The sequence below is a fragment of the Manis javanica genome, chromosome 17 (assembly GCF_040802235.1).
Source record: "Manis javanica isolate MJ-LG chromosome 17, MJ_LKY, whole genome shotgun sequence".
NCBI classification, from domain to species: Eukaryota; Metazoa; Chordata; class Mammalia; order Pholidota; family Manidae; genus Manis; species Manis javanica.
The window spans coordinates 34,914,369-36,052,080 of record NC_133172.1 but is presented as its reverse complement, the minus strand read 5'-3'; the positions used below and the strand labels follow the sequence as shown (position 1 = coordinate 36,052,080).

Here is a 1,137,712-nt window from a genome sequence, read left to right as displayed (position 1 = left end):
CAAATCAGAGCTTTGTTGGATCATATAATAATCTGCTGCTAAGTGCGTAGTTGGAGGGTTTCTCCCCAGCCTGCGCTTGACTCCTGCAAAGCCATCCTAAAGTTTCTGAAGGAGCAGAGCTGTTCTGTGAGGGCACCTGACTCTGCCCTACAAGCATTCTCCTTTGCTGGGAGTTGGTGATTTAATTAGCATTGTTTTGAGTCAAGGTGTTCTGTTTTTACCCAAAATGGGGCCTTTACCTGAAATGACTGCCACCTGATCTTTGCATGAAGGAAATGCTGGCCTTCTGCTTCTCAGAACTTTGCAAACCTGTCAGGGGCTCCCATATGACTCCACCGTGCTCTGTATAGGAAATTATGAGACATTATCAGATCCGAGCTATACTTTTGCTGCAGCAAGATAATTTCTGCAGGCACGACACCTGGCTGGCCTTGAGTGGTGATTAATTTTATGTGTTTAAGGTGTACTCATCACTCAGAAAAGAGGGTGAGGGTTGGTATGATAGATGATGAGCAGGAAGGAGATGGCCCGTGGAACTGTTCTACACCATCAGTTCCTCTGCTCGCTGGCACATGTTCAGAGATAACTTCTTTGCATCTGCCCGGGATAAACAAAGCTACCATAGACCCTGCAGAGCGCCATGCTAGAAAGAATTTAGAGGCCACACCATCTGAGCATCTGAAGCACAGAATGGTTTCCACTGTGTCTTTCAAAATAATACGTGTCCATCTATACTTTGCGTAAAAGGATGTTTGTGTACAGGTGGGTGTAGTGGAAGCTGTGGGATTCTACCTGGTTCTCCTTTGGGACTGAGGCACTTATTTCCCACCCCCCTTTGCTCATCCTGCCTTGGAATGATGGACGCTAAGTGCTCACAGCTGCTTCCCTCCCTGGAAACTAGGGCTTCTGTCACCCCAGGTTGTATCCCTTCCCTGGAAACTCATAGCCAAAGACTGGTCAGTGTTGGGGCACAAAATCCCAGCCTCTTTGGCTCAGTTTGGAACATTTCTGAAGGATTATCCCAGCAATGGTGCTCTCCACAGCATCAGATATCTGCCCTCCACTTTCCTTTCTACCCAACAGGTATTGTTTCCACATACATGCCCTGCGTGCAAATCTCTCTCTCAGAGTCTGTTTCCAGAAAACCGGACCCCTCAAAATAGTCATCTCTATGAGAAAGTCTGTATGATTATGGTATAGAAGTAGATCAATTTTTGTTCCCAAAACTGATAACCACCTTAAAAAAAAATACAGCCACAGTGACAGATACACAATGGTGCCTATAATAACATATATCCATTTCTGCGGCTCCGATGACACACTGCCCTCTGGTTAAAGCTTGCCTCACAAGCAAGGACATTACTGAAAACTACTCATCAGGAAAACGATGTATGGATGAAAATAAACACTCCAAAAGCATTTTTAATCAATCAAAGAGATTTAAGGGAAGGGGTGCTTATACCAACCAAGGGAGAAAAAAAATACCCTTTTTGTACTTCAATTAGCAAACAATAATTTGGATAATTGGAAACAAATGTGTCTTCTTTTATCACATGAATTCTACAGTTCTTTGCCCAATGCTGTCCCCTGCAGGGTAGAAGAAATCAAATCAGAAGAATCCGAACCATTCACAGGCCAAGCATCCCTGAGATTTCAGCCAGGGATGAAAGGGTGTGTCCCTGGGGCCAGCACTTCCTACCTATGCCCTCTCCCAGGAAGGTGCCACCATTTCCCAGAATTGTAGTTTCTCATCATCCTACAAAGAATACTCCCCGGAAATCATTCCTGAGCACCACAGCCAGATTCACGGATGTCCTTGGTCAAATGTGGGCATATAGGTGGTTTGCTTTTTCCTAGTGAAGGACTGGAATTTTCAGAAATCAGCCGACTCGTCTGGATGTCTGCCAAGCAAATTCTCAGCTGGGAGAGGACATTCCCTTTTAAGAGGTAGGTAACACGAGGCTTGAGGAAATGCTCAGGTAGACAGCAAACCAGGAGCCCTACACTATTGTCCCTGAAGGCAGCTGCTTTCTGAAGAGGCAAATGGACTGCGGGTAAGCTAGTGGGAGATGAGAAGAGTCCAGGCAGCTCACTCCGGGCCCTCCCGGGATCCTGCCTGTATTCTGGGCAAAGCCCACCTCCCCCAGGAAGCGTGCCGGGCCCGGGGGCTGGTGCTGGGTCATTCCTCTCCTGCCCTGCTCCCCTTTGCACCACTTACTTCCCAGGAGCCCAAGAAGCACCTCTCAGGGAAAAATGTGCCATCGTTTACATAGGGTGCAGAGATTGATTTTGTGAGTTTTTCTGTGTCCTGAGTGCAAAAGCTAAACTCCAAACCACACATCTTCTCACATCCTCAGCCTTACTCTTCTCTCAGCATCCTGCCAGCTTCAGTGGATCAGCTGCTCTGTCTCTGTGCCCTCACATATGAGGAGGAAGAGGAGGAGGATGGAATCATATTTCACCTAAAATGGCTCATTGAGTCCTCACAAGGAATTATTATTATTATCCCATTTTACAGATGAACAAACTGAGACTCAGAGAGACTAAATTACTTGACCAACATCACACAATCAGTAAGGGTAGAATCTGGCAGAGGGCTTCAGCTTTCTGGGAGCAGACAGCTCATGGACCTCTTCCTCACCTGCATAGCAAAGGGATGGAGCAGAGAGAGGTGTGGTTGCCCAAATTCTGCAAAAAATATTAGTCCTTTAGAAGCTAGGAAGTCACTATTGGAGGCAGGTACTGATATGAGCTTTTCTGTCTTAGATCCTGGCAGAGGGAAGAAAAGCCTATGAGATTCATTCATTCCTTCATTCCTTCATTCATTCAACACTTCCTCAGAACCTACTTTGTGTCAATCCCAGGCCAGGGACACAAACCTGCTTATGGCCCAGATTTAGGGACACTCACAGTGTGGTTGGGAGAGGTAGGTCTGTAGTCTTGGGGGTCCTGCCTCCTCTCGTGCCCCCCACTGCTCTGCAGGGTCACTGGGCTGGCAGAGGCCCAGCACTCTCTGAAAAGCCACTCAGTTGTGTAGTGAGCATCTGGTGGCCGCTCTACATTTTCTCCTGATGGGTACTCATGCGTCTGTCTGTTTCATCTCTAATAGCTCATCTTCAGCCATTTTCAGTGCCTCCTGTTTCAGGAGTTATGTCATTAAGCCTCATTCCTGCCCTCAAAGCAGATCCCAGCCTCTGCCTTGGGCCTCCTCTGGTCCATTTGAGGACAAAGGGGCTGACTGCCCTGTTCCTGGAGGAGTGATGATTACACCACCTCACAGGAGAATCAGCAGCTCTGGCCCCCCAGTAGTGCCACTGGGCCCCGGTGGGCTGGGGACCCAGCAGTGGGGATGGAGGTCGCGTTTGCACTGGTTCCCACCTCTGTTGATGAACATCTACCCCAGGCCCCAGTGTTATGCCAGCTTTGCGTAGAGGAGGTGTCGGAAGACCCCTAAGGAACTTACAGATTAGTTGCCTGAAAGGTACACGGCATGAGAGCATGGGATTGACATGGAATTTCGGAGAGATCGGGAGTGGAAGGGACCTCCTGCCATGCACAGGGCCCATCAGTGCAATAAAATGCTTCACCTTAGACAAAGGCTACATGCAGACTGGAGAGAGAAAATTTTGGCATTGCTAACTTTATGCATTTATTTGATCACACATAAATTCATTCAATTTATTAAACTTCTTCCACGTATCTGGCCCGACATTAGACATAGTTCCTGCCTTCATGGAACACAGCCCAGCTAGGGAGACAGGCATTAAGCAAATAATCAGGTTAATAAACGGGAGCTCCAAGTCCTCACCCTCACCACTCCAGGCAGCCGAGCTCATTCTGCCTCCTCGTCCCTGCCCGGAGAGGATGGGCAGCCTCTGCGGGTAGCAGCAGCCTCCGGTGGGAACACCCTCCCTCCCTGCCTGTCACTTCAGCTCCTTCCTGGAGCAGAATGCCTCAGTTCCTGAGCATCTAGCCACCCACACGCTCCCCAGCCTGGACCCCAGTAACACTCCTGAGTCTCCATATGAAAATCCAGTTGCCATGATTTGTCCATTTGTCCTCAACTTGTATGCACCGGGGTAATCACAGCAAACAGCACTGTTCAACGGCTAACAAGGCATACCAGCTCCTCTCTGCCTGGTGGGAGCTGCCTGGCCTGATAAACTTGCTCCTTCCACAGGCATTGATGCCCATGGAGCTCACAGCTTTTAGGAGGAAGGCCAAGGGTCTTCTTCAAAGCAGTTATAAAACCCTGCTTTACACAAGTTTTATTTTTGCTACCATGATAATCTATCATTTTAGTTGCAGTGTCCTGGGAACGGTACCCATGATCATTAAGAACTTTCTGGAGTTAGATTGATGTTGGAAACATTGATCTCTTTCACTAGAAGCTTTCCACATCCCATCTGTTAGATGCTTTGACTTTCCCTTAACACCATTAAGAGATAAAAGTTAATTTGCTGAAAAAAGATGCATGACCTTTCAGAAAAGAATGGGCACCACTGTGCAGCCTCCCACCATTGATGACTTTGATGTTCAGGAGTCAGGTGTATATGTATCTGAGCAGGATAAGTGTGGAGAATAATATGGCACAGCCAGGAAGGTCTATATCCAATCTGAGGATGAGGCAAAATGAACTTTGAGGAATGGGATCAAGTTACCTTGTCAGACTACCACTCACATTCCCGACCAGTCACCTTCACCTGTGAACACAGATGTTGGCCTGGAACGTGGCATTTATTAACAAGAATCTGTTGACTCTTGTAACCCTTAACTAGAACCCAATGGACCAGTCTTCTCCATTCATTCATTCATTGATTTGACAATTATTTGGTGAGTGTCTGCTATGTCCCAGACACTTGTCTAGATATTGGGGACAGAGCAATGAAAAAAGTCAGAAGATTCTGCCTTCAAAGAGCTCATATTCCAGTAGAGAAGACAGATAATAAGATAGTATAAAATATAAACAGTATGTAAGAGAAGCAAAATGTTTGGTAGTAACCTAGTAATGAGCCCTAAACAAAAATAATAGAGCAGGGCAGAGGGATAGGAGATACTGAGTGGTGAGAAGCTGGCATTTTAAGTGGGGGACCACAGAGGGGCTGGTGGAATTGGGTTTTCTAGTCTCTCTTCTGAGAAAGGCAGAAAAAAACCCCCAAACTCTTGATGGCAGTTATTTTTATGAGTTAGATGTGTGGTGACACAAGAGCTACATGTGCCTCATTTGGCTGTCTGCACACTGGCTCTAGCATGCCCTCAGTTCTGGCTGTTTTCTGAAGGCTAAGCATTAGCTGGAGTGTAAATGCCTTTTCTTTAACACAAGAAAAGCCCACATTTCTCCCCTGCCACCTTTCTCAAGTTTTAGTCTGAGGATCAATGAGGGTTGAATGTAGTGAGCTTATTAAAAGTGGCTATCCTGGGCTCTGCCTCCGACCTATCCTAGCAAACCCCTCTGGGATTGTAGCCTGAGAGTCCAACCCTTAACGCCCCCTGGGTGTTCTTGTGCATACTGGTGGATGAGAAGCTGGGTGCCTAGTGTTTCAAAGTCCCACAGACACCTAATTGTCTTATGTGGCATTACCTCTCCATTTGGTCTGGGAAATGCTTCCCTGATCACATGGGGGAGTCATTTTCTGTACAACCATAGCTGCTTGGTTGGTTTGGGGCCACCTGACCCAAACTAGACCAATCAAAGACCTGCCTTGGGATTTTCAAGTTGGGAGCTGGAAAGACAGGAAACTTTTTCTAGGGATGGCATAAGAGGCCCAGATCAGTCAGTGGCTGTTTTCCACCATGTGTAGGAGACAGCAGAGAGAGAGATAGTAGACAGATGGATCAGGATCCAAGACAAGACACAGAGTAGGAAAGTCCAGGGGGTCCTCCTGTTAGGTTGTGCAGTCTGGTTGGACTTCATCAAACTCTTCAGAGTCTAAGAACAGGCAAAGCCCTTCTTTTACCTAAGCCACTTTGAATGGACTGGAAATTGCAACAGATAGGTTTCATGCCATTTTCCACAAGTACAAACCAATGGTCTCAAGCCCTTATTCTTTCTTTTCCTTTGCATCTCTCCAAATCAGAGGTTGAAGCAAGCACAGGAGTGTCACACAATGCTAGAGTCCTAAGGTTCCCTGGGGATTCTTAGGAATGAGCAGCTTCCCAAGGGCTGGGAGTCCCAGCCCCACTCCCAGAGCCATACCTTTTTATTTGTTTAGATATTAGGTTTCCAGAAACAATTTTGTTTGCCAAAAAAAGTCTCCTTCAAGGCAAACAAACAAACATACTGACCTAGCCTTTCTCCCATTAAACTGTGGGGCAACCACTTGCTCAAGGTCAAATAGGAAAACTGTGGGCAACAACTTGCTCAAAGTCAAATGGTCAATTCTAAGACTCAAAACCTTACGGAAACAAGCAACCTGATTTAAAAATGGGCTAAAGGCCTTAACGGACACTTCAGCAAACAAGATGTACAGAGGCAAAAGATGTTCCACATCATATGTCATCAGGGAAATGCAAATTAAAACAGCATGGCACACCTATTAGAATGGCCAGAACTCAGAACACTGACAACACCAGATGTTGGTGGAGATGTAGATTCACAGGAAACCTCATGCATTGCTGGTGGGAATGCAAAATGCTACCACCACTTTGGAAAACAGTTTGGCAGTTTCTTACCAAACTAATACACTCTTACCATATGATCCAGCAATTGGGCTTCTTAGTATTTGCCCAAAGCACTTGAAAACTTATGTCCACAGAGAAACCTACATGTGCATGTTTCAAGATGTCCCTCAGTAGGGGAATGGATGAACTGTGATACATCCTGACAATGGAATATTATTTAGTGCTAAAAATAAATGTGTTATCAAGCCATGAAAAGACGTAGAGGATCCTGAAATGCATATTACTAACTGAAAGAAGCCAATCTGAAAAGACACATACGGTATGATTCAATGTGTCATAATGGAAAAGACAAAACTGTGGGGACAGTAAAATGATCAGGGATTGCCAGGGGTTGGGAGTGAAGGCTGAATGAAGAGGCAGAGCACGGAGGGTTTTCAGGGCAGTGAAACCATTCTGTGTGATACCGTAATGATGGACACATGTCATTACGCATCTGTCCAGTGCAACCTCAAGAGTGAACCCTCAGGTTAGCTATGGATTTTGGGTGATTATGTTGTATCAATGTAGATTCATTAGTTGTAAGAAATGTGCCGTTGGGATGGGGAATGTTCATACTGGGGTTGCACGTTCAGGGCAGGGGCCAGATGGGGAATCCTGTACCTTCCCCTCAGTCTTGCTGTGAACCAAAACTGCTCTAAAAATGTAGAATCTTCATAAAAAACAATCAACTGATACACACACACACACACAAATGTCTCACATAAACCCACCATATGCTTCCTAGATTTGGTCATCTGAAAACTTTCCTTTCATATACTTTGAAAGGTATGAATTAAAAAAAAATTAATATCAGCATTGAATTTCACTTGGGAGCCTGTGGTCTGGAAGAGCAACTCTTAAACTAAGCGTGTGTCTTGTCCCAGCCTCCATTGTACCATGTGGCCATATGTGGCTAACCAGACTGGCCACCACACCAAACTGAACTGCTGTCATCAGGGAACTCAGTGGGGAGTGGCTTGGCACATAGTAGGCCTTCAATATGTGTTTGTTCAATCAGAAAGTCTCCCTTGGTGAACAACCTTCATTCCTGAGTTAAAACGCTCCAGCAACAATAGCAGACAAACGCAGCGCCATAGCCAAGGCCACGGAGCAGGGTTGCGGGGGAAGCTGACTTCAGTTCACCCCTGCCACTCTGAAGGGCATGGTGGGCTGCCTTCAGTGCCAATCTCAAGAGTGAGAGCAGATGTGAAATTCAAACATAGGATTTCAGAACTATAAACTGTTTATCTGTGTGCTGAGAAAACCTATTCATCGCCTGAGCAGGCCACTCAGTCCCACGGTTCCTTCCTTCCTAATGGGCATTGAACAGTTATTTTTTGTCTCAGAGTCCTTGCTGGGTGACAGGGTGTAGCTCAGGCTTTGTGGTGGCTGCCCAGGGGACCAGACCAGGCAGGGCGGGGTCACTGCGAGCTGCCATTAATTTTTAGTGAATGAGCACCATAACTGCCCCCAGCACCTAGTTTATGTGCCTGACAGCCACTTCCTGGGCTGGACTGGAGTTTGCAGAGCCAGAAATAAAACATCAGGAGAATCCAAAGCATTGCCTGCTGGGAGGAGAGGGCTGGGAGATTTGCTGGCTGAGACTACGGTGCGAGAGTGGTCCAAACATCTTCCTGGAATTGACCTCATGTGGGTGCCAGGGAAGGAAAGCAGAGCAGAGACTGTACACATACAGGGTCCTGGGCACTCTGACTTACGGGAAAGCATAGCATAGGACAATTGCAGGGTGTGAGTGCAAAGAACAAGCCTGAGGGTCACAGGCCTGGGTGGGAACCCAGGCACCACCCCTCCCTTATTGGTGACTGGGGGCCAGTTTTTCCCCTACTCTGGGCTTCTGGGCACTCATCTGTAAAATGGGACAATAGTAGTACTGGCCTCCTAGATTGCTTGTAAGGATTGAGTGGGGTCACTCACAAAGGGCCTCAGCATAGTGAGTACTCAATAAACAGAATGTCTTATTGGTTTAATGACAATTATGATGTGGGTCTTGGCTATGGAGCAGCCACTTCCATGAGGAGGCTGAGCAGGACTTCCTGGACCTTCACACCCTCCTCTTCCTCATCCCATCTGTCAGGGTGGCTCTGTTCTCTTGACACTCTTACTAGGCAAAAGCAGATGCCAGCTGGGAGGGGTAATGAATCTTGGTTACTCGACTATCTCCTAGCTCCAGTTGTCTCCAATCTTCCTGAAGCTCCATTGTATCACTGTAAAAGGGACAAGAATCCCTACCTTTGGGGGCTGTTGTATTACTCAGGATAGTGAATATAAATTACAGCATGTTGCTGTCTGGCATGTTTTAAGCACCCAACACACAGCAACTGTAATAACTTTGATGGCGAATATTATTATAGACCATTGATGGCTGGCAGATCCCCAAAATAATTTCTATCTGAAGAAAGTCCTTGGGCATTGAGCATTGACTAGATTATAATAAGCAGGCCTCTAAACCCTAATGTAACTGGTTACACAGCTCTTCACACTCAAAATATTATTCTATCCCCACAAAATCTTATTCCTGGGGGAAGACTACTAGTAGCCCCTGTTTACAGATGAGGTCACTGAGACTTGATAAACATATTGCGGGGTCACATACCTAATGTCTGGTGAGGTGAGGCTCCAGACCTGTCTAATATCTTAATGCCCAGTCATCCTTCCACTGTCCCCTGGATTGCAACCAGAGGGCATCTGGCAATGTTTGGGAATATTTTTTTGTTGTTACAACTGAGTGGGGCAAGTTGCTACTGGCCTCTAGAGGGTAGGTGCCAGGATGCTGCTAATATCTTCCAGTGAGTAGGACAGCTTCCCCAGCAAAATTACCCAGCTTAGAATGTCAATAGTGCCATGGTTATGAAACCCTGAACCATAGCTGCTTCCAGTTGAGGATCCTGACCAAAAGAATTGAGAGGGCAATAGAAGGGAGACAGCAGCTGATGGAAGTGGGGGGAAAGGAGAGGAGCATATACCCATTTCACCTTCACCGCCTGAACTCAGAGACTGGGTTCCAATAGACCAGCTCTGGACTGAATGGTGCTTTCAAAAATGTATTTTAAAAATGTATTAATTGTGACAATAGTCAATAGTTCTGCTCACCATAAGTTTCTACTTCTTGTTGGCCCATGCAAGGCTGCCCGGCCTTGACCCTGAGACGTTAGTGGTGGACACATGACTTGCTTTGATGCATGAAATGTGAGCAAAGGCAGTATCTATCACATCTGGCAGATGCTTTAAGATCCAAAGAATGATAAACTATCTTCCCATTTCTGTGCTTGGCAAACAGAGAGAAGGGCATGGATGGAAGGGAGTAGGAGCCAACCTCATTATGTGTCCCTGATTTGACACAGAGCAGAGTGCCCAGCATACCTCTGATGACATCTAGTGTGACCAAGAAATAAACTTTCATTGCTCCAAGTCATTAATATTTGGGGTTTCTTTGTTGCCACAGCATGACTTAACCTGAATGATACCATTGCCCACATTGGAAAACAGAGAGATTTGGGATAAAAACCCAGATTTCCCACTTATCTTGAGAAATAAGAAATTCTAGAAATTCTGGGACTTTAGTTCATATAGCAAGATACCCTTATGGTGGCCACATGACCCACTTCACACATCTATATTATTTGCTTGGCAATGGGTATTTGGGTATTTGTATTTGTGATACATGATAACAATCTTCTCAAGAGTTAGCCTTGCCAAATTGGGAAGCTAGAAAGGTATTGTACCTAGTCAGCCTATTCAGATGAGGGCAGGGGACCCAAGCCCTCCCCTTTTCTGGGGTGGGAGAATGGGAGCCAGGTGAGGACAATTTGAAAGGGCCTTGCGGCCTGGAATGATTGTTCTTAGTTTCTAGGTGAGAGGTTGCCCCTGATGTTTACCATATATGGGGGATTGTTTGCCACTCTATTTTAGAGGAGCTTCTTCACACCATTTATTTACTCATTCATTAATTTGTTCATTTACTTGTGTACCTATTCGCTCCTTCATTTACTCATTTAAGGATGTGTACTAAGGGCCTCCCATGTGCCAGGTCTGTGTACTGTCTCACCAGCACGTGCAAGAAATGCTACTGAACACTGAGAGCTGTGTGAAGTGTGCGGTGGATAGTAGATGTGTCCAAAGATGGCTGCCAAGAGTTCCTCCCATTTCTGTATCCATGTGCTGCTCCATTAATAAGAGGCAGAGTGTAGGTCATTTGGATGTCAGGAGACCCTATGGATAGAGGAATCACATTGAGAGAACCAAGATGCCCTATATGACAGCGGGCATCAAGGTCCCACGGATGAGGCCATTTGGCTCCTCCAGCCCCAGTCAAGCTACCCCAGCCAACTCCATGGGAAGCAAAAATGAGCCATTCCTGCTGAATTGAGACCTTCCCAAATTGCCAACCCACAGAATCATGAGCAATAAAAAGTGATTTTAAACCACTACATTTTGGGGTGATTTGTTACATAGCAATTGATAACTGAAACAAGGGGTTTTTCAGGTGCTTTTTCAGCTTAAGCTGGTGAAATGGCTTACAATTCACTGCAAATCAAAGCTGAGCTGTCAGAAATGACATCTCAGAACCCAACACCTCATCAAGGAAGTAGCCTTACTGCCTGACAGGCCTTGAAACAGTTCCCACCATATGTGTTGGGAAGCTCACCAGGGAGCCAGATACTGCTACTGAGAGCACTTGCTTTGCCAAGTTGGCATCTTACCTTTTTAACTTCCAAGGGAAAATGAAACATGGAGTATAAGAGAGGAAGAAATGTTACCGGAGCTCCTCCCACTTTCAAATTCCAATGGTAATTTTTTTATTGCACAAATTTTTCTTTTAGCTACTACAACTGACCAACTGCTATTTGCCAGGCACAATCCATGTATGTCTTTTAAGGAAGGTTTTCTTCCTTAAAAGGAAGTAGAAGTTAGCCACATTCTTACACCCAATGTAGAATGGTAGAATATGAGCAGAATTGCTACAATAGATCCTTCCTTTCAAAAAAGAGAACAATGGGAAGCACATAGCTCTCTCTGGTCCATGGCAATTTTGAAATACAGTTGGGTACACATTGCAGGCTCTGTTCTTTCTAGAAGAGGGTCACTAATCCTATTTTACTCCCAGATTTTGCCTCATCTGTGAGATCTTGGCTCTGTTCTGTGAGAAATTCTCATTTTTCAGAAGACAATACTGAGACTCTGAGAAATTACATGACTTAGCTAAAGTCGTTAAACTAGGAAGAGGGGAACTTAGACCAACAACCAGGGGTTTCTGACTTCAGAAACAAACCATTAGCTCTGAGTCGTGTCTTGCCTCCATTCACGATGCAAATTGTCCTAGCCAAACTAAGTTCTGAGACCAGAAATATGATTTGCATATGAAGAAGTACTTGCATACTTGGAAAACTAAATGAAGAGCAAGGTGTGGTTTGGGATGGTCATGAACTTGGGGTGGAATGAAAGCAGCATAGGCAGAATGATAGCAGTAAGTGAGAGGAATGTTTTTAAATAGGGAAGGAAAGGCAAGATGTTTTAGGAACTTAATTCTGTTTGACACTGTGCTAGGAAGTAGGTAAATTTGTCCTATTTTACAGATGAGGAATTTGAAGCTCAAAGATACTAAGTAACTCACCCAAGATCACATTGCCGATAAATGGTAGAGAAGTTCAAATCCAGGTGTTTTCAGTGCCTTTCTCATGGGGCTGGGATGGCAAGGGGAGGAATGGAGCCACAGAATACCATTTCCATGACTGGCTGGATTTGAGTATCCATATTCATGGGCAAAGATAATTTTCCATTGGCCCCATTCCTGTAAGACTTGGCCCTTGATGATCTGAGCAGCTATGTCTGGCCCCACACTAACACTTCAGCATCTTCAATCCACAGATAAAGGAGGTATGTAAGCTAATTCCCAAAAAATCAAAGTGCATGGTCTTAGAGAACCCTATAACCTGGAAAGGTGTGCTAGATAGGCTATCAATAATCTTTCTTTGCTTATTCCTATTCTCAATTTTTCCTGACAATTCATTCATTTATTCATTCCTTTGACAGTATTTATTAAATACATACCTCATCTTAGTGCTATTCTATTATTCAAGATGCATTAAAGAACAATACAAAATTCCTGTTCTCATGAGATCTATGTTCCAGTGGGGGGGACAGACCATAAGTAGCTTTCCTCCAAATAAATTTCTTTCTCTTCAAATTAGAAACAAACCCAACATTGTCTGGAGAGGCAGGGAAATACCAAACTCCCCATCAGCCTCTTTTATCCATTTATTAAAGTCTACAAATTAATCTGGATTGAAATCTCAATGTGCAATGATTTTTTCCCCCTGCTGCCCCTCCATCAGGTGGTCAAGCTGTGGTTAAAGACTATTTGGGGCACCCTGACCAAGAAGCCTCCTGCACTCACCCGCACACCCTAGCTAACCACAGGAATCCTCACCCAGAGCCTCCCTCTGCAGCCCAACTCCAAAGTGCCTCTGCAAAATGAGCCAAGAAAACTCAGAGACATACTTTTCCCCCTACTGATAGCAATTAATGTGCCACAAGTCATTGCCAAAGTAAGTTGCTTATTTTCAAGCAACTCAAAAGGGCTATTTCATTTTCTGGGCCTGTTCATTAAGATGTTGATTCACTCCTTGCAGAAGCAATTGAAACTCTTTTTGGAAGGATGACCACCAGTCCAACTCTAGCTTTAATTCCTTGGACTTGGAGGATATTTACTGCTTTGTCAATCAGAGAGGGCTATTTAATGCAAAGGCAGAGGAATTGTTGGGGAAGGGGAGGGGAGAAGGTCATGAAATTACTGCTTAGAATTGGTATCACTGGCAAGAGTTTTTAAGGTCATTGAAGAGTCATCAACCTCACAGATGACAATTCCAAAAAAAGTAGTAGTTATGAAAGGGAAAATACCAATTGTTGTCTTGTCAAACAAAAAACTAAGCATTGTGTTTTACATGAACACCCAGTAGCTTCCACCAATTTTGCAAAGCACGTTTCCCCTTGGGTGGGGAGTGTGGAGTCTTCCCTTCTATTACATCCTTCCATTGACACACTGGAGGCCCCAGGGCAGGACAAATCCACCCAGATATTTGTAACTCTGAAAGTTCATTTGCGTCATTTGAGTCCAAGATGTGTCATTATTCTAGGCTCAAACCACATCCTGCAAAATGAAAACAACAAGGAGACCTTTGACCAAAAACCGGGGAGGAGGTGGGACAAGAACCAAGGGGCCGACAAACTGTTAAGGTGTTAAAAGACACAGCTAGTGTTTCGGGAGTTTTGAGAAACAAACTCTCCCTGCAGTGTAATGTAATTACAACCTTTTCTTGGCTAAGTGTAGTACCCTGGAGATTACTATAAGTAACTTATAATAGAATTTTTATTAGCGGTAGTAATTTTTTATGATAATTAGAGTAATCTGCAGCCCATAAAATCAGAAGATATATAGTTATATCTTTTGTACAGGAAAAGTGTTTCTTCCAACTATGGAAACATCGTAAATGGCAAATGTAGCTTTATGGCCACTGTTGGCTTTTATGCTGGGCCGTTTGGTGTTGCTTTCCTTATTAACACTCTTCATTACTTCGGCAGTAAATATTTGATGACAAATTCAAAATGTGTCTAAGAGGATCAAAAGGCAGCAGAAGATATCCAAATGCCTGCTAACCCAGTGCCTTCTGCCCTCCCCCACTTCCCTTGTCCTGAGGTTTCCCAAAGGCAAAATCATTTGTTAACCAGCATCCCCATCCATACCTCCAAGTTCCTGTGAGCATCTGTATTTTGGGTCTGACACAGAACTCTTACAAAATGATCCAGCTAGGACATAATTCTCGGAGAACTAATGAGGCTATCTGAGTCTGCCCAGAGGAATATTAAAAGAGACTTGAAAAGAATACTCAGGTCTACACCGACTGTGCAATGGGCTAGCTACTATAGCAAATAACCCCCACATTTCCATGACTTAATACAATGGATGTTTACTTTTGCGTTATTTAGTCATCAAGTGCAGGTGAACCTGGTCAGGGAGTACCTTTCATCCAAGTGGGTGACTTTTAGAGACCTAACCTCCTGCTATCCTGTGGAGGCATAAATAAAAAAATAACTTTACCATCCCTTGGGGCCTCATAGTAAGCTCCATCCATTTGTCAAATGCAGGAAGAGGGCACTCATTTATTTAAAAGCCCATCCCAGATGTGATGCACTCCATTGGTAAGAACTAATCACATGGCCACAGCAAGTTGCAAGGGATCCTGGGAAATTTAGTCCTGGGTATGGCAGCTGCCCTACTTCCAGAAATCTACCCTATAGAAAAGGGAGCAAGAATTTTGTTGTGTAGCTGGCACATCCCTCCCCTACGGAATAAGACAAGGTCTACGTTTATACAGACTGTATCAAAAGATGTATGAGGATGTCAAGCTCTTCACAGAAACAAAGTGTAATGAATATAATGTTTAAGGACAAAATTCTAAAGTCAGACCATCTGTGTTCAAGACCAATCATTTGCCTTTATTGCCACTACAGTGCTGTTCAGGTTATTTAACCTCTCTGAGCCTCAGCTTACAGAGCTGTAATACGGGCATACAAATGCCTGGAATGAATCGAATAATAAGATAAGCTATATACTATTCTAAGTTCAGTACAAATGTTACTTTCTTTAATACTCACTGCAACTCTATGAAGAAGGTACTATTATTATCCAAGCTAAACAAATGGGGAAGCTGAGGCACTAAAAGGCTAAATAAGTTGCCGATGGTGACACCGACTATGTGGAATCAGGATTCAATGCTAGACTTCTTAGGTGCTAGCCAGAGTCTCATTAATGTAATGCCTATTTCATCGAGTTGTTGTGAAGATTATTTGGGAAGATAAGCAGGCAAAGGTTTTGACAACTAGTGAGCATTTAATTTATTTACCTAATTATTTATTTATTCCACCAGCTATCTCCTCCATCAGTTGGTCACGGTGCCCTGAATACACACGATTGGAATCATTGTTATGGATAAGTTAACATTTTTCAAAGACTGTTCTACCAAAGTCTATTCTCAACAGATACTCCTTCAAAAGGGGACCCCTGGTCAAATAAATGTGGAAATGTTGAATACCCTGTCTTAGAGATTTGTAGTCATATCCGTCTATCAAAGGCTCCGATAAATCCTACAATAAAGAAACCTGTTCAGCTTTGCTTAACCTTACAATTCTCAAATTTATTTGCTTTTGGATCCCCAACTAATTAGCACTTATTAACACTCTAAAAAGCTAGTGTTCCATTAATACACTTTATTACACGTTGGGTAGTGTTATACTGTCTTTAGGAGTTCCCATTCGAAAATTATGTGTCTGAAAGCTGTACCTGCAAAACCTATCTGAGGATGGGCCTTAGGAATTTGGATCAGGAGACTAATGTTAGGTAAATGTGTCTGTTTCTACTTATATAGGATTGGGGGGCAGAAGGCAGCCCCAAGGAACAACTTTTTCCTCACTGTGGAAGAGATGTCAATGGCTGTTGAATGGAAGAGAAGTGAAACCTGTTCAAGTTCCCTTTTAGCTTCATTTTTTTCATTTGGAAATATAACCTTGCAATGTATCTCTGCATTAAACCCCCCAAGTCTTGATTGCTAAATCAACTGGAAGTCAACTAATTAGACTTCTCAATTAGCCAGAAACTTGTCACTTCACTATTCATTGGAGAGGGAAATAAAAAGATAAATGACAAGTTAATAAGCTGATAACAGTAATTTTGAAACAAATGGGAACATATTATCCATAAGAATGGCTAAAATATTATCTTTAGAGAATAAACAGGTCATAAAAATATCAATAAAAAATATTAGGAGTTGATAGAAAACAGCAAAGATAGGACTATATTAGGTATAAAGAATGCAAATGGCTAATACACATTTAAAAGTCATTCTGGTAATCAAAAAATGCAGATTAAGATAAAATCCCATTTTTCATTTGGCAAATGAATAAAGATTAAAATGTCTTCCATGCTTGTCAGGATACCCAACACAAAAATATTTATACCCATTGACCTGATAGTGCCACTTCTAGAAACTTATCCTAAAAAAAAAAAAAATCAGAGAAGCAAATACAGATTTATGTACAGATATATTTATTGTAGTGCTATGTATAATATTGAGTGACAGAAAGACTAGCCTAACTGCAGAGAAAGATCTGGGAATACCATGATTATTCTTAGTGGAACATTGCAATATAAAATGGTATTTTCAAAGCATTATTAAGGACAAAGGAAAATTCTCATATAATTACTAATAAAACAAATTACAAGATATAAAACTGCTTTTATACTATTAACCCAATTATATAAATAAACAAGAGAGACAGAGGCAAAAGAGAAAAAGAAAAATGAAGCAAATATACCCAAAAATGGCAACAGTGGCTATTTCTAGGTTTTAAAATTAGTTATTTTGTTTTATGAGTTTTACTTTTCTATATCTTCCAGCATTTCTATAATGATTATGCATGATTTTTATAATCAGAAAAATGATACAACAATGACAAAATTTGGGAGTAAAAAAATCAAAGGAGTCATTTTCTGATCACCACTGATTCAGATCAGCCCTTTCTTCCTTTCTTTCACACATCCAAGTCCATATTGTAAAAACTGATGTTTATTCAGAATGGCAACCCAGAAGTCCTGTGAGATCCTCAATCACTGAGAAAATATTCACTGAATTTACCACACTGAGCTTCCTGAGGTAGAAATGTTAAACACCACATCTTAGAAAGATTTTCAGCAGTAAGATTTGAAACCAAAGACTTTTGGGCTAACCTTCATTTAGCAAAAAAATACCATGCTAACCAAAATAATACATCAAAAGGGAATTCTGATCAGGTGGGATTCTCCTGTGTAAATGGTTTCTTAATTATCTGTTGCTCTGGCTGACTCATACCCCTGCCATTTTTTTCAATAACATGGAAAATTAAAACCTGGCTATTTAAAACTGTAACTCAGTTCTAAAGCACTCCTTTCACTCTGTCTCCTGTGGCAGAGATTACCTTGTGTTCACTAAATCCCCTGTCTTTTTTCTCCAAGGCCCACAGTAGACTACATTTCCCAGTCTCCTTTGTAGCTAATTGCAGCCATGTGATGAATGCTGGCTGGAGGAAGATGATCAGAAATGATGTACACCACTTACAGGCCTGGCTCATAAAGCTTCCCATGTGCCATAAGCTCCCCTCACTCTTTGTTCCTGCACCTGCTGGGTACTTCAGTGGAAGTAGAGAATTCGGTGCAAGACTCTTAAGGCCTAAGGGATGGGGAGACATTAGATGAAAGGAGTCTGAATCCCTGAATGACTGTATGGAACAGGATACAGACACACACACAGAGCAGATCTTTTTGGGACTGTGGCATGATTGAGAAATAAACAATTATTGTGTTAAATCACTGAAGTCTGGGAAATAGTTTGTTACAGCAGATAGCTTACTCCAACTAATATATCACCTTACAACAAACCTACTCAGAGCATTATTCTTGGTAGGATGTTGGCAGAGAGGGGCTTTAGACATAATAGAAACTTTAGAGATTATCTGGCTTGGATTTAAATCCCAGTTCCACCACTTTCTAGCTCTAGGGTCTTGAGTAAATTTACACTGTCTCTCTGAAGCTTAGCTACTTTTTCTGAAAACTGTATACCATCTCATGGTATTGCAGTGAAGTTTAAATTAATATATGTAATTAAGTACCTGTGTAGTTCCTTACAAAGGGTACACAATCAACAAATGGGGGCTTCTCATTCTCATATGAACAGATCCATCATAGCAACTGCTTTTCTCATAGAAAAACTAAGCTTCACAGTCCAGCAGCAAAGAGAAAGTCCCTGAGGTCAGCATTCCAGACATGATTCCTTTATCTAGGCACTGCTCACAATTTCCCTGTTCCTAGAACTATGCTCATCATCTTACTCACACATCTTGAACCAAAATGTGCCTGAAAAACTAAAAGTAAGAGAATCACCTAGAGGAAGTATCAGCAAAGAATCCTAAATAAACTTTGCTGTGTTTGAGTGTGGCTAATGTCAGTCACGTATCCTCAGAACAAAAATCATCTGGGATTAAGATTGTGGAATGAAGAGCTTTCGTTGATTTATTCAAACATACACATACACATTTATGGAGCATCACCAGGCATTGTGGTAGGTGGTGTGATTATAACAGTGGAACAAGGTCTCAGGCCAGTGGGTGAGATACAGAAGTAAACAGACAAAAAATTGTGAGATTAAGGGCTACAATTCCTTTATTTAGTCATTCAACAAATATTGAGCATTGAAACTGAAATGTGCCAGGCACTCTTCTAGGTGCCATGGGTTCATCAGGGAACAAATAGAAAAACATACCCCTGTCCTCATAAGGTAATATAGAGACAATATATCAAATAATAAGCAAAATATATTCCATGTCAGATGGTTATTAGATCTATGGATAAACAGAAAGCAAGCGCAATAGGGCCAGCCTGGGATGGGGGTTGCCATTCTGGGGTAGTAAGGGAAGCCCTCACTGAGAAGGTGACGTTTAATTAGAGGTTTGAAAGAGGTGAGGGAAGGCACCAGATTATTCTCCAAGGGAAGAGGGTTGCAGATAGAGACAATAACCAGTGCAAAAGTGCAAGGCATGCTTGGTAGCCTCACAGATTAGCAAGGGACTGGAGCAGAGCAGGCAAGCCGGTTTTGGTTATTCAGTCTTGCCCCTCATGTTGCACTTAATGCTGGCCTTAGGGTGTGTCGGCTTCAGCTCTCCAGCAAGAGTGTGAGAGCTCTGGCTAGAGGACACGGGTGTGGAAAGGCAGGCGATGGAGGAGTATGATAAGAACAGATATGAAACAGGCAAAAGCCCAGTATTCTCATGTCTGCTACCATGATGACACACACTATCACTCCTTCCTTATCCAGAGATAAGGAGATTGCAGCCCTGGAGGTCAGTAGCAGGGAGGGATTGAAGCTCTTGCAATGTAAGTAGTTGCTCATGGGACATCGCAGAATAAAACAGGAGAGAGCCTGCCTGTGATCAGGATGAGACAGATGAGCATTAAGGGGGCACAGCATTAAGGTCCCTACAGCAGTCCCCAGAGGTTCTTCCCCGCTGCTTTACCACCACATGCCTTACCAGTGACACATCCTCGGGGAGAGGGGTGAGCTGGGAAGTAGTTGGTTGCTTCGATTCTACTTTAAGAAAGCTTCCAAGGAAAGGGAGTCTGGTCTTTTCCATTATTTTACTGATTCATCAATCCTCACACCCTGCACAGGGGCTCAAGTGGGGGCTTATGTGAGGAACAGCATCACTCCTGACAGTTGCAGCAGATGCCTTGAGGGTCCAGAAGCCTAGCACCCTGAGCTCTTTCACTTTGCACATGCAGCTTTGAATACAATTTTTCACTGGCCAAAGACAGCAGAGTCTGGGCTTTGAAACAGGATTTTGAAAAAAATATTGACTTTTTCAATTTTTTTTGAATAGGCAAAACCTATTCAAAACCAAAACCAAACCCAAAAGTCACAGTGAAAATCCCCCATAGCACCATCCCCCAGCCACCCGATCCCCTTAACGTCCTTAGTTTCTTGTATACCAATGGTCCAAAACAGATCCTACAGCTCTATCTCCATCTCTTGCTGCCCTGTAGTACAAATGATAGCCTCATGTTTTTTAATTTATCAGTAAATCATTACAAAAAGGGTATTTTAATTCATCTTTTATAGCTGCACAGGATTCCATTGTGTGGGTGAACCAAGACTCATTCAACCAATCCCCTAATGATGGACATTTGGGTTTTTGCCAATGTTCTCCTATTATAAACAATGCAGTAATGAATAGCTCTATGCATGTGGCATTGAGTCCAGTTTGAATATATCTGTGGGATGGATTCCTGGAAGTGGGATTTCTCCATCCAAGGGTGTGTGCTCTTGCAGTTTTGAGAGATGCCGTCAAATTGTCCTCTGCAGAGGTTGTTCTGAGTTACCCTCCCACCAACAAAATGTACAGGGAAGCCTCTTTCTTCACACATGTCCCACTCACACAGTTTGTCTCAGACATTTTCATCCCTGCTAAACTAATAGGAAAAAATGGAATTTAATGGGATTTATTTTGTTTTATTGATTTATTTTGTTATGAGGGAGATTGTCTCTTTGGAGCAGCTGAGGCACCCCCAGATCCACACGCTGCTCTTTTCCACCCTGCTCAGGGCCTGGGTCACTGACCTCTGTGAATGATTACATATTAGGGTCCCCTCACCTCTGGCTTCTAGTTGAGCTCAGCCTGGGGGAAGGATGAGGAGGGAAGCACAGGGAGGGAGGGAAGAGACTCACCCTTCCCAACTCTGGCCTCACTGAGTTCCCGTCAGCACTGGAGTCAGCAGAGGCGATGCTCTGCCTGTGAGCACGGCACCTCACTGGAGACCCTCTTCCAGGGCCACAGCTCCTCCCTGGCTCTATGACACCATTCTCTGTCCTTGACCCTTTAGGCCTAGGGAACACCTTTCTGCTGGTGCCTCTGCCTTGCTTGTGGTCCCCTTAGCCCTGTCCACCTTTGGTACAGAGTGTCATTTCCAAACTCCCTTCAACCAGACCCTTTGAATGTGCCATCTCTTTCCTGACTTTGATGGATGCAAACATATTATTTAAAAAATTTAACAACCTTTTGGGGAGTTTTGTACTTGAGTTCAACCTATAGCTGCACATCTAAGAAGTAAAATATCCCAGAAGGAAAGTGCTCTAAAGAACTTCCAGTTATTTTCCTGGAACTAAAGTCCATGTCCATTTCTGTTAACCATGTGCTCTCCAGCAGAGGTGACAGTCTGAATTTTCTCCTCAGGGTAGTCCAAAATATTCATGTGCATCTTTCATGTCTACTTTTCCTATTAAAGCAGCACCTGTAGCCACCACCAGCCATCATCACCATTCATCAGGAGCATCTCCCTCAACCTCCAGCCTACCCACTTTAAAGTAATGTGAAGTCATGTCAACCACTGTCCATCCTCATTAAAAATCTCCAATGACTATTGACTTCCCTCAAAATAAAGTTTAAACTCTAACAAGGCCACATGCATGGCAATTCCATAGTTGCTCATTGAGTATCTATTACATATTGGCCTCTGAGGAAACAAAGGTAAATAAAATGCTTTTCTTCCTTTTAGCTGCTTATAGTCTGGGGAATATGGAGGAGATAATAAACTGTTAATAGTTAAATTAGCTATTAGTGTGGCATTCAGTGTCAAACAGCAGTGGAGCAACATCTACAAAGATCTAAGACAGAGGATAAATTTTATACCCAGCCAAGTGGTATTTCAATTATAAAGGCAGCAGTCAATCTCAAGCATGTATGAACTCAGGGCAAACAACCCAATAAACCTGTCTTGATGAAAGCAGTAGGCTCGGTAAAATCTAGACAAGTACTTCCTTATACTCTTCAGGCTTATAACTTCCTTACAAACCCCCCGGACCCAATTCTTATAGATAGAAGTTTTCAGACCTTATAGGCCCTCTGTTCCAGGGACACTACCTTTGCCCAGAACAAGTCTTTTCGAACCCTCTTCTCCTATATAGGAGCTGTTCTTCCTTTGAGTGTTCAGTGAGTAGTACCAATGGTCCCAGTGAGTTCCTCCTTCTGCACAACAAAACTATGGTCTCAGCACTCGTGTGAGGCATTGGAAGAAGAAGGCAGAGCTAAACTGGAGAGCCTAGTTTCCATCTTCAAACTCAGTCAAGGATGGACAGTGGCCCCAGACGCACCTCACGCCACCTCTCCGAGGAGACACACTCATTTGCTACATCTTTGCATCCCTGTCCCAACATTGCTGCTGCTGCAGGATCTATATGAGTCCCAAATTTTCACTAAGACATTGGTAGGAGGTTGTCTGCTCTTTCCAACTTCTGGGGTTCTCTATGTGCCAAGGGTAAGTGCCAGATTGGCCAACTCAGACTTGGGGATTTCTGTGCCACATCCTACTGTAGGGTGCTCATACAGGAAATACTGAACCCACTTTTTGAGTATTCTAAAGATTTACCTCCTTTCTTCCTGCTTTCCTCCCCAGTGGGATAAACCACATATGAATTGCAGTGCTGACCAACTTTCCCTAGCTCCAGCTCAGAAAGTTCTCCCTGTCCTCAGCAGGCTTGGCAAGGAGAAACCAAGGGGAGGCTTGGGTGGGTATCATTCATTTGTTTATTTGAGACTTAAGCTCAAAAAGCCAGATACAATCTTCAGAAGCTTATCTTTATGGTTTCCATTTTATTGAATCTCATTTTGCTAATTCCTTGTGATTCCAGACTCACTATTAGACATAATGGGTTCTTTATTGGTTTAGCCCTAATAATATGTTAATTGAGAGCTCTGATTGCTTTAGAACCTAAGCTTTCCCACATTGAGAAGCCCAAACAATCAAACCATTACTAATAAGGTTCGGATATGGGGAGATCTGTATGATTCTAAAGTTGGCAGGGTGGGAAGAGGGTGCTTCTTGTGCAGTGATGTTCCAGCATGAAGCCCTTGTGACGGCGTATGGCGGCACATTGCCCAAGCAGCTGGGTGGGTAGGAAGGGGAAGGGCGACCTCAGTGCAAAGCATGTTGCAGCCTCAAAAGGCCCCTGTCTGACAGGTGATGCTACGAGGACTCACAACCTCAGCTTGCTGCCGGCACCCTGATGACGCACAGCACCAGGACAACATCGTGTTCGGCTATTTGTAAACCAAGCAGGAGCTGAGGCAACATCCCACTCACAAGGAAAACATTGATTTGAAGAGGCTTGGAGTGGGGCTCGAGCCTCAACAAGCGCGGAAGGGCCTTCTTAACTGACACAATAAATTAGTTCAAAGCCGATGACAGCCTCGCAGATTACCCACCGCCTCACAAAGGAGGGAACGCTCTGGTCCCCTTCACGAAAACATAGATAAAAATTGTGTTCTTCTCCTCTAATGAGGCAAGCTCAGATATAAGTCAATAGAGCAATTCATTAACAAATCTAATGAAATCCCCGGGGTTGCCAGTGAGATGGCAATGAAAGTCTCCTTGGGCGGCTGGTCCATATGTTGAGGGTCAGATTGCAGAGTGGTTTCCTCTGGCCTATTCACTGCCCACATATGGCAGTTAAGGTCACTGTTATCAGACACTTTCTCTGTACACAAAACAAAATTTCCATATGGCCCATGGAAATGGCCCGGCCTGGCTCCTGGGCAGCTTCCCACGGCTCTCTTTGTGCGGTGCTGGTTAGAAGTGTAAAAGAGGGTGTGAGGGGTTACCTCGTCACTCAATTGCTCTGCCTGCTTTGTGCGTCAGTCCAATTTAGGGAAAATCTGCATCACTTTTTCCCCTGTCTCTCAGGCACAAATGCTCATGTCAGTCTATTAGAACGTGATGGAAGTACTGATCACAGCCTCCACATTTAAATCCTTTTGAAACTGCGGTGACCTGCGGAAGAGGGTTCTGAGGGGAAGGACCTTCTCAAGGCTCTTTCAAATCCACATAAATAAAGGCCCTTCCTGGCTTAGAGTGGGCCCTCAGATTGAGCCCCACAGAGCCCCTCAAAAAGCCCAACACGATTGTCATGGATATTACATGACAGTAACAAGACCAGGCCAGCAAAGACAAGGCTCCCGGCCGCACAAAACTGGATGGGGCTTTCTTCATGATCTGGGCCTCGGATTGTTGACAGCCCAGTAAATAGGCTGTTTAACCCTTTGAAAGTGAATAAAGAGGGTGTAGACAAATGCTTTCTGATGGAGTTTGTGCATGTAATGGGCAAGAGCGTACACACACTCGGGAACTTTGGAGACTTGAGGGGTGGGACGGGGCTGGCCAAGGACAGCGGGAGGCTTCCTTCTTAGGCAAGGACACAAGTCTTGATAGCATTTCTTATGAAATTGATGGAACGAGGCAGGGGTCAGGGAGAGTAGATATGAAGGTGCAGATGACCAGGCCATTTGGGACAACAGTGCTAACCCTGTAAGGATCTCCTGTGGCCGCCAAAGCTTGTCAACACCTGGTGCTCAGGCATGCTGGGAAGCGGTGCCAGAGGCCCTGTTCCCTCATACCTCCGCGGTCTTCACTCACTCTCTCACTGAGAAGGGAATGACAGCAGCAGTAGCAGTAATGGCCTGGAAGACATCTGATGACTGAGCACTGTGCAACATTATCTACCCAAGGTGTCGTGACCACTAGGCAAGGCAGGAACAATGAGCCCCATTTTGCAGATGAGGACACTGAGGCACAGAGCGGTTGAACCACTTGCAAGAGATTCATAGCTTATGAGTGACAAACGGGCTTAGGCCATTCTTACTGCCTCTGCTAACCTGTCTCCAGGCTGGGTCTCTCCATTGGCTTCAGGGAGGAAAATTCCTGTTCCACTGTCCCATTGCTTTAATAAATACAATAATGCTGACTCTCTGTCTCCCTCTCAATTTGATTTTGAGTGAGGATATATTCCTACTGACCTAAGAAGCCAAAATAAACAGGAGAATGAAAACTGCCTCCCAGAAATTTAAAATTATGCTTATTGCCTCCAATTTCATAAGCTACTTAGGTTCCCACTGAAATGACTCCCCCATGAGCCACAATTCCTTAGGCTTGGCAGCCGTGGAGTTTCCATAAATCCAAATACTACTGTTTCTAACCTCTGACTGTACTTTAACTGGGAAGGGCCTTTGTAATTCATTTAACTCATTTTAATTGTCTTTGGGGGGTTGAGAGCTTTCTTCGGCCAGCTCTGCTGGCAGGGGGAGCTGATTACGGAGCTCACGCTGCCATCACCAAGACCCCTCATGAACATGCATGCCGGGCTTGGCACCCCTCGGTAATTGTAATATTTCTTCCTTACTGCTTATGTCAGAGAGTCATTACTAGGAGAGGCTGACACATTTGACATGTGTGGCATCGACACACATTAGGTGGTCCTTAGACAATTTTGAGACAAAGTTTAGTCAGTGCAGCAGGAGCCCAGCCCTGTTGTAAGCAGCAGAAATAAAAGGAAAAACATCTTTTCATGTCAGTTCCTCACACATTGTAATTAGCCCTATTTGTGTGGATCTCTTCCTTCCTACCTCAGGACTGTAAAGTTCTGGCAGTCTGGGGCTGGCGTTGGGGTGTAACCCCATATGCGCCCTCCCCCTCATGCCTGGAGGTAGCATTTCTGTTGTCAGTTATAGTGTCCCCAGCACCACACTGGTTAATACAGCATCTCCTTTAACATTCAGATCAAACGTATGAGGCAGATGCTATTACTGTTTCACAGCAAGAAAAGTCTGAAGCTCAGAGAGGTTAAGCAACTTGACCGGAATTAAACAGCTCATACACCTGAATTCAAAATGCTGATATGCTTTCCAACACACTACCTAGCTTAGGGTGGCACCCAGCACAGGCAAAAACTCAGTAACTGCTTGCTGTCCACATTTCAGTGGGAGGCTGGGCTTCAAGCTGACAGATACTCTGGCATCAGTCTTATCCCACCCAGGACCTGGGTCTGACGGGTCCTCCTCCTCCCCACCCTTCCATCTCTGCTGCCCCTACAGTTGCTTCTGACACTCTGGGCTTTTGTTTAAGGCAAGATCAATCCACATTAAGAAATGTCTCATAATTGCTTGTGTTTTGCTACTGAGAAATAAATGAGCGTTTTCCATCGCCTGATTTAATAGTGCTTACTCTGACTGCAAGAGGGAGCAAATCAATGGCTGGTGAAGGAAAAGGAGCATTTTTTAAAATAACTTGCACTTTAGATACGTGATCTCTAAGTTATTACAAATTATAAGGTTAAGACCTCTTAGATGAATCCTAGCTGCTTAAAAATTTAAAACTCCAGGGTAAAGCAGAGAAGTACTAATGAGCTTCAGGCTACTAAATATCAGAATCTAGGCAGAGAAGCCTTGTCTTATGTGAGGGCACCAAAGTGCCTAACAGCCAGGCTGTGAAATGTGTAAGAAAGAACGCTGCGGGGGTGGGGGGGCAGTGGGTTTGGGGTGCGGGTTTGGCATGGTGGCCTCTAAGAACCTTCAGATGAGACCGGCTGGGTCTCTGGGAAACGTGAGATTCCTCCAAACACTTCGTTATGTCAATGGAGCATTAGGTTTCCGTAGCACAGCTACTCAGTCTCTGAAGAGAAAAAAGAAGAGTATTTTATGAACTGTGGTGCCTTCACACCAGGGTTGGAGGGTGCACGTGTGTGTGCGTGCATAAACCTTTCCCGAAGAATCAGGATTAAAATCTCTAAGAAAATACGGCAGGCAGAAGCGACCTGTAGCATTTCTTTTACCGATGGAAATGTAAACAGAGGTGAAAGAAGATGAAAATATTCAGAGAACCAGCTGACCTGAGCCAATTAAACACTCCAAGAAATGCCTGCCTCGCAAAGAAAGGCAAGAGCTGGCGACCTTCACCTCATACATGATGGCATGCGTCACATACACCTTACTGCGCCCCCACCCCGGACCCCCCTCCAGCTCTTCCCCATGTGCCATCCCAGGGAGCCCACAGTCTGCTGAGACTGATAATGACCTGAAAAAGTACATAGTCCTGTCCCAAGGTTTTGCTGGGATTCAAGATGACAATTCCTGGGTCATTTCTCTTTGCTGCCTTTCCGAGGCTGGGATCACATTTTGATCGGCCCAGTCAGTTATTCTCAGCTCCATTCCCACACTCCTGATTCAGGAATGACCATGGGGGCACCCCTCATGCAGCCCCAGCTTTCCTCGTCTGATCACTAGCATCCCAACTGGTGACCATAATCCCCCAAACAACCTTGTTTTCATTAAGGATGCTAAAATGGGCCATTTGGAGGGAACTGCTGTTTGCTCACCACAAACCCCTGCTCTCTGTCCAGCTTGGGTCTGAGTTCCACATTTGAAATTAAATTATGCTTAGGATCATATTGTCTTGAGCTCATAGTTGCTGACGTGGATATTGACAAAGACTTAGCCAGTATTTGAATAAGAAACAAAACGCAGGAAAAGGCTCTAGAGTTTGCAGGCGGATCATTAAGAAGCTGCCTCGGAGGCCGGAGGCTGGCACTGACTGCATCACAGTTCGTCATACAACATAAACTTCTTTTGACATCTAGTTATGTCGAAATGTGACTGATCACCTAGGGGCTGGAGCTCCTGAGAGGGAAAAGTTCACTGACAGACAGCCGCACGCGAAGCAGTTCTTAAATGAGAATCAAGAGAAAGTAGCATCGGGCGTCCTGACACTCTGCAGCTGCTACCTGGATACGTCTAACTAAGGCAGGCCTGTTCTGGTGAGTTCTATTAGCATCTGTACACTTCTGTCTCATTATCACACATCTGCCCACCTTTATTCCAGTGATGCTGCCTCTCATCTGACAGTTCAGGCACTGTCAGGGAGTGGATATTATGGGAGCAGGGTACAGCGGGCTCATCGTGTTTGCTTTTATTTTCTAAAGACTGGTGTACAGTTTGACAGTACCATGCCAAGGAGGTAAAGGAGATAATTAACATATTGGGCAGTCCCTAACCCAAAAGGAGGCTTGCATTCCGGGTGAAACCAAACCCCTACTGTATAAGCTGGGCTGTTTGTGGCACCAGGAGATCAAAGCCATTACAGATCTAAGTTCCTCACCCAGTCCTGGAGCAGAGAGAGCCACATGCCAACAGTGAGCTTAACTTCTCGACATTTCAAATTTAAAAAATAAAATAAAAAATCCATGCTTCGATTTTGATCAACTTAGCAACTGTCAACATCCTGACCTGGGGATTTTTCCGCAGGAACAGAGCATCTCGACTGTGCCTGATGTTTCCAGATGGACCTCCTGCTGATGGAGGAGTGAGCCAGAGCCCCAGCTTGCCCTCAGTTTCCTACCATCGTTAAAACACCAGGCGGATGAGGGTGGCATTTATGTAAAACAACAGCCTCACAGAGCTACCTTGAAGCCAGAAATCTAGCAGCTGCACCTGCCACCCTAGAACCTCTGGGGATGAGGCTGATCATGCCAAAATGTCCAATAGGAGGGCTTTGGAGCTCTTTGCTGACTTCCAAGTGCCAAAGGAACTCACCCCTCAGTGTTCAGATCACCCTAGGTTCTAAAGGATTCCTGAGTCGAGTTCTTGAGGAAAACTCAGGTCCCTGACATGCAAAAGATACGGGATAAAACATGGCCCTCTGAAAGGAGGGAAGCCCAGCCCCCTGCTGCCCAGAACCTGCTAACATACAGGAAACAATAGAATTCGGCAGAGAGGACTAAAGGTGTGCACCGAGACTGAGACCCCCAGGGACCCCAAACAGAGCCTAAAATGGTACCCCCCAGAAGCCCCAGTCAGCCTAAGAAGCCGATGTGTGCAATTGCATTTAAAGCCATTTAGGAAACTCCTGGCTTCCCTCCCGGGCGCTCATGGCTTTCATCCTTCTGATATTTCTTTGTTCTCCTGCTCACTGAGGGTTTGTATGGGTTAATGGAAAAATTACTGCTATTTTGCAACAATGCAATCAAAGTCAGTTGAGCAAACCCTGATAAAGTGAGAATAGCTTATTCAGATTGAGCTGGCAGGCCTGAACTCACAATTGCAAAGTTTGAATACAAAATAAGATATTCTCTTTAAAAAAAAAAAAAAAGACGGGATCCGTTGTCATTCATGCTAAAAAGGCATTACAGACTGTCGACACTGTACAGAAAAATAGGAGATGTTGACCTTTTTATTATAGACTTTTCTCTGCTGTTGCCCTTCTTTCAACTGCACACCACCACCACCCCCGCACCCCCCGCCCCCTTCTGCACTCACACACACTCTTTTCAGCTGTATGTTATCTCAAATAATTACCCTCGCTTCTGGCTGTCCCTGGTGACTTCTGCTGCTAAAAAAGCTACTCATTGTCGGAGACTGAAGAGGGATTTCAAACCTGCTTCTTGTGGCCGGGCAACGGCTCTTAATTAACCACTCAGGTATTGGGGAAGCTCCCAGCCCAGCTCGCTTCCATATGGCTGGAACATGTCGCCGTGATAATCATGGAAGGAAATACTGTATCAAAAAAGAGCTCACACAACCGAAAGCTTGCGCAAATTATTTTTAATGATTCTTCTCTGGTGAGTCGGCTTATTTGTTACTTCAAGCAGAGAGAGAGGGAATGTGTTGCCCTTGACCCAGATCTTCACAGCATACGCCCCTGGTGCCCCCAACCCCAAATCTGGTGTCATAAAGAGGGTACCCCAAGTAGCAAATTCCCTCCAGGTGCTCCGGAAAGCTCTTCTCACTCTGATTTTCATGAGCTTTGTTTCTACTGGGTGCCTTGTCCCTTCTCAAACACACATACATACACACACAGAATTCACAGAATTTCCAACATGCGAGTGATTAGAAATAACTCAGTGAGTGTTTGGCAGTACGTCACATATTCGTGCCTTTTGTATTTCTTGCTTTAAATAATCTTGGTGGGTGGGGGGGTGGGCTGGCTGGGAGTAGAGGTGGTGAAATTTATAAAGCTAATTAAAAATGAAGTTGCATTTACATTTTAAAAACCACCCATCCACCAGTGTACTGTGTCACTAGACATTATGTATTATTTTACTTTGCGACAGAAACCATTACATTTAAAAATTCATTACAGCAAGGTTAGTTAGACACATGATGGATGCAGCTTTAATCCTGCCATATATTATTACAGTTAAAATGTAAATGATGAAAAATATTTTGTGCTTATCAGCATTTATGTGGAAATGTGTTTTACGGTGATATATGGTGTTATATTTCTATTATTGTGATGAAAAGAAAGCAATACAAAGAGATGAAGTGTTTATTAAAACATGGTTACTTGTGATAACATATTTCTGTTGTACATGACTTTAAACATACTCACTGAGGGCATTTGTCCAAAACAACTGTGAAAGGCATTTGCTGTGTGAATGCAGGGGAAGTTTTTTCTTCTGATTATAGCTCTTTTTAATAGACTAATATTAATTCAAAATCATGTAGAATGCTGTGAAGTTGGCAGCTCTGTTTCCTTTCCGACGTGGTGAAAAACGTACGTGTGTGTATGCGTGTGTGTGTTCAAAGACACCGTCTAGGGCTATAAAAAGGAGGCTTGCGTGTTTATTTTGTACAATCACCCAGAGGAAAGCAGGCCACCCAATTGAAGGATGTTTCCAAAGTGATGTCATCTCAGGCACAACAAAATCCTATTCGAGTTGTAATTAACGTAATGGAAAAGTGATATCAAACATCACTTTCCGATCTGGTGTGCATAAAACAAATGCAAAGGCCGTGCTGGGTCCCTCTGCGGTCCATCAGGGCACAGGAATATTTCAGTTGTGGCCATGCGAGGACTGATGAGGGAGAGTCCTTAAAACCCCAGATGCCGGGTGGGACGGGGAAGTCACCTCCTAACTCTCCTGCTGCCAAGTTCACTCACAATGTGGTTCCTGCCTCCCGCTCCCTCCCCTTTTTTTTTCACCAGCTCCAGAACAATAGTACAGTCGGCTATGAAATGAAATAGGACACAAAAAGAAAATAAACCCTCATCAGCAATGAAAAAAAAAAAAGGAAAAGAAAATTTATTACTAAGCCCTATTTAAAGTAAAGGAACAGAATACAAAAAGCCTTCCTACAGATGTTCTGTGCTGTGTCTCTTGTCCTTTAGGACAAAGTGCTTAATAGTCTCCCTCCCATAACCTTTCGAGTTAGAATATTGTGTAGTATTACCCTAGTGCCGAGGAACCGCATCCAAGAAAAGCCCAGGGTACCTGATTCACTATATAAATTGTAACCTCTTTCTCCCACCTCCCGTAGACGACAGCTCTTGTAATAGATTTGGAATTGAACAGACTTGAAAATTAGTTTCACCTTTTTTCATTCAGTGTCCCAAGTGTCCCCAGGGGGAGGGCAGTGTAGAGTTAATGCAAATTTCCATCAACGCCCCCCCCCCACCCGTGCTCCTTACTCTTCTAACATCTGCTGATGGGAGGATGCCGTTGTGTACATCAGCACAAAGTTTCGCACCCTTCGGGGCTACCTTTGGCACAGGAAGCGAGGACCCAGTGAGCCAACGATAATACAGGCCTTGGTATTTCCTACCTCAGGACCCTCTTTCCCTCTGCTCCTCAGCTGCCTGGAGTTGTTATCTTTAGGAAGTCCAAGGTTGGGGAGAGGGACTGCTTATCTGGCTCCCATCCTAGCTATAGACATGAAACTCCTCCCTGTACACCTTAGGAACATTGTCACAGAGGGGTCACATCCGCTCAGATTCAGTGCCGGTGACTGAACGGGCCCGTGACCTACACTGTCCTTCACCTCCCTTTGTTTGCTGTATAAAACCGACTCAGCTGATTTCCTTCAAAGCCAAGTTATGGAACTGGTGACAATGTCTTCCCATTCGATTAAGAAGGCAAGAGCCACAGCACCCTCTCCGAGGCAGATCTTTCACTTGCATTTCTCTCCCTTTTTTTCTCTTTTTAAATGTTTAGTTTTTTTTTATTTTAAAGAAACACACAGACACACAGACATACAAGCTTTCTCAAGGAAAACAGGTTTCTCAAAACAACTTGCCCGAAACACACCTCCAGTCCATTTTCCTATTTAAAGAATTTTCCCAAGTGAGGATCCCAAAAACTGCAGACTGACCTGAGGTCACCCTATTAAGTGTATTTATTTCTTGGAGCTGAAGAATATTTGCTGAAAGCTGGATTATCACTTGGTAGACCACCAGCAGCTGTTGAAAACCGGGGCATAAAAGCTTGTTTATATCTTTAATGGCCCACTTAATGATGGAGCAAGTATGTTATTCATAATAAAATGCCAAGGAATAATCTTAATACCCCAATGTATGGCGCTAGTGAATTAAGAAACATCTGCTATGTCATAAAAGAACATTTTTATTTGGGGTCTACATTAAAAACATGATTCCATGGAGTTCTACTGATTTATATTGTACACAACAAATTATGATATCTTGAAGTAATTATACTTTACAATTAAACCTACAAGGGCCACTCTTGGGGAAAAAAGAAAAAAGTCCTGCTGGTCGTCATCATTCGAGATCATTTAAGTACATACTGTAGTCTATCCTCAATATATTTCATGAAAGCGGTGTTTAAAATCTCTCTAGGTGTTTGTGCTCTGGGGAGATAACCAAGCTGGACAGGACTTGTGGAATCACCATTGCAGAGTAAAATGGCAGTTTGGATTCAAGGGGAAAGTGTAAAAATAAGTCCTTTCCACCAATAAGTCTCTTGCCTGACTCCGACCCAGGCCCTTATTGTGATGTTCTGGGTTGGGGGAGGAAGACCCAGAACCCCCGCCTAGTTGGGGATGAAAAGGATAACTCCACCCTCCACCCCCACAGGCTGTGTGTGTGTGTGTGTGTGTGTGTGTGTGTGTGTGTGTGTGTGTGTGTGTGTGTGTGTGTGTGTGTGTGTGTGTGTGTGTGTGCATGCTGGGGACAGGGAGGTATGCCCCCAGAGGGAGAGAGGCCAAGAGTCTGGGACAGAGTGGCCCTAGAGATGTCCCTGGAAGGGAGAAGGTGCTGAAGGGACAGGGTGTGGCTAGTCCAATCCCAGCCCTCACCCCCTCTACCCCAGATGGCGTCTGTCTCCAACACAGCCGCTATCGCACCAGGAAGCTGTGTGTCACCACCTCCATGCCCAACACCACTCATGAGTCCAGAGACATGTCTATTGCTTCCTGGAGCTGGGTCCTCAGAAAGGCATATGTAGTAAGAGGAAAGACAAGTTATTTTAAAAGCTGGCTGCAGGGCAGGCTGGTTGTCCAAGGGCAGCGGCTCCTGACCCGGGCTGCTTTGGGGAATGACACAGACAAGTGGAAAGAATACCTGTGCCAGACTCTACCCCTGGGATTCTGTTTGCATTGGTCCAAAATGCCCTCCCACCCCCAGCTCCAATCAACACACACACACACACACACACACACACACACACACACACACACACAGAGCTATTTTTTTTATAAGCTTCTAGATGATCTTCATGTGCAGTCAGGGTTGAAAACTACTGCTCCGGGGAGATCAGATTTGTTTTAAAAGATGGGTGGCACCTTTGTCAGGCAAATACCTCCATGAGCTTTTTTGTTTCACAAAGTGAGGCTGTCCACTGTTGGTGGGAATGTTAACTGTTAAAGGCTGCTGTCACTATGGAAAACAGTAAGGTGGTTCCTCAAAACATTAAACACAGAATTCTATATGACCCAGTCATTCTGCTTCTGGGTATTATACCCAACAGATGGAGAGCAGGGTCCTGAGAAGGTTCTGGTATACCCATATTCATGGCAACATTACTCACAATAGCCAAAAGGTAGAAGCGACCTAAGTGTCAATCTACAGATGATAGACAAAATATGATAGAATATACAACGGAATACTATTCATCCTTTAAAAAGGGAGGAATTCTGATACCTGCTACAATTCAGATGAACCTTGAGGACACTACACTAAGTGAAATAAGCCAGTCACAAAAAGACTAACATTGTATAGTTCCACTTACATGAGGTCCCCAGAGGAGTCAAACTCAGAGACAGAAAGAGTGGTGGTCTGCATAGTGTCGGGGAAGAAGGAATGGGGACTTGGTGTCTGAAAGGGACAGGGTTTCAGTTTGGGAAGATGAAAGAGCTCTGGAGATGGATGGTGGTGAAAGGTCCACAACGATGTGAATGTGCTTAATGCCATTGAACGGTATACTTCAGAAATGATTAAGATGGTAAATTTTATGTTTATGTTTGTTTTACCATGGTTAAAAAAAAATTTTTTTTTAACTGAAGCTGCTTGGGCTGCTGCTGTACATAATACACTGACAAAAGTAACAGACTGGTCTCTGTAAAGGGCCAGATACTAAATATTTCAGGCTTTTGTCAGCCAAACAGTCTCTCTCTCAAATACTCAACTCCACTGTAGAGAAACAAAAGCAGCTAAAGATGATACATAAGTGACTGAGCATAGGTGGACTCCAATAATGCTTTATTTATAAACAAGGCTGAGTTCCACATGATTTTCACAAGTCACAAAATACTGTTCTTAGCTTAGCATACTATACAAAACCAGGCAAAGGGCTGGATTTTCCCACAGGCCACTGTTTGCCAACCACTGGTCTAGACTCTACTCCTGGCACCAGGGCCCTTGAACTTCCCATCCAAATCACCCAAGTCCATTTCCAGGGTTGCTCAGCGAAGACCCCAAGGGTTAACTGTGCCACGGTGTGCACACCCCTAGGCTGTGGGTGGGGAGTGTGGACACAGAAAGGTATGTGGGTCCACAAGTGTGAGCAAGAGGCCCCTCCTGGCAGCTAGAGGACTGGGGCAGGGAGGGAAAAGGCACCTTTTCCAGGTAGTTGCAAAGTTCTCTTTGTCAAGGTAGATGGAGACAACATTTTAAGACATTTTGATTTTTAGAATATTTAAAACTTTTAAATCCTTAGACTCCTGGTAAGTGGGCTCCATTGGCATCTTGGAGTGTACAAATGCTAAGAGTGGGTCTACCTTCCCCACTCTTGATCTGAAACTTGCAGTAGGGTCTGCTTCTCCCAGCAGATAGTGTGATGGCACTTCGAAGGGTGACTGGAATGGTGCTGCACAGAGAAGGGACATGATGGCAGGTCTCTGAGTGAGGCTTTAGCCAGCACAGGACGTCAGAGTGAGAGAAACAGGGCACCGTCCTCAGACCTCTTGGTAAGAGGCTGGTCTTGCCTCAGTGCAGCACATAAGCCTTTCTATTTGGATATTAAAGGAAAGGGGGCTGTTGAAGGATCTGGGCACACACAGGGCCACAGGAGGTTTCTCAGGTCCTCAGTGTGCCCAAACCTGAGGCTCCCCTGTCTGCAGCTGCACCAGCCTTCGGGTCTGGTGTGGACACACTCCCCAGCACTACCACTGGTCTCTCTCTGGACCACTTCCATCCTTTTCTGTCTAGCTCATCTTTTAATTCTTGAAGTGCATTTAAAGCCTCTGTCCAATCATCAACCTTTACTCAGAAGAAAGCTGGCAACCAAAAGGGAAGACACTTCAGTAAAATTGTTCCAGCGTCAGGTCCCAGCTGCATGGAATGGACCAGATCGGCCCTTTCCCAATTTAGCGGTTATAAAAGCCCCTCCCTGGAGCTGGTTCCTGGGCTCACACTGTCTCTCTTGGCAAAAAATGAACATGAGGGAAACTTTTATAACAAACAAGGTGGTGATGTCTCATAAAAACATTTTTATAGTATCTATGAATTTAATGAGTCCTTGCACCGTATGAGCATTAATTTGCCAGGAGATATTTCCTAGAGGAATGGGCGTGGAAACATCCCAGTGACCCCATGGACATCCTGCCACCAGAGCCAGCATAAACAATAGAGACCATGATGGGACGAGGAAAAGTGGAACCCTGGGAAGGTGGCCATACTACATGTTTATGGGGAGCGTCCACTTTCCAATTAACTATATTGCAGGCATCTGATAGGTTTCATAATAGAAAAAAAAAAGCCAGCAAACAAACAAATCTTTCATGCCATTCATGTCCCATAGAATCCAGTGCACACTTCCAGCCAGCTTGCAAGGCTGCTATGACCTGGCTCCCACCCGGCATTTCCAGTCTCGTCTCCCATCATATTGCCACATTCTCTCAAGCTAGAGTTTCCCACACCAGCCTGGTATTTTCCAGGTTCCTTCCTTTCATTTACACTGCTCCAACCACTTGGAATGCCTCTTCTTTTCAACTTTCCTGCTAAACTTCAGGGCAAGGACTGAGCCTAATGCACCGAGGAGGTGAGGCATATTGACAGATATTTAAGCAATTGTACCCTTGAATTTCACCTTCCATTCTGGAATGGAGCTGACCGGATTGTACAGCACATGGCCCCTTCCACTTGCATGACTCCTCTTGCTCCCCAAGAGAGGGCTCTATCCTGCTGCTTTTCCTCTCCTCTGTCCTCAGTCAAGCCTTCTAGATCAATATTTCCCAAATTCAGTTATTTGCATGCCTCTGCTATGATTTTTGACTTACTCAAGTGCACTATTTGGATTTGAACTTGTTTGCTTTTTAAAGTCCACTATCAATGCTTTTTAAAAAGTAGAGTGAATGCCTCCCTCATTTTGCCGTAGCCTGTAAGTAGTCAGTCCAGGGTATAGAAACCCTGGCTCCTTCTGTCTTGTGGCTCTGCCTCATTTCCAAAATCCTCATGGCTTCTGGAGCTCCAGCAGGAAGTGGGAGGGGACAAAATTCAGAGCCACTGTCTGCAAGGACACATCTCAGAAACTAGATATACTACTGCTATTTGTAATTGGTTGGCCAGAACTTCATCATATGGCCATATTTAACTGTAAGGGACCCTGGATAACCTAGCCTTTATTCTAGGTGGACAAATGACCAGTGAAAAATCAGGGCAATATGGCGATAGAAAACAGAGAGAAGCTTCTACCCCATTGAGAAATACCTGTATTATTTTTTTTTACTTTAAGCATATTATAAGTTTATCAAAGTAATACAGGCACATGAATTAAAGTCAAATAATGCTAAAAGGTTACCATAGAAGATGACATTCTTTGCTACTCAACCCAATCCACCTCTCCAAAAACATTGATTTTCATTCTTTTAGTGGTTTCTTCAGGTATTAACCTCCACATTTCTAGCAGATAATAAAATGAAATGATACAGTGATCTCTTGATTCATTAATTTTGGGCTTTTTATATTGACTTTCCACTTTGGTAAATAAGAATTTGGCTTTCTTTCTCTCAAACACACACAGCTTCCCTGCCTCCTCTCCCCAAGATCTTCCCAAGAGGACAATATAAAATTCTTATAGTTAAAGCGGTACCCAATGTTTTCATCATTATGACAATACAAAATATTATCCACTGTTGAGCCTCATGGAGTGCCATCATTTTGTTTCTTTTTTTGAAACTGTAACTTTTATTGTAATTAATATTTGTCTCATTTTTTTTTTCATTTTCTAAGTTTTTAAGAAATATATGTCCATTTAGATCTCCTCCCATTTCCTCCGGTAGCTTCTTAATAGAATAATCTATATATTCAAGGTATCAGATCATCTATTGATTTAATTTTTTTCTGACTCTCCTCCTGGAGGCTTCTGTCCTCCAATCAGGGCCAGCTGCCCTGTAGGACTGGTGTATGGCTATTAATATGACCTATCCTGGAATTGTCTTTGCTTCTTTCATGTGTTAGATTCATTCCCCACATCCCATACTCCCTTCTTTGATGAAATACATCCTCTAGTCACTTTCTGGGAAGGGGCCCATGGGAAGTAAATGTGCTATCTGAAAGGTGTCTTCATTCTACCCCAACACTTGATATGAGGGCTGGGCATAGAATTCTAGGTTGAAAACTCATTGTCATTCAGCCTGTAAAAGATTGTATGTCTTCTCTCCTGGTGTTGACAATCTAATTCCATTATTCCTTCTGGTATTCTGTGCTTGTCATGATTTCTTTTTCCCTCACAGAAGTTTTTAGGGTCTCTGTTTGGTCTTATGAAGTACCATGCTGATAAGCCTTGGGTGGACCATTTAAAATTCACTGTGCTGACCGCTGGGTGGGTCTCCTCAACCCACATGGGAAAACCCGTGTTCTTCAGTTCTGGAATTTTTCCTTATGTTATTTCCTTGATAAATTTCAATCTTCTGTTTTGTATTCTTTCTGTTCTTTCTTTCCAAAGGCTGGATAGTCAAATGTCAGACTTTGTGGGTAGATCTTGTAATTTTTTTATATTACCTTTCTATTTTTTTCATCTTTTTGTTTTATTTGCTGAGAGATTTCAGTTGTGCCTTCCAATCCCCAAATTGCATTTACTATTCTTTCACCTTACCTTGAATTTATAGAGTTTTTTTGTTTGTTCTTTGATTGAAACTCAAAAGCAATAGCATCCTGCTCTTGTCTCATGGATGCAATACACTTTCATCTCTATGTGAATGTTAATTATAATATTGTGGCATTTTCTTCTTCGCATTCTTTCTGATACCTACAAATTTCTTTACTTTTGATTTCTTGTTTGGTCTCTGTCTTTCTTGGTAGAGGTTTTCTTTCAATACCTGTGGATTCTTTACAGCCAGTCTGTATTTAACAATGCAGTACTAACAAAGTCATTGACTGGAGGTTCCATGTACCTGACAGACCTTAATGACTGGTGGGTGAGTAGATGGCAAACCAGCTTTTTAATGTGTTTCCACATATTTTCTCTGATTCCAGGTTCTCCAGAGAGGAATTGCAGACCCCTTGATGTACAACTTATGAGTTATTACCCTGATGGTACATTCTGGAATGTAGGTAAAGGACAAGCACAGAAGAGCCATGCTGTCCAGTTACACAGGCTTTCACTCAGACCACATATTTTATTATAGCAGCTCATCCTCATTCTAACTTGGTTGTCTCTTCTCTATCAGCTTGCCATTTTTACCTGTTACAATTAAGCATCACAGATTGCTTCTAATTTCAATAGAGATGAAGACTATATTTTGGCTTCTCATTCCTCTGGAGATTTGGGAACGATTCCCAAGAAGAGAAGGGGGGAAAAATACCCTGTCGCCTTCATTCTGGAAAGCCCTATTGTGTTGTTTAATTATGTGTCTGTATATTTGATTTGTTCTTTTCACCTAACTACATTCCAAAAGGAAATTTTATATCGCTATTGCAAAGTGGCAAACTGGAAAGAAATATAAAAATAAAGAACAAGTAACATAACATTATTAATATTAGTCAGCTACTATGGCTTACTGAAGGTTCTGGGCTTGAAGTCTGTTCTCTCTTTGTTAAACAGACAGGCTAGCCAAGTATTAGAAAGATGTTACTAATATAAAGACATTGAAGACATTAGAAAGACATATTAATACCAAATGGAGATACTTTCCCTTGTTAACCAAACAGACCAGAAAAATATTTGAAAATGGGAATAATTGGCCTGGTCTGTAATTCAAAGTTATTTCATCCTGTATCCCTTAATGCCTCCCTGCAGACATTTGTATACCTGGCTTCTTGTCATTTTTCCCATGTCAGCTCAAATTTCTTCTTCTCAGAGAGGCATCCCTGAACCACTCCCACTAATGTAACCCTAGTCATAGCTTACTATCCTGTCTTATTTAATTAGCATTTATTGGCATTTCCAATGACCCTATTTGCTTACTTGTTCATATTCTGTCCCTTCCACACCCTTGCTGGAATGTAAGTTTCATGAGAGCAAAGACTGTCCCACTCACTCAAAATTCATGCTGCAAATGAAAGATTGGCACATAATAGATGCTCAGTAAATATCTATGAATGCATAAACACATGAATAAAATAAATAGGAAATTAGTTTGCTTTCAGTTTTCATGTTCTGCATACTCCCAGCTTGATGGCAGTCCTACTTTCTCTCTATTTCTCTCTTCTCTTCTCTTACCCTTCCCCTCTGTCATCAGGTTTCAACCACTAGGCTCACTCCCAGGTGATGGGAAGAAAAGCAAGTCTTAAATGGCAGCTGACACCAAGCTGAAATGTGCTGACAGCCCACACCACCTCTTAATGTCTCTCACGAGGGCTGGAATCTCACAATGGCAGATGCTGGTCAATTAGGCAGAAATACTTTCATCTTAAAAAAGAGGGGGAAAAAAGGATTTAAAGACCCAAAGGTATTTTTGGCTGACATAAGTGTAATTAATTTCTTCACAAGACAAAATGGACAGAAAATGAATGCCATTAAGAGTCAAGTTTTCATGCTGCCAAACCAACAAATCAATTCAGGGGAAACAGCAAACTGACATGTTTTATTTTTCCTCCACAGTTTTTTGTTTTTTATGTGTTAATTTTATGAAAACAAAATTTACAATGAAAAGTAGAGAAAGCTTACATAACGTTTTCTATTTCTAGTTAGTCTTACAAAAAGGGAACATTTGGCTATATTGGGTCAACATTCCAGGATGGAAATCATCCTGAAAGCTGAGTAGCGTCCACCCCTTTAGATGGGGCACAGGGTCCTGAGTTGCCACAGTCCTCGCCTGGCATCATGCATTTCTATTGGCCCTTATAAGAACTTGAGTTTGTGAGCCCTGAAGATGGAGCCATTTTCAGGGCAAGTGCTAATTTCTGAATCTTACTCCTTCTTCATCCCCTACAAGACTGAGCTAAGTACTAGGCACCCAGTAAGTACTCAATAAATAATTATCCAACAGCTGGAAAAAGTTCCTTGTGTTTTCCCACTTTGCAACCCATCTATTGATTCTCATGCATTCATGCCTTTAAGGAAATTCCAAGTTTCTCAACATAAGGGGTTTTCCCCTTAACCAATAAAATGTCCCCCTAACCTCATTTAGAAGCAACATCTTCCAGAAATGAAATAGTCATTTTTTTTTTTCGTGCTCAACCATAAACCAAATCCTAGATCTCACTGCACGTGGAGGCCTGAGGCTCTCCCAGGCAATGAAGAGAGCTGGCCAAACAATGGCATTTCCACAGTGCCTGCAGGGGGCTCTGAGTTTTGTGTGTATTCTCTTTGTGCAGGCCAACTCCTCTCTAAATGAATGAAGTTCATAACGACTTGAGGAGGTGGGAAAGTAGGAATAATTGCAGATGATTACAGGGCTTTTTTGAACATTAGCCAATGAGAAAGTGAGCCACCATCCTTCTCCAATAGAATAAAGTCGAGCCATTGAAATAGTGTGCAAATTTATTTCAGGTAATTGTAAAGAATGAGAACTTTGCAAACATGAGGAAATGTCAAAGTTTTCTCTTTAATTAAGCACCTCCTCATGCAGGTGATTTGCTCGCTGTTCTTTTGAATATGGAGCTGAAATCAGGGAAGCGTGCATTGACTTTGCTATTGTAGTATATGGAATAGGTCATAACAATTAAACTAATAATATCTGATGAAATTTTGTTCAGTGATACAGTCTTTTATATATAAATACGAGTCAGTTCAAAGTAATCCATAAAACAATCTTACTCACTTATTGGCCTTTTTGAGTGGGAGAGGAAAGGATGTGGTTATGATTTTTTTGATGATATACCAGGAATTGCACATAACCCAAAACCCAGCTTAACTCTGCCAAAACAATGTACTGAGTAATTGTCCCTAGTGTACTACTATTAGTCTTGATCTGTTCCATTTCTATAGAGATTAACTTCTCTGCCAAATGTTTTAAGGTTAGTGAAAACCTGGGTTCACCCATGAAAGTATGACTTTCACATATATCTTAACAGAAATCAAGATGTTAAAAACCACTGCTCTTTTTTCATAGTTGCAGAGTTTTTGCCAGTTATCATTTTTGACATGATCCATGATGTTATTATGTCCCTTATGTAAGATTCCATGCAATAAATTCCTCCAAAATTTTAGTGCCAAGAAAATGTTTTTTTCCAGATAAACTTACATGGTGCCTTTTCATCAGATCATGAGATGGACTACAAAGTTCATCTTCCTATTTTTTTTTAACTCAGTCTGCCTGTAAGCTCAGAGTTGCAAATTTAATATCACTTCACAGTTGAATGTAGTGAAATGAACACTAAATCAGGAGCCTAAAGATTTGGCTTCTAGGCCTAGTTCTATTACATACAAGTTGCCTGTGTCTTGAAAAACTGACTTAATCTGTCTGAGCCTCAGTTTCCATTTCTGACAAATGCTAACAATGACATGTGCCACCAGAGGGTTTGGCAGACATTCTTGGTTGCCCACTTACCAGTCATTCCCCACTTCTTTTCTGGTTAGCAGAAGTCCTTTATTACTCAGGTTCCTAATGGCAATGTGCTCAGGAAAGGCAGACCAACTCTTGTGAGTGAGTCATCGTTGGTCAATGCCAACTATGATCATCTTATTCTCCTCTCCTTGGGATTGCTTTAGAGATGGGCATGTGACCCAGTTATGTCGAATGAGTTATAATGAGAATCTGCTGGGGAGCCCAGGAGAAGATTTCCTCCAGGGAAGATAAGTTAGGAGAAAATCAACTTAATTCCCTACCCCTGAGACTTCCTTCTTTTGGACATGGTTTTGTGGGGATGTGAGAACGAGAGCCAGAGCAGTCCTCTCAAAACCATAAGGGGAAACCAAGGGATTTTCAGGAAGCCAACCTGAAATCAAGGAACTGCTGAACACTCTCAAAACCTCAGGGTTTCTTGCTATATAGGAAAACAAATGTCCTAAATTTTAAGCCATTAATATTTGAGTATTCTACTTGCTGTCAAAAGCATCTTAACTCTTATGTTGAATAATATACATTGAAACACTTTGGAAAACTATAAAGTGTTAAAATTATTATGTTTATTCCCAGTAACTCTATTTCTCCTTTTGCCCCAAAACATCTTGACTCACCCCTAAACTTTCATCTGTTTTTTTTCTTATACTGTTTTAAGTGATTTAATGGAAAATCATTATTGTCGCTGCTATTGTTATCATATAGCATAGCTCCTATTCATTGTACCTTACATAGTATAGCTACGTGTCCATTTATTATGAGCTTAGTATTGTGCTAAGTGCTTTATGTACACTGTCTTGTTTAATCAACACAAGACCTCTGATGGAGACATTACAATCCTCTCCATTTATAGATGAATAAACTGAAGCTCAGAGAAGTGAGGGAAATTGCTGAAGTTCATGCGACAGCAAACAGCAAAGATGAAGCAGGAACTCCAGTCTGAATGACTCTCCAGGTCCTGTGCTCATCCAAACCCTCACACCACTCATGTGAGATGTAAATAACATGTCAATCAGTCAGTCAATGGATATGTCAATAAAGAACATACATATTTGGCACTGAACTCAGTGTGATTTGTCTGAGGATTATAAGAAGACTCAGCTTGTCCAACTTTGTATCTTCACCACGTAAAACACTAGAAATTCTTACCACCATGCCGTCATTTTTAAGTCCTGGCTGCCACCTGAAAAAGTCAGGTAGAACCTGTGAAGCAGGAAGAGAGAAATCCAGACTTTTTCAACAGGATAAAGGGAAAAAAGACAAATCAAGTTCACCATTTTCTCAGAAGCCCCAAATGGTATATTACAAATCTCAGAGTTGGTGAAGGTTGGCAGTGAACAAAACTCCCTGCAGACATCACGATTCTTCTCTGCATGGCCAAGGGACCCACCCTGTGTAGGGTCATCAAGAGCATACCAGTTAGCTCACATACCTACTGACTCGACCAGAAACCCTTCTCATAAGCAGGACGACGCAGACATGTTCAAGAAGGTTCTGAGAGAGAAGTTTTCCATCAGGCTCATCGGAATGAGAACCACCTTCCCCAAAGAAATGCATGTCAGACCCCATTTCAGCAGAGGGAAGGCACAGCAGGAATCACACACCACCTGAGTCTGACCCCGTCTACTGCGCCAAGATCACATTCTCCTCTCTGCTGTCATTCAGTTTGTCATCAACAAGCAGAGTCACTAGCCTGACGAAATGGGAAGACAGAGACTAGGAGAGTCGAGATGCAGGAGCCTAGCCAGAGGTGATGGGTGAGGTGTAGCCTCCTGGGTCCCAAACAAATGTCCTGGCACATGCTTGGGAAGCCGACTTGGTCCCAAATGCATGGTCAAATGCTAAGAGGGCTTAAAAGCAAAAGTGAGACCAGTGATCTCTTGAAACAGGGCTGAGGAGAATATGGTCAGGGGCTTGTGCTGACAACATAGCAGAGGCTTCCAAGACTGCAAGGGAGAAAGCAGGGTGCCCACTGGGGAGAAATTTCCAGTAGCAGCCCTCATCCCAGGCAACAGTGTTGGCATGCCAACGCTCTCATAATTCATTACAATCCACAGTGTGGGTCAAGCTGTACATTGGCAACTGGGAAGGCAAGGAGGCTCTGGACAGCTTGTAGGGGAACACCCTTAAATGAATAAAAAAATGGGCCTTTCCCCCTGTTTTTTATGACCGGGAGCCCATCCATCCATCATCATTCTGTGAGAAGGCTCTTCTTACTTTGAGATGACCAGCCCCTGACCTCGTCCCCTCTTCCCCTGGCCTTTTGCACTATGCCCACCCCAAACCTTCCTGTTCCAGCCACACCCAAGAACTGGAAGAGCATGCTCTGGCTGAGCCACATTCCACCCCAGTTGGCCGTTCAATGTCCTGGATGTGAACATGGATGAGACACCATGGGGCACTGTGGGGTGCCAGGACCAAGAGTGTTCAAAGTCGCTTCTGTTATCCCCTGTTTGGGTCAAGCAAACGAGCTCTTGTGAGTAATTCATAGAGTGCCTGTACTCGGAGGTATTGCACAATCTCATTACCATTAATTTTTGCATATTTAACTACAGTTTTTAATTAGATGGTATTTTATTATTCATGCACATAATTTGAGTCCAAGTCAGGCTGCTCTCTTGGAGGAAAGAAAAAAAAGGTGGGGGATGGAATTCTTCTGCATTGAAAGTTGGAGTTGGCATTACTTCTTGAGTGGTGAGTGAGCATGGCCAATGGTAAGTCTATAATGGTTCTCTTTTAATTTTGCTAATAGCTATCATGTTATGTACCTTTATAAATCTGTTAAATCCAGAGTGCTGGGAGTTGTCTCTGTATGAGGTAACTGTAAATAGTTCGCTCTGTTTGGTTCGCACATACAAACTGTTTGCTCAGGCTCCTTGATGTATTATTAAAATGGGTAATGGGCCCCTGGGAAACCATCTAGTTATATGCCTTCATTTGCAGAATAAACCATGCGTTGTTTTCATCTTTACTCATGATTGTTAATGGCACTGATGATGAGATGGGTGGATTTTTTTTCTCCACTGCCTTTATCAGCCCTGTTTTATTATGCAGGCAAAATGGCCAAGCTGCTGATTTTGTCTAAGGTTTTCAATTAGTCATTTGACTGAACACATCTGTGCTGGCATCCACCCAGAGCCGGACTGCCACTATTACCGGTTTACACCTGCTGAACCATGGCCATAAACTCGGATGGGAATAAACCTAAATTGGCCTTTTAGATATGGTTGAAAAGTTGTAATGTTGTGGTGTTTTATAGCAGTGTCAGGAAGGTGTGAACTTCTCCGCCTTAAGGCCTAAGAACCTGCCAGGATATTCCCCTCCATTCAATGGCTCACTTATAGGTTGGTTATTAATATCTGTTTGCTGTTTTGCAGCCCCGATGACTTAATCAGCTGACATTAAGTAGATAAGATTATATTTGTACTGCAGCTGGGAGTGGCTGAGGTTTAATTGTGTTGGTAAACAGAACACAGAGGCTGCTTTGGAATCTCGGCAGATGCCTCAGAATCATTCTGCAGCACTTTGGAACGTGACTCCTGCATCTTCCACTGAAGTGAAAATTGCTTCATGGCAGAGCAGAGGCCTCTGTGCTGGAGGTGGAGGCGCTGTGTCACTTTAATCCTCCAGAGAACCTGTCATTTATCCTGGAGGAAGAAGCAGAGGCAAATTTCTGCGAAATAGAATGCAATCTCGTCACTGCTAAGTGCTTGTGTGTCGTCTGAGAGAAACAGCTGATTGTGAAGTCTCTGGAAATCTCCTTTTGCTAGTCCTCAGGAGTCCCAAGGGGCAGTAGGCTAGGTTGCAGAGAGCAGTAAGCAGTTCACTGAGAGAGCTCACGTTGCACACGGGAGTTCAGGGACATTTGCAGAAGCAGCAACAGTTCTGGTGGATCCAGCAGATTCACTGGGGCCGGACTAACACCAACTCCCTCTCTGTGGGAAAATCCTGAGCAATGTTAAGACTCTCAGGACGACAAAAGATTGGCACTGCAGGCAGTATGGAAGTGCTTGCCATGATACCATCTCTGCCCTCAAGGGGTTAGGTTTTTGTTAGTTTCGCCACAGCCACGTCAATATATGGCTCCCATATTTACCCCTAATACCCATCCATGCCTTTGTGCCCATTCCTTAAACCCTGATTTCTACAAAAAACCCTGTTTCTTTATTATTCCTCCCTTCTCACAGAGGACACCACCAGTCATTTCTCTCACCATTTTCCTGACTACAAGATGAGTTTATCTTGTTGGCAAGTAAGGATCAAATCTTGGCCGTGGTTCATACTAGCCAAGCTAGCTTCTCTGACCTTTAGTCTTTGTTGCTCTTTATTTGTTACTTTTCCAATTAATATCTGAGACTGCTCCAAACCATAGGTAATCACCATCATTTTCATTGTCGTCTCCATCCTGTTTCGCATTTATTGAGCCTATGTAACGATAGTGTGCAACAAACCCTATGTAACACACACCTTTTTAGGAAATGTACTTCCTGTGAGCAAGGTGCTATCATTATCACTACCATTTAATAGGTGAGGAAATGAAGGCCCAAAGAGATCAAGAAAATTGTCTAAGATCACAGTTTGAATAAAGGAAGGAGCCAGGATCCACGGCAGGCAGTCTGAGCCACAGCTCATTTTTCTAACCGTGAGGCTGCACAGCCTTTTAGCATTTGAAAGAACAGCTCACTGCACGGGTTTGAAATAGCAAGCTGGGATCTTGCTGCGAGGATTCTGTGGGTTGGAATCTTCTTCTTTTTTTTTTTTTTTAACCCACCCCTCTCATTGGTGAATATTTAGGTTGTTTCCAGTTTTTCCAATGTTGTAATGGCATGCTTTTACCCATCTCCTTGGGCATACATGGATGTATTTAGAAGTGGATTTGTACAATAAAAGGTCATGCACACTTGGAATTTTACTAAATATTGCCAAATCACCCTCCAAGATGGTTGCCCCATTTCCACACCTACCAGTAGTTTATAGGAGTAGCTATTTTCCCACACCTGTGCTCATATTTTGGTATTATCAAATTCTTTAAGCTTTGCAAATCCAAATCTGTTTATAAAAGTTGCAGTTTTCAGCTGTTTGTGAAATTGAAGTTTTGGATCAGCTATCTGTGAAGTATTTAGCCTTCTGTCTCTCAGGCCCACCCTCTTACTCTCATTTAAAACCCAAGAAAATAAAGATGCTCTGTGTTCCTTAAAATACAAGACAAAACACAAGATCTGTTGTCTTCTGGTTATATAGATCCAATATCAAAATAACTATTTTAGGCAGTATCTTTCAACCTCAAAACTGCAGCAATAGCATGTTGAGTTGGGAAGTAAAATAACAGTTAAGTGCGCAGGCTCTGGAGTTAGACAACCTGGGTTCAAATCCTGGCTTACCACTTCCCAGCTACAAGAACTTGATAAGCAACCCTTCCTATGTCTCAACTTCCTTATTGGTAAAATAAGAATGTTCTTAACACCAGTCTCATAAAGTTGTTGCAAAGACTAACATTTACATAAAGTATGCATAGCGCTTGCAGAACTGCCTGATTCATAATAAGTGTTGTTTTGTCCGGTATAAATTCTATACAGGAATAAGATCTAACAGGCTAATGAACAGAGAATGTATTTCTATCTTTGTTTTGGATTTTTAAAAGAAAACAGCTTTTTAAAGATTATAGAACCTGAAATGGTAGGAACATTATGGTTAATGAGCCCAGCCTGTTCCAATAACTGTAAGCACTTGCTAGCAAGGGCCATGCCATCTTCCAATCCCCAGTACCCAACACAGTGCTTGGCACCTAGGGGGTGCTCAGATGGTGACTAGATGGGTGAAGAGACAAACAGGCATGCCATGGCTCATTGGCCTCAGCAGGGAAAATTTATACTTGCCCAAAATGCAAATACGAAGGCCCCATGCTCTGCTCACTGGATCAGAAGCTCTTGGGTGGAACCCTGGAATCTGTGTTCTAAACAGCTTCCCCAGTGACTTTTGGCAGATGAAGGCCTTGGGTAGGAGACTAGATTATCCTGGTTTCAGAGAAAATTATTTCCAGTACCTGGCACAGTTCCTTTCACAAAGTTGGTATTCAATAAATACTGTTGATTGAATGAATTAATCATCTCGGGGTGTGGGGAGTAATTATAGGATTTTTATGCTTCCATGGCCCCAAGAGATGGAGGCTCTTCTGACCCATTCAGCCACAGTTCTTGCAGGGTGTGTCTCGTAGCCCGCATCCTCATGCCATGCTGGACTCACAGAGGAAAAGGCCAAGGTCCCCTGTGGCCGTTTTCTCCTACTGCTCCTCCAGCCAGCCTCAGGCCATCTGCTATTGCCCAACACTCTGAAACTACATCCTGAAAATACCTGGGACCTCCACAGTTCACAGGTACTGTTAAGCATGGTGGACAGCAAATCAATGTGGGCCAGGATCAAGCTCACCTCAGCAGCTGCCCCTTCACCCCACCTGGCTCGCCAGACCTCTTAGGTTGCAGACTATAGCATGCCTGGACTTCACCGTCTAGTGGCTCCTGACTCACTGAAGTCCTCCCTCTGACCATCACTTTCTCCCTGGCTTGATTCCCATCTCTGGCGTAACTCCCGCTCTCCCTTCTCTCGTGTCCCACCCACACCAACACTCCTAGCTCCCCCAAGACCTTGCCTTCTCCAGGGGATTCTGAGCTCGCAAGAGCTGAGGCCCAGTGTAGGCCATTCCAACAGAAAGAACACATTGCTCAGAACTACAAAGTGCTCAGCGCCCACTTGGGAATGGAGGTAATGTTGGCTATGCTGTACTAATGTTTTTGAAATCACAGTTTTGGTTAATAAACATTACTTACACTGTTGGAACAAGTGGTCCTCTCTCAAAACTGCTTTTAAAATATTGAGGATTTCTGGACTGTGTTCAAATGAATATCAAATGGATGTTTTCAGTGAGAGCTGGTGCTTACGGAGCCCTTTCTAGTGCCAGGCAGAGCAAAGAGCATTGCATACATACTAACTCAACTCAATCTTTATAAAATCCCACAGGGTGGAGACTGATAGCACACCCAGTGTACCAAGGAGGAAACTAAGCAAAAGAATGGTGCAATAATTGCTCAGGAGTTGATAGCTAGTAGGGAGCAGAGTTGAATTTGAACCTAGGACATTAATTTCCAATTAATATCTGAGACAGATCCAAACCATAGCTAATCACCATCATTTTCATTGTCATGGTAGTGGTGGGCACGGGCTTCTAGCACCCTGAATGCCCTTCATTCCCTTCTTTACAAGGTAAACATGCCCAGAGCAGCAGAGACACAAACAGCGCTGTCCTTGTGGGAAGGGAGGCCAGACCGGTTGGACTGGCCAGGCTTGACAATCTCCCCCACCCGGAGCCCACAGCAGCAGGACAGTGAGAGCAGAGGGACCAGTGGGGAGGCAGATTCAGGCCTCCAGCAGCCCCTTCCTCCAGGCACAGTCTGTGGTATTGCTCGCTCGCCAGGAGGCCTCCAGCACCGAGGTGGCCACCTCCTCCCCACGCAGGCCCCAAACTGGCTGCGTGCCCCTGGGTTCTTCTTCTCCCCGGGTGGTAGTCAGAATGTACAGCCCCAGCACATGAAAGCAGGGGGCCCGACAAAGGGAAAATGAGATTTCCCTTGAGCTATTTGCCCTGGCTGACTAACCCGAAGCTTCCTTCTCAGGATGAAGAACAGCTCTGATGTTCTGATGTTGAAGCATCAAAGCTGAGCAGTGACACACAGTTGCTTGGCAGCACAGACCTCTGGAGCTCCTGCCCGCACCGCTTCCAAAGCCCAGACCCCAGAATCCGCCCCATGTCATTAGCAGCTGATACGTCGCTAGTTAGATGGTGGTGCCTCCTCCGCTTGCACGTGTCCCTCCTCCTCCTCTGTCCACGGTGCCACCCTTTGACCCCTATGCCTCTGGCAGGAACACAGATTCTGGCCTTGCCCAACACCTTCTGCACCAGGCGTAAAGTTCAAAGCTGTGGAAGGAGAGCCTGGAGAAATTCAGATCACTTGCAGAAGTCTATAAAACATGGTTTCAAAAAAAAATTTTCTCAGCAGTTTCATCTTTTTTTCTCTGATGGCAAAAAGTGGTCCATGTTCACTGTTGACATTTCAACAATTCAGAAAAGTACAAAGAAGAAAGTAGAGATGACTGCAGAGTCCACTGTTCCATTCTGCTGACAATCGTCTGTGTAAATATCCAAGTAGCCGGATGCAAACACTTGGCCTCACTTGTACCCCACTCTCTATGTGTCCCTGTGACCTGCCCTCCCCCCTCCAAGGAATCATAGCCACCTTTCCTTCTTATGGAAAACTTCTTAAAGCATCTCTCTGACTTAACCAGGAATTCTGAACCTCTTCCAACATTTCCTTTAAAACCCAAGGGCTTCATGCTGGCGACAGTGCCAAGCTCACTTCAAGCTCTGCTTTTAAGCTAAATTGAACCTAAAAGGATGGCTGGGAACCAACTTCAGACAGCCACCAGCAGATTAGTGAGACGAGGGCCTCTCTTCATGATTCATGTAAAACAAAAGCATGACGACCCCCCCTCCTTTGTTTTTAGAAATTAATAAAGCTTTTTCAACACGCTGCTCTCTGTCACTAATCATGAGCAGTCAAATCATGGCTTTTATTCCCAGCCCACCACATCAAGTAAATAGAAGCTTACAGCACAGACCCAGGAACGATAAGCAATTCCCACTGCAGCGAATTCTTAATATATAAATTCATCCAGCAGCAGTTTAGTATCAACTGGCAAAACCAGGAACAATGGGAAGCAGCCAGGCCTGGCTCTGACGAGGTCAACCATCAAGGTTATCTATATTCAATTACTGGTATCTACAAACTTGCATAGCTGTCAGCTGGTCAGAGCCCAAATGAAAACTCACCATGCACTCAGAAAGCAAATATAGTTTCCGAGGAGAGCCTCAAATTAGCTCCATGAATGACTTGGCTTCAAACGCACAGAAGCCCTCAGCCTTTGGGGACATTTCTGCCGGCAGCGCCTCAATGTCTAAATTTGGGCACCACCTTATAAATCTCTGGTCCTGAAGTAGGAAAGGACTGGAATTGCTCCTTAACCTTCGGCGACGATAAATTATCTCACTTAACAATAGATAAACTTAAGACACTTTTCCTGTACTGGGGACCTATTGTGAGGTAACTGCTAATCTCCAACATCTCCTCTCCCCTGTCGGCCCCACTAAAGACCTGTCGGTGGTGAAAAGACACAATAATTTGTTTTCTAACTCCTCCTGCGGAACCATATATCATGTGTGGAAACAAAGCTCCCCAACAACAGATATGTATCTGTTTCCTTTATCTGAGTTCCTCTTCCCATCAGGGGTGGTGGTAGGGGGACATGTTTTCAATGTGAAGTGTCCATAGCAGGGAAGGAGGACGTCTCCCCCTCAGGCCCAGCTGGAAAGGGGGTAAAGGTCCACTGCTCTGGGAGGAGAGAGGCTCGCCCACCAGCCAGGAGGGCTCTCTGTCACCGCTATATTCTACCTTGGCTTCAGCACACCTCTGTTCTCCCTGGCAGGTACCTTTTAAACCCAGCCTTCATTTTCAGGTCACCATGGAGATTTACTGACTAGGCAAGTCAGGGTTAATCAATGCCGAGGTAATTTCTAGATTAGCTTGGGGAGGCCATAAATCGTGGGCATGTTGAGAATGAAATGTGTCTGATTTTCTCTTTGGGCCAGAAGCATTTGAGTTGTTACTCTTCCTCTGTCCATCCCATACTTTTTCTGATACCCTTCATCGTCATGTTGTCGATGACCCCCTCCCGAGGGCCCCCTTCTGGTCCTCTCCCAAGGCTGGCATGCCAGCCATGGGCTCACATAGTCCATCTGAACTACAAAATTAAGGATTGTACATTTGTATGTGGAATCTGTTTAGATGAATAAAATCAGGCTTTGGCACAGAGGTAAAAATATGATTACCTTCATAAAAAGCTATTTAACATGGGTTCATATAGGGAGAGAAAGGTCAGATTGAACAATGTCAGTCCTGCCTTTCAGTCAGGCTGGGGCACACTCCCACTTCCAACCTGACCCTTGGGCCCATTTACACAGAGCTGCCATATGTATAGTTGGACAGGTTGTATACTGTTCAAGCATTCATACCTAAGGGATTCGAGTCACATAGCCTTTGTAGATTTCTTCTGTTTGCTATGACAGTTTTCTGGAAGATGACAATAATGCATTTTGTTCAAACAAAATCATTACAATTTTTTGACAGAGGAAAGTCAAGCATCTTGAGAAAGGGAACCTTTCTTTAATTGGCGCAAAGGCGCCATGCGGGCTAGTGGCAGTCCTGAATCACGGGACCACGTATTATCCCACTTATTCTGGGGCTCCTCTTCTACACGTCAGCAGACAAGTTTGTTATAGTGAGATGATCTGTTCCTGGGTCCGTCTCCTCCCACGGGGATCTCCTTCTCCAGCTTTGCATCCCCAGCACAGAGCACAGAGCCTGACTCGTGAAGGTGCCCAACACTTGTTTGTTGGAAGGCAGGAAGGAAGGGAAGGGAAGGGAGGAGGGAGGGAGGGAAACTCTGTATCTTTCAACCCATATTACAGTGTCTATCATAAAGCAGATTATAAATGAATGTTTTGTGGGATGAACAAAACATCTGTGGTTTGGAAACCTCTCTATTTGCCAAATAGAACACGGTGATATGAAAATGTGGGAGCGTTTTATTTTTTTCTCTTACAACCCAATGTTAAAATGAAGACACATTTATCCAAAGATACATGTTTTGCTCCATGTCTCAGGAAGTCAGTGGCAAAGGGGAAGACAGCCACGACCAAGCGGACAGGTCATAGGGATGGGGGTGGAGGATCATGGGAAACATTTCCTATTCCTGTCTTACCATACTGACACATATTTTAAGTATCAGAATATGTTAAGGGAGCAGAAATGACATGCAGACAGCACAAAAAGGATCCATATCATAGCACTGCTTTTGCAAACTGCTTTTTAAATTTCATAATACATTATAAATAATTTTCTTTCAGTAAATATATTTTTACCTTCTTGTTTAAAATTCCTGACTTGTATTATAAGGAATAAGAGCACTGCATGTAACCAACCCTGATGAACAGGCATTTAAGTCACTCTTTCGATAGACCGAATGTTTGGGTCCACCTGAAATTCATGTGTTGAACTCTTAACTCACAATGTGGTGGTATTAGGGGATGGGGCCTCTGGGAGGGGATCAGGTCGTGAGGGTCATCCCCACATGAAAGCATCAGTTCCCTTACAAGAAAGCCCCTGTCTCTTCCACCATCTGAGGACACAGTGAGAAGATGGCTCTCTATGAACCAGCAAGCAGGCCCTCACCAGACCCCGAATCTGCCTGCTCCCTGAGCTTGGGCTCTCTAGCCCCCAGAACTGCGAGAAATACATGTTTGTTGATTAAGCCACCCAGGCTATGGAACCTCATGGTGTTTTTGTCACGGCAGCCTGAACAGATTAAGGCAGGTTGTCTCCTTTTTTTTGTTGTGTTTATTACACACAAGGCTGTGAGGAAATTCCTTACATACATATCTTTGAGATTTGACTGGTTATGGAATTCATTTTTAGTAGGGAAAAATAAAATCTGCTTTCCAAGGGATGGAAATAAAGACCTAACACAAGGGTAAGTTTCAGTTAGTCAGTCAAGCCATGTGTAGTAGGCCCCCTCAAGGGAAGGTGGACATGAGTCTTACATCCAGGAACTCACCATCTCATTGGGTATAAAGAGAACACACACAGTACAGTGTGGTCTGTACTGGGAATGACTGGTGTCGGCAGGCAGAGAGGGGAGGCCAACCTCACCCTGCTCCACAGAGAAAGGGATAACTGAGCCAGACCCTGAGGAATGGGCGGGAGTTTGCCAGGTTGGTAAAGGAGGACGAAGGAAATTCAGCAAATTCTAGAAAGAGGGAACAACATTGGCCACATATGGAGTCCTGGTGTGATAGCATAGGTGGGGACGGAAACCTAGTGGTGAAGAGTCAAACTTCCTAGGCTTTAATAACACCCTCAAAATAACTCCCTGGGAGACCCTAACGCAGGTCGCCTCGGCTTTCAAAGCTGAGCTTACTTCAGGTGTAATATGGAAGTACCAGCTCACAAGGGCAGCGTGATGTGACAGTAAAGGGCTCAGGTGTTGGTGCCAGACTGCATGGGTCACATCCTGGTAACACCAACTGTGTGCGTATTGGGACGATTTACCTAACCACTTTATGCCTGCATGTTCTTATTAAATAAATGGGATCATAAGGGTCCCTACCTCAGAGTTGTTATAAAGATTAACTAGATTAATACATGTAAAGCACATGAGACAGTGTCTGACATGGTTATTATTTTTGTGCAGATAGAAACTTGGTTATTGAATGCCTACTCTGGTTCAGATTCTAAGTTAAACACCAAGTCCATGACACACAGATATAATAAAGCCGCTGCCTTCCTGGGGCTTATATTCTTGTGAAAGAGCTACATCCACATAGGAAAAGACTAAGTAATCATGAGCTGTCATTATTATTATAAAGGAAACAGGTAAGATATTGATACAGACAAGGCGGATCTACTTGAGACAGGGAGTCAGGGAGGCCTCTCTGAAGAGGGGACACTTAAGCAAAGACCAGAAGGAGGGGAAGGAGTTAACTATGAGAGGCAAGAGCGTGTAGGAGGAGGGAGAGAACATCCAGGCAGAAGGAACAGCATTTACAAGCACCCAGAGTCAGGAAAGCACTTTGGTAATTCAAAATTGGAAAGGTCAGCGGTGAGGTATATGAAACAGTATCATGACCCCCGCGCAGCCAGACACATGGGCCACGTGACACCTTCTAGTTTGGGTTCCAGACCAAGAGCAATAGAAAGCTACTAAAGGATGATGTAAAACATGGTAGATGCATGATCTGACTTGTGTTTTAAGGAGATCATGCTGAATACTGGATAGAGAACGGAGTCATCCAGTGCTTCCATGACGCTGGGTAACAAACGACCCTCAAACTTAATGACTTAAAAACATTATTTTTGTGAGGAATAAAATGTGATTTATTGCTTCTCACAAGCCTATGGGTCAGCTGGGCTGGGCTGATCTTGCCTGGGCTTGGCCATGAATCTGCAGTCAACTGGCAAGCTGGCTGGGGCTGGCTGGTCTGCAATGGTTAGGGCTGGGCTGAATTATCTCTGCTCTGTGTGATCGCAGAAGAAGAGCAGATACATGATAAGGCTTCTTGAGACCCAGCATCAGAACTCCATGTCCCCACTTTGGTCACATTCTACTGACCAAATAGTCCCATGGCCAGCCCAGACTGAAGATATAAGGAGACAGACTCCACCTTCTGATGAAAGAAGCTGCAAAATCACACGGCAGGGTATGTGAATACAGACAGGAGTAAAGACTTAGGACCACTTTTCTCATCAATCTACTACAGGGGACAAGACTGGGAGGGAGGAGACCATCTAAGAACGCTTTGTAGGCATCCAGGCAAGAGATGATGGTGGCCTGCACTGGGCAGGTGGGCGTGCTGACAGGATCAAGAACGGTGTAAAAAGAGGAGGAGAAAATGCACGCATCTGTTACACACAGAGACATTTCAGTAAATGGTCATTACCGTGGCTTTGAGGTTTACAGAACAGTGAGAGGTCTGAGGTCAGACGCACAGCCTGTTAGTGGTGTGTGGCAGGTGGGACAGGACTGAGTCCACAGAGAGGGACATGAGCTGAGGATGAAGATAAGTTTGGGATAATGGCATCTGGTGAATGAAAGGTTTTACAAACAATGCAGCCAAGGGACTAAATCTGGAGGGAGGAGGGAAGGAAGGAAGGAAGAGAGGAAGGGAGGGAGGGACGGGAAAAAGCCAAGGTCCATAATATCTCTTGAGATAGGAAAAGGCATCAGGAGCAAAAAAGCTAAGAATTCACAATATTTCATCAAAGATGTGTCACCACACCTCCTGTAAATGCCTGCTGGGTGCCAAGTGCTTAACAGACCTTAGCTCATTTTACCTCATCTGTACTTCATCACAGCCCTCTGAGTCAGATGAAAACACCAGTGAGGAGGACACAGGGGCAGAGCTGGAGTTCGCACCTGTAACTGTCAAATTCCGAGGGCTGCTCCTTCCTCCCAGGGAGCACAACCTGCACCAGGTGGTAGTGTAATATTCATGATGGTGGTATCGGTGGTGGCAGTGTAGGTGGTGTGGTGATAATGGTGGTGGTCAGGGGCTCCAGTGGTGGTGGTGGGTGGCGGTGGCAATGGTAGCATTATAATGATGGTGACGGTGGTGATACTATTTGCGATGGAGGCTGTGGTAGTGTTGACGCTGCTGGAGTTGTGGTGTTGGTAACAGTGCTGGTGACGATGGTAACGTCAGTTGTGTGGGATGGTGGGGATAAAGTGCAAGGATCTCACTACTCCAAGACATACCAGGAAATTGCCAGGAAACATGCTTTTGGATCAGGGAAGTCACTTGGAACCTTCCAGCATACACTGCCTTCTTAAATAATGATTAGGACCTGGGCAAGACCAAGGGTAAAGCCCAAGAAAATCTCCCTGGCTCTGGGGCTTTCACCGACAACATCTTTGTTGATTGCTCTCTCTCCCCTCTAAAGAAGAACCACCTCACCTTCTGCCCCACCCAATAAAACAGCTTGGCAAATATAATTACTTGCACTGTCTAATCAATAGAGGATTGCTCCTGGCCCCTGCTTGTTCACTATCAGTGTCTGGGATCACAGAATCTTGATACTTCCCTCAAGATGCCAATTTCTGCTTAATGGTAGATAAACCACATTCTATCAACCCCATCCACTAATGAGATTTTATTGTGTCATTAATAATACACATCCTAAAAAATATGTTGTCGACTAATATATAACATGAAATACGAGGTTGCAAATATTCCGCACTTCCCAGTCATAGAACTCCCAATTGCCAATTGAACAACCCAAATCAATGTTATATTAAGCAGTCTCAGAGAGTGATTATGGAATTTGAGAGACAACCAATGGGTAGGCGAAGGGAAACTGTTTTTCCATTGATTTTTCTAAGAGAGAGAGAGAGAATTAAGAAACGGTTGCCACTCATAGGCAGAGGCCTGTTAGCAGAACTGGACTTGTAGACTTTGTCACCCTCAAAGTGGGTTTGTTTTCTGCCCTGAGTTTGGGTCATGGGTTCTGAAGGAGCACAAGCCTCTGAGGTCTCCTTAACTCTCTAACATACGGGAACCAGAACTCGGACATCTCCATAAATAGAAAGCAAGACACACCAGCCTCATTAGAGACACATTTCCAATGGCATATGGCTGGGACTCTGCTGTTGAGGTTCATCTGTACACAGAATAAACACCGGGTACGCAGCCCAATTCTGAGAGGGGCTGTTTCCACGTCAAATCCCAGGACAGAAAACCCCAGGGATGTCAAACTGCATCACAAAACGAAAACAGCTGCGAGGAAATTCAGGCTATGAGGAATGCTGCCATGGAGTAATTAACAGCCCCAACTTTTCTTGATCTGGAAAATCACATTTATTTTAATTGCCTCACTGTTGGGTTCATCACATAAAGAATTTGGCCCACTCTCCTTTCTTTGCTTGTTAGAAATACTCTTTAATTTTTGGAACTAAGTGATCATCAGTTTCATCTTCCCAGGGTTTGTGGCTCTTAAATGAATGACAGGAGGAGTTTTCATGAAGAGAGGCTGCTTGTAAATATTTTAATAATTCACCCTAATATTCCACTACACAGTTTGCTAATTATTTAATTAGTAACAGCAAGTTTCTTTAACAGATGGAGTCTGTAAGTTGGGGTACCACATATGCTAAAAGGAGCATCTCCTCTGAGCTAGCGTGGACGTGTTTGGGGTTCACACTCACAGGCTCATCTGTGCCCTGGCCAGACACAGCTGTGTGCTCTGAGTGTTCAGACCTATGCGTTAACATGCAACTAAAGGTTGAGTGAGTATGCACATATCCACACTGAGTTCTGAGCTGTATCCATACCACTTGATGCACAACTGTGGATAGACGCATGGGTTTCATTTCAAGGACAGAGACGGTGTGTAACACGGGAATGTATATCCCGCAGGTCTCTTTGCAGCCTTTAACAAATAGGAGCTATGGTTATCTCTATATGGAGATCAAAGAGATCAAACAGCTGTTCAGCTTCACCAAACAGGCCTCTCCATGTGAGCAAAACCTGAAATTATCTCTTTCTCATTCTCTTTCTCTCTTTCCCGCCCTTTATCTTTCTCTCAAAATACATACATAAAGATCAATTGAAAAATATTTTATCCATACCTACCCATTGGTTTTCTCTCAAATGTCATAATCATTTTCTGAGATGGCATAATATAATACTAACTGGGGTCTAAGGGTCCTTCTAAATTTGAACAACTTTGATTCTAGAATTTTCTCTACTTTTGAAAATATTCCATTTAAAAATTCTGAAAGAGTAGAGCCATCCTCCACCTCCTTCTCCTGAATGTAGATGGATGGCTTTATCCTTTTCCAAAGTCTTTTTCTACTATTTCATTTGACTTGAGCAACAACTGTGGAAGCCTGAAAGATACAATTTCAAACCAGAGCCATTCTTCCCAGGAAGGGGCAGAAGAGTGAACAGAGTGTGTAAGTTGCTACCTTTGTATAACAAAAGGAAAACACAAGACCATGTGTTGGTATTTATATTTGCATGATGGAAGCCTTCCTGGTGATATGACACTTGAGCAGGGGTTTGGAGCAAGACTTTTTACCGAATATATTGCTGAATTTTTGAGCTATGTGACTATGGTATCTATTCAAAACATTAATTTTAGTAAATATAAGAATAAAGACACAAAACCTCACTGACTGGGGTTGTTCAGTTGGCCTTTGGGGGCTGTTATGACCACATATATTTTCTGTCAAAAATGGGCAACACTTTAGAAAATGTTTCTATATGCTCAGTGTTACATGCAGAACTCACAAATTAACTGGGGGACTCTACAGAGACTGGCTGGCTTAGAGTTGGGTAGACACAGCCTGAGAGAAAACTGAAGGATAGGATGCCACCTGGGCCAATATGTTTGTACATATGTAGGGGTGGGAGAAGATAGGGTATGTGTTGAGGAAGCCACAATACCTGATTCTGAAACTCGCACTTAGAATGGAAAATTTGGCACTCAGAGGACAGATTTTCTAGGGGTATCCATTTTCTATTTACCCTCCATTATGACAAAATATTTCAAGAAGCTGCTATTGCTTGTGAAGGCTATCTTTCAACCAGAAGTCAAGTCATTGATTCCACCCAGCAGGGCAGCAGGGACCATTGTGACCCGTCTCGGGGAAAGGGTGCTCACCAAGGGCATAATTTAGTTGAAATGCAGTATCTTTGTGAACTCCAGCTGCAGACAAGGCAGTTATTAACCAAAGACAGACATTCCCTCTGCCCATTTGCTTTCCATCTCTTTTTCCACACTCAACCAAAACAGTACCCTCTTCTAAAATCCCATATTTCTTCATGAATCTCACATGGACAAGACACCAGATTACCGAAGGCATACAATCAGGGTTTTTCTTTCTGTCTTCTTAAAGCAAAGTCTCAAACACATGTCTCCATTTGTCAAAACCCCAACCTATGATCAATCCACTTTATTTCTGGTGGCTGCAATAAACACCTGCACAAAGGAGGGGGAGGTGGAGAAAGTAAAAACAAAACAAGAGATCCTTCAGCTGGAGACTACTTATGTGTAAGTGATACGAAGACTAAGCCGGGTAACTCAATAGTAAAATGGGCAGGTTTTAAGGCTGTTGCCATTAAGAAAATAACACTAATACAAGACACATGTGGGTCCTGGCCAGGATGTAGCCCCAGAACTCACGGGCAGCCCCAGCTGGGAATCAAGGCTGAAAGCTCAACCCCGGCTCACAACCTTTGCTGTGATCCCAGGTCAGAACCTGGTAATGTAATTTTCTGCCATGTGGGGGAATCCTTGTGTTCCTAGTAACACATCAAGAGGTTTTGTTTTCATCTATTAGATCGTGGTAGCACTGACCTTTTAAGTTCTGAAATCTTTAAGTTTTGCCTGGCCCTTTTTTAGAGGAGTAGCCCAGAGAGGTTAAATGACCTACTCAAGGTCACACAGTTTATACATAGCAGAACCAAGAATGCACCAAGATATTGATAGCTGTTTTGCAGTGTGGCCAAAGAAATAAGTTAGACCATACCTCACCTCTTCTTAAGTGTCAGCCATGCTAGATTTGGGTACCATTCTGTTACAATAATATATTCTCATACATCAAAACACCACTCAATAAACCAAAAGCACATATAAAAACAATACAAATATTAATAAAAATATTAGGATTCCCCAGCTTGTGATTGGTGCCTCCTTTTTGGAGTCAATTTTTTTTTGTGCATATTTTGGGCCTCAGTTTGAAGGGGACCCATCGGAGAATGGAACCGCGCAGGCCCAAGGCGCCCACCCTCTACCACTCCCAGTCACCTCCTGTCAACTTCCTCGTTTGTTTCCATCACTGAAATCATCTTGTTTGTCCCACTGTTTACTTATTGTCCTTCTCCTCTTCTAGAATGTGAGATCCAGGAGGGCTGGGTTCCTTGACCATTTTGTTCAATGCTATATTCCCAGAGCCTGACACACAGTAGGTGTTCACTATATATATTTTTGCATGCATGAATATACTCCAATACTCCACTAAAGGGATGCAATTTTCCCTTCCTTAAAACCTCCATGAATCCTCTCTCATGCATCTTCTGGCACTTGTATTCTGCCTTGAAAGACACCCCCGCCCCATGCCATATACTCTCCCCTACCAGGTTGGAAGGCCTTTGAAGGCAGATATATTTATATCTGCAGCAGTCCCTAGGATTGTGTCCTGCCCATGTTGGTTCTAAAATTTAATTGAGACAGTCACATAGATCAAGAGGTTTTGGAGCCCATCCAAAAATAAGAGCCAACTCACTGAGCTAAAGGAAGGCATGCATTTAAAGAGTGCTTCCATTGCAACTAATTAATATGTTTTGGTCTCTCCCTCTCCTCTGGACTTGAAGCCGGGCACAGCCAAAATACTGTGTGGAACAAAGATATCTTGGACCAAGTGCTTGTTTGTGTCTCCTGAACAGCTACTCCCAGCTGGCTTTATTTAAGCGATCATAGGATAAAATTTCATCACGATCTTCAGTGAACGTGACAAAAGATTGCTTCATCTATTGTCTCCAGGGCTGGTGCTCAGAGGTCCCTCGGCCCAAGAAGGGACATAAGACATTGAGGGAGCCAGCACCCCACAGAGAGCCCCATCCTGAGATAGCCAGAACATAGTGTTGCCCAAGACTGCCAGGAAGGGTGGGGAACAGTATCTTTATAATCAGATGGATGTGAGTTCTAATAGGTTGGGTAACCTTGGACCATGGACCTCAGTTTTCTCATCTGATAGATGGGAATAATACATCACTTTACATGGTTGAACGACAAGGATAAATGTTTATGGAGTGACAACTAAGCAACCACTTAACAAAGGGTAGTTATTACTATTCTTACTACCACTGTCACTTCCCCACACTGTGCCTTGCATTTAAAACCCAAACCCATTGCTATGTCCCCAGGCCCTGCATAGCCTGAGCTCTGTCTCACCTGGGGACTTTTGCTCTTGCTGTTCCTTCTACTTGGAACCCTGGTCCCACCTCCAACCCCCGCATGGCTGGTTCTTATTGCATCACGCGGATCGCAGCTCAGATGTCACTTCTCAGAGAGAAGTGGTCTAATCAAAAGGAACCCCACACTGAGCCCTTTCCATTGCCTTACCTTGCTTCATATCCTTCCTGTGCTCCTCATTGTCTGCAACTGGCCTGTTCACTCATTCGCTTACTGACCCTCCTCTCCGTCGGCACCTGCGGTCTGTGAGGCCCCTAAGAGTCAGGACCCCACCTGCTTTTCTCGCTGCTGCATCTCAAGCACCTGACACAGAGCAGGTGCCCAATGAATGCTTGCTGAATGATGGCATAGATGAACCAATTCATCTACATGAAAGCAGCCAACAGAAGGACCAGTAAGAGCTGAGACCAGAACCAGCCATATAATGTGCAGAGTCCATTGCAAAATAAAAGGCAGGCCCCTTCTTTAAAAGTATAAGAAATTTCAAGACAGTGATAGCAGAGCATTAAACCAAGTTCAGAGCCCTTCTGAGCAACTGCAGAGGTCACACACCTACAACAGCAGCTCTGCTGGGAAGGCCACAGAGACAGTTGGAGGAGTTCCTTACTGATGGGATAGAGGGCGGTGGGGCTCTGGAAAGTTCTCAGATCACACCATGCAGCTGGCCCAGCAGACACAGCTCAGGCCTGGCCTTTCTCCACTCCCTCTTCTAGAGCTTTCTCCTCACTCTGGAAGGCTGGTTCCCAGTGGGTCCCATTCCTGCTCCCAAGCCCCTCTGTGGGACTCTTCCCATTTTTAGGTCCCCTTTGGGGGTTTTACATCAGAGAAGAGTCACCTAATGAGGGGAACAAGTGAGAAAATCATCACACCAAGAGGACAACAGCTCTGAAACCACTGGGATGGCAGAGAATGAGGGAGGTCCAAGGGCAGGGCTGCCACATACAGCTGTGCAGGTTGCTCACTGCACAAGGCCTGTCTGAGGGGTGAGTGATGATTAAAACCCAGCCTGGGCTACAATTATCCATCAGGGTAACTTCATGCAGGGCTGCACCTGCCCAGAGGGAAGGGCACTATTTTCTTTGAACGAACACTATGTACTTGGTGAGTCACATGCTTGTGTAGAGGGGCCATCATTTTCTAATTTGCTCAAAAGCACCATAAAGTTTAGCAACATCCCTTTGCAAGACCAGACAAAGGAAGCTTTCTAAGCACCTGAAAGAACTTAAGAGTAAAACCAAATCCCCAACAAAGTAACAACAAAAAACCCCCCACTAGATCCTCTTCCATTCCTAATTAGGCCAGCCTGCTCAGTGCCCAGAGGCAAGTGAAGCACACACAAGGAGGTCGCCCTCAGATCCACAGACATGGGCTGTCGGGTCCTGATATGCAGCCGGCAATGGAGTGCACAGGAAACCTTTCCCCTGCTGGCCCTCAGGACGAGTGCGTGCGTGTTCCCTGAGATCCCGCAAGCGCCGCCGTGGGGGCCGTTCTCTAGGATGTGTTTGGAGGTACAATGAGGAGCAAGAAGGAAGAAGAGAGCTTTGGTGCAGACAAAGATGCAAAGCTGACTTTGTGAACTTTTTGCAGATAGGGAGGCAGGACCTGGTTTTCAGTCACACTTGCCACTGTGTGGCTTCAAAGGATTCTTTAAGCCCCAGTGTACTTGCTGGAAGAATTCCATGCTCTCTTCTTGGCTAGAACCCTCCGAGAACTAGGAGCAAAGAGAACAAGTTCTCATGCCGTTCCGTTTGGAGCCTGGCCTGGGAACTCTGCAGTCAGTATAGCTGCTGTGCCCGCTGGGGGTTTCTCAGGAACTGGCAGGATTCCAGGCAGCCGGAGGGCGTGTCTCACCTCCAGCAGAGGCCACAGTGACTCCCATTCAAAGCTTTTGAGATAATGTTTCAACCACTCTTCCTTTAACTGCCTGTAACAGGTTCCTGGTTTTTCAGTGGGGCTTTTACTCAGCCAGAGCTGTGGAAGAAGCAATGTGGGTGTTCATACTGGATTTGACTTTTAAGAGCCCCGTTCCACCACTTTACAGTTGAGCACAGAGGTGATGAAGAAATAGGGGAGCATGCTAGTGTTTGGTCAGGTACTTTGCATACATGGTATTAATGAATTCTTAAAGCAGCATGGTCAGATGGAATGTGAACCCCTCTTTTTCATAGATATGGAAACTGAGCCCAAGAGAAAGAACATGTATCAGGTTCAATTTTCCCCTGGACTGTATAATAGGTTGCTCATCTCATATGTTAAACAATGGGAATTATTAATTCCCATTTTACAGGTGAGAAAACTAGAATTCTGAGCAGTAAGCAATAGACTCAAAGTATATAACCAAGAAGTGATTTTCCTGGGACTCAAACCCAAGGGTCAGATCATATCATAGTTTCTGCTACCCTGTCAAAGTGAGGGTATTGTAAGCGTGTGTTCCGGGCTAATCCACGGGGCCCAGATTCCATGCTAAAGCATACGGACCCTTTCTCTGTTGTGAATGAGAGTGTAAATGGAAAAGAAGTCTTTCATTTGCACGTTCCAAAAGTCAAGTGGTGAAACCTCACAGCCACCATCTGGGTGGGAAGAGCCTTGTCCTCCCGTGCTGTCCCCAGCAGTGGGAATGGAACGCAGCCAGCAAGTCCGTGCAAACATGCTCCCAACCCCCTCTAAACTCATACACGCCCCAAACCATGAGATTTACAACTGCCAAGGGCCTCGCCTTGGACAGAGACCAGCCCAGCATCATGATCCAGGCCAAGGAGGCTAAACCCTCAGATGGGGAAAACATCCTGCCCTTTACAAGTCCGTTCCTTCTCCCGGTTATTAACCAGAAGGCTGAGATCTGAATATGGGTCTGCAATAACCAGTTACCAGCTGGTGGAATCACAGAGCAAAGCCCTTTCTCCTGGAACCAGCCTGAAGACCGCACCAAGCCACCAGATGGGCAGTAAAATCTTAAACAGCTGCTGTCTACGGCTATGCGACTACTGGAGTTGTAAGTTTATTTTATATGGATCATGGGCATGCAGAGCCCTTCAGACTGAAAATTAAAAGATACCATGTTACGAAGGCTGGTTCATCTTCCCAGCGTCTTAGAATTATGGCTGCTTCCTGGAGTTTAGTTCGGGGGACCCTAGGCTCCTCTACAGTCTGGGCCAGAACCTGGAACCCACAGAAGTAAGAGAAAATAACCTAGCAGAGAGGGCACCCACTGATTGAACACTTGCCACTTGTTTAGCACACATTATCTCTCAATTCTCATGGCACCCCCATGAAACAGGCACTACTATTTAGTCTATTCAATAGATGGTGATTGCAAGGCTTAGAGATTTTAAGGATTTTCCCAGAATTATACAGCTGGAAAGTGGTAGAGATGGGATTCAAACCACGGTCTCTCTCGTGGTAAATCCTAGCTCCTCACCTCTGCGGACACTCTCCCTACTCAGGGACTCCCAACCACCTTGGAACAAGTAGTCGGGCAGAAATGAGCAATTCCAGGAAGAAAAAGGGCCTATGACTCTTGGGTCTTCCAACTCCTCATGCAATGTGCTGCCTCAGTTTCCCCAGCTTTCCCTCCATTTCCTCAGTTCCTTTAATGTCAGTGGTAAGAATATCCCTTCCTAGCCTTGTGCTGAGAAGTGACAAGATAATGCATGGAAAATCTTCAGCCCAGCATTTGGCATATAATAAGGATTCTGTAAGTGCTGGCTCTTCTTTGACTTTATCTTATTACAATGCTACGTAAGGGTTTACAGCAGCCCTGGATTCTGTTCCCTTAAGGCCGTTTCAGGACATGAATTGTGGCTGTCTTTGGAAGAAAAATCTCTGGGAAAATTCTGCCTCACTTTGCTTTTAGAAGCCAAACTAGTCCCCTCTTTCTTTGACCATCATTTGTAGAAAGTTCTGAACATTCAAACCAGATCCCGTTTAACCTTTTGCCCAACATAGCTTTACCTACTTCAAACCCTTGGGCTCTCCGAGGCCTGGCTTCCTTCAGGCTCAGGCTGTAAATGTTTGACTTTGATTTGAGATACATGACAATAAATTAGGGGACATTTATCAAAGCTGCTTTTTGCATAAATTACTGCATTATACAAATACACTTAGCAGGATCCTGCTTCTTTGATGTTGGGAGCAAAGATTTATGTGCGATGGAGTTTTTATTTATCTGCCCTGTTCACCTCTACAAGAGCTGGACATAGTCCTCAATTAGTTCCATACTTCTTGAAATGACATGTATCTCTCGCAACTTGAGTCCAGGGAACAAAGACGCTTAAGCCCCATCTGAGCGGCTTTTTAAGGAGAGGAGAAGCTTTATCTGACCCAGAGTGTCTCTGAATTCTTTCTCCTGAGAGCAGAATGAACGGCATTTAAATCTGTTGCTCTGGAACCTTCCACATTCATATTTTTTAAATTGGATAGAAGAAAAGGGCTTTCTCTTCTTGTAAGAAAGCTACAGAAACATAGATATCTATCCTCCAAACAGATAAAGGGAAACATGCATCTCCCTTGTCCTAGGCTCCTGAATTTCTGAATTTAGCTCCACTGTAGGAGTAAAAATCTGTGTGTCCTGGTGGAGTGGAGAAAAGAATTTTACATTTCACTGGCTATTAAAAATTTTTGTGCATTCATTGAGGTGCCCATCCTAAAGTTACTAATTTTTTTTTTCCTTTTCTTTCCCTTCTTTGAAGTAAGAACATTTTAAAAGGGAAATTACCGCTCCTGACACCATTCTTTCCTGGAAGATGACACAGTGTCAGAACATGGGACTTGAAAGGCGGAGCTGTGATGCAAGCCCTGGCTCAGACGAGCAGTGGGGTCTGGATGGGGCAGGATGGCCCCTTTGGAATAGTTGCGGCCCATTTCCAGACAGAGGGCTAAAGGGCTGTGCTAGACCAATTCCAGAATATCATCTAGGTAACCCTATGCCCCACTCTGAGGGCAGGGAAGGTAGGCCCGAGATCCGGAGTGGCGAAGCTGTGAGTGTAGCCCCTTCCAGGCGGGAGGAAGGCTCTCAGGCTCTGAGCTGCAGTGCCTGAGCTCCAACTGGCAGGGCAGTACCAGCTGCCAGCAATGGGAAGCGCCATACCTAATGCCCAAGACCACCCCCTGCAGGGAGCAACGTGGAAACGAGGGGGAAGGAGGCTTTCTCATTCAGCAGTGTAAAGAACACCTCCACCCTTCCGGTACGCCCGCAGGGAACACAGTCCCCACTTCCCCACAAACTTACCCTCATCTCATGGTTAAGTGTGCAGACATTCATGGTCCCTGAAAGCCCTGCAAGTGCGGACAAAGCACGAGACCCAAGTCAGGAAAAGGCACAGCTCAGGAAAGGATTTGGTTGAGCGAAGAGAAGCAGAGAAGTCACTTAAATGGCAAATGATTGGGATAATGGAGGAAGAAATATTTAGAGTAATGATGATATAGTAATGTTTGCAGTTGTCAAACACCTATTCTCATCAAGCACTAAGGCACTGTGCCATTTAACCCTCCCACAACCTACGAGGTAAGGACTTGTTAGCCCCATTTTACAGATGGCAAACCAAAGCTCAGAGATGCTATGTAGCTTTCCCTGGGTCAGCCAACTCACAAACTCAGAGCTGAGATAGGAGCCCAGTCTGACCACAGACCATTCCTATTGCTGGAAGCCAGCCAGGCTAGAGTGACAGTGTGAGCCCTGGGATTGCCAGCAGCAAATGTTCCTTACTAGACCTGTGCAGTAGACAGAGTGTAGGAGGGCACTGCAGGGTCCCTACTCTCTGCCGGGTCACAGCAATTGGTGAGAAAAAAGGCAGCAAAGCATGGAGGTAGGATTGTCATTCAGGGAAGTCTTGAATACCACATTAAAGAGTTTGTGAAGTCCATGAGAATTGTGTGGACAGAGCCAGAGGAGCCCAAGACCTTCATCCCAGCTAACAGGCAGCACTCAAATGGCCTTCCTGCAAAGAGCTCTGCCTGTGCAATACCCATGTGCTCATGACACAGGAACATAGATCCCAAAAGGCCCTTCCTGCATGACCAGGAATCTCCCCAACCACGAGCCCTCCCCAGTGAGGATGTTCAACTGAAGGCCATGATTAAATCTGCCAGGCACTGGGTAGACGTACACCCCAGTTCTAGTACATACATGACTGGTGAAGGCTGGGGGTGCACAGAGTCCATGACAACTTCTTGAGCATGCTGGTGGAAAGGAGAAAAACCCAAGGCTTTGTAGAAATCAACCTTGTCCCCACGAGAGCTGTCTGACCTTGTTCCATTTACCTACCTTCCCTGTGCACTCGTTTCCACATTCTGAATTTTGGATTGTACTTCGTTTTCACAGGGCTATTGTAACAATTGAAAGAGTTCACAGGGCAAAGGGAATCTAGCACAGCGTCTGGCACATAGTAGGTGCTAAGTTAAGCTAATTCCATTCTTCCCAAGATGATTCTAACTAGTAAGTATTGGAATTGTGATCTTTTGTTGTTGTTGATGAATTTATGATGATGAATTTTTTAAATCAATTTCAATTTTAGATTTACAGAGTCATCCTGAAGATAGCCCAGAATTCTTATAGACTCCACACCCAGTTTCCCCTGTGAACATCTTACATCAGCACAAGTACATTTTTATAGTTAATGAATAAATACCAATATGCTATTATTAATGGAAGCCCATGCTTTATTCAGATGTTCTCTCTTGTTCCCTAATGTCCTTTTTCTGGTCCCATCCAATACCACATTCTGTGTACAAAAGACATCTCTTTAGACTTCTCTTGGCTGTGACAGTTTGTGAGAATTTCTTCATTTTTGAAGACTTTGCGAGTGTTGAGCAGTACTCTTCAGGCGTTTTGCAGAATGTCCCTCAGCTGGGATCTGTCTGATGTTTGTCTCGGGATTAAACGGATGCCATACGTTTGGGGAGGAAGACAGCTGAGGTGAAGAGCCGTTCTCATCCTGCTGTCAGCAGGGCTCCTCGCTGTTGATGTTGACCTTGACCACCTGGCTTGAGGCAGTGTTTGTCAGGTTTCTCCACCATCAAGTTATTCTTTCTCACCTTCCTTTTCCATGCTGTCCATTTTGGAAAAAAGTTACTCTGTGCAGCCACACTGGAGTGGGAGTTATGTTCCGCCTCCTTAAGGACAGACTGTCCACATACAGTATTTTTGAATTCTGCACAGAAGATTGATCTAGTCTCCCCCTATTTATTTACTTATTCAATCATTTATTGTCATCATCATGGACTCATGGATGTTTATTTTATACTTTATAAAATTATAATCCAATACTACTTCATTTTTTTTTTCTTTTCTCTAAATTGTGCCAGCTCTGGCCAGGTGGAGTTCTTTCAGCTGGATCTGGGATCCCTTTGACATAGTCCTATCATTATGGGTTCAGTTTTCTGGTTGCGTTTTGTTTTGTTTTTGTTTTTATTACTTTCTTGCTTTCTGGCACTACAAGATGCTCCAGGCTTATCCTGTAGATGCCATGCCCAAAGCTGAGTCCTGGAGTCAGTCATTTCCCCAAGTCCTGCTTCCTTTCATCAGAGAATTCTATTAGAAACCGAGATCTGGACACAAGCAATGGACATTACAACTACAATGTTAATCTCTCTCAGCTGACAGAACAAGGGTATCTATGCATATACACTAACCCATGAACATATATACATACAGGTATTAAAACTCCAACATGTAACTGTATGTATCTATATTAAGCTAAACATGAGTTCATGTGAATGCCTCCAACTCTAACCCATTACCCTTTAGCTTATTTTGGCTTCCTCTTCTTGCTTATCTGTAACCCATTCCAACTGTAGAAAGCCTGATTCCCACATCTACCATCCATTTACTTAATTGTCCAGTTCCGGTACATGTGCATCGTGGTTTCAGAATTGCTCATCCATACCTTTGTAGGAAACCACTCTATCAACTAGAGTGCTTATGTATACTTCCTTTGCCTGAAATCTCACCATTCCCCTCATTTCCAAAGTTACTTAGGTCAGCACCTTATTCCTCCATCCCCTTCAGTATTCAGTGAGATCGGTTCATACATTTCTAACACAGTTATATATTCTTGTCTCACTTTCTGCATTCCACTGTGGGATCCCTTTTGCCTCCTACAGTGCTTGGTTTTTTATTTGTATGTGTGTAAGGTTTACTCTGTGCTATAAATGTCTATGGGTTTTGACAAATACACAATATCTTTTATTCACCACCACAATAGTATACAGAATAGTTTCACTGACCTAAAAAAAATCTACTGTGTCCTATATTTAAACCTCTCACACCCCACCTCAAACTCCTGGCAATCACTGGTCTTTTTACTGTCTCTGTAGTTTTTCCCATATATCATGTAATTGGAATCTTACCATAGGTAGCTTTTCCACACTGGCCTCTTTCACTTAACCATACATTTAAGATTCATCCCTATCTTTTTGTGGCTTCATAGCTTATTTATTTTTATCGCTGAATACTAACCCACTGCATGGGCATACCACAGCTTGTTTATTCATTCACCTATTGAAGAACATCTTGGTTGCTTCCAGTTTTTGGTGATTGTGAATAAAACTGCTATGAACATTCACATGCAGGTTTTGGTGTAGATGTGTTTTCCAATCAGTTGGATAAACATCTAGAGGTTAAACTGATAAATTGTGTGGGTAGAGTATGTTTAGTTTTACAAGAAACTCCCACACCATCTTCCAAAGTGACGGTAACATCTTGTATTCCCATCGGCAATGAAGGAGAGCGCTTGTTGCTATATATCAGTTGTTGGTATTTTCAGCTTTTTAGATTTTAATTAATCTAAATATAGTGAAACCTTATTATTATTTTAATTTGAAATTCCTTAATGACAAATGGTGTTGAGTACCTTGGCTCATTTGCCATATATGTATCTATGGTGAGGTATCTATTCCAGCCTTTTGTTCATGTTTAAATAGTGTGGTTTATGTTTCCTTACGGTTTTGTACGTACACTTTTTTCTTGTCTCTGTCATATTTTCTGGACAAGCTCTATCCATGTTGCTCCTGTCTCCCTCCATCTGTATCATCCTAAGCTCAGAACACATGGAATGTTCCATCACCCCTACACATACCAGGGCTCAATGGAGGAGAGGACACCTCTCCAGCTGAGACCACCAGATACTTAGCTGCCTCCCCAGGGGGCATGGCTAAAGCTGGAAGAGCTCAGTTGGGCTGAGCCCACCTGCCTTGTGTCCCCTTGTCACCCAGGGAACTTTGCATGCATCTCATAAGGTCGTGTGTTTGGGGAAGTTCCCCTCTGCCCTTACATAACTGACTCAGCAACAATTTCAGAGCAACACATTCAAAGACTGTAATCTTATAAGGTGCAAGGATCCTTAAAGATCATTCAGTTCATTTTATAGATGAAAAACCTGAGATTCAGCTCATGGCTGTTCTTAGGTATTCCACCAGGAAAGGGTAAACAGAGTTTGGTATATTTAGGATTAAACACAGTTGAACTTTGTAATTCCCTCCCACTCAAATGCAACAATATCAGCATTACATGGGAGCATATGAGGAATGCAGAATCTCGGGGCCCACTCCAGACCTATGTCAGAACCTACATTTTAATGGGATCCTCCCATTAATTCAAATGTTCATTAAAGTTTAGGGACACTGTCTTCACTTCAGCAATGTATCAAATCGTTATTGCACAACCACTGCATGGCAGGTATCGTGCTAAACGCTGAGGGTTCATCAGCAACAGCACCCACTCTCAGGGAGTCAGTCTTGAATGGACACTCATGTCATCAAATTAACTTCACAAGTAACTGCTTGATTGAGTACAGGTGTGATTTATACCATCAAGAAAGAGCATATTTGAGAATCAGAGAGATGAGGATGGGTAGGATGAGCCAGGCTAAGAACAACATGGACGGTGAATCTGCATGATACCGGATTACAGAGAAGAGAATATCGCTGGCAAAGACTCCCCAAACTTTTTTGCTCTAGGCATCCTGCAAATCCCATTTCATGGGATTGATGTTCTGCAAAGTGCTGCCCTGAAAGTTACATGACCAGTCCAAGCCCCCTCAGGATGCAGGAGTGGGAGCCTAACCCCAGCAATCCTGCCTCCCTTGCCACCACCCCATGCCACCCTGTCCTGGTCTCTGGGAGTCCCTGGGCATCAGGTTGGCTGCCAGCCAGGCTGGACACACATGCAAGTTATTTTCCTGGGGCAGCAAATGCTGGAAAATATGTGGTTTAGAAGCAACATAATTATCATCCTCTAAAATTAGGCTCATAGTCTAAACAACCCCAAGTCTTCCTTCTGCAAAAAAACAAACAATCCCAGGCTCACGGGCAGGAAGCCGGCAGCAGTGCATGTCAGGTTGGCCCGCAGGCCTGCTAGTCTCCCCGCTGAGCTGAAAGGCAAACAGCATGCAAAAATGTAAATATTATATTATTTTTCAAATACCACCTATTCCATTCTCACCCCAGCTGGCTCTGTCCATCCACCATGGCGCCCTCTGGATACCCCACCCATCCACACTTTGGCCGCCAAATACAGAGATGTATTTTTTTCAGAAGCCATTATCTAAACTGCCGATGTAATAAGGCCCTAGTATACGAAATTCACTTAATAACTCACGCTTAGTTATTTATTGTGAACCTGGGTGCATTCTCCCTGATTCCATTTCCCAGTGAAATATAAGTGCAGCTTTCATCATAAGTGCCCGAATTTATGGCAAACAGACCAAGTGACATTAAGAAAGCCACACAATCCCTTCATTCAGTCTTTAATAAGGAAGCCAAGGAAAAATTATCCTAGCTGGTTTGCGGGTGACAGCACAAGAACTTTCTGGAGTCAGAAAGTTAGCACCGCGCCTCCTGTCAGCCCATTAAAAAGCAAAGCTGGCATGGCATGATATTAGAACCATGTGTGAGAAGGAATTTCTCCTCTGGTAAGACATTCCAAATACTGTCTCCGAGCCAAAGACTTTGGTGTTAGACTAATTTAAGCAGCATGTTGAAATCAGCGCTCAGGACTTTGATCATACGGAGATCGTTTGTTACAAATTGAACTAACCCAAGTCTCTATTTCTGGCGGATCAGAACTCTGGATTTGTTGAATTAAATGCCTCATTTAGTGCCGTTTGCACATGAAAAGGAACGCTGCACTCAGGAATCTGATAGTGAATTTTTCACCTAACCAACAGGTCTACTTTTTTATTACTTTTAAACCTAATCCATACTCGGTCCACACGGTTCCTAATAACCCTAGGGCTGTTCAGAGTGAAGTTTTAAATCAACTCCCATGTTATTGGGGGCTGGGGTGGGGGTTGCGGGGCGGTGGCAGGGGAGCAGGGGTTGCGGAGCCATACTTGAATTATCAAACCATGTAATAAAGAACATATTGCGGCCCAGTACCAAAATAAAAGAAAAACTGGAAAAGAAAATAAATTCATCCTCAGTTGTTATTTACTATCTAAATAACCCAGTTTCCTTTCATGACAACTGTGAACTAAAATAGCAAAATGATTTTGCAGGCCTATGATTTTTGTGCTGCTGCCTGTCTGGTCCAGCTGAAACTACCAGGGAAGGAGGTTAAAAGGGCACAAAATAGACCATTTCCACATATGGCTACACTTTCTTTTTATTTTTGAAGGTATAATATCTTTAACTGTAGATAATGATATTATAAACTGTCATTTAGTACGTTTTAAGTATATTACGCACATGAAACAAAGATCTAGAAAGAGCTGCAGCTGAAGTCATAACAAAAACATGGTGACTTATATCCCCTGAGCAGGAGACAGGTACTAGGTTTGCTAAGAATGTTGTGTAGAAGATAATCACAAACACAAGCTGTGAACCGACTCCTGGGTATAAATTGTGATCCCAGTCAATACCGGGCAATACTGATTTAATAGTAATAAACTGTTAACTATTGACTCTCAGGGGTCAACAAGCTACTTTGCAGTACGGTTTTACTTTTACATTATTTGGTTCATCTATAACTTTGTTCCCCTCATTTACCTCCTGTCCGTGGGAGTGGGGGAGAGTGTGTTAGAGAATCATCTCTGCTTTAGCTTTTGAAACAGTCCAGACACCTCAACTAAGGGGGGAAAAAAAAGAGAAAAACAATGACACCTACATTTAGGAAGACTATTCTTACCTAAGCCCTGTATGCAGTTGATTTATAAATATCCTCACCTGCCGGCTTAAACATCCTCTTGAATGAAAAGCGCCTTAATTTGAAAGGAAAATAATTAATTAATTTTTATTTTTAAGAATGTCAGTGCTCTTGTGTGCCAGAAAAAATCAACAGATGATTCCTTAGTTTTACTGGCATGAAGATGAGGTTGATCCGCACCCCCTCCTTTGGAGAAAGAAAATGGTTACAAAACAGATAACGATAATAAATGTTTTATTGGTGAAAAAAGAAAGATCAAATCTTTAATGAAATCAGGATGGGCTTAGAGATGAACTCCGTCTGAACTCGCCAGGATTCATGGAACTTCAATTAGAACAATTTCAGAAGGGCGGCTGACACAAGGCACTTGGAAGTATGATTAAAACTGATCAATGTTTTAGCACCATGTTTTCTCGCAGGATCCTAAAAATATGTGGGAGCCTGGGAAGGAGGGCAGCAGGGGTGAGGGGGCCTGTGAGGAGGGGTGAGAATTCTAGGCAACACAGGTAAGAAATCCCACAGATGCTAGAACCCAGGCATCAGCTAACAATTTGTAATTTTTAATCCACTCTTTTCCCCTCCATCCACGTGATTGTAGAAAATTGGCTTCTTAGCCTGGAGACTAGCATTTTCAACCTGAAAACAGCCTTCTGTGAGGTCACATCCAAGGACTCCTGTTAGATCATTAAGGCCACATAATGTTGCTGGAAATGCATGGACTCTAGAGCCAGGGGACCTGGGTTCAAATTTTGCTTTCCCACGTACTGGCTGTGTGGCATTGGGCAACATTTTCCCAGCTATAAAATGGGATGGCGATAGCACCTAGTTCTCTAAGTTGTTGAGAGGCTTTAACAAGACATTCCATGTAAAGTGCTTAACGCAGTGCCTGGCACCTAGTTAGCACCCAATAACTGTGAGCAAATATTGTTATTTATTAGAACTGAAAATTAAGAAAGTTAACACCAGAAATTCAGCTTCTCCTTTTAAGGGGCAAAGCCTTCTACCAGATGTGGCACCAGCTGGACACAGGCAAAAATGGAAGGTCCACGGAGTAAGACGGGAGGCCTCTGAGGAGCTTTGCACAAGCAATAGTGTGACTGCAGGAATGAGAGCTGTTGCTCACTTCTTCAAGAAGCCTGGGTGGCTAGATGCGTAGCTGAGACCAGGGGCCTTGGGGAGACTCTGGTTCAGCGTCACTTCTGGGAAGAGAAAGGGGAAGAGGGGGAAGGAGGAAGAAAGGGAGGCAGGGAGGGAGGGAAAGAGGGAGGGAGAGAGATTTGGTCCAAAACACTCTCTGGCCTCAACTTGGCTCTGTGGCCTTAGATCCTATGACAGCTAGCTTCCTACAACAAAACTTTCTCTGACTTGAGCTAGCATACGTAGGTTTCTATTCCATGGCCAACTAAAAAGCTGTCTGCACCACTCTGAACAGCCACATTCAATGTCTGGGAGGGGTTTCTGCAGCATGGCCAAGGCAAAGCCATGGTCACAGACTCCCAGCTCCATGGGGCACAATGGGAGCAGGGTTTGCACATGTCACCCCCAAGATTCCTGAGATTCTCCTGCAACAGATCAACATTGACTAACTGGCCAAACCCGACAGGAAGCACGTGGCCTTTCTCTCTGCCCAGGCTCCACTTTAGAATGTGGGCAGGCAATGGCTCTCCAGGTCCCACCAGCCTCCTGGAGAGATCAACTCTGCCCCACATACTGCAACTAAGTGCTAGGTGCTGACTCAGCACTTTCCCGAAGTTTCTAGGCTCCCTTAGTTCCACATTGGTTTTGGGGAACTAGCTCATGATTTTAAGTTGTCAACTTTCTGATAGTAGAGAGAATCCCAACCTGTGAGCAACAGCAAAAATAAATTAATTACATATCCTTTGGACTGCCTTTTGTGATTTTTTTTATAGCTGCAGGTACAGAATTACCTTCCAAATTATATTGGGCCCAGGTTATTAAAATGACTTCCAATTCCCTGAGAACACAGTGATATATAGCTGGGCAGGGAGCTGAAGAGCCAAGATGTTTTCCTTGCCTTTCCTATTTTTTAGCTTCTTGCAGATAAGCCACATGCAGATAACTGAGAATTGACTGTTTCCATTTCCAATTAACCCATTTCCTCTGGTGTCTGGTATTTACTCCTAGACTTCCCCTGGTTTACAGTACAAACTGATACTCTTTTAATACTCCAAATCCATTAGACACTTTTCTTTTCCCTCATGAACAAAGGGAGAAATGTTTTTGTGCAACTTTATGGAAGCCATCAATCTCCCTGAGAGGCTTGCTATGCTCAACACAATCCACATTATAACTTATGCAAAACAGAAGTCGGGAGGCGTGGGGGGAAATCCCGCTTTCTTTCAGCAGTAGCAATGCATTAAAGAAAACATGCATTTCTGCTGAAATTCATATTGGTAAATGGATTTCCCATCTGAAACATTGTTTTTCACTAAGAGAAGCTTTTAATCCCCTTAAGTTCCTTTCTAATCTGCCTTGGAAGTGTTTGTCTCAGGAATATAACAGTGATGATATAACAGATTTAATTTATTAGAATGAGACAGCAGCCAGCCAGCAGAGTACACCAGAGTGCACACCCACTGGGTGAGTGGGGCTGTCATTCCTGGGTGGATAAAGCTTGGCCCGCCTCCTTCTGAACCCAGCCCCACTTCACCACTGAGGGCCCAAGTTCAGATCTCAGCTCCTGGGTTCTCTCTGGAGTGAATACTTCAAACCTTTAAAGGCCAGAGGAAAGCTGAGGAAGGCAGGCCCCTGCCTGCTCCCACTGCCCAGTCTTCTGGTGAATAGACAGTTGGGTGGGAGTAGAGATGACCCAGCCTGTAAGGGCCAGTGCTCTAAAGCCTGGCAAAGGATCTCAGCACCTAGTCCAAGGGCCACCTTGGGTAGCAAACGGCCCTAGTGAGCCCAGCGTCAGAAGGACAGGAGATGCAAAAGCCACCACTACCAGAGCCTATCCTGCGCCCAACCACAACAGAGAAGAAAATAAACAAAGGCCACCAAGTGCTAATCAGTCCGACTCAATACTCTCCTGGGTCTGGGGAGGCAGCAGGGAATTAATTCTGGTGGCTTGGACTGCTTCATTCTCTACCCCAGCCAGCTCAACTGAGAGAGCCCTGGACATGCAACGACTGAGCCAACCTGGCTGTGCTGCATTCAGATCCGTGTAAGAGTCCATGCAGAGCTCCACTTCCTCTTCCTCTGGCCAGAAAGCTGTTCATGTATTCATTCAGCTTGTGCTTATTAACTCTCATGAACCGGCCTTTGACTCATGGGGACAACACTCGTTCAGGCCCCGTGAGAGTGTAAATGATGTCAGTACGGGGCATTGGTATCACTTCCCAAGCTGACCTCTTGGCCGTCTCGCATAGTGCAACAGTCAAGAGTATGACCCCTGGAACCAGAAGGTCCTAGGCTCAAATGCCCACTGCAGCACTTATGTGGTAGGACACCTCCCCTCAGCAATTCAGCCTTGCTGAGCTATTGTTTTCTCATCAATAGAATGGGAACACAACCATCTACTTCCAGTGAGGAATAAATGACATTTTGTAAAATGCTTGGCAGAGTGCCTGTCACATATTAAGTGTTGATTAAATGCAACTATTATTGCATATGTAGATTTTCCTGCAGACACATATACCTGTCCTGTGCATCCATCAGTTCAATGTGCCAGGCTCTATGCTAGACATTGTATTTGTGACAAAGGAGATAGCAGGGGGTAGAGAGATGCCCAATAAAAATAATCCTTCATAGAAGTGTGATTTTGTGTTCATTCATTCCCTCAAATTTCACATATACACAAACCCATGTTATTTAGGGTGGATATAATCACTCCCATTCTACAGATGGGAAGACAGACAGTGAGATTAGGGGACTTCGTCAAATGGTAAGGCTGGAGAGAGCCAGGACGAGACATGTCTGAGACAAGCCTCCCTCATAATTTCCTTCACTAGGAGTTTCCAGCAAATAGGATCCTGAATCTATTCCACATAGAATGGAGTAACACAAAACCATGTGCACACGACCCCCCATGAATCCAGGACATACCCCATCCTGTGGCAAGTGTGTGCTTAGGTAGGAAACCATATCCCATGCTCAGTGGGAGCTGAGGTCCGCTGTCTTTAGACGGTAAGAAGGAGGCCAGGAAAGAGGAGAGACTGGGGAACTTGACGCTTATTAAAAGCACTTGCTCACAAGCTGTGTTCAGGCCCACATGGTGCCCAAACCCGGGAACCAGCCTCAGCAGGGGTCAATGCCCCGTCCTGACAGGCGTGAGCTGGGGAGTCTGTGCTGAAGATGGATGGGGGCGCCAAACACGCCCGTGACAGCGGTAATCCACATGACCCAGGAGCCCAGGCTGGTATTTTGGTCACTTCCCCACACTTTTTATGGGCCCAAAGTGGGGGGAAGGGAATTTTCATCATTTCAGACATAAATAATTCCACAAGCAGTGTGGAGATCAGACACCTCAAAATTAACCACTCTGTGCAGCACAAAGCCTTTGGCAGAGCCAGATTTTCTTCATTGGGGCAGAGCTGCCTGCAGACAGGTAAAGCTCCCAGGAGCATTAAAACAAGCCGGGAACTTCCCACACAGCTCCCTGGAGAGGTCCTCGCCCTGCTCAGAGAAATGCCCAGTCGGGCTCTGCTCCTGCTCATGGACTCAGGATCATTCCCTCCTGCCTTCTCATGGGCTGATAACCCTGCCTTGTTCTTTATGGAGGAAATGAAAGTGATCAGATTCACACTTTCTCCTTTCCCACCACCCAACCCACAAACTCACCTACCTCCAAACCTTTCCCCTTCATGCTTCTGGATATGGCGGAGACATGTCCTTCCTCCCACCGGTGGCTACCCTCCACTGTATCCTGAATCCTCTTGCATTCTGAGTGTCCGCCCTTCCAGACACACACACACACACACACACACACACACACACACCGACAAACCCTTCTCTCACGGGTTTTTCTCAACTGCACATAGACAGCATTTCTCGTTTCAAAAAAACACACCAAACCAGACCAAACCAAGCCACCTTCATCCTTCCTCTTCACCCTACCATCCCCTGTTTTCCTAATTCTCATCTTGGCACCAGACCTAGCAAGTGGTGCCTCCAAGCCCTCCCCCTATTCCTTCAACCAAGTTCAACTTGACTTCACCACTCAGCATGGCTGATCTCAAGTGTTTCAATGACTCCACATTGCCAAATGCAAAGAGCGTCTCTCTTCTTCTCTCCCTTGCCCTCTCAGTCGACCCCTCAGTCCCTAAGGCACTCTCTTCTCTTGGCACTTCTGCTGCCCACCTTCCCCTCTCCCTGGCTGCTGCTCCACAGCCTCTTGTTGAGCCTCCTTCTGCATCCAACCCTTAGATGTGGGAGTGCCCAGGTTCAGTCCTCATCCCTCTTCTCCCTGTTTCATTCATTCTCTCTTATGTGAGCCTTATCATTCCCATGGTTTTAAATACCATGTATGTACTGCTGACTCAGAATCATAGCCCCAGCCCAGAAAGCTCCCCTGAGCTCTGACTTGAACACCTAGATACCTTCTTGGTATCTCCAGTCAGACAGCTTATAGATGTCTCACCTTGACATTCCCATGACTAAGCAGTTAACAGAACAAGAAACACAACCGGCTTTTTAGATCTGTGGAAGATATTAAAACTGAAAATTAATAAAATGCAGCTTAAAACAAACAGATATTTTTCACCAATTAGCTTGGCAACAAGAGATCAAAACATTTGCAGTTGCCCCTTGAGAAACACGGATTTGAACCACATGGGTCCACTTACACATGAATTTTTTTTAGCAAATATATTGGAAAAATTTTTAGAGACCTGTGACAACTTGAAAAAACATTTTCTTTTCTCTAGCTTACTTTGTTGTAAGAATACAGCATATAATACATGTAACATTGGTAAAGCTTGTAGTCAACGGCAGACTGTTCATAATTAAGTTTTGGGGAAGTTGAAAGTTATACACAGATTTTCCACTGTGAAGGGGGTTGGTGACGTGAGCCCCCATGTTGTTCAAGAGTCAACTGTAAAAACATACTATTGATAAAGATTTGAGGAAAAACATGCCTTTATAAATTGGTGGGGACTATAAATTGGTATAATCCCTTTTAGTGCAAATTATCAATATGTACCCAAATGAAAAAGACATCTTCTTTGACCTAGCAATTCTACTTCTAGGATTTTATCCAATAGATATACTCAACTAATATATTCAATAAATGCATTTACTTCCATTACTATTTATCCAATTGCTAGAGTCACACATCTACAAATGGATGTTGAAAGCATCTGGGAAACCATCTAATATCAGCACTAAGAGACTGGTTGCAAAGTAAAAGATAAGTAATATCACCTAACTCTTCTAAGAATGAAAGAAATCTTTATAAGCTAATACAGAAAAATCTCCAAGGTGTGATGTTAATGAAAAAAAATTAAGGTGCAGAATGTTGGGTATTATATGCTACTGTGATATTTAAAAAGGGTGACAGAGACAGAGATGCATGTCCATACTCACATAAATATGAAATATTAATGGAAGGAGACACATATGAGTTGTAACAGGGACTGGCTTTGGGACGGTAGACCCAGAAGACCAGTTTCTAAGGGACTAGGATACTTTTCCCTATATCCTTCTGTACGTTTGGATTCTTTTTATGTAGTCAATTATTTCATTTTCAATTTTAAAATAAAGTCATTTTTCATATCCCGGCCCTTTCTCTCCTTTCAGCTCTCAGCTTGGAATGCTACCTCTTCAACCAAGCCTTCCTGCCCACCCTATGTTATTACCCCCAACTTTTTCTATCCCCAGCAGAGCAATATGTTATCTACTTTAAATATTGAGGTTCCAAGGAAGATTTAATTCAAAAAAGAACTCTGCTCACCCTTATCAGAGAGGCTTCCCTGTGTACCCCATCTGAAATAATACCTTCATCATTATCACTCTCTAACCCTTTTTCCCCGCTGCTTTGTTTTTTTAATGCAATTAGCACCACTTGACACATTATGTAATTCTCTATTTATCATTGGCTTTTCCTCATTAGAATATAAGTTCCAGAAGAGCAGCAGTCTTACACATTGTTCTGGCTCTACACCTTGTGGCTAGAGGCACGTTGCAGATGTTCAGTAAATGTTTGTTAAATGAATGAATGGCTTTAATGCTAAGAGAAAACAGATAGATAAAAAGAGGTTTAAAGGCCCTTCATCTGGGGAAAAAAAAAATGTCTCAGGCCATGAGTTTCATGCTAGGTCTAAAATTCAGTTAGACCATCACCAATGCTCCATCCAATTTGTGTTGACATCAGTTTGCCAAGCAAAGGGCCTGGGGAAGCATCATACAGCACCAAGTGGCAGAGAGAAAATGAAGACTGTAGTGAGAAGCCCTACAGGAAAAGCACAGAAGTGTGGAGCCGTGGAAGGAACAACACTACACAAAACAGAGGTAAGAGAGTCTTCACAAGCCCCAGAGAGGAAATTCTCCCAATGAGCAGCCCTGTTTCAAGGAAAGTCAGAGATGGGGGCAGAAGAGAGGAAGACTTAAAGGAAGTCCTTGGGTCCTCATCAGCTCCAATAGAGCTGAGTGCAAGCTTCTGATAGATGACACACAAGGTGTCAGAGTGGAGGGCTGCTGAGGGAAGGAGAGAATGGATCACGACATTACTTAAAGCCCCAGCAATCTGGCTAAAGGCAGGAGGGTCTTGAGTCAGCAGGTCACCGGCAATCAGCAAGTGCCTGGGCCTGGGCAGTGGGCCACTGGCAGAGCAACCAGCCGGGGGGGTTGGGGGGAAGCCGGGAACCTCCAGCCTGCCTGCTGCCTGCTCCTCCCAAAGAAGAAGCCTTCTGACCCTCTTTGCTGGGGACAGGTTTGGGGTAACACAATGGCCAGAGCTTCTCACTGACTTCAGAAAACTGTTCTCTCAGCCGTGGTACTTCAGTGCCTGCATCCATCCAGCTGAGGCTTCCTGGAACTCCGGAAACCTCAAGTTTTCTAAATTGTACTTTTATGCTCAGCAAGCCCTCAGGCTACCTGGTTAAAAGTTTACATTAAAAAAATCCTTCATAATTGGTTCGTTTGAATGGTGCCCTCTGCAGAGTCATCAAGGCAGGCCGTGTTCATTAGCAGCCATTCACATAAATTCCAGGCAGTGAAATGTCAGTCACCCCAGGCTGCAGAAACATCTCCAGGCTTCCCCAAGCCCAGCCAACACGAATATATCCAGGCCAAGATGAATTCGGTCAGGACCTTCCAAGCCAGAGTTTCTCCACCTTCGCAGTATTGCCATCGGGGACAGCTTTGTGTGAGGGTGTCCCGTGCATGGCGGGATAGAAAGTCGCATCCTTGGCCGCTGCGCACTCAGTACCAGTAACACTCTCCCAACTGTGACAACCAAAAATGTCCCTAAGTATGGCTCAGTGTCCCCTGGGGAGCAAAATCACTACAGGTGGAGAACCACCCTTCTAAACTTCTATCCATTTGTACAGCTGAAATAAGGAAGAAAAAGTCACTGATTCAGAAAATATGTTTCTTGAGGCTCTACATTATACTTGGAACCATGCTAGGCATTGGATGGATGTGGTCAAAATAAGGTGGAGTGGTGGGGGAGGTGGCACCAAATATCTCTGTTGAAATAAGGGGGCACCAGACCCCTAATTCCTTCTCAATGACCTAGTTTCAAGGGCTAGGTTTTCCAACAGGAGACAAGAGCAGGGTGAGGTGAAGCTGTTTCCTGGGGGGAAGGGGTGAGTGGGTGCTGGGGAAACTCCTCCAGAGGAAGGCCTCAGAAATGCCTGTTTTTAGCTCCTCGTATAAATGGATGTTGCCGGCCTTGAAAAGAGTCCAATGGGTGTACAGCAGTGAATCCTCTAAGTTAATTACAGAGGTCACTGCAGAGCTGCGCAAAGCCCGCAGAGCCTAGCTTCCAGCACCGCACTGCAGAACAGCCACGATGACGATGTCTGCATTAATAACTGGCAGGGACAAAGCCACAAAGGACGCCCTGCTCCAGCCCCAGGCCAGGGAAAGTAGAGAAACAGTCAAGAAAAGCAGTAGACTTTGTCACACCCTGTAGTGATAGGCAGCCACCATCTTCCCCCACTGTGGTCTGGGAGGACTGACTGGCGCACTCAGTGAGGGTTGCTGGGACCAGGAGAGGGAGTAGTGGTGGGGGCGAGGGGTGGGTGGAGCCCATGCAAATGGTGAGGGTGGACACATAGAGAGGGACCATGGAGGCTCAGGTATGCACTGTTGCATTGCGTTAGGGTTCATTCAAGTGACAACAAAATGCCCCCCCAGAACTTGGCACTGGTGAGCCAGGGCCTCTGAGACTTAAATAATACAATCTGTGGACTGGGGTTATGCAGGGCTCCCAGGAGCAGCCAAGGACCACCATGTGTGATGGTGCAGGCGAATTTGGGAACACCCAGCACTCTCATCAAGGTGGCCTGGGAGTAATCTCAAGTGCCACACCTGGGAGATGATTGACATGTATACAGCAAGTGGAAAGCTAAGAAGGGGACCATCAGCCTAGAGGCACATTTTCCAAAGCACGGATGGCATGGTGGTCCCAGGGGGCACAGGGACAGCTCAGTGTGATCTGGGGACACAGTTTTCCCTAGCACTGGGTGACACAGGGAGAGAGGCATTCCTTTTCACATCTTTAAGTCCTCCAGATGAGGACAAGGAGCAAGTGCTGGCTTGGTGCTAAGAGATCTTTAACACAGCTTCAACATCTCTCTCTCTTCTTGGCAAAAAGAGAGCAATCCTGGGATCAAGCCTCAGGCAAACAAGGATTTCTAGCCAGAATTTAATAATATTGGCTTTTATTTTTTTCCTTTTAAAGCCAAGTTCAGCAGGGCAAAATTTACACACAGTAAAATTCACCTTTTTATTGCACAGTTTTGTGGGTCTTGACAAACACATACAGTTGTATAACCACCATCACAAGAAAGATATAGAACATTTCCACCACCCAAAACACTACCCCATGCCCCTTGAGATCAACCCTCCCCCAAGTCCCCAGCAACCAATGATCTGTTTTCTGTTCCTATACTTTTGCCTTGTTTAGAAGTGGGATAATACAGCACAGAGCCTTTTGAGTTTTTATTTTGTTGTATTTATCTTTAGCTTAGATTTCTGAAGTAGCATACTGGTTTTCTTCCATTTAAGATAGTTCTATAAAGTAATCTTTTTAAATGTATCAACACATTAAGAAAAAGATTAGGTTTATAGACAAATTTTAAGTAACTGTACAGGTGTTGTGCAGCTACAGCAAAAATCAGGAAGACTGGATGGGAATTGTCAGGAACTGGGAGAGGTCTGAGATGTTCTCCTACCTGCCAGTTAACAAGTTAGCTCACTAGTTTTGTGGATGCTGGATGAAGACACAAGACACCTAAATCAGAGAAAAGGAATGTTATTGCTCATGGCACAGCCAGCCAAATATTTACAACTGCTCCCTTTGTTCCCTAGACCATGGGGGTGATGCAGGTTAGCTAGGTGGATCCCCATTCATGCAGGGGGTTGCATTATGGGAGAGAAACTCCAAGTTTAGGAAACTAGGATCTTGTATAATGGGCAGTGAGCATGCCCACTCTTTATTCTGAGGAGAGACACTATCTCCATCTTCCAAAGCTCTTAGCTATAAAAACATCCTCGCAAAGAGACCAAAGGTCAGTTAGTATCTCCCTTGGAAGACATGCAGAAATGTAAGAGACCCTGGAGAGAATGATCTTCTGACAGAATGACTGAAATCGGGGCCACACTGGCTTAGATGACAGGGAAAGAAAACCCAGGCAATCACAAGTTGGAGGATCTAGGAAAGGGAAGGTCATGGCCAACAGACTTGAATATGGTATGTTCCTACAGAAGGCTCTCTCTGGAGAAATGAGAGACCTCAGGTGAGTGGAAACATGATTCTAAGCCTCTTTTTCCCCCACTGTATACTTTCCAACAACCTTCCCATTAAAATGTGGTCTCCCAATAGTATTCATCCAGAGAAGGATGCACTGTTTTGCCCATGCTCTCAAATAGCTATACTTCTTAACGTCATTTACATTCTGGTTTATACATCAGACTCCATGCTAGTTAATGTGAGTTTGTTTCACCCTTACTGTGCCCATAAAATCGAGCTTCTAATCTTGAAAGGTTGAGAAGCGGATTCACAAGTTTAACATGGTAAATTGATAAAAAGTACTAGTGTTCAGTAATTGTCATATGTTCCAAGCTCTTTATATTCAGAATCTAATATAATCCTCCAACTAGCCATATACTTGGTAGGTACATCGTGAGTCACACGTTATAGGTGAGAAAAGTAAAGCACAGAGAGAAAAAATTACTTGACTAAGGGTTCATAGGTATATGAGGTAGTGATGGAATTTGAACTTGGTCTGGTTGAGGCCAAAGTCAGTCTTTTAACTACTGCTCAGCATGGCCTCACCAGGGAATTCTTGCCTCAGGTGGCCTGGTTGGAGGCCAGCCAGTCTTCCCCTCGGACCTGCTCTGCCATACCCTCTGTCTGAGTGTGAGCAGAGATGGGTGTTTTCTGCTAGTGAGCAGGAGATGGGTGGAGCCTCAGGCTTCCTCTGGCGAGACGCCCTGAGTATAAACCTAGGGAGGCTTCCCCCATGTCCTTGGATATGAGAACATTCTCACTTGGGGTCTTTCATGAGGTTGCAGTCAACTTTTTAGCTGAGCTGCCACACCTGGGGGCTTCATTGGGCTGGACATCAAAAAGGGCTCACCCACACGGCTAAGAGTTGGAGCTCGGTTGATGATCCCAGCAACCTGGCATTGACACATGGCCTGTCCAACGAGATGGTCTCAAGGCAGTCACACTTATTACATGTGTCTACCTTTCCCCAGGGCGAGGGGCCCAAGAACCGGGAGGAAACCACAAGGTCTCTGCTGACCTAGCCTCAGAGGTCGCATGGCATATACTCTGTTGGACAAAGCAGTCCCAAGCAGGGCCAGAGTCCAGGGATTCATCTCTTCATGGGAGGAGTGTTCAAGAACCCTGAGCCCACGGTTTAGAACCACCGCAGGTACCAGCCAGATTTCCTTCCTGCTCCAAACTAGCAGCACGGGCCTCCTGGCAGTGTTAGATAAGGGAGCCCAAGGTGGCACAGAACTGGGAGGTGTGCTGGGGGGTTGTTGGGGATGAGGAGGGCACAGCCTCCCTCTGATAATTGTGGATGGGAAAAAAACAATATGACCTTTGACTTCATCAAAGAGTGGTTCATTTGGGATTCAGCAACCTCAGCTGTGGCAAAACAAGTTGCGGGCAGAAACATTGAGAAATGACAGAAGGGAGCTGAGAGCTAATTATTGTTTATAATAATGCCCATATTCTCTAGTAGCGAACCAACAGGAAGGGTCCTGTGTAGCCTAGCCCTGCAGAGGCCCCTGTGTGCTCACTGTACCCTCTCTCACCGCAACGACCCAAAGGTAGACTTAACAGCTCCCCAACTTCCCTTATTTTAGGTGAAGCTCCAGCTTCAAAAACCTAGGAGGTTTTATGTGTCTCCCCTTATGCATCAGGTATTTCTACCCAGCCCCACCACACCAGTACACCCCTTGAAGTAGTGACATCCCTGGCTCAAGAATGGGAAGCAAACAGTGAAGTTGTCACTGAGGGTCACTGTTCTCTTAGAGATACTTTTCTCTGGAGTATCTGCACCTCTAAGGAGACCTCTAGCCCGCTGGGATTTCTCTCTGGGCACCTATACTAGCTGTGATAGGTAGTTACCAAATTCTTGGCCAACAAAAGGGCCCCACTTAGATATGGGCATTTTGGTGTGTAAACGAAGGCCTTATCCCCCTGGTGACATATGATATACCCAGAATCTACAGAGTGAGCGATCACTCTTACCTGTTTTAAATACATTTTTCCATTCAATACACTCAAAACACTTCACTCACTTAAATCATCCCTCTGCACATACTTCAAGCTACAAGCTAATAATATGTGGCTTAAACCAGGAGCTGGGGGCCAGGTGGTTCAAATGGAGTTTGGCTATCTCCTCGTTGAATGATTACTTAATACTTAACTACTCCATGCCTCAGTGTCTTTATGGGGATAATTAAAGTCTCTACTTAACAGAGTCACTGTGGGGATTAAATAAAGTTAACACAAGTAAAACATTTAGAAAAAGTACCTCGTATACAGCAAGCACTCCATTAAACTCTGCTTTAGGCATTTCAAAGGATATTCTTCAAAATGAAACATTGTCAATAAAATCAACTATCTTTGAATATTTAAATTATTAAATAGCATTACACAACCCAGTTACTTTCAAAGATTTTATTTACAGCTGTTAAGCCTCCTAATGGCCTCTTAAAACCATCACCTGGTGGCAGCATACAATGTGTTCAGTCAGGATTTTGAAAGCCTGACAAGGAGTTTTCAAGTGTTTTTTTTACCTATATAGGTGGTCCACAAGTACACATGCATGAATTCTTCAATGTGAGCTTAGTCAAAAGAGCTTTATTTTAAAACATTTAGCATTCTGTAAAATCATATTTGTTATACACACTCTTTATATAGTAAGCATCATTGTACACATTTTCATCTATATTCATAGCTGACTGCCTAGGATTATTTAGAAGGATTTGCCATGTTTATTTTAAATGTACACAATTTTTGCCTTTAAGTTGGTTTTTAGAACCTAACTCCCACTTAGGATGAAACCTACTGAGTCTCATTTTATCTTCCCAGCAGCCCTAGTGCATGGGCATCATTGTCCCAGTTTACAATTGAGAACATTTAGTCTCAGAGACATCAACTATCGGGTTCAGTGACACACAGTGTACTGGTAAGTTGCAGAAGGATTCAGGCCCCTCCTTTGGTAGGGTCCTCCCCTTCCCCCTCACATCAGTAACTTACTGCTCTGTGGCCCCTTTTAGGCCATTAACTAATCTCACAGGCATTAAGACTTTGAAGCACCTAATAGCCCATTTAACCAATATTATTAACTCCTTTTTAGAAATAAGAAATCAAGACCAATGAAGTTCAGCAACTTATGGGTCAGAGCTGCTCGCTCAATATTTTATGTTCTTTTTTCCAAGGCATCCAGGACACTCATATCCCACCTCTGGGGACAACATTTTATTGTCTCCTTTTCTGCCTCCTCATTCACATGCTTATTCCTACATGTGGCAACACTGAGGTTCACTAATACAAGTGCCTGTAGCACTAGGCAGGAGGATAAACAGACCAAGTGGCTTGAGTGTGAGGCATTAGGGAAGGGCAGAGACTGACAAACTGAAAGCACTTGCAAACAGAAGCAGCCACCTCTCAGCCCCAATCTAGGGTGTGGGTCCAACATGGCAAATGTTCTCATTTTCCTATGAGAATACAGAAATTCACCATTTTATGTGACATTTCCCTGTTTTAATCTATTGGCAACTAATTTGGATTTGTTCACCAACTCTACAAGGACAGCTTCCCAAATTATTTTTCCAGTAGTCTTGACTTTCAGTCTGTCATTATCAGTATGCTGAGGGCTACACATGGACATCCTGCTAGTCCCTTAAATGTCACAGTTTCTAAAAAGGGAAGGGCTTGTCTTTTTCTTTCCAAACCAGTAGCTCTTCCTCACATCCCTGTTTCTGCCATCAACCTCCCAGTACCCAGGGATCAAACCCTGCAACCCAACTGTGCAGACTGCCCCTCAGAATCACCTGGTGCTGTTTTAAAAATGTTTTAGGCAGATCATACCCCATTGCACACCTGCTAAAAAAGACTTTCCAAGAGTGAAGCCCAGGAATCTTCCCAAAGCCATCCTATCACCCACAACTCCATGTGCCAGGTTCACATCACCCCATGGAGGATGTATTTCAAATATCCTCCTAGTTCAACTGCTACTGGTCATTTCTTGTCCAGTTCAGTCCTCATGCCATCGCCTGTTTAGCATCTCTGAGGCACAGCGTTACATGCAACACACCTGTTCTACAAATTCAGTAGCTCTCTATTGCCATAAAAAAAAAGCATGTAAAGCTTCCACCTGGCATTAAATCCACAGCGTCCTCCCAAACTTTCCTTGCGCCTGTTGCACATATTTCTGATTCCTGTGAGAATGTGGGGTGTCCATGCCCATTTGGCAGCTAGCTAATGCTGCCTTAAATTGACATAAACATCACTAGTATGAGCCCTGCCTTCTCTTTCATTCACTCACTCAAAGATTCATTCATTCAGTTCACTTATTTGTTCTTTACTGAGCACCCACTTTGTGCTAAGCAACCTACAACTTGATTACAAGCTCCTCAGAAGTGGAAAGCTATGTGTTAACAGGAGCACTGCGCCTTCCTGGAACTAGGTACCCTGTGTACAGAGTCAGATGTTAGCTGACAATGACACGTTAAAAGGGAAAGGAAAATGGTTTACCACATAGAGAAAAAGGACTGAGCAATGAAGTCGAAGGAGGATGTATCAAAGATAAATTCTAGGGTTCGGTGAAGGAACGTTGGCCAGAGAAGAGCAAGGAAAGGTAGGCTAAGGCCACCCAGAGGGTCATACTGTGGCATATGATATCTGTGGTAGAGATAAGTTTTAGTTAGGACCCTGAGTTGAAAGAAACTTGCAAAGTCAACTCAAGCTGACTTGAGTAAAAAAGAGTTCATTTGTGTAATGTGAAGTCTTCAGGTATGGCTGGATCCAAAAGCTCTCCCTCTTAGACCTCTTTTCCTATCTTAGCCATCTCCAACTGGCTTTTCATTCACAGTGACAGTTTGACCTACAGAATTCCAAGCTGTCATGGTCTGCCCCAGTAACCTCCAAGGGAAGAGTGCACCTCTTATCTAATTGTTCCCATAGAGGGTTTGGGATAGATTCTCAGTGGCCCACCATTGGCTCATGCATCCATTTCTAAACAGCTACTGTGGCCAAGGGGTTAAATATTCTAATTTGCCAGACCTGGTCACATGCCCACCCCTTGACCAGTCACTGGGGCTCAACAGGGCTACTCCTGAACCAATCACTATGGATAGTGGCCTTGAATACTCTGATTGGCTAGTCCTGGGTCACATGCACAGACCTGGGAATAGGAAGTATAAGAGTCAGCCACTTTGACCCAAGAGGACTTTGTGTGACAGAAAGAAAGGTAGATCTTTCCAGAAAGAAACATTAAACCAGCAGTCATCCCTTTTACAAGGGGCAGCTGTGGAAAGAAGATTCTCTAGCAGGTGCTGACATGCTGAAGACTGCATTTTAGGAAGTCTCATTGAGCTAGACCTGTGCCACCTGGGGCATGTAACTGTCACCTTGGCAAGCCAAGCTGCTGCCAGCTTTGCCCACTCCCCTGACCCCAGCAGAGTGGTCTCCACACCCAAAGAGAGGACTAGTTGCTGACACCGCAATAGGCAGCAGGGCCCTGACGCTCTGCGAAGAACTCCTGCCTGACACTGAGGGGCACCCACACCCCACTCCCGCCAGCAGTCCTGCTTGCATGGCTGACCCCAGAGCTCCCACTGACCCACCCCTTCCCTACAGCCCCTCTGCCTCTCCATCACAGCTTAATCTCTGAACAGGTGGGAGGGCTGGGCCACGGCTCTCAGCTTTCAGGGCCAGGAGCACAGCAAGGGGAAACTCATTACATGGGTTTAACAGGGTTTAAAAAGTGTTAAAGAGTCCTGTGGGCCAAATTAAGGGGCCTCCACTTGCAAGCGGAGTTATGAAGAGATCTAAGGCAGGTTTAGGTTGAGAGCAGGAGCCCAAAACTTGGTCTAGCACAGTTGCAGAGGGAAAAATGCACACTCCAGGGAGTTCCCCAACAGAAAGGGCAGGACAGGTGCTGGAGGCTGGGAGGCTGGCCTGGGGGCCTGGGGGCCTGGGGGATGCAGAATGCTGAGGGGCAGGCTTTCCCTTTCTTCTCCATAAATGGTACAAAAGACCAAGCACTAGTCATCAAGAAGTGGCTAGTTAAATTAATTAATGTATAATTAGGGTCTATCTGCAGGCTGGGATTACTACATGACTATTAAAAAGAATGAGGTATATCTGCAAGACTTGACAGAGAATGGTTTCCCCAAAATATTATTAAATTAAAATAAATGAAATATAGAACAGTATGCTTCATTGTTTATACACACACATATATTTAGGTCGAACCATACGACATTTCCACTTTTGAAAATTAAAGCATTTGTGTGTATATGTCATACATATGCATTAAAAATGTCCATGCTGATATGTATGTAGAATATCTTCGGCAGTTCACACAAGACACTGATAACCGTGGTTTCCTCTGGACACACCCCATGGGAGTCAGGGTCAAGAGTAGGAGGGAGAGTGACTTTTCAGTGCATAGCCTTTTTTACCACTAGAACCTTCTAAGTCCTATATCTATTCTATATTTGGGGGGAAAAATGTTTTCAGAAATATACTGCATGTTTCCATGACATAAAGCATCTCTGTGGACATTATGATCCCAGCCAGGCCTCACAACTATCACAGGCGGTAAGTACCAGCGACAGTCCCGTGGTATAGATGAGGAAGAGAGGGTTCGAGGCTTTCAGAAGTGGTTAAGCAAGAGCCCCTGGGAGGGCAGGGGCAGCTGCCTGACGTCTTGTGCATAGTCAGTGGTGTCTGCCTCCAAAGGCCGAGTGAATGCCACATTTCCTCCCCCCTAGGCAATCAATGCAGCCCAAAATCTTCTGGGTTCTGCCCCAGGTCCCCTCCAGAAACAGCCTTTGGAGGCCCAACAGTCAACATAGGGCTACTCACTCTTGCTCAGGGGTCACTTTGCCTTTGGAGGGAGGCTCTAATTGAGGGCTGAAGCTCCCATCTGATGGAGGGCCATCTGGACAGAGCATCAGAAGTCTTCTCAGAAGGCCGTGCCGACTTGTGGTCCTCTGAGACTGCAAAGGCTCCGGGTGAGCAACCCCCCAAACCAGGTGACCATTCTCCTCATAGGCCAGGTTCCAAATACATCTTCAGACCACTGTCACCTGCCCCTTCCATGCAGAAACTAAAACAGTGCTGTTGATCACAGGGACGGGGTCCACTTATCTCCACTGACTACTAAGCTAAGTATAGGAAAAATAATGTGTGTGCAAGCACTGTCCAAGTAGTTCACAAATATTATCCTTGTGTTCCATTATGCCATGAGTCTCACAACATGGATGCTATACAATCACAATTCACACATAAAGAAATGGGCACAGAGAGGCTGAGTAACTTGCCTATGGAGGCGGGAACTCACTTCAAGCCTGGTGAGGCCCATGCTCTTTCCTACCACATGTTACTTTCTGCCTAGGCCATTACTTGGAAGGAACCACATCTTACCAGGTCAGAAGAGCTTGATTCAGAGCCAAGAATCAGGTTCAGGAATCAATCTCCAGATGCCATCTGTAAAAAAACAATAACAAGAAGAAGAAGACAGGCCCAAGAGTCAAGCCCTGATCTACCTGGTTCCAGAAACCAGGACCTTTCTAACACTGCAAGCTCCTCTCAAAGAAGGTAGTGGCCAGCAGTGGCCATTAACCCCTGCGTTTGCTGGCCTGTGTTTCCCTGAGGGTTTTAAGGAAGCTTAGGTGAATATTTCCAGAGGTTTGAAGTGAAAGGCAGGTCTGAGGGGTCCACGCAATCTCCGCTTTTAACTGACGAACTGTCTCCCTTGCTATTGGAGCCCATAGGAGGGCAGGAGTAGCTACCTGAGGCTCTGAGGGAAACAGCGGTGCTCCTGAACTTGCATAAGTCATTCTACTGGCTCTTCTCAAGGTCCTTGGTAGGAGCAAGTATCCGTGTGCTAACCTGCACACAAATCCTTTCCAGAAAGAAAGCCTATGGGGTCACTTCAGAGGCAGAACAAACATGCAGTCAGGGCACCGGTGAAGTAAGGCACTATCCACCTTCCACCACTGAAAAATTAAGGCTGTGTTATTCGATTTTTTTTTAATGAAAGTAGCCATCCTACAGAAAATTGGAACTTGGCTGGACATGTTGCATACTTATTTTACAGATGGCAGAGGACACTTAATCTTGTCGGTGCCTAGGGTTCCAGTAATAGTTAAGGTCATATTGGTTGCTGTAATAAACAAATCCCCCAAAATGTATGATGGCCCAAACACAACAGAAAATTATTTCTCCCTAGTAAAGTCGGAAATGGGTGTTCATGGCTAGTGCATGGCTTTCCTCCAAACGGTGATTCAGGGACCCAGGCTTTCGGATGGTGTGCTCTGCTGTATTCAACATGTAGCTAGCTCCCAAGGTAACCGTGCTCACTGGCATCAAACCGCAGAAGGGAAAAGCATGGAGGATTGCATATGGGAGGTGTTCATGGTCTGGGCGGAAAGTAACATACACGTGCTCAAATTCCATTGGCACAACTCAGCCCTATGACACACCTACCTGCAAGTGAGAATGGGAAATGCAATCTGGGAAGCGAACATTTATTTTGGAACCAGATGGCCAGTGTCTGGAACAACTTCCAAAGATATTCATCTGAGCCTGATGGAGAAGCTTGTTTATCCCCAACTCCAGGCAAGATGGCAGATGGGGACAGGAGGCCATGTCTCCAACCTCCTGTAAGGTATCTGGAAAAAGTAATTCTTCAATAAAGAATGAAGGATAAAAACTGCTTTAAATGCAATATATAGGCTTAGGAAGAGAACAAACTATCAAAATATAAACTTCTGTTAGATGGAACTTATACTTCAAAATGCTGTCATTTAATAAGTATTTGCTTGACACCTACCTCAAGTGGGACATATAGCCAGTCTCCAGGAATATGATGTTAAGTTGTCATGGAGCTCACAGGTTTATAAGGGAGGCAGACATTACTCAAGTAATTGCACTGAGGTATGATCCCCTGTCTTGGTTTCAATGGAGGTGATATTAGGAAGGTGATCCCAGGAAACACAAATGGCTGGGGTGGGGGAGTGAGGAAATGAGTCAAGTTGGGAAAGGAAGCCAGGAAGGTGTGCATCTTCTAGCCAGTTACCACTGTGGCAGCTGGAGCTCAGTCCGTAGGGATCTCTGGGCACCTGGGAAGGACACATACCTCCCAGTGTTCCCATCAGGAGGGCAAGGGAGCTGGGGTATTCATATACCAACTGTCATCAGTCTTTAATTAAATTTAGGGATGCTAATTTTCTGGCACTTCTGGCCTGTTGCACAGTTGGACAGAACAGACACTCCCAAGGCCGAAGGGAGCCCTGAAGTAAAAAAGGTGCAGGTGCTGGCAGTCAGGGGCTGGGCCACGACATATGCTGACACAGTAAGGGTGAAGGGTGAAGGGCGAAGGGCCTGGCAGTGACAGTATCTGCTATGTCATCCCTGTGCCATGAATGAGAAACATAGGGAGAGCAAAATGAGAGTAAGATGATCAGGCACAGCAGAAGGGGTGGTGGGCTCTGGCGCCAGACTGCACTGTGACCTCCGGCACATCAACAGCTCTCTGCCTCAGTCTCTTCATCTGTAAGAGGGGCAAATACTGTTACCTGCTCCATAGGGTGGCTGGGAAGATTACTGTTCTTTAGAGGGGCTAGAGGGGCCCCGGGCCCCACCTGCGCCCCTGCTCTGCAAAGCCTGCTCGCGGAGGTATTCCTCCTCGCTGTCTCTCACAGCAGGTGGCTTCCTCCCTGCATCAGTCACCAGGCCACCACAAATCAGGCAGCACTCGCGGCCTCTTCCCTGGAAACCAAACTTCCCATGACCCAGGGACTGGCAGAATCCCGGCCTGCCCGCCCTCTGTGCTCCATTGATCCCACCGGACACTCGATAGCCCATTGGTACGTGATGGCATCTACTTCTCCGTTTGTTGGGTTCCAGTTCCCGGCCAGTTCTGAGCACCCGGCCACAGGGAGAACAATGCCCCCTCTGTTCCCCCCAGCCATTCATGTCGACTTTTGTTTCAGCCTAAAATAACACCACGCTGGAGGATATTTTCTTAACACCACCAAGCCCTGTGGAAAATGAGGCGGGTTGTGGCTGCTTGGGCCCGGCTGATAACAATGTCATGATGTATAGGTGAACTCCTGCTCCTCCAGGCCTGGGTGACCCTGGGATTAGGGCCACGCTTATCTCCCAAGACATCTCGGAGTGTCTGGGATTTCATTTCATGACGGAGGCCCTGGGGGCTGAAGTTATGTTATGCGCTTATGAGAAAAGTGGACTATTCCTGGTTAGGGCTGGAGTGGATTATGGCTGATCACTCGGCCTAAACGGGGGACATCTGAGAATGTTGAAGAACGGAAAAGGATTCTGCAAACCCAAACAAACACGGACTTCAAGCGAAGGTTCAGGCCCTAAACATTTTAAAAGGCCTGCCTGGATGAACACGGGTCTCGTGAAGAGTGGACTTCCAAAGTTGAAAACCCCTTCAAAGTCTCTGGTCGACCTGTCGGGAATAGCTCTCAGCACAACCTCTTAAGCAGCTCCATAAATCACACACCAGCAACTTCATGCCAAAAGGTGCTGTTTAAAAAAATTAAGAATTGATTTGTCTAAAATACCTTGAAAAAAAAAGTCCCAAACCCACCACTTTCTTTATTAAAGTTCACAGAAAATAAATATCAAATTTCTTTCAGCCTGAATTCTCTCTCCAACTATAATCAGAGAAACTAGAGATGGAGGAGGGGATAAAAGAGGTCACGGGTGGGGGAGAACCCTATCGGGTAACTTTTTCCATAATTTGTGCAGTAAAATATGTTGCCACAGTCTTTGCAAATTCACTTTTCCATCTGCTTTCGAAAATCAAACAGAACCCCACAAACTGGAGAAATCCCAATTCTAGAAATTTCTAAAAATGTTATAGGATGACAACAACAACAAAATTAAAGAAAAGCTTCCGTTTAATTACAGACAAGTTTTCTATGTAGTTCAGCCCCGTCATGAAATGGAATTGAACTTCCTTTCTGATTCATTCTTGAAAACCTCAGTGTTGATTTTATCAGAAACAGATCTGACGCCCTTGCGGTGCGCCCTGGGTCAGTCTCAATCCTGGATCCCCGTCTTCATTAAAACTCATCTGTTCAGATTGCTTGGGGAGAAATCATAACAGATCGGGTTCGATTGCTTCTCTGTTCATGAAAAACACGTACTGACCTTTCCCATGCCTTATTAGAGTAACTAGAGGTGACAAAAGTCACAAAACACAGTATTTTCCTAAAAGGGCCCCAAACCCCAAACCTCCTGTGGAAACACATAGCACTGGAAACAGCTGGGCCTCCCTGTCTTCTGGATTGCCAAGCCCTGGCCGCTGAAAATGGCTATCACCAGATTTGCTCCTTGCCCTTAGAAGATATTCAGGTGACTGTGGATGTCCCTAAAAGCTGAAAAAAACACTTTAATCCCCTCCCCCCCCCCCCACCCTATGGACCTTGGCATTGATGCCTCCTTTTCTCACTAACCTTAACTAAGCCACTTAAAAAGAACGTGAAGGGGGGCATGGGGGAAATCTTTATAAATCGCCATCAAAACCTGACCACAAATGGTTCCAATTTGCTGCAGTGATTAAATCTATGTGAGTTTAAGGGTTTTCATTCAGGTCATTTGCTACTTTGGAATTTTGCTGCATGCCTGGCTAAGAAAACGAACTTATGAGTCACTGGCAAGCATAAAGAAGGAAGACAGGTACTAAACAAACTCCAAGCAGAGCTTAAGTGGATATAGAAAATAAAGACTCCGAATTCTAAATATGGATCTGAGACAAGTGTAGAAGGGGTTAGAGCTGCCTCTGTGCCCAGTGGGGCGGCCCGAAGTCTGCTTGCCTTTTCAGAGCAGGCAGCCTGGGATCAAAGTAACAGCCACCAGTTTGTCAATATGCTAAGCTCGGTGTTTACACAAAAGTGTCAGTGGCGCTTTTCACCACAAAGAGGCTCATACATTCGAAGATTAATTACTTCCAAAACAGAGATTGTGTGTAAATACTGGCTTCTCCAAGGCCTAGCCTCCCCAAAGGTATTTGCTTGGGGCCCAGGATGAGATGTACTGCCAAAGGCAGAGAGTTGGGGGCCAAAACTGAGAAGTTGATGGAGGTGCCCCTTGATCACAGTACTTTTTTCTCAGTACAAGTGGTTTCTTGGTATTTTTCGTCCCTGGAATACACAGGCTGTACTCCATGTGGTCAAAAGCCCCATATGCGAAATGTCTCTCCTCTCTTCCGTCTCTCCTACACTTCCATTGTGGGGCAAATTTTCTGAGTCACTCCCTTCCCTCTCCCCTCCCTCTATCACTATCTAGTCATTACATAGGCCACCATGCGTAGAGGGGAAATTGATGGACTGCAGAGTCCTTGTGAAATGATCCCAACCAAGGCATTTAATTTCAACCTCAGTATCCTCCTATGTAAAATGAGGACAGAATACATGCTCACACCATCAACAAACACAACCAGTTAGAAGATTTAAAGGAGAGAAAGGCCATCATAATAGAAAGCAACAGGTTATGGTGATGAAGACAGATTTATAGACCTGAAAGGATCTTGTTTTATCAGTCAGTGGAAACCTATCTGGATGTGAACTACACACCCATGTGCATGCACACACACACATACACACACACATACACACACACCACTCCTCAAAACAAAAGCCAAGCCTGAAGCTCAGGATAGTGTCCACAGAGTGTGATCCTCAGACCACATGCAATAAAAGTACTGAAAATGTTTGTTCTTAAGTCAGGTTTCCAGGCTGCTCTCCATATCTAGAACCACATTTCCAGTTCAGTGTTTGCTAAATGAGGTGCTTCTATCACTGGTGTTTATAGATAGCATTGAATAGTAGAGGATGGAATGCCCTTCATTTTTACAGTCATCTTTATATTTTAAAGAGTATTATAATGCATCTGACAGCACAAGTATATAGGATTTCACATAGCAGGTGAAAGTAAAACTAGACATATAAGAAAAATAGCAGTTGTTCAAAAAATTTACCTAAATAATCAGATTAGGGGAGGGGGCAGAAAGAGATAAAATCATAGAAAGAGTCCTGGTATACAATTCTCCCTCTGGAGATGAGAGAATTTGTATTTCTTGAAGCTCCTCAGATTGAAAACATAACTTGAGTTCCACTTCAGGCTCTATAAGGAAGTGGTCCCCTCTTCCTTAATTGATTTGTTAAAAGAAAAATCATTCAACAAGGGGTAAGATGCTGGTGTAAGATTCTGTGGTGTGGATTCAAAAAAATGTATGCATCCCTATTGTTTATCACAGCACTATCTGTAATAGCCAAGATATGGCAGCAACCTAAGTGTCCATCAGTAGATGAATGGATAAAGAAGATGTGGTACAAATACACAATGGAATATTATTCAGCCATAAAAAGAAAACAAATCCTACCATTTGCAACAACATAGATAGAGCTAGAGGGTATTATGCTCAGTGAAATAAGCCAGGCAGGGAAAGACAAGCACTAAATGATTTCACTCATTTGTGGAGTATAACAATGAAGCAAAACTGTAGGAACAAAACTTGGTGACTTACAGACTCCAAGAAGGGACTAGCAGTTACCAAAGGGAAGGGTTGGGGAGGGTGGGTGAGGAGGGAGGGAGAAGGGAATTAAGGGGCATTACAATTAGCACACACAATATAGGTAGGTCACAGAGAAGGCAGGATAGCACAGAGAAGACAAGTAGTGACTCTACAGCATCTTACTACGTTGATGGACAGTGACTGTAATGGGGTGTGGGGGGACTTGATAATATGGGTGAATGTTGAAACCATAATGTAGCTCATGTGAAACCTTCATAAGATTGTGTATCAATGATACCTTAATTAAAATAAATAAATAAATAAAATAAGGGGGGAAAATAAAAGATTCTATGGTGTGGCTGATGCCCTGGGCCCTGTGGGCTGCCCCCAGGACTTCAGGAACTCCTGGCACTGAAGAGAACTCTCATGGAAAGTATTTTGAAGGAAAGGTGGAACAGATAGGAGAAGAATCTTTCCCAAAGCCCTCACTGGGACCCCCACAGCTCTGCTCTCATGGTCACTGATGCCAATGTGGATGTTTGCTCTAAACCCTCCCTAGGGAAGCCCAAGATCTCACAGATAATCTACAGGGTCAGAAATAAGAAAGAATATGTTCTTCTAAGTCCCACTCTCGGGTCTCAAACAAACTTCACTCACTGATTCATTCATTCATTCATTTATTATTCAGCAAATACTTGCTGAGGAAGGACCCACTATATGCTAGTCAGTGTTCTAGGCACAAGGTACTCCACGGGGAGCAAAAAGGAAGAGGTCTCTGCCTTCAGGAAGCTGGTGGTTCAGCAGGGGTGGCACAATCAGCTGGCAGACAAACATACAAGCCAGGTAATAGCAGAAAATGTCAACTGTGAAGGAAATGAGAAGGGTGCCAGGATAGATGTGAGAGCCCAGGACACCTCTCCTAGGAACAGTTGTCAGAAGAAGCCATTCTGTGGAGCGACAGGACAGGTGGTCCAGGCAGAGGGAATAGCAAGGTCAGAGTCCTAGCGGCAGGGTACACCAGCAGTGGGTGACACTGGGCAGCAGTGGGGCGTGGAGCCGGGCAGGGAGGTGGGCAGGTAGGCCACGTTCAGTTACCAGCCGCTGGAGGGCTCCAGCTGGGGAAGGACAGGGTGAGACTGACATTTTAGAACACCCACCTGCCTGGATGGGTGGCAGTTCCACTCTGCCCCAGCCAGACTGGTCTCCTTGATTTTTCACCAACTACCCCAAACGTGTTCCTGCCACTGAGCCTTCACGCTCACTTTCCTCCTCCAGGAATGCTTCTGTCCCGAAGAGTGATGTGAGTGAAGGTCTTGTCTTCAGGTCTTGCCTCCAACGTCCTTCCATATCAGAGGGGCTGTCATCTCTGACTACACAGTCTGTAAAGGTACGCAGGACCCACACACCCCCCCAGCGTCCTGCCCACCCCCCATTCTGCTGTATTTCTCCCTGTAGCACATAGCTATTATACAGCATACGTATGTTGATGCGTTTGTCTCCCCCAGGCAAATGTAAACATGCTGGGTACATAGTGAGCACTCAATAAATATTTGCAGAATGTGTTGAATGGCTAAGTGGGCTCTGCTGGTCAATTAACCTCTCAGAACTCAAGTTTCTCTTTGTGTCAAATAGGCTCCATAGGACCCACTCTAAAGGTGAGTCACATCCACTCACCACTTTACTTATTAATAGTTTATTTATCCACACACAAGTTAAGAAATATTGATTGACCATCTTCCATATGCCAGGTACTGTGAGGAAATTCAATGAGATGATGTATCTAACTAGCTGATATAATAGACAATTTGTTAGGCTTAATAGATAATAAATTAAAGAAACTAATAGAGCACCTACTGATCACCTAGATAGGTATCCCACAAGAAAGCGCAGCCGACAGCATCACGCTCTCAGCCAGGGTGGACTTTGGTTCCAGGGCCAGGCAGGACCTTCACTGCCATCAACTGTGCTGTTCTCCTCCACCTGCACCGTCCCCCACATCCATTCTCCTCCTTCCTTGCCCTGCTCCACACCCGACAAGGATGACCCCAGAGATGGCGACCCAGGTGCCCATGATGTCTGGCTCCCGACTGGCCAGCGGCAGGCCCCACCAGAACAGTTGGGAAGAGGAGAGGACAGAACATCCATTCCCTGCTCTCGTCTCCCTTCAGGCCGTGGTTGCTGGCAGTGGCCATGTCTTTCCGAGCTCCCAAAGGGTAGCACCGCCCTGTGGGCTCTGCCCTGACTTGCTCAGGTGCCCTTTCCTCCCTTGCCCTTTCAGGCCTAGAGATAGTAACCCTGCTAGTCCCTGGGGTGTTTATCATCCTTTTGATGATGCTCTTAATGTCCCTGAGGGCAGGCCCTTCCACAGATCCTTGAACCATCTGAACTGGAGCCCATTTCCTGCTGGGACTCTGAGCAGTAGACCAACAACATCAATTAATAGTGAGAAAATAGTCATCATCTTAGTCCACTCAGGCTGCTGTAGCAAAAGTACTGTAGACTGGGTGGCTTCTAAACAACAGGAATTTATTTCTCGTGGGTCTGGAGGCTGGAAGTCCAAGATCAGAATGCCAGCACGGCTGGGTGAGGGCTCTTCTCGGGGCTGCAGACTTCTTATATGCTCACATGGCAGAAGGGGCTAGGGAGCTCTGTGGGGCCTCTTTTATAAGGGTTCCACCCTCATGACCTGTACACCTCCCACAGTCCCTCTTACTAATACTATCACATCAGGAGTTAGGATATCAACAACATATGAATCTGGGGGCACAACACTCAGAATGCAGTAATCATATATATTTAAAAAACAGTTGATATAGGTATATATAGATATATACATGCATATATACATACTATTCTATATCTACCCCCCACTCCTCCACCCTAGTATGTGGAAATGCCACACTGGATGAATGTCAGACATCCTAGGGAGTGCATACCTCTCCCATGGCCCCCCCTTGCAGCTGGGCCCCTTCCCCTCCCACCAACACCACGGCAGAATGGCATTAAAACACCTATGACCCATGCCCTACAGAACTTTCCGGAAACATCTACAGCTACCAGCACTCACTGCCTCATGTCCTCCACCCCCAGCAACAGCTGTACCCACACCTTTAGATCAAACTGGTCAGCTTCTTTCCAGCTTATAGATTGCCAACTTGTCTCCAGGCCTGGGAAGTGGCAGAGTGGGTAGGACAAAAAGCAGACTTGCGAAATGAACTGGCAGCCCCTGGGTGCAGGGGGAAGGGTGGTGCTGGGGTGCATTCATTCCTCGGCATTCATTCCTTCAACCTTTGTCACAGGCCAAGAATATGCTGGGCACAGGGCCAGGCTCTGGGGACCCAGAGATGAAATGGCCAGATAAGGATTGGAGCTTTGAGAAGCTGCGTTGGCATGAAAAGAGAGAGAGAGAGAAAAGGGATGTGTGAATGCAAACCAGTTTGCTGAGCCCACATTTCTTGGCAGGAGGAAGAACTGCTCGAGGGGGAACAGCAGGTTCCCTCCACTTCAGGATGGGCAAGAGACCCAAGTGGAACTGGGAAGGCCCTGGGATAGTGTCTCAGGACCATCCCCATCTGGGCAGGAGAGCGTCATCATCCACTTGGCTGTGAATTGCAGGACATTTGTTCCTAAGGGACCAAGGAGAGCAGGGAGCCATAACACCGCAGAGAATGCTATTAGAATGGTTAATTACAGGGGACTGGCAAGCCGACTAATGGAGATACAACAGGTTGTTAACAAGACAAATGGGTTGTGTGGCCTTACTGGTGTCCTTACCAGGGAGCTGATTCACCGTTGTCCCTTACCTTCCCCCTTACCTTATCTCTCATTCTGATCATGTCCATGATGGCGAAACAGAGAAGGTGTTATCACTCTCATCTGCCCATGGCATCTGATTTTGGATAGAACTGAAGAAATCAGTTTGCTGACTAGCTCAGTACGGGGAAGCCAACTTCTGGGTATAAGGTGCCTAGTGGCAGGACGTAGCCTGAAAGACTCCACTCTGGGCAGCAATCCAGAGAGCAGATAAAAGGTTGGTTCCTGGAATCACATCTGTTGGAAACTTCCTGGTGGTCACAGGTTTAGAGAAAATTCTTATTCCTCAGATGTGTTGTTCAATGCCTCAGGTCATAGCAAGGGAGGAAAACTTGGAAAAACAACATGAGAGGGATACTGTGGAAGTTCACCCAAAACCCGGGTGTCTGAAAGCTACACCAGGAGAAGACAGATGTCAGTGTGAAGCAGAAGCAAACACACAGGCCTGAACAATGGCCCTCCTCAATCTTTGTGGCCTCTGCCATTTAATTCCTGGCACAGGTGACCTTTAAAATGCTACAGTGTGGATGAAGAGATACAGTCAGGTGGGTTTCATGAAGCTGCTGGCTTTTTGAGCCAAGGGACAGGAGGACAGGAGAAGAGATGATATGCATCAGCCACTGGAGGTGAAAAGTAAACACTGTCAGTATAAATAATTAGGCTCTTAAAGAGAGCTTTTCACACCCTTTCGTGGGCACCCATGGGAGCTGAGAAGGGGAAAAGAGAATGAGCATAATGTGCTGCGCTTACCCTTCCCCTCTCCGTTCATCTTTAGGGAATGATAAGAGGCACTAAGAGGGGACAGGGGAGAGTGGATGAGGGTCCAAAGACCCCAATGACTTGTCTGAAGATATTGTGTACCTTGTATATAGGTGCATTTGTCTGACTTTTGCAGGGCTTTAGAATAACCCACTCCTCTAAAGTTTAGAAGAGCCCATCTCTAAGAGATGTAAAAACAAGCAACACAGAACAAGGAAATGCAGGCATTCAGATCCCCAGGGCTGGAACCGCATCTGTCTCAGCCACCACTGACTTCCATGTAACGCGGAGGCTGGCACAGAGGATGCGTTCTGTCAGCGTGGAAGCACAAACAAAGGAACAAACAGCAGACAGCCAGGCCAACAGCCCCCACGCTGTGCTGCCTGGCCCACAGCGCTGTCAGCCAGCGTTTCTCGAGCAGCTTCTAGGGATCAAGAACTTTTTGTCCCTTAACTCATTCCATCCTCTGGGCCATGCTGCAGAGGAGGAACTGTTATCCCCACCTTACAGATGTGGAAACCTACATTTACTGGGGTAAACCTACTGCCCAGCTGCCCAGCTGGCTAAGAGCAGCAGGGGGATGTGACCCTAGAGCCAGCTGCTCAAGAGGTCATAGTTATCCACAACTGGAGGGAAGGGCAATATGGGTGCTCTCTCAGAGGAGGCCCCATGGGTCCGGACCTTCAGAAATGAAGGCCCAGATGCCCAGCTGGTCAGACAGGTAGGTGACCACAGGCCGAGGCCCAGAGAACAAGCCCTGTTCCCTCTCCATTTGACATGCCACTTTCAGGAGAAGGTGAAACATGGGCTGAAGCAACTCGAGCCACAGCTGAGGAGATTGGAACGTGCCCCAGGCCTCCCAAGGAGCTACTGGGAAGATGCACCAAGGTCCTCATGATGCCTGAGATGCTGCTTTCCAGTTAAAACCACCAAACTGTGCCTGACACTGAGGGCCGCACTCTAGTTTCGGAGGCCAAACTTGAACTTTCTACTTGCTGACTGAAGGGAGGACCATTCAGGAGCAGACAAGCTCAGGTGCCTGACCTGGAACCAGCCAACAGGAAAGTGGCCGTGATGGAATTCGGTGACTCCCAGGCTCTGCAGGACACTCTGTGGCTAACAGGCCTTGACACGGCTGGCTTTTCTCTCCTCCCAGTCTCCCACCCCCACACTCACACCAGATCCCTGGAGTGGCTCACGAGGTGACAACTGGGTGTGAACATATGGAGCTGATGGGACCACAGGGCATGTCAGGAGGATGGTGGCCCCCCAGTCTCACCATCCCAGGGAAGAAGTTTTTCCAGCTGCTGGGCAGTGCCACATGCCCAGATGGGTGTCCACAACTGGGGATTGCAGAAAGAAACAGGTGGCACACAGACAAACTTTTTTTTGCGCATCTATATATAAAGATACATATAGATGTGTGTGTGTGTGTGTGTGTGTGTGTGTGTGTGTGTGTGTGTGTGTGTCTGTGACTGACTAATGTGACTTTGGGATAAACACCCAGCCTCACCCATATTTGACTAGGCTCTGGGGCCAGAGAGCCTGCATGTGAATCAGTGTGACTTTACCTCTTGGGCTGGTGACTTTACCTCTCTGGGCTTCAGTTTCCTCATATGTTAAGTGGGGAAAATACCACAGTGCAGAGCCGCCCTCTGGAAGTTAATACTGACTAGGTTAATATATTCAAAGTGCTTGCACAGCGTTCTGGCCTATGCTAAGCATTCTCCAAGTGATCCTTGTTATTATGATAGCACAGTCATTATTGCTCATAAGAATGCTAAATTTACTTATGTTAAAAAAGTGGTAATTTTTAACCACTGGATAAGTGGCATGTGAATGATTGTAATTTGGGGAACACTGGATTTCTGGCTGATGTTGTCAGTCTGTCCTCTTGCCTTGTGCCTGCAGTCCCAGTGGGCTCCTCATGTGCTGCATGTCCCCAATGACACGCTGTGCCCAAGGAGCCTTTACCAAGTGCAGCCAGCTCTCTAGGTGGCCTCCCTGCTGCTTGGAGGCACGTGGGAGTGGGGAAGAGGATGCCCATTGTTCCCCAGCAAGCTCCTCCAGCTTATCTCTGCTCCACCTTGACCCAACTATCTCTCCTGGCTCCTACTAGAAACCTAGAGGGTTTAGAAGAGCCCATCTAAATCTTCATGATCTCTGCCATTTAATTCCTGGCACAGGTGACATTTAAAAGGCCACAGTGTGGATGAAGAGATAGTCAGGTGGGTTGACCTGACTCATCTGATGGCAAGAGATTCATGAAAACTTTAGCCCTTCCTACTCTCTGCCCACACCTCTGGCCTTGAGAAAGCAGTCTATAGCACCCAGATCCCATGGGATACTAGGCCAAGGGCTTACCTCAGACTTGCAGGTAGCTGGGCAAAGCATGCCAGCTACATGCCTGCAAACCAGCCCTGGCTGGATGGGCCCACGCTCTGCCCCTTCAGTGTCCGAGGGAGGTGCTCCTAGCAGGCTCACCACACTCCGTTTGTGGAAATAAAGGGGAGCACTCTATTTCTGCCTCCAGGGTCCACTCTGAAGTGAACTTTGGAAGGCTTCTGTTTTGCATGTCAGTACCAAATGTCCTTGGAGGGGAACCAAGATTAACTTTCCTTATCTTGAAGTCGGCCTGACAGTCAACTGGCTCATGGCAAAGTTCCACTGCAGTCCGAGAAATCCAAACCATCCTCGAGCACCTAAGCTCCCTACCAAATTCTTCCGAGGCAGGGGCAGCCAACTGAGCCCCAGTGACCCCAGCCCTGCCTGCACGGGGGCATGGGAGCAGGTGGTCCATGACCGTTGGAGTCTATGGTGTCTGACAAGCATGAACCAGGGCTTCTTCACACACGCTGAGACCCCTGCACACTAGGCCCCCTTGGGAAAGGGAGTGATGGGAAAGGGTTAGGGAGACCGTGGGGGCCCCCAAATCCTTGGGAGCCTCTGAAAGGCTCCGAGACTGAAAAGAAGAAACTAAACCTGAGCAAGGCCCTGGACTTAGGAAGGCTGAGGCCTTAGAGTAGTCAAAACAGTGTGCAACTGGCAGAGGAGTAAACAAACAGATTAAGGGGACAGACCAGAGGGCCCCAAAGATTGATGCCTAGAACACAGTTTCCAGGGCCTACCAACTGGTTGTGGAGAAAAATGGCCTCTTCCATAAATGATGCTGGGAAAGCTGGTTAGCCATTTGTTGGGGGAATAAAATTAGGTCATTGCCTACACCATCCACACACAAAAAATAAATTTCAGGTGGATTAAAAATGGGATGGTTTTAAAAATTATATGAACATTCTGTTAAGTAAAATACCCAGTCACAGAAGGACAAATACTATATGATCCTATTTCATGAGGCACTAGAATAGTCCAGTTCAGAGACAGAAAATAGAATGGTGGGTGCCAGGAATTATGAGGTCAGAGGACAGGGAGGTTGGTGTTTCATGGCACAGTTTCATGTTGGGAAGATGAAGAGCTCTGGAGATGGGTGGTGGTGATGGTTGCTCGACAATGTAAATGTAGTAAATGTATTTAATGCCACTGAACTGTAATACTTAAAAACTTGTCACAATGGTGAATTTTATTATAGTTAAAAATAATTTTTGTCTTATTTTTAAAAATCATATGAGCATTAACTAAAAATTATATAAGCACAACAATACAAGAGAATAGTTTTCATAATTATAGGGTGGGGAAGGCCTTTTCGGTGTCTTAAGCAAGACATGAAATCTAGAACCCATAAAAGAAAAGGTTGACAGAGTTTTAAAGTCACAGTTGTGTTGATTGACAAAGGTTGTGAAGGAACGTTTTAATGACAATCAGAAGAACAAGAGGTTCCTAAACCTCAGCCACCTTCTTCCCAAGTTTGTCCTTGTCATACAATACTTATTTTATTATTGACCTATTTTTCCTTTAAACTCTTCTTTCAATCAGCTTAAGTGAGGTATGCTTTACATACAGTAAAATGCACCCACGTTAAGTGTCCATTTCCTGGAGTTTTGACAAACTTATATACCCATGTAAACTCATTTCAATCAAGACAAAAGTCTTTCCCTTCATCCTCAAAAACAGTGCTTTTTGGGTCCCTTCATGTCATCCGGGCTCTAACAGGATGCTTACTTTTGTGACAATGGGCCTTTTCTAAGAAAGTCATATAGATGGAATCAGAGAGCAAGCAGTCTTTCTTTCTGCTTTCTCTCACTTAACACAATGCTCTGGAAGCATATCCATGTTGTGTGTCCTTGATAATATAGGTTGTTCCTTTTCCTTATGCATTGAGGAGGGTATATGTTCCTTATGCATTGAGGAGGGTATATGGAAATGCCACAATTTCTTAATTTATTCACCTGTTGATGAACATTTGGGTTGTTTCCAATAATGGAGCTATTATGAATAATACTGTTATGAACATTTGCATATACATCTTATCGTGGATATATCCTTTCACTGCTTTTGGGCAAATACCTAGAATGGAATTGCTGGGTCATATGGTAAATGTACATTTTAAACTGATATTTAACTTAAATACATTTTGAAAGGAAACCTGATGACATTACTTTAATTGAAAGGCAGTATGACTTGCCATAAATCAAAGATTACATAATAATAAAAACACCAAGATTTAAATACATATAATAGTGTTGGTTTTTGTATGCAACTACTGAGTATATTATGCAAAGCATTGTTCTTAGTGTCTGAAAGATACTCTTGCCTGCAAAGGCTTTGAGCCTTAGCTACTCCCAGAAAACTCTTGTTAAAGAGGAAGATTAGCAGGTATTAGAGAGGAGCTGAAGATTGGGCTAGGTAGTCTCTGAGGGAGGGAATGACTCTTACTCAGTGTTGCTTAATGTCATGCCACCTGTAATCATCACCCATGCCTCAAAGAGCAGAAAGGAAGGATGACACAGGGAGCTAGGCTTGACCACCTCTGATATTGTTCACCTTCTTGGTCAAGGAGAAAGGTCGTACAGCTATACATATACATTTACTTTTTCAAAAATTACAAGCTCTTATGGGCCAAGCACTGCTGTAAGCACTTTACAACTTTCAGTTCATTTATGGTAGGTAGGGCAGAGCGACTCTTTATAAGAGGTGAAGAGAATATGAAAAGCACACTTAGCTGTTCTCGATGAGAATAAGCGTTTTGACCCAGGTCAGTAACCTCCCAAATAATATGCATGCAAGATAGCAGAGCCCATACTCCAATCAGAAGCCATGCTCAGAGTCGAGCCTGGTCAGGATGCTCCTGGGCCCCTGTGACCTTTATGCCTACTGGCTCTAATGTCCAACCCCACAGCATAGAGGTGGTAGCCTACTGTTGCCTACAGTCACGGATCTGGAATCAGATCTAGGTAGGTGTCCAGGTCCTGCCACTTACCAGATGTACAATCTTAAGCAAGTAACTTAGCCTCTCAGGGCTCAGTTTCCTCATCAGTGAGAGGGGAATAAAAATAATACCCATTTATAGGCTCTGTAGATTAACTGGACGAATGGTAGGAGATGACACAAAAAGCATTTAGCCTGATGCCTAGCAAGTAGTCCTGATGAATGTCGGGTGTTGTTTTAACAATAATATGAAGTGCTAATACAAAGGGTGCTCTGTGGGTAAAGGAGTTTTATTTGTAGGTCTTCAGTCTGTCAACAACCTGCTATTGTTGTAGCCACTATGTACCTGGCACTGTCTTAGACTCTGGCTTCCTAGTGATGGAAAAAGAAACAGACGTGGTCCTTCCCGTCATGAAGCTTGTCCTCAGTGGGAGACGGAAGTAAGCATGAAAATAATAGATAAATAAGATAATTTCAGGTTCCAATAAGAGCTGTGAAGTTGATAAACTAGAATAATCTAGTATAAAGAAATTAGGTATTTCAGAAGGGACTCCCTGAGGATCAATGAAGTTGAGACCTAAATGACAATGAAGAGTCAAAAGAGGCCTTGAAAAGATGGGACAGGGAAATAAAATCAGGTTGAGCTTTCCAAGATAAAAGATTAGCATGTGCAAAGGCCCTGAGCTTACTGGGCTTGAGGACAGAATAGGCTAGAGGTGAGAGGTAGGTGGAAACCTGATTATCCAGGGCCTAGAAAGCAAGAAATTTATATTTATTCTGGTTGGAACAGAAATATTTTTCTTAAAGTGTTTTAAGCCAGAAAGATGTAACTGGATTTGAGTTGCAGGAAGATGATTCTATCCACTGTGCAAAGTATGAACCCCAGGGGCAACAGCAGAAGCAAGGAGGCTAATTCAGAGGCTGTTAGAGGAATCCAGTCAAGAGATATTGGTGGATTAGACTTGACTGGTCACTGTGCAGTTGGTGAGAAGCGGTCCCGTTCAGGATGCATTTTGAAGTAGGAGACAACAGACACATGGATGGATTAGATACAGAGTATGAGCAAATGGGGAGAGTCAAGAAGAGCCCTCAGTTCTTTCCACCAGCGACTGGCACACAGTGTTGCTACTTCCTAAGATGGAGGACGAGGAGGAGAAGAAGTAATATTTGGAGAATTTGAAGTTTAAGGTATTCTGATGGATGGCAGTCACGGATGGCAGCATCTGGATCACAGGGAGAGATCCAGGCTAAAATTAAAATTTCAGATTAAAATATAATGTATTCCGATTAACATGTATAGTGTCAGGGGGGCATGGGGAGGGCTGTGCAACACAGAGAAGACAAGTAGTGATTTTATAGCATCTTACTATGCTGATGGACAGTGACTTGGTGAAGGGGGGAGCCTAGTAAACATAATGTCCTTCATGTAATTGTAGATTAATGATACCAAAATAAAATTAAAAAATACACATATATATAATGTATTCTAAAACTATGGGAGCAGGTAACATCACCCAGAGAGAGAATGGTTCGAGAAGAGAGGCCGAGCTCTCCAACATTTCACGGCACAGGAGAGAAATATATTTGAGAGAGGCTGCAGACCACATTCCCCTCGTGGAGAATTTAATGCACACCAGCAAATTAAATGCTCTGATAAGACTCATAGTTAGTAAAGTAGGCTGCCTACACTTGCTTAACTTAGTATTTCCCAAATAATTTTGATCATGGAAACCTTTTACATATAAAACTGATTGGCAGATCGAGAGGTCAAACATGAGTGCAATCAGGGTGATGTGTGTCCCAGAGAACATCAAGAACAGGGGCCAGCAGACTTCTTCTGGTCTGCCACATAGCACAGAGTTCAGGCTTTCCGGGCCCTGTGGCCTTGGTCGCAAGTGTTCAGCCCTGCCAGTGTAGGACACAAGCAGTCCCAGACGACCTGTAAATGAACAGGCATGGCTGTGTTCCAGTAAAACTGCATTTCCAAAACCAGGCAGCAGGCCAGATGTGGCTCATGGTCCATAGTTTGTTGACGTCATCCCCTGATGTAGGATAAAGAGATCTAAAGAAGGGGAAAAGTGGAGGGAGGTGTGATACAGGGAAGAGAACAGGGCAGAATGGGAGGGAGAGTGAGGAGCTGCTTGGCTGGAGGCAGGCGCTGCCCTTGGGTATGGGTCTCCCCGTCACCTAGGAGGGAGGCAGGCCCTAGCATTCTGTTCCACAGATGGAGGAGCAGAGGTCAGAGGTTTAGCCACCTACCCACCTGGGACCGCAGCCCATGTCACCTGGGCTAGCCTAGATTCTGAGTCTAGCCACACTGATTCTCTACCACACCCCAAGACAACATGGGCGTGACAGAGGAAGAAGACAGTCCTACAGTGGACTCTGCCTCCCCCCATGGATGCAAGTTTACCCAGAGGTCACCTCTGCCCTCCGTCCCTCACCCAGACTAGGAATTGAGTAAATGGCCGTCCCAGCCCATGCCAGGCTGCCAGCCTGCACCCCTCCCTCCCTCCCCCACTCCATGAGATGAAAGGGGAAAGTGCCTCACCAAACAGAGCAGATACGTGAATTGACAAATGCCAGTGCCCATGATAGCAAAAAGAGATCCAAGAAAACACTGATATTTATTTATCTGGTGTTTTCTTTCAGATCTAGCAATGTGACAATAACACGTGTCACTGTCAGCCCAGGCCCTGCTGGAAACACCTTGAAAACTACGTGGAGGTTCAGAAAATAAACAGCAGTCACTCTGATTCCACTGATAAAATACCAGTGTAAGGAGAGCCTCCTGGGATCCATAATCTGGAATTGTCAGGGGATAAGAATTGTCTGCCTTTTTGATAAAAGATGTCAGCTACCCTTCTGGGTTTTAAACAGAAAGAAACACTTCTGATTATAAGACTGCTTGTATACCGTGAAGTCTGTTGAAAGAATCAGTGTGCAATGAATGTGCTTCCCTTGCCATCAATGTCCTTAAAATTTCCTTATCAGAAGAAAATTCAGCCAAATCAGTCACAAAAAGTACACAACTCTAGAGTGCCTTGTTTTTGTCTGAGCACTTGCTTTGTGAAGGCTGAAGTTTCCTGATCACTATTCAGTTCAAAATGCCTTCAAAGACTGCTCCAGAATCGACAATGACTATTTTTTTTAAGGCTTAGCACTAATTAGCCTCATGAAAGATTGTTTTGTTGTTCGTGGTCTGTGGTTGTTGTATGGCTTGTTTTGCCTTGAAAAAATGCTGCAATTGCTTTTTTCTTCCTCAATTGAAATTCAACAGGGGAAAAAAATACCCCAATTAGGAATCATCAGTGGACTGCCTCACACATAAGAAGCCTGGAATAAATAAATATTTATTGAATTAGTGAATAAGCAAATGAATATTAAACAGCCTCACATCTTGGGACAGACTAAGGATCCAGAATAAGAATTTGAACAGCCATCAATACCTGTTGATCAAGGCAAGCTAGAGGACCAGTCTTATTAATACCAAACTCAACTGACCTTCAGGATACTGTGAATGGTCTTTCATTTATTCATTCAACAAGCCTTCATGGAATGTCTGTGCTGTAGGCTCCCTGCTAGGTGCTGGGGGTACAGCAAGGAGCAGGATGACACAGTCCCTGACCACCTGGAGCTCCTCTCTTCATGGGCAAAAAGCAGACAGATTACAAGTATACAAGCTAAGGAAAGAATTTTAGGTTTAAATAGGTGATGTGATCAAGGTTAACAAGAGGCCAACCTGCTTTGGCTAGGGAGGTCCAGGAGGCCAGTATCATATAGTCTGAGCCCTGAAGAATTAGAATGAACCAGCTGTGTGAAAATGTTGATGTTTACAGAATATGAAGTTAACAGTACTCAGACTGTATTAGTTCTTCGTGGCTGCTATAACAAATTACCACAAACTTGGTGGCTTAAAACAATAGAACTTTATTCTCACCAGTTTTGGAGACCAGAGGTTTGACATCAGTATCACTAGGCTGAGATTAAGGTGTTGGCAGGACCACACTCCCTCCAGAGGCTTTAGGGGAGAAATCCCTTCCTTGTCTCTTCCGGCTCTGGAGGCTGCCAGCACCCACTGGCTTACAGCTACATCCCTCCAGTCTCTGCCTGTGTCTCCAAATTGCCTTCTCCCCATGTGTATTTCTTGCCTTCTGAACCCTCACCAGAAGCAACTTTAATGTCTATATTTGTGCCAATTGTCTGATTAAGACAAGGTAGGATTTTTCTCTCCTGTACTCAAAATTCTTCCACCTTGTACCCACTATTTAATCCCAAAGCCACCTCTGCTTTTTTAGGTCTTTCTTTAGGCCTTTGTTCATTGTTGCTAATTGAAAATCTCTTGAGTTAATCAAGATGCTTGTAGCATAATCAGGCTTGGCTATCTGGCCTGCTCAGAAGCATGTCACAAGGGAACATGTCATAGGTCATGTGATATAGTCCTTCAGCACCAATTTTTTTTTTACCTTACCTGTTTCATTTGGGAACATACCTGCAATGTACTATATTGTTCAGTATTTCCTAAAACAAATGATAGTCACTATAACTTTATCTTTTTTGGATGGCCCTGAAGTCATTAGGATGGATTTCTATTGCTACAGGACAGCAAAGCTCTATCCTGAAGGGATATTAAGTGTGGTACTGGGGACCCCTCCTCTGAATGTTCCCAATCTGCTAGGTTTTGTACCTAAAAGTGGAGGTCTCCCAAAACTGCTTAGGTAATTGATTCTTTTTCCATTGGGGTTTTTGCCTAGTCTCCATGCACCCAGGGTCTGCCCCCATGGGCTCATGCTGGAAACACCCAGCCCTTCCTGGAAGTCCTGTCATGAAGAGATGAGTTTAGGCCACTATGATCTTTTCTAAAACACAAATAGGTATGTCACAGCCCTCTCTCCACTTTCATCTTCCTTCCCCATCTTGCATGCTTAAAATCACTCAATGATTTCTCATTGCTTTTATGACAAAGACCAACCCCTTCCATGGTCTTAACATGGCCAACAAAGCCCAGCCTAGTGTGGCCCATGGTGACTTCTCCAGACCCACTCCCACACTCGGGGGCTCTAGCCACCCCAGCCTCTGCAGTCGCTTCTATCTCCAGGCTCCCATCTGCCCCAGGGCCTTTGCACCTGCAGTTGCCTCTGTGAGGAGTGTTCTCTCTCCCCATCTCTCCTTGTTGGTGAGCTCTTCTCTTGCTTAGGTCTCAGCCCAAGTCTCCTTCTTAGGGAAGCTTCTCCTGACCGTGCTGACTGGCTCTTTTTTCCCTACAGGCTCCCAAAGCACTGGGTTGTTTTCCTCTGTTGCTTTTATTACAGATGAACAAATCTGCATTTATTCATGTGATGGTATAATCGGCTCTCTCCACCTCACCCAGATCATTCCCTCCTGAAGGACTGTCTTTGTTCTATCCACTGCTGCATCCCCCATGTATCACACACTTGCTGCTGCATACTTATGAATGAAAGAAAGAAAGAATGAATGAATGAATGAATGAATGAGTAAATGAAAATGAAAGAAGGTTGCTGAAGTCTTAGATCACCAAAGGTGAATGATGATCTCAAATAGCATTGCTTGCACCTACTTTAAGAGAAGATGAAACACCTTTCTTTTAGAAGTCTCTCTGTTTCTAGGGAAAATTGGACCCCACCTCTGCTCCCAATTGGTCTTGTACTACCCACATACATCTGCCCCAGCCTGGGCAGGCCTAGGCCTGTCATTCAGCAAGAAAATGATCTGACTTTTGCCATCCTATGCACCCAGGGCACTAGCCCTGTACGTCCTCAGAGCCCCCATTTACTGGAGTCCCCAGCGCTGGTGGGGAAGCAGAGTTCTGCCTTCCTGTGGACCAGGTTCCTCATCCTCAAAAGGGCTTCTGGTTCCACACACTGTCTGACAAGGTCATATCCAGCCACACTCTAAAGGGGCAGAAGCCCAAGAACCACAGCCATTCCAGCAAAGCAGTGCTCAGGAGCTACATGTGGTCCCAGCTTGCCCAGTTGCAGAAAAGGCACAGGTGGGTGGTATGGCCACTGGCTCTCTGGAATGGGTGCTTCCAGCAGCCGAGGAGGAGGAGTTGCCTTCCCAGGGCATGGCACACAGCCTGATGGGGCCCAAGGACATCTCCTAACAGTGAAAAGGGGAGGGACAGGGTAGTCCTGCTGGGGGGACACAGGACTTCCATGGCTTTGTCCACATCAGCAGGTGTCAGGAGGTAGGTCCAGAATGGCTGCTTAGGACCCAGTGCAATGGTGTGACCTTTGGCACTTATTTAACCTCCAGTGTTGTTAGGGCCTTCATCTGGAAAATGGGCTTTGAAAAAAGTACCTATCTTAGGCATGACTAAAAGGTTAAATGGGTTGATATAAGCAAAGAATTTAAAACAGGGCCATACACATAACACAGGTGCTCCTGGGGCTATAAGATGAGCTATTACTATTACTGATGGAGTAAATACCATCTCCCCTTAAGAATCAGAATAGGTAAGGCATAAGGTGAATTGATTAATCTCATTTTCTTGCTTGGGGAACAACCCCTATATGTACCAATTTTCAAACGACGCACAAGTTACATTTTATAAATAACATGCAACCTGGGTGGAATGTTACATTAACCTCTCTGATGTATCAAAAAGGTATTTCAGACTCTGTAGGGCTCAGGAATCTCTTTGAAGGGCCTGAGGGTCCCTATGGCCCTAATGCAGGCAGCACGGTGTGAAGTGGCCATTGCAGGCTCTGGAACCCAGGTCTCCTGGGTTCAAGTTCTGATGCTGCCATTTCCTAGCTCCCCTGGACTCTCCCCTGGACTCTGTGCTCATTTGGAAAATAGGAATTATACTAGTATTTTTGTCATAGGGCCATTTGTGAGACTTTAATAAGATAACTGACTTAAAAGCATATAGCACAGAGTTTAAGTACTTGAGAAATGTATGCTTCTATGTGTTAGGATTAGATAGAATTTAAGCACTCCCAGGCAAGGGGTCCACCTGCAGTGGCTGAGGGCATAGATCTGGATCTGTACAGTTTTTAAACTTAAAACCCCACGTCATCTTGTTTTCCTGCCACTCATCTTGCTCATAAAATCCAAGAACCTGAAGAACGCTGGGTGAGGGAGACAGCTTGCCCTCTGGGTTCTGGGTCAACAGGTGTTTACAATATTGGAGCAAGTCAACCCTGTAAGCTCTGGACAAAGCAGCAGCTCTCGCTGGCCACCGTAAAGGGGGTTTGTCATTTTGTCTGGAGTAGGGGGGTGATTTCCCTTTTCCTTCTGTGCCCACATCTAGTTCTGGCCAGAGAATACCAGCTGCCCACCCCAGACTGGCCCAGCAGCCATCTATCTTGATGAGAACCAATTTCACAAATTCAAACGGGGCACATTTCCTATGCCATTTATTTAGCTTAAGTTCATCAGAGTGCCCAATTTGTCACTGTACTGTTTTCTTTCGCCTGCCACTCTAATTGTATAAACATGCCCAGACGTTTGATGAAACTTCTAACACATCAAACAACAAATGGCTCCCACTTACAGAGTGCACTGTGGCTATTTGAAGCAGGGTGTTTCCCTCCCAAAGCTGGTGGCTCCTGTCCACCCAATGCCCTGGCACGATTGGGCTGCTGCTCCTTCAGTTCACCTTGGGCTCCCAGGGCCTGGACCACAGCAAGCGGGGAGGCGGGGAGCAGGGGAAGGAGGAAGGGGCCGCAGAACGGGGCTGCCTCTGCTCTGAGCAACTCCAGAGAACACCAGACCGCATCATCTCCCAGATCCTCTCTGTCTTGCAGATTAGGCAGAAGAGCCAATGGCCGGGCTTGGGGACTTCAGAGCTCCATCCCTCCAGGGTCCAGGCCTCTTCTATCAGGTTCTCATCTGAACCACTTTTCAGCACCTGATTTATTAAGAGGCGGGTGGTGAAGCTGTGCGGCTGGTCCCTGGAAACTGATAATAAATTTGAGGCATGTATTACAGGTGGTGGGGCTTTTTCAGCTGGATGGCAGAGAAAAGTGTAGTAAACCAAAACGAATGTGTCTGCATTTAGTTCTGCAAATGCGACTTCAAGATTTCCTCCTTATTCTTATTTTTTTTTTATTCCCTCCTCTTGGATTTAAACCTTCTGTCTCCTCTATGCTCATGGTAACAGTTCAACCTATAAATTTAGTTTTAATAAAGGAGGTGTCTAGCAAGGAGATAAAACGATCTTCAAGACAGAAAACTTCTGCCCCCACCCCCGCTCCATCTTTCACACATTTTGTCTGAAGCCACAGATGTTTCCTCTGCCTCATCAGTGTGCTGAGAAGAAATCCAATATGCTGCGCTTTCAAATCTTCCGCCACAGAAACAAAAGACAACAGGAGGGAGAGAGGCCTTGCATCACTTGGGGTCTGGATAGGCTAAGAGGAAAATGCGCAAGGGCCAGGTGCCCCGGGAGAGGGGCTGGGAGAGTTAACGCAGCGGACTCCTGTTACCCTGGCTTGCCCCTCACCCAGCTGAAATGCATCAAGTAATAAGTGCTCCACCCACCTGTCAGGGCGAGGCCGCAAATGCTGCCCTCATGCCACGTTCCAAATGCTCTTCCAGGGCTCCAGTTACAGGCTGTGCTGGGCTTGCGCCCATGGCCCCGTGGAGAGCACCCTGCTTCCCGTTCCTCCGCCTCCCTCGCTGGGAGTGTCCACTCCCTGTGATGGTAACTGCCCGTGCCCATGTGCAGGGCCCGCTGTCCTGAGCAGAGCCCTCTCCTGCCACGTCTGGGAAGCCTCACAGTGACCGAGTCCTCCGCCCTGCTCTGTCCCACCACTGAAGGTGTGACCTAATCTTCAAAGCACTTCATTTAGGATTTTAACTAGAATGCACACTGTAGAACCGTTAGTGATGTTCACACACCCCAGGAATGTGAACCACGTCACCGATCTCGTCACTAACCGCTCAGACCTCAGGTATGTCCCAGGAAGCTCTCAGGGCCCTCCTGCCATTCGCTGCACCATCCTGGGACCACAACGTCCTCAATGCGTCCCCAGGTGCCCCTCCTTCTCTGGCTACTGCCGCTACTGTTGTTCCCACGTTCTCTCTCATTAGACCCCAGTGTGGGCAAATGCTTGATTTTAATAGGCAGATATTTATTTTAATGTGTAATAAAAATTAAATTGCTTTTCACTAGTAATAGCGATCTAAAGCTCTCTTTTTGAACAAATGTTATCTAAATACAGAGGTAAATCCATTTCCATTTTGGAAAGGGGAGAGAGCCAGCCTACGTGGTGTGCACATCAGGCACACCAGTTGAGAGCACAGAGTGTGTAACCCAGCTGTGCAGTTTCCTTGCTGTGTGACCTTGGGCAAATTCCTTAGCCTCTCTGTCCTGCCCAGGGTTGAGTGAGGATTGAATTGTTGCTCACACTGCACCAAGGGTGCAGTCCAGTGTCGCTGCATCACCACTAGGGAACTCCAGGCGCTGCACAAGGCACCTCTGTGCCTCTCGGGTAGCGTTTCTAAGAGCTGAACTGGTCATGTAACATCCCTACTGAAAAGCCTTCCTGTCACCTGTGAGATGGAGTCTGAACCTTTCACAACGATCCCCAAGGTCTCCCATGATCTGTCTCTGATGGACTCTTAAATCATCCTTCTCTGGTGTTTGTCGTCTGTGCTCAGCAATGCTGCAAATGCCACCCTTCCCACCACACCCCAAAGGCACCTCATTCGTTCATGCCTCTGTGCCGCTGCCCAGGCTGTGCCCTCCGCCAGACGTGCTCTTCTCTCATCTTGTCCACCGGGCAAACTCTTCCTCATGTTTCAAGGCCTATTTTCAAATATCATTTTCATAAGGGATCTTCATTGATACTTTCTCCCCAGACAATGTTAGGCTCGCTGAAGAGCAAAAAAATTGCCACAAGTGATTTCATTTAAAATCACAAAGCTAAAATTATTCAAAATGAAAACACCTATTTTCTTTTAATCACAAACAAAATCATGTGTTAATAGTACAAAAGGGTTTGGTTTCAAGTTTATGCTGAAAAATGAATGGAAAATCATAAGTCTATCAGATACATTTTCTGATGTTGAACGACATTTATGCTGTAATTCCAACTACGCGTTGATTTTGAGAATTAACAAAGGACAACTCATGTTCTTAGTCACAGTTCCTATGGAATCATATGATGAGTCAATACAGCAGTTCCCTCCATATGTGACTTTGAAAGCAAAATGTTTATTGAAGGCCATTTTTTTAACACCTTAGAGGATATCATTCATCTTCTCAAGAAAGTCTCAATACCTTCGATATTCAGCTCATCCTCTTGCAAACTGCAATGTCTTCACCCCTGCTAATCTTCCTTCTTTGTTTACCAACTGCTTTACCTCTGCCAGGTCCTCTTTGAACACTGGCTTCGAGAACAACTCCAAGTTCTCCCAGCCTCACTTTCCTAAGCTCCACGAAACCCTGCATCTTTCTTTCTCAAGACCGGTGATTTCAGTTTGCAGCTAACTTGAGCAGTATTAGCCGTGTGTGTTAAAATGGAATAATCGAGAAGAGGCTGAAGACTCAGCAGACAAAGAACATGCAGGGCTCGGGGAGCTATTCTTAGAATATTTGCTTCCCTCTGCAACCTGGGACTTCAGAGACTCCAAAACTTAACACTCAGAGCAAGGACCTCTGTCTACCTTCTATCTCTTACCATCCACTGTGTTATCACTGGACATTTATACTCATGTACACACAAAATGTGCCTTCAGTGCCCCATATTCCTCTCACTTCATGTGTTTCCCCTCACACACTCTTCTCTCTTTTCCTCCAGGCTCCCAACCACCACCCCAACATTCGCAGACAGCTACGCACAGGTCCATGCCTCCTTTCTCTCACTGCCATTTTCAAACACTTGATGTTGAAAAAGACAGTTCTCATTGATAATATCAGGCAGAATGGCACATATATTTTAATGTAGCACTGGAACAAGAGTCAGAAACCAGGTAATGCCCTGTGGGGAAGACCACCATTGTGCATGACCCGTGTCTGCCCTGAGCCCCCCGTGGAGGGTGGTGGAGAATGTGCGATGTTATTCCAAGGTGGGTTTTAGACACATAGGTCCTCTCCAGGAGCTCTGCATGTCAAGTCCCTTTCCTCACCCACTTCAATAGTCTAGAAGTCATTCATGCAACCTCATCTGTATGCCAGGCTTAGCCCAGAGCCCTGATGGAGTGGCATGGGCCCCTGTAAAGGAACCTCTCATTATAGACTAGGGTGGAAGGGGAATAGTGAAGCTTCTCTCACCATCAGACATGCCCACAGCCCCAAGATATCACCTTGCTTTTCCTGAGGAAGAACATGAGTCACATTTCCTGTTAAGTCCATATAGTCACAGTGCCTCTAGAGTTTCCAGAAACACCAGAAATGGGTCGGCAAGAGTCAAGTCTCTTGTCTTTTTGTAGTTTGGTAGATCGTGCTCCCTTTCAGTGGAACAGTCCATTCATTCATTCATTCATTCATCCATTCATTCAGAGAGTCTGAGCATCAGTCAATACTCCCATGGTACTGAGAGGCCAAGGTCGGCCATGACCACCTTGGGGGCAGAGCTAGGCATGCCAAACAGATATCTTAGAAGGAGCAATATTTCTGGGAGGTAATCACTTTTGTAATGTCAAATTTATTTTTTAATTCTTAAATTTTTATTATTGAGAATTGGACAAAAACAAAAGTTGACACAGTTAATAAGCCACCTCCTACCCTTCACCCAGTCCCACTAATAAATTTGCTTTTAATTAATATGTAGCATATGAATACATTCATTTATTAAAAATTATTCTCATGTATATTTGATTTAAAGCTTGAGATCTCTTTTAGCACTTCCCATAGTCCCATGCCCCTTGCCAAAGGTGACTACTATCACTTATTTGGGGGTGTGACCTACCTGGCCTGTTTTCTACAGATTTTCATACACCTATGTACCTATAGAAATATACTGGATTGTTTTGTTATAGAGCTTTGTTTGGTTGTTAAATGTTGCTTTTATGTAGTTTATTTTGTACTGTTTGGATCTTTTTGTACATTGTTGTTTTGACCAACAAAAAGTCTCAGAGAGTTTTCCAAGTCTGTACACAGAGGTCCTCTCTAAGAGTTCCTGCTAACCAGAGGGGACTGGGGACATGAAGTAAATCCTGGGGAGATGACAGCTGCCCCCCTATGTTATTTAGCCATTGCCCTAGGATGAACATTTAGGTTGTTTCCAATTGCCTACTAAACAGTACGGTCATAAGCGTCTTTGTGCAAAGTGTCCTCAGTTCATGTGCAAGTACTTTCCTAGGATAGATAGATACATAGAGGTGGAATTGCTGGGTCAAGGGCATGCCCATGCACAATTTAAATTTTAGTAAATCCTACCAAATTTCTTCAACCAAGTTATTCTCCCAAAGAATAAAATCTGTCCATTTCCTCATATTACGCAATACTGAAATTATTCAACTTTAAAAGTGTTTGCAATCTGATTAGTGAACAAATGTATGTGATTTAAAATTTAATTTGCATTTCCCTGATAACTGGTAAATCTGAGTTATCTTTTCTTCCTTTCTGTGGCCATTTTTATTTTCTTACATTGCTCAGTGACACGTGGCCTATGAGCCACCACCAGGGTCCCTTTCATGTTTCCTGTTCTCTCTGGTGACTATAAACTCTCAGAGATGTTGAGGGGTCCCCCTTGATTGAGCGTTGTGAGTTCTGCGGATGGGAGTCATAATAGGAGCACTGGACACGGGCCCTGACTCTCAAGACCTGAGGAGAGTCCTAGCAAATGAGAGACTTCTTTAACAGCTTTAATCAGAAGAGGCTTTGGGGCGAGGCCTGCATCGAGGAGCTGAGACCATTTTGAGGTGAACAAGCCGAGAAACCTTGGCACCAAAGTGTGGTTTCCTAGTCCCGACTCATCTCTGCCGCTCCACAGCCCTGTGCTGAGCTCCTGGGCCTGCTGACAGCCTACCCAATCAGCGCCTGGCCCTCCTGGGCCACCGTCTCCCCAGAGAACTGGCACCATCCCCAGGAGAGGGCATAGCCGTGAAGGAAGCTAATGTTACAGGTGATTTTTGGCAATTAAGACTCATGTTCAATTAAATGGATTTGTATCATGTTACTTGGGAGGCCCAGTATTCTGGGGGGAACTGGGCACAGAGAACTCCAGGTGCCAAGCCCCACCCCTCCCCAGTCTTTCCTGTCCTAAAGTGCCTTCCCAGCTCTCTGCCTAACAGCTTGCAGCAAGAGAAGCACCTGACTGTTCCCAAAGAGGAGTTCTTGGTCCCCCTGCCCTGAATATCTGCGCTGAGCTTGGAGCACATCTGCCGAGTGTCCCTGCCTTTGCACCTTTACAGCCCTGTGAGGAACATCCCCCCTTTGCAGATGAGGAAACTGAGTCCCAAAAAGCTGAAGAGTCGTACTCAAGGACACTCAACAAATAACTCAAGCCCAGAGATTATGAGTTAAGATCTACAGGTCTCTCCCACATACCAGGATTTAAAGTTTTTTGCATTATCCAGATGTCACCTATATCGTTACTATTATTTTTCTTTAAGTCAACTCACTTGTAAAAGCTTATATACCTTAGTCTAGGAGAATACTCAAGAAATCATGATTGGGATGTATAAACTACATGTTTCCTTATATTCCCACATTGCTACAGAATAAACAGACAAAATTCATTCTGTGTGCCACCCCAAAGTGTCTTGTGTATATGGCCAGGATGCCTTATTTGTGCCTCACCTTGGAAATAATGCCTGATATTGTGCTGCTTCCTTGGGGACCATGCCCTTCCACCTGACAAGCCAGCTGCATGGTTGGGAACAGGGTATATTAAGGCTACATAAACTCTGCTGTCAGGAAGACTTACATTCAAATCCTGTCCTTGCCACTTACTAGCTTTCTGAACTTGGCCAAACCTCTTAGTCTCTCTTAGCCTCAGTCTCTGGGCCTACAAAATGGAATGAAAATGAGTACTTTCCTTGTAGAGATGCTGGAGTAATTAAATGAGATAATGCATGCAATGGGCATGGCACCTGATAGCTGTCATGATGTTTTGTGGTTTCTGTGAAGGAAAGGAAGCAGGGTGCTGGGAAAGGAAGGCAAAGAAAACAGGCCAGGGCCAACTTCAAGGGCTTGATCACCTACAAGGGCCAATGTTCACACCTCTGGTTGGCCCTCCAGGTTAAGAATGCAGTCTTCAGGCTATGCTGAGCTTCTGTCTTAGACTCAGGCCTCTGCACTTTGAGCTCAATCCAGACTGAAAAAACAATGACCCCAGTGCAGCTGGACCATCCCCCTGCCCAGCCGTACAGGGCCAGCAAGACTGAGAAATGTGAGTCAGAGCAGCAGACATTTGGGGTCACTGCCCTACCCATAGACCCCATTAAACAATTCAGGGTACATCTACCTGCCCTGGTGGTGTGCTCCACCTGGGTTCCCAGGAAGCTAGAACACCCCACATACACTTAGGAGTGGGAGATGTGGACAGGGCCACATATGACACTGGGTGCCAGAGCCAGAGAGCCGTCTGGAGCAGCACCCTCTGCTTTTCGTCTCTGTGTCTCCACACATTCCTCTGCCCTTCCTCTGCAATCTGTCCAGGGGAAATATATGGCTACCCCAGGGATGCCAAGTCTAGGTCACCTACCCCTGGGGATGCCTTAGACACTGCCATGCTGTCTCTTCATCTTGAAATCCCAATCTCCAGGAAGAGAAGCTGATTGGCCCAGCCTGGGTAGGGGTCTGGCCAGGGAGGCAGGGACACCCACGGCAAACAACACTCCTGCATGCCTTTGTCCTGTGGATTAAAGAGCAATTTCCAAAGTACAGTGCAGTGGGTGGTCAGCTGGGGAGTTCCATGGGTTTAGTACATCCAGTTTAATCATTCAGTCCCTCAGAAGCAGGAGGAATGGAAGTCGAGTGGGAAGCAAAAATGCATCCAGTTTTCTGGTTGAGTTCAACTGCAGGAGGATGGTGGGCAGAGCCATCCTGACAGCTGCCATCATTGGTGGGGCTTGCAATTCTTCAACCAGAGTGTGATATTTACCCAACAGCTGCCCCTGGGGTCTTGGTCACAAACACACAGTCAGGAGCAGCCCACACACAGCACTGGGGCTGTAGGACTCCCATCTGGGACTGAACTCAACACACTTTCCAAGCTGAGGATGGCCGCCTCACAGACACCCCTTCTCCACAGGCCCCTCGGTGTGTCACAGCAAGAGGAATGCGGATCAGGGCTGCATGGGCCTCAGACACGGGCAGGAGACGGAAGTCCAGTAGCTCAGTGCTGGGCAGTGACTGAACCTTCAAGCCAGTAAAGCTGAAGCCAAAATACCAGCATGCAGACGCCGAGCAGATGACGCTGCTCCTCTGCCATCTCTCCCAGGGAGCCTGCCAAGTCCCCAGGCCCAGCCAGTGCTGACATTTAAAGCAAAGTGTCAACCATATTAAACAATATCCCAGGCTGTGGGTTATTAAGTGCAGGGTAAATTGACCACAGCAATTAAACTGAGATTAGGGAGCAATACAGTCAGGGTCCCCGGCCACAGGCACTATGCATTCAGAGGTCTGACTATTACAAAGTGTGAAAGCCACATCAGAAACTCAGCGGCATGGCCCTCAAAGAAAACTTACCCAGTCACACCAGCTCCCTTTATTTGAATTTTCTCCTTTCGGCAGTCTGACATTCTCACGAAGACACAGCTTACACTCAGCCCCAGCAATGACTGGAGACTGCTAGGTAGGTCCAGCAGGATGCATCCTCAAAGGAATCTGACCTGCTGTGGCTGGACGCCCTCTGCCTCCTCTCAGCCCCTTCCTAATTTGGGTGGTACAGAACACAGGGGACCACCCAAAGCCCCAGACGCCCTGAAAGCAGCCATTCCCAGCCCACCAGAGTCAGGCCCCTTGTAGCACCAGGCAGCCTCTGAGCAAGCTGGACACCCCAGAGGCAGGGACGAGTCAGGAAAGTCCCAGGGAGGGCCAGCCCTATCTGACATCAACTAGGCAGAGCATGAAGATGGAGGGAGGATACCCTGGCATGGGCACACACGCTACACACCCTGAGACAAACCCGTACTGCCCTTTCAATCACTGACTCCAGTCTTCTGGGCAACAGGGCCGTGTTCTGTTTGCCTATTGGCCTGTTCTCCGGTCTGCAGCCCACCCTAGACATTCAGATGCTGCTTGGTGTGTGGCTGTAGGAGAAGGTGTCCAGGAGACTCTTGTAGGTCTGAGTCTGACCCCTGAGCTCTCGGAGAGTTGCCCTTCCTCCCGAGGGTTCCCCGTGCCCAGGGATAGGCTTAGGTCCAAAGCCCGCTGCCCCAGAAACCCTGGTGGTTCAGGGCTCGGTGGGTGAGGACACAGGACCTGAAGTTAGACAGACTGAAATTTAAATTCTGGTCCTGCCTCTGGCTCGCTATATGACCTCGGGCAACTAAGATGCCTTCTTTTGGCCTCAGTTTTCCTCATCTACAAAATGGCCCAATAACAGTATCTGTTAGGGTAAACGTATATACACACATACTCATACTTGGGGAAGGTACAAAGAAATTGTTCTGTCTACAATGGTGGTCATTGCTTGTCATCCAGGAGAACCTGGAATTGAATTTTGGTATCACCCCTGACCATTAGGGTGAGTTTATTTTCTGACTGTCATATAAAATTTTGCCAAGGGGTTCCCTCCATGGCTGGTGGCCTGCTTTGTTAGCTGTGTTACTGTTTGCCCTTCCTCTGCTCTGCTTTGTAATGGGGGGCATGGGTGCTGACTCTGCAGGCTGTCTGTGGATCTCAGACTCCCACAAAAACTGGCTTCCAAGGAGTTAGCTGATGGGAGGCCCTGGTGTGTCTGCACAGGAGAGGGGGGTGAGGGTGGAAGGGAAAAGCCAGAGTATTTTACCCAGTGCCCTCTCTCTCCCTCTGCCTCAGCCTCAGGTGGTTCTCAGGAGAAACTGCATCTCTGCAGCAAAGGCTCCCTGCACACAAGGCTGCAAATTCTACTGAGAGACCTTGGTCCCTAGGCTTAGAAAACACAGCCTCTGCCCTTTATGCCCCCAGCCTGGAAGGAGAGGAGTGAAAGCCCCTTCCAGCTGCTCCTAATCTCTGAGTAGGATCTCAGGTCGGCCTCTAACTGCAAGCAATTCCCTGCATTCATTTCCCTCCGTTGAAAACACTTGAGGAGTTTTTGTCTTCCTGGCTGGACCCTGACCAACCCACTCCTCTCTCCAAAGTGTCTTGGTTGCATTCAGAGAAGGCAAGGTCCTAGAAAACGTCTCAGCATTTTGTCTTTTAATGGATAATGTGCCAAACACATGCTCAATAGTAAATTCTGTGTGGGACTGTTCGGTTAACCCTTGCATTCCCAAAGCCCAGGAGAGTGCCGACACAAAGTAGGCTACCTATAACTATGCAATGGATGAGCTAATGATCTGAAGAAAGGACCTATTGGGAGGCAGTCCTCTTGGGTGGAGGGAGGTTCCATGATCATTGCTGGGTTGATTGAAAACAGCTAGACTTTTGTCTCCTCTGTTTCTTTATTAGTAGAAATAACAATAATAGTGTTTAGAGGGTTAAAGAAGCAGATTACCATCCCAGCTTCCAGAAAGGCCAAAATTGCCCCCTGGACTGAGTCAGATATAGAGACAAGCTACATGGTTTGAAGGACTGTACGCTGTAGCCTCTGTTCTAATCGAACGCTCTATCCTCCCCACATTTCCTTTCCTTCCTTTGCTCCTTAAGTTGGGGTGGGGGGGGGTTGGATACCATCTTGTTTTGTTTAGCATATCCTTATAAACTGCCCCAAGACCTTTCCGGCTGGAGACAGATCTGAACAAATGAATGCAGTAATAACGCAACCCAGATATACCGTGGGCTGGGGAAATGTTGAACCCAATGCACTGGGCCTATTTGCCAATGGGCCTCTGAGGTTAAGACACCACTGGCCAAATGTTTTGAACATTTTTTGGCTCTGAGTGGTCAGGAAGGATGAGGAATCTCTGGCCAAAACTGAGTAGTTTCCAAACTACAAAAGCCTTGGGTCACCATAAAGAGATATATATTCGGTGTCCCTGGGAAGGGGGGCAGTGGGTCTTCCAGCTGCCATACGGCTTCTCAGCAGCCGCAGCACCAACCACACTAGAGCTTACTCGGAAGGGCTCCAGGCTTTACCTCTACCCTGCATCACAATTTATGTCCCTTGACCTACCCAGCAGGAGGCTGCTTTCAGCGAGCTAGCACACTGGAAGCCTTCTGATAAACCTACTTCTTACTACAGTGTGAATATAGCCATACATGGGCTTAATGTGTTTGCATGTGAATATGAAAGGTGCCTTAAAATTCAGCTCCTCTGGGAAGGATTCTAGATACCATCAATGGAGCTATAATCTGGGAAATCATAAAAAAGAAAAGGGGTCTTCCCACTGATAGTCTATTGACTTCGCCTCCAAAGTGCCCTTCCTGGTTCTGGTCCAGCCACTGGGGGGTCTTAAACAAGTTACATCCTCTTCCTGAGTCTCTGGTTTTCCATCTGTTACTTGAGTGGGTTGAATAAAGTGGCTTCTTAGGTCGCTTGATCTGAAAAGTTGACTTCTTGAATCCAAACTTCTTAGCTGGACATTTAAAGATTTCCATACTATGACCTTAAACTTAACTTTATTATCCATTAATGTCCCTACAGGAACCAGACAGACCATATTAACAATGCTATACTGTTATATATTGAATAACCTTATAAAGTTGCTGGGGTTTCCTGAGCACTTACAATGCACCAGGCTTGGCTGTTTTTTCCATCTGATCCTCACAACATCCCTAATAATATCATTCCCATTTTACAGATGAAGAAACAAGGGCTTAGGTCACTTGCCTACATAATAAGTAAGGGCAAGGGCTAGAGTTCAAGGCCAGGCAGTCCAGGCCCAAAGGCCATCATGCTGGGTATACATGTCCCTTGGACAAGCTACAGGCGCCCCTCTCACTATACAGATGTGAAAATTAGGCTCAAGTAATTTGTTGGAGGTCATGGAAGCTGTAAATGGCCTCTGAAGCACTTCCTTTGGGCTCCACCCTGTTCCCACTGGATCCCAAGACCCTCAGGATGCTGTCTGGCTTCTCAGCAGCCCCTCCCCCATCACTCTGGAGCTACCTTACAAGTCTGTCTGTCTGTCTGTCTGTCTGTCTCTCCCGTTCCTAACTGCTAGACTTCCTGAACTGCCTTCCCATCATTTGATGGGAAAAAAAGCCAAAGAACTGGATAAGAGGAGGAAAAAGGATCTGAGAGATTCAGCAAAGGCAGCAAGTTGCTCCTTTTCCATGAAAATAAAAATCAAGAAAACCAAAGTCTTTTAATCTGACCCAGAAAATAAACTTCCTTTCTTCTGAGCTAGGGTAGTAGAGGCCAACTTCCACCTCAGGCCTTTAAAAAACAAAACCAAAGCAAACACTACTAAGCCTTAAACCCCTTTCTGATTCCGTTTATAATAAAAACATCGACTTCCCCTCTCCCCTGGTGGGGCGAATTGCTGTGGTTAAAGAATCTGTTTTCATAGTCAGCTAATTACCCCCTTCAAAGATGGCTGATGATCTAACTTCCCACCCTCAGTTTGGCCCGAGAGTTCCCCATCTTGGCTCCAGGGGAATAAATGGAGGCAAACCGGGCACTAGAGGAGTGAAAAAGGATTGCACAGAGCCCTCAGGGCCCCCAGAGCCTGGAACAAGAGTTCTGGAGACAGAAATCTGACTTCCAAACCTGTCTGCCAGCTTTGTTCTGCATGAAGGATATTACCTTCCTGAGGTACAGTTTCCTCATCTGTAAAATAGGGACACCAACCATGCCCTGAGAAAATACAGGGAAGTACAGAGTCTGGCACAGAGTGAGTGCTCAGCAAATAACACATTGTTCATCTCTTTCTTGTCCTACTTTCCCTCTCCTACCTGGACTACCCAGCTCTGAAGAGCTTGACTGGACAGTTGCCATTTCTAGCATGTTCCACCCAGACATAATGGTCATAATAATCATAATAAACATTTAATAAATACCACCAGCCAGTATGTGTGTTAAGTGGTTTATGGCTGCCATCTTGCTTAATCCTAGGAACAACCTTATAAGACAAGTCTTATTATCATGCCCATTTTACAGAAAAAGTACCTGAAGTTCAGAAAGGTTAACTTGGGTGTTAAAAATTCCCAAGAATTTTTATTCAATTAAAAATGTATTAGAATTAAAAAAATTAGCCATTAGATTCCAGTGCCTGTAAGTCCCATACTGGAGGCCCCCATAGGATGTCACAAGAGCTTAACTCTTCTCCTCTCCCTGGGGGACAGATGACTGGGGCCTTGCAGAGAAACAAGCCTTCATGTTTCCAAGGCTCCGAGCTGACTGTGAATACCAGACAGGGGCGGGGCTCTGCTTTCCGCTGACGTGAAGGTTGGGGGTGGAGAGAGAGAGAGAGAGAGAGAGAGAGAGCTGTGGCCCAGCTCAGACATCATTTGGTCCTACTGTAAAGTGGAGGCCTTTGCAGTTTTCCAGGGTGCCCATTCAACTGAGGAAAGAGGGAGGAGTGGGAAAGAGGTCATTCCATTATGAACATCCAACAATTATTCACAGGATGGGAGTTAGGAAGGAAACCAGCAAGAGACAAGCCAGAGGAGAATACAGTGGGCAGGGAACCTCCTTCAGGGAAGCAGGTCTCTCTGTGGAGGTGACATTGAAAGTGACCTCTAAAGGCAGAGTAAGAATTAGCTGTGGAAAAGTAGGGGACCACTATTCCAGAAGAGGGAACAGTGCAGGCAGAGCCCCCCAGGCTCACCAGAGCTCTGTGTTTTGTTCTTACACCAAGCCACAGAGTGGGTGCTCAGGAAATACTAGATGGTTCATCTCTTTCCTGTCCTTTTCCTTCCAGGACTGCCCAACACTGAAGAGCCTCTCAATACAGATTTGCATTCTCATTCACATGTCTTTTCTTGAATATCACCTTCCTGGAACCTCTGTCCTTTGGGTCTAGGCCAGGCTGGGGACTCTCCAGTCCTGTGCAATGAATGCTCTGTTCCTGGGGCTTCCCTATGCCTCGCTGGCTTCCTAGATTTCATATCCGCTCCCTTCTTGGCTTACACCCTTGTTACTGACTGAATATTTGTGTCCCCACAAAATTCATAAGTTGAAGCCCTAGATTTGAAGGTAGGGGTGATTTGGAGATAGGAGGTGAAAGGGGATAAATGAGGTTAAAAGGGTGGGATCCTAATGTGATGGGGCCGGTGCCATTATAAGAGGAAGAAAAGATATTAGAAGAGGAGGAAGAAACCACTCTCTCCCTCTTTCACCCTTTCTCCACCATGTGAGGACACAGAGAGAAGGCGGCTGGCTGCCAGCCAGGAAGAGAGCTCTCACCAGAATGCTGCCCTGCCAGGCCTTGGTCTTGGCCTTCTAGCCTCCAGAACTGTGAGGAAACAAATATCCATTGTTTAAACCACCCAGGGTTTGTATGGCAGCCCATGATGACTAATATTCTCTCATTCTGATAAAATAAATGTCAGTAGCTCCTGGGAGTTTTTTGTTGTTGTTATTATAGTTGTCGTTTTACTTTTCATCTCTGAAAACATTTTTTGGATAAAAAATTTGCTGGGTATAGAATTCCAGGATAAGAAGAATCTTTTCTAAGGGTTTGAAGGTAATACCCCATTGTCTTCTAACTTCCACTGTTACTGTTCAAAACTCTTATGATATTCTTATCCCCAGTCCTTCAAGGGTGATATTTTCTTTTTCTCTGAAAGCTTTGAAGATCTTCTCTTCATCTTTGTTATTCTGAAACATCACCATAATGGGCCTTAGTGTCCATCTTTTCTTATTTACTGTACTGGAAAGTCAGTGGGGTCATTTAGTCTGGAGACTTCTGGGCAGTTTTCTTTCATTTTTTTCTTTCATAGTATCTTCATCTCTGTTTTCTGTGCATATTCTTCCTACGCTTCCTGAGAGTAGGATAAAGGACACAGAGATTTGGTCTCTAGTGTTTTAAAACTCCTTTCCTCTAATAGCTATCTTTTAGGACTTTTTTTTTTTCTTTTAATCTTCTGACAGATTTTCTCAGCCTTATCTTCCATCTCTTCTATTAAATTTTTTTTTTCCTATCATATTTTCAGTTTCCAAGAATTATTTCTTATTTAATGATAGTTGATTTTCATAGACATAATATATTCTCTTATCACTCTGGAGATACTTATAGTTGTTTCTCTTTTTAAATTCTCTGTATTAATTCTGTATTTTAAATTATCTGGGTCCTGTATTGTCTTTACTTCCTGCCTTTTTATGCTGAAGACTTTTCTCAAATATCTGAAGATCCTTGGCTGACTATTTATACATAATAGAGAGGCTAAAATGTGAGTGGGAAGCTCTGTGTGTTTTTATGATTGGTCAAAGGCAGCATTTTTCTTTTGGAGACCTCAAATGTCAATATCTATTAGTCATTCCTTGAAAAACATTCATATTCTCCAGAGAAGAGCCTCCTATCTCCCGCAGTGTGGCACTAGAGAAAAAGGAGGGGTGGTTATAAAGCAAGCAGCTGGAATTCAAGGAGCAGGAAAGAGGATCAACCATTCAACATTCTAAATGTGATGCATTGTTGAGATTTTCTTGGAAAACCCTGGGAACAGGAAGAAGGGGAAAGTGGGCAGTCATGGAGATGCATTTTATTGCCTTGGTTAAAACTTAGTCTTGTCTAACAACTCCAACACTTTTAACCACACATGCTTTGTTGTGATTTCCATCTAGATTGCACCCAGCAGGCCGTTAAGATTTCTGTTATATTCTTGCCTTGAAACTTTTGAGAAGTAAGAATATCGGGAATAAATATAACTAAATATTTGAGAGTTTTCCATTTATATTTCCATTTTTTAAAGGGAAGCCTTTGCTATTTAAACCCCATAGTTTATTGTTTTTCTGTTCTAGTGCTAAGCTTTTCTACTATACAAGTGAAAGATATTCATTGTAGATATTCTAGACCAGGAGTCAGTAAACTTTCCCTGTGAAGAGTCGACTAGCAAATAGTTTAGGTTTTGTGGATCTTAAGATCTTTGTTGTACCTACTCAGTTCTGCTGCTGTAGTTCAAAAATAGCCATAGATAATATATCGATATCAATGAATAGACCTGGCTGTGTTCCAATAAAAATTTACTTATAAAAACAGAGAGTTGTCCAGATTTGGCTTACAAGTCCTAGTCAGCTGCCCCCTACACCAGGAGGATACAAAGTAATAAAATGAGAAACACAAAATTGCCTAGATTCCTACCACCAAAAGATAACTGATATTAGTATTTTGGTGTGTATCTTTCCAATATTTTATATTATATACATACTTCATTTTCCAAATAGAATCACTAGCTATATAGAGAGAGAGAGTTATAACCAGTTTTTTCCACTTAGTATTTCAAGACTATTTGTGCCATTGACTAGTCTTCAATATCATTACTTTCACTAGGTGTGAAATATTCCATTACATAGATATCACAATTTATATAACTATGTCCCTATTGCATGATATTTTTTCAATTTTCATCTAACCTATAAAGAACCAGAGCTAACATTTGGCTGCTGTGCATGAGCCCAGAAATACCAAGACTGTACAGGAGGCATATGTTTTGTTTAGTTTGTGCCCCTGTCACACCATTAAGTAAATATTTTTAATATCATCCTTATAAACAATATGGGAATAAATAGCATTAGACAGCTAAGTCTTGGCACAATTTAATAGTTATTTACTTAGAATAAATTCCTAAAAAACAACTTGCTGCTTAAACAATATTTACACTTTTATCAAGCCCTGTGGAATCAACTTCCAGGAAGGCTCTACCGATTTTTAATCCTTCCAGCAGAATATCTCTTTTCTACAAAGGATCTTTTTAATAAGTAAATTTCACAAGTTATCCTGAATTCTTAAACTCATAAGTAGTATCCAGGACTAATGTAATCTATTCTCCCCCTTGAAAATTGCATAGAGTACTCTCCTGAGACATCCCAGACATTCAACCTTCAGCTTAGCCTTTCTACAACATGTGCTCCACGGACACTCATCACGGAAGGTACACTAGGAATCAAATAAATGTAGAAGATGCTAAGTTCTGTCATCTTTCTCTGAGAGTCCCAGACCTCACTAGCACACTAAAAACATAGAGGAGACCTGTATTCCATTTAGAGACAATTACCACGGTTACCTAAAATGTCCCAAGTAAAACCCTCTTTTCAAATAATACCTATTAGAGGCTCAAACAGCTAGTTCTTCAGAACAAGTTTGGGGAATCTGGTTTCATGTGTAGCCAAAAAGCATATAATCCAGTCATTGTACAATACATTGTGCTCCCACCCAATAATCCTGACACCAAACAGCATGGTAAACCTAACAAAACAAAACAAGGAATTAAGATTATTAGCAAAAAAAACTTTTATATGAGGATAAGGTAAAAAAAAAAAATTGAAGACTACCCATTCTGGAAAGAGGGATGATGAAGAAGCCGTAACTCAGTGGGAAAGATGCTCACCATGTCCTGAAGTATGAAGTAGGCAGCCTGGAGAGCATGAAGGACATGTTTTAACCTCCACAGGGGACAACAAAGTTGGGGAACTCATTACCCCATCAAGTTCAAGGAACATTTAGGAAAATTAGTAGATGTCAGATTCATAATGGATTATTTGAGGAAAGCCAAGGATCCGGGGAAGAAAATATGTCTGACCTTTTGGAAACTGGCATCATGGAAGGAAATTACCGTGTTCTGTCTAGGAAACTGCCAACTGTCACTTAGTCCTTTTCTTAAAGGTCTCCAAACAGGGAGTTCCTCTCATCCCTTAATAAGCCATCTCAAGGTATTCCATCATTAATTGCTGGGAAAAATCATCCTCATTCAAACCCTTCATCTCCTTTTCTGCCTGGAGCTGAAAGATAACCAATTAGAACCCTTTACTTCTTTAACTTATCAATGTAAAAGGAGGAAAAGATAGACGGTGAGGAAGACCCTGAAAATTCACTCCTACCACTGATTTTCCATAATTGTCCTAGGGTAACTGAATTTCAGAACATTAATCAAAATTTGCTTGGCATGCACACTTAGAAAAGGGATAGCAACCCAAGCCCTCCCACTTTCAACAATTTCTGAATGATATAAGTTCTGTTAAGACAATATTCATTCAAGCTTGTATGTCTTCTTTCCAAAGGCCTCTTTTAAAACAGGGCATCTCGTACGACCACTAGCACCAAACCTCCCAAAGTTTCTGTGCACTGTGGCCAAAGAACAGATAAAGCAGGGGAATCCTCCGGAGGTCAGTGTCTCAAGGACCTCAACCGAACTTGCTTACTTTCTCAACTTTGACGGAGAAGACAGAGCATCTGTGAGGGCCTATCATTCTATCATTAAGAAAATATCGTATTATCCATATCCTTTCATTTCATGTACACAAGAAATGAACCAGAGATAGCAAAGGATTTTCCCAAACTTTTTAAGTCACTGAGAAGCATGGCTGGGATTAGAACCTCAGGTCCCTTCTGCTAAGAGCTCTCCGCATTTCTTCCTTTCCCCACCCACACTGAATGTTTTTTGCCAACCCTCTAAGGGGCAATTGCTGGGTCAGAAGGGCCTAGAAAGATTCCTCTTGTAGAGACAGAATTCCTGGGTGCCTGGCCTATACAAACAATAGAAATCCTGTTTTGGGTTTTGAGGCATTTGTCTTGTATGTATTATGAGTTAAACCTTTGGCCAGATGTGAACCCTTCCAGAACACACTCTCCAACTGCTCAGCAAGGCTCTTCCAAAAATGCCCTCCTTAATTATGCAGAAAGCATCTTTCTTGCTAAATTGCCAAATAATATTGCAGGAACTAAAGCAAAACTGGGACTTGTTTTCCTCTCCTCTCTTGACTGTACATCCTTAGTTGGGTTTTAAATTTCTCCATTCTCCATGGGTATGGGCAACGCCGGATTAGTAATGCTAAAAAATTTATCTTTACAACCTATTGTCTTAGGTAAGATCGTATCAACAGTTCCAGATGGACCAATCTCTAAGAATAATTTCACTTCCCCTTATCATTGACAGGAATCACATTTACATATTCTACTGGTGGGCGAGATAATGCAGAAATGATTAATGTCCCTCGATGTACAGATACCTGTAGACTGTTTGATCAATGTCTCCCCAAGAAAGTGTCTTTCATTCTGGATGCTCAAAGTCCAAAAACGTGCTGTGATTAATGTAACTAAATGTTTGGGGTCGGCGGAAGCTGCAGGCTCTGTTCCCTCCATCCCCGTTACACTAAAGAGAGGTCACAAGAGACTGGATTAGTCATGTGGAGAAAAAGTCTGTGGGCCCATGTATGCGTGGGATTTCAAATGTTCCCCTAAAGGAGGAGGCAGGATCTCCCCTAGAATCACTCTTCCAGAGGCTCTGGAGGTCTGGTGCTGTGTGTTGTATTAGAGTTGGGATCTCTTCTGATTTATTTCACACATTTGTTAACCAGAAATCTCTGGCTTCTCCAAGTTATCCCTTAGAGGGGCAAAGGAACAGCTGGAATAATCGAACAAAAGGCATGAAGAGGAGTTGGATATTGTGCATTGTTTTCTTAATCCTCTAGATTCACTTAAACCATTTCCTCTGAGATGCCTTTGAAGATAATTCAAAGTCAGGGAAGGGCAAAGGGGCAGGGGGGTAGGCAGTGCGTGGAGTCAGGATAGCAAAGGGGTTGAACAGGGACTCTGGGGTCGGCCTGAATTGCATTAGGTCCCTGTTCTTCTTCAAGCTTGGTGACTCTGAGGCACATTCCAAACCCTCAGTTTACTCACCTATAACATGGGGGTGATAATTTTAAGCACTCTGAGAGCGGTTGGCCAGCTTACATTAGAAAATGTGCTTGAATCAGTGCTTGGCACTTAGCAAGAAATCAATAAATTCTAGCTATTTTTGTCAATATTAATTCTAAAGAAAGCTTGTTGAAACATCTCGTACTCGTGCATGTCTCATGCACAGTTTGTGCAAACAATGAGACTTTCTTTAGGTACTTCCTGGCTATGTTCCTTCTGTAAGGAGATCTATTTTCCACTGGAAAATATTTTTAAGGAAATTATATTCAATTCAAGTCCATTTACATAATAATATGCATATCTAAAACCTGACTAAGCCAGGCTGCCCCTAGCTGTGGGAGCTGAGGAGGCCATATTTAGGAATACAAATTACTTCTGGAATACATTTCCGTGCCCTGGACTGCTCCCAAGGAACACATGTGGGTCATGATTAAATGGCAAAACTGGGAAATGTTAGAGGAATTAAGAAAGAAAACCCAGAACCACAAAACAGTGGTCAAATCCAGAAGACGGCATTTGGGAAGGAAGAGCCTGAGATGAGAGTGGTGGAAATTTCTCAAAGGAAAGAGTGAGTCTTGGGAAATTCATTGGAGCCATTCATTCATTTACACCTACATTCATTCAACAAGCACTTACTAAACACCAGGCAGAGTTCTAGGTGCTGGGGTAATGTAATGAACTGGTCAGCCCAAGTTCCTGCTCTCCTGAAGTTTATATCCCAGCAGACAGAACAGACTTACAAGGAAGCAATAAATGAAATCATTTCGGAAAGTGAGGAAAATGGAGCCTGCCTTGTTGCTCCCTCTCAGAGCCGTAAGGAAATGCTTCACAGAGAAGCAGCTCGAGGGCATCTGAGGGGTCTGCATATTACTCTCCTCTTTTCTGTCCTGTGTGACTGGAAAAATCACATCCTCACTGATGCCTTCTTCTCTTTGGAATGTGAAGCCCATAATTCCAAGTCCCCAACATTGACTCCTTTGGAAGGCAGGCCATCCAACAGTTACACAATCTACCCCAGGTTTAGCAAATACCAGTATGCTATGTCCCCCGGGCTGAGCCTGTGGCAGGCACCCCCAACCACCGCGATGTTGTCTCAGACACAGGCTGACTCCAGACGGACCCTGTCAACCAGAGCGGGCACTCATGGGCTTGTCTTTAGCCTCTACACAGGATGAGATTGTGAAGGTCTAAGATGCAAGCTTTCCTTGCTCACTGACACAACCAGAAGAGGTAGTTACTGAAGGCACAAGAAAGTGACTCATGTCTAGGCTCATCCTTACAGTAGCCATGTCCCCTTTCTGCGGTCATCTCACCTGCCAGCGGCAGTGCAGGGCTCCCCACCCGGACCGGTCAGAGGCCCGCAAAGCCAGATACTGTGGCTTGGCCCCTTCCTCTGTACCAGCAAAACACCCTTGGCTGTCCTTTCATCTCAGAGGCTGCAATGGAGGGGCTCTGGAGCTAGACCAGCCTGAATTTAAATCCTGCCTCCATCCCACGCCAGCTACGTGACCCTACCTTCTTGAAGACTTGATTTCATCATACATAAAGTTGGGGAAATGCCAGTATTCAACTAATAAGGGGAGCGTTAAGGGAACTAGTACTTTCAAGGCCTGCCTGGCACATGGTTAATTCTCAGTCAATGATGTTTATGGTTATCATTATTGTTGTTATCTGTTAACAAGAAAGAAAGAAAGCTGTAGGAGAGCTTTGCTGGGACGAAAATGCCTTCTGCCTGCTGAATAATGCAGAGTGTTCGCCCTTTCAGACGTGAAGGTTTAGAAGAAGGCTGGTATGATTTTGAATCTTGCTCCAACAGGGAAAGAAAGCCAGGAGGGAGGGCGGCAGCAGGGGGATGTGTCTCTAGCAAATAAAAAAATACACATTCAATAAATGGGAAAGTTATTTAAATAAGCAATCCTGAGGAAAAAAGTGCAGAAGCCAATTTTATTCACAAAACAACTGATTTACAGCATTCTAGCTAAGAGCAGCTTTTAACTCAAGCCTCTAAGATCCTATTTATTATTCAGCAAAATATTCAAGATTAATAAAGGTATCTTTAATACTAATATAGCAGCAAGAGCTAATATATGTAAAATAATTATTATGAAAAGTATTATCAATATTTGGGGGAATAATGTACATGCATAATGAATGAATTTTGCCCCTGGGTTTAGGCTTATATCTTGGCCTGATTTTGCATGGAGAAACTCTGCATTATAATGAAAGGCAAAATGATCACACATTATAACTGTGAGTTTTTTATCACTGCTTAGAAGGATCCTAAAACTGTCACCTAAACAGGAAATACATATATTCCATATAAGCATACATATGGTGAGATTTATCATTCTTTGAGTGGTAAAAAATACCCGAAGACCCAACTGTTTTCAAAATGGTAATTATCAACCCTGAAGAAGTAAATAAGAATTTTTTAATAGCCAAATATCACAAAAATTCACCAAATTTTAGGCAAAGGAAGGGTTGCTTGGATTTATTTTTTAGTTTTAACATTCCTGATTCTGAAATCCTCAGATATCTCTCAAATGGTATATACAAACTAAATCAAACAAAGAATTGTTTTTATTTTCAGGAGCCATTGAGGACCTTTCAAGATTTCATAGAAGTTCCTTCTCTACCTCCACCATCACCCCAAACTTTTTCTGGAGTAAAACAATCAAATTCTTTTCAACAAATAGAAGGGCATCCCTCCTTGCACCAAACCTTGTGAAAAAACGAAGGACGATTAGGGAATGTTCCTTTCCTTCTAGTGCACAAACTCATCAAATAGAATATGAAAAGGGATCTCAGCACTTAGCTGTCTGATCTATTTCTTTATTTTATAGATAAGGAAACTGAGACTAAAAATGGCAAATTCATGCAAAGCTATATTTCCTTACTTTAAGGCAGGGAACTTCCCATCACACCGCCCACCCTGTCCACCAAGGTCGCTAGGGCAACCAGTGAAAAAGCAGTGTCCACTGATGATGCCCACCACTTCTACCTGAAATCTGCACTTCCTCCACTAAGGTCACCTTGGGGATCAAGCTGAAGTTACCCTTTGCCACCTTCAGCACAGACCCCATTTTGGACAAATCAACTACTACTCTGCAAAAAGCATGATCTTGGCCACACTCAACAGCCTCTGTTCTTCTCTGCTGAAATTGTAGTAGTGAAGGCTTCTACCCTAAATGATTCCTAAGATGAAACAGGCAAGTTCAGCATCATCTAAAGAAAACAAAAGTTTCCAAACAGTTGCTAGCTCTGGAATTTGTGTGTGGGAACTCATGATAGAGAAGTTTTATTTTCTATGTTAAATGACTACACTATAAATCTCGTGCACTGCGTAGATCACACTTGACTCCAGCCTCATGTGTGAGGCTCAACCAATTTATGGTGAGGCATGGGAGAAGAACAGTGTGTTTTATTTGCTCTACCACCTGGCATTCACACCCAGAGGAGTCTTGGGGGAGCTGGCCTGTATGAGCCAGGGAACAATCCAGAAGGCTCCCATAAATCCATCTGTGATTGGCAGCCTGTCTTAGGGGAAGAACATGGACTCAAACAATCACAGAGAAACTGGTAGCATCTCAAGTAGGAGATGCTTAATCCTGAGCAGGGAGGGCATTGGCTTGGAATTCCGGTGTGATAACTGGCGTATTTCGCCTAGCTCCAAACACTGCTGATTATCATTATCAATAGAGAGAGTACTTTGTAGACTTTGCCCATCTTTGTTATTGGAAAATTCAAGTTCAACATGAAACATCTCAAGGGACAGCTTATGAATTTTGAAATGTATGAAAATTTGCCTTGAAGAATCCCAAGTTATTAAATGCCTCTCAGTGAATCTTGTTTCTGGGGCAACATATATTAAGCAAATATCTAATGAACATATACTATGTGGCAGGTACATCACTTTGTGTAGTTTACTATCTAGTGTGGAAAACAGAATATAAAAGGGTAATATATCAGATGAGAATAATTCTAGAGAGAAAAATAAAGTAGAAAATGATGGGTCAGGGAATGTCTCCTTGATAAGTGGGCATTTAATTAGAGGCTTGAATGAAGTGAATGAAAAAGAGGTAACAGGCAAGAACATCCACCCAGTGCAAAGGCTGGAGGTGGGAGTGAGGCTGACATTTTCAAGGAAAACCAGGGAGACCAGAGTGGCAGGAGTTGGAATAAGTGAAGGAAAGAGGAGACAAGATCAGAGAGATCACTGGGGGTCAGACCCACGGAAGGATTTGGGCTTTAACTCTAAGTGAGGTGGAAAGCTTAAGAAAATCTGAGCAGAGGAGAGATAGGATGTGACCCATATTTTCAAAGTATCACTCTTTTATTGGAGAAGAGAGTGTTGAAAGACAAGGATAAAGCCAGGGGATAAATTAGCATACAACTGCAATAGTCCAAGCTAGAGGTAATGACAATGGGTGACAGATTCCCTGACTCTAATGTAATCTCAATTTGCACCTCATGCATACTTCTCACTAACCATTGGATGCATTTTAAGAAGGGCAAAATTACAGGTAAATCTAGATTCTAAGAGCTCTAGATAATTTGGAAAAAGATCATTGCTGAAAACTAAGTCTTAAGTTCAGAGGACATAAGTTGTTTTCCTTTTGAGAGCTATCAAGGATCCTGCAGTTCCATGCATTATTATAATTTTGCTAGGATCAGGATGCCTCCTAGGATTATAGCCTTTTCTTCCAGTGATTTACCTAAGACCAATTTGTTGCCTGGTAGTTTTAGCTCCTGGGGAAAGTCCGCTCTAAGCCTGTTTACCAATGTGTCAAGAAAATAATACTAAAGACGTCATTGGACTTAATTAAAGCCAAACTAGACTTCATAGAAAACAGGGAAAGAGAGAGGTTGGGGGTTGCTTTGCCATATCCTCTTCCAGCAACTGGATTCTAGTCCTGTGAGCATATTGGGAAGAACACTTAGGAGTGATTACTAAGAGAGGAAGGTTGTAGGGGGCGCACCGTCAAGACAGTGAAGAATGGGGCCAAATGGGACGCAATGGACAAATTAATGATTAAGGAAGACTTTTTTTCTTCTAGGAGTCGTGTCCAGCCTGGCCTCCCAGATTTGAGCAATCTTTCACTGTCAAGAGAGGCCGGGAGATTGATTCAATTAAGATTAGCAGAGTCGGAAAACTGGCACGGGTTAGTTTTGATTAGTAATGTCTTCTCTCTCATCTCTCAGCAGTGGTGGTCTGAACACAGGCGGTGTTCAGCTTTATCAAGCAGGTTTTGGAAGCGAGGCAGCTTCCAAAAGTGGGGTTCATGGACCAAACACTGGGGTGGAGAAGTGGCATTTCCCTGTTATTTTCTTCTGGGGTCTCTTCCATTCGTCCTTCTTGGGTATGATTTTCTCGTCATCAGCTACTTCTTGTAAAGGAACACGAAGAAGGTGGCAAAACTCTGAAATGTGAGGTCATTTCTGGGTACAGTTCCTTGAAGCGAATGAACGTAATTGGAGATCTCACGAATTCCGAGGCGATGCGCGCGTGCCCTCCCTGATCTATCAGAAGGGCTGTGGGACTCTCCCGGAGATGTGAGCATGTCTGAAACAAAGAAGGGCAAGCAGCCCCCTCATCTGCTGGCAAAGAACCTCCCAAGGCTTGAGGTCCTGGGGTGGAGAGATGGGGAGGGAATGCACCCTCTCACCTCCTCCCACTGCCACACCCAGAAACCAACATGTGCTGGTGCGGTTGATTTCTGCCACATGGGTCTTTGCAGGGTTTAGGAGCAGCCGGCAAATGTTTAAAATAAATGTGCCTTGCAATTTACTGCCGCCTCTAAATTCATATTCAGACCCTGTTGCTGGATAAGTTTAATGAAAGTGGTACTTTCCGTGAGGTCCCTGGTGGCATTAGTTCACATTACAAAATCATTATACATAATTTGACACTATTGTGCACCGTTAGCTTAGAAAAAGAGCTTGTTTTACAGCTCTGGGGACAGAGGTCCCTCCAGATAAGGTTGGGCTTATGAGAGAGGGAGAGAGGAGAGAAGTGCCTCCCTCTGGTTAGTAATGAGGACTTTGATGTTGGATGCAGCTACTCCCTTTAAGCTCGTCAAGACAGATATTTAGTCCAAGGAAAAAAATTAGCCAAGTTACTCTTAAAAGGCAGTTGTGGACCGTGCACTGGGCTCTACAACTCCTGTAAGCAAATGTTTCATCTGCATGGTAAAGGCCTCTCCCAGTGCCACCAAACCCCAGTTAATTTTTTTGTTGTTCTGAAAGTTCCTGCTCCTGCTGTCCTGGCACAACTTGTCACACATTGTTCCATCTTGTTCCAGGCAGCCACAGGCTGGCATTCGTCTGGGCTGTGCAAGTGAAGACCTACCAGTTAGTAGAAAGTAAAATACTTCTGTGTCAGTAAACAATGGCCTCAATCACTGAGTGCCTATGACCCACTGCGTAGGCACCCTAACTTTCCCCCAGGATCTCCAGATGTCCTCATGACCCAGGAACTGAAGAGTTAATGCCTGGCACCCCACACCAGGAGATATGCAGGCTGTTATGGATTGAATTTTTTCCCCCTCAAATTTATATGTTGATGTCCTAATTTCCAATGTGACTATATTTGGAAATAGAGCCATTTAAGAGGTAAGTAAGGTTAGATGAGGTCCTAAGGGTGGGGCCCTTATCAAGAGGACTGGGACGAACCATCCAAGATGGCCCTGCATGCCCACCCACAGAGAAAAGGCCACGTGAAGACACAGGGAGGGTGGCCTCTCCAGAAACCAGCACTGCCAGCATCTTGATCACAGATTTCCAGGCTCCAAAACTGGGAGAAAATACGTTTCTGTTTAAGCCATCCAGCCTGTGGGATTTTGCTATGGAGCCCAAGCTGACCAGTGCCAGACTGCTCTGATGGGTTGGTTCCTAGGCCTCATACCGTTTGGTAAATGCTTTTATTATCATCTGCCAGCACCTTTTCCTAGAAGAAGTCACCTGCTAACATCCACAGGTGCCTAGTTCAGAATTAAAGTTAGTTCACACCCATCTGCCTGTATAAACTTTTAATCCCAAGTGTCATCTATTTAATTTTATTTTTAGTTACATACAATGAAATACACAAATCTTAGTGTATGGGTGAATTTTGACATAGGTACACACGTGTGTAATCATCACCCAGATCAAGATATCGAATGTTCTCATGAATATTTTTCCCCTTTTTATGTTTCCCCCTTCCCCTACTCCCCCCCTCACCCCTGTGACAACCCAGGTGCCATCTTCCCTGAGCCCACTGGCCAGTCAGTCACTGTGCAGGTGCCCCCTTGGTTCAGGGAGGGTCACCTGTCACCCTGACTACCCTGGCAGCCTCCTAAAGATGGGTCTTCCTGCTCCAGGCATTCCGCCTCCCACCCAACTGCCTCTCTGCAGTTGACATGACTTTTCTAAAACCAAGCACATCACTGCCCTTCTCTAATGAAATCATCAGTGGATCTCAGCCCCCCAGATGGAATCTGACAGGGCCCTGCAGGGTCGGGCTTCAGCCTTCCAGCTTCTGCACATGCTTTCCTTGTACCAAAAAGGGCCCTTCCAAGCCCCCTTTCCCCCATCCCACCCCCTGCCCCCACCAGCTCTTACACAGCCTCACCTCGAGGGATTATTTGCCCAAGTCTGGCGGGCTGTCCTTCTGACGCCCTTGAACACGGCCCAGGATGGGGAGCGCTGCTCCTCGGGCAGACTCTCATCTCACTGGGATAGCTCCTCTGGAGGCAGGTCCATCTTGTGGTCAATCTGAAATCGCCTCCCTATAAACTCTGCTCACCCACCCTTCCTCCACCTTCCTCCAGCTCCTCCTTGTCTTTAGGCAGCCTTTCCAGACTTTTCTTCCAGATTTTAGAAATCTTCCAGAAATCCTTTCAGATTTCCACCCCATGAGGACAGAAACAATGTTACCCTTACTCACTGCTGAATTTCCAGTGCCTGCGAAGTGGGACACCTAGTAGGTACCAAGATGCATTGAACAAATGAGGGAATATTTGAAATAAATACTAGAGCCAGAAGTATTTCTTGGGAAATATGGAATCCAACTTCCTTTTGTTACAGATGGACAAATGAGGGTTCAGTCAAAGAAAGGGAATGGCCTAAGGTCACAGGACAGAAGACTGGCCAGGCCAGGCTAGAATCTCTAACTCCGAAAGGGCTTTGAAAGCAATAGGTGCAAAGCAAACTCCTGTGCATTTTCAGATTACCTGGGTAGGGTATCCATAGGTCCTTTTCTCAAAGGTGTCTTTAGGATCATGCAAACCTAAGCAAATGCCCATGCCTGTTCCCATTGCTGTGCACTGAAGGGAGTAGGATGCAAGATTGATGAGATTTTAAACAGTGTCATATTCTGGGCATTCATAACTTGGACTGGAGTGCAGGAAATCCTGCTTGTCTCACAGAGGGAGACAAATGTGCTCTGGAAAATTCCCGGAGGGAAGGAGGGCATCACGGGGAATCTCCATCTACATGGCAAGTCTGGCGTAATCAGGCAAGAGAAAGGGGGTCCAAGGTGGTTCCTTCACATTCCAGAAGTTTCCTGGGACTAGTCAGTGTGGGGGAATGGACGTTTCAAGTGGAGGGGAGGTAGTAGATAGAATAGTAGTAGAGGCTTCAAGCTGTCACCCACCAGAGAATGGCAACACCCCCAAATGTCTCTCCCCTTGATTACCTTGAAGCCCAACTCCTTCCAACAAGGGGGCGGAAAGGCTGCTTTCTCAGACTCAAAGCAAATCTCCCACTCCCCAACCGAGAGAGAGGGAAAGCTAGATTCCAAGAGAGATGGATGGACAGAGAATCTAAATAACCCAAAGCAAAGGAATAGCGAGGGAGACAGAATCTCCGTGCCTTTAAACATACAGAGAAGGAAATACTCATTCCAAGAGAACTCAGAACAAGAGAACGACAACATAAAGATGCACATTTTTCCCTCCCCCTCTTTTCCTCTTTTTCTCCTTTCTTTTATTCTCTTTCTCTTCTTTCTGAGTCAGATTAAAGTCCCTAGGGACCACAGGTAAGTTGTTCAGTTCTCTGCAAGAATGGTTTTCATCACAGAAATAAAGCACATTAATGGTATTATTAATGGCACCTGATATTTACAGAGCATTTGCAATGTAAATTCCCATTCTGAGTGCCTTCCACAGACTTCCTCGTTTAATCCCCACCACCCAAGACCCCGGGTGCTGGGATGACACCCCTCTTACAGGAGAGGACACAAAGTCTGTGAACACGTCACCTGCTCAGGGTCTCAGAGCTAATCGTGTGTGGAGCTGGGACCTCCTGGATGTCCTGCTCTGGGTCCCCAGGGCCTCCTCCTGCCCCAGCTGGAACTTGGAACCCACAGCCTCGGGAATCCCCAGCCATCTCAGTGTGAGTTCCCCTGCCATTCACACCTCCATTTACAGCTTACAGTGCATTTCCTCATCCTCAACCTCAGTTGATTCCCCCAGTAACATTTAAGGGCTTCAATTTTGCAAACCAAGAGGACGCTGTTACCAAGTGGTGACCTGCCTCAAAAAGGGCTGCCTCAAGCTGTCTGTCCCTGTGCCAGGTGATGATCTAGTGGATCCTACACTTTTCTTCCAAACACCCTATAAGCAAAGGAGAGGAAGCAGGTAGCCTTGGGTGACCTTGGGGGAGTACAGAGGAGTGGCAGAGTCCAGAGGCATGGAATGCAAGCTCCACACTTCCAGAAAGGCTCCTTTTTAATCTGAAAAGTTCATGAGGGTTTTGCATTCTACTGCAGAATTCATCTGTTTCTGAGAAAACAGAAAAACAGTATTTCTAATTATCTGCCTTGTAATAAAACAGATGATCTAAGAAGATGTCACACATGCATCCCCTGGGTTTATCCCAAGGCAGAGGAGCTCAGAGCTAGTTCAGGACTCACATCTCCCTGATCATATTTCAGCAGAGAAGACTGAGGCCCAGAGAGGTGAAGTGATTTGCCCAAGGCTGCACAGCAGGACAGAGTCTAGGACCCACATCTGCTGAAGCCTACCCCAGGATCCGACACCACAGTGGACATGCTGGTGGGGAGCACAGGCAGATGAGCTGGCAGCACTGAGTGAGAGACCCTGCATGGCCATGGAGCTGCAGAGCTGCTGGGGCCACACTTCCGGTGGAATTGATGTATGTGGTACCTCCCACATAACCCCTCTTTGCACATCAGTTTCCATACTACTAATTCTTATCAAACAGGAATGATATTAGTTCTACTGCATGGTTTTGACATGAGAATTAAGTGAGGTACTGCAAATGTCTGGCACATAGTAGGGATGCAACCAAATGCAACTTTCAGTGCTATATCATCTACACTTAAGAAGGGCTCCCCTTCTTTTTTCATGGTTTCCTTCCAAGGCTGGGAATGCTGGGGAAGTCTAACAAGAATGCCTTTTATAGCTACAATAATGTTAATCTGCCTCCATATGTTGGTTCAGGGCTTAACAAAGTTAACACCTGTAAAGCCACTAGAACAGGCCCTGGTATAGAGTGGGCCTCTTCATTATAGCTACATAGATACATATGTGCACACTGACTCTTTAATTCACTAAACATGGATATATTGATTAATAACTTTTAGCTCCTAATATAAAGCCTTCCAGGCTTCATTTCATGAACCGTTATTTGGGTTGTTGCTCCGAATCTTTTTTGGTAAATAGAACAAGCCTTCTGAGAAGATGACATCAGGAGATCCGTTTTTCCTGGTGTCACAGGGGAGAAACTTCTTAATCCAGACGGCGCTGACTTCTCCCCTCCCTGATCAGCCCAAACCCTCTTTCCTTGAAGGCGCAGCAAAGGCAGGCTCCCAGAGACCTCTGGCTCCATTCAAAATCCCCTTTTCAGAGGTTTGGCAGTTTTATGGCCTTTAATGACCCCCTATTGTACCCTGATTGCCAATCAGGGCACACGTAATGAGCAAGCAGCCTCACTTAGCCCTTATTCCCATGACAATGGCCAGAGCGGCCAGCTCGCTGTTTTGACATGAGCGGGGTCACAGGGAAAGTTTTTGGGCGGGTGATTTAAGGAGGCCGGACCAGCCAGCACCCACAACTCCTCAGTTGCTGGGACTTGGACAAAAGAATGAACTCTGAACTTTTCCTTTGACGGATGGAGGTCATTAAAACCGTGGTGGGGGCCCCTTCAAAGGCAGGTGTAGACGAGGCTGTCCCTCAAAGCGCCTAATAAAGAGAGAACAGGCGATTGTGTGGGATTCAGAGAAGGAGAACTTCTGAGAGATTCACTCAAGTGGTTCAAAGAAATCAATGAGCCGCTCTGGCCGATTGACAGGGGCCAGAAGTGCCGCGACATTCCCTCCACCACCCATTGAATGGGTGGCTGCCCCAATTGTTCCCAAACAGGGGCCACGACAATAAATGCTTGGGGTCCTTTCACGAGTACCCTGGGCTCCAGGATCTTAGACCAGCAAGAGAATCCAGAGAAAACGACACCGCCAACGCCCATTTTAAATTCCATCCATTTTAATAAAGAGCCAAGAGACCTCCAGGCAGCTTAAAATATTAAAGGTTTCTTTTAAACATCTGGAAGATAACATCTAATTACTAGATAGTGCTCTAGGTTATTAATATGTAATCAGAGCTAATCCCACCCAACACAAACAAACAGCGAAGAAAAGCACTTTCTCTAGAAGTATCTTCTTTGCTCAGCACAGAAGAGAGCCCAGCAGAGCTTCCAGACAACACCGCCCCCACAGCCTCCATTCCCACCACACCACAGCCAGCTAGGACCACATGCTGCCCCTAGAGGGGCAAATCCAGAGATGCAGACCTCCTGGCAATCGGTGGGCCAAGTCAGCTAAATAGATTGACTGCAAACGATTTGAATCATCCAAGTTCAACCAGGAAGGGAAATGAGAGCTCAGGGAACTGCACCTCCCTCTTCTGTTTTCTTCAAAAGGTGTTTTTGCTTTTTGCGAAAGGCTCAGGAATTTTGATCCCAAAGGTCTGAGTGGGAATATACATGGATTTGGATAAACTGGTAAACTGGAATCTGGGTCGCGGGGGTGCGGTGCACTAAACGCATCATTAGGCCCGCTCGCCCGGCACATTATGCACACACACGCACATGCGGGATGCCAAACTCGGCACCCTTCTCCCGCCAGAGTAACGTGGTCGGATGAGAAGGCAGCACATGGGCAACCACAAAGCTCAGAGGAAGCAGCTGTGGAGACAAATAAATGAAGGTCCCGCCTCCCTAAAATGCACCCACAAGGCGGAGCCACATCCTTTGCATTGTCCAAGGACAAATCATTGTGGGTTCGAGAGCAGTTGGTGGTGTCAGCAAGACTGAAGGAAGAAGTGATGACTCGCCGGCCCCTGGGCAGGGCCACCGGAAACACCTAGCTGATGGAAGTTCACTTCAGCCCTCCATCTACCCTCTCCAACAGTGAGGTTGAGACAAAGGAGCTGTGCTGGCCTCACTAGCACAAAGAAAAGACTGAATAGGCCGTGAGAAATAACAAGAACTTTCCCTCTCTCCAGATCCCCAAGAAAAAGGGCCCAGTTCATTCTAGTGGTTCACTGTCGTATAACAAACATCCTTGGAGCACCTGCAAGCAGTGTGCTAAATGTTGGAGTTATGTGGTCAACAAGATAGACACAGCCCCTATCTCCATTAGAAGATGGAAATGAAAACAGGTAACTCCTCAGTGATGAATATTTCAAGAGATGCTACAGAGGAAAACAGATGGTGCTCTCAGAACCTAAAGCGGAGACATCTGCCCCAGTCTGGCAGATGGGAGAGGCGGAGGGGTAGGAGGGATGCCCATGTGGGTTCAGGCAGCGGGAACAGCATGTGCAAAGTTTCCATGGCAAGAGGGAGGAAATGGCTTGGATTTGCACAGCGAGGACAAAATGGCGGTGAAAGAGTAGCAGAGAACTTCCACCCCAGCTGCCTTAAGAGTTTTTAACGGCCGGGCATCCCAGGGTAGGAATGGAGGGATGAGCTAATAGGGGCCAGTGGATAACAGAGCCAACTTAAAGTAGGGAGAGGGGGCTGGGGCGGACAGGGAGGAGGAGACAAGGATGTAAGAGGACAAGAGAAGCAAATCGGATTGGTTGGCACATTCAATCCTGACAGAGGTTGGGGCAGAAACATCTGGAAATATCTGGAAGGTAGAGATCTATCCAATTCCTGAGCCTGCTAGATCTGCCCTCAAGCAAAACACTCCCTAACAGCTTCTGGCTTGAGCTCATCCCCTCCCACACTCTCAGGACTGTGGAGGAAAGGAGCATTGCAATAAAAACTTGGAATCACATGACTCAGCTTAGGGGTAACCTTCAAATTCTTGCTTCTAACCATCTACTGCTAAACAGTTTTATTTATTAAAAAGTAAAAGTAAAATGCGCAATTTGATTAGTTGTTGGTAAGATTTTCTCTCAGGTCAGTCATGGTGCCACACACTTCAGCCTCAGTTAGTCCTCAGGAAACAGAAAGTGCATATTACTATTCTACCTCTTTTATGGATGGGGAAGCTGAGGCTCAAAGGAGCTACTTGCCCAATGTCACACTGCTTATAAAGGCAGATCTGGAATTCATACCCAGGTAGTCTGACCCCAGAATCCCTTATAACTTTTCTCCTGGGAGACAGGAAATTTTTAAAAGTCACCTCCTTCCAATCACTGGGAACTCCGATGTTGCTTTGGATCAAGAGGGAGTAACATGGTTTGCCCAGAGACGCAGCAAACATGGATCCCAGTTCTGTGCCCCGAGGGGTGGGTAGCTTCCAGGTCAGAGGACAGAAGGACCACTCTGAGCAGCATTGCTCCGGGTGGACCTGCTTTTTTTACAGGAAACATCTCAGTTAAATATGCAAGCGTGTTTAATTGCAGGGGCTCGGGCAACTTGTTTATCTTCCTTAAACACTGCCAGGGTGGCTCTCGTTTGTTATCTGGGGTGTGAAATGGAGGCTGACAACAATTAATACCTCCTCCCAGGCAGCTCGGCGGCGCTGTGACGGGAAGCTGTGTACTTCCGAGCAGGCCGCCGCGGAGGTGGCGGGCCGCCGTCACTCAGGATCCGAGGGGGGGAGACTGACAGCGGCAGCTGACGGCCCCTCCCGCGGCCTCCTGAGAGGCCCCCATGATAAAGCGTCCTGCTTTGTGGTGTAATCAACTTGCTATACATGCATTACCTCCTAATGAGCACCGTGTTTAAACAAGTGTATAGAACACATCTGTCCGGGCCTTGAGACTCGAGGCTGTGTGACCAATTTCAGCATCTGAAAGTTAAATTAATGGTAAAGGGTTTAATTGTGAGTAAACAATACCACATTAAGGAGCAGTAAACACAGCAGTGGGGACCCGCCGGCCGCTCCGGCAGCACAGATGCGCCTGCCTCCCTGTGACCGTTAATAGTCTCCCCCACCCGGACTTTCTGACAGTGTCTGGAAACCCATTTGTCATCTAAATGGTCCTCCCGTTTCTCAAACATGTTTTTTGGCCCATGGTCCATTCCCGGGGCCTGGCAGGGTCTGTGTTCTTTGGAAGGTGGGCAAAAGAAAATCCCAAGGCTAGTGGGAAGGACCTGGAGAAGGTCCAGCTTCTGAAGCACAGTAAGAGGGGGACAGACACCCCCTTATATCCAGGCAACCGGCATCCATCCATGGGAGTGGGTCTGTCTTAGACACCAGGCTTCAATGGCAAGGATTCCAAACCTGGTTTTAAAGCACCCTAGGGTGTCTCCGATGAACAAAGAATGCCTCAAAAGCAAATTAAGTTCCCTTTAATTAAAGATCGTAACATACGCCGGAGAACATTCCATCACTGTAGGGGAAGGAAGAGACTGTCACAGAAAATAAATAGGGCTCCACAACCTAAAAACGTGAAGAATTTCACAGCAAGGGCTCTGCCCCTTCCGGATGTGCACCTTCCTAACAACCATCATGTCTGCTGCCTGGGAAACTGAGCTTGGCGGTCAGTGTACACGGCGGAGAGGATGGTGTCTCCCCACAGGTGCACGTTGGAAGTAAAGCCTTCGGCCCTGGGAAGCAAGGCACAGGTCAAGTCCTATCCATCTTCCTCTGCGTCACCTGTAACTCGGGCAGGTTGGGGCGTCTCGGGGCACCAGGTCTCAGGAGGGGAGGTGCTGGAGGATCACAGGAGCACCGGACTGCGTTCTCCTGAACTGGCGGCTCTCTCTGTACCTTTAACTGTCCCCACCCAGAGAAGCCTGCAGTGAGTATCTCAGCCACCGAGAACTCTCCTCTGGTGTGCTCTCGCCACGCCCTGAGCAAAGGGGTGTGCCACGCAGCCCGGGAGCCCCTCTCTGCTGGAGCCGAAGCCTCAGCTATGAACAGAGGAGCCCTTAGTTGCTCTCGGGCTGTGTTTCTCAAGGACCTCACAGAAACGACGGGTGATGACGGCCAAGATCAAGTCTCAGAGGCACCAGGCTTCTCTCTCTCTCTCCCTCTTTGAATGTACAAGTGTGTGTACAAAAGACAAAATAGGACACTGGACAGTTGCCCACACAGGATCCAGCATCGGAGCCTCTCTGCCACTTTCACCTCTTTGAGTCTCAATTTCCTCATCTGTGAAATGGGCTAATAACTGGATTGTTGAGAGGATTAAATCCATTAGTACATGTAAAGGTCTTCTACTTGTGTGGCACAGAGTAAGTGCTCAAGAAATATTAGAAGCTATTATGGTGCTTCTATGATGGGCACCCCTTCTCCCCAGACCTAATCCAGCTGCCATGTAGGAGCAGCTCGAGGAAAAGCAAGGCCACCATTGCGTCTGGATGGCCCTGGGGCCCAGGTTGTGGAGCTAGCTGGCCAGGGTGCTATGCACTAAGGTTTTCTCAGCACTGCTTGTCACCCCTCTTAGCAGCCAAGTTAAGCCACAGGCCAGCCCCAGACCCTCTGGACACCAGCTATGCAACGTGACGGGAGATGTGGCACAGTCCCAGCCTGCCCAGGTGGACCTTCCACACCATTCAGAACTCCAGAGCTCAGTTCCCACGAGCAGGAAAGTAAATCCTGGCAAGTGCCAAGTCAAAACCAGCCCTCTAGCTCCAAATCAGGTTTTCAGAGCTAAATTTCTTAGAAAGGTTTCCCAACATCTTGGCTCACTTTGTATGTTCGAAATACAGGTGACCTCACATTCCTATTTCTGACAGCCCCTCTTGCCAGTGATTTTTTTTTCTTTTTTAACCCTTAATGGTTTTCTGTATTTGGGCTGAACAAAGCTGTGTGCCACTCAGAGACCCCAGAATTTTGAAATTGGAGCAGTGACAGATTCACTGGAAGAGGGCTCTAGGGGATCGACCCAAAGTGGCCTGGGGAGCAACAAATGGCTGGGGTTTGAGGGATTGTGGCTGTCCCCCCTTCCTCCTCCACTCCTCTTGAGGCCACCCTTTGGGTGCTAATCTACAGAAGCTCTGGTGCCTTCAAAAAAGGCACATGAAATGATTACCTCACTGCCACAAAGATTGAATCATGGAGCTTCGTTGCCCCTGAGATGGTGTTGCTGTGTTTTGGTTGCTATCTCTTGGTCTGAAATGATCCTGGGTCTGACATGTGTCTCCTCTTGTCCCATCTCTGACACCAAGCCCATGACACACAGAGTTGGAGAATAACCAGGCTGAGGTGCCCCATGGGTGAGAGATGTGTCCTTTGGTGTTTCTAGGAATAACCAGACCAGAGAGAGCTCATCTCCCACCTCAGCCTGGCACCCTCTACTCCCACCAGACCCACCTTAGTCGCCAAAAGAAGGTGGAATAAGTCCAACCTGGAGTTTCAGTAGTAACTGGTAGGCATGTGACAAATGATCATTGACCCTCAGAAATGAAAGGGAACTTGGAAACCTTCTCCTTTTGTGATTTTGTCCCAAACTTTTATCTCTGCTGTAAAATTCTAACTTCAGATAAAGACTTTAGCAGAGCTGCTATCATGGTGAAGGGACCAGACCCTTAACAATACCACCCCCAACCTCTATTTCTACCCTGATGTCCTCCACACCACAGCTGTGGTGGTTTCTCAGCAGAAAATAGGCTGAAAATCACTGCACATTGCCTGACTCCATCTTCTGGTTGCTAAGACTGCAGTCCAGAGAAGTGCATCAGCTATCAAAACATAACACAGCATTCAGCAGACAGGCAGCTGAAAACACACCTTCAGTGGCCCTGGGGTAAATTACAGACCCAGCCCAAATACCATCATCCTCATCGTCCTCTGTGGCTCCTTCAAATGATGGTCTCCCCCTGAGGTCTTGTTCAATGAACATGTTGTGTATCTTTAAAAGTGGAACTCTCCCATTTTATACACCCTCCCCTTTTTGTTTAAACAGAGGCCACAAATCCAGCCATTCTAAGTAGGAAGAGAAAATGTAACCCAGTGAGGCAACAGATGTTTTCCTCCCTCCACTGTGACTTTCGTTTGCCTTTCAAGCCCATTTTCACCACTTATTGATTTTAGATTTCTACTGGTCTATGAACGACAGCTTGAATTAAGACAACACAGGCTGAGAAGCCACTAGGCTGTGCAAAATGCTGTCCTGTGCTTCGTGGCGGAATGCCTCCTGACTGTGCAGCCTCCTACACCGCCCACTTCTCTCAAGGAGCAGTGGGCAGACAGGCCCTTGCCTGGCCATCTGACATGGGGTTCAGCTGAGTGGGACAGAGCTCTGCGATGAGGGAGAGCTAGGCGCCACCTCCCAGCTGCCAGCCCTGCAGCCTCTTTACTGGCAGGGAGGTGGCTTGCGTACTGCAGGGGCTGCGTATTTGAACAGCGGTTCCAGAAGAGGCAAGAGATTCAACCCTGCTTCTGCCTCCAAAGGGCAGAAAAAGTTTGCCTACTTGTTCTAGTTCCTCCAGAGAGAAAACTCTCCATGTCAGTCCTAAGTAACTCAGCTCTCCTCTCTTCCAAAGCTCCTCATCTTGGACAATGTTGACAGAAATGCCCTTTAACGACACCTTAAAAGCTGCCTTGATGATGTATCCTATCCCTTAATCTGTACTGTAAATTAAAAAAAAAAAAATTAACACAAACCCTTTAACCCAGAAATTCTACTTTCACAAATCCATCTTAAGAATGTGAGCAGGTAAGCTTATAATGTTTATATAAGGCCATTTATTGCAGCACTATTTATAATAGATGAAAGTGGAAACTACCTAAAATATCTAGCAAGAGGAGATGGGTAAATACCTTTAGGGAAATCCAATCAGTTTATTAAATACTATGCAATCATTTAAAATGATGATGCTGAACAATATTTATTTGCACGGAAAGATGTTTATAGTATATATTGCTAAGTAAATAAGAAAATTAAGAGGCAAAATATACAGAACCACTTTTGAAAAAAAAAAAAACTCTCTCAAAATCTTCCTATTGTTATTCCCGTAGAAAAAAAAAGGAAGATTGAGATGAGGTGAGATGTTAAGACTTGAGGAGGTTTTAATTCCCCTTGGAATGTATTCATTTATAATCAAGAAAAAAGATGATAAAGCTATTTTCATGGTGTGATAAATGGAGCTGCATGAGCCAAAAAGGTGGCCTCAAATAATGCTCCAAGGTTTCTAATGTCACCCAATGAGAGTTCCTGTCATGTCCCATCTGGAGCTCTCGCCTCTCAAAGGACGGAAATGCAGCTAATACAGGGAACTTCCTATTTTCTCATATCTTCCAACACCCAGTGGGAAGCACTGCACGTGTTAGACTAAATTAGAAAGCCCCTGCTCATAGTCACTTTGGAAAGTAGGAGCTTGATGAGAGGTTTTTCTCTTGACCAAATAGGCAGGGAAGACAGAAGCCCAGAGACAGAGAGAGAAAACCTGGCCCAACATCAGACCGTGTACCACAAGCAAAGCCCATCTCAAAGGCTTCCCCATGTCCCCAAAGCTAGAGATACAACCCTGAGGAACAGTCAGACTGCGGGTGAGAACGCCTCTATCTAAGAAGTTTCCGAGAAGACATTTCTAACCCATCTTGGGGTGATGCACAAATTTGGGAATCTGATGAAATCTATAACCCTCTCTCAGAAAAATACATGTAAATGCGATTTTGCACACAGTTTGGGGGGCCTACGGCTCTCCATGGACCATCTGTGAGTGACTAGGGGTCAGGAGGTGATAAATAAGGTCCACTCGGTGGGGACTGGTCTCCATGTTAGCCCAGCCCCTTCTCCAGTTTTGATAAGCACTTGCCACATACTTCTCACACCTTCCCATCCACTTCAAGTTCCATACTCCTTGAAGGCAGGACGCTGGGGCACCCCACTGAAGGCCAGCAGAGCGGGGAAGATGATGGGGAGGCAGTGAGCAGAACAGTGCGGTGGTGGAGGATCCCCACGACATGCTGTGCTCTGTTAAGGAGGGTGCTGTGTTGTCCTGCCTGGCGGGACTTCCTCAGCACCAGGAACATCCTAGTGTTTTGAAGGGTGTTAAGGAAGGCAATTAAGGGTACCACAAGTCAGACCTCACACAAGATCCTTCCAGAGGGGAGGCCAGGCCTTTCTGATCCTCTCAACTGGTTCAGAACTGGGGCCAGCAACAAAAGGTGTTAATAGCCTGATGAGGAGCCCATGCTGATAGATGACCCATTATGGTGATCACTCTTGTGCGAATGGCAAATAGGTTTGATCAATTAGATTTTAATGTAAAGTGGGGCCTGGGGGAGAAAAACAGCAACCAGGAGAGGGAAGACCCTTTGTTACTAATGTGTCTGAAAAAAGCACTTAATTGAGGTCATAATAATATTAGCAGTTCTCATCATCAATAATTCAACCTTATTTATTACTCCCCGATAAAGTCCTGTCAGGTGGGGATGTCAGGGGCTTTTGTTAGAGGCAGGGTACGTGAGGGCAGCCTACCTCTCTCCCTCTCTCTCTCCCTCTCTCGCTTCTTCCCAGTCACAGCTGCTGGGCCCCTGAACATCAGCGTTTCTCTAACTCTCAGAATGCTTTCTAACTAGACTCTCCATGTGTAAAAATGGGGATGGAAGATAGAAGTTAAAGACGAGGTACACTTAACCCTCTCTTGTCCTTCCCGGCTCAAAAAAAAAAAATCAACACTTCTCTGAAATCATAACTAATTTTGCCAAAGAAATCTGTCAGGAGAAAAACAATTTCTATTCTTGTCTGATTTAGTACCCTAAAGCATGACATTAACTCCACCTTTTTACACACTTTTAGTCACCTGTGGTTTGTTGTCTTTTAAAGCAAAAAAAAAAAAAAGAGAGAGAGAGAGAGAGACAGCGAGGGAGTGTGTGTGCTAAATGAATGTATAATTGTACAATTAAAGATGCTAGCTTCAGTGTTAAAATTTTAAATGTATTAGTCTCATAAAACCGGCTCATTAGTCTCCGTGTCTTAAAGGACATACTGGTCCATAATGAGGCGAATGCAGGAAATGGCACAGGGGTGGGAGCAAGGGAAGGAGGAGACATGTGAGCTGGCTGCCATTTCATTTTTCAGGAAGGGGGAGGAAAAACACTTAATAAAGATAATTGGCCTGGTAGTGCCTGTTCCCATCTGGAATCTCAACACAGACAGACCCCAGGGCAGACGATCGGTCATTAACCAGGAAAATAACCTATTTGGAAGGGATCCGTTTGTTTTATAAATGATGCTCCACTTTAGAACAGCTTAACAGCAATAATAATAAAAGTTCCTTGAGAACCCAGCCAGGGGATGGTGCTGAAATATCGATCTGGCTTCTGCTGATAATGGCTGGACTCGGCTTCCGCTCAGCTTGCAGGAAACAGCTTTTGAAGTTTTGCTTTTTCTCCTTTCTTTCTCTTTTTTTTTTTTTTTTTATGTCTAAATAGAATTTAAGCTGCCCTTCGGTGATCAGTGGCTATTAGTGGCATTGGTTAGGAAATACCGAGTCATGGGGTCAGGAGAGGAGGCCCAGGTTGAGGATGGAAGGAGGGGGAGGAGGCCCCAAGTGAGGGGAAGAGAGAGGTCAGCTCGGAGCTCAGCCGCCTCCCAGGCTAAGTGGGAAATGCACTGCTGCAGTGGGGCAGACCTGGCCTACGAGGCAGCCTAGGGACAAGGCCTTGGAAGAATTAATTCACCCCCTGCGCACCCCCACACACAGGGCAGAAGCTGTCAGAAAAGTCATTCATCAAGGCTGAACTGGAACTGTATATAGATCGACGCAGAGAGGAGCAGCCCAACCCGGGATCCCACTGCCCTTACGGAGAAGGCAATGGGGAGTGATTACTATAATTAGAAATAAGGTTTCAGTGGCAAAGCTCCTCTGATCCACCTCTATCCAAGAAAGGTTGCTTAGCTGCTTAAGAGGGCGTGTGAAAGCGGGTCTTCTGAGACAAAGAGAAACAGGGAGGTGGGGACGGAACCTACATGAAACTGCCTTTTAAGGAAGATGAGGAATCTGGGCTCCGAAGACTCAAAATCTACACCAGTGGTTCTCTGCTTGGGGTAGCTTTGCCCCCCAGGGGACATTTGGCAGTGCCAAGGGACATTCTGGGCTGTCACAAAAGGGGGTGAGGCTGGCTGGCATCTGGCAGGTAGAGGCCAGAGATGTTGCAGTACATCCCACAGAGCTCGGGACAGCCCAACCTCCCCAAACACCAAAGTCACCCAGCCCCAAATGTCAGCAATGCCCTCAGGTCACAGGAGAAAAGTCTGACTCCTCAGTCCACTCTGTCCCCCAGAATGCTGACCTCTGGCTGCACACCCCCTCCCCCTCCTCCCCTTCAGTCTCACCAGTGAACATGTTCCAGAAAATAATGACTTTCTTTAGAGTTTCTCAAGAACCACACTCCAAACATCACTTCCTTTAAGGTGTTGGCCTAAGCCTGGCAGCCAAAGGGAAACAGGGTAAAGGTTTGTCAGTGGTGCACAGGACGCAAGTGCCCTTTGTCTCAGGACATGGGTGTCCCCGTGGCTCCATCTGTAAAATGGGTGGTGTAAGTGTGCTGCCTCCTAGATGTGAGGAGGCAGTGAGGAAATGTTTTTTGCCCAGGACCAGCACGTTAGGTGATCCAAAAGGAACCAGGAAGAGAGAGACAGCAGGAGGGAGGGAGGGATGCAGAGAGAGGGGAGAGAGATGATAGGGAGATGGGGGAGGCAGAGAGGCTGGATTCCACTTGGTGTCAGTCCCCATGCTGGCAAAGATGGCACCCGATTGCCCAATGGGGTGTCCATGGCCCATCAAGGCACAGCTGCCATTTTCTAATCGTAAAGAATAAAGCTAATGCACAAAGCTCTTTAGAATTATTATCACCAAAGCTTAAGTGTATGTCTAAGCAAAGCCTAGTTCACCTTTTCCCTCATTCCTCCACCTTGATTCTAGAGAGAAGGGGGAGGGTGGGGCATAGCCTTACCAAATTTCTCCCTCCATGCCCCACTGTTTCCTCCTGACAGCGTTTGGCTGTGCTTATTATTTTCAGCAAAGCCCTTATCATTTTCAGTGTGAATTTCAAATCACACTGATCCAGCCCTTCTTAGCTAAAGTCAGCTTTATCAACCACAAGAGATGTGGGATTTGAGAGAGATCTGAGTAAATTCACATTGTTTGGATAAACTCATTCAGGGAGCTCAACAAATCAAAGCTGAAATGGATACGTATTCCAAAGAGACTGAGAACTGCTGGGAGAGAAAAAAAAAAGTTACCATTAACATTTTTATTTTTTTTTTAAAAAAAAGAACAGCCCCTTTTTAAATGAGTGTGTTCACAACATCTTTTTGAGCCATTAGCAGGGCTCCTCAGGACACCAGGGAAGTGGTAGAAACCGTGAGGCCCTTGACAAGGGAATCAAGTTGTTGAAGAAAATCACATCATCCAACCCCCACTGTCCCCCCCAACTTTGGTCCGCGAGCCCACTATCAAATATGGTAATGGGTGAATTTATGCATTATCTCATAATTTAAGGAACCATGTGTATCATGTATATTTAAAACTATTTCTCTGTAGTTTTAATTATCTCAGTCTGCAGGGGCAAAAAGAAAAAAAGCAGGCAGCTCCCTTGCCTGAGACCAGAATGTAAGCCCTTGCCTGCTGACAGCTAAGATGTCTGCCCTAGCTAGTCGAGATTTCCTATAAAATTTGCATTGGAAAGGCAGCTTTAAGTGTACTTAAAATAAAAAGGGGGCATTTGCATCTAATTTGCTACACTTGCAGTATTAGAGTTTTATCTGAATAAAGACACGTCAACTGGATTTATATAGTTAAGCTGATAGCTGGGAAAGTCAAGAGCGAAATCATCAGCTAAATTCAACAAAGTTGGAGCGCAGCTAATAGTGTTTACAAGTCTGGGTTCCCCACCCCCACAAAGCCACTGATAACTTTAAAACTGTAGCAAATTATCTTCTTTTTGCACAAGTCTGGTAATTACAAGGTTTTAACGAAGGCATCTTTATAGATGGACCCCTTCCGCCTCCCTCAACAACAGTGGGCTTATAAAGTGGAATAGTAATAAAATGTGCGGAATCCTGGTGGCTTAGAACTCAGGCATGTTCAAATCTTGACTTGGCCACTTACTGGCCATGTGACCTGGGCAAGTGCCTCCTTAGCCTTAGTTTCTTTATCTGTAAAATGGGGATTGTGGCAGCTGTTACCTGGGGTCACTACTGCTGTGAGGTTTGATGGGCTGCCCCAAAGGTGCCCAACCTAGGGAGCCAGTGGGGGCTGAAATCCAGCCACCATCTCCTTGGCAAGCCAGTGATGTGGCTGGGCTGTGTCCTTCCAAGAAGGAGCATCTTTTTCTAATTCATACACAGGTGCCAAGCGGCCAATAGCCCCTCTAACCTCACGGAGGCTAAGGACTTTAAAATGAGATGATGTAGGCTAAGTACTAGAGTGTTGTCTGGCACATAGTAAACACCCAAAGATGTTAACTCGATGATGAGGATGATGAAGAAGAATCAACAGTGAAATGTCACCTAGCTGATTATTCCCCATTTCGGACAAAGAGCTTCAGTACTATCTCCACTCACTTTGAAGACTCCACTGTCAATACCTGTCCCACAGGAGTCAGATTCTGGTGTGATCAGTCCCAGGTGATGCTCTCTGGCCCCACAGACCAGCTTCAGGACTCCAGAACCAGGGAAGGCAGGGATGGCCCTAGGCCTTTTTGATTTGAAATGCCCTTTCCTCAGCTGGCGGGGGTGTGCTAAATCCCAGGCTCTCAGCACAGCCTCATGCAGCTGGGACCAGATTCCTGTGTACTGGGAGGCCCCTTCGGTGGCCCCCTTTCTTTCCCCTCTCCCAGGTTTGGAGAAAATACCCACTCAGGAAGGGCGTACAATGCTCCCCTGTGTTGGCTTCCCTGCCTCGCCATTCCCTGAGAAGCCGGTCCAGCCACTGCCCCAAAGTCAAGCTCCTGAGACCCAGCTGCCTCTCCAAGGAACTGGACAGAGAGGCATTTCCGTGCTTACACCAGTGTCGTGCAAGCCCCACCCCACAAGTCCCATCCCCTCCTTTGCCTCAGAGCAATCCTGGCTTCAAACTGGGGCTCTCTACTTACCATCTGGTTACACTGTGACAAGTCATGTTCCTGGGCTGAACCTCATTTTCCTCATCTATACAATGGGAGTAGAAAGAATACCCACTTCTCAAGGTTGTTGTGGTACTGGGAGCAAATCATAGAGAAGAGGACAAGGCCACTCAGTACTAACTCCCAGCCATGCAGAGCAGACTCCTGCTGCCCAGCCACAGGCCAGTGGCCAAACTCCTGACCGCCTTCACAGAGCTAGGAACACCCCCATCAGTTTAGGGGCAGGCCCTAGACCCACAGCCCGATTTAGATGTCTGTGTTGATGAGAAGCAAAGGGCCTCCAGCCTACTCACCATCTGGGGGCATTGGGTACAACCTGGTGTCAGGTTTGAATGTTTTCATGGGAAAATTGTTAAAAGCCTTTCCCATTTCAAGGAGCCATATCCCTGGGTCAAGAACACAGTGCCACCCAGCTGGCAGCTTCGTCATGGCACAGGACAGTGTCACCAGACAGAGGACTCTGCTATTTAAAACCAAGGAGTGGTGTGTTCCCACTACCACACCCTTGACCCAAATAAGCTCAGGACCCCATTACCACTGAGCAACAAAATGACATCTAGGAAGAGAGCATAGAGCCTCTGCAAGCTATGCATGGTGGGAGCAAATGCAACAGAGCAAGCCTGGGTGGGTGTTTATTTGGGTGGAGGTCTCAGGAGGCCCTGTGAGGGGTAGGGAAGTGTGATGAGGAAGTAGAAGTCCATAGAAGTGCATAAATGGGCAGGTTACCCATGTGGACAACTGCGGCTCAATCTTGCAGGACACCCTCTGAGAGACTGTGTAGAAAATACCACCAAACGGTCCCACTAGATGCCAAGAAGCTGGGGTACTCACCCACCAACTCCCATGCCTCACCAGCTGAGGGTGCTCCTTGGGACTTTTCATTCCTAGGACCGTCCCAGGCCATGAGAACACTCAGACAGGGACACTAAGCCATCGATCAGAATGGGAGCTGATTACGGGGGGCCTCCCGGGGACCAGCCACATCACGCTGGCTTTCTGAGGCAGTTACTGTTGTTGGTGTCGTTTTGCAGATGGGGAAACTGAGACTCAGACTCACAGTTCACACATGTAGAAAGCAGTAAAGCTAGAACTTGAACCCAATCACAGCCGACTCCGGAGCTGGTGCTCTGACCCATCAGGCTACACCGCCCATCTCGCGAAGTCTCTGAACGCAGTGCCATGAAAAATGATGTGAAACACAAGTGAACCCTGACGGCAGTCCAAAACAGAAAAAGTACATCAAAATAAAATGACCCCTGCACGTTACTACAAAACCAAGGCTTGGCACACAGAGAATGCCCAACAGGGTTTATGTCTGTTTCCAGCCCTTTGAACCTCGTTTCTGACTAATATGCAAACAATCTCCCTTTGGAGGAAGAGGCAGTAACTCAGAGGACTCAGAACCTGGCACACCCCTTCCCAGAAACCAGGACAGATGCAGAAGAGATACTGACATTGCCCCTGTCCACCAGACTGGAACCCAGGAGCCCAGGACCAAGGCAGAGAGAAGACTGGAAGGGGAGTCACCCTGGGGCTCACAGGACCAGACTAAGTTGGGTAGTGGGGCTGGGAGAGAAAAGAAGGTGGACACAGGACACTCAGAGGAGGAGAAGAGGCCCACCGTGGGAATGTTCCCCGGCTACTCTGCAGCTACGCTCCAGGAGCCTGTGTTGGTAATAGCCTAATGGCCTGACGTGTTCCATTAGCCAAGTTTTCTTCCTCTGGCATGTTTCCTAAATCAGAACAGGCACATTTATAATATCTGAAAATGCTCGATTCAGCACATGGCACTTTTCAGTGTGGTAATCCCCACCTCCCAAAGAAGCCAACAAGACAATCTAATTCAATGTCCAGCCTGGATGCTGTAGCCAAAGCTTTATGGCCACCTGGCACAGCAGGCATCACTTTTGGCAACTGGGCAGGTCCTCTCAACAATGGAGTTTGCTCTACCAGCCCAGAGACCTGGAGTGAACTCTAAGTCATCCTGGCACTGACTTTAGCAAGCATACCTGTTACAGACATGGGCACTAGAGTCGCACTGACCTGGATTCGAATCCTGCCTCTGCCATGTACTAGTTGGGCAAGATTGGATGTGTTGTTTATCCTCTCTGAGTGTCAGTGTCCTAATCTTTAAAATGGAGATACTCCTAGTCACTGATCTCAAGGGGCTGCTTCCAGGACTAAGTAAGATAATGCATATAAAGAGCTTGCTTACCTGGTCCAGCATTAAGGCAGGATAGATGCTTAGGAGAAATCTTCCTGCTATATATAAGATACAGACACCAAAAAAATGTTGGATCCTTTTTTTTTTTAAGAAAGTGCTTTTTTTTTTTTAAATGCATTAGTGAGCTGGCAAGAGAAGCAAGTGAAATCCTTGGAGCCCAGAAACAGTGGGAATGCTCAGAAGCAGAGAAACTGAAGAGCAGCTGCTAACACCTGGTAGACTTAAGCCTTTATTTTGAAAGGTCTCTGATGTGTGGAGAAGTGAAGACAAGGCTTGGGATCTAAGCACGGTAGGTGTTTAGATTGGGGATCCCTGAAAGGTGACCCCCTCCTTCTTCAGTGAGTGAATTAGGGTAAAAAACATGATTCCCTATCTCAGTAAAGCTGTTACCTAAAAGAACAACAACGCACCATCCTGCAGAGAATAGACCATAGGGCTTTTACCTGTCTTTCCTGGGAACTTAGTCATAAGCCTGTTTTGGGTTTGGAGTCAGAATCCATTCACTATATCTATTAATGCAGCACCAAAAGCCCTACACCAACTACTTCATTTAAAGTTGTCCCATGTTGGTAACTAATCAGCAAGCCTGGCAGAAGCAAATGCAAATTTTCCCCGGAGTAATGCCCCACAAACTAGGCTTCAAAACATTCCTACAGATCCAGGGCCAAGAGAACATGACCTCACAAGGAAAACATACCAAATCGCAAAAGAAATAAACCACCATAAGAATAAGACCTGCAAAGTTTGCAGATATATGAACAGAAATAGAATATAAAACATGTTTGATATGATTTTAGAACTAAATAAAACTTTGGAAGTGGATAATACACACAAGTGTATTGATGAACCTCAAAAACATACAACTGAGTAAAAGAAGTCCAGTGCAAAAGGGTACATACTGTGTTATTCCATTTAGGGAAAGTTGAAAACATCCAGAACCATCTATGGTGGTAGAAATCAAAGAGTGTTTTTTGTGGGGAAGGTGGGCGGCAATAGGAAGGGAGGGAGAGGGGGAAGGAGCTTCTGGGATACTGGTCAGGTCCTGATTGCTCACCCAGGTTATGGTTATGTATGTGCATTTGCTTTGTGAAAAATCATCAAGCTGTAAACCTATGATTTCTGCATTTCTATCTATATAAGTTATACTTCAATTTAAAAGAGGAAATGGATGACAAATAAATTGGATACTGGAGGGAAATTAGTGAACTGGATGACAGGTCTGATGGAATTACTTAGCAGCACAGTGAGAAATAGCCGTGGAAAATTTGTAAGAGAGGTTAAAAACAGGCAGAGTAGAGGAAAAGGCCTAGTATATATCTAACCTGAGTTCCAGAAAGAGGGAATGAGGAATTAGAGGGGAGACAATATTCAAATAAAAACAGTTGAAGGTTTTCCACAATTGATGGAAGTCACCAATCTTCATGTCTTAGTCCATCTGGGCTGCCATAACAAAGTCACTTAGACCGTGTGGCTGAAACAACAAACATGTATTGCTCACAGTTCTGGAGGCTGGAAAGTCCAAGATCAAATTGCTGGCAAATTCTGTGTCTGGGAAGAACTCACTTCCTGTTTCACAGACAGTCAGCTTCTCACTGTGTCCTCACATGTGGAATGGGTAAGAGATCTCTCTGAGGCTTCTTTTATAGGGTCATTAATCCCATTGATAAGGGCTGTGCACTCATGACCTAACCACCTCCAAGGACCTCAAGTCTAAATACCATCACCTTGGGCATTAGGTTTCAACATACGAATTTTGGGAGGACACAAACAGTCTACAACACCTCAGATTCAGTAATCCCAAGCAGAATAAATAAATATGCATCCATGCTTACACATATCTTGGTGAAAGAGCATAAAAGACAAAAAGAATGTCTTAAAATCATCTTGAAATTAAAGAAATATTACCTACTAAGGAACATCAACTAGAATAATAACTGGCTTCTTAGTAACAACATAGTCGAGTCAAATAGTGAGCATTTAATAAATGGAAGCTATCATGATTAGTGCTTTTAACAGTAATAACATCAAATCTCAGCTCTGCCTCTGTCTTAATTGTGTAACCTGGAGTAAGTCATCTAACCACTAAGACCTATGGTTTCCTTGTCTTAAAAATAGGGTTTTGGTAAAGATGAAATGAGATTATATAAGTAAAGTATTTGGCACAGTATCTGCTCTACTGTAATGTAAAAGTAATGTTGGCTGCAAAATCAACCCCGTATTGGCCAGAGCAGCAGTGTTGAGAGTCAAGTTCATCTCAAATCACTCCTAGAGGCCACCACTCCCAGATTCCCATTTGAAAGCTCAGTAGAGTTCTCCACCAATAGAAAACATTTGTCTGGAACATACCAGCCGAGGGCAGACATATGCAGAAGCTCCAAGAAAGAAAATTTAATAGGAAACCCATTGCACACAGCAGTCCCAGGCCACTTCCATTTCTGGGGACAACACTCCCTACAGACCCACACCCCATATGCCCATCAGATGAAGAAGCATGAATCAAATATTCTTGCTTGAATTACATTTGCTGTCATTTTTCAAAGTGACACACTGTGTTCATAGTGGGACCTCACAGAGATTTTGCGAAGTTAGTAGAGCAGGTTAAGAATCAGAGACTCAGAGGATAAATGACTTTTCCTGGTATACGGCACAAACAAATGGCAGGCCGTGCTTGAATCTAGCTCACTCTGCTGTCTCCCATCTAGGGCCTGGCTGTGAACTCCAAAGCCCTTCCCCCAAATCTTGGAACTAATGGCTTTTTTTTCATCTTTCAGGTCTCAGCTCAAATGCCTTTTCTCAGAGAGGTCTTTCCTAACAACTACCTTCCATTTAATTCTCTACCACTGTACCTTTTCACTTCCAAAATAGCACTCTCCATTATTCCTAGGTACATGCTACCCGTTGTAATACTATTTGTTCGATACTTATATTCACCAGAGCATCAGCAGTGTTTACCTGAGTGCACAGAATGTGGTAGCCATTCAATAAATGTTTGTGGAGTGAATAAACATAAGCTGAGTGAATTCACAGTTGAGTGAGCTCATTTACACTGTTGTCTCCAATTTCATAAACAGCTATAGCATCACCTGACAGGGGTCAAAAACTACATACTAAATTTCTTCTATAACCTGTCCCCATCCCACACTGAGCAAGGTTCACTAGACAAAAAGCACCAAATGAACAAAGAGAACAGCTCATGAGGGTGGCCATGGGTCTCTACAGCCTGCTGCCCTCTCTCATCCTAAGCTGCTCCTCACACAGAAGAACCAAGACCACTAGGAGTTAGAATAAATCCATGCCTGGGAGCCATCTCTCACTCTCACCTCATCATTCGTTTGAAAGAATAAAAGAAATGTGGTTGAATCCCACTGATCATCACCATTTAAAACACTTCCTCCTGTTTACATCCCTTTGTTTTCTGGCTCTAGGACCCTGCTAAGTCCCATCCCATCTCTGGATGGTACAGAGGAGGGTGGGGAAGGGAGGAGAGAGAGGAAGGAGGTGGAAACACTCTGAAACACGAAACAGGGAGAGGGAGAGACTAAAGCAGTGTAAGGTTGGTCACACATTCATCATTAAGTCAAAGCCGAATCCCAGTGTTTGTGCGAGGTGGAATTATCTCATTCTTTTAGCCTGTGAGTCTCTGTGATCTACCAGTCAAGTATGTGATTGGATTTCAGCTCAACAAAACCTTAAATTACACACCTATTGTGCTTGAGTTAAGCCTGGTTTCACAGTGGTGGAGAAGGCCTCTCCCGGCCTCCTTGGCAGTGTTCGATCCAGCGCCTGTTCTCATTTGCTGGTTGATGAATGAGTAATAGGATTAGAGTTTCATCTCAAGCCGTATGGTAATTGTCATGTTGGGTACAGGAATAGAGCCTGAGGTGACAGAAAGGGGCTGCAGGGTGGGGATGGGCCTGTTTTCCTGAATGTGCCCACTCACATAGAGGGACAGGACAAGGGCCACTGGGAGGACAGGGCCAAGTCCTGGGAAGAGGCCAGCCAGCATTTACTAAGAGCCTACCGGGGTCAATGTCTGCGCTGAGCACTTTCATGAACCTTTTCTATCTCATCAAATGATCCAAATTGCTCCCTGAGGTACAGGAGGAGACAACAGTTTTTCCTGTCTGGCATGTACTTCATACTTCTGGATACAGGACACATCCCCTTTTCCATAGGTAACTAAATTATCCCCACTTTCAAGGAAGGTTCTGGTGAGACTAACCCCACCTCCAGCTCCAAGAGGGGTCATGCGACCAAGCCAAGCCAATCAGAGACACTGACATTCCCTGTAGAACTGTGGCCAGTGCCCCAGGAGACAGGCCTGTTCTTACCAGGGGGCCATGAGAGGGCCAAACTATGATACAGTGAGGGCGGAGGAAAAGTAGCCACTGGCCAGATGAGTTGGGCAGTGGAACTTGGGAAGATGGGGCTGTTTCCATTTCTACCAACACCTTTACCTCTAAGATGAAAGCAAGGTCTACCCACTGGACTTTTTAGCAAATGAAAGCCAGGAAATGCCCTTTTGGGCTCAAGATAGCTAGACCTTGTTTTCTTGCCCAAGTGAATTCTTACACATTTTACAAATGAGGAAACAAGGCTCACAGAGGTTGGACCACCTACCCAAGATCACATAGCTAATAAGTGGGATTTGAACTGGATTTGAACCCAAACCTTTTATTCTAAGCCCTGCATGCTTTCCCATATATTGTCATTCCCACCAGATGGCTGTTGGCCTGCTTGGTGGAAGGGCCCGAAGACTCTGATACCATGAGAGAAGAAAAAAGTAGCAGCCCAGGAGACCCAGGGCACATTTTGGGGTGAGAAAGGCCAAGACACATTTTCCCTTTCCACTGAACCCTCTGTTTGGCCGTTCTCACATTCTTTCACACTGAGGCTAGAGTGGACAGAGGTTTGGAACAATGAAAATAAGGGCTTTAGAGAAGAAAGACCAAAGTTTAAATTCAGAAGCACCCATTTGTTCTGGCTGTGTGACTTTAGACAAGCATCTTATCCTTTTTGAACATCAATTCTCTTGTCTATGATGGGGAAATAAGTATACCTCCCCCTTAGGGTGATGATGAGGAACAATCAGATTAATTATATGGGTCTATTATGCTTTTTGCCTGCAAGGAACAGAAAATCCCATTTACTGTGTCTTAAAGAGGGATATAGTTTTCTTGAATAACAAGACATCAGGAGTAGACAGTTTCAGGGTTAGCTCAGGGCCCTGCAACCCCCTTGGCTTCCTTCCACCTATAGTCACAAGGTGGCTGCAGTAGCCCTAAGGGCAGAGGGCTTCCCTTCCCCAACTCTTCCCTTCTTAAGAGAGCTCTCAGCACACTGCCCCTTATATCTCATTGGCCAGAAATGGGTCACATGACTGTCCCATACTGCCCACACCTCACTGGCCAGAACTCAGTCACATGACTACCCCTAGCGGCAAGGGATGCTCAGAAGACAGCATGCACATTTTGCACAAAAGGCAATGAGGTAACTGTGACTGACTTTACCAATTTCATTTTATTCTCTGCTCCTCTATTAATAAGAATAAGGATGACCCTCCAGGGAGATAATCAACAGCAGCCACCAGATTATATGAAGCACTCTGGACAGAATCTGGCATATATAAAATACTGTAACTTCAAGTGTTGCTATTATTGCACTAAATGCTCTGCCAAACCCTCAGGAAGTGGCCCCTTCAAAACCCTCTCCCTCCTCAGTGCCAGGCTTCTAGAAGCATAGCACCTGCAGGCTTTCAGCTGTGCCTCCATCCTGCACCCACAGAGCCCTACAGGCGCAGCCAGCTAGCCCATGCTGGGGGAGGCTCAGCCATGGCATGGCTGCCCTGGCCCTCACCACGGAAAGCAATCATCATGGTAGTCTCTGCATAGAGAGATCTGAAGAAGATAACAGAAAAGAAATCTGAAGCTGAATATTGCTACAGAAAGCAAATTTGGGAAGTCAGGCTCTGCAGAAGAACAGCTCGGTGGTTCCTAAAACCTTTCTGGAACTGTCATCCTCAGGGTTGTTTTGAGCACGACTCACAGCCTACTGCCCCTGGAACCCAAGCCCTGGCCCCTTCCCACCCATTCCTCACCAGCCTCTTCACCTCATTTACAAGAAAGAAGATAGTTGTATCTTCCTCCTTCCATGAAAAGACTGAGAATGTGACACAGAGGGGAGTCGTTCTTTCCTGGAATATACAGATTAGTGGCCCAACTCCCAGCCCCTCCAGCTCACTGCCTCCCCAGTGACTGGGACTTTCATTCATTAATTCAGCCAATCATATATTCACCAGATAGTTCTGAGTGTCTGCTGTGTATTGGCTTCATTCTAGGTGCTGGGGATACAAGCCAGTGGTAAGTCACACAAGCTTCTTTCAAGAAGTTTATCTAACCTTTGATGGGATATGTCCCCATACCTCCCAGGGACATTTCCCGGGATGCTCCCAACAACCCAATTCCTACCCTTCAATTCATACTCAGGTCATGTCCCCAGCCATCCACTTCACATCCACTAGGAGGTCTATAATAAAAAGATGGACAATAACAAGTGTTGGCCAAGATGTGGAGAAATCAGATCCCTCCTGCATTACTGGTGGGAATGTAATATGGTGCAGCCGCTTTGGAAAGTCTGGAAATTACTCAAAACTTTAAGCATAGAGCTATCTTATGACCCAGAAATTTTACTTCTAAATAGATACCCAAGAGAACTGAAAACATCTGTCACACAAAATCCTTTACGCAAATGCTAGTAGCAACATTGTTCATAAGGTCAAAAAATGGAAACAATCCACATGTCCATCAACTGTTGAATGGATAAACAAAATGGGGTCTGGCCATACAAGGAATATTCAGCCACAGAAAGGCAGGCAGTACTGATACATGCTGTAATATGGATGAACCTTGAAAACATCATGCAAAGTAAAAGAAGCCAGACACAAAAGGCCATATATTGTAGGATTCTGTTTGTATTAAATGTCCAGAAAAGACAAATCCATCAGGACATGAAGCAGATTAGTGGTTGACAGAGGTTGAGAAGACGCAACAGAGAGTGACTGCTAATTGGCACAGGGTTTCTTTTGGGGAAGAGAGGTAGAGAGTGATGATAGTTGTAAACCTTGTAAAAAAAAAAAAAACCTGAATTGTATACTTTAAAAGGGTGAATTTTATGATAAATGAATTACATCTCAATAAAAGAAAAAAGAAAAAAGCCCCTCCCCAGCCCTGACTGCTTTAAGAAAATGCACATTTCAGTGGAGAAACAGCTGCTGACCTGTTCGCTTCCTGTCTTGGCTGGCATCAGCCCAGACTCCAAGCCCTCCTGGAGAGGCCTGGTGCTGCATGCACAAACAAGGGCTTGCTGCTGGCACCCGACGCCCCTCCCTCCACTCTGCTTTGCCCAGAGTTCACTGCCTGACAAGGCAGCCGTGGTGGGCGCTAGACGTGTCCTTGGGAAGGACGCTGGACTAGAGGACTCGGCAGCATCCTGTCACAGCCCAGCTTTGCCTGGGTGTGGGATCCCAGGAGGAGAAGAGGAGAGTGGACCCAGCACCCATGCCCCTGGAGGTGACTCTTGCCCCGAACCTCACCCCATCAGAGCCAGCACACCTGAATGGAGAATCCTAGGATCAGTTCCTTTCCTACCAGTAATTATTCCAGTGAATCACACTGTAATTAAAGAAGCCTGGAATTTCCTTTCAAACAGAAAAGCTGGGATTGAAATTCCAGGGAGTCCACAGCTTGGTCAACTCTTTAGGAAGCCAGTTAATAAGACTCATCCTCTTTGGAAGTCACTAATGGTTGTAGGTAGCATTTCTTCGCCTTCCTGTTAGATAATCATTTCACTTTTTATTCTCCTGCTGTCATGAGAGCTGGAAAAAAAGACCAATCCCCCACAGCTGCAAAAGACCGTCTGCTCATTCCCCTCTCAAAGACTCTACTGCCCCTCACACCTTCAGGCTCGTGTGAGGATCTCCTGACCCTATAAAGCCTTTGAAAACCTGGCGTTGTGGTAAGAGTTGGAGTCAGGAAGGCGATTCTAGTGATTGCCCACACTCCCTGGGTGCAACAGAATTGCAGAGCCTACTGAGACCAAGGCTTAGCACAGGTGGATGTCACACTGGTAGGGGGTGTTTCTGAACCTAGGACATGACACTGTCAAGATGGACCCACATGTATCCATGGAGGTTCCAAAGCTGTGTGGTGGCTGCTGTCCCCAAACAGGAGAAGGCGTGCACAAAAGCAGAGGGGGGCTCCGGCCCCATGAAAGGGAAGCTAGTTGCCCTTGACTCGGTCATTCTCTCCAAGCCACCACTGAGCATCCCAGAGAAAGTTTTACCCTGGAGGCACCCACCGGCATCTCCCCCTCCCTGGGACAGGGTCTGGCGTGGATCCCATTAGCTCCTGTGAGACCCAGCCTTGAACTTGAATCTCTGACCAACAAGAGGCATCAACTCTAAGACAAGCACTTTTTACACCTGAGTTACTCACCTCCCAGGGCAGGTGTGAAGATCACAACTGAGGAACAGGTTAATATTCCAGAATGCCACAAAACATCTAAAGGATGCATATCAAAAAGGAAAAACACATTTGCCAAAAAGTATTTCAAAGATGGAAGAAAACCCATTGTGCTAACTCAGTCCCCCTCAGAGTTTACATGTACCTCGGACTTACCCTATTTTTTGGGATGTTCTGGAACAAGATTCCAGAAGATAAAAGCTACAGAACCTCAGACATCCAGCTGAGTCATTGTGATTTTAAGACTCATTCTTCCTTCAAACATTTACTAAGCATCTACCCAACTATGGGCCCTGAGCCACACACTGGGCTGTGGATGAGGGGTGCGCACAATCCCTGACCCCTTCCAGCAGGACAAAGAGGTATTTTTCAAAAAAGAACAATTACATGACAGTGGTGGAGGCTCTGGGGTGACATTCAGGGTTGGTTGAAGACATAACTGTGCTGGGAGACATGAGAAAAAGCTTCAGAGAGATAAGCATGAGACTGTTACCATCAAGAGATTAGATTTTGTGTCTCACACCTAGGTGGCAGCTTACATGATTGGGTGATCTGGAGCGAACGACTAGAACTCTCCCTGCCTGGGTTTCCCCATCTGTAATCTAGAGAAGAGAATGGCGTCTCCCTCAAAGGGCTGCTGGAGTACATAATAAGGTGGTGCCTGATCCATAGCCAGTGCTCAGGAAGTGGGACCCAGAGAAAGGACTCTAGGTTCACTCTTTAAACACCATTTAGTCCCAGTGACTAAATGTTCCCCAGGGGGCTGAGGAAGAGGGGAAATGGTTGGGCATGTGGTCAAGAAAGGCCAAGAAGCCTAGTTCCCTTGGGGAACTGTGAATTGGTGAAGGGGCCCTCCCTCCTAGACTTAGACCCCACTTCAGCCTCTGCCACCGACCTTCTGTTTGCTCCCTGGACAGGACGTCGCCCTGCATAGTGACCTCCGCCTAAGGGGGGCTCCTCCAGGCCCTTGAGTTTGTTTTCCTACTTGTAGGTAAACCCTTCATGGGCAGGGACCGTCTCCTTAATCCCATTTGCCAGGCCCACACAGAAAACTGGGCCATACATCTCATCCAACAACTGGACTAAATCCAAACTGGTTCTGCCCTGCCTAAACTGGTGTGTGTCCCCATTAAGTCCCCACCCCACAGACTCCAATCTGCTCAGAGAGCCACATGATGTGGTCAGACAGGTGACGTCTGAAGAATGTGACCAGTTCCGTAAGGAGTGCCTTCCAGGATGGCAGGAGACAGGGCGTCTCTCACACACAAAGAAAATTCTCCTTCCTCGCACTCTTCATGGAGACTGATTTAGCTGGTGAATGGTTTCCCTGAAGAAATTCTTCTGGGGCATTTCCCCATCACCAGCTGCTGTTTCCTGGCAGCCGAGGCATGCTAATAACCATGTTGAAATGGCACCCACTGCCTTGTAGAAACAGGGCATGACTTGCTATCTCTGCATGCCCGCACAGCCTCCGCCCCCGTGCCCCATCTCTGCCCCCAGGGGCAGCTCACTCCCAGGGCAGCTCCTTCAGCTTTACATCAGATAGAGGGGTGGTGCTCGGGGCTCAGAGCCAATCCCACGACAAAGGCCCCCAGCTGCCATCGGCAACCCCAAACACCACACCCCACCTCCTCTTCCAGAAACCCCTCCCAGTCTCAATTCCACCCAGGTGTACTTGGACGCATTTGAAAAATCTGTTTAATAAATTACCACCTCTACAGGACCTGACAATAGCCACAGATAATCTGAGGCTATTAGGAGGCTTGTTTACAACTCATAATTCTAGGTTGTGCAAAGCCCAACAAGTGAGGAAAGGTGTCAGCCTTCCCTCTGTTAAATGGCACAACTTGTATTCACAAATTATATGTAATTGATCCAAAGATGTTTCATACATTCGCGTAACAAAAGGCACGCTCCTCCCTCCCAACCTCTCCTTCTGGGAATTCTCCCTCAAGGAAATGACAGGAAATGTGGGCAAAAAAATATCAGCACCAGTCTATTCATCACAAAGTTGTTTATAACAACAAAAATTTTAGAAACAACCTACATGTACAACAGTAGAGGATTAACCAAACCTTAGAATACGCATAGAATGGGATACTAAGCAGCCAGTTAAAGTAATATTGCAGAAGACAGCATAGTGATAGGGGGAAACTGTTGTCTGTTGTTAAATGTGAGAGCCACAACTGCTTAAACAGCAACAGTTACAGTTACCTCCGTTCAAATATTTTACATAAATATATTTACTTGAATCATGTTTGGGACGTGAGTGTTCTGCAGGCAGGCAGACAGACTTGGGGTTTGAATCTTACAAGCTATGTCACCTTGAGCAAGTCGTGTAAGTTCTCTCTCTCCCTTTCTGCTTCAGCTTCTTTATAAAATGCAGAAAAGATCTACTTCGTAGGGCTGTTGCAAATTGTTTGGCGCCACATCTGATACAAAATAAATATTCAGTAAGTGGTGATTCTTGCTATTACTATATAAAACTGGTTAACTCTGAGTGGTGACCAAAGAATTTTTAAAACTAATAAAGTTGGTCATGAGGGAGGAGCTGCTGTTGGTTTTAAAAGGGAATCTGGGACTAATTAAAGGCCAGGCCTGCCTGTGACCTCAGCAGGTGGGGCTGAGGGCCTCATTCTACTCGGTCCTGCTGCCCAGAAGAGGAGAGCAACCAGCAGCAAGCTCCCATGGCCACAGCTGAACCACCCAGAGGAAGCAGCACGGTCCCAGGTGTTGGAAACAAGGTGCTTAGGCCTGGCACCTCCTTTTCCCTGCGCCCCCCCCCATCTCTCCTTCCACAGGAACCTAGGTGGCAGATGGGCCCAAGCCCTGGGGGTCAGAAGGGAATGAAGGAGTATTAATAAAGGTGAAAGGGATGCTGAATTGGAGGAGGGTCCCAATGAAAGAAGACTATGGGTGGCTCAGAGCTATGGGTCAATGGGTTTCAGGAAACCCAGATTCAATGGTGTTTGCCTCGTCCAAGGGACCCAGGTCAGAGACACAGTCTCAGGGCTCAGGTCAGGTGGTATGTGGCTGGGGGTGGGGAAGAGGCTGGGGGCCATGAAATCCAAAAACAGTCTTCACCCAGAGCAGAGCAGAGTCCAGGGACAGGACCAGAGGTTACTCCTCTTCACAGACAGACAGAAGCTCATGCATCAAAAGCTGGGATCCACCCCAGACCTGTGTTGGTGGGGCTGGGCTTGGTTCTCAGGCAGAGAAACTGGGAGCACAGAGAAAGCCCCGAGGGGGTGGAGCCACCCTCCTGGTTCTCTGGAGGAAGGCAGAGACAGGAGAGGATGATGCGAGAGGAGGCAAGCCCCTTTCTGGGAGGACAGGTGAGGCCCACCAGCCCAAGCCAGCCCTGGGTCTTCAGTCCCCAAAGCAGGGACTCAGCAGCAGCTGAGTGGAGACCCAGGCGCATTCTACCCAGATGCCAGGCAGCTCCTGACTGCCCCATCCACCCACCATCTTAGGGAGAGCAACATGGTAACGGAGACGCAGGGCCACAAGGAGGCAGTCCCAGCTTCCCCCATGGAAGTTCCTTGAAAGTCTGCCCTGTCCCCCACCTAGCAGTGAGGGCAGGCAGACTAGGAGGGGGAGTTCCCCCTGGCTCGGGGTGCCCAGCTCTGGTGCGTTGAGGGAGGAGTGACGGTGGGAAAAGACACACCCGCCTTCCAGAATCTCTGGGCCACACCCAGGGTCAGGCAGCGCTGGTCACTCCTCAGGAATGTGGGCCACACGGACCCGGAACTCTCTCCCTTCATAAGCCAATGCTTAAAAATGAATCATAAGATACAACTTCATACCCAATAGGATGGCTATACTCAGAAAATGGAAAATACCATATGTCGGCAAGAAATTGGAAGCATCATACACTGCTGGTGGGAACAGGAGGTGGTGCAACCCCAAAACAGTTTGGTGGTTCTTCAGTAAGTTTGACATAGAATCACCATGTGATCCAGAAATGCCACTCCCAAGTAAATACCCAAAAGAATTGAAAACAGGGACCCCAACGAGTGTACGTACACACATGTTCACAGCAGCATTATTCACAGTAGCCAAATGTGAGAACAACCCAAATGTCCACTGATGGGTGAGTAGATTTTTTTTAATGTATTATATCCGTAAAATGGATTGTTATTCAGCCTCGAAAAGGAGTGGAGTCCTGATACATTGATGAATCTCTTCTTGAGATAATTTTTTATTATGCTAAGTAGAAGAGGCCAGATACAAAAGGTCGCATATTGCATGATTCCATTTACATGAACTGGCCAGAACAGGCAAATCCATACAAACAGAGAGAGTGTAGTGGCTGCCAGGGGCTTGGGTGGCGGAGGCCTGGTTGTGACTGGTTAATGGATATGGGGCTTCCTCTCAGGGTGATGCAAGTTTTTGGAACTAAATAAAGGCTATAGTGGCACAACATTGTGAACGTACCAAATGACACTGAACCTTAAGTATAAAATGGCTGATTTTGCTTTGTAAATTTCACCTTAATAAAAATGAATGGATCATAGGCAAGAAACTTCATGCTGGGCCATGTGTTTCATCCACGTGACATCATTTCCTCCTCAAAACAGGCCCAAGATTTATTATCTCATTTTACTGAGAAGAAAACTGAGGCTCAGAGAGGGAATACAATTTGTCTGAGGTCTCCTAGCTCATGCCCTACTCACGGAGCAGAAAACTCACTCAGTGCACAGAGACCACCTGATTATTGCCCAGGAAGAGTTGAGTAAGATGGCCCAGTAGGGTGCTGGGAGCAAGCATCCTGACCTGGGTGGTGTATCCAAGTCTCCGCTGTGCCTCTGGGTCGCTTGGAGCATCATCTCATGACGGCCCCTGCCCCGGGGAAGAATGCAGGATCCGGGTAGACACTGCTGCCAGCCTTTCCTCAGCTCTAGGGGGGTTCCTGCTAGGGTGTGCATCCAGGACACAGCACATCCTCCAGACTTAATCTGGGGGGTGAGCTTCGGGGCGCCAGGGGAATGGGGAGGAAACCTATCGAGTCCCCAGAGGTCTTCGCAGTGGGGATAGTTTCATGCCGGGATAAAGTGGGTCTTAGTAGCTGTGAATTGGTCATAAGGCAAATAGGAGAAGGTGGTAATGAGCAGTCCATTTGGCTCTGAGTGAACGGGACTATAAACCAGAAAGATTTTATTATTATGTCTCTGCTTTTTAAGAGTTCCCATTTCAGGAGTGACTTGTTCCTAAAATGGTCCACTGTGACCAAGGCTGCTGTATTATAATGGAGAAAATACCTGATTTTCGGGATTCACCCCTCCCCATCGTCCTGTTATCCTGCTGAGCTTGAGGTCACCCCAAAACCTAAGACAACCCCACCCACCCAAAGCATTTCAGGCCCTTCTTCTTCCCCACCACACTGATGCTTCCCCACTCTAGCAGAAGAATCCACCGTCATTTCTAGATAAGGCCTTATCCAGAATGGTCAGATGTTCTCTGTAACTGAGAATGACCACATCTAGCATGCATGGCCTACCAATTTTTTTTTCTTCCTTTTTTTATGGTTCCTAGAATGATATATGCCATTAAAATTATACAGAAATATATAAAGTAGAAAACACACTGTCCTCCATAATCTTATTCCTCAGAAATGACTACTGTTAATATTTTGATTTAGAGCTTTCCAGATGGATGGACAGGTGGATAAATCTTACTTTTGATATTATTTCAAAGATTAATGAATATCCAAGAACACACCATCCATTTTAAGAAATAAAACATTACAGATGAAATTGGAAGATACTATGTCTCCTCCTTGTATCATTCCCTCCTTCCCCAAAGATAACATCTGCCCAGGAAATTATCATTCCTATACCCCTGTTGTACTTCCACCACATACTTGTATCTATAAACAATAAGTAAAATTGTTTTACTTAATGTTACTCTCTAGAAATAGTATCACAGTAAATGCAACCTTCTGCAGCTTGCTTTCCCTCTCTCTGTTTCCAGATTCTAGTTACAGGATGACACTATTTCATTCATTTTTAACACAGTGTCATATTTCATTGTGTCATTATACCACCATGTATTTATCCATTCTCCTGTTGAGAAATATTGGGGTTGTTTCTAATTTTTCTCTTGACAAACAATGCTGCACCCCTTCTTGTTCCCTTCAGCTTGTGCATGTGTCTAAGTTTCTCCAAGGATAGAGCTAGAGATGAAACGTCTCTTCTACTGAATATTACCAAATTGCTCACCAAAATGGCTGTACAATCATTTGTTGTTTCCTGCCATTGAATATAAATTAGTAAAAACACTTCAGAGAGCAATTTCTGAATCACACTGACAGACTGCTATCCATCTGTGTATGAGAGTTCCTGTTGCTCTATATCCTTACCAACACTGTGATATCAACATTCAATGTTTTGCCAGCCTGTTGGGTGTGAATTGATGTTTCCTGGTTGTTTTTACTGCACCTCCATGATTATGAACGAAATTGTGCATCTTTCATATGTTTACTGGTCTCTCGCGCTTCCTTTCCTGTCAATTTCCTGTTTATATTCTTTGCCCAATTTCAGTAGATAATTACAGATAGATAGATGATAGATAGATAAATGGATAGATAGATAGACATAAAGTTCTTAAGACAGTTTTCAAAATAGTATACCATAAAACAATTCCTGACATATAAGAAACATATATAGTCCATATTCTATATAATACTTTGCAATATGCTTTTTATATTCTTATTACAATGTGTACTTACCAGGCTAATACTTTTTATGTATTTTGCAATTGCATAATATGAGTATGTTGTGGTTTATTAACCATTACTCTACTGATAGACATTTAGATTCTTTTCTTTTTTTCCCTTATAAATAGTATATATTTTTGTAGCAATATATTTAGGTTCACTCACAGCTCTTTCTATAGAAGATAGTTGGTACTCAATGAAGTATAAGTAGTGCTGTATAACAAAGAGGAAGTTAGAATTCAGTGAAAGTACAATGAAATAAATTCAGCATTAAATTTCTTCCAGATTTCTCTCCTTCTCTTCAAAAATTTTTTTTCAACAATTCAAAAAGTAACCTGTGGATAACCACTTTGGAAATATGTTTGGCAAACTCTACTAAAGCTAATCATGTACTTACCTACCTATGACTCAGTAATTCCACTCCTTGGTATACAGCCAACAAAAATAAGTTCATATATCCATGAAGAGACATGCGTGTGAATCTTCATAAGTAACTTAAAAGTGGGTATAACCCAAATGTGCACCAACAGATATGTACAATAACATGGGTGGATCTGAAAACAGTGTGTTGAACTGAAGCTATGCACAAGACAGAATATACTCTGTCATCCCATTTATATGAAGTTCAGGAACCAGCAAAACTAATCCATAGTATTAGAAATCAGAACAATGATGACCTCTGGGGGAAAGAGTTTTGACAGGGAAGGAGCTCAAAGAAGCCTTCGGGGGCATTGGAAATGTTCTCTATCTTGATCTAGGTCATGGATATGTTTGTAAAAATTTATTGAATTTTACCTTTAAGAGATGAATAGTTCATATTTCTTATGCTATGAAAACAACCTTGTTATTTTAACTTTGTTTGGATTCTACATAAATGAAAGGAAAGAAACATTTTATTAAGAACCCACTAAGTGGTAACCAGTGGGCTAAGCATTTTTATAAATTTTTACTTTTTTAATTATAATTCTTATAACTACCCTCAATACAGGTATGATTGTTCCTTTGTTTACAGATGAGGGAACTGAAGCGTGAAAAATCTGCATAACTTGTTCTTGGTCACTGAGCCATTCAAGCTCTATTAATAACCATTGAAATTCTAACTGTACTAGCTGACGTGTGTCAGGCACACTGTATGTGAGGCATTATTCTAAATGCTTTACATGTATTATGCCACATTATCTGCAGTACGATCCTATGCACCAGGCACCATAATTGATTCCCATTTTACAGGTTAGAACACTGTGGCATAGCAAGTCGACCTTCCCCAGGTTGTAAGGCCAGTAAGTGGAAGAACCATGGTCTTCTCATTTCTGTATGACACCAGCCCAGTTCTGAGATTCTAGCTCCAAGGCAGCGTGGCCTTTGCCTCATACTAGATAACACCGGAGATGCTCTCATTTCAGGAATGCTGGCAGCTGTCTGCTTTGTTTCAAGGTCTTCTGGTGGAAACCCATGTTTATTTGTTGACTGGTTTCTCATACTCACTCATCTGTTTAGAGAGTCGGAACACAGCCCCATTAAGCATGGAAGCTCGAACATTCCAAGGTGAATTAGCAGGCAGGTCTCCCCAAAGCAGAGGGGGTCAGGCAGCAGAGGGAGAGAGAGAGGGAGAGAGAAGAATTCCCATTGCCTTCCTCTGCACAGGACCATGCCTTCCTACCCTAGACCCCAGGGACCCCAGCACAGATAATAAACTAGCGACAAAAGGCTTGTGGCTGCATGTTTTTTAGAATTGGATCTCACCTCGGGAACCACAATTTAATGGGAAATACAGCTTGATGGAGGTAAATTTCAGGGGTTTATGAAGAAATGATGATCTGAATCAGCAGGACCAGCTTAGCCACCTTGGGCAAAGGGTGAGTGGGAGGGAACATCTCTGTCACCTGAGGGAAGGAAGAAGAAGGGGTCAGGAGGGCATGGGAAAGGAGGGAAGATGCCTGGCCCCCCACCAGTTCACTGTCCAGCAGAGGCCCGGACAGCACCAAAGAGCAATCCCGTTACACAGCCAGCCCTCCTAGATGTTGCTGTTCCTCAGCCTCAGGGCTTCTGTCTCAGGCCACAGTTGTCCTGTTGCTAGCTGAAGAATCATTTCCACAGAGGGAGGAAGAAACTCCCATCAGTGCACATCCCCCAGCTCTCAGTCAGCACAAAGGCACATGTCCCTTTAACCATCTCAGTAGGGCGGGTCGTCTCCCACAGGGTCCTGGGACCGAGGAAAAGGAGGCAGCACGGCTCAGTGAGGGCGAAATCAGAGCCCTGAGAAGCCCCTGCCAAAGTGGTACAGGGCTCAGAAGCGTGGGTTTGAGTCCGTGTTGTGCTAAATACAGCCTAGGCTAGGAATGCTCAGACATGGAGGAAATGAGTTCTGCAAGTGGGGCACCTCTGCTTGAAAAGTGCCCTAGGACTGGCAAAGGTTAATAATGCCTCCTGGGAGGCTTCTGGGTGTCAGGAAGGGGTGCTGAGGACTCACGTGCTGCTGATTTAAGACAGGCCAGGCTCACTGAGGCCTCTATTTAGACACATCCATTCAAGCCCCCTTTGGTGGTATAAATAGAGTGGGAGGGTGTGGTTCTTCAGTGGTTGTATTGAAAGCACGCACCAGCCACAGCCTCAGCCCAGACCCTGGATGGTGGCAGCCAAGAGTCCTAGACAAAGACTTTGCCCTTGTCTCCAGAGGCCAGCACCTGGAGAAACAATCCTAGATTCTTCCCTGGAGGTGGAAACAGGCTGTTCAGTTCTTACAGTGGGAAGAAGGAAGCCCGTGGGGGACATTTTCAACCTGAGAAGTACTCTTAGAATACAAAAGGAAATCCAGGTTTCCCAGAACAGAATTGTTAGGAAATCCGGATGCTGAATGCAGAATTTTTAATATTCAGCATTTCCAAATGGTCACACACAACAAGATCATTTCTGGCCACACAGCCACACCTGTCTGGCCACCAGGGAAATTCTCAGGTCTGAGCAGCTGGAGTCTGGACCCTGATGATACTGGCCATACAATCTTGGGCATCTGGTCTCACTGGCCTTCAGCTTCCTCAGCGTCTTCTATCAACAGCCCTTTCTGCTTCAGCCTCTCAGCAACTTGCAATACTCAGCTGCCTGAGCAAAAATTCTGGAGGTCATGAAATATTCACACTCCCACCATGAGAGATGACGGCCAAAGAGTTACCCAAATTTCTCACTTCTTTTCCTCTCCACCTGCCCTTGGTCCATCAAGAGGTAGAGCCCATTCCCACCCCTACTCCTTGAATGCAGGTGGCCTTGGGACTGGCTCTGGGATAACAGCAAGTGGCTAAATGACAATATTCCATTCTTTCCATGTTTCCACTCACTCCCACGCATGTCTGACTTCCAAGAGAGTGTGTGCCTGGGCTAGCCTCCTGGAGGGTGAGACCTGTGGAGCCGTGCCAAGCCCACCTGACACCCCAGCCCATCCAAGGATGTTTTTCCACATAGCCACCTGCTGGCCCTCAGCTAACCACAGGCCAGTGACCGCGCTCCACCAACAAGCTCAGAGCAGCAGAACCACCCTGCCAAAACAGAGACTCCCAGACACAAATGTTTCCTGGCATATCCCTGGGGTTTGGGTGGTTGTTATGCAGCATCACTGTGGTCATAGATAACTGATACACTCTTACACACCAGTCAACTGCCGAGTCAAAGCACAGTCATTAGGATGACATTAAAACCAGATCTCATGGTTTCAGATCTCATTTCCAAACCCTCTGTAGACATACGACCTTGGGCAAATCATTTAACCTCCTGGTGCCTCAGTTTCCTCAGTTAAAAATGGGGTTGATGACAGTAGACCCTACATCATGGAGTTGTTGTGATAACTAAATCAATAACTAGTGCAAGATGCTGAGAACCATGCCTGGTGCTATGTAAGTATTTGCTATTAATATCTTGCCGTGTGCTAAATACACTATGAATACATTTTTCTCTGCCCTCCACTGATAGCACCCTAACCCATTTTCTGGATGTTTTTCCACACCCATCTCACTCCCGTTAATCCCATTAACTCTCTAATGAAGCCAAAGGAATCTTTCCAAAGTGCAGAACTGATAGTGACACACTTTTATTAAAACCATTCAGTGGTGTCCTTTGTCCTTGGGATAAACTCCCCAAACAATCATGTGAAGCAGCCTCTGTTTAATTCTCCAGCCTCCTCTTTCCCTAGTTGCCCACATTTGTCATTGGTAGTAATAGGGTGATGAGAGCCATGCCCGGCACTTGCTCTGTGCCAGTCCCGGTGCTAAGCATTGTGCTGACATTCTATCATTGGATCCTCACGAGAGATATTGTAACCAGCTTACATGATACGTCCTGTAACCTCTCTTTTACAGATTAGGGAGACTGAGGTTCCTTCCCCCAGGGTTAGCCAGTTAGTGTCAGAGAAAGGATTTGAAGCCTGTCCCAGCTCCCCAGCCTCCATGGGCCAGACTGCTCTGGGGGGACCTCTCCAGACATGTTAGAAACTCTTGAGGCAAACCTCCTTTTATTCTGCCTTTGGACACACTTGAGCCTCACTGCAGAGGGCATTCAAGGGTGAGGAAACACCCTTGTTGTGGTGGTGGGTCTTTACTCCATGAAGTGCAGGAAAGCTGGCAGATAGTGAAGAACCACAAAGAGCCACGGCACCACTGAGAGGGCCATGCTTTGCTGACCCCAGCACACCCAGCCAAGCATCAATCTGGCGTCTAACTTATTTGCCTGTGCACCTTGCAGCCTGATTCATAATAGGTACATAATTAATTAAAACAATGCTTATAGAGAGCTCACCAAGTGCCAGGCAACTTTCTTAAGCATGTTACGTGTATGGACAATTTAGTACTGACAGTAAGCCTAGGACACGGGTACTGTCATTGTCCTTATTCTACTGATGAGAAACTGAGTGTCAGAAATGTTAGAGTATTTGCTTGGACCAGATTCCAACCCAGGAAGTCTGTTTCTAGAATCTGTGCTTCTTAACACTACCCCACACTATGGAGAGAACTGAAGACAAGTTCTTCCAAAAGGGTTCTTCTGAGAAGCCCACTGGGGGTTTCCAAGCAGGAAAAAGTACCTGGACTTGGGAAAGAGCCATACAGAGAGGACCAAAAGGTCAGAGGCCTTCAGTGGGTGGCAGACATCACTACCACCACCAGGGTCCACTTACCTTGTACTTCCGGACATGGGGAGGCCTGTAATGCCTGCCTTGCCTCTAGGACTGCTCACGGCCAGTGAGAGATGAGCAGATGCCGCACTCCAGCCATGTCCTTCCTGGCATGAAGAACCCTGGAAGCTTTGGGTGGAGATGCCAGCATCATAAGATGGGCACCTCCCTCAGCCTGAGTAACAGACCACATGGAATAGTGACCACCTTCCCCCTACCTCCGGTTTACACACCAAACCAAGTTGAACAGAAAGTGTGAGTGTGGGATCAACTTTTGCATGAAGCCAACAACATATGACACAGGGGCTACTTGTTGCTGCATTGTAACCTAGCCTCTCCTGACTGGTGTGAGTGGGCCAGTCACATGGGAAAGGAGGTTATCTCAGGTTTCTAATACTCCGGCAGTCTTTAAGGGTTACATGCGGTGAAGAATGAGGAGAAGCTGGAGCGGGGGACATTCTCGGAAACTGCAGAGTCTTGCTACTTAGATTTCCATGGGAATAGTATGTTCTTTCTGCAGATGAGCAAACAGATCTTTCCAATCTCACCTGAACACAATCCAAATGTTAAAATTAGAGGCAAAATTTAGCTGCAGACAAAAACATCAAAACATGATCCTTCATTTGACCAGGTTGAAGTAGAAATGTCCCCATTGCTTCTGTGGTAACTGGTCAGGGGGTGGGGAGGAGGTGGCAGCAGTGTTCTGTCCAAATACAAAGCTGATTTATCAGGACCTGGATAAACTATCTCCCGCTCCACTGCCAGTCGGCGGCTGGTAGAAGTGGAGACCGCATTGGTCTGCCTGACCACAGTCGGGTCTCCTTTGCCCATTAAGTCTGCTCCACAAATAAATTTCAAGTTACGTCTTTCAAAACTTAACAAAGTCCCAGAGATCTGCTAATACCAGGCAGTTTAGAGATAATGTCTCGATGTTTATTTCATCCTTCTTAGTGGGAAGGGGGTGCATAAGCCTTTTCTTCCCCACCCTCTATTCTCCCAAGGTTTCCAGACACCCTCCCATAAGCCGTTAGACCCCCAAACATGCTTCCCACCACAGTTCACCTTTAGAACTTCTTTCCTTGTCCCAAACTGAAATTCCATGCCCTTTAAATAATCACTCTCCTTTCTCCCACTTCTCCAAGGCCCTGGCAGCCACCGTTCTGTTTTCTGTCTCTGTGATCTGTGGTTGTTTTAAAGGGAGATTAAAAAGAGTTGAAGTGTTAAGGGCGTAGTAGCACCAACTGAGACTCTTTTTTACTTAATTATAGTTGAAAGAGAGCTGAAAAGACAACACAATTCTTTCCATGGAATTTTACATTACAGTGTCACCCAGTGCCTCTCCACACACAGCCTAAACCCTTGGTATTCATCCCACAAGTTGCAAACACTGCATGATGCCTAGGTTTTCTAGATCTGTGGTTTTATGGCAAGCACACAACAAAATCCAAATCTAACATGCAAAAGAGCACAAAGGGTTGAAAGAGTCACCGTATTCATGATTTCTTTAATCCTGAGAAACATTATTCCTGTTTTCCCAACGAGGAAACTAGCTCATCAAGATAGTAATTTACTGAAAGTGACACAATTAGCACACACCAGAGCTTGTCAATCCAAGTATACACCTGTGCCCTTTCCACCCCACCATACTGATCAACAGGGACAAGTTTCAGGAGAAGCCAACCCAGAGAATGTGAAGAACCACAGGGAACATCAGCAAAGGCACTGTTCTGAGGCTTGCAAACACAGTCCACACTCAGTAAGCGGACTCCTAACAAGTTCACCAAAATCAATCAGAACAGCTCCTGCTTGGGTGATGCTTTTCCTGGTGCACGAATAGTGCTGTCACTCACTGACCATGGGGCCACCAATGAATGTGCACAGGAGATGCTGGCCACCAAAGGACATGTCCCTTTGCACATCCCTGCGGGACCACCCTGCTCCCCCCCAGGCCTTCACATTGGCAAATGGCTGTGCATGATCACTCCGCATTTGGGCACTTCTGCCCTTGCAGGATTCTGATGCAAATAGCTTTGACACATACACAGAGCAGCTCCCTCCCAGCCGAGCTCCCCTCTTTGCTGACAGTTTCCAGCATCCTCCCTGGACTGCTTACCTTCATCTTTTGTGTTTGTTTAAATAACAGCCAGGTAGAGACCTCAGTTAAATATCTTCGGAGATGCCAAGATTGGAAGCATTTCCCTCCACTCCAGCCCACCCTTGACAGCAGTTGCTGTGTTCGCAATGGCTTCCGATCAGTTCTTGGCTGGTCTCTATTTATTTGTGAGGCTGGAATGGATCCATATGAATAAAACTCACACATTAGTAGGAGCCTCATGCATTTCCAGGCTGAGAGATGCAACCAGGTACCCAGCCTGACCCTTCAGCTGCCTTCATTCGCTTTATTACCGGTGCTCTCCCCAGCATGAGATGGATTATATACACTGGCTTCAGAGACATCACGTCCATAAATACCTCAAAAAAAGAGCATGAATGGTCATTTTTTAAAAGTCTACCATGGCCTTTTGTCCATTCTTTTGGTTGGGGGGTACAGTTTGTATACTGAAACTGACTTTTTAAAAATGGGTCTAAGATCTATGTTTCACCCAAAATGAGTTCACCACCAGGTGTTGAGAGAGAAGTGCTCTCTGTCGAGTGGTCAGTAGGTGATAGAATGGATGAGCGTGACCCTCAGGACAGAGAACCAGGAGTCAGGCTCAAGTCTGAAGGCCTAGTGTGCCGGACACAGGTGGGACCTGAGGCTATCTGCCTGCTGCTCTCTGGGGACTGGGGAGAGCCTCCTTCCCCGCCCTGCAAGAGCTGCAGTGGCCACAGACCTATGGCCTAGAGTGTGACATCAGGGACCGTCTGAGTGCAAGCCAGAGCCCTCCCTCTTGGGCCTCTTTGAGCCACAGTCTCCTCAGCTATCTTGCAGAGGCCTAAGAGTTCCATAGAGTCCCTGAAATACCCTCAGTCTAATTCCTGACACTCAGTAATTGCCTGGTACCATGGCAGGCACTGTTTGATGCCTTCCGCCCACCACCCATCCTGCCCATTCTTGCTTGCTGGGAGACCTCCAATTTCGCTCAGAGTGGCGATGTGCCCAGCACTCTGCCAATCATAACAGGCCAGCTGCTAGAGAGTTGCTTTCCCAACATACCCTGCAGCAGGAGAGGGTCATGTGACTTAGACTTGAATGAACATACTGATCAATAACTAATGAGCATAAAAGGAAATGTGCTGCCTGTTTCCCCAAAAGCTCTTGCCCCTCAGCACCTTCCCTTTCTACCTTTAATCTCGAAGCCATTTTGTGATCATTCTGTGAAAGTGTGAGGGGAAAGACCAGCATGCTGGGGATGGTTGAGGGAATATAAAAAGAGCCTGGGTCCTCCGTGATATGGCCAAACTCTTCGCCAAAAGTGGAATTGTCCCTCTAGAGACCTCCCATTATGTAACATGATTAAATGATTGCATAGCCTCTTATATTTTAGCCTGCTGTTTATAGTGCTAGGCATTCCCACCCATTGTTCCCAGACCTGTCCATATTTACCTTCCTGCCTGGATCTAGGAAGAACCATAGCAAAATGGACCTCCAAATGAAGACAACCTACAGTTTTAAAATAGTTATTTTCATGACTCAGTAGTTACAGGAGTTCCCCAGCAACAAAACCCAAAGTAATCCCCAGCCTGGGCTTTGACGGGAGCTGCCCGGTTCAAGGGTGGGGGAGAGCTAAGGCGGCAATCTCAGAGCATACATGTGCAAGCGGCATCTGCCCACCACAGTCCACCCCCACTGCATGGGACAAGCCACTTAGCCCTCCATTTGTGTGCCTCTGTTTCCTTAGTCACAAAAATGGGAATCATGATGCCTTCTTCACAGAGCTGCAAGATCCTTCTCCAGATAGGGCCCCTTCTAAAACACAGCTCAGCACCCTGCTTACACACTGGGTTCACCAGCCCTCCTCTCCCTGGCCCCTGCTGGCTTCCTGCGCCGCATCCTACTCACACGTGCCTCTCCGAAGCCCAGCCACACTGAATTGCCTTCTGCTACTTGGATGCTGCATGTCCTCTCTCCTCCATGCCTTCACAGACACGGTCCCCCTTCCTGGAGCCCATTCCCGGCACCTGACCTGCCTAGTCCCTTTTCCATTTCATCCTCAGCTTAAAAGTCACTTCCTCTTAGAAGCTTTCCTTGACTCCACTCACACACATGTACCCAATACACACACACAAATGCAAACAAATAAACACACACATACATGCAAATATACACAGAACACACAAATGAATACACACACATCACATGCACACACCCTTTTTAAGGAACCCTCTCTGTGGTCCTGTCGCCCATTGACAGCTGCTTTCCCCACTGGCCTGCGAGCTGAATAAGGGCAGAGACCAGATCCTTCAGGCTCATCACTGCACCCCTAGCATCTTGTACAGGCCTGACACATCATAGGTGCTTCACAAATATGTATTTACTCTAGGAATGAACACTCACATGAAGTAATAAATGTAAAGAGCTTAGCATAGATTTAGGCACTTGACAGGCACACAATAAATTCACAGTTACAAAGGGACAGCGTAGCACAGTGGGTAAGGGCCCTCCTGTGGAATAATCTGCCTGGGTGTGAATCCCAGCTGTGCCACTTATGGCCTGTGTGACCCAGAGCAAGTCACTTAACCTCTCTGAACCTTCATTTCCTAACTTATAAATGAGAATCCTAGTAATAACAACCTCATAGAGCTGTTGTGAGAATTAACTAAGTGGATACAAATAACGTGCGAGTACATGGTAAGAGCTAGCTATTACCATCAAAGCTGAAATTATGCCAGAGCTGTCCAAATGAGGGCTGAGCAGGCTAGTCCCCTGGTGTCCCTGTCACCTAGGTTTGCTCCATCACCCTGATTCTGCCTCCTCCGTTGCTGCCCACTCCACCCCCCAGTCAGTAATGCCACCTACCCAAGCCTTGCCCTCTGCCCATTCTCCAGCCTTCCTGCCTGTCCACCAGCGGTCACAGACACTCTCGCCTGATTGATAAAGTCCCTATCTGGTCATTTAAGATCTGGCTGCTGAAGAGGCAGCTCCTGCCAGCTTGAAAAGCAATTAATCTGCAAACAAGCTGGGCAACAGCAGGCCTGGGCATTGCAGTCTCGGGCCATGGCCGCTCCGGAGAGCAGATAAGGCTGCAGTCGGCTATTTACTGTACATTTTAATTAAGTGCTTGTTAACGACAGTTATTTTAACAGTCATAAAATTACTGTTGTAATGCATTTTGTTGGAGGGAGAACGGAGAGGCCACAGGACTTTATGAAAGCAACCACAGATTGCCTTCACTTTAAATCAAAGAATAAATTCTGAAGATGAGGGACCGTACTGTGGTCCAGGCCGAGATGCTAATGGTTATTTAATGCGCTCATCAGTGTTTGTAAGTCCTGAGCATACGGCGCAGACACAACAGCCACCAAACCCTCTTTAACACTTATTTGAGATGACAGGAAAAATGAAACCGTTTGTGCTTTCAATGGAAAAGCAATCATTGGTACATTATATTCGCCTTGCCCTATCATGCTAATGCATGGTAAAAATGTCACCAAATGTATTTAAGGGCCTGATGGACTGTTACCGTTGGATCCCTGGTACTGGACTGATTAATAAAAATCTTCAATTTGTATGTAAATGCAGCGAGGCCTCATATCATCCACATACCTGCACCCAGAGAAAATAATAAACTGAAGTTTAATGCAGCAATTATCAGCATTTATGGAACTCTTAAAGTGGTGGCAGCCCTTGAAAGCAGGCATGGAGGGAAATGCTGGGGGTGGGCAAAGATGCTCCACGTGGGATGTGTGGGCTTCTCCAAGGGCCAGTGTTGGCTAAGCTGGTCATGTCACACCATGGCACCCTGCTCTCATCTGCAGGGTGAGCCAAGTGGAGGGACCCAGATGGAGAGCTGGTGCTGCTGGCAAGGAGATGTTCCCTGAGGTGGCGCCTCTCCTGCTGACACACCCTTTTTGGGACACATGCCTGTGACTTTCCCTGCTCAGATGTGTAGGAACCCCACAGAGGTGTCAGAGCACCTGCTAGGTGGAGCCATATGTGGCAATGAGAAGGCAATGCATGCTTGCAGTGAGTCAGTACTGGGCACAAATGGTCATAGTGACAAGAACAGCCATTTACTGTGTTCTTGTGTGTCAGACATGGAGCTCAGCACTTTACATACCTCAGTCCTCATTTCTGTGCCAGAGACTGGCTCAGTGTTCACCAGACCCATGGTCTTTCCCCTCTAGGCGCACAGTTAAACTACGTTTCCCAGACTCCCTTGCAGTTAGGTGCAGGCATGTGCTGTCGTTCAGGCTGGCTGAAAAGTAAACGCCAAGATGGGATTAGATGTGCGAGGGTTTTTTACTGGGGGAGGAAGTAGGAGAGAGCAGGAAGACACTTCAGGCCACATGAGGGTCTGACCCCTTGGGAATAAAGTGGGGAGAAGAATGGAGGATTGCTTAGGAAAGTCTCAGACTGTATAACACATCCAAGCAAGTTTCTACCAGGCCTGTGGGAAGTCTTCGAACTAGAGTTACCCATTGAAGGAGGCCTGGTCTTTCTAGAATGGGCCTGGCTAAAGACCTCCACCATGCTTAGTCATCAGCTGGCAGCAGTCCCGGAGAAGCCTGGATTCCCTCTACATGAATGTGGTGGTAAAAATCCAGAAGGACAGAAGGGGGGGCCGCCAGTCACTTATGCTCCCCACACTAGGAGCCTGGAGAGTGACATTTTCATGGCTGCTGCACCATCCGGCTTAGGTGTAGCCAGTGGAATGTGGGCAGACTAATGTTCTGCCCTTCTAGGGGGCCTATACCCCTCCCAAGGGCACTGTTCCCTGTTCATTTCTCCTCACCCACTTGATACACTCAAGTATGGGAACTTTGGAGCCGTGAGTCAAAGAAACAAAAGTGGAAGAAGCTTGATCCACCACTTGAAGAAGAGCCATCCATCCACCAGTCAGAAACACCCATTTAGGACATCACTTGAGTGAGAAATAAACTTCCATTGAGTTAAGCCATTGAGACTGAGGGACTTCCTATCACAGCAGTTAGGTTAATTAAGCATTAACCTAACTGATATCAAAACTGCATAAAGCAAGGATTCTGATCGCCATTTTTCAGGTGAAAAAAGCCAATTCAGGGAGATAAGTGACTTACCCAGAGTTAAATGCTCTAGAGGGGACAGAGCTGGAATTCACATCCAGGACTATCTGACTCCAGACACAGTTCTCCCTCTTGAATGGCCAGAAACACATAGAGCAGGAACACAGAAGTACTTCTAGCACCCCTGTGCCTTCCAGACATTGAAACGCACCATTCCTTCCTCTTCAGCATCCCCCTGAAAGAGGAAAGAGAGTGAGTTTCAAGTGGAGTTTCAGGAGGGTCGGATTCTGTAGGTTTGATAGTGAGAGAAGTACGGCAGGTGCATGCATATTAAGGATGGCGGAGACTGTCCCCCCACTTGCTCCTCTCTCTGGCTCATGACGGCCCTAAGACCACGCCAGCCTCCTAGTCAGTGATGGATAAATGAGCATGAATCATTACAATTATTTTTAAGCGGAATCGGACAATATATATTAGTACTTTAAATGTAAGCTCTCTTTGAGCCAGCAATTCCGTTTCTAAGAACTTCCCAAAAGAATGCCAGCACCAGGGTGCAATGAATGTTTGTAAACAGACTATTGCACATTGTTTATAGTAGCAAAATACCAACTATAATCCATAGTTCAACAAGGTCTTCATTATGTGAAATATCATATTCTCTTACTGATACATGATGGAACAGCTAATAAGAATGAGGTAGAGCTCTAAGGACTGCTATGAGAAAATTTATATTAAATGGGAAAAAGTTATAGATCGTTGTTAGAATATGACTCCATTTCTTACGGTAAAAATTGTTATCTTTATTAAAGTATGGAAAACAACTTGGAAAAATATTCACCAAGCTATTAAGGATAGTTATGGCTGAAGGATCAAGGGTCTGATATCCAAAAGACCTATTATTTCCTATACTATGCATTTTTGTGGTGTCAGAATTGTTTGTAAGAAGCAAGAATTACTTCTCTAATAAAAACAAAAACTTTAAGTTATTTTTTAAGTATCTTGAGTAGATGCCTGCCATGGCCCCAGGCAGCATAGTGGAGTGGGAAGTCAGCAGGGAGAAAAGCCCAGAAGGGATGAATAATGGGTGGGTTGCTACTGTGGGTCACCCAGGACCTCCTAAGACAGTGGGCAGGGTGCATCTCAGAGCTGTCCCACCAAGGAGTGAGGATGCTGGGGTAGTTCTCCACCACCTCCTAGCTCTCATCGGTTGCCCCTGCTCTGGAGGTGTTCACAGCATTCTAGCCTATTCTACTGAGCACGCTCCTCCGCCAGAAAGAGCCTCCAGGCAGGAGAGGCAGGTGCTCAAGATGGGAAGCTGTTGTTCACGGAACTGTCCCGGGAGGCTGTGGCGACCTCTGGGGTAGACCGTGGGACACGCTGGGATGCCAACAGCCTTTGCCTCAGCACGCTCCTCCTGCGTGCCCCATGTCCCACACAGGGCCAACCCCGTGGAACATGGGACCCTGGAAACATGCTGAAGCTAAGTAAATACATAAATAAGATATATAATAAAATATGTAGATATTTCAACTGGCCTAGGGATCCTCCCCTTATCAGAGGTTTGGATTTTTGTGTTTTTTTTTTTAACTCTTTCTCTCATTTCTCAATAACATCCAGGACTCCAAAATAAAGGCCAGAAAAATATAACTGAACAAGCCAATGACCATGCCTGGGTAGCAAGTACTGTGTCCCAGGTGCCTTGCATACCTGAGCTAACCTAATGCTCACAGCCCTCTGGGAGGGGCACGCTCTCCATGCAGCTGTGGTCTCAGCTGTCATGTGGCCTCTTGGTCATACACAACAGACAGGCTGAGCTTGTGTTCAGGGTGTGAGCAGAGCAGCAGCACCTACAATCAGAGAACGGAGTTCAGGCATTCACTAGGTGCAATTCCAAAAAATCACTGCACCGGCATTTGAGTTCAGTCCCTTGAACTGGCTTATGCTTTAAGCACTAGTTGAGCCCTGAGTCACATTGCTGTGTGTTTTTCAGAACTTTAAGCCTCTAAAGGTCTATCTGGGGCACTTCATGGGCCCATCTTATTCCAGCCACTGCTATGGATGTTGGTTCCACGTGGCCTTTGACCAGCTTCTTGCAGTTACAAACAGAGAGCCCCTCGTAGTGTCAAGACTGCCATATTCCTCTTGCTTCCTGCCCTGTGACTTCTCTGCCACTGTGGGGCTTCTCAGGCCTGTGGGAACCCACTCAGCATTCACCTGGCATGTATACCTCCAAAAATACCAGAGGTGTCCCTTGAACAATAGGGGTGGAAACTGATGGAAAAAAGCTTCCCCTTTCATCATGTGGGTGGACAGCACTGAGATGGGTTTCATAAGGCATCTGGCTCTCCTGCCAACCTTGCTTCACCTGCCCAACCCCCACCCAGACCCCCCACAACCCTCCTCCATCCTGTGCTCCAGTTCCCTGGGATGGGCACAAGCAACTGACCTTCACATCAGCCTTTGCCTGAGGATCTGCTATCAGGGAGCCCAGGCTAGGACAAGGTTTTAATCAGAAATAATCAGAGATCCGAAAGAGCTAGAGGTTTAAACTGGGTGTTTAAAGATAAAGTAGAACTAGCTTGGCAGAGAGAAATGAGACAAGGAACTCTGGAAAGACAGGGAGAAAAATTAAGCCAAAAGAGAGAGGGGAAAAAACTCAATTGATCCATTAGCCCACCACTTACCTCTCTTTCTAAGTTCTAAATTGCCTTCACTTTCTCAGAATTCCAATCAAGACTATTCCAGAGGAAGCAATTTTTGGCCAGTGCATGGTCTCCCCACCCCCTAACACAGGAACAGATCACAGAACTTTAGCTAAAAGAACCCCAGCAAACAGTAGCAAATCAATGGAAAGAGAAAAAAACATTCTATCCACTTGTCATTGTAGAGTGTGGTCCATTTGACACAAAGGGTTCGCTAATGATTGGGACCTTAATAAGAATGTGGCCAGGACATTGCTGGGAGCTTTGAGACAAAGGAGGAGACAGTCAGGTCTCTACAGCAACGTATGCTCACAGGAACTAATGGAGCAACAGCAAAAACACAAGATTTCTCCTTTTCCCTAGTGACACACAGACAATAATAAAATAAGACTTTTTCCCAGATTTGAAAACCAATCCATCTTAACGACCTGGCTGCCTGTCCAGCCCTCTCCCACTGCCGGCCCTTCTTCTCCAAGAGGGAGTGAGGACAGGTCTTGGTCGTTCATGTCCACTCCCAGTAGGAGGTCCGTGGCCCACACCGCTGCTGGCCACCACCAATGTCACCGCACCACACGTTTAGGGGATAAACAAGAGCTGGAGTTATGGACTGGACCAACCATAGCCACCAGATGAGCAACAGAGGGAGTCAAAGGAAACTGAGTCCCATCATCTCTTTCCTGGGGCAGAAGGGGGGCAGCAATTTTTTCAATTTGTGTATTATGGTAAAATACACATAACATAAAATATACCATCATAGCCATTCTTAACTGTACAGCTCAGCAGTACTAAATCTATTCACACTGTTGTACAGCCATTGCCACCATCTTTCCATGAACTCTTCATATCTTGGAAAAATGAAACTGTCCCCATTGAACACCAACTCCCCACTTCCCCTGCCCCCACCCCCTGGCAGCCACTCCTCTACTTTCTGTTCCTATGAATTTGACTATTCTAAGTACCTCATAAAAGTGGAATCACATGACAGCTGCTTTTTGTGACTGGCTTATTTCATGTAGCACAACATCCCCAAGGTTCATCCATGTTGGAACATGTGTCAGAATTTCTATCCTTTTTAAGGCTGAATAATATTCCTTTGTGTGTACACACTACATTTCATTTATCCATTCATATGTGGGTGGACATGAGAGTTCCTCCCACCTTTTGGCTATTGTGAATAATGCTGCTATGAACACAAGTGCACAAATATCTCTGCGAGACTGCTTTCTATCCTTTAGGTCTACAAGGAGGAAACATCTGTGTAACTACAAGTGGCCTCACAGCGAGCCTGAAGGAGGGGGCCAGGGCAGTTGTTATGAACATAGATTTTGCTGTCAGAACTGGTTTCAGATCCTGATTCTGCCTTTACATATAACTAAACAATCAACATTTGTTGGGCATTTACCATATGAAAACATTCTTCTTTTCCACATGTAGTATTAGCTTATTTAACCCCCACAGCAATTCTATATGGTAGGTGTTACTATTAACCCTTTTCACAGAGGAGGAAGGTGCATGAAAAGTAAGCAGTTTCTCTGGATTCAGATAGAGCCAAGATTTGAATTCAGATGGTCTGGTTCCAGAGCCCTCTAATGATGAGGATGACAGTGACAGGAAGGAGGAGGATTCAAGGGAAACTGAGTCCAGTCACCTCTTCCCTGTGGCAGAAGAAGGGCAACATTTTTTTTTTTCATATTGGCAAGAAAACTTTCAGGATGGTGATGGAGATGACTTTGCAAACACTCAGTAATGCTCCCTCCATGTCAGGCACTGTTATCACACCTAAATGAATTAACTCGCTTGAGCCTGACCACCCTCTGAAGTCAGCATATGGTTTCCCTGTTTTGTTCACAAGGAAGCAGAATTGTGATAGGGCTCCCTAACTTATATGAAGGGATGTGAGCAACAAGAGGATGTAGGATGCAACGCCAGGTCCTTCTGTTAGCCAAGCCCTCCCTCATCTGTTCATGCGATCCGGGATCTCTGCTCAGATCCCCCCTGTAAAAAATGAGGACCGACTTGGAGCAAAGAGCCCACATGTTCTCCACCCCTTCCAGCATGTTCTTGGGCCAGAGTAGAAATTCCAGAGATGCCTGGCAGGAGGCAATAAAGTACGACATGTGGAAAGGAGGAAGAGGAAATGCCATGTAGGCTGGAGATGAGGAACAGATTTGGGGCCTTTGAGAATGATCACCTCCATGGCAGCTGCTGGAGGTCTGAGGACAAGAATGGGACAGAAGGGGGCTTTAGGAAGTGTTGCTCTGGACTATGAATTGGGTCCACGTGGAAGTAGTTTGAGAGTCACAAGTAAGATTAATTTTAAAATTATGTACATTTTTCATTTTGGACTGTTTCTTTAAATTCAACAGTGATGTAAAATTGGGCCACATAGGACCCCAGTTTGCATTTGGGTTAAACCAGTTGAATAATAATAATCTGTGGACACTCTCTAGGTACCCAACACCAGGTTTACAGCAATAATAAGCCAGAGATGTCCCTCCACGCAGGGCTCCGCCTTCCCAGACCCATCAGAGGGGTTGGCTCGCATCAGGAAATGCGGCTGATTAGAAATCCCGAAGTTCTGAGAGTATTAATTACAGTTTCTTCCTAGTGTACCTTTGACAGAGGGGCAAATATCTACAGGAGGCAAGCCGTCCTTGGTGAGCGTCTGTCTTTCTGGGCTACCTTCTGCCCTCCTTGATTCCTCAGGGCTTGGTCCTCTCCAGCTCCTTACCACCCCCACCTGCCTCCACTGCTGGGCTTCAATCCTGATGCAAGAGTGGCATCGGCCCCTTGTGCCTCATTCCGGGTGCTCCTTAATGGAGTCTCCCCACACACCCCCAGGCTTCCATGGCCCCCTTGAGACCAAGGGGCTCCCAAGTTGCCCCCAAAGAAAATGGCTGCTTCTCATCAATCCTTGGACCCAGTGGCTCCCCAACGAGCGCTGGTTGCCTCCAAACTCCACTCTCTCTCCTCCTCTTTCCTCTTCCCTAGCATTCTGCACTCTTTCAGAAAACTGCCTTTGCATTTTCTAGTAGCACAGATTGATTTTCTCTCCATTCAAAAGATTTAAATATTCACTGTCTAAAGATTGGAAAATAAAAGAGGGACAAAGAAACAACATCACTCAATTCCCTCTGCCCAGGGATTCCTGTCATTAGCTACCACATTTTTGGGAAAACCAGCCAGAGTTCCATATTTCACAGTGAGGAAACTGAGGTACAAGAGGCTAAGTGACTTCTCAAATGTCACCCCACAGCAGTTGCTCTGAGCCTGTCCACTCCCCAGACCTCTTCTGCCCCTCCAGGCCTCCAGGCCCTGGGTCTCTGAGGGCCCAGGTTTCTTCTCTGGTGCAGAAGAAGCAGGTGCAGTTAGTCTGGGAGCGCTGTTCATCAGGACAGCGACTAAACATGTGCCCTCTGCCCATGGGAACCAACAGCCACCCGGGGTGAGCAGTCATCAGAGGGATAGGAGCCGCTCTCCCAGGCCCCACGCCAACGTGAAAACACATCAGTTACTGCTGCTGCTGCCTATTCGCCTTCCACCAGCCTTGGTCCCCTTGGGAGGCAGAAAGCAAATCTAGGGGAAAGATGGCTGGAAACGTGAAGACAAGCCACTATGAGGCTTTGCTTTCTCCTTTGCAGGAATTCAGAAGTCTGTCCAAGCAATCCACTGTGGTGGCATTTCAGGTCACAAGCAAACAACTTTGAAGGCAACAGGAATACATCCTTCCAGAGGAGCAGTCTGACGGCTAGAGTGTCATGCCACACTGCTCTGAACACTGTTAGATGCCCCAGCATGCTTTCCATACTTCTCCTGGGAACAGGCACCCCCTGGGGCACACAGTGACCCCAGCTTTCCCAAAGCAATGGACATCAATGAACTCATTCCCAAGGACCTTTGGGGGCATGTACACAGCACATACCCAAGCACACACACACACACATACACACACATACACACACACACACACACATATATGGCCCATATCTATACTTATCTTATATTATTACTGTGAGGACTTGTTTAACACCTGTTTTCCCTACTCAACTGTGAGCTCCGTGAGGAAGGAAATGCTGTTTGGACTCCCCTCTGCTGTAGCCTCAGCCTCCAGCACAAACTGCACAGACTAATGTGGAAATGACCAAGTCATTACCCTGACTCGTCTCCGAGTGCTTTTCTCCCTTCCTCCAGCTCCCCAGCCCTTTTGTCCCTGGCTCACTGTAGTCAATATTCTTTTCTCAGTCACCAGTCAACATAGACCTCAAAACCTACTGACCATAGAACATCTAGCTGATTCCTGCCTTTGGGGGAATTTACAATCTGGTTGGACAGGTAGAACAGACAAAGACATAAAATATTAATCACCTAACATTTAGTAGATATATTTGTTGGGATTCTTGGTTACAAGAAATCCAATTCAAACAGACTTAAGCAAATAAGGCAACTGTATGGATTTCAGGCATGGCTGGATCCAGGATTTCTGGCCATGTGTAATAATGTCATCAGGTTTATTGTCTCCCCTTCCCTCCCCAACCCCTTCTGCATGTCTCAGTTCTGTCTTTCTCTGTGTTCCTTTCATTATGTAACCAAATCTTCCCTTTCTTGTGGCACAATGGCTACCCTTATCTCCATGCCTGTACCTCGTGAGTTCAGCTTCCCCTAATAGAAAGTAAATCTCTTTTTCTCAATAGCTTTATGTGGAAAACACCAGCCACAGAATTTCATGACATGGGACTAACTTGAGAGTTATACTCAATCTCAAAACCATCACTGTATCTTGTGGCAATGAATACAAGACCAGGGACACATACTCATCCCTGGAGCCAGGGAAGGATCTGAACCATCTCAAAACAAGGGCTGAGGTCAGGAGTATGTTATTCCTCAAAAAAGTGGGAATGCTGCTACCAGCAGTGGGAAGGGGTGTTGGGCAGTACTAACAGCAGATTCCCACCAGAGCAGTAACCAGCCACCCCAGTTTCATACTCTTCCCTCAGCTTTACTCTTTCCTCTGATATTGTGGCATTTGATGTTCACAACCTATTGAAAAAGTGGATACATGGGTGTTAGCGTTTAATGTTATTTCACTTAATGGGTGAAAAAGCTGGGCCCCTGACAGAGTGATTTGCCTAAGGTTACAGAGCAAGTCAATATCAATACTGCAGAAATGTATTTAGGATTGCAGTCTGAGAACCTGGAGGAAGGTTGGGGGTCTCCTGGAACCAGTGGGTACATCCAAGTTGCTAAGTGTCCAAATTTGAGTTCCTAATAAAAGGACTTGGGTACAAGGAACTTTTAGTGGGGTGATCCCAGGAAGCTGCCAGGGCAGCTGGGAAAGCGAGTAAGGGGAGGGAGGAAAGCCATTAAAGGGTGTGTCAGTGAACAGGCTAGCCCTGGGACACAATCCCCCGGGGCCCTCAGAGGATCCATGTAGAACATGCCTCAGAATCATCCTGCAGAGGGATGGGGAAGCTGGGGTACTGCTGATCCACACACTCCTGTCCCCTACCATGAGCTAACATTATAAATATAAGTATGAATGGGAATATAAAAATCCTGTCTAACATAATTACATTGTGTGATATTCTCTGTGTATTTGTTAAATGTATTTGTTTGTTGGAAGCAAAGGTTAAAATGAACCATGAGCTTTTGGAACCTTATCTTGGCATTTCTTCACTCTTTGAAATGATTGACAAGCTCATGACAATAGAAGTAGGGTCCCTCTCAGACTCTGAGGGGCCCTATCTGCAGTTGCTCCAAGCCCTACCAGGGTGCCTGGGATGCTGGGAACATTCAAGTGGACTAGTCCAGGATTTAGATTTTTCCCAAGTCTCAAATCCTCAGCAGTGGCTCTCTTGGCCTCAGCTAGACTTGATGTAGTGGCTGGATCATCAAAGAACAACAGAGATAACCTGGGGTCATAGCCCAGTGACCCGACCCAGGTCACCAGCCCATCCGGCTTCCCAAATATACCCACCGGGCCCTCTGCTGAAGGGCTAAACTTTCCTGCCAGAGACCTTGAAGGCCAAGGGCCCAGCACTTGGACACCCTCTCCTTTTAAAGTGTTCTTCCTTCCTTCCTTCTGGCTTGCACAATGGAGAAAGTCCATTATCATTAATCACCTAGGGGCCTCCAGGGGGTGGGAACTGCAGGATTTCTAAACTGTAAAAAGTCCACATCAAAAGTCACTGGTCCGTTTGGATCCTGGTTGGCTCTCAGTGAAGTTTCAGAACCAGGTCGCGAGCTTATAAACTGCAAAGAAATAAGGGTGAAGGGGAAGAGGTGAGGAGAAACTGAAGACATCCTCCAGGCTTAGCTACTGGGGGTGTTTGACATACAGGTTCTTTTTTCCCCACCCCAGAAAAAATGGTGACCTCAACAACCCACAGCACCAACTGCATGAGTTATAGTTCCCAGAGCAAAATGAAAAAGTGGTCTCCTTGATCAAAAACTAGTAAGACTTTGAGGACTGTCACAGCAGAACATCAAAACAAATGCACAGGTCTGCACTGCATGCTTGTGAAGCTGGTCTTGCTGAACAGATGCGTCTGAGCAAATGAACGATGTCCTCAAACCAGCTTTCCCTGGGCTGTCTCCAAAGCCGCCTTTCCCATCGTTTTTTATTCTTTTAGTTTTCTTATCATGCTCTGAAAATCCTTGCTTAAATTTGTCCATGTCCACATGTATATCTGAGCCCCCCAGGAGAATGCAAGCTCAGAGAGGACTGAATCTGGGCGACCCTGTGTGCCACTGTGTCCCTGGTGTCCAGCAGGCAGCAGGCCACACAAGGAATGCTCCATCAGAGCTTGGTGATGAGCCGACGAGCTGCCCAGTCATGCACAATGGATTCAGAAGGCAAGAGGGGCTGGGGCCGGCTCATGCCCCCTCCCCCCACCACCACCGCAAATGGTTTCAGCCTCAGCCCCACTGCTGTTAGCAGAATCCTTTGCCTTTCAACTCGAACAGTGACACCACCAAACCTGCGCAGTTTGCCCTTTCGGCCCACTTTACAGGAAGAGGATATCCTGCAGAAATGAAAGAAAGGTGGGATGTTTAACAAAACCCCATAAATAAGCCCCTGGCATGCCTTGATGACTCTGCCTGCCACTAGGTCCAAATGTCATGTTCTATTTCCAGTCAGTGGTTAGAAAGGGAAATCACTTACAAAATGCCCAACCCCCATTTTCATTCCCAACACTGCTGCCCATGGCCTGGAAAAATGCTGGGAAACTGCTTAGCAGTATCTACAGAGGCTGAACATATGCATATCCCATGTCTCACTCCTAGGTATGCACCCAGCAGAAATGTGTATCTATGTCCACCCAAAGGCATGCTTCAGAATGTTCCTGCAGCACTTTTCATGAAAACTTCCCAAATGCCCATCAACAGTAGACACATAAATGGAACCATATGTAGTATTAAGAAGAACCCATGTACAACAATATGGATGAATCTTACAAACAGTTTTGAGGACAAGATGCCAGAAACAAAGAATATACGGTATGTGATTCCATTTTCATAAAGTACAAAAATAAGCAAAATCTAATGTATACTGTTGGAAGTTGGAAGTAGAGCTAGCTAGTGGGTACCCGAGGAGTTGATGGAGTGGCCAGGAGGCCCGAGGGCTCTTGAGGGACCATCACTTTCGGTCTCTGGGTGTTGGATGCTGGTTACATGGGTTGTTTTCATTTGTGAAAATAAATACATTGTACACTTATAATACATATATTTCATGTATTTATATTATTCTTGGATAAGAAGTTTAAAAGTTTATTAAAAAAGGAAAAACCACAAATTTCCAGCAAAGCATAAGTTTGATGTATATTAGCAAGTCACAGTGGTTAAGGTGGGGGCCAGGGGAGTGACTCTGGAGCAAGAGACCTGAGTGTGAATTTTGGCTGTGAGGTCTTAATAGCTGTGTGACCTCAGGCAAGTTGTTTAACCTCTCTATGCCTCAGCTTTCTTTATCTATAAATGGGGGAAACCACAGTCCCTAGCTCAGAATATCTTCTTGAGGTTGAAGTGAGGTTATACTTGCAGAGGGCTAAAAACCACACCTGGCTGTGGTGAGCACTACATGCATGTTAGCTTCTGTAGGTGGGAATATGTGATAAAGGTAGTATACTATAACCCATTCATAATAATAAATGAAAAAGACATTTTTAAAAATGTTAAATACATAATTATATGCCTAAGCACTTATTTATGTATTCTAAGCACTTTACATTAAGTGCTTAAGTCATTTAATTCTCACAGCATTTTTACAGATGGGGAAGCTTAGGCACGGAGTGGCCAAGTCACTTTCCCAAGGTTCCCCAGAGAATGAAAGGCAACGTCAGGATTTGAGCACACACTCTTGACCAAGAAATCAGGTGACAATGGAACCTGGACTCTCATCCACACTCATGTCCGGTTGCACGGGAAAGACACACAAAGGGCAACAAAGGGTTGTCATTGACACTCAACTGGCCAATGAAACAATCCTCCCAACCAAGAGGTGGATTTAATGAGGGAAAGACACAAAAGCTACTGGAGTCATGTGCTGGAGAGAAGGAGGTGAGTCCACAGATCTGGGGAGTGGAAAGGAACATACCCAATTAAGATTTCACTTTCAGGCCTATACCCCCAAATGCAGATGGCATGGACCGGCATGAACACTGCAAGAGCCTGGGTTTGCTGGGCTTTTTTTCTTCTTCTTCCTTTTTCCTCAAAGCCTTGAGCAGCTAGGGAACGGGAGGGAGGTTAGAGCCCACACATATCCCAGCATGCCAGCCTGTGCCCTGCTGAGCAACTTGACTTGTCTACTGCTTCTAAACAGCTGGAAAAATGTCAAACTGTCATCAGTGATTAAAGTGGGATTTTCCAAAGGTTTCAAAAATATTTCAGAATTCAAGACCTTATTCCTCTTGCAGAAAATAAATCCAAGCAGCATTCCCTTAACAGGTGCGTCATGGGACCTGAATTCTTTGCTGGTTTTCATCTCTGGGTATAGGGTGGGCTTGGCTTTTGCTGTGCTTTCCTTTGCAGCTGCAAGCAGGTCTTTGTGGCAGCTTTCATCCAGCTAGGATGCATGGAGCACACGTGTGGCTCGACACTCCACCGGAATGCACGTAGGTCTGTAATGTAATTATGGCGGACCCATCTGCCCACTGAGCAGGCCTGCAAGGCTCCTGAGGAATGAACTCCGTCTTATTCACCTCTGTGTGCACATCAGTTACATATTCTTCATGGCTCAGTACAAAACGAAAATGCAGACCCTTTGTTCAAAAGTTATTTAAGAATTTCAAGATGGCAAGAGCAGTATAACCCTTTAGACCAAGTGGGTGCTGCTAAGCCTCAGGTGCTGTGCACAGGTCACATGCCCATGAAGCCAGCCCTGTCTTTGTGCACAGGAACCTGGTCAGAGATTGAACAACACTTACTGAATATACATCTTGCCATTATCATGACCTCCTCAGAGCTTATTCTTCTGACCCCCGGAATTTAATCATTTTTTCTAACACTGACTGAGTGCCTACTAGGTACATGTTATTATTCTTTGCATTTTACATATGTTTGCTTATCCTCACTAGAATGCTATTGTTACAGATGAGGAACCTGAGGCATGGAGCACTGAATTGCTAGCCAAAGATCAGAAGTAGGGCTGGATTTCAACCCAGAAGGTCTGACTGCATACCTTCCTGCCCAGTTAGATTTGACTACCCCCTCCTCGAGGCCAGGACCCTCATCTTACTCCTCTTTGCATCCTCTCCCTTGTTCACCCCAGAAGGGGGCAAGAGTTCAACAGTCAACTATGAATTCTATCATGTGAAAACACTGCTGAACACCTTTTCTGGCCCAGGCCCAAGGTCAGGCCCTGGAGAGCAATTTTACTTTTCAAAAGAATATGATTTGCCTTTCTCTTCCATGCTCCAAACTAAGGTGGAGGGGTTGGGGAGCAGTTATAGGTCAAGAGTTTGTCCTGGGGTCACATGCAGATATGCAGTCCCTGGCATGACATGGCAACTGACCAATCGGAGTGGACCTCAGAAGCTCAGGGGGTCCCTGCTGTGCCATGGCTGCTGGATCATTGGGCCAGGAAGAAGGTGGGGACAGTGAGGGCAGCAGGAGAGCCCTGGGAAGCTCAGGGTAAGGTAGCAGGAATGTTTCATATTTTAATAACCAACTATGTGTGCACATACAGCTGACTATCTGCCTGCTCCCTGCTTACCTCCCTGCAAAGTTCTCCATTGTATTCCAAAGAATGTCATGCTAATTCCAATCTCTAAAAGCCTATTTAAATCCACAAACATTTGCTACCCCCTATAGTGTGCCATAGTCCTAGGAGTGCCTGAGGCAGCAATAGATAAAGGAATGAGTGTAGTATTCTGGATGATTGAAACTGAGCCTGGTACACAGTCAATGCTCAGTTAATACCTGTTCAATTGAGCTAAACTGAAATCAGAAGCCCTATTACAAGACATACAAGCCCACTGAGGCCCATTGTTCTCGATCAGAAAGTCATTACATTCGTTATCTGTGACTATGTAACAATTATTCTAAAACATAGTGGCTTAAAACAGGGATCAGCAAACTTTTCCTTAAAAGGCCAGTAACTATATCCTTAAAGGTGGTAAATAGTTTAGACTTGTGGGATGTATGGTCTCCACTGCAACCACTCAGCAGCTATTGCTGTGCTATGAGAGCATTAAAGCAGCCATAGCCAATATGTATACTAATGGGCATTCCTGGGTTCCAATAAAACTTATTTACAAAAACAGGTGACCAGCCCACAGGTTGTAGTTTGCTGACTTCTGGCTTCAAACAACATTCATTCTTCCACAGCTTCTGTGAGTCAGGATTCCAGGTGCAGCTTAGTTGGGTGCCTCTGGCTCAGGGTTTCCCACGAGGTGGCCATCAGAATCTGCTTCTAAGCTTATCTACCTGGTTGCTGGTGTGCCTGTCCCTTGCTCGTCCCTTGTGGGCCTCCACAAGTTGTCTGAGTGTCCTCACAACATGGCAGCTGGCAGTGTGAGAGAGTCAGAAAGTACCTGAGGTGGAAGCCACAGTCTTTTATAACTAAATCTCAAAAGTGGCATCCCATCACCTTTGTGGTATTTTACTCAGTGGAAGTGAATCAGGATGTCCAGCCCATACTCAAAGGGAGGGACTTCACAAGGACATGAATACCAGGAGCCAGGGATCCTTGGAGGCTGGCTGCCATGGACATTCACCTTGTCATTCATTCAACAAACATTCTTTCTGTACCTAGTCTACCTTATGCTCAGGCATGAACACTGAGAAAACACTGGAGACAAGACACACCTGCCCTCCTGGCACTGCCAAGATAAAGTTTTCTTAAAACTGACCCTTTTATAATAAAAGAAAGACAAACAAAATAAGAAGAAGAAAAAAAGAGAAAAATCCCTGTATAATAAGAGATTTCTAAGAACTCATAGATATCTACCCACCTCAAACAACAGTCCCCACAAGAAATCAAAGAGCCCAAATGCCTACTAAACTCAGTCAGGCAGCATGAAAAAGTGAGGACTCTCCTCCTCGCATAGCGAATGTGCTCAGCAGACAACTTGGGTCCCATCTCAGGGGAGTTACTACCCCAATTCAAGTCCAGCTATTGTGGACCTGCCAGAACTGGGGCCCAGTGCTGCCAGGACTGATTTGTCAAGAAAAGTTTAGAATTGGGATTTACATTAAATCTCCTCATTTTCAATATGGACACTGGTGAGGGATTGTGTCTGTTCACCTCATTCTCTGTCTGTCTCAGCTTAGTTTCTCCTGATCTCAGGTCCTGAGGCAAAGGCCTATGTGCAGGTAGTTTATATGGGAAATGGTCCCAGGGAGCGAGTGCAAGACCAAGCAGTGAAAGGGTGGAGGAGGGAAACCACACAGAGATGTGCTCCTGGGCTGACCTCTGCTATGGTGCCAGATGCTGCCAGGCCATTCTGAGGGGCCTATGGCATGCATCTGGGAGCTGCTGGTTCTGAGAATGAAAGGAGAAACATTAATCCATCAGTTCCCTCCCCTTTGGTCAGGTATGGCTCCCCAGGTGTTAATGCCCCTGAACTTCCAAATGGCATGTGTATGGATGCTGACAGGTTCCTGCTGGTATTCCAGACCCATTCATCAGAGAAGCAAGAGGTCCACAGTGGGGCCCATGAGGCTGGACCTGCTCAAGTGTGCTGAGACAGTAGCTGGAACAGGATAGGGCTCAAGGGATTTGAAGTGGCACAAAAGAGGTATCCCACAGAATGGCCCTCCCTGCAGAAGGCATATTCAGGCTTGTCTTCTTGAACTCAAGCTTGGCCACATGATTGCTCTGGCCAGTTAAATGTGAGCAGAAGTAATGCGTCACAAGTAGAAGCTTTAAGAGTCAGTATGTGATTCACTGTGGTCTCTTGATCTCTGTCATGGCATGCAACAACACTCTCAATGGAAGCTTCCCTGTCACCTTGGGTCCTGGAGTGAAGATGTTGTGCGTTAGAGCCATAACCAATAACATGTAGAGTGGGTGACTATCAGCGATTTAGGTTTGAGGATTGTTTGTTACTGCAGCAAAGCCCAGCCTAACCTGACTGATACAACAACCAAACCTAAAAAGAATTGTTAACTATGTAAGATGATCAAAGCATGCTGCTATTAGCCCCAGGACACCATTTTGTGACCTCTGCCTTAGAACAAAATTCCATCTTAATAGATGAACTAATATGGTCATTGAAGTTCACTTTGCAGTCTGTGGGTTTGGGGCATGGGGGTCTCTGCTCTACACCATGATATCATGGTCTTGGTGCCAGCCATCAGCAGACAAGGTAGCTTATGGAGCTAGGCCTAGTTCCAAGTCCTAGCTAACAAAAGAGTTGGGAAAGGGTGAGATGGACATACCAAGCAGAAAAGATGGACAGAGTTTGGGCTTAAGGGAGCACATGTGTCTGGAAAGTAGGAAGGAGGCATCAGGCTGAAAGACTGAATTTAATGCCCTTGTTCTCCACTGAGGAGATAAAGGGACAAAAACTCATATATTCATTCCTTGTAAGTTTAAAAGGGTTTCCCAGATCAGCTCCCCAGGTTTAGCAACATCACCAAATAAATATCAATATGCAAGTTGAGTACAAACTACTGAACACATGAAGCTCTTTCTCTGCCACTGGGCCTTCACACATGCTGCTCCTCCTGTTTAGAACAACACAACCATGCAATAGAAATATGATGTGAGCCACAAATGTAGTTAAAAATTTTATAGTACCCACATTTAGAAAGGTAAAAAGAAACAGGTGAAGTTAATTCTAATATTCTTTAACTCCATATATCCAAAATATTATCATTCCAACATGCAATCAATATTAAAAAATGAAAGAGATATTTTACATCCTTTTCTTTTCATACTACGTCTTTGAAATCTGGTGTGTATTTTACACTTTCTCCATATCTCAATGTGGACTAGTTGCATTTCAAGTGTTCCACAGCCATATGCGGCTAGTGGCTACTGTATTAGACAGAACAGCTTTGAAATATACTTGCCCCAGATTTTTCATGATTGGTTCCAACTCAGCTAAAACACCTCCTCACAAACTTGTGATTGTTCTATCTAAAGTAACAGCTCTCTTACTCCCATCACATTACCTATATATTAATAATAATTATTAATAAGAAACTAAGAAACTGTACATTAGTTACCTTTGGTTGCTATAACAAATTATCACAAACTAGGTGGCTTAAAACAACAGAAACTTCCTCTCCCATGGTTCTGATTGGATGTCTGAAATCAGGGTGACAACAGGGCTATGCTTTCTCTGAAGGCTGTAGGGGAGAATTCTTTCTCGCCTCTTTCCAACTTCTGGTGATGGCCTGCAATCTTGGCATTCCTTGGCTTGTAGATGTATCACTCCTATCTCTGCCTCTCACTTCACATCACCTTCTCCCCTCTATGTCTACCTCTGTGTCTTTTATCCTCTTCTTATAAGAACACTAGTCTTACTGGATTAAGGGCCCACCCTACTCCAGTAGGAGGTGAAATCCCAGTGTAAGTTTCATATTAACTAATTGCATCTGCAATAGCCCTATTTTCAAATAAGTTCATATTCTGAGGTTCTGGGAAAGACACAAATATGGGGAAGACACTATCCAACAGGGTACATACACCCAGTATTATTGGTGTGTTGTTGTGTAGACTTTAATGCTATTTGCATTTGTTCCGCTTATTTTCCTGTTTAATATCTAATTGCCCCACCAAAATGGAAGCTCGTGGAGAACAGCACCCTGGTCTGTCTAGCTTTTTGTCCTATCTCTAGCACTTAGCACAGTTCCCAGCACATAGAATGCACTCAGGAATATACATATATATATATATCAAAAACAAAGCAAGAGAGGGGAAAAAGGAGGGAAGAAGCAGACTTTCTCATTTGACATTTTTAAGATGATAATGAGAATCAGGAAAGAGCTGAAGCTAGGGAGGGGAAATTAAGAGAGTGGGGGTTTCCTACTAATGGCTGTTTGGGGGCCAGCCTTTCTATTCTCTTCCCAGAAGCTTTAGAATAGGCCCAGCTGACGCTCCTGGCCAACCTCTCAAAGCTATTCATTCCCATGGTTCCTAGAAACCTGCCTTCCACCTTACCCCACCATGGAAAAGCAGCTGTCCAGCTAACCAGGAGACTGGGAGAGAGCAAAGAAAAGAAGAGATTCTTGCAATTCCTGCTGAGGTCATACTCTGTGCCATTTTATTCACACTGGAGAAGCAATGTCTACCTTCAAGGGTCTCTCATTCTCGCTACTGAGGTTGCAAAGCAGCATTAACACTCAGCTGCCTACAAGTAATTAAGAGAAGTGGGTCAGTTGGGCACTGGAGTAATCTGGGGTGTGTCCAGGTAAATGGGCAGCAGCCATGAACTCCAGGTGATTATGCTCATAAAGGAGAGTGTTGTATTTCTAGCCTTCCCATTTTTTCAAATAAACTCTGAGATCTAGGTTTTTAAATAAAATTATCTAATTAGTAAGTTCTGGCAAGCAATTCAATCTTTAAAAACTATGGAGGCCACCCCCATCCTGCACTAAAATAAATGCCTCCAGATGTAACACATGATTCACAAGCTCCGGTGCAATGTAATTTCTCAGTTTGTCTTTAAGAATCTGAAGTTTCCAAACTGTGGATGGGAACAAGGCAGAACTCTGGTCTATAAACTCAGGCAGGTCAAGTGAATCCAAAAAGGCGAGGAATAGGTCCAAACAGCCACAGCTAGGCCTCAGCAAACCAGCACACCTTCTCCCCCTCCCCCAACTGGGCCCTAGCAGGGATAATGGATCCTTGACCTCAGTAGTATTTGTATTGCCCAGGCACTCTTCAAATAGTTGCCTGAAGTGTGAGGATTAAGGGGAAGGAAAGCCCAACAGCCTGATTGCCCTTTTCCTTCAGTCAAATTAGGGACAAGTCTTATGGCCTGCCCCAACCCCCTGCACCACCTCCACAAATCCCCCCAAAGACTGTAATCTTTTTCCCAAAGGAATCATAGTTAGAAATATCAGATGGGTTTCCAGACTAGGCTTTACCAAGCTGAGCCTCAGTTTCCCCATCTCTAAGGTAAGGGCTGGGTGATATCCTAACTTTTCACAAATGAGACAAAAAGTACTTTTCCTCTACTACAGTCCCAAGACAAGGTACCCAACCTGATGAGCATATAAGGACTGGACTTCAGACCCTCTTAGTCCCTTAGCTGGGTGCCCTTGTTCAGTAAGCATCCCACACAACCATACAGGGCCACCCTGGGTAGTCTCTTCCTTGTAGACCTATTAGGAGAATTAAATGTGATACTGTTTGAAAATGTTTAACACAACTACATTTGGTAAATACTAACCATTCAACACATTTATCTTAAATTCTTTACATACTCTTCAGCAGAGAATGACCTTGGTAAAGCCTAAACCACTTCAGCTTTTAGAGTCCTCAACATGATTTTAGGTAGAGTGGAGACAGAATAAATCAACAGTATTGAATAGTGAGAAGCATTCCCTGTTCAATTCTCCCATTTCTTCTAAGAAAGATTTGGTGTTTAACACTTCCAACACTTGCTAAGCTACACACAACACACAGGATAGAGGAGGTAGAAGTCACTTCCAAGCAAGTGGCATGCTAAAATGTTTTACCGCCGCTTGGTTTTAGTTGTTTTTATCTTTTACAATTTCGCTTTATGGTGTGTAATAGCTACTTTTCCATTTACAGTAGTACCAACTTTTCTTTCCAAAAAACATGTATTTAAGCATTAAAAATGAGTCAACTTAAGGAAAAATGGTAAGTAAATTATAGTTGAGGTGGTAGCAGAGAGCTTGAAGTTTGGGAAACTTGACACTACACAATTCCAGACAAGGCCAGATCTTGACATTTTTTGCTTTTGAACTAAGAACTCTCAACTTTCTTAGCATGAAGTTGAAAGAGAATAGAGGGAGTAATACAAATGTCTGATGTCCCTTACTCCACTGTGTCTAGAGTGGTGTCTCCACGCCCTCCTGGTTTTCCAGCAAGCAGTATGTGGTCAGTTCCCTCTGAGCTCCTGACTTTCATAAACCTTCACCTCTTTGAGAGCCATGCCTGGGTCCTGCCTCTTGGAGCTGAGGATGTTCTCAGGGAGCAACATGCCACTCTAGATGGCTGGGTCCTCCAGGTCAGTCCTGTCCATCTGGGCTCAGACGGAAGTGGGCTCCCGCCTGGCAGCTGAGGGGCCGGCCATGCCAATGCGTCCTCCACGATTAAGATTAAGGTGGAGTGAGCGGAGCAAGTACACAATAAGGCTGTGTTTGATCCTGCGATGTGTCACTCGGAATCGCAATTTATTGCCATTAGACGACGTTGTCAGGCACTAATTTCCTGATGGCCCTCCATCACAGGCCTCAAAACAGCAGGGAATGAGACTCAGAGGCCCAAGGGTTGGGGGCGCGCAGGAACCGTCTAGAGCGAGGCGGGGGTTCCCGTAACGAGGCTTTAATGAGGGTAGGGAGGCTGGCTTTTGTGCAGAAGCCCAAGGAGGCAGCGGGCCTTTGGCGAGGTCACTTCCTCCCCGGGGAACCAAGTACCGTTGAGGGCCAGCTGCGGCCACCAGGCTGGGTGCCCACCGCAGCTTCCCTGGGCCCGCACCACCCTCGCCTGCTCCGAACTGCGGCAGGAAACGCAGTCTTTCCATGCAACAATGCAAACGCACTCATTACCATCTCCTCAATATGCATGAACTAAATGCGCTAGGCTGGCCGAGCCCCTTCACCCGGCTCTGGCCACGGCATCCAATAAGGCGACATATTCATCTCCTGAGATGGATGAGGAGGGGGCGCCGCCGGGAAGACAAATCCACGGGGGGGCGGGGAGAGGTCCTGGAGAGGAAAAGAAGAGAGAAAACACACGCAGAGGAGACCCTGAAAGACAGCCCAAGAAATCGAGGAAGGAAGAGTGGAAGGAAAAGAAAGAACGAGAAAGGAGGGTGAGGGAGAAGCACACTGGCACAGAGCCAGAGAGAGGAAAAGGGGGGACATAAAACAAGGGAAGAGGGAAGGAGCAAAACTGAGAAAAGTAACTAAAAAGGGGTGCAGAGGAAAAAAATAAAACGAGGAACGAGGGAGTGAAGGAAAGAGAAGACGAATGACCCACACATCGGACAGATAGAAAGTGGGAGACAACAGAGACGGGCGGAGAAAAACAAAGGAGGGGGAGGGTGGAACTGCCCTAGTCAGGTAGGAAAGGATGATCCCGGAGACGTACAGAAAAAGGAGATCACGCGCGCCGAGCGCCAGGTTTTTCAGGCCATTGAGGCCGCGTCGCGGGCTGCTCGGAGCCCTAGGGCGCGGGCCTGGTTCGGGGCGGCACAGGGAGCACGCAGCCCGCCGGCCAGCCCCGCGCACCTCCTCCGGCTCCCCGGGCCCGCGGCGGGTTCCGGGGCCTGGCTGGGGGCCCGCTCGCGCGCCGCGGCCCGCCACTGCCGGGGCCATTCAGGCTGTTTTCTCCCTCGCGGAGAGCGAAGTTGGCAAAGTTCCTCCCCAAGTTTCCCCGACGCTTTTCGGAACCCAGAGACAGGCTCGAAGGCCCTGGCTTCGGACGGGGAGCGGCAGCCCGTTCCAGGGCGGCTCTGGAAGCCGCCGACCCGCGCCTCCTGGGATTCCCGGGGTCCGGATTCCTGGCCTGATACAAATTCCTCCCGGGGAGGACGCCAGGCCACGCACTCCGGCGTCCGTGCGGCTGTTAATAGCGGAGAGAGAGAACGCGGAAAGGAGAGAGAGAAGAAAAAAATATTCTCAGCTCAATTTAAGTCTCATGGAAAGGGCTTACAACTGTAATTAAATCATTAAATTCTTGTCTACGCTTCACAGAGCGGAGAGAAATTAACTTCCCACCAACCTCATTTTCTATTTGAACATGAAATAATGATTTTCTGCCCGTCTAATTACAAAGCCAACATCTGATCAAGCCAGCATCCAGAGGGGATTATCGCATGCACGAGTATTAGACCTCATTACCAGCTTGAGTGCAAAATTATTACATCTTGTAATTGGATGGTGAGATTTATATACAGATCGGCCCGGTTTCTGTAAGATTGTAATTACAAGCTTCGTTGGTTAGCTACTTATCAGAACTTTGCAGGAAAACAAAACAAATGACTGAGGAAAACGAGCATTTCATTAACCTGTAACCCGAGCGCGGGGGGAGGGAGCGAAGGGAGCGTGCGCCGCGGCGTCTGCAGGAAACGGAGGGATCGCCGGTCTGCAAGGCAGCCCGGGGACTGCGGTTCTGGGAAGGCTGGACGCAAGATGGGCCTCTGCGGGGAGACCTGGGGCTGCACAGGCGCCCCCCAACGGGGACGCCGCACACTGTGGGACTGGGCGAGGAGGGGCAGGAAGGGGCCCTGGTAGTTCGCGGCTTGTATGCAGTGCTCTGCGCAGCCCCTAAACCTGGCGGGCCGTGAGCCCTGAGCGCACGTCGGGCCGCGGCTCCAGGTCTGAGTCTGGCAAACCCTGCTCTATGTGCCAGAGCGTGTGCTATATAGCCACCCTCTTCTAGCATTCCCCACACCCTGGGCCGCGTTGAGAGAACACCTCCGAAGCGCTTTGTGCGCTGGGAACAGGGGAAGAAGGCGAACGATAGAAAAGCTTTTTTTTTTTTTTTTTTTTTTTTTGCTTGCGGTGTGTTTGTGTGCGCATGCCTTTCCCAAATCAACTCCCCATGCACCTGCTTTTCTTCCTTATGTGAGTGTGAAACTGTGAACCCCATCTCTTGTATTAAAAATCCCTGGAAAAGGCTTGGCTGTATCCGGACCCGCGAATTTAGTGTGGAGCTGGAACTTACTGGCGCGGTCGAGTTGGGGAGCCAGCGCCACGTCGGGGTTTGATTGTCTAGGACGCTGAGTCCCGACGTGGTGCGCGGATCGCCCGGGCTAAAGAAGGGCTAATCCCAGCCGTAATTTAGGGTAACAGGGAGGCAGCTTCTGCTGGAACCTGGAGCGCCTGGAAGCATCTAATTAATTGCGGTCTTGGGTCTGCGTCTAGGTCTGGAGGTTCACCCTCTTAGGCCCTGGGCGCCCCTGGGCTGGCGTGACTGGTTCACCGAGAACAGTCTCGCCAATTCCCTGGCCTCTTTCTAGCTTCCTGCAGTCCGACGCAGCCAGGTCGATAGCTGGTTAATGCGTAAGAAGCATCTTTGGAGCTCATTGTTTTCTCTTTTCTTTCTGGAAGAGCTGCGTTAAGTAGCTGGCGTTTCATCCGGGCACTTAGAGCGCAGCCCCAGTTTCCCCACCTTGGAATCTGGGTTTTGGCTTCTCCCTGGTCTGGTGCAACCACTTTGTGCAAACTCTAGGATTTCAGGGCCGTCGAGGCTCGAAGTCTGACACCTAGGAAACACTCCAGCAAATAATGTTACCCTCAATTTTGGAACCCCGAGATTTTTCGCGAGCTCATGATTACCTATGCCACTTCACGGAAAGGTTTAACTGAAAACGAAATCAGGCTCCGGGGAAATATTTCAAAGCCGGAGCTTTCCCAGATACCTCTTCCCCCAGGGAGATTCCAACTAAGGCCAATGCCGGCTCCAAAAAGGAGCAGGTGGGGAGGGAATAAGGGAAGCAGTTTGACCCCGTGTGAAACACACATCAGTTTCCCAGTCGAATCCCAAACCTGGTCGCCCCCAGGCTTTCCCTTGTCTTCTCCCCAAATTTCCCCGCGGCGTTCACACCTGCTGGAGCCGCGGACCTGGGCCAAAACTGGTGGAAGGAGGCGGGAGAGTGAGGATGGGGTCAGAACTGGATGCTCCGGAGAGTTCATTCCCAGACTGGGCTCCTTAGAGCCTCTGAGACTAGAGACAGCTGGGGCGGAGATTCTCTTGTGGAATTCGGATTCAATTCCTCTATCAGTCAGCGCGCAGAGACCGGTTTCCGCCCGGACCGGGGCTGGCAACTCCACAGCAGAGTCACCGCCCCCCCCCCCCCGTTGTCCCTGGAGCGCCCCCGCTGCAGGCCTGACCTGTTAATCGGTGGCAGCCGCGGCCTAAAGCTTTTAGCCAGGAGCCGCCGCAATTCCGGGAATTTCAATCCCGCTTGCGGCTGCATGCCCTAATCCGTGAAGGTGGGCGCCCGGCTACTGGGATTTCAGGTTTGGTTTAGGAAATATCCCACTATAAAACTGAAAGTCTTGCCTCCCACTCCTACCAGAGAGCGGGGGAAGATCCTTGCAGAAAGAAAACAGGTTAGCGCGGAAACAGGGGAGCAGAGGAAGGGGTAGCGAAACGAAGAGCCTCTATAGACCGAAAACTCCAACATGCAAACTTCTCCAAGCGCTCTCCGCAAATTCCCGGAACCTCCGCCACCCGGGTCCCTGCTTCTCCCCCATCGCACGCCAGTTTGGGGCGCCAGCGGGCTCCACTTTCATGTTGCCCCTCCCCAGGAGCCCCACCACCACCACCTCACCGAGGCGCCCACCCTTCGGCCTCCCGCCGAGCCCGCCATTTCTAATGAGGGATTCGCACTCGGACCCTGAGGCGGCGTTATTGCGGCTAATTTCAGGGTTTGCAACTCTTGGGTGAGGGGCTGCTTCGAGTCCCCGCGCAATGAGATAGACTTCGAAGACTGGACTAGAACGCACCCTCGCTCATCCCCTGCGCACCCTCCTAGCTCCCTCCCCACGCCGCTGAGAGTGGCCCGGAGTCGAGGTGCGACTTAAAAGGGGGCCCGGGCGGAGGGAAGCCTCAGAGCCTGTGCTGGACCAAGGTCTGGTCCCGACCCAGGCCCCGCGCCGGGGCGGAGGGAAGGGGAGGAGGGGCGAGCTGACCCAGTACTAACCCCAATCCCCGCGCCTCTCGCTCCCCCTCCTGGCACAGGCCGGAGGGGGCGGGAAGGGACTCAGAGCCCGGCCTCCCGCCCCCGCCCGACGCGCAGTATCCTCGGGGGTGGGCGGCCTCGCCTGTAAGGCGCCCCGGCGATTGGAGACTCAGGAAGGACACGCAAGGAAAAGTCGAATAAGAGGGCGCAACGTCAGACCCGAGATTTGGGGAAGGGCGAGGGAATGGGTGAGGGCGGGACGGACGCACAGACACAGTTACGGACGCACACCCCCCGCACAGCACCCTAAGTGTGCACAACTTTAGGCCGCCTTAGCCCTGAGCGCCGAGGCCGGGGTGAGGGGAGAGTTGTGTTAAGAGAGAAAGACGTAAAAACGGAGAGAAGAAAGAGTGAAGGCAACAAAAAGGGGAGGAAAAGGAATAGTGAGAAAGGGAAAGAGAAGGCGAGACAAGAGTTTCCTAGTGTCCGAGAGAGTGAAAGAGCCCGAAAGAGCGGAAGCGATCCAGGGGGGAAGAGGAGCTCAGAGAGGGAGGGGAGAGGAAGGGCGAGGAGGGGGAGTGAAAACTAGAGGAGGACGAAGGAAGCGAGGCGCGACACTGCTCGGGGAGAGGAGGGCAGAGAGGAAGGAGGTGCGGGCAGAAGCTGCTCCGGCTGCGAAGAGGAGGGAGCGCGGCGCAGAGAGGAGGGGCTTGCGGGCCCGTAGAAATGTCAATCAGAGCCCGGAGCACCGGGAATCTCCGCCAATCTGTTCGGACCTGACCTGGCTCCTCGCCGCCGCCGCCGCCGCCGCCGCCGCCGCGGAGCAGATCAATAGGCGAACGCGGAGTGCTGCGCAGCGCGGGAGGCAGCGCGGCCCTAGCCCGGCCCAGCCCCCGATGCGCGCCGGAGCCCGCGGGCGGCGCTGAGCAGGGCGGCCCCGGGGGCCGGGCCCCCTCTCCGTCCTAGCCCCGCGGGCCACCATGTCCTTCCCGCAGCTCGGATACCAGTACATCCGCCCGCTCTACCCACCCGATCGCCCGGGAACTGCCGGAGGCGGCGGCGGCAGCGCTGGGGCCCGGGGCGGCCCGGGAGCCGGAGCCTCGGAGCTGGCCGCCTCGGGGTCCCTGTCTAACGTGCTCTCGTCGGTATACGGGGCGCCCTACGCCGCAGCGGCAGCAGCCGCGGCCGCTGCACAAGGCTACGGCGCTTTCCTTCCTTACGCCGCGGATCTGCCCATCTTCCCGCAGCTGGTAAGCACCCGGGGAACTCGGTATTGGGGGGTTGGAGATTGGGGTGAGCGCGCGGAAGTGGACTAGCGGGGTCCTGGCGGGGAGCGTGGAGGCAGCGACGGCTAGGGCTCATCCACGCTCCCTCCGCGCGTGACCCTTCCTTCTCCATGTGCGTACAGGGCGCGCAGTATGAGCTGAAGGACAGCCCCGGGGTGCAGCATCCGGCCGCGGCCGCCGCGTTTCCGCACCCGCACCCCGCCTTCTACCCTTATGGCCAGTACCAGTTCGGGGACCCGTCCCGTCCCAAGAACGCCACCCGGGAGAGCACTAGCACGCTCAAGGCCTGGCTCAACGAGCATCGCAAGAACCCCTACCCCACCAAGGGCGAGAAGATCATGCTGGCCATCATCACCAAGATGACCCTCACCCAGGTGTCCACCTGGTTCGCCAACGCGCGCCGGCGCCTCAAGAAGGAGAACAAGATGACGTGGGCGCCCCGCAGCCGCACGGATGAGGAGGGCAACGCTTACGGGAGTGAGCGGGAGGAGGAGGACGAGGAGGAGGACGAAGACAGCAAACGCGAACTGGAGCTAGAGGAGGAGGAGCTCGGGGGGGAGGAGGAAGACACGGGGGGCGAGGGCCTAGAAGACGAGGACGAGGAGATCGATTTGGAGAACTTAGACGGCGCGACCGCGGGGCCTGAGTTGACCCTGGCTGGCGCGGCACACAGGGACGGTGACCTCGGCCTGGGACCCATTTCGGACTCCAAAAACAGCGACTCGGACGACAGCTCCGAAGGCTTGGAGGAGCGTCCACTGCGAGTCCTGAGTCTGGCCCCGGCGCCACCGCCGGTGGCTTTGGCTCCGCCATCTCCGCCCTCACCCCCCGCGGGCCTGGATCCCTGCGCTCCCGTACCAGCTCCTGCCTCCGCCCTGCAGAAGCCCAAGATCTGGTCGCTGGCCGAGACGGCCACAAGTCCCGACAACCCGCGCCGCTCGCCTCCGGGCGCGGGGGGTTCTCCCCCCGGGGCAGCCGTCGCGCCCCCAGCGCTGCAGCTCTCCCCGGCGGCCGCTGCCGCTGCGGCTCACAGACTCGTCTCTGCGCCGTTGAGCAAGTTCCCGGCCTGGAGCAACCGGCCGTTCCCAGGCCCGCCACCAGGCCCACGTCCGCACCCGCTCTCTCTGCTCGGCTCGGCCCCTCCACACCTGCTGGGACTTCCCGGAGCCGCGGGTCATGCGGCCGCCTTCGCTCGGCCGGCGGAGCCGGAGGGCGGAACAGGTGACTGGCGAACGCAGGATGCGGAGGTGGGGGCGGGCTCTGGGGTTCTCGCCGGAGCGAACGGAGATGGGCAGGACCCCTGCGGCGCGGAGCGCTTCCCACCCCGCTCCTGCTCCCCGCGGCCCTGAGTGCCCGAATGGAGCTCGCTAAGGGCCCTCCTTTTTCTTCCCCGCTTCCTTTAGATCGCTGTAGTGCCTTGGAAGTGGAGAAAAAGTTACTCAAGACAGCTTTCCAGCCCGTGCCCAGGCGGTAAGAGACCCCGAGGTGGGGGGACAGGGGGAGCGGGCAAGCGGGGAAAGGAAAGAACGCGGGCTTTTGCCCTTGAGGGATCGCGGCTGGGACACGCTTTTAAAAGGGGACAGACCCATTCTGTCGTCCCCGAGGGCCCAGAGACAGCACGACAGTCCCGGTCCAGGCACCCGGGCGTGGCCCAGAGTACCGCGGTGTGAGACCCCGAGCCTGGAGGGGCTCTGGGAAGCCTGCCTTCCCGGGTCCTGACGCCTCCCGCCCATCTCAGAGTTAAACCGGAAGACCAACCTGTACAGCTGGGCATCCTTTTACCTTGGGACACCTCCCTGCCCCCGGCCTCAGCCCGAGGTTGGGTCTCCCAGTCCCAGCAGCGCCAGTGCCTCTGCCTCTCACTTCCTTTCCTACCACTGCCTCTCTCTTCCAGGCCCCAGAACCACCTGGACGCCGCCCTGGTCTTATCCGCGCTCTCCTCATCCTAGTTGTTTTTTTAAGAAATTTTTAAATCGTTGTAATAATTGTAAAAACAAACATATAGCTCTGTATAGTTGTAAGCATGTCCGTGTATGAATACCGAAAAAAGAAACCTGAACAAAAAAAAGAAATAAAACAAGTCCCCCTCAGTTCTCCCCAAGTGGCTTCTATACCCCCACATTAGCTGAGTTTGTGAGGTTGGTTGGTTCGGTTGATTTGGGGGGTGGAGTTTTCAATAAGAATAAGCGCGTCTGACTTTTTTGTATATACAGAGAAATGTACATATGTGTGAACCAAATTGTACAAGAAAGTATCTATTTTTGGCTAAATAAATGAGCTGTTGCCACTTTGACTATAACCCACCTGTCTGCCCCCCACCCCCACCCCCGGACGGATATGTTTGGTGGGTTTTGTTTTGTTTTATCCCCCCACCCCGTGTTTGAAGAGTCGCCGGAATCAGCGGAAAGGAACGAGAGAGAAGTCAGGATCCAGTGGTCCTGGGAGAGCAGAGGCGGAGGAAACGCAGACGCAGCAGGGCTGGGTGCGCGGCTGGAGAAGAGGCGGTTGGAGAAGTACCAGGGGCGCCCAAGAGAAAGGGCAGAGACAGGTGGGAAACTGGGCCCAGCCCGCCTGTCCACTGGAACAACCGCGGGGTCGGGGGGCCTTCTCTAGTGACATAGAAAGACTTAGAGAAGGGTCTGGAAGTAGAGGATTATGTTCGGACGTTATCATTTCCGCACCCGCATTCCTAGTTTGGCGCAATGGAGGTTTCCTCAGCTTTACATAAGGGGCTGTGCAAGCTCAGCTTCAAAACCCCTTTCAAACACATTGCACCCCTATACTCCACCTTCCGGATGCAAAGGTGTGGGGGTGGGGTGGGGTATGGAGGACGGCGGTGCACCTCCTTTCCTCTTGGTGACCATGCCCAGGCTGAATCGAGAGCTGGGGGCATCTCTTGCGTCTTCTCTCGCCAGTGGGTTTTCCCCAAGTGACCTGGAAGGGTAGCTATTCTGATGTCCCCGCGCTGCAGGTTCGGCCACTTGCCCGGATCCAGCTGGGCTTCCAGCTCTAGGCCGGATGGGGGTAGGCGGGCCCGAGGAGGGAGCCGGGAAATTTGGGGCTGGAGCTCCCTCTACAGGACAAAGGGGCTGCTCGGCACCCGCCTCCAGCCCAGCGGCGCCGTGCCCCTTTCGCGCCCTCTTTTTTCTGTGTAACTCCTTCAGCCTTGCCCGACTTTGACTTGAAGGAGTTGCAGGGAGTTCTGGGAGAGTCACGCCTTGAGGTACCAAGTGGGGAGTACTTTCTGTATCTTCCTCGCCACGTTTGGTGATTTTATAGGGCAGCCAGATGACGGTGTTTGTCCCGCGTAGTGGGGTGTGTGATGACCTTGCGGGTCCCTGGGGAGGTTTAGGAAGAGCTTACACACCCGAAGCCACGGAAAAAGGCACCGCGTCTTACCGAACACCTTCGGGAGATGGGGAGTCCAGCAGGGACTGGTGCGTGCTGACACAACTGGCAATACCGCGCCCCTGGGAACCCCACCGAGGCTGGGGCAGTCGGGGTGTGGCGACGCCCAGGCGCGAGAAAGCAGAAGGGCTTGAGGGAGAGAGCTGGTGAATCAGGAGGACACGGGGCAAAGCCATTCCGAAGCACGACCCTTTCCCCAGAGGTCAGAGCCTTCTCCGCAGCTCCGTCCTCTCCCCACTGTTAATGGCGTTTATGGGCTTCGAGCCCCTTCCCAGGTCGCAGGCACAGACTGGTTTGGCTCCGGCCCTGGGCGCAGCGCCCCCCAACATGGGGCTGGCTTGGACTGTTTGGGCCTTGAACCTCAGGTAACAGGGCCTCAGGACTCGGGCAGAGGCCTCTGGTTAGCATGCCTACCTTGCCATAAACACCACCCCTGAGAGCCCCTCAGCTAGAGGCGCTGTGTAGGGCCCAGCCGCACAAGCTGCACAGTACTGACTTAGTTCTCCGACTCTGTCCTGTGAAACCCTGGGCAGAGAATAACTTCTCTGTGCTCTCATTCCTCACCCATAACATGGGAATGACTCCTGTCTGGCAGGGCTATTGTGAGGATGAGAGACAGCACATGTTCACTGCCTGGTGTGAGGAAGGTGGGGGTAAACAGGCTAGTCTTATAATTACATTCCAGAGTCTCAGCCCCCACCCCTCAAACTCCCTAATATGCCTCCCCACGCTTTCCCATCAGTCATAAAACTGAGTGCCTGTATTCAGGCTTCTCAGAACCCATCTCAACCCAGGGAGAAAGGAAACTCCCCAGGCAGCGGTGCAGGGAGACGGGGTGAGAGCAGGAGTCAGGCAGCTTTCCGCACCTCACACCCACCCAGGCAGAAGAAAATGCATCTGTTCAGAGGGAGACGATTGTGGAGAGGCCAGGTTGAGCGTGGAGAGTCGTGATCGCCCGTTCCTGCTATCTCTCCCCTGAACTCCTGGGGGTTGGTCAGCCCTTCAGCCCGTCCCATCCAGGAGATGATGGTCCTTGGATGAGGGCTGTCCTGCCCCATGAAATAGGGGGTGAGGGAGTAAGCCAGGGGCGGCTCTCTATCCCATACAACACATGGCCCCTCCAAATGGCCCCAGGTTGACCCCAATAAGGTAATGTGATCAAATCAACAGGAGCCCCACAGGCTTTTCAGCTGAAAAAGGGAGGCAGAGACAGCCTCCCTTGGCAGCACTTTCATTTCCCCGAGAGCAGGTTCTTCATCCTCCTCCTAGGACCTCCTCCCTGAGTCCTCTCCTCATCTTGCTCCTTTCAGGGATCCTAGGCACTGTTGTTACCCATTAGTGCCCACCCCAAAATTTAAAAAGAGAAAATGAATCTAGGGGAGAGAAAGAAGGGGAGAAAAAAAAGTCAGGGAAAATACATAGGAATCTCATTTTTGGTCCTGATTAAGCTTCAATTAGACATAAGATATGTCAATCACTCTGCCTGGAAGGGGTTCTTGCTGTCGGGGCTGGTTATGCAAAGTACTCCAAGGTGTGTGGGGATAATCAATTAGGTCAGGGGAAGGAGTGTGTGTCACTGCTTCCCTCATTATCTGCATGGAGCTGGAGGTGGGGGGTGCATCACAGGGCCAGGGAGCCAGAGGAGAATAAAATTATCTCCCTAAGTGATCGCCCACCTCTGGCACTGGCACATTCAAGGTTTTCAGTTGAATTTATTTTCAGTGGAATACAGGGAGGAGGAAGTGGAGTCCAGTCAGAAGGCAACATGGAAGGTCTAGTGCAGCAGAGACAGAGGAAGAGGATGCTCCAGCCACTCACCTGCTCCAGGTGAGGGCTGAGGAGAGGGGAGTATGAGTGAGAACCAGCTGGTGTTCTCTGGGCACCTGGAGGGTGGGCAGGTCCAAAGGGTCCACTGTGTGAGGCCTGAGTTCTCTGGAAGGTTAGTGAGGAGGATTGAAGGCTGGGGCAGGAATTGGATGTCAGACATCTTCACTGGTTTTTTGGGAGTTTCGTCAGGAGCTCTCCTTGGGCCTGATTATTTGTATCCTAGAAATGTCCTCTGCATCCTGTATTCCTGGCTGCATGTACCCTGTATCTCCATCAAATGAAAAAGGGCAATTGCAGGTATATAAAAATGGTGTCTGTGATTAAAGCTAACTCCAACTTGAATGGGGGCAAGTCTCTCCTCTCTTCACCCAACTTCACCATGTGCTAAAAATGAAGGCAATGAGTAGATGAACTTATTTAAACTTTCTTATAAATCCAAGGTTGTCTAGGATTAGGGATAAATGGAGGGGGCCCGTAACCTTTCCAGACACTGCCCCCTGACCATAATTGGCCACTGTCATTTGATCCAGCCAGCCAATTGACAACATTAAAGATGTCTATTATTGTGATGGACCTAGCTTTGATGCAGCTGCTGCTCCCCTCTGAACAGAGGCTACAGCCACTCTAAAAGCCATCCTGACTGTGTGCATGGAAAGCCCCATAAGGCATCTCTTCCTGAGGGTGGAAGGGGTGAGAACTCAGGGCGAGGTACCTAGAAGAGGTCCTAAGAGTAGAGCAGTGGTTCTCGACCAGGCAATCCTCCCACCCCCGGGACAAATGGCAGTGTCTGCAGACATTTTCCATCCTCATAACTGGGTGCAGACCAGCTGCTAAAGGTCCTACAGGACACAGGTCAGCCCCCCATACCAAAAGATTATGAAACTCCCCAGTTTCAACCTTGGTGTCTGGGGCAATCACAGCAGATACTTTCTCCCAGAAACCGCAGCTTTGTGGAGAGAAACATTAAAGCAGGGTGATAAGTGGGGCATTTCTGTTGTTTAAAACCTTGTGGCCCTAGATGGGGGTGTGGGTGTGGGGGTTTTAGAGCACAAACACGAAGCCATGGCAGCCTGGATAAAATAAAAGAGTGGGTTTCAACGCAGCCTGGTGCCCCTGAGCCGCTGAAGGTGGGACTTGCCCACCGGAGTGGGACAGAAGCAGCCGGCAGCCCCAAAGAAGATGTGTGTCTGGAAAGTGGGGGCTTTTCTCTCTGAACATCAGGAGCAGGTTACAGCAACGTTCTCAGATGAAAGTTTAACTCCTGTGGTTTTGCCTCATAATATTTGCCACCTCTTAACTGCTGAAAGCCCTTCAGTGCACATAAATGCATGTACTTATTTACTTGCTTATTTCACCCAGGAGGGTGTGCATACGTGTGTGCGTGTGTGTCTCGTGTCAGGGAGTGGTGGGGAGACAGAGGCAGGTTAAGGTCTCACTCTGCAGCCCAGGCCAGCTAGGACGTGAAGGTTGTGATTTCATGGCTTTTGTGCCGCTGGCGAGCCCTGCATTCTCTCACTCCTCTAGGCCGCTAACAAGTGGGCCCCGAGCCCTCCGGGGCCTTTGGAGTGCACTCATCTGAGAGATTGTGCTTTTCTCAGCCGCTCAGATTTATTTTGCTAAAGTTACAGGGCAATTATGGAAATGCGCCCTTTGAAGCCAGGCTGATTTCTCTCTATTTTCTTCTCCCTGACAAAGCAGAGCTTCTCTGCCTCTTGTAGGCCTTTTTTTTTTCCTTCCTCTCTCTCTTTCCCATTCCCTTTCCTCTTTTTTTCCTTTTTTTAATTTCTTCTGATCATTATTAGATAGTGGGAGTTTCCAAGGGTAATTTGAAAAAATTTTTACGTGGTGATAAAAATGTGCATGGATTAAAATAACATTGCTATTATTTTAACGTTATCTTTTTTACATGGGATTTTGGTGGCCAGGAGGGGAGAAAGGGATTAATGATAGCAAGAGACAGACATATTCATGCCCAGATTGTGGGCCCAAGACACACTTGCCAGGCTGAGGCCCAGAGCCGGTGAGGCACATGGCAGCCTGGCAGGCCCTTGGTTGGCTAACAGGCTGGCCCGGCCACCTGGGGCTCCCACTATACCCCTGGCATCCACAGAGCCACAAATTTAGCAGGATAAGCGCTCTGCTCCCTTTTTCTCACACCTTAGGAATGAGATGCCCAGACTCAACAGGGCTGTGTTTTCTGGGCTTTGTACATTATTTATCACTGTAGCACGGAATCTGGAGGCTCTGTGTGAACCAACCCAACTTATCCCTCTTCTCTTGCCCCACTTTGCTTGACTTGACGCTAGGGTGTTGAGGAAAAGTGTCTGAAGCCAGATGGCGTCCACCTCGGTGCTGGCGAGGCCTCCAGCGGGGAGAGTTGGCCTGCTTAGTGTGTGGGGCCTCAGTTTCTGTCTCTAAGAGTGGCTTTGAAGTTTTCTTTGTTCATATTTTTGTTTGCTCCTTCCTTCCTTCCTTCCGGTCTTTTGGGTGAATGGCTCATTATCTGTGCACACACACCAGCAGGAAGCCTTGTCACCCACAGGAGCTGGGAATCGGCCTCAGTGGCCTGTCCAGAGTGGAGGCCATTTCAGCTCTCACTTCCTTTACTCTGTTTTTTAAAATAAAATAAATAAAAAGGAGTTTAGGGCTAATGATCTGATAGGCCCCATGCTAACCACTTTCCACGCCTTTTATTTCATATATGCAACCACCCTGGGGGAAGGCACAGAGGAATAAATTAAGGCTTGAAATGTTGAAGAGACTCCTTTGGTAACATGGAACAATCTCCAAGGAGTGAAAAAAATCCAGGCAGAACCTTCCACAAGCTTTTCTACCATCTGAATTGAAAGGGGAAAGTGCATTTGTTTGTACAAGAAGCTGGTAAGAGCGGTAGCCTCAAGGAGAGGACCTGGGCCGCTAGGATCAACGACGAGAGGAATATTTTTCAGTCTATATGTCTTTGCTCCTTTAGAAGCATGTGACTATGATAGCTCCTCAGAAAGCTCTTTTATTTTTTAAATAACTAAAATGCATGAGAAAGAGAGCTGGTGGTGGAGAGAGGGAAAACAATTTCTCTGGATCTCAAAGGGGAGTTGAGAATGATTCATTCATTTATTCAGTGGACACCCACAGATGCTCATGAAGCCCCCCTGTGCCAGACCATGCACCTCCTGTGTGGTGGTCCAGAGGGCTGGCCCTACAATCAGACTGCCTGGTTCAAATCCCACTCCATCACTCCCTAACTGTGGTCCTGGGTTACTGGCTGCACCTCTCCAAGCTTTGCTCCCTCATAAACCAAAAGATAATTCTAATTTTACCTCCCTGACAGACTGTTGAGAGAATTAAATGAGTTAATTCATGCTTAGAACATGCATCATGCATAGTGATTTGCCTCGTGCATAATAACTACTTGGTAAGTTACAAAAATTATTTTAATTAATTATAACAACAATTGTAGGCAATAGGTATCATTGTGCCCATTTATAGATAGGTAAACCCAAGCACAGCCACTCACTCAGTATGGCCAATAAAGGGTAGAACGGGCATTCTGACCCAGGCCTTTTGAACTCCAAAATGCTCAAGCAGTGTTCATCCACACTGGAGCCTGCCACTTGTTCATGGATGGGGATTTGGGGTAGAATGCTCCACAGTGGTGACTCCACTCCCACCTACCTGATGCACTTGAGCTTGACCCTGTCTTGGATGGGCCAAGATCAGGTTCGGCCCCCATACCATACCAGCTCTCACTTTAGCCCACCCTTTCCACTGCAGAAGTCCGCGGAATGCAAGGAAGTATGAGTGGCTATGTCAGAGGTATAACCTTGAATCTGTTGCCTTCTGATTTATTTTTCAAGTACAGGACAGGAGGAGGATCACTGTATCTCTGCCCACTTCTTTCTCATCTTCAGTTCTGGTGGAAAGGGGCTTTCAGTATAATTACACACCAATGTTTTGCCATGTATATTAGCGGAAGAAAGACTTCTCTTGCTACAGGATCTCTGCCACTCAATATGTGGCAGCATCAACCTGGGAGCTTGGTGGAAATGCAGATTCTCAGGCACCTCCCAGGTCTGCTGAATCAGACTCTGCATCTTCCTAGGATTCTCTGGGTGGTGTGTCTGCATATTACAGTGACAAGCACTGGTCTAGATGTTCCTTGGGAATCTCAGTGGCCCTTCCAGAATGGAGACAGCAGCAGTCTCTGAGATGTGCACCTCCATGGGATGTGCAGGATGAAGGGTGCTGGAGGGACAGTGGGAGAGTAGGGTGATGAGCAGGAAAGGAAGGAAGGAGGTCAGGGGAGAAGACGCCAGCCGCCCACCTGAGGCTGAGTTTGCCAGGGGTGAAGACACATTTTGCCCCTTCCTCCATCTTTAAGCATGTTCAAGGTCAGCTATAACACTGGGTTCCTCGTGGCCACAGCCTCTGCCCGTGTATTTCACAGCATAAGAATATGTGTAATTAGAAAATGTAGGACTTTATTAGTAGTGACTGATTTCTTATAGCAAACCTCAGAGCTGATCCCCACTAAACTTGGGTACATCTCCTGAAGGAAGGGGTAAGGGGAGAGCGAGGAAAAGATAGGAAGGAAAAGGAAAGAAGGAAGATGGGAAAGAGGGAGGGGGAGAGAGTGGAGGAGGGAGGGAGGGAGGGAGGGCAGGAGGACAGACCAGCCATTCTGAATGGACACAAATTAGGTAGGAACCCTTTAGGGCAATTCACTTATTTTTTATTCATTCATTCATTCAACAGTATTTGTCACTCATGGAAACACAATGTGAACAAAGTTTCTCCCCTCCTAGAATGTTCAGTCTACTGGAAAGACATATTCAATAATAATAATAACAGTGCTGGACTGTGAAGGATAAGAACAAAATGCTATCTGCATGCATAAAGAAGGACCGTAGTTTGGGTGGGACGGGTGGATACAGACCTGCATTCACTGGGTACCGATACATGCTGCATTCATGTATCTGGGTACACAAAGGAGGCCTGGAGCATGGAGGGAACCAGGTAACTATAGATCTGCACTATTGAAATGTGGCTGGTCCTGAGAGATGCTGTAAGTGCAAAATACTCTCTGGAATCTGAAGATTCAGTACATTAAAAGAACAAGGTATCTCAATAATTTTGTTAGATGTTGAAATGACCATATTTTAGATCTATTGGGTTAAATAAAATATATTATTAAAATTAATTTCCCCTGTATTTTTCTACTTTTTAAAATGCAATTACTAAAAAATTTTTGACGACATGTATATGGTTCCCATTGTATTTTTAGTGGGCCATGCTGCTCCCAGGAGACTGAGAGGCCAAGAGTCCACAGTCCAGCACCACTGCTTCAAAGGCAACTTGAATAAGGTAGCTTAGCTGCTCTGAGCCTCAGTGCCTTCCTGTGTAAATGATGGCATCTAGCATCTTTTGAGCAGATAGTGTGTGCTAAGCACGTGAGTTAATTTGTTCAATCTTCGCAAGGTCCTATGAGATACATAGTATTATTCTCTCCATTTTACAGCTGAGGAAACTGAGGATCAGAGAGATATAACTCACCCAAGGCCATATCCCCACAGAGCAGTGGGGACAGCATTTAACCCAGGCAGGCAGTCTGCCTCCAGAGCCTGCTCTCAAAATCACTGCACTGCCATGAACGCGACGATGATACCCACTCCACAGGATTGCTATGAAGACTTTCCACTGAGGGAATGTGTGCAAAGCATTTAGTACAGCACCTGACACCATGTAAGTGCTTGTTGTTATTATCTGACAGAGAGCTTTGTACTAAAAATTAAAATTAAAACAATCAGATCAGGCTATGCAAAGCACTGACCTGTTTTAGAAGTCAACAGCAAGGCATTCGTTATCTATTGCTACATAACAAATTCCTTGAAAATATAAGGGTATAAAACAAGAAACAGTTTCTACTTCATATATTCTGGGCATCACAAATTCAAGAGCAGCTTAGCTGAGTGGTTCCGGCTTATGGTTTCTCATGAGTTTCTTATGGTTGCAGTAAAGATGCCAGACAGGGCTGGAGTCATCGGGAGGCCTGACTGAGACTGGAGCATGCACTTCCGATGTGACTTACTCCCATAGCTGTGGGCAGGAGGTCCTAGTTCCTTGCCACGTAAATCTCCACAGGGCTGCTTGCGTGTGCTCACAACATGGCAGCCATCTGCCCCCATAGCGAGTGACCCAAGAGGGAGCAAGATCGAAGGCACAATGTCTTTTCTGAGCTAGCTTCTTAAGTCACCCCCCATCATTTCTGCAATGTCCTACTGTAGTTACAAAGTTGGCCCTATTCATTTTGGGGAGCAATTATACAAGGGCATAAATACCAAGAGGCAGGGATCATTGGGGCTATCTTGGAGGCCAGCTCCTAGTTACTGTTTTCCTTCTAAGAAAAGATGTTCCTGGAATCCCAAGAATCTGGGTGCTTGGGTACAAGAAACCCAGTTCAAATAGTCTTTTCTAAAAAAAGGGGTATATTGGTTTATGTAACTTGGGAAGACAAGTGTGGAATAAATGATAACAAAGAACCTATGATGTAAACCTCCTCCCAGATTTCTCCAGGTGGCAGGAACACAGTCACTAGTAAGGCCTCAGTGCTGGTGATCTAAAGGGAAATAATGGTTTATTTTGCCAACTTTAAGTTGTAAAATCCCAAGGAAGAACTCTGATTGGTCCAGCTTGGGTCATGTGTTCATTGCTGGGCCAATGGCAATGGCCAGGGTGTGTCAGGAAAAGGAAGTTTCCTTGAAGAGAAGGTGCTATTATAGAAAAGGGGGTAATTGTGCCAGGCAGACACAATCAACCCACCTCTACTACACCGGAGTGGTAGTGGTGGGGTGGGGCACAAGAGGATGAGGGAAGGAAGGTCAGTGAAAGGCTTGAGAGGCAGTAGAAAAGGGAGAGTAATCAGTCATTTCACCAAAGGCCAGTCTTGCAGGGCTGGCAACTGAGCAATAGCCAAAATCAAAGCCATACAACCTCTCAGCCTTTCCAGGCCCAGCAGTCTGCACCTGATCATGAACTGAGATGGGTACGGGTCATGGCAGAGCTTCTCAAGTTTTCCCACCTGAGTATCCCCAGGAAAATCAGTGAGCAGATGTTCAGCCTGAAGCCTCAGAGGTCAGCCCCCAAGGGGCCCTCCACAGGAGTGCAAGTTCTTTTAGGTCTCATTTTCTATTATATACAGGAGTTTGCGTTTTACTCCGTGATATTTCCTTGTTTGTCTTCTTGTAAAGGTAGTTTTCCTCTAAAATCTTTAGATAAAAATGGTTACATAATCCAAGGCCCCTATTTATCCTGTGGGGATACCTCCTAGGACACTGCTGGGTACCATGAGGTTCCGTTCCTTGATTCAAGAAGCTTGGGCACATGAGGTTGGCCATCACTGGATCCCAATGTCTTGGGAGGGTGACAAAGGGCAGAAGGATGGAGTTGGTCTGGGTGCCTCCTGGGGACCCATGTTTTGCTTAAAGTCAGCAGAACTTTTCCCCTCCTCTCCATTAGCCCTCTATCCCTCTTCCCCTTTTATGCTTGAACCTGAGCTGGGGGATGCATCTTTGGGCTGGGGATTATCTTGGTGCTCCCCAGTGCCTAGTATTAGTGGTCACTCAATAAATATTCAGTGAGTGTATTGCTGCTTGGGGAATTCAGCAGTAAAATTAAGATTGCCCTAAACATGTCTTTTAGAGTCTTAAGAAAAATCACTTGCAAATATTTTATAAAATAAGAGTCACTAAATATAATTATAAATGTAATTTTGTAGAAATACAATAACTGTCAAATTTAATAACCTTAAGTACCATATAAAGTGTAATCATAAAAGAAAGGAAGAGTTACCCTTTGTTCAGGTTTACCACAGACAGGGGCTTGTCATCATGTTTTCCTATACAAAGTCAGCATGAGAGTGTGGTTTGAAGGCAGCAGTCACTCCATTTTCAGTTGTCCTGTGTCCTCTCTGTGCCATTCCTGAGCTCCCTAGATATATACCTGGTCCCTCCTGACTACCCAGATATTAAGGTGCAGTCAGGGCCATTTATGGTCAGTCAGTGGGGTTAGGCTGGATTGCCCTGTTATATGCTCTCACCGATTTTCTCAAGATGCTGCTCTTGTCCACATAACAGAGGCCAGGAGGTCTCCACACCACAGTCTGTCCTCCCAGCAAGGCCCCTAACCTTTTGGGTCCTGGAATACAGCAGAAGAACAGGACGGCACGGTCCAGCTGGCCGTCATACTTGGGGAAAGGTCATAGACTCCACTGCTTACTCCACAGCATGCAGAAGGGACGTTGCCAAAAATATAATTGTCCAGAAATGTGGAATGAAGATACTGCAGGAGAGAGGGCCTGAGCAGAGAGCGAAGGGGAGGGATAGGCCAGCAGGTAGACAGATGCAGAGCCAGTCTGATGGATGGGTAGAGTCCCTCTTGGCCTAGGGTAGACCTGCCAACTAGAAGCTTCTAAGGAAGTTGTCTTGACTATTCAGCCCTTCCAAGAAAGAGAGAGGTGCCTTCCATCCCACAAACTGTGGATGGTCAAACCCACTCTGCAAAGAGAGAACCAGGCAATCCTTACAGCAGGAGGCAGAAGAGGGCCCCACCCTCATAGTCTCCTTGGTCCTCAGGTAGGACATCTGTGATAGGCACAAAAGAGGGCTGCAAGTTTGCCAGTGGAGAAACCACAATGGAATAGTGTATTGCTACCTCAAAGATCTTTCGCTCACAGGCTTTCTTGCAAGTGCTAAGCTCATTCTGGGTCAGGGTCCACCGTTGCTCTGGTCCTCACTGGCATGATAATTACAGAACAGATGCCATTTCTCTTTGCTCCAGCAACACCCCCTCAAGATGCAATACATGATTATAAATGGTAAGTTCTGGGACCTCTCTGATTTGATATTAGTTTCTCCAACCCTAAGAATGTGTCATAACACATAGGTGGGACATTTGAAATATTTAACAACTGGGACTTCAGTGACATCAGAATTAGCAGGGTCCTGAGGCCTCCTACTGTGTCAGGCATTGACAGGTCAGTTTGTGAGTCATGGGAATGTCCAAGAAGTCCGAGGGAAAGGCCTTCTTGGGACAGTTGGAAATCCCAGGGAAGCATTATTTGCCAACTGGCATGGAACTCCCTCTGTGTTTTAAAAACAGATAACTGGATATACACATACGAATGTATGAAGTTGGATCTATTCTTCATTCCATACAAAAAAACTACTCAAATATATCACAAACTTAACTGTGAGAGCTAAAAATAAAAAATTATTGGAAGAAAATATAGGCATAAATCTTTGTGATTTTGTGTAAGGGGAGAACTTCTTAGATGTGATACCAAAGGCACATGTAAGAAAAGAAAAAAAAATAGATAAAACTGGACTTCATTAAAATGAAAAAACATCAAGAAAGTAAAAAGGTAAACAGCAGAATGGGGGAGATAGGTGCAGATTCTATGTCTGATATACACATACATATATGTATACACACACATAAACACACACATATATATCAAGAATATATAAAAAGCTATTACAACTCAATAATAAAAGACAACTCATTTTTAAAACGGGCAAAGAATCTGCATAGACATGTCTACAAAGTAGATAAACAAATGGCCAATAAGCACATGAAAAGATACTCAATATGATTAGTCATCAGAGAGATGGAAGTCAAATCCACAATGGGACATCACTTCACACCCATTGGGATGACTAAAATCAAAAAGATGGGTAATAACAAGTATTGGAGAGGATGTGAAGAAACTATAACCTTCATTCACTGTTGGTAGGAATGTAAAATAGTGCAACCCCTTTGAAAAACAGTTTGGCAGTTGTTCAAAAGGTTAAACATAGTTTCTGTATGACCCAGCAATTCCACTCCAAGATAATACTCAAAAGAAATGAAAACACACATTCACACAAAAACTGGTATGAGTGTTCATATGCAACAATATTAATCATAGCCAAAAAGTAGAAACAACCCAAATGTTCATCAACTGATAAATGGATGAACACTATGTGGTCTATCCATACAATGGAATAGCATTTAGCAAAAGAAAAGTACTGATACGTGCTATAGCATGGATGAACTTTAAGAATATGCTAAAGAAAAAAGCCAGTCATAAAAGAGCATTCATTATATGATTCCATGTATATGAAATATCCAGAATAGGCAGAGAGTTAATGGTTTCCTAGGGTTGTAAAGGCTGGGAAGAAATGGGGAGTGATTGCTGAAGGACCTAAGGGTTCCTTTTCAGAGTGATGAAAACGTTCTGAAATTGATTGTGGTGGCAGTTGTACAACTGTGAGTGTTCCAAAAGCCAGTGAGTGTTGTACTCTTGTGAATCACAACTCATGTGAATTATACCTCAAGAAAGCTGTTGGATATGCCCCACTGGCCAACACCACAAACATGCTATTAAAAGATATGTTCAGACATACACAGGTACACACACACAATAAGCAAACACAAATACAAGAGAAAGAAGGCATTGAGAAAACTGGGTCAACACAAAGAGTTGTAAATATTTTCCTCCAGTGCAGGTCAATAGACAGTGAATTTTTACCACAGTGTTGGCATTGGAGGGCCTGCTAAAAATACACATAATTTTACCTTCCAAAAAGAATAAGAAGCTTTTGTAACCTCAAATGTTTCTGGAGCTCTGATTTGGGAAGCTCCCTGGGTTGTAACCACATCCTTTTTACAATAAAAGGACTCCAAATGGCAATATTTGAAGAGACACTAACTTAGGGCTTTTAAAAGCCTGGTGCTATTTCTCCCTTAAAAAGCAGATGACTTGCCATGCACACCAGCAGAATACTGATACCTAACACTAACCACAGAGAGGCATGGGAGAAGATGCTTCCTGGAAAGTTGCAATGCACTTCTGTAGTTCTGGGTCCAGGAAATATGGAGGCTTCAGTGACACACGCCTAGGCCAAGGCAGAGAGCCCCGAGTCATACACTGTGGGGAAGAGACCTGCAGAAGGCTGTCCACCTGGTGGATGGATCCAATGTCTGTATCAGGAGGCCCACCAAATTGATCAGACACATTCACTGATTAAATGCAGTCCCAGAAAAGATGAGCCCGGGTTCAAGAAAGCCTTTTCAATGGCTCATCTTTTCTACTGCTGCACAAAATCACAGCCATCAACTCTGCTGCGAGTACTATTCCTATCTAACATTTGTCGAGCACTATGATAACACCTACATGCTTATCTCACTGCTTCCCTAAAACCACTCAATAAGGTCCATGACCACTTTGCATGTGGAGAACCTAGGTCCAAGGGGCAGAGCGGTTTCGAACCCAGTTCTGCCTGACACCATCACCAAACTCTAAATCACTTCTGCTTCAAAGGCTCTGAACACATACTTACAAATGAGTTATGGCAGAGGAGGGAAGCTCATGCTTTTCTTTCTTTAGGCCATCAGTGGAATTACTGTTGAAACTCTGGGGAAGCAACATTTTGGAGTACAAGAAGCATATGAAAGAAATAGCCTCATCCAAGAAAATAAAAGGGGGAGGTGTATCTTACAGGGAAAAAGTCTTGCTGCACATGTTTCGGATAGACAGGAGGAGCCCAGGATGAAAGAGGAAGGTGAGAGTGCAGAGATGTCCTTGAAAGCTGGCCAGCCCCCTCCCTGCCTTTGTCCACACCAGGACCCAGACACCTAGCGTCCCTGCAGCAACCAAACGGTACTGGAGATTTGGCCGCAGCCCCCATGGACTGCATCTTGTCCTCTTTTCCTTCTCCCTGTGCCCATATCAGAGATCCTTCCCATAGATGAATGGGGAGGGTTTAGGAAACCCATCTGCCCAGTGTTGCCCAGAGCCTGAAGTCCATTTGTAGATCCACACCAAGAAGGAAGAAGGCTGTGAGCCAAGAAGGAAGGCCTCTGGGGCCAGAAGGACTGAGTCCAAGCCTCACGGTCGGCTCTGAGGAGCCATCTACTTTAGTTTCTTTCTTTTAATTTTTTTATTTTGACATACTTTCAAATCTGCAGAAAAATAGCAAGAATTATGCAAGGGATTCCCATAAGCCCTTCCCCCAGATGCCCCAAATGGAAACATTTTACCATATTTCTTTCTCTCTCAACAGATAAATACAGACATATACAGGTATATACCTTATATTTGTGTAAACATATGGATATAGCTACATTTATACATAAATACTTCTATATGTATACATACATAGATATATATCTATATGCAAGTAATGTATATGTGTATATAAGTATTTACTTATTTATACAAGTACATATACACAAGTGTGTATTTATACCACATAGACGGTGTGTGTGTGTGTGTGTGTGTGTGTACACCAAAAACCACTGGTACTTCCAATTCTAATCCAGTACTGCAGGGTTCATTAGATTCTTCTGCTTTCCATATATGTAACTCCCTCCTCTGTCACTGATGAACCTGGCATCCATTATGAACAGTATATGTACTTATTTTCTCAATCCCAGAATACACATTATTTTCCGAATTGGCTGACCTATACATGGGCAGGAAAAGAAACCTGCTATCTAGCGTTTCAGTCTCAGAAAGAGTTCTTTTGTTTAGTATCCAAACATTGTGCTCCAAAATCACAGCTCTCCCCGATCTCCCTTTCAGACCAGTCTGTTTCCTTTGAAATAGAGTTCCGTTCCTTTGTTTTTACTTGTATCTCATTTTAAGATTTTTTCCCAACCTTGTTGATTTTATTCTTTCTTCTTCTTTTTTTTCTTTTTCTGGAGTACATGAAATAGTAACATTGTTCTAAAAATCGGAACTGTGCAGGATATTAGAAAAGCTCGTTCTCTCCCACTTTCTCTTCTTTCAACCTCATTCACCCATACTTTCTAAACTAACCAATCTCATTAGTTCCCGTTTTAACCTTCTACCGTTTTTTTTACACAAATGAATGAATACATGCATATTTTCTTTCTTCCACTGTTTCCCACACAAAAGGTAGTATCCTACTTTAACAGTATGTCCTAGAACTTAGCCCCACATAAGTCCATAGATATCATCCTCATTCTTTTTTTACAGCTACATAGGACTCCACTGGGTGGATGAACAACTCTTCAACCAATCTCATGTGTGTGAGTATTTAAATTGTTTCCAATATTTTGCAATTGCAAACAATGCAACAAAAAATACAACTTGTGCATACATACTTTTACATTATTGGAATGCCATCCAGTTTTATGTATTATATATCAGTAAGGATTAGATAAGACTGCATGTAATAGAAAACCCCATATGACAGAAACATTATTGCTAATATACATGAAATAAATCCAGAGGTTAGCCGTCCAGGGTTGGCACAGTGGCCCCATGGTCATAAGGGACCCCAGGTCTTTCTGTTATTCTATTCTTCTATCTTAGTATGTCATTTCCATCCTCACAGTTACCTCGTGATCTAAAATAGCTGCAGATGCTCCCACCATCACAACTATGCCCTAGGAAGGAGAAGGAAGTAAAGGCAAAAAAGGCTTTCCTCACTGGTCATGCTTTCATGGAGACACCCCAGAGGTCTCTCCCAACAACTGCTACTTTCATTTCGCTGGCCAAAATTTAGTCACATATCTATAGGGGGGTTGGAAAAAATAGTCTTATTATGGACCACACTACTTCCTTCCACATTCAGGGTTCTTTGAGTGGGGAAGAAGAGGAGAATGGGTGTTGGCTGGGCAACTAGCAATCTCTGCACATTACTACAATTAACTTTAAGCCCTTCTGTTCTATTATATAACCAGTAAATCTCTCACAAGCCAGGACAGAGGCATTTCTCTCCCTGGAATACTTTAGGACAATTTTAGGAGCCTTCTCATAGCATTGAGCCAGGGCAGGGCTCTCCCCACTTGGGGTCCAGGAGTGCCCGGGAGAAAGGAGCCACTAGGGCTCACCTGGTTATCTGAGCTGCCAGAAGGGCCGGTTGTTTTCATGAGAAGAGGAAGTACAGTGACCCTTCAGCAAGCGTAGGAGATGAGCCCAGAAGCCAGATGCCGCTGTCTCTCACCAGAGGTGAACGGAACAGCACAGTCGATGTTACCTAGAGAGCAAAATGTTATCAAGAGACATGACAAAGCTTCCTGTTCACCCCAGGGAGAATGAGGACTGTCCTACGAAGCAACATTAAGTACGAACTGAACGATGTCAGAGGTGCCAGAAGAGGCAGTGTTTATGTGTGAGTTTGAGAGCAGAAGCTGGCAAGGGAGGAGGGTCAGTTGAGAGGAGGAGTCGGGACTGAGCTGTCAGGCTCCCGCACCAGGACAGGGAAAGGGCACTCCAGAGGGCTGGGAAAGCACCAGTGTTCTCAAGTTCGACAGAGCTGAGTTCACACCCCAGCTTTCTGTGTGACAGCTATAAAATCACTTCCCCTCTCTCAGCTTTCTCAACTACAAACTGCCCTGTAGCTTGGAGCATGTCCACAGAATTGAGTAATGGATTAAAGATCCAGCAGAGTGGATGTTGCCTTTATAATTACTATGCAATCATTTAGTCCCAAGGCCCTAGGTCAGTCCTCCTCCAGGTATCCGATGGAAGGTGAGAGAAGGCAGGAAGGCAGGCACCTTCCTGGGGAAGGCCAGGGTCCCCAGGAGAAAAGGGCAGAAACCACAGTCCAGGGACTCTCTACTCTTCTCGTGGTTGGGCCTTGTGACTCCCTACTAGGTGAGGCCAGAGCAAGATGGCCTCAGGGGCCAACAGAGGCCCCTTCACCTCAACATGTGGATGGACATCTCAGGCTTTCTTTCTCATGTTTCAACATGCTGGGTCCAAAGGCATTTTGTCCCCAGGGCACTGTTCATTAAGGACTCACTCTCCTTACACTCAGGACTCCAGGGATGCCAACCTATAATTTGGTGTTATCCTATTGACTGCTGGCCATGCAGCCCTGAGCATGCCTCAGCCTCTGGAAACGTCCCTCCCTTTCCCCTCAAGGTGTTTTGAGAAGCCAATAAAAGCTCTGATCTCAATGGGGAAAGTGTCAGAAAGTGCTCATGCCCATAAAACAAACATGTGTGAAAAGGCCATTATTTCTTACTCATTAGACTCTTGGATAAGCCAAAAAACAAAACAAAGAAAAGCTACCATTTACTGAGCATCTACTATGTTCCTGTACTTTAAAAGCATTATCTCAGCTCATCTTTACAACCCCCCCATGGGTGTGGGAGCAGCTCTTATTATCCTCATTTTATTGAAGATGTAACAGAGATTCCAAGATCCAAGAGGCATGGCCAAGATCACGGACCTGGTAAACAGCAAAGCTGGAATACAAACTCAGGCTTTTAAAAAGGTAGGACCTCCAGCAGAGGACCTTTCAAAGGCTTGAAAGCAGGTCCTGGGTGGGCAGGATGGGCCTCTGGTGTGGCCCTCCCACAGGTCCCTGGGGCCTTCATTTTTCAGAAAACCCGCTCGTGTCCAGATGACAGCCGTGGCTGCAGGGCACCCTCCGCTTGAAAGCCAGACTCCCCCCTCGCTTCTCAGCCACGGTAAAACCAAAGTTTATTTTCATTCCTTCCATCCCCATGTTAAAGGAAAGCAGAACTTGGGCCTCACATTCCATTCTAAATAGGGATTGGAGGACTGTTCAATCTAATTAAGATGATTTGACAGTTTTGAAAAAAGTATTTCACACACACACACACACACACACACACACACACACACACACACCCCTCTAGGCAGACCTATCAGAACATCCCCAGCCACAGGTTTAATGTCAACCCAGTGCCATAGTGGCACCTGCCCATGCCACAGCTGCCCCACAGGGCCTGTGGATGGGCCACGTGACATTTCAGGGGCTGTTCATTCAGAGGTCAGAGAGTTGCCTGCAGCCCTTCCTCCTTCCCTTTGGTCACCTTTTTGAGTTTCCAAGCTCCAGATAGGAAGGCAATTATAATTTGTGATGAAGTACAATTCTGGCTGGTGGGGAGGGGGGAAGAGATAAAGAGTGTATGTGGCAGGGGGAGACCACTAACAGTGGCAGTGATAAAGCTGTCACTGCCCTCTCTGGCCTGAGTGTGCGGGGCATCCCCCATGGGAACTGGTAAAGCTTGTGAAACTGCTGTAGGACACTGAAAACCTGGGACCCTCCCCTAGGTTCAGAAACCCTCGCTTTCAAGGCTGAGTACCTGGCCAAATCAATAAGTACATAGTTCTGTAGGAAGATCAATGGGAAAGATAGCATGCCATGTTCTTCTCCAGAGTCCACAAAACATATCAGCACATTCGAGGCCCTGATAGGCCTGCATTAAAGAAACATATCCATTTGTTTGTTTAACTGAATGCCTCCTGAACTTATCTGAACACGTAATATTTTTTTCATAGAACACCCAATGGTGGAATATAATTTTAGAAACAACGCACTTACTTCTAAGAGGGACAACCACAATCCCTTGCATTATCTTTAAGAAAAGGCAGCTATGGTATCCCCATGACATTACGTTTTAATAATGTTCTAAGACCTCAGGATGTACAAATCAGGAACCTGTTTCAAAGGTGACAGGAAAGTTTACATCAATTACCTTTAACTAGAGCCACATCTTCGTCCCTTCAGGATTGCACCTGGATTCCCTCAGACTCAAGTGCCCAACCAATCACAGAGCCCTGATCTCTGACACTGCCGCCTTCTCCCAGGTTCCAGAACAGTGGCTTCATTCCCCCCACTCCTTATTACCCCTCAGTACTCTCTCCAACCCCCACAACCTTGGGCCCTCCCTCTAATCAATTACCAGTTCATTATATTTTATCTCTGTTATGTTTCAACTCTTTACACCCTGCTCCTTCCCATTATGACTAACTTGGCCTCTTGCCCCTCAAGCACCTCCCTGCCCTGATCTCTCCATAATTCATCCTGCCCACAGCAACTAGAGGGATTTCTCAATGTGCAGATGTGTTTCTGTCATTCACCTGCTCGCACAATATCATCATTAACATTGCAGATGACATTTATTAAGCGCTTGCTTTGTTCTAATTCTATTCCCATGTTGGAAATAGGGACATTGGAGCCCAGAGGGGACAAGTAACTTGCCTAAGGCTTCACATTTAGTGAATGATGGCAAGAAGATTTGAGGTTTGAGTAACGTGACACCAAATGCTGAGTGCTTCCCTTTGCACGGCACCTCTTCCCTTCACAGACTCGGCCGTGGAGGGTACCTGGGCCTCCCACTAGCCCTGCTTGCCTTTCTGTGTCAGCCATGCCCACCACGGTGCTGGAATGTGGCACCATTACTCATCTCCACCCATCAATGTCATCATGAACTCTTTGCTCAGATGTATTTCTTCCACTCCTAGCTATGCCCTCTAGCTGCTCTTACTAGTGGGACCCTCAGCACCCCTGAGATGGTCAGTCTTTTGAGGCTAGAGCTAGGCCTTGCATGCCTGTCTGCCTTCACTGGTCCTCACACAAGGTTGGTACCCTACTGTCCCCACAGTCCGTTCTCCCCTTGCTTTAAAAGATCTGGAAAGGTCTTTAAAATCTTCTATTACAGAAATTTTCTAACACACCAAAAACATTTCTAATAAACAAATGCAGTGAGAATAGTGTGATGAACCTCCACATTCCCATCACCTATCTTCAATAATTATCAACATTTTGGGTTTTTTTTCTCACCCTTCGTTTTTGAGGTGATTGGGGGAAAAAATCTCAAATTTTATGTCATGTCACCTGTACTTTCTGTAGTATCTAGCTATAACAGATAGGAACTTTAAAACTCCATAATTATAATACCATTATCACTTACAAAATAACACTGTCATATAAAACATGTTGGAAAACTATGGGTCATGGGCCAAATCTGGTCCACTGTCTACTTTTGTAAATGAAGGGTTTGGGGGACATGGTTACACCCATTTACTCACCCATGCGTGCAGCTGCTTTCAAACTACAACAGCAGAGTCGAGCGGCTGTAATGGAGACCATACAATCCACAAAGCCTGAAATATTTGCTCTCTTGCCCTTACTGAAAATTTGCCGACCCCTGATACATAATATCCAGTCCACTTTCGGATTAAAGAGAGATCTTTTTAAACTATAGATCTGATCGTGTCATTCTCCTGCTTAATTTTCACTGGCCTCCTTTTACCTGTGAGATGGAAAATTCAGCCCATGGTGGAACTTCTCAGGCTCTGGAAATCTGACTTGCTTTTCAACCCCATGCTCTCTCTGTGCCAGCAGGTCGGTCCTCTTTCACTTCCTCAACCGTGCCTTCTCAGGGCCTCTGCGCAAGCTGTCCCCTGGGCCCAGTTATCTCTCACTCCCCAGCTGCCATTTGCTCAGTTAACATCGACACTTTCCTGAGTTCTTAGCTCCAACCTGCCTCCTCCAAGGGGTCCTCACTCTGCCCCCACACTTCCCTGCACCCCCAGAATTCTCCGTGGTGGCTCTCATGGTACACTGTTCTTTTTCGCAGAGCATTGGCACACTCGTGAGCATGTGTTGGTGGTGGTCGTTTGACCACTGTCAGTCTGTCTCCTAACTAGACACCAAGTCTGGGAAGGGACCAGTTTCTTCTTTCTCATCTCTGAATTCCTAGATGGGTACCCAACACATAATAGGAGCTCAATAAATATTTGGCAAATATTTATTGAAGAAGAATCAGTTAGTTTCTATCTACTGAAGTGCAAGAGCCCAGTGTAAGGAGGAACAATACCTGAGCATGCTGAGACAGTTTTTTCTATCTTCTCCATGAAGCACAAAGAGAAAAGCGGGGAGACAGAGACTTTGAGGGACCTAACATGTTAGGTATTTCACAAGCGTCATTGCACTTAATATTCACCAAAACCTTCCAAGATGGAAGTACCCCCATTTTACAAATGGGAAATTGAGGCTCAGAGAGGTGAATAAACACATCTGCCCAACTCGCTATGGGTTCACTCTTCCTTAACCAAGCTGCTGGGTTGCTCCAGGCTGCCTGAGATACCCACTCTGGTTTACCAACCTCTAGATTCAGATTCCTGATTGGTTTGGTTCCATCCATTTATTAAATCACAAGTCACCATGTCTTCCTGCGGCCCCTTGATGCCATTGCATCCTGTCTTCCTGGGGAGCTCTGCCTTGCTTCTCCTACAGAAATAAACCAAGTCACTCTTAGAAGTCAACCCAAGGTTGGCTTCTTTCCACATTTTCAACGTGAGATGGCCACATGGTCACATGTCCTGACATGGGCACAAAGAAGCCACTAGTGGGCAAGTATCAAGCTTATGAAATGAGATTTCAATTCACAAGTGTTTCCTGAGCACCAGTGAGGTTCTGGACCCTGAGCAGAAAAGCTTGCAGACTGGAAAAACAGGGTGGTCTCCTGTTTAATCTTTACAACGTCCTGTGAGGTAACCACTATTATCATCCCCTTTTTACAGTGAAGAAAGTTAAGACTCAAGAGGGGCAGAGACACTTTGCCAAGGTCACACAACAAGTAAATGAAAGAGCAAAAATCCCATCCTGAGTCCATCACTTTACTGGATTTTTTGAAAACCCTTTCTTTTTAATTATAAGACTAATACAATGTGTATAAAAATTTCGAATAATACTAAAAGAACATAGTGGCAAAATGCCTCCAATTCTGAAATCACTGATAACAGTATATTTTTCCAGGCATTTTTTATGCACCTATAAATGTACATTTATATGCACGTATATGTATATATATATACTATATACACATGTACATATTCCCACCTGCCCATACACACATATGGAGTTGTACAAATGCAGGAATATTCTGTGCATGTGTTTCAGAATGTTTATGCATTCAACAGTCTCTATTGGCCTTCATCTAGGCCAGCCCGTGAACTTTGCATCAAGGCCATGAGCAAGGTTAGGCATGAGAGGCACTCTGCACTTTCACCGTTGAGCACATCCTTGGTATCTTATTGTTCTCATCCTCGGCCCTGTTTTGCTTATAACATCTTCTTAATTTAACCCTCAGAGGAAGTTTGTGTTGACTATCATTATTATTATCTCCATTTCACAGACGGGAAAAGGGAGGTGCAGAGAGATAAGGAGATTTGCCCAAGTGGAGTCCAGACCGAACCCCTGGCTACCGACCTCCAGGGCCATCTCTAAATCGCAGGGTTCTGTTGGATGCTTTTAAGGTTGGAGAATAACGCAAATGACGTGCGTCCTCGGCAGACTGCTTGCCGTCTGTGAGACTGCACACTCAGTGGTGTGCAGGGGGAAGAACACGCGAAGATGGAGGAAGGGATCATGGAGGAGGGGGCATTGAGGTGAGATGGGAAGGGTGGCTAAGATATTTCAATAGGTGGCGCTTGGAGGGAAGGCATACCAGGAGGAGGGAACAGAAGTACAGAGGTCTGGAGGTGGGAAGGGGCAGGGGCTGTTCCAGGACAGCCTGCTGAGGTCTGGCTAGACCATGATCACTTACACAGCAGGGAGTGGGGGGAGACTCCAGTTGCAGGGCATGCAACACAGGGATCCCCCTGGGTGGGGTGGGAGGGCTCCACCCAGCTATGACCCGGGACGGGGTGACTTCCCCTGGGGCTGGAATGGGCACCAAGCTTGTGCTGTGCTGGCAGCTGCCCATATCTGTGGGCCTTGGACTGGAGCAGGACTTAGACTTTTCCCACTGGAGAAACAGTAGGATAATCAGGCAAGGCCCTCAGGCTGCTTGGAACTTTCTCTGTAGTATTTTGGCACAAGAACATTCAGCTCTAAAGCATAACCCAGAAAGTTCAAGTGAGTCATGGGGCATGAGTCCCAGGCAAGCACATGGGAGGTGGTATTGCGGGGGCTCGTTTCTGGGCTCTCCAAAGGCAAGGAGGCAGGTGTGAAGAGAGACTGGCTACCCTGCAAGACAGAAGACAGCCCCCTCTTCCTTTCCCTCTCCCTGTAAAACATCTGGTTTCCACCATCCTGAAAGGCATGGGAACTCCTTCTAAGGGAGACTGGAACGCCCAGGTTTTAGGAAAACAATCTCTTTCTCAATTATTTGTGTCCAGATTGCCCTCTCCCTGGATCAGCTGTGGAAAATCACTAATTCCTTAATGGGCTCCAGAGCCACCCAGATCATTTCCTTGCTCACACCCATCATGCACTTGGTATGGCCTCCCAGAGCATCTGCCTGGCTTCCTTTTTGAGATCCTTGTCCTCAAGAGCCGAGATGCAGTCAGGGCCAGCATGGAAGCCACTGGATCCATGGTTCAGCCACACATGAGCAGCATTCTCCCTGACTCCTCGCCTCTGCCCATTGCACCACTTCATCACCCTGCCCAGCTAGATCCTGGCCAGGGGCCCCATCAGAGCAGGCCTGTCTCTCTGCACTCTCACGGCCTCACTGCCTGGCACCTAGGAGACCCTTGGAAAATTACTGGAAGTAATGAGTTTTCCTAATGGGGCCTCTGTCCAGTCTCCCAGTGCCTGACCCTTGGTCACCAGACAAAGACCTCCCAGGCCACCCTCCTGGGCACCTACTACCACTAAGGTTTTCCAGTGAGTCCTGAACACCACTTCCTCTTTATTGTAGGAAAACATGTATAATGTAAAATTTATCATTTCACCCATTTCAAAGTACACTATTCAGCAATATCTAGTACATACACAGTGCTATACAGCCATCATCACTACCTAGGTTCCAGAATATTCTCATCACCTGAAAACGAAACCCTATAGCTGTACACCTTCTTCTTCCCAAGCCCCTGGCAACCACTAATCTGCTTTCTGTCTCTGGATTTGCCTGTTCTGGACAGTTCACATAAGTGGAATCATACAATATGTGACCTTCTGCACCTGGCTTCTTTTACTTAGCATAACTTTTCAAGGTTCATCTGTGTTGTATAGTGTTGCTATGAACATTGATGTCCAAGTTTTTGTTTGAACACTATTTTCAGTACCCAGGAGTGGAATTGCTGGGTCATATGGTAATTCTAGGTTTTCACTTATTGAGGAACTGCCATATCCAGTTACCACGTTTTCCCTAAATGCATACATCTTTATCATAAGACATCTAGAACATTCATGCACAGAAAAGAAAAAGCTAAAACCACCCATAGTCCTGGCACTCAGCATTAAGCATTGTCAACTTTTCAGATTGTTTCCCATCAACATTTTTTAGAAAGCCTAGACCAATACATATTCGTACACTTCCCATTGAAAAGTTTTTACAAAAATCGAAATGCTACATAATGCCACCTGCTTGGGGACAAGCCTATTAGAAATTGCAACCTGGACACTCCCTTCCTCCCTACCTTTATTTTACTGCCTGGTACTTATCCACCTTCTCTCTATTTATTGTGCTTACCATAAACCCAGTGAATGCTGGGATTGCCAACTGTTTTAGTCACTGCCTTGCACACAGTAGGGATGCAGTAAGTATTTGTTGGATGAACGAATATTTGTGAATGAATGAAAATGCAGCCATCCATTTAAGATTTAAACTCCATTTTACATGCCTTTGCCAAAGTACAGCAGGAATGGCTGCACATTATTCCCTGTTGATGACCAGCCCCACTAGACTCTCCAACACCCTTTCTTCCAATGAAGAAAAAGGATGTCATGCCTTATCCCAGGCATGGATATAGGACCTGGGAATCCCATCAGCCAGGATCAATTCCTTGCCTACCCTTGAACATTCTGAGTTCTATTTTGCAACAAGGCCCCTCTCATTTCCATCCTAGGCTCCTGGAGAAGACGATCCTGAAAATCTAAGAGCCCAGAGCCCATTTGGTCCTAATTTCAGGATGGGTTTCTTCCGAACTCCGAACAAAGCCAAGGGTCCCCAAGGGGGACCATGTCTCTACCTCCACCTTCCTGTCCACGTCAGAGCAATTCTCCCAGCCACCTTGTCATGAGCCCGCTGTGCTGCTGATATTGGTTACAGATGATGGCAATTAGGGGCCGAATCTCCCTGGCTCCTGGTAGAATATTGAGACAGAGCTACAGCTATTTTAAGATTTTAAGCAGATTTATACTTAGTGCTTCAAAGAAGGGCAGCCAGCAAGGAAAATATGGTAACTGTTGCTTTAAATTATAGCTATCATTACTTCAAAAGGAGATTCAATCAGAAACCACTGAAGACTAAAACTATTTACATCTCCTGACACTTAAAAGCAAGCGAGTAGTTTTAGCCTGTCAGCCTTGGACATGATGGCTACAAAGAAAGAGGTACCTCTCTGGCCTGTGAAGAAAAACATTTTCAAGAGAGCAGGAACTGAGAAGGGATCTTGGGGGTCCTCCCCTTCAGAGCGTGCCTTCCAGCTCTCCCACGGCCTAATGGGGACACAGGGGCTGGGGTGGGCAGCTCTGCCCAGGTCTGCAGGCGGCAGTCTCCAAATCCCATTAAAACCTGGCTCTCCCTAAGGCAGAAGGACAGGCCTTTTCTGTCTGGCCTCTGGCCTTCAGGTCCCTGCCCTTGGGAAATCCTGTCTCATCCCATTAATACAAGTCCCAGGCCAGAACCATCCCTGTTTCTTCAGAGCTGATCTGCATGGACTGGACAGGAGGACTGGATATTGTATCAACCAAAATCAGAGCTACAGACGGTGGTCCAAAGCATAGGCTTTGGACACAGGCTTCTCTGGGTTAGACACTGGGCTATTTCATTTACTTAGCTGTGTGACCTTGGACAAGCTGCTTAACCTCTCTGAGACAGCTTCTTCATCTGTAAAATGAGTGTTTTGTAAGATTGTTGAGAAGCTTAAATGAGATGGTGTGCATAAGACACTTAATTAGTTAGGATAACACTAGACATGGTAGTAAATAACCCCTACAATTTCAGGAGCTTAACACAGTAAGACTTTACTTCTCCCATAACAATTCAAGGTTGGTATTTCTAGTCCATAGGCAGCTTTTTCCCTGTGATGATCTGGGGACTCGGGATCCCTCCATCCTGTGGCTATGCCATCTCCTAGGGTTTCAGATCCCTCTACTTCTAACCTCTGGAAGGGAAAGAGGCAAGGTGCCAGGTCCTGAGGACACATCTGGGAAAATCAGAGCCACCCTTGCTCTGGGTGTGTGTCAGCTCCTGAGACGCCTTCCTTTACCCCATAGTCTGAATTACAGGCACCCCTCCACACACTACCCTAGTACTTGTGCTTATCTATATTAGTCACATTCACTGGGATATAGTTTTGTGGGCACCACTGGGGCCTGTGTTGTTCATAGCCAAGTTCCAGAAGAACTCAGCACCTAGCACACAAGAGGGGTGCGATAAATGCTCATTGGAAGAATTTGACAGAGAAGATCAGCTTTGCTTTTCTTCCAGGTTCTGGATCCAGACCTTCCCAGCCTGCCATGTTCCCCGGAGCCCGTAGCCCACCAGTACCTCCTGCCCATGTGTTCCAGACGTTTCTTCCAGTAAGAAAGAGTTGCAGTGGACACCATGGCTGGGCCGAGGCCCATGTTCTCCAGGTGTGAATTGGTCCCTGCCCATCCCTGGTGAGAAGTTACTGGCAAATAGCACCTTCCCCTGCCCCGACCCATGGCCCACTCTGCCTCCATCCTGAGGCAGGTAGGGCATGTTCCTGGTTGTCCTGGGCTCACTGCAGCTCCTCCTTTGCCAGGCAGGCCTTGGGTGGCCTGAGCAGGTATGCATGGGCTTCCTAGCCTGAAGGCTGGAAAGGGCAGGGCAGGTGGGAGCACAGGAGGGAGCTGGCTGCTCTGTGTTACCTACACAAGTCACTTCTAACTCTAGGTGTCTGCTTTCCCTCCTCTTCCATGGAGACAATGCCACCTGATCTGCCCACCTTCTGGGGACGTAGAGGGTAGGAGGAAAAGCCTCGAAACATGGCAATGTCTTGCATAGTCGACATTTGTTGACTTTTTACCTCCCATAATGAGTCCCGTCTTCTTTTAATAACAGCAACCTGATTTCCTTTGGGTGTGTTACTTCTCCTAAATGGTGTGCAGTCTTGCCAGGACTCTCCATCAAGATGCCCTTCTCTCCCCTGCCCAGTGGGTGTACACATGACCCTCACTCAACCTATAAGACTCTTCCCTGGGACTTTGAGTCTTGAGTGGAGTCACAGAAGATGGGAGAAAAAAGAGGACAACTGGAGCAGCAGGAACAGCCAGCCCCCAACCACACATACATTATCAAACACACACACACACGCATGCACGCATGCACATGCACACTGGCAGGTGACTCCTCCAACCTAAACAACTTGTCCCTGAAGATTTGCCTTATCTTCTTAACTAGACCCTTAGCTCCTTGAAAGTGGGTACAATGTAATTCTGGAATTTTCTTTCCCCAAGCTGGGCCAGCAAAGCAGGGAAGGAGGAGGAGGAAGTGCCAGCTTGCATGGCCAGTTCCAGAAACACCAAGCTGCGTTGCCTTGGGCACATGTCTCAAGCTCTCAGGCTTGTTTCTTCATCTCTAACTGATCCATGGAGTTGTTCTGAGGATCAAATGGGAAAACATAAATAAATTACCCAGTGCATTAAACAGAGTTATTGCTATTATCACAACTGTTATTGACACTCAAGGCTGAAGGCCAATAAACAGTTTTCAGTTGCAAAAACAGGTTCTGTTCTTTTCTAGGGGATACTGGTATCAAGTCAGGTTTTAATGAGAACCTGAAACTCAGAGAACTATCCTCTAGGCTCCGCCCCTCAGATTCCCCTGACAACGACTCAGCCTGGGTGCTTCCAAATAAGCTTTCTGCAAGCCAGAAGGTCCAGGCAATAAATAAATCCCTTTCAGTTCCAGATTTTTTCAAGAATGAGTAGTAAGGCAGAGAGATCCCATTTTCTAAGTGGATGTGACTTTTCACCTATTTTTCTGATTGGAATCCTTCATTCTCATGGGGACAGACCCTCATACCACAAGGGTGAGCCCACTAAACTCAAAGAGGTCTCACATTCTGATGATTTTTCTGGTCACAGGAGCATCAGTAAGGTGTCATCAGATGCCCCTGACAGGCAGTTGTCGACCTCCAGAAGGAGTCAAGCTGAGGGTGAGACCCCAGGCTGCCCCGGGTGCTGGTCCAGCTCAGCGCCCTAGGGGACAAAGGAGGACAGAGAGCCATGGCAGGCAAGGAAGCTGGCTTTCTAAACACCAGCACTCCAGGCAGAACCCGACTGGGCCCCCACCCCCACCTTCGTCTGCGGGCCCCTCCCCCTCTGCTGCCCTCCCCTCTCCTCTTCCCACTCTGCGGGCCGGCGGCTGGTCCAAACAGCCAGCACCAAAGGATTCTCATGCCCTCCCTGCTTGCCTCCCCCCACCCCCCAGCATACAGAAGACTTGGGCCAACAGGGAGGTGGGCCAGAGAAGAGAGGCAGGGAGGCAGAGAGGAAAGAAGGGGAGTGAATCGGGGCCTCCTCTGAGGCACATGGACATCAGTGGGCATGAGCAGATGGTTCAGGAAGACCCTCTCTGCATGATTCTGTCTCCTGGGTTCTGATAACTGCTCCCTCCCCTGCCCTTTGGGCCTGAGAGGCAATGGCTCCCCTGGCATCCCTTGGATATCTCTGCATCGTGCCCACATCTTTGCACACAGTGCCACAGGAGGCATCCTCGAATGATCCTGTCTCCTGCTGAGGGCCTGACGGCTATCCTGGTACCCACATCACCGATTTCCAGACCCTATTTTCATCAGCCTTCACAATGGGAGCCTCCCTTCCAACCTTATCAGAGAGGCAGCTGTGAAATATGGCCCACTCAGGAAGGGCCCTCAGACAGACAGGGCACCCACCCCTGCCAGGCGGCCAGGGCACCCAGGCGCTCAAGGAAAGCTCACTCCAGAAGTACCTGATCACCACAGATCTTTGTAGGTAAGGTTCTGGGAGTGTTTCAGCTACCGTGAGTACCTGGGGGACATGGGGGTGGAGGAGGGCAGGATGAGCAGGGGGCCGGGGAGGGGAAAGGCTGCAGAAGGCAGCTAGCCCTTACCTAATCTTCTTACTACCCTAGGGAATTCTCTCTATCTCGAAGCAATCATAAAACACTCACCTAATTTAGGAGGAAATGGTGACAGCAGATGTTCCTGCACCATGAGCACTTTGCACTCGACAGTCCTCATGATAAGTTGTGGAGGATTTAAAAGGTTGCTGACATTTTCCGTTATGTATCTTTTCATTAGAGGTAACTATCACTTTAAGCAAATTGTTCCAGGGCCTGGAATGTAGCAATAAGTGATCTAATTAGTGTAGGTTGTAATTTAGGAAGGTTCATTATGTCACAGACATTATGACTCCTGGGTATTACTAAAGGCCTCATTTGTAGCCCTTGAAATGATTTTCTCATGAACACACATAATGTCACCCATCGACCTAGTGTGGAGCCATAAGATGACTGGACATATATGAAACTCCAGCTTTCTTGGAAACTAGTTTTCAAGACAGGTAATAAACAAGGGAAAAGATAGTTCAAAGAAGTCCAACTTTTGGCTACAGCAACCCTGGCCCTTTCAGGTCTGTTACCCAGTGTCAAATAAATCACTTAGGATAAATGTGAACTTCAAGGAGAACCAAGAAGCCGGTGGTGGCTACATATTTTAGATCTCATGCAGCCAGAACATTTGAGCAATGGCTGGCTTTGAGTTCTTCTATTTCCTTTTGTACCCTCAGTCCCCAAAAGAAAGCACACCTGTGATATCCATCTTCACAAAAGTAAAACATGCTGTCAGCTGACCCACCGACATGTAAGTATGCTGCTGGGTCACGGCAGAGGCCAGCTGGCTGCCATCCACCTACATGATTCCCTTTGCCTTCTGGGCACCCAGCTAGACTCCACTCCCCAGCCTCTTGCTTCAGGGGTGGGAGGGGATATGTGACTGAGTTCTGGGCAATGGGATGTGGGCATCACTATGGTCCTGGAGCATCAAACCTGAGCATCAAATACTCCACATTTTCCCATGCCTCTGCTTGCTATCAAACTGCAAAGACCCAGGGGGCATTCGGCAGGTGCAAGGATGGCAGAGCCACCAGATGGAAAGGACCTGGATACTGAATGACTTGGACAGACACCCTCCTACGCACTGCCGATGGGAGAAGACATGGTGAAAACTAAACCGTGTGTTAAGCCGCTCAGCATTGCACACTGTATTTTACAGCAGCACTTAGAGCCTTGGGGCTCTATACACACATGCCTATGGGGTTCCTCAATAAATCAGGGACTCTCATTGCCCTCCAGCCAAGATCTTGAGGGGATTTATCTTCTGTAGTTTGTGTTCTAAGGGCAATGGGTTTCTTTTCCAGCCTTCTTATTTAGAAGGACTTCTTAGTTTTTAAAAGGACTTCAAACTTACCAAATCCCAAAACTTACAGCTTACAGACAGACATTCAGACAGAAAACTGAGCATCAGAGTGAAACCAGTCAGATCTGCTCCCTATGAACAAGAGTCATTTATATGGTGCCAGAGAGTTTGAGCAGCTTTGCTTCTGACTAGATCGGCACCAAGGAGGAGCCAGAAGGGTGGGCTGCTCTGACTGGCCGGGTCTGGGTCACAGGAACATCCCTAATGCTAAGCACAGAGCCAGTGCCCCCAACCCAAATGTGCTGAGAGTAGGAAAGAGGTGGTTTCTCAAGGTAAACCAATATGCTGTTATCAAAAGAAAGGGGGAATGGAGACCCAGCAGGTCAAAACTAGAGTTTTCACTTAAACACACATTTAGAAGGAGAAATTAAGAAAGAAATTCTAGAGACTTGGCCAAGATCAAACAGCTAAGAAGGGCAATTGAATGAAGCAGCCTCTCCTATTTCAGCTTTCTCCCCACACAGCCACATGGTAGCACAGGACAGCATGTCCACATGGCAGCTGTTTTTGGTGCGATGACTCTCAAACTGGCAGCAACTGTGGGTAATTATAACCAGAGAGGAACCATGTTCCCTAATGCATGAACCATAAACCCATCAGTTGTCCGGAGGCAGCAGAGGGATTTATAAAAGGCCATTCATCTAATTAATAACTGGTCTGCTGCCAACTTAAGTGGTTTGGTGCTGTTAACTGTAAGTATATTTTTAATGTAAGGAACTGACTCGCATTAGCTGTCTTCTCTTTTGAAAATATGGCCAAGTGAAAGGCTGACATCTCACAAGCTGAGAGATTCACCTGGCATTAGCCAGCCTCTTAAGAGTTTACCTGTACAGCCAAGTTTATTTCCAGCACTGGGTCCCAAAGGAAAAACCCATCTTTCATGGAGTAAACATTGAGGGAGAATCCCACAGGCGATCCTTGTCCTTTGGAGCTTATTTTGTTCCAGGCCTGCCTGTGAAAACCTTGTCTGGCTCACAGCATAAGGAGCCAGGAGCGGAGCAAGGCCTCCGGGTGACAGTTCTAGGCGACAGCTCTAGGCCTTTGTAGATGATCAGGACACTTATCTCCTTTGTGCTTCTTAACTCAGAAGCATTTCTAACAGATGTAATTTCGAGACGCATCTGTGTCTTGATTTAGTAAATGTTTTGGTAGTCCCAGGAGGTAACTTGGTGATTTGGAGCAAGTTGTATCCCCCTCAAAATCCATATGTTGAAGCCCTAATTCCCAGTGTGATGGTATTTGAAGCTGGGGCCTTGGGGAGATGATTAGGTCATGAGAGTGGAATTCTTATGATGCAATTCATGCCCTGATAAGAGACACAAGAGAGAAAGAACTGTTTTTCTCAGCCATGCAAGAAGACCGTCCACAGGCCAGGAAGAAAGCCCTCCCCAGGAACCAAAGTAGGCAGCACCTTGATCTGGGGCTCCCCAGCCTCCAGAACTGTGAGCAATAAACTTTTGCTGTTTAAAATACCCACTGCAGTATTTCGGTAGAGCAGCCCCAGCAGACAAAGACACTTGGTTAGGCCCTGTTCTGTTTACCGGTCTCCCTGCTGAGTGCCCTGCAGTTAGGAGTGAAACAAATCTTTCTTTCCCTAAGGAGCAATGGCAGTAATTTGCTTCAACAGCCTTGCTCTTGGTGTTACTTTCAAAATATCCTCAAGAATGTTCTTCTGAGCCAGTTGCAAATCAGAATTCCTCCAGCTGATTATGATTTTACAATATGAGTTATTGAAATGTTTAATTTTGTCCAAAGCTTGCGTCAGCTGCTTGATCTGATAGATTGAAACAAAAGAAAAAAACTTTAAAATCCTCCTAGGACTTTTCCAGATTTTCTTTGCTTTTGCCAGGCTGTGATCTAATCCTAGAAACCTCTACAGAACCGTTCGGGCTGAGTTAGAGTTATTTAAGGGAGGCCGACTATGCTCTTTGCAAGTGGCACTCAACAACTATCAATATTCAGATGCCTGGGCCCTAGATGCTTATATTTAAATAACAGCTGCACCTTCTGACCTCTAGATGGTTTAATCTGCCCTATAAACATTTGGAAGTTTGAGGAAAGCCCTTTGCAGAGGAAGAATACAGCTGGTTTGGGGAGAGTCAATCCAGATAAACCCTTTCTCTAAACCTGAACCTGCTTTTTAAAGACACCAAGTACCTTAGACATTTTCCCTCAAACATGCAGCTGTTTCTGCTGTTTCCAGAGAACCTAGACAGAACCAGAAATGCTCCAAGAGGAAAGATTCCAGCATTACCAAAAAACAAAAACAGTCCCCTACCCAGCCCCACCAGAGGGGTCTCATGCCTTCTTGAGATCCCTTGCTCCGGGAGCTGGCTGTCACACCTGCCCAGGTGTGCTGGCAGCTGAGGGGTATTTGCCTCTTCTGTAGCTGACTTGCCCACCACCCTGTTCTGCCCACTCTTGCTTGTCTGCAGTCAGCCCCAGATGTAAAACAGATTGCAGTTTCTGTGTCTTTTAAAAGAGAAAACAAAAATACGTGGTCTCTTCAGCATTCCCTGCCGTGAAACCAAGCCGGTTAAAGAGAACCCTTAGGAGGATGTAACCCACAGAGCTGGTGCCCGACAGCTCACTTCACACAATGATGGCTCTGCAGGGCTGGAAGCATCTGGAGTGCAGAGATGAGGTTCATCTCTTCTCAATTGGAGAAGCACTCAGCTGAACAGGCTGCCAGGGACTGAGGGGAGAGCTCTAGATATCCCAGCCCATCTTAGCCTTTCAAGGTGCATATTCCAAGGGCAAGGACATCATCTGAACTCCATGTTCTGTCAAAAGCTCTCACTCCACTGAATAACTCATTTGACGCTTTTTAGCAATTCTGAGGACAAGGGCAGAGAAAAGCCTGCAAACGGATGATAATCCTAAGCAATGATTCTGCCCACGTGTGGCATGTATACTGGGACAGGTGCTTCCTATAAACCCTGTCCCTAAAGCTGCTCAAAAAGGCAGGGCAGTGGCTGGCACCCCCCATTTCCTGCATGAGAGAACTGACATACAGAGTTGACACACTCATAAGAGAAACCTGCAGGAAAACCTCCTGCATGGGGCCTGAGGTCCTCGGGTGCTCCTGGGCTCAAGAAAAGTCACCCAAATCATTCTCGCTTGTTGTACCACTTAGCAGCTGCGTGATCTCAGGTAAATGTCTTCCTTTCACAGGGTCCCGTAATAAAGGGATAATACTCACGCCTGCCTCATAAGGTTGTTGTAAGTAAATCATACAATTATATAAAACTCTTAGCACGGTGCCTGGCACATAGTAAGTACTCAAAAAATGTTAGCGATGATGGTGGTGGTGGTGGTGATGGTGATTTTGAAATATATACTTATGTATGTTTCTAGAAAAGACAAGATATAAACTAGGTATGAATTATGCCCATCAGAATTCCAGATAAGATTATGATTAGATGATTTGATGGGCCTTTTATTTCTTCCCAATGTCAAACATTTATGGTGGTGAGAACATGACATTTTCGACCAAGGGTTCTGGGTTCAGATGTCAGAAAAATTGCCCCGCTGCCCACTTCTGAACACACCTGCCCTAATGCCCCAGCAGCAGTCAGAGGTAATGCAGATTACACCTAATATTCTGCTGAGGGAATAAAGGAAATCTGGAGGCCTGTGACCCATCTCTTTCTCTTGCTAATATTTTACTGTTTCTTTGCGATCAAAACCCATTTGGAAACTCAATGACAGAAACTGCTGGCCCTCCAATATCCAAGATCTCCTCATTTCCCTGGGCACAGAGCCACCGTTCCTGTTAGCTGTGGCCATAGGACTGAGTTCTGGCTGATGGAATGTGAACAGAAATGATCTGCACCACTTTCAGGCTTCCCATATCTAGTCCTCATTTCCCTCTTTCCTCATGTACCAACAGCATGGAAAGGGTGCCACAGACTATAGGAGGGTTGAGTTTCAAGATGGAAGGAACCTGGGTCCCTGACTCACTACATGGAGGAAAGATATCCATCAATCAGGAATATCTATTTTGGATCATGAATAAGAAATAAACTCATATTATGTTAAGCCACTGAAATTTGGGAGCAATGGTTTAAAAAGTTAGCCTGCCCCTGACTAGTGCAGGTCCCAGTTGTGGCAAATTCTGAGACAGTGACTTAGTCAAGGTCACACTGCTAGTTTGGAATTCAAGCTTCAACTTCTTGTCCAAAGCTCTCACCATTAATATCCCAGTAAAAGACATCCTCCACCCGTGCTAAAGCATAGCAGGATTGTGAGACCTGACCAAGGGTGGATGCACATGGGAATCATGAGGAAATTAACCATTCAGACTCACAGGGATCCTGATTTGCTCTTCCATACAGCCCCTCAAAACAAGACGAAATGTATGCCAGTCCACATGACTGAGGCTGGATCTTGGTCCTTTTGCAGCTTGCTAAACGATGGAGGTCAGCCAAATAAGAACACAGTGTGTTTATCAAGAAATAGAAGGTGTACCCACCAGCTGGGCCAACCCCACCCCATTCGCCACCTGCTTATCTCCCCCAGAGTGCCTGTTCACTGTGAGAGGTGCAGAACGCTCTGCCCGGGACCCTATCTCTGCAGGGCTGTCTGTACAGGCTGAGCTCCCCAACTCAGCTCTCCGTGGGGATGGCTGGGCTTCCCTCCTCCCTCAGCGAGCCAGTCTCTCTGCCTCTGGCAAGCAGGTCCTTTAAGCCTGTCTTTATGTCCTTATCAGTGCTCCGCGGCAGGCCCAGGTGCCAGGCCTCAGTCACTCAATTACCGTCTTCGCAGGACACAATGCTCTCTTCTGAAAGCCTGCACTGGGCGCAGATAGAGACACTTTCATGGCAAGGGTTCAGAGCTAAATCCTCTTTTGATACTGTCAGAAACTCCCTGCCAAGCTGACATTGTACGTTAGAGGGAACAGAGCTCACCAGCACAGAAAGTCGAAATTAAATTAAACAGGATATTAATACCTAGTAGTTAAGGAAATGATATTTCCTTTTTTTGATTCCTCTCTCTCTCTTTCCATGCTGAAGCCAGAAAATGCATCCCAGCCTGACTGAAGCAGCTAGCCCCAGGTTTTTGAGAACAAGGTGCCAGCATTGATTCCTCCTGAAGGAGTCTTCTTTGGGGTTCCTTTCCACCCCAGTCAAACCCCCAAAACCCAGGCCCTTCTAGTTTCCTCTGTCCTACTGAACTGCCATCAATTTAATCCCTCTGTTGTAGAAGGAGATTGAAACTCAGTTTAAAGTGGCCAGATTATGGGTGACATTTTCTCTTCTCTAAATTTTAAAAATTATGGTCACATGACTTTGATAATAGAAACTATGTTTGTATCAGAAAAAGAGATCTCCCTTTGCCCTCTCTTTGAGTCTGCAGGCCTGTGAACTGTATCAAAATGCTTGGCTACAGATCACCATTAATAAATACAGCTCTATTGTTATTGAATCCTTATGGAATGGTGTTCATTTGGTACTTCCTGCATGCCAGGCCTTGTGCTGAGTGCGTTCCGTGAATCGTTTCATTTCATCCTCATGACAGTTGTGTCAGGTAACTGTTATCATCCCCCTTCTAAAAATGTTGTGCAAACCCAGATTCATAACATCATCATTCATGATAGCCAAAAGGTAGGAACAATCTAAATGTACATGCACAGATGAATGGATAAACAAAATGTGGTCTATACGTACAATATTATCTTATTCAGCCTTAAAAGAGAAGGAAATTCTGATACATGCTACAACATGGATGAACCTTGAGGGCATTATGTTAAGTGAAACAAGCCAGTCGCAGAAGGGTAAATACTGCCTGCTTCCATTTATATGAGGCATCCAGAGTAGCCACGTCCATAGAAAACAGAAAGTAGAATGCTGGCTTCCAGGGCCTGGGGGAAAAGGAAGTGGTGACTGTGTATTTAATGGGGACAAAGCTTCATTTTGGGATGACAGAGGAGCTCTGGAAATGGATTGTGGTGATGCAGCACAACAATTTGAATGTACTTCATGCCACTGACCTTGTATATCAAGCAGTCATTAACTGTACAACTGTACATTAAAACATGGTTAAAGTGATCAACTTTGTTTATATATTTTAGCACAGTAAATAATAATAGTAAAGGAAAAAGGAAAGAAATGAGAAAATGAAGGCTTAGAAAGGTGAAATGACTTATCCAAGGGCAACAGCCCCTAAGTGGCAGAAGCAGGCTCATCCACACCAAAGCCATGGCTTCACCCCTGCTAGGAATTATGCTTCCCTGTGATAAAGTGCAGGTGCAGACATGATACATCTCTCTTATGCTCCAGACCCTCGAATGGGTAGGGGTCACTGTGGAATACCATCCAAATCAGAATACCATTTAGCAAGAAAAAGGAATAAACTATAAACTGTGGCTTATTAAATTAAACAGGGTGAATCACACCCAGGTATAGACAGAGCTTAAACAGGATGGGCCAGTCTCAAAAACAGCAAGCTCCATGAAAGAATCCAGATAGGAGAGACCACATAGTGTATGATCCCATTTATATGGAATATCCAGGAAAGGCAAAGCTATAAAGATAGCAGACCTGGGGTGAGGGCAGAGGTAAACGGGGATTAATGGTAAATGTGCATAAGGCATCATATTGGGGTGATGGAAATGCTGTAAAACAAACTAAGACTGATGGCTGCACAACTTGGTAAATTTACCTTAAATAGAATTCAGTTGTATACTCTGAAAGAGTGAATTATATGATATGCAAAATATGCCTCAATAGTTATTTTTTAATACAATCCAAGGTCTCACATATTCTACGAGGCCCTACAGATGCTCCTCTGATTGCTTTCTCCTACTTCTTTCCCTCTTCCTCACTCCACTCAAGTCACACTGGCCTCTCCTCTGTTCCTTGAACATACAAAACTCTCTTGGGCCTCAGGGCCTTTGCACTTAGTGTTCACTGTCCCTGGAATTGCAATCTTGTGATATCCACATCTTTCTCACTCCATCCAAATCTCTGCTCAGATGTCAGCAAATAAGAAAGAACTTCTTGACCCCCTATCTGAAATACCTTCCGAATCTCCCTGTCCCTTTAACCTGCTTTGTTTTTATGAGCATGCATCACCTCCTCCAGACCTATTATGTCTTTTTTTCCTCTCTCCTGATGTGGAAATGCAAACTCAACAAGAGTAGGGACTTCCTATTTGCAGTCAGTTTAATCCCTCTGTACCCAGAACAGTGCCTGGTCCATAATAGGCATCCAATATACATATGTTGAATAAATGGATGATCCGTCCATTCAGAACTTAGAAGCAATTCCCTTAGTAAACATCCTCATTGTTTTGAGAAAACAAACTCCTTTTCCCATCTCCCTCCCTAGTCTGCCAGCCTTCACGTGCAGGGTGGACACCTCCAGCCACGCCATCTCTATGGGAGTCTCAGGGAAATCATGAACATCAGTGTCCCAGAGAGGATTCCCATGCAGGCTATGGGGGGAGGTTGCCTGTCCGAAGGGCCTAATAAATTCCTTGGCATAACTTCCTGGGCACTCAGTCATTATCATTATCCCAAACAATGCAGAGGTATTGAGACCTTGTGCTGAAGGGTCCAAAGATATCCCCAGGCCCATCCCTGTTCTGAAGAAGCTTGCAAAGCCCTCCATTTGATCATGGAAAGGAAGCCACTGTTCCCACCAGGGCTCTCCCAGTCATGGAGACCTCCCGCTGCCCCCCGACTTCGTGCCCGCCCAGGGAGGCCAAGAAATGAGCCCTGCAAGGCAGAGTAGCCTGTTCCCGAGTCACCCTCATGAATCACACCCAGGTATAGACAGACCGTAGTGCAGATCTGAGTCCAGCACTTCCCAGAGTGGGTTTCTCAAGACGCTCTGTCAGTGATGGGCTCCTAGGTCAGAGAGATCCTGGCTGTGCTGACTCGGAAGGGCTCTGCGAAGCCCAGTTGAAGGAGCTCATTGTGACTGTTTATCCCAGCCTTTCCGAAGTGAGCTTAATCACAGACCCCTTCCCCCTCTTCCTTTGCCCCCTGAGCTATACAACGTGGTGACACTCCTAGAGTCCAGGGTGCACTTGGAGAGATCCTGTTTCCCATCCATGCCTTCACAGGAACACAAAGTCTGGGACTCCCAGTGGGATCCCAAGTGGGACTGGGATAGCTCCCAATTCCCTCCTTTCAATAATAACCTTCTTTTTTGACACCTCACAGACACAAGACATTGTACCAGATGCAGAAGAGAATAAATATACCCTGTACCCCAGAGTTCACCCTAGAGAATAGTAGAACTAGGGAAAGAGAAATACGTGATTTTTCCTGCAGGCTGTGACTTCTCTGTATATATAAGCATTTACTGAGCACTTACTATATGCAAGGGACTGCACCTACTACTTCACACACATCAACTCTTTTCATGTCATACCAGCTCACTGGGAAGTCCCGTTTTACAGAAGGGAAAACAGAGGTTCGGCAAAGTTAACTGACCTGCCTAGGACCACATGGCTAGGAAGTCCTAGAGCCCAGATTTGTACTCCAGCTCTCTGACCTCAGAGCCCATGTTCCCAGCCTCTGGGGTGCAGAGCCTCTTCTGGACCAGCTGCCTCTCGCTAGCCCCTACTGAAGCCTTCCTTCCCCGCTAATATTAAAAGCTTTACAAATGTCCCTTCGAAACTCTCCCCATGGTCTGCAAACGGACATTCTGGAGAGAGGCAGGTTTCTTTACTTCACATCCTCTTGTGTGTCCCGAAGGAAAGGAGGTTTGGGAAGAAGTCAGGTGATGTGGGGACAAGTTGGGGCTCGTTCTGAAGATCCCCTCTCCCTGCCTGGGTGGCTGTAAACTATAAAAAAGAGGTGGAGGAAAAGATCACCGTTCTCCAGCCTCCATATCTGCAAGTGTAGCCTGTTTGTTTTCTCTCTCCTGGTAAAATGAGCTTCCCTGACAACCTCCTGGCACGGAACCCTGCGGAACGGAGACCAGCAAAAAGACTGATCCGCCATAAATCAGTACGGTCCAGTCTAACAAGTAATTATGTGATTGCAACAAGCGCCTTCGGAGGGGGCCAACCGCAGCCCTGCTCTACCGCAGGATCACGTGGTGTGCACTTGCTGTTGGATTTTTTTTTCAGACAAAAATAAATTATCAAAATTCATGAAAAATAAAATAAAATAAAGCCCCAACTGCAAGGAAGTGATGGCAAGGAAGGAGCAGCAATAACAACTGGCTCCAGAGGAAATGCGGGAGCCTGCCCTCCCTTCCCGGTGCCCCAGCCTCTCTCCTCCCCAGGGAGGCAGCTGCAGCTTCCCCAGCCCGCACTTGGCTGGCTCAGCTCCCCCGCCAGTCCCTGCTCTGTTGGGTGCTACCTTTTCTAAAGTTTTGACATTTTGCTCATCACGGATTTTTCACATTTATGTTGATTTTCTAAAATACTGCGCTAAAATATGGTTTATTTTGATAACCTCGTTTTCTGGCACCCACTTCTATTTTGTCTCCCTTGCCCTGGCTGAACGAGTGCATTTATCTCCAGACCAGTGTGAGAGCAGCTGTGTTCTGGGTAAGTGCAGGCAAGTGGGAAGGGCAGGGACAGGGGCAGAGGTGGGTCTGGATCAGCTGTATCCTCTCTCTCCCCTGAGCCCCAGACAATACCCAGGAAAATGAGCTCCGCAAGGACTGATTCTCCCTTGGGCAGGAGAGTGACAGGTAAGAATAAATGCCAGAACAACTAACTCTTACTGAGCTCTTACCACGTGGGTTGCACTATTCCAAGTGCTACACATGTTTCTGTCTGTTCATCTCACCATGACTCCATGAGTATGTACTACTCAGGTGAATCAAATGAAATCACCATTAAGTGACAGTTTTTGACCGGCACAAATGGAGATTTCATGTGATTTGGCCTCATGGCATTATCCCCATTTTACCAATGAGTACACTGAGGTACAGACAGGAGCCTCTTGCCCAAAGTCCTGAGGGGATGGAGCCAGGATCCCAGTCTGGACAGTCTGTGGCATGAGGCCCTGCTCTGAATCGCTCCACCTTCCCGCTCCCCTTGAGGACCTGCTTGTGGTCACAGTAGTCCTGTCCCTGACCAGGAGATGGTGGGGCTCATTTTGTAGGGGGGATGCATGGTCTGATGGATCAAAGAAGAGCTGCCCCTCAGCCTGACCTAACTTAGAGCCAGCAGCCCAAGAAAAGGGCTACCTGATGCCTCCTTCAGGCAGCCCAAAGGACTTACAGCCCCAGCCGGCTTTTCAGCTGAAGGAAAGGACCCCAGGGGAGTCTTAGGCCCCTGGAACCAGGAGATGACAGGGCAAATGGACACATGCACAATTCATTATTTGTGGTGGCTCACTCAGGGCAGGGGCCCTGGGGAACACGACTGCATTTGCTCCTGGAAGGCAGTAGACCCCTGTAAGTACAGAGCCAGAACTCATGGATGAAGGACACCAAACATCACCGCTAACTTGAACCTTCCTCCTGGCCACAACCCACCAGCTCCTTTCCTAACAATGCAGAGGTTTCTAGACCATGTGTAACCCCAAGCAAGTGCACTGGCCCCTTCCAAATGCCAACCCAGAGTTGAACAATTAACCCAGGCACAGGACCAGGGCTTGAGCTGTAGGTGTAAAGGGTTGTGGGCCGATTGATTATTATTGTCAACTCTCCCAGCTTAGCAATGGCAATCAGCAATCAATCTGCAGAAAGCCCTGTACTCAGCCCCTAAGATGCACAAGGGAGCTGAGCTAGTACATTCCCATCCAGGCATAAGCTGGTGAGCACAGACTGTTCCAGCCTTCCTGCCCTCATCCCCAAGGGACGCCTGAGCCCAAGAACTCTTATCTGACGCACTGCAACCTCCGACTACCCTCACCACGATTTCCCATTTCTGATGTAATAGTTAACATAAGGCCTCCACATGCAGCCCCAGTGAGCGGAGTCAAAATGAAGCAAAACTGTAAATCCACAATTATCCTTCTTTCTTCATTTTTCTCCCCGATTTTGGCAGGCAGATCATATGCACAGGACTTAGGGAGTTAATATTTGAAGCTCCTTCCCTGGTAGCACCAGCTCCCTGCATCTCTGTCTTTTGTGCAAGTTTAATAAAATAAATTTTGAATATCAATAAAGTACACCCTATTTTTCTTGGCATGTCCCAGCCCTGCTCCATCTTTCTATTGCAGAAGCCATGCTACAGACAGATCACTTTTCCACAGATCATTCATGTGGTGCCACAAGGGCTGCAGATGATTTGCTAAAATGCTCCAAAGGTATTCAAATTTCTTTAAAGAAGAAATTCAATTTATGTGCATTTATATTACAATGTCTGTCAGGAAGAAAGGTTATAATCACCAGCATATTTTAGATTTACATTTTCTTCTGTACATGAGGTAATGGTATTAGAGGGAAACTTTGAAGCTTAGGGTTGAATTGGATGCATGGTCCTATTTTCATTGCTGCTAAAAGCAGTGTTTTGAAGTTCTTGAGGAAAGCATATGTTAGCATATGTTAGGGAAATATCGAGAACAGGAGGCTGGGTGGCTGAGAGTTTAAAACATTTGTCTTCCCTCCCGGCCTCTCCATGTGGGGCACAGATAGGCTATTCCTCTACATCTTGACCCCTCGGGAAGCCATTTGGGGTTTCAGCACCTGCCACAGGCTCAGGAGCAGAGTCCAGGCTCGGTGGGTGTGTCCCAAGGGTGCCTCCCTTCCTCACCCTGGAAATGCCCAGAAAGCCATCCCAGGGCTCTGGGGAGGGCAGGAAGGATGGGACCACTAACTCTTGGTCCTGGATAGTTTAAAATTGTTTCCAGTGCTTCCTCCTGGGAAAACACATCAATCACACATGTACAGGAAGCTTCTAGCTTCAGTTATGTGACCAACTGATGGACCAATATAAGCAGGATGGTGGCCGAGCCTGCGTCATGTAAATAAGAAGCTGAAGTCTCTGTTTCTTGTCTGAGATTCAAAGCTAGTAACAGACAAAATCAGGATTCCAGTCCAAGGGGTTGGTTCCACAGGCCACGGTGTTAATCTAGTTGCCTTGGGCCATCCATATGGAGACCACATTTAGGTTTCTTGAGCCATGCTCCCGAAACAAGGCTCTACAGGAAGCTGAGTGGGCAGCTATCCCTCAGTGATACTGACCAGGTCCTCAGCATCTCACTCTTCTGCTCCACGACCCTCAGTTGCCCATACTCACTGCTTCCAAATCATGCATTAAAAGATTGGGGAAGGGAAGCAGGACAACTTCCCCAACTTCTCTTCCATGATTAAAAATATATTTTGTGTTTGATGGCTATTTTCAACTGAATGTTACCACCTCTTTTATTAAGTTTCCTCCTAGTACAAAAGTAATAACTATTGAGTATGGCATATTTAGGAACTATGGAGAATATACAGACAAGCTGGGGAAAAAAAGAAAAATTAAAATTAATCATAACTCTGTAAGCATGGTTAACATCATAGTATATATCCTTCTGTATATTTTATACAGATATAATATGTGTAACATTTTACTAAAATACATTTTTCATAAAAGTGAAATCATACTAAATTATTATATTGATATATTGTTCACAACAGATCATGAGCATCTGTTCATATCACTGAGAAGTCTTCTACAACAGAATTCTAACATTTGCATAACATTCCCCTCTATGACTGTATCTTACAGTATTTAACCAATCCCCTCTTGTTGGACATTTAGGTCATTCCCAATTTTTCACTAATATAATTGATACCATGATATACTTTGTGTAGCTAAATCTTTGCACATATTCACAGTTATATACTTGGGACTAATTCCTAAAAGATGGTGGGATATGCATATTTTTAATTCTTTGGGTCATGATTGCTATATTGTCTCTGGAAAGGTTGTGCCCCTTACATTCTATCAGTAGTGTGTGAGATTCCATGTTTCACTGACCTAAACTCTAACTTAATTGGTTAAGAAGGCCTCTGATGAGTTAGTGTTCAGCCTGGAGAAATGTGAGCAATGGATTTCCTGGGAGCTTGACCTCCTGAGGCAGTAGGGAAAAAAGTCATCTCAAGTTAATGGAGGATTTGGGGAGGGTTCCTAGGGGAGAGTGTCCCAGGCTTGTAAACAGGTGTTCATGTAACACCTATAAATCTTTTGGATTACATGAAACTTAAGTTTACTATATTTCCGATCCTCCAGGAGTCACTAAAACTTGATGGGATGGAAATTCCTGGCTGGAATGTAACAATGAAAGGGAAAATCTTTTATACTTTAAAATAAAAAAACATAATGCCAAATAGAAGGAGCTGGATGAATACAGGACATATTCTCCCTAAATCCATGAACAGAGAAATGAAGAGGAGTGGGAAACCAAATGGAAAGACACATGGGTTGATTTTAAAACAATAACATCATTACTTCTCCTGTTTTGCAGGCCAACTGGACAGTTCCTTCAAAGGTTCTGCCTGGCCTCAGTCACACAGCTGAGGACAGCTGGAGGGTCAGCTGGCCTGGGAGGTCCCAGATGGCCTCACACTGGCTGCCAGCTGGTGCACCTCCTGCCCTCTGAGTGGTCCCTCACCCTCTGGGAGACTTAGCTGGCTTCTTTGCTTGGCAGTCTTGGGGCAATGTTCCTAGAGGGCCAAGGCAGAAACTGCAAGGCTGCTTAAGGCCTAGGTTTCAAATTCCCTTACACTGTTTTTTTTAAATTATTTTTTTGTGTGCTAGAATATATATAACATATAAGTTATCATTCTAGTCATTTTTAAGTGTATAGTTCAGTGGCACTAAATCCACTCACACTGTTGTGCAAGCATCACCATCATCCATCTCCAGAACTTTTCCATCATTGCAAACAAAAATTCTGTCCCTGTTACACACCCACTCCGCATGCTCCCTGCCCCCAGGCCTTGACAACCACCAGCTCATCCCTATCTCTATGAATCTGGCTACTCTGGGAACTGCATATAAATGGAATCATAGAGTATCTGTCCTTTGGGGACAGGCTTATTGCCCTTAGCATAATGTGCTCAGGGTTCATCCATGTCATAGTATGTGTCAGAATTTCCTTCCTTTTTAAGGCTGAATAATATTCCATTGTATACATATATCATTATTTTGTGCATCCTTTCATCTGCCCATGGACATTTGGGTTGCTTCCACCCTTTGGTTACTGTGAATAATGCAGCATCTCTTCTTCTACATTCTGTAGGTAAAAACAAGACGTGAGGCCAGCCCAGACTCAAGAGGGTGGAGAAATAGGCCCCATGAGTTGCGGAAAGGGGAACAAACATCACGTCATGAGGCTCGTGGATGCAGGGAGACTTGATTCATCAGAGCATTCTGTAATACCCACATCCCACAGAACTGAACAATAGCACTGACAGCCAGAAAGATCTTGACAGAAGCAGCATGAAATTTAACAGGTTATGAGTGAAGAGTCTGGAATGTTGGTGCAAAAAACAACTTGCACACTCAGGCAGGTGAAGCAGCAGTGTCTGTGGCACATAGGTTTTGGGTGAGAGAATTAGTGCTTCTTTCCAAGTCAAACGTAATGAGTTTAGGCCTGTGCTTACGAGTGGAATGAAAACAAACCCTGTGTAACGAGCGTTAAGGTCTAGGTAACAGATGAGATGGAATGATTAGGAAAGGAGGCAGGAATGGGAACTGAGGCCCTGAGTCCTAATCCCCACAACCTCCAAAGAAGCATTAACTGTGTTACCTACCATAACTTACTTCCCTACTTTCTCTGTTCCTAAGTTTTCTCAATACTGAAGTGGAAATCATATCTGTCTTGTCATGAACAGATGGACTAATGTTCGTGAAAGTCATTTTTAAACACAAGGAGAAGCATTATGTATTGCTCCCTCCTTCTTCCCCGGTGAGCTCTTTCAAGTAGCCACATGTTCTTTGGTGTCCAATTCTCCTGTTCCTTCCCATCTGGGGCCACTGACAATGGTCTTGTCTTTGCTTTATCTGATTTCTCTCTGAAGTACAGCCAGGTGCCTCCAAACGACTGAAGAGCTAAGTGTACCAGGATGCTTCCTGGTACATTTTGATTTCAAAGTGCGCTGTGGGTCCTTGCTGCATGTTAACCAGCAACGATGATCACAACAGAAACAGTCCAGCTGTCCCCGCTTCCCCGCGATTCACTGTCTCTTTTCCTGTTCCCTGGCCAGACGTGAATGAACAGAGAGGCCCACAGAGGACCATTCAGAGCTGAATGAAGGCCACCTGTCTTGTCGCTACATCTCCACTAGAAGGCCCCAGATTATAAGGCAGGAGAAGAGGGCAGCTCCCTGAGCCTCACTTTTTCCATCTGTATAATGGGGTTGATGCAGGGCCAGGGTTAGAGGGAGGCCAGGTTAAGCAAGTGCAGGGTAGGAGGAGGTCATATTTAAAATTTTGACAGTTTGTTCATCACGAAATTTTTGCATTTGCATTTTCTAAATTGCATTAAAACATTTCTTCATTATTCAGCTTTTTGTCACCTCTTTCCATTTGGGGCCTGCAGTAAGTACCTGACTCCCCCCACCCCCATCTCTGCCCTGCATCCCAGTGACAGTCTCATGAGGCTTCTGCAAGGATTAAATGAGACGATGCACAGAGCATAGCAAGAGCCTGACACCAGGGAGCTGTGGCTCTATCACTGCCTGCATTCTGCCCAGGCCTCTGCCTGATGGGGAGACTGTGGCTGAGAGAGGCCACACAAGCTACCCAGCAGTTAAACACAGGCCTGCCTGGCTGCAGAGAAGTCCTTCTAATCTGTTTGTTCCCATAAGGACAGTCACAGTGGCAGGGCATGTGGATTGGGAGGGGAGCAACGAGTCATTTTGTTTTCCTGCTAGACAATGTCTTTCATTTTATGTTGCTGTCCCCAGAAATGGACTCTGTCCAGGGATAAGCTGAGGTGTGCCTCCCAATGGCCCCACATCTCAGGTCTGGCATGACGACCCACTGATCCCTCACATGGTGCAGATCCCAGCAGACGCGACCCTCAGGAAGTTGCTTGTCTGTCCCTTCTCCCCAGGCAGGGATGGGACTCCTCCCATACAGATTCCTGGCCCGTCTTGCTTGTGCTCTGTCTCCATGGCCCAGAGCAGAGCCTGACACCAAGAAGACACTGCCAGCATGCCAACAGAATGAGGGGGCCCACGAATGCAAGGATGGGGGAACAGAAGCAGCAGAGGGCCTGCTATCAAGTGCAGCTCTGTCTCTTGAATATCAGGTTTCTCCTCTGCAACCTAGGGTCAGTCACAACACCTACACCATGATCTCTGTAAGGACCCAACAACTGAAACACCATACCCAATGTCTGGCACAGAGGAAATGCTCAATAAACAGTTACTGGGAGTTTTTTTTTTTCTTTCACATCCTAGAACCACAGGGAAGTAGCCCAGACTTCTCAAAGCAGCATGTGGACATTGGATGGGATCATCCTTTGCTGTGAGGGGCTGTCCTGTGCTTCATAGGATGTCAGCAACATCTCTGACCTCCACCCACTACATGCTATTAGCACCTCCCCAGTGTGACAATCAAAAAAAAAAAATCTGTAGACATACCCACTTATCAAAATTACTCCCCCAGCTGAGAAGACTGATGTGGCCCATTGACCCAGATTTTTAAAAGAGAAAAATGGATGATTCCTATGACGTTCATATCTTCTCTGAATTCTGCAACAGAAATGAATTAGATGGGCAAAGATTAAAATAACAAAAAATAGTAATGACATTAGGATATTAGATGACATTAGCCGAGGGCTCCCTGGGCTTTCAGGGTGTGCTCAAGACTCTATGCTCACAGCAGTCTTGCAGACTAGCTGTTAGGATTCCATTTTCCAGATGAGGAAATTGAGGTTCAGAGGGATCAGATGACTTGCCCAGGGCCCCACCCCAGTGAGTGGCAGGTCTGGAATTCCAACCAGGTGGGTCTGGCTCCAGAACATGCATCTTCCCCACAGCTCCGTCTTTGTGTCTTCAAACATCTTTCCATCTACCTTCCAATTCCTGGTTTAATCATCTCTGTACCTCTCAACTCCCTTCCCCCACCAAATGTTCAAGAAAGAAACTGTCTGAGAAAATAAGTTGAATTTCTAAAAATGTACATCCAAACGTCTGGAAGGCTCTTACATGGGTGATTAAATTAAGAGAAAGTATGCTTCAACAGAAAGCACCCCTGCCAAACTGAGTTCTTGCTCACTGTTGTTTTTGGATGAAGGACAGGACCCTCCATGTATGGTTAGAGCCAAGATGATTCTGCCCTCAAGAGCACAGCACCCTTCCTGCATTCAATTTCGGAAGCCCCCTCAGGAGAATGATTCCCTTGTGCCATCCAGGGTCATGTGGCCATCCAGTTGTAGACTCCAGAACCCACCTGCCAAGATGAAGAGGGGCTGAAGACACCAGAGTTTCATCACTGCTACTCAGACTGTGGCCCCTCTAACATGAGCAGTGCCATTACCCGGGACTTGGTTAGAAATGCAGATTCACAGGTCCAACCCCGGCCTGCGGAGTCAGAAACTCTGAGGGTAGGGCCCAGACACCTGTGTCTTCACAAGTCTACCGGGACATTCTGAGGCACGACCCCCCACTTTTCTGTGCTGGGCTTCCCTTGAAGGGAGAAGCTCTCTCCAATTCAGGTCAAGATAAAGATTTGGGATTTGAGAAAGGGAAAGGAATTATCCAAATCTTGGATGCAAAAGCATTTAGAAAGGAAGAGAGGGAATGGGAAAAACATGGAACAAAAGGGGAGGCTGAGTCAGGATGAGATGCCCCTACAGGGTCATCGGTCCTTGCAGGTGAGCAAAGGACAAAATGTCAGAACTGAAAAGGAAAGACGTCTTCATTGGCCCACTCACAGAGCTGTCCCAGAGAGCTTCCTAAGTCACAGATCAAGGATGTACTCCCTTCCCTGGCTCCCATCTACCTGAGGCCAAGGCCTGAAACTCCCTAGCACAGGCCATCCATAACCTGGCCCCTGCCTGCTACTGAGCGCCCCAGTGTGCCAGCCACTACCAGTCCCCACGCTCTGCCAGGTCTCTTTTGGGTGTTGGTATGCCTTTCCTCCTGCCTGGGCCTAGTCATCTGCAGGCGTGCCTGATAGGTACCTGCTCCCAAGGAGTCAACCCAGAAGTCAAAGGCCATCTGTTCCTTCTAACCCCACCCAACTCTAGTACAGGAGACATCCAGCTGCCTTCAACTCCTCTTAACCTTTAAGGCCAAAAGATGCGCTATTCAGGAAAAAGTTGGCACCATATGGTACTTACAGCTTATAATGAGTGAAGACTGGTGGTCTGATTGTCTTGTACTGGGAGAAAAGTTGTTACCCTGCCTCCCACCATTCCAAGCCTCCTCCCCCAACCAGCCCTAGGAAGTGCTTCTGTTTTCACACTGCAAAGACCCTTTGCTATTTCCAGGCTTATTTTTCTAATTTCTGCCTATGTTGAGCCTCAGAGTAGCATTAAACTTGCTGTTAAGAAGCTGCAACCCACTTTCTAGAAGAAAAATTCAGGGCTCCAACTTCAGCCCTTACTCATGAATAAAGATGTTTGGTGATTATCACGCAACTGGCTTTAGTACATAGCCAGCATCTTGGTCAGGGAACACTCATGTTTCATTGACCTTTCATTACGACAGTTCTCCACAATCACACATGACTTTCAGATGCCTTCTTCCAACTTTCCAAATCACAGTGGACACGCGGCTTTCAGAGTCGACAGCCCAAAGCAACAGGCAATCCTGAGCAACACCCAGGGTAGGAAGACACGTGGTAGCGGGGAGGCTTCCGGGGAAATGCCTTACGGTGGGAAACGAGGGGGCCGTAAGGGGAAGGACAAGACCAAGAGAAGGCCAAGAGCAGAGCCAAAACTGTTACGTCCTGGGTCTTGTGCCAACTTATGGTGAAGGGACACATGTTTCTGCTTTAAGTGATCAGTTTTTACTTTTAACATTGAAGATTAACATTAAGTGCATTACCATAGATCAGTTTACAGGATTTGGTACATCTGTTTTGGAAATGTAAAACAAAACTGAGTAACATCATTATATGTATTACCAGAATTGGAGAAAGGTCTCAGTGACAGCCTGCCCGTCTCCACGCTACCTCCACGTTTCAGCATTGCTCACCCCTGGTGGGGAAGACCTCTGGCTCACGGAGGTCGGAGCGCTACCCTCCCCAGACGCAGTGAGGCCCTGACTCCCAGTCCAGATGCCCTGGGGGCCATGTAGCAAAAAGCGGCAATCCCCTGGCAGAATCCTCCGCCGTGGCCCCCCCATCCGGCCCCGACCCTGTGCCTGCTGACACCCCACGGCAACGTTTTGCACTGACCTCTGAGGTCCAGCCGGAAGGAAGAAGACTGGCAAGCTCGATTATTGCTTCAATAATGAGCGAATGGTTTCTGGTTTGCTATTTACACTGCTCTCTGGGAGAGAAAACAAGTCTTCCAACCGAAGTACTCCAATTTCTACTATTTATCCAAGATTACACATGTAATCCCATAATAAAACACCGTTCCTGCCCAGAAAGCTGAGTGATTGCCTACAGATGTGCCCAACCCTAACAACCGCACGTCCGAAATGTCTGCCGGCATTCTGTTATACCTGCTGGGGTGATGCCCGAAATGGCTAATGAACTTCTGAAACTTTCAGAAGGGAAAGCCCCCGTAGCGATGGGCAATGCATGCTGGTGACAGAGTAATGGCGCCTTGGTGTCCTACCCAAGACGGGAGGCTGTGCTGATCCTGACCTCAAGGAACACCTTGCAGGCGGATACAGTTTGGCCCAACAACATGCCGTTGCTGACACACGAAAATAAAATGCTTACCTAATGGTGCCTGGCAGAGCGTCAGAAAAATACCTCATCTGAATTTTTATTCAGCTGACAAATGATGTGCGTCACTGCCTTTATCTGGCTGCTTAGATTAAATATCTGAATGCAGCAAAGATTTCTTAATTTGCTCGCTTCTCTTGGTACTATTTAAAATGAGAGCTTAGAATGAAAACGTACCAGGAGGCAGGAGAGATGTCCACCTGCTCACAGCAAACCGCTGGAAGTCGCCAGGCCCCACTGGATCGTATCACATAATCGTCTTAGTTCTACCTTAATTTGTCTCTTAAAATACTGTTTAAAAATGTAACCCAATCACCAGGCCCAACTAGCAGAATGTTTATTATTACTTTTGATAGAAAGGTTCATAACATCCTGTAATGAGTGTGCATTTTTTATTCCTTTTGGCCACTAGACACTGAAACCATTGGGGACATTTATTAAAATGCATTCAGCCGCTCTTTAGGATGAGGTTAATGTGGGATTTATGCCTCTGTTGTGCACGGTGCACAAAGCGGTAATAATGCTTGTTTAGTACTTAGTTCACGTACAAAATGGTTGGCTATAAAAATCAAAGGAATACAAAGATTGGCTAAGAAAGCACAGAATGAGGAATGATTTTTTCAAGTTGGGGGCTTAGACAGAACACCAGAGAAGGAGGAAAAATTTATTTTAATGGAAAATCTAATTCTCTGGTTGCATCAGACAGGTTAGGGAGGAGGACTCCTAGAAGCCTGGTTGGATAGACCCAGGGCTGCCAACCTGCCAAGGGAATTCTGTGCCACCAGCACCATGAGAGATGCTTTCCATGTGGCCACACTTCCTTCTCCCATCTCCCTAATTCCTTTCAACCCCAGAGGCCCAAATTGCCTTCAAATAGGCCCAAGCCGTCGAGAGGGCCAAAGGCCGGGGCAGAGCCAGTCAGACATCAGGGCTCAGGCCTCTCTGCTATCCAAACCAGAGGGACCGAGCAAGATGGGGATAAAAATTCCAAGCAACTCTTAGAATTTTTGGACATCCAGGCAACAGGCAGAACACGTGTGTTTCCTATACATGTTAATGAGGCGCTTGCTTCCAAGAGCGGAAGTGATCGAAACAAAACCCTGGAAAGAGCTCAGTGCTGTGCCCAGGAAAACCTGCCTGTTCAGGGAGCTTCCCAGAAGGGGCAGCTGAAGGCCAGTGGCCTGCTTCCCCATGGAAAAGAGGGGCCTTCAGGGGCCTATGAAGTGGGGGGAGGTCTTCCCTGTAGTGACATCTCAGCCTGCCTACACCCCAGCTGGGTTGTAGGGGGATTGGACTAGAGGCTTTGCTCTCTGCTTCCTACCCCAAGTGAGGGGGGCAGGCTGAAAATAGAAGTCAACAGGGGCAGCTGGGCTGTTAGCATCTTCCCCTGCAGGATGTCTACCCCGCCCCCTGGTCTCCCAGTTTCTGCTCTCAGCCTGGCAGTCCACAGCAAACTCAGAGGTTATCCTAAAGTGGAAATCAAAGCAAATCACTCACCTGTTCAAGCCCTCCCAGGACTTCCCATGGTGCTCAGAACATCCAAAATCCTTCCCAGATTCCCCGGGGCTCTACATGATCTGAGTCCTGCCTCTTTCCACCATTTCATCTCCTTCCCTCTCTCCTCGGTTCATTCTGCACCGCTCCCCCTCCACCTGGCCTCCTTCCTGTGCCTCATCCACTCCACCCTCCAGAAGCAGGGCCTTTGCACATGCTGGTCCCCTGCCCAGAATGCCACCGCCCCAGCTATTTGCCTGGCCCCCTCCTCACTATGCAGATATCAGCTTAAACATCCTCTCCTCATGGAGATTTTGTCTTGCCACCCAAAGGAGAGTGGGCCCCATCTCTTTCTCTCTTAGCATACTGTTAATTATAAGCACAGTATTGTGTCAGTTTTTCCCTGTTTATTTATTGTGGTTTTGTTGTTGTTTACTCAGCCTCTCAATACTAGTAAAAGTTTTTCAAGGACTGCCTGCCTTATTCACCCCTGTGTGCCAGCTTCTGCATGGGGCCAGGTGCAAGGCAGGCTTAATAAATAGTTGGTGCTTAATAAATAGTTGGATGGATGAAGGGCAGTGTTTGGACTTTACAAACATGATCTCATTCTACCCTTGGACAGCCCTCTACGCTGGTGGCCGGGCTATTATTATACCCATTTTTACAGATGAGCAAAGAAACTCAGCTAGATAAATCGTATCCAAGGTTACACAACCTAGCAAAAGGAGGCAGTAAGGAGTCATGTCCAAGGCTGTTTCTGGCCCCAGAGCTGGCATTCCTGACCACTAAGTTACGTGACCTCAATCTGCATTTAACCCCCAAGGCTGATGCCATCTTGCCCAGATAACCCAAGGAAAAGGCAAGTTGGGCTGTTTTATAAGAGTTTTTGGGCAACTGGTCCTGTAACCATTTCTCCACTTTCCCCATCCTGAGACTAGAGTCTGGATTCTTGGTCTCAGCAGGTGCCATGCATAAATTTAAATTATGTGAGGTCCAACACAGCTAATGCAAGAAGGCACATTCTCTTCCCTGCCCCTCCCTCCATGCACCCCAAGCCCACCCAAACTGCCCTCCCCGACCTGCCCAGGTTCCCCTCACTTGACCTGTTCCCCTCATGCACATGGCCTACTGCCCCAACTTCTTGTCTGGCCCATCATCTTCTCCCACCCCCGCCCTAAAGTGAATGACTTTTTTTTTTAATTCACCCAACACAAATTGCAGCCAGGAAAGAGGAGCAAATTTGACTGTCAATCAAACTTTTAAAAATGGGTCCTCCGACTTCTGAAGGCTTTCACTACGTGCCTGTGGCTCACTTGAAGAATTATTCTTGGGCACCATTTGCTCTCCTGGCACTGCTTCTCCAGCACGTGCATTAGACACGTCCCAGGGTGGGGTGTTTTGCTTAGCTACCCTGGATGACGAATGTTTCCACAGCTGCAAACAAGACACTTTTGCTAAGAAGTCTGGGCTGTTGGAGGAGCATGAGGGCCTTATTATTGGTGTTTGAAGAAAGAGAAGGAAGGCAGCAGAGATTCCTCTAGACAGCATCAGGACAAATGGCAAATGGAAGAAAGACAGAGTAAGCCTCTGCTAGTATCTTAACAGGTGAGGCGTTTAACTGGAACCAATTAATTACATTAAAATTGGCTAAGCCCTACTGTGTGCACAATCTCTAAAAGCAATACTAAAAGCTAATGTGTATTGAAGCCTTGCTGTATGCCAGGCATATATATTACAGGTTTCCCCTGCTTTCTGAAAGTAGAGTGATTCTATGAACGTTTTGGTAAGCTAAAATGGCATAAAGCAAAGCATATTCCCCACTTTCCAAAAATTCGCGTTGCACTATTTTGCCTTCACTTAAGACCTGCATCACTATGGTAACAGAAGAGCAAAAGTCTTCAGTTAGCAAAGACAGGTACTAATGTAGATCTTTTCTAAAAGCAAAGTGGTATGAGGAGAACTATATAAGTGGTATAATAAAATGGTGCCCAACTTTCGGGGGATATCTGTACTTCACTCCATCCTCGCAACAGCTCTACCAGGTGGGCATTGTCATTACAGATGATGACACAGACACGCAGGAAGATTAAGTAGTTTGCCAGCACCAGGAATGGAACCAGAGTATCAAGTGACACCTATCAGACTCTTAGCTTCTATGCTAAGTCCTTCCATTCTTTGCCCTTCACATTTGGATTAAGAAGAGTGTTTTTGAACCAACTGCATAGAACCACCTGGGGTGCTCTTTTCAAAAAACACCCCAGGCCAGATCCCAGCTCAGACCAATTAAATCAGAATCACTAGCAGTGGCTCCCAAGCACTGCCATTTTTCAAAAGCTTTCATAAGGTGATTTTAATGTGCAACCAGACTTGACATCCACTGCTCTAAACTATTCCATGGTTCTCAAAGTGGGGTTCCCTGGACAGCAGCAGCATCTGGGGATTTGTTAGAAATGTAAACTCCAGAGCCCCTCTCTAGGCCCATTAAATCAGAACCTTGGGGTGAGGTAGGTGAGTAAGAGCCCAGCAACTGATATGTTAACAAGCCCTCCAGATAATTCTGAAACATGAAATCCTCATTTTGATTTTGGGGGATATATTCCCATAGGGAAAATGGAAGTTCCCATGGCCAGGATCCTCACCTGACCCTAAACTACTTGCCCACTGCTCATGTATAATGTGTGCAGGCGCAGGCTTGCACATGTGTTGGCAATGAGCTGTTATTGGCTGTGTGGCTATATACAGAGCTCTGTCCAGTGTGTGGGGGCACAGGTCTGGGAGAGCAGAGCCTGGAGCCGCGTCAGTGCCTAGGGCAGAGGCTGAGACGGCTGTGGGTGCGGAGAGGCCTGGGTGCATAGATGGAGACAGCTTGCAGACTAGCACTTGACCTGCCACTGTGAGAATAAAGCTTGGTATGAACCCTTTTACCCCCAACATTCCATTGTTGTGATTCAGTCTCACTGAACCCAGAGTGAACTTGCCTGGACTCAAACCTCCTGCAAGACAACTCCCAAAAAGGAATTGCTGGATTATATGGTAGCTCTATTTTTAATTTTTCAAGGAACCTCATACTGTTTTCCATAGTGGCTGCACCATTTGGCATTCCTACCAAGAGTGCTCAAGTGTTCCAGTTTCTCCACATCCTTGCCAGCACTTTCTGTTTGCTGTTGTCTTCTGATTGCTGTTGCTTTTTGTTTTTTGTTTTTTATAAAGCCATCTGGACATACATCAAGTGATATCTCATTGTGGTTTTGGTTTGCATTTCCCTAATGATTAGTAACAAAGAGCATTTTTTTCACATACCTATTGGCCATTTATATATTCCTATGTTTATTGCAACATTATTCACAATAGTTTACATATGGAAATAACCCAAATGTCCAAAGACAGATGAATGGGTAAAGAAAATGTGGTACATATATACAATGGAATACTGTGCAGCCTTAAAAAAAGAAGGAAATTCTGCAATATGCAATAACATGAATGGAAGTGAGGGCACTATGCTAGTGAAATAAACCAGACACAGAAAGACAAGTATTGCATGATTCCGCTTATATGACTTAAATAGTCAAAATCATAAAATCAAAGGCTGCAATAGTGGTTACCAGTGGGTGGAGGGAGGGAGAAATGAGGAGTTATTAATCAATAGCCAAAAAGTTTCATTTAAATTAGATGAATAAACTCTAGAGATCTGTATACACTGTACCCATAGTCAACAATAACATACTGTACATTTAAAAATTATTAAGATGATAGATCTCATGTTGCATTCTTATCACAATTTTTTAAACCACACTGTTCTTTCTAGAATATAAATTTCTGTAAAGGGAAGTTTTTTGTTCACCTCTGTATTCCCATCACCTAGCACAGAAATACTTATAATATGAATGGATGGATGAAGGAGTACAACATGATGTTGATGCTCTTCCCATTACACTGAGAAAACCTGAACTGGTAACGATTTAGATCCTACTTTGCAAAGTTAGTTAAGGACTCACTTAGCTTTCTATCTGGGCAAGATTAAAATCTTTGCAGCCCAAAAGGGTTTAGTTAGTCTGCTTGTTTTTTTTCCAAACAGGCTGCAGAGACGATGAAATTAACACCAACCACAGTGGTAATTACTGGTCTGGCCCCCGATGTTATTAGTCCTGGTTAAGTAGGCATGTAGCTAATCTGCAAGGCTGTTTTATTTTGTACCACCACACCCCCACAGGGTGGAGTGCTGCCCATTATTGACAAAGACAAGAGAATTTTCTTAGCAATTAAAGAGTCAATCCTGCATTCTTCTGCCCAGCCCAAAATCCAGACAGAGCTGCAGCTTAATCATAGAGAATTAGCTAGCCTTCCAGCTCTACTCACTAAACGAAGGAAATGCATTCTGTCTTTCTGCAGTAGCCTGCTTCTCTCACAATTCCCCATCCACAGCCTGGGCACAGTATTACTGTGTGTGAAAAATGGTTTGGAATTGCAACAGTACTGCAAGGGAGCAATGATTAAATTTGTCCCCACAATTAATGTGTCTGTGATTGGCAGAGGGGAGGGATGGGAGGGCTGGAGAAGAGGGTGTTATAGAGCAATCAACAATCAATGGTGGGAAGGTGACCTGACACCACAATCCTCCACAATCGTAATCAATATCACTCTGGCTTCAGCCAGCTCCTCTCAATCTGTACTGCTTCATCTCGAAAGAGTTTATTCTTATATAAATACCTTAAATAAATAGCACAAGGAGAACACCGAGGGATACTTTAAATTACATCCATATCATGCAAAGGCAAAGGCGAGTTCCACTGGGAAGAATCTGTCTCTCAGAACCAAACAAGCTTCTCCCTTAAAAACCTCATAATTGGTTATTTACACACTCCACAACTTTGCATTTATGCCACATCCCGATTATCATAAGCGTTTCCAATTTAACAGAATCCAACTACAGCAAATATGCAAGCTCTTCTAATTTCTGACACAGCTAACTGGAGATGGTGAAGAGCAATGATTTATCATTTTGTGATTTGAATAGGATACTGCCCGTACCATCTCCTAGCCAGGGCTGTTTTCTGGGAACATATGTTGTCTTGAAACCCTGGCTGACTCTCTTTAGGAATCGTAAAAATTATAGGGGCTAAGATTTTTGTTGCCATGACTGGTTGCCCCCCTTCCTTCATCTGGTAAGGAGAAGGGAGGAGATTTTGTTGAGCAGTTGTGCTATGGAAAACAATGCAGCCCCGCTGATACGGGTCCAGTGTGCAGGTTGGCGAGAAGCAACATCAATTACATGCAGATCAATTTAATCACAAACGCCGGAGCAGATTGAAAACAAAGGTGCTCCAAGAGCTGCTGGGCCTGGGCTGAGCCTGTGGGGTGCTAGGGAGGCAGTTACCCCTAGGGACCCTTTTAGAAATGCTCTTGTTAATGAGAGCCTCCCTACTGGGGGTAGATCCTGGAGCTTCCCACAGCAGCTCTACTGCTGAAGTGTATCCTGAATTTGCCCACTTCTCTCCATGCCCACTGCTGCCACCAAGCCTCCGCCACCTGGAACGTGGACTATGGAGAAGTCTCTTGACAGCATCCTAGTCTGACCCTGTTTCTATTATTCCCCCCCTCCAATCCATTCGCCATAAGACAACCAAAGTGGTCATTTAAAAATTACATGTCAGTCCTGATAGACCTGTGTCTGAAACCCTCCTGTGTCTTCCCAATGCATTCGGAATAAGTTTCTGCAGGAGTGGCCCCAGCTAACCCCTTGCAAGCTACTCTCAGTCAATAAGTCGTGCCCCAAAGAGTATAGTCTTACTATTCCTTGAACACACCAAGTTTATTCCTACCTTGGCGCCTTTGCTGAGGGTGTGGCCTCGGCCCAGACTGCTCTTTGGTCTCCTCCATATCTTCACATGGCAGGATATGATATAATGACATGATATGATATAATATTATATATGTATAATATTATATATACATATATAAATAGATCTCTTATACCTGCCTCAACTCAAATGTTACCTCCCCAGAGAAGCCTTCCCTTACCTCCCACATAATGTCATTCCCCAGCCCATCTCTATCACATCTCCATGGTCTGTTTTCTTCACAGCATGATCTCATTTGTGTACATGTTCTTGGCCCCTTTCCACGCCACTCCATGGGGGCGGAGACCCATCTCTCTCCTGCTCACTGCTTTATCCATACCGTCTCAAGCAGTGCCTGGCAAGCTGTAGGCGCTCAGAAAATATCTGGTGAATGAATGAATGAATGAGTTCCACTGCCTGAAGTCCTGGCTCCACCCACTTGACTATCAATTTCTTGACCCCTGAGCAGAGATGCTGGCCATGTTGAGTGCCCCACGGCCAGGCCTTTGCTTCTGCTCTTTCTTGCCCCTGCTTCCTTGCAACTATGTTTTGCTGGCTGAATCCCTGTGCTCTTTGGAGGCCTAACTAAAGACCCCTGAGGCTTCCTATATCACTTGCATCATCAAGGCACCTGTCCATTTAAGAAGGCCTGGTCGCCAAGCTTCTGAGACCTACATAGAGAAGTGCATGGGCTCTAACACTGCTGCTGAAAATGTATTCTGGCTCCTCCATCCCCTTTCACCCATTTGCTCCAGCCCAGGAGCTCCCCTGACAACCTTCTGAGTCTCTCAAGGGGACTGTCCACTGTCCTACATATTCAGCATCCTTTGTCCCACTGCAGTCAACACAACAACCAAAAACAGCCCCCTGGGAGAAGATCCACTTCTCCAGCTTTGTTTATTCCAGATTTGTTGTCTAAACTGTTAATGGCTCAGAGCACGGACTCTGAAGTCAGAGAATAAGCAGAATTCAAAACATAGTCCTGCCACTTACTAGCTGTGTGACTGCAGTTGAGTGGCTTAAGCCTCTTGTTTCCCCATCTCTGGAGTGGGAGTAATAATATTCAAATGAGGCTACTTTTGATGATGTTTGTAAATGCCTGCTCTATTATATGCTCAGGAAAATAGAAAACATACACACACACACACACACACAATAGATTACTGTTATTTTCTCCTGTTAGCAGTGGTCTGTTGTATCTGTTGCCCCGTATCAGTGGAGCACCACTTCCCTACAACTATCAAGTCATAATTTTTTTTCAGCATTTATAGATTTTTTCTGTTTTTTTTTGTAACCTGCTTTAAAAAAAAACAACTTTATATTTTAAAGAGCAGTTTTAGGTTCATAGCAAATTTTAAGAAGGTACAGAAAGTCCCCAAGTGCTCCCTGCCCCCATACACACACAGCCTCCCCCATTATCCACAGCACCCGCCAGAGTGGGATATTTGTTACACCTGATGAACCTGCTTTGCTGCAACATAATCGCCCAAGTCCATAGTTTACATTAGGTTCAGTCTGGGTGTTATACATTCCATGAGTTAGGACAAATGAATAATGACATGTATCTACCAGTACAGTACGACACAGAGTATTCTCACGGTCCTACAAAGCCCGTGTGCTCTGCCTGTCCATCCCTCCCTCCTCCTAAACCCTAGCAACCACTCATCTTTTTACTGTCTCCTTGGTTTTATCTTTGCCAAAAATAACATATAGTTGGAATCAAAGTGTGTGTAGTCCTTTCCAAATTGGCTTCTTTCACTTAGTAACATGCATTTAAGTTTCCTCCATGTCTTTTCATGGCTTGATAGTTCACTTCTTTTTGTGTTAAATAATATTCCATGTGTGTATATACCATGGTTGATTCACCCATTCACTTACTGAAGGACATCTTGGTGGCTTCCAGGTTTGGGACATGGTGAAGATGAAGCTTGTCTGTGAGCCTGGCTTCTCAACAAATGACTTAGCGATCAAACGACACAGTACTTCATGCATTCTGGACTTTATAAGTCTTTATTATGCATTATAGCAAATCTACTGCATGAGTGTAAATTAAGCCTTTATATAGTTATTATGTGTTGTAACATTTCTTCAAATAATCTCTCCTGTAAACCACAAAAAAGAAAAAGAGCATTTATAGAACTGCTATTAACATCTGTGTGCAGGTTTTTGTGTGGACAGTTTTTCAACTCCCTTGGGTAAGTAGCAAGAGAAGTGATTGCTGGATCATACAGTAGCCTTAGAGCATTTTAATCTTTGAATTTTTATTCTGTGGTTTCAACTATTCATACATTCATTCCACAATTACCTCCTGAGGTCCTTTCAATATGCGGGCTCTGTGCTAAGCCTAGGGATACAAATGGACGTGCAACAGAGTTTGTTTCCACCCTTGTGGAGTTTACAGTCCAGTGGGAGAAATAGACACGAGACCAGGAAACAAGCAAATATATCATTATAAATGGGATGGGCATCATGGGGGAATCATGTGGGGTATAGAGACAAAGGAAAGTGAGGTGTAGGGTCAGGAGGAGGACGTACTTAGCTAGAGCCATCAGGGCCCCTGGGAGGTGCTGACATTAAAACCAAAACAAGAACTGAGTGAAGAGTTTCAGCTACAGGAAAGGCAACAGGTAAGTGTTCCAGATGGAGGGAGACACGTATGAGAAGGCCCTGAGGGAGAAGAACTTGGGGTGCCCGAGGAAGGGAGCAGGGTCCCCATGGATGGAGGGAGCTGGGCTTACAGGGCCATGAAAGTGGGGACTATACCAGATTTACTGATTGATTGACTGATTGGTTTTACAGGCATATATGCTTTTATCTTTCTTATTTTCTTTAAAAACATTTTTATACCAAGGTAAATACAAGAGTAGAAACTATCTTGCTTCTAGATCATCTCTGGGACCCAGCTGCCTGGAAGAGGAAGAAGCCAGTCTATTCTTTGGAGCCCCATCTTCCCGGGTGCCCCATCTGAAATCCAGGGGTGCACAGGTCTCCAGAGTTCCTGCACTGTTCACTGTTCACCCCTCCTAGGCCCAGGAGATGGTGGGCTGTCCTGGTCACTGTCTTGTCAATGGGTTTCAGCCCCAGACAAGTTCACTATGGATTCAGTGAGACCAAGGAACAACAATGGAATGCTCCTGGGGTGAAAGGGTTTATACCCAACTTTATTCCCTCAGTGGCAGGTCAATCACTAGAATCCTATCCACTCAGAGCAAGTCTGCATGCAGCAAGCCAGTCTCTGCCTCTGGGCCTCTCTGCCCACACAGCCATCTCAGACTGTCGTCAGCTCTGCCACCACTGCAGTCTCTGCTCTTCTGCTGCTGTCCAGCAGCCCAGAGCACTGGGCGGAACTTTCTATATAGAGTCATTAGCAATGCATTGCCCTGGCCACAGGAACCTTCACTTTCTCCACACTCACCGATCACAGAGAGAGGGCAGGTAGCCTTCGCGAGCTCCAGGAAGAGAAGCAAAGCCAGTGGCCACCACGTACTGAGGAGGATGCCTCAAAGACACACGACTCAAAATGTGACCAAGGACCTTTCTGCAACCTCCCTTCAGAAGAAAGCAAAGCAGGAAACGTCCCCCAGCCTATGCCCACTGTGGGATGCTTGGGCTCCCACGGGGTTCATGCAACCTCAAAAGAGCCCCAGGGTCCCTCTGAGCACCTACCTGGCTTGTCCACAACCTGGAATGTTGCTCACAAGCTCCAGGCTAGGCCAGTTCCCTTGTCCACAAGCCGTAGATTCAGGACTAACACCCCCTCTCCCAAAGTGACCTCCCTTAGTGGCTGGATTACTTCTGTTCTCAGGGTGATTGGCCTAGTTACCCTTCTGCTATCTTTCCAAGCATGCTACTCATGCTGAATGCAAGGACACAGTCCCTGTACCTGGGAACTCCTAATGAAGAAAAGAGAAAAACACAAGTTTAACCCTTAACAGGGCGCTTCCCCTAAAGACAGACAGCAGAGCACATTATGGAAATGAGGGCTTGCCTTGTGAGTTGCAGAGGATCACGCCTCTCAAGAGATAAGCATACCATCACCACACTGCCCCAATACCACTTCCACTTTCCCTATATTTCACCATTAGGAATTCATTCCTTTGTGTTGACCAGATGCAGTATGAAAATACAGATTAGTTGGCGGAGGTCCGTAAGTCATGCATTCACCCGTGTAAAGGGGTGGAGGCCATGGATCAGTAGTTCTCAACCCTGGTTGTCTATTAGAATCCCCTGAGCCACACTCCAAAAATAATTGAAACTAAGTCTCTGGAGACAGAGCCCAGGCATATGTAGTTAGCAAAGGCTGGACGTCCAGGTGATTCTGATGCAATGTGAGTACAGAGAACTACTCCCATGGGCACATCTTCACCTACTGGAATGTGCCAGGAGATGCCTTGTTGATCACTTAGCAGATTGTCCAAAGGAAAGGCAGCTACTGTTCAGACTAGGGGCTGCTCTGGTTTCTTCCCCAGCTGAGCTCTCTCGCTGGCAGAGGCCTTGGCCCCATATGAGATGGATCCCCTAGCCTACCTGTGGTTTCTCAATGATTCGGTCATAGGGGCTGGAGCAAGGGACTCTGGGTTACATAGGGAGAAAGAGAAGAATCGGCTGATGATAGGTGAGTGAGCATGGATGAATAGCTGGAACACTGAGCAGGAAAATCCCTGGCAGAAGGGCAAGATCTTCTAACTCAGAAATCAGGAGCAGGGCACTATGGTGCATGTCAGTGTAACACGCATACTCCGGTCCCCGGGCCTCAGCCTGCAGCCTGCCTCCAAGGACCCAGGGAAAATGAGAATTAATGGGGTAGGGAAGGTAATCAGCAGCAAGTCCCACTTTTGTTAATAACCACCCTCCATCATGGGCAGAATGAGACAGTGTCCATTCAAGGCCAGAGTCACCTTGGGAAAGGAGCGTAGGAGACTTTGAGGGGTCTCTCTCCAGGCTGAAGCCTCCCCGGGTCATGGAAGATGGTCTCAGAAATGGACTGTCCCTGTAGAGCTCTCATGAGCTGAGTGCACTTTCGAGATTGGCTCCCCGGACTGAACTAGAATTGTTCCTCAGGACCCCCTGTGGGGTGCCTCCCACCCCTTCCACACTGAGTGGTCAGCCCTGCCACCATCACTCTGCCATTGACCCCAGCATTGTTCCACGCTCCTGTCTTTAACCCACCTCTTCTAGCCCCTGCTGCTTCATCACCCCTGACAGAGACGCCATAAAAATGCAGGCGCTTTGGGGAGGAAGCTGCCGCAAGCAGGTGGGACAGTCATCAGCCTCTGACCCCTGAGACTGCCTTGCAGGGCCTCCATATGCAGCCTGAGCACGATGTCCCACTGCCAACCACGCCATCCCACCCCTGCCAGGCACCTAAAAATCACAAAGCCCTACAGACAAACACCTCTGCCAAGTTGGGTCTTTGCTTCCAAGGCCGTTTGCATTTTCCATTTGCTTCTCAGCCTCCCCACAGCACCATGTTGCTTGGTGACAGGGGAGAAGCCCACAGGAGGCTTCAACAGCAGGACTTTGATGTGACCTGTTGGGAGCTGGGGGCAGCGGCAGGACTGCCTGCTGCCCGCTCGGCCCAGCCTGCCAGGGAAACCCTGCAGTGTGGGTTAGTGGGCTCATGCGGCCATGGGGCATGGTGGCCAGCCATGCCTGTGAGGGCGCAGGTCAGCAGGGACAGGAAGAGATGAAGGGATTAGTCACTTCCCACATGCCAGATGCCATGATAAGCCACCTACATATATCATCTCATTCTGTACCCCAAGCCAGTCAAGTAGGTAGAGTTGAGTGGTTAAAGCTCAGATTCCGAAGCCAGGCTGCCTGGTTTCAAATCCCAGATCTGGCACTGGTGAGCTATGTGAGCTGTAACTAAAGACCAAGGGCTTCAGATGCCTGTAACTGATCTACAAAATGCAAATAACTGCACCTTATGTCACCTGATTGTCAGGAAGTTTCAGTAAGGTAATACATGTACAGAAAGACTGTCTAAGACAAAGCCACGTGTGTTTGTCTGTTCAGGCTACCATAGTAAAATTCATAGTCTGGGAGGCTTAAACAACAGAAATTTATTTCTCACAGCTCTTGAAGCCAGGAGTCCAAGATCAAGGTGTCAGCCAATTTGATTCCTGGTGAGGCCTTTCTTCTGGGCTTGCAAAGACAACCCCACTGCACCTTCCTCTGGGCTCATGAGGAGAGCGAGCTTCGGTATCTCTTCCTCTTCTTAGAAGACACCAGCCCTATTGGATTTGGGCCCCACCCTTATGACCTAGTTTTACCTGTATGACCTCTTCACAAGCCCTATCTGAAAATACAGTCATATTGGGGGTTAGAGTCTCACCATATAAATGTGGGCTGGGGAGCACAATTCAATCCATAGCAACAACCACATAATCTGTTCTGTAAGTAATAATAATAATAATATTTCTACCATCATAGCTTCACTTCACATGAGAATGTTGAGGCCCAGAGACGTGGTAACACTTGCCCATGGAAGTGATAGAGTCGGGATCTGAACCCAAGACTGGTCTGACTTCAAGGCCCTTGGCTGTAACCACATGCTAAATGCTGGATTCTTCCCACCAGATCTCAGAGGCCCTTGATCCCCTGCCAGGTTGCCCCCAGTGCTTTTTGACCAGTGGCCACTCCCACGGGCAGTAAAGAAGCTGTCACACCTTTTGGCCAGGGAGCTGAGATTTTCATGTTGTGCACATGGGCTGGATGTCAAGCCCCGGGGATCTCTTGCTCAGGGAACTGGAGAAGGTCTCCTTCTTTGTCTTCACCTCCCAGAACCCTGCTTTTCCATCCTGGTTGCTTTCCAAGCCCTGTAATAGCTGCTTACAAGGCAAGGCCAGGACTTAAGTGGGAAGAAATGAATATAGCCACAGCCGCTGCTCCCTGTCAGCAGGGCTCCACCTGTCCCCTCAAGAGCGGCACGACATTGACCTAAATGAGGTTCTTCTTGGCATAGTTGTATCAGAGAAAGCTCAGAGCCTCCTCTGTCCCGAGCTAGGTGTGGTGGTAAGGCATGTAGCCGACCCTGCCTGTCCGGCACCCATCCCATCTTTCTGGAAACAGCATTTGGTGGTGCCTTCAGGAGTCACCCCGCACCCATCATGCTGCCCACTGAGTGGGGCTAACTTGAAACAGTCATCTGACCTCAGTATGACCAATCTGAGCATCACAGATTCTAGATACTACAGTCAGCTTGAGGACACCTCTAGGCAAACCAGAGCAGAAGAGTCAATTCCAGAACTATCATTAACATGATCAGGGAGGAGACATTCCCTTCACTGACCTTACGCCCAAGGGTACATGAGGTCAGCCTGGAGCAGCTGGCCGTCCTCTTGCCACCACAAGAATGGAGCCAAAGCATGGAGAACAGTGCTGAGAGGCTGAGAGAGTCCCCGTGACGTTGTTTCAGCCCCTGGATGTAGCTGTGCCTGCAGGCATGATAGTTACCTAAGCCAACATATTTCCTTTCTTAGTAGTTTGACTTACAGTTGTTGCCTTGCAGAAAAGGCCTTTTAAAACAGAGGGAAGGAGAAGTGAATTCGAAATTCTGAATAGATTAGGAGCCAGCTTGTCCCACATGCGAGAGATGAAAATCATGCCTTTCTCCGTCACAGGGAGCCCTAGCATAAGCCAGAGCTCGAATCTAAAAATGGCAGCGTGTTCCCCAAAGAAGGAGGGGAGAATAAGACTGGCCAAGCTGGGCCAGAGAAGACAATGGGCATGTCAGCTTTACAGTCTGGAGACACTGGGATCTTTATGGCTCAGAAATCAATGTGCTCTCACAGGGGGCCTCTGTTTGAGAGGAACAGGGAATTGATTTTGGGTGAGCAGGGCCACAGATAGATCAGGCAGGCCTGACTGATCTCATGGCGGTATGCTCGCTAGAGCCTGCCGGTCAGGAACATTTGATTCCAAGCAGCTAATGAATCAGGGGTCAATAGGCAGTCAGAATGGAGATAGCCCCCTTTCACCCCAAACCCTACTCGGGGCCAGAGCTGGGACTAGAGCAGCTGCCCCAGGCTAGGCCCAGGCGCCCTGCCATAAAAACCTAGAAACTTCACTGAGAGAAGGGGCGCGGTGTTTGAGGCAAGGGGCTAAGTCCCCAGTTGAGATTGGGAGGGAGGGGTACCCCAGCACGCGTGCGCGCGCGCACACACACACACACACACACACACACACACACACACACAACTTACCTTGCCCCTGACGGTTTGGAGAAGAGGAGAATCACAGTGAGTTCCCTGGCCATGGTAGCTCTTCTCCCCCTACCTCAAATCAGAGGCACCCCCTGCCAGGAGGGCCCAGTGACTAAATTCAACAAGTCTTGAGAAACAGCTGCAGGGAGAGAAGACAGAGCACAGAGCTGGGACTGCAGGCACAGCAGGAAGAGAGCTGAGGTGGATCTGAGCACCACAGTCTGAGTAATGCATTGGGCCTCAGAGACTGAGGGGATTCTTTAAGAGGGCAAAGCCAAGGAGCCCTCTCAGAGGACTGTGCCCGGGGCCAGGGACGTCAGGCTGACACTGGTCACATTGTTCCCTGACCCCCTTCTCATGTGACTTCATGAGGGTCAGCCAGCTCTATAGGAGGAGGGAACAGGGGCTGGGGACTGTCCTCCCTTCCTTCACCATGATGACTGAGAGGTGCTCGCTCTTAGTTCCCCTGTAACACCTGAAGGAGGCAGGTTGGATCTGCCAGGGTTCTTTGGAGACAAGCAGGAGAAATCAACCATAAGCACAGAAGGGAAATGTCTGGAAAGGTGTTGGATAGCTCTCAGAAGCAAAGCAAAAGACTAAGTACTAGGCTCGAAAGGACACAAAACAGAGACCTGGGGAGCAGGAGCCTGTACAAGGTCGTCTTAGATTGGAACCCAGCTCCAACTGTTTTTCATCTTGAGAGAGTAAATCTTAATGGCTGAGCTCTGGCCACGTGCCCACACCTTGGCCAGGAAGGTGTAGGGGAGAGGGGTGGTGCTCAATAATAGGAGAATCTCATTGGCTGAGCTGGAGTCCTCGCCCCACCCATTGGCAGAGCACCATGATTGACAGTCCTGCTAAGAGAGCCCAGGGTGGGAGAAGTCATTCACTGGAAGTAAAACCAACAATTTTACGGGGAACAGAGTGGAGGGGAGTAGGGGTAGAAGACAGGACGAATGGATGTGACCAACAGCAAAGAAACACCAAATGGCCATTGTGAGGGCATCTGTGCTCCGACTCAGGAGACAGTCTTTCCCTAAGAATCCCACTCTCCTCTGTGTCTCCTTACGCCTTATCTGGTGATTAGAAAGCATCCCCCTAAGTCCTGGCAGAGTAGGGAAGAGTGTGTAGGAAGAACCACGCTGGGACAACCTTTCCAGAGCCCTCAGCTCGGGCCAGGCAGTGAACTACGCATTCTGCACCTGAATCTCCTCTCACCTCATCACTGCCACGCGAGGTGACGGGCTCCGCAGATGAGGACACCAAGGCTCGGTGGGGGACAGACCACACTCGTGGCTTCCGGAACCAGCGTGGGGACACAGACGACCAAAGCTTGGGTTCTTGGCACCCCAGCAGCAGGCTTGTCCCTCTTGCTGCCAACACCTACCCCCTCACCACTGGGCTCCCTCCAACCCCCGTGTCCTTCCATTACATGGTGACAGGCACATGCGCCATTTACTCAGTGAACCAGAGACCCGGGGTCACGGGGGCCATTTCATGACTGGTGAATATGCCTGGTGTGCTCGGGGAAGGAAGAGGCTGGCCAGTTCGCAACTGTATATGTCCCAGATATTATCATGGCATTCTCTGGCTGCCTTTGACTCCACACCCCCAGCCCTCCACCAGGTATCACAAGGCCCAGGTGCCTAAAATACAAGGGCCAAAAATCAGGGAAAGCAGAATAAATCTCCCCTTTATTGAGCACCTACTAAAGGTCAGGTGCTATTCCTACATTATCCCTAAGCCTCAGGATAACCCCCAAGAGGTGGACATGCTGTCTCCATTTCACAAACAGGAGACTGAGGCTCAGGACGATGACCTGGGATTTGAACCTACGTGTGGCTAATACCAAAAACTGGAGTGGCAGGTGTGTGGGTGAGGTGCAGAGGTGGCTGCCAGGGAGCCCACCGGGCCCGCCCATGCTGGTACCAGAACCTTACCGTGTCTGCAGGGTGACATCTGGAAACCTGCCCTTGCTAAGTCATGGCCTCATTTTGCCAAAGTTTGTAAACGGGCACCCTGAAAGGAGAAGCAGTCTGATCTCGCTGGAGCCCTGCTAAAATCCCAATAAGCCCATTGCGAGCTAGAGATTGAAGTGCGATTTTGGCATCTCTCCTCTGGTGTGGAAAGAGATTACACTGAGTCATATTTCAAAAAGGCACAACTGACATAGTATAATCTCTGGTCTTAACTCCCCCTGACCTTGAGAAAGCAGCAATGAAGTGGAGGGGCTGCAGCGGCTGGGAACAGAGATTTAGGCAATCAGGAAGGAACCCGGCTGCCAGGAGAATCTCGTCAGTCCCAGCAGGGGCATCTCCTGACCCCAGTCAGACGCAAAGCTCTAGGATCCGACCTGCAGCCTCCGCTTCCTGGCGGCACACTGATTCCAGCCCCGAGGACCCACCAGCACCGCTGATCCTCTTCCTCCTCTGTGTGGTGTCCCCACCCTTTCTCTTTCCCAGTGACAATAATGAAGCTGCAAATGTCGCCAGGAAAGTCATCGATCTGTTTATCCGTCACTTGCTAATCAAAAGTTTCCTGCCTCCTGTTAAAAGACCGATGATTTCCTTTGCGCAATCGAACAGACCTGTTCTCAGAGACGGGCTTGTCAGTGGAGACAGTTTAATTACCGCCCTTGATGCTCCTTCCCCGAATATCCATCTTTCCTGAGTTACATGATGAACACACATTAAGGGAAAAATTAAATCAAAAAACAGGAGCTGACTAATTGCTGGGCGTCGCCCATGGATTGGGGCTTCCCTGGTATGCACTTGATCCCTTCCCAGGTCCTGGGCATTCCAGGGATCCACACCAGGGGATTCCGCACAGTCTGAGGGGGGCCTGCTCTTCATACGCTGAGTCTTTTTGACCCCTGATACGCGCAGTGGTACAGACCATGGGCTTTACAGTCCAAGGCTGGTCTTAATATTTCATCCATATCCAGCTCTAACCACTTAATTTCTAGAAGCCTCCATTCTCCTGCATATAAAATGGAAATATTAAATATCCACGTAACAGGCTGCTGTGATAATGAAATCCAATGAAAAAAGAGAGAAAACAAGGCAAAGCCTTGATCATAGGAGAGGTCAGTTAATGAGAGTTGTTATTATTATTATTACTATTAAATAAAAGAATAAGCAGGCATATATAGATATATAGATTATATACTACTCAACACTTGGGAATTTTATAAATTTTAGAATGTTATGATAAGACATTCTAAGACATAATAAGCAGACAGTTTCCCTTACCGCCGTACTCCCAGTGTCTAGAACTGTGCTGCCCCTGGCAAGTGCTCTGTAAACATGGAAAATGGAGTATTACGTCAGGCATGGGGAGCCACACATAGTGGAGCCACACATAGTAAGGCACTGGGACGCTGTCCCCTCCCTGACCGTGAGAAAAAGATGAAATAAACATGGTCACTTACCCAGATGCTCAAACCTCCCTCACCCCTCTCTCTGTCACCTTGATGTGCCTCACCGGGCCTTTCACTGCTAAGCTGTCCTGCAGAAGGTGACAAAGTCCACACCACCAGTGGGCCCACGTAACAGGCATTGCCAGAATGGTGGGGGTTTACATCCCTCTAACACTGCCAACTTCATTTTTACAGAAACAAATGATTGTTGCATGATACTATCTATGAAAAAGAATACACATAAAAATCGTTTTAGATTTTATATTTTCCAAGAAAAATTATAACATTATTTACAAAAACAAACAAAAATAATTCCCCTCTTCTGAGTAGAAAAGAATAAGGGCCATAGCCACCACATGCCTCCACCACCATCCTTAAGTTATCATTTTTCTCTTCATTTCACAAGTGTGCACGCACACACACACAGCTCACTTCCTGCCCTGATCATCTCCCGCCTTCCATAGGGATGGAAACTTGGTTTCCCCAGCTATTCATCACGCACCCACTGACACTGGGTTCCCCAGTCAGGGGACTGGCTGGAAGCCACTTCCCCAAGTTGCTGATTCTCACCTTTTCCTGTCAGTGACCGCAGGAAGCATCACAGAGTTTGGAGCATGCCAAGTCCAGGACAGGGCTGTGAGTCAGCCTTGGCAGTGGGGGCCTTTCTGGGATGGTTCATGTTCTCCCACCCTGCCCGATATTGTGAGTGATGTCAGCAGAGAAGAGAGGGGGACTCCTCCAGCTCTCCCATCTCGGGCACCTGCTGCCAGAGCCCTGCAGTACTAGGGACCTCACCTGTGGATGCTCTTCCCATCAAAATGCAGCCAGAGGGAAACCGAGCCTCAGTTGGTTTATCCTCTCCCCACACTGAGCCTCCAACAGAAATTAGATGAACCATTCTTTAAGGACTTTGCCCCAAAAGATTGCAAAGCCCCCACTTATAGAAGAATAAGGAAGAAGATTCTTTTCTGGAGACAGTACTAGAAGAGATTAAAGTGTGCCACACAATTTAAGAAATACACTTTGGGAGCCGGGCCCATGTATGGACATACAGGTGTGACTGCGTGCATACAAGCAAGGATGACTAAGACAAGCCCCTGCGCTTGGGAGCGAGTCCCCTGGGGAAAGGGACACTCAGCAGGCAATTACGAAGCAGCACAAGTCCCTCTATGACTTTTCATGAACCAGGCAAGGCTTTTGGGAGTAGGCGGAGTTTGGCCAGGGCCAAACTACCAGGGCCTGCTGAGCCAAACTGAGGCTACTCCTGTACCCGATGGGGAGCCTTTGAGCAGCTACGCACACAACAGTGATGTGACCCTATTTGCACTGTACTTTGGCCACTCTGCAGGTATTTGACAAATGGCCCCAGGAGGATGGTGGCCAGACCCTGCATGGGAACGGCGCCCCTCCCTGCCTGTGACTGGCGCTTAAACCAGTCTAATCCCAGGGCTATGAGGGGGCTTGCACTGGGCCGCCTGCTGCTCTCCGCCACCCCTTCCCCCCTCTCTAGGCCTCTGTTTCTGGCCTCCATCCCTGTCTCTCTTCCTCTGGGCCCCTACCCCTTTCCTTCTCATTTTTTCCCCTTGCTCTGTGTCTCCCTCTCCTTCTACCCTCCCTCCCCACTTCATCCCTCAGCCTCCCTGGATTCCCCACCTTCCCAGCACCTCTTGTAGCCGCCAATCCAGAGAGCTGGTTGTCATTTATTTCTGTGAATTTTTTTCCACTGTTGGCACACACACAATCCCCACCCAGCTCATAATGTAAATATGACCTTTCTGATATTCATTATCAATTAAAGGAACAAATCCCCTTCTGGGAGAGAGCTCCGAGCAGCAAGGGAGACCTTTCCATCCGAAGAGCACAAAAGGGCCTTTCCTGCATCCGGCTGCCAGATCGCCTATCTCACGTCTCCCTGAGGGCTGCGTGGGTGGGTGGGGAGATGCGGCAGACAAACAGAAACAAATGTGGGCTGGAAGCCCCTCAGAAGTCATTTCGCATGTGGGTTGCACTGTACTGCAAACTCTGAGGCCCTCACAAGTCACAGAAAGTCCAAGAAAATGCAGGCACCCTCTGCTTTCTCTTCCTTCTTCCCTCTGTGGGCCATGCCACACACGGGTCACACCTCGCACTTGGGTCTCAGGCCACTGCAGCCCCAGCGCCCTCCCTCTGCCCACCCCCAGGAGTTCCCTCCATCCCCCACCATTCAGCTGAGGAACCACTTCCAGCTGAAGATGGAACTCGGCCCACGGGAACGGCAGCTTCTGGGGCCCAAATACCAGCACCTCATAGAAAAAGAGTTTTCACATTTTATATGGTGTCTAAAAGGTCATTGCTTGGAGCTGTGCTTTCCAACGAGGCCCACATCACCCAAACTATCCCCCCTTTTGTCCTCCATCCCCCTCCTCCCGTCTCTCATCTTCTTCCACCCCCTCCTCCGCACTCAGCTCTGAAAACACCCTCCCAGCCCCCTAGGACGCCATTTCCCACAGGAGCCAAACAGACGGCCCAGAAGGAGCTGAGACGCTGTGCAGAGTGTGAGACAGGAGCCCAAAGAGGCCTCTCTCTCCCTGGCCTGTGGTCGGGGCTGGGCTCCCCGGAAGAAGAGAATGGATCTCAAAGGGAGCAGAATGGAGCTGGGGGAGGGGCAGCACGCAGCACAGACCTCCAGAAGGTGGCCTCGGAGAAACAGCCACTCCAAGTGCCCAGCCCTCTCCCACAGCTGCAGCCCCAAAGACTTAACCCAGATTCCCCAGGGCCCCAGGCCCACAAACCACCCAAGAAGAAAACCCTACACCACCCGTCCATCCCCAACACTGCTGTCACAACCATGGCTTAATTGCTAAGCAAGGAGGGGTGGCAATTCCCTGACATGCCATGTGAATGGCTGGGCTAACCACACCCATCTGGGCTCATCTGGGAGCCATGCCGTGTGCATTACAGGCTCCCATTCATGCAAATGGCATTGGGCATGGTGGTTACCCAAGTCTGGTTCCCATTGCTAGAGCAATGTGCCCACCAGCATCCAGAATCAGACAGGGGAGGCCAGACTGCTTGAGGTTAAAGGCACATTTGGAAAGGGGGAGTAATGCAGACAGGTGTGGGGAGGGAGAAAAGAGAAGACCCTTAGGTTGGTAGATAGTTTGGCCTGGGGGTCTGAAATGTTGTGAGCCGGAGCCTAAATTGGCTCCCTTTATCTGCTCCTGATGATAAGTGAATTCTCAACGCTCAACCCAATGGAGAAAAGGTATCAGCTCATGTCCTTGAGCCAGAATTTCTTCCTGTGCCCTCCCAGGCCTCACTAGCAGCAGCATGTGGCTCAGGACACTTGTTCCCTATCTGCCACTGCCGTTCCTTTCCAGGCAATGGGAAAGCCAGGGCAACCCAGGCCTTCAATAGCTGCTCTCTAGAAAGACCCAAGGCTCCCTTCAGGTGTAGCATCCCAACCCTGGAAGGCCAGCCTGCTGATTCCCGGTCTCCTTCCCTAGCATCCTGCCTCTCCAGACCTTTCCTCCAGGACGAGGTACACTCTGGCGACACTGTAAGGCAGCGCAGGGTCACTGCAGCAGGAGAGCCTACAGCTGGGCTAAGAGGTGGGCTCAAAACTGGCACTCAGCACTAAGGCACACATGCACACACACACACTCATGCACACACACACACATACTTGTGCACACATACATGCATGCACACATACACACTCCCATGTATACATGTACACACACACATGCACATACATGAACAGACACACATCCAGAAGCAATGATGTGCAACCCACTGGTTTGTCAAAACATCATGGGCCCCTCTGTCTGGCTACATTCCCCTTCCCAACAGCCTTTGTTTATTTAACATGTGACCCAAATTTAGGAGCTAGGATTGGAAAAGACATTCCAGAAATCCTCTCCTACATTTCCCTGCCTCAGGGCATAATTGTTCTTCTCTGTCTAAGGTACCTACCTGCTCACCCTCTCTTTACAACTCTGAGTCTGCCATAAAGGATATCCCCACATATTCAGAAATCAAGAACTAGAACATATAATATAGACACACACTACCAGGAATTTACTCTATGTTTATGCCAGACAAAATGTTCTGGAATATATTCAGTGCAGCATTATTTAAAACAGCAAAATAACTGGAAACAACCTTACCATCCATCAACAGGGCCTGGTTGAGCACAAGGTCATGTGGCCAAGACATGACAAAACATGGACTGGAGCAATAGAGACAAGGAGACTCTGCCCTTATCCCCACAGAGCTCACGGGCCAGTGAAGGTTGCAGCCAAGCAGGTAGGCTAAGGAGGCTGAGATGCGCCTGCAGGACCTCCCTGCAATTCCAGAAAGGAAATGCATCTGCTTGCTGCTCTTGCTTCCTCCACCGGCCCCATTGTTCTTCAGCTGTACATATCTTTTCTCTGGTCCCTAAAGGGTCCCCTCACTCAAAGGGCACAGCCACATCCATGTGGGACAGTTGGTAGCCAAGTATGAGCAACGGTGGGAAGGTCCCCAGGTTAAAAAGTATCAGCTTGTTGATATCTGCATATGAATTATCCTATGAGCTTTCTTTACTCCTTGCTGAAATGAAATATTCTTTAAGCTTAAAGTTCAGCTACCAATGACCCATTCACGTTTCCCTTCTGAAGGAAACATTATAGTCTAGACAGGGGCCAGAGAAGGAGTCATTTTGGTTATTGGATTAGCTATTTGTTATATATATTACATAAAAAAATTATTACCTCAAGTTAATTTTAAGCCCAAAATTTAGTGGCTTAAAAAATAAACATTTGTTTTTAAAGCCAATCAGGAATTATCTCTAGGTCAAGAATTTGAGAGCAAGGATTCAGGGTGGCAGTGGTTCAGGGGTTCCTCATCTGGGGGTGCTATCATCAGAAGGCTCAGCTGGAGTCAGAAAATCAATTTCCCAGGTGGCTCCCTCATATGGCTGTGGGCAGGAGGCCTCAGTTCCTCATCATGCGGACTTCTCCCTGGGCTGCTTGGGTGTCCTCACAATATGGCAGCCAGCTGTCTCCAGAGCAAGTGACCCCACTGAAAGTAAAGTGGAAGCCACAGTGTCTTGTATGGCCTGCCCTGGGAAGTTGCACACGATCATTTGCACAATATTCTATTAGTTCCACAGGTCATTTCTATTCAGTATGAGAGTAGACTACTCATGGGTATGAATACCAAGAGGCAGGAATTACGAGGGGCCATCTTGAAGGTTAATTACCACAGTAACTAATATTCACAGGCAGTGACAAAGCACCCCATCCTGACTCTACCCAACCCCACCACTGGCCTCTAGTACCCTCACCTGCCCTATAAAGATTCCCACTTGATACCATCTCTCAAATTCTTTTTGGAAGAGAAGAGTATATGCATTGATTCATTCATTTATTAAAAGAGTGCCAATGGTATAATCCTATATTGAAGGTCCAAGATGACCTGGCCTTGATACCATTTCCTATCTTGTTACTACCACTTCCCTTCCACCACCCTACATTCCTGCCAACAATGATGACCTAAAGATCCCTAAATATGGATGGTCATAATCCTCCCACCTCAAGCTGTATCTTTGTTAAAACTAGCTGTGTGACCTTTGACAGGTTTCTTAATGTTTCTGGGCCTTTCCTCATCTGTGAAATGGGTTTATTGAAAGCACCTGCCTCTCTGAGGCATACTGAGGATAAAATGAGATAACAGATGCTTAGAACAGCACCTGGCATAGAGTAAGTGCTATTAATATACCCATTATTGTTACCCTCTTAACTTTGTATCCCCCTTCTGGAATCCCCTCTGTCCAACTCCACTTATCAACATCCTACCCTCCTTTCTGTAAAGCCCCCTGGATCTCCCCAGCTCCCCAGCCAGAAGTGAGACCCCCACTTCCCTGCATTTCTAAAGCCCATGTCCACCTTCTGCCTGGTTACATTCTGCCTTGCAAAGTACTGGTGTCCCCTCATCTTCATTCCCCATCCTCCCTTACTCCCCGCCCCACCCCCAGCTGAACTGTGGGCCCACGGAGGGTCTGCCAGCACACAGTGGTGGTGAATGTGCCTTGCCCCATGAGGTGATCAGCCGGCGCCTGGTGAAGTCTTTAGAGAGGTGAGCATGCAGACAGGTGCGGCAGCCCAAGTCAGCACAAGGTGAGACTTCCTGCCGCTTGTCCTTTTCCAGAGCCTATTTCCTCAGTTATAAAAAGGATAAGTCACTTTTTAAAATTATAGTATAATACACATGCCATAAAATTTACCATTTTAACCCTTTTGGAATGTACAGTTCAGTAATATTAAGTGTATTCGCCTTGTGCCACCATCACCATCAGCCTTCTCCATACCCTCTCATCTTCCCACACTGAACCCCTGTCCCCGTCAAACACTAACTCCCCCTTCCCCACCTCCTCCAGCTCCGGGAAACCACCCTTCTACTTTCTTTCTCTATGAATTTTCTAGCACTTCACGAAAGTGGAATTATATAGTAGTTGTCTTTTTGTGTCTGGCTGATTTCACTTACCATACTGTCTCAAGGTTGTAGCAGCTATCACAATTTCCTTCCTTTTTAAGGCTGAATAATAGTCCTTTGTGTGTATACACTACATTTTGTTTATCCATTCATCCGTCAATGGACACTTGTGTTGTTTCCAACTTTTGGCTATTCTTAATAGACGTGCTATAAACATTTTTGTACGAATATCTATTGAGTCTCTGCTTTCAATTACTTTGGATATGTACCTAGAAACTGAATCACTGGATCATATGGCAGTTCTAGGTTTACTTTCTTGAGGAAATGCCATACTGGTTTCCATAGCAGCTGTACCATTTTGTGTTCCCTCCAGCAGTGCCCAAGCATTCCATTTCTCCACATACTCACCAATGTCATTTTCTGTGTTTTAGATAGTAGCCATTTCAATGGGTATAAAGTGCATAAATCTTACCCTCTCATGACTCTTGTCATTACTGACCAAGGAAACATATCCTGGTTGGTGCCTGGAACACAACAGCCCCTCCATGAAAGCTGGTTACTCTCATTACTTAAAGCTTCAACTCAAATAACAAAATCACTGGACGGAAGGGACACTGAAGGCCAGTTATGGGCTCAAAAAGGAAAGACTCCACTTCACATGCAGAAGCACATTCTTAAGTGTCAACCAGCACCAGTTCAGTCACCTGCCCCTTTGTCTCCTACCCAGGAGACACACCTGTCTGTCTTTGTGGACTTGGTCTCTTCTGTCCTCTGAATACTCCTTGAGGAGAAGTAAAGGACCACACCAAACACAGAGACGTGAGCGATCTGAGGATCAGGGCTTCCCAGACCAGGGCTCCCTGAGACAGGTTGCTGAATAGAGCTTGGAGATTAACTTTCACAAGGAAGCAAAGTGTCTCTCCCAAGACCAGTTTATACAGCACAGCTTAGGAGGCTGCCAAGTCCAGGTCACACGCACTTAGCTTTGCTTGGTGCCCTAATGTGTGTCAGAGAGCTCAAGAAGTTCTCTCCTTTGGCATTCATCACTCAAGTTGAGCTGACCCTGCAAGGCACGCTCACTGTCTCCTTGAAGCCCTCACACAAGAAGCCACATGTTACAGTAATGAGACAAGCTTGGGTTCTCATCTTAGCCCTGCTCCTGGCCAGCTGTGCAAACTGGATCAATTCTTTCACCTCTCTGAGTCTATACGAAGGGGGAAGGTGAGGAAATTCCATGACCCAAGTGTATAGTTTCATACCGTTTCTTCTACTCACAGCCGTGATGAGGGTAATAATCTTGCCACACTGGTCACTCAAAATTCTCTAACAGCTGTGGCTTCATTTGGAAGAAAAATTCCTACAGTTGGATTGGGATTTTCTTCATAAAATCTTTCCCTCCAAGATCCCAGTTCACAGAAGATGGTACACAAGAAAGCTTCCTCCTTTTACAGGGCAGCAAGGAGTCACTCTCTTCATCTGGTTTACCTAAAATTGTTACCTTCCAGTCAAGCTGAGCTCCAGCCAGGAGTTACTTTCATTGCTATAACCCCACTACAGCACCTCTGAATGTATCAATGTGATTGGGGCTTAGATGTTTCTAGTAATTGATCAACACTGGGATCCACGTTTGTAGCCCAGAAGGGCCCCCCAGGGTGTAAATCAGATGAAAGAGGACCTGTTGCGGTTGAAGTGGGAGTTGGAGGGTTGTGGTGGAAGGGGAGATGGGGGTATTGTGTGAAGACAACACTGTATGGCTGGAAATTGCAATGTACAGCAAATGATACTGCTTTTCCATTTGTGGAATTCATATAAAGTTTCCTCTGAAATAATTTGTTTAAATGAAAGAGTAACCATTTAGATAAAAAGTATTAAATAAATAATAATATATGTAATCAAATGTAATATGTAATATATATAATCAATATGTAATCAAAAATGTCACAAGTAAGGACAATCAAGGAAGTAATGTTTAGAGACAGTGATCTAACAGGCCACCTATGCTTCCAAATATGCCTTTACTTCTGCACAGTCATTTCCTTCAGGTAATTAGTTGGTCCAGTTTTGTGCAAAGAGTGGTTGCCAGCTGTGCTGCTGCTGTCTGTTGTCAACTCAACATCACAATCTCTTTCCAAGGATTCCTCGGCAGCACAGAGAAGCTAGGAGCTACATTTCCCTGACCCCCTTGCCCCATGAGGTTCTAAGTTAGAGTTAGAACTTATGAGAAGCATGGATGTGAGACTTGGAAAGTGGAAGAGAAGAAGTCATTTTTCTCTGGAGGCAGTTGCAGCCAAGTGCATGGGATGATGTAAGGTGTACAGCGGCTTTCCAGAGAACTTCAAGAATGACTCCCTTTGGTGCTTCAGACTGAAGGAGTTGGGAGGAACTTCCCAGATTTTCTTGAGAATTGCAGGGCCTCCCAGAAAACTCTTGAATAATCACTTACTTAAGTGCTTCGGGCTGAGGACTTCAGTGGGCTTTGCTGTACTCTGCAGCTCTTCCAATGGTTGTAGAAGCCTTAACCCCAATGTGAAACTTTGCATCCCTCCAGCAAATAAAGTGGCTTCTGTTTTCCTGACCACATAATCCAGATCTGAGAATTCTATTCCCTTAGCTGAGGAAACAAGACACAGATACATCAAACAATTAGAGAAAATATTATCAGCTCCCATCAAAGTTCAGGAAAGTGAGGTTCAGACAATATGCCAAGTCCCATGATAATCCATAGTGGAAAAGACAAAAAGACCTTGGTAGCAGATGGTGAACATGTACAGGGGACTTAAACTCACTCCCACAATCTGATTTGTGCAGACCTTTAGGCAATCCAATGATAAAACAAACAAGTAAACAAAAAACTTGACTGAGATCCTTCTGGTATCAAAACACAAAAGTCAAGAAGAAAATAGGGCAGTGTTTTCCAATAAAAGTAAGAACACAGATGCATCTTTGACACAATCCCTTTCAATATTCCAGATGAGGTCAATGGAATAAGCGTTTTTCCTATCCTACCTGGCCTGAAGTTTCTTCCTCTCTCAAAACTGGGAAGAGGTGGGGGGGGGGGGAATGGACTTCTAGAAGCAGGTGAAATGCATGAGGCAGTTCAGAGGATTTTAGACCTGGGTTCCACTGCAGCTTGACTGTGACCCCTTGGCTATTTGGGAATAGGTCACAAGACTTCTTTGTTTCAGTTTGGCTACATGTAAACTAGGAGCCCTAGTAAGCCCTCTGAAAACTTAAAGCAGCACTTCCTACACTTTGTTCAGGAACATGAGTTCTCAAGCATACTCAAGGCTACTCAAACGTGAGTTCTCTTAAGAGAAAAAGAAAATATATGGTCTGGGAAATATTGGCTTTAATAGAATTGGCTATCTTTATTGAAGGACTTTTCAGAGCCTTTAACATGCCTCTGTCCATAGACAATATCACAGTAGGCTATATATCCCTTTGTGAATCCCAAGTTTGTTTGACCAGAATACTCTCTCCCACCCCTCCCTTTTTACAGAGCATCTTGAGAAATTAGTGTTCCAAAGTTCATAAATTCTGGTTCAAAGGATAGAGGATTTTTACAGTCCTCAAAGCATCTCATTTCATCTGCAACCTTAAAAATACACATGCCCAGGACTGACATCAAAATGACCAGCAAGATGGCAGAGTAGGATGCTCCATTCAGTCATTCCCCCATGGAAATGTTAAACAAACAGCTAGAGACAACTGGCTAAAATAACTTTATAGGAGCCCTAGAAACCATTCAAAGATCTATAGCAACCAAGAAAATGCCCAATCAAGAAAAATCCACATTCAAATTGTAGGAAATGTTGTAGTCTTTTTATTCACCCTTGCCTTAACTCCCTCACTGGCATGGTCTGACACAGTTTGGGGAAAGCGGCAGCCCAATCTCCAGTTCCCTTATTCAAATTAAAGAGCAGAGTGAACCTAACATGCAGGGTTCTAATCTGGCTGGAGCCTGCCTGAGGGCTTGGTCTCTGTGTCCCCTAACTTGGAGCTCAGAGAGCCAAAAGCAGTAGAACTTGGATCTCAGGAAATAGTAGGCATGGCTCATAAAAATTGCAAGGGTACTACAGACATGTAGACTCCTGAGGCAAGAGATTACTGATTGGGGAATATAATAAAAGAGCTAAGGCCTGAGAATAAATACAGGTGCAACTCTTAGGAAAATTGAAACACTCTAAAGCACCCATGTGTGTGAAAGAACTGAGAAAAAAATCACATACACAGGACTAGGCAAGACCTATGCCCAGAAGAGGTCTGAGAAGACTTAAAACCTTCATGCAAGGCTGATCCCAATGCTCAGAATTTGCCCTGCTACTTAGTGAAGGTCTTTCCCACCAGTCTGTAAGGACTGGGAGAAGTGGCTGATTTTTTAAATACCCAATTTTAAATAAAAGATTGCAAGGCATACAAAGAAACAGGAGAATATGGCCCAGGCAAAGAAACAAGATTAATTTCCAGACACTGTCCCTGAAGAAACATAGGCATTAGACTTACTAGGCAAAGACTTTAAAAAAACAGTCTTAAATATATTCAAAGAACTAAAAGAAAATATAAAAAAACTAAAGAAAATCAACACAAAAATATATGAACAAAATTGACATACCAACAAAGAGATAGAAATTACTTAAGAAAAGGAACCAAAAGGAAATTCTGCATTTGAAAACTACAGTAACTGAGAAATTCGCTAGAGGAGTTAACAGCAGAATGAGACAGGCAGAAGAAAGAACCTGCAAACTTGAGTAGAAGTCATTTAAAATTATTAAGTCTGAAAAGTGAAAAAAAATGAAGAAAAAGAGTAAAAGAGAAAAACAATGTAAAAAGAGTCAAAGGGACTCATGCAATATCATTAAAGAGACTAATACACCCATCAAGGAAATCCCAAAAGAAGAGAGGAAGAAAGGAGCAGAGAAATCATTTGCAGAAATAATGGCCAAAAAGTACTAAATTTTAAGAAATACATGGATCTACATATCCAAGAATCTCAACAAACTCCAAAGCAGAAACATATACATACCCATTCATCCAAAGACCTGACTTCTGAAGAAGTATTCTTTAAGGAACTACTGTAATCTTAAATGTAGGTAAACAATTAGCTGCATATTTATCACAGCCACTGTGTAATTGTAAAGAGTTGGAAAAACCTTGATGTTCAACAATAGGGGATTGGGTAAATAAAGTATATCCATAATATGGGACATGGTGCAACCATTAAAAATGATGCTGACAATACTCATTATTGAACATTAAAAGAAAAGAGAGGTTTACAAAATGTTTTGTGTCATCTTATTTTTGTAACATAGGTAGGTATGAATGTCTGTACATGAAATAGGACTTGGAAAGGTAGCCATGAAAGAATGAATAGTAGATTTTTTTTCTGAATGCATGAGATGGCAGGTGTTCTCTTTTGTTTCTGTAAAAAAAATATTGCTTTTGTAATAAGAGATAAAACAGTCTATTTTAAAATTAATCACACAGAAGTGTCAGAAGTGGGATTTGAACTTACATTGCTGTCCAGTACAACATATCACCTTCTATCCCAGCACCACATTTCCACTCCTGAGTCTCTCTTTACTTAGAATGGCCTCTTTCCTCAGGAGATAGCCCACCATAATGCCTCACTGAGTGCCCCCACAAATAATTTCAAGTACTTAACAGGTCAAAGGAGGATTCTTAGGCTAGGAAAACCTGAAGTTTCATTGTCCTATTATCTTCCTATTCTCTGTTATCTACCAAACCAGACTTAGCTTTTTTGCTTATGGATGCTAAACCTTAGCCACCATTTCACTTGCAAATAAGAAAGCTACTCAGTAGGAGTACCACACCTGCTCCCTGCCTTCTCTGGACCTCCTTCACTAACCATGAGTCAGGAGCCAGGAATTGGGATGACCAGTTAGAGCTTGATATTCTCATTCCTGAGTTTGTCAATGTGTCTTAGCAAATATCCTTTTTAATTTACATAATTTCAGCTAGCAACACTTTCCCCCAAGGGGCTTTTGGTTATCAAACATACATGGGAAATACGAGTCAGTCCCCTCACCTTTGCCAAAGCCTAAATGAAATCAAAGAAAAAAAGTAATAAAATAAAATGAATGATGGCCGTCACCTTGCCACAGCTATTTCACAATAACAAGATCTGACAAGTTGTAATTCACCAAGCAGCCATATACATGCCCAGACTATATGATGATATACTCACTTTCCAGTACTGTGGACTAAGATGTTTTCACTCCAAAGAATCTTCAGAATTCAAGTCTATGAACTTTGAACTGTGCAGTGTCTGCAAGAATGCAATTCCACCAGGAAAGGGATTCAGATAGAAGTCAACTGATGAACAGTTCCACTTGGAATTTGCAGCTTTTAAAAATAAAACAAATCTTATAAAAAATCCAGGACTACATTGCTACCAAGAGTAGAAAACAGAACCACTGGAGAGTCAGGTTACCTACAAAAAGATGCTAAACCCCTGAGATCATTAACTTGGGGGACAGTAAAGGAGTCTGTTTACATTTGAGGGACTGGTGCTTTTCTGGTACAGAGTCAAGATTCGAGAGTGCCCCAATACCTACAGTAGCAATGCTCCTGGTTAGAAAACTCAACCTGGGTTCAGTAGAGAAGGGAGGGTGATCTTCACTGGGCCTAGGATTTCCTGAGAAAGAGTTCATCGTATGCTAAAGAGGTATAAACAACACTGATGCACATTCAACTTCTTGAAAAGAAGGAAAAATTGAAAAATGAAGGTAGCCCCTAATTTCCAGGCAGAGGTTGGAGAACATGCCCACTGTCTCTACTAACCATGATATGAAACAGAAGGAATCAGAATCAGAGTCCACCAACGAAAGCCACTTGCTCATTCCTAGGAACTAAGACCTTAAAGTAAGACTTCTTGAAGGGAAAATATGTAAGTCAAACCCATACCAAAGGAAAGGAAGAAAAAAAGAAGAGGAACAGGAAAAGTATCTTTTGGCAATGGGGGCATCAGGTTGGGGCCACCAGCCTTTCCTTTCCAACTGCTATTAAAATGTTTGAGATCTAAATATATATATTCCAAATAATAAATATATATACATATATATTCCAAGACATGAAATGAAAACCATAAAATTGAAATTAATAGGTGTTTAAATAAAATGTCTGCAAAACTTAGTATTATATCAACTTCATTAAGGGCTACTTTAGTATTCATAAAAAATCTGGGATATTGGAAAACAGTTTGAGGTGTAGATATTCCTCCCTTTGCAGGAATTCCTAGGTGCACACAGTGATTGCCAAGCCATGTCAGGCCTCGTAAATGAAATGAGGTAGTCCTAGCCAAATCATTTCAAAAGCAAAATGATTTTTAAAAATGTTTCCAACAACCATAGTGAAGGTGAGAGGTGGATGCATTTTAATACATGTGGTGTGATGTGGGGGTGGGATCTCCATAGGTAAGGGTGCGGAGGTGTCAAAATAGCCCTGCATGTGGGGCTCCACAGAACAGGGAGGCAGCAGCCAGGGGAATTCTGCTCAGCACTGTCCTCCAGTCCCCTTCGGTTGGCCCAAGCTCTGCCGGGTGCACCCAGCGCCTCCCTGGCTGAACTCCTACCTTTCTCTTAAGCTTCTATCTTAGCAACAGCCGCAGGGCCAGACCCCTAATTGTCAGCTTCTTTTAAGTGCCAGGAAAAAAACCCTGTCCAGCCCTCCACCCCCTCCCCAACACAAGCCCAGGGGGTCAGAAGGTTCAAAAGGTGAAATAAATGAATCTTTACACATTATAAGGACCCAAGCAACATTCTCTGTGGCATTAGTGCCTGAAATGGCAGCAAGTAAAAGCAGGTGTGCTGGGCGCCCTGTCAGCTAATGACACTGATAAGCCTGCCGTGCCCGGTTCTGCTTCATTTCAAACAGACTGCTGGAAAAAAAAAAGGAGGGGAAAGCCAGAGCAGAAATAATTGCGGGAGCTTCCAGTGAGCTGAGAGAGCCTGCAGGCAGAGATCAACGCTCCTGATTTCAGTCTCTTCCTTTTATTTCTATAACCTTAAACGTTCTGCTATTATAAAAGTCATCATGTCAGCTTTCTCCCCAGCCTCTGCGCTGCCCATTTTCAAATTGTATCAATCGGTAAGGCTTTCGGGCTGAAGGATTTTCATCATGATTTATGGTTTCTGTGCTTTAAAGATGAAGCCAACTCCACTGACCTGATTCAAGCGTGGAGGCCAGCTGTCCTGGGCGTGTGTTCATAATCAGACAGACCCTCACAACAGTGCGGAGAAACTAAGGAAGGCTTGGTGTGTGTCTCTTTACTTTCTTTCTTTTTTCTTTTTTTTTAAAATAATAGATATTAAAGCAAATTGCCAGTGAATAGCACTATCATTGAGTCTCCTGCTAAAGAGGGTAAAGGGGAATCTTTGGTTCTTTGCCATCGTCTGGAACTGGGCAGCAGGCATTCAGTTCTTGAGAACATTGATGGCCCCTGGCTTCAAAACTGGGGAACTCAGAAATAAAGAGGCACGTAGGCAGAGCAGGGACCTCATACTGGGGCTCTGCTAGACACCACTTCCTAAGTGAAGAAGTGAAAAGGCAAAGAAATAGGGCTGTGCTGGCTTTTTTAACCACAGGTCTGCATTAACAGTAAAAAATAAGCAAATCAGAACATACAAGCCTAAACTGCCAATTTCAGCAAACCCACAGGCTTACAGGGAGAGCTCCCAAGTGCACATTGCATGGGCCCCAGAGAGCGGGTTATTAAAATGTTCTGGCAAATGGCAACTTCCACAGTCCTCTTCATGCATGGTCCTCGGAACTCTGGCAGAAACGACCTACTCTTTGTCATGCAAAAAATTGTGTCCAAGTCCCACCTGTCATCCCCACCCCACAGTAGAGCAGGCAGTGAGCTAAGAAGGGAGACAAGAGGTGGAGAAGAGATTACACCAGACACAGAGAAAGACCCTCACCAGGGCTCTTTGGAGTAGGTTTGGAGCGGGGGGTGAGCAGTGCAGGGTAGGCATGAGGAAGACCACTTGATAGGAATCAGGGGGTGAGATTCAGGGGCAGGAGGGCGCAGATGCAGCCAAATGCAGGTATGTATTAATCAGATGCCTGCACGTGAATTTATCAACGACTCTAGGGACGGATATGGCAAAGACATATGAGGCTCCATCTCCAAATTTCCCCAGGATCAATGATGGGGGTTCCCCATAGTCTCTTTCTTAATTCTCTGCAATTAATCTAAGTGTGCAGATTACAGGCCTACTGAGTTCCATCATCACTTCCCAGGGCCTCAGAAATCACACTTTCCTGAGACTTAAGCCTCTTCCACATGCAGCTGACAGGAGAGGTGGCTTTCCACGGCCCAAGTAAAACTGTGGCAAGAAATAAACCTCGGTGTTGAGAGAGAGGGAGGGAGAGGGAGAGAGAGAAAGAGGAGAGAGAGACAGAAAGAAAAGGCGAGTGCTAATTGTGCCGGGAGCTGACAGACTTGACAGAAAGTGTCTTCATTGAGAACTGGCGGTCTGAAGTTCCCCCTTGTTCCTTCAGAAACAGGAGGAGAGAGGCATGAGGGAGCCTGACAGGAAGTGAGGATTCGAGACTTCAAATACAAACATTATGAAAAACAAGCAACATCTGCAAACAGTAAGTACTTATTTATATTTTATGGAGTGTGTGCTTGGGATTCTGACAGGTTTTTAAACAGAGACCATATTAGGCCCATTCAGAGGCGAGAACGTCCCTTTTAAAAATGCATTACCCCGCTGCTCAGGCAGGTCGCAGGGCTCCGCGGGCCTCAGGTGAGCCCTGACCCCTCCCGACCTGGTCTAACAAAACACACATGCGGGTTTGCAATGGAACGTTTACTGCTCCTCTCTCAAGGTCAGCGCAGGCGGGCGCTGGAGGGTTAGTATGCAGCAGACTTCTCCCTCAGCTGACGAGGCCGCTTTGAACTTTTCCCTTTTGAACAAATAGGAAGGGAAACTGCAAAGAAACAAGGGCTGGGAATCATAGAAAAGGGCGCGCAGCAAATAAATAAATAAGCTGCAAATAAATAAATAAATGGCCAGCCGTGTCCCCAGCACATAAAAGGCACCCCTCCTACACTCCTAGTGTTTCCAGGCATTTGGTGCATATGAGAAACTTGAAAAATAAAAGCAATCGAATAAACCTGCTCTCTTTTTTCTCCCCCCTCTGAAGGATGAACCCTTTATTTTTGACAGCAAATAAGAGGTAGTTGGCAGGTATGGTGTGCTGTGCACCATGAAATATTTAGTAAGGCAATAACGACTCCCTGGACAGCTTAAGAAAACCACGATTATATTCAGAGAGAAAGCTATGAACAAACAGAGGGGGGGAAATACAAAGAAAGATAAAGGAAGGCCTTTCATCAGGACTTCCTGTCCAATAATGCAGCCAGGCTTGATCCATATGTTTTGAGAAAAATCAAAGTGTCACAACTATCCAAAATGTCAATAGCTCCAGTAAGGAATATTGTCTAACATTTTCTATTACACTGTTCAAGAATTTGCCTCCCAGCGCAATTTGGAAGAAAAAACTCTTTTATTTCTAAAACACTCAAAGAAAAGAAAGGTGAGGGGGAGCAGAAAAAAGCAGAACAAGGCATATTTCAGTGCAGTGTGTAATACAATAATGCTCTGGGCTCCCAAACCATCCTGAAAGCCGATCCGCTGATGAAAGTGAGTTCTCCTCCACACCTCTCACATGTTCTGTCCTTTCTTTACAGACACTCCTGCAAAGGCATTTCCTGGACAGTTGGAGGTAACTGAGCAATCTCCGTGCAGCGGGAAACCGGAGAAACCAAAGTTTCAGCAGCCTTAAGATTTGGATAATCCTGCATAATGATGTCAGGGTGGAGCCTGGAAAGCTCCGCTGGCTTCCCTACATGTGAGGCGCCTGGACCACTGGGTGACCTGCTTTAGCAGAGGGAAAAAAAGATCCTGGTATGTAAACAAACAACGTATTGCTGCCTTGGCAAAATGTAAACAAAATCCGCGCACCTTGCAATGGGGATCAGCCCAGCGGTATCCAGTTTGACAGAACTTGCTGCACAGTGTCTCCTGGGCTTGCACCTCAACATCCTGGAAATTCTAGGGGGAAAAATCACGCACAAGTGGCTGCTATCTGTGCCTTGTAGAATCTTAAATAGAACAAAACAGGTTTCTGACAATCAATATTACTGACAAATTAATCCCTTTGAATAAACTATTGTTAACTCCAAGGCTGTCCCTGTCCCTAAAATCATCGTTTAAATGAAGTTGAGGCCTTTGTGCCAGTTTGTTAGTATTTTTCCCACTCATCTACCTGTGGGTAGCACTCAGATTGTCCACAGGACTGGGTTTCATAAAATACAATCATATATATGGTGGCCCTAACCTTGTTCCTTTAATTCCCTCTCTGCCCGGATTTCCTCTCTGCTTCAGAAGAGAAATTCTTGCCAAATGCCGAGAAGGTGCCCTTAGCCTATCTTGAGGGGAGGGAGAAGGCAGAAAGAGGGCAGGCAGTGGTTGTCCACATTTCTGCCCAAACTGAGGTTGTCAGAAATAGCTTGGAAGCAAAAGAAAAGAAAGGTACTCAATGTCAAGCTTGCAAAATGCTAGTTAATTTTTTCTTAAGGAACGGGAAGAGTACACAATACTTCAGTGACCTCCCCAAGATTCCTAACTTTGTGAGGTGGGGACTAAAATTCACCCAGTCTGCACCAGTATTAAATATTGGGATGTTTGTACTAGTTGGGAAATAGCCATTCCTCCTGAGCCCTCTGCGGCCCTCTGCCCTGGCTTTCCCCAGAACCTCCTCCTTTCCCTTAATTCAGCACCTAAAGGGTTAACACTTGGCCAAGCTGAAGGACCTCTGGATCATCCATTGCCCACCATTGTTATTAAACATGTTGGTCTCATCCTAGTCCAGTTCAACCCCATTCTTTGCCAAGCCTGAGGTCATTCGGCCTGTCCTTGGTTGAGTTCTTGCAGAACTTTTTCAAGAGAGCAAGAAAGACAACAGTCGGGCAAGGGTTTTCTGAGTTCTTCCCTCCTTAGGACCTGGTTTCCGACTGACCTCAACCTGAGACGTAGATGGAGGTGCCAGACACTCAGAAACATCAGAACAAACAGGTGAAACTCCAGGGCCTTCTTTCTCAAGTCATGCATGGTAAACAGCAGCAGAAATCAACAGTCACAAGGGTATAATTGTCATTAGTATGTAAAATTTAAAAGCTCAGTCAAAAATATCAATACCTCCCACTTAATTTATTACTATATAAAGATGGATGGTAGTGAAGCATAGCATCGATTTTCAAAGCCCTTAAAAAAACAGTGAGGGAAAAAACAGTCTAAGACGACTTAACACAGAACGCTGTGTCTCAAAATTAATCATTGTTCTTTTTTAAAAAACACCCTTAGAAAAACACTATACCAACAGCCTCTGTGGTTCAATCTTATTTGATTGGCTTTTCTGAAAATGAAAAAATGGAATAGGCCATTTATGTAAAGAGCCCTCTCAGAATGGATTAGATGTAAAGATGGGTTAGCATTTTTACTGTATCGACAGCAAATCATTAGGCAGCCACACTCCAGCCCCGCCACTGAGAGGAAATCGAAGTGAACAGTTCCCTGGCTGGGCCAGGCCGGGCAGCCTCTCAGCTCCTGGTCCCCTGCCGACAGGGCTATCGCTGCTTGCCCTTCCCCTGCCTGGTATAATTATGCCATCAGCCTCATTTTACCAGTGTTAGCAGGGATAGACATGACCACTAAATAAATAAGTAAATTCACCATCAGGGTTAAAACTGTTGTGGAGAGCCTGTAACCCTGGGAATTGTTTGTGCCTGAAATGATGCAGGGATCAGAGGATAATTGTCCCCTGTGCCATTAAAGGATGGGTCACTTCTTCACTTTTGACATTTTGAGATGTTTGCATTTATACAGAGGGAGAAAAGGGATGGAGGGAAAAGATGGGAAGGAAGAGAAAGGAAAATAAAACAACGAAGATGTAGAGATGGATTCATTTTGAAAGCGTTCCACTCGTTTTGTTGTTCAGAGACAGTGGCTCTGCATCTTTGAATGCTCTCCTGATTAAAGCGAGTAAATCTTTTTTGTAGTCTACATAGCAATTCCGTCTCTCTACATCTCCTGGAGAGCCAAGATTTAAAAAAAAAAAAAGAATGCCCACATTTTAAAGTAATAAGACAAGATATTATTTGGCTCCTACTTCTGAATTCTAAGGCTCTGCCTCTCACTGTCCTCAACAAACACTGTCAACTATGTGTTGTTGTCTTGGGCTTTATTATGGCATCTGGGGAAAGTTATTATAGAGATGTTCCACCAATAATCAGGCTACAAGCCAAGAGCAGTACCTCCCATTCATCAGACTAGAAATATGCACCTTTTCGAGAAAGCTTTTGTCGAGCGAACTCCAGTCTACAGTAAGGGCTGTTCATCAGAGTCCGTGCTCTTAGGCTGGTATTTCTAATTTATCGGGATCTCTCAGCTGTATTTAGCAGCAGCACAGTTCTCTATCTCACTTTACTTATGAAGTGGAACTGTGGTTCAAAATGAACATCAAGTTGCTAACTGGCTTCTTCCTGTAATTGGATTTAATTCATTATCTTTCATTTCAATAAAATCACAAGAAAACACAAGGATGTAAATGTGTAGGCTAATTGCTTATGGAAATTTAGGTGCCATACTTGGTATAAATTTACCCCTTGCATGAGGAAGACACAGTTGTGTCATTATCATGGAATTTTACAACAATATGTAATTATAGAGAGAAGCAGGTGTAATTAGCTAGTCTTTCCACAAAGCAGGTAGCATTCCTGGTTAAATATTTACAGCTGTGCCAACAGCCAGTCATATTGAGAGTTTTCTCAGCCGCTCGTTCCAGAGCATCCAACAAATATTATGAAAAATGGTCATTATCAGCCCAGCAAGCCCTGCTTTGCCTTCTTGCTTTCGAGAAACGCTTCTGCCTGGTTTGCAGGACGGAAATCCAGGCTGCAGGCAGTACAGTTTCAACTGTGATGAAAACAAGTGCCTAAGATCCCCTCTCCCCCGGCCGCTGCAGAGAGGAGCAATTAAAGCTGCATATTTAAAGATGACATCAGCCAGAAGTCCTTCCTGCACGGAGAGACGCGTTGCGCTTTTTGCTTTCTTTCTTCTCTCTTTCCCTTTTCTGTCCAACGGAAACCCACGACAAACTGCATAGACGCCGAAGGCTGCAGGCTCGCAAACACCAAACCTCTCACCGAGGGTCAGCCTGACCTGCAGCTGTTTGCACAAAATAAAATCAACGCGGCCCACCCTGAGCAAACACCCTCTGTGGCTCTTTATTACCAAATGATATGACCTTTGACCCAACCCAAACAGAATTTAATATTTTCTCCCAAATATTTAAAAAATTCATTCTGGGGCTCTAGAGGAGTCAGGGAGTCTGCAGGCTGTAATTTGACATCTGAATTATTCTGAGGCTAATATGGAAAGCTATTCACAAGCTTATTTGGAGATGTGTCAATCAAGATATCACTTGTGCAGGGAAGATGGACTCGGGTTTAGGATTGCAGATAGCTTTCAAGGAGCACAAAATAAAAAGGACGGCAAGCTCTGATGAATATGTTACGTCTTCATTCTTGACAGTGACATTTTTTTTTCTTGATAAAGAGCACAAACCTAGGAGAGTGGTGTCCCTGGGACGTGCCTTTTTCCATACCTGTAAAAAACATTTTAACGTTTATTAAAAATGATAACCATAAACAGCAAACATGGTGTCGAAACTCGCCTCTGTTCATTTCAATGCGGTGATTAAGATTTTAAGCAACGCTTCTAAATTAGACTGTCAGGCCGCGGTCCTCAACGCAGGGTTGAGGTTCTGATCTCACGCAGGCTCGTTGGAGCAAGCAGCGTTTCTGAGCTGATTGTGAGCCGTGCGAGCGACGTTCAGTGTCCTTTCATTCATTTTCGATGAGATGAGGGTGATTCAATTAGCCCTGATTGTCCATGAGATGTGGCCCAAAATAAAACGGCTGGGCTCTGATAGTTTCCTCCCGAGGTATTTCCCATCTGACAAGTAACAATGTTAATTACCCATTGTTATGATCTGAAAGACACCAGAATTTTAATTATGTAAATTCGGAGCCATTTTGTTCATCTGAGCAAAAAATAAGCCGACAGTGTTTTTCTTAGAGGGAACTGTAAACCCTCTTTGGACTCTCGGCAAACTTAGCTGCAACGCGTATGATGTGTCAGAGAAGAGTCAACCCCATCCACGCCTGAGCGACCTAAGGATGACTTCTTTCTCAAGAGACAAAAAAGGACATTGCCTCTGACATTCTGTTTCTCCCGGCCCCATTCCTGGGAGGCTCTGCCAGCCTCTTTGCTTGGCCGTGTCTGCGGTGACATAAAGGGCGCCTGTAACGGATAGGTCTGCAGTAGGCGCGCTGATGCCTCCGACTTCAATACCTGTGAGGCCAAGACATTACCAAACAGAAATTACGGCAAGCATAGGTGCCCCAAATAAACTGGAAACATTGTCTGCTAACCAGCAGAACTCTGCTTAGAAAAATTCGGCAAGCTGGAAAAATAAAATCAAATTCTCTTCAGAGCTGTGCAGAATCCGGGAATCTTTCCATTTCTCAAGAGAACCTCTTATTCCAGAATTATACTCCCTACGGCTGTCTGCCTTCATCTGCTCATCATTCCCTGCATCGTTGGGAATCTGTCAAATGTCCAAGAGGTACACAGCACTCAAAGAGAGCATGTGGCTATTTATGGGGATCAAGTTGGACTCGATGTCAAGCTGAGATGCTCCAATCCCCTGGATTATATGGTGGTGATATCAGAGCCTTGGGAATGCTAATGAGGAGAAGGGATCAAATAACTTGGCTATATTCATGCAGAAAATAACATAAAATTTTGTTATTATATTAAAATGAACAGTGATGTATTATGGGCTAGAATTCAAATTTATTAGTATTTTTTAGAACAGGAGCCTTGAAAGAAAATGTTTCCCCAGAGTAGACCACAAAACTCTTGCCCCCATCACACCCCAAGCCCTGGGAGGCTGGGTGGAGGCTGGTGCAAATCTCTTTTCCTTTGCTGGATAATAGTGGAGTTTGAAATGGTCTGATAATGCCTTGGTCCTCAAAGAGTTTCCAGTCTGGTGGTTTTTTTCCCTGCTTCCTAGTCTGATAAACAATGAACCAGACCTTACCACAGAGGACCTGGTCTTACCTACAGGTAATCTTTAATGCAGAGGACCAGCATGTGGGGAAAGAAAAAGCTGGAGAGGTGGTTTAAGGAAGGAAAAGGTGGAAAAGATGTGATTCAGAAATAGGACACATGAACAGCCTAGAAAACAACTACCCAAACTTTATCTGCAAGGTAAGGGGGCAGCCAGGGACCTCACCCAAAAGCCAGTCCTGTTTTCAGTAGGATTTGGGCTAGTTGGGAGTAGACTGAATAAAAACCTAAGAATAGCTTATAAGTAAGCCTGCCACAAGGTGATAAATAAAAGGAAGAGAATTAACTACCACAAGCTGAGCCCTTGCTATGTGCCAGACTTACTGTCTGCTCACTTGATCCCCATCACAAGCCCGTTTTCCAGATGAAAAAATCGAGGTTCAGGGGGCTGAGCCACTTGCCCAGTGGATACAGCAAGCAACTGGTGGAGCCTGCACCCTTCTCCTTCCACCATGCTGCCCCCTCAAGGGCAATTCTGTATTCCAGGTTCTTGAAATGTGGGATGTCTGTAAACCTCGTTGGGGGAAGAAGAATGAGAATGGAAAAGATTTCACCTAAAAAGAGACAGCAATATAATTGCCCCCATCTCCGAATTCTCAGCCTCCTAAGAGGAGCCTCTGCTTCCTGCTTGCTCTCCTCTCCTCTCCCCTGCAGGTTTCCTTCCCTCCACGGACCACGCCTTGTGCATCTACTTGCGCCTTTATGGCAGACTTTAAGCAACTCCATCTTAGGCTCTCTTCTCTTCTCATTCTACTCTGTCTTTCTAGATGAGAGCTTCTCATCTTCAGCACTACTGACATTTTGAGCTGGATAAATCTTTGTTGTGGGCACCATCCTTGCCCAGTAGGGTGTTTAGCACCATCCCTGGCCTCTACCCACTACATCCCAGTAGCACACCCCACCCCCATGGTTGTGACAATCAAGAATGCATCCGGACTTTGCCAAATGTCCCCTGGGGGGTAAATTGAGCAGCTGTTCTGGATGATTTTATCCGTTTCATGTGCAGGCATACTTCAGAAAGATTGTGGATTGGGTTCCACACACTCACTACAATTAAGCGAATTTCCCAATAAAGTGAGTCAAGTGCATTTTGGGGCTCCCCAGTGCACACAGAAGATATGTTTACACTATACTGTAGTCTGTTGTGTGCAATAGCATTTTATCTTTAAACAGTGAACATATGTCTCTTAATTAAAAAGATGCTTTATTGCTAAAAAGTGCTAACTAACCACCCTCTGAGCTTTCAGAGAGCCATAGTCCCTGGTCACAGAGCACCATGCCAAATATAATAGTAACAAAAAGTTTGAAATATTGCAAGAGTTGCCAAAGTGTAACGCAGGAACGTGAAGTGAGCGAATGCTGTTGGAAAAATGGTGCTGAAGACTTCTCAACATAAGGTCTGCTACAAACCTTCAATTCGTAAAAAATGCATTATCTGTGAAGTGCCATAAAGCAAAGCACAATAAACTGAGGTATGTCTGAATTTAATTACCAACCACTGTTACAGGTATTGACCATCTCCCAGATCGGCTTGTCTGGCCCAAACATTCCCAGGTGTAGACTGACTTACCATCTCTTAAAATCAGGCCTTGGAGGTCTCAGAAGTCTCTCAAATGTCACACATTTCTCCCAGAACCCATCAGCTCCCCGGCCTGCCAAAGCTGCTCTTTCAAGTTCCCTATCCCTATCCTTATCTCTTTCACTTTCTTTCAGAAGCAGCACCAGAAACCTGGGAGTCCACCATTATGCCCTCTTTGTTTCAAACTGCTCCTTCCCGTGCTCACACACTCATTTTCGATCCATTACGAGGCCCCACTGGTTCCAACTTCTAAGCTTCTCCTGTGTCAGCCACTGTGCCCCATGTCCAGTGTCACCACCCTTCTTCAAGCCACTACATCCCATCCCAGAACAACTATACTAAACAACTGGCTGTCCTCTGCTCTGCGCCCTGCAACCCATATGTGCACAGTACCCCCCACGGTGACAGATTTGTAAGGATCTGGTCACAGTAACTTCCCTATTTCCTTATGGCCCTCTGGTGGTTTCCCATTGCTCTTAGAAGAAAGCCCAAATGCTCACCATGGCTGCAGCCAGCCTAATACGGCCCTGCTGGCCTTGCCAGACGCACGGAGCCACTTCTCTGGGACTAGGTAGGGCAACTCATCAGGTATGGCTGCCAGCCGTTCATGCAGCAAGTTCTGCCTGCTGGGAACACCTAACTGAAGTCCAACCCCCTCACCTAGCTGACCTCCATTCCTCCTTAAGGACTCAACTTCAGTTTACCCTGAATTAGGTCCCTGGGTGTCATGATCCCCCCTTCAACCCCTCACCACCCCTGTAACTTTCACCGTACTATTTTGCTCTCTCATTTACTTCTCCACTGGGCTCTAGCTGTGGGAAGAGAAGAGACCAGGATTGCCCCATGCACTGTCTGTATATGAGTGCATTGTTTAATATAGAAGCCACGTGGGGCTGCTGAGCACTTAAAATGCACTATACTGAATTGAGATGTGCTATAAGAGCAAAATAAACACCGGATCTTGAAGATGTGGAACAACAACAAAAAAAAGAGACAAACTGTATCATATTTCTGATATACTGGATTAAATAAAATATATTATTAAGTATATCACCTATTTCTGTTTACTTTCTTTTAATGTGGCTGCTAGGAAATTTAAAATTACTCATGTGGCCCTGCGTTATGTTTCCACTGGAAAATGTCAGTCTAGCCTCGGTGTGGTATCTAGTATATAATAGGGGTTTGTTTTTAATGCATTAATAAATAGAATGAACAAACTCATCTTCCATGTAGATGATCTAAAATGCAAATCAGATCTTGTTGCTGTGCTACTTAAAGTCCTTGGGGAGCATCATGAAGGAATTCAAGCCCCTCCCCATGGCCTGCAAGGTCCTTCCTGGAATCCTGCCAGCAAATTCAGCCTCAAGTCTCACACCCCATGGGACCCTCATGTCTTTGCACACACTGTTCCTTTTGCATGGGTCTACCTTTCCATCACCTTCCTGTCCAGCTCTCTCTGACTTCTCTTTAGGTGCATATACAGGAAGTCATCCTTGAGTCTCATGGGTTGGGATGGAGGGACCCGTTTTATCACACATCACTCATTCATTCACTGTTAGCTCCTAGGGATCCAATAGTGAGTGAAATCTGAGCTGCTTCTGACTGGCTCCCCATCAGACTATGAGCTCCTGACAGGGACCACTTCGTTCATCTCTGAAGCCCTATGCCAAGCTCAGAGCCTGGTATACAATCCATGCTCCATAAATGTTTTTATAGATAACAAACTATTGTGCACTCCAGTGCGGTAGGTCTCATGCTAAACCATCACCAGCAGGTGTGCCCCCATTCAAGCCTCAGCCTGGGGTGTTGGCCTCCCCTTCTGCCTTCCTGACTGTCCCAGGAGAGGTGGGCTGGCTCAGCCATGGAGTTACCAGTTAGGCCAGGCATTTGCTCAAGGATTACCGGGTCCCTTCCAGAAGAGCCGCCTTGTGTCCAAACCCGCTGGGCATGGGAACAGCCCTCCAAATATTTGCTGAGAGTTCCTGACCTTTACCTTCTGTCCCACAGCCCCACGGGGCTAGCAAAAGGGGCCGGGCCGCTACAGTTGACGGCAGCTTGGAGCTCCTCCCTCCTCCTTTTGCCCAGCCAGCTTCCAGCCCCCCGCCGTGTCTCTTTGGTATTCAGACCAGGCCTGGCTGCAAAGGCAGCCTCTGCTTAGTCACACTCTTAATATGAAATAGGGGATGCAGGATGCATTCCATGTTGACTCTGCTAAGACCATTAATGCCCTTGGTGACATCACTTTAATTTGTGCTCTTGAAGGCAAACTGCTGTTGGAGGAGCCCTGGCTGGGAGGATATTGCTTATATTAAAGATCAGAATGGAGGGGGAAACCAGCTCTGACCTGCAGCAAGGAAGCTGGAGAGGAGTACCTGGAGCAGAGAGAAAAAGGATGTGGAGGAAGGGCCCATGGCAGCTAGAAGTTTAGATCTCTCCCCACATCTCTCCCCACCATGGAGTCACTGAACTAGTCCCTAGGATCCATGAAGTTCTTGGCAAGGTTGGGGCTCTCCCTGCAGGCAAAGCCCAGGGCACAGGACAACAAGGTCACTACTGACTGACAGGGGAGAACAGAAAGAGGAAAAGACTGGGCAGCATCTCAGGCAGACACTCCCGCCTGTTGAAGCAGCAGGTGAAGGAGAGCAGAGGCTGCCCTGGCTGGGAGGGGACCTCCAGGAAGAAGACACCATGGCTCCGAGAGGAGCTGCAGGAGCTATGGTGGGCTGGGGACAGGGTTGCCCAGGACAATATAGGATGCCCAGTGAAATTTGGATTTCAGAGAAACAACATATCATTTTTAACGACTTTATTGAGATATCCTCAATACATAAAATTTGTGTGTTTAAGATGTATGACCTGATGGTTTGATACATATGAACATTGTGAAAAGACCATCACAATCAAGTAAATGACATATCACATCTAGAGAGTTACTATTTGTGTGTGTGTGTTGACAAGATTTAAAATAAGTTCTATCTTCTTAACAAACTTCCAAGTATATAATATAGTAGTGTTAATTCTCTCGTTACCATTAGATCCCCAGAGATTATTCATCTCATGTAACTGAAATTTTGTATCCTTTGGCCAAAAGAAAATATGGTATATATTTACAATGGAATATTACTCAGCCTTAGAAAAAAAAAAAGAAGGAAATCCTGCCCTTTGCAACAACATGGGTGAATCTAAGAGATATGAGCCAGATACAGAAAGGCATATACTGCATGATCTCACTTACATGTGGAATTTAAAATAGTGAAACTCACAGAAGCAGAGAATGGAAAGGTGGCTGCCAGGAGTCAGAGTAGGGGGTGGGGAGCAAGAAATGAGGATGTTTAAGGCAAGGGGTACATGTCTTTTTTTTACTGTGGTAAAATGCACATAATATAACATTTACTATTTTAACCAGTTTTAAATATATAATTCAGTGACATTAAGTACACTCACAACATGTGCAGCCATCACCACTTTCTAGGTTCAGAACATTGTCATCTTCCCAAATAGTAACCCCTCAAGCAGTCACTCCGCATTACCCCTCCCCACCAACCCCTGGCAGCCACTAAGCTACTTCCTGTCTGAATTTGTCTGGTCTGGACATTTCATATAAATGGAACCACACAATATGTGTTCTTTTGTGCTGGCTTCTTTTACTTAGCATAATTTTGCCAGGTTTCACCCAACTGTAGCATGAATCAGTCCTTCATTCCTTTTATGGCTGGATCATATTCCCTTGTACGGGTAGACCACCTTCCATCTAGCCAGCATGCACTGATGGACATTTGAGTTGTTTCCTCCTTGTGGCTATTGTGAATAGACTTGCTATGAACTTTTGTGTAAAGTTTTTGATTGAACACCTGTTTTCAATACTTCGGGGTATATGTAGCTATGGGTGGAATTGCTGGGTCTTTCCGGAACCCCGTGTTAACCTGCTGAGGACCCACAGGGGCTGCCCCATTTGACATTTCCACAAACAATGTGTCAGAGTGACAATAACCCTGCAGGGCGCAGCCAGGTAGAGGGGCGTCTACAGGGACAAGTGTAAAACAGAGCAGGAAGTGAAGCCAATGTGACTTGTAGCTGCATTGGCCGTGGGGCAGGAGGAAGAAAGAGGTGTCAAGGGTGAGGTTCCGGCTTCAGGGTGGAAAACGATTCCTTTCCCTGGTGTGGGCACCAGGCTTGGGCGTTAACCATGAGTTCAGTTTGGGCCATGTTAATACAGGAATACCTCGTTTTATTATGTTTTGCTTTACTGCACTTTGCAGATAGTGCGTTTTTTACAAATTGAAGGTTTGTGGCAACCCCATGTTGATCAGGTCTATCAGCACCGTTTTTCCAACGGCATCTGCTCACTTGGTGTCCCTGTGTCACATTTTGATACTTCTTGCAGTATTTCAAAACTTTTTCATTGTTATTCTTTTTGCTACAGTGCTCTGAGATCTGCGATTGTAACTCACTGAAAGCTTAGATGATGTTTAGCATTTCTTAGCAATAAAATATTTTTTAATTAAGATGTGTACCTTGAATTTTTTTAGAAGTAATGCTATTGCACACTTAATAGGCTATGGCATAGTGCAAATATAACTTACATGCACTGGAAAGTCAAAAAATTAAATTGATTCTCTTTACTCTGAATTCACTTTATTGCAGTGGTCTGGGACTTAACCCACAATATCTCCAGAGTATATCTGTATTTTCAGAATCCTCTCCCTTTTCCAAGCACTGGGTCCCAGGACTTACCTCCATTATTTTATTTAATACTCACCAAACCTTTCAAGGGGAGCTCAAAGAGGATTTGTAACTTGCCAGACGTCACACAGCTGGAGCAGTGCAGGGGCCAGGATTTGAGTGCAGGCCTCTCAGACACAAGTGCTCCTGACCGCTGCCCCCCGCTGCCGCCCCCAGCCACCCTGCCTTGCAGGCGACTCTTGTCACTAACCCAGGTGGGTGTCATGTGCAGTTCTCATCTACCCAAGATAATTTTCACTTTTGTTGTTTCTTAAACTCCGGAGTTATTTCAAGATCCCCACCACCACCACACACACAAAAAAACTGTCTTATGCTTATAATTAGGAAAAGAACAGACATTTTTTTAAAAGAAAGAAAGAAGAAAAGAGGCAGTCAAACAAGCCAAGCAAGTGAAAGGATGCAGGGAAGGCCTGGAGGCCGAGGGGCTTCTGATGCATGAAAGACCCCAAAGTCGGTGTCATCAGTCTAGAAAGAGATTCTGAGAGCAGACAGGATCAAAGGATCCAGACACGCGTAGCTGGGTGGATGCCAGTAACCAGGCTCGTCGGGAGCCCAGGAGGGGCTCCCCCTGCAGCTGGGAAGAGGTCATTTGAGGACAAATAAAAGCAAGTTACCTGCATAAGACAGTGCCTGCCACAGAACCCGCCAAATTGTCTGTGTCTCTGCCACACCAAAAAGGGGTAGGTGGTAAATGGAGCCCCAGATATGAAGAGAACTCCAGAGAAGTATGTGGAGAGTAGAAGATAATGTGTCTTGCATCTCTCCTAGGCAGGCAGGTGGGGCCTCTGCTGATGGAGGGGCCCAGACTCTGGCACCAGCCCCAGAATGGTGTGGGGGCTGCTTGCAAGGTGCCTCCATCTTGGAAGCCTCCCATTCTTTGACATGTGCAAGGGGCATTTCCTCTGGCTGATACCCAGTACCAGCAGCCACGGCTTCACCACTGACCCCTCCCAAGCATTACCTGCCAAAGGAAGCTGGCTTCCCTGAGCCCTCTTGTGAAGACACATCCAGTACCATTCCCAGCAAGGAAGAGCACATTGAGGCAACAGGTCTGGACCAGGAGGAGAGCGCACGGAAATCGGAGGGGCCATGGTGCATGAGGAAAGTCTAGTCCAAAGGAGAAATAAGCTCTCCTTCACAAGGGAGCAAATGAACTGCCAGTGCTCCCCGATCCAGAGTGGCGTTGGCAGAAAGAAATGAACAGGTATGAGGAGGATGTTCATGATGCCAACAGTCAGAAGTATGCAGGGCATCGAGGGAAGCAGGGCTCTTCCCAGCCTGTGTAGTTCGGCCCAGAGGAGCCAGCAGCCTTCCCATGACGAAGCAGGCCATGAGAGGTCACGTGGCATTAGGTTGGTATCTGAGTGTGCGGAATCCTCTACTTCAAATAAATTGAAGTCACGAGGATGTAATAGCTACCTATTGCTGTGTAACAAATTACTCCACAATCTAGCATTTAAAACACTAAGCATTTATTATTTGGGTCAGGAATCCTAGCATGGCTTAGCCAGGTCCTCCGGCTCTCTCACAAGGCCAGCCAGGGCTGTGGCCCCAGCACTAGGCTCAGCTGGGGGACGATCCATTTCCCAGACCTCAGGTCCTCACTTGCTGTTAGCTGTTCCTGGTCATGCGGTTGTCTCCACAGGACAGCTCACCACGAGAAAGCTCATCCCCCTCAGCACAAGTCAAAGAGGAAACGAAAGAGAGCCAGTCGGGGTGGAAGCCACAGTCTCTCATGACCTAACTCGGGAGAGACATCCCACCACTTCTACCAGACTCTTCTCAATAGAAGGTAGTCTACCCAGAATAGGAAAATTCACAGAGACAGAAAGTAGAATAGAGGCTACCAGGGGCTGGGGCCTGGGGGAGGATGGGGCATTAGTGTTTGACTGGGACAGGTGAAAGGGTATGGAGAAGGATGGTGGTGACAGTCGCACAACAATGTGGATGCCCTTAATGTCACGGAAATGTATATTGAAAGATGATAAAATAGTAAATCGTATGTTATGTATATTTTTCCACACACACACAAAAAAGTGAATCCTGTAGAGGAGGATATTACACAAAAGTGGGACTACCCAGAGTCAGAGATCACTGGGGCCTTCTTAGAGGCTGCCTACCACAACAGAAGATAGGTTATAAAGAGTTCAAACTGGTTTCAGCATTCATTCATTCAACACACACTTGCTGAGCATCTACTGTATGTCAGGTATTGTTCTAGGCACTTGGGATAAGTCAGCAAATGGAGATCCCTGCCTCATTTCCTGCTAGTGGGGTACTGACTACAGACAACAAGGATAGCAAGTGAGAACATAATAAAGTGTGTTAGAAGTGATGTGCACTAAAGAAAATGAAAAGATTGTAGAGGCAGAGGTACCAGGAGAGTGGGGAGAGGGGCACCTTTCAGTATGAAGTATGGTGGTCAGGGTCAGCTCCGTTGGGAAGGTGAGAGTGGAAAAAGTCTTGAAGAAGGCAGAAGAGGCAATGTGGGGGCAGAGTGCCAGGCAGAGTGAAAGCAGGTACAAAGGCCCTGAGGTAGGAGTGAGCTTGGAGTTTGGAGGAGCAGTGAGGAGGCCTGCTTGGCAGAAGCAGAATGAGTGATGGAGAGAATAATAAAGGAAGAGGTCAGAGAAGCAACAAGAAAGGTCACAGCAGGCCACGCAGGCCACTGTACAACTTCAGCTTTACTCTGAGTGAAACCAGGAGCCACTGTCTGTGCTGAGCAGGGAAATATGATTAGGATGATGTGTCAAGAACGGACCGTTTGGGGAAGGGGGCAAGTGTAGAAGCAGGGAGACCCACTGGCAGGCTACTGTGGTCAGCAGGTGGCCAGGCAAGACATGACCAAGGCTCAGAGGAGAGCGGTCACAGGGAGATGGTGAGAAACAGTTGTTGGTGAATATATTTTGAGTAGAGAGCCAACATAATTTGCTGATGAGCTGGAAGTGGGGAAGGAGAGAAAGAAAGAAATCAAGGATTTCTCTAAGGTTTATGGCCAGGCAACTGGAAGAACAGAGCTGCCATCCACTGAGCTCAGGAGAGCTGAGGGTGGAGCAGGCAGGCAGAGTGTGTTGATCAGTTCAGTTTGGGGTGTGTTAAGGTTTCTTAGACATCTAAATGGTCCTGCTGAGTAGGCTTTTGGATTTATGGATCTAGAGTCAGGCAGAAGGTTTGGACAGAAGATACAAAGTGGTGAGTCATCAGCAAGTAGATGATATGTAAAGCCATGGGAAGGAGTTTGACCCCCAGGGAGAGGAAGACAGAGAAGAGAAGGTGACCAGGTGTTGATCCCTGGAGTCCTCCAACATGAAGGGTTTGGGGGAAGGAGGAGGAGTCAGTGAAGATGCTGGGAAGGAGTCGCCCACAGGGTGGGAAGAGAGCCAGGAGTGTGGGTTTCTTGAAGCCAGTAAGCCAGTGTGCTGCAGGGGAGGAAGTGGTCGGGGTGTCCAATGACACACGGTAGAGCCGGGAAGTTGAGGACCGAGCAGAGCATTGAGCAGGCCCCTGGGTCTTCAGTGAGAGTGGTTTCAGCGAATGGGCGCAACCGGAGTGGCTTTAAGAGGAATGAGAGGCCAGGAGATTGCGCGCAGAGACAAGTTGTCCGATCCTGAATGCTTTACCACCGTGTGCTTGTGTGTGTGTCCTGTCTGCTCTGTGGGAGCACAAGCTGCTTGAGAGATCTCTCTCTTGTTTGCCCTCCACCTCTGCACACAGAAGGAACCCAGTTAGTACCCGTCAAGTGCATGGGCTCTGCGACCACCACGGAGAGGTGGACATCAAGGAGGGACTGCAGACCTGCGCGTTTTCGTCCCACCTCACGTTGGGCCCCTCCCAGTCTCTGCCCCGGGGCCTGTTTTCTCATGCTGGAAAGCCCCATGCTCCTTCCTGCTGCAAGACCTTTGTACACTGGAGTGGATGCTGTGATGTGCCACCCAGATCTCTCTTCGGGGCTGAAGGACAGGTCCCCCTAGTCACCGGTGGTGCTGGTGGCAGATAGCCCTCCACTGTCAACCCTCTTCAAGAATGGCCTTGGTTGAAGTTTTACTTGCTGCCTTGCCCAAGACCCCATAGCCTCCCCACAGTGGCCTGCATTCATGACTAGTGGCTGAGGGGGTCTCAAAGCCCAGCACCCTCATCCCAACTCAGACCAAGGGGCCATCCCAGCCTCACAGCTCCCTGGGGGCTGGCAGAGGCCTTCGCTGATCCTGTCCCTCAGCCCAGCTTCCCCCTTGGCCCAGGGCTGCTCCCTCTCTTCCTCAGGCAGTGATCCCGGGAGCACGAATGGTCTCTGAGTCACGCTCCGGTAACCCAGCCTGCGTCTAGTTGCTGGTCCCTCTTCTACACCCCTCCCACCACCTGTTAGTCCCCTGTCCTTTCCTGGCTCAATTATCACTTCTTCAGGAAAGTCCCCTGGGATTGTCACTTCCCACCTGCACTCAGGGTCTTGCCATTAGTTGCCTCTGTTGGACTCCAGTGTCCTCCCCGTGGAACTGATCTCAGCTTATGGTTACACGTGGATTACTCCGTTTATTTGGCTATTGTGTAAATCTTGCATTCGCCTACAGGCCTCATAGGGACAGGAACAGTGTCTGGTTCATTCAACCCATATCCTCAGTACCACAGGTCTGGCAAACACATTGATTTAACAAACAAGGCCTCTGGTAGTGATGTGGGTGGGAGCTCTGATCCAGGTAGCATTTGGGGCCTAATGAAGGTCCAACCTAGGCAACTCCATGGAAGTCAGATTTCCTTCCCTGTGAAGACCCTTCTTCAACAGTGGGGTTTTTCTTCTCTCTGAAGAACAGCAGGCTATTATTCCAACCCACCTCCCTGCCCCCAACAAACGACACCGGGGATTGCCCTCCCCCTCAGGCTCCAGGTTTGCGGGTCACCCTTATTGTCTGGCCACCACATCCCCATGGCACCCTGCCCTGGGCTTGGCCCCAACGCGTGTGCCTCATTTCTCTTCCTTTGCACACAGGTTCTGGGGAGCGCAGCAAACAGGAGGCCCCACCAGGGCTGAGGGCTCAGCACCTCTCATAATGGGAGGTCAACAAAATGAAAACCCACCTCCCTTGCCCCATTGCCTGAATTCCTACATTGGCTATGACATGGCTACGGGGAAAATATTGGATTTATTTTTATGAGTTAGTCATCACCCTAAGGCCCTTAAGAGGAACCGTGCGAAGTGAATCCATTCAGAAGGTCAGAAGGTCATAGCTAACTTGTAAAAATAAATCCAATATTTTTCAGTCTGTCTTATTAGATTTATATGATGCAGACATCCAAGGGAGGGTTTTGTTCTGTTTTTTTAACAGTCATTTTCCAGCACTATTTAGAGTATTTCTTCCTAGCCTCAGCTAAATACCCGTTCCATCTCCAGACTCTCTGCTGATCAGCTGGCTATGTGGCAGTTTCTTGATATTTAAAAAAAATTTTTTTGAAATGCATGCCCGAGGGTCCTCACATCTCTGTTCCATCATCTCACCTCCACAGAAGCCAGTTACTGTCTCTAAGCCTAGAGTAGCCAAACATAGAGGGTGGAAGGAAAAGACTGAAAATATCTGATGGGCGGTGCTACTGGTTCAAAAATGCACTTTTCATCTGAAGACAAGGCAGTGGTGTAGGACCACATGGGCCCATTGCCATACCTGGGGAAACAAGCCGTGTTCCCCACACACTTCTTGCGCCTTCCCCGGGCGGGCTCTCCCTCAGCAGGTTTCTCTCAGAGGAGATTGAGGGGCCACTGCCCACACAAAGGCCTGTGAGGACCTCCGTGAGAGTTGGCCCCCACTCCTGGGTATTTGCTCCAGCGCACTCCCTTCCCCTCTCTCCCTCCTCACTGCCCATACATTTATTTTCTCTAGCACCAGTGTGACATTTAACTACAATTGTTTTCTGCACCTAAATCTGGCTTCCCCTCTGTAGTAGTTTGCTCAGACTGCCATAACGAAGTCCCACAGACTGGGCGGCCCACACAACACAAGTTTGTTTGCTCACAGTTCTGGGAGCTGGAAGTCTGAGCGCAAGGCGCTGGCAGGCGGGCTTCCTTCTGAGGCCCCTCGCCTTGGCTTGCTGACGGCCGCCTTTCTCCTGTGTCTTCTCATGGTCTTTTTCTCTGTGTGTGCACATGTGTGGTATCTAAGATTCCTCTTTTTAAGAAAGCAGGTTGAACTGTATTAGGGCTAAATTTACAGACCTCCATTTAACTCCATGGCCTCTTTAAAGACTCCCCCAAATACAGTTACATTCTGGTGCTACTGGTTCAAAAATGCACTTTTCATACTGGGATCTAGGGCTTCAAGAGATGAATTTTAGGGGACACAATTCAGCCCACAACACCCTCCTGGGCTAGACTCTAAGGTCTTACTGACAAGGAGGATCTGTCTTCATATGGCGCTCCTTGCCCTCACAGCACCCCGCATGCTGCTCAGAGCAGAAGCAGCTCGACAGGGCCTGGGGGCATTAAACTTCCACTGGGCTTGATGTAAGAGGGACAATGATGCATGAGTTATCTTTAAGGGATGTGATTGTCAAGGAATCATCATTCTTGTTATTTCATAGCCGCATTTCATTTTTCATTTCAGTGCATAGGCCCATGTACGTTCCCCTCTCTCGGATCACTTTTCTCTAACTACAAAGCCTCTTGCGATGGAAAAAGAAGGAACAGGATTGACCGTGGTTTTGATCTCCTGATTACGGATGGTGGGAACGTTGCTAGCCCCCAGAGTTTGCTGTGTTTCAACCTCTTTCTTGAAGCTGAAATTTCAAATTATTGTGTGTTCTCAGGAGAAATGTCATCAATCTTCACTCTGAATTTCCAAGGCCACTTTCCAGCTTGTGATAAACATCAAAACTGGCCAGATTGATCCCTCTGAGCTGTGCGTGTCTCCACTCCCCTGGAGAGAGAGAATGGGAGCAATAGCGTCCTCACCCGACCACCTTGCCCACGACGCCCGGCCCTTGTCTCCCATCACTTCCGAAGGATTCGATGGAGAGGCTGGAGTGCACTGGTCAGGCCGGGGGGCTTGGAGGAAAGTGAGTTCTGGTACTCTACAATATCCGTCAACCAGTACTTTAAGTTCCTACCATTGCGAGCTTCATTTGCTCTTAGGAATAAGTTCACGCAAGCCGATTAAGTTGTTCTCTGCATGGTGCAATTTTAAGGGCCTTGAAAGACCCACCTACCCCCAGAATATTCACTCTGCCTCCACATCCCACCATGGAAGCCTCTCCTTTGATTCAAGGAAATGAAGCGTGTTGTGTGAAAACTTGAGTCGGCGGAAATCAGTACCGGGGGAGGGGGAGAGGTGAGGGCAGGTACTGAAGAGCTCTTGAAAGGCAGGGCGGGGCTCTTACCCAGTGCATCCCAGCTCCTAGCATGAGGTCTGTCACTTCATATATTCAATAAGTCCAAGAAGAAGAAGAATTTAAATGGCCAAAAAAGTTTGGGAAACACCTAACAGAAGCCAGAGTGAAGGGAGTTGTCTTACTCTGGGCCTTCCCAGGGCTCGGGGGCACCTCTCTGCGAACACCTTTGTTTGGGTCTCATATTCCCCAGGGCAGGTCGCCACCAGATTGAGGTACGCTTGCTTTATGGTGGAGTGGTTTTATAGATCAAGAGCTTCATAAGCTGAAGAAGAACATAAAGATGATAAAAATAGCCCTTGGGGTGACGAGCAGTTTCATGGGTAGGAAATCTGGAGGTCCTCACAGCCCGTTTGAGGGAAATACTGGTGGAAGCCATTGTCTCTAGGAGGCATCTGATGAGGTGTGTTTCAGTCACATCAGTGGCGGGGAGAGAACGGAGGGATGTTTCCGGAGGAAGATGATTTGCATGGATTTGTCACTGGGTCCCCAGCAGAGTGGCAGATGTCCCCAGCAGGTAAACTTCACGGGGACAGGGTAATGCACGGGGTGTGGAGGAGGAGGAGGAGGAGGAGCCGGTAGAGCCGAGAGCTGGAGCCTGACAGAGCCACAGAAGCGGTGGAGGTGAAGAGTTGGGGCCCTGAAGAACCTTGAGGACAAATGGAACCTATTTCAGTTATGCGCCAGCCTAGCCCTGCTCCCCCACACCCCTAAATCAGCACTGCCTCCTCATCAAGAAGCTAAGGCAATCTTCTCATTCTAGAAAAAAGAAAGAGGAGACAGAGGGACAGAGCAGGTCCCATTTCTCAGAGCCTCAATTTAGCTCACCCTTTGAGGAGGCGCTGGCATGTGTGCACAGAACAAGTGCAATTGAAAAACGCAGGAAGCTGGGCTTTCAATAATTCCCTGCTAGGTTTCCCTCTGCGCCACGGTAAATAACACAAGTGCTACAAACGCTGGGAGCAAAATCGCCAATAACACTTCCGTGCTTATGATAACTTCCCCAATTTTCTGCAGTCTCCACCGCTTCTCTCTAGAGTTGGGTCTGCATCCGATTTTTTTTTTTCTTTATTGAACATCTGCCTTGGGAGCCACTGTCACAAAAAGTAATAAACACATCAATCCAAAAGAAAAAGGATGGTGCAGTCCAAACCACTTAACCAATCAAATTGGCGGCTGGTGGGAAGAAATGGAGAGAGAGAGCCGGGACACCCACTTCCTAGAGGACATTTCTCATGATGGTGCCCACTCCCGGCGGAACCCTGGACCCAGACTTCGAGAGGTGTCCTGATAATGCTAATTGCAGTTCCTAACACTAATTACAGATTGCAACCTTTGTTGAGGTTTCAAGCCCTGGGATTAATTTATAAGTCTTTCATTCAGCCAAAATTTGACAGTTTTTGCTTTGCCTCTGCCTCCTCCAAAATCTAAGGGAACCAGGGAGAGATGTGTCTTGGAATAAAGAATTCCTTAAAAAATAAATCCAAATAATAAATCACTGCCTCTCAAACAAGTATCTGTGGATCCTGCTAACGTGTACTGGAGAGGGCAATTACATGTTCACGGTCCCTGAAGGTCCCCCTCCCACCCACCCAAATAACAACAATAAAAAATTATGCCTGAAAGGGAAACAAAAGCAATTTATGTTTTCCAGTTAACGTCCCAGGAATAGCCAAAGATTACTTGCATACCGAACAGACGAAATCACATCTTTCACTACTGGTTGAAAAAAAAAAAGAAAATCCTATTACAAATTACATTTAACCCAGGTGTGTATAGTTTGCCAGTTCTTATCCAATTGTAAATTAGACCAGAGTTGCCTGTTGGGAGGGAAAAGTGGCTTTTGAAACATGTCTTATTGACTGGGTATAAATTACCTGCAGCAGATTTGTGAAGCAAATTTGAAGCAGGAGATGCCTCCAGGCAACACTGTATTGATTGGAGATTGATATTCAGCTGATTTTTAAGGTGAAGAATAAATATTGTTTTAGCAGCAATTTAATTAACAAATCATTGCACAAATGGTAAGAATATTGTGTTGCCTGATACAGGGATTTCAGCCTTTTTTTTTTTACAATTATCTATAAATGTTTAGTTTCACATGTAGATGAATTGTCTTCAGTTATCATGCTAAGTCTCTCTCTGTGAGTCCTCATAAAGCAAAATAATGGTTCTAGGCACACTGCTCATTTTTCTTTAGATTTTTGGAAGTGAGATTTTTTTCCCTGCCTAAATGAAATAAACATGCTCCTCTTCAGTTGCCCTTGTGCAACTCAGTGGTGCAGTTGGAACCTGAAGGGAATTGGAGGCCCCAGTTGTCAAGCCAGCTCTCGCCTCAAGCTGTCATGTGATCTAGAGCTCATCACCTCATTCCTTATGGCCCTGTTCCTTTGTGGATTAAGTCTTCCCAAAAGTGCTAGTGTTCTGATAAACGATTAGCTCTTAGAGGCAGAAGGCCTGATCTGCAGTGCTGGCCCATTCCCATGGTGTAAATACTCACACTATAGCTAATTCAGGCTGCCAATGTGGCATTACTGCGAGCACAGCTGGGAAGAGATGCTAGGGCCGCCTCGAACCAGTTCCAGCTGACCGCTACTCCTGAGATTCCTTCTAGTTCAAAAATTCCATGAGTTTATGAATGTTACCGATCTAAACAGTTCACCAACTTTCAGAGGATTAATATAAACAAAACTTAAATGCACATACATAAAAGATAATTATACTTTTTTAAAAATAATTCATAAGTCATTTCAGAACCACCCAGTGTAACAGAATTATAACAATGAACGTCAGTATGATTTCTCATCAATAGCATGCTCAGAATCTTCAGCTTTTCTCATTTTGTTCCTTTAGAACAAAAAATCCTTTAGATTTTTGGAAGTGATTTCAGCCTTTTTTTTTTTTTTTTACAATTATCTATAAATGTTTAGAACAAAAAAAGCAAGACATAGCAAAATTATCTAGTATGGAGATAATATCTATAAGGGTTCCCAGAAATCCTCCAATGAACTGATTTTTTTAAATTAAGGTATCATTGATATATAATCTTATGAAGGTTTCACATGAGCAACATTGTGGTTTCAACATTCACCCATATTATCATACCCCACCCCGCCCCGCACCCCACTGCAGCCACTGTCCATCAGTGTAGTAAGATGCTATAGAGTCACTGCTTGTCTTCTCCATGCTATACTGCCTTCCCCGTGACCTACCTGTATTGTGAGTGCTAATGATCATGTATTCATCATGACTGACCCTTGGTACACCGGCATAATTATTGCTGATGAATCTACTGCAAAAACAGGAGTTCCTGAATCTAATGTACTCTTTAAGAAAGATCAAACTTGTCACTGAAAGAAACCTGTTATTGTCTCTATTTGAGATCTGAGAATACCCGTGGTCTAGGAACAGACCCAATATTGACTGGGTGACCTTAAAAGGTTTTATTTTGTTTCCCACACAAGGCAAGAAGGAGCCAGTAAAGAGTTGGCTTGTTGTCATCTTGCCAGTCAAATACCTCTGCTCTTCGAAAAGCTGACCCCTAAACGTGGAATAGGGGCCCAGGAGACCAGTTATCCATCCCTCTTCCCATTTCAAAGCAGGAAGTGAGTGGAGAAAACTTTGACAAAAGCCCAAGGGACACTCCTTGCTTCGAGGGAAGATGGCAGGAAGAGCCAGCCTCCTGCTTGCTGGGCTGTGCTCACGTAGGAGCTCCTGCAGGCCCGTAGGAAGAGACTTCAGGGCAACAGAAGTCACTCTCTTGCCGTAAAGACTTACCGCAAAAAATAGCTTTAGGAAATCTCTGATTTGCCTTTTCAACAATATTCAAGACGACACTGAATCCGGAAACTAGAGCAGTCAGGCTGAAAAAGAAACAATCTGAGATAAGGGAAGAGTGAATGGAGAGAAAACACAATTGATTAATTAAAAACCACCATCTGAACAGCAGGTTGGATAGTGCAAAAAATCGATTTAATGAGGTGAAAGACAAATTCAAGACATTTTCCATTACATATGTGGGAAAGTTTGATAGATACCAATTTATAGTGACAGAGAAAAATCATCAGAGGCATTTGAAAAACTTAAAGGTTGCCACTAACCAGAGTAAAAATGGGGTATGTCCTTCTAAGTTATTTTTTTAAGAAACAGAAGAAAGTAAATATAATATACATGTGTTTCTAAAAAGGAAGGAGGAGAAATCAGGTAAGGCTAAAAAACAAAAGAAAGTAATAGAAAACAAATATTACTGTCATCATATATAATCAGATTAACTATTAAATACAAAACCACATAAATGAGTTTATTAAATTCAGAGATTTTGAGGTAGAGTAAAATAATTGATATTTGGTTACATAATCCTCAAAGTAAAGAGCTCAAAAGTATTAAATAAGGCTATAATATAATAAATTTGAACAGTATAATAAAGTTGGCTTAACACAGACATATCAAATTGTATTCCCTACAAAGGAAAACCTTATTCTTTTAAATTTTCCATAGAATAGTTACAGAAATTATCTATTAGCCTCTTAGGATGACCTTAATTTTTAAAATATTTTTTAATTCAAAAATAATTATGTCACTCCTGACAGGTGGTTTTAAGGTTAAGAATCAAGCCCACTTCTCTCCCCTTCACTTCCAAAATTCCATAGAAATGTTTGAAGAACTCTAAGAACAAGAAACATGTGTAGGTATCCTAGAAAACTTGAAAGAATGCAACTTTATAATAGATCCCAATTGTAAAGTATTTTTGGAAGCTGCAGAAATAGAAGTGAAAAATAATCCAAGTGACAAGGAGCCTACCCTCAATGGCAGGCACGGGGAACCCAGAGGAGAATCTGGATGCTCGGGGAGCACAGGCGAACCCTAAGGTCAGAAGGGCAGGACTCAGGACGTGGGTGGCCCAAGGGCAGCCAAGCACTCAAGTGCAGACTTCTTCAGTGTTCCGGCGATGATGCAGCCACCATCAACCACGGGAACAGTCACCTGAGTGAAACCGAGGTGCCCTTCCTGGTCCACAGAGCTCTCTGTGGCCTCTGGGCTCTGGGCCCTGACCCTGCAGGTAGATTCAAGTCTTGGGTGGTAAAGATTCACAGAAAAGTCATCATCACAGAATAATTTTTCAAACCAAGAATTTGTCACAGCCTCCATATGAAAAATGCAGCACCTTCAACCTCAGATTCCAAAATGTTGAGCATAGAGATTTAATTTAAAAAAAAAAAATTGGAGGTGGGAGGTGGGAGCGGGAAGCCAAGCCACAGCTCTGTTTTGAAAGTTTTCCATTGTGTTTGTTTGTTTGTTTTTCCAGGGAAAAAATAATACCTAGGAATACTTTTTGAGTTGTTTTTCAAATTCAAACTGAATAAAAATGATATATTCTTGTTTTACAAAGTGCTTTGAGACATATATAATTTCATGTGCTCCTCATACAAACCCTTTTAATTAGGTAGCCTGGGTATTTTATTATGCCCAATTAGCAGATAACCAATAAGGAAACTGAGGCCCAGAGAAGTGGCTCTCCCAGAGTCACAGAGTAGTAAGGCTGCCTCTTGAGCCAGAACGTCTGACATGACATCCAAAGTTCTTGTTCCTTCACCAACAGCCATGAAACCTTGACCTGACTAATGAGTAAACTTTATGAAGGAAGAGCGTTGGCCGCATTCATAAGGAGCTGAGATGATTCTAAGGAGTGAACATAACTAACAGGAGCAGCTATTACACATGAACTATTCTGTTGAGAGCTCACCCCGATCTTTGACTCATTCTTCTCTTTAATTAAATAGGAGAGTGGTCAGAGCCTCCCGGGCTCCTGCCCCGTCTCCTCCCAGTGAGCCTGCCTCCCTGTCCACTCATGGGAGCCGAGGGGGACAGCAGGGCAGCCTGTCACTGCAGCAGAAGTAGGCAGCACCTCACCTCTACCACAGAGGATCGGGGAGCAGGGAGCAGGGAGCAGGGTGTGGGCAGGGGCCACGGGGAGTAGAGTGTCTGCCCTCCTAATGCACACGGGGTCTCAAAACCTCTCCCATGTGACTCGCCCGTGGCTGAGGACAAGGCTCTCTGAACTATGGAGTTACTTGGCTTTTTAGTTCAAGACTTGGCACAAAGATTTATGTTCCTAGTGTGACCACACTCACCATCCATCACGATTAGTTACAATAAAATCTCTCTTCATGTTTTTAAAAGCCCTTCGAGTTACATTCCATTATGCGGTTAACATATCGCAGATGGTCGGGCCATTGTTCAACCGGGGAACCATTTTTTGATCTCTGAAAAGGAGGGCAGGGAACCAGCGTTTGACCTTCCCAGACCTCAAGACCCTGAGCCTGGAGTAGAGGAGAAGGGAACAAAGCAGGGGGGCCCGGATCACCCCGGAGAGCTCGGTAGTTAGACTGAAATGAATGGCTGAACAAAGCAAAGGAGCTTGAGTTACCAGCCTTTTTCTTGAGGCAAGTTACCCTGACGCCCTGGTCTCCAGAACATCCAATCTGCCTGCTCCGCAACAGGTCCGCGCTGCCTCTGAGGCACCGTCCACAGCATCCCATGAGCCGCGCTCGAGGCCCCTGCTGCTCATTCCGAGGAGGAGAGGCGGAGGGACGGTGGTCGGAGCTGCTCCCTACCCCCTCCCACCACTCCCCACCCCTGGGGGCCCAGGCCCTGCGGTAGTTGGTTGCGCTCCCAGGCAGTCACTCCCCGTCTGCGGGAGGGGTCTGCACCCCGCGGCCCGCCCGGGTGCAGGGGGACACGATCCCGCCCTTGACGTCGGGCTCGGCCGTGTGACTCGCTGCAGCCAATGGCACGGGGCTATCCGAGGAGGGCAGACGCCCGTTTCCAGCACTCTTGCTTTGGTCCAGTCTGTTCAGAGAGGCAGCTCCTTCGAGCTGGATCCTGCAATGCAGGACAGCCCTGTGCAGCAGATACCACCAGCAGCCCACAGTGGCGTCGGGCTGACATGGGACCTAAGTGGGAGATAAATCTTACACCGTGAGATTCTCGGGCTGTTTGGTACCTCGGCGTAACTTAGTAAAATCGGGAGAATTCAGGCCCCATTTGAGGGGTCACCCTTGATCGCCTTGCTTCCCGCAGCCTCCACATCGATGTACACTAAGTCCTGCCGTCTCTACCGCCAAACCCCACCTCGAATCCATCCACTTCCCTTCACCCCGGCCACCCCTGCCGCCGCTGGCCTCGCCTGGCTCCCAGACAAAGCCGGTTCTCTGCTCCCTCCTCCACCCTTCCTCCACTCAGCTCCTTGAGATTCAGATGATGCTACTCCCACGCGTAACCCCCTTCCAAAACTTCTCATAGCCTATTATTATTATTGTTATTATTATTAAAGTAACATTAATACACAATCTGATGTTGGTTTCAAATGCACGTCACAGTGGTTCAAGAGTCTCCGTGAACAACTTATATTGTGATTGCCAATTATTGGGCCCCTTTATCATCCTTTCCTGCCACCTGCAGTCACCCCAGCCCCTTCCCCTTGGTGACCACTAGTCACGTCTCAGTGTGAGTCTACTGCTGTCGTGTTCCTTCTGTATTCCTTTGTTTTTATATTCCACAAATGAGTGAAATCATAGTAGCTGTCTTTCTCCACCTGGCTTATTGCACTGTACCCTCTAGGTCCACCCATGCTGCTGCAAATGGCAGGATTTCTTTTCTTTTTAGACTTCTCATAATTGTGCAGGAAAAGTCAAACTCATCACCCTGCCCACATGCTCTGTGTGAGCAGGCTCTTCACACCTTTCCACACAGCTCACCCTTCTCTCTGCCATGTTCGCTGGTATCTGCCACCTGGGCTTCCTCTCTCTTAAACATGCCAGTTCTTCTGCCATCCCCAGATTTCTGCCTGGAATGTTCCTCCCGAGCTCTGGCCACCCTCCAGGAATCAGTACAAATGGAACCTCCTCAGAGAGGCTTGCCCTCCCCCATCCTATTCCCACTCTGATCCCCTTCACCCAACTCTATTTATGCAAGGATGGCACTTACCACCACTTATAACTATCTTGTTTGCTGGCTTTTTGCTTTCTGTCCACCCCCGCACTCCAGACTAGATTGTAAACCCCCTGAGAAAAGAGACAGCTCTCTCTTCCTCAGACCTCCCCAGTGCCTGGCTGATGAGTGCTTGATAAACATAAGTTGAATAAATAACAGCTAATATTCATTGAGCATTTGCATGTATTGACTCATTTAATTATCTCAACAACCTATGAGGGAGGAACTACTATGATCTACATTTTATAGATGAAAACTCAGAGACACAGAATGGGTACCTAACGTGCCCAAGGTCACACAGCTAGTGAGTGGTGGACCAGAGGCTGAAGCTCTGGCAGCCTGACTCGAGAGCCTGGGCACTTCACTCTGATGTTATCCTGACCAGTGGCTTAGTGGGACTCTCCCAGTCACACTCAACCAGAAGTAACACCATCAGTCAGCACAGGTCCCTCCAAAATATACACATTTGCAAAATCTAACCACGCTTTTTCCCTCCCATCTTCCTAAGGTTCCTGTGATACTATGAAAAGAACATAGACTCTGAAGCCAGACAGGGATGCCCCTCAGCTGTCACTTATAGGGTACCAACTGTGTGTCAGACACAGAGCTCAGGACTAAGCATGTGTTATCTTGTTTAAAAGGTAAGGAAACTGGGGCTTAGGATGGCTGAGTACATTATATAACCTCACAAGCATAGAGAATATTCCAGCCCAGGCAGTTTGACAATATGATCGTAGTCAGAAGACATAATCCCTCTGAGTATCGGGTGCCTCATCCACACAGTGATACAAATGAATAATACGAACTCACAAAACATCCAGAGCACCATGTGGCACACAGTAGGCTAGCTACAGATAGCAGGAAGGGTGTAATTGCTCATTAGAAATAGCTGTCTAAGCTCAACTACCAAACAGCCAGGGATTCAGAGACTCTGGAGAAAAGTATTGATCCACTAACGACCCATCTAAATCACTAGAAAGCCATCTGCAAACAGAACACCCTTGAGAAATCATCAGTTGTCACCAGCCCCTTAACCCGCATGACCAGTGGGTTCAGATGGCCAACTTCATTCCCTAATGTTGTGGTGTCACACACACACACACACACACACCCCTTCCTGAGCCCCGGAGCTCACTAACAGCTTCAGGATCAGGATGCTAACCTTTCCAGACCCTCCCCTGCCCCACTAAAAAATCCAGCCAAATGCCGACCCCAGAGAGCTCCAGATCAGATTTGTTTTCTCCAAGTTTAGTGATGGAGAAGGAGGAAGGGTGTTTCATCTCCCACTTATTAATTGCATGATCCATCCTGGGGATGTGGCCGTGAGGCTGGGGGCATGAAAGATCCATTCATTAGGTGGCCATTTCATCACACCTCCCATCTCTTTCCTAAGTGCCTTCTCAGCCAATCCCTGCCTTGCTTCCCTGTTACTACGATCTCTTCAATGGCACATCCACTGGCTAAGCCACACCGCAGTGGACTTAAAGCTCTCGGTTGAAGAACACCAGGGGTCCCTCCTGAAAGGACTCACTTCATTGATTTCCACTACACATGTGGGACTCTGGCTGTGTCAGGCTGCTGGCTGGTAGCTGGCTGAGGGAAGTCGGTCTGGTGGGAGAGAACCGAAGGCAGAGGTGGAGAGAGAAACAGACTGACTTTAGACCCCACATGGCAAGCTTCCGGGATCTTTGTCAAAGGAGAGCACAGTGACTTCCCTCAGCAGACCATGGGCACCTCCCAAATTCCAAAGTGCCACAGTCTGCCCAGGACTCCTGTTGGGACAGACTAAGCCACCAATGGACCCTGTGAGGACTCTGTGTAGCTCTATGAGATACACTCCACCAGATAGGTGTTGCCACAGTTCTAAGCCCTTCAGAAGGTGAAAACCATAACTGGCCCTTCAAAGAGGCAGGACTGCTACAGCTCACACCGCAGAGCACAGGGCAGCCAGGCCCCCAGGCCCTCAGGATGAGCAGTGTCTGCCACTAAACTGGAGTCAAGGACGCACTGGAAGGGCTGCCTGCCATTGGAGGCCCACTCTCCATGGAGCAGAAAGCGGTCCCTTGGTCAGACCATGACTGAAAGCCAAGAGGCCAGAAGCAGACTCGAGAAAGCCCACAGAGGAGAGCTCAGTGTCTGTCTCTATCTTCCAAAGAGTTTTAAAGAAAATACGAACTACTTACTCCTATCAAATGAGGTAAAAGAGAGCTGTAATTGGCTGTCACGCTGGCCCAAGATGTACTCCTTGAACATCTTATTGTCCTACCCTTTGCAAGCAGTTTCCTAGCTATGCCCACAGTGCCACCCGCTATGTCCCCCTCATAAGAGCATTTCGGGAGCCCTTGTCTGGCTCAAAAAGAAAAAGATCACTCCTTCAAACACAGATGTGCAGTGACTATCTGAATGCTGCTCAATATCATCTTGGATAGGAAAGGAAAGGGGCTTATAAAAACCTTTGAGCAACTTTGACATCAAAACACAGGCAATCAAAGAAAAAATAGATAAGTTGGACTTCATCAAAATTAAACGCTTTTATGTTTCAAAGAGGACCATCAAGAAGGTAAAAAGACAACCCACAGAATGGGAGAGTATTTGCAAATTGGTATCTGATAAATGACTAGTATCCAGAATATATAAAGAATGCTTACAACTCAATAATAAAAACAGAAATAATTCAATTAAAAGATGAGCAAAGGATTTGCATAAACTTTTCTTTAAAGACAACATATAAATGGGGAATAAGTACATGAAAATATAGTCAATATCATTAGCCATTAGGGATAAGTAAATTAAAATGACAATGAGATACCACTTCAAACCCACTAGGACAGCTACAATCAAAAACATGGAAAATGATAAGTGTTGTTGAAGATGTGGAGAAATTGAAACATTCATAACCTGGTGGGAATGTAAAATGGTGGAGTTGCTTTTGAAAACAATTTGGAGTTCCTCAAAAAGCTAAGTATATAATAACTATATTAACACAGCAATTCCATCCCAGGTATATATCCAGGAGAACTTAAAACACATCCACACAAAAACTTGCAAACAAATGTTTATAGCATCATTATTCATAAAAGCCAAAAAGTGGAAACAGCCAAAATATCCATGAATAAGTAACCAAAATGTGGTTATCCATACAGTGGAATACTATTCAGCCATAAAAAGGAAGGTAACTTGATACCTGCTACAACATGGATGAACCTTGAAAACATTACGCTACGTGAAAAAAGTCAGGCACAAAGGCCACATACTGCATGATTCTATTATATGAAATGTCCAGACGAGTAAATCCATAGAGACAGAAAATAGATGAGTGGCTGCCAGGAGCTGAGGGGAGGGGAGAGTGGGAGTGACGTCTAAGGGGGAGGTGGTTTTTTTTTTGAAGTGGTGAAGTGTTCTACAGCGAGATAGTGGCGATGGGTGCCTAACTGTGAGAATGTACTTAAAATCACTGAATTGTACACTTTAAAAGAGAGAATTTTATGGGAATTATATCTCAATTTTAAAAAACCATTTCTTTGGCCATGGTTACAAGGACTAAAGGAAGACTTAACCTAGAGAGGGGTGCACTCATCAGCTTTAGTGGATCCCAAAGCCACGGGAGTGTTTGTAAGAGCCTTGCAGCAGCCCAGCGTGACCAGGGCTGGGGGTGAGGGAGGCTAGGGGGGATGGGAAGGGGCCAACGGCTGCTAGCAGCTGCCTTCCTAGGCTCGTGAGGCCGACCTGGGCCTTCAAAGAAAAGGAGGCATCTTCTGCTTCTAGCCAACGTAAGCCCAGGGAACCCCAGGAAGATGAACAGATCCTTCTGTGACATTTAAAGGCTCAGGCACTGAGGATTCCCTGAAAGTACTGGGTCTGGGAGTCAGGAAACCTGGGCTGCGGGCTGAGCCTCGACTTCACTAGCTGTACCACCCTGGGTAAGTCACAGAACTGTTCCGCATCTCAGTTGCCTTCCTGGAAGTGAAATTAGGACAGTTGATATCCTAGATCCTTCTAGCTCTAGAATTCTGGGATTCTGTAACAAAATTCCCAGAGCAAATTACATTTTTCCTGTTTACTGAAGTCTCACTTTTTAAATCCATTTTTGGTCATTAATCATATTGTATTATTTCCATTATATTCCTTTTTTCTTATTCAAAATGGGCTACAGGGCTGTCCAAGCCAATCTTCAGCCCCCACAGGACCGAGCAAGAGGGGTAACTCTTGGCAGGTGTTCAGTGAATGCTTTTTGGACATTGAGTTGAAAAGTTCTTTGGGATCCAATCTAATGGTCTGGCTGGTATCTCTGTGCAGATCCGGGAAGACTGGCCACTCTGTAGGTTGAGAATTAGTAACTTGTGGAGGTCCGAACCGTGGCCAAGGTCGGACCCCAGCCCTTCTAAGATGGTGCTCACATTGGGCAGTGGAACATCCCATGCATCCGCCCTGCAGAGTAGGAAAATCCCCCTCCCAGACCATATAAGTAGTTCCGTGCTCGTGCTAAGCTCGTGCTCTCCGCTTAGTATAGCACGTTACCTATCAGCTTAAAGGTCACGTGTGATCGCTCACCCAATAGGCTTAGCTACCCTATATAAGTGATGTCCTGAAGAATAAAGAGAGAGCTCTCCCCCACCATTAGCTTGGCATGTACTGAAGACTCAAGAATAAAGATTGGAGAAAGAACCAGGTCTGTGTCCTTATCGCTGTCGCCACCGACCAGTGCTCTGGGCGGGACGCAACCCGATAGGAACTATTAGCAGGGTGGCCTGAGACTGGACCCTATATTTCTGAACTTTCGGCAGTTTCAAGGGTAGGTGTTGGGATGGTTCTTTGGGGCAATACCCACTTTGGAAGGGATCACTGGTGGGCAGGCTCATTCATGCAGAGGTTATGTGAAGCCCTCCTTTCTGTGCTGGGGGGATGGGATGACCCCGAGGCACATGCTTTTGACAAGGTGCTAAGACATCCGCTTCCTCCCACCAAGGGTGGGCCTCAGGGAAGACAGGGTTGACTTCTGCAGAAAATTATGATATTAACTGATTAAAAGAATGCTTTCTCTTAAAAGGGGTGAGCATCAAGGCCTTTGGACTGGGGGTGGGGAAAGAGAAAACCATTGGCTGGGAAGAAAATCTAGCTCCTTCAAATAGCAGCAAGGTGAGGGGGAAGAGAGAGGTGGCAGGTGTAGACCTTCCTGTGAAGTGGCAGGACCACTGGTCCCTGGGTGGAGAGAGTCCGAGGTTCAGCGTTAGGTTTCCTTCTTGGTGTGCAGGTCCCTGAAGTTATCCACAGCACAAGGCGTGTTCATCACTGCTGGGCGCTCTCAGTGTTTCTGTGAGGAACTCAGGATGGGTCTTTGTCTTCCTTTCGGGGAAGGGACCTAAAAGAAGGTGTTTCCCCATGATGGCTCTTCTTGGGGCAGGAGAAGGTGCAGCCCTGGAACCTCAGGAGGTGCCCCGGAGCAGAGTAAGGGGTGTTGGAGTGGAGCAGAGTGGAGGCTCGGGGTGCAGGGAAGCAGGGGCCCATGCTTAGCATGGCTCTTCCCCACAGACAGAGGGGGAGGTGCCAACAGAGCTGCAGAATGCAGGCCCACGCTGTCCCACTCCTTAGACCCACAGCTCTGGCAGGGCCACCCCCTGTAGCTGGCTTTCAGCCAGAAGGCAACAGCAATCAGAGGTACTTAGGAACAAATACCTGCAGCCCCACTCTCACCAGCCACAGCTCTGCACCCTGGACCTCCCAGGGTGACAGAAAGCAGCAGTCCCAGTGTCCAGGTCCAAAAGACCTTGCTAAAGAGCCACAGTGCCATTCTGGTTACTGCCAGAGCCAATGGATGGCCCATTTGAAGCTGGAATCTGACAGGCCTGGATGACCAGCATGGGTCCAGCATGGTGGCTCAGCCCCAAAGTCCCCACATCATCCTCAAAGATTCTGCACAGAACTATCTCTGGGCAGAGACTTAAAGACATCCCAGAATGTTAGGACTGTTTCAGTCCTATTAAAGGCTTAGTTCCAGTGAAGTTCCAGTGAAGACTGAGTTGCACCACTGGGCTTTACTTGTTCTCAGGGAAATTTCTGGGAAGTCATGTAATCAGGCAATTGTTTAAAAAGAACACCCGAGAGAGCTTAATTCCAAAACAGTAGCACAATGACTAGATGTAGCCATGATTCAGGATGTGACTTCTGGGAACAGGGCATCATTTTTGTGAGGCAATCTTGTCTGTGTGGTTTAATTTCAGGGGTGCCCCACCCCAAAAGATTTTCCTCACAGAATTCTGAGCTTGTGCCACTGGCAATGTATTCCTCTGGGTGAAACCCTCCCTGTGTTTAAACAGCAAATACTCCTGGGAGGTCTCACTCTCTAGTTAGTGAAATAAGTGCTTTAGAGGAGAAGAAGGATCGTAGGTAGGGGCGTTTGGGAATGGGTATAAGATACAGGAAGAATAGGTATAAAAGACTGAATTCATCCATGTCATACTTTTGCTAAGGGCTCCTTTCATACTGAGAGCCAAACTGAATGCATTTCTCTAATCTGTAGGGACAATGACAAGTATGGCTTCATTCCCGCTTGGCAAAGAACAAGTCAAGAAAAAATTGGGGCCACCTTGAGATACTGATTCACACCCATTAGGATAGCTAGTATAAAAAAAATACAAAACAAAAAACAACAAGTGTTGGCATGGATGTGGAGAAATTGGAACACTTTTGCATGGGTGGTGGGAATGTAAAATGGTGCAGCTGCTGTGGAAAACAGTACATCAGTTCTTCAAAAAGTTAAAAATAGAATTATCATATGATCCAGAAATTCTACTCATGGGTATTTACTCAAGGGAATTGAAGACAGAGAACTTGAACAGATATCTGCACACCCATGTTCATAGCAGCATTATTCAGAATAGCCAAAAGATGGAAACAACTTGAGTGTCCATTGATGAATATATGGATAAACAAAATGTGGTATATGTGTACAATGGAGTATTTTTCAGCCTTTAAAAGGAAGGAAATTCTGACACAGGCTACAACATGGATGAACCTTGGAGACATTGTGCTAAGTGAAATAAATCAGACACAAAAGGACAAACACTGTGTGATTCCACTTATATGAGATACTTAGAATAGTTGAATTCATAGAGACAGAAAGTAGCACAGTGGTTACAGGGCCAAGGGGACTGGGGGAATAGGTAGTTATTGCTTGATGGGCATAAAGTTTCAGTATGAAAAGATGAAAATGTTCTGGAGATGAACAGTAGCGATGATCATACAACAATGTGAATGAACCTAATGCTGTTGAACTGTACACTTAAAAATGGTTAAAGAAGTCCATTTTGTGTTATGCGTATTTTCCCACAGACACAAGAAAAAATTCTTATGGAAAGAAAGGAAATTCCGTACCTGAAAAGTAGGCTTCCCTTTCCTTTCCTTTAGGAATACGGTTATAATTAGGGTTCCGATTAGCAGATGTGTCAGCTGGGATAAACCAGGTTATGCTAAGTAACAAACATCTCCCAAATTTCTCATTCATGCTGCACATCCATCATGGGTTATCAGGGGGCTGTGCTCAGGCTACTCAATCAGGAAGCCCACTGACAGATGAGCACACAGCAGAAGGAAAAGAAAGTCTGAAGGGTCTTGCACAAGTAAGTAATGCTTTGGCTTGGACAGGACACAGGATATTTCTGCTCAAAACCCTTTGGCCAGAACTCATCACATGGTTCCACCTAAGGCTGGGAAGTCAGTATTACCATGTTCTCAGAGGTGGAGAGCCAGAAATCTTTGGCAGGCAGTACTAGCGATTACTTTAAAAGTACATGGAATAGTCCAGGGGAAATAATGTCCCATTCCCTTTGAAACTGAAAATCTCTTTCTGCTATCCAACCTTCATCCAGCCACCCATTCATCTAATCATTTATTCATTCTACAAACCCTTTTTGAAGGTCTACTATGTGGGCAGGACCTTCTTTGTGGGCCTGGGCACACATGGCTTCTGTTCTGTCACAGACGGTTGCCAGCACAGATGGCTTCTGATTCCACCAAAGGAAGCCTCAGTTTCCAACACGCATTCATTTATCTAGTAAGTGCTTATCGAATGTCTCCTATGTGCCAGGCACTGTTCTAGGTGCTGGAGATAAAGTAGTGAGCAAAACACACAGGCATCCTTGCCTATGTGGACCTGTTGCCACCATCCACATAAGAAGATGGTGGCTTGCACTAGGGTGCAGCAGTAGGCATGATGAGAAGTGCTTAGATGATGGGTGTATTTGCCGAGCCCAGTCATTCCTCTGGATGCTCCCCCACCTTGCCTGAATCAAAACCCTCTCCATGATGAATGACTCTCTACAAATGTCCTACTCTATTGCTGCTCTCAGCAGTGGCTGTCTACTCCTTCACAGAGAAAATGGAGGCTTTCAATGTAAACCTGCCCAACTCCTGTCATGTCACCTCCACAGGGCTCAGGTGGACACCCATCCCCACTGCCTTCCCTCCCAGCTCCATGCAAGATGAATCTCTGTTGTCTGACCCAATTCTCTCCCATCTTTCAGGACCCAAACTCCTTCCAGCGTTCTTTGAGCTTTCCAGAATTCTTCCTCTTAGTCCTATACACTGGATTCTGCCTTCTTATCTTTGAATCTACTCAGAATGATTCTTCTTTAAAAACTGGAATTTAGAATATTAGAAAGATGAATTTTCCAATAGTTTGCAAAGGACTGATTGTCCATAGACTAGAAATAAGGCAACTGGACACACTGGAGGAAAAGGAGAGAGAGGTGGAACTTTCTCTCAGATCATTCACCAAAATAAATGTGAGATGAATTGAAGATGTGAAGGTGAAAACATAAAAACAAATACCAAAAAAAAAGCGCTAGAAGAAAACAAAGAGTAATTTGTGATGGAGAGAGCATATAGGAAAGAAACGAAGCAATAATGGAAAATATTAACAGATTTAGCTGTACTAAACACCCAAGTGCTCACATATGATAAAATACACCACATGTGATAAAAGCTACCATAAACAACATTAAAAGACAAATGATAGACTGGAAAACAGTATTTGTGATACATATGAAAATATACAAAAACTTGCCAGAAATCAATTTAAAAAAGACTGATTTTTTTAAATGACCAAAGAGAACGAACAGGCAATTCTCAGAAGAAGATATTGAAATGACAAATACGCATGTTAAATATGCTAAGAAATACTCTTTCCTAACCATGTCTTATCTTCCTTTCCATACAGATCATTTGAAACAATAAAATATCCACCCATTGTGTCCACTTTGTCTTCATTCTTAAATCCATTGCAATCAAGTCCAGACTGTGAAATCCCCACTGAAACCCTTCTGGCAAAGGCCCCCATGGAGGCTGTCTCCTCCCTGGGGGGACCACGTGTATTTGGAAAACTGATCGGAACCAGAGGCTCGGTGGGGCTGATGGAAGAGAGGAGCAGGGTGAGGGGTGCTTGGGGACCTGATAGACTGTGAGGCAATATGTTTATTCTTTTAAAGGAAGCCAACCCTGGTCACTGCTGTGGATGACAGACTAAAAAGGCCAAAACTGGAAGCCAGGACTCACGGGGAAGCTGTGGCCATGTCCCAGGGGAAGTAACAAGGAGCAGAAATGAGGAGCTGGCAGACAGAGAAAGCACGGGATTCTGCGGCAGTTCTGAGGCCGCGGCCTCGCTGAATGGGACGACTGAGAGGCTGCAGACGCCCCTAGGAGGAGCTGAGGCCAAGCCCCAGGCAGCTTTCAGAGGAGCGCCGCGGAGTCACAGCCGGAGAGCAAGGCGCTACAGACCCAGACCTTTAGGAGACACTTACTCATTCACAAGGTCTTCCTAGTAACACCCAGGTTGTTTAAGTTTTTGAAGACCAAGAGTTATCATCAGTAGTACGGTTTTTTTCAAAGGCTGTCTGCCAATATACCACAATGAATGCAATCTAGGTGCCTAACAAGTGTTATCTGGGAAGACATGTGACCAAAAAATACATCCAAATCAACTCTCAGACGCCCTATAAAATAAGTCTTTAAATATTTTATAGGATCCCTCCTCCCCCAAACATAATCTTTATAAGCCAGCCGCCTCCTCTCTGTTCCCACCCTCTGTAGGAAGTGGCTGATCTGAGATCACCACAGGTCTTTTCTGCAGCCTGAGTCCAGTTAATTGTGAATTTGATTCAAATGATAATCGTGCTGGCAGAATGAGCTCGTCTTTGCTGCCCTGATTCTTCCCTCCACCCCTACCAGCTGGGAGCCCTCCTAAAAGAACAATAGATTTGTAATATGAGCAAAACAAAGGAGTCTGGAATGAACAGCTCTTGGAAATAAGTAGGTCAAGACACAATCAATTTCCAAATTTAAAGTTATATTTGAAAAATGTACCTTTAATACAGGAGTCTGCTTCAGCCCTAGGGGGTAAAGCATGTAGTTTAAAGCTCCTGAGCGGCTGCTTTATCAGGTAGCCTGAAGTTTACCCTGGAGGTTAAGCAATAAAATGGAAACAAAAATAATTTAACAGTTTTGCAGTTTGTTTAACCCAGCAACAGCTCCTTAAATGGCTTTCACCTTCCTGGAGCTTGCTGTGCTCATAAAGCTACAAGATGCATTTCAAAGCTATGAATTTGCTAAATAGAACTTCATTTCCTCTTCTTATTAGAGGTAATTAAATTTATTAGATGTCAGTAAAAGCCTTGTAAACAGAAAATATGAATGCTTATAAAAGTCTGCCCTCTCTTTTCAGCCTAATAATTAAGACACAAGGAGAGCAGCTAATAACAGCTCATAATTTATGAGGTGCCATTCAACCCTGAAACTGAGACATATTGTGCAGGTATTAAACACTGAAATGAAAATAATACCCATTGAAACACATTATTTATTAAATACACAGCCACTCAAATAAACACATACACAGAACCTGATATTTCTGATGGAAACAGTATATACATCATCCCCTGCCTTGGATATATTACCCATCAAGCCAAATTCTTAAATCAAAGTCACAACTTGTTTAAATGCAAACTGCCCCTGGCAGCCCAGCAAGCCCCAAATTTCCACTAGACATTCACCTTGATGTCAGTTTTCAAAGACTGAGTCACTGAGAAGATTTTTCATGATTATTGTTTTTAACATTCTCAAAAGAAAAGACACCCCCAGCAAGCATCAGAGAAAGTGAAACAGGAGAGAAGAAGATTCTAAACAGAATAGCAAGAATCATAAATAAATGAAAACATTTCCCACCTTCCAGCACAGCTGAACTTAGAATCAACTGCAAACTAGATGCTCCCTCCCCGCCCCCGCCCCCACCCCCACCCTGATGTTATCTGACCCTGAATGGAATCTCTTTTTATTGCAGTTTAAGAATGTATTTTACATCTTTATCAACAGTCCTGCTGAAACCTGTACTCTGAACTCTTTAGAATGAATGGTGATGAAAATTTTAGATGTAGTTTTTCATCGATTCAAAGATGCCCTTGATTACAAGGTACACCACTATTTCATGTATTACTAAGAAAGTAAAAATAAAACACTGCCAATTAAGCTGTGACATGTCATTGTAAGATGCATCATGATCTTAGATGTTAATCGGAAAAAAAAATATGCATGCTAAAGTTTACACAAGAGAGCCCATAAAATGAGATGAGGCAAAGATTAACATCAATCATAAAACTGTTTTCTTGGTTATGGTATGTAAATTATATCTCAATAAAGCTGTTATTTTAAAATGTTATTTTGGACTTAATGCAGAAAATCCTAAAACCCAATTGTGTAGAAGGTGGTCAAGAAAGTCTTTGCTTGAAAGTGGCAACTGAGAAAGACCCTAATGAGGTGAGGGAACTGTGTGGATGTCTGGGAGAAGAGAATTCTGACAGAGCAGAGAGCAAGTGCAAAGGCCCTGTGGTGAGTGAGTATTAGGTGCAGGGAAGCCAGGCTGAATGGTGTAGAGAGAGAGAGGACATGGGTGGAAAGATGGGTGGAGAGGGTCATAGGAGATGACATCAGAGAGGTGACAGCAGACATTTTTTAAAAATCCATTTTCCCATGAAGTTGAATACAAATTTTAAATATTCTTTAAAAAAAATCAGGGATGGGGTTATCCATTAATTTCATTCCAAAATTCTACCCTGGTAGTTTCTAGAATAATTTAAGAATCAGTTTGCCTTGGCATTCCTACCATCTTTGCAAGTGGTCCCCCTTCAGTGCAAGGTCCCCCTGTGATGCTTGGAAGTCGTTCACTCCTGCAGCCCATCCAGAGCGGCATGTTTATTAGATGGCCTCCAAGCTACCATAGGCACAGACTGCTTTCAATTTGTGGGATTCTTGAGAGAGTGCCTTTGTTTTTCATCAAGGATCGGAAACTCCTTTTTCATACAATAAGGTTCATGAAGAAGCTTCCCCCTCCCCCAAGTACCAAGGAGCAAAGTTACACTCAAAAAGCTACTCTCTCACTTTAGAGCAATTACTCTGAGTCTTGCACCAGCTAAGAACTTTGTGGACTTGCTTTCTTAGCCCTCAAACAAGTAGATGGACACTGAGGCACAGAGAGGTTAAGCCACTTCCCCTCGTCACACTGGTGTGTGTGTGTGTGTGTGTGTGTGTGTGTGTGTGGCAGAGATTTGCCCCCACGGCTCAGGTATCCGACCCTCCTGCTACAGTGTACTGCTGTCAAGTGGTGGTGGCTGCAAATAACTCTGTTTCCTATTTTTTTTTTACCAAAATTTGGTACCTTTACCAAATCTGGTACTTCTTACATTTAGTAAAACCAGTAACCTGGGTGGAATTGAAAATGGTCAAAGGTCAAGCTGGGAGAGACAGAGGTTGTGTCAGGCTCTGGAGCCAGACTGTGTTTGGTACCTCCTAGCTGCGCGATCTGGGGCAAGTTATCTAGCCTCTCTATGCCTAAATTTCCTCACCTGGAAAATGGAAATAAAAATAGGAACCACCACATGGGGTTGCTGTGGAACTTTTGTATGTATTTATATTTACAACACTGTAAAGCACTTAGACAGTGCCTGGCATGTCAGCAGTTACTGTTACTTAGGAGCACAGCCTCGGCCAGTATATACCAAATAAGCCTGGCTAGAAGGCCATTTCAGGTGGACAAGGTCCCTGTGACCTTGTATGAAAGAGCATCCCACTGAATGGGGGGCTGGGGTCTCCCTCTGGCAGGATCTGGGAGGTACGCCGGCCATGCCCAGGGAGGTCAGTCCCCACGGGCAGACGCAGGAACAAGCCTGTGCTTCATGATCATGTCCTCCTGTGAGGGGGACACACGTAAGGTGACAATTACTCCTCAGAGTTCTGTAGGGAGGTGCCACACTGGAAATTAACACAGTTTTATCTTGTTCAGACTGGCTAGTGTTTTTGTTTATTTATTTTTTAATTTTGGAATAATTATAGATTCACAGGAAGTGATAACAAAGATGTATGGGAACATCCCCTGTACTCTTCAGCCAGTTTTCCCAAACTGTAGCATCTTGTGTAGCTGTAATAGAAAAACAAACCCAGGAGACTGATGGTGCGACAATCCCAATCCATAGAGCCCATCCAGATTTTGTTAGTTGTGTGTGTGTGCGCTATGTGTACACATTTCTACACAATTTTATTTTGTATGTGGAGATTCGTGTGACCAGCACCAAGACACAGACCTTTTCTGTCACCACAAGTCTCCCTGCACTGCCTGTGACAACCATCCCTGACCTCTGGAGACCACTAATCTGTTCTCCAGGTCTATACTATTATTAGCTCAAGAAGACTATAAAATAAATGGAATCCTTTATTTACAGACACTTATAGTATGTAATTGTTTGAGGCTGAATATTTCTTTTTGCTCAGCATAATTCCCTTGAGACCCATTCACATTGTTGTGTCTATCAGTAATTTATTCCTTTTTTATTGCTTAGTAGTATTCCATGGGGGTGGACATACTGAAATTTATTCCCTCCCTGAACGCTGTGAATAAAGCTGCTATGAACATGGATGTACAGGTCTTGTGTGAATACAGATCCCATTTCCCTGGGACAAATGGTCAAGAGGGCAATTGCTGGGTCAGGTGGTAACTGCATGTTTAGTTTTACAAGAAACTGCCGAGCTAGGAGGTAACTTCCCAAATGCAGGAACAAATTTTCATCTCGTTGCCCGTGCTCCAGGCTGTGCCCTCATTGAGCGCAGTTTGGGGATGTGATCATGATGCGTTTTTGCCCTGCTGTTTGTGTGTGTTTGCTGAGCACGCAGAATTAAATTCTTGAGTTAAATGTGTATGATGTGGCAACACTTTATCAGAGCCTTATGACCCCAGGCCCCTGGGATCTGTAATTATTCCTGCTAACCCAAACCCAGTGCCCCCAGTCCGTGTCCACTGAGCCCTTCCAGTGTCCCATCAACCTCCATTGGCCAAGGCAGTTTGTCTTGTGTGAGTTTGCTCTCTCTGGACCCGGATCCCTATACTGAGTGCCATGCAGCAGAGGTGGAGCCTGACCCCAGGTGGCGGCCTTGCCTGCTGCTTCTTTGGGGCAGTTCCTCTGCCCCCTTTGATCTTAGAACCAAGATCTCCTATAGACCTAATCACCAGCTCAGAGGTCTCAGCTATCATCCCCCTACCTCCTAGATCAAACGCCCCTCCAGGACACTGATTCTGCCACCAAATTCTCCCCAGCCCCACCCATCCTCAGCTTTAACCTCTTGTCTGAAGTTCCACCATGCTTGTTCCACCACGCTCACGGCCATCCCACCTAAGGCACAGTACCAGGGACACAGAAGAATCTAGGCAAAAACTGGTAGTGCAAAATCTGGTGCGGCTGAACCAAAGGCAAGAAACAAGTTTTGGGAAATGAAGTTGGAGAGAGATGTTGGGGGTAGATTTCAAACGGCCCTGAAGCCGGAAAATCTGTGGGGAGATTTTAAAGCAGGGGATGGTGATGATCACATTAATTTCACAGTAGCAAACAGCCACAAATGTTTATTGAGCACCTATTATGTGTCATATAAAAGCTGGCTGGCTGGATAGCTAATAAGTATTAAATGATTCAGGAATACGAAGTGCTATCCTGAGCATTCTAGAATGTGCTAAAATGAAAGTTAAAATTTGATTTTGTGAGCTTTGCCCTCTTACGTTTTCTAGTCCAAAATGGAAACCGAATTTGACAGTAAAATTGTATTGATATGCACTCCGGTGGCAGAATAAATGAAAAAGATCAACATGGAATGACTTTTAAGTGCCTCAAGGATTCAGGTGGCAAGAGAGGCAGTACAGGAGGAAAGACCCAAGGCATCCACTTCGGGCGTATTTTGACAGCAGAGGCCAAGTGCAGAGGCTTTAAGGAGGCAAAAAACTGAACAGCCCTCCACAGGTGGAGGATAAATCAAGGCACAGCCAGGTGCACTTTGCAACTTCATTACAACTCCGACTAGTCTGAATGTTAATGTGCAATTTGGAATTCCTTAATAGAAACTCTAAGAGCCAGAGGCTTCTGTGTAATAACCCAACCACAGAAGCTGCAGCAGCCATGTTTTACCGACCCTTTATAGTGACACATTAGTCGGCCCTGTAAGTTAGACAGCACAGAACCGACCCCTCTCCTCCTACCACCCACCTCTAAAAAAAATATCATAGACCAGATCACCACCTCTCTTAATGAGGCATTAGAATAATCTTAGCACTGTGAGGAGAAAGGCTCAGGAATGCTCAGAAAAAGATTCTTCGCCTGTGTGTTCAGCAGTTCTACAGGGAAGATCGGGCTGCGACTGCCTCCCCTGCAGACCTGTGCACTGTGGACACGAGATGCCTGAACCTGACAGCCAGGGAGGGGCCTGCTCTCCACGCTCCAGAATGGCTTCCCCAGCCCCTCCCGACAGCACTCAGGCTTCCTGCGTTCAGGAAGAGCCGTGGCTTTCTCTCCTGATTCTACTTTGCCCCTTAATACAATTGCCCTTGAATGCTTTACTCCATGTTGCTGTGTAGAGAGTGGCCTTGGCACGAGCATTTTGGGTGGGATACCCTAACAAGATTCAGCAGCATCATTCCTATATGTGTTGAGTAATTACTAAGTACTTGACATGATGTTAATCACTTAACACACATAATTGCAGGTGATGTGGCAAACCTCTGAGTTAGGCTAGGGGTGAGCAAATCTTTTCTATAAAGGCCAGGTGCTAAGTATTTTAGGCTTTGTGGGTCCTGTGGTCTCTGTCACAATTCGGCTCTGCCATGGGAGTGAGAAACTGTCATGGATAATACAAAAATGAATGAGTGTGGCTGTGTTCCTATAAAACTTTATTTATAACAACAGGTGGTACGCCAGATTTGGCTGTGGGCTGGAATTGCTGACTCTTGCTCTAGATTTTACTGCTGTGACTTTTGCTTGACCTGCCAGTGTTTGGGGTGATGGATCTTGGCCTCTGATTTTAATATCCCACTCTGTAAATTCCAATGGCTTGTTTGGGTAGTTGAAAATCATCAGAACTGTGTGGACCTTTGTGGCCCAAGGGCAAAACAATTCATAGCACACAAACTGTTCTCTAGACTAACAAGCCTCAGCCTCTCAGAACTAAATTGGAAGGGTAGGCTATTCTTTCTTACAAGCAATCTGAAACAATCTACCTCCTCAGCATACTTTGGGTTTATTTGGGAGGTGGGTTCAAGAATGTTCATATTCTTCCCAATCTTACCACATACCGGAATCTTGAAATCCAATTTCTGTAATTCTTTTTAAATAACTTAATTTCTCCCAGCTGGGCTCTGTATTCCCCATCTATAAAATGGGTGCAATGTGTGAAATCTTCTCTTGGGGATACGTGCCTTTGAACACGCGTCAACTACTGCTTCTGTCACCCAGCCGCTCTTATTCTCCAGCTCTGTATTAAAATGAGCAAGGGGCTGAGACCAGAAATGCTGGGACTTTGAGGGCAGGGACTTCACACGCCCAGCACAGAGTCTGATCCTCAGGGAGGCATCACGAGTGTTTGCTAGAAGAATCCATTTGGCTAAGGCTCAGAAGAAGAGTCAGCAGTACCAACAGCTGGCACTCCAGCAGCCAAAGGCTGGGGCCTCGTCTCCTTCCTCACCCGGCTCTTCCACCTTCAGCAAGGAGGCCTCTGGAGCAGCCAGAGCTCCTGTTGCTTTGGGCTGGGCACAGAGTTTTGCTGGCCCAAGGCTGTCAAATTCACTTCGATTTTGGCCTCAGCTGGGGCTTCACGGTTTCAGAAAAATTTCCCCCGCTACCTTCACTTGAGGGTCCTTGGCAGGGATGCCTCTCCTGTTCTGCCTGCACAGCTCACTTAATGGGTACAAAGAAATGGGAGAAAGCTCGGGGAAAAAAATAACAACCCAACCCAGTCTGAAACTGGGGGAATCTAATAGGGTCTGCATCTCTTTAAAAACGATACACAGATATTTCTGGTCGAAGTGAAACCATGCTTCTCAAGGAGGCTGGAGACAGCAAATGAAGCCTTAGTCATACACAGTTAGTTTCAAACTTATGTTGCTGCTCACAGGGAGAAATCAATGTACAGTATATTAAAAACAATCACTGCGGCCCTTAAATGATCCAATAGTTTAGCTTTGAATGCATTCAAGCTAATGGGGGCTTTAATGGCTTCTGACAGATCATTCCATTGATCAAGAGGCATGTATGAAATACGCTGCCTACTAAACTCTGTTTTGGTTTGGAGAGAAGAAAACGAAGCGTCCATGGTAAACAGGGCTTGATTGTTCCCATGTTTGCCATGAGGCCTCTCGGGCTGCCCCTGGTTGGGAGCAGGGGAGGGGAGGACAACGAGAATCCAGTATACCTGGCTTGCCTCTTTCCCAACTCTAATCAAGGCGTAATCAACTGGAAATCTCTGTCTGAAGTACTGGGGGAGGGGGAGTGGGCAGGAGGGTGACCAGAGGTCCAGGTTTCTGTGTTGGATGAGTTGGGAGTGGTAGCTTTCGCTGCCCTGGGAAATGGACTCAGCCCTTTTGGGGCCCTGGGGTTGCTGGGTTAACTGAGCGTGCTCCCCAGTGAAAAACAGAACGCCCTGTTTGGAAAGGTAACCAGGGGTTTCCATTGGAGACTGCAGTTTTGCAAAGAAACTAATAAAAGCCCACTCCCTCCATCTGTGTGTGCCAACGTGCTGAACGTATCTCTACACAGGTATGGTGTTTTGCCAGGTGTTCAGCATTTGAAAAATTTCACAAGAGGCCTTAAACATTATTCTTTGAGACCATTCTTGTGCAGGAGGTGTTTATACTCCCCCATGCTCCAGATGCTTGTATGGCCTCAAAAGCGAGCCATACACCAGTCCTGCATGAGACTGGCCTTGCCTGATTAGAAGTGACAAACATGTACACAAACTCTTCCACTACCTGCCCAAATTAAATCGGTTTCACAAATAATAGCAAATAATAAATAGTAAGCCTTGGATTTGCATAGGGTCTTAGCACTTACAAAGTCTCCCCAAATGTCTCAATCAGGCTGAGCCACATAGTGCTGCCAGGTTTTTCCTGTGCGGTTTCATCCAGTTTGCAAACCCTCTCTTTGTCTCAGAAGCTGGAAGGACAAGCAGGGTCCCTTTGAAACTGGCACCAGTAAGGGCATGTTAATCTGGGGTCTTTCAATTTTAATACCTTGTAAGACTGCAGAGGTCCTTCCTGCAGCTAACCAAGCTGGTCAGAATTGCTCTGAGCACACAGGGCCCAGAACCGCTAGGCTTTCCCTGAACTTCCTGTAGAATGGCTTTGACCTTTCTGTCCCCATCCGGGGCGCAGTGCTGTCCTAGGCCAGCACTTTCCATCTCTCAGCAGGAAAGGTACCGCACTTACCAGATTAAAAACAACAGGGAAAACTTGCATGCTAGCAGTACTTCATTTGTATTGGTGCCATGTTTAGTCAGTGGCTTTTGTAAAATTGATGAATTTTGTCTAAAGGCAAGTGCAGACAGGCAAACTGATCTGTATCTGCTGTTATCCATTTAGCTTGACACACATGTGCAGAGGAACTATTTTACCTCAATTCTTTCAGGACTGATGAAAAGTAAATGCAAGCAGAGTCATGAACTGCATCATTGGAAAAGAATCACTGAATCTAATGCTGCAAGTTAATTAATGCTTCCCTCCCCTTGAAATAGACTGGCCCTCGTACTTAGACATTCAGAGTCAATAAACAATTGTTGTTCACAGATCATCCATTAGAAGGAGATGGCAAGAATTTTTTAAGCAAATGTAAAATTGCAATGGGTGACCTAATCCTTCTGTAGTAATGGGAATACCAAGGAATCATTTTTCATAGTATCTCATTTATAAAAAGTTCCATGCCATCTGTCTAGAGAAAAAAATGGATGCTGTGAGGAGCAAATGGGAAAATGTGGGGTGGTAACATAATATTCTGGCACTAAGAATGAGGCATGATCTTGGTGATACAGAATAGTCCGTCAAGCGAGGTGTTATCACCAACCCTGTTATATAAACAAAGACTGGACCACAGAGAGGCCAAGGGGTTTGTCCAAGTCACAGAGCTATAACTGTTGCCCTGGGAAACTGGGATAGCAATTTTCATAGCTGGCACCTCACTGAAGCCCTGCATAGGCCAGGCACTGCTGGAGGCATTTTATAGGCATGCTATTTAATTGTCACAACAAATTTAGGTGGTAGATACGTTGCTATTATTCCCATTTTGGAGACAAGAAAACAAAAGTTTGCATGGGTGGGTAGCCTTAGGATCACCCAGAGAACCAGGATTCAAACCCGGGAAGTTTGCAGCCAGAATCAGAAGATCCTGAAAATCTGGTCAATGGTAACAGGATAGATACAGTGGAAGTGCAGAGGGGACTAGTTTTGAATTATGGGAGGAGGATTTGGGCAGGATGTCAGGTAGAATGCCGTGCTGCTACAGGGTATAGAGAATAGGATTTGGAGCTGTTTTGTGGGAGCAGGCCTACAGGATGAAGGATTGTGGGGCAGCGCTGTGTCTGGTCCTTCCAGGTTATAGCCTGCACAGGGACATGCATGCATTCTCCTCATCAACAAAAGAGGAAGGATAAACACACCCTTCAGACACTTTCCTGGAGTTCCTGGGAATCCATAGGGGTCTCTCAGGAGAGCCAGAGAGCCGGGCATACCCCTTTTCCTGACAGCCACTGAAACCAGCCTCCCAGCCCAGCGCCAGCCCCGCTGCAGGATAGGCGCCCTGGCTGGCCTGCTGACACCCTGGCTGCCTCTCCTGCCGCTCCCTTCCCCACTCCGGCCTCCCAACGCTGCCCGGCTTTCCCTGCTATCCCTGCAGCCCCAATCTTTACAACACTCCTGGGCCTTTCCTCCCCCTTTATGGCTGTCAAATTGATTTCACCACTGTGATACCTATGGCTCCCAATGAAACTTAATTAAAAATACCGTTTAATCACAAAGTAACAAAGGCAAACTGGATACACAGCATTGCCACTGCAGCCCACTTTAATCCATACTGCTCCTCTCCTTCTCAATCCATTTGGATGAGAATTGCCTTTTCAAATAAGAAATCCTCCATCTTCCATGCACTTGCCTCTGACAGATCTCCAAAATAAACAGTATTTAGCATGGCATGGATCCAAATGTATGCAATTTGCCCAGTGGTAAAATCAGCCTTAACTAGAGCAGGAAAAAAAAAAGTTGCATTGGAAAATACCCTCCCTTGAAACACACTGAAAATCTTCCACTGGATGTGGGGTACCCATTAACCAGGGCCCAGGGAATCTCATTTCTAGCATCCCTCGATTTAGTTAGTGATGGATTTAGAAGCTTAATACTAAAATTGTGTCATAAGCGATGCCATGACCCTGCTCTTTCCTGTCTAGCAAACTCCCCTGGGCTGAGGCTCTGTGGAGGTGACGTGGATGCAGCCACCAAGCTGCAGGTGCTGTTGGGGTGAGGCTCCAGGACACCCACCCTGGTACGGGGAGGGGCTGCAGGCCACTGTCTCCAGCTCAAGGTGTCGCTCTGGGGTGTGGGAAAGTCCCTTGAGTCCACCTGCTCTGAGACCCATTGGAGCCCAGAGAGCAGCCAGAGTCACCATCCGAGGACTTGAGAATATCCCAAGTTATGCCCACCCTTCCCTGTGAAGAACCTTCCAGCCCGCAGTTATGGGAGGAGGATTTGGGCAGGATCTCAGGAAGAACATCTTGCCTCTACAGGGTAGGGAACCAGACTGGAGCTGTCCTGCGGGAATGGGGGTGATGGGATGAAGGACTGGGGCACTCGAAGCCAAATCACACCGGTCCTGTCTCCTCTCCACCGCATCTCCCCTGCTCGGCCTCGTTCCTCTGCTTTGGCCGCAGTGGCCCGCCTTCTCCCAGGAGCACCCTGTTCCAAGCACTCTCCTGCCTCAGAGACCTGTACTAGCTGCTCGCTGTCCTGGAAAGCTGTTCCCCATCACTTCCTTTCCCCGACCTCCTAATCTAAGACCCCCCAGCTGCGCTGTGTGCCTCACCCAGCCGGCTCCCTTCCTGGCACTCACTGTGATCTGAAACCATCTTGTTACTTATTTGCTGGTTCACTGTCTCCCCACCACCGGGTGGGTCCCTATTTTGGTCACTTTGCATGTGGCAGCTGGCATGGGGGCTGGCCCGGAGGAGCCCTCGGGAGGCAGGGACCTGTCTGGATTCACCGGGCTGTGGTGGATGGTCAAGGAAGCTTGGTGGGTGAGAGGAAGGCTGGCGGGGGCAGGGAATCTCTTCAGGTCACTTTCGTCAGGGCAGCTGGGGCTGGGGGCTGGGGAAGCCTGGCAGTTCAGCAGGTGGGGGCTGCTCACTTAAGGTGGCCCCGGGGCATGGTCTCCCTGCTCCCTCAGCCACACACGGGGCCAGTGTGCCCAGGACAGTGCTTCACTAGTTCACAGAGGGAAACGGGCCTGCCTTTGGCCCTGCAGGGACTGAGCTGATTGTCAGGGCTACCAGCCAGCCTACCAGCCCGTTTATCTCTTGCCTCCCCACCTTCTACTCGCCTGACACCCACTCTCTGCCACAAGCATATGTAATCCTCAACCACAATCAGCCTCATGTTCACTGAAAGCCACCATTTCTTCTGACAAAATGTGATCTCACATTTCCAGTTCATGATGGGTAGTGTGGTTTCTTCAACCCTGGCTGCACATGATGTGGCCCTGCCTGAAGGGCTTTGAGAACCACCTCCACTGGGTCCCGGTCCCTCCCCCGCCACAGAAACAGCCCCCCCCCCACGGATAAGGAGGAAAGAGCAGAGCCTCTCTTGCTTTATCTCATCCTTTTAATATTTTTATCGTTCATGAATGTTCTGTGATGTACATGACATATTACAACAAGCAGTCCACAAACAGAGCGCCACAGTAACGCACCTCTACTGGGGTAAGCACTAGATGTTGTCATTTTCTCCTACTGGAAGGGTGCCAGCAAGCAGGCTTGGAGAGTGCCGACAGGGAGGAGTGAAGCAGGTGAGGTTTACAATAAGTGATAGTAGGGAGCAACAGGGCAGCAGGGGGTTCAGACCCCACCTAACAGCGAGAAGACACTACTCAGCTCATTGCCATGCCAGAGGGACAACTAGGGCTGCCAGATGTTCAGACGTCTAAAGAGAATGCACACATTTTCATTTTGCATAAAATCTCTCAATCTGTATGTATTGACACCTTATAAAATCTAACAAAAAACTTTGTAGGGGCAAAACACAACACTGGGCTGGGTGGCCTTGAGGGGGCTCTGGTCTGTGACTTCTGTGTGCCACATGCTCCTTGCCTACATGATCTCATTTAATCTCTACAGCAAACCTGCAAGGCAGCATTTTCTCTTCCTTCTGCTGAGGAGGAAATCGAGGCTCAAGAACTGGGACGACTCATGCAAAGTCCAAGAGACCTGAGCCTCAAGGAGAGCTGGCCACTTTGCACAAGGTGGCCTTCCTCCAGCTGGTCACTCTGTGGGGTGGAAGCACACCGTGAACCAGCGAAAAGTGAGTGGCAGGCAGGAGGTTGATCTCAGTGTGCCTCTCAATGGGCAATAACAGCTCTTCAGCTTCCCAACTACTGCAAACAACTACAAGAGAAGCGGCAGGCTTGGGTGGGAGAGGGGGGAATCGCTATTCTCACGATTTCTGGGGTCACCAAAGGGCAGGAGTCATGTGTTCATGGCATCACGAGACAAAACTAGCAGAAGGATAGAGGAAGGGAGGGAAAAACGTCTAAATCAGGGCAACTTACTAATATATAACAGCACTAATATTTACTCTGACTCTGCAGCTAAGTTATTTCACTTAATATTCACCTTCTGAGTTGGTACCTTTAACATCCCCATTGTATAGATGGGGAAACTGAGGCATGGGACCATGCTAAATGTCACAAGCCTGTGGGAGCTTTGATCCGGGCTCCTCCACACCACCTCTCTAAGGTGCCAGTGTCATGGGGGTCAGGGGGGCACTGGGCTCCTGGAGCCTCTATACCACTTGTCAGTACATATGAATGTGGGAATTAGAGGAAAAACGTTCTGTGCAGGTTAACTTCATGAAGCCACCTAAATAGGGCTGTTTATTAGATCAGGGAAACTTCCGAACGACAGGATGTCAACTTGAGTTTAATGTTCAGTACCTCTCCGTTCCTGGGTGCTGAGTGCAGAGCTCACTGACTCAGGCTTTCACTAGGTCTGTCTTTGAGGAGGGAGAGAGGCAGTTCTTTCAATGAGTCATTTCTCTTTTAATTTATTTCACTGATGGGGTTAGTGGCTGAGAGAACTGGGAATGAGAATCTCTTGTTCTCCCACTTTTTATAGAAGTATTATCCACCAGAGCTTTCCCCAGTGATGACATGTTCTCTGTCTGCTGTTTGATACAAGAGTCACGAGCCACACGTGGCTACTCAGCCCTCGACATGTGGCTAGTACAACTGAGCAATAATTCAAATTGGATTAAATTTAAGCAGCCACATCTAATTAGTGGCTACCATGCTGGAGGGCGCAGCCCCTCAAGGGTGTGGTGAGACACTGGGTGAGCTCTCTGAGCTCTCCCCCCAGTGACTGTGGCATCATCCAGTCTAGAGTCTCTGAAAAGGTTCAGGAAGGTGGGAAGCGGGCCAGGTTCTGGGCTCTCCCCTGCTGCCTTGGCCCTTGGGAGATGAATAGCTCATATAAAAGAATCCAACAGGGGAATAGTTTTTGGGGGAAGGTTCTTAGTTCGTTACAAATCAGATTATAACACTGTGTCATTTTAAACATTTTAATATTCATGGGTTCCATTCCTTAGCTGCTTTCAACTGGGACTCAGGTTCCATAATCTAAAGGTCAAGTCTACCTACATCACCTTCGTCCAAGCTCATGACAAGGGTGAGAGGGAGGAAGCCAAAAATATCTTTTCCTCCTCTACCTGGGACTTGCACACCTTCTAGGGTTTTGCTTCCAGAAGCAGACCTTTGAGATCAGAAACAGTGTCTGTGAGATCGAATGGCAGAGGCATGGAAGGATCATCCTTTTCCCAATACGGCCGACATTCTGGCTTCTGATCCACAGGTAAAGTTCGGGCAATTCGTGACTGGCACCTGGAAGAGTAAGAATAGGCAGTTAATCCACCAGAGGAAATCCTGGAAAAACCAAACCCGTGGGCAGCGTGGCACAACACTGCCAAATGCTCTAGAGACAATCCTCCAGGGGGCTGGCGATGAGGAAGAGTGGGTTTGCAAGGCAGAAAGCAGGTGTTCATACACAGGAAGAATTGTTCTTTATGGTGCTGGAACTTCTTTTTTTTTTACAATTCTCAGATTTGTGTTATCTCTAGTGGCTTCATAGAAGCCAATCATCAGGGAAATTCAGTTACTCTGCCCTTAAAATGGTGAATTATTTTTTCATTATCTCAACTGTTATTTAAAGTGTGTGATTAAGCCATTATCAGATTTAAATGTTTGTGGGATTTCGATGTATTACTAGATTACTGGGAAAGATTAAATTGAATTTACTGCATTAAAACATTCAAGAATAGATTAAACAATATTACAGACCAGGATTGACTTTGGAGATCCTGGAGATTTGCAAGTGTCCCAGCTTGCTGTGCTCAGAAAGAGGCACTCCGCGGAGAGACCGACTTATGAGGATATATGCAAATAGAGGTTAATAATCTTTTCCACTGATGAAGAGGTGGGGAAAACTTCCACAAAATTAAATTAAGAGGCTAGCAAGAGTTACTCCCTAAGGAAAACACTTAAATCACAGTTTTTATTAAATGGATTATTCATCAATAGTAGAGAAATTAATTATCACATGCAACTAAATTATAGCCTCGTAGGAAAAATGTTGGGGCCACATCATCATACTTTGGTAGGCATTTACCTCTCGGGGAGACCAGCTTATTTAAAACTGGTCTGGGAAAGCTAATGGCTTTAGCTTTATTTTTCTGAAAAAGGATTGGAAAGAAGGAACCACAAATTGTAATAAGGAATGAACCATTTCTCTATTCTCATGGAGCATGTGGTGGAGAAAGTGTGTGCACCAAAAATAGATATGATGAGCACAACTGGAAGAGTGACAGGGGTCCCCCCTCACCCCTCATTCCCTCCCCTTCTCTGCACTGTGCTCCGAATCAGTTAAGAAGTGGTCATCCTGCTATCTGTCTTCTGTGGAGGACTAACTGAAGAAGGAAATATCTCACAAAGAATGGAATATCCAGGAGGCCCTGCTTCCAAGCCTGATGGTAGGGAAGGTTCCTAACTAAAAGACATCTTCTTCTCTGGGGAATTATTAATGGTGAGGGGATCCCCATGGGAAAACATACTTCACCTTTACACCTATTTTCTCATGTGGTTAATTGCTACGCTGGCATCCCATGCACTCAATCCGTCGTACATTACACGTAACATTGCAATATATCTTCAGCTCTCCGCATCAGGCCCTGATAATAGCGTCTGTTAACATGCACTAAGTACTATTATGTAGCACATCACTTCATAAATAATAAGATTAGCTGACCTCAGGGCCCCAAGAAGAGTAATGTGTTTAAATGTTCTCATTATTTATTTAAAACAAGAATTAAAGCAACAGAAGCTGCTTTTGACAATCCTCTTAGCATAAATATTAAACTGTTTGCACTGATAAGCCCCACATAGCACCGAAGAACAGAGGGAGCATTCCGCGCACTACTTCCTAGTAAGTGTCGGAGACCATGTGCATCTCTGCAGTGCTAGAGACGGTCCCTAAATCACATGAAAGGGATGGAGGGGAATTAATATTCAAGGGAAGCTGCGACTAATTACAAAGGAACTCTGCAACGCTTTTAAAATTGTGCTATCTCTTCACCTCAGCATCACAGAGTAATGCTCAATTTACTAGGTAGGGAAAGTTATTCCAAATTGAGCATTTCAATCTCTCAGCGGATAAATTATCTGTGCACACATTATCCTGGTTGGCAGATTAAAGGGCTGTGATAAGTGTTGATCCACCTAGAATATCATAAGGTTTGTGAAAAGTCAATAGAGATCCTTCTTCACCTGTCAAACAGGTTTGCCCCCTCACTTTGACAGAGTATTAAAAATATTAAATTCTGTTGCACATATGCCATGTTGTATAAGCTTCCAAGCCCACTAGCTTTCATTTTGGAAAAAGTCTGCTTTGTGATTTTCTGCCATTGTTCTTCCCATCAAAGAATTGACTGGTGTGGGACCTTGTTTTCATGCAGGCCCTGGTGGCTAGGGGTTGTGTGTATTCATTGCCTCCTCTGACTAAGGGTAAAACTCTTGGTTGTGTTTCTTCAAGGTCTTAGATCTCTCAAGGTCACTTTGAAACCCTTCCTTCAATGCCCAGTGCTCCTTGCCAATTTCCAAATGGTAGCCACTGGAGCTGGCAGAGAGCTAGTTGTTTGAGGTGCTGTATTTACCTACCAGAAGGACAGTCACCCCCCAACTCCAATTATATTGTCTGATTCAACAGCACATCAGACTATGGACTTGAAAAAGAAGGAGCTGAGAACACTTGAAGGCACATCCCCCTTTGGGTTTTCTCAATCTCAAATCCCTCATTCTGCCTCTCTGAGGTGTCAATTTCCTAAGGTAAAGAAGTAGGTAGACTGAGGCAGGTATGAGGGGTTCTCTGCATACCTGGAGCTGCTGCTTCCTAGAGCATGACCTCTTGGGCATGTTTCTGACCCTTGCTGAACCTCAGTTTCTTTGTCTGTCAAGTGGGAAAGATGATGATAGTGACAGTACCTTACTTATGGGTTGTTTGCGAAGGTTAAATAAATTAATACAGGTAAAATGCTTAGAACACTGCCTGGCACATGGTCGCACTCACCAAGTATTAAATATTATTATGACCATCATTGCTTTTACTTCTAGTACTAGTGCTGGACGCACAAGAGCTGCCCATAAGTGGCTGCCTGCTACCCGCGCCAGTCCTGCCCTCCACGCTGGCGGCACCTATGGCCTCCCGACGGGCTCTTTCTAGGGAAGCACTGGAGATACAGAAGCAGCTCTTTCTGGCTTAAATCAAACTGAGCCTGTGGCTGAATCCTATCACAATGTGACTTTCTGGGATGCTGAGGCTTATGTATTCAAGCTGCTACAACTTTGCAAGGGCAGGCTAAGATACTCAGATTCAGAAAGGCTTGGCAGTTGCTCCTGAGGAACTAGAATTCAAGAAAGGCACTGTCATCGGACTTTCTAAGTGGTGGTTGTTTCAGATTGATTTGGCATTCACCAGATGGTTTCTTACTGCATGTATTTATAGTCTCTTGCAAAATGCAGGGGCCCCAAATCCACTTGAGAAATGTTTTAGGAATACCGGCTGTGGTGAACATTTGTGTCTCATGTAGAATCCCACCTTTCCCACCAAGAAGATTCTGATTTTCCTGTAGGGAATCCATCCCTTCTCCCTGCTCAGCCACGAGGCTTGGGTGGGATTGGCTCCACCTCTCCAGCCAGGGAAAAGCCTCGACTAGCTGAGCCCAATCAGCACGCCCCACTCTCCAAGCCACAGGACATGGTGTAGGGCGAAGTACATGACCCAGTTGGGAACGAGAATGAGACATAAACCAGAGCAGTGGTATGGGAGGTAAGGGAAAAGACTTTCTTGTCTCCTCTCAGCTACTGGGATGTAGATCTGAAACCGCCCTGGCCATTTTGCTGCCACGCAGCAGGGGGCTGGACCCTGGGTGTTATCCTTTGAGTAGCTGGATCAAACCTCACTTAAAGTGAGGGATGCTTAGGTGTTTCAGTTTCATGAGCTGTTACTGTTTGAGCCAGGCTTTCCTGCAACCCAAAGAGCCACTAAGCTGGCCCAGCCTCCTGGCTCCCCACTCCTCCAGTCTGCTCCAGCAGCCGTGGCCCCGGCCCCGCCGGCCAGTGGGTGCTGACAGCCCTCACGGCAAACCGAGGGGCTGCTGCTGACCCAGGGCCTTGCGTGGGTATGAAAGCATGGGCAAGCTGGCTTCTGGGTTTGGTTCAAATAATATTTCTATTTGGGACACCTTTCTACCCAGAAAACAAGGGATCTCAGGTGACACCCTACCCAGCCTTTGCATGAAAATGAGTCAGCTTCAGTGACCAGAGCTCGATGAGATTTCTGAAGAAAGGTAAAAAAATTCCCTTAAACTCAGTGTTCCCCAGGACAGATCATTCTGCACTCAGCAAAACAGTGAGAAAGTTACTGTTTCCCCTTTCAACCCTGACCTCTCTACTCCTCTCCTACTGGGAAATCGTATTTTTAATGCTTCTTGGGTTAGCAAATAAACTTGGATCTACTCAGAAAACCCCGCCCCTTCCATGAAATACTGCAAGGGGAGCAAAGGAAAATAATATTAACTTCATCTCTCTCCCTCCCAAATTCACGTTCTTTCGATTCAAAGAACCCTGTAAGCCATCCCAAAATTCGTGCTACTCAGGCCTGGTTCTCCTTGAATGACCTAGTGACGTAACAGAAAGTAACTGAAGGTGTCACACCGGCTGGCCTGGTAGCAGACTGTCCAGCAGGCTCCCCCGTTCCTCCCACAGGGCCGCACTGCCCACTGATTTCCCCAGGGCTGCACTTACATTTGGAGGATCAGGACTGCAGCTACATTAGTGAGCACTGGTCGCCATGCTAAAATTAACCACTTGAGCTAAAGTGTGTGTTAATTATGGGTATGCAAGCAGTCAATAAAAGGTTAATGCAAAAGTCAAAGGATAAATTTCTTCCCTTATTGCATCACTTCACAGACTAAATGACTAACATTATACTTTGTGTTTTTAATCAATAGGTTTTACAGTAATGTGCTGGCCATTGATTTTAAGAAAACATGTATGGTCTTCCTCCTTGTCCCTAAATTCTGCAACAAATAAGGAAGGGAAGGTAACATTTTTATAACTCTTGATGAAATGATAAAGATTTCAGGAGAAATGGTTTCTGCTAAAAGATTCATCTGGATAAGAAAGCTTAAAAAAAAAAGTACAACAAACTAGAACTTGATGGAGAAACACTACTAAGCACAGGCTATTGAGGAGACAAAAAAAATGAACTTCTAAGAGAGAATTCTTCAATGGGAAAGAAGAGAGCAACTCCTGTTTAAAATAATTACATTTTGTACACTGATTACCAGTCCAAAAGACTCTTAATACACAACACTATTTTATGTGATTTTCACAATAACCTTAGGTGGGTGTTTGATCCCCACTTTGAGTGAAGGTTGCCTTACCCAAGGTTAACCAATCATAAGCGGGAGGACAAGGGCTAGGCCAGACCCTGAATACCTGGCTGGGTGCCCTTTCCACCGCATTCCATCTTTCTCATGGATTCTCATTCGTGCTAAAATGGTTCCTGTCCTCTGACTACTTAGCTGTTCTTGCCAAATTTGGATGTTCAGGAGATTCTAAACCATTTCAGGGGGGAAAAGAAAGAGCAAAATGCCTTTTTTTTTTCTTCAAGTTTCTAGAAGTGCTATTATTATGGCAAACGACTGACAAAACTTTCTTTTTTTTTCTTTTCATTCTAACAACTTTGAGATTCTTATGCATAAGCATCTATAGTCCATAGAAATAAAAGATACACATTCAATCTTTCAGGAGCATAAACTACTTCTAAGTATATTCTTGGGGTGACCTTGAGAAAAATATCTCAACCTCTCAGTTTCCTCAACTGTTACATGAAACTAATGCTTCTCTGCTTCACTGGTTTATGTGAAGATAAAAATCAAGGAATGTGTATAAAAGCCCTTTAAAATATGTAAAATACCACACAACTTATAATTCTGCCTCAATCTCTCTTTCCTGTATGTATAGAAACAGGTCGTATTTTAAAAGCACAGCTGATTATGCAATGTTGGCCAGAGGCGCTTGTACTGCTTGTAAATAAAAATGAAAGAAATCATACTTGTAAAAACTGGAGCAATTTAAACTAACAACTTCATCAGAAAATATCCAGTGACTGAAAAAGGGCACTCTTCTTCAAGTCAGAGTCTTTTCTGGAATTTTAATTTACAACGAGGAGTTGACAGTCATTCTGGCTAATGTTAAACAGGAGTCTGTTTTAGGATATCAGCTACATCAGAATGCATTCTTTCAAATAATATAAGCCAGAATCGAAGCGTAAGAGGCCTCATGCACATAGGAAACATGGGTGGGGTTTCACCTCAAATCTAGATTTAACATGCAAAATGCAACTGCCAGGATCAGCATAAAAACAAACAAGAAATAGCGATATAAAGGGGCAAATATCTCAATAGCCTCTTCTGCTTTGGGGGGAGCAAGAGAATTGACTGGTGCCTGAATGTTCTCTTTTCTTATGGGTCTTTCTGGGCCTGTAAGAGTTGCAGCATCTTGCCACACAGGGTGATTCCAGTGTTTGAAGAAAGTATATTTCATATACCATGGTATCTATATCCCTGACAGTACCTAATTTACAGTTCCAGTATTCTCATGCATAATTCTGACTTTCATGGTGTCTATGTTAATCACTACACTGCCAACCTAATCCTGATTCGAAATTGAGAAGCCACTCAATCTCAGTGTTTTTGATGGTCTCATGATGCTTTGCTCCAAATAATCAGTGGCGAGAAGAGTGTGCAGACCAGTTCATAATGATCTGCCCCTGACATGCTAAATCCTTTGGAAAGGGTGAGTTAATGAATTTATAATTTGTCTCCTGGGATTTTCTGTTACTGCCATGATGGCACTGCAGACAACTTTGCAAATAAATCTCCACCCTGTCCTATCTGTCATAATGGCCTACTTTGGCAAAGTTGGCTTTATAAAATCAGTTTGTTAAATTGGTATGACTCAGTTTACCTTTGCAGAACCACTAAGCAAATCCAATTCCTAAATGAGTTTCAACAAAGGACATGTTCACTTTCTCTTTGAAAGGCTTTTAACTTCTTGTCTCTGTGCTGCATGTTAATGTTTCCAGATCAGTAAAGTCAACACATATCAGAGTGAGGACAAGCCAAACTTTGGCCCCTGGGTCAGCTTTCCCTGTGTCAACATACCTGTTTGGTAGGTAGTATTTTTCAACCATGACCACTTGAGAAACTAGGCTTGGCTTATCTTCTACTTGTATAACAATCTACTTGTGGGCCTCACACTTCAGAGAAAAAGTTAAAACCCTAATATAAGAGAGTCTGCTTAGGTGCTTTAAAAACCAAATGTCCCCAAAATGCTTTTGAATGCTTGTGCCGTCAAGCACATGGATAACCAGCCCTTTCTCAAGAAATTGTTGTGCCATTCAGTATGGGTAACCCTGCTGTCTGGATCTTAGTCAACCAACGGCATATTTATGGAGTACCTACTGTGGGGCTCATCCATTCTCCTCTCTGGGAGAACAGTCAGGCAGTGCCCAGCTGCTGTAAATGACTCATTTCCTCCACATTTGTTTGGAACGTAAATGACATTTTCTATATAAACATTGGTTTCCATGGTTCCCAATTCTTGCTTCAATGCCAATACAACCTATAACTTCCCTGAAATACAGCACTGATATACTATACAGCCCAATAACCATGAACATCAGGGTTTCTCATTTTGTTTTGTTTAGTGAAAGAGGACATTTAGAGTTCCCTTTAGTAGGGGTTCCCATCCTCTTGGCTCATAGAACCAGGGCTTCCTCCTACTCCAAGTCACTGGGGAGAGCTTCTCCCTCCTATGGCAAAGGCCGCCAGAGAGGACCCTAGGGTAAAGGATAAATGTGCCCAGACACTACCTCCAGGAGGTCGGGAGATGAAGAGATGTGTACTGCAAAGGCCCTCCGCTGGCAAAAAAGTGAGGGGCCCTTGGTGCGAATGGAATAACTCACAGGCAGCTCCACTCTGTCTTTCGTGGTGTGGTGGGTGCCATGCCTGGTCCCCCTCTCCTGCCAGTATCTGCTGCCCCCACCGGGGCCAGGGCATCTTCCTGACCCATATGGTCACACTGGATGATCCTCACATCTCTTTACCCCTCTGAAACTGCCCTATAAGTCTTTTAGCAGTTTTTGTTGTTATGGGAGATAACTACAAAGGAATTCTCTCTCACACCAATGCTCTTCTAATGACATCTCCTCTCAGACCAAAGAAACAGTAGTAATGCTAATAAAAACATTAAAAATAGCCATTAAAAAGTACTGAGTACTCTGTCCTGTACACATCTTCTATTTCAATATTTGTCCTCAAAACAGAAACTGAGGCCCTGATTAACTAGCTTGTCTGAGATTTCATAGCCAAATAAAGGATAGAGTCAGGATTTGGCAAAATTGTCTGACTTCAAATCTCAAGCTCCTTGTACTATTCCAAAATATAGACATCAAAAGAATCATTTTGGGTTCTTGTTAAAAATATAGGTTTCCAAAGGCATTTAGTCCAAAGTCAGACTGTCCAGAGGGGGTTCCTGTCAATCTGAATTTTCACAGAGATTCTTCAGATCAGGCCAGTTTGTGAAAACTCTGCTCTATGTTAGTCTGCCACAAAGGACCACAGAGATACTGAAGGTGGAATGTGGTGGCGGGACATATGGGTGTCTTTGAGTCCTTCAAGAACTCACACTAATTCATCTCCATTTCGGAGGCCATTAGACTCAGAGTCGGTGCTTTTAAACATGCAACGTGGCCCTCTAAGCACCGGCCCTCAACTGGACCAGTGACTTCCCAGGGTCCAGCTCAAAGAATAGGACTCCAGGGTCCTTCCCCCCTACTCCAGGGACTCAACAGGCCTGTGGAACTACTTAATATGATAGACCGCTTGGCCCACCACTGAGGTGTAAACCCAGGAGGTGGAGGGCTGAGAACAATTTTCTCCCCAGGTTCATTTGCCAGCCTGTCGGTTACATAATGATAGTGATGAATGGGCTACCTTGACAGCTGAACATTTAGGAGCTGCTGACCTTTGATCTCTGGTCACATGATAGGGTCATCTGAAACTTGCATGACTTCTACCTGGCCAAGGATAACAATATAAAGGTCAAATAGGCTGGACGATTATATGTATCAAGTCTGAGGCAGCTTGGTCAGGAGCTTTCAGAGAGGCCGGGTTGGGTTCCCCCGCACACAAAGCTAGGCAACCACTGCAGAAATTTGCTCAACAAAAGATATACAATTTCAAAGCAGTCTAGAGTAACTTTGCTTGCAAGGGAATAGAATGAGCTCATTATTTTTAAAGGGCAACAATGAAAACAAACACTTTGGAAGAAAATATATTCTGCCAGTGACTCCGCCATTGGGAGGGAAAGCATATGGGTATATGACTTAATGAGTGATATTAAGGCTCTACCTACAACATGGCAGAAAGTCCAATTTGATGCGATTACTGGAACAAAATCCCCACTCGGTAGTAATCAAGCCCTCCTTTCAGCCACAGAATACGGTTTCTCTGCTGTCCTCTGTCAACACAGTACCCCACAAAGGGCTACGATTGACAAAAGATAACCCTTTCCAAATTTCTTGACTTCCCTGTTGCTTGAAACTTAAGTAAAGTTTGCATGGGACAGGCTCAAACTTCAGAAAGATTCCATGGAACTTATACTCAGGCTGTGATTTTTAGATGCACTGTAACATTAAAAAAATACATCTTCCTGCAAATCTAATGATTTTGCTTTTTTGACTATACTTGGTTAAGTTCCATTTACTCAGACTCAGATAATAGCAGCCATATAGGTAATGAATACAGTTATGAAAATAAAAGCTGCAAGGCCAGCGTCATGGATTTCCAGAATCTAGAAACTTTATAACCCAAGGAAGCAGCAGGCAGTACAGAGAAACCGTGATTTACATCCAAAGCCTGTTTTCTACAAAGGATTTTCCCCTGCAAAGTCAAGGACCGACAGCCAGTCGGCCATTGGAGCATAATCCACTCATACTCCTGAAAGATGAGCAAAGCAAAGGACAGTGGCTTACAGAATAAAAGGCCAGCTGTTCTAACTTTGGAACGCTCATTTGAGTTGTAAGCTGTGAAATAAATTTGAGTTGTTGGCTCCCCCATCTGCTCACCTGTCAGTCTATTTCCACTGTAGTGCTGTTTTTAGAAATACTTCTGTGTAACCTGCTTAATTGGTTTATGGATGCCGAGAAACATCTCCCAAGTTTATTTTAACCTTCTTCAGAACAGGAGGCTGCTGGGCCTTTGTTTTCTTCTCTTCTTTAAGAACATTCACTGACACAACAGCAGTTAGAGTAGAAATCTCAGGGTAGCCCAACACCAAAAGTGTGCAGCAGCCCAAATTCAGAATTAGAAAATGGTGGGCCGAAATGAAATAAAATGCCAGTCTTCTGATGAGTTTATGTCTTGCACTGACTTAAAGGCTGAGCACAAGTCAAGATTTGTTCAATGGTCCACAAGCTTCCTTATGATGTACCTCCTCTCTGCCCGATTCTCAGACCTCTCCTTCCACTTGTACCATTGCTCACTCCAGTCACACTGGCTTAACGCTCTTCCTTGAACAGGCAAAGAACACTCTCAGGGTATTCGTACCTGCTGTTTCTTCTACTTTGAAAACTCTTCCCCTAACATATCCATGTGGCTTGCTCTCTGACCCCTTCAGGTCACTGCTTAAATATAATCCAATCAGAGGGGCCTTTCTTGACTGCCTTAGTTAAGATGGCAACATCTCCCCTCCCCTGGACCTTAGCCCTCCTGTCTTGTTTTTCCGTCCTATTTTTCCCTATAACACTTGATACCATCTCATGTGTATGTGTGTGTGTGTGTGTGTGTGTATATGATAAGCTCCCTGAAGGCAGAGATTCCTGACCGTCTTGCTCACTGCTTGCCCTCCAAGCCTATAGCAGAGTTTGGCATATTGCAGCCACAATAAACACAGTGGAATGCATAAATGATTGAAAGCAACTTGCATCTGAACTGTACCTCCTTAAAATGGAATTAACTTCCCTGCTACAAAACCGACCTTATAAAAATGACAGTAAAAGTATGAGGTACAGTACAAGGTATAATCAAAGGAGGAATAATAAAAGTATCACTGTTACCCACTGACAAAGAGGATGGTATGGTGGGAAAACATCAGTCTGGGAGTTCTAGGCCCAGTTCTGCAACTGCCTTACCCTGTGACCTTGGGCTAAATCTTGACTCTCTGGCCATCAACACTCAGATCTATAAAATGAGAGGTTGGGTTAGACAATCTCCAAGGTTCTTCCCATCTCTAGAAAACTGGAATTTTACATGTAAACATCACAATTTCCCTCCATATATTCTATCTCAAGTGACCCTCACTACCAGCATAGGAAAGAGAGGTGTTATTCCAGTTTGGGAGATGAGGAAGCGGGGGCCTTGTTCCAGGTCACATGCTTGTAAGTCACATAGCTGGGACTGGAACTCAGGTGATGTACTAGTCCAACATTTTTCTACAAAACTGCACTCCCTTTGTTGGTAGAACTAGAAGTACTACAAGTCGCTATCATTCTGATTCAAAAACTATTTTTGCAGGCAAGTTCTAATCCCCCCAGAGGTAACACGTGTATCAGACTCCACTGGGCACTATAGTCATCCTAGCCAAAGAATCCATGGATCCTCTAAGCTGCCATTTCATTCCAAGATTAGAGATAAACCGCTCCATTTGCCTGTAGATATTTTACGGTAAGAACAGAGTGATATTTTGGTGCAGTTCTTCTGTAGAAGGACAAGAAGTCCAAGCAACTGTAGCAACAAGACTGTGTGCTAAGAGGCCCCCTGAACTCCAAAGATGTCAGAAACATCCTACACTTATGCCTAAAGCACACCTGAATTTTATATCCATAGGAACCAGATGATGCTGTTTCTGCAGCACACACTTAGAAATTAAAATTGCTTTTACCTACATAAATATCCATGCTGCTGGGTTCTGTGATCAAGGATGATGACTTGGTGATCATGCCTTTATGCCTACTGATAAAGCCATGGTTTGGGCAGAAAGTATATTGTTATTGCTGTATGTAAGTATGTATGTATGTATCCATTCAAAAAATATTTACTAGGTACCAGAATCTAGAGATACAGAAATGAACTAGACAAAGTCCCAGGTTTCAAGGAGCCAACATTCTGGTGGGGGAAGACGGACAGTAAATCTGATTATAAACTGCATTTAGCTGCCAGAGCACGAGGGACTAGAAATAACAGTGGCTAAAAAAGATGCAAGTTTATTTTTCTTTCATATTAAAGAAGTTTGAGAAGGTCACACAGAACAGCGCACAGGCATCTAGGACCTAGGCCATTCAGTCTACTCTTGCTCTGTCATTCTTAGCTGATGGCTGCCATCCTAGAGGTCAGCTCATGGTCTGGGCTGCTCCAGCCATCATATCTTGGATCCCAGGCAGGGAGCAGGAGAAAGGGAAGAAGGGTACAATATGCCCTTACCTCCTCTTTTTAAGGAGAACAGTCAACCAACCTCTCTTTCTGTCTCACTGACTAGAAGGCAGTCACTGGGCTACAGAAGATGCTGGGAAGGTAGGATTTTAGCTAGACATATTGCTCTCTTCTTTCCTCCCTCAAAACTGAGATTCTATACGAAGGAAGAAGGAAAGAATGAGGACTGGATGAGAAACTAGTATTCCCTGCTATACAATGTGAGCAAATAGATATCATGATAATTTCTGTCAGAGATAAACACATTGGAGCAAATCAAACAGGAAAACGGGTAAGAGAGTGGAGATCCGGGAAGGGCTCTGGCGGTGGTGGCGGGAGGCACCTGGCCAGGGGAAGAGCATTGTCAGTGAGCACAGCCAGGCATACTTGGGGCCAGTAAGGAGTACCAAAGGAGGGTGGTAGAGGGAGGGAGGAGGTGGGGTCAGAGAGGCCCAGGGTCTTGGAAGCCACTGTAAGGACTGACTTTCTTCCGAGTGAGCTGGGAAAGTACTGGAGGGTTTTAAGCAGGGGAGTGATATGATCGAGGTCATGGTCCTCTGCAGAAAGCCTCTTGACTCCTTCAGGAATTGGATCGTCTCATGAGAGTAAGTGTCTCTGCTCAACCTATGCGCAGTTTGGCTGGTGAAGCAAAATATCCTCCTTAGACTCTTCCTTAGCCCGAAAGGCCGCTCCCTGGGCCGGGCTGGAGCGGGGAGGGTGCCGAACCTGACAGTCTGTCCCGAGGCCCTGACGCTTCGTTCCCATCTGCACTGGAAGGGAAGAGACGGAATTACGCCAGAGCCTCCCTGTGTTCCTAAGTTCACTTGATGTGTATCTTCAGAACTCAACTCACCATCAGTATACGCTCTTCTTTTTCTTTCTGGGGCTGTGGACCCAGGCTGAGGAAGAAGGGTAATCCTATATGCTGAGAGCCACGGAAGCCTGGACAGGCCTCTGAGACCGTGCTGGGTTTGCTTCTAAAGTGACTGGGTTTGAAAGGAGTCATTAAAAATTGCACTTCAATAGAAAGCAGACCAAACTCTGAAATCCTCCAACTGAAGTTCTTCGGTGCTTTTAGCGATGCCACCAGCAGACAAAGCCCATTGGAGCCCCAAAAGGAAGGAAGAGCTGCCAAACAGGCTGCCTTAGGGTTGTGGTGTGGCCTCGACTTCAGGTTCACTGGGTGGTCTATTAATTAATCATCACAACTATAACTCCCCCACCTGGGCATCTTTGAGGAAAAGGCAAGCAGAGAGGAGCCATTATCTATTTATTACTTAGAGTCTCGTACTCCCTGGTTTCAATGAGATGGCATAAAGTCTCACCCGTGGGGGCTTCGAGAGCTTGGGTCTGTTCTTCCTTCACTGTCTGGGGTGATGTCATTCTCCCAGCACGATGCTTGTTTGTGGGGTGACCTTGGGAAGGGCACTTAACAGCATTTTCTCATCTGTCAAGCTGAGACAGCCACACAGCCCTGGAGTCACATCTGGTAAACACTTACGCATGGACCAGTACTGGCCATCTCATCTCAAAGCCCCCTGGCTCCGGGACGAAGGCCTTTTCCAATGCGGAAAATGAGTGAGGCCACGTCCTTGCCACATGCCAGTTAGAGATGGGGGTGTACACGGAAGACCAGAGTGTCTTTCTGCAGAAAAGACACCCTTAGGCCCTCCCTGCAGATTCCAGGCACTTTCTCATTTGCTGAAATTCAGAAGGTCATAAGGAATCAAAGGAAGACATCTGCTTATGCAGAATGTGATTATAGAAGAACCTGGGAACAAGAGGCCTGTTACAAGTCACCTTTCCAGCTCCTGAAAACAGGCCGATTAATGGAAAAGTTTGGCTCCTCACTGAGTGTTACAGGAGTGGGGTCAGCTGGGAATGGGCCAGAGCTCTGCAGTGAGTCGGGACAGCACAGCAAGGACTTGATTAGCTGCAGTGACCTCCTGCCCCCATGCCTGGCCTGCCAGGGAGCCAGGCTTCTCAGCAGACTGCTAAGTTAGAATTTACACTTTTTAGAAGGATGGTTCTGCAGTCAGGACCACCTGGGAGCTGGCACAGACTACTTCAACAAGGGTCCATTATGCTTTCTCTGCAGCACCAGCTGGTACATTAGCTCAAGTGAGATGGCAAGACCGGGGAGATTTGCTGTTCCTGACTTAAATCACTCTTTCTAGCTGGAGATTGACTCACAAAGCTTCTGGTGCCCAAAGGCACCAGCCAGTAAGTTAAAAGGCCAGGGTCATACGTGTAAATGCCATCAGCAAGTGGCCAGCCTATGTGGTATGAACGGAGAGGTACCAGAAGAGTGTTCCCTCTGAAAAAAGTTCTTGCTCTGGCCTCCGACCAATGCCAAGTAGTGTACCATTAATTCATTTTTTCAAGTTTGGTGGGGTGGGGAGAAGGAAGGGCATTTTACAGTGCAACTACTTCTAAGGAGGATAATATTTTAAGTCTCCTCTCAGATAGATTTCGCTGCTTCTTGGGTAAGAGAGAAGCACGTGAGCTCCACATTCCCTCGGGTTACAGAAAGAGGTGGGGGTCTCCAAAGCCCAGTTTTACTTTCTTCACAGTTTCACTAGTGCTCACCACATGAACAGCCTTCTGGGAGAGATTCATTCAGGAGGCCAACAAATACAGACTAGAAGCAATTTAATTGGTTCTTAGTTAATGTGCTTTTCCAGTTGGTCTTGTGGAAGCACCTGGGAGTTATGGTCACTAACTTAAAATGATTTATAAAGCTCTCTCCCAGGAGAAAGGTCTCTGGACAGGTAAGTGAGTCTGTGAATTATTTCTCCATAGCGGGTATACTATGAGAATGAAGGAACAGGTTCAACTGTAAAGAATCTGAAGCTCTCTCCTAAAAGGGAGGGAATTTTTCAGGAAGGTAAGCTTTGACAGCTGTAGCCAGCTCTTCTGGACTTCAAATTTGACAGAACCCCTGTTCTTTGGAAGATAATCTTACCTCGTACCACCTCAGTCTAATGATGAGGGTAGCAGACTTGCTCACCACATTTGTGGCAGAGTCAGGAGACTAGAATCAGGTCTCAGGATCCTTAGTTCACTGGGCTTGCTTGCTTGCTCTTTTTGTTATAACTGTTAACAGTTAACATTACTTACGGATTTTCTTTGTGCCACATAGCATGCAAAGTGCTGTACTCAGATGATCCCAATAACCCTGTGAGGTTGGTATGATTATTATTCCCGTTACAGATGGGAACACTGAGGCACTGAGTGGTTACATTGATTTGCCCAAGGTCACGGAGATTGTGGAGACAGTGATGTGGCCATGATATGACCCCAGGCAGTCTGGCCACACTCCAAACCTCTATCCTATAATGTTATTGAAACAATGTCATCAGGGAAAAATCTGAAACAATGTACACTCACAGTCTGAAATCTGAAGCTGTGGAAGGTTTATGATGAAAAAGCAAGAGTCATCCACTCTCACCCGACCCACCCGGGGAATGCTTTCTAATACCTCTGGTATCTCTCACTAATGGGCATGGGCGGCTACTTCTTGATTAGTCAACCTCATATTATCTGTTGGCTTCCTGCACTGTCACGTGAGTGTTTGGCTCTCCCTTATCTTGTGAGTGTGCAAATGATTCTTGTGGTCACTCCACATATAGCCCCAGCAGGCCACACCTCCAGCACCCACTCCCACGTTGCTTCAGCTGGCCCTCCCGGTCACTTGCTTTACTGAGAACTGGTAGCTCTCAGAAGAGGCAACACTCCGACAGTTCCTTAAAAGAGCCTGGCAGCTTCTATCTTTGTGTTCTTGGGAGTCTCAAGCCTCAGTACAAGAAATCTGGATACCTGGCTGCACAGCCCTCATGGAAAGGCCACTTGGGAGAGGGAGAGGCCCAGCAATCCCAGAGTCCCAGCCAAACTCAGCCTTGTTGCCTAGCTGCTCCCTGTCTATAGTCACAGGAAAGACCCTGAGTGCAGCCAGCAGAAGAACCTTCTATCCAGTTGAGCCCCAGTCAAACCACAGAAGGCCAAAGTCTTATGTGAGAAATAACAGCTGTGGCTGTTTTAAGACCTGAAGTTTGGGGGTGATTTGTTATGTAGCAGTGGATAATGGAAAAAGTGTTTTCTGTATTCCTTAATTGTATTGCCTTTGTAACTTTAGATGATATGCTTAAATTCTTCACCTAGTTCTATTAACTTTTTTTATTGTAAAAAATATGTAACATAAAATCTGCTATATTAACCATTAAGCTTCAAACCAGTGGTATTAACTACATTTGCAATGTTGTGTCAACATCATCACTATCTATTTCTAAAATCATTCCATCACCTCGCACAGAAACTCTGTACCCGGCAGGCAATAACTTTTCATTCTCCCTTCCCCTGTACCAAACAGCCTCTGATCTACTTTCTGTCTCCATGAATTTGTCTATTCTAGATAGTTCATATAAGTGGAATCATACAATATTTGTCCTTTTGTGTCTGGCTTATTTTACCTGTCATAATGTCTTCCAGGATCATGAAGGTTGTACCATGTATTAGAATGTCTTCCTTTTTATAGCTGAATAATACTCCATTGTATGGACATACCACCTCTTGCTTATCCATTCATCTGTGGATGGATATTTGTCTTGTGTCTACGTTTTGGCTTATACCAAGGAGTGGAATTGCGGGGTCATATGGTACTGCTATGATTAGCTGTTTGAGGAAGTACCCAAACTATTTTTCCAAACATGCTGAATGATTTTACATTCCCACCAGTAGTATGTGAGGGTCCTGACTTCTCCACATCCTTAAAAACACTTGTTGTTTTATAGTTATTTTATACATATATATATATATTCTATTACAGCCATCATAGAAGATGTGAAGCAATCCTTCTTTGTGGTTTTGATTTACATTTCTCTTAACAACTAATGATAGTAAACATATTTTCATGTACTTATTTGCCATTTGTATGTCTTCTTTGAAGAAATGTCTAATCAAGTCCTTTGCCCATTTTAAAATTGTTTTGTTTGTCTTTATGTTATTGAGCTTTAGGAGTTCTTTTCATATTCTGGGTATTAAACTTCTATGGGACACATGATTTTCAACATTTTCTCCTATTCTGTAGGTTATCCTTTCACTTTCTTGATAATGTTCTTTGATACACAAAGTTTTCAATTTTGATGAAGTGCAATTTGTCTACTTTTTTCTCAGGTTCTATTACCTTTTGGCAGAATCACCTAACAAACTTTTAAAAGGATAAGAGGGCCCCACACAGAATGAAAGACCGAACCAGTTAACAGCATGAAACGGAACTGAAGGAATATGAAATACCCAGTGTTTCATTCTGGAAGGATCACTTCCATGTTTGTGCCATCCTCTAGTCAGTTGATGGTTTTCGCAAAAGCAAAAACATCTACCTGACAACACCGTTAATCCAACTTTGTGTTATTTCCTCAACCGAACAGCAATTAAGGTAAACGATTTAAGAATAATCCTTCATTACATTCACTCAGACTGGAAGTTTCCATTCTACACTTCTACAAATTTGACTGTATATATGCCTTATTTCTCCCACTGATCCAAAGGAAACTGCTGGGCATCTCAGCACTTACCCAGTTCCAGCTCAGAGGAATGACACTGTGTGAGATCCCTAGTAAGCCTTATCATGGGACTACTTACCCTCAAACCTTTTGGCAAGATTTCCTGGTCCTTGAAAAGAATTCCCTGCCTCCTTCTATTGAATTTGTAAGAAACTGAGGAATGTCAAGACCATGCAAATATGCACATCCTAATTAGCATACCATGCTTTACATAATCAGTGACACCTCTTTATAACACGAGTGTTAGCAAGGGAGGCAAATGGAGACCCCAAAACCACTGAGGAGGATGCTATCATGAGGGCTCGGCCAATATGCCCTTGCAGGTCAGGGGACACAGTCTGACCTTCTGTAAACAATCTTTATTTGGGCTTTTCTGACAGCTGATTATCATTTTTCCCCTATCAAAAGCATTTAATTCACTGCCATGTGGAATGTCTATTTATCTGTGGGGCACTAGGAAACCAAATGTCTCATTGTTGTTTCTGTCCTAACCATCAGAAAGGAGATGTAGCTTGGGAGAAAACATTTAAAAAGGCTTTTGAGCTATCAAGTCAGTATAAACATTCTCAAAATGGTATTTTCAAAAGGAAGCCTGTTGTTACAACAACTGTACAAACTCTCTCAGTTCCAAATAGGTAATGATGTTTTGCAGAATTGCTTATAATTTGAAACACTGGAAACAACCTAAATGCCCATCACTGTGGGAATGATATTAAACTACAGTACATTCATACTACGGACTTCATGGCAACAACTGAATAGAATAGGTTTACATTACACATTCTAACATGGGAAGATTTCCACATAAGATGTATCATCGAGTCACAAAAGCAATTTTGTGTATTGATTTGTGTAGCATAATACCTATTTCTGTAAAACCAAAAAAGGAAACATGTTCTTGTCTATAGTACATCAACATGTCTGTAAATGCACAGAAAAAGATGTGGGAGGGAAGGGCAACAAAGTCTGAGCCCCTTCTCCCAAGCAGTGGTCTAGGAGCACATAGGAAAGTTTCCATTTTTTGATCAAGTGAATGTATTTGTGTATTACTTACGCACTCCAACTTCTGCATCCTCAGGGACAATCAGCCTCAACATTCTCAGCTGCTAGTAAAGGCAGGGTCATCTGAATATAGGGGCAGAAAAGGGAGTTCTTTTGACTGTCTCTTGCCTCTCCCAAACTTCTGCCACCCCACTGAAACTGAAGCCTTGCAGGGGGAGAGTAAAAATAGGGACCAGTAACTAGTTTTAAACACCTAAGCTTTAGAAACTTCTTTCATCTACATATTTCTTCAGAAAACCGCCAAAGCAACAAAGATGCAAAGTGGAAACAGATGTTTTCCTACCGAAAGTGCTCTCAGGAAAGGCTGCAGGCCTTCATGTTGGTTTTCTAGTAACTGTACCAAACGACTTTTCTTGTCCACCATTACAGCCCCTGGCATGTTTCTTGGGCCCCTCTGGGCACACATGCTGAAACAGGGGCCTGGCCAAGGCAGCCTAGGTTTCCCGCAAGCCCTGAAGACAGAGGAAGGCCTGGGGCTCTGTCTCAACTCAGCCTCAAAACCTGCCTCACCCCCCCACCCCTTGCTGCACGGCAGGCTGACAGCTTGTGCTTAGCAGGCCAAGAGAGGGCAAAGGCATTTTCTTCTCCGGGTGATTTTGTTTTCCCCTTTTGGGGAAGAGCAGCCCACTCGAACTCCTCTGAGATGGGAAGGGCCCTGGGGACACAAGCTCTCCCCCTTTAGTTCACGACCCCTCCCCTAAGTCTTCGCTTTTAGGCACCTTAGTTGCTAAAGGCGTTTAACTTTAATTCCATGTGACTTCAATTGTGTCCAAATTACTGTAAAAAGGAAGAAGACAACAAGCTGTAAATATGAAGAGAGACAGAAAATCATTGAGAATCCTGCCTTTATGAATATTTGATGAAGAAAGGTTAGATCCATAGCTGGTAAATTATAAGAAATTATGTCCATCATGTGACTCTGTCAGCAAAGGTTAATACAAATGGGTTGGGGCTTAGTTGGGATGACAATGCAGATTAAAAAAGATTTGTCCTGTCCTCACTGCAATTAGTTTTTCTCCTATTATTAGTGTAATAGAGTTGATCATTAAGGGTTATGGCAACAGGACAACTGCTCGGTGAAATCATTTTGTTTTCCAGACCAGCATTGCATTTTCACAATAATGTTTCATCTCTGCTAATCTTGCCCTTAATTGTGTGGTTGCTGTGGGCAGGATCCAATTATTAACTCTTTTGATCCTAAAATGCCCTTGCCATCAAGTACGCTGATATATGCAGACTGAATGGGTGATCCTAGGTTTTCTGCAGCTGGATACATGGATCTTGTGGTTCATTTACTGCAAGCAGAAAAATGGTTATTTTTGTTCAAAAACAGCTCCAGTCAAGTATGAAATTGTATATAATTGTGTTATAGGATTTCACCCAGGTTAAAGGGCTTCTTGGGGCTTCCATTATGAACCTCATTTCTCAGGTACTTATGATTCATTTTCCACTTCAAAAAAATCTGAACGAGGCTTCACATTCTCTGTTCAGAGGCCTTATTGCTGTTGTTATTATTACCGTTATTTTGCAAAGGGGATTAAAGTAGTCACCTTACATTCTTTGTACCAAGCTGGAGGACATCAAGCAGAGTAAGCTGGGATGCTGAACAAATGGCATGGTAGACCTCAACAGGTGAAGGCAGAATTTATCCAAGTGGTAGCTTGGATTTCTGAGGGTACCTTTATGCCCTTTCAACATGGCTGAGGTCTTGGAGATGGAAGCCAGACAGCGGTGGGATGAATAACCAACCACTAAAGAAAGACAAATCAGTGGGTATTTAAGTTTCTAGCTATTCCAGACCAGTCTGTAAATAAAAAACTTAGCAACTTCAGCAAAGTGGTACTAGCTTGGATATCATCATTCCAGTCCTTATAGAAAACCCCACTGCCCTGGCCTAAGGTTACACTTTCTTTTGATATCTACACATTGTGAATTAAATACCTTTCATAAAGTGGCTGTGTATTTTTAAAATGAGGGATATGGTTGATAGACTATTTAAAGATTGGTATAAGGCAAAGAGAAAAGAAAATATGATGTTTTGCCATGGAGGGCAGCTGAAGGAGGGGAAGATGTAGAGAACTGGACTGTACTCACAAGAGAAAAGGAAATTAACAAGTAAAAATCTAAACACCTAAACGCTAATAAATGAAGAGATGCTAGAGGCCCAGTGCAGAAGACAAAGCGTTTTCCAAATCCAGAGTAAGGCTAGAAAATATGGATAACTGGGGAAAAATTGTCCTGGGAAGGGTTAAATGTGACAGCCAAAAGAATAATTGGAATTGTCATGCCTGCAGCAATTTCACTGTAGAAGCAGTGTCTCAGCAAGGTCCACAGGGACTTCCCCCCAGCTGAAGCATACACTCTGCCCAAAAGTAGGAATTTTAACACATCAGGGATCCTGCTGGATTAGAAGATCAACTATTCAATAGCATTGACAATATTTCTGCCTAAAAGCATGGGGAGCAGTAAGTAAGGCACCAAAGCAGACAGGATCTTGGCTGATACATCACCTTGGACCCCTGACTTCCACTGAGGACCCAAGAGGCACATGACTTCTCTTCCCAAGACCTGGGATTTTCTGCCTAAGTGACTCTGACTTGCTGGAGCTGACTCACTTGCAACCTTCATTAGGAATCAGTACAGGTGATGTATGCGGGTGGCACAGGCCTGGCCTCCCAGCAGCTGAGGCAGCATGTCTGGTCACCCGTTACCTGCTCCCGGCAGTCCCTCCACCCAGGCTCTGTAAATCTCAGCTGTGCGAGTGCAGTATCTCAGGACTCAGTGGGAAACAAATAGCTTATCCATGTGTCTGCATGGCTCCTGGACAGAGCCACCCTAAGAGTGCTGTCCCCTCCGTGTGACCTGCACCTGCCGGCTCTGAACACACATTCCGACCACTCTCAACTCACTGCATTTAATGCTCCAGAAAGCAACCAGACTTCATCATTGGGGATGAAGCTAACTCAGAGAGACAAAGGGAATAATACACTTTTCTCGTCCCCAAGTCTATGAAAGAGCACTCAGAATAGAGAACCAAATACATAGACTCCACACCAAACATGCTCTGTGGAGTCTGACCATCCCCCCAAACTACTCTTTTGGTGTAGCAATCTGGTGGCCAGCCCCCAAATATCAGAATGAACTCCAAATCTAGAAACCCAACTGTAGTTGGTAAAGAACAGAACACGACCATCAAGGGAAGGGGGCTAACATTTGTTAAGTATCTGTTATGGAACAGTCACTTTATTTTTCTTAACTCTATATAATTTTTCAAGGTGTACTGATAAGGAGACTGATACTTAAACAGAAGGGTCAAAAATTTTGTCCAAGGACACAGACTCAGTCCAAGTAAAGACTGGGATTCAAATCCAGGCCTGTGGGGCTCCAAACCCCCACCCTAGGCCTCTACCCTCCATGTTGCCTCATTTCCACTAGAGGAACAAAGACAGGGTACCAACCACAGTAAAAGCAACAGACAAAATGCCAACCCCAGAACTTGCAAATCCCAGATCAGAAGATGACCGTACAGTGGCACAGTTGGGTGTTTGTTGTATTCTCAGATATAATGGGGTGTAAAAATGGGACGTAGAGAGGTAAAAATGGAGAACTGATTTGGCCACGGGTCCTCTGCAGTCCGCATCTGTACCAGTCTTTGGGTTCTCTAACCAGGACAAAGCCAAGGTTTTCTAAAACTGGCATATTATTGTAGTCTGCCTGGCTGTGCTGTAACTATTTCAAGGACTATTAAATTAAACCCTGGAGACAGTTTCCCTTAAGATAAAGAGCATGCTTTTTATTGTGCCATCAAAGGAGACCAGAAAACCTGAAGCTTTCAGCTTTAAAGACAACATAATGAGATCAGAGATTTTGCTTGCAAAGAAATTAACTTTCGGTTAATTAATGAAAGTAACCTTAAACAGCGGGCATGTTGCCAACAACCAGGACACCATAATAAAAGTGGGGGATGGGGGGAGAGATAATGCACTGCTTTCAAGGGGCCAGGGCTCAGCAGCCCAGAAACGAAATTTGATGAGGATGCTGCTTGTAAATTTGATCTCAAATTCTTAAGATGAACAAATAATAGTCTTATCTGTAATAAAGTCTGCTACAAATACTCTCTTTTCACCCATAATTTTCTGTTCAATTTAGATAGAAGATTTAATTAGATACTGGTGAAACACCAGTTATTTAATAAAACCCTTAATAAAAATCTAATCTATGGGACATAGAAACCAATGTAACATAATCACAATTTAAAAAATACATTTTAGAGTAGTTTTTACAGTTAAGAAAATACACATATGTGGCCTGTTCTGTTTTTCTGCTTAAGGTGCAGCCTAAGAAGGCAAGGCCAGGAAGAAGGGCCTCCAAACTGTGAACTTTCTCTCTTCTCACAGTTCGTTTTTAAAGGTTTGCTTTTGTCAGCTGCAAAAAGGGGTCCTTGAACCTGAATGAAGAAATAAAGACTGGTTCTTCCCACCTCATAAGGTCTTTAAACTGAAATTTGCTGTTCATGAGAAACTGTCAAGGATTATTCCTAAAATCATATGAGAAGCAATGTGGCCCCTCCGTCTTTTGAACTCTAACCGTCATTTTTCTATTAGACTATCAGCAAACTGTGAGCTGGAGAGTAAGGGCGCTTCTGCAAGTCTATGAGAGTATGGAAATTCCAGAAGAGTGTGATAAATTAATGGAGCAAGCGACCCACAGCATGTATGAAAGTGATGTTTAAGGACATTTTCAGACTCATCTTCTATACCTTAACCAAAGGATGAATTTTGGACAGGACATCCCAAGCCCCAGTTTCACTCAATACGGCAACTTTTAGAAGTCATGATTCTGACAATATTTTGGTTTTGGTTTTGGTGGGAATGTTGGTTTCCATGTGAAGTTGCTCCTAGGTTCCCAGCCTCGGGAGCAAGATTAAATGGAATTGGGGTCCAAACTGAAACATCGGGTTGTATGCTTTCTACAGGTTTACTGACATTTGCTTGGAGGGACACTACCCTTGACTCAATAGTTCAATGGTATCTCCTATAAGCCATATCCTTTTATTCAACATTGCCTAGTACTCATGTCCCTTCATGATTACTTAGGTAGAAGAATCTGATGGAAGTAATTTCTCAGAATATTTTGCAGTAGAAGAGCCAATGCCCCTGGTCTGCAGGGGCATGTAGATGCTGGAAGAAATTAGTCTGTTTTTCTGCTTTGTCTCTACTGATCTAGCACCAAAACTAAAATGCCTATCAAAGGAACTACGTGTCCTTGGCCAGGGCCATGCAGTATCTCTACTCATGTCTGATTTGAGAAGGTCATTGTTTAATGCGTCTGGGTGTTATGATCATCCAGATTTAATCATCAGGATGGGGTTCTGGAGGCTTCCACTGTACATAAATTTAAATAATGGCCCCTCCTCTCACGCAGGAAGGAAAGTCCATAGAGTTTGCCCATCTGTTCTGCAAGGCTGTTCATTCTGAGTTTCTGATTAGATGCCTCCTACTATCCTATGCATGCCATCATCTCCAAACAATGCCAGAGTGTTTAGGGACATTTAATGATTTATAGTGCTTGTTGTTTTCCATTCAAATCTGATTCCTCTCTGGCTACTGACACAGGGCTGGGCATGGGCTGGAAATGGCCGTGCTTATGTAGATACACCATGCACAAGAGGCAGCCAGTGAGGGCCTATCAGGCACTCTGTGGCCACACAGCCACCCAAGAATGTGTCCTGATCGGGTGTCAGACTGGATGTCACTTCTGTGTCTGCCATGCCAATAGCTACATGGCTGGCTCAGCCAGTCACACAAGCCCAACCCCAGAATGGGCTGGAGAACAAGAGAAATTGGGGACCTGCCATAGGGTTTCTGGAAAATGGAATGAGGACACAGTGAGAAAACAATCTGAAATCACACCTAACTGCCTCCTTTGCGGAGAGCAGCGGGGCGGTGGGGTGGTACCACAAGCCCCCGTTCCTGCATCTCTTTCCAGTGTGGGCTAACTTTGGTCAGTTACCTCTTCTCCCTCCCTTCAACAAATCAGCTTACCCTACTTTGTAGCCTTGCCATATCCACGGACAAGAGACACATTATTTTGTTGAAAAAAAAAAAAAAAGTTGATGCATTTCTGGGTCTGAAAAGCAAAAGAGAAAAAAAAAATCCCAAACCCTTTCTTGGTAGAATGCACAGAAGCTGTCTCTGGGGCTTTCTTAAATATTAACATCATAATTAGGTGACATGGGGTTTTGCTCCATTTGGGGGTTTCACACAACATCCTGTCTCAACAGGATCTTTTGAGGCCTGTGACACCTCCAAGCACGAGCTGTTCTTCCAGAGGGATGTTGACTTTTGTGGTCTATAAAACAAGCAATGCATGGTCAAAGCACACTCTTCCAGGAGAATACTGACGCAAGTGCTGCGGGCCGAATCGCACGAAGTCACTCCCTTTTCCCATGGGTTTTGTTAAAGAGACTTCTCCACAACAGGACCAGGGTTAATGGCAAACTTTGGTGTTCAAACAATTATTGGCCAGGTAACAAAGGGAAGTCACCAAGGCTTCTTGGCTGATGGGCCCTTCAGACTGCTATTCAAGTCCACCCAGCTCTGGCTTCTTGGTGTAGCTAACAGCATCCCCTAATCACGGGCAGCTTGGCCTCTGGCTGAGATCCTCAGCTTGGAAGTCTAAGAGAGGCTTCGGTAGGAGTCCTGACTGTGTGACTGAACTTGGGAAAATTATAAATCTCACTCAGCTTCCTTGTCTGTAAATGGGGAAACAAACATCTGCTTCTCAGAGCTGCTGTGAGGACTCAGGGCAATCATGGATAGAAAAGGCACAGCACAATGCCTGGCACACAGTAAACAGCTCAACCAAAGACAGCTATTATCATTAGTGTGCATCTGGTGCACTGTTTTTGTGACAGTCATTCCACCGCTGTCTTCCACAGTCAGGAACTCTTCTTACAAGCATGACTGCTAGCCCTCTCTAGTATTCTGAAGCGTGACAACCATCCTACGGTGGTCAGTGAGAGCCACCTGAAACAGGGTAAGGCTCTGGTGCAGAGGTGACAAAATGGTGTCTCAGGGGCCACATTTAACTCACACATTAATTTTAGCCCAAAAGATACTGGCTCTTGTCATGAAAAGATAAAGGAAAGCCAGAGATTTTGCTAAAAAACCCAGACTTTTGACTTTGCTTGCAAAATGTAAAGATCTGTGTAACTGGGCCAATATTACCCCATAATGGTAACTGGCCAGCGCCGGGCTGTGGCTGCCCCCTTTAGGTAGGAGACACATGCTCCAGTTTGAAAGAAATCCCACCTCTCTGCGCTTGGCCTGCTTCATTCCTTTCTGTTACCAGGCTCTGTTCCAGTTCATTGAGCTGTAAAAAAGCCAGCCCATTTCGGTTGCCATTAGCCACCCGCTGGTTGTCTACTGGGTTTCTTCCACAATCCCGCCATTTTACTTGCTGAGTTGTCAGTTCAGAAGGGCCTTGCTTCAGCATCGGCTCGTGAGTCGCCCCACTCCACAGCAGTGACTTGGGTGGTAACTACATGCTTTTCCCAGGGTGACCTTCAAAAATTAGCCTGTCCATCATTTGTTTACATCCCCTAAATCTAGTCCAATTTTTTAATGCATCTCCTTCTGTGGTAGCAGCCCTGGCTTCACTCTCAGTCCAAGAGAATGCAGGTATCAGACCACAGAATCAAGCTTCTTTCCTGGTTTGGCCATCCTGTGCTTGTATTTCCTTATTATCATTGATTATGTCAGCAGGCACTGAATTCACTAGGTGCTCATAAACCCTACCCCATTTCCAGGGACATATTTAGCACATCTGACAGCTGAAGCAGATCATTTTCAACACCCCTCTCTCCTCTATATAATGAAATTATTCTTAGTACCAATCATATAATAGTCAGTAGTCAACAATTATTTTCTTGATTTATTCTTCAGTTTAAAGTAAGTGAATAACAATTAAGGAATAAACTTCACTTAAGAATATTACTCAAATTCAGTCAAACATTCTATGTAGAGAACTAAAATTTTTCATCTGCCAAATAACAAATATTAGAGTAGCTCATAAACTGTTTTGCTGTTTTAAATTTTAAACAAAAATAAAAACTTCAAGAGGTCACTTGGTATGACAGAGCTTAACTACTCCAACTGTTGTTTCTTTGTCTTAATCACTGTCCATCACTGTTTCTTTTCAACCTACTATTTAGATACAAGAATAAGTGGCACCACAGTTTTGGAGACATTAAACCATACCTGAAGTGAGCTCAAACAATTCCAAGTGGTAATACATTTACTCTTGAAATGAATGGGTATAGTTAAGTCTGTGTGTGTCAGTAGCTGACTGTGTAACTGAGAGTTCTCTGAATTAATGCCTATATAGCATACAGTGTTTATTAAAGGATATGTTACTAAAACGTGCTAATTTGGAGCATATGCCTATACATTAGTAAACTTCGGGAGTAATACAGAAGTTGTGTAGAAATTAGATGAGTAAAAGATGCTTTTAGAGAGGAGTATTCTAACATTGACATTGTTTAGAATTATCACAGAGAATGGTGATAATGGAAAGCAGACTGACTCTTGTCAGTTTCATTACTGTTTTTAAATCTTCCACAGACAACTCACCCTTCCTGCCAGCATGAGGGGGAAAGGGAGAGTTGGGGTGACTGCTCCCACTGCCCCACCCTCGGTATGTAGGTACTGCTCATCTCTTGAGTTCTGCTTTTTATTATTAAGACATTCTGGTCTTGGTTTACTGACCCCTTTTGGCCAAGAACTTTGGTCTGAGTCTTTGATCTTCTCTTCCCAAATCTACTAACCTGGATTCTTGATCCGACTACCTGCCATTCTGGCCTCCAGACCTTGCCTGCCTCTTCCTTTGGACTCAGCTCCGGATCGGCCTGTGCCCTTGTTACCTGCTTTTCTCAGCTCGCTGTCCTTTGCCTTTAATGATTTCTCTGCACATGAACACTTGCCCGCCTGATTGAGAGAACGCCATGTGTTTTGTCTCCTACTGAACTCCCAGCACAAACTACATGTTTTTCTATTGCTGCCTAAATCTCAAAATGGCAACCAAAAGATATCACTTGACTACGGTAGCTATCATTCTGAGGGGAGTAGCTTGGTGGGTGAGGTGGCTAGGGGTTATACTTGTCCTGAAGTATGTCCTCACCAGTGATACTAGAAGAAAACCTGCTCAGGGGAATGGACAAATTACAAACAGTAGCCAAGCTTACCAATACCAAGGCTCAGACAGAAGACAGCTGTGCAGGTGATGGGCTTGGTCTGGAGTTTAATGCTTTATTTGATTCCACACTGTGTCTCCTGGGCTCCTATAGACAGCTTCAGCATTCATGATATCTGTTTCTTAGGAGAGTATATTGCCCAGTACCAGAATTTATAGTCTTTAGTTGAGAAATGTCAATAAAATCCCCTGGCCACGTGAGGGCTTTCTCCCTTTCAGTCTAATATAGAATGCTCATCTTATTCAGGCACAACATCAGCTTTTAATATCCCACTAAATCTGCAGATTTTTAAGATTTCTTTGAGAGGAGTCTTAGGCAGCCTGGAGTTCCTTTATATATGATGATGCTTCTGCTCATTAACTTTATCAGTTAATCATATATGTCAATAAGCACATAGGCCAGGTAACTGAAATTGCTTTCCGCTGCTTTTGCTTAAAATTTTGACCTATTATTAAAAGAAACAAGGGCTTTCACAAAAGGGTAGTTATTGTGCCTCATCATTCTGGAAAATCAAGACAGAGTTTCAATATTTAATTTCAAACCTTAATCACCCATTTATTAACACATGTGCTTTTACTCATTTGCAGCAAGGAATAACCCCAGCCTCTAATGCCATTTCAGATGAAATAATACTAATGAAGCATTTTAAGGTGTGGCTATGGTAGGCTAAATAATGATTCTATCCTATTTATTAGCCCCTAAACTCTAACGAAATATCAGTATTAATCACACATACTGCTTAACTCCAGGAGATAGTTTGTGCATATATAATATATACAATGCATATATATATATATGCATAAACACACATATGTGTATATCAGATATATAGGACATGGTTTCAGTGGGAGGGTTTATATCAGTGTGTTTTAAGAACAGTACTCAACTGATTTTCTGATACTCATTTCCACATATGCTTCCTTTGTGCAATCCAAATGTTGCCCATTTCTGTATAGCTTATTCTATGTTTCTAGGACGCTGCTTTTAAAAATCTGGGCCACCTTCAAAGATTTTATAAAGTGACTCCTTTATTCTCATGAAGAGCAGAATGGCAGGTTAATCATCTATTGACTCCTCAGTCTTATTACTGGCATAAAGCTCTCTGGCTTTGCTAAATTTCCGCTTTTTAGTTACCTAACAAACACACATCAGCAGGTGTGGATAAAGATCGAAAGATTAAGCTTTGTCACTCAAATGATAATTAAAAAGAGTATTTTAAACACACTGTAAATACACACAAGCCATCATAAAATCATCAAAACCCTGCCAGAGCTCACCACGTCCAGAGTATATAGATTATCAGGGTGAAGGGATATTGATGTTAAGTCCTGCTTGTCTTGGAAGACTGTCATTGACTGTCCCAAGCTTGCACTCTGCTAGCCACCTGAGCTAGGGGAGGACAGGGAATCTGGCTTCACACATTCTAGTGGCGAATTAGTAGGATCTGGGCTGAGCTGCTTGATATGCCTTTCATTGTGCCCTTTTTCTATTCAACTCCAAGATTCCTTCAAATATACTATTCCAAGTACTTAAATAAAAATAATATAAGTCAAGATTCTGTTGTCCTGCTTTAAGAAAATAATTTCATATACAGGTAAGATTTAGTAAAGCAGATTAATTTCTTCTGAAAATTTCATTTATAACATGTCATAAAAAGACACACGAGCTCATGCATCTAAGAAGCATGCAGAAACATCACCTTTCATAAAAAGGAAAGCTTGTCATCACAATCTTATTAGGATGTCATGCATTGTTAAACTGGTAAAATATTTCTGTATTTTCCAATTAGTGTAACCATTTACTGGCACAAACACTACAGAGAAAACTATTTCTTTAAAAAAAAAATCCTTCCACTGGGAGCTAATCCTTTGTTTGACAATTCAGAGAATGTTATTTGGAGATTTTAATTGCTCAGTTGATCTGTGGCTGGATCTCAATAATCAAAACAATAAAATTGTTGGGTTGTTTGTTCTCTTTTTGACAAGTGTAATAAAATGCTCATAGTGTCCTGGGATAGTTAACTTAAACTAGATTGACACTGTCAGATTCTTTTTCATATGTCTTTTTTATCAGAGGCAATTTTTTAAAAAGTATAACAATGCCATTATCAACAGACATTCCAAATAACTTAATGTTTCCATGAAAAATCCAACCTGTTTATCTCTAATAATAATCTGAGTATCTATGAAAAGGGGCCACAATTCTTAACTAAAAAGAAAAAAATCTTCAAATCAATTAGAAAAAATCAAACATTCCAATAAAAACAGGCAAAAGACATGTACAAATTATTTCAGAAAAGAAAAACTATAAAAAAACACTTAAATGTAAGAAAATTCTTCTAACCTCATTAGTAATCAGAAGAATATAAATGAAGGAGACGTCGTTTTCTTAACCTATCAAATTGAAATAATTTACACACACACAAACACACATAGTTTCTAGTACTAGAAAAGATACAGGAGAACAGGCATGCTCATAGATGGCTGGGGAGCTGATTTACTTGGCTCAGCCTTCTGGAAAAACATTTTGGAAATATATGTTGCTCATCTGACGCAGCAATTCAATTTCCAGGAATTTATCCAAAGGTGATAAAGCCTCACACAAAATTTTTAGACAAGGATATTCATCCCAGAATTTTATATGATAAGGACAAAAAAATAGGGAACAACATAAACATCCAATAGGAGAAAAATAAATATAGCATACCTATACAAGGGAATTCTATTTTCTATTAACAACCATGTGCCCAGGGAATATTTAAAGACAGGAAAAACTGCTTGTAATATAGTAAATGAAAAGAGGCAATGTATATAACATGTTATGATCCTAATTTTGCTTTAAAAAGTATACATGTACATATGCATGCATTAAAAAAATTGGAAGATGATACACTAAAATATTCATAGTGGTTATCTCAAGGTGAGGGGATTATAGGAGACTTCTTTTTTCAGGTTTATACTTCTCTGAATTTTCAAAAAACTATTTTAATTAGCACAGATTACATGTTAATTTAAAACATGCTCATTGGAAAAGCAAACTCAGAAATATTGAACCTTAAAATGTTTCCTACCATGTTTTCTAAAGAACTTCCCTTATGGAAAGTATACTTATATCTAAACAAGTTTTTCTTTTTTTTGGACAAGAGTCTGGGGTATCTAAACAATGACAAATTTTACAGTAATGAGCAAATAAGGCATTTAAAAATGTTTGCAAGGGTGGAACCAGCAGGTAGAATGCTCAGTCCCTAGGACTGAGAAAAAAGTTGTTCATTGTACAATGTTAACCCACTGGCCATCATCTAGGTCACCCAAAACATAATATTTGGAGCCAGAGGAAACTGAGCACTTGCTTTGGCCCAGACAATTGGCTATTAGCAACAGTCAACAGGAGAAACACAGATCAGCCATGAATTTGCACTCAGCTTTGATTTTAGAATTCTATACATGGAGAAATTTTATTTTAAATACTCAAATGGAGAGTTCCTCACAGCAACCACCTGCTTTCCCAGTCTCACCTTCTCAAGACTAAAATGTACACAGAGGGACTGTGTGACTTGCCTTCTCAGGGAGTACATGGACGCATTGGCATGAGCTGGGGGACCACACATGTGACTGAAAGTCCAGGCCCAGCCTGACCGTGAAGACGAAGACCCACAGCCTTGCTTAGGTGAGATGTTTCAGTCTTAGCAGTCTTCCCTCTGAGAGTGAAAATTGGCTCATTTGCTTACTAAAGAGCAGAGACACATACTCTCCAACCCGATCAGCCTCCTGTCCAGCATCCCTGCTTCTACATTTTTTCCTTTTCTGCTGGATTCCACTTGGCAAGAAAGGCAGCGGACCCTGAGAAGGTCATCTGCTGTGGTCTGTTTGAAGCTTGGGGAGGCAGTGAGTGTGCGCAGAACCTAAGGCATATGACAGAAAGAAAATGAATTTTCAGCAGGCCAACAATGATTGATGCACTGACTGAACACCTACTATGTGCTGAGTGCCTTCTCTCATGTGGGCCTTATCTCATTTGATTTTGCATCTCCAAGAATACCAGTCTCCACCCAGGATAATCCTTTGTGACTGTCAACATTAAGGAATATTTCAGAACAAAAGTGTAAGAACTAGTGCAGTCACAGGTTTCTTAATTTTCAATATGAGAGGATGATTTAGATCCAGGTCCGTGGAAGAAGTTAAAAAGTGGCTAAGCTCTTCTTTCTAAACTAGGCCAAGGGAGCTCATAAAACAGGGAGCCCATTAAGGCACCTGTAGCCAGTCTGAGGAGAGGGCACAAGGCCACAGCCTGAGCAAAGGAACATGAATAGCCTGTCTCTGAACCAAGCCTCAAAGCTAGATGTCTGAGCTTGCTTTTGTTTCAAAGCTCGGGGTTTCCAAATTCAGATGCAGAGCAGAAGCCTTCTTCCCCTCCCCCCACTCGAGCCTGCCAGTACCCCCACCCAGCTCGCTAAGCGGCTGCTGTATAAATAACTGGGAGGAATGCTTTATGCTTGGCCACCCCTCCAGCAGGAGACAACTGGCTTTCTCGGTGGTGTTCAGCGAGCCCCACTGAGCCACTGCCGATGCCTCATTAGAACGCAAGACACTCCAGCCAGCCCTGGGCGCTGGATGTGAGCTGCCTGTGGTCTGCATCCAAAGTCGTGACAGATGGCTGAGACTGCTGCCTTCCACTGAACACCAAGTACATGATCCACTGCAGTTAATCAATAGGATAATGGAATGAATCAATAGGAAAGATTTTTAGAAGGTCTTAATTAAAGAAACACTTGCAGATACAAATGATGTCTTCAATCTATTGATAGTGCCAAGGTGAAGGGTTAAACACAAACAAAACCATCAACTTTATTTTGCCAGCATGCCTTCCACAAGAGAACAACCCAGCAGCCTCCTGGCCCCAGGGTCGGCCCATTAATCAGTCCCTTGTCAATTCCACGGTCACACTGTATAGGAAAATTAGGCCATGATCAAAAATTTTAATTACTAAACAGCAGCTCAAAACAACAGTGAAAAATAGATGTGCACACGTGTCTGGCCTTTCTCTGTCCCCAAAGTAGGAGCAGTGTTCCCCATAAAATCCAGTTCTGTAGACAGACTCCCCTTCTGATGTGGGGCACAGAATTAGAATAATTAAAGAAAGTCTAAATTGATGGATCCCACTTAGGCAGGCAAATTCTCCAGTGGGCCTTCTGCTCAAACATGTTGCATCAATATTTTTGATTCCCTGGACGGTCCTGCACTAGGTACTGGTTTAAAGAGACATCAATCTGTGATGTCAGCATTTATCTAATGAGCCTTCAAAAATCAATGGTCAGGATGGCATGTTACATGCAAGAACCCAATCTGTCCACTCTCCCAGCCTTACTGGCTAAACCTAAAACCATAATATCAGGAAACGCAGACTCGAGTGGTCAGCTGGCATGGTTAGACCAGAAGAGGCTGAGGCTATAAAAGTTTCAACCCAGAGAACTCAAATAGTACAGGAACAAAAGCAAGGGAGGGAAGATACCCTTCTGAACTTTTCAAGGGCCTGCAAACTCCAGACATGCACACCCTAAAATGATATGCTTTTCAACATCATTCCCCCCTCAGAACGTCCCTTTCCCTCACGTAGTTTCCATTCCCTTTATTGTTGCTTGACAGGATTTTGGTCCCATTCCTGACAGCTATGGTAATTTTCTGCTTTTTGGGCTACTCAACTGGGATTCCCATTTAGCTCCACTCTCCAGGAGGCCCGTGCTTAGCTCTTCTCTTGTTAGTGTTTATGCTCAACTCAGCCTCACCCTTCTGTTAAGAGGACTCCTTGACACTGATATCTTGACATCCGAACAGGCAGAAGAGAGGGCCCAAGTTTGTTTCACTTCCTTTTGCCTCTTTAAAATAAATTGGTCTGGACTGGCTGCCGTGAGGCTGAGTTATTTCCAAGTATACAAACTCGGGGTGACAGGTATGCCATTCTATGCCAGTATTGGGTCTGCCTTGTAATCCTTGCTTTTATTTACTGCAGTTCTATGTCTCTCGACCAAAAGAGTCAGTCTTGAGAGCAGAGTGGAGCTTGGACAGTTGTACGATGTGTTGTGTGGGCTGAATTAGTTGTTGTACAATTCCTGTCTATCTCCTTGAATACAGCTTTCAGCGGCCCCTCATGCCAAGTTTGAGTCCAATTAAACTACAATGAAAGGTACCATGATTTCATTTGCTTGGATTGTCACATTTCAGAAGTTCAGTAGCCTGCAAAATGTTCACTGTCTCTCATTAAGCCAGTTCTAGCAACTGTGTAAAGTCTCTAATTTAGCTGCTTTTTATACTCTGCTTTCATCCCTGAAGATGGCTGCCTGCAGGGAAAAATCCTGTGCCATCTGTGGTATTAGAAAGTGTTTCTGACCATACAAACGGAAAACGCTCAAGAATAGCAAAACTGACTCCAGGACAAAAATGAGATGACATTTTAAGGGTTCCTGTTAACAGTTTTCTAGCGTTTCTCTGGAAGAATGCCTGCTTTAGAGAGGAGGTGTATGTGTGTGTGTGTGTGTGTGCATGTGGGTGTGTTTGGGAGAGAGGCACATTCTATGCTAAAGAACTATCAGGATGATAGTATTTTCAGAACCATAAAGATTTATAACTTTTTCCTGATATACTTGTTCATTTATTTTTTAAATCCTCACAAAAATATAAAACAAAAAATCCATTTAGATATACATTTAAAATTCAACTGCCTTTAATCAGAGTGCTAAATGCAATTGGGTTTGTCCTGGAAATCTGATGTGTTAGACACTGAATAGATCTCAGGTGCATCCCAGTTAGGTTTAAGGAGGAAAAAAAAATCACTGTACTGTGGACTGTGAGTATGTGAATTCTCACCACGGCTCTGGTTTCACAAAGAAGTTGCTGTACAGATGCTAGAAATGACAAAAGCATTATGTTAAAAGCTTACATACACTGTCTTATTTAATCCCCCTAATAACCCATTCTCCAGATGAGCCGATAAGCAGACTGAGGGACAGAGAAAGTTAACGTCGAAGTCATTGCTGGCAAGAGAACGAACCAAGACTCAAACCCAAGCCTGTCTGATTACAAAACCCTTCTTCTAACCATTTTGCACCTATGCTTCAGTGGCAAAGGCTAGTGCAATCCCACTGGATTCACAAAATAAAAACTGGCAGGTGCACTGCAATGGGAGTAATGTCTGTCCTGCCTCCCTCAGAGCACAGATCAGCACGGCCAGCGAGTCAACTTCAACCTTGGCTAATGTATTCACTTTGGTGGACAGGGATCTTCTGGGGTTCCAATCCTATCAACTTTTCCATTTTAAAAAATAACACTTATGAGGAGGGTTCTTTTTCTAACTACAAAAGAAAAGTCAGAAAACACAGAAATGCCCAAAGAAGAAAATATAAATACCCCACATTCCACCACCTAGGTTCCTGGTGCAGATTCTCTACTGGGTTTTTTTGGTCTCTACAACTTAAGAATTCTGGTATTATTTGCTCAGTCTGGTGTTTTCCTCAATGAATACACAAACCCACCCAGACTTCAAGTTGTGTTCTTCGTATAGATAGGTGTGATTATAATCATTGGATTAGGTCAGCTGCTCCCTGAATGTGAAACCGCAGCTTCTTTTAAACATGCTGCCATCTCAACTAACTCCAGTGGAGGCAAAACGGGGAGCTTCTTTTTTCAGCCCAGGTGTTGAGAAGAGCCCCAGCTGGCTGAGAACCAGAGGTCACAGAGGCCTTGGGTCTGGCTGAGTGTGCCAAAGTCGGGATCTCAGAAGCTTAAAATGTAATCAGAGTTCCTTCTACCAGCTCAGGGACCCAGAGATCTTCCAGTATTCCTTAAAAACAATTACAGAAAAAGCTCAACATGAAACCGAAAAGACCAGTTTAATTATGTATGCATAAAAAAAATAATCAAGATCAAAACATGCTTTCATTTTCCTGACTAATTTTTTTTTTTGAAACATATATGCTTGATATTCTTGCTTAGAAGATGGCAATGGTCCTTCAGCCTGCAGCAGTCAAAGTTTATGGCATGAGGCCTGCTGCTCTTTGCCTGGCCCCGAGAAGGGTGTGATGAACACAATCTGAAATCAATATCAGGGAACAGTTACTGCATCTCAATATTATTTGCCAAGATGGGCTGCTGGAAGAGGAGTGGGGGAAGAGAGAGAGATGTCAATAGCTTTAACGAAGCACTCCACAGCCATGCACAAAGGGCGGTCAAATAACTATCAGCCGACCAATCCCCATTGTAAGTAGTAAAAATGATAAAATCAATATTATTAAATAAAAAGTTAGCACTGCTATTGAACTCTCTCATGATCTTCGCAGTGCCTGGCTGAAAATGAAGGAGGCTATTTTCCAACCTCTTTAGGGGCAAATGTTTAGGACCATAAACATTTGCAAAATGTGGGGACAGATAGGAATTTTTCACATTTAAACTGAGCCATGGGAACATCTGAATGGTAAGGCCAGGTAACTGTCACCTCACTAGAAAAAAACAACCCTTCCCACCCAGGAGAACAGATATTCTGAGGGCCACTAAAGGCTACACCATTTAGAGCTGGAGTCTGCTCCCCTATCCTTCAGGGTAGCAGGGATGGGGCTGGCTCAGGGCTTTTCAAGAAAAGAGAGAGGTCCTATTTGCTGTCCTTTCAAATCTTGAGATTTGGAAATGCATGAGAAAAAAGTCATGGGGGAGAAAAGAAAGGAAAACAAAAAGAAAAGAAAGAAAAGGGAGAAAACAAGGGCATTTCAATAGCAGAGGATTGACCTGTTCTTGCCAGCCCAGAGCACTGTGGGGAAAGCTTCTCAAAGCCAAGAATGTGTTGTGTGCTGCTGGGGCTGGGTGGTTAACTGTGCAAGCTGAAGGCAGCATATAGCAGGTATTGAAAAAGGTAAATTTAGAATAAAGGTAGGCCAGCCAAAAATTCCTATGAAAGCATCAAGCTGCAGTTGCATCTGGAGGAACTGGGGGAAAAAAAGGAGGATGTGTAAAACTGAGTGACAGCCCATGGGCAAGACTGCATTTGCTGCTCTGACCTGCATTTAAACACAGAGCTGCTTAGCCTTTTGAACACCTAAAGTTGGTTCCCTTGTTTGCATTTCATAGAAACTGCTATAGAAAGTAAACAAGAACCTTTGGTGAATTATTTAGCATACAAATAAACCAGCAAAGGAGGCTAAGTAGGCCTATATGAACTAACTGGATTGAAATATTCATCTGTAAATAACCTTCCAATCTGGTGCTTTCACGTACAAATACTACATGGAACATTAGACACAACTAGCTTCTAGGGATATTTAGGCTCACTAGAGAGCAATTTTTATGTCTACTGGCATCTGTGGGTAGTGATATGGACTGACTGTTAATATAACCAACATAAAATTTATGTGAACACTCACTGAAATAGCAACACACTGTCAGACAGCTGGTGGCTGATGCGGAGCACATGCGGATTTTATATGCACTGCGTAAACTAACCTTTGCAATAAAGATTTAGCAGGTTTATTAGTTTAGGAAATCGCTATAATTAAGAATAATTCATAATGGCCGCTTATCCACTCTCCAGCAATAGCTAGCTTAATTTAGGCTCCATTTCTTTGAGCCATAAATAAGTGAGCTGCTATCTTCTGCACAGATGTGGCATTCAACCTGTTCATGTTGGCTGGTTTTTGCTTGTGTTTTAATCAAAAGCATTAGTAGATAAGACTATAAAAAGCACAGGGTTTGAAATAAATTAGCAAGAAATGAAGAAATGGATAGGCAAAGTTTTTTTAACTCTCTCAAAAAAAAAAGGTAACCTCTCCCTCCAGAGGTAAAACAATTAAAAATAAATAATCTTTTAAATGTACTAAAGGAATTTTCATTTAGAAACCCAAGGAGAGAGAAAGTGACAGAGCAATAACATTAATGAAGGCCAAAGAAATATGAGCATGACCTCTCTACAGTATTTCCATTTAACTGTGCATGTAATTAAAGCCTGACCTTTGCAAATGCACAGCGGCTTCCCCTGTGACCCACGCAAAGGCTTCCAGGATGGGAGGTTTCTACAGCGCAGTCCTGCCTTCGATGTCTGCTCTGAGGCATGGCTGCATTTGCTCTCTGTCCTCACTGACAGGGACACCTTTCCTGCTGGTCCTTAGGAACACCTGACATTCGTCTTTCATACACTTACTCCATCTTTGCGTTACAGCCCACTCATTTTGCAAATACTCAGTGCATGAGTCAGCAAAAGCCAAGCGGTGCCAGAATGTGGGCCCAGATCATCAGCACCTCCAATGCCAGCTAGTTAGTGAGCATGATCTAAGTGTGGGGCCCTGTGCTAAGCCCTCCCTGGCCTTGTCTGTATAGCCAGCCAAAGGAGACCTTTCCCTCCCGAGATCTCCCCCAGGGAACTGCAGCTTTATTGACCTAAGAATCTGGAATCATATTAAGAGTGAAGCTATACAAAGACTTAAGAGTAACTTGTTCTTGCGATTTTCTTGACTGTGGAGTTAATCCTGGTATAATGGAATGGGTGTTGGTCTAAGAGCTGGAAGGTCTGGGATACATTTCCCAGCTCTGTCACTCATCACCTGCTGTGTCCTCAAGACAGCTAGTCAGCTTCCGTCAATCTTCAGCCTCCCCATTTGCAAAGCGGGACATCATCATCTACTTCATGGGCTACTGTAAGGACTCAGGGGAACAGTGCCCCCCCAAAGTCTCCTGGGCCAACAAAAATGCTACAATGAATTCCAGCCCAGCCGTGTAGTGGGGGGGGCCTTCTCCATCTCCGAGTCTCCCCACTGTAAAGCAGGGCCAATGCGATACGCCTCACTGACCTCGCCATGTTAAAAGGATCAAGAGAAATGTCTGCATGTGGCACATCGACTCTAAAGATATAGTGTAAGGTATCAGAACCAGGTCTCCCCCTGAGAGTTTCCACAGGGCTGCTGGTCCGTGGGTTCCAGATACACCAAAGTCCCTCATGATCTCCAGGACCAGAGGAGGAGCTGAAAAGGCGACTGAGGCGGCTGAGGTAATGTCAAGTGTTGATGGGCATGATGCAAATGGGATGGGCACATAGATTTTTTAAAATTGTATCTTATTACCCAAATAATTCTTCCATACCTGGGGAAGTACTATAGGTGGCTCAGCTTCCTCTCTAAACAGGCTGACCTGGTGAACAAAGGGACAGCCAGGGACAAGGTGAGCTGATCCCTGAATGGAAATTTCTCTCCTGAAGCACTCTGATGACGAAGTTGGGTTTGGAGCCGAAACAGTAAATTAGCATCACGTGACACTTTCTTATTGACAATTTCTGGTATTCAGTGTCCTGACCACAAAGTTGGCATACACATAGAAGAGCAGCAAATAAGCTGCCAAGGATAACAGAATGATTGTGACAAGGGTTCAGCTCCCCTTGCCCACTGTACCCTACTGACACTGGCCATTGCAGCCATCCAGTGAGAACAGATGGGTAGGAGCCAGACAACTTCCAGGAGAATCTGTGCAGATCAAAGTGAGATCTGCAGCCAGGCAAAGGCCTCTGGCTTGCATGTCGTCTTGAAGGCCCCATGAAGCGGCACGATCTTAGCTCACACATTATAAAACAGCTGCTGAGCTCTGTCAGTCGGCCACCGGTTACCTGGCATGCTTACCTGCAGCCACATGATGGCAAGCAGCTCACCAGGTTTTTTATTCACGTACAAGTCTATTTAATCAGGTGTTCATTGGGAAATTTATACCCCAATACTAAAGTGATCTTGGCAAAATAAAAGTCTAATGTGGTAGGCTGTAAAATAGCACTGGATCACAGAATGAGGGAGCAAGTGGGGTCAGGGAATGGGCTGGTCCTTCCCCATTGCAGCATTCAGACTGAAAGTATTAGCCTAAAATGAGGAACATATTTATCAGGAAAATCTTTTATTCTTTTAAAATAGAGTTTCCCTTAGGAGTCAAAGTTCACAGGAACATTTACCATTCTGGTGCACAAATTGACATCTTTAATAAGGCTTCTGGAAATTCAGAATTTAAATCATGGTTAGAATGATGGGGTCAAAACATGTCAAACTCAGGACCTAGGGTCAAAAAAAAAATGTTTTCATTATAGCTGAATTGCTTTAAAACATTTTTAGCATCCAAAAATTACAAACTAAAATAAAACATCTTAAAACCAACAACTAGGCCCCAGGGTTTTCTAAAGAAATATCTGCTTGCAAGGGGCTTGCCTAGCCAGGAAAATAAATGTTTAAACACATGGCACTCAAATAGAGGTAATATTAATAATAGTAGTAGCAGTGATATAAATAATGTTGAAGCTACATGTAATATTTTTGAGGAAACACAAGTATCCCACCTTAAGCTCCTAGAGGTAAAATCAGCAGGAGCAGTATAGTGGAGATAGGTTGAGACAGACCAAGTACATTTCCATCCATGACAAAGGAGGTAGTAGATGGCAAAAATGACAGCAAAGGAAAAGGGCAAGAGCACTTATTTGAGGGGGAAAAAAAAAGATTACTATAATTCCTTTTTTAAAGTGGTTAAGCACAGTCAAAACAAGAACCTGTAGATGCTTCTCGAGATCCAGCCATTGCATTGCCACTAGCAATCCTAATCACTGCTCTAGAAAATAGATGCTTGAAGACTGGTTTGCTTTCATTGCTACCTCCTGCTGAACTACATGTAGGACACCGAACCCATCCTGTCTGACACCTTTGGGTCCCCACTAATAGTAATGCTGGGGTCAAAATATTCTTTCTAGGTAAAGGAAAGAAGAGTTTTAAATGGCTATACAAAATCTTGGGCTTCTCTCCCCATCTCTGACAGGGTCCTGGGGTGTGGGGGAATTATTCTTACCATTTATGCTTATTTTCACCTCAAATCTATTTCATACATTTCCAGAAAGATTACAGGGCACAGCGAGGCATTTATGACCTCAGGAATAATTAAAGACGGTGTATTCTGCAGAGCAACAACAATGGATTTCAAAACTGGGGAACCCAGTGCTGTTTGCATCACAAACCCAAGTGGAAAATAGCAGCACCAGAAGACAGCTTGTTTTTTTCAAACGATTTTCTCAGCATTTCTTTCATTGAAGAAAAGCAGATTCCCATCCAGAAAAAACAAACCTTTCCAGCATAAAAGATAAATACGAGACCCCCTGTAGCCGCCTGCCCTTTGCCTGCATGGTGCCGCCGAACATCGGCAGCTTAGCAGTAATGTTTTGCTAACTATCAAAACTTGGATTCATTTGATTTGCAGATGGGGACCCCTATTGGTATGGAAAAAGTCCCAGGGAATATGGAAACTAAACACAGCCTTCTTAACCAAATATGCCTGAACTTAGCAATAAAGATACAACAAACACAGTTCCATTTCGGGAAGAAATATGGAGTGCTGAAATCCCTCCTCCCACCTGCACCAACACACACCCCTCTCAGAAAAGCTTAACCCCTCCCAAACACGGCTCTCAAGTTCACCCCTCAGCACCCCGCACACCCCAGGGGGGCAGGCGAGTGCACGCTCTCCAGCTGCCTGTGTCACCGGGACTGCGGTCCGTCTCTTTGCAGACAGATCTCCGTGTTGGGCAGGATTTCCAATCCTTCATGACTATCTATTTGTCACTGCAGGTGAGTGGTGGCACTCAGCCTGATCCCCAGCCACTTTCACAGTTACTTATCTGTCTTTATGGATTCATCCTCTGTGTCAAGACAGCGCGTAACAGCATTACTGTCAGGGTGACAAAACTGTCCCCAGAGTGCCACAAATGATTCTCTCTCCTTATGGCTGCTAGCAGGGGAAACACAGTGACACTGCCTCGCTTCTCTCATCCTTCTCCAGTCCTAGCCTGGTTTGGCACCTCCTCCTGCAGGGAGAGCTAGCTAATGATGGCACGGGTACAGGAAACAGTAGCTTGCATGGTCCTGAATAACTATACAGAAAAAAGGGGACAGGGCCTGTCTTAGCAGTGCTTCCTGCAGGGTGCCCAAGCTCTGGTCACCTGCTCGTAGGTGAGGCATCCAAGAGTTTATCACCTATCACTGAGGACGCCAGAGAGTGGATCCTCCCCACTTTCAACTCCCGAGGCTTGTCACTTTCCCACCTAGGGACCAAAAGGCTGTAAATCTGAACTGCAGTGGCAGGCCAAGATTTGAATGTTGTGCTTTTTAGAGCAGAAGTACTAACTGGAACTAATAATAAATAAGAATTTCAAGGGTACACGGGGTTTGCCAAATGGTGTGTAATCATTTTTGTGAGCTGACGGCTTCAAAAATAACATCTTATTTTTTTTTCTGTTTTTAAATGGAGCCTCAGTTCCATTTTCCTCCACAGGCTTCCTTCAAAATGTAATTTTGACAGCAACGTAATGCCTGTGGCCATTTTACTTGGAAGGAAGGTTTCTGCTTTTCCTTCATTTTAATCCCACAACAACATTCCAAAATTAATGCATCAAGGGAAACACTGAAATTTTATTGCACCAGGAAATTGCTCAAGGATCCCACGTTAAGACATGGTAGTCCTAAATCAGGCTCACAATCATTTTGCTGACCTGCCCAGAGTGATCTTCTCGCGCCACTCAACAGTTTCATGGATCCCTCCAAAATCAAGGTCAGTGGAGCACAGTTCTGTTCACCAGGGCAGGCACACTGTATTTTGGGGCTTCCAACAATGTTAGAAAAATAGATAGTCAACAAGACACTCTACTCACCAGGTGGGGTCGGGGATGAAGTCTATAGTTGGGAGGCTTTGCTTTCCCTTTGAAAGGTCAACTAAAATACAAGTGCGCGCATGTGGGTACACACACACATCAACCCACGCGCCAGTTCAGGCATGCCTCAAACTCCGCTTTGTTCTTATCCTGATGAGCACTCACTGTCTGAATTTTTTTAAATAGGTTCAATATGATTTCTGACACTGGAAAAACAAACCTAAAAGCAATTTTGAAAACACCTGCCCGTGAAGTCAGATGGCAAAATATCTAAAGCTTCTCTCGAAATCTGTGACCTCAGAGGCTGACATGGTTTGATGGGAAATTTAATGTAATAGGCTGCGAAAGCCAAGAGGCCTGTTGTCAGCAATGAAGTCTGAAAGTTAGCAGAATTAATAACACTGTACAATGGAAGAGCCCTCAAGGGACAAGGCTGCAGAACCAGGGCAGTGGGGAAAAATGACTTTTGAAGTCATTTCACTATGACATTCTGTCATCACTGCTAAACGGAAATAAAAAATCCTCCGAATCACCACATGTTTCTTTGTGTGTCCTTCCCTTATCTAATATAAAGTAATAACACCCCGCCCAGCCTGGGAATGGACCCTCGAGGGATTCCAGAACTCCATTTGGAATCACTAAATGCAATAAGAATAAATGCAAGTAGGAGTCTGTTTAGCAGAGAGTGATGCCTGGGCTGTTGCCCATCGCAAGCCAATAAATCTCAATCCTTCAACAAGAGATGAAAATGGTTATCTCATCATTGCAGTGCCAGGGCGAAATTTTCTCTGAGCCAGAGTATTTTTATAGATGATTTATGTCTGGGAAGGAGAATTATTTAGCAAAATGGCAGATAATGATAAATAGAAAGTAAATATGAATAGCAGCAAGGGAGTGGAGCTTTGCCACCGCAATAGACCAAACAAAATACCTCCATAAAGTACATGCCACAGATAATTGCCATTACACTGAAACTAGCATCTCTATATGACTGGGAGTGAAATACAAATGAGCCCATCTGATTTAGTAAGTGATTGCTCTTTGTTATTCTGGAATACATGACCCAGGAGTCTGCTAATTTTTCTTGAAAGCATACTTTGTGTCGATGGAGTAGTAGTTAGGGTGAGCACAGGCTCGGAGCTACACTGACTGGATTCAAATGCAGCAGTTTCCTATTTGTTAGACCTTGGGTGAGCTCCTTCCGAAGCCTTAGTTTCTAACCTGTAAAATACAGATGATAATGTTGATCTCTTAAATTTGTTGTATGGATTAAGTGAGACACTCCACAGGAGAGCTTGCCATGATTCCTGGCACAGAATTAACATTGCATGAATACTAGTTATTACTATCAGTGAGGGACCAGCCACCCAGAGAACTGTCTGTTACTCTTTTAAGTTATCCAGTCTTCTTCTTTCATTCAATCCTTCGGTTGGACTTAGACTTAGATTTGAAAAGAGGAGAGTTGTAAGTGGGAAATTTGCAGTCTACTGATTGGGTGGAGGTCCACATTTATCTAGCACTTTTTTTTTGATCATTCCACCATCACTATCCTTAATTCTAAAGCATATGAAATGGTCATACTATTAAGTGGAAGAGAAGCGAGGAACAATAGAAATTATTCATGGAGTTACAATGCAAAGGAAGTCTATTTTCAAAATAAACAGAACCGAATTTTTGCAGCTTCTGAATAAAAGAGAAGTTGACTACACATGGAATCATAAAATGGAGTGGAAGGAAGGTATTTTTTAAAACGCTTCTTTTCTGTACTGAAGCACCACAGAAGGCCAAATCCCCCCTCCCCCCAAAAACCAAAACCTAATTATAGTTTTAAATGTCCAAAACACCATGTCCACCAAAAGCCCGATGCTCATTAGTACTAGTAATTAACTTTACAACTGTCAACACAAACAGCACACAGGCTGACAGATAGAGAGAAGCTCTGAGGGTGCTAATAAATCCGGAAATAACAACTTGACACACAGATGCACAAAAGGATGCAGGTGATAAAGAAATGTTGACATCAAATCTAATTATCTTCGAAACGGCCCACTACAGCATGAGCCACAGTAATGCACTGTTATTGCTGGTGATGAGCCCCCCTGGAACAGTGCTTAACCACTGCCTACAACCAGGCTTTTACAGCTCTTGTCAGAGCTGGTGAGGACAATATCACACAGGAAATTACGAGTGCCGTGACCCCGCCAAGTCAAAAATCCAGTGATGAATATGGGCTCAGCAAGGCATAGCAGATTACCCCCTCACGAGTTCTAAAGCTGGGATGATATATGACATTTTTATCAGGCACTTTCTCAGGAATGTCACCAAGAGGGAAAATAAAGGCCCTGCAAAGAGATGACTAGGTGAATTATGCAACTGTAATTGCCGATCATAACCTGATATGAGTTGAAATTGCTCTGTTTTCATATTGAGATAGCATAAAATTGTCGGGAAATGCAATGGCTCCTTAATGTGGCCTAGATGAGTCTAATATTCTGATCATTTTTCACTCAGTTGCAAGGTAAATCGAGCTTCCTTAACACAGCCACTGTGGCCCAGGGCAATCGAGGGGCCCAATTTTACACTTGAATTGAGCAAATAAGTGTAAACTACGATTTTTCATATTTTCTGCATGCATAAGAAGATGAAACATCTTTATCATCTGTATTGTCTGCCTGAGCTTATACAAAATATTAGTTTATCTCTCCTACTTTGGTTCATTCCATAAGCGAGACACATAGATCTGAAGGACAGGCAATATCCCATATATAAAACAAGTCCATCTTTTATGCAGTCTCATTTCACAAGTTCTCCTATTTAAAACAACAACCTCCACAACAAAAACAGACACAGCAGCAGCATACAAAGGAAGAATTTTTTTAAAGAGGAGGAAAAGAACCAAATAAAGGCCCTAAACACAACCAGCTGTTCCACTGTTCCCGTTCATGCGCAGGAGGTGGAGAAAAGCCAAATAATCTTTGGTGTCTCTCTTCGACTGTCTCCCTTTTCTCACTTAAGTCAGTTATACCTGAAAGAGGATGGTATCAGTATTTTATTGCTTTCCCTCTGCGGCCTGCGGCAAACAGAAAAGAATGTGTTGGTTTTCTTCCTCCTGGGAGTCATCTCTAAAGCTGGGAGCATCTTGACAGCATTATTGGGGTTCTCGGGGGCCTGGGTCTGCTCCTTCTTGTTCCTGAGCCCTATCCCCTAGAGGGTAGAGGACCCACACTCAGCAAAGCTGCTTCATTATTGCAAAGTGAATATTCCCCTGTACACCTTCTGTCACTCGCCCAGGCCCCAGGTCAGCCACACAATGTGATCCGTGTATAGGACAAGCTATGCTTAGCCTAGAGGATGAGGTCCTAGAAATGGGTCTACTAATGATTCAGCCATTTTATGGGACAGTGTAGCTGGGTTCCACTGCGATGTGTTACCGACCATCAACATATTTTTTACTGGCTTTACTGGCTGATGTCCTCACTTTCTTGGCATTCCCTAGATGTAGTCTCTGGGTAAGGCCCAACACACGACTCATCCTCCTGCCAGGTTCAGGCTTAAGCCACAGTGAACTTGCATTTATACATCCGGAAGATACACAGGGCAATTAAAATAATCTCATGTTTTTTGGTTCTTTTAAAAATAATCAAACTATTTGTTTCTAATCAAAAGACCCCTAGATAAAAGGGTGTTAGGTTAGTGTTAGTGACAGAGAGATCAGGGAGGGATAAAGAAAACTGGCAGCCTAGGAAGAGCCACTCAGACTGAGTCATGGGATGTTTGTATCCCAGGGCCAAGAATTTGGACAATCTCGCTCTCTTCTACGGTGGCCGACTAGTTCCATAATGAATCAAGGCTATATGGAATTAAGCTTGCTGGAACTGTCTAAAGCTATAAACTAAGGGACAGTTAGGGGAAGTGTCTCCTGTGACACACTAGTGTGTGGGTACTGGGATGAGAGGAGGCTGTATAATAGACACTGTGTCAACTATCTGGCTCCCCCATTCTGGTTCCCACTATGCTTACATAGACAGCACTTCAGTGCTCTCTGTATACATGTCCATTGCCCTCTCCTAGATGGTAAGGTCCTCTTCACTAAAAAAAAAATTAATGAAGGGATGCATGTGGTAATCAGCCAGTATATTCATTATCCATTACTGCACAATAAATTACCCCCAGATTAGGGATTTAAAAGAGCATGTATTATTATCTCAGAGTTTCTGTAGGTCAGGAATTTAGGAGCTGGTGCTGCAATTACCTGAGACTTGATTTGGGCTGGAAGATACACTTCTAAGCGCACTGACATGGCTGTTGGCTGGAGGCCTCAGCTCCTTACACAGGACTTCTACATAGGACTGCTCACAACATGGCAGCCTGCTTCCCTCAGAGGGGTCCAGAAAGAAAGAGATTGTACATGGCCACATTGCCTTTTTTATGACCTAGTCTTCTCCCTTATTCTTTTTGTCAGAAACAAGTTACCAAGTCTAGCCCACATTGTAAAGGAAGGGATTATATAAGGGTGTGGCTACTAGGAGGTGGACATCTGGGAGGCTGGCTACCCCTGATAGATTTTAAAATAACAATTATATTCCTCCAACATTGACTGAATTCCCTCTGTGTAACAGACCTGTACTGGGTACTATGGATTCAGTGGCTGGTGGAAAGCAAGGTACAAAGTTTTCCCTCACAGAGTTTACAATCCAATAGGGAAGCGGAATGCTAAACAACTAGAGTCCGAGAGTTCCCTAAGGGGAAGTGGTGGGAATGGGGGGTGGGAATGGAGGAGCACAGAGCACCCTTAGTGTAAGACACTTAAACCGGAACCACAAGCCATGGTAGACTATGTTATTACACATGCTATTATTATGCACCAGTCATCGTTTTTGGCTTTTTCCCAAATAATTATACATTGTCCTGAACATACAGTGCTCTACTGTGAGGGTAAGCCTTTTATAGGTGCCTGGCAAGATGGTTTTTAGCTCCCTCTCAGGTGAAGAACTTCAGGCCAGGAGAGCAAAGATGTTCTCGATAGCCACCTTCATTCTTGAGCGAAAAAAACAAGTCATAAGTAGAGATAGAAAATCTGCTTTCTGAGCCCTAAAGGTACTATCCTTCTAATCACTTCATAATGGGGGATTGAACTATGGCCACAAGTGATCTAACACAAACTAAACCAAAACAAAACCTTCCTATTCAACTGATCTACTATTTTATATATTCTTATTTTTTATTTTTAAAGTAACAGAGGACATGGATATAAGTTCTTCTGTTTCTGTTTTTCTTATTTTGTTTTGTTTTTAATCCAAGAATCGACTTCTTTCCTCCTAGGTAATCTTTATTGAATTGCAACACACTCGATATTATTAAGAATTCTGATCAGAGGTAAACATGCAAAACACTCAGCCAAGGGGATTAAGACTCTTTGTTAGTGTTTACGTTATCTGTTTTTAATTCCTATATATCCTTTCTTTATCTCAGTGTTTCAACACTAATTGCAAAACAGCCTCGCTAACAGTAATGAGTCCCTGGACCTTTGCAGACCTCCAGACATAGCTCGTTGTGTAGATAAGGCAGCCCCTTAACAAGGCTCAGTATCTGGATCAAGGTCCTTTACTGCTTTTCCACTTTCTTTTGCTCATCTGGCCTTCCAGAGGCTGAACCAGCTCACTAAATCATGGAGTTCAGGGTGATACCTTAGTCAGCAGAGAGGCCCTAAACTCAGCTGGGTCTAATGAAATGGATACGCTGTTCTTGGCTTCTTCAAGATACTTCCTTATTTCAAATAGAGAAAGACTGAACATCAGTATACAAGAGCACCAATTCCACCTGGTACAGCAAGGAGGGCTGAATCAAAACTGGGCCCTGTCCCCGAGTTAATCCTAGCTCACTGGTATGAACTGACTAAAGCTAAATGAAACTTGTTCTAAGGATTTCAAGAATCAAGCACAGTTCAATTCCCCATCTCCTCCTTCCATAAGTTTTCATGTTGCATTTTGGGTAAATAATGGTCCCTCAGTTCTGCTTGCACTGGAATCACAGTAAAGTGTCAAAGAAAGAGAATGAGTTCTCATACCAATGGGGTTGGTTCAACTGCTAGTTACTCTCATTTTCTTTAGCAAGAGAGGAACCATGTTCTGTCTTCTTTCCTTTAGTCCCAATTTTCCACTCAGTCATTTCTACGATTACAAGTATCTTTTACTCTTTCTTCAGTACTGACTCACCTACCCATGGAAATGGTACCTGTTTCATCCTCTTGTCTTTTCTCCTCCTGTGTGCCCCTTCCACAGACTTAATTCAGAGACCGTTGCTAAGCAACTATACATCACAGCAGCCAGTCACCAATTACTAATTGTCCTCAGCACGTCAGCCTTACAAATCTGGACAGCCTGCATGGCAAATAGTTTCAGTGGCCAAAAACATACCCAGAGGTTTCTTGGCTCAGTGAGGACAGAGTCACTAGTAACAAGGCACTACCATCATGGCAGTAACAAAGACTTCCAGTCTCAGACCCACCCTATCACACACGTGTCAGTAGTTCAGCTCGGCACTGTTCTCTGCTCCTGCTCCAGACATAAACTGGAGGTATAGCTGGGAATATCTGAACACACACCCTGACAGAAACAGGGATACTGGCATTTCACCCACATTCACCTTCCTCCGCATTTGTACCACCCATTTCTACAGTTTCTAGTTGAATTGAGGATCTATAAGTAATCGAATTTCAGCCTCAATTTTCTGGTGAGTGTAATGGAGTTAATTTCTCTAATGCTGGCAGTTCATGGAAGGAGTCTCTTGTGGCAGAACAGACCTGGGATTCACAGCAGCTGTCAGAGATGCCGCTAAGGAATTCCTTATTAGCTAAGATGCAACCAGGCAGAAAACTCATTACACAGTGCTAAATATACTTAATCACATCTATTAGAGAAAAATGAACTTGATAATTACAACAAATAACAAAACTGCAGAAAGTGTTCAAGGGAGAAAAAAAAAAACAACAACACAACTCACACCAGGATCTTAGCACACAGGGAACATGCGCCCCACGAGACGGAAGGACAGGGACTTGCAGCGAGGTACAGAGAAACCCGTCTCAAGGTAGGTGGAGCCAATTGCAGTTGCTGATGAGAATGACAAATTTACATTTCAAAAGTGCTCTTGTTTATTCGGTTTATGTAAAATTTTAATTAGAAAGACATCCTCAAGGGGTAAATGCTTTGTTTGTAGACTGGTTCTCCGAGGCTCAGGAAAGCTGAAAGGGAGGCCACAGTAAACACTCTGTTTGACAAATAGAGATCTCTAATAGCTCAGTGGCACATTCGGCTTCCCTGGAGCCTCACAAATGTTGACAGTTAAATTTGTCCTCTTCTCTATCACAAATTTGAAGTCCCTGAGTCGGGGGACCCTTACCATCCCGACTGAGAAATATACACATGGAGCCCCAGGGTGAAAGCTGCCTACCAATTTGCCAACTGCCTGACCTCACCCAGGAACACAGTCACCACTACGGGAGGTGGTTCAGGGCAGTCCTGGGGACAAGGCCACAGGAGCAAGTTAACTTTGAGCTGAGACCCCACAGGAGGTGATCTCTGGAAACTGGGTGGAAAAGGGGGAAAACTGGTCACTGACTCTTTCGCAACTTCCTCTCCACAAAGACGGAAGATGGACACACTTTTAAGCACATAGGTGGCAGGATGGTTTCATCTCCCTGAAGGCAGAACAAAAATACACTAGTACCTTTGCCATGGCTGGCGGAAGCAGAAGAGACCCTGTTAAATCAAGAGTCAAGGCTGCACATCCACACAAATTACTGAGAAGCACTTTCCTCCCATTTATTTCCATTGTAAAGGAAAGCAATAAATGTGATTCCTTTACAACACTCAGGTTTCCTGATCAAAGAGGTCTACTTCCCTGTCTTACTGTTTTGATGGAACGGCCCTTGGCATAGGTGAGGGACATTCTTGTTGTTGTCACCAACTCAGTCTGTAACTTGTCCTGGTTTCCCTCCAGGACACCTCTCCTTCCGGAACTCTTGGCCCAAGGGCTCCTAGTGCAGTCCCCACCAGCCCTGGCACCATCCTGCTCCCCGCTGACAGTCACGGGGAACAAACACCCGTGCGGGCAACGCGAGAACTTTCACTTTCCCACGGGATGTGAGCCCGGAAGGACAGCGCCCCAAAGAGCTGCTGGCGGCCACCTTGTGACTGAGAGAGGGGAGTCTGACTGAAAGGGGACCAACGCTAGGAGGAAGAGCAGCGCATGGAGCCGAGGAACACAGGTGGCGGCCCTCACCTGAACCGAAGATCATACTATCTTAAAGCCAGACATTCTGGACCTTTTCAAACACGTGAGTCAACAGTCGTCTTCCCTACTGCCTCTGCCCACATCCTGGCCAGGCTCTTCCCCCAAGTTGACAGAAAGAATCCTAACTGATGGAGCAACATGCCCACTATCAACCACAATGCTTCACCTGGACCCAGTGTGCTCTTAAAGGGGAAGGCAAAAGAGAGGACCACATGACTTAAGGGCAAAGACCATGTGATTTAAGCCAAGTGATTGCTGACATGTCTGGCACCTGTGTTCTGCAGTCCAGGAGCCCTGGGAATGGGTATTTTGGAACCTGGGCCCCAGCAGAGCAGATCACCGGGTAATGGCTCCTGGAACTGGGTAGAGAGATCAGAGGACCAGTGGGAGTATCAACCCGAACTAACCATCCAGCCACACTGTGTTTCATCACATATCAATTTTACCGAAAGGAAAACCATACAAATTTAATCAGCTCTTCATATGGAAATATTTAACTTTTTTCCCCTGGAGTTGTTTTGATATTATTGTTTTAAGAGTCAGGATTAAAAAAAAAAATCAACATGTGTGACAGTAGTGGACACAGAAAAACATCCATTTCTGGCAAGAAGGCAAGTCTCATTTCCAGTAGACTTAAGTCTTAAATGCTCTGGCGTCTCTGTCAATTGCTTAACTCAATGAAGAACATATTACATGCCCATAACCATGAACTATAAGACAAGAATGATCCACCTCGCACAGCTCTCACCCACAGTCAAGGCAGAATGCTATTATTGTGAGAATAATACGATATCAGAAAAGCTCCTGTTGCCCCCAAATTTAAGAAGTGTTCTGTTCTGGCATATAAGCCCCTGAGGTTTCCATCTGCTCCCTTGCCCTTCAAAGATATTATCAAACCTTGTCCAGAACTTTTAATCTCTGAAAACCTATAATGTGGAACTCTCTTACAAATATACCTATTAAAGAACTATGTTCTCTCTCAGTAGTCATAAAATGTAAAACACCTCTTAAAAGAGACTTCCTTTGTTTCCCAGCCAAGGGCACATAAGACAAAAGAGGCTGCCTTTTAAATATAATTTTAAAGCACTCTATTAAATAAAATGAAGTATTGATATACAGAGTGATTTAACGATGGGACTGTTTTTGAGATTATGGGCGCTTTTAAGTGCAGAAGTGATGCAAGCTATAGGCCAAAGCCAAGAATCTTCCAGCTCAGAAGCAGGTAATCAGAAACTTAGAGGTAGGGAAAATACAGTGCATTGTTACCAACTGCATTGGGAAGATGCATAAATTTGAAGACTGCACATTACATGTGCCAGTTTCTGAGGAGGGCAGGTCAACTGCACAGCCCAGCCCAACCCCAGCCAGGACAACTGCCCAGACTGGCCTGACCTGCCCTGACCATAGTCTCAAACAGAAATGTCTAGCCCTGAGATAGCTGCATGGCAATAACGTGTGCTGGCCCTGCTGATGCATGTGCAGATCGATTTTCTCAGTGCCATTTCACTTTCTGGTGGGGGATCTATTTACTAAATGCCACAATATCAGCCAGGTGGACAGAGTTCTCTCCCATGTTTCTGATGACTTCTTCTGGCCTCAGCACATTAGCAACATTTATCTTTTCCCTTGAAGGAGAAGAAATAGTGGAAACTGTTGGCAGTTGAAAAGATAATAAGCTTGTTCTTAAGAGGAGGACTTTTTGGAACCCACAGCACAGAAAACTTTGTGTCAACATTATGGATAATGCTGGGGTTTTTTTGTTTTTTTTTTTTGAGAGGAAAAAGAAATCCCATTTCTATTATGCAATCAGGAAATTGAAGATGTCTATCTCCAGATAACCAACTGCTTGTGGTGCGGGGTCAGTTGGAAACTTTCACGTAGAATGTTTTCCTACTGTCTGTTCTGGTGTTTCTGTCACTTCACATTGACTTTTTTTTGCTCTCTGTAGCAAATAAATCAGAAAGTTAATAGTTCTGTTGATTTGGTGGGGCTTTTTTTTTTTCTTTAAAAAAAAAGAAAAGAAAAGAGTAGTTTTAAAGGGGGAAAAACTGATTCCAGTGTGTTAACAACTCCATCGCGGTTTCAGGCTGCGGTCATGCCAACTGTCTAGTAAAAAGCGAAATTCCACTGTAGCAGAAGTAATAAAATCTTCTTTTAAAGCACAAATACCATGCAGGGAGGAAACATAAGCCCCAGCACTGGGACAAGGAAGGTGGGGGTGGTATGAAGTAAGATATGGACTGGAATACTGGGAATTGGTGGTCACCACACTGTTTTGGATAATCTTTCACCAAAAGCAGTTGTTTCCATGACCCAGAGCCTTCTCTTCCTCTTAATCCATCACCCAGAGGATTTTGAAAAAAGATGTAGGCTACTATTATCTGAAGCTGTCTTCATTGTTTTCATATGACAAAATATTTGTCACCCACTTGACTTTTTCAAGGAAGCTGGTCTTTGAGATGCATGGTCAGAAGATCCTCCTCAGCATAGCACCATGCTTATGGCAAGCCAAGTGTGGCTGCCCTGACAGGTATGGAGAGGAACCTTCTGCTCATGTCCGCCAATCCACTCTTACCCATCCCCAAACCAGAGAGTCAGGCATTTAACATCTGAGTCTCCTACCTAGAGTTCTAGATCTCATAATTGACAAACAATTGACTTTTCCTTAAAATCAGGGTCAAAGCTCCCCAAATTACCACCCTAGGTGATGAACACACTGGGCCAGCTGTTTCCAGGCAGCCAGGAGGAATCCTGCCCGACCCCCAGGCCTCCACTAAGTTATTCCAACAAAAGGAAGCAGTTGAATGTAGAGAAAAAGTCAAGCGAAAGAGCTAGGATCCTGTGACAAGAGGCATTCACCAGCCAGACCGTTTTCACACAATCACTCAGGATCTCTGACGACGGCCAGACTTGAATGGGGGATCCGTTTGCCAGGTACTGCTTTGACACTGAGAGCCAGAAAGCTGGAGGCAGAATGCAAAGCCAAATTCCTGTTTTGAAACTCGGGCTCTTCGTTTAGACACCCCCATCCCTGATGCACTACTGGCAGTGCAATAGGGCCGAGCTCCGGGTTGGACACCTTACAGCTTCTACTCCCAGATTTGCCCTCCCTCTTCCCTTTTCCTCAATTTCTGCCTGAAGGAAAGGAGAGGCAGCTCCGAGAAGGCAAAATGCAGTAGCAGCAGCAGCTGGAGCAACCACCTAACACTTTAATGAATTAAATGCAAAGATACAATGACATGTATTTCATTTCATCTGGTATTTCCTCAAGCCCTCCCACCACATGAGCTGTATGTAAACACTACAATTTCCCCCCCTCACCACTTTGGATTTAATTGTATTCCTAATTGAAAATGAAAATTAATTTGCTTTTGATCAATTCCAGGTGGTAGATCAGCCTGAAATGGTAGCAGAGCATTTTTTTCTTGCAGAGTGACCACACACACACACACACACACGCACACGTGCCCATAAACACCAGCGGCGTTACCAGCGTAACAAGGCAGCAGCCTCTCTCTGCACAAGGCCTTCTAGTGTCTCTCCTCCCTTTGCTGATTGGCACCATTCAATTTTTAATAAGAGATTTACTAAAGTGATGATACTTGTGGAAATAAACTGCTGACAGACTTGCTGAGTTAAGTGCGTAATTAAGGCCATGGAACTACAGATGTTGAACAATGGTGGCTTACATCGAGATGTATGCGGGCATCACAAATAACTCAGCATCTGGTTTCTTTATCTAAGTACCTTTCTTACGGTTTGGATCTTAATTTTTTACAGTTGACAGCAGTGTTATTTGAGCCACTCAGTGGCATCTGGCTGCTGCGGGGGGGAAAAAAAAAGAAAGAAAGAAAGAAAGAGGGAAAAAAAATCTCCATGCACTTTAATTAATTGTGGAGAAATTACATGGTCCTTCAACCGTGTAGTTTGTCATCAGTGCACATTACAGATTTATATTAGATGTTTCTCCACAGTGTCAGGAATAATTAAAAGGGGGTAGGAAATGATGCCAACCAGCAATGCTTTACATCAGTGGTGAAAGTTTTATATTTATTACAGCCAAACAATTTTAGAAGAAGATGTCAACTCCAAGGCTTAACTGTGTATGGAATACATATCAGGCTGGAGGGAAATCCAGTGCTACTGGAATAATGAGAGGGCTGATGTGTAATCTGCCAGGCTGGCCAGAATTGGTGTGGCACATCATAGTTATTAATGACAAGTTATATCCCCTTTTTGCATAAAAACAGTCACCCAAAACAATACGTGACATATGCTGTTTTCTTTTTCCTGAAATGATCTTTATCCAATTGTTCCTTCTGATTCTAATAACAACAGAAGTGCCAACTATATGTAAGTCACATTTTTTTCACTCTCTTAATTTGTGCCACACTATGGCTTGGGCACCATTGACGGAATTATTTAGTAAAAATCTATCAAAGTGACTTCTGCCTTCATTGAGCACAAGATTACAGCATCCCTGCTGGGGCCTGCCACAGAAAGGGCCATGCCTAGACAACAGCCAACATCAATGGTATTCACCACCCTGTACCCACACCAGCTGAGAAATTCAAGTATCAGCCCTTATTCCTGCTCCCACTGAACAAACCTGGAACATACTCTGTTATCCCTTCCAAGGAACACATTTAGAAATCAAAGAAACGACCGACAGATACATGTCAAAGCGACGATCATACACAGGACATCCATCTTCCGGTCTGCTCTTCCGACAGAACAGCTTTCCCTTTGTATCGTCGGCCCATCAGGCAGCACATTTCAGGGAGATTATTAGACACCCTCAACTTTCATCATGTGTCTCGCAGGAGAGTCAGCGCGCTCAGTAATCCCCTAATATGCAATGCCTGTCACTTCTTATTTATTAGTTTCTTGCCCTGGGTATTTTCATAATTTTCATTTAGTTAGTGTGGCCCCAGAAGTGGAGACATTCTGGGAACCACCACCGCAGGACAGCCTCACCTTTGCCCCTGTGGACTCACAGGAGAGCAGAGAGCTGAACGGATTCTCTCCTTGGGGTCTGTGAGTCTCAATGGTGGGGAATCTTCCTCCTTTAAACCTTCAAGAGGTAAGGAAAATGGTAATGGAGTCCTCACAGCAACCAGGGTCTCAGAAAATTGCTAGGGGGGCCTCATAGGAAGAAACTGCCTCAGGTTCTGCAGGATTCTTCTACAACAAAGTAACAACACCTCAATCATGTTAAACTCTTTAGTAGCAATATCTTAAGTTTATAGTGTTTTAAAATTTTCAAAGCACTTTGTACACTCTTTCACTTTACTAATACTTGTGTGACTCAATGCAGAGCTATACAAAGGGGAGAAACCTCAGCACTTCCTTCTTCAGTCCTAAGGAAAACACACACCTGAGGAACATTTTTCTTTGCTGATGGCTTAGAAAGATAGTGCTAGCTTTCAAAGTCTCTCTGTACTTCAAATTCAATCTAAACCTCCTTTGGCCCTGCCTTCCTTTCTGACTCCTCCCATTTCCTCTCCCCACCCCTGAAACATTGCTCCCACATTGCTCCTCTTCCTCCAAGACGTCTCACCCATTCCCACCACAGGGACTTTGCACTTACTGTGCCGTTTGTCTGGAACACTAACTTCATGTCTTCATGTGACTGTCTCCTTGTCTTTCAGATATCAGCTTACATGTCACTTCTCAGAGAGGCTTTCTCTGGTTCTTCTATCTAATATTACCCACCCTCCCACCCCCATTTCCTAATTCATTAACTTTAGTGATCTTTTTTACGTTTTGGCTTAACACGGGTCTCTCCCACTGGAATGTAAGCTCCAAAAGAAACTGGAAATACCACAACTTCAGGACAGACTTCTCTATGTGCTTAAACATACCTACAATTAGTTTCAAATGATGTATGTGCCAAATTTTTCTTTAATTCTGTAGAAAGTCTTTTATCTGGTTAGTAAAACTGAGATTTTTACCATACAAGTGATTTTTCATCATCTCACTTGGATTTCAAAGCCACTGATAAAACCTCTCTTTTGGGGTGATCCTAATGGAATTAACCAAATTTAAAGAGATATTGATGTAAAACCATTATTATTGGAAAGAAAAGAATATGAAAAAAGGTCAAGCCACTGTATCTTGTGTCCCTAAATAAGGATTATTTTAAAGTCAGTTTTCTCACTGTTAAGTCTTAAAGCAGTTCACTCACGAGTCACTCGCTTTGAACTCTGACTTGAAATGAGGTTTGCAGAGGCTCAACCAAATCCCTGCTAAATGCACTTCAGAAAGGGGCACTTAAGTGCAACTGTGGCCAAAGTCAGGAATCACTGGCTCACAACACCTGCCTAGAACAGCAGATATGTACAACAGCAATCCTGCACACTAGGGACTGGCCAGGGCCAGGAGAAAGGAAGTTTACATCACAACAGGAAGATCTGAACTCATTATAGAAAACAAATTCTTACAGGAAGTGAGGGGCCTAATAGTTGACTAGAGAAATGATCAAGGTCTCTGGAGAGATTACAATTACGATAAATCCTCCCTAACACCTGCACTTCTTGAGGACTGTGTCCAGTCCATCTCTGGAGCTCGTTAGGTATGTCTAATACATACTAAATATTCAGGGTGTATGCAGTGGAGTGAGTCTGTAGGACAGACCTACCTTGTAAGCTCCATGAGGGCAGGGCCATATCTCTCATTCTCCACTGTATACTCAGTACTCAGGTCAGTGGGAGGTTCTCAGTAAAAGTTTGTTTAGTGAAAAACATAAGTATGAATAAATCAATAAATAATAGAATAAGCTGATGAATGAATGGGCCATATCATCCCTGTGGGGCTAAGACACTTGATCATCCTGCAGAGGTGGAAATGCTACCTCCATCCCCATGTTTCTCCCTCAGTCTGTACACAGTTTCTCCCTGGAAAGGAAAGAGTCTTTCCTTCTCCCCCCACCCTGTATGCACTCTGAAACAAGAGTCCTACTTTTGGAGAAACAAAGCACCTCTGAGATTGTTCATGACAACCTGTTTTCCTCGTCAAATTCATTAAACGTTGCCTTCCTTGAGCCACGACCACACAGGGCCCTGGTACATGCTGCATAGAAAGCTAGAGGCTGCAGGATCCCCTGGTCCGGGAGCTCATGGCTACACGGCGCCTGACAGGGTGGCATGCGCAGTGTCAACTTGGCTCTGGACCCCCACCCCCACCAAATTCTCATCATTCTGGAAAACCCAGTCTGCCCTTTCCAAGGAGCAGTGGGCTAACAGGCCCCCCGTTTCCAAGGTGGCCCTCCTGCCCTCACAGTTCTGCTGGTTGCTCTGGCTGTCCCTGTTCTGTTTCACACATGCACTGAGGACATATCAGAAATTGTAGGGTGTCTTAGAGTGGATTTTCTCCCCAGTTTTGCAGTCAGAAGTAGCCAGGGAGCCTTGGCAGCTGGGAGCAGCCAAGAGGGTAAGGAAGTTTCTTTCCAGGTTGAGCACAATCTTTACACACCCGGTAAGAACTTCGCTGAGAGTCCTCTATCCAGATTTTAACCAAGCTGTGACTGTCTGTTCTGAAGCCTGAAATGTTCTATGCTTCCGTCACCATTGTTCAACCCACAGGAGTCAAGTTACATGAAGCGAGGTTCTTCCCAATTCCTAGATTCTGATCTGTTTGTGCCTGAAAACATCTTATCCTCTGATTAAGCCTCTGATGGGTCATCTTCCTGAGGCCAAATCTCTGTACAGACCCTAATTTAATGTGGCTGCAGCCATAACTACAAGGATTTCATTTTCAATGTGTTCACTACTGGAATAAAGGTTCTCTCCAGTTGTGCCAAAAATGCATATGCCCTGCATTTAGCAAAGTCCACTCCCATGGGCAAGAACATCAGGCATACATGTGCCAGTACCTCTAAGATGAGGAGAAGTAGGGTAGGTGTATTCTTATTAAATATGCTTTCTAAAAATTTAAAAACAATTTAATGACAGCATTAAGGAAAATTTAAAGTTATACATAATACCACCATTCTAACAAACCCAGTTGACCCCCAGATGCATATATAACCTCTACATATTTTTAAACATAAAATCAGTATAATCATTAATTTGCTGTTTTCATTTAATGGTATATCATAAGCATATTCCATGTTTCTATGTTGTATTAATAAACATTACATGTTTTTCTAGAGTAGAAGAGTCTATAAAACAGAAAATAAATCATGTATTAAATGAGGGACTATAAATATATTTCAAAAACTTCTAGGCAAAAGGAAAAAATAACATCTGAAATCTATGCAGCTGTGATATAGCTGCAGAAAACTGAATAAAGGATATATTAGATACTTTTGCCTAAAAGCATGAGCACTGGACACTATTAACTAGCTTTAGGATCTCTGGAAAATTAATCACTTTCCCTTTGCCTTGGCCTTCTCAATGAGACATGGTGGGTAGGGCTGGGTGAACTTAAAAATCCTTTCCTGCTCTAAAATTTTATGTTCATCCCTTAAAGGAACTTTATTCTGAGGAATAGAAAGAAAACTGTAGGTACTTTAACTTATTCCTTAGAGGAGCAGTACAGTGGAAATCCACTGGATTGTGTCTCCTGTTCCCCTTTTTTGGGAATTGACCTCTCCAACATGCCTGGTTGCACTAGCAGGTTCCTGGCAGCCATGTTTGTACCGCGTGGCCTCAGCCCCTAGCCAGAGTTGACTGTTCGAGTAGTGGTAACCATCTTTCAGCTGTGTTAGAGCAAAGTTCATGGACCAAAGAGGGGAGCAAGGAGACATGCAGGGAGATGCAGAAAGCAAAGACAGATGACCTCCCAACCTATTTCTAAGGTCAGGTTTAGGTAGATATCCTGTATCCGTAACAGAGTTCTATCAAAACAATCAGGTCCCTTATTTCACTAGTGTATCTCACATAGCAAAAAGGACTCACGGTTAAAAGGTTTCTTTAAGTGTCCTGTTTATTACTCATATTTATACCTTTTGGTAATTTTAAAGGAAACAAATCAGTATTATTAGCTCTACCTATAGAAGAGGAACTGAGGCAATGAGCTTATAAAAAGCCAAATAACCCAGATGCATTGGCTCAGTGAGAACTCAATCCAGGGGCTCTCACTTGGCACCAAGAGTCTATTTGTTCATTATTTCTGACCCAATAGCTTAACTTCTTTATGTGTGGGAAACTACAAGGAGGAGCTGGAGCTGGAGTTCCCAAAACTTCAGCATTTTCAGAAGGGAACTCATTTCTGTGTGAACTTTGGAGGTCTGGACAAAAAGAGGCTCAAGGTGTGTAGTTTTGGCCATTGAATCTACCTTTGTGGCCCAGGGATTCTTTCAATTCATTCTGCTCTCAGGGTTAGGGCCTTGGCTTCCCAGCCCCAAGAAATGGAGTCTGGTCTTTTGGTGGTTTTCCTTCAGTCCAGACCTAATGAAGACCCTTTTATGCATGCGGAGATGTTAACAGAGATAGGCAACATGGAGGTTGGGAACTGAGTCTGGCCAAAATGTTTAAAACATTAAAGAGCAAAATATTAAATTAGAATTAATCTGGTCAATTCAGAATACTGAGGGGCAATAGGAACCTTAAAATAGGATAGACAGCTGAAAACATGAGCTTTTTTTGTGTGCTGTGCCTTAATCCACCGGCCCATCTGAAGGTCTAACCTATCAGGTATTGAACCATTCATCAGAGATATTTCCTTTACTCCCTGGGGGAAGGAGGCAAGGAGGAATTGGTTCCATATGAAGCAATGTGATCTCTATTACTTTCCTAAATGAAAGCTTCGGAGTCCCTGGATGTGATAATTGTGTTTGTTCATTACACCATCTCTTCCACCACCACGACCAAAATCTCAACCTCAAAAACAAAGAATTTAGAAAAGGAAAGAAATGTATCCAACACAGAACCAGCACCCAGGCATCTATGTACAACTGAGGTTTGATTTGAAGAGGAAGGAAGTGAGGGAAAGATACAAAAACATCTGACAATTCCAGTTATTTCATTTTAAAAAGTACAAGCCTAAAGAATGTTCTTGGGTTTGTCTGCATCAAAACTTTCCCAAGGTTTCCCGTAAGTGGCAGGAAGCTGCTTTGTCAAAGACCTTGCAACACACAGGGACAATGATCTACAATTAAGTGTTCTCCAGCGGGCCTCAGCGTGACAAGCCATAATGGCTCCAAAGGAGCCCTTAAAACCTACCATGTCAGTGAGCTCCCCAAAGCATGGGGATTTAGAGTTATGGATTAGACCTCTTAACCCTTCTCCTCCCCTCAAAATACCTTAAAGACCCTTTCCTCCCAGGGGAGGAGTTGTCCTAGCCGGTGTCTGGCTAAGCCATCTTTGTGAAGTCACGTTTAGACACAGTTACAGAACATCAAATGAAGACTCTGTGTTCAGCTGAGAGCCCCCTCTCATGTTGCCAGATTGAAGGGCCAGAACCACAGTGACCCCGCCAAAATGAAGAAGAGGCCTCTCAGGGATCTCATTTTATTTCTGGATGTGAATAGCTATGTGGTCTTAGAAATGACACATGTTCTCTTGATTTTTACATCTATAAAGTAATGATGTGGCTGCCTCCTTATCTGTCCAGTTTCTAGTAAGGAGTACCTTTAAATAAAAGACAGGGTGTGACTAAAGAGAGTATCTGTTTTACAGCAAAAATAACAAAACTGACAAATCAGATTCTGTTCAGTAAGGCTTGTCCTGCTGAATATTAGTCATTTTGAGGGATGTGTAGATTCTTTCATACTTCAAGGAAAAACATGGAATCAAGCCCTGTGTTTTCTGAACTCAGTAGTTACAGTAATAAGAAAACCATATCAAAAGGGATGATCCAAACTATATATGCTGAATGGTGTGACCACATACTATTATTTTGGAAGGGATTTACTTTCCTAATTATGCTTTGCTGGTGACTCAGTGTGCTTCATCCCTAAGCACACACTGCAAATGGGGGCTGATAAACTAGTATCAGCTTATTAGGTAACAGACACCAGCTTATTATGAAAAATTCATTCAAGTTAATGTATGTACAAGTGTGAAATATGATTGCAGGAAAGTCCAGTTCCAGAAGAATTAAAGAAAGTTGAGCGGCTTGAAAGCATTAATGACCCTTTTCAAGATCCTAAAACTATTAGAATAGCTCTGTTACCTGGTCATATGTTCACACTATCCTATTGGTCTCTAAAGCTCAGTTTATTCCCCACCTGTGGCTAAACAGGTTGCAGGGTTCGGAATCATACACAGCACTCGGGAAACTTTTTGGTTAATGACTGTAACAGAACTGGAAATGACTATTTCCTAATAAAAGCTTCCTCCTAATGTACTCCTGCCAACAGGCTATGTTGAGATGGCAAAATAAGGTACCTTTTGTGGCAAAAATTTTCCATCACTCTTTCTTCTTCTTATACAGCAAGGGAATTCTTTTCATTTTAGAATCATAAAGCTCTTCTGGTTTTAAAATGGAAAAGCAACTAGATCTTTTATTAGAAGAAGTGCTGTTGAGAGCAGCTTTATTGCCTTGTTACACAAACATCTGCCTTCCCAGAGAGCGGAAAGCCAATGTTTACTATTAGGTCTATTTAAAAAGGTGGATGCAAGATTTCACATACACTGTTCAGTAACAGGGGGAAGACACACCTTTGATTTTTTATTTTCAAATGTTTAAATGGTTTCAAAACCCTCTGGGTACTACTATGCCCTCACACAGTGGCCGTGGGTCCCAGGCAGGACTCCTTTTCCCTTCACCACTCAGAAGTGACGGCTGAGCCGGTTGCCATGTGGACAGGCAGTACAGCACGAATGCATCGTTAAGTCAAACACTTGGGGCGCTGGAAGGACTTGAAAGGCAATTTACCTATTAATAAGTCACACTGGTTGGGGCTCACAGGACCCAGTTCTTTCTGACCAATATGGAACTTTCCTGCTCCCTGGAATGGGATGAGTGTGTGTTTTATAAGGACAGTTTTATGCTAGACAGTTGCATACACCCAGCTCAACTTTTGCCCAGACCTAGATTCCTAGATCTAGGCTATGGGCTTGCCAAAAGGTGTGGGGGTTTTCTGCCCCATTCCTCCTCATTCCTTAAACTTGAGGGTGTTGCTCCAGAGATTTCCCAGCTCTACAGCCCTCACTTTATTTCCCTGTTTAGACATAAAGCGGCCAATTCATGCAAAGATTACATGGCTCAGTCACATCACCAAAGAAAAGCACTAGGTTCCTCAGAGACAATAGTTATCTCCAAAAACAGATTGAAAAAACTCAGTCCAGAGTTGACGGACCACTGGCATTTTGTCAGTTTCTGAAAACCAAGGTGATATGAACATGTTTTAACCTAAATAGGAACAAACAGGGCACACAGCTGCCAACTGGGGAGGGCACGATCAAGCCAGTTAACTACAAGCCCTGCAAGAAGAGAGTCACGGTGATTACTAACTCAGAATAAAACATCAGAATCACTAAAAAACTTCGAAATCTTTTCTTTCAGTTACTGGCTTTACACTTTAAGTATTATTGTATCTCAGGTCTTTGAGCTGACACCAAGATGAAAATAATCTTTCAAGAGATAATTTCATAATTTTCAAAACCAGAAGAATGTCAAAGCTATGCTTCTTTCCTGGCATTTTAGGTCTTATCAATAGCTATCTATGTGGCTGTATCCTTAAAACTTCTCCCTATACTTAAACTGGTGCTGGAGTACACAGCCGTCTCCCCAAATGCCCATTTACCTCCAAGTTTGAAATCAGAGAATTTTCCTTGACTTTTTCCTCTTCTTCATCCCCATAACCAATTAGTTATCAAGTTCTCTCACATTAGAGGTCCTTTGCAATTCCAACCTAGTACATGCTCTGCTTAATACATGCTCTATCACTTCATTTCAGGAACACTGCTTTTCTCTTAATAGACCCCTTCAAACAAGAATAACCCAAATCCACTGTACATCCTGCTACCAAACTAACTGTTCTAAAATATCACCAGCATCATACCACTTCTCAACCCTGGACACCTCTGAAGGTTTCCCAGAACTCAGCCATCTCTTACTCCCTCCCACGTATTTGGTTTCTTGCACTTTCTGTTTTAGCCACATAGCCTAACACACTGAACCTGGCTCATACTATCTTATTCTGGCCTTCATAATGAATTCTACATAACTGGAATGAACTGTCCTCATCCGTCTACACCTTACCCAACTCAAAATTCATCTTTTCTCTAAAATTTTACCTATGTAGCTTGAAATGAACCCACCATTTGAACTTGGAATGCACTACTGAAATGACTACCTACCCTGGATCGGTAAGGTCCACTGGCATTTACTTAAAGGACCATGGGTTTTATAAGAATTTTTAAATTTTATGCCTTCATTTCAAGGATAACCTAATATAATTTTTTACCAGTCACATAGACCACATTTCTTTTTTTTGCTGAAATTCTGAAATTGAAAAGCATTTTTATAGAATACTACTTCAGTTTCTTAATATTTCAGGGATTCACAACTGGTATCTGAGTCCCTACAATTGGAAGGGTCTAAGAACATTTTTCTTTTCAAAGAAATCTGTAAATGTATCTGACAATCACATACTGTCCTGTGACATATCTTCCCTAGTGTTGTCTTGGACTGTTATTTAAGTACTTTATTAGAGTTTTACTTTTCATGTTTTTATGTCATATATCTTCCCCAACAGATGGTAAACTCTCTGGGGACAAGGATTATGTCTTGAACTTCTCTGGATTCCTCATGCACCATAATCTTGCAAAGAGCAAGGGCTGGGTCAAAATCGGTTGCTCTGGTTTTGAATATGAGGGTCTTATCTGGTCCACACTGGAAGCCAGGGTGGGTAAAAACAATGAAGACATAGTTTGGCTGGACATCCAATAGAAAATTATGAAAAAGTAGTACTCAAATTGTCCAAATGTCCCTTAACCTCATTAAGGCTGCATTGCTCTGAGGCATTTCCCATACAGTCACAGAGTTCCCAGACAATGCTTTTATACAACAAAGGTTTTTATTATTCCTTTCTCCCAATAAGACAACAACCAAGACTGCTTATTAGTACTAAGCAGTACAAGTGAAGCATTTCCCTCCCAAAATTGGTGAAATGGTAGTAAAATAAAGAAAAGAATTGAATTTGATCTAAGTGTTTCTGGCAAATCTTTTAATCTCATGTTACTGATAGACAGAATGGCCAATGTGAATTTCATGCTACTGTAGAGAGAATTCTAAAACTACTTTTCATGTCCCAGGTGGTCCTGTATGTCATCCTACACTTTATTAGTAGCAAAATGAAGGCAGAGGGAGATGTCAAGGACACAGGATTAGGAGGTGCAGAGAACCTCAAAATGGGATTTCTCCTCTTGAGAACTGGGAGAGGACTGGAAAATTAATTGGCCACTATCCATACACAGTGCTTCACTGATTACCTGAAATCTTTTCTCATACAATATGTACAGTTGATTTATAAGGATTTACAAAGTTTACTTGACTGCATCAGTTAAGAACTCAGGCAGCAGGTGACAGCACAGGCCAGTACAAATAACACTGTGGACTAATTTAAAGAATATCCTTTATCAAGGAAATGCAAATTAAAACCATAAGACATCACCTCACACCATTTAGAAAGGCCACTATCCAAAAGACAAGAAACAACAAATGCTGGTGAGGATGCAGAAAAATAGGAACCCTCCTACACTATTGGTGGGAATGTAAATTGGTATAACCGCTGTGGAAAGCAGTACTGAGGTTCCTCAAAACACTAAAAATAGAAATACCATTAACCCAGTAATTACACTCCTAGGAATTTACCCGAAGAAAACAAAATCCCTGATTCAAAAAGATATATGTGACCCTATGTTTACCACCACACTATTTGCAATAGCCAAGATATGGAAGCAACCAAAGTGTCTATCAATAGATGAATGGGTAAAGATGTGGTACATATACACAATGGAATATTATCCAGTCATAACAAGAAAAGAAATCCTGGCATTTGCAACAACATGGATGGATGTAGAGGGTATTATGCTCAGTGAAATAAGCCAGTAAGAGAAAGACAAGTACCTTATGATTTCACTTATTTGTAGAATATAAAAACAAAGCAAAACAGAAGGAGTGAAACAGCAGTAGATTCACAGACACTGTGAAGTGATTAGTGATTACCAAGGGGGAGGAGTTGGGGCAAGTGTGGGGAGGGGAGAGAGAAGGAGATAAAGGGTCACAATAATTCACAATCACAATGTAAGTTGATCATAGGGACTGTTGAACCACTGTGACATACATTTGAAACCAATATAACATTGTATATTGATGATACTTCAATAATAATAATAAAAGAATATCCTTTAGCCAGTGCCTTTCCCACTGTCACTTAGAAACAGGAATGGTATCAACCAAGGAGGACTATGTTTCAAGATCGTTGATGGGATGTGAGCTAATCCTGTGGTTCAATGAATGTCATTCTCTTCTTACCATAGAAAGAGACCTGCGGAGTTCACGGAGAGCAAAAAATCAAGGCTGGGGATCACCTGGATTTCACAAACAGTAACAGTAAATACACAAGTAAACACAGACACACTTATTTTGGAAAAGATCATTCCAAAGAATGCGGTAGATCTGTGGAAGAACGTAGGGAGTCAAAGGGACAAATGACGGACTTCTTGCAAAATAACTGTCCCAACTGAAAAAGGGGACAGGGAAGGTAGCTTTAGGAAGAGAATAACTCAAGCTTGGACAAAGTGAGGAAGCTTTTCTTCCTCCATGGACCGTTCTTTGTTCAGGTGTTGCTGCCTGCTCAGCATGAAAGTTAATTAACACATAGCACACTGCTGCCTCAAACGCCTTACATAATTACATCTGGAATCTAATCAGGTAACTCTCCACTATCCCTTGTCTGAATCACCCAAACTACAAATCTCTTAAAGTGTGGCTAGCACTCATTACTAAGGCTTGTGACATGCTTGTGAAACTGAAAAGTTGTCACTTCCAACAGGTTAGATACACTAACAGCCTAAATGAGTTTTCCCATATGCTTTTCATGCAGACACTGAAACTTCACAGAAAGGAGCATCTTCCTGGATTTCTCTAGATTTTCTTCTGGAGTTCCACAGATTCCTGAACAGCATGCTAGACAGAATTATATTTATTGATGACAGTGTCAGGCAATCACTCATTGAGGTATTTATGCTATTATTCATTTACTTTTAATAGGATGATATGTTGTTAATACTGATTAACCGAGTTGATGATTAGGGGAAATTAAAATTCTTTTTCTTTAGACTTTTCTGGAATTTTCCAAGCTTTCTATAACAAGGAAATACTATCTTTCTGCCAACATAAATGTAGGAAGGAAAATAAATATTGGTAAAATACTTCTTCATAAAGTGATTCTATCCTTAATTTTCCCACAGTAATATATTAATGACTACCATGTAATAATACAAAATGTAACTTAATATTTCAGGATTTTATCCCAGAACTTGAAACACTTTGTATAGTAAAATATTAGTCCATAACAAAAGCTTTCACTTACATGATTGAATTGAACAAATGTGCAAGCTAGGCTGTAAATTACCCCCAAGAATGTACAACTCAGTTAAATGGGGTACAGATTCTAGTGACATGTGACTTAAGAGCTGTGACCCGTAATACTTAATGACATATTACTTTCTTTTCTCTCTGACCACTATCTGCAAGTGACACCATAATCAACCTTGAAATCTGTCACTTGGCTTGGCACACCTTTGTTATCAGGTGAAGATGACAGAGGGAACACCATGTCCCCACATCGGTTGATCACATGGGCAGGAGGTTCACAAAAGTTTAACTCCACCCAATGTATTCTGTAAATTGGTGGGAGGAGGGAGGTCGGGGTGGGGGGGCAGTGAGAAACAGAACTTAATTAGTTGCAAGGCCTTGGTCCTCCCCTGAGATCAATGATGTACCCAACTGGTGGGCCAACCCAAAGGGATCAGAAACAGGTCTACTACTGCCAAGTGCGCTCTCTGCCCGCAGCCACTGTCAACTAATGATAGATTAGACAAATCTGATTGCTCTATCAGAACATTCATCTCAAATCTTGATTAGTAAGCCTATTGAATTATGATTAATTCACAAGGGTGCTGCTGACAGATAAGATACTTTATCTGACAATGTGTACTAGTTGCTTTGCCTGAAGCAAAAAAAAAAAAAATACAAAGCAAAACACAAACTCCCGAAGTTCTAGTAAAATAAACAGTATCAAGTACAGCACATGGAGAAGGATAATGAGGCTACATGTGCCTTTTAATTTAATAAAGAGCTTGTCTGTGAGAGCCTATCCTTGATACAAAAGACAAGAGGGATTTAGGGAGAAAAAAAGAGTGAGAACAATATACTGCAAACAAGAGAGCACCAGGACACCCTCCTGCCTTTTCAGCAAGGTGTGTGTAAGAGACGGTAACTCGGGATTGCTCAGTTTTGGCGACATCCCAGTTACTCAGGCCAGAGGCAGAGAAGAAACTTGCATGCCTTTTCAACCATCCAATTACTCTCCTTGTCTCAGGGATGAAGACATCTGTGCATAGAAAAACTGAGCAGGCCTGACCTCCTGGGATTTCAGGAGGATGTTTTGTTGTGATCATCCAGGATTAAAGAGGAGGAGGGAAGGGAGTAGTACTTTTGTGTTTTGTTTTCTTACAAAGAGAAATATAAATGAGAGTATTAACATTTTTTTTATTTCTCTTTTAGCTTTGTGTGAAGGAAAGAAATATTCAATATGATATATGGTGAAGTATGAGCTTAGTACTTAGTAACTAAATGACTCGGGGAAAAGTAAAATGGTACCACTCATTCCCTTATCCAGCCAGCTCATCATCCCTGAACCCAAACACATCAGTCACTCCTTATCCAGTCTGATGTGCCTATCCCCCAAATTCAACTGTGTTTGTTGTTAGGGGATTGGGGGAGGGTGTCCAGAGAGAGGATGCTGTGTACTCAAAATTTCATGTAACTTTATATGGTATCATTATCTTATCCTGACCTTATGATTTTACCAAAAGCCTAATGTCCTATAATCATGTTTCTCTTTTGCTAGTATTAACCTTTCGGTGACTTCTCTCTTCTGTCTGTCTCTCTCTCTCATAACTATCCTCTGTTAATCAATTGTGCACTGTAGATGGGGTCAAGGAAACCTACTTCCTCCTTCGATAGCATCCAATGTTTCTACTCTTGGGGATAAAAGTGCTTTAAATGGAGTTATATTCTAGGAAAATCAATATATGATTACTGCAAAGATTTGTATTGATTGCCCTGTTGCATTGCAAAAAGGCCAAAGAAAAATGGCATGGTGCATTTCCCTTCAATTCCTACTCCACAGCATTTGCTGTGAATGTTTTGGGCAAGAAGAAAATGTTGGAACTTTATTTAATGACCTAAAGTTTTCATCATTCAACTCACTTCCTTCTCTCTCTACCCTAGAAAATGCTTCATATTACTCTCCTGGCTTCTCGTCCATAATACTGGCCGACATCAGGGACTAGCGGGGGAGTTCACAGAGCCAAAGACTGTCAACTTCAGACTAGGGGGCTGTGCCAGAAACTGCTGCTTGCCCTCCTAATACCCACTCTCCTCTTCTCCCTCCCTTACAGTCCTGATTTTGTTGGGAGGCAGCAACGTACCCACCTGAGAAACACTTCTTTGCCTTCATTGACGGGTGTGACTAAGTGACCGAGCTTTGGCTAATGGAATCTAGGTAGAGATAGTTGGGTCGGGCTTTTGAGGAAGTTCCTTAAAAGGGGGAGAAGGGGGTGACTCACTGACAGGCACATTTGCTTTCTCTTCCTTTCTTCCTTCTTCCTACCTGTAACGTAGATGCGCTATTGGGAGCTGCAAGTGATCATGAAGGGCACCTGCAGACAGAAGCCGTGTCAGAAAGGATGGCAGAGCCCAAAGACTGCAGGAGCCCTGAAGGGTGGTGAAGTGGAGCCGCCATAACAGAGTTATTCTTTGTGAATTTCTTTCACATTAAAGAAATACAAACCCTGTGTGGTTTAAGCCACTGTCTTTCAGGTCTGTGGTATTTGTAACCAAATGTGAGACATTTCTCCTACAAAATATCTGACGATGTGAGTCTTCAATGTCATAGTGACTAATAAAAAAATAGGCAGTGACCACTGTGTGGTCCAAATACTTCTTGGGGTCTTAATCATTTTAGTTGTTTTTCAAATTATTAGTGTTGAGGAATTTCTGTACTCAGCCAGACTTTAAAAAGTTCAGTGTACCTTTGTTATTTCCACCTGTCTAACCTCCATTTCCCCTTCTTCTAGTAAGACTAATTTTCTTTTGGGAAATTTCTTCCCCCAGTCATGTGCAGGCTTTGTGGGACTGTCAGCAAAGTGCTCTAGCCCCCTCAGCTGAGAAGCAGGCACAAGATCCAGGCTGGGCCCCATTAGACTGACTCTGGAGTGGAGAAGAGCTTACTCCTTCCAACAGTAGCACCCAGGGGCATATACGTACCTTCCTCCTGCCTGGGTCCTTGGGGCTGCATTGCTTCCTCTCCTGCCTGTTATTTGTCACCGGCAGTGTAAACCAGCTCTTATCTTTCCAAAGAAAGAACCCCACCCCCTTTTTTTTTTTTTTGCTTAAGTTAGCTAGCATTTGTTTCTGTTGCTTGCAACCAAAGAATCCTGAGAAATAATCACTAGAAGGAACTATAAGGTATCCACAATCCTTTTGTTTAAAAGGTCTCAAGAAGGTAATCTCCAGCCTCTTTTGGGTAAGTAATGCCCAGCTGAGGGTAGACCAGGGCCTCTTTGGTCACTCAGGACAAACTGCTCCGGCTCCCCGCTTTGGAAGGTTCTCATCCTGGTATGATGCAGCAGATTCATCTCACTGACATCATCCCAAGGAACAATAAAATTATATTCTTTGTAAAATAATAAATTTGATACTGATTTTCCAAAATTAAGGGATGTAGGAAATCAGCTCTTTGTCTTACTTCAAAGCCAACACACACCTGACGTTATTTAATGCAGAGCCTACTACCTATACTTGGGGAGTTTGTATTCTCAAAGAATATGAGCACAGGATCAGCACACTACAACCCAAAGACTTTAAGGCCCATTTAGGTTGTTCTATTATAAAATTATTATAAAATAAGAGAAGGAGCTTCCAAAAGTTTCTAGTTTACAGACAGAATACTCATTACTGTCAAGTTCTTCCTAAAGGCTCAATGCTTATGCAGTGTAAATTTTTCACTGAATACAGACAGAAGTTGCTGATTATGAAGTCTACTGACAACTTCAATAAATTACTACAACATTTCCTTTAAAAACTGCAGCTTCAATAGAAGGTGATATTAAATAGGAGAAAAGTTAAATTTTAGTAACAATAACAACTAACCTTTAATTGAGAGCTTCCTGTGTGGTAGACACTATTTCAAAAGCCTTACATATATAAAGTAATATAATTTACTCATAAAAAAATCTATGAGGTAAGCCCTATTATTCCCTTTATTCATATGGGGACTAATAAGGTTCAGATGAAAGCAGAGAGGTTAAGTAACTTGCTCAGTATCATTTAAGTTATATGGAAGAACCAAGATAAAAAATATTCTCAATGTTACCGTGATAGAAATTATATATTCTGCCAACATTGCTGGTGGCAATATAAATGGTTATAACCTATTGTATTAAACCAGGAACCTATTTTAGTAATATAAGGCAAAAAGCCACACACATGTTGACACCTCTTATTTAATGATTATACTTGTAATAATATATTCTAGAGAAACAATCAAAAGGAAAAAAATACCTAAAGAGATCTTTATTGCTGCATTATTCATTATAGTGAGACTAAATGAAAGCAACACAACTTTTCAGTAATAGGGAATGATTAGACAGAAGAGAGTATATAAGTTTAATGGATTATTATTGTCATGAAAATGCATAATTATTAAAGATGAAGCAACACGGGAAATACCTTTGTATTAAACAAAATTGGAGTATACAAAATTATATGCATTTAATTTAAACAATTACACCTAAATTCAACAATGTAGTCACATAGCCCATGCCTGGAAGTTGACTTTCAAAGTGAACATAGTTGCGCTAGGAGAGTGGGACTCAAGAAAATAAGAGAAATGGCAAGTTTCTGCTGCTCCAGGATGCTTCTGGATCTTGATTGGGAAGACCTATCATCTCCCCTTCACTGCAGATTAAATGGAATGCTACAAAGGAGGGAAAGCTTAGCAACACGGGGCTCTTTATCCGGTCAAGGTAAATGAAGTTCGGCTGGTCAGGAGAGTAAATGAGATTAGTTCTGGGCTCCAGGTCACCCACTCATGGAGGTCAGTGAGTGTGAGATTATTATCCTTAGTAGAAGAGCTGCAAAATAGCATTAAGGAATAAATTAATGAAAAAGGCAGAAGATTATTTGAACTAAAACCCTAATCAGTTTAGAGATTTCACTCAACTGCTCCACTGGCCATCAGTCAAGCTCACAAAACAAATATGCTTGTTCTCCTCAGTAATTCCAGGAGATCTCCCTTTCTTGCTTCAAAGACATCCAATTTTAGGAAAGCGATGAATAAAGTTACCCCAGTTTGCTGTTACTCTTCATATAAAATCCACTGAAGCATTAAGGTGCATGCTACTAAAAATAGTAAAGCAGACTATACTAGATGCGTAATTGCTAGTCCTGCTTGGCCTTTGAGTCCAAATAGAATATCATTCCATATCCATTCAGAAACACTGAATTCACCAATGTGCAACCTGCATATTTTATTAAATAAACACAAACTAGGAGATAATGACATACATTTGTTTTCATTACAAGTAGTAATGCAATATTTCTCCAAGGCTTACTGCATTAGCATTTCTTGCCATGTTGCAAATGCCTTTGAACTTTCTGAAAAGCTACATCTGTTAGCTCCTGTGTATACAGCAGAAAGTTACCAAGTGAATTAAGTTTTAATATAAATTGCTTTGTTCACTATTAAGATTGATGTTGGACACACTGTACTGTAAGTTGCAAACTGCAATTACAATTCGTTGCAATTATCTTTGGTTGTTAATAGCACAAGATAGCATGTCACTTTCTACCGAGTGTATAATTTATCATTTGGTTTTTTCCCCCTGAACTCTTGTGGTATTCCAAATGTATAATCTTGTTGTATTTATTTCCCAGTGGTCCAACAAAATGCACGGCAAGTGCTGACTAGAACAAACTAAAAAGCACTGCTATTGACAAGCCGTCACTTGAGCAGTAATGAACATTCTGCCTCGACTTTCACCTCAACAAGTCAGCAGCTTTAATTTATGATAAAGCAAAGGAGAGTCAACCTCCAGGTTTATTATACCCTCAGTGCTGTTTCAAATAAAGTAATTAGAAGGTCAAGAGACAGGTCTGGAAAGCCAAATATAAATGCAACCCTTCTGTACCGACATTAAAAAAAAAAAAAAAAAAAGACTAGTGTGTTCAAAGAACATTTTATCCATCTTTCTTTTCCAGAGCAGGGCGAGTCAGTTTTTTTCAGTGCTACCGTAACCAATCAGAACCAGTGGTAGCTCCGTCCCTTCACTCTCTAATTTGCTCCAGACGGACTGGGAGCAGCACACCTAAGAGACACTGTCCATGGGAGAATGTGACTGTCTATTCCAACGGAACTGCTCTGAACTGTAAACTTAGGCAGGTCATTAAGAGTTTTATTTTTTTAAATAAAGAAAACTCTCAGCATGTGAATTGAAAGAAGGGAGGAATTTCTGGAAAAATCCTAGTAATGGAATGGTAGCCCACAAATAAATAACCCTTAAAAAACAATTTAAAAACATTCTTCTTACCAAATGTTTCCTTAAAACACACACACACACACACACACACACACACATGAGGAAAAGGAGTTTGCTTGCAGAAAAATTACCCTTTTCTGATCTGCTTTGTTTTCAAGTAATGGAAGAAACCGTCCAAGAAACTATCTACAATATCACATTTTATTGTAAAGGCTCCTCACTTTGCATACACTGTAGTCTGTGTTTCCTTTCCTCTTCCTCCATTTTTTCTCCTATACAACGACACCATACTAAAAATACTCTTAACCCAATGGCACTTGACTGTATACCCAGTCCACCTTCTGAGGAGTAAGTTAGAAAACTGTAAGGACAACATTAACTCTTAGAAGTCAGCTGCCTTCAAACATTTTGATCCGTGGATTACTCTAGTGGGAAATAATGTCCCAGAAATCTACTCCATTTCTCCCCATTAGTTTACTGTTTCAAACCCTCTTCAGGCCCCTAGGAGAGAGGGAGGGTAGGGCACAAGAAAGAAGGGTGGGCAGCGGGGAGGGAAAGAAGTATGGAGGAAGGAGGCAGAGAAGCGAGGGGAGTAAGAGACAAGCCCAGGACTCAGCCCGCTTCTACACAGGGAGCAGGGGTTCTGCATCACGAGTGCCAGGTCTGTAAAAGCTTTAAAAAGACGGACCTTGCAAAATGACACACGTCATTCTTGGGGCCATGACCAATGAAAACGGAAAGCTACTGGAAGGCCACTGTCATCATCTGGATCCACCTCTTTTGGTGGTCTGTGGAGCATATGCTCCAAAGGCCTTTCTGAAATAGCACTGTGTTGTGCAATTTTTGCTTCAAGTAATTTTTAGCATTGTCTGTTCAAGTAGTCAGTATAATTACACTTGATTATATAAGTGGTGGAAATGTATGTAATCTCATAATTAGAACATGTAATTATGTTGTAAAACTCCTTACGAAACTGTAAAATAAAACATACACAAGTACAGTAGTAGGTGGGGTGGCTTTTCTTTCTTTCTTTCTTTTTTATTGTCTCCACCCAGAAAAACAACTGAAGCAATGACTCCATGGTGGTGTGGTAGGAGCAGGTATACCTTGGGCCCTCACCTAACCTGGCTGAAGGAGTGTGCAGCTTTGATCCAGGGTCACCTGATATTCCTGGTGTCAAATAATATTTGGAAGTCAGGCATTAATACGAGACAATATCTGTACCCTCTGATTTAACTGGACACATGAGATGCAAATTGACACTGAATTTCTGAGGTACATCATATCCTAGGATGGCTTCTTCAATCCAGGAATGTGTTTTCTTCTACCATTGCTTTTTTTGCAGGGGAGGGGGGCTTATATATTTTATACTTAGATGTAATGCTCCTAATAATCCATATAATTTGTAGGAAAATGAGTGTAGAAATAAGCTAGATTATTTTCAAAATACTCTCCAAAGCAGTAATTTCAGCCATTTCTCCAACTAGATAAAACAAGAAGTATTTGACAGATTCAAATTCCTCAACCCCCCACTTCATTCCTGATCTTTCAAATTTCCTAAACATAAATATATAAATAAATATATGAAATTTTCACCCTACATTATTCAGCTGCTTAGTACAATTTGTGGGCAATGCTGATTGAAAAGTGTCTAGAGAGGGAGATTGGACTGGCCTGCAGAAAAGGCTTGAGGCACATGCAGAAAGCTCATTAGCACCAGGATTTCTTCACAGCTAGTTGGATTTTTCTTTTCAATTTTGAGTTTCTTCCTTTCTCCTTCTCTGTCTCTCCTTTTCTCTATCTTTCTTCTTCTTAATCTTTATTTTTAAAGGTCATGATTATCCCATGATTTGGGTAAGGCAGACAAGAGCAGTAAGCAAGTAGGAGATGGTAAGCTGACACACCATCACTGAAAGAAGTCCACTGGGGAACATTCCTATTTCTAAATAAGTAAAAGAAAATGCCAAGCTGCTTTGATTCTAGTGTTCTGCTTCAGAATAAATTTGCCTGGAGCACAGAAGGGTACAAGGTGGGGGCTGGGAGGTAGTGTTGCATTCTTTAAAAAGCAGGGGCATAGATGCTCCTTCTAATGTAAGCCAACAAAGGCACTATTGACAGAGTAGAGTCCCAGAGAAGCTCAGGATAGTCCACATAATTAAGAGGAATTGTTGGCATCAGAGGGACCAGAAATGTTCTGTAGATTAACTGCTTACTTCATCACTAATGACTGCCCAATTTCTTTAGACTAATTGGTGCAATCTACATTTTTGCAGCAAAGATGAAGTATCAACTTGATTTGGTGTCGATAAAAAATTGATGGATGCTTCTGACTGCTGCTTCTCAACAATACATGGATTATTACTACTATAATTATCATAAATGACAAAACATGGGCAAGTGGTGATTACAAGTCTAATTCTATCTGGAGGTTTTAATGGCATAAACCACTCAGGCTTTACACTCATGATTTACTGCATCATCAAAATCCCTGAAAGGATTACCCTTGGGTGAATGCCACTCATTATCTTACCAATAATACACTGGTTTGGCCCAACATGGAACAAATAACCAAGACTGAGTTCTTAGAAGAGCACTTTTTAAATACACAAATCTCTAGTTTGAGAAGGAAGCATGTATCTGCCAAAATCTTTCTCTTAATTTGTGAATTTGAAAGTTGTATTTTATTACAACATCTACAGATATCTGGGTTCTCTGTGTCACACAGCAGCCCACTGAGCTGTATGCCAAAGCCTGGAGATGCTGTTATCACCTTGCTTATGTGCCACCACCACGCAGAGAGAGAACACATGATAAACCTCACTTGCTCCCCTCCTGGTTGAGTACAAACACTGGGCCTGCAGAGTTGCCCTGCTGAGGGGGAAGAGGAGAGGGAAACAGGGAGGAGGGGGTTGCTGTGATTTTGAGGGGAATGCTTTTAGAGAGCACTGAACAACCTGTCCTACAACAGAACTCACGAAACAGATATTTAAGCAGCTCCAGTACTAAGGAGACCCTAGACTGGCATTATAAAATAAAATGCCCCCACCCAGGTCCAGGGGGCAACCAAAGAGGAAAGCAGCCAAAGAGAGGGAAGGAGCAGGAGGTACCCACTCACAAGGGCAGTTAGCCATCATGGCCAAGTGACTGTTACCTGGGGGAAGGCAACCAGTGTTGTCCAATCTTCTGCATTTGTTTTTTTTCAAGAGGAGTCAGACATCTTCATTTGTAATGTGAAATATTCAGGTTTAAAATGTTTTTTTTTTAAAGCAAGATGGTGAAGAGTGGATTCTGGGACCAGACTACCTGGAGCTGGATGTTAGCCCTGCTAACATTGGGACATATACTTAGTCTGAATGTCGGTTTTCCTCATATGTAAAATGGAGGAGTCATTTGGAGGATAAAATGAAGGAATAAATGAAGGTGCATATAATAATCCTGACCACACAGTACTTGCTCAATAGCTACCACTGTTACCTAAGGCTAGATCTGACCCACTGGCTCTTTGTGACCTCTGCTGCAGGAAAAAATGCAAAATGAGGCAAGACACAAGAACGGCCACAAGCAACTGCTCTGAGGCTGACCGCAGGTGTTGGAATTCTGTTTGCCCTGCTTGCTGGAGGCTGTCTGACCCTGTAAATCACTTTATGAAGCCTCAGCTTTCTCATCTGGCAAACAGAAGAATAAAGTACCTGCTTCATAAAAGTGTTGTGAGGATGAAATTTAAAAATCTACTTGAAGCATGTAGCACATTGTCTGGTATATAGAAAATACTTAATATATGTTAAATCATTACTGATGTTATTTTGTTGTTGTTATCATTAATCTACAATTACATGCAGAACATTATGTTTACTAGGCTCCCCCCTTCACCAAGTCCCCCCCACAATCCCCATTACAGTCACTGTCCATACTGATGTCATTTTTTAAGTCAAATACTTTTACATCTATTTTAAAAAGCTGGTCCAAATTTCCTGCTCTGGACTCAGTCCCTTCTGCTATAGGCATTTTTGCCTTGGGCATAGTTTTATTATTATATTGTTATTTATTAACCATGAGAGTTTCCCTTTTGAAAATTAATCCCTGTTGCTTTCTGAGGTGCTACTTCAGCCTTTATGATGCCGCAAAAAACAGCTCTTGAGTGTGAACGGTATAGGAGAGGTACGTTCTTAGGAATCAGAGCTGCTACAATACTTTACATGAAACATAATTGTCTTTGTAATATGTAAATAGCTGATGATAACCAGTTCAAGAGAATCTGCAGTTGAAATGTTCAGGACATCTCTCTTCTTTCAAAAACGCCTGAAAAAATCCACCTATCTTTTACAGCACACACCTCAGGCAAGCCAGATTTGAATGGAGGACGTGAGAATGGCACTCTCTGGTTGAGCCTGAGTGACTGCTTGGTTCAGTCAACTAAAAGTCTCACACACACCAGACTAAAGGAGGTTTCCCCAGCTTGCCTCATGGCACGGCCCACACTGGGGGGCCCCTGTAAATTTCCTCTCTAAAACAGCATCCACCAAAGCACCACAGGCTCCTGAAAACCAAACGCATATATCACCAACAAAGAAAAATGCATTTCCTTTAAAACACTTGTGAGTCAGGCAGGATACAGATTACACCAGAAGTGTCAACAGGCACACACTGCTGAAAGGCGATGTGCTTCAAGTCACCAGAGGTCTTCTATCTCTTACTTGTGACTTTCAAAAACTCTTTTGAGCGCATGGAAAATCTTATGTGTCACAGCTATTTGGGAAAATAAATTACGGATATGATCTGGTATTCTGAGAACCACCAGACTGTCAGGAATAAGCTCCTGTTTCTTAATATCAAGTTTTACTCTGTGACTCACCAGGTAAATCTTCGGGCCTCCCAAATTTCATTCACTGAAAGTGAGTCAATTAATAAGAAAAAGCTGCGCTTTGCAGATGAAAGGCATCAGAAAATTTCCAAGAGAAATTTCTCCTCTAGATAAGAATCTCTGTAGCTTCTTGTTGTTTTATACTCTTAGTCATGGATATTACAACCACTGGATGTAAATTAACTTTGCTTTCTCTGAGATCATTTAAATATTAAAAAGAGAAATGTTCATAATGCCATCTTCAATTACTACTGGGTCATCTTGTGAATGTGGAGATCATCTGATGCACAAGAGACAGAGGTCGGTGAGATTAAAGTGAGGTTCCCTCTGGAAATATTCTAATGTAAGCAGTCACCCTCCTTCCTCCACCCTCCACTCCAAAAGACTCATGATTTAAAAATGTCCAAATCCAATAAGAGATATCGCTTACTGTCCGGGATGAACATACCAGAGGAAGTGCTGGGGATAAAGGAAATCTGTGAATCAGAGAAAGATGTTGGTATGCAAGATTGAAGATATACCAGCTGGCCCACTGCTTCAGCTGGTTTCCAGAGGCCAGGAAGAAATTAGTCTCACAGTTCAGTTGAAAGAACACCTGGCCATTCAGCCAGAGGCACAAATTCACTGTTAAACAGGGTTATCTTTGTTTCCATACCAAACACACCTAGGAATTAAGTTATTTAAAATCCTGTGACTCTCACTGTCCTAAATCTTTCACCTTCATAAAAATCAGGAGGTAGAGATGAGGGGGCACAGATCAGTCATAAAAAATATTCTTGTCAACAGGACCAGTTTTAAAGGCCAGGATGGTCTTCCTCTGACTATTGTAACTGGGTTGGAGTGTGTCATATTGATTTCCCACATATATTTTACTGAAGATTTACAAATGTGAAGAGCTAGGAGGGAAGGAATTGCATTAAAGCCAATGGATTAGCACTCCGCCCACAACCAAAAAGACCTATTTGAGCTACCAAGGTTTAGCAGGATGGTTACTTCAGCTCAGTGTTCCGCTCTTTCGGGGTTTATGCAAAGCTCACAGCTATAGTCTAAACTAAACTCAAGTTCCTCATGCAAGCTTATGAGTGTGGGAAACATCATTTTACAGCTGAAACCTCAACTCTGACACTAATTCCTCTTTTCTCCAAAGAAAGGTCAGGTTGAGTCTTGCATGAAGCACTGAGCAGTGTGGCTGGGTGGGATGAGTCATGGAAGAAGCTACATGATAGTAAAGATGACTGGCTGGATTCAATGCAGAAAGGCCAGATGGGCATGGAGGGGCCAGGTGGGACAGGGTGGTAGTAGAGGAGCTGGCAACTTGTGAAGGCAGAATGTACTGGCAAATACCACTGGCACAAGACTTGGTGGAAGGCCTGGGCAGATCCAATCCGGAAGGCAGCCCGGGAACTGGGCTCTTGGGAGATACCATCTTGGAACTGGTATCAGGCCCTGCCTGACCTTTGGGGAACTCCTACCTGCTGCTTTGGCTGCTCACTTGATCTTCTTTCCTTGAAATTTTCTTTCCTTTACACATTTTAAGAACACAGTTTGATGAACTGAAAAGAATTTGTTAAATTTTGAGGTTATTTTAAATTTGCAGAAAAGTTACAAGAATAATACTGCAAAACACCCATCCACTCTTTATCCAAGTGACAAAAGGAGTCTCATAGTATTCAGTGAGCATTTTAGCAAACACCTACTACAGAATGACCCTGTGCTTGGGTACTAGGGAAGAGTACAATGGCGACAGTCTCCTTCCTCAAAAAATTTACAATTCAGTTGTTAGGCACCAACAGGATGGCCACTGCCGCACTCCAATTGCTAGACTCCTTGAAAATCAAGTCTGAGCCTTTGGAGATATCACTATCTGCAGATGCGGGAGTGGGGAAGAAACTGGAAGAAACTATAGTTCCTAGGTGGAACTATAATTTGGCAATCCAGCACTTCCCCAAATGGGTCAAACAATTATCAGTAACTCATCATATGAAGATGCATTAACTGGGGGAAAAAAGATGGAAGGTCTTCCTTGGTCAAATACATTTGAGAAACATTTATTTAGACAACATTTATCAAATACTTCTCTAAATTACGGCTCCCCTTCAGAGCCTTTAATGGGCTCTGCTAATGAGCTTTGTGACTCTCCAAGAAAAGAAGAGAATATATAATATTCCTTATTTCCCAAGTGACGCTGAATTAGCTCTCAGGATTAGTGTTCCACTGAACAACACCCTTAGAAGTGTGAAGGAAGTACATACTCTCAAAGAAAAAACTAGAAAGATTAGTGAGGCAACATGCAAACAATTCCAAAATACCACAGCCATAGTTCATAAGCACTGAAGAGGTATCAAGGAAAAGAGTAAGGGTGATTAATCAGAAAAAAAGCAGGAAACGTAAGAGGAATAGAACTTAAGCAGAGATATTTCTGCTATATTGTTGGTAGGTTCATTAGTGTTTAACTGCATCACCCTATCACTACTCAGAAACCTAAATTAGCTCCCAGGTCCTCACTGGATCAGGTCTAGAGTTATCAGAGGCAATGGAAGGGGCAGAGAGCCTCCATCTTCTGAATGTCTATTAAATGTCAGGTGTTGCTTTCTCTTCTACAATTTCACAAAGTGTGTGCAATCCTCAGATGGCCTGTTCTGGCTTCTACTGTATGTTTGCTCAGCTCCAGCACAGGGTCTGACATGTAGTCGGAACTTAGTATTTCTGGAATCCAAATGGTTCACAGTGTGGCACGACATTCATCACATGGACTTCCGTAAGCTATATTTAAATGTTTCATTATAACACCAAAAAGTCATCAGCTGGTGGTCCACTGTCTGCAGACAGTGTTTCATTTGGCTTGTAGCGGGTTTTAAAATAAACCGACCACATTTTAAAGATGGGAGATTTTCAACAAAATCCAGATTCCAAGCACCTTCTAAAACATCAGAAAATATGGCAACACCCATCCAGCCTTCTCATAAGGCCACGCCCAGTGCAGAGCAGAGGAAGGCAACAGCTCAAGGGCAGTTTGCCACTGTCCCTACCACTTGTTATCATTGACACACACTAGGCTATGTCTCAGTTTGTGACTTCTGATCTATGAAAACCACCAACTTATACAGTGCTCACAATGGGCCAGGTACCATTCCAAACACCTTTAGATCTACTAATTCACAACAACCCTAAAGGTGGCTGTTCTTTTCATCTCTACTTTACATATGAACATCCAAGCAGAGAAAGGGGAAATGACTTGCTCCAGGTTTCATATCTAGTAGTGGTAGAATGGGTTCTGCACTCGGATCATCTGACTCCTGAATCATGTCCTGCACCACCATGGTCTGCTGCCTGTTACACAGACATTCTTTATTACTTTGAATTGTTTTCTAATTTTTCGTGTATATTCACCCTATCTCCCACAAAACTATATTGGCCTCAAAAGCACAAAATGTATCATATTTCCTTTTTGTGTTCCTTTAGCAGATTCTTTTTCAAATGCCTTATGATTTTACTTGATCATGATGATCTGTAGAAGGAAACAGATTTCCTAATATCCTTGACCTCTGTCAGGAAACTAGGCAAAGTGTGGCTCCCCAAGAGCAAGTCCAGTGTTGACCAAAGCTGCCACGAGCTGGCAGACCCACACAGTTGAGAATGGATGCTGCCCTTCACGCTTCTCACAGCAGCAAACACCATGAGCTTGCATTACACATACTCTGGGCTGCTGACTGGAATACACACATATAAAGTTTCATCAGTCCCCCATTTGGTTCAGTGTGGGTTTGTCCACACAGCTGGCTTGCAGCCTACCCTTTCACTTAAATTAGTTCTAGTTCTCTCCAGTTTTGATTTAATAACAAAGCACTCTCTTTATCTACTGGTGGCATAAGAGTTTTGTCTGGGCAGACACTGTGGTTGGTACAATTGGGCCAGTTGGGGCTTTAGCATTTCCATGTGGGGCACTGGTTACAGGAAAGGTATTTTAATTCCCACGTAGTCCATATCAGCAAAGGAAATGTATTTACCATTATTTCCTTACTCCAGATTCTGATTCCTAAAATATCTTAAGGAAAACACATTCTATGTTACTGAGTCTTTGATTTCCCAGGGAAACTAATAAATAATCAACAAAAATATGATGAAAGACTGCTTGAACTACCATCCAAAAAGGAACTCCAGCCAGCAAAGAATCTTTCTGATCCAAATCTTTTTATTCCTAGAAACAGAATTCTTACTTAGCCTTTCAAAAGCCTGATGAAGGCTTCAGCTAAGTTTTGACATGAGATTTTCATATTCAAAATATCTGTTGAAATAAGGGGAGAAGGGATATGGATCTTGAAACAGCATTAGTCTGAAGTAGAGCTTAGTAAGCTAGAAAGGGAAATTACTTCTCTGTAATTGGAATTCTCGCCTAAAAAAATCCCTTTGAAATCATGTTCAGCTACTTTCCCATTACATGTCCCAGAGAAGCTAACTTTAACCCTTCCTGGAACTACCCATCATAAAAATTATTTGATATTTATAAATTGCTCTGGGAAGAGATTCCTGTGCAGTGGTCTATGTCATCAAAACTTAATTATGAATGAGTACTTCCCAAGAGTCCTAAACAGTTTTCTAGGACACCCTCTCCCACTAGTATACCGATACCTTTACATTTATATATTACACTTATCTTGGCCATATAGTCCTAAGGAAAATGTCAGAAAATTCCCCAATTTGAGTTCCTTTATCTTTGAAATGACATAACTCAATTCTGCTCCAACACAATTCTTGAACTTCTTTGAGGCCGGGGTTGTGCTTGATTTTCTTTGTATCTTTAATGCTAGCATAAAGTAGTTGCTTAATAAATACTTCACGAATTATAAATGAATGAGAGCTAGCTGGGTAAGCACGGTGTGTTACTTCTACTCTCTTCAGGTTTTCTCATTTGTAAAATGATAATAATATCCCCTCAAAGAACTCTAGAGGATTAAATGAGATAATACAAGTAATACTATCTATATTGTATTAGCACAGTGCTTAGGACACAGCTCTTTTATACAGCTCTCAGTATAGCTAATAATATAATTAATATTAAGGTAAGTCCTATGAAGGCCACAGAAAATGGAATGGAAGAAGTTTTTCCTCCTTTTTATATCTTCCTTGATGTGAAGGCAAGAAACCTGGTGCTGCCTGGAGAAATCCTGCAATGCTATGGTATCCCACTGAATTTCCATGTCATCAGGCTACAGGGCTTCATCATATGAGAGTTGGTGCCTAGTATTCAAAATCAAAAGAGAGGTCATCTGGCGTACGGGAAAATTGTCATGTATATGTGTGACATATCCCACTTTGTGTCTGCCCTCGTTTGTTAAGGATGTAAGCTCATTAAGTGGAATGTGGTATGGTAGCTTAGCTCATGGTAATGATGAGCAAACATCAACTTAAATTTGATTTGGGGTATAGTCATACCCAGAGAATAACCTAACATGGGAAATTTTACTTGTGAAATTTACTTTCTTTACTTGTAAAACTTGTAATAGGGTCTTTTCCCTAAAGATATACTATGTTAAGTCAAGATAATTAAATATTTCCTGAGTCTGTTTCTTAATTACCATGTCTTAAAATTATAACACAAAAATTATTACTTGGAACCAAAAGTAAAGTCAGTTTTGGTATAATGTCTTTTGTGTTTCAACAACAACTCTGGAGAGAAGTCACTGAAAAATATTAAGTCTTATACAAATAGAGGGAGGTATATGAGTCACATGAAATTTTCTTAATTTTTCCTATCAAGAACTGAGGTTTTGTTATGTGTTTCAGGATAATATAGTTTAATGTTATCACAGAAACTATAGTCTTTGTTAGGAAGTAACAACATTAAATTTGGCAGCCACTAAAAAATGTCAGAACATAAATTATAAAATAACTTAAGATCATTTTTTATACAAGGCTATCAGCCATAGGTTACATAAATATATGGGGAACACAGAGAATACTCTTTTTTTAAACCTGAACTATTTCTATCATATTTCCTAGGATAATATCTCTATAGAAAATTCTGTAGAGTAGAGATGTAGACCAGAGAAATGTATCACCAGGAAAACAAGCATAAACTTCATTTCTCTACTGTATGCTTAAGAGTTAACTGAATATGAGTGAGTGACAACAGGAGACAGGTAATGTCAATAAATTAACATTTTTTTGTTTAAACATAGTAAGATATTGACTAGATTCTCTTCCCATACATTGGTATCTAGGACCTCATGGTCCTATTTTGGGCTTAAACCAACAGCTCTTAGAGGTCTTCTCACTCACAAACGTCTGCTCCCTGGTCCCAGTAGTGGGCAAGCAACTCTTCAGGACAGCCAGTCCCAAAGCTTCCCTCCACATTTGATAAAAGGCAGGAAAAGGTACATTAATTTTTTCTTTAGTTCTTCCTAGAATTACAAGGGTCACCACTGGGAAGTTTCAGCTGATATATTTCATAGCATTTCTCCTTTCCCCCAGGACCAGTGAAAGGCTGCGTGTATAATGGAAGGACAGCTGGCTTTCCCTTTCACAGCCATCCAAGGGACAGCACATCTAAGCAACTGAATCCCATGGACAGTCAACACAAGCCTGTGCTTCTCTACTTTGCTAGTGGGCCAGGTGCTATGCAGGTAAGCTCCCAACACTCCATAACACCTTTAAGATGAACAGAAAGTGGACTTACTCTGTAAAGTGAAACAAGCATGGAAAAAATATCAGGTTCCCAGAATGAGGCCCTCTACAATCTAATTCACCATCTTGATGTCTGAGTTATTTGAGTTTACAAATGACAGTCAAGCTATGAGACATGTAATAATGTACATGGGTTGAGGACAATGAGTAAGGAAAAATCACATTTCCCACCTTCCAGGGGCTTCTAATATGATGTTATAGACAAAAAGAAAAAATTAAGTCAACAGAGATACAATATATAATTACAAAAGTGTTATGAGGACAAAGACTATTTCAGAGACTGATGGAGGTGAGCAAATGGAATCATGAACAGCATTTTTCAAGGTCCATTAGTTTGTTTGTTTGTTTGTATGCCTCTGGGTTCCCTCTGGCAAATAAGGATGCTACATCTCAGCCTTTCCTGTATCTCAGGATATATCACATAAAGGAAATAAAGGTGCCCAGTAAAAGGCTTTGAGTAATTCCCAATGCAGGGCCACCATAACAAACTGGGATACCCACTCTCAGCTGACAGGCAGAGCATGCTGTCATGCTCATTCATTCACCCAACACATACGCAGTGAGTACACATGTGTCAGGCACTGAGCTAGGCCCTGGAGGCCTTACAACTGTTGATAAGACAAAGGTCCTGCTCTCATGAGAGCAGCTTTCACTTAATGCAGGAGACATAAATTAGGATTTCAGATAGCACTGGGTTCTCTGAAGAAAAAGGGAACAGGATGATGCAATTGTCTGTGCAGTAGAGAGGTACTTCACTGAGGGTGGCCAGGGAAGACCTCTCTAAAGTGACATTTGAATGACAAAAATTCAAAGGGTAGAGGACAGAGTACATCAGGCCAAGGGAATGGCAACATCCCTTGTGCTGGAAGAACAAAATAAAGGCCAGTGTGACAAGATGAATGAGGAGTGAGTGCACAGTGAGGCAGGCAGGAGCCCAGTGCTGGTGAAGAGATTGGTATCTGTTGCAGATGTGACAGAGAGGCAGGGGAATGACATGGCCTGACATAAGGTATTGGTTTTTAATTTTAAAAATATTTTTGATAACACCTTTCTTGAGATATAATTCATGTTCCATATGATTTATCCATTTAAAGTATACATCTCAATGGTTTTTACTATATTCCTTTCTGCCCACTTCAGCCCAACAACCCTAATTTATTTTTCAGTCTCTTCAGATTAGCCTATTCTGGACATGTCACATTAATGGAATTACAGTGTGTGGTATTTTGTGATTGGCTTCTTTCATTTAGCATGTTTTCAAAATTCATCCATGTTGTAATTATGTGTCACTACTTAATTTTTTATTGCCAAATAATATTCCACTGTATGGATATACCACCTTTTGATTATTATCCACCATTTGATGGACAACTGGGTTGTTTCCATTTTTGGCTTTATGAATAATGCTATGAACATATGTGTACAAGGTTTGTGTAGACATGTTTTCTCTTGGGTAGGTAGGAGTGGAACTGCTGGATCATATGGCAATCCTATGATTAAGCTTTTTAAGAACTTGTTTGCCATTGTGGCTATACCATTTTATATTCCCAACAGCAATGTTTGAGAGCTCCAATTTTCCCCATCCTCATCAACACTTGTTATGATTTATCTTTATGATGATGTATTTTTTAAATTCACAACAATATTTTTAAAGTATCACTGCTTTTAAAAATTGTGGAGAAAAGGGAACCCCCATGTACTGTTGGTGGGAATGTAAATTGGTGTAGCCACTGGGAATACAGTATGGAAGATACTCAAAAAATTAAAAATAGAAATAGTGTACGACCCAGCAATTCCAGTTCTGGAAACAAATGGGAAACGTTTTACCAAGGGAAAATGGAAACACTAATTTGAAAAAACATGCACCTCTATGCTTATTGAAACATTACTTACAATAGCCAAGATATGGAAGCAACTTAAGTGTCCATCAACAGATGAATGGATGAAGACAACGTGATGGATATATAGACAGGGGAGTATTATTCAGCCATTAAAAAATATGAAATCTTGCCATTGTGATGACATGGAAGGACCTAGAGGGTATTACACTAAGTGAAATAAATCAGACAGAGAAAGAAAAATACCATATGATTTCACTTACATGTGGAATCTAAAAAACAAAATAACTGAGCAAACAAACAAAACCCAGAAACACATGCATCAATATACAGAACAAACTGGAGCCAGAGGGGAGGGGAGTAAGGGGTTAGGTAAATAGGTAAAGGGGATTAAAAGGTACAAACTTCTAGTTATAAAATAAATAAGCCACAGGGATGAAAAGTACAGCATAGGGAATATAGTCAATAATATTATAATAAATTTGTATAGGGACAGATGGAAACTATACTTATTGTGGTGAGCATTTTGTAATATATGTCAATTTTTTATCCCTACATTGTCCACAAGACTAATATGTCAACAATACTTCAATAAAACATTGTAAAATTGCCTTTGAAAATGTACCCAAAGTAAAATTTGAATGTCTATTAAGCTCCAATTCTTAAATTTTTCAAAATGCAAGTTTTAAGCAATTTTCTTTTTAAAATAAATTATTTTATTATTCAAAAAATAATAGTAATTGTAAAAGTCACTGCTTATTAAGAGCTTTGAAGAGCTGAAGTGCTTCTGGAATTCTAAAGGGTAAAGTGATATAAAGAGAAATAGAGATCTCCTTCCATGACACCATGGACCAAGTAGAAAATGAGGATAAAGAGGCTAAAGTAGAATATATTTCAGCTTAGAATTTGTTCAAAATGCATGTAGCTTCATAATCAGATAAAGATAAAGATATTATAGTATAGTACCCTTGAAGGAGTCTTCTCTTAGTCTTCCTCCATTCATTTGTGGTAAAAAGTGTGCATTCAAGTGGAAATGTGTTGTCTTTTTCCTTAAGTGTTTAGAACACAATGTTGCCAATCATCTCAGCCCAACGGAAGCCCGTTAGGCCAAACCTCAGTAGGGGCTGAAGGCTGAGCATGAAGCTGGTGGCTTACATGTTGTCTGAGAGTACAACCTGGTGATCACATGTTGAAAGGCAAGTTCCCAAGGAACCATGGGAAGGACTGGGTCCTGGGAAGCTAGTTCAGTAGCCTTTAAAGTCATTGTGGGTTATGGGCTCTATTAATATGCTTTCCCTTTCCCAACCTCATGTTCATCATTTCACAGACCAACTGGAAGCACAGAAAAAGCACAAATGGATTTTATAGATGAGTCCTATCTTATGCTTGAAGAGCAGGGGAAAGGATAAGAGTATTAGATTCTAAAGTCATCTGAAAAAGCAAAAATTATGAAGAGTCAAAATTACATTTGAAAATTCCTTAAGTTGAACATAAATATTTACCTGTCACTTGCAACTCACTATGCCATTTTCACAATCCTCCATCAGTGAAATAGATGTTTCTTCTCTTAAGCACCAAATACTCAGTTAAGCAACAATGTTTTGGAGCCATATTGTGCAAAAGCAATACATGTCTTGAAGGTGTAGAATCACACTCAGAATAGGAAGATATTCACCCCCAGAAAGGCAGATACAGTTTCCTGACTCCTGTCTCATATTTATTCCAGGGCAAATGCTCACGGGATGGAATGGCAGAAAAAGAACTATTTAAATTGCAATTGCTAATTCTCTTTCGTTTAGTATAAACTAGTTAAAAATATGTATGATGCAATTCGCTGAAAGCTTTTTCATAAATCCAAAGTTTAGACAAAAGTCATCTTTGCCATAGATTATAAAAGAAGAGACTCAATTGCTAGAGACTTAAGATCACAGAATTCACTACTAAACTTCCAGAGACTAGAGAAGGACTTGGGAGAATCACACCCAGAAGTGGAAGGCTTTTTTAAAAACCTCATTTTATAGCTGAGGAAAATGGGATCCAAAGATATTTAGTGACTTCTCCAAGATCACAAGGCTGATGAGTGACACAGTCCATCTCAGAGTGCAGACTTTCTGACTCCTATTTTTTGTTGTTATAAATTCTGATGAATCAGAGAAATAGCTCAAAGGTAAAGGTATAACTAGTAGTGCCCAACTTCACTATTCATCACACAGTCTACCAATTAAAATGCAATATATGGGTGATTATTGCTGTGCTTTAATCATATTGTGTTGTCTATAACATGCTGATGGACATGTGTTTTGGAAAATCAAATAAAACCACAGAGTTGGCTGTCACTGGCTCTATTTCTTTAATTTCCATAGTCTAAGCTTGCCTTTGGGGAGTTTCCAGACCAAAGCAAACCTGTCCCCTGAGACACTGTGGAAACAGTTCTTAAGGCAGAGTTACTCTCTTTGTTGTTGCAGTCACTTACAATCAGAGAAATCAGGATGCTAGCATGACTCCAAAGAATTATATGGCGATTTCCGCGGGACCAGAATTTTTCCCCCTTAGCAGTCCTAGGTATCACCAGTAGCTAAGAAAAATATCCACAATCCAAGGATCTGACTGGGGCCCAACAAGCTAAGAGGATTTTTTTCCCATATAAATCTATCTGTTCTCTTTCTTCCCCCACACCGCCTACCTCCTTTTCTTTGAAATTTGAGTATGACTTCTATGCCTGGTGACCTGATGGAATATACTTGCTTGTTTGCTTTCTCCTGTGTTTTTCTTAATGCAATAACTTGAAATGTCAACATGAGGTGACAAGTAAATCCTCAGTCAAAATAATTTGCAGCCAAACAGAAGGAGGAAGAGAAAAAGCATGTAGAAAGCTGGCCGTGGGGGCTGTTGAATGGTGGCCGAGCCTATGGCCAGGGCACTAAGAGAGCGCAGCATTTAGGATTTTACGAGATCATTCCTGTTCTATTATCGGGCTGTATTCTGGCTGTTTTCTGTTGGGACTCACAATTTGTTCTAACTTTGTATGTGCTGCAACAGATAAATAAAGGGAGATCATGGCACACTGGATATAGACTCAGGCTATGTTTCTCAAAGGCAGAGGTACCTACAGGAAGAATGTCTGTCAGTTCAGAGGGGAAGAACTGTGTGTTGGTTTTAAAAATTTCCCTGTGAGGGAGAAACTTAGCCAATTAATGATATCCTCTTTGGAACAGACATGGGAAGAATCTAGATTTTCCATTCTACCTTGCCACAGAGTTTGGGAGAATCTAGCCAATTTATGGCACAGTTTATATCAGAGAAGAAATGAAAGTCAGTTAAGTTGTAAATCAGAGAGAGGACAACACCTCCCAGCTAGTGACTGACTGCTTGTATGGGGTCTTTAGCAAAAGCTCAAGAACTACCAAGTCTCCTCAAAGCAGAAGTGTGCACAGTGTCACATTATGAGTAAGTCAGTGCTTTAATCAGTTACCATATTTTCACTATGATCTCCACCCCTTTCTTTCTCGCTTTGGTTGTACTGGCCTTACAGCAGCTCGGCTGCACAGGACCTAAGATGAGAGGGATGAGTTACAAACCCAAATCCCAGTGTTTGTCAAGGGGATTTATGCATTAGGTTCTCTGAAACTTTACCCAGAAAGTCTTTCTCTTTCCTCTGTTGGGCTTCCAGAAGAGAGAAATCCCCTCCACATATCTCCCTTTGACTCAATGCTGGATACTATGAGTACATATAAATCCTGCTAATGACTTCTGCCTGTGGTTGACAGGTTCTGGTCTTTGGTAAAAGCTGGGCTCTCAAAACTGTTTTCTGTTTATTTACGAAGAGGGTTTATTGCAGGACCTCTTCAGTAAACACAGCAGCTGTCAATACCCCTTTATTACTTGGGTCCCCAAATGGAGGGATGCAATGTGACACCAGACCTGGGACCCTAAACGTTCCAATATTTAGAACTTAAACTCATCTTAAGTAAAATAATAAGGCCTCTGTTTGGGGAGTTTCCCTTTTTGGAATGGGTGGAGTTAACCTTCTTAATATATTCCACTGACCAATACAAGCCAGGGCATGCCTCATCACCTGGTTACAGGGACTGGTTCAGAGATGGGCACATAATCATTCAGACTAAGGAGGCATGGGAAGAAGCTGGGGCTCCTGAGAAAGAGGAGCATTTCTTCTTTTACAGGACTGGCAGCGTAAGGGTAAATGTGCAGTCTGGAGCTGCAACTATCCTGAACCAGAAGATGCTAAAACCACCAGAAGCCATGAGGAACCTATGGATGGAAACAACTAAAAAGAACTTAAAAGCACAGACATGGGTCTGGGTGGTATGGTTAACCCTGGATTAAGCTGTGCCTGAAGCTAGTTACCATGCACTCTTCATTTACATGAACCAACAAATAAGCTCTTTCTACTTAAGTCCATTTGAATTGGGTTTTCTGTCTCTTGCAACCAGAAGAATTCTAACTGATACCTAAATTTTCAGTAAGCACACTGGTACATATATATTAAATCTCTGATCTACAGTCCTACCTTCTCCAAATGCAGAAACACAATATTATAACAATCTTGACATTGTGAACAGAGACACTAGCAGAAGTCCTTTAATATTCCACCTTTCCTGTAACCTCAAGCACCTGTCTGCTCTACCAGTCACGTTCCTGTTCCTGGTCCTGAAACACCCTCACTGCTGCTTTTTGCCCTTGGTATGTACACATGCTCTTGACTCTTCCCCCCCATCTTATGAAATGTCACCCTTTACTCATATCTCATTCGAGTTGCCACCCTAACTATATATTCTTCCTCATCCAACCTTTCTGAAAGAGTAATTTATACCAACCCTTTCCAAAGCTTCAGACCTGCAGATGGTTATATAAAAGAGAGTGCGTGATCCAATCAATTTTTGGAACTGTTCCATGTGGTAGCCTCCTTTTGGACAGTAACAATTAACATGAAAGTATTAAGGATTCTAGGAATTCTTGCAGAAATGAAGACTACTCAATTTTATTTAACCCAATGTTTCCCAAATGTACTGGAATGGAATCCATCCTCTTTTATTTTGTTTAAAATCGCTTAATATCCCAAGGATCTAGAGTTCTGAGGAATGCACACTGGGAATGGATGGTTTAAGACTCATTGCCTTCACTTCTCACCTCCCATTTATTCACTTAAAAATTACTATAAAATATTTTAAAATACCAAAAGTATACAGAATAATGTAACATTTGGAGCTACCACCACCTTGCCAAATCTTAACAAAAAAGAAAAAGATCTAAGTCAAATAGGGCAAAAGATTTCCAGTTCCCAAATGTTTCTATTTTTCTTTGCCTTAGCACCCTTCCCTTTGTCTTAAAAACCCTGTCTCTCTTTTCCCCACCATTCTCTGCCTGGCGAACTCGTATTCCTCTTCCAAACTCAGCTGAGCTATTACTTCTTCCAGGAAACCTCTCCTGACCCCTCCTATTTCCCAGCCTATCAGGGTTCCGCAGTCTTCCTCTGATTCCCTAAGTTCCCTGATGTGAGCCTGTAGCAATTATCATAGTCTTAGTTCATTGTCTGCTTACTCACCAGTCTCCTTCACTAGACTAAAAGTTCCTTAAGCATAGAAACCATCTTTTACTTCCATAGCCTCAATATCCTGTACAGTGCCAGGAATATTAGAAATAATAATTTTTCTTCAATAGGCATGTTCCAGGGCTTCTCAGTGGGTCTTCCCTGCACTTAACAGAAGGGGACAAGTCAGCCACCAAATTTCTTAACTACTGTTTGTCATGACTACTACACATTTTACCCAGCTCCTCTTTCTTCATAGGGTGTTAACTCCATTTTTATTTTTACATCTAAAAGCAACTGAATTACCTAGGATGTGCTTGCTCTGATTCAAGTACCAGAAACAAACTCTCAGGAGTTTAAACTATCAGGATACTATTTATTTACTAAGTCTGGAGGTCAGAGATTTTAAGTCTGGTCATCATGGATCTAGGCTCTTGCATTCCGTCTGTTCTAGCAACACTAATGGAATAGCTTTTTGGCCTCACACTTGTCATCTCATGGCTGGAAGTTGGCTGCTAGAAACCTAGCATCACGTCCTTTCACTGTGTACCATGGCAGGAAACCTCTGAGAAGGCAGTGAATAAAGCTCTATCTTTTTTTTTTTATGTGCCAATAAACATGTTTAATGTGTTTAAATAAATTATTTTTAAAAGAACTACACAGAAGTTCTAAAAATAAAATACATAGTAATTAAAATTAGAAACTCGACTTAACAGTTTAAAAGTAGCTTATAGACAAAGCTCAAGAGTGAATTAGTGGACTAGATGATTAATCTGAAGAAATTACCCAAAATTCTGCACAATGATAGATCCATTAAACTGTGAGTAGAAGATCCTATCTTTTTTACCAGGAAGAAAATCCTTCCCAGAAGCCCCTAGCAGGCTGTCCGTTATATCCCGTAGGTCAGAATTTGTCTCATGGCCGCCAGAGTTACAGGGAGGCTGGGAAAGTGAGCATTTACCCAAAAGGAATATGAATGCCATGACTGCCTTAACCCAACAGTGGTTCACCAGCTGGTGAGGCTGGCAGAGGGACCAACCTTCCCTGAAATCAAGGGGCCTCTATCCATCAGACAAACACAACTCAGATTCTCCTAGCAGGGGTGGACAAGGCAGGGCAGGGACAGGGGGTTAGGTATTGGCTGTTGGATAGACAACAAAGTGTGCCTGCCAGAATAACATGCATAGGGTTGTCAGGGTATCTGGTGGTGAAACCAAATGATTCCATTTTCTAGGCCAAGGTTTCTTGCTAACCAGGGGTTCTTGGCCAGCTCCTGATGACCTCTGAGTTTGATGTTCATTAGCTCTAACAGGAGGTTTCAACCACTTCTTATATTAGGTGTCTCTTGACTTTTTTTTAAGGCTAGAAAACATCTGTCCATTCATTCATCTGCTGGTTACTTGCATCTCCCTTGTGGCAGTTTGAGTCACAAAGATGCGTAAGCCAACCTCTGCCCTCCAGAGGCTCACTGTGTTGTGAACAAGACAAACATTTATACAAATAGCTAAGCTTAGCACCATAAGTGTAATAATTAGGATCTGTAGAAAGGGCTGTGCACTAGAGATGAGCTCCATTTGCTGGGCAGGGAAGGATGCTGAAAGGGCCACTGCATACAGCTGTGCAGGCTGTGTGTGCACATCTTCCATGTGAGTGCAAGGAAGCCTTGAATATTGAGTCAAAAAGGCCTGCTAAAGGAGAAAACATTTGCATAGAAAGTAAAGGAAAAGTGCAAATGGGGAGCGGGGGCAGATAGGACAAAGTAAAGAAGGAATCCATGGGGAGAAAAAACAGTACAATGGATGGAAAACTAGGGTGCAGTAAATGAGCTGGAGCAGACCTACCACTGACGGAAAGGGAGATAGGCAGCAGGGTGACAGAGAGGAGGCTCAAAGTTCTGTAAGGCTTTTAAAAACCTAAACCTTATCCTTTAGTTGGCAATTGAGAGTCAATGAAAGTTTACAGTATTAAAAGTAACTCTTTCCTTGAAAGGTTAGGGAGGCCAATCCCATTTGCAAATTAAATGACTACTAAATTGCAGTACTCCTAAATTACTACAAACTATGTTTAATAAACAAAGAAGTTATTATAATGTTAGAGACATAACTGTCAACTGCACTCCTAAGTTTTTAAGACACTATGATGAAATGAGTACCTGTGTTTTGTTCTTCCATAAAAGTGAATGGGTTAGGGATATATCCTATAAATCCTACAATTATTTAAAACACAAAGCATAGCTTTACTACATTATCGCTTTTAAATAACACATCACCAGATTCTGGTTCCCAAAACCACTTTGGGGAAAATGCTTTCCTAAGTGACATCACCCCATTTTCCATAAAAAATGACGAATTAAAGGTTCATATTCAGAAGTAGCAGGCTACAAAAGGAAGATTGGTGTACCTTAAAAGCCTGCTATGGAACCTACTACTGCCCTGAGAGAAACAAAGAAATAAATTAAAAATATAAAAATCCACAAATATACACAGTTGAGCTTAAAAGAGGTGGGCTGGTTTTCCCCAAATCCATTAATAAAATAAATCACTGTATTTCATATTCACAGTCATCTCTGAATGTTCTCTTAATTGCTCCATGGCATCATGTTTTATTTTAGTAAAGTTCAGGTTTTATTGCCAGGGACTAATGGGCACAGAGTCCCTGAAGAACTTGTTTTAAAACATCGACCACTCAACCATAAAAGGGATATTAAAACAGCTACAGAGGCTAAATAAGAATTAAAAAGTAAAGCCACTTATTTTTAAATTAGAATCCTCTTTCACATTTAGGGATATAATAAAATGTATCATAAACTTTCTACTTTCATTCCAAAGTATTGTTGTAAGAATCAACAGTAATAGCAGATACAATCCTTCCATGGGCAAGTAGCATTCATTAAAATCAAGTGCTGTTTTTAAGCATTATTAGAGGCATTTAAAAAGTTTTAATGATTACAATGGTATAAAAGCCTTCAAGGGAGAGACATAGAAAAGGAGGAATGGGAAGGATCTAATAAGCAAGGTATTAATAAACTTGTATCGTCACAGGGTCAACATTTACAAGCTCAGCAGGGTCAGGTCCTAGGAGATACCTGGGGAGAACTTTTGGTCCGACAGGAGATGTAAAATGCACTCAGATGAGATTTATACGAACCACTGTTGAATCACTGTGTCCTCCCTCAGTGGGGTAGATTCCAGTCTTTAACATTTTTCATAACGACATGACATCTTACAATTTGCTCATATACTATGTTCTTTACAAAGGTTTGGTATCAATGATTAGTGAAGTAGCCCCATTTTGTAAGTGTGAAACTAGCCAGGGGAGAATAAATCTCCTAGCCTTGCTTCAAGTTCAACTTGACTGGGGCCCTCAGATCCCCAATACCGTGATAATGATTATAGTCGCTCTCTTTATCCGGGGGCCAAGTGGAGGGTAAGGATTGTCCACCCACTCTGATAAGCTGTGCAGGGCCCGATCACACACACAGCATGGAGATGACTTTTCAGGCTTCCTTCTGAAACAGGGCACTAGGCACAAAGAGAAAGAAGATGGCTTTTCCCAACAGAGGCACTCTCTGGCCAAACAGGACAGACACAGGATGTTCAGCAGAAAGGAATCATCTTTTAGTAAACATGATCTCTGAAAGACTCGAAACAGAGATCTCAGCCAAAATCCAGGTTGGTGCCCCAAAAAAGAAAGACAGACAGAAAGAAAAGGGCAGCAAGCAGCTCAGGAGCAGGAAGGCACAAAGGCCCAGATGCCATTTTACTTCTAATTCTGCAGCACCTTCCGTTCCTCTAAAGTGTTTTAAATAAAAGCATCTTGAACTGGTTTAGATTAGCCCCCACCAGGCACATTTGTAGAGATAAAAAGAACATGGTTGTTTTCCTGCCTCTGAAAGGGGGTTGGGCAGAAAGAACAGGAATGTTCAGCCTGGTCCTTACAGAAGACAGAAAACAAGAGTCAAGCATGTTCTTATGCCCATGTTGAAAAACAAAACATGCCAGGCTGCTTGGAAACTTCGAACTCTCAAACTTCTCATCCTTCTTTATCCTTTTTGGTCACAGAGACGAGGAGAAAGCAGGCAGGGGTGGGGGTGGAGGTGGGGGTTAGGGGCTGGAGCTGGAGTGAAGTGTGTTTTTCTTCCCCATCCTGTAGTTCATGGCAGCAACTAGCTTGTGTAAACATTCAGTAGCCCATCTGAACCCTATTTTAGAACAAAACAATTTTAGTTTTAAAGTGTTTGAATTACTTTAGCTAAACCTGAGGATTTGCCTATTGAATCTGGAGCTGTTCCCTTTCAACTCTGAACGAAGGGAGAATTATGAGACTGGAGTTATTCAATGAGAGCTATCTGTCCTGGCACTCAATCAAAGGGATTAGGATTTGGAAAGAAAAGCCTACAGGTGATCCTCCAGGAAGCATACCAAGCAGTTATCAAAAACATACAAGTTCAAAGCAGCTCAATTTTCATATGTTAGATGTACTTGGATGCAGCCCCAGGCTCCTTTCTAGGTAAAAAATTGTGTTAAAGCTGTTTGTACTTGCATACTTAGCAGACACGGGAATAAAAAAGCACACGGTACAGTAGTGCTGGGTCCACCCCACCCTCATGTAACACAATAAATCAGCCTTGTTCTCTTGATGAAACATGATCTGATACTGTGTCCGGGCTTCCCAGACTCCTCCTTGATTCCTGCCACTGTGGCAGATACTCATGTGCTTCATCAATGCAAAAGGGCTGTCACAACACAAACACTGAGAGGTCAGCCACCCGGCATCAGCAGCTGAACAATTAACAGTGCCTACTATTCACGAGTCCTGGGTGTTGTTTTCCCAAACATCATGATATGGGTTTAGTAGTCTATTACCTACTTAACAGCTTAACTTGGGCGTATTGAAAAGGAACAAAAAAGGACACACACTGAGATCTGAGCTACAGAAGCGGGTATATTTGGGGGTGGCCTTCTTGTACCAGCAAAGGCATCAAGAAATACAATTTATATTGCCATGAACATTCCACAGGGCATACACAGAAGGACACAACTCCCTGTGTTGTACCCAAAAGGACCCTGGAAAAATGAATGTCTAATTTATAGAAAGAAAGTAAAGAGAAAAAATGAAAATTTATATTCAATCATTAGAAACGTATGCAAAACATGTAATAGCATGCCAGGCAGATAATACGTGCTTAATAAATAGCCATAGTGGTAAAAGAAGAGACAATGCCTGTTTGTACTATGTCCAACCTCCAGGACAGGAAGGTCAAAGTAACACCCCCACAAGACTCAGCCTGACACTGACTGATGGGAAGGCAGTGGTGGGCCTAGGACTTAGCAGGACAGAGCTCTGCACCAAGAGGCAAGAGCATGGGCCTCTACTCACTCATGCAAGCCTTCACTGGCTGTAGGACTTTAGAAAGTTACTCTGCCTACCAAACTCTAGTAGCCTCATCTAAAAAACTGAGAGAAAAGCCTACTCACCCCAGGTAAGAGGCTACTAACTGATATTTATTCATGTATGCTATGAGGAACTGTGCTAAGCATTCTATAGGTATTAACTTTTCTCCAACAACATGATGGGGTAGGTATTAAGATTCTTCCCAGCTTAGAGATGAGAAACTGGGAATTAAACAAATCACTTGCTCAAAGCCACTGTGAGAATGAATTCAGACCTAGGACTCTGAACACAGAGTCCTATTCTCACCTTCTACATGATTCTGACTCCCTAACTAAGTTTCTTAAATTTAATTACCTTTGAAGATGAACATTACTACTGTCTACTGGGACAGAGACACCAGCCCCCTCCTCAAATTCTCTCTTTCCCTCCGTCTTACGAATCAATTGCCAAATTTCATCACCTTAACTTTGCAATGTCATCATTTCCTGTGGGTGTTCTCTCTGACAGTGTCCATGCTGAGGCTTCACATCTCTTGTTTTAACTACTGTGCTATAGTTAAAGGCCAGCTTGTACTTTCTTTTCTCCATGTCTTTGCTCATTCTATTTCTGAAGCTTGAAATGCCACCTGCCTCCTTTGCGTATCACAGTCCTATACATTCTTCCATGCCCAGATCAAATGAAGCATCACCTGGCCTTGATTACTCACTCCTCCGCTCTCAGGGCACAATCGTTCTATCTATTTGGTATGCATTTGGTCCTGCTTGGCATTCTACTTATCTAGACTCCCTTTCCTGAGCCCCTCATGAACTACACCATAAGTACCATGAGCATCATATTTCTTTCAGTTTTATTTCAGTGGCCCCTAGGTCTTTCAAATAGGGTTTCAGGGTTTCCTAAACTGGGGAAAAGAGAGTGCAAGGAGGAGGAATATCTGAAGATTCTTTCCAAGTCAAAGATGCTTGAGTCAGATGATATAATGATTAAAAACAAAGAAAGAACATCAACAAAAACCTTAGTACTACATGAGGTATGGAGAACCATAGTGGGTAAAAATTTAGGCCTTGGTGCCAAATTGCCAAGTTTAAAATCCCAGCTCTACCACTTACAAGCTGTATCACCTTGGGAAAGGTTGACTTCTATAGGCTTCAACTTCTTTACTTCAAAAATGAGGGATAACAACAGTACCTACCCCATGCATTTGCTGCAAAGGATTAAATCTATGATGCATTTAGAATAGCACTTAGCACATAGTAAGTGTTCAATACATATAGCATTAGCTATAGTGTTACATGAATAGAATTATTTCCTTTCTGGCCATTGAAAACACTAACTTCTTAAAACAAGTAGAAAAGAGAAGTAATCATTAGTGTTATGCTCTCTGAGAATCAAGAGATGAAAAAAATTCTAAAAAGTTGGATATCACAGACTCTTCTAGAATTTTTTTTTCATAGCTCAGCTTAAGGCCCCAACATAAAACAGCAATGCCATAAAGCTGGCTCCTCCTAGCTTCTTACTGTCTTGGCACTGAACAATCTATTTGAAAACGCAGTAAGTTATTTAACAAGTCACCAAGTAGCAGAAAGCTAAAAGTTTAACCGTATTTACAAGGAAGAATTGTATGAAAATATTTTTATTGATGCTATAAAAACCACAATTAAAAATGACTGCATTGAAAAGCTGAACATGTATGAAACAAATGGGTAACTCTTAAAATATTACCTGGTTCTAGACAGTCCAAATTTTGTGTCTCGTTAGCTAATAAGGTAAGTGACTTTGTCTGAAATGATGTTTTATAAATCCTAATCACAGGCTATTAGGAGGCAATGGTTCCCAAAATAGGAGAATTAATTTCTGAGTTCAGTCCCCACTGTACACGCAAAAATGTAGGGGGAACAGGAGGGCTTATTGGTCGTGCTTTTCTCAGACTAATATAGCAGTAATACTAACAATTACATTTGATACTTTTCTAAATACCTCTACACTCATTATCTCACTGGATCCTCACAATAAGCCTATGAGGCAGGTTGGGAAAATATTATTACTCTTGGCGTTTTTAATAATAACAGAGAAGGGTAAAGTAGCTTCAATGAAGTCAGTTTAAAGCAGGGCTACATTAAACTCCTGACGGCTCCTTGACTCTCTCCATAGTACAGGGCGTCGTAAGCACCAGTGTGCAGGAGGTGGAAATAGGTGTTTTCCTGTCCGCACAAACCCACAGGATGAGGGGAAGCTTTACTGTCATTTTAAACTCTGTATCCATGAATTATAAGGCACCTGTCTGTTCTTTTACTTTTTAAGAAATAGAAGTGATGTTCTCTCACTACCACACAAATGGTGGCAAAATGCTTTGTATACGCTATTTTTTTATTTTAAGAGCAAGACGTACTCCAGTGATTGGTGCAATTTTGTTTTTGGCTTTTCTTGCCAAAAAGAAAATATGGCTTTAATAGAAGTTTACATCTGAGTGGTATTACATGCATGTAAAACAGATGTAACCTAATTACATTTTCATTTAAATTGCTAAATAGCTACTTAAGTAAAAAGCTAAAATAACATACAAACAACAGTTACTATAATAACAAGTGTACTTAGAATTAAATGAAAAGGATCAAAGCTACAGCATATAGAATTTGAGTTGGTCTTTCAGAAAGACACAGTGACATAACAACACTGCCTTCATTTACTCTGTAATTTAATGTCTCTACAGCTCAGCCTACAGACACAGCTCAGCTCAGGCTAGACACATGGAAGAAAACCCAGAGAGTTTACATAAAGACTCTGGGTTTCATGAAGATCAGACACACTGTACCAGAGATTATATAGCAAAACCCTAAATTGGAAATTAGAATTCCAAGGCAATATAATCAGCTTGATTATAGTTTAAAGCAGACCTGTCTAGGCTGAAATCAGAAATCAGTCCCCAACTGTGAGATCAGAGCACCTTTTTGTATTTTGAGCAGAAGACAACATTACATGCCAGCCATTGCTTACTCATGACCCATCCCTTCCTGTGTGCCACACAAAGGCTTGTCAGAAGGATCCAGAGCCTTCAGGATGATATCCAGCTTTGGAGCACGGAGAAGGAAGGGAACACATGGTCAGTCTTCACAAAGGAGCAGAGGCAACACCATGTAGAAATGAGCTGGCTGGAATCCTAAACAGGGTACTCGGGAAAAACTCAAACCGGTTTAACCTAGATTTGCTGCGTAATGTTCATTTCTAAGTTTTCCTTTTCTATTTAAATCACATTTTTACCTAAATTGAATTTTAGGTGTTAGATGATAGAGATTGTTATTTTAAGCAGTATGAGAAGAAAAGCGAACTTCTAGAGTGTTAAGAGCAGTAGAAAATTATTTTAAAATCAGATCAGTCTACCACCAAAAGCAAAGGGTTTACAGTAGGAATGCATGATGAAAATACTCCATTAATTTTCTACTCTAATCGAGACTGGCCAGCTTTTCTGAATTTTGTTTAGTAGTACAGAAAATAAAAGACTTAGATCCAGCCAGCCCTATTTAATCACAGGTCTGAAATGTTTAAGGAAAATTCTTAAACTACATGAAACATCCCTCCTAAAACTCAAGGTTCCATGCTTCAAGCTGAAAAGATTCATATCAAAGACATGGACAAAGGCTTTTAAAAATTAGCTTCAAATTACACCCCCATACACCTGAGTTTAAACATACAACTAGGTTCTGGCTCCCCTTTTCATTTTATTCAGCAGATGTCCTCTCTGGAGGCTCTGGAGGTAGAACAGAATGAGACAGGGTTAGAGGCGGGGAACTGAAAAAAAGCTGAGAAACAGAAAAATCACCCAGGGCCAACGTGTGGGGTCTGTGTCCAGTGCCACCTCATGTGGTATTTAATGGACAGGGCATGGGCCGCCAACGTGCACATTGCCTCTCACTTACTATTCTACAAATACCCTGTACTTGAGTACAAATGCAAAGACTTGAAAGGGCTCCCAGGCATTTCAAGTTTGAATGGGAAAGATTTTTCTCTTTCTTTTTCTAGCTAGGCATCCTTCCTCCAAACTGTGCTGATTCCCTGCCCGGCTGACTCTCTGGACCCAGGAGAACAGCGGGGTTTATTTATGAGAAGAACTGGAAACCTCCTGGGAGAATCCTCTTGTCCCACAGCTGATCCCAAAGTCCAGTGCTGTGGCTTGGCCTCCCTCCTTTTTCAGATCGGCTGCTGTTTGCTTTCTGCAAAGACTGTTCATAAAATTTCACAATGTGTTGAGAACAAGTTTGTAAGGGACAAGTGGAGGCTTGTCATGATTTTGTAACCAATTATTTCATTTGTATTCTATAAATCGGTCATAAATGTCATTGACTAATTGCTGCCCTCCCCCTCCTACACACACACCCACTGGAACAAACAGGCAACCTGGTACCACTCTTGCCAGAGGCCAAGAATTAATGGCAGGTTTTAAACTAAACTTCACCTATTTGGAAGGACATCAATGGCAGCTGAGGACATACTGTGATTTCTCTACTCACCACCATTCCTCTCTGCCCTGAAAAACAAACATATTTCCGTTATTACACTCTCTGCCCAGGAAACCCAGATGCCAGAACAGCTGGACAACCCCAGAGAAACAATGACACAACTTCTTAAATAATCATATCACATTACCACCAACTTAGTCAAAGTCTTCTCTTGTCTATCTGATCATTACTAAACCAGTCTTTGCTCAAAAGCCCGCATTAAGTGATGATTTATCTGTTTGACCGTGGTACGAACACTTAACTTCTGTTGAAGCTTATTAGCTCTGGGAAAGGAAATGTGAATAATGTCCTTTCTCAGAATGAACTTGAAAGAGTAACGACATTCCAAAGGCTGATACAGGGGTGGGTGGGGGAGAGCAGTAATTACTTTGTGACGGGTTAAAAGTGAGTAAAAAAGCGAAAGCTTAAGGCAGTTCTGTCCTGTAGACCTTTCTGGCACTCGACTCCCTTAAGTTGGCCCTGACTAAGGCTCTATGTCACCAACAAGAAATGACATAAATGTGACAAGTTGCCCTCAACTCAGAGTGACACTGCATTATTCACAGTGGTAAGCTTCAGAAAAGGAAATGTTCAGAATATACCAAGCTATGAATGTCTCCCTCGGAGAATGAGAGGGCACGGCCACTAAGCACCTGGTGTCACCTTTTTCGAATTTTGAAAGCTGAAGTCACAAACACGTGGCTTGTAGGACAAATCCAGCCTTCAATACAGCTTCAAACTTTTAAAGAATTAGTTGCCAACATTTTCATGTAAGTACATTTCACATAAAAGGCTGGATTTCTGGGTTCTTTTGGAAAAAAGAAATCTGACAAGTCCGTAACAGTGGGCCTACATTCCCTCGTGACAGCAGTTGGCTGGAGCAGAGGACTGGCATCGACTTTGGGCTGAAAGTGTGCTTTCTGGTCCTACCTTGTCCCCACAACTCTCTATCCTACCGCACGCAGCCCGCTTCACTCACTGACATTCCAGGCTGGCTTCTGTATGGATTTGAGCTTACCATTTCTGCTGTCTTGTGTAACACTAATCAACTGCCTAGCAAATAATTCTTTTCCCTACTTGAACGCAGAGAGAAAAGGATTTATCAGAAGCTCTAAATCCTACCTAGCAATTCCAACTGTGACTAAAATTCCACTCCACTGAGTGAGTCAGTGTTCGAGTTTCAGAACAATGTATGCCATACATCCTTAGGCTTGCCTGAAGACATCCTGAGCCCCAATCTACTCAGACTGGCTGACCACGAGGTCAGCATCTCCTCTGAGTGTATTCAACTCCCTAGGGGTCTGCTGCATGTTTTAAAGGCAAACTCTAAAGGAAAAATACATTCTATTCTTATTTAGTACTCCCAAATTAAGTTTGTTAAAACTTAAGACATGCATTTTCAGGCTGACTCTTTTACATTTGTAAGGGAGAAAAACCATTAGTGCTCGTGATATATTTTGTATAATGAGGACCACAAAAAATACAGAGAAATCTCAGGATCTCTGGAAATAAAAATGAATGTACATATTTTGCACTAGCGAGCAGTAATTACTTTACCATGTGAGGCTCAGGGTAGGTAGTAATGTGCAATACCTTTAAACTTGGAGCTATCCCTAAAAACAAACAGAAAAATATCCTGATCTCTGACCCTGTTTTGAAGCATCACTACCTGCTTGGGTAGTGTTTGCATGCTGAAATATTTATTTCCTTCATAAAAAAATCTATCTGAATATCCAATCTTTCAGCAGTAAAGAGTCTTATTTCCATGTTAGCAGGAGCCCTTAAGTAATTTGGGGCTATGATCTCAACACTACAAGCTTTACCCACTTAAAACTTTGCCAACTTCGAGCTGCATATTTTTCTCACCAGCTCCTCATTTGCAAAACATAGTAGAGATTCAGGTGAAAGGTGATGAAATTTCAACAGCTGCAGAGCCCAGTTAGAAAATTATGTTTCTTGGGCATAGCTTCTAAGAGAGCAATATTCCTGAGCATTCTGTCACTTGAAGACATGAATTTGCACCAGTGAGGATGAACAAGTTCTTGTAAGCAGGTATTATAATGGTAACTTCTAGATGTGGTGTTGGAGGGACTGCAGTCTCTGAACCCTACAAGCAAGCTCTCCCACTGAACTACCTCTGATCGTAATGTTAGAGCACATGAATATCATCAAGGTAAGTTTTTCTCCATCTGTTTATTGGTTAAGGTATTTGAACAAAAGGCCTAATAAAAATTATTTAAAATTTAATTTCCACCATAAAAAAGGAAACTCTAAATCTCACATAAAGCAGTCTGCTATATCACATTCACAAGTTTGGGCAGACAAGAGAAAGAGGTGCACATGGGGTGTGCCATGCCCTTTCATGAGGGCACACCCCCTAGTCATCATCAACAATAAGGCTTAGATTAGCCCAATGCTACCATAATGCTTTCTAGTAACAGAATGTGGTGGGTGAGCCTTTGCTTAATTTTCTCTGAGGCCTTTGACTGAGATATTCATGTTCAGAATGGCTCTTAAAAGCAGAAGGGCTTTCCAGGTTTTCCATCACATCTCTTGACATTACTCAGAGGCAGAAACAGCTTTGGTTTTCTGGTGCCACGATTAGGGGAACACAAAAGACTGTGTGCCCTTCCTTTTAGGTGCCAGGAGAACTTTGCCTCCAAATTTAATAATGGCTCACTAGGCCTGAAATACTATGGAAAGCCAATGCTCTCTCTTCTGTGGGAAAAACTGGCCACACTCTGTTAAGACTCATGTACAATGTGAGTCTTTGGGAATTTGGAATTTTCTAATCCCAAACTCTCTTAGAAGGTAGCTTCTGTATCTAATTGTGTATTAATTATGGTTGTTTCAGGAAAAAAAAAAAAGTGTTGCAATAAAAAAATGATTGTATATTGAGCTATAAAATACAGAAGCTCTCTACTTGAGAACTTTCAATTCAGACTCATTGATAAGAACAAACCTAAATACTAAAGCAAAGCTTGTCCCCAGCAGACTGTACTGCCAGTGGCTGCTTAATGTCACTTTGGATGTACAAATAAAGTTTTACAGACAGCTTTGTGGTCCCTAACCTGCTTGGAAAGAGAAGGCACTTCTGTAAGCTGTATAAGCTGTGGATCGGGGCCTCCACAAGCCTTTTCAGCACTTTTGGGCAAATTACAAGGTGCCCCCTACAGGCAAACGGTCTCCCAGTTTGGAGAGTAGGTATGGTGTGTGCTGGATTTCAGCCTTTCTCCGCTCATGTCAGCTCCTCTCATCTCAGAGCCCATATGCAGAGGATAACCTGCTTGGAGATGAAAAATGAATAAAGGTCTCCTTGTCAGCCACTCTGGTTTCCAGGTAGCAAAAGTCTTAATAATCTCATCAGAAAGCAGATGTCAGTTACTAATTTCACAATTGTTTGGTAAAATGACTCCAATAGCATCAAGTTAGAAGAATAAAAAATAAATCAAGGCATTCCAGTCAGAAATAATTAGAAGACACGCAGAAAAGAGCAAAGTCATGTGGCTTCACTTCACAACAAACCAGTTCTTCTTGACTTAAGGGTGGGACAGGTTCTATCTTCCTATTTTGACTCACGAAGGACACACACAGAGCTGTGACCAGTAGCTTTTGTTCTTACACTGCATGAAGAACCACGACTGGGGTTCTACAGGGAAGCATCGTAAATTTGGAAGCCCAGGTTTTAAGGTGCAGAGATCACTCTTAATGAGCCAACATGCTTTGGCTTAAGGCTTCCTGTGAAAGCCAAGAAGTCCCCGGGGAGAGTGCACACTGAAGACCTCCAGAAGGGTGGAAGCATTTGAAGAGCTTCAAGAATGACTCACAATCTAGCCAGGAGACTAGCACCTCTTAATTAGAGAATGTAATTTAGGAAACCAGAGTTAGTGACAGTAAAGTCGTGTCAGACATACAGAGATTTTCTAGTTCTCTTCTTTAGCTCTGTACTGGGATTTTGCCCCACAAGTAGCTGCAATTGTTAATTATGTAACAGCATCTTGACAATGAATTTGCAGCAATTGTAGCTACTAACACTTAACATATATGCTTCAAAATGAAGAGGGAAATGGGCAAAAAATTTACACACACACACACATAACACAGACAATAAAGACGAAAAACGTCCAACCCCACAGTAGTGATAAAGCAATCAAATGAGATGTTACTTTTGCCCGTAAAATTGGCAAGGATATTTTAAATGGTCATATTCCATTCTCAAAAACTTAATGAAAATGTAAATTTGTACATTTTCCTGGAAATCAAATTGGTCATCTTTTACTCATTCACTGCACACGTATTTATCAAGTACCTGTAATTTGTTGTTTTTTTTTTTACCTGTAATTTGTTAAGAACTTAAAATGTACACTCTCTTCTACCTTGTAATGTCATACCTAGGAATCTATTAAATAAAGAGTCATAGTCTTATAAACGGATGTCCATCATAATATGTGAAAGTGAAAAAAAAAGATCTATGGTTAAATAAATTCATTGTATATTTTAAGAGAAATTATTATTGAACGGTAATTAATGAGAAAATGATAACAAAATACTATTCTATGAAAAAGAGAGAACAGATCTTAAAAACAGAAATTTTTCTAATCATACAACAAATGTTACCAGCTCTGGATAGTAGGATAATGGGTAACTTTTATCTCCTTGAACTTTTCTCTATTTTGCAAACTTTCTACATGAGCATTTATTAATTTTAAAAGTAAGAGGGAGTACTAAACAAAAAAGGAAGGAGCTGAAGAGCAGAAGAAAAGAGCAAAACTGTGATATCAAAATTACACGTGGATCATTTAATGGTGATTTACAAATCCTGAAAATTTAAAGTTGGAGGTGCTGAAACAATGTTGAAGGAGAATGTGTAAACAGAATCAGAAAATGTTCAAAACAGATGACCCATTAGAGATGACCAAGTTTAATCGCTTCATTGTGCAGCTGTGGAAACAAACATTAAGTATTGCATTTTGACAGATCAACCAGACATAAAATAAGTAAAGACACAGAGGCACTGAACAACACATTGGAACAGATGGACCTAACAGACATCTACAGAACTCTACACCCAAAAGCAGCAGGACACACATTCTTCTCAAGTGCACATGGAACATTTTCCAGAAGAGACCACATATTGGGCCACAAAAAGAGCTTCAGTAAATGCAAAAACATTGAAACTGTACCAGCCAACTTCCCAGATCACAAAGGTATAAAACTAGAAATAAATTGTACAAAGAAAACAAAAAGGTTCACAAACACATGGAGGCTTAACAACATGCTCCTAAATAATCAATGGATCAATGACCAAATTAAAAGAGAGACCAAGTAATATATGGAGACAAATGAAAACAACAGCACAACGCCCCAACTTCTGTGGGATGCAGCAAAGGCGTTTCTAAGAGGAAAGTATATAGCAATCCAGGCCTATGTAAAGAAGGAAGAAAAATCCCAAATGAATAGCCTAAATCCACAATTATTGAAATTTGAAAAAGAAGGACAAATGAGGCCCAAAGTCAGAAGAAGGAGGGACATAATAAAGAACAGAGAACAAATAACTAAAATTGAGAAGAATAAAACAATAGAAAAAATTAATGAAACCAAGAGCTGGTTCTTTGAGAAAACAAAATAGATAAACCCCTAGCCAGACTTATTAAGAAAAAAAGAGAATCTACACACATAAACAGAATCAGAAATGAGAAAGGAAAAATCATGACAGACACCATACAAATAAAGAGAATTATTATGGAATACTATGAAAATCTATATGCTAACAACTGGATAACCTAGAAGAAATGGACAACCTTCTAGAAAAATACAACCTTCAAAGACTGATCACGAAGAAACAGAAAATCTAAACAGACCAATTACTACCAAGGAAATTGAATCGGTAATAAAAAAACTACCCAAGAACAAAACCTCCAGACAAGATGGATTCACTGCTAAATTTTATCAGACATTTAGAGAAGACATAATATCCATTCTCCTTAAAGTTTTCCAAAAAATAGAAGAGGAGGAAATACTTCCAAACTCATTCTATGAAGCCAACATCACTCTAATACCAAAACCAGGCAAAGATACCACACACAAAAAAAGAAAACTAGAGACCAATACCCCTGAGGAACATAGATGCAAAAATACTCAACAAAATATTAGCAAACCAAATTCAAAAATACATCAAGAGGATCATACACCATGATGAAGTGGGATTTATCCTAGGGATACAAAGATGTTACAACATTTGAAAATCCATCAACATTATCCACCACATCAACAAAAAGAAGGACAAAAACCACATGATCATCTCCATAGATGCTGAAAAAGCACAAGACAAAATTCAACATCCATTCATGATAAAAACTCTCAACAAAATGGGGATAGAGGGCAAGTACCTCGACATAATAAAGGCCATATATGATAAACTCACAGCCAACATTATACTGAACAGCGAGAAGCTGAAAGCTTTTCCCCTATGATCGGGAACAAGACAAGGATGCCCACTCTCCCCACTTTGTTCAACGTAGTACTGAGATCCTAGCCACAGCAATCAGACAGCACAAAGAAATAAAAGGCATCCAGACTGGTAAGGAAGAAGTCAACTGTCCCTGTTTGCACATGACATCATACTGTACATAAAAAAAAAACCTAAAGAATCCACTCCAAAACTACTATAACTAATATCTGAATTCAGCAAAGTTGCAGGATACAAAATTCATACACAAAAATCTGTTGCATTCCTATACACTAACAATGAACTAGCAGAACAAGAAATCAGGAAAACAATTCTATTCACAATTGCATCAAAAAGAATAAAATACCTAGGAATAAACCTAACCAAGGAAGTGAAAGACCTATATCCTGAAAACTACAAGACACTCTTAACAGAAATTAAAGAGGACACTAACAAATGGAAATTCATCCCATGCTCTTGGGTAGGAAGAATTAATATTGTCAAAATGGCCATCCTGCCTAAAACAATCTACAGATTCAATGCAATCCCTATCAAAATACTGACAGCATTCTTCAACGAACTGGAACAATAGTTCTAAAACTCATATGGAATCACAAAAGACCCCAAATAGCTAAAGCAATCGTGAGAAGGAAGAATAAAACAGGGGGGATCTTGCTTCCCAGCTTCAAGCTCTACTACAAAGCCACAGTAATCAAGACAATTTGGTACTGGCACAAGAACAGACTCAAAGACCAATGGAACAGAATAGAGAGTCCAGATATTAACCCAAGCATATATGGTCAATTAATATAAGATAAAGCAGCCATGGAATACAATGAGGAAATGACAGCCTCTTCAAAAGCTGGTGTTGGCAAAACTGGACACCTACATGTAAGAGAATGAAACTGGATTACTGTTTAACTGCATACACAAAAGTAAACTTGAATGGATCAAAGACCTGAATGTAAGTCATAAAACCATAAAACTCTTAGAAGAAAACATAGGCAAAACTCTCTTGAATATACACATGAACAAGTTCTTCATGAACATACCTCCCCAGGCAAGCGAAACAAAAGCAAAAATGAACAAGTGGGACCACATCAAACTAAAAAGCTTCTGTACAGCAAAGGAACCATCAGTAGAACAAAAAGGCATCCCACAGTATGGGAGAATATATTCATAAATGACATATCTGATAAGGGGTTGACATCCAAAATATACAAGAGCTCATGCACCTCAACAAACAAAAAGCAAATAATCCAATTAAAAAATGGGCAGAGAAGCTGAACAGACACTTCTCCAAAGAAGAAATTCAGATGGCCAACAGATACATGAAAAGATGCTCCACATAGCTAATCATCAGAGAAATGCAAATTAAAACCACAATGAGATACCACCTCACACCAGTTAGGATGGCCAACATCCAAAAGACAAACAACAACAAATGTTATCAAGGATGTGGAGAAAGAGGAACCCTCCTACACTGCTGGTGGGAATGTAAATTAGTTCAAGCATTGTGGAAAGCAGTATGGAGGTTCTTCAAAAAACTAAAAATAGAAATACCATTTGACCCAGGAATTCCACTCCTAGGAATTTACCCTAGGAATGCAGGAGCCCAGTTTGAAAAAGACAGATGCACCCCTGTTTGTTGCAGCACTATTGACAATAACCAAGGAATGGAAGCAACTTTAGTGTCCATCAGTAGATGAATGGATAAAGAAGATGTGATACATATACACAATGGAATATTATTCAGCCATAAGAAGAAGACAAATCCTACCATTTGCAACAACATGGATGGAGCTAGAGGGTATTATGCTCAGTGAAATAAGCCAAGCGGAGAAAGACAAATATCAAATGATTTCACTCACCTGTGGAGTATAAGAACAAAGGAAAAACTGAAGGAACAAAACAGCAGCAGAATCACAGATCCCAAGAATGGACTAACAGGTACCAAAGGGAAAGGGACTGGGGAGGATGGGTGGTTAGGGAGGGATAAGGGGGGGAAAGAAGAAAGGGGGTATTATGATTATTAAGCCTAATGGTAGGGGAGAAAGGGGAGGGCTGTACAACACAGAGAAGACAAGTAGTGATTATACAACATTTTGCTATGCTGATGGACAGTGAATGTAAGGGGGTTTGTGGGGGGAACTGGTATAGGGGAGAGCCTAGTAAACATAATGTTCTTCATGTAATTGTAGATTAATGATAAAAAAAAAGAAAGAAAGAAAGAAAAGGGGGATTACTCCCTGATAGGATAAAACTAACTGCAAATCACCGATTAATGCATGCTTTAAATATCCCTAATTTTGATCATTTAAAGGGTGTCAGATGATCAGCTATGGAAGTACATTTTTCTGATAATATTCCTTTCTCTTAAAAAAAAAAAGAAAAAAGAAAAAAAGGCAGTTCCTGTGTGGTGATCTCCAATAGGTATAAAGGGCAAATCAAAGTGTGGGCAGGGGGTTTATTTGTGTTTATGCAGAAGATCAAAGCCTAATTTGGCTACCCAAAAATGAATTAAAATACGATATGAAGAACTTCCAACATCAACATTCTCTGGAAGAGTCATTCCAGAAGATGATCATCAAAAAACCTCAACAAAAAACTGCTGTTGCAGTTGTAGCTGCATTCATTCCACCAGTTCCTGGACTTGCCATTGGAATGAAGAAGGAGATATCTAAGCTGGCCTATGCATACAGTAAAACAACAAATTTGACTGGATCTATACTGTCGGAACTCAACCAAGAATTAGGAGAAGTGCAAGTTGCAGCACTCCAAAATCTTGCAACTATAGACTATCTACTGTTAAAAGAACATTTGGGATGTGAACAGTTTCCAGGAATGTGTTGTTTTAATTTGTCTGATTTTTCTCAAAATATTCAAATTCAGTTAGACAATATCCATCATATCATTGATAAGTTTTCACAAATGCCTAGGGTGCCTAACTGGTTTTCTTGGTTTCACTGGATATGGCTGGTAATTGTAGGTCTGCTTTGGTTATGTAGCTGTATTCCTATTATGTTAATGTGTGCATGCAATTTAATTAGTAATTTAAAACCTATACGTGCTTATGTTACACTACAAGAAGATATGTCAAAGAAATAATCAATCTTCCCATGTTTTCTTCCGTCTGCTACTTCTATAGCTTCTCTTCTTCCTTCATAATTACAACCCCTAAGTAGAATTCGTGCCTCATATCGAAATTACTGAGTATCATAATTCTTCCAAGTGGTAAAGATACATCAAGACAAATGCTGGGCATAGAAGCCACAGGGCATAAATCTTCAAAAAAGTAAAAAGCTAACCTTTTCAAACAATATTGCTTCTCTCTCACTTGCCAACTTTACTTCTCCCTGTATGGCCCCGGAAGATGACTGGTTAGCCAGAGACGGGTAAGATTCCTCAAGGGAGGAACAACCTAAGACAGGCACAGTCGCAGTGGGGCCATCAGGTGAGAAATTGGGGATCAACAGAGGTGAGGTTTAGAACCTCACCCCCCCTGTTTTGAGAGAAATCTTCTGCATCTGTGGATGTTTTGTTGCCCTTGTCTAGCTTGGATTAATACTTAGTCTATAGGCACAGACCTGATCATCTACATTTGCCCTCTTACAGCACTAAACTATGTTTTCTACCTTTATCTTGCATCTACCTACCACTTCAGCATTTAAAACTAATAATAATAATAATAATAATAATAATAATAATAATAATAATAATAATAAGGGAGAAATGTGGGATTCACATATAAATCAAGTATAAAAATCAAACGAATAATCATAATTGACCTGATTGTTTATAGTTCATGATGCGTGATCAAAACCGAAAGTTTCTGTGATGACTGCCCTTGCACTGTTCACCATGTAAGAACTTACTCACTATGTAAGAACTTGTTCATCGTGTAAGAACTTGTTCGTTATGCTTCAGAAGATTGAAGACTGTTGAGAATTAGGCATGGGGTTGATTAATGATTGTGCATTGAGTCCCCTATACAGAATTTTATTGTTGTTAACAACCATATGATCAATAAATATGAGAGATGCCCTCTCAAAAAAAAAAAAAAGGGAAAAAAGAAAGAGATAGAGAGGACCAGTATCAAAAGGGACTTAGCCGTCAACCAGTTGTAACGTATGGACCTGGCTTGTATCTTGATCCAAACAGTACAACCACCTTAGAAATTTGAACACTGACTGGATATCTTACTGTAGTGAGGAATTAATGTTCAAATTATTGCAGATGATGGTGATATTGTGACTGTGGTCTTTTAAAAGAGTCCTTATATGTTTGGGGTCCATTCTGAGATATTTATGAATGAACTAATAAAGTGGTTAGGATTTGCTTCAAAGTAAGCCAGTGGGAGCAACAAGCAGGTGGGGGTACAGCTGACGCAGGGCTGGCCATAAGTTGACAGCAGGTGAAGCCCGGTGATGGGCACAGAGTGGGGTCTATATTTTTCTCTCTACTTTGGTCTATGGTTGGGACTTTCCTTAAGAAAATTGAAAAAGGGTGTGTATGTGGGAAGGGAGAAGATGTATAGAACTAGCTGCTAAGATATGCATAGATTATCTCTATAAGGATGAAAGGACTTGGTAACAATGTTGGCATCTGGAAAGAAGAATTAAGGGTAGAGAGACAGGCAAAAGAAGGGAGACTTTTCACTATCCTCTTCCATCTCTGTTTAGCATATACATGTCTTAGCTGAAAAAATAAAATGGATTTACTTGGAAAAAAAAAGAAAGTTGATCCTAAGAAGGATACAATATGTAAAAACAATAAAGGAAAAGAATAATGTACTTGACAAGAATACCTGAAAAGAGTAGCATATTAAGACACATTTAAGATAAAAGATATAATTACATTTTCAAAAGTTAAATAAAAAGTGACAGACAGCATATTTGTAATATATAAGAGAATCTACAGAATGTATAAAGAACTGCAAATCAATAAGAGAAGGATAAACAACTTATTAGAAGAATACATAAAAGATATGAACAGGTAATATGAGAAGAAAAATTAAACTGCTCAATAAGAACATGAAAAGACGCTCACTAATAATCAGGAAAATGCAAATTAAAACCACAAGATAGAATTTTTCACCTACCAAAGTGGCAAAAATAAAATAATCAAGATTGATAAATTGATGTCAATTCTTCATACACAGTTGATAAGAATATAAATTGGCACTACTCTTTAAAAGAGCTATTTAAGTTACTAAAATTTTAACTGTGTTTAATAACTTTAACCTAGTAATAACTTCAGTAATACTGAAATAATTCATATATGTACCAAGAGGCACAAAGAAGCATTAATCACAATATGGTTTGTGATAGCAAAAAAAAATTTTTTTAATTTACACATCAATAGCGAGGTAATGAAAGGAAGTAGGATATACCATGCATATTATGGAGTATCATGTGGCAGTCAAAAGGAATTAATTAGATTTCTGTGCACTAACACAAACAGCATTCTAAATCAGTTTAGAGCGCATAAACACAAACTGTAGAACTATATGGATTATACCAGCTAGTAAAAAACAAAAAGACAAGGAGGAAAAGAAGGAAGAAATGAAGGTAAGACTGCATAGGAAAGAAGAACAGAATGAAAAGAACAAAACAATACTATATATTTTCTATAGGTACATATGTAAATGTATTACAGAAAAGAGGCAGATTTAAAAGGATACACACCAAGCTGAGTCACATTACTTTTTGCAGGGAAGGCAATACACTTGGTGGGAGAGCCAAAGGAAGTTTGCTTTTCTGGAAAGGCAGCATGGAGCAATGATTACACACAGACACTTGGAGGTAGGCTACTGGTTCTAACAGTTATTTAAAGCAAGCTGCACCTCAGCTCTTTCATCTTTAAGTTGGGGTAATTATAGTACCTACTCACAGGATTACTATAATCAATAAATGAATTAATATACATCAAGCACTTGTCTGGAGTACAGTGAACTGTTAGGGTAGCATATTAGCTGCTAAGGTGAGTTGTATAAAATTGCTGATATGGGACTTTTGAGCTACAAAAATAGTAATTTTATATGGTTAATCAATAATTTAATGTTACTTATATTGTTTTGATTTTTTAAAATATACATTACATGCCCTTTTTTTTAGGACTGTGGAGAAGGAAGGATGGGGATTAAGATTAGTAGAGTACAGAGTACAGACACATTAAATAATTTCAATATCTGTGCTAGAAAGATCTTATCTTCTTTAGAGAAGGAAGCCGATACTTAGTGTAACTCTGTCAAGTAACACTTGAGACATGCTTCCAGAATCTACTTTGCACATATTGCATATACATCCAGTGGACCAAAATCTTTATAGAAATGACTACATTCTGTATAAAAGTAATAATTTTATTAAACCCAGAATTTCAAAGAAATATTTTAAATGCAGTAATTCATAAATTAGCATGAAATAAATAACAAGACTTGTTTGACCAAAGTATACTACTCTATCCTGAATAAACTGCATATTTTAGATGTGTTACAATACCCATGTAACATTTAGGACCCAGCTCAACACAAACACACACACACACACACACACACACACAGAAAAATACTACAATATTTAAAACCAAATTAAGTGAATCTTTAATTTAAAAAAAAGGTTAGACTGGCCTTATTTTAGCTTTTTAATGCTAATATCAATTTTTAAATGTGCTCTCTATAAAAACTAGTGAAACATCCTCAGCTGAAGTCAATTTAGAAATAGAAAAATACAGAAACAAAATCTAGTGTTAGATACACAAACAACTCAAGGAAGAGTAAAGATTCCTAGGAAATGTTTCTATAAATAGTTTGACATTATTACACAATCTGCTCTGCATATCTCGCAATGGAAACTGCAGTACGGGTGACTTAAGAAATAAGCAACTTTGACATTTCTGGATGTAACTTGAGGAGATTATTTCATCATAAAGGATTGGTACAGAATATTCTAACCAACAACTCAATATCAAAACTCTCCTTGCAACTCTAAAACAGTGCGGAATGACATTTGAGATAATCCATTGATCACCATCCAATACAGGCTGCTTGTTCATAAAATGTCAGTGACAACGCCGAGCATTCCGATTCCTAGGCAGGGAGTCCATGTGACAAGGAATCTTTAATAGAGCATCAGCTTCATTTCCTTATATGCTATCGCTCTACCTTGGACTTCAGCTCCCAGAGTTTTTGCAATTTATATGAGCAGCCCTACACATGAAAGGCCTTCTCTTTTTGTCACACACCACAGAAACATTCCCCTCCAAGGCTAATGAAAAGTCTCCATGTTCTTTGCAGGTAGGCAATTTAGTCCTATTGAATTCTTGATGTTCTTGTTGACCATCTTTTTTAAAAAACTTAGTGCTTCAATTCTGAATGACAGTAATTCTAAACATTTAAATAAGTCTTCATAATAATAAAGGCAATAGTGGCTTGTATTTACAGACTACTTATTCATACTTCAAAGTGGTTTTGTTCAAGGTACCATATGCTCAACACCAGATCCCTGTAAGATTAGTCTTTAATTATCAACATTCAGGAAAACTGAAATGAAAGTAAGTTTAGTGTTTTGTTCAAGGTCTCATAGCAAGCCAGGATCATTCAATATTGGAGCTGAAGTGATCTTTAGGGTAAAACTAAGAAGCCCTACAGAGATCACAAATTGGTGTTCTGCTTGACCATGTAGGGCCCACAAATCCATGTAGCTTGAGATTTTATAAGAATATCTAAATTTCTGGCTTTTCTTGGAAATGCAGCAAGACTGGGGCCACATTCTCCAGAGGAACAATTGGTGAGAGCTAATCACTGCCCCCCTTAAATAAGGTACATGCTCCCCAGGTCACACTACCTGATTTATTTCACTTATTGTACACTTGTTCTACATACAGTGAAATGCACAGATCTTAATAGTAAGTTCGATGAGTTCTGAAAAGTGTATTTGCCCATGTAACCATCACCCAGTCAAGATCCATATTTCTACCCCCATCTCCAAAGTTCCCTCAAGCTCCTTCCCAATTACTACCCCCCTCTTCCTTTTACTCAATTTTGTTACCTGCCCATCAGCATTTGAATTTCAAAATTCCCGACCTAGTCCAGATCTCTACTGATTATAAACAGGGAAACCGACCCCTGGAGAGAGACAGGGCCAGCAGTAGAACTGAAGTTTCCAAACTTCTGGTCCATAACTCCATCCCCTAGACTAAGCCTTTTCAAGCTGTTGCCCAAGGGTTATCCTAAAAGAAATGCCAAGATACCATCATGGCAGGCTTTAAAGAGACACCCATGATGTGTGAACAATTATGGCTGTTACTTCACTCCAAATGAATCAGATTTGGAAGTAGCAATTAAGTAGTAAATGGGAATAAGTTTAGACAGAGACTTTTCTGGGAGGGTTAACTGTGACCTAGATTTGATCGTTTACTCCCCACAGTGCAGAGAGAGGGACTGCGCCATCCCCACCAAAGGGAGAGCATCTGGGGTCAGCCTCCTGCGGGGCAGCCTTGCCGCTGCTAAACTCTGAACTGGCAGGAGTCCAGCGGCAAAAATAGCCTCTGCTCTCTGTGCCAGGCCACCTGCTTCTTGTCTAGGGCTGATGATCTTTGTTTAGGAGGCTAAGTGCCATATGGGATCCTGAATTCCTGTTTAAAAATTAAAAAAAAGTATGAAATTCAGCCTGAATGCGTTTCTGTGTGGAGCTGACTCAGTGACTTACTTTCTCCATTAGCCACCTTGGTTAATTAAGTTCCTATCTGAGGAGAGGCATGAGGCAAAACAGAAAGGAGGTATATTCCCACTTTTATATTTAAGAGGTCACAATACTGTCAAAGCAAGGAGTCTCCTAGGCTTTAAAGTGGCCAGTGGCATTGGTGCCATTATGGGAATTTCCTTGTTCTCTCCACGCACAAAGAAGAGAAAGTCCTCCTTCCTAAAGGTTTGTTCTTCCTTTCTGAGAAAATCGGTTTGGAGGGATGGATGGCCCTGGAAGGCAGAGCTGGCTTTGTACGCAGTATGCACAGACCCTGGGAATCCACAGGCTTTTTTTTTCACCAAGATTTGGGTCTATAACCAATGAGGAAATGTCATAACTGAAAGTAACCAATGAAAATCATCTCGTTCAACATCTACATTTTATGACTAAAGAAGCTAAGGGCCAAAAAAGTGAACTAGTTAATAACTACAATTAGTTGCATCCTGGATTTCAATGCTTATTGCAACTTAATATATGAACAACATCATTCTTGTGCCATGCATTGGCTATGAGGTAAAGAGAAGCAATTCCAGTTTGCAGATGAGGAGACTGAGACCTTGAGAAATGAAAAACTCACTTTGGTTCAGAAAAATGAAGTATGCTACTGGCAAACACTTCATCTCTCTGAGCCTTAGCTTCCTGGCATAGATGAGGATAACAAAACTTCCTATGTAATAGGATTGTCATGACGATTTGATAATAAATGAAAAATGCTAAAAAGCCTTTCAGGTCTTAGTAAGTTATTGTCATTTTTGTTTTTAAGCTATTATTAAACAAAAGGCAGAGCCAGTAATAGAACCCGTGTTTCTGTATTACTGGCTCAGTGTCCTTTCCAGGAGCCTATGCTACAAGAAACTCAGATTATGTACCATATGTACTATAGCTGGAACATGTACCAAACAGAGAGGTGAAGCACGGAAGAGGGGAGGCAATGAACAAAAACATCTAAGACACGGAGATCAGCTGTTACAAAAAAATAGTACCAGGTAATCATCATTCAAATTTGTGACTGCATTTTACAGAGCAGTGCGGATGGGATTCTGTAAGATGACTCTGCCAAAAACATAATATTGGCAGATTCAGCCCTGAGCTTGTGGCTCAGAAAACACTCAAGAGCCCCTGTTCAGGAAGGGGATCCTGCCTGGGCTCTGGCCCAGCTCTAAGTGAGCACACAGTTAAAAGAAGCAGCTGCAGCAATGCTGAGCTAGGGGGTCCCCTGGAGGAAGGCCTTGCCAAGGAGGTGCTTCCCACATCACTTATCAATTGTTAATGGAGAGACCTTAAAAAAAAATCTCACCCAAAGCAAACAAAATCTCCACAAAATGTAGCGTTGGAAAATATAGGTATTACAAGAACAAATATATTTAGTCAACAGATTTATGGGAACATCTCAAACCCACGCAAATTCAAAAAACAATGAAGTCCAATTTTCATCTCCCAATTTAGGAGGGAAAACTATAAGATAATAATGCTGGCTAGGATAGACTAAAAACCTATAGATTCACATTCTGCTTAATGCATTGTAAATTGGTACACACTTCTGGAAAGCATTTTGGCATATGGACCAAAAGCCATAAAAACATTCATACCTTTTGACTTAGCAATCCTCCTTTCAGATTCTGAGGAAATAATCCAAAATAAGGACAAAGCGGTATAAGCAATATGAGTAACCTGAGTTATTGGAACACTACTTGTAATGGTGTCAAATCAAAAGCAACTTATATGTCCAATAATAGGGGAATTATTTGCTATTGCAATAGATTTCCTTGATGGAATATCCTGTAGCCATTTTAAGTTATGTACCAAAACTACCTATAATGGTAAGTGAGGAAACACAGGATCCTATGATCACAACTATTAAAACATGCATATAAAACAGATATGGTGGGAACTACCTCAAAGGGAACTACCCCAAAATATTAACAGTTGTTTGTGGTTGAGTTTCCTTCTATTTTTTAAAAATGTTTCCACATCGTCAGTTGATTATTTAGAATCTCCCCACTCTCATCCTATTACTACAGTATGTCTACTTGTGTGTGCAAAGTGGCAGCCCATGAAGCTCATCTTTACTACAGGTGAGTTTTATCTGGCCTGTATGGAAACAGTGATTTAATCTGCCAACACTGAGAACCCTGGAAGTTTCACATCCACGGCTTCTGTTGAAAAATCTGACTTCTCACATCCCCACAAGGTAACAAGTGCCTATAGACCTTGACTGCAGCCCAAGACCGCAGCCGGCCATGCAGACTGTGTAAGTCCTGGCCTGTGTGTTAAGGTAGCCACAAGGCCTGCTGTCTGTTTCCCCAGACTCTCTCCCATCACCTGCTTGATTCCTGGTCTGTATGATTAAGAGAAAAGAAAAATAGATGATGAAGAATTACACCTAATTTGAATCCCCCTTTAAAGGGGAATCGCTGCATCTTAAACTTGAGTTTGGACTATTCCATCACTAGAATATCAGGCTCCAGTCCACTACTCTCCTCACCATGGGAAGGACAGGTGATTCTGGGGTCTTTCCTACCAACAAAAGGGCAGTTGGACCCATCTGCTCTCCTCCACCCCTGGACACATTCCTGTCAGTAGTCTCTGCTGGTACAGTTGCCTCGTTCTTTTCTGGAAGCAAGGCCCTGGCCACCTTCCTCCTCCATGCTTGGCAGGACTGCTGAGGCTAACCTGCTTTTAGATAGCAGCCCATAGCCACCTTACCCTAGCTGTTTTTCCATATTACAAAGCCAAACTATTCTCTGAGCTTGAGACAGAGACCCCACAGATTACAGAAGGTGTTTCTTTCCCCCTGTACATATTCTAGCAACCATCTGATGGAACTCTGGCTTTGTTTGCTGTGGGCAGATGTTTGCATTATTCTGTTCCCAGAGGCAGAGTGTAAAGGAGCAGAGATTGAGGTAGCAAGGTGAAGAGGTGGCACTGGAGGACTTGGGTGCCATCATACCTATTGCATAAAGATACGGTGTGATGGGAATGTCTGGGAACTTGTTATTTGTCAATCTCCACAAAAAAGTCACAAACTATCATTAACACTGTATGTTATACATTTACAAAGCTCTGCAAAAGGCTGTAATTTAGGCAGATAGATCAACTAAAAAAAAAGGTGCTTTCCTATTCCACGTGGCTGATCAAGTGAGAGCTGAGGGCTGAGACTGGACTGAGGCCCTTCAGCAAACACCAGGACTCAAAGCAGAGTGTCCTTAACTGCTTCCTAAAGCTCAGAAAACTGTTCTTCAGGCAGGGGAGAAGCTTTAGTTTGGATAAAGGACAAACGCTGTCCTTTAATTAACAACATCTATCTCTGGGACAAGCACATCAGGTATACAATACAGAAGATTCTTTTAATATAAAGGACAGATGGCAACTCCACTCCTGGGACTTTCAAGGCCACCCCAGAAAAACACACAATTTTAAAAGGCTTTGGGAATCCCCTAAGGAGAGCCAGTCAGGAGATAAGAATGCTTCACTGCCCCATTTACAAAGTAAACCAGAAAGTGTCTCAGACCCATTCAGAAACACTTAAGCCGGGTAAAGCTGAAGGAGGAAAATAAAATGTGTGCCTGGCAGCTGAGTTGTGAGTATCCTGAGAGTCTCTTTGCCTCTCAGCCTGAAGAGCCTGAGAAGAAGGGATGAGGAGGAGTTTTAATGTGAAGCATTTAAACACTTCTTGCTCACAGTTTGGGCTCCCCGGTCACAGAGCAACAGAGCAAACCCAAAACTTCCCAATATCTTCTTTATACCGATATCAGAAATGTCCAACCAGGACACTCCTGCCCAGCTGAGAGCACCAGGCTGGCTTGGTGAAAGGAGGCCAGGATGAAGTCCCCAGCTTGAGTGGAATGTCTCTCCTTTTATGGTTCTCATTAATCTGACTCCACACACACGTGTGTTGGTACAAGATTCCTACAGCATGTGTTATACTTGCCTAACTGGGTGCTAACACTATAAACCACACATCAACACTTCTTGCCGGAGTGTTAATGTCTATTAATGTCCTGCTGGGGAGAAGGCTCTCAGAGCCAGCCCAGAGCCACGATGCAGGAAGGCCTGCCACAGGTTTAGCCCTGGTGTGCTGATTACAGATGAAGTATTTCATTAGCAGAATTTCTGGAGGGCAGGGGGATATTACGGTGGTGTCTTTGGTTTCGAGTTGCTGAGATTATCTTCATACAAGAAGCTAAAAAAGCCACACAGATCTATAGGAGTTGAGGGTTATGGGCTTAACCATGTGGGATTTGACTACTGATAATACCCAGACACCAAATTAGGTGTTTTCTTTGTGATGTCATGACACAGTGGAAGCGCAACAAAACAAGCTTGCCAATGTCATGGTGAGTTTCCTTGTCTGCATTATTTTCTATACAGCTAAGGAAGTGGTGTACATTTTCCTCAAACTACAGTTCCTTAGTTCCCAAGAGCACACAGAATGTGCTTGCATATGCCATCTGTATATATGTACATCACGATGGAACTGAATAAAGTACATACTGTGGATTTATTTTATACAACATATGATGAATGCATAATACTCTGTGAATGCACACATACCCACACACGTATGCATTAAAACAAAATATCCAGATGACCCTTTATAAATTTTACAGAGCTTCCTCAAGCTTTGCTTGGCATCACATAAAGCATGTCTAAGCCACACAACTCCATTCCTGCAAATAAAAAAGGACACACGAGCACCACCGTCAAAACTGGATTTGCCCCTCTCTAAATTAATCCAATTATTCAAATGTCAGTTATATCTGTCACAGCCTGGCTCCTTGGGCCAAACCAAACTGTTAAAAATTAAAACTGTTTTACTTCGTTTAGTCTTTCTGCCTTTTTAGTGTAAAATCCACAGTCTCGACAAAAAGTTGTGGGATTTGACACCCAGTGCAACACAACCCTATTGCTGTCATCCATGCATAATTCACTTTGGAAATATGCACTTGCTTTAATATATTACTAAAATATACATGTAACATATGCTAATTTCACTGCGTTGGCTTGTAAGCTCTAGCCACTAGGTTATATGTAAACTCCGCCAAGTGCATACACTGTACATAAAGGGATTATAAATGAAAGGAAATATCTCTGTCCCTAGCTCTCTGTCTCCAGCCTTGGCCGAACTGACAGCCCCAAATCCCAGCACCATCTAACATGCCCTTCCCGTGGAGAAGACAGCCTGTTCTCAGAGTCTTAATTACATCCCAGCTGACTGCCCAGCATTGCCAAAATCAGGCAACAAACGCTGGCCCTTCACTCACAATATGGTCTGCTAAACAGATTCCTGGTCACACAGAAAGAAACTTTCACAATGTGGAGAAATAAAGGGACAAGCAGGAGATCAAGGGAGAGCACAAATAGTAACCTAGGGGATGGAAGAGAGAGAAACAATTCATTCCCACCACACAAAAAAAGAAAAAAAATGGCGGGGGGGAAAACCCTTCTCCTCCCAGAATCCTTAGGCACCACGTAGCAGCAGAATTCTAACAAAGCTACACTTACTACAATGAAATCAAAGCCCTACTCATGCAGCCAAGTACTGCTGCTCCTCAAGATGGGCCACTGATACTAATTCAGTAGATTAATGATTGTTAAGTAAGGCTCACCCACCCCACGTGGATCAGGCCATTATAATTACAGAAGAACAGCATGCAACATTCTACCATTGCAAATGGCATCATATGTTTTCCTGGCTGGTTTTTTGCGAAGGACTTAGCTCGTGTAACACAGGCAGAAGGTACTAGAGCCTTACACTCATATCCACCTGTCCCTCATACTACATACATAACATTAAGCTCCTTCCTGTTTGTGACTATATCACATGTTAATGACAGCACAGACACTCACTAAGAGACTGTCCTTGGTTTGATCCAAGTCCTAAGCTAATGGCATATATAAAATTTACTTTGGGGAGCTTTAGAAGGCAGTTGTGCTTCAGGGCAACAGGAACCAAGAGCAACAAAAGCTCTTGAAAGAGTGCTAATAGAGAAAGGTCTGCCCTACATATTAAGATTCCTGTACACTGAGAAAACAAACAGTAGTTTCACATTTGAGCTCCAAACCAGAAGTCACAAAGGCAGGCACTTGGAATCACTTGTTGGTTTTAGTGGTGAAGTTGTGTTTCTGGGGGTACCATTTATTCAACACAGTGGGAACAGTGCCCCGGCATTCTGTCATATGGCCACTCCAGGTTGACTTGCAATGAAGCTGCTCCTCATGTGGGCAACATACTCTACATAGTATGCTCCAAGATGAAGAGAACTAGGGATTTCATTTTCATGACAGCAGAGGAGCCTCCTGAACAAAGCAGAGCCAAATAACTAGTTAAGCAATAGAAAGAACTTTATATGATAAGCAAATTCTACAGAGTGCTTAAACATACATCTTCATTAAGCTTCAAAATTACTCTATAACACAAGACTGGTATTATTTGTCTGATTTTTTACACAAGAGGAAACTGAAGGTCAGAGAAGTTGGATGGCTCATCTGAGATAACAGAGTTTTTGACCGCAAAATTCATACTTTTCCCACTGTCCTGTATTATTGTTCTAGAAAGCACAGGGGAAAGACAGAATGAGGGGAACTAAATATTTTACACATGCAGTGCCGGATAAATCAAGAAAACACAAGCCAGCAGGCTCACACTTCGAGAAAGTAGCAAGGAAGCTGAGAGGTGGAATGTGCAATTCTCTGCTACCTCCCTCTTCCCCACCAGAGCTGCCCTCGGCTGGGGCGAGTGAGGACACACTGACGCCTTCCTTAGGAGTTCTATACAGAAAAGCTAAGCCAAACATGTCACCAGTTAAATACTACTGCTGCTATCATGAGTACCACTATGAATCCCTCTCTGTAAAAGATGAGATACCCCTAGTACCTGTTGTATTAGGACAACATGATGGGATGTTTTATAAAAGGGGGTCATCACCACAGCAGTGGAGGAACAGCAAAGAAACTACTACAATTGTCAGGGTAAATGATTCTGAGACTAAGCTGGCTTCGGTGGGGGGCAGGTTATTGTTGTCTTGTTTTGTTTTTACTTTTATCTGTTAGAAAATGTTTAATGAAAAAAGTTTCATTACAATATATTCTGAGTTCAGTATGGCTGACCTAGAAATAATAATTTAATGCTTCAAATGCAGCCCTAAAATTAAATCTTCATACTCTTTATCCTTTGAGCTGATATAAAGCTATAAGACAAGAAAACCAAGGGTTCAGTATGACTTATCAGGCTGAGTAAATCACCATTTCGATAATTCATTATTTTCTGTGTAACTTAAATAATGAAGATTTGGAATACGGTTTCCATTAAAGAAACAGTCCACATTCAAATTGCATCTTGAGAATTGATACCAAACATCCTTTGGGGATAAATTCACTGCAATTTGAAGTCTGGGAAGGCAACCAAGATATATAATAGAAATAACATGGACACATTTAACATGTGCTTAAATAAGAGATTTTTTTTTAAAACTTTAAAATTCAAGCCAATGGAAAGGGTTTCAAATTATGCTGAGAGGACATCTCTCTCACCAGCAATCTACATAGACAACAAATAAAAGAAAGAGAATAAAACATCGGTTGTGTTCTGGTTCCCTTAAACCAAACACTTCCTAAAGGCCTAGGCCAGCGGTTGGCAAACTATAGTCTGTGGGCCAAATCCTGTCACTTGTTTTGGTAAATAAAGTTTTGCTGGACCACAGCCACACTATTCATTTACCTATTGTTTATGGCTGTTTTTGAGCTACAACAGTGGAGTAGAGAAGTTGTGACAGAGACTGTGGCCCACAAAGTCTAAAATATTTACTATCTGCCCTTTACAGAAAAAGGTTGCTGACCTCTAGTCTTGACAAAGACCTCTTGTGATCCACGCAGCAGAGAGCTCAACCAATTCCAAATAATTCGCCCTTATGAAAACTGGTTAAAGTTTAAATGTTAAGAAATGCCCTTTGCTTTATATCCTGGAAGGGCTGAGTTTCCACGGCAGTGACCAAAACCTGGCAAGGGGGCCGGCATTATGATCAGGAACAACTATGAGGAGTTTCAGCAATCTGCTTGAGGGTCCTTGCTACTACTTCCTAAGGCAAGACTGATTCATCTCACAGAGACACAAACCCAAAACTGAAGACGTGGCTTGAGACACACAGACCTAAGCACATGTCTCATCTTCTAAAAGTACTTTAAAAATGTTCAGTAGAAATTACTTCAGCTTTTAGAGGCCAGTTTCTTCACTAGCAAGGTGAGGATATAATCTGCCTAGATGAATTAAGATAAATGAGAAGAAAAGCTCCAATGAATGCAAGGAAGGCACTTGACACAAGGCCTGACTCTCTCTAAATGTAAGCATATGAGGGGAAAAGAAAGGAATTATTATAGCATTTGTAGTATAAACTTTCAAGAGTCCTTCGTTTTTACACACTACTTTCATCCAAATATTTGTCATCTTAAGAGTCTTTATTCTAGTGACCTGTCTATAGGCGTCTGAATTCCTAGTACCACAGAGAAAGGTCCTGTTTTCTTTTAATTTTGCCTTTTGAGAGCTCAAGTCTGAGGCATGCTCTCTACTGCCCTCATCTCAGGAATCTTACGACGTTAGGCTCCTATTTTATATAGACTGTTGTGATAACCAGCTGCCAAACAAGCTCTTTTATAGGGTCACTTGCTGAAGACTCCACCATGTGATTGCTCAGGTGTTCTCCATGTGATCCACACAAAACAGGCCAAACACTGAGGCCCCAACACTAACCCAAAATACACAGAACGCTAATTCCAAGTAAGATACAGAGAGAAAAGTGTATCACCCATGCTAGAGAGATACAGAAGCAGAGAATTTGTTCTGGATTTGAAATGCACACATGCAGTTTTTAAAAATTTTTTTTGTTTTTTATTATTTTATATAATTTTTTAAATTATATTATTATTATACAATAAGTTTTACTTGTGTTATTATGGCACCATTAGGACCCTCAACATTGACAACAAAACTTAATGTACATTTGAAGGACCTCTGGGAGCAAGTAGATGTTTGCTGTGAATATATTGCTTAAAAATACTTGAAACTGTTGTACATTTGGTAATTTTAAAAAGATTTCAACAAAGATTAGTCTCAGTTTAGTTTTGATGAAAATGATGGTTTTTCCTACTGGATTTGTGGGTGAGAAAATAGATCTCCCAGGTTTTTAAAACATATTCTATATTTGATGCTCTGCACATATTCTATACATTTCATATATAAAGTAAAGACTAATACTTCTTAAATTATCTCAGTGGGGAAAGAAAACACATATTTCTCCAGTTAAACTTTGCTGTAAATTACAGTAATTCAATTTCAGCAGATTTGAGTTCCTAAAACAGCTTATTTAAACAAAGCTTATAAATAGCTGTAATAATACAGACCACCATACATTCAGTATGTTTAATATCCCACAAACAATATGGACTTCAACTGGCAATATAAATCCTCTATCATAGACAGCCTGATACTAGCTATCAGCAATCAAAGTACAGACGTCCATCCTGCCCAAAACATTTACAGATTCAAAGCAATCCCTATCACAATACCAATGCATTTTTCAATGAATTAGAGTAAATAATCCTATAATTCATATGGAACCACAAAGGACCCCAAATAGCCAAGGTAATCTTGAGAAAGAAAAACAAAGCTGGAGTAATCACACTCCCTGACTTCAAGCTCCCCTACAAAGCTACAGTAATCAAAACAGTATGGTAACTAGCACAAGTATAGACAAATAGATCAATGGAGCAGAACAGAGAGCCCAGATATAAACCCATGCATGTATAGTCAATTACTATATAACAAAGGAGGCAAGAATATACAATGGGAAAAAGACAGTCTCTTCAATAAATGGTGTTGAAAAACTGGACAGCTATATATGCAAGAGAATTAAACTGGATTACTACCTAATACCATATACAAAAGTAAAGTCAAAGTGGATTAAAGACCTAACTATAAAATATGAAACCATAAAACTCTTAGAAGAAAACACAGGCAAAAGTCTCTTAAACATAAGCATCAGTAATTTTTTTTCTGGACATTTATCTCCTTGAGAAAGGGAAATAAAAGCAAAAGTGACCAAGTGGGACTACATCAAACCAAAAAGCTTCTGTACAGCAAAGGAAACTATTAAAAGAACAAAAACACAACCTACAGTATGGGAGAATATAGTCAGAAATGATTTTAGGGGCTAACATCCAAAATATATTAAGAACTTATCTGATTCAACCCCCCCAAAAAAAACAAATACCTCAATTAAAAAATGGGCAGAGGACCTGAACATTTTTTCAGAGAAGACATCCAGATGGCAAACAGGCACATGAAAAGATGTTCACACATTACTAATCATCAGGGAAATGCAAATCAAAACCATAATGAGATATCACCTCACACCAGTCAGAATGGCCATTATCCAAAAGACAAGAAATAACAAGTGTTAGTGAAGATATGGAGAGAAGGGAACTTACATGTGGAATCTAAAAACAAAACAAAATGAAAATAGCAATAGACTCATAGACTCATAGTCACTGAAGTGACTGGTGGTTACCATGCGGGAGGGGTCGGGGGTGAATGGGTAAAATAGGTGAAAGGGATAAAGAAGGACAAAAACTCAATCATAATATAAATTAGTCACAGGGGTGAAAATACAGCATAGAGAATATGTCAATAGTTGGGTAACACCCTTCTATATTGACAGATAGCAACTTACACTAGTTGAGGTGAGAATTTAATAATGTATGTAACTGTCACATCACTATGTTGTATACTTGAAACTAATATAATATTGTATATCAACTATGCTTCAATAAAAAATTTTTTTTAATAAACCAAAGTCCAGACGTCCATGTTGGAAAAAAAAGCACCTGAGTAGGATTTTGGATGACTCTTTATGGGCTTCCCAGGTCTCCTTGTATCAGGGGACCCACAAACAAGTCTGTAGACTACCCCTAGATATAGGGATAGAATAAGGAAGCAAGCATAATCATACAACCCTATCATCCATTATTTTGAGGTGTGAACTTTTCACATATGCCTCTAATCAAATTAAGGAGTAGAGCCTGTCCACTACTTCCTAATGGGGGCAGTGACAAAACCTTGGGATTCCAAAGGTGTGAATATGTCCCTGGAACTGAAAGAGCTCTTCAGTATCTGCAGGTGTGGTCTCCGGGTAAAAGTGAAGTGACAACACCACTGGGGTCACTTCCCTCCCAGGCATTAAATTGAAGGCAAGCACAGTACTTCCAGCACTGACCACATCTGATTTCTCATTTTAGGTCGTGTCTGGAGCCTCCACCATTAGTTCTGACACAAGTTAAGCAAACAAGTAAATGCTAGAAAAGAAATGATCTCCATCTAGGCTATCTGCTACAGAATCCAAGGCCTCTGAGATTGCACTCAACCCTGAATATGGTTCACATGCTATAATGGAAAGTCTGCAAATGATTTCCCCTAACTCTGGGAGGAGACCTGGTGAAAGAAGTTGAAATTGGGAGACAGTGAATCTTAACAGGCAGTGAGGACCAGTGGTTCAGATGTTCGGGGAGGCTGAGAGGCATCATACCTTTGGCATACTTATTCCAATGTGTCCTCACTGAAGTGGTTGGTACTGCTTGAGATGTTCAAGAACTACCATTAGAGTGGTGGACTCCAAAGGTGCCCTGTGGGAGGTCTTATTTCACACTGCCCATTTACCTAGCTGTATACAATACAAGAGACTGAACGATAGCACCAAGGATCCATCATGAATCAACCAGACTTGTGCAAAGCACAGTTGATGTTGGCCATCATAACTGAATTCCCCAGGGCCAGTCTTAACATATGTTGACTGAATTAGTGGCAAAAGCAGATTTTAAAACAGACTGCAGGTAAAGCTGATAAATGCCTGGCCAGACTTAAACTGGAATGTCTCTGATAATAACGAAACATAAGCCAGTGCATCCAACTAGCAAAATCCATCTTCCCAGCCTTTAACAGAAGTTGGAATCTACCTTGGAAGAATGCACAATAGAACTCCCATGAATTAGCTCAAAGAATTTAATACCTGTTGCAATTTTCTCCAATTTAGTGTATGAAATAATAACACAGACAGCAATTACCATAAAGAAAAACTTCAGGTGCAACAGCATTAGTTCAACAGCTGGGATCAAGTGTCAGCCCATAATAACAAATTTCATTCATTTTATCTCCAGCTCTGGAGACACGCTGCTACTAGCTTTAATCGTCAGGAATGTCTGTTGGCTAAATGACTCTGCAGAGCTAGTCGAGTGAGGAGGCCTGCAATGGCTTAATTGGGCTGCTCGCTAGAACTCTATCTGGGGGCTATAAGCAGTGGACTATAAACAGGCATAAAGCTGCACTCGGTGAGCAGAGCAGCCTGTAGGAGGTAAGAAAAAAGGAGAGCTTCTGATGGCAGGATCTCTCATTGACACTGGCGTCAGGTTGGCTACAGGTGAACCAGAGCAGTGTAGCTGCTGCAGCAGAAGAAAGGGAGGGTTAAGAGAGTTATCATTGATCTTGTATTGATTTCTGGACACTGTGTCCTAGATCCATTCCAAGATAGAATGAGTTTTCGGTTTTGTGCTTCCAGGAGACAAAAATGACTAGCACCAGCCCTTCTGTTTTCTGATCAGATTTCCTGTAGAAACACAGCACCCATAGACTTTTTTTTGGACAGGGAAATCCAAACAAGTTCATCACTGAAAAAGAGGGTTAGGGTCTGGTTAATCAGCCATTTGTCTTCACTGTTCTGAATCTGGGAGTCAATGGGTTGAAACCAAGTGCAACTGGGCCCTTTGGTTTTATCTCAGATAACCCCCATCTCTGGTGATTGAACCCACTCCTCATGGTCAGAGTTCTTGTCACTCATATTCAATGTCTGTCATTACTGAGAAATGCTTCATGTCATATTACAGTGACAGAACCACTACAGCAAGGCCTGCAAGATTCCCCCAGCACCAGAGGTAAGACAATGGAAGCCTCTCTCAGGCCAGTGATGTTTAACATTTTATGTGCTGACACTGTGTCTGTAAGCACAATATAATGAAAGTCTAGTAAATGGGAGATAAAAATTCATACTTTCCCTCCTTCGGGGGCTGCCAGGCAATATCAGAAATAAAACAAGTTGGCAGCTCTGACGATACCATTGCACCAGTGCCACGGCAGGCATTTTCCAAGCATGATATGTGGGTTTACACAGACACACTCACAAGCGTGCACACACGTTCCTGCTTGTTTTTGATGTGCCTTGTGTACAGAACTCACTTTTCCCTTGGCAGGGCTTCAGTCACTGTCACAGGATCACTAGCCTTAGAAATCAAACTCTCCTTGGAACATATTTCTGACACTGTCCACCTATGAAAGGCAGAGCAGAGAAGGGCCGGCAGCAGCTTTGACAAAGAATTACCCCATGGTTCTGTCTGGAAGTCTCCAGACGAGTTCTGAAGAAGAGCACACCCTCAAGAGGTGCTGAAAGCTGGACGACCATTCCTGAGCACCATCATTTACTCATTTTCAAGGCCTTCAGCCTACTTTTCCAGGCTGACCATCTGCCATTTCTTCCCATGCAGTTTACACGGAAGTCTCCATGTTATTGACCCCTTATCACACTGCACTTTTCTGCCCCTGGGCCTCCGCACATTTCTGTTCCATTTGGGAAGCCTTTCCTCCACCCTGTTCTCCTTCAGTTCTTCTCAGTTGAGAGCTTGGGTTCCAGAATATACTGGAGTAGTAGGAATCCTCATTCTGCAAATAAAGCACGTTTGTAAACTGTGTCTGTTTCCTCAACTGTAAAATGGGGTTAACAGTGTCTGCCTCACATCTTGCTGTAAGGATTAAAGGTAACAATTACAATGGTCACATGGTTACCAAACAGTACCCAGTAGAAAACAACCACTCCATAAAGGCCTGCTATAATGACAACAGTCAGTATTATAGCTATTAGAATTTTCAAAACACTCTGGTTAATACTGTAATACAATCTCATTTTTCTTTGCTTTAACTAGTGACTCATTTCTACTGCCTCTTCTACTTGGCATAGAACTGTAGGCATTAGCATTGCCTCAGAATTTGTTAAAAATGCAAGCTCTCAAGCCCTACGCAGGGAGGGTCTGCATCATACAACCGCAAAATGATCTTGATGCTGACTCTAAGACCCTGGCATAGGGCTCTGGCCTGGTGACCTGACTTCTTGCTTTGGAATCCCAGGCTCCTCTGCCTCCCAGCCCTGTGTCCCTGGGGAAAGTTACTTGACATCTTTTGCCTTGGTTTTCCCTGTTACAATTAGAGATATTAATGATAAAAGTTACCATTATAATAGCTGAGGTAACTCACATAAAGCACTCCATAAGAGCTAGCCAATACATGTAAAGCGCCTGCAATCTTTAGGAGGAGCTCAGTAAGCTATTCCGAGAAGTAGTATTCATCTGATTCCACGCCTCCAGAGGGCAGAGACACTGCCTTATTCATCTGTAACCTGTTGGAGATCAACCCAGCTTTGCATTAAGCAGGCTAAAGAAGATCTGCTACCTGGACCTCTGTGGTGAGTCCGGAGGCCTACAAGTCAGGCTGGGTATTTAATTTGGGGTTAGTGCTTTGTTGGTCAGAAGTCAGAGAAACAAGACAATTCACTCTGGCTTCAGGAGCTTTCCTGAGGCCACCAGCCTGTGGGCCAATTGTCTTTTGCATAGATCTCTCCTCCCCAGTTCCAAGGCTGCTTTCACTAAAGGTCACGCCCCCTAAGCCTAGGAACTTCGGATTTAAAAATCATTTTGACTTGATATTTTACAGGGAACATGGCAGGCTTAGTGAATTTAATCTCCCTCTCTTTTTTAATACACTGGGGGTGGGACACCTTTTAACCTATCTGACAAAGCTTTGAAAGAGCCTCTGCTTAGAAACTGACTGCAGCCTGAAGCAGAATGTAAAAGCTGGCTGTGAGCTTTCCATGCTGGAAGGGGCAACTGCACAAAGAGTCACAGTCACTCAGCACTCCTCTGGCATAAACCAAACTGTATTCACAAATTCATCTCCTTCTATACCCCTCCCTGAAGAAAACCAGAGTCGCAGAGGAAGAGAAATAGTTATCCTGCCAGTAGCTGGCCTTCTCTGAATGGTTTGTTTCGCTGCTCTCTTATAATAGCCAGGTATGCACTATACCAAGAGCATTAAAAAGGTGGTTGGTTCTGCAGCAAAGGAATGAACTAACCAGCTTGGGAAAAGTTCTCGGTTCAAACACATCCAGAGCTATGATATATTGTAAATGTTAGCTGTTATTTTATTAGGAGAAACCATGCTACCACATTTACTATAAATAAAACCCACATAGGTAGTCTAATAGCAATGCTATAAATATTGAGTCTATGAAGGTCTGCTATTTATCCAATAGGAGACAGGATTTTGCCAAACATATTAAGCTGGCTGCCATTAGCAGTTAGCAGGAGGTAATCACTAAGCATCTAAATAGGCCGTTGCTAAACATCCGTCAAGCAAAAAGAATGTAGTTTTTCTTTTTAATATTACATTTAAATCTAAAGAATAAATGAACAAATTACATATCTTGATGACCATTTCTACTACTGTTTCTTGTAACAACAGATTATTGGTGATGTCAGACATTTTTCCTACTTCTATAGTGGGAATTTAGGGGACAAGAGAATGGAATGAGGTATTTTTTGATCCATGGGAGCAACATCAGGTAAATCCAGGGAACAGAGAGACTAAAATTATATTGGTATAAAAATAATTTGTGTTTCTCTCCAAAGGCATCATCACTATCATATTAGACATAATAATATGTCAAATACAAATCTAGCAATAGGATCATAAGACTTGGACAGAGTCTTAGATGCTGACCAGACCCCCACAGAGCCCCATGCTAACCATTTTCTGAAGCCCTACAATTCAGACAGGACAGTTTCAGATCTCAAAGCACCACACTCTGAAGAATAAAAATGAATTATACTCACCAAACCAAGTGGGGAAACCACGTTGCAGAGATATTTCAAACACTGAAATATTACATTGCTAAATGTTCCTGTCAAATTATGGCTTAATTACCTTGGCCCCTATGCCTCTTATAATCACCTGTCATTAGCAACAATGCTTACATCTGTTTACACGTCTGTCAGAAATGCCAGCCCAGATGAAGCCAAGGGAGAAGAAAACTTTTACTGGGATATGGCCTCAGTTAAAAAAAAAAAAAGTCACCTTAAAGTTTAGCTATCTGTGCCCAGTGTCATCCCTCAAACGATAACTTAAGGAAAGGACACCCCCAACGCTAACATCTAAACAGTATAGGAACAAATTTTAAATAGGGCTGTTTAGAGATTCTAGAAACAAAAAGGAAAATGTTGGTGTTTCATGTCTGTATTATGCCTCCTTTTATGGCATTTCTGCACGTCTCCAGGAAATAACACCAGTGATGATGTATTCTACATTCCAATGTCTTCACAGTCTTTCCATCCCAGCATCCACAAACCTACAAGGTCACACCTGGCACCTACTTCTTCCATTAATTCTCCTTACCTCCTCTGGGGATTTGGTCTGCTTTTCTTGCCACTTAGTAGCTGTGTTTACTCTATTTGAGAGGATTTTCTCCCAAAGACTGGCTTCATAATAGACCACAGTCTCCCTAGAGTCTTCTTTCTTCCCTACATTCCTAAAACCAACACACAGATCCTTTTGTTTTGACATTTTAGCACATCAACAGGGAGAGAGAGAGAGAAACAGAGAGAGGAAATATTATAGAGTTATTCAAAAGCCTATAATATTTTTAGTTAGTGGTTAAGGATGTTTAGGTTTTGATTATCTACTAACATGTTCAATTGGTTTAAGTTTTGTCAATAACTATCTTTATTCAATTTTCTCTGAATTTAGTTTCATTATCTATGAAATAGAGATAATAGTACCCAAACTTTGTATGACTGCTGTGAGGAATAAACATGAAAACACATATAAAGCATTAACACAACTAGATGCTCAATACCTTCATTTTGATTCCCTCTTTCTTTCCATAAAATCTTTTACAACTCAGAACAACTACTTATTTCAAAAAGCCCATGATTTATTTGTGGTTGATGCCACTTAATTTGGTACTTATCTGTCAATCAATTATGTCTGTTTTCTGGCAGCTATAGCAAAACCTTGACTAGAGGACCTATTACAACACTGGACATGGATTCATTTTTTTTTCTGAGTCAGCCAACACCTGATGAAATGACATCTCCACCCTGACCCTCCTACCTCTCCAGCCCCATGTCACCTCCTTCTCCCTTCAGTTAAAGTGTCACAGCTCTTGTCACACTGGCCAGCTCCTCCTCCTCCTCAGCTCAGCTTGAATAGGACATCCCCGGGGATCCCTAATAAACTCTGTGCTTCTTCCCAATTGTCCACTGTTTCCTTTTCTCCATAGTATTTAGTATCTGACATTAACTTTTTTTTCCATTTGTTGGATTGTTTCTACTCTCTCTCCTGCCACTAGATGATAAGCTCCCCCAGCACAAGAAAGAGGCCGTGTTATTCGTTCATCCTTGTATCCCCAGTGCCAGGCACATAGTAAGTGTTCACTAAATGTTTGTTCAGGGAATGGATGGCACTTTGCTTTCTTCTGGACCACCCATCCACCTTCATGCAACTGAAGAGTTAGGCACAAATTAAGGACCCATAGGCTTAGTGCCAGACGCCAATCTCACTAAACGCTTAAAGAGATATTTTATAGCATAAAACACCCTAGACCTGGCAGAGCACTGAGAGAAACATGAGAAACATTGTTACTAACCCTGTTAGAGAAGATGACAGGTGAAATGAGGTTTCTGCCCTCAAAAGAGGCCTACGCAAGGACTCAGGAATGGATCAGGTCTTTACAAAACATCTCTTCTACGGTGAATCACACCTCTCATTCTCACTCTTGTTGGCCAGGTTTCCTCATCTCCTTTAACAACGGTCTCCACTTTCTCCTTTCAGAGCCTTGCTTTAACCCATGCCGTTGCTGCGTCTCTTCGGCTCAGCAGCCTGTGAGCTGCACTGGGGAGGCTGCAGGCAAGCCAAGTGGCACAACCCACCTCAGTTGAGAGTGGAGTCTCCTTACCTCACCTACTGAAATTTTGAGAATTTTAATCCTTTCTCTAACGTGTAACCATACCAGGGCCCCTCCTAAATACACATCCTCTCTGAAGTTCTGCACCTCATTTTTAGTGCAACCGACTTCCCTCTGAACTTCTTTTCTGTTTGACTTTAACCTTCACTGGTTGGTATGTTCAATGACAGTTATCTCATTAACCCAAGTTTCAGAGCTGGCCGAGGTGCGTCATCTTACCTCAAATGACAAGGTAAGGTTGTTTAATTCTAGGAAAAGATTCAAAACCCTAGCCAAACTGCGAGGCAGATGTAGGGGGAAAAAAATCATACTTCTTTTTGAGTGAAAAAGCATCCACAGGCTGCCACATTCCCAATAAACCCCTTAAGATGATTTCTTTGCCCCACAGAGAAATCAGAGAACATGGAATTTTCCTGATAGTATTTCAACAATTCTCATTACTAAGTCTTCATTGTTCAGATATAATCAAGAAGATTAATTTTCCCTCTTTTTCCCTTGTCTCTCTTATATTTCTAAATGGACAGGAGTGAAAACTGCAGACCTTCTTCATATATATCAACAATCTATGAACACCTCTTCCCTGACAAGCATTAGAGCCGGCTCCTAGGCACCATGCTTCCTGGAGAGCCCCAGCCTTCATTATTAAGTTGGAAGCTATGGGTGAAAGGAAAAAAAATGTACTTATTTTATAGATGTGCATTGGGGACAGCTACTAAAGAGTATTTTACTAGTTCAAGATGGTAAAAGAAATCAGCCAAAGCTGGCTCCACCACACATTGTTTCAGAAAAATGCACTGTGGAGAATTGACACTGTACCTATAATTTTAAAAGATTTGCTCATTTATACCAACAAGCAGCATTTTCTGCCATATAATGGGGAAATTCACAGGGTGCTGGGCCCCTCATGGCTTCTGTGGCTATAAAAGCCCCTTCATGCTGGATTTTTTATGTTTGGTAAATTAATAGTTTACTGTTCCAAGATTCCTAGTGTGTTTATATTATTGCCTTTCTAGCATTAAAGTTTGCAGTTGTTATGGAAACATATGGTAACATTTGCTGCTAAATTTTAAATGCATTTTCTACCCCTGTTACACACCTGAAATGAAGCCAAAAACTCTCTTTGCTTTACATTAGAGTGAAATTCAAACTAGTCTGGGTGACTATAAATGGTTACTGTTTGTCTTGGCTCCTACCTGTATCAGATTTAGACCAAGGAATCTTAGGGAAGAAATTACACGGGATAAAATGGATATTTCTAAATTACAAGGCCTGCAATTCCAGTGGCTCCAAATATCAACTTTCTGTTTCATCTCAGCCTGCCAGAAAGAAAATGGTGGGGCTGGAAAATAAAAGACCGACAACATTTATTCTCCAGAGCCAAATGCCTCTTGTTTTGATTAAACTGGAGGAGGAGGCTGCCGATCCTGATCAGTTAAGTCTTGTTAGCAAATTAAATGGTTGTAGATTACAATGGTGCAAGACATGAGCTTTAGCCCCTGGCTTCAACTTGAAATGACAAAAGTATAAATACTTTCAACCCATTTTGTTCTGCAATTTTCCTCTGTGATCACTTCACAATTCTCAAGTAACCATTCATGATAACTCTTGGCCCATGAGAAGGCTGGCCTGGGAACATTCATTGGGCAGGTTTTCTAAGTGGCCCATTTTCCCTTTTCTGCATACCTTAACACCTCACCCAAGGAAAGTGTCCTTGTGCAATGTAGCCAGTCATAAATAACTTTGTCAAAAAAAAAGTCAGTATAACTTTCCATAAATGAGAAACTAAGTACTTTGGTTCAGAAAAATATCAGATGAGAGAGACAGCTGAGAATTCTTGCCTGTTGGAGCATTTTTCTGAGATTTTAAAATGAGATAAGCCAAGAGTCACAAAAGAACTTCAAGTGTGTGCATTCAGTCTTGCTCTGGGACTTAGGAGACCTAATTACCACCTTGGTTCTTCCCTTCTTGGTTCTGTGGGCTATGTGCTTCCACTCAGTTCAGTGCATTTATTAAGAATTGAGATTAATTTTCATAGGTTAACTCTCTCGATCCCAGAATATAACCATGCTATTTGCTGAAGAGTTTCACTTTAAGTTGCAGACAGGATTAGACACTGTTTGTACATATTTGAAAGTGAATAGGGAAAATAATTATGCTTTTCTAGGCACAGAAATAGGAGAAGTTGCCAGAGATTTTTGCTCCATAGACCCTTGTTTAGTAAGAAATAAGTGTCACTTCTCCCCTAACAGTACATATTCAGAGGGAGGGTTCTGTGGTAGGAACTGGAAAAATAAAGTTATACTCTCCCTGCCCCCTCCCTGCATTTTGTTGACTTGTTGAAATAAAAAATTTCACATTCTAAGGCATCTGTTCTAGTACACATCCAGGATGCTACTTAAGGAAGGCAAGGGCTCAGAATATAGTCATAGCAAAGCCTAATCAACAGCATGGGTTAGAGCCCTCACAAAACATGGATGATTATCGATTATATTACATATAATTATATATAATATATATACAAACAATATAATAATACATATTATATTTACATGTAGCATAAATATTATATAGACAACAGGCAGAGGGTAATACTTCTTCATCCATCAACACATAGAAAACTGCAGTGATTAAAAAGAAGACACCAGAACCTCACTGGGCTCAAGTCCTGGTCCAGACACTTACAATCTGGGCTATTTTAAGAAAATTCTGGGTCTTGCTTACCTGAACTGCAAAATGGGAGATAAAAACAGCACCTCCTTCACTGGGTTAGCATGAATAATAAATAAGGAAATATGGGCAAAATACTTAGAACAGTGCCTGGCATACAGTAAAAGAACACTAGAAGTTAACTGCCATTGTTAATTGCAATGAGGATCATCACCACCTTCTTCATAATCAATAGCATAATTATGATTAATTATAATTATTATAATCGTAATTATGATTGAGATAACATGTTTCTTGACTGCTTCACTTTGTAAGGCTAGCATTTTTCTAAGCTCTGATGATGTGATCCACCATCATGATTTTTAGTGACATCAAGGAACCACCTTCATCATTAGAGTTCTAGCATTTCTCTTTAAGTCAACTTAAAAACAAAAAACTTTAAGACTGACTCTAGTCTTGTCCTCAACAATATTACTTGAGAACCGTGGATCCAAATGCTAATTAAGCTTTTGTAATCTCAAGGAAACCAGGTAACTTTTAGAAGTATTCATGGGTGTATTACAAAATAATCTTGTGTACCACCAGTGTGCTGTGTTTTGCACTTCAGCAGCCTCTGAGCTAGGCCCTGGCACATTACAAAAGAGCCTACCTACTGTGCATGAATTGAGGAATGTTCTAGATTTGACAGAAACTCACCACCACAACTATGCACATGGATAATACATAGCTTTGTCCAGGGACTGAACATGGGTGACTGTCACTAATGTTACTTCACTTAGCACACTTAGCACATATTCAGGTCTGAATCCTGTCTCAGTGCTAAACGACTGAAAATAATTCCCTTTCATTAGCCTAAGTTCCTAGTAATGTAAGCATTGTGTTAGTGGGTTGACTGCAGACAGGGTGAGGCTCTGGTGAAGGGAAAAAAATGACATTGTATCCAGAGGTCTCATCCAATCTCTGCAGACCGGATTAAATGTATTTTGACCCCTGAGCCAACCCATTTTCACGTGATACATTTGGTACACGAAAAGATTAATTACTTATGAAAAACAAGCTAACATCTCTACAGCAAATGTCACTATATAGCACAGGACATAAAGGTTTGCACTTGCATCATTAGCCCAGCTATAATAAATGAGATACTCTGTGTGATGTATAATAGGGTAAAGGAAACACAGCTGTCTGCTTCTGCAGGCAAGTGCATAGGTGTACTGCACCTAAGTCTGTAAACACTTAATAAGCCTTAACAACAAAGCTGCACCACTCAAGACAGCGATGGCTGAAAACCATTATCCACAGATAATATGAGGACCTAACATGAGGTCCTCATAATTCCCCCACTAAAGGAAAGACAGTAACACATTATTATATTACTAATATTTAGTAAGAAGACTATTCTATTTCTGTTATTAATGCAAGCTGTACATTACAGCAGCGTTTGAGTTATTATTAGTTCTGAGCACTCTATCACTTGAAGGACAAAGCAGCCCTCTGAGCTTAAGTACCATAAAGAAATACATTAAACAAAATTTTAATACCAAATGGAAGTATTTGCAATTTGTTCTGTTTACTTTCCCTCTGATCATATGAACATGTCTATGATGGGCATTTAATACCAGAAAAGCTATCGCTAGAATGACCAATATTAAAGAAGTTCAAAGCTACATGCACAGGAAACATTTCTAGTGTGCTCACTGGACCTTGCGAAGAGTCCATCCTTTTGCTTTCTCCACGCATCTTGGTCATTTTGAGACTTCCCCATAACACAAAAGTATTTAAATTTCTCCGTAACAAGGCTTTTTGACACTTGAAGACAAAAGCCGCTTTCCATTTATTAAGATGACTTCCTACTGTGTGGGGCTGTTCTTTACCTCATAATTAAAATAGCACCTGAACAGGACCATCTGTGAGCATGGATTAAGCTTTTATAAAATGTGAGTATCCTTTTTTTCTGCCAAATGCCTCTAAACTCATACATATTTTGTGTGATATACCTCCCCCCAACAAAAAATACATGCTTAAATAAACTATTACTCTTGGAGAAAAAAATAAAAAAGGAAAAGGAAAATAGTCAGGAAAACATTTTGCTCTTCACCACAAACTTCCATGCATCAATAAAATCAATAAATTAATGTACCATTCTGTAAATTTGTTCAAAGGATAAGTGAACTGTCAGTCTTCACTTTCTCTTTCTAGGATTCTGTCAATTTATGGCAACCCAGAGACACAGTTTGCCATTTAATTTTCCTCTTCCTTTTTCAAATACGCACATTTTGGAAAAGACATTATTTATACAAAAAGCTGCCAAGACATTGGGTTACGATAGATTTGAACATACAGACTATTTCACAAGCCAGTCTTACTTAACCAAAACAAAGTCTCTTTGGGAGTTATTTTTTGCACAAACTGCAAATCCATAAATACAGAGATTATAAACACTGATACAGAAATTTCTTCTAGTGGGTTTTCTGACCTGATGTTAACTTTGCATTAGGAATTCATGTTTCTTTGAAAATGTTGGCTTACTTTAGTGAAAGGGTTCCTTTGGTACAGTTGGGGCTGTGATGTCAACCTGGCTCCATTCTAACAACCCTTACGAAAAGTATTTACAATGAAATTTAACCACGCATGCGTAACAGCTGACTTTCGTGGCAGCCAAGGTTTAAAGCTCTTTTTATTAAATGAAAGAAATTGTTTTTATATTTTCCTCTTCTCCAGAAGATCAAACCTACATGTACTGAACAACTTTCCAAACCACACCTCCATGTGGCCATCAGTCTGGATCAGTGAGACTAAAAGATTATTCTGACCACATGACATCTTTGTACCATGAAAGAACAGCTGGGTTTCCCCATGGAAGAGCCAGGAATAAGGCATAAACTCAAGGCTGTACCTGGGGAGATGGTGATCACTGGCAATGGAGTCCCTGTTCTTCCTTACTGAGAATCAAACCATCATATTAGAAATTGACATTTTTGCAGGCACCCTTTTTATGGTGACAATGGTCACCACATACACCTCATTCACTTCCAAAAATTCTCACATGCTTTCTCTGTAAAAGGAAAGATGAAAATACTACCAAGGTAAAGGCAAAAAATATACACAAATATTTCCTGCAAGGAAGAACTACACAGAGTAGAACAACGCTACCCGGCCCTAGAAGGTGGTGCCCAGATTGCATTCTAGTCTCCTACCCTGGGTCACTGCCTCTGTTCTTCAGAAGTGTGAGAAGGTTGAGAAGATTTGTCATTCAAAGCAGGCAGGACGTCCATTCTGTGTCAGGATCCTACTCCTACCATCTAGACTCCAGACATGCATTGATTAGCCTGAATAACAAGTACAGATATTTGAATTACTGCCAACATTTAGACAGGAGCCTTCATAAGCATGTACACACAATCTGAATTTTTCACTTCTCTTGAAAGTGTAGAGGACCTAGTAACATGGATCTGGCCTCTTTGCAAGGCCTCATAGCTGCTGCCCACTGCCAAGGGTGTGAACTTCCCTCAAGTCCACCTATATGCTTTCATTAATCTAGGTTATCTGCCAGGCCCTATGGATATCTGAGTTTGCAACCTCTTGCCTGAATTCACTCGAGAACTCACAAATATCCAGGTATCAAGCTGTGAGCATCAAGTGCTCCGAAGAACACTTGCTTGAGAAAGCTCAGTGCTTCTTTAGGCACAATTTCACCATTCCATGCACCCACCTGATCCCTCAACAACAGGTCTCATTCTCTCAGTTATGCAGCCCAGGAGTAATGGTCTGAGCTGCCCTTGACACAAAGGCCAGCACTGGTGTGAACTGTTTACTGAGAAAGTGAAGTCATATCTACCAGGCAGGCTGGTGTAGGGCTGGGTGTGAACTCCAGGAAGCATGGTTAGACAAGTAAGAAATGCTCTGAAATACACAGGGAGAGACCACCAGCTCAGGGACGGCCACTCTGCAATGCGGAGCCTTCAACCCGCCCCCCGGCCGGGGTATGCTCCCCACAAACTCGCACTGAGATTTATACATGCAGGTTCTTTCTTAACATGCCCTCTCTGACTCTTCTGCCACAGCCTTTTTCAAATGCTGCTGGAGGAAGCTGTGCTTCATACAGCTCCCAATTCTCAGAGGCCCCCTCAAAGCTCTTAAAGCGAGCAGAACAGGCAGAATTTCAAATGAAGAACCAACAGCAGAAAGATCATTTACAGTAACTATACAAACAAGCTAAATGAAAGACTTGTGTTCAGTCATTAAAAATAATAATGCTAAAGCCCCAGGGCCGAAATGTAAAGCTTACACTTCGGGTGAGGAAAAAAAAGGAGTGTGTTTATTATCCCAATAAGATAACCTGCTAATTTATTTAGTAGGCAATTTTCGAGTACCTTCGTTCACAGTGAAATCTCACATTATCTGATTATATGAAAAATAACCATGACAAATAAAATACTCACTTAAGCCCACGGCTTCTGCAAGACAGAAACCGCCAGGTGAGAGGCCCTCACGGGGCTGTTGGAAGGTGCACCCCCCCGCCTCCTCTGGCAGCCCCCTGCCCCAAACCCACAGTCAGTTATAGAGTTATCTCTCACACTTTGCAGATGATGCCTAACATCATGACAACAGAGAAGAGGAAAGGTCTCCGGACCTGCTACCTACCACAAGTTTCTGTAAAGTAATGAATACAGACAGCTCGGGGACCATCCACCTGCGCTGCCTGCCTCCTCCTGCCTGCAAAGTGAATCCACCAGGGATTGGCAGAAGGTACTTGTCTGACAGGGCCAGGACAGCCTTTCTCCTCAGTGACAGCCTGGGCCTACCCTCTTAAACTTGACCCACCGTAATTCCTTCACAACGCAGCAGCGAAGCAGCTGACAGTAGCAGCTGCAGCTCCTAAGCGAGATGGATGGAATTTTCATAACTAGTTCCCCAAGTTACATTTTACCTTCACGATAATTTATGAGCTGCTCTGGAGCCTTGAAGAGACAATATGCTTGCCATAAAATTAACTGTAACAGTCTTGTAGGTTATAATTAACACTGGGAGGGTAGCACCAACTGGATGAAACACATGGCATAATTGATGGTGAAACTGGAAATGAAGCAAGCTAACAGTATCATTATTGTACACACTGCCTTTAGCAAAGCCCGTGCTTCCCGAGGTTAATTATTATCACCTTCCAGGGCCCAGGTTCTAGGAGGGAAAAGGCCAATGCTGGGCAGGGGGTGGAGGTTTGGCTGGCAAGGCCACAGGGCACCTGGACAGATACAGAGGCTGTCGGCAGTCTGGGAAGAGAGGCATGCTGAACAAGAGCCACGCCAAGCATCTGGCACAGTGCTTCCTGGAGTTCACACTGAGCCCCACATCAGCCTGCCTGGTAGACATGACTTCATTTTCTCAGTAAATAGCATCTTTTTTTCAGGGATGAAAAACATACAGATAAAAAGGAGAAAATCGGGACTTCCAAGATCCCCTTCAAAGGCTTATGAGAGTTTATTTAGAGTACAATAGAATGGAAGCATTTCAACTTAACATGGGCAAAGGTTAGTAAAAATTTAAGATGGTCTGCTAACCCCAAAGGTTTATAAAACTGAAGGCACCTCCTGAGCACCCTGTCCACAGGATAGTATGGAGAGAAAGCTCATCAGAAAGTTGTATGAATCACTCCCATCTTGGAAAAGAAACACTACACTATTCCCTTTATGCACGCCTGCTCAATACCCTAAAAATACTGAAAATTCTAAACACACTGGAATCACTCATACCATTTTAATAAGTAATGTTAAGGTGATGAGTCTATTTTTGTTTTTGAACTTGTTTGTTGTCCTAGGACAAGATACTGAAAATCATTCTGATAAATGATACAACAGTGTCCCCTACAGGCCAACAGACAGGTTCCTACCCCTAACCCCCATTACTTCATAAACTAAAAGCCGGTTAAACTTTTATCTATAACCTGGAATATATATTACAGAGTCAATGTGTAGAATACACTGGAGACATACCAAGATAGGATAAAATTACTACTCTTCATGTGTGGTAAATTGTTTCCTAGATATAAACATACTGTACAGCTGGTGATTAACCCATCACAAAGGAGATAAATGCTACCCATTCACCTTAAGGGAGCACCCTCAAATCAGCCTGGACGAACCCAGCCCTGAAACTACTCCACTTAGAGGACTTACAGATTCTTGGAGGCTAATCTTTGAAGTTCTCATCTGCACCCCCACTCTCCCATCTTCGGAAAGATTGTAACCAACAGGAAAGAAATGGCATAGGTATAAAGGTAGTGACTTCCCTTTAAAAGATTTATGGTAAAGAGATTTATAAGGCATGACCTGGAAACTGTTACACACAGGGACGCACCCACAACCAAAAAGTGTGAAATACCTTTAGGTACCAGAGGAAACAAACCTTTACAGATATACACCCATCCTACCTCCACACTGGGAAGGATTCCAAAAAGTCTCTAGGCCTATATCATGAAATCCAAGTCAAAGTACTGGGTGAACACAGGCATGGTGACAAGAAGGAAAGCCTTGTACACTTGCAGCAGCCACACAGTGTCGGTCAGAGCTGGGCTGTCTTGGCTCCCATTCCGCCTCCACTACTTACTAGCTGTGTTGGCTTAGACAAGTTACTCTGCTTCTCTGTGCCTTCATTTTCTCACCTCGTCAAGCGTTTAAAGTTCTGGTACTTAGTGTTCTCAATAAATGTTAGCCGCTATTACTGCCAAAATTAGTGCAATTGCAGATTTCAAGGAGAGTGGAGGAGGGGTGACACCATCGGGAGTAACACCTCCCCTATCTTCTACTGCTCCCCAGGACCTAACTTACAGAGCTGTACCTTGTCAGAGCTGGAAGGTGCCTCTAAAGTCACCTGGATCAAGCCACTTCTTTTTTGGATGAAGTGATCCAGAGTGTCCGTGACATGCCAGCTGGAGATAGGATTCAAACCGGAGTTCAGGCCTCTGTCAATTCCTTTTGACAGTGCTCAGCACAGGGCCTGGCATGGGATGAGTTCTTCCCTGTACCAATCCAGCAGGCCCCTACCCCGAGGCCAGGATTTTACACAGGGATACTCTCCCAAAGGATAGGCCATTTTGGATGAGTATAGTTGAGTTTATTCTTGACTTTTTTGTTGTGATCTGAAGGTTGTTTTTATTGAATACCTACCATGTTACTGGTACTTGGCTCTAGGTGTTTTACATCGAAGTCCTTAATCAGCCCTATGAAATAGGTTCGTTATCTCCAAGGCAAGTTACAAATGAGAAAATTGAGATTCAGAGGGGTTAAGTAACCTGCCTAGTTACAACCTCTAATTGTAACTTTCCTGGAATTATAGAAGCAGATCTAAGATTCAAACCCAGGAAACCTGACTCAGAATCTATGCTCCCAACCTCTATGCCATATTAAGGAAATTTATTCTGAAAGAAATCATTCCCCTCCACCATTTAATATAGAGAACTAGGTCCCTGTGGAGGGAATGTAGCCCAGATTTTATCCTATGACCTATCACATATAGATTTCTTCCCATTTCTGACTCGTATTCGGAGACAAACAGCTAGCTACCCACTTGAAGCAAACACATTTCACAATGGAGTAGTGCTCCCCATAATGGCTGAGAACACACAAGGAGAGCCGAGGAGGGACACTTCAGGAGAACCTGCTGCTTTCTACCCTGGGAAAAGACTTCCCCCAGATTCCCGACTTAATCTCTTTCAGAGCATTTATTATACTATATTGTACAATATATTTCCCCTAGTCAAGTGTTACTCATCTCTATAGCCTCAGGGCCCACAATAATGCCTGGTATCAGGTAGGCACTAGATAAATATTTGCTGAATCAATGTATGACTAGCAGCTTACTCCAGTAACCATTATCACACGTAATCCCCCAATACCTGTAAAACAGGTACAGCCTCGCCAGCACTCTCTTAGGAGACATTTGTCAATATCATGTAGCCTGAACTTGGGCTTTTCTTAAAGTGAAAACCTTTCAGGCAACACATTTTTTTGAAAAGTCACTAGGAACAAGGGTACAGGTTATCTACCGAGAAATAAATGTTGTAGACTCCCCGGGACAGTGGTCCTCCGAACACTGGTATTCCATGAATAGCTCACAAACATGACCCACCGGAACTGCACATTTTATAATAAGTGATAATTTTATGATGAAGATGAGAAAACAAAATTTTGTATCGTTATGTCAACTGAATGACTATAATTTGGTTCTACTGAGTGTTGCTGAATATGCAGGACATGGCAACTACATACGTTTTTCCAAAGAAATCCTCAGAGTTCCACTTAGGAAAACAGTTCTTGTCTGTCATTCTACTAGAATGTAAGCTCCATGAGAGAAGAATTTCCAACAGTGTTGTGCACAGCTGTATTTCCAGCACCTAGAACAGTGCTTGGCCAACAGCAGGCACTACTTAACAAGTATTCACTGAATAAATAAATGAATGAGTCAATGTTTTCTCAAACAGTTGAAGAAGCACCGCTTTTAAGAAACAGCCAGCAACCAATCACAGAAACTTGCCAGGAGCAGAGCTCATACTGAAGCCTACGTGTTGATTTTATAAATAAGATGCACAGAAGTCAATTGGCTTTTGTCCCCCATAAAACTGTTCAAATAATGACAGTAACAATGGTAATAACATTAACAACTTGCCTCTTTAAGATAAGTTGCTGTGCCTTAGAAAAAAAGGTAACCCTATCCCTAGACTCATTTAATCCTTGCTCTAAATTTATACAATGTTTCAGTTCCTACACATTTATGAGGAAGTTTTATGGAGTTATCAGGTTTTATGGAGTAATCTGGTTCAGAGACACAAAGGACCTTCTTCTGCTACTGGCAGCAGAAAGCAGAGATTGCAATTATTAAAGGACATGGGACAGATGCATTAAAAAAGAAAGACATTGGTGGCAACTAGCACGCCAGAGCGCATTCCCGCCCTGGAATCTCCTTCGTTTATTCCTAATGGCCCCCCATCCTAAACAATTGCAGTGACAGCTACTGAATTGTAGATGCCACAACCTCTAGTTACCAACTAACTCTGCCAGAAGCAGCAGCCACTCTCTTTAGCATGAATGATAGCTGTTGACATGGCCACATGACTCAGTCCTGTCTCAGAAGGTAACTCCGTCAGTCTCATGATTCCATAACCCATTCCTAAAGCTAGCAGTTCCACTCCTGTGACCTGGGGAAGAAAACAGATTCTGGTCCAATGGCCAAGTCACCAAAGCTGACGCTTATCACTGCACTGGTTATCATTAAAGCCACACCAGGACGTCGGCAGGTATCCAGCAAATAGCAGCTGCTTGGAGCCTCTGCTCTGCCCTTCCTGGTCTGAAACCCGTCCTCTTTCTCAGAGGAATGCCCATTGGTGGCCTTTCCCCTTTCCATTCTTCCTTTCCTCATCCAGTTCTATTTCACTTCCAGGAAGGGCAGGGGATCAGAAACGGCTCCCCCAGGGATGAGCCCACGTCTTCTTGTCCTAGTCCCAGCTCAGTTCCATGGTATTCACTTCTGGGCTCTTCCCCACAGCCTATGCACTCAGCACCCTTCCTCCCTTATGCTGGAAGCAAGGGCCAGGGTGCAGTCTTGGGACTTAAACACCAGAGGACTCCTATCAGAGTTACATTACATCCAATTTCAAGGTTTCCATCTGTGGCAAGGTTAGATGAATACATACCAAGGAGCAACAGGCTAGTATCTAAAAACAACAGGCCAGTATCTCAAATGGTCATTACTCTTTAAAATTAAGAAGAAGCAGAAAGTACTTATAAATGCAGAAATGTGCTGAGAGGAAAGCTATTTTATTCAGAAAGCCACAAATAAATTTGAGTGCCAGGCACCATTCCAGATGCGGGGGATATCTGGTGAACAGGCAGAGAAATCCCTGCTCATACAGGACACTGTTCAAAGGGCAGTTACATTGAGCTGGCTGCAGGTCTTACGACTGGTGAACACAGACAAATACCCTACCTTCATAAGGTTTACGTTCTGGTAGGAGAGGCAAAAACATAAACTACAATAACACATGTCAGGTTACTCCTGCTAGCTGCTACCAAACTCGGAAGTTCCTTGGGAGCTGACTCCTTGCTAGGTCATCTTTCAGTTTCCTACAGTGCCTCACACACACAAAAAAAGAATGAAAATCTGAATGTTAGCCATTATATTCTTATTACCCTTCCCTCACCCTCCCCTGCCTTAAACTATAAATTATTTCAGAGTTGAAATTGTTCCATACTCATCTTGGTATTTCACACAGCAACTAGCATAGCTACTTGTAGATGATAAACCCTTAACAAACAATATTTCATTGGCAAACTGGACTGGGCCAACTTGTTGGTTCTGAGTCTAACTCAGGCCTGCCAGGAGGCAAAAGGAGAGATCAGATGGAGAAGACCTTAAATATGCTAGTCTTAGAATCAGAGTTGATCCACAGATGTAATTTACACAAACGGTTTTACTTGTACCCAGGTCAGAGTTCTGAAGCTGATTTGCTTAAAGAAGTAAATCCTATTCGTTACACCATCTAGGTTGTGACAATTAGATTCTGGAGCCCTAACAAAGATGTCCAAAGTGGAGTCACCCTGGAAGCAAGTGGTGATGGTCAGAGGCATGCAAAATAGGAAGATAGTTTAATAATAAGATAGTGTTTTACTTGCCCAGGAAAAAAATGCTAACCTGGCAGTTTTTTTTTCAGCCACCATAACTCATTATGGGGAAAGACATGTATATAAAGCCTACATCCAGATCTAGAGTTACTTTTAACTGGGAGTAGCTCTAAAAGCTTCTCTAAGAAACTGCCACAATTTTTTTATGATGTTTAAGGCCCCTGGGACTTGAATGAAGTTGTCTACTATGGAAATACAGTTAAGTTCCATTTGAGCCTAGAAATTGAGAAACTATAAGTGGATAGAGCTTCCATTTAGTCAGGCTACATTCCTATCCAGAGGGTAATGCTCAGAGGTGCAGTAATGAAAGAAATGTAAGGGTATAATAGAGGGAATAAGTAGAGAATTTCCAGAAACAAATATATAGGCCACATACAAATAAACAGAAGGCCAAGCCTATCCATGGTAATAGGGAAATGGGTACAGCGGTATTCTTATGACAGCTTCATTTGGAATTCCATGTGTTCAACAAGCCAAATACCTTTAACAGGCTCATGACCGCCTTACCACTTAAGGGGTAAGTCCTCAAGTCTGCCATGTTTTAAAATCTAATAAAAACTAATTGTCTTAAACAAGCACAGGAAAGATGTTCAACATCATTAGTCATAAGGGAAATGCAAATCAAAACCACAGTAATAACACTAGGATATCTATAAGCCAAAAAAAGTGAAAATAAGTGTTGGCAAAGTTGTGGAAAAATTGGAACCTTTGTGTACTACTGGTAGGAATTTAAAATAGTGCAGCAGATGTGGAAAACAGAGTTACCATATGACGGAGCAATCCCATTCCGAGGTGGACACTCAAAGGAACTGGTACCATGCCATCCAAAAACCTATACATGAATGTACTGAGCCACATCATTCATAATAGCCAAAAAGTGGAAACCCAAATGTCCAACAACTGATGAATGCTTAAACAAAATGCAGTGAAATGTCAGAATTGGCAAATCTATAGTCCTGTGGGATAGACAACCCATGGAGAGAAGAGGGAACTGAGAGTGGCTGTGAACAGGCACAAGGTACCAATTAGAAATGCTCTGGAACTAGATAATGGTGATGGCTGCACAGTCTTGTGAACATACTTTAAAAAAATCACTTAATCATACATTTTTAAATGATTACTTTTATGTTGCATGTAATTTTTTATTATGTGAGTTATATCTCAATTTTTAAAAACCTTGATGGTCTGACTTTCATCTTATTTTTTGTATTTGCACTTAACAAAATTTAAAGGCACTGTTCTAAAGTTTAAAAACACAGTTGATCCTAAAAGTGTTGCTCATCTCCCAGCATTCTCTTTCCCCAGCTTTCTGCTCACTGCAAATCCCCACAGACACACAGTCAGTTCAAAACCCACGATGAAAAATATGCTGACGTTAGATCATGTTAAAAGCTTTTTATTTCTATTTTAAATATAATTATTGTCTGGGTAAAGCCTGTATTATGTACACAATGTAGTTCAATGTAAGAGGTTTGCAATGGCACAGCAATTCTAGTCTTCAAAGACATCTACATTCAAATACTTTCCTTTGTGGGCTAGAGCCACATGCCCAACCTGTGGCAGTTAAGGATGGCTCCACCATTCCCCTCTCCACTGCCTTCCACTGCCTCCTTCTAGAGATGTGCTAAATTCTCATTCCCAGACACATTCTTAAATTGGCTGCTGAGCACATTCTCTCATGCACAGCATCTTGGGCACTAGTTTGCACAAAAAATATACAAAAATGCTTATTAAATAAAATCATTTTTGTTTCAGCAAGTAGAGTCATGGGATGTGCCAACTGTCTCTGAAGAAAAGCACAGAGCTTGTGAACTCAGTCACTGGTCAGAAAGCAGGGCACTCTACGTTCACAGGACCCTGGGAGAGAGCTTTAAATAGATTATTCTTACCAATTAACAGTAAGTGAATATATAGCTTGTGATCTACCCATTGTGGGCACTAATTAGCATTGCTATGATGGGTGTTTAACAAAGGAATAAAGAAAGGCACAAGCGCACACACTCAATTAACATTATGTGCTTTCTTCTTATTTTTATAGAAAACATGCAAAGTTACAGTATGAATAAAACAGTGCACAAGACACGCATACTGTTCAAAAAATGCATAATGTTCAGCAGCCAAATGCTGAAATGGATCAGTTTTTTAATAAAGCATTTTCTCTAACACTCGATTTACCTACATTCTCTAAAATGAGCAAGCAGGCAGAAATGCAGTATTTGATTCTCACTCTGACATGTTCAAGGCAAAAGAAACCCATTCCCCTCCTTAATCTGACTGCAAATAATCATTCCATAATAAACATGCCCTCAAAATTTTCAGCAATCTAGGAAAGACGCTAGGGATTTGTGTAAAATAAACAAAGGCACTGATTTTTACGAAATTTTCTTTAGAAAAACAACTCAGGCGTGGACATTGAACTGTACCTTTTCTTTAGTGCACTTTTCAAATGATAATTTCTTCCACTGTCACCATTAAATCTTAATCCATTCCAGCTCCTTGCATGGGTCATTGAGTCTATATGTACTGCTGTTATTTTAAAATGTTTCCCCTTAGTAGGGAAAGAGGGGGAGAAAAGATGTTGAGAGCCAGATGGGCCTCTTCACAGTTCATTTATCAAACCTAATACACTGGGCCCCACCCTCCACTCAGTCACTATTACGGTTAAACTTCCATATAATTTGGTAATCATTTTCATTATCAGAGAGTGACCTGAAAGCAGCCTATCTGGGGATACCCAGTCCTTGCAGCTGCTCTTTCTCTGCCTTTTCCTACAGTAGACCCTAAGAACCTCAGAGTTTATTAGCTGCAGACTGACCTTTGGGCTGCAGAGGTCAAGAAGGGGTCAGATCAGAGGGCTTGCCCAGTTCTTTAAAAGCTATAACAAGCTGTCCATCAGGCAGAGTGGACTGTATAAACAAAGCCAAGTCTTCAGAAATTCTGTACCACTTCTGTTAACACTTACCCTGCATTCACACAGCTTTTCCCGATGTACTGTGGATCACTCAACTCTGGGCAAGTGAACAGACAGCCCTAAGAAGCCTATTTGGAGAGGGCTGTTTATGGGATTACCAAGCTTGGGAAAGGAAACCCACAGCACTGAGATGTGCCTCTAGAATCTCAGGGCTGTGTGACACTGTGACAAACCCAGTTACCCCGAGTCATGCAGAATTGACACTTTCCTCAAAAAGCTAAATTACAGGGAACATATGCTTTCAGTTTAAGAGACTTCAGTGAGTCCCAAACAATGGCTCAGCTCCTGGGCTGAGAGAGATTCCAATATTTTAAAACCAAGTTACAAGTTTTGCTGAAAATATCCTCCCCAATATCATTATCACAAATGAACCTCCTGAAGTGTGGGGAAGTGGGATTACCATCAACTTCTACTAAGGTTACTAGCAGCTGCAGAGTCTCAGTTGACCTAAATTTCATGAAGTTGTACTATTCATAACGCATTCTCTAATGTGCAATATCAGGTAATTAGAGTCATCTGTACTTAACTTTCAGGAGAAAATTTCTATTATCTAATCTAACTGATCCCCTGATAGCTTTGATGAAAGTAAAATACTGTAACCTATTGCTTGGCCTTTGGCAAGCGCTAATTATTTTCTGTCAAAGCACATTTTTCCTTGTGTAATTCCAAAGTACACAATAGGCCAGTCTCTGAAACACAGGCAGCTCGCTCAGTTAGCACTGCCATGGATGTTTTATAACTTTCACCACCACATGCCTGATGGCTACTTGAGGCACTGCCTGATTCCAGACAGCCAGATGAAGCTTTGATGAGGAAAAGAAAGGTGTATGGTAACAGTCTGTTTATACAGATCATATGGATGAGTCTTTTAGATGGGTCACCAGGATGAGAAACATCAAATGGGGTGCAGCAGGGGTGGGGGAAGGATTATGGTTATTTAATACTCTGAGGACACTTTTCCTTCTGAGCTCTCAAGACACCACCCTCTTGAAATTTTCTTTCAGGTGTTTAGTTTTAAGGAGGTCTGCAGAGTGTCAGCTGGTAAGCTCTTTCTTTTCTCCTCGCCTACCACAAAGGACTTGAGAATTCTAGAGGTTATACAGTTTCAGATGCTAGACTACATCAACTTCAACGCTGGCTCCAGCTCCTGATTAAATTGTTAGCAAGAAGGGCCAGAAATGCCGGAACCAGACTTCTTTTGAACAGGCCATTTTGGCCATGTTGTCTGATGATTTGGTATATTAAGAAATTATTGTTAACAAACCAAATGCACTCAACACAAGACATCCATTCTCAGCATTTGGTCTCTGAGCTGTGCTGTCTTTGGAAGGCTGAAGAGGTGGGAGAAAGAGTTCAGGGGCATTCCTTCCTTCCTTCCTTTCTTCCTTCCTTCCTTCCTTCCTTCCTTCCTTCCTTCCTTCCTTCCTTCCTTCCTTCCTTCCTTCCTTCCTCCCTCCCTCCCTCCCTCCCTCCCTCCCTCCCTCCCTCCCTCCCTCCCTCCCTCCCTCCCTCCCTCCCTCCCTCCCTCCCTCCCTCCCTCCCTCCCTTCCTTCCTTCCTTCCTTCTTTCCTTCCTTCCTTCCTTCCTTCCTTCCTTCCTTCCTTCCTTCCTTTCTTTCTTTCTCCGTGTCCTATTTAATAAGAATCACCAGAGGGAAAAGAGAGAGGGAGAGAAACCTCTTAGATGTCCTCACATTTATTCCATTATTTTTAAAAAGAGGTATACTTTAAGGAATATACATAGTTAAATTATAATACAATGCAAATTTAAAAATTAATTAGCGTAACTTCAATTGGAAATCATTTCATTACTGCAGTTGACACTGTCGTTTACTCTAACCACACTATAAGAAAGGGGAGAAGGGGAGAATATTATCAGGAATTTTTAAATTATTGGTTCAGTGCAAGTCTGAATTCAGAAATAATACATATATTTGAAAAAGTAGCTTTCTGATACCCCATCAGAATGGAGAGTTCATACTCTTTACTGTCTCTTTTCTTGAAAAATGTTCATCTTCAGCCTTGTTCAAACAAATTTATTTTTATGATGATTCTTACTAGTAAAGCCATCAATTATTATAAATTCTATTGCATGAACTCATTTGGAGAAGATTATGGCTATCAATAAATGTTCTCAACTCCCAGGCACACAGAATTTTTAAGCATCAAATAAGAATGAGACAAAATGTAGGATGATCTTTCTGATTACTCTTACTTAGAGACAGATGATAACTCAACAATTTTTACCAACTACAAAGCCAAAGGATACCGCTCATACTTGGGGCAACTAGTTCTAACCTTCTGCCCATCAACTGTTTTTCAAGTAAGACCAGGGTAACATGATATTCGGTATGCAACAGCAATTCTGGAACACTGATGATGTGTAGCAACTTTCTACCAGTAACAGCTTTATAAGCACAGGTTAAGTCCACATGCAAAGAAACTAGGCTGAAGACAATGTCATTCCTACTTGATCAATTCTTAAAATGGGGTTGATAAATAAACTACCTTCAAGCAATCCGCCTCTGACTGAGTGATATAAGAGCACTATGTGGATTTCCTAGATATGAGCCCTAATGTTAGTCATATAGACTGTTGATTAAGGGGGCTCTTGAGCATCAGTTACTACATTGCATTATGTCCAAGATGCAAACATTTATGCTAAATGTTATACTTGGGGATAAATCACATACATGTAGAAATGACATCCCAGATCACTGCGATTAACGCAGGTCCCATGAGCAGGAGAGCTAGCTTTGGCCGAAAGCATCAGTAATTCTTCATGGCCCCTCAAATGAGAGGCACGACACCTGCCGTAACGAAGAACTTAGCCAAATACAGCTCTTGTTTTCCCAGGATAACAAGTCCCATTTCATCACAGAACTAACCTGGCATGCCACTCCCTCCGCAGGTTCTGGCGTGTGGCGAGCAAGGTGAGAATGGCAGTCAAGATTTCATTCCTTTGTTCCATGGGGATACCCTCTCTTCTAACTTCACGAAGCACAGCATTTGTCTAGAAGAAATGATCCCAAAAAAGAGAAATAAAAAGTGAAAAATTAATAATAATTTTTTTAAAAGCCCATAAGCAAATAAGGACAGTAAATCAATGGCTTTTTTATTACAGTTCCCCTGCTAACAAATCAATACAGTAAATGATGGTCAAAAATGGCCAGCATATATTTTGTATTTAATCAATGTACATGGCACATAAGGTAAACTCTAAAGCTCCATTGCCTTAAGTAACACATCAAGATACTGTGCGTTCTCTCACTCCAATTTTCTCCGAGCACCAATGATTTTTTTCTTGGGAGTTGCCTACCATGGGCTATTATTAGAAATGATTTTCATAACACTACTGTGAGTTGTTTTGCCTTTTAAAAAAAAGCCAGTTCCTGCCTTTTGCTCTGTTTCCTGACACCCAGCTGAGGCTTTCCACACTGCCTCTCTTATTTGAATCATTAATTTCTATTTCCAGCCATGTCAGTGACTTTTTTGTTTTGTTTAGGTTCATTTTCCTTGCTTGTTGTAAATCAAGATCTTGCAAAGAAAGAAACAGTAAGGACACAAAAATCAAACTGTATTATAGCTCAGTCAGTCTTCCAGCTTTGAAAATTCACTTTGTAGTTCAGATATTATGTACTGGGATTCTTTGCACAGCAGAGTTAGGATTTTGAAAAGAATCACTCACTCTATGGTCATGACTACAGTCCTTAAAAGAAATTAGGCTCACAGGTGAGGAAAACACACTCGAGCCTCTACCTAGCATTGGACAATGTCAGAGCTCACTTTTAGAAGCAGCTGACGCTCATGCGCATCGTGCCCTGCTCACTCTAATAGGCATTACACAAAACTCAAATTTCAAACTACCGTTTCAATTTTCTCTACACTCACTCCGTGCATTCTTTTTATATGCATGTATTTTAAGCACGAAAATGTATGTAACACTACAAAAACAATTAAGAAAAAAATGTGAGTAAATGTCTTTCATTTTAATCACAGAACTTTTCACCACAGACATTTACCTTCATACAACTGGAATAAAAATCTTTAGCATTTGTAAATACTGTTTTTTCATTTAAAGTTAGTGTGGCTTCTTTGGAGAAGTTCTAATCAAAGCAATTGCTAAAAGGAATGAAGTTGTTCCTTTCTCTATTCTTGTCAGTCAGTGTCTCCCCTTTCTAACTGATGCCAATACCTTCATTTACTTCAAGAGCATGCTAGTAATTTGGTTCTCATGTAACCTGAAATACTACTTCCTTATTCCTCCATAGCATTTTACAGTGTATATTTAATATCCTCATGACAACCCCAAGAAGAGGTGTGGTGAACATTTGTTTTGGCTACCTTCCATCCATATCCAGTCCCCTTTCCTGTAGGACCACCCAGACCTCCTCTTGGGGACATCTTTTACTGTATACAGTCTTAGAGGGACTGTCAACCAAAGTGCCCCATTCTCTCCCATCAAAGATGTGGGCCAGGCCAACCTTATGCTCTTTTCCAGGACTTCAGGCACTTAAGAAGAATGACAAAAAAAGGGGGAATATTTGCAGGCAATTTATCAATTTCTTTAGTTTCTACCACTCTTGGTCCTCAAAGTATTCCTGGTTTCCTGAACTTTCTGAATCCAGTCATTCTTTCTTTGGATACCTTGAGTCATGCAATGTCCTTTCAATGAAGTCCCATTTTATTCAAACTCACCAAAACCATTTCTGTTGCTTATAATAAAAAACTGTAACTGCTGCAAATGGATAGGACAGGAATTAGTGTCTCCATTATAAAGGACCCAAGATAACCTGATTAGCGCTAGCCAGGCAAAGGACTCTGATCTCTGCCTCACAGATCCAGAATTACATCTACTGTACTGGGTGATACACCCACGCAGACACTCAGTGAGCATCCAGGGCAACCACATTTTCAGCCCTTCAGCACAGAGAGAAATACTCAGTTTCTCTAGGCAATTCTACCGTATGAAGGCCAGGCTCCAAATGGCTAAAGCATGCGTTGCAAGTACCCCACTAGGGCCAGGAAGGTAACACGAATGAATTGAGCAAGGTTACCTGGGGAAGGAGGAAGGATTTAATTAAGGAAGTAAGCTTCACGAGGGCAGGGATACCTCATCTGTTTAGTTCAGGGCTGTCCCGCCAAGGCTCACATCATGATTTTTAATAGATATTCGTCAAATCAGTGAATAAAGAAAGAACTTGAAAAACAAGTATTACAAAACAGGGCAATAGCAGATTATTTTTTAAGACATTTCTGTTATATAAACTTACAAACTCATAAAATAGATAAAGTAAGAGACAGTTATGTGCTTTACCAAGGAGGTCCCATCACTTCAAAAAAGGATTCACTATAAGGTCTATTTAAATAACCAGCTTCTCTCATTCAAAGAGTCCCAAATTTATGTATAAGGTATATAATATTTAATATTTTTCTTTAAATTGACCTATATTTTAAAATGTGAAATAAATTCACTTCAAAAGAAAAATGGAAAACAAGTCATATTTGTCATGAATGAGACGATAACCAGAAAAATAGTATATTAAAAACAAAGCTATAGGCTTATTTCATTCTAAATAGCTATGATTGCTTGGAGAAGTCTCCAAGACAAAGCCTGCCCCCTCTTTGTAAAAGAGGACATGAACAAGTGGTGTAGAATGTTAAAAACAGATCAGTCTAAAAGAAGACCTCTCTGACATAATCCCTTGGATTGCAAAGGCCCTGCAGGTGTGGTTCTCACCACGTGCAGAGACCCGCAGTGCCACCTAGCATCTCCATGGGTAATAATGTGGGCCACAACCCCCACTCTGGAGACACGGCCCTCACTCACACTGCAATGGTTTTCAAACACTTCGTAGATACACCTTTTCTCCCCAAATGTATTCTTACATGGAACTCATTATAAAACAAAACAAAAACTGGAGCAATTCTCTGAAGCCAGGATGGAGACCCTAGGGGCTCTTCCTTTGTCACAGGGCATCTCTTTAAAACCCTCAAAACTGTGAAACACATCTGCCAGCTTCAACCCAAGAGCATTTAAAACAGCACTCAAGTTTTTAAGTTTATACATTGCTTGCAGGAATGCAAAATACTGCTATTCTGGTAAACAGTGTGGCAGTTTTTTTTACAAAGTTAAATATATGCACTTAACATATGACACCACTCTAGGGATTTATCTAAAGAAATACAAATTATATTCACACAAAACATGTACACTAATTGTTTACAGCATCTTTATTCATAACTGCCCAAAACTGGAGAGAAACTAAATGTCCTGCGAAGGGTAAATGAATAATTGATGTATGGTGCACATCCATGCCATGGAATACTGCCCAGCAATAAAAAGGGGTGAGCAACTGATACACGCGACCATTAGGTGGATCTCAAAGTTATTATGCTGAGTGAAAGAGGCCAGTCTCCAAAGATTAAACACTGTATGATTCCATTTATTTGACATTTTGGAAAAGGCAAATACAGGGACAGACAGCAAATCAGTTATAGCCAGGGATTAGGCTGGGCAAGGGTTTATTCCAAAGGGACAGCATGAGGGAGTTTTTGGAATGATGGAACCATTCTGTGTCTTTACTGTAGTGGTAGTTAAATGAGCTTATACATATGCTGGAACTCACAGAGCTGTATAGCCAAAAGAGCAAATGTTGTCATATGAAAGTTTTAAAAATTTAATTTTTTTACCTTGGGCAAGTAATCTAAGCTAGAAAATTTAATTTTTAAAATTCATTTTTAACACATTTTTAGGACAAGAATGTATGTACATATATATAAATACATCTAATGAACAAGTAGTTAGTAAAAATATAGAGAAATATCTGGATTACAAAATAAATTCTGTTAAAAAAATGTTTGACATTGGAAAAGGATAGATGAACTTAGGTTAAACATTCAGATCCTAAAATACAGCATTTCATAAAATTTAGGGTGAAGAGAAGTCATTGCACAAAAGGAAAGTTCAGGGTGTCAAAGAGCATTCTTTTTACAAGAATTAACAGTAATATTTTTCTCCTTATAATAGTGTTGACTCCTCAAGGGCTGACTTTACAAAGGAAATGTTAATAGCCCATTTTCCCATCAGGAGTAACACAGAACTACCTTCAAACAAGTACCAATTTTTAAACAGTCTCCTATTACCAAAAACACATTCTCTCTTTCCTCCCCTCCAAATGTAGAGAAAGTAAACGACAGGCTTAGGAATCATGCTCTAGAGGTTAAATTTCATTTCATCAGTAATTCTTTTTCAACACAAATCTTATGGAAATGCTGTTCTATCAGGAAAAGACTAAGAATATTTTTAAGAGTGCTGGCTGTTCCAATCCAGCTGTCACTTCCAAGCTGTGGGCCTTTTCCACAGTTGGAAAATGGAGATGATAACAGAACCTCTCTGCAGGTTCTTGAGAGGATTAGTTGCCCAGTACATACGCCACAATGATTATTATTGTTTAGTTTCATCTTAAATCAAACTCATGCTATTTTAACAAAAGGATTCTTGAACGTATCTATTACTTTAAAAGCAAAACTCAAAAGGAAATCACTGAACAATCACAGGCAGAGGAACCTCTACCAGAAGCCAGAGGCACATACTTCTGCATATCCCTTGTAGTTGAAAATCTTTCCCTTTGAGCCTGGGTTTTATTTTTAGAATCAGTCCTAATTTTACTTGACCTCTCTCCATCAGTAGACACCTCTCTCTCTTAGGCTACCACCTAACAATCGTCCTGTCCTTCTCAGTCTCCTAGGTGGATTCCTCACTCTGGGACCTTCAAGCCCAGGGCTATGCCCTTGGTCTCCCCTCATCTCTTCTGCTCACTCTCTGTGGGTGATCTCCACCAATGGCGTTGACGGTCCCCTGTAGACTACTGACATCAAGTAGACTTTCACCTTCAAGCAGACCTCTCTGCTGAGCTCTAGTCTCACACAGCCAATGACTGGCAACCTCTCCTTGAACATCTCGATGTGGCAGCTCAACCTCAACTTGTCTAGATTTGAACTATGTTTCTCTCCAATCTGTTTCCTCTTCACCAACCCACCCCTTCTCCTGCATTGCCCAAGAACGGCAAGTGACACTACTGTCAATGCAATCACCAGCACTAGACAGCTAGCAATCTCCTCCTCTCCTCTCCCTGTGCTACTTACCCATAAACACTAAACCCTGTCCTTCTTCTCTCATCAATATGACTCAAACTTATCTCTTCCCTACTGCCATAGATTCCTTTCAGGCCCATCTCTCATCTGGACCATGAAATGGCATCCAGACTAGCCTCTCTGTGTCAATGTCGCCCCTTTCATGAATTTTCCTCCTGCCAGACCAGTATCTTAGAGCTAAAGGAGGCAAGGAGTTTCTGCCTCTAAAGCCCCACCTATATCAGAGCAGCTCTGTTCACATATGCTTCAGTCATTGGCATTTGAAAGATATAAAAAAAATTTTTTTTAAGCCCAAATTCCTTAACCTGACTCCCAAACAAAAAACTTAACATAGCTACTGCTTATTTCTCAAATTTCATCTCCTGCCATCTTCTATTCTGTAAAAAAAAAACTGTAGTTCCCTTAAAATACATGGCTATTCTCTACTATACATTTACTTGTACCGGGATGTAAAACTTACAATAACCACCAATTCTTCCAGAAACATCTCAAATAACACCTCCTCTGTGAAGTCTTCCATGAACCACATCCTTCTAGCAAATTAAGTAAAGTTGACCAACCCTTCTTATGAGCCACTCTGAGCATCCCACACACCACATCATACTCCACTGCACTTATTTATTCTTTAGCTGTTCCCTCCTTCCCAGCGTGAGTTCTATTAGAATAGACAGTCCATACTCATTTTTTCTTAATATCCTCCAAGACCCCTAGTTTGCCACACTGTCCTCAGAATAGACTCCTGGTGGATGTTTGTTGAATAAAGGAAGCCAAACGACATGCCAGAGCATGTCTGGTGAATAAGAGGAACAATAAGACCACAGAGTAGTATTCAAGATCAAAACATTATGTGAAACAAGCTTCAGTTTGATTCAAACTATTCCTGGAGATAACTTTGAGAAAAAAAATTGTAAAAATGACTTTTAAGCAATAGCATCAAGAAACATAAGTATATGCAATCCCTAGGTGACTATTTAGAAGGGTGATACTCATTTGGATGAATGTTATCTAAAAATAAATAGTTTTACTATGCTATGGTCACACAATCTATGCATATTCTCCTAATAAACCAAAGACAGAAGTTGCATGTTCTCCATTTCAGTAGAGAAAACTACTTTGGACACTGACAACACACAGCAAAAATTCCCCAGTGTCCTTAGCCTTTCCTGACTCAAAAGTGTGTGCATAAAATCAAAGTAAAACATCCACAACCAAAGAGAAACAGAGACTGAGAATGGGAAAAGAAAAACCAAAACCCTAAGATGTTAAGAAGCCTTGACTGTTAGGCCTAAGTTCTACACCTTTCTCAGATAAGTTTCCCAATTTTGAGTTTATTTGATTATAACTGAGCATTTCACCTAATTCTTGTTGGATGTATCTTTATATTCAGAACTTCTGGTACATCCTAATTCCAGGGTATCCTAAGGAAAGCACATGTGGACAGTCACGCAATATGCAGAATTTGCAGCATCTAAGGTTGTCAGACAGGAATCAGTCCTGAGATTTAAAAGTATTATAGCACTTACTCCTTACTAATAATTCTATAGAAGTCTTGAATTCTTTTGGTTCCTTTCTGATATGAGGTAATAACTTCTGATAGGCCTTTCATTCCAAAACTCAAATATAATCCAGCCTTCTTACAACTCCAAGAACTTTGTCTAAGGAAACACATGGAAACAGGAGGCATTCCACAAATATAGCTGGCAATCCCTCTACTTAGTTCATTAAAATATATATATATGCGCTGCTGTTTTCTAATTTCAAAAGCCATACAAACACCAAGATAGCAGAACTGCATACCTTCCCCACCTTCCCATTTCCCCACCCTCCCCACCTCCCAAAAGTACTACTGTCCTTATGGAGAAAATCTGTTCCTAACACTTTTACATCCATAGCCGCCTCATGTTAGGGTTGTAGTTCCCCTCTGCACACACAAATTACAAAGATTTGCTCTGACTGATAATGAGGGCTAAAGGTTTAACTTGTGAAGAAACTTGGTTTAAGATGTTATCAGCTGGGAAAGCTATTTCCTCACATCAGCATTGCCATGGGCTGTCAGAATCCCAACCAGGGCTCGCCTCTTCAAAAGTCCAGGAACACTTTTTTTTTCTTCCTTTCTTTCCTTTTTTTTTTTAAAGAAGAAAGGCACAGGACCCACTGAGATAGCCTTAGTCCCATCAAAGAGAGGTCGATCTCAGGTCCTCCTGCATGTGCTGATTGTCAGTTTAAGATGGCTCTTTTGTGAGGCCTCTGTAGCTCAATGCTGAGTGATGCCTTCACATTTGCTAAACTGGACTGGGCACCACTGAAGATTTTCAGCATGCCTGGATCCACAGCCCAGAAGAACAAATAAACATTCCTCTCAGCCTTTTTGCCTACTTTATCTCCCTCTCCGGGAGCAGGAGGTTTTGGGGGCGCTAATGTTTACACAATGTTAAAACTTTCTTTCCCCTGTTTCCTGAATTTGAGAAAACACATCCTGGATGACCTCGGCTAAGAGATAACACCAAGTCACCACTGGGTGCCACGACTATGGGACTACTTCAGGTGTAGCCTTCATTCCTTCCCTCCTTCCCCCATCCTTCATCTTGGTCTTACCAAGGAAAGAAGGAGATAAGCTAGACTGTCTTAAAAGGAAAGCACGAAGGCCTCCAAGAGGCTGCCAACAAAGCAGCCTTTATTCCCACCTAAAGATGTACTGGGGTCAGTTCATCTGACTTTATTTGAATGTATATCTCAGCAGTTTGCCAAACAAATCCTCAAAAACATACCAGCAGTAAGACAGATTTTAGTGCTTGTGCATTGTGTCCTCTTGAGCTAAGAGAGCTAATGGAGAGCAAGCAAAAAATGTCTGTGGGAAAATTTTCAGGGAAAATGTTTCTTTGATCAGTCTCTTCATCTGCAAAGAGGCCTACGTAAGAACACCTAAACCTCTTCTGACAATTACGTGAGATACGTGCTTTGCACAATGCTTGGCACAGAAGAAATGCTTGATAAATTTTAGTAATTGCTATTATTACTTCCATCAGCAACATTATGCATTAAAAAAAACTGAGGTAAAAAGAGCACAGAAGATATGAATACTGATTTTCTTTACATGCTAAATTACCACAGCCATGAATTTGAATAGTTACTTCACTTTTTTCCCAAAGTACTTTCATAGTACCTCACATTTTTCTCTTCCTGCCATTCCAGAAATCACTGTCTTGTGTGTCTCACTACCAGCTGCAGAAACAGAACGCCTGCCTGGGAGCGTGTGAACTCTCAGGACAGTCGTGTGGGCAACCTCTGGAATGTCCAGGCTACTGAGGGAAGGACAGCCTGCCCCCTTCTTTTAACCTGGGACGCTGGGGCAGAAACAGGGTCGGGGGAGACCTCAGAGCTCCAGCTGGCACATTTGCTGTTGCAGATGATGGTGAAAAATGGCCTATGTGTTTGTGAGGAAAAGAAGGGAAAGATGGGAAGAAGGAAGGAAGGAAGGAGGGAAGAAAGGGGAAAAAGAAAGGAAGGAAGGAGGGACAGGAAGAGAGAAAGAGAGAGAGAAAAAAAGGTGAAGAGGAGAAAAAAAGTGTTGTTTATAGAAGCCAGCTGCTTGGGTCTTGGCGCCAGCAGCCCCTCATCCTGCTATTTTATGCCTGCAACCCCGCCACCCCCACTGGCACAGGTACAACTAAGTGTTGACTTCAGTGCTTCAGAGAGTGTTCGGCTGATTTTGTCCATGATTAATTGCCAAAGACACGGCTGGCCATATGGAACAGAGAAAGCATCAAGTAATTCATACTTCTGTATGTGATCGCTTGGCCCCTGTTGTTTTAATGTACAGGAAAGAGCTAGTATAGCACAGCCCTGGTGTCTTGCCCCTGACAGCCCATTAAGAAATCTCAAAGCACCTAGTCCAGGCTATGCTGTTGGCTTCTCAATAGCAGCCTAATAAAACAGAAGCAAAGCTTTCCAACTAGTCTTAAATCTTTCACATACAGTACATTAACTACTGTGGCTAAAACAACGGGCTTCTTATGATAAGAAATGGGATTTGATTTCTGGTCTCGGCATACTTACTGAAAGCCTTTTTTTTTTTGGACCTTTATGGAGTTTACGAAATCATTGTTCCTTTTTCCCTCTGTTTTTCAAGTAGCCTAATAGATTCGTTCAGTTCAGCAGCGTCTACTCTTAGTCACTAGAACATGCAGTCTATATAACAAAGCTGATTCATAGAGAGGTGACAGGAACAGCATAATTGTTCTAACTAAGAGAGCCCAGGAATCATTCTAGCTTCTGACACATTTAGCTTTCTTTAAAAACAAGGGAAAAAAAATAAACCTATACACTAAGGCGAAAGCCTTATGAACACTCTCTTATTACCCTCACCTCCTTTCCCATTGCTCTGTGAAATGAATCCACTCGATGTGGGAAAGAGTATGAATTTATTCTCCAGTTATTCTGCTGTGGGACCTGAGTAACATGCCACACCAGGTGAAAGAGGAAGGTGCCACCTCACATACAATTTTTATGCCAACTTGGAGCTTCTTCGCTTTATCTGTTATGAATATCTTCACAGACTGGTGCTTTCAGTCTAAGGGGAATATATACATATATGCATCTCCACAATGTTTTTCTTTCAAGGATTCTCAAATGACGGCACTAAGAACTGTAATACCATCAGCAGTTTCCTTTGCCAGTTCTGACATGTGTTGGCAGGGAGGACTCTGTTGGCACTTTCAATTAGAAAATATTTACACAATGGTTCATGTCTGAGGATTTTTAGGTGTCGAAATTATTCTCACACCAGAAGATACCATATATGGGAAATTCCACTTGACTGCCTATTCATTAGCAAGATTGTAATTGCCTCTACTGCTGAAATGAGCTAACAACCCATTTAGAGCTCTAAGTCAATGGGAAATCTCCTGCCTCTCCTTCCTTGGAATATGCTAGTGCTTTCCAGGATTAGTAACTCAACTAATAAATGATATCATGAAACAGAGAGCTTGAGCAAGATTCTTGGAAGAAAAAAGAAACAAGAACATTGAAATTAACTCAATAATGTGTCAGTGAAGACACAATGCAAGATTTCTCCAAAGACAAAGAAATACTTTCATTGACCATTCCCTTATAGTCTTATTATGATAAGCTCTCTAAGGTATGTATAATACTTTTTATATACATATACATAATGAAATGTGATATACATTAAGTATCTTTCTAAAATCTCATCCATAGATATAAACCTCCCATAGCTGCAAAACCCTCAATAAAGAAAAGAAAAAGGCTGGAACTACAGACATGGCACATGGCAATTCTACTAGGATCAAGAATTAAGTATGGCTATATGCATTTATTTCACGCAACGAATACAAGAATGACAGCTGAAATCTCTCCAGCTACTTCCACAGTGCCTTGTCTTATTTTAGTCTTTTGGTTAAAAACTATTCACTCCACAAATTAAAGAATTTCCCAATCCCACTATAGCATACCCATGTCCCCACTTCCAGCTACCACTTCTAAGGATCTCACTGAATTATTCGTTGGCCTGGCTGCTAACTGAGAGCAAAGAATGGCCAGCTCCACCAAGCACTAAATAACTGAGCCACTGGTGATGCTTGGCCTAAAGTGGCTTAACACCTTCCAATCCCTGGGCAAGTGAAAAGCTACCAAGATCTGCATCAGATTGGCTCCCTCCTTCCCCCAAACATCAGTAGCACAAAGGCTGAAGTGGTCTGTCATGCACACTGGATTATATGAAGTGTAAAATACTGGGGGAGAGGGGAAGGGGAGGGGAGGCCTTTGAAAGGGAATGGGAAAAAGAAATCACACTTGCAGGAGGATCCAGCTGACAGCTCAGTCCCTAACAAGTGAGACAAGTGAATATGTTTGGAAACATTGTGAATGCAAGATGAGTACAGGCCTTTTGTGTGCAGCCCTACAGTGTGTCTTTAACCCAACGGCTGCCTGCATCACTGAACATATGTTTTCTACACAAGAACTGAAGCAGAAAAGGCTCTTTGTTATAATTCACTCCTTTATATATCTGGTCCCCCCTTCTATCCCACCCCTCCCTCAGTAACATCCAAACCAAAGAGCTAGTGGAAACTAACTGCCCAGATAGTGAAGCCAGAATTCCCAGCTGAGATCCTTCTACTGCCCCCAGGCCTGGAGAACTGCTCTCCCAAGGGTGGCAACAGCAGCGAGAGGTACATTTATCTAGTGCTTACTATATGCCAGGCCCTGCAACAAGCATTTAGCTAATATTGTTTCATTCAAGCCAATAATAATCATACATGAGGCACCTCTGTTTGAAAGATGGGGTAACAGAGGCACTGAGAGAGTAGGTAACTCCCCAAAGCCACAAGGGAGCTGGGAACACTGTGGAACACTTAGCAGCTAGGTAGAGTATGACAGAAACATGCAGGTAGCACTAGAAGATTGGGCAAAGTCATGCACACACACACACCATTCTCCACTTTCAGTGGCCCTGTATCTGAGCTGGGAACTGGACGGTAAAGAATTTAAACTTAAGCAAAGCTGGTGGGGCAGATTTCTCAACTCCCAGCTGCATTTAAAGAGAAAATTATGGTCAGTGAGTCAAGAGGACTCTCTTGTCCTTGTGGATTTTAGCATGGGGAGGAAGAACACAGGCTCTGGAGTAAGTTAATTACCCTCTCCAATCCTCAATTTCCTCATCTTAAAATGAGGATATTTCTAACACCTACTTCAGAATGTTGACAATATTCCATTTTTACACATAAGGCCCCTACATTAATGCCTGACGTGCAGTAAGCATCCAGTAAGCGTGAGCTACTTTAGAGTACTAGTCACTCAGAACCACAGTAAAGCTACTAACTTAACCTGGATGCCTTTGGCTGGTGGTGGTGATGATAATGATGACACAGTAGGTAACATCATACAGCGCTCACGACATGCCAGGTGCTACCCAAACACACTGTGTCACTGAATCCTAAAAGTAAGTCTATGAGATAAAGGTATTATCATCTTCATTTTGCAAATGAAAAAAACTGAGATGCAGAAAGGTTAAGCAGCTTGTTAAATTTTACACAATTCACAAGCAACAGAGCCAAATTCATCCCAAGCATCAACAAAAGCTAACATATGTATAAACTCACTGATACTTTATAGAGACCTTTCATGAACATTATCTTATTTAATCCCCATAAAAAATATGTGAGTTAGGTAGAGCAAGTATTATTAATCACAATATTATAGCTAAGGAATCTGAGGCTCAGGTAAACTAAATAACTCACTCAATATCAAAATTGGTACAGGAGTGGAACTACATCTGGAAATCAGGTGTTCTAACTCCAGGCCCAGCACATTTAAACTGAACACACAGAATAGAATGTATTGAAGGCAGATTCTCATGTAATAAATCAATCAATTTGAGTCTTTGCTATGAGGTGGACATCCATGTCATGAACCTAGCCACTAGGAGCTTATGATCTAGGTAGGGAAATAAAATATATACAGGGATGAAGGGTGACCAAAGGGGGGTTACAGAAAATAAACTGCTGAATTCAATTAAGCTCTTAAAATTTATTTTGAATTATAAAAATCACTTATAAAATGGCTACTCTACTAGAATGCCTTTTCACCACCTACCATAATCTTAACATTGTCATTAAACACTGATCTGCTAAAGACTCCTATCCTTTTCATTGTGAGACAGTGAAAACTAAAATGTAGATCCAGAAGAACTAAGATAAACCTAATAAATTTCACCACATACGTCTGCCTTAAAAATCTTCCTTTCGTAAGATTCCTGAGGTCAGAGCTTTGTCTCACTCTAATGAAGCGGCTCATGCTAATAACTCTAAATGAAGTAACAATCTGATAAAGATAATTCAGTGAAAATCACTGGGCAGAGCTGCTGGCCTTGTCATCAGATAACATCTACCTCAGACACGTGTGGTCCCTGTCTAAGCCACTCTCTGTAAACACCACTGTACACAAAATCTTCAATGTCGGCATTACTTGCTCCTTGGCACACATGTACTCAGGGGTGACAGACAGACACACATAATTTTTGGATATCGTTCCTACATGGGAATTTAGGACCTATTTAGGTATGTATTAAATCAGCACTTACTAGTGCATTTCTATCAACCAGGCAAAGAAAAACACTGTATACTGACTATATAAAATATAATCAAAAAGGTATTAATAACAGGAACAAAAACAGTAAGAAAAACTACCACTTATTAAACATTCATGATGTGCTAAGCCCTGTCCTCATCACTTTTCAGGTATTCCTCATTAAATCTTCATAAGAACTCAGTAAAATGAGTTTCAATGTTATCCAAATTTATAGTAAGAAAATTAAGGCTCAAAAATACTGTCATTGGCCTCAGATCACATAGCTGGTAAGTAGTGAGGCTGGGATTCCAACCTAGGCAGAGTTCATTCTCTTACCCACTAAACTATGTAATGACTAACAAAATACGGAGCACCTTCCATGAGACAGGAATCCAGCATCTCAAATAATCCTTCCAACAACTGATGTAGTTGCCTGGCATCATTAGCAAACTCATGTTACAAGTATTCAATGACTGGCCCAGGATCTCACTGCTAGGAGGTGGCAGAGTAAGAGTGGTTAGCTGAACTGGAGCAAATGATGCTAAGTTCTTGATAATTTCAGTAACAGACTAGAGTTCAGAGATGAGTCTCTACTTGCAGAAAAAACAGTGGCTCACCTGGACTGTCTGGAGCCCCACTTGGACACCCAGAAGGAAGACCTGAGGTCACAAGGAATTATCATTTTTTGAACACATAAAACAATCAAAAAGCCTTTTATCTACCAAATTATCTTGCCACCTCAATCTGTTTCAGATCAGATCCTTCCTGGCTATAATGTCTCAAATCAAGGTTGAAAATGATAGTATCATTTAGGACTTTTTCACCCTTGCTCACATTTATGAATATGAAAGGAATCAGAGTGTCAGATGGAAACATTAACTTCTGAATGCTAGTATGATCCAGAGGTTACAAAAGTCCTCCAGTTTGGCTACTCTGTTCATATACCTAGTGCCACTTATGGCAGCCATCACGAGATCTAGTGTGCAGCTTAAGCAGCAGCTTCCTCCTTGTTAGGAATGTTCATGTGAGCAACTAGTGTAAGAACATGATTGAAAGGGTATCTATAAAGTTACCAGAATTTGTGTCTGGAGTTTATGGAAAGAAGGTTTTTAACTCCAGACTTGTCAGTAATTTATAAAAGAAAAAACTATCACTACACTTCATTCATTTTCTTAAATCAATCCAACTATGATTTGGACTGAAAGCATCAATTTGGATAGCTCAACTAGAACAGAGAAGGATGTGGCACATGGAAGCGATACCCTTCAGCAAAGCAGGAATGGGGATCTGTCCAGAGGTCTGTCTTTGGTCTTTAACTCATCTGAGAATGCCTCCAACTTAGGGTGCTCTGAGTTCTAGAATTCAAAATTATATTTCACTCACTTTTAGGGAAAGAAAGCAATTATTCCAACCTCAATTACTAATCTCTTTTAAGTAATCCCTTTTAGGACCTATTTCCCCAGTGAAACACCTTAATAGAAATAGGTACAGACTGTGTGGAGTTTAACCTTAGCTTTAAAAAGGTAACATGGTCCCCACAAAGTTGCTTTGAAAGCCCCAAGGACAATAAAGCCACATTTCTGTGTTGCGTCAAGCAATCTAAAACTTGCAAAATACTACTGCTGGTGGGATCAATTCCTACTTAATTCTAACTTGCCACATTCAGGACAGTTTCATGCTTTGATAAGCAGATATTATTGGCTCATCTCATAGAGATAATTGCCTTTCCTGCTTTGTTTAGTGGCTGTACATTCCATACCCAAAGATGAAACTGATGCAGAAAACCAGTGATGGGCATAGTCCTTTCATGCTGAAATTGTCTCCATGAGACTGAGCAGGAACCCTTTAACTCTGGGGTTTAGACAATGGGTATTCTGAAAGGATTAGAAAAATGGGCAACAACTGAACCTCCTCCTCCCTCCTGTGTTCAAGTCTACCACCTGCTGCAGCATTTTTGTTTCAGTAACAAAGAAGCCTTCATGTTTGAGGTTCATATTTAATGTTTGCTGAACTGGCCCCTTTAGGTTTGGTTAACTCTTGAAGGAGCAGAAAAAAAAATATTTCGTGCCTGACAAACAACTAAATATACCAACATACTTTCCTGGTTGGCCACTTATATGTGGATCTGTAAATAAATATATGTGCATTAGCCTGCTTAATTTTTCTACACCAGCCCAGAGTCAAGAGATACTCTATTTATATTTAAGAAAGTATTATCGGTCACTAAGAGCTGCGTAACATTTGTGATTTCATGGTTCACTCCAGTAACAGGTGCTGTGGTAAGCAGGAATGTAAAGTGTTAAAAAGAAAGGGGGGTGGTCACTTCAGAGACATGAAGCAGCTTTAGACACTGACAGCAGAAAGGGAAAATTTTTAAGCAATTTGGTCGGGTCAGTAAAAAGTAACACAGGTCAAAGGAACAAAATGGCACCCCAAAATCCTGCCTATTGATAAATGGGCATACTGTCTCGTGGTTGGGTGCACAAGCAAACGCCAAGTAACTGTTGTATGGAGACAGAAATATGCTCTCTTTTGGCACTCTGACAATAAGTCACTTCAGCTTGGTGAACGCTGGAGGCCCCCATTCTCCCCATATACACGGCTGGCGTATACATTAATAGAAACAAAAGGGTCCATTTTCATTGTAACCATGCCGAAGGGTTAAGCATTTGACCTTCAAGTATGGTGTGCTTGTGCTCAGAGGAAAGGTTCTTGACAATATAAACAAGAATTACTGCTGTTAAAGAAAGGCAACACAATTAAAAACAATCTCAGATGCTTGTTGTACAGCTGTTCAAGTTTCAGCTCTGTCTGACCTCTAAGGATGCTACATGTTTAACGGAGACAATTTAAGATATTTCAGTGAGTCCCTGAACTATTCACCATTGCCACCCTTCCACTTGGGAATACCTGTCCTTAAACACAAAGTGCTTTTCCAGTAATGAGATTTTACACTGCGGGGCTTACTCTTAAAGCCACTTGCCTTCCCAGTCTGTCCTCCACTTGCTATGTGGTCACCCTGAGAAGTAGCCGAAGGCCAGATCTTCTAGGCACTTGGCTAGAGACAGGAATGCTTGACTGCAGAGAGCACAATTCCTTTAAAAAAAAATACTTGGTGTTTTTTCCAAAGTAAAATCTTATCGCATCTTACTTTTCAAAAAAGATATTACTGAAGACAAGCTTTTATTCTGTTAAACAATAATTTATCTGAAAAGTATTTCTTTACTTGAACAAAAATTCAGTCACTTACTTCCAATCTGCAAATGATGAGGCACTGAGACATCCCAAACACAGTTAGAAAGGTTAAAAAAATAAAAACACATTTCTTCTGAGACAACAGAGAAGATGGTTTTAAAAGAAATAGAAATTCTACAGAAAAAGAATAACTCTTTTGTCTAAGCTGAGGGAAACCGCTGTCATCCCCTGTTGTTTGATCTTCTTGTATCAGCAAAAGGCTCTGAAACTCTTCCACGAGAGGGTCTCTGGGAAGCGCCCATGAGAAGACGGTTTCCGCCACCGGGGCAGGACAATGCCAGAAGGACAGAGGTCGGCCACCTGGGCCTGCAAACAGCTCAAGCTTTCAAGGAAGAAACCACGACAGCCTGCTCCAGGTTTGAGGAGGTGCATCTTCCCACTTCTTGGGAAGAAAGGAAGTCATACTGGGGTGAAACAAAGGCAAGAGACAGGCCAACTCTCATGAAGAGCAGGGCACAGGCAAAGTTTTGCTTGTCAAACACACTTTAATCCCTGAAGTTACTAGGCTTTGATGTTGCCCCAAACAGAAAACCTACATGGTGTGCAAGATTTACAGCATAACTAGTGGGAACAGTTGCATGCTCCAGGGTTTTTCCTTCGGAGATTAAGGTTTATTTTATCCCTGATGTTCATTGGGTCTGACTGTCAAAGCCTAATCAGAGACAAGGACATTTTCCTGCCCTCTGACTCATCAAGTACACCAAACTTTTACTCATCAAGTTCGTTTTTCAGGGAGCAAAGCTGTTGGAGATGATCCAAACTGTGGGGGTAATCACTGTCATTCTGCCAAGACAGAAGCATTTCTTTTGCAAAGAGTCAGCTCCTAAGAGAGATTACAAAAAGTGACTTAAAAATGGCTATACTACTCTCTGTATGATAGAAGACCACACAATTCATTTCTTAAATTGAAACAAGGAAAAGCAAAACAGATGGGGAAAGAAAGAATCACATTACCAGGGGATTCGTAAGATGGCAGCATGAGTAGGGTGGCAGAAATTTCCTCCCAAAATCATATATATTTTGAAAATACAACAAATACAACTATTCCTAAAAGAGTGACCAGCAGATACAGTATATGAGCCAGGCTACATCTGCGAGAATCCAACATACTGCGGAAAAGGGTAAGATACAAAGCCATGACCTGGCAGGACTCAAGCACTCCCCCAACCCCAGCTCACAAGCAGAAGGAAAAGAATCAGAGGGGGAGGGAGTGGAAGCACAGAACTGCTAAATAACCAGCCCTAGAAATGTGTCCGGGGTGTATAGATACACATTACATGGTGAACTGTATACTGGAGGAGCAGAAAAGCAAAATCCAAGATTACGACTGTGAACAACTTCCCACAGCCAGCTGCCCTGGGACAAAAGAAAAGCAGGCACTTTAAAAGTGTTAAAGGGACAAGGGTTTAACAGGTGGACAAAATCGTCCTGGCACACTCAGCCCAGCAGGCTGGGAACTTTAAGGAACTTCTGGCACTCTAACCACCTGGGTGGCAGTGCAGCCATGAAGTCCCTCGTGGCAAAAGCAGCCTGCCTTTCATTCCCCCCTGCTGGTACTGCAAGCAAACTGGCTGACCCGCCATTTCTGGGGAACAGCTGGGGAGCAGCCCTGCCCAGAGCAACCACACAGCTTAACACAGAGGCCGCTACCTGCATGCAGCTAACTGGCCCAGACCTAGAGGCTGTTCCCGGCACAAAGTTGACTGACACAGAGAACGGAGACTGGCGCATAGCCTGAGAGGCACAAAGGGGATTTGTTCTCGCAGCAGAACACACACCACTCACCTGTGACCCCCACCAATGCCCTAGGCCACCCCAACGGCTGCCCCGCCCACAGCAGCTTAGGGGTTTGGCCCATAGGATGCTCCCTGTGCACGGTTGACAAATCCACAAATCCAAAGGCGTGGATGGTGAGGATAGGAGTGGAGTCTGGAAGGCACAAGGGGGCTCTGTTCTTGTGGCAGAACACACGCCGCCCACCTACCACCCCCATCAGTGTTCTAGGCCATCTCAAAGGCCGCCCCTCCCATGTCAGCTCAGAGATTAACCCAGAGGCTGCTTCCTGTGTGTGGTTAACTGGCACAGATAGTGGAGACAGACATGGCGACAGGCAAGCAGAAAGGGATTTTGTTCTTCCAGCTGACACACGTGCCACTCACCAAAAACCACTCCCAACACCATGAAAAGGCAGAAGAACCTTGTTCAGTCTAAAATCCGTTAAACAACACAGAGAGGGCCTGGTGAGACCGACATCACCAATCTTCCCAAAAAAGAATTCAAAATAAAAGTCATAAGCATGCTGATGTAGTTACAGAGAAATATTCAAGAGCTAAGGGATGAATTCAGGAGGGAGATAACAGAAACAAAACAATCAATCGAAGGACTTAAGTGCAAACAGGATAAGGTGGAAGAGTCTTTAATGGAATAGAAATGAGAAAAGAGGAATACAGACAAGCTGAGGCAGAGAGAGATAAAAGGATCTCAAGGAATGAAGCAATATTGAGAGAAATGTGTGACCAACCAAAATGGAACAATATTCGCATTATAGGGGTACCAGAAGAAGAATAGAGAGAAAAAGGGATAGAAAATGTCTTTGAAGAAATAATTGCTGAAAACTTCCCCAATCTGGGGAAGGAAATAGTCTCTCAGACCATGGAAGCCCACAGATCTCCCAACACAAGGGACCCAAGGAGGACAACACCAAGGCATATAATAATTAAAATGGCAAAGATCAAAGACAAGGGAAGAATATTAAAAGCAGACAGAGAGAGAAAAAAGATCACCTACAAAGGAAAACAGATCAGGCTATTATCAGACCTCAGCAAAAACCTTACAGGCCAGAAGGGAACGGCATGATATATTCAGTGCAATGAAGCAGAAGGATCTTGAACCAAGAATACTGTATCCACCAAGGTTATCATTAAATTTGAAGGAGGGATTAAAGAATTCCTGGATAAGCAAAAGTTGAGGGAATTTACTTCCCACAAACCATCTCTACAGTGTATTTTAAAGGGACTGCTCTAGATGGAAGTGCTCCTAAGGCTAAATAGCTGTCACCAGAGAAAATAAAACCACAGCAAAGAAAGTAGACCAACCAAATACTAACTAAATGCAAAATAAAATCAGCTATCCACAAAATCAGCCACGAGAAACACAAAGAGTACAGAATAAAACACCTAACATATAAAGAGTGGAGGAGGAAGAAAAAGAAGGGAGAGAAATAAAGAATCATCAGACTGTGTTTATAAAAGCATAATAAGTGAGTTAAGTTAGACGGTTAGATGGTAAAAAAGCTGGCTTTGAACCTTTGGTAACCACAAATCCAAAGGATGAAGTAGCAGTAAGTACATATCTATCAATAATCACCCTAAATGTACAGAATGCACGAATCAAAAGACAAAGAGTAACAGAATGGATAAAAAAGGAAGACCCATCTATATGCTGCCTGCAAGAGGATCACTTCAAACCCAAGGACATACACAGACTAAAAGGGAAGGGAAGGAAAAAGATATTTCATGCAAACAATAGGGAGAAAAAAGCAGGTGTTACACTACTAGTATCAGACAAAATAGACTTCAAAACAAAGAAAGTCACAAGAGACAAAGAAGGACATTAAATAATGATAAAGGGGTCAGTTCAACAAGAGGATATAACCATTACAAACATATATGCATTCAATTCAGGAGCACCGACATATGTAAAACAAATACTAATAGAATAAAAGGAGGAAATAGAATGTAATGCATACATTTTAAGAGACTTCAACACACCACTCACTCCAAAGTACAGATCAAACAGACAGAAAATAAGTAAGGACACAGAGGCACTGAACAACTCATTAACACAGATGAACCAAACAGACATCTACAGAACTCTACATCCAAAAGCAGGAGGATACACATTCTTCTCAAGTGCACATGGAACATTTTCCAGAAGAGACCACATACTAGGCCACAAAAAGAGCCTCAGTAAATTCAAAGATTGAAATTACCAACCAACTTCTAAGATCACAAAGGTATAAAACTAGAAATAAATTGTACAAAGAAAACAAAAAGGATCACGAACACAAGGAGGCTTAACAACATGCTCCTAAATAATCAATGATCAGTGACCAAATTAAACAGAGATGAAGCAATATATGGGGACAAATGAAACCACAAAGCCCCAACTTCTGTGAGACACAGCGAAGGCAGTTCTAAGAGGAAAGTATATAGCAATTCAGGCCTATATAAAGAAGGAAGAACAATCCCAAATGAATAGTCTAAAGTCACAATTATTGAAACTGGAAAAAGAAGAATAAATGAGGCCCAAAGTCAGAAGAAGGAGAGACATAATAAAGATCAGAGAAGAAATAAATTAAATTGAGAAGAATAAGACAATAGAAAAAAATCAATGAAACCAAGAGCTGGTTCTTTGAGAAAAGAAACAAAATAGATAAACCCCTAGCCAGACTTATTAAGTAAAAAAGAGAATCTATACACATAAACAGAATCAGAAATAAGAAAGGAAAAATCATGCCGGACACCACAGAAATACAAAGAATTATTAGAGAATACTATGAAAACCTATATGTTAACAAGCTGGATAACCTAGAAGAAGTGGACAACTTTCTAGAAAATACAACCTTCAAAGACTGACCCAGGAAGAAACAGAAAACCTAACAGACCAATTACCAGCAACGAAATTGAAGTGGTAATCAAAGAACTACCCAAGAGCAAAACACCCGGACCAGATGGATTCACTGCTGAATTTTGTCAGACATTTAGAGAAGACGTATTACCCACTCTCCTTAAAGTTTTCCAAAAAATAGAAGTGGAGGGAATACTTCCAAACTGATTCTATGAAGCCAGCATCACTCTAATACTAAAACCAGGCAAAGACGCCACAAAAAAGAAAACTATAGACCAATATCCCTGAGGAACATAGATGCAAAAATACTCAACAAAATATTAGCAAACCGAATGCAAAAATACATCAAGAGGATCATACACTATGATCAAGTGGGATTCATCCCAGGGATGAAAGGATGGTACATTTGAAAATCCATCAACATCATCCACCACATCAACAAAAAGAAGGACAAAACAACATGATCATCTCCATAGATGCTGAAAAAGCATTCGACAAAATTCAACTCTCAACAAAATGGGAATAGAGGGCAAATACCTCACCATAATAATGATAGTGTACGACAAACCCACAGCTAACATTATACTTAACAGCGAGAAGCTGAAAGCTTTTCCCCTAAGATCGGGAACAAGACAAGGATGCCCACTTTCCCTGCTTTTATTCAACACAGTACTGGAGGTCCTAGCCACAGCAATCAGACAACATAAAGAAATAAAAGGCATCCAGACTGGTAAGGAAGAAGTCAAACTGTCACTATTTGCCGACGACAGGATATTGTACATAAAATCCTTACAGAATCCAAAACCACTAGATCTAATATCTGAATTCAGCAAAGTTACAAGATACAAAAATAATACACAGAAATCTGTTGCATTCGTATACACTAATGATGAACTAGCAGAAAGAGAAATCAGGAAAACAATTCCATTCACAATGGCATCAAAAAGAATAAAATACCCTGAAAACTACAAGACATTCTCAAGAGAAATTAAAGAGGACACTAATTAATGAAAATTCATCCCATGCTCTTGGGTAGGAAAAACTGATATTGTCAAAATGGCCATCCTGCCTAAAGCAGTCTACAGATTCAATGCAATCCCTATCAAAATACCAATAGCATTCTTCAACAAACTGGAACAAATAGTTCTAAAACTGATGTAGAACCACAAAAGACCCTGAATAGCCAAAGCAATCCTGAGAAGGAAGAATAAAGCAGGGGGGATCTCGCTTCCCAACTTCAAGCTTTACTACAAAGCCACAGTAATCAAGACAATTTGGTACTGGCACAAGAACAGACTCATAGACCAATAGAACAGAATAGAGAGTCCAGATATTAACCCAAGAATATATGGTCAATTAATATACAATAAAGGATCCATGGATATACAATGGGAAAATAACAGCCTCTTCAACACCTGGTGTTGGCAAAACTGGACAGCTACATGTAAGAGAATAAAACTGGATTACTGTCTAACTGCATACACAAAAGTAAACTCAAAAGGATCAAAGACCTGAATGTAAGTCATGAAACCATAAAACTCTTAGAAGAAAACATAGGCAAACGCTCTTGAATATCCACATGAACAAGTTCTTCATGAACATACCTCCCCAGGCAAGGGAAACAAAAGCAAAAATGAACAAGTGGAACTATATCAAACTAAAAACCTTCTGTACAGCAAGGGATACCATCAGTAAAACAAAAAGGCATCCTACAGGATGGGAGAATATATTCATAAATGACAGATCTGATAAGGGGTTGACATCCAAAATATACAAAGAGCTCACACACCTCAACAAACAAAAAGCAAATAATCCAATTAAAAAATGGGCAGAGGTTCTGAACAGACACTTCTCCAAAGAAGAAATTCAGATGACCAACAGGCTCATGAAAAGATGCTCCACATTGCTAATCATCAGGAAATGCAAATTAAATGAGATATCCCCTCACACCACCATCCAAAAGACAAACAACAATAAATGTTGGCAAGGATGTGGAGAAAGGGGAACCCTCCTACACTGCTGGTGGAAATGTAAATTAGTTCAACCATTGTGGAAAGTAGTATGGAAGTTCCTCAAAATGCTTAAAATAGAATTACCATTTGACCCAGGAATTCCACTTCTAGGAATTTATCCTAAGAATGCAGCAGCCCAGTTTGAAAAAGACATATGCACTCCTATGTGTATCACAGCACTGTTTACAAGAGCCACAAAATGGAAGCAACTTAAGTGTCCATCAGTAGATGAATGGATAAAGAAGATGTGGTACATATACACAATGGAATATTCAAGTATCAAATGATTTCACTCATCTGTGGAGTATAAGAACAAAGAAAAAACTGAAGGAACAAAACAGCAGCAGACTCACAGAACTTAAGAATGGACTAACAGTTACCAAAGGGAAAGGGACTGGGGAGGGATAAGAGGAAAAAGGGGCATTACAATTAGCACACACAATGTAAGGCGGTGGGGAGCACGGAGAAGGCAGTATAGCACAGAGAAGACAAGTTCTGATTCTATAGCATTATTACTATGCTGATGAACAGTGACTGTAATGGGGTATGTGGTGAGGACTTGATAATGGGGAGAATCTAGTAACCACAATGCTGCTCATGTGATTGTATATTAATGATACCAAAATAAAAGAAATAAAAGAAATAAAAGAAACACATCACCACCTCTACCTACACATGACAGGTAACACAACGCAAACCTAGGCACTCAAATCATGGTAAACCGCATTGAGCAGAGGCAGTGTAAATGGGCCACGTGACACAGTCGGCTAGAAAGAGCCCTTAACACCTCCCCTAACATTCCTCTCCTTAAGCTGGGTCTTATTCTTCTGACCTCAAAGCAAGACTTGACCTATGTGGACAGAACTTTACAGTGTACAGGCAAAGAAGCTAGTTGTAAATTTCACGTGGACATGAATCATACTGAATTAATTGCAGCTCAGCTTAGGAAAATGGCAGGCAACTTCCCACCTTGGCACTGCTGCCAACTGAAGCAGGCCTCTGCGCGAGCTGTTTCCTGGTTCTTAACATTCCCATCTACAGAAGGTCCTACCCTCCACATTCTCCTGTCTGCCGCAGGCCGCTGATGACGATGCTTCTGCCGTGGCAAGCAGAGATCATTCACTTCTGCCAAAACAAGGAAGGGATTCCCCCAACACATGGCTAAATGCACAAGTTCAGTAGAAAAGAAGTATATTCCCACTTCTAGGAATGGAAAACATAAACAAACCCCATGGGTATGTTATTTGTAGGATACTAATGGAGGACATTCCTTTATCACTCAAGTACGCCAGCGCATCTCTGAAGGACTGACACAAAAAACCACAGCCCTCACTAGGTGGGGGAAGTGACTTGTCTAACACCAGCCTGTGATTAGCAGAAGCTCAAGGAGAGCCCAGGCATCCTGGCTCCTGACTGCATACCCCTTCTAATCACTGGTTGAGGTTGCCTTAGGACGCACATAACTGTGAGGTTCTTACCTGAAACTACAACAATTTGATCCTTCTCCCAGTGTCCCCAGCAACACTGTAATGATAATCATTTTCTTCAGTTTTTCCACAACAGACACACCCTTGGGCAATAATGAAGGTATGTTTGTCCCTTCGGGGGTCAGTTTCTTCTATGCAATTTGCAACAAAACATACCTTGGATTTTAAGAGAGCTACACTGTAGTTATGATATTGATTTTTCATTTTGCTCCACAAATACTACCACAAATTTATAACTGATATACAGCATTAACAGTTTCCTCGGCCTCCGAGACCAAATTAATCACAAAATCAACAATCTATTCTTACGCCACAGAGTTCAATTTTAGTTTTCGACATAAATTCCTGAACCACGGTCAGCGCCTGGTACAGTTTTAGAGATGCATTGCTAAATTGCCCCCCATTTGTGATTTAATACAGAACTGGTTTTGCAAATTAAAATGTTTATTGCTTTGAGTCAGCCTTTATTTGGTCAGCTCCCAGGCAAGTGAATGTCTACAGGCTGATTTTTATGGAACTCAGAAGAAAGCTAAATGCAACACCCCCATTTGGTTAAAATGTGCTTTTTCTCAGGCACCTCAGGGTGACTTACCAACATGCTCTGGCAGACAGAACCACTCTGAGAAACTCCCACAAAGATCGGATCACACAAATGTACAGACAGGTTTACCCAGCTCCTCCCACTTTGTCCTTCTGCCCTGACCATCCTACTGAATGAAATTCATTCAATGCTGAAAGCAACAGTAGGGGCGCTCTTGACCCTAACCTCTCTGCAGGGTTTGACACTGTTCATGTCCCTCAACTCTACCATCTACTCCTGGTTTTCTTCCAACCTCTCTGACCGCCATCTGAGGCTGTTTTCCTGGCTCTCCTGGGCTTGGACTTTATCCTAGAACATCCCACACTCTGTCTGTGATGCTCTTTACTTTGTGATCTACATTCTCCCTTCGTCACTCCAACTTTCTGGCTCTTGATGATATGTGTTAGATGTTTTCAAGCAGGGATTAACATAGGAGGGAATGCTGTCTGGCACAAGATAAGCATGGAAGGAATACCTACTGAAGACATGAATCAGACTCCTACACCTACACTTGATTCTGACATCTCTACCAAGCTCCACACCAGTATTTCCAGATCTTTGTAGATGCTCTACTGGTCCCTCTAACTCAGTATGGCCCTGAACTTCCTTCCTTTTCTGTTCCTTAGCTTGGTAGATAGTATAATCATCCATCTAGTAACTAAGACTGGGTATCTTATAAAACTGGCTCATCTCTCATCCCTTCTATCCAGTTGATGGTGAGGTGCTACATACCGCTTAAAAACAAAGCAAAACTCTGGAATGCATCCCTCCTTGTTATTCCCTCCATTCCTACGCTGGTTCAGACCCTCATTCTCAGAAGAGTATCTGCAACAGTATGTGCCCCAGTCTCTACTCTTCATAATCTATCTACCACATCCTGCCAGTTACAATTTTGAAAAATGTATTTGACTATGCAACTTTCCTATTCAACAATCTCTGAATCGAGCTCCCACCATTATCTCCAGAATAAAGGCTGAATCTCTAACGCACTTGTTTTTCCTCTGTCCACTTGTTCTCTGGTTCCCAGGTGCCTGCCCCTCTCTCCTCCATTACCCCCCAAATAGGCACCTGAAGCACCATTACAAGGCACAACATCATCTCTGCGAACGTGCCTCGGGGTCCCCTAGAGCTGTGCTGTTGTACCTACTGTATGCATGGCCTCAGCTGGGTCTTGTCTTCTCTTTGCTTGCAAAAACTCTGCCGACAAAGTCAGTTCATCTTCAAGGTACAATTGATAGTCACCTCCTCTTCCATGCAGCCTTCCCCAGTTTTCACAATATGATTTATATTCTCTGGGGCACTCTCAGAATTTTTTGTTTCTACCCCATAGTTGGCATTTCACATCATGCCTTACTTTGTGTGTGTCTATTTCCTTAACATGCATGGAAGTTCCACTAGTGCCACAACTCCTGCTTCTCTTCAATGCCTAATACATTAAATCTTTTTTTAAAATTCAATAGCTGTTTGTTGGATTGAACTGAGGCTTTGCCTGGATTTTGAGCCCGTCTAATAGATGCCAGCTGAATATGAAGCATACTTTGTCAAAAGACTTTTTGGACTCTACTAGAAGAGGATATAACAATTAGAAAAGGGCAATCTGGGCACCATCCCAGACCAACAGGTAAAAGCAAGAGGGACAGGAACTTTGAGAGAAGGATGCTGAGTTACCTTAATTTCAGCCCATAGAGAAAACAAACAGATGTTCTCTTAGGGGCTCCAAGGTTATCACATTTCCCCCTCATCCTCAAGACATGTTTATAAACACAGAAGGCTATAATAAAACTCACATGAGAGACAAAACTCAACTTCAGGAAATGTTTACATTCTAATCAGGAAAACAAATCACTTCTCACCAGGAGATTCCAACTCAGGCAGCATGAGGATCCTTGTACATGTGTCAAGGATACCCTGGGCCAGAAAGCGTTCTGGTCCCTTTAAGCTGGATGGTGATTTTGGAAATCAACACAAGAAGAATAAGAAAGAATGGCATCTAAATGACACTTCTGAAACCACTGTCCAGGTTCTGCATGGTTCCTGAATGCCAAAATATATGGGCGCTTGATATTTCCTGGTTTGTCCCATGACTCCCAACCTAGACTAGCAGAGGGCACCATCAAGTACGATGGCTCCTGACCTGTCTGACTGGAAAAGGCTTGTGGCCAAGGTTCCTGGGGTTGCTTATCTCTGGCAAGGGAAAGAAAAATGTGGCCCTCCCCAGGAATCCTGACCTTTCTTAAAGTCTAAAGTGAATGATGTTTGGAAGAGACTGAAATGAGGAAGAGAGCATTACAGACGGTATAACTGAGGCAGCTTATCTGCAGCAATTCACTCATCCCCTCATAATTTGTTAAGAATTTAACAATGGCTTCACCATCAGGCTTAAATGGAATGGTTGCACATTTTGAACTTGCTTCTTACAAAGAAAATCTGATGAGCACTGTCTTATTGCAGGTAACACCATTCAAATTAATACCCCGAAACTGGCTTATATTCCAATAATTTGGGGGAACCTGTACAAAGAAACTGCAAGGCTATTCACTTTATATTTTACAGTATGCTCAACAATTCCCAGTTCTTTGTCAAGGGATGGTTAATGAGATTCAAAATTAATTACCGAAAATCTACTTTGGCCATTTTAATGGCTCTAGCAGCACTGGATCTTCATGAAACAGAAAAGTGTTCCCAAGTTTGATCTGCCATAAAAAGTCAGTATGCCCAGAATAAAGTTTGAACTCCTAGATGTGGCTTTCATGAGGGTAGCAGGGAAATATCGCACAGGGACCTGACTGCGTCAGATAGGTCAAGAGAGTCTTTCCTGGGAAAGCAGCAAATTGAGCTGATCTGAAAAATGAGTATTAATTTTATATGTATATATCATACACACACACATATACATATATACATATATATATCTGTTTTGGTGGGAGAAGACATTCTAGGAAGAGGAAACATGTGCAAAACCCTTGAAGAAGGGAGCACTGTCCTGGATTCACTGCAGAAATGCCAGCATGGGAAGGCATATGGAGAGTGAGGAGGTAGGAGGGAAGGTAGGACAGGAGAGGTGGGCTGACAAAAAAGTATTTTAGTCTTCAGCCTAAGAGGACTGGAACTCATGAGTTTACAGAGGGAGGGGCACGAACAGATCTGCATTTGAAAACACTGCTCTGGCTTCTGTGTGGAGAACACAGGAGGCCCAGGGTGTGAAGACGGCACCTTGGACGAGACAGGGAGCAGCAGAGATGAAAAGTAGACAGACTCAAGAGATATTTCAGGGGTAAATGTTCTCAGACGGGATATGTGGGGAGAGAAGAGGGAAGTTTCAAGGATGATTCCTCTACTTCTGGCATGAAGAGCTGGGGGGGGCGGGTACCATTTCTCTGAGTTTGGGAACTCCGGAAGGAGCCTAGCTTTGGGAGACGACCAGCCCTGCTTTAGAAGACTCCACTAGAACCTGCATTCCCCTGCCCTTGCCTCTGTACACCCTGTGCCCTCCATGGGGAACATCTCCCTTCCCACTGCCACCTCTACCTGCCCACATTCTCCTGTTCTACCAAACTCAGTTCAGAAGTGCCTACAGATAATGACAGCTTCTGAAACCCTGGTGCCCCAATGTCTTCCAAGCTTTCATAGTTTTGTTTGTACCTTTTATTAACATCATCTTCCAGAAACCTTACATATGAATTACGAATATGGTTGCTCCCCTCCTGAGTCCTGCGCTGAATCTGGGAAACACACCAAGCACTCAGCACGTCTGTGTTGGTTTTAGGTGAGAGAGCTTTCCTGTTAATTTGCTATGTTTATGTGTTCATCATTGCAATCAAACCAATTTGGTGAGAGGTCAGATACCTGCTGAACAGGAGTTTTCAACCCTGAACACATATCAGAATCACCTATGAGGCTTTTTAAATATACTGCAACATGTCAATACATAGGAATCAACTGGGAGCCACAGCTTAGAGCAATTAAATAAGTATCACTGGAGATGGAGCCCACATGGTATTTTTTGAAAATTAGTCCTGGATGCCTCAACTGTGCACCCAAGATTGAAAGTTATAGCTACTGAACCCAAATCCCTGGAGAAATTAAAAAGTTGCATAGGTATCTCTCCTGTACTTCCTTAATGTTGAATGTCTCTAAAACAGACAGATTATATTCCAGGGATGGCTGAAAAGATAAGGTTTCTGCAGGGGATAACATATAGGTATAGAATGTTTTTAAACAAGGGAGTTTTAAGAGGGATTAAATCAAGGAGGAACAGCAGGCCTTGCAACAAATGGCATGTACAAAGTCCCACTGGCTTGACAACGGTCACCTCAGAGAAAGCCCCGCCCACAAAGCATCATGTCTTCATTGGCCCAACAAATGTGTGTTGTGTTCTGACTGTAGGCAGTTATACAAGACCAAGTCCCTGCCTCAAGGTGCTTATAACCTGGCACAGGAAACAGATAAACATAAAAGACATAAATGTTCAGAGGAAAAATGAAGAAGAGTAGAAAGAGAAAGGGCTGCTCTGAGATGAACAGACAGCTGAATGAAAGCATGGATTTAAGCATATACACCCCTGAGAAGAGCTGAGAGTCTAAGAGAGCTATAGGATTGACTCCAGTGAGAAGGATGAAGATGGCAGGGGAACGAAAGAAGAGAGAATCAAGGCAATAATGCAAACATTGGGCCAGGCAATATGTGAAAACACCACATGTACCACCTCAGGCAAATCTCACAATAATCCCATAGAGGAAGTACTTCTGTTATCCCCATTTTACAGATGAGGAGACTTGAGACTCCTGGTGTGATTGCCCAGTGATTGCACAGCCAAGCAATGGAGCCAGGGCTTAAACCCTAATTTGACTAACTTGAGAGCAAAACTCTAAGCCTGAAAGTATCTAAGCTGGACTTCTTCAAAGGTGATGGGGACTCAAATTGAAATGATTTGCTGACTGGTGCCATGGGTCACACAGCCAGTAATAGAACCTGACTTTACAACACAGCAAGAGATGTGAACCAGAGGGCTCAGAGTGGTGGAGGGGTCCCCACTCAACCCCTGAGAATTAGAATCTACCAACACAGTTTCCTGAGGGGTCCAAGGAAAGCTCTTCACCCCTCCTTGAAACCTCTTTTCATCCTCACCTTTACTTGAAAATATCATCTTGATCACTCTCCAATCATCTCCATCTTTCCAAAAGTCTTCTGGAAATGAACTCTTACCTTGGAACTATATATGCAGGTTAAAGACTTCAACCCAGCTTTATAGACAAGCAGAAAAAGGCCCAGAAGAGACAATGAGTCACTGTTTAGATGACCTAATGAAGACTGACAGGTGGAAGAAGAATGAACGTGAGAAGAGGCCAAGGAGGCTTATCACATCAGAACATAACAACTGAAACTCAGACCTGAATAAAATCCAACAGTAACATAACTTTAAACAGAGAATCAGGCAACATGCCACATTTCCAAGGGCAAGAAGCAGCCCCTTCACCTTCCATTGACGAAAATAGCTAGAGCACAAGAGCCCTAAGACTCAGCAGAGTGAAGGGCCACCTACTCCTCAGACAGAACTCAGTTCTGCCACAGAATAGCATCACTGGATGTCACGGTAACTGCTCTGACCAACGGGCTGATTCAGCTGACTTGGCACACAACTCCATGGTGGAAGAGAACTCATACTTAGCAGCCAAGGAAATATGAGTGCTTCTTTCTAGAACCTCTACTTCTTTCAGGATTCTTTGGTTATAAGTAACAGAATGGAGCTTTAGCTTAGATTGTAGTGATTTAGGGCAGACTCTGGAGCAGGACTGCATCTGCAACTGCAAACCCCAGCTCTGCCACTCACTACTTCAGTGACCTTGGCAAAGTCACTTAACCTTTCTGAATCTCTTTCTTCATCTGAAAAACAGGAGTGTGAGAAATGTGAGAAAACTGCAAAATACCATTCTTTACCAATCATATTTGCAAAAATTCAGAAAGTCTGTTAATAGACAGCATTGGTGAGGATGCGGGGAAAGCAGACCACCGTATCACATAAACTCTACATATATACATATACACATACACACACATACACAAACCCTCCTACAGACTCCATCTGCAAATGGCAGTTTGACCCTCTCTCTTAAAATTAAAAATACACATATTTATTGATCCAACAGTTCTGCTCCTAGGTATCACCACAGATGTTATGTGTGAAATCCTTATGTATTAAGGTATTCATTACAACATTATTTGTAAAAGCAGAAGACTGAAGACAGTAGGAGACTGATTAAATAAATAATGAAAAATAGTTCATGAAATACATGAAAAAAATACAAATTATGAAAAATAATTTATGAAATATATGAAATAATTATGAAAAATAAAATATGAAACCATACAACCATACAATGAAACTATGCAGCCACTTAAGAGAATGTACAAATATGGAAAGATCACTAAATATAGTACTATTCACTTGGAAAAACAACACATAAATGTTTTTGCTGGAGAAGCAAAAATAACTGTCCACCTCGACATGAAAGAGTTAATTTTGATATGCCAGGCTAAACACAGGGAAGAGAAAAAGGTCAAGAGAAACATCCTTCTCATCATATTTTGCTACTAGCATCCAGCTGAAAGTTGGTAAAAGCATTAGAGAAGGTACAGCCACTGGGAAACCTGGGCAACAGTGGAAAACACTGAACTGGGAATTGGGAAATCTGGGTTCTATGCCCACCAGTATTTGGCTATGTTGTCCCCCAAACAAGCCTTCATACCTTCTGAACCCTTTTCCAAAAGAAAGAGAATGGGATGATCATCTCTCCAGTCCCTTGGAACTCTGACAGCCCCAGATTCCATGACAGCAGGACCTCAGCTTGTCAGAGCATAGCAGCATAGGTACCACCAACATAGTCCGTAAATAAAGAATACGGGATAAATCTTCCAGACCTTGAAAGAAATTCAGCAATGACAAATATGGCTGTATCTCTGCTACAGTTTTTCAGGCACTGTGAGGAATAAAGATGTATCGAAGGAGAAGAGATTTTTTTTTGTCTCATTAATCTACAGTTGCATGAGGAACATTCTGTTTACTACATTCCCCCCATCACCAAGTCCCCCTACAAACCCCATTACAGTCACTGTCCATCAGCGTAGTTAAGATGCTGTAGAATCACTACTTGTCTTCTCTGTGTTGCACAGCCCTCCACGTGACCCCCCCACACACATTATACATGCTAAGAACAATGCCCCATTTCTTCCCCACCCCCAATTAACCCTCCCTTCCAACCCATCCTTCCCAGTCCCTTTCCTTTGGTAACTGTTAGTCCATTCTTGGGTTCTGTGACTCTGCTGCTCTTTTGCTCCTTCAGTTTTTTCTTTGTTCTTATGCTCCACAGATGAGTGAAATCATTTAGTACTTGTCTTTCTCTGCCTAGCTTATTTCACTGAGCATAATATCCTCTAGCTCCACCCATGTTGTTGTAAATGGTAGGATTTGTTTTCTTCTTATGGCTGAATAATATTCCATTGTGTATATGTACCACATCTTTATCCATTCATCTACTGATGGACACTTAGGTTGCTTCCATTTCTCGGCTATTTTAAATAGTGCTGCGATAAACATAGGGGTGCATATGTCTTTCTCCAACTGGGCTGCTGTATTCTTAGGGTAAATTCCTAGGAGTGGAATTCCTGGGTCAAATGGTATTTCTATTTTCAGTTTTTTGAAGAAACTCCATACTGCTTTCCACAATGGTTGAACTAATTTACATTCCAACCAGCAGTGTAGGAGGGTTCCCCTTTCTCCATATCCTTGCCAACATTTGTTGTTGTCTGTCTTTTGGATGGTGGCAATCCTTACTGGTGTGAGATGATATCTCATGGTGGTTTTAATTTGCATTTCTCTGATGATTACCAATGTGGAGCATCTTTTCATGTGTCTGTTGGCCATCTGAATTTCATCTTTGGAGAAGTGTCTATTCAGATCCTCTGCCCATTTTTAATTGGATTATTTGCTGTTTGTTTGTGAGCTCTAAGAATAAACCTAACCAAGGTGCGTGAGCTCTATATATTTTAGATGTCAGCCTTTTATCAGATATGTCATTTATGAATGAATATATTCTCCCATACTGTAGGATGCCTTTTTGTTCTATTGGTGGTGTCCTTTCCTGTACAGAGGCTTTTCAGCTTGATATAGTCACACTTGCTCACTTTTGCTTTTGTTTCCCTTGCCAGGGAGATATGTTCATGAAGAAGTTGCTTATGTTTATGTCCAAGAGATTTCTGCCTATGTTTTTTTCTAAGAGTTTTATGGTTTCATGACTTACCTTCAGGTCTTTGATCCATTTTAAATTTATTTTTGTGTATGAGGTTAGACAATGATCCAGGTTCATTCTCTGCATGTAGTTGTCCAGTTTGCCAACACCAACTGTTGAAGAGGCTGTCATTTCCCCATTGTATGTCCATGGTTCCTTTATGGTATATTAATTGACAATATGTTTGGGTAAATATCTGGACTCTCTATTCTGTTCCACTGGTCTGTGGGTCTGTTCTTTTGCCAGTACCAAATTGTCTTAATTACTGTGGCTTTGTAGTAAAGCTTAAAGTTGGGAAGCAAGATCCTCCACCCCCCACTTTCTTCTTCCTTCTCAGGATTGCTTTGGCTATTCGGGATCTTTGGTGGTTCCATATGAATTTTAGAACTATTTGTTTCAGTTCATTGAAGAGTGCTGTTGGTATTTTGATAGGGACTGCATTGAATCTGTAGATTGCTTTGGGCAGGATGGCCATTTTGACAATATTAATTCTTCCTAGCCAAGAGCATGGGATGAGTTTCCATTTGTTAGTATCCTCTTTAATTTCTCCTAAGAGTGTCTTGCAGTTTTCAGGGTATAGTTCTTTCACTTCCCTGGTTAGTTTTATTCCTAGGTATTCTATTCTTTTTGATGCAATTATGAACGGAATTGTTTTCCTGATTTCTCTTTCTCCTAGTTCATTGTTAGTGTATAGGAAAGCAACAAATTTCTGTGTATTAATTTTGTATCCTGCAACTTTGTTGAATTCAGATATTAGTTCTAGTAGTTTTGGAGTGGAGTCTTTGGGGTTTTTTATGTACAATATCCTGTTGTCAGCAAATAGTGACAGTTTGACTTCTTCCTTACCAGTCTGGATGCCTTGTATTTCTTTGTTTTGTCTGATTGCCATGGCTAGAACCTCCAGTACTATGTTGAGTAACAGTGGGGAGAGTGAGAATCCCTGTCTTGTTCCCAATCTTAGAAGAAAAGCTTTCAGCATCTCGCTGTTAAGTATGATGTTGGCTGTGGGTTTATCAGACATGGCCTTTATTATGTTGAGGTACTTGCCCTCTATACCCATTTTGTTGAGAGTTTTTATCACCAATGGATGTTGAATTTTGTCAAATGCTTTTTCAGCATCTATGGAGATGATCATGTCATTTTTGTCCTTCTTTTTGTTGATGTGGTGGATGATGTTGATGGATTTTCAAATGCTGTACCATCCTTTCATCCCTGGGATGAATCCCACTTGATCATGGTGTATGATCCTCTTGATGTATTTTGAATTCACTTTGCTAATATTTTGTTGAGTATTTTTGCATCTATGTTCCTCAGGGATATTGGTCTGTAATTTTCTTTTTTTGAGGTGTCTTTGCCTGCTTTTGATATTAGAGTGATGTTGGCTTCATAGAATGAGTTTGGAAGTATTCTCTCCTCTTCTATTTTTTGGAGAACTTAAAGGAGAATGGGTATTATGTCTTCACTATATGTCTGATAAAATTCAGCCGTGAATCCATCTGGACAGGGCATTTTGCTCTTAGGTAGTTTTTTGAGTACCACTTCAATTTCGTTGCTGGTAATTGATCTGTTTAGATTTTCTGTTTTCCTTTGGTCAGTCTTTGAATGTTGTATTTTTCTAGGAAGTTTTCCATTTCTTTGAGGTTGTCCAGCTTGTTAGCATATAGATTTTCATAGTATTTTCTAATAATTCTTTGTATTTCTGTGGTGTCCGTCATGATTTTTCCTTTCTCTTTTCTGATTCTGTTTATGTGTGTAGATTCTCTTTTTTTCTTAATAAGTCTAGCTTGGGGCTTATCTATTTTGTTTCTTTTCTCAAAGAAACAGTTCTTGGTTTCATCTATCTTTTCTATTGTTTTATTCTTCTCTATTTTATTTATTTGTTCTCTGATCTTTATTATGTCCCTCCTTCTGCTGCCTTCGGGCCTCATTTGTTCTTCTTTTTCCAGTTTCAATAATTGTGACTTTAGACTATTCATTTGGGATTGTTCTTCCTTCTTTACATAGGCTTGAATTGCTGTATAGTTTTCTCTTAAAACTGCTTTCGCTGCATCCCACAGAAGTTGGGGCTTTGTGCTGTTGTTGTCATTTGTCTCCATATATTGCTTAATCTCTATTTTAATTTGGTGATTGATCCACTGATTATTTACAAGCATGTTGTTAAGCCTCCATGTGTTTGTGAGCCCTTTTCTTTGTACAATTTATTTCTAGTTTTATACCTTTGTGATCTGAGATGTTGGTTGGTAGAATTTCAATCTTTTTTAATTTACTGAGGCTATTTTTGTGGCCTAATATGTGGTCTCTTCTGGAAAATGTTTCATGTGCACTTGAGAAGAATGTGTGTCCTGCTGCTTTTGGGTGTAGAGTTCTATAGGTGTCTGTTAGGTCCATCTGTTCTAATGTGTAGTTCAGTGCCTCTGTGTCCTTACTTTTTTTCTGTCTGGTGGATCTGTCCTTTGGAGTGAGTGGTCTGTTGAAGTCTCCTAGAACGAATGCATTACATTCTATTTCCTCCTTTAATTCTGTTAGTATTTGTTTCACATATGTCGGTGTTCCTGTATTGGGTGCATATATATTTATAATGGTTATATCCTCTTGTTGGACTGACCCCTTTATCATTATTTAATGTCCTTCTTTATCTCATTACTTTCTTTGTTTTGAAGTCTATTTTGTCTGATACTAGTACTGCAACACCTGCTTTTTTCTCCCTGTTGTTTGCATGAAATATATTTTTCTATCCCTTCAGTTTTAGTCTATGTGTGTCTTTGGGTTAGAGGTGAGTCTCTTGTAAGCAGCATATAGATGGGTCTTGGTTTTTTATCCATTCTATTACTCTATGTCTTTTGATTGGTGCATTCAGTCCATTTACATTTAGGGTGATTATTGAAAGATATGTACTTATTGCCATTGCAGGCTTTAGATTCATGGTTACCAAAGGTTCAAGGGCAGCTTCTTTACTATCTACCCACTTAACTTAACTTGCTTATTGAGCTATTATAAACACAGTCTGATGGTTCTTTATTTCTCTCCCTTCTTATTCCTCCTCCTCCATTCTTTATATGTTAGGTGTTTTATTTTGTGCTCTTTTGTGTTTCCTTTGACTGCTTTTGTGGATAGTTGATTTTATTTTTTTGCCTTTAGTTAGTATTTGGTTGGTCTGCTTTCTTTGATGTGATTTTATTTTCTCTGGTGACATCTATTTAGCCTTAGGAGTGCTTCCATCTAGAGCAGTCCCTTTAAAATATCCTGTAGACATGGTTTGTGGGAGGCAAATTCCCTCAACTTTTGTTTGTCTGGGAATTGTTTAATCCCTCCTTCATTATTTAAATAACAATCGTGCTGGATACAGTATTCTTGGTTCAAGGCCCTTCTGTTTCATTGCATTAAATATATCATGCCATTGTCTTCTGGCCTGTGAGGTTTCTGTTGAGAAGTTTGATGACAGCCTGATGGGTTTTCCTTTGTAGGTGACCTTTTTTCTCTCTCTGGCTGCCTTTAATACTCTGTCCTTGTCTTTGATCTTTGCCATTTTAATTATTATATGCCTTGGTGTTGTCCTCCTTGGGTCCCTTGTATTGGGAGATCTGTGGGCTTCCATGGTCTGAGAGACTATTTCCTCCCCCAGTTTGGGGGAGTTTTTAGCAATTATTTCTTCAAAGACACTTTCTATCCCTTTTTCTCTCTTCTTCTTCTTCTGGTAGCCCTATAATGCGAATATTGTTCCATTTGCATTGGTCACACAGTTCTCTTAATATTCTTTCATTCCTGGAGATCCTTTTATCTCTCTCTGCCTCAGCTTCTCTATGTTCCTGTTCTCTGATTTCTATTCCATTAATGGTCTCTTGCACCTCATCCAGTCTGCTCTTAAGTCCTTCCAGAGATTGCTTTATTTCTGAATTCTCCCTCATAACTTGATCCTTTAGCTCTTGCATTATTTCTCTGCAGGTCCATCAGCATGGTTATGACCTTTATTTTGAATTCTTTTTCAGGAAGATTGGTTATATCTGTCTCCCCAGGCCCTCTCTCGGGGGTTGTCTGGGTAATTCTGGACTGGACCAAATTCTTCTGCCTTTTCATGGTGACAGAGGTAGTCATAGGAGGTGGTGCGTGTGTCATCTGGGAGAACAAAGTCCGTTGCTGCTTGCTGCTCGCCCTGCCCCTCTCCGCTGCCTGTATTGGTTACCCACACACCGGGTGCAGCTCTCAGGGTAGCCCAGAGCCCTGCGGGGAGTGGCAGGCATGCCGGGTGTGTTCTCCTGTGAGAACAGCACCCCTTCACACCCTGTCCTGGCTTCCTCTGCCTGCACCAGGCAGCCGTGCACTGGCAGCAGCCCCTGGGTCTGGTCCTGGCAGCTGTGTGCTGGGAGGAGATTCTGGGTGTCTGCTGTGAGCACGGCTGCTCTCAGGTTGCTCCGCCACTGTTGTCAGGCTGCACCGGAGGGGGAATGGATGGCAGCCTCCCAGGGGTTTGGGCGCCCGAAGCTCCTCATATTTCCCAGCCTGCTGGGCTGAGTGTGCCGGGACAATTCCATCCAGCTGTGAAGCCCCTGTCCCTTTAAGACTTTCAAAAGGCACTTTTCTTTTGCCCAGGGGAGCTAGCTGCAGGGGACTCACTCGCAGATTTTACTTTTCCATTTCCCTAATATCCAGCACACCATGCAATATGTGTCTGCACTCCCTGTGTGAATTATTAGGGCTGGTTATTTAGCAGTCCTGGGCTTCCAGTCCCTCACAGCTCCGACTCCTTTCCTCCCACTGGTGAGCTGGGGTTGGGGGAGTGCTTGCATCCTGCCAGGCTGCGGCTTGTATCTTACCCCCTTTGTGAGATGCTGAGTTCCAGATGTAGATGTACCCTGGCTGTTGTACTGTATCTTCTGGTCTCTCTTTTAGGCATAGTTGTATTTGTTGTATTTTCAAAAATATATATGGTTTTGGGAGGAGATTTCCACTGCACTACTCTCACGCCATCTTTGCTCCTACTTCGGAGAAGGTATTTTTAAAAGCACAAAGCCCACTTGTTCTGTAGGGAAACATTCCCCAGGTACAACTCTCCTATGGTCCTCTATGAAACAGCAACCCCGTAACATCATTTCTCCATCTCATTAATATATAAGGAGAACGGTGGCCTCTAAATTAACTCAAGCACTTAGACTCCTGAACAGAATCAAAATACAGGCAATCTCACAGAAGCCCAAGTTTGAGAAACAAACTAACAGAGTTATTAATCACTCAAGAATGAACACATTGTGCCTTAGAAGTAATAAAACCAGTCACTATAAAATAATAACATCACATTGAGATAAAAAAGTGAGTCTAGCAGAAATCTATATATAAAGGTGGGAGAGACCAGAACACACCACCACCATTTACATTCCAAACATTTACTTGATCTTTCAAGTGGTGTGACTGACATACCAAAGTGCACTGGCAAACACAGGCCAGCATGGAGCACTCTCACCAGTGTGGAGCTATTAGCCAAGGAATGGGGAGGTCCGCGTGGGAAAGAAATCACTCCAGTGCAGCAGTGGAAATAACAGATTACCACACCCGCTATCCTCAACCAAATCAAATAACTCATGAATGACACTTTGGCTGTATTTCAAAATACTTTTATGCAAGTATTTAAGTCCTCAAAGTTGTCATCTCTGTAAGAGGCAGTAGAGATGTCATTTCCTCTACACCACAATTCCAATTATCAAAGAAATAAAATGAAACACACCTCAGGCTCCTAAACAAGGAAGAGAATCCTAAGTGGTCCACACATGGGAGGACCTGCCTCTGACCAAATTCCCAAATTATTAGGCTGGTACTCAATTTACAAGAAAAAAAAAAAGGCCTTCATTAGGCAAATACCTTCAACTCATTTATGGTTGTTTGCTGTATTGAGGATGCAGATAGGTGTTGAGATTAGTGCAAATAATACCACTTTGATTTGCTTCCCAAGTAAAAGACCTTTGCAAATGCAGGATAAAATCACTTTCAGCGGCACATGTTTAGCACTCTGCTTTCCATGACTTTGAGAGGAAGCCAGTCATTAAGGGGTGAAAGCACTACCCTCTGCAAAGAAATGCATTAGAAAAAGAAGATCCTGGCTAATGATCTTAATCTTATCTCTCACTATTAGATTCACACAAACCACATTCCATCCCATCTAATCAAGTGTGCAAGCAGATCCTGTGTCCACCCCCACTAGGATGCCTCTGCTTTGGCCATCTTTGAACCTCCTCCACCCATCTTCATCTATCCTAATCTTTTGTATTCCCAAAGGCCTATGTCAGAATCTACTTTTCCCCTTTGATTTTTCTTCCTCTGAATTAATCACTGCCTTGTGACTTATCAACCTGCAAGACATAAGTCTTGCCCTTTTGGATAACCTCAACTTTCCTGCACAAAGTGGAGCAGATGAATGATGAAGTTTGAAGGAAAGGCATTTCTTTTCTGACATCACTCTATTAAAACAGGTTGCATTAATAATTACTGCCCCAGTTTTAAGGTACCATTCATAAAAATACCTCAGCATGGAATAAAACACATTAAAATGCAAAAGGGGGGTATTCCAATTTTTCAGATTTAAAAGATAGGAACTAAGTGTCTTAACACATTGCCTTTTTTTATGAGAATATGCTATTCAATTTCTAGGTTTTACAGACCACTCAATAAAAAGGTCAATTTCCTTCTGCTATTTGCCCCCAAAATTGTGATCAAGGCTATTCCAATCTAGACAGAAAATGACACTACTTAATTAACTAAACTAATTATGCCAGGTTCTTTCTCCCATTAAAGGAAAAAAATAATTAAATACAGATCCTGAGAACCCCAGTCAGCTACCCTGTACTACTTACACCTGGCTACGGGGACACTGTGTCTTGAGATGCAAGAGAGATGGATCCCTCCAGAACAAACAGGCAGAAGACCTGGGCACCGCCAGCAAATACACCTGCTCTCCTTCTAAACAAACACCGGAGAGGAGCAGGAAGGACAGAGGCACCTTCAGCCCCCGAGGCATTCACACCAAAACCCTCTGTAAGGCTTAGATCCCCCCACAGCCCCCCACGGAGCCAAGTCTGCCTCATGGACTCAGATAGCAACAGAGGTTCTGCTGCTGATAAAATTACAACCAAACTTTTCCCTTTGTTCTAGCAAAAGACTTCCTGTGAGAAAGTAGTATTCCTGTAAAGCTTTCCGGTCCAAAAGTTCTCTCCTAGTTTGTATTCCCCCAGCGCCAGCCCCCAGAGGAAAAGCTCCATCACATCACAAGGCATTTCTTGGTTCCAAGCTGTACTGGGTCTCAAGAACTCCTGGTGAGGAAAAACTGGTCATCTGAACCTCCTTTCCTGGGATCTGTCTGAAGTGTAGACAGGCAGCAAAAATGAATAGTAATATGCCTTCCATCATCAAAAGCTATTGCATACCCAAAGGATGATAAATATTTTAATCAGTTTTCAGCCTGTCTAGCGGAAGTCAGTTTACTCCTCAGGGATTTCCCTAGTTTTGTGTCCAAAACCTGTCCAGTACATGCTGTCTTCACTATGAAACTTTGGAAATTAGTAATAAAAAGTGCGGGTTTTGTTGCAGAACTCAATTTTATGGCAGTTTTACTCTGTGAAGTTTTTCAATAACAGGAAAATCTAAAATATGAAGGATGCCAAGAAAGAGAACAAAATACCATGATTCTAAGGTTTAGCAGCACTGCTCACTCAGGGAAACTAGTAACCTGTTTGTGCTTCTCATTAAAAAAAAGTTATTTCCTATTTACCTAAGTTATTTGCTGGTGACTGCTCAATTCTCTCAGCGTAAATGCTGAAGGCATAAAACAGGACGTTGTCGTGCATCCTCTGGGGCTCTTGATATATTTTTTTTAATGTTCAAGGTGTTTTGCAGTATTTTGGGGGAGGGAGATGTTTGTTAAAACTAAAACTAATCCAAAAATATTCCTGTTAAGCCGGACCTAACATTTTAGGAAAATGCAGAGTTTAAAGAATTATTCAATGCTATTTAACATGGGTGTGAGGAAATGGCAGGACAGGAACTCTGACCTCACATTGATTAATTTCTTTGACAAGTAAGAGTCAAGTACCCACTATATACCAGACACTGTTCGAGGTCCTGGGGAAACAACAGTGAATAAAACAGTTCCTCTCCTCATGGAGATTATATTAGATAGAGGCAGACATTAAGCAAATACAATTGACCCTTGAACAACATGGGTTTGAACTTCGGGGGCCCACTTATTCATGGACTTTTTTTCAATAAATATACTGGAAAAAATGTTGGAGATGTGTGACAATTTGAAAAAACATGTCCTTTTCCCTAGCTTACTTTATCGTAAGAATACAGTGTATAATTCATATACAAAATAGGTGCTCATCAACTATGTTATCAGTAAGGTTTCTGGTCAACAGTAAGCTATTAGTAGTTAAGTTTTGGGGAAGTTACAGCAGATTTTGACTGTTTGGTGCAGTAACCAACCTATGTTGTTCAAGGGTCAACTGTACACAGTATCTTGGCAGGTGGCGAAGTACACCAGGAACCAAAGTAAGTAGGGCAAGGCACACTCTACAGCGAGAGGCAGCTCAGTCAGAGAAACTAACTCTCTCTGGGACAGGAGCACAGAGATCTGAATGAAGTAAGGGACTGAGTCAAGGCAAATACCAGAGGGAAGACTTTCAGACAGAAGCAGCAGCAAAGGCAAAGACCCTGTGAGGCAGGAGAAGCTGGGCATGTTTTAAGACAACAGGACAGCTGATGGAGGAGGAGAGAGAAATAACACTGGGGAATGGGGTAGGGGCGGACAGATCCCTGTAGGGCACTAGGCCCACTGCAAGGAAGCTGGATTTCTGAATGTGCAGGTGAATTTAGGGCAGGGGAATGAAATACCCTGAGTAACGTTTTAAAGGAAAATTCCAACAAGGGTGGATGGAGGATGGCAGAAGTAAGGAGGCTATCTCTACAATGGCGGTTCTTACCAAGGTGGCAGAAGAGGGGGTAGGGAAGCACAGTCAGACCATGCATATATTTTGAAAATAGAGCTAAGTGGATTCACTGATAAATCAAGAGATAAATTTAAGAGAACTCTTGAGGTTTTAGGCTGGGCAGCTGGATGGTACAAATCACTGAACTGTACAAGACTGGGTGAAAAGCCTGAATAATCATGGAATCAGGAGTTTGGTTTTGGATATGTTAAATTTGAGATTCTGATTCCTAGACGGCTAATAGGACCTGCCTTTCCCAAGTACTGTTTAGGTCCCCAAGATTTAAGGCCCCAGGACCAAGAAAATATTAATTTGTTACAGGCACTGGCATATCCCACCACTTCCATCCATGAAAGAATACACTGTTAACTGCATGAAAAGTTTAATACATTAAATAAAATACAAACCCTCTTAATCCCCCCAACATTTACAAAAGAAGATCTGTTGCATAATTCTGGGTATTTCATGATTATTCATTTAAATTAGTAATATTTAAATAAGAGGGATATACACTATTAAGCTACCACCTGTTCCAAGTCTTTACAACCAAAGCAGGTATGTCTCAAACACTGGAAATTCATTTTGAATTATTTCCGTATACTTCAGATTTTCATCTGGAGGCTAATTTTGTCAATCAATCAGAAACAAGTTGGAGATTATCTGAGATTTTTTTGCACAGCAAGGACAAATTAAATGAGATTGTCACAGGTGGTTCCAGATGGGCTGAGATCATGTAGAGAAAAATACAAAAAAGCCAATCATAATTAAAGTGTAAGGGAAGAGATGGTGTTAAAAATAATCATCTATAAAGGATCAGAGATACTTTCAGGAATACTGAAAAGGCAACATATCAAGTTTCCTTTGGTTTTAAAAAAACGTCATTCTTTTGCAGATGTCAACGAGAAGAGAGAGAGAGATGATGGTTATGTTACCCTTAATGCACAGGAGCACAGGTTTAATGTGTCTCCAGAGCTCTCTGGTAAGTCAGGTTTTGGCATTTGAAGCAAATTTCTCCATAGAGACATTTTTTCAAAATACGGAAAGATTCCCAGCCCAGCTTCCCAGAGAATTTAGCCACAGTGGATAGAAACATTACCAGAGTAGCACTGAGCTCCAAGTCACTGTGAGTCCTTTTAGCTCCAAGACTGACCCCAGTCCAAGAGGAAGGGAAGTGGGAAAAGGAAGGGATGCTGTCACTAAGACGGAGTCGTCAAATGACCTCTGAGTAAGGGTTCCTAAGGTGAGGACTGTCTGCACTTCCGGCTCAAATCACTATTGGTGACGCCTTGCATGTGTCTAATAGTTTGTAGTTTACAAACTTTCTCATCTGATCAGCATAACAATTTTCTTTAGAAGATATAACAGTTTTAGGGACCATTCTTTAACCAACTTGGGAAAAAATCCTAACATCTTGAACTGTTCCCAACAACTGACATACAATCCTTTGGAAATCTTGCTTCCCTTTCAAAAATGTTGGTCTACCAATTTGTTTTTTAACATAACTTCATTTGTCTAGACAGAGATTCTTCTAGAATACTTCTGAGGTATTTACTCTATTAAAAAAAAAAAAGGTAAATGACAGATCAGAGCTGAACTGGATGCCCTGCTTCCGACCCAACAACTCCCCAAAAAACTAGAGAACATAAAGTATACTTTTTTTTTTTTTTTTGCTGTATCTTTTTATGCTGAAAAATGGAAATGACGGATACTCCAATCTGGCACCAGGGTTTCTGAATTCACATCTGAAATGTTATGATGGTCTGCTAGTCAAAGGAATCTAAAATAAATTCCAGCAGCAGCCAAGACTATGATAGCACCCCAGGGAAAAGTCAGCAGGATCTTCACACCTTTACATCAATCTGAATTCCAGGGTAGTTAAAATTATTTAAAACAACAGAATTCATTTTTTTGTTTAAATATTACAATGTGTGTGAAGAGTGTGTGTGTGTGTGTGTGTGTGTGTGTGTGTGTGTGTGTGTGTGTGTTCAACAAAGGCTACCAAAATTAAGCTGAAGCCTATGAAATGAAGGCTAAAATAGAAGCCGTGTCTGTTTATTCCAATTTCCCTCTATAGACTAACAAGAGTTAAGAAACATAGCAAGGCTTTCACTTGGCATTTCCTAGCTCCTGTCACTTTGTCTCACCATCTTCAGCATTTTTAGCCTTGTTCCTATTGTGTGCAGAGCAGAGGCACCGGAACCATCCTCTTAACATTCCTGGGATGTAACAAGCACATCCTAGTACTTGGTACCAATAAAGCTCAACTCTCACGTAGTCCATGTAAGGGTTAAAAACAGAAAGTCCTACCCACTGGTTTGCTCTGATGTTCCTGGAGATATTGTCACTGGATGTATCCTCAGTAGAATTCTATTCAACACCTCTGTCTTTAAGTACAAAGCTGTAGGCTGTAGCAGCTTTAAGAAACATAAGTATCCCTTTTTTCTGCTGCACAGTATCTGTGTGTGAAATTCTCTAAAGGGGTTTAAGTATTTACCCTGAACACTATCAGACGGTTTCTAAAATTTTCCTTATCCAGTTGCAAAAACACTTCAAAGAGAATCATAAACATAGTCCTTTTGTGCTTTCAATGCGCATTCTGTTTCTAAGGCTTAAGCCTGAATTCTCTTGGAATTAGACATTTTTCCCAAAAAGACGGGACACAAATGCTTTTTTTTAAAAAATTCATTACTGAGTCTGCAGCAACTAGGGGAAAAATTGGAAAAATCTGAGAGAAATCCAGAAAGCAATCAAAGAAATCAAAGCCTGTTAGAAATTCATTGCTACATTACATGTACAATTCCTCCCCCCTCCTATATGTTTTAATCTTAATAGAACAATACAGCTGTGGGGAGTTGGAGCAGGTGGGTGGGCAGAGAGGAGAATGGAAAGAACCAACCTTTGGCGAACACATTTAAGATAATAAAAATGTGAACCACAGATTTTAAGCCACTGAAGCTGAAAAGTGACTTTTCTTTTTCCAAATTTTTAAACCTAAACATACAGGTCCCCAAACTCAGTGCTATATACATAATTTGAATTACTTGATGCTTGTGACTATCTACCTGTCTCCAATCTCTGCTTATCCTGAGCCACTCAGCACTGTACCAGTCAAAGAAGGGGGAGGGGAGCTTAAATTTTCATTTAAAATCACCAGACATCTCACACCAGATCTCAAATTACTATATAATATACTCTGTTCCTATATCAGAAATGCTAACTCTGAAATACAGAAGACAGGATTATGTTAACAAATATAGGATATACATTAACACTAAAGGTAAAAGATATATAAATAAAAAAATATATATATATACACATATACACATATATAGGTTGGTGAATTACCTCACCATTAATAGGGATTAATATTAATATTTATATTTATAATTAATTGGTATTTGTACTTTCCTCCTCACATCCAAGAAAATCTTAAATCATAGAAGAAAGCCTCAAAAGAACTTAGCTAATTAAACTGATAGCAAATGCTAGTATACTCAGTATATATTGCCTGTATTATATGAAAAAGCAGCCTTGTTCCTCTATTCAGTTACAAAGAATTTAATCTAAAACCCCATGATGCTAGCTTCATTAATCTCCCCAAAAACAAACAAACTGCTCGTCAGCTCAATCATTCCCTACGACTGGGTAACCCGACAGCAATGGTCAGGCTCGTGGTGTGAGCTTTCCCAGTGGATTTAAGTAGGCCAAAAATGACAAGGAAAAAGACATGACTCATCTTGAAATTAAGCTATTATAACTAACTTGTAAAGGACAACCTTTACATTCTTAAGTACATTTCTCTCTTAAAACTTTAACAAGAAACTGGTAACAGTAGTAAATAAAACACCTACTCATTTTCCACATCTCTCTGCTCTTCTGTGCCAAAATTTAACATAAATGGGTAGAATTAAACGTAGCCTATAGCTTATGTAACATAATTATATGTTGTGTTCTACACTGTTTCAAAACGGACACATTAAAATAATCCAGTCTTGGCTCCTATGCACTAAAGTCAATAAAGGTTATTAAGGCCAACTGCCATATAAATGCAGTGCTACAGCAGCATGAGAAACTGTCAGGACAGGAAATGCAATTCAAAAAAATTCAAGATGATCTACTCTTCCAAGAGGAAAAAGCATAAATAAATTCCTCTCCAGTATATAAATTATCAGTACTTCTGAAAATGTTTATTCTGGAAATTATTCTAGAATATTTCTATTGGATTATACCAAATGACCTTTCTTTTTTTAAGGTCAAAAGAAAAATGAATAAATGTCATCAATTTAGAGGACATCACACCTAGCATTCTTTTCTATATCACTGTGAATTTGATAGTGTTAAAACATTTTTATAGGTAAAATAAATGTCAGTTTTGCAAAGCGCGATACCAGACCCTGAGAGACAAATGGCCTATCCATTGAATCTCTGGCTACAGCAAGACTTCCTCACCTCACAGGAGATTTCAGCTTTTCATATTTCTCTTTTACCCAGAAAGCAAAGCTTGTGCAGCTTCTTTCAAATGGTAACTCTCTCTTATCCTGAAGAGTCTCCTCATAATACACTAATCTTGGATGTGGGGTGGTGGGCTGGTTTAAAAACATAAAATAAAATACAAATATTTGAACAGTGTTGTAGTGTTATAGTATCATCCTGAAAAAGGGGCCAAGATGAGAGGAAAGGCTGGGCAAAATTCCTGGGTCATAAGAAAGGGTGATGTTGCTTTGAGCTTATTAATGGCTCAAAAATGCATAAGGCAATATTCAGGAAAAATGTGATATTTTATCAGAATGTCATTCAAATATAAGGTCTAACATTTACATCAAAAGAGCAAGCACAGAGTAAAACTATCCTTGGGGAGATTAATGGCAAGAATAAACAGTGCGATAAAAAATGGTGCCCGCTGGAACAGGGAATGGGAAGTAGAGGCTAGGAGTTCTAGAGGCAGCTGACTAAATTTTTTGAAATACAGGACTGGTTGTGGCGTGTGAAGCAATTACTATTAATGGAATAAATGTGATTTCAAAGCCCATTTTCCATTCTTCTTCTATGTCCTCCGTGAGACTAGAGCTTCCAACTACAGAGTGAAAAGGACCACGAGACAGAGAGAAACCACCGTGCGGGTCTCTTCTCTGGTACAAGGGCTGCCAAAGGTTGCTTTCCTCATAAGCCGAAGGTGGAAAGTGATGTACATATTGCCTGAGGTTTTTCGTTTTATTTTCTCACCAAAAGAGATCTCACCAAAAGAGAACACACAACTACATTAATTAGAGAAGCCTTTCTACAGTGCTTGTGAAATCTACACATGATTTCACAATCCAAGAAAAACATAAATAAAAAATATTTGCCTAAAAGGAGCATACTTTTGAATAAGAGATTCCCTGCAAGCAACGTGAGTTCATTCAGCAATGCCGTTTATTCTATAGAATCCAAATGTGCAACCAAACGCTGCACTTTTTATGTTAAATTGCTGTTGAATTTGTTAACCCACAACCGATTTCCTGTGTTATAGTATCTTGGAGATTACAGCTAACTTGAAGCAACAGGAATAATTCTTGACAGTTAATGGTGCATTTGTATGCATTTTCCTGAAAGGCTAGGATCTTGGGGCCTCAAACTTGTAGCTCAACATTGCCCCCTACTGCTTGCAACTGGAAAAATCTGAGGTGGGCCAGTACCAGGTAGGAATTTAATCAGCCAGCGCCAGTTCCACCCCAAGTACACAAATACCAGATGGCCCTGCACTAACAGAGCCGCAGAACCATGCACTTTTCCAATGATTATTCTCTTCTGTCTCTTCCAAGGGCAAAAATAAAGTATGATGAATTTGCTGAAAGTCAGTTAAAGAGGCTTGAAGCAATGCTTACATTTAATTTAGAAGTACCATCCCTTTTATCTTGGCCCAAACCTTCAGTCTGCTGATAATGATCACCCTGAGGCTTGCTGAGGAGAGACACTGAAGCCATTGATTTCTCTCTGAACACAAAAATGCCATAAGAACCGCAAGGAAACTCACCCTGGAGAATTCCCAAAAATGCTCTTCTTTTTAGTATTTTTTACATAAGAGTTATAAGGTAAATAGAAGATACTCCATCTAACTAATAGGCCGGCGTCACCAAATAAATTATGACTAAATCTCTTAAAAGAATTCATAATGAATATCACCAGTAAGCTCACAACACCAAAGATTTCACTTGAAAAGAACAAAAACTGTTGAACAAAAGCAACTCAATTTTTTTCTTTTTGCAAAATGAATGAATTATTTTATTTGTTACCAACTCTAATTCACAGAATTGTCAAATTGCCAGCTGGAAGTCAACCTGATATCTGAGTCAAGATGTAGCAAGTAAAGAGGTTCTAAGTCCTATGTAAGGGGCCCAAACCAGAATTACAAGTGAAAAAAAATTTCATGAAACTGAAGCTGCCTTTATGTGCACATCACATAAAAATAGAGAATACCCTACACAGGCTAACTTTAGGACTAGCATGAGGGAGATGATTTAGGCACGGGCTTTCCATACCTTCAATGCAGTGTTACAATGCTCAGCTCTGCACTCATTCAGGTCTTTGGTGGAACCCATCTTTGTGATACTATTACTACACTAAAAGAAGGAAGGTAACATCCTTCCCCAGGTAATATAACCCTGAAAAGGCATGACTTAATGACGTGAGGAGATGTCTGGAAAGCAGGCACTTCAGGGATGTGACTGAAATTTTAATGAGCAGTACCACCTATATGTGCAGATTAGCTTGTTGTATCCAGGACAGTATGGTCTGTGTCATGGCACTAGGTGAACCATGTGTCACGTGGTACTAGTTCTGTTGTGGTACTAGCTAAACCATGTGATACTAGCTCTGTCGTTGTACTAGCTAGCCACATGGTACCAACTCTGTCATTGTACTAGCTAAGCCACGTGGTACCAGCTCTGTCATGGTACTAGGTAAACCACATGGTACCAGCTCTGTCCTGGTACTAGCTAAGCCACGCGGTACTGTGTGGTGATTTAGCAGGCTTTATCACTTTCCACTACATTACAAATTCAACTGTTTGGAGGCAGAACGGTAAGGTAGTGAAGGGAGTGACCTTCTTGAGTTCAAATCCCAGTTCCCCTATTTACTAGCTCTATGACCTTGAGGAAGTTATGTAAACATTTTGTGCTTCAGTCTCGTTTGCAAAATGGAGAAAAATAATACCTACTTTATGGCATTGTCATAAAAGTTAAATAAGTTATATATAAAACATTTAGAATAATGTCTGGTACTTAATAGTAACATGTAAGTGTTTGCTATTTATCACTGTTACTTAAATTAGGACTTAATTCAAGACCTCCAATTGGCCTCAGCTTGCCTTCCAGCTACATTTCCTACCATATCCGCTGAATTCCTTGTTCAATCACACTGCACCTCCTGACCTCTAAACTTGTTTGTACAGTTCCTGGAGCCTAACGTTCCTCTCCAAAGGCCCTAACTGACCCTGCTCCTCGCCATCCAAAGCCCCCAAGAGCCACATCTCCAGCTTCACTTGTCCCAGCACTGTAGTCTGAATTTCATACTCCCTTCCTCCAGACTGGAACTTTTATTTTTTTAATCTCTATTATGGGATTTCATTTGAGGTATTGCAGCACCTGGCTATATTCAGGTTTCTTTCCTTGTTAAACTGAATGTAGTGGTTGCGAGCACAAGCTTTAGAGCCAGACCGCCTGGGTTTCACTCCTGCTCTGTCACTTACTCTGTGACCTTGGGCGAGACACTTTATTTCCCTAAACCTTAGCTTCCATGTCTATAAATTAAGACTCCTAACAGGTCCTACACCTCATAGGACTGTTGTAAGAGTTTTAAAAGTTAATACAGGGAAAACCTTCCCGACAGTGCCTGGCACATTTGAAAACACAACTGAATTTTAGGTATTATTGTTGTATTGCTCTCTCCTCATTGGCACTCCCTAGCATCTGTCTAGCACAGTGCCTTCCATATATACAGGAAATATTCCATCGATGTTTACCAAACTGAACTCAAGTTGTTCTGACAAAATCCTGGCTCTTCCCATTACCCTACCAAGGGGAACCTAATTCAAGAATTGAGAACAAGCAAATGCATTTGCCTATGCAACAAAGCAGCAGAGGATTTATAGAGCACAGCATCCCAGAAAACAGCACCCTGGCTCTCATGTGCTTACCACACCCTCCATCCTCTTCCACAGCTCTTCCAGTTGAGTCATAGGTTGACACCACCAGTCAGTGCACTTTTTGTATCGGTTGCCTTGAAACCAAAACTGTCTCAGCCACTCAAACTCCACCTGTGGACCACAAAGGAAAGGCAACAGTTACAATGCCCTTGTGATGGACAAACGAGGACAGTAACTCTGTTACTCACCTCCTCTGGTAGCTTTATAGCCATAGGGTGACAAAAGGTGAGAAAAGTTCAGCCTAACCAGTATAATCTGGAGTCTCCAGAGCATTTTTGCAAAGCCACAAAAAAATGAGTAGTTTTAAAGCTGAGGTCTGCTTAGTAAGACAAATCTGCTCAGGCTGGGGAGGGGTTTTCAATCACATTTATTAGTCAGACATGAGGAAACTATAATCAACAACAAATACTGAAATCCTGAAGTACACTGCAGCCTGCATACACTCAGTATGATGGAAAAGATATAATCAAAATATGGTTTTATTAAACATCTTCACTAAAGGCTAGAATTTAGAGCAAAACACAGAACCATATTAGGAGATACCAATCTTAAGTTTCTTAGATTTAAAATAAGTAAGCAATTTACTCATGACCCAGGAGGAGCTGGTGATAATCTCAGCCCATATAACTAAACAACATAACATTAATTATGGAGGCATACATTAAACCTACAGAGCCACTGTAATTGTTGCTTTGCAACTCAGGGCAAATGCTAACAGATGTAAAGAAAGCAAAGACACTAGTAATTTATTTTCCTTCCTATGAATCTACTATGGTAAGCTTCTATTATTTGCCTCCTTAGCATTCCTCCTTCTACTGTAGCAAAATCCCACTATTCCTTTGGAAACCCATCCTCTTCCCCAGTTTCAGTCTATGCAGTCTGAAAGGGTAGAATGTGCAACCCAATGCTAAGCCTATCAGCCCACATTTCTCTAGTCACACAATTGCATATAGGCATATGTTCAATCAGAGTAAGTCTTGAGACTATAAGAAGACTCAAGAAAAGGATTCTACAACCATTTTGCTACCAACAGGAACCAGCCAAATAAAGTTAAAAATCAGGTCCTGGTGATAGCAGCTGATTCTTGATCAAGCTATTCCTGAAGGCCTTTTTATTTAAACCAATTCAGATTGAGTTTTCTGTCCCTTGCATTTGAAATAATCTATGTGTGTCTCTGTATCTGTGTGTGTGTGTGTGGCTGAGTAAAATTTGGAAGGGTAGGAATTTGTTTCCTATCTATTTTCCAAGTCTTCTATCACTCATCTTCATTGAACAAACAAATTTTACCATCAAAGTACAACTCTATCCATCCCAGAACTCTTTTTACCTTTGCCCTCTAAAGAAACAGAGTTTTCACAGCTTAATTTTGGGTCTGGCTTCACTACAGTAAACATGTTCTAGATACAGACACAGAACTATTATAATCTTCACCTGTTACCACAAAGAATTTTTTTTATTTATCTATATTGAACTTTCATGAGCCTTACAAAAGCAACTTGTGAAGATTTAACAATAGTAAAAATGACTCAAATAACTAACCTGAGAACACCAAGTCATATGAAAGGGTTTTAGTTTACATTAACTAAATGTTTGATATGTAGAACTGATTTCAGTCAAAGCTGTTTAAACAAAAAAGAAAAAAAGGAATGTAGACAACATTAAAACAATAGTTGCTAAACCTTATCTGTGGTGTTAAGAGAGACAGTGGTTAACAGAAGTAAATCTGACTGCTTTGAAAGAAGAATAAATAAAGTGTAGTTCAACTGCTCTGAAGATACAGGTTTAACATTATTTATTACAGGAAAAAAGGAGTTCTTTTTAATAGATTTCACATGAAATTTGCTCACACTACAGACAGCCTGTCAACAAAGCAGCAAGCCCTATGTTACGGAAAGCAGAAAAGATTTTATAAGCTTTTCTTAACTTTGGGGTGGCAATTTACATTGCTGAGGGTAAAACAGTATTGCAGGAAATAAAATAGATTATCATATGTAATTAGTTCTTTTGACCTATCAGAGTACTCTGGAGTCTGGCTTTCAGTAAATTAAAACTCAGAAGCAAGGAGAGGGATATACATGGAAACTTTGTGATCAGACAAAAAAGCAAAGAAAAGCCCTGTCCATTTTAATAAACAATGACTTCATTTTCTCCTCAGATGCCCAGCTAACGACTATCTTTTGAGACAGAACAGTGTCATGATTAAGAATAAGGGCTCTGGAGTCAGTTCAAAACTGGGCTCCACTACTAAATGACTAATGCCACCTATAAAATAAGGATAATTACATATCAACATAGGTTTGAGGTGAGGACTAAGTGGGTTAATGATGAAGAGCCTACTAAATGCCAGGTACTTGCTAGATGCTAAGAACACAAACTGAGCAAGACCACAAGGCCTAGAACTTACTGTTCTGAAGGATCTTGCTATCTTACGATATTTTCTCACCAGGAAATGTTTTAATATCCTTGTCATCAGTTTACACCCACACCCCTCCCACTGAGGGGTTAGAAAAGTTCAATACTGAGGACTTCCACCTAACCCAGTATTATTCATGAGCTTAAGTGTGGCCCATGAGATACAGTCTTTGTGGGCACCAAACCCACTAGAATGCGTTTTATTCAACTCCATAACCTGACTTTCTCATTTCAATGCTCTGGGCAAAAAAAAATACAGGGTTTTAATCAAATGCCAGCCTCACCAGTTCTCCCATTGCCAAGAGAAGCAGTTGGCTCCTTTCTTAAAATTAATTAAGGAAGCAAAAAATTTTTCCTGCTGTTTGATTCAGAGTTTGTTACCAAAAAAAACCTTTTTTTAAAAAATTATTTCCTTCCCAAACTCTGGAGATGAGAAAGAAAAGCCTGCAGGGTAGACTCTGCATAAACACCAAAGAAAGGGTCAGGACTCAGAATAGAATCAAAGCCTTATTACTTCAGGGATTAAAAAAAAAGAAAAATAGAAGTCCAGCCATACTGACTGACTGATAAAGTTCCACCCATGATAGGAGGAGGGTCTTCATCCCATTCTCCAGGGTGTGGTCCCTCTGGGAGGCTCAGAACTACCACATCAGATAAACCATCAGGAGGGCAGCAGCTAACTTGAGGCCAACGAACACTCTACAGGTGACACGGATCCTTGAAGATGTGAGTGGCACGGGGACAACAGCCAGGCGCTCCCTCAAGGTTCTCTGTGAGTTCATGACGCTTGTAAACTCAACTCCCAGACTTTGGCTATACCCTTAACAGAAATGCACTATTGTTTAATCTTCTGAGCAGTTATAAGACAAAGGTAAGTAATGCCCACAGGTATCAGAAGGCACACTGATAGCCTAGAGGCCCTGCGAGATTTTGGAGGATCTTCTGAATCATTAGAGAAAAATGAAAATAAGTTCATAACAGTGCTAGTGTCATAGCTATGACCCAGAAAACCATCTCTATAATCCTCTTAACCAACCTATACCCACCTACTCCATGGAATAGTCAAAAAGGAGACCAATTAAGAAAAACTTTTCTCCTAGAAATGTCTAGAATAAGTCTAAAGGGAAAGAAGAAACAGAATCCACCCACCTACATGAACATCAGTCACTGGGTAAGTAGGCACTGGGCAGCACCACTCACGATCATTACTTATGAGCCACTACATCACCAAATAGTTGTGAATCAACCCTATCACTCTTACAGGTAGACAACTGTCACCTGCTTTTCTCCTACCAAGTTAGTTTGGGCTCTTGACTTGGTCTCACGTGAGATGTGTGAATACGCCCACTGGGGTTAACATCTCACTGTAATAACCAGTATAAATTATTTCAGTGAGAAAGACATGAGACCAGGGAGAGACGCTCAAGTCCAATCTACAAAGAGCTACCCAATGAAGGCCTTTTCATTGGAGCTCATAGTAAAGGAGATGCAGGTCTGATCAGTACAGAAATAGAACCAAACAATGCCATCAGAGGAAATCCACTTGGTGAAGAGAATGAATCCCAAATTTTACTATTTTTAAGCAGGTAAACAACTACTTTTCTCAGCAAGGGAATTTTTTTTTTTTAAGTATAACTGATGTACAATATCCTATTCATTTCAGGTGTATATCATAGTGATTTGATATTCTTATACATTATGAAATGATCTGCAGGATAAGTCTAGCTCCTGTCTGTCACCATACAACACTAATACAATACTATTGACTATATTCCCCATGCTGTACATTATATCCCCACGACTTATTTATTTTACAACTGGAACTTTGAACATCTCTCTTTCACTATTTCACCTGCGCCCACTCTGATAACCAACAGTTTGTTCCCTCTATGAGTCAAAAACAGACTGTTTAATAACACAGAGGAAGATTCTGCTTATAATCGAACAAAAAATTATTCCAAGCATCTTAAATTGGGGAAAAAATATCTTACAGTATACTCAGTTCCAATCCCCAGAGTTCCCAAATTGCTTAGTTAGAAGCCATCTAAGACAAGGAAAACAAACCACTTCTAAATGCACACAGCCTAAAAGCCTGCAGCACATAAAACCCAGGGCTTCATCCTATAATTAGTCCAGCAAAGGCACATGGCCTTTAAGAAAGAGGAAAGCGAACAGTAAGAACCCGGGGTAACTAATATGGACATTCATGCTCTTGTTTAACAAAAGCACACAGTAGAGAGTGAGCATGCAAATGCTTGATCCCAGGCCAACTTTTATGGCAAAAAAAAACACAATTTCAGACAATGTACCCTGACATACAGAATTAATTCTTACAGTAGGAGATGACCTTGAAGAATCAAAGATTGGGAGGGATGTAGAAGACTAGCACACTCACTCTTTAGATTCAAGATCTCTCTCTCTCTCTCCCTCCATTCTACTTTAGTTGCTGATACACCTCTGCCCCACTTAGCTACTAACATACACATGTCACAAACAGCCAGTCACTTTCTGAAGCAGATGGGTTCAGATGACAACATTCTACTGTTAGATAAACAGTGTGATTTCACAGAGTTCCCCTGCCCATTGATGAAAACGAGACATCACAGTCAGCCACAGAAGACCAGAAAGGACAGAGGGGAAACACAGCCCACATGCACGTTAGAGAGAATCCCCATTCTGCCAGCCTGACTCCTAAAACTGCAAGGATTTTAGAGAAGGAAGCAACTCATTCCCAGATGAGAATTTCTTTCCTACAAATATGGAGAAAGACATAATTTTGCTCCCAAGTCTAATTCAGTGAGGACACCAGGCCTATAAATGCTTTTTTTTTTTCTTTCTTGAAGTTCTAGGTATCAGCAACACCTCCAGCAAGGACCAACAGGAGAGAAAATGGGACATTTGCCAGGCACAACGAAGGACTGAAAGTCAGTCCTGAGTGCAGTTTAGCATTAGAAGTGGTTATTATTTCCCTGAAAGGCAGAATATCTTTGCCTTTTGTTCTGGAGATTACTGCTATGTTTCACAAAGTATGGGGCTGCTCATTAAGATATTAAGGGTCTTTTTGAAGATATTATATGACATTCTAGAAGTAGACATTGTTTCCCCTATGCTGAAAACCCCAATCAATGGCTCTCCATTTCCCTCAAAGTAAAAAGGGAAGTCCTTGACCTTACAAACACCACCAAGGACTGATACAATCTGCTGCTCCCCAGTTCCCTACTTTGTGACCATATCTCCTGTAACGTACAACCTCACTGGTACCACTCAGATCACACTGTCCCTTAACTAGTCCATGAACACCAAGCAGCCTCCCACCTCCAGTACTTGCCGTAGCTTTTCCCTCTGCCCGGAACACTGCTTCCCAGATATTCACATGAGTCACCCCTCCATCTCCTTCAGGCCTCTGCTCAAAGCACATCTTCTCAGTGGGATGATCTCTAGTTATCTCAATCTCCATTAACTCTGCTCTATTTGGGTGTCTGTTTCATTGTTTCTTTTTTTGTAGCACTTGCCAACTTTTAACATACTATATAGTTAACCAATGTATTATGCATTACTTACTGTCATCTCCCTGCAACAGAATGTCTACATTATTTACCAGTACATCTTAAAGCACACAGAAGAGCACCAGGCACATAGTCAGTGATTATGTATTGAAAGGATGAACGACAACATTTTGTATTCTAAATTCTCCATCAAATTCTTCTGATTATAGCAAAGAGAGAGTCTCAGAGTGGTGATAATGTTTGACAATTCTCTACCACTTGGTAATCTCTTTTTCCCTTCTAATGTTTTTGGATTTTTGTTTTCTAGGTATAATTTACTGACCATAAAATCAACCCATTTTAAGTGTAGATTTCAGTGTCTTTTAGAAAATGTTTTGAAGTTGTGCACTAATCTCTCTTCCTCACAGGAAGAATGGAGACTTTAGCCTATTCCCAGCAAGAGCATCGGCTGGAATGTAATGATACTGCTCTGTTTTCACCAGCTAGATTTTTCTGGTTACTTTTTCTTCTGTCTAATGATACTGATTTTCCACTTAAAGTGGTAATATAAAGCTTCCTTTTAAAAAATTTATTTGTAAAAAAATTGAGTTGACTTTTTAAAGTATTAAATAGATAACAATAGATATAATCCAAAGATAAAGCAAAAACTGTAAGAGTATTAAAGAGAACAGCAAGGTTTGTGAAACACTGACTCATGGGATGCAGACCTGTTGGTCTCACAGACTACAGAGCTGCAACTAGTTTCAAAAATAAAATACAAGGCATTGCCACTTACTTCTAGGGACCCCCTCAATCCCCATCAGTCTTTGTTGGGAGACTATCATAGTTCTCATGTTTCTGCATGTCTTCTGAGCAAAGTACTGACTGTCCTTTGTCTCAGACACTCTTTGTAAGGATATTTTGTATCGTGAATAGCCTTGAAGGATATAGTTTCTCCTTCTGGAACAAAGGGCAGGATTGCTGACAGACTTGGAGGACAAAGACAATGTCTTGATTTGGAGCAAGAAACAGACATGCTTACTACCCATTATAAAAATGCAGGTTCCTTTAGCTCAGGTTCATCTCCCATAATGCAAACTCTCCATGTTCACAGATTACCTGGCCCACTTTGCACTGCCCTGTAGAAACAGGCTTGGAGAACAGGCACAAAAATCCTGGTACTCTGACTATTGCTAATGTTTTAAATAATAAACTCTCCTTATCTCTGACCTAGGAGTCTCATGTCTTATACCCATATTGCAGCAGATTAATTCATTATCTTGCAAGTAAGAGGGAATCTCAGATCCTTTACAATTCTTGAAAGTCCTCACCTCATTGTGGATATCTTCTCCTTGTTTCAAAACTGCAGGATCCAATGATTTCAAAGAAATATCACCATTGCCCACCTCATCACGGACATTCTGCAGAGCCAACTGGCAGCGCTGCAAGATATAATCCAAGGTTCCTGTCGAGCACTGCAGAGACAGAACCAGCAATCAAGATTATAAACAAAATCCAGGTTTACCATGCCTCTCTTCCTGGAGGTGTTCACATTTGTCCCCTTCCTGTACATTCACCTGTCACCCTTACAAACTCAGCCTCCACTCCTTAAGAAGTACAAGTTGCTTGCTCACTGCGCTCTGTGCTGTCAGTTTGGCCACACCTGGGTGGCTCATCTTGCTGGTTTTCTTTCATCAAGCAGGCCAAGTCTCTCTAACTAAACAAGTAGGCTCCCTGAGGCGAAGGCCATATATATACTATTTATTTATATATGTATTCTTTTCTACATATACTACAGCATTTAAAATTGAATCCTAAATGTAAAAGAAACCTCATAAATAGCTACTGAATGCATAACTAATCCACACTGTGGATTAACTTAACCACAAAGTCAAGGATACTGATTTTGTCCCAACTGCCCCAAATCTAGCACTGAGAAAGAAAAGGAACCAGACTGTAGAACTGGTTCGACAGCACACAAAATGGAACAGTACTGGCAGAAAAATAAACTGAAGCTATAAACACAGGGCAAAGAACTCATTTTCTTTTTCTGCAAAAACCATACATTAAGCAGTTGCTATCCTTGGCAGAATAGATTCTTCAAATAGTGGAAATGTGGCTCATGCCCTCAAGGCATGTCGAAGGCATCACTTAGCATGGGGGTATCAGCAAGGGCACAGATAACTAGTTCATCTCTCTCTCTGGGTATATGGGAGCAAAACAGAGGTTAAATGGACAAACTCCTTCTTTGAATGATCTATGTCAGAAAAGAAAAGGATGCAGATGTAGTGGGCACCCATTTGTCTTGGTACTGACATGATTTCCTAGAATGACAGAAAGGAAGCTATAAATATTATTTAGACCCAGTGAGGGAAATGAGTCCCTAAAGCATCCACATTTTAATATTTATAATTTAAACTGATCCCTTAGAAAGAACCTTAAGCTTAATCCCCTGGTACAAAAATTATTTTAACAGTTACTGCCATTTTATACAAGGTGACACGGAACAAGCATGAGAAAAACAAAGCTACTGTGCCAAAAACAGAAGCTTGACTAATAATTATTTTAATATGAAGATCTCAGTGCTGGGAGCACATGGGCAGGCAGGCAGCTCCAATTTACTACAAAGAAAAAAACCAAAAATGCAGCTGAATTACAACTCACTTTTCTCCCACAGCCACTCCTACAACACCTTTTTAAATGACACTCTCTATAAACATATTCTACTTGCACCTACATAAGGGGTTATTAATTGCAATGTTATTTCTTATAACAAATTATTGGAAACAACCTATAGTTCCTCTCAATAGGGGACTAATTAAACTAGGGTAGAGAAATACTTGAGCCAAAATAAATAAATAAAGGAAGGAAGAGAGAGATACATTTTTCCTGGGTGTACAGTGTTTTATTTGATGTAAAGAACCTATCATCGGGCCTGGGTTTTTGTTTTGTTTCATTTTTTTTATAACAGTTTTATTGAGATATAATTCACATGTCAAAAAATTCATACACGTAAGGCATACAATTTGATTTTTCTTGGTACATTCAGAGTTGTGCAGCCATCACTATTACTTTTAGAACATGCTTATCACCCCCAAAAAGAAATCCTGTAGCTCTCAGCAGTTACCCCCTCCCATTTCCATCAGCCTCCCCAGCCCTAGGCAACCACTAATCTACTTTCATGTCTATAGATATGTCTATTCTGGTCATTGCATATAAATGAAATCATACAATTAGTCTTGTATGACTGGTTTCTTTCACTTAGCATAATATTTTCAAGGTTCATCTAGGTATCAGTACTCCATTCCCTTTTATTGCCAAGTAATACTCAATTGTATGGATAGGCATATCTATAGGCCTTTTGCTTAACCCCATTCATTAGATGATGAACCTTTGGGCTGCTTCTACTTTAGGGCAATTATGAATCGAGCTATGAACATTCATGTCCAAATTTTCCCTTCTCTTGGGTCTGTGGGTAGGCATGGAATTGCTAGATCATATAGTAACTCTGTAACCTTCTGAGGAAGCGCCATACAGTTTTCCAAAGTGGCTGCAACATTTCACATTCCCTCCAGTGGTTCCGATTTCCACTCATCTTCACCAACACTTGTTACTGTGAGTTTGATTACCTAGTCATTCTAGTGCGTGGGAAGTAGTAGCTCCTTGTGACTTTGATTTGCGTTTCCCTGATGACCAATGATGTTGAGCATCTTTTCACGTGTTTATTGGCCATTCGTCAATTTTCTTTGCAGACATGCCTATTCAGACCTTGTGCCATTTTTAAAAGTTGGCTTTTAATTACTGAGCTGTAAGAGTTATTTATATATTCTAAAGACAAGTACCTTGTGAGATGTATGATTTGCAAATATTTCCTTCCAATCTGTGGGTTGTCTTTTCACTTTCTTGATGGTACCCTTTGAAGCATAAAAGTTTTTTCAATTTGAATGAAGTAAAATGTACCTATTTTTCCCTTTGGTTGCTTGTGCTTTTAGTGTCACACTAAAAAAACAGTGCCCACTCTAAGGTAAGAATTACATTTTGATAAGTAGTTATTACTAAGGTTTGCTGAAACAAAACAAAAAGTGCAGAGTGGTGTGGAGAGTAGGTACCATTTGTATAAAAAATACTTTTTAATTACATACATATTTGCTTCTGTATGTACGTAAGTATCACAGAAAGGGTAACAAGAATCTGATGACCTTGGTTGCCTCTGGGGAAGAGGAGCTAGTTGGCCTGAGTAGAAAGAGACTTGAACTGTATACTCCTAGATACTTTCCAAATTTGAACCATTTGAGTAATTACCTATTCAAAATAAAATTATACATAAAATTTAAGTTTAAAAAAAAAAGATATTCTGTCTTGAATTTCACGAACATTCTGTAACAATCAGTAAAAATCTAAAATCTAATAAAGGTCGAGAGTCATCAGATCTCAATTCAGTCATATGCACCCAAAAACCTGAATAGATTTCTTCCGTCATTAACTTATATCAATTTTAAAACATCATTTCCTTAAAACAATTTCCTACATATTGTGAATAGACAGAAAATAGCAAATCTTTTTGTTTGGCTCAGATAAGGCATGTAATGTTTATATTGTATGAAGGAGAAGACATTAATAGAGTAAGTGAGGGCTATAAAGTTACATGGATTGTTTCTTCCTCTTTTATTACTGAAAACAATAATTTAGGATGAAATAAAAATTTTTAAGTAAGACAGAAACATAATCCCACCACCTTACCCTATTTTAATTATTTTTAGTGCATGTGATTTTTTGCCCACACAATTGTAATCAGTATATACATATCATTGTATATAGTTTTTCACTCTCTGTACATAAGTACTCAAAGCTACCATTTTCAATCGTTGCTCAGTGACGTGATAAAAAAACTTTATTAACTAGTCACATACTATAAAGGCACTGAGATTCTATCCAACTTTTTGCTATTACTAATCATGCTAAAGAAACATCTCTCTATATATATAAATATATACACAAACCCACTTCATATACATAAATAAATACACACACATTCTTTTGAATTATTTCCCAAAAACAGTATTATGAGATCAAAGATACAAATATTTTTATGCATACCTCCATATAGCTTTCCAAAAAGTATACCAGTTAGAAAAACTACTAGAAGTATATAAAGTAATGTACCAGTAACTTTACCAGCACTGAATATTACTGTTTTTGACTTCTACAGAAATACTTTGGTAGAAATAAAAAGTTACCTTAAAATGGTGATTTTTAAAAATTACTTTTAACTTCAAGGTGATTTTTAAAGTATGTATACACTTGGTCACGTATAAGAGTCAGCAAACTTTTTCTTAAAAGGCCAGATAGTAAATATTTTGGTTTGTACTTCCTAAGATCTGTATAGTGGCTGATTTGTCACTACAGCTCCAAAGCAGCCATAAACAATATATAAACAAATGAGTGTTGCTGTGTTCCAATTAAAATTGTATTTCCAAAACAGCTGCCTGGCCCATGCGCCATAGTTTGCTGACCCTGGTCTATAATATAGAAAGCAAGGCAGTCACATCACTCCCATCATATATGTCTTAAGCAGTAAAATGTCATGAAGAACTAAGAATATAAAAGACATTAAGGTAATGTTTTTTCTCCCAAGAGCATCGCTACACATATCTAACACTTCATTATAAGGTATTTAATTCATGCTCACAATTTTGCCTAAAAATCAGAAGATACAAATACAGCTATGAGTAAGAAGAAAAAGCTAAACCTCAAGTTATTTGAAAACACAGCTACTCTCATAAAAGTAGTCCACCTAGAAAAAAGGAAACAAGGCCAGAGGGGTCCTTTTCACACTGAACTTTTGTGTATGTGTGTATTTCTTGCAGGAGGTAGAGTAGAGGTTCCCTAATCTCTCAGAAGTTTTAGGCCCGTATTTCTAATTTCTGTTAGACTTCCCCACGTGGCAGCTCCAAAGCAGCCTGTTCAAAACATGAGGAACTATTTCTTCCCCTAATGTCTTAGACTCCCTGCTTCTACTAATGGTGTCATCTCCGAATCTCCCAGAGCCATTCAAGAACCTGGCAGATGAAAAGCATCCAACAAAGTTTGACTGGTTTGCTCATTCGCTCATTCATTCATTCATTCACTACATCCCTCTCTCTACATGGCCAAGCCTGACACTGTCTACTCACAGGAATGCCTTCTTTTTCCTGCTGTCACCACCTTGGTTCAGGTACATTTCATTGATGCTTAGTTTAACTGATGTCTCTTATCATTTTCGTCTTACTAAATATGTCTCTAATGCATCACTACCAAGATAACAAATAATCAGTAACCCCCACCTGTTAACGAACTCAAGTGCAAACACCTACTCTGACATCCTAGGTCTTTTGCAATCTGGTCCCATGGAGGTATCAGCCTTATCTGCTATCTGGGATCCAGTCCAAGTATGGCCACTCAATAGCCCTATGTATCCCCATCCCGTAAGATTTCCACCTGAGTCCTCACCGCATTAGCTGTTCAAAATGTCCTAAATTCCCCGAATCCCTACATGTTCAGCTCCTATATGTCACCTCACCCAGAAAGCCTTGTCTATTTTCTTACTCTCTATTCTGTACAATACCTACTCCTAGTACATAAGCATCTTAAAGACACCAAACATGTCAACCATTCCTAAGCACCTAACTGAATACTTTGAATACTGGAAAGTTCAACAAGATTGCAGAATGGATGAATTAATTAAATTACTTCTTTTATTCTGAACAGTAGCTTGCAATCAACAGCAACTCTTAAAATTGAGAAGCATTGATAATTTAATGTCTCTTGTTTTATTGTATATGCTCTACTGTATAAATAGAGACAGAATAGCCTCCTACACAAAGAGCTGTGGTTGTTCCTGTCTCCTATTAGCTTTTCATCAGGATACATGTAAAGATAGTAGTAGTAGTAGTAGCAGCAATAATAGCAGAAAAAATTTAATCATAATAGTGGCTGACATTCTTTGAATGCATATTGTACACCAGCCACTGTTCTAAAAGACTTACATGCATTAACTCATTTAATCCTCACAACATTACCAATTAAGTATAACTGTTATCATCATCAAATATATTTTCCCAAACTTTTATCCATCATTTTGTACCAGCCCTCCGAACACAGCACTAAGCAGCTATTATTCCAGATTAGATTATGAAAGACGCAAGGATATACTTAAGTAGTCACACGCTCAAAGTGACCACAAGACAAGGATACTTGGAAGGCTGAAAGCTAGAAAGACAGATGCCTACAACATCTTGTATTACAAAAATGGAGGGTTTTTGTACAATACGAAGCACATATTAGATGCTCTATAAATGCTAGCTCACTTCCTTTTTTTCCCTTCCTTTGCTCCTTCCTTCCTTCCTGACTTCCTAACAGAACTTACTTTTAGGCATCTCAGATAAATTTTGTGTGTTTATTTGTCTCCCCAACTAAAATGAAAATTAAACAAAGGCAGTGGCCACAACTGTCATGTTGATGGCTCTCTCTCTCAAGTTTATAGAGCTGCTGAACACCTAACAGGTACTCAAATACTTAGATGAATGAGTGAATGAAAGAGAGAAGCAAGGGAGATAAGGAGAAAGAGAGGAAAGACTGCTTGATGGGCTTGCTGGCACCTGGATTTAAACAGACACTCATGCCCTCTACACCACACAGCAATGTGACAGTCCCCTAGAGAAACTGAATTACCCAAAGACATGACACTGCCTATAGACTCACACAATCTCAGGACTGAAAAGGCCTTGTGCTTGCACTTCCCTGCCACCTTGTTGCATCCCTTTTGCCCAACTTTCTCCCATGGGACCCCTGTGGTTGGATGAAAGTCAAGCTATAAAAGCAAAGCACAGATAACAAGCTTGCATACAAAGTTAACTTACAATCCTTTTCATGATTATTCCACTGCTCTCTGAAACCCCTCTTAACTGAGCACACAGCACCCCAGCATGACTACTAAGAGTTTTCCTCATCTCTTAAGTTTCCACTCTGAACTAGTCCAATCAGCTGACCATCAGCCACTACAAGTGGTGGCAAAATTTAGCACTAAAGGCTGGATTATGAACACAACTGGGGAGTCAGAAATTCCTTGGCACCACTGTAACTTTCTCCTTAATTTACATTCACATGCCCAGGAGCCTGACCAAAAAGTTAATGCAAATGTAAATTCTCAACCACGCAAGCCCAGTCACAGCTAACGTGTGCACAAACACAAAAATCCACCCCATTTCCTTCTGGCCATCTCCTACCCTTGACCTTGACAGATACTAACCCCTTAGAAAATCTCTAACTAGCAACACCTGCCAATGGTATTTAACTTCTCCAAGAAACATAAACCCAAAGAAGCAAAATATACTTATCCCACACTGCAAATACACTTTTTAAAAGCTTTTTAACCCAAAAAACTCAAAATTTAAAAAGCAAGTAAATAGGGACTACAGTCTAGTTAGATGGAAGCAATTTTCCTATCAAATACTCTTCCAAAGCTCTATGTTAAATTGCTCATTCAACCATTTCTGTCACATCCAGTTAAGTTTGAATCACATTTTTATTTATACTTACCTCTGCCACTCGGTGGGTGGAACTAAACCGAGGTGGAAAGCCAGCCAAAACACAGTGTTGGTGGGTGGCATTGAGATCATCTGCAGGAAAAATACCAAAAATTAAAAAACATAAAACCACACACACATTTATTAGTCACTATATACTATTTAACAAAATACAAAGTAAACAGTAAATCAATCATTCAAGGAGAACAACATAACCAGGAATTAACACTTCTTTTGTATTCTTTAAACCACTTTTTATAAGTAGGGTAAGTTTATATATGTGTGTGCATGTATAATACATATATTAGACACACATATATAAACATCAAAACCATGACACTTTGAAGAGTGAAAGGGGATGTTATTAATAATTATTCCAGAACAACAGGGGTAAACTAGGGCTGTCCTACAAACAGGATGCATGGCTATTCTACTTACTGTGTGACTTTATAATGCCTACTCACCACAAAGTTTACTATTTACGGATTGAATTTCTTTCTCTTTCTCATGATGTATCTAATCCTACCAATGCCTGTAGATAATAAGCCAAAAATTCTTTTATATTATTTGAGGTTGAACATCTTTTATCTGAATATCTGCCTCTTTCTCTCTCCAAAGTATCAATTTTGCCCTAACAATTTTCCAGGCAACAAACCAACCCAACTCAGCATGTTGCAAAGCACTGGCTCTCAGAAAAGAATTCGAGCCTGTGGATTCACAACCTAAGGATGGAGTAGGTGGTGAATTCATTAGCTGAAGAATAGGCCTAAAACCAACAACATGCTCTGGAAGAAAAACCAATAGCCAAGTTGTATATTCTACGAAACTGTGCCACATGTCAGGCGAAATCTGCATCACCTCTGCTTAGGACATCACTTTCTCTACAATATAGGAGAGCACTAAATACTACTGTTCCCCAGCAATGCATGATTTCCTATGTAGGCAACAAGGGCTTCCTACCAAGATACAAGAAAGACAATGATTTGAACAGAAAGTCAAAGACCACCACACCCCTTACATGTCAGCAAAAATCATCTACAGTATTATCCCTAAACAAAAGAATGGAAATGCAAAATGCTAACTGAATGACTCCTGCTTCTGGACATTTTGGAGTAACAGTGACAAGCTTTGCCCTCCTACCTTTAAGTATAAAACAGACCAAAAACAAGAAACAAAGGCTGGAAAACAGAACATGATACAGTTCCAAAGATAAGAGAAATAAATACATCTAAATAAAATAAAATAAAAATACCTACAATTGTCCTAACTTACTACCTAGGAACAGTTTCAAAGACACAGAGTATGGAGAGCAAAGTCAAATAGAACCCAGAGTTTTCAGTTTTCCTTCTTACTGAGTTGTGAAGCCAAAGACTGGAGTTTAGGAGGGCCAAGGCAAGTATGACTTGTAAGGCAGAAACTGGAATAGAAGAACCCAGAGAGAGAGCAAACAGACATCTGCAGAAGAGTTCCTTCAAGTCTTTGGCAGAGCACTGACCTGTGCAAGTATGAATAAAAACTTTCCAGAGGCAAGAAAAGAAGCACCAGGAAGCAATAGGCTTTCTGGGAACATATCTGAGACTTCACACTAGACCAGGAATAGTTTTTGTTCTCAGTAGCCACAATGTGTCCTAGTAAATGACATAATGGGCAGTTTCTTAGAAAAGCATCATCTAAGTAGAAGTCCTATATTAAAGGCTGCTCTAGTGCCACCTAATAGCTTGAAAGCAAGCCTCAAAAGGATCCAACTTTTTCCAAATAATATAATTACTCATTACAGCAAAGTCCAATACTCCATGAATTTAACAAAATCAGGCACCCAACAAATAAATAAAATGAAGCTTCTAAAGATAGAAAATGTAGAATCTGAAACTTGCAATATCCAGCATCCATTCAAGAAGTAACAGAGGACACACAGGTTTAAGAATATCTGCTGATTTGCAAGGAAGGGTCTCAACTCTGATATAAATAATTCTATGTGGCCCTGAAGGCACACAATCTTAACTCATGATTAGATTTATATCCTAGCAGCTCCTTTCATGCTGTTTCCAGACAAAGGTTCCTGCAGATAATCTTTTAAATGTGGAACTTTTAATTGTGGAGCTTCATGTGGCTGATGAAATCCCATTATGTTATCTATTTAAAAGTAATGGTTCAACTTTATATAAAGCTGTGGTAGAATGTTAAAAAAAAATAACAGAGGAGAGAAATGAAAGACATATGATATATAAGATACATGTATCTTTTTTCTTTCATATATATATAAATAAATAAAATGAAGCTTTTAAACATAGAAAATGTAGAATCTGAAATATTAAAAATTACACTGAATGAGAAACACAGTACTTTAGACACTGCAGAAGAAACAATCACTGAACTAAGATACACAGAAATAGAAACTACCCAAAATGAAGTGCACAGAGAAAAAGGACTACAAAAAAAATGAAAGGGCATCATCAATGAGCTGGAAGATACTATTAAGCAATTTAACATAATGTAACTTGAGTCTCAGGGGAAGGCAAATAACACAAAAGAATGTTTGAAGAAATGATGGCCAAAGAGAAAAATAAGAACAAAGAACAAAGGCAACAAATAGAAAATATTAATGAATAATGTAGATAGTAATCCAACTATATCAATAATCACTTTAAATGTTAATGGAGTAAAAACACCAATTAAAAGATAAAGGTCATCAAACTGGATAAAAAACAAAACCCAGAGGCGGAGCCAAGATGGCGGCATGAGTAGAGCAGTGGAAATCTCCTCCCAAAACCACATATACCTATGAAAATATAACAAAGACAACTCTTCCTAGAATAAAGACCAGAGGACACAGAACAACATCCAGACCACATCCACACCTGCGAGAACTCAGTGCCTCCCGAAGGGGGTAAGATACAAACCCCGGCCCCGCGGGCCTGAGCGCCCATCCCCCCAGCTCCCGGCGGGAGGAGAGGAGTCGGGCGGAGAGGGAGAGGGAGCCCAGGACTGCTGAACACCCAGCCCCAGCCATCCGGACCAGAGCGCAGACACAGTGCATGCGTGGGGTCCTGGATACTAGGGAAACACGGCAGCAAGACCTGTGAGCGGGTACCGGAGGCCGGCGCCGGAAGACAAAAGAAAAGTGACCGGCTATTTTTTGTTGTTGTTGTTGTTGTTGTTTTGTTTTGGCGAGTACTTTTTGGAAGTCTTAAAGGGACAGGGACCCCATAACTAGGGAAACAGGGCAGCAAGACCAGTGAGCGGGTGCCTGAGGCTGGCGCCAGAGAATAAAGAAAAACGAGCAGCCTTTTTTTTGTTGTTTTTGTCGTTGTTTTGTTTTGGCGGGTGCTTTTGAGAAGTCTTAAAGAGGCAGAGCAGGACACTTAGTTAAGAGGCAGGGAATCTGGGGATCTCTGGGCACTCTAATCCCCTGGGCAGCAGGGAGCATGGAGGCCCCTTACAGAGATAAATAGCCTCCCCGCGGGTCCCCCTCCAACGCGGCTCCAACATTTTGGAGCAGCAGCCCGAGCCAGGCCACGCCGTGCCACAGTGGAGATAAACTCCATAGCAGCCAGGTAGGAAGCAGAAGCACTGCCTGCGCGCACCTACCCAGCACAAGCCACTAGAGGTCGCTGTACTCCCAGGAGAGGAAGGCCACAAACCAATAAGAAGGGAAGTTCTTCCAGCCGTCACTCTTCCCAGCTCTGCAAACTATTCCTATCCACATGAAAAGACAAAATTACAGGCAAACCAAGATCACAGAGACACCAGAGAAGGAGACAGACCTAACCAGTCTTCCTGACAAAGAATTCAAAATAAAAATCATAAACATGCTGACAGAGATGCAGAGAAATATGCAAGAGAAATGGGATGAAGTCCAGAGGGAGATCACAGATGCCAGGAAGGAGATTACAGAAATGAAACAAACTCTGGAAGGATTTATAAGCAGAATGGATAAGATGCAAGAGGTCATTGATGGAATAGAAACCAGAGAACAGGAACACATAGAAGATGACATAGAGTGAGATAAAAGGATCTCCAGGAATGAAACAATATTAAGAGAACTGTGTGACCAATAAAACAGGAACAATATCCGTATTATAGGGGTAGCAGAAGAAGAAGAGAGGGGAAAAGGGATGGAAAGTATCTTGGAAGAAATAACTGCTGGAAACTTCCCCAAAATGGGGGAGGAAATAATCAAACAGACCACGGAAATACACAGAACCCCCAACAGAAAGGATCCAAGGAGGACAACACCAAGACACATAATAATTAAAATGGCAAAGATCAAAGAAAAGGAAAGAATTTTAAAGGCAGCTAGAGAGAAAAAGGACACCTTTAAAGGAAAACCCATCAGGCTAACATCAGATTTCTCGACAGAAACCCTACAGGCCAGAAGAGAATGGCATGATATACTCAATGCAATGAAACAGAAGGGCCTTGAACCAAGGATACTGTATCCAGCACGACTATCATTTAAATATGATGGTGGAATTAAACAATTCCCAGACAAGCAAAAGCTGAGGGAATTTGCTTCCCACAAACCACCTCTACAGGGCATCTTACAGGGACTGCTCTAGATGGGAGCACTCCTAAAAAGAGCACAGAACAAAACACACAACATATGAAGAATGGAGGAGGAGGAATAAGAAGGGAGAGAAGAAAAGAATCTCCAGACAGTGTATATAACAGCTCAATAAGCGAGCTAAGTTAGGGAGTAAGACACTAAAGAGGCTAACCTTGAACCTTTGGTAACCACGAATTTAAAGCCTGCAATGGCAATAAGTACATATCTCTCAATAGTCACCCTAAATGTAAATGGACTTAATGCACCAATCAAAAGACACAGAGTAACAGAATGGATAAAAAAGCAAGACCCATCTATATGCTGCTTACAAGAAACTCACATCAAACCCAAAGACAAGCATAGACTAAAAGCCAAGGGATGGAAAAACATATTTCAGGCAAACAACAGTGAGAAGAAAGCAGGGGTTGCAGTACTAATATCAGACAAAATAGACTTCAAAACAAAGAAAGTAACAAGAGATAAAGAAGGACACTACATAATGATAAAGGGCTCAGTCCAACAAGAGGATATAACCATTCTAAATATATATGCACCCAAAACAGGAGCACCAGCATATGTGAAACAAATACTAACAGAACTAAAGGGGGAAATAGACTGCAATGAATTCATTTTAAGAGACTTCAACACACCACTCACCCCAAAGGATAGATCCACCGGGCAGAAAATAAGTAAGGACACAGAGGCACTGAACAACACACTAGAACAGATGGACCTAATAGACATCTATAGAACTCTACACCCAAAAACAAAAGGATATACATTCTTCTCAAGTGCACATGGAACATTCTCCAAAATAGGCCACATACTAGCCCACAAAAAGAGCCTCAGCAAAATCCAAAATATTGAAATTCTACCAACCAATTTTTCAGACCACAAAGGTATAAAAGTAGAAATAAACTCTACAAAGAAAACAAAAAGGCTCACAAACACATGGAGGCTTAACAACATGCTCCTAAATAATCAATGGATGAACGAACAAATTAAAACAGAGATCAAGGAATATATAGAAACAAATGACAACAACAACACTAAGCCCCCACTTCTGTGGGACGCAGCAAAAGCAGTCCTAAGAGGAAAGTATATAGCGATCCAGGCACACTTGAAGAAGGAAGAACAATCCCAAATGAATAGTCTAACATCACAATTATAGAAATTGGAAAAAGAAGAACCAATGAGGCCTAAAGTCAGCAGAAGGAGGGACATAATAAAGATCAGAGAAGAAATAAACAAAATTGAGAAGAATAAAATAGCAAAAATCAGTGAAACCAAGAGCTGGTTCTTTGAGAAAATAAACAAAATAGATAAGCCTCTAGCCAAACTTATTAAGAGAAAAAGAGAATCAATACAAATCAACAGAATCAGAAATGAGAATGGAAAAATTAAGACAGACTCCATAGAAATACAAAGAATTATTAAAGACTACTATGAAAACCTATATGCGTACAAGCTGGAAAACCTAGAAGAAATGGACAACTTCCTAGAAAAATACAACCTTCCAAGAATGACCAAGGAAGAAACACAAAAGTTAAACAAACCGATTACGAGCAAAGAAATTGAAATGGTAATCAAAACACTACCCAAGAAAAAAAACAGCACGCCGGACTGATTTACATTGGAATTTTATCAGACACACAGAGAAGACATAATACACATTCTCCTTTAAGTTTTCCAAAAAATAGAAGAGGAGGGAATACTCCCAAACTCATTCTATGAACCCAACATCACCCTAATACCAAAACCAGGCAAACACCCCACCAAAAAAGAAAATTACAGACCAATATCCCTAGTGAATATAGACGCAAAAATACTCAATAAAATATTAGCAAACAGAATTCAAAAGTGTATCAAAAGGATCATACACCATGACCAAGTGGGATTCATCCCAGGGATGCAAGGATGGTACAACATTCGAAAATCCATCAACATCATCCACCACATAAACAAAAAGAAAGACAAAAACCACATGATCATCTCCATAGATGCTGAAAAAGCATTTGACAAAATTCAATATCCATTCATGATAAAAACTCTCAGCGAAATGGGTGTACAGGCCAAGTACCTCAACATAATAAAGGCCATATATCATAAACCCACAGCCAACATTATACTGAACAGCGAGAAGCTGAAAGCTTTTCCTCTGAGATTGGGAACTAGACAGGGATGCTCACTCTCCCCACTGCTATTTAACATAGTACTGGAGGTCCTAGCCACGGCAATCAGACAAAACAAAGAAATACAAGGAATCCAGATTGGTAAAGAAGAAGTTAAACTGTCACTATTTGCAGATGACATGATATTGTACATAAAAAACCCTAAAGACTCCACTCCAAAACTACTAGAACTGATATCGGAATACAGCAAAGTTGCAGGATACAAAATTAACACACAGAAATCTGTAGCTTTCCTATGCACTAACAATGAACCAATAGAAAGAGAAATCAGGAAAACAATTCCATTCACAATTGCATCAAAAAGAATATAATACCTAAGAATTAATCTAACCAAAGAAGTGAAAGACCTATACCCTGACAACTACAAGTCACTCTTAAGAGAAATTAAAGGGGACATTAACAAATGGAAACTCATCCCATGATCATGGCTAGGAAGAATTAATATCGTCAAAATGGCCATCCTGCCCAAAGCAATATACAGATTTGATGCAATCCCTATCAAATTACCAGCAACATTCTTCAAAGAACTGGAACAAATAATCCAAAAATTCATATGGAAACACCAAAGACCCCGAATAGCCAAAGCAATCCTGAGAAAGAAGAATAAAGTAGAGGGGATCTCACTCCCCAACTTCAAGCACTACTACAAAGCCATAGTAATCAAGACAATTTGGTACTGGCACAAGAACAGAGCCACAGACCAGTGGAACAGACTGGAGACTCCGAACAGAGCCACAGACCAGTGGAACAGACTAGAAACTCCAGACATTAACCCAAACATACCTGGTCAATTAATATTTGATAAAGGAGCCATTGACATACAATGGCAAAATGACAGTCTCTTCAACAGATGGTGCTGGAAAAACTGGACAGCTACATGTAGGAGAATGAAACTGGATCATTGTCTAACCCCATATACAAAAGTAAATTCAAAATGGATCAAAGACCTGAATGTAAGTCATTTTAGAACTCGTAGAAAAAAACATATGCAAAAACCTCTTAGACATAAACATGAGTGACCTCTTCTTGAACATATCTCCCCGGGCAAGGAAAACAACAGCAAAAATGAACAAGTGGGACTATATTAAGCTGAAAAGCTTCTGTACAGCAAAAGACACCATCCATAGAACAAAAGGAACCCTACAGTATGGGAGAATATATTTGTAAATAACAGATCTGATAAAGGCTTGACGATCAAAATATATAAAGAGCTCAGACGCCTCAACAAACAAAAAACAAATAATCCAATTAAAAAATGGGCAGAGGAGAGACGGGTAAGATTCCTCAACGGAGGAACAACCTAAGACAGGCACAGTCGCCTGGGGGCCATCAGGTGAGAATTTGGGGATCAACAGAGGTGAGGCTCAGAACCTCACCCCCCTGCTTTGAGAGAAATCTTCTGCATCCGTGGATGTCTTGCTGCCCTTGTCTAGCCTGGATTAATACTTAGTCCATAGGCACACACCTGATCATCTGATCATCTACATTTGCCTTCTTACAGCACTAAACTATGTTTTCTACCTTTATCTTGCATCTACCTACCACTTCAGCATTTTATTAAAAATAAAAATAATAATAATAATAGAAGTAGAAATGTGGGATCAACATATAAATCAAGTACAAAAATCAAATGAATATTCATATTTGACCTGATTGTTTAGGGGTCATAATGCGTGATCAAAACCGAAAGTTTCTGTGATGACTGCCCTTGTACTGTTCACCATGTAAGAATTTATTCACTATGTAAGAATTCGTTCACCATGTAAGAACTTGTTCGTTATGCTTCAGAAGATTGGAGACTGACGAGAATTAGGCTTGAGATGGATTAATGATTGTACATTGAGCATTGACCCCCCCCTATACTGAATTTTATTGTTGTTGACAACCATTTGATCAATAAATATGAGAGATGCCCTCTCAAAAAAAAAAAAAAAATGGGCAGAGGAACTGAACAGCAGTTCTCCAAAAAAGAAATACAGATGGCCAACAGACACATGAAAAGATGCTCCACATCACTAATTATCAGAGAAATGCAAATTAAAACTACAACGAGGTATCACCTCATACAAGTAAGGATGGCTGCCATCCGAAAGACAAACAACAAATGTTGGCAAGGCTGTGGAGAAAGGGGAACCCTCCTACACTACTGGTGGGAATGTAAATTAGTTCAACCATTGTGGAAAGCAGTATGGAGGTTCATCAAAATGCTCAAAACAGACTTACCATTTGACCCAGGAATTCTACTCCTAGGAATTTACCCTAAGAATACAGCAATCAAATTTGAGAAAGACAGATGAACCCTATGTTTATCGCAGCACTATTTACAATAGCCAAGAATTGGAAGCAACCTAAATGTCCATCGGTAGATGAATGGATAAAAAAGATGTGGTACATATACACAATGGAATACTACTCAGCCATAAGAAGAAGAGGGCAAATCCTACCATTTGCAGCAACATGGATGGAGCTGGAGGGTATTATGCTCAGTGAAACAAGTCAAGTGGAGAAAGAGAAATACCAAATGATTTCACTCATCTGTGGAGTATAAGAACAAAGGAAAAACTGAAGGAACAAAACAGCAGCGGAATCACAGAACCCAAGAATGGACTAACAGGTACCAAAGGGAAAGGGACTGTGGAGGATGGGTGTGTAGGGAGGGATAAAGGTGGGGGAAGAAGAAGGGGGTATTAAGATTAGCATGCATAGTGGGGGGAGGGAGAAAGGGGAGGGCTGTACAACACAGAGAAGACAAGTAGTGATTCTACAACATCTTGCTATGCTGATGGACAGTGACTGTAAAGGGGTTTATAGGGGGGACCTGGTATAGGGGAGAGCCTAGTAAACATAATATTCTTCATGTAAGTGTAGATTAATGATAACAAAAAAAAAGAAAGAAAAATGGGGATTACTCCCTGATAGGATAAAACTAACTGTAAATCAATGATTAATGCATGCTTTAAATATCCTTAATTTTGATCACTTAAAGGGTGTCAGATGATCGGCTATGGAGGTACATTTTTCTGATAATATACCTTTCTCTTAAAAAAAAAAAAAAGCAGTTCCTGTGTGGTGACCTCCAATGAGTTCTACACAATGGTATAAAGGGCATATCAAAGTGTGGGCAAAGGGTCTATTTGTGTTTATACAGAGGATCAAAGCCTAATTTGACTACCGAGAAAGTGAACTAATAAGATACTATATGAAAAAGAACTTCCAACATCAGCACTCTCTGGAAGACTCATACCAGAAGATGATCATCAAAAAGCCTCAACAAAGATGCAGGCGCTGCTACAGCTGTAGCTGCAATCATCCCACCGGTTCCTGGACTTGCCATGGGAATGAAGAAGGAGATATCTAAGCTGGCCTGTGCATACAGTAAAACAACAAATTTGACTGGATCTATACTGTTGGAACTCAACCAAGAATTAGGAGAAGTGCAAGTTGTAGCGCTCCAAAATCTTACAACTACAGACTATCTACGGTTAAACGAACATATGAGATGTGAACAGTTCCCAGGAATGGGTTGTTTTAATTTGTCTGATTTCTCTCAGACTGTTCAAGTACAGTTGGACAATATCCATTGTATCATAGACAAATTTTCACAAATGCCTAGGGTGCCTAACTGGTTTTCTTGGCTTCACTGGAGATGGCTGGTAATTATAGATCTGCTTTGGTTATGTAACTGTATTCCTATTATGTTAATGTGTGTGTGCAATTTAATTAGTAGTTTAAAACCTATACATGCTTAAGTTACTCTACAAGAAGATATGTCAAAGAAATAATCAATCTTCCCATATTTTCTTCCATCTGCTACCTCTATAGCTTTTCTTCTTCCTTCCTAACTACAACACTTAAATAGAATTCATGCCTCATATCGAATTTACCAAGTATCATAATTTCTCCAAGTGGTAAAGATACCTCAAGACAAATGTTGGGCATAGAAGCCCCAGGGCATAAATCTGCAAAGAAGTAAAAAGCTAATCTTTTCAAACAATATTGCTTCTCTCTCACTTACCAACTTTACATTTCCCTGTATGGCCCCGGAAGATGACTGGTTAGCCAGAGATGGGTAAGATTCCTCAAGGGAGGAACAACCTAAGACAGGCACAGTCGCAGTGGGGCCATCAGGTGAGAAATTGGGGATCAACAGAGGTGAGGCTTAGAACCTCACCCCCCCTGTTTTGAGAGAAATCTTCTGCATCCGTGGATGTTTCATTGCCCTTGTCTAGCTTGGATTAACACACAGTCTACAGGCACACACCTGATCATCTACATTTGCTCTCTTACAACACTAAACTATGTTTTCTACCTTTATCTTGCATCTACCTACCACTTCAGCATTTTATTAAAAAAATAATAATAATAATAATAATAATAATTATAAAGGGAGAAATGTGGGATCCACATATAAATCAAGTATAAAAATCAAACGAATATTCATATTTGACCTGATTGTTTATAGTTCATAATGCGTGATCAAAACCAAAAGTTTCTGTGATGACTGCCCTTGCACTGTTCACCATGTAAGAACTTATTCATTATGTAAGAATTTGTTCACCATGTACGAACTTGTTCATTATGCTTCAGAAGATTGGAGACTGACGACAATTAGGCTTGGGGTGGATTAATGATTGTGCATTGAGCATTGACTCCCCTACACAGAATTTTACTGTTGTTAACAACCATTTGATCAATAAATATGAGAGATGCCCTCTCAAAGAAAAAAAAAAAAAAACCCAACTGTATTATCTCTACAAGGAACTCATTTAGATATAAAGATTCATATAGATTAAAAGTAAAGGGGTGAAGAAATAAATTATACGCTAAGACAAATAAAAATAAGGCTGGAATATCTATATGAATTGCAGACAGAGCAGACTACAGAGCAAGGAAAATTATCAGGGATCCAGAGGGGCATATCGCAATGATAAAAGGGTCAAGTTCTCCAAAAGAGGTAATAATCCTTAGTATGTTATATGCCTTATAAAAGAGCATCAAAATATGTGAGGCAATAAGTAACACAACAGCAGAAACGGACAAATCCACTATTATAGTTGGAGACTTCAAAATCCCCTATCAGAAACAGACAGACATCCATCAGGCAGAAAATCATTAAGGCTATAGTTGAACTCATGAGCACCATCAATCAACTGGATATAACTGACATCTATAACCTACTTCATCCAACATTAGGTGAATACACATTCTTCTCAAGACCACAGGAACATTCACGAAGATATACTATATTCTGTGGCAAAAAACACACCTTAACAAATTTTAGAGAACAGAAATTATACCATGTCTACTCTCAGACCACAAAGGAATTAAACTAGAAATTAGTAACAGAAAGATAGCTGGAAAATCCCAAAATACTTAAACAACACACTTACATAATAAATAATACATGGTTGAAGAGGAAATCTTAAGGCAAATCTTAAAATATTTTTAACTATATGAAAATGAAAATACAGCCTATCAAAATTTGTGGAATATAGCAAAAGCACTACTAAGAGGAAAATTTATATCTTTGGATGTATATGTTAAAAAATAAAAAAATCTAAAATCAGTAAAAGAAACTACTGCTTTAGGAAATTTTTTAAAGTAGAGCAAATTAAATCTAAAGTAACCATTAAAAAAAAGAAACAAAAATTAGAGCAGAAATCATTGAAGTCAAAAACATGAAATCAATAGGGAAAATCAATAAAACAGCTGATTCTTTGAAAAGACAGAGGAATTGATAAGCCTCTACCCAAGCTAAGCAAAAAACAAGGGAAAACACAAATTGCTAACATAAGAAATGAAAAAATGGACATCAAACAAATCCTATAACATTAATAGGATAATGAAGTAATACTAAGAATAGCTCTGTGCTCACAAATTTGATACCCTACATGAAATGGACCAATTTCTTGAATGACACAATCTGCCAAACTCATAGAAGAAACAATTTGAGTAGGCATATATCTACTAAAGAAATGGAATGAGTAGTGAATAATCCTCCAAAACATGAAGTATCAAGGCCCAGATGAGTACACTGGTAAATTCAACCAAACATATAAGGAAGAAATTATGCCAATTCTATACAATCTCCTCCAGAAGAAAAAAGCATAGGAAAGAAATCCTAACTCATTCTTTAAACCCAGGGATACCTTATACCAAAATCAGGCAAAGATCTACCAAAAATAAAAAAAAAAATACAGACAAATATATCTCACGAACATAGATACAAAATCTCTATCAAAATATTGGAAAAAAGAATCAATAATGTATACAAAGTGGACTTTATCCAGGTATGCAAGCTGGTTCAGCATTCAAAAATCAATGAATGTCATCCATCACATGGACAAGTTAAAGAAGAAAGATCATATCAATCATATCAATAGATGCAGAAAAGACACTGACAAAATCTAACACAAATTCACAATAAAAACTCTCAGTGACCTAGGACTACAAGGGAACTTCCTCAACATGATAAGGAACATCCACAAAAAACCTACAGCTAACATCATACTTAATGGTACAAAACTCCAATATTCCCCACTAAGATCAGGAACAAGGCAAGGCTGTCTCTTCTTATTACTTGTTTTCAACATTATATTAATAAAATAAGACAAAAAAGGAAATAAAAGGTATACAGATTGGGAAGGAAGAAATAAAACTGTCACAGATGATGTGACTGTCTCTGTAAAAAACCAAAAGAATCAATGAGAAAACTCCTGTAATTAATTAGAAATTAGAGCATAGTTACAGGATACAAGGTTAGTATACCAAAGTCAATCACTTTCCTATATCCAGTAATGACCAAGTGGAATCTGAAAGTAAAAACATGTTACCATTTATATTAATATGTCCCAAAATGAAACACTTAGATATAAAATCTATATAGATAAGTACCTACATGAAGAAAATCACAAAATTCTGATAAATCAAAGAACTAAATAAATTGAGAGATATTCCATGTTCACGGATAAGAAGACTCAATATTGTGAGAATGTCAGTTCTTCACAACTCAATCTATAGATTCAATGCAATCCCAACAAGTTATTTTGTGGACATCAACAAACTGATTCTAAAGTTTATATGAAGAAGCAGGAGAGCCAATACAATACTGAACAACAAAGTTGGAGGATCAACATTATCTGAGTTCAAGACTTACTATAAAACTAATCAATACAGCATGGTATTGATGAAAGAATAGGCAAACAGATCAGTGGAACAGAATAGAGAATCCAGAACTAGACCCCCATAAATGTAGTCAACTTATCCTTGACAAATGAGCAAAAAGCAATCTAATGAAGCAAAGACAGTCTCTTCAATAAATGGTTCTGGAACAATTAGACATCCAGATGCAAAACACTGAATCTAGACAACAGACCTTATAATTTTCACAAAAATTAACTAAAAAAGGATCACTGACCCAAATATAAAATGTATAAAACCCCTAGAAGACAATATGGGTGGAAATCTGGATGACTTTGGCTGTGGCAATAACTCTTTAGATTCAACACCAGTGGCACAATCCATGAGAGAAATAATTGACCAACTTTACTTCATAAAAACTAAAAACTTTCTGTGAAAGACACTGTCACTCTTGACAGTGTCTAAGAAGACAAGCCGCACTGTCACTCTTGACAGTGACCAAGAAGACAAGCCATAGACTGGGACAAAATATTTGCAAAAGACATGTTCAGCAAAGGACTGTTATCCAAAATACACAAAGAACTCTTAAAACTCAACAGTAAGAAAATAAAAAACTGTTAAAAAATGGGCAAAAGACCTGAACAACACCTCACCAAAGAAGATATACAGATGACAAATAAGCATAAGAAAGAATCTCTATGTCATATGTCATCAGAGAAATTCAAAATAAAATGCTAAGACACCAATACTAGATAGACATCTATTAGAACGGACAAAATCCACAACACTAATAGTACCAAATGCTGACAAGGATAATAGAGCAACAACACAGAATTCATTACTGGTGGAAATACAAAATGGCAGAGCTGCTTTGAAAAGGAGTTTGGCAGTCTTTTACAAAATTAACATACTCTCACCATAAGATCCATCAATTGCACTCCTTGATATCTACCCAAATGAGTTGAAAACTTATGTCCACACAAAAAACCTGCCAACAGATGTTTATAGCAACTGTATCCATAGATGCCAAAACTGGGAAGCAACCAAAATGTCCATCAGTAGGTGAATGGATAAACTGTGGCACATACAATGGAATATTGTTTAGCACTGAAAAGAAAGAAGTTATCAAGCCATGAAAAGAAATGAGGAAACTCTAAAGCATATTACCAAGGAAAGGGACCAATGTGAAAAACTAAATACTGTAAAATTCCATGTATACAACATTCCAGAAAAGGCAAAACTACAGAGACAGTAGAAAGATTAATGGCTGCCAGGAACTGAGGGGGAAAAGAGGAAGTAGAAGAATTACAGAGGAGTGTTTGGACAATGACATTATCCTGTCTGATATTATAATGGTGGATATACAAAATCTATAAAATAGCAAATGAACTTGAATGTAAAATATGGGCTTTGGATGACAATGACATGTCAATGTAGGTTAATCAACTGTAACAAATGTATCATGCTGGTGCCAGATGGTGATGGAGGGGAGGCTGTGCATGCATGGGGGTGGTGGTGTATGGCAACTCTGTACTTTCTACTCAGTTTTACTGTTGATCTAAAATTGCTCTAAAAATAAACTTTTTTAAAAAAATTATCAACTGAAAGGTCTTTGGAAAAATCTTTAAGATGGCCCAGTTCACCATCTTGAGACCCATAATACAGACAGTTATGAAACTACACAAAACTACTCTTTTAGAATGTTCTCACAGCAAAGGAAAACACTTCCTTACATATTTAATTTAATATTTCGATGAGCAACTACTAAGTACCAAGTACAATTCTAGGCACAGTAAACAAAACAAAGTCCCTGCTCTCATAGAAACTATATAACAATGGGAAAGATACATAGTAAATAAATAAGAAATTCAGATTTGAAGTGCTATGGGAAAATAAAGGATGATTTAACAAGCTTAGAGTTAGTAGGGGTACAAGGGAAGAGTGCACTGCTTCATTCACAACCTTCACTGGTGACATTTAAGCTGAGATGAGGTTTGAATAATGAGCAGCCTGGCAATGCCAAGATGTACGATGAGAATTCTAGAGAGAGGAGACAGCTAGGGCCAAGGCACTGCAGTGGGACTGAGCTTGTCACACTTGAGGAGGAAGACAGATGCGTGAGGGTGCAGCATGGTGAGAAAGGAGGAAGCTGACCAGGGTAAGTGAGTCTCTGCTGGTCATGGTAAGAATTTTCAGTTTTATTCCAGACACAATGGGAAACCTTTAGACAGTTTTCAGCAAGGAAAAGATGTGATCTAAGTCTGAATAGACTACACTGGCAGCTTTATAAAAAAGAGTGAGGACTGAAAAAGAAGAACATCTGAAGCAGGGGAGCAGTCAGGAAGCTGCTGTAGCCCTCCATACGGGAGCCGGCAGAGACTGGGATCACAGTGGCAGCAGGGGTGATGGTGCGCAGTGATCAGACTCAGGATGTTGTAGAGAAAAACAGGAAGTCCTGCTAATGGACTTGGGTAGGAGAATTGAGGGAAAAAGCAAAATTAAGAAGCAACTTCTGGGGTTTTCCAGGAATACCTGACTGAAGCTGTGTAAATCACAAAACAAATGAGGTCATTGTATAAACATTATCACAAAATGCAAGGGAAGGGAAGGATGAAAACATCAGTGATACATTTGGATTTTTATAAATGCAAATATAAAGACAACAAGGAAGGCTAATATAGAAGATCAAAGCAGACCAACCTCTGCAGACTTGGTCTCAGAAGTGTGGCTTAGGGCCTGACGAGGAAGGCTGAATGACGGTTGTCTCTTCTAGTTTGCCCTCTGAGGATTCTGGGTAAGGACATACCTGAGAATTTCTGGTTGATCCACACTATTTTGTCTAAACGGGGTTTCAGACTCATACAAGAAACAAACAAAAAGCAGAGGTTGGAGGAGGTTCACCAGGCCAGATTCCTATAAAGGATTGAAACCATTTCTAAGAAATATACAAATGTTCTCATCTACTCAAATAAAAGCCTTAATGCTCCTATGCAATTAATACTAGGATCAAAAGACATCATAAGAGGGAAAAATCATCTGAATGAACAGATTGTTAAGTGCTTTTGTTCCACTGAAGGGCAACTAATCTGATGCAGGCCAAGAGGCAAATGCACCATTACAAGTAACACTCTGAGGGTTGTACCTTTATTTAAAATCCTTGGCAACTCTCTAATCAAACAACTCTTTTGAAATTGCTCCCAACAGCCTCTTAATTCTTTATGACTTTTAGGAAGAACCCTATTATTTTCATTTAAGAGCTTCTAATTAATCTAAAACTCTTGAGTCTATAGAAGTGGCTCCAGCTTTATGGACTGCACATCTCAAAGGATATAACAGACTTTAAAATACTACTCCTACTAATTCTCAGAAAGAAAACATTAAAGAATGTCTATTTCCCAGAGCTATCTCAGAATACAAGTAAAAATTTTCTATATTCAAGTGGAATCAGCAGAATTTATTGAAGAAAACAAATAGAAAAGAGGCTCTCACTCTTTGCTGGCTAAATGCTGCATGTTGTATCAGTGGGTGAAGAGAGCTCTGGACATTCATTGTAGCATGAAATCTCATCTTGTATAAAAAAGACCACAGATGCAATGGCATAATTTACACTAGGGTGACCAATTCATGACCAGGACATTCCTGAATCCTGAGCTCCCTGCCCCCACAGACAAACCAGGACAGTTGGTCACCCTAAATTTAACCGAGTCCTTACTTCCTTGGTTTCGTTGTCCAGTGTGTTACCAGAGTTATTTCATCCCAAATTTCTTACAGAAACAATCAGGAGCTTTGCTAAAGGCACTCCTGAGCTAAATAAGCCCAATTCTGAAATCCAATCTTCCCAGCTCCACACAATCACTGAAGCTTGTCATTCTTACTCACCTGTCCATTCTCATTCCTCAATCTTAATATTTATGACCTTATTTTTCCTAGACATGGGACATCCATGACTGAGAACATATTCAGAATTTAATAACCAGTGATGGGGGGAGGGGAAGCTTCCTGGCAAGATGTCAGTATAGACTTAGGCCTCTACCTGCCCCATTCTTAGATTCCCAATGACACTATCAATGGACTATTAAGATAGATCAAAACTTTTTTCCAGCACTAAATATTGAAGGGAGGTGCTCAGTATGCCACAAACTGCAAGGAGTTGTGCTAGATAGTCTATTTGTGCTAGATAGTCTAAGGAGTAGTAGTCTATTCAAGAAAACAAGTAGAAAAGAGGCTCTCACTCGTCGCTGGCTAAATAGGTGGGGTGAGGTTCAAGAAGAGCAAAGAAGGCTGACACATGACCGCCTGCTCTGAAAGAACAGCCTCCTGATGATGAATATATCAAGCAGACCCTGAGAGGGGCATTCCACCTCTACTTCAGAAGGAGAAGAACCAGATTTCAGGCCTCTTGCCTCTGTAGGGCAGCATTAAATGCACACAACCCATGGCTTATTCTAGCACATGCTGCTAGAAGAAGCTACCAGTTTGAGAAGAGAACCAGGCATTACTGAAGTAAGAAACTGGAGCAAGCAGATATGCCAAGGATGGGCCAAAAGCTGCCATAGTCTGTAAGCATCTATCCCACACATGGACAAAAACAAGTTATTCAGTACACATCACTTTATCAAGTCTCTTATCTAACTATGTAAAGATATATTTTCTCCCTTCCTCCTGCAACTGAAGGATTTGACCAGGAATCTATACTAAGTTTGCACAGAAACAATCCCAATACCTATTTGCCTACAAAACAGTACTAGTCTTTCTAGAAGAAGAAAAAGACAAGAGCAAATCACTAGACTCATACAGAAAAGCCGCAGTTCAAAAGAAAGGAACAACTGTGACTGCAATTACCTCTTCTGAAAAAGTTTTACTCAAACTAACAGGAAAAATTTTTTTTTAATTCTCATTATTTCAAGACAATTGATTTAAGGAGACACTCCATCTGTGAAGTAGGGCAAGCAGACATGAAGATGGAACAGTATGAGATCAGCAAAGATTGCTTGGAGTTGACTATTTTTAATAGTATTGCTCCAGTCAAAATGATGATAGATGGAGTGAATAATAGAATGCATGCTGCAGAAAAATCAAATGACTCAAGTGCATGAGCGAACTCAAAAAATTCTCCTAGAATTCAGAAGGAAAATAAACATTAGTGCCAGAAAAGATGACATGAGAGACAGACTCTTGAAGCCAAATATATATATGTAACAGGAATCTTAGAAAGAAAACAGAGAGATGAAAGAACAATGGAAAAAATAATAGAAGAATATTTTCCAAAGTTGTGAAAAGGCCTGAGTCCATAATACATTCTCTGCTCTAAAATAAAATATAAAATACTACAAATGTTCAAGAGAAAAGATAACTTACCAAAACAGAATAAAAAAGATGGCCACAGACAACTCCCTAACGTCAAATGTCAGAAGTCAGGGGAGCAGGATGTATTGAGTTTTAAGGTGGAAAGTCTGTTCCTCATGCATAGTCTAGATATTCAAGGAGATATTAACATGTGAAGATACAGAAAGTGACTCTCAGATAATGCAAGGACTCCAAGAAGATACTACCACGACTCCCTGCCATTAGCCTTCACGAAAAATGTATTAGAATCTATACTTTAGTTGACCAAGAAAACAATCAAAATGATTAAAAGCACACTATATGAAGAAAATATAGGCAGTTAGCTCCTTGACATAGGTCTTAAGTGATTTTTTTTAGATCTGACACCAAAATAAAAGCAACAAAAGCAAAAACAAATAAGTGAGACTACATCAAACTAAAAGTCTTCTGCACAGCAAGGGAAATCATAAACAAAACGAAAAGGCAACCTACTGTATGGGAGAAAATATTTGCAAATCATGTATCTGATATAAGATTAATATCCAACATATACAAAGAACTCATACAACTCAACAGCAAAAAGAAAAACTGACTAAAAAATAAAAACAGGTGGAAGATTTGAATATATATTTCTCCAAAGAAGATCTGACTTCACCCAGATGGCTAACAGGAACATGGAAACATGCTCAACATCACTAATCATCGAGGAAATGCACATCAAAACCGTAATCACATAGCACCTCACACCGGTTAGAATGGCTATCATCAAAAAGGCAAGAAATAACAAGCACTGGTGAGCATGTGGAGGAAAGAGAACCCTTGTGCAGTTGGTGGGCATGTAAATTGGTACAACCACTATGGAGGACAATATGGAGGCTCCTCAAAAAATTAAAAATAGAACAACCAGATAACCCAGCAATTCCACTTCTGAGTATTTATTGAAGAAAATGAAAACACTAACTCAAAAAGATATCTGCATCCCTGTGTCTACTGCAGCATTCTTTACAATAGCCAAGACATGTAAACAACCTAAGTGTCCATCAATGGATGAATGGATAAAGATATTGTGGTATATATACACAACAAAATACTATTTAGCCACAAAGAATGAAATCTTGCCACTATGACAACTTGAAAGCACATTGAGGGCATTATGTTAAATAAGTCAGAGAAAGACAAATGCCATACAATCTCACTTATATGTGGAATCTAAAATAAAATTTAAAAAAAAACAAGCTCATAGATATAGAAAACAGATTGTGGTTGTCTGAGGTAGGGAATGGGCAGGGCAAAAATGGGTAAAGGGGATTCAGAAGGTAGAACATTCCAGTTATAAAATAAAGAAGGGATGGGGATATAACACATAGCATGATAACTAAAGTTAATAATACTATACTACATATCTCAAAGTTGCCAAAAAGTATAGATCTTAAACGTTCATATCACAAGAAAAAGAAAAAAATTTTGTAACTATTATTGACCGTGAAAATAAAATAACCAGCTATTTTGCCTGCAAAATGAGTTTATTCAGGAGTGGCTGAGGGATTGCAATTCAGGACATGCAAACTATGGTAAAACCATAGATAATCCAGGAGAACAAAGGAGAGAAGCTGCTCCTTCATAGAGAAAAAGGAAGAATTTCCCTACTTTGAGGTAAAGTCCAGTGAAAGAAAATGAGAGCTCAGGGTAGTGATGGCTTCTCATTGGCTGGGTTATTGTAGGACAAGGAAAAAATCTTCCTCCCTCTAGCTGGTGTAGTAAAGTAGCCTTCCTCCAGTTAAAAAATGCAAAGTATGCTTCTTCCTATGGGGGTCTGCAATAAAGTAAAGTTGGTAGGGTGTGAGAACTGGCTCTTCTGTTTTAAAGGAGGTTTCTTTGATTAAGTTTCACATTACACAAGATGATGGATGTTAACTAGACTTAATGTGATCATTTCACAATATATACAAATATCAAATCATTATGCTATATACCTGAAGATAATATAATGCACTATGTCAATTATATCTCAATTTTAAAAATAAATAAAACTTTAAAAAAAATAGTATAAAAAGACTACCAGTGAGCATTAAGTTGGTTAAATAACTTCAAATATTTGTTCTGTATAAAAAATACTTGAAAATAATGATGCTTAACCTAAAAAAATAATACAAATCTAAGTTAAAAATCCAAAAGAGTATATGAAAAAATACCTGGAAATTGGGCAGAAGGGCTGATTAAAGTAAATGTCAAGAAAAACACTCACACCTCAACAGAAATGTGGGCAAAAGATGATTAGCCAATGACTAGTAACAGAAAGAAGTATACAAATGGCCAAGAAACACGGAAAATGTCCAACCTCATCAATAAATTTTAAAAGTTCAAGTCGAAAAAACAACTTGCTACTTTCACCCACTAAACTGGCAAAAATATTTTTAAATTGTAATGCCCAGTACTGTCTAGGTGAGGTAAAGTAAGCTGCTGAAACTAACTAATAACCATTTTTCATACACTGCAGGTGGGAATGTAAATTGAAAACATTTCTAAGTAACAGTCTGACAGTATACTATGTAAGTTTTAAAATATCCACACTCCATCCCTCACCAGGTATTTCACTTCTAGTAATTTTTTCTAAAGAAGTAATCACAGATGCACACTTTTAAACATGCATGAAGGAAGACATTCACTGGAGCAATTTGTATGATATGAAAGCATTGGAAATACACTAAATGACCAAAGGTAGAGGTCATTAGTACTCACACTAAAAGAAAAAAAGAAACATATATTTCCAAGTATAAAGAAACTAGAAGGAATTAGACCAAATAGTTACAAATGAAGTTATCTCTGCATTGTGATATATTTTCATTATCTACTTTATACTTTTCTAGTTTGTAAATTCTCTACAACAGGCAGGTACCAGATTTCATCAATTCTATGGTACACATTTTTCCTTCATGTTTAGTATCTCTGAACTTGGGACTATATCTTAATATTGAAGGCAGCTTTGACTAGATAACATATTTTTGTACTTAGCAGTGAAAAAAGAACCAGTAAGTATCATTATTTTTGAAAGATCCAAAGGGAAATATGCAATGATAAGACACTCAAAAAAGAAATATTCATTCCCCAAATGAAAACAATTTGGCACACAGCCATCAGTGGAGGCAATAAGAGCTTTGGTTAATTTCGTACATCTTCCCCCATACACAATTTTCCATGGAAGTGAAAAATCTCTTATAAAAACAAGTACAGAGGTGAAGATGACCCCAGGGTACTCAACTTCCCCCCTCTTTTTTTAAATTAACTTTTATGGAATGCTTAGTTTGTTGTTGGGTTGTGAAGAGACAAGATTCTTGAGATTAATAATTCATTTTTGCTTCCTAAATATGCACAAAGAACTTTAATCCCACTTTGGTAAAGGCTGCCTTGACTCTGCTGGATTGCAACTCTGCCAAGTGACAGAAGGGCAGGTAGGCTTGGGGAAATGGGAAGATGAGAAGGGACAGAGGTCAGGTTGACAGAAAATTCGAATGCAGTCCTTCTCTCCTTTTTCCTGTTTGTATAAGCAGAGCCATCACTTCTGCCCACGGCTCCAGGGAACCAGGGGACCAGAATTTCCCAAATAAAGTTAATGAGTGAAACAGAAGCAGCCACTTAAACCTCTTATGTTCTGTTCCTTCATATACTTTCTGACTTCCCTCTTAGTTACTGTCCACTGGAAATTGAGGAGGATGGCTATGGTTTCTGGATAATAGCTGGGGAGGAGAAAAGGATGTCAACTCCAAATACATGGTATGTTCCCATTCTGTACAAGGCACTAAGTGTTGCTGTGTAGTGCCAGAACACATCTAATACTGCACCCACTCTCAAAAAGCGTAGCTCTGGTCGATCAGGCTCTAGACCAATCACTGCAGTCCAGAGGAGCAAGAAGTCATGGCTCAGCTCGGGTAGATACGGCCCTATACCAATCACTATAGTCTAGAGGGGCAAGAAGAGTCATGGCATCCACACTGACGGGCTGGTGCCACTGCCATTTCGGGCATTAAATTTTTTTGATGTCATCCCTAAATGAGTTCATGACAAGGTGGAAGGAACAGTGTGAAGAAGGATAAGGAAAAAGGTTTGTGCCAGGGCCAATTTTACAGAGCTTTAGGACAAATTCACTACAAGGAATTGACTGAGGACTGTAATTTATCTTTTTTTAGAATCTTAAATATTTATTGGGCCTAGAAAAATTATTCCACAGGAAGAGTTTAGTGAACCTTCCACCACAGGGTGGGTAGTCTAGTCTGGGAATCTGCATGGACTGACTGATTCAGGAAAGTCAAACTCCTTCCTAGTCTGGTACTAAGTTCAACCTTCAGTAAGAACAATTTTTATAAAAAAGGCTTCATTCATGGCCTTCTTCCCATCTTTATAGAAGTGGCAACAACACAAACAGCTCTTCAATCAAATTAAAAGCCTGAAAAATTATTTTAAACTGCTCATGCTTTTTAAGAGTTCTGTTATCTAGATAGAGAGCCAAAGAGGGCATATTAAGACTTAGAGCCAAAGGGAAAAATTCTACCCACCCAACCCAGATACAGAATTACCCCAATATGGCATGACTCTGATTGAATAATATTTGAGGGAGTAAAAGGATCTCACAATTCACAGTAACACAAGTCTCCTCAACTTAAAGGAAACCAACACATTTGTTACCTTTGGTAGTTTTCTTATATAAGATTTGGAAAAGAATGTGCATTTTGATCTAGACACTGTGCCAATTTGGAAAATTCTGTGGCACCACATGATAATTTGGACTAGGTATAAGGAAGCAAAGCATGGGTCAAAGAAGAGACTACCATGGAAGATTCTAAAAGCTGTCTCTGGAGATGCCCAAATATTCGGTGAATGGCCATCTGTTTAGGGGAAGAACTTCAAAACCTTTTCCAGACAGAAGCTTTTAAGGACAGAATAAAAATCTACTTTTGCCTGTACGGCCAAGACATTACCATGAAATGGGGGCAGGGGGAGCCAATCCTTGGTTCATTCATTCACTCACTAATTCACTAATCATTTATTAAAACAGCTTCCATATTCATAGTACTGTGTTAGGTGCAATAGAGGTTACAAGTTTTTAGGAATCTAAAATACTGTAGATGGAAGACACTTAGAAAATTCCAAGAAAGAGACAGACCTAAGACCCACAAAAATATGGAATTAGCAAAAGGACTACCATGAGAAGAAATGTGCCAGGTTGATGTAAAGAAGCCAGTATTTATCAAAACATTAAATAAGTAGTGTGACAAACATCTAGTGACAGAGATATCACTAAAGCAGTAATAAGAATAAAGAAAGGCAATTGTGAATTCCAGGGGAGAGGGAGAGATACACAAGAAAGTCATGGTTCAAATAGAAAGCAAGCTCAAGTGTAGCATGATCCTGAGCCTTAATTTGAAGTAGAAAATCTTGAGCAGACACGCTTAACATTCCCTTTCCATTGACACAAGTTTAGTGAAGACAATGAGTTAGAATCTTCTATTTATGGATCCAGTCACTCTATTTGGTTCTGCAATAAATAACACATATATAACCACTGGTATGTACTGGCTTTCAAACTTCAGAATCAATGTACAAATAAAGTATGGTAGTCTTCCCAAAGTTATAAATTAATAGAGAAATGTTGTTACTTCAACAATGTGGAGTAATAATATGGCTGAACAAAAACCTTCATCTCCATTTTACATATTAAAACTCGAGTATCTATCTACTGGTTATAAAAGTAATCAATTAAGGAAAAAGAAACAAAGTAAACACTAACAAAACTTAGAAAGAATGAATGAATGTAAGAGTACCAATTAACCTTTTTTTCTTAACAGAGAAACTGATAAAGTTGTTAGGTGATGAAACAAGAAATATTAAGCATCTGCTTAAGAATTAAGGAGATAATCACTTGAAGGATAAAATGCAAATACACCGTAACTTCTAAAAAATGGAACTTGGGGAGGCGGGAGCCAAGATGGCGGCGTGAGTAGAGCAGTGGAAATCTCCTCCCAAAAACACATAGAGCTATGAAAATATAACAAAGAAAAATCTTCCTAAAATAGAGACCACAGGACACAGGACAACATCCAGACCACATCCACACCTGCAAGAACCCAGCGCCTTGTGAAGGGGGTAAGATACAAGCCCCAGCCCGGCGGGACCCGAGCGCCCCTCCCCCCGGCTCCCGGCGGGTGGAGAGAAACCGGAGCAGTTTTTTTTTTTGGCGAGCGCTTTTTGGAAGCCTTAGAGGGACGGGCCCCCGTTGCTGGGGAGGCAGGGTGGCGGGACCGGTGAGGAGGTGCCTGGGAACAGCGCCGGAGGACAAAGAATATCCCGCGTTTCTCCCTGCGAGACCTGGGGGCGGGTGCCTGAGACCGGTGCCTGAGGACGGAGGAGGTCGCGCGTTTTTCCCCTTTTTTTTTTTCTCTTTATGGCAAGCGCTTTTTGGAAGCCTTGAAGGGACGGGGACCCCAGTGCTAGGGAGGCACGGTGGCGGGACTGGTGAGCGGGTGGCTGGGACCGGCGCCTGAGGACAAAGAATATCCCCCGTTTTTCCCTGCGGGACCGGTGGGCGGGTGCCTGAGACCGGCACTTGAGGACAGAGGAAATCGCGCGTTTTTCCCCCTTTTTTTTTCTCTTTTCTGCGAGTGCTTTTTGGAAGCCTAAAAGGGACAGGGACCCCGGTGCTAGGGAGGCAGGGCGGCGGGACTGGTGAGCGGGTGCCTGGGACCGGCACCTGAGGACAAAGAATATCCCGCATTTTTCCCTGTGGGACCGGTGGGTGGGTGCCTGAGACCAGCACCTGAGGACGGAAGAAATCGCGCGTTTTTCCCCTTTTTTTTCTCTCTTTTTGCCAAGTGCTTTTTGGAAGCCTTGAAGGGACAGGGACCCCGGTGCTAGGGAGGCAGGGCGGCAGGACTGGTGAGCGGGTGCGTGGGACCAGTGCCTGAGGACAAAGAATATTGAGCGTTCCTTCCCTGCGGGACTGGTGGGTGGGTGCTTTTTGGAAGCCTTGAAAGGACAGGGACCCTGGTGCTAGGGAGACAGGGCAGCAGGACCAGTGCGCGGGTGCCTGGGACCGGCACCTGAGGAAAAAAAAAAAAATCGCGTGTTTTTTCTTTTTTTTTTCCTTTCTGTTCCCTCTCTCATTGTTGCTGTTGTTGTTTTGGTTTGGAGAGTGCTTTTTGGAAATCTTAAAGGGGCAGGACAGGTCACTTAGACCAGAAGCAGGGAATCTGGGGATCTCTGGGCACTCTAACCCCCTGGGCAGCAGGGAGCACAGAGGCCCCTTACGGAGATAAATAGTCTCCTGGCTGCTCCCCCTCTAACGGGGCTCCACCATTTTGGAGGAACAGCCCCAGCCAGGCCAAGCCCACAGCAACAGTGGAGATAAACCCCAAAGCAACTGGGCAGGAAGCAGAAGCCCTGTCTGCGCACAGCTGCCCAGCACAAGCCACTAGAGGTCGCTATTCTCCCAGGAAAAGGCTACAAACCAACAAGAAGGGAAGCTCTTCCAGCGGTCACTTGTACCAGCTCTGCAGACTATCTCTATCACCATGAAAAGGCAAAACTACAGGCAGACAAAGATCACAGAGACAACACCTGAGAAGGAGACAGACCTAACTAGTCCTCCTGAAAAAGAATTCAAAATAAAAATCATGAACATGCTGACAGAGATGCAGAAAAAAATGCAAGAGCAATGGGATGAGATGCAGAGAAAAATGCAAGAGCAGTGGGATGAGATGCAGAGAAAAATGCAAGAGCAGTGGGATGAAGTCCGGAAGGAGATCACAGATGTCAGGAAAGAGATCACAGAAGTGAAACAATCCCTGGAAGGATTTATAAGCAGAATGGATAAGATGCAAGAGGCCATTGAAGGAATAGAAGCCAGAGAACAGGAACGTATAGAAGCTGACATAGAGAGAGATAAAAGGATCTCCAGGAATGAAACAACACTAAGAGAAATATGTGACCAATACAAAAGGAAAAACATTCGTATTATAGGGATACCAGAAGAGGAAGAAAGAGGAAAAGGGATAGAAAGTGTCTTTGAAGAAATAATTGCTGAAAACTTCCCCAAACTGGGGGAGAAAATAATCGAACAGACCATGGAATTATACAGAACCCCCAACAGAAAGGATCCAAGGAGGACAACACCAAGACACATAATAATTAAAATGGCAAGGATCAAGAACAAGGAAAGAGTTTTAAAGGCAGCTAGAGAGAAAAAGGTCACCTATAAAGGAAAACCAATCAGGCTAACATCAGACTTCTCAACAGAAACCCTACAGGCCAGAAGAGAATGGCATGATATACTTAATGCAATGAAACAGAAGGGCCTTGAACCAAGGATACTGTATCCAGCACGACTATCATTTAAATATGATGGTGGGATCAAACAATTCCCAGACAAGCAAAAGCTGAGGGAATTTGCTTCCCACAAACCACCTCTACAGGGCATCCTACAGGGACTGCTCTAGATGGGAGCACCCCTAAAAAGAGCACAGAACAAAACACACAACATATGAAGAAGGGAGGAGGAGGAATAAGAAGGGAGAGAAGAAAAGACTCTCCAGACAGTGTATATAACAGCTCAATAAGCGAGCTAAGTTAGGCAGTAAGATACTAAAGAAGCTAACCTTGAACCTTTGGTAACCACGAATCTAAAGCCTGCAATGGCAATAAGTACATATCTTTCAATAGTCACCCTAAATGTAAATGGACTTAATGCACCAATCAAAAGACATAGAGTAATAGAATGGATAAAAAAGCAAGACCCATCTATATGCTGCTTACAAGAAACTCACCTTAAACCCAAAGATAAGCATAGACTAAAAGTCAAGGGATGGAAAAACATATTTCAGGCAAACAACAGTGAGAAGAAAGCAGGGGTTGCAGTACTAATATCAGACAAAATAGACTTCAAAACAAAGAAAGTAACAAGAGATAAAGAAGGCCACTACATAATGATAAAGGGCTTAGTCCAACAAGAGGATATAACCATTCTAAATATATATGCACCCAATACAGGAGCACCAGCATATGTGAAGCAAATACTAACAGAACTAAAGAGGGAAATAGACTGCAATGCATTCATTGTAGGAGACTTCAACACACCACTCACCCCAAAGGATAGATCCACCGGGCAGAAAATAAGTAAAGACACACAGGCACTGAACAACACACTAGAACAGATGGACCTAATAGACATCTATAGAACTTTACATCCAAAAGCAACAGGATATACATTCTTCTCAAGTGCACATGGAACATTCTCTAGAATAGACCACATACTAGCTCACAAAAAGAGCCTCAGTAAATTCCACAATATTGAAATTCTACCAACCAATTTTTCAGACCACAAAGGTATGAAAGTAGAAATAAATTCTACAAAGAAAACAAAAAGGCTCACAAACACATGGAGGCTTAACAACATGCTACTAAATAATCAATGGATCAATGAACAAATCAAAATAGAGATCAAGGAATATATAGAAACAAATGACAACAACAACACTAAGCCCCAACTTCTGTGGGATGCAGCGAAAGCAGTCTTAAGAGGAAAGTATATAGCAATCCAGGCACACTTGAAGAAGGAAGAACAATCCCAAATGAATAGTCTAACATCACAATTATTAAAACTGGAAAAAGAAGAACAAATGAGGCCTAAAGTCAGCAGAAGGAGGGACATAATAAAGATCAGAGAAGAAATAAACAAAATTGAGAAGAATAAAACAATAGCAAAAATCAACGAAACCAAGAGCTGGTTCTTTGAGAAAATAAACAAAATAGATAAGCCTCTAGCCCAACTTATTAAGAGAAAAAGAGAGTCAACACAAATCAACATAATCAGAAATGAGAATGGAAAAATCACGACAGACTCCACAGAAATACAAAGAATTATTAAAGACTACTATGAAAACCTATATGCCAACAAGCTGGAAAACCTAGAAGAAATGGACAACTTCCTAGAAAAATACAACCTCCCAAGACTGACCAAGGAAGAAACACAAAAGTTAAACAAACCAATTACAAGCAAAGAAATTGAAACAGTAATCAAAAAACTACCCAAGAACAAAACCCCGGGGCCGGACGGATTTACCTCGGAATTTTATCAGACACACAGAGAAGACATAATACCCATTCTCCTTAAAGTGTTCCACAAAATAGAAGAAGAGGGAATACTCCCAAACTCATTCTATGAAGCCAACATCACCCTAATACCAAAACCAGGCAAAGACCCCACCAAAAAAGAAAATTACAGACCAATATCCCTGATGAACGTAGATGCAAAAATACTCAATAAAATATTAGCAAACAGAATTCAACAGTATATCAAAAGGATCATACACCATGACCAAGTGGGGTTCATCCCAGGGATGCAAGGATGGTACAACATTCGAAAATCCATCAACATCATCCACCACATCAACAAAAAGAAAGACAAAAACCACATGATCATCTCCATAGATGCTGAAAAAGCATTTGACAAAATTCAACATCCATTCATGATAAAAACTCTCAGCAAAATGGGAATAGAGGGCAAGTACCTCAACATAATAAAGGCCATATATGATAAACCCACAGCCAGCATTATACTGAACAGCGAGAAGCTGAAAGCATTTCCACTGAGATCGGGAACCAGACAGGGATGCCCACTCTCCCCACTGTTATTTAACATAGTACTGGAGGTCCTAGCCACGGCAATCAGACAAAACAAAGAAATACAAGGAATCCAGATTGGTAAAGAAGAAGTTAAACTGTCACTATTTGCAGATGATATGATACTGTACATAAAAAACCCTAAAGACTCCACTCCAAAACTACTAGAACTGATATCGGAATACAGCAAAGTTGCAGGATACAAAATCAACACACAGAAATCTGTAGCTTTCCTATACACTAACAACGAATCAATAGAAAGAGAAATCAGGAAAACAATTCCATTCACCATTGCATCAAAAAGAATAAAATACCTAGGAATAAACCTAACCAAGGAAGTGAAAGACTTATACTCTGAAAACTACAAGTCACTCTTAAGAGAAATTAAAGGGGACACTAATAAATGGAAACTCATCCCATGCTCATGGCTAGGAAGAATTAATATCGTCAAAATGGCCATCCTGCCAAAAGCAATATACAAATTTGATGCAATCCCTCTCAAATTACCAGCAACATTCTTCAATGAATTGGAACAAATAATTCAAAAATTCATATGGAAACACCAAAGACCCCGAATAGCCAAAGCAATCCTGAAAAAGAAGAATAAAGTAGGGGGTATCTCACTCCCCAACTTCAAGCTCTACTACAAAGCCATAGTAATCAAGACAATTTGGTACTGGCACAAGAACAGAGCCACAGACCAGTGGAACAGATTAGAGACCCCAGAAATTAACCCAAACATATATGGTCAATTAATATTTGATAAAGGAGCCATGGACATACAATGGCAAAATGACAGTCTCTTCAACAGATGGTGCTGGCAAAACTGGACAGCTACATGTAGGAGAATGAAACTGGACCATTGTCTAACCCCATATACAAAGGTAAACTCAAAATGGATCAAAGACCTGAATGTAAGTCACGAAACCATTAAACTCTTGGAAAAAAACATAGGCAAAAACCTCTTAGACATAAACATGAGTGATCTCTTCTTGAACATATCTCCCCGGGCAAGGAAAACAACAGCAAAAATGAGCAAGTGGGACTACATTAAGCTGAAAAGCTTCTGTACAGCGAAAGACACCATCAATAGAACAAAAAGGAACCCTACAGTATGGGAGAATATATTTGAAAATGACAGATCTGATAAAGGCTTGACGTCCAGAATATATAAAGAGCTCACACGCCTCAACAAACAAAAAACAAATAACCCAATTAAAAAATGGGCAGAGGAACTGAACAGACAGTTCTCCAAAAAAGAAATACAGATGGCCAAGAGACACATGAAAAGATGCTCCACATCGCTAATTATCAGAGAAATGCAAATTAAAACTACAATGAGGTATCACCTCACACCAGTAAGGATAGCTGCCATCCAAAAGACAAACAACAACAAATGTTGGCGAGGCTGTGGAGAAAGGGGAACCCTCCTACACTGCTGGTGGGAATGTAAATTAGTTCAACCATTGTGGAAAGCAGTATGGAGGTGCATCAAAATGCTCAAAACAGACCTACCATTTGACCCAGGAATTCCACTCCTAGGAATTTACCCTAAGAACGCAGCAATCAAGTTTGAGAAAGACAGATGCACTCCTATGTTTATCGCAGCACTATTTACAATAGCCAAGAATTGGAAGCAACCTAAATGTCCATCTGTAGATGAATGGATAAAGAAGATGTGGTACATATACACAATGGAATACTACTCAGCCATAAGAAGTGGAAAAATCCAACCATTTGCAGCAACATGGATGGAGCTGGAGAGTATTATGCTCAGTGAAATAAGCCAAGCGGAGAAAGAGAAATACCAAATGATTTCACTCATCTGAGGAGTATAGGAACAAAGGAAAAACTGAAGGAACAAAACAGCAGCAGAATTACAGAACCCAAAAATGGACTAACAGGTACCAAAGGGAAAGGAACTGGGGAGGATGGGTGGGCAGGGAGGGATAAGGGGGGGGAAGAAGAAGGGGGGTATTAAGATTAGCATGCATGGGGGGGAGAGAGAAAGGGGAGGGTGCGGTGCACAACACAGAGAGGACAAGTAGTGACTCTACAACATTTTGCTAAGCTGATGGACAGTAACCGTAATGTGGTTGTTAGGGGGGACCTGATATAGGGGAGAGCATAGTAAACATAGTATTCTTCAGGTAAGTGTAGATTAAAAATTTAAAAAAAAAAAAAAAGAAAGAAAGAAAGAAAGAAAAGGGGGATTACTCCTTAACAGGATAAAACTATTGGTAAATCAAAGATCAACGCATGCTTTAAATATCCTTAATGTTGATCACTTAAAGGGTGTCAGATGATCAGCTATGGAGGTACTCTTTTCTGATAATATTCCTTTCTCTTAATTAAAAAAAAAAAAAAAAAGCAGTTACTGTGTGCTGACCTCCAATGAGTTCTGCACAGTGGTATAGAGGGCATGTCAAAGTGTGGGCAAAGGGTCTGTTTGTTTCTACGCAGAAGATCAAGGCCTAGCTTGGATACCCAGAAAATGAACTAAGATACGATATGAGGAGGAGCTTCCGGCATCAGCACTCTCTGGAGGACTCGTGCCGGGGGATGATCATCAAAAAGCCTCCACAGGGATCCGGACGATGCTGCGGTTGTGGCTGCATCCAGCCCACCATCTCCTGGACTTGCCATGAGAAGGAGGAGGGAGATGTCTAGGCTGGCATGTGCATACAGTGAGACAACGAATTTGACTGGATCTGTACTGTTGGAACTCAACCAGGAGTTGGGAGGGGTGCAAGTTGTAGCACCCCAAAATCTCATGACTATAGACTATCTATGGTTAAAAGAACATATGGGATGTGAACAGATCCCAGAAATGGGCTGCTTTAATTTGTCTGATGGTTCAAGTACAGTTCGAAAATATCCATCATATCATAGATAAATTTTCACAAATGCCTAGGGTGCCTAAATGGTTTTCTTGGCTTCACTGGAGATGGCTGGTAATTATAGATTTGCTTTGTTTATGTCACCGTATTCCTATTATGTCAATATGTGTGTGCAAATTAGTTAGTAGTTTAAAACCTATACATACTTAAGGTACTATACAAGAAGATATGTCAAAGAAATAATCAATCCTCCCAAGTTTCCTTCATATGCTACATCTATAGCTTTTCTTCTTCCTTCCTAATTACAAACCTTAAATAGAATTCGTGCCTCATATCGAATTTACCGAGTATCATAATTCCTCCAGGTGGTAAAGATACCTCGAGACAAGTGCTGGGCATAGAAGCCACAGGGCATAAATCTGCAAAGAAGTTAAAAGCTAACCTTTGCAAACAATATGGCTTCTCTCTCACTTACCAACTTTACATTTCCCTGTATGGCCCCGGAAGATGACTGGTTAGCCAGAGACGGGTAAGATTCCTCAAGGGAGGAACAACCTAAGACAGGCACAGTCGCAGGGGGGCCATCAGGTGAGAATTTGGGGATCAACAGAGGTGAGGCTCAGAACCTCACCCCCCCTGCTTTGAGAGAAATCTTCTGCATCCGTGGATGTCTTGCTGCCCTTGTCTAGCCTGGATTAATACTTAGTCCATAGGCACACACCTGATCATCTGATCATCTACATTTGCCTTCTTACAGCACTAAACTATGTTTTCTACCTTTATCTTGCATCTACCTACCACTTCAGCATTTTATTAAAAATAAAAATAATAATAATAATAGGAGAAATGTGGGATCAACATATAAATCAAGTACAAAAATCAAATGAATATTCATATTTGACCTGATGGTTTATAGGTCATATTGCATGATCAAAACCGAAAGTTTCTGTGATGAATGCCCTTGTACTGTTCACCATGTAAGAATTTATTCACTCTGTAAGAATTCGTTCACCATGTAAGAACTTGTTCGTTATGCTTCAGAAGATTGGAGACTGACGAGAATTAGGCTTGAGATGGATTAATGATTGTACATTGAGCATTGACCCCCCTATACTGAATTTTATTGTTGTTAACAACCATTTGATCAATAAATATGAGAGATGCCCTCTCAAAAAAAAAAAAAAAAAAAAAAAAAAAAAAAAAAAAGGAACTTGGGAAGATAGGTGGCAAGGATTCTCACTTTCTACTTTAGAGCATCCTCCACAGCTTGAATTTTCACTTCCTGGTCCCTATATTATTTTTATAACAGCAATAATGTAAATGAGGTACTGACATTAAAAGATCTCCACAACACATAAAAAAAAAAGCAAGTACTAGAGTAACATACATAATAAAGTCCCATTTCTGTGAGTTTTTTAAAGCAGCAACAATATGCAAATATATTAACATAACTCTATGTATGTTAATGCTTACAAAAGAACCAAAAAGGAAAGTAAAAGAGAACTTCCAAGTTTCATCCCATATAGTTCCATATTGTCTGAATCCTTTACTAGGAGAATATACGTGTATTCGCCTATTACTTATTCAATTATTCTTTCCCACATGCTCAAAGGAAGGAGATCGATCCCATGACTACAAAATTAGTAGAGTTGCATGGCTCTCTGGAAGAACAGCTTTGGTCTCAGAAAAGCCTGGATTCAAACACACACTTCACTAGGTATGTTGCCTTGAACAAGCTCTTTTATGTCTCTAAGCCTCAATTTCCTTTTTTTAAAAAAGCTTTATTGAGATATAATTTACACACAAATAACTCACTCACTGAGAGCACACAATTCAGTGTATTTTAGAATGTTCACAGGGTTGTGTAACCATCACCACAACTGAATTTTAGAATGTTTTCATGCACCTAAAAGAAACTACAAACCCATTAGCAGTCAATCCCCATCAGTTTTCTTTTCTGGGGAAAAAATGGGAATTGGAGGGGGAGGATTACCTACCTGACAGGCTCGTTATAAAAAAAACATTAATGAAATATATCAAAACCTCCAGCACAGGGCCACAGCCAGGCCCTCAATAGGTACTCATCACATGCATTTCAAGTAAAGTTCAAGACTAAACGATACAGAAATAAGCAAAAAACTGCATAAGAAAGCATTTTTCTTATGCTTGGGGAAACCTTTTCAAGTACCCAGGAATATACTCAGGTACTATCCTCAAAGGAAATTCCACAAGAGATGCCCTCTCCCTAATTCTACTGAATTAAAAAATCAAATTATCAAGTCAAAAAGCACAAGTTTGAAAATGTCAGTATTTGGGGGCATATTTTAGAGTGCAAGTTTCAGGAAAAGAAAGGCATCTTCAGCCTTGCAAAAAGTGAATAGCAAGAAGCAAATAGTGTGGCTGATGAGCAGCTAAGAGCACTGTAAGTTCATATTGGACAAGCAGTTGAAATTATACTGTCATGTTTCTACTTTTCAAAGTGAAAATAAACATGACAGGTGCTCATTTGGCTGGTCAAGCACTTTCCACTTAAATGGCAATTCCTCAAGCTTGCCGTCTACAGCCTGAAGTTACAATTTATTACCATTTCTGTATTATTCCCTTGCCTTGGCAGAAAGCAGAACATAGCACCTACATTTCAAGACCCATGAGAGGTAATAAAATATAATTATTGAGAATTTATGATTAAGTCATAAATTATAGGTACTTTCTACTGCAGTTGGTCAGTCAGAAAGTGGGGGAGGAAGGGAATGGGGTCAGAGGAAGAAACAAAAGCCTTTTCCTTTGCATAAAATGTCTAAATCAGGGCAGGGTTGAGGGACACCTGGAGGATTTACAAAGATACCACGGTCTCCAAGTTAAGTCCCAGAGGAGTCCCAGTTAAGAGACTTTAAACTCCTAGAGGCCTCTGTTCTTACTGCTCAAAGAGCTACACACTCCAACTGGAATGCTCATGTTGACTCCAAAAACAGAAACATGGCTTATTTTCAGGTTATACCACATCAAATGTTCACAGTGTTCTGGGTGCTCTAAGCCATAGGTATTTCAAAGAAGGTGAACTAATCTGTTAAAAACTACTGACCAAGCTCTGTAGGTAAACTCAGCCGTCAACCAAGGTAAGACTATGTTACCACAGGGATCTGATCCAGCAATGGCCAGATGTTAACTCTTCTCTCCCTCAAGAATCAGTTGGAGAGATTTACCTTTCTTGTAGTTCCTTTATGTGGCTACAGAAACATATATATGGAAGAGTTAGGGGCCAAGCTGGCAAACTCAGGGCGTAGAGCAGGATAAGGACCCAACAGTCAGCACTCTCCTGTCACCCACTCACCTCACTGCCTGTCCAATATACCATGGCCCAGGTCCCAATCTTCACAGGAAGTCTCCACATTCAAATCGTAATTTGCAAAACACTTTCTCACACATTTTCTTATTTGGCCTCACAATAACCCTGGGAAGCAAGCACCATGAAGTGCTAGTTTTACAGCAGAAGCAGAGACTCAGAGAGGCGCTAACAATGCACAGGGACACGCAGTGAGTCTAGAAGTTGGTCAGTTGACAGATGATGGCATTTTCATGATTCTATCCTAAAGTGTTGGTGAGATAAAGCAAAACCAAAAAGGAAATACTGTGTTTCAATTTGTACTGCTTTTTATTTCTTGGGGTTTTTTTGTTTTTGTTTTTGTTTTGCTGAGTAAATTTTACTTGGCACCTGAAGCTTTGACATTGCTGATTGTTCTGATTAACAACAGACATATGAAAATGAGATTTAGTTGGATTTAAGGAGCCACAAGTGAACAGACCAGATAGAAAAGAGTCATGAACAGGAATATGCAAAAATTAGTAATAATAAATTAAGGGGAGAAAATAAATGGAGGTTCACCCCAAATGTTTACCTAGCACTCACCTTTGTCCTGAAACATCCCACCTCCACACCCAGCTCCTGGTTAATAAACATAATTTGGTTGATGTCCCTTGAACCATATAATCTGTTCCACAAAAAAAAATCCACCCCCAGTTTGTCTCCATGCCACTTTTTAAGTCCCTAACGCCCTGGTTACATTCAGTCTATGGAAAACATCTGTGGCAAAGTAAATAAATCATCCTACTCTGAGAAAGACCAGAGTGTATATTTTTTTTCTCTAAGTGTGTTCTGAAGTCCAGGTTGGAAAATTAGTGAAAATTGTAAATCTGTTTGCAAATCTGGTCATGTCTAACTCTGAGATTAGGGCAAAGATTCCAATTTAAGAGTAAAACCGTGACAACCCCAGTTAAGCGTGTCCTCAGGCACTTCTACAGGCGGTGGATTTATTACAAGCCCCCGACACGTTCCCCATCAGACACCCCCGGAGTATTTACTTGAGACAGCAGGGTTCAGTCTGCACTTCCTCTGCAGACCAATATATTATTATAAATTGAGCTAAACTGTTTCTTTTTCATAAGTGCTATGAAGTTCAGATTTCAGATATCAGCACAGTGCTGAGTTTCCTCCACAGGGCTCCTTATAGTATTTGGATTTTAAAAAGTAAAGAGAAGAGGTTAGCATTAGACCCTGGTTACTTTCAGTTTTGTTTTGTTTTGTTTTAAGAGGAGATGGAGGAAAATTCATCTTAGAAATTGAATATGACATCTTAATTAGAAAATATACTCTAAATGCAAACTTTGGGTACATCGTGCTATGCCTGGCCCTATTCAGTAGGGTACCAGCTATTGCACCTACATCTGAAGACAAGAGTTGGGAAACCGGAAAAGATATTATATCTTGGATATCAGCTCCTATATAAAATTGTAACACTCAATTCTTCTGTTTATCACCTACAATCACTAATAGGAACCAATTCATATTTTAAAATGTATATTCACTATGACATATAAGTCAAAAAGGCAACATAATAATTTAATATTTTCATTATTAATCTGTTTCTGAGGCATGAAAAATATGAGTTTAAAAAGAAATGAGGGTAGGGTAGGGAGGGATAAGGGTGGGGAAGAAGAAAGGGGGTATTATGATTAGCATGTATAACGTGGGGATGGGGGTGGGCGGGGGAGGACTGTGCAACACAGAGAAGACAAGTAGTGATTCTACAACATCTTACTACGCTGATGGACAGTGACTGTAATGGGGTTTGTGGGGGGGACTTGGTGAAGGGGAGAGCCTAGTAAACATAATGTTCTTCATGTAATTGTAGATTAATGATAACAAAATTTAAAAAAATGAGAAAGAAAGAAACACACCACTGTTGTGGTCTTCTTTCCTTTCCTTCCTGAATAATTTAGTCCAAAAGATGTTTGGTGAAGCAGGGGCATCATGGTGAGGGAGGGAGAGGAGGGCACAGAAGCCGAAGCCCAGAGCTAGGTGAGGAGGGCACCCATTTCGGGAGTGGAGGGATGGCCTGACATAGGGTGTCAAAGCCCAAGGGGGATAAAAAGTCTGTGTCCACCCATCTTACTAGCTGTGTAACCATGGCTAAGAAACTACATCAGTCTGCCCTTAATTTTTTCTTTTGGGATATAGCCAATGCCTACTTCTTGAGTTTATTGAGAAAATTAAGAGAATGCTTGTCATAAGTAACTAGTAAATATGGTTGTTATTCATATACTATTATTCCAGACATATAGATACATATACGTAAAGGAAAAAGACAGAAAAAGGAATGTACTGAAACAGTCATGAACCTGATTTTTATATTCTTTTTTCATTTCATACTCTTCAGAGTTTCTTTTCTTGACAATGAGCAGATATTTTTTTTCCAATCAGAAAAGAGCACGAGATGTTACTAAATAAATGGAAGGTAATTTAACTTTTGCCAAGTGTACTTACTATTTTTACATACAGAAAATAAAGGTATTAAAAATGGCACCATTGTCTCATTTATTTTAATGAGACAAATTGTTAATAGAAATTTCTGAACAAAGTTTCCAAGGGACAGTGGTTTATTGGCTGAAATTAACGCCCATTCATACTCAAGGTAAATATCCAAATCTGGATGGTACAGAAATAATCATCTGTTTTACCTACAAATGATGCTAAAAACATTCCCACACAGCAATTTCAGTAGATTGGGACCAACTCTAAATGGTACCAGACAGAGTGGGAAAGCATGGTATATGAAACCTGCCACCCATGTGGTCCCTCTACTAACTGCATGAACTTAGGCCAACTAATGAGGAAAAGAACAATCTCTGTACCACCTCTTTCATATGGTTTTTGGAGACTGAATTGCTTATATGAAAATGATTTGTAAACTATAGAGCCACAAGCAAATGGAAGGCAAGAGAGCTAGGGTTTACTTAGATCTGTGTTCAACAAATGCAGAAATCACCCCATGAAGAGAATCGAAGAAATAAAGGGCTACAACATTAGGAACGATTGCTTCACACCGTGAGACAGTAACTGCCGACACATGATCTTCTGATCTACCTGCCGACAAGGCGAACATCACTGACTGGTACCATCATACTGGTAACACCTCTCTCACAGTTAAATCTTCCTTTTTAACAAAGACAGAACTGGACTCAGAGTCAGGATCTTCAGCAAATAAAAGTAGCAGGCATTTAATACTGTTTTCCTTTCTCTATGTATTTATAAAACTCTTCTAATGAGGCTAAGTGATATTTGTTTTCCATTTAAGATAGTGAGATAAAAATCTCTAAAACAAATTCACTTCACTAAAAGATAAGTGAGAGTATTTAGAGAAAAATATTACACAAGTAATAATACAGATAGCATATGGACATGGCAAGGACCTGGAAGCTGATGTATGAATGACTGAATTTTGGAAAATGCTCAATGAGGCACTGACCTAAAGAGCTGTTCCAAACTCTGCATTCCCAAAAGGCAAGGACCAAGGTTATTCATCTCCAATGGACAAATGTTCTTCTACAGAACCTTATGCAGCACATAGAGCACAGTGGGCCCTCTACAAATACTCAGCTAGTTGGGAAATAATCTTTATCACAAACACTGGGCTTGAATCTTGAGGCTTCTTGGCTCTAAAACCAACACTCGAGTAGATTCCCCCAGGCAGTTAAGAGTGAGATAATAATCCATGACTAATCAGGAATTAGAGCCAACGACAGAGTAAACACTGAGATGCTTTTCTGAGTAGGACAGGATACTGTTTACAGGCTGTGCAAGGAAAACAATCAGAAAGCCCAAAACCAAAAGAACGCACTTAGAGCAAAGGGGCAAAAACAAAGCTTCATGAAGTCCACAGGTTCCTGGGTCAGCCTGACTACCGCTGAAACAGTGCTCCCCGAAGCACTGACTGACGAGTGGAAAAGGCCCTGTTGCCAGGTCAGCTGCTCCCAAGAAGAAACTAAATTCAAACTAGAAAAAGCCTTCACTAAAAACTTATACAGACAGGGAGAAATTTGTAAAACTTCACATCGATACACTGATTTTGATGATTTAGGAACTGAAGAAGCATCTTAAAAACTGTGCTTTTGGGAACTCCATAAACATGTAAAAGACAAAGAAAAGCAATTTTTTAAACTTAGCAGTATCTTAAAAACAAAAACAAAATGTTGTTACATGTAGAAGTTTCATTATGATAAAATACTTGAAAAGTTTATTTCAAAAGACATATTCAAGATATGTATCCAATAATCTAAAACTTAAGACACTAGAACATCTATATAGTTTTGATCCTCCTAATTACCAAGCATAAAATAGCAGTCTCCTTGGTGAAGGGGTATTGCCAAGCCAGGTGTCTCTATGTCCCACGAGATCTTAAAACCAACATGCCAAATATCCGGGTCTCTGCCTTCGAGTTGAGGATCTTCCTCATTTTCCTCTTCAGGGCCTGTCGAAAGAGAAAAGAATGGTCAGAAAGGAGATGTTTCACCTCAAGTTCTGGGTTTCTAATAGATATCTTAGGAATAATTGAAATTTTAATAAAATAGGAATATTAAGTATACTCTTCCTTTTATATCATACTTTAAAAAAGCAGTATTTTTAACATGTCACTGTTTCTTAATTTAAAAACCTTAAAATAGGAAATAAAGCAGATATCAAGGGAAATAAAAGATTATTCAATTCCACTCAAATAAATTAGAAAATCTAGATTAAGTAGTTTTTTAGTAAGATATTAATGACCAAAATTGACCCCAGAAAGAGCTAAACAAAGCCACAAAGGGTATAGAGGAAGTGGGTTGTCAAAAAACTATCTTTCAGGAAAACACGGGTGTAGAGAGTGTCAAGGGAGAATTCTACCAAACAATTAAGGAATGGGTAATTGCAATATACTCTAAATTATTTAGCAACATAGAAAAAGAAGTTTCCAAATTCTTTTTCTGAAGATAGAATAATATGTAGCAAAGTCCCAAAAGAAAATACACACACACATACATGTTCAATACACACAAACAAATCTTACCATGTGAAAATCAATGTAATATTCCTAAATATACTATAAGGAAACAGAATCCAAATCCAGCAGCATATTATAAGAATAACATTCCATGACTATTCCAGGAATACAAGGGTAGTCAATATGCAAAAGTTTATACTTAAAATACATCATATTCATTGAAGAAAACAAAAAAAAAGTCATGAGTCACCAGAAATAAACAACAGTATTCAATAAGATACATCCTTTCATGATAAAAACAGAAATAAAATAATAATAGGTGGCTAGTTCCTTAATGTGATAAAATACAGATCTCTCTCAAAGCCAGCATCATACTTCAATAAACAATAGAAACATTCCCAAAGTTAAGAATACACAAACAATATCCTTTATCACCACAACTTATCATTATTCTGTAAGGAATGGCCAAACAATGGCACCCCCCTGGAGTAGCACAACAGAGGAGCAAAAGAAGAGGTAAAAGATTTTTTAATAAGAAAAAGCTCTTTTGCAAAAGTTATGATTACTTACCTGCAAATCAGCTAGGGAAAATATATCCCAAGCAAAAGGCAAATTAAGAAAATGGCAGATACACAAGTGTGCACATTAAAATACCTAGTAAGATATTTGAACACGCATTGTCTATATGAAGGAACACTTTAAAATATTTTGGAAGGACACAAAAGAAGATTTAAACAAATGTAAAGACATGTTCTTCGGAAATAAGATTGAACATCATGGAAATGTCAATTTCCCCTAAATTTACTTATAAATTTGACACAAACACAATAAAAATACCAACACAATTGAGTTTTAAGTGTGTGGGGTTAATAACTAAACAAACTGATACTATAATTCACAAGCAAGCATAGCCAGGGTACTTTTTTTTTAATACAGAAAGAGCTCCTACACGTCAATAAAGATCAATAAACAAATAGAAAAATGGGCAAAAGTTGTAAGTACAGAACACATAAAAGGTAATGAGTTTGTAAAATATTTATAAAAAGATGATCAAACTTGGTCATAAGAGAAATGCAAAGTAAAGCCACACAGGTATTTTGACCTATCAGATCAGAAAAGATCACTTTGATAAAATACAGTGTTAGTAAAAGTGTAGCAAAATGGCACACTCATACTCTCTGCAGAGGACAATTAGGCAATACCTACTACCAAAATTACAAATGCATAAACGCTTTGAACTTATAAGAATCCCACAATTTCACTTTTAGGAATATAAACAAAAATTCCTACTTACAGAAGTTCAAAAATAACCTTTGAGCAAGGATATTTATTGTAGCACCATTTATAAGAGCAAAATATCAGAAATAACCTAAATAGTCATTAATAAGTTTCTGGTTAAATTATGAAATGTCCAGGCATTAAAATATCACATAGCCCTACAAGTAATATATCTGTGCACACAGATATAGAACTGATAAGCTTTTAAAAGAAACTGACAGACTATTATTTGTGTAGAAAATACAAACATACACACACATGTAAGTGTGTATGTAATATACAGTACTTCTGGAAGGATACTCAAGACTGATTTTTCTAGGAGAAGAGCTATGTGGGGGTACAGGGTGGGAGAGACATGAAGGAAGTGGAAGGTACACACTATGATCTGCCTACACTAACATCCTGCAGCCATGGTCCTACATATAAACTTGTAAAAGCTCACTTAAGAAATATTTATTAAGCACTTACTATATATACTGGGCACCAACCCAGGCACTTGGGATGTATCAGTGAATGAAACAAAGAGCTAAGCCCCAATGGAGCTTTCCTTCCAGTGGGGCTCTAAGTATTCATCACTGATTACTAGTAAAGGGACATTTTAAATTCTATTAGACTCAAATCCACCAGACTCTAGTTTCATGGGCAGGGTCCATTTTTCTGTTTCATCCACAGTTAGAGCCCTACTAACTAACACCTAGAGGACATTAAACAAACACTTGTAATAAATTGCTTGCTTAAAAACAAAATGTTCTTTCAGTTCACATCATTAATAGTCCCTACTGTGCTAGATGGAGGGAAAAGAAAATGCTAATTTCAGGGGGAAAACTCCACAAATTGAATCAAGTAACATAATTAAGCATGACACTACTAAATTAGTACAGTTCTCAAGACTAAAGGAGTTGAAAAAAGAGGTTCAATAAAGGTTAGAATGGGTAGAGCAGTATTCTCAGAGAAGATCAAATGTGAAAGACAGGCACAGTTTAGACACACAGATGGTAGAGTAAGAAGAGACATGAGAAGAAGAAAAGATGCAAAATTTGATGCAATTGACAATAAAGTATGTTTCCCTTAGGCTGCATCACGTAGATGTCTCACAACAATCTAAGCGCACATGTACTCTGGATGGCCCATACCCATATATTCAACACCTAAATTCTGAACATCTTACTCTCCAGTAACTGTACACAAGGGTCAAAGGCAGTAAATGAAAGGCAAAAAAGGAACTCCTCTTTATACTACTATTCATTCACGTAGTTTGCACAGGTGTGGTGAAAAAAACCAGACCAGAAATCCAAGTTCATGGTCTCTTCAAAGAAAGAACGCTACTAAATGACCTTTAACGACACATCCAACTTTGGTTGTCTTCAGTTCGCTAAGTTTGAATCTAAAATCTGACACTGCTCCTGAACAGAACCTTAACTTTTTCATATTTGTTGCTATTTCTGATACATGTTTTCTTAAGTATTACTTGCTTAAAAGTTAACTTTTTGCTAGATTTATTTAAGAATAAAGTCATATAGTGAAAAGTCCAAAGCCATTTTGGAGTTTAATCCCAAGAATATTTTAAAGAGAATCCTCTGGAACATGGATGACAAATACCTTACATATCAGAGGACCCAACCAATTCAGTGGTTGTGGCTTTTTTGAACCCTGATGGAGAATTATTCTGAAACTTTATCCAGGCTGAAGCAGGAAAGAACAGTATGACCAATAACTGACATCTATCACAGGCACTAGAAGGGGTAGTCAGCAGCAGAGACCCAGGTATTTGCTATACATGTCTGATGACATTCTCCAGACAGTTCCCACTTATACATAATAATAGCTATACCTGAAAATATCATAATTTGCAAAACCAGATCCCATGGACCAGAAAAGAGCTCACAAAGACATACAGCCTGACCTGCACCATTATTTTCTTAACAAATCTTAGTTGGCAACTGATATAAGCACTCTGCATAAAAATAAACATTTCTACCTACTCTTACATTTCAAGATATGGTGTCATTGGGCCAGTCACAACTAGCTATACATAAGAAGTAGCTGTCCTGTACAGACATGGCAGAAGATCTCTGCCTGTGGCTTCAACAACACATACTACACTTGTTTGTAGTAAATGCTGGGTCCCTACCATCATTTCAGTCTATGAACCTTAACTGAACATAGTTACTCGCACTCATTTACACATTGTCCAATAGCTAAGACACACACTCTAAGGCCCACAGAGCTGAAAATGTTTTATTACCTGGCCCTTTATACAGAAAACGTTTGCCAATCTCTGTTCTAGAATCCTGGTATTTGTGCTTTGATAGAGATGTCTACTCTAAATTTCAGAATAATAGCATAGTATGAGGAAGCCAAAGCTTACCAATAACTTAATGAAGTAATGTGCCTAATACCTAATAATGTCCTGTGACTAATACTAGCATACAGCATAATAAAGAAATTAATGCTAAGTTATTTGATAACCAGATCAATTTAGCAAAAGAATACTCATGTGAGCAATCACGTGTTTATATTGATACTCAAGGCTTCAGGCTGCTTCTCTCTAGGAAGCCCTAATGACAACAGATGCAGCATAAGAAAAAAAGAAAATAAATAGTTTGAGAAGGCTTTTCATAAGTCTCTCTCTGGTCAAACCAACTATCACTTTTACTTTAAAAGAAATGATTCTTTAACTACAAAGACGATGATTTTCAGGTGGTTTGGATGACACTGAGTGTGGATATTCTAGAAAGTGGTAATCTTTCCAGGCTAACAAGCTAGCTGACTACTTTCCCCTCTGACTTTCATCCTAGCACTCTTCACAATATGGCACCAATAAAGTTCTGAACGACAAACAGAGACAGTAATTGCAATCAGTGTTTCCTGATGTCTCCCATAAATCCAGCACCTTCTAAATGTGCTCATTAAAATAATGTTTTGTTGAAGGTTTTTTTCTCCCTTGGGCTGAGTAAGGAGGAGGGAAGCTGTATGGCTGACAAATGTTTTATTGCATTAGTATAGCGTTGCTCACTTTCTCAATAAAATCAACTTGTAATTATCTTTAGCAACTGCAACTGATTATTCTTGCCCCATGTTATTTTGGAAACAAGCAGAAGCACTAGGCTTCTACTTGCCTTTAAACCTCAGTAACACTGAAAGTATCTAGGTGTGTTTGGTGCATTCCCAGATCCCATTAACCAAACTGTTAAATAAGCAAAACATGAGACAAAACACAAAAGAATGCTAAGTTTAAGCAAGTCTAAAAATGTGCAAAACTTCACCCCAATATTAACCAATTTGATTTTTTATGATTTTTCTGAGAAAAAATTAATTTCACTTAATAAAAATAAGTGCCATCCAATATTTTTTTACATTTTTAAAGCTGTAGACAACATCTGTAACATAGTAAACAAAGATAAAACCGTGAGTATGAAGAAATGACAGTTCTAATCAAATAAAATATATCACTTGAAATTTTGTATCATATTTAATACATACAATTAATATTTTATGTAATTTCCCAGGTATGTAGGTATATACTCATCATCTCCACACATTAAAGACGAGCTCTATTAACTATCCCCTATTCCCTTAGTCAAGTGCTAGAATGTCTATCACTGGCCCTGGCAATAATATGCTCCATTTCCTTAACCCCACACCTAAAGGGGCTTAAGTAGCAGGTCCCTTCCTACTCATGTCACATATCTGAGGGCAGGAGAAACCTGGAAGTTGCAGATGGTCAGCTAGTATATGAAACCTAGTGATTCTTTCTCTGTCCAGTGTTGATCTGACATCCTGGTGTCTGGGACAGGGAGTCCGTTTTTAAAAAGGGGGAGAGATAGGAAAGGGAAAGGTGTGAAGTTGGGAAGCCACATTTTAGGAATGAAATGGTGTGGTGGTTGTTCTGACTTGCAAGAGTATCACATGAAGGACATGGATTATAAGAGAAGAGGCTAGGGAGGTGGGTAGAGGCCAGGACATAGAGGGTTTCGTGACCCACAGTAAGGCATCTAGACTTACACGAAAGTGATGACAGACACTGAAGATGTTCTCACAGGTTGGATCTGTTTTTCAGAATGATCCCTCTGGAAGGGAGATGTCTCTATGTGCAGCCCTTGGGTATCTTTTCTGGACAGCTTTCCAAAGTATTGGCAAATGGCATAAGCCAGAGAATATTTGGGCAACTCTCCTAAAGGACAATATTCCTAGGAAAGAAAGGTTAGCCAAGAAGAAGCTTCCTGGAAGAGTTCTACAATTTGGAAATGCTTTCCTAGATTGAGTGTAAGGGGCAAGGAGTCAAGCCTGCTCCTGACACAGAGCATAGTTCCTCTCATCCACAAGGAACAAATGGCCTGAACAAGTGAAGAATTCAGAGAAGTTCAAAGAGGGAAAAAAAAAATCAGTCCCAGCTCAGAATACATAACAAGAAGCATTCTCAGATGCTTTGAAACAATTCAGGATAAGTGCAGTCCCTTGCCACAGATAAATTAAAAACTTAGTTATAAGTTTTCTGGGATTTCAGGAAAAATACTTTTTCCCAAAAAACTCTTTACTGAAAAAAATCTAAACCCTTTTAACATGGTGTCTGGCTCTGTCAGCTTTCCAATTAAGCATTTGGAGAAAAAAAAAAGTTTAAGATATAAATATTCACATACCTAGGAGAACCTTCATCAATTACATCATGTTTCATGGACTTTGGGAAAGTGAAAGTGAGAAGAGGACAGAAAAACTGCTCTGTGGGCTCTTAGCTAAAGCTTCAAAACCACAACATGATTGAAGTAAAATATGAAAGGAAGAAAGGAAGCAGAGGTAATTCTCAAACAATACATTCTCCAAACCAGAGCTTCTAATAATACAGGTTGCAATTCTGGGGTAACCTCAGGAAAGTACAAAGAGAGTCTTGAAGACTTACAGAAAACTTTTAAATTGCAAATAATATAGAAGGCCAGAACCAAACTAGATTGATCAAAAGAAGATAATAATTTGCTCATATAGCTTTAGACAAACCTTTATCCAGGGTTCAAAGTACCTGTTCAAGACCTAGTTTCTCTCCTTCCCAAAGCTCATGAAAAGAAAGAAGGCAGGCACAAAAGTGGGGGGCAGTCATCTAGGAGCGATGAGAAGTTTAGTTTGCTTGCCTCAAAAACAGAAAGCAACAGCTCAAATAGATCCAAAAGATAAAGGAGAAGAAATTGGAAACTGACCACACTGTTACTTTGGAAACAAGGTCCACTCAGGTCTCACGGATTCTAATATTAAGTGAGAAAATTCCTTGTTTTTAAATTGAGCCCATTTTGGTCAGGTATCTGTTATTTGTAATCAAAAGAATCCTAATATAAACAGATTATAGTTTCAGAAATTAAAGAGTTATTAGACAGTGGTCATAATATACCTGAACAGCACAAACTACTCAAGAACCAAAAAAAAAAACTGATTTTGGCCAACAAATACTGATTTTCCATTATATGCACAATCAAAGAAAGATCAAGACACAAACCAAGCCTTCAAAGATGTCTTACTCTAATTCTAATTATTGTAAGTCAAATACATGTACAAAACTAATGTATGGCCTTAGAAGATCAGTACAGTAATTACTGTGAGGGGTGGGGGCAGGATACACTGGAAGGGAATATTTCTGGGGTACTAATATGTCTTATTTACTTGAGTGTTACAGAGATATGTTCATTTTGTGGCAATTCACCAAAGTGTATGTGTGTGATGTTTGTTGTATTTCAATATTTAAAAAAAAAATACCTCAATAGACTTGGAAGATAAAGTTAAGGAAATCTCTCACAGAGTAGATTTTTAAAATATAAAAAGATTAAAAATAAGAGAATAAATAAGAAACTTAAAATAATCCAGAAGGTTCACCAACCAAACCATATGGATTATAGAAAAAAGAAAAAATTGGAGGAAGAAATAATTAACAAAGCAATTCAAGAAAATGTTTCACATAGAAGGACATGAGTTTCCGGACTGAAAGGACCTACCAAATGCCAGTATAATGGATGAAAAAATATCACTGTGGAATTATAAGACATTAGAAAAAACATCTAATAAAAAATGTCACATAAAGGATAAAGACAAAATCAGAGCTCTCAACATGAACACTGGAAGTTAAAAGGCATTGGTGCAATGCCCTCAAAATTCTGAAGGAAAACTTATTTCCTATCATGATTTCCATACTGAAAGTATCTACACATGTCAAGGTAAAATAAAGATAATTTAAAATATTTAAGATCTCAAAACTTTATCTCCTAAGCACCCTTTCCCAAGAAACCATTAGAGTATACGTTCTACTAAAATACAGAAACAAATCGAGAAGGACAGAGACATGGGATGTAGGAATCTGAAGCTCCAACAGAGAACACTGGATTACAATGACAGGATGTCACAAGCTGGGATACCTGGGCTCATCTTCTCTGATGAGCTATCCCAAACTTCAAACCCACATAGAAGAAGGCTTATCACATAACCAGTCCAGACTGGCACAGATTCAACGACTCCAGAAGATATTTCTCCAAGAAAATTAAATGGATGGGATATCAGATGGTTCCCAAGTTCTTGAAAGAAGATTTAGACAATTGGTAGAGACCATGGAATTTATTGGTGATATCTACACAGAAATCTATGCAAACAACAAAAAACAAGGCCACTATTAACATAGGAAAACATGAAAAGTTGTAAAGGAAAGGAAAACTGATCACACTTTATGACAAGGCACTGGATAGCATTTTTCATGGACATGATAACTATGAAGGCTGAACACTGACATAACTAAAATTATAATACATCCATAACAGGAATATGCGGGAATCAAAAAAGTGTGCACGTGTAGGTGGACAGGAAGAGAAAAGATAGCTAAGAAAATCCTCCCTTTCCATATCAGGAAGACCATAAACAATGTGCAAACAATCTAAATATGTTATTAAACTATCAAAAGCATTACCTGAAAGAAAAGAATAAAAATGACTGCCTTAGAAGAAATCATGATGGAGAGAAAAAGCACAGATAACTGCTATTTTTTCTTAAAAACATCATAGAAATATTTGACATTTTTAAGTTATATGAATGTATAATTTTAATGAGAACTAAAAATAACTAATATTTATGGAATATTATGTGCTAAACACTGTTGTTATGTTCTTAGCACTTTACATATATTTAATTCTCATAAACCCTGACATCAAAAATTACTGTTCTTACCACTATTTTACAAATGAGAAAAACAAGTCACAAAGAATTTAAGTAATATACCTAAAGTCCCACAGCTAATTAATATTGATACAAATGATGTCATTCAACAGTACAGGATTTAGTTGCCCAATTAATGTCATAGACAATAAGGCTTGTTCCACTCCAATCTGTCTTATCTCCTGCTCATCACATAAATACATAACAAAAATTCAGCCATTCTTGGAGAAAATATTTGCAAATCACCTATCTTTGAAGAAATTTATATCCAGAATATATAGACTTCCTAAAACTGAACAACTAAAAAGCCAAACCAATTCAAAAATGGGCAAAGGACTTGAATTTCTCCATTTCTCCAAAAAAGATATAAAATAGTCAGTTAGCATATGAAAAGATGTTCAACATCATTGGCCATTAGAGAACTGCAATGAGAAACCATTTCAGACTGAGGATGGTTATTATTAAAAAAAAAGCGGGGGGGAGCGCAGAAAACAAGTGTTGGCATTGTTGTGGAGAAACTGGAACCTTTGTGCATTGCTGGTACAAATGCAAATGGAACAGTCATTATGGAAAATAGCATGCTAGTTCCTCAAAAAGGATAACATAAGAGTTATCATTTGACCCAGCAATCTCACCTCTGGGTATATACACAAAAGAATTAAAACCAGAACCTCAGATACTTGCAAACCAATGTTCATCACAGCATTATTCACAATAGCTAAAAGAAAGAAACAAAACAAAAGTGCACTGATGAATGGATTTAAAAAATGTGGCATTTATGTACACTGAAATTTTACTCATCCTTAAAATGATATGAAATTCTGATACATGCTACAACATGGATGAACCCTGAAGACACTATGCTAAGTGAAATAAGCTGTACACAAAAGGAGAAATATTACATAATTCCACTTACATAAGGTACCTGGAGTAATCAGATACATAAAGACAGAAAGTAGAATAATGGTTAGCAAAAGATGGGCAAAGGGGAAACAGATAGTGGGTGTTTAATGGGAGAGTTTTAGTTTGGGATGGTGAAAAGTTTCAGGAAATGAATGGTGGTAATAACTTCACAACAGTGTGAATGTACTTAATGCCACTTAACTGTACATTTAAAAATGGTTAAAATGGTAAATCTTATATTTTGCCACAATAAAAAAGAGGAAAATAATAAACTATTGATACATGCAACAATATAGATGAATTTGAAAATAATTATGCTCACATGGGAGAAGCCAAACTAAAAAACAGTGTATACTGTATAATTACATTTAAATAAAATTCTAGAAAATGAAAATTAATCTAAAGTAAGAAAGCAGACCAGTGGTTGCCTGTGGCAAGAGTGAAGGAAGCAAGTGAGAAAGGGGAAGAATTACCAAGGGGTACAAGGAAACTTCTGGGGTAATGGATATGTTCCCTATCTTGCCTTGGGGGATGGTTTCACAGGTGTGCTAAAACATATAAAACTGTATGTTTTAAATGTGGGCAGTTTACTGCAGGTAAATTATCCCTTAATAAAGCTATGGAGAGAGGGAAAAACATCCAGGCATCTTTGATGACCTAGCCTTCTCTTACAAAAAACTGGGGGATGTCACTGCTGGTCCTGTTTTCTTACCAGCACTGAATACTGCCACACTTTTCTGGTGAAAAGACATGGGACTACATATAAATGTTTCGCATCACCTCTGTCTCTTCTGATCTGGCCCAGCATCTCTAGTCTGGCCTGGGATACCCTCCTCCTTCAGCTGTCCTGCTTCCAGTACTGCCTTTCTACTGACCACTGCAGTGACACTGCATGTCACTCCAAGTACAAGATGGCACTTTGTATTATAGTATTACAAGGCCCTATCTTCGGCCAACCTACTGCCCACTCCTAGTCTTGCCTCTCTGTCTTCACTTCTACTACTTTCCCTCTTCTGTCATTGTGTGCCATCTACACTTGTTGCTTCTAAAATATCCCAATATCATGTTCCATCTCTGAGCCTTCAATATACCCTCCATCTCAACGACTCTCCTTTCGTGCATTCTACTTATAGTCTTTGCTCAAATGTTACCTTTTAAAGGAAGCCTGACTCTCCTATGTAAAAACGTAAGCCTGTGCCCTTCCCTTGTTCTACAATTTTGTTTGATTTCTGTCTCTCCTTGCCAAAATAGAAGCTCCCTGAGGGCAGGGAGTTTTGTTCATTGTTAACATGCTCAACAGTTAGAAGAGTACTTGGCAAACAGGAGATGCTTACTGTTAAGTAAACAATTGTATGGGGGTAAAAAAAAAAATGTGACTTATAAGACCTAACAAGTTTTGCTGAGCAGCATAAGTGACTTCAAAAATGACTAACAAGAAGAACAAACCCAAATGAATAGTCTAACGTCACAATTATCAAAATTGGAAAAAGAAGAACAAATGAGGCCTAAAGTCAGCAGAAGGAGGGACATAATAAAGATCAGAGAAGAAATAAACAAAATTGAGAAGAATAAAACAATAGAAAAAAATCAATGAAACCAAGAGCTGGTTCTTTGAGAAAATAAACAAAATAGACAAGCCTCTAGCCAGACTTATTAACAGAAAAAGAGAATCAACACACATCAACAGAATCAGAAACGAGAAAGGAAACATCACGACGGACCCAACAGAAATACAAAGAATTATTAGAGACTACTATGAAAACCTACATGCTAAGAAGCTGGAAAACCTAGTAGAAATGGACAACTTCCTAGAAAAATACAACCTTCCAAGACTGACCAAGGAAGAAACACAAAACTTAAACAAACCAATTACGAGCAAAGAAATTGAAGTGGTAATCAAAAAACTACCCAAGAAAAAAAACTCTGGGCCAGAAGGATTTACCTCAGAATTTTATCAGACACACAGAGAAGATATAATACCCATTCTCCTTTAAGTTTTCCAAAAAATAGAAGAGGAGGGAATACTCCCAAACTCATTCTATGAAGCCAACATCACCCTAATACCAAAACCAGGCAAAGACCCCATCAAAAAAGAAAATTACAGACCAATATCCCTGATGAATGTAGATGCAAAAATACTCAATAAAATATTAGCAAACAGAATTCAAAAACATATCAAAAGGATCATACACCACGACCAAGTGGGATTCATCCCAGGGATGCAAGGATGGTACAACATTCGAAAATCCATCAACATCATCCACCACACCAACAAAAAGAAAGACAAAAACCACATGATCATCTCCATAGATGCTGAAAAAGCGTTCGACAAAATTCAACATCCATTCATGATAAAAACTCTCAGCAAAATGGGTATAGAGGGCAAGTACCTCAACATAATAAAGGCTTATACGATAAACCCACAGTCAACATCATACTGAACAGCGAGAAGCTGAAAGCTTTTCCTCTGAGATCAGGAACAAGACAGGGATGCCCACTCTCCCCACTGTTATTTAACATAGTACTGGAGGTCCTAGCCACAGCAATTAGACAAAACAAAGAAATACAAGGAATCCAGATTGGTAAAGAAGAAGTTAAACTGTCACTATTTGCAGATGACATGATATTGTACATAAAAAACCCTAAAGACTCCACTCCAAAACTACTAGAACTAAAATCGGAATACAGCAAAGTTGCAGGACACAAAATTAACACACAGAAATCTGTGGCTTTCCTATACACTAACAATGAGCCAACAGAAAGAGAAATCAGGAAAACAATTCCATTCACAATTGCATCAAAAAGAATAAAACACCTAGGAATAAACCTAACCAAAGAAGTGAAAGACCTATACCCTGAAAACTATAAGACACTCTTAAGAGAAATTAAAGAGGGCACTAACAAATGGAAACTCATCCCATGCTCATGGCTAGGAAGATTTAATATCGTCAAAATGGCCATCCTGTCCAAAGGAATATACAGATTTGATGCAATCCCTATCAAATTACCAACAACATTCTTCAACGAACTGGAACAAATAGTTCAAAAATTCATATGGAAACACCAAAGACCCCCGAATAGCCAAAGGAATCCTGAGAAAAAAGAATAAAGTGGCAGGGATCTCACTCCCCAACTTCAAGCTCTACTATAAAGCCATAGTAATCAAGACAATTTGGTACTGGCACAAGAACAGAGACACAGACCAGTGGAACAGATTAGAGACTCCAGACATTAACCCAAACATATACGGTCAATTAATATTCGATAAAGGAGCTATGGACATACAATGGGGAAGTAACAGTCTCTTTAACAGATGGTGCTGGCAAAACTGGACAGCTACATGTAAAAGAATGAAACTGGATCACTGTCTAACCCCATACACAAAAGTAAATTTAAAATGGATCAAAGACCTGAATGTAAGTCATGAAACCATAAAACTCTTAGAAAAAAACATAGGCAAAAATCTCTTGGACATAAACATGAGCAACTTCTTCATGAATATATCTCCCAGGGCAAGGAAAACAAAAGCAAAAATGAACAAGTGGGACTATATCAAGCTGAAAAGCTTCTGTACAGCAAAGGACACCATCAATAGAACAAAAAGGTACCCTACAGTATGGGAGAATATATTCATAAATGACAGATCCGATAAAGGCTTGACATCCAAAATATATAAAGAGCTCACCCACCTCAACAAACAAAAAGCAAATAATTCAATTAAAAATGGGCAGAGGAGCTGAACAGACAGTTCTCCAAAGAAGAAATTCAGATGGCCAACAGACACATGAAAAGATGCTCCACATTGCTAGTTATCAGAGAAATGCAAATTAAAACCACAATGAGATATCACCTCACACCAGTAAGGATGGCCACCATCCAAAAGACAAACAACAACAAATGTTGGTGAGGTTGTGGAGAAAGGGGAACCCTCCTACACTGCTGGTAGGAATGTAAATTAGTTCAACCATTGTGGAAAGCAATATGGAGGTTCCTCAAAATGCTCAAAATAGACTTACCATTTGACCCAGGAATTCCACTTCTAGGAATTTATCCTAAGAATGCAGCACCCCAGTTTGAAAAAGACAGATGCACCCCTATGTTCATTGCAGCACTATTTACAATAGCCAAGAAATGGAAGCAACCTAAGTGTCCATCAGTAGATGAATGGATAAACAAGATGTGGTACATATACACAATGGAATATTATTCAGCCATAAGAAGAAAACAAATTCTACAATTTGCAACAACATGGATGGAGCTAGAGGGTATTATGCTTAGTGAAATAAGCCAGGTGGAGAGAGACAAGTACCAAATGATTTCACTCATCTGTGGAGTATAAGAACAAAAGAAAAACTGAAGGAACAAAACAGCAGCAGAATCACAGAACCCAAGAATGGACTAGCAGTTACCAAAGGGAAAGAGAGTGGGGAGAATGGGAGGGTAGGGAGGGATAAGTGCGGGGAAGAAGAAAGGGGGTATTATGATTAGCATGTATAATGTGGGGGGTGGGGGCAAGGGGAGGGCTTTGCAACACAGAGAAGACAAGCAGTGATTCTACAACATCTTACTATGCTGATGGACAGTGACTGTAATGGGGTTTGTGGGGGGGACTTAGGGTAGGGGAGAGCCTAGTAAACATAATGTTCTTCATGTAATTGTAGATTAATGATAACAAAATAAAAATTTAAAAAAAATGACTAACAAGGCGGCATGACATGATGAAACAAAGCCAAATGAGCTTTGGTCTTACAATGCTGAGAGGCTAAGAAAAACATTAAATATCACAGCATCTTAAAAAATTATGACTGCTCCAAAGCTTCCAGCTTCAATTACAACCTAGATCTTCATGATTTCAAAAATCATATACTATAACCCATCACACACTCAACAGAAACCGTGAATTGGCCTCTCTTTCTTTTCCTCCTTTGCCTTTCATGGGAGAGCTGGAAAATAATATCAAGGACCTGCAACACTTGGCACTAGTTAAAATTCTTAAAAATGGTTTTTCCTCTAAAGACAATGTCACAGAAAACGTTTCCTTCCAAACGGAAATGGTAACCAATAATAGTTATTAGTTATGTGACATTTTTGAAGGTACTCCTGTCAAAGAACAAGGTGTAGAACTATTTAAACAATGAGTTGTTAATGCCTTCCCTGCTAAAATTTGTTGTTGTTGTTTTTATATCTAGGAATAACAAGCATTTGCCAGCAAAGCTAGAATTGAAAAATCAAATACTTGGCCTATGAGCACATGTTTCCCTGAAGCCATTCCTGATTAAAAATGTACCATTTCAATCTTCTTACTGGAGATATCTATTAACTAGAACTGCTTGTGAAGCCAATAAATTTAGTATATAATTACACATATCTTATACAAATTACTTCTGTGACCTCTACTCACAGAAATAAACTAAAGATGGATGACTGGCTCATTGCATATCTACATGAAGATTTCACTGGGAAAAGGTATTGAAAGAAAACTCCTGAGAGATCTTAAGCTTCATCAGAATTCAATTTCAGCAGGAAATAATCCCTTCTGTTCTGAACTCACAAAGTATTTTACATGAACTTCTCCTGTGGCATGCAACACTCTCTTGTAACTGGGAAACTATATGACTTTGCACAAGTCATTTCCATTCTCCCCATCTCAAGTGTTTCCATCTGCAAAAGGAGAGGCTTGATCTAAGTGATTTCAAAAGTCCCTTCTAGATCTGACATTTCATAATTATCATCACAAGAACATATCTTGCTTATTACTTCACCTACCCTTTCAAGGCAAGAAGGGCATTTGATTTACCTTTGGAGTCTCCATTCTGTCTAGAATTAGTAATTGAACTTCTCTTAGCAATTGCTCAGCACACATGTTCAAGGACACAGGCAACAGTACAGCTGCCTGAAATCTCTACTGTTTGCTCCTTTAAGCCCTTCCCAACCCCTACCACAATTTTAATGCAAATGGCTCTCTTCCGTTCCATCTTCACCATACCTCTGGCAGGTTTATAAGGAAGCCAGAGAAATAAACATTAATACTTGTCACCTGGAAGAAATGCACCCACCAAAAAGTTTCAAAGCACATTTTTTGTAAACCATCTGACCTAAAATCATACACACAGGCAGAGACCTAGAGAAAGGTTCTATTTCACAGACTAATATAATGCATTCCAATCACCTGAGAGTACTGTAGAAAGCTCTCTTGTGGGGAGAGAGAAGGGACGTGGCAGGGAGAAGGAAGGTATCACAATCTGCAAGGAAGAGCAAGTAGAACATCCCCCTTCACCTTTCCAGAGGTGGACATTTTAAAAACCCAAATCCCAGAGGTAGCTGTACTGCAAGGACAGGAAATACCTGCTCATAAAGCCTTAGCTGTTAGGACCTGGAAGCCAGAACGTCTAGGTTCAAATCCCATCTCTGCTCACTAACAACTGTATAACCATGCTAAAGGGAATCATCTGTCTGCCTCAGTTTCCTCATCAATAAAATGAGGATAACAGTAGTATTTCGTTCATAGGGTTGTTGTAAAAACAAAATGAGTTAATACATGCAAAATGCTTATACGCGTGCCTGATGGGTTCAGAAAACAAAGGAATTACACTGCTTTACAGATTCCAATTCTGTGGTTCCGTCCTTTAGGTGATAAACTATGTGTGTGTGTGTTTGTGTGTGTGTGTGTGTGTGTGATACACACACACACAAACACACACACATGTATATATATGTATATGTATGTATGTATATGTATATTTGTATACTCTATCAGTCTTAACTACTCTGACCACAGAAACTATTCATTAAAAATTTAAACACCTTTCTGGAAGATACTAGGTTTCAAAAACTAGTTGATCACCCACGCTCTGGAAGTACAATAGGTCTATTAAACTTCAGGGCTGAGAGTATGTGGGAGAACAAAGACATCTTTGTGGCAGTCTGAGCTACCACATACCACTGCCTCAGTTTCAGAGAGTTGCCTTCTTAAGAAAGAAACTAACAAATTCCATTGTTAGTTCACATCAGAGTTCTTGCATGTGAGAGTTCTTAAATCCCTGGCAAGGCCTTATTAAAGATCAGAGGATCTCAGTGATTTCCATTAAGACAGCATCAAATCTCCTTCAAGCAATTTTCTTAGGTCAGCATCACTATTTGAGATGCCAGGGAAACTGGTGAAATTGCCAACCACTAAATTAGTTCCTTGTTTGGGGCTGAAGACATATGGGAAAGCTTGAAAATAATTTAGCTATTCTGAGGAAGTTTTTGAGACTGGGAAAAGGTAAGAAATTTTAAAAGAACCGTGAGCATTTATTTTTAAAATCCAATTTTCAAAACAGTCATTTTAGGAAACCAGAATTAAATCAAATAAATAACAACAAAATCCAATTAAAAAGGGTACTAGTTTTCAGAAAATAATGACACAAGTTCAGTTTATTCTCTGATGGGATATCTAGAACTTTGCTTTTCCAAGCACCTTTCAAGTAAGTACAAGAGAGAAACAGGCCAAACATAAATAAATACAAATAAAAAACAAAAACTAATATTACGTCTTATATTCCTCTTTCAAATGATCGGGCAAAGAAGAAAAGTCTTGCAATGGTCATGCTGTCCTCGATGTGCTCACCTCCCTTCTTCATACGCCTGTTCTGAAAAACAATGGAGACCCTAAGCACACTAAAACTGAACAACAAAAGGAAAATTCAGGCAGGCCACAAAAAGGTAGCCTATGATCTCTGTTCCAAGGGGACCAGATTTCACAAACTGCAAGAACAAGGTCACCACAGCAACCCTATTAGGGCTACAACTGCAAAACTGTTGGGAGTGTGGAGGGTTCCCTGAACACAGAGGGCTGTCTGCTTATAAAATCCACCTCAACTGCTCCTGGCAATCAAGGACAGTAGTCAAATTTGTGTGAAGCCAAGAACAAGTCCACATTTGACAAATCACTCCCATCAAGACAGTGATGTCAACCATAATAAAATATTTTGGCAAGACTAGAAATGTGCACCTGTGGGAACCTGGAAAGATTTGACAGATTTTTATTGTCCCAGTCCTTTATCAGCAAGTTAATTATAGCAACTGTACAATCAATTCTGAGCTTGAGAGAAAGGCAGTTGGCTGTGCGAATCCAAGGCGCTGCTCTCCTGGGTATGGGAGAGACAAAGTGACAGTAGTGCTTACACATTAAAATATTTTATCTGCATACAGTACAACAATGAGCCTCACACAGCTAGATGGGAAGCAGGTATGTTCTGCAGCTATAGGGGTGTGGCAGACCCAACAAGGGCACACGACACCTGTATACATACACACACATGCATGCACACACATGCGCTCACATCTACCCAGCTCAGTCAGGTTACATTAAGGGCTGCTTCTTCTCAGAGCACACTGTACCTTCACAGCTATAATTGTACACTGCCACCGCTGACCTTTCCACCAGATTTTCGTCATGATGCCAGCTCACAGCCATTTTCCCCATGCCAAAATAAGGTTCCTCTTTCAGGTACGGCATTTTCTGGGGATCCATGAAATTCAACAAAGTTACGTTGTATGCTGCTCTGTTCTTAAAGTCCATTTCATCTTGTCCGTCAAAGGCTGACCCCATACCAACCCTGGGGAAATCCGGACCTATACACACTGGCACAGCATCGATATTAGATCTGTCTTTGGCAGCAAGTTCTTCCAAAGCCTGGATGGTCTCTACCTGCAGGTAGTCATTGAGCTTGAGGAAGGTCTGACAAGCGGCACCTATGTCAGCCTCGTTGTATTTTGGATTAGAACCCTTCACTGGCCAGGGCATTGTAAAGAGCCTGGTGTTCAGGTACTTGTAGGTGCAGCCTGGGTTGCCAATGAGAATGCGAGATACTGGAGTGAGCAAATCTTTGCCTTGGATCCTAACCAGGTCCCGAAACAGGCAGCCATGCTTGTGCAGTGTGAGGAAGGCCTCACCAACCTCTTTATGGAGCTCCTCAGGTACGCTGCCAGCTTCGCGCAGAATTAGCTTAGGATACTTCAGCTGCCACTAAAACGAAACCAAAGCAAAAATAAAGCTTGATTTCTTTCTTTTCTTAAGGTTAAAAATAAAGCAGTTCTACTATCCCCTGCCTCCCAACTCCAGCGGATTGCCATACACACCCTACAGGGTGCATATACCTCACTGGGGAGACCACTGCTCTAGACACTCAGGGACTTTGCACCTGTAGTTAATCATCCTCCCTTCTGCAGCATCAATCTCATCCTCTGTATCATAATTTCATTACTTACAAAAGTGTTAGTTCTTTGTAAGCATTTGGGGGGGGAAAAAAACAGGTGGTATTTCTAAACTGGATTCATATCTCTCTAGCCTTAAAGAGAATAAGTAAAACAGATGCTGTCAACTCTCCAGTCAAGATTTTCACATCCAAGCTCAATTAACAATCTTTAATATAAACAAAATAATAATAATAATAATTTGGCCTCTGATCTCCCCAGGCTTCCTCTATGACCACTTCTTCCCACTCTCAATCTGTCTTCCAGCCTTTGGCCCTCCAGAAAACACAATTTTATTAATTAACTGCTTAGCACCTACTTATTAAGTGCTTACTAAGTGCCCTGTACTATTCTAAATGATTTATGCACATTAATTCATTTACTTCTTACAACTTTATGTGGTCATACTATTATTATCTCTAGTTTAGAGATGAGAATACTGAAGCATAGAGACATTTTTTAAATTTTCCCAAAGTTACACAGTTAATAAATACTGGAGCTAGAATTTGAAGGCACGGGGCTCTAGACTCAGACTCCAGGGCATGAGTTCTTAACCACAAGATTGCACCACCTCCAAATAAATGACAAACGGTTACTTCTTCAACACTTTCACTGAAAGAGAAATCACTTCTCTTTGGGAGTTAGATGCTAAGTCCCATGAACCCAACAGTCACAACAATTGTGTTCACAGCTATAATACTAGTGCCCAGAAAGCACTAAATGAGTGCTTTCTGTAAGGGCTCTAAATGAGTGAATGAATGAGATAGCCCACTGCCACTTAGACAGGTGTAAAATTTTACTGGTGTCACTGGGAGGGTACTATAATATAATGCTCTCCTGTATTATTAAAATAGATGGATTTATGGATCAATCTAGGGTTTTACTACCTTTGTAGCCATGATTTCTGGTTTCTAGGACTTGACATATGAATTGGTGTCAAGCCAGGGTACCTTAATTATATACAATGAAATTGACTATTTTTAACCACAGCATAGGATTTTACATTTATCCCTATAGAGTTTAATCTAATTGGTTCCTTCTTAGTATTGTGCTGCCCAACATTTTTGACAAACTATACTTCTATATCTTCATTCCATAATTACCACTTGTCTGATAAACAGGGCAGTATCATCTACTCTTCCATACATTTTTTTTCATTCAACATGTACCTCTGGAGCAACTACACTGGACAGTTCCTGCCCTCACAGACCTTTCTATGAAATCAGGTAAATAAATGAGAAGAAGCAATCCCAAATTGCATAAAACACTAGGACAGAAACAAACCAGTGAGAAATCTGTCACTAAAGCAGGAAGGGCTTTGCTAAGTGGGTGGCGCTGAAACTGAGATCTTCAGGAAAAGAAGGTACCAGCCTTGTGACAAGCTAGGGAGAGAGCTTCCCAGGAAGAGGAACCAAAAACACATGAAAGCACTGAGGATGGACACCACCCTTTTCTAGAGACAAAAGACCCATTAGAGGAAAAGAGCCAAAGGCAGAGGGACATGTGATGAGGATGAAGAGGAAGGCGGGGGCTGGATCACAGAGCCGGGGAGGTCAGAGTAAGGAAGCTAGATTTGACTCTAAATGCACCGGAGGACTTCTAGGGTAGAAGACTAATTTCATGTAAAACTTGCTCTTAGTTAAAATATCAGGCATAGATTGGAAAGTGGCAAATGTGAAAGTGGAAATCCTATTAGGTGCTGTTACAACTGGCTGAGAGAAGAGAGAGATGGTCTGAATTACAGAGAGATATATATAGATAAAATACATATTTTATAAGCAGAGCAAAAGTACGTGGATATAGATTAAACATGAGGGATGAAAGGAAAGATGCTGTAGAGGACTACCATATTTCTGGATTTAATAACTGATACAAATTTACAATTTTTTTAAAGAATGACTGGGACACAACAGGAATGGGAGGTGGGAGAATAGGGAAGAATGAGGAGCTTCATTGTAGTCATTAAGATACCTATGAAACCTTCAGGTAGAAACAGCAAGAGGGCAACTCATGGCATCATGAGGTACACACATACTCAGAGGAGAAAGTGGGGCCAGGACAAGCAAAGTGGGAGTTTCACACACAGCTGGTTTTCAAGGGCCCAGAAATGAAAAAGATCTGGGAAAACAGCACAAATACAGAAGGGAGCCCAAAGCCATTTCTTGAATCACAGAGGAAGGCTCAGCAAGGGAGACCTTTGAGGTAAAAAACCAGAAGAGTGTATCAATGAAGAAGCAGCCAAAAGAGAGAAGCACTTCAAGAAAGAAAGAGTAGGCAACTCTGTCAGCTGCCCCTGAAAGACCAAGTAAGATGAAGGCAGAAATTATCCACTAGCTCTGGCTGCACAGAGATCACTGATGACAAGGACAAGAGCAATTTCCGCAGAGTGGTGGGGGTGAGAGCTGATGGTGGAACAAAAGAGAAGAAGTGGAGATGGCAGGTAGAAATGTCTGTTTGAGTGCTTTTGCTGTAAGGGGAACAGAAAAACGGAGCTATTGATGAAGGGAAATGCTAGATCAAGGGACAATCTTTAACACTGGAAGACAGAAGAGTTCACTAGAGTTTGTCAGTATACTCATGTGGTATGATACAGAGGACGAGGTTGATGCTGCAGAAGAGAGGATGATTAACTACAGGTGCAAAGTCCCTGAGTGTCTAGAGCAATGGTCTCCCCAGTGAGGTATATGCACCCTGTAGGGTGTGTATGGCAATCCGCTAGAGTTGGGAGGCACGGGATAGTAGAACTGCTTTATTTTTAACCTTAAAAAAAGAAAAGAAATCAAGCTTTATAAAAACATATGTGTGTGTGTATGTGTATATACACATACACACACACATATACACGTGTACACATGTATAACATATGAATCCTATTATTAAATTGACAAAAGTACGTATGTCTGTTTTCTAAATAACTATCAGTGGTGTGCTGGGGTAACTCCATGTCCCCTATTGTGTACATCTCTTGTTCACTGCATATTCAGCAACGCCACAAATGGAGCTTGAAATTGGCCGTTGTGGAGCATTCCCACCCCAAGTCAGAAAAAACTAAAAATCAAGGCTGGAATTTTCCTTAGAGAGCCAACTGTTAAAGAGTTAGTAGGATACCACTGTATATGCTCAAAATTTGTTGCTGACCGGAGAATATGATCTCAAACATTTGGATGGGAGAAAAGATACTTCCTACATTGAAGCAGGCTAGAAGGAGAAAGAAGACAAATTCATGCAAATTCAGATGGGGTTGTAAATTGATAATAGGCAGAGGAATAGCTTTCAGAGGATTTTTTAAAAGGTGAGGGGGTTACTTTAATTTTTGTCAGTGAAAATGTAAAATGAATAACTAGCTAAGAATGTGTGCAGGTCTTCAGGGCTCTTTGCCAAAAAGTTCTGAATTCCTCCCCCATCCCGCAGCTTTTCTGGGCCCAACGTAGAATTACACTTCCTGGCCCCCTCAAGTTGGATAAAACATGTGTCTATTTCTATCCAGTGAAAAATGATGGCTGTCACTTCTAGCCCAGAGCACTTCACTGCCAGTGCCAGACCCTCCAGAATACTTTTCCCCTTTGGCATGATAACCAGCAGGTGGTCTCTTAAATCCCTGAGTTACTGTGTTAATGGGTAGTGACTCTCTGCCAACCCACAGAATTTAAGTAAAATGAGCAAGAAACACTGTTGGGTGAAGCCACTGAGATTTCAGGGTCATTTCTTGCTATAACATTACCTAGTCTACTCCGGCAGATCCAGAATGCAGGAAATAGAAGGCATGCGGGAAGTTTGAGGGAGTATGCGTGACAAAATGAATTAATCAAATATGATTTTCTAGGGAAGCATAGTAGGATTACTTTTCAGAGTGCCTATGTGAGATGTGTGATTACAAATTTAAAGTGACAAAAGAGCAGAGTTATGTGGCACACCACTATGGACTGTCACTGCAACTGTCCAAGAGCCATAGGGTTTACAGCTTCTATGACCTCATTTATCCCAAATGAAAAACAGAAACAGAAATACCATACTTTCTGTTTATACACCTCACAAAGAGAGCAAAGTAATCTAGTGAGCAAGAGCTAGACCATTCTGGAGCCATGAGCAGTAACTCTAATTTTATCACTAAACTGGTTATTCTCTGAGTAAGTCCCTGAGCCCTTGCTATATTTGACGCACATCTAACTAGGAGAAGTGATTAAAAGGTAGTTTCTCCATACTTCCTTAGCCATTCCAGTGCTCTTTGAATACTCCATAGCATAGAAGTTAAAGAAAAGTAAGATATTCCCAAGGCTGTTGTTTTGGAACTTACTCCCTCTAAGACTGAGGGAGGAAGAAGACTGGAAATAATACACAGGCATATATACATACACTTTTGTAGCTATTGTTCAGTATCTACTGGAGCTGGAGACCACAGAAGATACATTTCATGCAGGAAAATTGGAACTCTAAGGACCTGTGAAAGTCACCTAACCACATGTAAATACCTTGACATTAGAAACAGCATTTTAAAACTAAAACAATAATAATGACATAGGAAAATATGAAAAACTTTTTTTCACTGATACCTCATGTCTTTCCCCTCTGAGCAGCACATCTACTGTTTCTTCCTAAAGGCCTCAAGGGCCCAGAACTTTAGCATTTCCCTTGCAAGGCCGTTTCCCCAAAATCTGTACCTGGCAGGTCCTTCTCATCTCCCAGGTCACTTTCTCAAAGAAACCTTCCCTGAATTTCTACCCTCAAATAAGTATCTCTCATTATCATTCATCAAACACTTAATTTATTTTTCATAGCACTTACCAACTGTAACTTACCAATCTATAAAAAAAGCACTATTTTTTAGAATATAGTAAATATATTTACCTGAATTATTGTTTAATAATCTCTTACACAAGACTGCACTCTCTTAGAAGAAAGAGAAGGTAGTAATTTTATGCTCCACTATATCCCCAGCACTTGGCTCAAATAAAAGTACTCAAGACTTCTTTATAAGAATCAAAGAATAAAAGTTTTAAGACTAATAGAAAGCCATATTAAGGGGTGGGAAAGAAGACTGACTGAAAAGAGGCATGAGGGATCTTTTTGGGGAGCTGGAAATGTTCTAAAACTTTGGTGGTGATGGTTACACAAGTCTATCTACAAATTTACCAAAAATTACAGAATTGTGCGACTTAAAAAGGTGAATTTTATGGTATGTAAATTGTACATACACACAGTTCATCAATAAACTGCTTTGAAAAGGAAGACTGATAGATTTGAAGATACACATTTTTAAACTATAGCATAAGAAGAATTATAAAATGAAAAGGCAAACACTAACTGGGAAAAAATATTTGGCATCTGTACGGAAAAATGCACTTAATAAAGAACCATTCCATAAATAAATGTGTATATACATATAAAACTACACATATATATAAAAAAAATCTATTATTCTACATAAACTCTGTAAATTAATAGAGCAGGCTCTTAAATACAGAACAAAAATTTAACTGCACCAAAGTCAGAAGAAAACACTAACATAATTTGTATTAAAGCATATTTAGCTTTGCCTATCAAATTTTGAAAAATAAAATTTTATCACAGTGCTATAGATTGTTGGTGAGAATAAAATCAAATATTCTGATAGTCAGCAATTATGAATGCAAATTACTGGCTTAAGGCCAATCAGACAAAATCTATCAGAACTTAAATATGTTCATGTATTTTCATCTAGTTATTCTACTTCTAAGAATTTATCATAGGGAAATAATTAGAGAAAGATACCAAGATTATAAGGATATTCATCATCCTGATCTTTATAATAATTAAAAACTAAAAACTATCAAAATGGCCAATAAAATAGGAGAGTAGAGGGGGAAATAGAATATTCATGTGATAGAATATAAAGTAACATACTTTAGAAGAAATTTTATAGTGTTTCATGAAAAATATAAGTAATAAAGTACTGTTATATAAGAAATTATTTCTAAAATACTTAGACATTACCTTCATTAAAAAAAAAAACCCATACGTAAATACTCGCAGAAAAAAATTTTAGAGAAAATTATGGACAAAAGTTTATGGTAGGTATCTTGGGTAATGAACCTGGGCATAATTTTAGTTTTCTTCTTGAGACATTCACCTACTTCTCAAATTTTCCAAAATGAATGCAAAATACGTTTAAATTGGAAAAATCAGGGAAAATATGTTACATTCAAAAATTCTTAATTTTCATGAAATTTCTTATATTTGCCAGGAGGTCTTCTTTGATGACCCTGAATTTTTCAAAATATTTTATGTAACTTCTAGTACTATTTAAACCTGACCTGGAATGTTTTGCAATGCCTAGGGAGTTGTAATTTTAATACAATGAATATAAATAATAATAATAACTGGCTAATTCTGTCACAAAAACTTATTATTTATAAAGTAATTAGGTTAATGCCTGACACAAGAACAAGCCATGTAGTAAAAGTTTGTTCAATTTTTCTTTAAAGAGAACAACAAATACCTCTGGAAAAGAACTGAACATTAAATAATTCAATATTAATTCATTTTGTCAAACAAGTAAGTTGACTTTCCATTCTGGAGAGGTACATATAGAACATCAGACAACATGCAATCATTTGGAATAGCTGTTGGTAGATTTTCAAATGTATTAGAAATTTTTTGTTGTTTCATCCCATTTAAGTTTTTCTAGGGAGTATACAGCCATGTAAATATTAAGAGTTATCTGGTTACATAATATATTTCTTAAAATCTACAAAAGATCCCATAACATGAATGACAATTCTATAGTTTAATAAGCATTTGGAAAGGTATTTTAGGTAAAAAATGCCAGGTCTTTCAATGGCTAAAAGATATGGAATGCTAGGTTCTCCAGAGAATCAGCTTTATTTTCTACCTACTTTAAACCATTATATAAAAATTCTACCTCTTCCTCTCGTATAAAGGGATGATTCTGGAAGAATTTCATCATACAGAGAAGTCAGACATGGTATTAAATGAGTAAGATCCCATTTTACAAAAGGCTCACCTAAATGAAGCCCAATGGAACTCAACCTCTGGAAGAGCGGGAAAATTTTTAAATGACGTGTCTTTGGGAAATGCACTTCATTTTAAAGTGTTGGGATGCTCTAATTTTATGGGAATGTATTTCTAATCTTACTGTTAATAGATTTTGCTGGTAACACTTCCTATTTTGCACTCTACAGAAATTTGCACTGTATCAGTCAAAATATTTTCTATATAATTTTTATTGTAAAATGCTATGACTTGACAGCCATCCCAAGACAAATGGGCTAGACACTGACTGGGCCCAGGCTCCCATGGTCTGAAGCTGAGCACTCTCCCATAGAAGACACTCTTCTAAAGTCCCTGCCTAGGCCTTGCTACAGCATCACAATGAGTCTTGTGATTACATGTGGTCTGCTACAAAGGTGTTTGTTCATTCATTCATTCATTCATTTGATGTTTTCTTTTTATTTACTTAAAATGTACTGAATATCTGCTATGTACCAGATACTGTGTGTCATAAAAAGCATCTCATAGCTTAACAGTATAAACAGAATTATAAACCATTAGATACAGAAAGATGTTATCACAACAAATGTATGAACATACTACTATGGGAGAAGGGAATAAATAATCAGGAAGGGATTCTGGAAAATCCTCATTTACTGAATAGATATTTATCAAGCACATATTATCTGCAAAGCACTAGATATAAAGAGACTACAAAGAGACTAAAACTTCTATATGCTTTCTAGGAGTACATATTTATATATACAGTGTAAAACATAAATATAGTATATACAATATAAAATGTATCATATTTTATTTATTTAGTATTGACTTATCTAGTTAGTAAAATATATAGTATCTTAGATTACGATGAGTGCTGTGGAGAAAAATAAATCCAAGTTGAGTAGGAGTGTTAGCAGTGAATGCTGCTATTTTATACAGGATGGTCAGAGAAGCCACTCTGAGAAGGTGACATCTGAGCAGAAGAATGCAAGAAATAGGATACAAGCCCTCCAGATAGCTGAGGGGGAAAGAGTTCCAGGCTGAAGGAACACTGGGTGCAAAGGCCTTGGGGCAGGAGTATGTCTGGTATATTCTTGGAAGAGCAAGAATCTCAGCGTGGGAAGACGAGGGGGCAGAGAGAAGCAGGAAATGAGGGGAGAGAAGTAGTCAGGAGCCAGATCTTGCCATGCTTTGTAGGCGAGCTTAAGGCTCTAGGCTTTCACTCTGCACAAGATGGGAAGCTATCAAAGGGCTTGGAGCAAGAAAGTGTAACGGGCCACTACTGCAAATACTGTGTTCAAACAGCCTGGAGGCGGGGCAAGAGAAGTTAGGAGGCCATTGCAACCATTTGAAGAAGAGAAGTTTGACCAAGTGTTTTGACTTAGAGTTTGCGGCAGAGGTAATGAGGAGTGGTCAGTTTTAATATACCCTGAAAGTAAAATAAGAGGGATTTCTTGGTATCTTCACAGAAGACGTATTATTTAAGCAAGCTCTTTAAAGGTGAGTGGATACTCAGCAGATAAAAAACAGGATGCAGGTAAACAGGCACAAAGGGGTGATGGCATGGAAAGGAAGAGCAGAGCCAGGATGTAGCAAGAAACTCAGTATGACAGGAGTTGAATGCTGGGCACCATGTTAGGCAGTGGAGAGAGACTATTAGACCAGGGAAGTAGTTTAGGATCACAGCTGATGGCCTTATAGGATATTCTGAGGAATCTGAAATCTACCTTTGAAGCAACAGAGACCCAGCAAAATTTTTAAAGCAAGGACTGATGAGTCAGGTATATTTATAAGGACACAATTCTGATGTACTGGGGAGGGCACATGGAATGCCAATGAGGAAAATGTTAAAACTACACCGATAGAAGATGATCAGTGAAGGCCTGGACTAAGGTCGTATCAGTGGAACTGGCAAGAGAAACAACCGGAGAGGTTCTGAAGAGATACTGCCAGGGTCCACCAACTGACTGAGGGCTGGAAGCGGTGGGTGTGAGTTGAGGAGAGCAAGGTTTCTAATTTGAAGAACGGGGCAAGTGGGATATCACTAGAGAAGAGAAGGGACAGCAGGAGCCCCTTAAAATGGATCCTTACCAAAACCTAAGTCCTATTCCATCAGACTTGTGCTCCACACCCTCTCATGTCTTTTCACCCCAGGGTCGCAGCCAACATTCTCACCATGGACAGCAAGTTCCCACATAATCAGGCTGTTGCTCTCTGACCTCCTTGCCTTGTACTCTTCCCAGCTCTCTCACTTTTCTTCAGATAGTTGGCCGCAGGTGCTCTCCTCAAACACAGAGGCTTGGCTCTTCCCTATGTCTAGAGCATTCCTCCCACAAGTTCGCATGTGGCTTCCTCCTATGCCTCCATGTTTTTGCTCTAATGTTTCTACAAGAAGCCTTCTGTAACCACCCTATTTGCAATCCCCACCTGCAGTGATGTTTCCTGTACCTCTTACCTGCTTTATTTATCTCCACACCAATTTTTCCTTCTGATGTCATTTTTCTATTTTTTTTCTTTTTTAATTTCTACTTATTCCACCCCACTACCCACAAGAAATTAGCTCAAAGAAGGCAAGAATCTTTAGTCTGTTTTCCTAACTTCATTTCTAATGCCTGATATGTTACCTGGCTCAGAGGGAACACTAGGTACATTTGTTTACTTAAGTAATGAATTAATACAGATCATGTTGAGTTACATGTACCTGCAAGACTTTCAGGTAGAGCCACCCAGGAGGCAGCTGGAATTGAAATAACAGAGGTCAAGGGAGAGGAGGGATGCAGAGAGAGGTTTAGGATCATCAGGTTAAAAGCAGAGCAATCCCAGAAGCACCAAAATATACAGTAGGACAGGACTGAAGAGTCAGACACAGGAGCCAGACAGTATGGGTTCAAATTATGGTCTTGACACTTCTTTCTTAGAACTCTTAAAGTTTTAAACCTCTGTGCCTCAATTTCCTCATCTCTAAAAGGCGGTTTGAAAAAAAAAAAAAACCTGCCTCAGCAAGTTGCGGTGAGATGCATGTAAAGCACCGAGAACAGTGCCAAACAACCTGGCACACGGAAAGCATGCACCAACTGAAAGCAAGGGCGATCCTGAGAAGACTGCCATTTTCTCTGAGGCGTAGCACTCAGGTATCTGGAAGTCAGAGTTTCTTTTCTGATTATTTGCAGGCATATCTCAGAGATACTGAAGGTTTGCTTGCAAACCACTGTGATAAGGTGATAGAGCAATAAAGCAAGTCAAATGAGTCTTTTGGTTTCCCAGTTATGTTTATGCTGTACCATGGTCTAAGTGCGCAAGAGCAACATGTCTAAAAAAATGTATACACCTTAATTAAAAAATACTTAATTGCTAAAAAATGCTGACCATCATCTGAGCTTTCAAGGGGCCATAATCATAAATCACTATAATAAGAAGATAAAGTTTGAAATATTTCAAGAATTACCAAAATGTGACACAGAGACATAAAGCGAGCCAACTGTTGGAAAACTGTCACTGATAGACTTGCTCAGTGCAAAGTTGCCACTAACCTTCAATTTGTAAAAAACAGTATCTGCAAAGCACCGTAAAAGGGAAGTGCAGTGAAACGAGGTGTCCCTGTAGCTCCCCACTTCCTTGTGCTCTGTGGTGAACCTCTGCTTTTCTGCTCTGAGTTTCTCATTGTTTTGTTTGTCTTCTCTATGGTCTTATCAGAAAAAAAACAAAAAAATTCCTGTGAAGATGTGTTGAATTTGAGCAGGTATATGGGGAGGCGTATCACATAGCAGCGGCGAGGGCAGGGACCTGAAGAGCAATGTGGGCTTGAGTTCCAGCTCTGCCACTTGGATCAGAAACCTAGTCTCTCCTGATTTCTAAAATACCAACCTCTACTCCTCAGGCCTGAAGAAGCATAGCTGCTGAACACATATCTGTAGAATAAATGAATGAGATTGCTGAGAGGATTATATGTGAGAGCATTCACAGGACATTGAGCACAGTCCCTGGCTCAGTACACAGCACCAAGATGGAAGCTGCAAAAAGTCTTGTTTTTATAACTGGCAGCCAGATTAGCATTCCTGTGGCTAGGGCCTGTATAAGGGACCCAATGTCAGATCTGAACTTTCTGTTTATTCATGTCATTAAAAAGTATTTTCACTTCCTCTTTTAAGAGAACAGGTTTATTTTACTCAAGTTTTGTTGAAGCACTAAGTCTTATTATAAGGTACACTTAAAGTGATTAGATATTGGTATCAGGTTTGTTGTGAGTGGTGGAAAGATAAAAGAGAAGCCTTAATAGTTGTTCTGTTTGCCTTTTGAGTTTCTTTTTATGCCCCAGTGTACAGCAGGCTCAGAGCACAGTGGGCTGATAACCTTTTGTGTTTAATGCTTTATGTACTACTTTCACCATACAAAGCTGAAATGGCTCAGTAGCTGCTTTATAACAACGTGTGTAATCATGTACCAGAAGGCTTCTATCTATGAAAATATTAGTAAGGATTTAAGAACTGATTGAATTTTGTGGGTTTACCTGTACTTTTTAAAATTATTTTTTCCTGATTATGAAAGAATACATGCTCATTTAAGATAATTTGAAAAATTAGAAAAGCTCAAAGGAGAAAACCCTACCACTCAGAAATATAACATCTCTCTCTAAATCCTGTAAATCTTTCCAGATGCCAACTCCCTGGCGAACAGTATGTGTGTATACAAACAAAATTCAAATCATACTAAACTTTATTATATAACTTGCTTTCTAAGTTAACTAATGCATGCATTAATTCATTCATCCATTCAAACAAACTGAGCACCTACTAGGTGCCAGGCACTGTACAAAGTATAGAGGATTGGGGAGACAGGCATAGAAAAAATCATTACAATAAACTGAAAAAATAAAGATACACATAGAATACTATGGGTGCACACAAGAGGAGCAGAGACAACTCTCTCGGCTACAGAGGTGTGAGGGATGCACCCTATAGGAGACGGCACATGAGCAGTTACTAACAGGTAATACATTAGTTCACCAAGGAAGGGAGGAGGAGGCATATCAGCAGAGGATGTAGCAAGCAGGCCATAATACGAAACTGTACAGCCAGTCTGGGAAACTGCAAAAATCCAGTGTGGGTAACAAGGTGAAAGAGTTGGGGAGATAAGGCTGGAAATGTAGGAGCCAGGCAATGAACAGCCATTGTGGGATTTGAAGCAGGAAATTGACCTGCTTAGATTTATGTCTTCATTAGAAAATCCCTGCAGCTTTAAGGATTAAGAGAGGCAAAGAGGAACCTAGAACAATCAATAGAGATAGTGAAGAGCTAAAGAGAATGGAGATGACAGACAATGTCCTGAAACTGAGAGTGAAATAGAAGTCAAGAGACCTGGATTCTAGACTGATAAATTCCTTTCCTCTCTTCCTTTCCTAGTTATTGACAATTACCTATACACAAAAACATTCTAGGTGCTGGGGAAGCAAAGATGATGTGGTCCAATTCTTACACCCCAAGAGCTTACATTCTAGTAGTAAAGAAAGAAAAGGTGAATGTGGGATTAGACTTAAAGACGGTGGTGTGAAAGGTAAGAAAGAAAACTCCTTCCAAAACCACATATAATATGAAAATACAGCAAATACAACTAATCCTGAAAGCGCAACAGGAAAGAAGGTTGCAACAGACTGCCTACTGGGGAAAAGAGCAGAACTCACGGAAAAGGGTAAAGTACCAAAGCTGTGAACCAGCAGGACCCAAGCCGTCCCTGATAACAGCTCACCAGTGGGAACAGAGTGGGGTGAGGGTGGAGGCCTAGGACTCCAGTCCTCAACACCCAGTCCTGGAGATCTGCTCTGGGAACACGAACCTACATTACATGGTGCTCTGGAGATTAGTCAGGTTGGACAGCTAAGACAGGCAGAATACCTGGAGAGACTGAGATTCCAGCCACTGGTGGAGAACAGGGACCCACAACTGGCCGCTATGGGACTAAAGAAAGGTGGGCACTCTGAGAGACTTCCCAACAGTGAAAGGGCTGCTAAAGAGGCAAGGAGTGCACAGAGTTTGCTGCTCAGGAGAAATCACAGGTGGACAAAATTGTCCACATGTACTCTGCCCAGCAGGTTGGGAACTTTCAGGAGCTCCAGGTGCTCCATCCCCCTGGCTGGCAATGTAACTCCAAGGCCCCCCACCATGATACACAGCCTGCCACTCCTTTCTCCGTGCTAGTACCAACTCGCAAATTTGATATCCCCACCATTGCTCCAGACCAGCCAGAGGGTGGCCCAGCCTATGGCAGTTGCAAGGTCATAGCATAGAGGCTCCTCCATGTGCATTTGGACCACTGGCCCAGGCAGTGGAGGCAGGCACTGCAGCCAGGAAGCAGGAAAGAGCTCTTTCCTCATGGCAAGCACCAACATCGCTCACCTTCGATCCCTGCCATCACTCCAGGTCAGCAGGAGGGCAGCTCTGCCTACGGCAGCTACAGGGGCCTATCCAAGAGGCTGCTCCAAACCTGCATGGCTCACTAGCCCTGACAATGGAGGCAGGCACTATGACCAGGAAGCAGAAAAGAGCTCTCTCCTCCCAGCAGGCACCAGGGACTCTCACCTGTGACCCCTGCCATTGCTGCAGGGGCTAAGAAGCTCCAGACTGTGGAGCTTCTGGGCACTGGAGGGCACCACCTACACCAAGTTATTATTACAAATAGAAACATCACAAGAACCGGTACAAGCCAAAACCCCACAAACACCAGAAAGAGGCCCAAGTGAAACTGAACGTACAAATCTTCCCGAAAAAGATTTCAAAATAAAAATCATAAACATGCTCACGGAGCTACATAAAAGTATTCGAGACCTCAGAAAGGAATTCAAGAAAAAGATAGAAACTTTGAAAAATACAGTATCTGAAAAGAAACACACAATGAAGTAATGTAGAAGTAGATCATATGAAGTGGAGTAGATGGTAAATGAAATAGAAATTAGAGAACAGGAATACCAAGAAGCTAAGGCACAGAGAGAGAAAAAAAAGGATCTCTAAGATATTAAGAGAACTGTGTGACCAATCCAAACAAAACAATATTCAAACTATATGGGTACCAGAAGAAGAAGAGAGAGAAAAAGGGAAAGGAAGTATCTTTGAGGAGGTAAACGTCCCCAGTCTGGGGAAGGAGATAGTCTCTCAGGCCATGGAGGTGTACAGATCTCCCAACACAAGGGACCCAAGGAAGATAACACCAAGACATATAATAATTAAAGCAGCAAAGATTGAGGACAAGGACAAACTATTAAAAGCAGCCAGAGAGAGAAAAAGATCACATACAAAGGAAAACCCGTCAGGCAATCATCAGACTTCTCAACAGAAACCTTACAGGCCAGAAGGGAGTGGCATGATGTATTTAATGCAATGAAACAGAGGGGCCTCAAACCAAGACTACTCTACCTGGCAAGATTGTCATTTAAATTTGAAGGAGAGAATTAACAATTTACAGGTAAGCAAAAGTTGAGAAGATTTACCTCCCACAAACCATCTCTACAGTGTATTTTGGAGGGACTACTATAGATGGAAATGCTCCTAAGGCTAAATAGCTGTCACTAGACAAAATAAAACCACAGTAAAGAAAATAGAACAATTAATTACTAAGCAAATGTAAAATTATATCAACTACCCCAAAAGTCAGTCAAGGGATTCACAAAGAGTGTAGAAAATGACACCTAATGTATGAAGAATGGAGGAGGAAGAAAAAGAAAGGAGGGCGGGAAAAAAGAACCTTTAGATTGTGCTTGAAATAGGTTACTAAGTGACTTAAGTTAGACTGTTAGATAGTAAAGAAGCTACCCTTGAACCTTTGGTAACCACGAATCTAAAGCCTGCAATGGCAATAAGTACATATCTATCAATCATCATCCTAAATGTAAATGATCTGAATGCACCAATCAAAAGACATAGAGTCACTGAGTAGATAAAAAAGACATACACAGACGAAAAGTGAAGGGATGGAAAAAAAGACTTCATGCAACTAACAGAGAAAAAAGCAGGAGTTAACAGTACTTGTATAAGACAAAATAGACTTCAAAAAAAGTCACAAGAGACAAAGGAGGACGTTACATAATGATAAAGGGTTCAGTCCAACAGAGGATTTAATCATCATAAATATCTAAGCACCCAACATAGTAACACCTACATATGTGAAACAAATACTAACAGATGAAAGGGGGAAATAGAACGCAATGCATTCATTTTAGGAGACTTCAACACACCATTCACTCCAAAGGACAGATCAACCAGACAGAAAATAAGGAGACAAAGGCACCGACACATTAGAACAGTTGGACCTAATAGACATCTACAGAACACTCCACCCAAAAGCAGCAGGATACACATTTTTTCTCAAGTGCACATGGAACATTTTCCAAAATAGACCACAGACTAGGCCAGAAAAAGAGCCTCAGTAAATTCAGAAGGACTGAAATTGTACCAACCAGCTTCTCAGACCACAAAGGTATGAAACTAGAAATAAATTATGCAAAGAAAACAAAAAAGCCCACAAATACGTGGAGGCCTAAAAACATGCTCCTAAATAATCAAAGGATCAATGACCAAAGAAAAACAGAGATTGAGCAGTATATGCAGACAAATGAAAATAATAACTTCATACCACAAAATCTCTGGGATACAGCAAAGGCTGTGCTAAAGAGGGAAGAATACTGCAATACAGGCTTACCTCAGGAAAGAAGAACAGTCCCATATGAACAGTGTAAACTCACAATTAATGAAACTAGAAAAAGAAAAACAAATGAGGCCCAAAATCAGTACAAGGAGGGAAATAATAAAGATCAGAGCAGAAATAAATAAAATTAAGAAGAATAAAACAACAGAATCAATGAAAGTAGGAACTGGTTCTTTGAAAAAATTAACAAAATAGATAAACCCCTAGCCAGACTTATCAAGAAAAAGAGTTGACACACATAAATAGAATCAGAAATGAGAACAGAAAAATCACTATGGACACCACAGAAATATAAGGAATAATTAGAGAATACTATAAAAAATTATATGCTAACAAACTGTATAATCTAGAAGAGAAGGACAACTTTCTAGAAAAATACAATCTTCCAAAGTTGACCCAGGAAGATAGAGAAAATCTGAACAGACCAACTACCAGCAAGGAAATTGAATTGGTAATCACAAAACTACCTAAGAACAAAACCCCTGGAGCAAGTGGCTTCACCCTGAATTTTACCAAACATTTAGTGAAGACCTAATACCCATCCTCCTTAAAGTATTTCAAAATGCAGAAGAGAAGGGAATACTTCCAAACTCATTTTATGAAGCCAGCATCACTCTAACACCAAAACCAGCAAAGACACCACAAAAAAAGAAAATTACAGACCATTATCCCCAATGAACAAGGATGCAAAAATACTCAACAAAATATTAGCAAACCGAACTCAAAAATACATTAAAAAGATCATCCATGATGATCAAGTAGGATTTATTTCAGGGATGCAAGGATGGTACAATATTCGAAAATCCATCAGCATCATATACCACATCAACAAAAAGAAGGACAAAACCCACATGATCATCTCCATAGATGCTGAAAAAGCATTTGACAAAATTCAACATCCATTCATGATAAAAACTCTCAATAAAATGGGGATAGAGGGCAAGTACCTCAACATAATAAAGGCCATATATGACAAACCCACAGCAAACATCATACTTAACAGCGAGAAGCTAAAAGCTTTTCACCTAACATCGGGAACAAGACAGGGATGCCCACTCTCCCCACTGTTATTCAACATAGTACTGTGGGTCCTAGCCACAGCAATCAGACAAAACAAAGAAATAAAGGGCATCAAGATTGGTAAGGAAGAAGTCATATTTTCACTATTTACAGATGACATGATATTGTATATAAAAAAACCCTAAAGACTCCATTCCAAAACTACTAGAACTAATATCTGAATTCAACAAAGTAGCAGGATACAAAATTAATAAACAGAAATCTGTTGCTTTCCTATACATTAACGATGAACTAGCAGAAAGAGTAATCAGGAAAACAATTCCATTCACAATTGCATCAAAAAGAATAAAATACCTAGGAATAAACCTAACCAAGGAAATGAAAGATCTATATTCCAAAAACTACAAGACACCCATGAGAGAAATTAAAGAAGATACAAATAAATGGAAACACATCCTGTGCTTATGGATAGGAAGAATTAATATTGTCAAAATGGCCATCCTGCCTAAAGCAATCTACAGATTTAATGCAATCCCTATCAAAATACCAAGGGCATTCTTCAACAAACTAGAACAAATAGTTCTAAAATTCATATGGAACTACAAAAGACCCCGAAGAGCCAAAGCAATCCTGAGAAGGAAGAATAAAGCTGGGGGGTTTATGCTCCCCAATTTCAAGTTCTACTACAAAGCCACCGTAATCAAGTAATCAAGACAATTTGCTACTGGCTCAAGAACAGACCCATAGATCAATGGAACAGAATAGAGAGCCCAGATACAAATTCAAGCATATACAGTCAATTAATATACAATAAAGGAGCCATAAATATACAATGGGGAAATGACAATCTCTTCAACAACTGGTGTTGGCAAAACTGGACAGCTACATGCAAGAGAATGAAACTGGATTATTGTCTAACTCCTTATACAAAAGTAAAGTCAAAATGGATCAAAGACCTGAATGTAAGTCATGAAACCATAAAACTCTTAGAAGAAAACACAGGCAAAAATCTCCTGAATATAAACATGAGCAACTTTTCCCTGAAACGCATCCCCTTGGGCAAGGGAAACAAAATCAAAAATGAACAAATGGGACTATCAAACTAAAAAGCTTCTGTACAGCAAAGGACACCATCAATAGAACAGAAAGGCATCATACAGTATTGGAGAATATATTTGTAAATGACATATCCGACAAGGGGTTAACATCCAAAATATATAAAGAACTCACACACACCTCAACACCCAAAAAGCAAATAACATGGTCAAAAAATGGGTAGAGGATATGAACAGACACTTCTCCAAAGAAGAAATTCAGATGGCCAACAGACACATGAAAAGATGCTCCACATTGCTAGTTATCAGAGAAATGCAAATTAAAACCACAATGAGATATCACCTCACACAGTTAGGATGGCCACCATCCAAAAGACAAACAACAACAAATGCTGGCGAGGATATGGAGAAAGGGGAATCCTCCTACACTGCTGGTGGGAATGTAAATTAGTTCAACCATTGTGGAAAGCAGTATGGAGGTTCCTCAAAAACTCAAAATAGAACTACCATTTGACCCAGCAATTCCACTCCTAGGAATTTACCCAAATAAAACAAGATCCCAGATTCAAAAAGACATATGCACCCCTGTGTTCATCACAGCACTATTTACAATAGCCAAGATATAGAAGCAACCCAAGTGTCCATCCATAGATGAATGGATAAAGAAGATGAGGTACATGTACACAATGGAATACTATTCAGCCATGAAAAGAAAACAAATCCTGCCATTTGCAAGAACAAGGATGGAGCTAGAGGGTATTATGCTCAGTGAAATAAACCAGGTGGAGAAAGACAAGTACCAAATGATCTCACTCATTTGTAGAGTATACAATGAAGCAAAACTGAAGAAACAGCACAGCAGCAGATTCACAGACTCCATGAAGGAACTAGCAGTTACCAAAGGGGAGGAGTGGGGGAGGATGGGAGGGGAGGGAGGGAGAAGGGAATTAAGGGGCATTATGATTGGCACACGTGATGTGGGGGTGGTCATGGGGAAGACAGTGTAGCACAGAGAAGACAAGTAGAGACTCTGTGGCATCTTACTATGCTAATGGACAGTGACTGCAGTGCGGTGTGGGGGGACTTGATAATATGGGTGACTATAGTAACCACAATGTTTTTCATGTGAAACCTTTGTAAGAGTGTATATTGATACATAAATTTAAAAAACAAAAAAGGATAGGTGAAAATGGTTTGCCCAGCATGCCTTCACCTCCTTCTTTGGGAATAGGACCCCTAATTTTCTGTTGGGAAAAACTATCCATCTCTGACCCAGAGTAGGCCATGCAACCTGAACTGGATGGTCATATTCTAGCCCTATTCAAACAGTGGGTGCATGAAATAAGCTAGGCAAACAGGAGTATCTCACTCCCCTGAACACATGTGACTCTAACCAGGCCAACAAGATCACTTCTGGGGGAATCAGATGGAACGAGGGGAAACAGAAATCACCTCTTCTAGGATTCCATGTGCTTAAGATCACATACCCCTTGGGCTGTCACAGTCCTCTTATGCTCTCAGGTAAGAGCCTATCCAGCATAAATTCACAGAGAAAGAGAAAAGCCATGGCAAGAAACAAAAACGATGACATCTTCTGAGCTGGATTTAATCATGTACTCCTAGACATCTCAGTTAAATCAATAAATTCCCTTTTTTGCCACAGTGAGTTTGTTTGGTTTTTGTTACTTGCAATAAATAGAGTACTGACTAAATCAGGGCAAGGGCCACAGAATTCTGTAACTGCAGCCAATGTGACAGGTAGGACAGGGGTATTTATAAACCACGAGGAGCGCAGAGGAGAGTACTGTCAACTCTACTTGTAGGTAAGGTAAGTCAAGGACACTTTCACAAAGAAGGTGATGTTTTAAGTGAAGTCTGAGAATTAACCATATGGCAATAGAGTAAAGGGCAAATGGATATTCTGCAGAGAAGAATCAGAAACAAGTAGAGACAAGGAAACAGATAAGAGCATGGAATGTTTGGGAAGAAAACAGCCTACTATTCTAAAGTAGTAAGCTCACAGCAGAAAGCAGACTGTGGAGGAATCTGTATATTCGCTCAGTGACGAGGAGTCACTGGATGATCAAATCAGATGATCTCACCTCTCATTTAAGCTCTCTAGACCAGAGTTGCTTCAAAAATAAAATCAGAGAGATCACAACAAATCACTACAAATTGATAGAAATATTAGAAGTCCTTACCTGTTGATAGAATTCATCATCTTTGGGGGTCAGATAAGGCAGCCAAGTATCTTCAAGCTCCTCAAGAAGCCTCAGTTTCTGTTTAAAAATAAGACTGATTAGAGGTGACTGAATATAAAGTGACCCAAAATATAAGACAAGCCATTACTTTTCCAATAAGAGAATTTGAAAATAACCTAACTTAAATGTATAAGCTTTTAGAGAAAGAAATTCATCAAGTGCCAAATTATAAAGTATATTTATTGATTTAATTATACTATTTAAATTACACATACTATATAGTATTAATTTAGAAATAATGATTTTATTTACTCTCACATCTCATGAAACAATCTGATTCACTCTTGACATGCATCTCACATCAGCATCTTTTTCATCACTATGGTCACCTTCTAAGACATCCAATTCAGCTTTCCAGAGCAAATCTTACTCTCTGTATAAGCTGCTTGAGACACAGCAGTTTTTCAGTCTTTCTATGACACTATCACTGGAAATACCAAACCAAGCCACAAGTATCCATCTGCATAGCGAAAGAACACTTGGAGTATTTATTCATCCTGTAAACACATTTATTTGAGATCATATCCACTTACACTTTTTTTTTTAAGTATCATTGATATACAATCTTATGAAAGTTTCACACAAACAACATTGTGGTTTCAACATTCACCCATATTATCAAGTCCTCACACCCCCATTGGGGTCACTGTCTATCAGCATAGTAAGATGCTATAGAGTCATTACTTGTCTTCTCCATGCTGTACTGCCTTCCCTGTGACCTACCTATATTGTGATTGAAAATTATATGCACATTACCTTTTAAAAGTGATCTTTCATCTCTAGAATAATTACTAAATCTGTTATGCATCTTTGCTTTTTTTTTCTTTCCCAATTTTATGGAGAAATCTTTTTTAAGCATCCACAGCTACCACAGTCTGAGGCAATTTCAGGACACCATGTCCTCCCAAATAGTAAAGTAACTATGTGTGTACATAAACACACAGACACATAGAAATTACCTATGTACTACAGACAATTTCTGAAAGAAAAGAAAACAGAAAAGGCAGAAACAACTGATTTTCAAATAAAACTGCACTAAGGCACCTTTGTAAGAGTCAGAAAAATATGCGCCTTTCCCTGGGTTCATGCAACCCTATTCCACAGGGCATGGCTTGGTGAATACAAACAGGATTTTAGCCCACATCTGCCCCAAAGGGATATTTACTCAGTGAACAATCTGCTCAACTGAACATGGTAGGCCTCAGTATTATCCTGCCTATCCCAAGACAGCAGGATTCTCTCACAAACCCATCACAGAGCAAACACCCTTTTGGGCAGAACTCGAATTCTCTGTGATAATTAAGCAATATGAATAAAGAGAGAGGGAATAGAAATATAGCAACCAGTTGATCTGAGAGACACAAAACAATAAATCTTTCTCTTCTGTAAAATTCTAGTCTGTTCAATTAAAGCTTTCTATTTTGAATGCAGGTTTTTTCTCATCTTTAATGATAAGACTGGCTTATCAGTTAAGCTATGAACAGTTTTCCTTTACGAAGGACCTATAATACTAACACAAACCATTACTTTAGATAAATCATTGGGTAAGTGGTTTATCTGTTTGCAACATTAGCCATTATTTGGGACATAGAAAACTAATGGTATTTCCATGCATATACTTGTATATTTATGCACTCCATCATGAATTTAATCAAAATCTGTATCTCACTTTTCACTTGAAGCTCAGGAAAGTCTGCATTTTCCAATGAATCTTTCATTGATTCTTTTATAGACAGAATATTTAAATGCCAAAAAAGTGTTTAATCTATCATTAAAAGCCTTGAATAATTCAAATGCACATAGTATCTCAAAGCTTGAAATGGCTCCACCTTACACGACCTCAAGATCTATAAAGCTAATCTATGTATAAGAAAGAGCACGAATGCAAAGATTCCCATAAAGAATTACACACTTCACTTTAATCAGATTAAACAGCAACTGACCTGTCCCACAGATCAACAAGCACCAACAGTGGCTAAAATCCTGTTTATAATTAATCTCCAGTTAAATTATTATAAAAACAACAACTTCTCAGTTCAGTTGAGGTCCAGTGTATCAGACAGGTACAAAACATTAGAACTTGAAAGGCTGCCTTGAAAGATAAAATTCCACACTAATGTTATTATAGAGCAGACAGAGTATAAATGGCCTTCCTCCACAGGGAAATTTCATTTTAATACTGTGGGTATCATTATATCTATATGACGGGAGAAAACAGAGGTCAGGTAATCACTCAAAGTAAGACCATACAGATGAAACCTGCTATGTACATCAACATTCACAACCTACAATTTTACCAATTAACCGAGACAAATTATAAATAATAATATCTGTCAACTTAAAAAGAACTTTTGGTCATATTTGCCTTGGTGCGATAAATCGGGAATCAATATTAGATTAAACTGGTAGCTCATGCACATCATACATTTCTTAAAAATTAACATTGCTTTAAAAAATTATCAAGTCTCTAAGGGCACAATAAGCCCTCTCATACTCAAGAATGCAAAATAGTACAGTTTCAATGGTGGGCAATGAACAATTCTTATCAAACTCATATGCATTTCCCCTTTGACCCAGAAATCCTATCGCTACGGAGTTTTTCTACAGATACACTTGTACAAGTTTACTCAATGGATTACCATCTGTAGAACAAAAGCTTAGAAACATACCAAAAACCACACAATTTTATACTTTTAAAAGGTGAATTTTATGGTATCTGAATTATATCTCATCTATACAAAAAATTCAAAACAATCCAAATGTCCCTCAGTTAAATAAACTATGGTAAATCCACACAATGAAATATAATGCAACAGTAAACAAGAAGGAGGAAGCACACTGTCAGTGAAACAAAGAGCTCTCCAGGATATACTGGAATAAAAAAGGCAAGGGACAAAACAGCTCTTGTATTTGCATACAGGAGCATAAAGGATATGAGACAAACTTCAAAGGTGGTTATCTCTCAGGGGCAGAGGTAGGAAATGACTGGAAAGGGACAGAATGGAATAACACTATTCAAAATACTCCATTTTATATTGTTTTGATTTTTGAACTGTGTAAACATATTATCTATTCATATTACCTATTACCTATTAATAACTTATTACCTGTTATCAACTCAAACATTACCTATTAAGTCTTAACATGGAATTCAGTATAAAAATGAAAACAAGATGATTTTTTACCTTGTTTTAGAAAGTGTGTACTTTTGTGATGCACAATAAAGTATCTGGGAGGACATATTATCACAGACTTGCACACTCAACAGCAAAGAGGGAAAAGAAATAGCTTAGATAATTTGTGTGAAATGCCAACCAGTCAGCAAACACACACATTAAAATACACTCCAGAGTGAAGGCAGAAGGTGTTCAGTGATTGTCAGATGTGGCTAACTGGCTCTACAGGTAATCCACACAGCTGGGCCCTGCAGCAGCACACTGCTTTGCTCACATGTCTCTTTACTGTCACACTGGTGTCAAATCCGTCAAGCCACTCACACAGAAACCAGAGGAGTGCAAAGCCTTGATTCTCCCACCTGGCAGGAGAAACATATGAAGACCTTCCATGAGGGCTATGCCCATTTCCACAGCTTCAGCAAGTGAAAGAGGCTCCGACACAAAACCTTATATAAAACATACTACAACCCAAAACCATAAACATTTGAATTTGGATATAAGAAATTTTAACTTTAACCCTCTGACAACCTGTGAAAAGTTAAGCTGTATCTGAACTTGTATATCTTTGCAAATAGACAGATGGTTTGAGAATCTTACAGGAATTACATAAAAAGAGTAAATGGATTATAACTCATAAGGTGAGAGTGAATCTTACCTAACAAATGAAGTATATTTTCCACCCCACTGCTGTTTGTTTATTCAGCCTTGTCAGATGGTGCTAGTAACTCTTATGCTTTATCCATTTTTCACTTTCCACTTAATTTGTAAACTATGAATCTTCTTTTATCAGGCTCAATAAAAATTTAATTCTGTTCTCTGAGTCTTTTCAAAATACAATCACAAATAAAGGCCTATGAATGTTCAGTGTAAAAATAATCACCTTATCCTCTGAGGGTTTCAAATAATAAGTGGGAAATTGACCTAAGCAGGGCATGAAAGAGTAAGAAAACCCCCCTGAGGATGACACATCAGAATACCAGAAAGATGAGTAAGAAGGGGCTAAGCTAAAAGAGGTATAAATAAATATTTCACATATATATAAACCATATTTACTTGAAACAAAAAGAAAAAATATTTTAATAATTTCAACATAGAAAGCATACTCACTGAAAATAGAGCTTGGAAAAAATGAACAGAATTTGGGAAGAACAGGATTTGAGTTTAGACTCCACCATTTCCCAAATGTGGTACCACACTTGAGTCAACCTCTCCAAACCTCAGTTTACTCATCTGTAAAACACTGTTTCATGAGATTTTCTAAAAATGAAATAAAATTAACTATATGTATTAGTGCATTTTACAAACTGTGTCCTATGCAGATACTAGACAGATGACATTCGAATGGACGGAAGGGTCTGTATAACAGAACAAGAGCTAAGAAGCTAAATTGTTAGTTCCAATACCAGTTCTATAGCTTAGGTAATGATTCGGGATTAATTTCTTATCTCCATGTGAGGTGTAAATGAAGTTACACATATAGAGTTCTAAGAACAGTACCCAGCACATAGAATACATTAGTATCCTTTGGCAATCACATGTTGCTATTGTTATTTACTCATTTCTGGAAAAGGACAAGCACTAGTTAGGAATTACATATAAAAGAACCTATGTGGGGGGGGAGCCAAGATGGCGGCGTGAGTAGAGCAGTGGAAATCTCCTCCCAAAAACACATAGAGCTATGAAAATATAACAAAGAAAAATCTTCCTAAAATAGAGACCACAGGACACAGGACAACATCCAGACCACATCCACACCTGCAAGAACCCAGCGCCTTGTGAAGGGGGTAAGATACAAGCCCCAGCCCGGCGGGACCCGAGCGCCCCTCCCCCCGGCTCCCGGCGGGTGGAGAGAAACCGGAGCAGTTTTTTTTTTTGGCGAGCGCTTTTTGGAAGCCTTAGAGGGACGGGCCCCCGTTGCTGGGGAGGCAGGGTGGCGGGACCGGTGAGGAGGTGCCTGGGAACGGCGCCGGAGGACAAAGAATATCCCGCGTTTCTCCCTGCGAGACCTGGGGGCGGGTGCCTGAGACCGGTGCCTGAGGACGGAGGAGGTCGCGCGTTTTTCCCCTTTTTTTTTTTTCTCTTTTTGGCAAGCGCTTTTTGGAAGCCTTGAAGGGACGGGGACCCCAGTGCTAGGGAGGCACGGTGGCGGGACTGGTGAGCGGGTGGCTGGGACCGGCGCCTGAGGACAAAGAATATCCCCCGTTTTTCCCTGCGGGACCGGTGGGCGGGTGCCTGAGACCGGCACTTGAGGACAGAGGAAATCACGCGTTTTTCCCCTTTTTTTTTCTCTTTTCTGCGAGTGCTTTTTGGAAGCCTAAAAGGGACAGGGACCCCGGTGCTAGGGAGGCAGGGCGGCGGGACTGGTGAGCGGGTGCCTGGGACCGGCACCTGAGGACAAAGAATATCCCGCATTTTTCCCTGTGGGACCGGTGGGTGGGTGCCTGAGACCAGCACCTGAGGACGGAAGAAATCGCGCGTTTTTCCCCTTTTTTTTCTTTCTTTTTGCCAAGTGCTTTTTGGAAGCCTTGAAGGGACAGGGACCCCGGTGCTAGGGAGGCAGGGCGGCGGGACTGGTGAGCGGGTGCGTGGGACCAGTGCCTGAGGACCAAGAATATTGAGCGTTCCTTCCCTGCGGGACCGGTGGGTGGGTGCTTTTTGGAAGCCTTGAAAGGACAGGGACCCTGGTGCTAGGGAGACAGGGCAGCAGGACCAGTGCGCGGGTGCCTGGGACCGGCACCTGAGGAAAAAAAAAAAAAAAAAAATCGCGTGTTTTTTCTTTTTTTTTTCCTTTCTGTTCCCTCTCTCATTGTTGCTGTTGTTGTTTTGGTTTGGAGAGTGCTTTTTGGAAATCTTAAAGGGGCAGGACAGGTCACTTAGACCAGAAGCAGGGAATCTGGGGATCTCTGGGCACTCTAACCCCCTGGGCAGCAGGGAGCACAGAGGCCCCTTACGGAGATAAATAGTCTCCTGGCTGCTCCCCCTCTAACGGGGCTCCACCATTTTGGAGGAACAGCCCCAGCCAGGCCAAGCCCACAGCAACAGTGGAGATAAACCCCAAAGCAACTGGGCAGGAAGCAGAAGCCCTGTCTGCGCACAGCTGCCCAGCACAAGCCACTAGAGGTCGCTATTCTCCCAGGAAAAGGCTACAAACCAACAAGAAGGGAAGCTCTTCCAGCGGTCACTTGTACCAGCTCTGCAGACTATCTCTATCACCATGAAAAGGCAAAACTACAGGCAGACAAAGATCACAGAGACAACACCTGAGAAGGAGACAGACCTAACTAGTCCTCCTGAAAAAGAATTCAAAATAAAAATCATGAACATGCTGACAGAGATGCAGAAAAAAATGCAAGAGCAATGGGATGAGATGCAGAGAAAAATGCAAGAGCAGTGGGATGAGATGCAGAGAAAAATGCAAGAGCAGTGGGATGAAGTCCGGAAGGAGATCACAGATGTCAGGAAAGAGATCACAGAAGTGAAACAATCCCTGGAAGGATTTATAAGCAGAATGGATAAGATGCAAGAGGCCATTGAAGGAATAGAAGCCAGAGAACAGGAACGTATAGAAGCTGACATAGAGAGAGATAAAAGGATCTCCAGGAATGAAACAACACTAAGAGAAATATGTGACCAATACAAAAGGAAAAACATTCGTATTATAGGGATACCAGAAGAGGAAGAAAGAGGAAAAGGGATAGAAAGTGTCTTTGAAGAAATAATTGCTGAAAACTTCCCCAAACTGGGGGAGGAAATAATCGAACAGACCATGGAATTATACAGAACCCCCAACAGAAAGGATCCAAGGAGGACAACACCAAGACACATAATAATTAAAATGGCAAGGATCAAGGACAAGGAAAGAGTTTTAAAGGCAGCTAGAGAGAAAAAGGTCACCTATAAAGGAAAACCAATCAGGCTAACATCAGACTTCTCAACAGAAACCCTACAGGCCAGAAGAGAATGGCATGATATACTTAATGCAATGAAACAGAAGGGCCTTGAACCAAGGATACTGTATCCAGCACGACTATCATTTAAATATGATGGTGGGATCAAACAATTCCCAGACAAGCAAAAGCTGAGGGAATTTGCTTCCCACAAACCACCTCTACAGGGCATCCTACAGGGACTGCTCTAGATGGGAGCACCCCTAAAAAGAGCACAGAACAAAACACACAACATATGAAGAAGGGAGGAGGAGGAATAAGAAGGGAGAGAAGAAAAGACTCTCCAGACAGTGTATATAACAGCTCAATAAGCGAGCTAAGTTAGGCAGTAAGATACTAAAGAAGCTAACCTTGAACCTTTGGTAACCACGAATCTAAAGCCTGCAATGGCAATAAGTACATATCTTTCAATAGTCACCCTAAATGTAAATGGACTTAATGCACCAATCAAAAGACATAGAGTAATAGAATGGATAAAAAAGCAAGACCCATCTATATGCTGCTTACAAGAAACTCACCTTAAACCCAAAGATAAGCATAGACTAAAAGTCAAGGGATGGAAAAACATATTTCAGGCAAACAACAGTGAGAAGAAAGCAGGGGTTGCAGTACTAATATCAGACAAAATAGACTTCAAAACAAAGAAAGTAACAAGAGATAAAGAAGGCCACTACATAATGATAAAGGGCTTAGTCCAACAAGAGGATATAACCATTCTAAATATATATGCACCCAATACAGGAGCACCAGCATATGTGAAGCAAATACTAACAGAACTAAAGAGGGAAATAGACTGCAATGCATTCATTGTAGGAGACTTCAACACACCACTCACCCCAAAGGATAGATCCACCGGGCAGAAAATAAGTAAAGACACACAGGCACTGAACAACACACTAGAACAGATGGACCTAATAGACATCTATAGAACTTTACATCCAAAAGCAACAGGATATACATTCTTCTCAAGTGCACATGGAACATTCTCCAGAATAGACCACATACTAGCTCACAAAAAGAGCCTCAGTAAATTCCACAATATTGAAATTCTACCAACCAATTTTTCAGACCACAAAGGTATGAAAGTAGAAATAAATTCTACAAAGAAAACAAAAAGGCTCACAAACACATGGAGGCTTAACAACATGCTACTAAATAATCAATGGATCAATGAACAAATCAAAATAGAGATCAAGGAATATATAGAAACAAATGACAACAACAACACTAAGCCCCAACTTCTGTGGGATGCAGCGAAAGCAGTCTTAAGAGGAAAGTATATAGCAATCCAGGCACACTTGAAGAAGGAAGAACAATCCCAAATGAATAGTCTAACATCACAATTATTAAAACTGGAAAAAGAAGAACAAATGAGGCCTAAAGTCAGCAGAAGGAGGGACATAATAAAGATCAGAGAAGAAATAAACAAAATTGAGAAGAATAAAACAATAGCAAAAATCAACGAAACCAAGAGCTGGTTCTTTGAGAAAATAAACAAAATAGATAAGCCTCTAGCCCAACTTATTAAGAGAAAAAGAGAGTCAACACAAATCAACATAATCAGAAATGAGAATGGAAAAATCACGACAGACTCCACAGAAATACAAAGAATTATTAAAGACTACTATGAAAACCTATATGCCAACAAGCTGGAAAACCTAGAAGAAATGGACAACTTCCTAGAAAAATACAACCTCCCAAGACTGACCAAGGAAGAAACACAAAAGTTAAACAAACCAATTACAAGCAAAGAAATTGAAACAGTAATCAAAAAACTACCCAAGAACAAAACCCCGGGGCCGGACGGATTTACCTCGGAATTTTATCAGACACACAGAGAAGACATAATACCCATTCTCCTTAAAGTGTTCCACAAAATAGAAGAAGAGGGAATACTCCCAAACTCATTCTATGAAGCCAACATCACCCTAATACCAAAACCAGGCAAAGACCCCACCAAAAAAGAAAATTACAGACCAATATCCCTGATGAACGTAGATGCAAAAATACTCAATAAAATATTAGCAAACAGAATTCAACAGTATATCAAAAGGATCATACACCATGACCAAGTGGGGTTCATCCCAGGGATGCAAGGATGGTACAACATTCGAAAATCCATCAACATCATCCACCACATCAACAAAAAGAAAGACAAAAACCACATGATCATCTCCATAGATGCTGAAAAAGCATTTGACAAAATTCAACATCCATTCATGATAAAAACTCTCAGCAAAATGGGAATAGAGGGCAAGTACCTCAACATAATAAAGGCCATATATGATAAACCCACAGCCAGCATTATACTGAACAGCGAGAAACTGAAAGCATTTCCACTGAGATCGGGAACCAGACAGGGATGCCCACTCTCCCCACTGTTATTTAACATAGTACTGGAGGTCCTAGCCACGGCAATCAGACAAAACAAAGAAATACAAGGAATCCAGATTGGTAAAGAAGAAGTTAAACTGTCACTATTTGCAGATGATATGATACTGTACATAAAAAACCCTAAAGACTCCACTCCAAAACTACTAGAACTGATATCGGAATACAGCAAAGTTGCAGGATACAAAATCAACACACAGAAATCTGTAGCTTTCCTATACACTAACAACGAATCAATAGAAAGAGAAATCAGGAAAACAATTCCATTCACCATTGCATCAAAAAGAATAAAATACCTAGGAATAAACCTAACCAAGGAAGTGAAAGACTTATACTCTGAAAACTACAAGTCACTCTTAAGAGAAATTAAAGGGGACACTAATAAATGGAAACTCATCCCATGCTCATGGCTAGGAAGAATTAATATCGTCAAAATGGCCATCCTGCCGAAAGCAATATACAAATTTGATGCAATCCCTCTCAAATTACCAGCAACATTCTTCAATGAATTGGAACAAATAATTCAAAAATTCATATGGAAACACCAAAGACCCCGAATAGCCAAAGCAATCCTGAAAAAGAAGAATAAAGTAGGGGGGATCTCACTCCCCAACTTCAAGCTCTACTACAAAGCCATAGTAATCAAGACAATTTGGTACTGGCACAAGAACAGAGCCACAGACCAGTGGAACAGATTAGAGACCCCAGAAATTAACCCAAACATATATGGTCAATTAATATTTGATAAAGGAGCCATGGACATACAATGGCAAAATGACAGTCTCTTCAACAGATGGTGCTGGCAAAACTGGACAGCTACATGTAGGAGAATGAAACTGGACCATTGTCTAACCCCATATACAAAGGTAAACTCAAAATGGATCAAAGACCTGAATGTAAGTCACGAAACCATTAAACTCTTGGAAAAAAACATAGGCAAAAACCTCTTAGACATAAACATGAGTGATCTCTTCTTGAACATATCTCCCCGGGCAAGGAAAACAACAGCAAAAATGAGCAAGTGGGACTACATTAAGCTGAAAAGCTTCTGTACAGCGAAAGACACCATCAATAGAACAAAAAGGAACCCTACAGTATGGGAGAATATATTTGAAAATGACAGATCTGATAAAGGCTTGACGTCCAGAATATATAAAGAGCTCACACGCCTCAACAAACAAAAAACAAATAACCCAATTAAAAAATGGGCAGAGGAACTGAACAGACAGTTCTCCAAAAAAGAAATACAGATGGCCAAGAGACACATGAAAAGATGCTCCACATCGCTAATTATCAGAGAAATGCAAATTAAAACTACAATGAGGTATCACCTCACACCAGTAAGGATAGCTGCCATCCAAAAGACAAACAACAACAAATGTTGGCGAGGCTGTGGAGAAAGGGGAACCCTCCTACACTGCTGGTGGGAATGTAAATTAGTTCAACCATTGTGGAAAGCAGTATGGAGGTGCATCAAAATGCTCAAAACAGACCTACCATTTGACCCAGGAATTCCACTCCTAGGAATTTACCCTAAGAACGCAGCAATCAAGTTTGAGAAAGACAGATGCACTCCTATGTTTATCGCAGCACTATTTACAATAGCCAAGAATTGGAAGCAACCTAAATGTCCATCTGTAGATGAATGGATAAAGAAGATGTGGTACATATACACAATGGAATACTACTCAGCCATAAGAAGTGGAAAAATCCAACCATTTGCAGCAACATGGATGGAGCTGGAGAGTATTATGCTCAGTGAAATAAGCCAAGCGGAGAAAGAGAAATACCAAATGATTTCACTCATTTGAGGAGTATAGGAACAAAGGAAAAACTGAAGGAACAAAACAGCAGCAGAATTACAGAACCCAAAAATGGACTAACAGGTACCAAAGGGAAAGGAACTGGGGAGGATGGGTGGGCAGGGAGGGATAAGGGGGGGGAAGAAGAAGGGGGGTATTAAGATTAGCATGCATGGGGGGGAGGGAGAGGGGGGGGGGAGGGCCGAACAACACAGAGAGGACAAGTAGTGACTCTACAACATTTTGCTAAGCTGATGGACAGTAACCGTAATGTGGTTGTTAGGGGGGACCTGATATAGGGGAGAGCATAGTAAACATAGTATTCTTCAGGTAAGTGTAGATTAAAAATTTAAAAAAAAAAAAAGAAAGAAAGAAAGAAAAGGGGGATTACTCCTTAACAGGATAAAACTATTGGTAAATCAAAGATCAACGCATGCTTTAAATATCCTTAATGTTGATCACTTAAAGGGTGTCAGATGATCAGCTATGGAGGTACTCTTTTCTGATAATATTCCTTTCTCTTAATTAAAAAAAAAAAAAAAAAGCAGTTACTGTGTGCTGACCTCCAATGAGTTCTGCACAGTGGTATAGAGGGCATGTCAAAGTGTGGGCAAAGGGTCTGTTTGTTTCTACGCAGAAGATCAAGGCCTAGCTTGGATACCCAGAAAATGAACTAAGATACGATATGAGGAGGAGCTTCCGGCATCAGCACTCTCTGGAGGACTCGTGCCGGGGGATGATCATCAAAAAGCCTCCACAGGGATCCGGACGATGCTGCGGTTGTGGCTGCATCCAGCCCACCATCTCCTGGACTTGCCATAAGAAGGAGGAGGGAGATGTCTAGGCTGGCATGTGCATACAGTGAGACAACGAATTTGACTGGATCTGTACTGTTGGAACTCAACCAGGAGTTGGGAGGGGTGCAAGTTGTAGCACCCCAAAATCTCATGACTATAGACTATCTATGGTTAAAAGAACATATGGGATGTGAACAGATCCCAGAAATGGGCTGCTTTAATTTGTCTGATGGTTCAAGTACAGTTGGAAAATATCCATCATATCATAGATAAATTTTAACAAATGCCTAGGGTGCCTAAATGGTTTTCTTGGCTTCACTGGAGATGGCTGGTAATTATAGATTTGCTTTGTTTATGTCACCGTATTCCTATTATGTCAATATGTGTGTGCAAATTAGTTAGTAGTTTAAAACCTATACATACTTAAGGTACTATACAAGAAGATATGTCAAAGAAATAATCAATCCTCCCAAGTTTCCTTCATATGCTACATCTATAGCTTTTCTTCTTCCTTCCTAATTACAAACTTTAAATAGAATTCGTGCCTCATATCGAATTTACCGAGTATCATAATTCCTCCAGGTGGTAAAGATACCTCGAGACAAGTGCTGGGCATAGAAGCCACAGGGCATAAATCTGCAAAGAAGTAAAAAGCTAACCTTTGCAAACAATATGGCTTCTCTCTCACTTACCAACTTTACATTTCCCTGTATGGCCCCGGAAGATGACTGGTTAGCCAGAGACGGGTAAGATTCCTCAAGGGAGGAACAACCTAAGACAGGCACAGTCGCAGGGGGGCCATCAGGTGAGAATTTGGGGATCAACAGAGGTGAGGCTCAGAACCTCACCCCCCCTGCTTTGAGAGAAATCTTCTGCATCCGTGGATGTCTTGCTGCCCTTGTCTAGCCTGGATTAATACTTAGTCCATAGGCACACACCTGATCATCTGATCATCTACATTTGCCTTCTTACAGCACTAAACTATGTTTTCTACCTTTATCTTGCATCTACCTACCACTTCAGCATTTTATTAAAAATAATAATAATAATAATAATAGGAGAAATGTGGGATCAACATATAAATCAAGTACAAAAATCAAATGAATATTCATATTTGACCTGATGGTTTATAGGTCATATTGCATGATCAAAACCGAAAGTTTCTGTGATGACTGCCCTTGTACTGTTCACCATGTAAGAATTTATTCACTCTGTAAGAATTCGTTCACCATGTAAGAACTTGTTCGTTATGCTTCAGAAGATTGGAGACTGACGAGAATTAGGCTTGAGATGGATTAATGATTGTACATTGAGCATTGACCCCCCTATACTGAATTTTATTGTTGTTAACAACCATTTGATCAATAAATATGAGAGATGCCCTCTCAAAAAAAAAAAAAAAAAAAAAAAAAAAAAAATCAAATGAATATTCATATTTGACCTGATGGTTTATAGGTCATATTGCATGATCAAAACCGAAAGTTTCTGTGATGAATGCCCTTGTACTGTTCACCATGTAAGAATTTATTCACTCTGTAAGAATTCGTTCACCATGTAAGAACTTGTTCGTTATGCTTCAGAAGATTGGAGACTGACGAGAATTAGGCTTGAGATGGATTAATGATTGTACATTGAGCATTGACCCCCCTATACTGAATTTTATTGTTGTTAACAACCATTTGATCAATAAATATGAGAGATGCCCTCTCAAAAAAAAAAAAAAAAAAAAAAAAAAAAAAAAAAAAAAGAACCTATGTGTAGTGCTCGCTTTGGCAGCACATATACTAAAATTGGAACAATATAGAGAAGATTAGCATGGCCCCTGCGCAAGGATGACATGCAAATTCATGAAGCGTTCCATATTTTTAAAAAAAAAAAAAGAACCTATGTGTAACCTATCAAATCATACCTCATGCTGTAGATTAATGCTACATGAGAAAGTCAGATATTAACTTGCTTAGGTGAACTACAGCAGAACCATAAAAACTCTCCATAATAAGTTATACATACAAAATACCACAGTTAACTACACTGGTCATAAAAATTTTAATTACTGTAAAATTTTAGAACAGATAAAGAAACAAAGGCCCATCCAGATATAAAGTGACTTGCAAGAGATTACACTGCTGGTCATAAGAGAATCATAACTCACATTCTCATTTCCCAAGCACAAGGTTATTTCCAATATACTCCACCATACCAACCCTGAGGCAAGAACAATTTTATCTTTCAAGAGAAAACTGCAGAAATGCTTAATTTTAACTTAAAAAGAATATATAAACACAGACATTTTTATTTTTTAATTAAATAAATGTTGTTCTTTAAATTTAAAACCAATACTTACAACAACTAGTTTCAGACCCTCAAGTCCTGGTTGCATTGGTAGCTCTACAATGCTTTCAAGATATTTTTTTAACTTATTTATCACTTCTTGTTCACTCTCTCATATCTGAGCTTCTGCTATAGCAGCCAAAGTAGAAAACCTGATAATCCGCAAAATATCAGGAGGGATTCTCAGGAGGATTTTGCTTCAGTAGTGGTATAAAATCAGCCCTAGACTGCTTCTCTATTACTTCCTAACAAAGTCTAAAAGCAAGACTGAAAGGATCAAACTGTTTCCAATCAAAAACTGTAAAAATGGAAAGCAAGACAAGACTATAAGTTAAGGTAAAATGACTGAAATGAATAGAAAAAGCAATCAATGAGACTCACCCCACATGTCACACATAACAGAATTAATAGACAAGTATATTTAAAACAGTGTTATAACTGTAGTTCATTAACTGTAAAAAGTTGAGGAAAGATAACATGGTAAGTAGAGAAACAGAAGAAATGAACAAAATTGCATCAAGCATCTAGATGGGAAAACCACAATGTCTGAAATGAAAAGTATTTGATAGGATTCAAATTGAGTTAGATATCACAGGAGAAAAGAATAGTGAACATGAAGACATAGCAATGGAAGTTATCCAAAAGGAAACAGAGGCAAAAAAAAAAATTAAAAGAGTACCAGTGAGCTGTGGAATGACTTCAAGCAGTTTAAACATGTAATTAATTAGAGTCAGCAAAGACTAGGACGATGGGGAAAAGAAAAACTATTGGCAAAAAATTTTCCAAATTTGATGAAAACTATAAATCCACAGATTCAAGATGTTCAGAGAAACCAACACACAAAAATATGAGGAAATAACACTAAGACACCATAAAACCAAATTACTTAAAATCAGTGAAAAAGAGACAATCTTTAAAGCAGTCAGAGAAAAAGAAATAATACATACATAGGGAGAAATTATAACACAAAATATCTCATTTAGAGAATGTTAGCCAGAAGAAAATGAAGAAACATTTTCAAAGAACTGAGAAAAAGAAAATTTGCCAAAATAGGATTTTAAATCAACCAAGCCAAATAGCTATCAAAGACAAAGGCAAAATAAATATTTTTTTCAAATTAGAAAAGCAGAAGTAATTCAACATCACCAGAGCTTCAATGTAAGCAATGAGAGGAAGACCATCAGGCAGAAAGAAAATGACACTAGATAGAAATCTGAGTCTTCAAAAAGGAATGAAGAGCATCAGAAATAGTAAGTACACTGGAAATATAAAAGACTTTATTCTTCACTATGTAAACCTTTTTAAAAGATAACTATTTAAAGCAAAAATAATAGTACATTGTGGGATTTATAATCTATGTAGAAGTGAAATGTGTAACAATAATAGCACAATGGCCAAAGAGAAATGGAAATACATTGTTCTAAGATTCTTATTCTTTATGTGAAGTACAATAGTACTACTTCAGGAAAGACTCTATTAAGATAAAGATGGATATTAGAAACCCAAAAACAACTATAAAATAACAACAAAGAATTATAGGTAATAACCAAGGGAAATGAAATGGAACTATGAAAAATCAATTCAAAAAGGGAGAAAGAGAAAATAAAGAGAACAAAGGGGAGATAGTAAAGTGGCAGGATTAAATCCAATCATGTAAACATAGATATTAAATGTAAAAAGTCTGAACAACCCAGTGAAAAGGAAGAGAACATCAGGTTAAATTTTTTTTTTAAATCAATGTCCAACTATATGTTTCCTATAAGAAATTGATTTTAAACATAAAGAAACAAAAGGGTTATAAGTAAAAAGACAGAACAATGTGAATGTACCTGATGCCACAAAACGTACACTTAAAAATAGTTAATAGTTTTATATTATGCATATTTTATAATAAAAAAAGATTTTAAAAAGTAAAAGAATGGAAAAATATTAGCCACAGTAATACTAATCAAAAGAAAGCTGAAGTAGCTATACTGATACCAGACAAAACGGGTTTCAGAGCAAAGAATATTTTAAGAGGTAAAGGAGAGTCATTTCATAATGATAAAGAAGTCAATTCATCAAGAGAATGCAGCAATCCTAAACATCTATGCAACTAACAACTGATCAACAAAATACATGCAGCAAAAACTGACAGAACAGCAGACTATATTCCACAATTACAGCTGAAGATTGTAACATTCCTCTCAATAATTGATAGAAGTAGACAGAACTCTCAGTAAGAATACAGAACACTTCAACACTATAAACCACCTTGACCTTACATTTATGTAACACTTAACTGAACAGTAGCAAAGTACACATTTGTTCCAAATGCACACTCAATATTTGCTAAGATAGACCACATCTGGATATTAGTACATTCAAAAAGATTCAAATCATTAAAAAATATGTTCTCTGAGGAAGAATGATATCAGAAATATGGCTGAATAGGACACCACTTAATTGTATGTCTCCCTCAACCAAAACAATTTGGCATCTATCAACAGACATAAGTGCCTCTGTGGAAGCTGTGGGATCCAGTACCATATGCCAAGGGACCTGAGAGGAGTTTTGCCCACACATGTATGAGCTGACAGGCATACAGACCTCAGTCCCTGCTGTGCACCCTGAAGTGGCCCATGAATGGACGCCAGTCCCTCTCAGTCAAGGTCCATGAGGCCTTAGAAAACAGTGATTTTAGGCAATCACCCACAGACAAGAGAGCCTTTATGGAAGTCTAGGAGTCCATCACAGAAGTTCCAGCACACCATTTGAGCAAAATATCTGAGACTAGATGTAGTGGAGAGGTAAGAGAAGAACAGTTTGCTTTTATCCACATTATTCCTTCCACTGGGGCTCAGCCAGTGCCAAGAGAACACTTCTTAACCCATGATTTCTCCCATGGAAAAAAGTGAAACCATGTGAGAGAGCAGCCAGCTTCCCCAAGCAGTGGGATCCTGACACAGAGGCCCATTTCTTGCTCTCATCCCACTGAGAGTACTAAGTTATGAGCTGCATAGCTTGGGGTCAGTGAGCAGCTGGAAGAACAATAGCCAGGGCTTGAAACAAAGGTATTAACAAGACACAGATCCTATTAACCTTATCATGGACTCTATCAAGAGGCCCTCCCATGAAACTCTGCAGTATCCCTACATGCTCATTTCTCCCACTGGCCCATGGGCACCCCTAGTACTCCATAGACTGATCTAAACACATTCTCATTCTGTGGCAAGATCCCTGCGCATGTTCCCGATGGTGGTGAGAGCAAGATTTTACAGATAGCTAGTGAGCATGCACAGAAAGCCATACCAAATACGTGGACCAGAGAGAGACCATAAACCTGAGCATTTAGCACTGCCCTTGGGAAAGCAAAAGCAAGATTGTCAGAACTTAGCCTGGTGCTTTGTAGTACTGAGAGAAGGCATACAGGCTTAAGAATTCTGCCACAAGAGGGAGCAAAAAGTGTGGAGCAGGGGTATCCACACAAAGTTTAAGAAAGCCTCAGAATCCCTAGCAGAGCTGACAGAAGGTATTTCTGGAAGTCAATCAGTAAATACTAGGAGGTAAGAGCTACTTCAAAAGCAAAGACAGCAATGCAATACTTTAAGGAAACTTAAGGAAAAATATGAAAAATCAAGGAAACATGACATCATCAAAGGATCACAATAATTTTCCAGCAACTGATTCCAAAGACATGGAGATCTGCAATTTACTAGATAAAGAATTCAGAGTAGCTGTTGTAAGGAAGCTCAACAATCTACAAAAACATGAGAAAGGCAATTCAATGAAATTGGAAAACAATATACAAACAAAAATGAGAAGTTAAACAAAAAGACAGAAATGACAAGGAACCAAACAAATTATGGAGCTAGAGAATACAATTAATTGAATTTTTTAAAAAATTCAATGGAGCTAGAGAATACAATTAATTGAATTTTTAAAAATGCAACAGACTATCAACAGCAGAATGGATCAAGCAGAAGAAAGAATCTGTGAAAAAGAAAACAAGAATGTAATAACCACATTGTTTTTCTTGTGAAAACTTCATAAGAGTGTATTTCAATGATACCTTAATAAAAAAATTTTTAAAACAGGCCCTTTAAAATTATCCAGTCAGAGTAAAATAAAGAAAGCAGGGAAAAAGAGTAAAGAAAGCCTACATAAACTATAAGATATGATCAAGAAAGGCAATCTGCAAATTACTGGGGTCCAAGGAAGAGAAGAGAGAGAAGGAGGCAGAAAGAACATTTAAAGAAATAATGGTTTATCTTTCTATGCTGAAAGATAGCAACCACACTACTGGGGGGTGAGGATTTAATAATAAGGGTAACTACTGAACCACTGTGCTGTATATCTGAAACGAATATATGATTGTATATCAACAATACTTCAATAAAAAAAAAGAAGAAGAATGGCTAAGAACTTCCCAAACCTGGGTATTTGGCCATCTAAATTCTTGACACTCATAGGTCCCCAAATATTTAACTCAAAAAAGACCTAACCCAAGACATTATAATAAAACTGTCAAACATCAAAGACAAATGAAGATAATCTTAAAAGCAGCAAGAGAAGCTTGTCATCTACAAGGAAACCCCCATAAGGTAATGAGAGGAAAGTTTCGTTAATGGAAAAAATGAGCAAAAGATAAAAAGAGAGAACACTCAAATAAATAAAATGAAAGAAGAGACATTACAACTGCTTCCACAAAAATACAAAGGATCAGAAGAGACTACTATGAACAATTACATGTCAACAAATTGAATAACCTAGAAGAAATGGATAAATTCCTAAAACTTTCACCTACCAAGGCTCAATCTGAAGAAACAGAAAATGTGAACAGACCAATAACAAGTAAGGATATTGAATGAGTAATCAAGTCTCCCAACAAAGAAAAGCTCAGGACTGAACAGTTTTGCTGGTTAATTCTACCAAACATTTAGAGAATTAATAACAATCCTTCTCAAACTTTTCCAAATAATTTAAAGAGGAAGGAAAATTTCCAAACTCATTTTATGAGGTCAGCATTACCCTAATACCAGAGCCCGATAAGGATAGTAGAAAAAAGAAAAACTACAACCCAATACTCCTGATGAATACAGATGCAAAAATTCTCAAAAAAAAAAAATAGCAAACTAAATTCAACAGCATATTAAAAGGGCCATACACCACAATCAAGTGGGATTATTCGCGGGATGCAAGGATGTTTCAGCATATGCATATCAATAAATGTAATCTACCACATTAATAAAATGCAAGATAAAAGTCATATGATCATCTCAACAGATGCTGAAAAGCATTTGACAAAACACAATATCCTTGTATGACCAAAAAAACTCTTCAAAAAAATGGATAAAGAAGGAATATACCTCAACATATTAAAGACCATATAGGACAAGCTCAAAAATAATATCATACTGAATGGTGCAAGTGTTAAAACTTTTCTTTGAAGATCAAGAACAAGACAAGGGTGACCACTCTCACCATTTCTATTGAGCATAATACTTAAAAGTCCTGGCCAGAGCAATTAAACAAGAAAAAATAATAATAGACATACAAACTGGGAAGGAACTGGGAAGTGGTCTTTGCAGATGACATGGTCTTACAGAAAGATCCTAAATACTCCAACAAAAAACTGCTAGAACTAATAAACAAATTCTGTTAAGTTGCAGGATACAATATCAACACAGAAATCTGTTGCAATTCTCTACACTAACAGTGAAGTATTTGGAAAAAAAATTCATTTACAAGAGTGTCATAAACAATAAAATAATAAAATACTTAGGAATAAATTTAAGGAGATGAAAGATCTGAACACTGAAAATTATAAGACTTTGATGAAAGAAATTGAAGAAGTAAATGGAAAGGTATTGTGTGTTCACGGATCAGAAGAATTAATACTACCAAAATGTCCATACTGCCCAAAGCCATCTATGGATTCAATGCAATTCCTATCAAAATTCCAATGGAATTTTTCACAAAAGTAGATTAAAACAATTCTAAAAATTGCACAGAACCACCAAAGACCCTGAATAGCCAACGTAATCCTAACAAAGAAGAACAAAGCTGGGAGCAACACACTTTCTGATTTCAAACTATACTACAAAGTTACAGTAATAAAACACTGTTGCTGGCATAGAAATAGACACATAGACACATTGGAGCAGAACCAAGAGCCCATAAATAATCCCGCCCACACATAGTCAACTAAAATTTGACAAAGTAGCCAAGAATACTCAATGGGGAAAGGATAGTCAATTCAGTTAATGCTGTTTGGAAAAACTGGATAATCACATACAGAAGAATACAATCAGATCCCTGTCTTACACTAGTCACAAAAATTAATTGAAAAAGGATTAAAGACTTAAACATAAAACTTGAAATCATAAAACTCCTGGAAGAAAAAATAAGGGAAAAGCCACTTGACATTGGTCTTGGCAACAATTTTTTGGACACGACAAAAACATAAGCAACAAAAGTAAAAAAGTGGGGCTTGATCAAAGTAACAAGCTTCTGCACAGCAAAAGAAACAATGAACAAAATGAAAAGTCAAGCTCTGGAATAGGAGAAAGTATTTGTAAACCATCAACCTGATAGGGGGCTATTATCAAAAATACATAAGGAACTCATATAACACAATATCAAAAAAATTTGATTTTATAAAGGGCAAAGGACCTGAATGCACATTTTTCCAAAGAAGACATACAAATGGCCAAAAGGTACATAAGGTGCTCAACACTCCCTGACTTCAAGCTCTACTACAAAACTACAGTACTCAAAACAATTTGTTACCAGCAAAGAACAGACCCATAGATCAATGGAACAGAATAAAGAGCCCAGATATAAACCTATACATACATGATCAATTAATACATGATAAGGAGCAATGAATATACAATAGGGAAAAGAAAGCCTCTTCGACTGGTGTTGGCAAAACTGGACAGCTACATGTAAGAGAATGAAAATGGATTATTGTCTAATTTCATATACAAAATACAAACTTGAAATGGATCAAAAACCTGAATGTAAGTCATGAAACCATAAAACTCTTAGAAGAAAACATTGGCAAAAATCTCGTGAACATAAGCATGAGCACAATTTTTCCCTGCACACATTTCCCTGGGCAAGGGAAACAAAATTAAAAATGAACAAGTGGGACTACATCAAACTAAAAAGCTTCTGTACAACAAAGGATACCATCAGCAGAACAAACAGGCATCCTACAGTACGGGAGAATATATTCATAAACAATTTATCCAATAAGGGGTTAACATCTAAAATACATAAAGAACTCTTATTCCTCAACACTCAATAAACAAATAACCTGATTAAAAAATGGGTGGAGAACCTGAACAGATATTTCTCCAAAGAAGAAATAAAAATGGCCAACAGGCACATGAAAAGATGTTCCACATCTATAATTGGAAAGGAAATGTAAATTAAAACCATAATGAGATATCACGTCACACCAGTTAAAATGACCAACATCCAAAAGACAAGAAATAACAAATGTTGGCAAGGATGCAGAGAAAGAGGAACCCTCCTACACTGTTGGTGGGAATGTCAATTGGTGCAACCACTGTGGAAAGCAGTATGGAGGTCCCGCTGAAAACTAAAAATAGAAATACTATCAGATCCAGTAATCCCAATTCTAGGAATTCAACCGAAGAAAACAAAATATCTGATTTAAAAAGATACATGCGAGGCGGAGCAAAGATGGCGGCGTGAGTAGAGCAGTGGAAATCTCCTCCCAAAAACACATGGAGCTATGAAAATATAATGAAGAAAAATCTTCCTAAAATAGAGACCACAGGACACAGGACAACATCCAGACCACATTAACACCTGCAATAACCCAGCGCCTTGCGAAGGGGGTAAGATACAAGCCCCGGCCCGGCGGGACCCGAGCGCCCATCCCCCCGGCTCCCGGTGGGTGGAAAGAAACCGGAGCAGTTTTTTTTTTTTTTTGGCGAGTGCTTTTTGGAAGTCTTAAAGGGACAGGGACCCCATTGCTAGGGAGGCAGGGTGGCAGGACCGGTGAGCGGGTGCCTGGGACCGGCGCCTGAGGACAAAGAATATCGCGCATTTTTCCCTGTGGGACCGGTGGGCGGGTGCCTGAGACCGGCACCTGAGGACGGAGGAAATCGCGCGTTTTTCCCCTTTTTTTTTCTCTTTTTGGCGAGTGCTTTTTGGAAGCCTTAAAGGGACAGAGACCCCGGTGCTAGAGAGGCAGGGAGGCGGGACTGGTGAGCGGGTGCCTGGGACCGGCGCCTGAGGACAAAGAATATCGCGCATTTTTCCCTGTGGGACCGGTGGGCGGGTGCCTGAGACCGGCACCTGAGGACGGAGGAAATCGCGCGTTTTTCCCCTTTTTTTCTCTCTTTTAGGCGAGTGCTTTTTGGAAGCCTTAAAGGGACAGGGACCCCGGTGCTAGGGAGGCAGAGCGGTGGGACTGGTGAGCGAGTGCCTAGGACCAGCGCCTGAGGACAAAGAATATCGAGCGTTCCTTCCCTGCGGGACCGGTGGGTGGGTGCCTGAGACCGGCACCTGAGGACGGAGGAAATCGCGCGTTTTTCCCCTTTTTTTTTCTCTTTTGGCGAGTGCTTTTTGGAAGCCTTAAAGGGACAGGGACCCCGGTGCCAGGGAGGCAGGGCGGTGGGACTGGTGAGCGGGTGCCTGGGACCGGCGCCTTAGGACAAAGAATATCGCGCGCTTTTCCCTGCGGGACCAGTGAACAGGTACTTTTTGGAAGCCTTGAAGGGGCAGGGACCCTTGCGCTAGGGAGGCAGGGCAGCAGGACCAGTGAGCGGGTGCCAGGGACCAGAGCCTGAGGAAAAAAAAAAATTACGTCTTTTTTCTTTTTTCTTTTTTTTTCTTTTTTTTTCCTGTTCCCTCTCTCATTGTTGCTGTTGTTGTTTTGGTTTGGAGAGTGCTTTTTGGAAGTCTTAAAGGGGCAGGACAGCTCACTTAGACCAGAGGCAGGGAATCTGGGGATCTCTGGGCACTCTAACCCCCTGGGCAGCAGGGAGAACAGAGGTCCCTTACGGAGATAAATAGCCTCCCAGCCGCTCCCCCTCCAACGGGGCTCCACCATTTTGGAGGAGCAGCCCCAGCCAGGAGACGCCCACAGCAAAAGCGGAGATTAACCCCATAGCAACCCGGCAGGAAGCAGAAGCCCTGTCTGCACACAGCTGCCCAGCACAAGCCACTAGAGGTCGCTATTCTCCCAGGTGAGGAAGGCCACAAACCAACAAGAAGGGAAGCTCTTCCAGCGGTCACTTGTACCAGCTCTGCACACTATCTCTATCACCATGAAAAGACAAAACTACAGGAAGACAAAGATCACAGAGACAACACCTGAGAAGGACACAGACCTAACCAGTCCTCCTGAAAAAGAATTCAAAATAAAAATCATGAACATGCTGACAGAGATGCAGAGAAAAATGCAAGAGCAATGGGATGAGATGCAGAGAAAAATGCAAGAGCAGTGGAATGAAGTCCGGAGGGAGATCATAGATGTCATGAAGGAGATCACAGAAGTGAAACAATCCCTGGAAGGATTTATAAGCAGAATGGATAAGATGCAAGAGGCCATTGAAGGAATAGAAGCCAGAGAACAGGAACGTATAGAAGCTGACATAGAGAGAGATAAAAGGATCTCCAGGAATGAAACAACACTAAGAGAAATATGTGACCAAGCCAAAAGGAATAATATTCGTATTATAGGGATACCAGAAGAAGAAGAAAGAGGAAAAGGGATAGAAAGGCTCTTTGATGAAAAAATTGCTGAAAACTTACCCAAACTGGGGGAGGAAATAATCAAACAGACCATGGAATTACACAGAACACACAACAGAAAGGATCCAAGGTGAACAACACCAAGACACATAGTAATTAAAATGGTAAGGATCAAGGACAAGGAAAGAGTTTTAAAGGCAGCTAGAGAGAAAAAGGTCACCTATAAAGGAAAACCCATCAGGCTAACATCAGACTTCTCGACAGAAACCCTACAGGCCAGAAGAGAATGGCATGATATACTTAATGCAATGAAACAGAAGGGCCTTGAACCAAGGATACTGTATCCAGCACGACTATCATTTAAATATGATGGCGGGATTAAACAATTCCCAGACAAGCAAAAGCTGAGGGAATTTGCTTCCCACAAACCACTTCTACAGGGCATCCTACAGGGACTGCTCTAGATGGGAGCACTCCTAGAAAGAGCACAGAACAAAACACACAACATATGAAGAATGGAGGAGGAGGAATAAGAAGGGAGAGAAGAAAAGAATCTCCAGACAGTATATATAACAGCTCAATAAGCGAGCTAAGTTAAGCAGTAAGATACTAAAGAAGCTAACCTTGAACCTTTGGTAACCACGAATCTAAAGCCTGCAATGGCAATAAGTACATATCTCTCAATAGTCACCCTAAATGTAAATGCACTTAATGCACCAATCAAAAGACATAGAGTAATAGAATGGATAAAAAAGCAAGACCCATCTATATGCTGCTTACAAGAAACTCACCTCAAACCCAAAGACAAGCATAGACTAAAAGCCAAGGGATGGAAAAACATATTTCAGGCAAACAACAGTGAGAAGAAAGCAGGGGTTGCAGTACTAATACCAGACAAAACAGACTTCAAAACAAAGAAAGTAACAAGAGATAAAGAAGGCCACTACATAATGATAAAGGGCTCAGTCCAACAAGAGGATATAACCATTCTAAATATATATGCACCCAATACAGGACCACCAGCATATGTGAAGCAAATACTAACAGAACTAAAGAGGGAAATAGACTGCAATGCATTCATTGTAGGAGACTTCAACACACCACTCACCCCAAAGGATAGATCCACCGGGCAGAAAATAAGTAAGGACACAGAGGCACTGAACAACACCCTAGAACAGATGGACCTAATAGACATCTATAGAACTCTACATCCAAAAGCAACAGGATACACATTCTTCTCAAGTGCACATGGAACATTCTCCAGAATAGACCACATACTAGCTCACAAAAAGAGCCTCAGTAAACTCCAAAATATTAAAATTCTACCAACCAATTTTTCAGACCACAAAGGTATAAAAGTAGAAATAAATTCTACAAAGAAAACAAAAAGGCTCACAAACACATGGAGGCTTAACAACATGCTACTAAATAATCAATGGATCAATGAACAAATCAAAATAGAGATCAAGGAATATATAGAAACAAATGACAACAACAACACTAAGCCCCAATTCTGTAAGACACAGCAAAAGCAGTCTTAAGAGGAAAGTATATAGCAATCCAGGCACACTTGAAGAAGGAAGAACAATCCCAAATGAATAGTCTAACATCACAATTATCAAAACTGGAAAAAGAAGAACCAATGAGGCCTAAAGTCAGCAGAAGGAGGGACATAATAAAGATCAGAGAAGAAATAAACAAAATTGAGAAGAATAAAACAATAGCAAAAATCAACGAAACCAAGAGCTGGTTCTTTGAGAAAATAAACAAAATAGATAAGCCTCTAGCCCAACTTATTAAGAGAAAAAGAGAATCAACACAAATCAACATAATCAGAAATGAGAATGGAAAAATCACAACAGACTCCACAGAAATACAAAGAATTATTAAAGACTACTATGAAAACCTATATGCCAACAAGCTGGAAAACCTAGAAGAAATGGACAACTTCCTAGAAAAATACAACCTCCCAAGACTGACCAAGGAAGAAACACAAAACTTAAACAAACCAATTACGAGCAAAGAAATTGAAACGTAATCAAAAAACTACCCAAGAACAAAACCCCGGGGCCGGACGGATTTACCTCGGAATTTTATCAGACACACAGAGAAGACATAATACCCATTCTCCTTAAAGTGTTCCAAAAAATAGAAGAGGGAATACTCCCAAACTCATTCTATGAAGCCAACATCACCCTAATACCAAAACCAGGCAAAGACCCCACCAAAAAAGAAAATTACAGACCAATATCCCTGATGAATGTAGATGCAAAAATACTCAATAAAATATTAGCAAACAGAATTCAACAGTATATCAAAAGGATCCTACACCACGACCAAATGGGATTCATCCCAGGGATGCAAGGATGGTAAACAATTCGAAAATCCATCAACATCATCCACCACATCAACAAAAAGAAAGACAAAAACCACATGATCATCTCCATAGATGCTGAAAAAGCATTTGACAAAATTCAACATCCATTCATGATAAAAACTCTCAGCAAAATGGGAATAGAGGGCAAGTACCTCAACATAATAAAGGCCATATATGATAAACCCACAGCCAGCATTATATTGAACAGCGAGAAGCTGAAAGCATTTCCTCTGAGATCGGGAACCAGACAGGGATGCCCACTCAACCCACTGTTATTTAACATAGTACTGGAGGTCCTAGCCACGGCAATCAGACAAAACAAAGAAATACAAGGAATCCAGATCGGTAAAGAAGAAGTTAAACTGTCACTATTCGCAGATGATATGATACTGTACATAAAAAACCCTAAAAACACCACTCCAAAACTACTAGAACTGATATCGGAATACAGCAAAGTTGCAGGATACAAAATTAACACACAGAAATCTGTAGCTTTCCTATACACTAACAACAAATCAATAGAAAGAGAAATCAGGAAAACAATTCCATTCACCATTGCATCAAAAAGAATAAAATACCTAGGAATAAACCTAACCAAAGAAGTGAAAGACTTATACTCTGAAAACTACAAGTCACTCTTAAGAGAAATTAAAGGGGACACTAATAAATGGAAACTCATCCCATGCTCCTGGCTAGGAAGAATTAATATCGTCAAAATGGCCATCCTGCCCAAAGCAATATACAGATTTGATGCAATCCCTCTCAAATTACCAGCAACATTCTTCAATGAATTGGAACAAATAATTCAAAAATTCATATGGAAACACCAAAGACCCCGAATAGCCAAAGCAATTCTGAGAAAGAAGAATAAAGTAGGGGGGATCTCACTCCCCAACTTCAAGCTCTACTACAAAGCCACAGTAATCAAGACAATTTGGTACTGGCACAAGAACAGAGCCACAGACCAGTGGAACAGATTAGAGACCCCAGACATTAACCCAAACATATATGGTCAATTAATATTTGATAAAGGAGCCCTGGACATACAATGGCAAAATGACAGTCTCTTCAACAGATGGTCCTGGCAAAACTGGACAGCTACATGTAGGAGAATGAAACTGGACCATTGTCTAAACCCATATACAAAGGTAAACTCAAAATGGATCAAAGACCTGAATGTAAGTCATGAAACCATTAAACTCTTGGAAAAAAACATAGGCAAAAACCTCTTAGACATAAACATGAGTGACCTCTTCTTGAACATATCTCCCCGGGCAAGGAAAACAACAGCAAAAATGAACAAGTGGGACTATATTAAGCTGAAAAGCTTCTGTACAGCGAAAGACACCATCAATAGAACAAAAAGGAACCCTACAGTATGGGAGAATATATTTGAAAATGACAGATCCGATAAAGGCTTGACGTCCAGAATATATAAAGAGCTCACACGCCTCAACAAACAAAAAACAAATAACCCAATTAAAAAATGGGCAGAGGAACTGAACAGACAGTTCTCCAAAAAAGAAATACAGATGGCCAAGAGACACATGAAAAGATGCTCCACATCGCTAATTATCAGAGAAATGCAAATTAAAACTACAATGAGGTATCACCTCACACCAGCAAGGATAGCTGCCATCCAAAAGACAAACAACAACAAATGTTGACGAGGCTGTGGAGAAAGGGGAACCCTCCTACACTGCTGGTGGGAATGTAAATTAGTTCAACCATTGTGGAAAGCAGTATGGAGGTTCATCAAAATGCTCAAAACAGACCTACCATTTGACCCAGGAATTCCACTCCTAGAAATTTACCCTAAGAACGCAGCAATCAAGTTTGAGAAAGACAGATGCACCCCTATGTTTATCGCAGCACTATTTACAATAGCCAAGAATTGGAAGCAACCTAAATGTCTATCAGTAGATGAATGGATAAAGAAGATGTGGTACATATACACAATGGAATACTACTCAGCCATAAGAAGTGGAAAAATCCAACCATTTGCAGCAACATGGATGGAACTGGAGAGTATTATGCTCAGTGAAATAAGCCAAGCGGAGAAAGAGAAATACCAAATGATTTCACTCATCTGAGGAGTATAGGAACAAAGGAAAAACTGAAGGAACAAAACAGCAGCAGAATTACAGAACCCAAAAATGGACTAACAGGTACCAAAGGGAAAGGATCTGGGGAGGATAGGTGGGCAGGGAGGGATAAGGGTGGGGAAGAAGAAGGGGGCTTTAAGATTAGCATGCATGGGGGGGAGGGAGCAAGGGGAGGGTGGGCTGCACAACACAGAGAGGACAAGTAGTGACTCTACAACATTTTGCTAAGCTGATGGACAGTAACCGTAATGTGGTTTTTAGGGGGGACCTGATATAGGGGAGAGCATAGTAAACATAGTATTGTTCATGTAAGTATAGATTGAAAATTAAAAAAAAAAAAAAAAAGAAAGAAAGAAAGAAAGAAAAGGGGGATTACTCCTTGATAGGATAAAACCATTGGTAAATCAAAGATCAACGCATGCTTTAAATATCCTTAATGTTGATCACTTAAAGGGTGTCAGATGATCAGCTATGGAGGTACTCTTTTCTGATAATATTCCTTTCTCATAATAAAAAAAAAAAAAATCAGTTACTGTGTGTTGACCTCCAATGAGTTCTGCACAGTGGTATAGAGGGCATGTCAAAGTGGGGGCAAAGGGTCTGTTTGTTTCTATGCAGAAGATCAAGGCCTAGCTTGGATACCCAGAAAATGAACTAAGATACGATATGAGGAGGAGCTTCCGGCATCAGCACTCTCTGGAGGACTTGTGCCGGGGGATGATCATCAAAAAGCCTCCACAGGGATCCGGACGATGCTGCGGTTGTGGCTGCATCCAGCCCACCATCTCCTGGACTTGCCATAAGAAGGAGGAGGGAGATGTCTAGGCTGGCATGTGCATACAGTGAGACAACGAATTTGACCTGATCTGTACTGTTGGAACTCAACCAGGAGGTGGGAGGGGTGCAAAGTGTAGCACTCCAAAATCTTATGACTATAGACTATCTACGGTTAAAAGAACATATGGGATGTGAACAGATCCCAGAAATGGGCTGCTTTAATTTGTCTGATTTCTCTCAGACTGTTCAAGTATAGTTGGACAATATCCATCATATCATAGACAAATTTTCACAAATGCTTAGGGTGCCTAAATGGTTTTCTTGGCTTCACTGGAGATGGATGGTAATTATAGATTTGCTTTGTTTATGTCACCGTATTCCTATTATGTAAATATGTGTGTGCAAATTAGTTAGTAGTTTAAAACCTATACATACTTAAGGTACTATACAAGAAGATATGTCAAAGAAATAATCAATCCTCCCAAGTTTCCTTCATATGCTACATCTATAGCTTTTCTTCTTCCTTCCTAATTACAACCCTTAAATAGAATTCGTGCCTCATATCGAATTTACCGAGTATCATAATTCCTCCAGGTGGTAAAGATACCTCGAGACAAGTGCTGGGCATAGAAGCCACAGGGCATAAATCTGCAAAGAAGTAAAAAGCTAACCTTTGCAAACAATATGGCTTCTCTCTCACTTACCAACTTTACATTTCCCTGTATGGCCCCGGAAGATGACTGGTTAGCCAGAGACGGGTAAGATTCCTCAAGGGAGGAACAACCTAAGACAGGCACAGTCGCAGGGGGGCCATCAGGTGAGAATTTGGGGATCAACAGAGGTGAGGCTCAGAACCTCACCCCCCCTGCTTTGAGAGAAATCTTCTGCATCCGTGGATGTCTTGCTGCCCTTGTCTAGCTTGGATTAACACATAGTCTACAGGCACAAACCTGATCATCTACATTTGCTCTCTTACAACACTAAACTATGTTTTCTACCTTTATCTTGCATCTACCTACCACTTCAGCATTTTATTAAAAATAAAAATAATAATAATAATAAAGGGAGAAATGTGGGATCCACATATAAATCAAGTACAAAAATCAAACGAATATTCATATTTGACCTGATTGTTTATAGGTCATAATGCGTGATCAAAACCGAAAGTTTCTGTGATGAATGCCCTTGTACTGTTCACCATGTAAGAATTTATCACTATGTAAGAATTCGTTCACCATGTAAGAACTTGTTCGTTATGCTTCAGAAGATTGGAGACTGACAAGAATTAGACTTGAGATGGATTAATGATTGTACATTGAGCATCGACCCCCTTATACTGAATTTTATTGTTGTTAACAACCATTTGATCAATAAATATGAGAGATGCCCTCTCAAAAAAAAAAAAGATACATGCACCCCTATGTTTACTGCTTCACTATTTGCAATAGCCAAGATATGCTAGCAACCTAAGTGTCCGTCAATAGACAAATGGTTAAAGAAGATGTGATACATACACACAATGGAATATTATTCAGCCATAAAAATATAAAGAAATACTGACATTTGCAACAACATGGATGGACCTAGACAGTATTAGGCTCAGTGAAATAAGCCAAGCAGAGGAAGATAAATACCATACAATTTCACTTTTTTGTGCAATACAAAAACAAAACAAAACAGCAGTAGACTCAAAGACACTGAGAAGAGACTAGTGGTTACTAAAGGGAAGGGGTTGGGGTACGTGAGGTGAGGAAGGTGAGGAAGATAAAGGGACACAATAATTCATAATCACAATATAAGCTGGTCACAGGGACAGGAGTACAGCATGGAGAATATAGTTAATGATTTTGTAACATCTTTCTATATTGATAGTAACCACTAGAGGAGGTGAGGATTTGATAATGTGGGTAATGGTAGAATCACTTCATTTGAAACCAATATAAGATTGTATATTAATGATACTTTGATTTTTTTTAAAAAAGGTGCTCAATGTCACTAATCATCAAGGAAATTAAAATCAAACCCATAATTAGGTATCACCTAACATATCAGAATGGCTATCACCAAAAAAACAAGAAACAACATGTGCTGGCAAGGCTGTGGAGAAAAGGGAACCCTTGTGCACTGTTGGTAGGAATGTAAATTGGTATAGACACTATGGAAAATAGTATGGAAGTTCCTCAAAAAATTAAAAATAGAACTACCATATGATCCAACAGGCCCACTTCTAGGTATCTCAAAGAGATCTTAAGTCAGGATCTCAAAGAGATACCTACACTCTCGTGTTCACTGTAACATTATTCACAATAACCAAAACACAGAAATGACCTAAGTGTACATTTATGGATGAACAGATAAGGAATATGTGATTGATAATGGAATATTATTCAGCTATGTAAGATGGATAGACCTTGAGGGCATTATGCTAAGTGAGATAAGTCAGTCAAAGCAAGACAAATACTGTATGATCTCACTTATGTTTGAAATCTAAAAAAGAAGAACTATAGAATCAGAAAGTAGAATTGTGGTTGCCAGAGGCAGAGGTGGGGAAAATGGGGAGATGTTGGTCAGAGGGTACAAACTTCTACTTATAAGATGAATAAGTTTAGGGATCTATGTACAACATGGTGATTATAGTTAACAATATTATATATTGCTAAGGGAAATCTTAAATTTTCTGACCACAGCAACAAAAAAAAAAGCAATTATGTGACATGATGGAGATGTTAACTAACCCTACTGTGGTAAACATTTCAAAATATATACACGTATCAAATTATCACTTTTTTTCACAATTTTTTTACACCTTAAACTTCCACAATGTTTTAAATCATCTCAATGAAGCTGGTGAGGGTGAGGGATGTTTTCTGACAAAATGGAAACTAAATAAATATCAATAAAATAACTATATCTAGAAACCCCCAAATGTTTGGAAACTAAATGGCCCACTTTTAAACAGTCATGGGTCAAAGAAGAAATCAAACAAGAAATAGGAAAGTTCTTTAAACTGAGTAAAAATTAAAACAATACCTTCAAAATTTCTAGAATACAGCTACAGCAGTATTTAAAGGGAAATTTATAACACCAAATACCTATATTAAAAAAAGAAAAATGGTTTCAAATCAATGACCTCAACTTCCACCTGGAGAAAATGGAAAAACAGGAGCAAATGAAACCCAAAGTAAGCAGAGGAAAGAAAATTATAAAAGATCAGAGCAGAAATTAATGAAACAGAAAACAGGAAAACAAAGAAAATCAATGAAGCCAGAAGCTAGTTTTTTGAGGGAAGAAAATTTTAAATCTCTAGCCAGACTAATAAGGAAAAAACTCCTGAAGTCTCAAAATCCAATTAAAAGGATAATAAGGGAAGATTTTGAACTTTATGCCAATAAATTCTAGAACTTGGAAAAACAAAAAAATTCCTTGAAAGACAGAAATCACCAAGGATCACTCAAGAAGAGGATAACCTGAATAGACCTGTATCTAATAATGAAATTGAAATTGTATTTTAAAAACTTCCCACAAAGGAAACTCCAAGCCCAAAACCTTCACTGTGGAATTTCTACATTTCATGAAGGAAATAATATCATTCTATACAATCTCATCCAGAAAATTAATGCAATTCAACCCACAAATAAGCACATTACAATAAAATTACAGACCAATATCCCTCAGGAATATGAATACAGAAATTATTAACAAAATAGCAAATTGAACCCAACAACAAATAAAAAGGATACCATATCATGACAAAGTATTATCCTCAAAGTGCAGGATAGTTTAACATTCAAAAATTGACATAATTCATATATATTATCAGCCTAAGAAAGAAAAACCATATGCTCATCCAATTGATACAGTAAGAAAACTAGACAATACCCAACATCAATCCTGCTAAAAACGCTTAGCAAACTTGGGAACTTCCTCAATCTGATAAAAAAGTCTATGAAAACCATAGCTAACATCATACCTAGTGATGAAAGAAGTGATGAAAGACTAACTGATTTCACTGTATGATCAGGAAAAGGCAAGGATGTCTGCTATCACCCTCATTCAAGGTTGTACTGAAGGTTCTAGCAGTGCAGTATGGCTGGCTAGCTAGCTAACTAGCTAAACAAACAAATACATATGTGGAAGGAAGGAAGGACAGAAGGACAGATGGAAGGAAGGAAGGAAGGGAGGAAGGGAGGAAGGGAGGAAGGGAGGAAGGAAGGAAGGAAGGAAGGAAGGAAGGAAGGAAGGAAGGAAGGAAGGAAGGAAGGAAGGAAGGAAGGAAGGAAGGAAGGAAAGAGGGAGGGAGGGAGGAAGGGAGGGGAAGAGAGAGAGAGAATGAGAAAGAGAAAGGAAGGAGGGAAGAAAGAAAGAAATGAAAGGCATCAGACTAGGAAAAAATACTGAAGAGACAAAACTGTCTTTATGTGCATATAACATAGGCACCTGTACAAAAAAAAATCCTAAAAGATCTCTTAAAAAGCTACTAGAACTAATAAGTTCATCAAGGCTGCAGGATACAACCTACAAGATACAACAATAAGGCTGTAAGATCAATATAAAAATGAGTTGTATTTCTATATACTAGCTACCAACTATCTGAGATGGAAATTTTTAAGAACAACACTTACAATAACATCGAAAAATAAAAAGTACTTAGGGGTAAATCTGACAAAAGGTTTTCCAGACTTAATAATAATAAAAAAAAAAGACTAAAGAACATTGCTGGAAGATATTAAATAAGTTCTAAATAAAAGAGAGATATACTATGTTCATGAATCAGAAGACTTAATAACAATGTGAACTTGTCCCCAAATTGATGCAATTGTAGACCAAGATCCCTGCAGGCTTTTTTGTAAAAAGTGACACACTACTTGTAAAATCCATATGGGAACACAAAGACCTAAATGGCAAATAACTTTGCAAAGGAAGAATAAAGTTGAAAGACTTCCTTCTAACTTCAAGATTTCTTACAAAACTACAGAAATCTCACGGTGGGGTACTGGCATAAAATAGACAAATGGAACAAAACAGGATCCAGAAATAGGCCCACCTATTTGTGGTCAACTGATTTTTGGCAAAAATTTCAAGTTAATTCAACAGAGAAAGAAAATCTTTTCAACAAACTGCACTTGAAGAATTGGATATCATTACAACACACACACACACACTCACACACCTTGTACCACATATAAAAATTAACTCTAAATGAATAAATGTATCAATATAAAACGTAACTATATAATGTAAAACCTAAACTGTACACTACAGAAGAAAACGTAAGAAATTCTTCGAGCCTTTAGGTTAGGCAAGGCAGAGTTTTCTTAGATATAAAACCAAATGCACAATCCATAAAAGAAAAAAAAATGACAAATTAGACTTCATCAAATTCTAGAACTTCTATTCTTAAAATTCTCAAAGCTAGAACTCTAATGCACTGCTCTCATGAAAATAAAATGGTCCAATCACTTTGGAAGACCATCTTCCAATTTCTTAAAAAGGTAAGATACATGATAACACATGTCCATATAAAAATGTGTAAATGTTCATAACAGATTTGTAATTCCCAAAAATTGGAAATAACCCAAATATCTATCAAGTGAATAAAGAAATTGTAGTATATTGAGAATAAAAATAAACTGTAGTATATAGTACAAAAATTCACTACTCAGCAAAAAAAGGAATGAATTATTGATACAACATGGATGAATCGCACAATTACTATGCTGAGTGAAGGTAGCCAAACCAAAACAGAGAATGTACTGTATGATTCCATTTATGCAAAATTCCAGAAAATGCAAATATAATCCATAGTGACATAAAAGCAGATTAGTGGTTGCCTGGGGCCAAGGTTGGAGGGAAGGGAAGGAAAGTATTACTAAGAGGCACAAAAATAGTACAAAGTGCAATGAATATATGCAGTATCTTGTTTTGGTGGTAGTTTAATAAATCTCCCCGTGTCAAAACTTATTAAGTTGTACAATATAGATTACTCCATGTCAATCATACCTCAATAAAACTTTTTAATAAGAGGCAAGGGGGTAAGGATTACCTATATATGGTTTATCTTGCCTACAAAACTGGATTCTGTTATCATCTGGGACACAGACTTTTTGATTATTATTCAGTTTCTTTCATTGTTTTCATAAGACTTTCTATTATTTCTTGCAGCATTGTAAGTAATGTATGTATTTCTAGTTGTGTATTTCATCTAAATTAGTTCTTAAATGTGTATTTTCTTACTATTCTTAGAAATCAGTAATACCAGTAGTGTGTCTTCTTCTGAGTCCCTAATATTGGGTCAATCCACACATGGTTTACTTCCTCCTTTCTCAGATTCTCATTAGTTATTGTTATCTAGAGTTCTAGTTTTATATTTATTTCAAAACAAAAAATTAGTCTCTTAAACCAATGATTCAGTGAATTTTCCAATATATTTTATCAATTTCTGTATTCATACTTGTTTCTTGTATTAAAAACCTTCCCTCTGTGTTCACTTTTCTACCTAAATTGCAACATTTAACAGTTTTCCTAGGGAGAGTCCATGGATGGTAACTCTCCTGGTCTTTTTTGTGACTGAGAAGATCTACAATTTTTTTCTCAGTTGTGAATCAAAGGCTACCTGGGTTTTAAAAATTGAAGTTAACTATGATTGTCCCTTAGCACTTTGAAGAATTTATTCCCATTTTCTTGAATGTTCTATTGCTAGTAATTTTTCTTTTGTAGATAATCTGCATGGTGTAGGTGCAAAGATTCCTCTTAAGGATTATTTTCTCTGTATCCCTTATATTCTAGCTTCAACACAGTGGTACCACTCAAAGTATCTGAGGACTATGTCTTTCTTTATGTAAGGAAAATTATCAACTCTTGACTCTTCAAATTTTGCTTCTCCATCATGACCTTCATTTTCTTTTTTCTGAAACTCCTATTAGACATATGTTGGAACCCTAATCTATCCTCTCAGTCTCTTAACTGTTCTCTCTTTTATTTAAATTCCTTGTCTCTTTATGCTATATTCTGGATGAATTCCTCATTACTCTCCTCCAATTCACTAATTCTCTTTTTAACTGGATAAAGTCTAAAGTTTGTCCAATCTGTTGAGTTTATTATTTCTATGACTATACTTTTCATTTCCAAAATTTGTAAATGGCTCTTTCTCATGTCCACCTATATCTGGGGGGAAAGTAAGTTCCCAGCCCAGGGCAAATTACCTTTGAAGCTGAAATCAAAGGGAGAAATAAAGTGGGAAAAACCTGTTTATTACTTGCAAGCAGTCGTCCACTTCTGCTCACCTGTGTCTCTCACGACTCAGCTGTTAAAAGGGACCCCTCCAAACCTCTCTAGTCCAGATATACCCTCATTCCCCCCACCCTTGTAATCACCTATTGATACGGGGATGGACTACTTCTTTCCCCCCCTTGGAAACACCTACTAATATGGAGATGCACTAAGGCCAGGCAAGAGATTCTGGAAATACTACAATTTTACCCACAACACCTGTTTCCTGGTCCATTTTTGCATATTTGGGGGCATTTTTTGATGCCCTTTCTTCCTTATCCCTTTGAATATCCTGAGCATGCTTATTTTAGTCTTTGACTTTTCTATAAAATTAATCTCATCTGGAATGAATTTTTGTTCTTACTGTCGATTTTGTTAGCTACCTTTATTAGATTTACTTTCTTCAAAAATTTATAATTTTGTTTTGAAAGTTAATTCTGAGCGGATGGCTCTATCTTTGCTTTGTCCCCCTCTTCTCTTTCCCCATCTGTGCTCGCCTTTCCTTCCAAGGCGGTTCGGCGGTTCAGCAATGACCTCCACTAGGGTCTCTATACCACCAGTCCAAAACCAAACCTTACAGAATCTGGAGTACCACATTCTCTCCCCTACTACTCCACAATAAGACTAATTCAGTTTCTATTTTTGAAGCTTTACCTATCTTCTGCTCAGCAAAACCCATAGTTCATAGCAGCTATTTTCCCCAACATGCTCATCTTTTTTCAGCCTCCTTTTATGAAAAACATAAGTTCACTTCCATGCCTGGCTTGACGTTGTAAGCCTAGTTCTGCTCCCATCTCAAGTGGTAAACTTTTAGTCCCATTAACCCACTGGACCTAAACTTATGCTGCTACTTTTTGTTTCCATACCAGAAGCCCTTGCAGGACCATGGCTTCAATGCAGCTAATCCCTTTACATTTAATTCTCTTTTTGTTCCACACAATACCTTGTATATAGGCCCAGCTATGACTATTTTCTTATCTTTTATTCTTTAAAGTGTTATGTCATTGATATATGTTTAGAGCAGAAAGCATAAACAAACTGTGTGAACTTACCGCACCAGTGGACAAGATGCACCAATGATTTCTTTATGATAAAAATTTTTAGCAGGAGATTCACTAGGTCAAAAGGTCTCTTAAGATTCTTGATTCATATTGTGAAATTGCCCTCCAGGAAAACGGTATCCATTTCATGCCCATCAATAAACAATACCCATTTCTTCATGTACTCACATACCAGTTATTATCAAACTTTTAAATCTTTGGCAAGTTGATAAATGAAAAAACAAGTTCACTCTAATTTGCATTTCTTTGGTTAATCAGGTTAAGTAACTTTTCATATGTTAACTGTCATTTGTAGCAGCTCTTTTGTGAATGCCTGTTCATGTCTTTTGTCCATTTATTTACCTTTTCCTTTTCTAAATCATGTGAAGACACTGAATTTGGGTTTTATGCAAGTTGACTAGTTAGAGTTCTCTTCACTTCTTCATTCTCTTATTATGAGAACCTTTCTAAGAAATCACTTATTTCCTGGTAGAGTTCACCTCTTGCATCAAGCTGTTAACACTACATTTTCTAGCACTTTTTAAATGTTCTCCCTAAGACAGCACCTTTCACTATAGCTCATACTTTCCCAAATATTCCACAAAATTAGCTACAGCATTCCTTGAACTCATAAACTACTCTTTTAAGGAACTTTTTAAGTAAGTAAAACCACAGGTATGAAATATATATGTTAGCTCTTCAGATAATATTTGAGTATCAAAACTTATTTGGTTCACCAAATCACTTGATCTTGAGTTTCCACCTAAAATCATCAATTTTAAGAACACAGTCTGTTTCAAAAGGAAAAGAATATTTCCTAAAGAGAAATATTTCTATGATGAAAAACAGCTAAGCAGAATCTAAAAGGAAATACAGGTTGAAGATGGATTGTAGAAAGGACTGGAACCTTGGGGGAGGGCCATTTAACATCTGGAAGAATATTAATATTAGAGCAGTGAGTACCTTTAACAAAATTAAATGTTGGATTCTCTATTCAGGGATAACGACTTAGAACAATCCTAACTTCTCTTGACTTCACTTGGAGGAAGTGCCTTATAAACTCTAACTTCCTTAAGCCAAGTATTCTACGGAAAACAGAGATAATCACTTACCCATGATTTTTCTTCACAATCAAACTACTGCCTGTAATTTCGTAAGTGAAAACAAGTCAATATCATCCCAAACCATAAGAGAAAAATAACAGATGAATTAAAACTTCTTCATCGCTATTGTACGTACATGCCAACTCTAAGGACCTAATAATGTAACCCTTTCATTTCCAAGAGAAGAAAAACTCTCCTCTTGGCCAGAACTGTTTAGATGAAAAAGTCAAATTGTCTCAATCATGGTTCAATCTTTAGGTAACATTCCACCTTGAAATTTTAAACCTTAGTAGTCTACTTGAGGGTCAGAGGACAGAGCTCCATGAGATTTCACCATGTGTCTTGCCCAGCTTAGCATAGTGATCAAACTAAGCACTTTCCTGCTGCAGTCCAGTGGTAAATAATAACACTTGACACCAGTAGGATTTCTAACTTTTTTGTAATATTACAAAGCTTTAACCACTAAACCATGATCAAACCACCTGCCATGGCAAAGCAGATGTATACAATGCTGCAGTAAGAACATCAGTAAATGACCTCAGTGACTGTCCACTTAATAAGCCTTAGTTCTCTACTGTCCCTTTCTGGCTCTCTGCTGTTTTCACAGCCAGTCCTGCATAATTAGAAATTAAATACTTCCCCTGTGTAGCCACACTGAATTATACAAGACATAATATATGACCTAAACAAAAACAAAAATCCCTTAGTTGCTGACACAGCTGTATCAACTGTAAGTTTTGCCTAACAGTGATGAAAAGTTAAAGAAAAACATCTCAAAGAGTAAGTTATTTAATAACTACTTTAGAGGCTTATAATACAAAGTAGGTATTTCTTTTTGTTTTCATTTACACATTCCCAGGATTCCAGAAAGTCAATAGACACTTTTTATTATCAAAATTTCTTGATTGAGGGATTGCATAAAACTCCATAATTTCATCAGCATGTATTTCATTTTACTTCAATATGTGCATTCTATGTTCAGTTTTTTATTCCAATTGTATCACTAATGAAAAATTACCATTGCCAGCTTATCTGATAAAATGTGAATAATAATACTAAAAAAGTTATTCTTCTGCAAATATGTTAAGACTTGCAACCTAACCTAACCATCACATGTAATTTCATTATGCTGCAAAATACAAAACACTAATCTGAGATGTAATAACCCAGCAACTAGGCTTTCCACTGACTTATTTAGATTTTTACTGCAGATTATAGATATCTTTTTAAGTAGTCTCCAAGCACAAGTTAAAAAGATAGAGAGCATAGCCTAAAATAATGGTTAAGAGCACAGGCTCCAGAATCAGATCATATCCATTCAAATCTTGCCCCTGCCAATTATTAGCTGTGTGACCTTGAGCAAGTTACTTAACCTCACTGTGGCTCAATTTCTCCATCTAAAAAATACCTACCTTATAACGCTGTTATGAAGATTAAACTAAATGATAATTTGTAAAGAAACAAATGTGTGTAGTTCCTATTACAAAACAAACTCTACTTAAATGTTAAAATTTTAGTCAATTATATGTGTTAAGAAGTTTTAAAATAGACTACAAAGACTAACAATTTTGCCTGCCCTCCTGGTTCCATTCCTTCCTGCCTGCCTTGAGGTAATGTGCCAGTCATCAGTTCTATTTTACAACATCAAACAACCTCTCCCTCCCCAGTGGTCTCTCCTCTTCATTCTTTGTGCTGCTTACGTTCTCTCCTACTTAAAAAAAAAAATCTCACCACCCTAAAATTAATTAATTAATAATTAATTGATCTGCATCCTTTCTTTCTCTACCAAACTTCCTGAAGAATGTAAGATAAAATGCCCAGAATTCCCACTGTCTCCTTTTGCCCTGACCCCCACTATGACACAGCTTTTGCCACTGTCATTCTAACAGCTCTTCCCAAGGTCAATGACCAAGTCCACTTGCTAAAATGCACCATTATCACCTTGGTCACCGGGAAAGCACTGGGCACAGTTACCTGGATCTCTTTCTCCAAATCCTCTCTTCCCTTCTTCTAGCCTATGCTCCCTGCTTCTCAGGCTTTGTTCTGGGTCTTTCTTCTTCTACCCTTAATAGCACACATTCCCTATCCTTCTTCCTCTTCAAAACATTCTTTCTTTAGGCAATCTTGTCTTCTTAAAATGAGTTCATTACAGATAATGCTCAAATCCTCATCTCCAGCCCAAATCTACATTTAAAACTGTCTCCAGGATATTACAGCATGAAAGTCCCTAGTAGCACCTGAGATTTGATAAGCCCAAAATTAAAGTCAATATTTTCCTTTCCTAACTTCCTGAAGTCTGTTTCTCCTGTTTTTTAATCTTAATATCATAACCAGCTAGATTAAAACTGTTGGAGTTCTGTTCTCCCACTTCTCCTCACTCATTGCATCATGTTTATGGCCTGTAATAGGCACTTTTATCTATGTTAACTCTTAATCATTACAAAAGTCTTATGAGGATGAGGCAGATATTATTACCCCCATTTCAAAGAAGTGAAAACCAAGACTTAGATAACACAGCTAGTAAATGCCAGAGCTGAGATTTGAATTCACATTTTTATCTGCAAAACACTGGTTGCACATTTCAGTACATTGGAAATGTTTATTTATACCTAAAGGGGCACATTCCAACTACTGCCTCTATTGCGAGCCAGGTCCCCAGGAGACAACGGGATCATGACAGATACATCAAAACAGATACCCTGCCTTCATGAAACTCAATACTTTAGATAAAAGTGCCAGACAATTAAACAGGCCAACTATAATCAAATGCAGCAAGTTCTATGATACAGGAGGCAAAGATTGGTACTGAAGCTAACTCAAAATACAGGATACAGGAAGTCTTGGAGAAGGCTTGCCAGAAGTGACATCTGAGCTGGGAACTGAAACATCAGTAGGTGTTAGCCAAGCAGAGGAAAAGGAGGTCAAAGCCTTCCAGAGATACTATCTCACAACCATTAGGAGAGCCATTACCAAAAAAAAAAGAAGAAGAAGAAGAAGAAAATAACAAGCACTGGCATGCATGTGGAGAAACTGGAACCCTTGGTTATGCTGGTGGAACACCAAAGGGTGCAGTCACCATGGAAAACAGTCTGGCCATTCCTCAAAAAATTAAAAACTGAGTAATACTATGATCCAGCAGTTCCACTTCTGGGTATACATCCAAGAGAAATTAAAGCTGAATGTCGAAGATATATATATATATACACTCATTTTCATAGCAGTGTTATTCACAACAGCCAAAAGATAGAAGCAACCCAAGTGACCACTGACAGATGAATAAAAAAAATGGGCTACACTCATTCAATAGAATATGATTCATCCTTTAAAAGGTAGGAAATTCTTATACATACTGTAACATGAATGATCCTTGAGGACATTATACTAAGTAAAATAAGCCAGTCACAAAAAGACAAATACTGAATGATTCCACTTACCTAGAATAGTCCAATTTATAGAGACAGAAAGTAAAATCATGGTTACAAGGGCTGGGAAGAGGGAGGGGTGGGGAGTTAGTGTTGAATGGGGACATAGTTTTCATACGGGGTGATGAAAAAGTTCTGGAGATGGATGGTGGTGATGGTTACACGACAATGTAAATATACTTAATGCCACTGAACCACACACTTAAAAACGGCTGTAATAGTAAATCTTATATGTATTTTTTTTTTTTTTTTTTTTTTTTTTTTTTTTGACTTTTCAGAGGAATTATTTTTTTTTTTTTTTTTTTTTTTTTTTTTTTTTTTGAGAGGGCATCTCTCATATTTATTGATCAAATGGTTGTTAACAACAATAAAATTCAGTATAGGGGGGTCAATGCTCAATGTACAATCATTAATCCATCTCAAGCCTAATTCTCGTCAGTCTCCAATCTTCTGAAGCATAACGAACAAGTTCTTACATGGTGAACGAATTCTTACAGAGTGAATAAATTCTTACATGGTGAACAGTACAAGGGCAGTCATCACAGAAACTTTCGGTTTTGATCATGCAATATGACCTATAAACCATCAGGTCAAATATGAATATTCATTTGATTTTTGTACTTGATTTATATGTTGATCCCACATTTCTCCTATTATTATTATTATTTTTATTTTTAATAAAATGCTGAAGTGGTAGGTAGATGCAAGATAAAGGTAGAAAACATAGTTTAGTGCTGTAAGAAGGCAAATGTAGATGATCAGATGATCAGGTGTGTGCCTATGGACTAAGTATTAATCCAGGCTAGACAAGGGCAGCAAGACATCCACGGATGCAGAAGATTTCTCTCAAAGCAGGGGGGGTGAGGTTCTGAGCCTCACCTCTGTTGATCCCCAAATTCTCACCTGATGGCCCCCCTGCGACTGTGCCTGTCTTAGGTTGTTCCTCCCTTGAGGAATCTTACCCGTCTCTGGCTAACCAGTCATCTTCCGGGGCCATACAGGGAAATGTAAAGTTGGTAAGTGAGAGAGAAGCCATATTGTTTGCAAAGGTTAGCTTTTTACTTCTTTGCAGATTTATGCCCTGTGGCTTCTATGCCCAGCACTTGTCTCGAGGTATCTTTACCACCTGGAGGAATTATGATACTCGGTAAATTCGATATGAGGCACGAATTCTATTTAAAGTTTGTAATTAGGAAGGAAGAAGAAAAGCTATAGATGTAGCATATGAAGGAAACTTGGGAGGATTGATTATTTCTTTGACATATCTTCTTGTGTAGTACCTTAAGTATGTATAGGTTTTAAACTACTAACTAATTTGCACACACATATTGACATAATAGGAATACGGTGACATAAACAAAGCAAATCTATAATCACCAGCCATCTCCAGTGAAGCCAAGAAAACCATTTAGGCACCCTAGGCATTTGTGAAAATTTATCTATGATATGATGGATATTTTCCAACTGTACTTGAACCATCAGACAAATTAAAGCAGCCCATTTCTGGGATCTGTTCACATCCCATATGTTCTTTTAACCATAGATAGTCTATAGTCATGAGATTTTGGGGTGCTACAACTTGCACCCCTCCCAACTCCTGGTTGAGTTCCAACAGTACAGATCCAGTCAAATTCGTTGTCTCACTGTATGCACATGCCAGCCTAGACATCTCCCTCCTCCTTCTTATGGCAAGTCCAGGAGACGGTGGGCTGGATGCAGCCACAACCACAGCATCGTCCGGATCCCTGTGGAGGCTTTTTGATGATCATCCCCCGGCACGAGTCCTCCAGAGAGTGCTGATGCCGGAAGCTCCTCCTCATATCGTATCTTAGTTCATTTTCTGGGTATCCAGGCTAGGCCTTGATCTTCTGCGTAGAAACAAACAGACCCTTTGCCCACACTTTGACATGCCCTCTATACCACTGTGCAGAACTCATTGGAGGTCAGCACACAGTAACTGCTTTTTTTTTTTTTTTTTTTAATTAAGAGAAAGGAATATTATCAGAAAAGAGTACCTCCATAGCTGATCATCTGACACCCTTTAAGTGATCAACATTAAGGATATTTAAAGCATGCGTTGATCTTTGATTTACCAATAGTTTTATCCTGTTAAGGAGTAATCCCCCTTTTCTTTCTTTCTTTCTTTTTTTTTTTTTTTTTAAATTTTTAATCTACACTTACCTGAAGAATACTATGTTTACTATGCTCTCCCCTATATCAGGTCCCCCCTAACAACCACATTACGGTTACTGTCCATCAGCTTAGCAAAATGTTGTAGAGTCACTACTTGTCCTCTCTGTGTTGTGCAGCCCACCCTACCCTTTCTCCCTCCCCCCCATGCATGCTAATCTTAATACCCCCCTTCTTCTTCCCCCCCCTTATCCCTCCCTGCCCACCCATCCTCCCCAGTTCCTTTCCCTTTGGTACCTGTTAGTCCATTTTTGGGTTCTGTAATTCTGCTGCTGTTTTGTTCCTTCAGTTTTTCCTTTGTTCCTATACTCCTCAGATGAGTGAAATCATTTGGTATTTCTCTTTCTCCGCTTGGCTTATTTCACTGAGCATAATACTCTCCAGCTCCATCCATGTTGCTGCAAATGGTTGGATTTTTCCACTTCTTATGGCTGAGTAGTATTCCATTGTGTATATGTACCACATCTTCTTTATCCATTCATCTACAGATGGACATTTAGGTTGCTTCCAATTCTTGGCTATTGTAAATAGTGCTGCGATAAACATAGGAGTGCATCTGTCTTTCTCAAACTTGATTGCTGCGTTCTTAGGGTAAATTCCTAGGAGTGGAATTCCTGGGTCAAATGGTAGGTCTGTTTTGAGCATTTTGATGCACCTCCATACTGCTTTCCACAATGGTTGAACTAATTTACATTCCCACCAGCAGTGTAGGAGGGTTCCCCTTTCTCCACAGCCTCGCCAACATTTGTTGTTGTTTGTCTTTTGGATGGCAGCTATCCTTACTGGTGTGAGGTGATACCTCATTGTAGTTTTAATTTGCATTTCTCTGATAATTAGCGATGTGGAGCATCTTTTCATGTGTCTCTTGGCCATCTGTATTTCTTTTTTGGAGAACTGTCTGTTCAGTTCCTCTGCCCATTTTTTAATTGGGTTATTTGTTTTTTGTTTGTTGAGGCGTGTGAGCTCTTTATATATTCTGGACGTCAAGCCTTTATCAGATCTGTCATTTTCAAATATATTCTCCCATACTGTAGGGTTCCTTTTTGTTCTATTGATGGTGTCTTTCGCTGTACAGAAGCTTTTCAGCTTAATGTAGTCCCACTTGCTCATTTTTGCTGTTGTTTTCCTTGCCCGGGGAGATATGTTCAAGAAGAGATCACTCATGTTTATGTCTAAGAGGTTTTTGCCTATGTTTTTTTCCAAGAGTTTAATGGTTTCGTGACTTACATTCAGGTCTTTGATCCATTTTGAGTTTACCTTTGTATATGGGGTTAGACAATGGTCCAGTTTCATTCTCCTACATGTAGCTGTCCAGTTTTGCCAGCACCATCTGTTGAAGAGACTGTCATTTTGCCATTGTATGTCCATGGCTCCTTTATCAAATATTAATTGACCATATATGTTTGGGTTAATTTCTGGGGTCTCTAATCTGTTCCACTGGTCTGTGGCTCTGTTCTTGTGCCAGTACCAAATTGTCTTGATTACTATGGCTTTGTAGTAGAGCTTGAAGTTGGGGAGTGAGATCCCCCCTACTTTATTCTTCTTTTTCAGGATTGCTTTGGCTATTCGGGGTCTTTGGTGTTTCCATATGAATTTTTGAATTATTTGTTCCAATTCATTGAAGAATGTTGCTGGTAATTTGAGAGGGATTGCATCAAATTTGTATATTGCTTTCGGCAGGATGGCCATTTTGACGATATTAATTCTTCCTAGCCATGAGCATGGGATGAGTTTCCATTTATTAGTGTCCCCTTTAATTTCTCTTAAGAGTGACTTGTAGTTTTCAGAGTATAAGTCTTTCACTTCCTTGGTTAGGTTTATTCCTAGGTATTTTATTCTTTTTGATGCAATGGTGAATGGAATTGTTTTCCTGATTTCTCTTTCTATTGATTCGTTGTTAGTGTATAGGAAAGCTACAGATTTCTGTGTGTTGATTTTGTATCCTGCAACTTTGCTGTATTCCGATATCAGTTCTAGTAGTTTTGGAGTGGAGTCTTTAGGGTTTTTTATGTACAGTATCATATCATCTGCAAATAGTGACAGTTTAACTTCTTCTTTACCAATCTGGATTCCTTGTATTTCTTTGTTTTGTCTGATTGCCGTGGCTAGGACCTCCAGTACTATGTTAAATAACAGTGGGGAGAGTGGGCATCCCTGTCTGGTTCCCGATCTCAGTGGAAATGCTTTCAGCTTCTCGCTGTTCAGTATAATGCTGGCTGTGGGTTTATCATATATGGCCTTTATTATGTTGAGGTACTTGCCCTCTATTCCCATTTTGCTGAGAGTTTTTATCATGAATGGATGTTGAATTTTGTCAAATGCTTTTTCAGCATCTATGGAGATGATCATGTGGTTTTTGTCTTTCTTTTTGTTGATGTGGTGGATGATGTTGATGGATTTTCGAATGTTGTACCATCCTTGCATCCCTGGGATGAACCCCACTTGGTCATGGTGTATGATCCTTTTGATATACTGTTGAATTCTGTTTGCTAATATTTTATTGAGTATTTTTGCATCTACGTTCATCAGGGATATTGGTCTGTAATTTTCTTTTTTGGTGGGGTCTTTGCCTGGTTTTGGTATTAGGGTGATGTTGGCTTCATAGAATGAGTTTGGGAGTATTCCCTCTTCTTCTATTTTGTGGAACACTTTAAGGAGAATGGGTATTATGTCTTCTCTGTGTGTCTGATAAAATTCCGAGGTAAATCCGTCCGGCCCCGGGGTTTTGTTCTTGGGTAGTTTTTTGATTACTGTTTCAATTTCTTTGCTTGTAATTGGTTTGTTTAACTTTTGTGTTTCTTCCTTGGTCAGTCTTGGGAGGTTGTATTTTTCTAGGAAGTTGTCCATTTCTTCTAGGTTTTCCAGCTTGTTGGCATATAGGTTTTCATAGTAGTCTTTAATAATTCTTTGTATTTCTGTGGAGTCTGTCGTGATTTTTCCATTCTCATTTCTGATTATGTTGATTTGTGTTGACTCTCTTTTTCTCTTAATAAGTTGGGCTAGAGGCTTATCTATTTTGTTTATTTTCTCAAAGAACCAGCTCTTGGTTTCGTTGATTTTTGCTATTGTTTTATTCTTCTCAATTTTGTTTATTTCTTCTCTGATCTTTATTATGTCCCTCCTTCTGCTGACTTTAGGCCTCATTTGTTCTTCTTTTTCCAGTTTTAATAATTGTGATGTTAGACTATTCATTTGGGATTGTTCTTCCTTCTTCAAGTGTGCCTGGATTGCTATATACTTTCCTCTTAAGACTGCTTTCGCTGCATCCCACAGAAGTTGGGGCTTAGTGTTGTTGTTGTCATTTGTTTCTCTATATTCCTTGATCTCTATTTTGATTTGTTCATTGATCCATTGATTATTTAGTAGCATGTTGTTAAGCCTCCATGTGTTTGTGAGCCTTTTTGTTTTCTTTGTAGAATTTATTTCTACTTTCATACCTTTGTGGTCTGAAAAATTTGTTGGTAGAATTTCAATATTGTGGAATTTACTGAGGCTCTTTTTGTGAGCTAGTATGTGGTCTATTCTAGAGAATGTTCCATGTGCACTTGAGAAGAATGTATATCCTGTTGCTTTTGGATGTAAAGTTCTATAGATGTCTATTAGGTCCATCTGTTCTAGTGTGTTGTTCAGTGCCTGTGTGTCTTTACTTATTTTCTGCCCGGTGGATCTATCCTTTGGGGTGAGTGGTGTGTTGAAGTCTCCTACAATGAATGCATTGCAGTCTATTTCCCTCTTTAGTTCTGTTAGTATTTGCTTCACATATGCTGGTGCTCCTGTATTGGGTGCGTATATATTTAGAATGGTTATATCCTCTTGTTGGACTAAGCCCTTTATCATTATGTAGTGGCCTTCTTTATCTCTTGTTACTTTCTTTGTTTTGAAGTCTATTTTGTCTGATATTAGTACTGCAACCCCTGCTTTCTTCTCACTGTTGTTTGCCTGAAATATGTTTTTCCATCCCTTGACTTTTAGTCTATGCTTATCTTTGGGTTTAAGGTGAGTTTCTTGTAAGCAGCATATAGATGGGTCTTGCTTTTTTATCCATTCTATTACTCTATGTCTTTTGATTGGTGCATTAAGTCCATTTACATTTAGGGTGACTATTGAAAGATATGTACTTATTGCCATTGCAGGCTTTAGATTCGTGGTTACCAAAGGTTCAAGGTTAGCTTCTTTAGTATCTTACTGCCTAACTTAGCTCGCTTATTGAGCTGTTATATACACTGTCTGGAGAGTCTTTTCTTCTCTCCCTTCTTATTCCTCCTCCTCCCTTCTTCATATGTTGTGTGTTTTGTTCTGTGCTCTTTTTAGGGGTGCTCCCATCTAGAGCAGTCCCTGTAGGATGCCCTGTAGAGGTGGTTTGTGGGAAGCAAATTCCCTCAGCTTTTGCTTGTCTGGGAATTGTTTGATCCCACCATCATATTTAAATGATAGTCGTGCTGGATACAGTATCCTTGGTTCAAGGCCCTTCTGTTTCATTGCATTAAGTATATCATGCCATTCTCTTCTGGCCTGTAGGGTTTCTGTTGAGAAGTCTGATGTTAGCCTGATTGGTTTTCCTTTATAGGTGACCTTTTTCTCTCTAGCTGCCTTTAAAACTCTTTCCTTGTCCTTGATCCTTGCCATTTTAATTATTATGTGTCTTGGTGTTGTCCTCCTTGGATCCTTTCTGTTGGGGGTTCTGTATAATTCCATGGTCTGTTCGATTATTTCCTCCCCCAGTTTGGGGAAGTTTTCAGCAATTATTTCTTCAAAGACCCTTTCTATCCCTTTTCCTCTTTCTTCCTCTTCTGGTATCCCTATAATACGAATGTTTTTCCTTTTGTATTGGTCACATATTTCTCTTAGTGTTGTTTCATTCCTGGAGATCCTTTTATCTCTCTCTATGTCAGCTTCTATACGTTCCTGTTCTCTGGCTTCTATTCCTTCAATGGCCTCTTGCATCTTATCCATTCTGCTTATAAATCCTTCCAGGGATTGTTTCACTTCTGTGATCTCTTTCCTGACATCTGTGATCTCCTTCCGGACTTCATCCCACTGCTCTTGCATTTTTCTCTGCATCTCATCCCACTGCTCTTGCATTTTTCTCTGCATCTCATCCCATTGCTCTTGCATTTTTTTCTGCATCTCTGTCAGCATGTTCATGATTTTTATTTTGAATTCTTTTTCAGGAGGACTAGTTAGGTCTGTCTCCTTCTCAGGTGTTGTCTCTGTGATCTTTGTCTGCCTGTAGTTTTGCCTTTTCATGGTGATAGAGATAGTTTGCAGAGCTGGTACAAGTGACCGCTGGAAGAGCTTCCCTTCTTGTTGGTTTGTAGCCTTTTCCTGGGAGAATAGCGACCTCTAGTGGCTTGTGCTGGGCAGCTGTGCGCAGACAGGGCTTCTGCTTCCTGCCCAGTTGCTTTGGGGTTTATCTCCACTGTTGCTGTGGGCTTGGCCTGGCTGGGGCTGTTCCTCCAAAATGGTGGAGCCCCGTTAGAGGGGGAGCAGCCAGGAGACTATTTATCTCCGTAAGGGGCCTCTGTGCTCCCTGCTGCCCAGGGGGTTAGAGTGCCCAGAGATCCCCAGATTCCCTGCTTCTGGTCTAAGTGACCTGTCCTGCCCCTTTAAGATTTCCAAAAAGCACTCTCCAAACCAAAACAACAACAGCAACAATGAGAGAGGGAACAGAAAGGAAAAAAAAAAAGAAAAAACACGCGATTTTTTTTTTTTTTTCCTCAGGTGCCGGTCCCAGGCACCCGCGCACTGGTCCTGCTGCCCTGTCTCCCTAGCACCAGGGTCCCTGTCCTTTCAAGGCTTCCAAAAAGCACCCACCCACCGGTCCCGCAGGGAAGGAACGCTCAATATTCTTTGTCCTCAGGCACTGGTCCCACGCACCCGCTCACCAGTCCTGCCGCCCTGCCTCCCTAGCACCGGGGTCCCTGTCCCTTCAAGGCTTCCAAAAAGCACTTGGCAAAAAGAGAGAAAAAAAAGGGGAAAAACGCGCGATTTCTTCCGTCCTCAGGTGCTGGTCTCAGGCACCCACCCACCGGTCCCACAGGGAAAAATGCGGGATATTCTTTGTCCTCAGGTGCCGGTCCCAGGCACCCGCTCACCAGTCCCGCCGCCCTGCCTCCCTAGCACCGGGGTCCCTGTCCCTTTTAGGCTTCCAAAAAGCACTCGCAGAAAAGAGAAAAAAAAAAGGGGAAAAACGCGCGATTTCCTCTGTCCTCAAGTGCCGGTCTCAGGCACCCGCCCACCGGTCCCGCAGGGAAAAACGGGGGATATTCTTTGTCCTCAGGCGCCGGTCCCAGCCACCCGCTCACCAGTCCCGCCACCGTGCCTCCCTAGCACTGGGGTCCCCGTCCCTTCAAGGCTTCCAAAAAGCGCTTGCCAAAAAGAGAAAAAAAAAAAAGGGGAAAAACGCGCGACCTCCTCCGTCCTCAGGCACCGGTCTCAGGCACCCGCCCCCAGGTCTCGCAGGGAGAAACGTGGGATATTCTTTGTCCTCCGGCGCTGTTCCCAGGCACCTCCTCACCGGTCCCGCCACCCTGCCTCCCCAGCAACGGGGGCCCGTCCCTCTAAGGCTTCCAAAAAGCGCTCGCCAAAAAAAAAAACTGCTCCGGTTTCTCTCCACCCGCCGGGAGCCGGGGGGAGGGGCGCTCGGGTCCCGCCGGGCTGGGGCTTGTATCTTACCCCCTTCACAAGGCGCTGGGTTCTTGCAGGTGTGGATGTGGTCTGGATGTTGTCCTGTGTCCTGTGGTCTCTATTTTAGGAAGATTTTTCTTTGTTATATTTTCATAGCTCTATGTGTTTTTGGGAGGAGATTTCCACTGCTCTACTCACGCCGCCATCTTGGCTCCCGCCCCTAAAATAACATTGTTCCAGACACCATTAACAGTATACGTGAAGGTCAGAAAGCAAAAAAAAAAAAAAAAAAAAAAAACATAGAGAATCTGAAGAAAGACACACATATAGCTGACATAATTTCTAAACTAGATATAATCTTAAGTGTCTGAAGGCACATTCTGTTCTCCAAAGACAGCAGCCACATATAATTTTTTGGCATCATGGAATGAGACCAGAAAAGATGTTAACAATTGCCTAATCAGAAATGAGGGCCTTCTCTAGCTTCAAAGTTAGGAAACTTTCATCATATTCCAAGAACGTTGTAAAGTTTTTCTGGGCTGAGGGTGCAGAGGAATCTTACTCACATTAAGTTTAAACCACAAAGAGTCTTAGGGATCCATGACAGCTCTGTGAAAAGGCAAGTAGTCCTTGCTGCTTCTGGAGAACAACCAAACTAATGAGGAAAAAAAAATGCTTTTGCCTGTGTTGTCTGAATATTTTGTAGATCTCGAGCTCATGTTGCAGATCATTACAGCTCTGCCTGCTAGTTAGATTACACAGAAAGTATGCCAATGGTTCCATTTTCAGGGTATCTCTCTCATCCATAAAATTCAATTCAGGCTAATATCTGGCACACAAAGTCCTTGCTCATAGAATATCTTTTTATTTGTATGTATGTAAATGAGCATTATGTACTCATATATTTGTATATATATAAATGAACATATATATTCACACACACACAAAACACAGGCAAGAAATTTTAAGGTGTCCAACTATAACAGATGTTTAGGAAGCTTTCATCACTGCATTACAGCTTTATAAATTTACTAGTCTTAAACTGAAATATCTTATTTCCAAATGAAATTTGGCATATGACTAACTTATTTGAATACTTGATTCTTATTACTTACACAAAATACTTGAATGGGAAAATACAATGTATATGCACACTTACTGATACAGCACGATGGGTACAAGTAAGAGACACATACCCAAGATGTCCCTACTCTGCAGGAGGTAACTGCCTCCACGAGACAAAAGAAGCATCCAGTACCAAGTATCTCCCAAGTGGATAGGGAAATTGAGATAGAGAAGATATAGCCTAGCATGAATAAGGTCAATTTTGTATCAAAAGCAGAACAGCCCATAGTGAAATTAGAAAGAGGTGAAACAAGGAGGTCAATAGTAAAGAAAGAGCAAAGATGGGAAGGGAAAGAATTTACAAGCTTTAGTTAAGGCTTAAATATGAAGACCCATAAGATTACAATTTCCTAAACTCAGCAATCTATACAATTTACTCCTAATTCAGTGCACATATTCTATAAATGTTGACAAACATCACTTGATAGGAAAGAAATATGGCCATTTTGCTTCTTGTTGACCTTCACACCACTCCTGCTACTCGTAACAAAAGCATGGCATTTCTGAATGCCACAACTGAAGGTGAACTGAAGGACTGAGACTCTAGTGGGGCAGGAAGCAAAGGGATCAGTCCTAGAATTACCTGATCACAGGAATCAGCTTAACACATCTCCGGATCTTAGAGGGAGGGTCAACCAACAGCAATGAATAACTCAGTGTCCCTAACTGGTCTGAACCTCCACCACTCACTATGGAGTCTAGACTCATTTGCCTTCTCTTTAATGTTATATTTTTTGGTTTAATTTAACTATAATTTCATTTGATTCACCCAGTCAACTGAGGACATACTACAGTCCGTGATGAATGGTGCTTATATGATTAGTTAAAAATACCAGACTTGCAGATGAGATCAAATAAAGGGGGGAAAAAAACCCCAAAACTTAGAAAAAACTTCACCTGCCAACATAGCACTAATCTCAGCCACTCATGCCTATGTCATTCCCCTTTCTGTTCAACATTAGGTCTCAGATTTAACCTGCTGAAACTACGAGTCAGCCTGAAACAAACAATCAAGTTTCTGCTACTGACAATTCCTCTGAAACCTAACACAGACAGAAGTTATTTTTTTATTTCTAGTTGCCTGATCTTCCTTGAGCCAACAGGTACATCTATACTTGGAATCTAATGTCAGACAAACCCTTAAGTTTGTTTATCAGTAAAAGGTGTGGTAGCAGATGTTTTTATGACTACCAAAATGAAAATAAAGTGGCAAATTTTGATTGCATTTTGTATTCAGAAGAACCCCTTGTCCTGCTTTGCTTCTTCCAGCAACACAAGAGTTATTTTCCCCTGACTTTGAGCCATAAGGTGACGGTGTGGATAGCAAGCTCCTCCACAAAGATATGCAGGCTTTAAAGCAAATAGAAGGTGTACACTGGAAATGGAAAGTGTATGCTCTTTATGAGAATGATGTTCCTATAGAACCAGTGCTCAAGTCACACTCAGCCTCTCTGCCACCTTATGTTCCAACATTAGGTCAGGAATAACCGACTTAAAGTTAATGGGTTCAGAATACCAGCTATTAGCATTTCAGTTGGCTTTTATGTTCTCCCACTCTGTTTCTGACTGTTAGCTATTAAAACCTCACAGTCACAGAGACTATCCAAGTAGATCAGGGAATTCACAACAGTCAAAAAGAATCTAGAATAATAAATCAGACATTCTAAATGCATAACTGATGTTTGTGTTTATAAGAAAGCACATTATCTCATAAACTAGATTTGAGATAATCTTTTCTGAATCCTATTTCATTCAAGCGCCAGAGTTGAGTTTTCTGATTTAATTTTCATTATGCTCTGATCTGCCAAAAGATACACAGTATGTGTTGCCATTCTGCCTTGAATCCATGCTGTCAAAAATGCCTGAAACCACAGAACCATAGCAGTGCACCACCCTGAGCAACACTGTACACAGGCTTGCTTTCTCCTTTCCTCATAGTCCCCAGAATTCAAAAACAGCAGTTTTCTCATTTATAGCCAATAATCTCATTATCCAACAAACACTGTTTAAGCAAGAGTCATCATGAAAAGAGAAAGTGTGTGTGTGTGTGTTTGTGTGTGTGTAAGTGTGCGTGTGTCAACTTCCTCATATAACTCTAAGACCGCTAAACAACATTCTCTATTTCAAAACATATTCCAGATTCATTCACTGCTCTCCATTTCCTCTGCAACCCCCTTGGGTCAAGCCACCATCCTCTCTCACCTACACCCTTTCATTAGCTTCCTCCCAGTCTCCCTCTTGTCCCTTGCCTCCAGTCTAGAGTCAGAGCAACTTACTAAAGAAGTAAATCAGATCATGTCACTCCCGTGCTTAAAATCTCCTATCTTCTTAATGTGTTCCCATTGCACATTGAATAAAATACAAATTCCTTATCATGACCCAGACCCTACCTATCTTTCCAAGTCATAGCAAGTTTTCCCCCTATTCACCATTCTCCAGTCATGCAGGTCTTCTTTCTGTTCTTTACAAAATACTATCCGCCCTCACCCAGTTTTGCAAAGCTGTCAATTTCTAATCAATCTCTTCCCAAACCAGCCCAATCCTGGCCATCCAATTAAACACAGTAGCCTCCCTCCCATCATTACCTATCATGTCTTCTGCCTTTTTGTACTTATTTTTTGTCCAGCTCTCTAAAGAGACTGTAAGCTCCATGAAAGCTGATATTAAGTGTATCATCCTTTCTTCTTTCATTCAGTAATTATTTTGTGTCTCTTTTGTGCAAGGCACTGTTCCCATTACTAGGAGTAAGTAGTAAATAAGTGAGGCAAAAATCCCTTTTCTCATGCACTGCATCACTGAGTCCCTAGGACAAAGGGGGCTCTGAACAAATATTTATTGAATGGATGAAACAGTACAGTGATAGGGTCCTCAAGTTTTACTGCTGTGCTTCAATATGCCGTTTAAAAAAATTTTCAGAAAACCAATCAAATAACTAATGAATGGAATCTATTGAGACTAGTCACACACATATCAGTAATATACATTCTAAGATGTCAAAAATCTTAGCTCTATCACAGGTACTTAGAGCTGAGTGTTCAAAAGGCTACTTAATATGTACCATTCTTATAAGAAAAAAGTCCACTTACCAATCCTAATCTCTCTTGCAGTTTCTCATAACTTAAAAACCCCTCCCCATTAATCCCAGCTCTGCACTCCCCACCTTGCCAGAGGTATCTGAAGTGAGTTAGCTGACAGAGTTTTGAAACAGTTTTAATATATGTGAAAATATCGATAATATTTGAATTCTAACTCCAAATACAATGTACTTTTTCTTCAGCTTGGTTTTGTTTTTTAAACATAAGGAACGTCATTTATCCAGTCAATGGCTGGTAATGAAACCTACTTGGCAATTACCCATAAGATTTGTCACACCCAATTTAGCACTTCAAGCAATTATAATAAGTAAAGCCCAAATGTGAAATCATTTAAGCCTCTTCTCCTTTTTGCTGGTAGGATGCCCTGAGTCCCACCCTGAGGAGCTGATCACTGCCAACACCTTGACAGCTTACCTATTTTCAGGTCTGCTGAGATATGTCTGTCTACCTTTCTGCCAAGTCAATAAAGAGGAATCCTAGAAAACCACAAATCCCATCTCCCTCGTTCCACAAAAAAGTATTTTCTCTTGAAAGTCACCATGTACTCAACCCATACTCAATTTATATGTTGAAACTAGTCAAAGAGCTAACCAACATACATGAAAAGATTTAAGGAGAGACAAATGGGGCTATTAACATTTCAGGTGATTATTTGTTTGGTGTCTCATGCTCATTTATCTACATGACTTCAAGGAGCGTTTGGAGTGTATGTGTACAGACAAACAAACTATTTGACTTTGTAGAGCCCCCTGGAACTGAAGTATGTACTAAAAAAAAAAAAAAGAGAACATAAAAATCTTTGAGGAAGAGGAAGATACACTACTGATACAGAATATCAGGTCCAGATTATAAGACTGACTACGCATACTCAATACTCACCTATAAAAGCAGAGGTATCTTACTAGATTTGGCTGCTCATTACAACTGCCCCCAAAGTTACTGTTTCTCGGTACAGCTTCCAATGCCCCACCCCTGCTCTAGATTTAGAATCTCCAGGAGTAGCATCTGGCTGCTTGTGTGTGTTGTTTCTAAAGCCCCTGAGGTGAAGTGATGATCAACCATATTTAGAAACCACTGGCCTACAGAACCTAAAACCTGAACCCAAATACCATGAGAAACCAGGTAAGTAAATGAGCAAGGCAGGTAAGTAAAAGATATAGGAACTAATGGAACATGCATTCAAATTAAATTTTAAAGAAATACCACAGGCCAAATTTGGTCTGCTGTTTTTAATTTTGTTATTTTTGTATTTAGACTATAACTTCTTGAAGCTAGAGACTATATCTCATTCTTTTCTGTGCCTGGTACAGTGTCTGATTTATAGTAGGGTCCATCAGTGTTTGCTAAATTACTGATAAAAATTAGGTGAAATCCTAACTTTTCTGACACTAATTAAAAGAACTGCCAGGGAAAACTCTTCATTCATTCAACCAAAATTTATTACACACCTCTTATTATAAGGCTCTAAGGATACTGAGTTGAATAGACAAGTTCCTGTCCACATAGCATTTCCATTTGGGTAGGATGGAGGAAGAGACAGGGAATAAACATACACAAATAAATAAGCCTATTTCAGGCAGTGATGTTACTCAGCATTAAAATGCTGCATTTGGTCTCAAAATTTGTTAAACTACATAGAAGTCAGTGAAAGTTACTGGTTTCGAAGACGTTGAAGAAGACTACCCACCTGACAGAGGTAGACGGGGAGTACAGGTTGAGAGTTACGTGTCCTGAGCTCTGCCACTATACCTGAGTGGCTTTGCAGAAATCACTTAATCAATCTGGAGGAACTAGATTAAATGATCTCTAAGACCTTCTAGCTCTAAGATTTTATACTCTCTTAGTAAAGATGCATTAGCGAAATTTCATACACTGTAACAGTCATGCCCAATGTAGTGTCCAATACTTTGAGGTGACGTCCCTCAATAGTTGGCACTCCACAGTCATACATTATTATAAATTGAAAACATTTTCCCAGCATTTCCTGAGTCCACATCTACAGTTTACCTAAGGCAAAACCACAAGTTCAGGTATTTATTGCCCACAGTGTGATAGCTACCGGCATGCCCGGGCGAAATTATGAAGCTGGCACTCTCACAGGCCTGAGGGCAAAGGAAACCAAATATCAAGTTCAAGGTGATTAAGGAATCCAGAAATTAGTTAAATTCCCTCGTTCAACAAACATTAATAAGAGACTGCAGGAAGCCAAGCACTAGTCTAGTTCCTAAGAAAGAAAAACAAACAAACAAAAAAAAAACCACAGGCTCTTCCCAGAAGGGCCTGGTCCAGTAAAGAGATTCTTAATCAGGGTCTCAGAGTTTCATGAGACATGAAAGCAAATGCCAAATTTTGGGTGCTTTTACTAGATTCTCAAAAAGGTCAATGACCTAAGTAGGAGACACAACACAAGACACATTAGGCAAGGTCTCTCTTACCTTTCACATGAATCCTCATTATATAAGCAAGGAAACTGAGGTTCAGGGAAGTTATGTGCCAAGACACAGCCAAAAAAGTAGCCCAGAAGAAATTTGACCCCTGGTCTGCCAACCTCCAAACTCTGTATTTTTTCCGCTGTGTCATGCATTAACACTGTTTTTTAGCTTACAAACAAAGAGCCTGCTTTAAAGGATGAGTCAGTGAAGCCCCCATGGGCCAAAGACCATGATCAGGTGCTGTTAGTAACAACAGCAGATGCAAGCCTCCTATTTCCTTGAAGCTGCAGGAGCCAACATTTCAATTAATCAACTTCTGCGTCCACGCCACTACAGTGCAAAAATAGGAGTACAAGAGCCCAAACTAGGGGCTGTGACTTCAGGGACCCTTTCCATCCAGATGTCAAAGCATATGAATCTCCTCAGGCAGCCCAGCCCAAGCCCAAGGTCACCATCTTGCACATTCCCAAGGCAGGAGCGGAGTTAACTTTTATTCTACCCTTTGAATTTGGTGGGTTTGTGTACATCTCACTTTCTGAACTATACTCTGGATCTAACTGTTGGCTTTGACTTCTCATATTCACACAAGTGGCTTTTTCCATTTCATGAGTCATACCAGGTTTTATACAAAAAGGCAACCTGCAAATCATGTGTCAAACATGACAGAATTTGAAGTAAAGAAATATCCACTTACATATTGTGGTGTAATGGAAAGAACATGGTCTTTGGAATCAGGATTCAGTCTAAATCCCAGGACTGCTACTTAGTAGCTGTGTAACCTTGGGTAAGTTACTTTAGCTCTCTGAACCCTGACTGCACAGTTTCTAAAATAGGGATAATGGTATTTCAGACTTTAATAATCAAAAAATTTTTCCTGAGGGCCTACTTGTGCCAAGCACTATACCTAATGGTAAATTTGTGGATATAACAGATAATGTTCCTTCCTTCATAAAGCTTATCTAAATAAATAAGAAAATATAAAATAATCTCATAACACATTAAAATAATAATAGCTAAAGGTTTTTAACCATATATAACATATCAGAAACTATTAGAAGAGATGAGTATTAAACTTATTTAATTCTTGCAATGGAGGCACATAATATTACTATATCCATTTCACAGAGAAGAAAACTAAAACCTAAAAGGTTAAGTTAGTCTCCCAAAATCACACAAGCCAGTTAAGTGGTAGGGCCAGATTAAAACCTGGACAATCTGACAGCAGAACCTCACTCTACACTGCATTGAATGATTTAATGAAAATAAAATGAATTATACAATAGGGGAAGGTTGCTATAGCTTGGCTGGTCAGGGAAACTACATTAAGCAGCTGTCATTTTAGGGCAGACACAAATCACAAGAAGCCAGGACAAGAGTAAAGATCCAGGGAGAGTATTCCAAGCAGGAGGAACAGCTGGTACAAAGGCCCTGAGGAAGAACCAGGCTGGTGGCTTCCGGAGACAGAGAGGAGGCCCAACAGGTCTGCAGCACAAGCTGTGGTGCGGCAGGTGAGCTCTCTGATGTAAGCAGACTGTGTGAGGCCTTGCGGGCCAGGTCACATAGACATCATTCTCTGTGTGATGCAGGATCACTAAGGGCTTTAAGTAGGGAGGTGACACCATTTGATTTACATTTTTAAAATATGAGCCCAAATGATGTGTGGAGACTCAATTAAGAGGAGGAGGGAGCTATGAAAAGTTGAAGCAGGGAGCCCAGTTTGGAGGTGTCTGGGCCTAAGGTAGCAAGTAGTAACAGGGGTGGAGAAAAGCACACAGGTTCAGGATGCATCAGAGTCACACCAAGGGTTAGACGAGGATGGACAAAACACCCACGAGAGTATCTGGCACACAGCAGGCCTTCACAAATGGTAATTACTTTCCCTGTCTAACATTAATTAAAAGGCTTGGGACAAAAGTATAAATCATACCCCAAATGACTAAGCCTCTCTGACACTGGCCCCAATTTCTCCAAAGACACCAAGAGCTCAGAGAGTAAACTAGGAAGGAATATACCAAATTCAAAACACAATAGAGAATTGATCTATTAAAGGAGCTGGACTGTTAAATTAAAACCGTTTCTGTGTGCCAAGCTGAAACACAAAGGGATCAGTCTTCTTTAACAATGAAGACCAGTTAAGAGGAGCTCCGGTTACACAATCTCCTCCTCTTCACTGTGAGGCACTTAGATGGAATTTTTTCTGTAACAGAAAAGACAAACTCTTGAGTAAATGTAATAATTGTTTCAATAATATGCCCCAACCACCCAAGAAGCAAAAAAAGAAACTGGAAAATTGGGATTCTTCTATTACATGATCAGTTAATTGCTGCCTCAAGTCCAGGCTATGTTTGCACCAACCAGCAAAGGGATGATGCTAGTTGGGAGATCACACAGACTGACAGCAACTCAAGAAGTAGAAAAACTACTTTTCAAATATTAAAAAAAAAAAAAAACAACTAACTACTAAAAACAACCAAAAGCTTGTAAATGAGGCCACATGTTGTCCCAAATAGGCTCTATTTATAGATGTCTTTCCTCACAAATGTCCCAAACAGGTGGTTCTAAAGAAATCTTAGTCATCACACAAACAGCATTCATCGTTCATTTATTTTGTAACAGCAACAACAACAACAAAAAAAAAAACAATTGATCTAAGTTAAACATAAGTAATCACCAAAAGCTGGTGCTTCCTAAACTCAAAAAAAGAAAAACAAGCTCCAGGAATCACACCCTCAGCTGAGAGCATGCTCAGAATAGGAGAGAAATGATCTCCGCTGGATTGCCTCACTAAGGCTGAGTTACAGCATGAAAAAGAAATTAGCCTTGAAGATACAAACCAATAAAACTTTTTCCATTCTTTCAGTTTTTAACTATTCGTTTCTTCCTAATTGCTTTTAGAGCAGTGCTTTAGTAAAGGATACGCAAGGCCAACACTTTCATAATGTCACTATTATTTCCTTTCTTTGCTGTGTTGACATTTACACTGATGGTTCAAAAGAATGGTGGGTAAAACTTGCAGGTAGCTTGGCACAAATCAAGCCAGAAGCACCGAGCTGCACTACGAGTCGCTGTATTTCCTTGCATGAATTCCAGGAAAGAGAGACAAAAGTTAGTTTAACTGAAGAACATCCTTGATGAAACACTAAAAACTATTTATTAAACCTTGAATGTTAAAATGCTGTCTTTTTACTATTCTGTGTGACAAAAAGGGAAATATATATAGAGCACTTCGGATAAACACCAAAGTAAAATGGTTGTCTCAAAGAGCCCTCATTCAACTACTTAAGTTGGGGACTGAACTTAGCCACTTTTTCATGGGTAATACCATTTTACAAACAAAATATGGGTATTCACATTTTGGTATTTGACAGACATTTTCTCAGTAATTAATGAAGTGAGCCTGTTACTTCAACTGACTATATTTGCTGCCAATGATAAAAATGTGAGTTTTCAAGCAAAAATTATAAATTCAGAAAATTTGTATTTGTCACCTTGCACCTGACAGCTTCCTAATTCTTAAAGACTCTTCTGATAAGATCAGTGGTGATATTAATGAATGTGATTTTTAACACTGTATAATAAAATACGTCAACATTTGGAAGATCTGTGTGACTCAGTAAACCAATAATTTTCCAGATGACTACAGCATGATGTTACAAAATCATGCATGAATAAGAGACACATTCAAAGTGCAAGGCAGATTAACAGAAAATTTAACAGAGTAGAAAAAGATAACTGACATGGTTTCAGACTCTACACTGCAACTAACCTTTAAGAAACTATGACTTGTCAAATTTTGGTGGAATATCAAAGAAGAATATCCACATTTAAAAGATGAAGAAGCAATTAAAATACTCCCCTTTTCTTAGTGTCTACGTAAGGCTGGATTTTCATAAACTTCAACCAAACCAACATATTGCAACAACTGAATGCAAAAGTAGGTATGAGAAGCCAGCATCTATTAAGGTAGACATTAAAAAGATTTGCAAAAAGGTGAAACAATGTTACTCTTCTTGGTTATTGTTTTGTACCGGAAATAGTTATTTTGTATAAAAATATTATTCATGTTAACATGTGGTAGGTTATTGCTATTTTTACTAACATGGCAAATACCAATAGATATAATAGCCCATACAAACAAAAGTTTTTGGGAGTCCTCAATAAATTTTAGCAGTGTTAAGTATGCAAGGGTCCAGAAGCCCAAAAGTTGAGTATTTTGGCTTAAAGCAAATATAGAATAGCTGCTGCTCTCACACACAACCTTCACAAATGAAAAGCAGAGAGAAGACAAGCTAAATTTCTCTGGATTCTATTGTTTAATTTACTTAAGACCCATGGGCCTTGCTAATTTGCATGTCTGATTTACTCCAAATCCTTTCTTCCTCCTCCTCTCTGGCAAGAAACCACAGACAAATTCCATTGCTATTTCACAACCCCACTCTAAAGCAAACTGCAATGCAGTGGTACAGACATGGAGCTCATCCAGCCTGGCAAACAGGGATAAGGAGCTCAACTCCGAGGTTTTCCAGCCATGGGCCTTTTTCAAACACTAAATCCACAAAACACAGCATTAGCTTGCTCAAAGCAAACAGTTAATTTGTCCTTTCATTATAAATCAAAAGGACAAAAATCACACAGCTAGAGTATGGCTTCAGCCCCCACACTGACCCTCCACCAGCCCCTTTTTCCCAAGCAAGCAAATGTCTAAACCATGAAGAATCAATAAGTCAGTCAATTCATAACAAATATTTATACTGTCTACATGAAAAAAAAGAGGCTAGTCATAAAAGGAAAACTAACAATACAGGTAATAAAAAAGAATGCTCAAGTAAACAGTGCTATAGAAGTGTGACGGAAGGAGAGAAAACTGCACCAACGTGACCAAGGGCATGAATAAACGGGAAGAAGAAAGTAGAAAATTAAACACCAGCAGTAAGGGTAGCAAAGCTGAAAAACCAGTAAAGGGCAAGACAGTCTCAGACATCAGTGATTAGACCTTTGGCTAAAATTCAGCTCCAACGGGGGTAAAATGGAAGCTAACATTACAATGACCGATTGTACCCTGATTATGGAAGGTTCTGAAAATCAAGCTAAGTAGTCTGGATTCTATCCTGAATGTGATGAAGAGCCACAAAAGGCTTTTCAGAAGGACAGCAACACAATGGAAGGATGCTATTTTATTTGTTGTTTTGTTTTTTAAACATCTATTAATAATATGGTTGAGTTAAAAGAAACCAAGACTAGAGGCCAGCAGGTCAAATAAGGAGGCTAAAAGCCCAGGCAGAAGTGAGCTGGGCCTGAACAAAGAGATGGCAATGGAAATGAAAAAGAATCAAGAGCTACATCAAGGTAGACAGATCTGGAATGTAATATGGTACCAAGACTGTAAAAAGAAAAGGTGGGGCCAAACACCAAGCTAATAAATCAAGGTCATTAACAACACATCTAGTGAGGGCCTACTAAGCTTATTGCTGTGCAAGGGGCAGTAAATGAAATACTGATTTGGAATTTACCACACATGATTTTAAACATATTCAGGGAGAAGGATAGATATGATGGACTGGCACTATGCATCTTTCCAATCTCCTATTACTGAGCCTTCCAACACTGCAAAGAACATAAAGTTAGAAACTACATTTCCCAGACCTCTTTGCAGCCAAGGTTCTGGATGACAAAATAGCTCTACTAATTAAATGGTCCCATGAGATTTAGAAGGCAGAAAAAAAATGGAACCATCTTCTTGCTGTTTTGACTTCTTCTATAGGCAACAGTCATGGAAACATAGGAGATTTCTGCACCAATATTCCAGAATCTGGCCATTGGCTTGAGGTTATCAAATGCCAGCTGTAATGGTGGTACCTCCCTTTTCCCCAGGTTGCAACTACAGTGGGGCATTCTTAAAAATCAACAGTTCCAGTCATGGACTCCTGATTCCTGGCCTTCTTGAGTAGGACAAATTAATAGCCCACCTTGCAGACCAGACTATAGTATTGTTTCAGAAGGCTTGGCCTTGAGCCTATTTCTGCCAATGACTTTGTAAGAATCTATTTCCCTACCTCACATAGTTTGCTTCCTGCAAGTAAATCAAGACACATAAGTGGGTTATGATAAAGGCAGAAGGCCCAACTGAAAACAATTGATGCAAGTTTAAGAAATTGAATTTACATGGAAACGAAGCCAGGATAGGGCATAGGAAATGGGTGATTACCTGCACAAATGCAGGAGCCAGAGCCCCCACACTGCGTAAATCCATTCTCTAAAATTTCTACATCTTGCAATCAACAAAGAATAATCCTCTTAGCTTTCTTAAGTAATTATAACAATATCTTATATTTATCTTGAGCTTTGACTCTGATTAAAGGTATTTTGAAGAGTTCTCAATTTTACCCCGCACAGGATACCAAAGGATGGGAACATAACCTCAATTTTAAGAAATGAGAGAATCAAACCACACAGAAGGTAAACAATGTGCCTAAGTCGCAGACGGTAAGTCAGTGCTCCAACTATAGTATTTCCTACTTTAAACCTGTTTCTCCCTTTTGGTCTTCTGTCAGTTAACTCTCACCATGTTCTAAAGTAGATGTAAAAACTGCTGGTGTAGAAATATTAGGAGCCTAAGAAGGCTTGCAAAAACCACGAAGAATTAAATGAGGCCTAACTTACAACTATGGAAAAAATTAAAAATTCCATGTGTAATTTTCTTCCCCAATTTTAACCTAAAATGTGGTGCCTGTGGCAGACCCACTGTTCTTATGACACACTTCCAACACACACAGTGCAAGTGGCAAGTGTCATACAATCATTCGGGCAGCTATTCATTTATTTTTCTATCGTTCTACGAGTTGGAAAATTAACAGTGTTGTGTTTACAAACCTTCACTAGGCCATTACATAAAAGCACAAATATGTTTATATTACTCACAACTCTGGTGTGAAGACGCTCAAAAGCAAGTTAATATAAACCTATTTTGATCAAACGGGCAGAAAGTGGCCCTGTTAGAGGTTAAGCAGTGACCTTCCCAAGTTTTCCTACAGAATGTACAATCCGTCACGTACAAAAGCACAGAGAAGATGTGAGGTGTTGGTAAGTACCCCTGTTAGTGAGAAATTCTGCTAATTATTACACCTACTAAGCATAGTTAACAGGCCATGGCCACAAGAGGGGCATGTTTCAGGGCATTAAATAGCTGCCTAGGGTGGAGATGAATATCTTACACTATGCTCTCTACCAATAAAACAATTTCCCTGACACCTTTAAGTCCAGTCGGCTGGAGACAGACAAGCGCGCCGCGGCTTTACCGGGCGGAGAATGAGGCTTTGGCGCCACCTAGTGACTCGCACGTTTTCACTTGCACAGTTAGGGCAGCTGACGACGTCCTTAAACTTGCAAGTAGGAAGAGTAAATGGGTAGAAGAAATGGAAGCTTGAGGGCTCCTCAAATTAAATGCTTGCCTTTTAAAGCATAGATATATATTTTTTTTTATTCCCCACCTCTGCATTCCTAAATAACCAAAAAGTAGGGATGTCTCAATAGAAACTCCTTGAAAACCAAAGCAAAGGCCCAAACTAATCAATTCCTCTCCAGATATATTTTATTTTGCAAATCATCTTCTGGCAGTAAACGTCTTCAAAATTAAACCTTAAGAATGTCCAAGATGGGAAAAGATAGCAGAGGGGTGGTACGTTACAACTAAATAGAAATAAAGGCTTTGAATCCATAAGGCATATACGAAAATTAGCAAATTTTACATAGTAAGTTAGCACAATGCAAACGGTTAAAAATAGGAAAACTCACCAGTTTTTCAAATAGCAAGAGTTATTTGACAATAACTTTAAGAAGTTCCCATTCCACCCAATGAACCAAAATTACTTTTCCCATAGAGACTGTTTCCAGGCTGCTGATTTCAAACATTGCATCAGATAGATACAACTGAATACTGCACACAAATACAGCATATTCCCAAAACAGCACCAGTACCACACAAGTCCATGTCTTTCTCATGTTAATGATTTGGTGAAAAGAGATCTGGCCTACACTGATTCAGACACAGTAATGAACACAGCAAAGGCAGAGTCTCCTACAGCTTATATTCTAATAAAGACAGACAAAAACCAACAAGAAAAAAGGGCATATCAGAGATGGTCGGTGACATAGAGAAACTTAAGACAGGATGAAGGGGATAGAGAATGCCAGCAGGCAATAAGAAGGGAGTGCTATGTTAGGGTAATCAGAGAAAGCCTCCTGAGAATGTAATGTTTAAACAGAGACCAAAGGAAGCAAGGGGCACAAGCCATGCAGACATCTGGAGGAAGACCCTCTAAGAGAGAACATGCAAAAGTTCTGAGGCAGGAAGCACTTGCTGTGTTTGAGGAGCAGAATGGAAGCCAGTTTGGGTCGATTAGAAATAAGAATAAGAGCAGCAGGAGAGAAGTCAGAAAGGATACAAGGGAATGGATCAGCTACAAAGCTGAAAGGGTTAAAAAAACAGCTTTATTGAGATATAATTCACATGCCGTACTATTTTAAAGTTTACAATTTTTAAAGTATATAATTCAGAACGTATATCTACAGAGTTATGCAATTGTCACAACTTTATTTCACAACACTTTCATTATATCAAAAGGAAACCCTGTGCCCATGAGCAGTCACCCCTCATTCCCCTCGCCGCAGCTCCTGGCAACCACTAATTACTTTCTGTCTCTGTGGATTTGCTTCTCCTGGATATGAAATTGTATAATGTGTGGCCTTTTCTCACTGGCTTCTTCCACTTAGCATAATGTTTTCAAAATCCATCCATGCTGTAGTATCTAACAGCACCATCATGCTTTTTAAGGCCAAGTAATACTCCACTATTTTGGATATACCACTTGCAGATTATCCAGTCATCATTTGATGAACATTTGGGTTGTTTCCACTTTTTGGCTATTATGGATAATGCTGCTATAAACATTCATGAACAAGTTTTGTGTGAGCATATGTTGTCATTTCTCTTGGGTAACTAGGAGCAGAATTTGTGGATTATAAGGTAACTCTACATTTTTGAGGAAACACAAGGTTTGAACAGATGAGTGACATAATCTAATTTTTTTTTTAAGACTCACTTTGGCTGCTGCACATATTGAAAGGTAAGGAAAGAAGCAGGGAGACTAGTTAGGAAGTAAATACAGTGCTCCAGAAAGAATCCATACTGCAGCTTGGAGAAGAATGGCAGAAGTAGGGGCTGTGAGAAGTGATTAGATTCTAAATATATTCTGAAGATAGAGGCAACAGAATTTGCTAATAGATGAGATGTGGCAAATGAAAAAAAGAGTTGAGTATATCTCCAAGACTTCTGACCTGAGCAACTGAAGGGACGAAGTTGCCCTGTACTGAGGTAGAGATGACTGTAGGAGTCATCTGATGATTGAACCCTTCCCTCTCTGGAAGTTCCCCACACTCCATTTTCAGAGATTCCAGCAATGCCTGATCAGAAGCAACTGCCATATTTACTATTTTGCCTATCCCACCAAAAAAGTCTATATACCATAGCCCCAACCTACATCAAAGTCGCTCAAAGCTACTTGGGACATTTTGCTTTTCTAATCAACAAAACAAATTTCAGTTGGCAGAACCGAGGAAAAAACAGAAGAAACAAAAGCTACTATAAATAAATAACCTTTGACAAGATCCAACTAGTTTTTGCAGAGACATCTCCCAACTGCCCATGAAGGAGTGCCTCATTTTAGGCAAATAGGAAAATTCACAAAGAGGCAACCACGGTCCAAGAGGCGAGGAATGACTCAAAAGAAAGACTAATCAAACTCTAACCTTCAAATATGGCAGATGAAAAGAGAGGGCACTCCCTTGCTGGAATGTCCAAGACAAGAACATGGATTGTCAAATGCAGGACAATTTATGTTTTTAGTTATCACAGCAGCAAATGTTTTATTAGAAACTAAGACTGGAGAAGGGAACCAAAAAGAGGAGCCTAAGGGGGCAAACACCTGAACTCAAAATGCAAAATGTGTTTGTCCACCCCCATCACATACCTTTTCAAAGCAACCAAAATGTGTCTGCATACACTGCAATTCAGCAAGACCCTCCGGAGACCTCTGTAAGCCATGATCACTGCTACTTTTGAAGGCTCCACTCAACATCAAAATAAACATGTTAAATTGTACCCTCATTTTTCATTAAAAAGTTTCTCTGCAATTGAAAAATTTCAGTGGATTTTTATAATTTTGCATTTGAACTTACTTGGCTTTGAGAAGCTCATTTATGAGTGACTGTAATTTCTCAGCAATCACCAGTCATACTTGGGAGCTCTTGAAAAGCAGAAAATTCAACTTACAAATGGATTTCAAATGTAATAACATAATAACTAAATGTAACAATTTACAGAGCTGACATTTTATAAGCATTTAATTAAATATGTATTCATTTTGATTATGTAATTTTATGTTTGTAATTTGGAATCAACATTATTTTTTCAGGTCTCCTAAATTTTTATAGACCCCTACAAAACTGTGGCCAGGACTGGTAGCTGCTGAGTCGTGGCCAATGGAATGTGAACAGAAATGATGAGTGCCCCTTCCAGGTCTGGCCCATATGTAACTCCTAAACACATTTCTGCAATCTGCTCTTTTTTCCTTCTTTCTGGCTGGGATGGAAATAACCTAAGGTGACCTTACAAGCAATATACTGAAGATGGCAGAGCTTCCTTCAGTTTGCACCCCTAAATGAATCCATGCAGGAAACCGCCCACCAACCTGTTTACCTACTTACTCTGTTACATAAGCAACAAATACGTTTTTATTATGTTTAAGCCATTAGACAGTATTTTGGTGTGATTTCTTTTACAGCAATAACCTATCCTAATACAAACCCAGACGGCCAGACACAATGCCTACAGTGTTTCATAGATAAATGGCCCTGATAAATGATTTACACAACTTCACCTTTTTTATTTGTGCAATTACTAATTCCTAATAAATATAATAGCTAATACTGTATAGCAGTTACTGTGTACTAGGTTGGGTTCTAAATGCTTTACATAAATTAACTCATTTGATCCTCATAATAACCCTCAGTAGTAGTTATCGTAATTACCCTCACTTGACAGATAATGAAACTGAGGTATGGGGAAATTAAGTAAGCTGCCCAAGTTACACAACTAGTAAGTGCCAGTCCAAGCAGTTAGTCCATATGCTATAAATATGGAGAAAGAGGTAAAACTTTCTTTTCCAAAATAGCTTAATGGTCTTCTCTCTCATCCACAGAAGGCACGATAAATAGACATAATAGAATATTCAACTCTACTTCCCCATGTTTGTCACATACATGTTTATTATTAACCTTAAAAAGAACTTCAGATAACTCAGAACAGTTATAATTTGCTCTGTGAATCCTGACTTTAAAAAAACATCCACTACAGGCAGTATAGCATGGAGAAGACAAGTAGTGACTCTACAGCATCTTACTATGCTGATGGACAGTGACTGCAATGGGGTGAGGGGGGACTTGATAATATGGGTGAATGTTGTAACCACAATGTTGCGCATGTGAAACCTTCATAAGATTGTGTATCAATCACACCTTAATAAAAAAATTTTTTAAAGGCATCCACTACATGTGTGAGTAGATGGGTCCAAAAGTCAGTGGAATTATATACTCACTTTCATGAAAATGTAAATGTCTCTGAAAGCAACTAATAAGTAAATCTGTACTTTTCCAAAGAAGCATTGTGGGTTCAAGTAGCTGAATATCAGAAAAGGACATCCAAGGTAAACAGCCATGGACTGGTGGTAGCCAGGGGTGATGTGACCAAGTCACACTTGAGGAGGAATTCCAAATGTGGTTGTGAACATTCTCCTGATTCAAAGTAAACAAAGAAACAAGGCCAGTTTCGACATGGACAAGACATTCGAGATCATAAAAAAAAGCAGCAGCTTCACCAGCAGGCCACAAGTCTAGATTAAATGCATATTCCAGATGACTCATAAACCACCCCCAAAATGACTCTGTGCTCTTGAGCCAAACAGAGGCCATCTCCCCACCGAGGAAGCTGCTGATCCATTCCACCAAGGTTCTGCTACACAGAATTGCCCCTGTGTGCAACAACCAGGGGAATTAAAAGAAATATAAGATCCCTTGGTATCATCTACTAGGACAAAAAATAACTATTTCACCTTCTTCCTCAAAAGGAGCTACAGCCCCATTTCCCTGCATTGTCTCCGTAAAGGTGAAATTGACCAGTAGGCACGATACTAAGTCAAATGGCATTTACCTATTCTGTACCCAATACTGGACTACGAATGTTAACATTTATTATCTCTTTTACCTGCAAAGAATTTAAAACCTGCAGTCTGGTCTGGCATTTAACAAAGAAAATAGGCAGACGCGGAAACTGTCAAAATTCATGCAAGCCCTTCTCAGAGTAATCAAGTGAATGAAGAACCAAAGGATGTGAGATATGTAGACCACTTTAGGAAAGACATAAAGCTGACTATGATATTGCAAGTGTGGAAGGAAATCCCAAATGCTGGAGACATCAGTCAGTCATGAGCATCTATTTAAATAATTACTACTAAATATTACACTGTGTGCCTAGGCCTGTGCTGCGCACTGTGGCTGACAGACAAGGAGTCTGCCGCGAATGCCATCATCACAGCAGCGAATAACAGCTAAAATCAGTTGAGCATTTACTATGTGTCAGGCACGATACTAAGTGCCTTAGCCAGAATTAACTCATTCAAACTTCATATAAACCCTGTGAACAATTCAGCCAGAGCTTCCAGACACACGGGCAGAATATATAGGTCTTATTACAGTGGAAAGGCAAAACTTTTTTTATGAAACTGTTATTTTAGGATGATTTCTGGGGATTCTTTATATATATCAGGCCACTAAGCAGTTTATCCCTAAATTGTCATTAAATTGCTCAAAATATCCTCAGAACCTGACTTGTAAATGTTATCAAACCTAAGCTCTAAATGGAATATGTCGAATGCATCATATCACAACCACAAGGAAATTCCTTTCCTTGATGCAACATTAACATTGAGGAGTTCCATGGTCTTAAACAAGGCACCTTTAAAAGAGGCACTGTCTGCTGTTTAAAAAAAATTCCACAAAGTGAGACTTGCTCCAAAGTTGGAGGAAAAAAAGAAGAAAGTCAGATTATAGCATTTTAATAGAAAGTTTAACAGCAAAAGATTCACTGTGAAATCCACTGCTACTGATAAGAAAATTCTAAGCAGTGTCAAAATTAGTGCTCATATTTACTAAGAACAAAAGAGTTCCCATCTTTAAGGTCAGATTAAGGTAATAGGCTGGATTGAGCCATCCATCAGGCAAAATAAATGCTTTTGGACAGTGCCTAGACTAAACAGGGCCAAGAATTCCTAAGAAAAACACCACTTATAACAATGGAGGTCAGCACAGAGGGCTGGCCCAGTGGGGAGATGCCCTGGAGCAGAAGGCTACCCAGCACATTCTTGTCAAGATGCTTAATCAATATCATGTCTTAGGACCTCAACTGCTACTATAAAATCAATATTACCTTTATTTTCAGTAGCAAGAGGAACAATGAGATCATCTTGTTCCTTACAAGTCCGTCATGGAAAATTTGTCTCATGATTATCTAATCTTCCGTTTTTCCTGGAAGGACCTGTCTGTTGGGCTTGGAGACAGCCTGGCACCGCAGCCCAGAGACGGGACAGGTAAAGGAACAGCACTGCAGCTCAGGACAGCTGGGGCCTAAAGGCTCATTACAACCTAAGGAACACCAATTCATGAAGAGAGGAGTCACAAGGCTAAAACGATGCTGAGGACTCTTGAAATTTCCATCTCCTGCCCTGACCTCCAGATTCTCCCCACCCAACAGCCTAATGGACAGCCTCCTAGACGCCAAACAGGTGCCAGATGGGTGACCGTCCGAAGGAGAACAGCTGATATCACACCCACACTTGCTCCTTCCATGTCTTCTGATCTCAGTAAGCAGTCACAGTCCGGTCGATCAAGCTAGACGCCGAAGTTATCCTTGACTCCTCTTCCTTCAGAACTCTTTCAAACCCTGTGGGCTTTGCCCCTAAACTATATCCTAAACCATTTCCTCCATAATCCTTCTCTCCCCCTCCATAATCACGGCCTGGGCCAGACCATCAACTTAACTGTCCTGATTTTTCTTCCTAATTCTACTCTGGCCCTCAGTACTTGCCAGATAGCAGCCAGACTGATCTTCATGAAATGCCAGTAAGATGCCGTCACCCCCCACACACACACACACTCTCCATCTTAAAGCCCTCCAATGGGTTCCCATAAAGCTTGGAATAAAACCTGACTCTTACAACCTAAAGGCCCCACGGTGATTTGGCCTCATTCCCTCTCCTTTTTATCTAAGTTTGCACACAGAGCTCTGTTCCTCCCACATGCAAAGCTTATCGTCACCTGGGAGCCTCTCGCTGTGGCTGGAATGACTACCCTACTTATCCTTTGGATCTCACCTCAAAAGTCACCTCAGAGCCCTCACTGTACAGTAGACCCTCCCCTCAATCATTATCATACCCTACTATCTATCACTATTAGACACGACCCTAGATAGTTAACATCTTAGATATTGTTTACTTGTTTACTGTCTTTCTTCCTCATAGAATGTTAACCTCCATGAGCAAAGGGATTTTGGTCTGTCCATCACCACCGAATCCCCAGCATACAGAGCAGCACTGAGCACATGCTAGACCTCAGCTAATATTTACTGACTGAATACCTGGGATGCACCTGGAAATGTTACTGACACCAATCATGCTAAAAGTTCTGCTATGTATTCTCTTCTAAAGATTTATGGTCAGAGACAGAATTTAAGACCAGATAAACCTTTGAATCGCCCTATTTGGGATCAAACTTCCCAACATTTTGCATTTGTAAACAGATGTTCAAGAAAATGGGAGGAAAATAGGTTGTCAACTGTGTAAATGTTCTCTACTCCAATTTTTAGAGCAAATAATGTCAGCGGAAGTTTAGATAGTATCTCCAATCACATTTGCCTCTACAGATTCGTGAACTCCATCCTTCCTGTCCCTATCTGTCCATCACACCTCCACATCACACACACACACCCCTTTTCAGCAATCTCACGTAGCTGTCCACAGGGCTCGAGTACCCTTCTGGTCACTGCCTCCCACACTCCATCAATCATGAGCTTCTAAACATCTCACTTTCTAGATAAAACCTTGTTGGTCTAACTGAAGAGGAAGGGGAAAGCAGTTGAAATTTTTTAGTTTTCTCCTACATGCTAGGTAATGTGCTGAATGCTTAGAAGCTTTTTACTGAGAAATTATCTTCAGCCCCATTTCTAGATATGAGAAAACTGAGGCTTATGCCTGTGACTTGCCAGAAGTCAAGCAGTAAGTGACAGAGGCAGGATGTGAATCCACATCACTCAATACTAAAATCCCAATTCTTTCCAAGTTATCATTTTAGCAACAAGAGATAATAAACATACCAATGTTATCTTACTTCAACTATTTTAATTTTGGAATTAAGACATTCTTTCACAAATAGATCCATATCGCATCGCTGATACGGCTCCTTACACTGTGAACTTCACTGCGTGCAGTGGGTTCCTACAGCACAAACAGTACGCCTTTGAAAGTTCCCTTACTCACTACAGTTCCAAAGAGAGAGTTTTCCCAGAGTTTCCCTTCAAACATGATTACCTTGACTTCACAAGTGACAGAACCTTGTTATTTTGGGTCAGTGTGATGATGGGCACTAATAGCCTTGTTCAGCATGACGTACATCAAACAGCTAGGGAGCTCATGACAGATACCAAAGCCCGCACAGCCAGATGAGCCCTTTGAAAGACCAATGTCTACGGTCAATCTGAGCTTCCTTATTAAAACATGATTCCACTCTTTCTTCTACCACTAAAAACCAAAATAATTCCATTAAATGCCTCCCAAACACAATCTGTGGGGGTTACATAAATCATGGGTAAAATTCAATTCAATAAATCAAATTATTTCTTGCCAACCTTTATTCATAATAAATATTTTCAATACTACATAATACCATAACATCTTAAAAGGTTTGGTACTATAAGGAAATTTTACATACAAAATACCAGGCAGAGGGGGCAAAATAAATTTATCTGGCATATTAATTTTAGCCTTTTCTAATCAGGAGGATAATATAAATTCTCTAAATACAACAGCTCAGACACATATCTTCCAAACCTTTCCTGAGTAATCCAGACACTTCTTCATTATATTAATTTTTTTCTGTGTATCATTATTAAATAAACTCACCACAGCCAATTTAAAATAGCATTGCATGAAAAAAGAAATTGCATATTATGTTTGAAAGCAAGAACATATTAGCCATTTTATTCTTTGTTATTCAAAGTCTCTGTTTTTGAAGATAAAATAAGGGCTTTTAAATTAAATCATGAGAGATTGATTAAAGTAAAACTTTAAACTTGTAGTGGCAAGAACCAGGACTTTTTAGTCTCTTTTAAGGACTGATTAAAACTTCACTCTTAATGTTACTGTCTACAAAAGGATCCTTACTTTTGTGAAAAGATACTGCAAACAAAACAAACATTACCAAATCAATACTCTTCTTTCCCTTCCTTATTTTCCTTTTCCTATCTTTCTTTCTTTTTCCTTTCTGCTTTGCTTTTAAGGTCATAGCATGGTGAGTTGTATGGCATCAGGTTCAACCCAAAATGAAAAAAATCCACACACTCTCCTCCCCACCCTAGCATGCACTATGGATGTAAATATTTCATGGTATTACCATCACTCTCCCGGTGCTTACATTGCCTGATCAGGCCTCTATTTCTGTCTGTTAGATACTCTGAAGGATAGCGTTTTTCATGTCTGCTACACAGTCACATAAAGCCCTTGCTTCTCAAAGGTTCTTCAAAGTTCAATAATTTATGAAACACTGTGCTAGGGTCGGTAAGCACTCAAAGAAATGCAGAACTACAGAATATGTGGAGCTATTAAAGACTTTCTTTAATAAAAAAGGAGACTTTAGATAAAATGACAACATTGTTGCTTATATGATAGGGGTACACTCTGAATAGTTGAAGCCATCCTATCTTAAGAGGCAAGAGCTTAAAACAAATGAAGTACCTAGTTCCAAGTAACAAACAGTTATTAAGCAAACACACTGTAAAACACGCCATCTCTGGAAATCCCAGATTTCCCCTTCTTCAGTAAAATTCAGATTTCCATTTCTCGTCTTTCTAAACATAGCTGAAAATTTACAATTTCAGGACTATACTTCTGAAGCTGTAGACCAAAGACATTCTTAACTTACTGGTATTAATCCTAAAGTCTACTCAGTTATTCCTTCCCACTGATCTCTGAGCAATAGGCTGAGAGGACACTGAAATAGAATCACATAAAACATATACAAAAGCAAAGTAATGAAAATTTGAGTAGTATAGTTTGATTGGCAACTATTTATTGAACTCAGATTTATTAGGAGCCTAGGAACTACACCAACAGACTAACACGTCACCCTAGTTCATAGGCTACAAAATCTAGTTGGGTGACAAAGCACACTGGAGGACTTAGACTGTGATCCAAAACTGTGTAGAATTCATTGCTTGATTGAGTGGGAGCTGTATTTCAGAGTAGGTAGAAGCCAGCCAATTTGAGTGACAACAATCTAGGAAGACATTAAGGAAGAAATTCTTTTCTACATATTAAAGTTTGTTTTCTTAATTTGATTTCCAAATAAGCCTTAGGAAAAGAAACTCTAATACCCAAATTAATGATTAATGTAATAAATTAACTTCCATTTAAATATGGCAGATACAAACCATGCCCTTAGCTCCCTCCCAAAACCTCATGAAATGTCTGTAAAGAAATTAAAATAAGCAAAAAGCAAAACAAACAAAAACAAAAAAAATCCCATAATTCCTCAAGGACAAAGAGAACGAGAGAGAAGGGCAGACGACAGATGTCAGCCCCACACTTTGGAAGATAAAATAGGAGTGCTAACTAATGTAACAGAGCAAGAAAAACTGAAGCCTACTGGAGGGCAGGGGTTGAGAAAGAAAAGGGGAAGACCAGTAAGTAGTGAGCTGATTCATGCCACCATCTCCAGAAGGGCTCAGGAATTACAGGAACCAGGTACCTGCATTTCATAAGTAGAGCTGAAAACAGGAAGCCTGGTTAGAAGTCTGTTAATAAAAGTTAGACCCACATCCATTCTGTCAATACCAATGTACAGGCAACCAGCACAACCCTTACCAAGCAAAAGACAGTTTACTGTCTGCAAGTAGTTGGCCCAAGGAGGTCTGGACCCTTGGGTACCCAGCTCAGCTGAGAGCAGAAGTGGAAGCTGTACATCAGCTCTTAGACCTTCTCTTTTTCTCTGTGGTTCTCCAATTTCATGATTTTGTGTCTCAGTGGGATCATTTCCATACCTGTGCTGAGCACTCAGGGAGCCCTTCTGCTTTCATTTTAGATCAAGGAAATTATCTTGTACTATTTTTTTGGTCATTTCTTCTCTTCTGACATTTGGTTCTCATCCAACAAATCCTGGAGTTAGAAATTAGGCCACTTGAACTGATCCTCTAATTTTGTATCTTTCCTCTCTTATTTTGCTTTGTCTTTTTGCTCTACTCTGAGAGCTACTTTATTTTCTAATCCTATTGAGATTTTTATTTTTGTTATATTTTTCATTTCTAAGAGCTCTATCTTGCTTTCTAAATGTTCCCCTTTTTTTCACAATGGAAAATACCAAACACACAAAAGTAGAGAGAATTGTAGAAGCCCTCATGCACTCATTACATAGCTTCAACAATTATCAACATTTTACTAATCTTAACTCATCTATTCCCCCAGCTTACCTTTTTTTCTGAATTATTTCAAAGCAAACCTTAGGTATCACAATATTTCAATTGTAATTCTTTGGTATATATCTCTAATACATATGGGCAAACTTGTTTTTAAAAAACAGTACATTATCACAACTAGCAAAATTAACAAATACAGACATTCCTTTTTATTAACATCTTCCTGTTTCATATAGGTAATGTCTTTCCTCATCTAATATTAATATTTGTTTGGAGATTTTGTCTTCTGCTCTCCACAGTGTCCTATTTCTCCATGTCCCTTTCCTTCTGTTTTTTGCTTTGATTGTGTTACTCCTATTGGAAGCATTCCTCAGTGTTTGATGATCCTTGCCTATCAGTTCATAATTTCAAGTAAGGCAATACAAATGGGATTGAAAGCTGTGTGTGCAGAAACAGAGTTTGTTAACTGGTAGGCCTCACTATAAGATGAGATGATGGAAACCTGGAGTTCTCCTTAGATATCCCCAAATGCCACCCTATATATTTTTCTTTGGGCTTGAAGATGAATCCTCCCATCTCCTTCTCTGGTTACATTAGTTATGTAACCGCTCTAAATAACAGCAATCACTAACAGTAAGCCTTAGCTGCATCCAGCTTGAGGAACTAAATATGGCCTATTTGGACCACATTTAAATTTCAATTAGTAGACAGCTCTTTAAAATAAAGAGCTTTCAAACAGAAACCCACATTTCCAGCTTCTTTCAAAAAAATCAGAGTATCTGCAAACACTGTGCCCACCCACACTCACATACTGAAGCTAAGCTACAGCCCACCCCTCAGGTAAGATATGCAATTCGTAGTTTACCACTGGTACCACCTGTCCCTGTTGTCGCCTAAATTAAGACACAGCTGCAGCTTTCATCAATCATCTAACCCATCTAGCCCCGTAGGTAGGCAAAATTTAAGATTTCTACTATAATGGGATATGACTGCAAGAAAGGAAAAGATATTTATAAAATATACTTCAACTTTATTTTGGGGTATTTTGGAAAAAGGCTGAATAATTCAATAGAACAGTGAGGTAAGGCAAAACATGCCCCAATACTAGGCAACAACGGACAAGTGAAACCTTGTATGTTTCGTATCTCAGAACCTAAACAGCACTCCAACATGAGTAACCTAACCACAACCAGAATCAGCTCCTCTCAAAGGGTCATATACCAAAGACTCAAGATTTCAGCTGCATAAAATGATAGGGAGAGTAGAGAGAGAGAGAGAAGACAAAGAAAAGAATAGATTTTGTCCTTTTCATTCCTATAAGGAAAGGAAATTCATGAAAATGCTTTTCCTTCACCATAGAGCAGGCAAATCATAATGCTTTATAGTGGTAAAGATGATTAAGTTCTGAATGCACAGACTTATAAAAGCCCTAAAGGCTCTTTCCTTATAATACTTGGTGTTATTATATATATATATATACATATACATATATAAAATCATATAAATATGTGCATATGTATATATACATTCAAATATAAATGTGATATTCACTATACACACACACACACACACACACATATGAATGAATGACATGGCCTAGCTCAGCAAACATATCAGGGAAATTTCTAAAAGCTTCCAAACACAGTTTAGACATGTTAAAATGACTTTTTAAAACTCAAAATGATCAACCATTAAAAATAAAAATACCCAGTCACACACATCATTTGTTTCACTGGTTGGAAACAGAAATTTTTACCAGTTTCAGACTTAAAGTCATCCCTGTGACTCCTGGCTATATTCCTCTTAGCTAAAAATAACAATGTTACAAAACTTGCTTTTGGATTAACAGCCCTGTCATTTATCTGCCCTTTAAATGTTTATCTCCTTTGGTCACAATTTTATTGTAGTTAAACAGCAACTAGTGTGTGACCAAAAGCATTCAAAAGCTCTGAGTACACAAAGAGCACACTGTTCTGTTTTCCAGCTGAATGGACATTTACTTGTGTGAACAAAAGACAAGATCCTGCTATTCTTCAAATTAAAAGGCAAGAAACAGCAAGGAAAAACATGGCACAGAAAACCTCTCTTGGTTCACTTTACAAATGCTAATGACACAGTGAACTAAATAGCTGCTTTTCTCTTTCAAAAGTCTTCCAGATCGTGAAAAATAATTACACATCTCAACATCTCTTTTAAAAGGATTGTGTTAATAATAATTTGCAACCCGCTGTAGCTACCAGAGTACACATTATCTAATATAGATAATATTAGAGGAAGGTTGGCCACAGGCAAACCTTATGGCCTAAAACCAGTGAGTCAGGCAAAATATAAACAGTGGTATCATGCAAGGGTTCTGAAAGCACTGAATATACTTGACATCTGAAACCTGAAATTTTAAAAAGTTCCCCAAATCCTTAAGCAAGCAGATGAAGTCGAATCCCTCTGGCCCTCTCATCATCTTAGGAAAGACGCTATTACAGCCACCAACACTGGAAGGAGGTAACTAACTCTTACAGAAAGTCATTCAGACCAGTTCTGGTTATCATTCCCTAAACCAGTTCTTTTCTGCTCCAGCCTTCTTGCTCATTTCTCTCTCATCTAGCTCTCATATGAATATATCTCTGATGTCTTCCATTCTGATATAAATTAATGCATTATCTTTTTTGTAGGTTGTTTTAACTTGTAGGAGTTTAAAGAAGGAAGGGTGAGGAATCTGTTTAAATTTTGACATTAATTATTTCAGATGTCAGAAGGAAATCTAAGGGCTTGGGACATATTTTCCTCTTTCACAATGTTGAGAAACTGCATATTACACCTAGGATTCCATTTGGTTGCAAGTGAGAGAAAATCCAAAATGACAGTGGCTTAACTGGGCTGGTATGGTGGTTCTCAGGTTGTCCTCAGCGACTCAAGCTCCTTCCAATTTCCCCACTCTGCTGCCCCTAAGGACTAGCCCTCACTCTCAAGAGTCAATTTACAGCATTTACATTCCAGGCAGCAGAGTAAAAGGAAGGGCCCAAGAAGAAAAGGCCAAGGGACACACGCCACCTTTCTCTTAGGGAAACATCAGCCAACTAGCACAGGACACATTCTCTTACTCAGGCCCATGGCCACACCAAGCTGCAGGGGGCTGGGAGTTGCAGTTTGTGTTCTGGGTAGCTAATTGCCCTGAAAAGTCCATGACAGAAGGATTCAAGAAAGGATTTGGGAGTTAACTTGCAGTCTCTACACAAGGAGATTTCTAAGTTTAATGAAACTAGAGATAGCTAACGATTTCAGTCAAAATATCTTCTTCAGAGTAAGAAACTTATGAATGCTCCAAACAGAAGAGCCACCAAAATATATGACAATGGTGCCCTTGATCTAGTTCCTATAATCTCTCAAGCACACACAAAGATCTGGATCTGACAGCTGAATATTTCCCTGTTCTTTCTCCCTGAGGAGTGACTGTCCTGTTCCTGTGACTCCCATAGGCCCAAGGGACTCTCCTCTGGGTCATGTCAACTGCCCAAGTCCCTCAGCCCTGCAGCCCAATCGCCTTCCCATCCTCAAGAAAGAGGACCTTTTCACATCCAAGGGGCAAATCTCACATAAATGACATGTGGCTGGTGCCCAAAGGTGACAGGGATGAGAGCAGGATAAATAAAGAATAATGTAGAAGCTAGTTGGGGCAGCCTTTCATTATAGCCCTTGCAAGAGCTATTAATCTTGGTCATAGTCAGTCGGCTAAAAATAATGACTTCTTCTAACACATGTTGTACACACCAACTAGCAACAGTTACAGGTCAGCCCCTTTACCCAGGAAAGATGTGGCTTGTGCCTCACCTGCAGCCACTGAAATGGCATTTGTACCGCTGCCCCAGCTCAAGTTCTTCAGTCTTTAACCAGTAGTAATCAAAAGGAAGAATCACTAACAGCACTACCACTATACGATCAGTGAGTTTGTAGAAGTACCTCGAAGAACAAAGACAGTTAGGAATGTTTCAGATGATTTGTTAGTTCCTGTATTATCACGAGAGTAAATAAAACTTTAAATACTTAAGCACTATTTTTTTCCGAAGTATTTCATTGTTGAAGTATTTTAGGCGAGTGCTGTTTGTCCTAACTCACCATTTCTTTCTAGACTCTGCCTGAAATTCAAGGTGTCTTTCAACTTGTTAGTCAGTTTAGTTTATGGAAAAAGTTCTGGACCTGGAATTCTAAATTACAACCTCAGCTCTGTAATTAAGCAGCTGTGCAATCTCGAAGAAGCCAACAACCTCTCTGGTCTTCACCATGCATCTACTGTACTATGGAGAAGTGTGACTCAAAAGCTATATGGTTCTTCATAGATGTAGCAGTACAAATGCATGGGTTTGTATAAATCCATATTGTGATATTACTTAATAAGAACAGTAATAATCTAAATTCATAAATAAGATGTAAAAATTAAAGGAAGACATCAATTTCTCAAAGCCAAGTGCCCTGTCATGCAGATGGAGAAACTACAGCAGAAGCAGCCTCTGCTGTGGGTCAGTAGGTAACAAGCAGCAGAAACAGGAGAAAGTGGAGTATCTTTTATATGAAAATACAGCCACCAGATTTGCATTTGGAAAGCCAGCATGGCAACCCTAGCTTCGTGTGCTAGCAGAAAGCTTCAGACGTAAGAAGGGCAGCTGCTTCAACAATCCCACACTTCACAGCTGACAAATGGTGAGATTTAGCTCAATGAGCTCTTTTTCAGACACATCTAAATTATTGTCATAGGCACTGTGGCAGACACTGTGAACAGAAACTGCTCACCTCTCAAGGTGGCAGTCTTACCAAGGAGATGTGGGGATAGGCTGGAGGACTTACAATAATTAGGAAAGACACAAATCAAAGTGGCACCAAATAATAAAAAGCAAGAGTTACAACCAAACTGTGGGACCTCCTAGGACCAGGAAAAATACCAGTAAATATTTTCTAAGTTACGTGAAGTTAGCATTAATAAGGCATGCACACAAATACAAAACTTGGAAGAATTTTTTCAGTTAAACCAACAACAAAAAAGTGTAAGTTCCTAGAGGAGCAGCTCTAAATCTTACAACACTTATATATTTTATTCATCCTTACCTGGCTTGAGGAAATAAATGCCCATAAGAAAACCTATCCCTGGATTTTTTTAAGTCCTCAATGAAAGATTCTTTAAAAAGAAAAAAAACATCATATTTGACTATGTGAATTTTACTTTCAAATTCTTAATACCTTGGGGGAAATGGGTTTGCTTTTATTATAACTACAAACTTCATTTATCATTTCACAGGAGACATTAAAATAATTGTGGGCAATCTGATACTGTCCCTTGCAAGCCACATTCCTGCCCTGCAGATACACTGCTACCACACAGCTGAGTTAGAAGATGGTGTTAAAATTACTGTGGAACCACATAATTGCTCCATCATTAGTGGTTGGGGGGTTGGGTGGGAGGATGAGTCTTAAAACAAATTATTCCACATGGATTGAAAAGGGGTATGCCCAAACAGATGAAAGATTGGTTGCTGAGCTGTAACATAGAAATCAACTTAAAAAAACTCTTAAGATAATAACTGACCACCAACTCTCAAGTTAAAATTCCTCAAAAACAAAATTGATGTATATTCAAACCTCCTTTGACCCAGCTATACTACTTACATGCACATATGAATATACCACATTTTGTTAACCCCTTCATCAGCTGGTGGACATCTGCATTGTTTTCACTTTTTGGCTATTATGAATAATGCTGCTGTTAAAAAAAAAATGTGTAGGAAAAAAAAAGTCTAACCCCACAAAAGACCGTCTCTGTCCTATTACTTGTCCCACCCAGACCTTCCCTCTTAAAGAGGCAACTATTGTTGAATCTTTCAGGATAATTCTATCCTTATACGAGCATTTTATACAAATAGCAGTTAAGTATTCTGCACCTTGACCTTTTTTTTTTTTACTGCACTTTGTTTTAACTTAAATATCTTGAAGATTGTTTCATGTTGGTATATAGAGAACTAAAGTAGTTCACCTGCTACATCTTCCTTAATTTTTTTAACACGTCCCCTAGTGATGGACATTCAAATTGTTTCTTATATCTTATCACTACAAATAATACCACAATGAATATTCTCATACATGTGTCTTTGTGCACACGTGCTAGTATATAAAGTGAAATAAATTCATGTAAGTAGAATAGCTGGGCTAAAGACGATTTCAATGTAAATCAATTTTGTTTCCAGAAAATTTTAATTCAACAAGTTAAAATATACGAGATTCAAATCCTAACTGTTGCTTGAATAAGAGGATATACTCAGCATAACTAAAAAACGAGCAATCCACCATGTAATTATTTTTGTATCTTTATTGAGAAATAATTCACATAACATAAAATCATCCATTTAGAGTGTACAACTCAACAGTTTTTAGTATATTCTAAGTTTAGCAACAATCACAACCTAAATTTAGAGCTTTGTTATTATCCTAAAAAGAAACCTCTGTCCCCATTAGCAGTCACTCTCAATTCACACCTTACCCCGTTCCCAGCCCTAGGCAATCACTAATCTGCTTTCTGTCTCTATAGATTTTTCTATCAAAGACATTTTGTATTAATGGAATCATACAATATGTAGTCTTCTGTGTTTGCCTTTCACCTAGCATAACGTTTCTAAAGTTCATCAATGTGGTAGCATGTACCACCACTGCATTCCTTTTTATGCAGAATAATATTCCATCATATGGATACACAATATTTTGTTTATCCATTCATCAGGTGATAGACATTTTACGGTGTTTCTATTTGGGGCTATTATAAATAATGCTACCATGAGCACTTGTGAACACGTTTCTGAATAGACGTGTGTTTTCATTTCTTGTGGTTATGCACCTGAGTGGCAAAGGAGTGAATGAGTGAGTGAACCTACAGAACTTGCATATGTTACAAATAAGAATTGAATGTAGCCGGGGAAAAAGAGAAAACAAAAAACAGACACCTAACAGATTAACAGGCAGACTCTAACAATACTTTAATGCTAGAGTACAAGCTAGTATCTTTAAAACCTTCCAAATATGACACTTTGAGTATAAAAATTAAATAAATGTCCATACTTATTAAGTTTAAACAAATCCAAAATTGTCACCAGCCAAGAGAATAGAAGAAGAGAAGCTTTATTTCTTCAAACCTATGGCTTCCCATGATTTCTTCTCAGTTCTCATCCTCTAAAATGTCTTATCTCCCATGTTCTGTGTGCCATTTATTTAAGTAAACTTGTTCTGAGCTTGTACTATGTTGCCATGCACCAACCCAGGCAGAAAACACAGAGATTAATGAAACCCTTGAGTTCCCATTCTCAAGAGCCTCACATTTTAGTGAGTGTGATACTTTTTGATAATTAATGAGTGAAGATTTTAAAACAGGGGTCAACAAACTCTTTCTGTAAAAGACCAGCTAGTAAATATTTTAGGCTTTGTAGACCACATATGGCCCCTACTGAATATTCTTCTTTTTTCTTTACAATCTTTGTAAAATACAAAAACCTTTCTTAGCTCAAGAGCCACTCCTGGCATAAACTATAAGCAAAGAGAAAAATGGCAGGTTCACAATCTTACCAATTAAACATGCTAAATATAACTCAAAATTCATTAATGTGAGTTATAATAGCCTCAACTCAACTCTGGCTCTTCTTACTAATTATTCTCTTACTTCCATGACTCTGTTTATATCAGTGTTATTTCTTTCACAGATTCCTTGGTAATTGATGAAATAAACTCTTTTTCTGTCCCTAAATTAGGCCCACCCTTCAATTCCCCATTGCAACTACATTGTGCAAAGAAAGCCTGAAATCTTGTGGAATACCAGGCCCTGGATAACACACACACACACACACACACACACGCACGCACGCACGCACGCATGCACACACGCGCGCGCGCGCGCGCGCCCTGTACCAATCCCTCTCTGTTAGTGAGAATGGTCTAGGCTACAGTGTGAATAAACCCCCAAATCTCAGGGGTTTAATACAACAAAGGTTTTTCTTGCTCAAGTTCCCTATACGATATGAGCCAACGAGAGGTGGCAGGTGGGTTCTATTCTACAGTCATTCGTGGACCCAGCCTAAGAGAGACCCCACCATCTAGAACACACAGTCCCATGGAACACTATGGCAGAGAAGGGGAAAACACACAAGTGGCACATGAGCTCTTAAATATCTTGACCAGGAAATGATACCCATCACTTCCACTTCCGTTTCATTGGCCAGAACTACTCATACGATCCCACCTAGAGGATGCAGTAAGAAAGCAGGTAATTGTAATCTTCAGGTGAACAGAGAAAGAAGAGGAAGAGGTTGAAGCTGAACAGAAAAAGCTGAAGCAGATACAGGACGCCAGAAACAACCTCACCAGGGCGGGGCGTACCTCACTGATCTCACAGTTTTACATTATACAGAATGACTGCTAGGGTACAGTATGTAGACCACTCACAGATGAATAAACCCACATTCGCCATTCTTGGACTCTCCAGGCTAGTAGAGCCAGGTCCTACCACATTCCCGACTTCAGTGCAGCAGAAATGAACAAGGGTCACTTATCCAGCCATCTCTGGGATCGTGTTATAGGGTTTATCCACTGGGCAGTTCCAAAAGTAATCAATTTGGGGGCTTATCCAAAGCAAAACACCCTCACACAACACCATCAACAGCAAATGTGTACTGAAATGCGTACGTGAGGAAGTGATGAGAAAACGGTAACTGATCATTTTGACAGAAAGACCCTGAGCATCTTCCTCCGCGACCCCATTCCCCTCTTACATACCCTCTCCTCTCTTTAAGGACATTATCACATGAACTCTATCTTACTTCTGTATGTATGCTATGCCATGCTCAGTACTTTCCAGCAAGGTATATGCTTAATAAGCGTCTCTTTATTTGAATGAAACAATGAAGAACTGGCTCAGTGAGATTATAGTGGAACTGAATCCTGTTACACCACTGCCTCTTTCATAGTGACATCTGAGGGCTAAAAAACTAGGACAGAAAAGAGCTGCATGTTTCCCAGAAGAATCAGAGTAGGTATGTGGAGTGGAGAGCCAAGTTGGACTTTGGCTCACAATGCCCCAAGGACACTGACAAATAGCCCAATAATAACCCATCTGAGTCTCAGAAGTCATTCCTTAGAGCTGCTCTATAAAAGCCAAAGGGAATTATTCATTAGCAAGTGTGAATAACACTAGATACCACCAGCAGATTGTGTTTGGCTTTGCTGAATTATTCATTAGCATTTGTGAGAAATGTACGATCCAAAGGGTGTTAAACCAATCCAGATTGTTCAGCAATGTTTGCTTTCCTTCAAAAAAAATTTTTTTTAAATCATCTCCAGGCTACAGTTCTTACATTTAAGACCAGTTATAAATCTGGCTAAACAAGTAGGTAAAGAGTAGCAAGTCAAGTAAGAAAGGTTTATCAGTGACCTTATTTAGTATTCATCATTATACTGACAGGCAATAGACTGAACCAATGTTTGTTTACCTGTCTACATCTTGACTTTTAGATGTTGTATGGTCAAAGACAGTAGGAGCTCTAAAATGAGATTCATATGTGGAGGGGAATCCTTTGAGTCCTGTCACAGGGCAGATGCAAATTTAATTACTGAGCATTAAGCTTTCCATCTCGTCTAGGTGTCCTTGGAAAGCAACTGTAAACAAGAAGCACTCTGGCAATCAGGTGTCAGGGGCTCCTCTGATCTGCTAGGAAATATGTCACAAATCCCTGGCAGGAAGTGAGTTGGGGAAGGGGAACAAAGAGAGAGAACTGACAGTGTTGGAGGCAGATCTTGGGGGTGCACCTGTGAGCACTGGGGACTGCTCCCACTCCCAGCACCAACTTCCCAGAGAAAACGTTCCCTGCCTGACAATGCTCTCTCATCTCACATTTGTTATACATTTTCCTGTGGTCTGCAGAAATCACCACCACAACTGGGGAGTCAACTGGAAAGACACTAAGCACAATTAAATTATTTGAGACTAAAGAAAACCTAGTGTGAGCTGACTTTTTTTAAAAGGCAATGGAAGAAATCTGGGAATTAATACAGAATCCAAATTCAGGTAAAAGAGAACACAGCAGCCAGCAGTCAAAGAAAACCCTAGGCTTCGCTGCACTGCTGCCTTTTGAGTGTGCCTCTACTTGAGAAAGAAAAATGTTCCATTCCAAGAAGCTCTAGGTCTGAATTTGAGCTGTCAAATCCCTGCTATTTCTATGATAATGGATGCTGCATCTGTAGGCAAGTGTATGGAAGTGATCCTGAGTGTACACAATTTGTAATTCTGCAAAGAGCCTGTAGCCTTCCTGAAGGCAGCCCACATCCGGAGCACACTGCACACTATTGTGGGACAACTGAAGAAAAGGGATTTCTGCACTCACAACCAAACCTTGGTTTCAGAAATGCTTTCTGCTGAATTAGTTTATAGGAATTTTAAATTGTACTGACTTAACTCAAACTCTCCCCACCACTATAATGAATTAACAACTTCCAAATTGAGGGAAAAAATTCTGAAAGCAACCCAGCTGTGTTAAACTTGGAGCAAATTCACCAGTCTCTGTAATCTTTAGTTTCCTCTTCTCTAAAAGTCAAGAAAAAATGGCAACCAGGTAATAAGGTTCCTGTGAGGATTACATAAAATAATATGTGTAAGTTACAGCCCATATTACTACAGTAAAGAACAGGGAAATTAATATTAGTAATATAATTATTATTTGCGTAGTAACACAAGTATTCCCATGACAATGAATTCCCATGATAAATAAAATTTTCTGCAAACATGTTATGACTTTATTGCCTAACTTACGTAGATGAGCACTGAAGTTCTTTCCTTCCACTTTACAAATACTTTTAAAAATGAAAAAGAGGTATGAAAGACTCATCTAAGATTTCAGAGAACTGATCTATTACCTAAATATCAGCCCATGAGCAAGGAGGAACAGAAGTAGAGAGTACAAGACAGAAAGGGGAAATGGCATCCTCAGAGTGCAGGTCCCATTCATTTTTTAACCTCCTTGTCTGATCTTTTTTACATCCATTTAGGTTCTTTCTAAGTGTGGCACAGGAAAAAGGATGGAGCCAAAAAGAGACACCTAGTGGCCAAACAAGCTTCCACTCAGACAACAGTTAAAGAGCAAAGTGTAATAACTTTATAACCCAAGAAAACCTTTTTAAGTATATGTATATTAAAATCAAAAGAGAGAAATATAAGTATAAAAAAACATAATAGGTTAAGTATTAAACAAAGCTGCATTTTAACTTCTATTTCAGCCTAACTAAAATTCACTGCTTTATAGATCTAGAAGGACTTAATAATGGAAACGAGGCCATCTTCTGGAGTTAACACACACCTGGATAAAGGTTCCAGCTGTGCCACCTACTTGTTGATACAGCAACCTTCAAACCTCTTCCACAACATAAAGCATGTAAAAAATCAAAATATTTGCAAGGCACATTAGAGTAAGCAGAAGAGGTTGTGGGGCTGGAGCTGAAGGGTCCAGAGGATCAGCTACCCCAGTTCCCACCCACTCACACCGAGCTAAGGGGACCAATACCTCCACAACCTATACCCCACTCAAGACCCACCAGTGAGATGTGCTCCTCAACTAATCTACTCAATATTACTGAGCCTTGGTTTCCTCATCTGTAATATGAGGCAAATAATACCTAATTCACAGGTGTATTATGAGGATTCAATCAGATACCCTATACTAAAAAAATGCCTAGCACTTACTAGGTACTCCAGAAATGTTTATTTTCTTCTTTGTTTGACACTTCTTTCGGTACCAATGCACAGGGACCCTGTTATATCAACAAGCTAACTTCCAAAGTCACAGTATATAATTTATAAGGAATAACAATAATCATGGCTACTGCTTAATGGGAGTGTGTATTATAAACCAGACAAGTGCTGGGTTATTACCTCACTGAATCCTTACAACCATCTTAGAAGGCAGGTATAGTAGATGACCATCTGTTGTCTGCCCAGTGTCTATTTTGACAATTTTTCTTACCCACAAAAATCCCTAGTTTTGACCTGGGCAACAACGGGCCCACTCAAAAAGTTTGCTTTCCCAGATTTCTCTGTGGTGCAAGCCATGTGGCATTGAAATAGAAAGTACAAGTCTACTACTGTTTTCACAATGCAGAAAAGCCTTTCTCGCCTCCCCTTCCTGCCTGGACCTCAGACCAGTGCTTGAAGGTCTATCTACCACCTTCAAATGAAAGCTCACACAGCCTCTAAGAAAGCCCACAATAATCTCTGCTCCCTGGTATTCACACCCTCCTGTCATCCTTCCTCTTGAGGGGGAAGCTGGCCCTGGTGACTCACTGCCAACAGAGTATCACAGAGGTGATGGGATACTACTTCCAAGATTAGATTACAAAAAACTCCAACCTCTTGTCTTGGTCTGTCTCAGAGAAACACTGGGGGAGCTAACTGCTCTGTTGAAAACTGCCCTATCAGAGGCCCATGTGGCAAGGAACTGATGTCTACTCCAGCCAACAGCCAGTGAGTAAGATGTGCAGCCTGCCAGCAGCCACAAGAGTAAGCTTGGAAACAGATGCTTCCATCCTGAGTCAAGTCTTAAAGGAAACCTTAAAATAAACCCAGCCAACATATTGAGTGCAGCCTTATGAGAGAGAGACCCTGAGCCAGAGGCACCCTAAGCTATATCTGCATTCCTGAACCACAGGAACTATAAGATAATAAATATTTGTTGTTTCAATTCATTAAGTGTTGTCGTAATCTGTCACACAGCAAAATCTTTGAAATTATATGCTGAGAATAGCAAAACAGAACAGTAAAAAGATCCTGGCTCACTATGACCTTCCTGGGCAGCTTCACCACTCCCTATCTCATTATTGAGGTGAGAAAAATAAACCTTCACTTCACTAAACATTAGAATCAATTCTAAGTCATACAGTAAGTAGTATTATCATTGTTTCCAGGTAACATCTATTGAGCTTATATAAAACATAAAAAGAAAAGTAGTGGTTCTCAGATTTTAATTCAATGGAATAAACGAAAATTCAACAGAAGTTACTGGAAAACAAAATATTCCATAGAAAGGACAGATTACAAGCACACAGGATGACTACATTGTTTAAAACACACACACACACATTTACACAAATGCACAGGAAAAAGGTCTTGAAGTTAACAGACCAGAGGTCAGCAAATATTTTTTCTGTAAAGAACCAGGGAGTAACTACTTCAGGCTTTGGAGGCCATCGGTTTGGCACAGCTACTCAACTCTGCCATGATAGCATGAAAGCAGGCATATACACTGTTTCAATGAACAGCATGGCCACGTTCCAACAACTCTTTATTTATGGAAACTAAATTAAATTTCATAGTATTCTCACATGTCATGAAATATTCCTCCTTTGATTTGTCTTCAACCTTTTTAAAATGTATATAACATTCTTCATTCACCGGCCATATAAAAATAGGTGGTGGGCCAGATTTGGCTCACAAGCCACATAGTTGACTAATGCCTGTTACAGGCTGAAATATTCACAGTGATTATGTTTGCCTGGGAAGTAAGAGTAAAGATGACTTTTACTTTCTTCTTTAACCCATTCACCTTTGTCTGAACATACAATCATGTATTTTATAATAAGAATATACAGTGAAATTCTGTTCATTTGAGGCAGGCAGGGGAAAGAGGGAAAAGTTGCTTATGAACAAAAAATTACTTAAAAGCCATCTGAAAAAGTAACAGACCTGGGAACCACGGGCTCTGCAATGGCAACAGTCAGCTAAGCCAGGAGAACATTTTCAATTACCCTAAGGATTCTCCAAAGTGGACACAAACCATGTACCTATTTGAAAACAAGCAATATGAGATGAAGAAATGAAACAGACTGGGAGAATCTATTGTGAAAAGCACGTTTTCTCACCCAAAAAAAACTATGCTGAAGAGTAGAAACACAAGGAAACCCTGAAAATACGATATAAAGCACTTTCTCAATTCTATGTGTACATTAGAAGTTCCGTATTTTCCAGAAATACTCTATTTACTTAACAGAAACCGAACATGGAAATATAATTGATTATAAAATTCTTATTTGCAGTTTTTGTCAAAGTCCATGGAAAATTCTTCAGGATTATATAAATAGATGTAACTGATGACATCCAGTCACTATGTCCAGATCTTAAAAAAAAAAACACACTCTACACCTACCCAGGTAACTACACATGTAAAATTCAGCTTTGTAGGCACAAATGTCACAAAGCCATTCTAGCTGTCACTATTCCTGTAGACAATGAGACAGGGAAAACACAAGTTCTGGTGTTTCTTGTTAACATTTACCGTGTGATCCTAGGGTTAGAGATGACACTGCTAAATATTCATGTCAGAATACAAGGCAGGCATATCTTTCTAATTTTGAAAAGGCTAGATCTAAAGTATGGAAGAAAGTCAATGTAATTATCTTAATTACTTCAAAACAAGTGACTTCTGGTTTGCCTTCTGGCCCTTATATTCTTGTTCTTCTATACACATATGATGGCTCCCTGGAGATCAAATTTGCATTTTCCCCTCTTCTTTTTTAAACAAAAAACCTATTTTTAAGCATATGCAAATACTTGTAAGACAATATAATTATTAAGAATACTAAGAAATATCATGAGCAAGGGTTGTCATCTCATATACTTTAAATGGTTAAGTTTATGTCATGTGAATTATACAATTTTTTTGAAAATGCAAGCAAAAGAAATAAATCATACTGATTAAGAAAAAAATGTGGAGGTGGGAAATACAATTTTCCACATAGCTCTAAGTATCTAATTCAAAAACTTTTTAATTACTTTTGAATGAATTCTTGTTTTTGAACATCCTTGCCTCTCCCTCCCCTCTATTCACACACACAGTAGGCATCTCATTTCATCTGTCTGTTGACTGGCAGTTTTCATCAAAAAAAATAATATTTTTCTTTGGCTAGCTCACTGAATTATAGAACTAAATGAGAGAGGTAAAAAGATGGACAATAACAAGTGTTGCCAAGGATGTGAAGTAATTGGAATCCTTTTAACATTGCTAGTGGGGATGGAATATGCTACATTCACTTTGGAAAACAGTTTGGCAGTTCCTCAAAAAGTTTAAACAGGAGTTACCATGTGATTCAGCAATTTCACTCCTAAGTATGTGCCTAAGACAAATGAAAACATATGTCTAATGAAAACTTGTTGAAAATGTTTATAGCAGCATTATTCATAATTCATAATGCCAGAAGTGGAAACAATCCAAATGTCCATCAAGTAATGAATGGGTAAATAAAATGTGGTATATCCATATAATGGAATATTACTCAGCCATAAATAGAAATGACTTATACATTTGATGTGTGAACATCGAAAACATACATTATGCTAAGTAAGATGTCAGTCACAAGAGACCACGTTACATGATTCCATTTATATAAAATGTCTATAATAGGCAAATCTATAAACACAAACATTAGATTAGTAGTTGCTTAGGGCTGGGGGTAGGGACAGGAGTGAAGGGGCATGACAGCTAATAAGTCCACAGTTTTTTCTAAAATCAGTTTCTAGTGGTTGAACAAACCTGTACTGTGATGGTGACAAAACCCTATAAATATGAAAAACCTGAACTGATAAATGGGCACAAATGGGAGGAAGGATTTGCAGAAACAGAAATCTTAGAGCTAAATCTTGAGGAGCTGGATTTTCCCCAAATGAACTGGCAGGGAAAGAGGAAGACAGCGGGTGGATGGATGAAGAAGTGAAAGAGGTAGTCCTGACAAAATAAATAATAGATGGACCTGGAAAGGGGGAGGTAGGAAGAGGCAGAGCTGGGAGGGGAAGGTTACGTGAGCGGCCTTGAAACAAAAGGACACATACACAGCTGTGGCACTTGGACGTTATCCTACAGGCTACAGGAATACATTTAACTAAGACCTACAGTGAATTAAAGGCCAGAGTCAAATAATAAGAAAAACCATTTATTTTAGCTAAGTAAAAGATGGACTGGGAAAAAGAGGGGGTGCTGGGGAGAGGGGAGGATAACAACAAGAAAACCAGTCAGGAAGCTCTTGCAATTTTGCTGCAAGGAAGTATTTTTTAGATTATCTGAACACATGGGTCAGATTTTAGAGCTGATGATAAACTGAAAGACTTGGGGACTAACTGAAGCCAAATGGTGAGAGAAAGAAAGGATGACCCCCAAGATTTCCAGAAAGGAGTCAATATTAAGTATAGAAAGTATTAATTGATAGTAGAGTATTTCAAAGACACTAAACTTGCTATTGGTTTCTCCCAATATAGCACACTATAGATAAGTACAACTGACTCTTCTCAGTGCAATGTAGAGCATGGATTCCGACAGCCTGTGTTCAAACCCAGCTCTATCAGCTACTAGTTGGAGATCTCTGAGCACATTATTTAACCTCTCTGCCCCCAGTTTCTTCATCTGTAAAAGAGTTAATAATAATACCTATTTCACAGGGTAACATGTATATTAGGTGAGCTAAAGTGCTTAGAAAAGTGCTGTGCACATATTAGGTGCTGTATCAGTGCTTGCTATTTCTACTGTGAAAATTCATAAAACGAAACCTCACCAAAATGGAGCCAGGAGGCCAGCAGGGAGAGCTCTCACACCCTACCACCCGTCCTCAATTGCAGACCCCAAACGGAAGAGACGACGACCTTGATTTGGGACAGAAGCAGCCTGTACTTTCCTACCCTAACAGGAGGAGGAAAGGGTTTTCACCTCCTGCTGCCAACAGCCCAGCCAATGGGAGACTGCCATAACTCAGCCAATGATAAGCCAATATTCTTCCAATTCCCAGATTGCTCAATGGACTTGTTTATTCAACAGCCCTCCCAACTCTCCCTTTTCTCTATAAAAGAGCAGTCAGCTCCTTTGTTCTCTGCACTTGCCCAAGGTTCCGCCACAGCTGGCATGTCATGAGTTACAGTTCTCCACTATTACCGAATAAACCCATTTTTTTTGTAAAATGGGCTGCTATTAAAACTTTTATTTTTACAGTCAACACTACTACAACATCTACACAGAGCTATATATATTATCTCCATTTTATAGAATAGGAAAACTGAAGCTCAGGGAAACCCTGTTTCTTACACAGCTAGTTAGAGGCAGAAACTTTTATCTTTCTGGCTTCAAAGTCGATGCTATTTATGCTGCGCAGTACCACCTCTTGAGCTGCTGACTCAATTACTCACTCCAAGAAGTACATGGAATTCTCAAACTGCCACATGAAGAGCTGACTTGTTTTTGCCTTGACTTCCAAGAGCAGACAAACAAAAAGATAGTGATCAATTCAACATTTTCTGAGATTAACTGAGTCCTGCCTCAGGACTCTGCTGAGAATGTGACCTTCTCCAAGAGGTCTACCCTGACCTCCTGGGTCTGTATTGGCTGATTTCCATTCACAGCACTGCAAACTGGACTTTCTCACATTCTAAGCACTTATGCCACTATTTCAAAACTACATTTCCTAATCTCTCTGTCCTCTTTGTAAGTTCTCAGTTCACTAACTGTCCATCTTATTCACTGCAATATCCTCAGCTTCAAGCAACAACCTAAAACACTGAGAGTGCTAATTAAATGTGTTGCATGAATGATTCAAAGTTCCAATCCTGGTTCTATATGTATTCATCTCAAAGGTTTTATTATATGGTAACAAAGGCCACATTCCTTGGTCATTCTGGTATAAAAGATAAAAGTCCTATTTCAATCATACAGTAATGACTATGGCAGAAACCCCCGGCCCCCTATTCATCAGCTCTTCCTTCTTCTTCCCAGGGTAGCAATGAGCACAATTCCAAGGAATAGATCATGAGCACTCTAAGCCAGGTATGGCATCTTAGTTAGCTCACGCTGCTGTATCACAAAACACCACAGACCATATGGCTTAAACAAAGAAATTTATTTCTGAGTTCTGGAGGCTGAGAACTTCAAGATCAAAGTACTAATAAGGTAGGTTTCATTCTAAATTTCTCTTGGCTTGCAGGAAGCCCCCACTCAACACATGCTCTTCTTTGTGCACACCCAGGGAAAGAAACAGCAAACTCTCTGACATCTCTTCTTAAGGGGGCACTAATCCATCATGAGGGTGCCATCCCCATGCCTCATCTAACCATAATTATCTCCCCCAAACCCCATCTCCAAATACTATCACATTGGGGTTAAGACTTCAACATGTAAATTTTGAAGGGACACAAACATATAGCCCATAATGGAAGCTTCATTGCCTTTTGCCAGATGCTAGGTTTCCCAGCCTTCCTTGAAACCAGGAATGCAAAAACTCCTTTTAATCTTCTCTTTGGGTTCTGGAAAAAAAGTCCCAAGTGTATGTGTATGTGGAGTACCAGGAGGGAGGCAGTGATTCCTGCACACCACCAAGTAATTCTCTGGACACCAGCTGGGTATCCTACATTCAACTCAATTTTGACACTATCTACCTGTAGACAGCATCAGATCCCACAGGTTAAGGGCTCAGTCCTACAAGACAGCCCCTTCCCTAGCTTCAGACACCAACTGGAAGTCCTGGCTGTCCAGGTTCTCTGACCTACCAGCTATAGACTGGAGTTTCCAAAGGGCCACTCCTTGGGTTTCAGATGCCAAAGTCCAAGTTGTCACCTGTGCTTCTGACCAACTGGCTATAAATCAGAGGTTCCCTCAACCCCTTCCTCAAATTTGATTAATGTGCTAGGGTATAGATTGGATAAGAGAACTCAGAGAAACATTTTACTTACTAGATCACCGGTTTATTATAACTCAGGTACAGTTAGATGGAAGAAATGCAGAGAACAAGGTATATGTCAAGAGCTCAGAGCCTTTATGCTCTCTCAGAGGAAACCATTCTCCCCAAATCTCCATGTGTTCACCAACGAGAATGCTCTCCGAACCCAGTTCTTTTGGATTTTTATGGAAGATTCATTATATAGGCATGATAGATTAAATTCACTGACCATTGGTGATTGAACTCCATTTCCAGCACCTCTCCCTGAGGGGTCAGGTGGTAGTGTTAAAAGTTTCAACCCTCTAATCATAAGGTTGGCTATCCTGGTAACAGCCCCCAGCCTTAGGTGCTTTCTCAGGTCACCTCATTAACATAACAAAAGACACCTTTATCACTTTTAGCATTTAGGAGTGATTGGGGAGCTGTGAGCCAAGAACAGAGGATGAAGTCCAAATATGTACAAGAAACATACATTTGGTCACCTGAATGACCAAATACTTATTTTTCTTATAAATCACAATATAGCATCTTTCAGCCTTGAACAGCTACATGACAACATGATGTTTGGCCCTATTGCAACCATTCTGTGATCACTAGGTTATAAGCTAATGAACCAAAAAGCCCATGTGCTAAAGATGGCAGAGCAGAAAACTAGAAAGTGCCAGCATCCTTGATTATATCATTAAGCCATTGCTCCAGATGAACTTCCTTCTTCCAGACAACTTATGATGTTAGACAAGTCATGTTTAATCTTTTAATCCACTGTTAAATGGGACTGTTGTTACTCAGAGCCAATGTTTTTCAAATTCATACTGAGCATATACACAGAACGCTTTAATGAACATCTACTCTAATGTGTTATTGGCCAACCCAACCTTAGTTGTAGACATTTGGGATTTGCAATCAAGTGAACACTATACTCTTCTATTCCAGGGGAAGAGAACTGTCATTTTGGAAACATTAAAGAGTCCCTACATCACCACAGAATGTCTATTCTTCTCAAATTTTGTACAGAGGGTTTAAAACATGTAGAACAGAACAGACAGTTCTAGGAATACAAATCACTTCCTTTAAAAAATAAGAGACTGAATCTCTTATTCATAAGAAACCTAAATAATAGACCAGAAATCCAGAGTCTGAAGCTGTGGTATTATCCAGCTTTTTTACCACTGGCAAATTATGTTAAACAAGTGCAAAACTTCAGGTCTTAAGGAGAAAGAAAAGAGTTAGCAGGGAACTTCATTGTTAGATTTGACCTGGTAATACTACTAAACCAAGAAATTTTTTTTTAGTATTTTTCCATACTGCAGACTTTTTAAAAAATAGTTTAAAAAACTGAATTTACTGATTCAAGTTAATAACTACAACTTTTTCCAAGGGTTCGCTCAGACTCTGTCCTCAAACCCAAGTAAGCAAATACATTTAACTGAAGAGAAAATCCTCCCTTACTGAGGAGTGAGAAATTACCTCTTTCATTTTCCACACTGACATCTCCTCAGAGACTATAAACTCTACAGGCAGCCCTGTACTTAGTTCACCTTTAGAGAAATCAGCCAAGCCAGGTTGGAGAATGTTGGCTCTAAGTGTGGAGTAGGTAAAAAATAGATGGGAAAAAGAGCTCCCTCTGGAGTTTAAGGTCTGAGGGCTCTGCCCATAGACTGTTACAGGGTTGCCACTTAAGTCCCTTCATGTCCTCAAATTTCTCTTAAGAAGCTAGGCTCCTTTTTTCCTTACTCATTCCTTCCTTTCCCCGTTACAACACTCCCTCTTCCCCTCTACCCAGAACATTTCATCAGGAGCCAAAAATGTCAAATGCTTCCATGGGTAAACAAAAATCAGCTGGTCTTTTTGGGTTTTTTTAATGCCTGCTGTTATTATGAGAGGTGACAATGTAATCTGCCTCGGGCACCTCTCTTTCCATCCATGCCAGGCAGGTCATTTTCCTTTTATCAGAAAGGAGAGCAGGGCATCGCATTTTAGTGCATGTTGACACCACAGCTAATGAAAGCAAGATAAGAAGTCACTGCCCTTAAGGTGCCTTAACCTCTACCCTGACTAAAACAGACACTTCACAGTGGTTTGATACCATACTGCCCTAACCACACGGATCTCAACCAGGTAACAGGACTGCAGAGAGCGGTAGGGACAGCAGAGACAGCTAAGTCAGAGATCACCCTGCCTCATTTGTGCTGGCAGGATGGTTCCCTTACGAAGGCAACAATGACTCAGGGCACTGACTTTTCAAACGGCAGAGGCAGAAGCAAGATCTATTTTGAATCATGTGTCTGAGAATAGTACTAGTAAACTTAATAGGACTACTAATCAGTAGCTTTCAAACTTCTCAAGTTTTAAACCATTAATTTGAAAGAAATCTTACCCAAAAGTACAAACATACAAAATACATAAAAAGAAGCCAAGCTATTTCCAGCCCCACCTCCTAAAGCCAGGTCGTAGGTGCCCAGGACAGTTATCCAATCAGGGCACCAGAACCCACACCATTTGAGGGCAAAACTTGAGATTTTGTTTTGCTTTCTTTCATTGTCTCGATCTCCTTTCTTCTTTTCTTAATAGCCATTATGGAACTCCCCTCTAGGTCATCTCTTACATTTAAAATCTGCCAATGAGAACACAAATTCAATTACAAGTTACAGGTAATCTAAGAAACACACTATAAAACAAGATACTTTTTTACAGCCTCTCCTAACAAAAATTTATACCCCTTTTCCAGAAAGTAATTTGGTAATATGCATCAAAGGGTCTTAAAAAATAGTTTTATCTTTTGACCTAGTTGTTCTATTTCCAGGAATTTATTCACACAAAAAATAATAATAAGTAATATACAAAAAGATATCTGAATACAGTAGTTAAATAGCATTATTTCTGCTAATAAAATAAATGAAATAAGTTAAATGGTCAACAATAAGGAACTGTTCAAATTATTACATCAATATGATGGGTCTACTGTGCTAAGGCATTAAAATGCTTCTAATATAATAAAAATGTTTTAAAAAATGATGACAACTATACAGTAGCATCTGGAAAATGTAAAGATAAATGATTGGATAGATAAATTACTTGGATAGATATATTCAGATAAATTTACTCACTGATTCAAATACTAAATCTAGTACTATCCCCCTTAGCAAAAGACACATAACATGTTGGATTTTAAAAGAGGCAATATAAAAGCTAGCCTGGAGCTAACCTGCTCACAGATACTATATCCTGGTATTACTGTAATTATTGGTAAGTTGATATAATATTTCTATTTTCTCATGTATTCATGTCCACCCTCCTTTCCTTTTAATATGATGCTGGTTTTTGAGGTAGGCCTAATGGAATACTTTGACTGAAGAACTTTTCAAAAGGTTGATGTCCATTCTAATTATATTTCAACTCCATTATAAATCTATCCCTAAATATTTCTGTAGATTGTGCCATGATAGTTTACTAAGTGTTTTGTTCAGACACTATGCCAGATACTGAAAATATAAGCCACAAATGAAAACAGTCCTTATCTTCAAGGAGCTCATGGCCTAGTCAAGTAAATAAACAGGCAGAGTGAGGTAAAAGCTAAGGACATGTATTTAAATAAACACTGAGGGTGGAAGAATTAGAGAATTCTCAGAAGAGGTGGCATTTGAGGAAATTGTTGCAAGATATGTCACTGTCTCATTCTCTAGGTGCCGGTGAGATGGGAAGAGAACAGTCTAGGGAGAGAAAAGCATGTGTAAAAGCAGAGGCCTATGAAGGTTCAGGGAGGCACGACTTTCTTGGAGCAGGAGTATCAGGTGTGGAGCCGCGGGGTGAGAGGGTAGGGGCAGCGGGTCAGCCACAGATAATAAATGAGACTGAAACAATAGGAACCTCATATGGCCAGCCCAAGACCCTGAATGTTAACATGTAGCCAGTGGCAAATTTGAGAAATTGTTAACAGTGGAGAGACATGGCCACTTCACATTTTTTAAGATGGCAAGGAAGAACTTGAGGGAAGGGAAGCTGCAGAGCCTCAGGAAATACAAAGGGCCTGAACACAGGGCTGGGTTAAAGAGGAAGAGAGAACAGCAGCAACAACATGAGGAGACCGGCCAGAATTTGGTGAGCAACTGGGTGAGGACCCGGCGGAAGAAGGGCTGCCCCTTGTCTCCCGGAGGCCTCTCCCATCTTCCCAGGGCTCTCTCCCTGCCCCGGTGTGCGCCCTGTGGCAAATACCCTCCACTGACAGCTCTTCCCCAGCAACCCAAATAACTCTTCATTCTCTTGCCCTGCTTTATTTTTCTTCATAGCATGTAGAACTACCCAAAGCATAGATATTTACTTACTTGCTTATTCCTCTCTCCCTACAGAATTTGAGCTCCATGAAGGCAGCTGCTGCCTGTCTGGTTTATGGCTGTGTTCCAGGACAGAGAACAGGGCCTGGCATATAGTGAGAGTTCCAAAAATACTTCTTGAGTTAGCAAATGAATGAATGAGGAGGGAGAAAAGGTAGGCAGGCCACTCAGACTACTGGTTTGGGTGCTGCCTAAAATGGGCTATTATCAACTAAAAGCAATAATATGGGCGGGGTGGGGGGGAAGAGTTGAAACACAAAGACTGACCATTTTGAGTTCTAGAGTATTTCATCTGCCCAAGAATTGCCTTATGACTATTTAATAAGTCTTTCCTGTTAAGAAAAGGACAAAAAGGCAATCAGGACTTGCCTACGGATGGCCTAGAGTACTGCACAAAAGCAAGTACCTTTCCAACAGGATCACCTTTCCTGTCACCACTACACTGGTATTCCTATTTGTACAAAAGAAGACACTGAGACCAAGGGGTTAAGTGCCTTGCCCAAGGTGACACAGTTGGAAAATGGCAGTTGCAAAACTAAAATTCAGGTGTCTGGCTTCCCACCCCTTCTACCACACAAATGCTAGAAGTAAACCAAGTTTAGTTATCAGAACTTTTCACATACCTTAAGAATACTGTTAGGCTTTCCCTCATCCTTCTCCCTTCAGGATGCTTTTTAAATCAGAGTTGCAAATTTATATGGAAAGATGGCTTTCACTGCCATATTTTTCTGAGTCTAAGAAATGTATCACTAAGACTGCCCACTAAAGTTTCTAAGACTTGATCATAATCAATTCAACTCCCTGTATGTGAATTCTTTCCCATGAGAAAAAAGGTCTTCAGTGAGATAATAATCATAAACCCCCAATTCTTACTTAAATTTCAATTCATGCTTCACAAATCACATAAACTGAGCTCTCCATCCCCTTGCAACATTACATAAAGAGCAAAGCAAATGTTTCATCCTGTCAGCTAGCCCCAGGTACCACTTGGCTACTAGCATCTAATCCCTTGAGCCAATGGCTGAAAGCTGATGGAATATGCAAGACAAGTCTCCGAGTTTAACTGGCAGAGCTGTTCAGATCTACATTGCGCTATTTGAAACTCAGACCACATAAGACATCAGTTCACTTTTTTCACTGTGGCAACAGATTCAACCTCTTGGCCCTGTGGAAGTCATCTGAATATATTTAACCAAAAGAAAAATAAAAAGAGAGAAAGAAAGAAAAAAGAGGGAAAAACTTATCTCCTGATTGAAGATATATTCAGGACTCTGATTTTTTTATGCACATTTGATAGTGCTGTTGACAGCCTTGGAAGTTAAGTAGTATGGACTGCTGCACAGAGGCTTCAAACCTTGATGGAAACCCATAGCAAGCTCCTTTTGACAGTCAAATAATGACAAGCACGTTGCAGGCCAATGCCCGTCATTCACCAACATCTCCAACCTGCTCCAACTGCTGCACAGAAACTAAGTGGAGGGTCAGAGGTTAAGCTCCAAGAAGCCAGCAATGAAGGGCAACTGTCATGCACCGCTGCCTATTGTGCAGTAGCAAGGAGTGGCTGTCTCCTCCAAAACATGCAAAATGTTCTCATTCTGTCCAGGCAGAGACACATCCAAAGGTCCTAAATGAGACCACTGTCAATTCATAAAGCTCCAAACTGACAGCATGCCATTCGAGCTGTCTCCAATTTGACTTTTTTTCCTATTTCAAATCACAAATGCATGCAAAGTATACAGTTAAGCATAACTCTTCAGCCATGGTTTTAAGCATGCTATGCTTTTAGACACCTACACAGCCTCAGACACATACACATTCTCAGATCCTAAGAAAGGGAAAGAAAACTGCAAAATTAATTTATTCTTCTTTAGAGAATTTCTAACAAAGTATATCATTCAAAATGGCACAGAAATTCAGGTGTCAGTTTTCTAGGAAAGTTCACAGTTGTCTACAAAATAAAAATTTTTTTAAAGGAATCGTTTCCTCTTAACATTATTATATTACAATGACAGCATAATAATATAATTGCATATATGTAGAATTTTAATTAAAGCAATATAATTTTAAGTGCACAGTAATTTATCCATACATTTTTTTTTAGTTTGTCATAAGAGTATAGTTCATAAGTGATTCAGAGTTTAGTGTATATTAAATACATGCTTCTACAATTCCAAGTTTGAAATCTTATTACTTTTTTATGTACTGGAATTACATGATCCTAATTGGATGTGTGCATTAACATATATTAACAAAGAGATTTCATGTTTATCTTTATTGAGTACAAAGAAATGTCTTGCCTTATTTAGAAGTCATATGACTGTCACCACAAGGAACTGTTTAGGACCAAGAATTAAGTTGGACAGGTCATCTTACATATACTTTTCACCAACAACAGGATTTCTAACCACAGAGCTGTAAGTGGCCCTCATCAGACACAGCCTTCAGTGCTATGAACTTGAATGTGAACCTGATATAAAGGTACTGGTCTACACACTAAACTACAGCACTAAAGTCACTCTTTAAGCTTTGATCACTATCACAGACCCTTCTTTAAATAAGCCTGGGGAAAGGAGATAACTTATCAACTATAGGGAACAAAGCCATGAGACCCCATTATTAATGTTGTACAGAGGCCAACAAATTGTTCTACGCTAACAAGAACATAACTAGCTTCTAATAAAGAGCTGCAGATAATCAAATATAAGTTATTTTAAATAAGGTATGAGCATGTATCCACTTTCCACTCTCAGGCCAAACCAGAAATTATGGAGGAAACCCAGATTACTATATGAAGTTCTGATCAAGAAAAACATCTCAAACCAAAAGTACCTATTCACAAATGACTGAGACAGCTCCTTCAAAAAACCTTGCTCAAAATAAAGTAAGTGAGCATTCTGCACTAAAAGAGACAAGATAGGAATCTGAATACCAAACGACTTCACCTTCCCTAGGGATAATTTTAGGGAGAAAATTCCTTACTTGATATATGATACACAAAATCACAAAGCATGAATTCAAAGACAGGAACTTCTTCCCCAGATCCTTTTATTTTAGACCTAGCTTGCAAACCTCAAAGTTTAATGTGAACTAATACGGATAAATAAAAGGAAGCCCTCTTTTAGACACCACAGAGTCAACTAATGAACCCATATTCCTAAAGGATAACACAGAACAAAGATTTAAATGGCTCCAAGAACAGATTGGCTCATTTAATCAGTCACAGATTCATATGAGTAAGAAAAGTAAATCAGGAATTTACGAGAGACAGATCCCTGAGCAGATCCTAAGAAAAATTCACAGGGGTGCTCAAATTATTAAAGTATCAGCAAGGTCTATATTGAAGGCAAAAGAGGGTGTGGTGCCTGAATCTGTGGTCAGCCACAGATTCAGAGGGATGGGCTAACTACCCTCCTCAGGCCTTCCTGCTCTGTGACTTTGTATGAAGGGATTCCTACTTCATCCTTTTGCACAGACGACATGCAGAAGGGCAAGTTAGGTGGACATCAACCTGTGACCAGAAAACCCATCCTTTATGTTCCCTCTGCAAATATTTTATGGCAGGGAGAGAAGAGATGGAGATAATGGCAGTTGATAGGAATAAAGCACATACACACATTCATCTGAGGTTTGATAAAGCTGAGCATGACAGTTTTTCATGAACATTCAAGAGAAAAGACTATCTCTAGCCCAGGACATAGATACTCAATAAATGTCTGAGGAATGAATTAATAAATGAATTCCTCAATACTCCTTGTCAAACTTTCTACTGGGGTGAAGGACAAAGAGATGCACTAAAATGGCATTTTCTTAGCAAAACATTTGTTTCATATCCGCAAAAGATCGGGCTGACAAATACTGGGCTTCACTTACCCGATTCACCCGTTATCACTGTGGCTTGCCTGAGCTTTTGAGCCTAGGCAATTTCACTATGGATTCAGTAAGACCCAGACATGACAATAGAACATTCTTGGGTTAAAAAGGTTTATACCGGTCTTTATTCTCCTGGCAGTAAGTAGAGCACTAGAATCACATCTGCATCCAGCAGTCCGCAGGTCCATAACCCACCTCCATCTCTGCCTCAGCCCAGAGCACTGGGCAGAGCTCTTTATATGGTGACTCAGTCAATAATAGCTTATTGCCTACAGGTGTGGAAGCATTAGCCTAGCAGAAGGTCAACTGTATCATCAAGTAGTTTAGGGTCAGGTAAGGATCCGGCCATAGGAACTTCCATTTTCCCCACACACCCCCTTTCACCTTTCCACATATCCCAGATTTCAGTATCTAAAAGGTTCGTTCATATGTATATATAAAAGATTCAGCAAGATTGAAAAAAAAATGTCACAGGCAGTGAAATTAGTGACTCCTGCTATTCCAGTGTTCCACAGGTGAGAACTCCCACACGTGGATGAGGGCTGCTGAATGTGCCCTCAACAACTGTGTCCTGGTTTTTGCTCCAAGTGCTGATAGCAGCCGAGAGTCCCTTGAAGCCAAGACCAAGGTTATTTTCCCTCCTCTTAACATGTGACTTTTTGTTCGGTCCTCAGTGATATGATGTCACAGCATCTAATATAGTTCATCTTTTTATTGCAAATGAAAGCAAAAGCCAAAAAAAAAAAAACTCATATGTCTATATAGCTCAAATAATTTTAGAAACATCACTACATGCTCATGGTGGTGGGCAGGAGGAATAAAACTCAGTGGAGGGATTGCTATTCTCTATGTCTGATTCTGCAAGGCAAGATGCTTCACTGAAGTACCTAAGTGCTTTGAGAATATTAGTTGGAAGTAGGAGCTAACCCACACAGGTGCTCTGCTTTTCTCCTTTCGGGTGAACAAAAGCCAGACCCACTCATTTTACCATATTCATTGTACACTGAACTGTTCAGTGAAGGAGTACCAGTTGCCTCTAGGTCATGAAATAATACTAAAAACTTTATAATCATTCATTGATTTAGTTTTCAGAATACTATATCATTTGAATCCAATGGGAGCATAAAGAGCTATTTGTGAGGTCAACCACAGTACAGACAGATGCTGACATGCTATTGATGGCAAGGTGGAAAGAAATTGCTAAATACAGCAGATCAATACCTCGTTTCACAGTTACAGCCTTCTGCAGACATAAAATATATATCTTTACAGCTACAAAAATAATAATAATGAAAGTGGGAGATAAATGCTTCCCTCAAGGTAAACTATTTGATTAGCTGAGGGCAAAGGTGACAGCAGCAGTTACACTAAAGTAACTTTATAGTCTTAAATAAAAACAGGAGGAAGAGCAGTAGATGAAATGGCAAAATGAATCAGGACACATAGGTTATTCGGATATAACTCTTTTAAAAAACACAGCAATAGGGAAAGGGCCACAAACACTTTAGATTTTCCTATGGTCCACAAACAGAGTCTCAAGATCTATTTATTATAGGTTTTACACAAAACACTTCTAAACAAAATATTTTCTATTGTTGATGGAGAACAAATCAAGAGTTGAAGATATATGCTCTGTACAGGAAAAAAAGAAATAAAAAAACCCTCAACTTCCAACCCATATAAGCTTCCATTTGACTAAAAATGACAACAGCCAACCATATCTTTAGCACCTTGCTAGATATACAAAATAAATTTATAATATGGTTCTTGGCCAGAGGAAGCTTATAATCTCCCTAGGGAAAAGAGAATTACATAAAACACTAATAGATATGAGCAATAATAAATGCTAAATTCAATATGACCAAATGTCAAGATATATGGTACCAATATACCAGTAAATATACCATATGCAGACTTAGTATTGTTACCATTCCTTTTAACATAGGAAATAAGGTCAGTAAGGAAAGAGATGAAAGAAATAACCCTCAAAAGCTTCATGAGAGAGGGAGAGCTTGAGGACAATTCCTCAGGGATTGGGAGATCTAATACAACACCAACAAATCAGTTTATTTCTCGGAGATGAAACTTTTTTTGTAAATCTCCAGTTTGAGCTTAAAAATAACCAAACAGAATTTGCCATCAATTATCTGAGATATAAAATCTCATCACAGGAATCTTTAGAAGTAGCCTAAAAGGCATCTTGGTTTTCAAAAAGTTATACCTACATTTTTCCAGCTGCAATGAACTGTTTAAAAGGGGGAAGCGGGGAGCAGGGACAGGAGGTATGCTACATGCGCGCACACTCTACTACAAGGCACAATACTGAAATGTCAGTGTTACATGAAGTCTTGCAGTGAGTATTATCTAAAAGAGAATATTTAATAATTACACAGACAACTACTATCACTCTGTATTTGGATGGCATTTAGCAATTTTAAAATAACCCAGTAATCTAAGACTGACTTATCAGATGGCATTCATTTCTGCCAAAGAATGTGGGAAATCTTGAGTAAAAGAGACAATGATACAATACCATGCCTCCATAGTAATAAAATAACTTTAAGTAAATCTCGGTGCAAGGGAAGTAATGCAATTGTAATGTAACTATAACTGAAAAGGAAGGAATAATTATATTTTTCCTCTAAATAAGAATCTTTTTTAAAAAAACTTCTCTAAAACTTATGAAAATGGAAAATAATTTTTATCAATTTTATAATTTCTTACCAATTTACATAAATTACAGTAGTTTCTTAGTCTATATTTTGGGGAGAGAGTATGTCACCAGCTTTGTTCCACAGAGGAAATGGGATTGAACCAAAAGGTTTACATCCGCAAGCAGCTTGCATCCACTTCATTGTGTGATGATGTAATTATCTAGAGCACCCCAAGTAAACCAGAAGCTTTTTTTTCTTTTTTCATAGTAAGCCAGAAATTCCATGGTTGGGTAGAGGGCTCCAAAGTTTTAGTACATTTAAGGATCACTCGGTAATAAATGTTTGAAAAGTGAGTCTCAAAAAACATTCGGTCAACGAATATTTATTGTACATCTGTCAACAGTTCTGTGCTAGGTATTTCAAAGCACATGTGCACACACACATATATACATATATATATATATATATTTTTTTTTTTTTTTAATAGCTTCTGCCCCAAAGAATTTGTTGATTTCTATGTGAGGGCATGGGGCTGGTGGAGTGGTACAAAAGAATACTAAAAGCTTTCTACTTTAAGCCATAATTATATCTATTGGATATTCTTCATGTTCAAAGCTCTTTCACATTCATTCTCTTTTTGAAAACATCTCAAATGAAGCAGGGAGAGAAGCTGATGATCGCCCCCATTTTACAGATGACGATAGACCACAGAAACTGAGGAACTCATACCAGATAATGCCCAGTAAATGACAGATGTAAAACTCATTTAGCCTATCAGTGAAGTGCTCCTTCCACTACAGTAGCTACTACCTATAGTAAAGAGCTGTAGAAGTCTACATACACAACACAATGAAGTTTTGGACTTGGTTAATTCGTGTTTGGGGTAGAAGGGTGAATATGTGTGTGCCTGTGTGTGTGATGGGAGGGGCTGATATTCATTCAAGAGACATTTGCTTATTACCTATTGTGTTCAAGACTGCACACCCTGAAGCACAATGATAAACATAGTCTATATATCTAAAGAGGAGAGAAAGTAACAAAAAAATCATTACAATACTGAGTGATAAGTATTACAAAAACATACACAAATTGCTACAGGAAGATAGAAGAAAACTTTTTTAAGATTTTGAAATGTTTTCCTTATTAAAAAAGAATGAAAATAAGTGAATTAAGGATTCATCTCAAGAATCTAGTAAAATAAAAACAAGAACTTCAACCAAAGCAGAAGGAAGGAAACAATAGAAGTAGAAATTAATGAATTAGTATAAAGAAATTCAAGAGGTGCTTTTAAAAATTAGACTATAATCGTGCCTCATATCGAATTTACCGAGTATCATAATTCCTCCAGGTGGTAAAGATACCTCGAGACAAGTGCTGGGCATAGAAGCCACAGGGCATAAATCTGCAAAGAAGTAAAAAGCTAACCTTTTCAAACAATATGGCTTCTCTCTCACTTACCAACTTTACATTTCCCTGTATGGCCCAGGAAGATGACTGGTTAGCCAGAGACGGGTAAGATTCCTCAAGGGAGGAACAACCTAAGACAGGCACAGTTGCAGGGGGGCCATCAGGTGAGAATTTGGGGATCAACAGAGGTGAGGCTCAGAACCTCACCCCCCCTGCTTTGGGAGAAATCTTCTGCATCCGTGGATGTCTTGCTGCCCTTGTCTAGCCTGGATTAATACTTAGTCCATAGGCACACACCTGATCATCTGATCATCTACATTTGCCCTCTTACAGCACTAAACTATGTTTTCTACCTTTATCTTGCATCTACCTACCACTTCAGCATTTTATTAAAAATAAAAATAATAATAATAATAAAGGGAGAAATGTGGGATCAACATATAAATCAAGTACAAAAATCAAACGAATATTCATAGTTGACCTGATTGTTTATAGGTCATAATGCGTGATGAAAACCGAAAGTTTCTGTGATGAATACCCTTGTACGGTTCACCATGTAAGAATTTATTCACTATGTAAGAATTCGTTCACCATGTAACAACTTGTTCGTTATGCTTCAGAAGATTGGAGACTGACGAGAATTAGACTTGAGATGGATTAATGATTGTACATTGAGCATTGACCCCCCTATACTGAATTTTATTGTTGTTAACAACCATTTGATCAATAAATATGAGAGATGCCCTCTCAAAAAAAAAAAAAATTAGACTATAAGCAAACATAATTATTGAAGAGAATACCTGAACACAGAAAGTCATAATTAAAAAGGAGATATGAAGGGTGAATATAGGATTTTTAAATTCTGAAACTGTACAACTCTATCTCATAAACCAGAGTTTATTTATTCAATGCTATGCCAATGAATCTGAAACCTTGATTTCTGAGAAAACATAATGACCAAAATTTACTCAACAAGAAAATTAAACAGATCAGTAACTAGAAAAGATATAGGAAGTTATCCAGAATTATTTTCCCCAAAATCACATGAATAGTTTTATAAGAAATTGTTCAAACTTTCAAGGGACAAATAATTCTGATGCTTTTTAAACAGCTCCAGAGCACAGAAGGAAATGATGAAAGTCATTTTATGACACAGGCTTACCCGTGATACCAAAACTTGGCAAAAGAAATGTTTCTCAAAAATTTTACCCATTTACCTCCCTCTACTGTTAGCTTATCTACATTAGCCAAAAGAGCTTTATTAAGTTTTACTAACTATAGTTTGAATTATGACTATAATGTGTATTTTAAATATGCCTCACTGAGGACTTTGATACACTTCCCATGGGTACCACCCTCCAAGTTCTGAGATAATCACTGCTACAGAGCTATCCTGCTTTCCTAACACCAAGAGGTTGAATTCAGTAGTATATTAAAAGGCCAATGTAATATGACTAAGTAGGATTTATCCAAAGGAACCAATATTAGAAACTATATTAATAGATTATATTCTAGCAGTAGAAGAAATAAAGACATTACCATCTAAATAGGTATCAAAAACAATATTCCAGAAGAATTCAACCTCAGTCTTTAGGAAAAAAAGTAAACTAAGAATCAGATTATTGCCAAAAATTATCATTATACTTACTACTAGAATTCCAAAGCATAACTATAAAAGACATGACTGCTATTGCCACCATTCAGAGGTTCTAAACAATGTAATAACACAAGAAAAGAAAAAAGAGAGAAAAGTATAATTACTGAAAGCAAAAAGATCAAATTGTATTTACAGATGATTAAATTCTACATAATATGCACCCAGCAAAACCAAAAAAACCAAACCAAAAACTATTAGAACAAGGACATATTCTGTATTGTGGCCAATCACAAAAATAGCATTATACAAAAAAAGCTTTCTCATGTACCACTTAAAATATATAATTTAAAAATATCCCATTTGCTGTAGCAACCAAAATAGTAATCAAATATGTAACATACCCAAGAATTCCCCCCGAAGGTAATAAACAGTACCTAACTGAATACAATTACAAAACTTTCTGAGGATCATAAAAGAAAGTTTAAATAAATGTAAGACACATAATACTGCTGAATGAAAAAAAAATTATCAGAAATATTTCAGTTCTTTCCAAATAAAATTACAAACTTAATGCAAATTAATTAAAATATCAAAGAGTTGGTGGAGTACACAGGAGACCTTGAAAAAGTGAGTTTCTTAAGTTTATCTGAAGAAAATTTGTTTTCTTAGTGCAAGACAAAGAGCCAAGGAACTGTTGAAAACAAGGAATAATCACAGGGGCCTTATACTGTCAGATTCTGAAAGGTATCATCAACTCTGGTAATATGTCAAGAATAACAGACAAAAGAAAAGAAACAATAAAAAGCAGGTATGAGTATTTCAGCATTCAAATTAGTCAATAAGTAAGGCAGGGAAAATTGGTTAACCATCTGTAAGGAAAAAGATATCTACTCCATATCATACACCAACTAAATTATAAATGCAATATAGTAATTACATGAAAAAAAATTACAGGACATATAAGTGACCATTAATCTGATATAATATACATAAACAAAGGAAAACTTGTGAATAACAAAAATACAAAGGTAGGAAGCAGGCAATAAACAAATAAGGAAAAGTATTTCTATCACATAATTAACAAATACAAATATCCCTAATCTACAAAGTATTCTTATAAATCAGTAAGAAAAGGTAAACATGCATTACCAAAATGAACAAAGGTCATATGAATAAACAAATCACAAAAGCACTATACTTGGTCAGTGAACACAGTAAGAGAGAATTCAACCACATACTTAGAAATCCAGAAAACACAAATTATTTCTACACTGAGTTCCCATTTCATTTCTTCCAAACTGGCAAATATTTTTATTTTATGATAATCTCCAGTATTAGAGAGGATTACCAAATATGCATTCTCAGGCACCACTTGTTAGAATGACAACTGGCATCATGTCTCTGGGAGGTAATTTGACAATACAAACCAAAAATCTTTACAAATTTAACCTATGACTTCTTTTAATTTCTTTTAATTCAATTTCTTTTAATTTACCCTATGGAAAATACCAGAGATCACACAGATTTATGTACAAGAATGGTCACTGAAGGATAATTCATAACAGCAGTAAAAAAATCTATATGATGAAATACTATATAATTGTAACAACATGAAAAAATATTCACAAAATACTGGATACTGTAAAAAAGAGCAAAGTATGAAATGCACATTATGAGTCCAATTTTTGTTTTAAAATATCTTATGTAAATATATATCATAAATGTATTTTAGATAAAATTGGGTCATAATGTATATATTACATATTATAGACATACTAATAATTAAGAATTTAGGCTTTTTAGATTATTAGTATGGAGGATTAGAGGAGACTTCTGTTTTTTTCCCTGCTTGGTATTTTTCTGTATCTTTAAATTTTTCTAAAATAACAAATTATGTAATCAGGAAAAAATATTTTAAATAAGAAATGCTTCACCATCTTATATGCCATACATATTGTGGTCATACATCTACAAAGTTGCCTTTCACAAGGCACATGTGGAAAATAATTTCATTACCTATGGTCACATTCATCATAATAGCAGTAACTAATAGAGCAATTACATATTCCCATCACTGTCTGAAATGCTTTACATATATTAAATCATTTCATCCTCATATACACTATTACCCCCATTTTACAAATAAAGATTGAGGCTCAAGAAGATGAGGTGACTTGCCCAAGATCCCTCAGCTAATTAATTAAGGCAGCTAGGGGAAAAAAACAAGGCAGGCAGGCTCCAAAATTTATCCTCAATCATGACAGGCTACTGTCTCTTCTGGTAAACTGTACTTTGAAGCAACAAGACTCATTTATAACATAAATTCCAGAACATAAACAATCGAATAAGCACTATTCCCTTAAAAATAGTCTCCATGGGAAACTCTATACATATCCAAAGATGTGATCACTGATCAAAACATTTTTGGAAATCCTTTGACTGTCTCCAGGGGGCAGTAAACAAGTCTCCAGTGAGAAAAGAGGAGATTCTTTTCAAACACCTAGGAATCATTCAGAAGAAAATCTTAAAAGTATGATTAAACTGTACAATTCTGCTTTTGGTTAAAATCAATGAGGCTGATTTTACTGCTGTGCCCATAAATGCCCATAACTGGTATCTCCTCCCAGGAATTATATTCAGAAGTGATTTTAACATTTACTAAACTATAAGTATTTGTTCACATGTCTATTTTCCTACTGAGCCCAAGTCCTCAATAGCAAAGACTGCATCTTATTCATCCTTGAGTCTCCAGACCCTAACACAATTTCTGACACACAAAGACTACTAATTAAGTACTTCTGAATGAACTCTATGAAGAATACCACACAAATGCTTTGAGCAATGGCAATTTATTAGAATAAAAATATTGCCAAGAGGGCATCTGAGTCTGCTGTACAAATAAACATACAATATATGTGGAGACTATAATGGAAAAAAATGTACATTTTAAGGAGTAATTCCTAAAATTCAAAGTATTAAGGAAGAGAGAACTCAGTTTTTAACAGATCTTATGATAATATGTAGTCACCGTCATTTCACAAAACACAAAGGGGAAAGTAGATATGCCTCATTGTCTACAAAGCAATCTACTGAACCAAGGATGCAGAAATAACCATAAACTTTCTCAGACAATGATGCAAAAACACATCTGCTACACAGAAGACACCAGGATGCATCCTGCCTATGGGTTCAATCAACAAAGCACAACGAGGTGCCTAAAATACAGATCAAAGAACCTTACATTCCTGGTACTTATTGACATTTGCTACCTGCAAATTTCTAATATGTGCAAGATGGGCCTATTTTTATTTACAGCACAAACCACAGACTAAATGTAAAACAAGATGCTTAATAAATCCAGAGGAACATAAAACACCAGCATAACTCAGACAGCAAGACAGACACTCACTTCTTAATTAAGTGGGTGATGTTCTGTTTAAAACAAAAAGACAACCCTGGGCTACAGCAAAGATTAAGCACTCGGTGTTGCGAGGGAAACGCCAACCATTTTCAGGGCAAAGGCTTTAAATCATGAAAAATAAACCATCTAATAGTCTGTATTCAATAGTAAGTAGACAGTCAGGACACAGACTGATTTGGATTAACACATTTTCAGTTATAACAAGTAATTTTACAGAGGATTAGTATCTTGATGGTCTGATCAATATGAGGCACCGCTGCTATTACAGATGAAGAGAAAATTGCCCCTCTGGTAATAAAGTGTGCGTGTCTTCGTTCTCCTTCATTTGCTGAGTCCATTACTGTAATGGTTCCAGCATTAACAGCTGGGGCAATTTAAGCAGCAGGGGTCTGGTGAATTTAAAAGCTGGGCATACTGGCTACTCATCCTTTCCTCCCTTTCAGTCTTCATATGCAACCCCTCTGCCTGGCTGGTTCCAGTACAAGGGTCATGTTTTATGAGAACAATGACTATGCTTTCACAATTATTGTCTCATTAATGGTGTTACCAGCCAATAATGTGACTAAAACAAAAATTGCTCAAAGCATATTGGCTGCTGATTCAGTGAAAAACTGGACACCATTTACCTAAATAACAAGAACTGACATGACAACAGGCTGCAGTCCCCATAAACTGTAATGTCTGCGTTTACTTGCCCAGTGCTACTCTCAATGACAACAACAAAAAAAAAAAAAAACAGAAGGTTCATACTGACAGAAAAAGAATTTTTTCCATCTGTTTTCAAAAAATGGCAACCTGCAAAACAGTGAGATAATACAATGCTATACACAGAGACTGAAAATCCATATTAAGGCAGCCTTGAGACTTTAATCATGCCCAATTCAGCAGAGTGAGTTAAGGTTGCACATCAGCCCATTTTGTATTATTACTGGAGAAATGCTGGCCCTTGAGGCCCATCCTTGAACGATCCAGTCACTAAATAAAGGTGCCAAAGGGCAGGCTTGAGGGAATGCAGAAATCAGAACTCTGAATTTTCTGATCTTAGTTACGGAAACACTCCTGCTCTGGCATTCAGACCTGCTGCAACATAATTTGGTCCTTCAAACTGAGTTTCCTACTTGTTTTCTACCAGCTGTGAGGGTCTCAACTGCCACTTAACCATATGGTGGTTCTTTAACATAAAGAAAGGCATGATCACTTTGCAAGCAGGTCATTTCCAAAACTACCCAGCATGGCAACAGGACAGATGCTGGTAGCATGAACACAAAATCCAAGCCTATATATCCTCTTCAAAGCTGAGCTGTCAAGCATGCACTGGTCTTGCAGAGAAACATTATGCCAGTGACAAATGTCTGGAAACAAGTTCCTACTCATGCAGGTCTTAATCTCGTGAACACATCCTGACCTGACCCAAAAGTCCCCTAAATGCCACCACCTTTTCTCCTGGAAAATCAACTGATGAGACAATTTTGTAAAATAACACAAAATCAGTTTACAACAGAAGGTTAAGTAAATGAGGTTAACAGAACCCTAAATTCACCTTCTCTAAACTGTTCCTTTCTTTTTTAAATTCCAAAAGTACTATCTCAACTATAAAGTTGTTTTCTTCTAGAAGTTAGAAAGTCACACTTTAAATATATCTTCTTCAAAATGTCTACCATAATAAACTAACACCAAAATATACTATACCTGGAGGGTAAACTAGTATTTTAAATTTGAAAGAGAACACTAGAAAAAGTTGCTAAAGCATATGTTTAATATGAGAGTCTTCTTTCTCAAAATTAATACCTCTATCTATGGTATGTTAAGTTATTTAAAATAAAGTATTTAAGCATTTCCCATTATTTTTTTCAGGTTCCGGATTCCATCCCTCACTAGTAGAAAACCTAACTAACAATAATGGGTGATGCTCTTCGAAATTTATTCATTCATTTGCTAAACATTTATGGAATATTTACTATGTACCTGGCACAATGTTAAGTACTAGAATTAGAATGGTGAATAACAAAAGGAAAAAGACATGGTCCCAGTTCCCTCAGCCTTCTGCATAGAAGGGCTGGTGAGCTCCGAGCTGGGACGCGCCACCACCCAGCCACAGACGCACATCTGCGGGGGACCTTCTCAGAGAGAGAACAGCTAGGATTCTCCAGAACAAACTGTGATCTGGCTTTTAAAAATACTTTAAGAAGGAGATTCAAGATGGCGGTGTGAGAGGTGAGACAGAGAACTCCTCCCAAAACCACAAATAGTACAAAAATATAGTTAATACAACTAACCGTAAAACAGTAACAGGAAAGAAGGCTGAACTAGACTGCACACAGACCTCACAAACAGAGCAGACCTCATGAAACAGGGTAACATACCAAAGCCTTGATCCAGCAGGAACCAAGCCCTTCCCCCACCCCAGCTCACTGGAGGGAGGAAGAGAAACTGAGCAGGGAGGGGGAGGAGGCCTGGAACTGCTGAACACCCAGCCCTGGAGGTCAGCTTTGTAAGAAGAAACCTACATTGTATGGTGCTCTGGAGGTTGGGGAACTGGGACAGGCGGGAATGCTTGAGAGACTGAGATTACGGCCATTTGTGGAAGAGGGGATCCACATCCAGATGCTGGGACAAATCACAGGCAGGCATCTGAGAGGATTCCTGGCAGTGAGAGGGCTGCTGAAGGGGCAGGGTTTGCACGGAGCTTCCTGCGCAGGAGAAGAGAGAGCTGGACAAGGTTGCTGGGCATGCTCTGCCCAGCAGACTGGGAACTTTGAGGAGCTTCAGGCACTCTATACCCCAGGCTGGCTACTCAGCTCTGAGGCCCCCCACTGTGACACACACAGCCGGCCGAAACTTCGCAAACTGGCAGTCACTGTGCTGGCATCAGGCCAGCCAGAGGGAGGCCCCACCTACAACGGCTAGAGACATAAAGCACAGAGGCTTACACCTGTGTGCTTTGCGCACTGGCTCTGACACCAGAGACAGGCACCACAGACAGGAATCAGGAAACAGATCTTTCCTACCCCTATGTAACAACTATGCTCCCCTAAGACACATAACCTCACTCTATGGGCTGAGCCGCTCCAGACACTGGAGCTTCTGGGCACTAGAGGACACCACACAGAAATATGAAACATCAAAATAACCTGGTTCAGACCAAAATCTCACAAACCCCACAAAAAGGACCTATTGAAACTGAACTCACCAATCTTCCTGAAAGAGAGTTCAAAATAAAAATCATAAACATGCTTATGGAGGTGCAGAAAAATATTCAAGAACTAAGGAACGAATTTACGATGGAGATTCAATCATTAAGAAATTCCATATCTGAAATGAAACATACAATGGAGGGATTTAAAAACATATTAGATGTAGTAGAAGACATGGTAAATGGAATAGAAATTAGAGAAGAGGAATACAAAGAAACGGAGGCACAAAGAGGAAAAAGAATCTCTAAGAATGAAAGAATATTGAGAGAAATGTGTGACCAAACCAAACAGAACAATATTTGCATTATAGGGGTACCAGAAGAAGAAAAAAGAGAAAAAGGGATAGGAAGTGTCACTGAGGAGGTCAATTGCTGAAAACTTCCACAATCTGGGGAAGGAGATAGTCTCTCAAGCCGTGGAAGTGCACAGATCTCCCAACACAAGGGACCCAAGAAAGACAACATCAAGACATATAATAATTGAAATGGCAAAGATCAAGGATAAAGACAAACTTTTAAAAGCAGCTAGACAGAGAAAAATGAGCACATACAAAGGAAAACCCATCAGGCTGTCATCAAACTTCTCAACAGAAACCTTATAGACCAGAAGGGAGTAGCATGAAATATGTAATGCAATGAAGCGGAAGGGCTTGAACCAATAACACTCTACTCGGAAAGGTTATCATTTAAATTTGAAGGAGAGACTAAACAAATTTCAGATAAGCAAAACCTGAGAGAATTTACCTCCCACACACCACCTCTACAGTGCATTTTGGAGGGACTCCTATACATGGAAGTATTCCTAAGGTTACATACATGTCACCCAAGGGATATACAATGAATACAGAAAATGATTCATAACATACAAAGAATACAGGAGGAAGACAAAGGAGGAAAAAAAAAGAACTTTTAGGTTCTATCTGTAATAGCATATGAAGTGAGGTAAATTAGACTGTTAGATAGTAAGGGAATTACCCTTGAACTTTTGGTAACCACGAATCTAAAGACTGCAATGGCAATAGTTACATATCTATCGATAATCACCCTAATGTGAATGGTCTGAATGCACCAATCAAAAGACATAGAGTCACTGAATGTATAAAAAAAACAAGACCCATCTATATGCTGCCTACAAGAGACACACTTCAAACCCAAACACATACATGGACTGAAAGTAAAGGGATGGAAAAAGATATTTCAAACAACTCATAAGGAGAAAAAAGGAGGAGTTACAGTACTTGTATCAGACAAAATAGACTTCAAAACAAAAAAAGTAACAAGAGACTACAAAGGACATTACATAATGATAAAGGGGTCAGTCCAACAGAGAATATAACTATTATAATTATCTGTGCACCCAACACAGGAGCACCTACATATGTGAAACATATACAAACAGAATTAAAGAGGGAAACAGAATGCAATGAATTCATTATAGGAGACTTCAACACACCACTCACTCCAAAGCACAGATCAACCAGTCAGAAAATAAGTAAAGAAACAGAGACATGGAACAATATATTAGAACAGATGGACCTAACAGACATCTACAGAACATTCCATCCAAAAGAAACACGGTACACATTCTTCTCAAGTGAACATGGAACATTTTCAAGAATAGATCATATACTAGGCCACAAAAAGAGAATCAGTAAATTCAAAAAGATTGAAATTCTACCAACCAGCTTCTCAGATCACAAAGGTATGAAACTAGAAATAAATTACTGAAAGAAAATTAAAAAGTCCACAAACACATGGAGGCTTAATAACATGATCCTAAATAATCAATGGATCAATGAACAAATAAAAACAGAGATCAAGCAATATATGGAGACAAATGACAACAATAATTCAACACTGCAAAATCTGTGGGATGCAGCGAAGGCTGTGCTAAGAGGGAAATATATTACAATACAGGCCTACCTCAGGAAAGAACAATTCCAGATGAACAATCTAAACTCACAATTAATGAAACTAGAAAAGGAAGAACAAATGAGGCCCAAAGTTAGTAGAAGGAGGGACATAATAAAGATTAAAGCAGAAATAAATAAAATTGAGAAGAATAAAACAATAAAAAAAATCAATGAAAGCAGGAGAGGGTTCTTCAAGCAAACAAAGTAGATAAACCCCTAGTCAGACTTATCAAAAAAAAAAAAGAGAGTCTACACACATAAACAGAATCAGAAATGAGAATGAAAAATAACTACGGACACCACAGAAATACAAAGAATTATGAGAGAATACTATGAAAAATTATATGCTAACAAACTGGATAACCTGGAAGAAATGGACAACTGTCTAGAAAAATACAACCTTCCAAGGCTGACCCAGGAAGAAACAGAAAATCTGAATAGACCAATTACCACAAAATAAATTGAATTGGTAATCAATAAACTACCTAAGAACAAAACCCCTGGACCAGATGGTTTCACTACTGAATTTTATCAAACATTTAGTGAAGACCTAATACCCATTCTCCTTAAAGTTTTCCAAAAAGTAGAAGAGGAGGGAATACTTCCAAACTCATTCTATGAAGCCAACATCACCCTAATACCAAAACAAGGCAAAGACACCACAAAACAAGAAAATTACAGAGCAATATCCCTGATAAACATAGATGCAAAAATACTCAACAAAACATTAGCAGACCAAATTCAAAAATACATCAAAAAGATCATCCTTCATAATCAAGTGGGATTCATGCCAGGGATGCAAGGATGGTACAACATTCGAAAATCCATCATCATCCACCACATCAACAAAAAGGACAAAAACCACATGATCATCTCCATAGATGCTGAAAAAGCATCTGACAAAATTCAACATCCATTCAAGATAAAAACTCTCAACAAAATGGGGATACAGGGCAAGTACCTCAACATAATAAAGGCCATATATGACAAACCCACAGCCAACATCATACGTAACAGCAAGAAGCTGAAAGCTTTTCCTGTCAGATTGGGAACAAGACAAGGATGCCAACTCTCCCCGCTTTTATGCAACATAGTACTGGAGGTCCTAGCCATGGTGATCAGACAATACAAACAAATAAAACAAATCCAGATTGGCAAGGAAGAAGTCAAACTGTCCCTGTTTGCAGATGACATGATATTATACATTAAAAAACACTAAAGAATCCACTCCAAAACTACTACATCTAATATCTGAATTCAGCAAAGTTGCAGGATACAAAATTAATACACAGAATTCTGTTGCATTCCTATACAGTAACGATGAACTAGCAGAAAGAGAAATCAGGAAACAATTCCATTCACAACTGCATCAAAAAGAATAAAATACCTAGTAATAAACCTAACCAGGGAAGTAAAAAACTTATACTCTTAAAACTACAAGACACTCATGAGAGAAATTAAAGAAGAAACCAATAAATGGAAACAACATCCCATGCTCATGGATAGGAAGAATTAATATTGTCAAAATGGCCATCCTGCCTAAAGCAATCTACACATTCAATGCAATCCCTATCAAAATACCAAAAGCATTCTTCAATGAACTAGAACAAATAGTTCTAAAATTCATATGGAACCACAAAAGACCCTGAACAACCAAAGCAATCCTGAGAAGGAAGAACAAAGCGGGGGGAATTACACTCCCTGAGTTCAAGCTCTACTACAAAGCCACAGTAATCAAGACAATTTGGTACTGGCATGAGAACAAACCCATAGACCAATGGAACAGACTAGAGAGCCCAGGTATATACCCAAGCATATATAGTCAATTAATATATGATAAAGGAGCCATGGATATATACAATGGGGAAATGATAGCCTCTCCAACAGCTGGTGTTGGCAAAACTGGATAGCTACATGTAAGAGAATAAAACTGGATTATTGTCTAACCCCATACACAAATGTAATCAAAATGGATCAAAGACCTGAATGTAAGTCATGAAAGCACAAAACTCTTAGAAGAAAACATAGGCAAAAATCTCTTGGACATAAACATGAGCAACTTCTTCATGAACATATCTCCACGGGCAAGGGAAACAAAAGCAAAAATGGACAAGTGGGACTACATCAAACTAAAATGCTTCTTTACAGCAAAGGACATCATCAGTAGCACAAAAAGACATCCCACAGTAAGGGAGAATATATTCATAAATGACATATCTGATAAGGGGTTGACATTCAAATTATATAAAGATCTCATGCACCTCAACAAACAAAAAGCAAATAAGCCAATTAAAAAATGGGCAGACACTTCTCCAAAGAAGAAATTCAGATGGCCAATAGACACATGAAAAGATGCTCCACATCACTAGTCATCACAGAAATGCAAATTAAAACCACAATGAGATATTACCTCACACCAGTTAGGATGGCCAACATCTGAAAGACAAACAACAACAAATATTGGTGAGGATGTGGAGAAAGGGGAACCCTCCTACACTGCTGGTGGGAATGTAAATTAGCTCAACCATTGTGGAAAGCAATATGGAGGTTCCTCAAAAAACCGAAGATAGAAATACCATTTGACTCAGGAATTCCACTCTTAGGAATTTAACCTAAGAAAACAACTTCTCAAATTCAAAGACATATGCACCCCTATGTTTATCGCAGCACTATTTACAATAGCCAAAATATGTAAGCAACCTAAGTGTCCATCAGTAGATGTATGGATAAAGAAGATGTGGTACATATACACAGTGGAATACTATTCAGCCATCATAAAGAGACAAATCCTACTATTTGCAACAACATGGATGGAGCTAGAGGGTATTATGCTCAGTGAAATAAGTCAAGCAGAGAAAGACAAATACAAAATAATTTCCCTCATTTGTGGAGTATAGTAACAAAGCAAAACTGAAAGAACAAAATAGCAGCAGACTCATAGACTCCAAGAAGGGACTAGCAGTTACCAAAGGGGAAGGACAGGGGGTGTGTGGGTGGACAGTGAGAGAGAAGGGGATTGTGGGGTATCATGATTGGTGCACATGCTGTGTGGGGTGTCACGGAGAAGACAGTGTAGCTCAGAGAAGAAAAATAGGGACTCTACAGCATCTTACTACACTAATGGACAGTGACTGCAATGGGTTATGGGGGGGGTCTCAATAATAAGGGTGAATGTAATAACAACATTGTTTTCCTTGTGAAACCTTCATAAGAGTGTGTATCAATGATACCTTAATTTAATAAATACATGAATAAAGTTGAAATGGATCTAAGACATAAATGTAAGATATGAAACCATAAAACTCTTAGAAGAAAACATAAGCAAAAATCTTTTGAACATAATAAGCATGAGCAACTTTTTCCTGGACACATGTCCTCGGGCACAGAAATAAAATGAAAAATGAACAAGTGAGACTATATCAAACTAAAATATTTCTGTACAGCAAAGGACACAATCAGCAGAACAAAAAGGCAACCTACAGTATGGGAGAACATATTTGTTAATGATTTATCTGGTAAAAAACATCCAAAATATATAAAGAACTTATATGCCTCAACACACACACAAAAATAAATAAATAAACTCAATTAAGAAATGAACTAAGGATCTGAACAGGCATTTCTCCAAAGAAGAAACAGAGATGGCCAACAGGCACATGGAAAGATGCTCCACATCACTAATCATCAGGAAAATGCTATTCAAAACCACAGTGAGCTCACCTCATACCAGTTAGAATGGATACTATCTAAAAGACAAGAAATAAAATGTGTTGGGGAGAATGTGGAGAAAAGGGAACCCTCCTATCCCTCCTATACTGTTGGTGGGAATGTCAATTGGTACAGCAGTTATGGAAAGCAATATGGAGGTTCCTCAAAAAACTAAAAATAGAAATACCATTCAACCCAGTAATTCTACTTCTCCGAATTCACCCAAAGAAAACAAAATCCCTGACTTGAAAACACATATGCACCCCTATGTTTACTGCCACATTATTTACAATAGCCAAGATATGGAAGCAACCAAAGTATCCATCAACAGATGAGAGGATAAAGAAGATGTGGTATATACATGTAATGGAATATTATTCAGCCATAAAAAAGAAATTTTCCCATTTACAACATGGATGGATCTAAAGTATTATGTTCAGTGATATCAGCCAGGCAGAGAAAGACCAATATCATATGATTTCACTGATTTGTGGAATATAAAAAGAAGCCAAACAAAATAAACAAAAGAGAGGGCAGAACCAGGATGGCGGCGTGAGTAGAGCAGTGGAAATCTCCTCCCAAAAACACATAGAGCTATGAAAATATACCAAAGAAAAATCTTCCTAAAATAGAGACCACAGGACACAGGACAACATCCAGATCACATCCACACCTGCAAGAACCCAGCGCCTTGCCAAGGGTGTAAGATACAAGCCCCGGCCCGGCGGGACCCGAGCACCCCTCCCCCCGGCTCCCGGCGGGCGGAAAGAAACCGGTGCGGTTTTTTTTTGGCGAGTGCTTTTTGGAAGCCTTAAAGGGACGGGCCACCGTTGCTAGGGAGGCAGGGTGGCGGGACCGGTGAGCAGGTGCCTGGGACCGGCACCTGAGGACAAAGAATATCCCGCGTTTCTCCCTGCGGGACCGGCGGGCAGGTGCCTGAGACCGGCGCCTGAGGACGGAGGAAATCGCGCGTTTTTCCCCTTTTTTTTTCTCTTTTTGGCGACCGCTTTTTGGAAGCCTTAAAGGGACAGGGACCCTGGTGCTAGGGAGGCAGGGTGGCGGGACTGGTGCGCAGGTGCCTGGGACCAGCGCCTGAAGACTAAGAATATCCCACGTTTTTCCCTGCGGGACCGGGGGGCAGGTGCCTGAGACCGGCACTTGAGGACAGAGGAAATTGCACGTTTTTCCCCTTTTTTTATTCTCTTTTTTGCGAGTGCTTTTTGGAAGCCTAAAAGGGACAGGGACCCCGATGCTAGGGAGGCAGGGCGGCGGGACTGGTGAGCGGGTGCCTGGGAAAGGCGCCTGAGGACAAAGAATATCGCGCGTTTTTCCCTGTGGGACCGGTGGGCGAGTGCCTGAGACCGGCACCTGAGGACGGAGGAAATCGCGCGTTTTTCCCTTTTTTCTCTCTTCTTGGCGAGTGCTTTTTGGAAGCCTTAAAGGGACAGGGACCCCGGTGCTAGGGAGGCAGGGCGGCGGGACTGGTGAGCGGGTGCCTGGGACCGGCGCCTGAGGACAAAGAATATCGAGCGTTCCTTCCCTGCGGGACCGGTGGGTGGGTGCTTTTTGGAAGCCTTGAAAGGACAGGGACCCTGGTGCTAGGGAGACAGGGCAGCAGGACCAGTGAGCGGGTGCCTGGGACCGGCACCTGAGGAAAAAAAAAAAAAAAATCGCCTGTTTTTTCCCTCGCTCACTGTTGCTGTTGTTGTTTTGGTTTGGAGAGTGCTTTTTGGAAGTCTTAAAGGGGCAGGACAGGTCACTTAGACCAGAGGCAGGAAATCTGGGGATCTCTGGGCACTCTAACCCCCTGGGCAGCAGGGAGCACAGAGGCCCCTTACGGGGATAGATAGCCTCCCGGCCGCTACCCCTCCAACGGGGCTCCACCATTTTGGAGGAACAGCCCCAGCCAGGCCAAGCCCACAGCAACAGCGGAGATAAACCCCAAAGCAACTGGGCAGGAAGCAGAAGCCCTGTCTACGCACAGCTGCCCAGCACAAGCCACTAGAGGTCACTATTCTCCCAGGCAAAGGCCACAAACCAACAAGAAGGGAAGCTCTTCCAGCGGTCACTTGTACCAGCTCTGCAAACTATCTCTATCACCATGAAAAGGCAAAACTACAGGCAGACAAAGATCACAGAGACAACACCTGAGAGGGAGACAGACCTAACTAATCCTCCTGAAAAAGAATTCAAAATAAAAATCATGAACATGCTGACAGAGATGCAGAGAAAAATGCAAGAGCAATGGGATGAGATGCAGAGAAAAATGCAAGAGCAGTGGGATGAGATGCAGAGAAAAATGCAAGAGGAGTGGGATGAATTCCAGAAGGAGATCACAGATGTCAGGAAGGAGATCACAGAAGTGAAACAATCCTTGGAAGGATTTATAAGCAGAATGGATAAGATGCAAGAGGCCATGGAAAGGAATAGAAGCCAGAGAACAGGAACGTATAGAAGCTGACATAGAGAGAGATAAAAGGATCTCCAGGAATGAAACAACACTAAGAGAAATATGTGACCAATACAAAAGGAATAATATTCGTATTATAGGGATACCAGAAGAGGAAGAAAGAGGAAAAGGGATAGAAAGTCTCTTTGAAGAAATAATTGCTGAAAACTTCCCTAAACTGGGGGAGGAAATAATCGAACAGACCATGGAATTACACAGAACTCCCAACAGAAAGGATCCAAAGAGGACAACACCAAGACACATAGTAATTAAAATGGCAAGGATCAAGGACAAGGAAAGAGTTTTAAAGGCAGCTAGAGAGAAAAAGGTCACCTATAAGGGAAAACCCATCAGGCTAACATCAGACTTCTCAACAGAAACCCTACATGCCAGAAGAGAATGGCATGATATACTTAATGCAATGAAACAGAACGGCCTTGAACCAAGGATACTGTATCCAGCATGACTATCATTTAAATATGATGGCGGGATTAAACAATTCCCAGACAAGCAAAAGCTGAGGGAATTTGCTTCCCACAAACCACCTCTACAGGGCATCCTACAGGGACTGCTCTAGATGGGAGCACCCCTAAAAAGAGCACAGAACAAAACACACAACATATGAAGAATGGAGGAGGAGGAATAAGAAGGGAGAGAAGAAAAGAATCTCCAGACAGTGTATATAACAGCTCAGTAAGCGAGCTAAGTTAGGCAGTAACATACTAAAGAAGCTAACCTTGAACCTTTGGTAACCACGAATCTAAAGCCTGAAATGGCAATAAGTACATATCTCTCAATAGTCACCCTAAATGTAAATGGACTTAATGCACCAATCAAAAGACATAGAGTAATAGAATGGATAAAAAAGCAAGACCCATCTATATGCTGCTTACAAGAAACTCACCTTAAACCCAAAGATAAGCATAGACTAAAAGTCAAGGGATGGAAAAACATATTTCAGGCAAACAACAGTGAGAAGAAAGCAGGGGTTGCAGTACTAATATCAGACAAAATAGACTTCAAAACAAAGAAAGTAACAAGAGATAAAGAAGGATACTACATAATGATAAAGGGCTCAGTCCAAAAAGAGGATATAACCATTCTAAATATATATGCACCCAATACAGGAGCACCAGCATATGTGAAGCAAATACTAACAGAACTAAAGAGGGAAATAGACTGCAATGCATTCATTGTAGGAGACTTCAACACACCACTCACCCCAAAGGATGGATTCACCGGGCAGAAAATAAGTAAAGACACACAGGCACTGAACAACACACTAGAACAGATGGACCTAATAGACATCTATAGAACTCTACATCCAAAAGCAACAGGATATACATTCTTCTCAAGTGCACATGGAACATTCTCCAGAATAGACCACATACTAGCTCACAAAAAGAGCCTCAGTAAATTCCAAAATACTGAAATTCTACCAACCAATTTTTCAGACCACAAAGGTATAAAACTAGAAAGAAATTCTACAAAGAAAACAAAAAGGCTCACAAACACATGGAGGCTTGACAACATGCTACTAAATAATCAATGGATCAATGAACAAATCAAAATAGAGATCAAGGAATATATAGAAACAAATGACAACAACAACACAAAGCCCCAACTTCTGTGGGATGCAGTGAAAGCAGTCTTAAGAGGAAAGTATATAGCAATCCAGGCACACTTGAAGAAGGAAGAACAATCCCAAATGAATAGTCTAACATCACAATTATCAAAGCTGGAAAAAGAAGAACAAATGAGGCCTAAAGTCAGCAGAAGGAGGGACATAATAAAGATCAGAGAAGAAATAAACAAAATTGAGAAGAATAAAACAATAGCAAAAATCAACGAAACCAAGAGCTAGTTCTTTGAGAAAATAAACAAAATAGATAACCCTCTAGCCAAACTTATTAAGAGAAAAAGAGAGTCAACACAAATCAACATAATCAGAAATGAGAATGGAAAAATCACGACAGACTCCACAGAAATACAAAGAATTATTAAAGACTACTATGAAAACCTATATGCCAACAAGCTGGAAAACCTAGAAGAAATGGACAACTTCCTAGAAAAATACAACCTCCCAAGACTGACCAAGGAAGAAACACAAAAGTTAAACAAACCAATTACAAGCAAAGAAATTGAAACAGTAATCAAAAAACTACCCAAGAACAAAACCCCGGGGCCGGACGGATTTACCTCGGAATTTTATCAGACACACAGAGAAGACATAATACCCATTCTCCTTAAAGTGTTCCACAAAATAGAAGAAGAGGGAATACTCCCAAACTCATTCTATGAGGCCAACATCACCCTAATACCAAAACCAGGCAAAGACCCCACCAAAAAAGAAAATTACAGACCAATATCCCTGATGAATGTAGATGCAAAAATACTCAATAAAATATTAGCAAACAGAATTCAACAGTATATCAAAAGGATCATACACCATGACCAAGTGGGGTTCATCCCAGGGATGCAAGGATGGTACAACATTCGAAAATCCATCAACATCATCCACCACATCAACAAAAAGAAAGACAAAAACCACATGATCATCTCCATAGATGCTGAAAAAGCATTTGACAAAATTCAACATCCATTCATGATAAAAACTCTCACAAAATGGGAATAGAGGGCAAGTACCTCAACATAATAAAGGCCATATATGATAAACCCACAGCCAGCATTATACTGAACAGCGAGAAGCTGAAAGCATTTCCACTGAGATCGGGAACCAGACAGGGATGCCCACTCTCCCCACTGTTATTTAACATAGTACTGGAGGTCCTAGCCACGGCAATCAGACAAAACAAAGAAATACAAGGAATCCAGATTGGTAAAGAAGAAGTTAAACTGTCACTATTTGCAGATGATATGATACTGTACATAAAAAACCCTAAAGACTCCACTCCAAAACTACTAGAACTGATATCGGAATACAGCAAAGTTGCAGGATACAAAATTAACACACAGAAATCTGTAGCTTTCCTATACACTAACAACGAATCAATAGAAAGAGAAATCAGGAAAACAATTCCATTCACCATTGCATCAAAAAGAATAAAATACCTAGGAATAAACTTAACCAAAGAAGTGAAAGACTTATACTCTGAAAACTACAAGTCACTCTTAAGAGAAATTAAAGGGGACACTAATAAATGGAAACTCATCCCATGCTCATGGCTAGGAAGAATTAATATTGTCAAAATGGCCATCCTGCCCAAAGCAATATACAGATTTGATGCAATCCCTATCAAATTACCAGCAACATTCTTCAATGAATTGGAACAAATAATTCAAAAATTCATATGGAAACACCAAAGACCCCGAATAGCCAAAGCAATCCTGAAAAAGAAGAATAAAGTAGGGGGGATCTCACTCCCCAACTTCAAGCTCTACTACAAAGCCATAGTAATCAAGACAATTTGGTATTGGCACAACAACAGAGCCACAGACCAGTGGAACAGATTAGAGACCCCAGAAATTAACCCAAACATATATGGTCAATTAATATTTGATAAAGGAGCCATGGACATACAATGGCAAAATGACAGTCTCTTCAACAGATGGTGCTGGCAAAACTGGACAGCTACATGTAGGAGAATGAAACTGGACCATTGTCTAACCCCATATACAAAGGTAAACTCAAAATGGATCAAAGACCTGAATGTAAGTCATGAAACCATTAAACTCTTGGAAAAAAACATAGGCAAAAACCTCTTAGACATAAACATGAGTGATCTCTTCTTGAACATATCTCCCCGGGCAAGGAAAACTACAGCAAAAATGAGCAAGTGGGACTACATTAAGCTGAAAAGCTTCTGTACAGCGAAAGACACCATCAATAGAACAAAAAGGAACCCTACAGTATGGGAGAATATATTTGAAAATGACAGATCCGATAAAGGCTTGACGTCCAGAATATATAAAGAGCTCACACGCCTCAACAAACAAAAAACAAATAACCCAATTAAAAAATGGGCAGAGGAACTGAACAGACAGTTCTCCAAAAAAGAAATACAGATGGCCAAGAGACACATGAAAAGATGCTCCACATCGCTAATTATCAGAGAAATGCAAATTAAAACTACAATGAGGTATCACCTCACACCAGTAAGGATAGCTGCCATCCAAAAGACAAACAACAACAAATGTTGGCGAGGCTGTGGAGAAAGGGGAACCCTCCTACACTGCTGGTGGGAATGTAAATTAGTTCAACCATTGTGGAAAGCAGTATGGAGGTGCATCAAAATGCTCAAAACAGACCTACCATTTGACCCAGGAATTCCACTCCTAGGAATTTACCCTAAGAACGCAGCAATCAAGTTTGAGAAAGACAGATGCACCCCTATGTTTATCGCAGCACTATTTACAATAGCCAAGAATTGGAAGCAACCTAAATGTCCATCGGTAGATGAATGGATAAAGAAGATGTGGTACATATACACAATGGAATACTACTCAGCCATAAGAAGTGGAAAAATCCAACCATTTGCAGCAACATGGATAGAGCTGGAGAGTATTATGCTCAGTGAAATAAGCCAAGCGGAGAAAGAGAAATACCAAATGATTTCACTCATCTGAGGAGTATAGGAACAAAGGAAAAACTGAAGGAACAAAACAGCAGTGGAATTACAGAACCCAAAAATGGACTAACAGGTACCAAAGGGAAAGGAACTGGGGAGGATGGGTGGGCAGGGAGGGATAAGGGTGGGAAGAAGAAGGGGGGTATTAAGATTAGCATGCATGGGGGGGAGGGAGAAAGGGGAGGGTGGGCTGCACAACACAGAGAGAACAAGTAGTGACTCTACAACATTTTGCTAAGCTGATGGACAGTAACCGTAATGTGGTTGTTAGGGGGGATCTGATATAGGGGAGAGCATAGTAAACATAGTATTCTTCATGTAAGTGTAGATTAAAAATTTAAAAAAAAAAAAAAAAAAAAGAAAGAAAGAAAGAAAAGGGGGATTACTCCTTAACAGGATAAAACTATTGGTAAATCAAAGATCAACGCATGCTTTAAATATCCTTAATGTTGATCACTTAAAGGGTGTCAGATGATCAGCTATGGAGGTACTCTTTTCTGATAATATTCCTTTCTCTTAATTAAAAAAAAAAAAAAAGCAGTTACTGTGTGCTGACCTCCAATGAGTTCTGCACAGTGGTATAGAGGGCATGTCAAAGTGTGGGCAAAGGGTCTGTTTGTTTCTATGCAGAAGATCAAGGCCTAGCTTGGATACCCAGAAAATGAACTAAGATATGATATGAGGAGGAGCTTCCGGCATCAGCACTCTCTGGAGGACTTGTGCAGGGGGATGATCATCAAAAAGCCTCCACAGGGATCCGGACGATGCTGCGGTTGTGGCTGCATCCAGCCCACCATCTCCTGGACTTGCCATAGGAATGAGGAGGGAGATGTCTAGGTTGGCATGTGCATACAGTGAGACAACGAATTTGACCGGATCTGTACTGTTGGAACTCAACCAGGAGTTGGGAGGGGTGCAAGTTGTAGCACTCCAAAATCTCATGACTATAGACTATCTATGGTTAAAAGAACATATGGGATGTGAACAGATCCCAGAAATGGGCTGCTTTAATTTGTCTGATGGTTCAAGTACAGTTGGACAATATCCATCATATCATAGATAAATTTTCACAAATGCCTAGGGTGCCTAAATGGTTTTCTTGGCTTCACTGGAGATGGATGGTAATTATAGATTTGCTTTGTTTATGTCACCGTATTCCTATTATGTAAATATGTGTGTGCAAATTAGTTAGTAGTTTAAAACCTATACATACTTAAGGTACTATACAAGAAGATATGTCAAAGAAATAATCAATCCTCCCATGTTTCCTTCATATGCTACATCTATAGCTTTTCTTCTTCCTTCCTAATTACAACCCTTAAATAGAATTCGTGCCTCAGATCGAATTTACCGAGTATCATAATTCCTCCAGGTGGTAAAGATACCTCGAGACAAGTGCTGGGCATAGAAGCCATAGGGCATAAATCTGCAAAGAAGTAAAAAGCTAACCTTTGCAAACAATATGGCTTCTCTCTCACTTACCAACTTTACATTTCCCTGTATGGCCCCAGAAGATGACTGGTTAGCCAGAGACGGGTAAGATTCCTCAAGGGAGGAACAACCTAAGACAGGCACAGTCGCAGAGGGGCCATCAGGTGAGAATTTGGGGATCAACAGAGGTGAGGCTCAGAACCTCACCCCCCCTGCTTTGAGAGAAATCTTCTGCATCCGTGGATGTCTTGCTGCCCTTGTCTAGCCTGGATTAATACTTAGTCCATAGGCACACACCTGATCATCTGATCATCTACATTTGCCTTCTTACAGCACTAAACTATGTTTTCTACCTTTATCTTGCATCTACCTACCACTTCAGCATTTTATTAAAAATAAAAATAATAATAATAATAGGAGAAATGTGGGATCCACATATAAATCAAGTACAAAAATCAAACGAATATTCATATTTGACCTGATTGTTTATAGGTCATAATGCATGATCAAAACCGAAAGTTTCTGTGATGAATGCCCTTGTACTGTTCACCATGTAAGAATTTATTCACTATGTAAGAATTCGTTCACCATGTAAGAACTTGTTTGTTATGCTTCAGAAGATTGGAGACTGACGAGAATTAGGCTTGAGATGGATTAATGATTGTACATTGAGCGTTGACCCCCCTATACTGAATTTTACTGTTGTTTACAACCATTTGATCAATAAATATGAGAGATGCCCTCTCAAAAAAAAAAAAAAATGTTGCAAAGAGAAGCAAAAAAATAAAAAATAAAAAATAAACAAAAGAGTAGACGATTCACAGACACTGAGAAGAGACTGGTGGTTTCCTTGGGGGAGAGGTAGGTAAGGGGGCAAAGGGGCACAAAAATTCATAATCATAATATATGTTGGTCACAAGGATAGTAGTATAGCATGGAGAATATAGTCAATGATTCTGTAACATAGTCCTATGTTGACAGATAGTAACTGTACTAGTGGGGGTGAGGATTTAATAATATGAGTAACTGCTGAACCACTGTGACATACACTTGAAACCAATACAAGATTGTATATCAATGATACTTGAATAAAAAATGCATGAATATACTTTAGTGTCCTCTTATGCCTTAATGCAAATTATGGAAAGCTAGATAATACTTAGTCCAACTTTTTTATTCACACTCCAGACTTGGAAGCTGTATAAAACTCTATAGCATAAGCAATCACTAGAAGTACATATAATCTAAGTTATTTCAAAGAAAAAAGGAAAACCAAAAATAATTTCCCTTTATGGGATGATGAAGTTTAATTTAAAAAACATGAAATCTTTGTGATCATGGGATAGGTAAAGATTTCATAGATGTGACATAGAAAAACATTAATCATAAAAAGAAATATCAAAAAATTGTATCTTTATCAAAGTTAAATACTTTTGCTTTTTAAAAGACCATTAAGTAAACTGAAAGAATAGAAAGCAATGTTTACAGTACATATCATTGACACAGGACTTATATCTAAAGCATAAAAAGAACTCTGATAAGATAACCCCAAAAAATAGGCAAAAGATTTGAATAGACATCTCACAAAAGAAAATATATACGTGATCAATAAACATGAGAAGAAGCTCAGCATTATTAAACATTAAAGAAATGAAAATCAAAACCACAACGAGATATCACTTCATACCCACTGAGATGGCTATAATCAAAAAGACAGACAATAATGACCATAACAAGTGATGACATGAATGTGAAGAAATTGGAACCCTCAAACATTGCTGGTGACAATGTAAAATGGTGCACCCAGATTAGAACATAATGTCTTAGTCCACTCAAGCTGCTTTAACAAAATACCAGAGACTGGGCAGCTTACACAACAGAAATGTATTGCTCTCAGTTCTGGAGGCTGAAAGTCCCAGATCTGGGTGGCAGCATGGTCAGGTTCTACTAAGGGACCTCTTCCGGGCTGCAGACTCCCAACTTCTTGTTGTATCCTCAGACAGAAGTGGGTCGGAGATCAAAGAGCTCTCTCAGGCCTCCTTTATGAAGGAACTAATCCCATTGGTAATCAACTTCAAAAGGCTTCACCTCCTAATATTATTACCTGGAGGTAGGATTTCAACATAAGAATTTGGAAGGACACAAATATTCAGATCATAACCAAAAGCACAGCAGTTTCTTAAAATGTAAAACATAGATTTGCCATGTGAACCAGCAATCCACCCAAGAGAAATGGAAACATATATACATATATATATATAGGTGTACATATACACCTATATATATATATAAAGTAGAATGCAAATGTTCATAGTAACATTTTTCATAGTAACATTTTCATAGTAACAATAATAGCTAAAAAGTGGAAACAATCCAAACATCCATTACCTGGTGAATGTATTAAACAAAATGTGGTATATTCAGACACTGTAATAATATACTCTGCAGTAATAAAAAAAACAAAGTATTGATACATAGAACATGGATGACCTCGAAACAATCATGTTAGGTGAAAGAAGCAAGACACAAAAGACCACATATTGTCTGATTCCATTTATATGAAATGTCAGAAAAAAATAACCGTTAGAACAAAGAATAGATTAGTGGTTGCCTAGGGACGGGGGTAAGAATGGAGATTAATTGCAAATCAACACAGGTCCCTTTGGCAGATGATGGAAGTATCTTAAAATATGACTGTGGTGATTATTGCACAACTCTGTAAATGACTACAAATCATTGAATTGTACACTTAAAAGAAGTGAAAGAGATAAGCAACCTCATTAGTCATCACTGAAATGCATATTGAAACCACAATGAGATATCACCACCCACCCACTAAGAATGGTTAAAATTTAAAAGATGACAATACCGAGTACTGGTGAAGATACGAAGCAACTAGGATTCTGTTACACCACTGATGGAAATGTAAAGTGGTGTGGGAGGTTTGAAAAAAATCCCCCAAAAAGATCTGTCTGTGTCTTAACCTCTGGCACCTGTAAACATGATCATATTAGGAAAAAGGGTCTTTGCAGATGTAATTAAATTAAGGATCTGGAAGATCTTAAGATCATCCTGGATTTAGTGAAGGCCCTAAATGTTATGACTGGTGCCCTTTGTGGGGAAGTTGGGGTTCCTATGGCCAGAATCCTCACTGAACTTAAACCACCTGATGATGTAACTGGCCTGTTACTAGGCTACCGCCTCCACACCTTAAGGCAATAAGCTATTATTGCACTATATAGAAAGCTCGGCCCAGTGCTCTGAGCGGAGGCAGAGATGCTAGTGCTTGACCTACTGCCGGGAGAACAAGCCAGGTAATAAACCCTTACACCCCAAAGAATGTTTTGCTGTCAATTTCTTTGGTCACATTGAATCCATAGCAAACTTGCCCAGGGCTGAAACCTGTTGGCAAGACAATTGGTGAAGTTGGTGGGTTCATTGTTGACCAAGGAAAAAGACAAGCTCCCCTTATAGGAGGGGTGCTTCAGCAGGCTGCCCCTGTGAATGGGAGACAGTGAACTGTCCCCCAATGGGTACGTGGTCTGAGGTGGCTTGCCTCCTAGAGGACTGGGCCCCACCCCAGGACTGGAGGCAAGTGGAGGTGATACCTGTGACAGTAGGGATGGCCCTTGGTATAGTAAGTAGGTCTTTTGAGAGACAGAGTGCCCATGAGGCAGCAGGGGCTGTGGCTTGGCTGCTTCTCACAGTACTGAAAAAGTCTGCAGAAGAGAAGGAAGGATATGCTCCTGAAAAAGACCCAAGAAACGGCAGCAGGAGAACACAAGCTGCAAACTTCTGTGGATTCATTGAAGAAGGAATTGGCATTGATGCGAGAGTAGGCAGCATGACAACACTGGCAGTGAGGTGCTGCTGAAGAGGTAAAAGATTCCTTACAGAATGAGACAGCAGCACTTTCAGGTGCTCTGACAGAGGAAAAGGCCATCAAGGAAAAAGATGAACTCCTGAGGGAAGCACAGGTGGAGGAGACACAAGAATGCCAGCTGCGAAGCATTGAGGGGAAGGTAAGAGAGCTGCTGAAGACAGAGCTGGCATTGCTGCGAGGCATGGTAGAAAAGGTAAAGGTTGCAGTAGAAGAGGCACTCGGAGGAGGGGAGAGAAAGGTGCCATCAGCCTTGGAAATGGAGGAGTTGGGGAAGGATGACTGGGTGGTGCCGGAGGCACTGACCCTTCCTGTACTGAAAGCATGCCCAGTGGCTGTAAAGAAAATAAAGACCCAGCAGCTGAAAGTTCCCCACGGAGAGGAGCAGCCCTCTCCCCAGGTCGTGGAGCACTCTATGGTCCACCCTATACTCAGGCTGAGCTGGTGGATTTGGGCTCCCAGTTTAGGCAGAAGCCCTCGGAGTCACTATCAGCTTGAATCCTGCATCTGTCGGTGGATGGAATTGTTCTGTCGGGATCAGAGATGTGAAAGCTGGCTTCCCTGATGGTGCAGCCTGCCTTGAGGTAGCAATTGCAAAATGCACAGCAGACCCCAGGGAGTCACACCCTCCTCGATTGGCTTATGGCTGCACTTCGTGCTGTGTAACCCAATCAGGGTGATCTACCATCCTCTCCTGTTAGATGGCAGACATAATGCTAAGCTCCAACAGGTGTTATGAGAGCTAGGCATAAGAAATGCCATCTATAGTCCAGAGAATTATGGCCCAGATGAAGAGATTTTCACTACTGGGAGGAGAAATATTGTGCTTCAAACGGTTCCCACATCCCTCTTTGGGTCTCTAGTGGCCATTCTTTCCCCTCACTTAGGGCATCCCATAAGCGAGGTGACACATACAATAGCAGACTCAGGAGAGGCTGAAGCAATGAGAACCCAGAAAAAATAAGGTCTGCTACTCAAAAGAAGAATTTAAAGGGCCACATGAAAGTTACAAAGACCCAGATGTGGGCTGATTTAATACGGGCAGGAGCAGATGGAAAGAAATTAGATGGGAAGTCAAATAGGATCTTACTAGAGCTATGGCAACAACTGAAACCAGAGCAGCAGTTCCAGCCATTAAGACCAAAAAGGCAGAGGTCAGAGACCTGGCCTGTGTGTTTGCAAGACTTCCTGCTGGAGAGCGAGCCAGCCTCACTGGAGCCTACACAGGAAGATGATTGAGGAACATGGTTTGACCAAGGGGAAGGTCAAGGTATCTTCCCTGAGGGACCAAGGGGGACCAGAGGCCACATGTTTAAACAGCTATCCATTGGTCCCCAGTGAACATACACATGTCCTAGCTCTGGTGGACACAGGGGCTGAATGTTCACTGATTCATGGTAACCCTGAGTGGTTCCCTGGGACCCTTACTATCATAGATGGATACGGGGGGAAGGCTATCAGAGTGAAACAAGCCCAAATCCCTTTGGGAGTAAGACGTCTACCCCCAAAAGAGTATACTGTGTATGTATCTCCTATCCCTGAGTATATTTTGGGGACTGATATCCTGCAGGGTCTATGGTTGCAGACCACTGCAGGTGAGTTCAGACTGAGAGTACGTGTGGTGAAGGCAGTTTTGAGGGGACATGCTAGGCACCCGCCCATAGCTTTGCCTGTGCCTCGGCAGGTGACTAATACCAAACAATACAAACTGCCTGGAGGCATAAAATCTTTGGAGAAACTCTCCGGGAGCTGGAAAAGGTGGGTATTATAAAGCCCACCATAGTCCTTTCAATTCCCCAGTGTGGCCAGTAAAAAGCCAGATGGCTCCTGGCATATGACTGTGGATTACAGAGAACTGAATAAAGTTATACCCACTATGCCTGCTGCTGTCCCCTCTATTGAAGGCCTGATGGATACCCTCAGCCATGAACTAGGAACATACCATTATGTGGTAGATACTGCTAATGCCTTCTTTTCCACTGACATTGAACAGGAAAGTCAGGAACAGTTTGCCTTCATGTGGGAAGGATGGCAATGGATTTTCACCATCCTTCCACAGGGATACCTCCATAGCCCCACCATCTGTCATGGACTTGTAGCCCAGGACTTGGCTACATGGGAGAAACCGCCAACGGTGCAGGTGTACCATTATATTGATGATGTCATGCTCATGTCCGATTCTTTTTCAGATCTAGAAGGTGCAGCACCTAGACTGCTGCAATATTTACAGGAGAAAGGATGGGCTGTGAACAGTACCAAGGTTCAGGGACCTGGTTTGTCTGTCAAATTCTTAGGGGTCGTCTGGTCGGGTAAGACCAAAGTTATACCAGCAGCAGTTATAGATAAAGTCCAGGCCTTTCCTACTCCTACAACTGTAGCATTGCTACAGGAGTTTTTGGGTCTTCTAGGCTACTGGAGAGTGTTTATCCCACACTTGGCACAAATTCTGAAGCCCTTACACTGGTTGGTACAAAAGGGCATCAGGTGGGACTGGGATGAGACATGTGCATCTGCCTTTACTACAGCAAAACAGGCAGTCAAGGCTGGGCAGGCCTTTAGTGTGACAGACCCTTCAAGGCCCTGTGAGCTGGATGTTCATGTGACTGAAGACAGTTATGGCTGGGGGCTCTGGCAGTGGCTTGAACGAACTCACCAACCTATTGGATTCTGGTCACAACTCTGGAAAGAGGCAGAGGTACGATACACTTTTACACTTTGATAGAGAAACAACTGCCTGCCGTGTATCACGCCTTGCTGGCTACAGAACCCATCACTGGAATGGCCCTGATAAAGGTAATAACCACCTATCCCATCTTGGGGTGGGTACGAGAGTGGACCCAAAAGCCAAAGAGTGGTGTGGCACAAACCCCACACTGGCCAAGTGGGGTGCTTACCTACAGCAGCATAGTGTCCTTCTAATAGCCCCTTGAGTGAAGAACTGCAACGCTTATTGGGGCCAGTGACATATACTAGTGAAAAGCAGGAAGAACTTGCTTTTGAACCATTAGTAGCAGAGAGTCCCTATTGGGAGGGAGGAGCCCCTATACCCGAAGACGCATGGTACACAGAGAGCTCCAGCCATGGGCAGCCCCCAAAATGGAGGGCCATAGCTTTCCATCCTAAGACTGAGACAATATGGATGGAAGATGGTGAGGGGAAGAGCAGTCAATGGGCAGAGTCGTGGGCAGTGTGGTTTGTGATCAGCCAGGAGCCCTCCCGAATAGTTTTCTGCACTGACAGCTGGGCTGTCTATCAGGGTTTGACCCTGTGGTTACCAACCTGGCACCATGCCAACTGGCTGGTTGGTTACCAATGCCTTTGGGGACAAGAATTGTGGCAAGACTTGTGGGCCTGTGGTCAGACTAAAATAATTACAGTATACCATGTGACAGGTCATTTGCCACTGGCATCCCCAGTAAATGATGAAGCAGATAAATTGGCCCAGATACATTGGTAAGAAGGAAAGCTTGCCTCTGATGTAGCCCAATGGTTACATCAGCATTTGTTGCACGCACGGCAAAAGACAATGTGGGCTGTAGTCCATCAGTGGGGCCTGCCTTAGACCTTTGAAGAAGTTAGTAGAGCCCGGCAGGAGTGTGTTGTGTGCTCCAAAAGGGACTTGCAGGGAGTTCCACAGCAACCTGGGACAATAGCTAAGGGGCCTATACCCCTCGTCAGGTGGCAGATAGACTATATTGGGCCTCCACCTGTGTCAGAAGGATATCGGTATGCCATGACTTGTGTGGACACAGCTACTGGACTTCTGGTTGCTTTTCCTACCCGCTGTGCAGACCAGCAGATGACCAAAAGAGGCCTGGAGCGTCTCTTTGCCGCCTATGGACAACCACAGGTAATTGAGAGTGATCAGGGCACCCATTTTACTGGACATACACTGCAAGAATGGGTATGACAGCTGGGAATCAAGTGGAAGTTTCATGTGCCATACAACCTACCGCAGCAGGCATGACAGAGAGACACAATGGCTTGTTAAAATCCAGACTAATGTCAGATACCAACAGTCTGCAGGAATGATCAGTCTGCTTATAGACTATGCTACGGTGTTTGAACGAGAGACCCCAAAAGGGAGCCCTGAGCCCCGTAGACATGTTAACACATATGGCTGCCTCCCCTATACAACTGCAGGTACAAACCAAGGAGGAATCACTGAAGCCGAGGTTCAGCCACCAGAATAATATCTTCCTGCCAGCACCAACTACACTGAACTCCAGAGACTCCATTGAGTGGACAAGGCCTTGGACCTTTCAACACATGGACCAATGATGGCTGGCTCTCCTGGCACGCTGGGGACAAGTCCTGGAAGCTGGCCTCCTGTGTATTCCTGGAATAACAGCAGTGGCCCCCAAAGGTCACAGTAGTATATCCTGAATGGTCAGAAGATAGGAGCATCTTACTGGAGAGTTTTGTTTTATCATTATGGCCAGGGCATGCACCTGCAGTAGCACTATATATAGACCCTTCAGTAACCCCTACGGGGAAAGGAGTAAAAGTATGGTATACTAGACCTGGAAGGGACCCTCTTCATGCTACAGTCCTATCACAGGACCATTCTCTTGCATGCATCCTACCTGATGAACAAGATTTGCCTATGCTGGTGTCATTAAAACATGTGTCTTATCACCCCTAAGGTCTTTGTGAATTGGGAACTTCCTCTGGCTTGAGGATTATTATAATTTTTGTTATTAGCAACCTCCTCCAGCTTGAGGATTATTAAAATTTTTGTTACCTGTATCAAAATCTTGTATCTTAATTTTTGTTATTATCTCTAAGTTGTTATCCTCTGTTGCTGTTTCTGGTTACAGTGCTCCAGCTTTCTTGCACAGGGAACATGCGGAAGATTGAAAGCGTGTAGATTGTAAGGCGAGAAACCTGGAGGGGTGGAGTATGGGTTAGTTGGGGTTCCTATGGCCAGGATCCTCACTGAACTTAACCCACCTGATGATGTAACTGGCCTGTTGCTAGGCTACCAGTTCCACACCTTTAGGCAATAAGCTATTATTGCACTATATATAGAGCTCCGCCCAGTGCTTTGGGCGGAGGCAGAAACGTTAGTGCTCAACAGACCACCAGGAGAACAAGCCAGGTAACAAACCCTTTCACCCCAAAGAACATTTCACTGTCAATTTCTCTGGTCACATTTAATCCATAGCAAACTTGCCTGGGGCTGAAACCCATTGGCAAGACACCCTTACAAGAGAAAGGCAAGAGAGATTTGAGACACAGAAGTACAGAGAAGACTGCCATGGGAATACAGAGACTGAAGTTTGCTGCATAAGCCAAGAAATGCCAGGACACTGGAAGCTGGAAGAAGCAAAGAAGGACTCCCCCAGAGCCCTCAGAGGAAGCACAACCGTGTCAAACCTTGCTTTCAGACTTATCTCTAAAACCATAAGAGAATAAATTTCTCTTGTTTTAAGACACCAAGTTTGTGGTAATGCATTCCAGCAACCCTCGGAAACTAACACAAATGATAGAATCACTTTGTAAAATTGTTTAGCAGTTTCTTTTAAAGCTGAATAGCCTCTCTGATTAGAAGACTACTATTATGATTCAGTAGTTGGACTCCTGCATATTCATCCAATAGAAATGAAAACAAAGACTTATTTATATATGAATGATCCTAACAACTTTTTTCATTATAGCCTAAAACCAGAATCCAAATGTTCAGCAACAGGTGAATGAATAAACAATGTGTGGTAGATTCACACAGTAAACTATTACTCAGCAATAAAAAGGAATGAACTATTGATACACACAACGGCAAGAATAAATCTCAGAAAACCATCATGCTGAGTGAAAACAGATGCCTGAGGACATACAGTATGCTTCCATTTATAAGAAATTCTAGAAAATACAGTTTCATCTACAGTAAAAGGAAACATTATCAGTGGTTGCTTGGGAGCCAGAGTTGGGGTTAGAGATTGACCGCAAATCAGAAAAAGGAAATTTATGGAGGGGATCGAAATATTCTGTCTGAACTGTAGTGGTGCTTTCACAGGTGTATACATCTTTTAAAGCTCATCAAATTGTAAACTATAAATGGATGAAAATTATTTTACGTAAATTTATATACCTCAATAAAGTTCAACAGAAAACAAGAAAATAATTCATGAGTAATTGAACATTTTCTATCTAAGACTTAAAGCTTCATTGCCTTTTTTCTAGCCGATATTTCATAAACAAATTCTAAATAAAGATCAAAAAATCTTTTAAGTAAACAGGAAGACAATTCAACATGTTTCACAAACATGATGAAAATGTAAAAAAGCTTTGGTGTCAGAAGATCTGTTTCTGAGCCCTAGTTCCACACAGCAACTAAGTGGCTATGAGCAAGTCATGACTTCAACAAGCCTTGCTTTCCACATGTGGATGACATTAATAACTACCTCACAGGCAATGGTTATGGTTTCAATAGAGCAAAAGCTCCTTTGTGCAAGAATTCTCTCTCGGCCAAATCATAATCTCAGGATCTGGCAAATGATAAGCGCTAAATAAATCTTTACATTATAAATAACTTTAAATGTAAACTCAAAAGATGAGAAAGGCGTCAGGCACAATGCCATTGGGTGACATTTACTTGTTTCTTTGCACTGTTAATAGACTAATGCAGAAAGATCTTCCCCCTTTGAACCCATCTTGAGTACAATGTCCATGTTATATGCAGACTAAAGCATGGGAACTTCACATTGCTGGTAAAACCTTACTATACCTCAGGTCATCATGCAGCAGATGTTCTATTTTAAATTCAGAGAGGTATTGCGCTAAGACAAACTTTGCATTTTGAAAAGATCACACTCCACAGTGTGGGGGAAGAGACTGGCAGCATGGGAGGAAGGGGGGAGGGAGACAAAGGAGTGGTAGGATGTAGAGTGAGTGTAAACAAATAAGGAGACTATTGGAACAATCCATTAGAGAAATAATGGTAGCTGGGTCAAAGGTGGTGGAGATGGAAAAAAGCAGACATATTACCAATATATTTGGACAAATCAATAGGACTTGATTTGGGGAGAGAAAGGAAAGCATTCAATTCTTCTGAGCCTCAAGTCTTCATCCATATAACAGAACTGTTGATAATCCATCTGTGTAATATCTATCTTGCAATCTACTGTGGTAAGAAACAATATAAGTATTAACTTAATGCAGAGCCTGACACATAAAAAATGCTAGAAAAAAACTATCGCTATTACTATTGTCATCCCATGAAATGACAATTATCAGAGGCTGAACCCTAATGGTAGAAAATAGGCTTGTAGTTAAAGATTTATATCCACTGTGCTAGAGACATAAAACATACCAGGTGGCCACCGTTCCAAATAAACACATCTGACCGCACAAGTATTTCATCTAAACTAATCTCAGTCCTCAGAAACCGTTACCGAAGAGAAAGCACAACCGGTATGATCACAGTCATCTATGAGCCCAGCAAACTGGGCACCAGGGTAGCTACAAATTTAACCACGCAACAGGGTGCGGAAACAAGACAAGAAAATGGGTGTTTTGATTCTCGTTTGTGAGGGGATCCAATAGCACTAGGCCTGCATCCTGAGCAGCACGTATTATAACCCCCAAAGTCTGGCTCATTTGCTGACAAGGCCTTGTCATATCTTGGATTAAGACCGTGCGTCGGCTGGCCATGCAACCAAGCCCTTCCGGTTCCCTGACCTTAGCTAAAAGTGCACGTTAGATGCCAGCCTCCTGAGAGCCGGCCATACCTTAGCTTCACGCTCGCGTTCCTCGGCGGTCGGGGTCCGCTTCATGCTGCCGCTGTAGCCGCCTTCGCCACTGCTAGCCGCGTAGAAGTCTCGCCGTGGACCCCGCCCCCTGCATGTAGTTCTCTCGGTGTCCTGCTCTCGCCTGGCGCCATTCTCCCTCAGAGCCACGAGAACTACCACTCCCAGGATGCACGGCGCGACTTCCGAGAGTGCCTCGAGTTGGGAGCGCAAGAATTTCCCAGGTCCAACAGCGGGGCGCGCGTAGTCCGCTACGAAGCGAGCGAGCAGGCTAGGACCCGAGGAAAACTACATTTCCCGCGAGGCAATGGGGCCTGCCATGTTTTCCCCGTGTGCCTCTGGGCCAGCGGCCCAACAAGCTGTCGGCGCTATAGCAACGGTAGCTAGCGGCTGAGAGAGAGTGGTGGTGAGTACTCCAGGGGAGGCCAGGGGGATGGAAGTGGCCGACCCTCTACCTGCAGCGTGGGCCGGGGTCCTGGGGTCCGCTCTATGGCCTGGAGAAGGCCCTGCAGTTCTGCTCGCGTGAAAAGCAACCCAGCACGAGACACCTCTACATCCTTAGGCCTGAATCACAGCCCGCCCATAACCCCACGCCCAGCACGGTTTGAAATTTATATCCCAGCCCTAAACCCTAGCTGATGAGAGTTGATGCTACTTGCCTTGCGCGTTCAAGTCATTTTTCTAGTAGAAAGTTACATAAACAGTTTGCTCATTTGCCCTGGGTTAGAAGTTGGTTGATAGACCCGTCAGCCACCTGAGTTTGGCCAATTGTTTAAGCAATTATTTTTATTTATTTATCATCTGATTCCCTCATAGCCTATTAACTACATAAAGGTGGGGATTTTGTTTACTATTTTGTCTCAGCGCTAGGTATTCATTTATTCATTCAATAAATAAAGATGTTGGTGCCCACCAGGTGCTGTGCCCGATCTGCCATAAACAGGTCTGATACCCATCTCAAAATACTTTATTAGGAGACAAACTAGTAATGAATTCTAAGATAAATATATATTATATTATGTGCCCATATAATCTATGCAAATAAACAAGTAAGATGATTTCAGGTAGATAATTTCACCTTTTGAGCAGTGCTGGAAATGGAAGAGGACTCTAACATGGGATAATGAGGAAAGACATTTCTGAGGAAGTGACATTTGAGCTGAGCTCCAAAGAATGAGAAGCCAGCTAATGCAGAGACCTTGAGGAGGACCAGGGTACCATGGATTTGAGGAACGTAAAGGAGAACTGTGTGAGTGGGGCATAGTGAGCAAGGAGGGATAACATAATGCGGTGTTAGAGGGGCTTTGCAGTATTGTGCATGGTTTCTCAGCCTTGGCACTATCAGTGTTTGGGGCCAGATAATTCTTTGCTGTGCTTCTTGTGCACTGTACGACATTTAGCGTCATCTGTGCTTCTAGATGCCGTAACATGCCCCCCACCCTCCTTCCAGTTGCGACAATCAAAAAAGGACCAGACAACTTACCTAAGCCATGTCTCAGTTTCTTCAGTTGTTAAGTAGGAATTTTTTAAGTAACAACCTCACTAGACTTGTGATATGTTTGATTAACTTATATGAGCAGAGCACTTAAAAGAGTGCTTGGCACATGTTAGTCATTCAATGAATGTTAAGACCAGCATCATCATTATTGTTATTACTGTAAAAGCTACCATAACTCTGTCATGGAAAAGTTGTCATTTTCATGTGTGTCCTATGTTTAAACTTCTTGATAATTTGGTTCCTAAAATTGACCTTTTCTGTGGCAGTATCTCCAGAAACAGTTGATGATCACCCAGGCATATGTCTGTTAGCTGTTTATGTCACAGCAAAATGCAGTGGTTCTCAGCCTTTGATGAGTTATAGTAAAAGTTATGAAGCCTCTCCCTAAAAGATATTGCATATTCACATATACATACATGATTCTGTAAACCATTTCTGGGGCCACGGACCCTGAAGCCCCATAGACACTATTCATTCTACAACCATTTAGTAAATATCTGCTATGCACAGAGCTCTGTGCTAGCCTCTGAGTATACAGAGGTGAACAAAACAATTAAGCCTGCTACTCTCTTGACTTTACATTCTAGGATCAACATTCTAGAGATTGAGAACCTCTGCCTTAGGGCATCTTTATTGGTAGTTTGTATTTGGCTTTTTGAGTAGATTGAAATGAAAAAATAAAACCTTTTTTTTTTTTGCATGCTAGACATTGCATGGACTGCTTACATCCACATACAAAACTGAGTTACTATTTTTGTCAGCAATAGAAACTGTAAAAATGGCACAATTAGCTCAACCGTCTGTATATTGAGGTAGGAAGCCCCAGGACTAAACCTCATGGCAACAAAGACAGGACAGGACAAAAAGAAAAACCCAGTTGATGAGTTTACCTCTGTCACACAGCTTGGAACTACCCACTCATTTGTGCATCATGCTGAAAATTAATATTCAGGTAATATTGACATCTTAGGAAAATGTACTTAAGTGTTTTTGATTTACCAAATCACTTACCCTTAGAATAACTCTGTGAGATAGGTTTATTTTCTCCACTTTTTAAAACTAAAACTAAGTGAGATTAGGTGTCTTGGCCAGCTAGTATGTAATAGAACAACCATTTGAATCAACTTCCTGATGAGTTTTTCCAAAATACCTACTCTCTTTGGGGAGCAGGGGAGGGGATGGGGGATGGAAAAGGAGGTATTTCTTAAATTTTGTTTTTGTTTCAGATAGAGGAATAAGAAGAAGAGAGGAGGAAGAATGATAATCTTACCTCATTTCCTAAGCAAACTATAGGAGATATACTGTTGAAAGGAATACTGTCTCCATGATTGAATGTAGTATTACTTTTAAAATAGAAGCTTTCATCTTCTTCAAGCAGCACATGTGGGCAATAAGATGTCCATTAAAGTTCTCATGACTTACTCATTTTATTTGGTTCATTCCATTACATAGTTAACTTTATAACTTGAAGTTTATTTGAATTTTCTTTTCTCCATAGATAGGCCATGTCTGGTCCAACTGATGAGACTGCAGGAGACCTGCCTGTGAAAGATATAGGTCTAAACCTCTTTGGAATGGGAGGGTTACAAGGTATGGCCAGCTGTTACTTATTATAGTTATATAAACTTTGATCAGTAACTTCCTTTCTTTCAATTTAAAATATTTCTGATATTCATACAAACAAAGCCATTTAAGTAACTATATAGCTTTTGATTGGACTAAATATGAAAATGGAGTTTAGAACAACATATGGTATTTTACCACATGCAGCAATTATCAACAGCTCATAGAAAATGTAAAATCCCCCTCAGTTCTGATAAAGAATTGTTATAAATCATCTTCTTAAAATTCCATACATCAGTAGAAACAACACAGAGCCTCCAAACTGAATTGCCTGGTTTAAATCACACTCACCATTAAAATGTTTCTTTATGTTAAAATTTTATGTGGGAGGAAATGCCATATTTAAAAATATTTGCCTTTCAAGTAGAATATCTGAAAATGATTTGTTTATCCAAGTGATGTTGACTTTGTTTTATCAAATTAATATATATTAAAGGTGTTCTTTATCCTTTTATCACCCTGTTGGTTGCTATAGAGGTAAAAAGCACTTCCAAACTGAGAAAGAAAAGTGCTGCTTTAAGGAGCAATTTAGAGTGTAGAGTATGTTTTTGTTTTTGTCTATAATGTCAGCCATGCTGTCATGCCACTGCATTTGTCATAGAGTAGGCTATGGTGTAAAATATACTCCACTAAGGCATCTTCACACACCTGTTTATCAGAACAGTACAAGTGGCCACCTTGAACTACCACCAAAAGGTGGTTGAAGTATTGTTCATTTAAAAAGATAAATTTGACTATAAAACTTTTATTGTTAAATGTAAAAAGTATATATAAGCTTTGTTTTAGATCTTTGGCAGAGTATCAAGGATTCAAGTACAAAAAGAACTTTAAGTGTATACAGCTATTGATTGGAGTTTCGTACCCTCAGTTCAGTTCTTCCTTTCATATCCTACCACAGGGCTTTAATCTTTGTCCATTTGTTCTTTCTTGTGGAGGATTGTGGGAAGTCGACCTACTTTGGTATGAACTATACCGAATTTAAGCATATTTTTTAAAATATGTGTACATGCTAAAAGATGTAAAAGTTCTTTAAAAATATATAAGATAACTTATATTGTAAAGGTGTTTTTTTTGGTTTGGCCTTGCAACAGAAAATTATCTCAGCTATATTATGTTCACCAAATTATTGTTATAACTTTTGCCTTTGTAAAAAAAAAAGTGCTTTCAGATAGTCTTAATTTAGTTTTTTCAACATTAGGCATGTAAATTGAGAAGTCTTTATTGACTCAATTCCATCTTACATTCTTAAAGAAAGGTTATTCAAATACATTTTTGAATACATACTAATTGTTGCCCAAATCCTTAATATAGCGTATTCATAGCAAAGATCTTTATTCTCACTTCCAATCAGTGATGTGAACAGTGCCAAGGTATTTTTCTAAAGCCATCTTAATTGTAAGTCACAAATGAGAAAAATATGAGATGAGTGCATCAGAGATTATGTTAATATCAACAGTTATCATTTTGAGAGACTATTTTAAGTAACCCCACTATTAATTACTTTGGCATTTTTGCAGAAACTTCAACGACACGGACAATGAAATCTCGCCAGGCAGTGTCACGTATCAGTCGTGAGGAACTGGAAGACAGATTTTTGCGTTTGCAAGATGAGAACATTTTACTTAAACAGCATGGCCACAAGCAACAGGATAAAATTAAAAGGTTATGACAGAAAGCTTTTAGCTTTTTTTCCCTGACTCTGTAAAGTTTGGAGGGTATGCTTTTTTATAAACTTAATTGAAAACCCCACCTTGAATCTTTTTTGGAACAAGGCAGCTTGTGAATAAATACAATTTTTAAAAATGGAAAATCTTACAAACTAAAATAATAAGCCAAAAAGGATTATGAGTGCTTATTATGTCTGAAGTTGCTATTTGGGAAAAAAAAAGCTAATAGCTAAGAGTGCCATGAGTGTATCATATCTATAAATAATTTCTGTTTTAATATTTACAGCTTAATAAGCAAATGGTGAAAGCATGTGTTTTTTTAAATCTTGATTTTAAAATAAAAGTTTTTAAAAGTTAGACCTATTCTAACTTGTTAGAATGCATGTTTCCTTAAGATTTGGGGTTTACTAATGAAAACATCACTCAGTATCCGGAATATATGTAACTTTTCTTTTTAGATTAGTCTAGAATCTATATTTATTTCAAAGAGTATACTCTGAAGAAACATTGTCAGTTTTTATTGGTGTGCAAAAAAATTTCTGTAGGGATAATTTCTTAACAGTAGATATTCTTTAATTCTTTCTTGTTCAGAAATACTATGACTATTCTGAATGTGTGGCATTAAAAACAAAAGTGTGCATTCACGTTTGTGAGTATGAACAGGTCTGTATTCATACTCATGTACTAGGTTCAATGAAAAGGTGAATCAGCCAGTAGAGAAAGAAGATAGGGGTTTTTTTCTGCTTAAAATTTATCCTAAAGGGGCGATTCCAGTGCAATTTCTACTCTGTGGACTTGTTTTAATGACCCACAGACCCGCTGTATGCAGGCCTTATTTGAGTTAGTTTTTGAGTCACAATGATGGTTTTTTTCAAGACATGTGACTCACTTGCCTGATTCCTTTTCTGACCAGTAATACATGTCAGCTTTTCAGAATGAGGCATGTATTCCATGACCACTAAACAGTTTTTTCTCTGTAAGCCTAATTGGTCAGTAAAAGAATTGAATTCACAACCTTCACCTCATTAGCAATTTGTTCCTAGCCAGAAAATATAAAACGACTTCATAATGAACCATGTTGTTTAATGGAAAAAGGACTGGGCTAGGAGTCAAGTTGTTTGCAAGTGTTCTGTTATCTGTCTCTAGCCTATGGTATGTTTAAGCCATTTAACCTCCTGGGGTTTTATTTTACTAAACCCTGAGAGTAGTGACCCAATGGTCGCTATGACCCAAAACTCTAAATTCCTTCTCAGCTTCACACCACTGTCACTACCTTATACATGGGTAGAATTGCCTTTAAATTTATTCTTAAGATGTAATTAGTATCACTTAAATATAACTATAGATTTGATAAACCACGTTTTTAAATAAGTACTCAAAGTTTACCAGATCACTGAGTATTTAAGATCATAAAGATCACTTAGGATTCATTAAGATCATAGAGTAATCTAATCAAACAAGTGAAAATTATTGCTATTACTAGACAACCACATGCAATCTTATATTTCTTAACAAAGTTTACCTGAACATTATTGAAGGAATTTAAAGCCACTCTACTGATGTGCTTTTCTCGCCTTAGAAATTAGGGTTATTTAGTTTTCTCTAGCTTGACTGCTTTTTCATATTAAATCTGTGCCTTTCTTTTCAATGTAATCTCTATGTCTGTGTGAAAGACTGTGTAACAGAAGATTCAGCTATTTAGGTTGACATCTCATTTAGACAGCTAACCGTTCCCTGGATAAGCCATTGGATAGGGCTCAGGAACCCAAACTCATTAAAGGGCCATTTAGAGTACGTGGCTCTGCTAGGGTATGATACCTGCCCCAAATTTCCCAATAATAAATCATTCTCTGGATTAGGTGGAAAAGGAATTAATCCATTGATTATTTTACTAGGGTGTTTGTGGTACTTTGGGATCTTGGTTTTTATTATCCTGTATCCCTTATAAAGCATGTTTAATGGATTTGCCTCAAGGGAAAGAGAAAACAATCTTAACTGATCATGTTATGCATAGCTCTCCCTGATGCCGCATGCTGTAGGCCGAGTAGCCAGAAGTGTAGATAGACATGTATTACTTCCGCTTTTACAGAAGACTCTGCTCAGGGCAAAAAAAAAGTTGTTCAATGACATCCCAAAGCTATTAAGGATTTTTTTATTTCACTTTTGTTCTCTTAAGTAAAAGCTTCTGTCCATAACCATGCTAAAATAAAGCAAACCCCATTTAAAGAAAAATGAAGTGAGTTTTTATTTTCAATCTCCTGTCTGGGTCTTTATAAAAATAGATTCACTATAAACTAGAATCAGTTATTGAAGATGTGCGACCAATTTTGTAAAGTCTTGAACTTGTGTATCTCATCAAAGCCACCTTTTCTTTCTTGTCCTGCCAAGATTTTTCCATTCACTGTCAGGCATGTTTTCTGTATGTGTATATTACATCACCCCCATGTGCCCTTTCTGTCTTTTGTTCTGTCTAACCAGTTTTTATCAAAACTTAAAAGAATCAAAGGTATAAACTCCTGAGATGTCAAAAGCACAATTTATTTCTGAACATAAAGCTAGCATTAAATAATACTTTTTGCATCTAATTATTTTCTACCGTTATACATGCATGTTTCTTGAGCACTAAGCAATATTTAATGGCACGTTTTGGTTTCTTTAAAATGTTTCATTGTGCTTCTTATATGTCTGTGCATTCTAACATTTTTATATTTGTAGCATGTTGTCATTCTAGAGAAACTGAAAACAGCTCACCTAAAACATATCAGCTAAATGCTGCATAGTCTTAACACACTTTTCAAAAGTTTTAACTTACTGTGGCTTGCAGATATAACCCACCACATCCACAATCTGTAGCTCCATTTAAGTGCATACAGCATTCCTACATAAGGTCATGCGTTAAAAATTGCATTTGAGGAACATATGGAGTAAATATGTGTCTTCTCTTTACTAACCTTAAATGATAAGCCTTAGGAAACTGTTATTTGTCAGTGCTATAAAGCAGATTGTTGCCCAGTGGTTTCAATTATCATCAAAGGATTCTTCACAGGCAGTAATAGTTACATCAAAACCTGAAATTTATTATTCAGGTTCTGCACTGAAGTCTTCACAGTGATTATGTTCCTTTCAACAGAATGCATTTTATGCTGACTTCTCACATTCCTTTTCATCTTTTTATTATTTCCCTAGAATGGCCACCAAGTTAATACGGCTAGTTAATGACAAGAAAAGATATGAGCAGGTTGGTGGCGGCCCCAAGCGGCTGGGACGAGATGTGGAAATGGAAGAAATGATTGAGCAGCTGCAAGACAAAGTTCATGAGCTTGAAAGACAAAATGAAATCCTCAGAAACAGACTAATTTCAGCCAAACAGCAACTTCAAATCCAGGGATACAGGCAAACTCCATACAATTATGTGCAGTCTCGTGTTAACACTGGACGTAGAAAAGCAAATGAAAATGCAGGCTTACAGGAATGCACCAGGAAAGGTAAAATAAAGCTTACATTAGATCCTGAATTTAAATCTTAGTATTTTAATATGTTGTTTTACACATACACACAGAGTATTTTCTGTATTATTCATGTTTTTAAATGTCCTTAGAAAAATAGAAAAATATTTTTGACAAAATATTAATATGAAAATTATTTTACTTAAGAATCATAAATCATGCTTAAATTTATTTAGTTTAAACATTGAACATAATTATTTATCATAACAGATGAGAGACTTGTATGAACCTGTGTAAAATATGAGTTTAGTGCAAGTTGGTTAACTTCAGATTACAGATAGAAACCAAATTGACTCAGGCAAATGGGGAAACCAGATGGTTGCTTATATATGATCATACTTATTATTTTGAATGCTCACATTTAAGTTCTTTATCAAAAGACTTTTTTTTTTAATTTCCGTATTTTTGTAATCTTTCTCATTACATCGAGGCAGCACAAACAATGGAATGTGCACTTGAGTAGGGGCTTAAAAATTTGGGTTCTTGCTCCTTTACTTACTACTTAGCAATCATGAACAGGTCTCTCTCATTCTGAACTTTACATGTAAAGTGAAAGGATTTAAGTAAATGACCAAAAAGATCTGTTCCATCTCCAAAAATGGTCATAGGTTAACCACTCATTTTGAAAATGAATCACCTAAAATCTACTCAGATGACAAAGCAAGCCAGTTGCATACACAAGACTCAATATAGAAAGAACTTAAATATTTCTAATAAAAATTCCCAAGCCTCTCTACCCGCAGACAAACTTTATTTATAATGAAGCAAAAGGTCAGTATTTTAAGGAACACTTTCTTAATTTCAACTGCTGGGGAGGAAATTTAATTTGAGCTTTAGTTGATCTTCGTTTGGAATATGCTTTTCAAAAACACCAAACATTTTTAGAGACATAAAAAAGTCATGTAAAGCTTCCATTTCAATTCACTGAGGAATTAAAAAACACCTTATGAACAGAAAGTGAGAAAAATTTGTTCTATTTTTTTCTCCAAGCCAAAATGTTAACACTATCTGTTCCCTAGCCAATGTGCCTTTGAAGCCAGTGTAAGGCAGGCCTCCACAGAGACAGGAGGCAGCCGCAGGATGAAAGGACTTGGCTGCTCCTAGCTATGTGAGATTAACAATAGACTTTGAATATAACCAAAGCAATCATAATCATATATAAATCAGAAAACCCATTCTACTTTTTTACATAGAACAGAACATAACCTCTCAGAGCCCCATTTTCTCCACCTGTAAAATGGAGTGCTAACACCAGATTTAAAAAAAGGTCAGGAGATATTTGCTCCACAGTAATATATTTTACCTTTAAAAAATTTCTTATCCTTTCTGAAACTTGGTTTTGTCATCTGTACCCATACCTGGTCAGGATATCTCTAAGGTCTGCAAGGTCTTTTATGCTAAATAAAAACAATGCCTAAATTTCAGATTAACATTGTAAGCTAACCTAGTGCTATGAATTGCTATTTAAATAGAAGAGTTTGGTGGAAGTTTCTCCCTACAGGAAAAAAAAAAAGAGCCACAGAGCACTAGAGTCTTTTAAAAATGTGACTACCTAGTTTTTCTCCTTGTGTTTGTATTACTCTACGTAATTCAGACCTTTTTCACTGGTTGGTACAAGAATATAGAAGCTGCACAAAGCATTAAATAGTGATGAATACTTTCTTCACCACTATCTTTCTGAGTAAACTTGAGGCATCATTATCAAGAATGATACCTTAGTAACCTTAATAAATTCTTTAAGACCACCTTTGAAGCTGGAACTTAGGCCAGACTTGTCAGAAATATCAAGACTGGATTAGCTAGGTGAGAATCCCAGACCCTCTCTGGCCACAAGCGGCCTTACCCCCAAGCTGCTATATACATATTATAGTTTTCTATCTGTGCCATGTGAGGATAAAGGATGTCATCAATGTAATGTAGAAGCAAATCTTACATTGAAGAACCAATAGAACAAAGATTTTTACAAAGTGTACATGTTTTAAAATATAACCATTAGCAAACTACCATGAGACTATCAGTTTTAAGATATGTTTTGAGTGTTTTTTTTTAAAATTCTACTGGTAATGTTTAGTTTTTCCATGAGTTATATAGAAAAAGCTTAAGATTAGCATTACTCCCAAGTAATATAATTGGCAAATTAATTAAATTAGTTATATTAACACAGTGAACTATTTTAATGTTTTAGGCAGAGCCTTTTCTGTTCTTTTAGTGTGAGTTACAGCAATAGATATTTAATTTGAAAGTCTTGAAAATAATGAGTCATAGTTCCATTATTCTTATTAAAATCCTCACTTTGAAAAAGTAAACTTTTCTTAAAAGAATGAATATATTCTGTATCTTTTTATCTGGGACTATGCTCCATTTAAAGAAATCTAAATTATTTGTCATTTTTTATCTACCTTAAGCTAATAATTTATTCTGTAAGTGTAAAGTCACTCGTATAATTAAAAGTATGTCTCACTTGTAACAGTGGAACCAGGCATATAAAATTGCATGTAACTGTATTTATTTAAAAAACTGTATTTTAAGTGCAGCAGCAAAATGTTTTATTTAAGGAATCCTTTTAATGATCCCTTCTCAAATTACCTTTGTTTAAATATGTATTTTCTTGTTGAGGTGAAATAAGCTAAAGTAGAAGAAACATTTTGGCTTACACTCACAGTATCTATGAGTCACACAAATGAAGACAAAGCTAAAAATGTAAGGTCAAGCGATTTGAATGAATTTAAAAATTTTTAAATATCAAAAATAAGAAAAAACATTAAGCTTTTGAAACCACTGCCCTTCGTACTCTGGTTTGTATTATAAATACCTGAATTGAAGACTGGTTCTTTCAGAAATTACTTTAGGAGTTCTAATTCTAAATTGAATCAAATTATTTCTAGGTAATTTGGTTTCCGTAGTAGAATTTGTTAAATGGGCAATACTTGCTGCTATGTTTTATTTAATGTCAACTGATGGCTATGATCTAATAGTCCCTTTAGCAACATATTTCTAATTCTCTGTACTATAAAGCACATATCTTTCAGTACTTAAAAAATTTTATGGTATTGCAAATTTCCTTATGATAGCAAATCAAGGTTCCTTCTTTTCTAACTTCACTTACATAATCTTATTAATTTATTTTTAGGTATTAGATTCCAAGATGTAGCAGAAACTCTACAACCCATGCTCACAAAATACAGCAGCAGTTTACTTGAGGAAGCGAAAGGAGAAATAAGAAATTTGTATGTATTCTTTTTATGGTCATTTTAGAACTTTGTTTATTGGTCATGTATTTTTTTATTCCCTCCCTTTCCTTTATTTTAAACAAAATTGGTTTATGTAAAATAATTTATTCCATTAAAATACAACTAGATCTGCGGGGTAAGAACAAATATTATATACCATGTTTCCAGTAAAATGAGGAAAATCAACAACTTAACCAACTGCATAGATGGAAGGGTTTATAGAATAGTCCTCTTTATTATTCTTTTATCTCCAAAGTAATGGCATAAAGCCCAGTTGTTTAGCATAATATAAGCTTTAGATACAACATTTTCATTCTCAGAAAAATTACAGGTAATTTTTTTTTAGATCCTGAATTAGCCTTTTTGTGGTTAAAAAAAAGAATTGGAGGGAGTGGCTTAAAAGTTTAGAGTTATCAAATACATATGAATTTCAGATTTTGTTTCAGTGTGATTCCACGGTACCACATTTTTCATCATACTGTGGTTTCAAAACAGTTACTTCTGCCACATTTAGCTTACTTTCCCAGTTAATCAGAGCCTCATGATTTCAGGGTCTGTGAGTTATATAAACTAAGATAAGGTTCAACCTTATTTACAGGACTTCACCTGGATTATCAAAAAGTAACAATTCTGAATGAGGAAAGAAAACATAAGATAGAATATCATACTCTAGATAGTTGCTTAAGAATAATATAGGCTTAAAGCTTTTTCTTTTGAGTATTTTAAATACTAGTTACAGTAGTGATTAGCCTGTGACAGGATAAAACTAAAAGACAAGACCTAATCCTATTACCTGTGAATCAGCTCAAAAGCCAGGGTTCTTACTAGTTTTTTGAGGCTCACTGTGCTGAGATGCTGCTATACATGGTAGAGTAAATATATGCACCAGACCACCAAGTTATGCTTTGCAAATTTCTTGCCATCTCTCTCTGAAGTGTTAATTTGGCTGGACAGGTAGATGTGCACATGATAGAGCAAAGGCATATACATTATCTGACTTATAATCATTACCAGATTATAGAGTACATAGTAAGTGATCAATAGATGCTTACTGAATTCAACTGAAGTGAAGTCCAATCCATGGCCTAGGATATTATCTTATAAAAAGCTATATCTTGAATTGTTATGTACTTCCCAATCATCACATTTAATCTGCTACTATTTCACTATGTGCAGAGGCACTTAAGCTAAAATTTTAACTTTTGCTCTCTCTTTATTATGAGAACCTTCTTTGTACTGATCTTAAATACTACAGATTTTTCCTGAAGCTACAAATTCTTGTAAAGTTCCTTTATTTCAGAGAAAACGTTATTCAAACACAGCGAGGCCAGATAGAAGAGTTAGAACACTTGGCTGAGATTCTGAAATCTCAGTTGAGGAGAAAAGAGAATGAAATTGAGTTATCTCTTCTTCAGCTTCGAGAGCAGCAGGCTTCAGATCAAAGGTATGTTAAAACAGAAATACCACTTTGATAAGGTCAAAATTAGTTTAAAATACTTTATCATGTGCCATAGAAGGATAAGGCTAGTTATGTAAAAATCATGTTTTACTTAACATTCTCCACATAACCCTACTCTAGACCTACTAACTGCTACCAACAGTTCTAGTCTGAGGGCATTTTTCCCTAACCTACTCTTTCTTTTGTTTCTTCTGCTTGCTCATTTGCTCCATTTACTAAAATTGTAGGAAGTTCTAATAGCATTTGATTATACCTGATGAGAGAAATATGTGTGACAAGGATGCAGCTGTTGGCATATGTTATGAATAAGTCCTGCCTTATTTAAGTTTTTTCAACCTTAAAAGGACGTAATTCCATAATATGGTACCAGTTTTTTTTATCCCAAAGCAATGTTACCCCTCTATTCAAAATTTACATGAATTCTGTTGATTGTTATGGGTAACAGTGGGGCCCTTCAGTCGTCTCCTTGATGCCTCTTCATTTTTGATATTTTATAATGTACAGTATTTCCTTTCCCATCTTCCTTTGTCATTTTTGGTTCCTAATACCTTTCCTCTTGTTTTTCGCCTCACCATTGTGATTCCAGCAAGTCTGTCTTTTTACTCTACTCTCTCTTGAATGATTTTCTTCTTTTTATGGCTTTCTTCTTTTTCCTTTTTTCTTTATGTTTGTTTGGTTTTTCTTGGACCAAGCATAGTCAAAAGTGGAGAGATCAGTGTATTGCATTCCCATGTACCCAACACTCAGCATTAACAATTATCAACATGTTACCAATCTTGTTTCACCTATCCCTTCATTTTACATTCTTCAATCAATTACACCAGCCAGATACAATGTCATCTCTACTTAAATGCTTTGGTATATGCCTCTGCCTAATAAGGAATTTTGTTCTGACATAACCACTATGCCATTAACACTCCTAACAAAATTAACAGCAATTCCAATAGCAATTGGTATCATCTAGTAAGTAGTTTCTATCAAACTTCCCTGAAGATGTCTCTCTACTGCTTGTTTGAATTGGAATCCAAATAAGGACTACACATTCCATTTGTTATATTTCTTAGGTCTCTCATCTTTCTGTCTAAATGTTTATTTTAACCAGACTTTATTTTTACCAGACTTAGATCCTCTTTTTGTTTTTCCCCTCTCCAGTTTGTGTGATATCATGCTTATGTGGTTGAGTTCTTATTTAGAAAAACCAAATATGATTTTCTAGTTTTTCATTTCAGAGTTCAATTCTCCTTTAACAAACTAACCTTACATGGAAATATTTGAAAAAACTAAGATACATAATGTGAGCTTGTTTTTAAAAAAATTAAGTGAGCTAAAAATATATATAAAAAGCTTTGTATTTATGAGATTTCAAAGATTAGTTTCTCTAATAATTTTTCTTCCTAAAAAGTTACATGTAAAATTAAATTCTATAATGAAATTCTATATTTTGTGTCATTGTCTCTACATTTATGTACCCTTCTAAGAGCAGGGCAAAAGAAACAACATTTTTGAGAATTTTATTTGTTGTAGGGGATGTCATTTGAACTCTGACTTGAACCAGCTTGAATACCTAGGAATAATCCATGTTCTCCTGGAAAGAACTGATTTAGACTTAGCCTTCCTGGAAAACCAAAATGGTTCCTTGTGAGGCACAGTGCTGACCGACCAGACCCCAACATCGACTATGGTGATCTAAGTAATTTGCCAGCAGCCATACTTAAAATATTATCTGAATATAAAAATTTTGTACTAGGCCAAGCCCAAGCCTGGAGCCCATTCCCATCAGCTTTATTCAGCAACTGTGTACAAGGTTATCAAAGTCTACTTTCTCTTTATCTTAACCAAAGAGTAAGAGGGTCACTATGTCAGCCATTCCCTCTTCCAGGGGAATATGGTCATCTAGTAACTAGAATGTCCAGTGTAAATTGAAAGGGAGAGGAGATCTAAAAGTCCTGTAATCCTAGGGCTAGCACAGCAGAAGAAAGAGTGATAGACAGGTATGCATATTTTCTACCATAAATACTGTTGGTAAACATATACACATAGAAGAGTTTACCTTAAAAACTAAACTAAGGCCCACTTCAGAGATCTTAGTTATTATTCACTGCATAGCAGTCTATTTTTAGTTACCTCAAGAATTAGCAGTAGAGAGAAAATAAGTATTACAGGTAAAGGAACTTTTTTTTAAAGAGGCCAAAGAAATAATATGTCAGTTTGTACCCTTCCTCATTGGTTTTGTAAGATTGAAAATTACATGTTATTTGCTCAGGAGGAAGGGTACCTATAGTGAATTAGCATATTGTTTCTTGAAATACAGTTGTTAAAAACTGACTTCAAATAAGGGTCTTCAGGTCTTTTTTCTTATATGTTTATACATAACTCGAAATTTTATGTGTAACAGCAATTTTTTTGAGACTAATGGAAAACTTGAAAAAAATGTTGGGGAGAATATAAAACTTGGTATAATTTACTGTAGAGAAAAATCACAAAATGGAAAACACATTTAAACTCTTTTTCACGGATACATTATTTCAGATTGAAATTCTAGAAGTCTGATCTGGATGTTGGACTCCTTGTTCTCAAACATGAACTTAACGTAGTTGTAATCTTCAGAGTGCGGTGCTTGATATTTATGGCAAAGAGCCTTTTCATAGAATATTACAGAAACTCTTCATAGTATGTATTTAATAGACCAGTTTGGTTTGGCATCAGCTTGACATAAACTTTTGGTTATCCAAAGCCTTTAATTGCTTTGAAGTAAAAGCCCAGTGCTGCTCTTTTTTATTAAAATCATGTTTTTTCCTGTTATTGTGGTCTATTTTGGAAGACTGAGTTGTGATTTTTGCATATGTTCTACATAATGCCTCATTAGCAAAAAATCTTGTATCATTTACAAGTAGCCTGAATGTCTGTGTTGTTTTGAACAAAAATCCATATTAAAATTTAAACAATATAAAAATGCACATTTTCTGCTTATTAAAAAGGCTGTCTTAAATTAAATGCAAAGCAGCAACCAATGAACACATGTACATGAATATTAAAATCAGAATGATTTTACCTTTTATTGACTTTTTCAACTCCAAAAATATTTATACTCTTACCAAATGTGTAACTAGTTTGTACTTTTTTTTTTTTTACGTAAATGTTAGGGTGTTTACCTTCTTAATTAAAAATCATATAAGTGCCATAATGTCCCAGTGGAGGAAATTTAACCCATAAATGTTGCAAACACTCTGACTTGTCCTCTTTGCACTGGGTGACAGCAGACTGCCAAATCTTAAATGAGAGGCCTTTTGCAGTCATGCAGTATAAGAAACAGCTTGGCTTTAGGGGCTCCATCTTTCCCCTTTGTACAGATAGAGGGTTACTTCCTGGCACTCTTAAGTTCTTCCCCAACACTCACATACCTTTGATCCGTTCGCATATTTGTGAATGACACAAGCCTGTTTTGTATTCTGCATGTTCATGCATAACCCTTCTCCCTCCATCTCCCTCCTTTCCCATCCCTTCCTACCTCCCTCTCCACCCGCATCCATGTCTCTTTCTCTTTTCTGAGAGTTAGGTGCATCTATCACTTCACTCTCTACATTTCTAATTATTCTGGGAACAAAGACATCTTCCTTCATTACCTCAGTACAAGTATCCCATTCAGGACATTTATCAATGAATGATACAGTAGAATCATCTAATACACAGTCCATCTTCAAACTTCCCAATTGACCCAATAAGTCTTTAATAGGTGCTTTTTTTAATAGCTGGTTTTGTTTTTCTTTGCCTTGTCTTGATCTAGTATCCAATCAAGGGTCATGTATTTAATTGTCATGTCTTTTAGTTTTCCTTTAGTCTAGAGTGATTTCCCAGTCATTTCCAGCCCATTGATAGTTGTTTGTACAATGCCCCTCAGTCTGGATTTGTCTGATTACACATCCCCCTTTTAGAGGGCACATCTAGTTCTCAGATGGAAGGGTAACTGGGACCAGGGATAACCATGCAAACATTATGATTACTTAGGAAGATGATCTGTCATTTTTTAAAAATATATTTGCCAAGCTCTTACTGTTGTTTTGAATGCCTTAATCTTGTCCAATAAACAGTATCACACCCAAATGCCATTTCTTTTATCCCTGTCTTTTTTATTAATATTGTCTAAGATTTTTCTGTGACAGCAACCTGACACATTTTCCTGGCACTTTATATATATATAAACCACAGAAATTGTCACAATTGATAGTTAATAATGGATTTGTGCATATATGAGGTAGGAAAGCAAAAACTTAGGATCATCTCAGAGGAAGGAAGCACCATAGAGGAGAGTGGAGAACTTCGCTCTTCAAACTGGAGCTGAGTGTTCGCTCCCTCACTTGAAGACTCTGGTCAAATTATTTATTTCTAAACCTCAGTTAGCTTACCTCAGCTCTGAAATGGAGAGATGGAAATGGGTAAGTAGCTCCCTACCTTTTAAAATGCAGCCGCTTTTACCTTAAGGACCTTGTGTTTCTGAAAGATTTTGTTTATGAAATAAGCAGTATTTATTCATTTAATCAGTTTATTCATCCTTTTTTAAAAAAATTCATCAAAGACCTGTATCATGCCAATCATTGCTTCTGATAATTGTGAAGTAACCTGAGTTATTTATTGTACTGACTTGGTATAATTCTATCAAAAAATAAAAACAACACACTTTTGCAACTTAATTGCTGGTAAATCTATCTTTTCCACTGGGCTTTTGATGTATTGAATATAATTCTCAGATTCCCATTACTCGTTAGATTCTATTAAACTTGATCCTCAAAATGGTCCTCTTAAGATGAGCCAGGATTTGGACTTTTCCTGTCCCCAGTCAGTTCTTGGCAGTGTTCCCTCCATTTTCATAAAAGTGTCATTATATGCATGTAGAAAGAGCTTGATATAACTGTCCCCCTCCATTCCTTGTGAGTGTTGAGAGTCAGAAAATACTGAATTCTGGTTTAATTTTTGATCCAACACTGCAAGGAAGATATAATAAACAGATCTTTAAGCATATCAAGTAAACATACAAATTTTTTCCTTTATGCAATCTTAAATCAGGGAGCATGATTTTCACCTGTGAACTTAAGTAGCCATTCTGAGAAAAACCATTGCCTTTCAGATAGACTCAGCTATTTCAGTGGAACTTATTCTATTTAATTTACTAGCAACCTTCTGTAATCCTATTCAGAAGTGGTACCTTGCTAGTGCTTGTTACCTGTGTATCTCTAAGAAGAGCTATGAATGACCCACATTACTTTCAATAACACATTTACAGAATGTCTGCTACTGTTTAAAAATAAGAAAAACTTGAGTTTTTTAAATGCTAAGGCTGTTTTCAACCTTATCCCCAAAATTTAGTCAGCCTAAAACTATTACTCAAAAAGAACCTCTCCATTCTCACTCATAAATATTTTTTCTAACTACTTTCCAGAATCTTATAGCCTAACTCCTGTATTCTAAAACCTTCTCTTCTAAATGGTATTAAATACTATAATATGATATGTTTGCCTCAAAAAATCAGAAGGCTGTTTTTGTATCATTCACAATCCTAACTGTAGCAGAGAATGAAATGTTGATGGGGGCTAGGGGGAGGGGAAATTGAGGAAGTTTGTGCCTGGGAAATGAAGTATAAGAAACTTTCACTGGAGCAGATTTTTGCTTCTTAGGCTTTCATATTAAACTATACATTACATAGCTCCACTGAAGGTTTTTCCTTCTTCAGTGTATCTGTGGTTTTAAGTTTCTGGATTTATTATGGCACCCAGTAGCAAAGCTGGAGTCAAGTGTTTTCAAGGCTTCCATTAGAAATTCCTTTTTCAGAGTTTATTGCTTGACTGTTTCCAATTATATGAGAGAAACTTGGCACATAGGCTGTTGAACTGGATTACTTTTTTCAACATAAAATCTAATTTATTTCAGTTTGTTTTTAATCTAGAGATGGGCCAACAACTCTTCTCATAGTTTTAGAAGATTTGATCACAATTCTAAATAATGTCAGTTAAAAAAAAAAAGAAACTGCCTTTTCCAATTTAATTGTTGATAGTTTTTTTTCAAAATCCTTGTTGAGAAATTTATTTTTACAAAGCTTAATTAGTATGCCTGATAATCTGTTTGCAGATCATTTCACCATGTGTAATACAGCATGTAAGAATTGTTGCATGACTGTCAGAGTCCATCTGAATGTTTTTACTATGCATTATTGTTTCTGTTAGAATGTCATCATCCTAAAGATTTGATGTTCCCATCATAGTACTCAGAACAGGGCAGGAAAGTATTATGTGGAGGTCACTTAAAATATTGCTCATAAAATTAGCCCTGGCTCTGTTCTTCAAGGGAAACCAACCTGAGGCCTTCCTTCACACTTAGCAATGACTCTAGCTCCCTCTTGCCTCCAACTTCCTTCTCACATTCCTTGTCAGATTTTTGTGACATTTCCTTCCCTTTTCTCTCTCACATCTACCCTTATTCTTCCACCATCCTTTATCTATGTAAAAAGATGATGATTGAGTTGTCAGGTTGGAGGTGACTTTTCATTTTGCACCTCCCTAAAAACCAGACCACATGCATCACACTGTTGATTTTTAACTTACACATATTTTATGTCCTTGACTCAGCACTTTCATCTTACCAGCAAGTTATCCTTTCCTTTTCATTGTTACTTTCAAAAATATCCAGTCTTAATAATGACTATTATGTATGAATCCCCTAAAACTAACACTTAATACTATTTATTATAGACTTTCAGGTGTTGCATTATCCCAGAATAGGTGTACTCTCTAGCTGAATTTTTATTTAAAGTAGCACATATTATTGCTGTTTTCTAAATACTACTTTTGTTGAATTTGTGCCCACCTGTTGGGAATTATTAGTATAAAATACTAAGTCACCTTTCTTGACAATGTTTTCAAAAGTTTAAACTCCAAGGAGTTTGGAAAAATATTCAAGAAAGCATCCACCAATTAAATCATACAAGTTTTTGAAAGATACTCACTGGCCTTTGCCTCACAAAGAAAACTCAAAATTAAAACCTGTTATTTCTATGGCCCCATGTGGCTGAATGGATTATTGGACCTTAATTCTTTGTTAATATCATTAAGTAGTAGTTGTTATTCAAATACATATTTATATATGTTTTTGAGAATATTAAAATACTTAAAAATAAGAATAAAATACCAGGGACAACTAAAAATATAAGAAAAGATTTGAAAGTATTTGAATAGTATTCTGTCCTAACATATCAATAAATATCACTTACTATTGAGTGGTCAAACCAAGTAATTCTAGGGAAAACAGATAAATTATATTTTGATTTCTAAATATGAAGAAAGTGAATATTTTCTTTAGACTTATTTAAGATATATTTTTCTCTTCATATAAATTTTATTTTAGTGAGTGAAGATTATACCGAAGAATAATAGTGTGTATACTATTGAATGTGTGCTCAGAACTACTAGATAACATGTTTTAGACACATAATTATTTTAACATTGTGTTAAGACTATACCCTGGGCAAGATCCATGTTCTTGGACTTGTTTATCTTCTGTGTGAGGACAACGAACTGTCCAATGCCAAAATATAATGAACTTTCAAATATCAAAGAGGAAAATTAAGTATTTCAAGTCCTCAGCTGGTTTACAGATGTGTGAGCTTTGTAGTCCATTTTCTGGTTCCAGTGGGGCATTGTGACAATTTTTCCAATATGTGTACACTAGATAAGTTTTGGAAGTAAAATTACTTACTTTAACCACTGAAATAATTTTCTGAATTTAAAATTTTTATGTTTATTTTTCTTAAAAAAAATGCAGCCTAAAACCAAGCTTTGCAATTTTTAAAATAATTTTGAATTTGAAACATATTAAATTAAGGAACCTTTCTCTTTCAGGAAAATAAATGCCTTTTGAAAACAGGTATTCATTTAGATCTGTGATTAACCTTTAACAAGATCTTCCTGTTAGATTCTACATTTGCTTTAATCTCAGTAGGAAAAATACAAACTGGTATTGCAGCATATAGAGTTTCTCTATACCCTGTGGACGTTAAATGATCACTTACAACTAAAGGGACATCTGCAACATATTTAAGTGCCAGTTTGGGGCATTATTAGTAGAAAATGCTAAGTCACTTTTTTTGGAAATATTTTGAAAAGTTTAAACTCCAGGAGGAAACTCCAGTAAATGGTAATCTTATGATACCATTTGTTTCTAAGGAATAGTGGGAAGATGAGTGGCTGTATCGTGTATTTTTCATTTAGGGAAAAGTCGAATCATAGCCCTCCTTAAAAGAAGTTTGAAGGTTGGTGGTGGAATGATTGCTGTGCCAAAGACTGATGTCCTTTTATGCCATGGTTCAGGGAACTATAATGTTAAATCCATATTATCAGTCATGGTAGAGGTGACACAAGTCATCACATTTGGGGCTCCCTTCAAACTCAGAGTCTTATGAGTTTATGAAAGTTCAAGAATGATTACTGGTTGGTTTTAAATAATAAATCTATCTTAAATGCGTAATAAACTGCTGGTGACTGATATGCAAGTGGGTAAATTTTTCTAGGTTACAATGAAAAATGGCAATTTCACCACAGATTTTTTTCTTTTACCTTGCATTTTTACTCCATCTCTCTTTTCCTTAAACACATCATTGAAGGTCAAACATTCGGGACAATGTAGAAATGATTAAGCTTCATAAGCAACTAGTGGAGAAAAGCAATGCTCTTTCAGTAATGGAAGGAAAGTTTATTCAGCTTCAAGAGGTACTGTGATAATTTATTTTATTATGGTGATACATAGATACAAAGGTTCAAAAATAGTGTTCAAGTACTTTTTTTTAAGTAGAAAGGTTGTAACACTAAAAAGTAATTTTTAAGGATTGCTCTTTTTATTCTCAAGTGTGTATAATCTCACTTCATATACTGTTCATGATTTATAACTTAATAACTTAAAGAAATAACTAACTGCTTGGACTTTTTATAAATATCTGTGTCATCTTAAAATAATAAACACATTTATTGTAAGTCATCTCATGCCAAGAAAATTTATTTTTAACTCCTTTTATCTTAATTCATATGGGCTCATAGCACTGAAGGTTTAGATATATTTGCATATTTATCTTCAGTTCTAAGCATTTATGAAATATCCAAGCTAGACCAAAGTTATGAATAGGTCAATAATCAGGTTTTATTAAATCTTTCTTTGATGTGGTATTTTGTTTTGTTTTGTCACTACCATTATCAGAAAATATTTGAGTATCCATCATGTCAACTATCAGTGTATTTATTTTAAATCTTAACCATTCAAGTTGACAATACTTGAGACTCTTCATCCCCATGGGTTGTTTTAACAAGGATGTGGCCCCACAGGAATGTGCCATTAGAGGGTCCTATTTATTGGCACTGCATAATTAACACAGGTTCTGGAATTAATGAACTCCAAAACATTCCAGATGAGCAGAATTCATATTAAGCAGTACTTTCTTTGAAGTACCAAGACAAGAAAAGCAGTAGAATGATGCAAAGTATAGGGTCAGCTGAAGCCTAAATTCACTATTGAATTAGATAAATATTTTTAAACCATACTCTTGGGTAGTGTTTTCCATCCAGTTGGAACCTTCTAAAATGCCAAATAATAACTACCTTCCATATGAATATGGGAGTTAATGAAGATGATGAGGCTAACCAAAGAGTAGGAGTGATAATGCTATCTGCAGATAATTAGAAGAGGGAGATTAAAAATACATGTAGTTGAAAGCCATTTCTAAAATAAGGAATTAAAAAGTGCTTTACATTCTTTCATCACTTTGTTTTGATCTCCATTTAACTATTATGCCAGATATTTGCTTAAATACCAACAATAACAAGTGTCTGTTGTAGCACAGGTACCTGTTCCATGGACTGAGAGGTTCAGACCAACAACTTCAGTGAGGTCGGAAGCCCGGAGAGAGCTGGTTAAAGATAGTATTCAATAATAATACCAAGATTAACAAAAATTGGACTCAAGTAGCTCAATTGCCAGGTTTCTTTTAAGTGACTGAAGAACTTCAGTAGAACTTAAGTGATTTTTAATTAGCAGATGAGGCATTACATGTTATGACCATATGGTCTCTATGAAAAGACTTTAGTGTAATCACCTTTTATTTGTAAAAGAAGGTAGGTAGCATTAAAGTATATATAATTGAATTTAAAACATTCTTAAATGGGCTATTTTTTAAATCAGTAACTAGCCTGATTGAAAATTTTAAATTAACTGTATTAAAATTAGAAGCTCATCTTCCAAGGCCATTTATATGGTGCAGTGACAAATCCTTCCAGATTGAATATCTGTGATGAGCATTTATTTTTGACCCATTCGGCAGCATTTTTAGACAGTATGTCCAACCCCTTTAACCACAGCAAAATGAAAAATAACTTTTAGAGCTGATTTACTCACTGGTCAGTATCAACAGTTCAAAAACTAGGAGGAAGTAAAATGCAGGACAAAAACTGTTCATGTTAGGTGATTTGGTGCTAAGATGACCCTGTGTTTTCTTCCTCATGATACACTGAGGTCGAGTGTCACGTACGGACTTGTAACACACACATACTGTGAGGTGAAGAATAAACTGAATAACGTCAACTTCAGCAGTAAATTCATTTATAAAATAGTATTCATTTATTCAAAGCAGAATTCAAAAATAATTTTGAAAATATTTTCTTCTTTTATTTTAGAAGCAAAGAACTCTCAGGATCAGCCATGATGCCTTGATGGCAAATGGAGATGAGCTAAATATGCAACTTAAAGAGCAACGTTTAAAATGCTGCAGTCTTGAGAAACAATTACATTCCATGGCATTTTCTGAAAGAAGAATAGAAGAGGTAAACTCCCAAAGAGTGTAACCATCCATTGGCATTTAAACTGCTCTGTCACCATTTTGAAAAAGTACAGGCATTTCTAATCTATTTGTTTAAAAATCCTGAAGTACATACACGGAGCTTTAAGCACAGCAAAATATAGTCAGTGTATTATGTGCATGGCAAATCAGTGCTTAAAAGTACTTGCAAATGTGCTGAGATCCACTATTACCTAAAGCACTGAGGATCCTTGAGGAAAAAAGATTTTGAAACTGATGCCAGATTACCTGTTGAATTTAAGTTTCTCAACCTTAACAGCTTCTTAGTCATTTGAGATACCAAAACAAAATTAAAGGAATATACCTGTTTCTGAGAAGGATGTTCACTTCTACAACATCAATTTTGTGAAATTATTTTATGTTTTTTTCTAAGAAGTTGTTTGAAAACTCATCTTCCTATTACAGTTGCCACTCATATCTCCCAGCTAGCGCAATCTTTTTCTGTAGTCTCTTAAACTTGTTTTAAAGAGAATAGAAATGACATAAGATGCCTGTTTTAATCTTGGGAGAATCTTTTACTGTGTCTCATAATAGCATCAAAGAGAATTTTGAGAATGAAAATGAAATGATTCATGGGGAAAGGTTGTAACTACAAAATATACTGGTGAATAAAACTTCAACATAAATACTAGAAATAAATACAGAAAGCTACAATTTAGTCATAAGGATATAATTATTACCCTGAGTTTATTTATAAAATTATTATTCACTGGGATAAAGCAGGTATACAATTTTACTTATTCATTGATTTATTTAAAAGATGTACTCTAGCTCTTTGTAAATTCCAGGTAATGTGACAAATTGTGTCTTCAGAGGAGTGATTGACGTAATTTGTTTGAACAGTGACCAAAAGAAACGTTAATCCTTTTGTTCTTAATGGGCCAATACAAAATCAATATAATGATAGAATTCGTCAGGAAGGAAAGTAAAAAATATTATGTTTTCCCAGACTTAACAGCAAGCTTTTAACACATTGCTTATTGAGGTTAGTCACAGGTTGCCATACAGCAGTGCATACATTTCTACTGAATTAAAACAAATATTAATTTCATGTTTATTTAACAACTTGAGAAAAATCAATGCTAAATTAAATACAGACAGTGTAAGTGGACTAGTTAACAGCTGCAATTTAGAAATCAAGACTGAAACATGTTAGCCTCCTCTTGTGTTTGTTTTACCCCATGTGGTTTTATATGATAATTACCTAATGTGTAATTTTCTTTTCCTTTTAGCTGCAGGATAGAATTAATGATTTAGAAAAGGAACGAGAACTTTTAAAGGAAAATTATGATAAACTTTACAACAGGTAAATCATGATTCCATGTGTTCTTTCATTCTCGTTTGAGATCTTTTATATCAAAGCTTTAGATGTCCGAATATCTAATATCAATTAAAGAATTAGCAAGGGATGATTGCAAGAAATATACATATGTCACAAAAGAACATTAAGCGCTTTTTAGGCCCTGGTAATAAGTTCTTTAACCTGAGAACTTGTTGCCTATTACTAAGGAAACTATAACGCTTTGTTGTCAGTAACAACTATTATCATTTATTGAACGCAAACTGTATGCTAGCTGGCATATGCTAACTACTTTATGTACATTATTATAAATTACACATGACAACCTGGAAATGTAGGTATTGTAAATGTCCATTTCTCAGACAGTGAAAATAAAACACAAATAACTTGTCCATGTTCTTAAAGCTATGAAGTAATAGAGCTTGTATTTTAACCTCTTTTGTTCTCTCTAAATGTTTGTTTCTTCCTCTGGGCTACCCAGCTTATTAGCTGAGAGTGATTCTGTTGGACAACAAACACGTTTACTTACAATTGTCTGTATTCCTTATAAAGAGAAATACAAGTATGTTTATCTCAAGATAAATTTTAAAGATCTGTTTCAATTTTGTTTGTTAACCTGTTTTCAGATTATGGTATTTTAAAAATTAACCCGTTCTGAAAATGTTAGAAACAAAATTCTACTCCACAGCTAAGTTTAGTTAAGTGATACAGATGTGTGTGTGTGTGTGTGTGTGTGTGTGTGTGCGCGTGTATGTATGTATTTTTAAGCCTTTTCAGTATATGATGCTGATAAATTATAAATACAGGTTTATGTGAAACTAAATTTAATATATATTGAAATATGTTTGTTAGAGCTGATATTCAACATAATCCTTCTAGGATCATACTCTGAAATAAAAGAAAATAGCCATCTGATCTATAGATATCTTTTTTTAATTGTATGTTTTATGTTTTGAATGTTTTGTAAACTAAAGTTACATTTTGTAAATTAAGCAAATCATACCTAAAGAATGTAGAGATAGGCTTTTATTTGTCTCTACTTTGAAAAGATGCCCAAATTAATCTTAGGCATCATTCCAGTAATATGTGTCATCTGTATTGTTTACCTACTAGTGTTGATTATCTTTGCACAGTGACTCATTATATTAAGGGCTACCAATAGCAGGTTCAGACATTAGTTAAAAGAATACTTGGGGCTATCCAGCAAGGATAAACTGACTAAAAATCTTTATGTGGGATTTGCCTTAGCCGCTTCCCAAGTGCTCTGTTTAGTCCTTCTCTCATCACTTCTGATTAATTCTACCCAAACATTTGTTATCCCTCCTGTTTTATATGTTCATTTATCTACAGAACAATACATAGATTTATATTGATATAAATAAGTATTCAGCAGTTATGTGTTTGAAAAGTTCAGACTTCAGTATATAGATTGCACAACTGTATATTTGGCAGAGAAAATAATGTTATTCCCATATTTTATAAATAAGGGAATTGAGATTGAAGAAAACTTAAGAGACTTGTACAGAGTCACCCGGCACTTCTGAGACTCCAGTACATAACTAAAATTCAACTCTTTTGAACTTAAAACTTGAGGTTTTCCCCTGTGTTTCGCTACCTCTCTGATTTTAATTGCATGGGAAAAATGTATATGCAAAAGGAAATCATTCATAGAATAACAACTGTCATACATTCACAAATTTTTATTGATTTATATTTGTCTCCAACATCTTGTAATATCAAACACTTTTACATGGTCTTAACTCAAAAAACTATGTGCCATTGGGCTATTACTTACACATCTCCTACTTTGTCCCAATCTGAGGATTTACTGAACATGCTTTCTTGAAATAAAACACATTAAACTTAGCTGGAAATAATGCATAAATGGAATTTTGAGAAAGACATATTTTTCTTATATTTGCTCTATCACCGTGAAACTTTATCTTTCCATATTAGAAGATGATTTAAGAGTATAAATCTAACTTTGAAAGGTTGTATTTTTTTTTTTAGTGTTTTATGCTTAAGGTACATTTTTTTCCCATCACATTAAAAACATACTTCATTATGCTGCTTGCAACTGAATTTTGTGTAAGGTACATGGAGGTAAATGTGTGTAATGAGTGTCAAGACATTTTGCGTCAAAAAAAAATTAATGTCACTTAAGTGCAAAACCCAGCAAGCACACATGATAGTAAATAGAACTATAAAATTCTCTAATACAATTTTTTTAATATGTTTTCAGAAGCATAGTTGGAGAATTTCTACAAAAATCAATATCATCCCTAAGATTCTTAACAGTGCTTGTGTTTCATGGCGCTGTTATTCATCACTGCCAACAACTAATGCTCATCAAAAACTACATATACTCCTTGTTTGGCTAGTCATAGTGATAGCACATTTTGAAAGGGAGAGCATTTGTTTTTGTTACTCAAAACTGGCTAGTTTTCTGGAGAAAAATATGATTTGCAGATTGCATTCTCATCTTCCTTTTTCAAATGAAGTTTTAAATGTGTTTATTACTTGACATATGACACATTAGAGAATCATCTAGTAAGATAAAACCCTCATGTTTGTTTGGTATGAGCCTTTTCAAATATGCTAAGTAAAACATTTTTGGCACAATGCCAACAAATAAGTATAGCTTTTAAGAAATGTTCAATTTAAAAATTCAGAATAAATTTTTTGCAATTAAATCCATTTGGACAGAGATAAACTCTGTATTCAAATATAGTAAAGCTGTGTCCCATGTTTAAAGTTCATATATTTTGGGGTCATGTGAATGACAAATGCAGAAGTCTTTCAACTATAATGTATATGAATAACCTGGAAAACAGCAAAATGTAGGTTCACCACCCCTTTGGAGCCTTCCCACCTGCCCTCCTTTCTGTTTTCCTCCACTGTCCAATTTAAATTGTCAGTTTGAGATTGGATCCAGAGAATCTATTAGAAGTGATTTAAGGTATTAACTTCCAGAGAGACACTAATCTAATGCCTTTTTTTTTCTAAGTTGGAATTTTGAAGATGATCTTAACCATTTTAAGAATTGGGTAAATCATTATTTTTTACAATGTGATAGTCATCTAATATCCAAAACACAAAGAAGCACTCACTTGCTAACTACACATAGACTCGCTATGCTCCATTTCGGTAAAGTGAGAACCTGTCCCCTACAGTCTTTAAGGAATCATGAAAGCTCATATGATCAAGTATGAGCACTCTATACTTCCCAGAAATCAAACTGAGTACATCTGGGGCATCATTTTTCCTTCAGTAAGTTTAATATCACTATGTAAATGTGTATTTAATTTCCATTAAGCACTAACTAAAGTACCTATGGATTTCTTTATGGATGATTTAGAGCATATTCCCTTTCTCTCACATACGGATGCCCTGGAACTTGGAATAAATGGATTTTCTTTTGTTAAAAAATAGACCTTGGGGTGAAGGTGAATTCTTCATCCCTTATTTGACCTTGATCAAGGGTGTGTCTTTACAGTATGCTGACTCAGGATCACCAGTGGACACACCACTGACCACAGGTACCAATGGACGTTCTACCGCAGATAGATGTTTTACCACTCCTTCAACATAGTGTAACAAATGTTCACAAAGACCAACTATGATCTCCCCTCAGTTGTCACTGTAGGCAGTATACAAAAACATTTTCACGAATAAAAGTTCTCAAAGACTGTCCTCATATGCAGATTTAATCATGTACATAGCCTTTACAAAGAAAATGGAGCCAGATGTGGTTCACCATTTATAGTTACACAGATGGCTCCAAGCATAGAGGAATACAGTAAATTCAAAAGGAATTCCTCATGAAACTTCAGTGGAATGTAATCCTAAATTTAGAGGAAAGATAGCAGTGGACTAAATTCAGATTGACTTACGCTGATTTACACTAGTATTTTGTGGGTTTGGAAAAACCAGGCTGCTAAATTGTTCTTAATTTAAACACATACAGCTTCTGATGTTTCTGCCAGATTAACTGCTGGTGATCTTTTTGCTGGTACTAATACTATTGGAACACTACTGTTTCTAATTTTTGGCATCTGATATAATTTATAATTGTGCCTATTTCATCATGCTAATTTTTTTTCTGGGTAATACATGTTTTTAATAATAAAAGATACACTCACATGCATGCATATATATATATATGTGTTTGTTATATATAATTTGACAAGACACAAATTATGTTTGCTATTTTTAAAAAAAATGAAAATGTAAAGGAATATTCTTTAGTATTTAAAGTACATATTTTATTTTGGTTTCATTTAAGTCTAGGAAATTATACCTTTGATAAAATTAACTTAAAATATTGGTATATTAGATCCATGATTTTTTTTAAGAATCCATATGTGAAATGAGAACAGTGATAGAAGAAACAGATGTCAGATTTAGAGAAACTTCTAGAATTCCATTTATTTTTAACGTCATGTTATTTTAAATGCAATAAAAACATTCAAAATGTGAAATGAATACACAATTTTGTTCTTTTGGAGGCTATGCCTCTCAGAAAAGTATCTCTTTTGCAATAAAATCTCAAGACTTGCTGGGAGCAACGTTCAGGGCAGTTTTCAATAACAAGTTTCTTTTTCATTTACTTCATCATCAGTACAAAACCAGATATTACAATTTTTTGTTTCATTTTCTGGGTTTTACATAAGTAGAAGGGTCAAAGCTGCTGATAATTATTCAGTAATATCAAGCTTCCCAGATAATAGTTTTCTGCTGAAGTACAGATCAAAATCAGTTTTTCCGAAACCTGGCTGTCACCTCGGGAGCTTTATAAAACTATGAATTCCTGGGCCTCAGCATCTTCCCTTTTAAATCTCCCTAAATGTTCTTAGTGCAGCTGGTCTAGCAGCAGCATTTGAGAACCATTGGCCTAAACAAATATTTAGCATATACCTTCTGCATACCATTTAGATGATATTTGACAGGTTCTTACAGTATGCTGGGTCTTGATCATTAGATTTTAATGATAGTTTAAGCTCTTCACTTTAATTGAGAAATAATATTTTTATCTTCATCATTCTTATCAGGGTGTTCTTACTGAATTTTTATCCATGAAGTGTTACAAGTAAAACATTATTGTTCTTAGGCTATTGCTCTTGGCTGTTGGGTTTGTTTTTTTTTTAGGACAAAAACTGCATTATCACTACTTCTTAATATCCTATAGTTTGATATGCTATCATTTTGTGACCAGTATTTTGTGAATATGTTATTATCATTGACTCTTTATAAATTTCAGATTCTAGAATTTAAAATCAAGTGGAAAGTCCCTTTTCTCTGTATTAAGAGGGTTTGTGTGTGAGAGAGAATGGTTTTGTACTATGTCAGTTGCTGAGGTTTGGAATTGTGGATTCCTCTGGAGTATGTATAGTATCTGAATTCCTTTACTAGTCCCACAAAAGCTGCACACTGCCAACTTTTCTGACTTCAGAGCTCTAAATTAAGGCCAGTTCCTTTGCTCATCCCACAGACTCTTTCATGTTCCCTAACCGCAGCCTGAGGAAGGCGCCTTGGTTTCAACAGCAGCAGACCAGCATATGTTTACTTAATTCCTAAGACATGATGACAGTGGTCTCTATGCCACTAAAAGCTTTTCTCTTTATTATTTTCGGTTGAAGCTGATTTCCGAGCTTTCCTTGCATGTCACGTGTGTTTTGCAGTGCCTTCAGTGCTACCCATGAAGAGCAATGGAAGTTAAAGGAACAGCAGCTGAAAGTACAGATTGCTCAACTCGAGACTGCCTTAAAATCTGACTTAACAGACAAAACTGAAATCCTTGACAGATTAAAAAGTGAAAGAGGTATATATAAGTGACTACGTATTCATTCTAGACATCCATGTTGTTCACTGTTACTTGCTCACTCACTCAGTACTTAGTATGGTGCCTACTGTTTTGCCAGGCACCTTGCTATGTAGGGAACAGCCTCTATTAGCAGCCATCCACTTTCGTGAGTTGATTGGTTACTCAAAATTTCTCTTTACTTAGCCTAGCATATATGCTTAAGAATTTTTTTTCTTCTCAGAGTTATTCAGGTTGTCTTTAATTTCATTTTCCTAAATTTTGAGCCTTTCTTTATTCAACAGTCAACAAGCTTTCATTGAGCCCCGGTATGTGCTAGGCACTGTTATAAGTTCTGTGGATACAGCAATGAATAAATCAGAGGCTTGCCCTCTGCAACATAAATTCAATAGAGAGAAACTGACAATAATTAAATATGAAGTACCTCAGGAGGTGGCAAGTGCAATGGGCATAAAAGCAAAGCTGTGTAAGGTGACAGCAGCAGTAGTTGCTTGTTTTTAGCAGGTCAAATGGAAGATTTCTTTGATGGTGAGGTGTCTAAGTCTACTCTGTGACAGTGAACTTAAAAACTAGGAAGACTCATCAAGATGTCTGTGCAAAAATATAGTCATTAATAAGTTTCATTAACGAGTCACAGATATCATTCTTCTCTCACAGAAATAAAGTAGATATCTGACTTACTATATAGTATACACCCAAATGCATAATAGGGGAATTGAATTATTTGCTTCAAATGTTTTATCTATTGCTCATCCACTCCATAAACCAAGTGATGTGATAAGATTATTCCTTTTGAACATTTGCAATTCAGTTGCATGAAAACATTTAAAAGTTTAATTCAGGCTTGGTTTAAAAAATTACATATAGTCAATACTCTATATATTAATTTGGGTCATAATGCCATATTTCATTAGAAAGATTTTTTTCCCATTTTAACATCTCTGAAATTGGGATGTATCTTATAAAAGATAACATTTTTAAATTATCATATGACTTCTTACATTTTAAGTCTTAAATCAGAATACATCTTATAATCAGTGTAGTTGTAATTTCAATGAAACACATATACGATATTTATTTACCAAGTGATTAAATTTCATGAAAGATTATGATTTGTCTCTAGAAAACTGAGAGTAGAATAAAAATGGTGATACGATTTAAAGATGGTGGCTATTTTTAAATTCTGATGTCAAAAGAAACATATTCCTGATTTTGATATGTTGTAGTGAATACCTAACAGAGTGCTTTGTTTAGTAGTTGCTCAATAAATGCTTGTTCACTGAAGGAAATGGAATTGTTCTATATTCCCTCTTTCTTTTCCAAAAAGTTATAAATTGCCCATTCTTAAAGAAAAGAAAAATGAAATAAACCTTTCTTATTTCTGTGCTTTCTGTATTTCCCTTGAATTCTTGATATCATCAAGAATTTCAAAACTCTTAACTTTCTATCTCTGAATTGGTCTCTGGAAAGAAACTCTTCTTAAGGGAATAGAATGTTAGTAGTCTTTTAGTAAAACTTGTTTGTTGTTGAATTAATCTTGAGGTTTCTTTCAAATTATTGAAACTATGATTGCTAAGTTATTTTAATTCAATTTGTCCATTCTGTATCTTTTATATTTTTTTGGACTTTCTGAATAATACAAATTACTAATGTGTACTGTAAAAAAAGTCCAGTAAAAAGTAAATTGTAAAGATCATTCAATCCCACTGCCCTCAAGATAATCACTATTAATATTTTCATCTCTGTCCTTTCAGAGTTGTTTCTATATTTATATAGTTTTATAAAGTGCTTTTTTGTTTACTATATTGTAAAATCATTCTTCAGTATAAATATAAATCTATATCCTCATCATTTTATAGTGACTGTCATAGTTTTCCAGTGTGAAGATGTATCAAAGATTGTTTAACTATCTTCTATTGATGAATTTTTAAATAGCTTCAGTTTTTTTAAGTATCATAAACATCTTTCTGCACAAATCTTTGCACATTATCCAATATTTTCTTAGGAGAAATTCCTAGAATTGAATCTTGATTTTTAATGCAACTGTTATTTTAGTTATTTTTACTTAAATACCTGAAGTTAACAGGCCTAATGATTAAAGTTTTGGTTTTTTGTGAAAATGTTACAGTAGATTATAAGAAAAATATTACAGCCTTTAACCATTTTTTTCCAAGGAAATATTAAACAAAAACATTGAAATTCTATCTTTAAGGAACCTTTTCAATATTTAGGAATTCCTTCTTATATTACAGATTTTTTAATTTTTTAATTATTTGAAGTCTCTTCACACGTTTACAATTTACTTTTCATGTATCAAGTGTTCTTTGCCAGAATATGTTTCCCTGGCTTCTTACAGTCATTCATATAACTGGTAAATTATTTTTAGAGAATACTCATCTCTTTATTCAAGGTACAAACTAGTTTCAGATTGTGTGAATATGTGGGGGAAGGATATGTAAATGCAGTTTGCATTTGCTTAATGCTTAAATTAACTGCATGTGTTTACGGGCCTGCTTTTGCAAGTTCCTTTCTATCTTTAGCTGAAATGCATAATTCAGCATAATGCATATGGTTATATTGATCACAGCTGAAGATACTAGCACAAAGGAGCTCTGAAAATTGTTTAGTTGAACTGTTCTCTGCACTCTGCTTATTAATGGTGTGCTGAAGAACATAATTTTGAAATGGTGAAATGTTATCTCATTTGAATAAAATTCTGTTTAGCTTAACCTGCTTTTTGTCAAATCATAAGGAGGTTATTTTTCATCTTGTACAGGATGCTTTGAGTTTTCATATTATAATTCAGCAAGTCTATTTCCTCTTTGAGCTATAGCTTCTCCATACTTTTTAAAGACCCAGGAGTTATATCCCCAATGAGCAGTTTAAGAAAGGAAAAATATACTGGGTAATTCCACATAAAATCCAGTAGAGAGGAAATTACTGGTATTCAGTAATGTCTTCTCCCACTTAAAAGTTATTTCCCCACTAATAACTCCCTTATTAGTTTTAAAAATAACAGTGAAATGGGGACATAGTTGTTAATAAATCAGTAAAAGAAGAAACATTTGAATGTGTTTATTTATGCCTTCTAGGACCCTGCTGTGAAAAATTGAAAGGAAAACTAGAGCATAGAAATAATAATGAAAATACACTCAGTCTTGATGAAGATGGAGCAGTTATGACCTGTACAATTTAGCCTACCCTCAGAAACCTTAAAAGTTTTGATATTACCCTCAGGGCCTTGGGTTTTACATCTTTTTCACTCTATTTACCTTCTTTCTATTTACCTAATCACTCTATCTAGATGATGTTTTAAAAATCAATATAAAATAAAGTGTTGTATGTTCTTATTCTACTCTAACCAAAAAGCCAGTTTATCTCCTAAGAATTCATATTATTAATCCTAATTTTTTGCTAACAGACAAGTATTTGACCTTTACCTTCAAAATTTCCAAGTATTGTTCACATTCAGAAATTCTTTCATTTTGTTCACCAAATTTTAACAATATATACTGTAGGATAACCTTCTAACCTTTCAATAATAAGATAGTGTTTATAATTTGATATGAAAATGTCTCTGTATACCCTGGAGTCACAATTGTTTTTTAATTTTGCCAGGAAATATGTCACATAAAAATATCCACATTTAGTTCATTTCTTAACCATGTAATTTACAGTTTTTACTTATATGCAGCATTTGTAGCTTGGGAACACAAAGTGCTATAAAAGTCAGAAATGCATTTTTGCATAAAATGTATTCAATGTGCAAATACATTCATGTAAGAATTCTCAACAAATGTTTGATTTTTTTTCATTTAAGAAAAGGAAACAAATATCTACAACTTGAATTGAGGACTTATGATAAACATAAATCTTTGACAGCAGGATGAAATTAGTGGAGACACTTTAGATGACATGGTTTAGAGTTAGTCCACAAGGAGTCAAAAGGGAGGATACTTGGCCACCACAGCAAACTCTCTTGAAGAGCACACTTAAGACCATGAGACCGAAGAGTAGACTTATTAGCTAACCATCATGCTTCTTTTTTTTTTAAGTTAAGCATTGAGTGAAAAATTAGTCTCTTTATGGATACACTGTCCTCTATAGCTCTACCCTGTACCCCTGCTTGCAGGTCATGGCAAATGAGTGCCTAGGTAGCTGTAACCTATCGCCGTTCCTTAGCAATAGCCCTGAGTCCATGTCCTACTAATGAATAGTATGAACTGAATGAATAAAAAACACACATGAATTATTACTGATACTGCCATGCACTGGTTGAAAATCCATCTCTCCTATCTTAACAGATTTGTTAGAAGTGTGTTTCATAATTTTATGGATTTAGTTACTATCTAGAGAAAGTATCTCATTTGAGTAGAAAGACTTTATGCTAAATTGGGAAAAGAAAACTCAAAGAAGTCAATTAAAAAACTAAAAGACCAAAAAATTGCGTTCATTCATTCCTCATTCCCCTGATGCCTTTGTCTAGGTGCTAGCCCAATTTCCTCTCTGACCAGAGCCATACTAGATCAAGCTTGTGTATCAGGAATTAAATTAATTTAAAATGTGTTCTTACACCTCATTCTCTCCTACCTTTCTAATTGTGTTCACTTTATTTTTAAGACCAAAATGAGAAACTCATTCAAGAAAATAGAGAACTACAATTAAAGTATCTGGAACAAAAGCAACAACTTGATGAACTTAAAAACCGCATGAAGTTTTACAACCAGGTGAACTATTTTTTTATTCACAAAATAAACTCCAAATTTTCATCTAAATATTTTATGCGGAGAAAAAACTGCTATACTACAAAGCAAAAGAATACAAATATACTAGTTTATTAATACATGATATCTGGCAGCTTATATTTCATGAGATTCTGAAGAGTTGGAATGTCTCTTATACTTAGTTTTTTAATTCATGGTATCGGGCAGCTTATGTTCCATGAGGATAATCTGCATCATTGGTATGTCTCTTGTACTTTCCATTAATATCTCATTGTGAGCTTTTACTTTATCTTTTGTAGGAAGGTGATATTAATGCTGATGAATTGAGTGAAGCTCTCCTGCTTATAAAGGTAACTTTCTGAACTTCACCATGAATTTCATGTCTACTTATAACTGTTACAGCGTAATAATGACCCTTATCTGTAACCCTTGGAGAATGAATTATTCAGGAAAGTAGTCAGGTGACATTTAGTTAGAGCATATACATGTTTCATAATGACGTCAAAGCTACATTAAAATGGACCTCAAAAACTCTTATTTAAAGCACTTTCTTCAAGTGTAACAAACATTTTACTTTTATATGCCTCCCTATAAAACTAATCAACAATTTTCTGTCCTAAGAGACCTTGGTACACCCTATTATCTTAAGTAAAATATTAAATTATAAATGTTACCAGCGATATTTTCCCATTCTGGGATATTCTGTTATTTACAAGATGACATGAGAAAATACATTTCTTTCCTTTTAAATCAACACTATAGATTTTAGTCAAATGAAGAAATAGAAATAAATATACATGATTCTTTTTTATGTCATGAAGTAATACACTGTTTTTTGATTTCTCTATAGTTGTTCAAATGTCTATCCAAATACATTTTCTGTAACAGGACTGCTTTATTCCTGACAGAAAGAGGAGATTTATCTGTTTTCAATTAATTATTGTTCCTTGCTGTATCTATATTAATTCATGTGATTACATTTTGGAAACTCTTGTTTCAGTAATAAAACATGTTTTTGTTTTAGGCTCAAAAATCACAAAAAAATGGAGACCTTTCCTTTTTAGAGAAAGACAATAAAATTAATAAAGATCTAGAACATTCCATGAGAGAGCTACAAGCAAATCATGCAGAAACTGTACAAGAACTTGAAAAGACAAGAAATATGCTAATTATGCAACATAAAATTAATAAAGATTACCAGGTAATATAATAAACTAAATTGGGAGAATAAATTTCTTATGATATTCTACTGATGATTTATTTCTAAGCAGTATCATGTGTCATCATGTTAAACTCTATTCATCATGTATTACCACATGCCTGGAATTTAGCCTTTTTACTAGGTAGTTAGAATAAAGAGTTTAAAACAAATAATTTTTTAAAGTAAAGCTCACCTTCACTAGTGTTAGTACATTCTGCAAATAGGATATAGTTATCCTAAGGTCCTGCCACAGACACATGTTATATTAGCCATTAAAAAATGGGAAAATCACCTCCATAAAAAGGAGTTTGGAATTTTTTTGGTTTATGAACATTGCCAGGCATAATTTTCTAAACTGTAAACTGTTTGTGGTCAGAAAACCATGGCTTACAGCTCCTGGTATCCCCAGGATTTAGTGTTTGAGTCATCATTGCTTTAAAAAAATGAAAATGGAACTAATTATAAGTATTGAAACTTGTTATCTCTTTTTTTTTTTTAGATGGAAGTTGAGGCAGTGACCCAGAAAATGGAAAATTTGCAGCAAGATTATGAAGTCAAAGTGAAACAATATGTTCATCTTCTTGATATTAGGGCTGCACGCATCCAAAAACTAGAAGGTACAGTGTGCACAATTCTTTGTCCACAGTAACTAGACAAATGTATTTCATGACAGTTGAAAATGTCATCCAAATCTACACTCACAACTTCTTTTTGCTCTTTTTTTTTCCAATTCCTAACTATAATTTACATTAAGAATGTTTTTTTAATCTGATTCTTTTGTACTCAAGAATTCTTAGTAATTCCCTACTGGTTTTTGAATTCAGTGTTGCAGGCAGGATTTCAAAATACTTTATGAAGAACCACAGAGTAAATTTATCACCTCATTCTAATTTCTAAACAAACCATGCATCTCAGCCAAACAAGAAGTGTACTTGCTGTTTATCAGATTCACCTTGCTCAGTCCTACCAACAATGCTTTTGTCTCCACCCAAACCTCCCTGATGCCAAGACATACCCTTCCCTGCTTTGAAATCTAAATAAATACACATCCATATGCCAGAAAGCTGGCTCTGATTACTCCCAGTCATTCCTCAACTTGAAATGCCCTTGCAGTGGTTTTCAGACTTTAGCAAGTGTGAAAATTACATGAGGCATTCATTTCAAATGGCTTCCTAGGCTGTACCCTTAGAAATCCAGGGGCCCATAATTCTTTATATTTGGAAATAACTCCAAGCAACTCAAATGCAGGTGTAAAACTACTTTGAAAACTACTGCCTCAGCACTTACACTTTTTCTCTCATGTACTCAAAAAATATTTTGGGGGATTACATTATGTAAGTGTTCTTCACTGTTGGAGTTTTGCATACTCTTTGTAACTACAATGTAAGTTCTACATGGTAAGTGTTATGTGTCTCTTTCATGTCCCCTGCAATACAATGCTTAATTCAATGATCCATGCCAGCAGTAATTTTGCACTCTTAAAAATTATTGAGGATCCCAGAGGCTTCTTATTTATCCTGGGCTATACTTAACATGTTTATCATATTAAAAATTAAAAGTGGGAAATTTTTTTAATATTTAAGTCATGATAAATAAAAATAAACCCCATTACATGTTAACATAAATTAGTGTTTGTTTTTTAAAAGCTGTATTTTCCATACTGAAAAAATAGTGAGAAGAGTGGCATTGTTTTAAATTATTTTATGTTTTTTTTAATTGTTTAACATTTTTGCAAATTTTTGGTGTCTGGCTTAGCAGAACACAGCTGGATTCTTATATCTGCTTCTACATTCAATCTACTGTAGAGTCTGGGAAACTCCATTATATACTTATGAGAGAATAAACATGAAAAGAGCAAATAACATGTCAGTATTATTTTTAAAATAGTTTGACCTTACTGAACTCCAAAACAGTTGCATTGACCCTTAGAGGCTTCCAGACCACACTTTCAGACTACTGGCATAAGTATAAGGGCTTAATAAATATATTTATACAATTGAACAGGGTTTTCCAAAAGTCTTAAGAGCAGCGTGTACCTTTTATTTCAAATAGTACTCAATAAAAAATTGCTTAATGGAATTTTTTTGACAACACGAAGGTCACAGAGCTTGAAAATTTCCATTCCTTTCAAGTCCTACTAAATCTTTACTAGTATATTTTATCTGCCCCCTAAACTGATTGATTCATTCCATAAACATGATCAAGCTCCTAACGCATCCTAAGCAAGAAAGTGTTTGGCAGTGAGAAAACAAATAGTATAAAAGCTCAGACACCATTCTCACGGAACTCATGAGATATGAACAAGTGACCCTGAAGAATCTGAACCTTACTAAACTACAGAACCACTGAGGAATTTTCAAGATAGAAAGTAATATACCCAAGACTGCATTTTGGAGATTATGATGCAGGTATTAGGAAGAATGAGCATGATTTAAAGGAAGGAAGCAGTTTGGGTTTCATAGTAATCTAGGTAATAAACACTGGGAGTATAAGTAAGGTAGCATCAGTGGAGAAAGAGAGGATGGGGACAAATTTGATAAAGGCTTAGGAAATAGTGTTGAATAGTAGTGACCCTGTAGAGATATGAGGAAGGTAAAAGAAAAAGGAAACTAGGATGACTCAGTGGCATCTAGCTTAGACAACTGGGTGAATTCTAATACCATCACTTGAGTTTCAAATTACTAAATAACTAGAAGAGAAATAGGAATAACTAGAAGAGAAAGTGACACATTCTGTTTTGGATTATATATAGAGTTTGATGTACCTAGGAGATATCTAACAGAAGGTTCAGCAAGCCATTAGGTATTATACCTAGTTTTTTAATTCATTGTATCAGGCAGCTTATGTTCAGGAAAGAAATCTGAATAAAAAATAGAAATAGGAGAGTCTTCAGCATACTGATAGTAGCAGAAGTCATAAAAGGGGATGAGATTACCCATGAGAATATGTTGACTAAAGAGGATAAAAACAGAACCCCAGCAAAGTAGCAGAAGAAAGAGAAACCCTTAGAAAATGAGAAGAGAGGTAGGAGGAGAAGCAGGGCAAATGATGGCATGAAAGCCAGGTTAGGACAGAGGTTCACAAAGAGAAAGTGACCATCAATGTGAATAAAGGAGATCAACCAGTACAAAGACCAAAATTCATCCAGTCTAGCCATCAATAGGTTGTTGGTAACCTTTTCTGTAATAGTTCCACACTCTTGTGTGGAACAGTAAGGCAGATGTTATGTGCAGGAAGTTGAAGAGTGTTACATGAAGAGATGGAGACACAAGTATACATTACTCTTTCTAGAAATTTGGATGTAACATAGGGGGAAATGTGTATCTAGAGTCTATCTTTTTTAAAAGCAGCTTTCTAGAAGTATAATTAACATAATTTAAATTGCATGTATTTAAAGTGTATAATTTGGTGAGCCTCTTTGTACACCTATGAAGCCATCACCATAATTAAGATAATAAACATTTCCATAACCCCCAAAAGTAGAAAAGTATGTATTTTAATAAGCAGAAATGAAGGTGCCAGGGAAAGAGGTAATATAGGAGAGAAGATAATAGAGCAGAGGTAGAGGAGCAGGTAGTAAACCCAAATATTTACCTCAGCTGTTCATTCAAAGGCCTTTTTGCCTTTTTTCTTTTTCCTGGCCCAACCTGTATTACAACTTAAGCTGTGATTTTATTGTTAGTAAGTGATGTCAAAACAAAAATGATACATTTCTGTATAATATAATAGTATTTACAGAAACAAAAAATGTAGTCATAGAATTTAAGGTTGAGAGTATTCACCAAAAGCAGTCAGACATCCTACCACTTCAAAAACCAGTTTATATCTTCATATGTCAGTGTTTAAAAATCTCTAAACTATGTGTCTTCTCTTGCAGCCCAATTAAAGGATATTGCCTATGGAACCAAACAGTACAAATTTAAACCAGAAATCATGCCAGATGACTCTGTGGATGAATTTGATGAAACCATTCACTTAGAACGAGGAGAAAACCTATTTGAAATCCATATCAACAAAGTAACCTTTTCTTCTGAAGTTTTACAGGCATCTGGAGATAAGGAACCCGTCACTTTCTGTACCTATGCTTTCTATGATTTTGAACTACAGACAACTCCCATAGTGCAGGGTCTTCACCCAGAATATAACTTCACTTCTCAATATCTTGTTCATGTTAATGACTTATTTTTACAATATATTCAGAAACATACTATCACTCTTGAGGTCCACCAAGCTTACAGCACAGACTATGAAACAATTGCAGCATGTCAATTGAGATTCCATGAAATTTTAGAAAAGAGTGGTCGAATATTTTCCACAGCAAGTTTGGTTGGTAAGTACATTCTTAAAAGCTTTGGATGTTTGAATTACTAATTTGGTTTGTATTTTAAATTGGTGTTCCACCTTAATATCTTCTCTCAGAGATTCAAGATGACTTTAGGGTAAGGACTGTGTTCTCTAATTTAGCTGCTCATAGTTGATGGGACCATGCTAAGTGTCATTGGTGATGTCAGTACAATGGTTATTAATTTTTTAAAAGCTTACAAGTGCTAATGACTATTTACCATATTGATACCCTTGTTTGATTAAATATTAATTGGTGTACATCCATTAAATATTTCTTAAGAGCTTTTCATGTTGTCATCACTGTTATGAAGTACTGGGAATACAAGTGGTCAGCAGTTAAGTCAAAGCCCCTGCCCTTGTGTAGCTTACCTTCTAGAAGGGAAAATAGGCCATAAAACAAATACACATATCATCAGATATGAAGAAAAATAATCAGAGCAAGAGGCCAAAGAGAGAGATGGAAGGTTACTAATTCAGATAAGGGCTTCTCTGAGTGGTAACATTGGTAAACACCTGAATAAAGATCCATGCCAAGATCCGGGGGAAGAATGTTTCAGGCAGAGGAAGCAGATGGTACAAAGGCTAGAGGGAAGAACAAACCTGACATGTCACAGAAATAGAAAGAAAGCCAGTGACTAGAGCACAGATGAGACTGAAGTGAGAGGCAGGGACCAGATCATACTGTGCAGCCTTGTAGGTCATGGTGAGGAGTATGGATTTTTTTTTTCTTCGAGTAATAAAAGTCATTGGAGGGTTTTGAAGTGGAATGTGACATAATCACACATAAGTTTTAGAAGAACCACCCTAGGTGCTATGGAAAGAATAGTCTGTAGGGGCCAAGAGAGAAAATGGACCCATTGTCAGTTATTGTATTAATCTGTAGAAATATGCTGGTCATAATGAAAGTGATGACAAGAATTGGTTATAGTCAGTGTACACTTGATTAGTTCTTCCTTTAAGACTTACTTATCGATTGAACTTGAGGTAATGAGGGAAATAAAGGAGGCAAGAATTTCTGGCATGTGCAACTAGGAGAATGGCAAGGCCATTTATAGACCTGTGAAAGGAACAAATCTGTGGAAGAAAATCAGGAATTCTCTTTGAACGAGTTAAAACAGACCTGCCTATTAGACAGCCAGCTGGATACACGAGTCTGAAGGTAGGGGTAGAGGTATAAGAGGGCAGTCATTAGCATATAGAATATATTTTAAGCCTTGGACCTAGATAATATCATATAGAGAGTGAACATACGTAACAGAAGGCAGCCAAGGACCAGGCCTTGGGAAACTCCAAAATCTAGAATTCAGGCAGAAGAGGAAAGCCAGCAAAGGAAACTGAGGAGTGGCCAGTGATTTAGGAGGCAAACCAAGAGTGTACAGTATCCTAGAGGCCAAGTAAAGAAAGAAACCATTTCAGGAAGAAAAGAGGGTGACTTAGTTTCTGGGGACAGATTTTTATTTTGATTGAGTGATTAATTGCATAGGTAATTAGGTAATATAGTAATAAGATTCAAAATCAAAAAGGCACAAAAGTTTATACCGTAAAACCTGTCTCCCACCCCTGTCCCTCATCTATCCTGGGTCTCTTCACAAAAGGCTACAAACTCTTCCAAAGAAATTCTATGCACATATAAGCAAATATGTTTGCTTTAATATTCTTCTTTAAAGACTTTTTAATGATGGCAGATTTGGATTAAGTTTGTATGTTGAAGAGAATGATCCATTAGTAATAAATTGGTGAAGTAGGAGAGAATAGAGGTGGTGTTTTTAATAATGTGGTATGCTCAGGGAAGTTCTCATATAGAATGTCCTCTATTCAACAAATATTGAGTACCCATTATATCTACTCCTTCTGGAAGAAATATACCAATAGAAACCAGTGTCCTAAGGAAACTTCGAGCATGGTGAAGAAATAGCCTAGTAAACAGACAGTTAAGCCCAAGCAGCCAGTGCCCTAATGGGGACATACTCTTCCTTCCTGTGAAGAAAGCACAGAGCTCTTAAGTCTGCTGGCAGCCATAGAGGACATGTTCACAGAGGGAGAGAGGTGAGGAGCTGCCTGAGGGGAAAAGGGTGTGAAGGTGTGCAGGCAAACGTCACGTGAGGGCATACTACTTATGGCATATATTTGGCATAGCATTGTTACCTATACTTAAGGCACAGTAGAGAAGGGGAAAGGTGCCATAGATTTCTTGAAAGTTGAATTATAATGTAGAAGATCATGTTTATAATCTTGAGATTTCATATTGTATCTGTCAAGCTACCTTGAGTAGAACTTGTTAAAAAAAAATGTAGCAGCAAAAAAAAATCTGGAGTATTTAATTGAGTGTTTAGGTATTTTCTTAAGTTTTAGAAGCACTGAAATAGTGTGAATTGAAATATCTCAAATATAGTTTGAGTCCTTTAAAATTATTTAACATAGAGTGAAACTCATACTTGCAAAAGTAACTTTATTTTCTTCATCTCTGTTGTTTGCCAATCACACATCATTTGTGCGTGTCACATATTATTCAGTATAAAATTTTAACAGAGAGTTATGTATTGGTTTCAAGGAACTGAAGGAGACATCCCAGATTTTGGCACAGTAGAATACTGGTTCCGATTACGAGTTCCCATGGATCAAGCAATTCGACTGTATCGAGAACGAGCAAAGGCTTTAGGATATGTAACATCAAATTTTAAGGGACCAGAGCACATGCAATGGGTAAGCTTGTTTAACTTTAAGACCCTTTTATCACATAGAAATCTTACAATATTTCTTTATATGTCATGTTTTAAACTGAAATCTTCTTTTCACAACCATCAAGTGGCTTTTTTAACTTTGAATTTTGAAGTAATCATAGGCTTACAGGAAGTAGCAAAAATAGTTAGGAGAGGTCCTATATTCTCTTCACCCCGTGTCTCCCAATTGTAGCCTCTTACGTAACTACAGTACAGTATCAAAACCAGGAAATTGACATTGGTGCAATATTATTAACTAGGCTACAGACCTTATAGATTTTATCAGTTTTTATATGCACTCAATTATATCAGTTTGTGAAAAGGTGGAGAAACAGGAGTTCTGTGCAGTTTTATCGTGTATATATTCATGTAACTGCCACCACAATTAAGACAGAATTATTTCATCACCACAAAGAAACTCCCTTGTGCTACCCAGGACACTTTTGAAAATTAAGATTTTCCATACTGTTATCACTCATCAAGTCATTTTTGTTACAATTTCTGAAATACAAAGTAGAATACAAAATGAATATTCTCTTTTACTGAGAATTGCAAGTTTAAATGCAATTCTTCAGAGCAGCATTTCCCAAACTATGTTTCATAGAATCGTACTGGCCATAATTCCAAAAGAATTCTATGATCTAGTGAATGCAGAAAGCACTGAATTGAACAAAATTAAATAGGATCTTTGATTTTAAAACTTCTCATGTATAACGTGACTCTCAAAAGGAAGCATAAAGTATACACTTACACTGAGTAATGGAAGGACAGAAAATAGTAGAAACATTTTGGAATGTCTGTTAAGTCATGATATCTTTTTTTCATTTGGACTTCCCTCATTCCCAGTCCATGGGGCTGGGCCCCCAGTGGCCAGCTTTACATATGGTGATCCTGTTCCCTCTCACTCACCACACAATTATAACTAATGATTTAAGAATAAGCCAATGAGATTCTACTTTCTGAGATCAAAAGAAAGCAAGACTCTCCTTGCCTGCTACAGGTAAAATTGGGAGATGTGGGGCAGCCATCTTCTACCATGTTAATCAGCAAAGGAAAGAAAGTGGGTCTGGAGAGAGACAATAATTAACAAGCAAACGATTAACAAGAGAAAAATGGAAAATGGTTTGAGAGTAAATTGTGGTGGTTTTCCAATCCTATTGCCTTATATTAAAGTCTTCTGTGTTATATTTGCTAGAAGGCATTCCTTTTTATAACTTTCAATTCAAGAACCATGACTAATATAATATCAACTCTGAAACTTAAGAATGCCACTTGCTTCCCAGAAATTATCTTTCTGGTCTAATATTCTTTATAGCATACTTTGGGAAATGCTGTTATGAAAAGGAAATTAGAAATAGACTACACTGTTTACTTAGTTTTGTAATTGAATGGCTTTTAGACTCCCATTTTAAGGCTTGAATGAGTTGTTTGTTGAAAATTCAGTTTTTATGGGTAGATTTGGGTTGAGAAGTGGAGGGAGTACTTTCAAATCATTCCATTCATCATCCTATACCTGGATGCAATGGGAGAGCAGTATTTTGACTTCCTTCTCAGATTTCCCCTCTCCACACCACCAGATGGCTCCACAAAGGTTCTATTTGTCCTTCTCCATTTAAACTTCTGTAGACTCAGAGGTCTCATATTCTCAATCCAGATGCAGTAATGCAGTAAAAGAGGGGTCCACTCTGTAGAAAGTTGAGAATTTTCCACCACTAAACTAAACACACTGAAACACTTGCGTTTGTTTGTCCCAGATCACATCAGCTATAGTAGTCCTAAAACAGTTAATCAGTGCAATTGTTTGCCAAAATACTTGTGTACTGACTACCTGAGTAATGGTTTCAAAATGGAACCATAGAGCTTCTAGCTCTGCCTAATAACTCCTTTCACCATTTCTCTTATGATATGTCTTCCCAATCCTAATTTTTTATCCCCCACCCAAGGTGTGTGTGTGTGAGTAGTAGTAGTAAATCAAGTTCTGACATTTTTCTTATAGCATTTGGACTTTGATATATTGGCTAATCTTGGCCTCAGTATCTGCTTCCCCAAACACCATTGGTTCAGGATGAGGGTCAACCCAAATAAAACAAAATCATTTCTCTGGGTGAACCCTCTCAAACTGATTGGAGTCTTAATTAAGAATGGGATATGACCAGAAGAGCTGGAATGGTAGAAGGATTAGCTCTTAATAAAATTGTGAACTAGAGGGCTTGCGTCTTTGGACCCATCTGCTCACTTTACTTGTTAGTTATTAAATGGAATTAAAGAACATCAAATTAACTTTTTCTTGGTTTTATTTTGTTTTAATAGCAATCTCTACATGTATGCTCAGTCTTCTATGTTTGTTGATAATAGCATAAGATTGCCTGTTCACCATTTTTCTAGGGAATATTGGTTTTGAGTAAGAATCAAAAGTCTTTTACAGAGGAATTCACTATGAAGTGAAAATATGCAGCTTTTTGTCCATTTATAAATTATTTTGTTTGGGGGTTAGCAGCTGCTATTTATCCTTTCATTGCATTATTACTATAATATAAATATGTATATTTTTCCAGTTAAGTCAGCAAGCACCCAAAACTGCTCAGCGCAGTTCTGCTGATTCCACAGACGACAACTTAAATGAACTTCACGTTACAGTAAGATGTTGCAACCACCTGCAGTCCCGAGCAAGCCACCTTCAGCCACACCCATATGTTGTGTACAAGTTTTTTGATTTTGCAGACCATGATACAGCCATCATTCCCAATAGCAATGATCCACAGTTCGACGATCATATGTGTTTCCCAGTGCCAATGAATATGGATTTGGACCAATACCTTAAGTCAGAGTCCCTGAGTTTTTATGTGTTTGATGATAGTGATACCCAGGAGAATATTTACATAGGAAAAGTCAATGTGCCTCTCATTTCATTGGCACATGACAGGTGTATCTCAGGTAAGCCTCTTTCTTGAATCTATGAAATTGTAAATATAAATCTAAATTATATCACAGTGTTAAGTATGATCTGTTTACAAGTAATCTTCCCAATTTTCTCATATAATCTTAAACTTTGAGCCTATAATATTTTTTAAGTTACTTTTTCAGTAGTTCTTCTAGGGATTATGGTATGCAACTTACATTATCACAGTCTATTTAAAATTAATTCTAACAACTACATTAAAATATAGAACATCTACTCCAGTTACCTCCCCCTCCTTTGTGCTGGTATCATATATATTTATACAGAATGCTAAGTATATTATGAACTGAACAATACAGTGTTGTGACTATTGTTTTATATAACCTTATGTCCTTTAAAGAAATTAAGAGAAAGGAGAATATACATAATTATAGGAGACATATACATCGATGTATGTGTTTGCCATTTCTAGTATTCCTTATTTCTTCCTATGGGTTTGAGTTACTATCTGGTATCATTTCCCTACTCCAGTATAGCTCCATTTCCTCCCCTCCTTTGTGCTATTGTTACATCTATTTTTATGTATATCATAAGCCCAACAATTGTACAAGTTTTTTGTGTAATTGTATTTCAAATCAGGTAAGAAAAGAAATGACAATATATATTTATACTGTCTTTTATAATTATAATTATATATGTAATTGCCTTTATCACTCTGTTCCTTTGTGCAGATTTGAGTTCCCATTTGGTGTCACTTCCTTTCAGCCAGTAAAACTTTAATATGTCTTGTAAGTCAGGTCTTCTGGTAATGAATTCTCTCAGTTATTGTTGTCTAGGAATGTATTTTGCTTTTTGCTTTTATTTTTTGAAGAAGAGCCTTTCTAAATATAATATTCTTGGTTGACAGTTATTTTTTCCTTTTGAGTACATCAGACAATTGACTTCTGGCATCTGTTGTTTTTATTGAGAAACCAGCTGTTAATTTTATGGTTCCCTTGTACTTGGTACTCTTTTCAAGATTTCCTATTTTTTTGGCTTTCAGCAGTTAGACTATCATGTGTAGGTGTGCTTACCCTACTTGGAATTTGTTGAGCTTCTTTGTATGTAGAGTACTGTTACTGCATCAAATTTTTCTTCAGTTATTTTTTCTATCCCTTTTTTCTTCCTATTCTTAGACTCCCATTGCATGTATGTTAGTATGTTTTATGGTGTCTCTCAGGTCTCTAAGGCTTTGTTCATTCATTTTTCTCTTCGGATTGGATAATATCTATTGATCAGTCTTCAACTTCACTTGTTCTTTCTTCTGCTGGTTCAGATCCCTCCACTGAATTTTTTCATTTCAGTAATTTCACTTTTCAACTCCTAGAATTTTTATTTAGTTCCCCCCTTTTTTTTTTTTTTTACAATTTCTATCTCTTTATTATAATCTCTATTTTATAAGTCATTGTCACCACACTTTCTGTTAGTTCTTTAAATATGGTTTCTTTTAGTTCTTTGAACATAGTTATAATAGCTGCTTTGAGGTATTTATTAGATAAATCTTACCATGTTGACACACTCCACAAGTGCCTATTGATGGCTTTTTTCTTATGTATACAACACACCCTCCTTTTTATTTCTCTGTATGTTTTATGATTTTTGTTTTTGTTTTTAACATGGAACACTTAGGATACTGTATTGTAGCAACTCTGGATTCCGACCCTCCCCTACTCCACAGGGTAGTTCTGTTGCTGGTTTCGTTTGGAGACTTGCCTGGACTAATTTCGTAGTCTTTTTCCCTACAGCCACCGATGTCTCTGATAAGTCTGTGTTTGTGTATTTGTTTAGTGTTAGGCCTAGGTCAGCATAGTTTAGTGGTCAGCCAATGATTGGTCAAAAGTGATATTTAAACACCTGGAGCTGGCAGGCTTCTAGCCTTTGCCTGTGGTCAGTGTACGGCTTGGGTAATGCATTCAAAATTTGGCAGTCTGTAAGTCTCACATTCAGCCAAGCCAAGGACAAGTGGCTTATTAGAGTCTGTTCTTTTATTGTTCCTACTGATGTTCAGTAGATTTTCTTGAATAAATGCTTCTCTATTTGTTGTATACCTCTGTTCAGTTTCCAGAGCCCTTAAATGATTGGGTTTTTTTAAATCATTATGTCTAGTTTTATTGTTCCTTTTTGTGGAAGGGATTTACTGAGTTCTTCACTCAGCCATTCTGGGAGTCTCACCTTTGCCTGTAATACAAGTTTATCACCTTCCTATGTTCACCAATATCCTTTTCTATCTAAAATCTGTAGAGTTGTTTCGATTTTTCTTTCCCAGCCAGCCACTAAAAGACATGTCAAACAAGTGAGCATAAAGTAAAGGATATCCCTAAACAAAAGTTACGCTTGAAATATTGGTTTGTTTTTTCAAGTCAGGGATGTTTCATACTGAAAAATCTAGTGTAATAGTTAAAATCTGTGACTCAGTAGTACAGATTCAGCTAGGTGATAACCTTTTGTTACTGATAAGTGTTTTTTATTTTATGGATTTTTTGGGGTTCTACCAGTAAGCTGGAGAAATTGAACAAATCCCAGTTAAATATATTTTAAATTATAATAGAATTATATAAGACTCCTTTAGATATATAAATTATTTGAAATGTTAAAGGTTTAATATATTTTTCTATAGAGACAAGTGTTTTGCAAGAATATTCAAGTCCAAATGAAGGTTGATATTTGAACTATAACCCAGATAGTATCTTAGAGGAAGGCTAAGAATTCTGAGTAATCTCTGAATTTAATTTCAGTGAATTAAAATATTTATAAGATGGTTTTTCTCATTTTGAATCAATCATCGTTGAGACCATAACTTCTTAGTGCAATCTGCTTGAGAGGTGAACCTGTCATAGATCCTTTTGTCTTTATTTTATTCTCTGAGTCATTAAAAGCCAAAGTTATTTATAAAGCTATGAGTAATTGTCTTTGTTCTTCTTGAAATCTTATGAAACTAAAACTTCATTCTAGCACTAATTAAAATTGTTTTGATAAATTGGCAGGAATATTTGAGTTAACAGATCATAAAAAGCATCCTGCAGGAACCATCCATGTTATATTGAAATGGAAATTTGCTTACCTTCCACCAAGTGGATCCATAACAACTGAAGACTTAGGAAATTTCATACGCAAAGAAGAGTCAGAAGTTGTTCAGAGACTACCTCCAGCATCCTCTGTTAGCACATTAGTTGTAGTGAGTAATAGTGACTTTGAATTTCCTATAAAACTTAAGAAATAGCCCCCCTAAAAAAATGCATGAAGCCTTAAGTGTATGTTCATCATATTTAGTTTGATATATTGATTTATCTTAGGCACCAACACCTAAACCAAGACAGCGTTTAACACCTGTAGATAAGAAGGTGTCTTTTGTGGATATTACACCACATCAGAATTCTGTAAGTAGTAAACTCAAAATACTGATTTTTTTTCCCATAACAAATTCTTGAAATAAACTATATAGTATATGGTAGTATACCTTACCTGATTTAACATGGGAAAAGGTGAATAAAAAACTTCTTTTTCCTTTAAAATGTGAACTTATAATTTAGCAGTGTGTAAGAGTTGACTCTTTTAAATGCTCCTCTGGTCACCTTTGTCTCTCTAACTCCTGCTCTAATCCTGCTCTAATCCTCTACTCCCATTTATTTAAAAAAACTCTTCAAAATGGTGTCATAATTCTGTCTCCCTTTCCTCATACATTTTCTTGAACTCACTCCAGTCAAACTTTATCCTCATTAAAACCACTCTTGCCAAGGTTACCATATCCAGGAGTCAATTCTCAGTCCCCATCTTCATCTCCCAGTAACATCTGATACCGTGGCATCTTCCCTTGGCCTCTGGGATACTGTGCTTCCTTGTTCTCCTCCTGCTTTTTCAGCTACTCTTTCACTCTCCTGGACCCAATCTCTAAATGTTGAAGAGTCTCAGCAGTCAAACTTCAGACCTAGACCTCTTCTCTTCTCAATCTGTATATGTTAAGAGATTCTGTCCAATCTCCTAGTTTTAAAAAGTATCTATATGCTGACACTTCCATGTTTATTACCTTCAATCTTGATCTTGCTGCCATAATTACCACTCTGTAACCAAAAGAGTGTTTTATTTGCATTAAAATTTAATTGTAAGGAAATAGAAGTCTTAACTAGTTATTAACAGATATTTTGGTTGGGTAATGGATTTGTATTATCTTTTATATTCTTAATGCTTATGTTATATGCTCTAAATGTCTAATAGGAATCTGAACTTAACATGTGAAAAACCAAATTGGATTTCACCAGCACTTTTCCAAAATGTTTCTCTTTTTCATTGTTTCCCATTCTCAGTAAATGACATAACCATTCACCCAATTGCATGGTCATGAAATTTTAGAGGCACCCCTTTGACATCTTCTTTTTCTCACATCCTACATCCAATTCATCTATAACCCTGTCAGCTGTACTTTCAAAATATATCCTGTATTTCCAACATCTCCACTGTTACCACTCCAGTCACCATCATCATTTGTAGACTTTTAAAAAATCTTTCTTTGGAATTGAGATATAACTTATGTAAAGGACACAAATCAAGTACACAGCTTAGTGAATTTTCACGTATGTACAGACGTGTGTAATCACCACCCAGATGAAAATATACTCTCTCCCCAGGTCTTAAATAATACCTGGAATATACAGTGCATTGAATATATATGTGTTAAACAGATGAATTCAATAATAATTATTTAGCAGTCTTTAATAGCTAGCATTTATTGAGTACTTATTATGTGTCAGACTGTGAACTGCATGCTTTTATCCACTGAACTTGTTTAACCCTCATGACAACCTTATGTTCATACTAGAATTAGTCTCATTTAAAAATTAGGGAAGTAATGTTTAGAGATTAAGTCATTTTCTTAAGGTCACACAGCATTAGATATGGGATTTGCACACAGGTAGCCTGATTCCTAAGTAAGTGATAGTTAATATAAAAAAGACACACAGAAATAAGCAAGGTAGAGAAAGACAAATACCATATGATTTCAGTTATATGTGGAATCTAAAATCAAAACAAAACAAATGAACAAAATACCAATAGATTCATAGACAATGAGAAGTGACTGGTGGTTACCATGGGGTAAGAGTTGGGATATGTGGGTGAAATAGATGAAGTGGATAAACAGGCCAAAAAATCCCTATCATAATGTAAATTAATCATTGGGATGAAAATACAGCATAGAGAATATAGTCAATGATTCTGTAACATCAATGTTGGCAGGTAAAAAGTACACTAGTCGAGGTGAACATTTAATAATGTAGATAACTGTTGAATCACTGTTATATACTTGAAACCAATATATCATTGTATATCAAGTATAATTTTTAAAAAGACAGATGTTTGTTGCAATATTAGTCATTATACCTAAAAATCATGAACTTGTTAAATGTCTAACACTAGTAAAATGGCTCATTAAATTCTGATACAGCCACTTATTGTAATATTATGTTGTCATTAAAAATGATGTATATGCAAAGTTTCCTATAGGAGCAAATTTTACATTAAAATATTAAGGTTTTTTTAATGTAACATGATATATTATATTTACAATACAATTACCACTATGTAACTTACTTGCATTAAAATTTAACTGTAAGGAAATAGAAATCTAACTAGTTATTAATGGATATTTTGGCTGGGTAATGAGAATATGGATTTGTATTATCTTTTATGTCTTTTAGCTTATCTTTCACATTTTCTTTCATGTTGCATATATGTTTAAAGTACAACTGTGTATATTCTAGAACTAGCTTTTTTACTCAGCCTTTTATTGTGAACTCTCTTCAGTATCAGTGAGTACAAATCTACATTTTTTTTGCCATGCTGACACAGAACTCAGGTGTTTGGATGTACCATATTTTATTTAACTAATACTGTACTGTTGGAAATTTGCATTGTTATCATTTTATTTTGATTATAAACAATACCTCAATAAACTACACTTACAGGTTTTAAATTGCATAATATATACACCATGAAGAATATTAACCATTTTACCGAAATGCACTAAATTCCATGTCAAATGGGTAGCTACTATATTTGCTTCTAATTTTCAGTAGCATATGTGTATATGTGCATAGATGATAGATGTAGAAGTGTTAGGATGATTTGTAATTTAGTAATAAATACAAAATAATGTATATACATGTTTTCACATTAATATAAGGAGACATCTACTCTTTCTGAAGATAGAAAAGAAATTTCACCAGAAGTGGAGCATACATCAGAAATAGAAATGAAAATGCCAGCTGTTGCACATATTCTCCAGGTATATATTTGTATTAAAATTATTTTGAAAGGTTTAATTTGCTTCTTAAAGACTTTATATTAGCATGGATCAGGAAATCATTGCACTGATCCTATTTTTATATATGACTTCCTGGGAATAGAATGGTCAAAAATATAACAGGTGTAACAACTGCAATTATGCTGTTAACAAGTAATAAATAATATGTGAATTTAAGTATTAATGTAAAATTCACTTTTATGTTAATGTAATTTCATTCTTATAGTCAGATTTTCATTTATCTGCATATTTTCATTTGTACAATTTTAGTGATGATTTTCTAATCATTTATATATATTACCTCTTTTGTATATTTAAGCCTCAAGTTTACATGCTTTATTATTCAAGTGCTTCTGCAAGAATGCTATAAATGTGACCTAAGCAATAACATATAAGTGTACTTTTGTTTTTTCAGGATTCCCAAGGAAGCACTATAGATAAAGTAAAAGAGAATACTGAGAAAATGCAGCAAAGAAAAAAAGGTGATGTGCCTTTACAATCTGAGGATCAGCTTGCAGAACAAAGTTTGACTTCTGAAGATGGAACAGAAATAACTGAGGAATTAGAACCAGAAGGTAATTTTCTTTTTTAAATTAATATTCTTTACTTAAGTCCTTTTTTTTTTTTTAATCTGTCAGAGTATGCCTCAGAACATTGTCACTTAATAGTGGGTCTACTTCATGATACCTATTTCTTGATAGAAAGGATTGGTTGTAGTTCAGTCTAGTCAGATATGTACAAGTGAAATTATTACATATCTCATTTCAATTTAGAGTGCTACAACAGAATGAATATAAGTATTCTCTTGCCATGTTCCAAATTGATATTTTAAATGGCTTTCTAATCTCTTTGGGTTCAGTAGCATCATCTGGACTATTCTAGAGGACTTGACTTTTTAAAAATTAAAACAAAGAACTCAGACAAAAATACAATTTATGACATGATTTAATTTATATAAATGTCTAGAAAGGCAAACTACTCTATAGTGACAGAAAGCATTAAATTGATGACCTGGAGAAGGACAGATGAGAACAGAGATGCAGAAGGGAAGAGATTAGAAGAGGGAATAAGAAAATTTTTGGAAGTGGTCGATATGTCCACTATCTTAATTGTGGCAATAGTTTTATGAAATAGTATGTGGTTAGTCCTTGAAAAATACAGGGATTAGGGGCTCTGACCCCAACAGAGTTGAAAATAGTGTATAACTTTTGACTCTTCAAAAACTTAGTTACTAAATAGCCTATTGACCAGAAAGAAGCCTTTCCAATAACAAACAGTTGCTTAATACATATTTTATATGCTATTTGTACAATATAGTAAGCTAGAGACAAAAAAATGTTTTTTCAAATTGGCATAAATCTCAAAAAAAATGTCCAATATGTTTGTTGAAAAAAATCCACATATAAGTGGACCCACACAGTCCAAACCCGTGTTATTCAAGGGTCAGCTGTGTATGTCAGAATACAAAATTTTGCACTTTAAATGTGTGTAGTTTATTTGTTTCAATTTTGCCACAATAAGGCCATAAAACTTTTTTTAAAGTTTTTAAATAGTATAACTTGATTTTTCCATAATATTATTGGTTAAACTGTTAGGAATCATCTATTACCCTGTCCTCTCTTTTAAAAAATTATTTTTAATTTTATACTAGAGTAAGTTATATTTTTATTTCCTTTGTTTCTACTGAAACTAACCTTGGAATTTTCAGTCAATTTTTTTCTCTTTTCTAAAATATAATGTAAATATCTTTGCTGCTAAGAAAGGTCCAAACATGATTATCATCTTGTTCTTTTATGTCCTTATAGTGTATACTTATTTCTCTCCATTTCACAAGGTACAAATATACTTGGCTTAACATGTTTGAAGCACTAAAATTTTATTTTTTGTAACAGATGAAGAAGACAAATCAGCTTCTGACAGTGATGAGTGTATTGTTCCATATCCTATCTCCAAGAATATCAAACAGGTCAGTAACTTAATGTCAACTAGAAATGTTCTAGAAATAAAGTTGCTTTTTCACTCATAGTATATTAATCTTCATATATGAGAACCTTAATGCAAAAATATTTCTGGAAAATTTTGAATGTACTACCATAATCTAATACAAGTAATCATCTACTATAAGAAATTTTTATTTAGTTTCATTATGTGATGAGCCATACATATAAGGATTATTTTTGCTTCCATGTTGAACACCTGACATCAGGAGCTTCAGTAGTTACTTGCCAACACCAGTTGACGTTCCTGACTCCTTTTCAGAACCATTGTACAAAGATGGGTAAAATCAAATCTGAACTTTCAAGAATCAAAATGTGAGTTTGCATTTAAAACTATAATAACAGGAGAAGCCAAGATGGGGGCGTGAGTAGGGTAGTGGAAATCTCCTCCAAAAACCATATTTATTTTTGAAAATACAACAAATACAACTATTCCTAAAAGAGAGACCGGAGGATATAGAAGTACAACAGCCAGGCTACATGTACATCTGTGAGAACTTGGCATCTCATGAAGGGGGTAATATACAAACCATGGCCAGGCGGGACCCAAGCGCTCCCCCAACCCCAGCTCACCAGCGGGAGGACAGGAGTCGGATCGGGGAGGGAGTGGAAGCGCAGGACTGCTAAATACCCAGCCCTAGTCATCCACACTGGGAGCGCAGACACACAGTACGTGGTGAGCTGGATATCAGGGAAACGGAAAAGTAAAATCTGCAAGTGGGTTGCCCACAGCCAGCTCCCCTGGGACAAAAGAAAAGCGAGTGCTTTTTGAAAGTCTTAAAGGGACAGGAGCTTCACAGCTGGACAGAATCATCCCAACACACTCAGCCCAGCAGGCTGGGAATTTTGACGAGCTTCAGACGCCCCAGCCCCCTGGGGAGGCACAGCAGCTCTGAAGCTCATCACAGCAATAAACAGCCTGCCATTCATTCCCCCTCTGGCGCAGCCCCGCTACAGCGGCTGAACAGGCTGAGAGTGGCTGCACGCACAGCAGCCACCAAGAGTCTCGTCCCGGCGTGCAGCCAGCCATGCCAGACCTGGGGCCGCCGATGGCGCACAGCTACCCAGCGCAGGTAGAGGAAGCCGGAACAGGGTGCAAAGGGACGCCATTCTCATGAGGGAGCACAACAGACGTGCCTGCCTCTCCCCTGAGGGCTCTGGGCCACACCACCAGCAGTAGCTCAGGGGATTAACCCAGACACTACTCTGGTGTGAGGGCGACCAACACAGGCAGCAGAGAAGGGCAGGGCGACCAGCAAGCAGGAAGTGACTTTGTTCTCCCAGCTGACACAAGCAACAACTGCCTACGACTACCTCTATCACCATGAAAAGGCAGAAGAATTTGGTAGAGTACAGTATTACCCAGACGACCCCCGAGAGAGGACCACAGGAGACAGGTATAACCAATCGTCCTGAAAAAGAATTCAAAATAAAGGTCATAACCATGCTGATGGACCTGCAGAGAAATATGCAAGAGCTGAAGGATCAAGTTATGAGGGAGAATATAGAAATAAAACAATCTCTGGAAGGACTTAAAAGCAGACTGGATGAGGTGCAAGGGACTGTTAATGAAATAGAAATCAGAGAACAGGAATACAGAGAAACTGAGGCAGAGAGAGATAAAAAGATCTCCAGGAATGAAGGAATATTAAGAGAACTGTGTGACCAAACGGAACAATATTAGCATTATAGGGGTACCAGAAGAAGAAGGGAGAGAAAAAGGGATAGAAAGTGTCCTTGAAGAAATAAATGCTGAAAACGTCCCAAAACTGGTGGAGGAAAGAGTCTCTCAGACCATGGAAGCCCACAGATCTCCCAATAGAAGGGACCCAAGGAGGACAACACCAAGACATACAATAATTGAAATGGCAAAGATCAAAGATGAGGATAGAGTATTAAAGGCAGCCAGAGAGAGAGAAAAGGTCACCTACAAAGGAAAACACATCAGGCTATCATCAGACTTCTCAGCAGAAACCTTACAGGCCAGAAGAGAATGGCATGATATATTTAATGCAATGAAACAGAAGGGCCTTGAACCAAGAATACTGTATCCAGCATGATTATCATTTAAATATGGAGGGATTAAATAATTCCCAGACCAGCAAAGGTTGAGGGAATTTGCCTCCCACAAACCACCTCTACAGGATATTTTAAAGGAACTGCTCTAGGTGGAAGCACTCCTAAGGCTAAATAGATGTCACCAGAGAAAATAAAAAACAAACAAAGAAAGCAGACCAACCAAATACTAACTAAAGGCAAAAAATAAAATCAACTACTCACAAAAGCAGTGAAAGGAAACACAAAAGAGTACAGAATAAAACACCTAACATATAAAGAATGGACGGGGAGGAATAAGAAAGGAGAGAAATAAAGAATCATCAGACTGTGTTTATAATACCTTAATAAGCGAGTTAAGTTAGATGGTTAGATAGTAAACAAGCTACCCTTGAACCTTTGGTAACCATGAATCTAAAGCTGGCAATGGCAATAAGTACATATCTTTCAATAATCACCCTAAATGTAAATGGACTGAATGAACCAATCAAAAGACACAGAGTAATAGAATGGATAAAAAAGCAAGACCCATCTATATGTTGCTTATAAGAGACTCACCTCAAACTCAAAGACATACACAGACTAAAAGTGAAGGGATGGAAAAAGATATTTCATGCAAACAATATGGAGAAAAAAGAAGGTGTTGCAGTAGTAGTAGTATCAGAGAAAATAGACTTCTAAACAAAGAAAGTAACAAGAGATAAAGAAGGATGCTACATAATGATAAAGGGGTCAGTCCAACAAGAGGATATAACCATTATAAATATATATGCACTCAATACAAGAGCACTGACATATGTAAAAGAAATACTAACAGAATTAAAGGAGGAAATAGAATGCAATGCATTCATTCTAGGAGACTTCAACACACAACTCACTCCAAAGGACAGACCCACCAGAGAGAAAATAAGTAAGGACACAGAAGCACTGAACAACACTCTAGAACAGATGGACCTAACAGACATTTACAGGACGCTACAACGAAAAGCAGCAGGATACACATTCTTCTCAAGTGCACATGGAACATTTTTCAGAATAGACCACATACTAGGCCACAAAAAGAGCCTCAGTAATTTCAAGAACATTGAAATTCTACCAACCAACTTCTCAGACCACAAAGGTATAAAACTAGAAATAAATTGTACAAAGAAAACAAAAAGGCTCACAAACACATGGAGGCTTAACAACATGCTCCTAAATAATCAATGGATCAATGACCAAATTAAAATAGAGATCAAGCAACATATGGAGACAAATGACAAGAACAGCACAAAGCCCCAACTTCTGTAGGATGCAGCAAAGCCAGTTCTAAGAGGAAAGTATATAGCAATCCAGGCCTATTTAAAGAAAGAAGAACAATCCCAAATGAACAGTCTAAAGTCACAATTACTGAAACTGGAAAAAGAAGAACAAATGAGGCCTAAGGTCAGCAGAAGGAGGGACAAAATAAAGATCAGAGAAGAAATAAATAAAACTGAGAAGAATAAAACAATAGAAAAAATCAATGAAACCAAGAGCTGGTTCTTTGAGAAAATAAACAAAATAGATAAACCACTAGCCAGACTTTTTTTTTTTTTTGAGAGGGCATATCTCATATTTATTGATCAAATGGTTGTTAACAACAATAAAATTCTGTATAGGGGACTCAATGCACAATCATTAATCAACCCCAAGCCTAATTCTCAACAGTCTCCAATCTTCTGAAGCATAATGAACAAGTTTTTACATGGTGAACAAGTTCTTACATAGTGAATAAGTTCTTACATGGTAAACAGTGCAAGGGCAGTCATATCACAGAAACTTTCGGTTTTGATCACACATCATGAACTATAAACAATCAAGTCAGATATGATTATTTGTTTGATTTTTTTTAGACGGTATCTCTCATATTTATTGATCAAATGGTTGTTAACAACAATAAAATTCTGAATAGGGCAGTCAATGCTCAATGCACAATCATTAATCCATCTCAAGCCTAATTCTCGTCAGTCTCCAATCTTCTGAAGCATAATGAACAAGTTCTTACATGGTGAACAAATTCTTACATAGTGAATAAGTTCTTACATGGTGAACAGTACAAGGGCAGTCATCAAAGAAACTTAAGGTTTTGATCACACATTATGAACTGTAAACAATCAGGTCAAATATGAATATTCGTTTGATTTTTATACTTGATTTATATGTGGATCCCACATTTCTCCCTTTATTATTATTTTTTTATTTTTAATTTTTAATAATTTTTATTTTTATTTTTATTTTTTTTATTTAATCTAAATGTTTTTTTTTAACTTTTTTTTTTTGAGAGGGCATCTCTCATATTTATTGATCAAATGGTTGTTAACAACAATAAAATTCAGTATAGGGGGGTCAATGCTCAATGTACAATCATTAATCCATCTCAACCCTAATTCTCGTCAGTCTCCAATCTTCTGAAGCATAATGAACAAATTCTTACATGGTGAACGAATTCTTACATAATGAATAAATTCTTACATGGTGAACAGTACAAGGGCATTTATCACAGAAACTTTCGGTTTTGATCACGCATCATGAACTAGAAACAATCAAGTCAGATATGATTATTTGTTTGATTTTTTTTAGACGGTATCTCTCATATTTATTGATCAAATGGTTGTTAACAACAATAAAATTCTGAATAGGGCAGTCAATGCTCAATGCACAATCATTAATCCATCTCAAGCCTAATTCTCGTCAGTCTCCAATCTTCTGAAGCATAATGAACAAGTTCTTACATGGTGAACAAATTCTTACATAGTGAATAAGTTCTTACATGGTGAACAGTACAAGGGCAGTCATCAAAGAAACTTAAGGTTTTGATCACACATTATGAACTGTAAACAATCAGGTCAAATATGAATATTCGTTTGATTTTTATACTTGATTTATATGTGGATCCCACATTTCTCCCTTTATTATTATTATTATTTTTATTTTTAATAAAATGCTGAAGTGGTAGGTAGATGCAAGATAAAGGTAGAAAACATAGTTTAGTGCTGTAAGAGGGCGAATGTAGATGATCAGGTGTGAGCCTATGGACTAAGTATTAATCCAAGCTAGACAAGGGCAGCAAAACATCCACGGATGCAGAAGACTTCTCTCAAAGCAGGGGGGATGAGGTTCTGAGCCTCACCTCTGTTGATCCCCAATTTCTCACCTGATGGCCCCCCTGCGACTGTGCCTGTCTTAGGTTGTTCCTCCCTTGAGGAATCTTACCCGTCTCTGGCTAACCAGTCATCTTCCAGGGCCATACAGGGAAATGTGAATTTGTTGAGTGAGAGAGAATCCATATTGTTTGAAAAGGTTAGCTTTTTTCTTCTTTGCAGATTTATGCCCTGTGGCTTCTATGCCCAGCATTTGTCTTGAGGTATCTTTACCACTTGGAGGAATTATGATACTCGGTAAAGTCGATATGAGGCACGAATTCTATTTAAGGGTTGTAATTAGGAAGGAAGAAGAAAAGCTATAGAGGTAGCAGATGGAAGAAAACATGGGAGGATTGATTATTTCTTTGACATATCTTCTTGTAGAGTAACTTAAGCATGTATAGGTTTTAAACTACTAAATTGCACAAACATATTAACATAATAGGAATACAGTTACATAAACAAAGCAGATCTATAATTACCAGCCATCTCTAGTGAAGCCAAGAAAACCAGTTAGGCACCCGAGGCATTTGTGAAAATTTGTCTATGATATGATGGATATTGTCCAACTGTACTTGAACAGTCTGAGAGAAATCAGACAAATTAAAGCAACCCATTTCTGGGAACTGTTCACATCCCATATGTTCTTTTAACCGTAGATAGTCTGTAGTTGTAAGATTTTGGAGCGCTACAACTTGCACTTCTGCTAATTCTTGGTTGAGTTCTAACAGCATAGATAAAGTCAAATTTGTTGTTTTACTGTACGCACAGGCCAGCTTAGATATCTCCTTCTTCATTCCAATGGCAAGTCCAGGAACTGGTGGGATGAATGCAGCTACAACTGCAGCATCGCCTGGATCTTTGTTGAGGTTTTTTGATGATCATCTTCTGGTATGAGTCTTCCAGAGAGTGCTGATGTTGGAAGTTCTTCTTCATATCGTATCTTAGTTCATTTTCTGAGTAGCCAAATTAGGCTTTGATCTTCTGTATAAAAACAAACAGACCCTTTACCCACACTTTGATATGCCCTTTATACCATTGTGTAGAACTCATTGGAGGTCACCACACAGGAACTGCTTTTTTTTTTTTTTTTTATTAAGAGAAAGGAATATTATCAGAAAAGTGTACCTCCATAGCCGATCATCTGACACCCTTTAAGTGATCAAAATTATGTATATTTAAAGCATGTGTTAATCTTTGATTTACCATTAGTTTTATCCTATCAAGGAGTAATCCCTCTTTTCTTTCTTTCTTTCTTTTTTTTTTATTAATCTTTAATCTACACTTACCTGAAGAATACTATGTTTACTAGGCTCTCCCCTATACCAGGTCCCCCCTATAAACTACATTACAGTCACTGTCCATCAGCATAGCAAAATGTTGTAGAGTCACTACTTGTCCTCTCTGTGTTGTACAGCCCTCCCCTTTCTCCCTCCCCACCCCATTCATGCTAATCTTAATACCCCCTTTCTTCTTCCCACCCCTTAACCCTCCCTGCCCATCCATCCTCCCCAGTCCCTTTCCCTTTGGTGCCTGTTAGTCCATTTTTGGGTTCTGTAATTCCACTGCTGTTTTGATCCTTCAGTTTTTCCTTTGTTCTTATACTCTACAGATGATTGAAATCATTTGGTATTTCTCTTTCTCTACTTGGCTTATTTCACTGAGCATAATACTCTCCACCTCCATCCATGTTGCTGCAAATGGTAGGATTTGCCCTGTTCTTATGGCTGAGTAGTATTCCATTCTGTATATATACCACATCATCTTTATCCATTCATCTACCGATGGACATTTAGGTTGCTTCCAATTCTTGGCTATTGTAAATAGTGCTGTGATAAACATAGGGGTGCATCTGTCTTTCTCAAACTTGATTGCTGCGTTCTTAGGATAAAGTCCTAGGAGTGGAATTCCTGGGTCAAATGGTAGGTCTGTTTTGAGCATTTTGATGAACTTCCATACTGCTTTCCACAATGGCTGAACTAATTTACATTCCCACCAGCAGTGTAGGAGGGTTCCCCTTTCTCCACAGCCTCGCCAACATTTGTTGTTGTTTGTCTTTTGGATGGCAGCTATCCTTACTGGTGTGAGGTGATACCTCATTGTAGTTTTAATTTGCATTTCTCTGATAATTAGCGATGTGGAGCATCTTTTCATGTGTCTGTTGGCCATCTGTATTTCTTTTTTAGAGAACTGTCTGTTCAGTTCCTCTGCACATTTTTTAATTGGGTTATTTGTTTTTTGTTGGTTGAGGCATGTGGGCTCTTTATATATTCTGGGCGTCAAGCCTTTATCGGATCTGTCATTTTCAAATATATTCTTCCATACTGTAGGGTTCCTTTTTGTTCTGTTGATGCTGTCTTTTGCTGTACAGAAGCTTTTCAGCTTAATATACTCCCACTTGTTCATTTTTACTGTTGTTTTCCTTGCCCGGGGAGATATGTTCAAGAAGAGGTCACTCATGTTTATGTCTAAGAGGTTTTTGCCTATGTGTTTTTCTAACACTTTAATGGTTTCATGACTTACATACAGGTCTTTGATCCATTTTGAGTTTACTTTTGTATATGGGGTTAGACAATGATCCAGTTTCATTCTCCTACATGTAGCTGTCCAGTTTTGCCAGCACCATCTGTTGAAGAGACTGTCATTTCGCCATTGTATGTCCATGGCTCCTTTATCAAATATTAATTGACCATATATGTTTGGGTTAATATCTGGAGTCTCTAATCTGTTCCACTGGTCTGTGGCTCTGTTCTTGTGCCAGTACCAAATTGTCTTGATTACTATGGCTTTGTAGTAGAGCTTGAAGTTGGGGAATGAGATCCCCCCCCCAACTTTATTCTTCTTTTTCAGGATTGCTTTGGCTATTCGGGGTCTTTGGTGTTTCCATATGAATTTTTGAATTATTTGCTCCAGTTCATTGAAGAATGTTGCTGGTAATGTGATAGGGATTGCATTAAATCTGTATATTGCATTGGGCAGGATGACCATTTTGATTATATTAATTCTTCCTAACCATGAGCATGGGATGAGTTTCCATTTGTTAGTGTCCCCTTTAATTTCTCTTAAGAGTGACTTGTAGTTTTCAGAGTATAGGTCTTTCCATTCTTTGGTTAGGTTTATTCCTAGGTATTTTATTCTTTTTGATGCAATTGTGAATAGAATGGTTTTCCTGATTTTTCTTTCTATTGGTTCATTGTTAGTGTATAGGAAAGCTACAGATTTCTGTGTGTTAATTTTGTATCCTGCAACTTTGCTGTATTCCGATATCAGTTCTAGTAGTTTTGGATTGGAGTCTTTAGGGTTTTTTATGTACAATATCATATCATCTGCAAATAGTGACAGTTTAACTTCTTCTTTACCAATCTGGATTCCTTGTATTTCTTTGTTTTGTCTGATTGCCGTGGCTAGGACCTCCAGTACTATGTTAAATAGCAGTGGGGAGAGTGGGCATCCCTATCTAGTTCCTGATCTCAGCAGAAATGCTTTCAGCTTCTCGCTGTTCAGTATAATGTTGGCTGTGGGTTTATCATATATGGCCTTTATTATGTTGAGGTACTTGCCCTCTATTTCCATTTTGCTGAGAGTTTTTATCATGAATGGATATTGAACTTTGTCAAATGCTTTTTCAGCATCTATGGAGATGATCATGTGGTTTTTGTCTTTCTTTTTGTTGATGTGGTGGATGATGTTGATGGACGTTCGAATGTTATACCATCCTTGCATCCCTGGGATGAATCCCACTTGGTCATGCTGTATGATCCTTTTGATATACTTTTGAATTCAGTTTGCTAATATTTTATTAAGTATTTTTACATCTACATTCATCAGGGATATTGGTCTGTAATTTTCTTTTTTCGTGGGGTCTTTGCCTGGTTTTGGTATTAGGGTGATGTTGGCTTCATAGAATGAGTTTGGGAGTATTCCCTCCTCTTCTATTTTTTGGAACACTTTAAGGAGAATGGGTATTATGTCTTCTCTGTGTGTCTGATAAAATTCCGAGATAAATCCGTCCAGCCCTGGGGTTTTGTTCTTCGGTAGTTTTTTGATTACCGTTTCAATTTCTTTGCTCGTAATTGGTTTGTTTAACTTTTGTGTTTCTTCTTTGGTCAGTCTTGGAAGGTTGTATTTTTCTAGGAAGGTGTCCATTTCTTCTAGGTTTTCCAGCTTGTTGGCATATAGGTTTTCATAGTAGTGTTTAATAATTCTTTTTATTTCTGTGGAGTCTCATGATTATTCCGTTCTCATTTCTGATGCTATTGATTTGTGTTGATTCTCTTTTTCTCTTAATAAGTTTGGCTAGAGGCTTATCTATTTTGTTTATTTTCTCAAAGAACCAGCTCTTGGTTTTGTTGATTTTTGCTATTGTTTTATTTTTCTCAATTTTGTTTATTTCTTCTCTGATCTTCATTATGTCCCTCCTTCTGCTGACTTTAGGCCTCATTTGTTCTTCTTTTTCCAGTTTCGATAATTGTGATGTTAGACTATTCATTTGGGATTGTTCTTCCTTCTTCAAGTGTGCCTGGATCGCTATATACTTTCCTCTTAAAACTGCTTTCGCTGTGTCCCACAGAACTTGGGGCTTTGTGTTGTTGTTGTCATTTGTTTCTATATATTCCTTGATCTCTATTTTGATTTGTTCATTGATCCATTGATTATTTAGAAGCATGTTGTTAAGCCTCCATTGTGTTTGTGAGCCTTTTTGTTTTCTTTGTAGAATTTCTTTCTAGTTTTATACCTTTGTGGTCTGAAAAATCGGTTGGTAGAATTTCAATATTTTCAAATTTACTTAGGCTCTTTTTGTGAGCTAGTATGTGGTCTATTCTGGAGAATGTTCCATGTGCACTTGAGAAGAATGTATATCGTGTTGCTTTTGGATGTAGAGTTCTATAGATGTCTATTAGGTCCATCTGTTCTAGTGTGTTGTTCAGTGCCTGTGTGTCCTTACTTATTTTCTGCCCGGTGGATCTATCCTTTGGGGTGAGTGGTGTATTGAAGTCTCCTAAAATGAATGCATTGCAGTCTATTTCCCTCTTAATTCTGTTAGTATTTGTTTCACATATGCTGGTGCTCCTGTGTTGGGTGCATATATATTTAGAATGGTTATATCCTCTTGTCAGACTGAGCCCTTTATCATTATGTAGTATCCTTCTTTATCTCTTGTTACTTTCTTTGTTTTGAAGTCTATTTTGTCTGATATTAGTACTGCAACCCCTGCTTTCTTCTCACTGTTGTTTGCCTGAAATATGTTTTTCCATCCCTTGACTTTTAGTCTGTGCATGTCTTTGGGTTTGAGGTGAGTTTCTTGTAAGCAGCATATAGATGGGTCTTGCTTTTTTATCCATTCTATTACTCTGTGTCTTTTGATTGGTGCATTAAGTCCATTTACATTTAGGGTGACTATTGAGAGATATGTACTTTTTGTCATTGCAGGCTTTAGATTCGTGGTTACCAAAGGTTCAAGGTTAGCCTCTTTAGTATCTTACTGTCTAACTTAGCTCGCTTATTGAACTGTTATATACACTGTCTGGAGATTCTTTTCTTCTCTCCCTTCTTATTCCTCCTCCTCTATTCTTCATATGTTATGTGTTTTGTTCTGTGCTCTTTTTAGGAGTGCTCCCATCTAGAGCAGTCCCTGTAAGATGCCCTGTAGAGGTGGTTTGTGGGAAGCAAATTCCCTCAGCTTTTGCTTGTCTGGGAATTGTTTAATTCCACCATCATATTTAAATGATAGTCGTGCTGGATACAGTATCCTTGTTTCAAGTCCCTTCTGTTTCATTGCATTAAATATATCATGCCATTCTCTTCTGGCCTGTAGGGTTTCTGCTGAGAATTCTGATGTTAGCTTGATGGGTTTTCCTTTATAGGTGACCTTTTTATCTCTAACTGCCTTTACAACTCTTTCCTTGTCCTTGATCTTTGCCATTTTAATTATTATGTGTCTTGGTGTTGTCCTCCTTGTATCCTTTCTGTTGGGGGTTCTGTGTATTTCCGTGGTCTGTTCAATTATTTCCTCCCCCAGTTTGGGGAAGTTTTCAGCAGTTATTTCTTCCAAGATACTTTATGTCCCTTTTCCTCTCTCTTCTTCTTCTGGTACCCCTATAATATGGATATTCCTTTTCGATTGGTCACATAGTTCTCTTAGTATTGTTTCGTTCCTGGAGATCCTTTTATCTGTCTCTATGTAAGCTTCTAAACGTTCCTCTTCTCAGGTTTCTATTCTTTCAATGGCCTCTTGCATCTTATCCATTCTGCTTATAAATCCTTCCAGGGTTTGTTTCACTTCTGTGATCTCCTTCCTGACATCTGTGATCTCCCTCCGGACTTCATCCCATTGCTTTTGCATTTTTCTCTGCATCTCATCCCATTGCTCTTGCATTTTTCTCTGCATCTCCATCAGTGTGTTCATGATTTTTATTTTGAATTCTTTTTCAGGAAGACTGGTTAGGTCTGTCTCCTTCTCAGGTGTTGTCTCTGTGATCTTTGTCTGCCTGTAGTTTTGCCATTTCATGGTGATAGAGATAGTTTGCAGAGCTGGTACGAGTGACCACTGGAAGGGCTTCCCTTCTTGTTGGTTTGTGGTCTTCCTCTCCTGGGAGAATAGCGACCTCTAGTGGCTTGTGCTTGGCAGCTGTGTGCAGACAGGGCTTCTGCTTCCTGCCCGGTTGCTGTGGATTTTATCTCTGCTGTTGCTGTGGGCGTGGCCTGGCTCAGGCTGCTCCTCCAAAATGGTGGAGCCGCATTGGAGGGGGAGCAGCTGGAAGACTATCTCCGTAAGGGGCCTCTGTGCTCCCTGCTGCCCAGGGGGTTAGAGTGCCCAGAGATCCCCAGATTCCCTGCCGCTGGGCTAAGTGTCCTGTCCTGCCCCTTTAAGACTTCCAAAATGCACTCTCCAAACCAAAACAACAACAGCAACAACAAAAGAAAATTAAAAAATTAAATAAATAATTTTTTTAAAAAAAGGAAAAACGTGCAATTTTCTTTGTCCTCAGGTGCCAGTCTCAGGCACCCGTTCACCAGTCTCGCTGCCCTGTTTCCCTAGCATTGGGGTCCCTGTCCCTTTAAGGCTTCCAAAAAGCACTCGCCAAAAAAAAAAAAAAAAAGCCACTCCCATTTCTTTGTTCTCCAGCATCAGCCTCAGGCACCCACTCACCAGTCCTGCCGCCCTGTTTCCCTAGTATCCAGGACCCCATGCATGCACTGTGTCTGCGCTCTGGTCTGGATGGCTGGGGCTGTGTGTTCAGTAGTCCTGGGCTCCTTCTCCCTCCCTGCTGACTCCTCTCCTCCTGCTGGGGGCTGGGGGGAGTGGCGCTCGGGTCCCGCCGGGCCGGGGCTTGTATCTTACCCCCTTCGCGAGGCGCTGGGTTCTCGTAGGTGTGGATGTGGTCTGGATGTTGTCCTATGTCCTCTGGTCTCTATTTTAGGAAGAGTTGTCTTTTTTATATTTTCATAAATAAATGTGGTTTTGGGAGGAGATTTCTGCTGCTCTACTCACGCTGCCATCTTGGCTCCACCTCTCTTGTTTGATTTTTATACTTGATTTATATGTGAATCCCACATTTCTCCCTTTTTTTTTTTAATGAAATGCTGACGTGGTAGGTAGATGCAAGATAAAGGTAGAAAACATAATTTAGTGCTGTAAGAGGGCAAATGTAGATGACCAGGTCTGTGCCTATAGACTGAGTATTAATCCAGGCTAGACAAGGGCAACAAAACATCCACAGATGCAGAAGATTTCTCTCAAAACAGGGGGGGTGAGTTTCTAAGCCTCACCTCTGTTGATCCCCAATTTCTCACCTGATGGCCCCCCTGCAACTGTGCCTGTCTTAAGTTGTTCCTCCCTTGAGGAATCTTACCCGTGTCTGGCTAACCAGTCATCTTCCAGGGCCATACAGGGAAATGTAAAGTTGGTAAGTGAGAGAGAAGCAATATTCTTTTAAAAAGTTAGCTTTTTACTTATTTGCAGATTCATGCCCTGTGGCTTCTATGCCCAGCATTTCTCTTGAGGTATCGTTACCACTAGGAAGACTTATAATACTCGGTAATTTCAATGTGAGGCATGAATTCTACTTAAGGGTTGTAATTAGGAAGGAAAAAGAAAAGCTATAGAAGTAGCAGACGGAAGAAAACATGGGAAGATTGATTATTTCTTTGACATAACTTCTTGTAAAGTAACATAAGCATGTATAGGTTTTAACAAACTACTAATTAAATTGCGTACACACATTAACAAAATAGGAATACAGATACATAACAAAAGCAGACCTACAATTACCAGCCATATCCAGTGAATCCAAGAAAACCAGTTAGGTACCCTAGGCATTTGTGAAAACTTATCAATGATATGATAGATATTGTCTAACTGAATTTGAATAGTTTGAGAAGAATCAGACAAATTAAAACGACATATTCGTGGGAACTGTTCACATCCCATATGTTCTTTTAACAGTATATAGTCTATAGTCGCACAATTTTGGAGCACTGCAACTTGCACTTCTCCTAATTCTTGGTTGAGTTCCAACAATATAGATTCAGTCAAATTTGTTGTTTTGCTAGCCAGACTTATTAAGAGAAGAAGAGAATCTACACACAGCAACAGAATCAGAAATGAGAAAGGAAAAATCATGACACACCCCACAGAAATACAAAGAATTATTAGAGAATACTATGAGAATCTCTATACTAACAAGCTGGAAAACCTAGAAGAAATAGACAACTTCCTAGAAAAATACAATCTTCCAATGCTGACAAAGGAAGAAACAGAAAATCTAAACAGACCAATTACCAGCAATGAAATTGAATTGGTAATCAAAAAACTACCCAAGAACAAAACCCCCAGGCCAGATGGATTCACCACTGAATTTTATCAGGCATATACAGAAGACATAATACCCATTCTCCTTAAAGTTTTCCAAAAAATAGAAGAGGAGGGAATACTCCCAAACTCATTCTATGAAGCCAGCATCACTCTGATACCAAAACCAGGCAAAGACCCCACAAAAAAATAAAATTACAGACCAATATCCCTGATGAGTGTAGATGCAAAAATACTCAACAAAATATTAGCAAATCGAATTCAAAAATATATCAAAAGGTTCTTACACCACGACCAAGTAGGATTCATCCCAGGGATGCAAGGATGGTAGAACATTCGAAAATCCATCAACATCATCCACCACATCAACAAAAAGAAGGACAAAAACCATGTGATCATCTCCATAGACACTGAAAAAGCATTCGACAAAATTCAACATCCATTCATGATAAAAACTCTCAACAAAATGGGTATAGAGGGCAAGTACCTCAACATAATAAAGGCCATATATGACAAACCCACAGCCAACATCATACTTTACAGAGAGAAGCTGAAAACTTTCCCTCTAAGATTGGGAACAAGACAGGAATGCCCACTCTCCCCACTGTTATTCAACATAGTAGTGGAGGTCCTAGCCATGGCAATCAGACAGAACAAAGAAGTACAAGGCATCCAGATTGGTAAAGAAGAGGTCAAACTATCACTGTTTGCAAATGACATGATACTGTACATAAAAAACCCTAAAGACTCCACTCCAAAACTACTAGAACAAATATCTGAATTCAGCGAAGTTGCAGGATACAAAATTAATCCACAGAAATCTGTTGCTTTCCTATACACTAATGATGAACTAGCAGAAAGAGAAATCAGGAAAACAATTTCATTCACGATTGGATCAAAAAGAATAAAATACCTAGGAATAAACCTAACCAAGGAAGTGAAAGACCATACCCTGAAAACTACAAGATACTCTTAAGAGAAATTAAAGAGGTCACTAACAAATGGAAACTCATCCCAAGCTCTTGGCTAGGAAGAATTAATATTGTCAAAATGGCCATCCTGCCTAAAGCCATCTACAGATTCAATGCAATCCCTATCAAAATACCAACAGCATTCTTCAACTAACTGGAACAAATAGTTCTAAAATTCATATGGAACCACAAAAGACCCCGAATAGCCAAAACAATCCTGAGAAGGAAGAATAAAGTGGGGGACGAGGGGGATCTTGCTTCCCAACTTCAAGCTCTACTACAAAGCCACAGTAATCAAGACAATTTGGTACTGGCACAAGAACAGAGCCACAGACCAGTGGAACAGAATAGAGAGTCCAGATATTAACCCAAATATATATGGTCAATTAATATACAATAAAGGAGCCATGGACATACAATGGGGAAATGACAGCCTCTTGAACAGCTGGTGTTGGCAAAACTGGACAGCTACATGTAAGAGAATGAAACTGGACCATTGTCTAACCCCATATACAAAAGTAAATTTGAAATGGATCAAAGACCTGAATGTAAGTCATGAAACCATAAAACTCTTAGAAAAAACATAGGCAAAAATCTCTTGGACATAAACATGAGTGACTTCTTCATGAGCATATCTCCCCAGGGAAGGGAAACAAAAGCACAAATGAACAAGTGGGACTATATCAAGCTGAAAAGCTTCTGTACATCAAAGGATACCACCAGTAGAACAAAAAGACATCCTACAGTATGGGAGAATATATTCATAAATGAAAGATCAGATAAAGGGTTGACATCCAAAATATATAAAGAGCTCAAGCACTTCAACAAACAAAAAGCAAATAATCCAATTAAAAATGGTCAGAGGAGCTGAACAGACAGTTCTCCAAAGAAATTCAGATGGCCAACAGACACATGAAAAGATGCTCCACATCGCTTGTCATCAGAGAAATGCAAATTAAAACCACAATGAGATATCACCTCACACCAGTAAGGATCGCGACCATCCAAAAGACAAACAACAACAAATGCTGGTGAGGTTGTGGAGAAAAGGGAACCTTCCTACACTGCTGGTGGGAATGTAAACTAGTTCAACCATTGTGGAAAGCAGTATGGAGGTTCCTCAAAAAGCTCAAAATAGAAATACCATTTGACCCAGAAATTCCACTCCTAGGAATTTATCCTAAGAATGCAGCAGCCCAGTTTGAAAAAGATATATGCGCCCCTATGCTTATCGCAGCACTATTACAATAGCCAAGTATTGTAAGCAACCTAAGTGTCCATCTGTAGATGAATGGATAAAGAAGATGTGGTACAAATACACAATTGAATATTATTCAGCCATAAGAAGAAAACAAATCCTACCATTTGCAACAGCATGGTTGGAGCTAGAGGGTATTATGCTCAGTGAAATAAGCCAGGTGAAGAAAGACAAATATCAAATGATTTCACTCCTCTGTGGAGTATAAGAAAAAAGAGAAAAACTGAAGGAGCAAAACAGCAGCAGAGTCACAGAACCCAAGAATAGACTAACCATTACCAAAGGGAAAGGGACAGGAGAGGATGGGTGGGAAGGGAGGGATAAGGAGGTGGGGGGGAAAGAAAGAGGGCACTATGATTAGCATGTATAATGTGGGGTGGGGAGCAAAGAGAGGGCTGTACAACACAGAGAAGACAAGTAGTGATTCTATAGCATCTTACTCGGCTGATGGACAGTGACTGTATTTGGGTATGTGGGGGGGCTTGGTGATGGGTAGAATCTAGTAAACATAATATCCTTCATGTAATTGTAGATTAATGATACCAAAAAAAATCTATAATAACTTGTGAGTATGAATTCATAGACTATTCATATCTGAAGATGTCCATTGATAAACTGTTAGTTATTTCTGCTAACATAATTAAACCTTCTTAGATGGTAATTAATCTAGTAAAGGTATGCTTTGCTTGTTTCGTAGCACATTGCTGAATAGTAGTATGTAAATTGAAATTTTGAAAAAGTAATAATACTTTAGTTTATATCAGAAGTATACCATTTACCAGACCACTTTTTATTTCAAGGCAGTGAAAAGATTTTATATAGTAAGTATAAGTAAAATTTTTTGAAAAGCCCTGAATAACAATTACGTCTACACTAATTTTCCTGAAATTACTAATTATACTCCTTTTTAAGAATTTCTACTTTATGGGTAATAAATGCAATAGTTCTTTCAAGTGTTGAAATTCTTACCTTTATCTCTCTGCAGAACAATCCAGAACATTTCATTTGTCACAGATGTCTCCATAGAGAAATTCTTTGTTTCTGTGATTGATAAATACAAACAGAACAGTTCATCTGTCCAAGATTTTACTATCACTATTATATAATTATTATCAATATTATCTAATCTATGACATTCTGATGTATGGAATCTTTATTCAGAATTGATAAAGAAGGAATCTTGCATATAATGGCCTGAAGACTCTTAATTGTAGCATTTAATTCAATTTAATTTTTTTGCTTTATCAAATCTGAGATTGTTAAATTTTTTATCAAACCAATGGATAGAAATTCTCTACCCACTATTAGAAAATTTCAGTAATGGGAATCAATGGGAAAGTGGGCCCTTTTATGGGATGTACTTTGTACTTGGCAAGCTGGAAACCCAGTAGAGTCAATGGTGTAGTTCCAGTCTAAGTCTAAGACCTCAGAATTACGAGAACCAGTGGTGTTAAGTTCCAGGCAGACAGCACTGACAGTCTGGAGACCTAAGAAGAGTCAATGTTTCAAGTCCAAAGGCATAAATATCAATGTCCCAACTGAAGGCAATCAGGCAGAAGAAGATCCCCCTTACTTATTCTTTTTGTTTATTGAGTTCTTCAACTGACTGGTTGAGGCCCCACCTGTTAGGGAGGGCAATCTGCTTTACCCAGTCAACCAATTCAAATGTTAATCTCATCCAGAAATGCTGTAAAAAACACACCCAGAATAACTGACCAAATGGCTGGGAATCTATCTCATGGCCCAGTCAAGATGACACATAAAATTAACTGTCATATTATTTTATTAAGAGCCCTCCATTCATTACACAAGAGTAGGAAGTCTGCATGTTTGATTCAGACACATTTCTTTCTCACATATTAATAGTTCTTCTGCAAGACTGTGCTTACTTCACTAGAATTTTGCATGCCTATTTGATTTAGCCTTTTGAACATAAGAATGTGAGAAATGAGATACTGAATCAGTCCTGGCGTCTAAGAAGGCAGGTAACAAGGAATATATCTATCTAGTCAATCTGAAAACACTCATCCCTTTTTATATAACTCAGTGATTCCCAGGGATTCACCCTCTGTAGTTTGTGATCACTCCTTCCTAAGGAAGTAAGTAGAGTATTCTAGCCCTGCCATCAGGAAGCATCTACGTTAATTGGGAAAATGTGTTCAGGACAATTCAAGTCATAATTCAGTTAAATTACAATATAAAACAATGTCAAAGGACAGTATCAATAATTAATATAATAGATATTTGAGCTGAAGAATAATTAACTATTTTATGGCCCTTCCCTTGAGTAACTGAGTAACTGAGGCCTTCCAAATGAGTAAACTGAGATGCTGAGATATTAAGTGACTTTCTGATAATCATGCCACTAATAAAAGAAGTTCAAAGGAAGGAGAAACTTGAGTGATTTTTTTCAAGTGCATTTTGTTTTTATTGAAGTATAGTTGATACACAATATTATATTGGTTTCAAGTATACAACATAGTAATTCAGCAGTTATTAAATCCTCACCCCAACTAGTACGGTTACTATCTGTTAACATAGAGATGTTATAGAACTGGAGTGATTTTTTTTAATAGACTTCATGGAGGTTATGCCTCTGAGCTGGCCCACTCACCCTCTCCCTTTCTCATTGGCTGCTTGTCTGCTTTTTCTCATTTTAAGGTAACTTTCTTTGTTTCACTTGCTTATTACCCAAAGATAGCCAGCCATACAATAACACCTAGCCTCTGGATTGAGTCTGTCTTTATCAGTTGTGCACCTTCGATCCATCCCTTCAGCTCTGGCCAGTCACACACTTAACAGGAGTGTACTGCTTCAACTGTGTTATCCCAATGATGGGGATATATTGCACCAAGGAGAAAATCATACACATTTATAGTGCAGGTAGGGATGCACATTATGGGTTTCGGAAGTCAAGAACATACTAAGGCAGCCTTTCTGTAGAAAGGGATACAAGGCTTCAGTTACAATGCAGAAGGTGAAACGTTTTGGATTGTGTCCACTAGATAGACACTAGCAAGATATTGCAGTAGTTAATTTTTATTTTCCAGACATTGTATTTATCATCTAAAAGTAACTTTCAAAATAGGGGAAAATGTTATCTAAATTATACCATCTTAGACCGGTGGTTCTCAACTGGGTCTATTTTGTCCCCCAGGGACATTTGGCAATGTCTGAAAACATTTTTTGTTGTCACACTGGGAAGGACTGTTATTGGTATCTTGTGGGTGAAGGTCAGGGTTGCTGCTGAACATAGGACAGTGCAAAGGACGCACAACAAAGAACTCTCTGGCCTAAAATGTCAATAGTATTGAGGTTGGAAAGTCCTGCATTAGACCTTCAACTGAACCATGTAGATATTGGCAACATTGCTAGCATTTCAGGAGAATTGTACATTGCTTTTAATTAAGATAGAATAAAGAACTTCAATTTAACAAAGAAGTTCAATGAAAGAAGGAGCTATTCCTCTAAAATATTCAATTAATTCTAAGGTACACATATATTTTTCCTTCGGAATAAATTTTTATTTTTTCTTATTACTTCTGGGAAAGCAATTTGTATTACTTCGCTACAGCCTTTATTACCATTCAAGATGTGATTTTCTATAATGATTTTAAATGCTATCTCAAGTGTGTGAATAGAGGAAGCAACTTCTCTAAGCAGTGCTTTATGCCTCAGTAGCCATTAATCAATTCCCATGTGCTTTTTAAAATTCTACTTTTAATAGAAGGTACTGACCAGTACTGTAGAAGGTGAAATTTTGTTTTGTTAAATGATATACCAAATATAGTAAAATAGTGTAATCTGTAAGGATGGAACAAAACTCAAGAAATCATCGTAATGGTGAAACATAGCATGTCTTGGTGATTGTCCCAATTTTTCTGTTCACTTTAGCAAATCATTTAATATGAGTCATAGAACCTTTTCCTTTAAAGATTGCAAAAGTGGTACAAAGAACTCCTGAATCCACTTTGTCTGGATTCACCAACTGTTACATTTTACTACACTTGATTTTTTATCATTTCTCTTCTCTCTTATATTTATATATGTGCACATAGGCATGTATTTATTAATATACACACATTCTTACATAGTTGTAATGAATGATTTGAGAGTTGGAGAAGTCATGCTCCTTTATCTCCCTAAATTCTTCAGAATAATACAAAACTATTATCTAATCCTCGGTTCTCATTAAAATTTTGCCAGTTGTCCCAGTAGTGTGATTTATAGCATGTCATTAATCTGCTCCAGGCTCCAATCGGATCCCATTGCATTTAGTTTTCATGTCTCTTTAGCCTCTTGTAATCCTAATAGTTTCTTAGCATTTATTTGTGGTGGTCTTTCATAGCATTGACATTTTTTTAAAATAGCCATTTATATTACAGAATATCCTTCAATTTGGATTTGTGTGATGTTCTGTCACATTAGATTCAGGTATGTGTTTTGATATGAATACTACAGAAGCAGTGCTGTATCCTTTACTGCCAGCACATGGCATCAAGGGGCACAGGATGCCATTTTGTCCATTACTGTTGATGTTAACTTTGATTGAGGTTTTGTATCCTAAAACCTTTTTTAAGCATAACAATATTTGTGGCGTCCTAGTTTCCTTTTTCTTAATCTCTCTAAGAAAACTCAGGACAGTGATACATAGCTTTCATTGGAAGGAAGGTATTACTGAATGGCTATTATGAACTAAGCATGTCCTACTTAGTATCTCCTTCAACTCTCACAGTGATTCTTAATTCATTAGCATCTACTGTGTGTCATAAAAGAAGCAATCCCTGGCCTCAAGGAATTCACTGTCTGTAGGGGAGACACAATTACAATGCATAGTGTCAGCATGGGGAGAATGGAAGCCAAGGGTGCTGTGGAGGACGGACTGCTTAACTCAGCAGGAGGGACCCTCCTTACATGACTTCCCAGAGTCAGTGAGGCTTGAGCCAAGCATTGGAGATGGTTTAAGAGATAGTGAAAGATGAGGAGGGGTCATTACAGGCCGTAGAAACAAAAGCAGGAGAATGTGAGAAAATGTGGAGCATCACTTGTTTTGGGAATTCAGAATGGTTTCAGGATGAGTAAAGCCTGTGGCACACATGGGGAACCCCAGAGATTATGCTGAAAAGATATAGGCATATCCAGAGGACTGAGGCCTCTGTGAGGAGGTTGAAGTTTATCCTGAAGTTCTATGAACCTCAATGAGGATTTTTGAGGGAAGGAGAAGTTCACTCATTCATTAAACAGATACCCAGTGAGCATTTAATATGTTCCAAGCCTTATTCTAGAGGCTGGGGATGTAACAGTGAATAAGAGAAATAAATCTCCTGCTCTTTTGGAGTTTACACACTTGAATCACATTTTAGAAGATCATGCTATCAATAATGTAAAGAGTAAAGGCCAGGACATTATGATTAGCACACATAATGTAGGGGGGTCACAGGGAAGGCAGAATAGCACAGAGAAGACAAGCAGTGACTGTAGCATCTTACTACGCTGATGGACAGTCACTGCAGTGGGGGGTGCGGGGAGGTGGGGACTTGATAGTATGGGTGGATGTTGTAACCACAATGTTGCTCATGTGAAACTTTCATAAGATTGTATATCAATGATACCTTAATAAAAAAAAAAGTAAAGGCCAAGAAACTTGTTAAAAAGTAATTAGATAACTATACTCTGTGGTTATCCCCACTATATCAAATTTTTAAGTGCCTCTACCCTATAATGTCACAAAATTGAGAAATAGAGGCAGTATCCTAGATAAATATAATTTATGCCAGTTACACTGTGAATCTGAATTTATCTATTATACTGTGTAAGCAATTTAAGATCACTCAGTTTCTTTTTTTCATATTACAGAATCTGACAACTCATAGCTATTTCCTAGAAATGCTGATCCTTAAAAGGAATCTAACAGATTTCTCAGGACTTAGACACATTATTTGGTTCTTCCTCTTTTCTTCATGTCTATGATGTATAATTAATCATAGATTACTTCGTTTTGTTTCATTTCATTTGCAACATTTATGAGCTTCACTTTGTCAGAGTGAAATGCTTGTCCCCTCCTTTCCTTTCCAATGTGGCATAATTAGTGTTAGCATCTTTTTTAACAGGCTACATAAAGTTTAGTGGCTGGATTAAATCAAGTCATTAACATAATGTGCTACCCAGTTTGCCCCTATCTCTCTCCATTTCTAGGACATCAAAGTGCCACAGAGCACCAGTGTAATTGGGCCTTGCTGGCCTGTCACATTCCGTCAGCCTGATGACTGCCCATTATACGAAAAAGCTTCTAGGCGTGATAATTAACAGAGGGGGGCATGTCTGAGATATGTAAAACTTTGGACATTTCTCTATGAATATTTCATTAATTTGAATAATCAGAAGTTAACAGTATCAATTTGATGTAGAATACATTGGTTAAAAGTCCTCAAAATAGATATCAGAACTGAAAATTTCCATCTGCTGTGGCAATAAAAAAAGAATTAACACTCCTCTCACATTATTTCTAATTTTATCATTTAAGCAAAGCAGCTTTCAATTCTCACAATTAAATGTATTGTCATCAATGCACAGATTTCTTAAAGTGCCTCCAGGTGAGAATGGGAAGTCAGTCTGGAAGAGCCATAGACTCTTGTGCAGTGCATATTCACAGCTTTCCCTTTCTCCATTCCTACCAATAGCAGTTCCGTAAGACCTGCCATATTCAACTGGACTAAATTGGAATTCCACCTGGAAACTAGATTCTCTTGAATAATGTGTATGAGCTGGTCTCTCCAGATAATAGCAATATAATGATAGCAAAATATGTTTTAAAATATTCAAAAGCAAAATGTGTAAAACAACTTGCACTTTTAGAATTAATGTATTAAAAGTTCTTAAATCATTTCAGAATCAACTATGATATCAGTGGGTAAATTAAGCTCCTCCCAATGTTTTACATATGGAACTTGAGCTAGATAAAGTAGGTTTCAAACTATATTTTAAATAAAACCAGAAATGGTGAAATACTCCCCCTTTTTTTTTTTTTTTTTTTTAAGAAAACAGTAATAATTTTATAGATTCCACCATTCCTTAAGCGACCTTTTCGCTTCCGGCTGCGGAACCCACTGAAATACTCCCCTTTTAGTAAGTGTTTTAAAACCTTTTATGCATTGCACCTTAATTATCTTTTTCTGATATACCATAGACATCTTTCCACAGAATTATACTCTATTTCTTTAACATGTGCATAATACTCCATTGTATAACTGTACCATATTCATTTAAATAAGCCCCTTTTGTTGGACTGTTAGCTTTCTATCAGTTTTTGCTAATATAAACATTTCTGGTTAAAATTTTTTATACATAACAAAAAATGAAAATTCCTGTTTTCCTTACATCATACCCTTTCCAACTAATGGATAAGAAATTATCCATTGATGATTCCACTTAAAAAAAACAAGCAAAAAGGTGTATTCACACATACCATACATACATATTTTTATATGAGCATACAGATATAATGTCAGCAAAGGAAGTATCTGGAAGTGTATAATCCAAACACTGCTAACAGTGAGTATTCCAGGAGTACCCCTGGGCCAGGAAAGGGGCCAGCAAATCATGCTCATGTACCAAATCCATTCCTCTACCTATTTTTATAAAAGAAGTTTTACTGAAACACAACCACATCCTTTATTTACATATTATCTGTGGCTGCTTTCACTCTACAGAACAGAGTTGACCATAAAGTCTGCAATCCTATTGTCTTGCCAGTGGGTTTCAGCCCCAGGCAAGTTCATTATGGATTAAGTGTGACCAAAGAAAATGACAGTAAAACATTCTTGGGGTGAAAGGGTTATTACCCATCTTTATTTCCAGGGTACCAGGTCAATCACTAAAATCCCATTCACTCACAGCTAGTCTGCATGCAGCAAGCCCGTCTCTGCCTCTGGGCCTCTCTGTCCGCACAGCCATCCCACACAACCGTCCTCTGGGCCTCTGTCATTGGCACTGCCACCACTCCAGCCTCTGATCTGCTCTCCTGCAGCCTTGCAGCCATGCCACTGTGTTGCCCAGACCACTGGGTGGAGCTCTTTACAGTGTCAATACCAACATATTGCCCACATGTGTGTAGTGAGCTAGCCAACCAGGGCCAGGTGAGAATCCTCGCCACAGGAACTTTCATTTTATCCACACTCCACCCCTCCGAGTGCCTCCTCTACTACATCCTTTACCTCGCAGCAATGCCAGCTCAGTCTTCAGCAGCTCGCTTACCTTCACCTCAATGCTTCACAGCTGGTGTTCTCCTGCCACCTCTGCCTGTGCTTCCCTCAGGAGTTCGTCTTTTTCCTTGATGGTCTTTTCCTCTCAGAGCACCTGGCAGTGCTGCCGTTTTGTTCTGTAAGGAATCTTTTACCTCTTCAACAGCACCTCGCTGCCGAGGTTCTCGTGCTGCCTCCTCTTGTATCAATGCCAATTCCTTCTTCAGTGAATCCACTGAAGCTTGCGTTCTTGTGCTGCCATTTCTTGGGTCTTTTTCAGGAGCATATCCTTCTCTTCTGCAGACTTTTTCAGTACTGTGAGAAGCAGCCAAGCCACAGTCAACCACAGTTGGATAAAGACCTACTTACTATACCAAAGGCCACCCCTACTGCCTCAGGTATCACCTCTGCTTACTTCCAGTCCTGGGGTTGGGTGCAGCCCTCTAGGAGGCAAGCCACCTCAGACCACATACCCATTAGAGGACAATCCACTGTCTCCCCACTCATAGAGGCATCTCACTGAAGCACCCCTACCATAAAGGCAGCCTGTCTTTTTCCATGGTCAACAATGAATCCTGCCAACCAGGTCAATTGTCTTGCCAATGGGTTTCAGCCCCTGGCAAGTTCGCTATGGATTCAGTGTGACCAGAGAAATGACAGTAGAATGTTTCTTTGGGGTAAAAGGGTTTATTACCTGGCTTGTTCTCCCAGCGGTAGGTCAAGCACTAGTCTCTGCCTCTGCCCAGAGCACTGCCTCTGGCCAATAGCTTATTGCCTGCTGGTGTGGAAGCAGTAGTCTAGCAGCAGGCCAGTTACATCATCAAGTGGTTTAAGTTTAGTGAGGATCCTGGCCATAAGAACCCTAACTTCCCCACACCTATAAATATTTACTATCTGGCCCTTTACAGAAAAAAATTGCCAATCCCTGAGTTAGGGGATGTGAGGGAAACAACAAACTTTTATATTTTATTTTTAAGGATTTGTATTGTTGGATAATTTTTAATGATGAGTTTAAATTGCTTCTAGAAAGAATGTAAGTTGTTAGCTAATTCTGTGTTAAAATGTTAAATAATAACTAAAGAACAGTTAAATATGAATATTGTGGAAGGTTTTCTATAAATATCTTAGAAAGAATCAACAAATGCAGGCTGAATCCTTTTTGGTTTAGATCAGTAGTTCTCAAAGTGTGTTCCCCAGACCAGCAGCACCTGAGAGTTTGTGAGAGATGCAAATTCTTGGGCCCCTCCTCAGACCTGCTAAATCAGACTCTCTGAGATGGGACCTAGCCTTTCAGGGTATCAAGCCTTTCAAATCATTCTGGCTAGTATTTGAGAACCACAACTTTAACTGCCTCTCAATATGGCCACACATTAAAATAACCTAGGGATTATTTTAAATACAGGGCCCAGGTAGGTTAAATCAGAATTTTGTTTAAAGCTACCCAGAAATTGAGAACCACTGTACCCAAAATCTGTTCTTAATGATGGTGAAAGTGGAATAGCATATCAAAATCACCTGAAATTGAGGTTAACTTTTAAAATTCTTTCACATTACTGCCATAGTAAGCCAAAGTTAATGATGGGAATATGTCATATCCCTCAGGTGTATTAGAACAGGAAAAAATATTCTAACCATTGCTCTAAAACATGTGGTGACAAGCTTCTGTGACTTGCTGACTATTACAGATGTAGTACTTTATATGCTATATAATGGAGACAGGGACAACATTCTAAAAATAAGCACTCTTAACGCTCACACCATTTGGATCCCCATCACTGAAGTTTTCAATATTTATATTATTTGTTCAATATAGTACCTTTAACAGAACATCTGAGCAAAGATAGGTTAATGCCACCGATGAAAACTGGGTTTGTTGTTTATTCAAAACATTACCTCAGCGATTTGAGTTTTTCTTTACTTTTATGTCTCCCAAAAAGCTGTTTTAAATAACCAAAGAATCTTCAATCAAAACTTGTATAAAGAGTGGATATGAGGAAGTCGTAGAGCCTCACGTGAGGCTGAACCGACTTTCTTGAAGTGTTTGAGATGACCCTGCCCACTCCCAGCCTGAAGAAGGAAAGTCATTAAGAATCGCTGTTAATCAGTAGGCATTCCTACCCTACTTACATATGGCTTTCACAATACCAGTGCTTTGATTTTCTGAACCAACCATTTTCAGCTTTTCTTAGAACTCACCTCAATTAAAATTTTGCTCTTAGAGGACATAGACATAGATCATCATCTTCCATTTCCTTTCTGTCTCTATTGTTTTGCTGTAAAGCACAAGTTCTGCATACCATGGCTCCTATAAGTTTTATTTGTATTTACTTAAACACAAACACACATCTACACATACAAATATATGAAACATTATGGTGGTAAAAAATAATACTAATAGAAATCGTACAACCATTTGGGGATTAGTTTAATTATCTTTTGAAGTTGAATTTCTCATACCTATCACCCAGCGGTTCTTCACCTAATAGAATCACATACACAAGAAAACGTAAAAGGATATTCAATACAATATTGTTTGTAATAGAAAAAAATTCTAAACAACTTTATTCAGCAGTAGAGAAATAAATGGACTATAGGTTATATATACAATATAAATAAATAAAATTCTATACAGCAGTTAATATAAACCAAATAGATTTTAATTACCAATGAATAAATCTCAAAAATAAAGTATTGAGTGAAAAAATACAAATTGCAGAATGATTAAGAAGGATGATTCCATTAATATAAAATCTAAAGACAGAAAACAATACTACACATTCTTTATGGATATCTACATATATAGTAGGAAAAAATAAAAACATGTTTGAGAGTGATACAGAGCAACTTCAGGATAGTGGCTCCATCTGGGGGAATGAGGAAGGGTAAGGGAAGAATTGAGAGATAGAGGGTTTACTTGTATCTGAAATATTTTATTTCTTCAGTAACAACAAAAAGGTTTGAATCAGATGCAACAAAATGATAACACCTGTTTAAGATATTAAGTACTTGAATTATTTTCTATATAATTTTTAAAGTTAAAAAATGCTTATTCATTGTAGAAATTAACAATGAAATAAAAACTGACATGCAATCTCACCATAGTTAAGATTTAAATCTAACTGACTGAAACAAGTTGTAAGCCTTTATCATAGGCCATTCTAAGTTAAGCAACACTGTGTTTAAGGGCTGTCAAGTATTAGTTTTTAGAAGCCTTACAGTCCAGCTCCAAGTGTAGCTGCTATGACAGTTGAAACCAGAGGATGAATTCAGCATGATACTCTGAAGTAAAACATAAAAAACTTAAGCATGCCCATGTAAGCCCAAGTAAATATTACAGAAAAATATGGCCCAAAATGTGTCTTAGCCTCAGTTAGGAAGCACTAGTAGAATTAAGACAAAATCATGAGAACTATTAACATTTTTTTCTCTGAGAGTAATACAGGCTGTCATCAGATTTCTAGATCACTCAATCACATAATATGTAGTGTCCATCTATATACAAACAACTAAAAATAACTTGCTTGCAGTTCTTATTTGAGTGACTGCTATTACTTCTGGTCACCGCAATCAAAAAGTTTAAATGCTCTTTTTAATATGCTGATGTCAGCATCTTGCTAACTAGGGAAGTTAATAGGGCAATTGGTGAACAAAACCAAAAGAAGTACTGAAAAGTAGCATGCCTAGTAACACATGTTCACACACATCGGAAAGAAACAAAATAGGGAAAGCCTACAGCCTATACCATCTGACCAATTTACTGTATGTGATGGACACTAATCCCCTGCAGAGGTATGACCTGTCATGTTGCTCTACTAATTGTGAACAGATATGTGTATGCATCTCTCTAAAAAAGACTTTTCACTTCAGTCAGTCATTTGAATCAGTATATTATTACTCCTGCCAATTCTCCTAAATTTTTTTGTTATTAAAGTATTCTTTTTTATTTTTAGTTTTTTATTTTGGTATCATTAATATACAGTTACATTAGCAACATTATGGTTACTAGACTCCTCCCATTATCAAGCCCCACCACCACCACATACCACATTACAGTCACTGTCCATCAGCATAGTAAGATGCTTTAGAATCACTACTTGTCTTCTCTGTGTTGCAGAGCCATCCCCATGCCCCCCACCACATTATACATGCTAATCATAATACCCCCTTTCTTTTCCCCCCCTTATACCTCCCTTCCCACCCATCCTCCCCAGTCCCTTTCCCTTTAGTAACTGTTAGTCCATTCTCGGGTTCTGTGAGTCTGCTGCTGTTTTGTTCCTTCAGTTTTTGCTTTGTTCTTACACTCCACAGATGAGTGAAATCATTTGATACTTGTCTTTCTCCACTTGGCTATTTCACTGAGCATAATACCCTCTAGCTCCATCCATGTTGTTGCGAATGGTAGGATTTGTTTTCTTCTTATGGCTGAATAATATTCCATTGTGTATTTCTACCACATCTTCTTTATCCATTCATCTACTGATGGACACTTAGGTTGCTTCCATTTCTTGGCTAGTGTAAATAGTGCAGCGATAAACATAGGGTGCATATGTCTTTTTCAAACTGGGGTGCTGCATTCTTAGAGTAAATTCCTAGGAGTGGAATTTCTGGATCAAATAGTATTTCTATTTTGGGTTTTTTGAGGAACCTCCATACTGCTTTCTACAATGGTTGAACTAGTTTACATTCCCACCAGCAGTGTAGGAGGGTTCCCCTTTCTCCACAACCTCGCCAACATTTGTTGTTGTTTGTCTTTTGGATGGTGGCCATCCTTACTGGTGTGAGGTGATATCTCATTGTGGTTTTAATTTGCATTTCTCTGATGATTAGTGATATGGAGCATCTTTTCATGTGCCTGCTGGCCATCTGAATTTCTTCTTTGGAGAAGTGTCTGTCCAGATCCTCAGTCCATTTTTTAATTGGATTATTTGCTTTTTGTTTGTTGAGGTGCATGAGCTCTCTGTATATTTTGGATGTCAACCCTATATCAGGGCCTCAAACAAGTGAACTTTGTCTAAGAGAGATTTCAGATACAAACTTTGAGCCATATAAACAGCATAGCATAGATCTGAGGAAATGGCTAGAGTATAGGGCAATAGGTTTTCAAATAGAGAGGTGATACCTGATTTTTTTAAGCAAGAGAATTCTGCCCCACAGAGAATAATTGAGGCTACAGGCAAGGGATTGGGGCATGAGTGCCTCACCTCTCTTACAGCCACAAGAGTAGATCCCCTAATTTTTTGAGTGTGTACTGCACATCACACCAAAGATACAAGAAGCAATAATAGTCCTCATATCACTTTGTTTATAGTCTCTACCATCCATCTGTCTACAGCTCTGTCAGCCAGTTATCTCTTATGATTCCTTCTAATTTCTCCCTCATTCTGTCGAACTACTTTTTAATACAGGCAGCTATTGAATTAGTTCCTCCCTCAGATCAGATGAAAACCTAAAGAAGTTTCTCTAGAGATGAGAAAAGAAACCACATATTGTTTTGTCTTTATATACCCAATAGCTGACACAACGTTGAAATATCATAAGCCTTCAATAATTCAATGAATCATTGAGATATTGAAGAAGGAAAATGAATAGGAACTGGTGATCTATAGGATACTGTGGGTGTGGGAAATGGAGGTGGCAGGAATGCCTCCAAGGTCTCTTGATTGGTGACCAGGTAGATGGTGATATCCTCACCTGAGATAGGAGATCTGAGGGGATGAATTGAGATTGGTGGAAAGGAGAGGGGAACTAATGAGTTCATTTCCAACATGAAGTTGGTGTTGTCTCTTATGTACTTGATGTGCTTCCTAATCTTCAAAATCTTCATGTATAATTCAGTTGAACTTTTGATTCATAGAAGCATGGACACAACCAGAATTGTTTCAGTGTTGAAGAATAACTTCGTTAGACCCATTAGCCCAAATGTATAATGTTTGGACAATTCTTTGTTCAGAGCATGCTTCCCTAGATATAGACTATTTGAAACGTATCCCTTATGGGATTTATTTTGATTCATGTAGCAAAAAGAAACAAAAAAATTGATAGCTAATAACTTCTGTCAGTAATATCAGCTGGTGAATTAAAAAGGACATATGATAGAGGTAATGACTCTGTGGGGGAAATAACAAAGACAAAAGTGGACCAAAAGGAAGATAGATATCATAAAAGACACTTTAAAGTTCTTTGGTTTCTTTAGATAACATGGTAGATTTTCTTTTGGTTTGTTTGGTTTTGGTGGGCTTTTTTGTTTGTCCCTGAGCCAAGTATCTACTTTCATTTAGAATTTTATTTTTGTGTTTTATGTGACAGCCTAAATTTATTTTTACAGTAATGCAAGTTTTCATATGGGGATTGTACAATTCATATATTTTAATAAAATAACCACTTATATATATTTGATTCCCCTGCTGTTTAAAAGTTCATTTGTCTCTTCATTGGGTTCTGTTATAAACAATTTTAAATTCCTCTCTTCACAATGTAGAAATAACTATGCCTCTTTTGCTCTTTTATAGCTATTTTCCTTTAATTCCTCTTTGTAAAAGCAGAAATGTTTTATAAGATGTTATTGTTACAATTCTAAGTTTGTCAAATTACAGATTATGTAAAAACTTAATTATACATTGTGCTATATTTAAGCCAGAACTATAAAAATGTGTGTGTGTGTGTGTGTGTGTGTGTGTTACAGTATTTTGACAACCATAATACATTTTAAGGAAAAAATAATAATCATTTAAAATTTTGTTTTTACCATGTTCATCTTCAGCAAGCAGAAAAGGGCATTTCTGAAGTGAGGTTAGACAATAGAGCCAACTTCATTTTTTATGCACGTGAACAGAGAGGGTTTGAGGTTATTAGTTGAAACCGAGTAACCTTTCCAGGCTTTCATCTCTTTCTTTTCAAATTTGAATATGAAAAGCATATTCAAGTCAAAGACCATCACTTTAATGACATTTGGCAGTCATTTGATTTATTAGGTTTTAGAAAAAATTTTCCTTTAAATATTTCATCATACTATGCTAATCCTAGTAATATTGCCAGCTGCAGCCTTGTACCTGTATTAGTGGAAACAGAATGGTGTGGAATTTTCTCTGTCATCCTAGTAAAATTTCCATGAATCTGCTGAATAATAAAATAACCTTATTGAAATATTCAGATTTGAGTTTTTAGTTAAAGTGTCTTAGAATACATAATAAAAGAAAATGTCTTTTGAAAGAAGGGGGTAAAATTACATCATCAAATATTGAGGGGGTTTGACAGCAATGGAAATTATTCCTTATGAGGATATTTTTTAAATAGCATACTTATGGTTTTCAATCTGAATAATTATATTCTTTGAAAAATCTAAGTAATCACCATCATGAATTTGGCTACTTATGTTTTACTTCCTAAAAGTTGGTCATATAAACATGTTCCAGGATATTCTAATTATTATTTGAAGTTATATAATTTACCTCTGACTTATATACTCTCTGTAGCGTGCCTCTGAATTTATAAGGAGAAATTTAGTAAAGGAGAATAAAGAACAAATTTAATATTGTTAAAAAAACATTTAACTGAGGTGTTATCTTGGTGTGATTTAATTTTTAAGTCATAGTCTATTTGTTTTAAGTCATAGTCTATTTGTTTTAAGTCATTACTCACAGAAACATATGTGACTGACATCATAATGTCTGTGACACCAAAATCTATTAAATAAGGATTGAAGTGAAAATTACACAAATATATTTTTAGTTGTTAATTCTGTGTAAGAGATAAAAAATAAATTGCAAACAATATGCATTTTGTTTGAAAATTTACTTATTGGGTGAAATATGTTATGACAAAATATATAGGAGAATGAACTGTACTTTCTGCTCTAGTTAATAAGAATTTGTAGTTACATGTACTAGCATAGTAGCTAATAAAGTATACAACAATAATCTAAACTTTCTCAGGTATTGAAGATTAAATAAAAGCACTGATAAACATGTATTTCATTACATAGTTTGAAACAAGACCAACTGATACTTGTCATTCTGAAAGCAATGGGAGATGAAGATCTCATAATCTTCACTTTTGATAGACTATTAGTGGGGTATTGATAGCCTCAAATGTAAATCAGGAGTCTATTGCCATCACACTGTTAACTTCAAACCCTGGGGCATTAGAATCTCATTCTCTCTCTCTGTCATGAATAATCTATCACATGTAAAACTATACAGGACACTACTATATAGTAGGGTGTTCCAAATGTGTTTCGAAAGAGAAACCCATTGGCTTTCATGTCTCACTTAAAATTGATAGTGAAAAAATGTATAGGATTTTTGGTTCATTTGTTTTATTTGTTTCTTAGTTGTTTTTTTGTTTTTTCTCTTTAAACAGCTATCAGAAAAAATTCAGATTGAAATCATAGCTCTAAGCCTTAATGATTCTCCAGTAACTGCAGATGACACTATCCAGCGGCTATTCGTTGAATGCCGATTCTATAGTCTCCCTGCTGAAGAGACACCTGTGTCACTTCCCAAACCCAAGAGTGGGCAGTGGGTCTACTATAACTATAGCAATGGTATGTATGGTTCATTTATAATAAGGACTTTTATTTTTGTCTTTGTCTATAAAGGAAGCTGAAGGAACACGGAGAAAGTATTATTCTCTAATGTTCACATGAAATCATGGAAGTTTTGTCAGAATATATTAAGAAAAGTCAAACCTGGAGCATAAGGATTAAGATACGAAGAAATACTAAAGAGAAAAAGAAACTAAGGAAAACAATGTTTCTAGATGCTCCTCCTACATCATACTATCTTACATCAAAAATGCCATCTAGGTCCACACTTGAATTTAATCGAAAAATGTAATTCAAGGACAAAAAAGTACTACTTTCTTAATCATGATTTAAACAGTTCAGTGGCCTACTTTTTTCTACCTTTCAGATCAATGTCATCACACTGATTTTTTTTCTTTTTGGTATCACTAATCTACAATTACATGAGGAACATTATGTTTACTAGACTCCCCCAATCACCAAGTCCCCCGCACAGACCCCATTACAGTCAGTGTCCATCAGTGTAGTAAGATGCTGTAGAATCACTACTTGTCATCTCTGTGTTGCACAGCCCTCCCCACGCCCCCCACTACATTATAGATGCTAATCATAATACCCCCTTCCTTTCCCGCCCCCCTTATCCCTCCCTTCCCACCCATCTTCCCCAGTCCCTTTCCTTTTAGTAACTGTTAGTTCATTCTTGGGTTCTGTGATTCTGCTGCTGTTTTGTTCCTTCAGTTTTTGCTTTATTCTTACACTCCACAGATGAGTGAAATCATTTGATACTTGTCTTTCTCTGCCTGGCTTATTTCACTGAGCATAATACCCTCTAGCCCCATCCATGTTGTTGCAAATGGTAGGATTTGTTTTCTTCTTATGGCTGAATAATATTCCATTGTGTATTTGTACATCTTCTTTATCCATCTATCTACTGATGGACACTTAGGTTGCTTCCATTTCTTGGCTATTGTAAATAGTGCAGCAGTAAACATAGGGCTGCATCTGTCTTTTTCAAACTGGGGCGCTGCATTCTTAGGGTAAATTCCTAGGAGTGGAATTCCTGGGCCAAATGGTATTTCTATTTTGAGTTTTTTGAGGAACCTCCATGCTGCTTTCCACAATGGTTGAACTAGTTTACATTCCCACCAGCAGTGTAGGAGGGTTCCCCTTTCTCCACAACCTCGCCAACATTTGTTGTTGTTTGTCTTTTGGATGGGGGCTATCCTTACTGGTGTGAGGTAATATATAATTCTGGATTTAATTTTCATTTCTCTGATATCTACGATGTGGAGGATCTTTTCATGTGCCTCTTGGCCATCTGAATTTCTTCTTTGGAGAATAGTCTCTTCAGCTCCTCAGTCCATTTTTCAATTGGATTATTTGCTTTTTGTTTGTTGAGATGCATGAACTCCTTATATACTTTGGATGTCAACCCTTTATCTGATCTGTCATTTATGAATATATTCTCCCATACTGTAGGATGTCTTTTGTTCTCTTGGTGGTGTCCTTTGCTGTACAGAAGCTTTTCAGCTTGATATAGTCCCACTTGTTCACTTATGCTTTTCTTTCCTGTCCCCGGGGAGATATGCTCATGAAGAAGTCGCTCGTGTTTATGTCCAAGAGATTTTTGCCTATGTTTTTTTCTAAGAGTTTTATGGTTTCATGACTTACGTTCAGGTCTTTGATCCATTTTGAATTTACTTTTGTGTATGGGGTTAGACAATGGTCCAGTTTCATTCTCTTACATGTAGCTGTCCAGTTTTGCCAACACCAGCTGTTCAAGAGGCTGTCATTTCCCCATTGTATGTCCATGGCTCCTTTATCATATATTAATTAACCATATATGTTTGGGTAAATATCTGGACTCTCTATTCTGTTCCACTGGTCTGTGGGTCTGTTCTTGTGCCAGTACCAAATTGTCTTAATTACTATGGCTTTGTAGTAGAGCTTGAAGTTGGGAAGTGAGATCACTCCCTCCCCAACTTTGTTCTTCCTTCTCAAGATTGCTTTGGCTATTCAGGGTCTTTGATTGTTCCATATGATTTTTAGAACTATTTGTTCCAGTTCGTTGAAGAATGCTGTTGGTATTTTGATAGAGATTGCATTGAATCTGTAGATTGCTTTAGGCAGGATGGTCATTTTGACAATATTCATTCTTCCTAGCTAAGACCATGGATGAGTTTCCATTTGGTAGTGACCTCTTTAATTTCTCTTAAGAGAGTCTTGTAGTTTACAAGGTATAGGTCTTTCACTTCCTTGGTTAGGTTTATTCTTAAGTATTTTATTCTTTTTGATGCAATTATGAATGGAATTGTTTTCCTGATTTCTCTTTCTGCTAGTTCATCATTAGTGTATAGGAAAGCAACAGATTTCTGTGTATTAATTTTATATCCTGCAACTTTGCTGAATTCAGATATTTGTTCTAGTAGTTTTGAAGTGGAGTCTTTAGGGTTTTTTATGTACAATATCATGTCATCTGAAAATAATGACAGTTTGACTTCCTCTTTACCTGTCTGGATGCCTTGTATTTCTCTGTTTTGTCTGATTGCCATGGCTAGGACCTCCACTACTATGTTGAATAACAGTGGGGAGAGTGGACATCCCTGTGTTGTTCCCAATCTTAGAGGAAAAGCTTTCAGCTTCTTCCTGTTAAGTATGATGTTGGCTGTGGGTTTGTCATATATGGCCTTTATTATGTTGAGGTACTTGCCCTCTATACCCATTTTGTTGAGAGTTTTTATCATGAATGGATGTTGAATTTTGTCGAATGCTTTTTCAGCATCTATGGAGATGATCATGTGGTTCTTGTCCTTCATTTTGTTGATGTGGTGGATGATGTTGATGGATTTTTCGAATGTTGTACCATCCTTGCATCCCTGAGATGAATCCCACTTGGTCATAGTGTATGATCCTCTTGATGTATTTTTGAATTTGGTTTGCTAATATTTTGTTGAGTATTTTTGCATCTATGTTCATCAGGGATATTGGTCTGTTATTTTCTTTTTTGTGAGGTCTTTGCCTGGTTTTGGTATTAGAGTGATGTTGGCTTCATCGGATGAGTTTGGAAGTATTCCCTCCTCTTCTATTTTTTGGAAAACTTTAAGGAGAATGGGTATTATGTCTACGCTATATGTCTGATAAAATTCAGCGGTAAATCCATCTGGCCCACGGGCTTTGCTCTTGGTTAGTTTTTTGATTACTGATTCAATTTTGTTGCTGCTAATTCATCAGTTTAGATGATCTCTGTCTTCCTTGGTCAGTCTTGGAAGGTTGTATTTTTCTAGGAAGTTGTCCATTTCTTCTAGGTATTCCAGCTTGTTTGCATATAGATTCTCATAGTATTCTCTAATGACTCTTGGTATTTCTGTTGGGTCTGTCATGATTTTTCCTTTCTTGTTTCTGATTCTCTTGATCTGTGTTGATTCTATTTTTCTCTTAATAAGTCTGGCTAGAGGCTTATCTATTTTGTTTATTTTCTCAAGAACCAGCTCTTAGTTTCATTGATTTTTTCTATTGTTTTATTCTTCTCAGTTTTATTTATTTCTTCTCTGATCTTTATTATGTCCCTCCTTCTGCTGACTTTAGGCCTCATTTGTTCTTCTTTTTCCAGTTTCAATAATTGTGACTTTAGACTATTCATTTGGATTGTTCTTCCTTCTTTAAATAGGCCTGGATTGCTATATTCTTTCCTCTTAGAACTGCCTTTGCTGCGTACTACAGAACTTGGGGCTTTGTGCTGTTCTTGTCATTTGTCTTCATATATTGCTTGATCTCTATTTTAATTTGGTCATTGATCCATTGATTATTTAGGAGCATGTTGTTAAGCCTCCATGTGTTTGTGAGCCTTTTTGTTTTCTTTGTACAATTTATTTCTAGTTTTATACCTTTGTCATCTGAGAAGTTCATTGGTAGAATTTCAATGTTTTTGAATTTACTGAGGCTCTTTTTGTGGCCTAGTATGTGGTCTATTCTGGAAAATGTTCCATGTCCACTTGAGAAGAATGCGTATCCTTCTGCTTTTCAGTGTAGAGTTCTGTAGATGTCTATTAGGTGCATCTGTTCTAGTGTGTTGTTCAGTGCCTCTGTGTCCTTATTTTCTTTCTGGTGGGTCTGTCCTTTGGAGTGAGTGATGTCTTGAACTCTCTTAAAATGAATGCATTGCACTTTATTTCCTCCTTTAATTCTGTTAGTATTTGTTTCATATATGTCGGTGCTCATGTATTGGTTGCATGTATATATATAATGGTTATATCCTCTTGTTGGACTGACCCCTTTATCATTATGTAGTGTCCTTCTTTATCTCTTGTTACTTTCTTTGTTTAGAAGTCTATTTTCTCTGATACTACTACTACTGCAACACCTGCTTTTTTCTCCCTGTTGTTTGCATGAAATATCTTTTTCCATCCCTTCACTTTTAGTCTGTGTATGTCTTTGGGTTTGAGGTGAGTCTCTTGTAAACAGCATATAGATGGGTCTTGGTTTTTTATCCATTCTATTACTCTGTGTCTTTTAATTGGTACATTCAGTCCATTTACATTTAGGGTGATTATTGAAAGATATGTACTTATTGCCATTGCTGGCTTTAGATTCGTGGTTACCGAAGGTTCAAGGGTAGCTTCTTTACTATCTAACTGTCTAAATTAACTCACTGATTAAGCTATTATGAACACAATCTGATGATTCTTTATTTCTCTCCTTTCTTATTCCTCTTCCTCCATTCTTTATATGTTAGGTGTTTTATTCTGTACTCTTTTGCATTTCCTTTCCCTGCTTTTGTGAGTAGTTGATTTTATTTTTTGCCTTTAGTTAGTATTTGGCTGGTCTGCTTTCTTTGCTGTGATTTTATTTTCTCTGGTGACATCTATTTAACCTTAGGAGTGCTGCCATCTAGAGAAGTTCCTTTAAAATATCCTGTAGAGGTGGTTTGTGGGAGGCAAATTCCCTCAACTTTTGCTTGTCTGGGAATTATTTAATCGCTCCTTCATATTTAAATGATAATCATGCTGGATACAGTATTCTTGGTTCCAAGGCCCTTCTATTTCAGTTCATTAAATATATCATGCCATTCTCTTCTGGCCTGTAAGGTTTCTGTTGAGAAGTCTGATAGCCTGATGGGTTTTCCTTTGTAGGTGACCTTTTTTCTCTCTCTCGCTGCCTTTAATACTCTGTCCTTGTCCTTGATCTTTGTCATTTTAATTATTATGTGTCTTGGGGTTATCTTCCTTGGGTCCCTTGTGTTGGGAGTTCTGTGTGCTTCAGTGGTTTCAACTTTTTCCTCCCCCAGTTTGGGGAACTTTTCACCAATTATTTCTTCAGATACACTTTCTATCCCTTTTTCTCTGTCTTCTTCTTCTGGTACCCCTATAATGTGAATATTGTTTTGTTTGGGTTAGTCACACAGTTCTCTTAATATTCTTTCATTCCTGGAGATCCTTTTGTCTCTCTGCATCAGGTTCTCTACATTCCTGTTCTCTGATTTCTATTCTATTAATGGCCTCTTGCTCCTCATCCATTCTGCTTTTAAGTCCTTCCAGAGACTGTTTTATTTCTGTATTCTCCCTCCTTAGCTCTTGCATATTTCTCTGCAAGTCCATCAGCATGGTTAAAACCTTTATTTTGAATTCTTTTTCAGGAAGATTGGTTGAATCTATCTCCCCAGGTTCCCTCTCAGGAGTTGTCTGGGTAATTCTGGACTGGATCAAATTCTTCTGCCTTTTCATGGCGATAGAGGTAGTTGTAGGCAGTTGGCGCGTGTGTCAGTTGGGAGAATGAAGTTCCTTCCTCCTTGCTGGTCACCCTGCCCTTCTCCGCTGCTTGTGCCAGTTACCCGCACACTGGGAGCATCTTCCAGTTTTTTTTCCTCAGTCGCCGCAAGCAGGGCAGCGTCAAGGCAGCCCAGAACCCTGCAGGGAGTGGCAGTCACACCGAGTGTGCTCTCCTGCAAAAATGGCGACCCTTTGTGCCTTGTTCCAGCTTCCTCTGTCTGTTCTGGGCAGCTGCGCACTGGCAGGTTTCTGAGTCTGTCCTGGGCGGCTGCGGAGGAGGCTTTGGGCAGCTGCTGTAGGTGTGGCTGCTCTCAGGCTGCTCCCCTATTGTGGCAGGGCCATGCCAGCGGGGGAATGGATGGAAGGCTGTTTATTGCTGTGAGGGCCTTCAGAGCTGCACTGCCACCCAAGAGGTTAGGGTGCCCGAAGTTCCCTGCGATTCCCAGCCTGCTGGGCCAAGTGTGCCAGGACAATTCTGTCCAGCTGTGGAGCCCCTGTCCCTTTAAGACTTTCAGAAAGCACTTGCTTTTCTTTTGTCCCAGGTGTGCCATCTGCAGGGAACCACTCGCAGGTTTTACTGTTCTGTTTCCTTAATATCCAGCACCCCATGTGTGTCTGCGCTCCCGGTGCAGATGACTAGGGCTGGGTATTAGGCAGTCATGGGTTCCCTCTCCCTCCCCGCTCCGACTCCTCTCCTCCCACCGGTGGGCTGGGGTGGGGGAGGTGCTCGGGTCCCGCTGGGCCACAGCTTGTATCTTACCCCTTCGTGAGGTGCTGAGTTCTCACAGCTGTAGATGTAGCCTGACTGTTGTACTGTATCTTCTGGTCTCTCTTTTAGGAATAGTTCTATTTGTTGTATTTTCAAAAATATGTATGGTTTTGGAAGATTTCTGCTGCCCTACTCACGCCGCCAGCTTGACTCCTCTCCACATTGATATTTTTATAGTTTATGTCTGTATCTCTCCCAGGGTCTAAATGTTTAGGATTTTAATTGAGTGACATAAGTTTCTACAATGCCTTTTCATCTTTTAGCCCACACATCCATTCACAGCAGCAGGCAGGTTTTTCTTCTAGGGCTTTATCTATCAGCCAGTTGACATGAGAGTCTGCAAGACAAGTGAGGTCCACCTGACACCCTGTATGTTCTTAAGTCAACCAACTTTAAGACATTTTTAAGAATAGTATATATCAGCATATAATTAGATAAGAGTAAAAAGAATCATAGCAAGCTTCCATGACCCTAATTTAAAACTGCTTACCAGATTCTCCTAATGCCCTGTATTAAAGCAAACCCTAAAGATGGAGTGTTGCATTATCTTTAGCATAATAGGCCATCTCACACTAGTTGAGCACCAATATTTTTTTCTCATCAGTTTTATAAATTGAATTTTAATCAACATATGTAATATTGGTGTTGTACAGTATGATTACAAATGCTCATGGTTACTTTTATTTTTTTTGGCTACTAGCATTTTTTTAAATATATTCATTACTTGAGACAATACTCATATCTGGAGATCTGTTCTAGTCTTCATGTACCCACAGTTTTCACTAGTTATGTGAACTTGAGCAAGATGTTTAAATTTCATGGTTCCCTATCTTTTAATCTATTGAATAAGGTGCTCTCTTAAGATCCCTTCCAGCACAAATCCTATAAAAACAAGTAGGTTGAGAAATCACATGGGAAATAAGTATTGTGGTCAGAGCAAGAACCCGATTCCTTCTTCTTTTCATTGACTTGATACAAAGAAATATTTACAAAAATATTTTCTCAAGCTTTCTAGAGATCTTTAAACTGCAGAGTGCCAAAAAAAAAGTAAACCACATCAAATATTATTAGTAATTAAAGAACTATTTAGTTCAACTAATTTTAATGAAGATATTCCAAGAAAAGAGACAAAGTTTTCTGGCTTTTGTATTATTCTTTGTAAAAGTCAGCAATAGAATGTTTGGTTGGACTGGCAACAAAATCGTTTTTTAGAAATTGTACCTTGAGAAGTGCAGCTGAACAGATGTTTCCATTTGCTGAAGGAACAGTGCAAATCATTCGTTGGAAGAAACCTGTGACACACGCTCAAGTATCCTGAATTCACTGTGATCTCACTTGGTGACCTGGGTCTGTTTGGAGCTTTTCATTGGTTGGTTGGTTGGTTGGTTGGTTGTCACTGGTTTTGGGTTTTTTATTCCCTTGTACTGGAAGATACCATACTACCTAATTGGTATCTTAAGAGTTGCTTATGTTTCAAATGCATTAGTCATTTGATAGCAACAAGAAAAGAAATATTCTATTAGAAATTAATTCAATAGGAGTATTTACCTTTCTTCAGCTTCTATTCCTACCTATAGAGATTTGACTGTGTAGAATTTCCAAGGTTAAATGAAAAGAAGTTTAAAGATATTATCTGGTGGGAAGGGAGAGAGATGTATTTTGTGCTTAGAAGCAAAATAATGCTGTTTTATATCTACTGCATCTGAAAAAATGAGTCCGAAGTCATTAGCAAATTTGAGAAATAATATTAACCATATAGAAGTCTTCATTTTTCACTTCAAAATGACATAATGAAAATGTTTTTAAATTATTACATTCACATCTCCTTCATTGCAGGACAATCTCCTTGAATCTTTGGTTAATAAGTAACTATCTCATCTAATTATTATAATGATCTACCATTCACTTGTTACTTGATATAAAAGGTCAATATAGTGTAGCCTTACATCTTGGAAATCTTATTAAGTGTTAATGGAAATAGTTTTATTTCCAAGCTTTTTAATTCAGACGGAAAATTTAAAGGACAGTTAGTACATGCTATCTCCTATTTGAACAACATGCCAGTCGAAAGGTTAACTGAACCTTGCAATGATATTTTTACCCTGTATTACTACTTGAGTCTATACAAAGGATTTGTGAACTAAGGCCTAAATTAGGTACAAAAATAAGAGGTTTAGACTAGTGATTTCCAGGATTATTTATGGCCTGATTTAATCTGTATTAAGAGGTGTTAATACCAGTTTCACCTACACAAAAAGTATTTCTTCTTGGGGCTACTAACACTGAAAAAAACAACAGAGTTGAATTCACTTGCTAGACATTGGTAGCAAAAACAAAACTTTTGTATTTTATTGGGCTTGAAAATTTTGCTCAGAGAATACTGAGAAAGCAAGAAAATAGTTTGAAAAAAAAAGAAGATTAATGGTAGGTCTGAAGAATGTTGTCTGCACTGAATAAAGCCTTCTAGGGAATTGACAATGGGAAGAAAAAAGATTAATGAAATCGTCCAAAGTTTTTATTAGACTTGCACAGATCCTGCCCTTAGTCTCTAAGCATTGAACAGTCTATCTTTGGGAACAATTAAAGTTTAATTCAGAAGATGAAAAGGATGTAGAGCTTTAGATTTTGTTACTAATGGGAAGAGAAACTTGGCAAAGATAAGGATTACAGAGAAACACAATTTATCTGAGATTCAAGGTTATCAACCCTTTTATAATCAAACCAGGTGTATTTCTTACTTCTGCCAAAAGGCACTGATAAAGAAGATAAGGATTTCTCCAACCTACAGAAGTAGGAGATATGTTTTTAATGATAGACAATTCGAGATCAACTCAAGTAATTTGGACTACTGGTTTGTATCTTTTTTGAGACATATGCTTTCAGTAGGTTTATGTCAAAATCTATCAAGTCCTAAACAAATGTGATTTCTGGTGGGAATGAAAGGCAAATAGCTTCATAATCACCAGAATTGCTTTTTAAAGGAATTTAAGGAATAAAAAACTTTCTAAAGTTTTGATATTATAGTTTTTTTTAACTGTCTAGTTTCAGAACACCAAATGGATGTCCTTAGAATTACTGACCTAATTAGAAGTGGCCAAAGTGTCTCTATTTCCCACCTGTTCAACACAAAAATGTTCAGTGGTTCCTGATCCTATTCAAAATTTGAACAAAGGAATGTTGGGCTAGACAGTAGTTTTGAATGTGTGCTGTCCTGGCCAGCAACAGTAGCAGCTGCGAAGATACTGGAAATGCAGAATCTTAGGCCCTACCCCAGACCTACTGAATCAGAACCAGGGCTGGTGGGGTGAGCTCAGTAATCTGCATTTTAACAAGTCCACCATGGGATTCTGATGTACATTAATAACTAAAAACCACAGGGCTAGATTAAGATGGCACAGTCTAGGCCTTGCTTGTGTAAGCAGGAGAGCACTAGTTCTAACTTGGTGTGCCTTTGGAGAACTAAGTTTATTGGTAGGTAGCTTGATTTTTTTCAGAAAAGGAATTTTAAAAAGTATCCAACCAAGAGAGTTGTGTTTTTTTTGTTTTGTTTTATTTGAGATATTTCCTTTTTTTTTTTTCAATTGAAGTATAGTTGATATACAATCTCATATTGGTTTCAAGTATACAACATAGTGGTCCAACAGTTATAGTATTCAATCTTTACTCCAACTAATGCAGTTACTATCTGTCCACATAGAAAGATATTACAGAACCATTGGCTATATTCTCCATGCCTTACTACCAACCTCATGACCACCTTATATTATGATTGAGATTTTTGTGCCCTTTTAATCTCCTCACTGTCCCCACCCACCCCAGTGCATCCCCCGTGGTAACCACCAGTCACTTCTCACTGTCTATGAGTCTACTGCTATTTTGTTCTCATTTTGTTTTATTTTGTTTCTAGATTCTTCAAATAAGTGAAATAATATGGTATTTGTCTTTCTCCACCTGGCTTATATCACTTAGCATAATACCCTCTAGTTCCATCCATGTCATAGCCAATAACAGATTTCTTTCTTTTTATGGCTAATATTCCAGTGTACATATGCACCATCTAAAATATATAAAGGATTCACACATAAAAACAAGTAGTCCAATTAAAAAATGGGCAGAGGACATGAACAGACACTTCTCCAAAGAAGAAATACAGATGTCCCACAAGCACATGCAAAGGTACTCCACATCACTAACCATTAGGGAAATGCAAATAAAAACCACAGTGAGCTCACCTCACACCAGTTAGAATGGCCACTATCCAAAAAACAAGAAATAACAAGTGTTGGAGAGGATATGGAGAAATGGGAACCCTCCTACACTGTTGGTGGGAATGTAAATTGGTGCAGCCACTGTGAAAAGCAGTATGGAGATTCCTCAGAAAAATTAAAATAAAAATATCATACAACCCAGTAATTCCACTTTAGGAATTTACCCAAAGAAAACAAAATCCCTTATTCAGAAAGATATATGCAGCCCTATGTTTATTGCAGCATTATTTACCAAAGCTAAGATATGGAAGCAGGTAAGAGTTGTTTAAGGTACCTAGACAGGTGTATCTCAGCAATACCTCATTGTGAAAGATGAGAGGAGACTGGGGTGGCTTCCCTTGATACAGTTATGGAACCTCTTTCTCACAGTCCAGTCTGTGTTAGCATGGTTGCAGCTTAAACAGCAGGAAAAGTCTTGGCCTCATAAAGAAGAAAGAAAAGTTACAGCATGGAGGTTAAGAAGGCAGGCTCTGGAGGCAGACATTGCTGGATTCAAATTCTGGCTCTGCCACTTTCTAAGTGACCTTGGGCAAATATACCTTTTCTGGGTTTGTTTAGTCATTTGTAAAAGTGTTGGTCAGCATGGTTCTTAACATATGTGAATAAATGGTGGCTGTCACTATTTTTATCTTTGTTAAGAGAATAGAAAATACAGTCTGCTGGCCAACTGGATGAAACAAAAGCAGAAGGTGTCCCAAATATACCATTTTTCTACAATTTCAGTGGTAAAATTGTTTTAAAAAAGGTTAGATATATGAATATATATATATATATGTACATATGCTACAGCAGTTCTTCTGGATATATACCCAAAAGAATTGAAAGCAAGCACTCTGACAGATGTTTGTACATCCATGTTCATAGCAGCATTATCCACCATAGCCAAAAATGGGGAAACAACCCAAATGTCCATCAACAGATAAATGGATAAACTATATATATATGTATATACACATACATGTATCTGCATATAATGGAACATTATTCAGTCTTTAAAAAGGAATGAAATTTTGATATCTGCCATGGATGAACCATGAATACATTATGCTAAACAAAATAAGCCAAACACAAAAGGACAGATATTATATGGCTCCACTTATATGAGATACCCAGAGTAGTCAAATTTATAGACACAGAAAGTAGAATGTGGTTACCAGAACTGGGAGGTGGATGGAGTGGGGAGTTAGTATTTACTGGGTACAGATTTTCAGTTTGTTATGATGAAAAAGTTCTGGAAATGGATGGTGGTGATGGTGGCACAACAATGTGAATGTACTTAATGCCACCGAACTATATGCTTAAAAATGGTACAATGGTAAATTTTATGTTAGGTACAGTTTACATTAAAAGAGGTTTTATTCAAGCTATTGATATTCACTAGAACTGCTCTGGTTTAACTGAAAGCCTATTTGGATGCTGGACTTAGAAGTCAGTCTGTTTTTTAAATCACTGAGGTTACTCTTACTTCAATCAAGATAGGCCACTCTAGTTAACAATACAGGTTTGTATATTTGAAAGTTGCTAAGAGAATAGATCTTTAAAGTTCTCATTATACAAGGAAAAAAAGTTGTAACTATGAGGTGATGGATGTAACTAAACTTACTGTGGTGATCATTTTGCAACACATACATACATCATTATGTTGTACACCTAAAAGTAATTAATAGTGTTATATGTCAATTATAACTCAATGAATCTGGGGGGAAATTACCCAAAAAAAATATCACAAAAGAAACAATGGAGGCCATTATGGCTTAAAAGCTTTAGAACTCTGAAGTCAAAAAGGGGTCTACCATAGTATCTTAAATTGATGATTATGGGCAAAAATTTAAAAATTCCCATTTAGCTAGTTCTGATGGCCAAAATGAGGTATACTCTCAATGTTATTGAAACTCATCCATTAGCAAGACTGTAACATTGATAAGTAAGACACTCTGAACCTTTGTCTTTTTTGATTCCTGGAAATCTCAGTAATCCATATAATTAGTCACATTTACTAATAACATGGCTTCACACAAGGAGCAATAAGCTAAGAATTGCTGTTTGGCCTTGGTTCGGCTCTTAAACCACTAACCCACTCCTACCCAGACACTTTTATGTCTCCCACCCTGAATGCCTAACTAGGCACCTGACACATATTTGGCGCTCAGTTAACATTTGCTCAACTGAGCCAAACGACTAAATGAGTTGATAGTATCATAATTTGAGACTGTCCAGGGACAGATTCTCAGTATAAAATATGTTTGCTCTCAGTGGAGCCTGGCTTTAGAGTCATCATGGTATCCTTCACCTTTAGTGTACTTGTGATCAAGGATAATCTGTAAATTAAGGTCTGGTCACAGGGGAGACTTTACCTCCAAAATGCCATCTGAAAAACAAATATCTTCAGAAACTAAGGTATGGCTGAAAGGCTGCTGAGCTGAGAAAAAATTTTCAGGATGAAAATTGGAGTCTTCACACTCTGAGATATCATTTTCCCAAAGTGCAGACACCCACTTACAGTTTCATGTGTTCATCTACCTCTTCCTTTGGGACTTTCGATCAGTTATTATCTGATATTTCAGCTAAGTTTAGCCACATTCCTGCGTGCCAACATATACCTTTAAAAACCAAAGACAGACTTCACCTTCTAAAAAGACACTTTCTTCCTCCACATTTCTCTACCATTGCCCCCACCTAAACACCAGCAAACGTCAGCCTGTGGATTTCCTCAACCCAATACACTAGATACCTCTTTTATTGCATGTTATGGCAGGAGAGAAGGATTAAATTACCAAGGCTGTCAGGAAGGACAAGCTCTCTGCCATACATTATCATTATCACTTGCTTCTTGGGTGAAAGGAAATGCAGTAAATCCGTCAAATACAAAGCAATAAAGACCACTGGCTTTTACTGTCATGACTGCCAGTGCTATTAACAGGCAGTGACAGCAGTGTGGCACTCTCAGATGTTGCTTGTATCTTTTCTGACAGTGTGCACATAAACCTGCCAGTGACATGACATTAGATCACATGACTATTCAGATTTGATTCTGGTTTCCAGAGCTGCTTGCTTTTCCCAGGTGTACAAGTGAGGTGGCATGACTTGCCCCTCTAAAAACAGGTATTTATCCAAATACAGAATGGTACTAATGGTAGCATATTTCTGAGTGACTTCCTTTTATGGATTTTTTTTTCTTTTTGGTGTAGTGATCTACGTGGATAAAGAAAACAACCAAGCAAAGAGAGACATCTTAAAAGCTATACTACTAAAACAAGAGATGCCCAATAGAAGGTATATTTAAGCATTCTAAATTATCTTGATGGCTTGTATAAAGCAGATCTTTATAGCATGGTGTGACGAAAAAAAGCACAAAATGAGGATTCGGAATACCAGACTTCTCTGATTTATTCATGTCCTTGAATAAGTATGTGACCTCTCTAGTCTCTCTCCTTCTAGCAGTAGAGTAGCCCTGCCTAGCCTTCAGAGTATCTGTAAAGATCCTGTAGTGTTTTGCAATCCCATTGCCATTCAAGCATGACTGTAAAGAGCACAAGGAGGATGCACTCTGGAATCAATGGTTTGAGTATAAAGTCTTGTTCACTTACGAGCTGTCTGACGTTGGACAACCACCCTGTGCCTTATTTTATTTGTTTGTAAAATGGAGATAGTAATACTATATATGATTACTATAAGGATAAAATGAGATAATATATGTAAGGTGGATGGAATAGTACCTGACTCATAGTTAAGTGCACAATAAGTGCTAATGGCAATCATTGTAAGTAGTAGTAATAGCAATATTATTGGTAATAACTCATCAGCCTTTCAGACTGTTTTACCGTACTATCACTGTGTAATAATTGATCGTTTCTTTTTTTCTTTCTTTTTTGCAAATTTGAACAGAACACTTGGCAATCCTGGTTCAGTAGTGAAATTATACCCTTTTGAAAAGGAAAAACCCCTGATATCAAACATGCTTTTGTATGAGCTCCCATCCACCTAGTTTGAGGAATTCTCTAAGTACTGCCCATTAACCCCTGAATTGGGTTTCACCAGTGCCCCTTTCCTGTGTTCCCTGGCTTGGCCTGATGGACCCCTTATCTCTCCATTGTCCTCTTCTTCCTGTCTTTATGGCCCATAAATTACACAGCCTCTCAGTGCCTCAAAAATGGAGCTTACTACCACCACCTTCTAAATTCTTTCCTAGAAGTCATGAGGTGAACGTTAAAGGCATAATATTTTTCAAAAGAGCTTCCAAACCACCACTTGATCCTCTGTTTCAAGAAAGGAAACCGGATTCTTAGCTCTAAGGATCTGAGATAGTAGCTTTTTCATTAACTCCTTGAAATATACATACATTCATTTCTTTGGATCTTAGTTCTGAAGAAGAGAAGGTAAAACCCTGTTAATTAGCCTAAGGTTCGGGTTTTCCCAGGATGGTAGATAATCACTCAAGTTTTACTTAAATACTTTGTAAACCTCAGCTTCTTCCAAGGCCCCTCACATACCACCAGTCCCCCAAGATTATCGCAGCTCACTGGTTATGGAACAGCAGTAGCCATGTCATCTGCTTCTCTGCAGTCAACAAGCTGGGTCATCACTGTCCAGGACGCAGCTCTGCTCCTGTGGACAAGCCCTGGGCTGGACTTGCCAATCTTTTCAATTTTACATGTCTACCTCCTTGTTCACTTTGTTCCTGGACTGTTAGAACATATTAGAAGCACTCCTCATTGGGGGAGAGCAGTTTTGTTTCCTTCCTCAAAAGTGTTTATTTTTTAAAAGGCGGATTCTGCTTAAATTGTTGACCTGCCTTTCCTCAGAGGACCTACTTACTTGTACCAAAAAGCAAGTTCACAATAACTATAACAATCCTACTCTCTCATAATTGTTTCCCTAAAACTCTGTAAACACCTCACAGAGACACAAATACTTATATTGCTTTGGAGAAAAACTGGGAGAGGCCCTACAGGTGCAAAGCGAGTTGGGACTGATGGCAGCTGGGTACATGCTTGCAGTGCCCTGCTGTGCACTCCTCTGCCCGCCACAGGAGCGGATGGCCCTGTCCCACTTGGCTCCCTTGACAGTACCATTTTCTTAATGGAAAAAATAAGTTTACATTTACATTTTCCCTGGCAATTCTTAGTCCAGTGAATGCTCTCACCTTTTTTTAAATACTCAGAGGTCACAGTACTTCACATTATTTAAAGTATTTCCTAGTTGTAAAAATTTATTTTCTCAGACAGCAACCCTCTTGAATATTGGTGATAACTTACAAAACCACAGTGAGAGAAGTTCGGCCAGTCTTCCTTGACATGCACAAAAATTATGTACATTGTATAATGAATTATATATAGTACCTTTGCATCCTGCCCCCTGCTATATCTGCAGATAGACAAATATACAAAGTGTCAACTTGAAAAAAGGCAGCACATTGATATGAGACTTTAACAATTATTTATTTGAAGTTATAGTTTGGACACTGACTTAAGGTTCCTTTTGGGTTTCATTTCTTCTGCTTAACAGTGTTCTTTTGAGCAGATCCACCATGACCATCAGCAGTCTACTGCGTAAAACTCAGAGATGACCCTGAGGCTCTTCTGTCCTGTTTCGTATAAAAATGCACGATCTCAGAATGAAAGAAAAATCAAAAATGTTGAATGATTTAAGGTGTTTAGTGCCTTCCGATTTCCTAAATAAATCTTAATGCCTGCCTTCTCCAAAAAACCTTCCCCAAATGAGCCAGACTTCAACAGGGCTTTCCATTTTGCAGTTCACACAGTAATACAACAAATATTTATGATCCCCTACATAAGATTCAGGAGCTAAAATGGTGAATGAAGTGAAGTCTCTGTTCATGGAGTTCACATCCCAATGAGGAAGACAGACAACAAGTAAACAGCCAATCACATATGACAATAAGTACTGAGATAAACACGTTGCTAAAATAGAAAATAATAGGGCAAGCCTGAGGAGATAACATTTAAGCTGGTTAGTGAAGGATGAGAGGACCCAGTCAAGTCATGAACAGCTTAAGAAGATCATTCCAGCCATGAAGGAATGTACAGAGATGTGTTTCTGGGACCTGGCCGGGGAGGTTAGCAAGTCCAGGTCTCGCTGAAAAGAGAGCGGAGACAGAAAAGCTCATGTGGCACTTCCTGTTTTTACCTCCACTTGGGTACCTGGCCTGTACCCCCTGTGTAAATCCAGGTCCTCAGACTAGACAGTAAGCCTCTGCAGGACATGAAGCAAGGTTTTCACCTCTTGTTTTGGCAGGGTTAAAGGTAAGATGTAAGATTTGTATGTGTATATATATTTTAGCTTAAGCCAAATTGTAGTTTTAAAATTGTTTTGATATATACCCTCCTCCCTTTTTAGCTTAACTTTAGAGTTTCCTAATTTTTTATTTGACATCTCATTTTGCTTTGTGTAGAATTTAAAGCCAGAAATATTACATTTTTTGTTTCTAGCCCTTGCTCTGGCATTTAGAAGGGTTTATTTTTCTCTTTGTCTCAGAATTCTCCTATATTCAGTGGCAATAGTCTGCATTTATACAGTGATAGTGATATGATCCTTAGATATGAAACATTATATAAGGATGACACTTAACATTATTACTACAATCTGTGTAGCTCTGTCTTTTCTGTAAATCTTGTGAATACAATGTGTGCATAAAATATCACTTGTAATTCCTACCCTTCCAAGCATATTCATCTTAGGACAATTTCTTTCATCATCATTCTTGTTTAATTGAGTGACATAATCATTGTATAATTTGGGAATCTCAGTTTTCAGTTGGAACAAGCCTTTCCATGCCTTTTTTATTTCCCCTTTGAAATGTAGAAGCTTAAGCAGCTCTACCTAAATTTAAAATAGTAATAATAAAAGAGCAAACATTTACTCAGCTTACTAAGTTCCAGGTACTATTTACATGTGTCATCTCATTTGATCCTCCCCAGGGCCCTGTGAAAAGGTAAAGTTATCCCCATTCTACAGGTAAGTAAACTGAGATCTGAGAGGTTAAGTAATTTGTCCAAGGTCACACAGCTAATAAGGAGGAAAGCAGAAATTTGAACCCAGAGTGGATGCCCTTAACCACGCTATCTTAATCCCTCCATTTCATGCATCAGATAAAATAGCCAACTTAACCACTTGCACTCTTCATAATTATTTTGTGAATAGTTATTACCTTTGGTTTTAACTTAAGGGATTTCTATTTTCTACTCAAAATTTATTGTTATCTAAAAACAGGGACTTAGTAAAGGAATGAAATATTGAATACTTATTTTCAGCTAATTAGTTAAAAATTCTGTCATGTTCACCTATAAGAATTTGGAAAGGATTTTATTTGTGCATATTTTTCAAGGCATGATTTCCCAGAGACTTAGATTTTTATCTAAGACTGTTATCAAAGGCACGAATTTCTTGTTTTGTTTCTGATTTGAGATGGGTAACATTTTGAAAATGGTTAAAATGGTAGTTTACAAGCATCCATGGTTTAAGCTATGCTGCCAAGACATATTAGAAGAGTACTTAACTGTAAATTCCTGTCATTTGGTCAATCCAAGTGTGTTTGGCCTCAACACAAGCCACTAATTCAAATCAGTTCCATCAGAGCCATACAATTATGTTTCTAAAAGTAAGGTAAAACTTGGATGCTATGATTTTAAGTTAAGAGGTTGCTGAAGTAATACAAATGTTTCATATAGCTGTTGGGCAGAGCTACAGCATTTATCTAACATGATTCAGAATGCTACCCAGGGAGCATGATCTCTGCATTTTATAGAACACATACAGATGAGTAAATTGCTTAGCAGCAATTCCAAAGTCATGTGTTTCTATAGAAAGTGTTGCATTTCTGTTGAAAATGCTTCCTTAACCTCCATGGTCTTTATTCACTTGATCCTTTAGCCTTAAAAGTAGATGTGTCAAAGCATCAGATAATGTGTAATAGAGTGAACATCTGGTTCTTCTCTTTGCATGTAATTTTCTCAGATTCTAGAGATAAGTGTGAATCGGTGCTTAGAAAAGTGGATTAATGTTCATTGGAAGGCTGGGTGTGCTATAATTCCAACAGTTAATATAATGACTTATCTAACCTAATGTAATTTTCTTTTTATTGAAATAATTGGAAATTTTGAGATTTCGTACTTAGTGATTAAAAACCCCTTCGGGAGTTCTGTTTTATGGTGATTTTTTCTCACTTTGTGGTGATTTTCTTGGTTCTTTTCCTTCTCAGTGTCTGCTTCACTGTGGTCAGTGACCCTCCAGAGGATGAGCAGGATCTGGAGTGCGAGGACATAGGCATTGCTAACATTAACCTAGCTGACATGTTTCAGGAAGGGAGAGACATCATCGAGCAAAATATCGATGGTATGGTGGAAGTATTGCTCAATTTGTACAAGCAGCAATTGCTGAAATCCAGATTCTTTATTAAAACCTTTTTCCTGGCAAGGATGTTGAGTCACACATTAGTTGAATTTTTTACAACTCAGGCTGACTTTTTGATGAAGCTGGAAGCCTCTCCTTAGATCTCTTCCATGCCCTCCCCTTTGCCTTCCTTTCAGTCAACAGAAATTTTAAGATACTTAATTGCATTTCACAAGGGATTATTCATTTTGTTAGTACTGGGGGTAGAGAGGTGATAAAAGTTTGCCCATTGGGGGTTTTGTTGTTGTTGTTGTTATCATTAATCTACAATTACATGAAGAACATTATGTTTACTAGGCTCCCCCCTTCACCAAGTCCCCCACACACACCCCATTACAGTCACTGTCCATCAGCGCCATTGGGTTTTTTAAATGTTGTTTATGAAAGCCTGGTGCTGTCAAGCCTGGTTCACCTAAGGCAGGTAGTTCTGAGTGATCGTTACGGTGGCTTTTGCAAGGCTTCCCTTTAATTCAGTGTTACAACCCAACGATATAGTCACCATGGATAACTCTGTAGTTTTGGTCACTTGTTTCCCATCAGGATTCGGGGAGGCCTAAAGGCTTTCTGATAAAATGTGCTCTCCTGGATTTTCACCTCACCAGGTGTGGGGCCCAACAATGCTTAATTTCTACCCTTTATTTTTACATAACTTAATTAGGACATACTGAAGGAATTACACTTAATGAATCATACTTTTTAAAAATTATCATCAGAGATAGTCTGGCCTTTACGCAATAAATGGAAAAATGAGGCTGAGTGCTAGTTTCATTAAGTTAGTAGAGCCATCTCTGGAAACGATGTACATGGTTTGTTTAGTCACTAATTCTTCTGCAGGCACAAAAGAAAAAGAGAGGATTAAAATATTAACCTAAACCCTATTAAAGACAACCAGAATGGACTCTGACAAAAATGTCCAAAATCACCTATTTATACATTATATTCTCCAGTTAGTTCTGTTTAACAACCCATCTTCTTGTTCTGCAAGACCACACAGGACCATACACTGAACTGACAGACAGCTGGTATAGCCATGTTTTGGGAAAGAGTCAGAAAATTAAACACTGGTCAGATCAGGATTTTAATGCTTTGTTCTGTGCCAGACACAGAAGTGAGAAGTCCCACAGAAGGAGTGAAAACTCGGCGAGTAAGCTTGGGACCACTTGTGTCCTGCTATCTCTCTGCCAGCTCATTTCTCCACCTAAATCTTTGTTAACCCAATTCTATTTGAAGGTTCCTTACAGTTTTCTTAGAAGTAAACAAATTCACAAACACACAAACACACATACACTAAAAGTTCAAGGTAAACAACAAGGAATTTAAAAGGAAAATATATAGACTCATAAGTGCTATCCAACTTACACAGTCCAGGATTCTGGCCTTGAGTCTTTAGCAAGTATCACTGTCCACAGAGGGATGGGGTCCCACAAACTGAATCAGCATCCCATCCACCTGCCACCACAAGGCTCAGACAAAGCCCAGGGCTTCTGACAAACAGTCTGCCATTGGTAACCACTGAAAACTGTGGCTGCTTTCCAAGAAAAGCCCACACCCACTCAAAATTTTACATCTACTTTCCTTCAACATCAGGTCATGGACCCTAAAAGCCAATCCATAGACCTTAAGATCCAGTCTGCCATTTTAACTTTTTCTAATTTCACATATAATCTATTTTAAAATGGAATGTTTTCCTTAGAAAGATAAATAACCAATCTAAATTATTATCATGTAACTTCTTTACAGTGGTTTGCCATTCTGAAATATGTTACTAACATGTATGTTAGAACAAATTCTTCATTGTTGTATCTTGATCCCTTTTAGACTTTTGATTTCTTCCTAGCTTAGAAATGCTGATTGTGTGTGAGAATTGTTATCCTATAGCCTATTCTCTAGGTAAACTTCAGGATTAGATCATTAGTCTTAACTCTACAAGCAATATATATACATACATGCAATACATATAAAATGTGTACTTTCATACAAATATGACATGCTTTAATTTTTAGATTTCTGAGGTGCCAATGAACTTTGGACTTTCATAGAGCTGTTTTCATCTTACAACTACTATTCCAGTTAGCCTACCTGAAAAAATGTCTGTCGAATTATTTTAACACTTTTCTGCTATTTTCTGCCTAGTTTTTGATGCACGAGCAGATGGCGGAAGTATTGGCAAGCTCAGGGTAACAGTCAAAGCCCTCCATGCCCTACGGTCTGTCTACAAGCAATACAAAGATGACTTGAAGGCATGAAAGAAACTGCTCCAGAGGCATCTCCTACCCCTGAGTAAATGATCACATAAAAGCTCTTAGATGAGATTTTCCTAATTACCCTGATGTATATAATCTATAATTCATGGGAAGCTGGGAGGGGGAGGGCCTGGGCTTGATGTGTTCAATTTTTGTATACTTTTTCATTTGTTTATTTTTCTACTCCCTCCTTCCCGTGACTGCCACCCCTCAGGACTTAAGTTCTCCACAATGGGCAATACCTTCTCAATAATTTATACCTGATAGCATGAGAAAGTCTTTGCATTTTCAACATTTTCACAGGAAGAATTGAAATGCAATTCCCATTTTTATTTTTAATAAGTAAAAAGGATAAGTCTTCGACAACCTGTGAAGAAAGAAATACTTTATCCCTAATGTTATCCCTAATTATCCCACTAAATGTAAGGCCTGTGATTAGCCTCATTAAGAGTTTTATACTGTGAAGATTTTATTAGAAGCAATATATGAAAATTACTTGGATTAATGTGTTAATCTTCCTCTTTAAAATGCTAATATCCATTTTATGCACATTAAAGCTCACTATGCATTTTCTTTGATGCATGCAGTTTCTATCAATTAAATATAAAGAATGAGACTTGGCACCAACTTATTAAATGACTGCAAGTTTTTTGTTTTTCTTTCTTAAACATTACAGTTCTTCCAATTTGTATTATTTTCATGTGTTTGTAATGGTGATATGGGACCCAGAGATGTGTATATATAAAATGGGGATAGACAGATACATATATATATATGTGTGTGTGTGTGTGTGTGTGTGTGTGTGTGTGTGTGTATATATATACATACATGAAATTTACACTTTGAAAACTTAGCTTATGACTTAGAAATTATTAAAAATCTTACTCAAATTCTGATATGCTTAGTTAGACATGAAAAGAGTATCTTTTTATCATTTTTTAAATTTACATCGAGCCAGTATAATGCTGGGGTGTATCTGGATAACCAGATCCTCAAAAAGCAGCTCAGAAAGTTAATTTTCTAGCTTTTACCCAGTCTCACTGAAGGATTTAATTGATATTTTTAATGGAGCTGTGAATCAATGCTGCAAAGGAATTGTCTCTAGAGGTCTAGGATATAATGCATTTCATTTTTTAATTTACTTTTTTATTTGTCATTTTCTTCAAAGGATTTTTATAGGCTTGGGTTTTCACTGTTTGCAAACAGGCAATGTTCCTTCTTAAGCATATGTAAAGTATTCAGGGAGATAACTAATTTATTAAAATCTACCTAATTTGCCGTGATATATTAAATCTCTGCTTCAGTGATCACAGACCATTTCATTTAGAGAATTAGGCATTCCCTCTTTGTGTGATTAAAGCTCTGGAAAATGAGTTCTTTGCTCCTATTTGTGAACATTCAAAGCCTGCTAATGGCAAGAAGATGGAATAGATTATGAGACAATTCATTACAGTTCAACAGAAAAAAAAAAAACCAGCTATAATGCAAAAATGCAAGTATGAATATCTGCATATAGTTTGAACCATCTGTGCTCTAATGGCTTCAATAATGACTCTCGTCTTTAGGATACTTTGAAATGACATCCGTACAATATTAATTTGTTGATGTACATTGTGGGACCAGTAGAGTATGATCTGACCACAGAAATCTATAAATTCTGTCTCTACCATGAGGCCTCCCTGTCTGGGGCCTGCCATCTCCAGGAAGGATCTTGCTCTCATCAAACCCTGCAAATCTTCATAATAACTCATTCCTCTGGAACCTTCTAGAGACCACAAACATCTGTAGACTAAACCTCTCCAATCCTAGTAAACAGCCACATGTTTGTTGTCACTTCAGCTGGCTCTGAGCTCATCTTTTTGGCCAATCTTTCTAGCTTTCTTTGGCTTTATGCAGTTACAGTGTCATTAAGGCCCATCATATTCCCTGTAGTAATTTAAAACAGCCGGATTATACCCTGGGATTAACTGAGTGGTTTTTGAAACATTTATTGTGGTATTCTCCCAGAAGGTTTGTATTATTATTTTAAAACGTTACATCCCAAACTAAATGCCCTTTCTGCAGGGAGAACTGAAGTGCACTGACTTCTTATGATCTTTAAAGCGGAAAGAGGAAGTTTTTATTAAAAAACTTCTGAGATCTAGTCAGCTTTGTGGAATGTATATCTCAGATAAGATTAGAGAATTAGCCATGTTTCTGTCACATTCATGTTTACCATAATAGATTATCAAAGGTCCCTTTCCTAGTTTTAAAATACCTTCAACTACATAAATTTTTACAAAACTCATTTTCTTAAGTAGTTGAATAGCTGCTGACCATTTTGAAGTGGATAAGTGATAATGAAAGCTATCATATGGATGCTTCAATTGGGTTTCATAATCTGTTCAAGAATAGTTTTTTTTGTCTTATGTTGACCAGGGTTCATTGAAAAGGTCACCACCTTTTGGATTTTACAGAGAATGGTTTCCTCTTGGGCAGCCAAGCCTGTGCCATGAAGTATGGCTTGGGGGCAGGGGGTGCCAACAGCCGCCTTGCCGCACAAATACCCCAGTTTAAGGTAATGCTCACGTGAATTTATAGCTCTTGGTGTAAATGTTCACAGTGCACTCAGCACATTTTTCAGCTGTAATGCTAAGTTTGGAAATATAAATAGAGATGTGATGTGGTATGTGGGAGAGTATATCTTACATGGTTTTTTGCCTACTGTAGTAGAAATGTCAGATTCCCAGCCACTGTCATGAGAAGCAGTTGACAAAAATAAGTTTTATGGTTTACAGTGTGGTTTACGTAGAGAACATTTCTCTTCACTCTCGGTTTCAACATGTTTTCTAAATTATCATGGTTTATTGCCGTTTAACTTAAATTAGTTTTTTTTTAAGAATAAATAGAGACTATATTTAATCAAATAAAGAACAGCCACATTGAAATTCTGCTATTCCTGCCAATCATTCATTACCACAAAACAAATAATTTCTATGTGTTATAAAGAAGTGTGGGCTGAGAAGTGGTCATGTGATTTGGGAGGTTCTGCATGTACCCATGTTCCCACAACAAAACATAAATTATTTTAGTAATCTGACATCAAGAGCTGTGACAATGAAAACCACTTCTTACACATGTTCTAACAAGAATCTGATTAACATTTTTGTGGATATGGAAAATAACTTTTTTTAGTCAAACTGGCACTGTTGCTGAAATTAGAATATTTCCTTATTCACTAGATAGCAAAAGTAAATTATGTCTGTGAACAAATATGAGAATAAAATGTCATCTTTGTGTAGTACAAAACAACCAAGGGAGAGCTTTGGGGACATAAAATTATCAAGCGATTGACAATATCAAAGTGATAATGCATCCCCAACTATGAGAGTACATTTTAATAAGTCACTCATGCCTGAAGGCCTCTGACTACCTTAACAAAGAAAAACTGAACTCGTGATTTATTATAGATCGAGCAACATGCCTAATTAGATCCATGAATGGGAGCAAACACAGCTTTTCATCCCCTTTGTTCAGAACAAAAATAACCTGCAAGTTAATCAAAAAGCCAAAAAATATCAAAGCTATAGAAACAGTGTTTTTAAAAACTAAAAATATAGAATTAGAAAAACATCTCCTCATCCTAATCTCTTTTATTTTGCAAGATAGAATTTTCACTTCCATTTCAAAATGCCGCCAGTGGACCGCAACTATGCATCTCAACCTCCTCGAAAACTGGGCCGTGTTCCCAGTATTGCTACACCTTTTTTCTTGCCTTTTTACATGCCATAGAACATTGACAATATATTTATACCTTGTTTCTCCTTCAGTTTTTATGAAGTAAAATCTGGTTCTGACAGAGTTAGAACATGGCCTTTTCTGTGGTGGACCCATTTAAACTTTTCTCCTGCTTTTTGCCCCTTTTCACTCTACATTGAGATTCACCTTTCTCATCCCTGTAGCAGCATCACATCTCTCTTCACTGAACACCATTAGTGTTCTTTTAAAACCAAATTTGCCGTCTTGATCTTTATATTTCTGTCATCTGTCCTGTTTTCACCTTCATCCAACTGAACCTCTCCTGTCTGTCCCCCTCATTCTTTAGTCAAAGCACATTTTTTTTCCTTCTGCTTGTCTACAACTACCTCTTTAGATGCCAGCACCAGATACCAATGGCTTCCAAAAATGTTCCTTTGTGTTAAGATTTTCCTTAATTCAACATGCCAGAGGCACTTCTGGTCAGCCATTATGAAACCGAGGAAACAGCAAGCTAACTTTTATATCTTTGCCTTTTGGAGCTTTCTACAGCTAAGTAACAGTGGCTGGGACTCAGAATGCTCTCAGGAGTCAAGGGTAAGGAGCTGAAGCATAAGGATTTTTGTTCTAATTTTAAGGAAATGTGTCATTAAAATCAAGCTTTATTTGGTATAAATGTGTGTTGTCGTAGTTACACATGTCATCATTAGCAATAGAGAAAAATAAGATAAATTTAAGAAGAAAACAAGAGAATACATATAACCTAGAGGTTGGGCAGCCTCTTCTAACCAAAAGGAAAGACAAGCTACAAAACAAGATATAGTTGTATTATGTAAACATTAAGGCAAAGTAACAAGACAAAATACAAATCAAAGTCTAAAACAAGGAATTAGAAGGACATTTTATACTGGTAAGGGAACAAAGGTCAAAGAATGAACTTGAACATACAAACACCTAACAGTATAGCTTCAAAATACATGAAACAACTTACAGAAATATGGATAAAATATTGTGACCACATTGATTGTAGTAGATTTTAATTTTCAGAGAGTGATCAAAAAATAAAAGTCTAGAAGATTTGCTTAATATGATTGCTAGACTCAAGTGAATATAGAAAGCATATGGAACATACAAAAAATAAATAAACTTTCTCAATTTCCAAAGAATTGAAATGTTAGACTATTTCTCTAAGCAAAATGTAATAAAATTAGAAATTCACAGTAAAAGGTTAACTAAAAAGTAATTCTATCTGAAAGTTAAAAATATGTGTTATTTTTAGTTCTAATAGGACAAGAAATAACCCACTCCTTCAACATATCTAGGAGAAAGAAAATACAAACTCTAGGTGTAAGTGGAAGAAATAAACATCAGCTCAGAAGCCCACACCAGAAAGGGGGAGTGAGGCAAGGGTTAAGCAAAAGAGAGGAGAGCATGACAGCATTATAATAGTTAGAGAACACGTAATATCAACTAAGGTTTCCCCACAAGGACAAGTGCCACCCTGAGTAGGAAAATACAGAGAACATGTCTGAAGCTTGATGCATCAGAGTATTGGATCCTGGGGAATGAAAGGAAGGGGCTCGGAAAGGACACAGGACCAGAGGTAGCAGCTGTGGAAACATATATTTTCTGAAAGAAAAGGGGGCATTTTAGAAGAGGGAAGTATCTCTTGGAGACATGGTAGGGGGTACACAGTGTCTGATACACATTTAAAAATAAACAGGTGCATATATGGTCAATTAATATACAATAAAGAACCCATGAATGTACAGTAGGGAAAAGTCTCTTCAACAACAGGTGTTGGGAAAACTGGACAACTACATGCACAAAAGTAAACTAGAAATGGATCAAAGACCTGCATGTAAGTTATGAAACCATAAACTCTTAGAAGAAAACATAAGCAAAAATCTCTTGAATATAAGTATGAGCAATTGTTTCACCCATACTGTAGGATGCCTTTTGCCCTGCTGATGGGATCCTTTGCTGTACAGCTTTTGTTTGATGTAGTCCCACTTGTTTCCCGGCTATATTTCCTCAGGCAAAGGAAACAAAATAAAAAATGAACAAAAGAGAACAAAAGAAACGCAAGCGACCACCTTTTTTTCTCTGTTTTTTTTTTTTGTTGTTGTGGCGAGTGCTTTTTGGAAGTCTTAAAGGGACAGGGACCCCAATACTAGGGAAAAAGGGCAGCAAGTCCAGTGAGCAGATGCCCGAGGCTGGCAACAAACAATAAACAAAAACGAGTGGCCATTCTTTAATTTTTTTATTGTTTTTATTTTTTATTTTATTTATTTTAATTTTTTTTGTGTTTTTGTTTTTGTGGTTGTTGTTTTGTTTTGGCGGGTGCTTATTGTAAGTTTTAAAGGGGCAGGGCGGGACACCTAGTCCAGAGGTAGGGAATCCGGGGATCTCTGGGCACTCTAATCCCCTGGGCTGCACAGAGCATGGAGGACCCTTACAGAGATAAATAGCCTCCCGGCTGCTCCCCCTCCAAAACAACACCACTTTGGAGCAGCAGCCAGAGCCAGGCCACACCCACAGCAACAGCGGAGATAAACTCCATTGCAGACAGGCAGGAAGCAGAAGCGCTGTCTGCGCGCAGCTACCCAGCACAAGCCACTAGAGGTCGATATTCTCCCAGGAGAGGAAGGCCACAAACCAACAAGAAGGGAAGTTCTTCCAGCCGTCACTAGTCCCAGCTCTGCAAATAATTCCTATCACCATGAAAAGACAAAATTACAGGCAAACCAAGATCACAGAGACAACAGAGAAGGAGACAGACATAACCAGTCTTCCTGAGAAAGAATTCAAAATAAAAATCATAAACATGCTGACAGAGATGCAGAGAAATACACAAGAGAAATGGGATGAAGTCTGGAGGGAGATCACAGATGCCAGAAAGGAGATCACAGAAATGAAACAAACTTTGGAAGGATTTATAAGTAGAATGGATAAGATGCAAGAGGCCATTGATGGAATTGAAACCAGAGAACAGGAACACATAGAAGCTGACATACAAAGAGATAAAAGGATCTCCAGGAATGAAACAATATTAAGAGAACTGTGTGACCAATCCAAAAGGAACAATATCCGTATTATAGGGGTACCAGAAGAAGAAGAGAGAGGAAAAGGGACGGAAAGTATCTTGGAAGAAATAATTGCTGAAAACTTCCCCAAACTGCGGGAGGAAATAATCAAACAGACCACAGAAATACACAGAACCCCCAACAGAAAGGATCCAAGGAGGACAACACCAAGACACATAATAATTAAAATGGCAAAGATAAAGGACAAGGAAAGAGTTTTAAAGGCAGCTAGAGAGAAAAAGGCAGCCTATAAAGGAAAACCCATCAGGCTAACATCAGACTTCTCTAAAGAAACCCTACAGGTCAGAAGAGAATGGCATGATATATTTAGTGCAATGAAACAGAAGGGCCTTGAACCAAGGATACTGTATCCAGCATGACAATCATTTAAATATGATGGCGGGATTAAACAATTCCCAGACAAGCAAAAGCTGAGGGAATTTGCTTCCCACAAACCACCTCTACAGGGCATCTTACAGGGACTGCTCTAGATGGGAGCACTCCTAGAAAGAGCACAGAACAAAACACCCAACATATGAAGAATGGAGGAGGAGGAATAAGAAGGGAGAGAAGAAAAGAATCTCCAGACAGTATATATAACAGCTCAATAAGCGAGCTAAGTTAGGTGGTAAGATACTAAAGAGGCTAACCTTGAACCTTTGGTAACCACGAATTTAAAGCCTGCAATGGCAATAAGTATACATCTTTCAATAGTCACCCTAAATGTAAATGGACCTAATGCACCAATCAAAAGACACAGAGTAATGGAGTGGATAAAAAAGCAAGACCCATCTATATGCTGCTTGCAAGAAACTCACCTCAAACCCAAAGACATGTGCAGACTAAAAGTCAAGGGATGGAAAAACATATCTCACGCAAACAACAGCGAGAAGAAAGCAGGGATAGCAGTACTAATATCAGACAAAATAGAGTTCAAAACAAAGAAAGTAACAAGAGATAAAGAAGGACACTACATAATGATAAAGGGCTCAGTCCAACAGAGGACATAACCATTCTAAATATATATGCACCCAACACAGGAGCACCAGCATATGTGAAACAAATACTAAGAGAACTAAAGGGGGAAATAGACTGCAGTGCATTCATTTTAGGAGACTTCAAGACACCACTCACCCCAAAGGATAGATACACTGGGCAGAAAATAAGTAAGGACACGGAAGCACTGAACAACACAGTAGAGCAGATGGGCCTAATAGATATCTATAGAACTCTACATCCAAAAGTAACAGGATATACATTCTTCTCAAGTACACATGGAACATTCTCCAGAATAGACCACATACTAGCCCACAAAAAGAGCCTCAGCAAAATCCAAAATATTGAAATTCTACCAACGAATTTTTCAGACCACAAAGGTATAAAACTAGAAATAAATTCTACAAAGACAACAAAAAGGCTCACAAACATATGGAGGCTTAACAACATGCTCTTAAATAATCAATGCATCAACAAACAAATTAAAATAGAGATCAAGGAATATAAAGAAACAAATGACAACAACAACACAAAACCCCAACTTCTGTGGGATGCAGCGAAAGCAGTCTTAAGAGGAAAGTATATAGTGATCCAGGCACACCTGAAGAAGGAAGAACAATCCCAAAACAATAGTCTAACATCACAATTATCGAAATTGGAAAAAGAAGAACAAATGACCTAAAGTCAGCAGAAGGAGGGACATAATAAAGACCAGAGAAGAAATAAACAAAATTGAGAAGAATAAAACAATAGAAAAAAATCAATGAAACCAAGAGCTGGTTCTTTGAGAAAATAAACAAAATAGATAAGCCTCTAGCCAAACTTATTAAGAGAAAAAGAGAATCAACACAAATCAACAGAATCAGAAATGAGAATGGAAAAATCACAACAGACTCCACAGAAATACAAAGAATTATTAAAGACTACTATTAAAAACCTATATGCCAAAAAGCTGGAAAACCTAGAAGAAATGGACAACTTCCTAGAAAAATACAACCTTCCAAGACTGACCAAGGAAGAAACACAGAAGTTGAACAAACCAATTACGAGCAAAGAAATTGAAACGGTAATCAAAAAACTACCCAAGAACAAAGCACACGGGCCAGACGGATTTACCTCGGAATTTTATCAGACACACAGAGAAGACATAATACCCATTCTCCTTAAAGTTTTCCAAAAAATAGAAGAGGAGGGAATACTCCCAAACTCATTCTATGAAGCCAACATCACCCTAAGACCAAAACCAGGCAAAAACCCCACCAAAAAAGAAAATTACAGACCAATATCCCTGATGAATGTAGATGCAAAAATACTTAATAAAATATTGGCAAACTGAATTCAAAAGTATATCAAAAGGATCATACAGCATGACCAAGTGGGATTCATCCCAGGGATGCAAGGATGGTACAACATTCGAACGTCCATCAACATCATCCACCACATCAACAAAAAGAAAGACAAAAACCACATGATCATCTCCATAGATGCTGAAAAAGCATTTGACAAAATTCAACATCCATTCATGATAAAAACTCTCAGCAAAATGGGAATAGAGGGCAAGTACCTCAACATAATAAAGGCCATATATCATAAACCCACAGCCAACATTATACTGAACAGCGAGAAGCTGAAAGCTTTTCCTCTGAGATGGGGAACTAGACAGGGATGCCCACTCTCCCCACTGCTATTTAGCATAGTACTGGAGGTCCTAGCCATGGCAATCAGACAAAACAAAGAAATACAAGGAATCCAGATTGGTAAAGAAGAAGTTAAACTGTCACTATTTGCAGATGACATGATATTGTACATAAAAAACCCTAAAGACTCCACCCCAAAACTACGAGAATTGATATCGGAATACAGCAAAGTTGCAGGATACAAAATTAACACAAAGAAATCTGTAGCTTTCCTATACACTAACAATGAACCCATAGAAAGAGAAATCAGGAAAACAATTCCATTCACAATTGCATCAAAAAGAATAAAATACCTAGGAATAAACCTAATCAAAGAAGTGAATGACCTATACTCTGAAAACTACAAGTCACTCTTAAGAGAAATTAAAAGGGACACTAACAAATGGAAATACATCCATGCTCGTGGCTAGGAAGAATTAATATTGTCAAAATGGCCATCCTGCCCAAAGCAATATACAGATTTGATGCAATCCCTATCACATTACCAGCAACATTCTTCAATGAACTGAAGCAAATAATTCAAAAATTCATATGGAAACACCAAAGACCCCAAATAGCCAAAGCAATCCTGAGAAAGAAGAATAAAGTGGCAGGGATCTCACTCCCCAACTTCAAGCTCTACTACAAAGCCATAGTAATCAAGACAATTTGGTACTAGCACAAGAACAGAGCCACAGACCAGTGGAACAGATTAGAGACTCCAGAAATTAACCCAAACATATGTGGTCAATTAATATTTGATAAAGGAGCCATGGATATACAATGGTGAAATGACAGTCTCTTCAACAGATGGTGCTGGCAAAACTGGACAGCTACATGTAGGAGAATGAAACTGGATCATTGTCTAATCCCATATTTAAAAGTAAATTCAAAATGGATCAAAGACCTGAATGTAAGTCATGAAACCATTAAACTCTTGGAAAAAAACATAGGTAAAAACCTCTTAGACATGAACATGAGTGACCTCTTCTTGAACATATCTCCCCGGGCAAGGAAAACAACAGCAAAAATGAACAAATGGGACTATATTAAGCTGAAAACCTTCTGTACAGCAAAAGACACCATCAATAGAACAAAAAGGAACCCTACAGTATGGGAGAATATATTTGAAAATGACAGATCCGATAAAGGCTTGACGTCCAAAATATATAAAGAGCTCACACGCCTCAACAAACAAAAATCAAATAATCCAATTAAAAAATGGGCAGAGGAACTGAACAGACAGTTCTCCAAAAAAGAAATACAGATGGCCAAGAGACACATGAAAAGATGCTCCACATCACTAATTATCAGAGAAATGCAAATTAAAACTACAATGAAGTGTCACCTCACACCAGTAAGGATGGCTGCCATCCAAAAGACAAACAACAACAAATGTTGGCGAGGCTGTGGAGAAAGGGGAACCCTCCTACACTGCTGGTGGAAATGTAAACTAGTTCAGCCATTGTGGAAAGCAGTATGGAGGTTCATCAAAATGCTCAAAACAGACCTACCATTTGACCCAGGAATTCCACTCCTAGGAATTTACCCTAAGAATGCAGCAATCAAGTTTGAGAAAGACAGTTGCACCCCTATGTTTATCCCGGCACTATTTACAATAGCGAAGAATTGGAAGCAACCTAAATGTCCATCGGTAGATGAATGGATAAAGAAGATGTGGTACATATACACAATGGAATACTACTCAGCCATAAGAAGAGGGCAAATCCTAACATTTGCAGCAACATAGATGGAGCTGGAGGGTATTATGCTCAGTGAAATAAGCCAAGTGGAGAAAGAGAAATACCAAATGATTTCATTCATCTGTGGATTATAAGAACAAAGGAAAAACGGAAGGAACAAAACAGCAGAGGAATCACAGAACCCAAGAATGGACTAACAGGTACCAAAGGGAAAGAGACTGGGGAGGGTGGGTGGGTAGGGAAGGGTAAGGGGGGGGATGAAGAAGAGGGGTATTAAGATTAGCATGCATGGGGGGTGGGAGAAAGGGGAGGGCTGTACAACACATAGAAGAGAAGTAGTGATTCTACAACATTTTGCTATGCTGATGGACAGTGACTGTAAAAGGGTTTATAGGGGGGACCTGGTATACGGGAGAGCCTAGTAAACATAATATTCTTCATCCAAGTGTAGATTAAAGATAACAAAGAAAAGAGAAATAAAGAGAAGGGGGATTACTCCCTGATAGGATAAAACTAACTGTAAATCAATGATTAATGCATGCTTTAAATATCCTTAATTTTGATCACTTAAAGGGTGTCAGATGATCAGCTATGGAGGTACACTTTTCTGGTAATATTCCTTTCTCTTTAAAAAAAAAAATAACAGTTCCTGTGGGTGTCCGCCAATGAGTTCTACACAATGGTATAAAGGGCATATCAAAGTGTGGGCAAAGGGTCTGTTTGTGTTTATACGGAGGATCAAAGTCTAATTTGGCTACCCAGAAAATGAACTAAGATACGATATGAAGAAGAACTTCCAACATCAGCACTCTCTGGAAGACTCATACCAGAAGATGATCATCAAAAAACCTCAACAAAGATCCCGGCGATGCTGCAGTTGTAGCTGCATTCATCCCACCAGTTCCTGGACTTGCCATTGGAATGAAGAAGGAGATATCTAAGCTGGCCTGTGCATACAGTAAAACAACAAATTTGACTGGATCTGTACTGTTGGAACTCAACCAAGAATTAGGAGAAGTGCAAGTTGTAGCGCTCCAAAATCTTACAACTACAGATTATCTACTGTTAAAAGAACATATGGGATGTGAGCAGTTCCCTGGAATGGGTTGTTTTAATTTGTCTGATTTCTCTCAGACTGTTCAAGTACAGTTGGACAATATCCATTATATCATAGACAAATTTTCACAAATACCTCGTGTGCCTAACTGGTTTTCTTGGCTTCACTGGAGATGGCTGGTAATTATAGATATGCTTTGGTTATGTAACTGTATTCCTATTATGTTAATGTGTGTGCACAATTTAATTAGTAGTTTAAAACCTATACATGCTTAAGTTACTCTACAAGAAGATATGTCAAAGAAATAATCAATCTTCCCATGTTTTCTTCCATCTGCTACCTCTATAGCTTTTCTTCTTCCTTCCCAATTACAACCCTTAAATAGAATTCGTGCCTCATATTGAATTCACCAAGTATCATAATTCCTCCAAGTGGTAAAGATACGTCAAGACAAATGCTGGCCATAGAAGCCACAGGGCATAAATCTGCAAAGAAGTTAAAAGCTAACCTTTTCAAACAATATGGCTTCTCTCTCACTCACCAACTTTACATTTCCCTGTATGGCCCCGGAAGATGACTGGTTAGCCAGAGATGGGTAAGATTCCTCAAGGGAGGAACAACCTAAGACAGGCACAGTCATAGGGGGCCCATCAGGTGAGAAATTGGGGATCAACAGAGGTGAGGCTTAGAAGCTCACCCCCTCTGTTTTGAGAGAAATCTTCTGCATCCGTGGATGTTTTATTGCCCTTGTCTAGCTTGGATTAACACATAGTCTACAGGCACACACCTGATCATCTACATTTGCTCTCTTACAACACTAAACTATGTTTTCTACCTTTATCTTGCATCTACCTACCACTTCAGCATTTTATTTAAAAAAATAACAACAACAATAATAAAGGGAGAAATGTGGGATTCACATATAAATCAAGTATAAAAATCAAATGAATATTCATATTTGACCTGATTGTTTATAATTCATAATGAGTGATCAAAACCGAAAGTTTTTGTGATGACTGCCCTTGTACTGTTCACCATGTAAGAACTTATTCACTATGTAAGAATTAGTTCATGTAAGAACTTGTTTGTTAGGCTTCAGAAGATTGGAGACTGATGAGAATTAGGCCGTGGGTGGATTAATGATTGTGCATTGAGCATTGAGTCCCCTATACAGAATTTTATTGTTGTTAACAACCATTTGATCAATAAATATGAGAGATGCCCTCTCAAAAAAAAAAAATGTCACGGGATGGTGTGGAAAGTTATACACATAATTAAAAGTTCCAGGAGAAGAAAAAGAATATTCCAAGAGCAAATGACTAAGAATTTTCCAGATTATAATATGGCACAGATATAAGAATGACTTAATCTTATATGCAGAAACTGGGTAGACACAAAATCACTTAAGGCACATCATTAAAAAAAAACTAGTGAAAACCAAAGACAAAGAGAAAATCTTAAAAGCAGTCAGAGATAAATAACAAAACTGAGAGTTAACTTCCTACCTGCAACTGTGGAAGCCATTAGAAAACAGTATGAAACACTTCTTGGGCCCTACCTTACAACCTCCCTCCTCATCTTTTATTCACAAACAAGGAAGTTAACACCCTAGGAGAAATCATAACCAATGAGAGCCGGGAGCCAATGGATAAATATTCCCACTTTCCATTCCCTGATGGACAATTCTGATGTGCATTCTATAGGGTTCCAGCAGGACCAAGCCCCCACTAACAGAGGTGACCAACTTGATGATGCATCTTTGCATTGGCTTTTCCTTCTATTCTGTTTAATTTTTCCCATCTTCCCTTCTCTCTGAAGTTATTTCCCAAATAACATACCAACAAGCAAGTCCTTTTTTCACACCCTGCTTTTGGGAAGCCCAGGCTAAGAGTAAACACCAGGAGTAGCCCCAGAAAGCAGAACTTCAGGGTAGGACTCCAAAACTGGGTCACTCAGTAATCAGATGGCAAAAGGATGACATACGTGATGTGATAAATCATGGCATGTAATAAATTCTTAATGAGGTGGATTAAGTTAAGTGTAAAGGGAAAGTGAAGCATTGAGTTAATCATCTATCTACTTTTCCTAATTTGTTGTACTTCAACTTATTGAAAGTTTAAGATAAACTTAAGTAAATGAAAAACTCTAGAAGAAATCAAGAAAACCAGCCCTGATATAAAAGAAAATATGATACAGTATTCCAACATGAATAAAAATAGAGTTAAATAAGCTATTGCAGATGGTGGGGAAATAGTTCAGGACTTTGAAAATTCAAAATAGAAATTGACAAACAAACTTATAAAGTGGGAATGAACGTCAGGAAAGAAAAATCTTGAAATTACTAAATTATAAGGAAACTGAGAGAAAATAAATGACTGGAAGTAGGCTAGGGAAAATAGTAGATAGAAATGAAAGGAGCCAAGACAACGGAAGAATTGTTGAAAAAATGATAGAAAATAGGCAAACATAAGTATAAGTAGAGATGCTGAAGAGAAAAGCAAAACAATGAAATAAGACAAATATACTATAATTCAAGATTTCCTGAAATAAAAGAAGACCTGAATCTACATATTGAAAAGGCCCACCATGTAGAAAAACTGCTTCAAAATAGTCAACTCCAAAAGATATCCTAATAAAACAACTAGACATTGAACAAAAAATAATCCTCTTGCTCCAGGCAAAAAAAAAAAAAGTTGTTTATATAAAGAAAATAAAATCAGGTTGGCATTAGAATTCTCAAGAGCAATTTATGAAGCAAGACAGTAGTGAAATTGTCTTATCAAAAAAAACTCAATGTATGAAGAAAGGACATTTTTATGCAACTCAGCTTTCTTTCAAATATCAATGCTGTAGAAAAACAATTTATGGTAAAATTTACATAACAGAAAATTAACTATTTTAAAGTGAACAATTCAGTGGCACATAGTATATTCACAGTATTGTTCAACCACCACCTCTCTCTAGTATCAAAACACTTCATGACTCCAAAATAAAACCCTGCATATATCAAGTGTTTATGTCCCATTATCCACTTCCCAGCCCTTGACAACCAGCTATCTGCTTTGTGTTTCTATGGATTAACCTATTCTGGATATTTCATATAAATGGAATTATACAATATGTGGCTTTGGGTGTACTTTCACTTATCCTAGTGTTTTCAAGGTCCATCTACACTGTAGCAGGTATCATTACTTCATTCCTTTTTATCGCTGAATAATATTCCATTGTATGGATAATCAAAAGTTGTTTATCCTTTCATCCACTGATGGATATTTGGGTTGTTTCTACCTTTGGACTATTGAGAATAGTCCTGCTATGAACAGTCCAGTACAATGATTTTTTTGAATACCTATTTTCAAGCCTTTTGGGTATATATCTAGAAATGGACTAATTGGGTATATATCTAGAAATGGACTAATTGGGTCATGTGACAATTCTGTGTCTACAACTTTTTGGGGAGCCACCAAATTTTTCTCCACAACAATTCAATCATTTTATATTCCCAGTAGCAATGTCCAAGGGTTCTGATTTCTCCACATCCTTGGAACACATATTATTTTCCTTTTTCTATTTTTAACAGCCATTCTTGTAAGTGTGAGGTGTTATCTCATTATGGTTTTGATTTGTATTTCCCTAATAACTAGATATTGAGCATCTTTTCATATACTTGTTTATAGAAAGAGAATTTTATTAGACATGCAAAAATTCAGGGAATACTATACTAATGAGTCCTTCCTGAAGACTACCTTCATCCAACTAAGATATGAATGAGGAAACTGTTGAGAGAACTGGTGGTAGGCACTGACTATATTTAACTATAGATCTTAGTCCAACCAAAGGCAGGAACAAGGTAGAAGAATAGTATAAAGATGTTATGCTCACTGACAAAGTAGATAGAACAATGTTTTTAAAGAGGAAAAGGGAAAATTAAATGGGAAAGAATAAATTCATTGATTTCATAAAGATTATAGGTAAGGGTCAAAATATCATTTAAACCAAATAAACCAGATAGTAGAAACCTAAATAAAGAAAACATAGGCATTATATAAAGATTTTAGTAGATAACTACAAAACAAAAACACAAATCATTCTAGTTAACAGCATTTTTTAAATTAAAATCAAAGAAAACAGACCAGAGAATGAAAAACACATAGTAAATATGCACAGTAAATATAATATGATAGAGTTAAATAAGTATTTAAGTTATAACAATAAATGTAAATGGTCTTAACTAACTTATGAAAAGAAAGAGATTTTCAGATTATCTTATAGGTCAAAATTCAATTCTATACTATAAGAGACATCCTAAAACAAAGTGCAATAAAATTAAAAGAATGAGCAAAACCAGGCCAGGCAAATGCACATAAAGAAAGCAAGGACTGTGAACTTGATATCTGACAAGATGAAATTTGTGGAGGAAAAGTCATTTAATGAGACAAAGAAAGACCCTTTATAGTACTCAAAGCCATAATTCACAGTGAAGAAATTAAAGTTACTAATAACTATGCATCAAGTAACATAACAGCAACCTTCATAAAGCAAAAATACAGGAGATAGGTGAAACACATAGAAGTACATTAATTAGAAGAGGCTATAACATCCACTCTCAGTTCAAGATAGAGCAAATGACAGGGGCAGGGGGAATCATAGAAAACCCAAACAAAATCATCTTAAGGTAGCTTTATAAATACATATTGAACTCTTCACCCTTATCAAGAGAGTATTTTTTTCAAATACACATGAAACATTCATGAAAATTGACCATATGTAAGATCACCAAGAAAACTTCAATACATTTTTTTCAAGTAAAAATACTGTAAACCAACAATATTGTCTTATTGCAATGCAATAAAATTGAAAATAAAATCAAAAGTTCAAAAATTATTAAGCAGATTCCTCAAAAGATAAATATAAATTGAAATTGAACAATTTCTTAGAAAATTTATTATGAAAACACTATACATTGGATTCTTTAAGACACAATTAAAGCAAAGTTTTTAAAAAATATGTAGATTAAATAATGAAAATGAAAGTGTAACAATAATTGAATTAAATATTTCAATAGAAAAGGGAAAAGGGTAACTCTAATGAAAGCAGAGTGAAGGAAATAACAAACATAAAAAATAGTTTAATTAAAAACCAAATAATATAATTAATAAAATAGTTCTGTGAAATAAATAGCAAAATAATTCTAATCTTTATAAAGAGAGACAGCACAAGTAGAAATTAAAGCATGCCAATGGGAGATTAACTATGAAATCAGGCTAAAGTATCATGAGTCTAAGTTGTATAATTCTATGCAAATACATTTGAAAATCTAGATGAAATGAATAATTTTCTGGAAAACATAGCTTACTAAAATTGACCCTAGTAGAGATAGAAAATTTAAAAGATCCATTTCCATAGAAGAATAAAGTTATGAAGTACCTAATTCCAAAAAATCACAAGGCCCAGAAGGTTTTACAGGGAAATTCTAAAAGCATTCAAGACTAGATCATTTTAATGCTATTCAAACTGTTCCAGAGATGTAAAAGGAAGGAAAACTTCCATAATCTTTTAAAGAAGTGAATATATCATCGATTTATAAACCCAGTAACACTGTATACACATACACACACACCAAAAAAACGATAGACTCATCTCACTTATGACTGGAGGTAATAAATAATATGAAAGCTAAGTCAAATATTAGCAAATATATTTGAACACAACATTAAATAAAAATACAACACATCCGGATCCAGAGTCGTTTATTCCTGGAATCCTGTGAAGCTCAGAAGATCTAGAAACAGACCCAAACACATACAAGAAGTTGACAAATCAGAGATGACATATCAAATATGTGGAGAGAAGCACACTACTCAATAATGATGTTGGAACCACTAACAAGTCAACTAGAAAAATTTAATTGGATCCTTCTTCATACCTTAATGCAAAATAAATTCTAAATATACCTGTAAAAACTATACTATAAATGTGCTAGAAGTAAATGATTTTTTTTACAATCTCAAGTGAGGATAGCCTCTGCAAGTGCAACACAAAATCTAGAAGTTATGAAAAAATAGCAATAAATTTGACTGCACAAAAGTAAAATTTTTCATAGCAAAATAAAATCATAAAATCAAAAGATATGAAAAACTTGGAAAAATGCTAAAAATGGGACAAACAGCTCATTTCTTTAATATGTACAAAGCTCCTAAAGAAAACATTAAAAAAAAGAACAAAAACCCATAGCAAAATGGGTAAGAGAGATGAACAATTTACAGAAAAGAAAATTGAAATGACTTAATGAAGTAAATGTAACAATCTTACTGAATGTGATGATACGGATGATGATGTTAAATGTGAAAAAGATGCTAACATTCTCATAATAATAAAAATGCATATTAAAGCCACAAAGAGATATAATTTTTCAACTACCAGGTTGACAAGATAAAAAATTTGTATAATACATGGTGCTAGTAGGGCTCTAGGAGACAGGCCTACTCACACATCGCTTGTGGGAGGGTAATTTCCTGCAAATGCTCCGGAGATCAATCTAGCAATTCCATCAAAATAAAAAATGCACTTACCTTTTAACCCAACAATCCCACTTCTATGAATTTATCCCAAATATGTACATACAAATGTAGGATGCTATGTATGGACAAGGATATTTCTTTCATCATTTTTTGAAAGAGCAAAAACTGCCAACACCCTAAATATCAAATAGGGAACTCATCAAATAAATTATGTCATAGTCATGACATTGAATACTATGCCACTATTTTAAAGAAGTTGACCTTAAATGTGTTTATATGGAATAATCTCCAAGATACATTTTTGTCTGTTTTTTGGCTTAAAATAACAGAAATTTATTCTTTCATAGTTCTAAAGACTAAAAGCCTGAAACCAAGGTATTAGCATGTGCATACTCCCTCTGAAGGCTCTAGAAAAGGATCTCTTCCATCCCTGTCTCCCAGCTTCTGGTGGTTGCTGGTAAGGCCTTGGTATTCCTTGGTTTACAGACCCATCACTGCAAGCTGCTTCTATCTTCACAAGGCATTCTCCTCTCTCTGCCTTTCTCCAAGATGCATTTTTTAAGTGAAAAAGCAAGGTAAAGAATACTACATGATATATGCAATAAATTATGTAACCACACATATGTGCATGTGCTTGGATATAAATAAGATACCTGTGGAAGTATACCCAAGAAGTTGGTAAATGGTAGCTAGGGAAAGAAGTGGAAGAAAAACTTATTTTTATTGTTTCCATTTATATATTTTTGTAGTATACTGAGACATATTTCATATCCATAAAATTCTTCCATGTAAAGTACACAGTTCAATGATATTTAATATATCCACAGAGTTCTGAAACCATCACCACAATCAAACCTTAGAACATTGTTACCACTCCTAAAGGAAACCACACACACATTAACAATTGTTTTCCTTTCCCAGCTTCCTCACCCCTAGCCCCAGGTAACCATTAATCTCTCTGTCTCTATAGATTTGCCTGTTCTGCACATTTCACACAAATGTAATCATACAATACTTTGTTTTTTTGTGACTGGCTTCTCTTTACTTAGCATAATGTTTTCAGAGTTCATCTACATTATAGCATGCATGCATCAGTATTTCATTCTTTTTTATTGCTGAGTAGTATTCCAGTTGTATGAATGTATCACATTTTGTTTAAACATTCATCAGTTAACAGACAATTAGTTTATTTTTCTCATTTTGGGACCATAATAAATAATGAACATTTATGACTATGAACATTATGTACAAGTTTTTATGTGGATGTGTGTTTTCTTGAATATATACAGGGGAGTGGAATTTCTGAGTTATATGGTAACTATGTTTAACTTTTTGAGGAACTGCCAAACAGTTTTACAAAGTAGCTATACCATTTTCCATTAATACATTTTGAATTTGGGCCCATGTGTTCATAGACAATAAAATATTTTTAAAATAATAATACCCATTGTCTTGGGGAGATTTCCATTGTGTGTTATGAAGGATCTAAAGCAAGAAAACCATAAAGTAGGGAAAATAATACATGATTGTACTTCCTAAACTCAAGACCAAAATAATGTGTGTGTGTGTGTGTGTGTGTGTGTGCATATGCAACTTGTATCAGTTATAAATGCTTTTGGATGCAAGGTAAATAAACCAGATTAACAGTAGTTTTAAAAAAGTTTGTTTATCTTCCATAATTGGTTGTCTGAATTTAGCCAGTTCTTAGCTTGTTTTAAGTTTAGTGGGACCATGAAAGACCTAGCTCCTTACTGTACTTCTGCCCCACCACCTATAATGCGTGGGTTTATCACAGCAAGGCCATATGATGCCAGCAGCACGCACAGGTATCCTGTGTGCACTCCAGGCAGAAGGAAGGGCAAGGGGCAGAAGACCTGTAGCAAGAATCACCAAAAGTTTTCCTGGAAACCCAACCCATAGCTATTTCCTCATTGGCCAAAACTCATTGGTCACATGGCTAATGCTAGCTGCAAGGAAGGCTGGGAAATATAAGGAAAGGATTATCATTATTGGCTTGGACCAATTAGGACCCATTACCAGGGCTAAGCACATTGCTTTGCAAATAAAAGCAGGACTCTGCTAGCAAGGAAGAATGGGAACCCTTTCTGACTTTACATATAAATGAAAGATGACTTCATGAGCAGGGAGAAATATATGTAAGGATGTACACTAGAGTGCTAACAGTGATTTGGAAGGGTGGAGGGAGAAGACAAGGGCAAAGAGGTAGGTGGGAGTAAAATAGTGATACATTAATTAAAACAACTAAGGACTCAGAAACTGAGCCCAAAAACCAGGACAAAGTCTAGCATGTACTGAGTAGAATAAGGCCAATGTGAGAAACACTAAAGGAAGATGTATAACTTACCTCTTGGTAACATTGGTTTGGAGTTATTAACAGCGTGTTAAGGATGAGGAATGGAAATGGATAAAGAAGATGTGGTACATACACACAATGGAATATTATTCAGCCATAAGAAGAAAACAAATCCTACCATTTGCAGCAACATGGATTGAGCTGGAGGGTATTATGCTCAGTGAAATAAGCCAGGTAGAGAAAGACAAGTATCAAATGATTTCACTCATCTGTGGAGTATAAGAACAAAGAAAAAACTGAAGGAGCAAAACAGCAGCAGAATCACAGAACCCAAGAATGGACTAAGTTACCAAAGGGAAAGGGACTGGGGAGGAGGGGTGGGAAGGGAGGGGTAAGGGGGAAAAAAGAGGCATTACTATTAGCACACATAATGTGGGGGGGCACGGGGAAGGCAGTATAGCACAGAGAAGACATGTAGTGACTCTGTAGCATCTTACTACGCTGATGGACAGTGACTGTAATGGGGTATGTGGGGGGGACTTGATGATAGTGGAATCTAGTAACCACAGTGTTGCTCATGTGATTGTATACTGATACAAAAATAAAAAAATAAAATAAAATAAAAATGATTACAAAAAATAGAATGAGGAATGGAGATTAATGTTAGGAACCCACTGAATGTCTTTGGGTTTATTATAGTATAATGATCTGTGGTAAATGGAATAGACTTCTCAATTTTTAAAAGTAGGAACTGCAAAGAATATACTTCGGAGTTCGAAAAGCATCTTACAGGAATACAGAAGGGGATAAAATTGGAGAAATACATAGAAAGAAAAGTGAACTTTAGGATGAAGTGCTTTAGAAGAGGGCGTGTGTGATGGCGCCGTGTGGTTTCTCGAGGGCTGGAGAGCCTCCAGATTTTCTTGCTCTGCTTCCCCGATCCGATCACTGTATTTTCTCCAAAACTTGGCAGAGCCAGGGCCAGAGAATCTAAATCAGTTTGGGATAATAGAACCAAAGCAGATGGGGTGCATTTTGGGTGCCTTTGGAACCCCACCTCATGTACCCTTTACAGCATTTCAGATTCTAGCTGAGGCTTCAGTGGCCAGTTCTGTGACAGCTCCAACCCACTGCACTCTCACAGCATCCTGCCCCAGGTGCATGATGTGTTCTTTGCTTTCTGCTCTGTGACTTCTCCAAAAAGGAGGAGGGGCTTACTTAGCCTGTACACATGCTACAACAATCTATTGCATGATAGAAATGGACATTCATGATCAGGCCCAAGAGCCCTCTCCAGAGAGAAATCCAGAAAACACAGGTAAGAGCCACAAGAAGACAGCCCAAACTCCCTTGCCACCTGACTGCATTACACCACTGCCTTCTCCTGAACTCACACCTGCAGTCTCATGGGATAGGAGGTTTGCTACAAGTAGAGATGAGAGGGAGAAAAAACTCTCCAGCTTGGCTTATGGATCAGATGCAGGCCAAATTTGTTGGCATGAGCTAAAAATGGACTGCTGCTGCCACACTGCAGTCTCACCAAGGGCCAGAGATAGAGACCATGCTGGGCGCAGCATGACATCTTCCTCTCAGCAAGGCCGCTCCTAGCTACTGCGCTGCTGAATGCTCAGCCTGCCAACAGCATAGACTAAAACAGAGCCCTTGAATGGTACCAGCCCTTAAGGAAAGCAGCCAGCCATTGACAGCCAGTTGATTACACGGGACTCCTACTTTAAAGGAGGCAGTAATTTGTTCTTACTGGAACAGATACCTCATCTGGATATTCATTTGCCTTCCCTGTCCACAGTGCGTTTACCAGGACCATCACCAGAGGGATAACAGAATGTTTGGTTTACCAAATGAGATCCCATGCAACACTGTCTCTAATCAAAGGGCCCCTTCTATGGAAGAGGAGATACAACTGCTTCTACTAAATATTGCAGTGCCCAGAAGAAGCCACCTTAACATAACGATGGAACAGCCTGTTATAAGCTCTGCTGAAGTGTCTGCTCAGAGACAACTGCACAAGTTGAGGTGCTATCATCCAGGATGTCACTCATGTACTGAATCTATGCCTGGTATAGCTAAACTATGCGGATCCAGAAACTAAAAGGTAGAAGTAGGAGTGCCTTTCCACCACCACTCCCAGTAACCCATTTGCAGAATATGTGCTTCCCATCCCCACACTTTTAGGTTCTGTGAGGTTCCTAAGGAGAACTATTTCGCCTAAGGCAACACAGTAAGAGCTCCATGGAAGCCACAATTAGTGCACCATCATTTGGAGCTCCTAATGGATTAACAGGCAGAAAAAAAAATTACTATAAGTGGTGGATTAATGATGGCCACAAAATCCCCCTCTCAAGAGATGGGATCTGTTCTTCCTCCCCCTTGAATCTGGGCAGTGCCTGTGATTGCTTTGATCAAGTCTGCCAATCGCTTTTCCCAAAGGTCTCCCTGATGTAGAACTTCACTGGAGTCTAGCTCCTTGTAATGCGACTGTCTTATTACTATCATTGTCATCTATGCCATGGTATAGCAACTCTTAGAAATCCAGATGTTTAACATGTCTGCAGAATACGGCCATTAACAGCTGTGGTCTCTCCTACTGGAAAGAATGGTGATGGAAGGCATTCTTCCATGGAACACTAATGCTAGCTTTTCAGAGAATGGAAAAATACCTCTGTTAATAATATTAGTTTAAGTTCAAGCAAGATATCAGGAGCAACAGCTTGGAGAGGGGGTCACTGCCTGCTAATCCCAAATCAGGACTGATAGATGCAGCCAGTCTGTTTCCATTGCAGACATTTCACCAGACATAGTGACACTGATAAAGTAATTGTATGTATATATGTTTCCATATTACATGTCCATGGGAATGATTTGCATGGAAGAATCCTTAAATGCCACATAAAACATTACCATCAAGCTCTAGTTGGTACCAAATGATTGCTTTTATGGCAGTCAACATCCACTTTGGGTTTGTCTTGTTATTGTCTTTGTTTTTACTAAATGTCATTTATTTAATTTCATGACATTAATTTAATGTCATTAAAACCAATGACACAGCATCAGAGGCATGATTCATGAAAGAAAGACTTGATAAACTGGACTTCATTAAAATTTAAAACTTCTACGCTGTGAAAGACACTGTCAAGAGAATGAGAAGATAAGCCAAATTGGAGAAAATATTTGCAAAGGAAATATCTGATAAAGGACTGTTATCCATAATATGCAAAGAACTCTTAACACTCAACATAGGGAAATGAACCCAATTGAAAAATGGGCCAAAGATCTGAGCAGACACCCCACAAAAATATATAGAAGTAAACTAGCAAGTGAAAAGATGCTTAAGTTCATATATTATTAGGGAATTAAAAGTTAAAACAACAGATGCACATCTATTAGAATGCACAGCTATCAGTGTTCCAGATGATAGCACCAAATGCTGGTGTGAATGTAGAGCAACAGGAACTCTCAAACATCCCTGATGGGAAAGCAAAATGGGACAACCACTTTGGAAGACAGTTTGGCAGTTTCTTAAAAAGCTAAACATATTCCTACCTATCAACCAGCAATCATGATCTTTTGTAGTAACTTAAATAAGTTCAAAATTTATGTCCACACAGAAACCTGCATTTATAGCAGCTTTATTCATAATGCCAAATTTGGAACAACCAAGATGTCCTTCAGCAGATGAATGGATAAATAAACTCTAGTATATTCAGGCAATGGAATATTATATAGCACTAAAAAAGCCATGAAAGGTGTGAAAAGAGTTTAATGCATATTACTTAAAAGCTTAAATGCATATTACTAAATGAAAGAAGCCAATCTGGAAAGGCTGTACACTATTTGATTCCAATTGTATGCCATTCTGGAAACAGGAAGGCTATGAAGACAATAAAAAGATCAGTGGTTGCCAGGGGTTGGGACAGGGAGGGAAGAACAGGTAGAGCATAGAGGACAGTTGGGGCAGTGAAACTATTCTTAGTGGCACTATAATGGTGGGTAAATATCATTATACATTTGTCCAAACCCATAAAATTCACACCAAGAGTGAACCCTCAGGTAAACTGTGGACTTCGGGTGACAATGACCTGTCAGTGTGGTCTTACCAGTCATAACAGATGTACACTCTGTTGCTGGATTTCACAATGGAGAGGGCCGTGCATGTCAGCAGGGAGTGGTAAACAGGAAAGCAAGAGATTCATACACTATCTCTGTTTGCTGCTCAATTTTTCTACAAACTCATTAGTGTTCTAAAAAATAAGGCCTATTAAAAAAAAACTACAGGAGAGTCTTATATTTTTACTGATATTCCTGCTTTTATGAAACCCTGGAGCTGCTGAGATATAAAGAAGCTTTTTCATATAAGATTCTTGGGTAACAGCAGACAAATAAATCTTCAAACTATATGAAAAGAGTTAGACAGCTGAGTCCACTGAATGAGGTTGACTGGTTCCCCTGACTGCATGTCCATATTTAAGCCAACTTTCTTGGGTCTTTTACTTTAACCTGAATATGAACATATTAGATTAGATGATTGTAAAATCACCCACACTATGAAACTGTGATTCTTTTACTTCCATTTTCCATTATTTCCATAGAAATTGGTGCCAGGGTTACTACCATATACACTGGACCCAGTTATTCAAGGGAGAACTTAACTTTGGGAGTCAGGCAGTTACAGGTTTTGGATAAATTAGAAGAAAGATGCTGCAGAGACTTGGGTTTAAAAAAAATCTTTTCATTTCCAAGAGACATTAGCCAACAAATTCAGCAGCGCTCTGTCCTTCACAGGGGAGAGATGCAGAGCTGATGGAAGGTTCATTGTGATTCACACAGAGGTTCTCAAGGACAGATTTCTCCCCAATATGAGAAGACTGGATGATTCAGTGTGGATATTCTGAAAGGACACAGTTCTAACAGAAGACACATGGAGAAAATCTTTTATGAAATGGAAGGAGAAAGAGATGTGAACATTTAACAGATCTTATATTGTTAAAAGGTGAAAAGATTATTATATCTGTGGTAAGGGCAGAATTAATAACCAAAACTTCTGGGTAAAATATTTTAAAAGTGAAATTTCTGAATGCACTGAAGAAAGTCCAAAGCAGGCATAAACTAGGGAAAAGGCACGCTCTCTCTCTCTCTCTCTCTCTCTCTCTCTCTCTCTCTCTCTCTCTCTCACACACACACACATACAGCTCTTTGCCTGAGGGAAGGACTTAGCTAGCCTATGAACCCAAAGAGATGTCTAAAACTCAGAAACCCTCAGTCTAAGAGGCATCAATAATGAGGAGTTTAGGGTGACTATGGATGTTGAAAAACAGTGGGGGGTAAGGGTAGGAACATCATAAAAAGAAGAGATCCACAGAGGGGAAGCCCTAAATTCAGTGTATATACTGTTCAAATCTCTGGCTGCCTCTGACCTACACATGTATGGTGCAAATTTCAAGCAATCCAAGTAAGAATAACAGAACTGAGATTTGAGTTTCTGTCCACTGCAGAGAAATAGAATTCAGAGTTTGAATTCACCTAAATTAACTGCTCATTAAGTGGAAAAACAAAACAAAAATCAATCTTCACAGGAATATAATGAATCCACTGTCTTTACAACACATCATTTATAACATCCAGAATACTATCCAAAATTAGTAGATATACAAACACACAGGAAAACTTGATCCACAATCAAGAGACAAGGTATGGAGATACTAACCCCAAAATGACCCAGATGCTGGAATTGGCAAACAGGACTTTAAAGCAGCTATAATTACTATGCTCAATAATGTAAATAAAAATATGCTTGTAATAAATGAACAAACAGGAAATCTGAGCAAAGAAATTGAAACACATAAAAAGAACCAAAACCTACCTCTAGAACCGAAAATTTAAATCTGAAATAAAAATGCACAGCTGATTGTAGGTCATAAAAGAGTTAGTAAGATTGAAAACATGTCAGTAGGAACTATCTAAGGAGCACAGAGAAAAAAATGATTTCAAAAGTGAACAGAGCTTCAGTGAACTGTGAGGAAATATGAAAAAAATCTAGTATACATGTAATTGGAATCCTAAAAAGAGAGGAGAGACAAAATGGAAAAGATACTTGAAACTATGACAGGATATGTACAAGTAAACCACACCTAGGCATATCATAGTCAAACTGCTGAAAACTAAAGATACAAAAAAAATCCTGAGCAGCCAGAGAGAAATGATATATTACATAGAGGGGAACAATGTTACAAATATCTCTGGCTTACCATTAGAAAAAATGGAGTCCAGAGCAGAGTGGAGACACATCTTTAAAATCCTGAGAGAAAAAAGCTGGCAACTCATATTTCTCCATCCAGCAAAAGTATCCTTCAAGATCGAGGCCAAATGAAAACATTTCCTATAAATAAAAGGTAAGAAAACTTGTCCCCAGCAGACCTGCACTTCAAAGAATCTGAAAGAAAGTTCTTCAGGCTAAAGGGAACAATACTGGATAGAAACTCTGCATTAAACCTGCCATTAGTAATGTAAAAGGGTTACGACCATGCACTACCATGTTTCCATTTCTGCCCCAGTGGGGTTAATAAAATGTTAGGTAACCGTCCATGCTGTTCACCAAATATTTCTGGTTTTCCTCCTTTTAGGCATATTATAGAGTTGCCAGCTCCCTTTATTGGGGTTGGGTGTGGCTATATGACTTTGCTTTGGTCAATGAGATGTGGCAGAAACTTTAATCAGAGTGTGTAATTGCCTCATTTTCTTTTTCACAGCCTTAAAACTCATAAAAACACAGAAATGGCATAGATCCTAGACAACCTTTAGTGGACAAATAGTATGAGTGAGATTTGGGGGTTGTTTTTTACCTGGGTAACCTAACTCATCCTGATTAGTATGGAAATTAGTACCCAAAAAATGGTAACAACACAAAAGGAAACATGGTATTAGTTTAGAGGCAGGCATTCAGTACAGAAACTGTTCTGTTGGTGCCTGGAAAGTCGATGATCCAGGCTTGCAATGAACAATCATGGTAAAGCCATCTCCTTTGATTGTCATCTGACAATATTCGAGACAAACACTTTTGGATTCAGGCCCAGATCTACACATGGAAAGATCTTCCCAGTTTAAGTCACTCTTCATCAGCACATAGCATTTGAATACCCAATCTGATCACCATTAGCAAAAATTAGGGTTTTTCTTAAAAGATTCCTCCTGCTCTTTGTGTGAAGTTCAAGTGTCTGAAAATAAAACGCAACACTACCCTAGAGAGGCAAACTTTTGAAGGGAAGCAAACATTTGAGTGCTCCTGGGCATTTCATCAGTTACTGTCAAGGACAGCTATCATACATACTCAGCATCAGTCCATGAAGTTCTTTCATGCAGCACTTCAGGAAAAATACAAAGAAACCAAGAGAATTCTGTCTTGAGTCTCCTTACAGAGCATCTCTTTAAAAAGTGATCCATTTCCACTAGCCACCTGCACGATCCTGCCTGGAATCCTTTTCCCCACAGTAAAACTGAGGGGCATTGGGGCCTGGGGGTGAGGGGTGGCCAAGGTGGGGATTGTGACGTTGGAGTAGGCAACCCCTTAAGATCCCATTCGGCTCCAGCACTCTATTATTCCAGAATTCTGAGAAGTATATGTACATCGCTTGAATTCCAAATTCTGGAAATACTGTTCTGTGATTTGCTGACGGAAGAGAGTTTTCAAAAAGTTGCAAAAAATAGCGGACCCAAAACAAGCTTTAACAACAAAAAAGTGGGGCGAAGCTGGTCTTGACCAAGATGCAAAACAAAATCCATTTATAAAGGAAACAGACCCCATTCGAAGCCATAAATAATTCTTCCTGCTAACGCATTTCCTGCTGCAGTTCCACCCCCACCCCCACCCCCACCGCCACCCCCACCCCCGCCGCAAGCTTTGTTATTCTTTTCCTCACCATCAATAAATAAGGTTTGTTACATATGTAACAGCTTAGCGTTTTCCTTCTAAACCACTGTGCTCTGAACTTTAAGGAGCACATATTCTTTGCACCTGTTCTGATTGTCTCTGGTGTTATTAAAGGGGAAAAAAAGCCTTCTCACTAGGGTTTATTCAGAGTTACAGGGAACTATTTTTTAAAAGACAAAGAAGATGGCCGGAAGCACTTCTAGCATAGGGTGTTGCAAGTATTTGATGTCCTGGTGCTTGTTCATAAAAGAATGTTGTTTTGAAATGTGAAGTCAGGGTAAGAGATAGAAAGAAAATTCCCATTGAGACCAAATAAACCCCCCCTCCCCCCACCTCCCAAAACACTTCCCTCTTGGCCCAGTGGGCCTCTTGGCTCTGTGCCCACCATCTGTGCCCAGGGAGGCCCCAGCACTGCTGCCTGAAGTGATGCGTAAACCCGGGCTTGTGGCATTCAAGGCACTGATAAAGGTGATTCAGACATCAGGACATCAGGACCCACAGAGCAGAGGCCGCCCCAGTGGCCTGGCCCACGTCACAGATCTAAACCTAAGTCTGCCTGCACTTAGGTGAAACTGAACATACACCAGTCACCACCCTCCAACTCAGCTTTAACTGGCTTACTTTACCCTAGGAAATAGGACTGGCTAGCCTTGGAGGGAAAAATCTCCATCCTCCTCGCCAAGCCCGTTTCTGCATGCGTGGCCTCTTCCGAGGCTCTGTGGAACTCCCTGTGGCCCCAAATCCCTCAGGAGGAGTGCTGCCCTGCTTGTGAGGCCATGCACTCCCTTGATCAGTGGTTGTGTTCCCTTACCTAAGGACATCAACCTCGTTACTAAGTTGCTTTATTTTTTGCCAGTTGACAGCACTAAGGGGCTGGAGGAGAGGCATTTGTTAGTAGTAACTCAGAGTCTCTCAATCTATCCTGCAAGAGTATCACCCACGAAGCAGTCCTTCCTCATGAACCCACAGGAATGGGGTGTTCTCTTTAAAGCCAAATAAAATGTCTCGAGAGCCCCAGGCCAGGACTAGGGTGAGGCACATTTCACAGGGGGGCCAAAACCCCAGCCATCCAGAGAAATCATATTTTAACACAATATTTTAAAAATCAAAATTAATGCAAAAACTCCACGAGGAATCAATGAACATTTTAAATAGATACAGGATCCAAAACAATGCATGGTTCAGCCATATTGGAGCCCAAGGCAAAAGGAAAAGTCAGTAATATATACAGGCCCTGTCTCAATTTTAAATTTTGATATTTTTTCTTCATCACAAATTTTTGCATTTTGATTTTTTAATGTTGTGTTAAAAGGCAATTTATCTTGATGGCTGAGTTTTGGGGAGCAAAACTGAAATGTGCCTGCAGCAAGCACCTCACATGCCTCACCTTGTCCCAACCCTGAGCCTCAGGCCACATAGTGACAGGACCCAGCCTCCTGTGTGCCCTGCCACACTTTCAAGAGTCGCCTTTCCAGGATGGTGGAGGAAAACACAGCTTGTAAGAGTCTGTTCCTTGTTCAGTGGGCAGTGCAAGCTGCCCAGTACTGGTATTCATCTCCTACTGTCTTTTAGGCCCAGCCTCAGGCCTCATACTGGTCACTGCCTAAAACTGCCTCATATCCCATGAATGCTATTGTATGTGACCCACTTTTACTTCAGGTCCTGGGCAGAGAAGATCAGAGAGGCAGCGGGTGACCAGTCAATAATCACTGTGTTGGTGGGAAACAACTTTAAATTAGAAGTTTCTAGAACTCCCTTGCCTAGATCACATTAGTCATTGCCTGCCTCAGATGCTCCACAGGTCCTAGCAACACCACTGGGGGGCCCTTTACGCTGACCTCTTTTTCCAGGACCCTTATCTCCTTCTCAAGGTCCCAAAAGATAACTTCAAAGGTCCTTTCTCTTCTCTGTGATTCAAAAGTGAACTCTTCCTTGTCTAAACCTCTCTACCTAGGTCACACCCATGGGTATGCGCCTTTCTCAGTCAAGCAGACCCTTAGAGACCTCTCCAAATACAAGATTTTCCCTCCATGTGGAATTCTGCCTACACTGGCTACACTGCAACAACTTTGAAACCTGTATGTTTTCCCCTCCCTATCATACATAGGATTGCATAGTCTGTGCACAGATCTTAGAGTCACCTGTAGTAAGTCCTTTCATTTCTGTCCTTGGCTGAGAGCTGGGCCTGGCTGGAGCAAATGCTAGATGAAGATGCTCAAAGCTGCCACATCCATCAATGCTGGGGGGGCAGGGGGAATGGGCAATCGTGCACAAGTGTGCAGCTGGCATGCTGCTTGTTCCAAGGCTCCTTTGGTTCCAGAGTCCCAAGGGGCTTCCGAGAGTGTCTAGCTCCACACCCTACTCCCCGCCAGGTGCTTCTTGGCCCCAGCCCCATCACTCCCCCACACCAAGAATCCTTCCAGAAGATGCTTAGCTCCTGGTTCCACAGCACAAAACCACAGGCCCTGAGCATGCCCAGGTGAGAAGAGCCTCAGATGGAATCCCAGCACCCACTGCACTCTGACCACACAATCCTGTGTGTGTTTCATGTCTCTTCAGGCCTCAGTTTCCCCCAGTGCAGAGTGAAGATGACAGATAGCACTACCTTGAGTAGGTATTACTACAGGGGTTAGAGGAGCTATGCCACGTTGTAGCTCCGGGAGGAGATGGAGGTTCTTCCCCCCACCCCTCGGGGCAAGTTATCCATGAATTCAGTGAGACTGAAGGCAGACAAGGGAGAGAGGTTGGGAACGAAAGTGTTTATTCTCACAGCTCAATCTCTCTTCGCACCAAACCTCAGCTGCTCGGCTCTCCCTCCCCGCTCGTGCTAGGCCATGATCCCCAGGTGGAACTCTGCAGCCAGGTCCCTGGTGACTGGAGGGCACCTGACCAACTATGTACCAGGAATGGAGGGGCAGAGAGAATGAGAGCTTCCTCTCCACCCCACCCTGGACTGGTGATACTGTGACTGCAGACATGCTCTTATTACATACACAATGGGTGCTATTAAGGCCAGGCAGTAATCCTGGTCAGAAAGTCCCCCACAATCCACCCCTCCAGGATTCTTGCCTCACAATTTACACGCCCCCAATCTTCTGCAATCGACCCTGTGCAAGAAAGCAAGAGCACTGTAACCAGATTAACAACATACAAATATCAACAGAAATTGTGATACAGATAAAAATAAAACCATGACTGTCCTCAAGCCTGAGACTCCAGCTACCTTCAAAGCCCTATTCAGCTTGAGTCCATAGCTTGCATGTCCCACGGGAGGCCAGCAGCTGAACGGGCAGGGATATCCAGGCACACTCGGCAAGCAGCAGCTGTGGCTGGGGATGGACGCAATCCACCAGGACTACAAGGACTCTGGAAGAGATGAACCTTAAGGGCAGTAAGACATGTTTTAATGACATCAACACAGGCAAATCGCCGTCAGGTAGGATGCATGCAAGACAGTGGTCTGGTGATAGGACTCTGGTAGGATGGGGTCCTGTCCTGGTCTAGCAACCAGAACTTCACCCCTCTTCCTGTGGGAGTTACTGATGGGTTGATATGTAAGACTACTGGAGGTGCATTCACTGGCCACAATGATAAGACAAAACTCCCTGGTAAGATCTTACCTTCCAGCCATTTGGGGTACAGAGGGGAGGAAAGAATGGGTGCTTCCTCTTCTACCATAATCTTTGGGGGCCACTCTTCTGTTCCTTCAGGAACACACAAGAAGCCAGCTTCTGGCCTCAAAGTGCCAGAAGGGCCAGCCATCACGGGTCCATGTGTTAAAATGTCCAAGGCCACATAGTCACCAGGTTTCTGTGGGAATCAGTCACACAATGCAGTTCTTCGGGGCTCTGTTGACTTCTCCAAAAGTCAGAGGCAGGTCTCCCTGGCAGGCTACAACCCATATTGTCTTCTGCCCTGGACCAAGTCATTTATCTGCTTCGTCATTCCCCAGGAATACCAAAGGCAAATGGCTTGTGCTCCTTCCAAGTCCACTCAGGCTGCTGCCAGGGGCCCCAGTCATAGCAGTCCTCAGTCACATGGACATCCAGCTCACAGGGCCTTGGCAGTTCTGTCTCACTCAAGGCCTGCATGGCCTTGAGTGTTTTTTTTGCAATGGCAGAGATAAATGCACATTTCATCCCAGCCCCACCTGATGCCCTTCCATGCCAAATGGTGTAAGGACCTCAGAATCTGTGCCAGGATAAACACTTTCCAGTACCCTACAAGACCCAAAACCTCTTGCAATAATGCCATAGTTATCTGTAAGACAATCAGAGGTAAGCATAACACCATTCACAACAGTAGATACCCTATTTCCAAGGGAACTCAGGCTTGTTCCACTCTGACAGCCCCACCCCTGCAACCATCTATAACAGTGGGGGGTCCCAGGAGACCACTCAGGGTTGCTATTAATCAGGGAGCATTCGGCTCCTGTGTCCACCAAGGCCAGGACACACTACACATTCACTGGGAACTGATAAATTACTAAATTTATTTGTGGCCTCTGGCACAAGAGGCCAGTCAGTCCCCCAGAGCAGGTGCCTTGACCCTTCCCTCAGTCAAACTGTAACACCCGATCATCATCTGGCAAGTGTCCAGGTGGTGTCTGCATATCCTCCCCGAAGAAATCCTGCAGACACGTGGACCAGACATGTGGCTTCACCTCCTGCTTCCATGTCCTGGACCTCAGCAGCTGGGACTGCTGCTCCCGCTTTAATTGTTGCCACAACTCTAGCAACATCTTATTGGACTGTCCATCTGGTTTCTCTTTTACTGCCCCACCTTTATTAAATCAACCCGCATCTGGGTCCTTGAGACCTTCACAGGGCCCTTGGAACCTTTTCTTTCAGGAGCAGACTGTATTTCCTTCCATGCTTTCATCGCCTCTGCCTCTCCCAGATCTGCTATAGTACTAGTGACCTCGTTTATGAGTTACCCTAAGTGAGTGGCAAGAGTAGTCACTAGGGACCCAAAAAGGGATGGGGGAGCTGTATGGAGCACCAGATTTCTCATTCCCATGGTGAACAACTCCTCATCTGTACCCTGATGGTCCCTATTGTAGATGATATTCTTCATGGCCAACTCCCATAGCACCTGGTGGAGCTCAGCATACATCTAGCAGGAAAAGACTGCAAATCACTCTGATTAGGCCACATGGCCTGGAGTGCTGCAGTCACCCAGTCCAGAAGACCCTGATTCCCTGGAGTCTGGTAAGTATTTTGTATCTCTGCCAGAGAGAGGGGTGGCTCATCAGGGAAGCTAGTTTCCCCATTTATGACCCAGACATAATAATGCCATCTACTCCTGAATTCCAAACATGCAAAAGCCATGTGGACAGAGGCTCTGAGGGCTCCTGCCAACCGGGAGCTCAAATCCACCAGCTCAGCCTGGGTATAGGGACAGAACATGGAGTGCTCCACAACCTGGGGAGGGGACTGGGCCTCTCCTGGAGGAACCCACCATTGCTGTGTCTTTATTTTCTGAACTACAACTGGGTGGGTGAGCCCTTGGCCCCACCCCCACCCCCTCACCCTTCCCCAACTCCTCTACCATTTCTGGCTCTGAAGGTACCACCCTTTCCTTCACCTCCCCCACGGCATCTTGCAGCCTGAATGCCCCTTCTGCCCCTTCCTGTGCATTAGTACATTTCTCAACAGCGCAATCTCAGTTTTTAATGACTTTCTTTCCTTCCTTATAACATCCTGCAACTCGCGTTCCCGCTCTGCCGCCTCCGGCAGAAGCACATCTCTCTCCTCGGTACCCCTTTCCAATGCTGTGAGAAACATCCAACCCACAGTTCCCGCCGCTAAATGGGCACTCAGTTCCCCGAAAGGAGTCCCCTTTCTGCGGAGGGTCGATTCCACTGCCTCAGCGTCCCCATGCCTCCCCAGTTCTGGGGAGGGACCCAAGACTCTAGGAGGCAAATCCTCCAGAACAAAATCTCCACTGGGGGATCCCCCGGGTATTTCCCCACCATCCATAGGGGGATCCCTGGGTGTTTCCACAGGGGCATCCCAGGGTGTCTCCCCACCATCCACAGGGGCACCCGCTGAAGCATCGCACCCGTGAAGACAGCCCTTCAGCTTCACCGGATCCTGCTGACTGAGTCAAAATGTAGCTCCTGGAGGAGGCGGCTCCACCCTGCCCCAGGCGGGGCTAGTTCTCTGCGAAATCGGAGAGACTGAAGGAAGGCAAGGGCTAGAGGCTGGGAGTGAAAGGGTTTATTCTCACGGCTCAGTCTCTCCTCACTCCAAACCCTGGCTGCCCTGCTCTCCCTCCAGTCTGGTGCCCTGCCAGGCTACAACGCTGGGCGGACCTCTGTGGGCGGGTCCCTGGGGACTGGAGGTCACCTGACCGATTGTGTACCAGGAACGGTGGCCTGGAGAGAATGAGAGCTTCCTTTCCACCCCCACCTGGATTGGAAACACTGTGACTGTAAACACATTATTATATACACAATGGACACTATTAAGGCCAGGCAGTTATCCTGGTTAGAAAGTTCCACTTTCCCCACACATGCATAGCACTTAAAAGAGTGCCTGGCACACAGTAAGCATGTGACAGCCATCAGCCACTCTTACTACCTCCTGGCCGTGGCTGGGTGTCCTAGGGTGCCCCAGACACTGGGCTGAGGGTGCTCTCAGGTTCACTATCAGTTGCACTGGGTCATTTTATTCCTAGCTGGACTAGAAGGATTTGGAGGACCCTGGAAAAGAAGTCCCTTTACTGCAAAGGAGAACTTGAAGTTTTCAAGTGTAAATGACCTTTAAGCCCTGAGCAGCGGGAGTCAAGTGTGCACACACATCACTTGAAACAGATTCCTGGCTTCAGAGGCAAACACCAGACTCCCACCCCCAACCCTCTGCAAAGGCCGGGCCTGAAACGGAGTGCATCTACTGATAGTAATGCAAAGAGGCAGAAAGGCTGCTTTCTTAAGTGTTTGCATTAAACTTGGGCTTTAGAACATTTTTTTCTTTCCCAGAGAAGGAGACTTTGTGGTGTACTGGTTCAAGAATGCCTTTTCAAAACATGCCTCACACCCCATATGGAAGAGTGCCCCCAGGGAGGACCAGGTTCACACAGAATACTTCACAGTGGGAGGGAAAGAAGGAACACTCCCATCCGTCCTCCAGGTCAGTAAGAATTCTTTCCTTCAAGGGATGATGATTTGCTTAAGCCCCGGACCTACCTGTGTTCTGTCCCGGGCCCTGTCTTCCTGTCCCCCATATTTTACTGGCTTGAAAGATCCTATCAGAGTCCAGAGCCTCCACATGGCCCCCAAAGTAATGGCTGGGCCTCAGCCAGCCAGCATCATCACCTCCCAGGCAGCAAACAAGACCTCAAGAACGCAGGCTGACATAAGCTTTACAAAACTCTCCGGAGCCAGCTGGCCTCACCTACTAGAGACCAAATGCCAGGAAACTCTGGCTGGCCCACCAAGCCCCCAGGACTGAGGGATGGAGGACTTGCTGACAAGTGCCTTTGTCTTTCCTCACTCCCCACCCCAACCTCCTGCACCACACACCACGGCTCAGCATAGCCATCTGAGTGTCGCAGCTCTCAACACAAGGCTGGGAAAACCGGCAGCAGCAGAGGTGGTGCCCGCAGGGCCCATCCTGAGCAGCTTGCTGGGAATACACTGGCTGGTTGTGAATCCCAGTGCCAGGAGGTCGACTAGAGGGAGCCATGACTTGCTCCTTGTCAGAAGGAAAGAAGGGTCTATTCTTCTAACCAAAAGCCACAGTTCATTTCTTGGTGAAAACTGCCCCATGGTCTCCCAGGGATGCAACCTGCTTTTTTCCCATCTTCTCCCTGGAGGGTGCGCCACCACAACTCCCTAACCCAAAAGTATCTGGACGACCTCAGGCCTCAGGCTTCTGTCACATCCCATATGGAAGAGTGTGGTCACACTCTGGTCACAGCTGGTCACATGAGATGCCACAGCTGGTCAGCATCACATGCAACAACTGAGGCAATAGAGAGGAAAGCGTATCTTCATTGGCACCTCCAGCAAATGCCCATTCCGCCATCTCTCTCTCCCCTCCCCTGCTCCTCATCCCACCCACCACAACAGCCTAAGTTTCTCCTTTCTCCTCTCTATACTCTCAAAACCTCTCACACTACATGGCCAGGGAGCAGGATCTGCTTCCATGCAAAGACTCTTTCCTCTAAAACCTCCCTCCTGCAGGCAGCTAACTCTGATCCCCATCTCCAAAAGCTCTCCAGCCTTGATGGCAGGTGCCGAATTTTCTAGCTCTGCACTCCAGGATTCCCATCTTCTGTGAATGGTCATGTCTGTCTACTGCCACCCCTTAACTCATATGCAAGCACATGTTTTCTGATGATGCAAAAAAATCCAAACACATGAATTCTGGAAACTTACTGAAGGTCAGACATTTACTCAGTCATTAAAACTAGACAGCATCAAAAAGACTAAGAACAACAAATGTTGGTGAGGATGCGGAGAAAGGGGAACCCTCCTACCCTGCTGGTGGGAATGTAAGCTAGTTCAACCATTGTGGAAAGCAATATGGAGGTTCCTTAAAAAACTAAAAATAGAAATACTATTTGACCCCAGAATCCCACTTCTTGGAATATACCCAAAGAATACAACGTCTCAGATTCAAAAAGACATATGCACCCCTATGTTTATCGCAGCACTTTTTTACAATAGGCAATATATGGAAGCAACCTAAGTGTCCATCTGTAGATGAATGGATAAAGAAGATGTGGTACATACATACAATGGAATACTACTCAGCCATAAGAAAGAAACAAATCCTACCATTTGCAACAACATGGATGGAGCTGGAGGACATTATGGTCAGTGAAATAAGCCAGGCGGAGAAAGACAAGTGACAAATGATTTCCCTCCTTTGTGGAGTATAACAATGAGGCAAAACTGAAGGAACAAAATGGCAGCAGAGTCAGAGACTCCAAGAAGGAACTGGTGGTTACCAAAGGGGAAGAGTGTGGGAGGGCGGGTGGGGAGGGAGGGAGAAGGGGACTGAGGGGCATTATGTTTAGTACACATGGTGTGGGGGATCATGGGGAGAACAGTGTATCACAGAGAGGGGACATAGTGAAACTCTGGCAACTTGCTGCACTGATGGACAGTGACTGCATTGGGTATGGGTGGGGACTTGATAATATGGGTAAATCTAGTAACCACGTTGTTTTCTCATGTGAAACCTTCGTAAGAGTGTATATCAATCATACCTTAATAAAAAAAAAACTCTCTGGCCTAGAGATCTGGCCTTTGATTTGCAAGGAAACATAACCAGCCCAGTGGACAGCATTTTATGGCTTTTTTTCCATTATTCACGTAAAAGCACCCCACCCAATAGAACAGATCCCACCCATCTTTTTCCCTCTACCAAAGAAAACAAAGAAACAGCTGTGCCACCCCACTCCCTACCCCAATCTCAGCCCCATCTCACTTTACAGAGTTTTGGGAGCCCCTGCATCAGTGAGGAGGGAGACACCCAGGACTGAAAGTTTCCATGGCCTGGATCCCAGGTCAAAGTCCTGCGTTCCTGTGAGTTTTGACTTGAGGTCAGTGCAGGACAAGGGCGGGAAATGTGCTTAAACACCAACTGCCTGGAAGGTCTTTTCCATTTGTAGTGTCGACCATGGGTCAGACAGTCTCAGAGAATAAGCTGTAAGTGGAGGTGAGTCTTTCCATATGCTCACACGAAAACTGAAAATGATCACCTAATGCAGTCCAGAACCTCTCCAAAACATTCATTCTTATTGTTTCAAGAAAGAAAAGGGAAAATGAAAGCCAGGTTGAACATCATGGCATTACTGATCCAAATGAACAAAGCAGAACAAGTCACCCCTGAAATTAAGTCAAAGAAAGATCCCAGCAGGCAGCAGGCGGGGCTGTGAGTCCAAGTGGACATTTAATAAGCACAATTTGATGAGGAGATGGCATGATATAGCCACATGAATTCCAAAACTTCCTATTGTTTGATAAGGGGAGAGAGGATTGGTAACTCCCAAGAGATCATTTAAAATAATTTTCTCAATACTTACTAAAGGATTTGATGTATAAGGTGCAAGAAATGTTGGGGAAGATAAAGGACAGCAATTTCCCTACCAGTACTGGCACCACACAGTGGAGTAGCTGACAATATTCCCCTATTTCCGACCCCAAAATACAGCCTCTCCCGTAGATATGTGGAATCCCACTGTTAGAGATTCTTTCCTTTGGATTAAATATTATTGGCAATCAAGGATGGAGAACATTTCTTCCAAATCCCCCAAAGATTAAGCAGTATATTTTATTTTCTGACTATTCTGCTGCTTCTACAGGAGGTTATAAAGTAAGTAATTTCAGAATGACTCAGGTAATTCTTTTTATTTCTAATTACAGAAGTGAAATGCCGTACTGAATGAAATGATATAATGTCTTAGATTTGCTTTAAAATAACACAAAAGGTGGGGGAGTAGGTAGAGATGCAGGTAAAATAAGACTGGCTATGAGCTGATTAGTGTTGAAGCTGAGTGATAGGGAGGCCATTATCCCATACTCTCTACTTTTACATACATTTGAAATTTTCCATAATAAATTATTTTTTAGGAAAGGAAAACAAGATCACATTTAAAAATTAATATATTTTTGTTGCATAATATCCAAAAACTATAAAAAGTATTTGACCTGGAAAATTAGCCCTCTACAATCCCCTCCCCTCCACCAGAGATTTACTGCTGTAAATGGCTGGTGTCTGTTCTTCCAGATTTTTTTTTTCAATCCTAGAATTCTAAGGCCAAAAAGAACCTTTAAGCTACCTCTGAAAGTCCAGGGTCCTCCCTTGTGAAGTGGCCAAGGGCCAAGAGAGGGGACATGGGTGCGAGGCAGAGTCCAAGCTGGAGTCCAGCCCCGCTCCCCACCGTGGCCAGTCGCCACTGAACCATTGGGAGAGGTGGTTTTCCAAACTCACACTTGGTCGCTTCCTTGACTCACAGGCTTTCTATACTGACCAGTGAGAGACATGAACATCAAGCCAGCAGTACAAGAGCTCCCGCTCAAGAACTGGATTCCGCAGAGCTCTGTGATTCAGGCAGGAAACCAGCTCCCACCTCCTCCACTCGGGGGGCTAAAAAATACTGTATTCGCCTCTTTGCAGAGATTGAAGTGAGAACTCCTGTGCCTACCACAACCCCAGATATGTATCAACAGCTCCAGCTGGCAGCCATAGCTGCCATTGGCTTAAAATCTGTTGAAGCAGAGAAGTTTAACTGGGAAGGAAAGGCAAATTCCAACCCTGGGCTCCAAGTACCCTTTGCTTGGTTGGGGGACTTAGCAAAAGAGCCTAAGCAAAGCCAAGCTAAGTCTCCCAGAGTCATCAACCCAACCACGTAAGAAGAGAACAGGACAAGGTGCTGTCAGACACGCTTATGGGACACTGCTGTGTCCACATGACCACATTCCAGGGCTGGATCTGCCAAAAGTCACAGGAAAGTCATTAAAGCCAGGAAAGACTCATCAAGCTCTATGATGCAAAGGTCACACCAGAGGTTACCTTATTCTCACCTCACCTCCACACCATCCCCCAGCCCCCTAAAGCCACCCTGGATATATAGCCCCCTCCTCTGCTTATGACCTGAAGGAGCCTACAACTTCCTTCATTTCCTCATTATGCTTAACAAGCCATCCTGATAGGAAGTTCTCCACCTCCGACCTACACGCTCTGTAGATGGGCTGAAGCACAAAGGGCATTTCTATTGGGACTGCATTTCAGCTTTTCAAAGTTGTCACAAATAGTAGCCCCTCACTGGCTGTGCCAACTTGTTTATTAGCTTCTTGCTGCTACTGCACAAATTGTCCCATACTCAGTGGTTTAAAACACCCAAACCTATTGTCTCGCAGTTGCACAGGCCACAGTTCCGGGTGGATTTCCCGGGCTCCTCTGCTCAGGGCCTCCCAGGGGCAAACTCAAGAGGTCACCTGGGCTCTTATCTGGGGACTGTGGGAAGACTCTGCTTCCAAGCTCCTTCCCGTTGTCAGCAGAATTCTGTTCCGGAGACCCTGTCTCCTGGCAGCTGGGAGCCACTCCCAGGTCCTTAAGGCCATCTGCAGCCTTGTCACCCTGCCAGGTGGACTGGATCTGGCTCAGCAAGTCCCCCTTGTAGGAGGCACTGATGGATGGGGTGCTACAGGCTGGAAGGCCCCTGTCCTGCCCTCAAGCAGCTAAAACGGAAAGGGAGGCAGACGAAGGGGGGCCCACGGAGAGGGTGGCTGTGGGGAAGCTGGGGTTCCTATGGCCAGGATCCTCACTGAGCTTAAACCACCTGATGATGTCACTGGCCTGTTGCTAGGCTACCGCTTCCACACCTTAAGGCAATAAGCTATTACTGGGCTATGCAGAGAGCTCGGCCCAGTGCTCTGGGCAGAGGCAGAGACGCTAGTGTTTGACCCACCGAAACACACCGCCCGGAGAACAAGCCGGGTAATAAACCCTTTCACAGAACGTTTTGCTGTCAATTTCTTTGGTCACATTGAATCCATAGCGAACTTGCCCGGGGCTGGAACCCATTGGCAAGACAGTGACCCACAAAGTCAGATGAAAAATCATGCAGTTTTCCTCTTTCAACACATCAACTTGATTTAAGGCACAAAGCCCCAGTCCCTTTCTCCCCGGGGGTTCAGAAGTGTTTTCAGAGAGAGAGGGCAGGGCTTGTGAGACATAGGCCTGGTCCGGTCCTTACCTGCCTGGATGAAGTCAGCTGGTGCCAGGCGTCCTGCCACGTCATTCTTTGTTCTTCCCCAAGAGCCTCCTTTTGAGTTTGTATTAGTTTGGGTTTCCCCCAAAATCAGGTCACCAGGTAGTTTAACTTGGACATGATCCCAAAACCAGCAGGGGAGGAGGGGAGTAAGAAAGGGAGGGAAGGAAGCCGACATGAGCAGGTTAGCACATTCCCTGGGAGGCAACTGGAGCTCAGCATCAGCCGCAAACAGTGAGGAGCAGGGGACCCGGGGTACCGACCCAGCAGTTCCAGCAGGCGTGAGGTGTGGGCCACGCTCCGCATCAGTTTCCCAGAACTTTGGCCTGCATGCGTGGGCAGAGCACCCGGACAAATCCTGCTGCCGAAGAGATGCGGGTGCTGGCAGCTGATGGTGAGGCTGGCAGGCAAGGAGACGGCGCAGCCCCATGGCCACAGGGGCTGGGGGACAGTGACTGCTTCTGCTGCAAGTCCCGACTATGTGTCCCTGAGTCTCCTCCTGTGCCGTGGAGACTGGAAACTCTGCAAGGCTGTTTGAGGCCTTTGCTGCCAGGACACATCCCGGAGCTGGGTTGCCTCTGGACTGTTCACCAATCTCAGCCCTATACGCACATGGCTCAGACTCCACAAAGCTGCATAGGGATCAGTGGTTTCCCAGCCTGCCATCTCCAGGGGTAGGTGTACAGGGGCAGGGGCACAGCCCCTCCTCAAGGGCCCACCTGCCTCAAGGGCCCACCTGCATCTATGTTCCCATCTTCTTCAACTCCCCGCCACCTGGCCTGAGGACCTACCGGCGCACCTCTGGAATGAGAAGACAGACTCTTGCACAAGCACATGGCAACCTGAAGCTACTGTTTTTGCCAGGGACTTTCCCATCCCACAGGGCAGAGGAAGTCACTTTGCAGCTCACTGTCCTTGAAATATACCTTTCCTTTCTCTTGCAACAGTGAGCCTTGGAAGAGTGCATCGAGTGAATGGGAAATACAGGAAAACCTTTGAGTGATTATCTATCACACAGATACGCGCCCAAAGTCGCCAGAATCCAAGGGGACTGTAATATGTGCACTGGTGATGTCCTTCCACAGGAGAGATTCCCCTGGGGGCCAGCAAAGAAGCCTGCATGCCAGAGGCAGGAGTGTGTGAGCTGAGCCTTGAGGGGTAAGTGGAGTCTCAGCCAGTGCAGGCGGAGGGGGCATCGAGCCTGGGCCTCTGGGTCGGCCAGGTAGGCCTCACCTCCCAGGGCCTGTGCCGGGGGCACGCAGGCGGTGGGGAGCGCGAGCGCCTTACCCGGGAATGTCAGGCCCAGGCGGAATGTCCCAGAAGGACAGTAGGGCAGAAGCCTCGACTATTTTGGGGGAAAGGCAGGACAAGAGAAGATGTGGCGGGCCGGTGGAGTGGCGGGAGAGATGGCAGTTGAAATGGCCTGTGTGCCCAGACTCTAGCTTCAGGGACCTGTGTGTGGGAAGAGAAAGAAGGCAGAGGAGCGGGCGAGAGACTAGAGAGGGGCAGGCAGAGAGGGGAGACGAGAGCTGAGCGAGGAGACAGGCGCAGGAAGAGAAAGACCATGGATGAGAGGCCCACAGCCAGAGGCGCCTGGAGCCAGGCCGAGCGGGGCTCCTCCAGCGGGCAGGCCTTTCAGTGGGAGGGGAGGTGGACCCGCCCCGCGCTCGGAGGCCCCACGTGTGGGCCTGAGGCAGGTGGCCGACTCTCCTGCAGGGCCTGAATCTCTAAATGAATTCAGTGGACGTGGGGCTGACAGCTCCAGGATGCCCTCAAGCAGAGACAAAGTCGGAGGACATGAGAGGAGGTGATAAGTGTAGGACAGGAAAGCTGAAGCCCCCCGCCAGCACCTTGACTTCCACTACCCAGCTTCAGAGAAAATAAGAAGGTCTGAGTTCTCTGGCTGTTCACTCAGAAACTAGAGCTGAGAAACTTCCCAACATCCGGTTTTTGCAGCGCAGAGACCCCACCTCTCGGGCTGGGATGCTGTTTAGTAATGTTATGGCTCCATCTACAGCCTGAGGAAGCGCCGTCGCTGCCGGATTTCTCTGAGCAACGGCGACGAGCCTTGGAGCTTCCCAGGCTCGTTGCAATTAGTGCTACTAAAGCCCTTTTCCCTCCCTATTTGCACCGTTTACTCAACGCAAATTTGGGACTATGCTGGAAGTTAGTTATTTCAGACTGTGTCTACAACAGCAGCTGTTCAGAATATACCAGGATTCTTTTAGCCAAAGTTGGTTTGCAGTTTCTATTTTAAACCAGTTTGTTATGAATTGAGTAAAATGTGTTTTTTTTCAATTTTTGTTTCTATTTTAACAACAGAACACATGAAAGCCTTTAAAATAGCAAGATCACATTTTCTTTCATCTATTCAATAAACATTTAATTAGCACGTAATTAGCACATCCGTCAGGTTCTGTGATAAGGATGATGAGAAGTCAGGCCTGAATACATCCCATAAATGACTCATCAGCGAGAACCTTGTTACTTCCTCTTGTAGCCGGAAACAGTTCCACGTAGGTCAAGAAAGAGAAGAGGAGAAAGACAAAGGTCACTAGTAGGTAGAGACCCTGGGACAACTTTTAAACACCGTGAACTGTGTTTAACTCATGACAAAATGGAAGCTGGTAGTCAGTTCCATAAGATGTAAGATTTTTGTCCTGTTCTATTTTCCCCTCCTCAGAAGTATAATTAGCTTTTTCTAATGATCTATTTGCTAAAATAACTATTTTTCTAAAATAACTGCTTGCTTTGGGCAGGAAACTTGGCAAACAAGCCAAAAAGGCATAAAAAAATCTAAGGCGTTCATAATCCCATCAACCAAAGATGGCCACTGTTAGCTGTATAACGTGGCCCTGCACTCATCTGGTCCTTATAAAAATGGTACTATATTTTAACCAACCCACAGGAGATGAACATTTCCCCGCATCGCTGCATATTTACATGATTCTGAATGGCTCCAGAGTATTCTTTCATATGAATGAATCGTATTTATTTACCCCATACAAGATTCCTGATGTTTTTACAATGATAAACTTTGTACAGATGATATTCCTTAAGATGAACCCCTAGCCATGGAACTTCAGGAGGGCATGAACTTTCCAGGCCTCTGAGACAATACATCAAGTTGCTGTCCTGGATCGACCTCCTAGAAGGTTCACATTACATCTGAACCAAAGTCTAACTTCAGAAGCCCGAAGTGTTCACCATCCCTGAGGGAGCTCGATGTGACAGTGAGTGGCATCCCTGTGTTAAGGGGAGCTTTGCCGGGCATCACAGGGAATGCTGGAGGCAGCAAGAACAGTTTGGAACAGTTTTTGATAAATTCCTTACCTTGTAGGTGATGTAGACTGGGATGCCTGCAAAACAGCAAGACAGGTTTTGGACCTGCTAAGTATGTAGTCAACAGTGCATCACCAAAGGCTCGACAGATTAAGGAAGGAAGATAGGATAATTTTGTTCATCCTCACCACTCAACCGCCCTCCCCCACTTGCCGTCATGGATGTCACCCCGGTTTGTTTTCCTTCTCCTACATCCTGTCCTCAGCTTGTCCCCATGGATGTCCGCCTTGTCCAGCATGTCCTGTAAGGTTGAGCGGGGTCCCTCTGGAGGCCTCACAACACTGTAAGAGGCAACTACATATATCAGGTCTTTGTAAAAAAAACTCCTGGCACCTCTTGAAGTTGAGGTGTGATTTAAGGAGTAGATACACTGGCTTAGGGAAAACTTGCAGGTCATTTTCTTTAGAACTGAAGCGTTTCCTGTATTGTACCTCCATGTGTTGGTTCATATAAGGTTGAAACAACTTGAGTGATAGCGAAAAGCCAATCTTCTATGAGGATTGCCCAGTACAAGTCATTTTGGGGTTAATTTTGGAAAGAGAAGGGGCAGAAATAACCAGCTTCAGGTGAAAGGAGAAATTAAATTTTGCTTCTTTGATCTCCAAGGCTGCCTAATTGACTATCTCTCATAAGCCACCAAAAAGGAGAAGAGAAAGTGGTAGCAGAGAACTCCAGAACTTTAGAACCAAACATGACCCGAGTGGAAGGCAAGGAAGCGACAAGGGTGACCCCAGGTCACGGGCAAGGTGGGAGGTGGTGTGGACGCCTGCTGGTCAGGCGCCTGGCCAAGTCATCATTCTATGTTTACCCAAAGAGGGTGCTTTTACTAAGGAACAAAATGTGACTGCCTTAGTTGCAGGGGGGCATGAGGACACCCAGAAGGGGAGGTGGAGGAGGTGAGCCGGAAGCAGGTGAGACTGGACCTTGCTTTTTTTTTTTTGGTACCATTAATCTACAATTACATGAGCAACATTATGGTTACTAGACTCCCCCCATCACCAAGTCCCCCCCCACATACCCCATTACAGTCACTGTCCATCAGTGTAGTAAGATGCTATAGAGCCACTACTTCTCTGTGCTATACTGCCTTCCCCGTGCCCCCCTACATTATGTCTGCTAATAGTAATGCCCCTTTTCCCCCTTGTCCCTCCATTCCCAACCACCCTCACCAGTCCCTTTCCCTTTGGTAACTGTTAGTCCCTTCTTGGGTTCTGTGATTCTGCTGCTAATTTGTTCTTTCAGTTTTTTTCTTTGTTCTTATACTCCACAGATGAGTGAAATCATTGGATACTTGTCTTTTTCCACCTGTCTTATTTCACTGAGCTGGACTTTTTTTGTCTGATTCATTCTGCAGGTGAACACCTCTCAAGAGCAGGAGATGAAGGTTTGACTTCAGACCTATAATTCCTGCCCTGGCACTCACTGCGCAGAGCAGGCCATGTGGGTGTAACCCACGGGCTTCTCTGTTTTTCTTGAATGTTCTCATTACTTTGACATCCTTACAGTTTCCCTTTAAGGCACATGTGTCATGCGGACAGTGGGGCTGAGGCTCACGGAACTGCACTGAGGGCCAGCCCCTCCATGTGTCCCCGGGTGCTGTGGGTGTGCAGCAGGGCAGGGGCGAGCGTGGTGTCTGGAAGGCAGAGCTGCTCACCCAGGTGGCACCCCCCCTCCACTGTCACATTGGGGGCACCCCCCTGATAGTACTTTTTTCCAGTTTTCAGTTCATCTCCATTTCTAACCCCAGTGGTTAAGCCATGGGGAAGGCTTGAGGCAGAGGAATCTCCTTATTACAGAAGAAAAACCCACAGCAGAGATGATCAATAGCCCACATGTGAGGAGCTCAGTAGGACCCTTGAGCATGCCAGACAAAACCACAAAGATCCTAATTACCCTGGCAGAAATAACTTACATGATCACTTACCTTCTGCCTGTCCATCTCTAAGCCAGATGACCTTTTATTTATGTGGCAATGAAATAAAATATTTTGAGGTGGGCATTTGCTGAGCAACTGCCCGTGCTGTTCTGGTCATGATCTCCCTTGCCTCTCATACTTTGCCACCACCTGCTTCCCGGAGAAGTAATGACAAGAGATGTTTGCAGTTTACCAACTTTGTCTGATGTTACGCATCACCTGAGAGGCTTGTGAAACTAACATCTCCCGAGCCAAAGCCTGGACTTAGCTGCGTCAGCAGTCCCAGGACAGGCTTGGGCATCTGTAGTTTTAAAAAGTTCATAGCCAATTCTTGAGATCGGATGATCGGGCAAATCTGGGAAATGCTAAGGTCATCACCGTGAAATCCTTTAATGTTTCAAAAGACACCAAGCTCTGAACACTCACAGGTGCATTCATTATTGTTATTACGGCAGACTAAATTTGCCAGCTTTAGCAAATAAAAAGATAGGATATCCAGTTAAATTTGAATTTCAGATAAACAAAGAAGGGAATTTTTTTTAGTATATCCCAGGCACCATTTGGGATATACTTACATTAAAAATGTATTTTCATTCAGAGACTGTATTAGATGCTATGCACCCCATTTATTGTGTAATATGGAAACACTCAAGAAAAGTCTAATTTTTAGAGAAAGAAAGCATGTCAGTGATAGGAAAGTGTCCCCTTTACTTTCTCCCTGAGCCTCTCGGCTCATCAGTCTCTGGCTGGTCCCAGCTCGCCTGCTTGCCAGGCAGAAGAAGCCCCGGTATCTGGCTCTTCAGCATTTTGACAAAAAGCACTACTGTTACTAAAAAGACAAATCACTTTTAAAGATGAACTATGGAGGTTTTAAAGCACAATGTAGCGTCTTCTTGTTCATATCTAATGAGACAGTGAAGCAAGTACAGAACTTCCCCCACTTATGACAATGGGGTTACATCCCGATAAGCCCATCATAAGTTGAAATAGAAGACAAAAATGCATTTAATACACCTAACCTATGGAACAGAATAGCTCAGCCCAGCCCACCTTAAACGCCCAGAACACGTACCTTCGCCTACAGTTGGGTACACACATCTACCACAAGACCTATTTAATAACCAAGGGTCGAATACTTCATGTGATTGAGTCCTACACTGAAAGTGACAAGCAGAATGATCGTGTGGGCACAGGATGGTTGTATGTATATGGGTCGTGTACTCTCGTGATCGCGTGGCTGGCTGGGAGCTGCGGCTCGCTGCCCTGTCCACTGCCGCAAGAGAGCATGGTACACATATTAGCCTGGAAAAAGATCCAAATTCAAAATCCAAAGTACGGTTTCCACTGAATGCACTTTGCTTTCACACCACTGTAAAGTTGAAAAATCCTAAGTAGAACTATAGTAAGTCGGGGACTGCCTGTGTTAAGTGTTTATGCCATTCACTTGCCAGTGTATTTGTTAATTTCAAAATAATTCAAGTATTCTAAAACTATACACGTTTTTTTCCTTTTGCAAGATTTCCCAGGCCTCTCAGCCCCATGATGTGGGTGCTGCTTCTGTTAGATGACACCTGACACCAGACCAAAGGTTCTTCCTGCTGCAGGTGGTATATGCACTCATTGTCAGTTGGAAAGGTTTACCCTACTGCCAATTTGGAAATCTCATTGTCGGTTATAAAGCAGACGTCCCCTGAGGTGAGAGGAGGAGGGGAAGTGCAGAGACAAATATGAAAATCGGAAGGACTGTATGGTCTAGGAATGAAATGTTTTCTAAATCAAATCAAGCTAAACAGTGGAAATTGAGGAGAAAGTCCTTAAGGTGACTTTTAAATGAAAATGAAATGTCTGTTAGTAAGTTACAGAGGTGCAATGATACCAAGTGGCAGTCTTGTATCTCATTAATTTCAAACATAGATTTTTATGTGAGGCTATTTGATTATAATTTGATTATCTGACCCTGTAATTAAAGTTTATTGCCAATTTGGAAGCTTACATGTAAAATGAACTGGTTTTCTTCAAAGCAATATACAATCCCTTGGACTCATTGACTTCTGGTTTTGCATTTAAATGGAAAAGTCAGTTATAACGTGACAAACAGGTTGGGGTTTTGATCATTAATCCTGCTAAAGCAATATTCATAAATTCAATTCTGAATCAGTTGGAATACTTTTCTTTTATTAGTTTCTGTGTTATTAAATGAGATTGTTTCTGACTAATATATTTCTGGACTCAAACTGTAGCTTGGAGCTGTTATTCAAATCAAATAACATGCCCCTTACTTGTGCCTCGCACTAATAAATGCCAACTTGTGATACATTTGCAAGAGACTGTCAGCAATATGAAAGGAGGGATAATGCCACGGAGGTCTTGAAGTGAGCCGATTTTTCTAAGGGCTGATATCCGTCATTTTTCTTATAAAAACAAGGCACAAAAACACGCCCGGTAGTCAAACCTTTTAATCTTAAAGCCAAAAGCACTCTCGGATTTGGATCATGTAAGTTGAATTCACCAACACTTAAAGAACCAGGACATTGGAATTCAAAAGTTCATAACTTTGGGGTCCTGAGTAAGAAAAGGAGGAAGGTGACCTCAGAGCAGAATCAAAGTTCCACTGGAAGGAAAGAGGGCCACTTCACTGGGAAATGGGTGGGTCGTTCTTTCCAATGCTAAGTGGGAAGGAGAGGCTACCTTACTTTTGAAATAAGGAAAACTTTTCAACAATCATTGTTGGGTTCCCAGCACAAAATGGGGTCTTCAAGAACCCCTTGGTGGCCTCATATGACAGATGAGGGAATTGAGAAGTTGCCCAGAGAGATGTCTGCTCGTCAGAGATACACAGCGAGTTGGGGGTGAATCCCAAGTGGAAACATTCATGATTTTTCCCAACTTTCCCCACCATCCAGCTGAGAGAAAAGACTCATAAATATTCGTGGGAACTTCCCAGGGGCTGGAGTCAGAGGCCTGGCCTGTCCTTCAATCGCCTGAGCTCCAGGAGCCCCGGCCCCTCAGGCATAGCCTGCACTTGCCCCTTTGCCCTGTTTCGAGAAGGAACTGAGACCTGGTAGGAACACCACAAGCATCAGGTGACTTATAATATCTCACCTGTGAGGTACAAACACTTTACTGAGATATTTAAAGTAAATTATGTGTCTTCCTTAAGTAATCATAACAACATTGAACTTCTCATTGTTTTTGGACAATTTCCTCCATATTCCTATACGTGGGCCTCAGAACTCACACTCCAGACTGAACTGTTGGCCATTCTTGCTCGTCCTCTTTTCTGAGTCCTCACACGTTCACTTCACTGCTTGGATTCGCAGGTTTTCCTCAGCCCTTGACGCACTTGGGGGGGTAGTGTTGCTAGGTGTCAACCTTCCCACACAATCACCCCGGCAGGAATGGTCTCTGGTGCCCCAGAAGGAAAGTGTTCAAGCCCATTGGAGAATTCCAGAGTCTCCAGGTTGCGAGAAACCTTTGCAATCTGCCCTCTATTCCCAGCTCCCTCTTCCCACCACAGGACCTCCAGCAGGACAGGTCCCGGGTGGGAACTGCTTCCTGGCGCTGGGCCAGCAGCTGTGGGTGGGCAGGAGGGCGGAGGAGGGCAAGGCGGCCCCAGGGTGCTGCCTGGCCTGCCGCAGCCCCTGCTGAGTGCTCACCTGGTGGGCTGCCCCACCCCACCGCCTCCTCCCACAGCCTCTCAAGGCCAACGATCTTGGCCCCTGGGCTGCCAGGAGGGTGGTGAGCTGTCTCCTCCATCCCCTGGCCCTGCAGGTTTGTCCCTGGAAGGTGACCCAGGTGAGGTCAGCTTCCAGAAGGAGACAACGTGAAGGCTGCAAGCAGTAGGTGTGACCCGGAAAGTGCGTGGGGAGACTGTGGGCTCCAGGCCGCAGTGAACCTGAGTCTAGTTCAGCACGAGTCCCATTGCCCAGGGGTTTGCCTCGCTTTGTGCTTAGAAAGCATCACCTGGCCTGCACAATGCCTGTTGGTGAGCAGGCGTAGCCCCTCAGTGATGGCCAAGGCGCAGGCCTCGCTGCTGCCTGCTTGGGTGCCAGGGGGCCTCAGACTCACGCTGACCACACTCCCAGCCAGCACTGGCAGGTATTGGCCTCCCAGGTCACTCCACAGGCATCTCCTGGCCTTGCAGGTCAAGCCTTACTTCAGGGCAGGTTATCACAGATGTCCTGAGATGATGGGCCCATGCTGCAGCCTCTCATTTCCCTGAGAGAACTGGGGTGACTGAGATTCCAGGGATCCCAGTCGCAGCTTGTCACTCAGACCAGGGGGTTGTGGGGTGTGAGGGCTGTTACAAAATAGCAGCTCTCCATTGTATGCGTATACCACATTTTTTAAATCCATTGTGTGGATAACCAAAATTTGTTTATCCATTCATCCATTGATGGACAATTGGGTTGTTTCTACCTCTTGGCTATTGTGAATAGTGCTGCTATAAATGTGTGTACATACGTACTTTGGACTATTGCCAATTCTTTTGATATATACCTAGGAGTGGAATTGTGGGGTCAGAGTGTAATTCTAGGTTTAACTTTCTGAAGTGCCACCATACCATTTTCCACAGTGCCTGCACCATTTTGCAGTCCCACCAGCCCTGTGTGTATAAGGGTTCCAGTTTCTCCACATCCTCTCCAACACTTGCTATTTTTTGTTTTTCGATAATAGCCATCCTAAAGAAGTAGCATCTCATTGTGGTTTTGATTTGTTTCACTAATGACTAGTGATGTGGAGCATGTAGCTTCTCATGTAGCTGGTTTATTTTTAAAGGTTACAAAAGGGAGAAGAGGGGGGTTATTACCCTTTGGGGGATAGGGAGTATCCAGGACGAAGGGAGCCAATCTGTTGACCAACCAAAGCATGTGTCTGCGCTGAGTCTACAACTTTTTCTTTTTTTTTGAGAGGGCATCTCTCATATTTATTGATCAAATGGTTGTTAACAACAATAAAATTCAGTATAGGGGGGTCAATGCTCAATGCACAATCATTAATCCATCTCAAGCCTAACTCTCGCCAGTCTCCAATCTTCTGAAGCATAACGAACAAGTTCTTACATGGTGAACAAATTCTTACATAGTGAATAAGTTCTTACATGGTGAACAGTACAAGGGCAGTCATCACAGAAACTTTCGGTTTTGATCACGCATTATGAACTATAAACAATCAGGTCAAATATGAATATTCGTTTGATTTTTATACTTGATTTATATGTGGATCCCACATTTCTCCCTTTATTATTATTATTATTATTATTTTTAATAAAATGCTGAAGTGGTAGGTAGATGCAAGATAAAGGTAGAAAACATAGTTTAGTGTTGTAAGAGAGCAAATGTAGATGATCAGGTTTGTGCCTGTAGACTATGTGTTAATCCAAGCTAGACAAGGGCAGCAAGACATCCACGGATGCAGAAGATTTCTCTCAAAGCAGGGGGGGTGAGGTTCTGAGCCTCAGCTCTGTTGATCCCCAAATTCTCACCTGATGGCCCCCATGCAACTGTGCCTGTCTTAGGTTGTTCCTCCCTTGAGGAATCTTACCCGTCTCTGGCTAACCAGCCATCTTCCGGGGCCATACAGGGAAATGAAAGTTGGTAAGTGAGAGTGAAGCCATATTGTTTAAAAAGGTTAGCTTTTTACTTCTTTGCAGATTTATGCCCTGTGGCTTCTATGCCCAGCACTTGTCTCAAGGTATCTTTACCACCTGGAGGAATTATGATACTCGGTAAATTCGATATGAGGCACGAATTCTATTTAAGGGTTGTAATTAGGAAGAAAGAAGAAAAGCTATAGAGGTAGCATATGGAAGAAAACATGGGAGGATTGATTATTTCTTTGACATATCTTCTTGTAGAGTACCTTAAGTATGTATAGGCTTTAAACTACTAACTAATTTGCACACACATATTAACATAATAGGAATACGGTGACATAAACACAGCAAATCTACAATTACCATTCATCTCCAGTGAAGCCAAGAAAACCATTTAGGCACCCTAGGCATTTGTGAAAATTTGTCTATGATATGATGGATATTGTCCAACTGTACTTGAACAGTCTGAGAGAAATCAGACAAATTAAAGCAGCCCATTTCTGGGATCTGTTCACCTCCCATATGTTCTTTTAACCATAGATAGTCTAAAGTCGTAAGATTTTGGAGCGCTACAACTTGCACCCCTCCCAACTCCTGGTTGAGTTCCAACAGTACAAATCTGGTCAAATTCGTTGTCTCACTGTATGCACATGCCAGCCTAGACATCTCCCTCCTCATTCCAATGGCAAGTCCAGGAAACAGTGGGGTGGACGCAGCCACAACCACAGCATCGCCTGGATCCCTGTGGAGGCTTTTTGATGATCATCCCCCGGCACGAGTCCTCCAGAGAGTGCTGATGCCGGAAGCTCCTCCTCATATCATATCTTAGTTCATTTTCTGGGTATCCAAGCTAGGCCTTGATCTTCTGCCTAGTAACAAACAGACCCTTTGCCCCCACTTTGACATGCCCTCTATACCACTGTGCAGAACTCATTGGAGGTCAGCACACAGGGACTGCTTTTTTTTTTTTTTGAGTCTACAACTTTATTTGTGACTTTTCTTAACCACTGTTCTCAGCTTTGACTGCTTCTCAGAAATCACCTGGGGAGATTGAAAAATGATGAAGGTGCGTTGCACCTGAGCTTCCGACCTGAGCAGTCCAGGTGGGGCTGGCATCGGTAGTCTCTGAAGCTCCCCAGGGATCCTCATATGCATCCAGGGCCTCTGCTCTAAGCAGACTGCAGCACCCAGCATCATCCATGAGCCTCCCCGCTCATTTACAAAGCTGTGCTCCTCCAAGATTTTTGTTGGTGGTGGTAACAGCTGTATTCATTCACTCAGCACATCAATTCTAGAACATTTTCATCACATCAATTCTAGAACATTTTCATCACCTCAAAAGAAAACCCCATGCCCTTTAGCTATTACCCCCAAATCCTATCCTCCGCCGAGCTTCTGGCAACCACTAATCTAATTATTTGTCTCTATAAATTTGCCTATTCTGGACATTTCATCTAAATGGAATTGTAAACACGGCCTTTGCGTCTGGCTTCTTTCACTCAGCATAATGTTTCCAAGGTTTATCCATCCTGGGGCAGGTTGTCAATGCTTTCTTCCTTTTTAAGGCTGTATAATATTCCAGCCTATGGCTAGACCACCTCCTGCCCACCCTTTATCAGTGATGGTCCCAGGCGTCCCCACCTGAGGCCTGTGGGGAATGGTGCTGCTGTGGACATGGGCTACAAGCTCCTGGGCGGACCGTCCAGCCTTTGAAGGCACCTTTTACTCAAGTTTTGCCCCATTGCAGGGCAGGCTCAGCTCTAATGTTTCATGGGGAAAAAAATTAATTGGAAACCCTAAACCTCATGTCTTTTAAGAAAATATTCCACTACAAAATTTTCACTGATTTTAAGTGTAAGTTCTGTGTAGCTATTGTTTTGCAGCCTTAAACCCACTTGGAGCCTCAAAGTGTCTCTGAAAATCATCTCAAAACAACACTTGGACTTAGTCTGGTGTCTTCCTTGGGGTGCCCCTTCCTGCTTTTTAGGACTTCAGACAAAGCTTAGGGCCGTGGTGACAATGCTAACCAGGACTGCAGTGTCTCCCCTTACAGATGACAGTAGCTGCTGCCACACTTCCCTCCTATGCTCACCGCTCCTCAGGGCTTAGCCTGTGCCCACGCCGCTCAGCCCTCTGGAGGAGGCAACAGGGAACTTCTGGTAGAGGAGCAGAGGTGGATAAGTCAGAACCCCTCTGGGCTCCAAGAGCTCAGTCAAGGGAAGCAAGGGAAACCAAGTCCAAAATAAATACAATGCATGTCAAATGCAGTGTTTCACAAAGTGTGGCAGGCATGTCAGTGTGTAGTGAGAGATGGTATTAGGTGGCACGTAATATGGCACTAACCAGCACTGAATCACCACAGGACTAAGTTATTCCCTTCTTAATGATCTTCTAAGCCTTCAGATAAAGCAAGGAGAATGTTTGTTTGATGCTAATGGTTCTTTAACACCTCTCTTCGGTCAAACCTCCTGCTATTAGAAAAAAAATAGCAGACATAGATTCAAATCTCCAGCTGTAACAGTATTGACCAGAAACTAGAAGCATTACTTTGCTTCCATTATTTTACTGTTGGCTTCTAATTGACTAGTCTCCCTGATTTTCTTTTCCTTGTTGGAAAATTCTGGACATTTTCTTTATGTCCACCATTGTGACATAAAGTTTACTTTTAAAATGAGTGTATTTAAATTTAAGTTTTTAAAACATGAGTTCATTTGAAGGAAAAGAAGAAGTAAATAGTAGAGCAGGTGGCCAGAAGATGTGGCAGAAACTGTGCAGGTGTTACCCAAATGGCCCTGGGAAATAGTCATGGATGTGCTCTAAGGGCCGGAGGAGCCCCCAGCCCTGCCTCAGAATGCAGGACAGAGCTCCACACAGTAATTAGCATGTCATTAAGTCACAGAATGAGGGCTATTAATTTATACATGGAAGGAACCTTAAAGATTGGGACCCCACCACAATGTCTGTAGGTGAGAAACTATGAGTCTTTGAAGCTTTGTGGCTCTGGGATCACACAGATACCAGTGGAAAGCCAGCCCTTGGCCCCGTAGCTGTGTATTTCTGCCATGGATTATCCCAGTCCCATGCAGTCCCATGAATATCACAGCTATGTCATGTCACAGGACATGCTCTTTTCCCAGCTGCCCCAATAAAATAGTACATTTTGCTTCCAGTAATGTGACTGATGGGGACAGGAAATACATGGCTCTGTCTCTACCACTCTGCAAAGCTCCATGGATGAGGCTCTTTTGTAAAGAATCATAGAACTTTTTCTCTAAAAGTAGGACCACAGCATAGGTGTAATTTCTACAACTGGCTGTTGTGCTGCTCATTAAATATGTCCCATTTTCCTTCTAGATAATATAGTGAGATTGTACTTCCCTGCCCCTGCTAAGCTTGGAGTAATTTGTTATGCAGCAGCAGATAACTGACACAAGGTCTGGCTCTTTCCACTTAGTATCATGCCTCTGTACTCCATCCACATTGTATCAGTTGTATTGCTGAGGAGTACAGCTTTAAATGGATGTGCCAGTTTATCCCTTGAGGATAAGGGATAGTTTATCTTTTGAGGATAGTAGTTGAGGAATATTTGAGTTTTTCCCTAATTTTTTGACAGTTATGAATAAAGCTACCACATAGGGAGATATCTGACTTCAAATTGTTCCTAATAGAAAATGTGTTTCTCACGAAAATCTTCAAGGCCTTGTGTGAGTCAGCTCCTGCTGCTAGCCATCCTCACCTCTTCTCAGTCCCTCCCCCGTTCCCACCCTTCACCTGCTCTGTCAATAGGCCAGGTGGTGCTCTCTTCAGGGCCTTTGCACTGCCTTCCCTCTCTGCTTTTACCGGGCCCTTCCTGTAGCTGTCTCTCCATGCTGCCTCCTCGGGGAACTTCTCCAACATCTCTACCTGCATTCACCCTCCCCCACAGGTATCTTCATTGCTCCCTAATCTGTAATTAATAATATGTTTACTTCTCATTCTTCTGTAATAGAATGTGAATTCTAGGAGGGGAAAGGCCTTGTCTGTCTTGCCAAGGCCTTAGCACATATTCTGGCACTCTGTAGGTATTTTCTGATGGAATGATTGGATGAATGAGTACATACGATTGAAACGGTAGCATAGGTTCAGCTTATATAAGTTTTGAGTGCTGGACTACAAAGTTTGTGCATAGACAATGGGAAATAGTGTTGAAAATGGTAACTTGGGGAAAATTTCTGCTCGTTCAAAACGAAGTTTTGGTTACAATGGGCCATAAAGAAAACAAGAATTAGTATATACATATATCTTATAGATATTGAATATCCTACAATTGTGGTTTCCAATTTTGGTACCATAAGAACACAGGGAAATAGCAGTGAACATTTAAGATATATCTGACCGATTTTTATCCCTTGAAATTTCTTAGAGTTTAAAGACCTATTATTCCAAAAAATATATAGCCTTGTTTATTTTTCCCTCAGACCAGTATTCAGAATTAAACAGGGAATGATGTTATTGTTGTGTTTATTCTTGAACAGAAGGGCATAAAATATATTGATGGGTGTGTATCTCACTTCTACTGGCATTAATGATGGTGTATAAAGACACAAAGAGCATGCAATGCTCTGGTGTATCATACCGTGAACTGTTAATTTTTTAAATGATGGGCTCTTAGAATCTTCTGCAACAACAAACAAAAATAATAACATTCTACTAAAAAGATTAATAGACAAACCAGAAATGACTTAATTTGTCTCTCAGGTTTCTGCCTGTTGGCAAATCCATAAAAGAACATACAAAAAGTGCTTCTGACTTAACACAGTGATGAGACATGGTTAGTACCCCACTTAAGAATCTTCCCAGGAACCCATTACGGAGATACTTTAAAGAAATGAGGGGGTTGGCACATCTCCTGCAAAAATCTATGCTCTCCTCCACAAGTTTTAGCAAGGGTACTGAATACTCTGCTAGGACTAGGGACAGAGGGCATAAAATACATCAATGGGCATGTATGAGCCGTGAGAAAATCAGGTATGTTCTCTGCACTCCTAAAGCTTACAGTCTAGAGTAATTGCAAGAATAGCCCCAACCTAGTCCTGGTGGGAGGGACCATCAAGTCATTTGGCTTTTTCATAATCTCACATAGACTTGCTCACTGAAGTCTCACTTAGGCATCAGATACCAGGAAGCAAAAAGGAGTTTTCTTAGAAGCAGGGCGGTTTAGCTCTTGGTAAAGTGTGTAGCTCTGGGACCATTGCTGCCTACAGGCATCTGGCTGAGTGAGGGAAGGGTCAGTAGAAGGTGGGCTAGGCAAAACAACCTCTCACAGGAGAAGCATCTTTAAAACTATGAATCACCTTTTTCCCTTGGCCTTTTCAAGTGTGGTCCCTCCACATTGGCTGGAGGCTCCAATCTTCCTTGGGGAGAGAGAAGAGGTCACAGCTGTTGACAGAAGGAATACAAGAGAAAGAGATGCTCAGTGTTTGAAAGAAGTCCCTGCCTCTGCCACAACCTGGATGAGGCCACTGCAAAGGTGGGCAGCCCGGGGGCAGGCAGAGGGGCACAGCTCTCCAGAGCCACCTTCCATTCCCTCGCCTCAAGGTGTGGACACAACCAGGAGCTTCTCCATCCAGGAGGGCAAGGAGGCTCCATGGCAGAAGATGAGCAGCCTTACCTAGGCCAAAGGCTGTGGTCAGGAGGTGGGTCTGCCTGCTGAAGGTGAGGCTGTCAGGGAGACCCACCAGGCCGACCAGACCACGGGTCAGCGCTTCGGAATGCCAGCGAGGGGAGCAGCAGCCAGCGGTGTAGGCACCTTCAGAGAGATGCAGGCGCTCCAGACACGTGCCCAGGTGACCCCATTCACTGAAGGGCTGCCTTGAGCTGGCTGGCAGGGTGGAAGACAGAAATCAGAGCCCAAATGCCTTTCTCAAAAGAGGCAGAAAATCACCTAGTGAAGGGCTGGAGTGATTGTATGAGATTGGACTTAATCTAGCCCTTTTTTCTTCCTGCTTGCTTTGTACCAAATAGGGGTTCACGAAGACTAGATGTTTTCTGTATACTCTCTGTTCGGTGTCCCTGAGTGATGCCCACAAACAGCAACCACCGAGCTGCTTGTCGAAGGTGAACCCCCCCAGGTGTTGCCGAGTCAGCCAGTGGAGGGCCGCTAAGTGTTTAAAACTGGCAGGCCGAGGGGCATCCCCGACTCAGAGTGCCCGCCGGTGTCTCTCCTGTGGGGTAAGCCCTCCCACCTGCCTGTTTTCTACTAGCGGGCAGTCTGGTTGTAGAGGGAGGGAGCAGGTTTGCCTGAAAGAGCTGCCTCCAGCACGCAGGGTCTGTCCACCGGTCTTAACAGACCAGACTTGTGAATCTGCTTCTGTGACCCAGAGCAGAATAAAATTTTCAGCAATAAATATCTCCTTCTCTGGACACTGGTTTAACTTCCTCTATGGAAATGGCACTGGGCCCCATGTAGCCCATCTCCCAGTTTTCTTCTTGAATCTTCTCTTCCCGGAAGATTTCAGGCCCACACAGGCACCCACCCACGCAGCCAGGACACTCCTTTGTTTGAGGCAGCCCGACTGACAGAATCAGAGCAAACCAGCCCCTGGAGGGAGCTGCGGAGGTCATCGCGGCAGCCCCCAGCCTCCAGGCAGGTCTCCCTGTAAATCGGCCTAGACAGAGCCTGCCTCGTGCGGGGCCCTTTGCTCCCAGCGCCCCGAGCAGCCAGGAAAGTTTTGCGCTGACTCCATAGAGCAGCGTCGATGGCCGCGTGCCGCCCCTGCTCAGAAGGAGGTCATTAGTGACACGCAGCAGTGTGCGCGGCCCGGAGGCCTGTGGCAATTAATCACCTCTGTGCGGCAGCACCAGCTGTCTCAGAGGAGCCGTCCTCGAGGTAGCCCTCTAACTGTCCCTGGAGGAGGCAGGTGGGTGAGGGGCCACCTGCGCTAACGTTAGCCAGCAATCCTCCCAAACAAAAAAAAAAAATTATTTTTAGAGTATTCAAATATTTCTCACTTACTTTCCACAATCTGTTATTGGTATAAAGGTTGAAGCTCAGGCAGCTTAACTGTTATGTGGAATGACCTTTAGTTTTAATATTAATATATTATAGTAAAGTCTATGTGAATCATGAATGCAATTTTGGTATTCATATAAAATGCCACACGCTGAACCCATTGCAACATTTTTTTCCCTCCTGTCCTCCAGTAGGCTGAAAACTGGGTGAATTAATATGCGTCATCTTCCTCTCCCCTTTATTTACTTAGAGAGGGTGGCTGGGCAACTTTATCAAGAGTAACATTATCAAGAGCTTTCCTGCAAGCTTCTTTATCATATTCACATCCGCGTCTGCTCGACACTTGTCAGTGTCAATCAAATCGCAATAATACGCAGATGATTTGCTCATTTGGTTTAATAAAATCTTTCTGCTTATTTGCGCTGCCGCCATTACACCACGTAATTGCTGTGCTGCGGAGGTGAAAGGCAGCCAGTTGCCTGGGGGATAAGAGGAGACGATTGCTATATGAAGGATTTGTTTCTTTGCCTCTGTCTCTCCCCAGTCACTCATATTCCTAAAATTAATATTGTATTTGAATCCAGCCCTGCTATTCTTATGCAGGCTAACATTGTTATTACTTATTATTTGGATGTGAAGTCATTTATTTTTAGTTTTATGTCCAAGCTGTCAAGCTAAATTTCATTTTGAACTGCCACATACAATTTTTAACTGCCATTTAAAACCAGATTCTAACTCTAAATTATGGAGTGAGCTTGTTCAAAGGGCCGGCCTGACAGGAAGTGTGGCTGAAAGCCCCAGTTTCCCTGCAAATCAAAGGGGTCCCCAGTGATTATTTTGGTGAAAGGGAGGCACCCCGCCCTAGTACTTCATGATCACCTTGATGGTGGCCAGATACCCAGGGTGGCCGCAGAAGGAGTGGGGCATGCAGGCAGGTGAGGAGCCCGGGGATGCACTCAGAGCCCCTTGCAACCTGCCCCGAGCACCTGCTGCTTTTCAGTGAGGAATGGGTGGGGACCCGCGTGCAAAGGCAGGCTTGCAGAGAAGATGCCACTCCCAAAGTCATGCAAAGGCTTGACGTTGACCCTGGCGGTGGTTGGGTGACCCCATCCGGAGGCAGGACTCCCCCAGGGTGTGGTTAGGGAGACACCACAGTTCATTTTAAAGTTGTTCATGGTTGTACTCTGGTATTCCCACAAAGGGTACCATTTCTCACAGAGCACAAACAAGCATTCAGGAACTTTATCTTGCTGGCTCAGCTAGAGCCTGGTCATGTGGGCAGCTGTGAACCAGGACCACATTTCCACTAGACATGCTCATGTCCAGTGTAACATTTTAAGGGGAACAGACTTCCCTCCTACAGCAGCGTTGCAAAGGCAGGCCCTTACTAAGCCTCTATGGTTGGTGCTTTTTGTGATCTGCCCATTAAATGTCTGTGAAGACCCCATGTGGGATAAGTATCATGCTTGTCCTGCTGGGAAGTGAAGATGCTGAGATTCAGGAGGCCATGAGGATGGAAGCACCAGGTCAAACCCAAAGGGAGAAAAAAGGGGCTTTGATGGGAGGGGGTGCCCAACAGCAGGCTGGTGCTGGGAGAAAGAGGCTGCTGCCATCATCCACTTTGGGAGCACAATCTTGTCACCAGGTTGTCACCAAGGATCTGGGCTTCCCTTCTCTTCCAAGAAGATCCAGTATTCAAGGAAGCCAGGTATAGACTGAGCTCATGTCACTGCCCTGGTCTATAGCATTTTGAGACTTGCAGCCAGGCCTCAGGAGTCCAGCATGCTTTCTGGGCCCATGTTAAAGTATTAGGGCTTGGAAAGAGGCCCAGGAGACCCCGACTCATTGGTCCCTGCTAAGTTGGGCCATCCCAGATAGACTGTGGCCCCAGGTCTCCAGTCACACTGCAAGGTGAGCAGAGAGAGCCTTCAAGTTCTTCCTCCTTCCCTTCTTGGTTGATACCCCTAATATTGGGTATTAAAATGCCCTTAATTTTAAATGCACACACTTTGTTTTGGGTGCTGACTTGAGTTTATGAAATATATTTCGTAAGTTAACACATCTGCAGAGGGCAGAGCCGCCGTGGTCACTGTGAGAGGCTGAGAGAGTGGTGGTGACTTCTGTTCCTCCGTCTGGCAAAAGGCTGGTGTTCTTTCCAAGGGTCAGGTTTCCTGAGCTGGTGGTGCTACTTTAAGGGAGCTTCTGGTCCAAGCCCACCCTGCCAGGCTGCAAAGTGCCAACCCCGCCTCCTGCTGGCTCAGCTGTGGTTCTCCATGTGTGTATCATGGCACCTGGTATAGTGTGAATCGTCCAGGTGTGCCCCCAACTTTTTGTTAATAATTTTTTTTTGAGAGGGCATCTCTCATATTTATTGATCAAATGGTTGTTAACAACAATAAAATTCAGTATAGGGGGGTCAATACTCAATGTACAATCATTAATCCATCTCAAGCCTAACTCTTGTCAGTCTCCAATCTTCTGAAGCATAACAAACAAGTTCTTACATGGTGAACAAATTCTTACATAGTGAATAAGTTCTTACATGGTGAACAGTACAAGGGCAGTCATCACAGAAACTTTCGGTTTTGATCACGCATTATGAACTATAAACAATCAGGTCAAATATGAATATTCGTTTGATTTTTATACTTGATTTATATGTGGATCCCACATTTCTCCCTTTAATATTATTATTATTATTATTTTTAATAAAATGCTGAAGTGGTAGGTAGATGCAAGATAAAGGTAGAAAACATAATTTAGTGTTGTAAGAGAGCAATTGGAGATGATCAGGTGTGTGCCTGTAGACTATGTGCTATTCCGAGCTAGACAAGGGCAATAAAACATCCACGGATGCAGAAGATTTCTCTCAAAGCAGGGGGGATGAGGTTCTGAGCCTCACCTCTGTTGATCCCCAATTTCTCACCTGATGGCCCCCCTGCGACTGTGCCTGTCTTAGGTTGTTCCTCCCTTGAGGAATCTTACCCGTCTCTGGCTAACCAGTCATCTTCCAGGGCCATACAGGGAAATGTAAAGTTGGTAAGTGAGAGAGAAGCCATATTGTTTGAAAAGGTTAGCTTTGTACTTCTTTGCAGATTTATGCCCTGTGGCTTCTATGCCCAGCACTTGTCTCGAGGTATCTTTACCACCTGGAGGAATTATGATACTCGGTAACTTCGATATGAGGCATGAATTCTATTTAAGGGTTGTAATTAGGAAGGAAGAAGAAAAGCTATAGAGGTAGCATATGGAAGAAAACATGGGAGGATTGATTATTTCTTTGACATATCTTCTTGTAGAGTACCTTAAGTATGTATAGGTTTTAAACTACTAACTAATTTGCACTCACATATTAACATAATAGGAATACGGTGACATAAACAAAGCAAATCTATAATTACCATCCATCTCCAGTGAAGCCAAGAAAACCATTTAGGCACCCTAGGCATTTGTGAAAATTTGTCTATGATATGATGGATATTGTCCAACTGTACTTGAACAGTCTGAGAAAGATCAGACAAATTAAAGCAGCCCATTTCTGGGATCTGTTCACCTCCCATATGTTCTTTTAACCGTAGATAGTCTATAGTCATAAGATTTTGGAGTGCTACACGTTGCACCCCTCCCAACTCCTGGTTGAGTTCCAACAGTACAGATCTGGTCAAATTCGTTGTCTCACTGTATGCACATGCCAGCCTAGACATCTCCCTCCTCATTCCAATGGCAAGTCCAGGAAACGGTGGGGTGGACGCAGCCACAACCGCAGCATCGCCCGGATCCTTGTGGAGGATTTTGATGATCATCCCCCGGCACGAGTCCTCCAGAGAGTGCTGATGCCGGAAGCTCCTCCTCATATCGTATCTTAGTTCATTTTCTGGGTATCCAAGCTAGGCCTTGATCTTTTGCATAGAAACAAAGAGACCCTTTGCCCACACTTTGACATGCCCTCTATACCACTGTGCAGAACTCATTGGAGGTCAGCACACAGGGACTGCTTTTTTATTTTATTTTTATTTTTATTAAGAGAAAGGAATATTATCAGAAAAGAGTACTTCCATAGCTGATCATCTGACACCCTTTGAGTGATCAACATTAAGGATATTTAAAGCATGCGTTAATCTTTGATTTACCAGTAGTTTTATCCTATCAAGGAGTAATACCCCTTTTCTTTCTTTCTTTCTTCTTTTTTTTTTTAATCTTTAATCTACACTTGCATGAAGAGTACTATGTTTACTATGCTCTCCCTATATCAGGTCCCCCCTGACAACCACATTACAGTTACTGTCCATCAGCTTAGCAAAATGTTGTAGACTCCCTACTTGTCCTCTCTGTGTTGTGCAGCCCACCCTCCCCTTTCTCCCTCCCCCACATGCATGCTAATCTTAATACCCCCCTTCTTCTTCCTCCCCCTTATCCCTCCCTGCCCACCCATCCTCCCCAGTTCATTTCCCTTTGGTACCTGTTAGGCCATTTTTGGGTTCTGTAATTCCGCTGCTGTTTTGTTCCTTCAGTTTTTCCTTTGTTCTTATACTCCTCAGATGAGTGAAATCATTTGGTATTTCTCTTTCTCTGCTTGGCTTATTTCACTGAGCATAATACTCTCCAGCTCCATCCATGTTGCTGCAAATGGTTGGATTTTTCCACTTCTTGTGGCTGAGTAGTAGTCCATTGTGTATATGTACCACATCTTCTTTATCCATTCATCTACTGATGGACATTTAGGTTACTTCCAATTCTTGGCTATTGTAAATAGTGCTGCGATAAACATAGGGGTGCATCTGTCTTTCTCAAACTTGATTGCTGTGTTCTTAGGGTAAATTCCTCGGAGTGGAATTCCTGGGTCAAATGGTAGGTCTGTTTTGAGCATTTTGATGAACCTCCAAACTGCTTTCCACAATGGCTGAACTAATTTACATTCCCACCAGCAGTGTAGGAGGGTTCCCCTTTCTCCACAGCCTCGCCAACATTTGTTGTTGTTTGTCTTTTGGATGGCAGCTATCCTTACTGGTGTGAGGTGATACCTCATTGTAGTTTTAATTTGCATTTCTCTGATAATTAGCGATGTGGAGCATCTTTTCATGTGTCTGTTGGCCATTTGTATTTCTTTTTTAGAGGACGGTCTGTTCAGTTCCTCTGCCCATTTTTTAATTGGGTTATTTGTTTTTTGTTTGTTGAGGCGTGTGAGCTCTTTATATATTCTGGACGTCAAGCCTTTATCGGATCTGTCATTTTCAAATATATTCTCCCAAACTGTAGGGTTCCTTTTTGTTCTATTGATGGTGTCTTTCGCTGTACAGAAGCTTTTCAGCTTAATGTAGTCCCACTTGCTCATTTTTGCTGTTGTTTTCCTTGACCGGGGAGATATGTTCAAGAAGAGGTCACTCATGTTTATGTCTAAGAGGTTTTTGCCTATGTGTTTTTCCAAGGGTTTAATGGTTTCATGACTTACATTCAGGTCTTTGATCCATTTTGAGTTTACCTTTGTATATGGGGTTAGACAATGGTCCAGTTTCATTCTCCTACATGTAGCTGTCCAGTTTTGCCAACACCATCTGTTGAAGAGACTGTCATTTTGCCATTGTATGTCCATGGCTCCTTTATCAAATATTAATTGACCATATTTGTTTGGGTTAATGTCTGGAGTCTCTAATCTGTTCCACTGGTCTGTGGCTCTGTTCTTGTGCCAGTACCAAATTGTCTTGATTACTATGACTTTGTAGTAGAGCTTGAAGTTGGGGAGTGAGATCCCCCCTACTTTATTCTTCTTTTTCAGGATTGCTTTGGCTATTCGGGGTCTTTGGTGTTTCCATATGAATTTTTGAATTATTTGTTCCAATTCATTGAAGAATGTTGCTGGTAATTTGAGAGGGATTGCATCAAATCTGTATATTGCTTTGGGCAGGATGGCCATTTTGACGATATTAATTCTTCCTAGCCATGAGCATGGGATGAGTTTCCATTTATTAGTGTCCCCTTTAATTTCTCTTAAGAGTGACTTGTAGTTTTCAGAGTATAAGTCTTTCACTTCTTTGGTTAGGTTTATTCCTAGGTATTTTATTCTTTTTGATGCAATGGTGAATAGAATTGTTTTCCTGATTTCTCTTTCTATTGGTTCATTGTTAGTGTATAGGAAAGCTACAGATTTCTGTGTGTTAATTTTGTATCCTGCAACTTTGCTGTATTCCGATATCAGTTCTAGTAGTTTTGGAGTGGAGTTTTTAGGGTTTTTTATGTACAGTATCATATCATCTGCAAATAGTGACAGTTTAACTACTTCTTTACCAATCTGGATTCCTTGTATTTCTTTGTTTTGTCTGATTGCCGTGACTAGGACCTCCAGTACTATGTTAAATAGCAGTGGGGAGAGTGGGCATCCCTGTCTGGTTCAAGATCTCAGAGGAAATGCTTTCAGCTTCTCGCTGTTCAGTATAATGTTGGCTGTGGGTTTATCATATATGGCCTTTATTATGTTGAGGTACTTGCCCTCTATTCCCATTTTGCTGAGAGTTTTTATCATGAATGGATGTTGAATTTTGTCAGCTTTTTCAGCATCTATGGAGATGATCATGTGGTTTTTGTCTTTCTTTTTGTTGATGTGGTGGATGATGTTGATGGATTTTCGAATGTTGTACCATCCTTGCATCCCTGGGATGAATCCCACTTGGTCATGGTATATGATCCTTTTGATATACTGTTGAATTCTGTTTGCTAATATTTTATTGAGTATTTTTGCATCTACATTCATCAGGGATATTGGTCTGTAATTTTCTTTTTTGGTGGGGTCTTTGCCTGGTTTTGGTATTAGGGTGACGTTAGCTTCATAGAATGAGTTTGGAAGTATTCCCTCTTCTTCTATTTTTTGGAACACTTTAAGGAGAATGGGTATTATGTCTTCTCTGTGTGTCTGATAAAATTCCGAGGTATATCCGTCTGGCCCCGGGGTTTTGTTCTTGGGTAGTGTTTTGATTACTGTTTCAATTTCTTTGCTCGTAATTGATTTTTATCTTTTGTGTTTCTTCCTTGGTCAGTCTTGGGAGGTTGTATTTTTCTAGGAAGTTGTCCATTTCTTCTAGGTTTTCCAGCTTGTTGGCATATAGGTTTTCATAGTAGTCTTTAATAATTCTTTGTATTTCTGTGGAGTCTGTCGTGATTTTTCCATTCTCATTTCTGATTATGTTGATTTGTGTTGATTCTCTTTTTCTCTTAATAAGTTGGGCTAGAGGCTTATCTATTTTGTTTATTTTCTCAAAGAACCAGCTCTTGGTTTCGTTGATTTTTGCTATTGTTTTATTCTTCTCAATTTTGTTTATTTCTTCTCTGATCTTTATTATGTCCCTCCTTCTGCTGACTTTAGGCCTCATTTGTTCTTCTTTTTCCAGCTTTGATAATTGTGATGTTAGACTATTCATTTGGGATTGTTCTTCCTTCTTCAAGTGTGCCTGGATTGCTATATACTTTCCTCTTAAGACTGCTTTCACTGCATCCCACAGAAGTTGGGGCTTTGTGTTGTTGTTGTCATTTGTTTCTATATATTCCTTGATCTCTATTTTGATTTGTTCATTGATCCATTGATTATTTAGTAGCATGTTGTCAAGCCTCCATGTGTTTGTGAGCCTTTTTGTTTTCTTTGTAGAATTTCTTTCTAGTTTTATACCTTTGTGGTCTGAAAAATTGGTTGGTAGAATTTCAGTATTTTGGAATTTACTGAGGCTCTTTTTGTGAGCTAGTATGTGGTCTATTCTGGAGAATGTTCCATGTGCACTTGAGAAGAATGTATATCCTATTGCTTTTGGATGTAGAGTTCTATAGATGTCTATTAGGCCCATCTGCTCTACTGTGTTGTTCAGTGCTTCCGTGTCTTTACTTATTTTCTGCCCAGTGAATCTATCCTTTGGGGTGAGTGGTGTCTTGAAGTCTCCTAAAATGAATGCATTGCAGTCTATTTCCCCCTTTACTTCTGTTAGTATTTGTTTCACATATGCTGGTGCTCCTGTGTTATGTGCATATATATTTAGAATGGTTATGTCCTCTTGTTGGACTGAGCCCTTTATCATTATGTAGTGTCCTTCTTTATCTCTTGTTACTTTCTTTGTTTTGAACTCTATTTTGTCTGATATTAGTACTGCTATCCCTGCTTTCTTCTCGCTGTTGTTTGCGTGAAATATGTTTTTCCATCCCTTGACTTTTAGTCTGCACATGTCTTTGGGTTTGAGGTGAGTTTCTTGCAAGCAGCATATAGATGGGTCTTGCTTTTTTATCCACTCCATTACTCTGTGTCTTTTGATTGGTGCATTAGGTCCATTTACATTTAGGGTGACTATTGAGAGATATGTACTTATTGCCATTGCAGGCTTTAGATTCGTGGTTACCAAAGGTTCAAGGTTAGCTTCTTTAGTATCTTACTGCCTAACTTAGCTCACTTATTGAGCTATTATATACACTGTCTGGAGATTCTTTTCTTCTCTCCCTTCTTATTCCTCCTCCTCCATTCTTCATATGTTGTGTGTTTCGTTCTGTGCTCTTTTTAGGGGTGCTCCCATCTAGAGCAGTCCCTGTAGGATGCCCTGTAGAGGTGGTTTGTGGGAAGCAAAATCCCTCAGCTTTTGCTTGTCTGGGAATTGTTTAATCCCGCCATCATATTTAAATGATAGTTGTGCTGGATACAGTATCCTTGGTTCAAGGCCCTTCTGTTTCATTGCATTAAGTATATCATGCCATTCTCTTCTGGCCTGTAGGATTTCTGTTGAGAAGTCTGATGTTAGCCTGATGGGTTTTCCTTTATAGGTGACCTTTTTCTCTCTAGCTGGCTTTAAAACTCTTTCCTTGTCCTTGATCTTTGCCATTTTAATTACTATGTGTCTTGGTGTTGTCCTCCTTGGATCCTTTCTGTTGGGGGTTCTGTGTAGTTCCATGGTGTGTTCGATTATTTCCTCCCGCAGTTTGGGGAATTTTTCAGCAATTATTTCTTCAAAGAGACTTTCTATCCCTTTTCCTCTTTCTTCTTCTTCTGGTACCCCTATAATACGAATATTATTCCTTTTGGCTTGGTCACATAGTTCTCTTAGTGTTGTTTCATTCCTGGAGATCCTTTTATCTCTCTCTATGTCAGCTTCTATACGTTCCTGTTCTCTGGCTTCTATTCCTTCAATGGCCTCTTGCATCTTATCCATTCTGCTTATAAATCCTTCGAGGGATTATTTCACTTCTGTGTTGTCCTTCCTGACATCTGTGATCTCCCTCCGGACTTCATCCCATTGCTCTTGCATTTTTCTCTGCATCTCATCCCATTGCTCTTGCGTTTTTCTCTGCATCTCTGTCAGCATGTTCATGATTTTTATTTTGAATTCTTTTTCAGGAGGACTGGTTAGGTCTGTCTCCTTCTCAGGTGTTGTCTCTGTGATCTTTGTCTGTCTGTAGTTTTGCCTTTTCATGGTGATAGAGATAGTTTGCAGACCTGGTATGAGTGACCGCTGGAAGAGCTTCCCTTCTTGTTGGTTTGTGGCCTTCCTGTCCCCCTTTGCAAGGCGCTGGGTTCTTGCAGGTGTGGATGTGGTCTGGATGTTGTCCTGTGTCCTCTGGTCTCTATTTTAGGAAGAGTTTTCTTTGTTATGTTTTCATAGCTCTATGCGTTTTTGGGAGGAGATTTCCACTGCTCTACTCATGCCACCATCCTGGCTCCACCCCCTTATTAATAATTTTAAGATGTAATTCCCATGCCAAGCCATCTTCCCATTAAAAGTGTACAGCTCAATGGATTTGGGATATTCACAGAGTTGTGCAACCATCACTACAGTCAATTTTAGAACACTGTCATTATCTCTGAAAGAAACCTGATGCCTTTGAGCTATCATCCTTACATGCACTCCGCCCCAACAAAGGCAACCATTATTTTGTATCTATAGATTTTCCTGTCAGGGTATTTTACATAAATGGGATCATGTAATACATGGTCTTTGCGTCTGGCTTCTTTCACTGAGCATAATGTCTCCCAGCTCCATCCGTGTTGTGGGAGGGATCAGCCCTTCATTCCTTCCTGCGACCAAACAGCGTTTCCTTGCAGGCGTATTGCACGTTTTGTTTATCCATTCACTCATGGGCATTTGGGGTGTCTCTCCCTTTATGTAGTGTTGTGAATGTTTGTGTACAAGTTTTTACTGGAATGTCTGTTTCCAGTTCTACTAGAGATATATTGCTAGGTCATTGCCATCAATTTTTTATCTACATTTAGAACTAATGCTGGCCACAGTGACTCCATCAATGGCCTCCTCCTCCAAACTCCTCTGCCCCAAACCAGATTCCATTGGCACAGGCATATGAAATCGGCTTTGTACACTGTACCAGAGATTTTGTATACAGATCACAGAAGGGGTCTATGCTGAACACCCCTCATTCTTGAAGAATAAAAATCTCTAGCCTCCTCATTCCAAGTCTGTCTCTTCTCCCAACCCCTGCAGCCTTTCCTCCACCCACCACACTCTTCTCCCCTCCTGTGGCTCCTTGCAGGAGCATGTTAGCGCCATCTCAGCAACTTCAAGCTTGCGTGCCCACATAAATTTGTCAACACCTCTTTAAGCAGCAAAAAGGCCATTAGGCCATACAATGAGGAGGAGAAGCCTGCACTCAGTGAACTAAATTTTTCAGTTACTGAGCTCCATGCTCCTCAGGGAGCAATGGGAGACGAGATGTAGTTTTTTCTTAGCGTATCACAACTGCCAGTGTGGGCTATACCACGACATCCTTCTTCAGCTTTCTGTGGGGTCCAAAGTTCATGCAGAGGTCTCAAACTCATGACCTTGAGGATGAGTTTGTTTAAACCCTCAGAGTTTGAGCATTTTTTAGTTCTGTGTTTTTAAAAGGCAGTCTCCCATTTAAAAAATCCAGATTTCCAGTATTCCTTGAAAAACCAGAAGACCTGACAGTGGTAAGCCACATCCTTGCCTGGCACTGGTTGGCCAGAGCTAAGCAGTGGGTGCCCTTTGGCTGGGCCTATACTTTATCCCAGTCCTGGCCCACGTCCCTTTCTAGTCTCTGTGAGCACTTGGATTTCTGGCCTGCACTCTATGGTAATTTCAGTGTAGCACCAAAGAATGAACAGGTATTAGGAATACACAGGACATGTCTGCTGAGTGTGGTGATTCCGCTGAAGGGGCTATCAGGCGAACAGCGTCATGAGCGGGGGTGCCATTTAAGCCCATCACAGTTGCTGAGAATTCTCTCCTTTGACAATATGACACAAACTCAAGGAGGCTGATAATCACTGCCCAGACAGCTGGCCAAGTAGATGACTCATTCAACAAATATTCACGGAGCATCTTTTATGTGTCAGGTGCTGTTCTAAATTCTCGGTATATGGCAATGAAGAAAACAGACAAATACCTCTGTCCTTGTACATCAAACATTCAAGAGAGGAGTATCATTTCTGTGCAAGGAGCTACCTTTCTTTCCAGTTTCTTTGAAGAGTTAGGAGACACTACAGAAAAGAGACTGGCCGTGAACACCAATAGCAGGACCAGCCCTAATATATGACCCAGTGATGCCTTCCAATCCTCTTCTACCTGCTGGCCTGGAACCCTACCACAGGAGCTATTTCTAGAATTGGCCAAAGATGTTGATATTTGCAAATGCAAATACCCCTTCCAAGGGCCCAGGCTGATTCTGGGCCCCTTTGCTCAGGAGGAAATAAATTGAGAAACATATTCCCTCAAGGGTTTTGTCACTGGAAGTGGGATTGTCCCTGAAATTATTTACTTTCAGAACAGAAATGGAGGAACAATGCTTCCCAAAAAAGGATGATGAGTCCCTGGTGGCATTTGAGGCTCTCATTCATTCATTCACTCACTCATTCAGTTCAGCAGCTACTGACCGAGGGCCTGGGATGTACCAGGATCTGAGGAAATGAGAGAGTTAAGGAAGCTTTCATTTCAGCAGGCACCAGACAATAACCAAGCAAACAATTTAAGATTTCAGGGAGTAGTAAGTCCTACAAAGAAAATAAAATAGGACGATGTGACAGTGAGTGAAGGAGATGAGGTCAGAGGGGGCCTCCAGGGAGATGCCTTTTCAGCTGAGACCTGAAAGGAGGAAAGACAGTCTCACAAAGACATTGGGAGGGAACATTCTAGGCAGAGGGAACAGGCTCTCCAAGGGAGCACCCAAGGAGCAGACAGACATCAGGCTCCAGAGCTGGTGCAGCGTGGGCAACAGGGAGCAATACTCCCCAAAGGTGGAGAAGTGAGAGCCCTGGGCCCTGCTGAAGGGTGAGGCTGGCTTTGTAGCATGCAGCCCGTGGTAGGTTTTAAGCAATGGTGTGCTGGTGAAGGTTTCATGACCAGCTGGGGGATGGCAGCTGCTCTGTGGCATTTGCCCATTTTGCTGGTGTAAATACTCCTGTCATGACCAATTTCAAGCTATTAAGTCCCTGAACTCAGAGTTGGGAAAAGATGTATATGCACAGATGACCCATTAGGTGAAAATGATAGCTTCTTGATTCTCAGGACTTGTTCTAATTGAAAGTATTCAGCTTTATACATGTGAAAGGGCATTTTATAAGACAAAACATTACAAACTGCCCCAGCAAACTACTTGTTTAAGCAGAGAGTGATATGTTTCACATTAGGAAGACCATTCTGGTTACTGCGTGGACCTTTTTGAGGCTTTCAAATCTCACACACCTACACCACTTTCACTGTAGGGCCAACTGTATTATCTCCGTCCCCCCATCCCACCTCTCACTCCTAAGGTGCATGCCACAGCTCTAGGCCCTTTTTTCTTTTTTTTCAGCAACAGACTTAATTTCTTTTTTTGAGATTGATTCACTCCAGTGCCAAAAGCCACTTCTCAGCTAAGTTTTCCAGCTATTGTGTGGAGAAGGTCCAGAGCAAAGGAAAACCCTCTCTGATTTTCCCCATTGTTTCGATTTCCCTCCTGCCACAGGCATAGATGTGGGTTCCCTGCAGCAGAGTGTGGGACCCTGCCTTTGCCTCCCTAGCCCTCTGTTCCTGCAGCCATCAGATGCTCAGGAAACTGTGCTCCTCTAAGTACTGGCCGACTGCCTCTGGGCTTGGAGTATCACACATGGAGATGGAGAGGCCCATTTCTTTTTCATTTTTATGCAGGTTCCATGTCTAATTTAAGGAGGGAGTGAAAAGTGTAAACAATTTTATGATGTCTTGCCATCCTTAAAACTCTGATATTACTTCAGTCTTTGTTGGTCAGCAAATAAATTAATTTTCACTTGAAGAAACAGCATTTTTAATGCCTTTCATTCTGGCCTGGCCTCATCTCATGGTCCAATTACTGAGGTAACTATCGCCAGCGAGGATATCGTGGGAGCCGTAGATCAGAAACTGTTTACCAGACTTGCCAGCATCGATTTATTCAAGCTATCTGACACAGTTGATCATATTTTATTTTCCCAAATCTTCTCGCTCAAATTGATTTTTCAGAAAGTTTTTAATACAGGTTTATTCACCTGGCTAATCCATTTATCTTCAGTTCCACCTGTAAAGTCAAGAAAAGTCTCTGATGACCTGTGAAGGGAAAGAGACATCCTCTTTGCCTTGCTCTCTACTTCCCACCCTCTCTGCCCCGTCCCACACCGGTGCGCGCATGCACACACATATGCACGCACACTCTGACTCCACGCAGAGTTCCCCCCGCCACATGGGCAACACTTAGGCTGTGAGACTGTAAGCCCCACCTCACCTTCCTAGGTCTTCATTTCTTCTGCAAAATTGAAGGTTTGCCCTATTTTATCTTTAAAGTCCTTTCCAACTTGAGAGCTTTAGAATCAGGAGTGAGATCTGGAAGGGACATGGGAATTGAAGGTAATCTCTCCATTTCAGGTTGGGAAGCTGAGCCCTTCCTACAGGGGTACCTGAGTCCCACCTGGTAGAGGTGATCATGGCAGGACAGTGACTGGGGAAGGATTTTGTAACTGCATCCTCCCCTCTCTCTCCCTGCGACCTGGGGTTAGTTTTCTCTTTCTCAGGAGTAGAAAGACTTTAAGTTGTAGAAGCAAAGACCTTTCTCTGGGAGCACTTGGGCAAGTGCGCAGTTTAGCAGGTGTCTTCCTGCTTTGCTGGAGCAATGGGCTGGATAAGAGGCATGTCTTAAAACATAATCCAAATGACACATGAGGCTGTAGGTACCTGTGTGAGCATTACCATCAAAGAATCTGAAGCATAACTCCAACTCGTCTGGGCTCCTCGAAGTGTAGGTGTGTCAGGGACTGTATTAGGCACCATGAAAATGAATGTGGTGAAGCCACAGCATGAAGTTAACCTATCAGTTTGTGAGTGTCTGCATGTCAGAGGCAAACTCCTCTATGCCTAGAATCCCCACCCTTCAGTAGGCCCAAGCTGCAGAATGACTAACTTGTTGACAAGCCCAGCCAAAGCAGCAATATGCCTGAATCATAAAGAAATTGTTCATGACCCTTCTGCCTGTGATTGGCTGGTGCTAGGATGGGTGTGATCTGTCATGATCACACCTCAGATGTGGCTGCTCCTCTGGTGCATGTCCCTGCCTGTTCCTCCACTGTGGGGTGGACTTCGTGGGTGCGTAGTTTCCAAAGGGAGGAGACAATCAGAAGTAGTTGCTGCCACCAGGGAATCACCACACGGAGTCTGGCTATCAGACCACACACAGTATCACAAAGGGGCTTGTAGTTACCCACTGTTTGGTGCTGAAATCTGTCTCTTTCAAGTTCCCTTTCCACAACATGCAGTCAGATGTCTCCTGCAAGCAGAGATAAGAGCAGTGACCTACCCAGCCAGAGAAATGCCTGGCAGTTAGAGGCTTCCCCTAGGCTCCGTTGTTCTTGCCTTGCCACCAGTTCTGCTATTAACTCCTTGCAACTATTGGCTCTGAGAGAATCGTTAATTGAGATTCTCCTCAGACCAGTCAGAGGTGGAAGAACAGCAGAAAAATTAATATAAATGCACAGAAGGCCACAGCTGATTGACAGACCCTCTGATTCTTGAGTGGGCTCTCAATTTTATACCTTGGGTTGTAAATACGGACAATAGCATCTGCCCGCAGGCTTACAGCATGCTAAATGATAATAAAATATTCCTGAATAAATGAGAGAGAGAGGTCATGGGTGTCTTTAGGAGCCACAGCCAGACCAAGAGGATTTTCATAATTGAAGAGATGTTTCTCTTTCCTGTCCTGGGTTTCTCACAGTGCATGACCACATGTCATTATTAGGGTGGCCATTGTGGCCATCTGCCTACAGAGCCCAGCTTGGGCCCAAGACAGAGATCAATGCACAACTACTTTCTCTTATATTTGTCAAGTCTCTTTAGCTAGATTGCATGCTTTTTGAAGTCAAATGCTGTATCTTCTCTTTATTTATCCCTCACATTATAAAGACATATTTCCTAGGTCTTTGTTTCCTTAGTGTCACTGTCTAATACAGAGAGTATAATGGCTGATGAATGGCCTCATAGGAATATGTGCACCTAGCCCAGATGGGCAAGATTTAGCTCCTTTGCAGGGGTTGCAAACTGGCAGCCTGGGAGCCATGTTTGGTCATTTATCCTCTGGCCTGTGCTGTTTTAGAAGTAACATAACTAAGCAGACATGCAGCCTGGCCACAGCACTGCAAGTTTTAGATCTATTGGCTCCTATACGGTTTGATTCACATATTCGTGTTAACTGGTGGGCCATTTGCCTTGTGCCAATGGTGTAGAGAATTCTATACACATGCCATTGGCAAAGACAGGTCACAGAATCAACTGAGACAGGTGTTTGGACCAACAAGTTGGGGTCTGTTTTTACCCATGGAGAGGATGTGACCATCAAGAGCTTTGACCTTTCTTGTTTCCTGTTTTCCATCAATCTACCCATGACTGATGCTATGTGATGGGTTGTACTCTACCCAACCCCTTGTAGCCATAGACTGATATGGGGTGGAAACCTGTCCTGTACTAGAACCACCCAACTCCCCCTGCTGGGAACTATGACCACTCAACTGAAAGACGTGAATTGCTAAGTCTTGCTGAAGGTAGTGCCCGGGCCTGACCTCCTCTCAGCTTAGTAACAAGACTTTCTTATTCCCATGACTTCTGCCAGAAATCACAAACTCCAGGACAGGGGCTCTTTAGACTAATTTTATCACATGACAATCCTTAACCCAGTGGAGGTGGTGGACAGTGGGAAGGACTGGAATATTCTGATTGTCAGTCCTGGTTCACTTGGAACTCGGGTTGGGGTGGGCATCAGTCCCATCTGAATAACCAGGACAAAGTGCAAGGTAGAGAAGGCAATTTCTCAAGGGAAATTAGGGTGCAAGAGGAGGAGGAGCAAGGCTTGGTGAGAGGGGGAAGTGAAAGCAGATTCCATTTCTGCTGCTTCTCGTAGGCTGTGCTTCATTCTCCAAGCCTCAGCTTCCTCATCTGTTAGGCAGATAAAGTAAGAGCTCCTATCTCCCTGGCTTATCATAAGGATTAAGTGAGCTAAGACTCACAGTGTTTGCCATACTGACCCCCAGTAAGATTACTGAATGTCAGCAACAATGATGGCAGCTACTATTACCACCACAACTGCCACCATCACTACAGTGATCTTCACGGCCCCTTCCAGGTACAGGGTTTTCGGATTCTAAACATGGTCAGAAGGTCACTACAGGAATCAGTCAACTCCACTGACCTGTGCTGCAGGCCACCGAGTGAAACATCACTGGAAGCACCTTGGTAAAGTCAACTCCTGAAGCCTCCAGTGTGGCCCATCCCCATGCTGATAAAGAGTATGGGAAAGCACTCAGCACAGGTTGGCCTTCCCTGGAACCAACAGACCCTTTGTGGAGTGAGGGCTGCACAGTGGACACTCATCTTAATATGGGAAGGAAAAAAAAAAATGAAACCAGACCACAGAGGTGAGGGGAGCAACCATTTCAGGCCTTCCAAAAGCATTCATTCAGTCAACAAATATTTACATTCTTATTAGTCTGCTTGGGCTGCCATAGCAAAATACCACAGACTGAGTGGCACAAACACAGACATTTATTTTCTCGCAGCTCTGGAAGTTGGAGGTCCGAGGTCAAGATGCTGGCAGAGGCGGTTTCCTCTGAGGCGTCTCACTGTTGGATGGCCTCCCTCTAACTGCTCCTTCACATGGTCATCCCTCTCAGAGTGTGACTACCGGGTATCTTTTTGTGGGCCCAGATTTCCCTTTCTTACCTGAATGCCAGTCATATTAGGGCCCACTCATATGACTTCACTTTCATGTTATCTTTTTAAGACCCTATCTCTAAATATAGTCACATTTTGAGGTTTTGGGGATTATAGGTTCAACATAAAATCTTTGAGGACACAATTCAACACACAAAAAGTGCCTACTCCACACCACACTTCTTTTTCCCAGGTCAAAGGGCTATGTAAGTGGGCGAAACAGACAAAAATTAAGAAGCTCTGACTGTAGTGGCTTTACCTGAGTCAGAAATGAGAGCAGGGCAGATGGACCATAAAAAAAACATGTGAATATATCTAGTATGTTTGAGGGTCATAGATGCTATGGAGTAAAATAAAGCAGATGTAGAGGGTGGGAAGAGTTTGCTCTTTTCAATAAAGCTGTCAGGGAAGACTTTGCTGAGAAGGGGGCATTTGAGCAGAAAACTGAAGGTTGATGGATGAACGCAGATGCAAAAATCCTCAACAAAATATAAGCAAACTGAATGCAACAGCACAAGAAAAGGATCATACACCATGCCCAAGTAGGATGTATCCTTGGGGTGCAAGGATGATTCAACATATGCAAATCATCAATGTGATACATCACAGTAACAGAATGAAGGTTAAAAAAAAATCACATGATCATCTTAACAGATACAGAAAAGTATTTAACAAAATTCAAATCACTTTCATAATAAAAACTCTCAACAAATTGATATAGAAGGAATTTAATTAAACACAATAAGCCATATATGACAAGCCACAGCTAACACCATACTTAATGGAAAAAACAAAGTTTTTCCTCTGAGACCTGGAACACAAGAAGGATGTCCACTCTTGCCACTTCTATTTAACATAGTACTGGAAGCCCTAGCAAGAAAAAGAAGAAAAGGCATCCACTGAAAAGGACAAAGTAAAATTATTCTATTTACAAATGACATAATCTTATATAAACACAATGCTAAAGACTCCACAAAAAACTGTTAGAAATACTAAACGAATTCAGTAGTTTCAGGATACAAAATCAACATACAAAAATCAGTTGCATTTCTATACACTACTTTATGCCTTTATAAGAAACTGTCCTAAAAGGGAATAAAATAATCTCATTTACAATACCAGTAAAAAGAATAAAATATTTAGCAATAAACTTAACCAAGGAGGTGAAAGATTGAAAACTGTAAAATGTTGATGAAAGAAATTTTAAAAGGTACAAACAAATGGAGAGACATCCCTTACTCATGGACTGGAAGAATTAATGCTAAGATGTCCATACTACCCTAAGTGATCTATAGATTCAATGCAATTCCTATCAACATCCAATGACGACAGAGGAGCCAAGATGGTGGTGTGAGTAGGGCAGTGGAAACCTCCTCCCAAAACCATATATATATTTGAAAATACAACACATACAACTACGCATAACAGAGAGACCAGAAGATACAGTACAACAGCCAGGCTACATCTACATCTGCATGAACTCAGCATCTCACAAAGGGGGTAAGATACAAAGCCACAGCCTGGCGGGACCCGAGTGCTCCCCCAAGCCCAGCTCACCAGTGGGAGGAAAGGAGTCAGAGTGGGGAGGGCATGGGAGCACAGGAATACTAAATAACCAGCCCTAGTAATCTGCCCGTGAGCACAGACACACATTGCATGGTGTACTGGATATTAGAGAAACGGAAAAGTAAAATATGCGAATGGGTCCCTGCAGCAGGCTCCTCTCGGACAAAAGAAAAGCAAGTGCTTTTTTGAAAGTCTTAAAGGGACAGAGGCTTCACAGCTGGATGGACTCATCCTGGCACACTCAGCCCAGCAGGCTGGGAATCCTGAGGAACTTCGGACGCCCCAGTCCCCTGGGCAGCAACGCAGCTCTGAAGCCCCTCATGGCAATAAGCACCCTGCCGTTTGTTCACCCTGGCTGGTGCGGCCCCACCATAGAGGTGGAGCAGCTGGAGAGCAGCCGCAGCCACAGCAACTGCCTGGAGTCTCCTCCCAGTGTGCAGCCACCCAGGCCAGACCCAGAGGATGCCACCAGCGCACAGCTGCCAGGCAGAGGAAGCTGAGGCAAGGCACAAAGGGGTGCTGTTCTCACAGAAGAACATACCCTGTGCACCTGCCACTCCCTGCAGGGCTCTGGGATACCCCAAGGCTGCCCCACCCTTGGCCGCTCAGGGGATTAACCCAAAGGCTGCTCGTGGTGTGTGGGTATAACCTACACGGGCACAGGAGAAGGGCAAGGCAACTAGCAAGCAGAAAGGGACTTTGTTCTCCCAGCTGACACATGTGCCACCTGCCTACAACTACATCTATCACCATGAAAAGGCAGAAGAATTTGGTCCAGTCAAGAATCACCCAGACAACCCCTGAGAGAGGCTTTGGGGAAATAGATATAACCAATATTCCTAAAAAAGAATTCAAAATAAAGGTCACAACCATGCTGATGGACCTGCAGAGAAATATGCAAGAGCTAAAGGATCAACTTGGGAGGGGGAATACAGAAATGAAACAATCTATGGAAGGACTTAAGAGCAGACTGGATGAGGTGCAAGAGACTATTAATGGAATAGAAATCAGAGAACAGGAATACAGAGAAGCTGAGGTAGAAAGAGATAAAAGGATCTCCAGGAATGAAACAATATTAAGAGAATTTTGTGACCAATCCAAATGGAACAATATTTGCATTGTAGGGGTACAAGAAGAAGAAGAACAGAGAGAAAGGGACAGAAAGTGTCTTTGAAGAAATAATTGCTGAAAACTTCCACAAACTGGGGGAGGAAATAGTTTCTCAGACCATGGAAGCCCACAGATCTCCCAACACGAGGGACCCAAGGAGGACAACACCAAGACAAACAATAATTAAAATGGCAAAGATCAAAGACAAGGACAGAGTATTAAAGGCAGCCAGAGAGAGAAAAAAGATTACCTACAAAGGAAAACCCACCAGGCTATCATCAGACTTCTCAACATAAACCTTTCAGGCCAGAAGAGAATGGCATGATATATTTAATGCAATGAAATAGAAGGGCGTTGAACCAAGGATACTTTATCCAGCATGATTATCATTTAAATATGAAGGAGGGATGAAACAATTCCCAGACAAGCAAAAGTTGAGGGAATTTGCCTCCACAAACCACCTCTACAGAGTATTTTAGAGGGACTACTCTAGATGGCAGCACTCCTAAGGCTAAATAGATGTCACCAGAGAAAATAAAATCATAGCAAAGAAATCAGACCAACCAAATACTAAATAAAGGCAAAAAATAAAATCGATTATTCACAAAAGCAGTGAAAAGAAACACAAAAGAGTATGGAATAAAACACCTAACATATAAAGAATGGAGGAGGAGGAATAAGAAGGGAGAGAAATAAAGAATCATCACACAGTGTTTATAATAGCTTAATAAGCGACTTAAGTTAGACTGTTAGATAGTAAAGAAGCTAACCTTGAACCTTTGGTAACCACGAATCTAAGGCCTCCAATGGCAATAAGTATATCTCTTTCAATAATCACCCTAAATGTAAATGGACTGAATGCACCAATCAAAAGACACAGAGTAATAGAATGGATAAAAAACTAAGACCCATCTATATCCTGCTTACAAGAGACTCACCTCTAACCCAAAGACATACACAGACTAAAAGTGAAGGGACGGAAAAAGATATTTCATGCAAACAATAGGGAGAAAAAAGCAGGTGTTGCAGTAGTAGTAGTATCAGAGAAAATAGACTTCTAAACAAATAAAGTAACAAGATATAAAGAAGGACATTACATAATGATAAAGGGCTCAGTCCAACAAGAGGATATAACCATTATAAATATATAAATATATATGCACCCAATACAGAAGCACCAGCATATGTGAAACAAATACTAACAGAATTAAAGGAGGAAATAGAATGAAATGCATTCATTCTAGGAGACTTCAACACACCACTCACTCCAAAGGACAGATCCACCAGACAGAAAATAAGTAAAGACACAGAGGCACTGAACAACACACTAGAACAGATGGACCTAATAGACATCTATAGAACTCTACACCCAAAAGCAGTAGGATACACATTCTTCTCAAGTGCACATGAAGCATTCTCCAGAATAGACCACATACTAGGCCACAAAAAGAGCCTCAGTAAATTCAAAAACATTGAAATTCTACCAACCAACTTCTCAGACCACAAAGGTATAAAACTAGAAATAAATTGTACAAAGAAAACAAACAAGCTCACAAACATACAGAGGCTTAACAACATGCTCCTAAATAATCAATGGATCAATGACCAAATTAAAATAGAGATCAAGCAATATATGAAGACAAATGACAAGAACAGCACAAAGCCCCAAGTTCTGTAGTATGCAGCAAAGGCAGTTCTAAGAGGAAAGAATATAGCAATCCAGGCCTATTTAAAGAAGGAAAAGCAATCCCAAATGAATAATCTTAAAGTCAAAATTATTGAAACTGGAAAAAGAAGAACAAATGAGGCCCAAGGTCAGCAGAAGGACGGATATAATAAAGATCAGAGAAGAAATAAATTAAAATTGAGAAGAATAAAACAATAGAAAAAATCAATGAAACCAAGAGCTGGTTCTTTGAGAAAATAAAAAAAAAATAGATAATCCCCTAGCCAGACTTATTAAGAGAAAAAGAGAATCTACACACAGCAACAGAATCAGAAATGAGAAAGAAAAATCATGACAGACCCCACATAAATACAAAGAATTATTAGAGAATACTCTGAAAATCTATATGCTAACAAGCTGGAAAACCTAGAAGAAATGGACAACTTCCTAGAAAAATACAACCTTCCAAGACTGACCAAGGAAGAAACAGAAAATCTAAACTGACCAATTACCAGCAACAAATTGAATTGGTAGTCAAAAAACTACCCAAGAACAAAACACCCAAGCCAGATGCATCCACTGCTGAATTTTATCACAGATATGGAGAAGACATAATACCCATTCTCCTTAAAGTTTCCAAAAAAATAGAAGAGGAAGGAATACTTCCAAACTCATTCTATGAAGCCAGCATCACCCTAATACCAAAAGCAAGGAAAGACCCCACAAAAAAAAGAAAATTACAGACAAATATACCTGATTAACATAGATGCCAAAATATTCAACAAAATATTAGCAAACCAAATTCAAAAATACATCAAGAGGATCATACAAAAAAGGATTAAAGATGGCGGCATAAGAGGAGAGACAGAGGCTTCCTCCTAAAACTGGATACAATTAGAAACTATAGTTAGCACAACTAATCCTGAGTGAGCAACAGGAAAGAGGACAGCGTCAGACTGCACACACCCGGAGAAAAGAGCAGATCTCACCAAATGGGGTAACGTACCAGAGCTGTGGCTCCACGAGACCCGAGCCCTTCCCCCACCCCAGCTCACCGGAAGGAGGAAGAGAAATGGAGCAGAGAGGGAGTGGAAGGCTTGGGACTGCTGAATACCTAGCTCTGGAGATCTGCTCTGGGAGCATGGACCTGCATTTCATGGTGCTTTCATGAGACTCGCATTACTGCCAGGTTGTAAAGTTAATACAGGCAGAGTTCCTGGGGAGACTGGGATTCCGGCTGCTTGTAGAAAGCAGGGATCCATATCTGGCTGCTCTGGGACAAAAACTTATACCTGTGTGCCCGGCCCACTGGCTCAGGCAGTGGAGACAGGCACAGCAGCCAGGTGGCAGGGAACAGCTCTTTCCTACCCCCAGGCACAAGTACTGCTCCCCTGCGAACCCTGACATTGCTTCAGGGGCTGAGCAGCTTCAGAATAGAGCTTCTGGACACTAGAGGGCGCCATATACAAACATGAAATGCCAAAGGAACCTTGTCCAGAGTAAAATTATTAATACAACTCTCAAGTAAGGTTTAAATGATATGGACCTTGTGAGTCTTCCTGTAAGGGAGTTCAAAATAAAAATCATCAACATTCTAATGGAGGTACGGAAAGACATCCAAGAACTCAGGAATGAATTCAGGTCGGAGATCCAATCATTGAAGAGCACGATGGAGGGTATTAAAAGCAGGTTGGATACGGTGGAGGAGACAATAATTGAAATAGAAACTAGAGAAGAGGAATACAAAGAAGCTGAAGCACACAGAGAAAAAAGGATCTCTAAAAATGAAAGAATATTGAGAGAACTGTGTGACCAATCCAAGCGGAACAATATTCGCATTATAGGGATACTAGAAGAAGAAGAGAGAGATAAAAGGAAACAAAGTGTCTTTGAGGAGGTAGTTGCTGAAAACTTCCCCAATCTGGGGAAGGAGATAGTTTCTCATTCCATGGAGATCCACATATCTCCCAACACAAGGGACACAAGGAAAACAACACCAAGACACATAGTAGTTAAAATGGGAAAGATCAAGGATAAGCACAGACTGTTAAAAGCAGCCAGAGACAAAAATAAGATCACATACAAAGGAAAGCCCATCAGGCTAATATTAGACTTCTCAGCAGAAACCTTACAGGCCAGAAGGGAGTGGCATGATGTACTTAATGCCATGAAGCAGAAGAACCTGGAACAAAGATTACTTTATCCAGCAAGATTATCATTTAAATTTGAAGGAGGGATTAAACAATTTCCAGATAAGCAAAAGCTAAGAGAATTTACCCCCCACAAACCATCTCTACAGTCTATTTCAGAGGGACTGCTATAGATGGAAGTGTTCCTAAGGTTGAATAGCTGTCACCAGAGGTAATAAAACCACAGTAAAGAAAGTAGAACAGCTAATTACAAAGCAAATGAAAAATTAAATTAACTATCCCCAAAGTCAAGGGATAGACAAAAAGTACAGAATTTGATACCCAATATATAAAGAATGAAGGAGGAAGAAAAAGTAGGAGAAATAGAAAAGAACCTTTAGATTGTGATTGTAGCAGCATACTAAGTGAGTTAAGTTGGACTCTTAGATGTTAAGAAAAGTAATCTGGAACCCTTGGTAACCACGAATCTAAAGCCTGAAATGGCAATAAGTACATACCTATCAATAATCACCCTAAATGTAAATGGACTGAATGCACCAATCAAAAGACATAGAGTCACTGAATGGATAAAAAAACAAGACCCATCTATATGCTGCTTACAAGAGACTCACCTCAAACCCAAAGACATGAACAGACTAAAAGTCAAGGGAGGGAAAAAGATATTTCATGCAAACAACAGGGAGAAAAAAGCAGGTGTGGCAGTACTAGTATCAGACAAAATAGACTTCAAAACAATAAAAGTAACAAAAGATAAAGAAGGACATTACATAATGATAAAGGGCTCAGACCAACAAGAGGATATAACCATTATAAATATATATGCACCCAACACAGGAACACCAGCATATGTGAAACAAATACTAACAGAACTAAAGGAGGAAATAGATTGCAATACATTCATTTTAGGAGACTTCAACACACAATTCACTCCAAAGCACAGATCCACCAGACAGAAAATAAGTAAGGACACAGAGGCACTGAACAACACACTAGAACAGATGGACCTACTAGACATCTATAGAACTCTACATCGAAAAGCAACAGGATACACATTCCTCTCAAGTGCACATGAAACATTCTCCAGAATAGACCACATAGTAGGCCACAAAAAGAGCCTCAATAAATTCAAAAAGATTAAAATCCTACCAACCAACTTTTCAGACCACAAAGGTATAAAACTAGAAATAAATTGTACAAAGAAAGCAAAAAGGTTCACAAACACATGGAGGCTTAACAACACGCTCCTAAATAGTCAATGGATCAATGACCAAATTAAAATGGAGATCCAGCAATATATGGAAATAAATGATGACAACAACACAAAGCCCCAACTTCTGTGGGATGCAGCAAAAGCAGTCTTAAGAGGAAACTATTTAGCAATCCAGGCATATTTAAAGAAGGAAGAACAAACCCAAATGAAGAGTCTAATGTTACTATTATCAAAATTGGAAAAAGAAGAACAAATGAGGCCTAAAGTCAGCAGAAGGAGGGACATAATGAAGATCAGAGAAGAAATAAACAAAATTGAGAAGAATAAAACAATAGAAAAAATCAATGAAACCAAGAGCTTGTTCTTTGAGAAAATAAACAAAATACATAAGCCTCTAGCCAGACTTATTAAGAGAAAGAGAGAATCAACACACATCAACAGAATCAGAAACAAGAAAGAAAACATCACGACAGACCCAACAGAAATACAAAGAATTATTAGAGACTATTATGAAAACCTATATGCTAAGAAGTTGGAAAACCTAGAAGAAATGGACAACTTCCTAGAAAAATACAACCTTCCAAGACTGACCAAGGAAGAAACACAAAATCTAAACGAACCAATTACCAGTAAAGAAATTGAAGTGGTAATCAAAACACTACCCAAGAAAAAAAACCCCAGAGAATGGATTTACCTCAGAATTTTATCAGACATACAGAGAAGATATAATACCCATTCTTCTTAAAGTTTTCCTAAAAATAGAAGAGGAGGGAATACTCCCAAACTCATTCTATGAAGGCAACATCACCCTAATACCAAAACCAGGCAAATATCCCACCAAAAAAGAAAATTACAGACCAATATCCCTGATGAACGTAGATGCAAGAATACTCAACAAACTGTTAGGAAACCACAATTCAAAAATACATCAAAAGGATCAAACACCATGACCAAGTGGGATTCATCCCAGGGATGCAAGGATGGTACAGCATCTGAAAATCCATCAACATCATCCACAACATCAACAAAAAGAAGGACAAAAACCATGTGATCATCTCCATAGATGCTGAAAAAGCATTTGACAAAATTCAACATCCATTCATGATAAAAACTCTCAACAAAATGGGTATAGAGGGCAAGTACCTCAACATAATATAGGCCATATATGATAAACCCACAGCCAACATCATACTGAACAGTGAAATGCTAAAAGCTTTTCCTCTGAGATCGAGAACAAGACAAGGATGCCCACTCTCCCCACTGTTATTCAACATAGTACTGGAGGTCCTAGCCATGGCAATCAGACAAAACAAAGAAATACAAGGAATCCAAATTGGTAAAGAAGAAGTTAAACTGTCACTATTTTCAGATGACATGATATTGTACATAAAAAACCCTAAGACTCCACTCCAAAACTACCAGACCTGATATCAGAATATAGCACAGTTGCAGGATACAAAATTAACACACAGAAATCTGTGGCTTTCCTATACACTAACAATGAACTAATAGAAAGAGAAATCAGGAAAACAATTCCATTCACAATTGCATCAAAAAGAATAAAATACCTGGGAATAAAACTTACCAAGGAAGTGAAAGACCTTTACCCTGAAAACTATAAGACACTCTTAAGAGAAATTAAAGATGACACTAACAAATGGAAACTCATCCCTTGCTCTTGGTTAGGAAAAATTAATATAGTCAAAATGGCCATCCTGCCCAAAGCAATATACAGATTTGATGCAATCCCTATCAAATTACCAAAAACATTCTTCAATGAACTAGAACAAATAGTTCAAAAATTCATGTGGAAACACCAAAGACCCATAGCCAAAGCAATCCAGAGTAGGAAGAATAAAGTGGGGGGTATCTAGCTCCCCAACTTCAAGCTCTACTACAAAGCCGCAGTAATCAAGACAGTATGGTACTGGCACAAGAACAGAGCCACAGACCAGTGGAACAGAATAGAGACCCCAGATATTAACCCAAACATATATGGCCAATTAATATATGATAAAGGAGCCATGGACATACATTGGGGAAATGACAGTCTCTTCAACAGATGGTGCTGGCAAAACTGGACAGCTACATGTAAGAGAATGAAACTGGATCACTGTCTAAGCCCATACACAAAAGTAAACTCCAAATGGATCAAAGAACTGAATGTAAGTCATGAAACCATAAAACTCTTAGAAAAAAACATAGGCAAAAATCTCTTGGACATAAACATGAGCAACTTCTTCATGAAGTTTCCCTGGGCAAGGAAAACAAAAGCAAAAATGAACAAGTGGGACTATATAAAGCTGAAAAGCTTCTGTACAGCAAAGGACACCACCAACAGAAGAGAAAGGCATCCTCCAGTATGGGAGAACATATTCATAAATGACAGATCCGATAAAGGGTTGACATCCAAAATATATAAAGAGCTCATGCACCTTGGTTAGGTTTATTCCTAGAGATCACAAACAAACAGCAAATAATCCAATTTAAAAATGGGCAGAGGATCTGAACAGACACTTCTTCAAAGATGAAATCCAGACGGCCAACAGACACATGAAAAGATGCTCCATATTGCTTGTCATCAGAGAAATGCAAATTAAAACCCCAATGAGATCTCATCTCACACCAGTAAGGATGGCCACCATCCAGAAGACAAACAACAACAAATGTTGGCTAGGTTGTGGAGAAAGGGGAACCCTCCTACACTGCTGGTGGGAATGTAAATTAGTTCAACCATTGTGGAAAGCAGTATGGAGGTTCTTCACAAAACTAAAAATAGAAATACCATTTGACCCAGGAATTCCACTCCTAGGAATTTACCCTAAGAATGCAGCAGCCCAGTTTGAAAAAGACAGATGTATCCCTATGTTTATTGCAGCACTATTCGTAATAGCCAAGAAATGGAAGCAACCTAAGTGTCCATCAGTAGATGAATGGATAAAGAAGATGTGGTAGATATACACAATGGAATATTATTCAGCCATAAGAAAGAAAGAAAGAAATCCTACCATTTGCAACAGCATGGATGGAGCTAGAGGGTATTATGCTCAGTGAAATAAGCCAGGTGGAGGAAGACAAGTACCAAATGATTTCACTCATGTGTGGAGTATAAGAACAAGGAAAAAACTGAAGGAACAAAACAGCAGCAGATTCACAGAACCCAAGAATGGACTAACAGTTACCAAAGGGAAAGGGACTGAGGAGGATGGGTGGGAAGGGAGGGATAAGGGGGAGAAAGCAGCATTATGAGAGCACACATAATGTGGGGTGGGGGTACACGGGGGTTGTACAACACAGAGAAGACATGTAGTGACTCTAGAGCATCTTACTATGCTGTTGGACAGTGACTGTAATGGGGTATGTGGGGAGGACTTTGTGATGGGGGCAGTCTAGTAAACATACTGTTCCTCATGTAGTTGTATATTAATTATACCAATTATATATATATATGTGTGTGTGTGTGTGTGTGTGTGTGTGTGTATAGAAATTAAGAAAAAAAAATCCAAAGGCAATTTTTATAGGAATAGGAAAAACAATCTGCAAATTCACATGGCTCCACAAAAAGACCCCAAATAGGCAAAGCAATCCTAAGAAAGAACAAAGCTGGAGGCATCACACTTCCTGATTTCAAAATATATTACAAAGCTACAGTAATAAAAAAAGTACAATACTGGCCAAAAAGCAGATTCATTATCCAGTAGAACAGAACAGAGAACCCAGAAATAAGTTTTATACACATATGTAGTCAACTAATCTTTGGCAAGGGATCCAAGAAACAGTGGAGAAAGGACAGTTTCTTCAAAAATGGTTCTGGGAAAAGGGGATATCCACATGCAAAATAGTGAAATTTGACCTTTATCTTATACCACACACAAAAATCAATTCAAAATAGATGAGAGACTTAAGTGTAAGACCTAAAACCATAAAACTAGAAGAAAACAAAAGGAAAAAAAGTCCTTGACATTGGTCTTGGCAATGATTTTTTGGATATGACAACAGAAGTACAGGCAACAATAAGAAACATAAACAAGTGGGATCACATCAAACTAAACAGCTTCTGCACAAAAAAGAAAACCACCAACAAAATTAAAAGGCAATCCACAGAACATATTTGTGATATGAAAATATATATGACAAAATGTTAGCCTACCTTTTATATAAAACCATATATATGATAAAAGGAACTCCTACAACTCAATTGCAAATAAATAAAAATGGGCAAATGACCTGAATAGACATTTCTCCAAAGAAAACATATAAATGGCCAACAGGTACATGAAAAGCTACTCAGCATCACTAATTATCAAGGAAATGCAAATCAAAACCACAATGAGCTGTCACCTCACACCTGTTTGGATGGCTACTCTCAAAACAAAACTTAGCAAGGATGTGGAGAAAAGTAAACCCTGTGCACTGTTGGTGGGAATGTAAATTGGTAGCCACTATGGAAAACCATATGGAGGTTTCTCAAAAGATTAAAAATAGAACTACCATATGATACAACAATCTCACTTCTGGGTGTATGTCCAAAGGAAATGAAATCAGGATCTTGAAGAGATATCTGCACTCCAAGGCTCACTACAACATTATTTACAGTAGCCAAGACATGGAAGACATCTAAATGCGCATTGATAGGTGAATGGATAAAGAAAATGTAGATTTATATTCAATGAAGTATTATTTGGCCATAAAAAAGAAGGAAATCCTGTTATATGCAGTAACATGTATCAACCTCGAAGATATTATGCTAAGTGAAATAAGCCAGACACCAAAGAGCAAATGCTATACAATACCACTTATATTAGGATTCTAAAATAGTCAAACCTGTAGAAGCGGAGAATAGAATGGTGGAGACCAGGGACTGGAGAAGCAGGAAACAGGGAGGTATTGTTCAAAGGGTACAAAGTTTCAGTTATACAAGATGAATAAGCCCCAGAGATCTACTGAAGTAGCATAAACATATATACATATAACACTATGTATAGTTTCCTGTATCAGCCCTGAAATCCTACAGTGTAACAAATACCATATATTGATTGGGGAAAAAAAGTGAAAATGAACTATGTGGGTATCTGGGGGAAGAGCATTCCAGGCAGAGGGAATAGAAAGTGCAAAGGCCCTGAGGCAGGTACTTGCCTGGAATATTCCAGGAACAGCAGAGTCAACTGAGGTTGAATAGAGTGAGGAGAGAAAATGTGCTGAGGGTGAAGTCATAGAGGGGCTGGGGACAAGTGAGTGGGTGGTAGCAGCTAGATTACCTGGGATCTCATAGGCCTGTAGTCTGCGTGAATGGGAAACCACTGGAGAATCTGAGCAGAGCAGTATGGCCTGAGTTGAGGCTTAATGTACTCACTCTACCTGCCATGCTGAGAACAGACTTCAAGGAGGCAGGGGAAACCAGACCCAGTGTGGAGGCTGGTGCTCTCATCCAGGTGGCAGGTCAGAGGTTGTGGTGGCTTGGACCAGGGTCATAGCAGTGGAGGCATATGAATGACTTGGGGATTATCTGTTTTGTGGCATAATCCCTTGCTCCCTTTTCTTTCTCTCTCCCTCTGTGTATGTGTGTATGTGATCTTGCATTACTGCTGAATATTTCTGGTCAGGAAGCAATAGTGACATACCTGCTAAGCAGCCAACTTTCTGAAGAGCTGCATTTGGCTCTGAAAGTGTTTAAGCATTGAGTGTGGCTATTGCAGAAAGGAAGAGGGAGGACTCCCACGTGGTGAGACAGTGCTTCCTACCACACTGCATGCTGTGTGATTTAAGGTAGAAAGCCCCCAGTAAACATGGATACTGGGATACTGGTTGGGAAGATGTGAATGGATGGTGGTTTGCGGCTATAGGCTTTCACCCAAAACCTCTTGGTAGTTGGCATTTCCCCAACTGACCCGAGGGCTCATCACCTGGAAGAGCTTTCTGGAAAAGCCTGCCTATACCACCAGACCAGTGTAACCAGTGTAGCTTCACCTCAATCGGTGATTAAATATTTGTTCTGAGAAACTGGATCACATGAACCTCGGGCATCGGCCCTAACTCTTAAATGACTTGTATCACCAGGAGTGACGCCCTCCCCGGTGACACCTCTGTCCCCGCATTTGTACCTCAACACAAACTTGGTCAGAGACAGCATACCCCCAGTGGATCATCCTCCTCCTGGGTCACACAGGCATACTGGGGGCCGGCCTTATACTAGGCAGCACAACAGCCCTCAGCAATTGCTTTCTACTTCCCACCTCGACCTCTCCTAATCCCAACCCTGTCCCCTTAGGCACCCAAACCTCCTGAGCAGGACGGAATTGGTTACTGCTCTGGGCCAACCTGGGGAACTTCACCATTAGCGGTTTGTCTCTTTGGTTTAAGGCTTTGAGCCCTTGCATGTGCGGAAGAGTCAAACTGTGGTCAGGCATTTGTATTTCAGCAAATAAAGATTCCATGTGCTGGTTTTGGTGGAGGTGGGAGGAATGTAGGTGGAGCATGATAAAGTCAGGATTGAGAAGGATACCCCTGGGGAGATTCTGGGGCTTAAAAGTATGACCTTCCTCAGGTGGAAGGAATTTCACAGCCCTGAGAAATATTTCTGAATGCTTAAAACTGACTTGGTGTTTAAGATATCTTAGATGGAACGTTTCATTAAAATGTTTCTCTTGAATCCATTCCTTGTCTCTGTGTGCTTGAATCTCTGATGAGGATCTACCCTACTGGAGACTATTAAGCACTTTGTTCAGGGTGTTAGGCTGGAGGAAGGAAAAACATGGACATGCAAACAGAACAGAGAGATGCCATAAGGGGAGAACAGACCAGACCCCAAGGTCCATGCCTTATATGGAAAGGGGACAGCTCTTCCTAAATTCCATCCTTCTGATGTGCCAACTAAGACCTGTATGTCAGCCTCCTCCCTCTTGTAAGGAAAAAAAAGTTTCTAGTTGTCTATTATGTCACCTTTAGCCAATCATACCTCTCCACGCCCCCTAGGATAGCTTGCCCACTCCTCCCCCTCCTAACCCCTTATAAGCCCCCACCTCCCTGACCGGGTGTGACTTCCCCGGCCTGTAACACCCAGACCGCGGAACATCACCCGGGAGTTGCACTCAAATAAACTACCTGGCCCTTTGTTGCCTCTCTTCGCCTGCTTATTTCAGCTAAAATTTATCTTACACAGGGGAAATACAAAATTCTTTTAGGTGTGAATTTTTTTTCAGGAATGCAAATGTAGATACAGGATTCTTTTCTTTTTTTTTTTAGGAAGTGAGTTTGTTTAAAATGTGCACATGCTCTGTGAGAAACATACTTGGGTGAATTAATTTTCCTCGGCTGCATGCATTCATCTCACTGCCCACCAGAGGGCACTCGGCCACCCACCACGAGGAGTCAAGGCCCACACCCCTTGGGTTTTTTAACTCACGCCATCCTCCCAGGCTGGGAACCATGGTAGAGCAGGGGATGATGGTCTGTCTGCCTTTTAGTGTCAGTTGAAAGGTAAGGGCCATGGTGTACGGAGAAACTGCTGCCAGTTACTGGGGAAAATAAAAATACATTCATATGAACCCATTAGGATATAGAGTACCAGTCCGGCTGTCCCCTTTGTGTACACTCATATTCCTGGAGAAGCAATACTGCATCGGTCTTTAATATTTAAACAGGCTTTGTTTTCTCCTCTTCACACTTCAAGAATGTTTGTTACCTTGTCACACCAGAGAGAGAAAACATTCTTAACGTTTAAAGAATACTAGTCAGCAGGGACCTGAGGCCTGGGCTTGGCTGCTGGTAGATGTAGCAAATGCTGATGTGTGAAATGCATGAACACCCAGCCTTAACGCTTTGCTGCTGCCCCTCACTAACACTTGCTAACACAGACAGCTCGCCACCTAGTGTCTTCTGAACCACGTTCAGTTTCTTTTTCAAATGGATTCGACCTCCCTAGCATTAATACCATGACAGCAAGTCTGACTGATGGACCCACTGATATTTGTAACAACAAAGTCATTGGCCACAAGTCAGCCTTTAAAAGCGGGAAGGAGGAATGGCCAAAATGCCCAACTGAAAACTTCCAAATTCACTAATATTCACCCAGCTAGTCAAGTAACTTGTGTTAGCACAGCGCATATATTTTTAGTTGCCCATGCATAATCATTATGATGCAATTCTACTAAATCAGTAGTTCAAGGAGTCATAATAAGCTCCTCACCTATGAAATATTCCTGCCAGAAATGCCAAATTTTATCAAGCCTTCAGACCTTACAGTTTATAAGAAATATAGGGTAAAGGATCAAGCTTAAACAACCCACAAGAAATCCAGAATGTGAAACATCCTGTTCTCTTCAAATAGTCTGTGGTAGGGCAGCAGAACAGGGGTGGGGGAGAGGGCGGGAAGAACTGTTCTAGAATAAAGAGATTAAAGAGACATAACAATCAAGTGCAGTGAGCAATCTTGATTGGCTCCTGGCTTAGAAAAATAACTTTAAAACTTTTTTATGATGTGTGACAATTAGGGCAATATAAGTAGGTATGGATATGCAGTGAGGCTGGGAATTTAGAGAATTTCCTCAGGTGTGATTGTGGCAATAGAGTTCCTTCTAAGGGGAATGTCTCCGCCCTTAGGAGATGCAAGCTGACATATTTAAGAGTGAAGGTCAGGATGATGCCAGTTATTTTTAAACGATTCAGGAGGAAAAATTAGAGAGAAAAAGAAAATACGGCAAAACCATTAAACCATTAACCAGTGTTGAATCTAGGGTATAAGGATGGTCACTGTCCTCTACTTTTCTGTATGACTGGAAATTTTCATAATAAAAAGTTGGAATAAAATGATGGTGACAATGTAATTTGCTTTTAGTGGCAGACTCTCAAAATCCCTGAGACTTTCCTTTTATAAATCACTATTTACATATTTTGTGAAAAAGGAAGGTGTTTATGTATGGATAAGTGCCCTGCCCACAGCAGACCATGAATTCCTTACCAATGGATGAATATTTCTTTCTCTTTTTGGCGATTTTTTTTCTGAATCTGACATTCTAGCTAAAACTAACCTCAAGCCTTATCTTTCCAAATACTTTAAAACCACAGAGAGATGTGGTTTTGCAGTTAACACCAAAGACAAGATTGCTCTTGCAGCTGGTGGTATAGTTAGCAGAGTGCTAAAGAGGTGAGTGGTTATTTGTAGAGTCATGCCATGTTCAAACCTTGTTTAAGTATAAAAGGAAATGTTTTCTGGCCCTCTATGAGCTACAACATTGTGTATTGGCTGGCTTTCCTTAAGGCATAAATATTCAGCGGTCCATCAGCTACTCTGATTTAGATTTGAAATGTGGTAGTCTTAAAATTCATCCCTTTATCTATCTACCCAATCACCCACCCAACCCTCGATCCATTCACTAGCTTAAGGGAAAGAAGTTATGGGGAATAGGGCCAGGAAGAAAATGTGGTGTGGCCCCAAACTGGAAGCACATCTGCGATAAGCTGGAATTGTAACGATCAATGAGGACATAGAAAGGACAAAAGCCACATCATCCCTCTATAGCAGTTTTTCACACATTTCGGTATTTGTCAAAAACTCATGATTTCTGCCATACCCAAGGTTCATTATTACCTATAGGATTACTTACTTTATATCCTCCCTTACATCAATTCACTCAAAAAAAAAAAAAACTGAAACACCTGTTGAGGTCTCATACTAAACGTTACTATCCATAAGTCAGTTTTGATATGTTAATTATATATTTTTTTCTGATGTAGTAAAATAAATGCATAGCTATAAAATCATCTCATGTATCTTGAACAGTATGTGTAATCAGTGACACATGTATGACACTATACAGGAATCTACCTTTCAGAAGAGGATCTAGTGGCACAGATTGAGCTAAAAATATTTGCTGGAGTGTATGCGTGCACATCAAACTGTACATGTCAGCTAACCTTCATCATTCTGCCCCTTCCTTTAGTAGTGTATCAGTGATCTAAACTGCTTTGTACAATTAATTTCCTAGAGACCAAAAGAAGAATGATTCAGTAAATATTTTGCTGATAAGAACATGAGCAGGAGCCCTAAATACTTGTAGAGATCAATCACATAGCTATTAAGTCCTGATGCAAGAAGAATTAATCTTTTGACACAAATATCAGATATGCTCCCGAAATTTAGAATAATGAATATAATATGAGGTGACTGAAAATGTTTTATAAGTAAGGTTCAGGCTGTTGGTTTTTTCTCAGTACTTCATATTTTAGTCTTTAAGAAATGGTATGTCAAAGCTGCCTCATTTCCCTTTATATAAATCATCCTCATTTTCATAGTGAGCTACTTTCTTAGCTCAGTGCTGGGCGCAAGCAGGTTGGTAGAAGCTTTAAATATATTTTACTTTTGTCCTTCAGCTGTCAAATATTTACTGTCTTCCACTACATTCCGGCATTGGACTAGTGGTGGGGAGACCATGAGGACCGAAGCAAACTGGTTCCTGCCTCCTGGAGCTTGCGGTATAGTATGGGAGATGACTTACTAGTCATACAGGTCAATAAATGGAAAATCGCCTTGAAGAAGTGGTGTTTGAGCTGAGATTAGTGCGTGGGGAGATAAAAGAGAAATGGGGAACCACTGAAGGCTTAGACTCAACAAAAATCAAAGCTCTGCCAGTGGTGAAGGGGGAAATGGGTCTCAGGAACGCTGCAACTGGACTTACAGAAGCGCTCCAAACAGTATCCCCAAATCCTCCCATGAACAGTATGGGTTATGGTTTCTTATCCAAGTGAATGGCCTCACCACTCACCCAGCAGCTGAAACCAAAAATCCAGCCATTGTTTATGACGCGCCTCCCTCATCATTTTCCCTCTACCCCCCATTTCTAATCCACAACCAAGTCCTGTCCATCCCACCTCCTGGATATCTCTGGAACTCATTTCCACCATCAAATTCATGCACTTGTCTCTAGCTGAATTACCGCAGTGGTTTCCCAAGTGCTCCTCTTGTAGTCATACAAAGCGGGCTTTTCAAACCACAAATCTGATTATGTCATTCCTCTGCCTAAAGTCCAGTGACCCAGGGTAAATCTAGATTGGCCCTAGCTCCGTATGACAGACTCATTTTACTTGCCCTTGATTGACAGAGACCCAGTGACTCATTTCTGGTCATTGCTTCTGGGAGCTTCTGGGAAAGGTATTCTTGTTCCTCAAAAGAGACTATTAGAGGGAAAGTATCTTTTTTTTTTTTGCTAGACATTGTCACATCTGGGTGTGCCTGGGCCTTGCTACCAGCCTGAAAAGTGCAATTCCAGGGACAGAGTGCCACCCCTCAAGCCTGCCCTACCATGTGAGAGAAATTCCCTTGTTATGTAAGTCAATTTGAGTTGGGGTTTTTGTCATGTGCAGGGGTAAGGATTTTAACTGATCTGTGCCTGAGGTATCCAGTGCCAGGTAGGCAGTTAGATCCACGCATCTGAAACACCATGGAGAAGTCTGAGCTGGAGAAAAGTGTGAGACTCCGGTGAAGCGTGGAGAATGAGATTGCCAAGGAGAGTGTAGAAGGAGAGATCAGAAAAAAACCGTGGGAAAGGATAATGAGCTTGCAAAGAAGGTTGGTAGGAATTGAGGCAGAGAGGTGCCAAGAGCCATCACCTGTGGCTAGAAGAATGGATTTCCTGCTTGCCTTCCTTTCTCTACTGATTGAGACTAATATTCAGGGTGTTAGAACATTACTAAGTGCATTCAAATTGGACAAAAGGAAATGGCTGAGGGGTGTTTTCAGCTAGGGGAGGAAGCTGGATTTCATAACCAACCCTTGGGATTAACATTAGCAGAGTTTGGCTGCCTGCCATTTAACAAGAGGGTCATTTTACCAGCATTTCAAAGGCAACCACAAAGTGAACGAAGGAACTGATTAGAGAATCTTTCTCCTCTTCTGAGTGTAGGATACCGAGGTAGGTAGAGATTGGAAGGGCATCTCAAGAGTAGGCATCATCCTACTAAGAGGCTTGGAAGTGTGAAAGCCAAGGGCAGCCGTCACAGAATTAAGGTGGAGACAGACAAGGGAAATGAGATGGGAATATAGGAATAAGGCCAAAACGTGCCTTGTAAGTCAGGCTGCGTTTTGATTGTATTTAGTATGAAATGGCCGCCGTGGAAAGCTTTTGAGAGTAAAGGGTTATAGGCCTGGTAAAGAAAGGTGTTCCAGATCTAGGTGAGCGTTTGTGAGGTAAAAATGAATAAACATAAACAATCGGAGGGCTAGGAACTATGTTGCCATGGAACAGGTTCTCAAATTTCAGGGTACACCAGAATCACCAGAGGCACTTACGATTCTGTGCACAATGTTTATTCCTGGTACTCACCGCCCCCCGGATTCGGATTCTATAGGCTGGGTGCGACACGCACATCTTTTAAAGGCCCCTCTGGTAGCGCTACTGCCAAAGGATGACTTGGGAGTTTAGCTCCCACCATCTGTATCCACTAGCTCCCTCACTGACACACAAAACGGGCGGTCCTCAATGCTACATAAAGCGCTCTCCCAGGTTCCTCCAAGCTCCCTATCATTCCGGCCACAGAGGTGATGGTCTCGGCTTCTCACCCCCGCTTGGGCCGGTGACCGTGCCCGGGTGGCCACGCAGTCGGCCGCACCGACCCCAACTGCTCCCTCAAGGGCACCCCAGCAGGGCCCGCCACTGCCCAGCCTAGGAAAACCTGCGGTCACCGCTTCCCAGCAATGGTGAACAAGGATGTGGGCGGGTCTTTATGGTGACAGGCGGATGCCGCGACCAATTACGTCCAGGCGCTTGTTTGTTGCCCCTCCCCAGGGGAAATACTTCCGTGACTGATGGTTCCCTCTGGCCGCTGTTACGTAGGAGGAGGGTCAAGTGCTGCCCCCCGCTCCCTCCGAGCGGAGCTGATTTGATTGGTAGGACCGATTGCTGCTGTCAAAACGCTCTCGGAAGAACGTACTTGACGGACAGGTGTGGAAACCACTTGGCGCTGAGAGGCTGGGGGAAGCATAGGCCCAGGGGCGTGGGACAGGGGGCGGGGCCCGACGCCGAGATCAGGGCGGGGCGGGGACGGGAGCAGGCCTGGGCCGGGCAGGCTCCGCGGCCGGAGATGCTCCGAGGCCGCCGTGGCCGTCAGCAGCCAGGAGCCTTGTGTTGAAAACATCGAGGTGAGATGCACGGATAGGCTGACTGGTAGGTTCGAGAGGGCAGTGGAGTCCTTAAACTAGGCCGCCGGCGTCCTCGGGTCCGGCATTTGCCCTACCGGGCTCCCTAGACTCCGTAGCAACGGCGGCCGCGCTGGGACACGAGGGCGCGGCCGGGCACCTGTCCGCGTTTGCAGGCACCTGCTGCGCGGGCTGCTGCTGGGCTCCAGGCCAGTTGTTGGCTGGTGTTCTGAGCTGGGCCGGGGTGGGCCGGCCAGGCCGGCCTGAGGGAGGGAGGCGGGCCTGACCAACCCGTCCGGCCGGGGCCCGCCCTCCCGGCTTCGTCCCCGCGCCCTGGTTGGGGGCTGCGGGTGTGAGTCCCCGAGCCGCGGAGGCTCTCAGCCCCCACCGGAGGGGCTCGAGGGCCAGGGGCCGGCCTTCAGCTAGCTGCGAGGTCGGGACATGGCCCCTGCCTTGCATCACCTCGAGACAGGTTTGTCCAGATTCTCTACGTGCGCGGAGATGACTTGCCGCCCTGGGCGAGTGTGCTGGTCCTGGCTGTCCCAGTGAGCTGGGGCCAGGGCCAAAGCTGCCTTCGTATTTTCTTAGACGCTACCACGTAGCCTCTTAACGTGGAATTTAAGGCTGGTTGGCGTGATGTATTAAGTTAGTACCTGTTTAGGGACTATGGCACATAGGAGGAAAGAAGCACCTGACTCCCAGGTTGTGGCTCAGGCCTGTACAGATCGTTAGTAGTCCAAGATACTGACTTATCAGCTGTGTGATATAAAGGGAGGCAATCGTGTTGTGTATATGGCCAAACCAGCAGGAATTCGGAAATTGTTTCCTAGTGACTAGGACATGTCCTATGTCGCTTTCGTATCTTTATCACTACTGTTTGTTAAATGCTATACTGTGCCTGTGTAGACCAGACATCTAATTAATTGGAGTAGTTATTCCTGAGAAATGTGCTACAATTCTCTGGGTTGCTGCTGGAAACATAGGCTGCCAGGGACAATAACTCATGCTTAAAGATAAGGAGAAATTGGGAGCAAGTTTTGTTCTTAAAGGCAAAGTCAGAACCATTATGTGTTAGCCTTGGAGAAGGGATCTTACAGGTGACAGATCCACCCCAGTAAATTTACATGGTGATGAGTACTTGCCCTAAGGGAAGGGGGTTCCCTGTTGGATCAGGTCTGTCCTAGATGACAGTGGGGTGCTGCATGTTACTCTGGATCTGAAACCAACTGTTTGCATTTGGGCCAAACAGAAATGTGCCCCCACACATTTTTGATGTCCCAACCACTTTCATCTGTGTCATAGTCATCTTTAAAGGCAGATTGCAGAGAGCTCTCAACAATAAGTTTTTGTTTATTGGATGTACTCAACAGGTAAGTGGAAAAACCAGGATCCTCATTCCTGTGGTGTAATTACTAGGTGGCATTATGTCTTGTAAAGCAAAACAGCAGTAATTGGCACCAGCTGGGAATGGGAAACCTGGTGCCTACTACCTGTGGATAGCCTCATAAGAAAATTAATTTTTGCTGATCAGGGACATTTGGTACATTATTCTGTAATGATTTGCTTCTTAGGAATTCAGTAAAATGTTGCTAAGTTTTGACCCTTTTCAACTTCAGTCTTTTGATTAATGTAAGTAGTTCAGAGAAGGAGTACTGCTGTAACAACCAAGCCTAGGGTAGTCCCAAGCAGAGAGGTTGCTCTTCTTACAGCTGTGCTTGCTCCTTTTCCTTTGGCTCTTTGTATTTTTAGTAAATGACCCACTGACTTTGTGACTTCTTGTCACTTTTGCGACATGCTTTCTTATCCACTAGTGATGCATCGGTGGAAGATTTGTCTTTTGTGAAATGTCTCCTTTGCAGTTCTCCACTGCATTTTGTATGTATTGCTTGGCATTTCCTTAAATGCCTAATCCTGAGGTTTCCACACTTTTAAGTAGTTGAAAAGGTTCCTTGGGGATGATTCTGACAGTACACAATTATCCCTTTCTGTCTTAAATGCTTTGCTGTACCTGTTTTGTTGTTGTTACTTCTTTGGCAACTAGTTTCACTGGAGAGAATGATTTTGTACTTGGGACAGCTCAGTTAAGACACTCTGAAATCAGCCCCCTTGGATCTTTAATTCCCATGGCCCCGATAACAGTGATAGAACTTTTGTATATGTGAGTACAGTGTATTCTGAACCTGGCTTTCCCAGTAGTCAAATGTCTAGATATTATGTTAATAGCAACTGTTGTAGTCCATCCATATCTTCTGCATTTCTGGCACCAAAGCTGAACTGTTGTCATTGAATATTCTGAATCCTGGCCAAGGACTCGGTACACAGATTCCTGTAGGCATTTAAAGGTGGGATAGAAATTGGAGTCAGAAGAGGGAGGGGGTACTGAAGGAAACTATTTCTGAAGACATTTTTTCCCCTAGATTTTTATAACTATTACATACGTATATTGTAGTTCTATTTAGTGTCGGTTTAGTTTGTAACCATTTCAGAAGTCTTAACTGTTGACATTGGTATGTTTGTTTTCCCATTTCATTTAAGGTAAAGTGAATTCTGAGAACGAGTTTGATGACACAGACCACTGAATTTGTTTGGAGTACACGTTATGAACCCTTTCTGGAGCATGTCTACAAGCTCTGTACGCAAAGTAGGTATAATTGATAAATTTAGTGAGGAAATCTGTATGAGTCAGAGGCCAAAATATTTCATACCGAGGTTTCCTATAATCTTAACAGAATTACCTGATTTTTATTTTTGAGAAATAATTATTTCTGAGGCTAATATCTCATCTCAAATAGAAATCGTTCTGGTAATCATAGTTCTAAGATTATTTTGGTTTAGATTATATTTACACCTGATGAAATTTGTGACACATTACTGTAGTAGGTTTCCTACTAACCTACAAGAGTCTGTGGTTAGAGAAGCCTTGGGAAAGGCCAGCCTAATGCTTGAGGGCACAGGCTCAATTTTTTTAAATAAAGTCTTTTTTAATTGCAAAAATAATATATTTTTGGAAAGTTTAAAATATGTAGACAAACATAATGAATATAACCTATAATTCAACCTCTAAGAGAACACTATTAATCATTTTTTCTACACATGATATGCATTTTTAATAGCTAATTAAATAGCTGTTGACCATAGTTGAGCCAAACAAGTACCTATGAGATGGTAGTTTAGTCTCTGACTCATTTAGACCTTTGTCATTAACTAAGGATGACAGTTTATGCTGTTGATAGTCCACATGTGGAAACATATCCATTAGAGATAAGATCATAATCAGACCCATGCAAAGAGAATGAATAGCTTTATTCTTTGTTTCCAGCTTAACTGCTAACAGGTAGTGACTGATTCCAGTTATCTGTACTATTTATTTTGACCTTCTATAGCATCTGAATGCCAGGGGACTTTTCTAGTCTTACATATAGTTGTCCAGTTGCCTAGTAACTCCTTGCCCTCTTTTCAGGGCCTCCAGGAGAAACCCATTTCTTTCTTTGTTTCATGTAAATCCTGTAAATACTGGTTTTGTTATCTTTACAGGATGCAGCGAGTTAGAGTTTTCTTATGCTTTAGTCTTGCTTCAGCTTTGTTCTGCCTGCCTGTTCAAAGGACTTTCAGGTCATCTTGTTCATGATGCTTGAATGTTCTTGTAAAAGCAATTACAGCTTTTAGGTCAAGGACTAAGTGTATCACATGCACTCTCTGATCTAAGATTCACCCTAACAAATGTTCTCACCACTTCGTCTTGAATAGCGATCTGATGGTGAAGAGAAGACATTAACAGGGGATGTGATAACCAGTCCTCCACGATCTGCTCCAAAGAAACAGCTGCCTTCTATTCCCAAAAATGCTTTGCCCATAACTAAGCCTACATCTCCTGCCCCAGCAGCACAGTCAACAAATGGTACACATGCTTCTTATGGACCCTTCTACCTGGAATACTCTCTTCTTGCAGAATTGTAAGTTCTTAGCAAACTATTTGGCTAAATTTAAAATGATTCTTGAAGGTAAAGAATGAAATGCTGATGGACTCAGTAAATGGCAGCCATTTAATCTTAAAGCCCATACCAGCCTTAATGTGTATTGAATGATAGAGGATATTGCTGGTGATACAATCATTTTTAGCCAAGGCCCATGTAGTATTATATAAATATCTTGTCCTAAAAGTAATGACTCTTATTCAGAGCTTGGTAAATGAGATTTAAAGGCAAGTGTGCACTTTGATTTCCCTACCTGTTTTGGAGAACAAGAGGAGGAATAAACTACAATTTATTTAGCACCTTTGGTAGGTCAGAAACTTGTAACTTGATTTTGGTCTTCCATTATATGAGGTGAGGAATTCACCCCCTGAAGAGGTTGTTGTAAAAGGCAGTACAGTGGGAGGGTAGCAGTGTTTTCTCTCTTGGGTCAGACCCAGCTTGGAGGCTTATGCTCCATTCTAGTGGTCACCTTGTAAGAGGCATCCTGACAGACTGAGATGGTCCCAATAGGTGGAGGCTAGGAAGCCAGACCTTAGGAGTCAACAGTTGAAGGAACTGGAACAGCTAATTTGGAGAAAATTCAGGAAGTACTTATAAAAGCTGTATTCATATATTTGAAGGTCTGTCATTAGGGAATTTGACTTACTCTGTATGACCCCCAAAGGCAGAACCAGGCAATTATAGAGAAGTTGTAACAATTTGTGCTCCATGTAAGAAAGAACTTGACTGGTCACAGAAGTCAATAATTGGACTTCTATCAATAGAGTGTGAGGAGATGAGTACACTTCTGCAGAGTGCCAGGAGTGACAACACAGTGCTTAGCCCAGTGTAGGGGGCTCAGATAGTGAATGAATACACACTGGGCATTTGATTTGATAATTTGTTACAAAGACAGAAAGTTTGGAGAATTCTTAATTGCAATCATTTAAAAATTCTTTGTATGTGAAGTTATTTTAAAAGCATCCTTAGGCCATCCCTCACTGTACTAATGTAATAGTCAGTGACTGGCTGAGCGCTTTGGTAGCAGTGGTCCCTTTAGCTTTATAATGGAGGCCTTGTGTTTGAGGCTGGGCAGTGAGTTGGACAGGCTTAAATCTGCTGTTTGTATTAGAACACAAAATTGCCTTTCTGGCAAACCTCACTGTAGTAGATACATCTACCAACCATGGTGCTATTGACGTACTGAATTTTAGTGACTTAAAAATGGAATAACTACTTTAAAATGATTAAAAATAAGGATAGCCAAGTAGGTACTGAAAGCAATCAACTAAGGTCCACAAAGCTACTACTTAATAAAATTCAAGATTGGCAGATTAATGTGTTTTAAGGCCCCAGGTCAGCATTGTTCCAGGTTCGGTCACAGCTTTACTTATTTAGGCTCATTGCTCAGCTGCAAAGAACAAGCAGAATGGCTGTCAGTGGGTGACTGGGTCCCAGAAGAGCAGGAGCAGCCTTTGTGTCAGTGCCCTTGCCTTACCTTGTTTCAGCACCCACCGGTTCCCAACCATGGCCCACAGAGTTCAAGTGTCTGAATTATGGGGTGAAATTACAGTACAGTGTGGGCTCACGCTGATGCCTGCTTTCACCAAGAACACTGCAAATCTAAACATGGCCCTCTGCTACGTGGACTGAGACCAAATGTAAAATGTCACCTAAGTTGGCAGTAACATGGAATTGTAATTTGTTCTTAATTACCAAAAATTGTGTTTAAAATTAATTTTTGAATGTGTGTGGGTAAGATCTGTTGTTTATAGTCACAAAGGCAGTAATTTTACGAATACTCCCATTTACCTAAAATTTAATGTCTAGAACTTAAATCAGGTTGCATTATTCAGACTTACTTACAAGTTGGTTTTCAAGATATTTTGGGGAAGCTGATAAAGGAGGGAAACTTGATGCTTTGTGTGTCCCTGTTTGGCTTTGATTTCTCAATCTGAGGCCCTTTTTGGCTTCTGTGTTTCTGTAAGCTCCTGTTGTAAAGCCAGTAGATGGGCCATGATTAGGGCCAGGTGAGAGATTGTGATGACTCAGCTATGATTAGGCCATCAGCTGCCCCTTGAGGGATTATTTCTTCTCTCAGAAACTGAATGTGGAGTGGTTTGATCCATGTGTGTCACTTACATCCATACAATTTCATTATTCTGCTGCTTCTGTTTTAGTACCTTGGTTGTGAAGCAGAAGTTACCAGGTGTCTATGTGCAGCCATCTTACCGCTCTGCATTAAGTAAGGCAAATAATTTAATTTATAGCATATTTGGTCCCTCTGACACAAAAATAAGCCTTTAACTGTATTTTTTCCTGCAGTGTGGTTTGGAGTAATATTCATACGGCATGGACTTTATCAAGATGGTGTATTTAAATTTACAGTTTATATCCCTGATAACTACCCAGATGGTGATTGTCCAGTAAGTAGAGTCTGGCTTCATTTGTTGGTCAAGGAGAAGGACTTAAAGGGCTTTAAAGATTTCTTGGTTCTCTTCTTGACCTAATACTTTTATGATTTCAGTTTCCTAAAATGTTTTGTCTATTTAGTAGTCTTTCAGAGGGGTTTCTGTGCTGGGTTGTATCTTTTGCCATGCCAGCCTCTGCCTTTAGCTTTGGTTCTCTGCTCAGGTGTGCAGGGGAGGCTGGAATTTAATTATACAGCACTTAACTATGGGGAACAGCAGTCATTGTGATCATTGTGGTGTAGTAGAGAGAGTGACTTTTCACCCCCTTCATTGCAAATTTTAGTTTCAGAGGAAAGTGGTGTAGTTAAATGTCCCTCTCGAGGCAGCTCTTTGGACTTTAAACAATGTGACTGCCTTGTCCTAAAGCTCCTTTTACATTGGGTGTACAGGTCTGATAAGCTCCATTGCTTCCAGTAAAGGAAATGTGTCTCTTTAAATACAGCGCTTGGTGTTTGATATTCCCGTCTTTCACCCGCTCGTTGACCCCACCTCAGGTGAACTAGATGTGAAGAGAGCATTTGCAAAATGGAGGTTAGTAAATATTGTGTTTACTTTGATGATGTAAGTCAGCAAGAAGAACCTCAGTAATCATGCCATGTTTCCCTTTAGGCGGAACCATAATCATATTTGGCAAGTATTAATGTATGCCAGGAGAGTTTTCTACAAGATTGACACCACAAGCCCCCTCAACCCAGAGGCCGCTGTGCTGTATGTTACTTTGCTTTGTTACTTCAGAGATTTGAAAGTGCAGCTGAGTAGGTTGTATTGGTAACTTTATTTTAACTTTTAACACAGGTATGAAAAAGATATTCAGCTTTTTAAAAGTAAAGTGGTTGACAGTGTTAAGGTGTGCACGGCTCGTTTGTTTGACCAGCCTAAAATAGAAGACCCCTATGCAATTAGGTAAGTGTTGCATTGTCTAGATGAGCTGAACTTTGCAGTCAAGTGGTCTTAGAATAAAGATTTCAAAGCAAAGGGTAAAATCTGTTAGTTTACAACACCTTTTCAACTTGTCAGTTTGATGCCTGATACTCTTGGGCTCTTTACAACAATAAACCTTTACATCAACTGGCACATTATGCCAATTCACACTATTTACTGAATTTGGTTTAAGGATCCTGTAATGTCAGGACTTTTCAGTTGGCAGTTTTAATTGGAGCCCCTCTGAAACTGCTATACCCCTACTGACATTGGTGAAAAGAGGAAAGTGGAATAGTGTGAAAGTGACAAGTGGGTCTCTGTAGGACTATGATATTTGATATTGGGAAGAGTTTGTGGAGTACTGAGAAATAAGGAACTGGTGATTTAGCTCTTGGCGATGCTGGGATTGCTGGGGAGGTAGTGAAGCATAGTAGTTAAGAGCTTGGGCTTTGCAGGAAGACTAGTTTGGCTTCTGCACTTACTGGCTTTGGAGAACTACAGGAATTACTTAATTTTACTGTGCCTCACTTTCTTTATCTTTAATACTACTACAGAGTTTGTCATGAGGCTGAAATGAGTTAGCCCATGGAAAGTGCTCTCAAAGGGATAGCTGTCCTAAGAGAAAATCATTTAGATAACATCTAAATTGTACTTATTTTCAACTGATTAAAGACTCCTCTTTAAAAGTATTGTTCCTTGTTTTGTTAGGGGAACTGGCTTAAGTATTAAATGGATGTTATGCAAATTTAGTAAGCCAAAGCAGTTTTTAATATTTTTCTCTTTTAAGTTTCTCTCCATGGAATCCTTCTGTACATGATGAAGCCAGAGAGAAGATGCTGACTCAGAAAGTAAGTAGATAACCATTTTTTGAAATAATTAACTCACTGTTTCCTTTCTAAAATGTCATTGGGAGATGAGTTTGTACACTGCTGAATTCTCTATCACTCACTTTTTTAATGTGTTTTTGATTGTGCCTAGAAGAAGCCTGAAGAACAGCACAATAAAAGTGTTCATGTTGCTGGCCTGTCATGGGTAAAGCCTGGCTCAGTACAACCTTTCAGTAAAGAAGAGAAAACAGTAGCAACTTAAGAGTGGGTGAATCTGGTGCACCACGCACTTTCCTGCCGGACGCGGGCCTCATTAAAGCTGACCAAGGCAGAGGACTGCCTGAAGAGTAAACTGTGTGCACAGCGACTGGCATCAGTGTTGTCTGTGTATGCTTAGGTCCTAACGGCGAGTTTGGGAAACCTCTCTTTAAGTAAGGCATTACTTCTGTCAGAAGTGTCTTTAGGGTGGTTGTCTAGTTCAGCACTCCAAATTTTTGGGGACCTTAAGGCTTAAGTATTTTTCTGAATATAATGCTAAAGGTAAGTTATTCACTTAACTAATAGAATAGACAAGAGTTCAACACTATCTGATGATTTTTAAGTCAGTGGTTGCAGTTGTACATATGTCAGCACATGGAGAAGAGAGGAGAGAGCAAGCAGGTTCCAGAGCATACTGGCACTTCCAAGTGAAGATCCTTTGAGCCTCAGTCTTCAGCCTGCTGTCTTAATGATTTACAAACTGCTATTGCTGAGGCACATATTAGGTGAGTGAGAGGAAACCAGAACACTTATTCAGAGCTTTTTTTTTTTTTTAAGCAAATTACTGTATTTTTATGGCAGGAGGAAGAAAGTGTGAAAACGGTTTCTAATGAAGTCAGATATTTAAATGAATGACTAATGTGTTTTGTAGAGATAAAATAAATCGATAAATGATCGTTCTTTGTCATTTATGCAGGGGACTACACACCCTTTTCTCGATATAACTAAACAAAAAGATTAATTTATAAATGCTTTATTGAAAAATACTTATTTTCATACAAAATTACAGTAGCACTAAGTATCTTGAGAGGTTTTATAAATATTTTTGAAGAACACTATTCTAATTGAACAGTGTAAGTTCCATATTTCAGAGCAATATGAAGTTACCTAGTAACTTTGTTTATATTGATTCAATTTACAATTGAATTTTCTCCCTAATAAGATTATTCATTCAACTTTAAAACTGCTGGAACAATAGTGATTAATAAAAGTATATATGGATAATTCAGTAGCTGTTAAATAACATTTTCTAATTTGTATAAATGGTAGTATGTGCTAATAAAAACCTAAATTCTCCAACCTATTTTTTAAAACCGTCAGCAACACACCCAAATATTTTTATATATCACCTTAATATACACGTCTTTTCAGTACCTCCTGAAGAGGTCATTATTTTTCATATTATTCCCCTTAATTCAACTTGATTTAAAGTCTTTACTTAGCCAAGTTGATCCCTATTAACAAAAACTGGAGAACTTAAAATGCATGCCCAAAAGGTAGCTACTGGGGCTTTAACAGTCTAAAAAAAAAAGAAGTACAAAAGTATCAAAGAAGATACTGAATATTTAGCCTAGAAATTTTGTACTTAATAAAGTTCACATTGTAGAAAGTGCCATCACAAATATACAGCAAAATCTGGGTTACAAATCATGCTTTTTACAGCCCTAAAGTGCCACTTCTTATACAAGTTCACTCACACATTGCACACTGAATAATCAAGCATTTATCACACTGTACCACACCTAATGGAGAAAGGGAAAAATTACACAAAAGGAATGGAAGACTTGAGCTGATAACCTAGGACCTCTGTGTTTGGGCTCTCTTCCTTGTTATGTTTTAGGAATGCAAAAATCTCACACTCCTACCAAATGTTTTAAGACAACAAACCTAGTTTTTGCTTTGCTTTTCATGAGGGCCAGACCCAATGAATAAATGGCTAGGAATGAATTGAAGTACAGTTCCTCTGCTGTAGCATGTCAATCTCTTATACACATATTTGACCATGCTTTGTTCTCTGCAATACTTACAAAAGCTTTTGTCAGAGTTAAAAAATCCGAGTTTGGAGTCTAAGCAGCCTTCATGACAAGCACTGAATGGTAGGAAAAAAGACAGTTGGGATGAGTGAAAATACCCTAAAGATACTGGAAGGATTAAGGAAAAGAGCCCCATAATTTAGCATGCATTAAAAGATGCTGCTAAACAGTTTGTGAAAAGACAGTTTTCAGTACAACAGACTAACCTCAGTGGGAACCTCGGTCATTAGCTACATCTTGAAGACGGCGTAGCAAGGCAGAATGATTTTCTGGGCAAATTCTTTTTGCAGGTGATTCACTTCCATCTTCCAAAAGGATCCCTCTCTTTTTGGTTGGAGTCTCTCCTGTCCGTATCATACTGTTAATTTCTCTCAGCCTCTAGAGTGGGGAAGAAAATAAAAACCTAAAAATGCTAATATACACAGTTCATTGTTAAGTCAAAGATCCTTAAGTAAGGAGTTTACCTTGACTTTGAACATCTATAAAGAAAAATTACTAAATTATACATATTTCCAGTTTCACCTGTCAGCTGGAAGACAGTGATGAATACCTTTCATGAAGGCAGAGTATTTCCTGTTTTTTGAACAAGCTCCAGAGGTGATTTTGATGGATACTTTTCCACAGAGTTCACAAATTATTTTTTTACAATAGTTATAAAGCATCACATTGCTATGCCATATTTAATCAAGCTGTACATCTCCATTTTACTTTTTGAAAAAGTAGCCTGATTTTACATATGCTCTTCCTCCAGTCTAGTGTCACTCAATCTGCCATTCTCAACTGTAACTTCACAAGAGAAGGCTTAGTTCCCGAAGGCATCAATTGTAGGCAGATCTAAAATGTACCACTCAACAATATCCTTGGGAAAACTGAGAAAAAGGCAAATTATTTTCTACATTTTGTGGTTCACATAAGAAACCCCGATTAAGAACAACACTGCCAGAGTGCTAGACAGACAGGATCTCTGACAGTGCCTTCAGCATTGTTTCTCCAAAGACCCATAAGTCAGTCACCATGTAGTTTGCTGGTTGATTTGTTGCTTACAAATTTTATTTTCATGTACTGCCTCATGTCCATGTTTACTTACGGAAAGCATACTGAGCACATTCACATGCATTTATAAGAATTTCAAACATGGGAAAAGTAGAAGAGCATAGCGAATCCTCACATGACCATCACCCCACTACATACACCCCACTACACATGGCCAGTCTCATTTGATCTACACCCTTGTTCATTTCCCATCCCCCACATTGTTTTAAAGCAACTCGTAGATATAATTTGCTCATAATACTCATTTTGAAATAAACTTTTCTGAGGTTTTAAATAAAATCAATGTTCTTTACAAATCTTAACCATCTTAAGGAAGCTTTCTTTTGACTTCTCTTTTACCCTCTTGCATCTTTAAAAATCTGTTCTGCATTTGTTATCTCTAGTCTCCCATTTACTTGAGTATTCCTTAAACTTGTTAGATGTATACATTAATTTTATAAATATTTGTATATATTACACAATGTGTAATATACCTTATCCATAGCACAATATACATTACCATACAGCATGCACTAATTTTGTACATTTGTCATATATATATATAATTCATAACACACAGTATTTTATACACCAAAAATTTTTTTTGAAGTGTACATGATAGTTTAAACACAAATTTGTACTACCCAAAACAATTCATACAGAATTTACACTTAGACTTCTTGTCCTCACCCAGTCCCCAGGGACACCTACTCTTTCGTTCACTGAAAAATCAGGCTGCTGTGTAGACTTACGCTCTTTTTCTAAGAATGCACTCTTAGAAATGTAATACTATATTACACAGGGGTTTCAAAAAAAGTTCTCTTTTATCTACTGTTCAGAATATTCAGTCAACATTATGTCTCAGTTTTTCCCCTATCAGTATATATATATGGATCACATCTCTTAACTGCTATATAGTATTTTATAGTATGTCTATATCATAGTTTAATACTCTGTCGATGTATTATTTCTTTCCACTTGTTTAATACAATAAGCAATGTTACCATAACTTACTGTTCACTACAAAGCCACAGTAATCAAGACAAATTTGGTACTGGCACAAGAACAGACTCATAGACCAGTGGAGCAGAATAGCCCAGATATTAAACCAAGCATATATGGTCAAAGTAATATGTGATAAAGGAGCCATGGATATACAATGGGGAAATGACACAGCCTCTTCAATAGCTCGTGTTGGCAAAACTGGACAGATACATGTAAGAGAATGAAACTGGATTACTGTCTAACTCCATACACAAAAGTAAACTCGAAATGGATCAAAGACCTGAATGTAAGTCATGAAACCACAAAACTCATAGAAGAAAACAGGCAAAACTCTTAAATATAAACATGAGCAACTTCTTCATGAACATATCTCCCTGGGCAAAGGAAACAAAAGCAAAAATGAACAAGTGTGACTATATAAAACTATAAAGCTTCTGTACAGTAAAGGATACCATCAGAACAAAAAGGCATCCTACAGTATGGGAGAATATATTCATGAATGACATATCCAATAAGGGATTGACATCCAAAATATATAAAGAGCTCATGTACCTCAACAAAAAAATAATCCAGTTAAAAAATGGGCACAGGATCTGAAGAGACAGTTCTCCAAAGAAGAAATTCAGATGGCCAACAGGCACATTAAAAGATACTCCACAACACTAATCATCAGAGAAACTCAAATTAAAACCGCAATGAGATACCACCTCACACCAGTTAGGATGGCCAACATCCAAAGGCAGACGACAACAAATGTTGCCAAGGATGTGGAGAAAGGGGAACCCTCCTACACTGCTGGTGGGAATGTAAACTAGTTCAACCATTGTGGAAAGCAGTACGGAGGTTCCTCAAAAAAACTCAAAATAGAAATACCATTTGACCCAGGAATTCCACTCCTAGGAATTTACCCTAAGAGTGCAGGAGCCCAGTTTGAAAAAGACAGATGCACCCCTATGTTTATCGCAGCACTATTCGTAATAGCCAAGAAATGAAAGCAATGTAAGTGTCCATCAGTAGATGAATGGATAAAGAAGACGTGGTGCCTATACACAATGGAATATTATTCAGCCATAAGAAGAAAACAAATCCTACCACTTGCAACAACATGGATGGAGCTAGAGGGTATTATGCTCAGTGAAATAAGCCACGCAGGGAAGGACAAGTACCAAATGATTTCACTCATCTATGGAGTATAAGAACAAAGCAAAAACTGAAGGAACACAACAGCAGCAAACTCACAGACCCCAAGAATGTACTAATACTTACCAAAGAGAAAGGGAAAAGGACTGGGGAGAGTGGGTGGGAAGGGTGGGTTAAGAGGATTAAGGGGCATTACGATTTGCACATATAATGTAGGAGGGGCGGGGCACAGGGAAGGCAGTATAGGACAGAGAAGACAAGTAGTGACTCTATAGCATCTTACTTCACTGATGGACAGTGACTATAATTGGGTATGTGATGGGGACTTGATAATGGGGGGAGTCTAGTAACTACAATGTTGCTCATGTGATTGTATATTAATGATACCAAAAAATAATAATACTTTATTGATCAACAAGCTCTATCAGGTCACTGAAACTGCCCTGACAGATGTCACAAATGGTCAGTCAACTGAATTATCTTGTGTGGTATTTGATCATTCTTTTCTCATGGTAGTGTAAACATTAGGATATTACAGGTTGGTTGTAGACCCATGATACTTCATGCTTTGTAATATTCTTCCTTGATCTTAGCTATCACCTATTAGGTCATGATGACAAATCTTTATCCAGCCAACACTCATTGCTATCATTTATTAGAGAAACTACCAATTCTGTGCTAGAATTTGGAAACCTCCCCAGGTGGTAAGAATGAATGTACAGGCAGGATTGAAAGCCACTGATGAAGATACTTAACTTTTTTTGCCCAAATTGTCATTTTCGCTAAGGCTTACAAACAGTAAAACCCTTTCAAGTGTATGTATAGTTCTGCATGTTTTGACAACTACACAGTCATGGAACCACCACCAATAAAGCTATAAAACAGTTCCTTCACTCCAATAAGTTCACTAACCCACCTCCAAGCACCCACTTATGATATTGCCTGTCTCTATAGTTTTGCCTTTTCCAGAATGTCATCATTATATGAGTAGCCTACTAAATCTAGTGTCTTTCACTTAAGCATTAATGCATTGAGATTCATCTGTGTTGCTCAAGTGTATCAATAGTTGGTTCCTTTTCATGACAAAGTAGTAGTCCATTGTGTGCATGTACCACAGATTCATCCATTAACTAGTTGAAGGACATCTGGGTTACTTCCCACTTGGGGCAATTAGGAATAAGGTCATTATAAACATTCATGTACATGTTTCTGTATAAGTTTTCATTCCACTTGGGTAAATATGTGTGAGAGTACTGGACATATGGTAAGGGTTTGTCTAACTGTTGTATAAGAAACTGTGAACTGTTCTCCAGGTATAATGGCTATGCTAGACATTCTGCATCCCCACCAGGAATATACAGAAGTTCTAACTGCTCCACATCATTTCCAGAATTTGTTATTGTCATTTTTAGATTTTAGCCATTCTAATATGCATGTAATGGGTGAAGTGTATTCAAATCTTTGCCCACTTTTAAATTTGGTTGTTTTTCTTTTGGAGTTTTGATAATCCTTTATATACTGAGATACAAATCTTTTATCAGATATTGTAGATACAAATCCTTTATCAGATAGAGATTTGTAAAATTTTTTCTAGTCAGCTTTTTCCTCTTTTTAAGAGCAGAAATTAATTTTGATGAAATCCAATTTACCAATCTTATGATTCATGCTTTTGATGTTGTGTCTAAGAAATCTTTGTGTAATCCATGTTCACAAGATATTCTCCTAGAAGCTTCAGTGTTAGATTTTAGATCTGTGGTTCATTATCTGCTAACTTTTGTGTGTGACAGAGTATGGGTGCAAACTTTGTATTTTTGCATATGGATATCAAGTTGTTTCAGCAGCATCTGTTGAAAAGATTATCCTTTTTCCCACTTGAATTGCTTTTGTACCTTTGTTGAGAATCAGTTGGCCACATGGTTTGGTCTATTTCTAGATTTTATTCTATTGATATTTATGTATTTATATATTTATGACTATACTTCCCCAATAACACGCTGTCTTTTATTGTCCTGAAATCAATGAGTCCTCTTACATTTTCATTTGTTTTAATTATTCTATTTGGGGGTTTTAATTATTCTATATGGGTCTTCATATAAATTTTGGAACCAGTTAGCTTATGCAAATAATTCTGCTGGGATTTTGACAGGAATTGGGTTGAATTTACAGATCAAGTGGAAGAAAAATGGACATTGAGAGACTGTTTTCCAATTTATGAATATATTTCCAATTTTTAGGATACAAATACTGCACATTTTTTGTCACACTTATTCCTAAGAATTTTATTTTTAATGCAATAGGGTTTTTAATTATTTTTACTTCTGACTACTCATTGCTAGTATATAGGAATACATTTGATTTTTGTATATTAATCATGTAACCTTGCTAATCTTATTCCAGTAACTGTAGATTTTGAGATTTTTCTGTATAGAAAATCTTGTAATAAGTGGAGATAAGTTTTTTTTTCCTTTCAGTCTGTATGCCCTCTTTATCTTGCTTTACTGTGTATGTGAGGACCTAAAGTTACAAAGTTTTGAATAGGAGTGGTGAGAGCAGAAATCCTTATCTCATACCTGATCGCAGAGGGAAGGCACTCAAGCTTTTGCCATTAAGTAAGATATCAGCTGTAGATTTTTTTGTGTGTATGTTCTTTATAAGGTTGAAGAAGTTCCCTGAGGGATTTTTATCATGAATAAATGTTGGATTTTGTGATGTCTTTTCTTCAACTACTAATGATGATTTATCATCACTTTTTAGAAGAGTTTTCTATAGAATTGGCATTATTTCTTCCTTAAATATTTGATAGAATTTACCAGTGCAGCCATCTAGGCTTATTGTTTTGAGAGAAGTTTTTAAAAGTATAAATTCAATTTGTCTAATGGATATAGGCTATTAAGACTACTTTTGAGAGTTCTGGGTTTTTATCTGCATTATCACATTTATTGGCAGAAAGTTTTTTCATCCTCCATTATACTTTTAATGTCTGTCAGAGCTCTACTGATTTCTCTTATTTCTGATATTGGTAACATCAGAGTTGGAGCGATTTTTTAAATCTTCTCAGAAAAACTCTGGCTTTTAATGGCCTTAATATTCTCTATTTTTAGTTGTCTATTTTGTTGATTCCTGCTCTTTTTCCAGTTGCTTAGGGTGAAATCTTAGGTCACTAATTTGAAACCTTCTTTTCTGAACAGATATTTATTTAGTGCTACAAATTTCCATCTTAGTACTGTTTTCACTACATCCCACAAATTTTGATATGTTGAGTTTTCATTTAGTTCAAAATACTTTAGAATTTATTTCTTCTTTGACTCGGAAATATGCAATTTAGTTTCCAAATATTTGGAGGTTTTCCAGATATCTTTCTCTTGATTTCTGATTTAACTGTGTTGTGCTCAAGAAAATACAGCGTTGGAATCCTTTAAAATTTACTGAGGCTTATTTTATGTGCAGTTGATGCTGTTGGAGTGTTTTGTAAATGTCAGTTTGGTTGATGATGTTTACATTTGAATATCCTTATGGATTTTCTCTACTTGTTCTATCAGTTATGTTGAAACCTTCACAATAAATGTTTTTATTTAGGATTATATGTCCTATCATTAGAAGTTACCTTTATCATTGGTAGTATTCTTTGTTCTGAAATATATTTTCAGATGTTAATAGTAATGATACTAATGTAGCCACTCCAGCTTTCTTTTGATAAGCTTTAGCACAGTATCACCTTTTCTACCCTTTTACTTTTTTTAAAAAAAGCTTTATTAGGGTATAATTTACATGCCATATAATTCAATCATCTGAAGTATACAAATCCATGGCTTTTAGTATGTTCCCAGAGTTGTGCAACCATCACCACATTCAATTTTAGGACTCTTTCATCACCCCAAAAAGAAACTCTCTGCCAATTAGCAGAAATCTCCATTCTCTGCAACCGTAGGCAATCACTAATCTATTTTCTGCTTCTGTAAATTTTCCCATTCTGAACATTTCATATAGATGGAATTGTACCATATTTATCCTTTGGCTTTTTTCACTGAGCATGATGTTTTTAAGCTCCATCCATGTTGCTGCATGTATCAGTACTTTTTCATATACATTTTATCTATTCACCAATTAATGGGACATTACACTATTTGTGTCTTTATATTTAAAGTGGATTACTTACAAGCACTAAATAGTTGAGCCTTGCTTTTTTGCCCAATCCTACAATTTCTGCCTTTCAATCACAATTTTCTCATACGTTCTTCCCTTTTCTTCTTCTTGCCTTTTGAATTGCATATTCTGACTCTGATTTACTCTTTCCACTTAACTCTTTATTCCATTTCGAATTCTTTTAGTTTACACTGAAAATCTAGTATTTATTAGAGGAACTATCAGAGACTTTCCCTCCAACTTCAATTGCTTTTTGGGGGTATTACTGATGTGTATTTCCAGCTTCCAAAATCCCACTGGGAATATCATTGGAATTAAACCTATGTCATAGTTGGAGGAAATGATACCTTTTTACTGTTCGGTCTTATTCAGAAACATTAGTCTATCTTAGTTTATTCTAGTTTTTTAAAAATCCTAATTCAAGTTAAATAATTTTTCCACAAGGGGCAGTAAGTTTACTCCAATGCATGTGACAGTTTGTTACTATTGTAGGAAAAATTTTTCTATTGCACTTTCTAACAGATTTTTGCTATCTTTGTTTTCCCCAACTTTTTTATTTTAAAAGATTTCGAACCTACAGAAAAACTGGAAGACTAGTACATTGAACACCCACCCAGTTATTAACATTTTACCAAATTTGTTCTCTCTACATGAACCAACTGAAAGTAAGCTGCTGCCATTGGGACACTTTACCTCTGAAATTATTTCACTCTGAATATTCTCCTACATAATCCAGTACCATCATCAATGCCAAAGAATTTTAACAGATTTAAAGATAAAATCCACAATAAATTTTCCCACTTGACCTAAAAATGTCCACACTTTGCATTTGGTTATCACGTTTCTTTAGTCTCCTTTACTCTAAAACAGTATCCTCCCCATCATCTACCCAATATTGACATTTTTTTAATGGCTCCAAGCCATTTGTTATTTGTATTTATGAAGATTGCTTGGAAAGACCGACACATATCATGTAAAAACAAATACCCTTAACATAGCATATAATTCCCAGTGATCTAGTATTGCTGCCTCAGAGACACTGTTTTCTTTCCCTTACCTATTTTTTGGATACCCTTCATTCCATACCTCAGTAACTTGCTAACTTTTCATCCATTAAGGCCAGTCTCAAGCTTCTCTACCCATGGTAGACTGAGGAAAATGCGGCCAAACAAATTGGTGCTAATATCACTATCACACTACATTATCCATTTCTCCCCTTAGACAAAGAATCCAGAGGACAGACACTATCCCAGAAACAGGCACTCAGTAATCAGTTTAGAAATCTACATTTTCTTTCCCTAACAGAAATTAAAAATTTTACAATGAAATAAAAAAAACCTAGATTTACAGTGAGATATTCAAACAGAAAAAGGAAGGAATAAAAATAAACCCAGGTCCCTTACCCTATTTCCAACCCTAAAGTTTCCCCCCAAAACCCCTGTGTTTTGCTCCATTGGGACTTGTCATTCTTCCTGACAGTTCCCATCTCTTCTAAGTACTGAGGATTTCCCATCAAAGCTGTTTCTAGCATCCTAGGCACTACGGAGTTAGTAAAGGCCAAGATTTATATCAGGCTCACCTTTGAAGGACTATTACTGAAGTAGTAAAAAATCTTGTCTCGAGGAGAAAGCACTGTTTCATTTTTATGTGGGGAAATGTAGACAGGATGATTCTGAGACAACTGTATTCGGCGAGGAGAGCCTGTTCTTATAAATGGATAGGGAGAGAGTGGAGGAGTATCCGTCTGTTAAAGAAAAAAAATCAGTATTTCTAAAGTAATATTTCTAACCAGGAACTTTTTAAAAAAACAACTATTTTTACTGAATGAGTAAAGAGGTATGATATACTAGTTGCTTTGTGAATGGTGAACTGACTGACATATTAGCAATTATATCAAAATTAAATTGAAAGAAAATCACAACGAACACTTAAGTGCTTACCTTATGACAATCCCAGTTTTGAGCATTTTTAATACATTGCCATAGAATCCTTACAACAACCAGTAAGCTAGGGGCTACTCCTATTCCCATTTTATGTGTAAGGATACGAGGTACAGAGAAAGTTAAATGACTTGCAGGGTCACCACATAGAGCTGGTAAGTTTTGGACAATTTGAATCCAGGCAGTCTCTCCTGTATTAGCATGCTTTGTAAGGAAATTCAAATACCATCTTCTGTTTAGTGCTTCACAACAAAAATTATGTTGGTTAGGCAAATACTTCTGTTAGAGACTTGCTCCGTTTTACTTAACAAAAGATTTGTAAAGCTGGTTTACATATGGAACAACTCAACGTAAGTGATTCCTCCTACGGCCAGTGAAAAAAGTATGAAATAAACCCCACCAAACTTACTCCATTTGCCTGTGAATACTTCATGGCGAATGTTTTAATTTGTTTTATGTAGATGTTGTTGTAGAACTGAATGAGATCTCCCCGCTCCTCCTCTTCCATGTCACTGTTGGCACCTGTGAGATGAGTAGGTGTAGGAGGAGCACTGCTAGGCTGTGGAACTGGTAAGGTGCTGCTTGACCTCATGACAGGACTGGAGTCTCTACTGGCTGCAGCCGGTAGAACAAAGGGTGTTAAACACAAGGACTGCTAGTACAGATTGTTTTTAAAAAGAAAATTTAGTAGGCTAAATGCCAACAGCTCCCTGCTCAACTTAATTACTGCAAATGGGCACTCTATTCTTCATACCAGGACACAAAGCACAAATAAGGCATTAAGTACTAACTTTACCCCCTGCCATGAATGTAGCAAGGGCTTACTGGAAGTTTTCATTAATAAGTTACACCAAGTTTTCTAGGACCTGAGCCTGACATCAAGTGGTTATTATTTCCATAGCATGGTGTCAATTTACATGTCAGAATTTTCTGGAACTCAGGCCAACAAATTCCTGCCTGAAACTGTCTGTAATTCCCACAGAGAAAAATGTTATGTACAATATGCCTGAAAGCAACGGCATGAATGACAACTTTACCAGTAAGTTCAGAATTCTGTTTATTGTTCCAACAAATACTTTGCCCATAAAATATTTTCATGGTTTCTACAGTGTAATTTCCTTTAGTAATCTTTAGTATTCTAGACCTAAAAAATAAGAGAAGCTAATTTTTTAAGTATTCATAAAGATCTTACTTCTGTCTTTGTTTAGTTCTATTGGAGAATTCTGATGGCTTCTGCTATCACTGCTGCCAGAATTTCTTCTTTTTCTTTTCCCTTTTATCAAAACACTTCTATACACCTTTAGAGAGATCATAAGAAGGGGACAGAAATGAATATTTATTGAGCACATTCTAGACTAGATGATCTTGACATGTTATTTAATTCTCACAACAACCCCAGGTAGTAATAGTTGGTCATCTCAGGAGCGGTTACTAAATGGAGCCACGGTCATGTACTGATTAAGTAACAGACTCAGAATTTAAATCAGGGCCTATCTGGCTTCAAATTCCAAAACTGCCTACAGCAATACACAGCACTAATAGTACCCCACCATGAAATCAAGTCAGTCTAAATCAAACACAGAGATCTCACATAACTACTACTTTGAGACAAATGAATGGTATTAAAGGTTTAAAATGAGTTTTAAAGTTCAATGCTGTCTTGGTTACATGTACAGTACTGTATTTCCTAAAACAGACATAAAAACCAAACAAGTTCCTAATTTATATCTATCTTCTCATTATCTCAATTAAGATGGAATCAAATATTTCACATCATTACTTGTTTCAGCGGGGGGTGGGGGAAGACTTAAGCAAGATGTGAAGTTGCCAATGATTAAAGAAGATTAAAGACTTCCCTTAGAGTCTTAGTTGTTTATCCTGGAAAAAAGGCCACAGAATTAACTGTGGTTAGTTTTTTGTATTCATCAAAAACTTTAAACTTTATTTTCAGCCCTCAGAGAAAATACAGTTACCTGGCTCCGGGCCTGTGGCTGAGTCCTATAACAACGCATAATATTCTGGAAGGACTTGTCTTCTTTTGTGACCTGGCAAAAAAACAAAGTATTCTTTTAGAAAAGAGAAATTAGCTTCCAGTAAAATACTGTGAGTAAAATACTCCATGCACTTGCTCACTGTGAAATTGGTGAAAATTATATTTAAAACAACATAAGCAGCTTTTTCAAGTCTCTGGAAATGGTCCTAAAGTCATGTAACAAATGAAGAAACATCTTTTCAAGAAAAGCTAAAATTCAGAACAACAGAGGGGAGTAAGTAGTATCTGAATCAAGATACTACTTTTGGAATACAAAAGTACAGTAACATGAAAAATTCACTAGAGGGACAAAACAGTAGATCTAAACTAACAAAGAAAAAAATTAGCAAACTTGAAGACAGATTTTTACAATCCAAAGAACAGAAAAAAAAAAGAATAAAAATTAACAGAGCTTCAGAGATAAGTGGTACACCATTACACACAGCAATATACACATAATGGGAGTACCAGAAAGAGAAACAGTAAAAAAAAATGTTCAAAGAAATAAAGGCTGAAAGCTTCCCAAAATTATTTTTTAAAAATAACATTAACCTATTACATCTAGGAATCTTGGAGAATTCCAAGTAGAAAAAGAAACAGACCCATATTCAGACATAGTAAAAATGCTGAAAGTCAGAGAAGGGAAAAAAATCTTGAAAGAGCCAAAATAAAGACAATTTTTTTGCTTTCTAGGGAACCCCAATGAAATTACAGGTGACTTTTCATCAGAAACTATGGAGGCCAAGAGGCAATGGAACAATATATTCAAAATACTCAAAGTAAGAAACTGAGAAAACAGTATCCAGCAGTCATCTTTCAGAAATGAAAGTAAAATAAATACAAACAATTTGCTTCCAGAAGACCCATCTAACCTGAGAAAAAGTTCTTTAAATTGAAAAGTGACCCTAGACTCATAATTCAAATACACACAAAATAACACTGGTAAAGATAATTATGTAACTGTAAAGACAGTGTAAATTCACTGTTTCTTCTCTTTCCTTAACCAATTTAAAAGGCAACTGTATGAAACAATACATATGGTAATGCACTGTTAGACCTATAACATATTAGAAATGTGACACTTTTGCCAAAAACAGCAGAAGGAAGACAGGAGGAAAGATGTATGTACTGGGCTAAGGAAATGACAGATATCCAGATGACAATTCAAACCCATAAGAACAAATTAAGATAATCAGAAATGATAAAGTTAACAAAAGCTATAAATAAATGCACTCCTTTCTTCTCACAGCTTCCGTAAAAGTTATAAAATTATGAAATAACTGTACTGGGTTTACAGCATTTATGGATATAATATGTATAATACTACCACAAAAGGGATACAAAGAAAATGGCTATCCAGGAGTAACATTTCTATATCTCGCTGGAATAAAGTTAGTATAAATCTGAAATTGATTTTGGTAAAATGTATTTGTAGGAGTTTGACTTCGGAGGGAGGATGTTGGTCAAAGGGTAAAGGCTTCCAGTTAGAAGATGGAAGAAATTCTGGATATCTGATATACAGCATGGTGACTATAATTAACAATAATGTATTATGTACTTGAAAGTTATTAAGAGAGTTGATGTTAAATATTCTAACTACAAAAAAAAAGTAATGTGAGGTAATGGATGTTAACTAGTCTTATTGTGGTAATCATAAGCAATTACATGTGTATCAAATTACCATGTTGTAATAGTTACACAATAATGTATATCATTTATATCTCAATAAAACTAGGCCAAAAAATGAATAAATAAAGATATATATAGTAAGCCGTAAAGTAACCACCAAGGAAATAAGTTAAAACAAAAGTGAAAACCTCATTACTGAAATTAAAATGCTGCATTCTAAGGTATTCACCTAATTCAAAAAATGAAAGCAGTAAAGGAGGAATAGAGAGTCAAGAAGATGTGAGACATATATAAAAAAATTAAAATTAAATGACAGATGTAAATCCAATTATAGCAGTAATAACAATCTAATCAAAAGGCAGACACTTTAGTGCTTGGAAATCAGACTGGATAAAAAAAAATATCCAACTATACTCTGCAAAATCTAACACAGTTAGATGAAAAAATACAAATAGGTTTGAAAGAAAAGGATGAAAAGAACTTTATCATACAAACAGCAACCTCCAAAAGTTGGGTGGCTATACAAATATTACACTATAAAACAGACTAAAACAACAAAAATTACTAGAGGTAAAGAGGGATATTTCATAATGATAAAAGGGTCAATCCATCAGGCAGCTATAACAATTATAAGCATACATGTACTTATTAACAGCACCAAAATACTGAAGTAAAACCTGACAGAAATGAAAAGAAAAACATATATGAAACAACTAGACCTAACAGACATCTATAGAATAGTCCACTGAACAACAGAAAAAATATGTTTCTCAAGTGCACATTGTTAGGATAGACCAGGAGAGACCATAAGTTAGGTATAAAACAAACCTCAATAAGTTTAAAAGGATTAAAGTAGCACAAAGTATGTTTTATGATCACAATGGACTGAAACTAGAAATCATTAACAGAAATTTGGTAAGCTCATAAATATCTGGAAATAAATGTGTGGAAATTAACACACCTAGTCAGTTAATGAGACAAAAGAAAAATTAGAGAATAGTTTGAGATGAGTGAAAATGAAAACAACATACAAAAACTTATGAGATGCACCTAAAGCAGTACTTAGTGGGAAATGTATAGCTATTAATGTCTATATTAAAAAAGAAAAAAAATTAAATCAATTGCCTAAACTATTCATTGTAAGACACTGAAAAAATAAAAAAAAACTTAAGCCTAAAGCAAGCAGAAAGAAATAATAAGAGCATATATTAATGAGCAAAACCAAATGCTGATTCTTTGACAAGATCAACAAAACTGACAAGCTAAACTGACCAAGATAAAAAGATTCAAATTACTACTGATACAGAATAAAAAGTACTGTAAGAAAATATTATGAACAGAGGTGGAGCCAAGATGGTGGCGTGAGTAGAGCAGCGGAAATCTCCTCCCAAAACCACATATATTTTTGAAAATACAACAAATACAACTCTCCCTAAAAGGGAGACCAGAAGACACAGGAGAACAGCCAGACTATATCCACCCTGCGAGAACCCAGCACCTAGCAAAGGGGTGAGGAAGGCCACAAACCAACAAGAAGGGACTTCTCCCAGCCATCACTTGCCCCAGCTCCGCAAACTATCTCTATCGTCATGAAAAGGCAGAATCTGAGACAGACAAAAATCACAGAGTCAACACCTGAGAAGGAGATAGACCTAACCAGTCTTCTTGAAAAAGAATTCAAAATAAAAATCATAAACATGCTGACGGAGATAGAGAAATATACAAGAGCTAAGGGATGATGTCCGGAGGGAGATTACAGAAGTGAAACAATCTCTGGAAGCATTTATAAGCAGAATGGGTAAGATGCAAGAGGCCATTGATGGAATAGAAACCAGAGAACAGGAACGCATAGAAGCTGACGCAGAGAGAGATAAAAGGATCTTCAGGAATGAAACAATATTAAGAGAACTAACTGTGTGACCAATCCAAAAGGAATAATATCCGCATCATAGGGGTACCAGAATAAGAGAGAGAAAAAGGGATAGAAAGTGTCTTTGAAGAAATAATTGCTGAGAACTTCCCCAAACTGGGGGAGGAAATAGTTGCTCAGACTATGGAAGTACACAGAACTCCCAACAGAAAGGACCCAAAGAGGACAACACCAAGACACATAATTACAATGGCAAAGATCAAGGACAAGGACAGAATATTAAAGGCAGCAAGTGAGAGAAAAAAGGTCACCTACAAAGGAAAACCCATCAGGCTATCATCAGACTTCTCAACAAAAACCTTACAGGCCAGAAGAGAATGGCATGATATATTTAATGCACTGAAACAGAAGGGCCTTGAACCAAGGATACTGTATCCAGCACGATTATCATTTAAATATGAAGGAGGGATGAAACAATTCCCAGACAAGCAAAAGTTGAGTGAATTTGCCTCCGACACACCACCTCTACAGGGTATCTTAGCGGGACTGCTCTAGATGGGAGCACTCCTAAAAGGAGCACAGAACAAAACACCCAACATATGAGGAAGGGAGGAGGAGGAATAAGAACGGAGAGAAATAAAGAATCATCAGACAGTGTTTATAATAGCTCAATAAGTGAGTTAACTTCAACAGTCAGATAGTAAAGAAGCTAACCTTGAACCTTTGGTAACCACAAACTTAAAGCCTGCAATGGCAATAAGTACATATCTTTCAATAATCACCCTAAATGTAAATGGACTGAATGCACCAATCAAAAGACACAGAGTAACAGAATGGATAAAAAAGCAAGACCCATCTATATGCTGCTTACAAGAGACTCACCTCAAACCAAAGACATGCAGATTGAAAGTCAAGAGATGGAAAAAGATATTTCATGCAAACAACAGGGAGAAAAAAGCAGGTGTTGCAATTCTAGTATCAGACAAAATAGACTTCAAAGCAAAGAAAGTAACAAGAGATAAAGAAGGACATTACATAACAATAAAGGGCTCAGTCCAACAAGAGGATATAACCATTATAAATATATATGCACCCAATACAGGAGCAACAACATATGTGAAACAAATACTAACAGAATTAAAGGAGGAAATAGAATGCAATGCATTCATTTTGGGATACATCAACACACCACCCTCACTCCAAAGGACAGATCCACCAGACAGAAAATAAGTAAGGACACAGAGGCACTGAACAACACACTAGAACAGATGAACCTAACAGACATCTACAGAACTCTACAACAAAAGCAACAGGATACACATTCTTCTCAAGTGCACATGGAACATTCTCCAGAATAGACCACATACTAGGCCACAAAAAGAGCCTCAGTAAATTCAAAAAGATTGAAATCCTACCAACCAACTTTTCAGACCACAAAGGTATAAAACTAGAAATAAATTGTACAAAGAAAGCAAAAAGGCTCACAAACACATGGAGGCTTAACAATATGCTCCTAAATAATCAATGGATCAACGACCAAATTAGAATGGAGATCCAGCAATATATGGCAACAAATGACAACAACAACACAAAGCCCCAACTTCTGTGGGATATAGCAAAAGCAGTCTTAAGAGGAAAGTATACAGCAATCCAGGCATATTTAAAGAAGGAAGAACAATCCCAAATGAATAGTCTAATGTCACAATTATCGAAAGTGGAAAAAAGAAGAACAAATGAGGCCTAAGGTCAGCAGAAGGAGGGACATAACAAAGATCAGAGAAGAAATAAATAAACTTGAGAAGAATAAAACAATAGAAAAAAATCTATGAAACCAAGAGCTGGTTCTTTGAGAGAATAAACAAAATAGATAAGCCTCTAGCCAGACTTATTAAGAGAAAAAGAGAATCAACACACATCAACAGAATCAGAAATGAGAAAGGAAAAATCACAGCAGACCCCACAGAAATACAAAGAATTATTAGAGAATACTATGAAAACCTATATGCTAACAGGCTGGAAAACCTAGGAGAAATGGACAACTTCCTAGAAAAATACAACCTTCCAAGACTGACCCAGAAAGAAACAGAAAATATAACCAGACCAATTACCAGCAACAAAATTGAAGAGGTAATCAAAAAACTGCCCAAGAACAAAACCCCTGGGCCAGGTGGATTTACCTCAGAATTTTATCAGACATACAGAGAAGACATAATACCCATTCTCCTTAAAGTTTTCCAAAATATAGAAGAGGAGGGAATACTCCCAAACTCATTCCATGAAGCCAATATCACCCTAATACCAAAACCAGGCAAAGACCCCACCAAAAAAGAAAACTACAGACCAATATCCCTGATGAACACAGATGCAAAAATATTCGACAATATATTAGCAAACCAAATTCAAAAATACATCAAACGGATCATACACCATGACCAAGTGGGATTCATCCCATCCCAGGGATGCAAGGATGGTACAACATTCGAACGTCCATCAACATCATCCACCACATCAACAAAAAGGACAAAGACCACATGATCATCTCCATACATACTGAAAAAGCATTCGACAAAATTCAACATCCATTCATGATAAAAACTCTCAACCAAATGGGTATAGAGGGCAAGTACATCAACATAATAAAGGCCATATATGATAAACACACAGCTAAAATCATACTGAACAGCGAGAGGCTGAAAGCTTTTCCTCTGAGATCAGGAACAAGACAGGGATGCCCAGGAGCACGCTCCCCACTGTTATTCAACATAGAACAGGAGGTCGTAGCCACGGCAATCAGACAAAACAAAGAAATACAAGGAATCCAGATTGGTAAAGAAGAAGTCAAACTGTCACTATTTGCAGATGACGTGATATTGTACATAAAAAACCCTAAACACTCCACTCCAAAACTACTAGAACTATTATCGGAATTCAGCAAAGTTGCAGGATACAAAATTAACACACAGAAATCTGTGGATTTCCTATACACCAACAATGAACTAATAGAAAGAGAAATCAGGAAAACAATTCCATTCACAATAGCATTAAAAAGAAGAAAATACCTAGGAATAAACCTAACGAAGGAAGTGAAAGACCTATACCCTGAAAACTACAAGACACTCTTAAGAGAAACTAAAGGGGACACTAACAAATGGAAACGCATCCCACGCTCTTGGCTAGGAAGAATTAATATCGTCAAAATGGCCATCCTGCCCAAAGCAATATACAAATTCGATGCAATCCCTATCAAATTACCAACAGCATTCTTAAATCAACTGGGACAAATAGTTCAAAAATTCATAATGAACCACCAAAGACTCCGAATAGCTAAAGCAATCCTGAGAAGGAAGAATAAGGTGGGGGGTTGGGATCTCATTCCCCAACTCCAAGCTCTACTACAAAGCCACAGTAATCAAGACAATTTGGTATTGGCACAAGAACAGAGCCACAGACCAATGGAACAGAATAGACTCCAAACATTAACCCAAACATATATGGCCAATTAATATACGATAAAGGAGCCATGGACATACAATGGGGAAATGACAGTCTCTTCAACAGACGGTGCTGGCAAAACTGTACACTTACATGTAAGAGAATCAAACTGCATCACTGTCTATCCCCATACACAAAAGTAAATTCGAAATGGATCAAAGACCTGAATGTAAGTCATGAAACCATAAAACTCTTAGGAAAAAACATAGGCAAAAATCTCACAGACATAAACATGAGTGACTTTTTCATGAATATATCTCCCCGGGCAAGGGAAACAAAAGCGAAAATGAACACGTGAGACTATATACAGCTAAAAAGCTTCTGTACAGCAAAGGACACCATCAATAGAACAAAAAGGTATCCTACAGTATGGGAGAACATATTCATAAATGACAGATCTGATAAAGGGCTGACATCCAAAATATATAAAGAGCTCACACACCTCAACAAACAAAAAGCAAATAATCCAATTAAAAAATGGAATTAAAAAAAAATGGGCAGAGGAGCTGAACAGACAGTTCTCCAAAGAAATTCAGATGGCCAACAGACACATGAAAAGATGCTCCACATCGCTTGTCATCAGAGAAATGCAAATTAAAACCACAATGAGATATCACGTCATACCAGTAAGGATCGCCATCATCGAAAAGACAATCAACAACAAATGTTGGTGAGGTTGTGGAGAAAGGGGAGCCCTCCTACACTGCTGGTGGGAATGTAAATTAGTTCAACCATTGTGGAAAGCAGTACGGAGGTTCCTCAAAATGCTCAAAATAGAAATACCATTTGACCCAGGAATTCCACTCCTAGAAATTTACCCTAAGAATGCAGCAGCCCAGTTTGAAAAAGACAGATGCACCCCTGTGTTTATCGCTGCACTATTTACAATAGCCAAGATATGGAAGCAACCTAAATGTCCATCAGTAGATGAATGGATAAAGAAGATGTGGTACATATACACAATGGAATATTACTCAGCCATAAGAAAAAAACAGATCCTACCATTTGCAACAATATGGATGGAGCTAGAGGGTATTATGCGCAGTGACATAAGCCAGGTGGAGAAAGACAAGTACCAAATGATTTCACTCATATGTGGAATATAAGAACAAAGGAAAACTGAAGGAAAAAAACAGCAGCAGAATCACAGAACACAAGAATGGACTAATAGTTACCAAAGGGAAAGGGACTGGGGAGGATGGGTGGGAAGGGAGGGAGAAGGGTGGGGAAAAAGAAAGGGGGCATTACAATTAGCATGTATAGTGTAGGGGGGACACAGGGAGGGCTGTACAACACAGAGAAGACAAGCAGTGATTTTACAGCATCTTACTAAGCTGATGAACAGTGACCGTGAAGGGGTATGTCGGGGGGACTTGGTTAAGGGGGGAGCCTAGTAAACATAATGTTCTTCATGTAATTGTAGATTAATGATACCAAAATAAAAATATATATATTATGAACAATTAGCCCAGAAGAAATCGACAATTCCTAGAGGCATACTACCAAAACTGATTCTAGAAAGCACTTATCTGAATCAACTTATCAGAAAAACAGGTATTCATCAGTAAATCACCTACAAAGAAAAGTGCAGACCCCAAATGTCTTCACTGATGAATTCTACCTCTTAAAAAATACAAATTCTTCACAAACTCTTCCCAAAAAATAGAAGAGGAAGGTATACTTCCCTATGCATTATCTGAGTCCCATATTACCTTGAAAACAAAGCCAGACAAAGCCATAACAAAAAAACTACAGACCAATATCTCTGATGAATAGGACAAAATTCTTCAAATACTAGGACACATGCTAGGACAAAATACTAGCAAACTGAATCTAGTGACATACAAAAGGGATTTTACCATGACCAACTATCTACACCAAGAATATAGGTTGGCTTAACATATGAAAATCAACAAATGTAATACACTGTATCAACAGAATTAAGAAAAACTATGTAACCATCTCAGTAGAAAAAGCATGACAGTTTCAAACACGTTTTCATTATAAGAACACTTAAAATAAGAATGAAAGAGAAATTCCTCAACCTGATAAAAAGGCATTCATGAATAAAACCATAGCTAATGTCATACTTCAATGGCAAGAATACAAAACAAGAACTTATTTATTCTCTCAGCACTTCTATTCAACAACATAATGGAGGTGCTAGCCGAAGTAATTAGGAAAGAAAAAGAAAAGACATCCAGTATGAACAGGAAGAAGTAAAACTATTTCTATAAGCAGACTGTACAATCTTGTATGTAGAAAATCCTAAGTAGTCTATTAAATTAAAACTAACAATTTTAGCAAGGTTGTAGGATTTTAGATTAACAAAAAAAATCAACTGCATCTCTATATTTGTAATGAACACATCAAAAATGAAGCAGCTCACAGTCACAGGGGGGCCATCAGGTGAGAAATAGGGGATCAACAGAGGTGAGGCTTAGAACCTCACCCCCGCTGTTTTGAGAGAAATCTTCTGCATCCGTGGATGTTTTGTTGCCCTTGTGCAGCTTGGATTAATACTTAGCCTATAGGCAGACACCTGATCATTTACATTTGCTTTCTTACAACACTAAACTATGTTTTCTACCTTTATCTGGCATCTACCTACCACTTCAGCATTTTATTAAAAATAATAATAATAATAATAATAAGGGAGAAATGTGGGATTCACATATAAATCAAGTATAAAAATCAAACGAATATTCATATCTGACCTGATTGTTTGTAGTTCATAATGCGTGATCAAAACCAAAAGTTTCTGTGATGACTGCCCTTGTACTGTTCACCATGTAAGAACTTATTCACTATGTAAGAATTTGTTCACCATGTAAGAATTTGTTTGTTGTGCTTCGGAAGATTGGAGACTGATGAGAATTAGGCTTGGGTGGATTAATGATTGTGCATTGAGTCCCCTGTACAGAATTTTATTGTTGTTAACTGTTAACAACCATTTGATCAATAAATATGAGAGATGCCCTCTCAAAAAAAAAAATGAAGCAGCTGCATTTATAATGGCAACAAAAAGAATACATAGGAATAAAGTTAACAAAAAAGGATAAAAGTTATACTATGACAACTGCAAAACATTGTTGAAAGAAACTGGTCTAAATAAATGGAAAAATAACTTGTTCATGGATCAGAAGGTGAAAAATTGTTGAGACGGTATTACTCCCCAAACTGATCTACAGATTTTCAACATAATCCTATCAGAATGAAAAGCTGACTTCTTTGGGACAAGAAGTCAGAATTGACAAGCTGATTATAAAGTTCATAAAGAATTCCAAGGGACTTAAGACTAGCCAAGCTAACCTTGAAGAAGAAAAAAAGAGGATCCTCATATCCAAATTTCAAACTTTATGTCAAAGCAACAGCAATGATGAGTATGGTACTATATAAGGACTTATATACAGATCAATAGAATAGAACTGAGAATCCAAAAATAAACTGATTTTTGACAAGAGTGCCAAGACTATCAATGGAGAAAGAATAGTCTTTTCAACAGTAGTGCTAAGACAACTGTCTAGCTTCATGCAAAAGAATGAAACTGGACTCCTACCTCATATCGTACACAAGAATTATGCAAAATGGATCCAAGATCTAAATGTAAAAAATAAAACTATAAAACTCTTAGAAGAAAACAGACAAATCTTCAGGACCTTGGATTTGGTAATGTATTCTTAGATATGACACCAAAAGAACAGGAACAAAAGAAAAAAATAGGCAAACTCACTTCAGCAAAATTAAAAATTTGATGCTTCAAATAACACTATCAAGTAAATGAAAAGTTAACAGAGACTGAGAGAAAATATTGGTAAATCATATGCCTGGTAAGGGAATCACATCCAGAATATACAAAGAACTCCTACAACTGGACAACAAAAAAGCAGACCACCCAATTCAAATATCGGTGAAGGCTTTAAACAGGTATTTATCTAAAGAAGATACATAAATGACTAGTAAGCAACTAAAAAGATGCTCAGGAGGGTCGTGAGTGGTCAGCTGGGCAGCAAGGCAAAAGGCCAGTGGAAAATAGGAACCAGGTATTGCAGGGGACTGAAAGCCCAACTGTGGGCTCCTACTGGCCTCCAGAGGCCCAGACAAGCTTCTAGGGAGCCTAGGATGTTGGGAGTTTCAGGAGTTTGGAAAAGCAGGCTGTAGACTGCTGCATCGGTTTTTGGGTTGAGCCCTGGTTCCTGCCTGTTTATAGTTCCACCCAAGGACAGCTTCTCTCAGTCTTTCCTGGTTTGGATTTTATCGTTATTTTTCTGAGGGTCCCCTGTGTATAAGCACTGGTTGTCCTGCACAGGGTGCTGTACAGAGAACCATGAGGTAGAAGCTGAGGGAAGAAGGACTTAGAGATGTTTGTGGTATGGTCCTTCGTTACATGGAATGTTGGAAGTTGAGGTGGTAAATATGGCTTTGGTATCTTCACGTAGGACTATATTATTTCAATTCAAATGTGGTTCAGTTCTTATTGACTATTATATTTTAAATGTTTAATTAAAAAAAGAAAAGATATGTAATTAACACCATTAGTCATTAGGGAAATGTAAATCAAAACCAAAATGAGATAAAAGTTCATATACCCACTGGGATGGCCAGAATAAAACATTCAGATAAAAATCAACAAGCAGAATAAAAGATGCTGAACATCATCAGTCATCATGGAAATCAAAACCATCATAAGTTATCAGTCAATAGCCACTGGGATGTCTATAATAAAAAAACGAAAAATAAAAAGTTGTCAAGGATGCACAGGAATTTGAATTTTCATGCATTGGTGATGGGAATGTAAAATGGTACAGCCACTTCGAAATATAATATGGCAATTCCTCAAAAAATTAAACACAGAATACCATATGACCCAGCAATTCCAGTTTGGGGTGTATACCCAAAAGAACTGAAATCAGACTCAGAGATATATTTGTAGACCCACGTTCACAGCAGCATTATTCAAAATAGCCAAAAAAGCAGAAGCAACCCGCATGTCCCTCAGTGGATGAATAGATAAGCAAAATGTGGTATAGCCATAAAATGGAATATCATTCAGCCTTAAAAAGGAAGGAAATTATTATTCATGTTACAGCACAGATGAATCCAGATGACATTATACTAACTAGCCACAAAAAGACAAACTAGTCACAAGAAGACAAATACTGCATGAGTCCACTTACAGGAGGTACCTAGAATAGTCAAATTGATAGAGACAAAAGTAGAATGATTGTTGCCAGGGGCTAGGGGAAGGAGGAATAGAGAGGAACTACTTAATGAGTAAGTAGTTTTCCTTTGTAGGAATGGAAATGTTTTAAAACGAGATACGGTTGGTGGGTGTACAACATTGTGAATGTACAAAATGTCACTGAATTGTTCATTTTAAAATGGCTAATTTTATGTTATGTGAATATCACCTCAATAAATTATTTAAAAAAACAAAGATAATAAAAAGTGTTGATGAGAATTTGGAGAACTCAGGACCTTTGTATACTGCTAGTAGAGGTGTAAAACGGTTTAACAGTTACCACATGACCCATCAATTCAATCCCAGGTATGTACCAAAGAGAAAGGAAAACACATTCATGCAAAAACTTGTACACAATTGTTCATGGCAACATTATTCACAGTCACCAAAAGAGTAGAAATAATCCACGTTGTCCAACAACTAATGAATGTATAAACAAAATATTACATATTCATTCAATGGAATATTAGGTTCTAAAATTGACTGTGGTAATAACTGCATATTATCTGTGAAAATCCATTCAGTTGTAAATTTTAAATACATGAATCATATGGTAGGTGAATTATATCTCAGTAAAGCCATTAAAAGTGTTTAGAGAGTAAGGAAGTAGCCTTTTTGCTCTTTCCTTTATATTTTAAATGGCACTTACCTTTGCCATCACATAAATGGCACACATTAACAACTGGTCCAGATGTCTGTCCATCATAAGTTCAGGACACTGAATTATGGAGAATTCAAAGCAGGTCCATATTTTTTTCCTCAGTTCATCTGAAATATCCAGTTTAGCACAAAGATCCCTAAGGCGGACACCTGCTAAATGGTAAACCTAGTAGATAAACAAAAGCATTTCAAACTTTGTTTCTCTGACATTTATATTTCCCAAGCTCATGCCCTACTAAGGGCACATGAAAAATTACCTTTCTAAAGAAAAGTGATAAAGAGCTGGTCTTCCTGGGTCTAATATTGCTGCTGGTTAATGGTGGGCCTTGTTTCTGCTGTTGTCCACCTGGAGAAATCTGTTGAATAGCCACCTGACCGGGGACTTGCAAGGTTGTTCCTGCTACTTGTTGAGAGCTCAAACTTCCAGCTAGTGCCTGAGCACTGAGAGGCTGGATGGAACCAGTCACAGCTTGTGTCTGCCCCCCAACATTGACTTGGACTGGGAAGAATGTTATCCCTCCATTTTCATTTGCAATACCTACAATTTGTTACAAAGAAAAAAAAGCATGATGAAAATGGTGATTATACCATGTTCTCCAGGCAGAGATTTCTAATTCCTGCCTCCCGACCCCCACCCCCACCTCCACTTCTATCATCATTCGAGCCAAACTGCAGGTAACTTTCCAGTAAGTGCCACAAAGGAAGAATTCAGTATCCAACTCTGACTTCCTCACCTTGTACAGGAATGGTCACTGTTTGTCCATTGTTGGCTGTGACGGTGGCTGTTGCCATGGTGACCAAAGTCTGTCCAGGAACTGGTGTGACAGAAACAGCCTCCCCAGACACATTCTGTGCAGGGACAGCATTGACAAGGGGCTGTGGGGGAATGCGCCCAGGTGTCCCTCCATCAGAGGGGCTATCATTGTCAACGAATAGCCGCCTTCTGGTAGAGCTGGCTGTTGGGGAGCTGTACCTATCATACAATGTAGTTGGAGATGTTATACCTGGGGTCAAAAAAAAATCAAGCCATTTAACTCAAGCAGGCTGTGATGTGACTTCCATCCAAGCTGTTATGTTCAAAAATAATCACAGGATTTGAAATACTTCATCATTTAAAAAGAAATTACAGGAGTCACACCATAGCTACATTCAACTACTGAAAGTTCAATTGAACCCTACTAAGAACAAAATTTAAAGGTATTTTTCTCTGTCTTGCAGTATTCCCTTCCTCACCCTCCCTTCTGCAAAAATCAAACTCAACTTTGCCACTACTAATGGGCCTTGACAATTTACAGGCAATTTAAAAGAATTATTCTTCTTTTCTGTATTTTTGGCTATACTCAATTTCTGCCAACATTCGTGTAACATGTGAGGTCACGGTAAAGACACTATTTGATGGACTCAATTTATTCTGGTATCATCTGGGAGCATTTCCCCCCAGTGTTATGAATTTTCATTTTTTGCCTTTTTCCACATATAGAAAAATAAAACACAAGTTCTTCAGCAAGAATGTTTTGGATTCAACTGTTAAACAACTTTATCAAGATACAACTCATATTTCACACATTAAAATTGTACAATTCAATGGGCTTTCGTATATTACATCACACATTTTTAAAAACTGTGATAAAATATATATAACATATAATTTACCACTTCAACTATTTTTAAGTGTACAATTCAGTGGCATTAATTACATTCAAAATGTTGTACAACTATCACCACTATTTCTAAAACTTTCATTATCTCAGACACTCTCTGTTAATGATGATGGCTTAGTCGATTATTAAGTATTCACACCAATGTTTGAATTTTTGAGAAGCAACTGTATATCTACACATCAATGTTCTTTTAAAATTTAAACACGTATGTAGGAAAGTCATAAGAGGATTTATAGTAGTAGTTCTAACACACTGTGCTTAGCATACCAGTTTCTGATAATAACAAAAGCAAATAAACTTACTAGATTTGTATTTGGAACAAAGCCACAGTGTCAGAAAGATCTCAACACAATCATTATCTTATAAAGTATTAAGAGATCTCATGAAAATGGAGAAGTGGTAAGTACAAATAAAATAAAGTTTAAAGTTAAGTCCTAATCCATAGATTAGGGAAGGAAAAACTCTACAGAAATAGGATTGAAGAAGACTTCCTGTCAGTGCTATGGGTCTAAGTGGATAATAAGCAGAAAAACTGGTAAGTCATGACTCCTTTACAAAAATGAGTTAGTCTTCATATAGCTCATCCATATTTATTGAGTATGCACTGACAGCGATTCCTAATTTTAAAACTGATTTTTTCCTACAGCCAGTGCTTATCAATTACATTAAAGAGCTGATCTGAAAACAAAGAGTATCTCTCTAATGGCATCCAAGAATTTATAACCCTGCATGTGGCAAATGTTATAAAGAGCTGCCCAAAAATGTAATCAGACAAATAAGCAAAGTTTCCTCTTCTGTACTTCTTGGGCCCACTGCTATAACACTAACCAAGCTCAAGCTATCACATTAACCACATTCGCAGAGCTCAACTAATAAGAGTCAAAGGTAAACACGCTCAGGCCATTCAGTCCTCTTACCTCCCCGGCTTGTCTGTACCTAACTGGATCAAAGAGCTCTATTTTCAAAAAGCTTTACTGTTCCTTCTGATTTTAAAAGTAATCCATATGGTTAAATGTTTACAGAAACCACTTCAGATTCTATCACCCAACAATAATCATTCTTAGTAGTTTGTGTTTTTCATTTCAGCCCTTTTGTATGCTTATAAACATATGCTTTAAAAAACAAGAATCACATTAATATATAGTATCCTATCTTTTTTAAAAGACACTTGTCATACCATGCATTTTGTCTTCTTACAATATAATATTCTTCAGTCATCACTTGTGATTCATGTGGCACTATCATACATAGAATATTTCTTTTATATATACCCTATTAACTTTATTTGCAGCTTTAGATGGAATTTAAATCTCAGATATTAGGCCCCCTTATTTTAGTACCCCTATTTTTAATCACCCTAGTATTTTAAACTTACTTCTTCCAAGTCCTCCAGTATCAGCACGAACTTCACTCACCCTCCTGGGAGTCAGTGGGGAGCCAGATAAACAAATTTCATCAGCTCTTTCCAGGTTCTGAGGTGGCATGACCTAAGAAGAATTATTTACACAGATGACATTAATCAAAAAAAGCATTTTAATTAGAAATACAATAAAAATCTAAGGCAAAAAATATCTATCTTGGCTCATCAGTTATTCTACCTAAATAAAATTGGCTATCTTTTCCACCTCCATACCAAAGTTAAAAAATGTACTGGCAGGCTTAAAAAATTCAAACCGTAATAACTAGATACTAAATATGAATCAACCTTCATTACTGACTTGGAGAATTATCATATTAACCATTCTAGGGTGTAGAAACTTGATTAGGAAATCAAGACGGAATAGTGAATTCTTACTCTGTCACTGAAACCTTGGAGTAATCACAAATTATTTCTGACTTTTGTTCCCTTTTAAATATACGGGTAATTGTACCATGTTAAACCCAGCTGCCACCCTCCCACCCCCTATATGGAAGACACTAAGTTTAACTGCTCTTTGTGAAGGAGAATTATGAATAAACTATTGGTGCACTTTTGTTATAGAAAGATATTAAGATGTTTTCACAAACCTCTTCACATGTAGGAACTCTATTTTCATTGTCTCTAATTCTGTCCCAGAGTGGGGACTCTGGTTTCCACGCCAAATGATCTAAGATTTGTTCCTCAATCTGATTAAGGTGTTTCACCACCTCTCTACAAAGGCCATCTTCTGCTCTAATGAATACTTCTATCACCTGAAATAAAGAATTTCAGGTTTGTTCAACAATAATTTTTTAATTGTTAAAAGTGTGAAAGCAAAGTAGATAAATTTATTGAAATCCTTTTACATATTTGAAGAAACAAAGTTTACCTAAAATTACAGGTTTAAAGAATAAGTACTATTTTAAAACAGATATTCTTCCTTTCACACTCTTTAAAATATTATTCAAACTGCATGTATAATAATATATCAAAATTTTCTAACAAAAAAAACATTCCTTGTCTATTGAGGTTGAAACACATCACTCCTAAAATTCTGTATTTAAAAACTAAATATTCAATCTATACCACTATGAAAATTAGTTTGACTATGTATAAGAATTAAGATAAATTAATATACTAAATCATTATCAAGAAATAGCTACTAAATACATATGCCATAACTCTGTGCCTCTATATAACATGTGAAAGAGAATTTTAATTTTTTTGAAACACTGTGAATGTTATTTAATTTCCGTAAAATAAAAAAGGTTGCTATAAAAGATTAGCTAGTGATATGTTTGCTACTTTTTAAAGCCTTAGCTTTATAAACGAAAGCCTTATCTCCTAAGTGAAAGTATTCTAAAAGCCTTTTTTCAGATAAAAGGGAGAATGAAACAAATCTTTTTACCCAAAGTAGGTCTTTATACATTAAAAGAATTATATAGCTCTAAGACTCTCCTACTTCTTCTCCACAAATAGAGTAGCAATTATTAAATGTATAATTAGAAATGAAACATACTTAGATATTAAAATAATTAGATGGCTAACAACAAGAAGTTAATCTCATCTACAGTTTCCACAATAGTATCAAATTTTTTTTAAATACCTTATAAAAATGATAAACTGGCACATCAAATATTTCAGTAATAAATGGAAAATTCCCAGGAGGCTTATAAGAAAAAGTGACGACCTCAAGACAGCAGGCTAAGAGTGATCTATGGAATGCATCTTGTTCCAGAATGCCCTACAAAACAGTTATAAACATTAGCCTACTCTAATAAGACAATTCATACCCAGTCAAGTTAAATTATTTGCTGAGTCAGAAGTATGTGCTTATTTTCTTACCTTTATAAATAAGCCCATATTTTAGCAAAAAACATATATATATTAAAGGAAAGGATAAGAACTTTCAAAAATTTTACATATTGTGAAAGAATAATAAAGATTACATCCCTAACCAAAATACACATACACGTTGATGCTTAGAAGAATAGTGATGTGGAAAGATGTTACTAAGCAGTATTTACAGTAAGAGACCATTGTCATAAAAAGACTGTTGGAAGGCAGGTGGGTGACTGGCTAGATGGGCATGGACCAAAAGTCAACATGTTTATCTCAGAGTGACATAATTACAGATGATTTTCATTTTTTTTGGCTTATTAATTTTCTAAAATTATACATTAACATTATTTTTCAATTTAAAAGTTACTTAATACTAAAAGCACAAGCAACAAGAAAACACATAAACTGGACTTCATCAAAATTAAAAATTTTGTGTATCAAAACTATCAATGAAGTGAAAAAACCACCCACAGAATGGCAGAAAGTACTTGCAAATCATATATTTGATAAGGGATTAATACCCAGAACATATGAGAACTGTTACAACTTAACAACAAAAAAGCAGGCAACCCAATTAAAAAATGAACAAAGGAATTGAATAGACATTTCTCCAAAGATATATCAAGGGCCAATAAGCACATGAAAAGATATTCAACAGCACTAGTCATTAGGGAAATGCAAATCACAAGCACCAAGAAAGACCACTTCACACCCATTAGAATGTATATTTTAATGTAAAAATAATAAGTGTTACAATGATGCGGAGAAACTGGAACCCTTCCGAATTGTGGTTGGGAATGTAAAATGGTGCAGCCATTATGGAAAACAATATGGCAGTTCCTCAAAAAGTTAAACATAACTACTGTATGATTCAGCAATCCCACTTCTCTAGGGATATACCAAAAATTATAGAAAGAGGGACTCAGATACTCATACACCAATGTTCATAAGAGCATTAATCATAATAGCCAAAAGGTGGAAACAGCTCAACAGATAAAAAGATCAAGTGCAGTATATAGAAATATATGTGATATGTACATATGTATAAAATATAAAATCACAAGACTGACCAAGGAACAAACAGAAAATCCAAACAGACCAATTACCAGCAATGAAACAGAATCAGTAATCAAAAAACTACCAAAGAACAAAACCCTGGACTAGATGGATTCACTGCTGAATTTTATCAGACATATAGAGAAGACATAACACCCATTCTATTTAAAGTTTTCCACAAAATAGAAGAGGAGGGAATACTTCCAAACTCATTCTATGAGGCCAGCATCACTCTAATACCAAAAGCAGGCAAAGATCCCACAAAAAAAGAACATTACAGACCAATATCCCTGATTAACATAGATGCAAAAATACTCAACAAAATATTAGCAGCCTTTAAAATTCCCACAGCCAGCTTTTTATATATATAAAAAAAGTAGATAGTTACAAAGAATTAGAATAATTATTAGTAAATTTTATCATTTTCCTCAAAATACTATTCTAAAAAATCAGTTTTTAAAAAAATTATTTATGTTGATATCATTAAAAGTATGTATCCCTTGTTTAAAAATCAATTTACATTTCCTGACTAGAAAAATCTAGGAACAATAATTATCTTAGCCAAAGAGGAATGGTTGAATAATTATGTTAAAGTCCTATCTAGTCAATACTAAATTTATTCTTGCTATATAAGGCTAGAATAAAAACACTATGTTATTTAAAAACTCAATTAAGGCTAAGTCTGAAAGTTTTTAAGCCTTGACTACAGAATCTCACTACCCCTGAAAATCATAAACTATAATGCATGGCCTGCTCCACTGAGAAACACCAAGTGGGGGACTGGAGGTGAGGACCCATGACACAAGTTTTCTTAGGTGTCAATCTCAGGCCCCAAAAGGCATACATATTCAGTAATGGAGGTCTTTTGTTTTTCTTTTGGTAGATAAGGCTGAAAGGAAACTACAATTTGTTGTGCTGGTCAATACATTGGTTTTTTTACTCACAGATAAATCCATGTCTCCCAGTCTTTTTTGTTCCTGTTCAATAACAGACTCTAATACCTTATAGTAAAGCATCTCTGCAAAACGAAAATGTTTGCCAGCAATTTCTGCATGAACAATAAAAACACAAAAATCACACAGAAAGAAAATAAATTATTGTTGAAAGTGAGGGTCCATCCATCCCATGCCCCACCCACAAAATAAAATTTAAAAACCAACCCAACATCTTTTGTGTGTGTGTGTATATATGTGTGTGTGTATATATATATATATATATATATATATATATATATATATATATATATATAGGTTATTGGATATATACATATGTATATATATATCTGAAGCATTGATTGGGACATATACATATGTCCCAATCAATCCTTAAGATTCCTTAATTTTCATCATAGCAACACTCAAATTTTTCTAAAATTGTGAAATTAAATAATAAAAACTATAATAGCATTCCATTAAGACTCACACCTTTTTTTGTGTTGTATGATTGAAAATAGAAGCTCTATGCTACTAGCTATATAATTAGTTTACTATTCCACTCACACTTGGTTCTAATTCATCAATCAAACAATACCTAGGATGGGTCTGAGCATGAAAAGCTGTATCTTCTGTTCTTATTCTTAATATTTTTAAGAATCACTATGCCTCTATATTTACTATCCAATGTACAAATGAAAAATAAAGATCTTTCAAACAAAAAGGTACAAGAAGTCCTACATAATAAAGATACCAGCCTAAAACTTCTCTCTTACTGAGGAGGGCCCAGAAATCACTTGGTTGACAGAAAGGTCAGACATCTGTATTCTAGCCCTTAGTGTAGTCATAAATCCTTTCTTCATATTCCTCACTCACTCACCACAGACTCCATGTAGTTAAAGATGAGAATGATACATCGGTACATAGATACAGAAAGATATATATAGATATACATATAGTTATAGAAAGGTAAGCGTTACCTTTAGCACAATTACTGAAATCCTCACCAAGCTGGAAATGCTGAGAATATATTTCATACATTTCTTTCAATCTGTTGGCAATAGCCTGGGTTGGATCTCTGGTACATGTCCTAAAAAAAAAAAAAAAGTAAAGAAAGAAAGGAATTATCTAATTCAAACGTCTTGCCAAGTCACAAAGTAATATACTGGTTACAACTCCTTCGTTTTACTAACCTGCAAATATAAAATAATTTTGAACAGAAACTGTACACTTCCCAGATGAATCCAGGAGAGCCCATACTTCCTTATCAAAGGTATTGGTATTACCATTTTAAGCAAAAAAATATTTCTTGCATAAAGCTGTACCTTTACTGCGTTAAGTTCAGCAACGCTGACCAGTACACACTTGATGCCTCTGACTGGTCCCCACCTACCCTATACATCTGCAGTCACTGCTGACAAAACAAAAGTGCCCTCAACTATCTCCCCAGAGGGCAGTACAACTCCCCTTAAGAACTCCTGGAAGAAAACAGACTGAAGGGGTATATAATCTTTATTACAGACTTATATAAACTATTGCTGGCATTTTAATACTTTTTCCTTCAAAAGGAGGTTTATTTCTCCTGATATTTATTTTTTGCTACTAGAAAGGCAATATATGATCAATGCAGAAGCATTGTACACTTTATCACGATGTGAGCTTTTGTAACAATGTTTATACATTGATCAAAATTTCATATTCACTGTAAGAATATAGCAAGTTTAGAAAATTACAAAGAAAACAAAAAACCACTTATAATCCTGCTGGAGATAGCTACTGAATATTACATGCAAGCAGAATTTTATTTATGAACACATACATCAGTAGCTTTTTAAAAAACAGGACCCTTTGGTTTTACCTAGTATCTATGAGTAATATTTAACCACACTAATGGTATTTAAGATTAAAAAAGCTGCTGTGCCTGGTTAGAGATTGTAAAGAGATCTGGAAAAGATGGAGAGTAAGCAGGCTTCTAAAATACATTTATAAAATGCTTCTGAATTCTGGGTAAACAAGGTCCATCTGAGCAATATTACTTACAAAGAGGCTGCACAGAAAACGGACTATTGGGTGTTAATCACAATCCAGTTCATGAATAAAGTAGACTTCGTGAAAATGTGAAGGAAAATCAGTCAGCCTTGGTATTTACTGAGTCTCACTGAGTAGGAAATTACTAAGATATGTATAAAAGGCCTTCTTATACTGTATCACCAAAACAAAATGTGCTTCTATACAGTTTCTGTCGTCAAATTGTGAATTTTAGGACTCAGAGTTCTTGGAGGTCATTTTTTCAAATAAATTTACCAAAAATTATGCACAGGTCATGAGATTCAGTCTCTTGTTCCTTTCACTAAAGCTCATTGATATTCCTACCAGTCTCAGGCAGATCAAAGAAACAAAAGGCAGTCAACTCCTTGTCAGACTAAGGATGTTTTATAGAGATGACAAAAGTTACAGTGGTCTTACATGGCTAATGAATATAACTGCCTTATCTTTTCAAATCTGACCCATGTGTCAGAAATTTGGTCAGGTCCAATCTCTTCATGAAGTCCTGTGACAGCTCCCATCTCTACTGATCCCCCCCACCTTCCCTGAATTCTTAAGATAGAACAGTTGGTAATCGATAGTTTGGTACTTTACAGTGTCCAGTGTTGTTAGTTACTGTCTCCTGTACTATATTAAAGAAATCTCAGTGTTATGAACTGAACATTTGTGTTTCCCTGCCAATTCATATGTTGACACCTGATATCCAATGTGATGGTTTCTGGAGGTGGGGCATGTGGGAGGTAGTTATTAAGTCATTGGGTGGAGCCCTCACAAATGGAATTAGTGCCCTTATAACAGAGACCTTAAAGACCTCCTTTGCCTCCTTCTACCATGTGAGGACACAATGAGAAGACAGCTGTCCATCATGAGACAGGAAATGGTCCTCACCAGACACTGAATATGCTGGCATATTGATCTTGGCATTTCCAGCCTCTAGAACTATGAGAAATTAATTTCTGTCATCTATAAGCCACTCATTCTATGGTATTCTGTTATAACAGCCAAAGAGTCTAAGACACTGAGGAAAAGTGATCATTTCTATTTATACATCTTATACTGCTATATCATCTACAGACTAACAACAGGACTGAGCATGCAACTGATATAAAATTATTAATGGGTGAATTAAGGTGAAAAATTAAAATAGAAAACTAGAACGTGGTCAACAACCAAACTTATAAGACAAGAAGGGCTCAAACTAACCTTAGAATCTGTTCCAATTTCTCACTTGGTGCATTCCTAAGGCCTGTTAGCATGGTGTGAAGACGACTCAAGCTATGTGTAGCTGTAGAAACTGGAGTCACACAAGGGCTGTTATCCTTAATGTACCTCACACCAGTAAGTGGTGTGGAGATTCTAAGTGCTTTAGACTAAAGAGGAGGAAAAAGAATGTTATTTTAGGAGAGACTTTCAATTACTTCACAAATGGAAATTCAAGCCAATCAGATTTTATCTCTAGTTTACCCTATCAATACATTTCAGTGATTCAAGTATCACCATTCTTGGAATTTAAACATAACAACACTAAGAGCCGCTACTGTCCATGTGAAGATATGGGAAAGGAGAATTTGTATTTTAGTCAACTAAAAAGTTTGTCTCATAAAAGCTAAACCTTTACAGTAAGGCATATTTCCTATTACCCCACCTTCAAAACTTATGCTTAAAGGCAAAAATAAGTATTAAAATATTAAGATAAGAATATCCCTCAGAAACAGAATTTCACAATTCCCATCTACTGCTATTTTTGTGAATATTCAAAAATTGACAAAACAAAGCTGTGAATTAACTTCGTCCAAATGAAATCCATGATTTAACAAAAGCCCATCTAAATCACCAATTTGTTTCAGAGAGAGGACAAAGCAAACATTCCTAGATGCAGAACACAACTTGATGCACAAGTTTTCTTCAGTCTTCTTGTCCTTCCTTTACCCTTATTACTAGAATCTATCACAGTTTTCCCTCAAAGTAGACACATCGTCAGAGAAATAAGGTTAAGTCAACATCATTTTTAAATAAGAATATGAAAAGACATGAATCAATGTCAAAGACTTTAAGCATGAATATATAAAACATCTTTTCTAATTTTTCCAACAAACTCTGAAAGGTAAAGATAGCTTTAGAGCATTCTTTAATATTCAAGATAAAGTATATTTCCTTATATATTAAATGTACTTTTTCTAGAGGCAGTTGTTAAATACCTAGCAAAATTTTCACCTGGTAACAGAACTATTCAAGTTTCATGAGATACAGAAATTTGCCATAAAGAAATAAATGTGTGTGTATCACAGAGAAGGCACACAGTGGATCTGTGGCATCTTGCTGCAATGATGGACAGGGACTGCACTGGGGCATGGGTGGGGACTTGATAATATGGATAAAGGTAGTAACCACATTGTTTTTTCATGTGAAACCTTCATAAGAGTGTATATCAATCATACCTTAATACAAAATTAAAAAATAAAAACAAACAAACAAACACATAAATAAATAAATGTGTATGCTTTCTCTGTGACTTAAACAGGAGTAGAGCCAAGAAACATTCTGTCTCACAGAAATTCATTTCATAACTTTTTTAGGTCAGTAAGTTAACTACCTTCTGAAGGCTGCTCCCTGCTCTGGACAGCTTTTCTCACAACCAGCTTCTTCCCTGTGTATGAACTGGTGCCTTGCTGGGAGGGAAAAACACCTTGTACATTTGCAGGAGAAGCAACAACCAGCAGGACCGCACCACACCACTCCCAAGCAGCAGTGCATCCACAAAGGAAACGAGGTGTGACGAACAGTTTTCTGGCCACAGTCCTCAAGCTCAGTGTGGGGCCTCTTGGCAGCACTGCTTAGGTTCTCAAAGCTTGTGCATTCTGATTAAGAGCAGTCTTTTCTTAACTTGTGTATAAATATTGATATTTTCTAAATATTAGAAGTCCCCTCTCCAAGTAAAGGCTTCTACATTTTGGAGTGCCCAGAGCTCTGTCCTTAGACCTGTCTTATTCTCAATTAACTCACACTGTTAGGTAATCTCTCTTCACTCCATGGCTTTAAAAGCCATCTGTATCCTGATGACTCCAGAATATAGACATAGCGCTAACCTCTGCTGTGAACTCCAGTCTTGTATATCTAAATTGCCTACTCAATTTTTCTATCAGGATGCCTAAAAGACATCTCAGACTTAACATGCTCAAAACCTTAACTCTTGCTTTTCCCCCCAGACTTGCTCTTGACTCTCAATGTCAATAGTAAGTATTCATGGAATATCCATTTTGTGCCAAGCCTGAATAAAGCACTGGGCACAGCCCTCATGAGCCTTATTCTAATGCAGAGAGACAAAGACACATTCTTTTTTTCTACCTACCTACCTACCTACCTATCTACTTAGTGTCAGACAAACAATTCTTTCTACCTACCTCCTCATATACTTACCCACACACCTACCTACCTGTGAGAGACAAATACTAAAAGGAACACTGATCACAGAGTGAGGGGGAAAGGAAGTCCTGAGAGTTAGGGAGGGTGTTCATGGTTATTATTTTATACCACAGTCAGGTTTTCAGAGGAAAAATCTGCCTTTCCCAACCACCTTATCTATAATAGCCCAAGGCCCACCTATTCTCCCTTCTCCCAAGTCCTTTATACCTCTACTCAATTTTATTTTTTTTCATATGCTATCAATCTGTATACTACATATGTATTTGTTTGGTTATCTACTATCCATAAATGAAGTGAGGAAGTAAACCACATGAGTATCTTGAAGAAACATGCTCTAGGCAGAGGAAACAGCAAGCGCCTTGAGTTGGGGGTATGCCTGAAGAATTAAAAAGGAGGTTAATATGACCTGAGAATGCCTGAGGATGAAAGTGGTAGGAGGTGAATTCAGATAGTAGCAGAGCTGGATCACAGAAGACCTGTAAGGCATTTGTAAGGACTTTAGCTTTTATGCCATTTCCGCAGCTGAAGTCATCACTATATTCTTTCTCTCATACCCTAGATCCAAACCATCAGTAATGGGTGTCATCTCCAAAATACAGCCCAATACAACCATTTCTCTCATCCAAGCCACCATGAACTACCACTAGAATCACTGTAATAGCCTCTTAATTTCACCTGTCTCTATCCCACCTACCCACAATATCTTTAAAAATGTAAATCAGATTTTATCAGTCACTGCAATCCATAACATCTTCCTAATTCTTTCTTATCAATCGGAGCAAAAGCAAAAATCCTTACCATGGCTTCCAAAACCCTTTACAGTCTGCCTGTCCCTTTTGTTCCCCCGTCCTCTTACTTCTTAATCACTCTTTACCTCACTCAACTTGATTCCTACCACACTGGTGGGCTCACAGTTCCTCCAAAAAGCCACTCATGTTCCAATCTCATGGCTTTGCACTTGCTGGTCTCTTGGCTTCAAATACATTTCCCATCTTTTCACAAGACTTGCTTCAAGTCTGTTAGTATTACCTCCTCAGAGTCACCTTTCCCAACCACTTCATCTACAATAGCCCAAGGCCCACCAGTCTCCCTTCTCCCAAGTACTTTATACCTCTACTCCCATTTTATTTTTTTTTGTATGTCATCATCTGTGTGCTCTATATTTTTTTGCTTGGTTATCTACTGTCCATCTTCCCACACTGGAATATAAAATAGGGTATTTGTGACTGTTTTGCTCACTGATGTACCCCCAGTGTCCAGGACACAATCTGGCATACAGAATAACTTTAGAATGCTTGTTCAATGAATAGGCAAACCATTCTTAAGTCTAGTCTTACAGGTGAGTTATTCCTGGAATTAGCCACACTGCCTCTGCAGGTACTTGCCAGAGTTGTATGCTTTCTGTGAACACCATACAACAGAAGGGGAACTCTTAGTCTTCATCATCCTAAGTGTCTGCACGAAGTAACAACATGTGATCCTGAAACTCAGTTTAACAGAATTTTTATAAAGATCACAGACTCTGTGTCTCCTAGATGAGGACAGCAATTCAAGTCAATCAACATTTTCTAAATGCCTACTATGTTCAATATATAAAGTCTGTATATTATTTGTCTATGTTTTCAAAACCAAAAATTATCAGTGTGACACATTCACTTAAATTTATAAATTCTCTTTTCCTCATCTAACCAAAAAGTTGGAAAATTTTTAAAAATTAAGATAAGCATAATGGGAATTTTCTATTTGGTGCTGGAAGCAAGTAAAGTACACACACAATCACCAAAATAAAACAGAACCTCTGGCACGTCTGTCCCTGTATTTCTCCCCCTCTGGAGGGCTCAGCTCACCTTATCAAAGTGCTGTTGCAAGATGTTTTTCATCTGCACCCTTTCAGCAGTCTCTGCTCCTGACCCACTATTCAGACACCTTGAGAGAGTCCCAATTTCCTCTTCAGCATCCTCTCCAAGAAATATCCGTTCATCTAAATTCCCAACAGATAAGACATACTCTTCATAGGCCTTATTGATGGCTTTACTATAGGGGGGAAATAAAAAGCAAAATGTCCACTCACAGAACTGCCATTTCTGTTAATGTTTGGGTCATTTAATTATTTAATTATTTTATTTACTAAAAGCACTAATAATTCTGGGAAAGCCAAATTTTATTGGGATCAGTGTTAATTATACAAACTGAGGGATATAAAATGCAAGCTTGCTACACTATGCTCACCCACTGTACAGTTGAGTATATTTTGCTGTGTCAGAGTTGAGTATCCTGTACCCATCTGCCTGGTAGGGCAGCTTTTGGTGAGAAGCTTAATTAACTTTCCCAGCTGTTCTAGGCACCTGTGAAGACCTGAGTACTTCCACGTTGTTTTTCACCTATATAGTTCCAAAAGAATTTCTTTATTTCAAAAATTGTGATCCAAAAACTTTACTACTAAACCTTTAAGGAACAGCCATACAATTTTCAATAAATTTAAAAGCATGTGCTTAGAACAACAGTTGACAGAAATTCTTACTGCTTCACTACATCCTCCCACAAAACACATTCTGAATTCCCAGGGTTCAAACAATAAAAATACTAAACTCTGAGGTTTCCTGGGTACACAATTCAAATATTAAAACAGTTTTGTAACAAAAGTACTCACAAACTCTCTCCAAAGTTCCCAGGTTCCAAAAACCCAGTCAGATTTTCTTCTTTTCCCTTAAGGAGCTATGAAGAAAAAAAAAATCTTTAAGTCATCATATTATATCAGATCTATCCCAGAAAATATTTTCACATTACTTCTATACTACTTACAAACCTTTTTCTCATAAAGTTTCCTCACATAGGGTTTCCAGAAATGTTCCTTTATTCCCTTTGCTTCCAAAACTAGGCCATCATGTAAGGAACAGAGTTTCTCAATGACACAAGGTGGGTCGGAGGAAGTTTTAGAATCCTTAGCATGAACATCTTCAGATAGGCCTATGATGTATAGAAACACAGAACAGAGGTATCAGGTAGCATTCACTAAGCCAAACTGTAATAAACTAAAACATAAGTAACAGAGAGCCTAATCAGCACTGGTGAGTGAACAGGAAATAGTATAAAAGGCCCAACTGACTCTACTTAAATATACCTCAAAAATAGCAAACAGAAATAAAGTGTTATCACAACTCAAAATATTTCAGTTATTCTATTATCTATCTGGAGATGGTTAAAAAAGGAAAACCAAAAAAAGAAATTTTAGTATATATATATATATTACTATGAGATCTAAGAAACACAAAAATATAACTGTGCAAATTCTTTACATTCAAATAAAAATACCACTTTGAAAAAAATTACTATTTGAAGTGCATACTGTTTATATACTTTCACTTAATTATAGAAGTATTTATCACATTAATTTACAGCTTATTCTTGCCCTACACTCACTGCAAGAAAAAAATGAATTCAAAAAAACAAAAGAAGGGGAAAATGAAAAGGAGGCAGCCACATGGAAATATATGAGGGAATTAGGAAGAAATGAGAGAAAGAACAGAAAATGAAGAACATTAAATTTACCAAGCCAGGAGCAACTGAAGTAACTAACGCCACTAACTTTAAACATCTACCCTGAGAGTCAGAAAAGCTAAAATCTAATTGTAACCATGCCAAAACGGACAACCACTCAGAATCCTACCGTGATTCTGATTTACTCAAACAGCAGCAGTATAATATACCAACTTTATAAATACTTCTTAGATTTGCCTTTAAATCATAATTCGCACTCTTACTGTATATCACAGAAAATACATACCTTACAGCTAAATAAATGCATTGCCAAAATAATTATCACTTTCATATATTTTCTAGTTTAATTAGTTTAATTTTGTTTGGGCAAATGTACACTCACAAAACTACCATCATGAAGGGCTTTGTGACCAAACGACCAGTATGTGCCACATCCTGTTTTAAGAGCTGAAAATTCATTTTACTTATTTTAAAACCATTACTGCTCCTCTTCTGTAGAAAAAATTTGAAATGAAGATTCTTTTAAAAAATCCGTTTTGACCTCCTATTGTGTGTCAGCCCTGAGGCTTGCCAATATAGAAAAACACCATCAGCTTGCTACTCCAGGTTTCTAAATTTCTTATCCTTGTTGAATAAATTTTCCAGAAACTTCTAAAGTTTTCATCTAAAACTTTGACCTTTGTGATATTTGCAATTTTTTTCTAGAAATATGTTTACAGAGAGCTCTACTCCTTGTTTATAAGTAAACCCTGGATAACGATGATGGAGCTTCTCAAATCAGTTATGTTCTCTGAAACCTGTACTACAACTCTCAAGAGTAAACATAATGTATAAGTGTGAGTTGTCCAATAATCTTGATTTACTAACTTACCTTTAAAATTAGGATTCACAAGTTCTTTACGATTAGAACACTGAAGGGCATTTCCATAAACTAAGTCCAAAGCACAGAGCAGAAGATGATAAGAATTGACCAAATCATCACTAATCATGGGGAAATTACCTACAGGATTATAAACAGTTATAGAGTTAAATTTGCATCAACTTTACAGTATTTTAAACCATTTCTTCTTTAATTAAAATGACATTATACAACACTGCACAAAGCTGATTCAAGAGCTACATCAAGTGGTTTGGCAAATTTACATTTGGAAATGTCTTTATACTTTAATAAATTTCTAAGAGTATAAGGAAAACCAAACTGTACTAAAAATGCCATTCATTCAATATTCATTGAATAAGCAGTTATTAAATGCCTAGTAGCTGAACCAAAATTTTATCACTGGTTTTTCCTTTGAAAATTCTGAACACAATCTCATAAATTATCTCAAACTGTAAGAAACTGTTTTGTACGAAAATATTTTTCTGTTAAGAAGTTAGTAGAAATATTTAGGTGGGAATAGCTGTAAATGATTCACATAATTCTTTTTTTCATGTACATACGCTTAAAAGACCAGAATCTATAATCAGACTCCCAACATAACACTTTAAATACTTTTCTACATATTAATATAAGCTCATACAAATTAATGCAACAGGACCACCATTGAAGAAATTTAAGTTCTAGAGCTAATAACTAGGAAAACACATTGATGCTTAGTATCAAAGAAAAAAGAAACCAAAATGTAAATCTATACGAACATGTCATTTCTGCAGTGCTGGGTTAAGTCTGTAACACTGGAAGCAGTAACAATGAAGGCAGTTAAACGGTTCTATTATTTTTTAGAAATATTTCTAGATTTTTAAAAACTTTTTAGTATATCCTTTTTTTCATTAAACACTGCATATATATGCTTCATATTGATTTTACAGTCTTATAACAGATGAATTCAATTTTAATAGCTTACATCAGAAGCATTATTCCTACATCTTGACATTTTCATACTAATGCCTACCCAAATGTATACAGGTGCGTACGCGCGCTTACCCGCACACGCACACACCTACACAGCTTTATTTCAGGCTTTCTTCTCTCCTCCAAAGAAAGTTACCACTTACTTCAGTGTATCAGGATAAGTAATATTTTTGTACAGATGGAAATACTGAACAAATCAATTTATATGAATTAAAGAAAAATATTTTTTGTGGCTAGAAAGGCAAATGATAATTAATAGGTCAAATGTTGCATTGATCTAACCAAATAACTTGCTTGGTTCTGCTATAAGGATGTTACTATTAAAATGTATTCAGTTCCTCAAATGTGAAACAGGAAGTGGCACCTACCCCTTTGAAATTACAAAGCCTATCATACTGACAGGCCTAAACTTGCCACAGAGGAAAACAAGAAACGCTGTAACTTCTAACAAAAGCTAAATGCCCTCAACCATCAGAATCTAATTTAAACTCCAGGAGGATCCCAGCATGACATCCTTTACATTTCAAATCCTGACTTTAGCAATGAATCTCACTTTGTGAGATATTTTCTTTCAATCAACAAAGATATCCTGTTTAGCCTCCAGAGTTGGCTTATTTTTCAGGAGTGAGAAGATTTCGGATCTCATGTAAATCAGGAAGTAACAACCATTTCTCTTCAGGCCACAAAACCCTGGGACAAGCACAAACTTGTCACTGGTGTATACCTGACATAGGAAGTCAACAAAGATAACAGGCAAAAAGTCAACTTATTTATCAGGAATGAGATAATCCAGGATGCCCATATGATACAGAGAGGTCATGATAAAGATAGCTATATGAGTACACATTCCCCCAAATAACTCAATTAAGAAGTGAATAAAACCAGTTGTAAAATTGTAAGATATTAGAAAATTGTAAGATACTAGTGATTCATGAGAGATCATAGTATTGGATTTTGAGGGAACAACGGCTCTTCAGATCAATAGACTCAATTAATAATGAAACTCAAAACACTGAGTTAACTGCAAAAACAAAAAATATGCCATCCAAATGATCAAGATCTAAATCTAAACAAGGACAATAAAATTCTTTTTAATAGCAGATATAGTACCAAGAACATTTACTTCTAGGTATACATACACTGTAAAAGACATAAATAAACAAATAAAAATCATGTATGTCAGATATAACCTACCCACAATCCAATGATACCATTAACAACATATAATACCAGCCACAGCAAGCTAAATGTAGTAACAAGTGTTACATCCATTATGGAAAGTTTATATGCTCCTAAGTCTTTATTTCATGCCACCTTTTTCACCACCAAAGAAACATGCCAGTGTAATAGAAAGCAAATAACCATTTACTTTTGACCAAAGATTTTTATTTTCCATCAAGCATGCAGCTCGTGGAAGAAAGGATGAGCTCTCACCTAACTAGCTATAAAAGACCAGCTATAATCAGACAAGTCCTGAGACCAACTGAGTGACAGACACACCCTCGCTAGAGGGCCTTCATCACAACCAGCATGAAACCAAGAGCTAAGAGATCTGGGTTCACATTCTAGCTCTTTCTAGCAGCTAGTTTCTGGGCCTCAATTCCCTAATCTTTAAAGTAAGTTCAGCTAGTTAATCTAACAATGACAATCTCTTATATTTATGAAACTCCTTCAAACACTATGATTCTTTGATTTCAACTATGCATTTTACTGGGCTATCTTAATGGCAAAAGCATCCTACATAGATTACTAAAAATCATTTCTATATAGAATTATAGATAGGACAAAAATAATTAAAACATATTTCACTAAATGCAGACCGTAGTTAAGTAAGATGAGAATAAAGGAAGAGAAAATAAATTGTATCTAAAGGCATTTGATCAAGCATATTTATCTGAACAAGATGCAAAAAAGCAATCTGAACTACACTCAGGATGATCATTCCCACTCAACTAAATAAAGCATGTTTCATGAAAAATACGGCATGAGATAATAATCACAGACATACTAATGTGTTTGCAGTCTGTAATTGAGAAGAATGGCATCGCTGGGTGAAAAAGATGCTGTGTAAGGACAAAATTAAAGGACTTCCCATTTAATAAGAGAAGTTTTGGATACTGTAAAGAAATTCAAAAGCTTCTTTTGGAAAGGCAGTACTTAAAAAAGAATCTGGTATTAAAACCCTTAAGAAATTTTTCAGTGAGAATCTTTCCCTGATATACACATTACAAGTTGATAAAAATAACCTGAACTCATTGATATGAGCTAATACCTAAACAAATATTACTCTTTTCTTACCTTTTGCATATATAAAAAGCACCCAACAAAAATGGAAAACTTCAGACACGGTACAGGGCTGTCGCCTTTGGGGGAGAAAAAAGTCATGAGATAACAGAGGAATTAGAAAAACACATCACAAATGACTACATATTAGGTGAGAAACAAAACCCACAATTAGAGGGAGTGATAACAGATTCACTTCACCTTGGAAATGTGCATGAAGCTCCTCTCCAATGTTATATTCCTAAGGAAATAGCTAGGACTGGGGAGAGTTTGTCTCAGAAAGAAGAAAATTCTGAAGAACTACATGAAAGCTTTTCAAGGTCAAGATAATAGGTAAGGCAGAAAATAAAATGAAAAACAATAGTTCTTTTGATGACATCAGCAAGGCTGACTCCATTAAGCAGTCAGGTACTTTCCCAATTTTTCTCCCTATCATAGCTGATGAACTGTAAACCCTCACTCCCTAAAGACATTTCAGATAATATCAAGTCACAAAAAGATGTTTTACTGTAAATTCTGGGCTTCCTATAATACCTTATACTTCTATCACTAAGAGTACATGTTGTTATTTTGCAAAGTTGTCTGCTAAAAGGAGTTTCAACTTGTTTCAAGCTCGGCTTTTCTGCCAAGACCTCTGTCAATGTTTAGATAGACACCTGTTCATCTCCACATCCCAAAACCCTTATTCCTTTTTTTTTTTTATTTTGGTATCATTAATCTATAATTACATGAGTGACATTATGGTTACTAGACTCCCCCAATCATCAAGTCCCCATCACATACCCCATTACAGTCACTGTCCATCAGCATAGTAAGATGCTGTAGAATTACAACTTGTCTTCTCTGACAACAGCCTTATTCTAACAAGGTGCTCCGTAGAGAAGAATCGGAAGACTGGAGTTAAGTTCCCGCACCATCATTAGTTAGGTACACTTGCTTTCCATGTGCCTGAGTCTCTTTATCAGCTGAAAGATTATTCTACTTGGGTATAATATTGTACTTAATTTGCCAGTTCAAGGCATGGGTTAAATGTTAGTGCCCTGCATTTGAAAACAACCTCCCTACCACAGGCACATAATAAACTATGAAGTTTGTACTTCTACCAAGATAAGTCAAACTTTTTAGCTTAACCATCAAGCCACTCTAAAAACTGGCTCTATAACTTGAGAACTCTTGAATGAACTTAACCTACTCAGCCAAATTTCCTCTTATGTTGCTGCTTCAGTGTCTTCTTTTATTATCCCTAGCATGGAAGGCTCCAAACTTACCTCCAAATTCACCTATTAAAATCCATCCCATCTTGAACTACCCAGAAGAGGCTCAAGACCATGGAACCACGACCAATAAATTATTCCATGGAACCTTACTTACCAGCTCACACAGAGGTTGATTTTTGCCTATGACTCCTACATTTCTATTATCTTTTAATTTATACATGCCTCTTTTCCCCAACTATACTGTAAGTTCACAGAACTATCCTGTATAACTGGCTGTTGGTATCTGGTTTTTTTTAATACTTGTGTTACACATAATACTTAACAAGATACTTCATACAGTAAGTTCTCAACAAATACGCAGTGCCAAACTTTCAGAGATTGGTGTGAGATGCAGAATCGAGTTATGGTGAAGCACCTGGATTCTGCAAGGATACTTCTTGAGTTGCAATAACAGCTCAACACTTACTGTGTGACCTTGGCCAAATTACTTAACCTCTCAAGGTCTTATTTTCCCCCAACTGTAAAGACAGTATTAACCTCATAGCTGTCAGAGGGATTAATTGAAGGAATACATGTTTTAAGCCTTAGAAGAGAAGAGTCCCTGCACTATAGTAAAGGATCAGTAAATGGCATACATTATTATTACTATTATCAGCCAAGAGAACTAATAAGAAGTGTACAGGGTGATATAAATGTAAAGATTTTAAACAAAATTATCTTAAATTTTCTTCATTAGAATTAGACAGTGTGTACACCTTAATAAATATCAAAGCAAGGACATTTGAAATCATTTTCTACAACACTCCAAAGAAAGAGGTTATCTATATCTTTCTATAAATGATCACATGAGCCTCACTCAGGCTCAGAGCAAAGCTTCTATCCAAACCTTAGAATACTTAATTGTAAATAGTTCCCTAACTACAAGCAAATGAGACCAGCTGCTTCCATATTAGGAAAGCCAATTATATAAAAATTACATAGCTTATTTTTAAAAGCTTCTCACGATCCTTCACTATTTGGGAAAACTTTTATATTGAAAAAAAAAGCAAACATTATTTATTCAATCATAGTAACTCCTTTCCCCTTACTTTCTTGTCAACATTTTTCTAGTTTTATTTTAAAAACAAATTTCCATTTCTACTTTATGAAAAAAATATCCATGATAAAGATCTAACCCATATTTCCCTTATCCATCAGGAAAGATGGCAAACACTGAGAGAGAAGGAGTTTATAGACTTTGCAGACCTGATCAAACAGCACAAGTTCATTATAGTTTTAGTTCCCCTATTCTCCATCCCAGGCCAGTTTCTCTACTCTTGATTGGTAGTAAAAATCAAAATACACAGAAAAGCCATTTCAGAGAGTTTTTTTGTTACTCAGTTTGACATAAAAGTCAAATAATAGACATAGGCGATATATGTCATAGTATACAGAAATAATAGAAACAGTTAATACAGTCAATAATAGAAAATTTAGCAGTCAGATTCTATATTAAAGGTGGCTAACTTGTGAAAATATCTAAGGTCTGACTTTTGAACTTTTGGTTGCTTAAATGAAAAGGAAAAGTTTGCCTAAACAAAGATTCCTTACAGTATGAAAGAAACCAAACTCTTCATGGCTAACATAAAATGAAAAGCAAGAAATTATTAAAAGAAAGCCCCTGGAGAAAAAGGTTATTTACGACATCCCATTTGTTTTTTAAGACTGGCAAAATAAACTGAGACACACAAAACCAGGGACCCAAATTGTGGAACAGACAATTGTGTATTCCTGTTAACAAATATAAAAACATACCGCTGTTTTCTTCCTCTTTGTTGACGAGGCTGCTCCTCTTGAGGATACTTAAAAATGTCCTGAAAAATGGGTTCATATTTCTTAAAAATTACAGCAGAAACAGTGAAGTTTCTTTCTAATCTCTCAGTACGCTCTCTGAAATGTGACGGTAGATTTGCCATTTCTTCCCATTTCTTCATCTTGTTAAAGAATTCAATTAAGCTGATATTAAAAATAAAAAATGAAATATTTTCAAAATTAACACAAAGTTAAAGAACACAACTATAGATAACTGAAAGTAAATAAAAATTAACTCACTAAATTATACTACTTTTAGATAGTGATATAAAATCACAATTTATAACTCTTACAGATTGGTTTTATTTCTCTCATCTTCCTAATCAACTTTTTTTCTGAGATTACCTAAGGGTTTTTTTTTAGTTTAATTATGAAATACATAAAAATACAAAATAAATAATTAACAGAGTAATGTAACCGACATTCATGTACCCAATTACCAGTTAACAAACATTAACATATCAAATACATTTTGCCAGGCTTGCTTCACGTTCTATAGAAAAAGCCCGTTCCCATTTGTACTCCTCTCCAATACCATTCCCCATTCTTCCCCAGAGATAGTCACCATTCTAACTTTCATCTGAATCCTCCCCACCCAGGTCTTTATACTTACTACTTACTACATGGATACATAAGGCCTTTATATACTTACTACGTGGATACATAAACAGTAAGTAGTATTTTTGTATGTATGGTTTAAAATTTTTATATAAACAGTATTATACTGTAGATAGCAGTATGCAACTTGCTTTTTCATTAGATTATTTCTGGGATTAATATTGATATATCAGATCTAATACATTCATTTTAATTAAAAATATTCTTTCATATGAATTACGATGCTTTTTTTGCATTCATTCCCCAAGCAATGAAAATTGAGGTTTCTACTTTTTTCATTATAACAAAAAAATGATGTAATGAACACATTCTTGTTCATATCATAAGAGTTTCTTTAGGAACTACCCCAAGAGGTAGAATTGCTAAATTAGAGAATGGACATCTTTAACTTTATTAGGTATTGTCAAATTTCCCACTAAAGTGGTTATATGTACTCTCTATCTCACTAATGTTCACCAGCACTACAGAGTTCCTGTTTCCCTCCAGAATGACCACACTTGCTATTATCAGACTTCAAATTCCCCCCAAACTGATAAGAATAAAATATTATCTTGCTTTTACTTTGAACTGCCTTGATCACTAGTGAGACTGAACATCTTATCTGTTTAGCTTTGTGAGTTTGGCTTTTGCAGAATCATATTTTTTACCCATTTTTTAGTAGCTATTTGTCAACTGTGTAAACATTTGTTAACAGTTCTTTGCATAATTCTGTATAGTGGGCTTCTGTCAATTACTGGCATACCTCAGAGATATTGTGGGTTTGTTTCCAGACCACCACAATAAAGTGAGTCAAATGAATATTGCAATGTAGCACAAAAAAGTGAGTCATATCAATTTTTTGTTTTCCCAGTGTATATAAAATTTAAGCTTATACTATACTGTGGTCTACAAAGTGTACAATGGTATTGTGTCTTTAAAAAGTACTTATCTTAATTTGAAAATTACATTATTGCTAAAAATGGTAACCATCATCTGAGTTTTCAGCAAGTCATAATCACTAGTCACAGATCACCACAGAAAATATAATAACATAAAAGTTTGAAATATTGAGAAAATTACTAATATATGACAGAAAGACATGAAATGAGCAAATGCTCTGGAAAAATGGAACCCACAGATTAACTTGACACAGGGTTGTTACAAACCTTCAATTCATAAAAAATGCAGGGTCTGCAAAGTGCATTGAAACAGGGTATACCTATATATGCATTGTAAATATCTTCTCCCAATCTGCTGTTTGTTTTAAATGCTTTTAATCCATTATGGCAGAAAAGTAATAATATAACCCCATAGGTAAAAAATGTAAAGATTGAGTTTTTTGAAATGGCAACAAAACGGAAGCCTGGGATTGTGTTACTCACATTAAAATGTTAGATAAGTTTAGTTTACTATAGTTTATAATCATGAGAACAAGGAACTTGCTTCTAAAGTTCCTTGTCTGTCATGTAACTGGATTACTCTGCCTCTGCTGGTCTTCTTCATAATGATTATAACTTAGCACCTTATTTGTTCACCTCTGCAGGTTGACAGCACAGGTATTCACCTCTTTATAACCTGCCTTTTGTTCTTAGGCCTAAATATATCTCAGGATGGAGTTCAAGGTTAAGAGACTCCAGCTGAAATAATGCATTTCTTGTTAGTTACTTGAATAGCAAGTGATTTTTTTAAAGCCATTAGGTATACATAAATTTTGACAATGGTATTTCTCCCCGAAATACCAAACATCCTTTTTTTCACCAATCTTTAATAAGCCATAGGAAAATTCACCCAAAAGGCACAAATAATAAATGTAATCAATTCAAGTACACAGCAGATAGAAAAAGCAATTTCTGCCTTTTCTTTAAAACATTATTTAACCCTTTCTATAACTGATTACAATAGTGTTACTTAACCCCAATGGGAAACTGAGAAATATTTTCACATTCCATATATATATATGAAGATACAAGTCCTGTGCATGTAGTTCTAAAATTTCTCAGTTCCTTACTTAGAATTCTCCCAATATTACACAATGATGAGTCAGAATCTTTAATAGTAAACTCTTCATACAAGTGGCCTAATACATTAAAATTCCAATATTTTTCACCAAAGAAGTAAAATACAATGGATACTAACTTAGATGTGGTAAAGGAAAACCATGAGCTAGCTTCTTAATTCAGCAATCCATTGGTAGAAAGGCTTAGCACATGAGGAACAGAGAATTCTTACTGGCTCTATGATTTATGAGCTTTTTTATATTAGTCATACTCTACTTTTCAAACTCCAATATAATTACCTCTGTTCTGAACATCGCAGAATTCTAGTTAAAGATACATAGTTTCCTTCAACTGTCCCTTTGCTTACAGTTGGCACCGATTTTCTGCAAGCCACATATAAGGCACATGCTAACCAATGAAGATCATTTCCCTGTAAAAGAAAAGTGGTGTTAAGTGAGTGACCTATATATATTTCAATATAAAAAATTATTATGTTTAAATTGAAAGTGTAATTTATGTATCTGTGGGAAACTGTATTTGCAATGATGGCCCTTTCCTTTGTGCTCTCTTATAATGTGACATTAACATTCTTGCACTGTGAGGTAGGAGTTGGTGTTTCCTCACTTTGAACTGTCAACCAATAGCACAGGTGAAAATGACACTACGGAACTTCTAAGATCATTAAAGGCAATACAATTCCACCTGGTTCTCTCTCTCTCTCTCTCAGGACATGTGGCTTGAGAGTTCCAACATGGGAGTAGAACACCGTGGGCAAATTAATTACCATTCACAGAGACTCAATCTTCTTATTTGAAAACTGAGAATTAAATGAGCTACAAGTATAAATTATAGTACAGAAATACAAGAAATTAAAAGATAAAATGCTATAACCATTGTTCTGTGTTAAATATCACATAGCTTTGTTTTCCACTGTACACTTCCATGAGACTGACATCCCACTGTTATTTTACAGCATACCTGACTACAAGCTCCACAAAGGCAGGGATTTTTGTTTTGTTCACTGCTCTATCCCCAGCACCTACAACAGTGTCTGGCAAAGAGTAGGTGATCATAAAATATCAAAAAGTTTTGACGAGTGAATAAATATCCATTCATTTATTGGGTAAACTAAGCATCTGAGATCAAAGTCTTAAAAAAACTGAGTAATCAAACATGTTTTCAAAAATAACTTACTAAGCATCTGTTATTCATCACTTGCTTATATAACCCAGGACTTCATATGACTTGACCTCTATGAGTTGAAATACTTCAACTGAATGGTGATCATGCTTGTTCTAATTTACAAGATTATCGTGAGGGCAAAATAAGGGCTTATTTGGAGGTCCTTATGCTTATCGCTAAGAAGAATGAGTAAGAACATGGCCTATTCAGCCAGATCACTTAAGTATATAAAGGATCTTTGTAAACTCTAAAGCAGTGTCCATGAGATCTTTGTGTGTCAGAAACTACACATAGCCTAATTTTAACACTCAGAACAAGTCTGTGAGGTAGGCACAAACATCTTAAGTTTACATATCATAAAACTGAGTTTTGGAGTGGTTAAGCAAACTCTCCAAAGTCGCCTAAGTCTGCCACTATATTAGTAGCTTTTTTTCCCCTATAGATAAAACAATGGGGGAGAAGGCACTGAAAATTACATTAATGCAAGAATAAGCAAAATAGAGCCTTAGGGACGAATAGGCAAAAACACCCTATTATAGTTCAATAATACTTTGGTTAGGCCTTCCCATTCTGAGCCTATTTGCCCCACTTCTTTCCACAAATTCTAAAACATAAACCGGTTTAAATGCCACCCACACACACAGGCAGTGGAACAGCTGATAAACAATCCCGACTTCCGTGTCACTTCCCATTGGTCCATAAAGGGGAGGTGCTTACAGAGTTGAGCCTCACTGGCTGGAATGGCCATTTTTCTCAACTGCAAGCCCCGTCCGAAGAAAGGGACAAACTGCTTGAATCTCAGCGACTGTGAGTCCTGTGTAATGTCGGGGCGACCAAAAGGACCTAAAGGTCATGGACTTCCTTTGGCAAATGGGGGTATGTGCTATATCCAGGCAGGCAGAAAGTCCAAATGAATAGTCTAACACTGCACGAAAACTTAAAAGAATTTGCTCAAACGGATGCAATGCCTGGACAAAGGCAATTTAGGACGGTAGCAAAAGAACTGAAAAAGCAGCCTAGAAACCCAGAGGCTAAATTGGGGTTAATCTCGGTGCAGACATAAACAGGTACCCTTCACTTCTCCGTACGGGCCTGACAGCTGCACCCGTTCGCCGTGCCAACAAGGTAGTTGTATTTTGTGACCGTGACCCCACCTCAGCCTCTAGGTGCTTTTTTGGGACACGAGATGTCCCCCATTCGGGACACGAAAGGGAAGAGCGGCGCGACGCGGTTCACCCTCAGGGCTGCTAACAGCTTTTCAAAAGCCAGGTTTCCAGGGCTAACGTGCGCACGGATAATTCCCAACCCTTTCAAAGCTGGGGACCCGGAGGTCGAGGCCGGAGGGCTCCTGCAGGACAGCCCGACCCGGGGTGAGGGTCCCCATTCCCGCGGCGGGCAGCCGCCACTAGGCCCGGAAAACCCCTCGTCTCCTCCCCCCGAACGCACCTCCAGCGTGTAGCTCTCGCTCATGCTCCGGTAGCTGTCCCAGGCCTCGGCCCGCGCCGCCTCATCCATGTTGAGGCGGCTGCACAGCTCGTCGAACCGCTGCTGGGTCTGAGAGGCCGGCGACTGGACCGGCTGCGCCGCGTCCTCCGCCGCGCCGTCGTCATCCTCCTCCTCATCCGAAGCTGCCGCCGCGGGAGCGGGAGGCGGGGGAGGCGGGGACTGGTCGCCTCCCGACCGCATAGCGTAACCCTGGGCCGGTCCTCAGGTGAGTCGAGGGTCGGGGCCCGCAGCCATTCAAACCGCGAAGCGCCCGGCCGTCGGCGGCCCGCAGAGACTGCGCCGCCGCCAACGAAACTAGACCTCACATAGGCACCCGTAGTTCTGGCACAGCCTACTGGGAAATGTAGTTCCAGACGGAGGACCACGGGAGTAAAAACTTTCACAAAGTCGGCTCACGTAGTCTCCCTTGAGCTGAAATAAAAGCGGCTTTACTACATCTCAAGTACCTCCCCATCGAGAGACAGCAGGGCTCTACTGATGAGAAACTATCGAAGAAACATTGACATCTGAAGGTTTAGTGTCCGAGTTGTCCCCAGAAATAATACTCATCACGTGGGTGTCTTTACCTAAAAAGTTAAGGGTAATAATAAAGGCCTGCCCGCCTAAGTTCAAATGTCGGCGTCGCTCCTAATTCCTAGTTGTTTCCTGTTTTAAATTGTATGTGAGCCTTTCAAATAATTATTGGATTTTTTTTTTTAAAACAGTAATTCTATTTTTCCCCAACGGATGAATTTACGTTCTCTGTGACATGTTGTACTATGCTCAGTCCCCCAATTGGCTCAATTTTTAATTTTACTCGTATTTTGCGGTCTATTTTCATGTATATACTAGACTAGAATCATTTTATTTCCAGTCCTCTTTGTTTTATAAATGGGTATGGTATAAAACATTTTCATGTTTAAGGAGATGTGACACATTGCTTTTTTGCTATGGGGTCAGCTCTCTCTCCATTGTTCCTTTGAACCCAGCCATCATACTGTGAGGAAACCCAGATCACATGAAGAAGCTCATTGTCAAAGATAAAGCTGGACATTAGTTCAAGGGGTGAAAACATTTTATTCACGTATTACTGTCAGTAAAGGAAAGAGCTGAGCTCTATTCCAATTTGTGCAATCCAAAGGGAGAGTAAAGGACTACAGATGGGGAGAGAGCTGAGCTCAAGCAAAATATGACCAAAGGCTGGTGAGTGTGACTGTGAGTGGACCAGCTATGTCTGGTGATTTATCAAAGGTGTTCTATCCTCCCACTAAAGCTGGGAGATGGAGGCCCTATCCTTCCTGCTAGTTACATTTCAAAGGAATGGCTTTCAGGCTTGAGAAATACACTCCTGATTTGTAGGGGATACATGTACAAAGGAAAGAGTCACAATTGTAAGCCCTTTTTAGTAAATGCTGTATGGGAGGTCTGGAACCTGTCATCAGGTATGGGCTAGAACAAACACTAAATTCTGGCAGCATTCAACTTTCTCAGGCATTTTAAATGGGTGGTGGGGGTGGGGGTTGGCTGGAGTCACCCTAGGGCACAGACTTATGCTGCTAGAAACCATGCAAGAGTTTGGTCATCTCTTACTGCAGAGGTTTGGGCCAGAGTTCTTCAGTTCTCACCATATGTGAAGGGCCCCCACCCATAAGATGGCGAACCTCCTGCTTCTCTTCCCGGTCTTCGGTTCCCGCCAGCGCCACCCGAGGCCCAATCACCTCTCGCCCCCCCCCCCCATCCGAGTACCTGGCCAATAGCCACCAGTCCCGTTGAAGTGGCACCTCAATCAGCTTATGTCCCTCCCTATATAACCTAGTACTTTTCCCCAATAAAGTGGAACTCACCAGTGAATTGCTGCAGTGTGTCGCTCCTTCCTTTCAATATGCACAGGACCTAAGGCCCCTGCCCCTCAGCCCTAGCCATGAGGAATTATCCAGTTTAGTAACAGATCTTGCAGCCTTCAGTCAAGCTGTCCAGCTAATACTGTATAGAGCAGAGGTGAACATTCCCACTGATCTCTGCGCAAGTGCAGATTTGTAAGCAAAATAAATTATTAGTATTGTTTCAAGTCACAGAGTTTTAGAATGGCTTGTTATGCAACAATATTCAAGCACCTATGAAGTGTTAATATCTATATCAATTATCATGAAAGAAAAAAAAATCACCTAATAATTGAATTTTTTTCTTGGTAATATTTTATGCCTCCACTAGCCTCACCTATAGAATACAAAATTTTTAACCTTAAAAAGCTAAAATTACTTAATAATCAACATTCACCATTCCTTAAAAAAATTAAAAAGGTTTTAAGTCAGAGCCACTTTGGATGATGGGAATTGACTTGCACATGAGCTTAGCTCTGGGAGTAAAGGGTTTCCCCGCCTGGGGTACGTTCTCTGAACTCGATGAAACTGGTGAAAGACAAGGGAAAGGGCAGGTCGGGAGGAACGGTTTTATTGCTCACAACTCATCTGTCCCTCAGCTCCACTAGCCAGCCCCCTGCTCTGTCTCTGCTGCCACAGCGCGTGCTCGCTTTCCCCACCCACCCCTTTCAGGAAAGAACTCCCTAGGCTGGTCCCTGGTGACTGGCGGGCACCAGACCAATTAAGTACCAAGAACAGAGGGGAAAAGAAAATGGCTGTTTTCTCTCCATTGCCCCTGCCTGTGGCTGTGCCCTGGCACATTGATAGGCAAATCGGCCAGGGCCAGGCCGGAAATTCCTGGTGAAAACTTCCATTTACCCCATAATGATCAAGTTGTTAAGGAAAGAGTTGAAATCAGTTTCCTAGGTTATGCTTACTAACATTTATTTCCCATATCTTCCTAGAGGTTGGAGTGGTTGTCTTAAAACACAAATCTGATCACCTCTTTCCTCTGCCTAAATGGCTTCCTGCTGCTCTTAGCCTCTTTCAGCTTCAGCCTCTGCATTCTCATTAAAAATTGCTTCCCCCGCACTTCCCCCTACCTATTGGGTCACTATTTTCCATCAATCAAGTACCAGTAAGTGTCAGTTTCTCAGATCTCCCTGTTGAATATTCTTGGGACAGTTATTATAATCATGATGAATTATTTACGTTTGATTACATTTCACATCTCTTGTCCTCATTATGCTTTAAGTGCTATTGAGAATACTAAGTATGTCTGTTTAGTTCTATTCTGTGACCTCAGAGCCTAAAACGATACTGGCATCTGGTTGACTCACCATAATATTTATTGAATGAACCATTGATGAGGATAATTGAGGTATGTCTTATTCTTACTGGAGCCTCAGATTTTATGTATGTAAAATCATTACCGGTGTTGTGATCTGATAGCCCAACAAAATGTCAAAGACCATAAATGGCAGCCATCTACCTTCACATTATATATATCGCCTTAAACCAAATGACTTAACTGTGAAACTTCACATAAACTTTGTGTATGACAAACCACAGTGTTCTTCAAACTTTTTGGTCTTGGCCCCCTAAAATAATTACCAGCTAGCTTATTTTAAACTTGACATCTAAAATTTGTCATTAAAAGTTTGATCAGGTGCAAAGGATGTACCTTCCAGCATGTAACTTTAAATCTTTTAAAATAAAACTGTTGCCAAACTTTAAATATATCCAATGGACTCTAAATATCATAGCAATTTGATATTCACTATCATCATTTTAAAAATACATGAACAAAATTTTCTTCAGCTATTAAAAATGTAACATTCCTTTTTCTCCTTGACCTCATTTTCCCATTCTATTATCCCGACAAAATGTTATCCTAATATGTTTTGTGCTTCAAAGTCCTTTATTGATCTTTCATATTTCCTTTGAGCAAAAAATGTATATATAAATTAATTTTGCATGTATCCTTCTGTTTATTCTTTTATGTCAGATTCATTGAGGTATAATTTGCATGAAGTAAAATTCACTCTTTTAACTGTACAGTTCTATGAATTTTGACAAATACATAGTCACATTCACCATGATCAAGACATAGAACGTTTCTATCACCCTAAAGGTTTCTAGGTGTCCCTTTGTAGTAAGTCCCTCCTTTCATAGCCCCTGATCAGCCCCTGAAACTGATCAGTCTTCTATCCCCATGGTTTTGCCTGTTTTCAAAAATGCCACATCAGTGAATCATACAATATGTAGCTTTTGAGGCTGGCTCCTTTCCACTTAGCGAAATGCCTTTCCCATTCATCTAAGTTGTTGCATGTGTCAGTTTGTTCATTTTTATTGAAAACTAGTTTTCTCTTGTATGACTCTTCCAACATTTATCTATCCATTCACCAGTTGAAGACATCTTGGTTGTTTCCACTTTTTGTCAATTATGAGAAAAGCTACTGTAACATTTATGTGTGGGTTTGCACGACACAGTTTTCATTATTCTTGGGTAAATACCTAGGAGTGTGCTATGGGTCTGAGCTTTGTGTCCCGCCAAAATTTATATATTAAAGCCCTAACCTCCAATGTGAGTATATTCCAGGGGGACTTTGAGTAGGTAAGTAAGGTTAAATGAGGTCATAAGTGCAGGCCTCTAATCCAATGACATTGGTGGCCTACTAAGAAGGGCACATGCACACACTGAGGAAAGACCAGGTGAACACACATCGAGAAGCTGCCCAAGCAGACGAAGACAGAGTGGTATCGCAAGGTTGTATGGTTAAATATGAAACTTAAGAAACTGCCACATTTTTTTCTAAAGTGGATCCTACCCACATTTAAATTAACATTGATTTCCTTTGATCATAAAGCTCTAAGTATTAAATTTCTTTCGGATTGAGTGATCAGATGGCTGTTATTGAGATTGTGGCTTCCACTGTGTTTGCAGTTTGTGTATGTGTCTCCCACAAAAAATCAATAAAAAGTGTGTTGCAGCCAGTAAAACTCTTGAATTTCCACTCGAGGATGTCAACTACTCAGGCAGTGCTCGTGAGGCTATGGAGAAAATGGAACTCTTGGGCACGGTTGGTGGGAGTGTAAACCAGGGCAGCCACTATGGAGAGCAGTAGGAAGATCCCTCAAAAATTAAAAATATAACTCTCATACTGATGCCGGGGTTCTCGTTTGCAGAGTTGAAGAATGAACTTAGCAAACAGTCAAGGTAGGAGAGCCAGGGAGACTTTTATTGAGAGATACACTGAGAGGACAGACAGAGCTCAAGAGGGGATTTGGAAAGAATATAACCTTATGCAGTGGCTGTGGGGGGGCAGGCAGGGGGGCCGTGGACAGCAATTCATGATAGAGAAATGAAAGAGTGAGAGAAATAGGCTACTTAAGAGAAGTGGCGTGTCAGGCAGAAGTCCCAGGTCTGTTAGCTATGTCTGATGATGCAGAGAATCCACTTGTAAAAGATAAAGAAGGTATTTGATTTGAAAATTAGTTGATTGGAGGACAGCATGGTACAACAGATGTGAGCACTTTCTGTAGTCAACAGATTGAGGAGTGAACAGCAAATGAGGAGGTGAAAATAGGGCTGCTGACTACCGTGCAAGAATTCAAGAGGTGAAAGGAGAGAGAGCAGGCAGGCAGGTAGTGGAGGTGAAGGACGCTGGGTGAAACGAGTTTTTTTTAGGCAACTTGCCTGTTTGTAGCATGAGGAAGGCCCCAGCATTGAGGGGAGGCCTGAAGATTTGGGGGATTAGTGGAGATGGGTAGGGCCAGGTCTTGGAGGGGACAGGGTGAGGTGGTGGGACCTGCTGTCCTCTAGCGTAGGGTGAGGAGGAGAGGGAGAGGGTGATGGGAGCAGGGGAAGCTGAGGGGCTTTGCCTGAGAGACTTGGTTGACAAGGTGTAGGAATCCCGTGTTCTGTTGGAAATGAGGGTGGCAGGTGTGGGACAGGGACCTGAGGAAAGAAAGCCAAGACGTTTTGGTCCTGTTCCTCTGGGGGATGAGCACTGGGAGGTTTGCCTGGCAGCCAGGTGTGCAGGGTTGCCGGTTTGCAGCTTTATGGGAGGGAGAACCGAGAAGCCTGGCAGGGAGATGTCGGCGGCTGGGATTGCCATGATGGTATATATGCTAGGGCAGGGCCCGGGGCATCTGTACGGTAGGGCTGGCAAGGTGAAATGGGAGGGAGGGAATACATGTTGTCTAGAGGTGAGAGTCAGAAAAGAAGGTTCTAGAGTTCAGAATTACAGAGGCCTTAGTGGTTTGTCAGAGTGAAGCCGACGAAGTGCAAGAAACGTGTACTGGGCTGTTAGCGCACATCCACAAGGCATTGGGGCTGCCAGACGTGCCCAGGGCAGGGAGGAGCCTGTTCCCTGGGCCAGTTCCCGGGGAATGCGGTAGTGTGCTGGGCATTATTGCTAGTCACTCATCCCTGAGCCCACGCTCAGGCCCCCAGGTAGCCAACCATGGGTCAGGTGTAGCGTTTCCTTTTCAGCACCCTCCTTGCCCTCCAGACAGTCCTCTTGGATTTGGAAGGGGGTTGGGAGGAGGGACTGTGAAGAATCTAGGACTCAGAGCCTGTGGACTGGGGGCCAAAAAGCCCCAGTTCCAGAGAACTTAGACAGCTGTGAACCTTTCATTGCTTGTGATGCCCCCAGTCCTGCTCCTAGGATGATGACAGAGAGGGACATGCTAGCTCTCTTCATTCCACTTAGTCCACATTTACCAACAGGGTCCTTCGGGATGACTCAGACTCAAGGGTGAAGCCCCCTGCTTCTTTCCTGCTGTCCAACTCCCTCTGTGCATCTGCACCCTCCCCGCGTTTGCTGCAGGGCCCTGGGTCTGTGGTGTCACTCTCCTCTCTCCCTAGGCATCGCACCTTGTCTCCGTCCGTTATTTGCTTACTCTGATGGCCCTCCATGGCCCTTCTCTCCCTAATGTTGTGTTCATTGAAAGTAAGAGTTGTTCTTTACTTTTAATTGAGTGCTAGCCCTTTATGTTTAGATTCACTTATGTTTGTATTCTGGCTGTCCTTCTGGTTTCTTGTATTGGAACAACTTATGGTAAGGGCTTCAGGCCTTTAGAGCCACTGGCTCCCCTGGGCTCAAGTTTATGCTGGGGCCAGATTCTCGGGGTTGTAGAAATTGAGAAAAAGGCAGTAGTGCCTACATTAATGTATTCAGCCCCCTTGGCCCTCAGTTTTCCTGTGCAGGGAGAATTTTTCTGGGACTCTAGGAAATTGCACTCGCTTGGAGCTAGGTGGAGTGAAACACCAGGATTGGAGTGAGTGACTGCATGGCAGCAGTGCCTGTTCTAGGTAGCCACTACATGTGGTGGGGGTCACAGAGCTGGGCTGGGGGAGCAGTGCTGCTGCAGGAAGCAGAGCTGACCTTGCAGGTTCTAGATGCTACAGCACCTACTTTGGGAATTCCTAGGGTCATTTCAAGCGCTCGGGAAGTCATAGACCAAGGATTTATGTGCTGACTTCAGTATGTAGCCCTCCTAATTGGTCAAAACTTTTCCTAATAAGTGTGACCATTCCTTTCCTCCACAGCTCTGCTTGAGTTTGGAGTAGAGGAAACAGCGATTAAAAACCCTTTAGCATGTTTGATGGACTCTGGGAGAGTGAGTATGGCTTATGAACAGAGGGGTCCCTGCTGCAAGAGACCTATGCCCTCCACCCAGACTGAGCCTCTGTGGAGAGCAGAGGCAGGCTGGCTAGCCGGCCCCTGCTTGGTGTGGGGAGGTGGCTGGGGACTGGGCCCTGAGCACTGGGCATGTACAGTGTGGTGCCTGGTGCCCCCTGCTGGATCCAGAGTTGCTCTGCAGGCCTGCTGTCTGGATGATCTTTCTGGTTCACATGTGGTGGCCCATCTGTGGGACTAGTTAAACCACCACGCCCGTCTCACGGGACTGATTATAGGACCTGGGGCACACCAGGTATGCAGGCAGCCCCTTAGAAGCTCTGCAAAGCCCTCAGCAGCTGGAGCTGAGGAAAGGGTGAATCAACTGAGCAAAAGTCAAGGGAGCAGTAGTCTGATTCCCTGCCGAGTTCTGCCTTATTGACAAGAGTTTTGTGTGAGTTCTTCAGATGTTGTGTATCTACTCCCTTTTATAAGAACAGTGGAACTCCAGTAGCCTCGACTGTGAGAGGACATCCACCTGTTGAACTTAAACCTTTTAATAAGCAGAATTGAGGGAGAGAGCAATGTTCTTAAGAGGCCCTGATTACCAGAATGGGTATTTAAAAAAAATTTTTTTTATTGTGGTAAAAAACACAACATAAAATTTACCATCTTAACCGTTTGCAAGTGTGTAGTTCACTAGTGCTAGATACCTTCATATTGTTGTGAATTAGATATTCAGAACGTTTTCATCCAGCAAAACTGAAACTTAATACCCATTAAACGACTACCCCCCCTCCGCCACCCCTAGGTAACCACCATTCTTTCTGTTGCTATGAATTTGACTACTTTAGATACCTCACGTAAATGGAAACATGCAATATTTGTCTTTTTGTGAGTGGTTTATTTCACTTAGCTTAATGTCCTCAAGGTTCATACACGTTGTGGTATTTACCAAGATTTCCTTCCATTTTGAGGTGGAATAATATTCCATTGTACATGCTGCATTTTGTCTACCCATTCATCTGTTGGTGGATATTTGGGTTACTTCCATCTTTTGGCAATTTTGAATAATGCTGCTATGAACATATAAAATATCTCTTTGAGATCCCACTTTCAGTTCTTTCAGATATATATATACCCAGAATGTGGGATTGCTGGATCATGTGTTAGTTCTGTTTTTCATTGTATATTTTTCCTAGCACTTGCACCATTTTACAATCCCACCAATAGTTCACAATTTCTCTGCATGGTTGCTAACACCTGCTATTTTGTTTTCGTGGGTTTTTTTTTCATAGTAGCCATTGAAGTGATAGCTCATTGTGGTTTTGATTTGCATTTCTCTGATGACTAATGATTTTGAATATACTTTTGTATGCTTCTTGCCCATTGGTACATCATCTTTGGAGAAATTTCTATTCAAGTCCTTTGCCCAGAATGGGTAATTTTTTATTTTTTATTTATTTTTATTAAAATTTTTTAAAAAATTTTGATATCATTAATCTACAGTTACATGAGCAACATTATGGTTACTAGACTCCCCCCATCATCAAGTCCCCACCACACACCCCATTACAGTCACTGTCCATCAGCGTAGTAAGGTGCTATAGAATCACTGCTTGTCTTCTCTGTGTTGTACAGGCCCCCCCATGCCCACCCCCAAATTATGTCTGCTAATCATACTGCCCCTTTTACCCCCTTGTCCCTCCCTTCTCACCCATCTTCCCTGGTCCCTTTCCCTTTGGTAACTGTTAGTCCCAGAATGGGTAATGTTTACAAACTTAAAAAATGTAAACTTTATAGAAAAGTTGCAGAATTAGACAAAGAACAATCATATGCCCTTTACGGAGATTGACCTGCTGTTAACCTTTAGTTTGCTTTGTTTTGTAATTTGTGCTCTCTCTCTAATAAATATATTTTGTCTTAACTACTTCGTACACTATGATTTCTTCTCAAATATTTCATTGATATTTTCTAGGAATAAAGTCATTCTTCTGTACGACTATCATTCAGCCTTCATCTTCAGTAAATTAACATTGATACAGTACTTTTTTCTAGTCTATCTTCCATATTCTTCTTTTGTCAGTTGACCCAAAATTGTGCCTCTAATCATTTTTTAACATCTTGAGATATGGTTCTCATACTCTATAATGCACAAATTTAAAGTGTACAGTTTTATGGCTTTTAATATGTTTACAGAGTTGTACATCTATCACAACTTTTGAACATTTTCATCATACTAAAAAGAAACCTTATATTCATTAGAAGCACTCACCAATTTCCCCTTCCCCTGGTCCCTGGGAACCACTAATCTATATTCTGTCTCCATAAATTTGCCTGTTTTGGACATTCCATATAAATGGAATCATGAGCTATGTGGCCTTTTGTGTCTGGCTTCCTCCTTTTAGCACAAGGTTTTCAAGGCTTATCCATGTCATTGGATTTATCAGTACTTCAGTCCTTTTAGTGATCAAATAATAGTCAATGGTGTATAGACGTGCCACTATTTTGTTTATCTGTTCGTCAGTTAATGGACATTTATCTGTTTATCAGTTAATGGACAAATTCCTACCTTTTGGTTATTATGAACCATGTTGCTGTGAATATTCATGTACAAGTTTTTGTGTGGACATGTTTTCATTTCTCTTGGGTATATATGTGGTAATGGAATTGCTGTTTGAGGAAGTAGCAGACTGTTTTCCAAATGTAAATTGCAAATGTACCATTTTATGTTCTCACCAGCGGTGTATGAAATGAACAGTTTCTCTACATCTTTGCCAACACATATTATTTGTCTTCTTGATTATAGCTATTCTTAATGGCTGTGAAGTATATCTCATTGTTGTTTTGATTTTTTTACCCCTAGTAATTAATAATGTTGAGCATCTTTGTCTGTGTTTATTTGCCATTTGAGTATCTCTTGAGAAATGTCTATTCAAATTTTATAGGACTTTTTAAATTGGGTTATTCGCCTTTTTATTCTTAGAGTTTTAAGAGTGTAGGAGTTCTGTATATGTTCTGGATTCTAGAACTTTATCAGACAAATGATTTTCAAATATTTTCTCCTGTTCTGTGGGTTATCTCTTCACTTTATTGATACTGTCTTTTTTAAATTAAAGTGTCATTAATATACAATCTTCTGTTGGTTTCACATGTACATCACAGTGGTTCAGCAGTCCCCATGATCTACTTGTATTGTGACTGTGAATTATTATGCCCTTTTATCCCCCTCCTGTAGTCCTGCACTCTTCCCAACCCCTCCTGCTTGGTAACCACTAGTCACTTCTCTGTGTCTGTGAGTCTACTGCAGTCGTGTTTCTTCTGTTTTGCTTTGTTTGTATATTCTATAAATAAATGAAATCATACAGTATTTGTCTTTCTCTGCCTGGCTTATTTCACTGAGCATAATATACTCTAGATCCATCTATGTTGTTGCAAATGGCAGTATTTCTTTTCTTTTTATGGCTGAATAATATTCCATTGTGCATCTGTACCATGTATTGATAGTATTTTTTTATGTACAAAAGTTTTAATTTTGATGGTGTCCAATTAATTTATTTTATTTTATTTTTTAGTGCTTTAGCTATCATCCGTAAGAAATTATTGCCTAATCTAAGGTCACAAAGATGTATAACTGTGCTTTCTTCTATGAATTTTATATTTTTAGCTCCTACATTTAGATCTTTGATGGATTTTTTTAAGTTTTATTTATTTATTTATTATGTTGGTATCATTAATCTACAATTACATGAAGAACATTATGTTTACTAGGCTCCCCCCTTCACCACATCCCCCCCCACATACCCCATTACAGTCACTGTCCATCTTTGATGGATTTTGAGTTGATTTTTGTGTATGATATGAAGTAGGAGTCAAAACTCATTTTCTTGCATGTGAGTATCCAGTTGTCCAGGCAGTAGTTGTTGAAACACAGGTCTTTCCCCAATGAATCATCTCGACACCCTTGTCAAAAATTGGCTGATCATTGATGTTTGGGTTTGTGTCTGGACTCTCAATGCTATTTCGTTGCATTTATATGTCTATAGTTAAGCCAGTATCACAGAGTCTTGATTATTGTAGCTTGTTTAATAGGTTTTTAGATTAGAAAGTGTGAATCCTCCAATTTTGTTCTTCTCTCTCAAGGTTGTTTTGTCTAATCTAGGTTCCTTGCATTTCCATTATGAATTTTAGGATCAGCTTGTCAATTGTTGCTAAATGACAGCTTGGATTTTGATGGGGTTTGTGTTGAATCTGTAGGTCACTTGAGGGAATACTGCCATCTTAATAATATTAAGTCTTTGGATTCATAAACACGAGATGTCTTTCCATCTCATTTAGGTGTCCTTTAATTTTTCAACATATTTTGTAATTTTCAGTTCATAAGACTTTTGCTCTCTTGTTTTCCACCCTCCATTGTTTCTCAAGAGAAATCAGCTGTGAATCTTCCTGAGGATCTCTTGCCCATGATGTCACTTCTTTCTTGCTGCTTTCAAGGTTCTCTCTGTCTTTGGTTTTCAGCAGTTTGGTTATGATGTGTCTAGGTGTGGAGCTCTTTGAGTTTATTATACTTGGATTTGTTGAGTTTCTTGGATGTGTAGATTAATGTTTTTCATCAAATTTGGGAAATTTTATGCTGTTATTTCTTCAAATATGCTTTCTGTTCCTTCTCTCCTCCTTCTCCTTCTGGGCCTTTCATTATTCATTTTGGCAGTGACTTTTTTTTGATAGTATAATTATATAGTTTCTCATCTGAGTATATTTGTGTTTCTGCAAACAAGGGATATACTGAAGATTGTTTAAACAAACTAAAGACTAAAAGAGTACCTGGATATTCTAGAGGTCAGGGTGGAAAGGCGGCATGGAAAGACACTGGTAATAAACTGTTATGATCATCTTAGAGGAGGTGAAGGGAGCAGGACATATTTCAGATAAGGGAACATAACACGTGACAGGTAAGAAAGAATAAGTGCATACATGATACAGCATTTCAAAACTAAATGTCGTTCAGAACTTTGGGTATAAATGAAGAAAAAGTGACTTATAAATGGCCTTAATTTTCAGGTGAGTTATAAAACTAAATTAATTTTAAAAAGAAGAAAAGAAAACAAATTACTTTCTTAAGTCTTTAATATAGATATATTTAGAACTAGAAGGCATCATTCATGGTGAAGTTGGGGGGCTCTGTTCTACAGAAGTAATGTATTTGTATGACAGAAGTTGAAGAGGTGACATTGATACAGGAGAAGTATTTGTGGTAACTGAGAAAAATTCAATATCCGCCTTGGCAAGGAATAGATTTTTTTTTCTGCACAACTTGCATAGATGTAAAAGGCAGTTTGCTGTGAAGATGCATGGTTGATAAACTCTCCCACATGGAAAAACAACGTTTTCACTAATTAAGGAAATACAGTGAAAAAAAACCTATCAGGTCCCATTCTATACCCATAGAACTAATTAAAATGAATAAAATTGATAGACCATAGTGTGAAGGTGTGTGGGTGTGCAGGAACACTTCTGGTTTTGTTGGTGGCAATTTAATTCTACACTGAACAAGGAGTTGGCCATCTGCTGCGCGTAAGGTGTTGAAGCGCGCATCGGCAGATGGGTAGTGAGCACCTGCAACATGCTAGATGCTAGTGATTCAAAGATGAATGAGACAGTGTCGAGGTCCCAAAGGCTCTTTTGGTGTAGTGGGGAGACAGAGAAGAAAATAAGACATTTCAAGGGCTGTTTTGCCTCAGCTCCTCTTCCTGGGCTCTGGCTACCTGGCCAAGGATACAAGACGCTCCCCAGGGTGGGCTCATATCTAACAGCAAACGTGTGACTGGCATTCAGAGATGTGGTAAGGGCCGTACAGGTGGACTTGGCAGATGGTTTTGGGAGTCCTGAGGACAAGCTGCTTATGGCAGGGCTGGGGCCCCAGTGAGGGCTTGTCTTGCCTTTCCCTGCTCATTCCCGGCTGAAGCTTAGCCTGGCTATAGAGCTTCTGTTTACATGTACAGTCCTCTCATGCTCCCTTCTGTCTTGTTCCTGCAGCTCGGACCACTGGCTACAGGGACTCTGGGCTCTGTCCATACTTTCATTCTTGGGGCTTGGATGCCAGCCATGTATCCATGCTTGGTTGTGGTGATTTGTCTGGTCGGGCCTGGTGGGCATCAGATAATTGATGACCTGAATGCAGTATGGAGAGGATGGCCACAGGAACACCTAGGTGGTGTATTACTCTCAATAAGGGTATGTGTGGGCGGGGCTGTGGGGGATGGATGCTATGGGGGCCTGCGGGCCACTTTAGCCCTCCATGCCCCCATCAGGGAGCAAAGGCTGTCATCTCCGCCTGGTTGGGGGTATGACTAGGTGAGGTGCACAGGAAGTTAGTATGGAGATGAGCACAGGAGTAGGAGTTTCTATCTTCTTCTGGACCCCCAGAACCCCTGGGCATGAGCTTCTGGGCAGTGTGACAGGTGCCTGGATCTTCTCCTTTGTCTTCTACATCTGTGGAAATGACCCCTGAACAAAGCAGAACAGCCTTGTTCCCCACAAAGAGATGGAGGCTCCCAGTCCTTTGGGCGCCGAGGAGGCCCTCCCTTCATTTGTTTCCATGCGGTGGTTCCCGTGCTGTGTAGGGGTTTCAGCCTTTCCTTTCTTGTGTTGATCTCACATCCTTCTCCCTGTCCCACTTTTGTCCTTGGATATTTCATGGAAGCTCTTAGTTGGCCGTTTGCATAGGGATGAGGTGGCAGGTCCTTTGAGGAGAGGGACTCGGCTGAGACCAGTAGGTGAGGAGGGTGCTCAGGCATCCACATCCTGGGCTGTTGTCTTCTCTTTGGCTCCTTGAATGATTCATCCTTCCCCAGGGTCCCAAGGGTGGCTCACTCAGGCTCCTGCCTGCCATGTTTAGGTGGGGAGGACAGCACTACATGTCCCAGTAGCATATTTTTTTTTTTCATTTTAAACTTTGTATTTTGAAATGAGCTTAAACTCAGAGAAGAGATGGAACAATACATATACCCACACACGCTTTACCCAGGTTTCTAATTTTTTTTTTTAGTAGTAGTAGTAACAATTGTGCTCAATTATTATTATTATATTTTAAATTTCATTTTTTTTTGAGAGGGCATCTCTCATATTTATTGATCAAATGGTTGTTAACAACAATAAAATTCTGTATAGGGGAGTCAATGCTCAATGCACAATCATTAATCCACCCCCAGCCTAATTCTTGTCAGTCTCCAATCTTCTGAAGCATAACGAACAAGTTCTTACGTGATGAACAAATTCTTACATAGTGAGTAAGTTCTTACATGGTGAACAGTACAAGGGCAGTCATCACAAAGACTTTCGGTTTTGATCACTCATTATGAACTATAAACAATCAGGTCAAATATGAATATTTGTTTGGCATATTTGGTTTTTGTTTCTTAATTTTTTATTAAGTATAGCTGACATACAACATTACATTAGTTTCAGTTGTATAGCACAGTGTTTTAACAACATGGTAAGTGTAGTTACCATCTGTCACCACACAAAGTTATTACAATATTATTTACTACACTCCCTAGGCTGTACTTTTCATCCTTGTGACTTTCTTATTTGATATTGAAAGTTTGTACCTGTTTATCCCCTTCACCTATTCTGCCCATCCCTCCACTCTCATCCTCTATGGTAGCCACCAGTTTATTCTCTATATTTATGAGTCTGTTCTGTCTTTTTGTTTGCTTATTCATTTGGTTTGTGTTTTAGAGTCACATATAGTGAAATCATATGGTATTTGTCTTTGTCTGACTAATTTTACTTAGCTTAATACCCTCCAGGTTCATCCATGTTGTCACGAAAGGCAAGATTTCATTCTTTTTTTATGGCTGAATAATATTGCACTGTATCTGTGTACTACATCTTCTTTATCCATTCATCTACCAAAAGCCATGATTTGTTGTTGGTAGTAGGATGACAGCCTAATGGCCCCCATCAGGTGTGAGATGAAGGTCCTTCCCCTGTGCTCAGGGCCTACATGTCAGGACTGACAAGTGCCCTCTGATTTCTCTGCAGGAGCTGATTGACCTCAAGATGCTTCAGTGCAAGAGAGTCGTCAATGGTGGGTGTGGCTGGATGGTACCAGAATTGTGCATGTGCCTTGTTGGGCCCTCGTTGCCCTTGCCTGGGGTGACAGTGTCCTTTCAGGGTGCTCCTTGCCTGGCTGAGTAATTTAATGGATCACGTGCTCCCTTGAGAACAATCACTGCTCTCCAGAGAGCCAGGTTAAGAAAGCCTTCTACCCACAGGTTTGTTGGCATAGAAATTGCCAGGTTTCATAGTACAGGAGGGACCCTACATTCCCTAGGGTCAGGATGACTACAGCACTAGTCCTGGCCCTGCCACTCCCTTGGGTGAGTTACATGACCTCTGTGCCTCCGTCTAGCTATATAATGAAAATCAAAATCTCTGCTTTACTTAATTCATAGGGTTGAAGTGAGGATCAAATAAGATAAGGTACATGTAAATACTTTGCAAACAGAAGTGGTTGTGCTGAATTGTGCTTTTGCTCATTCTTTATTGATGAGGCTGATTCTGCTTTGGTTAGAGCGTGGTGTTGTTTGAGGTTTTTGAAATGTATACATAGCTGTGAAATGTTAACATAAATTCACTAGAAGTTATGACTCAATGCTGTCTTTGTTTTAGATTTATATTTCTTTTGCTATTGAAAATTCAATATCACAGACCTATATAACCTAGAAAATGGGCATCTCTCGTCATCCCATACCTAAAGAGGTCATCACAAAGAGGAATAAGGTGTATTCTTTTACACATTTAGTAAAGTGTGTATAAAAACATGACACGTTGTATACCCCTCTCCCTTGGGATCATGCTATGCATGTTGTTTTGCCACTTGTGCACTAAGACATTTTCCCATGTCAGTACCTACAGATGACTGTCAGAATTGATTTCACCAGTGCTTTATTGGGAGTTTCTAGTATTTTGCTATTATAAATAAAGCTGTAGTATAAGCCTACTGAGTTTTTGTGGTTCTTCTCTCAGACTTCTTATTGCCAGTCATGAACAGCCTGTGCTGTTGATCACTTTGATTCTCTCCCAACATGTCACTGCCTTCACCTCACCTTTTTCACCTTTTTATCTGTTATGTGCCAGAATGATAATAACTGCTTCTGTTTATGGAAAGTGCTTTACATGTATTAGAGATCTCAGTGATTTTTCAAAATAAATACATGAATAAATCAATACAAAATCCACCATGTTGGATTTCTTCCATGTGGTAGTTATCTTTGAAAGCTAATAACAGTAGTTTTATTGTAGAGCTTCACTATGAGAACACATGAGAGTCTTATCTGTAATAATTATGTTCTGTAAAGTTGCTGTGAACACCACATTAGCAAATACGGAACGATTGCTCTTAGGGGAAATAGAGGATTAGGTTCCCCTAAGCCTCTGGTCACATTCTCATTAACAGATCAATGTATAACTGTTTTATGTGTGTTTCTGTTTAAGGACACATAATCTAATTGTTCTGTTGATACATTAATATTGAGCTTACAGCCAACAGCACTTTAATTTCATGTCTGCACAAAGCTTGTCTAGCATGTATTTTCTCCATAAGGCACGTTACAGCCTTCCCGTGCAGAGGAACGCTAGACAGCACTATGCTTGGGGCCATTTTAAACAGTGAGATCACCAGCCAAAACAAACAAAAATGCGAAAGTGTGACATTAAATATACCACCATAAGGACACTTCTTTACAGTATGAGAACTGAAACAGGAAGGCAGAGCGCTGCCTTGTTTGACCTCAGCTGGGAACATGTGCATCAGGTGACTGAAATTTTTTGCAGTTCTCTGCGTGTCCATGAATGACCATGAAAATGACCTGAGTGTTGATTTGTGGGTTACAAATAAACTTTAGCAAGCAGGCAAATTTGCAAATACACTACTGCAAATAATAAGGTTTGATTATAACATAGTAAATCCCTGCTCCTGGCACCTAATGCATGATAAGTAATTAGGAAGCAGCAACTTCAGAGTGACATTGGGAAAATTTTAACAAAATCTGAAACAGACAAGGTTCCTCATATATACATTTTTTTCAGTATTTCCAGGATGATGAACTGTAAACACCATACAGAGAAAGTGCATAAAACACAAGCATTCAGTTTAACAAATAACTGTAAATCAAACGACCATCACATAGGTCAGGGAATAGGCCATCATCAGCACCTCAGAAGCCACCATGAGCACATTGATTTCTTTTAAGACTGGTGTACTCCTAGCATCCCTTTCTTCCCTTCAAGGTGATACTTTGCTTTCTCCCAGAGATTAGACTGGGTCGATCTTGCTTCTTCATTGGGTGGCCCCATGTGTTTGTGTTTTCCTGCAGAGGTGCTCAGCACAGTGGACTTTGTCGCCCCTGATGACCAAGTTGTCTTCCGCACCTGTGAAAGAGAACAGTGCAGGGTTGTCTTCCAGATGGTACGAGATCCCAGGGCTGAGCGCCCTCCCATCTCAGGACCTGTGTTGGGTCAGGGTTAAATGCCTGGGTTCCATTTCCCGTCTGTGGCTTCCTGAAGACCTAAATGTTTTACGAAGACTGGCTCGTTAGCGATTGCACAGTTGGAGGCAGTCTGTAGAAATCAAGCTCTAGTAGTCTGTTAAATGCCTCCAGTCTCAAATTTAATTTCCTTCATTATAGGAATTGTCTGTTTGGCCTGGCTTACATGTTTGTTTTCCCTAGCACTGGTTACTCAGATCATGGTCTTTGTATTTTCTGTAGTTTCTATAAATTACCAATGGAAAAAAATTAGGTTTCCTCAAGACTAGTTGAGATTATGTTAGGGTTGTAATGACTCTGTAGCTCTCTCTTCTCCCTTTGGGCACTTCTTGGTGCTTTTTCAGAAGTAGCTTCTGAATAATGTTTAGGTTTTTAAAAAGTTGACGACAATAAGTAGATACATGGTAAAGCAATTATAGCACAGTATTAGTTGTAGAGTCTAAGTGGTGGGTATACGAATGTTCACCCACCCATAAATTTTTTTCAGCTTTTTTTCTATGTTTGAAAGCAATTGATGACATTTCTAGGCCTTCTAGGTCCACCGTTTGCCTCCAAGAGTGAGCTCATCCCACGGGGTGGCTGTTTTAAGATAATGCCAGCCAGACTCTATTTGCTGACAGGTGTGCATGTGCATGGCATGCATGGATGTGTCTGTGCACGTGTACCTGTGTCAGGGCGGTGGTTGATGCAGCCTCTTGTGTTCCCAGGGGACTTCAGATGAAGTGCGAGCCCTTGCTGTGGCCAAACTTGTGTAAGTTCTTCCCTCTTTTCGACTGTCTTTGCTTCTCCTGTGGGCTCTGAGGCCTTTCTGTTCCTGATGGCCTTGGAGGTGACCACCCTTCTGTCTCTTGGTTCACTACTTTCTCTTTCTAGTTTAAGAGTGTATGATTTCCTTCTCTGTTTGTGGTGTCCGAGGCCTGGCCTGGGACTTGTGTCCCAGGTGTGCCCAGATTCCAGATAAACTATGTGGACACCTGTTTTTCAGTGAGGCTCCCTTTCCAGGGACTTTTATGACTATGAGCCCTGATGTTTTAAATCTCATGAAGTGTAGGTTAGACTTACTGCTTCCTAAATTACTGAAGGCAGGAGAGTACTGTGGCTAAGGAGATGGGCTTTGGAGTCATGGAGCTAGACAGACCTGGGTTGGAATTCTGGCTTTGCCACTTGCTAATTATGTGACCTTAGGTAAGTTACTTAGCCTTGCTGAGAACTTTGCCTCCTCATATACAAAATGAGACCAACATACCACTTACCTCTGGCAGTATAGGAAAGGGTAAATGAAAGAATGCATGTAAATTTCTTTGCGATATATGGCATGTAGTGGATGCTCAGTAAGTGTTAGCTATTGTCATTGATTACAGTAAGGGTGAGAAGGAACTCAGGCAGTTGTTGCTGCTAATCATAGACAGTTAACTGTGCATATACCAGAAGATGAGGGATGTTTGAAGTAAGTCAATTGTGCAGCCCCACAAACAAAGGCAGTCCTGTAACTTTCACTAGAACCACTGCTCTGGGAAGGGGCTCTTGTACTCATGTCGCTTTTGTGCATTGACAAATAGCTTTCACTAACCCGGTCAGAACTGGCACTCTGGGATCAAGTTCAGTGTGGTTGTTACTCAGTAGTTTGGGTTATCTGGTAGAATTGCGAAGTAGCAAAGTCCTCTACAACTAGCCCTTTGTAGGTATATGAGCACACTGTGCCCTTTCTCTTGAGCTCTGTTCGGGGGAGGCAGTTGCACATTTACACACAGGTGTTTTCAATTTCTGTCACTGAGGCTTGGTGTGTTTCATAAGGCCAGGGACATGGTAAGAGGTCCGTGAGCACAGACCCATACCTTTGACTATTTTCTTTCCTCAAGCTGAATATTTAGTACCATTTCTACTTCCTGTTTTTCCAGAGAAAATGATGTGGCTGGTATCGATGTCAACATGGGCTGTCCAAAAGAGTATTCCACCAAGGTAAACTGACTTCTTCATACTCTTTACAAATGTAGGGTGTAGGTTAAAGGAGACTAACAAGATGTAACAACACAAGTATATACCTGAGTCTGGACTAGATCCCTGTACTAGATGAGGAAGCTGCTTAAAAGGATATCATTGGATCAGTTGACAAAATGGAATATGGACCATGGTAGATTAGCTAAAAATACTCTATCAGTGTAAGTTTGTGAGGGTGATAACTCTTCTGTAGTTTTGGAAGAATATCCCCATTCTTAGAAAATACATACTGATATATTTAGGGGAAAAGGGCTGTGATACATGTGGCTTATTCACAAATGGTTCAGGAAAAATTTTACACACATACACATACATATATACATATATAAACACACATAAACACAGAGCACTCGTGCCCAAGTAATAAAACAAGTGATGTAAATGTTCAAAGAAAACATAATGTGAACAGGGCTTGTCTTTTTGATGCAGCCTGAGATATACAGTAAAAAAAAAAAAAAAAAGATGCAATACGTATGTCCCTATTGTCATATCAGAAGATCAGATCAGACCCGAGTGCTAGGGTGGCTCAGAGAACGGAGCAGAAAAGCGGCACTTAAACTCAGATTCTTGGTGGGAAATGGACTCACTCCCTGAGTAAGTTCCAACCTCCTCACCAAAGACCCTGCAGGCACAGGGACTGACACAGGCAGGGTCCGGAGCCCAGTGTGAGGCAGAGGCAGAGAACCTTGATTTGACTGTAGGGGTGGAGAGTGGGACGAAGAGGAAGCACAGGAACAGGCTTGAAAATTTTGGTTGGAACCTGATTAGCTAAACTTGGACTTTTGAAAGTGGTCTTTTTTGAACAGAGAAGGCATGTGATCAGAAATTTCCTCAGGGGAAATCAGTGTTTCTAGTTTCTTGCATGTCTTTCCAAATATATTCTATGACTACAAATACTTAGAAATCCTAATCTGGAAGCCATGTGTCAGGTGGATTTGAATGGCAATAGGCTGGTGGTGGGGATGCAGAAATAGGAGATGAGTGTCCTGGGTCCACGGGAGACCAGGGGTGGAGAGAGGAAAAGCCAACCTGGAGCTGAATTTGACAGGACTTGGCTGGCAAATGGTTGGACTAGGTGTGTGTGTGTGGAGGGGGAGTGAGTGTGGGGGCAGAGGGAGGAACGATTGGCAGACAAGAGGGCTGTTTGTCTTCAGCAGGATCAGGACTGCTAGAGGAAAAGCGTGTTTGGAGCCGTTAACAAGGACAGCTTGGGGTTGGCTGCATGTGCGGCACCAGAGGGACTCCTCCAGGCTGCGCCTGGGAACCTTATCACAGGGTGTGAGGTCTGGGCCTGCAGTACAGACATTGCACATGTCCCCCTGGCCCACTACGCAGAGTCAGCCACTCTGCTCCCAGGAGTTACGCACCCTGGAGACTTTTGCTTTAGGCCAGGAGGCTGACAACTCCCCGAGGAAAAGGCCCTCTGGATGCTTGTGAACCGGAGGGCCTTAGAGAGCTGCTTCAAAGAATCAGGGAGGTTTGAAATTATCTGTGAGGAGTTGGAAACTTTGGACTCTGTCTTGCTGTGTTCTAATTAGTCCTCTGTGCTCTTGAGTAATATAAGGAGCAGAGTTGAAATTACTGGAATAATCTCCCAGATGCATGTGGAGCAAAGAAAGCAAACAGCAGAATTATATGTGGTGTATCACCATTTATATATGAGGGGTGGGGAATGAATTTACATGTATATTTACTTTTCTTAGAATATACTTGGAAAGACCCACAAGAAACTAGTAACACTGGTTTCTTCTGGGGAAGGAAATTAAGTTTTTATTTGGTTTTGTGTGGGGATAAATTCTCATTGCAGGGGCACTACTCAAAATAACTGGCACAGCACTGGGCACTGGCCAATCAGCAGATCTCTACCAGTATGTACCACGTAAATATCCTCTTTCTCCTCATGGTTCAAAAATTGAAGCCGTATAAAAAGTATAAATTGAAAAGTTTTCCTTTTCACATGGAGAGTTCTTACTTTTTACTCTTTTGAACCTTTAAAACTTTTAATGTTACCTATTCAAAGCAAATACATTACATAGAAAGGAAGGAAGGAAGAAAGGAAATACCAATTGAGAAAGCCATTGTTGTGGACGGGACGTAGGGAGGCTGCATGTTAGGTCCTGTGATGCCACAAGGAAGGGCTGTGTTGTGTGTGAGGTGAAGGACAGATGGACAGAGCCAGGGTGAGTGGCCAGGGTTTCCTTAAGGCCGCTGAGGTTTGTAGCTGTGGCCAAGTAGGCCAGCGCTAGTGGCTCCTCTGGCCTTCCCATTCTTCTCTGAAATGCAGGCTCAGGCTGACCAAGTCTGTGGTGGTTCAATGTTCTCTCTGATTAGAATCTGTCACCCTTCAGCAAACAATTCAACTAGAATAACTGAACTTAAACCTGAGCCAATTATGTGAGCACTCATTGGTATGCAGTCTTTATACTGGCAGTGTATATTTAATGGATTTGTTTTTTCCCCTTTATCTCACTCTTAATGGGTTCATATTTGTAAAGATCGTCCCCCTCCTGATTAGTAAAGTAATTCATACCATTGTCCAGAACTTGGATGATATAGAAAAGTATACGAAAATTGCAATCACCAATAATCGCAAGAGACAACCATTGTTCATGTCAAGAATATAAGTGGCTCCACAGGTTGTTGGCTTTTATTAGCTGGGGCTTTTCTTGGAGTTTCACATTGGCCTGGGTGCTCGGGACTGGGGTGTTGTTGCTGGCAGGAGAGAGGGGCCTGGACAAGATTTGTAGGTTGTGTGCCTCTGAGTGGCTTTGCTGGCAGTGGTGGTAGCAAAACAAGTGTTGGAAGAGTAGGAATAAGATGTACTGGATCCCATTTCAAAGGGAGAGTGGCAGATTGTGGGGTTTAGTTCATGAAGACACTGAGACTGGGCAGGCAGTGGGCAATCCTGAACAACAATTTTTGTGGAACCCACCTCTAGATAGGTCCATGGGTTTTGCTAATAGAATCAGAGTGATGACTTTAGAATTCATCAAAGTCCGATCCTGATAGTGTGGACATGCATGCTGCTGCTTTCCTGCTTGCTAAGAAGTGCCGATTGCCAGTGGATTTTGATCCTTTGGTGACAAGTGCTGGGGTGGTGCCAGGTGGCCACATCATGTTGCCATACCACAGGGAGGGACCACCCTCCTCCATCTGCAAGGAGACCCTCTGTGTGCTTTTCCTTAGGGAGGAATGGGAGCTGCTTTGCTGTCAGACCCTGACAAGATTGAGAAGGTAAGTCCTGCGTGAGTGAAAGCAGAGGTTCTTAAACATGCCTATGGGCTAGAGTTGCCTAGAATGCCTCTCCCTCCCCTCCTGTCCTCCAGATTTGGAATCAATCAGAATGAATCAATCATTCCTCCTGGGGTCTGGGAAAAGTTTTAAAGGCTTCCCAGTGATTTTGACATACAACCAGGTTTGGGAACCCCTGAACCAGTGTACAATAACCTTGGGGTTCCTCAAAAGCCCAGGGCTAGGGACATGTCAGCTAGAGCTGGGGTTCTGAGGACTCATTTAGAGCTGCCTCTGTCTCTTCTGAGAAGATTATGAGAGATTGGCCAGGCTACCTGAGGAGAGCGTACGGGCTCAGTGGCTATGGGGGTGGGGATCGGCCCCTCCCAGGGGGCAGCAGTGAGTCCGCTGCACACTGAACAGGGTCCACCACCAGCCTTTGCGAGCAGTCCAGGCCAGCACCATAAGAAGCCCGCTGAAATTAGTCTCCTCTGGTCCTCTTCCAGTGGTGACTGTGCAGACCAGGTTTATGAGGTCCCACGTTGGCGTTTGCCACCCAGTATTGTGAGCTGCCAGGGCATGTGGGGATGACAATTTCTGCCACCCTATAATATACCTTTTACTTTCTTTCTCAGTCTGCCAGCTTTCTCCTTGGTTCTCCTCTTAGTTCCTTGTTTTCCTTTTCATTCTCCTTCGCCTCTTCCCCGCCTGGCGTTAAGCCTCCTAGTGCCTCCCGTGGGCTAGAGCTGCCTGGGATAAGGCACCACCAGTAAGAGCTGCCAAGGTTTGTCCTGGCTGCTGAGTCAGCCCCTCGACCCTGGATATTCCTCCAGCCCCCATCTCTGGGATATTAGAGTGTGTCTATTGGATAGGTGCCTTCCCATTTTTCCCATGTGCAGATACGTATAAAGATTATATCTATAATGTGCCTATAAAATGCTCTTACCGAGATAGGGAGCCAAGATGGCGGCGTGAGTAGAGCAGTGGAAATCTCCTCCCAAAAACACATAGAGCTATGAAAATATAACAAAGAAAAATCTTCCTAAAATAGAGACCACAGGACACAGGACAACATCCAGACCACATCCACACCTGCAAGAACCCAGCGCCTTGTGAAGGGGGTAAGATACAAGCCCCAGCCCGGCGGGACCCGAGCGCCCCTCCCCCCGGCTCCCGGCGGGTGGAGAGAAACCGGAGCAGTTTTTTTTTTTGGCGAGCGCTTTTTGGAAGCCTTAGAGGGACGGGCCCCCGTTGCTGGGGAGGCAGGGTGGCGGGACCGGTGAGGAGGTGCCTGGGAACAGCGCCGGAGGACAAAGAATATCCCGCGTTTCTCCCTGCGAGACCTGGGGGCGGGTGCCTGAGACCGGTGCCTGAGGACGGAGGAGGTCGCGCGTTTTTCCCCTTTTTTTTTTTCTCTTTATGGCAAGCGCTTTTTGGAAGCCTTGAAGGGACGGGGACCCCAGTGCTAGGGAGGCACGGTGGCGGGACTGGTGAGCGGGTGGCTGGGACCGGCGCCTGAGGACAAAGAATATCCCCCGTTTTTCCCTGCGGGACCGGTGGGCGGGTGCCTGAGACCGGCACTTGAGGACAGAGGAAATCGCGCGTTTTTCCCCTTTTTTTTTTCTCTTTTCTGCGAGTGCTTTTTGGAAGCCTAAAAGGGACAGGGACCCCGGTGCTAGGGAGGCAGGGCGGCGGGACTGGTGAGCGGGTGCCTGGGACCGGCACCTGAGGACAAAGAATATCCCGCATTTTTCCCTGTGGGACCGGTGGGTGGGTGCCTGAGACCAGCACCTGAGGACGGAAGAAATCGCGCGTTTTTCCCCTTTTTTTTCTCTCTTTTTGCCAAGTGCTTTTTGGAAGCCTTGAAGGGACAGGGACCCCGGTGCTAGGGAGGCAGGGCGGCAGGACTGGTGAGCGGGTGCGTGGGACCAGTGCCTGAGGACAAAGAATATTGAGCGTTCCTTCCCTGCGGGACCGGTGGGTGGGTGCTTTTTGGAAGCCTTGAAAGGACAGGGACCCTGGTGCTAGGGAGACAGGGCAGCAGGACCAGTGCGCGGGTGCCTGGGACCGGCACCTGAGGAAAAAAAAAAAAAATCGCGTGTTTTTTCTTTTTTTTTTCCTTTCTGTTCCCTCTCTCATTGTTGCTGTTGTTGTTTTGGTTTGGAGAGTGCTTTTTGGAAATCTTAAAGGGGCAGGACAGGTCACTTAGACCAGAAGCAGGGAATCTGGGGATCTCTGGGCACTCTAACCCCCTGGGCAGCAGGGAGCACAGAGGCCCCTTACGGAGATAAATAGTCTCCTGGCTGCTCCCCCTCTAACGGGGCTCCACCATTTTGGAGGAACAGCCCCAGCCAGGCCAAGCCCACAGCAACAGTGGAGATAAACCCCAAAGCAACTGGGCAGGAAGCAGAAGCCCTGTCTGTGCACAGCTGCCCAGCACAAGCCACTAGAGGTCGCTATTCTCCCAGGAAAAGGCTACAAACCAACAAGAAGGGAAGCTCTTCCAGCGGTCACTTGTACCAGCTCTGCAGACTATCTCTATCACCATGAAAAGGCAAAACTACAGGCAGACAAAGATCACAGAGACAACACCTGAGAAGGAGACAGACCTAACTAGTCCTCCTGAAAAAGAATTCAAAATAAAAATCATGAACATGCTGACAGAGATGCAGAAAAAAATGCAAGAGCAATGGGATGAGATGCAGAGAAAAATGCAAGAGCAGTGGGATGAGATGCAGAGAAAAATGCAAGAGCAGTGGGATGAAGTCCGGAAGGAGATCACAGATGTCAGGAAAGAGATCACAGAAGTGAAACAATCCCTGGAAGGATTTATAAGCAGAATGGATAAGATGCAAGAGGCCATTGAAGGAATAGAAGCCAGAGAACAGGAACGTATAGAAGCTGACATAGAGAGAGATAAAAGGATCTCCAGGAATGAAACAACACTAAGAGAAATATGTGACCAATACAAAAGGAAAAACATTCGTATTATAGGGATACCAGAAGAGGAAGAAAGAGGAAAAGGGATAGAAAGGGTCTTTGAAGAAATAATTGCTGAAAACTTCCCCAAACTGGGGGAGGAAATAATCGAACAGACCATGGAATTATACAGAACCCCCAACAGAAAGGATCCAAGGAGGACAACACCAAGACACATAATAATTAAAATGGCAAGGATCAAGGACAAGGAAAGAGTTTTAAAGGCAGCTAGAGAGAAAAAGGTCACCTATAAAGGAAAACCAATCAGGCTAACATCAGACTTCTCAACAGAAACCCTACAGGCCAGAAGAGAATGGCATGATATACTTAATGCAATGAAACAGAAGGGCCTTGAACCAAGGATACTGTATCCAGCACGACTATCATTTAAATATGATGGTGGGATCAAACAATTCCCAGACAAGCAAAAGCTGAGGGAATTTGCTTCCCACAAACCACCTCTACAGGGCATCCTACAGGGACTGCTCTAGATGGGAGCACCCCTAAAAAGAGCACAGAACAAAACACACAACATATGAAGAAGGGAGGAGGAGGAATAAGAAGGGAGAGAAGAAAAGACTCTCCAGACAGTGTATATAACAGCTCAATAAGCGAGCTAAGTTAGGCAGTAAGATACTAAAGAAGCTAACCTTGAACCTTTGGTAACCACGAATCTAAAGCCTGCAATGGCAATAAGTACATATCTTTCAATAGTCACCCTAAATGTAAATGGACTTAATGCACCAATCAAAAGACATAGAGTAATAGAATGGATAAAAAAGCAAGACCCATCTATATGCTGCTTACAAGAAACTCACCTTAAACCCAAAGATAAGCATAGACTAAAAGTCAAGGGATGGAAAAACATATTTCAGGCAAACAACAGTGAGAAGAAAGCAGGGGTTGCAGTACTAATATCAGACAAAATAGACTTCAAAACAAAGAAAGTAACAAGAGATAAAGAAGGCCACTACATAATGATAAAGGGCTTAGTCCAACAAGAGGATATAACCATTCTAAATATATATGCACCCAATACAGGAACACCAGCATATGTGAAGCAAATACTAACAGAACTAAAGAGGGAAATAGACTGCAATGCATTCATTGTAGGAGACTTCAACACACCACTCACCCCAAAGGATAGATCCACCGGGCAGAAAATAAGTAAAGACACACAGGCACTGAACAACACACTAGAACAGATGGACCTAATAGACATCTATAGAACTTTACATCCAAAAGCAACAGGATATACATTCTTCTCAAGTGCACATGGAACATTCTCTAGAATAGACCACATACTAGCTCACAAAAAGAGCCTCAGTAAATTCCACAATATTGAAATTCTACCAACCAATTTTTCAGACCACAAAGGTATGAAAGTAGAAATAAATTCTACAAAGAAAACAAAAAGGCTCACAAACACATGGAGGCTTAACAACATGCTACTAAATAATCAATGGATCAATGAACAAATCAAAATAGAGATCAAGGAATATATAGAAACAAATGACAACAACAACACTAAGCCCCAACTTCTGTGGGATGCAGCGAAAGCAGTCTTAAGAGGAAAGTATATAGCAATCCAGGCACACTTGAAGAAGGAAGAACAATCCCAAATGAATAGTCTAACATCACAATTATTAAAACTGGAAAAAGAAGAACAAATGAGGCCTAAAGTCAGCAGAAGGAGGGACATAATAAAGATCAGAGAAGAAATAAACAAAATTGAGAAGAATAAAACAATAGCAAAAATCAACGAAACCAAGAGCTGGTTCTTTGAGAAAATAAACAAAATAGATAAGCCTCTAGCCCAACTTATTAAGAGAAAAAGAGAGTCAACACAAATCAACATAATCAGAAATGAGAATGGAAAAATCACGACAGACTCCACAGAAATACAAAGAATTATTAAAGACTACTATGAAAACCTATATGCCAACAAGCTGGAAAACCTAGAAGAAATGGACAACTTCCTAGAAAAATACAACCTCCCAAGACTGACCAAGGAAGAAACACAAAAGTTAAACAAACCAATTACAAGCAAAGAAATTGAAACAGTAATCAAAAAACTACCCAAGAACAAAACCCCGGGGCCGGACGGATTTACCTCGGAATTTTATCAGACACACAGAGAAGACATAATACCCATTCTCCTTAAAGTGTTCCACAAAATAGAAGAAGAGGGAATACTCCCAAACTCATTCTATGAAGCCAACATCACCCTAATACCAAAACCAGGCAAAGACCCCACCAAAAAAGAAAATTACAGACCAATATCCCTGATGAACGTAGATGCAAAAATACTCAATAAAATATTAGCAAACAGAATTCAACAGTATATCAAAAGGATCATACACCATGACCAAGTGGGGTTCATCCCAGGGATGCAAGGATGGTACAACATTCGAAAATCCATCAACATCATCCACCACATCAACAAAAAGAAAGACAAAAACCACATGATCATCTCCATAGATGCTGAAAAAGCATTTGACAAAATTCAACATCCATTCATGATAAAAACTCTCAGCAAAATGGGAATAGAGGGCAAGTACCTCAACATAATAAAGGCCATATATGATAAACCCACAGCCAGCATTATACTGAACAGCGAGAAGCTGAAAGCATTTCCACTGAGATCGGGAACCAGACAGGGATGCCCACTCTCCCCACTGTTATTTAACATAGTACTGGAGGTCCTAGCCACGGCAATCAGACAAAACAAAGAAATACAAGGAATCCAGATTGGTAAAGAAGAAGTTAAACTGTCACTATTTGCAGATGATATGATACTGTACATAAAAAACCCTAAAGACTCCACTCCAAAACTACTAGAACTGATATCGGAATACAGCAAAGTTGCAGGATACAAAATCAACACACAGAAATCTGTAGCTTTCCTATACACTAACAACGAATCAATAGAAAGAGAAATCAGGAAAACAATTCCATTCACCATTGCATCAAAAAGAATAAAATACCTAGGAATAAACCTAACCAAGGAAGTGAAAGACTTATACTCTGAAAACTACAAGTCACTCTTAAGAGAAATTAAAGGGGACACTAATAAATGGAAACTCATCCCATGCTCATGGCTAGGAAGAATTAATATCGTCAAAATGGCCATCCTGCCAAAAGCAATATACAAATTTGATGCAATCCCTCTCAAATTACCAGCAACATTCTTCAATGAATTGGAACAAATAATTCAAAAATTCATATGGAAACACCAAAGACCCCGAATAGCCAAAGCAATCCTGAAAAAGAAGAATAAAGTAGGGGGGATCTCACTCCCCAACTTCAAGCTCTACTACAAAGCCATAGTAATCAAGACAATTTGGTACTGGCACAAGAACAGAGCCACAGACCAGTGGAACAGATTAGAGACCCCAGAAATTAACCCAAACATATATGGTCAATTAATATTTGATAAAGGAGCCATGGACATACAATGGCAAAATGACAGTCTCTTCAACAGATGGTGCTGGCAAAACTGGACAGCTACATGTAGGAGAATGAAACTGGACCATTGTCTAACCCCATATACAAAGGTAAACTCAAAATGGATCAAAGACCTGAATGTAAGTCACGAAACCATTAAACTCTTGGAAAAAAACATAGGCAAAAACCTCTTAGACATAAACATGAGTGATCTCTTCTTGAACATATCTCCCCGGGCAAGGAAAACAACAGCAAAAATGAGCAAGTGGGACTACATTAAGCTGAAAAGCTTCTGTACAGCGAAAGACACCATCAATAGAACAAAAAGGAACCCTACAGTATGGGAGAATATATTTGAAAATGACAGATCTGATAAAGGCTTGACGTCCAGAATATATAAAGAGCTCACACGCCTCAACAAACAAAAAACAAATAACCCAATTAAAAAATGGGCAGAGGAACTGAACAGACAGTTCTCCAAAAAAGAAATACAGATGGCCAAGAGACACATGAAAAGATGCTCCACATCGCTAATTATCAGAGAAATGCAAATTAAAACTACAATGAGGTATCACCTCACACCAGTAAGGATAGCTGCCATCCAAAAGACAAACAACAACAAATGTTGGCGAGGCTGTGGAGAAAGGGGAACCCTCCTACACTGCTGGTGGGAATGTAAATTAGTTCAACCATTGTGGAAAGCAGTATGGAGGTGCATCAAAATGCTCAAAACAGACCTACCATTTGACCCAGGAATTCCACTCCTAGGAATTTACCCTAAGAACGCAGCAATCAAGTTTGAGAAAGACAGATGCACTCCTATGTTTATCGCAGCACTATTTACAATAGCCAAGAATTGGAAGCAACCTAAATGTCCATCTGTAGATGAATGGATAAAGAAGATGTGGTACATATACACAATGGAATACTACTCAGCCATAAGAAGTGGAAAAATCCAACCATTTGCAGCAACATGGATGGAGCTGGAGAGTATTATGCTCAGTGAAATAAGCCAAGTGGAGAAAGAGAAATACCAAATGATTTCACTCATCTGAGGAGTATAGGAACAAAGGAAAAACTGAAGGAACAAAACAGCAGCAGAATTACAGAACCCAAAAATGGACTAACAGGTACCAAAGGGAAAGGAACTGGGGAGGATGGGTGGGCAGGGAGGGATAAGGGGGGGGAAGAAGAAGGGGGGTATTAAGATTAGCATGCATGGGGGGGAGGGAGAAAGGGGAGGGTGGGCTGCACAACACAGAGAGGACAAGTAGTGACTCTACAACATTTTGCTAAGCTGATGGACAGTAACCGTAATGTGGTTGTTAGGGGGGACCTGATATAGGGGAGAGCATAGTAAACATAGTATTCTTCAGGTAAGTGTAGATTAAAAATTTAAAAAAAAAAAAAAAAGAAAGAAAGAAAGAAAAGGGGGATTACTCCTTAACAGGATAAAACTATTGGTAAATCAAAGATCAACGCATGCTTTAAATATCCTTAATGTTGATCACTTAAAGGGTGTCAGATGATCAGCTATGGAGGTACTCTTTTCTGATAATATTCCTTTCTCTTAATTAAAAAAAAAAAAAAAAAAGCAGTTACTGTGTGCTGACCTCCAATGAGTTCTGCACAGTGGTATAGAGGGCATGTCAAAGTGTGGGCAAAGGGTCTGTTTGTTTCTACGCAGAAGATCAAGGCCTAGCTTGGATACCCAGAAAATGAACTAAGATACGATATGAGGAGGAGCTTCCGGCATCAGCACTCTCTGGAGGACTCGTGCCGGGGGATGATCATCAAAAAGCCTCCACAGGGATCCGGACGATGCTGCGGTTGTGGCTGCATCCAGCCCACCATCTCCTGGACTTGCCATGAGAAGGAGGAGGGAGATGTCTAGGCTGGCATGTGCATACAGTGAGACAACGAATTTGACTGGATCTGTACTGTTGGAACTCAACCAGGAGTTGGGAGGGGTGCAAGTTGTAGCACCCCAAAATCTCATGACTATAGACTATCTATGGTTAAAAGAACATATGGGATGTGAACAGATCCCAGAAATGGGCTGCTTTAATTTGTCTGATGGTTCAAGTACAGTTGGAAAATATCCATCATATCATAGATAAATTTTCACAAATGCCTAGGGTGCCTAAATGGTTTTCTTGGCTTCACTGGAGATGGTTGGTAATTATAGATTTGCTTTGTTTATGTCACCATATTCCTATTATGTCAATATGTGTGTGCAAATTAGTTAGTAGTTTAAAACCTATACATACTTAAGGTACTATACAAGAAGATATGTCAAAGAAATAATCAATCCTCCCAAGTTTCCTTCATATGCTACATCTATAGCTTTTCTTCTTCCTTCCTAATTACAAACTTTAAATAGAATTCGTGCCTCATATCGAATTTACCGAGTATCATAATTCCTCCAGGTGGTAAAGATACCTCGAGACAAGTGCTGGGCATAGAAGCCACAGGGCATAAATCTGCAAAGAAGTAAAAAGCTAACCTTTGCAAACAATATGGCTTCTCTCTCACTTACCAACTTTACATTTCCCTGTATGGCCCCGGAAGATGACTGGTTAGCCAGAGACGGGTAAGATTCCTCAAGGGAGGAACAACCTAAGACAGGCACAGTCGCAGGGGGGCCATCAGGTGAGAATTTGGGGATCAACAGAGGTGAGGCTCAGAACCTCACCCCCCCTGCTTTGAGAGAAATCTTCTGCATCCGTGGATGTTTTGCTGCCCTTGTCTAGCCTGGATTAATACTTAGTCCATAGGCACACACCTGATCATCTGATCATCTACATTTGCCTTCTTACAGCACTAAACTATGTTTTCTACCTTTATCTTGCATCTACCTACCACTTCAGCATTTTATTAAAAATAAAAATAATAATAATAATAGGAGAAATGTGGGATCAACATATAAATCAAGTACAAAAATCAAATGAATATTCATATTTGACCTGATGGTTTATAGGTCATATTGCATGATCAAAACCGAAAGTTTCTGTGATGACTGCCCTTGTACTGTTCACCATGTAAGAATTTATTCACTCTGTAAGAATTCGTTCACCATGTAAGAACTTGTTCGTTATGCTTCAGAAGATTGGAGACTGACGAGAATTAGGCTTGAGATGGATTAATGATTGTACATTGAGCATTGACCCCCCTATACTGAATTTTATTGTTGTTAACAACCATTTGATCAATAAATATGAGAGATGCCCTCTCAAAAAAAAAAAAAAAAAAAATCTTACCTTACAACAAATGCAAAGTAATGGCCAAAAAATTAAGAAAAGAAAGACAATTCATAAATTTGGTATGATAGTATTTTCATACTTAGGCATTTTTATTGACAACACCCACCCAAATACATATGTATTAAAATGCATGCAAGGGTGTACATGTCTACTAAACAGAAATTCAGGTAGACGAAAATGTAATTGAACAAATTATCCTTATGGCCTCTGGCTAATTCAGTTTAGGCACAACACTGGGAAATAAATAAAAATTCACCATAGCATGAAATAATTTGGTATCCAACCTACTTTACCACGTAGGGGAAGTAAATTGATTTCATCATAAGTATTTAATTTCATATGTAAGCAACTATCAAAATAAAGTGTAATTCAAAATAAAAAAAAAAAAAAAAAAAAAAAATGCTCTTACCATTTGTGGGGTAATTCCTTTTTCAAAGTTTATTCTAGCATTTATTCCATTTGTTCCCCAAATAGATGTAGACAGGGCAGGTATTTGTTACCTCTATTTGATCAAGACTAATAAAATGAAAGCACGGAGAGATAAAAATAATTTGCTCAACATCATATAGCAGATAAGTAGCTGGCAGCGCTAAATCCACAGCCATAGTCTTGTGACCCCCTACTCCCCTATCAGTGCCCCTCTTGATGGCATCTCAGGTGGAAGGTACCTGGGTGTCATTTATAAGTGTCTAGCCACAGGTCAGCAGACACCTGGGCCTGGGGACCTCCAGTCAGACATCTCTGTGCAGCATGGAGTGGATGTGGACAACTCTGGATGTCAAACTCATCACCACACTTAGGGAAAGGGGCCATGTAGGGGTGGTTTGCTTCACAGCACACACACACAGGCACTGTTAGCCTCGGGCCTCCTGGCTTCTCCCACGCACGCTGTTGGCGCTGTCCTCCTCCACGGCCCCTCTTTGGGTGAGGCACAGTTTGTCTGTGAGGTAGCAGGTTATACTGCTGCTCGGAAGCTCAGTTCACGGCGCTCCTCTGTTTGGTGGGGCTGCGGGAGGGCCAGGTTGGGTAGTGGGTGGGGTTTGCCTCATGTGGGGGAGGTTGCAGGCTTCACAACAAAGCAGGTAGAATCCAGGAGTAGTGGACTGGATTAATGTTCAAACTTTGCTGCCAACTAGGTGACCTGGGTGAGAGTTTTGTGGGTTCTTCCAGGTTGGGTGTTTTAGGACCATGGTTTCATCTGTGGGAACATCTTATGACCATCTGCAGGATTTTTTTGAAATAAGTATGCTTGTTTCAGGTGATGTAGAATTTCGGAAATAGAAAGCAGTAAAGATTGCACAACACTGTGAATGTATTTAATACCACTGAATTATACACTTAGAAACAGTTAAAATGGAAAATTTTATGTTTATATTTTACCACAAATATAAACAGAAGATGCTATCCATTGAGAATTCTGTATACTCTTGAAGTGAGTAGGGTCAGGGAGTGGTATCAATCCTTTGGAAAAGCTTCCTGGTTACCTTTGGTGTACCCTGTGTGGGTTAAGACTCGAATTCAGTAATATGCTCTCTCTCCTCCCTGCCCAGGATTTCCTGCCCCGACCACTGGCAGCCCAGGGCATCCCTTGCACTCGCTGTACTTGTGCCTTGGCTAACGGTTGGTGGGGCCAGGCCTGCATGAACTCAGTGATTCCTAAGCCTGTGCTCTCTCACCTGCCTTCCCAACCCCTCCCCAGCAACCAGGGGAGCTAAGGGTCTGCTTTTCCAGAGTCAGCCAGTGGGTCTGAGGCGATGAGCCTACCCGTGGGCAGATGTGCTGTGACCTGCTCAGGTTCAGGCCTGTCTTTAGGTCCTTTCCCCTACCGACTTTCACACCACAGAGATACGTGGTGTGGCTTGGAGCTGGGGAGAGTTGGTTCCAGAGAGTTTCTTGCCTGAGCCTTGCCAGACGGGAGACGCTACTTGCTCTTTCCCCTCATTGTGACTCTTGCAGGTGCTAGGACTTTTGGTTACTTATTTCCTTCCTCGTTTTGAACACACACGAGATGAACAGAAATCCTGAAGAAAGTGCCTAGATGTACTTGGATGAAATACACGAAAAGGAAGTTGTGCAAAACAGAGAACTGGATCAAACCAGCTGATGTTGCTATAATCACCAAATAGCAGAGGATTCTAAGTCAGCGTTTGCCAAGGGAACCTTCCAGAGATGGTACTGCCATCCTGAGGGATAGGAGTAGAGTGTGAATTTTCACCGTGTATCTCAGTGGATCTGGCAGCGCCTCCCACCCCCTTAAAGGGTAGATGCCCCTTTAGGACCTGCCAGAGTGACCCTAGGACCTCAGTCCCAGTCTACCTCCTGGGGTAGCACGTGGGGACTGTTCCTTCCTGCCAGTCCCTGGCAGCTGTGCCCATGATCTGTCCTCCTGCCTGTCAGCCCTGCCTCTTGGTCTGATGTCTTCTGGAGGAGCCTGCCTCAACCTGTCCCTGAGAGAAAGGCCCTTCCATTGGTTCGTGAACTTGGCTGTCTGCTGCCCCCTCCTGTGTAGGACCAAGACTGGCGGCAGTTGCCTGCGTGTCCTCTCAGAGCTGCTGGTGATCCAGTTCTTGGATGAGGGCTCTTGGGATCACCTTTTGTCCAGCTTGCCTGGCCTGAAATTTTTGATGAGGGAAGAAAAGAACAATATCATGGACATTCGGTGTTATCTGCACCTCTCTTGATTTGATTCTTGTGTAGTCTGGTCTTGCCACCTCCCTGGCATTTTCTTGTTTAATTTCTTTATCTTTCTTTGAAGTCCTTTGCAATTACTACACAACTAAACACCTTTTAATATGTTTAATATGTTGAAATGTCCTTTGCCAGCTTCCCTTCTCTACAGCTGATCCCTCTGAAGAGAGTAGTGCCTGAGGATGGGGCCTGGGATCTGTAAAGCCTTCCTGCTCTCACTCAGCAGATCCTGGAACAGCACTCGGGGAACATTGCCTTCAAGTGGGAAAGAAGCTGTCAGCCTGTGGTCTCAGTCAGCACAAGGCCTCAGAATCATAGTGAGGAGGGAATGTGTTGGGTAGACCCTTTTTCAAATATTAAAAAAAATTGTTTCCAGTTTTATTGAGAAATAATTGACAAATACTCCTGTGTAAGTTTAAGGCTTACAGCATGATGGTTTGGCTTACAAATAATGTGAAAAGTTTACCACAAGAGATTTAGCTAATATCCATCATCTCATACAGGTAAAAGAAAAAGAGAAAGATTCATCTTTGTGATGAGAACTCTTAAAATCTACTTAACAACTCTCCTATATACCATACAGCAGTGTCAGCTGTAGTCATGGTGTAAATCGCATCCCTGGTACTTCTATATCTTGTAACTGGAAGGTTGACTCTTTTGACTATATTCCTCCAATTCCCTCCACTCCACCCCTCCATCACCCACCTGCCCTACCCCTGATAGCCACACATCTGTTTGTTGTTTTTTGAACTGTTAAGAGTTCTTTTTTCTTTTATTAAGGTATTATTGATACATACTCTTATGAATGTTTCACATGAAACACAATGGTGGTTACTACTTTCACCCATGTTATCAAGTCCCCCCATGCCCCATAGAAGTCAGTGTCCACAGTGTAGTAAGATGCCAGAGTCACTACTTGTCTTCTCTGTGCTACACTGTCTTCCCCGTGACCCCCCCACACCATGTGTACTAAACATAATACCCCTCAATCTCCTTCTCCATTCTTCCTTCCCACCCTCCCCCACCCTTCCCTTTGGTAACTGCTAGTCCCTTCTTGGAGTCTATAAGTCTGCTTCTGTTTTGTTCCTTCAGTTTTGCTTCGTTGTTATACTCCACGAAAGAGGGAAATCATTGGCACTTGTCTTTCTCTGCCTGGCTTATTTCACTGGACATAGTATCCTCCAGCTCCATCCATGTTGTTGCAAATGGTAAGATTTGTTTCTTTCTCATGGCTGAATAGTATTCCATTGTGTATATGTATCACATCTTCTTTATCCATTCATCTATTGATGGACACTTAGGTTGCTTCCGTATCTTGGCTCTTGTAAATAGTGCTGCGATAAACATAGGGGTGCATATGTCTTTTTGAATCTGAGAGCTTGTATTCTTTGGGTAAATTCCTAGGAGTGAGATTCCCGGGTCAAATGGTATTTCTATTTTTAGTTTTTTGAGGAACCTCCATATTGCTCTAAAAAATGGTTGAATTAGTTTCCATTCCTACCCGCAGTGTAGGAGGGTTCCTCTTTCTCCGCATCCTCAGCAGCATTTGCTGTTCTTAGTCTTCTCAATGCAGGCCATTCTAACTGGTGTGAGGTGAAATCTCTTTGTGGTTTTAATTTGTATTTCCCTGATGATTAGTGATGTGGAGCATTTTTTCATGTGTCTGTTGGCCATCTGAATGTCTTCTTTGGAGAATTGTCTCTCATATCCTCTGCCCATTTTTTAATCGGGTTATTCACTTTTTGGGTGTTGAGGCTTGTGAGTTCATTATATATTTTGGATGTTAACCCCTTGTCAGATATGGTGTTTACAAATATATTCTCCCATACTGTAGGATGTCTTTTTGTTCTGTTGATGGTGTCCTTTGCTGTACAGAAGCTTTTTAGTTTGATATAGTCCCATGTGTTCATTTTTGCTTTTGTTTTCCTTGCTTGAGGAGATGCATTCAGGAAGAAGTTGCTCATGTTTATATACAGGAGATTTTTCCTATGTTGCCTTCTAAGAGTTTTATGGTTTCATGACTTACATTCACGTCTTTGATCCGTTTCAAGTTTACTTTTGTGTATGGGGTTAAACAATAATCTAGTTTCATTCTCTTGCATGTAGCTGTCCAGTTTTGCCAACACCAGTTGTTGAAGAGGCTGTCATTTCCCTGTTGTATGTCCATTGCTCCTTTATCATATATTTATTGACCATATATGGTTGGGTTTATATCAGGGCCCTCTAGTCTGTTTCATTGGTCTATTGTTCTGTTCTTGCACCAGTACCAAATTGTCTTGCTTACTGTGGCTTTGTAGTAGAGCTTGAAGGTGTGGAGTGTAATCCCCCCAGTTTTATTCTTCCTTCTCAGGATTGCTTTGGCTATTTGGGGTCTTTTGTGGTTCCATATGAATTTTAGAATGATTTTCTCTAGTTTGTTGAAGAATGCTGTTGGTATTTTGATAGGAATTGCATTGAATCTGTAGATTGCTTTAGGCAGAATGGCCATTTTAACAATATCAATTCTTTCTATCCATGAGCACGGGATGTGTTCCCATTTATTGGTATCTTCTTTAATTTCTTTCATGAGTCTTGTAGTTTTCAGAGAATAGGTCTTTCACTTCCTTGGTTAGGTTTATTCCTAGGTATTTTATTCTTTTTGATGCAATTGTGAATAGAATTGTTTTCCTGATTTCTCTCTCTGCTAGTTCATCATTAGTGTATAGGAATGCAACAGATTTCTGAGTATTAATTTTGTATCCTGCAACTTTGCTGAATTCAGATATTAGATCAAGTAGTTTTGGAGTGGATTCTTTAGGGTTTTTTATGTACAATATCATGTCATCTTCAAACAGTTACAGTTTAACTTATTCCTTACAAATCTGGATGTCCTTTATATTTTTGTGTTGTCTAATTGCCATGGCGAGGACCTCCAGAACTATGTTCAATAAAAGTGGAGAGAGTGGGCATCCTTGTCTTGTTCCCAATCCTAAAGAAAGGCTTTCAGCTTCTCGCTGTTCAGTATGATGTTGGCTGTGGGTTTGTCATATATGGCCTTTATTATGTTGAGGTACTTGCCCTCTATACCCATTTTGTTGAGAGTTTTTATCATGAATGGATGTGGAATTTTGTCAAATGCTTTTTCGGCATCTATGGAGATGATCATGTGGTTTTTGTCCTTCTTTTTGTTGATGTGGTGGATGATGTTGATGGATTTTCTAATATTGTACCATCCTGGCATCCCTGGAATAAATCCTACTTCATCATGGTGTTTGATGTTATTGATGTATTTTTGAATTTGGTTTGCTAATATTTTGTTGAGTATTTTTGCATCTTTGTTCATCAGGGATAATGGTCTGTAATTTTCTTTTTTTGTGAGGTCTTTGCCTGCTTTTGGTATTAGAGTGATGCTGGCCTCATAGAATGAGTTTGGGAGTATTCTCTCCTCTTCTAGTTTTTGGAAAACTTTAAGGAGGATGGGTATTAGGTCTTCACTAAATGTTTAATAAACTTCATCAGTGAAACCATTTGGCCCAAGGGTTTTGTTCTTAGGTCGTTTTTTGATTACCAATTCAATTTCCTTGCTGGTAATTGGTCTATTCAGATTTTCTATTTCTCCCTGGGTCAGACTGGGAAGGTTGTATTTTTCTAGAAAGTTGTTCATTTTTTCTAGGTCATCCAGTTTGTTAGCATATACTTTTTCATAGTATTCTGTCTTAATTCTTTGTATTTCTGTGGTGTTGGTAGTGATTTTTCCTTTCTCAGTTCTGATTCTGCTTATGTGTGTAGACTCTCTTTTCTTCTTGATAAGTCTGGCTAGGGGTTTATCTATTTTGTTTATTTTCTCGAAGAACCAGCTCCTGCTTTCATTGATTCTTTCTATTGTTTTATTCTTCTCGATTTTATTTATTTCTGCTCAATCTTTATTATGTCTCTCCTTCCACTGACTTGGGGCCTCATTTGTTCTTCTTTTTCTAGTTTAATTAAGTGTGAGTTTATGGTGGGGTTTCATTTGTTTTTGTGTTTTACCAGATTCCATGTGCAAGTGAGATCATAACAGTATTTGCCTTCCTCTGTCTGACTTATTTCACTTAGCATAATGCCTTCAAGGCTCATCTATGTGGTCACATATGGTAGGATTTCCTCTTTTTTTTTGTATGGCTAAGTAATAAAGAGCTATTTTTTAAAATTCAAGTAATTACAGAGCCTTTTGAAAACACATATTTCTAAGCCCTGCCCCTAGAGATCCTTACAGGAAATATGGGGGAGAATCTAAGATTTTGTATTTCTTAAGCTTGCTAGGAGATTCAGATGTTTGCCCTGGCCAAAGATCACTGTGTTCTGCATAGGCATGCATGCAGATCCATTCTCATTCTCTTACCAAATCTAGGTACACCACTGTGTGCCAGACTAGGGACTACTGGTGCTAGGGCTCTAGTGTAGAAAAAAAGGTGGATTTCTTGGCCTCGTGGACACATACACATACATAGACATGTCCATGCCACTGTGATGGACAGGTCTGCAGCAGAGTTAGTAAGTATGAGCAGTTGCAGTTGTTCCAAAAGGAGCAGGTGCTCTTGTGTTCTCTCTGCAGATCCTCAGCACTCTTGTTAAAAGGACACGCAGACCTGTGACCTGCAAGATTCGCATCCTGCCATCAGTAAGGCTGATGTGTTCCATTTGAAGGTCCATTTTCTCTGGGATGTTGATTTGGGGGTGTGAATGATTCTTGAGGAGCTGAATTCGGTTTGGAGGAGGAGTTGGAGCCAAGTCCTCTTTAGAAGCTGGCAGCTGCTCCCTTGGTGACTTCAGTAACTACTCTTTGTGGTCCTCTTTGTCAGATGGAAGATACCCTGAGCCTTGTGAAGCGGATAGCGAGGACTGGCATTGCCGCCATCGCAGTTCATGGGAGGTCAGTGGTCGCCTTTCTAGTGACTGACTTGTAAGGACATCCTCAGCCATCTTAATGATCCTTCACCAGACCCCCAGTGACAACCAACTTCTCTTCTACATTTGCAGCCTAGTTGCCTAGCTCTCTTTGACGTCCTCTAAGTTCTGAAGGCAGTCAAACCCTTTATGGGCTTGTATTTTTCTTTGTTTCATTCATTGAGCACCTACTGGTGGTAAATATTGCACTGAGCTTTAGAGACACAGAAAGACCAAGAGGAAGGAGAAATGACCCTACCTTCAGAATATATAAATGGTAGAGGTTGAGTGATTTGCTTAAAATTGTATCATGCAGCCAGGAACTCGTGGAATTAGAACTCTTAACTCTGAATCTCATTTTCTTTGCACTGCATTGAACAATAGTTTCTCCCTTGAAGGACCACAGGCAGTTGCTGCTCTTTTAAAGCCACTGCCTTTTCTGTCAGCCTTTGTTGGACTGCCAGCTGTCACAATGACTGCTTTAAACAGTGCTTGTATCTGTAGCTAATGTGCTGTCTGCTGAGAGCTGAAGTATTGCTGACGACTGCCTTTGGTTTCCCAGTCAGACCTGCTCCCTGTACAAGATATACTTTTGTGCAAAATCCCAGATCAGTGGACTTTGACCAGACTGATGTCTCTTCTCTTATTGATCTTCCTTTTGGGTTCAAGAGTCTTGTAGCTACAGTCTATTTTTTTTCTGGTTGTGTATATTTCAGTATTTTCCAAAAAGGGGGCCCACAGTTGCAGCATGTGAAAAAGAGAAAAGTAGAGCTGTGCAGGCAGAAACCAGTAGGGGGAGGTGAAGGCCACGCACACATTCACATGTGTCTCTTCCCCTGGCTGCAGGGTCTGGGCTCAGACGGCCTGGCTTCAAATCCCAGCTCTGCTGGTTTTTGGCTCTGTATCCTTGGACAAATCACTTAACCTCTTTGAGTACCACATTCCTCATTTAGAAATTAAGATAATTTCTGTTTTACAAGGTTGTTATGAGGCTTTTCTGAGATGTGAATACACAGCCTTGGCACAGTGCCTGGCATAGAGTATTCTCTGAATAATACAGCTTTATGCTTTTTAACCAGTAGTTGGAAGAAGTAGGAAGACAGAATCGGGTGAGTTTAAGAAGGGACTTTCTGGCCATCAAAGCTGTTGAGGGTGGGCTCGAACTGGCTGCTGAGGGTATAGGGAGGTGGAGGTGGAGGCTTGGTTGACAGGGTCTTCTGACGCCCTGTTGCCTCTGAGCTTTTTGTTGAGGAGTGCAACAGAGGGGACATACCTAGGCAAGACCTGGGCAAGGGCTATCTAGCCGACCAACATTCTTGCTTGTTCCCGAGCACAGTTCATGTCAGGGCTCACCTCAACATGTCTAAGACTGACTTACTCATACACAAGAGTTTCTTGCTGTTGACCTTGAAAGGAGGGGCCCAAAGTTGTGGTCCTGCCTCGCCTGTGGCTCACTGTGACAGAACCATGGTCTGTGGCCTGCCCTGACCGCTGGGTGTACCCTGTGCCAGGTGCCTCTCCCCAGGATCAGCTGCCCAACTGGGGTTCAGCACAGGCAGCTGTGTGGGAGTGGTTAGCCTTAGCAGTGGCAGCTGTTCCCAGTCCCTTGGGCCAGGAGGGTGAGACTGGAACAGTAGGGGTAGCATTCTTATAGCACTGTCCCTCATCTCTAGCAGAGGTGAAGGGAGGCCAAGGAAAGGTGGTATGACCTTGGGGCTAGGCTGCCCACAACAGCCCTGTGCAGCCATGCCTCCCTTGCCAGCTTCTAAAAGCTGGACTTGCCTTTTCACAGCACAGGTAATGCAGAGCCATCCCCTGTAACTGAGACCCCGACCTTGTTGGCTACATGACCTGCATGAGGTTCAGTAGAGAGGGCAGTAGGGTTTGGCCTGTGCAAACTATGACATGGCCCTTGGCACTCAGCCTTCAGGCCCATCATTTTTTTCTTTATCTCCAAGGAAGCGGGAGGAGCGACCCCAGCACCCTGTCAGCTGTGAAGCCATCAAAGCCATTGCTGAAACCCTGTCCATTCCTGTCATAGCCAAGTAAGCCTCCTTTCCTCCTCATTTATTTTTTTATGCCTCACCTTTCTCAGAAGGGAATTGGGCTGCCATAGAAACATGAAATGAGATAGCATTAAAAAAATAACTTTAAGGGAAAGAGAAAAAGGCTGGGACAAAACATGAGGTTGGCAATAAGGCTGAAAATGTCTGTTGGCCTCTCGTGAGTGGCTGATGTATGTGGGTACCAGGCAGGGGCTCAGGGCATTCGGTAGACAGATTGGGGGTAGGAATGTGCAGGGGATACGGAGAGCAAGAAGGTGGCTGTTGAAGCAGGCCCAGGAGAATGTGGTGTCACACCCAGGGTTGGTGTGCAGGGTATAAGGGGAGGAGTCCAAGCCAGGGCACGTAGAGCTATGACCCAGGGGACATGAGGCAGGTTACAGTCCAAAGACGAGGCAAACATTCTGGCCGCTACAGGACCAGGAACCTAGGCCAGCAGATGTGAGGTACTGATGACCACCCAAAGGCTTAGCAGTAAGGCAGCGTCCAGCTGCCCCTGGAGTGCTGGCTGCTGTGGGCCAGCTGGGAGTGCAGCTCAGCCTTGCACCTTAGGATGGCAGAGCCTGAAGGCAGGTGGAACAGGGAAGTTCCAAAGCTCTGAAGTCCTGACGAAAGGCATGCCTGACAGTGGGAGGGAGGGAGCTCAGGGTGGGAGTGCAGCTGGCCTGGCGTCCCTAGGCCAAGGAGTGTTGGTGTGGCTTGGGGAGGTTAGGGCTACTCGGATCCTGGATCCTATTGCTGTTGCTGCCACCCGAGGGTGTCATCATTGCCGCATGACCTCCCACCCACTGGACTGAGGCTCCGCCTTGTTCCTAATGGAACAGCTGAAGAAACAGCAGCTTCCAAGGGGGCTCTTGTGGCTGCAGGGTGGCAGGAAGGGAAATCGCAACCAAGCTGGGCCTCCTTCCTTCCCCTCGCTATCACCACTGTCTGTGGTTTCTGACCCAGCCCACAATGGGGCATATGGGTGCCCTGGCCTGTATGCAGGCTTTCCTGTGATCTCAGTATCTACCTACAGACCCATGTCTTCAGATGGGGACTGGCTTTAGCCACTGTTTAGGATGAGGGGAAAGGAAGGTAAAACCTCTGGGACACCTACTAAGTGCCAGGCTCGGTTCAGGCTGCTTTGTTGTATTCCCTCCCTCGGTGTTCCTGACCCCATAGTGGGCTGTGTATTACAATCTCCAACCTCCTGAAGCGCTCGTAGCTGCAAGACTTGGTCAAAGCCATACATTTAATGAGTGACAGACCTGGAAGTTGTCTTTTTTGGAAGTGGTGGTATGAGAATGAGGACACCCTTACTGCCCTGTTGCCTTTCAGTGGAGGATCTCACGACCACATCCACGAGTATGTGGACAGAGAGGATTTTCGACAAGCCACAGCAGCCTCTTCAGTGATGGTGGCCCGAGGGGCCATGTGGAACCCGTCCATCTTCCTCAAGGAGGGTCTATGGCCCCTGGAGGAGGTCATGCAGAAGTACATCCAATACGTACGTCTGTGCACTTTTTCAAAACAAACCTTTCTCACTTTCTGCTACAGCCCTACAGAAGGCACTTTGGGTAAGCCCCAGCCCCCAGCAGTCCTATTGTTCCTCTCCTTTTCTTTTTCATTCTTGTAATGTAGTATCAGGTTTCCTGACTGCCCTGTGAAGAGGAGTGCTGGGGAGGCACCCCTTTAACATCACCTCCTGCTAACGCTTCCAAAGTGTGGGGGTCAGAGCAAGGACCTCTCGATTCAGGATGAAGTTGTGGCCCCAAACACATGATATCTTTCTTTCTCTTTCTCTCTTACCAACACTCCCTTCCTCCCCTCATTCCCCCTACTCATGCACGAGGACAATGGGGCCTGGCACTGGAGACCCCCATGCCAGTGGGTTGGTGCCAGAGCAGCCACGCCAGGAGTAGCTGCTGTTGAGGACAGATGGTCTCCAGAGACATCTCACCCGGTCACCAGTCAAAGTCAGTTCTGAAATCTTCTCTTGCAGCTCTCAGAATGCTTTAAACCTTTGACTTAGAGAACAGCCTGACTTTAACCCTCTCCTTAGGGAGTAGTTTTTTCTTCTCAGTGGGAGCTTGATGGTAGTGCAGGGCTTTTCCCCATAAAGGAATTATTTGACAAGTTCACCTGCCCTGTCCCTCTGGCACAAGCCTGCAACTCTGTGGGACTCTTATGATAAGCCATGTGTATCGATAGGCAGAAATGATGAGTGGTCCTCAAATTGTCAGTGAGTTGGGCCTAAGCACAGAGTACAGCCCTCACCAGAGCAGGCTCCGTCCTCTTCTTCAGTTCTGGGCTCACACCCTCTGGGAAGAGCAGGAGCTTCTCAGATCCTCAGGCTTCCTGTGCCCTCTTGAAACCATGGCCATGGCCTGAAACTATGAAACCACAGCCTGGGCAGTTGCGGCTGCCATGGCGTGTGGGTGTCCCCAGGGCTGGGGGTGATAGGAGGCCCTGAGGCCCCTGTCCAGAGCTGGGTGGCCTCTCTCCTACAGCCTTCCCTGCTCAGGGCTGCAGCACTCATCCTCTTGGTTCTGGGGATCCTGTCCGGCAGGTTGGTGACAATCAGGTTGTCCAGGGGCCTGGGTCAGCCAGAGGCAAGGGGGGCGTGCCTCAGCCCAGGTCATGTCTGGCTCTTCTGGCCGGCTGGCAAGTCTGTGGCAGAGAAGACACGCTCAGTAGTGCTGAGCTTGCTCACTGGGTGAAAGGTGCTATTATCATTCCTGCTCAGCCTGCCCTTTGGCAGCTCCTCAAGAGGGTGTGTTGTCCCAGAGAAAGGGAGCGGCTTTCGAGCTTAGGCAGGGCTGCTTCTGGTCCAGCCGGTGCCTTCTGTCCCAAACAAGCTGGATCAGGGCCTTGTCGCTGGCTGGGGCTTGCCCACGTATCCCTGCTTGGTCCTGAGTGTGCCCTGGCACCTTTCCAAGCACTGAAGACGAGGCCTAAGTGGAGATATTAGCAGAGTGTAGCGGGCAAGTGGTGGGAGGGTTTTCTGGAGAGCTGGGCCACCCTTTACCCACTGCTCTCCTGCTTGCCCCTGCCAGACAGGCTTCTACTGGACACCACCCTGGGCAGTCACGTGCCTCCTTGAGCCTGTATTTCAGCCTGTGGAGTGGTGGTAACAGCTGCATCCCATGCTTAGAAAGCTGAGTGTAGTGACAGGTAACGTGTGTGAACAAGCTTGGTAGATGGAGCTGTGCTTTATCCACGTTGGGGGAAATCGGAGGCAGGCCATTTAAGATGCGGGAAGAGAAGGTACCCACTGTTGTTATTGGAGTAGAAAAGTCTCACACCTGTGCTTGGGCTAGTCCTGCCATACCAGAATTTTGGCTTGTCCCCCCTACCCGCCCTGGAAGATGCTTGGTGGCAGGTCCTCTGTGGTGGCAGCCTGCCGTGGCTGAAGCAGGAGGAGCTGCCTACACCTCTGGACCTCAGTCAGGCTGGCCTGTAGAGTATGCTCCTGACTGGCAGCCTTGGCCATGACCCTCAAGCTTTGTACCACTAACCGGGGAAGCAGATGGCCAGGATGGAGGGGGTCTTCTTATGGAGTCATGGTGCCTCACCTGCAAGCACACCTCTGCTGCCCCCTTGGAGCCCCTTTCTCTGCCGTCAGAGCACAGCTCAGGCAGCAGGTGGACTCATGCGGGTTCTTCCTCAGGCTGTGAAGTACGACAACCTCTACACCAACACCAAGTACTGCTTGTGCCAGATGCTCCAAGAACAGCTGGAGTCGTCCCAGGGAAGGTTGCTCCATGCTGCCCAGTCTTCCTGGGAAATTTGGTGAGAGCAGCAATAGCTGTCCATCTGTCCTTGTGGACGCTGGCCAGGCCTGACCCTGAGCCCTAAGCTGAGTCTACCAGGGGACCAGGGACACAGCTTCTGGAGGCGGGTGTGCAGGAGTGGGATGGTGGTACCGCTCCACTTCTCACAAGGGGATACTTACAAAGCTTCGGAACTTCCCATCCCTGGACTGATTTCTTAAGCAGCAGAGTTTTGGGAACAGGGCACTAGTAGGACGGAGGAATGTGAGGGCTGGGCTTGGGAATTCTTGGGAGGAAGGGGCTTTCCTGGTCACAGATGTGTCACATGTTGGACGCTAAGACCCAATGGTCAGGAGAGTTGTAGTTGTAGAATGGAGCTCCTGGCCTGAGCCTGCACCCAGACCCCATCACTCTGAGCCCTAAGCTGAGTCTGGGAGGCCACCCTTTGGTCCTCTAGATCTGGTATAGCTCCAACTCTGGCATTGATCTTCAGCCCAGTGCCTGCGCCTATCGCTCACCCCCTACCTGTGCTTGTACTGGGTCTTCTGCCTGAATGCCCTTGACCCCTCATGTTGCCTGTCTAGGTCCTCCCTCCTCAGCCTTTCTGAACCACTGACCGCCCCAGGCATCCATTTTTGTGAATGCCCTTTAGCCGACAAGATGCTCCCTAGAAGGGAAAAGCCTTGTCAGAACCCTTCTCCCCACCCTGGGCTTGTGGTGTCAGTTCTGTCCCTGTCGTACAGAGCCTGACCCAGTTGATGCAGGTGTCTTGTAAGCTGAAGAGGAAGGGTATAACTCCGTAGCCCTGGGTGATACCTCAGCTTAGGCGAGGCCTGACTGCTTGTGGCTGGGACAGGAAGTGGGGAACCATTCAGTGGTCAGGCCTTGTCTCTTCCTTGCATGGGCCCACATGAGGATGAAGCTATGCGTACCCCAGGCGCTACATTAATTTAGGTCAACTTACTGACTGCTAGCTGGGGACACCTGCCTGTAGGCTCAGGTGGTAGGAACCGTTAGAACCTTTTCCACCCAGCCCAGTCCTGCCCTGCAGTGTCCAACCTCAGAGGCTCACATTCATTTTCCATCTGCCAGTCCAGGCTGATAGCAGGGGTGGGTGGGAAGCAACTTCTGATGGCCAGGTCCCAACGGTGTTTTGGTGTATGTTGGTGGGAAGCATTTTTCAGTGGTGGGGCTCTGGGTTCTTGCAGCAGTTCCCTGCATGCTGGGTCCACTAAGGGGCCTGCCCTACTCTGCTTGTCCCTCCATAATGAGGCTTTTGGCCTTGGTACCTTCTATGAGGACACCACATGAGAGCTGGATGCCCGGCAGGCTGAGCTCTTGGCCAGGACCCCAGAGGAGCCAGGGGAACCAGCTGAAGACACCTCTGGTGTCATTCACTTGGCTGTGAAGTTTGACTGGTAGGTCTCCAGCTTGGCCTCAGCTTGGAGAAGGGCCAGTTCCTTTTGGGTCTGACTAGGTCAGTAAGCTGGCTTTTCTGTACATGGTTAATGCCAAGGTTAGAGACCACAAATTTCCTTAGTTTGGACACTTGTTCTGAATTGTCAGCATCTCAGAGAAGTCACTTTGGGGAAGACAGTCCCTAAAAGCCCAAGTAGCACTGTCAGGGTGTTATTGTTGTCCCAAGGTGATTGAACCCCACCTTTCCCTGACCCATCCCTACCACAACTCAGGATGGGGGTGTGTGTCTCCCTCTGTTCCTGTGAGTCTGTGTTTTTACCCTGGCCCTGAGGAATTAGCTGCCTACCAGGAGCTCCCCAGTAGCAGTGGGACCCTAGCCCTCATCTGGCTGTGCAACCCTGGCCCACACCCACTACCTCTCTCCAGCCCTGTGGTGCCCCCTCTAGGCAGAAGCAACCTCTGGCTGATTATTGCCTCAGACCGTGACTCAGCTTCAGACGGGGCCCTCATGACTGTCCTCTGCTGTCTGGGATCTGAGCCTCTCTCAGGTCCCCAGGCCCAGACCAGGAGTCAGTCTTGTCTGGCAAGCGCTTGGGAGGAGGGTTATGGGCACAGCTGTTGGGCAGTCATATCTCATGAGAGCTTCTGGTGGGATGTTGGAACACGGTACCTCCCACTCTGTCACCCTGTCACAGATTAACTCAGAAACCAGAGTCCACTGTGTCCAGGGCAGCAGCAGATCATCCTGACACTTAATAATAGACATAATCAGGGTGGGCACTGAGACCTTATATGGTTGCCTGTATTCCGCACCCTGTCCACTCTCCCTAATCTTGTCTTGAGAGGCAAACTGGACCTTTCTTCTTAGTTCTTGAGGCTGTTTTACAGGCTGGCGCTCAGAGTGCTGGGAGTTCATTTCCCAGCCTAATTCCCCAAGTATGCTGAAGCCTGTCTTCCCTTTGGGTGGAACCCAGGCCCCAAGCCCCTGGTGGGACAGAAATGGGAGCTCAGAGGAATAAGTACAGGAGTCTTGAGGCAAGTAGCCTGATGCCTCAGTTTCTGCAGTCCCTATCAGGGGTTTGAAGTGGTGATGCTGGGGGTGGGGGAGCCCTGACACCTTCCCCTCCTTTCCCCAGGAGAGCATATTCCCCCCAAATCACCCCCAAGATGTGCCTGCTGGAGCGGTGCCGGAGGGAGAAGTTGGCACAGCCTGTGTATGAAACGGTGAGTTCCTGGCTGTGTCCTGCCCTGCATCCAGCCCTACTGTGTTCCCACCCTGGTGCCGTCACCCCAGGACACCCCAAGCTCATACCATGAACTCCAGGATGCTTGGCTTGGAGCCCGGCTTTGCTTCTGTGGGCTTGCAGTTGTTGCTGGTGGCCAGGCCAGTTGCCTCTTCCCTTTGACAGTGGTACTGTTGTCTAATTCTGGCCACTTTATAAAACTGAACTTGAGACTTAAGTGAGGGCCTGCTCGTGCCAGCCCGTCAGTGGTGTTTATTAGGCAGGAGAGAGTTCTCTGGGAAGGGCTAACTGGCTTAGGAAGGATGCTTACACCTCAAAGTTAGACAGGTTTTAGGACCAGGCCTCAGCCAAAGGGCCATTGAATTGGACCCCAGAGCTGGGACCCTTTGGTGGAAAGTTTGAGACAGTCTTGCTTCGCCTTTCTGGGTCTCCACAGCTGGGTATTATTTAGACTGTTCTCTTCTGGATTGGCCTTCTGACTTCCAAACTTGTACCTTCTGGGCCTTGTGTCACTTTCTGCCAGAGTGATTTTTCCAAAATGAATCTGACCCCTACTCCCTCATCAGCCCCTTAGTGCCTTTGGGATCAAGCCCTAGTGCCTCAGCGCAGAGCACAAGACCCTAACATACGCCTTTCTTCTTCAGGTCTCATCCACTCAGCTCTCCACCCAGGCACATTCCCTGGTTCCTCTGCCACATGTACCTTCTTTGCCCCACCCTTAACCCCCTCTTAGCCTGCAGAGTTCCTACCATTGCTGCCTTTCCTACAAAGCGGTGACAACCTTCCTGCTGTTGGTGCTCGCCCTGCTCTAGCCTTCATCACTTCAGGTTAGGGTTTTCAGTTTCTTCCATAACAGAAACCTTTACCCAAACACGACCCCTTTCTAAGTGTTCTCCAGGTGCAGAGTGCCTGGGAACAGGTAGATTGCTGAGCATCTGAGTAATGAGTGAATTTTTCAAGCCATCTGCAGCTTCTATGGTCCTTTCCTAGCAGTGAGACTGATAGGCCCAGGCTCTTCCTGTTGCTTTCCCCTTGGCCTGGCTGGCTGAGCCCTGGTTCAGGTCAAGTCATATTTGGAGGGCAGAGGCACTAGATAAAGGTCCATTTTCTTTATCCAGATAATAACCTGGGAAGGATATATGTGTGAGGATAGGAGGCACACCTGAAATTGGATTAAGTTTTATGGGGAGAGGAGGTGGGCTGGCCAAGCTCCTGGGGTTTTTGCTATACCAGGCTCATGTTGCACATGGCAGTAACTGGCTGGCCGGCCATCTGCCCCTGGTGTTTGTGCTCTAAGTTCCATGCTCAGGTCCTCAAGGTTGAAGATCTTTGAAGGCAGGACAATTTGTAGGGAGGATGTTTCACCCACTTAATACCATTTGCTCTCTCTCTTTGACTGATGTTATCTTCTCCTGCCTCTAACCTCACCTTTCCCTAGTCCAATCCAGTGATTCATCCAGAATTCTGAAATGGCAGCTCCCTGTTGTCCTCCGGATAGAGTCCAGATAGCCATCAGTGGCCTGCAGCACTCTGCCCATGCCTCTGGCCTTACCTTTGGCTTCTGCTCACTGCAGGTACTTTCTGGTGTCGAGGTCTTTGGAAATCTGTTTTCTGCCTGGAACCATCTTCTTTACCTCTTGCCTGTCTCTCCAATTCCTACTTAGCCCTGTGGAGGCTTTGAAACCAGGGATTAAGAAGCTTCTCTGGGCTCAAGAAACTAAGCTGAGTGAATAACCAAGGTGCTAGGCTGACAGAATGGCGCTGCATCTTATAACAGAGGTGGGAAAAGTGACATTGGTGGAGAGGGTGGCATTGAATTGCACTTAGATTATTGAGATTGAACAAAATAAAAACTCATTTGAATCAGTATTTTCATTATAAAGAAGATAGTTGATGTCGGCAAACTTTTATTGGGCACATGCTTGATGAGAGTATATTATATACCAAATATATGATCAATAAAGATGTTAATAAACATGCATACTAAAAGAGTATCATCATGTAAATAGGAATTATATGTATTTCCAAAATATTAAATGACATCTGCATGCAATGAAAACAGATTTTTAAGAAATGATGTTTGCCATAAAAACCCAAAAGCCATTTTGATACTAAAATGGGGCTAAAGGGAATTAAGGTTTGAAACATATATAACTGAAATTCCCAAAGTTAAACTTGAGCAGTTTTATTTGTGACAAAAAGTCCACTTTAAAATACTCTAGTAGCTGTTTGTTTTTTATTTTGTTCTTTAATTAAGATGAGATATACAGGACATATAAACCATTTTAAAATGCATGAGTCAGTTGCACTTAGTGCATTCACACATTGTGCAACTGCCACTTCAGTCTAGCTCCAAAACACTTTCATCACCCCTAAAGGAAACCCTGAACCCATCAAGCAGTTGCTCCTCATTTTCCCTTGATCCCTCCCAATTCCTGGCAGCCCATCCCTATCCTGGCATCTGTCTCTGGATTTACCTATTCTGGATACTTCATATGAATGGAATCCTACATATATGACCTTTTGTGTCTGGCTTATTTCACTTAGCAGAGTGTTTTCATGGTTCATCCCATGTTGTAGAAGGTTTCAATTATTTGTTCACAAGATCATTTTTCATTTTAATTAGCATAATTTTGAGTATAGTTTGAAGGAATTAAGTGGATTAACATAAATGCTTTTAGGATGATAATAGGCAGTAAAGTGGGCCATGAGACTAAATTCAGAATTTGGAATGCAATCAGTATTGGGTTATATCGGTGTGTTACTTGTTTTTGTATTCTCCTCCTCTCTGGAGTGGAAGTTACACGAGGGCTGGGATAGTCTTTATTTTGTTCGTAATTTTTTATCAGTGCCTAGCACAGTGACTTTAACATAGTAGGCACCCAATATTTGTTGACTTAATGAATAAATACTGATTAAGTATTGAGTCATTGCTCAACGTTTTGTGTGTGTGTGTGATTGAGGAAGTTGGTGAGACTTGTTTAATAAATACTGATTAAGTATTGAGTCATTGCTCAACGTTTTGTGTGTGTGTGTGATTGAGGAAGTTGGTGAGACTTCTTTTAGTTCTTTGGCTTTTATTGGTCAGTTCATAAAACCACAGATCTTGGTAACTTTGGGCTGCATGTTTTCCATCTCTCTGAGGTTTTGAGAGTATCACATCTAAATTTCCATACAGAAGATGTTTGAGAAATATTTGGTGGAGGGGGAGAGAGTGGATGGAGACTTAGGATAAGCTGAGGGGCTGAATTAAGTGAGTGTCCTAGGAAAGCTGGTTAAAAGTACAAGTTAGATGATTTGACACTTGATAACATCAGGTACACTTGTGACTGACTTTTCAAGATTATTGCTTACTGAGGTGTTTTGGGATTTTTCCATTAAAATGTCAGACCCTAGAGTCTTAAGCTTTTTTTTTCCGTGAGGGCAGTGCTAGCTTCAATTTTTTTTCCCACTTAAAAATTAATCAAACTTGCTTTATTTAAACTTTTTTTATTGAATACCTAGCTTCAAAATGAAGGAATACCTCAATAGTAAGTAAGTATTTAAGTTGGTGTTTAATGTATTTCATTAACATTATTTGCTATTATAAAGGGCAGCTTCTGGTGCTTTTAGTGTTTTATTTTAGTGTATTGATCATGTATTTCTAATTTGGTTTGATGTTAAAATAATCTTTCCATATTCAAAGTTTGATACTCAGGGTTTGTTCATTATTAAATATTGATTTTCCAATGAGAGTTACTCGGAGGAGTGACTGCTACATTGTGTGTAGTATCTTATCTACTGCTTTTTAAAAGGGGAGAAACATCTTAGATGCAGTATGTATTTTTGTAAGAAATTTACTTTATGATAAGACATGTGTAACTTTTTTGAATATCACTTTTAATACACAACTTTATATAAAGTTAAGGAACTTTTCCTAGATTACCATCTTAGTCTTCACCCTGTAGTATTTTTACTTTGTTAGTGCTTGAAGATCTGATTCATGTGTTCTTTATAATTTGCAGTCTCCTAGATAATTTCATTCTCTCACTTCTCATATGTTATTGATAATTTTTACTCAGTGTTTTTGTTTTATCTCATGATAAATGAGAAAATGTATTTAGAGTTCTTACCATGGTCTTTGGTCCAGTGGTGCTCATTAAGTGGTGGTAGTTAACATTTATTTAGTAAAACGCACATATACAAAACAGATGATAGGTCAGTTTTCACTTTCTTCTCTTCCCTAGACCCTTCCCTATAGTAAACTAAAACATTGAGAGAGTAGGGACAGATGGGAGACTCAGTTATTTACACCTTACTTAGATAAGTTGGAATATTTGTCTTAGACATTTTTTACCCTTCCTATTCTATTATTTTCAATGTTACCTCCTTTTTCATATCTTACTAAATAAAAGTACTGAAAGTAATTCATTCGCTGTTACGTTTTTCTCCTTTCTTGAATTGTTACTGACTCAGTATGGTGAGAAAGATGGCTAATTTGCTAAGCATACTAAGTGTAATTGGGTGTGTAAGTCAATCTGAAAAACGGGAAGTTGCTTGTATGGTTTCCTGTAGATATTTAATGGTGTGTTTATATAGCACATTAGGTACTGTAAAGGAAGATTTGATACTGATGAACTTTGCTTTCATACCCTAGGTCAGCTTTTTTTTCCTTTAGACTTGAATATAGTGAGAATATGTGTTAGGTGATTGAGTCAGTGATAAATGTTTCACATTTCACTTGGAAGGATAATTCACTATTTTATTTCTTTGACACTTTTCTTGATAAGAGTAGAGGATGATTCTGGGGGGTATTAGCAGGATTTTGTGATGGAGATTAGTGAATAAATTAGTGCATATAGGGAAAAACAGGAAAAAAATTTCAGTGTCATAGTTTTGTTAAAACTTCATCACTGTAAGAACATTGTTATGCCTAGGCTTTCTTAAGTTTTCCCATTTGCCAAAACAGAAGGGATATTTTGGAATAATTTCTGAACTATCAGCAGGTAATGCTGTAGTAGTTTTATTAGATGATATAAAAATTTAAAAACTTAGGTATTACGTACATAGCCAAGAAATTGTGGCTGTCTAGTAAGGTCTGTATTGTAAGCATTTAAAGGGCATTTAAGATACTAATTTCAGGTAAGTTGTCGAATCAACTTATGACTTGCCTTTCTGTGCCAACTGGTAAACTTTGCCTAAAATTGTATGTATTGAAGGCATATCCCAAGCTTTGCTTTTGAGTTGCTCAGTATTTTTTCAATGATGTGTGATTATAAAGATATTTTTGGTAAGAAAATGTGGCATTCACTTTTCTTCATAGAAAGTAATAAATTAAATAGTGATACATAAAATGGAAACCTGTGAAGAGAAGATAAATTGTGTTATTGATTGTCAAGTTTTTTGTGCCCTTTCCTTTCCTTTTTAATATGTAGTAGTTGATGATTCAGTAAGGTGGCGTTTGACTTTAAATAAGACGTGGGGTTGAGGAAACCATAATACAGTGAAGTCAGTCGCATTACTCTTAAGAGATAGGAAACATGAGTAGGTTGAGCCTTACTTGATAGTAAGCGGTAGTTTGCTCACAGCAGTTACATAACTAGGGAGGTGTTGTCTAAAGCTGTCCTGGTGGGTCAGGGGAGTAGACACAGACGGCTTGGCAGTAAGCCTGACTTCTAAAACAAAATCCAAGTCACTAAATTTGCCCAGACATTCCATATGAGGTTCAAATAACAGTGGAATTTAAGAGGAGTGAGTTTGTTCAGGGAGGCTTAAAAGAGTCACAAGCAGGAGTGAACTTTTGTAATAGCCATGACTTTAACTGAAACATAGTATGGGTCTGCATATAGTTCAGCGTTTCTAGTAATGTTGATATAATTCTGTTGCATGACTTTCACCTGTTTGCCTAAGTTTGGTAAACTTTAGAAGAGAGGGAACAATTGGACCACTCTTTCTTATGTAGTAATTTTAAGTAGTATGGTCTGTGACTTACCTTTCAGTTGATAGATGAAATTTAGTCGTTAGGACAGTTCTGGTTAACATACTGATATTCCTGTATTAAGGGGACTATGACGTTTCAAAGTCCTGGGTCCACTGGAGAACTAACTTTTGAAGGCTTCATTTTCCTATAAAATGGACAGTTTCAGTATGTCTTATGTTACAGAAGCAAGTGAGAGTTTTACTATTTCCAAATCTTTTCCACATTAAAAGTAATTTTTATATTTCTTTAATTTTTATATTTCTTAATTTTCCATTAAATTTTCATCAGCTTTGCTGATTATTTTAATGAGAAAATAGGATTATGTGAACTTTAAAACTACAACTTTTTTTCAGTAATGTTGATTTGCATCATATGTAAGAGTATTTCTACAAGCAGTTTTTTCCATCAAGGTAGTTATTAGCAAGAAGACATTCATGAACAGTTTGTGAATTATCTTTAACTGTAAATATTTTTCAGTACTGCTTTAAAATAAAAAAGGTTACTGCATTCAGGAAAAAAATGACATTCAAAAGTTGTTGAAGCTAGATGATAGGTGTATGCAGTTTGTTATAGCGGTCTGTACTTTCATGTATGTTTTTAAATAGGAAGTTTAAAAAATTGACATTCCAAAAGTCTTAAAGCTCTTAAGGTGCTAGATTAGGATAAGTAAAATGTTCATTTTTTTAAAGTAGCATTGTGAAATTAATAGGATTTACTGTTGCATGTAATTAAAAAAACTGGTTTAACAGATAAAAGTGTGGTACGTGATTTACAAGCCCATTTCTCCCTTTGATTGGGTAATATTAGCAGTGGGATGATGAGGTGAGGTAGTGGTATACATAAACAGGAAGTAAACTGATCTTAATGATATGCTTTTACGTAGGTATTTAAAAAATTTTTAAATATTTTCCAAGTATATGGGTAGGGGTCAGAAAAATTCACTTGTTTAGTAATTTAATGGCTTGAAATGGAGAAATTTTAAATATTTGATCATGTTGCTTGTATTCATCAGTCTAATATTTATTACGTGTTGTCAATTCACTGGAACTCTTAAGTAGATGATGAAATGAAACTAGAGAACTTGGTCTTACATTTAAGATTAGATTTTTAATCTTGCTATGTAATTGGTAGTCTTCACCTCACAAAAATAATCAACGTATAAATTCTATGTATTTGTGAACATTTCCGAGCAAACGTGTTCTGAAATTTGTACTTCATGTCCTGCCATTTGTGAGATCATACTGAATACTAAAGCAATACAAGTTTTAGCCTTGTCCATTATCTGAGGAAAGTCTTTGCAGGGGGGGTAGATATAGAAAGTTTTATCTAAATGTTACTTTTTACTTTTTTATTGCAAAATAAGAGTTTTAAGGAAAGTTGATATTTCATCTGCTATCAACACTCACTTCCTTCCAGTAAAGGTTGTTCAATAAAAATAACATTTTGGAAAAAACATGACATTCAGAAATTATTGAAATTAAATGATAGTTCATTGCAAAACAGAGATCTTGAGCTTGGACTCCTACTCTTCTGTTCTTTTCCATCATTTGCCTAATTTCTGCTTGAAAATCCTAGAGTTATTTTTGCATAGCCTATAATTTTGATCATTTTTGTAACTGTTCCTTTTTTGTGTTCTGCTAGGTACATAATCCAGTGTTACTGAGTACCTACTATGGGCATGGCATTTTAAAATATGTTGTCTGAAGTCTCATGATAACCGGGAGAGTTAGGCATTATTTCTGTTTTATACCTGAGGATACAGAAATGCAAAGAGATTTGACCTTCTAGAAAGTAGAAGAGTTGGGATTTGAACCTTGGTTTTCTGAGCTGAGCTCTTTCCACCATGCCTCTTGCCTCTCTACTCTCAGAAAAATTTAAGTACAGAAATACTCAGTTTTTCCTTTGATGAAACCAAGACTTATGGTGAGCACATGGAATCAAATGTATCTGAGGCACGGTTTACAAGTTCCACATGTTTCGGTGAGTAGATTTTCTGCTTTTGGCTCAAAATGGCTGCTTGAGAGATACTTCTTACTTACAAGCGAGCTCTAGAAATTTTTAAATGGTTGTAGTGATACAGCCCGATCAGTAGAGGATATCCCACAGCTAACTGTGCTAGGCCCAGAGGTGGCTCTTTGGGGCCACTCTTAGCTTCCTTGTGGATTTGGAGGTCAAGAGGTCATGTTCTAGGTTTGAAGTAATGAGGATTTGGCCTTTTTCTTTGGCAACTCAATTCCATGTTGTTCTGATTAGCGTCCAATTTGTGACCTTTACAGGCTATTTTGCACTTCCGATTTAACATTTTTAGATTTGTCATCAGAATTGCCCTAAACCTAAATGAGGGAAAAGTTCAGTATTTTTAAAATGCTAAATTACTAGTTAGGGCAGGTTTGTCTTTTTTTCCTGTTCTTTTTTTCAACTTAACATTTTGTTTTCACATGTTCCAAAAGATGTGTGAGTATTTATTTCTTCACTTGAATTTAGAACCCAGGTAAAGTTGCTTTTATCTTCTGTAACCACTAACATCGACACTCATTTTTTTCCTTATGTTTTGATCAGTTTGCCATCTGTCACTTATATCTCCCAGGATCAGTACTGCCTTTTAGGCTTCTGCCGTCTATTTCTTTATACACACACTCAGTTGTCTCTGAGCTTTGCCAGAACTCTCCTTTTCAGAACAAAGTCAAGAAAGCTCTTCATAGTATATGTTGACTGATCACTGTTTTGAAACTTTAGGCTTTTTATCATCTGATCACTGTTTGAAAGAAATAGAAATACTTTCAATTTTCTTGTTTAAACATATACAAAACAATTATATTTGGGGTTGAGATTTGGTGTGGGGAAAGAAAAGACGCAAACACTGGCATCACAAAAGTGATTCGTTTCTTTTTAAGAGTGAGGAAGGAGTTTTCCAGGATTTTTTTCCTACAGCAAATTTAAGCTTTTATTTCATTGACCAAAATTGGGTTACATTCTCTTTCCTAAATTAGTCACTGGTAAAGACGGATGGAATTATTCTTAGCCAACCAGGCCCATCCCTTGTCCTGAGGTTGTGGTTGGCTTCCCCTGAAGCACATGGCTGCATGGCAGGAGGTGGATACATGGAAGAAAATCTGTTAGGGAGCAAGGAAAAAAATGGATGCTGGGAATGGGGAGGTGGGGGAGAGCAAAAGAATTGCGCAAACTTTCCCACCACAGTTTTGTTAGCCACTGAGGAATTTTAAAATGTAAATGCTACTTTTCCATGTAGTTAGTTTTTCTGGCCTTTGCTTTTTCCCTTGCTTTGTCAAAGTTCTTGGGGTAGACATGGGATCTGTAGAAGTGAAGAGAAAAACTGAGAATGAAGTTTGTCTGGCAGATTTCTGTGAACAGTGTGGGTCTGGTGTCTGGTGGGTGGGATATGGGGAGCACCAAACTCGTGACCCTTGTGTGGCTCAGGTAGAGTCAGGTAGTCGTGCAGACACAGAACAGTGTAAAGACAGAGTCACTTAATTAAAGTAATCCTGATTTTTCAAAATGAGAGATAAGAAAATGTTTTAAAAATATTTTTTGAAGTGTTTTATTTCACTCTTTGTCGCGCAGACACAGAAAAGTGTAAAGACAGAGTCACTTAATTAAAGTAATCCTGATTTTTCAAAATGAGAGATAATAAAATGTTTTAAAAATATTTTTTGAAGTGTTTTATTTCACTCTTTGTCTTGAAACCTAGTCTGAAAGGAACTAGCATTTGTTAAAAGTATAAAATAGAAGGTTATGCACTGGGAAGAGAGTAGAAAGCCGACCAGAACATTGTATGCAATCTTAGAGTAAATGAGCAGGAAGGAACTTCAGGACCATTAGCTGAGTGAATATACTAAATCAGTCAGTCTCTTAATAACATTTATTTTGTCATTATTACTATTATGTGTGAATATGACTTTTTGTTTATTGGCATAGATATGTAAATAAATTCAGCAATACTTTAATAATACAAGTACAGAGAGGGCTCTCTGAGAGCAGAAATGACAAAAAGCTTAACTTTAACCTAAGAGGTCAGAGAAGAGCTACAAATAAGCTGAATCCTGTAGGATGAGTTCTCTAGGTAGATGAAATACAAATTATATTTCTGGCCCATTGATAACCACACCTAAGGACACAGGTGAGAGAGTGTGGTCACTTTAATTTGGGAAGGCTGAAGATCAGGCCAGCGTTTCCACAGGTGGCCAGAGGAGGAGAGCCTCTTATGTTGTATTGAGGAGTATTGATTGTAAATAGCAGGGAGCCATTGAAGGATTCTAAGATGGGCAGGAATGTCAAATTTATGGCTTAGATCACCTAGCTACACTGTGGATAATGGATTGAGTAACACAAGAATGGAGGTGGGTTGCCAGGGGTGGGTGTACAGGTGCAGCAAAAGTTCTGCCTGAGAAATGATAGGTGCAGAGGAGTAGAGATGGCAAGGTGGGAATAAAACTGAGATAGATTTAGGGGAAAGAAATCAATAGGACTTGCTATCAGTTGAGTAAAGAGAGGAAGGAGGCGAGGATTATTTCCATTTCTCTAGTTTGGGTGAGCTGTGGTAGGGGAGGGGAAGCATATTTGGAGGTGGGGAGCGAGAAAGATGGTTCCGTAAATAAAATCAGTTTAATATGTGCCAGACACTATGAAAAGTCTAGGAAGCTTACATACTATTTTATCAGAGTGATGAAGGGTGAAGAGCCTAGCCAAAGTAAAAGGGGGTTTAACCGGGGGCTCTGGGGGATTAAACTGTGGGAAGGTGACTAGGAAACCTTTGATAAAGAAGAGCTGTTCAGTAAGATTTGTTAGGCAGTTATAAGAGTATTCTTTACAAATGGAAATTTTGTCACTTTGCAAAGGGAAATTTATGCCCTGCTTTTAAGCAGAGAGGCAGTTCTTCCTGTGTCTGCTATTTTTTAGTTGCCTTCAGCTCAAATAATCCTTATGCCACAATGGCATATTTTGGTATGGCATATTCTGATCCCCTTCATTAAGAAACGGTGCTTATTTGAAGTATAAAATTTTGAAAAGTTTTTGTTTTTCAATTCGGTAAGTTTTGATACGTGTGTTATCTATGAGACTTAACCGCATTCAAGATAGTTACCGTACCGTATCTATCACTCCCCAAAGTTTCCTTCGGACTGTGTGTAATGATTCCCTCCCACTCACTTTCGCCTTTTCCCAGACAATCACTGAAGTCATTATAGAAGACATCAGTGGAGTGATGACGTTTGTGCTCTTTTTTGACTGGCTTCTTTCTTTTGTCATTGTTATTTTGATCCCTTCATGTTAATGAGCATATCAGTAGGTTGTTCTTTTCTTATTGGAGAGTAGTTTCTGTTGTCTGCAGATACCGTGTTTTGTTTATCCATTCACCTCTTGATGGACTTTTGGATTGTTTCCAGGTTTTGCTGTTATAAACAAAGCTGCTATGAACATTCATGTGTAAGTCTCTGTGTGGACACGTATTTCCTCTACCCTTGGATGAATACCTAGGAATGGAGTGGTGGGATCATGTGGTAGGTGTTGTAAGTTTAACTTTTTGAGAAACTGTTAAACTGTTTTCCAAAGTGCATATATCATTGTACATTCCTATTAGCAGTGGAAATGTACATTTCTACATCCTCAGCGACATTTGGTATAGTCAGTCTTTTAAATTTTAGCCATTCCAAGAGCTGTGTGGTAGTATCCCCTTGTGGTTTTATTATCCCTAATGGCCAATGCCATTGAATATCTTTAGATGCTTCTTTACCGTCCGGAGCTTTTTTGGTGAAGTGACTGTTAAATCTTCTGCCTATTTAAAAGAGCTTTTTATTTTGATATGATTATGGATTCATGGAGAGTTGCAAAAAATAGAGGGAGGAGGTTCTGGGTATCCTTCACTCAGTTTCCCCTAGTGATAACATTTTGCGTAACTAGTATAATATCAAGACTAGGAAAATAACATTGGTACAATCTACCAAATTTATTCAGGTGTCACTGATTTTACATGCACTTACTTGTGTGTGTATGTGTGTTTTTCTGTGCAATTTTGTGTAGCCACTGCCACATATGTAGATCTATGTAACCACCACTATAATCAAGATGTAGAACTGTTTCATTACCACAAAGTCCCATCGCACTGACCCCTTTACGGCCATACCCACTTCCCTCCTTCCTCCCTGCCCCAATCTCTAATTCCTGGCAACCACTAGTCTATTCTCCATCTCTATAATTTTAATTCAAGAAAATGTTATATAAATTGAGTGATATAGTATTTATTTAACTTCTTGAGGTTGGCTTTGATCACTCAGTGTTATTACCTGGCTAGTTGTTGCATATATTAAGTTTGTTCCTTTTAATTACTGAGAAGTATTCATGATATGGATATATTACAATTTGTTTACCTTTTATCCACTGAAGGATATCTGGTGATTTCCAGTTATTGTCTATTATGAATAAAATTGCTATAAACATTTGTGTGCAGGATTTTGTGTAAGTTTTCATTTTTCTGGTATAAATGCCTAAAAGTGCAGTTGTCCCCCCAACCTCTAGTATGTGAGTTTAGTTTTATAAGAAACTGCCAAGGTTTTTCATTTCCATCAGCTGTGCACAGGTTACCCAGTTTTTCCGCACTCAGGCAGTATTTAGTATCATCACTCTCTTATGTTATCCATTCTGATGGGTGTGCAGAGGTATTGTGGTTTTGATTTTAATTTTCTAATGGCTAAGTACTATTAAGCATCTTTTTTATCATCTGTATATCATTTCTGATCAAATGTCCATTCAAGTCTTTGCCTCCTTTAAAATTGAACTGGTTTTTTATTGTTGAGTTTTGAGAATTCTTTTTTTAGATGCAAATCCTTTATCAGATACAGGCTTTGCAAAGAGTTTCTCCCAATCTATGACTTGTCATTTCATTAACTGTTTCGCAGAAGTTTTTAGTTTCATGAAGTTTAATTTAGCAGTTTGTTCTTTCATGGATGGACTGTGCTTTTGATGTTATATCTGAGAAATCTGCCTAACAACATTCACAAAGATTTACTCCTAGGTTTTCTTTTGGAGGTTTTATAGTTTTTGGTTTTACATTCAATCTGTACTATTTTTTAGTTAATTCTTTTTGTGTGTAAAGTGTGAGGATCCAAGTTCACTGTTTTTACATATGTATATCCAATTTTTCCAGCCCCATTTGTTAGAAGGGCCATCTTTTCTTCACTACATTGCCTTTGTGCCTTTTTAAAAAAAATCAGTTGACCATATATGTGTGAGTTTATTTTTGGACTCGGTTCTATGATGAGTGAGATATGTGTCTGTGCTTTCCTGATACTACACTATCATGATTACTGTACCTTTGTAGTAATCTGAAGTCAGTCACTTCCCGAAATTTGTTGTTTTTCAAGTTGTGTTGGCTCTTCTAAATCTTTGGCCTTTACATATACATTTTAAAATCAGCTTGCCAATTTCTGTAAAAAAGTCTATTGGAATTTGAGTAGGATTGTGTTGAATTTGTAGACCAGTTTTGGGAGAACTGATACCGGTATTGAGTCTTCTAATACATGAATAAAATGTCTCTCTCTATTTATTTTGTGATTTCATTATAAGTCATCGTGATTATTTTATTGTACATCACTATTATTTAATTTGTCTCAGCAATTTTTGTAGTTTTCAGTGTTCAGGTCTTACTTTTGTAAGTGTTGCTATAAATATTCACATACAAATTTTGTATATGGGCATATGTTTTTATTTCCCTTGGGTATATATTTACCTGAGTGGAATTGCTGGGTCCAGTGTTAATTCTACGTCGTAACTTTCTGAGGAACCGCCAGGCTTTTCCTCACTCGCTGCACCATTTTACATTACCATGCTGAATAGTTCCATCATCTTAAAAATTCTCCCTCGGGTGCCCTTTGTAGCCATACACTCCCACTTCTCTTTGTGTCTGGTTTCTTTCCCTTTGCAAAATGCATTTAAGATTCATTCATGTCATTTTATGAATTAATAGCTAGTTCCTTTTCATCACTATAAAGCATCTCATCGTATGGGTGCACCACAGATAGTTTATCCATTTACTTGAAAGGCATCTTGATCCCTCCTGATATTTGGGAGTTATGAATAAATGTGCTGCATGTAAAGAGTTGCATACAGGTTATTGGTGAACATAAGTTTTCAGTTCGTTTGATCTCAGAGAATCTTGTTTGAGTTTCATTGGTTTTTCTCTGTTTTCTGTTTTATTTTCTGCTTTTATCTTCATTATTGCCATTCAAGTAGAGGATTTGAAGGAGGAGTGGTTAATATCCACTTCTCTCAGGGAGATTGGTACAGGTGTGGACTGTGTTAAGAGCTGTTTTAGTGGATAGATGAGACCTGAAGCCAGGTAACATTGAAAATTGAGGAAGTAGAGACAGCAACAGACAGAAATAAAATTTCTAAATTTTATTTATTTATTCATTTATTAACAAGATGTCTCAACTCTGGCATTATTGATCTCGGACTGGATACTTGATTGTTTGGGGGCTGCTGACTTGTGCATTAGCAGCATCCCTGGCCCCTAGTTGCTATATGCCAGTAGTACCTCCCAAGCTCTGTCAATCAAAAATGCTTTCACACATTGTCAAAGCAATGGGGAGCACAGTTGCCCCCTGTAGAAAACTAACACATTAGACTAAGGAGGAGAGAGAAGATCCTAGAAAAGAACTCGTTTCTCACGGAAGCTTTGTAAAGGAAATGACAGATTGAACTAAGTAGTCAGTGGGAAGAAGTGGAAGTTCGAAGGTCTGTAAAAGAAGATACCTGAGGGAACTAGGGAGTGGAATTTACAGCACAGATGGAGAGATTCACTTTATATTGGAGAGGGGTCTTTTTTTTTTGAGAAAGAAATCAAAGAATAAGTGAATAAATGTAGATACTTGCGGAGATACATATATTTTTGAAGATGGTGTTAGAAATAGTAGATCTCTGCTATCTTTGTCAAGTTAGGATCAAGAGCCCTTGGTAAATGGGCTGTCACAGGAGACAGAATGATTGAGAAGTTAGAGAAGGTTTGGAATATAAATGGCAGAGGGAGCTAGCTGGCAGGAAAAAGCAGAATTATTGCTGAGTGGTGTTGGGGAAGAAAGGTTTTCCTCTACCCATCAGGGTTCTTCTAGCTGGTCTAAGAATCAGATTGACATGAGACAGATTAACAGGGAAAAAATCTAACAAAGGTTTAATGACAGTTATACCTTTCTTATACCTGGGAGAGACCCAGCCCTGGGAATATTGAGTAACCCGTCCAAATGGCCAATGCCATCACCTTAAATACCATCTTCAGCCAGTGACAAAAGATGTTGTGGGTCGGGAGTCACTTAGGGGATGTTACCAGGTAAACACAGTATGGAAGAATAAGGTTGTTTTGCATATTTAAGTCCTTGCCTTCTCCACTGCTAAGAGTCTCTATAGATTAATCTTTCTCTTCCAGGTTCAAAGGAGAGACACCTTTACAAAAGATTACCCTTATACATGTCAATGTTTCTTACAAAGGGTAGCTTCTCCTTAGTTCTCTACTTCTACTTGGTTTCTTACAAAAGGGTAGCTTCTCTTCTGTCTGCAGTTTCTTAAGAATCACCCTCTTAAATGAATCAGTATGCCAAAGATCCGTATCTTTGGGTGGCAAAATTTCCTCCTAAACAGTGACATTTGGAGCTCAGCTCAGTATGCAATTTGAAGACTTGTGTTTCTGTATCTGGATTGTTGTTGTACAGCAATATTTGACTACTTTTGTGTAATAACAGAGAAGATAGATGATTGGGTTGATTCTGGGCTGAAATTTGCTGTGTGGAAAGTTCAAGAGTGGATAGAAATGAGCTGCCAGGAAGAAGGCAGTTGAAGTGGTGGAATTTAAGAGATAGACTAGATATGGAAGGAAGTAAAGCCAGGAGTTGAAAGATAGACTGAGAGAAAAGGGAGGGTTTAAGAGACCATGCATCCAGATGAGGTTACACACTTGGTATAATGAAGTAAAAGAAAACTGAGTGATGAATGGTTAGGGATAGGAGTTTTAAAGTTTTCAGATTACAGGAATCAAATGGGCCCTGAGAGTGTCAAGGTCCAAGTTACCTTCCTGGGTAATGGATGTTCAGGTGAGGTGAGGGTGAAGGACATAGCTGCTGACAATACCTGGGATCAGGTAGACTTGGAGTATAGAAGAAGCCCCTGCCAGATGCCAGTGACCTAGTGGACATTAGATAATAATGGTAATAACAGTTAGAGGGTTATTTATTTAGCTGGATTGTGTGAGCTTTCCAAAGACTGGTAAGAAATGTTTCCAAAGTGGGAGAGATGTGTAAGAGTAGTTGAGGGTGCTGCCTGCTTTTTGGCCTCAGAGTGCGCATTTGAGAATCGGTGAATGAGCATCTGCACGCTGCAGTGACTTATAGACAAGTGGTGTCCTCAAGGGAACCAGCCTTTGGTTGAGAGATGGGGGTGGAAGAAATCTGTTAAGATACTGAGAGCAGAGAGGAGTTGGGCAGGAGATGTCATCGTTGTTAGTAACCTGAAGCTCAGGGTTTGAAAAGTGCAAACTAGTATGGAATTCAGAGAAGAAACTGTATCTAAAAGAGAAATCTGGGTTGATAGAAATGGAGGGTTAATATTACATGACATTTCTTTCTAATGGTTCTTAAACATTCATTGGAAGTATTATTAATGTTTATATCGCTGTGGTAAAGGACTTACAGATGTGGTTTATTAGAAGACCATTTTTAAAATTCTTATATTAGGCTTTTATAATACGCTGTTTTTTAAGAAATGGAACTTTATCATTGACTTAAAAATTATAGTCAGTGGTAATAGGCAGACTGTTGAGACCCAGATTTCTTTCTGTTCCATTAGATGTTACATATAGTAAGTCTAACATTTATTTGATGTCTGTTCTGGATACTATGCTAGGTGTTGATATAGATTATCTAGAATCTTCACAACAACCTTTCAGTGTAGATATTATCTTCAATTAACCGATAAAGTGATTGAAGCTCATACAGATGAGTTAACTTGATGAAGGTAAGGTAGCTACTTGAGTGGTGTTTGTTTCCAAAGTCAGTGCGTTTCATTGTGTTTTCTTCTTTGACCCTCCCCTTGGGCTTGTTTTATTCCACACTACCTATTGAATATGATACCCAATCCAGTTTTTGTCTAGGGTAGTCTTACTGTATTCTGAATTTGTGTTGGAATCATAATTAGACCACTCTGTTGTTTTCTCTCTGCTATTTTAATGGATTATTTTCCCAGTTTCTTATATCATCACTTGAATTTTGTGTTCCACAGTTAGCTGCCATTATGTATAATTAATACAAATAGTATAGCATTCGGAAACATGAGCATATATATATTTGATATCTTTATATGTTTATCCATAACTTGTAAAGGACAAGTTCTAAATGCTGATGTCTATGGCCGCTGTTCTCAAAATAACAGTTTACCTACTTAATTGCTACCATGATTTCTTGCCCTGCTGGTGAGAATGTCACGTGGATGGACTCAAAGGCTTATGAATTGAAAGTAGGTAGAGTTGATTTACTCCTACTTGTTTTGTCCTTGAAGGCCACTATGACGGCTGTCTTAGAAATTGTACTGGCTATTTTTTTTTTTTACAAAATCATACGAGTACATATTCTGTGTTCTCTTAGATGACTATAAATAATCTTATTTATTACTTCCTACATCTTACTTATTTTTTCCTACATATAGATGTTAAGCTGTGATTGCAGCACCATTTTTATTCTATTGACTTTGTGCCCATTATCAACAACAGTAGTGCTAACAATAAGTAAATGATTGCCAAATGATTCTCTGATTTTTAAAATTTTTTTGTGTGAGAATTCCTTTTATTAACTGTTCATTATTATTATTTTTCAGCAGTTCATTATTACTGTTTTTAGGTTTCTAGGAACCTAAAGATGGTGGAATCCTTTGCTTTTTAAAACTTCTGCAGATGTATTTTCTTTCTGCTTTGGTGGGATATAATAGAATTGAGTAGCTGTGAGAAATTCCACATTCATTGTAGCTTAATACATTCTTGAATAAAGTAGATTTCCTTTGCTTATGAATATGAGTTATAAATTAGTTCATTTTATCTTGTTTCTTTGATGCATTACTTTTTCAGATTCCAGCTATGATAGTATCTCATTTTCAGCATAATTTTCCTTTTTTATTACTTTTTGTACTGTGATTTTCTTTTCCAAATTTCTGAATTGTTTTGAATATAGCCAACTGATAGCTTGTTAACTCTCATTTTAAAAAAAGTACTATTTCTTTTCTTTAGTTATTATGAGTATTCTCAAAGTTATACATGGAATTTGTTTAAAGAATCATACTGTTTAGTAGAGCTTATTCTGGAAGTAGTAGCTCCTTGACTCTGTTTCTACCTCACCTTCATTTTTTTGCCCTGCCTACCTGCTTTAAATTCTTTCAGCAGTTCTTTTGATGTTTACCTTCAGATCTCTAGATAATATGCTCATACTGCTGTTTCTTGATTTTTTTCAGTTTCAGCCATTATCTATTATCTCCCCATTATGGAAAATGAGGTTTGAGCACATTGTTACTCCCAGTTACACATGAGCACATTTCTCATAACCCATTATGGTTATATCATAATTGTGTTTAGGTTAGTATTGTTTATATTGTTAGGTCTAGATAATGTGCTATTCATGGCTAAGTCATATGGTGTATACTATTGTTATTTTTCCTTCCTTGTTTAATTTGTTACTGTTTGTAGTGTTAATGATTGTTGCTGTTCTTGTTCTATGTACTTATGTTAATTCATTCCTAAAGTCTCTGGGAGCCTGAATCTCATCTCGACACTTTCAAACACATCAGTTAGTCTGTCAGTTTTATTTTCTTGGAGACTTCTTTCTTAGAGCCTTGGATACTTCTGTAATCTGGACTGGCTGTCCATCTGTGATTCTGAGATCTCCCTTCTTTATCTTGAAGAGTCCTTTGCCTTCCTATCATGTTGGATCACCTGTTTCTTGGAAGTGTGTCGGGGAAACTTTTGTTTAACACACATTTTGATGGAGTATTTCCTCCAGTAGCTTACTGAAGATAAATTATTGAAACCTCACATGTATTTTTCTTAGAAACTGGGTTTCCAGTTTTTTGGTATTAAGGTATCATTGATATACAATCTTATGAAGGTTTCACATGAGGAACATTGTGGTTTCAGCATTCACCCATATTATCAAGTCCCCTCGACCCTGTTGCAGTCACTATCCATCAGCATAGTAAGATGCTATAGAGAGACCTTACATATTTAAAAATGTCTTTATTCTCCCCTCACACTTAAATATGGCTGGTTGTTGAAGTCTAGATTAGATAAAATTTTTCTCAAATTTTTGAGGTTACTGCTTTCCATTTTCTTGTAGCTTCCAGTGCTGCTCTTGATAAGTCTGAGGACACTCTAGTTCCCCAGTCTTCATATGTGATCTGTCCTCTCCTTCCAATCTTTTGGGTTATTCTCTCTGTCCTTTGTGCTCAGACATGTCATGATGATGTGTGCTGGTGCGGATCTTTTTTCATCAGTTGTGCTGGACCCTCAGTGATCCTCTCTATCTTCCTCTTCATTTTTTCTTCTCTTTTTCTAGAACTCAACGTTTCAACTGTGGGACTCAGATTCTAATATTCTCTCCCATTTCCTGTTTGTCTCTTTGCTTAACTGTTTGGAAAATTTCTTGATCTTTAAAATAGTCTCTGACCCTTCTGTTTATTGTCTTTAATTTCTAGAGGCTCCTATATTATCTTTTTTTAATAGACACATGTTCATTTTTTAAATTAAGGTATCATGGATACACAATTTTATGAAGGTTTCACATGAGCAACATTGTGGTTACTACATTCACCCCTATTATCAAGTCCCCCCGACATCCCATTGCAGTCAGTGTGCATCAGGGTGGTAGATGCTACAGAGTCACTCTAGGCACATGTTCTTTTTTAAAGCTTATAATATTTTCTCTGACAGTGAGGATAATTTTGTTTTTATTTTGTGCATAATCTTTTTCCTCCACTTCTCTTTTCACCTCTGTCTTTAATTTTGAAGCGTTTCTCAGAGGTTTGATGAACTTTGTCTCTCCGCTTATTTTTTAAAACGGGGTACCAAAACCGTAATGGCAGTTCTTTGACCACAAGAGGCACTTGCTAACTGCAGGCTTCCTTGTAGGAGTTTTACTAGGTTACCTATGGTATCATTATCCGAAGATCTTTTCTTAGGCTAACTAGATTCCCAAGAGAAGACTTCTAGTCTCTTGCCTGCACAGTATAAGGCCCATTATACTGTCAGCCAAGAGAGGGAAAGGTGCTGGGGGTTTCAGTTTGCAATTGTAGACTTTTATTGCATCGTTCTGTTTTCAGTATGGTTATCCTGACTTTCAATTGTCCTGTTTTACCTCTTCAGAAAATCTCCAGTCCTCTGCCTACAGTGACCACCCGTCATGTAGTAGCGCAAAGTGATGAGCTGTGGGAAACCGGGAAAGTTAGTGACTCTTTAAACAAACTGTGTGCCAGTCTTGTTTGCAGTTTGCCTTTACCTCCACTTCCAAAAGTACCTGGTAGTGCAGTCCCTGAGTGTTTGTACTTCTTTGTTGAAACAGAATTTTCTTTACACTGCTGGCTTAAGTTTTAGCTTTTTCAGTTGCTAAATCAGTAACCATGTGTCTTGCATTCCAGCTTCTAAAACTTTAGCTTTTAGTTTCATCTCCTGTTCTTTTTGTTCTTGTGAGTTTGCACCCTTAAAACAATTTCTTTTGCTATTGTGTAGTGGGGTTTCAGAGAGAATGGGGAAATGTGCCTTCAATCCTGTTTGGAAGTTGTTTCAATTTGTTTTTGTTTTTTGTTGAGGTGAAATTTATATAATACATTTCAACCTTTTAAAGTATATGATTAAGTGGTATTTATTGTATTTACAGTTTTGTGTACCTACCATCTCTCTCTATTTCAAAAGTTTTTCATCACCCCTTAAAAACACTCCATACCCATTAAGTAATCACTCCCCATGTCCTCCTTCTCCTGTCCTCTGTTAACCTCTGATCCGCTTTATGTCTATAATTTTGCCTGTTCTAGAAATGTCATATGAAAGGCATCATATATTATGTGATTAAAAATTTTTTTTTTTTGTCTGGCTTCTTTCCCTTAGCATTATGTTTTCCAGCTTGATGCCGGTTGCATCATCTGTCAATACTTTGCTCCTTTTTATGGCTGAATAATATTCCATTATAGATATGAATCATAACTTTGCTTCCCCATTCTTCCCTTGATGGGCATTTGGATTGTTTCTACCTTGTAGCTATTATGAATGACGTTGCTGTAACAGTATTTTGTACTCTCTTGGTTATAGACCTAGGTGTAGAATGGCTGGGCCCTATGGTAATTCTGTTTTAACTTTTTGAGGCACAAAGTGTTTTCCACAATGGCTCTGCACCATTTACTTTGTCATTATTAATGTGTGAGGATTTCTGTTTCTTGTTATTTTCTTTAGGTATTTTTTGTTGTTGTTTGGTTTGATTGCTTGGTTTACTTAAAACCATCCTGGTGTGAGTGAAGTAGTATCGCATTGTGTTTTCATTTGCATTTCCCCAATGACTAATGATGTTGAGCGTCTTTTCATATGCTTGTTGGCAA

At 41.4% G+C, this 1,137,712-nt stretch overlaps 5 protein-coding genes, 7 long non-coding RNA genes and 1 other non-coding gene across 27 annotated transcripts; 8 read left to right on the top strand and 5 right to left on the bottom strand.

The window, feature by feature from the left end:
* Positions 1 to 44,903: 44,903 nt before the first annotated feature.
* Positions 44,904 to 50,560, top strand: LOC140847119 (uncharacterized). The gene is made up of 3 exons (XR_012126810.1): positions 44,904 to 44,972; positions 48,450 to 48,631; positions 49,926 to 50,560. It is a non-coding gene; the product is annotated as an uncharacterized lncRNA (long non-coding RNA).
* Positions 50,561 to 91,126: 40,566 nt separating this feature from the next.
* Positions 91,127 to 105,563, bottom strand: LOC108404976 (uncharacterized). The gene is made up of 3 exons (XR_001855061.3): positions 105,399 to 105,563; positions 93,401 to 93,585; positions 91,127 to 92,398 (listed from the first exon to the last, which is right to left on the bottom strand). It is a non-coding gene; the product is annotated as an uncharacterized lncRNA (long non-coding RNA).
* A 108,067-nt stretch (positions 105,564 to 213,630) lies between these two features.
* IRX3 (iroquois homeobox 3) lies at positions 213,631 to 216,948 on the top strand. Its single transcript, XM_037001475.2, has 4 exons — positions 213,631 to 214,619; positions 214,778 to 215,876; positions 216,059 to 216,125; positions 216,550 to 216,948. Exons 1-4 carry the CDS (start codon positions 214,350 to 214,352, stop codon positions 216,602 to 216,604), a joined length of 1,491 nt encoding a protein of 496 aa, XP_036857370.1. The 5' UTR covers positions 213,631 to 214,349; the 3' UTR covers positions 216,605 to 216,948.
* Positions 216,949 to 234,994: 18,046 nt separating this feature from the next.
* On the top strand, positions 234,995 to 245,270 carry LOC118968931 (uncharacterized). The gene is made up of 5 exons (XR_012126537.1): positions 234,995 to 235,177; positions 235,288 to 235,373; positions 239,856 to 240,108; positions 244,101 to 244,246; positions 245,093 to 245,270. It is a non-coding gene; the product is annotated as an uncharacterized lncRNA (long non-coding RNA).
* Positions 245,271 to 355,318: 110,048 nt separating this feature from the next.
* On the bottom strand, positions 355,319 to 797,199 carry FTO (FTO alpha-ketoglutarate dependent dioxygenase). Of its 3 annotated transcripts, none has more exons than XM_037001457.2 (9): positions 797,043 to 797,174; positions 655,547 to 655,624; positions 634,735 to 635,362; positions 616,342 to 616,485; positions 575,983 to 576,062; positions 568,737 to 568,880; positions 561,500 to 561,619; positions 510,756 to 510,880; positions 355,319 to 355,651 (listed from the first exon to the last, which is right to left on the bottom strand). In XM_037001457.2, exons 1-9 carry the CDS (start codon positions 797,085 to 797,087, stop codon positions 355,498 to 355,500), a joined length of 1,518 nt encoding a protein of 505 aa, XP_036857352.1. In that variant the 5' UTR covers positions 797,088 to 797,174; the 3' UTR covers positions 355,319 to 355,497. The 3 variants fall into 3 exon arrangements, with proteins under 3 accessions (XP_036857352.1, XP_073081800.1, XP_073081799.1); XM_073225698.1 differs by lacking the exon at positions 355,319 to 355,651 and adding an exon at positions 374,523 to 374,543 and having other exon boundaries at positions 797,043 to 797,198; XM_073225699.1 differs by lacking the exons at positions 561,500 to 561,619; positions 568,737 to 568,880 and having other exon boundaries at positions 797,043 to 797,199.
* LOC118968935 (U6 spliceosomal RNA) lies at positions 669,480 to 669,586 on the top strand. Its single transcript, XR_005056818.1, has one exon. It is a non-coding gene; the product is annotated as a U6 spliceosomal RNA (small nuclear RNA).
* A 133-nt stretch (positions 797,200 to 797,332) lies between the features above and the next one.
* On the top strand, positions 797,333 to 907,416 carry RPGRIP1L (RPGRIP1 like). 5 transcript variants are annotated; one of them, XM_073225697.1, is made up of 26 exons: positions 797,334 to 797,466; positions 800,057 to 800,148; positions 801,699 to 801,843; positions 805,035 to 805,333; positions 808,485 to 808,581; positions 809,885 to 810,028; positions 818,691 to 818,796; positions 820,747 to 820,893; positions 822,161 to 822,234; positions 827,910 to 828,049; positions 832,670 to 832,776; positions 833,073 to 833,123; positions 833,798 to 833,974; positions 834,474 to 834,591; positions 837,852 to 838,304; positions 840,870 to 841,021; positions 843,594 to 843,972; positions 846,961 to 847,151; positions 847,270 to 847,353; positions 850,155 to 850,253; positions 850,687 to 850,846; positions 852,164 to 852,237; positions 885,127 to 885,310; positions 899,280 to 899,364; positions 904,310 to 904,443; positions 906,634 to 907,416. In XM_073225697.1, the coding sequence occupies exons 2-26, from the start codon at positions 800,064 to 800,066 to the stop codon at positions 906,744 to 906,746; spliced, it is 3,798 nt and encodes a 1,265-aa protein (XP_073081798.1). In that variant the 5' UTR covers positions 797,334 to 797,466; positions 800,057 to 800,063; the 3' UTR covers positions 906,747 to 907,416. The 5 variants fall into 5 exon arrangements, 3 of the variants coding, with proteins under 3 accessions (XP_073081798.1, XP_036857351.2, XP_036857349.2); XM_037001454.2 differs by having other exon boundaries at positions 797,335 to 797,466; positions 850,152 to 850,253; positions 906,634 to 907,415; XM_037001456.2 differs by lacking the exon at positions 904,310 to 904,443 and having other exon boundaries at positions 850,152 to 850,253; positions 906,634 to 906,765.
* A 43,209-nt stretch (positions 907,417 to 950,625) lies between these two features.
* On the bottom strand, positions 950,626 to 953,904 carry LOC118968917 (uncharacterized). Its single transcript, XR_005056792.2, has 3 exons — positions 953,769 to 953,904; positions 951,836 to 951,861; positions 950,626 to 950,995 (listed from the first exon to the last, which is right to left on the bottom strand). It is a non-coding gene; the product is annotated as an uncharacterized lncRNA (long non-coding RNA).
* Positions 953,905 to 979,675: 25,771 nt separating this feature from the next.
* LOC140847088 (uncharacterized) lies at positions 979,676 to 1,003,959 on the bottom strand. Of its 3 annotated transcripts, none has more exons than XR_012126737.1 (4): positions 1,003,540 to 1,003,959; positions 998,625 to 998,736; positions 981,020 to 981,085; positions 979,676 to 979,846 (listed from the first exon to the last, which is right to left on the bottom strand). It is a non-coding gene; the product is annotated as an uncharacterized lncRNA (long non-coding RNA). The 3 variants fall into 3 exon arrangements; XR_012126736.1 differs by having other exon boundaries at positions 981,024 to 981,085; XR_012126735.1 differs by lacking the exon at positions 979,676 to 979,846 and adding an exon at positions 980,048 to 980,148.
* Positions 1,003,960 to 1,004,050: 91 nt separating this feature from the next.
* Positions 1,004,051 to 1,013,457, top strand: AKTIP (AKT interacting protein). 6 transcript variants are annotated; one of them, XM_037001440.2, is made up of 10 exons: positions 1,004,051 to 1,004,157; positions 1,006,887 to 1,006,992; positions 1,008,099 to 1,008,304; positions 1,010,485 to 1,010,549; positions 1,010,630 to 1,010,730; positions 1,011,218 to 1,011,306; positions 1,011,385 to 1,011,483; positions 1,011,571 to 1,011,678; positions 1,012,484 to 1,012,544; positions 1,012,675 to 1,013,457. In XM_037001440.2, exons 2-10 carry the CDS (start codon positions 1,006,951 to 1,006,953, stop codon positions 1,012,783 to 1,012,785), a joined length of 882 nt encoding a protein of 293 aa, XP_036857335.2. In that variant the 5' UTR covers positions 1,004,051 to 1,004,157; positions 1,006,887 to 1,006,950; the 3' UTR covers positions 1,012,786 to 1,013,457. The 6 variants fall into 6 exon arrangements, with proteins under 6 accessions (XP_036857335.2, XP_036857336.2, XP_036857332.2 ...); XM_037001441.2 differs by lacking the exon at positions 1,004,051 to 1,004,157 and adding an exon at positions 1,004,209 to 1,004,354 and having other exon boundaries at positions 1,012,678 to 1,013,457; XM_037001437.2 differs by lacking the exon at positions 1,004,051 to 1,004,157 and adding an exon at positions 1,004,209 to 1,004,354.
* Positions 1,006,449 to 1,067,396, bottom strand: RBL2 (RB transcriptional corepressor like 2). 2 transcript variants are annotated; one of them, XM_037001436.2, is made up of 23 exons: positions 1,067,063 to 1,067,396; positions 1,064,734 to 1,064,864; positions 1,061,784 to 1,061,984; positions 1,058,788 to 1,058,852; positions 1,055,509 to 1,055,637; positions 1,053,946 to 1,054,106; positions 1,053,790 to 1,053,854; positions 1,052,987 to 1,053,173; positions 1,048,920 to 1,049,086; positions 1,046,651 to 1,046,760; positions 1,045,683 to 1,045,786; positions 1,043,447 to 1,043,584; positions 1,042,449 to 1,042,613; positions 1,041,817 to 1,041,928; positions 1,039,515 to 1,039,784; positions 1,039,038 to 1,039,318; positions 1,038,770 to 1,038,946; positions 1,025,829 to 1,025,900; positions 1,025,048 to 1,025,153; positions 1,024,265 to 1,024,470; positions 1,023,495 to 1,023,659; positions 1,014,802 to 1,014,973; positions 1,006,449 to 1,006,677 (listed from the first exon to the last, which is right to left on the bottom strand). In XM_037001436.2, the coding sequence occupies exons 1-22, from the start codon at positions 1,067,300 to 1,067,302 to the stop codon at positions 1,014,803 to 1,014,805; spliced, it is 3,423 nt and encodes a 1,140-aa protein (XP_036857331.2). In that variant the 5' UTR covers positions 1,067,303 to 1,067,396; the 3' UTR covers positions 1,006,449 to 1,006,677; position 1,014,802. The 2 variants fall into 2 exon arrangements, with proteins under 2 accessions (XP_036857331.2, XP_036857330.2); XM_037001435.2 differs by lacking the exon at positions 1,006,449 to 1,006,677 and adding an exon at positions 1,013,520 to 1,014,651.
* LOC118968920 (uncharacterized) lies at positions 1,064,875 to 1,070,698 on the top strand. The gene is made up of 2 exons (XR_005056797.2): positions 1,064,875 to 1,066,492; positions 1,068,697 to 1,070,698. It is a non-coding gene; the product is annotated as an uncharacterized lncRNA (long non-coding RNA).
* Positions 1,070,699 to 1,084,968: 14,270 nt separating this feature from the next.
* On the top strand, positions 1,084,969 to 1,107,638 carry LOC140847089 (uncharacterized). Its single transcript, XR_012126738.1, has 5 exons — positions 1,084,969 to 1,085,061; positions 1,085,848 to 1,085,891; positions 1,087,039 to 1,087,099; positions 1,090,325 to 1,090,372; positions 1,107,567 to 1,107,638. It is a non-coding gene; the product is annotated as an uncharacterized lncRNA (long non-coding RNA).
* Positions 1,107,639 to 1,137,712: the final 30,074 nt, after the last annotated feature.

What these genes read in the sequence shown, in the direction of transcription:
- IRX3 (XM_037001475.2), top strand. Translation starts at nt 214,350, where the DNA reads ATGTCCTTCCCGCAGCTCGGATACCAGTACATCCGCCCGCTCTACCCA. An exon ending in TGCCCATCTTCCCGCAGCTG is followed by an intron (nt 214,620 to 214,777) that starts GTAAGCACCCGG and finishes ATGTGCGTACAG; the next exon opens with GGCGCGCAGTATGAGCTGAA. An exon ending in TTCCAGCCCGTGCCCAGGCG is followed by an intron (nt 216,126 to 216,549) that starts GTAAGAGACCCC and finishes TCTCTCTTCCAG; the next exon opens with GCCCCAGAACCACCTGGACG.
- RBL2 (XM_037001436.2), bottom strand. Translation starts at nt 1,067,302, where the DNA reads ATGCGGTCGGGAGGCGACCAGTCCCCGCCTCCCCCGCCTCCCGCTCCC. An exon ending in GCTTTTTATATATGCAAAAG is followed by an intron (nt 1,055,638 to 1,058,787) that starts GTAAGAAAAGAG and finishes ATAATCCTGTAG; the next exon opens with GTAATTTCCCCATGATTAGT. An exon ending in TATCACTTTTCTTTAGAAAG is followed by an intron (nt 1,038,947 to 1,039,037) that starts GTAATTTTTCAT and finishes TTTATCTACTAG; the next exon opens with GTTTACCATTTAGCAGGTGT.
- RPGRIP1L (XM_037001454.2), top strand. Translation starts at nt 800,064, where the DNA reads ATGTCTGGTCCAACTGATGAGACTGCAGGAGACCTGCCTGTGAAAGAT. An exon ending in ACATGACAGGTGTATCTCAG is followed by an intron (nt 843,973 to 846,960) that starts GTAAGCCTCTTT and finishes ATAAATTGGCAG; the next exon opens with GAATATTTGAGTTAACAGAT. An exon ending in CATCGAGCAAAATATCGATG is followed by an intron (nt 904,444 to 906,633) that starts GTATGGTGGAAG and finishes TTTTCTGCCTAG; the next exon opens with TTTTTGATGCACGAGCAGAT.
- FTO (XM_037001457.2), bottom strand. Translation starts at nt 797,087, where the DNA reads ATGAAGCGGACCCCGACCGCCGAGGAACGCGAGCGTGAAGCTAAG. An exon ending in CCACCCACCGAGTGGCAGAG is followed by an intron (nt 568,881 to 575,982) that starts GTAAGTATAAAT and finishes CTGTCTCTGCAG; the next exon opens with TGCTCGACAGGAACCTTGGA. An exon ending in GAGAAGATATCCACAATGAG is followed by an intron (nt 561,620 to 568,736) that starts GTGAGGACTTTC and finishes TGTGGTCCACAG; the next exon opens with GTGGAGTTTGAGTGGCTGAG.
- AKTIP (XM_037001440.2), top strand. Translation starts at nt 1,006,951, where the DNA reads ATGAACCCTTTCTGGAGCATGTCTACAAGCTCTGTACGCAAA. An exon ending in ATCTTACCGCTCTGCATTAA is followed by an intron (nt 1,010,550 to 1,010,629) that starts GTAAGGCAAATA and finishes TTTTTCCTGCAG; the next exon opens with TGTGGTTTGGAGTAATATTC. An exon ending in AACCCAGAGGCCGCTGTGCT is followed by an intron (nt 1,011,484 to 1,011,570) that starts GTATGTTACTTT and finishes CTTTTAACACAG; the next exon opens with GTATGAAAAAGATATTCAGC.